The following is a 1,132,975-nucleotide window of genomic DNA, read 5'->3' as shown; positions in this document are numbered from 1 at the left end:
GTTTTCGATAACGTAAGCTGTAAGCTTCGATCAACTCGTTTGTGGTCAATTTATTTGTGAGAGAGCAAGGGAGGCTCAGTAAAACGCACGATCAGTGTTTCGCGAACAATCCGAACATATACAAGATACAGTGATTTCTATCGACATTGATCACTTGATGACTTGAAATTGACTCGTGAATTTTACTCCGAGTCACGAGTCAATCCATATTTCTGATACGCCGAGTCAAGTCAAGTCAAGTCATTTTAGCAAAGTGACTCGAGTCAAGTCAAGTCATACGAAAAGATGACTCGAGTCTGACTCGAGTCATCCCAACACTGCCTTCAGCATATATTATAGCATCGTTTATGAATGATGGCCGCTAATCACCTGCACTGATGACATTATTTTTGAATTCGGATTTGGAAACGTACGACGTTTGCAACAAAGAATTCGTCAACACGTCCCACGTCAAATTAGGAATTCGCAGGGTGATGACATGTCTGCTTCATCATCACAGTCTCTAGTTATCATGCATGATTATGACCAAGTAACAGTATGTAACTCTGCCATCGGACAGCACCTATTAAAACACCAAGAGTGTGCAAAACATTACAATATCAATCAGTTTTCCATAGTTGCTCGTGGTCGTTCTCTTTTTCATTTAAAGGTCCTTGAATCAACCATTATAAAGCTGCAAAAGTCGATCCTCTGCCGCCAGAAGGAACATCTCTACACGCTGGGAATCTTCCATTAGTGTTGTTTTGTCATTCGGCTGTTTTACAGCTGATTTTGTGTGTGCTGTACCGTAACCGTGCGCTGTTAACTGCCGTTCGCGACTTGTGTACCTGTCATTATTACGTCACAACGACAAAATTCTTTCTATATTTCGAACTTTGTTAACCTCATTTACTGGCGTTCACTGCTGAAGAGAAAGAGAGAGAGAGAGAGAGAATCTTTATTCGTATATACATTACACATCAACATTACACTACAAAAATGTAACAGTGAAATGCGATATGCAAGGTAGACGGGAGGCTCGATGTGACAAAGTCTTCAGAGCCGGGCCACCAGCCACTCGAGAAGCTTCCAGTGGAATAAATTTAACAATATGAACGTATTGTTTGCTGTAATATTGAAGTTCTGTACTTCGAAAAGCCTATAAAAGTTTAAATCACAGACCTGGTAATTCATAATGTAACGGCAACAGACATGATTTGAACTAGAAAATGGAAACAGTGATTTGTAACTTTAATTTCATCACGGCACTTTATTAAACTATACTTCAACTAAACGCATTTCCGGTTCATGTTATAAATTCCAGGGAAAATTTCGCGGGCCACACAATGCCCATGTCTGATTTAACATTAAAAAGTCATCATTGCGCGTTTACGAACAAATTCTTTTCATAAAGATGTGAACATTGTTACTGATTTTCGAAATATCGACATCGACTCCTATTTTCGATTTTCTATTCCCTCAAATCGACGACAGAACCGCCCAGCGCACACAGGTTCATTCAAGCTCATGATGTGAGAGATATCCGTCAAAGTTCTATGAAGGTATACTAAATACACATATATAAAGATATCTGTCGCCAACGCAAACACACTACACATATATGAAACAAATTGCGAATGCGCAATTGTTGTTTGCGATTCCCTTTCAAAAGAATTTGAAATAGACGGCGCGCTCGATCAAGACCAACACAGCAAAAAGTTCAGTAACAAAAGTACAGAGTCCGGTAGACGATCAGAGATATGATGTTGACATTATGATTCGAAATCGTCGGATATCCGACGTTTGATAGATCCGTTACAGCGACTTAATGCCAGGAAAAGAAATCTTACTACGCAACCAAATATGATGACTAAGAAGATGAATTATAAAAATGAGCTGCCGACAAATAGGCTAGGCTTTTCGTCAGGTGCTTATGAGGAATTGCTGATAGGCTGGAGATTGCGCGCCTTTTGCTAATCTACCAACTCTTAGGGAGTGATTGTCAAGTTGGCATCGACTCTGTAGCCATTCTGGTGCGTGGTTATCGTTATAGTGGCTAGGTCTTGCTAACTATTCCACCAGGTCGTATATGGCCTATAGCTCCTGTTCACCGAAGAGGGACCACAAAGGTACATAAGCCTCTTGATATTAGTATTAGTTGATTGGCTTCGTCTGGTCCCTCAGCTGGGCGTGAACACTTCACTGAACACGATTTCGTCTCCCACAAATTTAGGGAAATATTTCTATGGACTACACCGCTCTAAGTAAAATGCTGTTTTTGTTCTGTATTTGGCGTAAATCAGTGATTTGAGTTTGCTCGGAAATAGGTTTCTCGTATTTAACCATATAGTAATGAACATCTGTATCGCTATTTATATTTTGTGTCATTTTGCTGGGACGGGATACGCAAAGACAGACATCGAGAAAAATACAACGCTCGGTGAAATAGTCGGGAGAGTGCGCAACGTATCTGGACACGTAGAGGAATACCTGGGAATACCGTATGCTGCACCGCCCGTTGGCGAGTTACGGTGGAAAGCCCCCGCTCCTTACCCATCATGGAGTGCTACTGGGGAAATTTGGAACGCAACATATCCACGATCGCATTGTCCGCAAGCAAACTCAAGCGGTGATGTTACTGGCGACGAAGATTGCTTGTACTTGAATGTTTACGTTCCAAGGACCCCGGAGTTAGAATTGTATCCAGTCATGATATTCATCCACCCGGGAAGTTTTCAGTGAGTTTAGAATTGTAACTGACTTCACTTTTTGTATAGATATTTACATGTATATTTGTAAATATCGCAATAGCAAACACGAACAGCTTTTCGCGATAATAAGCTCGAAAGGCATATATAATATTTGACCAAGTTACGAATGCCTAAACCTGAGGTAACCAGTTCGGCATGTGTCAAATCAAATATAGGCAGAAGTATTCTTATTCCTGAGGTTTCCTATAATCAATATATTGCAGTTCGGCTGAGTAGGCCAAGTTAATTAGGCGTGAACTACTATTCGGCTTAAGATTGAGCATTCAAGCTACACAGAATGCAACATGCGTTCTTAAATGCTCATATCTGTGGCCCACTATCAGTTTTGAGATGAATGCTATAGTCCATGCTATAGCCCACTAGTCCATCCTCAAGATTACCGGACCACGACTGACCTATCGATCGCGCCTTCCATGACATGCCATCCCATTTTGTTTACTTTTCATTAAGTGTGCATGCCTCCTCTTTACGTCGCCTAGGCCAAGGTGGGTGTCCGATTTCATAGACTACTCCAAGTCGCTTCGACACCTTCCTATCTTTCATTGTATCGCATTTTTGTGGTGTATTTAACTGATAAAATTGCTAATAAACCAATGATGATGATGATTAAATATAATCCATGGCCCGCCTCTCAAAGCGCTGATGTATCGGGAAAATGCCAAAATTCTTCTGCGGTCCAAGTGGGCTATGATCCCACGACGCGCGAGTTAAGGACCACTGGTATACAACTATACAGTATACACGTCTAATAATTGTCATTTAATCAAACGCCGAGTCGCAGCTGTGGCTAGTATTATTTTCACATTACAGGTCAGACGCAGGGAGTGCATATGACGGAACACTGCTGTCTGATCACAGAGGCGTCATCATTGTGACTTTCAACTATAGACTAGGAGCGCTCGGATTTCTAAACACCGGTATTGAAAGACTTTTTATGTCGTAACTAGTACTGCTTAGTAGGCCTACTTCTAGTAGGTTATTGATCAGCTATTTTGTCACTTTTCACTATAATGCTAAATTCTTCAGCCAAGAAATAGAAGCTGATGAATATCCATGGAACACAAGGATTTTGTTACGATGTGCCAATAACAATCTAAGATTACCATGTATAGGCCTACCCCGTTCGTATAGTACGGTACACCCTGGCCGCTGATTCGTTTCAAGTACGAAACTTAAAATCATGCTAAGCGTGTCTTACCAACTGTGAACTTGATGAAAATGTTCCAGGTGACATTCACGCGACAGGTAACTATGGGCTGCTCGATCAAAAAGCCCTATTGGAATGGGTGCAGGACAACATTGAAAATTTCCGGGGCGATCCGGACCGTGTTACGATTTTCGGAGCGGCGGCAGGAGCTGTTTCTGCCTTGGTGCATGCCATCTCTCCACAAACTCAAAACGGAAGAAAGCTATTTCACAGGTAATTCAAGCAAGTCGAAGCATAAGCGCTTAAATATAATGGAATCGACATATAGTATGTATCATTCCATAACATGCATCGCTATTCCCTCATATCTGATTTCAGAGTTATTTCGCAAAGTGGCAGTCCATTTTCGTGGTGGGGATTTCAGACGAAGCCAGAATATTACGCAACGAAGATTATAAGCGAAGCTGGCTGTACGAATTTATCGATGCAGTCGGCAATGGAATGCATGAGGACAATGGAAGCAGATGTAAGTTTCGCGCGAGAATTATTGGAAACGGGGTTAACGTATTGAGCTGAACGGCAAAGCCGGATGTCTTCACTCTGTGCATGTACAGGGCTGTTCAAAAAAACTTTTTTTCCCAAGTCTTGCTGACTTGGAACGATGCACACGAAATTTGAATTCATTCCAATCGCTAATTGCGGAGTTGTTACAGTTTGAAAATTTTGAATTTATAGTAAATTTTATAGTAAATTCAAAATTTTCAAACTGTAAGAGCTCCGCAATTAGTGATTGGAATGACTTCAAATTTCGTGTGCATCGTTTTGTAAGGTAACCTAAAGATTTAATCACCTAGTCAGCAAGATTCAGGAAAAAAAGTTTTTTTTGGACACCCCTTGCACAATGACAACTAATCTAAACATATAAATGTCATGGGATTCCGTATTTAAGTGAATAAATCCACTCCGAATTAGTAAAGTCTGAGCATGAAGTTTTTGAATTCAGAGGAAATTTTGCAAAGTTTCGTTACATTCATAAGTATATTAGCATAATATTACGTTAGTTTCCTTACTTACATTATTAAATTCACCTTTAAGGCCTATACTAAGCGAACGTGATCAGTTCGGCATGTTTCATGGTGATCGAGGGATCATCTCAACGAAAGGGTCAATAATACGTCATCTGAAAATGGCAATGTTGATATGTTAGGACCTCGTCAAATACCAGTTAGAAGTCAGAGACACTGAAGACTTTCCCTTCGTTGCAACAGTTGACGGAAGCTACATTACCGATATACCAGATGTCATGGTGACAGACATTGATTTAGTGTCGAATCTACAGGGAAGGTAAAATGAGGCCGAATTTCAAATTGGAACAGCCAGAATCGTAACGATAAATCCATTCAGGTACGAATATCTTATTGGGGTGAACGATTTCGAATCAGCATGGGATTATCCCTTCATTAAAGACGTGGAAGATAAGGAAGGATTCACCAAATTCTTAAGGGTGCGTTTACGGGAGCATTTCAAGGACTACAAAAAGGTATTGCGACCAGACTACAGAAAAACGTATAAAAAGCGTACAACGAACCATGAATTTTTTTTATACACCAAAACTCTCTATAACTCACTATTGCGAAGCGAACTAGATTAATTGAAATTTAGAGTATGCAAAACTCTTGTATATGACTATAATATCACCGTAAACTAACCCGAACAAGAACCCTGACCCGCAAACCCAAGTGTCCCATGTTATATTCCGCTGAACCGGGTAAAACCTGGCGATGGTGATCTATTATGAAGGCACCAACTGAAATCACCACACCATCATACCAGACATATAACTCTACTCTTGTAACGGTACCGACAGCAAAACTGTTTTCCCAGACATAAGTGCCTGTAAATCCGGAGATAATTGACAAAATGACTTCGACATTGCTTGATTTCAGGTGGCTGATATCGTCTCGGTAAATTACATAGACCCCGTGAATCCCCCATCCACGGCTCTCGAGTGGAAATACCTGTCCTTCAACGCCAGCAGAGACTGGACGTTTCTCGCGCCCTCGCTGAATATGACGCGCCTTGTCTCGTCGACGGGTGACGGCTTCAATTCTACAGCTTATTTCTACCTCTTTGCACATGAGCCGAGTCAAGCACTTGTAGATGCGGGTATAGGTATGTATGTGCCACTATCGCTGACTGATTTATACATTCAAATTATAATGGGAATTCTGACAGCCTTCCCATCCAACGATATCGTCGATGGCGCCACTCACAAAGATGAAATCGCGTACGTGTTTGGGGTACCGTTCACTCTTGAGGGGGCCACCGACTTAGATCGACGGATCAGTACGCAGGTGATGACTCGTTGGACAAACTTCGCGAAAAATGGGTGAGTTTGTGCCTATTTCGTCTCAGTAGAGATTCTTGGAGGTAGAGAACTTTAATATATTGAAATAAACTAGAATATTTTCGGCTGACACTCGTCAGGGGTAATCGTTAGCAACTAGTAGGGGCTGTATCACCATTTCGTCTCACAAATCAGCACGTAGTAATTTCCTTTCGCATTTATAAATTCACATCACTAGTCTGTAGCTGTACATCTACGCTATACCTATTACCTTTAACGTTATGATTCACATTTTAGACTTATCACCTGAGTTCCTGTCCCGAGATTGATATATTGTGGCCGATTTTCTAACAGACAGACAGACAGATTATTTTTTTGTACGATGAGAGTTTACACAAATATGTAAAAAAGACAAACACAGCGATACGACCACAACAAGATGTGTAATTGTGTAGTCTTCAAGTCAGCTGTAGTCAAGGCGTAATGATAGTACATTTATATCATGCAACTGTCACTGTCAATCAGCAGTAACATTTCAACAAAAGAATAAATAACAAAATACAAACCCAAAACAATAAAAGTAAAAAAAAAACAGCAACACGTATAGTTCAAAATAAATACCAGACCATACTCTCAAGTCTCAATATGTAGAAATGAGCTTCAGGATTGTCCTGTCCAACTGTTATGGCCAAAGCGTCAAATGCAGTTTACGAAGGACTGCACGGGTCACTCGAGTGTTTAGTCATTTTAGTGCTTTTGCAATCTTAGGAATGGCCGTCTTATAATGTCTAATTTAAGCACGCAAAAAATATACGAAAGTCTATTGACTTCATATTGAACGTATCTTTATGCTGAATTATTTGCATTGGTGCAGGTTGATTAGTAATATCATTCGAATTGGCTTATAGTCGGCATCGATAGAACAGCATAGTGACATATGTCCATTTTCTTGGAATTTTCTGTTAGCCTTGCTCACGTTTCGTTTCCTATTTGACATATTCTGTATCAGTGAAGTGGTCACAAGATATTTTACTGCTAAATTAGTTTTGCGCGATTCTCTGGTATCAGATATACTCAATTTAGCAAGAAAACAAGAAATGATTATGACTGAGTCTTGCAGCAAGAGCACGACTATACGTGGAAAGATGTGGACGCAGCAATGTGGAAATTGTGGCGTGTACCAATGTGCATTGAGAATGAGTTGCGATAATATTAAAACGAACAGGTTGAAACCGACTGATAATAATTTAAAAAAATGTTATATGATGATTTCTAATAATGTAACTTCGCCATAAATTTCGAAAAATACGAAATACGAAAAATACCGCGAAAAATAATCATAACCTTCTCGCGGGTCATAGGTTTATAATAATCATAATCGTTGCGTTATATTTTCATCTGAACACACAATGTACAATGTGATAAGACACAATGCCATGTAATGAACAGATAGGAGGATGCCGAACGACGTGCAGTTGCGGTCTTTAGAGAATGACATCCACCTCTGCCTATAGTGCCCGCTGTCACATTCCTTTTCGATGCTGATCTTTTTTTGAAGCTGCGGCCCTTTCTTGTTCTCACCATTCCATGTGAGTGCTAGCTTTCGTCGGGGGGGGGGGGGCAGATAAACCTCTGGCGTGAATCGACCCGGGGCCGCCCGATTAGTATGCGCTTATCGTCACCACTACGCTATCTCCCCCGGTTGGAAGGTTGGAAGTTGGACACCCCTGATTTGGTATACATGATGCCCGCGCGCCTCAATTATACTCCACAGTGAGTATACTGTAATTACACTATTCAAACCTAACTATACCCGATAAGCACGCGCGCATCAACAGAAGCATTTTGCATTGAAAACATTACAGGAATCCGTCTCGCGAGGGTGACGCGGAAGTGACGTGGCCTGAATTCAATTGGGAAACGCAAAAGTTCTTGCAATTCGGCGGCGAAGCAGTTACGGAGAACGTCACTACTCGTGTTGGAGCGCATCTGCAATCGAGCGAAGTGGTATTTTGGACTCGCGAACTTGAGTTGTTTGGTGAAGGCAAAGGATTTGACGTGAGCAGCTGAGCAACTTTGGTTGTATGCTGTAAGCTATATTACTGTTAGCGCACTCAGGCCAGATATAATTTTTTTTTAATTGAAACAAGTCTATGCAATGATATATTCAAAATATATTCAAGCTATGCAATACACAATTTGCGACCAGCGTTTACAAGGACTTGGTATATAACCATAACCGTACAGCCGAGACGAACAGCTAATCGCGTAGTGATGAGCAGTGAGGTAGCAAGCGTTGCCCACTGTCCACTGCCCTGCAGTGTCCATATGTAGATTGAGTAGCGTTGGACAAGATCGAATACCTGAGTGATTCGACTTCGAATCGAGTTTTGTACTTCGAGTCGAGTCAAGTATTCACCAATGTTCCCTCTAATTTTTGGCGAGTCTGCGCACACTCGCCAACTCACTGCGCAGACTCTTGGACAACAGTGCGTAACCACTAAAAAAGGTCATGACTTCGGAGTTTTTGTGCGCAACTTATATTTTCTGCGCGCAGAGACCGTGTCAGCACTGCGCGTTTGCGCACGTGCGCTGCTTAGAGGGAGCATTGGTATTCACTGATTATGGCGATTATGGCGCACAAGGGTACGGATGACGTGGGAAGTACAAATATGTAGCTTTTATGCAACCAAAAGGAATATAATACCAGTTCCACTCAACATGAAGATAATATGAGTAGTTAGATGTTTGGGCGGAATGTGCCCATTTGCGATTTATAAAGAACAAACAAAGATTATCAAGATAATAAACAGTGTAAGAATTAGCTCATTCTCAATTTTGCAGCAATACTTTTATGACCTTGTGTGCGGCAATAAAAAAAGGGGGAATAATTAACGATAGAGAGAAAACGAATCTGGATTGACCTTTGTACTCAGACTGGAGTACTTCTACTTGTACTTTTCCACTCCTGATTCTACCTCGCCTCTGGTACACGAGACTTGTGTATTATTTATTATATTTTCCCACGAATAACAATGGATTGGCTTTTAATTTCAATGGTATGCACGCCGACGATACGCTCGGCTGGGCAAAGCGACGTCCACGGCCTGTGTCATACTGGACTCGTAACAACCTCGTTCGACCTCTGGTCAAGGACATGAAATTACAGCTGACTCCGGTCATACGCGACGGGTCTTGGTAATAGTTGCCTGACGACATATCGTCCTGACCTATCGTTTTGTGGTCCAATTTCGTGACGTGTCTTGGGATTAATTCCCCGTCAAACCCCCTGGCTGACTTGTCGTCCCGTGGTTGACTCGATTTCATGTACGCTGGGGCATGGGAATAATTGCCGGTGCTGACTTCGGTCGTGTACGACGAGGCTTGACCATAGTTGTCGGCCCTGACCTGTCATCCCGTGGTCCAATTTCGCGGCTCGGGAACAATAGAGCGTCAAGCTGGTTGACTTGTCGTTCCGCGGTTGATTCAATTTCATGTACGGTGGGTCATAATTACCGGTCGTGACGTCAGTATAGTTTCTTCTGATCCATGAGATCCTGGTGCGTGTTTTAGGTGTCCATACGTTCGGCTATGTAAAGTGACGCTTGTGGTCTGTGTCTTGTGTACTGTTGTACTTGAACCCTTTTTTGCTTTGTTATCGACCCAGACAGTAACGAGAAACGATCTGTTACGATTATAAATATGTATACCATTTCGAGTCATATCGAGAATGAGAATGAATGTCGTAGTAGTGTATTGGGCGACCCGACATAGATTAACTTAAATAAAGTAGCATTATAAATACAATAAGTAATTGAGCAAATAGCTGATTCTCAATTTTGCTCGCATCAACGTGTTAACCCCCGGTATTACATACCTAGTAATCGGTGCAAGCAACAAATGTGGCTGTTCCATACCTATACCTCGTTCTAGCGTATTCATAAGGACAGACAGTCCCGAGCAAAACAATGTGATGGGATTCTTTTACTGCTTCACGGTTGCTCAAGCGTAATCATCCCGGTGTCTGCAAATGATATTCAATTTACCACGGGATATTAATTTTGTATGCTGTACATGATATACAACTTGAATCGATCTGTTGGCGAACTCGTGCTTTGCCCGTCTGTAACATACACATATTGATCACGAGCTCACCACGCACTTTTCGCTCGAGGTCGACAAATTTCGCTACAGACAGTCAGTTGTGTTCACGTATGTGTCGTAAATATATCCTCAACACATGCTATGCCAATACCTCCAAGCATATTTGCATCATACTTAGGGTTCTGGTCAGGCTGATTTAAATCATCACGTGTCGACAATCGATCGAAGCCCGTCAACTGGTATTTTGAAAGCTCCCGGTATGGTGTATTATTGTGTATGGATTGTTGCGGTATTAGAATTGTGGTTACGGGTCGTTGGCGGTGCGAGGATCAGGTTTATAGTATACTATAGCTACTTAGCTCGGATACGACGCGCTGCTATCGTTGCTTTGTCCAAGACCTAATTCACGATAATCAATCTCGCTGTCGAAAATGACATGCGGCCGCGTAGACTGCATAGCGCCATTTTGTTTTGTGATCCATCCTGCTGTGCCGAGGATCGAAACATATCCTCAACACATGCCAACACCTCCAAGCATATCTGCAGCATCATACTACGGATATATTGACTCGGCAGAGTATTACCGTCAGAGAATTGCTGTGTCGCGCCTTCGGGCCTTGCATTTTCCGCTCGGTAACTGCGAGTACGATGTTATTTCAATTGTCCACGAAACGAATCGGGGTAGCTCGCTTCATCGGGGATCAGTGACCTTATTTGGCTGAAACGCGCTCGGTGGTGCAGTAATGGTAATGAATTGTGATAGATCATACGTTATGCGATCTATAGCCTGAGGTGAGGTGTAAAGTAGAGTGGGGAGATTTCGAAATCGGAATCCACTGCGACTATAGGATTGCAAAATCAAAGTCCAAAAAATCCGACTGGCCCGTAAAGTACTGGTTTCTCCATATATTAGACTGGGTAAAATGTAACATAAATCCAACTCTCAAAGGCAATGCTGTAAGGGGAGTGTCGTTGTACATTCATTTGCGTACAGCGAAACTTTGTATGCGGTGGTGCAATAATGAGGATGAATTGTGCCAGATCACGTGATGCAATCTAGCCTGCTTTCGATGAGGTGTAAAGATGAGCGGGGAGATTTCGAAATCTGACTCCACCCCCCCCCCCGACTCGGGTTGCTGAATCAAAGTCCAAAAAATCCGGCTGGCTCGTAAAGTCCTGTTATTTCCACATGTTGTGAGGGTAAAATATAGCATAAATCCGACTCCCAAGGCCATTTGGCTGCATCCAGTCCGGCGATAGCTCGCTTCACCGTCGATCAGCTGACTGACCTTATTTTTCTCGGTTTCGGTGCCAGGGCTGGATACGGTCAAGTGACCACCCAGGCACGATAGTTCTACTATCTTTACACGATATGGAGATGACGTTGCATATTCATTTGCGTACAGCGAAACCTTGTATCGACCCATTGTCGGAATTATGTTCAACTATACAGGTGTTATTAGTGCGATCAGGTTTAGCACCACAAGAAGTATATTAGCAAAGTCCTATCCACCGCAAAACGATAATACCTATACCCTACCAACAAACAGACAAACAAACTTGTCGCTTGAATACTTGTAATTTCATTGTGGTCAGATGTACACAAATCAGCTGTGATCAATCGAGCGTGACACAATCAATGTCAGTCATCAACCCGCCTGTTTGACAAAACTCGCGTTTTCGGGTTGACAGCAACACAGTGCGATATATTTGGTGTCCCCGTCGACCCTCCTAATTGGGTTACCATGCGGCCTCATTTAGGGGAGCATATGTCCTCCATTTCCCAGATATGTCACCCCTTCGCCCAAATGTACTCTCTTTCTGTCAGTTTGTCCTCCTTGTTAGCTCAACATATCCAAAAAAAAAACACCACGAGTAACACAAAATGCGGGGGCTAGATTACGAAAGTCGGGTATTTAGGTAGTCAAGCCGGAAAAATGACCCTACGATGGCATTGCGCAGGCTATTACGTGGATACGGGCCTGTGTAAACGTGTATTGGTGACTAGTTAAAGCTACCCAAGCTACCATTACATGATAAAATCGAGCGCACTCGACCGTCCCTGTCGAGGTCTACCCACCTTAGTACAGCCAAATGATCCAATGTCGTACCGAGAATAGCCGGGGTGGAAGTACATCATTTTCACAAGATGTACTTTGGAACGTGTGTGAAATCGGCATCGCCCGTTACTCGACTGAAGCAAGTAGTCACTGCAATCCCTCTCTGTGTATACACAACGTACTAGGTGCTACAGATCCAGACGAGACTACGCATTCTGGCGAGGTTATCGAAATAGCTGGAGCGATTCACAATACATGCTACATTTACTTCTAATGGAAGGACAAAATATAGCTTTGAAGTACTCAAGTAGAAGTAGTGTTAAAGAAATGTCGTGAAATCGCTTTCTATCCTAATGATAAAGAGTAGGTACCCATAAAACCGTCGAGCCAAAATGCAGTTTCGAAGCGACCCAGTAATTTGTAAATCTTATGGGTTGCACGGTGTGTTCATTGATTAGAGAGAAGCAGACACGGCGGTGCCTGTATAACAAGGCTGTTCTCAAACCCACATTGTCTTCGTTATTATCGGTGAGATATGGCTTTGCAGTGACATTGCGGTCGTTTAAATACATTGATTAAATACGATTTATCCCTCGTATATAGGGATCAACGGGCGAATAATGTATCGATTCAACAATTCGGCACGCCAAGTACTTCATTTTCTCCGGCCCGCCGACCGAAGGAGTTACTCGCCCCCTTGTATTACACAAATGTAAATGATACAATAGCGGCAGCTAGCGTCAAGTGTATTTCAGATACATCGTCTGTAGACCTCCAATTACGGAGAACACCGGAGCAGCTGAAGCACTGCGTTCTGTCTAGGTCACCGACCTTGTTTTGTCAACTCGCCGACCGTCCGCGGTATGGGATAGCGGGGTCATTTCTCAAAGGTTCAGTACTCTCCGTATTTTGAGGTTATTGCACAATCTATCTCTAATATGTTGTAATATAGACAGGTCCAGACTTGTCTATTCACTTCCGTAGACTGACTTTTATAACACAAATACACATATTCAGTTTATTTGAAGTAATAACATAGTGTACAGCGAATAATCACGTAATAGATATTACACGCTATATATTGCCTTGCACTCGGTTCAACTACAATAACAAATAAGGCGATCAACTTACGCAATAATGACGTAATCATATCTCAGCGTTACTGAAACCAAGCAAAGCCGCTCTCGTAATATAACTAGAGTAATCAACTACGCAATTATAATGATGTAATCATTACTGCACATGCTTGAACTGCAATACGCAATCATAATGAAGAATATATACGTATATATCAATTTCTGCAACTTTTTAATTTTGCTCGCACTGTACACGATTTCATGTAGATAAATGCTTTGATTATTAGGCACCCTTCCTTCACAGAAAATATGCATCATTTATGAGAGTAGGAATCTAGGCGTTGCCCATTACCACACCAAGATGTAAGAAGACATATGAAGTTTGGACCAACATGGACCTCATAGAAGAGTGTCAAAAAGATCGTCAGCGAGAAAACATGGGTCGAAAAGGATTGCCCTTGTGTTGACCGTAAACTTCGATATAAATGTATGGGTGCCTAAAGTGCTGGCACCGAATAATTATGTCGTGGTAATCTGGACCCCACAGGGCAACTGACATCCCGAATTATTATAGTGAAGAAATATCAATTTTGAATCGTGCACTTCTTTTAGTAGTCTGTGTATAGGCGAGTTCAATATCTTTTGACTACATACCGCGCAGGAAGTCGGACTGAGAGGATACAAAATTTATAGCAATATACGCGCAATTATCAATATTATTGACCTAATCAATCGTTAATTATACAGTTATTTTACCAGGTCCACGTGGTCGCATCTGAACGGAGACCGGATAGGTCAAAAGTGCTACATTCGGTCAAAGTGGCGAACATACCGCCTAGTTATCAAGTGTTTTTATGTATGATCGATCCCCACTGTCTAGTGAGACGAGCAGGATTTTGGTGTCTGATTAATAATGTCATAAGAGTGTGGTAAATCCGTTTACAAACTACTTTACACATTTCAAAATCCCAACACCCGAAAAGTAAGTAGCTAAAACTGTTGGAGTGGAGGTAGTCTGAAACACAACGACTCATATAGCACAGATGGACAAATCCTAATCGAGTACACCGGATATAGTTGTATCCTTGAAATCGTTATTTCCTCAACAAATCGATACAAGAATGGATCTGCATGGAAATAAACCTGAATATGACACTCGTTATGGAAAGTTAAATTCGCCTGCCCGCATCCCCCACAGAACATATTGACAATTAATATCAGCCATATACTACAGAAATACCCATTTACTCGAATGGTATCATGTCTGAAATACTGTAGTGTAGGCGAATCAGCGTCTACTGATCCTGACAGTCACCGTTTAAACAGGTTTTTGCCGGGTCAACTGTGATCGGACACGGTTCATCTGCTACTTGCAGACTTATACGCGCGGGGGTTGAAAAAAAAAATGGCTCGGATGCTATGTCAGCTCAGGGCGACAATTCGAAGTTTTAAACGATACGGTTGGTACGTAAAGCCTCGTTATTCCCGCGTATTGTGAGGGTAAAACCGATGCTAAAATAAGTCGTCTGAAGGGTATACCGAAAGCCTCTTTGTACTACGGGTGAACTTATCGCATAGCATTTCACAGCTCTGCGGTGTAATTTAACTGTCTAGCGCTGTGGACGGTCCATTTTGTCTGCTAATTGGGGGCCATAAACGACCGAGTGAAACAAATAGTTTGGGGTATATACGGATATGATTAGGAAACAACACGCTGGATGACTTGGGAATCTCAACTCGACAAAGGATCGTCGCGACGGGGGACCTGTAAAAACGTTCTAGACACCCTGAATCCCGCTAATGTAGGCGCTGACAGAGCATAATTTTCCCTGCTACGGGTGTAATCTAGATAAAGCATGATTTTTTCCTATATGTCTGTGATCTATATAAAACATAGTGCCCCCTAGATACCAGACGAGGTGGATCACGAATCACCAAGTGTTTTTATACATTGAGAAATGATCGAGCTATTTTTATATCCGAGGTAGTCATTCAGAGATATGCAGACTTATTCGTATAGACTTTCTATAGTGCAGAGGTCTCAAATGTGCTCGCGGGCTAATTTTCCAGTTTTGACGACGCCGCAGCATTGATAGGTGTATTCTATGTCACTGATCTCATATCAAAACATTTTTAACTCGAGCATGAGCATTGTAATTCCAATCCAAGATTCGTGTATGCTTCTGGTAAGTAGGCTATTATTCTCATGGCCAAATATCCTCAAATAGGAGCAAACATATATAATATAAATATAATAATGAATGTTTCCTAGTGATTGAAATGTCGGAACGCCGAACGGGCCATTGTTGTTACATCGTTTGAGCGTACCACTACGGTACTCGGTACCTTTAAGTGGCCTTAATAACATGGCTTAGTAACCAAAGATATAACTAACAGATTACTAATGGTTGTCATAGCTATACTTACTTAAATAGCGAAACACCAAGCTGCGACTTTCTGATCTATTACTATTCGCCTGATACGCGTCTAGTTCGTTGCGTTCATGGTTCCGATAAATTAACGGTATATTCCGAGTCAATCTGAGTCCACTCGAGTCATTTCCATTTACCATCGGGTTAGCCCGAGTCTGAGTAATTCTAAAAAGGTCACGACCAAGTCCAACTCACAAATATCAGTCACAAATCAGCTAAGGGTCCGGTTATGTCATCATGATGTGGAAATGTGGCGAAATAGTGAATCTTCCACTGCATGGTAGCGCTTGTAATTGATGGGGTAGTGAAGTTTGATGAATAGTTTCGGGCTTTCGGAGCAATTCAAGAGGAAATTCTTACTTTGCAACCAGAAAAGATATATGTGACACTTATATATTGTCAGTTAAATAAAAATCTAAAATGACGTCACGGGTCCGCATAAAATGCTCTGACGGGGCCGCGTGTTTGAGACCTATGTTATAGTGTAACATCTATCTGATTCGGGGATAAGTAAATGCTTTGTCCACGCTCAAACTGAGGATGCTTTGAATTTGTATCTTACTCATGTTATTATTCACCCTCCAGGAAATATTTATAGTACGATGGAGTCTAATAAATGCCGTATTTGTGCGCGGGAGTTCACAAGAAAATGCAACCTCAAAAGCCATTTACTATGGCACACTGGTGTTAAAGAACATGAATGCTTGATATGCGGACGATGGTTTCTTGCCAAACAGAACCTAAATGCTCATTTGGCTGTACACTCGGGCGTGAAACCGTACGATTGTGAAGTATGTGGTCGTTTTTTTGCCCGAAAATATACTATGAAAGTCCATTTGGCCACACATACTGGGGGAGAAAGATTCGAGTGTGGTGTGTGTGGTAAGCTTCTGTCGGGGAAGAATGGGTTGAGAAGACACGTAGAAACACACTTTGGAATTGGAAAATACTCGTGCCAGGTGTGTGGGAGACTGTTTCCTCATCAATGCGGGTTAGAAACTCACCTACAGGCTCACATGGGTCTGAGAAAATATCCCTGTGCTGTTTGCGGTAAAGCTTTTGATTCACAAGCAAATCTCCGTAAACACGAGACTACTCACTTTGTGTGAACCGATCATGTTGCAGTATGAGTGTACCAATAAATATTTTTCGCGTCTGTATAATTTCGTGCTGTTTGAGCGTGTCCGAGGCTTCAATGTTGGTGTTTTAATCATTTAGTGGGGTAGAGATAAAAGAGAAGGTATTACAATAGACACGACTCGTCCTAGTCAAGTATTAGAAACCACCATGAAAGCAGGTCAACTTTATGTGACAGTTTTGATAACATCAATACTACAAAATACCATTTATCGTCTGACGGTGAAAGATGTGGATTTGCGAATAGGGGTTGGTTGCAGTACCACACGAGTAAATACACAGAGAGAGTCTTTATTTTAAACATACCAAGATACATAACAAACGGCAGTGATGGTGGTACAGAAAATATACTGTGCACAGTATTCGGTACTAGATGGGAATGATCAACAAGACCGTGAAGGTCATCTAGTCTGATCACACAGTGTAAAGAGGCTTTCGGTATACCCTTCAGACGACTTATTTTAGCATCGGTTTTACCCTCACAATACGCGGGAATAACGAGGCTTTACGTACCAACCGTATCGCCCTGAGCTGACATAGCATCCGAGCCATTTTTTTTTCAACCCCCGCGCGTATAAGTCTGCAAGTAGCAGATGAACCGTGTCCGATCACAGTTGACCCGGCAAAAACCTGTTTAAACGGTGACTGTCAGGATCAGTAGACGCTGATTCGCCTACACTACAGTATTTCAGACATGATACCATTCGAGTAAATGGGTATTTCTGTAGTATATGGCTGATATTAATTGTCAATATGTTCTGTGGGGGATGCGGGCAGGCGAATTTAACTTTCCATAACGAGTGTCATATTCAGGTTTATTTCCATGCAGATCCATTCTTGTATCGATTTGTTGAGGAAATAACGATTTCAAGGATACAACTATATCCGGTGTACTCGATTAGGATTTGTCCATCTGTGCTATATGAGTCGTTGTGTTTCAGACTACCTCCACTCCAACAGTTTTAGCTACTTACTTTTCGGGTGTTGGGATTTTGAAATGTGTAAAGTAGTTTGTAAACGGATTTACCACACTCTTATGACATTATTAATCAGACACCAAAATCCTGCTCGTCTCACTAGACAGTGGGGATCGATCATACATAAAAACACTTGATAACTAGGCGGTATGTTCGCCACTTTGACCGAATGTAGCACTTTTGACCTATCCGGTCTCCGTTCAGATGCGACCACGTGGACCTGGTAAAATAACTGTATAATTAACGATTGATTAGGTCAATAATATTGATAATTGCGCGTATATTGCTATAAATTTTGTATCCTCTCAGTCCGACTTCCTGCGCGGTATGTAGTCAAAAGATATTGAACTCGCCTATACACAGACTACTAAAAGAAGTGCACGATTCAAAATTGATATTTCTTCACTATAATAATTCGGGATGTCAGTTGCCCTGTGGGGTCCAGATTACCACGACATAATTATTCGGTGCCAGCACTTTAGGCACCCATACATTTATATCGAAGTTTACGGTCAACACAAGGGCAATCCTTTTCGACCCATGTTTTCTCGCTGACGATCTTTTTGACACTCTTCTATGAGGTCCATGTTGGTCCAAACTTCATATGTCTTCTTACATCTTGGTGTGGTAATGGGCAACGCCTAGATTCCTACTCTCATAAATGATGCATATTTTCTGTGAAGGAAGGGTGCCTAATAATCAAAGCATTTATCTACATGAAATCGTGTACAGTGCGAGCAAAATTAAAAAGTTGCAGAAATTGATATATACGTATATATTCTTCATTATGATTGCGTATTGCAGTTCAAGCATGTGCAGTAATGATTACATCATTATAATTGCGTAGTTGATTACTCTAGTTATATTACGAGAGCGGCTTTGCTTGGTTTCAGTAACGCTGAGATATGATTACGTCATTATTGCGTAAGTTGATCGCCTTATTTGTTATTGTAGTTGAACCGAGTGCAAGGCAATATATAACGTGTAATATCTATTACGTGATTATTCGCTGTACACTATGTTATTACTTCAAATAAACTGAATATGTGTATTTGTGTTATAAAAGTCAGTCTACGGAAGTGAATAGACAAGTCTGGACCTGTCTATATTACAACATATTAGAGATAGATTGTGCAATAACCTCAAAATACGGAGAGTACTGAACCTTTGAGAAATGACCCCGCTATCCCATACCGCGGACGGTCGGCGAGTTGACAAAACAAGGTCGGTGACCTAGACAGAACGCAGTGCTTCAGCTGCTCCGGTGTTCTCCGTAATTGGAGGTCTACAGACGATGTATCTGAAATACACTTGACGCTAGCTGCCGCTATTGTATCATTTACATTTGTGTAATACAAGGGGGCGAGTAACTCCTTCGGTCGGCGGGCCGGAGAAAATGAAGTACTTGGCGTGCCGAATTGTTGAATCGATACATTATTCGCCCGTTGATCCCTATATACGAGGGATAAATCGTATTTAATCAATGTATTTTAACGACCGCAATGTCACTGCAAAGCCATATCTCACCGATAATAACGAAGACAATGTGGGTTTGAGAACAGCCTTGTTATACAGGCACCGCCGTGTCTGCTTCTCTCTAATCAATGAACACACCGTGCAACCCATAAGATTTACAAATTACTGGGTCGCTTCGAAACTGCATTTTGGCTCGACGGTTTTATGGGTACCTACTCTTTATCATTAGGATAGAAAGCGATTTCACGACATTTCTTTAACACTACTTCTACTTGAGTACTTCAAAGCTATATTTTGTCCTTCCATTAGAAGTAAATGTAGCATGTATTGTGAATCGCTCCAGCTATTTCGATAACCTCGCCAGAATGCGTAGTCTCGTCTGGATCTGTAGCACCTAGTACGTTGTGTATACACAGAGAGGGATTGCAGTGACTACTTGCTTCAGTCGAGTAACGGGCGATGCCGATTTCACACACGTTCCAAAGTACATCTTGTGAAAATGATGTACTTCCACCCCGGCTATTCTCGGTACGACATTGGATCATTTGGCTGTACTAAGGTGGGTAGACCTCGACAGGGACGGTCGAGTGCGCTCGATTTTATCATGTAATGGTAGCTTGGGTAGCTTTAACTAGTCACCAATACACGTTTACACAGGCCCGTATCCACGTAATAGCCTGCGCAATGCCATCGTAGGGTCATTTTTCCGGCTTGACTACCTAAATACCCGACTTTCGTAATCTAGCCCCCGCATTTTGTGTTACTCGTGGTGTTTTTTTTTGGATATGTTGAGCTAACAAGGAGGACAAACTGACAGAAAGAGAGTACATTTGGGCGAAGGGGTGACATATCTGGGAAATGGAGGACATATGCTCCCCTAAATGAGGCCGCATGGTAACCCAATTAGGAGGGTCGACGGGGACACCAAATATATCGCACTGTGTTGCTGTCAACCCGAAAACGCGAGTTTTGTCAAACAGGCGGGTTGATGACTGACATTGATTGTGTCACGCTCGATTGATCACAGCTGATTTGTGTACATCTGACCACAATGAAATTACAAGTATTCAAGCGACAAGTTTGTTTGTCTGTTTGTTGGTAGGGTATAGGTATTATCGTTTTGCGGTGGATAGGACTTTGCTAATATACTTCTTGTGGTGCTAAACCTGATCGCACTAATAACACCTGTATAGTTGAACATAATTCCGACAATGGGTCGATACAAGGTTTCGCTGTACGCAAATGAATATGCAACGTCATCTCCATATCGTGTAAAGATAGTAGAACTATCGTGCCTGGGTGGTCACTTGACCGTATCCAGCCCTGGCACCGAAACCGAGAAAAATAAGGTCAGTCAGCTGATCGACGGTGAAGCGAGCTATCGCCGGACTGGATGCAGCCAAATGGCCTTGGGAGTCGGATTTATGCTATATTTTACCCTCACAACATGTGGAAATAACAGGACTTTACGAGCCAGCCGGATTTTTTGGACTTTGATTCAGCAACCCGAGTCGGGGGGGGGGTGGAGTCAGATTTCGAAATCTCCCCGCTCATCTTTACACCTCATCGAAAGCAGGCTAGATTGCATCACGTGATCTGGCACAATTCATCCTCATTATTGCACCACCGCATACAAAGTTTCGCTGTACGCAAATGAATGTACAACGACACTCCCCTTACAGCATTGCCTTTGAGAGTTGGATTTATGTTACATTTTACCCAGTCTAATATATGGAGAAACCAGTACTTTACGTGCCAGTCGGATTTTTTGGACTTTGATTTTGCAATCCTATAGTCGCAGTGGATTCCGATTTCGAAATCTCCCCACTCTACTTTACACCTCACCTCAGGCTATAGATCGCATAACGTATGATCTATCACAATTCATTGCCATTACTGCACCACCGAGCGCGTTTCAGCCAAATAAGGTCACTGATCCCCGATGAAGCGAGCTACCCCGATTCGTTTCGTGGACAATTGAAATAACATCGTACTCGCAGTTACCGAGCGGAAAATGCAAGGCCCGAAGGCGTGACACAGCAATTCTCTGACGGTAATACTCTGCCGAGTCAATATATCCGTAGTATGATGCTGCAGATATGCTTGGAGGTGTTGGCATGTGTTGAGGATATGTTTCGATCCTCGGCACAGCAGGATGGATCACAAAACAAAATGGCGCTATGCAGTCTACGCGGCCGCATGTCATTTTCGACAGCGAGATTGATTATCGTGAATTAGGTCTTGGACAAAGCAACGATAGCAGCGCGTCGTATCCGAGCTAAGTAGCTATAGTATACTATAAACCTGATCCTCGCACCGCCAACGACCCGTAACCACAATTCTAATACCGCAACAATCCATACACAATAATACACCATACCGGGAGCTTTCAAAATACCAGTTGACGGGCTTCGATCGATTGTCGACACGTGATGATTTAAATCAGCCTGACCAGAACCCTAAGTATGATGCAAATATGCTTGGAGGTATTGGCATAGCATGTGTTGAGGATATATTTACGACACATACGTGAACACAACTGACTGTCTGTAGCGAAATTTGTCGACCTCGAGCGAAAAGTGCGTGGTGAGCTCGTGATCAATATGTGTATGTTACAGACGGGCAAAGCACGAGTTCGCCAACAGATCGATTCAAGTTGTATATCATGTACAGCATACAAAATTAATATCCCGTGGTAAATTGAATATCATTTGCAGACACCGGGATGATTACGCTTGAGCAACCGTGAAGCAGTAAAAGAATCCCATCACATTGTTTTGCTCGGGACTGTCTGTCCTTATGAATACGCTAGAACGAGGTATAGGTATGGAACAGCCACATTTGTTGCTTGCACCGATTACTAGGTATGTAATACCGGGGGTTAACACGTTGATGCGAGCAAAATTGAGAATCAGCTATTTGCTCAATTACTTATTGTATTTATAATGCTACTTTATTTAAGTTAATCTATGTCGGGTCGCCCAATACACTACTACGACATTCATTCTCATTCTCGATATGACTCGAAATGGTATACATATTTATAATCGTAACAGATCGTTTCTCGTTACTGTCTGGGTCGATAACAAAGCAAAAAAGGGTTCAAGTACAACAGTACACAAGACACAGACCACAAGCGTCACTTTACATAGCCGAACGTATGGACACCTAAAACACGCACCAGGATCTCATGGATCAGAAGAAACTATACTGACGTCACGACCGGTAATTATGACCCACCGTACATGAAATTGAATCAACCGCGGAACGACAAGTCAACCAGCTTGACGCTCTATTGTTCCCGAGCCGCGAAATTGGACCACGGAATGACAGGTCAGGGCCGACAACTATGGTCAAGCCTCGTCGTACACGACCGAAGTCAGCACCGGCAATTATTCCCATGCCCCAGCGTACATGAAATCGAGTCAACCACGGGACGACAAGTCAGCCAGGGGGTTTGACGGGGAATTAATCCCAAGACACGTCACGAAATTGGACCACAAAACGATAGGTCAGGACGATATGTCGTCAGGCAACTATTACCAAGACCCGTCGCGTATGACCGGAGTCAGCTGTAATTTCATGTCCTTGACCAGAGGTCGAACGAGGTTGTTACGAGTCCAGTATGACACAGGCCGTGGACGTCGCTTTGCCCAGCCGAGCGTATCGTCGGCGTGCATACCATTGAAATTAAAAGCCAATCCATTGTTATTCGTGGGAAAATATAATAAATAATACACAAGTCTCGTGTACCAGAGGCGAGGTAGAATCAGGAGTGGAAAAGTACAAGTAGAAGTACTCCAGTCTGAGTACAAAGGTCAATCCAGATTCGTTTTCTCTCTATCGTTAATTATTCCCCCTTTTTTTATTGCCGCACACAAGGTCATAAAAGTATTGCTGCAAAATTGAGAATGAGCTAATTCTTACACTGTTTATTATCTTGATAATCTTTGTTTGTTCTTTATAAATCGCGAATGGGCACATTCCGCCCAAACATCTAACTACTAATATGGTCCTTTTTCGATCGCGCCTATTTCATTGCATTTTGTGATAATATTGTGATAGTGTTATTTCGACTCGCCCTCCCGAGCGCCGCGGCTTTGTAGCCTAGTTGTTTAGTTACACTAATTAGAACAAAACGCCGGTTATATAATACTAATCTAATTTTGAGCGTTTCTGTGGTCTAATTTCAATTCTAATCTAATTTCTTCTTTCCCTGAAATGCTACAGGAGACCTGGATAGTGCGAAACGAACCAAGCTTGCTGTACAAACATTTGCCATTCTCGTGCTTACGAATATGAACCCTGATTTGATACGAACTGAACTTTCGTCAATTTCCAAGTTTTCGCAAATTCAGTAATTCTAATTCAAATCTAATTTGAAAAAACTGGGTAGCTATGATTCCAGTTCTTGCCGAATTCAGAAAAAATCTGTATCGTGTATCTATGATTCTAATCCAATGTAATTTGGCACAGCTGAAAATTTTCTAGTTGCCAAAGTTTTGCATTATGCGATAAGAGCAACTGTGGCTTTATCGAAGGAATCATTGTTGATAACATATCAACAGAGGACAGGTAAAATTACAGTACCGGTGCTCTCACGACTCGAATCATTACAATCAATGGCCGAGTAAGATTCGAGTAACTGAATTACTGTCTGTGAAAAGGATTCCTACGAACTTCTATGTTAACAACAACGAGACATAGGCACACAGGTGTAAAATGGCCTTATACTCATGATCCCAACATTCGGAATTACCCGAAGACTGAGTGGGACTGAGCGGAACTTTTTTTCCTCCTGTCATTCTATACAAATGAAATGTACGACCGATAATAACGCTTGCATACGTGTATAATGTATATAGTTCAGTCGAAAGAGCTTCCACTATCTTTTAGGACTCCGCCTGGACAACTATTAACTCTAGCGACACCACAACGAGCCCCAACAATATAGGCGAGCCTCAAGTGACAGAGGGATCATGCGTTTGCACTGCAATAGGAACGGGCATCGGTCTTTCCCTCACGCCGGAACAAGCCGACGTGGCGATCTACATATTATTCAGCGTATCCTTGATATTGGCGACAACGCTGCTAATAGCGATGCTTCGCTGGTGCTTTTGCTCGAGTGAGAAGTCAAAAAATGGCGATTTGTCGGTCAAAAACCACTACGCCAGTGTCGGAACTGTTGTCAGCATGGAGAGGTACAATAGCGTCACACTACAAGGTCATCATTCTAAATCAGGACCAGTTACTGGGATATAACATGATGGGACTTGCGAGCATTTGTGAGTTTCTATGCGTTATTCACGTTTGCATTAAAATCCCTAATATATCATCTTACCATTTACAAATACGGTGTTGCTTACTCAGTGGTTCTCTAACTTTTTATAGCGCGACCCAATTTGGGTTTATTTTTACATCTCGTATCCCAAGCCTACATGTATTTCTAATGCTAGTATAGGCCTATGCAATGTTTAACGAGCGTGTATGAATTTTTAATTTGCTTTAAATGTCGCACTTTAGCAGGATTTTTTCCACTAAAATATGACAAATTGGCTTGGTTTTAGCAGGATTATTTCGGGCTCTGAATTGGAAATTGACCAGTCGAATTATTTCGGAGTCTGAATTTCGAATTGCCGGCCGGCGCCGGATAGATTCGGAATTCGCAAAGTGGGAATCTGGCCATCTCTGATTCGGACTGACAACCGAAATGTTCCTATACTGTAAAAGGACAAATTAGGGTGCAGTACAGACATGGATGAAATCATTATTAATTACCAAAGTTTGCGAGAGCTGATCAACACCACCCGTCACTATAAGCCATTTGATAGCTACGCTATCGCTAATAGACTTACGCGCAACTTTATATCCTTTTCGATTGAAACTATATAGGCTACATGTATTACACCGTCGGAGAATGTTTAGCAGTTTCATTTTACATGGTTCAAGATCTTTTCGGTCACGGTTAGTAATAGTATGATCGACATCCATATTAGGTAGAACCAAGTGTGGCCTTCCTTCCTGCATAGCTGATATTGCAGATAACTAGGTAATTACAACATGAATCGCAGCAGTGTCCGCTACGTGAAGGAGTCTATCGGCAAAATCGTAATCAAATGGTCTGTTTTTGAACTTTTTGCTTCGGAACTGTCAGCGCACTAGATCGATCGCAGTGGGGCAGTGGGCTATGCCGTGTGTTATTATGTTTGCAGCAGATACACTATGTTGCGTAGTTCTTGGATTTGCTAAACCAGTGGTTCTCTCTCACACGCCCCCCTTTATGATAGTCAAAAATTTCGCGCGCCCCCTTTTGGTCATATCAAAAAATCCAACCACAATGCTAGCAATCCCAACGGATAGTTTGATGGCATGGAAGGTTATGACTATTGATGAGAGAATTCTCAAACATGAAGTTCGGACTATACACAGAGCAATAACTATGAAACAGAGGTAAATTGCGCGGACCGCGAAGATTTTTTTCAGTTGTCCGCAGCTTCGCGCCCTCCTTCAGGTGTGCGTCCCCAATATGAGAACCACTGTACTAAACAAACACGCATCGAAATTTTCGAAGTCTAGTCTACTCACGAACGGTTGCCGACATGTTGATGGCAGCGATCAAGCGGACACATTAAACATATTATGTGTTTATCATTATAAATGTCTTATTAAAATGGCTTCTGCCTACCAAAATCCCGGATGTGTCGCGACCACTCTATATGAGCCAGTGTTGGGATCAAGTCACTACCTTCGAGTCACGAGTCATTTCGAGTCATTGCACATTTTGACTCGAGTCAAGTCAAGTCAATCGATTTTCGAAGGTGACTCGAGTCAAGTCAAGTCACTCGATTTTTGGAGGTGACTCGAGTCAAGTCGAGTCAAGTCAAGTCAAGTCACGAGTCAAGTCACAATTCAAGTCTTTTCAATTCAAGCCTTTTTGAAGTATGAGGCACGGTTACGTCATTGCATTTTCTAGCTGTCTGAAATACAGATTGAGTGGTCATTGATTTTGAATCGATGAACGAATATAGAGTTAGGCTAAATATACACGCACGAAGGCGCTGTATCGCTCACATATACGTAGAACTGCTAAACTACGTAAGTAATTCCATAGCCTCAGTTTATAGTTACCAGCCAAAATAGAGAATAGAGAAATGAATTGATAAGATGTAATGCATTACCCATTTACAAATTGATATGATACAATTCGAGCCTGCGCCAATGGTAGATGACTATATAAACTAACTATATTCGAATTCAATTTCAATAAAACAAAAGGTTTGGTTAAGGTAAGAACAGAGAACAGAAATAGAATTTTGCTATCAAATTACTTTACTAAACTAGTTTACGACAACGTAAGCTGTAAGCTTCGATCACTTCGTTTGCTGTCAATTTATTTGTGATAGGCAATGGAGGCTCAGTAACACGCACGATCGCTGAATGATTGGTCGCTCTCACGGATTACACCAGCGTTTCTCGAACAATCCTACCATTTGCAAGATACAGTGATTTTTAATTTTTAGTGACACCGATTACTTGATGACTTGAAATTGACTCGTGAATTTTGCTCCGAGTCACGAGTCAATCCACATTTTTGATACGCCGAGTCAAGTCAAGTCAAGTCATTTTAGCAAAGTGACTCGAGTCAAGTCAAGTCATACGAAAAAGGTGACTCGAGTCATCCCAACACTGATATGAGCCCACACTCCTGATATAAGGTATTTACTATTATCGTCATGATGCCACATTAACGAGTCATCAAGGGGTTTGCACCATCCCTCAGCTCCGGACGTGTTGAGCATTCGCCGATAACACAGCGTAAGAAGTAGGCTACAATTCGTGTGACGTGACCCATCCCAGACGAGATGTGTCTGTTTTCACGAGCCCGTGGTAAGACGCCGTCCCGGGGCAATTGATTCAGGAAGGCATACCACCAGAATGTTAGTCTGCGCTCGAGATCCCCGTACCACGATCTGACATCTGTCCCACCTAACGTCACATGCTACTCCATCTTAACAGCGTGTCCTTTATTTTATCTTCTGACACATTCAATTCAGTTCAGTAATTTAGTACGTTCCTCTTTACAGGATCTAGATGCCATGGTGGGCGTTTGATTGAATGATCACTTGAAGTCGTTTGGATGCCTTGGTATCTTTTCATTTTAACGCAATCTTGTAATTTTCTAATTATAAAAATATAAATAAACTGAACTGAATGCTTCCAACTCCATCATAACCAATGCGATATGTTGGGATATACTTTTATTGCACTTGCTTCACATTGTGTTTCTGCTACAAACATACTTCTTCAGCAAGTCACAAGAAATAAAAAGATGAACATATTTAACACACCGATTTCACAATAAGAAAACTGGAGAGTCTTTACGTTCCGGAATCATATCCATGCCCCATACTGACGAGAAATGAGATAGTGTACTATGCTCAAAAACGGATAAGCAGCGACTACAGCAATAGAATATTTGGCCAGGATTATATAAAACTATGAAACGAATTTATTCCCAAAATTAAACAAGGGTCGATTTTCCAGATCTGGATAGTTTTGCAAGTAAATTATGTTCTTATGGTTCAATCAGGATTATGGTTACATTAGTGACATTAAAACAAGTGTTTTGAAAACTAATGACGTACAGTGTTGAAACCGTTGTGCCAAAAAACTCCATACATATTTATCATATGGGGTACAATCTAGATTTTATGTGCCTATGGTTATATGATTGTGATAAATCCATAATATACTACTTAAAACTAAAGGTTGATGTCAAGTTACCATCTCAAACACCGATCAAAGATTAACGATAGGTGGTTGCCGAGAATGAATTTAAACCTTCAACATTTCTGCTTGGTTCCAAGACCCAAGATAATCATAACTCTGGCAAGCTGCCAAATCGATTCGAACATAAACAAAACCCCACTAATAGTTCCAGGCGACTTCACCAAATATGCAATTGATGCAAATTAAATAGGATACTATTGAATCAATATCAATTGTTGCTATTGCCCTTGATATTACAAAACGAGGTTTTCCAAAGATATTTTGCAACGCAATTGAGGCACTCTTTTTGAGACACATGCAAAATATGACACACGACTCAAATAAATATTCCAAATAATACAACATTTGAGTACCAGTCCGAGCTATACAGTCGTTGGAATTTGACACCATGTCTTCTTTCTAGTAATTATGCAGTATCAGAGGCCAATGACGGTCGAATCAATCTCAGCCAACCTATATGCTTGTCAGTCTGGTCACTTCAGACGTACTTCTTGCTACCATCGGACTCGTAACAGCATAAAATGTCTTAATCAATCAAAGAAAAGTACATCAAAAACGTGACCTCCATAAAATGAACCCTATGTTGGCGAATTAGATTCTTTGAATTATAAATAGCCATATAAGTTTGCTAAGCGTATAAAGTCCACAGCTATCCACATTGTTCACTCCAATCGACGATAATGCACCAAAGAACCTTCCGTCCCGATTAAAAATCGTGATTTCGGGTGTGCATCTAGGATCCAAAAAATCATTTCAACCTCGCACAAGTCTTGAGCCCTTCAGCAGTAGCACAACAACGAAGCAGATGTTCCACCGTAGACAATAATCAAGAGCGATATAGTTAAAACGCGTCATCTTTTGAAACTTTGCATTCCTTCACAACGATTCCATAGATTTTCTACACAGAAGTGTAATCTATTTGGCAATATAGCTGTCTGACGCCGATCTGCCAAAAAAGGAGTCGAATGAAGCATCAAATCTCGAGTTGCGCATTGTAGTTACACAGTACAGACTTCATTGGCGGCAAATACAAACAAAGGTTAAGTCTTTTACGCAAGAGAGAGAGAGAGATCTTTATTTGTCAACCTTGTAAATCAGTAACAAACACATCAAAAATGCAATTTAGCGAAATCAAAAGCAAGATATCGACAGAACCTTCAAAACTTTAGATCAACTAAAAAAAATTTCATTAGTACGGTATTCTGCTAAATCAAGTGGGACATTAATATATGTTCTAAGCTAACCAGTTTGAAGCGACTCTCAAAAATAGCATCATGCAGAGTCACACTGTTCTATTGGAACAAGTACATTTGATCTTATTTCGTCTATGCCAGTATATATATTAAGCCAGTCTCTATATACCATTGAAATTTATGTTACTGAAGTTATGAGTGACAACAAACTTTTCAGTAAGAAAATGACAGACATATCCCCTTATCAGTACCAATGCAACACTTCCAATACTTCCATGAATAAACATACCTACAGCACAGCCCGAGGGGTTCTGCTCAAACACTAATTCACCATGTGTCTTCAAATTCACATAACATGCTGGAGCCCAAACTTACAATATTCATTTTAGATAGAAATTAAACCCTGGTTATGCAGCTGACTAGACACTATTTTTCATAATTTAATTCGGGTAACTTACCTGAGAAAAGATCGAGTGTACTTGACTCAAAATATATCTCGCATTAGCGTTCGGCGCGATTTGTATTTTGATGGTACCGACGAAGACATCACTGCACAAAGTCCATATATGAGGTTCATTAATCCGGTAGACGCCCTCCAGCTGCATAACCTACAGAGTACAGAACAGTGAGGAAATGGAAATTGCAATGATTATAGTAAAAATGTCACAATCACTTTGATTTGGTGTAACAGAATTCTGTCAGCACTCAAGAACGATACACAAAAAGTCTGCTACTTATTGCAATAGCCTGCAGCTGTATCATTAATAAATATTACTAGGACAGGATTTCGTATTTTGGCATACTGATTTTAGCCAGTCAGTACCCACTGCCGAGCACACTTTTTGGCATTATTTATTTTCATTATAAATGCCATTACGCAAGTGTGCAGGTGGCAAATTTTGTAATAACGAGCCCCATTTACTGGTACGATGAAATAAATGAATATATCTATATATAAGTTCACAATCTTTATTCCACCAGACAACTTATGCACCTGTCCAACTGAAGACTAAAGTTCATTGCCGTTCATGTTTATGGAAAGTGAAGACATGCAATCGATTGACATGGTGAACAAAAGCTATGTCTTTTCGCAGTGTCGCGATCCTAGCAAGTCTCGATATGATTGAATTGAAAACATCATACAGGACTCTGCAGTATCATAGAATACGAGAAAAGCGGTCGATTGGATAAAACTATTATTATATATTTAGATTTATATTTAATATTATCACGAAAAAGCTACAGTAGATTGTAGTATGAAACCGAGAGTGGTCACATCCCTGAAACCATAGACTTGATACATTACTTACTACCCTGCTGTGCCCGCATAAAGCACCGTCAATAAAATTGAACCATCACTGACCCAGCACAATGTCTCGAGTAGGTATAGTACAAAGGTGTGTAACAAAGAGAACACACGCTCACTTTTTGATAGCAACTTGGAAGCTTGAAGTCCAGCGACACCGGCGTCCTTTGCATGAGAACGCCGACCGACTCCTGCAGCAAAGGCACCACGCTTATGGCTATCAGGATCGCGATCATCATCGAGCAAATGGGATCGGCTATCATCAGTCCGAAAAACTTCACCAGCAGCGCAGATATGATCACTCCGACGCTGCCAAGCGTGTCCGCGAGAATATGAAGAAAGACTCCTGGCAACATAGGCCTTCCAGTTATTCGCATGTAGGCAGTGAGCTACTACGAATAGAGGAAGCAAACTTGAAACCCGAGCGGATCTAATCAGACTTTGCAGGTCGCAGGCACGGTATATGGAGACAGGGACAGTATATGTAGTGAAGTTCTGGACTGGAGGCCTTCACGGGACCATTCGAAACTCCAGCAAGCACAGTTGGACAGACAAGTAGAAAATTTCCAGCTTTTCCAAATTAGTTAGAATTAGAATAGCAGCTGCAGGTTTTCCATAATTAGATTAGGAGACTTATAGCTACAGTTTTTTTGCAAATTAGATGAGAATTAGAAATACTAAATTCGCAAAAACTTGGACATTGAATTATGAAGGAAATTAAATTATGAATTACAAAGAAATATAAAAAAATCACGTCCAGTTCATATCAAACCAGAATTCATTTTCATAACCGCAAGAATGGCAACTGCCTATACACCGAGCTCGGCTCGTTTCATACGATACAGTTCTCCTGTTGCATTTTCAGCAAAACTAGCAATATCATTTAGAATCAACATCTGAGCATAGAAACATTAAAAAATTCTAGATCAGTATCAAATCACCCGCATTTCGCTCAAGTTAGTCTAATTGGACGAGTCTGTCAGCAAGAAAGAGGTGCTTCGCTAATGAAATGCTATTTCTATCCGTTGGAGGCATATCCCGGATTGACAGCACTGGCCTATCAAGGCAGAATAGCAACAATTTTGAAGACGTTCCAGTAATCCTGGATTAGAGACGGTAATTCCATCAGTGCTACGTGCCATGGCGGACACACAAACTCCGCAAGGTTGATGGCCTGGATGCCAAAGCGAGATAATGCGGCCTGCAAACCGTACCGTGCAAAATCTGGTGCTGCGACGCTTCAGGAGTGTGGTCTCCGTGTCCGTGGTGGTCATGGCCATGATGGTCGTGTCCGTGGTGATCGTGCCCATGGTGGTCATGACCATGGTGGTCATGATCGTGGTGGTCATGTTTGTGATGATCGTGTCCGTGATCATGGCTGTGGCCATGTCCGTGATTGTGACCTACAGATAAGTTGACAGATTGATAAATAGTAGGTCTAATTACTATAAAATCGTGGTTACATTTTTCGTTCACAAACATGACACCACTACGTGTCTCACCAATGAAAAATATATAATCAACTAGCCTACACTACCAGCCAGTAGCCACTTCAGGTAAGATGAGCGTCAAAACTAAACCAACTTACAAAGACTTACCATGAGAATGTCCGTGATCATGTGAATGGCCGTGCGAGTGGCCATGGTGCCCATGACCGTGGAACGCAAATATGCCTACCATGTTCACAAAAAATCCCAAAACAGAAACGAGAAGCAGTCTTTCATGCTTTACTTCAGGGGGTTCCACAAGTCGCTGAAATCATACAAAATAATTATATTCCCATATGTTATAAAATTATATCAATAAAACTATACTCAAATGATATTGATGAGCAACGCTCATAAAATACTGCAATTCTAATTTTAATATAACTCCTGTGTCAAAAAGCAATGACATTACAGATGACTGTCAATAAAAAAGGATTTAACAGACAATTAGGTGTGACCGTCCCGTCTCATAGTTCCCAGAGCTTGCTGTGATTTATGTAGCCAACAGTCTGTTGAATAACAACGTCCCATCGTGATAATTGGGTCTAAATTAGTGACTAAGTAAATGTTGAATACACTTTCAAATGGCTAGAGACAATATCAGTATGAGGGAGCGATAAGAAGGGGTGCATGTGCCATAATAATAAAATTTAATGTTAACAAATCACTTGCAGTGGGTTGACTGGATTTAAGGGGGTCTTATTAGCAGGGCTGGGGAGATAATTTGATATTTTTCGACTATGCCTTTCGATATCCTTTACGGCAATGCTGCAGTTTGATTATGAATTTACCGATGTGTCGTTGCCCTACTTATTAGCTGCTGCAACTGATAACCCTGAATTCAAAGCACAAAATATCGCCGATATCTACGAAAAATTATTGCCTGCATTATAGGGAAGAATCTAACAAGAATATAAAATCCACTAACCTCAATTGCTTCAGAAAAGATGAAAAATGCGATGAAAAGTAGAAACAAAGCGTTGATGAAACCCGCTAACACCTCTGCTCTCACGTATCTAATGACAAATTGAGTGAGCAAGTGAAATTCTACGACATGCAATGCAGCCATACTACGTACTAAGAACAAACCAAGAACCCACCAGTGCATGAATAAGGTAGAAAAAAAAAGCATTACTCTGCATTCACATTAGATCAGATGAATTTTCAATGCTATTCGTTGGGCTTCTAATTCACTATTGAATAGGATTAGAGAGTATGGAACTTCAAATGATCTTGACGAATAATAGATCTTCAATATGACATGACAATGATACGACAACAGCAAATCTGCTCGTATCTGTGCAGGGCACATTGTCAAACCAAGTTAGTTGCGAACATAAGCACAATATACGTCTATACAAGATTCTTAGGAGCATATTCTAGCAATGCGGGTTTGACAAGAAAAAATGATACAGGACATAGCGAACGTCACAAGTCACAATTACACAGCTTAAGTAATCAAACAATCAGAATTATACATCTTGGCAAACAAGAACACAGTTAATACAGTATTTAAATACACACTGCAAAACATCATTCAATCCATCACCATTGCAACACTGCTACTGTACTCGTATGTCGATCAAGTTAGAACTATTACCCAGCAACCAGCATACATATCGACGCTAACCAAATTCGATGGTTCACCATGAAAACTCTAATATACCAAAAACTCTATCTACTGGTGTAGTGATTCAGTGAGATATTGTGTCTATAAAAATATTTAAAGTATAGGCCTGGGCTAAATGTAAGCCTACTTACCCGTAAGAAAATCGTTCATTCGATTTCCACCTGGAAACTACGGATGCAGCTAAACCGGCAAGAAGGGCTGTGCAGTCGAAAAACATATGAAATGAATCTGATATCAAACCCAAACTGAAAATAAATTGCAGACAGAATTAATGTAGGAAATCAATATCAAGAAAAACAAATATCGAAATATAATCTGAACTACAAATTTACCACAACAGCGACAGTACAACCAAAACTGCTTGCACCGGAGTACAATTTTCAAATCTACTTTATTTAGCCTGAAATCATGTTGCATCAAGGGCGCGAAAACAGTTTGGGCCCCTTGTAAGTTAGAGGCATATTGATGTATGTTCATTGCGCAAAAGATTGTAGTAAATGGGCTCCTACAATAGCCTAATTGACAGCTAACTTTTTGGTGTAAATACCAACCGAAGTAAATTTGGGCTCTTCGATGGTGACGTAGAAATGATGTAATAATTAATAACAGATTTGACATATTGTTCAATAAACGTGCACTCCAGTCATCTTTCAATACACCATATTTTTGAGTCCTGAGACTGATATACAACTAAACATTGACCCTTTAGAATTATAAAAACCACCAGTACCAGAGTCTTTACATTACTGATCACCAATTGTACCCTTAAAATTACATAACTCACTCATGACAGATCTAAAATCATCCATTTACTTATTATTCATAATTTAAGCAAAATAAAATGCTCACCTATTGCTCCATATTCCCCAGAACAGTTCAACAAACGCAAATGACAGATTCAGAATTAGGAAAAAGAGAAGATTTCTCGAGTTTGGATCGTTGATGATATTCCTGGAGAGAAGAATCGTGAATATGAAACTAAAGGATTGAACGGCTTATGATGTAACCAGTAATGAAACCTGTGATTTTATATATATACACACAAAAACAAAACAATGCCGGTACGATGTTCTTTACAATTCTTTACAACCAGACCAGTAGTTGCTGACGATTACCGTACCTCAAACCAGAGTCGGTCGAAAATATTTCGGAACATTCCACTATCAATATATTTTCAATCGTATAGGCTATTGAAGTTCTGTACCTCCAAGAATCTCGTCAAAACGAGAAATAAGGACATTATTCATTTAAGTAACTCTGATGATGATAAAAATTTGTGAAACAATCACCAACAACACGTGATGCTAAATATAAACATTGATTTGCCGCCAATATCGACTTAAAACCCCGTCCTTTTGAATTGCCGATTCTATATCCAATATTTCTTTGCTCATTTGCAATTTGTACAATGAGTTATTTGTTAATGGTGTTTAGATAGTTAACTGCAGACTTCTTAGGTAGTTAATTCTAGTCCAGTATGGAATCGGTGTCCAAGGCACGCAGGATCACGCCGACTTGGTCGCCAGTTGCACGCGGGCACACGGTCACGTTTCATTAAAAAAAATATAAAAAAAATGAAAAAAATTGAAAAAAAGTCAATGTTCTCAGCCACCCCAAATGCTATATTTCAGTTAGTATGTGGTATATAATGTTTTGACCTAATCCTCAAGCCAGGATCTGTTGATTACTGTCTGTTGGTAAAGTACTTGCACCCTACCAGTTGCTAACCATTAGCATCTGATCTCCTGTCACTGGCTTAAGACAGTCATTTGAAGTCAGTAACCTTGCTTGTCACGCCGCAAAGTTGGCTCTGTCACGCGAAAAAAGCTCCTATCACGCAGGATTTATTTCAAAAAAGGACGGAGATTCCAATCAGGATTCTAGTTCTAGTTGCAGGTTTTGAAAAATGAGCAGGCTCGTTTGTACAAGTCCGTACTTGATATTCAGGTGAGATATAACATAGCCTACATCCTGTGAAGGTATCAGAATTCGTAATCTCACCTTATCCATCCTTTGAGTTTCCCCCATATCTTGAGGTCAGGCTTATATTCACTGTCTTTATTAGTAAGAGGCAACATAACGCCACCTTACGCTGTAGTAATGATATAGTTCCACCTCCGCACTTGAGGTTATTACATGAGTATAGGGCCTCTAACTCGCTATTGGATCAGTATGCTTGTATGATATATTAAGGTAATACTATAATGCCTGTAAATGAAAGAGATTGAAGAAGTCATTCAACTGTACAATTGTATCACACATGACAACTAATACAACTAGAATGCCGATTGGTGAGTTGACAACAGTCAAGAGAGAACTGAAAAATGCATGTAATACGGTACCCGAACATACACGTTTACACGACCAATTGTCAGATGATAGTGTAGTAATGCAGTGTCAGAACAATCAAATCAATGAAATTATGACAAGTACAAGTACATATTGATAGATACTTTCACATAGCACGAGTTGTGGACTTGTATAGGCCTAATACTTCCAACATGCATCAAAGTGACCAAATCACACATATTGCTTACAACTGTATTCATCTTATCAATATTTAATCGTCACTGGAAGTATCATCAGTCCTAGAGTCTGTGTGATATCCAGTTGAGTATGATATGATGTGTTGTATAAAAACCTATGAAATGATGTCATTGTAGAAAAATGTACGACGACATGTCCAAGATGCAGTTCATGAAATTATCGCAATACATGAAAACCTCGCAGAAAATCCAATGGATTTCAATGGTCAACCAATAAATAACATCAACTGAACCAATGATTGTCAGTGAACTCAGTACTTTAAGTGGAATATGTGACCACACTTTATTTTTTCATCAAAGTGGGTTCATGCGAACGTCACTTTCATGATTCCAAAAACAGAAATATTGTAATTCTGTAGTCAGCGTTCAGGAATTGGACGAAAATCATCCACGATACAAAGCACTATCAACAACCGATTTTTTCGTTGGTTAGTGTGGCTCCATGCACAGGAGAGCAGCGGATGTCCTTGAACAACTTACAATGCATCAACATAATGTCAATAATTCTGCTTGCTATGACTTTCAATGTATTTCATGACATGTAATTTCAAGTTCATTGGTATATACCTTTCATCGAACAAGATGGATCAATAATCAGCATCAAGTGGTACTTGACCAAATTTCCTTCAATTTTAACAGTGGAATTCAGCAATTTTAAATGTATTAATTGTTGAACATCGCTGGCACTGGCACATTACAGTTTGGTCTTGTGCTGCAATTAACCTATTAGCCCTATACCGATATTGATTCTTGTACAATGATAGTTCATTGATTTAGATTAGAAATGTCCCATCCCGAAAAGTAGCATATTTCGTTGCAATTTGTGCAGTCAACAACTCCTTGGTATCCAAATATATACAACAACAGTTCAGTTTTTAAGTAACTCAGTACACCGTATCATTTTGAGGTGCCGGCTTGTTCCGCCTCTCTTTTCGCTTGAGCAGCTAGTTGCTTTTGGCGCATGATATCCGCGTCGTTCTGCATCCTTTTGTCTTTCGAAGTTCCGGACTCTTTATTTCCCTTCGACTTTTCCGCTTGTTTTTTCATGTTCTTCTTGCGAGCGAGTTCTCTCTGATTTCCTCGAGTCATGGTGAGTTTTCAGTTCTTATCTGTACCGAACGGAATGGGGATGAAGAGACTGCCACGATCGTTGGTGGTAGACGCCCGTCTTACGCGACAGAGCTTAGCGACAAGCGCGTTCAGAAATGTCGTTCTCGAAGCGACACTCGACCGCGGAGGCTCGCCGAAACAAATTTTTGATCGCTCATGTGGAACGTTCACGTGTCATTTGTTCCGTGCTATTCACCCTCAAGTTGCCCAAGGCAAATTCCGACCCTGTGAGAATATCGTTTTACCAGTTGTAGCTAGAAAATCGACTTGTTTCAGCATCACACACGATCCATCTGAAGGCGCTTTTGAGGATAATATAACAAACTAATGTCTGAAATCTGCTATATCGATCTCGCAATCCGACGCATGCCACTATTGCCACCTCCTTCTATCACTGTCATTTTTTGTTATATTTTATTACTTCTCATCCAGTGTGCATGCCTCTTCTATACAAGGTCTCGACCAGTGACTCCCAAACCTAATTTTCACCTTTGCGGACTAGAGTGAGAGAAGCATCGAGTCGTTTTCCTATCAATACAATTGACTGAGCGCCCTAACATTTTCGTCCAATAATCCTCCACTTCGTTATTTTCGCCACCATGTCTCTCAAAATTGCCCTCACGAGAGCGATATCGCCCACTTTGTGCACCACTGGTCTATGCCCAAGTCTGTGCCTGATTTCAGAGACTACTCCGAGTCGTTTCCATACCTTGCTATCTATTCATTCTATCGCAATCTTGTGTTATTTACGAAACGATGGAATTAACTGTTTCACAGAAGATTTGGAAATAAACTGAAATCTGTATCCTTCTGTATTTCCAATTCGCTGGTCTTCTTGCGGCTTTTTCCATCATGCTTTTGATAAACACCTTATGCCAAACCTAAGGATATTATCATCGGTATAATGATGACCAAAACTATTAACAATAAATACTACTAATTAGTCATGACGATAGACAGAAACTGGCACTTTCTCCCTGTCTGCCAGTAAGCAAGGAAATTCGTTTTATGACCATGTTCTTATCCGTCCCACGATTAAACAAGAAATAAATATAAATTACCTACCGCCGACGTCATAAATTGGCGGCTTATATGAGGCGGGTTGATATGATGGTATAAAATTTGCACAAAACGGACGAAATGACACCAACACTTTCATCCTCGACCGCCCACGCTGGAGGCGCTTAGCAAGGGCCCGAAACGGATTATCTTGATGTTCTTTTGTTTCCTGTTTCCTTTTTATTTAATGGAAAGTCGATTCTGCAGTTGCAGACCTATCATTCGACGCTGCCGCTCATGTGTTATTGTGAGGAGTTGGTAATGAAAAAGTCAAGCGTGGTCCACACCAAAACATTTTCAAGGTTTATTGTATGTCAAAGAATAGGAACAAGTATTCACAAAAAACAAGCAAAGGAAAACATCATCCCGTGGACTTGAAATGGTCGTCATCGATGGTGGAATAAATGTGGCCTTCATTGCTCAGAAATTCAATGGCGTTCCTGCAAACCATCAAATTCTCAGTCAGCTTTACTTTGGTTACACAGAACAATGTCTAAACTACATCAATCTTATAGACATAGGATAGACAAGATAAGCCAATAGTCGAATCAAATACCTATAGGAAATATTTAGGCTACTTTTAGTCATTTAGTTCAATCTTTTTCAAACCGGTTCGCCCTAATTTCCAAGCTAATCTCAAGTTTTTCTATTTCAAGACAAGTTGAGGGTTGAGAGCAGCCAGGGTTGCAACCAAGTGGCAAGGTTCTGAGTCACAAGTCAATCTCACTTTTATAGTTTTGACTCGAGTCAAGTAGAGCCATTTTAAATTCACCACCAAGTTAAGTCCGAGTCCAAGTCATTGTGTTGACTGCTGAGTTAATGTCATGTGAAACCCACTTTTTACAACTCTGCTTGGTGACTTGGTGATATCGAATGCATCGCATTCATAATATACTAATTTTCCTCACTTTAACAGTTTCTGATAGCATTTTCAAGTATCAGTACTGACAAAGGAAATGATAATAGTGTGATAACTTTACTGTTCTTCGAAATTACAATGAAATGCCTGTCTTGGACCCAGCATCGAGTCATGCGCAATGACTCGAGTACAAGTCAAGTTCATACGTAATTGACTCAGGTCATTTTTCATTTTGAAGAAAATGATTCGAGTCAAGTCCAGTCACCAGAAAATCGCCAGTCAAGTCATAACTCGAGTCATTACAGCCCTGGGTGTAGGATTAAATTAGGTCACTGATAAACGAGCAAAAAAACTATGAGAAGCCCATTCAGTCTTCCGAACCGCACAGCAGTGGTCAATTTCACCTAAAGCAATCCCTTATTCTGAAAATATTTGCCAGCATGATAATATTGAAGTGTCTGCGTTTTCAGATCAAGGACACAAGACATAAGCAGCATTCTAACCAGGTTGCAAGTTTCCGAGTTGAGTGCATTTTCCAAACTATAACTTTCTTGAGTCAAATCGAGTCATTTCGACTTCGACAAATCTCAAATCTGATACACCACACGGATCACAGATCGAGTCCTAGTTTTCCGTCACGAGTCATCCAGAGTCCTTGTGACAACAGTACTCAGGCGATATGTATTGTATATACTAAATACACATTATATTTTGAGTGCGATGTCTCCACTAGCGGTGGTCTAAGTGGGCATCTTTGCTGCTCAAGTTGAAGTAGAAGTAGTGATTTATAAGTGAAAAAGTAAGTATTCCAGGCCAAGTTTTGCCTTAAAAACTGATAACCGTAAATCAGAAGTAGTTTATGATCATTCATAACCGCTTGAGTCAACGCAATAGAATGAGTCAGTAACAAACTTGATTTGATTATTGTTCAGTCCTTGCAACTGTTTTTTCAGATACTCCATGCCAACGCCGCTCTCCTCCTCGCAAGCTTGAATCACTTTGAACACCTTGCAAAATAAATTAGGCATGACACGCTATTTTTCAAAGTAATATTACCGTCCGGTGTTAAGCACGAGAACTGGATACCAGTATTCCTGAGACCCTGATTATTTCATGCTGTCAAATTTTGGAGCCTCATGTCCGGTTATCAAGACGAACAAGCATCCACCTACTATCCAGCAAGAAAATGCAAATGATTCAGCAAGTTGACGCCAAGAATTACTACACAAGTCTAGAACTACATGCAACAAAATGCCTCCGGTACTGTCAAAGTATTTGTGACCGACATTACTCGATTGAAAATCATGTTGCGCGCTCTGCTTCAATCGAAAATTGTCGCGTATATGAAGAGACGCTAGGAGGTAAAGAACTTCAATTTTTAATTGAATAATATATTCATATCGAATACAATACGATCATTGTTAATTGAATAATACAATTGCTGACAATTGTTCCGATTCTTTACAAGTTGATGATGATTACCCGTCCCCTGAGTAGTGTCAATATGAATATATTATTCAATTAGCAGGTATATTTTCGAAATACCAGACAGAAATGCCATGATAATACGGTAGTAGATTAGGTAGGTTCTAATCAACATCGGTCGTACCTGTTCCTGTATCTTATCAATCCCAGATGAATGCACTGACGATGGCATTGTTGAATTTCCGATACCAGATCCGACGTTCATGCTTTCATTCATCTAAAATATGGTCAAATGGAAACGTTCCATCGTTAATCTTAAGACAGTGTGTACTAATATCGGACTAGTCACGACACAGAGAATATTGGAGATACTACCGAGGAGGGTTTGGCCTTTTTGCTCAAACTCATCTTGAACTTGAGACATTCCAGTATGTGCGTTGTCAGCTCGTTCATGTCTGTGACAGGTATGATCTTCAGAGCGGAGAGAGCGATTTTATTCTAAAAAAGAACGACACTGTATTATGACTAACAGCTGGCCACAGTACTCTGAACTTTCATCAAGGCCTACTAGATCAGAAAACGAAAAATTGCATTCGAAGTGCTTCTTGGTACAGAACTCAATATACTATTGAATGGTATATTCATATTGAATTGAATCCGAATATGTTCGGCTGGCACTCGTCAGGGGTAATCGTCAGCAACTAGTAGAGAATTGGAAAGAACAATGTAGATCAACAATCGTATCACAAATATGACGTCATCGGCTAGAAATTTCGAATAAACGGGGGGGGGGGGCAGATAGAGAGCTTAAGCTTGAGTCATATTTTGAGATACGATTGTTGATAAACAATGTTTTTTCCATTGTACATTGAAAATTCAGATCTTATTAAAACAATTTCCAGAGGTGGCCAAAGTAACCGGCGTCGTTATTCAAGAAGCAGCAGCGCTGGTCTACTCACAATCAGCAATCATGTAAACATGTTAAAACTACTTCAATAGAAGGAAATGAAAGGTTACAAAACTACTTAGGGGGACCAGCATATCAGAATTTAGAAAAAACATCAAAATTTTCAATTTTTTTTCTTGGCTTGAAATATCAACATAGTACGGTACCTATACTCTTGCCTCATGGCCGTATCTTACCCAGAACATAACTAAAAAGTTCATAATTTCGATTTTCATCGGCACCGGTATAGTATCTTTTATTACTGGTAAAATGTTAATTAACGTTTTTCTCCATTGTAAAATTTTGTTGAACAGCTTCATGGTAAATCAAAAATTTGTATGACATATATGTCGTATAGTATTTACTCAGTGTTTTTTGAAAAGCTAACATCGAGACCTATGTTATGCTAAGAGTCGTTTGGCCTAGGTCTACCTTGCTCTGAATTATAGAGCTTCACAGCAAACATTTTGTAAAAATAACCTGAAATTTGAAATTTTTAAATTTCAAAAATTAATTTCTTCAAGAGGGGTTGCACATATTCCTTCAAATTTTAGCATAACACAGCACTGTCCTAGTACTTCCTAAAGACGTTGGATTTTGAGATTTTGCATTCCCCGTGTCGGTGCATTTATTCTCCTTCAAATCCACAATCTGCAGGGTAGAACAATTTTTTTTTTTGTAGATAGCGTAGCGACATCTAGCGACTGTGAAAATTTCATGGTGATGGGGGTAGCCATTTGAAAGTTAGGTTTTCGACTTGCTAGTCCCCTAAAGTAAGCAGCTTAAAAAGTAGATTTGTTTGAGGGGTTGCATACTTTTTACAGCTAATCAGAAGTAGCTACTTACTACTTTTTATATGGCATAATGGAACTTCATAACTAACGAGTAGCTACAAATAACTGCAAATGGGTAACAGTGGCTTTTTCACACGGTGCTATTGGCAATTTCACTCATAAAAAGTGATGCAAACATATTCTATACAAATTCCTAAATCTAAAAAGTTGAGTAATTTTGCCTCATTAACTCCTCAAGTAGAAGTAGTCTAAACCCATCACCACTAGAGCAAGCGGGCAAAGTCACGAAAAAGGGTCAATGACTTCGTTAGTAACCGACCAACTCTCAACAATTTCACGCAGAACAAATTTGGGAAGTTACGTCTTACTTGAAAGCTGCGAATGTGCGCATATACTCTGACGTAGGTTTCCTCGTTGTAAATAACATGGTCCGGCGATTCCGTATCATCTTCACCCCCCTCCATAGAGTACCTGCAGCAGTTCAGCAAGAGCAGATATCGATAAACACATTGATCAAACGCTGTTGCAGTACGAAGGGTGGCAAATTACTAGATTCAAACATTGATTCTGTAGTTGGGCTTGAGCAAAAAATTGCACCGCAAAAGCAAAAACACTCAGAACATGGCAAAATAATAGTAGGGCCTACATGGAATGTATTAAATCCCGGTTTCTTTTGACCGTTAAGTGGCATTATTCTAGTTGCCTAGACCACGCTACACGAAAAAAGACATATAAAATAGCTGTTGATGATTATGATCATAATTACCCAATGGAAAATTGAAAGAAACGCGATACTCGTTAGGGGTAATCAAAATCATATTTTAAATTCTCTACTGGCAATTGGTGATAACCCCTGGCGAGTGCGAACTGAAAATATTTGAGTTCATTTTAATATGAATACATTTTTCAATTGTGTATTCAAGCTTGGCACCTCCAGGAGTCTCGAAAGATCATAATTCTGGAGAACAGATGAATAATTGAAGGTCTGCCTTTGATAAATACCTGGCATCTTTTTACACAAATCACAGGTAATGAGTTGAAAATTCAATTCTACTAACATATGTACTGTGGAGCTCTGCATTGCAGGTTTCGTATGTCACGATACCACCTATTGAGGTTCACAGCTTTCCACAGTGAGAAATATTATTTATACTATATTACACTATACTATTATTTAGAAATATTATTATACTATATACGTGACAAGGAGCATAGACTTTCGGTACTTGAAAAAATCATATCCTACTACTCGACTCGTTAGAATTAATACTCGATTCATACTTGAATCATTGAGCCCAGTCCTACATACCAATGTTTTATTGTAGTAGGAGCTGCAGTAGAGTCGTCCACTGTGTATGTGACGCTGGTTTGGCTTTTATCCACATTGGTAACAACACCTAGAATGGTGACCTAAAAAATGAGACCATGTTTTTGCTCTATGTATCCGTAAAAATTCAAGCGCAAGTACCTGTCCCACTTCAACTTCTCCCAGGAAAAATCCGTTTCCGTCATGCTTCAAGGACGCGACGTCCGCGTTTGTCAGGGGGGCGATATTCTGGCTCCGTCCTCTCTGCACAAACGGATTACCGATTATACCAACTACTGGCATGGACCGACTTTCAATGTCCGCCGTGGCCTGATTTTTAGCAATTGGTGAACAAATTAAAAACCGTTGCTACCATGGTTGTAATGACTTGAGTCACGATTTTCAGTTGACTCGAGTCATCTTCTCAAAATACGGAAATGACTAGAGTCGACTTGAGTCAATTTGTTTATTGACTCGACTTGGACTCGAGTCATTGCACACGAACCAAGTCATATGACTCGAGACTCAGACGGCCAATAACGACATTTCATTGTAATTTTGAATAGTAAAGTAACCACACTATTGGGATTTCATCTATTGGTGCTGGTACTTGAAAATGCGAACAGAAACTGCTGAAAGTGAAGTAGGGGAGATGTGGTACCGATGGATCACTGGGACTGAAAATAGTTGGAAAATTTTCCATGATAATTCCATGATTACACTCCATGAACTTGTCTACAATTGCATGCTAGCCAAATAATTCCCCACATACAAAAAATTTTGACGTGAGCGAGCTATGGGGTCTCTGACAGATGTTTTCTGTTTTAGGGGGTGTAAACTAAATTTCGATTGACACATACATTTTTCTTTGTAACCTTCAACACGAACAAACCAGCAATCATTTTCAATGCGAAGTATAGGGCTTGAATGAGGCTATAGAATGGCAGATAATATTTTATTCAATACCTTCCCTGAGTGAAATTTTTTTCGATTCATGTATAAAATTCGTAGGGTGGGGACCGATGATACAATAGCCAAATCAAGTAAATCATCAGGCATACTAATCATGCAACAACTGAAACATGCCTACATACAGAAACTCTTCATGTAATAATTGCATGTTATGTTTTATCGCTATAACGAGGTATTTGGAAGTCACAATGTCGATTTACGGGCAGTATGTATGTACCCTCAAATTTGTAAGTTCGGGCCTAAATCGAAACGTGATTTTATGGCAACATTTGAGTTATTAATAATTCTATTTTTTGACGGTTGTGACCAAACATTCTTCTTTGGCTTGCTGTAGCTTAGGTTATAATATAAAGCAAGAAAAGTTGCGACACAGAGTATGTCTCAAAGGTCCCCGGGTCGTGTGCCATTAGACCAGTGGTTCCCACCTGTTCCTGCCTGTATTTTTAGCTAAAAGAAACCGAATGAATACTATCACAAGAACAAACTTACACGAGATTTGTCACCACCACCAGCTTGCGATCCGAAACCATCTTGCTGGAATCCACCACCCATCCCATCGCCGTAACCTGAAATAGCCAAAGTAAAATAACCGTCATTCACACTGGCAATTGTTCATCGACTTGGGACAGTTTCTAGAAGAAAGTGTAGCTGTTGGTAAAATAGGGCTTAGTCTATCACTGTGATGTCACGCAATTGGAATAGCCAAATAGATATGCATTTTCAAGAATGCTTATATCGTCGCAGTGGAATCAAAGTATCTTATGTCCAGTTTCAAATTTTGAAGCTTCCTTTTTTAAACTTGAGAAAATCGACTTTTCGAAAATTTTTGTATTTCTTTCGGTCATATCTTAGCCATGGTTATGTCTGTCTTGGTGTATCAAAGTTTATCGGGCCCAATATATGGTTGAAAGAAGATGAAAACTTCACTCAAAGTTAATTTTCCCAAAATGTGTAAAATATACATAAGATACTTGGATTCCACTGCGACAATATACAGGATTGATATTTCATTATCAACCTGAGACTTGACTATTATTACGAGTTACGACCAAGAATGTTGGAACATGCATTGGATGACTATATAACTCCATACTCAACTGCATGATTGATGAATACACGAACTACAAGTCTAGGAGTACATTAAGAGGCAAGAAAACTATAACTCAACAGTCAGAGTAGACTATTAGCATGAAAAGAAAGCTTGGCAATATCCAGACTGGAATTAGTGGTTGTTTTCGGCAATAAGTTGCGTGTGACAGAAAGGTTTCCTCCATAGAATAATTAGGGAATTGAATAGAAAGTTGCGCGTGACGTTTGCCACCAATTCCCCTCTGGGGCAATATCCTCTGAGAATGTGCAGCAGGGTTGTACTAAATTACTAAAATAACTTCTTTCAACCTTAGTTCGAAGTCGAACAATGTTAATCTCGGAATGTGGAGGGGGGAGTTCCAGTGGCTTGACCAGATTCTAATATATATTTTTGGAATCAGTGCAAAAGCTTTCGATTAAGACCAGCTTCAATGGACTTTGCACTCTGCAGCCAGGAGCCAGCTAAAGATTACCGTACCCAAACGACATGTGGATGTCATAGTGAACTGAAAACACAGACTGGAATTGGTGGCAACGTCACGCAGGATTTTCTGTTCAATTACTTGATTATTTTATGCAGACAAGCTCTCATCACGCAGGATTCATTTTAAAAAATGAACCGAGATTCCATTGGTTTTTGGTCAGACTTCCAAGAAAGCATTGAGAAATTCTATAAACAAAAGATTAGCAATACCTGAATATGATAAAAGAATCTATTGATAATTCAAACCATGGGCGCACCAGCTATATACCGACTCATTGGTTGGTGCGGTTAATATCAGGGGCACATATGATGGTTGCGGTTGCATAGTACCCGCACCTTGCCGCCGGTAAGCAAAAAAATTTGCTCAAGATCTACAATAATTAATCGCAAAAGAAGGTAACTGTACCTCCACCACCACCGAACATTTTCTTCCAGTTGCGTGTAAGCAAAGACGAAAAATAACTGCTCAGCTGCGAATATTCCAATCGCCGTTATGGGAAACGAGGCAACAACAGCTGATCGGAGTCTGCAGTCTCGCGCGCTTGCTACCCTTTGTTACGGTTCAACGGTTACCAGAGAAGTTTCAGTCGGTCGCTAACACGATTGTCGTTTACAGCGGTAAACGACTATGCTAACATCATCATCATCATGTCAATTTTTTTTTTATAAAATCAATGTACCGCAGAATTCCGCTATAATGAAAAAATAGGAGAGGGCCGAAACGACTTGGAGTAGCCACCTAACTTGGCCTACATCAGTGGTTCTCAACCTTTTTGTCTTCGCGTACCCACCCCGTATTTGCGTTCTATTTCAAATTGGTCCATTATACTGTGTCTTATTTTTCCTTTCGTTCGTTAGTTTATTTTAATTTCATTTTATTTTTCATTAGTTATCGACTGTGAAAATTGCTCCTGTCCGGGGTGGCTCGGCTCTGAAGACTATGTCATATCGAGCCTCCCGTCTACCTTGCATGTCACATTTCACTGTTGCATTTTTGTAGTGTTATGTTGATATGTAATGTATACGAATAAAGATTCTCTCTCTCTCTCTCTCTCTCTCTTTTAGACCGTCACGGACCCCCCGAGGACCCCTCAAGATTCAGTTCAAATTTTGCGCAATTATCGTCAAACAGTCATCTGTGAAGTGCAAATAATAACTGTAGGCTAGTGATAAACATCATACTACGTGTAGAAATTCGGTATCAATAGTCAATACCCACTACGCAGTCGTGTCTTGGAAATCCGCGTGTACGATTTGATATCAACCCCAGCCCAGTTTAGAGTCAAGTGTACCTGTTCGATGCTGGTGTGATCAGACTAGATGACCCTTCACGGTCTTATCGATCATTCCTATCTAATACCGAATACTGTGCATGCATATTTTCTGTACCACCACCACTGCCGTGTGTTATGTATTTTGGTTTGATGAAAAATAAAGACTCTCTCTCTCTCTCTCTCCCCTGGTTACCGATCCCAAAGTGGGCGACAGCGCCCCTGGGTCTTTCGTGAGTGTGACGGGGCGTTGGCCATGGTATGGGCGATTGGGGGGCGCTGGATATAAAATTGGTCGGTAGGGGGAGCAGAAAACAAATTGGGGGTGTAGGTTTAGAAGGCAACTGCTGCGTAGACTAGTGTTGAAACGATTGATGAAAAATCGACTCACTCATGGCATTTTCGGGTCGTCTGTCTATTTAATCAACTGTACCGGAAAAGTCCATTGATAGGCTACTTGACAATGTTGATCCTGGCCATCGATCTGCGGAGCCTTATACTTGTTTGAATTGAACCAAATTTGGTGTGCAGCGTTTTTAGGGTAACCTGACAATTTGATAACTGAATGGCTGAAATCCAGAAAAAAAGTTATTTTTGAACAGCCCTTTGTCAGTAACAAAGTAGGCTACGATACTTTACTTTTGGACGTACAGTACATAGCCTGTACGTTTTGACTAGGCTACTTGCACTACAAACTCGGTTGATTACAATGTTAACGTACTTCTACTCTACTTAAGATTTCAATGTCTTTGAGGCTAGGCTAGGATAGGCCTGGAATACTTACTTTTTTACTTACTTGGAAATCGCTACTTTTACTTTAGTAAAATTTTACGACATCACTCCTATTTCTACTTGAGTAGGCTGACCAACGACGACTTCTGTGACCAGTGACCATATTTGTACAGTTGTACGCACTACGCATATGCATTACGGGACACAGAACGTCACAATCCCAGATGGTCCCCTGGGAGAATAATGTTTCCGAGTATAGAAATACATTATCTAATATTGTCAGCGATTTCAGTTTGAGTATACAGAGTAAAACACCTTGAACTAGCTTTGTATCATTGCTACAGGTCTTTATCTATGTATTCACACTGTGCCTCATCACAATTCAGTACGCCTACTCATACAAACTGAAAGCAGAAATGTACCTAAACCGCCATCATCGCATACTTTGCGGTCAACATTAAATTGGAATCGCTTGCCAGGCGATATCGGTTAAGGTCTCGTAAATTCTTACTCCCATGCCTCCCTTTTACTGCGTTGCTGAAAAGCGGTTTTGTCATATTGAAGTAGCGGTGCTATTCCGAGAAAAAGGCTATTGAAACGAATGTTGACTGATACACTGATTTCGCGCTTCACTATAAAGTTTGGAAAGTATTTCCACAAAGCTTCCCATATAGCAAGAGTTTTCGGCTACCGGGAGTTCGTCGCCGATATTCGAAATGGAGTGGATAGAATATACTCCTGCAACGCGTCGCCCAGGGGACTGGAACGAAGAAATTTATTGTCAAGGAGGGTCGAACCAATATCAGCAGCAACAGCGATTCACTGCAAGCGAACTGGGAGTGTTACCTGACTTTCCAGAGGACGAAAACCGAAATGACATTACAGTTTGGAACAATACACCGTACCAGACTCCTGTTTTCACAAACCTGAACGCCTGCAGTCAAGAATCGCGACCTTTTGCGGATAGAAACTCATCCATTCCGTGTCAGGATTCGCAGCAATTGCTGCCAGGCTGCGTGCGTGAGATGATGCCTTTAGAAAATTCGACGCAAACTGAGCCAATTTCAGTCAAGCAGGAAAGAGGCGACCCAATCATGGGAAATATGCCACAGCAATGCCGTGACAATGAGAATCACGAGGGACTCGTATCACCGCCATCGCAGGAAACTGTGAATCAGCCTAACGGAATGTTCAAATCTCAAACCACCGATGAAGGATCGGACCAACAGCAAGGAAAATTCACGCCTGTTTCTGACTGCGAAAGGTTTGGAACGGCACATCGAACATCAGCTCCATCGGAGCGCATGACTCCATTTTTGGACGGTATCAACCCTGTTACATTTTTATCCCCGCAGCTGCCGAATAGCAAAGAACAGAAACTTTTTAATGATAATGGAACATCCAATGTAACCGGCAATCGAGTTGACGACTCGGGACATAACGGAAATCAAACCAATCCTTTCCCGTCAAGCTCAGCTGTTGTATGCAACCCACTAGGTGCGATGCAACATAAAAATATTACCCACAACGGCTATTGTGCAGTTCCTAATAAAGGTAAGGTACATAATTTGACTTTATGTGTTGTGTAGGCTAATCTCCGGGCAAAGCTCAAGTTTCGTCAACTTTACAATAATGGCGACGGATCAATTCTTGCCTATATCTTAGAATTGTTGAATGAACATCGAAAATCCAATTGCCAATAATCGGGAATTGCTCTCTAGCTAGATATATACAACATATATAATATGTTCCTCTTCCCCCGACTGAGATCAGTACTGTGACTGCGCTTTTTGTCGCTAAAATTGCTGATCGTTTGCGACACTGGCATTATACAATAATATACATGCTCATTAATTGTTCATGCTCATGAACGTAGTGAGGGTCGACACGTTTATATCGTGCGCGTATCGAGTACGACTGAACTTATGGGCCTTATTTATCAGCACAATAAGAAACATTGAAACAAAATGGCGGTACTCGGTGAACTCGAAACAGAGGTCGATAGTGAGCATTCTATATCTAATGTTCCTAATCCAGCCTTTTGAATAATATTTCAGGTAAAACACGTAAAAATGTCACTTGAAATTGAGCATTACGGATTGCTGAAATCATAAATTTTCAAATAATGCAAAACAGCTGCAATACCGTTGTAAATGGAGACTTTCGGGAGTACAAATTTCAATGCGAATAACAACGCTGTTGTATAGCGTCATTTTATCGGTCGGGTTTACTAACAGAGTCAGCGAGACGAAAACATGCATTCTAGAATTTAGCAGCTGCTAATCATGACTCATGTCAAGACTGGACGCAAACACCATTTCAGTTTGCGTCGGAACTATACGATTTTATCTAAAATATATGTTTGCACTTTCGATCAATAATGATTATGAAGTATTCTTAATAGTAGAGTTTTATGATATAATCAATTTGATATTTTGACCATTTTCATGCCTGACCAAGTAAGAGTGTCACATGCTAAAATCACGGGACGCAGGGAACATTTTGCAAACTGCTTCAAATTTCACGAAATTTTGATAAACAATGCAAACATGGGCGCAGCAATAACAAAGGCCGCTGGATTTATTTTATGAAAGTCTATACACTCCTTGCAGATCTGCAGCACATCGTATATGCTCCGCATCAACGCAGACGAACGTCGATTGCGATAATAGCTGAATTTGGTAATAAGCTTGTCTTCTGTTATTGGATTTTGTTCAATAGCTTTACCAGGGATATCTAGTTCTAGATATCCCTGAGTTTCACTGATCCAGTTATTGGTAGTACGCATAATGGTTGTAGTGATGGACTGATGGTCATTATATCGTTGTCACGTTCAAGAACTTGCGCCTTCTATGTTGTTTCCGGGATGTACTGATGTCTTTCTTACGTCACATCATATTAGCCGGTCCATTGATAAACGTTATTGGCCATTCTAAAAAAGAATTATAATCTATTAAACGAAGAAAGATCCCTCGACTCGTGGCTTTAAACAACAATAGTGTTACCTAATCAGAGGTGGTCAAAGTAGTTAAGAAAGCTACTCAAGTAGAAGTAGAAGTAGCGACGGAAAAATCTACTCAAGTACGAGTAGAAGTACTTCTTCCATAAGCATCCTAAAACTACTTGAAGTAGAAGTAGAATTGACTGTCTTTAAACCTACTCAAGTAAGTAAGTAGTTGTGAAAACGATCATAATTCGTTCGCATGGATTGTCAGAAGGTGCAAATTGAGCTATGGGAAAGAGAGAGAGAGAGAGAGAGAGAGAGAGATCAGATTTATTTTCGCCGGCACCATCGAGATGCTTTTGACGATGGAGATGCGATACGACCTTTAAACAAGGTCATCTAGTCTGCACCACCGTATTTTCCTCCTCCACGCTATCCATGGATGCTGAGCACCTAGCTGGAGTCTAGAGTCTAGCTGGAGTCTAGAGTCTTTGGTCTGACCCGGCCGGGGATTGAACCCACGACCTACCGATCGAGAAGCTGGACGCATAACCATTACACTATCTCGTTCGGTATCTCGTCCTCCCCCATATTATAAGCCGTGGTTTAGTCGAAGAGCAATACGGAGAAATTGTACAGGATACGGTGTGAACACTTTGCGCGATTAGTAAACGTGAATAAAAAATAGGATGGATCGTAAAAATGCCATATTGTGTATCTTTATTTCCGGAAATTAAAGGCATTACTACACGTGCTTTTATACTTCAATATGTATGTTATCGAGACAAAAGAACTGATATTAAATAGAGCACAAAGTATATGATACTGGGAATTGAAAGTGAAATATAAATACTACTTCTAAAAGCGGAATATGTATTTCATGTCTAAAGACAGAAATTTTCAAATGTGGTATGCTAAATCAGCTCTAAAACTAAAAAAAGTCAGATTTCACTTTTCCAGATTAGGACACGCCATGGACTGCTAGATTACGATATGATAAGTAAATTCTAGATTGCGAAACATATGTTTCAAACGTTTTGATGAGCCATATATACTGTGGTGAAATATTCCATATGGGAAAAGGGCGGCAATGCGGTGTGAACAAAAATGTTTCGCTTAACTCAACTTTTATGAAAATAAAACGTTGATACTCCGTGAAAACAGCCCCGAAATTCCTCAGTCTATCTTCCTGAAAACTACTTCTACTTGACAAACTGAAGATAGCGAAAAGTAAGTAGGTAGATTAGAAAAAATAACGAAGTAGAAGTAGAAGCAGCGCAAATCAGATCTACTTGAGTAAGTACCAGAAGTAGAGGAAAACTACTTGAGTATTTCGAAAAATTAGAAGTACTTCGTTACTGACCACCTCTGTACCTAATACCTAGGCTGATATTATATTCTTAGATTTTTCATTCAGTGTGAATGCCTCTTCTTTATATCGCATACGCCCAGATGGGCGTCAGATTTCAAAGACTACTCCAAGTCGTTTCGACTCCGTCCTAATTTTTCATTGTATCGCAGTCTTGTGATAGTTTGAACTGAAGAACTTGTTGATAAACTGGTACTGATACTGATATTGGTAATGCTTCATTAGCATTGGAGTCATTACCATTCTATAGCAAAGAGTGCTTATAATGTTTATCTTGTGGCGTTCAAAGTGTAAAGTAGGACACACAGTCGAGTAAATTCATCTAAGCACGCTATTTTCTCATCTTTATTCGAACCAGACACAATTTGATCTACAAACTGCTATCCACAAGCAACATTCTTGAAGCAATTCCCTGGTTGATGAAATATATTCCAGACCACATGTCTAATGGATGTCTGTTCTGATACGACTGTGAGTCGTCTTGGTAAATTAAATGAGTAGTTCGCGACGGCGTTGAGGTAATAAACTATTATATTATTCATCAATAAATCCGTTCTTACGTTCAAAGCGCTGACCTCGATACAGGGTAGCTAAGTCACCATAGATGACGCAGTCGTGTTAGAATGATTTCTATACCTATTATGAATTTCAGACGATGTTACCCCGTACCCTTGCGACCAGCGCTTCGTGGAAAATCTACCAAATCCACATCCGCCGTTTTACCAGGGTTTCAATTCGGGATATCCGCACCTGCTTACAGGTATATACTTCGGGTTGCATTTAAAACACATGGTTGTTTAAAACATGTTTTAAACAGTGTTTTAAGCGAAGGCAGTTAAAAAAGTTTTGCTTTTATAAGTTGTATAATTGTGCCATAATTGTGCAAATACTTTCCAATAACATGTTGTATGAGCCTACGGACGACGATTACCTTCACCACCTGATATAGCCGAGGTTACCATGTAGGATGGTTGGAAGCTTGGAACCCTCGAAATAGTTGGTTCAACAGCTACAGTAGTAGACATAAGTCATTTGCGCGGAAATAATATTTTGATGATGATGACCGCCGACCGTAAAAATGCTGCATAACGATGGTTAAAGAAATTTTTGGTCCGTATTTCGTCAAAGGAGCTATATTTGCCGCATACTTTCAATTGTGAATATCGATCCACTGTGACGTCATAATTAGATATCGTGATATCATGGTTTAGAAAAAACAAGGAAAAACATATTTTAGACAAGGGCCAAGTTTTAATCATGTTTGTTTTAAATTGATTTTTGGTTTAAACACAACCCTATATATACTATTGAATATATATTTTGAATGCTGGCCCTTATTTGAATTCCATTTGCATTGTATAGAGACAAATGTATTTATTTCATATTTTCAAACTAATCCCAGGTTTTCTGTACTAGCCCATTCCGTATACTGTTCAAATGTTCAAATATGGTGTGTTGAAATAAAAACTTTATACTCATTTTCATAATGCAGTTCAAGAGGGGTTTGAAGATGCTGTAATGGCCTCTAAAAATGTAATGTCGAACACATTTTTCATTTGGTCGACGGCACGTAAACACAATTATACATGATGGTAAACTTTCACATGTACAGGTACATGTACTGTACATTGTTCAATGTTCATTGTACAATCGGCATTTACGCATGTTCTTAACCCCAATGCTGAAAACCGGTCTTCAGATTTGAGATCTCTTTACTGTTTATAATTTCATGTACTATTTCCTGAAAACCTACATTTCTTGATTTGATGCTATGTTAGTAAATTTGAAAAAATAGACCCCTTTTATTTCAAAACCCACCGCTGGCTACGCGCCTGCCTACATTACACGACTTCACAGATATTGGAACTAGAAGTATGGTATACTACATTGCAAAGTTCGTCTAATTCAGAGGTTCTTCACCTGCGGTCCATGGTAGGTATTCAGGCATAGCTTTTCAGGCAACAACTATCCAGATGGGAATACGAGGTCGTGTTTAGGTCGTGTTTAGGTGTACGGGTTCACACAGCCACACAAAAGACCTTAGGCAACAGCAGGCCTTCAATAAAGGTTAAGAAAGACTGGTCGAAATGCTTATACTTCACGATAGGCATTTTTCAATAGGTTATATAGCTACGAATCCCCGATATGAATGATGTTTAGGCTGCATGCTACTAACAACCGACCGTGTTTTGGAAAATTGATTCGCTATCATTCTCTTGCAGGAAACGATTTAAATAATACCAACTATCAATCAAAACATCCGAATTTACCAGTCCAACAGCAAGTCCAAAACATCGACAACCACGGAGAGCAATGCGCTGCCAGCACTTCTAATTTCACGCCGATACCTAAACCGGCAAGGTGAGAAGACGAAAATATCATTCATTTTCGCGAATATTTTTGAAAATTCACGTTTTATTCAGTATAGCGACATATATTTTGAAAGTGGTCTGAAGTTCTCTAATCCAAACTTGTCGCGGATCATTTTAGCTGCATTCAAGCTGATCGTCCAAATTTGAGCTTGTTCGCTCCGTGTAGCCAATCCTATATCGCACAATGCACACTTATGTAGCGTACACGTGACATTGTTCTATTGGTAACATATAGCCTTCTAAATGGCTTTCCAGTAACCACGATATCGTCACAGATGATAATAGTATAACACCGTACTTAAATTTTGTGATTCGATAGCACAAACTAAAGCTATACTTCCTGCCGCGAGGAGGTTAGGACTGATTACGGGACTAAATTACTAATGGGAGTTGAGCAACGAACATGACGACAGTGCATTCCAACGTCATTAGTCTTTGGTACACCATCATCTGCATTTTGCGGAATCTTAAACAAGATATCAAGTCTTGAAATTCGTGCATCTGCACGCAGGTGATTCATCAGTGAAAATACGCGGGGCGATAATAATTATTTACGATCTCCACCGTTTGATAATTTTCCTTCCTGCACACGTCTGCCATGCCTTTGTAATTTATAGGTATTCAGCGCAACTTAAATGTAGCCTACAGGTATCATAATGTTGGGAAAAAATCCCGATCTCTGGCATGTGGCAATTAGCCAATGCACTTGCTTTGGATATAGGCCTTGGGGAATTACAGGCATTCTCCAATCCAGAATTGGACATATGGTTGCATTTAAAACAAATGGTATTTTAAAACACTTCTTTAAAACATTTTTCAAACAGTGTTTTCCAAAAATGCCTTTTAGAAAAAATCAATTTTTTTAACGATGTACGATTATTTCATAATTGTGTAAATACTTTCGAAAAGACATGTAGTACGAGCCTACGGATGATCTGCACCCAATATAGTCGACGTGTACGATGTGGAGTGGCTGGAACCCTCGAACTCGCCGTCGGTTTAACAGATATAACATGTAGATATAGATCATATGTACGGAATGGGTGTTCTGATGATGATGACCGCCGACCGTAAAAATGCTGCATAACGATGTAGTCCCGGTTAAAAATAATTTTGGTCTGTTTACAACAGTGCCTTTTTCGCCAAAAGAGCCATAGTTACCCTATATTCTTAATTGTCAATGTCAATCCACTGTGACGCCACAATTGAAGATTCGTGACGTCACCGCTAAAAATACAACAAAGAAAGTGTTTTAAACAATGGCTATATTCTAAACATGTTTGTTTTAAACGCAACCCCAGTTGGATAGCTATAGTAAATTTTCATATTTGTTAATTTAAATTAGAATTAGAAATAATTAATCTGCAAAAACTCGGAAATTAAAGTAAATTCCGAATTACAAGGAAACACATCAAAAATGAAAGTTCAGTTCATGTCAAATCAGTGTTCATGATCATAAGCACTAGAATGGCACACGCATGTATACACCAAACTTGGCTCGTTTCTCACTAGTTCTCTGTGACATTTTCAGGTGAACTAGAATTAGATTACCAGCGTATCGTTCGAATTATACAATTAGAATCCTGTAGATGTCCAAGTCTACTCCAATCTCCGAAATTCATCTGTTTGCTATTTTGTAGTTCTGCAGATTCGTTCTCTCATTACTCGCGGCCTACTAACGAATACATGAGACCGCCGCCACACGCCAGCATCGGAGTCGCTCCACCAAGCTACACTGCAGCTCAAGGACGATCCAACAGCCAACCATTTTACGCCGCGCACGGGTCCATATTCCGCACTCAATTGCCAGGCACCGGTATCGCGAATTGGCAGCAAACCGACAGCTACAAGATATCACCGCAAGGGCATGCGTGGCAAGGAAATTTCACGGATCACGCCGGCTTCGCTTATCGTTCCTTCGCGAAAATCGAAGCACCGCACGAATGGATGGGCGGAATCGGGTCGAATGCGCAGGACTACACATTGAGACAAGGCGGCAATCTCCAGATGACTGGGGACGACCACGACCTCGCTTCTGTGACGGAAATGAGTCGAGGTAACTATGTTCTAATTTGTAGCTCGGAATTGTCGTAAGCGTGATTGGTATAGGTTTATTTGTCTGCAGTATTATACTATTTAAGATTTGATAGCTAGGGGAAATCAAACTTTTGAAAACATTGAGAAACCTGATTATAATTTAAAATCTAGTCTACAATTATATAAATGTAGCCTATATACCAAAGAATAAACATGATAGTATAATTAATTAGGAAATAATTACTTCACGTTTCGCGCGAGAAAGGATGACCGGACTGGCCGTTTTGCAGAACCGCTGGTGATATGCGAGGCGTCAGATCATCGCGATGCGATGGTAGGAAGGACGGTGATCCGCCCTAAGAAGACGCAGAAAAAGCGACAGCGCCAGTTCGAATGCACGTATGAGAATTGCAGAAAACGCTATTTCAATCAGAATACCTTGGACACGCATCTGCGTAAACATGCAGGTATACGCATAACAAGCACGCAGGCTGGTGGTTTGGACCGTTTAACTGTATACGCCTATTATGTATAGCTATTTGCCTCCTCTGCCTTCTTATTTTTACTGTTATATTTATAGGCAGTTACGCACGCATGTACTGTACAGTACACGCATGTGTAGCCTACTTGTGGTATGTTCCATTTTCGGTATCTTGGTTGTATTGCTAATGGACAAATGTGTATTCAAACTTCGACAACTAGATAATTCTCATCGTCTTAGACTAATTGCGATAATTGGAGCGAAATGTCGGTAATCTCATTCAAAACCAATTTTAAGATGTTTCTATGCTCCAATTTTATTTCTAATCCTATTTCTGGTAAAAATGCTACAGGAGAACTGTACAACGCGAAACGAGCCAAGCTTGGTGTACAGACATTTGCCATTCTTATGCAAATGAGAATGAAGTTTGATCTGATATGAACCGATCATGATTTTTGTTGTACTTCTTTCAATTTCAGTTTTTGCGAATTTGGTAATTCTAATTCTTAATCTAAATTGGCACTGTGCGTTCACATGTCTCTCCAACAATTCTATAATCATCTGAATGTCACGTCATTCATTTGACTTGACAGCGTCATTACATATATATCGGCATCTTATTTCCGATATGTTTTCCACCTTTTTTTGGTATGCCGATCCAAACTAAATGACATGTCTGGTACCTGAACTTAGTATCGCCGAGAATAGATTCACTTGGACAATTGCTGATGCGGTCGTCTTATACGCCAGATGTGCATTTGCGAATGCTAATATAGACATTTCGCACTGTACTGTACGGTCTTCATTGCCAATGCCACGGACTGGGGCTCTAACCAATGATGCATAATTGTTTGCGGTCTAGGTGTCCGTCCTTACGAATGCGAATGGGTCGACTGCAAACGAAAATTTCAGCGTTCCGATCAGTTAAAACGTCATCAACGGAAACACACGGGAGAGAGGCCATATCAGTGCCCGCGGTGCGAGAAGAGGTTCGCGAGGTCTGATCACTTGAAAACACATAAAAAGACACACGAAGGTATGCACATTGCATTGCACAGATATGTATTACACAGTGATGCTTCAGCACGGGATTTCATCTCTGCGCTATAAAGCAGTTATTTTCATTCTTCAGAGAAGCCATTTGCCTGCGATTGGGGAAGTTGCAAAAAGAAGTTCGCTCACCGCGACGACTTTGAAAGACATTACAAGACGCATGATCCCAATAAACGACCACGTCTACCCCTTTCCTACGTCATCAAGGTAGGTAGTTTTGCAGATTAGACATCTTAGTTTGTTATAGCCTACTGGTCGATTACATTCCACAGTAATACAAATATAACTTATAATATTTTCAATACCCTATAAAATTGCAATTACGAAATTACGATCTTATTCATTGTTGAAATATATATTGTGTGACTAACTGACTATAGATAGGCTACTCTCATACTCACCGCACTTTAAAATGTAGTCGGTCGGTATTATTGGCCAATTGTGCGCAGTAGGTTCGTTTGTTTTAACTAGATAGGTGTACATGGATTGGGATAACCAAATCTATCTAATCCATCGATAATCAATTTTTTATTTTGCCATATTATATTAATATTCAATCTCAGACATCATAGACCGACACACATATGTCATGCAACTTATTAGGGCTAATCGTGGAGATACATAGCGTACAGAACCAGAATTTTCCTCATCCCAGTTTTTGACTCGAATAATATGACGCAATTGGTGTTCACGACGCTACAATGGATCCGTGACATCACGTCATTGTTTGAGAATTTCCAACCTACCGTATATATGGACTGCGTTCTGAGCATATACAATTGTACAAGTTTTAGTGGGAAGAGAATTCACATGATGTGTAGCGAGAAAGCAATTAGGCCCACATAAAGGCACAGACAAGAGATTTCATATTTGAATAATTGCACGTTAACCATCATTTAGGGCGGTGGGCTGGCTGAAATTAAACTACCTAATTTTAATACTTCATCTCCTTTTCAGAGCTAAAAGCTACATTGAAATCACCACTGCTGACTCTCCAAGAGAATACAAGAATGTGGTTACCATGAAATGGTTCATTCTTCGAATTTTTGATGATATAGCGGGCCGTTTTTGTGATAAATCATTGGTTTCCGAGCACTGCTTACGGTCGCTTCTCTTGATCTGATGACTGATAACCGTTTTGTCCTTTTGCAAATCCCAGGTGACTATTCTATTCGTGTTTTTTATGCGAGTATGATTACTCAGGAAAGTCCGGCACCCGAGATGCAGGCAGCAGGTCCGCTCATTTGCATTCAGACAGAAAAGCTGTTACCGCAGATAACATAATGGCAGTGAGTTACTCTCAGCCCATAAAAGGCGCCTGTCGGTAATATCCCTTACGTGTTGTGAGTTGTGACGTGTTCGATCCAACTTGTCGGGGTCAGACTTGGACAACTAAATTAGAGCGAAATGCCCGTATACAAGTAATATAATTTTAATCCAATTTGTGAAATGTTTCTGTCTGTTAATTTTAATTCTATTCTGATTTATTGTTTTCCTGAAAATGCCTGTTTGTCCGAAAGATTTTGCAGCTAGTTAACAAAAATATCCATCTCTCGCAAGGAAAACCCGTGCCAAACCGCCATCGCCTTACGTCCTTACATACACCGTACACTAGTCATAGTCATTAGCCATAGTAGTTCTTGTGACGAATAACAACCTGCAAGCATAGTAGCTTGTGGTCCGCGAACAACATTCTAGTTTTTAAAACTTTACGTTAATACAACGCCGTGCTGACTAACACGGGCGATGCTCAATTGCTCATGGTTACCACAAAAGAAGCAATATTTTATTTAAGTATAACAAATACAACCAGAATTATCATGATCATAAACGTCGATTCATTTTGAACTGTGAGCTGCGCACGATATCCGACAACGCTTTCCAGCGACCAATGAATCGATATTGGAGCTATCCAGAAATGTTAACATCTGAAAGACTATCTCATCCTAAAGATTGATCTTGTGGGACGTTCTAGGCCTTTTTCTAGACGTCCCGGTCTTGGCAGCGTCTGGGTCATTGCACGCCAAGGCAATATGCTTATTGATATCAGCTTACTCTCCATCGATGGAATGCTGTTGCCATCTTCGAAGCCGTTTCAGCTAGTGTGGAATAGTGTTGTTGGGCACAGGCGAATAGCTTATTTGAAACAACAGCAATAATAATAATTTGAAACTGGAATCAATTTTAGCATTTCAAAATGCTTCATTTCGCGTTCTTCCAAAATCACAAATCAGATCGCCGGACGCGATTGCGGTGATCTCTGGTACTGTACAAAACGAGTCATGCTTGGTGTACGTACACTCGTACAGTAGCCTACATGCGCTAATCCTTCTCGTGGTTACGGAAATACACTTTGATCTGATATGAAATGATTTTGCTGTATTTATTTCCCATTTACAATTTCATTCAATTTCCAAGTTTTTGCGAATTCAATAATTCTAATTCTAATCTAATTAAAAAAACTGTGTAGCTCTAATTCTAATTCTAATTTAATTGGGAAAAACTCTGTAACTATTATTCTAATTCTAAACTAATTCGGAAAAGCTGAAAATTTTCTAGTTGTCCAAGTCTGGTCGGGGACGCATCTCGTGTATCAACTATAGTCAGGCGTTGCCAACTCAAAATAGGTCGCGGGTTATTTTCAAAAATCGTAGAGGCCGCTAGCCGCATGATTTCAGTATCGAGATAAAAATAGGCAACGCCGTTTAACAACACCTTTTGGTAACTCTACGTCAGTACAACGATGGCGACCGGCATAGTTACCACAAAAGACTGTCGAAGTCGTCCGGAATATACCAACGAACACAAAGATACTAAACATTACCAAATCATTGTCGTGGACAACATGACCTTAATAGGCGATAAGGACCACTGTTATGAATTAAATAAACAAACAAACAAACAAACACATCATACATTGATCGCTTCAATTCAGTACCTCGTGGTACGGCACACAACTTGTAGGTGAAGACGTGGAACATATAAGTATTAATCAGGGTTTACAGTAAACGATGATAGATGTGAGCTGATATGACGATCTGCAGCAATCAAAAGTTTACTATAGTATGTTAGGGTTACCATACATCCGTACGATTTGTCCTGCTTTTTCCGGTTTTTAAAAATATCCTCCGATGACGCCTCCTTTTTGGCAATTCGTCCTCCTTTACAGCTTCTTCAGCTAAGATAATGGATAGATTCGAGTGAAAATGGGCATAAACCACGCGAAATAGGAAATTTGTCGTTCGACTGAAAGCGACGAGATTTTATTTGGTCAACCCACCAAATTTTTGGCAAAATAGCGAAATCGACCGATTTGATTAACTAACTTTTCTGATTTCGTTAAAGTTTCCTCCTTTCCCGATTCCAAAATATGGTAACCCTACAGTATGTATATATAACAAAATAATTCACGAAAACTCTGGTTTCGGACGACGTAACACCCGGGTTTGTGGTTGCAAAAAAATGGACAAAAACGGGGTTCCGGTTTCGCTTTACTTGGGTTTTGGGCCTACCCGGGCTGGAAGGGCTTTGAGATTACGGTATTTCGACGTGCGTCGAATTTAAGAGGCCTTGCCCGATGCAGAGTCACATAAGTGATTATTACTATAATGTATGGAACTCCAACATTAATTGTTATGAGTCGATCAATCCCGCAGTCGCACAATCAGTGAGTGATGGCTAACACTTCCAACAAAATTTATAATAGGATTATCAAAACAAGGAAAATCCCAACCAAACCCCTGGTTTCAAACCATTTGCTAAAAAATCATTTTCCAAACACAACACAAAATAACAGTGATTTATCAATATGCAGATTCTCAAAATCAAAATTCTGTAGCCATCGTATTTGTGATGTCAGATCAGAACAATGGAACAAATGTTCCAGACACCGAACATCATTAAGCTACGCAACTCCCCGCGGATAAACCTGTTCTAAAGTAAATACGCGTATGGAATGGATAATGTATCGTCCATCATTAATCAAACGCCATACGAGAAAGAAAAACGATGTCAATACTCAATATACCTCTCTCGAAGACGACAAAGCTTGATTCCGTAGCTACGCAACAAAACACTATTGACAAAAGGCCACAGTAAAAGGCGACTACGGCTTTTGTGTTGGCCAAGTCTGATTCTATTGTTGACGCATGACTTCGCCAATCTACAACGAGCGGAATTGCGTTATACATTGCTTGGAATTATCTAGCAAGGCCTGATACGGAATAGTTGTCTAGCAAAAATGGAGGGAGCAGTGGTCGTTAACCATGACACTGAAGAAGAAGTCGACGACGGATTAGATGCTGGACAGATGTGCGCAAGTGCCATATGTATTCTCCTTATCATCCTCACGTTTCCCTTCACAATATGGGGCACCATTATCGTAGTAACCGAGTACCAGCGAGCTGTGGCATTCCGACTTGGGAAGTTAGTGCGTGGACCGCCGAAAAGACCGGGCGTGCACTTCGTAATACCCTGCCTGGACGAAATACGAATTGTTGACATCAGAACGAAATCAAGCGACGTTCCACCGCAAGAGATATTGACCAAAGATGGAGTGTCAGTTGCTGTCGATGCGGTTATCTTTTACCGCGTTTTCGATCCTACTCTCGTCATCACGGCGGTGGATGATCCAGATGAAGCTACAGTCCTTGTAGGTCAGACGACCTTGAGGAACATTTTGGGAAATATGTCATTGTCAGAAATTCTGGCCGGTGAGTGTAACCTACGATTTTAATGAATTTAATACATCAAATTGCAATAATGTATGCTATCTGCTGGTATGTCACCAACAGTGAGCAAATGTAGTATTTTGGCTTCTAAATATAATCCCTCCTTTCATATAGCAACCATGCAGCATAAGTGAAGGGTGGTGAAGATACTACCTAAATTCATCTGTGACCAGAAGAATGGGAATATTAGCCTTTTAGTGCCTCTGAGATTTCGTTCACTAGAAGTGGGGAGCAAACATTTCATTTACAACAGTGATTCCCAAACGGCGGTCATACAATAGGATTTTATGAACATAAAATATTCTGCATTCTACCCATCATGTGAATGTGCATAATGAGCTTTCCCGTGAAACAATTGTAGGCATGAATGTCAATCTGAATCCGATAAAAGGAATGCTCTCTACATTAAACGTTGTATATTTAAAAGGAATGTGTACTGAATACTATTGGTCTTTATCACCTGGGACATGACGTTGTCCTATTATTCACTTTTACAGCTTATAGTCTCCTATGGGCACGGAGATACCTGGATATGTTACTTCGAAATTAAGTACATTCAATCTACCCAGCACCGTAACTGCCGCACCCCAAACCCCCCAATTGGGGGGGGGGCGAGCTCGTAGGGGGCCCAAAATTATTTTGTGAATTAGCGTAAATCACAGAGTATTTTTTGAAAATTTATGCATTTTTTTCCAAAATTTCAAGTAGCGAATTCAAGTAGCCATTTATCTATATATTATTGAGTATTGGGCTATTACCGCGCCACGACCCACCAAGACATACAATCAAGTTTCAGGCCATATAACATGCGACTCCAAGAAGTGTGCCAGAAGGATCGGCAGCGAGAAAAGCTTGGCCAAAAGGTCTATGCCCTTATGCAGACCGAAGACTTCGTTTTTTAGGCTATAGGTTTAATTGTCGATAGGCGCCTAAATGACTTGCGCCGAATGTTCCTGTCTTTGCAATCTGAACCTCACAAGACAAATACCATCCCGCCGGGAAAATTTTTATGCCAGTGAAGAAATACCAATTTGAAATCGTGTGCGTCTCTTAGTTTAGAAGCCTACGTTTGGGCGATTCTATATAGCATACTGGAAGTCACGAAATAACATCATGTAACGAAGTCATATCAACGGGTCCGCCCGCCCGAAGATGTTTAATCATTATTTACGGGCCCTCCCGTTTTCAAGACACTTCACTCAGCTCTACCGATAAATCTAATTACGTGAGTAGAGGGGACAATAAATTGATAGCATAATATATATGCAATCGCCGATCTGATTGACCGATTTTATCATAAATTATCGAAAATTTTCGAGCTTCGCGTTGGCTCACGATTCAGTACAGATAATTTCGTGACAAACGCGAACAACGTGATGGTGGGGGGGTCGTTTTATCACCATATGGGAGCCCAAGACCCACCATTTTTGGGGCCTGACGAGGTGCTGTTTTGTTCCTGCTAACGGGTATACGCCCGAATATGTTTAATTATTATTGAGTGGTCCTACCTTTTCAAACACACCTCACTCAGCTCTACCGGCAAATCTGATTACGTGAGCAGGAAGAAGATAAAATTTGATAACAATATTCGCAATTCCCGATCATACTGACCGATGAAATCATGAATTCTAGCAATTTACCGCGCCCCGCGCGCTTAGGCGACAAAAGCTGATTCACTAAACAAAGTCCCAATGAATAAGATGAATAGCGGTAAACAGTGTATCGCCGGAGGGGGTTCTGGGGTTCTGGTCTATAACCCTATAGGGGGCCCAAGACCAAAGTTTTTTTGGGGGGCCTGACGAAGTGCTGTTACGGCCCTGAATCTACCTTAACATACTTGCATAATTCAATAATTTATTGGCACACTGAAGATATACTACCACCTGAGAAAGTGTCGCGTACCACAGTTTCGAAACAGCGAAACTGTAATTTGAAAACGTATGTAATATGTTTATTGTTCACTGTCCTGTCCAAGTGTCCAGCTGCGCATTGTAAAGAGACACAACATAAAAATTTAAAAATACGAATATATGACGTCACAAAGAAATGTAGGTTATCGAATGAACTATTTTATTGTATGGTGATACGGTGTGCCCCCACATGAGCTGCAAGGTGTTTGAAATCAGGCTGATACGACGTCTAAGCTGATGAGAATTTAAGGAAGATTTCTGCTCTGTAATCCCGACAACATTTTCTTTGCCAAACTCTGCAGTTATTGCTAGCCTTCACTATCCAATTGAATTCAATTTATTGCTAACAATTTCATCATTTCAATACACCACAAGACTGCGATACAATGAAAGATAGGAAGGGGTCGAAACGACTTGGATTGGAGTAGTCTTCGAAATCAGACACCCACCTGGCCCAGGCGATGTAAAAAACGAGTCATGCACACTGAATGAAAACTAAAAGAATACAAATGGCAGAGCCGTATCCATCATTGCCAGCCCGCAAATGATTGTGACCTGCGTTGGCGTATAATTAATAATCAAGCTCATTGTTCAACACAGTGATTTATCATCGATTGGTGACCGGGCAATGCAGGTCTCCGTCGTTGCGGGAATCGTTTTATGTGAGCTCGATTCGAGAATTCAATTGCAAATTTCAGCCCTGTAGTGGCACCTTCTAAATCAGGGGCGGTCAACTCGTGGCCCGCGAGACGGCTTTTAGTAGTCCGCGAGGTAATTTTCGAAATAAGTTATACTATCAAAAATTAATTGCCCAGATTGCGAACTTGCAAGGCCAACCAAAAATTTAATAAGTCTGGCAGCAACACGTGGGATGGTGATGACTAAAATATCAGTTTCGGCGCATTGGAAGATCCATGGGCCGTGGGCCGGTCACATTTTAGTAGATCTTCGTACATTACAACAAAGTAGAAAATAGTCACAAAAGGATTGACGCATGTTGGCCGACGCTTCCGATGTCGACCCTCAATATACTCAAGTAACAATATTATTGGCATATTTTTCACCTATAAATTTTGAAAAATATTCGCGTGGCTAGTGGCCCGCGCAATGGTTCGTAGATTGCATGTGGCTCTTTGGTCGTAAAGGTTGGACACCCCTATTCTAAATTTTACAAGTCATGCGTAAACCATAAGGAAAGAAATATCACGAACAATACGCCTATTGTTAATACGCGATAAAATGCATCAATTTATGATAAGGGTAAACCTCTCCAGCAAAATGGCGAAACACCTGTGCAGTGTGCAGTGCAATCACTAAAGAGCCGCATTTTGCCTACCCCTGTTATATATCATCCATTCTTGTAAAACAGGAAAAGACAGAATCTCTCATGAGATGTCAGAAGTTATCGACCACGCCACGGACGAATGGGGAATCAAAGTGGAACGAGTCGAACTAAAGGATGTACGCATACCAGTTCAAATGCAAAGAGCCATGGCGTCCGAGGCGGAAGCCTCGCGAGGAGCCAAAGCAAAAGTACTGATGGCCGAAGGCGAGACCAACGCATCTAGAAAGCTGAAAGAGGCGGCTGACATTATGGCCAGTTCGCCGCAAGCAATCAAACTAAGATATCTGCAAACGCTGAACACGATTAGTGCGAAGCACAACGAAACCATTATTCTTCCGGTGCAAACGGAGATTATGCAGAACCTGCTACAGAAATTCTTCGGATAGGAGTTCACATATATACACAAGTGTTAAAATGTTTTACATCTATAATATACTTTTTTACTATGATAAGATGACTACATGCTGGTACTAAATGGAGTATATACCGCTAAGGTACCTTGCGATGATGAAGTTTTGCATTTTTAAAAAGAATAAAATCAGTACATCAATTGCATGTAATCATGGTCACATATTTTGTGATGATACAAGGCAACGAATTACGATGATGGATATAATTTTACTTACTATGCAGACAAACGTATCGAATCCAATGGTCACGGTATTATCTCCTTATCCGTATGATTGGAGCATACCGGCTTACATTATTTCAAGTTGGTCAAATGGTGACTCATAAACTATTGCGCGACTTAAATTCTCTTCCTTCAACGTAAGAGGCTTGTTGCATTGCTATGTCGCCAATAAAACTGTTTATTTTCATTATTGCAACGTGGCATCAACCTAACGTATACAATACATTGTAGCCTATAGTTTTTAACAGCAGCCGGCGAGATTCATTTCCCGCAACAGTGCAATCAGCCATGATTGTGAGCAAGAGTAGTGCATTTTATAAAGTATACTGAACTATTTAACAAGATGCTAGAATAGTGGTAACGCAGCTACTTATACCAGCATCATGCGTTTGATGTAGGCTGCAACACAGTGCTCATCGCTGGGGAAAATTGAGTATACCTGAGGGCTTCGATTCCAAATCGAGTATAACTCACACTCAATATGACTTCATTAGAGCGTGGATGATGTGGAAATCTTAAATATGAGCCTTTTATGTGATTAAAATGAAAATATAATGACAGTTCTACACCACATAAAGACAACATGGTATTCGTTCGATCATACCTATTTCTCTGCTCTTTATGGCGATCATATGCCCGCCATATATTCATAATCCATCGCCATTAGGGATTATTGAGATCTTGATAGATTTCGTTGTAACACCTGACCAGGACCGAAACAGCACTTCGTCAGCCCCCCCCCACACACACAAAAAAACGTGGGTCTTACCCCCCTGTCTGCCATGTCAAAAGATATTGAAATCTCCCAAACGTACTAAACTAAAAGACGCTCACCACTTCAAATTGGTATTTCTTCACCGCCAAATAATTTTTGTCTGCGGGATGGCATTTGCCTTTTGGGGTTCAGATTGCGTTTACCGCAAGCTAGGGTTACCATACGTCCTCTTTTTTGAGATTTTGGGGTGCGGGAGTTACAGTCCTTCACCTGACCAAGAAACAGTGCTCAAAACGTTCGCGTGTTGAATAAAATTATTGTGTTAAAAGTGGATGTGACATTAGCTACCGAGATAGCACTCCAAACGCGTTACTTTTATGATGTCACAATATATCACAACTCAACACTATTACTGAACATTATAAACCCCGTGCGTTTATTGCGACCGACAACGTGTTTTCTTGGGGTGATGTGAACGATCGATCATGCAGGTCGCACATCCAGAAACGGAGTTAGTGATTGAACCATCTGACTTCGGAAACTTGGTAACGGAATATATCGCCCGTTTTATCGCAATATTATTCGTGCTAGCGACTTTTCCACTGTCGATTTGGAATTGTGGAGTTCTCATCAAGGAATATGAGAGAGGCATCGTGTTCGTTTTGGGTAGGTTAAAGTCAGAAAGGCCAAAAGGTCCCGGCTTTCACGCCACGTTACCGGTAGTCGAAGAGTACAAAATTGTCGATATGCGCACCAGGACTTTTGACATACCGCCCCAACAAGTGCTAACGAAAGACAGCGTGGCAATAGGAGTCGACGCTGTCGTATTTTGGAGTGTCTTCAACGCGGCGTTGAAGGTTGCAAAAGTACAGAACGCAGAAGGAAACACTGTACTATTAGCGCAATCTACCATACGTAACATCTTCGGCAACAAGACATTAGCGGAGCTTCTGTCGCAGAAGCAGCAGATATCCAGCGATATCCAACTATACCTAGATCAAGCGACAGATGCTTGGGGAATTCACGTTGAGAAAGTAGAAATCAAAGACATAAAATTACCGCCACAAATGCAGCGAGGCATGGCGGCCGAGGCGGAAGCGGCCAGAGAAGCAAGGGCGAGGGTCATTTCGGCTGATACGGAAAAGGCCGCGTCGCTGAAGCTGAAAGAGGCCGCTGATATCATGAACAACTCCTCCAAAGCTATACATTTGCGACTTTTGCAGACTCTCACGACAGTGGCGGATAAGCAAACTAAATCAATCATTATCCCAATACCGACGGACGTGATCAGCAAGGTGCTAAAGAAGAAGAAACTGAAACATTTATCTACGAAGCTGTGAGAGTGAGCATGAGCTAGTATGCGAAAGACCAATAAAATTAAAAATCAATATCAATGTGAAATTACGCCTAATGTGGACATACATATCAGATAGACAACGAGAATGTACAGACTTGGCAACTATAATATATATTTTCAGATTTTACGAATTAGACTAGAATTAGAAGTATTGACGAAAGAAATTATGTCGCCCAGCAAATGGAGTTTTTAGTTATATATCATATTTCAGCTCGATCTGATGATCATAAGACGGATTCGTTCAGGTCAGTATAGGCTACCTTTTGAGTGGATGCCAAATTGGCATTCGTTTCAGAACAACAAAAATCAAGGAACTCTAGTGAATAAATTACCTCTATTGCCATGGAGAATTATATAAGAGTGTGAATAACATTCAATTGCGAAAAGACATATCTTGAGGAGGACCACATTTATATTTTCATTTCCAAGATCCTACTACATTATAGAATATAGCAGAACCCGAAGCACACGTGTGATGTTATATCGACCGGAAATAAATCTCAAAATGATTGTTAACTCGGAGCGAAGAACAATATTTTTGCTCAAACGGAACGTGTTTCTATTCGCAATTTTCATTTCAACAGTTGAGTACATACTTCATGTTTGTTTTGGTAATCATGGTTTTTCGGCGACACAAAAGCCAACAGACCAATATTCCTTTTATGCTGCCTGATCAGCTGATTAATTGTACCACGGTCCCCTTGATTACTTGCGCCAGTTTAGGTTATGAAAGGTACACTCATTTCAATTTCAAAAAAAGATGCAGATGTACATATTCTACGCTCCGATCATATATTTTGATTCTATTTATCGACTAGAGCAGAAATAAGATCTATCGGAAGCGGGAATACGATAGTTGAATTCTTTTCAGCGCTGATAGTCGCCAGCGTTTGCAGATACCTGAGCTGCATCGCATTCGGGGAATCGCTCATAACGTCCGCAGCTTCTTTCAGCTTCCTAGAAGCGTTCATTTCTCCTTCTGCGGCCACCACTTTGGCTTTAGCTTCTCGCGACGCCTCGGCTTCAGCGGCCATGGCTCTTTGCAGCTGGAAAGGCAGTCGCACGTCTTTCACCTCTACCCTGTCTACTTTGATACCCCAAGCGTCTGTAGCTGTATCTAGAGTCAACAGCATGCCGCTGGCTATCTCTTCTTTATCAGTCAAGATTTCAGACAAGGATTTAGTGCCGAGCATATTTCTGAGTGTAGTTTGCGCTAGTAATCTGGTGGCGCTGTCTGCGTTCTCCACTTTCGTAGCCATCAACGTAGCGTCTTGAACTCTGTAGTACACCACAGCGTCTACGGCGATAGTGACGCTGTCTTTCGTGAGGATTTCTTGGGGAGGCACATCGAAAGATTTAACCCTAATGTCCACTTTCCTATATTCGTCGATGCAAGGAATGATGAAGAAAATTCCGGGACCTTTAGCGCCTCCGCTGACCAAACGGCCCAAGCGGAAAATCACGGCTCTCTCGTACTCCTGCACGAGTTTGATGCACATGCACAGCGCGACTGGTAGCGTGGCGAGTATGATCAACAGCGAGACTCCTGTGAGAAAGCCTCCGCACAACTGACCCACGATGCTGGGCTCATCCTCAACATGTTTTGCGCCACGTTGCTGCTGCATTGTCGCGGGCACCACCTTGCTCATGTGGACGCCTGAAACTCTTTGTTGCCTTCCTGTTCTCTTATTACAAAATATTGGTGCCAAAGCGAACAGGATTTGATGACAATATTATGACGTCACAATTACGCGATGTCAAACCACAATCGATAGGTGCGAAAATTTGGCGGCAGCAAATTATTAGGTAACTGTTTGTGGTATCAGAAGCAGAAGGAATCAGAATCAGAAGGACGTAGCATATTTTTCTTCAAGTTTTTGCGGCATATACAGCGACTCGATATACATACGCGTGATCTGTGCATATCCAATGCATAACATGAGTGCATGATGCGCATATATGCCGCTGGACAAGGAAAGTGCGGATATAGCCTTTGACGGTTTTTATGGATAAGAGTGTTACTTATCACAGGGTTACCACCCACTTTTAAGATGGATTTGTCCTCTTTTTTGACTTTTGTGAAATTGTCCTCGGAGGACGCCCAACTGTGCTCTTTTTGGGATTGTGTCCTCTTTTTTGAGAATTTTGGTAAATATAGGGCAAATACGACCGAGACACAAAAATCAGCACTGTAGGAACGCCCCGACGGCTATTTCGGGAGCTGGGCCGGTAAGTTGACCCTTTTTTTAGTCTCAACCGATCACGAAGTGCGAATAATTTATCATGGTTCAGGATTTTCCTCCGGTGTTGCAAATTTTGAAAAGTGTTCTATTTTCAGATTTCCAAAATATGGTAGACCTGCTTATCAGGTCCCTGTTCCAGTGTTGGGATGACTCGAGTCTTGACTTGACTCGAGTCAACTTTTTCAATGACTAGACTCGAGTCACTTTGCAAAAATGACTTGACCTGACTCGGCTCTTCAAAAATGCGGATTGACTCGTGACTCGGAGCAAAATTCACGAGTCAATTTCAAGTCATGAAGTAAACGGTGCTGAAATCAGAAATAAAATTCGTATTATTCTAGGCTTACCATATTTTGGAAATCTAAAAAGAGGACACTTCTTCAGAAATTTGAGACTTGCAAAACCGGAGAAGAATTCTCAAAAATCGGTGAATTTTTCCGACTTTGTCATCGGTTGACTAAAAAAAAGGTCATCTTTCCGCTCAGAACTCAAAATACCGTTTTTCTCTCCACATTGGTAGGTGGATGACTAAAAAAAAGGTCAACTTTTCGCTCGGAGCTCAAATCGCCGTTTTTCACTCCGAAATGCTCGCCGGAGCGTCACTTCTGTGCTGATTTTAGGCATATCACTCGCATTTTGCTCTAAATGTGATCTAAATTTTCAAAAAGGAGTGCAAAAGGGCGTCCTCCGAGGACACTTTCAAATGGGTCAAAAAAGAGGACAAATCCTCTTAAAAGAGGACGTATGGTAACCCTATATTATTCGCGATACGCCGGTGTCACTCGTGAGAGTAACCAGTCATTCACTGATCATCACAAATAAATTGACCACAAACGAAATGATCACAGCTTACGTTGTCGTAGTAGCAGTAGATTAATCTCATAGCAACGTACCTCTGTTTCTAATAGACGGCTCAGTGATTACATTGTGCAGAGATCAGATCACCTTTGCCGACCCTGTTGTATGATTTAAATCGTGCGAATAAAGTTTATGTATTTATTTTCTCTCTCCGTGTGTAGATGGGTATTGTAAATAAAAATTTGTTCCAACTTCTCGAGACTTCGTATTCGGTCATATTGGCTGATAATAACATACTATAGCGCAGGGGTTCTCAACAGGGCTTTGGAGCCGGAGCCGGAGCCCGGAGCCGGAGCCCCAGAGCCGTGCATTTTCACCGGAGCTGGAGCCGGAGCCGGAGCTCTACATAAAATTCAGCCGGAGCCGGAGCCGGAGCTGGAGCCCGTTATTTGAGTAGTAGCTCCGGCTCCGACCTATTTCATAAGATGCCATTATATATATATGCAACAACCACATCTTCTGATTTATCATAATTGAACAGCAGGCCTGAATTTTAATGCTGTGGACAGCAATGGCATAGATAGAGTAAACTGCGTTCTAGTGCAACTATGATGTTGTCGACAATTGACAAGTATTCAGTATGACGTCACAAGCTGGCACGGCGGCACCTATATGTCTTCGTTGCTACATCGGATGTTACTGACGGCTGACAGACTCTAGATTACTATAGATAACTAACCTGTGGGTAGATTAGTAATCTATATAGACCAGGAATGGCCAACCTTTTCGGCTAAAGGGGCACATGCAATTGAAGAACGAGTGTGCGGTCCACTAGCCGCGCCAAGCGGATAAACTTTTTTAAGTTTATAAATAAACTAGGTCAATAATATTATTACTTGAGTATTGCGGGTCTATTGTATACCGCCCGCTAGGCTCAATTTGCAAGGACACGACTATTCGGCGTCTGGCCACATCGATATCGAAGGTCTCCGTTAATATGCGACAATAATGTTGTGCCTACATTTCACTGTCGACGATCTTTATGCGAGCGCAAACACGAAAAGATTTTCACGCGTAATTGCGAGTACAGTTAGACTCAATCGGGTAAATTGGGCGTTTTTTCATTGTCAGTAGGGGGTAGGCTACCAAGCAAGAAATCGTGTGACAGTTAAACACGCGAGGCGTGAAGAAAAATGTCGCTACTATTTTAGTTTATTGTAATGTACGACGATTTACTGAAAATGTGACTGGACCCTGGATCTGCCAATGCGTCGGAACTGATATTTTAGTCATCAATATCCCAAGTGTCGCCGCCAGAATTGTAATTTTTGGTTGGTATTGCAAGTTCACAATCTGAGCAATTCATTTTCGATAATATAATAGGAGATTACCTCGCGGGCCACGCAAAACCTCTCGCGGGCCACATTTGGCCCGCGGGTTGGCCACTCCTGATATAGATAGGCCAATTCGATAATTTCAGAGCCGGAGCCGGAGCTGGAGCCGGAGCAGTAGTAATAATGCGGCTCCGGAGCTGGAGCCGGAGCTAATGTATGATAGGAGAGAGCTCCGGAGCCGGAGCCGGAGCAGTTTAAATTTACGGCTGCTCCAAAGCCCTGGTTCTCAACTTCCCTTGTACAACGGGCCGCATTTTTACAAATAAAGACGCTGCGGGCCGCAGAATATTATTATCATGTATTTGTTGGCTACTATTAAATTTAGGCTACTATAGCCTATTTACCAGTCGTAAACGGGCATTTAGTACATTTTCATGCATTCTAGAGAGCATTAATGGACTGCGCTCGTAAGTTTACAGTGGCTGTTTTTTTGTGTAAGAACATGTATCTTCGAGCGGCGCAAGTAAATCCGCATATGGAGCCTGCATTGCATTCGTTTCCAAGTAGGTGTATGCACCCCAAACCCTTCCAACAGAGAACAGAACTCCCTGTTTCAATGCGTGAGTGAGCAAGTATGAAATAACGGTCACTCTTTCGTTACAGAGGCCATTATCATGACTTTCAGCTCTCAGTGATATGAGAAGAAGTCTGGTGTTCGGGGTCATTTCTGAGCAAACCAATCAACCCCTCTCCTTTCCTTCCATGGCTGATGGAGATGGAGTCCTGCACCAATAGTTACAGGAGTCGGCTTTGTAAATTTGTTGTTTTTCGCATTTCCTCTGCAACTATGTATACTCTGATAAAATGCACCCGGATAATTAGCTATGTCATGTCTGTGGAGTCGGTGGATTCGTCCAATGCTAGGCTAAAGTAGTCTATGCGGCAACGTGGTTCGGAAAATGCGATAAAAGATCGACTGGCATTGCTGTTACTCTTCTGGTCACGGTTGAATCAGACAACCGTAGCTTCGAAATTTATCAGGTCATATTGGCCTCGTTGCAAAGTTCTGGAAACAGCGAATATTCGAAACAGACAGTGCGATAAGGAAACTAAGTAGCTAAATTAATATGTAACTATTCTGTGCCAGTATAGTAATTGCTTCCGCAATGAAAGATGTCGCGGGCCGCATGCGGCCCGCGGGTTGAGAGCCCCTGCTATAGCGTGTAGCTATACAGTTACTCACGTATTATATTTGCAGTTTCACGTGTGCGTGAGCGGTACAAAGCCTACTTGCATGCATATCCAACTTCATATTCGCATTTGATTCAAGATAGATGGCTATTACGTCTTTCACAGAGCTCACAAAATGTAATGACTTTGAACCGTCACCGATACTTCGAAAATTCAATTTGACTTTCATTGTGACTTGACTCGAGTCACCTTCAAAAATCGATTGACATTGACTCAAGTCAAAATGGGTAATGACTTTATCGCAACACTGCTCTGGTCTGACCCGGCCGGGGATCGAAACACCGACCCACCTATCAAGGAGCCGGGCGCTTCACCAATACGCTATCTTGTCGGTGAAAACCGATCTCCAATCGAAGTTAAGAGAGCAGCATCAAGAACACGGACTTTGCGACGTCCTATACCGTGACTCCATGCAATTTTGAATATGTAAATAGCAATATGATGCCGATTGCTTTTGTAGCGATTATGGAATAGGATTTAGACGCAGACAGTGTAAGCGAGATAGGGTAATGGTGATCTGTCCGGCTTCATTTGAAACGTCGACATAATAGCCCTCGCAGGGTTAGGACCGGTCACAAGAACTATCACGCATCACTCCCGTGATACAGTGCGTGTTATATCTGCCCCTAGCTCAATACTATTCACAATGTTCAGAGCACCAACAACAAACAGCGATATAGAATTCAACGGGTGTATTTCGACAGGAAAGAACGCAAAATTTGCATTCGATGCCACCGTGTAACGCACCAATTGCGTGGCTTCCACCAGCAACCATTTGCCAATACATAGTTCACCCATGATCAAACCACGAACGGACTATCGAGAGAATATATATTGCATTTTGCACGTTTTATTACATCACATAAACAAATAAAAGCAAGTGTCATGACAATGAGCATTGATATTTTGGATCTCAGTCTGTATTAACTGTATTAAAGTGAATCGAATCGATAGTTCAATTGTGCAAGAAGATAATTCATGCAAGTTGCACTGATACTGCACAGAACCGGCTGCCGTAACGACATGGCAACGCTAAGAGTGACCTACTTTGAATATGCAATCTAACTTAACTACGATAAGGATACTGAAAAGCATTTAAACATCTTCTAGTGCCTAGCCTCACTCTTTAAGGGACAATTACGGCACATAATTGATTCGCGATATTGCACCAGTACTAATCAAGCGGCAATTTGTTATAAACAACAAAAAATGAGTAAAAACATCAAGGCACACTGCACAGTGCACAGCCACAACATGTACAACGCACACTCGCGCCATGTAGAGATACACGAAACACAAAAAGTGTTCGTGTCACATGGTGGCGCTCACAGACATGAACTCGCCACATATATTCTTATTATAGTAATTACGGCATCACGGTATCAATGGTGCTGACTGGTAGAAATATGATACACTAACGCTTTACGTCAGCAGTGAGTTGTAGGCGGAGGGGTCCTGCGGGCGACACAATTTCACCGCGAACATGATGGAAACAATTCCAAAAAAGTGATACCTATTTTTTAAAGGTAAGTGGTTTTGCTTAAAAAACTGTCGAGTGGATCCGTCGAAGTGGAAGTAGTCAAAAAATCTAACCAACTCGATTAAGTACTACAAATAGGATAAACCTGCTTGAGTAGACCGAAAAGGATGAAGTACTTCATTACTGACCAACCCTGGTGTTACTTTTACTTGTGAACATAGCCAGGGCACTCAGCCAGCAGCACCAGCAGACACAGTAGTAATACCCAAGAAACTAGGACGTGAATAAAATCCAGCAGTGACTTGTGACAAATACACTATATCGGTAAACATCGATCAGATAGCCCTGAACTGAGTCAAATTCCGGTTTAAAGCTCTTTCGCGACCCACCCCTAAATTTGGGATGCTGATTACAAAAAAGAGGTCAACACCTTCGCCCAGACCTACTCATGGATCATGTGGGAAGCTGGCGACTATTGGCGCAGTAATAGCAATTATGTTTAGGGGTGGGTAGTGGGTACAATGCTTGGAGTACTCAATTCTGAATCGAGTAGTTATCCCAATGACTTGAGCCCAGTACCGAGACAAGAATTAATCTATCAATGAGAATTATAGTTTCGATATTACTGTGGAATCCTTGAAACCTCGATTGGTCGTGTCGCGGCTTACGGAAAACGTAGTGCAAAGCTACGCACGTCACATTACATATCTGCGAAGTCGTGACCGAACCACAGCATTGTCTTAGGGCGGAGATCACGAAGTTAGCTGATCAGGGAGAATGCTGATGGTGTGATTCAAAACTGCTAATCGTGGCGCATATTAGGCGGATATCATGGAGTTAGCTGAGACCGAAGAATGCTAATTGTGTGATTAAAAATTGCTAATCCGGACGCATAAGGTTGGATGAGGTTACACGCGCTGATTATTATCCAACGTGGTACTGATAATCAGGTTGTGATGAAATGTCTGTTGCATCATAACGCGAAAAAGCGTTGTTGGCTGTCAATTGTCAGATTATTGAATGATAGAGCAGGCTGTTGATAAAAGTTACTGCGACCCTAATAGGTAGAATCATCATCGCGAAATGAAAGTCGCGGTCGCATAAGAGGTACATATTTGAACCTTCCACATCTTTCCAACTGCTATGGTATCGAAATTAGTGATACTAAAATACTTGACTCGAAGATTCATACCCGCTCAAGTATCGAATCACTCGGGCATTCGATATTGCTCAGCCCTAACTGTGTTACCATTCTGCTGAAACAAATACTCATTCAATTCATGTTTATATTGTTCATCCGTGAGATCGTTGTTGCTGCATCTTGGTGACAAGATTGTCTATGAGTGACCCCCACGTTGGGAATCAGTGAGATAGGAGGTAGGACTTGATTGCGAGCAGTTAATGCAACCGATTATTATCATTACGTCGACACGTACACAACAGATTGAAGGGTCATACAAATTCTCCTACTTTTTCAACGTTATAACCGCCAAATTTAGTGCTAAAACGACCTTGATTCGCTATAACCGCCGACAATAAAAACACTAATATCATCGAAGAAACAGCCAGCACTAGCATCATGACAAGATTACAGTATTTGCAAACACCTTCCGAGCCTTGTACCGCCGACTCTTGGGTGAATTCGTCCCACAGCTCGATTTCGGAGATGGTCTTCACCAAATCGCCATCATCTTGCGACTCAAAAGAAACAGTATCATCAAATTGAAGAAATTTCTCAGACTCGAACGTTTTGTAGGATTGATTTATCTGCGGACCCTCACTCGAGCTTAAAATTGAATTTGCGAGTTCAGTACCGTCTGAAGTCTGTTGATTTTCCGTTTGAGGCGCGTCGTGCTGATTGGCTTCGGAGCCGTCGCCTTGTTCCCGGGCGGGGTCCGACGGCGGGTCGGGCGACGGGGGCGTGTCGTTTGGAGAATTCTCGGGTGGCGGGTTTCCGGCGTTGTTGTTACGTAGGAACACCTGGCTGATCCGTATCTGTCGTTGGATGGCCGGGATTTCGTAATGGTGAATGAAATAGAACATGGAATGCTGGAATGAGAGAAAACACGATAGGCTCGTCACGAGTTCCGTACCGATATGGAGTCGATGCCAGATATGTACTTTTCAAGTAGTACTCGAATCTGAATTGATTATTATATATACTTATTGGAGTCCCGTGATGAAAGATGATTTCTCTGAGTACTAATATTATACACCCCTTGCGACTAAGGGAGGAGATAATAAAGTATGCTAATCATGCGACTAAAAACTGCTAATCGCGACGCATTTTAGGCGTAGGAAAACGTTACGCGCGGTGATTAGTCAAGGCGACCCGAGTTTTCAATCAAGTAGCGTTATCTGCAAAAACGCGTTATTGGCTGTCCGTACTCAGTTGTCGATTTGTTGAATTGAACAGCAGCCTGTTGATAACGATGCTGCTGCTGTCATAGGTGAAATTATCATCACGAAATGAAAGTTTGGTCCGATTAGTACGGTTCAGCAAGGAACGGATTACAGAATATAGATATCGCTCTGCAATGGTACGGGTACGTAATTCGTTCATTGTTTAGTGAAGCCATTACCTAGGAGACAATCGGCATGGTCATTATCGGAAATAGAAATATTTACGCGTTGTAATAGTACGCAGTCCACGCAGTTTTTATGGATAACTAGCAATCTCCAGTTTGGTAAATCCTGAGATTAAAACTAACTTTATGCGCTGCGATCAACCGGCTTCCTTAATCCTGGGTTGATAAATCCTGAGGAACGCGATAATCGACTTCCTTGCTAATCCAACTTTATCATCTCCACCCTAAGAGTTCATTTATCTACGAGAATTACAGGTTGAAAACTGGTCGTATCGAAGCCAGACTTGTACAAACCACCGGCTTTTCAAAAAGAGCAACTACAACTAGAACTACTCAATATTTAAAACTAGCAACTAGAACTAGAACTGATGAATTTTAAAAATATGCAGCTAGAACTAGAACTACTCCGCAGAAGACGGTGCAAACTTTCGACTTGGCCCGCCAACATATTTCCTGCTTCTCATTCCCAGAAAAATAATTGCCCACGTCTGGCATAGGGTAGGGTTACCATATTTTGGAATCGGGAAAGGAGGACAGTTTTTCAAAATTCTCGAACTTAGAATCCCGGGGGTAAATCTTGAAAAAATGGTAAATTTTTGCCACTTCGCAGTCGGTTGACTAAAAAAAAAGGTCAACTTTCTGGCTCAGGTCCCGAGCTACAACTTCTTAATTTTCAAAGTATGGAACGAGAACTACTCACCTTTCAACATCCGCAACAAGAACTAGAACCACTCGCTTTTCAAAATCCGCAACTAAAACTACTCAATTTTCAAAATCTGCAACTAGAACTAGAACTACTCGATAAACCGTGAGTTGACCATCAACTAACTAAATGAGTAGTTTGTACAAGCCTGATCGCAGCATACGTAACACGCAGCGCACACATGTCACTGGAAATGACATATCCGTGAAGTCATGATGAAATCACAGCATTGCAACAGAGTGCAATGAAACAGGTGCCGCAGACTTGTACAAACTAAACATTTAGTTAGTTGACGGTCAACTAACTAACAGTTTTTTGAGTAGTTCTAGTTCTAGTTGTAGTTGCGGATTTTGAAAATTGCGTAGTTCTAGTTCTAGTTGTAGTTGCGGATTTAGAAAATTGCGTAGTTCTAGTTCTAGTCGTAGTTGCAGATTTTGAAAATTCAGTAGTTCTAGATCTAGTTTTAGTTGCGCATTTCAAAAAAATATTAGTTGCCGAACAACTAGAAACACTCGTGTGTCCTGCGTGATGAGAACTTTCCTCGCGTGACAGGTAAGGTTACTGATATGATCATGACAAAGGATCATATGTAATTGTTGGATCATAGTTAATACATTGATTATGCCGAGTTCACTGATAACTCGGCAAATTTACAACAACCAACAGTCCCCAGCGACACGCGATCTCCCGCTGATGTTGTTTACTAATTGGAATGTGAACTAGTGATCTCCTGCTGTGCGCTGGCGAGTATTATCTCGGAACTGAGCTGTCGCGTCTGTAAAGCTTAGGAGATTTGATTCGTGATGATGATGCCGACCACGCCTGCCCATGGGCACAAAGAGAAGACGATCTGGATTCGCCCAAGGTATCTTTACAAAGGAAATTGCAGAAATTGCCTGGGTCGTCTCCTACTGGCTCTCCAACGCACAAGAAACCGAGACTCTCACTCTTCAACTTTCTACCTCAAAGTCAGTGTGGTCCGCTTGAAGTTAAATCAGGCCCGTCTGAGGTGAAAAAGTATGCCAGGGAACAGGGACTACTCCTGGGTCAGAATGCGCTAAACTGTTGGCGGAATATGACCGACTTGCCAGAATTACGAAACTTGGCGAAAGATTTTCTTGGGATGACTGCGACATCTGCGCCCAGTGAAAGGGCTTTCTCGCATGCTGGGATTTTGTATACCCCAAAGAGGGCAAAACTCAACGAAAAACATTTTCGCGACTCATGTTGATTCGCTGCAATCAGCAACAGCTGCAGAAAATGGTTTAGTTTATCCTGTACTGATTACAGAATAGTTCTGTCTGTCTGATTTTTCAGTAATTACGCTGTACCGACGCTCATGTGGAAGGCTGGAACGCCAAATTCGAATAAAGTCAAAATGAATGAGTTGATTGAGAATTAAATTTAGTTAGTTGTGTTTTAGTTAGTTAGTTGCCGATATTTAAATTTCGTTAGTTCTAGTTCTAGTTATAGTTGCGAGTCTTAAAAATTGAGTAGTTTTAGTTCTAGTTCTAGTTCTAGTTGTGCTTTTTGAAAATTCAGTAGTTTGTACAAGTCTGAGGTGCCGGTATGGTCGGAAAAAATACCAAATAGTCTTCAATACGACATAGAACCGGCATTACTTTCTTTGCGGTCGAATACAAAGGTACATCTTTGAAATTCCCACGTCATTCATGCTGCCGCGATGCTCGATTCAAACACGGTGCCCACCTGTATGAACAGCCACGAAGTGAAGAGCGCCAACTCGCTGAACTGTCCGTTGTAACGGTAATGGTAGGCGTAAAAAGCGAAATGATAAATAAAAAAGAACCGCACCCAATGGCGGCGGCTTATGACGGTGTGCATGCAGATCGCGTCGAATTGATCCGCGATCCATATCTAAAAAGAATTGTCATCGTAATGTCACTCGCTTAACCTAACCTCATACGCGCGATTGAATACAATATCAATAAAGAGGTATTTTATCATGTATGCACTAATATTGTTGTCAGGTTGTCGCCATAGTGACACAATAACATATAAGACTAAACTACACACAACACTATACCATATATACTACTTGCATCATAAATCAGTATAAATGTCATCCGGTCCATGACAGATACAGACATTTTGAAAAAACCAAATGCCACCAGTTAAATGAATATTTCATATGACGCTAGTTACAAGCGCACTCAACGCCCAAGACTTCAGAAGTCACTGCTTTCGAGATACGCATGAACATAGATGCTAAGAATTACTCACCGATACTATCACATAGAAAGCCAACGTAGAATCGTGAAAAAATTCAGTCATGATCTCCTCTGTACCGACCAGCGCTAGGATGATAGTGAGCATGGGCGCAGCCGGAAACACCACGGTCACATCTGTGTCCAGCAGATCAACGAGTTCCACTGAATGTAAAATTCAGCAGCGTTAAGGAAGATCTTCACAGCAACGGACAGATACTCACCCATAAATACGAATATTTGGTGGTAGGAATATCTCAGCAGCATGGTGACGATTAACGTCTGAAATAGTTCAAGACAACAGTAATAATCGTACAATTAAGTGTTAAACATAGCATTTTAGAGAAGTAAAACAGACTTGAAAGCAGGGCTTTGGAGCAGCCGTAAATTTGCATTTCTCCAGCTCCGGAGCTTTCTTTTATCATACATTAGCTCCGGCTCTGAAAACTATCGAAGGTGTCTGTCTATATCACGGGTGGGGAACCAGCATCCTGCGGGCCATATGTGGCCCGTGAGAAGGTTTTGAGTAGCCCGCGAGCTAAATTCCCATTATATTATCGAAATTCTGTTATATTATCGAAATTTAATTGCTCAGATCGTGAACTTGCAAGGCCAACCAAAAATATGATGAGTCTGGCCGCGACACTTGGGATGTTGATGACTAAAATATCAGTTTCGACGCATTGGCGGATCCAGGGTCAAGTCACATTTTTAGTAAATCGTCGTACATTACAATACACTAAAATAGTAGTAAAATTTTTCTTCACGCTTCGCGTGTTTAATTGTCACACGATTTCTTTCTTTGTAGCCTACCCCCATCTGAAAATGAAAAAACGCCCGATTTAGCCGATTGAGTCCAACTATATTCGTAATTACGAGAGAAAGTATTTTCGCGTTTGCGCTCCTCGGCGATGAACTGTAAGCTCAAAATGATTGTCGTATATTAGCGGAAATCTTCGATATCGATATGTCCAGATGCCGAATAGTTCTGTCCTTGCAAACTGAGCCCAGCGGGCGGTATACAGTCGACCCGGAATATACCAAAGTAATAATAATATTACCTTCGAAAATTTTACGTGCCTGGCGCAGCTAGTGGGCAGCGCACTCGTTCGTCAATTTCATGTGGCCCTTTAACCGAAAAGGTTGGCCACCCCTGGTCTATATAGATTACTAATTCATTCGTGAGTTAGTTATCTATAGTAATCTAGAGTCTACAGCCGTCAGTAACATTGGATGCAGCAACGAAGACATAGGTGCCGCCGTACCGGCTTGTGACGACACAATGAATACTTGTCAATTGTCGATAACATCATAGTTGCACTAGAACGCACTTTATTCCGTGCCATTGCTGTGTACAACATTAAAATTCTGATGCGGCGTTTTAACACTGGCACCATAGGCGCCGACTTTTGTTTTTTTACGAGGTGGCGAAGTCTTGTGACGTCATATTTGTTACATCTCGATGACATCATCGTCGCACGAAAACGCACTTTACCACATGCCGCTGGCGTACGTGCAGAGTTAAACCATTCGCGTGACGTTTTAATATCTGCCATGAAGTCGATTATTAAATTGAATCTTGAAACGGTGCAATCATGCGAAAGCGTAACTGCGGCCTGCGCTACCGACGGAATGCATCGAACAAAAATCAGAATTCACGTCACTGATAATCTGCATCAATGTTATTCACGCGCAATTCGCCGTGTTGAGTAACGATATACAATGCGCATTGGCCTTGCAAGTAACACACGACAACTCTCGAATATTTCAAGCAGACAATAATGATGATTACAAGTGCGAAATCGCGCTGCCAATCAGTAATTGTCTATTGCGGTTTCTTGCTTCGCGTTAACCAACTCGCATCGCGGCAATTGTTTGCAGATTAAAACAGCGATTTGGGCGACATTGGTGCATTTCCCGATTTACATTCGCGAAGCATTTCGGGAGTACATTGGTCAATTCGCAAATTCAATTTGCATGTCGACGGCCGCCAACACATACTAATTAAATTACGTGTTGATAGCCGCACAAATTTGCTTCTACGGCCGCAGGTTCGCCACCTCTGGGCTAAAATTAATTCCACTTCTGGGCGCATGCCGCGATCTTATCAATAGAAATCCGCTGTCTACCTAATGCCTAATAGTTTAATATTCGATATTGCTGTTCTCGATAAGAGCACACCCAGCAATCAAGTTTATCGTTGATCAAACGAATCAAATAAAATCAGAATTTTGTGCCACCCAGAATCTTGTGATGCATCAATATTTGACAATGGCATGGCATGGCCTACTGCACGTTAATAATGAAAGAAACACTGAAAAATGACTTTGTGCGACAATTTCGGAATCCGAATGTATCCAGTAGCTAACAAGTAATATGGATGATGGGATGATGGCAAATGAGAAAGCGTGTATTCTAATCAGAATCGCCACGAATGGGTTTTGAGTCTGACACCGTATTGAGTAGCTTTCGTCGCGACAATTGTTTTCTCATTATATCGGTGTTTAGGCTGTATTGCTGCATTTCGCGATTAATGTCACTGGCACAGCCTTGTTAGAGAAACGAATCTGCGCAGAAATGAATTCCAATTTGCAGGCACACACCACACGCCCTCCAATTTCGCGCTACGATTACCAAAACTATTAACGAAGCTAGCTAGCTCGTGAATTGTTTTGTAATCGAATATTGGCGCACATAATTTAGATTTCAGAAAAGGAGAACGTCTATTTGGGCTTCTGGTCGGGAGAGGAGATCTATGATGATGCTTCTCAGTAGCGTACACGCTAGGCGCGTAGCCAGTCGAAAAATTAGGGGGACTTGGATTTTTTTCAAATTTACCAATATAACATCAATTCAATTCGGATTAAGTACATGTGTAAATGGCGATCATATAAACTCTTCGTATTGACGATTTTAGGCGTATGATAAGCTTGCCAAAGAGTCCGGGGGTGCTCTCAATTAGCGAGTCCCTGATATCTGGTGAATAATTGAATACGCGCGCGTATTACGCAAGTCTCGGCGACAGTTTTCGGAAATCTGAACTTGATGGCACCGATTTCAAACCTTTGTCGTCTTTCAGAACTCGAGCCATGATACACATCTTCTGATCGTTACGTTCAAGCATTAGCGGGAATCAATTACGCACGTTAAAGTATGTTTGCAGCGATTCGATGTTACTCAGTTTCGCGATGTCGCCTTTTAATCAATATGACATAAAACAATCACTAATTAGCGTAAACTCGACCGCATTGTCTCCAAACCAGCGAGAGATAGGAGCCGAAGCATGTTATGCCTGAGACACGATAGTTAGGCGGCTTAGGCCAGCAATGATAGCTTTCGCACCAGGCCTATTGCAGATACTATTGTGTCGACCTGCGATGATATCGTGCACACCAGGCCGAAGCCGCCAATGCAGATGCGATTGCGCAGGCAAGCGATGATATAGTGTGAACTGGGCCTATTGCAGATGCGATTGTTCAAGCCTGCGGAACCAGGCTAGCTCGATACGCGATAAATCAGGCTATCGACGATTGCCAAGCGCACAGGAATGAATGACCTACTTTCGCGACCATCTCAGCGGGAGATCAGCACAGACTTTCCTCCCTAATTGACAACACGTTTCTCGCAAATCAGCCGCGCGGAACACTGATAACACAATTATTGAGTTGCAACTGAGTATTAGAATTAGAATGATCATTTCAAAATGACGAGGTTTTGCGTTTCAAATAGGAAAGTTCGACCCCCGAAACCCCCGTGGCTACGAGCATATCGAAATCGAAGACGTCGCTAACGAGGTCGCATCGATTCGCCTGATTACTAATTACTGATCACAAAACACTTAGACGTTTGAGCATTTTATACGAGGTGGCCGCCATCTCGTAAATATGGTCACGAGGTGGCTGCGCCACCTCGTAACCACGTAAGTCGGCGCCTATGACTGGCACTGTACTCTTTAACATTAAGCCATACATCTCAATTCAATTTTTAAATGTGTGATTATTATTCAACTGTAACTGTAGTAAAAGTGATATGGGCGGATATAACAACGTGATCAATAGAAATTCGATTTGTACCAAATGGCCAATTGTTCGACGTTCGATATTGGTGCACTCGTTACCAGTCAATCCGGTGTCGATCAACTTTATCTAAATATAATATTTTCAGGTTGAAACAAATCGAATAATCGAATTAAAGACTGTGCCATACACATTGCGCCATGCCCATAACGAATTAAACTATGCAGTATGCACATTTACAAGTCACAGTGCGCGAAAATCCGAGAATACTAGAGTATCAAGCAGACATCAAGAATGAATTAACGAAACAGATGATTACAAATTGGTAATCGCGTATCAAATCAGTAATTTGTCTCCAACATAAAATACCATGTGGTTTTGGGCTACTCTTCTGCCATCCCCTATTTACGCTCGAAAATCCTTACTGGAGTGAATGACGATGATGCGCAGTAATGAATTCCAATTAGCATGCATAATTGCATACTCAATAACACTGTCCAATTTCGCGGACCGATGAAAGAACTATCACGAAAGAGCGAGTATTTGCTCATCCGATTCATGGCTAGGATAAGATGGAATTTCTCGGCTCGTGCTCGTCATATCGACATGTGCAACGAAATCACGTTTTTATCCTCTCTCCCATTTCGCGTAAGACATGGTGATCATTATTTTCGAACCGTATACAATTGGCCAACAAGGTTGTGCTGATGATGAAATTGCAGGTACAGTATGCGGGTATGCGGGCAGGCATATTTCGCATACCGAGGTTCGACACTCATGTATGAAAATTGAACATTGAACATATGACTGCTCTGCTGTTAAATCCCCAAGAACATGGTTAGTCGGAAAAGGTAGCGCCAAAGAGGAAAAGATTCTTAATTTCGTGAAGGCATGCTATTGAAATATGTGAATTCAGCAGATATGGTTGTTGCATGTATAATAGCATCTTATGAAATACGTCGGAGCCGGAGCTACCCCTCAAATAACTGGCTCCATCTCCGGCTGAATTTTATGTAGAGCTCCGGTAAAAATGCACGGCTCTGGGTCTTCGGCTCCAAAGCCCTGCTTGAAAGGACATGTACCAGAAAAGCTACCAAATTACGACCATCTCAATCACTACAAATTAAATCTGAGTTCAGGCCTCGTTCTACCATAACAGTTTCTTGAAAGCCTAGTAGCCAGTTCGAAGTGGAGTATGGAGTAGCTGGTTACAACGAACTGCACACATGAAGCCAATCGCCATGTGGTCAATATGGGTGTTCAAAAATGACTTCTTTTCCTTCAAATTGTACTGGCTAGCCTACTTGAATTGTTGTCTGATTTCAAAGACTACTCCAAGTTGTTTCGACACCGTCCTATCTTTTCATTGTATCGCAGTTTTGTGGTGTTTTGAAAGGATGAAAATATTAATAAACCGATACCGATAGTAGTAGTAGTTGGTTGCTGACCACCTCTGCTAATCAATGACTCGTCCGTTAACTTGGCATTTCAGAGGCAATGACCATCACGGATGACATGTCAGAAACCAATACTTACAAACAGCAGCATCACTACGAAAGCCAGCATGTACGATGAGTGCCCCACCCACAGCGTAATGAACTTGAAATGCTCCCCGGTCACAAGATTGCGTAGAAACCCTGCAGAAGCTGTTTGGCGGAGATCATTTAACACTGAATGCTACACGCACACGTACCCGCCCCTTCTCGGTTCGTTTTCTCGGCTAGTCTCTTGATACTGCCCATGACCAGATCGTCGTAACCGAAGAACGTCTTGAGCATCCAGTGCTTAAGGCCTGTTCCGAAACACGCGTCACGTTCTGGATCTGAGGAAGAATACATCGATTAATGTATCACCATAAGGGTTGTCAGCACAGGTGGTCAGTACTCAGTAGGGCTGTTCAAAAATACACTTTTTCTCAAATTTTACCGGCTACTTGAACAAATAGTTATGATGCCTAAATGCCTAATGCTTCAAAGTGGTGATCCGATTCCATTTGAGCCGCATTTTAGGTATCAGGTTTGAATCAGCTGTGATTCGATTTTGCCAAACCATATCATAAAATCGCGTGTCGCACCGCAGTAGGACAGTCTATATCACAGAGTAATATCAGGAAGGAATTTAGAAGTAGAAATACCCAGTTATCCACAGAGACCTTAAAAACCCGATCAATATTTTAAAGAGCAAAGCCAATTTAGCGTGAAATGAGCACATGATATGACAACGAATTGGTCATCAACCATAGAGTTCTAAATCCAGACCACAATTACACGGGTTCACATTGAAGAAAGCACACTCGATAGCTTAAGATCACAAAAAACACACAAACTGCAACTACTCACTCACCCAATGTCACAACCATGACAGGAATTCCCAGTTTATACCGAGTGGCAGACGACAACCGTAGGTACCCAAACTCTGTACTGTATTCGATGGCGTAGTACTCGCGTACCGGCTGAGGGCCGGTCTGCAATCCCGACATGTCGTACATTTGCATCTGGCGGATCTCAGCCAGATTATCGGAAATTGATGGGTCCAGCAGCACCCAATTCGGAATGTCTGAATCAAGTTCGCAAGCGTATTCATCTTGGTGGTCACAGTTCATTGCATTGATCGTGCCGATAGGTTGAAACTCATAATTACTATCCCTAGCCATGAAGTACATTTCGTTGTTCAAAAACATGGCACTTTTACACATAATTTCATTAGGCCCATATCCTCCATTGAACCCATAAAAAAAGAGAGATTGATTACTTCATCAACCGGAACATGAACAAGAAAGAAATTGAGTATCAGTACAGTACCGGTATGTAAAAAATACCTAAAAACAATGTAAGAATAGGACGCTATATATTTTTGTCCTCGATGCTTTTGCGACATAGGCGTACACACGATTCACGATATACATATACACGATCTGTGCATAAGCATACCATGAGTCCATGATGTGAATATGTCGCTGGATGAGGAATGAGGAGATATAGCCTTGTGAGGCTTTGTAAGTCTTGCACCGCCTCTCCATGCTATCGGAAATGCTGAGCGCAAAGCAGGGTCACAGGCACCAGTTTTACTGAGAATTGAGCAGGTCATTGGTCTGACCCTGCCGGGGATTGATTTGAAACCACGACCTACCGGTCATGAAGACGGACACTCCCACCATTACGCTATCTTGTTGGTGTACAAGTACATACACAATAACAGTGTGTATCTAGATGTATACGATATGATGAAATAGCTAGGAATAAACATTGTCACATTAGGCTACATATCCTGATGGGTTCCTTCCTTCAGAAAACATTTACGGAATAATAACCAACCAACAATCAGGGTGTGTATAGTTCATTCTAACACATTGATATTTTGCCGAAATAGAATCATAATCCATTTGAATTCACAAACTACGGAAGCTGACATACCTTTGACCTCCACAGGGCCCAGAATATCCACTTCGGCAGCTACATCGCCAAACTTCTTCGCCAATGTATCGCGAAGATTGTAGCTTTCAAGTTTAGAATAATTAATCGCCGCGCATTGATCTTGAACCTTGACGCCAAACTGTAAAGCGAAACCTCGAACTTATCGACAAATCTGCGGTTTGTCTTACAACATCAAAGAAATCCGAATGGGGAGTAACATCGTGCATGACCTTTTCAAAACAGAAATCTGGTTTCTGATTACATGCAACAAAGGAATTGTTTTTGTTGCTGAATATTAGAATTCGTGGTATGCTATGCGAGGAATTACAACAAAACTGAAAATTAATCAATTCCGCAATAGACCTCACAAAAAGTGCGGTGATTGCGACAGGAAACAATGAACGGCTCAGTTAAACAAAAGATTTCACATAATGTACCACGGTAGCAAATAAAACAGTGGTCTTTAACTGTTACAGGAAAATTTACGGCAAACTACAAACCTTCGCTGAGTCATAAAACAAAAATTCACCACAATATACATCTAATACGTTATCGTACTTACAGATTACTGGTGCACAGATTAACGGAGCATAAATAGCGTATTAAAATAAGAAGACCATTAAAATATGATTTACACAGTTATACAGTAATGCATAGGCCTAATGAATAGTTCTTGCAAAGCAGCATGTCTTCTGCTGTTCTCTTTCAGATACCAGTTTAGAAATGTGAGGCTTCACCTTGCTAAGTGGCATCGTATTATGACGTCGAAACGCAACAATGTGATACTAATTCCATGATTACAAATGAGCTCATAAATATTGCAGATATGATTGGAATTTCAGAAGGACGGGGTATTGATAGCAAACCCCCACCTTGAGACTGGCTCAGGTAACTTCAGGGAACACTGGTCAAAAACCACTGAACTAGACATTGGCCAACTTCTACAACATCACACACTTACAATATGCTCGCGTGCAGATTTCAGATATGTATTCGGCGACGTTGGCGGTCTCCTTTTGAATTTCGGAAGGCCGTCTTTTCCCAATGTAACAGAGTACTTGAAGATGGCTTGATAAGGGTCCATATGAAAGGATGTGGCCCAGCTCTCAGGGTGAGCTTTAGCAAAATAAAGTTGATATGGCGGAAGGGAGGCATTTGTTTGAACCTGCAAAAAACGTCATTTCTAAGAGGTCAATCAGATACCGTTAGGCTACCACCAGTACACATGTTGAATACATTGCATCAGACTTGAGATTAGAATTAGAATTATAGTTCAGGCAGTTTTTCCAAATTAGAGTAGAATTAGAATAATAGATTCATAGAACACAGTTAGTTCCAAATTAACTGAGTAGAATCTACAATAAAACCAGAAATAACATTAGAATTTAAATTAAAGCATAGGCTAGAAACATTTCACGAATTAGATTAGAATTAGATTATCGGTATTTTACCCTAATTAGACAACCAGAGTAAGTTGAATGATATTCACGGTCTGGGAACATTCCAGCAGATTCGGCACGGAAACATTGGAATTATAATAGTAATAAAACTAAAAGGCAACTAGAAATGATTAATACATAGAGTCTAATTGGCGGATTGTTGATTATTACACACTGGATCAGAAATGCACTTAACAAACCTGAACTTTCAATACTCCATTCTTGGGCCATATATCTTCCACATGGGCCAAGCAGTCGCCAGCGTTTTTCACAAAGGTTACGTGGATGTACACCATGAGAAGTAACATACAAATAGCCTGCAAATAATCCATGTTATTGCATCGATGTTGTTGATTCGATTGAACCATCGGTTTTACCTTTAAAAGGGCGAAGAATTCGATGAATCTACGTACTTTCGGTTTAAAATAGTTGGCGTATCGCATGGATATTGTGATGAAGATGTAATGCATGAAAAAGCCTTCGCGAGTTCTCAGCACGTTTCGATTTGCACCTAAGTATAGAGAGATTATAAGAAACAAAATACAGCCTAATAGCCTACTTTTATATCTATTTACATCAGCTCACATTTTTGCTAACTGGCGTTCTTAAATCAATTACCGCAACATGACTTCTAACAGACCTTGCTATTCAAAACAATGAACACATCATAATAGTTGTTATGAAAAGCCAGAACTCTGTGATAATTTAGTTCTGCGTATATGTCACCTTATTAATGGTTGAGAGTCGAGGTACGAGTGCCTGTATGGAATCGGTGTCCTGTGCTCACACTATATTTTATTTTTTAAATATTTTTTATTAAATTACTTTAACTTGGAAAATCATCGCTGCTCACCTGATATATCAGGCAAAAAGGCCAGCGATTCCAATCAGGTACGAGTGTATGCGACCGAAAAATGTACCCTATCTTTAGGGGTCAGGCCGTTTAATAGCCTACATAGAGCGGAATTGGCAGCAACATCACACGCAACTTCTCGATTAATTACTCAATTATCCTCTGCAAGAACGGCCTATCAGGCTATACTTTTGAACTAAAATTCGTTGAAGAAATGTATAGCGATATATTGTTGCAGTGGATTGAATGTAGCTTATGTTCATCTATTCAAATTTGGAGAAACATTTTTCAAATTGATTTAGAATCAATTCTTTGTAAAATTTTCATATTGTTTCGGCCATGTTTATATTTGAAGAAGTGCATATGATAAACACATACTCAACTACACATATAGTAAATACATTACCATACCTCTTCTCGCTCGCTGCAAATTTGGGCGAATGCGACGTTGGGATTGGGGGTTAGACTGATTTGGCGTGTGAGCCGGAGTCGGTTGAGGTGTATTGTCCATTTTGCGTCGAACAGGTACTCCCAGAACAAATATTAAGCTTAGAGTAATCTAGATACAGTCAGCATGTTCTGCGAAGGATCCCAGCTAGACCAATCTTCCAGCTATGACGCATAAGGTCGATAAGGGTATCGAATAAACGAAATGCACGATACGAGCATATCATCATAGTGTCCTATATGGTGTCGACACAATCAAATCTCACGCCTCAGTGAAATTGTATCACGTCACAATTTCCATTTGGCTACAGGCAATTTGACGGTCATTTTTGACCGGCTTGCCGAGCATTAAATTTGGTAAAACTGGTATCAGTCGAAAGCTGACTCTGCACTGATTACGAAAATATAAATTTTATTCCGCTCGCGGCCCTGGAACCCCCACAATCAGCCTCGAATTTTTCATTGTTCTGGAGATTGGCATTGAGACGCAACAATGCTGTCTGGCGAACCGAGAGATTGGCATTGGGACTCTCTCGTTTCGCCAGACAGCATTGTTGCGTCTCAATGCCAATCTCCATAACAAGGACAAATTCGAGGCTGATTGTGGGGGTTCCAGGGCCGCGAGCGGAATGAAATTTATATTTTCGTCATCAGTGCAGAGTCAGCTTTCGATTGATTTCCGTTTTTACCAAATTTAATGCTCGGCAAGCTGGTCAAAAATGACCGTCAAATTGCCTGTAGCCAAATGGAAATTGTGACGTGATACAATTTCACTGAGCCGTGAGATTTGCTTGTGTCGACACCATATAGGACTATAGATAACTAACCTACGTAGGTTAGTTATCTATAATAGGACACTATGATTAGGGTTAGTTCGGATATCAATAATTTTCACTATCCGGATAACGGATATATCCGGATATTTTGGAATTTATCTAACCGGTTAACCGGATAATAACTGCTAAGTGAGACAATCGATTTCATTAGGTCTGCATGTAAAACGGATCGCAAAATCATTACACAGTGTTATTGTAGAGTACCTAACTACGCGCGCAGTATGAGCGAATACGAGAAAAACCACGCAAATTTAATGTTCACTGCTTCTGCAATGCCCTCTTTATAAAGCACAGATGCATCAATTGTGGGATCCTGTAGCCGGGACCGGAATTTTGTAACAAAGAGTCCACGTTCATTGAATGCTTTTTCAGCTTCCACAAAAGTGGGCTGAATAGAAAGCAGCGCTTCGTAGAGAGTCAAAAGGTTGGTAGGTCGTACGCCGGAAACTTAAACGGCTTTACATCCTTTTGACCATCCTTATGTTTAGGTTTGAAGTACTGGAAGGACGACTAGCTGATACTGGAATTGATGCCGACATGATACCTCGCTCTAATTCACGTGATCAGGCACGCAGCCAGCCGAAAATGTAGGGGGATTGAAATAAAATCAGGGGGTTTCGATTTTTCTTCGAATTAATCATCAGCGGAAATCAATTACGCTTGCACGCACGCACATTTTTGCGAACATTAGATGTCATTCAGTTTCGCGGTGTCACTCTCAGAATCACTTATTAGAATACACTTAACGGCATATCGTCAACAAGCCGTCGAGAGATAGGAGCCAATGCATGCTGGGTCCGAGATGGTTAGGCCAGCGATTATATAGTTCGTAGGCCTATTGCAGATGCGATTGTGTAGGTCAACGATAACATCGTGTGCACCAAGCCAATGAAGATGCGATTGTGCAGGCCAGCGATGGAATAGTGTGTACACTGCACGTGACCTATTGCAGATGCGATTCGTCAATCCAGTGGAACTATCGGCTTGTTGAAGACGCGATAAATCAGGTCAGAGACGATAGCCGAGCGCGCGGCAATCAATGACCTAATTTAACGATCTTCTTAGCAGGAGATCGCGTCACATTAGATTGTGCAATGTGTACAGACGCATCTCGCTAATTGGCAACACGCTTATCGTTAATCGGCCGTGCCAACACTGAATACGAATTATTGAAGCTTACTAAAACGTGTAAAATGCATTAGCAACGATTCATTTTTATCCGGTTAACCGGCAGAAAAATATCCGGATATCAGATAGTGAAAATACCTGCGGTTAACCGGTTAACCGTTATCCGGATAATCCAACCCTAACTATGATATCATTGATTGATTACATTCAGAGAATAGGTGACCGGGTGAACCATGAAATTATATTTGGGAATCATTACAATCTATGGAACATAGTTGTTGACCAGAAATGTGGATTATTTCAGTTAAGTTCAGTTTATTAGGAATTTCCATCATTTCAAAACACCATTGTCGAAGAATGGCAGTCTAGAATCATGACCACTTGAGTACGTAGTGAAAGTAGTCAAAACCAGCTTGAGTATACTACGAAACGGCAGAAATACGTCGTTACTGAACATCTCACTTCTCCACAATTCGGCTTCCGCAATCAATCAGTTTTATTAATATTATCATCGTTTCAAAACACCACAAAACTGCTATACAATGAAAAGACAGGAAGGTGTCGAAACAACTTGTAGTGGGGTCACCTACCCACCATCAAACCTCGCATGCCCTGCTAACAGCGGCTGAACAGTACTATGACATCTTGGAGAAATGAAGTGTGGGGCGTAGCATTTTTCTTGATCTAAAAGAAGCGTTCGATATTCTTCTCTCGAAATTGGCGCGCTACGGGTACAGGGGTACACATCTAGAGCTCATGAAAAGCTACCTGACTGGTCGTCTAGCATGTCCGCATTGAAGTCTAAATACAAGCAATTTCTTCTAAATGAATACTAGTCAGCCCACGAGATTACAGGATCACAACCTTTATTTCTCATTCAGGGAGCTTTACTTTTCATCCAGTAAGCATGCCTTTTCTCTCCTACCTTCGCCTAGGGCCTAGCTACTAATCTCTGACTAGCCTAGGGTGTCTGATTTCACAGACTACTCCAAGTCGTTTCGACACCTTCCAATCTCTTCATAGCATCGCAGTTTTGAAATGATGAAAATATTAATAAACTGATACTCCTATCTTGTCGGATTTCATCTCACTCTTCTGTGTAACCGTAATCGCACGCGTTATGGTTCATGACCGCATTTCATAACCCCGAACACATACGATGCCTGGTTGCGCTACAGACGATAATACACCCATTAACCAGAATATGGAGAACAGCACAAGCAACGGTTGTATTGTTTTCATTCGCTCAAGACACACAATGTACAATGCAATGATTGGATGTCAAACCAATTTTTCGAATGTTTTCGTAATGCCCCACAAGTTTCTCGCGGACATAGCATTTCTTCATGATCTTTATCATCGATTCAAACCAGTTTTTCTCAACATGTGAATTATGTTGATTAGTGTTCCTAGAGAAATTCAAGCACCAGTACGGTGACTCCACCAAATTGACACTCGTTCTGTAACCATCAGACATCATATCAGCAATCCGAAATCATTGAATACAATAGTCAAATGTTTCAAGCCACAATGGTACACACAATCCAATGCTTCCATGTAGTAACCCAGCAACAAATTACATCCAAACATGAGCAATAGAACGTCTCCCTCATTTGCCACCATGGCACTGTTCACTTGGAGGCCAACTTGACAAGCGTTCAGTTCGACTTCCCTCCAAACTTGAAGTCGGAGCATAGAGAATCAGTAGACAACTTCGTTATGAAACGATCATAAAGTCTTCATCTTTTTATTCAAGAGTGCGGGCTGGCTGAGACTCGGCCGCTTCTAAAATGGGTTTGCAAGCTTGATTAAGCACGAGTACTTTCCCATTTTATCAGCAAATACAGTACAGTACAGACTTGGAACAAGGGTTGTAACCAAGTCACAAGGCTCCGAGTCTCAAGTCAATCTCAGTTTTATAGTTTTGACTCGAGCCAAGTCGAGTCATTTTCAATTCACCACCGAGTCAAGTCCGAGTCCAAGTCACCAAGCAGAGGGTCGAGTCCGAGTCATGGTATATGACTCGAGACGAGTCCAAGTCATTGTGTTGACTGCCCAGTTTCCAGTTAAAGGCTTGTTGAATCCACTTTTTATAACTCTGTTTGGTGATGTCGGATGGTTCGCATTTATAATATACTAATTTTCGTCATTTTTAGCAGTTTCTGGACGCGTTTTCAAGTACCAGTACCAATAGACGAAATCCCAATAGTGTGATTACTTTACAATTCCTCGAAACTACAATGAAACGTCGATCTTGGCCGTGTTAGTCTCGAGTCATATGACTTGGCTCGAGTCATGCGCAATTACTCGAGTCCGAGTCGAGTCAATACACAAATTGACTCGAGTCGAGTCATTTCGGTATTTTGAGAAAATGACTCGAGTCAAGTCGAGTCATCTGAAAAACGTGACTCGAGTCATTAAAACCCTGCTTGGAACACTAGATAATTCTACTTGTCTGATTGGACCAAATCGAACGAATTACGGGTAATCTAATTCTAATCTAACTTGTGTAATGTTGCTATGCTATGTCCTAATTTTATTCCAATCTAATTTATGGTCTCCCTAAAAAGGCCACAGAAGAACAGTATAATGAAAAAGGAGCCAAGCTTGGTGTACATAGATTTGCCATTTTCATGATAGTTAGAATTACCTCTAATTTAATATGAACTGAGCTTAATTCTTGTTGTATCTACTTCAGAGGAATTCAATTCAATTCTAAGTTTTTGCTAATCCAATAATTCTAATCTAATTTTGAGAAGCCGAAAATATTCTAGACATGTAACTCTGGTACAGTCACAAATTTCAAACAGAATTATTTCTAGTAGTAAAGGGTTGCATGTTGAAATGTAACATATACGAATGCTCACCAAGTTTGAGGCCGGACTGCCAACATCGATCACGCTATCATCGGAACCCGGAACGCCGGAGTCGATCTGTAAATGAGCCGAGCATTCGGTTATATCGAGTTCAACGGTAATCTCTCGCAGGTCGAGTTACCTCAGACTTCAAGACCGACTTGGAACTGGACGGCTTTCTGCTGCCGTCAGATTTGAATTCTGCTTTGACCTGAAATGGATTTTTGAATTGAGTCCGAATTTGATAGAAGTGACTGGAAAATGAATTGATAATTATTATATTTTAATATGATGCAGATCAGGCCTAGTAGTCAGCATTGGTGATATCGTAGATTTATCAAAATATGCCAACCTAGTTCGCGCCAACAGAAGGAGTTCACGTATCATCTAAAAAGAGTACATTGAGATAAAGCGTTCTCGCCTCGATTATTCAAAATTTCAGAATTGTCCAGGTTGATGACTCGAGTCATTTTCACAAAATGCGGAAATGGCTCGACTCGAGTCAATCTGTGTATTGACTCGAATTGGACGCGAACCAAGTCATGCGACTCGAGACTCAGACGGCCACGACCGACATTTCATTGTAATTTCGTAGAGTAGTAAAGTAACCACCACCCGATTGGCATTTTGTCTATTGGTACTGGTACTTGAAAATGTGACCAGGAACTGCTAAAAGTGAGGAAAATTAGTATATTATAAATGCAAACCATTCGATATCACAAAACAGAGTTACAAAAAGTGGGTTTAACAACACTTTAACTGGAAACTAAAGCAGTCGACACAATGGACTCGAACTCGAGTCATAATACCATGACTTGGACTCGACCCTCTGCTCGGTGGTGAATTGAAAATGACTCGACTTGACTCGAGTCAAAACCATAAAAGTGCGATTGACTCATGACTCGGAGCCTTGTGACTTGGTTACAACCCTGCAAAATTTCATGCTGATGACACAGCTGTTAACGTACACCGTTCTTTCCAATTCTCCACTAGTCACGGACAATTACCCATGATGAGTGTCAGCCGAAAATATGTGGGTTTATTTCAATATAAATATATTCTCGAATTCTTCAATTGCATATTGAAGAGCTGTGCCTCCAAGATGCTCATCAAACACGCCTAAAAGTGACAGAAACATGTCCAAAAATTACTCTCTACTTTACAAAATCTGATGGGTAAAAAGAAAGCAGTTCTGTCCAGAAAATATAGTAGAAGTGGAGGTAGTTAGAAAACATTTAGTAGGTCCAAACCTAATTGGTGCTTACGTGCTTCGTTACTGTCCAGTGACAACCTATGGGCACTGAGCGGATCTCAAGACTACAGACGCGGGTAGATGAAGACTTCTGAATTCACTTTAAAAATCTCAAATCCATATCCAATCCTAATCTGCCACAAACCCTCAAATCTGGTTTTCTATAAGCAAAACTATGCTAATCCTTGCTCAAGTGCCGCAACGCCATTACATTCCTATGCTATTCGACAGATCATAGCGACAAGCCAAGTCCCAGTACCTCCGTCTCTGTGGTGGCCGGCTGGATCTTTCCGGGCGCGAGTGCGTCCCATTTGTATCGGAGCGTCTGCAATTCCATTTCGCTATTCATATACGCCATTTTGAGATCGTAAAGCAACACTGAGTCACTCCTGAAAACGGAAACAGACATGTTTTGCATACTAAAATTGCAGGTGGGTGGTGTAAACTGTAATTTGTCCAATTGGAACTCGCGGTGATCCAACAAAGCCCCCATTGGGATTGTGCACGATTGAAAGAATAGGAATTAAGGATATTGTCATCGCTAGTCATAGGTGGTCAAAGCAATCTTTACTCAAGTAGAATTACGAGTGTTATCAGTAGGGTCGTTCAAAAATAACAGTTTTTCCCAGATTCCGGGGATTCACCGACCAAATTGTTTGGTTGCTCAAAAAGACGCTGCACACCAAATTTGGCTCGATACCAACTGGTAGATATGAACGCGCGGGAGTTTGAAAATTTTGAATTTATTAAAAAAATTGAAACTTATTTCAAATTTTACTGTCCGACCATAACCCTAATCCAATGCTATCTATATCCAACCCCAACCAGTAATTTAACCCACATGCCAAAGTGTCGCATGCTAGCAAATAAAACGAACATCGATACCGTTAACCGAACAGCCATTGTTACCTCAATTCGTTGAAAAGCTGACATATGTGTGGCGTGGGCATTGGGTGCGGATCGATATTGTAATCCGTTAACATTTGCTCGATAGCCTTCATCTTCTTCTGGCCCACTGAGGTTGGCAGCTTCATCTGGGAAGAACAACATTACAAAATAACGAAGAGCTCTGAAATTCAAACAAGGTCGTATCAATGATGTGCTATTTGTATTTGAATCGATATTTCCATGTTCTCTGTGTCATGATTACAGCTGGGCAAAAACGAGCGCCTGGGTAACAGGGTTGTTGCGATTCTGAATCACGCAACGTTATAAAAGATGTACATTTTGTGCGATAAAAAATCCGTAAATAATGCCTGTGTCACTCACTCAAGAACAATTTCATATTTGTTAACACTATGATATAGCTATCTGTGACACTACCGCATGACGAACACGACCACCAATTCACAGATATGGCATTTCCATGAACATGCCTAGCTTCGTGCTACTTAAGAAATAATGAACCAATGACTTTCGTCTCCTACTGTAAATTTGCGCATAATTGTGATACTCAAAATGATTGACTAAATTGATACTTGAATCGACTTTGATACTCTAATCCAGTGGTTCTCAATTGGGGGTCCGCGAAGCATTCTCAGGGAGTCCGCGAAGCCTCACAATAGTTGATAACCTAATTTGTATTTTTTTAAATCGGAAAATCACGAGGCATAGTTTCGCTTCATTACTGGTAAGACTCCAGAGCTCGCATCAACAGTATGGCCGTGAGATGAAATATCCTGCTGTGCAATTCCTAAATTCATGAATTGCCATTGGCCTACTGATGCACAAACATTTTGCTGTTTAAAGATGTTTTGCAGGGGTTTGTGGACAAAAAAAGTTGGATGAGTAAGGTCAATCACGGTGACTTCAAAATGTTTACAAAAATCCATTTCTCCAGTTACTAACGTAACCGTTTTTCCATAATAACTTCAAGATAAGCTGCTAGATAGAAATGACGTTGTATGTTTGACGTTGTATGTTCAGTAATTGTCTGCAAATTTGGTGCCATATTTGTTGCGATCGTTACCAAATGTGTCGTCGGAAGCGTTACATGCTATTATTACATTCACCACAACCTATATTCGTAGAAATGGATTGTCGGCACTCGTTCATGTCAAATCGAAGGCGCGGATTTTCAAGACACGACCACGTATTTCGATAAATGCAGTTGCAGAATTCGCTTTTAAGTAATAGAAGCCAACCCAATTTCTACATGAATAGTATGATCTTATTTTCAAAAGTCATTCCGTTGCTCTTCATCACTAAGCCTACAGTTATCATTTGCACAAGACAAATGACGATTGCACGATAACTGAGCTAAATTTGAACTAAAACTTAGTGAATCGTTATGCTCATTCTTAAAAACGGTATAGTATGACAAGTCTAAGAACAGAATTCATAATGAATTATTCACTCGTATCGATCTCGACTTGGAATGGTCTATTACTGAATAAGAGTTGTATCCCAATTACCAAGGATCAGGGTACGATTGAAGGATGGAAGTGAACAATTTATAGAAATATCACCGTTTCGCCATTGCAGTTTATACATTTAGTCATTAATCCTACAGATTCTCTCAATTATAAAAGTAAGAGCAGCTTCTTACCCTTTGCGAGCGCAGCATGACCCCGGCGCCTTTGTAGTCGGAGAATTTGATCCCGCAAGCCGCTTCCACAACCTTCAAGATAAGAATTATAAAATCACTTTGAAATCAAAGTTTGAAATAAGACACGGAAACCTGGCAGAACTATATGTCGACCGTGGAAGACAATATAGCGTGCCCCAAAGATGAGGCAGGAACAAGCAAAATATGCGACGAAACATTTACTAAGAACTGAGATTTCAGATTCCGCTTCAGTCGTCATAAATGCCGTCATCAAATTCTTCGAATTTCGGATATAGTTAGTAAGTTAGCTTGTACTGTACTTGTACTGGAGTCATTGTGCATGACTCAAACCAAGTTATATGACTCGAGACTAGGACGGCCAAGACAGACATTTCAGGGCAACTTCGAAGAATATCACAGTTACCATATCATTGGTATTTATCTACCAGTCCTGATACTTCAAAAATAGGTCCAGACTCTGTTAGGACTGAGGAAAATTACGATACTATGAATGCGCCTTGCGAGCCATACCATATCACTCGAGCAGAATTGAAAATAGTGGATTGAACTGAAAACTGAGCAGTGAACACTAAGATTCGGACTCGACCGTCTGCTCACTGACTGGGCTAGACTGACTGGACTGGACTTGACTCGGTGGTTAATTGAGAATGACTCGACTTGACTCGAGTCAAAACTATGAAAGTTAAATTGACTTGTGACTCGGAGCCTCGAGACTTGTTCACAGCCCTGCTAAATAGGCATTGTGAAGTTGTAAGTAGCATTTTGTCAGAGTTTGCATCACTTTTACCACCGACTGAACCATCATTTAATATAAGGTCTTATCGTCAAAACTATCGTTACCTTAACGTCTGGGGCCTGGTCGACTCCCTTCTTCAATTGCGACGCTGCCAGCTTTTTCTTTACCGATTTTCTCTCGGCCCGTCTGGCGCCTTCCGTTCCAGAGTCCGCGGCTGCGATCAGCTTCTGCAGGTCCTGCGAAAAATCGAACGTATTTTAACGGCAGCTGAAATCGTCCGACGCTATCCAGCATATCGAGAGTAGAGCCCTAAAGATAACCCCTACATTAGGGCTCTTCAAAAATCACTTTTTTTCTCAAATCGTACTGGCTACTTGATAAAATTGTTAGGTTACTTAATTTAAGCCTACACACAAAATTTGGTTCAATTCCAGCCAGTAACCGCTTTGCTACAGGAGAAGAAAGTTTCTATTTATTATATAAAAATAAATAATAAAAAATTTGAAAATTTTCTGTTCACCCCATGAAAGTGTTAGGCTGTCTATAGAAACGATGCTCACCAAATTTGGTTCAATTCCAACCAGTAGAAGCGGAGTTATTGCCGTCGAAAAATGTGGATTTGAATAAAATAGTATTTACGGTGAGCACAACTATAATAATTAACCGTAAATACTAATTTATTAAAATCCAAATTTTTCGACGGCAATAATTCCGCTTCTACTGGTTGGAATTGAACCAAATTTGGTGAGCATCGTTTCTATAGACAGCCTAACACTTTCATGGGGTGAACAGAAAATTTTCAAATTTTTTATTATTTATTTTTATATAATAAATAGAAACTTTCTTCTCCTGTAGCAAAGCGGTTACTGGCTGGAATTGAACCAAATTTTGTGTGTAGGCTTAAATTAAGTAACCTAACAATTTTATCAAGTAGCCAGTACGATTTGAGAAAAAAAGTGATTTTTGAAAGCCCTACCCTACATTCAAAGGACACGGCATAAAGTCCAGCACAGCTTCACCGCCATCGACATGCATGGACTTGAAATAAACTAGAAAGCCGCATCTGGTCGCCTGTAAGCTATATGAAGTATGTCGACAGTCACAGTCTAGCAGCCGGAGTTCATAGCTATGACCCTCTCTCACCATGTTCCGACTTCAAGGAAATTGCCGAAATTGTTCCACCTCAAATGGCCGATACCAATATTTTTATCAAAGCGTAATATCAAGTCCATGTTAAACTGTCAGATTTCGTTATTGTCAGCAGCAAATTACGTTTAGAGTAATCATGAGGGTTTTTCTTGACTTTATACAATTCTGGTTTTAAAAAGAACAAAGTAATTTTGTGGCATGCTCGCATCACTTTGACAATGAGAGAACAGCAGAATTTACGAAGCAGCTGCCTCCGATCAACAGCTGAAAGTATGCGAGCCCTCAGCCCTCGACCAAACTTAATTTTCAAAGCTTCTCACGCGAGTGCATCTCAGACCCTTCATATTTTAGTTTCGACTCAAAGTAGTCTAGACGGCTCCATTCGTAATCGAACGGAAATTTGGGGCGTTACCTTCACTTCTACTCGATCACCATCGCCGATTACTTTGACCACTTTTGAATGTGAAATCGGAAAATACGGAAAGCTTTTATTGCCAAGTATTTGAGACTCTTGTAGGTACAGAAATTCAGTAGGCTAATATAGTATTCTTATTGAGAAAGATAATATCTTTTGAATTCTCTTGCTGAGGATTACCCCTGACGAGTGCCAAGCGAAAATATTTGGGTTTATCTCGATACGAATATCTCGTTCAATTGTATGCTTGCATACCTGTGCCTTTCTCTCCCGCTCTCTCTTTCTCGTCTCGATCTTCTTCAATTCCTGCAGCAATCTCTCCTCCTCGTCCACCTGCTCCCGGGTGCGCTCAAACAGTTTTTCCAGCTGCTCCTTCCTCCGCCTCTCGTGTTCCGCGTCGTAAACGTACTGCTCGGTAATAGAATCGGCCTGGCCCGGCGCGACGCGGAGCTGAAAACCAAAGATGAAGTCAGAAACAAGGTATTTCTGTATTCCACCGACAAGATAGCGTATTGGTGGGTTCAATCCCCGGCCGGGTCAGCCATAAGACCTGATTTCAAGTATGCTTCGCTTTTTGCTTAACAAAATTAAGCGCACACGAAATAGTGCTTCGTCATCGAGACTGTTGAAGTAGAAGTAGTATAAAAAACTGCTAGAGTAAGTAATACGAGTAGATAGAACACACTCGAGTGTCCTGAAAAGTCTATACATTCTGAATTGAATATCTTTTCAGTAGATATTACCTTTTTGTAGTGTCGTCAGTAATAATTTTCATGAGTTTGTAACTACTTCATCAAGTGCTTTTCTACTTACAATTGAAATAGTTTTGACAATTCATGTAAATCACTACTTCTACTTGCAGTGTAGTAGTGCCAAAATTCCCTGTGTCACCCACCTTTTCCAAAGAATTACATATGCCGTAGTACCGTTCCTTCATATCTTCGATAGACCTCTTTTGGGTAGACGAAAATCTTTTGTGATCGTAACGGTCCTGGATTACAAACCTGGGAGACAAAAATATATAAGTTCAAATACCCAGTTTAGTATACAACTCATTATCGCTGTGGTCATCAGATCATCAAAGGAAACTCACCATCTCATATCGAAACGTCTGCACAGATCGAATAGCTGGTCAGTTTCTTCCCGAGTCCAATCATCTCTAGCAAGGTGAAGCTGATATTCTTGATCGGAATACACAGGGATTTGCACGGCCTGGTAAAATTACAATACAGTAGAGAGTCAAGTACAAGAGGCACTATTAAAGTATTTATATATCACCTTCAGTTCATGCAAGCGAGTAACTGCGTAAATATTTCACGTAGAAAAAGATTTATCCATTTTTTCTTCTTCAAAATGTACTCATTTCACCTCTGCTTATGGCATATTGATAGAAACGTGTAATAGGGCTACTGGAACCGCGGATTTCAAGATTAAATTAGAGAATGAAAGAAGGTTTATCAGTTTTACTTGACAAAAGTGCTCGCGAAACGACGCTAATTGATAAAAAACCGTTGCTGTGGAATCAGAGTAGCTTATGTCCCTTTTTCAAGTTTTGCCAAAAGCAAGTTTTCGTGTAATTTTTATATTCTTTTCGGTTATATCTTGACCATAGTTATGTTTATCACATTATTTTCAACATTACCATGGCCGAGATATGGCAGAAAGAAAATAAAAACTTAGCAAAAATTTGATTTTCTCAAAAGAATAAAAAATGGGCATAAGATAGGCCCCGATTCCACAGCGACGAAACGTGATTTGCAATTGAGCAATACACTTATATTTGAGATAAATCCGCTTTCAAATATGAATGTGCAATTGAATGGTATATTCATATTGAAAGGAACCCGAATATTTTTGGCTGACACTCGTCAGCAACTAGTAGAGAATTCAAAAGAACATCGTGTATCAATAATATTATCACAAAATATGACATCACCAGCATGAAAATACGAAGAGCCTTCAATGTACTATTTATAGATGGTACACGAACTCCTTTTGTTGACACAGCCTTGGCTGGTGTATTTTGATAAAAATCGACGAAAAGTATTCGAAATTTCATGTTGTCGAAGTCATATTTTGTAAGACTATTGTTGATATACGATGTTCTTCCGAATTCTCTACAAGTTGCTGACGAGTGTCAGCCAAAAATATTCGGGTTCATTTCAAGATGAATACACTACTCAATTGTATATTGAAGTTCTGTACCTCCAAGAAGCAGTTTGCCTATTGAAATTATGTAGGCCTACCTCTATAGAGTCCCTGGAAAACCAATTGTTTTCAATTTTTCAATGCACACAGTCAAAGAACCATGTGGACAACTGACCTTCCCAACATGATACATGCAGAATTAAACCACAAAAAAATACTATCCTGTGTTTAGCTACCTCTCACCACCATGCCTTATAATCAATCTTCCAAGCCTTACAACACTTGGGATTGTATAAAATTAGTACCTTGTTGTATTTGGCAAATTGATAGTCCTTTCCTTCATCTTCAGCTCGACGCCAATGATGGAAGACTGCGCTATCTTTACGACCTGGGTTGGTAAAAGGCATCCACTTCCAGGGTCTCACTACCTTGCAGCCACCAAACTTGGCTTTTGCAGTTTGATACTCTTGAAGTGTGTCGGTGGGTATCAGCGGAGGTTGATCTCTGCAAAATGTAAATAACTGTATCATTATACACATCTAGTAATATATTTATAATCAACGTTCAAAATTCTTCAAGACACAGAAAAAATTCTGATCTGCCATGTTTCGGGTAGGTCATGGATGCTACAGAAGTTGCATGGATTGAATAAAAGACTCATTCTTCAACTGGACACTACAATAATAGTTACAACAACAGACTTGAGCGAACCACTGGATTTTCAAAATGCGCAACTAAAAGAAGTACTGCTAGCTTTTCAAAACTCGCGGCTAGAACTAGAACCCTTAAAAATCCGCAATCAACTAGCGAAACTAACCAACTCATGGACAACACAAATTACTGACTTGCAAATGAGCTTTAGAAGAAACATTCGGAATAGAATCAGCATTTCAAAGGGACGTGGTTTTGAGTTTGAAACGGAAGGGGTTTCGAACCCCAAAACCCACCCCTGGCTACGCCACCGTTATAGTAGTGATTACTCTTGAGCTAAGAATGGCTGGAAAAACATCACTCAACAGAGCACGGGTATCAAAATTCATGACAAATGACGACAACAAGTGTTGTCTATAGCAGTGCTCTTCAACCTTTTTCGACGTGGTACACCCTTTTAACGTTTGCTCAAAACTCGTACACCCCTGTTCATTAGGGGTCTTCAAAAATGACTTTTTTCTCAAATCGTACTGGCTACTTGATAAAATTGTTAGGTTACCTAACTTAAGCCTGCACACCAAATTTGGTTCAATTCCAACCAGTAGCCGCCTTTGCTACGGGAGAAGAAAGTTTCTATTTATTATATAAAAATAAATACCGAAAAATTTGAAATTTTTCTGTTCCCCCCGTGAAAGTATTAGGTTGTAGTTGTATATAAAAACGATGTTCTTTAAATTTGGTTCAATTCCGACCAGTAGAAGCGGAGTTATTGCCGTCAAAAAATTTGGATTTGAATAAAATAGTAATTGGTTAAAGAGTCTATTCGCAGCCAGTTAGGAACCCCCGCCAAGCAAATTGGAATTTACTTCGTGTCAGAGCAAAAACAGCATGACATTACGAACGATAATCAACCTAAATGTAATAGTATTGGGGAGAGAGTAGGTAAAGCTACTGCTGCAGAAGCGGTAATTCAGATCAGCGATGATAGCAGGCGCACCAGCCTACTGCGTATCAGGCCTGTCCCATACCAAAGAATATAGAAGGACATTTTTGTCCCATACCTCACACAGTCGATAGTAGCACATGGGCTGCAAGAGATGTCAGTAACCTCAGATCGTATGCCGCTATACACAGTCTATTGTCGCTAATTTACATCACTAATAACAAAATACTAAATTGCAAATGTATGGCGAAATATTGGACATACAATCGGCATTTTAAAACAAAAGGGTTTCGATTTCAACATGGAAGCTGTTTCGACCCTGGCTGGCTACGTCACTTCATTTATGTGCATTGCGGTATTTATTAACGTCAGGTAGGAAGTACAGATTCAAAAAGTCTGAGCTATCGCGGCGGTTTCCTCAAAAATCACTTGAAAGACAAATGACTAGCTGAACACATGTTTGTTAGCTGCATACTATCCAACACCAAACGGAACCATTGGTCTATTGCCGACGGCTAAATGAAGAGAAGAAATATTTGCTTATGACATCACAATCAATCGGTGTACAGTGTTACACTTGAGATAACATCGTACCATATTGCTCATTAACCTGTGCGTCAACCTGTACTGACCCATAAACCTGCCATTGTGATAGCTAGCCATCGGCTCATTGTCATTCGGATCTGGTACACCCCTGTACACCCCATCCGAGTGGTACACCCTTTGCAAATTCTGGTACACCCTAGGGCAGAGGTCTCAAACACGCGGCCCCCGAGAACATTTTGTGCGGCCCGCGAAGACATTTGGGAATTTCAAGTATTCAACAATATATTCAAGTGTCATATATCTTTTTAGATTTAAGAACTTGAAATTCACTCTAAAATCACTACAAAGGCCTGAAATTTATACAAACTTCACCATTACATCACCTCTAAAATCTACCACGCGGTCGAAGATCGGTATTATTGCCGACAAGATAGCGTAATGGTTAAGCGTCCGGTTTCTTGATCGGTAGGTCGTGGGTTCGATTCCCGGCCGGGTCGGACCAAAGACCTGATTAGTAACACTGGTATCCATGGCTTCCCTGCTTGGCGCTCATGCATTACTGGGATAGCATGGAGGGGTGGTTCATGACTGAGAAAGCCGTAAAGGCTATATCTGCACTTCCTTGTCCAGCGGCATATGCACATCATGCACTCATGGTATGCATATGCGCAGATCGTGTGTATGTGTATCATGAGTCGGTGTATATGCCGCAAAAAAACATCAAGGACAAAAATAAACTATGTCCATTCCTTATTATGTCACATTTCCGGTTCATAATGATAAAACATGACCCGTTGATGATTAGTGATTGACAATTTTGATTTTGTTTTGTGCGACCTTTCTTCAAATTACTCGATTTTGGATTATCTGGGTAAACTGAAAATCACTCGAGTTGAGTCAGGTCAAACGTTACAATCAGAGTAGGACTTGCGCCTCGGATAGTGACTTGGAAATCCTACGGACGCAACAATCTATGAAACTGTCACGGGGAATAGCAATATATCAAAGGCCTGTAGCTTGCGTTGCCTAATGTATATAGTTATCTGGTCTACATGGAAGCCATTGGCATTCTGTAGCAGCCTTGACGTGTATTTGGTTACGTCATGGTGTTGTTTGTTCTCTTTATCCATGTTATTATCGGTGGCAAGAAAAGTAGGCGTACGCTCCACAGCTGTAGCACCAATGGATTCTTCGGCGATTGGTCATTTCTACTCCAGGGGTTCTTAACCAGGGGTCCGTTGTAGCCCATTCGTGGTACGAAGCACCACATCAGGGGGTACGAGATGCATTGCGGAAATAGGCCGATATGCTGTGAAATATTTTCGGGGCGAATATATGCAATTGGGAAATATTCGTCGTGCTACGCGCGATTTTACGTGACTAGGCTTTCCGATTTTAATATAGGTACCATCAGCGGTGTCCTATAAAAAGCCTCGAAGTGGGCCGTGGCCGTACAAGTGCGTAAATACGGTATTTTCGGCCTGATGTAAGATGACCTATGTAGTCAAAACACGATCATTATCAAAAACAAACAAATCAGAAATTGTGTTGAAAATGGACAGGGGGCACGGGAGATCTTATCGAAAGCATAAGCGGTACGATCGCTAAAAGGTTAGGAAACAATGCTGTTACTATGACACAATAATGATTATATTTAGGTTGTTATTGATCTGTTCCAATGTTAATCGGAGATTACTGGGATATTATACATTGAATACCCATATTATTGATGCTGCGGCCCGCGCCGTCATCAAAATTAGGAAATTGGCCCGCGGACACATTTGAGTTTGAGACCTCTGCCCTAGGGTGTACGACAACCCCGGTTGAAGAGCACTGGTCTATAGCCTGTTCTACAACTTTATTTTTTTAAATACGCATTACGCAACTATTGAACTAAGACACCTTTAAACCCGGTTGACGAAGAAATAAATCCCTTTCTATAACTGAAACTAGAATTATTCACAAAACAAGTGGTTAGTTGACCGATGACGAACTAGATAGGTTGTTCGTACAAGTCTAGCTACGGCGATTATTCTAATTACAACAGAATAATCTCTGTTACATAGCAATGTAACAGGTACCTGTTATCTGAGTAGAGAAGAGAATACAGTTCTCTGTGCATTCCTTCGGGTCGCTTGAAAGCATTTTCATTCTTCTTCGCCTTCTTTTTTGCCTGGAATCATTGGTACAATACAATTGGAATCGATTGAAAACCAGCTGTGTTTATAGTCTTACCATCAGCGTTACCCATTCTTAACGAAATCATGGGCCTTGCAACTATACTAGAGGCCGATAGTGCAACCACAGGTGGTCAAAGTATTTAATTCCATTCAATGCCAACAATTTCACCATACACCACAGGACTGCAATACAATGAAAAATAGGAAGGTGTCGAAATGACTTGGAGAAGTCTTCGAAATCAGACACACATCCAGCTTAGCCTAGAACATATAAATAAGAGGCATGTAAAATGAATGAAAGGTAAATTAACAAAGGCGAGAAATGAAAATGAAGTGGCATGTGTCTGCAGGCGAAGTCGATATCTCAGATCGTCGTATACATCATCATTGGTTTATTAGCAATTTTATCAGTTCAATACACCACAAAAATGCGATACAATGAAAAGACAGGAAGATGTCGAAGCGACAAGGAGTAGTCTATGGAATCTGACACCCACCTTGGCCTAGGCGATGTAAAGAGGAGGCATGCACACTGAATGAAAGTAAAGAAGATAGTATAGAAGAAGAATGCGACAAGAAATAGGGCGGCATGTCATGGGAAGCGAGATCGATAGGTCAGTCGTGGTCCGGTAATCTTGAGGATGGACTGTATTTATTTAGTAGTAATTGCTTGTATTTCGACTTGAATGTGGACATGCTCGTCGACTGTCGGATGGCCGGCGGGATACTGTTCCACACATCAGGTCCGGCATATTTGATGGAGCGATGATCTTTTCGGTCGATCATATGATATTTGGACGACGTGGACGCGCGTGTGTTGTACTTGTGCGCTTTTGATTCAGAGGTAAAGAAGTCATTGAAATATTCGGGGCAACGACCGCAGTGAAACTGATACATAAACTTGGCGATTTCTAGTTTTCGCATATCTTCTATGTTTAGGACGCCGAATCTCTTCAGCAGCGACTTATTGGATGGGCAGCCAGGCCCCTTTGGGGCCCAAGCTATGATTCGGAGCACTTTATGCTGTAGTTTCTGCAGTGGCTTGAGTGCAGATTTACTGGCAGCCCCCCAACTGAGGATGCCATAATGTAACTTCGATTGGATTAAGGATTTAAAGAGTATCAGAAGAACCCGTGCTGGCATGAAGCGCCCAAGGCTGTAGAACAGGCCGCACTTCGGTGATAATTTAGTTTCTAGGGACTGAATATGACTCTTCCAGGACATGTTCGAGTCCAGTAAAACTCCGAGATATTTGGCATTATCTGTGTTGGAAACGGGCTGACCAGCGATATTAACGGTTAGGTTATTTTTTGAATTACCTGTCAGCATTTGCGATTTCGAGGCGTTTATGCAAAGGTTGTTCTGGGCCGTCCACTCATGGACTTTGGGCATTTGGTCACCAGTCAGGGCATCCAGCTCTGCCGTCGAAGATGCGGAAGAGAGGAGGTGAGTATCATCAGCGAACAGTGTGGTGTTCAATGAGGTTTCAAAAATGTCGTTGACATATAAGGTGAAAAGGACCGGTCCAAGTACTGAGCCCTGGGGCACACCACAGGTCACCGGGTGAGGAGAGGACAAGGTGTCTGAGATCGCAACCATTTGTTGGCGTCCAGTGAGGTAACTTTTCATGAGCTCAAGTTGTGGGCCCCAAAGTCCGTAACGCGCCAATTTCGAGATGAGAATTTTATGATCTACGCAGTCAAACGCTTTTTTTAGGTCGAGAAAAATGCTACATCCCACATTTCGCTTCTCTGAGATATCATAGTACTGTTCGGCCACTGTTAAGAGGGCATGAGCGGTTTGGTGTTTGTTTCGGAAGCCAAATTGTTGAGGGGAAATGACAGACATTTTGGCGAGAAATGAGGTCAGGCGGGACTCTCGCGGGAGAGGAGCAGTAGTACAGTAGTAATCTCGAATAGACGACTCGTACCGAACAGTACCTGCTTTATGATGCTCGCTTTTGTCTTTGGTGCAGTGCGGTCCTCACCAGCAAGCTCTAAAATATCGCGTACATCGGATGACGCCATGGCGGCCCTTGTATTAATTTCCAAATTTGATTCTCAAAACCAACTCCGCCCGCCAGACTTTAATATCGAAATCAAGTTCTATCACTGTGATTCTGGCAGAAAATGCTGCTTACCACTCGCGCTACAAATATCTGGATCGAATATCGATTATCGAATGTAAACACACCGAGTCAGCGTTGTCGCAGGCATTGCCGTAGTTTATTAGTAATAATCGACAGATTATATAATTTCACCCGTTGAAGAATCAAGATACACGCAATGCACAATGCGACACACGATCCGTGTTTTTCCATCAGTTAAAAATGATATACATAAATCATTGGTTAGGTTTGTTCAGTGTTGTTGACCGAATTTCAAAAATTCGTTGGCTTCAATCAGTTCCCCATGTCTTATACCTTCAAATGCATCGGTACTTTTTTTTCAAAAAATAATAATATAGAACCGCAGATCCCTTGTATCCATCTCTACTTTGATATTATATTTCTATAGATTACTAACCTACCGTAGGTTAGTAATCTATAATATTTCTAATGGAATTAGGTAATTCCCCAGTTGTGAGACATCGCCACAAGATTTTTGTTTGCATCGTGGTTTTCATTGATCTGCGAGTAACATTGGTGAGAACTGACTGAGGCGCAGGACGGTAACTAGTATTAATTCAGTATCAGTACAATCTGCTATATATAAACTTGGTTGTTGACAACTGGACATACACAACAACACGGTTCTGAACTCTGAAGCTCCTTTGATTCCACATCGAAGCTGCGGACTCTTGGGAGGGTTGTAGGATATGTGAGAGAATCATCTACAAGAAACATCCCTGTAAAGTGTAATCAACATGACAGTAAATATAGCGCTCATTCAATACTTTTTAATATTGCAAACTGTTTTGCAGCGATATTAGAAATATTCCATGAATGTTTTTAAAGGCAAGAACGAACAAAAACAAAATGATACATTGAAATCAGTGGCATCCTAAGACTTAAAATGGGAATTCGTATTGAATATGGACATCTGCTGGTCACTTCATTATAATGATATGCTATAACATATTCCTTGTTGGTTCACTGAGTTGCTGAATATTCTTCTTCTACAATTACCTGTAGGGTAGCATAAAATGTCTGAGCGAAAAAGAACATTGTCATCTAATGCGGCATTGCCTGGTAAAACTAGAAGAACACAGTCACATACAGAGCATTTCTTAGTTGGACCATCACAAGAAACCATCCCGGCATCGAAGCTACCCACTCTGAGGCAAGTTATGCAATATGTGCTGCACTTGAGGGAGTCATCTGCAAGAAATGTGCCCGTAAAGTTGCACATACAGAATGCAGTAGATGAAGTGATGGCTCTCTGGTTACAGGCAGGCATAAAGACAATAACAAAAATCAATGGCGTTAAAAGATTTCAAACAGTGTGGAAAAATTGGCTGTCGCTAAAGAAAACTGCAGGCCGGCGATATGAAGCAAGAAAGCAGAGTGGATTTGAGCGTGAACTGAGTAAGCTGTGGGATATAGGAGCCCCTGACGCGATTTCGACAATAGAAGCAAATACACTCCTTTCAGACGATAAAAAACATGAGGACGTATCATTTTACCATGATCAGCGGGGTCCCAGATTAAGAATGATTGCTGGCATAAATACGCAACAAGAAGAAACACTGAACATAACTGCAAGAGCGCCATCATCGAGTAGCAAATGTCAACTTACAGAGCGTTCATCTATATGGTCACAGGCTGCTGACACACCCCTTGCCCATTCTTCATCTCGCCATTCATCTAAATTTGTGACTCTGAAAGCTCCTACAAACCTCATCAACAACAATGACCTACGTCTGGTTTTTAATCGCTTTAAAGTAAGCGATAATGCCGCCACAATGATAATTGCAGCAATGATTAGAGCTTGCAATGGAAACCTTGATGACTTTGATCTTCCAACCTAATGAAGCTATATGGAGTCGAGTGCTATACTGTCATAAAATGTTCATGAGTGAGCAACTGGGCTAGTCTGAAGAATTTATTAAAAAGTTGAAACAAATCCTCTATGCCTTGTCCTTGTTTCTTGTTCCAGTATGGATGGCTGAAAACTGGTAGAGGACTACCTTCAAGTCTAATCTCAGACTCAGTCTCTGAGCATATTTGATTACATTGGACCCAAGTTGTGGTTCACCTTGATTTTTATATTGTGGTATAGGTAAGGATGGTAAATTCGTAGAATCCCACAAAATGATGATCAGTAGGTAGGTCTGAGGCAGTGTCCTGAACTGAAAAATATTTTCCATAACAAGGTTTTGTAGAACTGCGTATTAATACAGCTACTTAAAACCTGGTGTTTAATAAATTGACTAAGTAAAATCCCTACATTCAAATGACAGGGAATCCCTGTTTATCAGCAAATTTTCATACAGTTGAAAATACAAATATATGGAGGTGATAAAAAACGCAAATATATTGAGGTGATAAATACAAAGTAAAGATAAAACGTTTATTAAGTATAAGGCACAGGAAAACTGACTGAAAATAATTAATTATGAAAGTCTGTCAATTTAGGATTACCCAAATGTGAACAGAATCAAACATTTAAAAAGGATGCTAGCCTCAAGGTCAACTATGATTTCTAAAATTATATGTTTTAACGCGCAACAATTTCCAGATATGAAAACTACTAGTACTATTTCTGTATAACAGCAATCCGACTTGAAGTAAATATTGGCAAAGATATGGAGTCACTATTTTTTCTTAAACATTTATATTTTCCTTCTCCAATTACCTGTACGAAATCATTTTTATTGTTAATATTTGCTAATGTGATGGAATAGACGTCAGTGGCGACATAAACGTCAATAGACACACCTCTCACTTTCAAACCATTGATGGACATTTGACGTATAACATCTCCCGTCAAAGTTGGAGGTAGTCGAGGTTTTAAAGTTATGAAGGAATCGTGTATCCGCAGCTGGAAAAAGCCATATATGATATTTTGCAGGTATCCACCCATGCCCGTCAGAAAATTCACCGCGCCATACCCACCCGGTGACTCCGACCAGATTTGGAAGGGCGGCTGAATATTATCGAACTGCTTCAGAAAATATTCGTCAGCAGCAACCAATTCACCCCGTTCATTGTAATTGATAGAAAACATTGACCAAGTCATTGCGGGACCACTGGGATCTGTGACATAGCTGTATAAATTTAAGTCATTATCCCAAGAGTCGGCAGACATATTATATCCCAACGGAAATCCTAGCATGATAGTGTCAGCCTGCTTTACCACATCATAGTATGCACGATACCCATCAAATTCAGGATGATAATTTTCAACCTTATCGAACGGGACGAACATAAGGTTAGCGACATGCGACATTCTGTATTTTTCGGGAAAATCTATTTTGAGCTTTACCGCTATTTCTAAGGCAAATTGCAAATTTTGCAGAGCAATCGCATTAGTGAAAGCTGAGTTGTTGACACACGGATGGTATTCATCTGGTCCCATGACATTGTGAATTTCATAAAGGTTTGTATCTATATTGTAAACAGTACGAGATAGCCAAAATTTGGCAGTTTCATATGTCATATTCCACGCTGTATGGGAAGTTGTCTGTAGTGAACTTGGAAATGCAGGAATATTTTCATGCATAAATGCATAATTTCCAGTCAAATACACGTACTGGCGCAGAACATGTATAATATCACCTGTCACGTGTTGCTCAAAGTCTATATAGACCTCACCGGGGCATACATCAAGACCAGAGTACGCACTTTCCCAAGGGTAAAACGCCCCATCAAATTTGTGAGACTGCGCCTTTTCTATTGCCGACTTCAGTCTTGCTATTCGATACTTCAGTCCATGTTCCACCAGATGTGGGTACAGCGGGAGCAGTGCAGGTAGCATCCAGAAATCTTGATCCCAAAACACATGCCCCAAATAACACTGGTCCTTTTGTCCGTTAGTCAATCCGCCGGGACTTGCACCAAAAAATTGGTAAGGAAACTCGTTAAAAGATCTCGGCGGAAATGCACTGCCGAGGTAATAAAGTCCGGATAACACAGAGGAATCAAGACGTTGGGAATCACTTTCAATTTGTATATTCCCATCTGCCCATGACTTCTTCCATTCTTCTTTGTGGGCGTGTAAGAGTTTCTCAGCCTTCATGTACTTACTGGCCAAACTTACAAATTTGATGACATCATCTCCGTCATTAGATATGCTTGTGATGTATGTGAAATTGAAGTATTGCTTTTCACAGTTTGAATCTACGACTATATGTGGTGGGAAGTTTGACGTCGAATAACATATATTCAATATATATAAATCAGGTTGTTCTGGTGTATTAGTATGACCACAGCGTAATAAAAATTCATGATTATCAATGGATATTTCTTTTGAGTCCGAGAATGTTATGTCACTGCTGTCATTCATGTCACTGCTATGAAGCGGAATAGATAAGTGTATGTTTGGAACACACTCTATGAAGATTTGTGTTACAAGAAGTCTTGTAAGGTATCGGTGAGCATAAAACAGTTGAGTTATATTGCACAAATTGGTTTTTGATATGGAGCTAATCACTCCAAATGTTTGAGTGTAGGTGCCAGATAACATGTCTAATGCATATAGAGATGTTAACGTAAAAGGAATTATTACTGATGAACTGTTGTTATCAATTGTCAAATTTTCAGTGTCTATATAAGGTAAAGTACTTGGAATTCTGGCTCTGTGACTGTCGCCCTTTTCTCCATTGTACAATCCGTTGAGGTATATATCTTCAGAGTAAATCGCATGTCCAACAAAGCCATTGGTAATGGTGGCATGGAATTTGCTGTCGCCAGGTAAAGACGAAGATTGTAGAACGTATGGGTTGTACTTTGTACTAATGACGGAATCTAGTGATCCTTCATTACATCCTTCAGAAAGATGTTCAGTTTTCCAAAGACAGGTGGCAATCAAACAAATCCCAGAGAGGGTAATCACGATTGCACTGGAAGCAGAAGTCATATAGATCGCAGATTCTCAAGAATAGTGATATCAGCAATCGCTTCAACCGCAAATCGTCACAAATAAAACTGTAAAAATACATATCATTCACAAAAAGGCGACTGAGAGCTGCAATTAGACGACACAGTTTTATTAAATACTTCTATTTCGTCCCTTAGTTGAGGAAAATTAAGCAGAAATTAGACGAATTATTCTACTATATTAAATCAACGAATCCTCAGACTGCGTACAATCGCACATTCACACAATTCCACGTCGCGCTTCGCCGTTGCAGAATGCAGTGCAGATCTGCACAACTATCGTCGGCAATGATGCTGAAAAGTTGCACCTGCAATCCCTATCAGAGATGAGCAATGAGCATGGATTAGGATTAGGTTTTGAAAAAACAGGATTTGTGAAATTTTGTCGGATTTGGATTGGATTTGGATTATACATTTTTTTCAGAACGGATTAGGATTTGGATTGGATTTACCTATTTTCTGGGAGATTGAAATGTCGTGTGGCGAATGGCGACAAACTTTATTCAGATCAGTTATTAATGTAATTATGGTTACCAAGTTATCTTGAATCAAGTGAATCGTTGGTTGTGAAAGAAAATTTTCGAATCCCCTCATTGCATAAATTAGTATTTCTTCTGAATTTCCAGTTGGAATCGGATTAGGATTGGACATGGACTTGAATATGAAAAAGTTTTGGATTCGGATTCGGATTTGGATTTGAAGGTTCGGATTTGGATTAGGACATAGAAATTTCAAATCCGCTCATCTCTGATCCCTATGTGATGCTTTATACTCAGGTGTCGCAGGTATCTAAAATGTCACAGACACTCCATCGTTTTTCATCATTCATCATTGGTTTATTTTAGGCTTACCATACGTCCTCTTTTAAGAGGATTTGTCCTCTTTTTTGACTTTTTTGAAAGTGTCCTCGGAGGACGCCCTTTTGTCCTCTTTTTTGAGATTTTGTACTCTTTTTTGAAAATTTAGGTCAGATTTGGAGGAAATTGCGAGTGATATGCCGCAAATTAGCGCAGAAGTGAAGCTCCGGCGGGTATTTCGGAGGGAAAAGCGGTGATTTTAGCTCTGAGCGAAAAGAAGACCTTTTTTTTAGTCATCCACCTGGCAATGTGGAGAGAAAAACGTTATTTTGATGACCTTTTTTTTTTTTTAGTCAACCGATCACGAAGTGGGAAAAATTTACCGGTTTTTGAGAATTCTACTCCAGTTTTGCATGTCTTAAATTTCTGAAAAAGTGTCCTCTTTTTACATTTCCAAAATATGGTAAGCCTAGTTTATTTGCAATTTTTATCAGTTCAATACACCACAAAAATGCGATACAATGAAAAGACAGGAAGGTATCGCAGCGACTTGGAGTAGTCTATGGAATCAGACACTCACCTTGGCCTAGGCGATGTAAATAGGAGGCATGCACACTAGAGTTGGATCAATTACAATATTTTAATTCAATTACAATTACAATTACTTCATTGCATGTTTCAATTACATTACAATTACAATTACTCAATGCTAAAAATATCACATTACAATTACAATTACTTTTCAACAGGTAATTGATTCTGTAAAGAGGCGTTCTTTGACAACCGTAGGGACGTAATTAGCAACAATTTCAAGCTATTCATGTTTCATTCCTGATATGTAGAATATACTTTAATTTAAAAAAAATCGAACGTATTCGAACTATTCCTAATCCGGAGTACTGAAAACTGCAAGCACAGAAAAATGTTTCAAGCGACTAAACCAAAGGTTTGGGCGACTAACAGCGAATAGGCTACGGGACGGGGACAGTCAATGAAATGTAATCAAACGATTATAGGCTACTCAGAGCTGAGTCAGGGTAATGAAATGTAATTGGCAAGGCGTCAGAGATAAGGATGATACCGATAAGGTTCGTAAAATTAAAATAAATGCAAAAGGAAAGAACCTCCTGACAACTAAGAATTACAATATTTTGGTTCGCATTTACATTTTCACTTGCTCGGAAACTGTTGGATTGCATTTGATGAACATTAGGGTGCGAAAAGTTTCTGGCCCCAGTAAATTTGGCCTAGATAGGAGGTAAGACTGGGATAACATCTCTAAAAATGCGTGATCAAGTTTGATGAAGCCTTGGTTGGAAACTTGAATTTTTTTGCTATTGTTGCAACAAGCTTCGATACTGGTCAGAGATTTAAAAAAGGAAGTGTCTACTCGTCCGGTCCCGGACGAATAAAGTTCCTCAGGCTATTCGTCCGGCGTAAGCATGCCGCAACTGCAGAATGGGTGCCGGGATTTCCGGAACTGTGGGCCGTAACTGCGGCATGGATTCCGAGAGTAGGTTCGCCTCTTATGAAGACTTAAAAAGTGCTTTGGAGAAATACCAGAAAGAAAATTACGTCCAGCTCTACAAGAGAGATTCACGTACGCTCGATGCAGTAAGAAAGCGAACCACTCGGCGAAATTTCAATGATGCGCTCAAGTATGGCCAGATATCTTTTCACTGCATCCACGGCGGCCGCAGATTTCAGAGCTTATCTAAGGGTCTACGACCTAACCAACGGTAAGTAAGCGTTACGTATGATACGGAATTTCCCCCGGGTCCACAACCACATGAACATGAAGAAGCAATGTTCCCCATGAGCATTTTGTAGTCTTGGTATCGTGAAATTAGGGTTAAATTAGCCTCAGCCTAAACCCCAACCCATTCCTATGACACCCCACCACCTCATCTTACGACACCCTAATCCTAACCCACGCGTGCTGACACCCCAATCCGTAACCCCACACATGCAACCGCAACCCCTATCCTAACCCTGCACATGCAACTGCAACCACACCCCCACCACCTCACCCCACACATGCAACCCCTATCCTAACCCCGCACACGCAACTGCAACCACACCCCCACCACCTCACCCCACACATGCAACTGCAACCCCACCACCTCATCTTTCGACACCCTAATCCTAACCCCACACATGCAACCTCATCTTACGACACCCTTCTAACCCCACACATGCAACCGCAACCCTGCCACCCCTATCCTAACCCTGCATACGCAACCCAACACATGCAAACCCCACACATGCAACTGTAACCCCACCACCTCATTTTACGCATACGCAACCCCACACGTGCAACCCTGCCACCCCTATCCTAACCCCGCATACGCAACCCAACACATGCAAACCCCACACATGCAACTGTAGCCCCACCACCTCATTTTACGCATACGCAACCCCACACGTGCAACCCTGCCACCCCTATCCTAACCCCGCATACGCAACCCCCACACATGCAACTGTAACCCCATTTTACGCATACGCAACCCCACACATGCAACCTCATCTTACGACACCCTAATCCTAACCCACGCGTGCTGACCCCCCAATCCTAACCCCACACATGCAACTGAAACCCTACCACCTCATCTTACGCATACGCAACCCGACACATGCAACTGCAACCCTACCACCTCATCTTACGCATACGCAACCCGACACATGCAACTGCAACCCCACCACTTCATCTTACGACACCCCTAACCCCACGCGTGCCGACACCCCAATCCTAACCCCACACATGCAACCCCGACACCCCAATCCTAACCCCACACATGCAACCACAATCCCGCCACCCCAATCCTAACCCACCCGACCCTAATATCCCCCACCCCAACGCGAAAATCAATTTATTTCAACGTTTATAAATTCTCACATGTTCATAGGAAGCATTGGTTTCATGGAGACCACTTCCTGATGTGTGGAGAATAACGAAGAAGTGCCCCCTTTTTAGCTCGCTACTGGACTACGAGTAGCGGCACTGCCACACATGCTGTGCATTACGCTTGAAATACAGGGTAACGTATCACGATTTCATTGCAGCACTTTCCGTAAAGAGTGCCAAGCTCATATCAGGTTTGGTACATCAGAGGATGGGCAGTATCTCATAGTGAAGAGTATTAATGAACAGCATAACCACGGGTTGAGCAAGGTAATATGCGATTATCACTATTGAATCAATAAATGACAACTAATGCATAATCACCGTTATATTTTTTCATTTTGATCTGATGATTCAATAAATGACAACTAATGCATAATCACCGTTATATTGTTGGAATTTATTGCAGGTCGCCTTCGATCACTTGCCACATCAGCGTAAGTTAGACTCGCAGCAGAAAGAAGAGATCAAAGAACTGCTGAGGCTGAAGGCAAATAAAAAGCTACTACAGAATCATTTACAGAATTCGTTAGGTCGGGTCGTGCTTCTAAAAGACCTGCACAACATCGCGACTGCTAGAAGTACCAATGAATTATCAGAACTAGAGGCGACAGTAAAGGAGCTGAAAGAAATTCCAGGTAAAACAATTATGTGACGGTACCCAATTTTGATACTTATACTGATACTGTGTTTAGGAGCTATTGTGGAAATAGTGGTATCAGAAGAAAATGTCTTGAATGGTATTTTTTTTTCAAGACAAGGAAATGCGACTGACATATCAGCAATATCCTGAAATATTGTTCATTGATGCAACATACAAGTTGAACGACTTGAGAATGCCACTTTGCCCAGACATTGCTTCATTCATTCATTCATTTGCTATCATTTAATTTTTCTTCATCTTTTCAGCTACAATTCGTTACAGACGGATGATGCAGAGACAATGTAGGCATATACTCGTTTCATGGGGTTTTTATCAGACCACTTGACTTCCAAGGCTGTATCGATCTCTCCTATCCGACACCAAATACTGGTATTTTTCTCCTATCAACACTGTTGCCCTACTTCGCCCAGACATTGCTTCATTCATTCATTTGCTATCATTTAATTTTTCTTCATCTTTTCAACTACGATTTGTTACAGTCAGATGATGCAGAGACAATGTAGGCATACTTGTTTCATGCGGGTTTTATCAGACCACTTGACTTCCATGGCTGTATCGATCTCTTCTATCCGACATCAAATACTGTGCATGCACATGTTTTCTGTATGATCATTGCTGCTGTCCATTTGTTCTGTATTTCTGTTGTATGAAAATAAAGACGCACAGTCTCTCTCAGTTGGTATTCCAATCATTACTGCGCAGCAACATCAAGTATGAGTACTCGTAGTACAGCAGAGGTGACAATTCCGTCTTAGCTGTGCAAGTTCACGTACAATTGGTTAGGTCAATGGCGCTTGCATGAGTTCAGAAATAGGTGGAGGCAGCAAGAATTTCAGCGAATCGTTCGTGTTCTGACTGCATCCGGTTATTTAACGATAGCACTTTGGAACTCTTCGTATGGCGCAAACATTCCCTCGGAGCTCCAATTATGAGCTTACAAATCACTATCCTACTTGTTCTTACTACATTAAGCGTAGGTAAACATCTCTTGTAAAGGTAAAGGTGGGCGTCAAGTTCTGGTACTTTCACCACAGCTATTTGCAATTATTAGTATGGCGTAAACTTTCCCTCGGAGCTATAATTATGAGCATACAAATCAGTAACAGTAACCATTGAAATCAGTAACCAGAAGGGCGAACAAATAATGTACAAAACCGAAGCCTGTCAAAAACGCATACAGTCTCCATAGTAACGGGCCTACGTCACACGGTGCCGGACGAATAGCCTGAGAAAATTATTCGTCCGGGACCGGACGAGTAGCCACTGCCTTTAAAAAAAGACTTTGACCGTGGTGTAGGAAATGGCTCAGCACAGGTTTCAGAAGAGTTTATTTGCTGTTCATCCATTTTTGAAATATTAAGATTTAGTTTAGCCCACTGGTTCTCTAACTTTTTTAGACGCACTTTATGACAGTGAATATTTCGTGCCCCCCTTATCGTCATAGCACACAATGAAACCAAAAAGTTAGCAATCCTTGCATATAGTTTGATGGTATGGAAAGAAATGACTGGATGAGAGAATTCTCCAATACGAAATTCAGACTATACACCGAGCAATAACCATAAAACGGAGGTGAATCGGGCCAAGCGCGGAAAAGATTTCAGTTCACTGAAATCGCGCCCCGTTCAGATGCTTTCACGCCGCCCAAGGGGGCACGCCCCCAGTTTGAGAACCACTGGTTTAGCCCATAGTGTCCTATATGGTGTCGACACAGCCAAATCTCACGCCTCAGTGAAATTGTTTCACGTCACAATTTCCATTTGGCTACAGGCAATTTGACGGTCATTTTTGACCGGCTTGTCGAGCATTAAATTTGGTAAAACGGGTATCAATCGAAAGCTGACTCTGCACTGATTACGAAAATATAAATTTTATTCCGCTCGCGGCCCTGGAACCCCCACAATCAGCCTCGAATTTTTCATTGTTATGGAGATTGGCATTGAGACGCAACAATGCTGTCTGGCGAACCGAGAGATTGGCATTGAGACGCAACAATGCCAATCTCCATAACAATGAAAAATTCGAGGCTGATTGTGGGGGTTCCAGGGCCGCGAGCGGAATGAAATTTATATTTTCGTCATCAGTGCAGAGTCAGCTTTCGATTGATACCCGTTTTACCAAATTTAATGCTCGGCAAGCTGGTCAAAAATGACCGTCAAATTGCCTGTAGCCAAATGAAAATTGTGACGTGATACAATTTCACTGAGCCGTGAGATTTGATTGTGTCGACACCATATAGGACACTATGGTCGGACGAATTCGAATTCGCTATCATGACTGGATCTCATGACTGACTCACGTACATGACGTTCGGATCACTATAGAAATATAACCAAATGTCCTTATGTTGACTTGGCAACTGGATATCTATAGAGCACGCAAAACAACGCGGTATCGGCATATACAAATGACTCAAAGTTATATGTTCATATCGAACTTGTAACCTGTTATTTATCAAGGTTTATTTGTGATATTCATGGTGTTTGTCGACTACTATGGTCATGTACACCAGGCCGACATTCTTCATTATTTTTCGTAACTGCCGACTTATAGCACGGCCCACCTCTAGGCTTTTTGTAAGACATCGCTTACGCGGATGAGGTGGCGAGGAGGAGCCTAGATAAACCTCCAACACTTAGGTATCGGAATTCTGAAGTCGACCTCGGTCGGACTCGAACTCGCACCCATTGGTGTTGCAGCCGCGGATTATACCACTGCGCTATCTCTCCACATGGCCTACTCAGGACCGTAACTGCCGCCCCAAACCCCCCGATTGAGGGGGATAGCTCGAAAATGATTTCGTGAATTATTATAAATTATAGAGTATTTACTATTTAATGTTGCTAAATTTCTTGATTATTGGGTAACCTTCCTCAAGAAAGAATACGCATGATTTATAGAAAAGGGCATTTCGACGTCGACCATTAAGCTACCTCGCCACGACGCACCAAGACATGAAGCTTTAGGCCATGTAGCATGCGACTCCGAGAAGTGTGCCAGAACGATCGGCATCGAGAAAACCTTGGCCAGAAAGGACTGCCCTTAATAATGCTGGCCGAAAACTTCGATTTTTAATTGTCCATATGCGCTACATGGCTGTCGTAGAATGTTCCTGTCCTGGCAATCTGAACCCCACGATACGATAAATGCCATCCCGCAGGAAAAAATTATTTGCCAGTGAAGAAATACCAATTTGAAATCGTGTGCGTCAGTATATAGTACGTTTGGGCGATTTAAATACCTTTTGACATAGCAGACAGGATCGACATCACGAAGTGACATCATGTAACGAAGTCATTACACTAACGGGTCCGCCCGAAGCTGTTTAATTAATATTTACGGGCCCTACATTCTCCAAGAAACCTCCCTCAGCTCTACCGGTAACTCTGATTACGTGAGCAGGGAGAAAATTAAAACTTGATTGCAATTCACGATCATATTGACCGATTCAATCATGAATTAAATAAAATTTTCTCTCTTCGCGCCCTTGGGCGAAGTAAGCGAACTCATTATACAGTGCAACAGCTGTCGGTGCTAAGCACTGGAGCAGCGGCAATAACGTAGAGCCTGAAGGGGTATGGGGGGCTTCGCCACTCAGAACTTTCGTTTATCACCCAGTGGGGCGGGGGTAAAACCAGGGTTATAACCAATGTTCCCTCTAATTTTTGACTAGTCTGCGCACGCTCACCAACTCACTGCGCAGACCCCTGGAAAACAGTGCGTAGCGACTCAAAAAAGGTCATCACTTCGGAATTTTTGTGCGCAACTTAGATTTTCTGTGCGCAGAGACCGTGAAAGCACTGCGCATTTGCGCACATGCGCAGCTTAGAGGGAACATTGGTTATAACCAAGTCAGCGAACAGAAGGTCAAGTCCGAATCATGGTATTATGACTCGAGTCCGAGTCCAAGTCATTGTGTTGACTGCTCAATTTCCAGTTAAAGTCTTGTTAAACCGGCATTTTATAACTCTGTTTGGTGAATGAGTGGTTCGTATTTATAATGTACTAACTTTCCTCACTTTTAGCAGTTTTTGGTCGCATTTTCACTAGGTACCAGTACGAATAATAGACGGAATCCCAATAGTGTGGATAATTTACTATTCTTCGAAATTGCAATGAAATGTCGGTCTTGGCCATCTGAGTCTCGAGTCATATGACTTGGTTCGAGTCACGCGCAATGACTCGAGTCAATACGCAGACTGACATGAGTCGAGTCATTTCATTATTTTGAGAAAATGACTCGAGTCATCAGAAAATCGTGACTCGAGTCGGACTCGAGTCGATTCATGACTCGAGTCATTACAACCCATGGGTGAAACCAAAATTATTGGTGACCTGACGGAGTGCTGTTTCGGTCCTGAGATTACTCATAGTATATCTTACGATAACAAATTCCTCGAATAGATGTTTGCCGAATTTGTATGTCCCTATATTTAGGCCTACTTATTGTAATTTTACTTTGGTAAGCAATGAATCACCACATCTCAGATCTGGGCAATGTGCTGCCTGGCGCGACGCGATTTTGAGCGGCCGCGAAAAGTTACCTGAAATTCAGAGCATAAAACCAACTTTTTGAATGATATAATTAATCTGTAGACAGAAATCATAGGCTGTATAAACCGAATCGGACATCCGTTCAATATTTAGGCTGTTTATTTATGTGCCGTAATTACGAGTAGCGCACGTACGTCATACGAGTAATCCAATTTCAAAATAAAGCCAGTGTAGTAAAATGTAGCGTATAGCGATCAAAGTCACAAAAAGTCACTGTTTTGATCTAGTAGTTCAAACCTCTTTTGTTGCCATCGTCGCATCTCGGTGCTTCAAATGTTACGTCAATCGTTTCCTCGATGAACATGCTGATCGTGATTGATTAACTGGCGGGCATGTCAAAAAATGACGAGGCCGACCGCCGAAATTCCAAGAAGATTCGGCGCACTAAATATTCTACCGATTATGCCATAGTTGGTTTCATCGTCACATGTGGTTATTTACCAACTATTGAAGCAGTTCGAGCGCTTACTAAATAGCATCTTCGTGTTTGCATGCATTATTTTGTTGTTTACATAATTTTAAAGCAATTCCAAAAACTTCCACGACACACCTATAAGAATCTGTGGCGGCACCCAGTTTGGGTCGGGAGTAACTTATTTACTACGCATAGGTCACAGAAATGAACAAAGTTCACTTCCGATTAATTGTGTGCTTGAAGTCAAAAGATGTAGAAAAACATGACTTGCATCTTCACTTACCGATCGATCGAATTGCACGAAACGCGATTTGACCAGACAAAGACAAAGGGCGAAGATGTCAGAAACGTCATGGTATTACACGTTTTAATTGCATATAATGAACTTCTCCAGAGACACTTCTTGTCATTTGAATGTGTTACGAATGTTTTGTAATGATTATTATTAATAAAAACTGTAAAAATGAGATATAGCGGCGCTTATCATCACCTTATCGATCTGGTGCACCACGGCAAAAATTTCGCATTACAAGACACAAATCATATTCCTATATAAATGGCTTAAATTAACACATTGCTGGTCATGACGAACTCAACTATAGAAGTTCTGGCCGTACGAGAAGGTTATCGGTGGTGAATTCTACTTTCAACGTCAAGCAAAAATCAATTAAATATATGCTCGGTGCCAATCTTATTTTGGGCATACGAGGAGGAAGTGATCCACATTCTCGGGTACGAGACATAAATCACACAAAGGCGTGTCGATGCAGCCTATTTCAAATAAATGCCCTTTTAGGCGGCAATGGCCAGAGCGGAGACGGAACATTATCGTTTCATACAAACGTGATCTGTGCAGTGCGCATTGAGGGAAGTGTCGTTTGTACCGTATGGTGGAAACGTTCGTAGTGGTTTCCCGTCTCTATATAACGGTATTCGGTCTACAGATCGAATTGCGTAGCCTATACTTCGTTCTTGACATCTTTATAGCTAATATGAGGTACCTCTTGACTCTTAAATGCGGAAGCGGCGGTGGGTGGGACGGGCAAGTTCGTCTGCAACCATTCCTACCAACTGCAGGAACAGAGGGAAATCAGATTGAACGTTCTGCTCTGTCTGCCACCAGGGTTGAATCCATTTGTTTGAAATAGGATTAGATTTGTTTGAAATGACGTCAGTCTCATGTTTGAAATGAGGATAGTCATGTTAGAAATAAGGATAGTCATGTTTGAAATAAGGATAGTCGCTATATTCACTATGAGGTCAGTTGCAGTACCAGGCACGATTTCACAGTGGTAACCCAGTCCAAACACATCCCAGACATGATGTCCGAACACGCCCCAGACACCATGTCTGAATGACAACACAGGACAAACACATCTCAGACACCCATGTCCTAATGACAGCACATGCCGAACACACCTCAGACGTGATGTCCGAACACGCTCCAGACATTATGTTCTAGTGCAGGGGTGGCCAACCTTTTCGGCCAAAGGGCCACATTACATTGACGAACAATCACCAGGGCCACTAGCCGCGCTAAGCGCGAATTTTTTTTAAAGTTTATAGGTCAATATTATTGTTACTGGAGTATATCGCGGATCTGCTGTATATTGCCGGGCTCAGTTTGCAAGAACTGGACTATTCGGCCCCTGGACATATCGATATCAAAAGCTTCGGCCAACATGCGAAAATCTATTAATGCCTATGTTTCATCGTCGACGGTCTTTCTACGAGTGCAAACGCAAGGTCGCATGTTGGACGACACTTCCTCTCGTAATTGCGATTATAATGAGGCGTTCGTTCATTTTCAGGAGGGGGTAACAATATTTGAAGCAAGAAATCGCGTGACAACATATTGCGGAAAGCGCGAAGAAAATTTTTACTCTAGATAAACCTACCGCAGAATATTCTGCTTCATTGTAATGTACAAATCTCTACCGGAATTTGACTGGCCCATGGTTCTGCTAATGCGTCGGAGCTGATATTTTAGTCGTCACATCACAAGTGTTGGGGCCAGACTAATCAAATTTTTGGTTGGCTATGCAAGTTCACAATCTGGGCAATCCATTTTGGTCATATTACTAATTTCTAAAATTACTTCGCGGGCCACTCAAAACCTTCTCGCGGGCCACGGGTTGGCCGGCCCTGTTCTAGTGTCAACACAGGCCTAACACACCCCAGACATGATGTCCGAACACGCCTCAGACACGATGTCCTAGTGTCAACATAGTCCTAACACACCCCAGACATGATGTCCCAACACCCCCAGGCACGATGTTAATAAGGTTATAGTCATGATTGAAATAATGATAGTCATGTTTGAAATAAGGTTAATTTCATGTTTGAAATAAGGATAGTCATGTTTGAAATAAGGATTGTCATGTTTGAAATAAGGATAATCATGTTTGAAATAAGGATAGTCGGCCTGTGTTGATACTAGGACATCGTGTCTGGAACATGTTCGGACATCATGTCTGGCGCGTGTTCGGACATGGTGTCTTGGTCGTGTTCGGCCTGTGCTGACACTCGGACATCGTGCCTGGGGCGTGTTCGGACATCTTGTTTGGGGTGTGTTCTGCCTGTGCTGCCATTCGGACATGGTGTCTTGGGCGTGTTCGGCCTGTGTTGATACTCGCGGACAACGTGTCTGGCTCGTGTTCGGACATCATGTCTGGCGCGTGTTCGGACATGGTGTCTTGGGCGTGTTCGGCCTGTGTTGGTACTAGGACATCGTGTCTCGCGCGTGTTCGGACATCATGTCTGGGGTGTGTTCGGCCTGTGCTGCCAATCGGACATCGTGTCTGGGATGTGTTAGGACTGTGTTGACACTAGGACGTCGTGTCTAGGGCGTGTTCGGACATCATGTCTGTGTGTTTGGCATGTGCTGCCATTTGGACATGGTGTCTTGGGCGTGTTCGACCTGTGTTGATACTGACGGACATCGTGTCTGGCTCGTGTTCGGACATCATGTCTGTGTGTTTGGCATGTGCTGCCATTTGGAAATGGTGTCTTGGGCGTGTTCGACCTGTGTTGATACTCACGGACATCGTGTCTGGCTCGTGTTCGGACATCATGTCTGTGTGTTTGGCATGTGCTGCCATTTGGACATGGTGTCTTGGGCGTGTTCGACCTGTGTTGATACTGACGGACATCATATCTGGCGCGTGTTCGGACATGGTGTCTGGGCGTGTTCGGCCTGTGTTGATACTAGGACATCGTGTCTCGCGCGTGTTCGGACAGCATGTCTGGGGTGTGTTCGGCCTGAGCTGCCGTCAGAACATACATAAGATATAGTGATTCTATCGACACCGTTTACTTGATGACTTGAAATTGACTTGAACATTTTGCTCCGAGTCACGAGTCAATTGACATTTCTGAAGCGCCGAGTCAAGTTAAGTCAAGTCATTTTTGCAAAGTGACTCAAGTCCAGTCAAGTCATACGAAAAAGTTGGCTCGAGTCATCCTAACACTGCTATAAATATTCTACTTAGAATGCCATAGTTGGTTTCATCGGCACATGTGGTTATTTACCAACTATTGAAGCAGTTCGAGCGCCTACTAAGTAGCATATTCGTGTCTGCATGCATTATTCTAATTGTTTATATAATTTTAATGCAATTCCAATAAGTTCCGTGGCATACCTAAGAATCTGTGGCGGCACTCAGTTTGTGTCGGGAGTCACTTATTTACTACCGCATAGCACAGTGTTGGGATGGTCGAGTCATGACTTGACTCGAGTCAGACTCGAGCCAACTTTTTCGTATGACTTGACTTGACTCGAGCCACTTTGCGAAAATGACTTGACTTGGCTTGACGCTTCAGAAATGTGGATATACTCTTGACTCGTAGCAAAATTTACGAAACAATTTCCAGTCATCAAGTAATCGGTGTCGACTAAATCGATGTTTCTGGAATAAGTTCAGATTGTTGTGCTGGTGTAACCTGTTTGTTTGTTTGAGGTATTCATGGTGTTTGTCGACTACTATGGTCATTTACACCAGGCCGATATTCTTCATTTTGTTTCCGTAACTGCCGACTTATCGCACGGCCCACTTCTAGGCTTTTTGTAAGACACCGCTAACGCGGATGAGGTGGCGAGGAGGAGCCTAGATAAATGAGCTATCGGGTCGCCAGCTATAGAACTACCAATAATACGCTGCTTTTTGCCGGCTGTGGGCACTTTGCACGTGCAGTCTCATTTTGCCGCCCCCTTGGAGCCAACCGCCCCTGGCGCAGAGTCATAACCGCCAAGTGACTGCTATATACGCCACTGCCACTACCTAACATAGCGATCACGCCTTCCGCCACGTGCCACCTCATTTTGTCGATTGCCTTTTGTATTATCTTCTTTACTTTTCATTTAATGTGTCGTGTGCATGTCTCTTCTCTACTTCGCCTACTCCAAGTCCTTTCGACAGTAATCGACACCATTCCTATCTTTTCATTTTATCGCAGTTTTGTGGTGTTTTGAAATGATGACAATATTAATAAACCGATACTGAAAATCACCTAGGAGTTTTATCAAGACTCCATTTTTATCTATCACAAATATAGTGATCGCAAACGCAATGATCGGAGGTTACAGCTTACGTTACGTTGTCGAAAACTAGCAGGCCTAGTGAAGTAATATAATAGTAATGTATCGCTTTCCCATAAACTACTCACATTGCCCTGTGCTGTTATTACCAGCCCACTTCAGCCACTTGTATGATATAAATCGAACGAATATCGTTTCTCGTAAACAGATAATGCAGGCCAAAATTGCATATTTGAGATTGGTTGATCATTATAGACTACCTTTACCGTGTGATCTAGTGATGCAACGCCTTTTGCGTGTATATTCAACTCTATATTCGCGCCTCGATTCAGAATGTATGGGGACTTCTTTATTTAAAACAGCTAGCAAATGCGATGACTTTGAATCACGCCTTGTAGACTTCAAAAATTCAACTTGACTTGACTAGTGACTCGACTTGACTCAAATCACCTCCACAAATCGGGTGACTTGATTTGATTCGAGTCACCTTCGAAAACTGATTTACCTGACTTGACTCGAATCAAAATGTGCAATGACTCGAGATGACTTGTGACTCGAAGGTAGTGACTTGACCCCAACACTATCCAATAGCATAGGTCACAGATTAACTGCGTGCTTGAAGTCTAAAGATTTAGAAAAACATGACTTACATCTGACATGACCTTACTTACCGATCGATCAAATAGCACGAAACGCAGGATGTCAGAAACGTCGTGGTATAACACGTTTTTAGTTGTATATAATGCACTTCTCCGGAGGCCCTTTTTGTCAGTTGAAAGTTGAAGTTGAAATGAATGCTTCAGCGAGTAAAAGAATAAATGAATGTAAATGGATAACTTTGTGGTCAAATTGACTTATCATTATATTAGAAAGTTGGAAGAATTGAAGCAAAATGATCGCAATACAATCTAACAATTATTATCCAATATTGGATGAAATCGCTACTCCAGTCTGCTATTTGTGACTATTATTAATTCCGTCATATTCACTTCATTAATTTTTCTTATCAAATCAATGCAGCACAGGATTGCAATTTGATGAAAAGATAGGAGGGCGACGAAACAGACACCCACCTTGGCCTACAACATCCACTGTGATTATGTAGCCTACGTTCGTCATATATAATCTATATTCAAAATAAAGTCGATATAACATGGGTTAATTTAAGTCGGAATTATAACAAAAGCCCGCAGTCACTCGGCTGAGGCGGCGAGAAAACGAATTCGGAGAACCTGCCAGCGCAACTACCAAAACAACAGGATGATTTTACCTATAGCTACACACCTCTCGGGATAGTGAGCAAGCTGTAGTAGACCTATCCCATACATTTTTGGCGTCCCAATGGAAGGACGTGTCTAGGGGTTTGGTGTGATTAAAAAGAGTTAGCAATGTTTCTTGTTTACCATAGTTTTGAATAATTACGTGGGACAAATAATATTTTTGTACTCTGACTTCCTAACTGCCTAATGGTAAGTAACACATAAGATTTTGTTAACAACGTAATTGAGTGCTTTCAATTTACAAATTATTAGCAATTAATTCACCGCAGAATAAAGTGCAAACTTTTCACATAAATCGTCAACGTATTTCCTGACTGCGATTCTCAGAAAAATTGTTACCCCTCTGTGACGAAGGGGTTGCCAAGTCATTAAAGTTTAAGAACCGTACAGAACTGGTTTTAATAGACTGGGTAGCTTGTAGAAGTGTGATGGTAGTTGTTCTTCGAGGACGCGCGTGTGTTCTAGTTGCACATAAACAACATTTATTGACGAAGAAAACGTTTCTTTTTCAACAGGCTATTCGAGGCAAATTTACAATATCGAGGATTTATCAACTCATTTTAATAAGAACAAACGGCTGCGATGAATTGCATCATAAAGACATTATCACTGCTTCTCATGCTGGTGACATGTTTCATGATCCAATTCTCCCGAGCAGACTTTGAGGGCGGAAGAATCATGCGATCACTCTCTGAGTTATCTCATGGAGGTATGAAACCTTCGTTGTGATTTATCCAATACTGAATATAACGGGTTTACTACAGGTTATCGTATCGTAAAGATGATGAAAAGTTCGGGTTCATATGAAGACGAACACAGAACAAGGACTTGCCATTGCTAGCGGACATGCATTCCTATGTCCAAATTGTATAACATGCCCTGCCCTACACATGGTGCAGGCATGCAGGCACCTGTATCTCCACAGTATAAGTCCCTACTATAGAATATAGATAACAGTAATTGATCAACAGGCATAGAGCTACGTCTTTTGTAATGATAGCTTGCATAGGCTGCGTATATTTAAAACGTGTTTATATGTTAACGTTGACAGAGTTGATAGGCCTAAAACTTTTTCCCATTGTCGAGTGATGCAGGAAGCATTACTAATTATATACCCTGTAGCCTACTTTTATGCCTTCATTGAACCGACACCGGATGAAGTGAAGTATAGCAAACAGTTAAACATGCATTGAAATTAATACCGGACATACATAGGATAGGGGCACAATGATTCGAGTACTCGAATCTGAATCGAGTATTAATTTTAATGATTCGAGTCGAGTAGTAAAAGACAAATACAAGTATACTGAAATTATACGCTCTTCGCAACTGAAAGTTAATTTACCAATGAGAATTATAATTTTGATGCTGTATTCCACTGAGGAAGCCTTGAAACCTTGATTGGCCGAAAAAATACCGAAGTATCTTTAATGTGACGGATTACAGGCATTATATTCTTTGTTGCGGCATAAAAGGTAGCCTACATATTTGAACTTTGACTTAATACATTCTGTTGTGACGTCATAATGAGTGATACTCGAATACTCGACTCGACTCGAAGCGTAATACTCGATTCAGAATCGAATCACTCAGGCACTCGATTTTGCCCAGCCCCTATTATATATATCCGTTACCCACGCAAACTTCCATGATATAATATTATACTTATCACCATGAAACAGCTTTTCTAAATGGTCGAGTTTTCTGCTATATAGTCAAATACACACACACACCGATGATCATAACATAACCTCCGTCCATTACTCGACACGCGAGAAATCCTATTTGCGTGTTTAATTCGAATATTCAATATCTCTTTTTTTGGATGGAGACAAAGAAGGTGCAGTTACGCACACACGTAGACAAAATGCACAAGTGTCATGCGTGCCCACGCAAGTTATAAATTCAGAATCAAAGATTGTGCTACAATATATAATGATAATAGCATATCATCTGATGAAAATCATAGCGAGTATTCTACGATTGTTCTATGGACGAGGAGCAGAAATATGGAGACTTTGCATATATGCATATTGCATATAACTATATAGTTAAGGTACTGGCCATGATCAGAATCGCAATCGCAATCAGAGGAAAATTAACAAAGCTTATATATTTAATCATCTTGTATGCTGGTATGCAATATTCATATACTCATACATTTACCTCTATGTGACCGTGAACGAAATCGTTGTTGTAAATTGAAGCCCTGCGAGATAACTGCACAAGTGCTGCTTCATAAATTTAACGCCACATTATTTTCTAGGGCCACATATCTACAGAGGAAGAGTCGGTGAGTTACGAAAGTTGGAGCTATGATGCGCCTTACACGAGATTAATAATGCTATTAATTCTAGGCGGATAGATGCCACCAGCTCCTACGTATTCTTAGATGATAATATTACAGATTTATCGATGTAGTCTCAATACTGATACTTTGTCGGTGGTCGGGTCTTGTATAAATAGGGCGTAGCATTTAAAACAAAAATAAATTTAAAACAAACATCTTTAAAACATGGTGATCGTTTAAACATTTTTTAAATGTTTTTTATTTAATTTAATTTTTATCCATGACGTCACAAATACTTAATTGTGACGTCAAAGTGGATTGACGTTGGCGATTGAAAATACAGGGTACATAAACCACATTTGACTCCTTCGACGAAAAAGGCTCCCGACCACTATCATAAACAAAGCATAAATATCTTTACCAGCACTATACATCGTTATGCAGCATGTTTACGGTTGATATGGTCATCATCATCAGAACACCCATTCCGTACCAATCTACATATGCTGCAACTGTTGAATTACATTATTATAAGCGTCGTGAGTCGTATTAATTATTGGAGACAATGGTGAATTGGTGGGGGTGGTGGACATGTCGTATGGATTTTATTCCCACTGGGGGCGGTATAGTATGCGGGACGTATATGAAATGATATAATAGACATATAGAGCTGTGTAATATTGATGAAGAGTGCATAACCTCAACGATCAGACTCTAGACGGAAAAACCTTATTTCTCATGGTGAAATCGGTGTATCCTAAGAATAGGATTGGGGGATATTACCCCAACCATAACCCTAACCCCCTCCGACCCGAATATTCCCCTCTCCCAACGCTAATATCACCACCCGCAACCCTAGTATCCCTATTCCCAAACCCTTATATCTCTCTACCCCAACCCTAACCATCCCCCAACCCCAATGTCCTCCACCTCCAACCCTAATATCCCCTAAACTTGAGACACCCTAACCCACCTCCAACCCTCAGCCCCTCCGTCCCTAATATCCACCCACCAACCATTACCCTAACCCTTACCCCAACCCACCTTCAACCCTGATATCCCTAAACCTAAGCCCCTCCAACCCGAATCTTGGGATACACTGAATTCATCATGTGCAATGAGGTTTTTCCGTCCGCGACTCTGATCCTGATCCTTGACGTTCTGCACTCTTCATCAACATTACACACTTCGCACTTACACTGCTCCATATGCCTAATATAACTTTTCAAACGTCCGACATACGATACCGCCCCCAGCTGGAATACCATTCATACGACATGTCCGCCACCACCACGACCATCACCACCACCACCACCGATTCACCATTGACTTCAATAATTAATACAATTCCCATCGTTTATTAACAAAGTCACCATGGGCAGAGTTCACCGAAGGCCGAATTCAATGATCCGAATTCACCGGTCACCTTTACTGCAATACAGATCATAATAATATTAATAAGGAGGGCCTTGAATGCACCACTGGACTAAAATTACACCTTTGTGCACGTAAACAAAGACTAATTTCTGTAATTTCCATTCTTCAATTTTAATTATCTTGACCTCTGGTCTGAACCGCTTGCCTCTACGGCAATTCTATAATCTGACATCTTCATGTATTGCATATGAATAACGATATGACTGTATTACTGAAATTTGCCCAATCTAGTCATTTTCGTTTGGGGGCAGGTTGCTCCCCGGATTATTGGGTGTAGCAGTTTTACTGTGAATAAAGAATATAATAATAATAATATCTCATGTCCGGCCGTCGTGCACTTGCAGCTACCGAATACACATGGAGACACAATAGGGTTGGTCACTACATTCATCTTGAATTATGAAAATATTTTAACATCACCACTTCGACAGGAATTAGTATGTTTACAGCCCAGCACCAGTGACAGAAAACGACCAAGTAAAAATTCTGTGGGATGTACCAGTTATAACTGACCGGGAAATCAGAAGCAACCGGCCGGATATGATCATCAAACTAAAACAGAGAAGAGAATGCTTATTCATTGAACTGGCTGTCCCAGCTGATCACAACATACAACAAAAAGAATCAGAAAAGGAATCCAAATACGCAGACCCCAAAATGTGGCGATGCAAAATAAACATTGTACCAATAGTCATTGGCGCTACAGGGGTCGTAAGCAAATAACTCATGAGACATATCCAACAGATTCCGGGTAACGTTCGATTCGACATGATCCAAAAGATCACGTTATTATGCACTGTGCATATTCTTCGGAAGGCCTTGAATGCACCACTGGACTAAAATTATACTAGTCAATCACAGCATAATTTCTGTAATTTCTATTCTTCATTTTCAATCATCTCTACCTCTGCTCTGTAACCCTTTCCAATTCTTCATCTACTGAAATTCTGTAATCTGACTTTTCCATGTATTGCATAGGAATAACAATTTGACCGCATAACTGAAATTTTAAAAATTTACTCCAAACTGGCTATTTTCCTTTGGATGCAGGTTGCTCCCCGGATTATGTGTGTATTGACCAGTTTCTTACTGTAATAATATCAACCTGTTATATTTCTTTAGGGCCGTGGAATATTTGACATACTGGAATATTACAACAACTCAATCGCAATGGTATATATTGGATGACAAGCATCGTTACTATGAAATGAAGAAATAAATGGAACATTTGATGATAGTTTCTGAGTCTAGTTTCTGAGTTTGTGGGCAGTTCATACAAAATCGTGTACCAAAAAGCCTCGACACCACTACCGGGCTAGGTATTCAACATTGCGAAATGTCGTCAGTGACATTGGGAATACATTTCGACGGGGAAAGGGTGTGTGGAATAAATGCCACAGCCCACAGGAGCAAGTGAGCAACAGCGCAAACCGCAAGCGTATTGCCAATTGTTATTGATTACTGGACAGTGGACACCTTGGACAGGTCACGGGGTCTAAGTTTTGACAAGGTTGCCGAGTTACGTAGGCTAGGGTATATATTAGGACTAAGAAGCTCAAATTTATTGCAATGATATGCGCTATATTTAGCTTAAATATGAAATCCACTCACAGTAATTAGGTGTTATACGTTTTACATATTAGTCTTGAAGACTTGGAAATGCATTTCTTAAATACGCACACTGAAATAAAAATTATTTCCCATGACCCTCAGTAAATGCACATCAATGAAAGGGATAATGATTGATTACATTAGTATGTAGTGTAGGCCTATCGGTCGAAGTCCTGGGTTGCCACCAGGGCTGTGGAGTCGGTAAATTTTACCCCCGACTCCGGCTCCGACTCCACACATTTTCAATATACCGACTCCGACTCCGACTCCTTAGTCTTTAAACGTACCGACTCCGACTCCGACTCCTAGGTCTTTAAACTTACCGACTCCGACTCCGACTCCCGACTCCGACTCCAGCATTATTACCAATTTACTTCGAAAATTATATGCCACATTGTCGGTTGAATGACTATCATACAATCATTAAACCAGTGGTTTCCAACCTTTTTCGGCTCGTGGACCCCTTGGCCGATATTTGTGCTGGAATTCCCCCCTAAGAAAAAGTTGCCCAGTTACTAAAAAGGTGCTTTATAACGAACAGCTATTTGTTGACTGAGCAATATATGCCAAAACGTATTCAGATATGCCCTAACTATGTTGAATGCGGACCGCATTACACTTTCGTAAAGTGCCGCTGACAACTTCCATATCAATTATTTGACACTAGGTGTATTGTTATCAGTGGTGGCTTTTGGGGTGGGCGGTCGCTTATGGGCCCTCGGTCGAAGGATCCCCCATCTTTGGTTTAAGTGCTTTTTCAAGGAGTATAGCAAATAAACGTGGAGATCCGTGTACCAATCAAAAAGATGGTTCCGTACAGATGGGTCAATCATCAAATCTCTGCATTTGTTAGAAAAGTTCCATAACCCGATAATCAAACCTTGACTTGGTGTGTTGGTTTAGCCTATTACTAATGTCACCCGATAGCTTGCGAAATGAATGTGGTCTATTAGCCTGTTGCAGTTGTATCGCTGTTTCATTATTTCACGCTACATGTCATACATCTTCAACGTGAAGACATGAGATATATTTAACCGGGTCACTTATATGATTTTACAATGTATATTAAAAGAAGGCCCAGGAGCTACAATAATTCAACATTGAAGCCTATACTTCAAAACCGTGTTACAGTGTCATACACGTGAGTGATGTAATTCCGGTCCATATGGTATGGCGCATTAATTTAAATTGGTAATAATAAAAGTGAGGGGGGTCTGTAGGTGAAGTCCCCCTAAATCTGCGATTACATACATATAGGTCCCCCTGGAAGTCTCGCCCAGGACCCCCAATCGTGGGGGCCACCACTGATTGTTATGAAAAATCGATCTAAATCAAAAGAAACCAGGTCATTACTTTCCGTTGTGGTGAAATTATTCAAGATTTGGCCTGTTTTTTTACTGGTCGGGTAGCTCCTGACTACAAATAAATCACTAAATTCGCTTTTGCGATGGCCTTGAGTTCAATCAATGAATTTCGTGTTTTTCACGTTAACAGAGATGTTGTCTTGAAAAAGGTGAACATTTTCTCGCGCTTATGGCAGGCGTTTTGCCCCAGTCTACCCTATAGATGACTGCAATGATCTGACTGACTCACATAACGTTCGGGTCACTATATACAAAATATTACCTAATGTCCTTAGATTGACTTGGCAACTGGATATCGATATGGAACGCAGAACAACGCGGTATCGACATTTAATCAAATCAAGCCATATATAAGAATGACCCAAGTTGTGTTTATCTCGTATTTGCAGTCTAATCTTTATAAAGGTGACCCCTTACTCATAATAGATATTGAGATAATAAATTCCTGAAATAGATATTTGTCGGATGCGCATCCGCATCTTACATTGGCAAGCATCTATGAATCACCATATCTGAATATATTCCCTTTTCACGGCTAGTCATAATGACCACGTAAACCCCAAGCCCTGATGCAAAACATTTTCATGGGCGGAGATTCTGGATAATGCTACTGCAGTTGTTCCCTTTTCTGCTTGTGACACACTAGAATTAATTATAAAGATCTGGCGATGCATGCTCGCGACGCGTTCGATGGATGTACTTTTGATTTAACATGCAAAGTTGCACGATTTTCTCAATTTCATCATTTCAAAACACCACAAGACTTCGAAACAATGAAAAGATACGAAAGTGTCAAACAATTTGGAGTTGTTTTTGAAATAATTTATTTTTTATTTCTTGCTGTGCTGCCTCTTTTGTGTTTGGATGTATATACCAGCCTCATCAAAACACTTGGATGGAAATGCAAAACTTTAATTCTAACGTAGCAGCCCAATTATTATGCAGTGCAATAACCCAACTTTGCCGACAATGCAAGAGTTGGCTTCATCGTCACGTGGTTATTTACAATCTATTGAAGCGGTTTGCGCGCTTACTATTATGTCGTGTATATGCGTGTCTGTATATGCATTATTTTGATTGCCTCTCTATATATTTTTTATGAAATCTCAATAAGATCCACGACACACAGTTTGGAAGTCACTTTGCTACCACATAGGTCACATAGAAACGAAGAAAGTTCACTTGTAATTAATTGCACGCTTGAAGTCAAAAGCCGTAGGAAAACATGACTTGCATCTTCACTTTCCGGTCGACCGAATAGCACGTGACGCAATTTGTGACCCGGACAAAGACAAAGGGCGAAAGAAACGTCGACGTATAATACGATTTAAGTTGTATATAATGCGCTTGTCCAGACACACTTCTTGTCAGTTGAAAGGGTTACGAATGTTGTGAAGTGATTGCTTCAGTGAGTGAAAGAATAAATGCTTATACGAGGTTATCTCTAAGGTCAAATTGCCTTATTGCTTTATTACCATAATATTAAAAATTGATAGATTTAGAGCAAAAGAAACGCAACTCAGTCAAACAATTATTCAAAAATAGATGAAAACGCTACTCTAGACTGCTATATGTGAATATTATTTATTCCAGTTGCACATGCTCATAAACAACATTTATTGACGAAGAAAACGTTTCTTTTTCAATAGGCTATTCGAGGCAATTTACGGTATCGAGGATTTATCAACTAATTCTAATAACAACACAGGGCTGCGATGAATCGCAACATAAAGACACTATCGCTGCTTTTCATGCTGGTAACATGTTTCATGATCCAATCCTCCCGAGCAGACTTTGAGGGCGGAAGAATCATGCGATCACTGTCTGCGTTATCTCATGGACAAAGAAGAGGTATTGCACCTTAGTTGTGATTCATCCAATACTGAATATAGCGAGTTGACTACTGGTTATCGTATGGTAAAGTTGGTGAAAAGTTCGCGTTCTTATGAAGACGAACACAGAACACTGAGCAATAACCTTGACCTATCATCGCTATTGATAACTGACATACATTCCTATTCCTATGTTCGGAATTCATAACACACAATGGTGCAGGCAGGTAGGCCTACCTACCTGTATCTACTCAGTATATGGCCCCAGAACATAGCTAATTCATTAATAGACCTGTAGCTACATCTGCCTGCCTGCAATAGGTTGCGGATATAGTATATTTATGATGTGTTTATGTGTTAAGGTTGACAGAGTTGATACAACTTTTTCCCACTGGCGAGTGATGCAGTAAGCATTCCTAATTATATACCCTGGAGCCTACTTTTATGCCTTCATTGAATTCAAGCCTTTTAAATTTTAAAATTGTGTATTTGAAGCTGTAAAATTATGCCATAATTGTGTAAATACTTCAGTGGTTGGAAGCCTATTTCGTCAAAGGAGCTATATTTATCCTATATTTTCAATTGTCAATGTCAATCCACTATGACGTCACAATTGAGTATTCGTGACGTCATGGCCGTTAAGAAAACAACAAAAACAGTAAAAAACATGGTTTTAACAAGGGCCTTGTTTTAAACGTGTTTGTTTTAAATTTATTTTTGTTTTAAATGCAACCCTATGTGTATAATGTATATAGATATACACACACCGATGATCATAACATATCCTACAACTACAACACGACACGCGAGGAATCCTATTTGCGTATTCAATTCAAATATGCAGAATCTCTCTTTTAGATGGCGACGAAGCAGGCGGAGGTACGTAAACATGTAGAAAAAATGCATAAATGGTATGCTTTCCTACGTAATTTATAAATTCAGGGTCAACGATTGTGGTGCAATAATGATAATAACATATCAAATGATGTAGGCTAAATGAGAGCGAGTATTCTACGTTTACTCTATGGGTGAGGAGCAGAAATATGGATACATTGCCTGGTAAAGTACTGAGTCCTAGTTAGAATCGCAATCAGAGTAAACTTCACGAAGCTTCAAATTTGAATCATGCAATGATATAGTCATTAGTCAAGTCACACATTTACCTCTGTGAAGTCGTGAATGAAATCGCTGTAATTGAAACTCTACGAGAAAGCGACCGTCATAAAGATAGAATGAAGTCGCATAAAACTTGCATGGTTCCACGGCTATGTTCAGCAGGTGTCCTTACTGTAGAGCTGACATAGTGATTGTAGTTATTGCACATGTGCTGGTACATAAATTTCACGCCCCATTATTTTCCAGGGCCATGTGCCGAAAGTCAAAAAGTTCCCGGAGGTGAGTAACGAAAATAGGACATCTGTCGCACCTTCCATGCGCAAAAGATATTGCTTATAAGTCCACGCGAAGAGATGCCACAAACTCCCCTGTCTTCTAAGCTGATAATATTGCCGATTTATCAATGTAGTCTCAACACCGATAGTTTGCAGGGTGGCGAGATAGCGCAGTAGTATAATCCGCGGCTGCAACACTAATGGGTGCGGGTTCGAGTCCGACCGAGGTCGACTTCCTAATTCCGATACCTAAGTGTTGGAGGTTTACCTAGGCTCCTCCTCGCCACATCATCCGCGTCAGCGGCGTCTTACAAAAGCCTAGAGGTGGGCCGTGCTATAAGTCGGCAGTTACGGAAAATATGAAGAATATCGGCCTGGTGTAAATGACCATAGCAGTCGACAAACACCATGAATACCCCAAAAACAAAAAACAAACCGATAGTTTGTCGATGGTCTAATCGTTTATAATGCATAAAGTTTGATGTTATTTTTGTGATCTCCCATAAGAAGATCTATCATGAATGCGGATGCAGTGTTCGAAACGAAATAAAAACCTGTAATATTTCTTTATAGGACCGAGAGATGTTCAATTGAGAATAAATTAATAAAAGACTATTCCTTCCTTCCTTTTCATTGTGTCACAATGTCTGCTTGCAAACCAACTACTGTTCTAGAGTCGTGGTCATGTTAATACAGTATAGAGCGATGCGTTCTCCTGTAATCCATGCTGAACATATGTTGATTGAAAATTGGAAATGGACGCGCGTGTGTTGTACTTATGCACTTTAATTTATGATGTGAAGAAGCCATTCAATTGTGCGGTCCAGTGACAGCAACGTAATTGAGACATACGCGTGTTAAGCTTTAGATTCAATGAAGTTCGATTTTGATGGGCTGTGGAATGGAACTGATACATCAACTGGACAGTTTCTAGATTCCTACTATGTGGTATATTTAGAATACTTCTTTTGAGTAGCGTGGGCCGAACGTTTGCACCACCCCATAGTTTTAACGACTGCCGCCAATCACATTATGACCAAACATATTCCATCAAAGGAGTATAAGCTTCAAGATATGTTTCGACGATGCTGCTTTGAATTTACTGATACCTAACCAAGAACTTACATTCCAACGTTACTTTGTTTCGAAATATTTATTTATTGTCGGCTTATGGTCAGTTGAGCGTTTCAACCATGTTAAAACATCGTTACCAATATTTAATCCCACGAAATTGTAAATTCTTTGTGATCTCCCGATAAGAAGATCTATCATGAATGCGGAAGCAGCGTTCGGAAGGAAAGAATAACTTGTAATATTTCTTGATAGGACCGAGAACTGTCATTCAATTTTGAATACTACAAGAACTCAATCGAACCTGCAACATTTCTTTAGGACCGAGAGATATCATCCATTGTTGAATACTACAAGAACGGAATCGAAACAGTATATCGGCTGACTTCAAGTATTATAATCAATAAAATTAGGAAAGAATAATTGGAACATTTCCAAATTTTACTGAAAAAGAATTATTGTAGTTCAGGACCAGTGACGTGCGGTCAGCAGGGCGGAGCATCGACCGGAGTACTTTTTCTGATACGGCCGTAGTCGGATCGGAGCCGCATCAGTACTTTTTGCTAAGATGATGTTGTCATAATTACTTGAGATAAGAGTTGGGCTTGATCTCTGAGTTTAAAATTACCTGTTTGCATTGTTTCGATCAATATTCAACACCAACCTGTGAGTAGAGATAATTATTATCGCAGTTTTTCGGACCGGCTCACGGTCATTTATAGAACCCGGCCTGGGAGTCGGACCAGAGCTTTAAAAAACAGGATCGGAGTAGGATCAGAGAATTTGTCGATGCGCTCCGCATTAGCGGTCAGGGGAGGCAAGTGAAGCAGTAAGGCTTGGCCACTGGACATCGATATAGAGCACACAAATTAAAGGGTCCACATTTATTCAAACCTAGCCATTTTTAAGAACGAATCGAGACTATTAGCATTATCTCGAATTTGTAGCCTGGTGTTAATAATGGTGATCCGTGGCCTGCTAGTTGGACATGGATGCTGATATATTCTTCGAATATACGCTAGCCTTGTCCAATGCGTATCTCTAGAATTCCAGAATTACTTGTAATATAACTTTAGTATAACATTAATTTTAATCACCTCATCTTGATATATCCTATCCGCGGTCAGTCAGACAGAGCTTAAAATCCCCCCATATATCCATACGACAGGGGTTAAAAACTCAACTTGCATTGCGTGCCGGACCAGTCAAATTATTTTAAAATATGACTTGAAAATACACGCTCTTATGTTTCATGGGATTCCTTTATTATGAATCCTGTGTACACGATAGTGTGCATTATATTACGGACTTTAGGGGTCCTATTCTGGTAACACCTTTATTCGCGAACAATGGAATTGGCAAAAGTACGCAGAATTGCTTCGCGGGCCGTATGTTTGACGCCCCTGCCCTACGCAGATAAATCGTGATATATTCTACACTATATACACTCTAGGTCACACAAACGAAGAAAGTCCGATGACGACAAACATGACGTGCATCTGATCGAATAGCACGCATCAAATGTCGTGACTAGAACTAAAAAAAGGGCGAAGATTTCAGTAGAGCATTGGAGTATAGCAGGTTTTAAAGCTGTATATAATGCAGTTATCCTGACACACTTCTTGTCATTTGAAAATGTTGCGAATGATGTTTAAAAATGAACGCAAAAGAGGTGAGTGAAAGAAAGAATAAAGGGACATCTTGGTCGTCAAAATGTCAAAATGGGTTATTTTGGTTGTCGGTATATTAAAATGTTGACAGAAGTAATAAGTAAAAGGAATGTAGGATTTAATTACAGTCTAACAATGATCCTATATTGAATATAATCGTTGCTGTATACTGTATGGGCTACAATTTGTGATTATTAATTCCAGTTGAACATTAACAACATTCTTAACGGAAAAACGTTTTCTTTTCGCTAGGCTATTATTCGAAGGGAATTATTGGTATAGGGAAACTTATCAACTCATTATAATAAGATCACAGGATTACATTGTTACTAAATGCTGCACAGTGGATGTGTTGATATTAGATAATGAGAACTATTTATTTGCCGTCAGAATTCGAAACAATGTTAAACATGATACATATTAAACTATCTTTAAACCCCGATCCCCGTTTTCCATAAATACATTTGAATGTCTTTGTCATTGCCTTCTGAGCAGCGTACACTGTGCACTGTGCACTGTGCAGCCTTGTTATTGAGCGAAGCTTGCAGTTCTTCTGAAATTCGTCTTCCCTTTACCGAGGGTCTGTCTGCGTTTTTTGTCATAAGACCGACTTACATTATACTCCTCAAACATGATGACCTGCTCGGCACAAACTAAAAGGACGGTCTATACCCCTGACTCACCCAGTAGGCAAATAATTAGTTTTACAAGCCTTCTTCGAACATCAGCTTTCAGCTTTTTTGACATATGCGCGCTCATCCTTTATGGGTGCTGATGACTCATAGTTATCACGAGTGCTGATTAACTTGTTTTTCGAACTAGGGATTTGGAAACTTATCCCGTAACAATTTCAAGCACAATGTGACAATGTCAACAAAAAGGATTGTGCAAAATTAAATGTAAACGGTGACTTCTTGTGTCTTTAATTGTTACGACATACTTTGCTACATTGACGTTATTTCGAATTTGAATTACGCATCTCATATACTGCATAATCGCCGGCTATCAATGAATTGGTCTATGCCTCTATGGTTTTAGTTCACGCAGCAACAATAAAAAATACGTTTTGTGTTTTGAATTCCAAGCAACATTTCGCGGGCCACACAAAATAGCTTGCGGGCCGCACTTTGCTCAGGTCTGATCTAGACTATAGACTAGACACGTGTATAGACAAAATACATAAATGTGATGCTTATTCGCGCCATTTAACAATTCAGGATCAAAGACTGTGGTACAACAGCATATCGAGTCATGTAAATGAAAGTGAGTATAAAACCTGTACGACTCCACCGCCATGTTCAGCAGGTGCCGTTATACAATCTAACTAAAACTTGTATTGTATAACTATTATTTTCTAGGACCGCACATCGTACACGGACAAGCCCATGGAGATGAGTCACTGTCGTATCTCTCACGGGAAAACTGTATGATGCTCTTAATTACACGCGGATAGATGTCACCAGCACATCCTTCTTCGAAGATGATGATATTGCTGATTTGTTGCTAGCGTTAAAACTGATAGTTGGTGGATGGTAGGATCGTTTATCATGCATAGCGTTTGATGTTATATTTGTGGTGCCCGGATAAGAAGATCTCTCACCAAGGAGGAAGCGGCGCAAGGAACGGTCGAATAACCTCTAATATTTCTGCAGGACCGAGAGATATCATTCATTTTTTAATACTACAAGAACTGACCCGAAACAGCATATAGGATGACTTCAAGCATTGTAATCTATAAAATTACGGAAAATGTAATCTATAAAATGAAGGATAAACCGAACATTCCGAATTTTACTGGAGAATTCTACTGAATAAGAATCATTGTATAGTTCAGTAACACTTCATGATAGTCTATGAGTCCACGGGGTGTTCAGTTTTCACAGAAAATCGTATAACAAAAAGGTTCGGCACTGCTACCGGCCGAGCAACATGTTCAACATCTCAAAAATGGATCGGGAATTCCCTGCAGTCACTACAAGTCGTTTCGACACCTTATTATATCTTTTCATTGTATCGCAATCTTGTGTGACGTTTCGAATTGATGAAATTATACATAGAACTGAGACTGAATATGTCAAAATTGCTCAGACATTAGATCAGACCGTGTTACTATTGATAACTGTAACGGCAAGACTTCCAGTCCAAACCCCTTTCAGACTCGCAATACTCTACACGCATTAACATAGTTGTAGAAGTGATTTTGTTACATGATCTTGATTATGTTTAGTCTGGATGGCTTCCTATTATTTGAGTTCGCAAAAGCACATGGTCGTTTCTCCTTGTCGCTATAGGGCAGGGGTTCTCAACCTGGGGGGCGTGAAACATCTGAAGGGGGGCGCGAAGAAGCAGTCACCTGAAAAAAATTTTCGCGCTACGCGCGATTTACCTCCAATACACGCGTGTTTCTCTCCATATAGACCCGATTTCATATTTTTTATTCTCTCATCAACATTCATAACCGACCATACCACCAAACAATCTGTTGCGGTTTCTAGCATCCCAGTTGGATTTTGTGATATGACGATAAGGGGGGCGCGAAATTTTTCATTATCAAAAAGGTGGGCGTGTCTAAAAAAAGGTTGAGAACCTCTGCTATAGGGGTATCAGGTGTGAAGATGAGTAGTTTGGTGCGACATGACGTTACTTTGGTTGCTCCATTGATTGTTTGTAAAGTGAAGATGCCAGATTTTCCGCCTATCTTGCCGAGACTAACCACGACATGCATTATTCCGTGTTAACTGCTTTAGTGATTGGTCAGAAATGGTTACCTTGATACTTATTTTTCACATACAATATATATTGCCATGTTCTGTTGTATATATATGATTATTCGCTTGGATTAATTGATTGATTGCATTAAAGGGATAGTAATTTGTCCAACGACATAACACTGTTTAGATACTGAGACGCCGGTATAAATAGTTCCGTATACTAAGACTTTCATCAATTCAAAGCACCTTGATTGCGATAAAATGAAAGGATATGGGACGGGTCGAAATGAGTGGAAGTAATCTTTCAATCAAACTCCAACCTTGGCTTAGAACATGTGAAAAAGAGACATGTACACTGAAGTAAAAGTAACAGACGACAATACACAAAGGACACGAGATGAAAACGAAGTGACATATATAGATATATAAGTATGCGAAACAGATGGTCCGTGGACATATGAGCAATTGAGCATGCGACATTACGGCATGCGAGACTTCGGCATGCGACAATTTGGCATGCGACACATGAGCATGTGGGTTAAATTACGGGTTAGGGGTAGGTTAGGGTTGGATTCATGGTTGGGTTAGGGTTAGGCTTTAGGTTAGGTTAGGCTAGGTTAGGTTAGGTTAGGCTATGTTTCGGGCAAGAGTAAGTTTTTGGGTTATACCAGCGGTTCTCAACCTTTTTTGACACGCGCCTCCCTTGGCGATGGTCAAAAAAATCGCGCCCCCCTGCCCCCCTTACATTTATCCTCATGTCAAAAAGAGCACATCATCTAATATCGAGGTGGGCAACCTTCCTGCTAATCATGGCCGCATTTCGATTACTTATAGCCTAAGGCGGCATTCCAGGGCATAGCCGCAATGAACGATCTGGACGCAAAATACCTATGGTAAACTGTCCATATCCATTCCCGGTGAACTCCGGACTATTCTACTTTTCACAAAGGCCTACTGCACGCACCGAAGTCGCGAGTGGCAATGTTATGAATAGTTGCTGGGAGTGCATATTGTCGCGCCTAGCGCGAAAATTTTTCAGAGCCGCGAATGAATTGTTATTTCTTGAGGATTCCCATTCCTGCTCCAATAAAAGGGCGCTACTGCATTAAAATCGAAAAATGAAGACTTGTTGAATTGCGCGGAGCGCGAAGAAAATTTCAAGATTAAATAAAATCTATCGAAAATTCGGGAGTGAATTCGTAATTGCAATTTGCATGTCTACGGCTGCCAACACATACCAATTGAATTAGGCGTCGACGGTCGCACAAATTCCCTTCTACGGCTGTATGCGGCCGTGCGGGCTGCCCACCCCTGATCTAATAGTATACACAAGGTATATCTTACGCCAGTTTTGAATCCGCATTGCAGTTGTTTAGTCTTTTACATTGCTGACAAACCTCCCCAAACTTGTTTGAAAATAACAAAAAAAAAAACATTGAAAAGGACATCAATTAATTTCAAGGTAGCCAAAGTGAGGGCGAAACTGGGCAACCTATATTGCATCTAAGTCTGTCTTAGGCAGTGCAGTTCGCCAGCTATCAACAACAGCTACCTAGCGCACAGAGATTTAGGCTACTGCTAAAGCTATAAAGTAATGAATGACTTGCACGTAGGAATTTCACTAAATCTTCAAAGAATATCAAAAATTTGCTCAAATGAAGTTGAAGTCAGCCTATACTCCGTTGAGCGCGACTGCTGGAGTTTGAGTTTGGCAAGCTTTCTAGAATACCAATTAAGTTTAATCTTCCATAATCGTATCTTTAGAATGGCTGTGAAACACATGTTTAGTCACAATTTATACAGACATTGACAAAATTGACAAAAATTTCTCGCACCCCCCAGGTTGAGAACCCCTGGGTTATACAGTCGCATGCTGAAGTGACGGATGCTGATGTGTTCCATGCTGAACTGTCGTTTTCCATTGTGTCGCATGCTGATATGTCGGGCAACCGAAACAGATACGTCATATCGACGACCGGTAACTCCAAGCTCAGACTAGTATTCATCCGATAAAACCTGCTCGTATTTTGACCCGAATGCCATAATTGTGTTATTACTTAAAAAAACATGTAGTATGAACATGTACGGACGATTTACACCCGATATAGTCGATGAATACGATATGAAATACGCTCGAAATCGTTCAACAGCTATAGTACGTAGGTATAGATATATCATTGGTACGAAATGGATGTTCTGGTGATGATGACCGCGGACTGTAAAAATACTACATATCGACGTAGTCCTGGTCAGAGATATTTTTAGTCCGTTTAAGACTGGGACGGAAGCCTTTTTCATCGAGCAACTAAATTTACCCTGTATTTTCAATTGTCAATACCAATTCACCGTGACGTCACAATGAAATATCGCTGACGTCATGTTCAAGAACCCCCCCCCCCCCCAAAAAAAAACATGTTTTAAACAAGGGCCATGTTTTAAACATGATAGTTTTATATTGGTTTTTTGTTTTAAATGCAACCCTGAGAGTTTCTACATTCCTCATATCACGTATGTTTCGAATACCAAACCTTTTGAGCACCGCGAGTCAAACGTTCGCACCATCGCCAATTTTAACGATGGTCACCAATCATATTAGGCCCTAAGAAAATTCTATCAAAGGAATATAGCTTGCAAGATATGTTTCGAAGATGCTGCTCTGAGCCTACTGGTACATAACCGAAGCCTTCCATTCCAGCGGCACAGTGATTCTGTATTAGGGCGGTATTGGCAAACGATTGTTTTTGACGCCATTCTGTCAACACCCGCCGCGAGTCTCTTTTCGTTCCGAAGAAATACTCATTTCTTGTCGACTTATGATTAGTTGAGCGTTTCAACCAGTCGAAAACATCGTTATCAATATTCAATCCCACGAAATCGTAAATATTCTTCATGGCTTCTTTCGGGTATTCGCTAATGTACTCGTGGGACAGGCGAATGAAGTTGTTGCTCCATAACTTATGCGTGCTTTCATTGCACATTCTTTGTTTATCGTCTCGAGAATCGCCGGCAATACAATGCTCATAGAACAACGAATCATTTTGGTACTTGAGACACAATTTGTCAACGAATGATTTGATGGCTGTGACAGATGCATTCGCCATCTTCATCTGAGAAGGTATCACGGCCCTTGGATCCCGCACCAGCTGAATTACTTTTAGATTCAAACTTTCGTCCTGTAGAAGTGTAGTAATATACGACAGAGACGGTAATTTTACGATTTTTGCGACGGTAAAAAGACTTCGACCGCAAACTGTACTTAACACCTTAGTGTCGAAAGTTTTAGCGAGACAATGTGGGTGTTTCCGCTTACATAATTCCGTGTTTCTCCACAGAAACTTGCTTCTAGTGTGGAAACACACGTTACTGCGACAATTAGAATATTGGTCGTTGATATATTGTTTGTATATATGAGGAATTCGGTCGTAATTGCAATGAAAATGGTCTTTGAGGACTGTTTCCGAGACCGAGGAACTGTCATTCGAAGAAAAGTCAACGCCATGCAACGGCTCAAACAGATAATACACGCTCGGGTGCTGATTGAAAAATTCCCCGAGAAAAGTAGAGCCCGATCTCGTGGCAGAATATATCAAAACCGCGTTTCTTCGTGGAGCACGCGCGCGATTGAAAAGGCAAGTGAAGTTTTGGTGGTCTTCGGGCTGTTTAGACGAGTTATCTGTCGATAAATACGTCAACGCTTTGTTGATTCCATCAACGTTAATCTTATTGATGTACAGTCCAAGGGTGGATTTCCAACTTTCATGTTGATCCAAGTTGTCCTGCGGGTCTTTACCGTGCATTTTCGGAGACATATAACCGAAACTTAGCAAGCACACGAGGATAGCGACGGCGACAACGCAAATGATGTTTCTGCGGGTCATCGCAAAGTCGATTTCTGTAGTGTAGCCTACTTTCTGCTGTCAAACATCCCTGCTGCTATGTTCGTAGGCCTTTGCGGTTTCCATTGGGATATCTAGCTGAATTCTTATCGCTGAAAGTTCATAGTCGGTTTAGTCAAGTTCATAGACCGACCTTATCGTTTAGTTTTGTACTGGATCGACAAGTGGTGACAACACTTAATCACCACTTGTCATACCATAGCCTATGATATAGCCATAGGCTATGGTCGTGTACAGTGCTCTCCTATTATGGCACCCTTGAGATTCAAACAATGCTCGGTGACACTTGCGTCAGTTGAGTGGGATTATTGGTTCAGCAACACAATTGTTACTCGTTTCTTACCTTCGTTTGATGACCGATTAGTTAACGAATTACATGCAAAACCGGTAGTGAATAAGGATACTGAACACCACGTCACAACAATTTATTATGAACTTAACGCGCGTATGAGAAAGCATTGCTCTCATTTTCAGAAATCAGCGGATTCAAATTGAAATACTACTTCGGTGTTTCTGCTTCAAATCGAAGTTAAAGTCCACATACAGAATTCATTCCGTGTCACATTTTCTCGTTTACACCACGTATGTTGAAAAGCAAGCACACTGATGCATCGTTGCAAAGCGCGGGTATGAGGTTTATGTGACAGATAAAATCATTGTTACCTACTGTATTTCATGCTGGACTAATAAAAGAACTCTCTCTCTCTCTTCTTAGTTATTGACCAAACTGCACAATACTACAATAGTAACGCACCACTGAGGGGGGAAGGGGGAGGGCAATAGTCAAAACATGGTATTCCAACATATCTCAATATCGCCAGGGACCACGGACTTTTATGAAATGCCAGAACCCATTGGCCAAGAATCATTTGTAAAACCTTTCCACACTGGTCAAGTAACGCACTCAGATTCATTATTTCAACGCAATTGTTATACTTTAATTTCTTATGGCCAAAGGACGTATTTGACAGAAAAAAAACGAAATTTGTTTACAGAGCAATAGCCATGGGAAAGTTGCATATAAATTCTTGTCTATTTATAGATTCGCAGTAAATTTCAAGCACCTCAATGGAAACTGTTCACTGTAAAGTGATTCAACAAAAGAAAACTGGTATCATAATAGCAGAGATTGGATTAGTAACTACAATATTTTCCCGCGTGCACACGGGAGTGAATCGCGACTGATCAATAGACTCATCAAGTTAACTATAGGATCTATCACAGTGGTTCCCAACCTTTTAGTCTTTATTCCCCACATCAGATTTATTCCGAGTCTTCAGCATTTCCCACCCAAAACTATCGCCGTATTTCCTCTTAATCTTTGTCTTTACGGAGCAGCTATTTGTTTGTAACGGTAATCGCGCATGTGTCTACAGAAATGTTTAGAGCAGGGGTGTCAAACTCAACTTGGGCAGCGGGTCGGATTCAAGAATTTTTGTCGCTCGCGGGCCGGACCAGTCAAATAATTTCAATATGCTACGTCGAAATCGATGGCTTTGCTTTTCACTGGAATGCTTTACTTTCAATGCTATGCAAAATAGTATTTTATATCATTGAATATGTAGGCTCGGGACTATATATTCAAGCAACACCGTTATTCGCAAACAATGGAATTGGCAACAATGCAACAATTGGCCGATTTAATGCATGGAATGCATGTAATGCTGTAACGAGAATATAATTGAAATATTTATATGCCTGTTTTAGTCGACATGCGTCGTGGGTCCGACATATTCGTGGTGAGGAATATGCTGGATTATTTACGTCGAATTATTTAGTACTAAGTCTCAACTTCTGTTAAAAATCTGCCGGATAATGAGATTATTATTTTTCAATTTACTCAGAATGGCCTCGCGGGCCGCATGAAATGGTCTGACGGGCCGGATACGGCCCGCGGGCCGTATGTTTGACACCCCTAGTTTAGACTTTATCATGTATATTAGAGGTCTCAAACTCAAATGTGCTCGCGGGCCAATTTCCTAGTTTTTGATGACGCCGCGGGCCGCAGCATAAATAATAGGGATATTCGATGCATAATTTCCAAGTAGGCCTTATTTGACGTACAATGTATACAGGCACTCCACAATCATCGTGAAAATATAATTTACTATTGTATTATTCACTCTTCACACGGAAAAAATCACGTTCTAATATATTTGAATAAAATTGATCTTGTGCCGGGCCTAATTTTTTTAATTAATGAGTTATAGACATCATACGAGAGGATGCATCATGACATCGTAAAACTGTCGGGTTATTATATTACAGCTAGCGGAACTTTGACGTGCCACAATTTTATGTAGAATATTTTAAAATATACTGAAGATTGATCTGATATTAGAGCATTTGAGCGGTGTGGCCTAATCCCGGTTTTGATATAGTCGTGATAATTATAAGCCATTGTTGGTGCCAAAGTCAAATTAAATCAGCGTTAGATTTTGCCTTCGATTATTATTGGAACATATCAATAACAACTTAAATATAATCATTATTGAACCATAGTAATTGTACTGTTTATTAACCTTTTTAGCGATCGTACCCCTTAGCATTCCAATGAGATTTCTTGTAGCCCCTGTCTGATTTAAACCACATTGTAGAGGTTTCAGTGATTTTTATAGTAGTTCTAGGATGAGATTTAGGTTCTTATATCTAAAATGATATGTTACTTGAATATATTGTTGATTACTTGAAATTCCAAAATGCTGTCGCGGGCCGCGTGTTTTAGACCTCTGATGTATATAATTGGGTTACCATAGGCTACGTCCTCTTTTAAGAGGAGTTGTCCTCTTTTTTTGACATGTCCTATTTTTTGAGAATTTTGGTCCAATGTTCCTGCAAATTGGACTGAGATATAGGAAATCAGCGGCCAAATGACGGTCCGACGGGTTTTTCGAGACTTGGGCCAGAAAAATGACACACAGTGTTACTAATCAAAGATAGCTTACAAAATATCGAGGTTAGAAATGTGAGCTTTGTGACTTTCGTCACAGGAAACAACGCAACATTTGCGGAATCTCTACGAAGTCACGAAATTTAAATCCACCTTACTCTCGACGCCGGCAGACAAACATTTTCAGGCAAATTTGATCCGATATTGTCTTCTTACACGCCTTGCCATACATTGGCTGTGGCTGATATTGCAAAATGATTATTATCGACTGATTAGTGATCATCCTGATATATATTACTGATATTTTTGATTCTTTTTCACGTTTATTTCATATTATAGGCTATGTCTATTGCCCTAGGTAAAAGTACAAAACCGTGTACTAAGTCATGCAATATCGTATAACAGTGCTTTTCAATCTTTTTGAGCTCCATTCGCCTTTTTAAAAATTTCATTCGCATCAGCCAGCCGGAATTTATTACACAAAAAGAATATGAAGAAACTTATCACTTTTGCATTCGAAAAGCTTCTTGGAGGTACAGAGCTTCATTATTTTACATTCATCGTATCGTAATATTGATTATTCAAGTACTAAAATCACTGCAGTGGAAAAATCAGTAAAAAATTCCGTTGTTCTCAAGGTGTTCGTTGCTTTTTCCGGAGTATCGTGCAGTGATTTTTTTCGAACCCACGAACAATATCACTTTTCCACTAAATCGACCTGTTACGTCATCGCGATGTGAATGTGTTCGTATTCAGAACGCACAAAAGAGTGAAACTGCACTTGAATCGTAGCATCAATGTTGCGACTAGCACCTTTGGTTCATTTTCTGACAACATTCGAAAAGATGCTTCACCGTACTAAGGTATGTTAGCCGATTGGATGGTATGGTGGGCGTTAAAAACAGGAATGCATTGATATACTAACCCACACAATCCGATTAATTGATTACGATTATTTATGAATAGGCTAAGGCAGGGGTGGCCAACCTTTTCGGCCAAAGGGCCACATTCCATTGACGAACAATCGCGCGAGCCACTAGCCTCGCTAAGCGCGAAAAATTTTCAAAGTTTATAGGTCAATATTATTGTTACTGGAGTATATTGCGGGTCTGCTGTATATTGCCGGGCTCAGTTTGCAAGAACTGGACTATTCGACCCCTGGACATATCGATATCGAAAGCTTCGGCCAACATGCGTCAATCTTTTAATGCCTATGTTTCATCGTCGACGGTCTTTCTGCGAGTGCAAACGCAAGGTCGCATGTTGGACGACACTTCCTCTCGTAATTGCGATTGTAATTAGACTTAATCTGGTACATCAGGCGTTCGTTCATTTTCAGGAGGGGGTAACAATATTAAAAGCAAGAAATCGAGTGACAACATATTGCGGAAAGCGTGAAGAAAATTTTTACTCTAGATAAACCTACCGCAGAATATTTTGCTTCATTGTAATGTACAAATATCTACCGGAATTTGACTGGCCCATGGATCTGCTAATGCGTCGGAGCTGATATTTTAGTCGTCACATCCCAAGTGTTGGGGCCAGACTAATCAAATTTTTGGTTGGCTATACAAGTTCACAATCTGGGCAATCCATTTTTGGTAATATTACTAATCTCTAAAATTACTTCGCGGGCCACTCAAAACCTTCTCGCGGGCCACTTGTGACCCGCGGGCCACGGGTTGGCCGGCCCTGGGCTAAGGCTTCACTCACCTTCTTATCTATGCAATACACAAATCTACATATCTTTCAGGAACAACGTGCGGTATCCTTGTGGTAGTCAAAGCCAAGGCTTACATCTTCTTGCATAATTATTACTTACACAAGATTTATGACTAACACACAGTGATATCTGCCAGGGTTGCCAAGTGCGGGATGGCGCTCGGGGCAATCGTACAATTTGGCAAACTGACTGAAATAATGCGAAATTATCTTTAAGATCCCAAATATCCTTATACATATGAAAGCTTCAACAGTCTAATTAGGCGTACATTAGGCTGCAGATGCAGAAGGAATATCGCAAGATACGCGTCTTGGTGGATTTGATTTGCTTTGCAGAGGGTGCTCAAGTTAATAAATTTTTCCTATAGATCAACTCAGCAAGCTTAGTGGCATCACCAATTGTTTATATATAGGCCTGTGCCTCAACGATCTGGACTCGGGCTGAAATCATCAGTCCAAGAACAGGAAAGCGGGTCCAAGCCTAAGTGGTGTAGTTCGCAGTACAAACAGGCTATTGCGATGGTTAGTAGATAAACTGCCCAATGACTTAATAATACGATGTAATGCAAGATAAAGATTCATTAGACGTAAGACACCAATGTACTTACTCTAATTTTATTTTTTACAGCCTCTAATACAGGGGTCGCTAACTCAAAACGGGTCGCGGGCCACTTTTCAAATCTCGTAACGGACGCGGGCCGCAGGAAGTTAATATCGATATAAAATAGGCAACCACGTTTTAGAATTCTACGTCAGTACAACGATGTGCTACCTAACATTGGCGATGGGCATAGTAACCACAGAAGAAGTAATATTTCATTAAAGGAATACAAATACAAGAAAAAATATCCTATTCAATTTCATTTTATTTTGAACCATGAGCTGTGCACGATACCTGGAAACGCTTTTCAGCGACTAACGAGTCGATACTGGGGCTAGCGAGATAGAGAGAGAGAGAGATATGATATTCTTTCTCGCCTGCACCATCGAGATGCTTTTGGCGACTGAGTTGCGATACGGCCCCGTGAGGTCATCTAGACGATATGTCCAGATACGCCGATGTTATAAACGCATCGGGAACGTTCATCACTTGTGAAGTAGAAAAGCACAGCTACCAACAAGTTTTTAGAATTACGTCCTAACGACAAAAGTTACGGAGTCACTGTACTTAATATCCTACTGAGTTTATTTGAATTATTCCGCGCCATAAAAAGTGAGAAACATGGACGATTTTCATTCGCACTCCTCCGGATTTTCATTCCCATCATTCGCACCACGCTTGTCATTCGCCCTGAATTTGTTTCATTCGCACAAGTGCGAATAGTCACACAGGTTGGAAAGCACTGTGGTAGAATATTTGCTGGTTGCGATTATTATGTTATTTGGTAATCTTCAATTGCGTTCGTGATTTAGCAATTATTTTTAATCAAGCCTTCTTAGGTAGGCTGTTGCAACTGCTATAAACTCTATACAGCGTCAGCGAACCACCAATTATTGGTTAGACGTTGCCGCAAAATTTGTAAATCCTACGTTCTCTCTTACGCAGCAGGGGATTCAGACTGTCGCGCAGAAACATTTGCTATTAATCTTCGATATTACAATATTGTGGCCCGCGGCGCCAACCAGATCGGAAAGATGGCACTTCACCCGTTTTGAGTGGGCTACCCCTGCTATAGCACATATGTCTTGTGCGCCGGATACTATGTTCAATGCATCAAGCCCGTTGTTATTTGACATTTCCCACATTTAACAGGAAGGCCTCCCTGTAGTCATAGCACCGACAAAGGCATTCTGGTAAACCTAGAAAGGGAAACTAGTTTATTTGACCTAATAAAAGGTTTAAACTTTCCAATCGTACACCATGATACCCTGGTGCGGCCGATTCCGTCAATAAATACCGCAATTGTTTACTGGGCAAACAGCATCTCGGTTTTTACAGTGGTTGTGATATAGATCGTTGTCGTGTATTATCATTGCGGGTTTTAGAATTGTGCTGGCGCTTATGAAAAATTGGAATGTAATCGCTTTTCTACCGAAGATAGATCATGTTAATGTTGCTTTAATGTCAACGATCAAAATGATTTGTGTATACAGAAATTTTATTTTGTCGGGAAATTTATCTAAAGACTCGTTACTATAGACTACCCCTCGATAACCGATGTAGTAGGCTACAGTAGACTATAGTGGCGACTATTCATTTTAATACTTATGGCGCGATGGACGCGGAATTGATGCATAGAGAGAGAGAGGGGAGAGAGAGAAGTCAGATTTTATTTTGCGATAGAACATTTCATGCAAGATTATAGAGTAATGGGTATTCCACGGAACACTAGAGGCTCCGCGAGCGCGTTTAAGGGGTCCCGTGGAGTTCAAGAGACACTCAACTCAGAACTCACACATAGGATTTGTAATGATACCCCGGTCTTGACCATCATGGGTTGCAGGTAAAAATTAGGCCCGGTCAGCAGTCAAATTGAAAGTGTTGTGGTGGACGGTAGTGTGCAGTTGCGTGCGCAGGGGAGATGGGGGTTCAAAATCGAAACCCCGTCCTTCTGAAGCGTCAATTCTATCCCGAATATTGACAAGCTCATTTGTAACAGATCAAACGGTATCGCGCTGTCGCGTTTCCACCGAACAATACGATGACACTTTCCAAGGTGTCTAGCATTTCTGGACTGATGTCTGAATAGGAACAGCAGAACACTGATTGGCTATAAATATTCATCATAATGTTTTCGTTTGGTACGTTTGGTGTAAAAATCATGTTTTATTGGTTTTTTTTTCTTTAGACACTGTGTTGATTAGGGTTACCATACGTCCTCTTTTAAAGGAGTTGTCCTCTTTTTTGAATTTTTGAAAAGTGTCCTCGGAGGGCGGCCAAATGTTCTATTTTTTTAGAATTTGTCCTCTTTTTAGAAAATTTTGATTAAATATATGTGAAAATATAAGACTGAGATATAGGAAATTAGCACTCAAGTAACGGTCAGGCGGGTCTTTTGGGAGTTGAGCCAGAAAGACGACCTTTTTAAGTCAACCAACGGAAAATCTCATAAAAAGACGGTATATCCAGAGTCTGACAATTTTGAAAAAGTGTCCTCTTTTCAGATTTCCAAAATATGGTAACCCTGCTGTTGATGCAAAGGTCGTGCTGTGTACCAGTAATAAATAGTAATATATTCGATGTGTAGTTTGATATGCAATATGTGCATTGCGATGGATATTTTATTTTATGACCGAAGTGTGTCGCGGATTAGTAAAGGTTAGGAGCCACTGTTATAGAGTCGGTACCTGAATATTTTCTCACCCGTGCCATTCCGGAAGGCTGAGCGCGGATAGCAGTGTTATGTGTAAGTCTTTGGACGGACCCACCAGGAGATTGAGACCAGCACGACCTATACCAACCGATCAAGAAGTCGGACGCTCCACCACTGTGTTATCTCATGACTGTACGGTGACGTTGCATACCTAAGATGCCTACTCAAATGGAATATAAGTCAGCGTGTGACCGCTTCTGTCCCCACACGCCTAAATTTTTCATTTCCATATTATTTATAATTTGTAATAGCAGAAGGAATACATGAGAAAAATAGTTCATTATTTCTGAACAGACATTATTGATGATGTAATTCATGTGTAAATTGGTGGACATTTGACAGAGTGATGTATCTCGTAAAAGCTACCTTCCGCAGTGTACAGATTGCCGCCTTCGCCGCATTCTTCGCCATCGAAATCTGCAGTCCAGGTTTGATCTATAGCGCTGTTCACACTACTTGGTTTGCACCAATGCATCGCTTTTTATGAGCATAGATTCAATCATGCACGACCCTTGCATTACATAATACATACAGGGCCGGAAAAATTGAACAACTTTTATATTAAATTATATTCGCAACACAGCACACTGTCATATCCGCAATTGAAAATGTTTGTTCGCCCATGCCAGCGAAAACTATATGATATCCAGCTATATCAGCTGCATCAATTCCGACGATCCTGATAAGGGTTGGTCAGTAGCTACAGGTCACATTTGCATTTAGCTACAATGCACGAGATTACACTCTGCATTGTTCGACTCTTTTATAACAATATTTCACCAATAAGAAATATTGATGCATCATACCCTTCGTGTTTACTGAGCGTTGTGTTAATTGTTAGGCACCCTAAAGGTCATATAGATTTTCATAAAGTATATTTCTCTAGCTGAATTAACCACTCATACTTTGTATCAATCAGTTGTCGGGCATCGAGTGGTACTAACGCACATATATCTTGCAGTTTCAGCTGCCGGTTGCGTCACGGTGGATTTATCAAATAACACCTTGCCTACGTGTGATGATGACGTTTTCCTAAACGACGCCGACAGCGAATGCAATTTCGAATGCGTATGTGCGATTAATAATAATTGTACAGGTGAATATCATGAATTCTATATGGACAGTTGGGCAGTTGGGCACTGTTACTCGGCAGTACGTGATATAACATAGGGATGTTCACATGATGAGATCATCAGTAAAGTCGCACTATACGGAACAGATCACGCAGTCTGTTCCTAGTCGTAGATGTTACGAATTGGAAATCGACTGATGGAATATTGTGTCTCCAGCGGTAATGAGAATGATTGTATTGCAATCGATGATTTACGCTACAAATCGCAAGCAACAACCATTGTATGTTCTTCCGAATCGCCGCACTAACCACGTGATTAGTAAAAGTAACTGCATTTCCGATCACATTAGGAAGCATTCTGAATAAATCACTGATACCGTGCACACGGATTGAAAATTGAATTCAGCGATTGCAAGGACAGCAAGTCAATTTACGGATACTTAAATTGTAAACGTCTGTTCTACAGCTTGTCAGAGTGGCTATTTCGGGGATAACTGCACGGAGCAAGCATTATGCGCGGAGGGATGTAATTACAGTCGTTCTGCAGGATGCCAAGGCAGCGACAACAAGACATGCAATTTATGTAAGGAGTATTCTTCTAATAATTACTTAGTAGGCTACTTCAAAATATTGATATATCATATCATCAGTGATTCATAATAAACAATACACTCGCTGTAGCCGATGTATTTGATTAGAGGAGGGGTGTCAAACATCCGGGCCACCGTTCTGTTTCATTGGCTCCCGAAGCAATGACAAGTAAATGAAAACAACGCCTATATCATCCAAATTTTACCAATACAAATTTTCACATAAATAATCTTTCCAGAAAGCAAATATCGAACATGTTCACTTGTTCAGTTCATAGGCCACATTATAAGCATTCGACGGCAGTCATGTGTTCAATCAAGAAGGTGACATTCACACCAAATTCCGGAAGGCAAAAATGCATACTCAGTTACGAGTTCGTTGGGAAAATCGACGAAATAATAGTTATTCACAGAGGAGGAAACGCCAATGCGAAACCGCTGTATGTCGGTTACAACCCGATTGGCCATGAATAGTATTATACATTATGTATTGTATTACACTTTACAGGCATGTATTACATAGTATGCATTTGCTTGACTATAAACCACACTAATGTAAAAAAGAAGTATGGATTAGGATAGTTTCGCTGGTGCGGCCTGCAAGTAACCAAAAAGTCTTGAATCCTATGCTAGCGACCCAAGTTGCGTTTGGCAACCCTGGATTAGAGTGTAGCTCTTTTCCGCTATAAATTGCATTGATCGGCGTTCAATGCTCAAAATCCGTATCATGAAATGGAATTTGAAATTTGATCAATAGTTGATCACTAAAATGACAACTTAGTCTAGGCAGTATACGTAGGCTACCATACCACACATCACATTGAACGCATGTAGGCCTGGAAGCTAGAACAATTATCGTTTTCGATCTGGCAGCTAACACTCGACCTAACCAATACTAATATACTGCCACATTCGATTATATTGCAGATGATTTGAATATTACCAGTGCTCAAAGCGACGAGGTGTACGGAACCATTGGCCTCATTAACACAATCACGATTGCCATAGATGTTAATCTAAGTCCGAGTGACGTAATAGTTACAAGTAAGTACTAGAGTAAAACTAGTTACAGTAACAGCAATCCACAAGCTCTCTGCGTATATTAGTTCAAATTATAAATCCACTTCGTAGTGACTGTAAACAATACTGGCCAGCAGTTTCAACTTATCACAACGGATGATAGGACTTACGCATTCAACGTGACTGTTGCGGTGAACGCATCTGGACAATACACGTTCACAGCCACTGCTCTACTGGAAAACGGAACGAAAACCAACATATCAGAAGAGACACAAGTTCTTGTCACCATATACGGTGAGTAATCGCGCCAAGATTATTTTTATGTGCCATCGCCATTTACACGGACGTCGCCAATGGGATAGGAGGAGGGTTGTCACCATAACCAAGTCACAAGGTTCCGTGTCACAAGTCAATCTCACTTTTATAGTTTTGACTCGAGTCAAGTCGAGTCATTTTCAATTCACCGCCGAGTCGAGTACGAGTACAAGTCAGCGAGTAGAGGGACGAGTCCGAGTCATTTCGTTGACTGCTCAGTTTCGCGTTAAAGTTTTGTTACAACCACTTTTTATAACTCTCTGTGGTGATATCGAATGGTTCGCAATTAGAATATACTAATTTTCCTCACTTACATACAACGGTTTTTGGTCGCATTTGCAATTACTACTATCAATAAGCGAAATACAAACAGCGTGGTTGCTTGACTATTCTTCGAAATTACAATGAAATGTCGGTCTAGGCCGTCTGAGACTCGAGTCATATGGCTTGGTCCGAGTAGGCATTGTGACGTATGCTAAATCCAAAGGAGTCCATGAAGTCAGTATTACGACACCATGCAGAAAAATACGTTCCAAATTTCTAAATCAATTTAAAATTCGATGATTTATTTCTCTAATTAATGGACAAGGTTCCAACTACTTGCAATTTGGAATTGAGATGTAAAAGTCCGGTATATTTGACGGATTATTTAGCATAATAGTCACGACCATAGTTATTTATTATGTCCTAATACTGGAGAGTGTATCCTAAAACCCACCATGTAGCACTTGTGAAATAAACGAGTTGCCTCAATATTAACGGTGTTGACCGAGCTTATCACGCGCTGCGTATATATAACAGTGAACGAAAATCGACCGAAGCGAAAGTACATACGGCAATATCGTAAAAGCGAAAAATCAATTTGCACAAATAAGCTCAGTTAACATGCTGCTTCGCATGGGCCTTGTGATTTGTACAACGAGATTATTCAGCATGCGTATTAGGTCAATGCTGGTTCTCTGTGCGTAACCTCAGAATCGCTCCTCTGATTTTCACGCCCATGGTCTCGCGAAATTGACCCTCGTAGCGAAATTGGCCTCTTTGACAACTATTGGAATATAGATATATCGACCAACTGCATAGATGTATGAAAAAGTGTTTATTCGATTATATCAGCGTTCTGCCATCATCTATAGATCCCGTGGCAATCGCCAACATCACGGCTGTTTACGATGGTGATCTAACGCCAAAACCCATACAAGAATTATCCGACGCGACGAGCGAATCACTGAGACAGTTGATATGTTCCGCTACGGGAATAGCTGCGACTATAATGCAGGTAGCGTATTTCAATCAAGCTTGTATATATGGTTGCTTCCACGGTTCTTGTCAAGTCTCTTGAAAACTCTACTGCAGAGGTCTCAAACTCAAATGTACTTGCGGGCCATTTTTCCAGTTTTGACGGCGCCGCGGGCCGCAGCATTTATAGGGGTATTCTATGTCTTTTCAAGTAGGCCTTATTTGGCGGGAATGAATTTTCCTACTGAAAGTGAGCCGATCCAGCATACTGAAAGTAAAATCGCATCGTCAAAATGTGATTTACGTTTGTATCAATTTAGGCCTGGCACGAAAAATCACATTTATAACTATTTGAATAGAATTGTTGTACTGGATATATATGAACTATAAGATATAGACACCATGATGGGCGGACACATGTATGATGCCATCATAAAAGCTATCAGGTTATAATTTTCAGCTACTATGAATATTTTGAATCCAACAAACTGATAATAGAGACTGATATGATATCAAAACATTTTTAAGTTGAGCATTGTAATTCCAATCCAGGATTCGGGTATACTTCTGATACGTAGGCTATTAATCTCATGGCCAAATATCTTCAAATATAGGAGCAGAAAAAATATAAATATAATATAAATATATTATTGAATGTGTCCTAGTGATTGAAATGTCGGAACGCCGAACGGCCCATTGCTGTTACATCGTTGGAGCGTACCACTACGGTATAGCCTACTCGGTAGCTAACTTTAAGTGGCTGTAATAACATGGTTTAGCGACCAAATATGTAACTATTAGATTGCCAATACTTGCCATAACTATACTTGCTTAGTTAGCGAAATACCAAGCTACGACCTTCTGATCTATTACTATTCCCCTGATGCGCGATGAGTTTATTGCGTCAATGGTTCTAACAAATTTACGGCATTCCGAGTCACTTCAAGTCCACTCGAGTCATTATCATTTTGCCATCGAGTTGGCCCGAGTCTGAGTAATTCTAAGAAAGGTCGCGTACAAGTCCAACTCACAAATTTCAGTCTAGAATCGTCTAAGGGTCCGGTTTTGTCATCATGAATTGGAAATGTGGCGAAATAGTGAATGTTCCACTGCATGGTAGCGTTTGCAATTGATATGATAGTGAAGTTTGATGAATAGTTTAAGGCTTTCGGAGCAGTTTAAAAGGGAATTTTCACTTTAAAACCTGGATAGATATATGTGACACTTATATTTTGTAGTGAAGTTTGATGAATAGTTTAAGGTTTTCGGCAATTTAAGAGGGATTTTTCACTTTAATACCTGAAAAGATATATTTGACACTTACATTTTGTCAAATTAATAAAAATCTAAAATGTCGTCGCGGGCCGCACAAAATGCTCTGGCGGGCCGCGTGTTTGAGACCTCTGCTCTACTGAGTTGTTACTAAGCCGTAATGATGTCGCGAGATAGCGTAGTGGAATAATCAACGGCTACAGCACCAATGGGTTGTTAGTTTGAGGCCGATCGAGGTCGACTCCAGAATTCAGGTTGGAGGTTTATCTAGGCTCCTCCTCGCCATAACATCCGCGTAAGCAGTGTTTTACAAAAAGCGTAGAAGTGGGCCGTGCTACAAGTCGGCAGATCAGGAATCAAAAGTAAGGAATATCGGTCTGGTGTAAATGATCATATTAGTCGACAAACATATTGAATGCCACAAGTAACAGCAACAAGCCTTAATGATATGCTGTTATCGTACGATGGAAATAATTGGCAATTACGTACAAACAGTGGCGACATGTGCATTTGATGAATTGACCGTCTTCTCTATCGGTATAGGCCATGGATTCTAGCCCAGGCCAGGCCGCACCATAAACTTGCTTGTAAAACTGGTTTCGAAGGCTTTCCCGCAGCGTCAGCGTGGAGATTTACTAATATTGATACAATTATTATTATTGAACACAGCACAACAGTGCCGTGCGGACACGATTAATAGTGCCGCCGACTAGAAAACTTGGACGTCTTTTCGTGCAGCCTTTATAACAACACTCATTCTTCAAAAATTATGAAAATGACAAACGCAATTAAAATAAAATAAAATAGTCTGTCAGCTGTTATGAGCCGCAAGTTTCATGATTAAATATATTCTGATAAAGTCCATCTGTGTTAAATTAGTATGCACTGTAAACGAGAATAGTACATTTCGCTGACTTCCATTGTTGGTGCCAATCAGGTAGCATAAAACTCACTCTCTACAGCAGAATGTCTCTTTGACACCGATTCCAGGGTGTGAAAGCGAGTCAAATACACCAATTCTTCGGAATATCTAGGCTACTATAGGGGTAGATTGGGTAACGTGTAGGTGTAAGCTACACCTCCGAATGCAGAAGCTTCATGTCTGATAGCAACAAAGATATATTCAAGATATGTGGATGTTGTGACATACCACGGATTGTCGTGATTAATGGATTGATTGCCCTCGCCTATCGTGATGATAGGTGTTGTATATTGCAAAACATTTTCAGCGATAGATTTTTATGCACCGTGCTAGAAGCATCGCTGTGGTTATGGTTTTTTTAATAAAATGTATATTCCATCGTATCAAATTGTCTATTACGGCGTACGCGGAGCAAAGAGAACGCGCCAACCAACACAACACGCCATAATGGACACTATTTCATAAAAATCCTATTTCTACGTAATGGTATTGGCCTAGGGTAAATTGAGCTCAAGTTGAATCGCCTTCAGGTTTCGTGGATGTACGATGGCGGTAATATAAGCTCCGCACCTCTGCAAAATCGTATGTATCAAGTACGGAATGAGGCGGACGAAGGAGCGACGGCGACTCTGTACCTGGGTGATGAACCAGGTAAGCAGTATGGAGCAGTAGAAGCGAGTAAAGGGGAATTCGAATGATTAAAAACGCTATCCCGCTCACATTTGGCGATGAGTGAGCAAATATTTGAAATACCTGTACAGTGTACAGTGTACATGTTTCATTACTGTAGGCTATTTCGTAGTGCTTCAATGATTTTACGGTTTGCTATAGCTCGATTGAAAACGCTGGATAAATCCGTGCAGACTCAACTGGATTTTTCTCAATGAAGAGATACCATTTGCTATATTTAAAGTAGGGCGAAGATACTATCGTCACCGTCCATAGCGTGTAGAGTACATTGTATCTTATTATATGACCAACTTTAGAAAAAATGTTTCACCGTTTATAATTACTGCTTATATATATCTGTACAGAAAGAAAAGGGGTCTACACCTGCCAAGGAGTGAGCGATGATAATCAGTATACCTTTTACGATACACGATCTGTGAAATGGAGTAATCCAGGTGATGCAAGAGGATGTTTTCAGATATAAACTTTGCGTGACATGCCTGTTATTTCCATGCGATGGGCGCAGATCCAACCGTCTATGCAAGCCGAAGAGAGTTCGTTATAGCAGCGTCAGTACTAGGAGCTGCGTTGATAATCTCGATAGTTTCGTTCGCAATTGCCATTACGTGAGTAGCGAGGGTTATTTGAAACGGATTTGGAAACTGGAGATAGTAAATATGGTGACAAGATCATCACGACTCACCATACACTATTAAATACGCTTCTTCCTCTTTCAAATATAAAACTTAAAGACAGAGTCGGTTCGGGCAGAAGTTGATGCTCAAGTCGCTAGTTACTATTCTATTAAGAATAGAAGTATTGGGATTTATAACACATGTCAAAACTACTTCTAAGCAAAAAAATCAGATATTATTAGTACTCAAGCAGAGTGGTTCTCAACCCTTTTCATTAAAACTCCCAAAACAAATGCAGAGGACCCGTGACCTGCAAAAATCGAAAATCAAAATCAACCCTAAATACGACAAATGTATGCAACTCAAATGTAATATTGGAAACGTTAAGTAATGTTCCTTTTTTGATAGTCGATTTATGCGTGGTTCTATTGAACTTTCTGCAATGCGAAGCTCGCGAAGTCCTGTTAAAAACCACTAACTTGATGGTGAATGTTCGGTATCCTTTGAAAGAAAAGCGACAAATATTGACGTTTGCTATAGCCTCTTTTGTTCTGCCAAGTAACGCACTGTCAGAATTAGCGAAGTCTGTTTAAAAGTTTCGGTATATAGCTTTCATAAATAACTTGTCCGAGATGTTATGTTTCATTTTTTAAATTAATATTCAAGCGTCCAACTTTCTGCATTTCTGAATCGAAATGATGAATTTAATTATATTTGGTGGACCGGCAGGAAAATTGCCATATACTGTTAGTAGTCGATCGAATGGGACTCCTTCAAAAATTGCACGGTGCATCCTGATGACTAACGCAAAATAAGTAATAACAGTACAAATTCGTGCACTTATCGAAATCATATTCAGATACTGTGGTACAGGGGCTAGATTTCACCCAGTCGTTATGTCAATCTCTTTCATAAACGTGATGGAAACATATCTCGAAACTACTTTCTACCTTATAAAATCCAAAGTGTTAAGTATAGAGTCGAAGTACAATTGAAGTTCTGTACCCCCAAGAAGCTCCTCAGAGTGGAAGTTATCAAATACCAAGAGTGCTACCAGAGAACTCCAAAAAAGTAGAATTACTATATTTCGTTATTGATCATTTCTGGATACGAGTTAGGCCAGGGATTCCCAACCTTTTTACACCGTTGGCCCCTTCCAAAAATTTTGAAAAATCAATGCCCCCCCCCTATTTTTCTCCACCTCGAGTATGACACGTTATTTTAATTGAAAACGAAATTGGTGTATACAGAATCCGGCAGGTATAATGATAAGTGATATAAATATGCCACGCAACATCAGTTACTGTGATGGATGAGCTTGTTTTTGCTCTGATAATCTCTTGGTAGCTGCTTTGGTGATTGAGGGAGGAATGTAAACTCAATATCGAGAAGTATAGCTTATTTCTATTCTAGTATTTTCTTAAATTACTTCTGTCAATGTGACATGTTAGATTTTGTTTTCATGGCCCATCTGAAAAGGGCTAATACTCCCAAAGGGGGACATGGCTAACATAGGTTGGAAACCCTGAGAACCCACTGAGTTTTACATTCTAATAACAAGTAACCTGATCCGTGCTCAATACTGGATTTTGGATATTTATGTATATAACTATGTAACAATAGTTAGAGGAAAATGATGGTATTGAGCCAATTATATTATACATGAAAATGATGTAGAGTTGTAGCAATTTTTATTATTATCAAAGTGAGTTTGAGAACATAATACATTTGATGACATACACCTTTGCAGGTGCATCTTGAGGCGGACAAAAGACGACGTTAAGAGTCCTCCCGTTGGTATGAGTAAGTGAACCTGCTGGCAATTATCCTTTTGCTATAGTCAGAATATATCAGTATTCCGCATATGTTATTCACCAAACAACATCGCCGAAGATAATTAAGTATATACTGACGTATACTTGGGACAGACCTTGACTATATGTAATGAAGATTCGTTTGGTATCCTTTATCGGAAACTTGTTTTCGTTACACAAGAATATGCAAATGAATCTTCATTAAGGTTTTTAGCGGTAGGATGAGGATGAACTACTTTTTCTTATTTTTAGCCAGTCAAGCATACGTCGATTCCACTCCAGTCCCAAAACAGATGACCGCACAAGATACTCCGATGACGGCTCCGCATAAAGATCGGTACCACCAACATAATCCGCAACGTACGGAGAGACCGGTCACGCCTGCAAGTAGCAGGTATAGAGATGACTATCAATTTACTACAAATGTTTGGCATACGGCAGGTGAATGGCAGTTGGTCTGTTTAGTTCAGAGCATCACAAACATTTGTTGCAATAAAATCCGAGAGACAGAAGCTGTATATGGCTTAAAATCTATCAAATTACCACACGGAGAAGTTATTTTCACAAATATCACTGCTATAGTAGTAGATGTTCAATGTAGAAGTTCCGTGAATACTCAATTATAGCTTAAAAGCAGTTTGGGATGGCAAAAAATTGCAAGATACGCGTCACAGATGCATAGGCCTAATTGCATATATATTGCCTAGCGGTAATGAAGGTTCCCATGACCAATCTGTCGAAATGGGATTGGATACGGCTTGCAAGTAGAGTATATCAAGTAACCGACTTCAGAGTCCAAAATAATATAAGCACTTATTGGTTGTGTGACCACCACCGCTTTTGGTAACAACGTTAAAAATTTCATCTCTAATGTAGCGCAGGGTTATTCGCGACGAAAATCAAGATATGAAAGAATGCTAAAATTTATTAAGTAGCATCGACTTTTAGTTAACCAAACTGTGTTTATTCAGACCTCCTGTTACTCAGCCGGCGCCGCTCGGTCAGTCATACATGCATGCGACAAATCCAACGACACCAAGACCGCGAAACCCTGTGTAAGTCGATGCCTCAGATTCGTGGTTTGATCCTCATCATGAACTCAGATGGAACATGACAACAAATTGCTTTGCCAGGAGCAGCTTAAAACAAATTTTGCAAACCGGCGAACCTTCAACAATCAAAATCAATCAAAAATATAATCATTACAAATATATTGAACCCAGATGAACATATTGGTAACTGCAATGTTATTTCAAATTGGCTGCTGCTGTCTTTTTGATATTGTGCGTTTTATTCGTGGTTCTATTTAGGTTTCTGCAAGACGAAGTCCACTTAAAACCAACAACTTGATTTTGATTGTTCGGTTTCGTATGAAAGCACTGCGGCTATACTGTTAGCTAGCCTTTATAATACTGCTAAACGTTGCTAAACTGTTCTGTTCTAATTTACCGATAATGGTTTAAAAAGACTTCTTTCGTTCCGCTGGTCTTAAACGCGTTGTAGGCTATTCTTAAACAACCCGGTGCCACACTTACAGCGTAGTGACGTATGCAAAGTTGGAGGAAAATACGTTCCAGATTTCTAAATCAATTTAGAATCTGATGTTTCATTTCCCCAATTCATGGTCAAGCGTCTAACTTCTTGCGTTTTATAGTTGAGATATGAAGTTGTAATATATATTTGGCGGCTAGCTGCAAGGTTGACACGGACCGGAGGTTGAGAACCACGACATCGTGTGGAAGGAATATGCCATTTCCATAGCTCATTGTTCACGAATTGTAAATCACGAGCGATAAACGTACACTGCTGGAAAGCAATTCCACCAATTAGCTGATTCTCTCGGCTGTAGGCTTACGCCATCCGCGAATCGTGGAGCCTATCCGTTGTTGTATATTGTTTTTGTTGTGGTTTAATTCAACGATACAGCCCCATTCTGTATATATGCACATTGCACAGTTATATTTCGCTCACATTAAGATGAACATTTTGATTTCAGGGAAAATAGACCGCCCATGCAAACTCCAAAACAACAGCATGCAAATGATCCGTAAGTTCGTATAGCATCATCACTTTTCTATTTAAGTGGATTTCGTATTGTATAGAAATTGCTAATAATGACAACTGTACATTGTACAGCTAAAGGATATAATTCCACCGAACAACTGGTTTCCCCACCTTTACTGAGTCTTGACTTAAAACATCTGTGAATCGTTAGATTTGTCCATGTCTTATGATGGCTTCTAACGATTCAAGCAGCATTCATTACATACATATACATTATAATTAAAATTTCAATTTCAGGAGAAGGAGCCAGCCCCCGCCAACTTCAAATCAACAGCCTATTTATGATCCGTGAGTTCCAATACCTCGATTTCTATCCTACTTTACTAGACTCTGCTTTGAAAAATTCAGAATAGCCTATACGCTTCTAACTCGATTTTCACGAGGTGAAGGATGTACCTTAGTGGCCGTACTTAAGACAATGTCCTGAGACTAGGGTTGCATTTAAAACAAAAATAAATTCGAAACAAACATGTTTACAACAAGGCCCTAATTTAAAACATGTTTTTATTTTTTTTTTCAAGTCATGACGTCAATCATATTAAATTGTGACGTCATAATGGACTGGCTTTGACCATTGTAAATATAGCTTCTTTGACGAAATATCTGTACTATTAATGTCGAACCGACTATTTTGAGGGATCCAACCATCCCTTATCGATATACGTCGGCTATATCGGGTGGTAATTTTCCGTAGGCTCATACAACATGTCTTATGGAAAGTATTTACACGATTATGGCATGATTTTACAACTAAAAAAAAACAGAATTTTTTTTTTTTAAAGGCCTTTATTTAAAACACTGTTTAAAACATGTCTTAAACGAAGTAAATTACCGTTTGTTTTAAATGCAACCCTACCTGAGACATTAAATTCTGGAGTAATTGTTATATTTCGCATTCCGATTTTAACGCACCTTCAACATGCTAAACAGAGCATGTCCACACCGGTCTATATATCCACAAGAAGATACGCGAAATAGCGACCACATTTCCGATAATTTGGGAGAAAATAGGTGTATTTACGATATCTTCACCATGGCAAGATTATGGCATGATTTTACAACTAAAAAGAAACAATTCTTTTTTTTTAAAAAAGGCCTTTATTTAAAACACTGTTTAAAACGTGTTTTAAACGAAGTGTTGTAAATTACCGTTTGTTTTAAATGCAGCCCTACCTGAGACATTAAATTCTAGAGTAATTGTTATATTTCGCATTCCGATTTTAACGCACCTTCAACATGCTAAACAGAGCATATCCACACCGGTCTATATATCCACAAGAAGATACGCGAAATAGTGACCATATTTCCGATAAATTGGGAGAAAATAGGTGTATTTACGATATCTTCACCATGGCAAGGGGTTCAAATCATTCCGCCGCCACCTTCTGGTACGTAATTCGGCATTCACGCTGTATAGTGGGTGGTGCATGTGGCTCATTTACACCATCCATAACGCCTGTAAAAGCAACATTTTGTCCCGAAACGTGCTGGTGACTTTATTGTCACCCCACGGTAGTGTGAAATCGGTGCATTACATTACTGTTTGACAATATACGGGGAATTAGGACCATGAACGATGAAGGGTTCTCCAGCATTCCCTCGTCTCTTGCAATATATGTGCGGGCGAGCATGACCCAGGGAAAAGTCGACTAAAGTACCTGCTAATCGCAATTTCGTGGTGGATGCGACTTCCTAAATATGTAACAGGGCATTTGGGGGTATTTTGGTGCTAGAATTGCTTACTTGCCTACTTATATTAGGCTTACAATGGGCCTAAACTGATGTACATGTACAGATTATAACACTGCAAATTTCACGAAGATCTATCAGCTGTGAGATTGTCGACCTATAAAATCGCTTAGCGAGTTCATACACACACATATATATATATATATAATGCAAACACATGGGAATTAGAGCGTTTATTATGTATATTTATTATGTATTTAGAGTCTCGGACGATGCACCTGCATTACCGCCAAACCATCCGACACGGCACCAGCAGTCACCTGATAGCATTTACTTGACCCCCGATGAGAGCGTCTATCAAGACACTATGGGATAGGAAAGTATTCCAAATGGCAGTGATATCTTGATTCGTGAGGAGCACACCGATTACCCACAAGATTTCCACCGACGTTGACATCAGTTTAATACTTCTTGCTGGCGACATATGTTTTGTATTATGAAAATAATATTGCTTTGTATGTAGGCCTATACATATGCGTTATGTTTCTTAAGATTCACAGAACGCTAAATTTGTACAGTGAATCGGACTTTGCTGTCGTCGTGATAATTTCATATATCCAGTTCAAAGTCTTATCGTTAAGCACGCTTAGTTGTTATATGTATCTGCATTTTCATGCAAAATAGTTCCGGGTATACTATTCTCTATAAATCTGCATAGTGATCTGTTTTTGACTCGCGTTAAGGTATAAGATGCCAACAAGTAGGATTCCGAAATTGTTTAGTACATTAGCCTATATCCCTATATACAAGTTGTTCTCAACAGCCGGTGTGCCGCGTGGACTACCCGGGAGTGCCGTGAGAAAATATGGTAATGAAGGTAGAGGCAAATAATCCAAATTATGAGTGTGGTATAATCGGTGTTTATATTTTTTACACACTTAAGACACACAATGTACACGGATGTTCAATTGTGACGTAACAGTTGATTGACATGTATGTTTCTTTCGGAGTTACAAGTGAGAATATTGGGTCAATATGGCTCTTTGGTCGAAAAAGGTTCCCGACCAACGGACTACGCCATTGTGACGCCATGCTGACAAAAAAGTAGCTTACAGCCCTTGCCCCACACGAGTCGCAACTGTTCATTACGTCATCCACTACCACATGACATAGCTCGTGAGTAGGCCTAGGTGTTGACCAGAAATGGCCACAGTCCGGTTCAGGAGCCGGAGCCGGATTTTGATGAATTTTACTGGCCGGATCGGAGCCGGATTTCGAAACTGCCATATGAGCCGGATTTAAACATGATTTGATATTCCTAACAAATATTGGGTGACAAAGGTTCAGGATATCTTATATTCAATGAAAAAAGCTGCTTCGATATTATTTCCGTAGTTAAATGCATTCATTGCCACTGCTGACCGACGGCAATGCTCTTTCAGATGCAGCAATGACTTTTTTTAAATCGAAAAAGGGGTTCTTAAATCCCGACAAATGACCTAAAACTTCAATAAAAATTGACTTTCGGGAATTGCCCATTATTTTCCAGCCGGCAAACCCCCAATTTCTGCGCGCGAGCGGGTGAAATCGCCCATCTCGACAACCACTGGTCGTAGAGTCATGATATATAGCTCAAAAGCAGCCAAAATATCATATTTCCGTCTGTCTTGAGAAGAAAGATTGCTCCATTGTGAACACAAAACGAGTTGCAGCAAAGAACAGTAAAATTTTGAAGCGGGTAAATGGCAGGAGTAACTAAGTTAGCCTACATGTTAGTGAGATTTACGGAAGGAGAGCTAAATAAATCAATTTAATTATGTAATAGCACACTGGTAAGAGCTGTTACTCCATTTATTTTTAGAACAGGCCTGCGGGCGACTCATCTGGTCCTTACGGGCTACCTGGGGCCCGCGAGCACCGCTTCGGGGATCCCTGATCTAGAATATGGCTGTAGAAGGAAACCCTGAGTGGTCTTCTGAGCCTCTTGAGTGGGGTGAAGGATACAGTCGTGCTTCGACTACTTCCTTAGTGGCAAATATGTGTGAGGCTATGGCATACCAGCTCCGTTGGACTTGATTACTTCTTCTATGGTCAAGGACGAAGCGTACAAGTCGTAAGACGTAACGAGGTGTGTGGGCGGCGTCGTGCGCAAAGTCGGTAAAATTGCAAATGAACATCCATGCTCTTCATGAATGCATGGCGGGTAGCCGTCAGTCAACAAGTTCGTTACGGTCGGAACGACATTCTTCCTCCGACACGTGTCCTCGATAACTCTTCACTCTGTAATTGCGACATGTCAATAAATAATGGGTGGCACCATAGTGTCCTATATGGTGTCGACACAGGCAAATCTCACGCCTCAGTGAAATTGTATCACGTCACAATTTCCATTTGGCTGCAGGCAATTTGGCGGTCATTTTTGACCGGCTTGCCGAGCATTAAATTTGGTAGGACGGGTATCAATCGATTGTATTGATTAGTATATTGTAATTGCTGTTTTCCACAGCCCATTGTAGGGCTAAGCTTATTCCCACCTATTCTGCAGTGAAGGAACTCGATTCTTTTATGATAGTGGTTGCGCCGTTGATAGTTCGCGATACATGAAACGCTACCGCAGTGCCTGCCGTCGTTTTTAATCCATCAGTGAAAATCTGCAAGTATCCTGGGAATCGTCTACAGATATGCTCGTTGACTAGCGGTAAGAAAGAGGAACATTGTTTAAATTGCAGACTCGTCAATGTTAAATCTATACGTGCTCGACGCAACGTCCGAGGTGAATGGGGTATTTTACTCAACTGCAACAGAGCATATCTAATTTCTTCGCAATTCGGTCGATATGAAATTTGATTGAAGCAAACGAATTGTTTCCTTTTCGGCCATTGTTTCCCCCACGATGTCTGGAGAAGCTGCTCTCGCCACGGGTGCTGCAAATTATCATTCCCCTTGGATCTGAATTTCATACATAAATACCTGTGTCATAGGTCCAGGGGAATTTCCCCACTCGGATACAGTATGGAAATGATTGGGGTGCTACTCATCCCTCCGCATCCCCGTAGCGCGAGGGGGTAAAATTGTCCATCTCGACAAACACTGGTCGTAAAGTCATGATATATAGCTCAAATACTGCCAAAACGTCATGTTTCTGTCTGTCTTAAGAATAAAGTTTTCTCCATTGTGAACACAAACGAGTTACAGTCAAAAAACAGTAAAATTTTGAAGCGGGTAAATGACGAGAGTAACTAAGTTACATGTTAGTTTTACAGAGTGAGAGATAAATAAATCAATCTCATTATATAAAAGCTCACTGGTAAGAGCTGTTAGTCCATCTATTTTTAGAACAGGCCCGCGGGCGACTCATCTGGTCGTTGCGGGCTACCTGGGGCTCGCGAGCACCGCGTTGGTGACCCCTGATCTAGAATATAGCCGTGGAAGGAGACCCTGACTGGTCTTCGAACCTCCTTGAGTGGAGTGGAAGGACACAGTCCTGCTTCAACTGCTTCCTTAGTAGCAATTATATGTGAGACTATGGCATTCCAGCCCCCTTGGGTTTGGTTTTTCCTCGAACTTATGCTCAGGGACGAAGCGTACAAGCGTACAAGGCGTAAGACGTAACGAGGTGTGTTGGGGCGTCGTGCGCAAAGTCGGTAAAATTGCAAAAGAACATCCATGCTCTTCATGAATGCATGACGGGTAGCCGTCAGTGGGCCGGGGAGTGCTGCTGACGACGCCCGATCGGTTGATCATGAATACTGTTTCGGAATACCCAAGTGGGCGACGTCTCCATGAGAAAGGAGACGAGGCGAGTCATGTTTTGACTGTGGCCTCAGTAGCAAATATATCATGTCAGCAATGGTCTCCCAGCCTCGTCTGAGGATGGGTTAGTCTCTGGTGGCAACAGAATGAGGTTCAAAGGGAAATCCGAGAAGAGACGCAAACAGGTCCCAGCCTGGAAGATGCATTAATAAGGCGTCACGCTGTCGGCGCGGCAGGCATTCGAGTGTATCGGAGTGTGTGCGCGGGAAGATTCCTCTAGGGCCACCTACGATCCTATGAAACTTGTCAAGCCGTGGGTGGAAACCAGTGGGGCCCGCAATGGTCTGGACTTGCAGCGTATAACATGACCGACGCCGTTTATAGTTCTATCAATACCATTTATTTAAAACGTACGTATCTCTTTACTACGTGGTTCGGATGCTACAATACGACTGATAAAAGGGTTTGATTTGAAGGCTTCCACGGTGGATAAGTTATCGAAACTACAATTCCCATTGAAATAACTCTTAGTGGAATTGGGCGTATAATTTTACCACTCGAAAAATAATGGTCTCTCGATACCCGTCTAGAATCATTACAATTAATACTCGATTCGGATGGAGTACCCGAATTATTGTGTCCAGCCCTATACACATGAGGATTGGACTGTGCGTCCACATTGATAAGACAAGTAAAGTATACCTTTTAGGGCGCAATATGTTCGTGAACTTGGTTACTGTATTTTCTGTTGTGGGTTGGAGATGTGGATCACGTTTGGAGACATGGCTCCATGTAAAAGATGCCAATGAATATGTTTAATCAATACTTTGATTGCGCGGGCAGTTTGGTGCAATTAAAATACCTCCCTGCGACTATCGTGTATCATCTATTGTACAAATATTGTATGAATATTCACGAAAAGAAATCTGCAGGGTGGATAGGCCTAGGCCCTAGGGTCTTATATGGTTGTTAATTACCAACAGCATTCTCTTCACCAGATACCCAAAGAACATATAGTCTGGCTGCTGACTGCAAATGAAGAGTTGTGAAATATAATATATTCCGTGCAGTGAATGTGTGCATAAGCTGCCGTGCGTGGGATGTCACGAGATCATCTTGAAGGGACTTGACGAATACTGACGATTTAGCACCGATATGTTTGCACATATTCTTACAGCGTATTGGTTCCTCGCTAGAACTCGGAATACGTCATTTTAAAAGAAAACCTTCAAATGCTTTAGATTAGGTTTTAGATAATAAAAGCTCATGCGTTGCGTAAAAAGATCGACTACAGTTTCATAACATGTCATTACTGTCGAATCAGAGATGCCACTGGGATATTTTGGAAAAACCCAGATGTGGAGGCGAAATAAACCCAGAAAAACCCTGATCCTATATTTCACTCAAAAGACACGAGATAGCTGTGAAAGTGGAGCCTGATAGTCGTCGAATACACTCATACAGTCATTGAAGCCTTTGATATTGAATTTACAACAGTTCATAATACACATTTTGCTTGGGTAACACTGCGGATCGCACAGAAAAACATGTTGTTTTCATCTCGACACATCGCAATGAAACAATTGAGGCGCAGCGTGAATACTTAATAGTGTACCGGTACTAATTATATCATCTCGCTGTGAAAGTTCAATGCAATTCCATCCATTCCCTATTTCTAGGGATGATTTTATGTATTTTCAGCGACCTGAACAGATTGAAAGTAGCTTTCGATTGATTAATCCTACGACAATCACTTTTATTTGGAATAATCACAGACCAATGTATAGTGGAAATAAATAACTAACTGCCAAATCATGAAATTCAGGGTTAGGGTTAGGGACTTAGGGTTAGGGTTCTAATGTGCTGATAACCAATGCCTATGATTAACTTGCTAGGGGTGTCCAACTAACTAACTAACTAACTAACTATCTCTCTCTCTCTTTCTCTCTCTCTGAGTGTCCCTGTTGGAACTATAAATATACTCAGATAACAATAGGATTATATTAGTCGGATCATCACCTGGTCTGTTCACGTGCTTGTGCATACCATACAGTTACATGATATTTATCGCTGCATGTCGAATTGTTCACCAAGTTCACCAAGTGCCGAGTTCGCTACTGGCAATCGTCCTATATGAACATGTCTTTCTGCGACCTGGAAGTTACCATTCAATGAAGCTCCATCGCATCAAGCCGGGGCCTCTCATTTTAGTAGTGAAATAGATTCTCAACACTCTGTCGTTGCAATAAAAGCAAAATCCATCGACAATGGCGGACTGAAGTGCGTGCATTTTACGATATTGCGATCATATTAATCTAATAATTAATTTTCGAGCGTAAAACTGACCTGGCGAACTGGATATTGAAAAAAAAAACAGATTTCAAGGATAAAAACCCAGAAACCCAGGTGATGCTAAAAAACGCAGATCTGGGTGGAAAAACCCAGGTGTGGCATCTCTGTATCGAATCATTAATAGAATATTACGGCGAGGTCGTTCACTATGACGTAACACACCGCACCATTGCGATTTGACTTGACCAAGTATACTTGATCAAACAGTTCTTACTATAATGACTATGTTGATACACTTGCAAAACAAATATGATTGCCGTCTGAGCGCTGGGGTTGGCAAAATTCTGCTGAGTTCGCATATGAGGGATCAGTCATTGCAACAGCATACTCAGAATTTGGGTAGGCTATTGCAAGCGATATCAATGTCTCCTTTTCAGCACATCCCTACCAATCTGTGAGAAATAGTTGCGATGTAGTGTTTAAACAAGATAATGAAAGCTTTAAATCAAAATATTGACTTTCGGATTCTACTGACTGACTGCATGACGCGACAGACGCAAACACCTTTTTTCCCGTGACCGGTACTGGATTTTCCACTCAACTCTGATCATATTGAAAGTAGAACGACAGCGCAGCGACACTCGTCAAGCATATTCTGCCAGAATGAATGTGTAGCTTTTCGATATATTGTAATGTGGTAGCAAAGGAGCAATGTCAAATACAGAGAATCCAGATACATTAATGAAGTGCGTAATGAATTTATATATACGAAGACGTGTCATAATGCAAGTCTGTAATACTTATACCGACTTGTCGCAATGCAGATCTAAGACTAATGTTACACGGTCGAGCGATTGAATCGGACTTATGAGTTTGGGAAGATATATTTTATGTATTTTTATTGTGGGATATATCTCTGTTGCAGTTCAAGGTAAGTAGTACATCCAAATATCAGATGAGCGTCGCAAGTATTATATACACATATGTCACGGTTCTATTGGTGGACTATGGTAGAGCATTTCCCATGAAGGTGATAAATTATTGAATTACAACATTCAGCCATTCGTTAAAGATATGTGATGATGGTTCTAGAATACCTTTTATTAGTATATCATTCATTTAATCAGCAATTACATGGATCAGAAAGCCATTTGTATTCCAGACACCGTTCCGGCCCTCAGTTTACACATACAACATCGCATTCATATAATCAATGTACGAAAATACTCAAAAAATAGTACCTGTCAATGATTGTCACGGTAAAATTGGAAGATCCCTAAGAAGTATGACTGCTGGTCACTTCGATGTCCAATAAAAAAGTACAAAGGATGACGATTCCACAAGATGACGATAGAAAATTCCATATTTGCTTCTATGGGCATGAGAACTGCTACAGTCGGATCAGCGGTTATAATACATGAATATTAATGCATCAAGTAATGAGCAATCGGAAAAATCCGCAAATCATAAGTTCGCCACAGGCCTGCCCTACATATTCATAGCCATGCTATTATAGCGAACGGAATATAGAACCCATAAATCTCCATCTTACGCATCAAAGGCAATAGCAACCATATGGTATTGATTTTCTCTACACTAGATCATCCATGTATATGATACAATGTATATATTGTGTATAGATAGCATAATATAATTTCTTACATCTGTTCATCGATAATAATATTATTTATTTGGGCGCATATGAGCGAAGAACGTAATAGCTTCGATACTTCGTTTTGTATCTCGTACGTTTTGTATCTCGTTGTAAATGCACTTGTCACAAATAGATGTATACAGTAGGGATGGTGTGAACGTGAGGTTCACGTTCGCGTTCTGTGTGTGAACCTCGAAAATTTAGAGGTTCGCGTTCACAACAGAACCTAGGTAGGTTCTGCACTGTGAACCTTTTTCATATATTACAATCTTCCCTTCATTTTGGCATCTTTGGTTCGAATTTATCGCATTTCAACTGCGGGCCACTCTATGCATGGCGCTGGCAGCATAAAAAATCAACGCAAAACGAGCATGCACCTTGACAATCTCAAAACTTTTACTTGTTTCGTTACAAAAGTCTACTCGAAATATCCAGCTTTCCGTTTGTAAATTTTAGTGACGCTCTGCTGTGAGCTTGACCCGCAATCACACAACATCGTTGGGTTATAATTTTTACATCTACACACAATTTACAATGCGATAAGACACAATGCGATGTCATGAAGAGATAGGAGGATGTCGAACGACACGCATCAGTAGCGATCCTTTACTCTAACATCCAGCTCTATTCGATGTTGATCTTATTTGAAGCCGCGGCTCTTTCTACTAGTTCTTTCCATTCCTTGTGAGTGCTTTCATTCGACGGGTCTTTTAATGGGCCTTTTTGTCGCCGTAACCAACGGCATCGGCGGGGAAAGAGGAGCCCAGATAAACCTCCGACGGGAATCGAACCCGATCCGTCAGATTGGTGGGCGCTTATCGTAACCACTGCGCTATCTCCCCAGCCTACATTACGCGTAGTCAGCGAATGATGTATATTCAACCAGTTATTGAGATTGATATAGTGTTTTTTGATGTAACAAATCTAGCAGGTGTACGAGGTCAATCTTGGCTTCATATGTTTACTGCATCATTAAAACCAAATCCGTGTGATTGAGGTGTTGACTCCAGCTGTATAACTTTTGGGGTAGCCTAATATCGGTAGCAAGTATAGAAACCTGTTTTACACTCTGCTCAATATCAATGTGGCAATACTCAGACGCCGAATACATTGTCAGGTCTGGCCAAGATCGCTAAGGCGTAAGCTTATATTCCCTGGCAAGTCCTCGTCGAAATTGTTGGCAAAGCGACGGATGATATTGATTTTATGGAAGTATTTTATCATTTGATTGCCTCAGTTGTTACATCTAGGGACGTTTATAACGCCGATATGTACTTCAGAACCGTGGCATTATGTGGCTCGAGTCGTCGCTAGGCTATCACTTCATTGAAAGATAGGTTTGGAATTAGCAATATGACGTCACGTGACGTCATGAGGTTCACGTTCGCGTTCACACAGAACCTTTCAAAAAGGTTCGCGTTCACACGAACCTGAACCTTTCAGAGGTTCACACCATCCCTAGTATACAGCATGCTTGAACAACTGGATGAATCTATTGTTGTTATGGACTAGAGCGAAATGTCGCTCATCTAATTTGTGAAGTGTGTCTATGCTCTAATTGTAATTCTAATATAATTTCTGCTTTTCCCGAAAATGCTACAGATGAACTGTATAGTGCGAAACGACCCAAGCCTACTGTACAGACATTTGTCATTCTCATGCTTATGGGAAAGAATTATGATATGCTATGTACTGGACCTGATTCAATTTCGTAGTTTTCGCAAACTCAGTAATTCTAATTTAATTTGAAAAAATGTGTGGAAATAATTCTAATTCTTATCTAATTTGAAAAATGTGTAGCTATAATTCTAATTTGATTTGGAAAAAATGTGCGGCTATAATTATAATCTAATTTTGAAACGTATGTAGCTATAATTTCAATTCTAATCTAATTTTGAAAATGTGTGGCTATAATTCTAATCAAATTTCGTAAAGCTGAAAATCTTCCAGTTTTACAACTCTGGTGTGCTTGCACTCGCCCAGTGGCAACCAATAACAACCAATCAAAGACGGGTAATTCTTAAACCACAGCATGCAAGTCGAAGGCCTCCTCACCTGATAACCGACGCGTTCTATCGACGGCCAGCGTTACAGAGCTCGCGGGCCCGAGTTCGACGACCTCCGGACTAAGTCATGTCGTGGTCCGATTTTCAGCTCAGAATTGCGAGAATCTCGACGGTAACGCGGTGCACAGTCCGGACTGTTCCGGCAAAAAGAATTGCACTACCACAAAGACATGCAATACAGGATTTACTTCCGATGTTCACAATACGACAATAAAATGCGAGAACGGGTACTGGAAGTATGACATTGAATGCTTAGGTGAGCTTATTAGTGTTATCGTGATTCGTACAGACGCGGTCAGTAACGTTGTACTTAAATCGGGGTTTTCAAACTGTGACGTGATCATTTTCTACAGCAGCGATTTTTTTCTATGCGCCACGCGGGAAAAATCCAGCTTACTAAACGCAACGTTTTATTAGGACTATTATGGTTTATTACACATAGCTAGGGATTCCAGCTATAAGTAAGTCGACCTTACAGCCAAAAAGCTTGAGAACCCCTGACTTGTATTACACTGAGAATAAATTCAGCACTAAACGAACATGCACCGTGCCAATTTCAAAAACTATTTGCTCTGTTAAGGTTGCTCGAAATACTCAGCCTTGCGTCTATGCATATTTACAGTGAGTCTCTGCTGGGAGCTTTGCCCGCAGTCACACAATAACAAGAGCCAAATACACTTCATGCAGGCTAGGTAGTCAGTATCGAGTATCTTTCATTATGACGCCTTTTATGTAACCACAAGGAAGATAATGCCAGTTCTACGTCACGTTAAAGATTATTTGGTATTATTTCCAGAGGTGGTCAGTAACGAAGTACTTCTACTTTTTCGAAGTACTCAAGAAGTTTTCCTCTACTTCTGCTACTTACTCAAGTAGATATGATTTTCGCTACTTCTACTTCTACTTCGAAATATTTTGTGATCTACTTACTCACTTTTCGCTATTTTCAGTTTGTCAAGTAGAAGTAGTTCAATCTTCCAATCAGGAAGATAGCCTGAGGAATTTCGGCGCTGTTTTCACGGAGTATCAACATTTAATTTTCATAAAAGTTTAGTAAAGCCCAGAATTTTCTTCGCGCTTCGCGCGCAGTGCTGGATACGGAGCAGCCAGTATGATTTCACGAAAGTATCGGTGAATATAATTTAGGTAGAGGGTTGGCGTGGTTCCGTTCACACCACATTGTCGCCCTTCGTCCATATCAAATAATTCATCACAGTATATATGGCTCATCATAACGCTTGAAACTGATGTTTCGCAATCTAGCATTTACTTGTCATATCGTAATCTAGCATGTCCAATTGTCCATGTCCATGGCGTTTCCAAATCTGGAAAAATGGACCCTGAATTTTTTTTAGTTTTTGAGCTGTTTTAGCATACCACCTTTCAAACTTTCTGGACTAAAACATGAAATACATGTTCTGCTTTTAGAAGTAGTATTTATATTTCACTTTCAATTTCCAGTATCATATACTTTGAGTTATAATTAGTATCAGTTCTTTTGTCTGGATAACAGACATCTTGAAGTATAAAAGCAAGTGTAGCAATGCCTTTAATTTCTGGAAATAAAGCTACACAATATGGCATTTTTACGGTCCACCATATTTTTTATTAACGTTTACTAATCTCGCAAAGTGTTTACACCGTATCCTATACAACTTCTCCGTATTGCTCTTCGACTAAACTACCGGCCTTATAATATGGGGAATGACGCCATACCATGCTATTTTCTAAAACGTGCTGTTCGAGAAAACAGAGGATTAGCATCGCATTTCCATATCAATACTATCATTTTCATCCCATGATGTGGACGAATACTTATGCTATCGAAAATTGGATACCTGCTGGTATGCATCAATATGAATCAAGCTCGTCACCTATCGCATAGCTCAATTTGCACCTTTTTACAATCCATGTGAACGAATTAGGATCGTTTTCATAACTACTTACTTACTTGAGTTCTTTTAAAGTAAGTCAATTCTATTGCTACTTCAAGTAGTTTTAGGTTGCTTATGGAAGAAGTACTTCTACTCGTACTTGAGTAGATTTTTTCGTCGCTACTTCTGCTTCTACTTGAGTAGATTTCTTGACTACTTTGACCACCTCTGATTATTTCGACCATGCCTATTGTATTGCACTTTGTGACAATTTTGTGGTTTGATCATGGCTTTACAGATATCATATTTACCTAACGTATATTTATATAGCTGTGTACCAGGGTTGTAACCAAGTCGAGTGGTTCCGATTCACAAGTCAATCTCACTTTTTTATAGTTTTGACTCGAGTCAAATCGAGTCATTTTCAATTTACCACTCAGTCAATTCAGCTAGAAGAGGGTCGAGTCCGAGTGCAAGTCATTATGTTCACCGTTCAGTTTTCGGCTCAATCCGCTTAAATCCACAGTTTTCAACTCTGATCGAGTGATATAGAATGGCTCTCATTCACAATATAGTTATTTTCGTCAGTCGTAACAGTTTCTGGCCTTATTTTCCAACTATCAGGACTGATGGACGAAATGTACCAATGGTGTGGTAACTATACTATTCTTCGAAGTTACAATGAAATGTCTGTCCTGGCCGTCCTAGTCTCAAGTCAGGTGAATAGAAAAATTGACTCAAGTCGAGTCGAGTCATTTTATGCATTTGAAAGAATAACTCGAGTCAAGTCGAGTCACCAAATCACCGTGATTCGAGTTCTGTACCTCCAAGAAGCTCTTGAAACATGTAATTAGTGACAGTAATTTGTAAAATATATCCCATATAAACTTCATTAATTTACCACCTAACAGCAGTCGAGTATGACGCTAGTACCTTCGGTTAAACAGGCGTGCATTGTAGTTCAGAAAACACAATGTTTCGCATTTTCACAAAGAATTGAACTCCCAGCTGAAATCCAACACTACCGCAGATGCAGACCCTCTCGCTTGGAATACTTGTAGTGTGTATACACACACTATAGTGATGAGTGATGACATCATTTGACAGACCAATAAATATCCACCAGCGTTGGCTGACACTGATGTTTCCACTGAGACAGTTCTATCTGCCTGCTGGCTTTAAAAGTCTATCTTTTTAGCATGCACCTCACCGAACTTCGGATATAACTGTGCAAACGAGATCGGGCAATGTTCTTCTACGTGCGAATACAACTCGACATATGGCTGTCAGCGTGAGGGGGACGGTGGTCCAGCCTGCGATTTGAGTAAGGGAGCATATTTAAAAACAGTTTACCGAGCGAGATAGTGTAATGGTAATGCGCCCGGCTACTTGATCGGTAGGTCGTGGAATCGATCCCCGCCCGGGTCAGATCAAAGACTCGAAAACTGGTATTCGCCGCTATCCCGCTAGGCGCTCATCATCCACCGATAGGATGGAGGAGAAAAAAACGGGGGTATTTGGTTCCATACCAATACCGAGAAAACCATTACCGAGAATGGACATTACCGACAATGACATTACCGAGAATGGACATGACCGAGAATGGACAATACCGAGAATGGTCATTACCGAGAATGGACTCCACCGAGAATGGACATTACTGAGAATGGCCAATGTCAAGAATATAGCTTACTGGGGCTGACGTAGTCGAGAAATTTATACCTGAGCATCGATACCGAACGTGGCGACGCCGTGATGCACACACACGACCTGTGCATATGCATAACATGCCTGCAATGCATATATTGCATTCTCTGTAATGTCCATTCTCGGTGGTGTCCATTCTCGGTAATGACCATTCTCTGTGGTGTCCATTCTCGGTAATGTCCATTCTATGTGGTGTCCATTCTCGGTGGTGTCCATTCTCGGTAATGACATTCTCGGTAATGGTTTTCTCGGTATTGTTCGGACACCAGACTAGATGACCTTACGGTCGTATCACATCTCCATTGTAAAAAGCATCTCGATGGTTCTGCCGAAACCGAATACCCACTTCTCTCTCTCTCTCTCTCTCTCTGTCGGGCAGACTTGGACAACTGGAAGGATAATTTTCGAATTAGAATTATAGCTACACCCCTTTCTCCAAACTAGAATTACAAATATAGCTACACAAGTTTTTCCAAATTATATTAGAAATAAAATTACTGAATTTGCGAACATTTGGAAAATGACCCAAGCTCAGTTCATACCAAATCAGACTTCCTTCTCTCATAATCACGAGAATGACAAATGGTTATAGAACAAGCTTGGCTCGATTCGCACTATATAGTTCTTTTATAGCATTTCCAGGAAACCAGAATTACATTAGTATTAGAGCAAGGGTATTTCGCTCTATAGGCCAATTCGACAACTACAATTATCAGTTATATAGACTGCGCACGATACTGGAATCACGCCAATTTATATACCGTATTTAATTTGAGTTCATAAAAAGCAACTTCAACCTTATCAACTTGACAGTCTCTTCGTCGTAGTTTGTAAACTAGCATCATCAGTAGAGTCGGTTTCTAGACATTTATAATATGCGACGTTTCCAAGTCAATTTTGGGATGATGATGTTGTTTGTTGTGAATTGCTGTGTCGTATATCTATAGCTGGGCAAAATCGAGTGCCTGCGTGAATCGATTCCGAATGGAGTATTAGTCAGAGGTGGTCAAAGTAGTTAAGAAAGATACTCAAGTAGAAGTAGAAGTAGCGACGCAAAAATCTACTCAAGAACGAGTAGAAGTAGTACTTTTAGAAGCAACCGATAACTACTTGAATTAGAAGTAGAATTTACTGACTTTAAATCGACTCAAGTAAGTTAGTAGTTGTGAAAACTATCTTAATTCGTTCGCATGGACTGTCAAAAGCTGCAAATTGAGCTATGCGGAAGGTGTAGAGAGCTTGATTCATAATGATACATCCCATGAGGCATAAATTTTCGACAGAAGAAGCATTCGTCCGCATCATGGGATGCAAATGATAGTATTGATATGGAAATGTGATACTAATCCTTTGTTTACTCCAACACCCCATATTACAAAATATCATGGTATGGCGCCCTCCCCCATATTGTAAGGGCCGTAGTTTAGTCGAAGAGCAATACGGAGAAGTTGCATTGGATACGGTGTTCACACTTTGCGCGATTAGTATGCATAAATGAAACTTATGGCGGCTCGTAAAATATAGTGTAACTTTGTTTTCGGAAAGTAGAGGCTTTTCTACACTTGCGTTTATGCTCCAACAGCTATGTTCTCCAGAAAAAAACAGATCTGAAACTAATTAGACCTCAAAGTATGATACCGGGAATTAAGAGAGAAATACAAATACGACCTCTAAAAAGCGGAAAATATATTTCTTTTGCCCAGAAATTTTTAACCAAAACAGGTCTAACGCTAAAAAAGTCAGAGTCCACTTTTCCGGATTAGGACTCGCCCTGGGCTGCTAGGTTACGATATGATATGCAATTGCTAGATTGCGGTACGGTAGTTTCGAACGTTATGATGGGAAATATTTACAGTGATTTCATACGGGCGACAGTGCGGTGTGAACGGGACCACACAACCCGCTACCTGAATTACATTCACCAATACTTTCGTGAAAATATATTTGTCACTCCATATCTACTGTGCGGGAAGCGCGACGAAAATTCTAGACTTTACTTGACTTTTATGAAAATTAAATGCTGGTACTCCGTGAAAACAGCCCCGAAATTCCTCAGGCTATCTTTCTGATTGGAGGATGAAACTACTTCCACTTGACCAACTGAAAATAACGAAGAGTAAGTAAGTATATCACAAAATATTACGCAGTAGAAGTAAAAGTAACCGCAATTAGATTTACGTAAGTACCTTAAGTAGCAGAAAACTAATTGAGTACTTCAAAAAAGTAGAAGTACTACGTTACTGACCACCTCTGGTATTAGGTTTCTGGTTGAGTAGAGTATGGGAGTATTACGCAATACGACGTCAAAACAATATGTGATCCGAAAAGTTCCAATGTTGCAACTATTGTTAACCATTGCAAATAGAGCCCGACCGATATTGAATTATTGGACAGATACCGATAAGACCGATATCTAACACCTTCACCGATAACACCGGTATATTCAAATTAGGTGGAATCTACCTCAAAAGGCGCATTTTCAAAACGTCGCAGCATTTATTTCCACAGTTTTACAGCCATAATGATAATTGAACATGAAATCACTAGAACGGCTCCATCTGTTAGTGGTGCTTAGTGGTGCTTATAACCCTTGGTGAAATAAGACGTATAATTTCAGTACTCGGAAATACCGTCTATCATTACTCGACTCGAATCATTAGAACTAATACTTGATTCGTATTCGATTACTCGAATCATTGTGCCCAGGAGCCCAGCCCCAGCCAGGCCTCCGTTGATATCGCTGAAAGTATTCAACGCCAATCAGGACCTTAACACAGCATGTAATCTCATTAGGAGACGCCAAGCTATCTATTACCGAAGAAGCAGTAGAGGTCACGGCACTTTTGACTGAGAGCGTTACCATAACGGCCACAATTAACGCGGACAAAGAAGACATCATATTGTACAAAGGCGAGTGCGAGTATATAATCCTACGGACTTGGTGTCGATTGTTTTAAACCAGTGGTTAGTAACCTGTGTGCCACGGAAGCGGAGGTGTCGTATAGCCATTTGGAAAATCAAAAAGTCGATTAACAGTTTAGTTCGTCTTTATGACGGCAAATATATATTCATATTTATTTGTACTGTTTCTTATCGTTAGTTTCCATCATTACTTACTGTTTGTCGTTGATTACGATCACTCACCTCCTGTAGTAGGCTAATGGAGTATACGTTATCGATCGTCTGTTGCTTAAGGTGTTCGCTCTTGCGTTGTCGTATGTTAACTATATTTACTGCGTATTTCATTTGTGCTTTGTTGCAGAATAAGTTTAATAAAGCATATCTCGTAACATTATTAATAATTGATGCAAATCCAAATAGCTAGTAGCCCCATAATAAAATCCCCTCTTACCAGTTTGTTGACTCTCTTCAAAGCTGTCTTGGTTGTTATCGTGACTCTGTAGAACAAAAAACTACTATATTTCCAGCCGGTGGATCACAAAATATTTCCCGGACGAAAACTAGGCAACGACCACTAAAACGTTACGAAACATTGTACTAAACAGATTTCAGTTTTGTGAATGAAGCATAATTTTTTTAATGCCTACTTTTGATATTATATCCGACAATACACATGAATTTTTACATGATAACGTAAGCCTTGAATCATTATTTCCTTTGATTACATCGCAATGCATGCGGAAATGTATGCCATTGCCGGATTCCGTTGCAGTCTATATGGCTTCGCCTGTGTTCGATTTGCGTCAAGGATTTTGACTTTGACATTCTAGCAAAAGATTTTTCGTAATATTAATCGCATTTCGGCGATATCGCACAGTACAGACGAGGGCCACAAAACCTTTATTAACCATTTAGTTAACATATTCAAAACATCATAAACAAACAATTTACCATGCTTCACAGTCTCCATTGGTTTACCTCCTGCGATATTTCATGGCACTACATGGCTATTGGTTAGTTATACGTATAGGTGTCATGCATTGTATGATACTGTTTGAGATATGTCCACGATTAACAAATGAAATGATCATGCGCAAATCGATGTCATCCGAATTAGGCCAATCATTTCATTTTGCTTTGGAAAAAATGCCTCTGAAATGATTCATTCTAAGGAGCTCATTCATCATTTTATTCTTCATAGATATCATCATCATCATGATCATGAACGAATGAATAAGTTACGAGTGCCCGGTGGAGTTTTTTTTACAAAATAGGGTTTATACAAACGTCATTATGCATTAAAACAAACGACATGAAATCCCATTTTTATATTGAAGGCTGACAATTTGGGCGGCCGGTTTCAAAAGCAATTGTCATGAATAAAACTCTAGTCTTAAGCTACATAGTTTCTTCCTTTATTGAAGCTACTAATCACTATAAACAGCCTTTTGCCGGTACATCCTCACATATTAAAATGTCCACTCCCATTACACGAGATCCTCGTCTAAAGGAAATATCTACTTACCCCCACCCAATAGCAACTTAACTAAGAGGTCCATAGACTACTCGGGACCTATCATCTGGAATGCATTACCACCACATATCCGTGAATTGCCCTATAATAGATTCAAAATAGCCCTACTTGATCACCTCTTATCGTTACACTAACACTGTTGCCCTACCTCGCCCAGACATTGCTTCATTGATCATTTGCTACCATCGTTTAATTTTTCTTCTATTTTATTTTTTTAACTACTGTAACTTTTTTTACAGCCAGACTGTTTAGAGTCAAGTGTACCTGTTTGATGCTGGTGTGATCAGACTAGATGACCCTCACGGTCTTATCGATCATTCCTATCTAATACCGAATACTGTGCATGCATATTTTCTGTACCACCACCACTGCCGTGTGTTATGTATTTTGGTTTGATGAAAATAACGACTCACTCTCTCTCTCTCTCTCTCTCATATTATATTTTATCTAATGGAATCGTATCGGTGCATTTAAGTATGTATGAATGTGTGTTTTCAATTGCTACCGAAATATATATAGTAGTGTGCATTGTACAGGCTAATTTCGTTTTGCTGGAATGTATAGATTGCAGATATATGTCATATTTTCAGTCCTTAAAATGAGCGACAAACAAGTAGTGCCAATTAACGACGAACTGGCTTCGAGCGATGGCTTCAGCTTTTCATTTTCACATTCGACCTCTTCTGGGGATGAATCTTACAATATAACGGTCGAAACAACTTACGAAAAGACAAGCAAAACAGTTTCCGTAACAGTATATGGTAAGCTATAATCAAAGTGAAATAGAAATGACCATGTGAATAACAGTACGCGGCACAAAAATTTGTCCATGAGTTAAAACTATTATTTCCCGACCTTTAACTTTAGCTACGTACTGGAGCCGTACATCAAAATCATAAATTGTCACAACGTGCAATTTATACAACATAACAAAAAGAAAAACTTTTCAAGCTGAAAACAGCTCATCTGAACCCCATTCATATGTGCTTAAAATATCGTCGATCTCATGGTTGTGTGAGCAGAAAAAGCTTTTTTTATCATGTGATTACTTGACAAATACTTTTGTGGTACCTTTGAAATAGATTGATATTTGCTCAGATAAACTTCAAAATGTTTGAAGACAATTTCCAGTCAAATCTGAAACTTGATAGAGACCTAATGAATTTTCTGGTTGATTAGATGTACAAATACCATATAACATAGATTTAAAGTGGTCTCAGTAACACGCACCCGAAGTTATGGTGGTACAACTAAGATTTTTCGTGATATATTTTGATAAACAAACAGAATACGGCAGATATTCCTCTAAGTCAATTTATTTGTTGCATAGTGTAATCTAATGAATATGTTAAAGAGAAAATGGCGGCCATGGGTAAGGGTTAATTTGAATGACTCGCTGTCTTGATACTTGCTATGGTGATAAAGGCTTCGGTATTACGAGTGTCTCGCTATTATGACACCCACTGTTTTCGCAGTAGCCATTTTTAACAGGTGCCATAGTAAACATATATTAATTATGATTCCGTGCATGATTAATCTGTGGTCCGACCAGTTCCACGTATGTGGCGAAAACATTCGGCCGTATCGTGCAAGAGTGTGACGAAAATCCGTATCATATTGACAGAGCCAGTCAGCGTTTCGATTTACAAATACGTCGACAGGCAGAAAAACGAAATACTGGAAGACTCGCAATCAGTCAACAAGAAAGTCGAATGGCATTGTGAAGCGAATGGATCTCCTCAACCATCTGTAAGTCTTCATGGTATCGATCACCAGACATATTACGGAGCACAAACCCCATTCAATCCCCGTGATATTTTCTACATAGTCGAGATTAGTGAAACGGATTTAATGACATATGTATACTTGATCAGAATGTCAACTTTCAGCTATGAAAACTGTTTGCACGCGCACATAAATTGGTGCGCGAAAAATATCAATCTTGAGGTGCTATAAAATAGGATATACGCTTCAACTATGGCAGGTTGATTGGACATTCAACGGCATTCCTGTCAACGATATAGCAATTGAAGAAAAAATCTACCAGGAGAAGACCATGTCCGGCACTATTGCAGTTTCAATACTACGTATTCGTCCTAAGAACGGTAAGGGAAATATAACAATATTCATAGGAATACAGAAGTCCATATAATACTGCTTGCATCGTCAAAATCGATTAAATTCCAAGTATATATAATATTCGTCAACTTTCTTGTTCATTAAAACCAGTGCTATAGGTATCGAGGATGATTCATATTAATGAGGTCAATGTAAACACGATGTGTTTAGAAATTTTGGAAATATATCTGCGGATATGACCTTGCTCAAGGCGAGCTTTTTATAAACTTTCTACTTTCACCTTACCTGAAACCATTCAATGTTACCTCACGGAAACAAGCCAAATGTATCACCATATATCCTTATGTTATACCAATGGTTCCAAAACTTGTTTGACTCATCGCCAACTCGTCAAGCATCTTTATCGCCCCCATGCGCTATAAAGACAAGGGGTAATCAGTCAGGTTATCCTTCTACTTTTCCGTAGTATTCAAGTATAACTTGTATCATCGTTTACTCAAGTAGTTTTGCTTATATACTACATCTACATCAACAAGCATTTTCGCTCACTTCTCTCAAAATCACCCCCTCCGGCGTGATATCGCCAACTTTGGGAGCCCCTTCTCTATAACTATACGTGCTGTAGAGCCTGTAGTCACGTAGGGATGGTGTGAACGCGAGGTTCACGTTCGCGTTCTGTGTGTGAACCTCGGAAATTTAGAGGTTCACGTTCACAACAGAACCTTGGTAGGTTCTGCACTGTGAACCTTTCGCGTATATTATAATTTTCACTTCATAATGACATTTTTCATTCAAATTTATTGCATTATTGCATGGCGCTGGCAGTATAAAAATCAACAGTAAACGACCAAACGACCATGCACCTTTTTTAATTGCTTTGTTACAAATGTTTGCTCGAAATACCCAGCTTTATTACCCTTTGTGAACATTTAGTGACTCTCTGCTGTGAGCTTGACCCGCAATCACACAACATCATGAGCGAAATGCGTAGTCAGCAATGATGCTTACTCCACCAATCAATGAGATTAATATCATTTTCTGATGTAAAAATTCTAGCAGGGGTTCAGGGTCAATCTTGACTGCATAGGTTCACTGTATCATTAAATTCAAATCCGTACGGTTGAGGTGTTGGCTACTGCTGTATAACTTGTTAATTGAGTAAAATCGGTAGCAAGTATAGAAACCTCTTTTACACTCTGCTCGATATCAATGTAGCAATACTCAGACGCCGAATACATTGTCCGGTCTGGGCTAGACCGTTAAGGCGTAAGCTTTTATTCCCTAGTAAGTCGTCGTCGAAATCGTTGGCTAAGCGACGGAAAATGTTGATTTATGGCATTATTATATCGTTTGATTGCCTCAGTTGATACATTCAGCGACGTTTAAAGCGCCAATATGTACCTCAGCACTGTGGCATTATGTGGCCCGAGTCGTCGCTAGGTATTGTGTACAGTGTACACTGTACGATATAGGCTATCACGTCACTGAAAGATAGGATTGGAATAGGATAGGACGTCATGAGGTTCACGTTCGTGTTCACACAGAACCTTTCAAAAAGGTTCGCGTTCACACGAACCTGAACCTTTCAGAGGTTCGCACCATCCCTAAGAGTGTAGTGTACACTGTGCTATGTACACATATACTTTAACAGACTATACAAGATAGTAGGGATGGTGTGAACCTCTGAAAGGTTCAGGTTCGTGTGAACATTGACTATAGATATACATATATGGGTTATATGTAATTGGTATTGCATGTTGACCTATATATGACTGTCTGTTTAATGTATGAGGTGACCAGCTGACTTGAAGGCCTGAAGGTCGTATCGCTGGCCACCATTTCACAGCATTACTTTCTTACACATGAAAATAAACTTCTGTCTGTCTGTCTGTCTGTCTGAACGCGAACCTTTTTGAAAGGTTCTGTGTGAACACGAACGTGAACCTCATGACGTCACGTTACGTCATATTGCTAATTCCAACCCTATCTTTCAATGAAGTGATAGCTTTTGTACATAGTACCTAGCGACGACTCGGGCCACATCATGCCACAATGCCGAAGTAGGCCTACATGTTGGCGTTTTAAACGTCGCTAGATGTATCAACTGAGGCAATCGAAGGATATGATACTCCTATAAATCAATATCTTCTGTCGCTTTGTGTACAATTTCGACGAGGACTTAAGCTTACGACTTAAGGGTCTAGGCCAGACCGGACAATGTATTCGGCGTCTGAGTATCGCTACATTGATATTGAGCAGCATGTAAACGGGTTTCTATACTTGCTGCCGATATTACCCCATTAACAAGTTATACAGCAGTAGCCAACACCTCAATCGCAAGGATTTGATTTTAATGATGCAGTAACGATATGAAGTCAAGATTGACCCCGTATGCCTGCTAGATTATTTTGCATCAAAAACGATATCAATCTCATTGATTGCTTGAATAAGCATCATTCGCTGACTACGTATTTCGGTAGGGATGTTGTGTGATTGCGGGTCAAACTCACAGCAGAGAGTCACTAAATATTCACAAACGCAAAGCTGGATATTTCGAGCAAATTTTTGTAACAAAGCAAGTAAGACTTTTGAGATTGTCAAGGTGCATGCTCGTTTAGTGTCGATTTCTAACGCTGCCAGAGCCACGCATAGAGTGGCCCACGGTTGAAATAAGATGTTAAAATGAAGTGAACATTTTTTTATATGAAAAGGGTTCACAGTGCAGAACCTACCAAGGTTCTGTTGTGAACGCGAACCTCTAAATTTCCGAGGTTCACACACAGAACGCGAACGTGAACCTCACGTTCACACCATCCCTACAAGATAGTACACCTTTATTGCTTTTGCTAGCGGCACCGATATCTACATGCAGAAAAGGATAAATTATCTTTCCTCCTCCCCTAAAAATTGAAGTGCGCTTGTGGCTATCATTTCGTCGTTGGTACACAAATAGATGATATGTCAATCTTTTCGAGGATCCACGAGAGGTATTACATTTCCTTGCTAAAATTGTGTGCATGATATTATCCCTTAGTTGTTGCCGTATCCAAATGACTTGCAAATGTTGATTCTCAGCTAGGGAAAAGACAATAATCTTTTTGTTTACGTGAGGAACTGTTCATTAATTACGCTGTAATCCTTTTTTAACAGGTGTGAGTAAAAAAGAAAGCGGGGTTTATGTCTGCAAAGGCGAGAACTCTGACAATGCAAACACGTACAATGATATCGCTAGTGTCACGTTAACAGTGACGGGTGGGTATTAATTCATTGCTTGATGTATAGCCTACTGCGTGGAAGACGTACGGCGTGAAGATGTATATTTTCCTAGTATCATTTCGCGAAATATGAAAGGCAATATACGTTTTACTCAGAGTTGGGTAGGTCTATATCAAGAGCGGGCCACTTCTCCATCCGGAGGGCCGGATAGGGGAGCACGAACATAAGACGGGCCGGATTCCTGAATTTCTTTTTAATGATTTTAGGGGAACTTTCCCCGTGGGAAAGAACCACAGATCCGTCCATCCTACCCGGCACTACCCTTTGTACATACAATTCAGAGACGAACACATCCCTGCAATCGCGAACTATATCTGGATTGGGCGACCGATTCACGGGCGAGCCCAAATCGGTGATATGAATGCGATAAAAAAAATCATTTGGCTTCTAGTCGCGCAAAGCGCGAAATTTTTTTGCCTAAATGAATTATTTTGATCAATGATATTGGTGGGTGTCTGAGCAAGTAGTTTCTTCCAAAATTTACAGCACGTGTAGTTATAATTTGGAACATTTATCATGGCATAAGAATACACATACATTCATGAGCTTATCGCAGATTATTCACTTCGGGCGGGTTCATTCTTATTAATTACTTTGTTGAAAACTCCTGCAACCCAACGGCCTCGGGCTGGTATCTCATAATCAAGACAAGTACGTAGAGACACTAAATCGCGCGAAGCTTGCGAAATCTTTTTAGTTTGGATCAATCTACCCGAAAATATTCCACTATTTACAAATAGTAGGCTACAAATATTTTCATTCGCCCCTGACCACGTCAATGTGGTGAACAACAGTTGTATTGGGACGTCGCTTTGTCTTGCTAACGCTCATGATCGAAAGTGTTTGCGCCTAATTGCCTGTAGACGGCGACGCGGGCCATATCATCACGTAAGACCGTAAACAGTCGACTGGCCGCACAAAATCCCGTCGCGGGCCGTGTTGCTCGCCCCTGGTCTATATGAAAATCGCCTGACTACCACAAACTTCCCTTGCATTCGATTTTATGGACACTATAATGTATCTGACGCACCTGTAGTTTATAGGGCCTACTGACATGATGTTTATAACTCTACAGATGGCACCGAAGTCGAATATGCAAAACAAAAATCTGTTATTATTATCGCCACAGTGCTAGGAGTCCTGACAGGAATCGGCATAATTATCATAGCAGCCGCAATCGTATTCAGGTGAGACAAAATTGAGTGGGGTTATGTAGTTCACTGCGACATCGCAACATTGATTTAGTATAGGCTAACAAGCGCATGGATTTTCATACCATGTCGCCGTATCGATTTTTACAGAAATGTATTCAAGTGTTAGGAGATATTCTGTATCAGAAATGGTTTCCCAAACGCTTTGTTAAAATGAATTCAAGATATGATCTCGTTGGATTCATTGATGGAGCGTCAAGGAAATGTAGATGTGCCTTTGAAGTCAGATTGGGCCCACATCGGAATATTAAAACATCTCACGCACGGACTATATGATTCGAATAATATTCGGAGTTGTCAAGCCTATATATAGAAAAACAATCACAAAAAAACAGGGCTACACGAAGTATACATAGAATCCGTTTGTTTGTCCGAGGTATAGAGGAATCGATGCGCCAGAGATATTAGCGGGTGGTACCGGTTCGGGTTATCTGCATCCAATATGTTTCCTTCTCATCTCCAATGTGTACAGTACAACCAGTACTAAGACTGTTTGCCTCTCGTGTGTAATTTCGTTCGCTGATTGTAAGTTGGTAAAATTGAGATACTTCGCTTATTGGGAATATGTACATGTGCTGGGCTTCGTATGTCAGTCTGTTCAGTAGAAAAGAATCACGTTGTACTGTATTATTTTCATATACAGTAGTCACGCAGCAACAAAATCGTCGATTTATTGTCACAATTTTGTTGACTATGCGTTTATAGAAACAATATAATATCATAAATTGCTATTTGAGGTTCAAATAATCATCATCGTGGCAACGCGTTATTTCCAATATCCTCCACAGTTTCGAAAATGCTAGCGACACGAACCATGGACGAAACACGTTGACTTCGAAACGCGCGCATTAGCTTTAGCTTGAACTATATATATTGTGTCATTTAGATGTCGGCGAAAAGACGCGAGGAAAAACATCGGCGGCGAACCGAGCCAGCTAAATTCACAACCGGGTAAATGTAATTCGTACGGCGACCTACGCTACCGATAGCTATTATTACTTTAGGTCCAGTGTGCCGAAATCCTGATTTTCCAATCTAATGATGCAGCCTACGACTATAGGTCTATAAAACGTCGTCATGTTTTATGAATGCAGTCGCTTACGCTTAATTCGATCATCGGATAACCCGGACAACCGCTTAATTCGGCCAAAATTCTCGGGAGCAGAACAAAAGTAAAAATTGCACAAAAAGTCCGGTTGATTCGGACGATTCTCCGTTTAATTCGGACACATGGCATTGTAAAACAGAATGGTGAAGAAAAGTTTTCTGCCTAGCTGAAAGCTTTTTGCTTTTAATTTCCGACTGTTTTGTTGAGTACATTTAACAGGTGAAAATCACATTTCAGCCCTTGAAGTTTACGTATACTATTTTAACCCGTTTTTCTTGCACAGTATTATAATAAATAGTATATAGTAATTCTTGAATCGTTTGATATCGAACTACGGTACTGTATAATACAACTAACCTGGATGTATACCTCTTTATGCAATCAGTGCCAATTACTGCAGTATAGGGCAGCTGCAACTCATTAAATACGCAACATATCAGTTCAATATGCGCTGTCTGCTTTTACGCATGACCAGACTATTGACCATGTGACGAACAATTGATATTCCGCTTTATTCGAACAAAGCCGTTTCACCGCTTGATTCGGCCAAGAGGGAGCCGAACCTAAATATACGTCATCTCTTTTATATCTACGCTAACAGTTTCACTTTCACTTATGTAGCGACATATTACTCGTCCACACCTTATCTCTGCTGCGTATCACTGATGCTATCGCAATCTTTGTGCGTTCTCAAAGCTCTCTCTCTCGTCGCAGGTGAATCCAGGCCCAGAGTGGATTCTGACTACGAAGTCTCCGAATCCCATCCCGCGGAATTGAAGCGCAGAGGAAAAGCGCCGCATCCCAATATGGCTACGTCGCCACAAAAGCGGAATTCACCGACGTCTCAGGAAGATCGCAAGTCATATCATAACCCTGCGTTTGGCTCAGGCGACAACACGAAATACCGCGAAAATTGGTAAGCGATGGTCTCATAAACATGATTTTTTTTGTGCGGGTAGAAATATTACATAATTAGGGTTGCATTTAAAACAAAAATCAATTTAAAACAATCAGTTTGAAAGATGAGCCTTATTTTATTGTTTTTGCAATGACGACACGAGTCAATGTGACATTACCATGGATGGACATTTCTATCTGGCTCCTTAAGAATAACAATTTGAAATATATTACCTATATAGCTCCTCTTATGAAAAAGCATTCCAGCCCCTGTCACGGGCCGAAAAATATCTGTGACCAGGACTACATCGTCATGCAGCATTTTTACGGTCGACGGTCATCATCATAATAACATCTGTTTCGTACCAGTGATATAGAACCATAGGCTGTGTGCTATTACTGTTGAACAGACGATGATTTCGAGGGTTTCAACCATTCCGTATCGTCTACGTCGACAACGTCTAATGCAAGTTGTCCCAAATCTCATACTACATGTTTTTTTTTCGAAAGAATTTATACAATTATGACATTATAATACAACTTTTGAAGAATTTTTATGAATGACACTTGTTTAAAACACCTCTTGTTTTAAAATCAACCCTAACTGTAGCACGAGAAATGTTTGAGTGTTTCTCAGCACAATATTGCCCTTGTATGCACGTCAAGAATTAACGCATCTAAAACCGATCCGTTACAGGCAGAAGCAGTCAGAGTACGATAACAGCATTTTCCCAAATGGACAATATAAAAACGACAGCCGTGATTCCAACGATGGGGAGGATTACTACAATTATAATACCAGAAGAGCACCAGAAGATCAAGGCGATGACTGTTCAGATTCGCACATATACGAGGCTGCCATTTCTGGTTCAAGCTGATGTGATGAATTAGGAAATCTTCCAATCATTCCTATGTATTGTTATTTGTATGAGCTATCGACTCACTAGATCGTACAATCTGTTCGGTTAAATAATGTATTTTAGACTGGAAAGGAAGACCCTTCAACTTATGACCGGCATCCGTGTCAAGCATATGGTGTATATTGCCTATTGTGTGAATGGTATTGCGCACGGATTGATGAGCAAGTTATTTCTATAAAGAACCGTTTGTTTAATTTTCTACATACTATAGGTACTGTGGTTGTATTATGGCGATTAATTTTACGTAAAATATAACAATGCGCTCTCTCTCTCTCTCTCTCTCTCTCTTTCGAACATGCATATATTTGCACTTGGTCGTGGCCAGGCAACATATAAAACATGCATTCTTTTAGCTTCAAAAGAGGATATAATATCCGCTGGGTAAGAAGCAATTGAATTTTTTCAAGTCTATCACATCTATAGGATGGCTGCGTCTGCATATTAAAATACAAATTCACCATATTCTAGTTTGCAATCATTCCGCGCCAAGGAATAACCCATGGCGTTATTATGAAGCATGAAATAAATGAAATATAGCAATGTATTCCTTTGATCTTCCCGGTGCAAGAAACCGCAAAGACACCAGAAACAGCTTACAAGGATTGTGGAAAACATCCCCCATGCCAAGGCAGTGTCATCAAAGCAACACAATATGCTATATTTAGACGACGGGTATGTATGTATGTATATGCGCAGTGTTGGGATCAAGTCACTGTCCTTCGAGTCACAAGTCATCTCGAGTCATTGCACATTTTACCTCGAGTCAAGTCAAGTCACTGGATTTTTGAAGGTGACTCGAGTCAAGTCAAGTTGAATTTTCCAAGTACGAGGCATAATTAAAATTCGTGGTATTTTCTAGCTGTTTAAAGGTCAACTGCATCTCAAAAATGACTTTGCCTTATTTCGTACATTATGTGGTTAGGAATATGAATAAAATAATGAAAATTGAAAATACCTTATAGTTTTCAAGTAATTTAAATTATAAATCGAAAAGTCAAAAAACGGAAACGAAACCATTCAGCCATGAAATGACGTCATGTAACTGACACAGCAGAAGTCTTGATACCTGGTTTGCATAAGGTTATCCCTGTTGCAGTGGATTTGAGTATTTCAGTGTGATCATGAAAGCTGTTAAGAAGATGAGGAATGGAGGTAGACGTTATGTCGCGTATGGCTGCTACAATACGCAATATGCGGTACTCAAAGTGTCCTTACATCGCTTTCACAAGCCATATGCCGTCAGCCGACCGGACGCCTATAGCTGATTAGCTGAACAGTGCGGAACACCGTGAAGACCAAAATTGCGCACAGAATCATATTCATGCGCGGATCACTTCCAACCATCTTGCTTCAATGAAGTATCCGAGATACACAAGCTAGTTGACTACCGAACACAGGCAACTATCGCATGTACTCCCGTCCACACTTTATTTTCACGGAGGAATACCGGTACTCCTCTAAAGCTACGTACTGTCCGAAATCGGTAAGTGAAAATGTATTGAGTCAGCTAGTACTATAAGACTGTAACCGTTTCTATTAGTATTGACTGTGGTAGTAACGAAAGTAGTTATTGTTTGCACTCAAGTATACATGTAGAATTAAGTACGGTACCGTATATGCCTTCAAAAACTTTTGAAGTGGAAGTATTCTAAAATTAAGCCACTTCACTCATTGAATGAAGTAGTGGCATTAGTTACTGTAAAGGGAGTATGTAACCAGCTGACTGCATGACCTGATGGTTACATCGCTGACCTCCTTTTATGGTTTTATGGACTCCGTGGATAATTGAAAAGGACGCGACTCGAGCCAAAACTATAGAAGTGAGATGAATTGTGACTCGGAAATTTGCCACTTGGCTACAACCCTGATAAAATCATAGACTGATGAAGCTGTAGCCTATGAGTCAGGAAGCCTACTTATCATGTAAGCAGCAAAAGCAACACGATAATACCGATGATCCATTACTATATCGTAATCTATGTCCCTCTCAAGATGTTGGCAGCTCAGCGGAGATGAGAAAGTACCAGTATCACCATAACTGTCGTAAAGTACTCTGTTAACTGTTCAAAACAACCCTTATAAGATTTCACTATATTCACAAGCCATACGCATCATTGTAGGATGCAGTTTGCAATCCTTTATTTAATGATACTTAAGAAGGAATACTGCCTTCAATCTGACTGTGTTATAACACCTTGTGATATTTTTTTGCCTTCTCCAGATTACTGCAATGAAGAAGTCAATGCACTCGTCAAAACACGACCAGGAACGGCAGAGTTCATCAATTTTATTTGAGTAGCGGCATCGTCAAAATTAGCTCGGATGATGATATTGCTGGACACAAAACCCGATATGTTTCTCTTCCTGATACAGTAGCAGTGTTGATGGATTAGTTTGTTGCATTTACTATTTTCAATAAAACTATTTTCATGCGCAATGAAGCATTTCAAAATTGAAATCCTTTGAAACTACTGGATGTGACTTTTGATCGGATGGCAGTAACGACTTGCGCAGGCAGGGTTTTCCGTGTTGTTTTCTGCAGAATCCCCATAGCAATCGGACGAAATTCCTGTGCAGTGTTTCTCAGCTTCCTGAAAAGTGTAGTGTTAGGAAATTACTTGGCAACGGACTCGCCGTTTCATCTTAATGAGGCTCATTCACTCATGCATCAAACTAGATGTTATAATTCTGTGGCCATAATCCTGTTCATATCTATAGTAAGACATCTTCAATGCATCACCATCCCAACAAGCTGATTGAAATCATGGTAATGCTGTGATTCACTCTTATTCTGTCAGCACAAACTCTCCCTGATAGTTGGCATTTAAGCTGGCAACCTCCATATTAACACCTGTGATTGATTGTAGCAAGATTCCTAATTGAAACGAAGTAATCCACCAAATTATACATAGGCCGCTACCATACTGCATTTCATTTAGCTTTTACGCTGATCACACTACAGATTACCAACCGACCCATCATACGAAGCTGATAGGGGTTCCACTGATGTGGGATCGAGCGAATCACCACCTGAAGCGCGTCCGCATTTCATACTTACATTCAAGTACTCAGATTCAGTTTTAACACCATACAAGCGAGTCCTTCGCCATACAACTAACTCAAATATTCGCCCAGCGTCTTGGCGAACACACAATCACACATATCCCCTGTGGTGAGAATAGAGATGTCATGTACTTGACGTCACAATGCACATTCTGCTTTTTCTGTAAACATGCCAATATTGCGACTTTCAGTCAAAATTACGGCAATTTCCGATTGAGTAGAAACACGGAAAGTCGGTAATTTAGGTATAAAATAAAGTTCTGAACATGATTCCGCAAAGTTGTCTATAGAGATGCAGTTGACCTTTAAATACAGAGTGAGTCCCTATATAATTTGAATCGAGGAACGAATATATACGGGAAGAAGGCGCTGTATTGCTCACGCATATACATCTGGTAAACTGCGCAAGTAGCGGTATAGCGCAGTCTCTAATTATGAGCCAAAAAACATGATAAAATAGGAACCTCGGAAACTTGAAACAAATTGATATGATGCAACATCACTACGCACCTACGCATCCATGATACACCATTTAAGCCTGCCCCAATTGTTGATGAGTAATATATACGTATAAACGATAATCGTTCGATTTAAATCATACAAGCGCGTTGGTTATATCAGCTCTGGGCACTATGAGTAGTTTATAGGACAGGGATACATTGCTATTAGTAGGACGATTTTTTTTACCTAAACATCGGAAGATTTTGACCTAGTGAGATTTGAGCAAAGGGTGGAGCGAAGCTTTGTTGTGATTGAAGAAAGTGGACACGATCGTTGAAGATTCCCAGGAATGCTGAATGGAATACGCATCTTAAAAGGTAATACAGTACTACATAGTATTTGTTACCGTGAATAGCTGACTCTGCACACCAGCCCTCGATGACTTAGATTTCATATTGATATATTTCATTCGCCGCATTCTCTGTTCTATTTTGGGATATTTGTCGACTTATATAGTGACCTCATACTCCGCTGCGGAGGAGTTGAAACTGTTGGCTTGGTAATGTCATTTTCGGGCCATAGCATAGATATGTTTTCATCCACGCATGAATTCTTTTTAGTGGAACTGCAAGATACTACTTACACAGAAGGAATGAGAACGAGAAAAAGAAACAATTGGAAGTTTGGCCGGTGGTGGAATTAATTCACGTTTTCTGGAGACCGCTCGTGTTACTGCATGTCTCCTAAAGAAGAATTAGACCTCCAGCAGCAATATTTTTCCATCGATAACCACTTCATCGTGATATCATGAATGAATATACAGTTTGTTCCAATGTCGTTTTGGGGATGTGAAGAAAATGTTGCGATATTTTTGCATCGGGTTGCTTTGCGATAGGTATGGATGTACGTGAATTTACAAGCTGGTATGTAATCCTGATTTACAGGGACAGCATGTAAGTAGGTAGGCGGTAAAATGACAGTCTCGATCGCAAATGTACAGGAGAACATGTAGATTAGATATACCGGAGGTGACTGTAACATTACAGTCTAGCGTGTAAAGTGAGATTACCGGACGAGTGTAAGTTAAATTTACATTCACTAACGGTAATGTTAGATTACCACGAAATGTCTGGCTACCGTGCTTCCAAACATTTCGCGGTAAATCGAGGTTTTTATTTTTTACAGTGAGTACAATTCTTACATTATGTGGGAAAACACCTGATTTGAATACGTTAGGTCAAAATTTGGTCAAAATGAAGTTTTTTAAGGTCAAAAAATAGCAAAATTTTGATTTTTTAGGTCAAAATCTTCCGATGTTTAGGTAAAAAAAATCGTCCTACTAATAGCAATGTATCCCTGTCCTATAAACTACTCATAGTGCCCAGAGCTGATATAACCAACGCGCTTGTATGATTTAAATCGAACGATTATCGTTTATACGTATATATTACTCATCAACAATTGGGGCAGGCTTAAATGGTGTATCATGGATGCGTAGGTGCGTAGTGATGTTGCATCATATCAATTTGTTTCAAGTTTCCGAGGTTCCTATTTTATCATGTTTTTTGGCTCATAATTAGAGACTGCGCTATACCGCTACTTGCGCAGTTTACCAGATGTATATGCGTGAGCAATACAGCGCCTTCTTCCCGTATATATTCGTTCCTCGATTCAAATTATATAGGGACTCACTCTGTATTTAAAGGTCAACTGCATCTCTATAGACAACTTTGCGGAATCATGTTCAGAACTTTATTTTATACCTAAATTACCGACTTTCCGTGTTTCTACTCAATCGGAAATTGCCGTAATTTTGACTGAAAGTCGCAATATTGGCATGTTTACAGAAAAAGCAGAATGTGCATTGTGACGTCAAGTACATGACATCTCTATTCTCACCACAGGGGATATGTGTGATTGTGTGTTCGCCAAGACGCTGGGCGAATATTTGAGTTAGTTGTATGGCGAAGGACTCGCTTGTATGGTGTTAAAACTGAATCTGAGTACTTGAATGTAAGTATGAAATGCGGACGCGCTTCAGGTGGTGATTCGCTCGATCCCACATCAGTGCACTGTAAAAAATAAAAACCTCGATTTACCGCGAAATGTTTGGAAGCACGGTAGCCAGACATTTCGCGGTAATCTAACATTACCGTTAGTCAATGTAAATTTAACTTACACTCGTCCGGTAATCTCACTTTACACGCCAGACTGTAATGTTACAGTCACCTCCGGTATATCTAATCTACATGTTCTCCTGTAGATTTGCGATCGAGACTGTCATTTTACCGCCTACCTACCTAGTACCTACATGCTGTCCCTGTAAATCAGGATTACATACCAGCTTGTAAATTCACGTACATCCATACCTATCGCAAAGCAACCCGATGCAAAAATATCGCAACATTTTCTTCACATCCCCAAAACGACATTGGAACAAACTGTATATTCATTCATGATATCACGATGAAGTGGTTATCGATGGAATAATATTGCTGCTGGAGGTCTAATTCTTCTTTAGGAGACATGCAGTAACACGAGTGGTCTCAAGAAAACGTGAATTAATTCCACCACCGGCCAAACTTCCAATTGTTTCTTTTTCTCGTTCTCATTCCTTCTGTGTAAGTAGTATCTTGCAGTTCCACTAAAAAGAATTCATGCGTAAGTCGCTATATAAAGCAAAGTTCCTAACCTGGATAGTGGACATGACATTATAAAGACTAACACAAATAGGCTAACAAAAATATAACATGTTTTGAAGTACCGGTACTGGCACATTGTGTGATGACGGCTCCGCCTTTTACATGATATAGCAGAGATTCATGACTTTATCTCTGTATTGAAGCAAAAGGCTCCTAATTTAAGGTGGCATGTGTGGCAAACAAATCCAGCAGTGGATGAAAACATATCTATGCTATGGCCCGAAAATGACATTACCAAGACAACAGTTTCAACTCCTCCGCAGCGGAGTATGTGGTCACTGTATAAGTCGACAAATATCCCAAAATAGAACAGAGAATGCGGCGAACGAAATATATCAATCATGAAATCCAAGTCATCGAGGGCTGGTGTGCAGAGTCAGATATTCACGGTAACAAATACTATGTAGTACTGTATTACCTTTTAAGATGCGTATTCCATTCGGCATTCCTAGGAATCTTCAACGATCGTGTCCACTTTCTTCAAGCACAACAAGCTTCGCTCCACCCTTTGCTCAAATCTCACTAATGGAATGGCCACTGGCCAGACGACACTCGGACGATTTCGAAATAAATGGTATTCATCCGCTGACACATGACACCAATAATATTTACTGGCCGCGTTATAATATTTGATCCGGGTCGTTTTTTCCATACAGAAACATTTATCATTGCATATAGTCCCTTTTTTCATCTAATTTCGTATAAATTGATATATATTCCATGTGTTGTTCACTACTTACTGTACTTTCCTAACCAGACGCTGCTTGTGATGTCACAGTTGTGCGTTGGTTGTTTACTACAAATCTCAGAAAAAGCAGTCACCTAATGTAACCTATTACAGGTCGTCTTGTCCGCCATTAACAAATGGTCAGCTGAGCATGCGGTGCTGATATTTCTAGTTTCCCCGAGCAATATTATACATCCTGAACTAATTTTCTAACTTATCAGCCTTATCCGTGACAACGAATGTAGCCAGCGAGACTAGCCGTACAGCCATTGCCTTATAATATAATATGGCTACGGTGTACCACATTAGCTACGATTGTCAGTTATTTCTTGTACCCTACAAAACCTAAATTGATACTAGGGCCAACAATTTCGGTATGACAGACCCCAGTGTCGCAAACGAGGGTCAATCAGGTCAAATCACCTCTAGAATGATATATCAGTAACATTCAGTTCTACGTATACATTGGCTGCAGCGATTTTGAAGCTAATCAATTTTGCCAATAGCCCGGTAAAGTGCAGTAACGAGTAACTGTCAGTAATTTTGCGAAGAAATTCTGGTAACTTACTTTACAGCTATATTGAGGTAATATTACATATCAAAATGTAAAATGACAAGCTACGCACAGTAATTGGCTGCGACCGGTAATTCGTGATAAAATTTACAGAGATTTCCCAGTAAATCTACCAGATTTTTTACAGTGTGGAACCCCTATCAGCTTCGTATGATGGGTCGGTTGGTAATCTGTAGTGTGATCAGCGTAAAAGCTAAATGAAATGCAGTATGGTAGCGGCCTATGTATAATTTGGTGGATTACTTCGTTTCAATTAGGAATCTTGCTACAATCAATCACAGGTGTTAATATGGAGGTTGCCAGCTTAAATGCCAACTATCAGGGAGAGTTTGTGCTGACAGAATAAGAGTGAATCACAGCATTACCATGATTTCAATCAGCTTGTTGGGATGGTGATGCATTGAAGATGTCTTACTATAGATATGAACAGGATTATGGCCACAGAATTATAACATCTAGTTTGATGCATGAGTGAATGAGCCTCATTAAGATGAAACGGCGAGTCCGTTGCCAAGTAATTTCCTAACACTACACTTTTCAGGAAGCTGAGAAACACTGCACAGGAATTTCGTCCGATTGCTATGGGGATTCTGCAGAAAACAACACGGAAAACCCTGCCTGCGCAAGTCGTTACTGCCATCCGATCAAAAGTCACATCCAGTAGTTTCAAAGGATTTCAATTTTGAAATGCTTCATTGCGCATGAAAATAGTTTTATTGAAAATAGTAAATGCAACAAACTAATCCATCAACACTGCTACTGTATCAGGAAGAGAAACATATCGGGTTTTGTGTCCAGCAATATCATCATCCGAGCTAATTTTGACGATGCCGCTACTCAAATAAAATTGATGAACTCTGCCGTTCCTGGTCGTGTTTTGACGAGTGCATTGACTTCTTCATTGCAGTAATCTGGAGAAGGCAAAAAAATATCACAAGGTGTTATAACACAGTCAGATTGAAGGCAGTATTCCTTCTCAAGTATCATTAAATAAAGGATTGCAAACTGCATCCTACAATGATGCGTATGGCTTGTGAATATAGTGAAATCTTATAAGGGTTGTTTTGAACAGTTAACAGAGTACTTTACGACAGTTATGGTGATACTGGTACTTTCTCATCTCCGCTGAGCTGCCAACATCTTGAGAGGGACATAGATTACGATATAGTAATGGATCATCGGTATTATCGTGTTGCTTTTGCTGCTTACATGATAAGTAGGCTTCCTGACTCATAGGCTACAGCTTCATCAGTCTATGATTTTATCAGGGTTGTAGCCAAGTGGCAAATTTCCGAGTCACAATTCATCTCACTTCTATAGTTTTGGCTCGAGTCGCGTCCTTTTCAATTATCCACGGAGTCCATAAAACCATAAAAGGAGGTCAGCGATGTAACCATCAGGTCATGCAGTCAGCTGGTTACATACTCCCTTTTCAGTAACTAATGCCACTACTTCATTCAATGAGTGAAGTGGCTTAATTTTAGAATACTTCCACTTCAAAAGTTTTTGAAGGCATATACGGTACCGTACTTAATTCTACATGTATACTTGAGTGCAAACAATAACTACTTTCGTTACTACCACAGTCAATACTAATAGAAACGGTTACAGTCTTATAGTACTAGCTGACTCAATACAGTACAGTAAGTAGTGAACAACACATGGAATATATATCAATTTATACGAAATTAGATGAAAAAAGGGACTATATGCAATGATAAATGTTTCTGTATGGAAAAAACGACCCAGATCAAACATTATAACGTGGCCAGTAAATATTATTGGTGTCATGTGTCAGCGGATGAATACCATTTATTTCGAAATCGTTCGAGTGTCGTCTGGCCAGTGGCCAGTGGCCAGTGGCCAGTGGCCATACTTTCCTGCATTCTCGGGTAGACAGTGTATGTCCCTACTAAGTAGCTTGGCAAGAATGGAGAAAGAACGTTCAACAGCAGCAGTTGTTGGCTGACAACACTGAAGTTGTGCGTATACTGCTGGTGACAAACTGTGTTGCTTCATTCTGACATTCCGTTTACATCATATTTTTATCATGCGCTTCTTGATATAAGAGCCATGCAATGCCCACGCAGTCTTGCATCAGTTAGGATATTGTGGTACGGTAAGCATAACACCATGTCAACCTATTTGTTTCATTGGAATGTTTATGATTCACAATGAGCAGAGAATGGGCCGTCTACAACAGTAGGCCTGTAAAGTAGGCAACAAGCAGTAAAATGTCAAATGATAAGTGCAACGACAGTGCAAAATCTACGATACAAACGAAATGCGGATTGCAAAAACATTTTGACTTTGTTAACAATTTTGAATTTTTGTTGACCTAACGCTACAATTTTGACAAAATTTTGACTTTTTTGACATGTTAAATAAAAATCGCCCTAACTATTAGATTACGTTACTACGCTCCGATCACTGCGTTTGTGATCAATTTATTTGAGATATAACAATGGGGGCTCGGTAAAACGATCAATCATTGATTGATTGGTTGCTCTCACAGCTCACGCCAGCGTATCGCTAACAAGTCGAACTTATAAAAGATACAGCGATTTAGTCGACACCGATTACTTGATGTCTTGAAATTGACTCGTAAATTTTGCTTCGAGTATCAAGTAACATTTTTGCAAAGTGACTCGAGTCTAGTCAAGTCATACGAAAAAGTTTACTCCAGTCATCCCAACACTAGTATGTATGTATGTATGTATGCGTAATTGGAAATCGTACGTACAATTGCGAATGGTTTTTTCACCATGCCATTTCAGTTTGGGCATAGAATATTTTAATGTTAGACTTCTCTGCCAGGTATACTGTCATCTGACCACATCATATCCTTTCATTGTATTCTTGAGGTTATAACTGATGACCAGATTTGAAATGTTCACACCCGGAAAGTAACACTGGAAAGCATGTAGCTTTTTGTAGCCCATGGACGTTTGTACGAGTACATCACGTGATCAAATCACTGGAATGCGTCCGTGTACGTTAGAATGAGCCGCATCAAGCAGCAATTGCTTGTAATCCATGCATTAACGTCAATGTCACCTATTGAGTCATGAGTTGATTTGCACTATCAAGCATAACGCATTGCTGACGAAACATGCAGAGAATGGTCCGAAGTTGAAATGCAAAGAATTTCAACCGAGGATGTTATATTGACGTGAAAAATTGTAACGCGTGAAAAAGGTTCGTAGTGTAGAACCTAACCTACCAAGGCTCATTTGCGAACTTGAGCCTATAAATTTCTGAGGTTCACGCACAGAACGCTAACGTGAATCTCACGTTCACACCATTCCTAATATTTAACTTTACATAATTTACATCATATAGTAACAAAATTTCATCTTCAATTTCTATGTTACCACTAATGTCGCGAGGGAAGTAAGAATGGTTTGCGTTAGTTCATCAGTAATTTTGTGTTCACTACATCGAAATAAATGCATAATGTCATGTTATTGTTAAAATATTTCTCCAGGTGATTGTAGGTTTACTGATGGAACCTGCGTCATGGAACTGCTGTTTCAAATACTGTCAGGTTTCATATATTTCCAGAAACGCACTACACCAGGGGCGGGCAACATGGGGCCCGCGGGTCGAATCCGGCCCGTGACGGGACTTTGAGCGGCCTGCAGAGAATTTCTACTCTGAAAGTGAAGTTATAATCTGAAAGTATCGGAAAATTTTATGCATCACGGAATGAATCCGAGTTTCGCAAACTGAGTAAGATGGCCATGAAACTATTGCGAGCAAACATTTTCAACCCTGAACATTATCAAGACCAGACATGGGGTGATTACTTCATGAATGTAATCGATTGCGATTACGATTACTTCTGAATGACGCGATTACGATTACGATTACGATTACAGCAAAATCAGGAAGTAGTCGATTACGATTACGATTACATTGGAAAAGTAATCACGATTACTCACGATTACATTTATTTTGCATCTTAGAAGCTATGTTGGAAGACAATATATGGATTGCGCTGAAAAGGCCTAATGAGATAACAAACTCCCTTTAAAAAAGATGCGTCATTTGTTTGTTACGTCATAATGTATCCATTGCCCATTTTCATAGAGGTCAATTTATCGCGCCCAACGATTTGCATTCTTGCCAGGGCAATAACTGCCGCACCCCAAATTTCCCAATAGGGTGGAGAGCGAGCTCGAAGGAGACTCAAAAAGTATTTCGTAAACCAACATAAGTTAGAGTATTTTCGAGAGATCTAATTAACTTGAAAATCCTCTCTAGATCAATGATTGCCAACTTGCGGCTCCCCTTGACGTTGGAAAATCCAACAAAAATAATAAAACAATCAATCTATAACAAAAAAAATTATATTCAAAAATTTCACTTGCTTTGCTTGGAATCTGGAGTTTATAATTTAGGGTGAAGACCAATTGCTTTGGTGTCGAGTAGCGATTCTCTACTCAGCAATGATTTCGTTACTCAACTCACGTCAAAAAGTATGCTCACACTCAAATGCGTCTGGATCGGCACTCAAATTTAAGTCTGCTCATCACCAGACTTAATTAAGTGCAGGCGGTGTTACAACACGTTTTACAACGCTATCTGACCAGCAAACCAATGAATTATTTGACTTGATTGTTAAGTTCAACGGCAGCATTGAATGAATGCTTTTTAACCATGATGAAAATGTTTTCAAGTCCTATTGTATAGGTAATGTGGCCACTGACCCTAGTACTTTACAACTTGAGTTGCTAGACATGCACTCAGATATAAAGACATGACAATTTGTTTATGCGTCTCACGAAAGTTTTTCGTTTAGTCTGCTACGGTTGAGCCACTACAATATCTTTTGATTATATAACAAACCGGAGGTCACGATTTAACAATATACACTAAAGTAATTATAACAAGAAACCAGTGGTAATAATTATGAATTAAGTTGCCCCAGCTCTACAGGTAGGTAATTGTGTGGCGAGATAGCGCAGTGGTATAATCCACGGCTGCAACACCAATGGGTTGCGGGTTCGAGTCTGAACAATGTTGACTTTGGAATTCCTACTAAAGTGTTGGAGGTTTATCTAGGCTCCTCCTCGCCGCCTCATCCACGTAAGCGGCGTCTTACAAAAAGCTTAGAAGTGGGCCGTGCTACAAGTCGGCAGATACGGAATCGAAAATGCATGAAATCGGCCTGGTGTAAATGTCTGTGGTAGACGACAAACACCATGATTACCTCAAACAAATAAACTCTACAGGTATATCTGACCATCGCGGGCTGAGAGAGGATTAAAAATTAATAGTAATATATTGCAATTACTAAATTTCTTGACGAAATTCAATCTTCAACATGAGATTACCGCCCTCGGGGGCCAAAGACCAACGTTTGGACTGGGAGACGAATTGCTGTTTTGGTCCTGGTACCAGCTACAAACCACGCTAACATGATAGATAAGCCCATGACCATGGCGGCAGGTCCCAATGTTGAATAAATAATTATGAAATTACGATAGGCGCCCGTTTCAAGTAGAGTCATATGAGAATAAGACGAAGCGAACATAAAATTCTGCCTTCAACTTAATACCCGGTACAGATATTGCACTGCAAGCTATGCCGTTACGAGAAATGGCAAAACGGTTCGCTTATGATATATATATATATCACCAGCTGTTGATTTTTAGTGCTTCGTTGTGGAAACCGCAATGTTTTATTTGACGAGTACAAAATTTCAAATCTTTGTCCGGTGTACGGGTACGTACGTATACTGGATAGGCCTACTGCCCGCCAAGCAGCAACGGTCAAACTGCGTTTAACTAAGCATAAGCATAACCAAACATCAACACATAAGTTACTATTTTAAACTATGGGCAGAGCGGAGATAAATTATACTGCTGCGAGGTAGTGGCGTGACGTGGAACGCGTTGATAACCTGATATACAGCACGGCGGGTGTTCTTACAATCAGACTAATGGAGGACGTAGGTACATCGAATCTATTTACTGTGGATACTTCTTACACAATGACGCGCAAAGCTATAGGCTGCTTCTGACGTAATAATGAGCAGTGGCGTTTAAAAATCAGGCGTTTGTGCTGTCACGAACCTGGTATAACATCTTTTCCTTGTTCACGAATGTTCAGTTTATGTCATAGTCCTTGTACAAATAAAAAGTAATCGTTCTTTTACTGAGAAATCGATTAGATATGGGAAGTAGTCGACTACGATTACGATTACTTCGGAATTTTTCCGAATGTAATCGATTGCGATTACGATTACTTGAAAATGCTGTAATCGTCGTAATCTATTACGATTACTAATCACGATTACCTCATGTCTGATCAAGACAAGGCTGCGTTCCAATATAACTGATGTTCCCGTGCAGCCTTTGCTAAGGGTTTCTACATACGACATGCACCCAGAGTTCAAAGAACTTGTTGATGAATTTGATCGACCACAGATGTCTGATTGACTTCAACAGATATTGAAGTGCACCGGCTATAATATATTCATTCAATACTATTTTTGGTCTTTAAGCATTAAGCTTCAAGTTTACATTAAATACGATTTATTCCTTGTATAGGTGGATAAATACGCGAATAATGTATCGATTATGTATTCCGGCCCGCCTAGAACTTTATTAAGTTGCCCGCCCCTGCACTACACCGTAAAAAGAAAACTTGTAGAACAGTGTTTCCCAACCTGTGGTACGCGTGCCACTAGTGGTACGCGAAGGTCTTCCAGGTGGTACGCGAGTAGATTCTATTTTTTTCGGCTGAAGAGTTATAAGCTCAGGTTGGGTTGATTTGGAGTTATTTGAAGCCGTCTTCGTCGTGGGTAGGAGAAATCCCCCCAATGACGGCCTATACGGGGAAGAGATCAAGTCGTAAAGCATTGGGATTCTTATCTAACCCAATTCCGTTTTAATATATTGACCCCAAGAATTCCAAATGGACCCTCTAAAGAAAACATATAATTCGCCTTGAATGGGCTGTTCATTTTCAACACGGTGGAATCATTTTGACGGCCTTAGGCGCACGTAACTTACGTGGGTGGTGCGTGAGCACTGCATAAAAGCTCGAAATGGTACGTGGGTGCGAAAAGGTTGGGAACCACTGTTGTAGAACGTATACTACAACTGTAACAACACACTGATATATTTGCGTTACCATGACCCGAAGAAGTGCCAACGAAACATCTTTTAACTAAATTACATACATTATCTAGTTGCACAAATATTGAAAGATGTGCAGTGCACAGTGATTAAGCACTCACTAGTTTCATTTTAATTTCCAGGGACCTGAAGACTTTGATTAGAACACTCACATACATGATGGGACGGTCGCGGCTGCCTGGGACGAACGTCAAATCGATATATCGTATCACTAGTAATAAAATTGCGTGAACTTTTAGATACAGAAATTATTTCGATTTGATCAATCTTTCGAGAGTTTAATCTTTCGTCATGACAATCATTAACGGGGTTTTATAAATAATAATATTACACCTATTTAATCCTGAGCTTGTTTTCACGTGCTTTTACTTCGAATATAGTCAGATATTTGGTAACGCCATGTGTAACCGAGTCTTTGCATGATTAAGGAAGCCGTACGTTGTTAATTAGCTTTACGCTATAATAATTGTACGCATTGGGATATTGTTCTAATGGAAAGCCCAAAGTTCATACTTGGATTAGTACTGCATATGTATATTTTCTCGTCCATCGGTAAGTAATAAATTTTATACATGCATGTTGGTGTAACTTTCATCATCGACTCTGTATGGTAAACGAGTACTGTGCTATTAAATTTCCAGGGGCTACAAATTGCACCAACTCGTCTATTCCGAGTGAGGTGGTACTTGACTGCAACATCACAGGGTCCGAAGGGAGATGTTCCTTAAGTTGTGCAGCGGGCTATACTGTAAGTAACGGCACATCGCGAAATGTAGCATGCAACGGTGACGGTACCTGGAGTACTGATCTAAGAAGCGCTTGCAAAGGTAAATATAGGTAGATATTTTGACGTAGTGTCAATTCCTCGAAAAGACCATGACTACAGAGTTTCATTTATTATACCCAATCGATAGTGAAAGGTTCGAAAACTCAAGGATGCATGCCAGATCGGTCTGAATATCAACATGGATGGGTTCGTGCTCAGGCGCGCTTGAAAATGAATTCAATATTTCGCTGACCTTGACTATCTTCAAGATCGATATGATGTATTTAATATTTATTTATAGCGCCAGTTTTTATCTCCTCAATGGTTGCGAACCCTTCGTAACCGCGGTTTCCCTGTATCATTGACATATCTCGTGCTCCGTTATATTTTTGCTGCGACGTTATTGTCGCTTGGTAATGTTATTAGCAGGGGATTGCGAAAGATATCATTCTCGATACAAAATCGGCTCGTTTCCGACTGGAATGTAATCATGTCTGATCTTTACAACAGGTAACTCGTAAGCAAATCAACGTCTTGTAATTTTCAAAGATTACCGTAGGATAACATGGTGTCCATATACCGTCCCATCAACTTCGATACATCATATATAGCAGTGGTCGGGAACCTATGGCTCTTTTGGGCTCTTTGACAAATTTTTAACTTTTAACGTAATTTATCAATATTGCAGCAACTTGTTTGTAAATTTTCATGATGACCGGAATAATTATTCTCGTTGCAGCATAAACATGTTTTTGAGAGGTCAAGACAGTGGGGTAACCTGGGTTAGGGGCTCGTACCCCCATTTCAAAATCCTCAAATTTAAGTTGCTGTCGCGCCGGCGACTAATATCACTGGCAAATTCGATCTACCCGTCATCGCGCGACTCTAAATTGGATTGCACGATACCTTGATCGATACCTTAACATGGCGACGCTTGTAGGACAATGTTGTTTTCAAATACACATTGTCTTCCTGATCTATGCCGATAAATAAACTTCCTTGGAAGTGACATTAACAATTACAAATTCAAATTAAAAACAACGCCATAGCGATCCAAGTTCTTGATTGGTAACGTCAGTAGCTTTCTAGGACCGCCGTAAAATGTAGGCATGTAGTGTTATGTTACGCCGAATGCTTTAGAAGTCGATCAATATTTAGATTTTCGGAATCAGCGCGAAAATTTCATTTGAATAATGTCAGTGATGATAAATTCTAAGGTATTTACGATGAGTTGCGCTATCACAGGTGCGGCTTGGCCCGTCTGTGCCTCATCTGTGCGTTATCTCTCCTTTCTCGCTTTATTTTCGAATAATAAATATGAAAATTCCGTAACTTTGGGAATAGAAATGTTTAAAATCGATTCATTCATAAACATCGATTAAAAATACTAATAATCATTGAAGGTCTCGCAATTCTCTCTCGCTCATCCCTGACGACATGTGAGGCACTGCCAGGGTTGTAACCAAGTCACAAGGCTCCGAGTCACAAGTCAATCTCACTTTTATATTTTTGACTCGAGTCAAGTCGAGTCATTTTCAATTCCCACCGAGTCAAGTCCGAGTCCAAGTCAGCGAACAGAGGATCGAGTCCGAGTCATTGTATTATGACTCGAGTCCGAGTCCAAGTCATTGTGTTGACTGCTCAGTTTCCAATTAAAGTCTTCCTAAACCCACTTTTTTAACTCTGCTTGGTGATATTGAATGGTTCGCATTTATAATACATCAATTTTCCTCACTTTTAGCAGTTTCTGGTCGCATTTTCAAGCACCAGTACCAACAAACGAAATCCCAATAATGTGTTGGCTTCGAAATTACAATGAAATGTCGGTCTTGGCCGTCTGAATCTCGAGTCAATGACTTGCTTCGAGTCATGCGCAATGACTCGAGTCCAAGACGAGTCAATACACAGATTGACTCGAGTCGAGTCGAGTCATTTCCGTATTTTGAGAAAATGACTCGAGTCGAGTCGAGTCATCCGAAAATCGTGACTCGAGTCTGACTCGAGTCATTACAACCCTGGGCACTGCCGCACTTTCCTCCCGTAACCTCACGTCACAGACGTATCACACCCTGCAGTGGGTATTGTACTGCTGTTCTGTTGTAGTTTGGCTCCACCTACGCATGTCGCATGTGGGCAGAAAAATATGGCGCTGATTACCAATCCCATATATTAGTGCTATCAATACGTCACGAATTTTCAATTGTGACGTAACAGTTGATTGGCATGTATGGCTCTTTGGAAGTTACAATTGGAAATATTGGGCCAATATGGCTCTTCGGTCGCAAAAGGTTCCCGACCACTGATATATAGGCATCAGGAGAGGGAAACTTCTCCAGTCGGCGGACCGGATTGCTGAATTAATACATTATACGCCTATTTATCCACATATGCAAGGAATAAATCGTACTATATGAATGTATATTAACGACAGCAATGTCATTTCAAAGGCATTTCTCGCCGATAATGACGAAAACAATGTGGACTTGAGAACAGCATTCTCATACAGCCGCCGCCATTTCTGCTGCTCTCTGATCAATCAACACACGCCACACGGTGCAATCCGTAATTAAGATTTCCCGACTGGGCCGCGGGCCACATTATAATGTAAGACAAAATCCCGTCGCGGGCCGTATATTGCCCGCCCGTGGCATACATTGTACAATGTGCAAGGTGCATACATCTCGAATGTCATGCACTTTGCGTTCACACACCGTTGATTTCTAATTCTTAATATTTCAGCTGTCACCTGTGCGGGTTACCCTGTAGGTATACATGGCGGTGTTGTGGAGGATGACTGCTATGACAAACCGTATAATACTCACTGCCTGATCTCCGGGGGTTCCGGATACTATATTTATGGAGCCCGGGAAGCTGTTTGTCAGGACGCTGACAATTCTACGGATGAAAATAGTGAAGGTGTCTGGAATATCACATGTCCAGACTGCTCAGGTCCTAGAATTTTGGTTTCCTGCTTATCGAAGTTCAAATGCATTTGTGTATTTCTCGACCACCGGCAGTGTACGATTTTCTTTTTAATTACCAGTACTGTGCTTTCACATTCTTAGGTGCCAATGATTGCGTCCACTCGTATATTCCCAACGAAGTGGTAATTAATTGCAATAGCACAGTGTCCGGAGCGAATTGTTCTTTAAGTTGTACAGCGGGATATAGCTTCAATAACACCGCATCGCGAAATGTAACATGCAACACTGATGGTAGTTGGAGTGCCAATCTAAGCAGCGTTTGCAGAGGTATAAATAAAGTATAGTTATTTTGGTGTGGTGTGATTTCCTCAACATATGGCTATGACCATAGAGTGGTCTTTATTATACCAAATTGATATTGCTAGATACCAAAAAGTAGACCTACCATAGCCTATATGTCCTCTTTCAAGGGGATCTCTTTTTTTGCATCTGCACCTTGAACAATAATTTTAAGCGGGGCGTTGTATTTATTTCCGAAAAATACTGTAACCATGAAACATGCTGAACTGCCGGTTTATAAAAGGATTACCAAAAAACTTACTTACATACGCATACTTTCTGGCGCAAATTTCAACGTAACAGATCGATTAGTTGGATCTGTTTCGACTATGATGAAGGTTACATATTTAATTTCAATGATATTTCGTACACTCGTTAAAAATTACCATTCCTTATTGGCAAAAGTAAAGGGAACCGCAATGTATTTATGCGCTGTTGTTTTATGTCTGTTTTTGTATCTGTTGCTTATCTTTCTTTTCGTTACTTTTACCTGTAACTACCCAAGAAATGTGAAACATCCTCAAACTCAAACGTAACATTTCTATTTTCGTTTTTTTTGCCGCAAAATAGCCTCGTTTTGGGTGGTGAAAATATGGTAGGCCTACTAATTGCGTATGTTCGGCATGTATAGGAAACTTTGAATCTCGAATATGTCATATACTTTGATTTACCATATAGCATTCATTTCTATTTTACGCGAGCGTTACATCTGACTTCCAAATATTTTAGCTGTTACCTGTGCGGGTCCTCCTGTAGTTATACATGGCGAGGTGGAGGATGACTGTTATGACAAACCGTACTCTACCCACTGTCCGATTTCCTGCAGTGCCGGATGCTATATCGGTGGAGCCTGTGACGCGATCTGTCAGGATGCTGACAATTCTACGGATCAAAATAGTGACGGCGCTTGGAATGTCAGCTGTTCGAAGTGTTCAGGTCCTAAGATTTTGGATCGATGTTTAGCGAAGTCCGCATTTATACCCTTGTAAAATCCAATTTATTTGTTCATTGCATGGTCTGGTCAACCGCCGGTAGTGTACGACTTTTTTCAAATGCTACTTATGACATTGATAGGCCTACCCCACAGCGCGGAGATGTAAACACGCTCTAAAATAGTTTGTAATAATGCCAAAATGTAACTCAGCACAATAAGCGAGTGGCGTAGTTGGTTAAACACTGCAGTCACGCCAGCAATGGAGGTAGGTTCGAATCACTCAGTGCTGACCTCAGTGCATATGCGGTGACGTACGAGAAGCCCAACAGCAACAAATACTGAAGATGACGCACGGAAGAGAGAGTGAAAGATGGTGAATGCAGGCGAGCCTGGAAGTCCTCCAGCAGCGTGCCAAAGTGAAAAAGACCAATGAAGAATGAACGTTACAACATTCATGTTCTGGGCCCAAATGGCCGAATAGGCGATAAGTGCCAAAAACTGTTCCACATAACATGACAAAATACTACCGAGCTACAAATAGAACAATCAGAAAGTTTAACAACCAACAATCTACCAGATAGTTTTATCTCCCTATAATATAGCCAACAACCGCCTCACGGATCATAAGCAATAAAACAAGATCTCATTCACTTTTCCCGTTCGGTCAATTTCGTACGCATATTGGGGGTAAATCCAGTAACCACCATTGATAGGATACAATACTCAAAAACACTTTGAATATCAGGTCTCGTCTAGCGTAGAGAAATGATCCGTCGGATCTTATATGCCAGTTAGTACTGAATAGCTTATATCAGTGGTAACGAAAACTGCGCAGGCCACTGGCCTCTTGTGACATTCAGATACGTATCGTGCAGTTACTTGAACTTCGTTTATTGCGCATCTCCGCATATGGGGTCGTTGAATTGGATAAATGTAATACATTGCCTTGTGCTTGTTATTTCGAGAGTACTTTATCGTAACTCCTATTTTTAGCTGTCACGTGTGCGGACTCTCCAGCAGTTATACATGGTAATGTTGAGGATGGATGCTATGACAAACCGTACAATACTCATTGTGAAGTTACCTGTAACACCGGGTACTACTTAAATGGGACTCGTGATACTGTGTGTATGGATGCTGACAATTCTACCGATGAAAATAGTGACGGTGTCTGGAATGTCAGTTCGATCTGCTCGGGTAGGCCTATGCTACAATTTTGGACAATGTGGAATAGCATAAATACAATTCACTATCTTATGATAGACGCGATTGTTATTTACTAAATCCTAAATCATCTTTTAGCTGTCACCTGTGCGTACTATCCGGTAGTTATAAATGGCAAAGTGGAGGACGGATGCTTCGACAAACCGTACAATACTCAATGTAATGTTACTTGTAACACCGGCTACTATATGGATGGAACTCGTGATACTGCTGTGTGTCAGGTCGCTAACAATTCTACGGATGAAAAAAGTGATGGTGTCTGGAATATCAGTAGTTCGATATGCTCGGGTATATTTCAACTTATGGCCCCTTCAAGTATTTGTCGTCATGTAAAATTTTTCAATTCCACAGCAGTGGTATGCAACGCGCCGCCGGAAGGTCTCGAAAACGGTGGCATTGAAGACGGGTGCGCAAATACGTTCGGTGCGCGATGTGAGATAACATGTTACGAGGCATATACATTGATTGGAACCGGGAGTGCAGTATGTGAAGATGCAGATCCATCGAATGATTTGAACCGAAATGGACTTTGGAATATCGAGGGGACCGCGTGCAACTACACTTATATAGGTGAAAGCAGGCAAGGTTGTCATGGGCGTATACCTAGGGTTGCTAGTCCATTTTTCATGAAATATCGTACTAATCATATTGTGAATAATATAATGACTTGCTTCTGTCACCGCTACGAATTTCGCCCTGAAACGAATTGGAGCAAGATCATGGGCTTACTTTCCCGCACAGTGGTAAATGTTAGGTAGTTCATGATACAGCAATAACAGAAACTTGCTGCGCGTGGTTCAAACGTTCTCAAAAGCTCAGACGATTCTCCCGACAGTCCTACACTACTGCGTCATAGTAATTATGATCGGACCTCCGTTTAGTCATGGGTGACAACGTTTACCACCCATAAGCATAAGGCCATTAGCCTACTACACGGGCAGTGTTATTATACAGACACAAATTTGTTATTTATTTACCACTATGAAGTTATTCATGACGTCAAATGTTCCTGTTAATAGCGAACATTTTATGAAAGCTCCTGTTCACCCAAAAGCATTTTAGGGGTTTCTATAATTCCTAATTGCATTATCTCAATGAATATGTAGTGCTTGGTTGTCGTAGACTTTATTCCTAGATTCAATATTCACAGTAAAACTGGTAAATACACGCATCATCGAGAGACCAACCTGCCCCCCAAGAGTAATGGCGAGATTGAAGTAAACTTTAAAAAATACAGTACTATGGTCAAATTGTTATTTATATGAAATGCTTGAAGAGGTCAGATTACCTAATTTCAGTGGATGAAGAAATGACGCGAGTTGCAGAAGTAGAGCTGATTGAAAATGAAAAATTATTAAAATTATTATTATCGGACCCAACTCATTTCCAATACTAGTTTTAGAACTTCATGTTAGACTACCATTTGAACAAGCACGTGATCCCGAATATGCATTGCATAGCATTGTTATACAGTGTCGTAATTTAATCTACATAGCTGATAAGAATGGTATCGCTATGAAATTTGTAGGGATGTAGCCCTATGATTGCGTGTAATTTCGTTCGCATTCAAGATACCGTGTCGGCGAAACTATTTTGGATAACATCGGGAACTCTTGCTGCATTAGTGGTGACTTTAGCTACTGCGTGGATAATTTGGTAAGTATAGTATTATGAGAACATAGTATTAAACTTTGTCGAATGATCCTGAATGTGTGTTGGCCGTGGTACTCGAAATATCAATGAACATCGAGGATGAATCTCGTCATCAGTTATAGTAAAAATCAATATATGGTAAAGTTATCCCGGAGGCGATAGTCGAATGATCCTGAATCTGTGTTGGCCGTGGTACTCGAAATATCAATGAACATCAAGGATGAATCTCGTCATCAGTTATAGTAAAAATCAATATACGGTAGATTTATCCCGGAGGCGAAAGTCAATTACTATGCGAACCCTTGTTGTGTTATTACTATTGCATACATTTCTCTTGCAGTGCGAATTGTCGGAATTCCAGCCCCAAACACATAGAGGCTCCCGCCCCGACTGGACATATGTACGAAGATCCATCACTTTCTGTATACGATGTTTCTCTAGGTACATATCGCAGATCGCTTATGTATTTTACTCGCCGGCGGTGTTACAGTCGCGACTGTGGGTTGACGGAGCGGAAGAAGTTTCTCAGCGACATTATTATATCCGAAAATTAGCGACATGAAGCGACATCATCTACACGCAAATTAATTTGCGCGATTGTCCTCCCGGACGAACTGTTTGCTAAGTACTCCAACGTCCGCTTGTCGATTGAAGATAAAGCTGGTTAAGGTATAATGCTTACGGCAACCTGTTATTTCAACAATGACTTCGTCGAATAATATTATACCTCACAGCACACTTAGGTAAACCATGGTCGAGACTTGGGTCGATATAGATCAGGGGTAACCAAACTTTTTGAGCTACTTCTTGGGTACTGATTAATGCGGCGGGCTACCAGATAATCCCACTGTTTATCCCCACTCAGTTGGATTTCCTCACTTAGACATTCAAAGTACTGGGCAGGGATCCGCCCCTTACCAAGAACAGAAGACTCATACTGACCGTGACTCGCACCAGCGTCTCCGCGCTCAGTTGCGTTGCCTTACTGCGCGCTGAAGTCCCAACCTTCACGTCGAGACTCGGGAATATTAATTAGATATTCCCGTTAAGCCTCCGCGTGAGACGGAACGAGCAACGCCCTGATCGAAAACTGCGTTCGTATGTTCCGTAGGATTGACTGATCCATGTTTCAACTGCTGATCATATGAAACCCTTTTCCGCTTCGATTTTCAAATCTCTCATTTGAATAATTGCTACTGCGACCGCGTGAGACTCATTTGGTTCTCGTGGACTACTATGGCAGCCCGCGGCCACCGCGTGAGCGACCCCTGGTATAGATTGAAAACGAATGAAATCCCGTTTTAGAGGACGCGCACAACCAGACAAGAGGGGGAGCAATCAATTCAGGATGTGATGAACAAAGTTATGGCAACGTGGACGCTGAGCATTCCGCTTTTCAAGCTACCGAAGTTTACCCGCATCGGCGATACCCGTCGAACATAGATGACACAACAGCAAACCAGCGGCCATATCGAGAAACACAGTTCCAAGGAAGTTCAGACCGAGGATTTTCATCTTCCAATTATAACGGGATTGGCAATAGTTCGCCGTCCCATTATGAAGTCCTAATATCCAGACAGAATACATATCCCCGTGCTGCTAATCAGCACCCGGCTAACCCAAGTGGAACAGGTGCAACTAACAATGCCGCAAGATTTAATAACGGATACCCAGCACCTCTCGGAAAAGATCCGTGAGTTCCAAGTTTGGTTTCCTTATAAGCTACTGGATCAATGGTTCTTAACTGGTGTTCCATGGAACATTAGGAGTTCACCGAGCCTGTCTCACGTGTTTCTTGGAGGTCAAGACACACACTCAACGCATACATAGATGATTTGTTATGATAAGCCCTTCTTGGCCATCACTGGCTGCAGGCAATTAGGCCCGATCATTAGCTTAATTGTGAATGATGTGATGGTGTGCAGTGGCGCGCTCGGGGGAGTCTGGGGTTGAAAATCGAAATTTCGTCTTTCTGAAACCCAATTCAAGTTTTAATATATTAGATAAATTTTGTAGTTTCGCGGGAGGAACTGCATTATTTATTAATTATTATTATTTCAGTCCGATCTACGCCGACAACCTCCCGACAGCGTGATTTCATCAAAAGTCCATCGCAATCGCAATACTTGACGAATATATTTGCAAGTGACAAATACTCTTCGGTTTATTTGCGCAATATGTTTTACACTAGCATATACTTCTATTAATGCAATTTTGTACATCGAAAATATAGCTTAATTGTATGACATTGAGAAGCTCGTGCATGTGCAACAAAAGAGACCATGTAAAAGTATTATTCATCAATCGTTAGGAAATTCAGTTTTCTATAGTCCGGATTCCAAAATGTGAAGAATGTTATCGATCTTGCGATATAAACTTTTTGTTTAGTTCTAACTTTGGTCCCGGTCCCTGAGCCGTGAGCGTGACTCAGCTTATCAACGCTGAAGAATCCAGTCAGATCTGAATCAACCCTTACTTCAAGCGCTGGCCTTAACGGACCAGCTGAAAATCCAGGCCATGAAATATCAGGTGTTTTTCATACTTTACATTCCACACTTTACTCACATTTTAATGCATATATCCAACGATGCGACCGCCGAAACAATACGGACGCGGATATTTCCAGCGTAGGAAAATGTATGGTAAAGATTTCACAGACAATCCCGTCCGTTTCTGGTTAATTTCGACATCTTCAAAACGGATCCACATTTTGTGACATTTTTAGCGATTTCGTTTGAATTAGCGACATCTAACGATTTTTCAGACTTCTATTGTTAGCGATTCGATGAATCCAGTCTGGAGTTGACACCACACATCACAACGATAGAAAGAATACCGCATATTATGTTACAGATTTTCTACACATTAACTACTTCAATTGTTATCGCAGCCAATAGAGACCTCAAGCCGTCAAATATTGACTCCTTTGACGCTTGTGGACAATACAGCTAACTCATAAGGCACACGAAACGACATTCCGGCTATGTATCGTATGACTATGGCAAATGACAACCACATATTTGTGCAATATTATCTGACGGGGATCCACTATGCGCGTCAATTAGATTTACATAACCACGTATGTAAACTTACCTGGCACCGAGCATTGTCAATCTTCGTCAGCAAACAGAAGAGTGCTCAGCACGTGAGGGTGAAATTAGTTGACAAGTTCGATCTCGCAACCAATTGTAGCACATAACCATACGACGCGGAATGTTTATTTTCAAGGTGAGCTTGGCTAGACATCGGCGCAAAGTAAGCTCAGATAACTACGATTTATGAAGAAATGAAGATAACTGTATTTTATTTTTGAGAAATCAAAGCCGGAAGGATATAGATATTATACACGTTTAGCAAAGTAAACGTCTATCTAATAGCATTAACTTTGAGAAAAGCAGTGAATTTGAATATGGATGTCCTCTCAAATGGGTATACTATATTTATTGCCGTCCACTACGTGTCACTCCGAAGCAGAACGCAATAATTAAACAAATGAGCTTTAATCATCCAGGTCCTACTTAAACGAATGTATACAGGCTAAATGTTCTGCCCTAACTATCGCGACGGGTAAAATGCATATTCACAGGTGGACATTCAAACTGATATTACTAAATGTTATTTATATATACGCAGGTAAGTGATGTCATAATAAATATTTCCATTGGCGATAACATTTAGCTTGGCGCTCTTGTGATTTATAGTTTCGACGGAAGGCTGCAGCACCGAACACTTTCCTGAAGAAATCATATTCGTTTGCAATGAGAATGACACAGTTTGTACGGTAGCTTGTATAGAAGGATTCATTTTCAACAGTGAGCTGTCAAATACAGTGACTTGCGATAATGAGGAGTGGAATACTGACCTAACGGGGGCTTGCAATGGTAAGAAAGTACATGAAACTTTACCTATCGCAAGTTGTATTACTGAAATGTCGTACCGATTCCGTTATATTTGAATTGATAGGATGTTTACATTCAACGGCTTTTATCAAAATGATTGGATTACTGTACAATTATGATATACTACAGAAATTCTCATAGCGTATCGCCCAACTAGGTTATTTTGCGAACGCGAACCGCGTGAATTATTATCAAGGTTCTTACCATCCCTACTACTCAGTTAATTTGGCTTGCAACTAGTACTTGTTTGTAGCAAGACCTGCTGTTTAAGCAAACTGCTACATATATATTTCTTTAATAATAGGCCTACATGTTTCATTATATTTCTGCAAAATAGGATACCAGTAACTCGTTAACAAATCTGTAAGGATACATATTTACGTGAAATGCATTATATGAGATGAATTGCTTCAGCTTACGTTTCGTTGAAGACGTTTTGGATATCGATGGGAATTGTAATCGTACTGCTCGTGTTCCTAGCGGCGACAACGGCGTATTTATTAATGTGAGTACCTATCTGTTCAGTCGTTACCGGTGCATGTCAATTTGTCAAGTCATTAACGTCGACATTCTTACAAATCACTGCTTTTCCACGACTATTATTTCATTGCTAAATCAGTCTTATTTAACAGCCTGCATGCTATTGATAGCACCTTATTTTTAAAACGACTGTAGCTGATTATAAATATTTAGTGAGACCGTTTCGTTCTCACATCTCAGTATGCCCGCATGTATAAGCGTAGCTAGAGGGTGAAAATTTGAAGGTGGTGGGGCCTGGTAAAATATTTTAACAACGAATCGACATCAAAGACCCATTGTAACGTAGATAAGTAATGACAATGCTACCAGCATGAGCAAATAGTACATTTGGAGTATGGTAAAGTTGTCCATCGGCCCTGCCAGTGCATGCACGAATATAGTATTATCCATTTTGATGAGCATACTTTTCGTTGATGGTGATGTAAATATTCTTTACTCGCTGCACGATATGATTCTCTGTAATCTCGATGCATAATTGTTAAATATCAAGTATTTGTAAATGGATCTCCAACCCCAGGCCGCGGTACAGATCTTCCCGTAAGCAAAGTTGATGGATCTAGAAGATCTTTAATACGATCTCGCGGCACTTTTGGACGTTTATTAGTATCAATACAAGTAACATCATGACGTCTATCGAAATGTCCGAACTATCCTGACGTGCTAGCTGCTGGTCTGCGGGGTTGCATTTAAAACAAAAAACTAATTTAAATCAAACATGTTTAAAGCGAGGTCCTAATTTAAAATATGTATTTTATTATATATTTTATCAAATCCATGACGTCACGAATATTCAACTGGGGCGTCATAGTAAATTGACATTGACCATTGAAAATATAGGGTAAATATAGCTCCTTTGACGAAATATCTGTACTATTAATGTTGAACCGACTATGTTTAGGGTTTCAACCATCCCATGTCGATATAAGTCGGTTATATCGGGTGGTATTTGTCCGTAGGCTCATACAACATTTTTTTAAAACTATTCACACAATTACGGCATAGTTTTACAACTTAAAAAAGAACATTTTTGCTTAAAACACTTTGTTTTAAAAAAGAATGTTTTAAAACACCGTTTGTTCTAAATGCAACTCTACTGGTCTGACGTTCTAGAAACCCGTAGGTGCGGACCCGTGCTTCGTCAATCGTCATTTTCTATATCTGAAAAGCATTTTTTCATAGTGTCCCGTCGTCGTATGTCTAAACTAGATGCTCCAATTGCTGCTTATGTACGACAAATTGTCTTCGCTTTATTATGATATTACTTCAATAACCCTCTATATCTGAGCTCTTTGATACGTAAGACTAAACGATTCTCGATTGACCGCAAGTGATTTCTATACCTCATCGATTACTATTTAAATGCAGAAATCAACGAAGGCGATCATCCTCTACGGCGAGCGAAGACGGTCTCGAAATGAATCACGGAATTCCGAATAAATACACGCGTAAGGAATTGTAGTCACTTTACTATATGTACTCGACTTGGTCACATTAAGCTTGTCTCCTGTAAATAGATTGATATATTAACTATATGACCATGCAGAGGTGGTCTGTAACGAAGTACTTCTACTTTTTGAAGTACTTGAAGTAGATTTGGCCTACTCGCACTACTTTTTAAGTAGTTACGATTTTAGACTACTTCTACTTCTACTAGACAGATTTCAGTTTTTTAGGCAAAAATAGGCGTAAAATACCTACTTACTTACTTGTGAACCGCCACTCCTACTTCTACTTGAGTAGAAATTCCGGCGTTACTTCTACTTCTACTTGAGTAGCGACGGTGACCACTTTGACCACCTCTGGGTCTATGCACAATGATCCAGTATCAATCATAAGGATTTGAGTCGGGTAGCGAGCGACTCTATTTCCGATCACCGAAAAAACACGGCCCTTGTCAGCACGAGTTATGTCATCGAGAATTTTAGTTCCGATGCTTTCTTTCCGCCGCAGAAGCCTTGATATCTGGATAGGTTGTAACAAAGCATCCTATCACGTAGCGCAAAGCAAAATCCATTGGTCGAAGCGACGTTACTGTGAAGTAGTGATCCATCCGTAACATTCAAAAACATCAAATAACTGTAACTGTAGGGTTACCATATGTCCTCCTTTAGGAGGATTTGTCCTTCCTTTTTATGAAATCGAAAATGTCCTCTGAGGACGCCTAAATGTCCTCCCTTTTGGAAATTCGTCCTCCTTTACAGCTGTGACAGCTAGCCTATGGACTGGGTCAACTGAAAATCGACATGAGAGACACAAAATAACTAACGCGGACGTTCGAGCGGTTCATTCGGAAGTTCAGTCAGAGTGTTGACCTTTTTAGTCAACATGACAAGATTTCCGGTAAATGTATCAAAATCAGGTGTTTTCAATTCAATAATAATATAATATTATGATTATGATAATAGAATAACATATATCAGTATCAGTGTCAGTATCAATTTTTAGGCTGATGAAGACCGAGTCTCTTATCCTCTAATTTAGGCTGTAATGGCAACTCCTTAAACGACGGACGAAGCCATAATTCAACGCGATTCGTGTTCTCACTGATAAGGATAAAAATGCACGAATAACAATTTACAGAACATGCTAATATTAACCTTGGGATTCGGGAGATTGAGTATATAGCCTATGACAAGTAAGGCCAACTGCTTACTAGGCCAATTTATCTTGAATCGTGATGCCATTCCCAAAGCAGATGTAGGGCTCAGATAATGTACATAGATGTAAGGTACAGATACATATACTATTGTTATGTGATACAAATTATGTAGGCCCATAAGAGAAAAGAACGCACTGGGGCAAATCGAAGGTTGCCATATCTGCTCACTAACTTCGCCTGGTATGCTTCTTTATTGATTGCTAGGGCGATTTTTTTTTACCTAAAAACGGACCTGAAAAATCAAAACGTTGACATGTTTTGACCTTATAAAACTTGATTTTGACCAAATTTTTACCTCTTGTATGTAAATTAGGTGTTTGGCACATGTTTGTGCTACTTTTCTTCATTTATAGTTAGAACTGTCTGTCCTTACGAAGTAGTTTGGCCGGAAAAAAACTTTTTGGCTAAAAAACTGACAAATTTCTAATGAAAAAACTTTATTTAAACTAAATCTGGACCTATGAAGAATTCCAGTAGTTACATCACTTATTATGGTAGAAATAATGAAAATTTGTTGTAGTACAACGAAAGTTACTTACCTACATTCTCGGGTAGAAAGTGTCTGTCCTTACTAAGTAGATTGCCAAGAATGGAGAAAGAACGTCCAACAGCAGCAGTTGCTGGCTGGCAACATTGAAGTTGTGCCTACACTGCTGGTGACACACCATGTTGCTTCATTCTGACAATGTTGTGTACATCACAACTTTTCATCATGCGCTTCTTGATATAAGAACCATGCGATGCCCGCGCAGTCTCGCTTCAGTTGGGATATTGTGGAACGTTGAGCATAGCACAATGTCGACCTATTTCTTTCATTTGACCGTTTATGATTCACAATGAGCAGACAATGGGCCGTCTATAAAGTAGGCTACAAGCTGTAAAATGTCATATGATAAGTTCACCAACAGTGCAAAATCTACGATACAAATGAAATGAACGTTGTAAAAAAATTTTGACTTCGTAAACAATTTTGACAATTTTTTGACCTAACGCTACAGTTTCGACAAAATTTTGACTTATTTTGCAAAAGAAATTCGACTTTGTAAACAATTTTGACCATTTTTCGACCTAGCGCTGCAATTTTGGTTGTCAAAAAAATCACCCTTTTGATAGCAGTTCTGGTTATTATAGCGCCACTGGGTAAGAAAATGTCTGCCGCGGTTAAGCATTTACTAGTCAAAATGCAGAAAATACTGCCATTTCCCCGCAATCTTAGCTCTATTTTCATTCCTCTGCGTCAATAAATGATAAATTTTTCTTCATATTGGCATGATACAGGCGAGCCGGCACTGAATAGCATACGACAAGGAGTAGGCTAGATCTCAGCGAATGATACGGCTTGTTTATTACAGCGGAAAGCGAATTAAAACGAATGAGTAAAGGCAACATTAACACAGTGTACGAAGATCCCACGCCTGTACCTCCCATACCAACATCAGCACGCGAATCGCTCTTACCTGCTACTATGCAGGAACTCACGTCACAAATCTCAAACCTCAACACTGCCAGGAACCCTACTACCGTGACGTCTGCTGAATATGGCAATGAGAACGAAGATACGCCGAAAGACCCACTAGGAAAGGCAGGGGTGTATCAAGACGAGATCATTATCAACCCTCAATTAGACCAAGACAACGCTGAAATAGGAATCAGAAAGACGAGTGCTACTGCCGCCGTTAACCCATCATCCAATCACAAAAAGAAGCCTGCCGTACTACCAAGGCCTTCCAAAGACGCGCTGAAAAAACGCAAGCAAAGTGCGTCTAACCCTGAAACGCTGCCGCCGGAATTGCCCAGTCGGCCGTCGACGACTGCGAATTCAGACGATGGTTACGACAACGAACCCCCGAAAATTCCAGCGCCAAATCTTCCGGCGAGAAACAAGAATCAGATCTCAGAAGAGCAACAGATTTACGAGAACGAAGATAAGTAAGTGTGTTACTGCCGCATAGAATGATTGATGTTAAATGGACAGGGCTGCTTTCCCCAATTAGATTACAATTAGAATTGTAGGTACACAGTTTTTTCACTTATCAGGATTAAAATTACCAAATTTGCAAGAACTTGGGAATTGAATTACATTCCGAACTAGAATGAAGTACAAAAAATCAAGTTCATATCAAATCAGAGATCATTCTCGTGGCATGAGAATGATCAATGTCTTACAGCGAGCTAGGCTGGATTCGCACTATACAGTTCTACTAGATGGCATTTTTGGGAAACCAGAAATTAGATTAGAATTGAAATCAGAGCATATAGCAAAATCTCAATAATTATAGATTAGAATACCGACATTCCGCTCTAATTGGAAAACTAGAATTATCTAGTTGTCTAGGTATGTTATATAGGCTCGGGACTAGAACTCTTTATGGCAGCCCACTGATACACCATACACGCCATATAATTATGTAGGGTTGCATGTAAAACAAAAATCAATTTAAAACAAACATGTTTAAAACAAGGCTCTTGCTTAAAACATGTTTTTTATAGTGTGTTTTTTCAAGCCATGACGTCATGTATATTCATTTGTGACGTCATATTGGATTGAGATTGACAATTGAAAATAGAGGGAAAATACAGCTCCTTTGACGAAACATCTACGTGAGTACTATAGCGGTTGAACCGACTATTTTGAGGGTTCCAATCATCTCAGCAATCCCATGCAATGACATGAGGGGATGGATCACATTCCATGACGTCTGATGAGCTATTTCCGGGAGTAGCTTCATCCACAATTTCATGCGAAGGAGTCAAATCCAATTCAGATAGACTCTTATGATACGTCCGACAATGATTTTTGAACTGCTTATGATTGTAGAATCTGGTTCGACAGAGCTTGCATTTATAAATCAGACTAGGATGGTCTTTGTGGCGTTTCAGCAAATGTTTTGTAAGCCGATCCGAACTCCCAACAAAGGGGCACAACCAACAAGACTCTCCGTTAGACATTTATCATAAGTACACGCTAATAATAACCTAAGCTGCAAAATAACCATTATAATAGATCACAATTTACACCAGCATCCAACCCACTTCGCACAAGATGTAGGCAACTGATTATAACTACAAAAGCTGTCTCGATTAGTTAGTTAACAGGGCACATTGCTGAAGCTATATTACTTATAGTTACCTTCCAATTTCTGGATGTGTTGCGATGCAATACCGTTACTCGCCAAGAAAGCTTTAAAACCCACATGCTGATTCCCTGTCATCGTGATCGCATCACATCGCAAAAGAGCAAGGAGCGGTCGAAAACAGAGATGCCACTGAGATATCTTGGAAAAACCCAGATTTGGACGTTGAAAAAACCCAGAAAACCCCAGATCCTATATTTCACTCAAATTTTTATGATATAGCTGCATAACAGTGACTGAGAGTCAACAATGACAGTTATACGGACATAGAAGAAGTTTTAGCCCTTGATATTGGAATCCCAACTGTTCATTTTCATACTATACATTTTGCTCAGTTAAATGAGCAAATCCATCGAAATATGATGCTTTCCTCTCGACACATTGCTACGGGCATTCGGTATGGAGGGGGGGGGGGTCAATACGTAGTTTATTATATATTCGTAATGTTTGTCACAATGCTAATCCCCATCTATGATGAGGATGATTTTAGGGTATAGTTCCAGTGACTGTGAGCTGACCAGATAGATTAAAAATAGCTTCCGATTCATTAAACCTGGGACAAGCACTTTTATCTGGGATGTTTAGTCGAAAAAGAAACTGCAGATCATGAAATTTAGGGTGCATTTGAATTTGACAAACCCCTCTCCCTCTGAATAACTTGCCCGGGTGCCCAAACTGTCTCTTTGAGTGTCCCTGTTCAAAGTGAATATACTCTGATGTCAACATAGTAAATTAGTTAGATCAACATTTGGTCTTTCCATGTGCATTAATTGCATACTTTACAGCAGTTACATACTATTTACTGACACACAACGAATTTGTTGCAGCGCTAGTATTCAAGTCCTAAATCGTTTTGAATTGCAAAACAAATGCTCCAGAGTTGCCTTGTAAAAATGACTTTCTGCGACCTAGTAGTCAGTATTCAATTAAGCTCTCTCATCACGCCAAGACCTCTCATTTTAATAGTAAATGGGTCTCTTTAGACTCAATCTCAGTAGAATCCGTCGATATTATAAGATCTTACTAAGCTAATAATCAATTTTGAGCCGTAAAATTGACCTGGCAAACATGATGTTGAAAAAAACCCAGATGTCAAGCACAAAAACCCAGAAACCCAGGTGATGCTCGAAAAACCCAGATCTGGGTGGAAAAACCCAGGAGTGGCATCTCTGGTCGAAAAAGAGCAAGTATAAGTATAGCACTAAAGGTCACTCTCGGTCGTTCCGCTTTAGCGCGATATTGTGCTGCCACTAGCGGCAGATTTGGCGATTGCGCTTTATCTCATTTACAGTGTACGTCGGCTATACCGGATGGTAGTCGCCCATAAGCTCATAAAACATGTTTTTTTGAAAGTATTTACACAATTGTGGCATAATTATACAACTTTAAAAAACACTTTAAAAGGCCTTTGTTTGAAACACTGTAGAAAACATGATTAAATAAAGTGTTTTACACAACCATTTGTTTTAAATGAAACCCTACGTATATCACTCGTACAGCTGCGGAACGAAACTCACACCATCCATGAACTGGTGTTTAGCACCGTAAGTGTACCGAATAAAGACATAATGAATGCTCCCCAACAAATAAACACCGTCTAATGTGTCCACACTGTCCGCTGTGGCATTCTATATGGTCCACTGTAACACGGCGCTCGTGCGACATCGACAGATTCATTCAAGGAATTAACAGAGTCAAGTCCACATTTAGGGACTTTCGTATAGGACTGGTAGTCCGCATTTAACACCAACTTTACTTATATTGCAGCAACGTTTATGATGACGTAGCTGCTTCCGTCATCGCATGAGACGAGTACCAACCAACTTTTACGGAATCCCATGATGGTATATTGCCCGTACGAACTGCATTTCGTCGTTTGGAATACGCCGTCATATCTTATTACTTACCTTGCAATAATAATACTTTTCGTTATCATGTATCTGACTTTATTTTTAGTTTCGATTTCGGTTGATCCATTTCAAGCGTAATAGATGAATCTCCAGTGTTTTTTATTATCGGCAGAGGTGGTCAAAGTAGTCAAGAAAACTACTCAAGTAAAGGAGAAGTAGCGACGAAAAAATCTACTCAAGTACGAGTAGAAGTACTTCTTCAATAAGCCACCTAAAACTACTTGAAGTAGAAGTAAAATTGTCTGACTTTAAATCTACTTTTAAGTAAGTAGTTTTGAAAACAGTCTTAATTCGTTCCCATGGACTGTCAAAAGCTGCGAATTGAGCTATGCGGCAGGTGCAAAGAGCTTGATTCGTATTGATGCATTCCAGGTGGTATCAATTTTCGACAGCATAAACATTGTTTCGCGCCATGGGATGAAAATTATAGTATTGATATGAGAATGCAATACTAACCCTTTGTTTACTACAAGACCCCGTTAGATATGGTACCCTACCCCATATTATAAGGCCCCAAGTTCAGGCGAAGAGCAATACGTAGAAGTTGTATCGGATACGGTTTCATCACTTTTCGCGAATATTGTGAACCGTAAAAGTTATATTTAGTGTACCTTTATTTTCGGAAAATAGAGGCATTACTACACTTGCTTTTAAGCTTCAACATGTATGTTCTGCAGACAAAAGAACTGAAAATAATTAGAACTCAAAGTAGGATACTCGCAATTGAAAGTGCAATACAAATACCACTTCTAAAAAGCAGAAAATATATTTCATGTATTTTGTCCATAAAGCTTCAAAGGGGATCTGCTGAACAGGTGTAACTTTAAAAAACGCTAGATTTTCTAGATTAGCAAGACACGTAATGGGCTGCTAGATTACGATGTGATAGGTGACTGCTAGATTGCGAATCTGTAGTTGAAAAACTTCATGATGGGCCATATTTACTGTGATGAAATATTTGATATGGCGACAATGAGGTGTGAGAGGAACCAAGCAATCCGGTACCCGAATTATATTCACTGATACTTTCATGAAAACATATTAGTCACTCCACCACTACTATGCGCGAAGCACAACAAAATTTCTGGGATTTACTTGACTTTTATGAAAATTGAATGTTGATACTCCGTGAAAACAGCCCCGAAATTCCTCAAGCTATCTTTCATATTGGGGGATTCAACTACTTCTACTTGACAAACTGAAAATAGCGAAAAGTAAGTAAGTAGATCACAAAATATTACGAAGTAGAAGTAGAAGTAGAGGAAATCAGATCTACTTGAGTAAGTACCGGAAGTAGAGGAAAACTACTTGAGTACTTTCAAAAAGTAGAAGTACTTCGTTACTGACCACCTCTGATTATCGGTCCGCCGATATGTCACACTTTGAAAGGCATATCGGCAATCTTCGTGTCGTCTCAACATGGTGGTACTACACTTTCAGCTAAAAGGAGTCTGTATCCACACCAAGAACCTTCCTACGTCCCTATTTGCACGCATAACTTAGATAAAAATGTTGTACTCTATTAATACCAACACATTTCATCGTGTTTCTGTGTTAGCCTGTTTCAATGCAAAATTGGGTATCCAAGTCAACGTTAGTTAGACAGCACATTATGAATTATTATAATATTGGATACCACATATCATAGCATGAAATGTGGTATTTAACAGCATGCCTTGAATTTAGAGTGAGGTTCTGGTTTCGTGTGCCATGGGCACTCATATATCAGATTATCTGGGGTGGAACACGGGTGTAAAAACACAATCTATTCGTCAAGACTGGTTTGGGTGGGTTCCGGGATCTTGAGCAGAATAAAATTTATATTTTCGTAATCAGTACAGCAGCAGCTTTCCATTGATACCCTTTTTATCGAATTTAGCGCTCGGCAAGCCGGTCAAAAGTGGCCATAAAGTTGCCTTTGACTAAATGGAAAGTGTGATGTAACCAATTTCACTGAACCGTTAGATTTGCTTGTGTCCGCACTCCAGACCATAAACGACACTGTGGTATAACGCTTGTCAGAGATGTGAGGATTTTCTAATTGTGGAATCAGCCCTGTTCCGGCAATTATCTGAAATCCGGAACCCAATAAATTCACCCGAGAAGGATTATGATGCGATGTTCCTGAAAATCAACATACGAAGCTTTTCCAAATACGGAACCGGATGACCTTCTCTGTGGACTTCATACATGATCGGCGTGGCATCTGCTTGACGTATAGGTGTTAGAAAGATATACGTAAAATAAAGTATTTTATAAAATAGTAAGCCCTATATTGAGATAAAAACGCAGCGACAATTTCTTGGTTTACCTAAAATATCTATATCCGTGTAACTCCTTGGTAAAATCCTAACACTTTTCAGCTTGAATCTAACCCATCCCAGTTATAATGCAGATGTGCATGCTCTTCTATATGTTCCTTTATAATATCACCAATCATTCTTTATCGTAACAATATAACATTAAATTGAGAAAATTGGTCTGTAAAAATAATATGCATTTGCATGTGCATCAAAGCCGTGAAATATCCGTCATACTTTGCATATATATATTCGTAACCCGATGCGCTACTGATAAAATCAAGCTATCGTCTGGTAATCTATGTATGTATAGTCGGATACCGTGTAATTTGCAAATATCCTAAACCAGCAAACATCTCAGTCTTTTCAATTGCTAATGGATCTATACATGGACTGGACAGCCGTTGATATCATGACTATAGGCCATGGCCCGAATGTTTTATTCGAAACGTGTTGACGAAGCATGAAACTTATCACTACGACGCCATTGGTTGAGATTATCGGTGAACCGTAGAATATAGTTTTTGTATTCGAATCGCGTTGAAGAACTATATGAAAAGTAGGCTATAACTAGTATGCAATGGTTGAGATTATCAATCAACCGTAGATTATAGTTTACGCCTTCATCGTTCACAAACTGCCAACATATGCATAATATATAATCAAATAAATCCCCCGGTGAAAATCGAGTGCACTCACATCTTTGGCTATAATGTTCAAATTTTAGTATCATGGGTATTCTCGAATTCTGATTCGCTTTGCTTGAAAGAGGTATGGGATTTCGCTACTGACGCTTTTGTCTCGGCAGATGCAACGGTTTGCGATGTCTACCGCCATCCGTAGAGGTAATATCAGCTGCGTCTGTTCCGTTCATGTATGCATGAGGATTTCCATTTGTTTCGTTCGTTTGAAGGTTTCCATAGAGAGGTTGCGACATGCCATTGGCCATGTTATTATTCGGAGATGGTGACGCCTGGTTTGACCTTTCCTGCAACTCCGTTTCGCGATATTCTTGGGGATTCGTTCGTGCATTATTTCCGTACTGTGGATGTCGTTCATGATATCCAGCTTCGGAATCCGGAGGGTTCGGGTGAGGGGCTTGAAATGCGTGATTGCTACCCTCCGCCGGGCGGTTGTGAGGCTCTTTAAAATAGGAGAGAATAGTCTGTTAAAACTAGCAGTAATTCAACTACCGACCATGGATTATAATTGGGTGTGATGTAATGCCGAATACGTCCAGTCATAAAATATGTGGAAACCGACTTATGCTACAATCGCAAGCCTGAAATTATTGTAGATCAAGTAAATCCTACGACCACGCGAGCTTTTTGTGCAGATGGTCAGCGTCCATGTAGCTATATAATCCAAATATAATAACCAGTGTTGTAATGACTCGAGCCACTATTATTTTGCGTGGACTCGAGTCATTTTTTTCTCTCTTCTCACTCTGTAGGGGCGATTCAAGTCTTGTATATGAGGAGCGATAATTGAAAAACAGACCTAGAAACTCAGCATGAGGATTTCCATTTATTCCGTTTCTCGGATCGTTTCCATAGAAAGGACGCGAGCTGTTGTCGGCCATGTTATTATTCGTAGATGGTGACGCCTGGTTTGACCTTTCCTGCAACTCCATTTCGTTATATTCTTGTGGATTCGTTCGTGCATTATTTCCGTTCGGTGGATGTCGTTGATGATATCCAGCTTCGACATCCGGAGGGATGGGGTGAGGGGCTTGATATGCGTAATTGATACCCCCCGCCGGGCGGTTGTGAGGCTCTTTAAAATAGGAGAGAATAGTCGGTTAAAACTTGTAGTAATTCAACTACCGACCACGGATTATAATTGGGTGTGTTGCAGTGTTGGGATCAAGTCACTACCTTCGAGTCACGAGTCATCTCGAGTCATTGCAGATTTTGACTCTAGTCAAGTCAAGTCAATCGATTTTCAAAGGTGACTCGAGTCAAGTCAAGTCACTCGTTTTTTGGAGGTGACTCAAGTCAAGTCGAGTCAAGTCAAGTCAAGACACGAGTCAAGTCACAATTCAAGTCAAATTGAATTTTCGATGTATGAGTGATGATTCAAAGTCATTACACTTTGCTACCTGTGTGAAAGACAGATTAATTGATCAATGCTGATCATTTATCTTGAATCAAATAACGAATATCCAGGTAAATATACCTGCGAAAAGACGTTGTATTACTCACGCACACGTAGAACTGTTAATAAAATACGTGAGTAAATGGACAGTCACATGCTACAGTCAGTTATTATCAGCCAAAATATAGGACATAATCAACATCTATACATCCGTGAGTAAATAAACGCCCAAACTATATTTGTTTGATTTAAATCATACATAAAGGTTGGTAAAGGTGAGCACTGCGCAGCGTAAGCATTGATCCGTCTAAGAAACAGAGACACATTGCTATTTAGAGTAATCTTCTACTACTACGACAACGCAAGCTGTGATACTTTAGTTTGCGGTCTATTTATTTGTGATCTAACAATCGAGGATCAGTGTATCGTACGATCAGTGAATGACTGTTTGCTCTCACAAGTGACACCGGCGTATCTCGAACAATCCGAACATACACAAGATACAGTGATTTATTCGACACCGTTTACTTGATGACTTGAAATTGACTCGTAAATTTTGCTCCGAGTCACGAGTCAATGCGCATTTTTGAAGCTTCGAGTCAAGTCAAGTCAAGTCATTTTCTAAAGTGACTCGAGTCAAGTCAAGTCATACGAAAAAGTTGAGTCGAGTCTGACTCGAGTCAAGTCATGACTCGAGTCATCCCAACACTGGTGTGATGTAATGCCGAATACGTCCAGTCATAAAATATGTGGAAACCGACTTATACTACAATCGCAATACTGAAATTATTGTAGAACAAGTAAATCCTGCGACCACGCCAACTTTTTGTGCAGATGATCAGCAATCAGCATCCATGTCGCCATATATTCCAAGCATCATAACCATCATAACAGTTTCAACATATTGTTGCTTTGTTTCAAAATAAGCTATTATCTTGTGTCCAGCATCACTATACGTCACTAGCTAAAACGGCTTTGGCGATGGCAACAGCATTCCACCGACGGAGAATAATCAGCTCATATGAATGATCTGGGCATATTGCCCTGACGTACAATGACCCAAACACTGCCAAAACCGAGATGCTTAGAAAACGGCATAGAGCAGTGGCTCTCGAACTGGGGCGCGCACCCCTCTTGTGGGGGCGTGATAGCATCTGAATTCGACGCGGAGCTGCGGCCAACTGAATTTTATTCGCGCTGCGCGCGATTTACATCACATTCTAATTTTGCGCATAGTCCGGAATTCATATTATAGAGTTCTCTCATCAACAGCAACAACATTCCATACCATCAAACTGTCCGCTGGGATTGCAAGCATTCTGGTTGCATTTTGTGATATGAGGATAAGGGGGGAGCGAAATTTTTCAGTATCATAAAGGGAGATGCGTCTAAAAAAATGGAGAATCGCTGGCTTTGGGCTTCCCCACAAGATCAAGCTTTACGTGGAGATGGTCTTTCAGCTAGTAACGTATCTCGCGAGCCCCAATATCGATTCCTTAGTCGCTGTAAAGCGTTTCTAAGTATCGTGCATAGCTCAAGAGTTCAAAATGAAATGAAATGAAATGATTTTTTGTTGTACTAATATTCCTTTAATAAAATACTACTTCTTTTGTGGTCATTAGGCTATGCCCATCGCCTATGTTGGGTAGCACCGCGTTGTACTGACCTAAGTTTTAAAATGTGGTTGCGCAGTTTTTATCGATATTGATTTCATGCGGCCCGCGGCTGCTACGAAATTTGAAAATTGGCCTGCGACCCGTTTTGAGTTGGCGACCCCTGGTGCAATGTACTGCCGAATATGTCGAGTTGAGTATGTGGAATGGAAATCGACTTATCCTACAATCGCAAGCCTGAAGTTATTGTAAATCATACGATCACGCGAGTTCTTTGTGCAGATGCTCAGCGTCCATGTCGCTATATATTTCAAGTAAAATAACCAGTGTTGTAATGACTCGAGTCGCAATTGTTCGTTGACTTGAGTCATTTTCTTGTTTCACTCTTCCCGTTCTATAGGACCGATTCATGTGTCGTACATCAGGACCGATAAATAATTGAAAAACAGGCCTAGAAACTGTCTCTTATCTGTTTGAATAAACATGTTTAGGGTGATACAAATGAATATATTATGAATTCAATATCACTCAAGAAATTCACAGATTTGAGTTAAACCTGACTTGAACTCAAGACTGAATAATAAACACTATAATTGTACGCCGGTACCGGTACTCTAGTCTCGACTCGTTGCTCTCTGACTTTGTTCTCAGACTTGACTCGGTGGTGAAGTGAAAATGACTCGACTTGACTTGACTCGAGGCAAAACTATAGAAGTAATATTGACTTGTGAACCTAACATATGTTTATCGTTCTCTCATTCCCACCAGAGGTGCCGATATGTTCAAAGACAAGTACCATCGCTGACCAGTATAAAATAAAAGAGTTGCAATTTGTACCTTCAGCAGTCGTGTAGATATTTTCGTCAGGTTGGGTGTCAGGCTGGGTGTCAGGCTGGGTCTCTTTTCGACATCGTACTCTGCGAGAGAAAGTGTTTGTAATCGCAATAGCGCCATAATGGCTTAGCATAATTGACCGTTACACTTTGGCTCGGTTATCTCTACCGCAAATGAATGATATTTAACATACGCCTATAGGCTACTCCTTGACAAATTAATGCCCAGCACAAAGGCACCATTGCGACCGTCTAATACTATCATTTCGTGATGGTACTTACATGCACGTTGTTATCCACGCTGCAGCTAAAATCACTAGAGCTGTAGCAAGAGTTATAGATGTGATCGATAATTGGTTATTATGTTTGGTGATTGATGATGCTTCCGGGGAAATCGAATCTTGACGGGGAACTATAAAAACAGTGCATACTTTGTTGGGTTGTCATCGAGCCCAGTTCCTGGTACTGCTATTTAAAAGGCTAATGCGCTCTAAATATTATGTAGACTCGAATTGAATATCTAAAATATATGCAAAGTGAGTGAAGCAACATATGTTTTAGTCGTTACACCGACTGCAACGCGAATATAAGATCGAGATCGCGCCGAGAAACTGCAAATGTCCTAAAATACATGCAAGATATTCCGCAAAGGGTTAAGAAGTCACGACGAGTAGCCAAACCTCGACACCACAGATATCGCACATATGCTATGGTGCATTTTATATTGTTCGTTTAGCTGCAGTTTGAATGAAGTGGCGTTCTGAAAAATATGGGTGCTGCCAATCACAAGAGAAAAAGAAGTTGACAACGCGGAGTTATCAGACGAACAGACTTGGACAGCTAGATAATTTTAGTAGTCTAATTGGACATAAGTTAGAGCGAAATGCCATGCAGTAATCTAATTGCAATCTAATCAGGGAAATGTTGCTGTGCTCTCATTTTGATTCTAATTGAGTTTCTGATTTTCTTGAAAATGTCACTGGATAAGGACTGTTTAGGCTATTTCAAAACGAGCCAGGCGTCGTGTACAGAGATCAGACGGTTTCATCCTTTCTGAGGATGAACTCGGAAGTGACATGAATTCAATTAGATTTTTGTTGTATTTTTTTCGATTTCGGAATTCTAATCATAATCTATGCTATAAAAAAACTAAAGCTATAATTCTAATTCTAATATAACCTGGAAAAGCTGAAAATTTTCTATAGCTGTCCAACTCCACACACGAGTAATTTTACCGATAAAGGACTGATTTTGATTTCGCAGACGCAAATTTTCCGATTCGCTGCATAGGGTATCTCCGATATTCCAAACTCCATATTCGTTCGCATCGCTCGACGGGTCTGCATCCTCACATACAGCAATGCCAGTTCCACTCAGTACGTATGTTTCGTGACATATTATCTGACAGCGCGCACCAAGCGTATCGGGGCACCCTTCTTCAATGGTACCGTTTATAATATATTCCGGCGACTCGTAACAAATTGCAGCTGCAGAAATAAAGTTTGTTGACGTTGCGAGAACTTAAATGTTGTGATCCATGACCATTATCAATTATATGAGCCTACAATTCTAATATACCAAAAGCAGTTCGAACTATTACCATTTTAGATATACCATCACTACGTACATCGGTGGAATCGTCCGCTTCCTGACTGATAAAATCGCGCATATTTCTGAATCCCTGCGAATAATGTTACGCCTAGAAGTGTACAGTAACGAACTACTTCTACGTTTTGGAGTACTGAAGTAGTGGTTACAGTTTTCAGTTTTGTTCCAGGCAGAACTAGATCTACAGAATTATTTTTTTGCTTACTTGGAAATCACTATTCTTATTTCTACTTGAGTAGAAATTTAGCACGTTGATTATACTTCTACTTGAGTACCAAATATGCCTCCATTGACCGCCTCTGCTAGCGGAACTATGAAATATTAGTTACGAATAAAGGATCAAGAGAAGGGAAGTTGCATTTATAACGAATCGTTTTTTAAAACACTCCTATCTAAAACATTATTTTGGAAAAAATGTGTCTCGTATAATTTTACAAAACCGTGTGTAATTTCGCCATAATGACCTAATCCTTTATTGTTGTTGTTATTATTGTTGTTTGTGGTATTCATGGTGTTTGTCAACTACTATGGTCATTTAAACCAGGCCAATTCTCTTCATTTTTTCCGTAGCTGCCGACTTGTAGCGCGGACCACTTCTAGGCTTTTTATAAGACACCGCTTACACGGATGAGATGGCGACGAGGAGCCTCCAACACTTAGGTAGGAATTCTGGAGTCGAACCCAAAGCCCATTGGTGTGCAGCTGTGTATTATACCACAACGCTTTCTCGCCACGGCCTAACCCTTTACGAAAGATCATGTAACAGGATGTTGGCGTCAACTTGTATTTGAAATAGCGATATGATGCGATATGGAACCCCTATGAAGTGGGCATACCAGCAGTCAGGGTTGCATTTAAAACAAAAATCAATTTAAAACAAACACGTTTAAAACAAGGCAGTTTATCGTAGGACTTCACCATATTGAGCGTAACTTTATATGGTCTCGGGAAGGAATTAACATCACGCAGTGTTGGGATAACTCGACTCACCTTTTTCGAATGACTTGACTTGACTCGAGTCACTTTGCTAAAATGACTTGACTTGACTCGGAGCAAAATTCACGAGTCAATTTCAAGTCACCAATTAATCGATGTGAATAAAAATCACTGAATCTTGCATATGTTCGGATTGTTCGCGGAAGGCTGGTGTAACCATGAGAGCGACCAATCATTTAATGATCGTGCGTTTTACTAAGCCTCCATTGTTCCCTCACAAATAAATTGATCGCAAACGAAGTGATCGGAGCTTACAGCTTACGTTGTCGTAAACTAGTATAGTAAAGTAATTTCTGCTCTCCGTCTTTACCTTAACCAAACTTCTTGTTTTATTGAAATTGAATTCGAATATAGTTTATATTGTCCTCGGCCATTGTCGTAGAGTCGAATTGTATCGATTTGCAAATGGGTAATGCATTGTTTCCTATCAATTCGCATCTATTCTTTATTTTAGCTGTGGTTTAGCAGTCTACGTGTATGTGAGCGATACAGCTCCTTCTAACGTGTATATTTACCTTTATATTCGTTCATCGGTTCAAAATCAATGACCACTTAATCTGTATTTCAGACAGCTAGCAAAATGCAATGAAGTTATCATGCCCCATACTTCAAAAAGGCAACTTGACTTGAATTGTGACTTGACTCGTGACTTGACTTGACTTGACTTGACTCGACTTGACTCGAGTCACCTTTGAAAATCGATTGACTTGACTTGACTCAAGTCACCTTTGAAAATCGATTGACTTGACTTGACTTGACTCGAAATGACTCGTGGCTCGAAGGTAGTGACTTCATTCCAACACTGACATCACGCCAAAATATCTGCAAAGATTTACTTCTGCAAACGCTGCTTAGATATGTACTCCATGTATTATTGGTATTACATGTCACTGATTGCGAAGTGGTATCACTAAAGCTGTATCCTTCCTTGCAACTTAATTATAACACCTAATTATATAAGAATATCACAGTTTTCGTTCATTATTCAGAGTCGATGATATGATACAATGATTGTGCCAGCCTACGCAGGCCTACAACTTACCGATGGATGAAAAAGTATACGTTTGAAGTATAAATCCAAGTATCCACACTGGGTTTTCCATGGGAGCTATTCAATGCATACGATTATACTAATAGCTGAAAAGATCACTGATATATACTATGCATCACTTCATTGGGCAATTATCATGACCAATTGTCATGCATGGATCTGATTATTCGCATTAACAGCCCCTGACCCGTAATATATCTGTAATGCACGAGATAACAAGCCGCGTGGACGACATAGGTGACGTGTGTTAGAACAATAAAATGAAATGAAACATTCGAAATATCCACCACCTCGAAATATTTTCCATGATTCCATCTTCGAAGAATTTAATACTATAGTCTGATCGAGCTCAAGATTACTAGACCACGATCTGACATATCGTCTTCACTGCCCGTCTCCTGTCATCTCATTTTGTATAGCTTGTCCTTTTACGTTATCTTCAATTGCTTTTCATTCAGTGTGCATGCCTCCTCTTATCACCTCGGCCCAGGTGGGTGTCTTATTTTGAAGACTAATCCAAGTCGTTGCGACACCTTGATATCTTTTCATTGTATCGCATTTGTGTGATGTATTCATCTGATAAAATTGTTACTAATCAACTGAACTTGACCCCTAAAAGTATAGGCTATAGATCGATCGTTATTATAGCGAACGTCCCATGTATAGACAACCGCAATCACCCAATTATATGTTTGCGTGGAGAGATAGCGTATAGTGGTATAATCCACAGCTGTATAACACCGATGGGTTGGGTTCGAATCCGACCGATGTCGACCCCAGAATTCCTACCTAACTGTTGGAGGTTTATCTGGGCCCATCCTCGCCATCTCATCCGTGCAAGCGGTGTCTTATAAAAAGCCTAGAAGTCGGCAGTTACGGATTAAAAATGAAGAATATCGGCATGGTGTAAATGAACATAGTATTCGACAAACACCATGAATACCACAAACAAACATATATTATTGCAATTGTTGTAGTCAAAGTTACTAGGTTCGTGGAAATTAAAGTGAAACAAGATAATGCCTAATTGCCTAATCACTGTGTAGTGTGTATTGTGTACACAGTTCTGTCCGTACAATATTTAAATAACTGTATAATCTATATAGCCTGCCCTATTATATTCTCATAGTAGATCGTCCGAAATTCATGGTCATGGTATCGCAAGTATTTACCTAGAATCATACACACCAACCCTATTACGAAATCTTATCACGGCCGCCCAAAAATTGACTATCACTATTAGTCAATATCATATTATAGCAGCGGCGATGGGTGCCGAACAACGATTCCAGTGACCAGTACTCGAATCCTAGTCGAGTCTAAATTTTAATTTCTATTGATTTGAGTCGAGCGTTGAGAGATAAACTTTTGGTCTATTGAACTGCTACGTTCCTATATGGCCACCAAGATTATTAGCGTAGTTTCGTTGCTCTTTCTGTAAACCTCGATTGGTCGTATCGCTGCATATGATATGCAGTACAGAGAGCTACGCGCGTTAGTGAATATAACGTATATCTGCGAAGCCGTGATCAACTCATAACATTGTCAGATAATGGAATGAGTGGTAGAAAAAATACCACATAATCTGTGATGAGATGTTGAACTGGCACTATATATTATTTGTAGTCGCATAAAAGGCATATATCTAAGCTTTCCACGTCATGAGGAGTGATACTCGAAGGCTTCACGATCGCAGTACCCTAGACCAGTGCTTTTCAACCTTTTTGAGCTCCGTTCGCACTTTTTTTGTAAAATAAATTTCATTCGCACAAACTAATCGAAAATTGTTATAAGAAAAAGAAGATGAAGAAAGGCCTACTTAACAACATTTTGTTCAGATGTGCAACAAATTGGCAACTATATGTAGCTCAAGCTATCAATTGTCTCATTAAAAAGGCAACTTTTTTCGCTTGTATTGCTTTCAATTATTTCACTAAAACCCTTCTCAGCCAAACAATGTTGCTGGGAACTTGTACAACAACGTCTACTAGTGATTGGTTGGCCTGGTCTTAAAATCTGTTCTGCACTCCTATCCAAAATATAGCGTATTTTTCGCTAGTGAAAAATGCTTGCTGGCAGAAATCGTTTATGAGAGCTGACACAAAGGTCTCGCGAAGCTCGAGTTTGTCGAAAGGATGTCAAACCCACATGTTTGTGTTGAGGCTTGTGTCTTTGGAACATAGGGTGCAAAACGATCAAGGAGAGCAGGCACGTTAGAACTCGCTACCTTAGGATACCGTACGTTGCTCCAACTTCTGTCTCGCAAGTTTATGAGAATAGCAAATAACTCACGATACTGTGTGTTCTACTCTTTAGCTCAATCTAACTTGAGACAGTTTATACAGGTAAAGCAGCTTTTAGACTACCACTAAAATCTGAGTTTTTGTGGCATTTCGCGACCCGAGCCTTACCCATGAAAAGGAATTTATTTTTAATATGCTACGATTTTACGGACATGTATGACGTACAGAACGCGCACACCACAATTCTACCATCATAGCTCTACAAAACATGTCTGACGCACGCGATTTCACATTAGGGCGAATTAAATTCCTCTGCGTATGGCAGTTGTACCACTGTCTCCTCAGAACAACGGGAATATTCCGTGCCGACAACGGAGCATATCCAATCCATCTCGAAATGTTCGGCCATCCAGCATCGGTCATTTTAGACAGAGGTTTTGTCGGTCGCCAGCGGTTTGTTCGCCAAAACTTTACGTCTTCTTGTGCCCCGACGCGGAAAGGGTTGGCCTCGAAATGAATGCGTCTCATAGGCCTGAATTCGCTCGTTGCACAATGCACACCCCTACACTAGTTCATCCCAACGGTATTCGACCATGTTTTCCAGAAATAAAACAGTCGAACCAATCTTATCAAGAATTCTCATGATGAAGTCGTATTTATTGCGTGTCTCGCTTATTGGCTATAGTACCCAACACTGTGATCTTGGATATGTAAAAACGATCGCAGTATTTTTTGCAATAAATTCAATAATTATTGCATACATATTACCAGATAGCTCTAGCACCGTGTCGACCCAAAATTATACCCTTTGCGGTCCAAACTTTAATAACCCTTGAAGGGGTAAAAAGTTTCGTTACAGTAACCTGCAAATGTGAGTGTGTAATGATGGTATTTACTACTATCCTCGTGCCTCGCGCTAATCGAACAGTTATTACGAAAATATGGTGATTGTTTAGCGAAAGAAAGCAGAAAGTCAATTTGACGTCATTTTTTTCAGCCTGGCGAAGGCCCAGACGCGCTGATATACTGTATGTCTGCCACTATAGAGATTGTAGAGATCTCTATACTGCCAATACATCAGCTTCCAAACCAGGCTTGGGGTTACGTAATAATTATAGTGCGGGAATATTAATTCACTACAGCTTGAGAGAGCTATACGATTAGTGGTGCGTCGTATTAAGTTTTTACAATTGCGTCGCAACTGCAAATGTTACACTATTCTTAAATTTCCTAATAGGCTCATTTGAATTATTCCACGTCAGATAAGTTAGCAATAGACACTTACGTGACCTTTGACACGAACCAATCAGGTTGCAGCAGGATGTAAACAAAGAACAAGCCCGGGCAAGCTTACTATGAGTTCTTATGGAAAAAGGTTGAAAAATGAAGGTTTTAAGCAAGATTACGTTGAATTGGGGATGACTGGCCCTAATGAATAGTAATAGCGTAGAGCTAGTATGTAGTTGCAGCTTTTAATCTAGGATGAACATGAATGGTGGCAAGTACGCACCAGCGTGCTGTGTCCAAATACACGGGTTTTTGACAACTTTTCGGATTAAGCGACGATTGTTGTATACTATACTATAGGATTGTGGTAATGCATATTTTGACGATTTCATAGGCTCCAGGTCTCGAGCAAAATTTTCAAGCATATCTCATGTTCAGAAATATATATACTATGAAATATAGCTGCTTCCACCCATCACAATTTTTGTGTATTTATTATGAAACTTGAAAGCTATGGAGATTCTATCGAATTTATGGATTTGAGTGGAACAGCATCTTCTTCTAACACCGCGGAGAAAGCTTCGAAGTATTTCATGGAGCGCTACGCACACGATTTAGGGATAAAGATTGAGGAGACAATCCACTCTTTTTGGAAGCAATATTCTAGTGAACAGCCAATGTTATCGCAACTTGCGGAAAAGTGAGATAACACACTCAATGGAAATACACGTTCTCGGAAAATCCATTATTGATTCGTCTTGCACTTGTAAGACAGAGTAAGTAAGGAAAAAGACATTTTTTCAGAGAATCCTGCAATAGATATTTTAACCATGATTTATTTTCATATTAGGTTCTGATATATGCTCTCATGCATATGCATTGATTAAGACAATCCAGCACCTGAAGCTAAAAGGACTACATTGTGATTTGCATCAGCATCAGTGAGCTCCATTGTGATTGACAAGCAATCTCTCCACCGTACTCGCAACCGATCAACTCCTGCCTCAAGGTAGATTTTGGTGTATCTGGTGTCTTCAGTTTTATAACATTCCACCAAACACAAATAATCCTACAGCATTTTCTTCTGGAGAATTGTTCATTCAACAAATTGGGCATCTAAATAAGCTTCAATGCACACCACTGGAATATCTAGACATGCACTGTTGGTACAGACTGACTTTGGCACCGCGCAAATACGATCCGTAGCATGCTATTAGGCATTGCGATATTCACAATGGAACTGAATTTGCACAATTGCCGAATATGTTGCGTCATTCATTTTTAATTTTCAATCTTGAATTAGAGTATGCAATTAGTCCGTATTTGGTTAGTTGTGATACACAATGCTGCATAGTATGACACCGAACAAAATTTTATACTCCTTGATTCTTCCGATCAGCTGTTCAATATGAATACGTTCTCTCGCCATCTTTCTTGTTGTGGAACAGTCTTGCTCAGGCATTTGACGTTGTGTAAATCATGTGCAGGAATATTTAAATCTAGATTCAATTTCTTGATTTCAGACTCAATGGTGAATCCCTTTTCTGCCATGATAGCATTGCCTGGCTCACCATAGCTGAACTCCATCATTTTCTTGCATTTCTTGTCGAATCCACATATTTAACTAATATTTCGATCTGAAATGCTCCCTGTGAACAGTTCCTGCATAAAAGTAAGTGTACCACAATCCATCAATCCTTTCAAAGTTGTATGTGATTTATTGACAGTCAATATTCATTCTAGATTTGAGAAATCATGAATGAATGCAAATGGTGCATTTTTACGAACCACATATCTACATGGCCAAATCGCGATTTATTGAAGCAGTTACATGTGGCTGAACCAATTGTTTAATAGTATGCTTACAGCAATACCATAAATTTGACGTCAGTAGGATAAGTCGGACGATTCAGAAAGAATTTAATGTAGTCTAGCATAAAATTTCAGCTTCTCCGCATCTTTTGACATTATGATGCTCCTCTGAGAACTGAACTTCACTGGCAATAATTGTCCGTCAATTTGTAATTTTCCTGGACGAGTTTCCTGTTTTGTGCTTCTATACTTCTTCCAGAAATTTGATTTTCTTGCGTTTTATCCATCGACTTCCTCTTTCTGCAGCTTCATAATAGAAATCCATCAAGCCTGCACAAAATATATAATATGTTTATTTTACAGAGCAATACTGCTGTGCAGGCACTTATCAAGGCGTACTCGTCCGACTCATGCAACGTATCACCGCTACCAATTTCAACCATTCATCTCATTATTGAATATATATTGCTCTCAACAATTTCAATACATTACACACCATCAAGCAACAAGACTGGAGTGGAATAAAACTAGACACACACCAAGTCAATTGTGGCATCAAGTGTGACTGCATTTCAGATTGGACTCATTTTGAAACACAGAATTGTTTCATCTAGATCAGTGGTTCTCAACCGGGGGTCCGCGGACCCCTAGGGGTCCGTGAAGCAATTTCAGGGGGTCCGCGAGACCTCTAAATTTGTAAAATGATTGATATTCTAATTTTTTTAAATTAGGGAAAACATGAGGCAGTTTCCCTACACAACTGCTACTACCTCATCAGAATAATCGTCTGACATGTAATATCTTATAATTCAAATTAATTTTAATTGCCAAAGCGCCAATAACCTATTAATACAAATATATTGCTGTGTAGGGGCGTTTTGTTGGGGTTTGTGGAAAAAATAATAATATGGAGATCAGGGTGACTTCATAATGCTTGCGAAACCTCATCGATTTGAAGTTTTCAGTGTCATCAAATCAGTGTTGGGATGACTCTAGTCTTGACTTGACTCGAGTCAATTTTTGTATGACTTGACTTGACTCGAGTCACTTTGGAAAAATGACTTGACTCGACTTCACTCGTAGCTTCAAAAATGTGCATTGACTCGCGACTCGGAGCAAAATTTACGAGTCAATTTCAAGTCATTAAGTAAGCGGTGTCGAATAAATCACGGTATCTTGTGTATGTTCGGATTGTTCGAGATACGCCAGTGTCACTGTGAGAACAACCAATCATTCACTGATTGTACGTTACAAGGTTCCTCCATTGTTCGATCACAAATAAATTGACCGCAATGTAGAAAATTAATCTAAATAGCAATGTGTCTCTGTTTCTTAGACGGCTCAATGCTCACGTTGCCCAGTGCTCACATTTACCAATCCTCTTGTATGGTTTAAATCGAACGAATATATTGGGTGATATTCGTTATTTGATTAAGGTAAATGATTAATTAATCTGCCTTTCACACAGCTAGCAAAATGTAATGACTTTGAATCATCACTCATACTTCGAAAATTCAATTTGACTTGAATTGTGACTTGACTCGTGACTTGACTTGACTCGAGTCACCTCAAAAAAATGAGGGACTTGACTTGACTCGGGTCACCTTTGAAAATCGATTGACTTGACTTGACTCGAGTCAAAATCTACAATGACTCGAGATGACTCGTGACTCGAAGGTAGTGACTTGATCCCAACACTGCATCAAATTCGGGAACAGTCGATTGAAATGAAAATTGCTGATATATTTTCCCTAATTTGTCACAATGAAGGGATTGAAGAAATTCATTTTATCCTATCATGCACATAACCAATATTATTCCAGAATAACTAAATGCTAGATAAAAATTACCAGGCAGGACGTGATATGTTCATTAGCAATATGTTTCTTCATTATGGTGCCATAAATCTTGCGATCACATCACAAATGTTGTAGGAAGCGTTACGCGTGCATATCTTATTAGTAGCCTCCATCTATATTTGCGGGCATGGATTTTGGCACTCGTTCATATCAAATCGAAGACGCGGATTTTCAAGACACCACCACGTACTTCAAGAAATTGCCCACATATATAAAATTAGCTATGGAATAATAAAGGTCTACCCAATTTCTACATGAATAGTGTTATGTTATTTTCAATAAAAGTCATTTTGTTGCTGTTTATCACAAGCCTACAGTTCATATTTGCGCAAGACAGATGACGGGGGCACCATAATTGAGCTAAATTTGAACTAAAACTTTAGGGGGTCCGCGAGGTTCGTGGCTGTCAAAAAGGGGTCCGCGAAGTAAAAAAGGTTGAGAACCACTGATCTAGATTATGTCACGATTCAATTTTTGGTACAATAATAGATATGTCATTTTATTAATAAAATGAGAATTCAGATGACTACAAGGAAGTCCACATGCCTTTATCCCGATTTTACATTCTTCCATGCATGTTATTGGCTCTGGGAAAGGTAAAAGCGCACACTAGGAACGGTCTGGGTAGCCATCTCCATATTACACAGGCCCGGAGTGGAATTGGTGGCAACGTCACGCAGGATTTTCTGTTAAATTCCTTAATTATTCTATATAGAAAAGCTCTCATCACGCAGGATTTATTTCAAAAAATGGACAGAGATTCCATATAGGACACAGGCTATTAGCACAGTGTTTATCCGGCATTTATCCTGATTCAACACACGAGCTAGATTTCAGCTGGGAACGGATCATGTTGCCTAACATATATCATATTAATATGATCATTGAATATGCATACAGGTGTCCAGTGTAACAGTAATTTGCTAGATAATGATACAGACTTTAGACTGTACTATACACGAATGTCGATTCCATAAATAGAACGCATATAACGCCAAGCCCACATAATGGATACCACACATACCCTGACTCAAGATTCCTCTAATACATGCTATTCGGTACGACAATCCTATAGTATACGACTAAGGATAATACAGCAATAGTTGCTTCATCCGAAAAGTTGTCAGAAATTCATTCATTTGGACATACCATGCTGATGCGTGCTTGCCACCATTCATGCTTATTGTAGGTTATAACACTGCAAATACATACTAGCTCTACGTTATTACCATTCACCAAAGCCAGCTATTCCCAATTCAATGTAATTTTGCTAAAAACCTATATTTTTCAACCCTTTTCCGTAAGAGCTCATAGTAAGCTTGCCCGGGCTTGTTCTTTGACCACTGTGATTCTGCCAGAAAATGCTTACGTCATATTTCAAATATCGTCGAGTCATTGTTGTTGAAATGATTCACCTGTGCTATATTCAAATATTATAACCGGAAAAACAATTTCGCGACAAATTTGGGGTGCAAACGAACTGAAACACACGAGTTTTATCAATAAACGGCACAAACGGTATGATCAATACAATATATAATCGAAACTTGAAGGAGTGCTTCATTTTGCAACCGCCAGGTAGTACTTATGGCATCTAAATTCTCAGCCGTTACGTAATCTACGCAGGCGGACGTATTTCGATTCTCGCCTGTAGCCGAAGCATCAGAGGTTAATTTGTGTTCCTTCCCCCATGTATGACTATTTCTCGCGGCGGCGAGAGGCCCGGAAACAGATTCTACAAATGATTATACGTGATATCGAGGAGAATACAAGTAAAAATAATAATATTTAAGGAAGACAGCCTATCCAACACTGTTAGGCTATATCGGCCAATTGGCTCAAGTCGTTTTTGATTAAAATACCATAATAGGTAAATGCAACATCTTCCTGCCGATCACCTGCATCGCATTGCACACTATGTCGTGAGCACATCAGAAAACACATGCTTACGATTATTGCGATTCACGTCATGTTCTTGTTTAGTATAGGTCGACAGTAATACAGTATTTTATGAATTATTCAATAAACAGTTAGAACAAAAAAGCAACGGCGTTTCTTCTGCTTCGAACATTTTATATATTCGGAAAACTATTTCATCGTGGTTTTACGACGCCTACTTTTTAAAGATCAAAACGCATGATTTTGCGTCAACTACGACTTTTCGTCCAATTGGATTTTCGGTCAGTTTCGATCGACAATTAGGACACCTAAAATATAACGGCGTGCCCTCTGCTTTGAATATGTTATATATCTGGATAGTATTACATCATGGTATTATCGATAATATCAAAAAGTTGAGAAATTGCGTACTTTTCGAGGATCAAAATGCACGATTTTGCGTCAAATACGACTTTTCGTCCAATTCGATTTTCGGTCTATTTCAATCAACGATTAAAACACCCAAAATGTAACGGCGTGCCCTCTGCTTCGGATATGGTATATATTTCGATAAGTATTACATCATGATATTAACGATAATATCAAAAAGTTGAGAAATTGCGTACTTTTTCAAGATCAAAATGCACGATTTTACGTCACATACGACTTTTCGTCCAATTCGATTTTCGGTCTATTTCAATCAACGATTAGGACACCCTAAATGTAACGGCGTGCCCTCTGCTTCGGATATGGTATATATCTGGATAGGTATTACATCATGATATTAACGATAATATCATAAAGTTGAGAAATTGTGTACTTTTTCTAGATCAAAATGCACGATTTTGCGTCAATTACGACTTTTCGTACAATTCGATTTTCGGTCTATTTCAATCAACGATTAGGACACCCAAAATGTAACGGCGTGCCCTCTGCTTCGGATATGGTATATATCTGGATAGGTATTACATCATGATATTAACGATAATATCAAAAAGTTGAGAAATTGTGTACTTTTTGAGGATCAAAATGCACAATTTTGCGTCAAATACGACTTTTCGTCCAATTCGATTTTCGGTCTATTTCAATCAACGATTAAAACACCCAAAATGTAACGGCGTGCCCTCTGCTTCGGATATGGTATATATTTCGATAAGTATTACATCATGATATTAACGATAATATCAAAAAGTTGAGAAATTGCGTACTTTTTCAAGATCAAAATGCACGATTTTGCGTCAAATACGACTTTTCGTCCAATTCGATTTTCGGTCTATTTCAATCAACGATTAGGACACCCTAAATGTAACGGCGTGCCCTCTGCTTCGGATATGGTATATATTTCGATAAGTATTACATCATGATATTAACGATAATATCAAAAAGTTGAGAAATTGCGTACTTTTTCAAGATCAAAATGCACGATTTTGCGTCAATTACGACTTTTCGTACAATTCGATTTTCGGTCTATTTCAATCAACGATTAGGACACCCAAAATGTAACGGCGTGCCCTCTGCTTCGGATATGGTATATATCTGGATAGGTATTACATCATGATATTAACGATAATATCAAAAAGTTGAGAAATTGTGTACGTTTTGAGGATCAAAATGCACAATTTTGCGTCAAATACGACTTTTCGTCCAATTCGATTTTCGGTCTATTTCAATCAACGATTAAAACACCCAAAATGTAACGGCGTGCCCTCTGCTTCGGATATGTTATATATTGGGATAAGTATTAAATCATGATATTAATGACAATATCAAAATGTTGAGAAATTGTGTACTTTTTTTTAGATCAAAATGCACGATTTTACGTCAAATACGACTTCTCGTCCAATTCCATTTTCGGTCAGATTCAATCGACAATTAGGACACCCAAAATGTAACGGCGTGCCCTCTGCTGCTGATATATTATATATTGGGATAAGTATTACATCATGATATTAACGATAATTTGATTCCTGGTCAATTTCTGTTTTACCATGCTATGTCCTGTCCTGTCCTGCTTTCTTCGTCGCTAAGTTTTGTCAGCAACTCCCCTCGAATCAACGAGTTTCAGACGGATTAATATGCAAATTGAAAATGTAATTTCGAAACGTGTATTTTGTAAAGCATACTCGATGTAGATATAGGATTCTAGAAATGGACGTATGTAGAGAAAAAACGAATTATTTGAATTCATGCAGCATATCATTCCAATTAATCCAATGAAAACCCAAAGTCTTTTGATATTGAATTGTAGTCCTGATTTTTCAGTGCCATTGCCAAAAATATCATTCCTTCAAAATGCAGCACTTCGTTTACATATTCTCGGAAATTTCGTTTCTTGTCTTTGAAACTATGAAACAAAGCGTTCCCAAACACCTCAGGATTCGGATAAACGACTAAACTGTCTTTTGAGCTGTATAGGGACAATTCCCCGCTCATGTGCTTGAAATATTCAACGGTTCTAGTTCTAAGGCAAAATTTCGATTTAATGAATTCCAATAAATATTCCAGATGCGTTTCCGTAGTTTCGCTCTCTTTTTGATATTATCGTTAATATCATGATGTAATACTTATCGAAATATATACCATATCCGAAGCAGAGGGCACGCCGTTACATTTAGGGTGTCCTTATCGTTGATTGAAATAGACCGAAAATCGAATTGGACGAAAAGTCGTATTTGACGCAAAATCGTGCATTTTGATCTTGAAAAAGTACGCAATTTCTCAACTTTTTGATATTATCGTTAATATCATGATGTAATACTTATCGAAATATATACCATATCCGAAGCAGAGGGCACGCCGTTACATTTTGGGTGTTTTAATCGTTGATTGAAATAGACCGAAAATCGAATTGGACGAAAAGTCGTATTTGACGCAAAATTGTGCATTTTGATCCTCAAAAAGTACACAATTTCTCAACTTTTTGATATTATCGTTAATATCATGATGTAATACCTATCCAGATATATACCATATCCGAAGCAGAGGGCACGCCGTTACATTTAGGGTGTCCTAATCGTTGATTGAAATAGACCGAAAATCGAATTGGACGAAAAGTCGTATTTGACGCAAAATCGTGCATTTTGATCTTGAAAAAGTACGCAATTTCTCAACTTTTTGATATTATCGTTAATATCATGATGTAATACTTATCGAAATATATACCATATCCGAAGCAGAGGGCACGCCGTTACATTTTGGGTGTTTTAATCGTTGATTGAAATAGACCGAAAATCGAATTGGACGAAAAGTCGTATTTGACGCAAAATTGTGCATTTTGATCCTCAAAAAGTACACAATTTCTCAACATTTTGATATTGTCATTAACATCATGATTTAATACTTATCCCGATATGTAACACATCCGAAGCAGAGGGCACGCCGTTACAATTCGGGTGTCCTAATTGTCGATTGAAACTTGAAAATCGTGCGTTTTGATCTTCAAAAAGTAGGCTACGTAAAACCATACGATGAAATAGTTTTGCGAATATATAAAATGTCCGAAGCAGAAGCAACGCTATTGCATTTTTTTGTTTTTATTGTTTATTGAATAACTTATAAATTGCGGCATTACAGTCGACCTATACCAAACACGAACATGACGTTGATCGCAATAATCGTAATCATTTATATTCTGATGTGCTCAAGACACATAGTGTGTAAGGCGATGTAGTTAACCGGCAAGAAGGTGTTGCATTTACCTATTATGGTATTTTAATCAAACAACGACTAAAGCCAATTGGCCGATGTAGCAGTGTGGGATAGGCTGTCTTCGTTAAACGTTATTATTTGTTTTTTTTTCTGCTCGATATCACATATAATATTTTGTGGAGTCTTTCTTCGGGCGTCTTGACGCCGTAAGAAACAGTCAAACATGGGGGAAGGAACACAAATTAACCTCTGATGCTTCGGCTACAGGCGAGAATCGAAATAGATCCGCCTGCGTTACGTAACGGCTGAAAATTTAGATGCCATAAGTACTACCTGGCGGTTGTAAAATGAAGCACTCCTTCCAAGTTTCGATGACATATTGTATTGATCATACCGTTTGCGCCATTTATTGATAAAACTCGTGTGTTTCAGTTCGTTTGCACTCCAAATCTGTCGCGAAATTGTTTTTCCGGTTATAATATTTGATCTTAGCTCAAGTGAATCATTCCGACAACAATGACTCATCGATTTCGGAAATATGACGTAAGCATTTTCTGGCAGAATCACAGTGGTGTTCTTTGTTTACATCCTGCTGCAACCTGATTGGTTCGTGTCAAAGGTCACGTAAGTGTCTATTAATCACGATTTTCATTCGCACCATTCGCACTACCTTCGTCATTCGCACTTGATCCGGATTTTCATTCGCACTATTCGCACCACCTTCGTCATTCGCACTGCAATTTTTTCATTCGCACAAGTGCGAACCGTCACACAGGTTGAAAAGCACTGGCCTATATTAATGCGCACGATGCCTAGCGACGACTCGGGCCACATAATGTTACAATGCTGTATACGTTGACATAAATGTATCAACTGGGGCAATCAAATGATAGAATAATCCCATAAAACCAATATCTTCCGTCGCTCTGCCAACAATTTCGACGAGGACTTTCAAGGGGATATAAGCTTACGCCGTAACGGACTAGGCCAGACCGGACAATGCATTCGGCGTGTGCGTATTATGCTACGTTGATACTGAGCAGAGTGTAAAACGGGTTTCTATACTTGCTACCGATATTACCCTATATTAACAAGTTATACAGCAGTAGCCAACACCCCAATTGCACGGATTTGGTTTTTATGATACAATAAACACAACTAAGTCAATATTCACCGTGGCCCCGCATGCCTGCTAGATTTTTCAAATCAGACAACGATAGCAATTCCATTGATTAATTGAATAAGCATCATTCGTTGTCTACATGTAGTGTATTTCGCTTTTGATGTTGTGTGATTGCGGGTCAAGCTCACAGCAGAGAGTCAATAAATATTCACAAACGGAAAGCTGATCGATATTTCGAGCTAACTTTTGTAACAAAGCAAGTAAAGTATTTGAGATTGTCAAGGTGCATGCTCGTTTAGTGTTGATATAGTTATGCTGCCAGCGCCATGCATAGAGTGGCCCACAGTTGAAATGCAAAAAAATTTAACAAAAGGTGTTACAATGAAGTTAAAATTTTAATATATGAAAAAGGTACACAGTCCAGAACCTACCAAGGTTCGTTTGTGAACATGAACCTCTAAATTTCTAACGTTCACACACAGAAAAGTTTATTTTGAACCACTGTTCCGTGGAATTGGAAGTAGTCGAAAACCTACCCATTCGACTTTTGCCTACAAGCTGTGATAAAAACCTGCTAGTATTCCAAGATTGTAGAAGTAGCCTACTTCGTTACTGACTAGTGACCATCCCTGCCTACGATATGGAAAAGAGTATCAGATACCAATGTGGTGTTCGAGTTACAAAGCACAAATCAACAATAGTCAGGTAGAGCCGTATGTATTTGTACAAAACCAGGGCACCAGCCACAGAGCTGGAAAAAACACGATTTATAGAGTAGATACCTGCCCAGCAGGATAAATTACTTGTAATACAGAAAAGTGTCAAGTATACAAGAAAATCAAGTACTAAAAATATCGAATGGCAAACGATCATAATAGATTATTATCAAATGTCTATCACTATCATAATATGCTTCACATTCAAAGGCTTTCCAATACACATCAACCTGTCCTATTAGTAAGAACATGGATGGAAAAAAAATCTATCAAGTCCTGCAGCTCAACAGGCTTGAACATAAAATAACATAATAAATTCAAGATACCACTAAATTCCCAACCATGATCGTGTACAGTCATACATATGTACATAGAATACTATGCAACTTGCAACCCAACTGCCAAGTTCACAAGACTCGATAACGTGCCAAGCACCATTCATAAATATATAAATATGAAAGAAACAGACATAAAGTACACTGTAGAATTCAACAGAACATGAATGAAACCATGTGATGATCGACAGATCAATGGAATAACTAATCAATCTTTGGCATGTTGCTGCGATGATGCAAAACGGAAAAAGTTTCACGACAACAGTATCTCGCATGATTTGTAATTGACACTGCATATTGGACAAGGGCATGGAGATGGAGATATACCACATAGTTTATCGATCGATTATGATCGAGTCTCACCCTAAGTAGGCAAGGCACTTGAATAATTTGTTCACAAAAAACGTTTACACTAACAGAACAAGAAATAAAAGCAGTCGTGTCGGTGAGCTCAAGTCCGTTGGATCTCAAAATCTGAATAGTTCCCAGTTTTCATCGAATCTATTTCCCGAACCAAAATTTTGCCTGATGCAAATCAGTTTGTTCCTCATCTCCCAATACCTGCGTCTCACATTTGCTGGAGAACTCAACAGGTCGCGACGATACACGGAAAGTCAGCGACATTTCAGATCGCATTCCTCAAGCGATCTTCATCGCAACGGCAGATTACTGCATCAGCCTTTTTCGTGTTTCTTCTCTTCGGACTGAGACTGCATGACTGCGATCTAGGGTTTGAAAAGAGAAGTCAGCTGCAAGTCAAGTCTATTCGGCGTACTGCAAGTGCGACTTACGGGTTGAGCGTGGAGAGCGGGTGTCCATAATACTGGCTGCACAGCTGAGTAAAGAAATGACAATCCGTTAGAGTATTGAATGAATGGTCATGCAAAGACACATCCAGAGCGGAGCACAATGATTAGAGTACTCAAATCTGAATCCAGTGTTATCTCTAATGTTACTTATCAATGAGAATTATAGTTCGATACTATTTTCCAGTAAACCAAATAGGGTCAACGGTGTCAGATTAAGAGCATTACTAGAAGTCAAGCCGCAGGCAGGGTTTTCAACAGCTACCTGGTTTACAGAGAGCAAAACACAAGAATATCATATTCTGCACAGAAATCATAGTCTCCTATTTACGGCAATAGAATACAAATGAAACCTGGCTACCGCTCAGGAAATCCAAAAATCTACTCTCGCAGCACACAGAACAACATGGTTTTAGAATGTATCATTATTCAGACACGAAATCTCACAGATCACATAACAATCATTACACTTGCGAGGTGTATTACAAATTAGAACGCTATCGTGAACGTATAAAATGATGCTTGTAAATCAATCACCTTAACCCGGGCATGGCCGAGAAATTTTATCAAGAATACAATTGGAAATATTGAATTCGCGAAAACTTGGCTATTGGATCAAGTTCAGTTCATATTACATTCATTCTCATGAGAATAGCAAATGTCTGTACACTGACAGCAAGCTTGGCTCGTTTTGAAGTATACAGTTCACCTGTGGCATTCACAGGAAAACCAGAAGTTTGGTCGAAAATGAAATTTAAAGCAAAAAATAATTTCACAAATTAGATCACCGACATTTCGCTCTATTAGCCTAAAGTCTAATTACACAACTTATTATATACTTCTTCAAGTCCGAACCAAATTTTACCTGGAACTGCTCTTGGCACGGCTGAATACGAATTTAACAAAGTAATCGGCGCATCACTGAAACGTTCTTGGACTGCAAAAAAAAAACGGAATTTTCTTTCCCCATGATCGTGAAGCCGAGTCAAACAACTCACTAAGTGCCGGTGGTGTGAGGAGCGTTTGCGGAGCCAGCATTCCAGACGTGTTCACCGTAGAAGCCCTGCCAACAGGTGGGTAAAAATAGCCGGTGTAAAAGAAGAATCAAGCGAGGAATACAAAGGCATACCTTACAGCGTGCGCGTCACCTTGGCCTAACTGCAGGGCTCTGGCATCAGCTTGGTTTGATCCTGAGAGAGAGAGTAAATTTGTTTTGTTTGTCAAAATGAAGTCTACAGACATCGAAGGGTGTTAAGCGATGTCAGCAGCTTACAGATGACGTGTAACTTCTCCATTTGGACTGCCCAGGCCTGACAATTCTCATCCATATTACCAATTATCACCATGTTTGTAAGTTTAACTTTCAGTTTTTCATTGAACCACGATTACAAGAGTTTAATGACTTTAGAAGTTTATATATAAGTATCTTTTTTGCGGCCACAAGGAAAGTGTTGCCAGTTACACTCAAAATAACTTCCTATTTATGGACAATGAGTCAATGACTACTTTGAAACTATATTTTTCATCAAGTATCATTCTTGGTGTGAAGGCCTACATTTTCGTTACTAAAAATACAATTTCCCGCTACGCGACTCGAATCATGATACTTGATACTCGACTCAAATTCCAGTACTTGAATGTCGAAACGTTCCCCCCCCCCCCCATCTCAAAATTCAAAGACTTCCGGAGGAACTCACAAACCTGACATAATATACGCATTCCCTGACAAAAATGTAGCAAGCTGCGCCCGCGAAGCGTTGACATTCGAGTTGTTGACAGTGACTAACGCCATCTTGGGATTGTTCACGGCGACAAGATTCATGGGCGACTGAAAAACAAAAATGGTAACATTACGTTAAGTTAAAATGCATTTATTTTCAAACTCACCAAGTGCATCAAAAATCTTCATTGTGTGGTACCGTGGTACGTATAGCCTATGTATACCCAATATTGTAAACTAAAAATTATTTAGATATACCTGCTCAACTACAGACATACCTCGTTATTTGATCTATCAGATTGCGAGGTCACTGATGCAGATGGCATGCTTGGCTGCAGCATAGGCGATCCACTCACATGGTCCAACATATTGTGGTAGGTCTTCTGAAGAAGTCCCTCCTTCGAAAAATGGAGAGCAAATCAAATTTCAAGATGATATGATTTGATCAATAAAAGTTTATCATGGCTGTACAATAGGGGTCTTCAAAAATGACTTTTTTTCTTAAATCGTACTAGCTACTTGATAAAATTGTTGGTTACCTAATTTAAGCCTACACACAAAATTTGGTTCAATTCCAACCTGTAGCCGCATTGCTACAGGAGAAGAAAGTTTATATTTATTATATAAAAATAAATAACAAATTAGAAAATTTTCTGTTCACCCCATGATAGTGTTAGGCTGTCTATAGAAACGATGCTCACTAAATTTGGTTTAATTCCAACCAGTGGAAGTGGAGTTATTGTTATTGCCGTCGAAAAATTTGGATTATGAATAAAATAGTATTTACGGTGACCAATTCTTTAATTATATATTATAGTGGTGCCCGACGTAGATACTATTTTATTCAAATCCAAATTTTTCGACGGCAATAACTCCGCTTCCGCTGGTTGGAATTGAACCAAATTTGGTGTGTAGGCTTAAATTAGGTAGCCTAACCTAACAATTTTATCAAGTAACCAGTACGATTTGAGAAAAAACGTCATTTTTGAATACCCCTACTGTACAATGATGTAATATTCCTTGTAAACAGACATGAACTAACTTTAGTTTCTTCTGGCGGGGCATAGGATAAGTCAGGCTCCTCAAATCCTTGGGCACTCATCCTCTGTCTGTCATAATTACTCGAGGACGTAGTCGATTTGGGCGGATCCGGAGAATTAAGGCAAGTTTGTATCAGTTGCTTTCCTAAATTAACGCAAAGAAAATCAAGACCACAGAAACAAACAATAATAATGCTCAACAGTAAATAAGATACCGCAATAGTTTTGAAAATAATATAATGATGATCATGAAAACTAACCTGCTTCACTAGACAAAATGGGTTGAAGCTTTCTCGTCGCAAATGTGTAGACATGACCCGTTTCACTCGCTACAAGTAACATAACCTGGGTCCCAGTAAGGGTTGCCAATTCATGAGCCTGTAAACAAGAGGAGATTAACTGCTATTTCAGACAGAAAATTCCTTGAATCCTTACAAGGAATGCCAATCGCGATACTATACATACAGAATGACTGACTTTAAAGGTTGTGTAGTGCCAATAGCACGTCTCAATTGCACATGATCATTGGAGATGTGAAATGCAAAGAATAGTTATATTGCAGAGTATTGGAATCGTACAAGTTATTATGCACATGATGACATCATTATTGATTATATAGCTCAAAGTCAGACGGTCTTCCTAAGCTAATGATATCCTTAGAAGGTAGTATGAAACCGGTAGGGTACAAAACTCTTTAGCATGAATATCATATTTATTGTGTTGGAGGTGAATGAATGCAATATGCATTCTGTATTATGTTACAGATCACAAGTAATATATGCAGACTTGTGAGACAATGGCCATTTATTGTGAAGGGGGTCCCTGGGTCAGCTATTGATAATGCTGATAACATTCATTAAAACCACATTTTATGATACATTCATTCATAGTACACACACACAGTATTTAGTTATATAGCACCGTCATTCTGTATAACTGTTCATAATTATTGCCTAGATATCATATTACATGACATAATCATTACGATCCAAGATCACCAAACAGAGCTTTTAATCATGTGTGATACAACCGAAAATATCTGCATACTTCAATAATTTTAAAAGGCTATACGAAGTCAACTGACGTATGAAGTGACTAGACCAGTGGTTCCCAACCTTTTTCGACGCATCGCCCCCTTTTCAAGGTCAACACCGATCATCGCCCCCCAAATTTTGTGTACCGAAAATTGGGCATACAAATTGCAATCACCGGCGGGTTGACTAAAAAAAAAGGTCGAATTTTCGGCTCGATGTCTGATTTGACACACTTTTTTGCGTGGGTTGACTAAAAAAAAAAAAAAAAAAAAAAAGGTCAGCCGTTTTGACGCGTCATCGCCCCCCTATCGCCCCCTTTGCTATTTTCGCCCCCCGTCGCCCCCTTTGTCCATTTTCGCCCCCCTGTCGCCCCCTTCGTCATTTTCGCCCCCCTAGACCGCCAAATCGCCCCCTGGGGGGCGATATCGCCCACGTTGGGAACCACTGGACTAGACTCTAAAATAGGAAATTACGTAGCATATTCCAATGTTTCCTGGTACCACGACTGATGTCACAGAGAAAGTGTAGGCCTCTGTCTGAGTAATAAGAAAATTCATATAGCCAACTGATTGTATTACTGAGACTCTAATATAGGCTTACCATATTTTGGAAATCTAGGAAGAGGACACTTTTTCAGAGATTTGCAACTTGCAAAACCGGAGTAGAATTCTCAACATCCGGTGAATTTTTCCCACTTTGCGAGCGGTTGATTAAAAAAAAAAAAAGGTCATCTTTTCCGCTCAGAGCTAAAATCACCGTTTTTCACTCCGGAATACCCGCCGGAGCGTCACTTCTGTGCTAATTTGCGGCATATCACTCGCAATTTGCTCTAAATCTGACCTAAATTTTCAAAAAAGAGGACAAAAGGGCGTCCTCCGAGGACACTTTCAAAAAAGTCAAAAAAGAGGACAAATCCTCTTATAAGAGGACGTATGGTAAGCCTAGACTCTAATCCAGTGGTTCCTAACCTTTTGATATCATTACCCCCCAATATGGAGTACAATTACCCTAATTTAAAAAGAACTACCAACTACTATAGCAATGAATTCATATAGAATGATTTACATTCGAGTGTCTGTTCAAAGTGATATTATGGGCAAGTAAGGCTGGTTCCGTTTAGACAATCTCCCCTCTAAAAAGATTGGCGGATAGAACTCTTGACATGATTACGGTAGGTCTTCTTGAAATAGGAGAAAATAAATAATTTCTAAAATTTACAATTACTAACGCCCAGCTGAATTAAAGTGCAAATCGTAAAGAAGCACGGAATCAAGATCGGAATTTCAATGAATTGTAATTGGTAAGACTATTAACTACAGGACAAGAGCAAATAACCCATGCAATATTTAGACAAAATTAAAATAAATCAACATGAAAATGACCTGTATTTATATGGCACAAACCCAGCATAGGTTTAGAAATATAGAAATGATAGGCCTAGTGAACAAGTGATTTGCATTTTATTAGGCAGCATCTGTTCGAACTGCTCACTGCCCATGTGCAGTATGCCAATAACCATGTGGAATCATGCCTACCGACATCAATACGGTATATTTAGCAATTTAGCACAGCTAGGTTAGTAGCATGCAGTTAAAGTCATCAGACAACCTTTTTTGATCAGCTGGTCAGTACATATCACCTGACAGCGCTTGTGCAATCATTCAAATCTTACAACACTTGGTATGGTCCAAATTTCGAGCAATGGCATTTTGACGGCGGCCCGGAATGGAATTGGTGGCAACGTCACGCAGGATTTTCTGTTTATTTGCTTAATTATTCTATATAGAAAAGCTCTCATCACGCAGGATTTATTTCAAAAAATGAACCGAGATTCCATATAGGACGGCGGCCAGCAAGAAGACATGACAAATTTTAGGCAAAAAGTCCTGTGTAGTAGTACATTGGTAATGTCATTGAACAAAAATGCCATATTTATTCAGTGGTTTAATTGCTAGATTAATGACAAATGCTCTAATCACCAGAATAGATTCTTCCGAACCTTTTCAGGATATTATCAGATCAAGTTTAGGTTTGATTTTCCTACTCCAAAACTACACAGATTTACCTAAAATGGAGGTAGGCTACTCATATTTTCGACTAACCACCACATGACTCATCTTCTGTATTTAAGAAGTGTATTTTATTTGGAGCCTACCGATAAAATTGCTGAGATTCTTCAACAACCAAAAAGCAGACCTCTAAGACGTTGAACAGAAAAAGAAGCACTTCCCTAATACTTGATAAAATTACATTCGGGTGATGTTCTTTGCTACAGCTAGCTACCGGCAGCCAATAACACGCTATAAAGGTGTTCTACATACCTTTTTCATGATCCCTGACTTTCTTTTGCTGAATGTTGTATATCGGCGTAGTTTATTGTCAATAAATTCCATATTGATCTTGACCCTGCCGCGAGTTTTCTTCCCTGGCTTAGGCCCGGGGGTAGATGGCCTTCCGGCAGAGCCATCGCACGAATCAAGGTCTTCATCATCCGAGAATGCATTTCCTCTCATCAAATTTTCCTGTGCCAGAGTCGACATTAGTCCAGCTGCTTCGTGGCTTCGTTTCATATTGCTCCTTGATTCCCCGTCCATTATTGAATGATTTGGTATTTTTCAGTCCCTCGAAATTGTTCAACTTGTGTTTTTTACTACAATAACAATCGAATTTCCCGGTTTCGCATATATGGAAGCAACTCAATTTGATCCGTATTTGGTATTCAGCTGTTTACAAAGCATTTACGTCTTAGCAAGTGATACTACTACGCGACAGAGAAAAACGGCTATTCTGAGCTGCGTTTACGTTGTTTCACTAAACCAAGTAACTTAAAATTAATAATCTACTAAAATGTGGCCAATTTATTTTCGTAAACTATAATTCCGTACATATAATCATGCACGGGAACGATCACGAAACATGCGGATGAATATATCCAAATTTGTACAACACACCCATAATAGGACTGCGCTTTCCTTATATGGCTATCGACATCCATAAAAAGGTATATGACGTATGCATCCATACAATATGCAGTAAACAAAGTTGTTGAAACTCAAAACCATATTTTCTTGGAATTCAAATCGATATGTCAGGATGAATTAAAGTCCGTAGCTTCGACCCAGTGATGTAGTAGGCTAAGTCCTGGAGCTAAAGTTGTCGCACGTCGCTGTTACGGCGTATTTGTAACTACAAAAATTATGATAAAGGTAGCTTATAGCAACAGACATATAAAATTGTGAGATATGTCTTGGCTAAATAGGGTATAGTGTTAATATGGCTATAGGATTGATAATTCAGTATATCTATGATATTTGTATTCATGCTATACGCTGTGGTAATGGGTACTGGGTAGTGGATTACGAACGATAGGTCCTGGTTGTCACGTGTCTTCGTGTTTTGTGCGCACTGCACATATGAAAATCCCTGGCACTATTGCTGCTTTTACGGGAGGTGGATCTGAATATAATATATTGAGACTATTACTGTTGTAATTTGTAAATTTGCTAGCCTACGTATTCGTTCATGTTATGTTTGCAGCTGCCATTTGGAAGCATCACGAAATTCCCGTAGTGAACGAAGAGTCGAGACGATCAATCAAGCGCGAGGTGGCGCAGTTGGCTCGTTCCACGCTTCCACCACTGCGATTCCACAATTCCTTCGGGTTGATCCTTCATGTCTGATCCATCTGGCCATGTCTTATCATGATCACTCTAAGCAGCAATAGAGCTGTCGTACTGCCTGAGACATGGATTCCATCGCTTGTCACTTGATAAAGAATCAATACTATTCAGCCCTCAAGTTTACCCGCCACATACCACCCAATGTTGTCGCTTGCGTCTTATATTCTCTGCATTACTTTTCATTTAGTGTGCATGCCTCTTATTTACTTCGCCTAGGCTAAGGTGGGTGTCTGATCTTAATGGCTACTCCAAGTTGTTTCGACACCCTCCTATCTTTTCATTGTATCGCAGTCTTGTGATGTTTTGAAACGATGAAAATATTAATAAACCTGACTGACTGACACGATCTGACATATCGATCTCGCCTTCCGACACATCATCATCGTTGGTTTATTAGCAATTTTTATCAGTAGCTCCGTTACACCACAAAAATGCGATACAATGAAAAGATAGGAAGGGGTCAAAGCGACTTGGAGTAGTCTATGGAATCAGACACACACCTTGGCCTATAGGCGATGTAAAGAGGAGGCATGCACACTGAATGAAAAGTAAAAGAAGATGGTATATAAAAATGCAATTAGCGACAAAAAAATGGAGTGGCATGTCATGGAAGGCGAGATCGATAGGTCAGGTCGTGGTCCGGTAATCTTGAGGATGGACTAGTATTTATGCCACCTCTTTTTGTCGCCTGTCTTGTTGTATTATCTTCTTTTACTTTCATTCAGTGTGCGTGCCTCCTTCAGACTTGTACAAATAACCACCCCATTTAGTTAGTTGAAGGTGAACTAAAACTAACGTTTTTTTTGAGTAGGTGAAGTTCTAGCAGTGTTGGGATCAAGTCACTACCTTTCAGTCACGAGTCATTTCGAGTCATTGCCCATTTTGACTCGAGTCAAGTCAAGTCAATCGATTTTCAAAGGTGACTCGAGTCAAGTCAAGTCACTCGATTTTTGGAGGTGACTCGAGTCAAGTCGAGTCAAGTCAAGTCAAGTCACGAGTCAAGTCACAATTCAAGTCTAGTTGCCTTTTCGAAGTATGGGGCATATGACAACGTCATTGCATTTTGCTATCTGTCTGAAATACAGATTGAGTGGTTATTGATTTTGAACCGATGAACGAATATAGAGTTTAATATACACGCAAGAAGTCGCTATGTATCGCTCACATATAGCCTACGTAGAACTGCTAAACCACAGTTTATAGTTTCCAGCCAAAATAGAGAATAGATACGAATTGATAGGATGAAATACATAACCCATTTACAAATCGATATGATACAATTCGAGCCTGCGCCAATGGTTGAGGACTATATAAACTATATTCGAATTCAACATCAATAAAACAAGAGGTTTGGTTAACGTAAAACCAGAGAATAATTATTTTACCGTCCTAGCTTATACTATACTTTACGACAACGTAAGCTATAATCTTCGATCACTTGGTTTGCGGTCAATTTATTTGTGAGGGAACAATGAAGGCTCAGTAAAACGTACGATCATTAAATGATTGGTCGCTCTCGCGGGTTACACCAGCGTTTCGCGAACAATCCGAACATATGCAAGATTCATTGATTTTTATCGACACCGATTACTTGATGACTTGAAATAGACTCGTGAATTTTGCTCCGAGTCACGAGTCAATCCATATTTCTGATACGCCGAGTCAAGTCAAGTCAAGTCATTTTAGCAAAGTGACTCGAGTCAAGTCAAGTCATTCCAAAAAGGTGACTCGAGTCATCCCAACACTGAGTTCTAGTTCTAGTTGCAGATTTTGAAAATTCAGTAGTTCTAGCTGCACATTTGAAAAACTACTAATTGCCGTCTTGCCGAACAAACTAGAACGTATGCGTCGTTGTTTTGCGTGAATCGAGATGGTGTTCTGTTCTGTTGAATGATGTTTGTGTAGAAATATACAGCCATTGCTAACTCACAACTATCACTACCAACAGTGACATAGCCAGCGGGTGAGTAGGCCTATATGGGGAAGAAATCTCTCCCATTTCAAACTCGAAAGATCGTCCTTTTGAAATGTCGCTATGTTCTATGTCTGATAGGCTACTTCCGACAATATTATTGTGTGGTCTAGGAGAATGAAATCCAGTTGAGTGCGGTTCTAATGACGTGGGAGCCCATACGCCTGACGTTGTCAATTATATTTCTACTCATACTTGACGCTACAGCGGGTTAACATAATATAGATCGATTTTGCGACGTTTCGAAACCCACTCTTTGCGATCCCCGTGCGGTTATCAGGCTGCCTAAGCTCCTAGCACCACCTGTCCGTATCGTAGATTCGGTAGGCTAAATTCAGTGGCGGCTCGTGACAATATCGGGTGGTGGGGCAAGGGCTGCGAGCGACTTTTATCAAGATGACGTCACAATGGCGTTTTCCAACGTAAAAAAGTAACTTTAATATGATGGTCACATGAATTTCCCGACAACAGTGATTTTAACGTAGGTGCCGCGAGAGGTTTGCCGGTGAGTCGTGACTTGAAGTGTGGTAACAAATGTTTTATTCATTTTTTTTTAATCAAAGGATTATTTTACATAATGTACGTGAACTAAGAATCGTCCCTATGCCACGAATCAATTATCAGGTCATCCTTAGTAGCATGCGTTATGATTTCATGGTAGCGTTAGAGATTACGCAAATCGATAGGCCGTCCGAAAGTGTTTCGTACACGATCCTGGTGTGTTACGACCACTGAGCTGGTGGTTACGAGTTACGACCAGGTGATAGGCAACCAAAGCGGAGGTACCCGGCGTACGATTGGATCAATGGACTGGACAATTTCTATCATCATCATCATTGGTTTATTAGCAATTTTATCAGTTCAATACACCACAAAAATGCGATACAATGAAAAGACAGGAATATGTCGAAGCGACAAGGAGTAGTCTTCTAGACCTTTAATTTTCGCTCTAAAGGCAACTGCGTAAACTAGCCTACGTACGGAGCAAAGATTCAATACGATTCATGTTCGCACTTGACTTGACCAGACTAATTCCAATGACTAGAACTCGAGAGATTGCGTAAGCCTAACTGCAAAGGTCAACGACTTCGGACACATACGCAATTGTTATCTCATAGATTGGGCCTATCATATTGAATCCAGAACATCAATTTGAATGGTCTTTGAAGAACTAAGGACAGCAGCCTCGGAACTTCGGTCTCGGAACAACATAGTACATTTTGGCCTTGAAACTGGAGATTGTGACGCAACACATACGGCTTACTGTCTGCTGCCAAATCGCCGTTGGAAAATATAATAAATACATGAATGAAAGCCGTAAACTTAGCATACTGTTACATGAAATCATCGAGAAGTAGCATTCGCAATCTCATAACCCATTCCGGTATGGTACACTGTCAAAATCAATACAAACAGACGAACACCGAACTTTGAGTAAAATAGATCGAGGAATAGGCTGATCGGATGATCAGCTGTTAGCCGACATCGAAAATGAAATAGCTATCGCATTTGACAGGGGATTGTAAGCAAATGGTTTGAAGGCCACAATTTCACAGTGAAATGCACATTGGCGAACATAAAATTATGTGAATATTTGAATGCAAACCGAGAATCTTAGTTAGCTGTTTCATGCGATCATCGAGATATACCATTGGAAATATCATCACCGATCTCGTTATGGAACGCAGACTAGATTAGCACAGACAGACACCGGCTTTTCCGTGAGATCCGCAATGATGTAGGTAGGCTAAGTATCAGATCAGCGCGCATCTCTACCATACTCGACCTCGAAAACGAAATAACTGCCTCAATCATTGAGCGTCAACTTTAAGACTTGGCACCGCGTTCGATACTAAAATCAAGACATACCGTGCAAAAGCTCATGACAAATCTAGGTATGGAACATCGTTAAAATCAATAGAGACCAATAACGGCTTTTGCGTAAATCTGTTAGCGATAAATGAAGAGTCAGCTCTCACTCGACTTTGGAAACGAAATTACCACCCACATAGTTCAGTGACAAACTAAAACTTATTACAGCGGTCGATACTAACATTAAGACTTACTGTGCCAAATATCATGACCGATCTCGGTATGGAACATCGTCAAAATCAATGGAGACCAATACCGGCTTTTGAGTAAAATCTGTTTGCTGTACAATGTACATGATAGATCAGCACACACTGAACTTCGGAAACGAAATTACCACCCTTATCTTTAAGTAGCAAGCCTGAAACTTGGAGCAGTGCTAAATACTACCTTCACGACATATCGTACCAAGTTTCAAGAATTATCATGGTGCGAAACACCGTCAAAATCGACATATACCAGCAAAGGTCGAGTCAACGCATATCACGGTAACCGAGTTCAGATATAGATACGATTTTTACATCACACCTTAAGGGCGACAGGCATAGTTGCCCCACTTGCTCGGCCATTTTACGAATAGGAGAGAGTAAATCACCGTTTCTTTATTGTGCGCGGCTTTGAGAGAATAGATAGTGAAAGCTTGTTATGAGCGCTACCGGGGCAAGCCCCGGCTAGGCATTCACAAAGCGAAAACACAGAAGAGAATTCGATTTTCGCAGAGACTTCGCTATATATGGGCATTTGTTAGCGAAAGCACAAGAATAATGCGGGTTTCGCCGTGATCTCGGTATATACTGATTGCTGTGCGTCTATAAATGGTTAAATTGTTATTGAACAGAATTTTAGGTGGGGCAATGCCCCAGTTGCCCTATAGGACGAGCCGCCACTGGCTAAATTACAGTTGATGACGCAAAACCCGACGCGAGACATATTTCGTCCTTCGCAATTATGTCCAATTTCGATATTTTCGGCACGAATTGTAATATAACACATCCCTGTACCAAGTCCCATGACCTCGGAACTGCGTCTAGGGCAGTAGTTTCCAACGTCAGCGATTAACGCCTCCCAGGAGGAGATTTTGAGAAACAAGGGGGCAAAAACACCAAAGGAGGTGACTGGGGGAGAAAATGTTAGAACTTCCTGTGAGATATAGAAGAGATGTGGTACCGATGGATCAAGAATTGCAAAATGATCTCTGGCCCCCAAATCTTCAGCCGATAAGAGCAGATCTTTTGCTGGCTCAACACTTTGATATGCAAGCTCTACCTACCGGATATGTAGGCTACTTGAATATCCCCCAATTGAAAAAAATATTTATGAACGTTCAAAATTTGTGGCTCGATCGTATCATCGGTTCCCATCCGGTGGGTTGGAAAATGAATACGACCTGCGGACCTATGAGACATACGCTCCAAAACTTGAATGTTCCAACTTTTCTTGCTGTGTAATATAATCTAAGCTGCAGCAAGCCAAAAAAGAATGTTTGGTCGCAACCGTCGAGAAAATAGATTAAATAATATCTCAAATGTTTTCATGAAATCACGTTTCGATTTGACCACAAACTTACAAATTTGACGGTACATACACATTGCCCGTAAATCGGGATTTTGACTTCCAAATAGCTCGTTAGAGCGATAAAACATCACAGGTAATTACTAAATACAGCGTATGTGTGTGTGGGCACTGGACATGTTTGTTGTTGCATGACTAGTTATAGTCCAACTATTTTGCTTGATTTGGCTATGGCAGGGGTGGGCAAACTTTTGAGCTCGCGGACCGCATCCGACATCTGAATCCATTCGCGGGTCGCACTATATAGAATGGGATTATAAACTAAAACGCAATATTGGTATTTGATTATATAATGAGGACATGGAGATAATATATGTGCTCATTTAAAACAAACCAAACATTGCTTTGATGATATCGTACACGCGTCAGAAAGATAGTGGCGAAATTTCATAGGCTGGTCGACCTCAATAACCAATTTGTCAAAACTATAGAAATGAAAGTCGGTTGTCCCGATTCTTAGAACAGGATTGAAATTTAAACCTGTGAGCAGCGATCTGTTCATAGATTTACTAATTTCACTTTTGGTTCAGTTCCAGTATAGATAACTAACCGTAGGTTAGTTATCTATAGTTCCAGGACACACAATACTCACAGAATCATAATCATGTTGACTTCAAACACGCTTCTATACTATGTGCAGAGAAAATGTAAATGCTCCAATTCTACGCATACAGAGGACGAATCTACATAAGACACGTGCGAATCGGTTTTTGTAAGCACATCAATGAATTAATTAAAACTGGAGTGGCCAATCTGAAATCCCACTCGTGATCCGAATTCCGTCAATCTCGTTTAGAATTTCTGCCATCTTTAGCAGTTGAAACCTTCCAAACTGTGTGGTGCTTGAGATCGGGCTGTCGCGCCAGAAATTAAACATAAAAATAATATAGGAAGTATTTACCTTAGAACAGTGGTTCTCAAACTTTTTAAGACATCCCCCTTTTTAATGGTGAAAGATTTTGCGGCCCCTTTTAACGTCATATCACAAAACGCAACCAGGTTGCTAGCAAACCTAACGGATAGTTTGATGCCATGGAATGTTACGATCATGGATGAGAGATTTTTATTGTTCAATTCAGACTAAATACAGAGCAAAAATTATGAAATTGTTGGTAAATCGCGCAAAGAGCGAAAATTTTTTTCAAGCGAGCTCAGCTTCGCGCCCCACTTCTGATGCTTTCACGCCCACCAGTTTAAGAACCATTGTCTTAGAATTATCATGGTGAAATATACAAGAAATATACTTTAATCAAGTCCCAGCATTATTTCGATTTTTAGTACGCATTTTATCAATGTTATTAAAAAGTTTCTTTAGAGTCTTGCGGGCCGCACAGAACGGTGTTGCGGGCCGCATGTGGCCCACGGGCCGTAGCTCGCCACCCCTGGGCTCTGGTATCATTGGCCTCAACTCTATAAATTATGTAGAGTATATTTGAGTTGAAAAGAAGTCCACCCAAGGATGGTATTGAATAAAAAAAATATGTGCCGTTATATAGCCTGGTACAAGCCAGTGTTGGGATCAAGTCATTACCTTCGAGTCACGAGTCATTGCACATTTTGACTCGAGTCAAGTCAAGTCATTCGATTTTCAAAGGTGACTCGAGTCAAGTCACTCGATTTTTGGAGGTGACTCGAGTCAAGTCAAGTCAAGTCACGAGTCAAGTCAAAATTCAAGTCAAGTTGCCTTTTCAAAGTATAAGGCATGATTAGGCTACGTCATTGCATTTTGCTAGCTGTCTGAAATACAGATTGAGAGATAATATAAATATATATATAAATATAAACGCAAGAAATAGCTGTATCGTTCACGTATACGTAGAACTGTTGAATTGCGTATGTAATTGCATAGCCTCAGTATACAGTTAACATCCAAAATAGAGCATAGAGCATCGAACAATCCGAACATATGCAAGATGCCGGTTTTCCGAGCACCTACTTGGATAAATGACCTTTTTTAGTCAATTCACCAGCGATCAGAGTTAATTGAATAAATTTCCCGTATATATATATATATATCCTATTTTTCGAATCCGTAAATATTGGGAGGGTGGGGTTGGCGATGTTTTATAAGGGGGCGATGAGTCGAAAAAGGTTGGGAGCCACTGGTCTAAGGCAAGACTGTTACAACCCGTTTTGACACCTTCCTATCTTTTCATTTATCGCAATCTTGTGTTGTGTCGAAACGACGAAAATATCGATACAACGAACCAGATGAAAAGAAAACAACTGCGAATTCACCGTTCAATAGCATAAAACGCTAATTGCCTCGTTTCAATGTGCACTTAATCGAAGTGTCAGCCGTTGAACCACGCAGGATTCAAGATTTGGGGCTCCCTACTTCACGAACATACATAGATATAGCCATACTAAGAAAATCATCGTTGAGTTACCGGAATGCATGGACCAAAACAACGCTGCCGTTAAGTTCACGATAACGCGCTGGCATGACACGACTTTTGGCCTCCGCCATCAGAACCTTAAGCAGAATAGTCACTTCATACATCAAGAAACACATATAAGTTTTATGGCTACTGCATCAGAACACATACAGTCTATTTCGCTCGCATGACCATTCGTCATCATCAGCAATCTACTCAGTTTCAGTACGTCAAAATATTCTGGGAACGGAAATAGTCTTTATTAAACTCAATATAAAGCATACAATGCAAGGCGTGCTCCAATACAGGACATGAACGTGGTCAGCTGCAAACCAAAAAGAATCGCCAACAAATAGGATCAAAGGCGAACCAATATGAGCCAACTGATGAACTGGTGATCGGGTCGTTAAGAATACGCCAAAACACTGCTTCTTTCCGCGCGCGCGACCTATAGGCAGTAAGGGTCGTAACGGGAATCCAGACTTGACCAGCAGTACTTCAGTCGTGCAAAATGTAAAGCCACGGAAACAGTGGAGTCGCACAGCCGCCATTGGTGACACATACTTTTTCAGAACATTATATCCAGAATAATCAACCAAATTAGTAGAACCTAGAGTACATAATCGATGTTACAGAATAAATTGACAGATAACGATATACTTCTAGAATGGATATCGGCACACAGCTCAAAGAGACACATAAATAACACGTTGAAATTCGAAATTAAATTATACTCATAATTGCAGATGATACAGAAAACGCGGTTTGAACATCACAAAAGAAACAGGGAAGTCGTTAGAATGACAAGATTGATAATCCCATATCCCCGGAAACAAATTGCGTCATCTCAATTTTGAGCGGGGAAATAGAAGTGCTTGTTAATGTACGAGATGGTACAGGCTGCATGATATATGCAAGTACTAGGTTTTCGTTTCACCAGTCGGTTCAAGCATTCAACAGAAGAAGATGGACTATTCAAAAATTGACTACGGCTGAGCAAAATCGAGTACCAGAGTGATTCGATTTTGAATAGAGTATTATTAGGCTGCTTTGAGTCGAGAATTCCAGTATGAAAGACGAGGAATCTTTGAATATGTACCTTTCAAAGTACCACAAAGAAGATAATGCCAGCTCTACATCACAAAGATAACTTGGTGCTGTGTCGATCATGTCTGTTTCATTGCACTTTGCGATTACGCCGCGGATCCATCACGACTTCACAGCATTTTCACTAACATTTGGAGTAGGATTGCTCAAAATTAACTTTTTTTGGTCCGATTTCCGCGGCTATTCGCTAAAATTGTTAGTTTGGCTAAAAACGTTGCACACCAAATTAGGCTAAAAGTGAAGATATTAGAGTTTGAAAATTTTGAATTTATTGCCAAAATATGTTTTGGTTAAAATTTCACTGGTTACCCCATGAAATTGTTAAGTTGTCTACAAAAACGATGCAAGACAAATTTGACTCCATTCCAGCCCGCAGAAGCGAAGTTATCAGAGTTTTTCATTAATAATTCTTCAATTACCCACAGTAAATACTATTTCTCATGAAATCCAGGATTTTCGACTCCAACAACTTCGCCTTTACCGGTTGGAATTGAGCCAAATTCGTTGTGTATTTTTACTATAGTGTACTTGACAATTTCAAGGGTTTGACAGTTAAATTTGAGAAGATTTTTTCATCGTACCGTAAATTCAAATTTTTCCAACTCTGACAGTTTCACTGCTACTTGTCGGAATCGAGTCATATTTGGATTTTCAGCCAACCTAACAAATTTATTTAATAGCCGGGGAAATCTGAAAGATACAGATAATTTTGAACAGCCCTAGTTTGTAGCTTTGCACCAAAGGTTTCTTATGCTGCGATGTGGCAAATCGCGGGTCCAAGGCTGAAAATAGCATCGAAACTATAATTCTGGTTTGAGAATTGGTTGGCAAGGAGCGTGTAATTCCAGCACTAGACATAATCATCTCTCATTAGAACTCGATTCAGATCAGAGAACTCGAATTATTGGGCCCAGACCTAGTAAAGACATCACAATGAATGATATTAGCGGCGATAGCTTATTAACTATCGAGTCACGAGTCCTGCTGAACCAAAGCCCAGTGATTGTCGTGAATGCCCGTCTTGCATCCGGGCGCGGTCTTTTCGATTTGAAAGCAGCACATCCAGTAGGACCGGCCGTACGGCAGATCGCAGTGGTAATACTTGGCGTGGTAGCGGCACATCGACACGTCGCCGGGCGCGAACGTCTTGCGGCAGAATCGGCAAGGATCGTCTATGTACCTGGGAGTATTTGGTTGTATCAAGTTATAATTTAGTTGATTATATATATAACCTAGAAGGATTCTTCAATCAACGACAGCGATAAGAGCGAAGACGATATGTGCGCGTATCAGGATTATTGTGAACATCATTACGAACTTTATGAACTCTTTACGATTATCACGAACTTTCCTTCGAGCTATTACGTGTGAATACCCAGTCACATATTAGTATCGATTGATTAAGTGGCAGATCGTCTATGTACAGTACATTGTACACGGACGCTGGCGATGATGGGGTTGCCAGACATTTGAGCCAGCGAAACAATGAAAAACGACAGTGGAGCAGGTTACTTTATAACTCCAAAATTAACAGTTACTCGAACGTGAACTAGGGCGATTATTTTTGGCATGGAAAAAATAGTCAAAATTTTGTGAAAATTGTTTACAATTGGAACTATGGAAATTCTTCGAAGCTCCAGATTTCGTTAAAATAAAGTTTTTTTCATGAGGAAATCTGTCATTTTTGAAGTCAAGTTTTTCCAGGCCAAGCAACCGCCGTAAGGACGGACATTTTCAACCAGAAATGAAGAAAAGTAGTACAATTCTAACATTATGTGAGAAAAGGCCTAATTTACATACATGAGGGCAACATTTTGTCAAAGCGAAGTTTTTCAACGCAAAAAAATGACACAACATTCACTTTTTAAGGAAAAATCTTCCGCTTTTTTTGGTAAAAAAAATCGCCCTAGCCCAAATTTTGTTCTTTTACCACTATTGTTGATGCACAGTTCATTTTGTGCACAGTAGCACAGTATTCTATAGTAATGTATTGATGTGACCCCCTTAAATAACTTGAAGGTAGCCTACTATGTGCTCTATATTATTTTTTTTTTAAATACCGTATTACACTGATAAATAGCAATATTCATCATAGCTTATATAATCTTGAAAGCAGGGTTCTGATCCAACACCCCCCGAATAAGCAACTGAATAGGTGGTTAAATCGAAAAGCAGCAGAAAGATTCATCGAATGTTAAGTAGAGCAAGTGATTATTTACAGTTACAGCTCCCCCAGAGGACAAGAGAGGTAAGGCGCATTACAAGTTGCCAATATAATATCCAAGTTCTTCGAGTTGATACTGGAAAGCTGTATTCAAATTCTGTACCACCAATCACTCATTCAATATCATTGGTCACACGTCAGTGTCTCGAAATATTTAGAGCCCATGCCCTCAAACCACCGATATCATCACGAAACCCCTCACCTTTCGTCCTTGTTCCACAGTGAGTCGGTTCCGCGGATGTCGTAAGAATTGACAAGAAAATTAAAATCCTTGCACACGCACTTCAGCGTGGCCAGAGTTCGCGTGTCCAAGTGCGAGAAAACTTGAACCAGAACGTGGTCTGGAAGGCGTTGCATCATGTCGTGTTGCGGCTCGAAACGCATCGCAAGCTGCTGCCTAAAAAGCAATTGCAATTTTTACATTAGACATGATGATATCCTAGCCACAGCCACAGGAAACATACCCGAGGCATATTACACTTTACATTATAGTGATCATTAGGGTTGTTCAGATTTGAAAAATTGTCAGGAAACTTCGATGCTTGTGACCAAAATGACGGTTTAGTACATAAAAACACTTTTATAAGCAATTTTGGTCATCTTCATCGTGATCTTCTATCCCCGAAAACCCCATAAAGATCCATGGGGCAATTCTCCTTACTACTGGATATGTAATGTTGACCACGACACCGGTTTATAGCTTTTGTGACGTTATCAGTTGAAAACGGCCGTGTAGAGATAATATATTGCAATAAAAAAGTCATATTTTCAAAATCGTACTTGAATGCAGTCCTATTAAGGCCACCTGCTTGTCGATTTCACTCTGTACAACCTGTCCATCATGCTCATGGGAATCATGTATTGGTTGCACCATAGACATCGGCTTGATTTGGATCGTACATTGAAGAAGCGCCGTTGGGTTGCAATTCGTGAACAAATACTGATATTCCCAGCTAGTTTTCAGCCATAAGATATTATTCAAAGGTAGCCTATGTGATGTCAGTAATACTTTTCTCAACTTCAAATCATCTGTAAAATACCGAGTTATCTTATTTTATGGTAGACTGCAATTTAGTTGCAGAAGAATGTCTGAATGTCTGCAACCAATACATGATTCCCATGAGCATGACAGACAGGTTTTGCTGAGCAAAACTGAGATGCAAGTGGCCTTTACAGGACTGCATTTAAATAACATTTTGAAAACATATCTATTTTATTGCAATATCTCGTCTCTACATGGCCGTTTTCGAATGATAACGTCACCAAAGCTATAAATCGGTGACATGGTCAACACTACAGATCAAGCAGTAAGGAGAATTGCCCCGTGCATCTTTGGGGGCCTTTCGGGGATAGAAGATTACGACGAAGATGACCAAAATTGATCGTATAAGTGTTTTTATGCACTAAACCATCATTTGGGTCACAAGCATCGAAATTTCCTGACAATTTTTCAAATCTGAACAACCCAAGTGATCATAAGCAAGACTCAAGTCGAGTCGTGACTCGAGTCATTACAGCCCTGCCACTTCAACAATTTTCAGACCGCAGGTTTTCTACTTTCAGCTGTAACTTTCCTCGTTGAAATTCACAACTTCTTGTAATTGAGCAGTGTCTACATTGTTAAATTGAACCATTACCGAGTTGAGAAACATCAAACGCATGCTCATGTGACATGTCCATCCCAGGGATTTAGCGTCATACCGTGCGGATATTATCAAGCGCGACTTTAGGGATTTGATAGTGATTTGTTTGACAAGTCTGCAATGATCATCATACAGATACAGGACTCCAGAGAGGAGATCTGTTTAATGTAGCTGGGGAGACTAAGTAGATTACGCGTGGACTCCACCGGCTCCTATACACAGCATGAACAGTTTGACGACAAGTGTTCCCCTATTTTCCAAAAGCATAGGAAAATTGTTATTATCTGAGAGCATTTAAGTCTGCAACACAAATGATTATGTTTATAATTTCACATCTCAATTTCGAGCAATAGAGGTTATATGTTACCTAAAATATTGATGGTCAAACACGCTAAAGCTAAAAACAACAGTAGTCTGGGTGTCAGAGCCTACACAGGCGTGGACAATGTCCATGATCCACATATATATTCCAAATGCACTACACCAGGGGTGGGCAACATACAGCCCGCGGGCCGGATCCGGCCCGCGAAGGGATTTTGTCCGGCCCGCGGAGAGTTTTCCGTCTAACATGATAATGTGGCCCGCGGCCCCAGTCTGCCGAGCTTTCCCACTACTTGCTGACTACCTCCAAATTTAGTGACTGTATGTTATGATATACTTGTATGCGCAGAGTGCGAGAGTGGAGGTTACGCGTAAGTTTGCCGAAGCGAGAAGATTTGCATTATCGGCATTTACGATGTACTCAACCATAATGTCGTTTGTGGTAATCATGGTGTTTGTCGACTACAATGGTAATTTACACCTGGCTGATATTTCTTATTATTCATTCCGTAACCGCCGACTTATTGCACCACGGCACACTTCTAGGCTTTTGTAAGACGTAGGGTTTCCATATTTTGGAAATCTGAAAAGAGGACACTTTTTTAAAATTTTCAGACTTACAAAACCGGAGGAAAATCCGGAGAAATGGTAAATTTTTCCCACTTCGTGGTCGGTATACTAAAAAAAGAAAGGTCAACTTTCTCGCCGAGCGCCCAAAATACAGTTTTTCCTTTCACATTACCAGTTGGTGGACTAAATAAAAGGTCAACTTTCCGGCTCATCTCCCGAAGTAACCGCTGGAGCGTTACTTCAGTGCTAATTTACTGTATCTCAGTCGACTTTGCCATGTATTTAACCAAAATTCTCCAAAAAGAGGACATTTGGGCGTCCTACGAGGACACTTTCATAAAAGTCAAAAAAGAGGACAAATCCTCTTAAAAGAGGACGCATGGTAACCCTAGTAAGACACCGCTTATACCAGGGGTCGCCAACTCAAAACGGGTCGCAGGCCACTTTTCAAATTTCGTAGAGGACGCGGACCTCATGAATTCAATACCGAGAATAATCTGGCCACACAGTTGAACCACGACGTTATCTCATCACCTACTCCACCCTAATGAATTGATATCTTCGTAAATTAGGGGTACCGGGGTTATCGAACGCCTTGAAATATTAATTAGGGATTGCACCGTGTGTTGATTGATCAGATAGAAGCAGACATGGTGGTGCCTGTATGACGATGCTATTCTCAAATTCACATTGTCTTCGTCATTATCGGCAGGTAATGGCTTTGAAGTGACATTGCTGTCGTTAAAATACATTTATTTAATACGATTTATTCATTGTAGCCTATATGTGGATGAATGGGAAAATAATGTGCAATCCGGCCCGCCAAGCACTTAATTTTCCTATATCCGGCCCGCCGACTGGAGAAGTTGCCCGCCCCTGCACTACACAAAGCTCAACTGATGACCTGCTGACATGGTGCATGGCAATGCGACAGGCACGACAGAAAATTGGCCCATAGAAGACTCTCATTAGAGTGTAACAGGGTTACACTGTCACTGTAAGATACAAATAAAAACACTCAAATTTACCTCATCGCGTCAAATGAAGCCGTTCCCTTTGTCAGCATAAAATTTGGCGTAGTTACCTTCAGTGACTGTTAAATGAAGAAAACAAAGAACAGTTAACACAAGCATTACACCACATCTGTTCTCGACGTCGAGAAACCAAAAAAGCTGCTTTCTGTTTTCAGCTTCATTACAAAAACACAGCACAAGTTCAACATGGTGGCGGTACCACTTCAGTAGACATCTTCACAATTCGGGAATTTAATGGATTGAAATTAGGGTGGTGTGCATGTTGTGAATTTGGATTCAATTACGACAACAGGTGTGGCAATATGGTGGGCTCCGTGAAGACTGTAAGAGCCAGGATCAATAGATGTAGGCGTATAAAATGTAAATTCTTTTCGGACAACATGGCGGGACCAGACATGAATTCACATGAAAAGCAGGATTGAATCGCAACCATAGTATTCGGACTATTAGTTTATATGGTAACTATTACCAACCTATACTCGATAGAGAACTCGAGAGACTAGTAATCTCACAATCGCGCTACGCACATTAGTGGAAATGACGTATCTGTGACGTCATCATCAAGTTACAGTGCTTGGTCACAAAGTGTGATAAAATACATAATGGTCAGAAAAACACCAAATAATGTTAATGAGATGTAGAACTTTTTGAGGTCGCATAAAGGTACACATTTGAAATTCTCAAAATCAAAATCGAATCACTCAAGCATTTGATTTCGACCAGCCTAATCACACAGGCCTACCAAATTCTTGAAAAACACCTACCAATAAAAATATTCTACAAAAAACAAACACCTACCGATAAAAATTGCTCTTCCCTTTCCGCCTGCGTTGCAAACTCTTCCTGCCGCACAATCTCAACGCACGGCTTAGACCTCGAAATCAATTTCTTCAATCTCCTCCTCATTCTCTCATACCTCGTGCTGCGCGCGCGCCGGACAGGCGTCACCTTTGCCGGACCGCCACGCGCCAGATAGCTCCGCCGTGGCGAAATCACCGACTCGCTCGAGCTCGACTCGCAGCTGTCCGCGTTATCAGACGAGTCATCGTAAGTCCCAGGTAAATCATCAACAATGTCTGTAGTGTCCCGGCCACACAGTATCGTGTATAAATTCGTACTGTCCGGCTGTGATATGTCCCACCCAGATTTGGTGTCGTAATCAGTATTACTTGACAATGTCAGCGACTTAGTTAAAGACATATCGCATTTTATAGACATGTCCGCGATACAGTGGTGTCCTTGACTTTTTACATCGTGTTTATCGCATGACACTACATCCTGACTATTTACGCCTAGTTCCACACCACTGTCGCCAGGACGAATGTCAAAATCCCTGGACGTATCGCAAGCGTCAATGTCTTTAGCGGCACATTCTGTGTCTGTGTCTTTAAAGCCGGCTACGCCTTGAACTGTAGCAGGAAAATATGTGCCACCAGGACAAGCGATTGCTTTCGGCCTATTATCCGCATTGTCCGAGTCATTATTATTCAAAGTATCTGCGCCTAATTCATCGGAAGACCCGGCAGACGACGAGGCACTGTTTCTCGATATAATCGAGGGCTTGTGGTAGGACAGGGCTCCCATGAAGGATTCTTGTTTGGGTATGATTGAGTCTGCCCGCGAAGCAGTCGGACTGCGGTTAGGATGCGGAGTTTCCGACAGTTCTTCCTCTAGGCTTCTTCGACAGCATTCGACGCACATTGACGCTGTGAATATGAAATCAAATGAGCTAGGCAACTGTTGACACTGGAGCTGGGCACAATCATTCAATTCGAGTAGTGAAAGATGATTGAAATTATATGCCCCTTCCAATTACATTTCTTGTGGTCGCATAAGAGCTAGGCTACATATTTGTTATTGAGACGTTGTAACGAGTGAAACTAGACTTGAAGCCTAATATTCAATTCGGAATCACGTCACTCATGCACCCCAGAGTGGAATTGGTGGCAACGTCCGCCACAAATTTCTGTTTAATTACTATACTTAATTATTATTCTAGGCAAGAAACGCTTCTGTCACACGCTTATTGGCGAAAACAACAACTGATACCAGTCTGGATGTACTGGTACTCTATTTTGTCCGGCCCTAATAAAAATGATTTGAACAAAGTGAACTACACTACACATTGACTACGGTACCAATGTATATAGCAATATAGGATTTGTCATCAACATTACAGCCAAAATCAAGTTGGCTTTGGATTAAACACCAGCAAATTTCTAGAACTAATGTGCATAGTCAAGAATCACCAATACGTTGGTACAAGTAGAGTAGGCTACTCTATGAATTTAAAGAAAAGTCCAAATATTCATGACTAATATAACACACTGGTCTGAAGCATAGGCTTATATTATATTATAGGCTATATATTAAATATCTTTTTATTACAGTAGATGACATCTCGACAAACTTACTTTTCAATAGAACAAAGATGCAAATTTGAATCAGCAAGGATGTGTGTCCCTTTCAACTCAAGTCACCATTTTCTAGACGCCGTAACACCGATTTGATACCTCATAAGTCATAACCTAATCTATATAGTTACAATGTCGCGTTCAGATGTGTAACAAAACCAAAATAATCCCGTATAGGACATTAGGTAGATATTTATTGTCAATTTGAGACCATTGAATACTCTCTGACTCATATATAAACATCACAAAAGAACACACATTGAAAAAACAGATCTTGAAATCCAAATATTGACTGAGGATGCCATGGTGACAAATTCGTAGACTGTGTTAACAAGTCTCAAACAAAGCATGGCCATTGTGGTTAAGCCAAGGTGTGAAAGTGAACTTAAGGTGATACAACTTAATGAGTGCTTCACTAAAGCGTAACGTGGAATTGGAAATTTCATGAGAAAAGCATGACGGACTCTCAAATTCAGTTACCGTATGTGCAAAGAAGCACGTGACTTTCGAAATAAATAACTGCTAAAAATACTCCGAAAGAGATTACAACAATGTAAACATTTCATGTAACATATACCCCGGTGGCAAGGCCTGTTGTAATCCTTCATCCAAAACAAACATGGGATCACCCTTTTATGAAGCCAATCGCACATGCATTTCTCTCACGACTCACCCAATGCAGGAGATTGATATTGTATCAAAGGCGCACGACCGTAATGGATCAAAATTAGAAGGCTGAGAAACCACCATGCGAGGTGTCCAAGGGTTTATATCATAACTGATCACTAAGTGTAGCCTTTGAAAATTCTGCACATGCTTCACAGTAATATATTGGCACAAAAACACATTTGCTATTTTTATTGAATTTTTTTTTACTATAAATCGACATGATGTACGTCCGTTTACGAGACACAATCAACCTAGCATCCTTAAATCACTATCAGTAGCGAAAAAATGAATGATGATATCTTATTGTTTTATTATATATCATTGATCATTAACATTCGACACCAACTAACAAGTCCGCGTACTATTGTGCCAGAAGTGTTGTTATATGAGTGGGATGGTAAACTCTTGTGCGGATGAAAAATATTGCAGTGCGAATGACAAACGTGGTGCGTATGAAAATTGTTGATATTTTCTAAACCGGCGTTAATGCATTAGTTGACATCAAAACGAGGATACTTTGAAGCACATTTTTCACAATTTCGCATTGTATCTTTAAAATGCTAGAGTGCAGAGGGAGTAGGTTGGGCGTTTTTCTGGGGTTATGGAGAAAAGATTAGAATCAACTAATTCAAAATCTTCATGGTCACGAATAGGTACTTTATTATTATGAATAATAAATGTAATTTGAATCAGATGAAGCAGCTACTTTCAAGAGCTCTAAAATCACATTTCACACTGTCCGAATTTACCCCGTTCTGATAAAACATGATGGGGTAACTTTAGACATCGCATTTTCTTATGTTGATCCAAGGCGGGTTGCTAAGATTTTTGCCATGGATGGAGACTACTTAGAGGCCTCTGCTGCCGACTTTTGAATCTATGCCTCGCACGCTATCAATGTTTGGTTGTAAGACGGGTCAAGTTTATGTGGTTGTGAAATTAATCCGACTTTTATAAAGATGAAAGAAATGGGGACACTTTTCCATCAATTACCATTTAAATATTTTACTGCTCGCGACCTAAGTTGCCCACGTTCAAATCAACTCTGTCTTACTGTAATCAGATGCGGCTGGTTTACAGTGCGGACGATAGTTTCGCAAAAATAGAAGTGTGGATGGTTATCAGAAAGATTGAAAAGCATATAAGCATTGACAGTAAAAAACTATGTTCCTCAATCCTCATACGTGCCAAGTGTCCTTATAGTAGCCTTTGACGTAACAACACACTCACCTTTGCGGCATTTTTCAAAGTGCAGCACCTTTGTTTGTACGTTCGAGTCAATTCTACGTCTATTTTGCTTCGCACGAGCTCCATAACAATCTGAACCAGAAATGTCACCCAATTCGAAACAAGAGTCCAGAACTCAAAATAACGATGACCCATGATACTGTTCCTAAACTATAAAATTTGAAATCACACATATATTGTTTAGTCTACGTATCTAAAGACACATCATCATTCATCATAATACACATTGTTGCCACAAGACTGTTGAGAGGTGATCTCTTGCCCAAAAATGTCTTACTCGGTTAAAATGTTGGACCGTGTTACAGCGTCATCAGTAGGGCAAGTTTTTGCAACTTTATTTTACAGCTTCCGGCAGCTTCGTAAATACTCAAAAGTTATGTAGCACGTTGTTTTCAGCTGTTTGGAGGATTTTTTTTCCCAATTTTTTTCATGCAACCCTTTTACGATTTTTTATAAAACTTTAATTGCAACTTTTTACTGGAAATATTTGGCACTATATGTAAATAGATCGTTTGAATATTTCACTGTCGTCGAGGTCCTTTCTGATTCGACGTGCCTTCAGGGTAGGCCGCCAAAAATTACTTTTTCGCTGAGTCAATTTTTTCATGCTATCGACTTTTTTGAAGTCACCTACACTGAGTTTTGCTACAGTGCCTTGGATACGGATCGATTCGAATATCTCATACCCCATTAATTTCAAGGAACTTGTCCACAAATGCAAATTTCTAGTGGAACTTTGTGAAAAATAAATGCAACTTTCCATGGATTTGTCTGCAACAAAAACTTGCCATAGTTGTCAGTACTGCTTATTGAAAATTGAAACTGATTGAAATAAAAAAATATATATCTAAAAATATATCTGATAACATTTATCAGGAGGGTGTTAAAAGAGTAATATGGTGACGTCATATTTAGTGATACGATTGTTAATATATATACTAGGTTCTTTCCAATTCTCTACTAGTTGCTGACGATTACCCCTGACGAGTGTAAGCCCAAAATATTCTAGTTCATTTCAATGTGAATACATAATTCAACAGTCTTTGAAATGAAATGAAATTAAAAACTATGTCCATGCTATCAATCAAAGTATGGGAAACAGTCGCAGCAGTGTATTTACATTGGGAACTGCCAAGTCTTTGTCGAATCTGGTAACTTGAACCAAGCTTGAATAAAACCTTATTAATTATTCACAGCCCTTTTCCTGTGGCAGTCAATACAGCTTGAAGGCACACAAAGAAAATAGCTTTGCCATCAATTTGTCGCCTCCAAGAGTCATGATTTATTGCGCGTCTGTCCTTCCGGAACAAGCACATCCGATATTGACAATGCGGGCTGACGAAAAGGAATCGAATACCTGAATTACTTGTGAGTCAACTCCACGAATGCTTCATTCTGGGCGTCTAATCGGCGAACACTGAACAGTCAACACGCAGACTTGGACAACTAGATAATTCTGGTTGTCTATTTAGAGTGATTTGAGCGAAATGGTGGTAATCTAATTATAATGTAATCTGTGAAATGTTTCGATGCTCTAATTTTAATTCCAATCTAATTCCTGGTTTTCCTGAGATTCATACTGGAGATCTGAATAGCACAAAACGAGCCAAACTTGCTGTACAGACACAGCCGTTGTCATACTTATGATAATGCACTCTGATTTGATATGAACTCAACTTTCAATTTCCAAGTTTTTGGAAATTTGAATATAATTTGGAAAACCTATGTAACTATAATTTTAATTCTAATCTAATTTGGAAAAACTGAAAATTTTCTAATTCTCCAAGCGGTCATAATACATAATCACATAAAAATACGTTTTTCACACCACAGACAAGAAAAGAGAACGCTAAATTTATTTTTTAAATTAACAGAACCACATCAGACACGAACTGACGCTATTGCAGGTTTAAGACAGCGCGCCGTACAATTAGGCTGTTATCACGAATTTCACACCTCCGCGAAAATCAGGAGTCGACTTTCACGCCAGCAGTTCGAGTTGCAGTAATGTGTTAAGCATAGCTGTGAACCGATACTCGCGCCAAAGCAAATACGTAAAAGCGGTTTTGTATTCGATCAAAATTAAAAAACAGTAGGCCTACACAATCCTAAGTTTTGACTTCGACATAGAGTTTGAGATCACTGACCTACATGACACCAAGACGTATTGTATTGCCTCTGTAAAATCAAAGTAGTTTAGGTGCATTTTTCACATTTCGAGAAAATTAACTCCATGCGAAGTTTTCACTTTTATTCGTATATCTTGGCCATGGTTAACTTTGAATCAGTGTGACAAACAAAAACATGGCCGAAAAATATGAAAATTTCACAAAAACTTGATTTTTTACAAATTTGATTAAAAAATTATCTCAAAGTCTACTCCGCTCTAGCAAACGAAATGAAAAAACACTATTAGGCCTACAGCAACAAGCTATTTCTTGATATTGAGTTTACTGCGCAACATTCGATAAAAGTTGCAGTGAAAATTTGCATGAGAAATAGAAAAAAACAGCAATATAAAATTCCTACGAACAGTTCAAAACAGGGGTCACCAAGACGCTTAGAAAACAGCTTAGTAGGGATGGTGTGAACGTGAGGTTCACGTTCGTGTTCTGTGTGTGAGCCTCGGAAATTTAGAGGTTCACGTTCACAAACGAACCTTTGTAGGTTCTGCACTGTGAACCCTTTTCATATATTTTAATTTTCACTTCATTTTAACATCTTTGGTTGAAATTTATTGCATTTTAACGACAGGCCACTCTATACATGGTGCTGGCAGCTAGGCCGTAAGCTTATACCCTTGTAAGTCCTCGTTGAAATTGTTGGCAAAGCGACGGAAGACATTGATTTTAAGGGATTATTATAGTATTTGATTGTCTCAGTTGATATATTTAGCGACGTTTAGAACGTCAATATTACTGCAGCATTGTGGCATTATGTGGCCCAAATCGACGCTAGGCATAGTGTATAGGCTATCACTTCACTGAAATATAAGGTTGGAATTAGCAATATGACGTCACGTGATGTCATGAAGTTCACGTTCGCGTTCACACAGAACCTTTTAAAAAGGTTCGTGTTCACACGAACCTGAACCTTTCAGAGGTTCACACCATCCCTACAGCTTAGGGCTTTCCCATAAGATCAAGCTTTAGGAGGAGACAGTCATTCAGCTATATTAACATGTCTCGCCTACCCCAAATATTGATTCCTTGGCGCTTAGTAGACGAAAAGCGTTGTCAGCTATCGTGCGCAGCTCATAGGTTAAAATAAGATGGAATTGATTGTCATATTTCTTGTTGTATTTGTACTACTTCTATAAAGTATGGCTTCTTTTGTGGTGACTATGGCAGTCGCTAACGTTAGGGAGCACACCGTTGTGCTGGCGTAAAGTTTCAAAAGCGTGGCAGCTAAACTTTGTGGCATTTTGTCTCAATATCGCATTCTTGCGGCCCGCGGCCTCTACGAAATTTGAAAAGTGGCCGCGACCCGTTTTGAGTTGGCGACCCCTGGTTTAAAACATCATACCACATAAATTCGGAGCTGTGAAGCTGCCGTAAGCTGTAAAAAAAGCTGCGGAAGTTGCAAAAAATTGCCCTAGTGATGATGTTATGTAGTTATTTACCGACCTAGTTCCTTGCAGTCCATTTCATATTACGATAAAAAATGACATTGATATGATAAAATACCTGCATCACTTTTGCTTCTTTTGACCGACGCTGTTTTCTTTACAGTTTTACATCCGCCTTGCTCAAATTGCGGTGGCGCGGATCCGTGTCTCGCTATACTGTTGCCGTATCTGGCCCGGACCACTCTTGTTTTAGGCTTCGTCGAGACAACGTTTGAAATGTTTTTTTGCTTCACAACGGTAGCCGATTTGATTTCAGTTTTTGCCAGGACGGGCTTTCGAGACGTCGAAGGCTCGACGATGGGTCTGTCGACAACGGTCGGCGACTCCCTACGGGGTGGCGATTCATTTTGAGGGGCGTTCGACTTGGAAATGATATACGGCTGGGGATTCGACAAGTTCAACGCTGTGTGGCATGTTTGACGGCTGTAATAAAAGATGAACCATTGAAATAAATATCGGTGTACGACTTTCGGGCATCATGGATATTGGCAATTTTCATGACGTCATAGAATGATAGTAGGGAGTCAGAGAACTATAATCCGAAACTGCTAGACTGGGAATAGTGTTCTATTTCATATAGCATACACTGGAAATCAGATGTAACCTTCCAAGTGTATTTCATCTCCATGCATAGCACCAAGTCACAAGGTTCCGAGTCTCACTTTTATAGTTTTGACTCTAGTCAAGTCGAGTCAATTTGAATTCTCCATCGAGTCAAGTCCGAGTATAAGTCACCGAGTAGAGGGTCGGGTCCGAGTCAAAGTGTTGTGACTAGCGTCATTATGTTCACTGTTCAGTTCGCATTCATAATATCGTCATTTTCCTGAGTCCTAAGAGTTTCTGGCCGTATTTTCCAAGTATCAGGACTGATGGACGAAATACCAATAGTATGGTGACTTTACTATTCTTCGAAATTACAATGAAATGTCTGTATTGGCCGTCCTAGTCTCGAGTCATATGACTTGGTTCGAGTCAATACAAAAATTGACTCGAGTCGAGTCATTTTACATCTTTAAAAAATTGTCTTGAGTCAAGTAAAATTGCGATTCGAGTCGAGACATGACTCGAGTTGAGACATGACTCGAGTCATTGCAACCCTGCTATAAAGCTTTTCAAATAAATGCTCTGAAGTTTTATTTTTTCAAATAAAGGCTTTGAAGCTAGATGCCATGTCTTTTGAATAATCGGGAATATCGGTGAAGGTGATAGTTATTGGATTCATCGGTATCGTATAAAAATCCGATCAGGTCAGGCTCTGATCATTACATCATAAATCAGGTACCTATTATGAAGTATATTTGAAGATGTCTGTAAGCAAAAAAAATATATACGAAGAATATGGGAAGTAGTCTCTTTCAGTTTTATCCAACGCAGCGTTTTCATGGAAACTAACCGAAGGCCTATATTTACAGCTTCAAAAAAACATGCAACTAAGAGAGAAGAACGGCCTACTGACTGTACACAAATAACAGCCCTTCTGAAATTCACGGCAGGTTTGCAAAAATCAATACGTCCCCTGAGAGAAAGGCTCAAGGTAGATTACCAGACTTGAAAACTTGATCAAGAGCTCTGCGAGTAACTGTGATTAAGCAAATGAGGCGACACGCGGTGTAGTCATTACAATCACCAACTATGGACACTGAATCCTTTCCAGTTGATCAGAACCATATATATTTCACAGAATATATTTAAGAAAGCGCATGGTGTGAACAACATAATTTGAAAATTTACACTTTGTTTTTCATACTGGATATCAAGAGTTAACAATAAAAGAGAAGTTACTATTAGTCTACCCGGGGCCTACGAACATCGTAGGCCCCGGTCTACCATATATCATCAACACTCCAGTTATTGAATGAAATACCTCGTTAATAGAATCACTTGAAGTATGCTACATTAGTACGTAATAAGGCATAAGCTGTAGGATGATGGTCAATCAGTGTTGGCACTAAAAGGTCCAGATCTCAGTAACAGCCTAACATATTTTCAGAAAAATTCAACCTATAAAATGCCCAAATGTTTAAATAGACTTGACTCAGAGAGACTGAGTAATGAAATGCCTTAATTGCATTGACTTCCTTGTGTTGGGTCAATTTGAAAATTCTGTGACCAATAATTCTGATACCATCAAAGTACTAGTCACCAACTCTGTTCCATTTGGTTCATGTGAATGTGATGACACTATCATGCTCTACAAGGATGAATTATCGGCGTATTGATTGCTATTGCTACATGTCACTAAATCAACAAAAGATTGATTACAAGAATATTATGTTGTGGGGTTTGATACTGCAAAATCTCAAAAGGATGGCACAAACAGATGCCATGAAGCATGTGACTGTTCCATATCTACAAAGTAAAAGTAAGTAATCCATGCATTATTTCAGCAATTAGCAAGGATTTAAAGAATAAAAATGTAAAAAACAAATGACTTCAAGCAAATAAGATCACACGACATTGCGTCAAAACATCATTATCAGTCAATGAGCTCGTTTCAACTCAATGCCTGAAAACTGAATATAGCTCGCAAATCATTCTCTCTCAATATTGTGTGAAAATTGAAGACACTTCACTGTGAAAAGTTAAACTGTCATTTTATCGTCCTTGTTATTGAAGCTAAGTGCCAAGATTTGACACTAATACATGGCAACAATGATTTATTGTTAAAACTGTTCGATGATCGTTGAACATTGTTCAATGTTGACTAGTGAACCATCTATCACTACAGTGTAGCACAATACTGATTTTCATGTCCGCATAATTTTTATGAAAATCCCCAGGTCATTTTAACCACCTAGCAACGACTAGCGCTCATGAGCGCAATTTACCAAACTTTTTAAAACAGGCACAAAGTTCACATACAGCAGCATCGTGCTACTAGGAATCTCAGATATACCTGAATGAACCACATTATGGGAGATTGCCTATAATATGATTAGAAGTTTCTTGATACCTAACTTGTGTGGCGCTAATGCAAACAATGTTGTTTCATTTCTAGTTTTATAATAAGAAAACACACACACTAACACAGCACTGTCTGAATGGATCAACACACTAGCCTAGTTTTTTCCCTGTGCTATAACACACCCCACCTCCAACAACCCCCCTCCCCTGTATTGTACTATGCGGGTCTGTCTAAAGCAGGGGTCTCAAACATGGCCCGAGTTGAAATTTTAGATTTCCAAGTATACGAATATTTTGAAGTTCCACGTGTATTTTTTACATCTGATAACTTGAAGTTTACTTTAAATTGATCCAAAAACCTGTCACTACGCATCAAACTTTACCATCACGTGATGATACATTTGTCTACTTGCATGGTTTCTGTAATCTGTATCGCATAATTTGTCAGCATGCATTGCACGGATACATTCATCGAAAATCTCCACTCTACGGCAGCTAGGACTGCTAGGAGGTTCAAGGTCCATGAGTGGATGATAGTGATAAGAACAAATGCATTGCTGACAACGTTCCGAAATGCTACACTAATGGATGACACACTGCACCCGAACACAACATTAAGAAGTCACAACACTTTAATGCATTGAGCAACACATGACCCCAAGCAAGTGACAAGCTACCACATATCAAGTCGAGAAAAGGTACAATAACCAAATAGATCCTACCTGAACTGCGAGATGATATTTTTAACTGTAGACGCAATCGTAACGGGCTGAGCCGTGTTCTGCTTAGCGCACAACGAGGGATTGGTGGCTTGGGCGAGTGCGTTGAACGTTTGACGGATTGTGTGCACAAAAGAAGTCTTGTCATTTCGACCCGCTCCCGCTGATTTATCTTTGAGATCATGCGGAGGTGTCGAATCGGAACTTTCGAATCCGTCATTATCGGACTCTAAATAAAGAGTTTTCTAACATTAGATATGGAAACACTGCGATCAACTGTATTAGATCAATGTTCAGCTAACGGCGTTGTCATTTGTATTCATAAAAGACACCACTGCCCTGCACGTTCACGCCAAAAACCGCAATAGTGGTTATGTCTATAAATGACAACTGTGCTAGAATCATACAGGCACATAAAATACTACCATACTGAGAGTTCCACTTTGGCATATACAAAATTTCAGATGGCTTATGTAAGTAGGTTATGACTATCAGAGCTTAGTCAGTGATACTACCTTCTGGTGCCAAATCACACCATAATGACAAAAATAAAACCAGTCAAGCTATCATGGGAAATATTTGTTCAGTCACAGTCTTAGTAATGTGATTCCATAATACAAATACTACAATAATGTGCGTTAGCATAAAAAATACAAGTGGATATAATCTTCATTTTGAACAGCATGCCCACCAAAAGAAATAACAAATCAGAAGTTGGAAACTGTGTACATCATTATCAATGATTCAAAGATTAGTTACCGAATAATTCACTTTCGAAACAACCAACTCCTGCCATTTACGTAGATATACCAGTTCATACACTACAGAAAATGTGAAGTCTAGTTCAATCCATTGCAATGGGTCACATATTTATTGTGTAAAATATTGAGATGAATGTTGTTCATGTCCAACTAGGACTAAACATCAATACAGCGTCAGAATAGGTTGAATGAAGATGTTAAAACCCCCATAAATGCAAGATTATTAATAAGGCAGAATTATGGTCACAGAAATAAATATTTAGATGGACTTGGGAGTGTTGGTTGAAAGGGGCCCTGTATATTATGTTAGTCATTGAGTAAGATCTCTTATAGGCCTATAGCTTTTCAGGCAAATAAAACAAAAAACAAAGAATTTTGATCACTCTTTTGAATAATATTCAAGTTAGATGGAAGGTAACTCTTGAAGGAGTGTTTTATCCCATACAATGATGTCATTAGGCTATTCGTCCCACCTTGAAGATCAAATGGATACAAAACAATAGTGTCCAATAAAATTGATAGTTTACCCCGTGTAGGAACAACACGACCCCATTCAAATCGTAATATTCTGTAACATGATAACACCAGACAATGTGATCACCACCAGCAGATATCTACCATGTGAATTTACTAATTACAACTAAAACCGTACTTCAAAAGACCGTCATGGAAGATCACTGCAACAGCAACAAACTTAGAGACGGAATAAAGTCAATTAAAATATAGGCCAAGTGCTTCGACTTCTTACATTTCCATTTCATAAATCAATACTAATTTCAAGGTGAAGTGATTATAAATTGAAAATTAACCGTCATACACAACTACGAGTTCAGCTGATTTTCATTAATAGCCATTGATGTTAATTATCAGTCAAGGACTGTAACAGCATATCAGCAACAGATCACAGGCCAATTTGTTATTGCTTCACATTCCTGAGTCATGAGTATAGCATTGTGCTGATATTCCACAGGCAACCAAGCAATTAGTGAACCTCATTCTAGCTGGAGGCATTGTTACCAGAGCACAGTCTGCGGACGTCGCCAAGGCATAGTTATTTTTAACAGTAATCTTCATCACTGCTACATTTGGAATTATTACTACTAACTGCCCGACAGCTTTGATTTCAATGCTCGGTTTTAACTATCCAATATTCATAATGATATATACAATAGTAATTGATTATTATTATATATAAAAAGCCTTGGTATTGTAAAACAATTCTCACCTCCGCAAGAGCCTTGCTTTCGGCACTGGGTTATGAGGGCATGAACGATCTGGAATTCGTGCAGCTGATCATTTGGATGAACTGAGTTCAACGCCAGCCTGAAAATATCGGTACTTTACCTTATATGAATTGATTTGCTTCTCCGAGAAGCATTACAGATTAGCAAAAAAGGGCAATCATTAGAAATAATGTACCCACCTATTTTCCAAATGCTGCACCACCATTGTCATCTCATGTACACCCCAAGTTTATTCGAAGTTCTTGTGTTGCCAGTATCCAACTTTACAAAATAGCGCAGAGCCTTCGTTTCACCGTTGATTGTCTGCCATCAACGAGTCTCTCAATCTATTAGCTACAGAGCCGAATAACAACAAAAAAGGAATTCGAGTATATGAGAAATGTTGTACAAAATGACAGAAAGAATGACACAATACTGCAACTGCACTATTAGCATTATTTATTATACCAATCGTTCACATAAAATTTTTGATATACAATTGAATAATATATGGGCCTATTCATATTGAAATATACCCAAATATTATCGGCTGACATTCTTTATGGGTAATCATCAGCAACTAGAGGAGAATTGGAAAGAACATTGTATATAAACAATCGTATCACCATATATGACGTCACCAGCATGAATACATTATTCAATTGTATACTGTTCTGTATACCTCCAAGAAGCTCTTAAAATACTTTTTGGCACAATTACTTGTGTGTAATTCTGCAGGAAACACTCTACGGTACATTTAAATGAGCAGAGCAATAGCCATGGTCTTGAACAGAATGGTGTGACATTCAGCACGTGGAAACGGTACCAAAATCAAGGTAGGCCTATGGGCAAATAAACACTTCTGAACCCCAACTAAAGTCTGGGCAGATGGCTTGATACTACGAGTATGATGTTGATATTACATCATAACACCGATATTTAAATTCGAGAGTGATTTTAGTTGGATTATAGTGCCATTATCCAGATATATTCAGCGCAATCACATAGTCAGCTGAAGTTCATTGATATGCAATATGGGATACTTGAATTTACGGAGAACTGTAAATGCTCCATGGCTAATACTGAAAAGTTCAATGGCCCGAATTTGGGTCGCAAGACACAATTTCCTGACCCAACCTCCTACCTTTCAAATATGACATAGCCTGCCGTTCGGCGATAATAGAAATGTCCTATATCACATCTCATAGTTCTGAGAAAATTCAATGCAAAGATTCCAACTCTTCGTTAGTGGAAGATCTCAAAGCTTCTTCTGTTATAAGTTCTTTGATCATTCTGCTCATCAATCAACTTACTTTTCGAACAAATATTGATTACGAATTAATCTGCCTATCGGGTAATTCTTCCCGAATCGACATAGGCCTTGATCAACGTTAATTGCAAGCTAGAGGACGATTATGTGCTTTAAACGAGAAAGACATTGCACATACGATGATTCCATATTGTATTAGGTTGACAGAAGAGAATTGATTTCAAATGTTTGAAATTACTGGAGCTGGCAGACGGAAGATTGTACAAATGTACACAAATATTACAAAACAATCACTACGATTTCCGCAATGTTTGGAGCAAAGCTCGGTGCTAGCTGAAGTACAACAAATCCATGCTGCTGCTGCAACAAAGGTGTTCAGAGCGGCTGTCTGATTAGGTCATTACTACGATACTATAATTAAAAATTATAATACAAATAAACATGGTTTTAATGCCATCCTCTCACGGTGAATAGCAAGCTATAGCTGCGTAAGGTTTCGTTGCACACTTGCACAGTTTCAATTTGCAAATACACTCATGATTCATGACAATGGAATCTTGCTAGAATCGGCAATTAGAGACCTAATTAGAGACCTGTGGCAAATTGGCCAAGAATCTTGATTGGTAGGTAAAATGACAAATGATATTACCCTTATAATGAAATTGTGGCGCTTCTTCGTTTTACGATCATGACAAGCCAGTGTTCCCCCATGACACCAACAAATGTTTCCCATGAACACAAACAAAAATTTATAAACGTCGAAATAAATTGTTTGTTTTTTGCCTTTGGATATATTGATATTAGGGTTAGGGGAGGTGGGATATTAGGGTTAGGGGAGGTGGGATATTAGGGTTGGGGGAGGTGGGATATTAGGGTTGGGGGAGGTGGGATATTAGGGTTAGGGGAGGATGGTATATTAGGGTTGGGGGAGGTGGGATATTAGGGTTGGGGGAGGTGGGATATTAGGGTTAGGGGAGGTGGAATATTAGGGTTAGGGGTTAGTGTTATGATTAGGGTTAGGTTAGGATTAGGGTTAGGGGAGGTGGGATATTAGGGTTAGGGGTTAGGGTTACGATGAGGGTTAGGTTAGGATTAGGGGAGGTGGGATATTAGGGTTAGGGGAGGCGGGATATAGGGTTGGAGAGAGGGGGATGTTAGGGTTGGGGAGATATTAGGGTTGGAGAAGAGGGGTAGGGATATGATATCCAACCCTAACATCCCCCTCTTCCCCAACCCTAATATAGTCCCCTCTCCCCAACCCTAATATCCCGCCTCCCCTAACATCACCCTCTCCCTCAACCCTAATCCTAACCTAACCCTAATCATAAACCTAACCTAACCCTAACATCCCCTCTCCCCCAACCCTAATATCTCCCCTCTCCTCACGTAACCCTAATATACCCCTCCGCCAACCCTAATCCGTCTCTCCCAAGGAAAAAACAACTTATTTTGACGTTTATAAATTTTTGTTCGTGTTCATGGAAAACATTTGTTGGTGTCATGGGGGAACACTGGCTTGTCATGATCGTAAAACGAAGTAGCGCCGAAATTGTTAACTTCACGCAATTGACAACTCACAGGTCATATTATATGGTGAATTCAATTGTGCCATCTGTGCCAATTGGCCCTACTAGAATCTCGGTACGTTTTGCCTGATATATCAGGTGAGCAGCGATGATTCTCCATGTTTGAGTAATTTAATGAAAGATTATGAAAAAATAAGCACAAGACACCGATTCCATGCAGGCCGATTGGCCATATCATCTGGCTGTAAGTGGTCTGGGATTCAATTTGTGGATCATGGTACCGGTATATAGCAGTATAAGGAAAACCAAAATTATATGTTACAGTACAGTAAGTGGTAGTTGTATTCATTCATTTCGAGGTAAGCATTAGGAGCATCGTGTTGCACTGCCACTGTTGCGTACCACATAAACTGAAAACATATCGTACGTTCGTACCTAACTATAACGCCAACGCTAACGACGTAACATCGAACAGTAACAATTGAGGCTTACAATAAACACAGAATATCCGTGCATCTTGCTATTGCATGAATCCCTGCCACTCAATCGCGACACAAATACTTTTCATATGATATTATAGCCTACTTGACACTGACATTATTGACAGAAAAAGAACGAAATTATCCTCCCGCAGCTCAGTGACGAGACAACACCAAAACCATCAAGAGCACTGAACTATATAAACAAATTTTGACGTCAGCTGTTATGGCTCCCTTGTTGAGGAGGGTTGGTTCGATTACGTGAATATAATCGATTATGTTCAAGTTCAAGTTCAAGTTTATTCATTCAAGCTCGATTATATTCACAATAACGTCAGTCGCAGTACCAACATATCCCAGACACGATGTCCGAGTGACAACACAGTGCGAACACACCCCAGATATGATGTCCGAACACCCTCCAGACACGATGCCCGAGTGCCAAGCAGTCCGAACACACCCCAGACATGATGTCCGAACACGATTTCCAACTGGCCACGCAGTCCGGAGACACCCCTGACACCCTGCTTTAGAAGAACTTGTCCTCCTTCTTCAGGAAATTGAAAGTGTCCTCCGCGGACGCCTATAAATGTCCTCCTTTTTGGCAATTGGTCCTCATTTACTGCTTTTACAGGTAGGCTAATGGACAGGGTCAACCTTCGGAAGCCGAGTCAAGGTGGTCACCTTATTTTTTTAAGTTAACACAGCGGCATTTCCAGTAATCATTTCAAAATCAGCTGTTTTCAATATCGATAGACGATGGAACTTTTGGGATTTTGAAAAAGTGTCCTCCTTTCCGGTTTCCAAGATATGGTAACCTTAATTCACCCGCCTTTATATCGCCTAGAGCAGGCCGGGTGTCAGACTCAACTTGCGTCGCGGGCCAGATTCAAACCTTCGAACCGCTCGCGGGCCGAACCAGTCAAATGGTACCAATATGTTACCTCAAAATTCGAGCCCTTGCGTTTCGCTTGAATACTTTATTATCAAACCTGTATACATAACAGAGCAGAGATGAGCATGGATTAGGATTAGGTTTTGAAAAAACAGGATTTGAGAAATTTTGTCTGATTTGGATTGGATTTGGATTAGACATTTTTTTCACAACGGATTAGGATTTGGATTGGATTGAACTATTTTCTGGGAGATTGAAATGTCGTGTGGTGAATGGCGACAAACTTTATTCAGATCAGTTATTAATGTTTTTATGGTTACTAAGTTATCTTGAATCAAGTGAATCGTTGGATGTGAAAGAAAATTTTCGTATCCCTCCATTGCATAAATTAGTATTTTTTCTGAATTTCCAGTTGGAATCGGATTAGGATTGGACATGGACCTGAATATAAAAAAGTTATGGATTATGATTAGGATTTGGATTTGAAGGTTCGGATTTGGATTGGATTAGGCCATAGAAATTTCAAATGTGCTCATCTCTGTAACAGAGATGAGCATGGATTAGGATTAGGTTTTGAAAAAACAGGATTTGTGAAATTTTGTCGGATTTGGATTGGATTTGGATTAGACATTTTTTTCGGAACGGATTAGGATTTGGATTGGATTTATCTATTTTCTGGGAGATTGAAATGTCGTGTGGCGAATGGCGACAAACTTTATTCAGATCAGTTATTAATGTACTTATGGTTACTAAGTTATCTTGAATCAGGTGAATCGTTGGTTGTGAAAGAAAATCTTCGAATCCCTCCAATGCATAAATCAGTATTTTTTCTGAATTTCCAGTTGGAATCGGATTAGGATTGGACATGGACGTGAATATGAAAAAGTACTGGATTAGGATTTGGATTTGAATGTTCGGATTTGGATTGGATTAGGACATAGAAATTTCAAATCCGCTCATCTCTGATACATAATAGTATCTTAAGTTACATTACGGATCATCGGTCTATATTCTAGCAACACTTTATTCGCAAGCAACGGGAATTTTTGGCAAAAATTCGATGATTGGTCGTTTGAATTCAAATGCTACAACACTGACTGTAACGACGGAATAAGTTGGCAAACGTCTATTCTCCCTCTGTTTTAGTCGTAATCAGGCATTAAATGTGCACTTGCGTTGTGGGGAATATAAAAAGTTTAAACTGTAAACGCGTACGATATAATATGGCACAGTTTGATTAATCGTGTTCCGGGTTTCTCTGTCTGTCAGGGACCTTTTGAATCAGAAGTGATACAGCAGTGCGACCAAATAGATTTGAACTATACTATTTTGTATAATCGATGCGAACTGAATATAACAGTTTCGCTTTGGCTTTTTCGCTTGTCGAATAACTACTTTTTGACTCATTTTTCCTGAACTAGAGGTGTGCACTTTTTTTGAGTTTTGGGAATTCGATGTCAGTGTCACCGACTTGTTCCTGATGGCGACTAGAGTGAAACCGTGACACCGCTGTCGGATGATTAAAATGCGGCCTGTGACCTTGACATCTGCTGCCTTATGATGTCTCACTACAATATCTCAATATTTATTATAAATGTACTGGATAATACATGGATTTTCCAATCTGCTCAGAATTGCCTCGCGGGTCGTATGTCTGACACCCCAAGCGTAGGGCCTGTATAGGCTGGGCCGGATCCAGCCCGCAGGCCGTATGTTGCCCGCCCCTGCTGTATGGCAATGCTTTACTCAATTCCACGTTGTCTTCGTCATTATGGGCGAGAGATGGCTTTGAAATGACCTTGCTGTCGTTAAAATTCATTCATTAAATACGATTTATTCCTTGTATACGTGCATAAATGGGCAGGGCATTCAACAATCCGGCCTGCCAAGTAGGCTACTTAATGTTGCCCGCCTCTGCTCCAACCATCAAGTATGAATTCTGGAGTCGACCTCGGTCGGACTCGAACCCGCACCCGAACCCATTGGTGTCTCGTATGTGGTTTATGCCACTACGCTATCTCGACGCCGCTCCCTTGCGGTGTTTGCGTTGCTAAAATGATTGGCGACGATAAAACCTTGAAACAAAATAACCGCCGCATGCTGGCCAAAACGTTCGGCACTGATATGTCCACTGTCAGGGCGCCGACGTGACCAGCGCCATCATCGTAACAACACTGATTGGCCTATCACTTATTGGATATGGTACCAAACACAGTGGACTTGGAAACGACAAAATCAACCACAGAAGATCTATCATTGCGCGACTGAAAATAAATTATGTAAATCACTGGCGTAACGGATGCCGTTGCCAGCTGCAGAAAAACGGTCGATGGTATTCCTTGCTTGAAACGTTGAATATTAATAAATTGAATGTTTGGCACGCAAGCTTGTTAAATTTTGACATTTTTGACATTTTGGCACGCTGTACATATAAGGGTGCCGGCCCCTGTTATATCTACTTCACTGAAATGTAGGGTTGGAATTAGCCATGTGACGTCACGTAACGGCACAGGTTCGCCCTCCCGATTCACACAGGACCGTTCAAAAATGTTTGCGTTCACACGAACCTGAACCTTTCAGAGGTTCACACCATCCCCAATGAAAACACTCACACAGAGTTGGAGTTTGAGAGCGAACGGCATGGGTTTCGGTTCTGGTAGCGTGGTTCCAAAGGCTTACGAAAACAACTTCAACGATCGGCAAAACTATCAACGTAGTATGATATGTTTGTAGAAAGTATATCTTGGCGTTTCTTCGGTGAAATTATAGCAAGAACTTTTAGTACATAATAACGGTGTACATCAACATACAACTGCCACGGTCGAGACCGTTACTTAGTGTAGGAGAGATACAGAGATATGGTAATCTTTTTCGCCTGCACCATCGAGATGCTTTGACGAGGGAGATGCGATACGGCCTTCATAGTAAGGTCATCTAGTCTGCACCCCGGTTTTTTCTCCTCCATGCTATCCGTGATTGCTGAGCGCCTAGCAAGATAGCTGCGGATACCAGTGTTGGGATGACTCGAGTCATGACTTGACTCGAGTCAGACTCGAGTCAACTTTTTCGTATGACTTGACTTGACTCGAGTCACTTTGGAAAAATGACTTGACTTGACTTGACTCGAAGCTTTAAAAATGCGCATTGACTCGTGACTCGGAGCAAAATTTACGAGTCAATTTCAAGTCATCAAGTAAACGGTGTCGAATAAATCACTGTATCTTGTGTATGTTCGGATTGTTCGAGATACGCCGGTGTCACTTGTGAGAGCAGCCAGTCATTTACTGATCGTACGATACACTGATCCTCGATTGCTAGATCACAAATAAATAGACCGCAAACTAAAGTATCACAGCTTGCGTTGTCGTAGTAGTAGTAGTAGTAGTAGAAGATTACTCTAAATAGCAATGTGTCTCTGTTTCTTAGACGGATCAATGCTTACGTTGCGCAGTGCTCACCTTTACCAACCTTTATGTATGATTTAAATCAAACAAATATAGTTTTGGCGTTTATTTACTCACGGATGTATAGATGTTGATTATGTCCTATATTTTGGCTGATAATAACTGACTGTAGCATGTGACTGTACAGTTTCTCACGTATTTTATTAACAGTTCTACGTGTGCGTGAGTGACACAAAGTCTTTTCGCAGGTATATTTAACTAGATATTCGTTATTTGATTCAAGATAAATGATCAGCATTGATCAATTAATCTGTCTTTCACACAGCTAGCAAAGTGTAATGACTTTGAATCATCACTCATACATCGAAAATTCAATTTGACTTGAATTGTGACTTGACTCGTGACTTGACTTGACTTGACTCGACTTGACTCGAGTCACCTCCAAAAAACGAGTGACTTGACTTGACTCGAGTCACCTTTGAAAATCGATTGACTTGACTTGACTCGAGTCAAAATCTGCAATGACTCGAGATGACTCGTGACTCGAAGGTAGTGACTTGATCCCAACACTGGCGGATACCAGTTTTCGAGTCTTTGGTCTGACCCGGCCGGGGATCGAACCCACGACCTACCGATCGAGAAGCCGGACGCGCAACCATTACACTATCTCGCTTGGAGAATCCCCTATCCCAATATGATCAGGCGCCCACTTGATTGTGGGTCGGAGGCTTGCAATTCCTTGACTAGCCTGACGTTGAAGGGACTTGATCCAGGCTTGGACAACTAGAAAATTTTCAACTTTCCCAAATTAGATTAGAATTAGATTACTGGCATTTCGCTCTAATTCAGTGAAATTAGACAACTAGAATTATCTAGTTGTCCAAGTCTTACTTGATCATGTGGACCGCAAAAACCTTTCTTTGCGCTCATTGCTCATCTTAATTTCCAGGCCCTCGCGTCACAGGTGATCGATATTTCTAGGCCTAATACTGCAGGGTTACCATACTTTGTAAATCTGAAAAGAGGATACTTTTTCAAAATTTTCAGATTTTCAAAACCGGAGGAAAATCCTGAAAAGATGGTAAATTTTCCCAGCATCGTGGTCGGTTGACTAAAAACAAAGGTCAACTTTCCGGGCCAGCTCCCAAAATGCCCGCCGGCGCGTTACTTCAGTGCTGATTTACTGTATCCAAGTCTACTTTTCCTTACTTTTAACCAAAACTGATGTTGCAGTCATGTCTACGAGTTCTCGAGCAGAATCATCCTTGAGTTGAGGAAATCGATTTTCTCTTTTCCACTAACTCAAAATATCACAGTCCACTCTCTGCTGAAAAATATCTTTCGCTTCATCCTCTAATATATTTTCATTGGTTAGATATGGTCCTGGAGCAATCATTCTATTTTTTCTAGTTGTAGTTGAGGGCTTGAAAGTGAACAAGCCTGTGATAAATATCTCTTTTAATAAATATCTAATAAATATCTCTTTCATTGCTGCTGCTCTGTTTCTGATCGAAACCAGAATGTTGTTCGCAGACGTCAAGCTACTATGCCAGTATATGGCTAATCTTCGTCGCACAATAAATACTATTTATGCACAGTGTAAGCAATGCGATGGCGGCTCAGCACTGGTACAATGGCTATATTCGACCAGTCGATATAACGAATTTTAGAATCGATGTTGCATTTCGTTTGTGCCAACATTGCGATATTCGGAGTTATGAAACTCCCAAATTGACTATAAAATTCCAACTTCCAGTGTTCTGATGTTTCGACGGTTCACTGGAATTTTACTGAGCGCTGATTTCTCTGGCGTCGAATCCCGATTCCTCGGTTGTTCCTGTTTCGAGACAATCAATTTATCGAAATTTTCATCAGATCAAAACGGCACAAGATTGCGATACAATGAAAAGAAAGGAATATGTGTCGAAGCGATTTGCGTATCGATCGATCTTATAAACGTGTTACAATCAATGAATCCTAATCACAGAATAATCCACAAATAAAGGTACGTAAGTGAAGACAAAGATGTGTGTTAAGTTGATGCTGTGCGGTGGAGCAGCTGAAGATTTCCAATAAGGCGTGTTTGTCCTATGCTCGAGAATAGGGAAAATGTAAATGAGATGAAAGTAGGCAATATATAATGTAATCAAGCAGAAAAGGAGAACAGCGCAATCAAATTATATACAACGGGTCAATTCGAGAAGCAAATTAGCAACACGAGATACAAATGAGCGACAGTTGCATTGACGACAGATTGAGTAAACGGATTGAGTAGTTACAACACTTCATATAGCCTATTTCTGAGTGGAGCATCAAAGTTCTAACGAAACCGGAGTAGAATAATCAGCGGTCTTTATCATTTTCACCCACTCTATACAAAATGTATATTGCGATTTGCGAAGACACAATGCGAATCGGTCAATCGACGTCGGAATTTCGAAACGACCCTAATCAATCTAACAACTGCAAGAATGACTCTGTTAAATCTGTGGAATCATAAAAAAACGGTCGTTTGCAAATTCTTGCAATGTTATCAACATAGACAGACATCCTTGTTTCACGAACGACTGATTCTTCGAATGCGACGTAGAGAGAGATTGATAACAGAGCGCGCTAAAAGGGAAACCCATGGTGGGACTCGAACCCACAATCCTCGGCTTAGGAGGCCGATGCCTTATCCATTGGGCCACATGGGCGACGACGACAGCTGTAATTACTCCGATGTATATACAAAAGGGATTAAAATAGTGCTTGAAACTCTTCCGGAAGTTTTTGTAATCACCGTATTCATTTTGATACTACACCACAGAAGCGCACGTTATTTTAGCATGCGCGAACGACACTCAAACTATCACCAAGTATCTTCCCGGGAACACGCTGCACTTTGAATGTGTCCGGCTGTCCGCGTACGATCTTACAGGGTAGCGTTCAAAATTTATAATAATAATAAAAATATTCATTACTCAAAACTTCGCAGAGTTCAGAATTAATATCTTACTTTAGCAACGTAATAGTGAAGTTTTCGCACTGAGGTCGGGCGAGTAAAATAACTGCCGTCGGGCATGTTATATGCAGCAGTGGTACGTGGTTCTCATCATTTAAGTTTATTGTTTATTCGTTGGGCTACCGTGTGTTTACATATTCGAATTATAACCTCGCACGCGAGCCATCAACTCTAACGATTCTCGCCGAGATATTTGTATAGTTGATACATGCTGTCAATTCGCGTCAACGTTAACTTTCGGAGGATGAGGATTTCAGTATACAGGGTATGATTCTCATGACTCTCCTGTCCAGCAATCAAGTTCAGCAACAATTAGAGCGAGAAACGACAACACAGCGAAATATACAAGAAATTCAGTATCATCGATCTCTATATTAGAAACGTTACATAATGCACTGGCCTTTTGACGTATTGATATTTTCTACCTGCGAACTGTTTTAATACCATTTTCTGGAATGAGGAATGTAATCATCATCCGCCGGGACACACGCAATCAATATATTTATGAATCAACCGATTCGACCCGGATACAACCTGTGCAACTGGGATAATAGTAATCAATCAAGCGATGGTGATATTTGAAGGTCACGTCATGTGTGGCACGAATTTATCATTGCTATGTTAGCGCAATTTTCAGACTGACTCACTGCCGTTCCCGTTAGACAGATAGCGTGAGAAGTAGCACATCGGCGATCAAACAAATGGTACACCGATAAGTTATTATAATGTTCTCGTTTCACTAGTCGAGAAGTGACAACGTTGCATCTATCGATCTTGAAGGGTAGCGTGTATGAGTTGCATGTACTGAGTGTGTTGATTTGTAGGGTTCTCAAATATGAAGCTATATTGTGGGCCTAATTTTTCTATACCACGTAAGGCTTAACTTTTTTCAGGGGCTTTCAATAGAAACCTTCAATCAATTTGTTGATACAATATAGGTCGTTGTTTTAATTTGATTATAGTGGATAGATGAAGTATGAAGATGCACGAAACAGCTTGACGACACTTCTGATTGCGATTTCAACAGGTAGCAGTGCCAATGCAGACAGTTTTATAACTGGTGTGGAGATATTGACCACTTTATCAGGACGTTAATAGTCATATAAAGCCGCGTGAAAGAGTTATAAAATTCATTCAAGCGATGAATGTAAAGTGCAGCGGGACAAGCAAACATGCACTGGCTCCACACAGAGACGAGGTACAGGCGTTCAGAAATAGACTTCCGTGTATGAAGGTACTGTGTCATGATGTAAAGCTTGTATAGGCCTCAAAACTCCCACCAAACACGCTATAAATTAGCTTTTACCAGCACAACAGCAGGTCTACAATCGCTTGAGTGAACTGAGGAAGTTCGTTTTTTGATATATTGGCGATGCAGTATAAACCATGTGGATACTGCTCAAGCATTGTAGTGTTTGCTTAATGCCTCGCTGTATACGGCAGTTATATCCTTCAGTAAACAATAAAATATTTATGAGTGCCCGTGGCCGTTTACCATTACGAGATTTTATGATCGCGATGTACTCCGTATCTCTTTGCCTACGGGTTGACGTATCACCCTCAGCCTGTTGGAATTTCCGCACTGTTATCGACAATTATATACTCATCATGCGCGGATTGATCTACCATTCTGAAGTGACATAAATATACAGTAGCTTACTTAAAGTATATATGCGACAGACTAATAATAGTGTTCGAGAGAGTAAACATTGTTTATAGTATGTGACGAGCTTGCTGATACAAGATGCCTCGGCTGAGGAAAAATTATAGCCATGTGCAATATAATAACAGAAGTAATACATATCCACAATGTAAATTTAGCAATGGCCAAACAGTTCGAAAAGAGAAAGCGACAAATATAGAAAATATTAGGGAGGCGACGTGCGCGCTATTACTCTACTTATAACCGACTATTTTGGTGATTCCACCTGCAATCCTACATGCATGCCCTAATATAGATGTTGGGAGCAGTTTTGACAATGTATATTTCATATACCTATACGTAGCTCGTAGTGTTTACTCTATAGCTAAAGCTTCCTTGCAGACATCACTCTATTCGACAAAACCTCCTGGTAACTGCTTTCTAGGAAATCATTTTCTTCAAAGGCCAATCGCTGCGAAATGACCCCTTAGCAACGATAAGACCACCCGTCTAACGTAGCGTGTATTTATTAGTAGGGCAAGTTTTTGCAACTTTTGCAACTTTTTTACAGCTTTCGACAGCTTCCTAGATACTCAGAATCTATGTACTATGACGTTTTAAGCTGTTTGGAGGGATTTTATGGTGCAACTTTTTGCAACTTTCCTCTATTTTCCATGTTAATTTTTATTGCAACTTTTATCAAATATTGCGTACTAATGTAAAGGAGTGATTTAAAAACATGTTATAAACTATTTCTAGTATGGTTCTATTCTCTTTGATTTGTTTAACAAAGAGCTATATGATGGGTTAGCTGCATATCACTGTAATCTATGACACTATGGCTTGCCAGCAAGAAGTTCAACTACCCCTGCCTAGCACGACCGTGCCCGAACAATATGTAAATAGATCACTTTATTATTTCTGTCGTTTAAATTTGAAATAGTTTTCAATTTCACGAACGCCCAGTCGAGACCGCCGAAAATTACATATTCACTGGTTCACCGTTTTCAGGCTATTGATTTTGTTAAAGTCGCCAAGAGTGAGTTTTTCTGTACTGCCTTGGGTCAAGTTTCCAGACCTTGAGGTTTGGGGTGTGTTATTTGACTTGTTTTAGGGGAGGGGGTTATCGCTATACGGTTTGACTTTTGGGGGGAAATTATTCTCGCATTGCATAATTTTCTTGCTATGTGCTGGCAAAAATGTAATTTTGACGGTTTCGTCAGAACGTTAAATGACAAAGTAACAAATTTGACAGCTCTGCAGGAACTAGGTTATACAACGGAACCTTTCGAGTATCTCACACCCTAATAATTCAACAAAAATTATAAATGCATCATTTGTTGAAATTAAATGCAACTTTCTCGCGATTTTAGTGCAACAAAAACTTGCCTTACTTATTACGTATAAATAACAACTTACAAGCGATAGGCCTACTAGACCGGCGCTTGACTCAAATTTCGGAATCGCGTAATCAGGGGTCGGTAGCCTTTCGCATGCAACGTGCTAATATGCCGAAAAAGTCAAAATATTACCAACTGGTGTGCCAAACATTTTCAATTATGTCAAATTTAGCGTTTCAAGCATGGAATCCCACCAACCTTTTATCTGCAGCTAGCAACGGCTTCGGTTACGCCAGTGATTCTTAAGTATTGGTCGCAAAGGGTATAAATTGCGGTCGCTACCGCACCAGACCTAACGCTTAATGTACGTAATATTTGCAATTTTGCATATTTTAAGTTTAGTCACGCAATGATCGATCTTCTGTCGTTGTTTTGGTCGTTTCCAAGTCTACTGTGTTTGGTACGGTACCATAGCCAATAAGTGACAGGCCCATCAAAGCTGTTACGATGGTGTGGCTTAATGATGAAAAACTTGCCCCTCCCCTGTATGCTGTATCAGTCAAGTCGATTTGATGTTTGATGTCATTAAGGTTGTTCTGACACTAGATTTGATTGTCTGTAAAGCTCCAAAGATCGCATTAACCCTTTTGAAGGGGGGGGGGCATATTTTGCAGAATTGACCATCACTTTTCAAATTCATACCGTGACCTCACCGTGACTTAAATATGGTCTGTTGCAGTTTAAAAGTGGGCGGAGTATAGCCCTCTACCGTTTCCGCCATCGATCGACACCCAATGACATGTCTAAATTTTTTTTATAAGACTGGATAAACAAAATTTTTATCTCAAAAATCTCTCTCTCTTTCTCATTTTCCAAGGCTGGCCCCCAGGATGGCGTCAGAGAGTCAAAAATGATGCTTCAGTGCGTAGCCACCGTTGCCAGGTTTCGAACAAGCCGTCAACCATGGCCGTAAACCTCGCGGCTCTCCCGATATGGAAAAATCAAAAATACATGAAAAATTCACATATGGGCGTGGTCAGTGAGTGGTCATAATGGTCAAGTTCCAGATAAATACCGAATCGGACCCCTGCCGTCCAGTTTATTGCATGAAACAACGAAGAATACTATCTCTTGTCATATCCAACCATTTTCAGGCATTGTAAGCCAGTTTATGACTCATATTTCGGCTTAAAATTGTACTTGAACTTGACCATGTTCTTGAAAATCATCGAAGCGTGACCAAAATTAACAAACCCCCTCAGAAACCTCCCCAAAACAAGGTTTGATGTTCGAAACGATTAAAAGTTGCACAGAATACTGTACAAGTTGACTGCTGATGTTCTGGCAGAATTTTCGACAAAATTTCCGATCCGGAAAATATCTGGAAATTTCAGGTGATAACCAATTTTTTCGGGTTTTCGTGATTTTCTTTTTCGTTGCGAACAAAAATTGTTGAGTAAGGTATCAAATGAATCGGAAAAATCTCAGCTTTCCAAAAAACCAAGTACCCGATGCCTACGACGTGTCAGCACGAAGAAATCGTTCACAGAGGCATGCCATATCAGATATGATACACCCCCATCAAAAGGGTTAAAGCGGTAAAGGTTGTCGTTGCTCCATAGATATTGTTATCGCTTACACCAGTGGTTCCCAACCTTTTTCGACCCATCGCCCCCTTTTCAAGCTCAACACCGATCATCGCCCCCCAAATTTTGTGTACCGAAAATTGGGCATACAAACTGAAATCACCGGCACTAAAAAATAAATAAAAAAAAGTCAACTTTTCGGCTCGATGTCGAATTTGACAATTTTGCAACTAAATTTTCCGTGGGTTGGCTATAAAAAAAAGGTCAGCCGTTTTGACGCGTCATCGCCCCCCTATCGCCCCCTTCGCTATTTTCGCCCCCTGTCGCCCCCTTTGTCCATTTTCGCCCCCTATCGCCCCTTCGTCATTTTCGCCCCCCTAGACCGCCAAATCGCCCCCTGGGGGCGGTATCGCCCACGTTGGGAACCACTGGCTTACACGTATCAGACGAAACTAAAAGAATATTTCCCTTCGCGAGGTGAATACGATTCCAAATTCGCATTTCGATACGGAGCTCATTATATTCCTCTGCGTGTCTCGTTTGATACATGCGGCTCAAGACAGACAGTCAGACAGACAGACAGACGGACAGACATTTATTGATTTGTCAAACAAGAATTTGACTGGAGGTGACGATATGACCTTTAAAGGCCTTGTTACTCATCACCTCCATGACAGTGAAGTAATCGAGTGTATTAATTGTAAAGTAATATAACAGTAGACGGTAGCCATGGTAACATATGAAAACAATATATAGATATATAATATATAAATTAACTGCGGGCCCTGGATTATTATTCGGCGCCGGTCATTTCGGCGCCAGGAAATTAGACATGTCAGTGTCGAACGTTTTGGCTAACATGCAGCGGTTATTTTATTTCAAGGTTTTGTCGTCGACAATCATGTTGACAGCGCACACAGTACACGCAGTCACTTGGTCGCATGTTGCCCGAAACGTGTCTGGGTGGCGTCTCCAAGCGTGGAAATGTCCAGCGCCGAAATGCCGGTTCATATAAGAGTCGCGCTCCCACAGGTTGCACAATACAAACTTCTAGACTAAAGCATCCAAATAGTTTCATAAAATATTATGTTGCCATTCTTTCATAATTGCTAATACGGTTGGACTTAGGGTTGCATTTAAAACAAATGGTTGTTTAAAACAATTTGTTCAGGGATATCTAGATATCCCTGACTTTGTTTAAAACGTTTTTAAACAGTGTTTTAAACAAAGGCCTTTAAAAAAAATGGATTTTTTTTTCAAGTTGTAAAATCATGCCATAATTGCGTAAATACTTTCCAAAAAGCATGTTGTATTAGCCTACGGACAATTACCACCCGATCTAGCCGACGTATACGATATGGGATGGTTGGAACCCTCAAAATAGTCGGTTCAAACGCTAAGTACGTAAATATCACGTCAAAGGAGCTATATTTACCCTATATTTTCAATTGCCATTGTCAATCCACTATGAGGGCCTTGTTTTAAACATGTTTGTTTTAAATTGATTTTTGTTTTCAATGTAACCCTAGTTGGACTCCTTTCTGTACATCATGCATAAAAAAAAATTATATATACGTATATTTTCGGAAGATTCCCACGTTATAATAGTGAAATCATACCCGAATAAATCGCGTCGAGCGCGGAAAAAATTCAAGATATATAAAATCTGCCCCATTTTATGTTGATTTGAGAAATAATTTTGAGCGGCACGCGTGCTGGAGGTTGCCGACCCCTGACTTATGGGAAGCTCTTTCACTGGCACGTGGTAATTTGTCAACCGATGTATGCGCAGTGCGCACTGTACCGTCGGTAGGTCTTATGAAAACAAACGATTGACACTCTACTTATTAAATGTGTCTTACTATGTCACGTTTTCTCAACAGCCATGTACTGATGTAGAAATTTCATATGCTTCAAGCCAACAATGCAGTAGCATCAGGGCCGCACTGCAAACAGTAGCAGTCGTGAGCGAATCCATTTTGAATGGACGAGGACAGACAAAGCGATATAGCTCCTCTGACATCGCCTCCAACGGAAGAAAATTCACCTGTGACGCGACAACCGAGCGCTCAATACGAGTCTCGCGACGCGGGATTCACCACAAACATACAGATAAATAGAAGCGTCAGGAACTCTATTCAGATTCCGAGGCAATGGTCGTCTGGATTATGTGACAATTTGTCAATATCAAATTTATGTAAGTATATAGGTGTATGCGACAACTAGCCATCATGCATGCATATTAAGCAAACTATCACGCCAGCTATTGCAGATTTCTTTCAGGTTATTCTGTTTGCTGTCACTCATGGCATAGCGCATTGCTGGGATATCGACTTGGAGAATCGTATTTCTACGGGTGTTGCTTTCCTTGCATATCAAACGTGGTAATCAGATCCTACGTTCGCGCAAAGCACAATATTGATGTTAGTATTATATAGAATGACGTTAAATATAATGATAAAACACGTGAAGTTATGATTTATAACTTTCAGGGGACTCTATGCAACGACCTCCTGATTTGTACCTGCTGTAATCCGTGTAGCAACCTCCAAATTGAAAGAGAGCTTGAACGTCAAGACTACAATCGAAGGGATTTCTGAGAGCCTTCGGAACGTTCTGCTTGTTGTTTCGTTCAAGACAGATAAGAAACTCAAAACATATATCGTGCAATGATATTTGTTAAATGATGATGCCGATTGATGCTGCTATTTTTAAGTTGACAACTCAATCATATATCGGTTCAACATATCACAAGAGCATTGGTGTACACAGCCAGACGTAAGCATGGATCAGAAAATTGCCTCCACCGTAGGTAGATATATTATATATTTATATTAGAGACGAGAGTCGGCTAGTGGGTTGGCGTTAGAGCACCTATTCTCTTTTCACCTCGCGGTACCCTCTGAAAGGTATAAAATGGTTTGTGGAGGCCTAGCACTTCGAGTACTGTAAGTGCAAGATTTGAGAAGCCAAGGTCTATAAAAACGGTCATCAACGTACACCATATCCCTGTTATACCCCGGATTCTGGAGGCACCGGTGTAATTCACGGCAGTAGCACGTTCAGGAGTGACGGTGGTTTGTCTGGGCTCCTGCGTCGCTGTTCGTACAGCGTAGGCTATTTACACAAAAGCTCGGACAAAGGTCCGCTAAATGACGAACAGAAGGGAAGCGAATAGAAAAGAGCAAGGAAAATATGTCTAAAAGACAGCCGATGAGATTAAGATCGAACATTGTTACAACATGGCCATTATCTTGAGGTGGATATTAGATTTAAAGACACCGTACTCTCAATAGCCACCTATATCTTCATTGCATCGCATTGTGTCTCGCGTGTCGCTTTGTACATTATGTGTCTTGAGCGGATGAAAATAATAGAACCGGCAATCATACCGATTACATTATTATCTCAAATGTTACTGGAGGTCCATTTATTGTTATCTGTTGAAGGCAACCCCCTACCTCAGCACCACGATTCGTCGATATAGGTAACCATCGAATTCGAGAAACGCACTCTCTATTAGCCAATGCAGTGTGTCAACTAGGGCTGCATTTAAAACAAACATGTCTTAAACAGTGTTTTAAACAAAGGCCTTTAAAAAAAATTATTTTTTTCAAGTCGTAAAATTATGCCATAATTGTGTGAATACTTTCCAAAAAACATGTTGTATGAGCCTACGGACAATTACCACCCGATTTAGCTCACGTATATCGAAATGGGATGGTAGGAACCCTCAGAATAGTCGGTACAACAGTTTTAGTACAGATATTTCGCCAAAGGAGCCATATTCACCGTATATTTTCAATTGTCAATGTCAATCGATTATGACGTCACAATAGAATATTCGTGACGTCGTGGCCTACAAAATTTAAAAACGTGTTTTAAATTAGGGTCTCGTTTTAAACATGTTTGTTTTTAATTAATTTTTGTTTTGAATGCAACCCATACTGGTAACGCACCTCAAAGGCTTGAACGCATCACAGGAGGAACCGTATAGTTCACAAGTGATCAACGATCGATTACAATATCGAAGATAAGTTCGGAGATCTGCGCCCGTCTTGTTGCTAGCAGGGCATAGTATGGTATGGTATGGAACGAAATTTCGGTATGGAATACGGAAATGCGCAAGTATGGTATGGTATGGAAATTTCCCAAGTATTTCATGTATTTGTTTTTCTATACTCCCATACTTTGACAGTTTTGACACAACCATGACAATGATCCTACATAAAACGAATGATATTCGACCGGTGTCGTGATACAACTTGCATTTCGCTTATCGTAACTTCCACTCCGTAAACTACCAAGGAAGTTTTAAAATCGTAGACTCCAGAATGCAGCTACCAGTTACATGAATATTTATATCAATGTGTGGAACTCGGAAATAATTTTCTGCGCTTTGGTCGGATGATCATCACGCAATATCTATTTTACGTAACCATCATTATCATTCAAACATATGCAGCTTGTTTTGGAGCGACGTGGCGATATGCCGGCCGCCAACATCAATTTTAACTTCATGAAATCTGGTAATCTATGATAAAAGAATGGACACCCTGCTGTTGGCTAATGAAGCTAATATGTGATGAGTGTTTGACCCACAGATTGGCGAGGAAATTGGACACTTGATCCGCTGTCGCAAAATGATTGTAGCGATGTAAAATTATAAGCTAAAGCCAATATATATTATAATGATGTGGTTTCCAACCAGTGGGGAATTTAGGGGTTTCTGGTTGGGAATAGACACACTAGAAAAAAATTCTTTACATTGTTAACCTCGTTTCTTAAATGCCTCTATGAAATGCTGATCGCATCTCTAGTATTTCCTAACTTATTTGCAATTTAGCAATTCGTATTATCAGTTCCGTTAATCAGCGAGAATCGTCTGGACACTGGACAGCGAGCGGTGCGTAATCTTTCGCATAGGTTGTTATTCATTTGTATGCGGAATGGTGTGATTGAAATCTCCTGGTACGTTATAATAAGAGCTCATATGTATATGGATATGTAGTCACGGGGATCGCGGACTCGCTAATTGATAGCATAGCCGGACTCGTTACAGATTTATTGACATATTTATTTATTCTGGAGTTAGAGTAGGGCAGGGGTGGGAAAACTTTTGGGATCGCGGGCCGCATTCAACATCGGAATCAATTCGCGGGCCGCACTACGTAAAATTGGGATTGAATAGTATACTCATATTGAAATGAACCCGAATATTTTCGGCTGACACTCGTCAGGGGTAATCGTCAGCAACTAGTACAGAATTGGAATTAACATTGTATATCAACAACCGTATCACAAAATATGAGATCACCAGCATGAAATTTCGAATGAGATAGCGTTCAATGCACTATTCCCAGGTGGTATACGAACTCCTTCTGTTGACAGAGTTCCGGCTGGTGTATTTCGATAAAAGTCGAATCAAGGCATACAAATGGAAGTGTACACGGCCCTCCCAATAACGCGAAATCTGTCGTCTCAATCACTATTCGCGCAAATCGGATTATTCATGCTGGTGACCTCATATTTTGTGATACGATCGTTGATATACAATGTTCTTTCCAATTCTTACTAGTTGCTGACGAGCGTCAGCCGAAAATATTCGGGTTCATTTCAATATGAACTTGAATATACTATTCAATTGTATATTGTAGTTCTGTACCTCCAAGAAGCTCTTCAAAAATTGGGATTTTAAACCAAAACGCAGTATTGGTATTTGATTATATAGTGAGCAATGTTCCCTCTAATTTTTCACGAGTCTGCGCAAATACGCCAACTCACTGCGCGGGCCATTGGACAACAGTGCGCAACCAGGCCCCCCTATAGGGTGATAAACCGAACAGACCCCCTCAGGCTACGTACTTTTCAGCGATACCGATAGTCGGCGTTCCGGCTAAACGCGCCACGCGCGAAAATTTTCTATAATTCATTAACAAATCGGTCAAGTTCATCGGGAGTTGCATATATTGCTATCAATTTTAATCCTGTCTCTGCTCACGTAATCACATTTACAGGTAAAGCTGATCGAGTGAGATGTGTTGGAAAAGGTAGGACCCCTAAATATAATTAAACATCTTCGGGCGTACCCGTTGGTATAATGACTTCCTCACATCATGCTATTTCGTGACCTTCTATCTGCTATGGCAAAAGATATTGAAATCTGGACATAAGTCACTTTGATTCCACTGCGACGATATGGTGACATACTATGGATTACTAGAAGACAGACATAAACGCACGAGAACGCACTTGAAATCAATACATGCGATCGATGTAGGCCTATCGCGTTAAAACAGTGATGTGACGTCATAATACCGGTAATGCACTCATTACTAGGGCTGGGCAAAATCGAGTACCTGAGTGATTCGATTCTGAATCACGCAATATGCTTCGAGTCGAGTCGAGTAATCGAGTATCACTTGTTATGACGTCATAACAGAATGTAATACGTCAACGTTCAAATGTGTACCGCTTATGCCAACACAAAGAATATAATGCCTCTTATCCATATCATAAATGATACTTTGGTATTTTTTCGACCACACCGAATTCATTCCACTTGATGACAACGTTGTGGAATAGTCATGACTTCGTAAATTTGCTACGTCCAGTATCATTCGTACTACTATATGTTTCGTATGCTACGATACCGCCAATCAAGGTTTCAAGGCTACAGTGAAAATTAGTATCGAAACTATAATTCTCGTTGATAAATTAACTTTCAGTGGCGAGAAGCGTATAATTTCAGTACTCGAAAAATCGTCTTTTATTACTCGACTCGAATCATTAAAAATAATACTCGATTCAGATTCGAGTACTCGAATCATTTTGCCCAGCCCTACTCATTACTATCAAGACATACAGTCAGATATAATGATACGAATATTCAAGTCTGATTGAAGCAAGAACAAGATCAGCGTATGACCTTATCGACAGAAGATACCCGTTCAAACGAATCGAAAAAAAATCACAAATGTGTGCTGCTGAGAAGCTGATCTAATGCAACGCCCTACAGTGCATATAGTTGCTGCATTTCCCGATCAACGTTTGCAAAGGGATGGATTTTTTTCAAGCATATTGGTGCTTTTACTTGCATATTCTGCATATTATCCTATATCACCATACGTGATCAGATTCGCCTGATTGAAGTGATGACTTCGAAAATTCGCGGCATGTAATTGTACAGTAAATCTAACACAATGTTCATGCCACGCGGAGAAGACTATCCGTTAGTTTCTCGCAGTTAACTTCGAGCTAGTCCATTGTTGTTTATAACTTTGTTAAACCATGTTCTTCCGCCATTCCCACAAAGGATTACGCAATTAATATGATATCAGTATCGCTCACGCGTGCGATACCATAGTAAAAGAAAAATCTCTTTCGTGAGTCGCACACGATTGCAAATTCTCATTGCTTCGCGGAGCGCAATATTTGCCTTTTTGGGATGCACTTGTAGGCCTACCTCGGTTTCATACTTCAGCGATAGCACTATTTACCCCTGGCAATGTTCCATCTCATTTTTCTCGAGTCCGAGCGCCTGCGCGGTGCCTTGGACAAGAGTGCGCAACGATTAAATAAAGTCATCACTTCGGATTTTTTGTGCGCAGCCTAGATTTTCTGTGCGCAGAGACCGTTTCAGCACTGCGCATTTGCGCCCGTGCGCAGCTTAGAGGGAACATTGGTCATAACCATGTTAGCTTCAAACACGCTTCTTTCATGTGTAGAGGAAATATAAATACCATAATTATACGCATACAGAGAACGAATCGACCTAAGACACGCGCGAATCGTTTTTTATAAGCACATCACTGAAATAATTTCGAGCGTCTACAAAACAACGCGTTTGAAGGCGTGCATCGAACTATGGAATAACCGCTATTCGCAATCGGACAAGTCACAACAATATAAGGAATGTTTTCCAACCGTCTACCACAGAGCAGACGTGAATGGACTACCGAAAAGGTATCAAGCGATTATCTTCCGACTACAAACCGGACATTGTGGACTACAAGCACATCTATTCAAATTGGGAATAGCAGATTCAGCCAATTGCTCAACGTGCCGCCAAGAAGACAGTGTCGCCCATTATTTATTGACGTGTCGAAATTATAGACACCAGAGAATAGTTCTCGAGGACACGTGTCGGAGGAAGAATATCGCTCCCACCGTAACAAACGTTTTGACTGACACGCATATTTTTTCATAGGTCGTGGAATTCGTTCTCGCAACAAAGCCATATATTTGAGTTGATATTTTGTAATGTGATACCCACCCCTAGATGATAAATGACATTTTGGATATGGCGAACAAAACCACTTGCGTTATAATCGCCAATCAAATAATAATCAACAACAACTGAAATAATTAAAACTGGAGTGGCCAATCTGAAATCACGCTCGTGATCTGAATTATGTAAACCTCGCTGAGGATTTCTGTGATGTTTAGCAGTTGAAACCTTTCAAACTGCGTGGGCCTTGAGACCGGGCTGTCGCGCCAGAAAGTAAAACATAAAAAATAATATAGGAAGTATTTATTTTGGAACAGTTGTTCTCAAACTTTTTAAGACACGCCCTGCCCCCTTACGATGGTGAAAGATTTCGCCCCCCTTCTCATCGCCATATCACAAAACGCAAACAGGAAGCTAGCAAACCTAACGGATAGTTGATGGCATGGAAGGTTACGACTGTGGATGAGAGATTATTAAATATGAAATTCAGACTAAATACGGAGCAATAACTACGAACTGGATGTAAATCGCGTTGAGCGCGAAAAAAATCAGTTGAGCTCAGCTTCGCGCCCCCTTCAGGTGATTTCACGCCCTCAAGGGGGGCGCCCCCAGTTTGAGAACCACTGCTTTAGAATTATCATTTTAGAATATACTAAGAAACAGTTAAATCAAGTCCCTGCAATAATTCGATTTTAGTACGCAATTTATCGCGTATTTATCGCGGAGAACGCACAGAACGGTGTTGCGGGCCGCATGCGGCCCGCGGGCCGTGGTTTGCCCACCCCTGTAGAAGGGTATAGCAGGTGAAAGTGTAGCTTATGACGGCTTATATCTACCATACGCATAAGTTCGTCAACACCAGGAAGTTTATCCGCCGTATGCATTATTTGGTATCATTGTATCATTGGTGCACCGGGGCTGTTTAAATGGATAATTTCATTCTAAATAATTAGAATATAAACGCCGAAACTTTCCGCTCATCAAAAATAGAATATCGCTTGAGAGGTTGGGCAAGTTGCGAAAGTATGGAAAAGCATCAAGTATGGAATGGAAAAAGGTTGCTATGGTACGGAAAATTGTGATGTACGGTATGGAACGATTGGGACGGGTATGGAGTGTGGAAATTTCCCATTCCATTCCATACCATACCATGCCCTGGTTGCCAGTAACTAATTAATCAATGTAAACATGGATTGCGAGGCGCTCTTCACTAGAAGATATCCACCTCAGCACAATCGTACGCTGTAGAAGAACAAAATGTACGCAGGCTCTGCAATTGTTAATTTTAATATTTTTACTTGACCAGTTTCAATTTTATCACAATGGCACGCAGCACCTATGAGCAGGGCATGGTATGGTATGGAAGTATGGTATGGAACGAAATTTCGGTATGGAATATGGAAAAGTGCAGTATGGTATATGGAAGTGTTGGGATCAAGTCACTACCTTCGAGTCACGAGTCATTTCGAGTCATTGCGCATTTTAACTCGAGTCAAGTCAAGTCAATCAATTTTCAAAGGTGACTCGAGTCAAGTCAAATCACTCGATTTTTGGAGGTGACTCGAGTCAAGTCGAGTCAAGTCAAGTCAAGTCACGAGTCAAGTCACAATTCAAGTCAAGTTGCCTTTTCGAAGTATGAGGCATGATAAAGTCATTGCATTTTGCTAGCTGTCTAAATTACAGATTGAGTGGTCATTGATTTTGAACCGATGAACGAATATAGAGTTAAATATACACGTAAGAAAGCGCTCTATCGCTCACATGTACGTAGAACAGCTAAACCTCAGTTTATAGTTACCAGTCAAGATAGAGAATAGATACGAATTGATAAGATGCAATACATTACGCACTTACAAATCGATACGATACAATTCGAGCCTGCGCTATGGTTGAGGACTATATAAACCAGGGCCGGGCAACAAACGGCCCGCGGGTTATACCCACTGAGCTATATACCAGCACTTCGCGAACAATCCGATCATATGCAAGATACAGTTATTTTGATCGACAACGATTGCCTGATGACTTGAAATTGACTCATGGATTTTGCTCCGAGTCACGAGTCAATCCACATTTCTGATAGGTCGAGTCAAGTCAATCGAGTCAAGTCATTTTAGCAAAGTGACTCGAGTCAAGTCAGGTCATACAAAAAGGTGACTCGAGTCATCCCAACCCTGGTATATGGTATGGAAATTTCTCAAGTATTTCCATACTTTGACAGTTTTTCCAGAATCATGACAATGATCTTACTATCAAATTGCGATTCAAGACTCATACACCCCGGTCGACATCTATAGATATTTGGAGACAACAAAGTTGCGCAACGAGCATATGAAGTAAAATAATAATAATAATAATAATTCCTATATAAATATCATAAAAGCAAATGATATTCGACCGCTGTCGCGTTACAACTAGGGTTGAGACTTCGGGATCAAATTTGAAATCCCGGGATCGGGATTTCCCGGGATTTTCGCTTCTCAATCCCGGGACAACATTTAGTCCTTGGCATATTGAATTGACGCAAAACATAAGAGCATCAAGAGTATCATCGTTTAGACCAGGGGTCTCAAACTCAAATTTGCTCACGGGCCAATTTCGTAGTTTCTGAGGTAGCGCCGGGCCGCAGCATCAAATAGCGGAATGATATTTATTACCAAGTACCGGTAAGCGTTATTTGACGGACCTTGCAGACTGGCATTCCATACACATTGTGAAAATGTGATTCACTATTGTATTATTCACGTTTGCCACGAAAACGTCATATTTTCAAATATTTTAGAAAAAATATTGCTGTGCTTGGCACAATTTGTCTAAATAAGGAGTTATAGACAGTAAGACACCATGCGAGACGACATATGCATCATGTCATCGTAAAAGCTGTCGCGTTATAATTTCGAAGCTATATAGCGGACATTTGACATGTGATAACGATTCAGGTTTTTAGAGTGGCTTTAAAGTGAATTTTAAGTTCTAAAATCAGAAATATGATGATTTCCAGTTAAATATTGTCGAATACTTGAAAAGTCAAAATGCCGACGCGGGCCGCATAAACAGTTCTCGCGGGCCGCGTGTTTGAGACACTGAGCTTTGAGACCACTATTTTAGACAATCAGCCGAGTTTGTGGCACTGCTTTATTACCAAAATAAGAGATATGGCTCTACGTAAGCCTTGTTAGACGCTGTTTACAAATCCCGGGATTTCGTTGGGATTAATCCCGGGATCGGGATTGCTTCAAATCCCGGGATCCCGGGATCGGGATTTCCCGGGGTCCCAACGCTAGTTACAACTTGCATTCGGACTTACATATTTCGTACGTAATTTCACCAGATTTGTCCTCCTTGGGAATAATTCGACTCAATTTCGTTAGTATGTTTTGCGATTTCTGTGTGCTAGTCTTTCCAAGCGCGTATAGTGACTATGCACACGCATATCTAGGCGGTTAATTCAGATTTAACTCTCACCGAACCCACTGCTCACTAATGCTAGATCTTATTCTGAATTGCAACTAATACATATAGAACACAGGTCCCTCGTAATATGATATGTCGATACCTGTGACATGTACCGACCGGGCTGTTTCATTTAAATCATGTGGTTTACCTTTATTTTTTCACCATGTTTTATTGCTTAATCGTATGGAAAATCGAAAACACGATTCAGGTTACAATATGACGGCGGTACTTGATGTAACATCATGCTTATGATTCAAGATCAAATTTCATGAGGCCTACACTATATTTGTCGAGCAGAGGACTACTACAACAATTCAGTCGTAATGCCGCTGCTTCGCGGACCATGGATTACTTTACCGGCGTCTCTCGAGCACGACCCAGTTGAGATTTGGTGCTTATCGCCTGACGGCGTTTTCCACCACGGTCACTGAAGTTCACATTGTACACGATGAAGTGAGGTCGTATGACATAATGACAAAATATCAGAATGAAGTAGAAACACTCAGGTGACACAGCAACACAAATTGGACCATGTACGAATTAACGATCAAATATCAGAATAGCAGAACACACTCAATGTACAAATTGCGGTCACACGATAATACAAATTCAACGACGTACCAATTCAGGCGAGAATAAATGAGGAAAATGGCAATACGAAAATTCACATTTTATTGGGCACATTCAATGTGATAAAAAATAATAAACAAATGACTATATCGGGGAACAAACTAAACTATAACATATATAGTGATATTAATAAGTATTAAAATAGATGAAAAAGCGAGGCCTGTGTGACAGTGTTGGATTCAAGTCACTTCCTTCGAGTCACGAGTCATTTCGAGTCATTGCACATTTTGACTCGAGTCAAGTCAAGTTAATCGATTCTCGAACGTGACTCGAGTCAAGTCAAGTCACTCGATTTTTGGAAGTGACTCGAGTCAAGTCGAGTCAAGTCAAGTCAAGTCACGAGTCAAGTCACAATTCAAGTCAAGTTGCCTTTTCGAAGTATGAGGCATGATTACGTCATTGCATTTTGCTAGCTGTCTGAAATACAGATTGCGTGGCCATTGACTCTGAACCGATGAGCAAATATAAAGTTAAATATACACGCAAGAAGGCGCTGTATCGCTCACATATACGTATAACTGCTAAGCCACGTAAGCAAATGCATAGCCTCCGTTTATAGAGTTACCAGCCAAAATAGAGAATAGAGTAACGAACTGATAAGATGAAATACATTACCCATTCACAAATTGATATGATACACTTCGAGCCTGCTCCAATTGTTGAGGAGTATATGAACTGTTTTCAAATTCAATTTCGTTAAAGCGATATGGGGTAAGAAGAGAGAACAGAAATATACATTTTGCTATTAAATAACTTTACTATATACTAGTTTACGACAACGTAAGCTATAAGTCACTTCGTTTGCGGTCGAAGTATTTGTGAGAGAACAATGGAGGCTCAGTAAAACGCACTATCATTGAATGATTATGGTCGCTCTCACGGGTTACACCAGCGTTTCGTGAACAATCCGAACATATCTAAGATAAAGTGATTTTTATCGACACCGATTACTTGATGACTTCAAATTGACTAGTGAGTTTTGCTCCAAGTCACGAGTCAATCCACATTTCTGATGCACCTAGTCAAGTCAAGTCAAGTCTTTCAACAAAGTGAATCGAGTCAAGTCAAGTCAAGTCATACGAAAAGGTGACTCGAGTCACCCCAACACTGCTATGTGATAATATACGGTCATCATAGAATTCTTATACTTATTTTACAGAATTTAGAAAATATTCTTGTCTGCACTCCTAACATATAAGCAGATGTCATTCCAATTCACGGTGCGCGAGAATTGCGCGTACAGTTAGATCGCTTAGTTCCTGTTGAACACTTCCGTCACGCCAGCTCGGGTTATTTTCGACAAAATGTTTTGAGCTAATTATTGTATCCTGCAGGGCACAGCGTTTCGAAATCGAAGAGAGAGAGAGAGAGAGACTGTACCACTTTTGAGAGTGAGAGTCGTTTGTACGTTAAGGAAGCTCTGAAGATTTTCGGCGGAAATGATTGCCTAAATACACTTGTATTAAAGAGCTACAAAATTGAATCTTCAGAATACTCATTCATCATATCATAAAAGATGATACTGTTTAGTATTGTGACCCACAAACTCACATGAAGATTATATAATATGGGTTGCTTTGCTTGGAATACATTCATTCAAGTTAATAGCTGAGTGAAGTACTAAATTCAATGTGAGCGAAGGTCTCAACCACATTCTCAGTTGATTTACTCGTTACACAAAGCAATAAAACAAAACCGAATACAATTAACTTTACCGTATTGCCAATCGCAGAGGTGAATTCAGGATGCGAACATCGGGCTCGAATCAGGTGGTATGGGCCCGTACCCGATGGTTGCTATAACAATCTCGATTCGATGCCGAATGTAGCACATCCAAAGATTAAAGCGTTAACTAATCGAGAGTGGTCATCAGGTGCGATTCAAGCGCTAAATGTTTCCAATAGTAAAATGCCAACTCGAAAAGACCGACCTGACTTCGACCTCTTACACATTGTTTTACTACAGTCCTTGATATATGGGGGCGCGCCGAACCTAGGCAATTTCTGAGAAGGGGCGCTACAGGAAAAGAGTAACCACTGGACTACATTGATGCAGTGATAGCCCCAAATCACTATAATCGCAGCTTATTAGTAATCACTTGTGGAATATATATACATAGTATGTCAAATAACGTCAATAAAGAATTCCCGAAAATTATCGTTTACTAATGAAACGAAATATTGTATTTATGTATCGTATTGCAAACACAACGTTATTGCTAGGATGGATTTTGTTGAAACCGATTTTGTTCCTCGGTATCTTTTACAGTTTTGTCGTTCGGTTTTCGAATTGCATTGTCATCAGAGAGGTCGACATCTGGAGAGGCGGTCAAACAGGGGATCAGTCTCTCTCTCCAATTTGCAGTGGCTATTAAAACGCAGAGCAGATTCGACAAGAGATTAACTTCGTTAGGAAGACGACTTCTTAACTTCAGTGCCGCAAATAAGGAGGTAACGTCAGTTACAAGGCAAAGCGTAGTAAGAACTGTTATCCGCTTCATTATTGGTGCGTATTTAGCGGCTGCATTGCTATTTGTATAGTGGTATCTCAGTAAGGGATGCAAAAACAGGCCAACTAGAGACAACTGAGAGATTGAAGAGAATAATAGTACTGCAGACACGGAATATTTAGTATGGCATTTTTCCGTGCATATTCCTGATGCCAACAAGAATATGGAACAACCAATGATTACTAGCCCAAACACTGCAAGGAAGACTAGTAAATATTTACTAGCCAATCTGGTATATTTGTTAGTCAGGTGCAACAAGACACCGTTGGTGTAAAGACTTCTCTGCCTCGTCCACAATACATGATACACCGATGCTAACGACGTGACATAGTTGAACATCGAGATGTAATACAAAATGCTGCCGTCTTTGAGTTGCGCTGGATTTGAATATGCAATGCTTAGCCTCGCCAACTCCAAAGATATCTCCGACGTGATGATCCCTGCTGCTACGATCAGGAGCTTGGATAACTTTTTCGCAGTGACCTTCGTGTTTCTGTTACCTCTCGTTCGGTATGACACGCCGTAGTGGTATATTTGGACTACGAGGAGGTAGGATGCCGCGGCCAACAGAAATATCTGCGCTATAAAATGAATTAGCCATTTTGTGTTCATATTTACCTGATATAAAAACAATCCCATTATTATGTTTGCAGTATGGAATAAAATACGTAACGGGAAACCCTATCAAAATTTATTCACCTGTGTAGGCCTAAACCAGGGGTTCCCAACCAGGGGGGAATTTTGAAATTTTCAGGGGGGAATCTGACTGTGGCGTTGCATCGGAATATACTCTGGGTTTACAATGTGTGGTGAGATAGCGCTGTGGTATAATCTATTGCTGCAACACCAATGGGTTGTGGGTTCGAGTCCGACCGAGGTTGACTCTAGAATTCCTGCATAAGTGTTTGGGGATTATCTAGGCTCCTCCTTGCCATCTTATCCGTGTAAGCGGTGTCTCATAAAAGCCTATAAGTGGGCCGTGCTATAAGTCGGCAGCTGCGGTAAAAAATGAAGGAAATTGGAATGGTGTAAATGTCCTTGAACACACACCATGAACACCTCAAAACAAACATACTGGGTTCACAAGGTTTTTAGATTTTTATGGTAGAGCTGGTAAGTAGAAACTAGTTCTTTACAATGTATGTTTCTTTGGCGGATTTTAAGCTGGGTGTACGTTCAAATGCCTTCCGTAGATATTACACCCCCTGGTAAAGTGAGGACCGCGAAACGATTTCGTTGGGCCCGCGACAGCCTCTCGACCAAATTGCTACTACGCAGGAAAAATTCAAGCCGAATTCAGCACAAGGCCGTTACCTTTTCCAGCCAACATATGAACTATCGTGAAAAACATCAAATTCATCGATACGACTCAAGGCCATAGCAAGTGATTTGTTTTTCGTCAGCGGCAACCCGACCGGGAAAAATGAACATGTCAAATTTAGCTGTACTTTACCAAAGTGTAGTGCGGTCCGCATTCGACATTGTTCGGACATATCTGAATATATTTGGCCAGTAATTGCTAGGTCAACAAATGGTTGAGCGTTAACAAGCACCACCCGATAAACAAAAATGAAGAACCGCTCTTACATCAATATAAATCAATTCTTTTGCTTGTTTATTTCATAATTTTCATTTTAAGCACGCTGATCACAAACCCCTCGGATTCACTCTGCATCATCTAGCGCAGTGGTTCTAAAACTGGAGGGCACGCCCCCTTTGGGAGTGGGAGAGAATCCTAAAGCGGAACGCGAAGCTGCGGTCAGCTGAAAATTGTTTCCGCGTTTCGCGCGATTTACCGCCATTTCATGGTTTTTGCTCTATCTATAATCCGAATTTCATATTTGAGAATTATCTCATCAACTGTCATAACCTTCTATATGCAATCAATTTATCCATTGGGATTACCAATATTCTGGTTGCAATTTGTGATACGTGATTGCATTTCACTATCATAAAGGGCGGCGTGTCTGAAAACGTTTGAGAACCACTGATCTAGCGACTGAAAGTCAGTAAAATCTGCCCGGCAGCTCAAGTCAAGGTTGCTGATGGAATAAAATTATTCTCATTCTGAACATATATATAGGCTGATTTATGTGCAAATCGAATAGATGCCTAATTGCATATTGATTTTACAATTGATACGGATGGTTTTGAAATTTCTCACGGTGTAATAGGTCAGCGCATTAGTGACTTTTTGAAGACCCGTGCATTTACACACGTAATGATCAGTACACTATATAGATAGAGCATGGATTTGTTGAAAGGAATCCATATACGCTCTTAATTGTAACGCTGCTCCGCGGTCACTGCCTTGGGTCGGCATGGGAATGAGGCAAATGCCTGAGAGCATGGTCAATTATAGAATGAAGTAGCTTCAAAATAGTTTTAAAATGCCACTTATATAGCCTATGAATTAATTGCCCACGTGACTGTTGATGTAAAGCACTGATTTGCACAAATGACATATCTCACTCTATGCATAGAGATGTTTTCAAATAAGACATTGATAAGACGAAACATAGCAACACGAAAAAAAAATCCGATGTAATACTCGTTTGCCTTCGTATCTTTAATGATTTTGGCTCACTTTAGGAAGCTGATTCCTAGAACGTGGCAACTTCACAATTCATACTATACGTTATCGGTTCGCAGTCAGTGGCTGACACTGCAGTGTTTCACTGCAAACTGAGTCTGTGATTGTTTGACTTGTAGGCCAACGATCGGCGCGGTAGGTAAATTTAAACGTCACTGTCATTGTACGCAGCAAAGCCTATTTTCATATTCCTTGGCGATTTGGAGGCGTTATGGTTACATGTATGCCATTTTGACTATCTGAGTCTTCGGAATCAGTATGACAATAGCATTCTATTGATACCAGTTATTATTTATTTTGAGACCTGGTCTTCACCCATAGAAGTAACATGTGAAACTCACGTACGAGTGAGCCTACTCAGTTCTGCGGATGGCTCACTTCAGTTCCATTTTCTGTGAATGAAACCAATCACGCCAGTGGTTCTCAACCGGGGGTCCGCGAAGCATTTTCAGGGGGTCCGCGAAACCTCTTAATTTTACAAAATGGCGGATAACCTTAATTTGTATTATTTTAAATTAATGAAATCACGAGGCCGATTCGCTTCATTACTGTTAAAACTCCAGGACTCACATCACGCGAATGACCGTCTGCGATTTAATGACCTACTGTGCAAACTCATTTTAATTCCTAAATTTCCAATAGCCTACTAATCCAAACATACTTCTGTTTGGAGCTTTCTTGTTGGGAATTGTGGGAGAATGGAAAGTAGTAAAGTCAATGACGATGACTTCGAAATGTTCTCTCCTGTGATATACATATAACCACTATTACAGGATAAACTAAAGATGAGCTGCAAGGTAAATATGACCAGGCGGGGCGTTATATTTTCATTAAAAAGCTGTATTTCAATTTCGATGCCATATTTGTTGCGATCATGCCCAAAAGTGTCGTCGGTAGCGTTGCGCGTTATTATCACATTCACCACCACCAATATTTGTGGAAATGGATTTAAGACACTCGTCCGCATCAAATCGAACGCACGAATCTTCAAGGCACTGCCACGTACTTAATGAAATGCAGTTTCAGGATTCATTTTGAAATATTAAAAGTCTAATCAATTTCTACATAAATAGCATGATGTTATTTTCTAGAAAATTCATTTTGCTGCTGTTTATCACTAGCTTACCGTTAATATATGACAATTGCACAATAATTGAGCCAAATTTGAACTAAAGTGAGAAGGGGTCCGCGGGGGTCCGTGACGGTCCAAAAGGGGTCCGCGAAGACAAAACGGTTGAGAACCACTGAATTACGCCATTAGATTCAAATAGATGAAGACATTTTCCGGGCTGAATATTCGGGGTATATGAACGCATCCCAGAATCAGCTTTGTTTATTATCACAGGTAAACCTGTAGCCTAGGGTTTCATATAAAACCAATAAAAATTTCAAGCAAATGTGTTTAAAAAAACATAGCAATCCTTTAGATCAGTGGCTCCCAGCGTGGGTGATTTCGCCCCCCAGGGGCGATTTGGCGGTTTAGGGGGATGCTGATGGGGAGCTTCAAAAGGGGGCGATGAGTCGAAAAAGGTCGGGAACCACTGCTTTAGATCATCATTTTCATTTTTTAATCCATGACGTCACAAATCTTCAATCGTGACGTGACAGTGGATTGACGATGGTTCTTTAATGATTATAATTGAAATTATAGATTCAGCATGACTGTTCTGACAAATATGTTTGCCGGCGCCTGTCTCTTTCGAGCAGGACTGCATCGTCATGCAGCATATTTACGGACGGTGGTCATCATGACCATTTCTTTCTAGAGGTTGACCGATATTGCTTTTTACAGACCGATGTCGATACCGATTATAGACACACTAACAAGGCCAATAACCGATATAATAGGCCGATATTAGACACACTAACAAGGCCGATAGCCGATATCATAGGCCGATATTAATATGAAAGGAGCAGAGAACCATTTCGCCAAACTGAAATTAAAAAGAATTATTGCTTCAATATGCACATTGATTGAAATTGTTAAACGAACGGTGATTTCTAGGGTTCTAACCATTCCGTATCGTTTAAGTCGACTATATATAGTGCAAGTCACCCCAAGGGTCATGCTACATATTTTCGAAGCAGTATGTGCACAAAGGTTAAGGTGGGTGTCTGATTAACAGCCTACTCCAAGACGTTTCGGCACCCTCCTTTTTTTCATTATATCTCAATTTTAATAAAATGATGAATAATAATACATAATTAGGAACCTTTTGAAATATTTAAAAAAAATGTTCCTTATTGTTTTAAACGCAACCCTAGTGTGGCCTCGTGTCTTCTTTGGCCCCACTGCAAACTGCATAGTTTGGGTTTAAACACGTAATCAGTCAAGAATATCAGCTAACCGATACCAAATACAGATAATAATCATTGCCACTCAGTTACCTTCCCTGACAACACGTCAACGCACTAAAAATAGGTGAAATGTTCGGAAATGCGTTCAGTTACCACGCAGGGGCTACCTCGCGTATAGTTATAAATGCAAAAGCAGATTAAGCCGACTCCCAAACCTAATGCTATTTTGCTTTTCATGTCTACTACCCGCATGTCACGAATGGCGCGCATGGCACGCATGTCATGAATATCTCGAGACGTTTCACAATCCCAACGTAAACTGCAAATTGATTTTTGGTTCTGGTGCACGGAATCACCCAGTTTGTCCATCCGCTGGCGGGCTCGCGCATCGCTTGCTTCAAGTCTCGATAACTTTTGATCGATCCTCTTTTCGCTTTCAAGTAGTCGGCACATTTGTACATTTGTATCTTGGATTAGTTGCTCATTAAGATCAATTCGACCTGTAATGGCATTGAGGTAGTTCAGTTGTTGTCTGAGCTCTTTGTATCTTTGTTCGAAAGTTCCCTCGCATTTCTGCAATCTTTTAGTCGCTTGGTGGCTCCTCTGAGTAAATTTCTGTTCCATTCTTTCAATACAAACGGTGCATTTCTTCGAGGATTCGCTTATATCACGTTTCATGTTATGATAGTACTCCTTCAGCTCGGCAAATTGGGTTTTTGAATCCCCCAAAAACTGCTGTAATCGATGGCTAGTTGTTGTTTGCAGATCATCGACTTTACCTAACAAAATCTCGTTAAGTTTAGCCATACACTCCGCGGATTCAATCACAAGCTTGTGCCGGCTGATGGCCTGCAGACAAGATACAGAAAAGTCGCGGAGAGGCAAAGAGCTAAATACACGAAAAAAGACGTTTCGGGTGACATCCAATCGATTCACGCTCCATGCTTGCGCGACTTTCCAGGTTAGCAACCCACCGTCGGATTCATTGACGGAAATTTTCCTGATGAAGGCCGTTATCGTCTCCTCGGCCAGATAACCAATATCCGAATTTACTGCGATTGTGTGGAGATTTTCATAAATATATCTGTCGACTTCGGTTGCAATATTCGTACACGAATATTTTCCTGCAAGATATCTAATGAAGCAACAATTCGTCAAATTGAAGGCCCCATAATTTTGAACATGTCGAGGTGTATGTAGCTTCATGGTGGTCAAACTCTCTTTGAATTTGCTAGTCGGAGAGCTTGTACGCGAAAATATCTTTCGAAAGCACGATTTCCTTTCCGCACACTCTCGTATCCATTCGATAATCTGTCGAAACTCAGACACGGTGCAAGGTCGCTTGATATTATGGATATAGTACAAAAGCTGATCTTCTGTTACCAACTTCCGGAATTCGGGTCTTTCGGATATTTTCGAAAAGTTGCTGACGATGTATCTGTCCAGAGATTGTGCAATTTCATTCACGCGGTGTTTGACGGCTAAATGCTTCATGACAATACAAGTCTCAAGTTTGATATCACTATTTTTATAAGCATGTGCCTCCTTCCTTTCAGTGACATGCTGCATACAACGTCCGCATGATGCCACGTCGTCGTCCGTCAATACCTCTTTCTGGAATTCTGATTGAGAAAATGCTTCGACCGGAAACTCCCTGATCAGTGCACATGCAGTCTTTCTATTTCCGAACCTTTTTTCTTGATGCGATATCCGAATCTTCACAATATTCCACATGACTTTTGCTTTCTTAGAAGAGTTTGTTAATCCCTGCAACAGTAGCTTCAACGTCTTACTCCCCAGTTTCTGTAAATCAGCGACTTCAAGTAGATTATTCTTTATATATGTCAGCCCTCTTGACTCCAGTCTGTCTAGCTCGTACAGCGTTGCGAGATTAACCCAGTCCACACAGGTGTTGGGGTGCAGGTTTTCTTGCATATATTTTGCACACAATTCGACTGCTCCGTCCAGAAGCCATCTATGTGATAGCGCTAATATATTCTCCACGGTGTGCGATTTCAAATCCATTTGTCCAGTATATATAAACTCTATGCACTGTTCGACGGCGATAGTTTTGTCATCCACTACGCAATATCCTCGGTTTGACTCAATCATACCATTAGATAGCAACCCCCTGAAATACTCTGAGGAAGTGTCAAGGACAACCCGGTGTACAGGAAATGATCTGGCAGCTGTTTTAATTTCGAAGTCACAGAATAACTCATTTTTTCGCCTTTCGTTCATCTTCTTTACCCAATTTTCAGTCTTGCCCGGAACTGTACACCAACCTTCTTCACGATTCAATCGAGGAATGCATCGGCACACACAGTAGGTGACGTAACAGGAATATTTGGATAGGTAACCTGCGAATAAAATAAGCAGCCTTCGATATACAGAATCATTCAAGTAAATATATGACGATTTCCAAGCGAATGAAGCGTCCTCAATAACCGAGTGTCCACTTGAGTAAATATACTTTACCAATCAGTGCGCGACTGACGAATGTTTATTTCTACCAACAAACCGATACCAGACTATGCGAATATAGATAGCAGTGGTTCTCAAGTTGTGGTAGCCTACGTTAGAGTTAGTCCACAATTAGCTGTCCTATGCACTATGCAGTAGTTAAAACCACTGTATACGCATGATGTAATAATTACTTCAGTTCTTCAACAGTTTCCCCTGGGAATTACTGAGTCACGTCTGATTTACAACTAAAGGGTTACCAATTACCATATTTATGTGGCTCAAATTCTAGCGCCCGCTAGCGGATTTCAAATGAGGTATGGGCACATTGTCCGTCAATATGACGTCGCACCAGCCAAGCTTTGTCTATTGACCAGAGGTGGATACGAACGATCCAGTTCAGAAGTATGTTGTTGTGTGTTCTAACCAAGACCGAAAACATGTTCTTTAAGCCTGTTTCTGACAAAATAAACATGATGCAATGTAATCGATGCAACTTCCGGGGGGGGGGGGGGGGGGGAGGGGCTTATATGCATCTGGTCGTTAAATTTCTGGAATGAATACTGTCAATAATATTTGTTTTTATATATATTACTATATAGTTATGATCCTCTCTCCGAACACATGATCAGCGTTAACGGTAGAGCTGGTGATGGCGCACCACTGAGCACTTGATTCAGACATTTTATGGTCGTGACTACATTTCCAATTTGAAAGTGGAATTTGAAAGCCATGGTCCAGCTGAAAACTTGATAAGCTGATTACTAAAATAGGTCAGCAGTCAGCACTTTTGCCTGGACTCACGCACGGCCTATTTTGGAAGCTTGTTTCGTTCAACATATTCGCGAACCCCAGAATAATGGCAAACGACCCCCGCGTTTGGATCCAATATCTTTGAATAAAGCATTTAAATGACCTTAACCGACTCTAGGAATATACTGTTCTTCTATAATTGCGATTACAATTAGACTATTTCAGTAAATGGAGGAATTATTTTTATTTATTTTTGATTTGCAGTTTTGTCAGGGTATGGTAGACGCTATAATAAAATAATTATATGTGATAATTAGTGCAAGTTTTTGCAACCCTTGAAACTTTTTTACAGCTTCCGGCAGCTTCCTAAATGCTCAGCAGTTATGTAGTATGGCGTTCTAAGCTGCTTGCAGTAATCCTATAGTGCAGTGGTTCCCAAACGGTGGGGATCATATATCTATATATCTATATATATATATATATATATCGAAGTTTTCGGTCAGCACAAGGGCATTCCTTTCGGCCAAGGTCTTCTCGCTGCTGATCGTTCTGGCACACTTCCCGGAGTCGCATGTTTCATGGCCTCTAAATTCATATGTCTTGGTGCGCCGTGGCGCAGTAATGGCCGACGCCGAAGTCTCCCATTTCCATAAATCATGCGTATTTTTGTTGGATGACGGAAACCCCAACATCGAGATACATTAAAATATAAAATCGCGCGCAGCGCGGAAACTTCTGAAAAAGTCGCTTGAATTTTAAAAGAATTACTCTATCATTCATGTTAATTCACGAAATAAATTTGGGCTTCCTTCGATTTCGGGCCCCCACTCCCAATTGGGGGTTTTGAGGTGCGGTAGTTACGTTCCCGACTCCAATATAGCCGTTTTAACGCGCCATCACCCCTCCTTCGTTGTTCTCGCCCTCCATCGCCCCCTTCGTCTGTTTTCGCCCCCTTATCGCCCCTTCGTTATTTTCGCCCCCCTAGACCGCCAAATCGCCCCCTGGGGGGCGATATCGCCCACGTTGGGAACCACTGGTTTATAGGAATGCGCGTATTGCCTTGACGTGCCATATCCCACCACTGCCAAGACCGAGACGCTTGAATAACGACTTCAGGCTCCCTAAAAGACCACGCTTTACATGGAGATAATTTTCCAGCAAGTGCCGTGTCTAGCTAACCCCAATATCAATTGTTTAATCCAGGGGTGGCCAGTCGGAGGCAGTAGAAGGAAATTTATGCAGCCGCCGATACTCAATTCAATTAGGATGTGCTGGCGGCCGTCAATATGCAAATGGAATTTGCGTAAGGACTCCCTAATAATGAGAGGTTTGAATTATTCTTGAAATTTTCTTCGCGCTACGCTCGGTTCAATGCGAGCTGGTTTTGGATTTAATATAGGAGTGTCCTTTGTAATCTGAACCAGACATGGGGTGATTACTTCATGAATATAATCGATTGCGATTACGATTACTTCTTAATCACGCGATTACGATTACGATCACAGCAAAATCAGGAAGTAGTCGATTACGAGGACGATTACATTGGAAAAGTAATCACGATTACTCATGATTACGTTTATTTTGCATCGTAGTAGTTATATTGGAAGACAATAGATGGATTGCACTGAAAAAAACTAATGAGATAACAACTGTCTTTAAAAAAGATTACGTCATAATGTACACATTGCCCATTTTATAGAGGACGGTTTATCGCACCCAACGATTTGCATTCTTGCCAGGTTCATAATTGTCGCACCCTAAATTCCCCAATTGGGTGGGGAGTGTGGTTGGAGGGGACTCAAAAGTATTTTGTAAACCATCAACATAAATTAATTAACTTGAAAATTTTCTTTGATCTTTCTGATTTAAATGTCTCTTGATAGATTGATTTCAAAATGCATACGTCTCCCCCTCAAGGAATAAAGAATGCATAATTCATAGTAATACGCATTTAGGTGCCAGTCAATACCGCTCCCCGACACACCTAAAGACATATGCAATTTCGGCCAACATGAGACTCCACGAAGTGTGCTACTAAAGAAAGGCATTGGCCGAAACTTAGGGTATGTGTCCATTGTCAATAGCCGCGCTGGATGGGCGTGACTAACAGTTCAGTCCTCCCAATCTGAGCCCACGATGCAAATGCCACCCGGGCACCCACAGAGCATTAGACATGACAATTTGTGTGTGCGTCTCACGCAAGTTTTTCTTTTAATCTGATATCTTTGGGCCACTACAATATCTTTTGACTATATAACATACCGGAGGTCACGAATTAACATATGAATTTCGCGCCCCTGATCATCAGGTAAATCCCCCCATCGGGCGCTGAGATAGGATTAGAAATGCAATATAATGCAATTACCAATATTATTAACGAAATTAAATCTTCAACTTGAAAATTGACCCAATGGGGGCTCAAGACCAACGCTTGGGTGGGGGACGCTTTTGCTGTTTTGATCCTGATTCTAGCTAGGCCTACAACCCACGCTAACATGGTATATACAAGCCGATGGCTAGGGTGACAGCCTGACAGGTCCAAGAGTTTAATGAAGAATTGTGAAATAGTGAATGGCGCCCGTTTTGAGTAGAATAATATGAGAATAAGAGAAATTGAACATAAAATTCTGCCTTCAACTTTATACAGATAATGTAATGATATTTATCAGCTGTTGATTTTAATGCTTCGTTGTGGAAACCGTAATGTTTTATTTGACGAGTACAAAAGTTCAAACCTCTGTCTGGTGTACGTTCGTACCATATAGGTCTACTGCTCGCCAAGCAACAACGGTCAAAGTGCATTTAATTATAGAAGTAGAACTATTACATTCTATAGTTCAACTAAGCATAGCCAAACATCAATACAAAAGTTGCTATTTTAAACTAGGAAGAGAGGCGACTAATTATCCTGCTGCGAGGAAGTGGCGTCTGACATGTACTGATAACCCGATATACAGCACGTTGGGTTTCCTTACAATTACACTAATGTACATCGAATATCTATTTACTTACGATGTGTGGATACTTCTTACGCAAAGACGAGCCTAGCTAATAGGCTATACCTCTGACGTAATAATGAGCAGTGGCATTTGAAAATCAGACGTTTGTACTCATCTTCCTTGTTCACGAGTGTTCACTGTTCAGTTTATGTCACAGTCCTTGTACAAATAAAAAGGTAATTGTTCTTTCACAAAAAAATCGATTGAATATGGGAAGTGGTCGATTACGATTACTTCGGGATTTTTTCGAATGTAATCGATTGCTATCACGATTACTTGAAAATGCTGTAATCGTCGTAATCGATTACGATTGCTAATGGCGATTACCCCGTGTCTGATCTGAACCCCACAGTACAGACGCGAGAAGTGGAGGAAAATAATGTGCCCCATAAAGAAATGTGTTCTGATCACGAGAGACTTTCGTTGTGGTTCGAGCTTGCATCAGAGAAGATGAGACAGATTCTTGCATGCAAAAGGCCCATGCACGTTTTGTGGTTTTATTTCTTAATAATAACCGTATAAAAGTTTCATATGACTAATTCGATTCTACAACTATCTATCACGATGTCGACACTGTCAAAATATAATTTAAAAATGCTCAAAATAAGCTTAATTCTGGCATTTTTGACATGTGGCAAAAATCAACATGATGGCAGACGTTGATTGAATCCACAAAATCTTGTCTGCTTTAAAATTCAGAACCACCAGTTCATTTCCTTCTGAATTTGATTACATCTGAATTCGATATAGATAACGCCCATGAAGCCCAATACAAAGAAAAAGAAAGCAGCTAATATTGTTACGCGGGTAAGTTTTTGATTAATTTCGTCTATCCGACTGACTTCCTTGTTATGTGTAGAGACGGATTCTTCGAGAGCTAATATCCGTTTATTCGCCCCGGAAAGCATACTTTCTTGACAAGAAACGGTGCTCTTCATTTTGGTTATTCGCTGGACCTCTTTATTGATTTTTCTTTCATTCAATATAACATCTTCGTCTATGCTGGCTATCTGCTCCGCTAACCTTTCTTCCAATTGTGTTTGATTCCAAGTCAGTTCTCTCTGTATTCGAGACATTTCTTGCCTTACTTCCCGAGAACGTATTACATCAGACTTTTTGTTGCTTTCAAAGCTTGCGCGCAAAGATTCAAAGTTTTTTTGATATTTCGTTTTCAATTCATCTAAATGTTTCTTCGACTGTGAAAAATTCTCGCGACAAAATCTTTCGCGCGTCAAACCCTGTTTTCCTAAATCATCCAATTTCTTGTCGGCATTGAAAATGTCTTCTTCGAATCGATTACTGGTCGCAGTGTGAAGCTCCGATAAATTACCTACTTTCGAAATTAAAATGGCGATAAGACTTGCTAAACATCCTGGCGCTTCTTGAACCAATTTATACATACTAATATCGCGCAACGCATCAACGGAAAAGCGACTCAAGATAAGGGAACCAAAGACACACGCGAAATGGTTGTCATTCCCCAACGTGCCGTTTTCCACCCACATTTTGACCGCTTTCCACACTGTCTCTTCCCCGTGTGATTCATAGAGAACGTCATTGGAAATATATGCCGCCATAGTATTCGCAGACAGATACGAGATATCCGCACTGTTCGCAACAGAGTCAAAGTATAACGAAATGTAGGCGTCTGTCTTCTCAATGATATCTTGACACGAATGTCGCTCACCCATACTTCTTACGTAACAGCAGTTTGTTTCGTCGATTAAAAAGTACTGTAGTCCCTGTTTGTTCAGTTCTGTGAGGCCACGCAAACTATTTGCGAACTTTCCAGCACCTTTATCAGACGACATTATCTTATTGAATGATGCTTCCCGCTCTTTGCACGCTTTGAACCACTCTGTTATGCGTTTGAACTCTAATCGGGTGCACTGCCGTTTCTTGATGATACCAATGTATTTTAGGAGATGTTCCTCCTTTACTAAGGTCAAAAACTCATCTCTTAAGCAGGCTGTTTTAAAGTTGGACGCTGTATATTTGTCCACAGCAGATATCACACCGTTTCGCACTCCATACCTTGTGGCGAGGTCCTTGATGCGAAAGCAGTTGGTGATCTTGAAATCACCTATCTCGTAAGAATGCGCCTCACGTCTTTCAGTTACGAGCCGGTGACATATGTGGCAGTATGTGATGTGATCATTCGTTAGAACTGACGATTCGAACTCACACTGAGATAGCCTCTCCACCGGAAACGACGACACGAGGTGACAACACAATGCGGTGTTATCGCTTTCAATTTCTCCCATCTTACATATTATTATATTCCACTTTAGTTTCGCTTCGTGGTGAGATGTCGACACCGTATTCATTAAATCCTTTAAAGCATCGAGTCTCAATTCATGGGCATTATTGATTTCGGGCACATGCTGCCGAATGAATGACATTGCAGTGGATTTCAATGTGTCCAAGTCGAGCATCATCGACAGATTGGCCCACTCTACGCAGTTGCTCGTCAATAGATTTCCCTGCATGAACTTAGAACATGCCTCTACCGCTCCGTTGAGCAACCAGAAATGTGACAACTTCAAAACCTTGGCGACGTTGTCTAATGTTAGCTTCATATCTCCAGAGTACATGTAATCGATTTATTGATCAGCTGCCTCTTCGTCCTCGTTGATCGTTTCGCAGTAACCTTGCTGAGCCTCTTTCATTCTGTTTGAGAGCATAGTTGAGAAATAATCGGACGCTGTCCGTAGTATAATACGATGTGTTGGAAAGGACTTATTAGCGACTATGACCCTGAAGTCACAATCTATGCCTGCTTTGCGGTTGCTGTTCATGGCGCGCCGCTGCTTATCCCATGTATCCATTATCACGTCCATCAGTAATTCAGTTTCCGTTGGCAGAAAATCCCAATGCTATCTAATGTCCCGCGTTACGTTCTGTATATTCTCTGGAAAGTTCTGTATATTCTCTGGAAATTCATATCAAGAGTGGTCAGCGAGGCGTGACAAAGCAGACATACCGTTTTGTCAATAGATCATGAGCTATTGTTTCTTCTTTCTCCCCTGAAACGCGCTCGCAGTGGGCCAAGGAGCGATAAGACACGTCTAGAAAGAAACAGGGCTGCACATTGCACAAGACCAGTCCATTGACAGTTTGCGTTAATCCTTAACATTGCAATCGAATGTATCTGGTGTGCAGAGCTACTATACTCCTTTCAACACCCACCCGATATTTTTGACGATAATGACAATCCGATTAATAGTGCTTGAATCAATAATTTATAACATTAACTTCCCGGTGTTGCTATAATACTAGTTACCTTGCATGGGTGCCTTTATTTTGTACATGCAAGCTAATGAAAAGCTAATGAAGCTAATGAAAAGCTAATTAAGCTAATGAAGCTAATGAAAAGCTAATGAAGCTAATAACTATGCTGTAGCACGGGGGCCTTTCACCCGCCTGGCGGGAGCAGACCTTTTAACGTGGCCCATTCATTTCAAAGAGGAGTTTGCACTTTGAAAAATTTCGAGCTCGCCTATATTTTAACGTGAGCGACATAACTGCCGCAACTTTGCCGCGCGTCGCCTACCCCAAAACACGCGGCCCTATGGCAAACCACCTATACTTGCTCGGATCGGTCCCATATTTCGTGTGAGCCTAGACGTGGGGGGTGTTTGACCGAGAAATTTTTTAGAAATTTTTCGGACTTCAACTTTTTTTCAATTTCGTCCCCATGTTAAAGGATAGGGAAGTTGGACTAGGTCGATTTTTCAGACATTTTATAATTTTACAATTTTTTCGATTCCCGATTTTCTGCTATCGGTCGAAGCGGCGCACGCAGTATAACGCGACGGTACCTCTTTTGTCTCGATCGGACCACGGGGAGGGAATTATGGCCCGAAAACCAAAGTTACGACTTTATTTTTTTTTCGATTTCTGATCGGGCTATCCGGATCGGGTTATCCGGAGCCGATATATGTCCGGTCAAAGGGCGGAAAATAGTGACCTTCGATCGGCTCTGGAGGCAACACCGTTTGTCGGATCCGGATAATTTCTTCACAGGGCGTCTAGTTATCGAGAAAGAAACGCGACTAGGGGTGTTTGGACTTTTACTTTCTTTCGATTTCGACACCATGTTAAAGCATAGGGAAGTTGGACTTGGTCGTTATTACGAGATTTTTCAAAACTTTCGACGGGGCCTACGATAAGTTATCGTAGGCCCCGCTTTCGATCGGCTCTGGAGACCCCGCCGTTTGCCCGATCAGAGCGATTTCTTCACAGGACTCAAATTTAGATTTATAAGATGTTTTTTTTTTCATTCAGATTTTAATTTTGTTGTGAGTCCATCATCTGGATATTCGATTCCAAATAGGGATTTCTGAATCATGATTACAATAGTGCCTATTCAGATTCAGACCGTCAAGTGGTTGTCAAAATCTTCAACCTCGCGGCACCCTCTGTATATGAAAAATAGTCCGTGGTACCCTGACACAGTGATTCTCGACCTTTTTTTCGCTAACGGCACCACGCAAACCGGAAGATTTGACGGCACCGACAGACATACAGAGGTGGCCCGATCGAGACAAAAGAGGTACCGGCGCGTGCTACAGCGTGCGCCGCTTCGACCGATAGCAGAAAATCGAGAATCGAAAAAAATTAAAAAATTATGAAATTTCTGAAAAATCGACCGCAGTCCAACTTCCCTATCCTCATGGGGACGAAATTGAAAAAAAGTTGAAGTCTGAAAAAATTTTCGGAAAATTTAATAAAAAATTTTCCGGCCAAACACCCCCCACGACTAGGCTCACACGAAATCTGGGGCCGATCCGAGCAAGTATAGGCGGTTTGCCATAGGGTCGCGCGTTTTGGGGTAAGCGACGTGCGGCAAAGTTGCGGCAGTTATGTCGCCCACGTTTAAGGTATAGGCGAGCTCGAAAATTTTCAAAGTCCATCTCCCTTTTAAAATGCATGGGTCACGTTAAAAGGTCTGCTCCCGCCAGGTGGATCGAAAGACCCCCGTGCTAAAGCATAGTTGTTAGCTTAATTCGCCTTTCATTAGCTTTTCATTAGCTTACGCGTACGTTTCATTAGCTTACTTTTTCATTAGCTTAATTAGCTTTTCATTAGCTTCATCAGCTTTTCATTAGCTCAATTACCGTAGCTTTTCATTAGCTTCATTAGCTTTCCATTAGCCTCATTAGCTTTTCATTAGCTTAATTAGCTTTTCATTAGCTTAATTAGCTTCATTAGCTTTTCATTAGCTTGCATGTACAAAATAAAGGCACCCCTTGCATCGCCTCATGACCCGAATGAATTGATATCAGCTATAAGCGATCGCGAGCGTTGAGATGGATAGAGTTGCGGTTTTAACCACCTGGCTTGACTGGAAATCGACGTTACATAGATATGACACTACCAGTGACTAGGAGTCAAATTTTCGGGTCAATTCTCACGTAAATGCATGAGTCTCAAAATATGTAGATCTCTCAGTCGCATAGATAAGTGACTACCAGAGATGGCTACAATTGTCTTCGTCGCTACTCAAGTTGAAGCATGGCCTACTAAAAACAGGCCATGGTTGAAGTAACCCTGGGAATTTAGACTCTATTCTGAAGTAGATGAGATTCCAAAGACTATTTCAAACAGAATCAGAAAGTGCAGAGCTGCAACGTGAGCAGAGTTGATACGTACTCAACGTATGTCGGTTCATAAACTAAGGCAAAACCTGCTTGAATATTCGGAAAGAGTAGAAGTATCACACATATGCCTGAAACTAAATCCATCATGGTCTGTATATGTGGGATTCCCATATTTTGAGCTCCGACAAAGAGGACCCTTAACGAAAATTCTGAAAGCTCCATCACCGTGAAAGAAAACTGGTGATTTTTAATACTTTTCGACCGATAGTGGTCAAAGGTCATTACTTTGACTCGACTCCGGTTCACCAGATTTTTTACGAAACTCTGACGTTCGCGGCGTCGGGATTCAGTTTTTGATCGCATTGTAATACTTTTTCTAGCAAAACAGGACAATTTCTCCCAAAAAGAGGACATTCAGACGTTCTCCAAAGACACTTTCAATTTATTGAAAATCCTCTTAACGTGGACGTACGGCAACCCTCGTATATGTGACATTTCAAATATGATTTACCAGCACGAATAATGGGCGAAAGGTTTTTAATAAGGACATAATTATCAGTTTGCACGCTCTTAACGTTGCTTATATTGCCTTATTCGGAGCATGACAAATTCATAATATTTCCCCCATATATACCCCGTGAACAGCGTTCTTGGACGAATATAACCCGTGACTCATAACATCTTGGTAGTTTAAAACCAAGTTTGATAAGTGTGACTCGGTCTACCGCTAGCCCATATCAATACATATACATTATACACGCGCATCCCTACATACATTAACTCAAACGCCGTATACTGGAAATATTTGGTGACTAGAAATTGACCCCCCCAAAAAATCAAATCCAGGTAACTTGATTTGACTAGAGTGAAAATTTATATTGAATCTGAGTGACATATTGCGACTAGAAAGCAGTGACTTGATTTTAACAATCCTTAGGCCTGATGTACATAACAAAGATGGCATCACAGTAAAATAAATGCCCGTGATCAAGTCACGTCATTCGTATGTTTACTTGATTGATTCTGCATATCAAAGGCTGTGCATTTTATTCGTAGGTCATTCATCCAAATATTACCGTTCCATCAACTTATGTGTGTGATCGCCAGTGTGTACATCAAGCCTAGTGCACAACGATCGGAAATTGGCAGATATCAGTTCCGCGCAAGACCGGAAATCGTGTTAAACGAGATGAAATATAAACGAAAGACGAAAAGATGAATTATTTTGTGACTTCGAAATTAAAACAGCTAACAGATGTCCTGTCCGTCGGGTTGTCCTTGACACTTCCTCGGAATATTTCAAGGGGTTGTTATCGAAGGGTCTGATTGAGTCCGAGCGAGGGTATTGTGTGATGGATGAAAGTACGAACGCCGTGGAACAGTGTATAGAGTTCAATGGTGAAGCGTCGGCTTCTTAATCGGCATGTCGTTAATTCAATCCCTGACCGGGTCAGGGTCGGACGAAAGACCTGTTCAATAAAGCTGGTATCCATGGCCCCACTTGGCGCTTAGCATCATCGGGATGGCCTCACAGAGCTGTACCTTCCTTGTCCAGCCCCATATGCACATCATGTATATAGACGACACAGAGAAGTTGAATCAGACACTAATGTAAATGTATTGTAAACAATGCAATGTAATGTAAACAAACAATATACTCCGTATTCAATTGCGATGAATTGATACTTTATGTGATATGGATTATAGTTTCGATTTGACAGAGTAAATATTATATACTTTAGTCTGTTAGCCTTAATACTAGCCTAGTGAGCTAATGCCAATCCGACCGGCTGCTCGGTTTTCTTATTTGTAAATCTGACGTGACTCAGTAATTCCCATGGGAAGTTGTTGTGGAGCCGAAGTATAGGCCTATACAATGGTTTTAACTACTGAACAGTACAGCAAAATGTGGACTAAGTGCAATTAGAATGTAGAATCTTATTACCAAAATTCCCGAAAAAGATCAGCGACTTGCAAACAGATAAATCAAAGACAAGAAGAGAAATTTCTCCAACACCTCACACCGTGAGAGTTTAAATGCGATGCCGTCTCAGCCCGCAATAGTCTTCGACAGTGTCAATACGGCGTGTCGTTCAATAAAGAGAAACACCGTCGCGAACAGCGCTCTAAACGAACTGGCTTACAAAGCACAAACCAAGGTACACCTTTAGTAACACGCACCAGGTAAATAACTCAATGACAAAACAATCAAGCAATCAAGTGGGTTATAACCGCTTCGGCTTGCGTATCGTACGCAGAGATGCCACTCCTGGGTTTTTCCACCCAGATCTGGGTTTTTTGAGCATCACCTGGGTTTCTGGGTTTTTATCCCTGAAATCTGGGTTTTTTCAACATCCAGTTCGCCAGGTCTGTTTTACGCTCAAAAATTAATTAATAGATTAGTATGGTCGCAATGTCGTAACATCCACGCACTTCAGTTCGCCATTGGCGATGGATTTTGCTGTTATTGTAACGAAAAAGTGTTAATAATCTATTTCACTACTAAAATAAGAGGCTTCTGCTTGATGCGATGGAGCTTTATTGAATGGTAACTTCCAGGTCGCAGAAAGTCATGTTCATATAGGACGATTGAAAGTAGCGAACTCGGCACTTGGTGAACAATTCGGCATGTATCGATAAATATCATGTAACTGTATGGTATGCACTGCACAAGCACATGAACAAACCAGGTGATGATCCGACTAATGTAATCCTATTGTTATCTGAGTATATATTTATAGTTCCAACAAGGACACTCAGAGAGAGAGAGCGAAAGAGTTAGTTAGTTGGACACCCCTAGCAAGTTAATCAGAGGCATTGGTTACCAGCACATTCGAACCCTAACCCTGAATTTCATGATTTGGCAGTTACGGTATTTATTTTCACTATACATTGGTCTGTGATTATTCCAAATAAAAGTGATTGTCGTAGGATTGATTAATCAATCGAAAGCTACTTTCAATCTGTCCAGGTCGCTGAAAATACATGAAATCATCCTTAGAAATAGGGAATGGATGGCATTGCATCGAACTTTCGCTGCGCGATGATATAATTGGTACCGGTACACTATTAAGTATTCACGCTGCGCCCCAATTGTTTCATTGCGATGTGTCGAGAGGAAAACAACATGTTTTTTGTGCGATTCGCAGTGTTAACCAAGCAAAATATGTATTATGAACTGTTGTAAATTCAATATCAAAGGCTTCAATGACTGTATGAGTGTATTCGACGACTATCAGGCTCCACTTTAACAGCTATCTCGTGTCTTTTGAGTGAAATATAGAATCTGGGTTTTTCTGGGTTTATTTCGCCTCCACATCTGGGTTTTTCCGAAATATCCCAGTGGCATCTCTGATCGTACGACCACTTGACGTTTCGCTTTACAACAGAAACTGCCGAACTCTTCGCGTATCACAATTCGAGAACCACCACTATATTCGCCTAGTCATTGGTATTGATTTGTTGTTAGAAATAAACATTATTTACTCGTGCACTGTTACATAAAGTAAATTTACTCATGTGGACGCTAGGTTATTGAGAACGCTTCATTGGCTTGGAAATCGTCATATATTTACTTGCTTAATTCTGTATATCGAAGGCTGCGCATTTTACTCTTTGGTTACTTATCCTTCGTAGGTTACTCATCCGAATATGCCTGTTATATCACCTACTGTGTGTGCCTGTGTAGTGTGTATACACGCTGATTGAATCAGAAAGAAAGTTGGCGGAGAGTTCCGTGCAAGACTGAATATTGTGTAAAGGAGATGAACGAAAGGCGAAAAAATGAGTTGTTCTGTGACTTCACAATTAAAACAGCTGACAGATCATTTCCTGTGCATCGGGTTGTCCTTGACACTTCCTCAGAGTATTTCAAGGGAATGCTATCTAAAGGTATGATTGAGTCGGATCGAGGATATTGCGTAGTGGATGATAATACGATCGCCGTCGAACAGTGTATAGAGTTTATGTACACAGGAAAAATGGATTTGAAATCGCACACGATCGAAAACATATTAGCTTTGTCTCATAGATGGCTTCTCGTCGGAGCAGTCGAACTGTGTTCTAAATTTATGCAAGAAAACCTTCAACCGGACAACTGTGTGAGCTGGGTTAATTTCGCGACGCTGTACGAGTTGAACACGCTGGAGTCGAGAGGACTGACATATATAGAGAAGAACCTACTTGAAGTCGGTAATTTGCAGAAATTGGGGACTGAAACATTGAAACGACTGTTGCAGGGTTTAACAAACTCTTCTAAGAAAGCAAAAATCATGTGGAATATTGTGAAGATTCAGATAAGGCACCAAGAAAAGGAATTTGTGAATAGGAAGTCTCAATGTGCATCGATCAAAGAATTTCCGGTCGAATCACTTTGTCCATCAGAATTCAAGAAAGAAGTATTGACGAACGACCACGTGGCATCATGCAGACACTGTCTACAGCATGTCACCGAAAGGAAGGAGGCACATACGTATAAAAACAGTGATATCAAGTTGGAGACTTGTCTCGCGATGAAGCGGTTAGCCGCCAAACACCAGGTGAAGGAAATTGCACAATCGCTGGATAGATATATCATCAAAAACTTTTCGAAAATAACCGAGAGACCCGAATTCCGAACATTGGTAACGCAGGATCAGCTTTTGTACTATATCCACAATATCAACCGGCTATGTACAGTGTCTGAATTTCAGCAGATTATCGAATGGATACGGGAGTCTCAAGAAAGGGAATCATGCTTTCGAGAAATATTTTCGCCTGCAAGTTCTCCTGTCAGCAAATTCAAAGAGAGTTTGCTCACCATGAAACTACAAACATCTCGACCTCGACATCTTGGAAATAACTGGGCCGTCAATTTGACAAATTGCTGCTTCATTAGATATCTTGCAGGGAAATATTCGGGCTCGAATATTGCAACCGAAGTCGACAGATATATTTACGAGAATCTTCACACAATCGCGGATAATTCGGATATTGGATATCTGACCGAGGATGCGCTAATGGGCTACCTCAAGCAAATGCCCGTCAGTAAATCCGACGGTGGGTTGGTAATCTGGAAAACCGCGCAGGCATGGAGCGAAAATAGATTGGAAATGACTCGAAATGACTTCGGTCGGGTATTTTGCTCATTGCCTCTTCGCCAATTTTCTGTGTTTTGTCTGCAGACTATCAGCCGACACAAGCTTGTTATCGAATCCGCCGAGTGTATGGCGAAACTTAACGAGATTTTGTTCGGTAAAGTAGAAGATCTGCAAATAACAACAAGTGATGGATTACAGCAGGTCGTCGGGCATTCGACGGCCAAATTCGAGGAACTGGAGGAATGCTATCTCAAAATGAAACGTGATATGACGAAATCACCGGAAGAGCAGAATATTAGTCTGGAAATAATTGAGAAGAAATTTACACAGTCGAACCACCAAGCGACTGAAAGATTGCAGAAATCCGAGAAGACTTGCAAACAAAGATACAAAGAGCTTGGAAAAGAACTGAAGAACCTCGGTGCTTTTAAGGATAGAATAGATCTTAATGAGCAATTAATCGAAGAAGCAAACGTACAAATGTGCCGACTGCGGGAAAACGAAGAACAGACCGACCTGAGATTAGACGAAATAAACCGAATCTTCACGGGTAGTCTGGACAAGGTGGATGCTAGATCACAAGAGTGCATGTCAATGCTATCGGTGTGCAATCAAGAAGTTCAAAAATGGAAGCAAGAAATGTACAATCTTGAGACAAGCGATACGAGAGCTCACGAGAAAATACAAAAAATACTTGATAACGTGTGCCGCGTCGAAAAACACATTGGGTCGTTGCACGATAAAATTGAAAGTACTCACGAGAGGATTGATGCCATTCAGAGAATAGATATAATACAAAAATTAACACTGGGTTTGGGCTTCGGCCTAATTTGCTTTTGCATTTATAACTATGGTAAAAATTAGGGATGATGCGAACCCCTGAAAGGTTCAGGTTCGTGTGAACGCTAACCTTTTTGAAAGGTTCTATGTGAACACGAACGTGAACCTATCACGTCACGTGACGTCATATTGCTAATTCTAACCCTGCATTTCAGTGAAGTATGCACGCTACTGCGATGACTCAGGCCACATTATGCCACAATGTTAAAAGTAGCCTACATGCTGACTTGTTATTCGTCACCAAATATATTAACTGTATAGCAATCAAATGCAATAATAATCCCATAAAATCAATAACTTCAGCCGATTTACCAACAATTTCGACGAGGACTTGCAGCGGAATATAGCTTACCTCTTAACATTCTGTAGGTCAGACTAGACAATGCATTCGGCTTCTGAGTATTACTAGATGGATATTGAGCAGAGTGTAAAACGGGGTTCTATACTTGCTACCGATATTACCGCATAGAAAAGATATACAGTAGCCAAAACCCCAATTGCATGGATTTGTTTTTTATGTTACAGTAAACATATCAAATCAAGATGGACCCCTTACGCCTGCTAGATTTTTCACATTAGACAACGATGTGTTCTTTAAATCATTATCGTTGATTGGATGAATAAGCATTTCGCTGACTTCTTACATGTAGTGTATGTCGTTCTTGATGTTGCGCGATTGCCGGTCAGCGGTCGTGCTCATAGCAGAGAGTCACTAAATATCCACAGACGAAAAGCTGAATATTTCGAGCTAACTTTTGTAACAAACGCGAGTGAAATATTGGAGATTAGCAAGAAGCATGCTCGTTTAGTGTTGAATTTGTTATGCTGCCAGCGCCATGCATAGATGGTCCGAAATTGAAATGTAAACAATATCAACCAAAGATGATATATTGACGTGAAAAATTGTAATAGATGAAAACGGTTCACAGTGCAGAACCTATACTAAGGTTCGTTTGTGAAGGCGAACCTCTAAATTTTCCGAGGTTCACACACGGAACGCGAACGTGAACCTCACGTTCACGCCATCCGTAGTAAAAAATCCAATTCATAGATAAATTTCGTTCACTTTTCTGTATTACTATCTATCCTAGCAATCTATATGTGGGATGGCGTAGAGCGGAGGTCTCAAACACGCGGCCCGCGGGCCGCATGCGGCCCTCGAGACCATTTTGTGCGGCCCGCGCTGGCATTTTGGATTGCGAAAATTCGACAGTATTTAACTTCCAAGTATATTTTGTTGAATTTTAAAACTGGAAATTCGCTCTAAAACTACTCCGGAAGCCTGAAACTACTCATCAATCTTCACACTATCACATCACTTTCAAAAGTTACCGCGCGGTGGAAGATCAACTATTGCGTCACATTACTTGTTTATGATGGCAAAACATGACCCGTTGATGATTCGTGACTGAAAATTGTGGTTTGGACTTGGACACGGCCTTTCGTAGAATTAATCGAACTCGGACTCAATGCGTGATAAAATAAAAATGACTCTAGTTGAGTAGCGTCAAACGTTACAATCAGAGGACTTAAAGTGACTCGCAACGCCGTGACTTGGTACAACCACGGATGCAAACAACTATCAAACTGGTATGGGGAATGGTATTATATTAAAATGTCCTAGCTTGTGTTGCGTAGCTTATTTAGATGTCTTAACAGGTCGGTAAGGCAACCATTGACATTGTGTTGCCCTCTTGATGTAAAGTTAGTTACATCGTGTGTCATCTTGGGTATATCTTTATCCTTGTTATCATCGCCAATTAAATGTGGCGAGTATAACGTAGTCGTAGCATACGCTTCACAGCTGTAACAGCAATGGATTTTTCGGAGATTGGGCATTTCTATTGCTATATCACGGTTATCATTATATTCAAGTTGTTATAGATCTGTTCCAATATTCGAATGTAAATCTAACGCCGATTTAATTTGACTTTGGTAATGACATGATCAATATCTTATAGTTATCAGGAGTAGGCTATGCCCGAAACCCGGATTAGGCTGTACTGCTCCAATGATCTGATATCAGATCAATGTATTTAAAATTTTAAAATATTCTACCTGTAAATGTGAAACGTCAAATATCCGCTAACCGCTAAATATTAACGCGGCAGCTTTACTGGTGTCCTGATGCATTTGTACTCTTGCACGGGGTCTACAACTAAATATGGTCTACAACTACTATGCCAAGTACAGCAAAAATTTTATTCAAATAGTTCAAAATGTGATTTTCTTTCGCGTCGGGCGTGAATTCACAATAGTGAATCACATTTTCACGATGCGTGTGGAATGTCAGACTGCAAGGTCCCGCCATATAAGGCCTACTTGGAAATACATTTAATCCTCCTATTATTGGTGCTGCGGCCCGCGGCGCAATCAAAAAGTATGAAATTGGCCCGCGAGCACATTTGAGTTTGAGACCTCTGGCGTCGAGAGTGGTTGGTGGAATTTTTGCACGTGTAGAAACTGTCGGAGGATAGAGGGATCAGAAAAAAAATCAATATACTGGGCATAGGCCTTTCAAATGAGACATGCTACTGCAGAACAGCGGACAGAAATGAACACAAAGAATAGATCCGCCGTTGAATTGTTAGTTATGGCGGCAGTGATGTATCTCGTCGTTAGACTCATGCACTACTGCAGGGTACATCAATGTACGAAGAGGGAGTGAAAAAACGAAGGAAATGATTTGCCACAACTGTTGTTCGCAACGTCATCGGTACAGCTTGTGGAAGTGTCTTTATAGATTAAACCTGAGTTTCTCACGCACTTCATCAAACTGCATGGAGTTACTTCTTTTATACAACACTATGCTGCCACACTAGTAATGGTTTATTGTGTGTTGTGGGTTAGACAACGGGACTTGTACGAAACGTAGGATTAAGCCATATCACAAACAAGCATACGAGATTCCCCAGTTAATAGGGCTACTTGCTAGCACTCATCATATTTGTAGGAGTAGCAATGATCATTACTTGCTTTGATTCAAAGTTTGCTCGGAATATCCAGCTTTACGTTTGTGAATATTTAGTGGCTCTCTGCTGTGAGCTTGACCCGCAATCACACAACATCAAGAGCGAAATACACTACATGTAGTCAGCGAATGATGCTTATTCAACTAATCAATGAGATTGATATCGTTTTCTGATGTAACAAATCTAGCAGGCGTACGGGGTCAATCTCGACTTCATATGTTTACTGTATTATGAAAACCAGATCCGTGCGTTTGGGGGGTTGGCTACTGCTGTATAACATGTTTATGAAGAGCTTCTTGGAAGTAAAGAACTTCAATATGCAATTGAATAGTATATTCATATTGAAATAAACCCGAATATTTTTGGCTGACACTCGTCACGGGTAATCGTCGGCAACTAGTAGAGTATTGGAAAGAACATTGTATACCAACAATCATATCACAAAATATGACGTCACCAGCATGAAATTTCGAATGAGAGAGCGTTCAATGTATTATATTTAGGTGGTACACGAACTTCTTTTGTTGACAGAGTTTGGGTTGGTGTGGTTTGATAAAAATCGACTCTAAGACACAAATGGAAGTGTAGGCTTGATGCTGACCGATCAAAGGCCATTAATTCTGCCATCAGCAAACATCTGTTAGATAATCCGATTTGTTCGAATAATTATCGAGACGACAGATTTCGCGACGTTGGAAGGGGCCGTTCACACTTCCATTTGTGTGCCTTGGAGTCGATTTTTATCAAAATACACCAACCCAAACTCTGTTAACAAAAGGAGTTCGTGTACCACCTAAAATAGTACATTGAACGCTGCTCTCTCATTCGAAATTTCATACTGGTGACGTCATATTTTGTGATACGATTGTTGACATACTGTGCGAATTCATTTAATTGCCAAATTGCCGATAACCTACTTACTGATACAAACATATTGCTCTTTCGAGTCGTTTTGTTGGGATTTGTGGACAAAAATAAAAATATGGAGATAATGAGATCAATCAGGGTGACTTCGTAGTCAGTGTCATCAAGGGGGGTCTAAAGGGGGCGTCACCAAAACGAGTTTCGAGGCAGGTCACGAGCGCGCCCATAAGAGCCCCAGGCACCTCCAGAGATATCATATATACTACTCATGTCATCTTTGACTTGGAAAAATTATTGGCATAATGTTCTTCATAATTGGTTTATACTTCAGCTGGGTTCCCATCATTGTTTTTGGCTCTAGAGTCTAGAGCAGAGGTCTCAAACTCAAATGTGCTCGCGGGCCAATTTCATACTTTTTGATTGCGCCGCAGGCCGCAGCACCAATAATAGGAGGATTAAATGTATTTCCAAGTAGGCCTTATATGGCGGGACCTTGCAGTCTGACATTCCACACGCATCGTGAAAATGTGATTCACTATTGTGAATTCACGCCCGACGCGAAAGAAAATCACATTTTGAACTATTTGAATAAAATTTTTGCTGTACTTGGCATAGTAGTTGTAGACCATATTTAGTTGTAGACCCCGTGCAAGAGTACAAATGCATCAGGACACCATAAAAGCTGCCGCGTTAATATTTAGCGGTTAGCGGACATTTGACGTGTCACATTTACAGGTAGAACATTTTAAAATTTTAAATACATTGATCTGATATCAGATCATTGGAGCAGTACATCCTAATCCGGGTTTCGGGCATAGCCTACTCCTGATAACTATAAGATATTGATCATGTCATTACCAAAGTCAAATTAAATCGGCGTTAGATTTACATTCGAATATTGGAACAGATCTATAACAACTTGAATATAATGATAACCGTGATATAGCAATAGAAATGCCCAATCTCCGAAAAATCCATTGCTGTTACAGCTGTGAAGCGCATGCTACGACTACGTTTTACTCGCCACATTTAATTGGCGATGATAACAAGGATAAAGATATACCCAAGATGACACACATAACTTTACATCAAGAGGGCAACACAATGTCAATGGTTGCCTTACCGACCTGTTAAGACATCTAAATAAGCTACGCAACACAAGCTAGGACATTTTAATATAATACCATTCCCCATACCAGTTTGATAGTTGTTTGCATCCGTGGTTGTACCAAGTCACGGCGTTGCGAGTCACATTAAGTCCTCTGATTGTAACGTTTGACGCTACTCAACTAGAGTCATTTTTATTTTATCACGCATTGAGTCCGAGTTCGATTAATTCTACGAAAGGCCGTGTCCAAGTCCAAACCACAATTTTCAGTCACGAATCATCAACGGGTCATGTTTTGCCATCATAAACAAGTAATGTGACGCAATAGTTGATCTTCCACCGCGCGGTAACTTTTGAAAGTGATGTGTTAGTGTGAAGATTGATGAGTAGTTTCAGGCTTCTGGAGTAGTTTTAGAGCGAATTTCCAGTTTTAAAATTCAACAAAATATACTTGGAAGTTAAATATTGTCGAATTTTCGAAATCCAAAATGCGAGCGCGGGCCGCACAAAATGGTCTCGAGGGCCGCATGCGGCCCGCGGGCCGCGTGTTTGAGACCTCTGATCTAGAGCAATGGATTATAAATCTTATAGTTCAAGGCTCATTTTGCAGCAATGCCCTTGATATTTAAGATAAAAAGTTAGACTTGATGCGAAGATTCCGACAATTCACAGTGATTATCTAATGCTGCCACTTCAGCTTATCAGAACTTCAAGAGCAGTGCATTCCAGTGAATTCCCATTTCACAGAAAAAACATATTTCTAATGCTGAATGTGACTTGGTGGTCTTCTGTAATCGAACTGTCCGATCATTGACTTTCTTCAGTATTTGGCAAGTTGTCAACAGTGATACACAAATGAGTATAGTCATTAATATCTCTGTTCTTGATGTATGGTAAAAGAAACATCATCCCCTTTTCGCCAAAGCTGGTCCTTAGAATCGACCATCGAGTTCACACTTGCTCCACTGAATGAAACTATAGCAGTAACACTAACATGCATATTAGATAAAAATTTGGAATGAACATACCAGATGAGTGGAGTTCATGAGCAATTGATGACCATGTAGCACAGTGGTTCCCAACGTGGGTGATATCGCCCCCCAGGGGGCGATTTGGCGGTCTAGGGGGCGATAGAGGGGCGATGACGCGTCAAAGCCGCTGACCTTTTTTTTAGTCAACCCACAGAAATATTTAGTTGCAAAAGTGTCAAACTCGACATCGAGCCGAAAAGTTGACCTTTTTTTTAGTCAACCCGCAGTTTGTATGACCATTTTTCGATACACAAAATTTGGGGGACGATGATCGGTGTTGAGCTTGAAAAGGGGGCGATGGGCAGGCTGTGTTATTTTTGGCATTTCAGGAGCCAGATGCCAAAACTGCCAAAAATAAAAATTTGAAAATGCCAAAAATAAGCAGTTTTCGGCACATGCCAAAAATAACACGGCCTGCCAAATAGTGTATTTCGTTCATGGTGTTGTGTTAACAGGACCGCGTTACAAGCGAGAAGAGCGTTTGTGAAAGGCAGGTTTCTTAATCTGGGTCCAGCCCACCCATTAGGGGTGAAAGCATGGTGTCATAAATGGTGTGGGCACAGCGAGATTGAACGGCTGACGGCATTTGGTTTACGTCACTTTCCATTTGTCCAAAGGCAATTTTACGACCATTTTTGACCGGTTTGTCGAGCGCTAAATTTGATAAAACGGGTATCAATGAGAAGCTGCCGAAGTACTGATTATTAAAATATGAAATATATTATGCTCATGGAACTGGACCCCCAAAATCAACCACGATTTTTGCATTGTGATCGAGTTGAACATTGTGACGCAACAAACTGTCTGGCTATTTCTGAGCTGCATAGTCTCGTTTTGCCAGACAGTCTCTTGTCGCGTCAATGTTCTTAAACAAGCTAACATTCCCAGGACTCTTCCATGCGAGTTGGTAATATTAAAGCCACCTGAAGTGACAAAAGTCCCCCGAAAATATATCGGTAGACAGAAAAAGAAATGATAGTCGGGCTACTAAATAGAATGTGTTGATAGACAACACAGGAAACTCCTGGGAAAGGATCGGGAATAAAATTCTTTCCGCGATGAGATCGATGGCACTTGCGAAGTGATCTCTTTTCATGATGCATGGAAGCCGGTTCGGCCCTCCAAAGATTTTGAAGATCTGAAAACCTTTTGTGGATGACTGGCCAGATTCTTTCCCTAAACGGATACTGTTTAAACCGATATTTCCCAGATTCGCTGGAAGCACTGTTGCAAACGATTTAAGTCTATTAACAGCTGTAACAATCAGCTATTGAGCGTGTTTGTTAGGCTTTTCTTTCTTTTTTTTTTTTGCTTATTGGCACCAATTCCGATGGATACTGCACATTTTGTGGTTTCGTTTGATATTATTAACCTATGAAATCGTTAGGTTTCTTATTATTATTGTTTGTTGGCACTGATTATACGTGGATGCTGCACATTTTGCGGTGTCTTTTGACAAACTAGCGCAAATAAAGCGTTTTGTGACTAATTCGAGGCTGAAACTATCTATTTAGAGGACGATGCCAAAACTGCCAAATATAAAAATCGAAAAATGCCAACAATAAGTTATTTTTGGCAGTTTTGGCATATGCCAAAAATAACACGGCCTGGCGATGGGTCGAAAAGGTTGGGAACCACTGATGTAGCATCAACAACTGCTTGTTTTTTTAGTAGTGGAACGGATTGTAGAGTACATTTTCTGCAAACCAATGTAGCAAGGTTGAAAAGACAGCACCAAAAAAGTTATGTAGCGAAAATGCCTGCATCAATATACGAATGAATCTGAACACATTACAGATCAAAATGAAATATTGTGGCATGAATGAGCAATACTAGCATAGATTACTACCAGCATTTATCACCAACTAGGTTCTCAATTGCTACATAACAATCACATCGCATGACATGGAATTTCAAGTTGAAAATCGAAATGAAAATGATTCACATCAACCAGTCGCACAAAGACAAGAAGGTGTCGAGACGACTTGTAGCAGTTCTTCAATCAAACACACACACATTGGGCCAGAATATGTATGTAACAGGCCGTCCCGTGATAACGAGCGCTGATTCATCAGGTATGCAGAATACCTGACATGATCACAACCGACGAAAACATTCCACGATATCAACTGCTGCAGCTGCAATTGAGTCAGCCCGATCGCAGTTCCTTTGCCTATATGTAGCCAGACGCAAAGCAGGCATCAGATTTTGTCGAGTCCGCAAGACAAAACGTGTCTTATGTTTACGCCAGACCTGGGCAAAGTGCGGCCCGCGAAGCTATTCTGTGCGGCCCGCGAAAGGTTGCCTAGAATTCAAAACATAAACTTGCTTTTTGAATGACTAAAACCATGGGCTGTATCAAATGAACAGGAAATTCGTTTACTTTGAAGCCTGTTCATTAATATACCACGATTACGCTACGCTACCTACGTATACTTGGCATGCGTAACCCAGATTCAAAATAAAGGCAATGTGGCAAAGTTTTAGTAGCAAATAATTGAAGTCACAAGAAATCACTCTTTCCATATAGTTTAGTTCAAATCTTCCTTGTTGACATTGTAAGATTACGCATTATACGGTATGTGTTTCAATATGTGACGTGATATGTTTCCAAATCCCTAATCCATAACACAAATCAATCAGTGCTCGCGATTAGTATATGACTCATCATATCTATCGCCCATAAAGTATTAACGACATGCCCCAAAAAACAAAAGAAAGCCGACAACTGAAATTCAAAGAAGGTTTAGGTTTATAATTTAGAGCACTAAAGATTCGCAGTTAGGGGGAAACCCATCCTTTCAGTGTTTGCCGATCATGTCGCCGTGATTAAGGATTTTAATTGAAGTCGATCTTACGACAAAAGCACGATACACTCGGTCAAGGGAGGGCGAAGTTCAAAAAAACTGCAAGCTTCGCTCAACATAAAGGCTGTGTAAACCTGCACAGTGCACACTGCTCGGAAGGCAGCGACCAATAATATAAGCTTTGTACTATTGCACGCACATTTCAGTACAGTGGTTCTCGAACTGGGAGACGTGACAGCATCAGAAGGGTGGCGCGAAGCCGAAGTTTATGGAAAAAAATTTTCGCGCTCTGCGCGCTATACCGCCAGCTTATAGTTGTTGCACTGTGCATTGTCCGACTTTGATATTTCACAATTCTCTCATTAACAGCCATAATTTTCCATGCCATCAAACTATCCGTTGGGATTGCTAGCATTCTGGTTGCATTTTTAAATATTTTGTGATATGATGATGTGGGCGCGAAACTGTTCACTATCATAAAAGGGGGCGTATAAAAAAGTTTGAGAACCACTGTTTTAGAGTCTTAATAGGAGAACGTGGATAGGGGTTTAAAGAAAGCTAAAATGTATTATGTTTAACATTGTTTCGAATCATGACAGCTAATAGATGTTTTTGTATTTTACCGTCACTTTGTAATTTAGAAATAAAATTAAAATACGCTGGAGAATATAGCTAATTTTTTTCATTCGGCACGCCAACGTATTTATTTTTCTCGTTTGGCCCGCGGAGGAAAATAATTGCCCACCCCTGGTTTACGCAGATCCACTTCTATTCAAGAAAGATACCACCCATTTGGTCTGCTATGCCTCACTGAACAATTGATATGAATTGTATCGGAAGGTATTGGCTGTAACCGGTGCGGTCGACTCGCTGCCGTGGAGAGATTCACTTTGAACGGAAACTGGTAGATGTGAATATGGTTGATACATGGGATAAGCAGCGGCGTGCCATGAACAGAAACCGCAAGGAAGGCATAGATTGTGACTTCAGGATTATGGTTGCGAATAAGTCCTTCCCAACACATCGTATTATACTACGGACAGCGTCGGATTATTTCTCAACTATGCTATCGAATAGGATGAAAGAGGCTCAGCAAGGTTATTGTGAAACTATGAACGAGGACGAAGACACAGTCGAGCAGTGCATTGATTTCATGTACTCAGGAGATATGAATCTTACATTAAACAACGTTGCCAAGGTTTTGAAGCTGTCTCATCTTTGGCTGCTCGATGCAGCAGTGGAGGCATGTTCCAAGTTCATGCACGGAAATCTATCGACGAGCAACTGCGTGCAATGGGCAAATCTGTCGACGATGCTCGATTTGGATGCATTGAAATCCGCTGCAATGTCTTTTATTCGGCAGCATGTGCCCGAGGTCCATAACGCCCATGAATTGGGACTAGACGCTCTAAAGGATTTGATAAATACGGTGTCTGCATCTCACCACGAAGCGAAACTAAAGTGGAAGATAATAGTATGTAAGATGCGAAAAATTGAAAGCGATACTGCTGGATTGCGTTGTCGTCTCGTTTCGTCGTTTCCCTTGGAGAGACTCTCTCAGTGTGAATTCGAATCGTCAGTTCTAACGAATGACCACATCGCATCTTGCCACATCTGTTACCGGTTTGTAACTGAAAGGCGAGAGGCGCATTCTTACAAGATCGCCGATTTCAAGATCACTAACTGCTTTCGTATCAAGGACTTCGCCACAAGGTATGGAGTGAGAAATGGTGTGATATCTGCTGTTGACAAATATATAGCGGGTAACTTCAAAGATGCCTGCGTAAGGGATGAGTTTCTGACGCTAGTTAAGGAAGAACATCTCATAAGTTACATTGGGATCATTAAGAAACGGCAATGTACCCGGTTAGAGTTCAAACGCATTGTCGAGTGGTTCAAAGTGTACAAAGAGCGGGAAACGTCATTCACTAGGATATTTTCATCCGATAAAGGTACTGGAAAGTTCGCAAATAGTTTGCGAGGTCTTGTGGAACTTAACAAGCAGGGACTACAGCCCTTTTTAGTCGATGAAACAAACTGCTGTTACGTGAGAAGTTTGGGTGAACGACACTCGTGTCAAGATATCATTAAGAAGACGGACGACTACATTTCGTCAAACTTTGTCTCCATTGCGAACAGTGTGGAAATCTCATATCTGTCTGTGAATACTATGGCAGAATATATTTCTAAGGGCTTGGTCTATGAGTTGCATGGGGAAGACACGGTGTGGAAAGCGGTGAAGATGTGGGCTGAAAACGGCTCGTGGGGGAATGAGAACCATTTCGCGCGTGTCTTTGGTTCCCTTGTCTTGAGTCGCTTTACCGTTGCTTCATTGCGGGATATTAGTATGTATAAATTGGTTCGACAATCACCAGGATGTTTAGCAAGTCTTATCGACGTTATATGTTCGAAAGTAGGTAATTTATCGGAACTTCACAGTGCGGCTACCAATAGATTTGAGGAGGAAATTTTCAATGCCGACAAGAAATTGGATGATTTATGTCAACAGGGTTTGTCTCGCGAAGGGTTTTGGCAGGAGAAATTTTCACAATCGATGAAAAATTTAGATGAAGTGAAAAAGAACCATCAGAGAAATATCCAGTCTCTGTGGGACAGATTTAAAAGCAACAAATTATTTGATGAACTACGTTCTCTGGAAGTACGGCAACAATTGTCTCGAATGCAGAGAGAACTGACTGGGAATCAAATACACTTGGAAGAGAAATTAGCAGAGCGGATAGCAAGCACAGATGAAAATGTGACATTGAATAGAAGACGAATCAATGGCACGATCCAGCGAATATCCAAAATGGACGAAACTGTTTCATCTCATGACACCCTGCTTTCCACACATGATATACGAATGATAGCTCTTGACAGGTCCGACTTCACACTCAACAAAGAAGTCACTCAGATAGGTGAAATAAATTACAAAATCAATTGCTTGGCAAAATTAGTTGCTCTCATATTCTTCTCATTGGTCTGTATCGGCTTTAGGTACATATAAATTAGATATGAAGAAATTCGAAAGGAAATGAATTCGTTGTTATGAAATATAAAGCAGAAAAGGGCTTAGCACAAGCGCCGTGACCGCTTATCAGATGGATGAATTAACATCATTTACAAAATCCTCAATTGATTTCTAATTTTTTGTTGAAATCGGGAAAATAAAATACATATGCCGATGAACATCCTGCATAGAGAAGTCAGTGGTGGTAATACGGAAAATTGTCTGCACTTAATTACTTACCATTAAAACACTCATTTGCAATTTTGTGAACTCAGTCAATGCTTAGTAAGTGCTTACTGGCCGAACTGGTGTACTTGTTTGTTAAGTTCGACAATGCTACGTTGGTATATCGACTATTCTAGTGGTTCTCAACTGCCGGTTCACGGAAGGGTGCTGGTCCGAGTCAGCTTTCCGGCGGGTCCAGCGAATATATTTACGCTATATTGTCAATGTAAAAAAAGAGATTGACTGCTTGTCAATAAATTAGAGATATGAAACATGAAATGTTGAACTCATTTAACGGTATGGAGTTCACGGTCTGTATAGTCCACAACTCGTTTAAGGCCAGTAATATGTGACGGCTAAGAAGATAAGAATCGCCACCGCCTCTCCAAGATCGGTATGTGCCGAAATAGCAATATAGTTGGGATATGAAAATAGATACTTCCGCTGCCACATGATTTGAGACGACGAATCCAGTTTTCCTCCCTTGCCGCGAGCAAACAGAGGTGGTCAGTAATAAAGTACTTCTACTTTTTGGAAGTACTCTAGTAGTTTTCCTCTACTTCTGGTACTTACTCAAGTAGATCTGATTTTCTCCTCTTCCTCTTCTACTTCGTAATATTTTGTGATCTACTTACTTACTTTTCGCTATTTTCGGTTTGTCAAGTAGAAGTAGTTTAATCCCCCAATACGAAAGATAGTCTGAGGAATTTCGGGGCTATTTTCACGGAGTACCAACATTTAATATTCATAAAAGTCAAGTAAAGCCCAGAAATTTTGTTGCGTTTCACGAAAGTATCAGTGAATATAATTTAGGTACCGAATTGCTTGGTGCCGCTCACGCCGCATTGTCGCCCGTATCAAATATGTCATCACAGTAAATATGGCCCACCATAACGTTTGAAACTTCCGTTTCGCAATTTAGCAATTACCTATCATATCGTAATCTAGTAGCCCATGACGTGTCCTGCTAATCTGGAAAATCCGGCTTTTTTAACGTTACACCTGATTTAGCAGATCATCTTTGAAGCTTTATGGACAAAAGACATGAAATATATTTTTCGCTTTTTAGAAGTGGTATTTGTATTTCACTTTCAATTGCGAGTATCATACTTTGAGTTCTAATTACTTTCAGTTCTTTTGTCTGCAGAACATACGTGTTGAAGCAAAAAAGCAAGTGTAGTAATGCCTCTATTTTCCGAAAGTAAAGCTACACTGAATATAAATTTTAAAAACTACTTACTTACTTGGGTAGATTTAAAGTCAGTCAATTCTACTTCTAATTCGAGTAGTTTTAGGTTGCTTATGGAAGAAGTACTTCTACTCGTACTTGAGTAGAGTTTTTCGTCGCCACTTCTACTTCTACTTGAGTATCTTTCTTGACTACTTTGACCACCTCTGGTTGTTTGTGGTATTCATGGTGTTGTTGACTACAATGGTCATTTACACCAGGCCGATATTCCTTATTTTTGATTCCGTATCTGACCCCTTGTAGCACGGCCCACTTCTAGGCTTTTTGTAAGACACCGCTTACGTGGATGATATGGCGAGGAGAAGCCTATATATAGATAAACCTCCGACACTAAGGTAGAAATTCTGGATTCGACCTCGGTCGGACTCGGACTCACAACCCATTGGTGTTGTAGCTGCGGATTATACCTCTGCGCTATCCTGCCATATCATGAGGTTGACAGTAAAATTTGAAGTTTTTTGATAAATAAAAAAATATTCACTGGCTCTGCCGCGGTTGGTAATGCTTGTAGTGGAGTCAAATTTGGTGTGCGGTTTTTTAGGCAACCTAACAATTTATCACCGGAAACCGAAAAATGATACATTTCTGAATAAGCCTCTGGGACCATAGTAGTCCCCAGTCCAACGAAACGCATCATGTAATTTGCCATATATATATTCTATATGCATTTGGAACTAAATTGTAAAAAGCCCCAACCTATAATTCTCAATCAAATCCAATGCAACATCTAGTTAGCCATATACACATACAAAGCTGGATTGTAAAGCACACTTTATGCGACGCGTATAATTTCAATAAGCCTAAACCATTGAACGTCCAACCACGAACAACTCGAAAGCAATTTTGACGCCTATATGCTGTCATAACCGATGAACGTTTGTGACCACACTAGCAATCGTAGCTCGTGCCTTTTCTGCATCTGGAGCATCAGACAAGTCTGTTTCTATTGTCCCGGATTTCAGCCAAGGAAACAATCTCTGTTTCCAATTCGCGGTTGCAAGTATTATGCACAGCAAATTTGATATCAGATTTATCTCATTGGGAAGACGACTATTCAAGTGTAGAGAAACACCGATCGTTGTGATATCAGTTAACAAGCACATTGCAGTAATCAGCGTGACTTTTTTCATCATTGGTGCGTACTTGGAAGTGACAGTGCTGTTTGAGGAGATGTGTTTCAATAACGGATGCAGAAACAACGTTAGTAGTGATATCTGACAAAAGCACGGATAGCATATTAATACAACGATAGCATACTTCTGCCAGCAGCTGTTGTCGCAAAAACTTGATAACGTAAGAAGTATGGAGCTAATGGTCATCGCTACTCCTACAAATATGATGAGTGCTAGCAAGTATTTGCTGGCGAATCTCGTATACTTGTTTGTCAGGTGACTTAATGCTACATTATTATATAAGCTTAGCTGCCTAACCCACAGTACACAATATACCATAATCAGGGTAGCCATGAACGCGCCCATGATCATATATAGCAGATGTAGCTCCACAGCTCGACTAGGAGTGTGGTGAAGGGCGTAAGAAACTCGGGATAAATCTAAAGACACTTCTACAAGCAATACTGATGTAGTTGCGAGTATCAGTCGTGACAGCTTCCTTCCTTCTTTTTTGCTGTTTCCATCCCTTCTCGCGCTTCGATATGCTCTGCAGTAGTACAGGAGTTGAGTAACGAATAGACACATCGCCGTCGCCATAACTACCAACTCAGCAACGAATCTACTCACGGGGTCCATTTCTTTGGTGTATTTCTAGAAGAAATTTACAAAAACTAGATGCTATCGCGAATAGGGCTGGGCACAATGATTCGAGTACTCGAATCTGAATCGAGTATTAATCTTAATGATTCGAGTCGAGTAGTAAAATACAATTTTTTCGAGTACTGAAATTATACGCTTCCCGCCACTGAAAGTTAATTTATCAACGAGAATTATAGTTTCGATACTAATTTTCACTGGTGAAGCCTTGAAACCTTGATTGGCGGTATCGTAGCATGCGAAACATATGGTACGAAGCTACGAAGATTACTGGTCGTAGCACATTTCCAAAGTCATTATCTCACAACATCGTCACCAAGTGGAATGAAATCGGTATGGTCGAAAAAATACCAAATTATCAGTTATGAGACGAATAAAAGGCATTATATTCCTTTTATGACGTCATAACGAGTGATACTCGATTACTCGACTCGACTCGAAGCATATTACGTGATTCAGAATCGAATCACTCAGGTACTCGATTTTGCCCAGCCCTAATCGCGAATAAAGCCCTTACGGGTAAGATAAGTAAACGTAATAATGATGACAAATGATTTCATATACTGGAAGTATATCAAGTCAGCAATAATCATAGTTCTTCAACTTACCAAAATCCAATGAAAGTCGCTATCTTCCTCCGTGCTGTCTGTAGATGCAGTGGATGAGATTGGTGTGACCATCGATACGGAAGTATACAGCAATCTCTTAAGCATTGCAACTATGTCATTATGTAATGATATATAGCTATGGTGAGCTTCATTCCATGTATTTAAGTTACAGCAGATTACATCCTTTGCTTCACGTGATATTTCATTTCCAGAACTCAAGAGCTTTTACTCAGCATGTGAGGAATATTTATATATGATATGATGAGGTGTAATTGAGTTGCATTTCGTCGGTTTGCTGTCAAAAAGTGCACTTGGAAATTGAAGCCAGGGATCAGAAAATGGATAGCGTAAACATGTAAATTACAGCCACATTTTGGATCGCCTGTTATTATTCATATAGCTACCTCTCGTTTAGAGATTTAGATTTGTCTGATTATAATATAACTTGGAACATCAACGCGTAACAGGATAAGCTGAACTATTTTGTTTAGTCCTAGGCAAAAAAATCTACTATAAAGTAATGGCAGTCAATTCGAAACAAATCCAACGCATGCAACAGTGTTGGGATCAAGTCACTACCTTCGAGTCACAAGCCGCATCGAGTCCTTGCCCATTTTGACTTGAGTCAAGAAAAGACACTCGTTTTTTTGCAGGTGACTCGAGTCAAGTCACGAAGTCATGTTGAATTTTCCCCGTACGAGGCACAAGGGCGTAGCCAGAAAAAATATTTGGGGGGGCGAAAAATTCGATGACGTAAATGAGCCCCGCCCACTTGAAGATAAGGAAAAATGGGTTAAAAACGATGGTCTTGGGCAGTTATTGGATGATTAACACAACATTTGAGGCGATCTTTAAGCATATCTTCCACTCGTATAAAGCGGTGTGTGATTGTGGAAAACTCTGACGTCAACACTTTCGCGCGAAGCGCGAAAATTTTTGGGGTAAAGAATGAAAATTGTTCATTATACTGTTACTTGCATATTGCAAATACGTTTTCATTATCAGATTTACCGGCAAGGCTGATAGAAGTGGTGTCATCGAATATTCAGGGGCTAGTACACTTGAACTATGTTCATACCACACGGCAAGACTATGAGTTTAAGGAAGCCCCCCGTGGAGACACCTCGCTGAACCGTACATCCTGCCATGGGCAATTTTCATCACTACCCTTTATTCATGCGATTCTTGGACGCACACACACACATACCCTAAGGAAGCTTCCAGTTGCCAAATATCTTGTATTAGGCAATCGTTTCACGAAGTGATGGAAATCAGTGTGAATTTTGGACCTAGTCGTGCGGAGCGTAAATGTTTTTGAATAAATGAAAGTATTTGATCAATAATATTGGTGCGTGTATATGAGCAAGTGGATTCCAGTCTTATTAATTACTTCGTTGAAGCACGGTTATTTATTGACCTCTGGTAAATATTGATGCTAGTTTAGAGATTGGAATTGCTGATATATATACCAGACCATGCCGTGCGATTTCAAATTAGCACTTTCTAACGGGATGTGGCGATATTTTCCTGTGCCAGTTGCATCCATGTCGCAGAAGTCTAATTGCAGGGACAGGATCATTAGGCGCGAGCCATTTACGCACTCGAAAATCTATATCGAATACATGCGATGGTTTTATGGCCGTCAATCATTTTGGGAGCGCACTTTGCGGAGCGGCATGTAACCTACTTTATATGTCTTCGTGTGTCCCGTAACGGAAATTGTCGGAGCTAACAGTCCCCGATCCCCATACTGTATTGACAATTCTAGACTCAATCAACCCAACGACCTTGGGTTACTCTCGTGTATCTACTGGTACTGTTGTATTCTCATAATTAGGAATGCAGCTAAATTCAATTGTGGGTATTTGCGGAAGAATTTTTTTCGGGACACCGATAATAAAATCAAGACAGTTATTATGACCATGGACACGAAATCGCGAAGAAATTTTTTAGGTTGCATTCATCTGCCCTAAGATAATGTTATATTGATTGATTTGACGAAAAATTTTCCAAAAATTTGGGGGGGGGGGCGATCGCCCCTTTCGCCCCTCGCTGGCTACGCCAGTGACGAGGCATGATTCGAGTCATTGGATTTTGCTAGATGATAGAAATGCAGATTGAGTCGCTGTTAATTCTGAATAGAGAAACGAATGTCGAGTTGATTATATAGCTTCAACGGAGCCGTATGGCTTTCATATACACGGATCTGCTAATGGACTACGCCGGTAACTGTCAGTCGAATAGAATAGATCAGTGCTTTTCAACCTATGTGACGGTTCGCACTAGTGCGAATGAAAAATATTTCAGTGCGAATGACAAGCGTGGTGCGAATAGTGCGAATGAAAAATCCGGATGAGTGCGAATGAAAATTGTCCATGTTTTTCACTTTTTCCGACGTGGAATAATTCAAATAAACTTAACACGATATTAAGTACAGTGAGCCCGTAAATTTTGTCGTTTGGAAGCAATTCTAAAGAGTTGTTGGTAGCTAGGCTTTTCTAGTTCACAAGTGAGGATCGCTCACGATGCGTGTATATTGCAAAGTTTGAGTGAATATTTCCGCGCGAGAGGATTACGTCACTGCATGGAAAAAAGGAGTGGAATCGGTATAAGTTGCTCGGAAACATCCACCGTGTGTGGATATTGTATACCAGGGCCGGGCAACATACGGCCCGGGGGCCGGATCCGGCCCGCGACGGGATTTTATCCGGCCCGCCAACAGATCGCGGTCATAAGTGATGAAGTGGCCCGCGTCGCCGTCTACAGGCATTTAGGCGCAAACATATTGGACAATGAATATCATTAGCAAAACAAAGTGACGTTCCAATGAAACTGATGTTCACCGCTTAGGCGTAGCCAGGGGTAAATGGGGCCATGCCATTCCCAAATTTTTAAAGAATATTCGTAATATCTATAAATAGTACAATATTTTTGAGCAGATGGATTCAGACTAAAAAAAATTTGCGCGCTTCGGTATCGGTCTCCCAATACCAGGTATAGTTCGCAACTGCAAGAATGTGTTCGTCTTTGAATTGTATGTACAAAGGGTAGTGCAGGGTTGGATGGATGGATCTGTGGCGAGTTCCCACAGGGGAGTTCCCCTGAACTCATAAAAATTTCAGAAATCCAGCCCGCCTTATCTTCATGTTCCCCTATCCTGCCCGCCGGACGGAGAAGTTGCCCACCTCTGTTGTATACGGACCTTGAAGGAATGTAGGTAATAGTGGCCGATGCCAGTGTTGAAATTTGGCATATTTGAATGCAAAATATTGGAATTTAGGCACACATTTATATTGGTTAACAGCAGAATTTAGCGTTTCTTCAACTATAACAATTAGCTCATTATAGATCTATAACAAGTGTTGTTTACTCGTGTAGCCTACCTAACCAAGGATTAGAGGCTGTTGAAAATAAAATTAGTGTAAGCACATTAGTCTTACGTCCAATGAATATTTATCTTGCATCACATCGAATCATCAGGTCACTGGGCAGTTTATCTACTGACCAGTGCAATGGCCTGTTTGTAATGCGAACTCCACCATTTGGGCTTAGACACGCGTTGCTGTTATTGGACTGATGATGTCAGGCCAAGTCTAGATCGTAAAGGCATAAGCCTATATCTAACATATTGGTGATGCCACTAAGCTTGCTGATCCGTGGGAAAAGTTGGCCTAGTTCGTGTTCGTACTGCCTTTGTACTACAAACTTTGTAATATTCCGAACTTTACCGGTTTAGCTTGAGCAGATGAGCAGTGAGCACCCTCTGCAGAGCAAAATCAAATCCACCAAGCGGTATGTCTTACGATATTACTTCTGCAGCCTAAGCAAGGGCGTAGCCAGAAAAAATATTTGGGGGGGGGGGGGCGAAAAATTCGATGAAGTAAATGACCCCCCCCCCCCCCTTAAAGATAAGGAAAAAATAGGTAAAATCGATGGACTTGGGCGCTTATTGGATGATTAACACAACATCTGGGGCGGTCGTTATATATACTCCACTCACAGACGGATGTGATCAAATGATGATTGTGGAAAACCAGGACGACAACACTTTCACGCGAAGCGATAAAAATTTTCATGGTTAATGAATGAAATTGGTTCATTATATTGGTATTTGCATATTGCAAATACGTTTTCATTATCAGATTTACCGGCAGGGCTGATAGAAGTGGTGTCATCAAACATTCAGCGGGCAATTAATTATACATCTTGAGCAATATGTTCATACCACACGGCAAGACTATTTAGAGTTTCTAGAGCAGGGTGGCCAAAGGGCCACATGAGACTTACGAACCATTGCGTGGGCCACTTGAATGGTGATGAGCTTTTTTAGTCTTCCGATAGGATCGTACCGGATAATAGGTAACGTTGAAAACAATACTTATATTATACGCATCAAAATCAATAACAATTATGACATGAAGACTTGGTGTCGATCCCCGACCTAGCCGCGCGAAATATTGTACATTATATAGTCATATACCACGATCTGCGAAAATGTGGCTGGCCCCTGGCTACGCCAATGCGTCGGAGCTCGGAACTGATATTTTAGTCGGCAAAATCCCAAATTTCGCGGTCAGGCTAATCAAATTTTGGTTATTCGGTTTTGGTGATTTATTTGTTGATAATATTAGTAATTTCGAGAATGAACCCGCGGGCCTCTCAAAACCTTCTCGCGGGCCATGGGTTGGCCGCCCCTGTTCTATAGAGGGAGGACGCCGGACGAGACAGGTGTCATTTATTGCCGTTACTTGATGACTTGCGTAGAATGCTGTCACCACTCAAGAGATCGAGCACACGCAAGGTCGTAGCCAGAAAAACAATTTATTTGTATTTTTTTTTGGGGGGGGGGGGGGTTATGACTTTAGGGGATATCTCGCGTGGGAACATCTCGCAGAACCGTACATCCTGCCATAGGCAATTTCATCACTACCCTTTATACATACGATTCTTAGACGCACACACACACATACTCTATGGAAGCTTCCAGTTTCCAACTATAGCTTGTATTAGGCGGTCGTTGCACGGACGAGCCCAAATCGCTGACATAAAGTGATGAACAATCAGTGTGAATTTCGGCCCTAGTCGCGCGGAGCATAAATGTTTTTTGAAAAAATGAAAGAATTTGATCAATAATATTGGTACGTCTATATGAGCAAGTGGTGTCCATTCTTATTACTCCGTTGAAGCACGGTTTGGGCGTAACCTCTGGTAGAGATTGACGCTACTTTAAAGATTGAAATCGCTGATACATACCAGACCAAATTTAAAAAAAAACTCCTTTGATCAGACTCACTCAATTTCAAATTAGCAATTTTTAACGGGAGGAGGTGATATTTTCCTGTACCAGTTGCGTTTATGTTGGAGGGGTCTGATTGCAGGGACAGGATCATTAGGTGCCAGCCATTTAAGCACCCGAAAATCTATATCGAAGGCTTCGGAATACATGGGTCGGTTTTATGGTCGTCAATCATTTTGGGAGCGCACTTTGCGGAGTCGCATGTAGCCTATTTTTTATATCTTCGTGTGTCCCGGAACGGAAGTTGCAGGAGCTAACAGTCCCCAATCCCCATACTGAACTGACACTCCTACAGATTCAATCAACCCAACGACCTCAGGCTACTCTAGTGCATCTGCTGGTACGGTTGTATTCTCATAATTGAGAATGCAGCTAAATTCAATAATGGGTATTTGCGGAATAATTTTTTTTCGTGATACCGATAATAAAATTAAGACATGAACGGACACTAAATCGCGCGAAGCGCGAAGAAAAATTTTAGGTTGCATACATTTGCCCCAAAATAGTCTAATATCTATTGATTTTACGAAAATTTTCAAAAAATTTGGGGGGGGGCGACCGCCCCTTTCGCCCCCCCTTGGCTACGCCAGTGAGCCTAAGTTAAGCTGAGTTAACCTTATTAGTCTTTATGTAGGGGAGATGTGGTACCGATGGATCACTGGGACCGAAAATACTTTGAAAATTCTCTATGATAATTTCATGATTACACTCCGTGAACTTGTCTACAATTGCATGCTGGCAAAATCTTTCCGCACATACAAAAAAATTCGACGTGCGCGAGCAATGGGGTTTCTCACAGATGGTTTTTGTTTTAGGGGGTGTAAACTAAATTTAGATCGACATATACATTTTTCTTTGTAACCTTCAACACGAACAAACCAGCAATCATTTTTATTGTGAAGTGTAGGACTTGTATCAGGCTATATAATGGCACCTATTATTTTTTTCAGTACTTTCCTTGAGTGGACTTTTTTTCGATTCATGTATAAAATTCGTAGGGTGGGGACCGATGATACAATAGCCAAATCAAGCAAAACAATCAAGCATACTAATCATGAAACAAATGAAACATGTCCACGTACAGAAAATCTTTATGTAATAATTGCATATGATGTTTTATCGCTATAACGAGGTATTTGGAAGTCACACTGTCGATTTTCGGACAATGTGTATGTACCCTCAAATTTATAAGTCCGAGCCTAAATCGAAACGTGATTTTATGACAACATTTGAGTTAATATTTATTCTATTTTTTGACAGTTGCGACCAAACATTCTTCTTTGGCTTGCTGTAGCTTAGATTATAATACTGAGCAAGAAAAGTAGTCACATTTGAGTTTTTTAGGGTATATGTGTCATAGGTCCCAGGGTCGTGTGTCATTGGACCCACCGGGTGGGGACCGATGACACGTTCGAGCAACAAATTTTGAACGCCCATAAATATTTTTTGAAAAGACAGATATTCATGTATATGTGCGCAATAGGTAGAGCTTGTATCAAAGTGCTGAGCCAGCAATAGATCTGCTGTTTTCGGCTGAACATTTCAGGGCCAGCGATCATTTTCCGATTTTTGATCCATCGGTACCACATCTCCCCTATAAGGATATGCGGGATAGTAACGATAATTTGGCATTATTTCAGTCAGTTTTCCAATATTGTACGATTGACCTAAGAGCCATCCCGCAGTTGGCTACCCGGGCTGATCTAACTCTGTGTTAATCATGAATTTTATGTAAGTAATAATTATTCAAGAAGGTGCAAGTGTTGGCTTTGACAACACAAGGATCTCGAACGTTGTTATTGAAAGATATGTTGATTTGAATAACTGGTTGGTGGTACAGAACTTGAACACGGCTTTTAACAGTATATTCATATTTATTGACTCGAATAACTTTTCGCGTGCCTCTTATCAAGAGCAACCGGCACGATAAAGGATACAGAACAGAGATGGATTCAAAACCAAATGGCGAATGGTGACGCAATAATGCAAATTTATAAATAACATGAATGGAAATTCAGCCATAGCAACAATGCAGCGTATATAGCAACAAGCAACTTGAAAAGTAGAGCGCGTGAGGCATAAAATACAAATACAATGAGACAATGCAGCAACACAGAGGAAAAAATTGAACAAAAACACGGACGAACAGCTAAGCAACGACAACTAGTGTGAAATTTTAAGATTATACAAAAATTCTTTCTGGCGACAAAGGACCGGGTTGTTTAGTTTGATATGTTGATTTGTGTACTGCATAGATCAGAAGTGAATGAAGCCTAAGCTTATCCATAAATAACAGTCATCAATTACTCGGATTGTGTGGGTTTGTATGACAATACATTTCTGATTTCAACGCCCACCGTACCATCCAATCGGCTAACATACCTTAGTAGGCTACGCGAAGCATCTTTTCGAAAGTTGTCAGAAAATGAATCATAGGTGCTACAGAGATGTGAAAAAAATAGCATATCATTAAAAAGTAGCAGTTAAGCCGCGCTGGTAGCAGTAGCAGTTACCTGCTATGCCAAATAACAGTTATGAGAATAGCAGTTAAGAGTTTAGGCTTTTTTCTCACACAAGTTCTCTCGCGTGTCTCTATCTGTGACGCCACTTTGGTTTGCGCAAACACTTGCGTAGTAACGAAAAGGTAATCACACCCTCAATGACGACATAACCACTGTAGCTGAAACTTGAGATGCTTTGATCAGCACTATCAAGTACAATCAAAATATTAGAAGATTGCATATTACGAAGGTTAAAGAAGATGTCCGCCATAAAAAGAAGAAAGTGCTGTCAGATATGGATGCATTTCACCGAGGGCGACGGTAATAAAGCAACGTGTGATCACTGCACGCACGAGTTGTCTTTCAAGACCTCGACGACGAACTTGCGAAAGCATCTTGAAACTAAACATCCGACAATCGGTAAGATTCCGTTGGAGAGTTTGAAGATGTCGTCCACCGCTATGTCTCAGACTCATGAAAGTAAATCACTCGACAATCCTCCTAAACAAGGCACTCTCACTTCCTTTGTATTTCGGCCCATCTCTTTTTCTCGCCATAAGCGCCTCAATAAAATGCTGCTAAAGATGATAGTTAAAGATCTGCAGCCATTCTCTATCGTAGAAGATTCAGGATTTAGAGATTTCGTAGCAGCATTGGATCATTCATATCAATTGCCGACCCGACAGAGTCTATCGCGGGAGCTTTTGATAAATGCGTACGATGAAACTGTCGAAAAGGTTAAGACTGTGATGGAATCTGCAGAATCAGTTTGCCTAACGACCGATTGCTGGACTTCCATCACAACAGAAAGCTACATCGCTGTCACAGCTCATTTTGTAAATGATAAGTACGACTTGAAATCATGTCTTCTTGACTGCCATAATTACAGTGAACGTCACACTCAGGAAAATTTGAAAAATGAAATAATAAGCATCGCAAGAAAATGGGGTATTGAGAACAAAGTAGTTTTAGTTGTTACAGACAATGCTTCAAATATTGTAAATGCCGTGAAGGGTGCGAATTTCAAACACCTTCCATGCTTCGCTCACACGTTGAATTTGGTAGTCCAGAAAGCTATTCAAAATATAAAATCAATTACAATGAAGATAAAAACGATTGTTGATCATTTCCATCGTAGCACAGTGGCGGCATCGAAATTTGCATCTCTTCAATCTCAAATTAATAACGGTAAGCCGGTATTAAAACTGAAAAATGATGTGATTACTCGATGGAATTCGACGTACCAAATGCTCGAAAGAGCAAGAGTTCTTCAGGAACCCATTGTGGCAACCCTCGGAATTTTGCGCAATCCCATTGAAAATCTTTCGCCCTTGGAATGGGAAGCACTACCCGAACTATGCAGGATTTTGCAGCCGTTTGACTATGTAACGAAGGAAATTTCTGCTGAGAAGGCTGTAACTATCTCCAAGATCATTGTGCTTGCGAACGCACTTCGATCAGCATGTGATCGTATAACTCCAACGCTGAAGTCGGAGTTGGCGAAGAAATTGGTGCAATCGTTGGTTGAGAACCTTAACGCTCGTTTCACAAACATGGAAAGTCATCTAATTCTGTCTCGTGCTACTCTGTTGGATCCGCGATTTAAACGCAATGGATTTCGTTCGACGAATGCATACGATCAGGCGTATCAGGGACTCGTCGCAGAAGTATGTCGCAGGAGTAAGGCTGCACTTGCCGATAATGATGCTCATCAACATAATGAGAATTCTGTTGATTTTGATGATGTACTTTGGGGCGAATTTGACCGACGGACCTCAAATGACGTCAGAAAAGGAACACCACAATCGTCAGCCATTGTAGAAGTGCAGCAATATATGAATGATACTATTGTTTGTCGTACAAGTGACCCCCTGCTATTTTGGAGAAATCGGGAATTGGTATATCCACATCTGTCCCAAATGGCAAAAGAGCAAATGTGTATGATGGCTACTTCTGTTTCGAGCGAAAGAATTTTCTCGAAGTGCGGTCAGATCGTATCTGATCGGAGAAGTCGATTGAAGGCTGATCGAATCAGCATGATTGTATTTTTAAATTATAATTTATAGTTGCTTCATACATCTTCTTAATATGTGTTGATTTGTTGAGTTAAAAGTTGAGTTATCAGTAAGTCATGAAAATAATAGATTTGAATTTTTGCAGCATTTTCGTGATCAAATGGGTTAAGAAAGCTTAGAAATTTTTACTTTAAAAATAACTGTTAAAGTAGCAGTTAAAAATCACAGTTAAGAATTCGAAAGTAGCAGTTTGTAACTGCTACCGCGAAATATCGGTTAAGCCCATCTCTAGGTGCTAGTCTCAACATTGATGCTACGATTCAAGTGCAGTTTCACTATTTTGTGCGTTCTAAATGCGAACACATTCACATCGCGATGACGTAACATGTGGATTTAGTGGCAAAATGATATTGTAGAGAGTGAATATTGTTCTTGGGTTCGCTCTTTAAGCTTCGAAGGAAATCACTGCACGATACCCCCGGAAAATGCAACGAACTTCTTGAGAACAACGGGAGTGCGATATCTGTGATCTTTCTACTGCCGTGATTTTAGTGCTTGATTAATCAATAATACAATACGCTGAATGCAAAATAATGAAGCTCTGTACCTCCAAGAAGCTCTTCGAATACAAAAGTGATAAATTTCTTCATTTTCTTTTCGTGTTCTAAATTTCGGCTGACTGGTGCGAATGAAATTATTTTTCAAAAAAAAAGGGCGAATGGAGCTCAAAAAGGTTGAAAAGCACTGGAATAGATGATATAATATGAAACCTCCCAAAGTTGAAATAAATGGATATGATGCAACACATAATAGCGCAGTGGTATTATCCGCGGCTGCAACACCAATGGGTTGCGGGTTCGAGTTCGATCGAGGTTAACTTCAGAATTCCTATACCTAAGTGTTGTAGGTTTATCTACTTCCTCGTCGCCATCTCATCCGCGTAGGCGGTGTCTTACGAAAAGCCTAGAAGTGGGCCGTGCTATAAGTCGGCAGTTAGGGGAAAAAATGAAAAACATCGGCCTGGTGTAAATGACCATAGTAGTCGACAAACACCATGAATGCCTCAAAACAAACGAACACATAATCCCCTTACACATTCAAACGATACAATGTATGCCTGCATCAATTGACGAGTAATATATATGTATGAAACATATCAGTCCGATTCAAACCATTCAGGCAGTACGATTAGGTAAGCCTTGATCATTGAGCAGTCTATAGAATGGAAATACACTGCTGTAAATTAGGGTTACCATCAATGTTCCCTCTAATTTTCGACGAGTCTACGCACACTCACTAACTCACTGCGCAGACCCTTTGACAACAGTGCGTAACGACTAAAAAGGTCATCACTTCGAATTTTTTATGCGCAACTTAGATTTTCTGTGTCAGCACTGCGCATTTGCGCACGTGCACAGCTTAGAGGGAACATTGGTTACCATACGTCCTCTTTTAGGAGGATTTGTCCTCTTTTTTGACTTTTTTGAAAGTGTCCTCAGAGGACGCCCAAATGTCCTATTTTTTGAGAATTTGTCCTCTATTTTGGTTAAATGTAGGCTAAAAGTCGGACTGAGATATAAAAAATTAGTAGGCCTACTTGACGTTCCGGCGGGTATTTCTGAAGTCGAGTCGGAAAAGTGACCTTTTTTTAGTCAACCAAACACTAAGTCGAGAAAATTAACCATTTTTTTCCGGATTTTACTGCAGTATTGTAGGTCTAAAAATTTTGAAAGAGTGTAACCCAACTGTAGTTGGAATACTACTATAGTCTACGACAACGTAAGCTCTAATCATTTCGTTTGCCATCACTGTATTTGTGACATATCGACGGTGGCTCAGTAAGCCCAGGAGGCTTCGCAATTGTTGCATGACTGGTCGCTGCCACATGTCATATTAGCGTGTCCCAATCATGTACATGTTCGTTCACTGTACAGTGCACAGTGTACAGGCACATCGACGTTTAGTCGACACTGATTACTTGATGACTTAACATTGACTCGAATATTTTGCTTCGAGTCACGAGTCAATCCACATTTTTGAAATGACGAGTAAAGTCCGAATTTATTCATTTTTGCAAAGTGACTCGAGTCAAGTCATGATCCTTCCCAACACGGACATGCACATTGCACAACATGGTATTGACTAGGGTTGCATTTAAAGTAAATGGTTGTTTTAAACACTTTGTTTAAAACATGTTTTAAACAGAGGTTCTCAACCTGGGGGGCGCGGGAGTCTTTCAAGGGGGCTGGAGAAATCGCCAAAGTCTGTATGAATTGTGACGAGACATGTGTTTCGCTACCATACGGAAAAGACGATTATTGAAGATGAAACTTATTTCGTATCCAAGAAACTCGCCAAATACAAACTCCAGCAGTCGCGCTCAACGAAGTATAGGCTGATTTCAACTTCATTTGAGCAAATTTTTGATATTCGCTGAAGATTTAGAGCAATTGTCACGTGTAAGCCGTTCATTACTGCATACCTTTGGCAGTAGCCCAGAGCTCGGTGCGCTGGGTAGCTGCTGTTAATAGCTGGCGAACTGCACTGTCTAACAGTGATGAGCGGATCGTGCTTTTCGAGACTCCGAATCCCTCCGACAACTTTAGTGTCTGAGGAAAACTCCCTCCGACTCCGAAGAGCTCAATCCTAGACTCCTAGATACTCCGATGAATCTCGTCAAGTATCCGAAACAGTGGCAAGCATGGTACACTTGGTAATGTGTTTTACTAAATTAATGTGATAATAGGGTTGGCCTCATAGTATTGTCTACTCTCCAGTCCCCAATTGCAGTGCAGATGGCTGATTTTTTTGCACTTGGCAATCATTTTTGCATGTTACCCGTCATATTACAACTTTACAAGGTGTCAACTCTCTGCGTTTTGGTTCGTAATCATAATCAAGAGTGCATTCTGGCCAGAGCTATCCAAAGATATCGGAGACAAAAGTTACAATACTCCAAAATTATCAGAAAAAATATCTGTAGTAAACTCCGACTCCGCTCCTACTGTCACAAAATCGGCAAAACTCCGCTCCAAATCCACTCCGACTCCGCTCCGATGCTCATCACTGCTGTCTAAACAGGAACGGGCCACATACCGCCCACGGACGGTTTCCCGTCTTACATGATATTGTGGCCCATGGCCCCAATTTGCCGAAATTCCCCACTACTTGCTTAATCTTCAATTTTTCGTGACTGTATGGTATTATATACGAGTGCGCAGCATGCGGGAGTAGAGCTTATGCGCAAGTTCGTCGGAGCGAGAAGACTTACATTATCGGCATTTACCATATTTTAATCCTAATGAATTGATATCTGGGTAAATTTGGTGTGCTGGCTCCTACAACGCCTTGGAATCTTGATTAGGGATTGCACCGTGTGTTTTGATCAGAGAGAAGCAGACATGACGACGCCTGTATAACAAGGCAGTTCTCAAATCTACGTTGTCTTCGTCATTATCGGCGACAAATGGCTTTGAAGTGACATTGCTGCCGTTAAAATACATTTATTAAATACGATGTATTCCTTGTATATGTGGATGAATCGGCGAATAATGTATCGATTTAGCAATACGGCCTGCCAAGTATCTAATTTTCCTATATCCGGCCCGCCGCCTGGCTTAAGACAATATAGGTTGCCCGGTTTCGCGCTCAATTCGGCTACCCTAAATCAACACAATTTAATTCAATTCCAAAACTGATCAAATTTAGCATGGCAGGACATAACGACGACGTGCTCTCTGTAGTCAATACCAGCATTAGGATTAGTCTTAGTGCAACCTACCTGGAAATGAATTGATGTCTTGTTCAATGTTTTTTTGGTATTTTCAGACAAGTTTGCGGGAAATTTGTCATAAATGTAGAAGTCTCAACAACTGGATTGCGGATTCAAAGTTGGCGTATAAGATTTACAATATTTATACTATGCTACTACGCTACCATACTACTATACTATGTGCTCTTTTTGACATGACGATAAGTGCAGGGGCGCAATTTTTTGACCATTGCCAAGTGGGGCACATGTCCAAAAAGGTTGAAAACCCGCTGTTTTAAGCAGTGTTTTAAACAAAGGCCTTTTAAAAAATCGTGTTTTTTCAAGTTGTAAAATCATGCCATAATTGTGTAAATAATACTTTCCAAAGAACATGTTGTATGAGCATAGTGTCCTATATGGTGTCGACACAGGCAAATCTCACGCCTCAGTGAAATTGTATCACGTCACAACTTCGATTTGGCTACAGGCAATTTGAGGGTCATTTTTGACCGGCTTGCCGAGCATTAAATTTGTTAAAACGGGTATCAATCGAAAGCTGACTCTGCGCTGATTACGATAATATAAATTTTATTCCGATCGTGGCCCTGGAACTCCCACAATCAGCCTCGAATTTTTCATTGTTATGGAGATTGGCATTGGGACGCAACAATGCTGAACAATGCTGTATGGCCCTTTTTCTCTTGAGCTACTCTCTCGTTTCGCCAGACAGCATTGTTGCGTCCCAATGCCAATCTCCGTAACAATGAAAAATTCGAGGCTGATTGTGGGAGTTCCAGGGCCACGAGCGGAATAAAATTTATATTTTCGTAATCAGTGCAGAGTCAGCATTGGATTGATACCCGTTTTACCAAATTTGATGCTCGGCAAGCCGGTCAAAAATGACCGTCAAATTGCATGTAGCCAAATGGAAATTGTGACGTGATACAATTTCACTGAGGCGTGAGATTTGCCTGTGTCGACACCATATAGGACACTATGGTATGAGCCTACGGAGAATTAACACCCGATATAGCCGACGTCTACGATATGGCACGTGCGGGCAACATACGGCCCGCGACGGGATTTCGAGCGGCCTGCAGACGCTTTCCGCTCTTACTTGATAACGTGGCCTGCGGGTCTACACTCTACAATCTACATACATTTGCGAGCAAACATCTTCGAGCTCGCACATTAAAAAGACAAAGCTGCGTTACAATCTAATTGATCTTTTCGTGCAGTATTTACAACGCCCGATATGCGGGCAGAGTTCAAAGAACTAGTTGAAAACTTTGACCGATCACAGATGTCTCTATTACTGCGTTTCCATGCACGGCCGACGGACCCATTTTCGAAAGACTCGGCCGACGAACGAGAGCATTTTTGTCGCGCAGCACACCCAAGGCTAGGCCACACGGTACCGAAATTCGCTAGCGACTTTTTTTCTTTCTTTACTTCACTTCTTCGCCAGCGAGCGCTAGGTCGCTTGCGAGGTATCGAGGTCGCTAGTGAAGTCGCTACCGATGCGTTTCACTCGCGAGCTCGCTGGTGAATCTTGTTGTCACAGTATTACGTCACAGCCGAGAAAAGAAAATGTTTGTGAAATATGGATCGGTTGTTCGGAGGATTTCCAGTAAACTCGGCCCGCGGTAAATTCGGCCCGGTAAATTCGGCCCGCGGTCACTTCGGCCGTCGGTAAATTCGGCCCTCGGTAAATTCGGCCAGGGCCAGGGTAACAATAACAGTTACAATTAGAGCCCGACCGATTATCGGCCCGCCGATAATATCGAGTCGATATCACGCTTGGAGAGAAATATCGGTATCGGCCATTGAAGGTAAAAAAATATCGGCCATTTTCGTGACGTCATAACATGGTGGCAGTGAGTCCGAGAAGTCGATAGAAGACGTGAGAACGGTAAATTATAAAAATAAATGGCCAAGCTGCATATAGTGCATACTGCATACAGGGCAGTAGGCGTGCCCATCTGAAAAATATTATAGATAACTAACCACCGTTATGCCCCAATGACTTCGTGGGAATCCCCCTGCAGTAATCGATCACCAAAGACAGAGAGCAGCTGGTGGATAGTTGTCTGCAGAAGATTGAGAAGAGAAATGAGAACTTCAATCATGCTGGACTGACCCTCGTGATGATAGAGAAAAGCGTCACGTCGAAACATTTCTCTGAAGATAGCACTATTGGTTCTGTACCAACAGAGCTGATTATACCAGTAATGTATGAAGTCGCCTGACCGAGGCCTGCGGGGCCACCAGGAAATATGCGAGCATAGAGGGCAAGAAAATCAAGCAAACGTGGAGTAAAGCCAATAATTGATACAAAAATTTTTGATTCCATGATGTCATTGGCCAATTCTGACAAAAGACCGTAAAATATTGATCAATTGATTGTTGAAATGCTGGTCATGGTTAAGGCCCAAGGGGGATGGTTGGAGCAGTTGCGGACGTGGACATTTTCAGTTGTTTTGCACATTCTCTTCGGCTATTTGTTGATGATGTGCTGAAGGCTCCAGGTGCACTGCCAGAAGAATATCAATATTTGGTGAAACCATTGAAGGAAAGATCCCCTGGAAGGGAGCGGTAGAACCGAAGAGCGGTAGAACCGAAATGAAGAAAGATTTCCAATTCTTGCTGTGCCACTAACTATGGTACCAAGTGAAAGACTGCTCACTGTCTTTAGTACTATATACATCATTTATGGAAGACCACAGAAGTTCACTCCTTAGAGAAAGGGCCGAGAAATTGTGCTTCGTGAATTGTAATCTGCAACTGCTGGATTGGTGCTTTTGATATATTTTTGTAATCCCTAGATCATATTTTTCATGTTCAAGCATATCAATGGCTGTAAAGTTGTCGAAATAAATGCCCTGAGGTGTTAAATATGGGCCTTGAGCTAGATTCCATATATTTTGAATATCGGCTGAATATATCGGGGTTATCGGTGGAGGTACTGGATATCGGTCTTATCGGTATCGGCTCAAAAATCCAATATCGGTCGGGCTCTAGTTACAATACCATTACCTAACCTTAACCCTAATCCTAACCTAACCCTAATCCTAACCTAACCCTAACCTAACCCTAATCCTAACCTAATCCTAACCCTAACCTAACCCTAATCCTAACCTAACCCTAATCCTAACCTAACCCTAATCCTATCCTAACCTAATCCTAACCCTAACCCTAACGCTAATCCTAACCCTAATACTAAACCTAACCTCCAAATCACTTGATAATATTATAATTATGTAATCTAATACACATTATTAGTTGGTATTACAATTTCACAGAAAGTTCTCCGAGGGCTGAATATACCGATTGAATTCGGCTGTAGGTAAATTCGGCCCCGTAAACATCTGCATATATATATATATACATATATATATTTATACGCATACCCTGTTCTCCAAATCACTTGATAATAATATAATTATGAAATTAATTCACATTAATAGTTGGTAATACATTTTTATACAGAATTCTTCGAGGGCCGAATTGACTGAGTAAATTCGGCCCTCGGTAAATTGGGTCTCCGTGAATATCCGCGCTATCTCCCGCGATTACGCGATCTACGCATGCCCTGACATCCAAATCACTTAATGATGGTATAATTATGTAATTGATTCATGTTAACGGTTGGTAATACTTTTTAATACAATATTATCGGAGGGCCGAATTTACTGATGTCATCGGCGAATTTATCTGGCCGAATTTACCGCGGGCCAGACGGAGTTTACTGGCAACCGTTCGGAGACCTGCGTTGTGAACGGACCTAGTCTAGTAGGTGATACATTGTAGCATATAGACCTGTATGGCATTTGTAATTAAAAAACGAATCTTATGATATTCAAGTAGGTGCAAATGTTGGCTCTTGCAACCACAAGAATTCAAATGTTTAAATTAGAACACGAGGTATGTAAAACGATAACGACGAGAGCCGTGCAATGCTAGACGATATTTCAAAATCTGATGAAAACTATTACTGATACCCAATCCCTACTTGATATGAATGGATCATGGTTACTACTGGATATTTTATCACGCCGATTTCCCGATTAGATCATCGTGGTCACTTCATTCACAAGCAGCTGTTGCACCGTACAATGCTCTCCGCAACTGACCATCACCAAGCCAATCCCAGATAAATAAATCACTATGGTACCGCATTTGACTGCTGAAATATGTGTTCATTTATTGAATGCCACTGCCAATGAAAGTATTGCCTCAACAAACAGCTGCCAGTAATGCCCCGAACTGTGTGTGCAATGTGCATAAAGCATTTTATTCTTGTTTTCAACTTCTACCATATCATCCGGTCGGCTAACATATCTTGTACGGCAGAATACACCTTTTCGAATAATGCCCATTATTGAAGTTTTGTAAGAAGTTCCGTACCGGCGCAATTTCTAGCTTCAAGAAAGACGTACTGTACTCAGTTAACCTTTTCCCACCCCATGATGACGTAACACTCGTCTTAGTGAAAAAGTGAGGTTGTCGCGAGTGGCGTCGCTAGTAAATATTGTACGTGTGGCCTACGCTTGGAGCGACCAGAGGTGGTCAAAGTAGTCAAGAAAGCTACTCAAGTAGAAGTAGAAGTAGCGAAAAAAAATCTACTCAAGTACGAGTAGAAATACTTCTTCAATAAGCCACCTAAAACTACTTGAACTAGAAGTAGAATTGACCGACTTTAAATCTACTCAAGTAAGTAAGTAGTTTTGAAAACAGTCTTAATTCGTTCGCATGGACTGTCAAAAGTGTGAAAAGCTGCGAATTGAGCTATGCGGAAGGTGCATAGAGCTTGATTCGTATTGATGCATCCCTGGAGGTGTAAATATTCGACAGAATAAGCATTCTTTCGCATCATGGAATTATAGTATTGACATGAAAATGCGATAGTAACCCTTTATTTACTAGAAGACCCCGTTTTAGAGAATATCATGGCATAGTGCCCTACCCCATATTACAAGGCCGCATGTTTAGATGAAGAGCAATATGTAGAAGTTGTATAGGATAGGGTTTCATCACTTTGCGCGATTAGTATACGTTAATAACAAATATTGTGGATCGTAAAAGTTATATTTAGTGTAGCTCTATTTTCGGAAAGTAGAGGTATTACTACTAGAGGTCGACCGATATTGATTTTTACAGGCCGATACCAATACCGATATTTCGACGCTCACACGGCCGATAACCGATATCATAGGCCGATATTAATATGGAAGGAGCAGAGAACTATTTCGCCAAAAATATTATATATTAGGCAAGGTGGCCCTTGTTCATGCCACAGAAAGGTGAACAACAAACGAGAAAACTGAAATCGAAAAGACTTATTGCTTAATTGTGAACATTCGTTGAAATTTGGGATAACCCGAAAATCAAAACATGATACAGAATTGCAGATCAGTTCAGAAAAGGTAGATTGTAGTTAGATATAAAATATCGGTCGCGATATCGGCCTAGATTGGCCGATACCGATATTCGAGAAAGTTCCAAATATCGGCGCCGATAATCGGCCAAGCCGATAATCGGTCGACCTCTAATTACTACACATGCTTTCATGCTTCAAAATGTATGTTCTGCAAACAAAAGATTTGAAAGTAATTAGAACTCAAAGTACGACACTCGCAATTGAAAGTGAAATACATATACCAGTTCTAAAAAGCGGAAATATATATTTTATGTCTTTTGTCCATAAAGCTTTGAAGGTGATCTGCAAAAACAGGTATAACGTTAAAAAACACTGGATTTTCCAGATTAGCAAGACACGTAATGGGCTGCTAGATTACGATATGATAGGTAATTGCTAGATTGCGAAACTGTAGTTTCAAACGTTATGGTGGGTCATATTTACTGTGACGAAATATTTGATATGGGCGACAATGCGGTGTGAGCAGAACCAAGCAATCCGATACCTAAATTATATTCACTGATACTTTCGTGAAAACACATTTGTCATACTATAACTACTGTGCGCGGAGCGCAACAAAAGTTTTGGGCTTTACTTGACTTTTATGAATATTAAATGTTGGTACTCCATGAAAACAGCCCCGAAATTCCTCAGGCTATCTTTTGTATTGGGGAATTAAACTACATCTACTTGACAAACTGAAAATAGCGAAAAGTAAGTACGTAGATCACAAAATATTACTAAGTAGAAGTAGAAGTAGAGAAATCAGATCTACTTGAGTAAGTACCAGAAGTAGAGGAAAACTACTTGAGTACTTCAAAAAAGTAGAAGTACTTCGTTACTGACCACCTCAGGGAGCGACATGTCGGCTTTCGAGTGAATACTTCGGCTTGGCCGTTGGGCCACGCTAGCGCTGTATCTTCGATCAGCTGATTGCTATTTGCTACTTACAATACACTTTTCGTATCAAATTAATAATGTCTGACACTCCGGACAGATCTTGGATGCATTGAGAAACCAGGAACTAAATATGATTGCAACCGAAGTTAGTAGTACCGGTAGTGCTGCGAATTACCCCTAGGTAAACGTAAAGGAATGTCCGGTCATTGTAGCAGAATTTTACAGGGACATAATGACGTAATGCCTCTCAACAAGTGAACTAGGGTTACCACATGTCCTCATTTCGGAGGATTTGACCTCATTTTTCAGGAAATCGGAAATGCCCGCTGGGGACGCCCAAATGTCCTCCATTTTCGGAAATCCGTTCTACTTTATAGCTTTGACATCTAGAAAACGCCATAAATTACGTGAAAACTGTAGTGTAGACGTACGAGCTGGTCATTCAGGGAGTCGAGTCGGTTAGATGACCCTTTTCTACACAACAACACAACACAACAAGATTTCAAGTACAAATTTTAGAATCAGCATCTCTCTAGTCAATCAGACTAGGAATCAGACTTTAATATTTCTAAGCTGTATCCTTCTTTCCAGATTCCAAACTATATAGTAACCCTGGATGAACGAACTCAATGATGATAATCAGGATGTGGAGTCGCTACAAGCAATCTTCCCTAAAACAAATTCATTGGAGCCGACGAGAGAAATCTATCTTGATGCGATTCACACCGGTCATTGCAGACTAAGCCATCACTTGCATAGACTCGGCTTACACGAAAGTGGACACTGCGGAATGCGGTGTCCCGGAATGGGTGGACCATATCGTTCTGTCCTGTAACAAATATTCCAGAGGACAAACCCATCTGAGCAGATCCGCACAAAAGTATCGAACTCCCCTCTACACAGCGTTTTCCCTCCTGGTTGATCCGAGAACGATTCAGTTGTTACTCGACCGTATATTTATTGACCGGAAGGGACATATGGCATGTGATTTAAGGGAAAAGCAATAAACACGTTTCTGGTGCACAAAGCCTTAACAGCTAAGTACCACTCCTCACAAATACCCACCCACTATGTCACCTATGCCACTAATAGCCCCATTCTCTTTCAACTCATTTTGCTGTCCGAATTTTTTTCACATACAATGCCACATATAGATGATTATGATATGCGGCATTAAAATAACAATATTCATAAAAATAAATACCAATAGTAATAGGCTAGTAGCGCAATATCAATAGTAATAGTAACTTACTCGGTTTCAGCGAGATCGATTCATATTCATTATATTACGAGGTTAATATATAAAATCGAAGCATTTGATCACGATTTTATTGCCATGACTGTGGATACAAAAAAATGCAAATATTAATTAATGGAAAGGGTAAAAATCATGTAAAGAAGTTAAACAATCCATAATATACACAATGATCATGAGAGTCGTAGAATTCTGCATTTGGAAATTATGTGAAAGTACAAATTACCTATCGTTCATCACGCTAAACAAATTGAGATGCATTACAAAAAAACATTGCATTTCATTCAGGAGATCCTACGTGGGAGATCCTACGTGGGAGATCCTACGTGACGTAATGAAGCCGCAGTATGATTAAGACGAGAAGTATTCAACACATTGAGTGTCTGCTCTCCAGCGGTAGCGTTACTATATTTTGGAATCGGGAAAGGAGGATATACTTTTACCAAATCAGAAAACTTAGTTGATCAAAACTGAAAACAGCCGATTTCGCTGTTTTTGCTGTAAAATTTGGTTTATTGACTAAAAAAAGGTCACCATTTTCGTTCGACTCCCGATTTACACACTTTTTACTGCAAATTAGCGGTGTTGACTAAAAATAGGTCGTCGCTTTCGATCGAACCACGAATATCCGATTTAGCGACATTTATGCCCATTTTCACTCGAACCTCTCCATTTTCTTAGCTGTAAAAGCTGTAAAGGAGGACGAATTGGGAAAAATGAGGACATTTAGGCGTCCTCGAAGGAAGGAGGAGAAATCCTTCGAAGGGAGGACGTATGGTAACCCTATCCAACGTCGAAGCTATTTTTCACGATACGATGAGGCCAAAAATGAAAAGTACGGAACAGGCGAAAACAAAAGAACAGTCAACAAGTTGTTAATCTCATCAGTGGCGTACCAGTCACTTGGCGGTTGTGGCTCGACGCCAGGGGCGGCAGGTTGCAAGGGGGCGGTGATTTTTTTAGTCACTACAGAAGTACTGAAAAAGATGGGTGATGAGGGAGTCGAGAGGAAGAGATGACCTTTTTTTTAGTTAGCACAACAAGATTACTAGTAAATATAATTGAAGAGTTTGTAACTATTTCAAACTTTGGGCGGCATTTTCAACGAGATTCAGAGGCGGCAGCATATGCTCTTACGCCACTGAATCTCATACTTTCGAGAAAATAGAGGCAGTATAAGAAAACAAAAAAAAGATGATAGAATGTGGTGCAGAAACATGATATACACAACTGCTGACGCGGGGGTAATTAAGTCCGGCGTGGGTACACAATTACGTCTGGCCTGTATCCTAACGCGTTCGCTATTCCTTTTCGACCCCTTGGTTAACCTTTGTATTGTCCCTTTAATTGTCTGTTACTATTCGTTTATTTTGTCGCCTTTCCTATCCCCTCTAATAGCGAACGCTGGTGCAGGCCGCTTAGTCTTTGCTTCCAGTTATTGTTCCAATTCTCATTTCGTTACGTTTAATTGTGTGCGAGATTTGATCCTAGTTATATTTATATTCGTTGTAATAGGTCGCGACTCGGTCACCTTTAGGCCTAGACTCCGCATTTTTCTTCGATGGCTAGTGGAAACTCAAGCCCTCTCGTTGTTCCGTACCACGGTCCAGGAACGAGCGTTGTTGTCGCATGTCCAAAACGAAATTGTGGTTTGTCGTTCTCGGTATCTGTTGAATTAACGGATCATTTGGCTTTTTCGCACCGCCGTGACAGGTTTCATATGCAGTGCATGAAATGTCGTGTTTTTTTTTCGGATTCGGATCACAATATGACCTGTCACTATAAGCGGTGCAAGGGCATGCGACAACATAGTTGGTATGCCTGTCCGCCTTGTGGAAAGTGCTTTAACCTGGTTTCGAAAGCGAAGGAGCATTTTAAGTCCTGTCACCCCGAGTTTGCTATCCCCTTGGGTTCGGCTTTTAAGCAAACTGGTATCCCCTTGGAAATATTATTGACTGTACCTGTTAAATATAACGGCAAGGATACTTTGTATCCTTGCCCAGTTGCCGGTTGCGATAAGCAGGGCTCCCCGTACAAATTGTTGGCTTCACTTCAGAAGCACATTTGTAGCAAGCACGACATCACAAAAAACTTGATAAATTATGATGTCGTGTGCGGCAGATGTGACCAATGGACAATTCTTGCGCAGCCTGATATGATCGCTGCCAAGAACCATTGGTCCGCCTGCCGCCTACGGGGAGCTGTGTCCGCATCCGGTGACTCATCCCCAGCCACGTCCACGACTGTTTCGCGAGTCGACGCGATCTCCCCTATTTCTTCGCGTTCTTTAGTCCCCTTTGCCGTTGACGCAGCGGAAAGCTCTTGTACTTCCTTTCCCGGTACTATACCGGATCCCTCCTTATCCGTGGCCAATCTTTCGTTCTCGTCGGATACCACCTCCTTGGTAACCGTGTCATCTAGGCCCTGGTCACGGATTTCGAATAAATCTCGACGCTCTGTCAATTCTTGTAAAAAATCAAAAAATAAAATAAAGTCCATGAGATTCTATCCCTCTTCTCGTAGTGATAGCTCCACGTCTTCTAATACATCCTTTGGGCCGCGCGACTCGCCAACAGTCGTGACGTCATCAAATTCCTCTGCGCCCCGAACCCCTTCCCCAATTCTTATTAGCCGATTCCCGGTCCGTAGGCCAGTCACTGGGGCCTTACCTGCCGCCCGTGCCTGGCTTCGGACTGCCGGGGATAGCAGACAGTCCCTAGGCCGACGTACCACACCCCCAAAAAAAATTGTGGTTTCCCCCCCAAGGGAGTTTACTCCCTCCCCACCCCAATCGTTAGTGAAGACCCGTTTGACCCCTGTCTCTTCACCAAGCCCCATTCCATCGCTTTCGGAATTGTTTAAAGCACCTTTGCCTGGCAGCCCGAGCTCTACTCAAGAGCTCCTTGCCAGGTTGGACCGGGGAAGTCCCTTCCCCACCACACGCGATGATCTGAAACAGATATCGTCGGCGGGATCGAGTCCGAACATCGTAGACTCGCCTCCCGTCGGTCAGAGCGTGTCTCCCTCGCGCCCACTTGCGGACGAGACACGTTCTGTGACGGCTGGAACAGCGGTCGAACGCTCCGAAGTTACCGGAGCTGTCGGCGGCTGTGAAAGCCCGACGAGATTGTCTCCTTCGGTAAATGCACGCGACCAAATAGAAGTCGACGTGCCTTCCCCCGAACCGAGCGCACCTCGTGCACAAGTCGATCTGCGCGAGTTGCGCTCGGAGCTTGCGGACTTGGTGTCAGAATGTCCTCATAACACCGAGGCTTTCGGGCACCTTGAACGTGAGCTGGAGCTCTGGACTGTCCGTGCCTCTGATTGCAGCCGCCCTCCCGGCCGTAAACGCCCTAGGAACCGATACTCGCGCGAAGCACAACGCCGTGCGAAGGTCAATCAATTGAATGGCCAGCGCGAGTGTCGACCTGGGGCAGCCCAACATCTTCGGTCCGCTTTCTGGCGCAATCAGAAGGAAACGGTCAGACAGATCATCGAGGATGATTCTGGCAGTAAACGGTGCGAAATTCCTGCCGACGTAATCGAGCGGAAATTTCGTGCTGACGCCGCCGCTGACGTCACTGATAATATTGCTGCTTTTCCTCGCTGGATGACTCAGCACAGTTACCAGGGCAACCTGGCTTCTGCTGTTGACGACGATTCGATTACTCCATCAGAGGTAGCAGGAGTTCTGGCGACTCTAAACACCAGTAGTTCGCCAGGCTCCGATGGTCTCACCTATGGATTTTGGAAACGCTTAGACCCCAAGGGAGAAATCCTCTCTGAGCTTTTCGAAGTCTGTAGGCGTTGTCGACGTATTCCACTTGTATGGCGCTCGTCGCGGGTAATCCTGATTCCAAAGGACCGCGACGGCGACATGCAAGACGTCGGCAACTGGAGACCCATCGCGCTATCCAGGACGCTGTACAAGATCTACGCGTCCGTAATCGCTCGTCGTCTTCAGAGCTGGGCATCCGATGGAGATGTTATCTCCATGGAACAAAAGGGGTTTGTTCCGCGAGAGGGGGTCTTCGAGCACGTGTTCATGCTTGAGTCCTTGCTTGCGGATGCCAAGTCGTCAAGGCAGGATATTTATCTTGCCTGGCTTGACATCCGCAATGCGTTCGGTACCGTTCGGCATGGATCCGTGATCGAGGTCCTGAAGCACTTTAACGCCCCGGAGTACCTGGTGGAGGTGATGACCGATATCTACGCGTCTAACGTGTTTGCAGTCGCGACCAGCTCTGGTCCGACAGACCCCATTCCAGCGGGGAAGGGTGTCCGTCAAGGATGCCCTTTATCGGCCATCACCTTCAACCTGGTCATGGAGGTTCTCCTGCGTGGCGTTGCTGGGCTTCAAAGCAGCGGTTATCGGTTTTCTGCAGCGGATGGCGTCACTGTCAGAGTTCAGGGTTACGCAGATGACACCTGTCTGTGTGCTTCGTCTCGCGTCCAGCTTCAAGCACAATTAGATCTGTGCGATGAATTTTCTCGGTGGTCTGGTATGAAGTTCAAGCCCACCAAGTGTCGTGTTCTTGCCTTGGGGTTCAAGGGAAGCCGATCGATCGTGGACTCGGCCCCGTTCTGCCTTGATGGTGGCGAGGTCCGGGTCCTCGATCGTGACTCTTTCTGGCGATACCTGGGCAAGAACATGGGTTACCAGGCAACCGAGAAAGGTGAGAAGGCCCTTAAAACTTTCGAGGCCTATTGTGACAGACTTTTTCTGTCACATCTCACCTCATTTCAGAAGCTGCTCGCACTGAAGAGGTTCGTTATTCCAAGAATCCTTTTTCAGTTGAGAATCCGCAAGTTCTACCGAAGCGATCTGCGTCGCCTGGATGCGCGTATCCGCACGTTGGTGAAGGCGGAATTCCGCCTCCCTAACAGAGCGTGTCAGCCCTTTTTCCATGCTGGGCTGACGACTGGCGGTCTGGGGATTCCCAACCTCTGCTGCGAAGCAGATGTGTTGAGGCTTTCCCAGGCCGCCAAAATGGTCAATTCCACTGACCCCTCTGTGCGGGCGGTTGCGCGTGGAAGGTTGGCGCTGGTCGTCCGGAGGACTTGCCGAGTCCCAGAGGCGTCGGAGACCCTGACAGTCGAGTTCTTGAACTGCGTGAGTCTAACAGGGCACGATTCCAGGGCGTACGGAGACGCCTACGGGCTTTGGACCGAGGTCCGACCCGTCGCTAGGCGTCTCGGTGCTCGCTGGTTCGTGACCGAAGACGGGCTCTACCAGTTGGCTCTAGGCGCCGACTGCTGTCAGGATTTGGGTCGTTTAACCAAATTCCTTCACCTGAAGGTGAACCAACGTTGGAAGACACGGTGGATGGAGCTTCCCGACCAGGGTAAAACTGTGGAGTGCCACAGCCGGTACGGGAGCTCCAATCGCTTCCTCCGGTCTTCCAACGTCCTGACGGCAGTCGAGCGTAGCTGGATGCTTAAAGCTCGACTGAATCTTCTGCCGCTCCGGTCGATCCGGGGTCGGTTTAGAAAACGTGTGGAGCCAAGTGTGGTCTGCTGCAAGTGCGGACAGCATACCGAGACCCTGCCCCACGTACTGAACCACTGCCTGCCAGTGATGGATAGCATCACGAACAGGCACAATTCGGTACTTGGGGTGCTCCTGGACTGTATTCCAAGCTCTTCTTCTTTTTCCAGATGCGATGTGGACCGCGTTTGCGAGGAGCACGCCACATTGGCCAACAGGCGGCTGAGGCCCGACCTCATCCTAGCGGATCGTCGCCGGGTCTTGGTCATCGATGTGGTGTGCCCCTTCGAGAATGGAGTAGCCAGTATGGACGCTGCCGTCGCACTGAAACACTCAAAGTACAAGGACCTCTGTGAGTCTCTCCGCGTTGCCACGGCCAAGGTGGTGGAGATGCATACGTTCGCGGTTGGGTCCCTGGGGAGTTACCACCCCGGGAACCTGACCACCTTACGTGCGATGGGTGTTTCGGTCTTCGAGTCCAGACTGGTCTCCGAGCGAGCCGTGGTCGCTTCTCAGCGCGGCTCTCATCGTGTCTGGAGGGCTTGGTGTAGTGTGCGGGACCACGAGAGGACTTGATCCCCCCCCCTTCACGTGCTTTTTATTTGTTATGTGTTTTGTATAATGGTTATTAGCTTAACCCGCTAGCCATCACGGGGTTCGACTGCAGGCAACTGGACACTGGATTGATTCACGGAACTCCTCCCCAAATTAACATAAATGGACCCCTGACAGTTTTAGTTTTCGATTTTAGTTTCAGAGTGGTACTAAATGCTAAGGGGAGGAGTTCCCCCACCTCCCGACCAAAAGTTTGATTTGATTTTTCACCACCACAATTACTATGATAATGCCTGCAGTCGGACCTCGCCAGTTCGCCCCTGTATTTTTTGTGTTGTATGTCGGCCTCCACCACATATATTGTATGTTTTTGGTGGAGGCCTTTGTCTGTGTTAGTGTCCCTTGTCCCCGGGCGAACTGGCCATGTCTTCTCTGGCCCTTATATTAATATCGCATTTTCATTTTGTGATTTTTCGCCATTTATTTTTTTGAAAATAAAATCTTTTCCCCGCCACCGTAAATGGCGGGTATTGTTCTGCGTTTATGTTTATCCATTTTCGCAAGGTGACCGAAGTCGCGACTATATTTATTTCGTATTGCATTTTCATTTTCGTGGAAACTTGCAGAAATAAAATATTCCAACAAAAAAAAGTGGTATCGTCATGCCCAGCAATTGGAAGCAACGTTGCTTCGAACCCCACCGGTGATCAGATAGGTGGCGAAGCAGTTGTATTGAATGATTTTCTATCTTGTTGAACCACAGTGGCTGTCTTAGCTAGGCTTACCATATTTCGGAAATGAAAAAAGAGGACACTTTTTCAGAAATTTCAGACATACAAAACTGGAGAAGAATTCTCAAAAACCGGTAAATTTTTCCCACTTCATGATCGGTTGACTAAAAAAAAAAAAAAAGGTCATCACTTCCGCTCAGAGCTCAAAATCACGTTTTTCACTCCACATTGCCGGGTGGATGACTAAAAAAAAAAAAAAAAATAAGGTCTTCTTTTCGCTCAGAGCTGAAATCACCGCTTTTCCCTCCGAAATACCCGCCGGAGCTTCACTTCTGCGCTAATTTGCGGCATATCACTCGCAATTTGCTCTAAATCTGACCTAAATTTTCAAAAAAGAGGACAAAATCTCAAAAAAGAGGACAAAAGGGCGTCCTCCGAGGACACTTTCAAAAAAGTCAAAAATGAGGACAAATCCTCTTAAAAGAGGACGTATGGTAAGCCTATCTTAGCATGAACGCGTGACTTCATCGATTGTAAGACCAAACGAACAGCAATGGAACGAAGCGGTAATCGGATGGACCGCAGCCGACGAGGTAGAGCGATTCCGGGATTCACAACTAAAATCGACCGAATGGCGGATTCTTTCACGGCGATTGTGATACCGTTGGTCGACAATCAGTGAGGCAAATTCCTCTGTGCTTCACCTCGTTGTTGTTTATCTGCGTCGCCATTGCGCGTAAAAAAGACAAATTTCAAATTCATTGGTGATTATGAGGAGGTTGCGATTCTCTGGTATTATTAATATTTATATTTTCGGAATCAGTCCGATAATAGCATTCGATCAATACCAGCTAGTTCTGATGAATTGCGCTATCAGAGGTGGCGTTTCGCTATAATCCGTGCCCCACCCCTCCTTTTGCGCAATAAACAACAATAAACATGCAGATGGCTTGATTTCAGGAGAAAAACTGTTAAAAATTAGTCATTCATGAATATCGATAGAGAATACCAATATTGGTTTTCACAATTTTCTTTTCCTCATGCTGACAGATGGTCAGGCACTGCCTCACTTGCCTCTCCTGGCCGCCCGTCACTGTAGTAGGTAGAATAGCAACAAGGCTCTCGAATGCCACTGCTATCGAACGAAATCGGTGAGATCTAATCGCAACAGTGAACCAGAACTACTTAATTATTATCCACAAGTTTGGTGTGAATTTGATTAGTTTGTACAAATAACTATTCAAAATAAATAGCCTACATATATAGATTTCCGGACATAGCTTATGCTAACGGCATGTAGGCTACCGGATATGTGTTACACTGTCTCATCCGTGTAAAACACAGGCATTGGCAATATCTGGTTGCAATATATTGAGATAATTTCATAAAATATAGGAGGTATAGATACCGTGGCACCGTATAAAGACAATGAATGGCATAGAATTTTGTAATTTTTTGCGAGGAAGCTCACATATGTTTTCATTACTAGAGTGTAGTACAGGTGTATGGATAGAAAACGAGTTGCATCTCTTGGAATCTAGTTATTATCTGCGCTTTTATGTTGATTCTTTCATGTAGTTTTAAAGTCCACCACAGGAAGTTTCCAAGAATTACAGCTCGCTGTCTTACTTTCGAAGACCATCATGGCGAATACTGCACAAACCGCACTGTGTCTGCAAGTTATCGCCTGTCTACTTGTTCTCTGCAATGCAATCCGTAAGTGATTACCGTGCAATAGTCATCTGCTACGTGCAAACGATAACTGTAGGCTTAGTGATAAACAGCAACAAATTGATTTTTCTTGAAAATAAGATCATACTATTCATGTTGAAATAGGGTTGACTTCTATTATTTCAAAGCAAATTCTGCAACTGTATTTCTTGAAATACGTGGTCGTGTCTTGAAAATCCGCTCCTTCGATTTGATATGAACGAGTGCCGAGAATACATTTCCACAAATATAGGTGGTGGTGAATGTGATAATAACGCTTATGCGACACATTGGGTATATGATCGCTACAATTATGCCACCAAAATTGAGAAACAATTTTTTTAATGAACAGATAACGTCAAACCTGGTCATTTCTATCTACGTATCTTCAAGTTATTATGGACAAAATGGTTATGAATATCACGGGAGAAAATGGATTTTTGTAAACATTTCTAAGTCACCGTGATTTACCTTACTCATTCAACTGTTTTCCACAATCCCCAACAAAAAACATCTCTTTAGCAATTAGAATGAGTCTGCACAGTAAGATATTCCATCGCAGATAGCCATTCTGTTGATTTGAGCTCTGGAGTTTTATTGGTAATGACGCGGGATTGACTCGTGATTTCCGGAATTAAGAAAAATAGAAATTAGGTTATCAAAATGTTTGTATCAGTTTGCTATTGACAATTTAGCAATTAAAATGAGTCTCCGCAGTAGGATATCTCATCTCAGATGGCCATTCTGTTGATGTGAGCTCTGAGTTTTACTAGTAATGAAGCGAAACTGCCTCGTGATTTTACGAATTAAACAAATTAGGTTATAAACTATTTTGAGGCTTCGCGAAACCCCTGAAAATGCTTCGCGGACCCCCGGCTGACAACCACTGTTTTAATACATATAACACAATAGGTGGTTCTGCTGAGCCGAATGTCCAGCATATTGATTTTATTAGATTTGAAAATAAACCATTATAAGTTATAACGACGACCATATTTAGCATGCCTTTTCGGGTCAGGGGGTAGGGAAGGTGCGAACGTAGCGTTAGGGCTACCAAATCATGGAATCCGGAAAAAGGACACTTTTTAAAAATCACAAAAAATATTTACCGACAGTGAGAAAAAGCGATCTTGGTGTATTGACTAAAAAAAGGTCATCACTAGGATTCGACTCCCGAATGACTCTCTATAACATCCGCATTACCTATGTCGCGTCATTATGCCGATTTGCAGTTGACCCTGTCCATTAGCCTATAGCTGTAAAGGCTGTAAAGGGGGACGAATTGCCAAAAGCGACGACATTCAGGCGTCATCGGAGGACATTTTCAATTGCCTGAAAAAGGAAGGCAGATCCTCATAAAGAGGACGTATGGTAACCCTATAGCGAACATGAGGTTCACGTTCGCGTTCTTGATAGGTTCTGCACTGTAAACCGTTTATCGAAATTATTATTTTCAAGTTATTTCCACGTTTTGGGTTGAAATGATTTGTATTTCAACTTCGGATCACTCTCTGCATGGTGCTGGTAGCATCGAATGAAATTCATCCGGAACTAAACTAAAATGCACCTGGCCAATTTCAAAAATAGCAAACTCCGCCAGTTCTACCAATCTATTGGGAATTTACCGAAATTGAGAACGCATCATTGTCTAAGGTAAAAGTTGTGCTATTGCCGTGCATGTACACATGTAGATTTTAGGATTTTAGGATTTAAATATTTTTCAGATGAGACTATAAAGCGCTTTACATCATTAATAACAATGAAAATGATGATTCAAATAGGATGAGAAACAATCGATGCGGATTTATGAAACATTTAACAGGCGGGTTCTAGAATACAGGATCATATCCTCCAATCCTATTAAATATTCACATCGTTGTGTACATGCATTTGTACATCGTCCATACGTGAATGTAGTCAGGGGCAATTGATGAGCTCAAGCGTGACAATCAAGATCTGATATTCTCAAACGTCACAGGGTAATCTGCCATTGTTGCGTTTAAAAAAAAACTAATATATTTTGTCCCTCAAGAATGGTACAATGTAGGCCTACCCGTTAACAGTTATGTCGTTATGGAAATGTGAAATTGGAATTGTGACGTGAGGTTCGTGTTCGTGTTCGCACTCACAGTGAACCTTTGGTTTGTGTTCACACGAACCAGAACCTTTCAGGGGCTCATCCCATCCCCAGTAGGGGGGATAATAGCGATATTACGTCACGAATATACAGCATGGAGCAATGTAAACGAATGATGTCACAGTGTCTAAATCGAAAGTTTGGAGGGACATTAGCGTCTTTCGCATGCAGTCCCCAGATCTATATGCCTGTTTGCGACGCACATTACGGACTTCATAGTTCAGTATTAAGCAATTTCCATTCACTGCAAACCATTCACAGATAAACTTTTAACTCTAGAAAGGTGCACTGACGGTATAAATGAGGTGCATGATTTGGCTCATTGCAGTGTTTCGTTGCGTTTGGTAGTCTAGTTGGCAGTGTTGGGATCAAGTCACTACCTTCGAGTCACGAGTCATCTCGAGTCATTGCAGATTTTGACTCGAGTCAAGTCAAGTCACTCGATTTTTGGATGTGACTCGAGTCAAGTCGAGTCAAGTCAAGTCAAGTCAAGTCAAGTCAAGTCAAGTCACGAGTCAAGTCACAATTCAAGTCAAATTGAATTTTCGAAGTATGAGTGATGATTCAAAGTCATAACATTTTGCCAGCTGTGTGGAAAACAGATTAATTAACCTTTATCTTGAACCAAATAACGAATATAAGGTTAAATATACGAGCAAAAAGGCGTTGTATCGCACTAACAAAATACTTGAGTAACTGCATAGTTACATGCTACAGTCTGCTCTTATCAGCCAAAACAGAGGGCCGAATATGAAGCCTCGAGAAGTTTAAACAAATTGATATGGTACAATACACTAGTCATCTACACATCCGTGAGAATGTAAACGCCTAAACTATATTCATTCGATGTAAGTCATACAAGAGGGTTGGTAAAGATTAGCACTGCGCCAGCTAAGAAACAGCTATTAGATTAATCTACTACTACCACGGCAACGTAAGCTCTGATCATTTCGTTTTTGTTTATTTGTGATATAACAATGGCGGACCAGTGGAATTGAAACGTACAATAAGTGAAAGACTGGTTGCTCTCGTGTCACCGGCGTATCGCGAATTATCCGAACATACACATGATACAGTGATTCAGTCGACACCATTTTCTTATTGATGACTTGAAATTGACTCGTAAATTTTGCTCCGAGTCACGAGTCAATCCACATTTCTGAAGCGCCGAGTCAAGTCAAGTCAAGTCATTTTTGCAAAGTGACTCGAGTCAAGTCAAGTCATACGAAAAAGTTGACTTGAGTCAAGTCATGACTCGAGTCATCCCAACACTGCTAGTTGGTCCTCTTCACATAATACCATCGATTTCTGAATATATTGTTAGCATTCGTGAATTTATTGAATGTTGGTCGTATATATTTAGCTGCTGCACCAGATCGGGAGTCGTCATCCTTCCACTGGCTGTATGAAGGTATGGCAGACATCGAGGCCTCTGTAGAGAGATTTAAGAACGCGAAGACGCGCAAGGCTAAAAATGTGATCCTCTTCGTCGGCGATGGTATGGGCCTCACGACTGTCACCGCCGGCAGAATATTCAAGGGGCAGAAAGACAGCACGGCTACTGGCGAAGAGTACCAAACTGATATAGATAGAATGCCGCATACCGGACTTCTCAAGACTTACGGAGGTAATTCTTTCTCTGTGCAACATGGGCACCAACACGCAGCCCGCGGGCCGCATGCGGCCCACCAGGGCATATTTGCGTACCGCGACCTGATTTTAGATTTCGGAAGAACGGTTAGCAAAGCATTTTGAAATAATGAAATTGATATCAGTTTTTCAGCTTTATTCTGCTGTGCCCCAGTGTTGGGATCACTCGAGTCATGACTTGACTCGAGTCAGACTCGAGTCAACTTTATCGTATGACTTGACTTGACTCGAGTCACTTTGCAAAAATGACTTGACTTGACTTGACTCGGCGCTTCAAAAATGCGAATTGACTCGTGACTCGGAGCAAAATTTACGAGTCAATTTCGAGTCATCAAATAAACGGTATCGATTAAATCACTGAATTTTGTGAATGTTAGTATTATGCGCAATACGTCTGCTGTGTCACTTGCGAGAGTAACCACTAACCAGTCATTCACTGATTGTACGTTTCACTGATCCTCTATTGCAGTGGTCGGGAACCTATGGCTCGCGAGCCATATATGGCTCTTTTGGGTATAAGATACGGCTCTTTGCCGAATATTAATTTTTTTACTGAATTGATCAATATTGAAGCGACTTGTTGGTAAATTTTCATCACGGCCAGAATAATTAGTCTCGTGGCAGTATAAACATGTCTTTGAGAGGTAAAGACAATGCCGTCTTCACGTTTAGCGGCTCGGACCACCTCTTTTCAAAATCTCTAAATTTAAACTGCTGTAACGCCGGTGGCCAATATCACTCACGAATTCTATGTACCCGACTTGAAATCTTTAATGGTGCGATACGTTGATTAATCAAAGAGCATAGCATATGGCGACGCCCATTTCAAAATGCAGTTTTCAAATACAAATTGTCTTCCTGATTTACGGCGCGAAATGAACTGTTGTGGATGTGACATTCATAATTACAAACTCGATTTACAAACAACGCCATAATAGCTATCCACATTCTTAATTGGTAAGTAAAGCCCTGTGTAGTATCGGCGATAACATGTAGTGTAAGCGTGTAGCGCAACGTTATGTTACCACCGAATACTTTGAGAATTGAGAAGTCGATAACTATTAAGATTTTCCGAATCATTGTGGCAGTCACATTCTATTAATATCAGTTATAATAAATTCTAAGCTACTTACGATGGATTGTGTTATCAATGGTGAGGCTTGGCCCGTCAGTGCCTTACCTCTCGTTTCGAGCTTTATTTTCGAACAATCTATACCAGTTTTTACAGAGGAAATATGGCGCACACGAGGAATCCCATGTAGTGAGTTCGAATTAGTGCTACCATGACGTCACGAATTTTCAAGTGTGACGCAACAGTTGGTTGGCATGTATGGCTCTTTGGGAATTGAGACGGAAAAAATAGGGCCAATATGGCTCTTCGGACAAAAAAGGTTCCCGACCACTGCTCTATTGTTACACCACAAATAGATTGACCACAAACGTAATGATCGCAGATTACGTTGTTAGTATTAGGAGTTGCAATAGATTAACTTCATAACAACGTATCTCTGTTTCTTAGACGGCCCAGTGCTTAAATTCCACGGTGATCGCCTTTACCGACCCTCTTGTATGGTTTAAATCCAGCGAATATAGTTTGTGCGTTTATTTTTTCACGGATGGGTATAGTGCATTGTACCATATCAATTTGTTAAACTTCTCGAGGCTTCGAGCCGATTGGCTGCTAATAACAGACTGTTGCCTGTTGCTATACATAGTAACTCATGTATTTTATTTGCAGTTCTACATGTGCGTGAGCGATACAACGCCTTCTTGCAGGCATATTTAACTTTATATTAGGTATTTGATTCAAGACAAATGGCCAATTATTCTGTCTTTCACAAAGCTGGCAACATGTCATGACTTTGAATCGTCACTGATACTTCGAAAATTCAATTTGACTTGAATTATGACTTGACTCGTGACTCGACTTGACTTGACTTGACTTGACTCGAGTCACCTCCAAAAAACGAGTGACTTGACTTGACTCGAGTCACCTTCGAAATTCGATTGACTTGACTTGACTCGAGTCAAAATGTGCAATGACTCGAGATGACTCGTGACTCGAAGGTAGTGACTTGATCCCAACACTGCTGTGCCCACCATCACTTTTCGTCACTAGCTGATACGGCTTTGACCAGAGGTGGTCAGTAACGAAGTACTTCTACTTTTTTGAAGTACTCAAGTAGTTTTCCTCCTCTTCTGGTACTTACTCAAGTAGATCTGATTTTCTCTACTCCTACTTCTACTTCGTAATATTTTGTGATCTACTTACTTACCTTTCGCTCTTTTCAGTTTGTCAAGTAGAAGTAGTGTAATCCCCAAATACGAATGATAGCCTGAGGAATTTTGGGGCTGTCTTCACGGAGTATCAACATTTAATATTCATAAAAGTCAAGTAAAGCCCAAAAATTTTGTTGCGCTTTGCGCACAGTAGTTATGGAGTGACAAATATGTTTTCACGAAAATATCAGTGAATATAATTTAGATATCGGATTGCTTGGTTCCGCTGACACCGCATTGTGGCCCATATCAAATATTTCATCACGCTAAATATGGCCCACCATAACGTTTGAAACTACAGTTTCGCAATCTAGCAATTACCTATCATATCGTAATCTAGCAGCCTATTACGTGTCTTGCTAATCTGGAAAATCCAGCGTTTTTTAACGTTATACCTGTTGTAGCAGATCACCTTTAAAGCTTTATGGACAAAAGATATGAAATATATTTTTCTGCTTTTTAGAACTGGTATATGTATTTCACTTTCAATTTCAATTGCCAGTATCATACTTTAAGTTCTAATTACTTTCAGTTTTTTTGCCTGCACAACATACATTTTGAAGCATGAAAGCAAGTGTAGTAATTAGGGATGGTGTGAACCTATGAAAGGTTCAGGTTCGTGTGAACGCGAACCTTTTTGAAAGGTTCTGTGTGAACGCGAACGTGAACCTCATGACGTCATGTGACGTCATATTGCTAATTCCAACCCTACATTTCAGTGAAGTGACAGCCTATGCCCTATATTAATGTACATTGTACAAACACGATACCTAGATACGTTCTAAACATCACCAAATGTATCAACTGCATGGGGCAATGAAATGATATAATGATATCATAAAATCAATATCTTCCGCCACTTTGCCTACAATTTTGACGAGGAATTGCCTAGGAATATAAGCTTACGCGGTAACGGTCTAGGCCAGACCGGACAATGTATTCAGCGTCTGAGTTTAATTGCTACGTTAATATTGAGCAGAGTGTAAAACGGGTTTCTGTACTTGCTACCGATATTATTACACTTTAACAAGTTATACAGCAGGAGCCAACACCCCAATCGCACGGATTCGATTTGCATAATACAATAAACATATGACCCCTCAAGACTGCTAGATTTTTTACATCAGGCAACGATATCAATTCTACTGATTGGTTGAATAAGCATCATTCGCTGACCGTCTACACATGTAGTGTATTTCGCTCTTGATGTTGTGTGATTGCGGGTCAAGCTCACAGCAGAGAGTCACTAAATATTCTCAAACAGAAAGCTGGATATTTCGAGCAAACTTTTGTAATGAAGTGAAAATTGTAATATATGAAAAAGGTTCACAGTGCAGAACCTACCAAGGTTCGTTTGTGAACGTGAACCTCTAAATTTCCGAGGTTCGCACACAGAACGCGAACGTGAACCTCGCGTTCACACCATCCCTAGTAGTAATGCCTTTATTTTCCGAAAATAGAGCAACACTAAATATAACTTTTACGATCCACAATATTTGTTATTATTGTATACTAATCGCGCAAAGTGATGAAACCCTATCCTATACAACTTCTACGTATTGCTCTTCACCTAAACATGGGGCGTTATGTTATGGGGTAGGGCACTATGCCATGATATTCTCTAAAACGGGGTCTTCTAGTAAATAAAGGTTTAGATCGCATTTTCATGTCAATACTATAATCCCAAGATGCGAAAGAATGCTTCTTCTGTCGAAAATTTATACCTCCTGGGATGCATCAATACGAATCAGGCTCTATGCACCTTCCGCATAGCTCAATTCGCAGCTTATGACAATTTTTACAGTCCATGCGAACGAATTAAGACCGTTTTCAAAACTACCTCCTTACTTGAGGTGGCTCATTGAAGAAGTACTTCTACTCGTACTTGAGTAGATTTTTGGTCGCTACTTCTACTTCTACTTGAGTAGCTTTCTGGACTACTTTGACCACCTCTGGCTTTGACGATGGTAATACCATTCTATTGAGGAAGAATTAGCTTATATGAATGTACATTGTGCATGTACCGTTTAGCTAACCCTAATATCGATTCTTTAGTCACTGAAAAGTGTTGTCAGGTGGTGTCAGGTATCATGAGCAGATTATAGTTCAAAATAGCATGAAAGTGGTGATCATGATGTTTTTATTGTATTTGTATTAGAGTGCACGCACAGCGTTGTACAGACCTAAAGTTTAAAAAACGTGGTATCGTTAAAGGGGCACTGCGCTCTAAAAATGATGTGGTCTCAAATTGAACGTAAAAACGAACAAAAATTTTTGGCCGCGGCCATTTCCTTCAGAACGCCGCCGTAATGGAGCTGCAATTTACTGAAATTTCTACAAGACCAGCTGCCGCGGCTGCTTAACCCGTTACATGGCACGATGTCTTCATCGTCGCACTTGCTCGACGCGATTAGGTAGTCACGCAGAGAACGAATTTTATATAGTTGCCAGCCGATGTTATGAAGGAAATGTGTCTAAGTTTCGTTCTCTGCGTGACTGCCTTATCGCGTCGAGCAAGTGCGACGATGAAGACATCGTGCCATGTAACGGGTTAAGCAGCTGCGGCAGCTGGTCTTGTAGAAATTTCAGTAAATTGCAGCTCCATTATGGTGGCATTCTGAAGGAAATGGCTGCAGCCAAAAAATTTTGTTCGTTTTTACCTTCAATTTGAGACCACATCATTTTTAGAGCGCAGTGCCCCTTTAAACTGCGTGGTATATTTTATCTCGATATTAAATTGATGCGGCCCACGGGCTCATAGAAATTTGAAAAGTGACCCGCGACCGGTTTTTAATTGGCGACCCCTGCTCTATAATCACAGTCGATAATACAGCTACACTCTAAATTAGTTGCATTGAATAGGTTGTACCGTTGTTTACTTTCATCGATGTAGCAGTGTTGGGGTGATTCGAGTCATGGCCTAGCTCAAACTCGTGTCACCTTTTTCGTATGACTGATCTTGACTCGGTGCGGGGCCCCGCTCGGCGTATCAGAATCGTAGATTGACCCGTACCTCGGAGTAAAATTTACGAGTCAATTTCAAGTTATCAAGTAGCCTAATCGGTGTGATAAAGATCAGGACACCCATGGCCTTTTGATAGGCCATGAGGCACCGCATGGAGAAATCGAGTGTACCTGAGTGATTCCATTGCGATCGTGTAGACCTTTGCACTCTTTCGAGCACTTTGAAGAGCTTCTTGGATGTACGAGAACTCCAGAACTTATTCGGTTGTATATCTTTCAATGTGCTGTTACTACTCCGGTTTGCTCTAACGACGTCATAATGAGCGATACTCGAAAGCCTGCCCTGCGTCACTCGGGTATACTACATTTAGCCTTGCCCTAGTAAGCTAGTTGAATTAATATCACTTATCACTGCCCTTGGTGAAAGACATTCATCGGCTAAATTCGCAGTTGTGCATCTTCGTTATAACGCAACGAATAAGTATGCCTGTGAAATGGCTGCGGCCGCGGCCTCAATCTCAACCGGTACTTTTTTGCCAGTCGACCGCCAAACTGTCTCAAGGCCTGCAGCCGCTACGGCGTTGCTTTGCGGCTTCAAAACTACGAGCGGCATGACCGGTGTGGCGTCGGGAGAGGCAAATAATTGCACCGCACTACCTGGATTGGAAGTAAAATGCGCGTTGGAACACGCGAAGGATTTCGGTAACATATTAAATTTCTGAAGCTCTGACAGTTTTACGCTTTGCGTGACACACTGTCGACACAGGCAAGGCCACCGGCATCGTAACGACTGCGAGCGTACAGACCTCGACCACGGCCGCGGCATTCGCTAAAACAGTTAAGAGCAGATGGTATTCAGACATTTACATGTCTAATGCCTCTAAGCAGGCTGGATGCAAAGACGTAGCAGACCAGCTCATCGCGAAAGCAAAGACCTTGAATGTAAGCGTACTAAGCATCCTTACTGATTTCAGCTGACACCATGTAGATCTGCTACCGCGATTTAGTGAAGTCTTGTTACATCGTTTCAGGTTGTTTTAGGCGGTGGCCGTTCACATATGAAGCCTTATGGGAGCATCGATAGAGAATACCCCCATCATATTTACAGAGGATTGAGGGAAGACGGTAGGAACTTGATTGAGGAATGGATGACTGCCATGGAAGATGAAGATGCCCAGTACGTGAGGGTCACTAACAGGCGTCTTGTTATCTCGGTGCATACTTGCGTCTTGTAGAATCTTGCTCCTACAAATATTAACAATAGCAATCAAGAAGGTGGGGCGGATTCGGGCAATTTCTTGTGAAGCCCTTTTTTCAACCTGCAATTCAGCATGTTACATGGCTGCAGCCATTTTTGTAAATAAATACAACGTCTCGACTAAAACTCTTTTTTAAAGTACAAGCAACTAACATCAGCATTTGGGCGTTTTTGAGCGTCCTCGGAGGAACATTAACTTTTCTGGAGAAAAGAGGACAAATCCTCCCTAAAGATCACATGTGATGGGCCTATGCAAAAACTCAACCCTACGGCGTAGAACTACACAAATAGAATTTTATTGCCTGTCTGTCACCATTCCAAGACAACATGACAATTTCACTACACTGTCGCCATGTGGCGTTTGACATTTGGCAACCGCAACGTGGCTGAAGATAAGAAAATCCTAATATGTTTTGATTAGTTTCGTCATTGATCAGTAATTCTCCCAGTCAATATATCTCACGGGTCGATGTTACATTATACCAGTGCTTTTCAACCTGTGTGACGGTTCGCACTTGTGCGAATGAGAAAAATTGCAGTGCGAATGACGAAGGTGGTGCGAATAGTGCGAATGAAAATCCGGATCAAGTGCGAACGACGAAGGTGGTGCGAATGGTGCGAATGAAAATCCGGATCAAGTGCGAATGAAAATTGTGATTGATAGCTAACTTTTCAAATAAACCTAATAGGGAATTTAAGATCAGTGTAACATTTGTAGTTCCGACGCAATTGTAAAAACGTAATACGTGACGCACCACTAAGCGTAGCTCTCACAAACCGTAGTGAATTAATATCCCCGCACTATAATTATTACGTAACGAAAACCTGGTTTGGAAGCTGGTGTGGTGGCAGTATAGAGATCTCTAGTCTATAGTGACAGACATACAGTATATCAGTCTTCTGAGCCTGCCACAGGCTGAAAAAATGACGTCAAATTGACTTTCTGCTTTCTTTCGCTAAACAATCATCATATTTCGTAATAACTGCTCGATTAGTGCGAGGTACATGGATATTAGTAAATACCATCATTACAGACTCACATTTGCAAGTTACTGTAACGCAAATTTTTACCCCTTCAAGGGTTATTAAAGTATGGACCGCAAAGGGTATAATTTTGGGGCGACATGATGCCAGAGCTATCTGTTATTATGTAGGTAATATTCATTGACTTTATCACAAAAAATCCTGCAATCGTTTTTACATATCCAAGATCACTGTGGTGGGTACTGTAGCCAATAAGCCAGACGCGCATTAAATATGGCTTTATCATGAGAATTCATGATAAGATTTGTCCGACTGTTTTTTTTTTCTTCTGGAAAACATGGTCGAAGACCGTTGGGATGAACTAGTGTAGGGGTGTGCAACGAGCGAGTTCAGGCCTATGAGACTCATTCATTTCGAGGCCAATTCCTTCTGCGTCGGGGCACATGAAGACGTAAAGTTTTGGCGAACAAACGTCTGATAAAATGCGGTGCCGAAAACATAAGCGGCGACAAAACCTCGGTCTAAAAACTAACCGATGCTGGATAGCCAAACCTTTTGAGATAGATTGGATATGCTCCGTTGACCGCACGGAACAGCCCCGTTCTTGCAATCTGAGTAGGTAGACAGTAGTACAATTGCGATACGCATAGGCATTTAATTCTCGCTAATTTGAAATCGCGTGCGTCAAACATGTTTTGTAGAGCTGTGTTGGGTGGAATTGTCGTACGCGCGTTCTGTATGTCATACATGCCCGTAAAATCGTAGCAGACAACTGTAATATTAAAAATAAATTCCTTTTCACGGGTGAGGCTCAGGTCGCGAGATGCCGCAAAAACTCAGATTTTGGTGGTAGTCTAAAAGCTGCTTTACCGTTATTAAACTGTCATGAATTCTCAAGTTAGATGGAGCTAAAGAGTAGAACACACAGTATCCTGGGTTATTTGCTCTTCTCATAAATTTGCGAGACAGAAGTTGGAGCAACGTATCATCAGGTAGCGAGCTCTAATGGGCCTACTCTCCTTGATCGTTTTGCACCTTATGTTCCAAAGACATAAGGCAAAAGCCTCAACACAAATATGTTGGTTTTTCATCCTTTCGACAAACTGGAGCGTCGCGGGACCTTTGTGTCAGCTCTCTAAAACGATTTCTGCCAGCAGACATTTTTCTCTCGCGAAAAATACGCTGTATTTTGGACAGGAGTGCAGAACAGATTTTAAGACCTGACCATCCAAGCACTAGTAGACGTTCTTGTACAAATTCCCAACAACATTGTTTGGCCGAGAAGGGTTTTTGGAAATAATTGAAAGAAAAACGAGCGAAAAAAGTTGTCTTTTTAATGATACACTTGATAGCTTAAGCTACATAGCAGCCAATTTATGGCACATCTGAACAAAATATCATTAAGTAGGCCTATCCTCATCTTCTTTTTGTATAACAATTTTCGATTAGTCGTGCGAATGAAATTTATTTTACAAAAAAAGTGCGAACGGAGCTCAAAAAGGTTGAAAAGCACTGCATTATACGATTCTGGTGAAGGAAATGAAATGAAATATTCTAGAACACTAGATGGACAAACAACTGTTTTCACCATGCCTATAGATACGTATGGAACAAGGACCAGTTTGACGACATTGACCCTGACAAAATCGATTATTTGATGGGACTATTCGAGCCCTATAGAATGCGATACTCTTCCTATCGCGACCAAGATGGCGCTGGAGAGCCATCTCTGGCTGAAATGACTGAAAAGGTAAGCGGCCCGAACACCAGTATAACCGTGGCTTCTTCTGGGCAAAGGCCGCGATGATATCGATCAACAAGAGCTTGTGGATTATTCACAAAAATTCATTACTTCCAGAGTATGTAACTGTAAATATACCTCATACTCGATCGCATGATTGCGCGTAATTTGCTTAATGTGATTGCAATTTCTAAATTGAAACACGGCGATTAATTAAATCCTACTTAACTGTGTGTGTGTACACATCGTGTGCCAAAGTAGAGTCACGCGGATATATATTATTGCATAACCATTCTTTTAAAGGCCATCCAGATTTTGCAAAAAGATCGAGACGGCTACTTTCTTCTCGTGGAAGCAGCGCAGATAGGCCGCGCTCATCACTACAATTACGCTCATCTCGCGATGGAGGAGTTTGTCGACTTTGAACGGGCAGTAGGGGTATGCTTATAATTATAGCAATAACCATGTGCCCTGTGCCCTGTGCATACCCGATAAACGAGGACGGTAAGGTAAAATGACCCACCTAACTTTACAATATGCAATATTATTGTGTCCGAAATGTGATACATCTATGTTGGTATGGGGCTGATTGTGGGTGATTTGAGGACGGGGCTAATACATTGACATTAAACGTCAAAACTACTGTACCTGTTAAGTTCATTGTTCATAACCATACAAAGTTGGGAGTTGACAAAACCGCTTTAGTTTTGAATTGGCGCCAGTAACCAATCCCTCAGTCATAGCCAACAAAATTACATAACTTTAAAAACATGAAAACCATCTATCTTAAGCATCACCCACGAATAACAGTATGCGTGTCGCAATTTTGCCTATTAATAATGCGCTTATTTGCCGTATCCATTGCGCGATGATTCTCGGGCCATTTAAAGTCATTAAAGTCATCTTTTTTTTTATGCATCAGTAAGTCATGAAATCAATTTTAGCACAAAAACCGCATCCTTATGAGGTATATTAAGAAAGTTATAAAGTCGTATAAAGTCCTATTTTCCTGGTTAGGTCATAAATCAGCTTTTTAAGTTATATTGTCATATTTTTGAGTTATAAAGTCATATCGTTGTATAGTTTGGATAGAAATAACAATTTAAGCGGTGAAGCAATTAAGCACTAAGAAAGTAAGGCAGTTACTCGTTGGGGTAGCTGGTTGAATGCTGCTCAATATGATGCCGAGAGACCTCCACAAGTTAGAGAAATAGTCAATGCATAGGAAGGTGAAGGTGTTATTGTAAAGAGTGTCAAAAATTCAGTCAACGATCCGAAGTTGACTAGTCAGATAACAGAAATAGAAATATTTCAAATTTAATGCTCAAAATGTAAAGTTGTACGTACGCCATCAAAGAGGCCCATAATCATCTAAATGCCCTTGATTTCGGAAAATATCCACTTGAGCTCAGAAAAAGCGATTGGACAAAAAAGATGCGAAACAAATTATGGAGGTACAAAGACAAAGACATTTCACCAGGGTTTATGCAAAACTGCAGAAGTGTCAACCAGACATGGGGTAATCGCGATTAGTAATCGTAATCGATTACGACGATTACAGCATTTTGAAGTAATCGTAATCGCAATCGATTACATTCGAAAAAAATCTGAAGTAATCGTAATCGTAATCGACTACTTCCCATATATAATCGATTTTTTTTGTGAAAGAACGATTACTTTTTGTTTGTACAGGGACTATGACATAAACTGAATATTCGTGAACAAGAATGAGATAATATACCACCTTAGCGATAGCACAAACGTCTGTTTTCAAACGCCACTGACTCATTATTACGTCAGAAGTATTAGCTCCGCTCGTCATTGCGTAACTAGTATCCAAACATAGTAAACAGACATGCGATGGACATTGTAGTATGATTGTAAGAACACCTCCCGTGGTGTATATCAGGCTATCAATACACTACAGAAGCCGCTACCTCGCAGCAGGATATTGATCACCACTCTGCCTATAGATTCAAATAGTAACTTATGTATTAATGTTTGGTTGTGCTTAGTTAAACGCAGTTTACCATTGCTGCTTGGCGAGCCTGACGAAGATTCGGAATTTTTTACTCGTCGAATAAGACATTGCAGTTTCCACAACGAAGCATTACAAATAAACAGCTGCAGATATATATCATAACCGAGCCGTGCTTAGCCGTTTCTCGTAACAGCAGCTCGCTGTATATGTATTAAGTTGAAGGCAGAATTTTTATGTTAACTATATCTTAGTCTCATATAACTACTTGAAACGGGCGTCAATCGTTATTTCACAGTTCGTTACTTAGCATTTGAACCTGCCGCCATAACCATCCGCTTATATAGCCTGACATGTTAGCGTGGGTTGTAGCTAGAATCAGCAAATCAGCCAAAACAGCAATTCCCCTGTCCAACCGTTGGTCAATTTTCAAAACTGAATTTCGTCAATAATATTGGTAATTGCATTATATTACTATTCATTTATAACCTCTCTGAGCCCCGAGTGTCAGATTTACCTGTAAAGCTGGGGCACGTAATTCATATTCATAGCATCTGGTATGTTGTTATGATTATTATACTGTATGTTGTTAATTCGCGACCTCCAGTCCGTTGTATAATCACAAGATATTGTACTCGCCCAAACGTAGCAGACTAAAAGAATATTTTTTGTGAGACGCACACACAAATTGTCATGGCTTTAATCCTTTGTGGATGCGCCGGGTGACATTTGCATTGTGGGCCCAGATTGGAAGGACAGGAGTTTTTAATCACGCCCACTCAGCGCGGCTATTGATAATGGACGAATACCCTAAGTTTCGGCCAAGGTATTTCTTTGGTATCACATCCCGTGGAGTTGCGTGTTGGCCGAAACTGCATATGTCTTTTGGTGTGTTGTGGGATCGTGGTGCGGTAATGACCGGCTCCGAAATGCCTGTTCCCATAAAATATAGCCTATGTATGTTTTTTCTTGAGGGGAAGAGGTATGCATTTCAAACCCAGCTATCTACTGGAGCAGGGGTCACCAACTGTTTTGAAACAAAAAGCTACTTCTTGTGTAGTGTGTACTGATTATTGCGACGACCGACGGGTTACCACGTACTCCCGTCGTTTATCCTACCGCATGCAGAGACGTGATGATTATCGGGATATGGCACTTTTCTAACAAATGCAGAGATGTGATGATGATTGACACATCTGTACGGAATCCTATTCTTGCTTTACGCGGATTTCCATGTTTATTCGTTATTATCTTCGAAAAAAGCGCATAATCTAAATAGGGGAGCCCTTCGACCAGCGCCCCCCCCCCCCGGCGACCACCCACCTCGCCCACCCCAAAAGCCACCAATACTACAGCGACCGCGGGCGACTCATTTGGTCCGCGTTGGTGACCCCTGTACTAGAGACATTTGAATCGCAAAGCTCGAAAAACATTTTCAAGAATTAATTAAATTCTCGAAAATACTCTATAATAAATGTTGGTTTACGAAATACTTTTGAGTCCCCTTCGAGCACGCTCCCCACTCTATTAAGGAATTTGGGGTGCGGAAGGTAAAGACCTGGCAATAATGCAAATCGTTGGATGCGATAAATCATCCACTATAAAGTTGGGCAATTGATATATCATGACGTAATTACCAAATGACGCATGATGTATGAAGAAAGTTGATATCTCATTAAGCCTTTTCATCCCAATCCTTGTATTGTCTTCCCATATATCATTTAAGATTATAGTCCTAAGCAAAACAAATGTAATCGTGAGTAATCGTGATTACTTTTTCAATGTAATCGTAATCGTAATCGACTACTGCCTGATTTTGCTGTAATCGTAATCGTAATCGTAATCGCGTGATTCCGAAGTAATCGTAATCGCAATCGATTACATTCATAAAGTAATCACCCCATGTCTGGTGTCAACTCACATCAGCGTCTGTGGAGCGCTTATTTTCCTTACTAAAGTCATATTACGTCCAAATCGTAACTTCAAAGACTCTAACATTCCACACCACATGAAACTGTACTATACAACAGTGGTTTAAAATAAAAATAGATGTGTATTATTGTTATGTTGCGTATGCTCTACTCTTTAGTTCCGTGAGTGACGTTGTTCGCATGTAAAAGTACATGATTTTCATATAAAGTCATATAAAGTCATATTTTCCGAAAAATAAGTCATATTATTGATTTTTAAGGTCATATATAATTTTCTGCAACTCCAAATCCGCTCACGAATACGTACGTCACACGCGAAAGATGTCTTAAGGCGGATTCACAGTTTTCACACACCCGGCTCGTACGGTAAATTCGCGTGTCACGCACGTATCGAAAGATCGAATTCACTCATTCACGACTCGCGATTAGCGCGATCACCATACGGTAGCTGAGCGTCGGCCAACCGGGCGTATATTCACACAGGCGCGATCGTTCAAGCACGTTTGCAAGGGGCACAACCCGATTCCACTCCGGCTTGATATGTCGTTGTTTCAACATATGGATATATCATAGCAGATGTGACTTCCTCGAGTAGTTGTGTTTTCTATCACTTCCACGCAACAGCATAACTACTTACGTTTTGCACTACGTATTTTGAATATTTGCATCTATTGGCAGCAGTCGCTAAGATGCACCCTGCAATTTCAAAAGTGACCATATCCGTTTAACTGCGTGTCGTACCTCAGATAACAATTCGCCTATCACTGATCATTCCACCAAATCTTGTATGCCTTTCTATACAGAATTGAATTCCCAAGACCCCGATCATGCTATGTAGAGTAATCATGAAATATAAAAACAAATGCATACGCTTGAAGAAAGCAGCATTTGCAAACACATAATAATTTCCGCCAGGTCTCAGCGACTTCTCCATCTTATCTCCGTCTGATGTAGGGTCGTTAGCGGGTCGCCAACTCATTTCTTGCCATTACAGGTTGCAAAGAACATGACGTCGACAGATGACACTTTAATTATTGTGACAGCCAATAACGGACATGTTTTCACGATAGGTTCCGGTTATCCAGTCAGAGGAAACCCCATTCTAGGCGAGTCAAATTGCTATTACGGCTATGATATTGCTATGATATTTTTTTTCTGTCGCTATACTCATTAGCGCGTCCGATATAAAAGATCCAAAGTATTCGATAGTGCCTCACCTGTCGTCAGGATGAGAAAAAGAAAATTGTGACAACGTTCAGTGTCTATTGCTATATTATACCATTATTCATGAATGACTTGTTTTAATCAATTTTCCACCCAAAATTACGCAATTTACATGTTTATTGATACAAAAATATAGCACGAAAAGAGAGGTGAGGCACAGACGCTCACCTGTGATCGCGCAATCCATCATAAACAGCTCAGAATTTATAATCTCCGATATCGAATGCCGTTGTCGCCATTTTTTTCAAAATCCAAATACCTATAATGCCAGAGCACCATACACTATAGACCCCACTTATGTCGCCAAGGAATGTGATATTCCGCTTAGCTAGGTGCAATGGTAACGTAGGAAACAATAACAACAATCGCAGCGCAGTGAAACAATGCGTTATCGACTTTGCAAACTGACGGTGTGGTATGAATCGTGGAGTAGCGATGGCCAACATGTATAGTACTGAGAAAATACATTCCCGTACAGATGAATCTGTTATGCATTTTCCATCCATATACCTACCTTCAATTATGGATATGTATAGAATATTTTTTCGTTTTCTACGTGCGAACAGTGCGAATGTGATTAGAAACAAGTCACCAACTGAATCACCTATTATTTTGGATTTGTGTATTTGTTAATCTGACTCTATACGGGTCAGTGTGGCCTAACCAACCATGAGCTCAACATTTCTCAGGATTATCTCCAAACAATGACGCGCCAAAGAGAGCCCTTGACGGTAGGTATTTTACTTCAGCCGGATATGCCGACGGCCGTGGGGCCTCTTCTCCTCGCCCAAGACCACCTGTTTTTCCAACAGTTAAAGGTATGTTACAAATGCGCGCGCCTGGAACCGTTTCTCTTCAAATCTTCATAATTCTGTAGCTTTGCGTTGGTCCGCTTTGTTGCAGACTTCGTCCTCTACAATTTTCAAGCTACTGTTCCATTTCGGTATTCGAGTCACAGCTCAGAAGACGTGCCTGTCTTCGCAAGTGGGCCTTGGTCTCATTTAGTAACCGGGGTACACGAGCAGAATTACATCGCGCATGTCATGTATTATTCCGCGTGCATAGGTGAGTCAAGGTGGTGATCGTCTGCACTCTGCAGTATGTGGTGACTGGAGAGTACGGCTGAGCGCAATGATCCGAGTATTTGAATCTGAATCTGATTTCGGAAGATTTAAGTCGAGTAGTTACTGTAGGGATGGTGTGAACCTCTGAAAGGTTCAGGTTCGTGTGAACGCGAACCTTTTTGAAAGGTTCTGTGTGAAAGCGAACGTGAACCTCATGACGTCATATGACGTCATATTGCTATTCCCAACCCTACATTTCAGTGAAGTGATAACTTATTTATACACGATACCTAGTGACAACTCTGGCCACATAATGCCACAATGCTGAATGACATATTGACGGTTTAAACGTCGCCAAATGTATCAACTATCGGACAATCAAAAGAAAAAATAATTAATTACATAAAATCAATATCTCCCGTCGGTTTGTCAACAATTTCGACGAGGACTTGCAAGGGAATACATATGCTTACTGTCTAGGCCAGACCGGGCAAGGTATTCGCCGTCTGAGTATTGCTACGTTGATATTGAGCATAGTGTGAAACGGGTTTCTCTAGGCCTACTTGCAACCGATATTAACAAGATATAGCCTACAGCAGTAGTCAACACTCCAATCACACGGATTTGGTTTTTATGATACAATGAACCTATGAAATCATGATTGACCCCGTTCGACTGCTAGACAACGTTATCAATTTCATTGATTGGTTAAATATAAGCATCATTCGCTGACTACCTACAAGTAGCGCATTTCGTTCTTGATGCTGTATGATTGCGGGTAAAGCTCGAGCAGAGAGTCAATAAATACTCGAACAAACTTTTGTAACTGAGCTAGTAAAATTTTTGAGATTGTCAAGGTGCATGCTCGTTTAGTGTTGATTTTTTAAGCTGCCAGCGCCATGCATATAGTGGCCCGCAGTTGAAATGCAATAACTTTCAATCAAAGGTGTTATAATGAAGTGAAAAATTGTAATATAAAAAAAAAAGGTTCACAGTACAGAACTTACCAAGGTTCGTTTGTGAACGTGAACCTCTAAATTTCTGAGGTTCACACACAGAACGCGAACGTGAACCTCACGTTCACACCAGTTAGAGACGAATTTTCGAGGGCTGAAATTATGCGCACCTTGCCGCTAGGAAGATTATAGTTTCGATGCTATTTTCAATGTGCGAGCCTTGAAACCTCGGTTGTTCGCATCGCAGCATACGAAGCATGTGGTACCAACCTATATGCCTGAGATGCCTGTGAAGTCTTGATCAACCCATAGCATTGTCACGAAGTGCGAGAATATAGGTAGGATAGAGACAAATACCAAATTATCTTTAATGTGATGTAGAACTGCTGGCCTTTTAGTCTTTGCTGTCACACCAATTGTATATATCTGAACTCTCCACAACTTTCTTACTGCTACGACGTCATATAGTGGGTGATACTCGAGAAACCGACACGACTTCAAGCTTGGTACCCGAATCATAATCACTCATTGCTCAATTTTGCCCAGCTCTTATTGTGAGTAACGAAGTATAGTTCTACTGTTACGAAGGACTCAAGGTTATGTTTACAGACTATACTTCCACTTCTACTCAGCATATTTTAAGGCAAAGCTACTCGCTTTTTTCACTTTTAATTTTGTAAAGTGTAAAGTTTTGGGGTATGTTTGCGTCACCTCCATGTTCGCAATTGTCATAACAAGTGTCCGAAATGAACCTGTATCACAGCTGTTGAAAATATTTTCGAAAATATCACCTCTATTTCTAGTGTCATTCGTTATTTTGCTTTGCAATTTCGGAACTTTAACTGCCAAAAGTATGCGATCCCTTGACCAAATCTATTTTTTAGATCAATACTTACTTGAGTTCGCTTCAGACGTTCGTTCTCTAGTTTTTACATGTACTGTACAGTACATCGGCACTGCAGAAATTTATGACATTACTTCAACTTTACTGAGATACCAATGTTGACTATTTTTACCGCCTCTTATCCTATGCCACCTATTGTGATACTTAATATCTATTTAGGACCTCATGCATATTATGAGCATTGTTTGGGGCCATCGCCTAATGATCGGACTGGGGCGTCCGATGGCAAATGGATTAATAGTGGAAAGAGGTCAAAATCTCGTCGATAGAACCCGGATCCAAAAGCCATTATCACGGACTGATGAATTTGATCAGTTTTCAGTCGAGGGACTCATCCGACTACAGTACTATAATCATAACCTAGAAAATGTCTATTTAATCAATGCCAACAGTTGTCTGTATAACAAATTCGGAGTCAAGGCACACGAATATATCAACTACGCATTTTGCAATCTGATTGAAGTTGCTTATTCGATGCCTAACCTTGCGTGTGTGTATATGTTTGTGCTGTTACTGTAAAATTTACGCGAAGAATGAAGATAAGAACCTTGAGTGCATCATTCATCTTCGAACCTTCGACTTTATCCAAGGGATGTTGCCAGGGATATATATAACTAGTTCTATATGTTCTATATGTTGTTAGAAAAATGCATATATGCAATGAGATTTCCGTTTTATGATGCGATAAATAGTGCTCGCTCCAGTTAAACATATATGTAGGTCGGCGACAACGGAATTGTACATGTACTGTACAGTACATCGCTCTTCCACATTCTACAATCGGGCGCATGGGCGGGACTATAAGATAGTAGATATATGTAGGCAGACATGTAAGAACTGATCGACGATTCTATTGCATGACAGGCCATGTTACTTGTTATGGTTGGACTGACGCTATATCTTGCTATAGCGTACACAGTTAGAAGAAAAAGTTTGTATTCACACCCTAAAGGTGGTACGCGGCAACGGATCCTAACTCGGAATTATATCACGGTTATAAATCCTACGCGCATACCTTCCTACGTCCATAGGTGCAAGCATCATTTGGAATCAAATATTTTGTTTGATTTATACCACGAATATAACTATGTATATTCGAACCCGCACATCACGAGTGGTATATAGGGGTGTGAATACCCACTCTTTTCGCGAAGAATGTGCACCGTTCGGTAGGACTGTTCAAAAAAAAAATTCCTTCAGATTTCACTGGCTACTTGATAAAATTGTTAGGTTGGTTAAAAAACGCTTCACACCGACTTTGGCTCAATTTCAACCAGCAGAAGCGAGATTCGTGCAGTAGAAAGTTTTGAATTTATCATTAAGAAACAAAAATCAAAAATTTCAAATTTTTTCTGTCGACCCCGTAAAATTGTTAGGCTGTCAGTAAAGATGATGCATACCAAATTTGGCTTAATTCCAACCACTAGAAGCGAAGTTATCGCAGTAGAAAAATTTCTAATTCCATGATTTTATAATAAATAATTTAAGAGTTAGTCACCGTGAATACTATTTTATTCAAATCCAAATTTTTCTACTGCAATAACTTCGCTTTTAGTGGTTGGAATTGAGCCAAATTTGATGTGCATCGTCTTTACTGACAGCCTAACAATTCTATGGGGTTGACAAAAAATTCTGAATTTTTTTTATTTTTATTTTTAATGATAAATTCCAAACTTTCTACTGCAAGAATCTCGCTTCTACTGGTTGGAATTGTGCCAAAGTTGGTGTGCAGCGTTTTTCTAACAAACCTAACAATTTTATCAAGTAGCCATTGAAATCTGAAGGAAATTGTTTTTGAACAGCCCTACTGCGCAGCTATGTAGCTAAAGGACTGTTGAAGCGAAGTGGTATATTTGCACTCTTTTGACCAAAGATTGATCACACCCAATTACTCATACATAACTAAGAAAGATTGAGAATATAGAAAGTTTATTGCTGTACCTAAATTACCAAGTATCTATTGCAGAAGACGCTCAGGTGTGATACAATTTATCTGATACTCTTCTTGTAAAATTCGCGGGAAAGCACAACGGTTAAACAAATATCCCGGAAATTGCGATTTTGGATCATTCCCGTCGCGCTTTGCTTTGCTGTTATAAGACATTCAAAATCCCGCTCCGAAGGTGACTGATTCTGTCTTCCTGAGTAGTGTGTTACTGCAATTCCCTGTTAGCACGGCCAGGATCGTAACTGCCACACCCAAAAAAATCCAATTGGGGGGGGGGCGAACTCGAAGGGCGCCCAAAATTATTTCGTGAATTAGCGAAGCCCCCCAGACAATGCTCCCACTAAGCTGCACACGTGTGCAAATACGCAGTGCTGACACATTATCTGCGCACAAAAAATGTAAGTTGCGCACAAAAAATCCGAAATGGTGAGCTTTTTTTTAGTCGTTACGCACTGTTGTTCAAGGGTCTGCGCAGTGAGTTGGTGAATGTGCGCAGACTCGTCAAAATTTAGAGGGAACATTGCCCCCAGAAGTTCGGTTTATCACCCTATGGAGGCCCAAGACCAACGTTGGGGGGGGGGGCTGACGAAGTGCTGTTACGGCCCTGAGCACGGCATCATACGGCTAATTTATACCGCATCAGTGCCCACTTTGGCCACTGTTAGGATGTCAGATCATGCACACATGTCAAAGATCTCTAGAATCGCAATTGATATATTATCATGATAATTTAATCTAGTATGCCGACACTCTCTATAGTACTAAATGGCATACACAACCGTTTGGAACACTACGGCGCACATAATAACATGAATCATGAATATAGGATTGCTCTGTATATATGTAAACTGAAAAGGGAAAGCTAAAGTTTCACAGTCGTCTTTCCAATATTCTTTCCTTGCAACATTTCTATAAACGTCTTCGGTATATTATCAAACCCTTGGGTTACATATTCGTACTGCTTCAATTTCCCCTAAAAATAACAAACCGAATATATTATTCTAAAATATATAGTACAATATAGGGCGGCCAGGCCTGTGCAATTTACCTCTTCTGTCCACTTTCTGAGGGTCGCGTAGATTTTATCAGCCTGTGGGTTGACGTCACTCGGTGTATTGAATCCTTGCAGGAGCAGAGATTTCGAAATCATTAAGCCATGCAGTTGAGGAACTGAAATCAGGAAATTGTGCTTTAGAGAGCGATGAGTCATTTTGATATAGCATCTAATGCATTGGTATTGGTATTTTTAGTAACGAAATTATGCGCCCGACTAGGAATTATTTTACCAACGAGGGATATAATTTCGTCAACTACTTTCTTCCCAGAGTGGGAGCTTTGAATCCTCAGTTGGTAGTAACTCTGTATCCAAAGCATGTGGCACATGATTATTTTCCTTGTGCTTGAATTCTTTGAATTCTTGAATTCATCATCTGGTCCTCTACTGGAGTACTCGAGTCGACTCGACGCTTGGTACTCGAATGGAGACCGAATCACCGTGGTACTCCATTTCCACTAGAGTACTAATCCCGAGTGAACGTGATGGAAAAGCGTAACCTTCACATATGCTATTGGACGTAGCCAGGATGACAGTATGGGCGAGGTGAAAATATTTCAACAACGACCGAGCGGGCATGCTGACGTGAGGAATATCTGGCGTCTCCTTGTACAATTCGAAAAGTGGGGAATTAATCGTTTATCCCGCTGTTCATTGATGAATTCATGAGCCACTAGCAAAACGCATGGAAAAAATTTCAAAAATCTGATATGTAGCCTACCTCTTTTGTCTGATTCTTTTGCGTTGTAAAGAGATATGGCTCCACATATTGCTACTCGCCCGCGCTGGTTCATGTGTGATAGAACGCCGAAGGTGAAATCGCCACCCACCTGATGACAAATTTGATTTTCAAGCATCACTACATCTGTTACCTGTACGGTAAGTCGGCAACGGTACAGGCGGTCAACGGATGACGTAATAATGATGACAGAAAAAGGGTTAGTCGTAAAAAATTTCACACAAATCAGCCGCCATTATGAAGCAATTGTGTCAGTTTAATTGCGGAAAGTATTCGCACTTTACCAGTACATATAACGGACAACGTTCAGCCAGATATATGTGTTTGTTTGTTTGTTTTGGGGCATTCATGGTGTTTGTCGACTACTATGGTCATTTACACCAGGCCGATATTCTTGTTATTTTCCGTAGCTGCCGACTTATAGCACGGCCCACCTCTCTAGGCTTTTTGTAAGACACCGCTGACGCGGATGAGGTGGCAAGGAGGAGCCTAGGTAAACCTCCAACACTTAGATATCGGAATTCGGAAGTCGAACTCGGTCGGACTCGAACCCGCACCCATTGGTGTTGCAGCCGCGGATTATACCACTGCGCTATCTCGCCACACATAGATATATGTGTGTATATGAGTGTGTTGTTTGTTTTGATATTCATGGTGGTTCGACTACATTGGTCATTTCACACCGGGCCGATATGCTTTGTTTTTGATTCTGTATCAACCGGCTTGTAGCACGGCCCACTTCTAGGCTTTTTATAAGACACAACCGCTCATGCGGACCACGTGGCGAGGAGGAGTCTAAACAAACCTCCAACACTTAGGTAGGAATTCTGGAGTCGACCTCGGTCGGAATCGAACCCGCAGCCCATTGGTGTTGCAGCTGTAGATTATACCACTACGCTGTCTCGCCACATGTGAGTGTGCGTTAAGCTTGTTACTGGTACCGTCAGTGACAACTATATGTCAAAATTAATTCTCTGCCTTGATCGCGTCGAGACAGTGTATCAGTGAAGAAATGCCCACAAATAACAGACTTGCACAACTAGAAAATTCTGATTGTGTAAATAGTCTAATTTAGAACGAAACACAGATGTTCTGATCTAATTTGTGAAATGTTTCTATACTCTATTTCTAATTCTAGTCTATTTTCTGGTTTTCCTTAAAATGCTAATGGAGAACTATATAGTGCGAAACGAGCCAAGCTTGCCGTACGGACATTTACTATTCTCATGCTTACGAAAATGGATTCTGACTTGATATGAACAGAACTTGATTCAATTCCCAAGTTTTCGCGAAATCAGTAATTCTAATTCTAATTCAGTTTGAAAAAAGCTATGTAGCTATAATCCCTTTTCTAATATAATTTGAAGAAGTTGAAAATTTTCTAGTTTTCCAATTCTACCCGCAAAAGGTCAAAAATTGATGACGCGTAACCCGGATAGCACTTAGAGCAGTGATTCCCAAGCGCGGCCCCGAGGGCCGCATGAGGCCCCCAGATAGCCTTTTTGCGGCCCCAAAAATATATTAAGAAATCGATTTATGACAAAAAATAAAATTTATATTTATGAAATACTCTTGCTTGGCTTGGCCTCTGTAGTTTTTAATTATAGAATTGCAGGAAAGTTGTGAGTATAGACTGCTAACGTTACGTCACTGCTGTTTCAATGCAATTTGCCCTAACTTTCCAGTTGAGCGAGCAGTAGCTATAGATATAAGTAGGTATTGATAACTTTCAAAACCGGAGGAAAATCCTGACAAAATGGTAAATTTTCCCCACTTCGTGGTCGCTTGACTAAATAAGAAAAAGAGGCTCGACTCCCGGAAAATACAGTTTTTCTTTCACATTAACAGGTGGTTGACTGACGAAAAAGGTCAACTTTCCGGTCCAGCTCCCGAAATAGCCGCCGTAGCGTTCCTACAGTGCTGACTCAATATATATCGGTCGAATTTGGCCCTATATGTAACCAAAATCCTCAAAAAAGAAGACAAAATCTCAAAAAAGAAGACATTTGGGCATCCTCCGAGGACACTTTGAAAAAATCAAGAGGACAAATCATCTTAAAAGAGGACGTATGGTAACCCTATGATAACTAGATGTGCAACACGTGACTCACGGTTGAATACGCCGAGATGCATACTGCTTACCCGGCTAAAAGCAGCATAATTGGTAGTCCTATAGTCAGGGCCGTAACTGCCGCACCCTAAACCCCCCAATTGAGGGGGCCGAGCTCGAAGGGGCCCAAAATTATTTCGTGAATTAGCATAAATTATAGAGTATTTTTTGAAAATTTATGCAACTTTTTCAATTCGCCACATTTCTTGATTATTGGGTAGGCCTACTCTTCCCCAAGAAAAAATACGCAAGATTTATAGAAATGGGCATATCAGCGTTGGCCATGACTGCACCACAACATATAAAGTTTTAGGCCATGTAACATGTGACTCCAAGAAGTGCATGTGTCGTGGCGAGATAGCGCGGTGGTATAATCCGCGGCTGCAACACCAATGGGTGCGGGTTCGAGTCCGACCGAGGTCGACTTCCGAATTCCGATATCTAACTGTTGGAGGTTTACCTAGGCTCCTCCTCGCCACCTCATCCGCGTCAGTGGTGTCTTACAAAAGCCTGGAGGTGGGCCGTGCTATAAGTCGGCAGTTACGGATAATAAGAAGAATAACGGCCTGGTGTGAATGACCATAGTAGTCGAACACCATGAATACCCCCCCCCCCCCCCCCAGAAAAAAAAAAGTGCATGTGTCAGAACTCAAGACAAATACCATCCCCCAGGAAAGAAAATTATATGCCAGTGAAGAAATACCAATCTTAAATCGTGTGATCTTTCAGTTTAGTAGGTTTGGGCAATTCTACATTTTTTGATATAGCAGACAGGATGTCACGAAATAACATCATGTAAAGAAGTCATACCTAGGGGTCCGCCCGCCCAAAGATGTTTAATTTTACGGGGTCTGCAGCTTCAAAGACACCTCTCACTCAGCTCTACCGGTAAATCTGATTACGTGGGCAAAGAGGACAACCATGAAATTCCCTTATTCACCGATTTTATCATGAATTATCGAAATATTCGCGCGTCGCGCTGTCTCACTAAACAGTACAACTTTAATTTCGTGGCAAAAGCGAACAACGTGATGCGCGGTCAGTTTATCACCCTATGGGAGCCCGGGGTCCTGACTGTTGCGTTCCTGCCAACGGGTATACCCCCGGAGATGTTTAATTACTATTGAGGGGGCCTATACCTTTTCAAACACACCTCACTCAGCTCTACCGGTAAATCAGATTACGTGAACAGAGACAGGATGAACATTGATAGCAATACATGCAATTCCCGATCATATTGACCGATTCAGTCATGAAACTAAAAAAATTTCTCGCGCTTCGCACGTTTAGGCGAGAAAAGCTGATTCACTCAACGGACACCCAATGCAGCAGATAAGTAGCACTAAACAGTGTACAGTTTTGAAATCTCGCCAGGGCAATAAAACTACTCCGAAATAGCCATGATGACTGTTTGGGTCCGTTTCATAGCCGTAGTATTCGTGCGGCCCCGACCGTACTCTGAAATTCTAAATTTGGCCCTCACACCGAAAAAGTTTGGGAACCACTGACTTAGAGTCATAGACTGATGAAGTGTAATGGTACCTTTCGTGAAAATGTTTTGATTGCAGTTCGAATACGGTGGCTTACTGCGAAAAAGGACTGCTGCCAAAGTGTTTTTCACGCCTTCAACTTTAATTCAAAACCACACCATATACCATATTCATATTCAGTGTGCCATGTCCCTTTAACCCAGTGGTTCCCAACCTTTTTCGACTCATCGCCCCCCTTTGAAGCTCCACACCGATCATCGCCCCCCAAATATTGGGAACCGAAAAACAGCACTTCGTCAGCCCCCTCCCCCCCCCACGAAAAAAATCGTTGGTCTTTGGCCCCATAGGGTGATAAAGCAAACCCCATACCCCTCTCAGACAGTGGGCTTTTTGTCGCTACATATCAGCTATACCCTATTTCATGTACTGTTAGGTGAGTCACCGTATTTCGCCTAAACGCGCGAAGCGCGACAAATTTATATAATTCATGTTTGAATCGGTCAATATGGTCAATGTTGTATGTTCAAAAAGGTAGGACCCGTAAATAATAATTAAACATCTTCGGGCGGAATCGTTGTTATATCGACTTCTTTACATGCTGCTATTTCGTGCGTGACCTCCTATATCTGCTATGCCAGAAGATATGGAAATCGTCAAAACGTACCAAACTAAAAGACGCACATGATTTCATATTGGTATTTCTTTACTGGCAAATAATTTTTTCCTTGCGGGATGGCATTTGTCCTGTAGGTTTAAGGTCGCCAGGACAGGAACATTCGACGCCAGCCATTGAGGCGCCTACAGACAATTAAACATATATGTATATATATATCGAAGTTTTCGGTAAGCACAAGGGCATTCCTTTTCGGCCAAGGTCTTCTCGCTGCTGATCGTTCTGGCACACTTCTCGGAGTCGCATGTTACATGGCCTATAACTTCATATTTTTTGGTGCGTCGTGTCGCAGTAATTGCCGACGCCGAAGTCTCTCATTTCCATAAATCATGCGTATTTTGTTGGGTGACGGGGCCCCCAACATCAAGATACATGAAAATAATAAATCGCGCGCAGCGCGGAAATTTGTTGAAAAAGTCGCATGAATTTCTAAAAAATTACTCTATCATTCATATTAATTCACGAAATAATTTCGGGCTTCCTTCGATTTCGGGCCCCCCACCCCCAATTGGGGGGTTTGGGGTGCGGTAGTTACGGTCCCGACTCCAATAAAGCCGTTTTAACGCGCCATCGCCCCCCTATCGCCCCCTTCGTCCGTTTTCGCCCCCCTATCGCCCCCTTCGTTATTTTCGCCCCCCTAGACCGCCCACGTTGGGAACCACTGCTTTAACCTTTCATGAGTGTTATATCGTACGCTTCACCGGTGCCATATTTACATTGGTATTTGCCTCTCTCGGAGCCGCCACAGCACACCCTTCACCAACGGGATAGAGCTCGACAAATTGCTGAATCACTGAGCTTGTGCGTCACAGTCGACTTTTTCGAGTCATCGTTGTGGTTCGGGCGCATATTTCAATTGTAATGACTAATGAGTATTGAGTACACGTAACCGAAGATAAAAGCAAACGCCGAATACCGGAAAATTGCAATAGGCAATGGCATATTTTAGCAATTAAATATAAGAGAGGGGGAAAGTCAGCATTCCACGACAGCGAGGACGCCGTTGCCAATGTGCCGTCTCTGTAGTAACAAAGGATTCTCATCTGTTTTTGGTAGGAAGGAAGTAGGTTACTACTGGGCAAGGACCAGAGCAAGATATAATAAGATATTTTCTCACGTTGTCGAAATAGCAGTCCACTCCATTAGGAGCAAGCCTTTTGAGGGCGTCGTCAACGGACTCGGTCTTGTAATTGAAGGCATCGTCGAATCCAATGGATTTCACAAATTTGATCTTTTCTTCAGATCCGCACGAGCCTATCACACGACAGCCCTGCACAAAATATGTCGACGCTAATACTATTTAGAGTTTCCATGTATTTCAAGTGTGGATTCTTCACTTGAAGTCCATGAACCTCTTGGGAGTCCGTGGACTAGATCTAAGGAGTCAGTGAAAGGCCAATGTTGAAACTACAACTGTAGGCCCATAACTAGTGCTCTTAACATATGTCCTTACTTTGGCCCTAATTGTCTATGTTCGCCTTATTTTCAAGCGCTTACCGTAGATCACAAGAAAAGGTGATCACGTTTTCATCAGGGGCAGCTTCTTAAACAATACCTATACTAACTGGCGAAATGAGCTACGATTGGGACTGGGCGGAAGTGATGACCTTATTTTAGTCATCGGCTACCCAAATTTCCAAATAATTGTTGGGGTCTGCTCTGAAAATAAGGTTAAAAGTGGGATATTATGATCATAATTATGTTTTGTAGTCAGCATGAATTTTCCTGCATCAGCCATGAAAATAAATTTTAGCTCTAGGCTACGACTGGCTCACCTACCAAGATTTTCCCGATCTGTCCAACCACTGTACCGATTCCTCCTGCCGCGGCACTGACTACTATAGTTTCACCAGCTTTTGGCTTCAGAATACTATCCACTCCATAAAAAGCAGTGAGTCTAAATCAAATAGTGAGAGTATATTATCGCGGTCTGTGTGATGAATATCGTATTTCCGATATATTCTTGTCGTTACATCTTTTTACACTCTCACATCAGATAAGCTCAGCGTGTATTATCCTGTTGCCCAAAAATTCAAGGATGGTTTCGCATCTCGTCTCATGGAGGACTGTTAATGTGCCGAACGCCATCTTAAGATACGCTGCTCTTTGGAAAAATCAGTCCCTAGAGATGAGACTGAATGTGTACCGTGATGATAGCCTTTTTCGTCAGCAAAAATGATCTTGGAATGAAGTGGGATGGAATGAATTTGGAATGAGATTTCCAATTACATACTTGACAATGGAATAAATGTCGTAAAACTGAAACGCATTATTATGTACATATTTCATGTAATTACTTGAAACTGTACTTAGTACTCACCCTGTCATTCCAAAGATTCCGAACCCGGCGGATAGTGGAACATTTCCAGGAATATCGTTTCTGACATACCATACATCACTGCCATCGCTTTTCCCGCCATTTCTCCAGCCTGATTGCATCACCAGAAGTGAGCCAACTGGATATTTGGCATTGCGGCTTTTAACTACCCTGTATATATATCGATAATACTGTTTGAGCGAATGTAAATATTCTCGATAATCCAGCATGAGTGGGGACAGATAGGTTGAGATTTCTGAGCAGTAGGAAAAAGTTTGGTCGTAGCTGTTATATTATATTGCAGCATCGCCGGAAGGGGATTTTACATGAATACGTTCTTCATATTATGTATAATATGTAGTTACGGCCCCAGCATCACCCATTTGCATATGGATTAATTTTGACACAAGTGTGTTTAGAAACGCTCCTGCTTTAAACAAAACTAATTTTCTCTAAGTTGTCTAAGTAATTGTGTTTTATAACCAAGCAACGTGAGTATGAGGAGGACTCGTTCTGGAAATATAGCAGACGTAGGCCTACATGATGTGGAGCCCTTGGCGTCATTCTATACCGCAAGTTGCACCACGCAAACCCTATATCATTGGTTCCTAAAAGGGGTTGACGTGAACCCCAGTGGTTCGCCGAAGGTCAAGACGCACACCCGACTAATACAACAGAAGCTATACTCCGTTTGCAGCAAATATTCATCATAGTATTTTTGTTTTCTGTGAAAGTCACCCTTCCCACCCATGGCATGGCCAGTAGTAATATTGAACACGAAATTCGAGCACTTCCAATATAATCTGCCAAATATTGTGTGATGTATGATTATGTGCGTATACTGTATATGTATTGTGTGATCACATGAAATGCGTGAAAGGTCATGCAATTGTTGCTACACACAGATCAATTTGTTGTGGATATCTCTGAGTAATTTTGTAACGTGAATATATTTCTTCAATATCAGTATAAAGGTGGCAGGCAATATCTTGAAGGTATCATTCCATGTCATGCACTCTACAGAACCAAAATGTCATCTCTAGGTGATCATGGCTAAAACGAAACACATAAACACAGCGCTTTGTTATAAAGATTTGTGTTTTAAATTAATTATTTTTTCAAATACGACCGTATTTATTTGATCAATTAAAATATATCAAAATTATACAGACAATTCTTATATCCCACTTACTTCGATAGCTGATATCCGGGAATGCAGGTTTTTCCCACGGTATAGCTACCAGCGTATGCTCTAGAGGTGATTTGAACAATGATTAAAATTGAAAGCATGGGGGGGGGTGATGTAAAAACAGATTACATACCTGAGGTAAGGGTCGCAGCTGACCCAAAGCGATTTGTAGAAAAATTCTGCAGGAAACCAAGCAGTGCGTTCATAAATTTTCCCACATATCTGTACCGACTTAATTACATTCTCACTTACCATTTTCATTCAGTTGATCCCCGAGATCTTCCTCAACTATCTTAAAGTCCGACTCCTTCGGCATGCCGTCAAACGTTTTAGCGTATATAATCTTGCGAATCTTCATTTTCAATGATGGATAACTATAACCTTTTAGTGTATACTCCTAACTGGTCCTAAGATGAGTCTCGTAATTGCTGCCTGACTAGATAATACAACTACACATTGTACGGGACTTTTATAGCGGTGGAACAGTGTCGTTAGTTCATGTTTGCCATCTACTCGAATTTGCTACAACGAGGAGTTGGTGGTAAAGAACAAATAAAAACGTTCGTAACTCTGCGCGTATTATAACGAATTAGTAAATAAGTAAATATGTGCACTGTTAGAACGATATCACCGCTACGTAGGCTTGGCTCATATGTTTGAACATGCCGATGGTATTTCATTTCATTGGGTGTAAAGAGTGATTTTGTATTTACGATTTTTTTTGTGATAGGCCTAGACATTCAGTATTATAATACAGTATATGTTGCATTCAACTTTCGACCAAGACTACTGACTTCAATATTCACTTATAGGGCTGGACACATTGATTTAGAGTACTCAAATCCTACTGGAGTAGTCGAATCTGAGTTGAATTTTGACTACGGCCAGACCTATATCGTATTTTTTGAGCCAATACCGATAAAACCGACAACTACAGCATCTTCACCCAAATAACCCCGATATATTCAGCCGATATACAGAAGGTATGGTATCTAGTTTAGGGGGCATTTGTAAAACTTCAGAGCATTAATTAGAACTGCTTTACAGCCCGTCAGCCACATGCAAACATGGACAGTTGGACACATGAAAGCATAGGTGGTCAGTAACTAAGGACTTCTACTCTCTCTCTTTCTCTCTCTCTCTCTCTCTGAGTACTCAAGTAGGTTGCGCCTACTTGAAGTATTCACTCGAGCGGTTATGATAGTAGGCCCTGTATAGTTTTTTTAGGCATAGGACTAGAATACTCTCTTTTTTCAAACTTGGAAATCGAGACTTGTACTCAGTCACAAATATAACTGTTTGATCATTTTTTCCTGTGAGATACAAGAGACGTACCAATATCCCCAGTCTAGCAGTTACAGATTGGTTCTCTAACTCCTTACTAACAAGGTATGTGGTCTGGAAAGTGGCCGTTACCGATATATTTTTTCAAGGTTTGATATTGACACGATGTTATCGGTGTACTGATAAAATCACGGGCTCTAGTATTGACTGCCATCATTTCGAGTCGAGCAGTAAGAGTCCCACCTTTTCCCAAAATATACACCCGCAATGACAAGGAATTTTCGTTTTGACACTTTCTTCCCGCCGCGGAAACCTTGAAACCAGACTGTCTTTATCCATTGTTACATCGAAAACAGTTAGCGTGACGCTATACGAATGTTCATGGAAATGAACGTTTCGTGTAGTGACATCTCAATGACGTCAAAGTTATGTTTAAAGCTGTTAAGAAATATGAAATGTGTGTTTCGGTAAAATGTAATTGGTATTGTTTTCATTCTCATTTTGTGATAGGAACGAATTTGAACTGTTCTTACTATGCATGACGTTGTAATAAATGGTACTGCATGTAGACTTGAAGCTCGCAATTGAATCAGACATATATTTAATTTCGCCCACCTCTATTTATAATTTCGGAAGGTAAGCTTGTACCGTACCCTTTTACCTTATACCCTATTAGCTGATACCTGATAGATTATCGTCACCCCATGTGGGCAACCGATCATAATACGGCGATGACGAATAGCCTACGACCTTACGTGTTGCCGCACGGAATAACACCATTCAAATTCACTGGTCTCAGGAACGTAAATCAAATCTGCTGCATTGGACCATACCATCACCATAATACTGGTATTACAGCCGTTCTCTATTGCCTTTTATAACGGGGATTCCAGTATTTGTAAAAGTAAATTACGGGGAGAGTTTTTTTAAATTTACTGTTCTACGGGAACGTAAAACTGCTGCAAATGACTAGACCAGTATCTTGATATTACGGCTGTCTTACGGCTGTCTATTACGGGAGTTTTCCATAGAAATTCTAACGGCCTGTATTTGTACAATTAAATTACGGACTATAATAGTTACAGGAAGGCTATTTTTAATTTACCTGTCTCAACAACGCAAAACCGGTGCCAGGGCAGTGAAACCGATGCCAGTGATTTAGCATAGAATATTTTAACGGTGAGATTAGACAGTATAGCCACATGAACGACTCTTGGTTCGGGTGCGCCAAAACACATATTTACAACCGAATTTAAAATCCTATTTCATTGCACTCGGTGACAATACTATGGATCAATCACACTCGGTGACAATACTGTGGATCAATCACAACTTCACAAAAATACCATTTCCACTAACGCACATAGCTGTGATGCGATCAATTTGGGTCAAAGCTACTAGGTTAGAATAAATTGTTGAACCTAAACTTTTCGCTGATAATAAAACTCTTAGTGGAAAGGAGCATTTTATCCCAGTACTCGAAAAATTAACTGGTTGACTCAAATCATTACAATTAATACTCGATTCCGCTTCGAATTCTCGAGTCATTGTGACCCTAGTTATTGGATTGCCAAATTCTCAAGTCAGGGTTTTAGATCTAGAGTTTTATGTATGCTCCTTCTAACGTACAGATGAAGCATAATTGAATCGACGCCAACATGGTGTATTTATTCCTGCAGTATATAAAACTGGTAGCTGTGCATTTCAACCAAATTGTTGGTCGGATAAGGAATCACGCGGAATTGAAAGACGGGTCTCATGTTGGGCGATCTACATATTCACGATTGTTTTTCCGAAATTCTTTCCTCGGAGCATTCCAATGAATGTCGAGGGCAGGGATTCGAAACCGCTCGTCAAGTACTCGTGTTGCTTCAGTTTACCCTGAAATAATTAGAAATTTAGTTATAACTGTCATCATGTCCTTGTTTTCTTCTTTCGGCGTCACTGTCATATTAGTTTTATACTTAAGATGGGACTTTGCAACACAGTATCCCCAACAAGATAACCAACCTACCACGCCTGAAGCCTGTCATTTCCAGGGTTGTAACTAAGTCACGAGGTTCCGAGTCACAAGTCAAGTCCGAGTCCAAGTCAGGGAGAAACGGGCGGAGTCCGAGACACAGTGTTTGAACTCGAGTTCACTGTTCATTGATCATATCAAGAGCGGTTCAACTTACTTCTGTGAAACTTTTGGATGATATCGAAGACCTCGCATTCATAATATACCGATTTTTCACACTATCAACATGTTTCTTCGAACAGTTGAACTAGATTTTATGGCCCAATTCTCCTGGTATTGGTCCTGTTACAAGAGAGTTGAATCATATAATATGGAACAGTGGTTTGCAATCGTTCTGGATCTCGGAGCCGTATTTCAAACTTCAGAGTACGATTGAGGCCAGTGTTGGGATCAAGTCACTACCTTCGAGTCACGAGTCATTTCGAGTCATTACACATTCTGACTCGAGTCAAGTCAAGTCAATCGATTTTCAAAGGTGACTCGAGTCAAGTCAAGTCATTCGATTTTTGGAGGTGACTCGAGTCAAGTCGAGTCAAGTCAAGTCAAGTCACGAGTCAAGTCACAATTCAAGTCAAGTTGCCATTTCGAAGTATGAGGCATGATTGCATCATTGCATTTTGCTAGCTGTCTGAAATACATATTGAGTGGTCATTGATTCTTAACCGCTAAACGATTATAGAGTTGAATATACACGCAAGAAGGCATTGTATCGCTCACATATACGTAGAGCTGGTAAACTACGTTGATAGTTACCAGCCAAAATAGAGAATAGAGAATTGATTGAGAACGAATTGATAAGATGCAATATATTACCCATTTACAAATTGATATGATACAATTACAGCCAGCGCCAATGGTTGGGGACTATGTAAACTATATTCGAATTCAATTTCAATAAAACAAGAGGTTTGGCTAAGGTGAGAACAGAAATAGACATTTTGCCATTCAATTACTTTACAACTAGTTTACGACAACGTAAGCCGTAAGCTTCGATCCCTTCGTTTGCGGTCAATTTATTTGTGAGAGAACAATGGAGGCTCAGTAAAACGCACGATCATTAAATGATTGGACGCTCTCATGGGTTACACCAGCGTTTCGCGAAAATCCGAACATATGCAAGATACAGATTTTTATCCACACCGATTACTTGATGACTTGAAATTGACTCGTGAATTTTGCTCCGAGTCACGAGTCAATCCACATTTCTGATACGCCGAGTCAAGTCAAGTCAAGTCATTTTAGCAAAGTGACTCGAGTCAAGTCAAGTCATACGAAAAAGATGACTCGAGTCTGACTCGAGTCAAGTCATGACTCGAGTCATCGCAACACTGGATTGAGCCGCATGAAAACACTCGAGTAGGCTATACGCATAACTAAAATTTAAAGGCAGTTAGCCCACCTCTGGACGTCACCATCCCATAGTTGATTCAAAAGCATGCACATTAACTAAGTCGAGTCACTACAACCCTGATCATTTCGAAAAGTCGGGAAAATTAATACGAAGCAGACATCAGTCTCAAAATTAAAATGCGCACACATAAGTAACCATATCAGTTTAAGGAGGATTTGTTGCACTTACTTCGCCTGCCCATTGTTTCAACGCAACGTAGATTTCGTCAGCGTACGCGGGAATGTCGTCGAAAATATTGAATCCCTGCAGCGACAGTGAATTCAGCGCCATCGTTCCTTGTATAACAGGGGCTGGAAAATGAAAGACGAGATGCTCTCACAAAATCTTTCAAGGGTTTGCACTATCCCTAGTTCAGGCTTACCGCGCTATTCAAGGGTCACTCCTTCAATATATGGTTATCAAGTTGAGAAATGTCTATATACGACAGTGGTATAAAATGTATACCCCACCTTGTGCGGGTACTTTTGAATTGTATGAGGAAACAGCACCACAACACGCCACCCGTCCTCCTTTGTTCATGCTCTCGAGGACCGCTGACGAAAAGCTGCCTCCGACCTTTAGAAAGAATCGATCTATTACATACACGGTACACATTGCACAAGTTATGAGAATATTAAAGTATTGATAACATATTCTTAACTCAGAATTAAAAGCTACAGTATATGAGTTAAATTCCGAATATACAGATGTGACCCGATATAGCTCTGATTTCAACTGTAAGGTAACGGAATCCGGTGTTTATTCCGCAAGGTTTACAGACTAGGTTAGGTACCCGACATGGACTGGACAGGACATGCAGCATAATCTTACGTTATCGAAGTAAAGGTCCACGCCCTTCGGTGCCAATCTTTTCAGTCCCTCGGCGACGGATTCCGTTTTGTAATTGAATGCGTCATCAAACCCGACTGACTTCACGAACTTGATCTTTTCCATGGAGCCGCACGAGCCGATAACGCGACATCCCTACAAGATACCGGAAGGTGATCACTGGTTTATATGGTTATAATTTTGTTATGGGGTTATATTCCCCTTCCGATCAGTATTACAAAGTCTAATGGGTTTACTATCATAGGATTGCTTAGTATTACAATAATGCTTGTTGAAAGATGTTGCAGTTTACACGCCCCGAGCATGTTATCTTTGGGATCGTCTATCCGCAATTAGTGAGATCGTCGAACTATTTACTTCATCATACATGGTGTGAATATGTCATTCCGTGTAACATATATGGGTGTGCGTAGGCCTACACCTAACCAGAAGTTACCTCAGACGTGTTCCGCGGTGTAAATGAAACACATCCTTATAATCCCAGTGATGGTTGCACCTAATAGGGACGCAGGAAGGTATTAACCGCGATCTAATGCTGGGTTAGTGTATGTTGTCATTTACTACCTTGTGGGTGTGAATAAACACCCTTCTCCCTAATAGTGTGCAGTGTGCGGCAATAAGTATCAAGAGTTGCGGATATTTCTTGCTGTGGCTAATAACTGTGAGACCAAAGAAAGTGTTTTCCAGCAGTAGTATACAAAAACTTGAAATCGCGTAGTTACCATGCCTTTCGCAAGCTGCCCAACAACAGTACCCACTGCTCCTGCTGAGCCGCTCACAAGTATTGTATCGCCGGCCTTTGGCTTCAAAACATAATTCACTCCGTAATAGGCTGTCAACCTGTAATGAAGAGTTTGATTTCACAGCTGCGTCGTCCCAGTTGAATACACCAATTGAGCTCGAGGTAAATGGTTCGCTCACCCGGTCATTGCGAAGATTCCTACCCCGGCCGACATGGGTACATTTTTCGGAATGTCAGTTCGGTCGTACCAAACGTCACTTCCGTCGCTTTTCCCGCCAGTTCTCCATCCGACATTCATCACCAAGATCGAATCGGACGGGAACTTTGGATTCTTGCTCTCTAGCACTCTGACATTTCGAGATCACATTTTGTTGAGATATATTTCGCTGAACATCAAAACACTAAAACATAGCGGTAGCAAACAGCACATATGTGTCAAAGACACGTGTATAGTATACCATAACTTGTTGCGTGCCGATATGGGTGACAAGATTTGATGCGGCATATCTTGATTATGTCAACAAACGGGCTTACTTTGCCAGCTGATATCCTGGGATCGTGGTCTTTCCAACGATGTAGGAATCCGACAGGAGTCTGTAAATATTGGAAGGAGTAATCAATAATCATACCTTCGTGAAATGATTGCGTAATTGCGAAGAACGAAAACAAATGATGGATAACGAGTCAGTTTCATATCTCTCTTGCAGTCACCATCGCGCAGAGATTGTTGTATGTGGTACTTTTTCGACTACAATGGTCATTGACACCAAGACGATAATCTTTCTTATGATTTCGTAACTGCCGACTTGTAACACGGCCCACTTCTTTTTTAGAAACACCGCTTACGCTGATCAGATGGCGATCATGCAGAGGGGCCGGTATAAATACAATATGAGACATATATGGCTTGCAGATGGGCGCTCGCCAATAACTCATGCACTCGTAAAGTATGCCGAATGTGTATCTTCGTTATTCAACACTTCTTCGGAAGCGAAAAGCGTGAGGTAAAACAGCAAACGGGTCTTACCTCACATACGGATCGCAGCTGATGTAGATAGCTTCGTAAAAGAATTCTGTGAGTGAATATGGAAAATGATTTTGAAGTTAGTCAATGACAATGATACGCGTACTATACTCTGATTATTGATGATTCAATTCGACCGCAGTATCTATAAACAGATTTGATTGCTACCAGAGCGTCAATGTCAAATTGCATATCCTATTGCATTGACTACAATGTATACTTGGGAGAGGAATCGACACGATAACTGATTACTGATTATATTGGTGTTCTCATTAAGGCTGATACACAAGCATCAATCAATCCGTTTTATAAATATTTTCATCATTTCAAAACATCACAAGACTGCGATACAATGAAAAGATAGCCAACAGTTACCATTCTCTTTCAGTTGATCACCGAGGTCCTCATCGACGATTTTGAAATCTGATTCTTTAGGGGATCCTTCGAACTTTGCAGCGTAAATTATTTGGCGGACCTTCATTTCGGTATAATAAACTGTATTTCAAGCGAGAACTGTTCTTAGCAAGTCTAATCACATTAGTGGGCGTCAGACGAAACATACAATCCGGCGAAGAGCATGGTTAAATATGAAGAGTTCTGAAATGTTTGCAAAACGACAGCGAGTATTGCCGATATCAATAATTGTGACTGGGATTTGTGTGAAGAGTCGAATAAACACTCAACGGCTTACATTGGGAGGTAGAGAGAATCCATAGTATAGATATGGATGGTGCGACTATCAATGAGAACACTTCGAAATTGGTTCATCTGTAGCTAAGATTAGAATATTTTTTGAGACTGGCTTCTAGTTGTTTACTCGTTGAACAGGTTATATATTTACAATATTCATATGGCAAGATGTGTACGCGAAATAGGATGATAAACGCAAAAATTAAAAGATCCAGTAGAATAACCTCAGGGTTGGCTGAGATGTCGTAACGCATTCTCTTTAACGAATGATACCATGCGTTCCGAAGTGTTAAGATTTTAACCTGCTTATATTGGTGTTGTATCGTTTACCCACAGTACCAATTACCTTCAAATTCAGTAGCAATGTAAGTCTGGTATAGCCCTAATACCGTCCGATCTCGCCGCAAAATGTCGCCCATTTCTACATATCCTACGTTTGAATTAAAATATTGACTCGACTCCAAGAGTCAAAGTGGTTCCCAAACTTTTTGGCCCCAAATCTGAGTTTTGTTAACTTAACGTCTCGCGGCCCAATAAGCTTCTCATATTGGGTGTGATGCATTTTAATATGCTAGCATGCTACGTGCTACGTCTGTACGGCCATGAATGAAATGGGGAATGTAAAGTCACCTAGTCGTAGCATAGGCTACTACACATTTCTATACACAAGATTATAAGATAACATAAGATAAGTTAATCGTCAGATTATATTTTTATCTGAACAAGACGCACACAATATACAATGAGATAAGACACAATGCGATGTAATGAACAGATAGGAGGATGCCGAACAACCAGTTGCGGTCCCTCAAACTGGCAAGCACCTCTGTCTAGTGCCCGATGTCACAGCTCTTTCTTCGATGTTTGTCTTCCGCGACTCTTTGTTGCTCTTTACATTCCTTGTGAGTGCTCTCTTTCATCGGGTCTTTTTCCGGGCGTTTTTGTCGCCGTGAGAACAGCGACGCGGGGGAAGAGGAGTCTAGAATATCCTCCGTCGTGGAATAGAACCCTGGCCGCCCGGGCGACAGGCGCTTATCGTCACTACTACGCTATCTTTCAAGAAAAAATCATGGATACAGTATGATTGATGTCACTGAACCTCCTAATTCATATTATTTTATTGTAAGGCTTTTTCTACCTTTTACACGTTGCAGACTTATTGGAGAAAATTTTCATGTTCACGGACGTCTCACTCAAGCGCATCTCGCATTGAGCAACGAGAGCCCATAGCGTGCGAAGGATATATAGCGTATAGTGTACTTTGGACCATAGGGCATCTGTGTAAGTTTCTATTCTGCCCCCCCCCCCCCATTTTTAGACTGCGATGTTGGTGGTTTAACCACGGAAAGTCGGACACCAGCTCTGTTTCCCTGACCCCCTTCCCGAAGCCTGCCATATGGATGAAATAACAATTTATATCAGGTACCGCGTGGTGCAAAATGTTCCTTTGGTTCAGAACATTGTATGATGTGATCAGGCAAGCAATACTTGGTACGTGAAAGTTGTCTCTGTGCACCGCAACCGCAAACCCCAAATCTATTACAATCACATTGGAATGGGTCGATTCCATGCAATATGTTTAAATACCATCTGCACAGTGCACAAGCAAGAACCAATAGGATGTTAAAGAATATGAAAGTTATCGAATCGGCATCATCACAAATCCTATTCCATCTATACCAGATCCCCTATAGCGCGGGGCCACAGACACCGGTTTTTGCATGCAGATTTTTTAATCTGACCCACAACCTTTTGATCCATACGCCAAGGGTTCTACCGGTACCACCATGCTGGCATCCGGCCAGTGGGGCACGTAACACTGACATATAGTTAGATATCTTAAGACCAGTGACGGGTGGTCAGGGGAGGCAAGTGAGGCAGTGACTCACATGTCGTCAGGATGAGTAAAAGAACATTGTGAAACCTTCAATGAGCATAACACAAATAATTATGGGCATTTTTTATCAAAATTCGGGAATGACTGAATTTTAAACATTTTAACACCAAATCTGAGGAAATTTGCATTATTTACTGTTCAAAAGTATAGCGCGAAAGGAGAGACGAGGCACAGACGGACCAAGCCTCACCAGTGATAGCACAATTCATCATAAACGGCTCAGAATTTATAATAGGCTCAACTGGTATAAATAGAATGCTATTTTCGCACTGATTCCAAAAATCTAAATATTATTAACGTCAGATCACCAGATTCCCCTCAAAACCGCCAATGAACATGCGATTCGGCTCTGTTACATACAATGACAGTGACAGCGCACATTAACAAGCACCAGGTGACGCATAGATAGATTCGCCTCACTCACTGTTAGCTAACGATCGGACAGTCGCAACGCAGTGATACAATAACGGTATCCACTTGGCGAGCCGACGGTGTACTATAAATCGTGTAGTTGCCACTGCGACTGTATTGCAGGGCAAATTCATACACTTACTAACGTATTTTCCATCCATACCTACAACTACCTAAACCTGCAATTGAGCATATGTATTGTAGCTTCTTACGTAGCCTTCATGTGAAGAGTGCTAATGTGATAAGAAAAAAGTCGTTAACTAAATCAGTTACCATGTTGGGCTTGCCTATTTGTAAATCTGACTCTAAAGGAGTCAGTGCCCATCACCAGCATTGCAGAGATGAGCATGGATTAGGATTAGGATTTGAAAAAAACGGATTTGTGAAATTTTGTCGAATGTGGGTTGGATTAGGATTAGAATTTTTTTTCTGAACGGATTAGGATTGGATTTACCGATTTCCTGGGAAATTGATATGTCCTGTGGCGAATAGCGACAAACTTTATTCAGATCCGTTATTAATTTACTTCTGGTACGTTACACTATGGTACACTCGGTGCCAATGAACATGAGAGGTGCGGACCTATGCTAAGTTTTCTTGAATCAAGATAATTGTTGATATGAAAGAAAAATTTCCAATTCCTGCCTTCCATAAATTAGCATTTTTTCTTAATTTCAAGTTATAATCGGATTAGGATTGGACACGGATTTGAATATACAAAAGTTCTGGATTAGCATTTGGATTAGGATTGAAAGCTTCGGATTTGGATTTGATTAGGACATCGAAACGGGTATCAATCGGAAGCTACCGCGGTACTGATTGCGAAGATATTGATTTTATTCCGCTCGTGGTCCTGGACCCCCCCCAATCAGCCTCGAATGTTGCATTGCAGCGGAGTTTGGTGCCATGCCGTCCGGGAGCAGGTGAGGAGCAGCGCAAACGACAAGCGTATATGCCATTGTTGCGCAACCGATTGAGCATTCACACTCTGACTCTCGTGCGCACTTGCTCCTGAGCTGCTCAGACGATGCTGTCTGGCTCTTTCTTCTCAGCTGCACTCTCGTTGTGTTAAACAGAATTGTTGCGTCACAATGCCAAACTCGATCACAATGCAAAATTCGAGGCTTTACGTTTTCATTATCAGTACAGCAACAGCTTTCCGTTGATATCCATTTTATCAAATTTAGCGCTCGGCAAGCCGGTCAACAATGACAAAAATGACACTACGGTGTAACTTTGGTTGGGTTAGTTTTTCAACGCATCTTGTTTGACATCTGAAGTTACAGCTCAAGGGTACTCGAGAGGCATCGTAATAGCGATGACATGTGAATATGCCACACAGAAGTAAATAAATGATCATTTTCACAACGCACACCATTCAAATTCGTCACTTTTTCACTCAGTGGTCGCACAAGTTTTCGTCGCGAGCCGCTAGTTGAAGACCCCTCGTTTACGGTATCATTAGCAGAAAGGCAATCGTCTGTTGTGCTCAAATGTTCAGCTTGTCGCTGCATACAACGTCACAAGGCCCGATTAGCGGACGAGGATGTGAAACTTGATCAAACACATGTATCGTGTTGGTTCGGTGCGACAAAAACCGGTTTCATATCACAATTGCCTGATCTGAAATTATCCAAGGAAGGACGTATCAGTATGTTATACACACGAACACGCCATTATCTATCTCCCTCGCTGCCGCTACCGCTAACCGTTAATAGTATTCGTATGTATTTACATCGCACCTGTCATTGCTTAGATCTCAACTGTCCACTATACATTCCCTCTTACATTACTGATACCGTGGTGAATCGATATTTGACTCGTTGTCCATCTCTTGCGTGTTTTTAAACGTGCAGTATTATCGAAAAGGTTGACGGAGGTCTTCATCAGATACATTTCACTTGGATTAGTAACCAAATTGGGAATCGTGCTACATTCGATAGCCAGGTATAGGAATAGTTGTCACGCAAACTAAATCTTCACGACTGCCTTTCCGAAATTCTTTCCTTGAAGCATTCCAATGAACGTCGAAGGCAGAGTCTCGAACCCGTCAGTCACGTACTCGTACTGTTTCACTTTCCCCTGGAAAAATATGGACCTGTTGTCTCTTCTCAATAGAAAAGTGTTGAATCTTTCAGCTGTGTTTGCTCTACGGCATTTACGAATCATCAAACTTAATTGCCAACGATTTAAGTGCATTATACGGTGCACCACTTTTGATATCACTTTACTACCACTGCTTCCATTTTTCCGTATCGTCTCCACATTATATTTCGCACTTAATAGTGTATGGCTTGATGTTAGGGAGTCGAATAGTCCTCCAACTGAGTAAAACATGGTTACTCCAAACATGACCGCGTGTATAAGATAAAACGAGTGGAGATGTAGCCTAACATTGAGTCGGGTTACAAATTTATTGGGCATGTGCCTTACATAATGCATTCTCGAGACGCACAAGGCCCGAACAGGCGATAAGTGCCAATGTTTCTGTTGTGTTATGAAATTGATAATAACATTTTAGAACGCTACCAATGACAGGAGTATACTGCTGTACTCCGAAACGATGTTTGCAGACAGACTTATTTCAAACATTGCCAGTACTGCTTTTGCGTTGCATTGCGATGCTTTTAAATCAGGGGCGGACAACATACAGCCCGCGACGGGATTTCGTCCAGCCCGCGGACAGTTTCCCGTCTTCCATGATAGTGGCCCGCGGCCCCAGTCTGCCGAGATTCCCCACTACTTGCTTAAACGTCAAATTTTAGTGACTGCGGTATGCAATTATATACGTGTGAGAGCAGCGTGCGAGAGTAGAGCTTACGCGTAAGTTCGTCATTTACCATGTACTAAACCCTAACGAATTGATATCTTGGTAAATTTGGGGTAAAGGTCTTATAGCACGCCTTGAAATCTTAATTAAGGATTGCACCGTGTGTTAATTGATCAGGGAGAAGCAGACATGGCAGCGCCTGTATGACAAATTGACAATGCTGTTCTCAAATCCACAGTGATTTCTTCATTATCGGCGAGAAATGGCTTTAAAGTTACATTGCTGCCGTTAAAATACATTCATTAAATACGATTTGTTCCTTGTATATGTGGATAAATGGGCGAATAATGCATCGATTCGGCAATCCGACCCGCCAAGTACTTAATTTTCATATATCCGGCCAGCCGACTGGAGAAGTTGCCCGCCCCTGTTTTAAATGATAGAAGCAGCAAGGAAATTAGTAGGGATGGTGTGAACGCGAGGTTCACGTTCGTGTTCTGTGTGTGAACCTCGGAAATTTAGAGGTTCGCGTTCACAACAGAACCTCGGTAGGTTCTGCACTGTGAACCTTTTTCATAGATTACAATTTTCACTTCATTGTAACATCTTTGGTTCAAATTTATTATATTTCAACTGCGGGCCACTCTATGTATGGCGCTGGCATCATTAAAAATCAACACTAAACGAACATGCACCTTGACAATCTCAAAAGTTTTACTTGCTTTGTTACAATAGTTTGCTCGAAATATCCAGCTTTCCGTTTGTGGATATTTAGTGACACTCTGCTGTGAGCTTGAGCCGCAATCACACAACATCACGAGCCGAATACGTGGTCAGCGAATGATGCTCATTCAACCAATCAATGAGATTGATATCGTTTTCTGATGCAAAAAATCTAGCAGGTGTACGGGGTCAATCTTAAATTCATATCTTTACTGTGTCATTAAAACCGAATCCGTGCGATTGAGGTGTTGGCTACTGCTGTAGAACTTGTTAATGGGGTAATATCTGTAGCAAGTATAAAAACCCGTTTTACACTCTGCTCAATATCAATGTAGTAATACCCAGACGCCGAATACATTGTCCGGTCTGGCCTAGACCTTCAAGGCGTATGCTTATATTTCTTCGTAAGTCCTCGTCGAAATTGTTGGCAAAGCGACGGAAGATATTGATTTTAAGGTAGTATTATATCCTTTGATTGCCTCAGTTGATACATTTAGCGGCGTTTAAAACACCAATATGTAGGGGAGATGTGGTACCGATGGATCACTGGGACCGAAAATACTTGAAAAATTCTCCATGATAATTCCATGAGTACACTCCGTGAATTTGTCTACAATTGCATGCTGGCAAAATCTTTCCTCACATGCAAAAAAAAATCGACCTGCGTGAGTTATGATGTCTGTGACAAATGATCTACGTTTTAGGGGGTGTAAAGTAAATTTGGATCGATATTTGCATTTTTCTATATAACCTTTCAAACTAACAAACCCGCCATAATTTTTGATGTGAAGAATATGGCTTGTATCAGGCTATATAATGCCATATATTTTTTTAATCACTACCATCCTCGAGTGGACTATTTTCGAGTTAATTACAATATTTATGGGGTGGGGGACCTATGGTACCATGGCCAAATCAAGCAAAATAGATGGACCAACTAAGCACTTAACAACATAAACTCGCCTACATATATATAGGCTGTAAATCATAGTTACCTGTGGTGTTTTATCGCTATTACGAGGTATTTGAAAGTCAAAATGTCGATTTGCGGGTAATATGTATGTGGCATTAATTTTGTAAATTTTAGCGGAAATCAAAACAAGATTTTGTGCCAACATTTGAGTTAACGTAATCTATTTTATTCTTGAAGGTCGCGACGATACATTCTTCATTGACTTGTTGTAGCTTAGCTTATAGTACACAACAAAACAAGCGAACAAATTTGAGTTTTTGAGCATATGTCTCATAGGTCCCATGGTCGTGTGCCTTTGGACCCACCGGGTGGGGACCGATGACACGTTCGAGCAACAAATTTTAAACGCTTATAAATATTTTTTGAAAAGGCGGATATTCATGTAAATGTCTGCGATAGGTAGAGCTTGTATCGAAGTGTTGAGACTGCAAAAGATCTGCTATTCTCGGCTGAAGATTTGAGGGCCATAGATCATTTTACAATTTTTGATCCATCGGTACCACATCTCCCCTACTTCAGCATTGTGGCCTCATGTGGCCCGAGTCGTCGCTAGGTATCGTGTACATTGATATAGGTTATCGCTTCATGGAAAGATAGAGATGAAATTAGCAAAATGACGTCCCGTGACGTCACGAGGTTCACGTTCGTGTTCACACAGAACCTTTCAAAAAGGTTCGCGTTCACACGAACCTGAACCTTTCAGAGGTTCACACCATCCCTAGAAATTAGTGAATGATATGCACTGCAATTTGCCGCGACACAACCTATATGAATTCCGGGCTTCCGTTTTTCGAAATGTGAGCGAAGAGGTGCGTAGTAACATGAACTAGACATTCATCTAGTTACCTAGCTACATATTAACAATAAATATTTCCAAAATCATAACCGTTTTGTTGCACTTACTTCGGCCGCCAATTTTTTCATCGCCACGTAGATTTCATCCGCATGTGCGGGGATATCGTCGAAAATGTTGAATCCCTGCATCGACATCGATCTCAGCGCCATGGTTCCTTGGACAACGGGGGCTGCGAAACGAAGACTTGATTTGATTACTCTGACAAGTTATTCGCATCTTGTCAAATAGTCTCAAGGCTGATCAATGTTAATGGATATGCAAAGAGGGTAATTGGTCAGTAACGCAGTACTTACGGTTGCATTTAAAAGTAAAACAAACGCTGTTTTAAATCACTTCGTTTCAAACATGTTTCAAACAGTGTTTTAAACAAATGCCCTTTTTTTAAACAAAATTGTGTTTTCGTTTCAAACGTCTAATTATGCCATAATCGTGCACTTTTGAAAAAAACATGTAGCATGAGCCTATGAACTATTTTCACCCAATATAGTCGACGAATACGATATGTGGTGGCTGGAACCCTCGAAATCGTCGTCGGAGGAAGCATATCTACAATATATTTTCCAATTTCAATCCATTGTGACGTTACAACTAAAGATTCCTGACGTTATGGCTGAAAAACTCAATTTTAAACATGTTTCAGAGATGTTTTTTTAACTGATTTTTGTTTTAAAAGCAACCCGATTTGCATGACTTGCTCAAGTCGATATCCTTTTCGAATAGTTCCACTTCTACTTGAACAGTTTTTAGAGAGAAGTAATAACTTTTTGCATTTCGTATTTCGTAAAGTAGAAACTAGTTTTGGTATATTTTTCAATCACTTTCGCGAGTGAAATTGTCATAACTAATGGGGTAAACAGTCCCCGTTTCAAAATACCTATATGTTCGATAATTTCACCTATGTGTAGTCTTGTCAGTGGCGCGATTTTTTTTGACATGTCAAAATAAGTCAACGTTTCGTCAAAATTGTAGAGTTAGGTCATGAATTTGTTGACCTCTGCGTTTCGTTTGTATCGTAGATTTTGCACTGTTGGTGAACTTATCATTTGATATTTTACAGCTTGAAGCCTACTATAGGCCTACCGTTGTAATCGACCCATTGTCTGCTCATTGTGAATAATAAACGGTCAGATGAAACAAATAGGTTGACAAGGTGTGACGGTCAACGTACCGCAATATCCTAACTGAAGCAAGACTGCTTGGGCATTGGATGGATGTTATATCAAGAAGCGAATGATGAAAAATTGTGATGTAGACAACATTGTCAGAATGAAGCAGCACGGTGTGTCACACGGTGTTGTCAGCCAACAACTGCTGCTGTTCCATCCAGAAATGAAGATAAGTAGTACAATTTTAACACTATGTGCGAAAACACCTAATTTGCATATGTGACGTCAAAATTTTTTCAAAATTAAGTTTTTTTAGGTCAAAAATGTCAAAATCTCCCGTTTTTAGGTAAAAAATCGCCCTCTTTATTAGTGTATATTTAAGGCCATCATTTTAATATACATTTGAATGTCTTCGAAATCTCTACTTCTACTTGTAATTGAGTTAAACGTTACTTTGACTTTTGCTAGATTACCAACGCTGATTACTTTGACCACGTCTGCGGATATGGTAATGATTTGAGAGATCTCGTGCTTCAATAGTGAATGATTACTTTACCTTGTGCGGGAACTTTCGAATTGTACGACGAAACAGCACCACAACACGCTATCCGTCCTCCTTTGTTCATGTTCTCGATGACCGCCGACGAAAAGCTGCCTCCCACCTTTCGAAAGAGGGGGTCGTATTTTAGTCTACAGTCGAAGAGTGGACTGTATAATTCCTACGCATATTGGTACGAGATTTAATGGATTGATATTTCCAAACCTATATTTCCTTTAGACCAGTGGCTGTTAATCATTTTTCTATCACGACTCAATTGGAAGTCGCTTTTTATACAGATCGTGTACAGATTTCAGTAATCAGCATTCAGCAGCTCAATAGAAATTTCCATGCCATACTGTACCGATATTTCGCTCCATACCATACTATACCCAGGTTTTCACACACGTTACATCGTAGTACATTTTCCTGCATTCAGTAATCATGCGCTCTATAATCTCACGTTATCGAAATAGAGGTTCACTCCGTTTGGTGCTAGTTTCTTGAGAGCCTCGCTGACGGATTCAGTTTTGTAATTGAATGCGTCATCGTATCCGACCGATTTGACAAACTTGATCTTCTCTTCTGAACCGCACGACCCGATGACACGGCACCCCTTAAAACAGTGGAATGATCAGTAATCAGTAGGGCAAGTTTTGTTGCACTAAAATCGAGAGAAAATCGTTACTTTATTGCCATTTAAGACACGGTCTATGGCGAAACCGCCAAAAATCACATTTTTTCCGGCACATAGCAAGAAAATTACGCAATGCGGGAATAATTGCCCCCAAAAGCCAAACAGCATAGCTATAACCCCTCCCCCTACAACAAGTCAAATAACACACCTTAAACCCCCTAGGTCTGCAAACTTGACCCAAGGCATGACAGGAAAACTCGCACTCGGTGACTTTAACAAAAATAATAGCCTGAAAAAGGCTACTCAGTGAAAATGCACTGTTCGCCGGCCTCGCCAGGCCGCTCGTGAATAATGGGAAACTCTTTCAAATTTAAACGACAGAATTAATAAATCGAACTACAGTATTTACATGTTGTTCGGGCACGGTCGTGCTTGGCAGGGGTAGTTGAACTTGTTGCTTGCAAGCCATTGGGTCATAAATAACAGTGGGAGACATAGCTAACCCATCATATAGGTCTTTGTTTTGCAAATCAAAGAGAATAGAACCATACTAGAAATACTTGATATCATGTTTTTAAATCAGTCCCTTACATTTTAACGCAATATTTGATTAAAGTTACAGTAAAAATTGGCATGAATAATGAAGAAAAGTCGCAAAAAGTTGCCCTATAAAATTCCTCCAAACAGCTTAAAACATCATAGTACATAGATTCTGAGTATCTGTCGAAAGCTGTAAAAAAAAGTTGCAAAAGTTGCAAATACTTGCCCTACTAATCAGTTACGTGTCCCGAGGCACTTTTCTATAGAAGAAGTGAGAAAAAGCACAAGAGCCCCACCGAAAAGTATGTAAGATCGCGAACCGGGCTAACTCTTCCCAAACTACTTTTCACTGACATGTTGGGCAGGAAGGTTGACTTTTCAATTGCGTGGATTCGTGTTCTATGAAGGCGCCGCCTCGTATGCTGTGATTTATCTATTCGCAGCTATACGCTATATATCAGGGGCGGCGAAACATGCGGCTAGCGAGCTGCAATAACTGCAGAGTTTAGCCAAGAAAATGTCGCTGTGAAGTAATCACAAAAAAGAACGCATGAATGAGAAAAATAGAATGTAGGTCTTGGCGGTCAGGCCTCGCTTAATCATTACATTTACAAGACTATCGATTAACATATTAATATATTGATTTCAATATGAAAATACTCATCACTTGTATATTGAAATTATGTACCTCCAAGAAGCTCTTCAACTTCAAAACTAGAAATTGAAACGTCTTTCGAAACTAAACATAATTTACCCACTCAAGCCGGAGTATAGAGTAGTTTTAATGCAGAGTAGAAACTATTATCAACTCTCAACAAGAATGCTGACACAACTACCAAATCCATTTTCATTGCATCATGAAAAAGGCTATTGCATGACCAAACATTTGAATGAAGTTCTACACACTGCTTTGACGTTATATCAGTCTAATTTCTAATACATTTCCCCCAGATGGAGACTCACAGTATCTTCACACAATCATTATTTGATAGCCTATATTTAGGGTTGCATCTAAAACAAAAATCAATTTAAAACAAACATATTTAAAACATGGCACTTGTTTAAAACATATTTTTAATTGTTGGTATTTTTTTAGCGATGACGTCACGAATCTTTAATAATGACGTCACTGCGGATTGACATTGACAATGGGAAATATGGCTCCTTCGACGAAAAAGGCCCCCGACCACTGTCAAAAACAGACCAAAAATATCTTTTACCAGGACTACATCGTTATGCAGCATTTTTACGGTCGACGATCATTATCATCAGAACACCCATTCCGTACCAATGATCTATATGTAGGCCTATATCTACATGCTGTAGCTGTCGAACCAACGACGATTTCGAGGGTTCCGGCCACTCCATATCGTGTACGTCCACTATATTGGGTACAAATCGTCCGTCCAAAACACCGCTTGCTTCAAATGCAACCGGCTAGTTATTTGTTAGTGAACGAATTCGTATTTTCGATTTTTGTGTTGCGGCTCTTTTAAGCTAATTATAGCACTGTGTTTTGTGAAATGAGGCTCGAACATGGGACGGGTCTGACCACCCCTGCTATATATCAATTACGGGAGTCTTGCAAATGTTATGATCTGCAGTTCGAATGATTTTAATAGCTCTACTCACCATGGTTTTAGCAACCTGGCCGACAACGGTACCCACTGCGCCCGCTGCACCGCTAACAAGTAAGGTGTCGCCGGCCTTGAGCTTTAGAACGTAATTGACTCCGTAATAGGCGGTTAACCTGAATGATACGTTTGAGTGATAAGATACAGATGTCTTCACTTATAAGGATTGACTTTACGGGGAGACTTGGACAACTAGAAATTTTCAATTTTTCAAAACCACATTGGAATTGGAATTATAGCTCTACATTTATCTCCAAATTAGACTAGAATTAGAATTATAGCTATAGGCGTACAGTTATTTCAAATTAGACTGGAATTACAATTATACCTGTACTGACAGCCTAACAATTTTATGGGGTCGACAGAAAAATTTTGAAAATTTTTTATTTTATTTATTATGATAAATTCAAAACTTCCTACTGCAAGAAAATCGCTTTTACTGGTTGGAATTGAGCCAGATTTGGTGTACAGCGTTGTTTTAACCAGCCTAACAATTTTATCACATAACCAGTGAAATCTGAAAAAAATTTTTTTTTTTTTTGAACCGCTCTGCTACACAGGTTTTACCGAATTTAGAATTGAAATGACTAATTTCGCGAAAACTTGGAGATCGAATCAAGTCCAGTTCATATCAAACTGACAATGTATGTACAGCGAGCTTGACTCGTTTCGCACTATGCAGTTCTCCAGTGAAATTTTATGGGAAACTAGGAATTAGATTAGAATTACAATTACAATAATAGCGTAGAAACATTTAACAAATTAGTTTAGAATTAGATTACCGACATTTCGCCTGAACTATCTAGTTGTCCAAGTCTGCTTGCAAGAAGATACTACTCGGTCATACTCAATCCGTTTCTCACCCCGTCATTGCAAAGATTCCAACGCCGGCCGACATGGGCACATTTTTCGGAATGTCAGTTCTGACGTACCAAACGTCACTTCCGTCACTTTTTCCGCCTGTTCTCCAGCCAACGTTCATCACCAAGATCGAATCCACCGGGTACTTTGGATGTCTGCTCTTGGTCACTCTGAGAATTAGACATTACACGAATCAGTGCGATTAGTATATAATGGGAGGGCAAACTGCGACTCTTTGGGCCTTTGATTGCGGCTCTATATTGATTGCTTTTTTGCTAGAAGTTTAACCTAATTATAAATTGATGCATTTTATCACGTATTAACAACATGCGTATTGTTTTCGTGTTGTTTATTGCCTTATGTTGTACGTAACACTTGTTAGATTTAGGGGAATGTCGTCCGCGTATTGTATTATTTGATTTTCCCTCGTCTCTCTGTTATGATGACAGCTGACTTTGCCTAGCGATAGCGTTCCTTTTTATTATTGAATGGTTACGTCATACTTTGTCAATTTGGTTTTCGTTTGGATCTGTTTCTATATGCTTGTTATTGCGCCGTCAACTCTTGATAAGGGGCACATGAAAAGTCTTCTTCGAGGTCATAAATTATTTACTGCAATGAATGTAGTTTTGAAAGCAATACTCAAGTTCAGTACCGCCAGCCATATATTCAAAATTAAGGGAAAGTGGCACTACAGGGTAGCAATTATCAACTCCCGAATCGGGTTCACATTAATTACGGTAGCGCAGGTCGCGATCATTTCCGGGCTAACAATGGTGAATACGGCTCTTCATATTTAAATTGTAAAGGCTCGCAATAACTGCAGAATGCAGAGTTTGTCCAAATCAGCCTGACTTCAGACACCTTGCAGCCCAGGTGGGGACGCACTGTGTCACGACACAATAATAAACTTCATTCGATAACCTACATTTCATCGTGACGGAATAAATTCGTATTTTTTAAATTTTGTGTTGTGGCTCTTCAAAAACTAAGATTTTTGATATGCGGTTCGGGCATGCAGCATGTTCACGAACAAGTTGTTGAACTGCATGAGACCAGGTATATAGGGTTGATGAAACGCAGGCCTCACTGAACACAGAATACCGCTTCGGATTGTTTCGTGATCAGAACAAAGTACTTTTACTTTTCGAAGTAATCAAGTAGATTTTGCATACTTGCACCACTTACTCGGCTAAATATTTTATATTGGGGTTACCATATTTTTGAATCGGGAAAGGAGGACACTTTGACCAAATCAGAAAAGTTAGTTAATCAAGACTGAGAACAGCCGATATCACTTTTATTTAAATTTAGTGACCAATGTTCCCTCAAAGCTGCGCACGTGCGCAACTACGCGGTGCTAACAAGGTCTCTGCGCACAGAAAATCTAAGCTGCGCACAAAAAATCCGAAGTGATGACCTTTTCTTTATTCGTTGCGCACTGTTGTCCAAGGGACCGCGCAGTGAGTTGGTGTGTGCGCGCAGACTCGTCAAAAATTAGAGGGAACATTGGTGTTGACTAAAAAGAAAAAATGGTCGTCACTTTCGATCGAACCACGAATTTCCCGCTCGAACGTCCGTCTTTGATATTAAGCGTCATTCATGCCCATTTTCACTCCAATCTGTCCATTATCTTAGCTGTTAAAGAGGACGGATTGCCAAAAAGGAGGACATTTAGGCGGCCTCGGAGGACATTTTCAAAGACCTGAAAAGGAGGACAAATCCTCCTGAAGAAGAACGTATGGTAACCCTAACCTATATTAAAATAATAAAAAAAGACCACTGACATCAAATCGCGCCTAGCACGAAGAGAATGATGAGTTGAGTAAATCTGCCCAGAAAATATTCTACTTTCTATTGGTTTGCTCTGGTCAGCGGACAGGCCTAATTCCACAGCAATGCATCTCCTACCCTCTGATTTGGGGCTTCGCACTCCAAGGGATCCACGGACTCTGTCATAGAGAGGTTTGGATCAGGCTGACATGATATTGTCTTTCTGTGGTCGTCTGGAACCACTTTTGAATTGCAGACCCCAGAACTATATGTAACCTACCTGATGAGGCCCGCACGCTGATTCATTCACTCACTCACTCACTCACTCGTAAAAGTGTTTGAAACGCATACAAAAGCTGCATTTCATTCGTCAAAATTGAGTATGCGAACAGTAAATGTTTCAGCATCAAGAACTATAGAAGCAGTTGCTGACAAATACCCCTGACGAGTGTCAGCTCAGTCGGAAATATCCGAGTGTATTTCGATATGACCATTGATCATATTATTCAATTGCATATTGAAGACGTATACAAACATAGCTATTTTAGTAAGAAATACAAGTAGATAAACCTACTGGACTAACTGGAGTAGTCCGGAAGAGTAAAAGCACGTCGTGACAAAGGTCAATGAAGATACAGCAAGCTTCGTGCGGGGGAGATGAGTCAAAAAAGTTTGGGAACCACTGGTCTACACTCTACAGTCTCTCTACACCGTCCTATTCAGCAGATATTGCATGATTATAAGAACAACAAACACACAGTATCGCTGGAGTAGATTGCTATTATTGCGATCAAAGAACACGTCGTACCGAAAAGATACCCGGCAATGCAACTAAATAATGCTGAGCACGCTATGATCAGAAATATAAACGAATAATAGCTAATATACGCTGTAAATTATATATTACGTACTGTAACATGATTCAATCGAATCGGAAATCATATTTCCGCAATTCCAAACGAATCACAAATCACGAAAAATGCGAATCGTAACGAACAACCATTCCGCACAAGTTGAACTTGAATATAGATCGTCAAACAGCTTCAAGCTGATATAAAAAAGGAGCGAGGGTTCTCGGGGTTCTTTCCACGAGGACCGACTCAAGGACGGCATCATTTTGTTAGAAAAGTCCATTGCTGTTTAGAGATAGCGGCGTGTCGAACTTCGGTGCCATACCGGCAAGGACGGATCATTATCGGACCAAGATAAAGTCAATGATTTGATTTCGAGGCAGCTACGAAATGAGCTGTCGAGTGGAATTGCATAAAATGAAATAAGCTATTATGATGAGGAGAATCGCAACCAGATTGGTCGCGGGGTGTCTTACGAATATTTATTAAATAATCGTAAAATCCGTGGGTCGGGAAGCTATATGGCACTTTGGACGATATGATATGGCTCTTTGATAAATTTTGAACTTCGCATCTCATTTCCAAATATTTCTGCAGCTTTCGGTACAATTTTCATAAACTTTCTATAATAGGACATGGCGACGAGCCGACGACTGTAGGGCGATGCCGATTTCAAATCCGGATTGTGTAGACTAAATGAAGAATTAACGGTAGACCACACTTTTACTGTTGTCTACAATTGTTGGCTTTGGTTAATTGCACTCAAGTTTCGAAATACATCATATCGCTCTCACGGAAATACAAATATGTAGCTTACACAATACACAGGGTTTCCGACTAAGCGAGAGTGTCGCATGTTCAACTGTCGTTTAGTATTGTGCCGCCTATACTCAATATTATGGGACGGAAAAAGGCGTCATTGATGCGAGTTTTATAACATCACATGCTGAATCCAATGCAGTGAACTGCGATTTGGTACCATCATGACGTCACGAATCTCCAATTGTGACTAACAGTTGATTGCCATAGTTATATGGCTCTTTGGGAATTACAATTGAAAATACCGGGCCGATATGGCTCTTTTGACAAAAAAGGTTCCCAAAACCTAGTACAGTCGATATTGAAAGAGATACATTACAAGTCACGCGCATAACACTAGGCTGTAGGCAATATATTAATATATATGAATCACGAATGCTACAGAAATCTCCATCGACTTGAAGAAATCAATACCACGAATGTCCCCAGGGCTGGTCAGCAACGAAGCATTGCTACTTTCCCAGAGGTTATGTTATTAAAGTGCTTTCACTTTTACTTCACAAGATTTTAGTTAAAAAATTACACTTATGTATTTTAGTATCAGTGGTCATTTTTCGTTGGTCGCGAAGATGCACCCTGCAGTTTCGAAGATGGCCGCCTCTGATTACCTATATGCGCCCCATCGATCAAATTTACTTTTTGAAATTAGTTACTCGAGTACTTTTCATGTCCTCATCTACACCTCTACTTGCATTAGTGGGCATGCCTTGGAAATAGCTATACTTTTACTTGTAGTTGAGTAGCAACGGCAAGGTTACCATATTGTGAGATCCGGAAAAGAGGACACTTTTGAGAAGCTAAAAAATTTGTAATAGCGGACAAACCGGAAATTTGAAGATTTTTACGGGAAATACTATTGTGCTGACTAAGAAATGTCATTTTTGGCGTTTTTAGTTGCCCCTGTACAATCGCCTGGCTTTCAAAGCCACAAATGAGGACGATTTGCCAGAAAGGAGGACATTTGGTAGTCCTGGTAGAGCATTTTCGATGTCTGGAAAAAGAAGGACAAATCTACAGGATGACGTATGGTAGCTCTAAGCAACGGCTGCAACGCTAGTTACTTCGACCACCTCTGATGGAGGTTGCGTGTCGCGTGTGTTGAGTCTCATCGGCATGCCGTTTTTAAGCGAATCAGGTTCTCAAGGCGCAGCCAGCTGTGCTTCACGATCCTCACCATCACCACCGCCATAGAGGACTTTCTCCACGGCTTCCAAGCGGCGTTCCAAATTTTCACAGCGATCTCCCTGCGATTCCGCATTATCAGGGTTGTGGCTCCTATATCCGAATTTCTTCATCAAAGACTCAGCATGTGTGATCCTTTTCTCAAGGCCATTCATTCTGTCGCTGTAATTCTTCTCGACGGTCGCCAGCCTGCTTTGTAAATCTCCCACCACTTTTACACTGGTTTCACTACCTGACAGACGAGAATTCACCTCTGTTTTCCACATTTCTGACATCTTGAGTCTTGTCTCGGCTGCCTCGGTTTCGTGTTTTATGGACTCGGTTATTTCAGATAGTTTACTTTCGCACGCAGTCAGCTGATGCTGCAATTCCGCACGAGACGATTGAATTCTAGCCACTTTCGTCAATAACACTTCCAATAGGTTTCCGTGGCACGTTACTGTTTCGCGGACTATCGGATGTTTACAATAGTGGTGCAGGGCGTGAATACTAAGTTTGTGAAGAAGCATTGAGCTTACTATTTTAGACGCGCAGTGAAATTCGACGTCTTTATGGTAATGTAACCACTTTACCACGAGCGTCCATATACTGGCGCCGTCCTCGTAAAAAGATTCGTCAGCGACATACCCTTTAATAGCTTCTACCGGTAGATATGAAGCATCTGGATTATTTGACAACTCCAGAATATGTTGTTTGATGTAGACATCGCATTGTTTTCGGGTGTGTTTGCAGCGTTCGGTATCCGCGAGATATCGCACAAAACTGCAGTTGTTCGGGCTCAATAACCAACGAGGCTCGCTGTCGCTCTTGACTAGCAGGTTGCCGAGCTTGGAAAACATACTTTCGTTTTCACTTTGACATAAATTGCGCAGGCTCTTTTTGAAGAGATTATCGCCGTCTTCAACGGAAATGAAATGATCAAAACGCGATTTTCTATCGAGGTCAAATCGGAACCACATCACTATAGCATCAAATTCTGAAACGTTACAGCCCCGCCCGATTGCCTGTATGAATTTTAATATGTGTTCTTCCGCCACGGACGACACGAATTCCAATTCGTTTTGCTTGCAGGCCTCGGCAAAACGTCCGACAATAAATTCGTCAATTTTGTTAGTCATTTCAACATCGTCATAATCAATGGCTAGCAGTCTACGTTCGTGACAATTTGCCAACGTCAGTTCCTTGGCCTTAGCATCGTACAATGTCCTTCTATTCGTGAGGTGGGTCGAGCAGATTTTGCAGGTTGTGATGTGAGGGTCTTTCATCATGACTTTCACGTAACTCTCACTGAATTCTTCGAATGGAAACGCTTTAGATAGCGAGCCGTGTTCCTCTTCCGATACGATTTGTTGAAATATGCCCCAGACTACACCTGGAGAGTTCTGTATGACTTTTCGCATTACTTGTCGACTTTGCTCCGAGGAATCCAGTAGAGACACACCGTTGATTTTGAAATTGCTCATGCTCATGCTCAATCCTCGTTACTTCAGCTGCCAAGCACGGGGCGATATATATAATTAATTGTCTTCTCATGTATTTATTACACGAGTGTGCGGCGATAGTGCATGATCCACAATCAAATGCTAAGTATTTGGTTGCCGTAATAAGATTTAAAATGGCTACAAAATACTATAAATCGTCGGTTTTGAAATATTAGACGGCGAATTCCTGAAACGGGGGTTCGCAGACCCAAGATAGGGGAAACCTGTACGTGTTACAGAATCACGTATTATGTTATCCCTTATTTCTTTCCATCCAATGTGCATGCCTCTTATTCACACCGCCTAGGTTCAGGTGGGTGTCTGATTTGAAAGACTACTCCCAAGTCGTTTCGACAACTTCCTATCCTCCGATTTTATCGCAGTCTTGTGGTTAGGGTTGCGTTCAAAACAAACATGTTTAAACAAGATCCTTGTTTAATATTTTTTTGAAGCCATGCACAATTACGGCATACTGATACAATTTTACAAGATTTTTTAAAGGCTTTTATTTAAATCACTGTTTAAAACATGTTTTAAACAAAGTGTTCTAAACAACCTATTGTTTTAAATGCAACCTTACGTGTGTTGTTTTCAAATGATGAAATTATAAATAAACTGACACTCATCAGCAAATCTAGTAGTGCTACACCATACGAAATGACAGTTGTCTGGTGTCAGCAATCGCATTGAGTAATCGAGACGTAGGGATTGCGTGGTTAGCAGCAAAAGTTGAAGTGGTTCGTTTAGGTTCGGATTACATTTATTACGAGTTTCACTTCCGCAATCTGCCAGGTTTCATAGCAAAGTACAGTTCTGGGGCTATATCGGCAGTATTTTTCAGTTTGATTGTAGTTATCAATTCACGCTTGATGTCTAGCGAATCGCTCGAAAACAAGACATTGTTTACTCTCACGCTAAAGAGCAAAGTACGACGGCTGGTATCGCATAGACGCGTCACTTTTACCAATTCGCTACTCTTCACCGCAGCTTATAGGCGACTGTATAATATATCTTTACTATGGTAATCGTACCTGCAGTTGTCTTACTTGCGACAAGTGATAAGCTAAATTAACGCAACTATGCACCACGAAATTTGAGTATGTTCATGTTCATTGTTCAACTATAATACACAGCTCTCATCTGTCACAAACGTACTTCAGTGAGTTGTACACAAAAGTCGGTTAATCAAGCCAATCTGATCTAGATAAGTCGTAGCAAACTGAAACTATGTCACTAATTATCAAGATATTAACCACAACAATCAACATATAGCTATAGCTACACTGTTGCACTCGCTGAAGGAATGATCATAATGTAGCAGCGTCAATACCAAGCTATTTCAAACACTGGAGTCACGGACGACTACCTTAACCGAGTTATTCATCAGTGCGTGACACATTTCACTGATCGACTCGCACACCCACGCCAACTATTGAACTGTTCAATCACGACTCGCAGGGCCAATGCTTCATTACAGCTTTATATTCGCTACCATCATATTTATTTCAATAATGATATCAGTCACATTCGACTTTAGCAACACGCAATCAGGATATACTGGACAGGCTTTCGCTTTCTCTTTCGAGATAGTGTAATGGTTATGCGTCCGGCTTCTCGAGCGGTAGGTCGTGGGTTCGATCCCCGGCCGGGTCATACCAAAGACTCGAAAAATGGTATCCGCAGCTATCCTGCTAGGCGCTCAGCAATCACGGATAGCATGGAGGAGAAAAAAAAACGGGGGCGCAGACTAGATGACCTCATGGGGCCTTATCGCAACTCCGTCGCCAAAGCATCTCGATGGTGCAGGCGAGAAAGAATATCATATCTCTCTCTACAAATCTCTTGTACAGAGTTACGCTAGCGCTTAGCATCGTACTAGTACCGCCTTTCTCATCGCGCTCCAAATACGCCCAATCGGACCACAACTGATAACATACTTATTTTATTCAATACTCAATATTCATGGTCGTAGGTCATAGTCACGACACTGTTGCGGGACATATTATTAGCAGTTGATCGGAGACACTTCAAATAGGCGCAATTTCTGTAAATACTATTCACTTGTCATGATAAATGGTCCACTTCGCCTAGTTATCACAATTTTAGCCATAAAAGTGATACAAACACATTCCAAAACTACTGCACTTTAGAAAACTCAAAGTGTAAAAATTTAGCAGTCTGGCATGTTAAGTAGAAGTGAAAGTGCTCCAACAACATAAACACTTGAGTAACCGAGTGCAAGTAAACGGCAACACACTTCAGCACTCTGAAAAAGTTGAAGTACTACTGAGAACCTATGTCAATTAAAGACGGTGGTCAGTTGAAAGCTAATCAGGGATTGCAAGCAGACATGTTCATATTTTCACGACAGTTTTCCCCAAGTTTTTACCCTGCAGCATGCCAATGAAGGTGGAAGGCAGCGACTCAATTCCTTCCGTCACATATTCGTACTGCTTCAGTTTTCCCTGTAATCACATAGAAGGATTTACAATAGTGCTCTCATGGCATACAAACGCAACATCAGCCATCACACTTGTTCACTACACTGATCGCTGGATTTAAACATAAATCAATTCGTTTCAGATAATCAATACTTTCAATAAGTGGGTGGTCGGTGCAGAATTACTTCTGCTTAATTTGAGTCTCAAACACGTCACACTTCAGGGAGTGGTTTCAATTTCACGCTACCACATTTTGAACGTTGTCTGGGGTTGAATTAGCCCTACTTTCTTACCCCTAAAGTTTTTGGATCGATTCATATCAGAGTTGTCCGAGTCACAAGTCAATTGGACTTCATAGTTTTGACTCTCCTCAAATCATGACTAGAGTCATTACAACCCTGATTCATATCATTCTAGAAATGAGATCGCTAACGCGGGAATAGCTCTTGTATTACAAGTGGAAATTGTCAGTTCTGAAGTTTCTCTCAAGCTGTCAGAAATTTGGGTCGTAAAAATTCTTCAAATTTTGAAAGATGTCTGTAAATAGAAGTCTGTGGTTCATCCCCTCTAACTTGTCAAAACTACTTACTTTTCCATCAAATCAGATTCTAATTCCACTTTCACTGGGGTACAATAAAGTGACATGTGGATGTGGTGATGGAGTAAGTACAACGCAGAAGAAAAATTTCATGCGGATAACCCTACTTCTTCAGCCCACTTCCTTAGCACTGCATACATCTCGTCGGCGTGCGGAGGAATGTCGTCGAAAATATTGAAGCCTTCCATGACGATCGACTTCAGAAACATCATAGGCTGCATGATCAAGGCTGCGACATAAGAAATTAAGTAACGCTGGATACAACTGCTCAAGAACAAAAAATTCCTCAGACACAAACAAAATGCCTCGTTTAAGAGAAAACCATGTCTCTAGCGTCACGTGTACTAAGTAGCAAGAACTTGGTTGTAATTCTGGGATGTTAGAATCCCTAGCGTCCATGCAATGATCTTGTGTGAATTTAATTTGAAGTTACGTCTTCCGCAGCAATCTAGCACTTTTCACACCAAAATGAATTTACAATTTCGATGAGACGGACTTTCAATAAGTCCTAATGTAATAGGAACCTGTGCTTACTAACCATAGTCATGACATGAAACTTATCTGAGAAATGGTCTTGAAATTTGGAACGAGGCGACGTCGCACCAGCATAGCTGTCAGAGCAAAGGTTGATTGTGTAGGGCTAATCCCATTATAACTAAGCAAGGGCTGTAATGCATACCCTCAGAATTGTCCAATATTTACAAATGTTGTTATTTTTTCAATTCTAGGTTCATTAAAAAAATCAAATAGAAAATTTTCCAGCTGTTCAAAAGATAATGCGATTCAAAATTCTCTTGTCACCAGGTTGCGCTGCATGCCAAAATCTTTGAAATCCGTATTTTTTTATTTAATGATGGTGGAGAATAAACTAAAATGTCTAACTATCCAATTCTGAGGCCAAGGAATTGAAAAAGATCAACTTTTTCGATCTAAACTCGAAGGAAAAAAGTTACAGATGAAAAAAAATTAGGGGGGTGCGGACTTGAAAATCCATGTAGAATTCCGTTCACACAAAAAAATTATTGCAAACTATACTTTGAAGCAGAGATGCCACTGGTATATTTCGGAAAAACCCAGATGTGGACGCTAAATAAACCCAGAAAAACCCAGATCCTATATTTCACTTAAATTCCTATGCGGAAGCTGAGAAATTGGAAACTAACAGTCATTAATTACAGTCATATTGACATAGAACCAAGTTTTAGCCCTTGATATATGAAATATAAAAAATATATGTTGTTTCCCTTTTGACGCATAGCTAAGAAAATATTTAGTGCGTGTTGTTCCAACAGCTCGTGTGATAAATTAAATTATTACTTTGCATATGGACGTTAAATAAGCTGTGAAAGCAACCAAGATCTTATTTTATTTATTGATACTAGCAGTCAAGCCTTGAATCGACATAGAGTGTAAGTAAACTGTTACGAATTCCAATGAGTTGCCCTATGAACATGACTTTCTGCGAGCTGGAAGTTGGTATGCAATAAAGCTTCATCACATCACGGCCTTTCATTTTAGTAGTGAAACCGTTTCTCAAGACTCTGTCGTTACAATATTACAAAATTCCTCGACCATCCAGCAATCAAGCAGTCAATCAACAACTGAAGCTCGTGCATTTTTCGACATTATAATCTTAATAATCTAATATAATTGATTTTCGAACATAAAATTAACCTGGCGAACATGATGTTGAAAAAAACCAGAAACCCAGGTGATGCTCGAAAAACCCAGATCTGGGTGGAAAAACCCAGGAGTGGCATGTCTGCTTTGAAGCAGTATGATTGATAAAAAATCGGATTTTCAAATTAATCTCTATTCCATAACGAAATCACAAAAAAATTAGTCTTTGCATCGCGTAATTGGTCATAATACTAGTTACGATGGGCAGCAGTGTAATGCTGCTCACCGTAGCTATTATTATAACCAATTACAGAGCGAAAAAGTTGATCTTTTTCAATGCCTTGGCCCCAGAATTTGATAATTAGACATTTTAATTGATTCTCCACCATCATTAAAGCAAAAAATATGGATTTTAAAGACTTTTGCATGCAGCGCCACCTGTTGACAAGAGAATTTTGAATCGCATCATCTTTTGTACCGCTGGAAATTTTTCAATTTAATTTATTTTAATGTACCTAGAATTAAAAAAAAGAACAACATTTGCAAATATTGGACAATTCTGAGGGTATGCAGTACAAATGTCAAAAAATTTGCTAAATTATAATGGAATGAGTCGTAGTTGACATCGATAAAAGCCATTAAGCTGATACTGCCTCACCTCTGGCGGGTTCCGTTGCGTTGTAAGACGACACAGCACCGCACACAGCAACTCTGCCTCTCTTTTTCATGTGTGACAGTACTTGGGATGCAAAATCACCGCCAACCTACACACATAGAGAATCTGGTGAGAATTCTTCACTATACCGTGACCATATTATCAAAAGGACAATTACAAGTGGAAGAGATCTGTCATAGCAACTCATATGGAAAAGCACGAAGATAAAGAAGTAGGCCTATCTCCTATCATGGATTGTAATTATCGATACAACTTACATTGTCAAAGTAGCAGTCAACACCTTCCGGCGCCAGTCGCTGCAGTGCCTCAGTTACAGATTCCGTTTTGTAGTTAAATGCATCATCATACCCAATTGACTTGACAAACTTGATCTTTTCTTCTGAACCACAAGAGCCAATGCACCGGCAGCCCTGGTAAAATAGTTTGCCATTTAGATTGGCGCAGGTTTGAACCCCACATCGAAGTTTGATTGAAATATCTCATTCAAGCTGAGAAGTGACAGGCCATATTTGGAGAAGTGAAAACATAGCCTAACTACGCGAGACGAAAAATAATATCGATGTGGAGTAACTTGTTCTCACAAATTACGACTCGAAACAATGCATTTATCACAGCTTCCCAGCCGCGTATGCAAAGCATATTTTCATGAAAATGATGTAAATTGGTTAATCGACAATTGCCATTATAGTCCTTATTTGCCAACATGGTTGAAACCAAGTCATAAAGTTCCGAGTCACAATTCAATTTGACTTTTATAGTCGAGTCATTCTCAATTCACCAAGGAGTCCAAGTCAGGGGGAAAAAGTCGAGTCCAAGTCATAGTGTTAAGACTTGAGTCCGAGTCCAAGTCACAATGTTGACTGTTCAGTATCAAGTTCAAGTCAGGTTCAACTCATATCTGGGAAACTCTTGGGTGATATTGAAGGCCTTGAATTCATATTATACTCAGTTATCTCTCAACATATTTATTTAAACAAATAAAAGACAGTTTCTGGTCCTTTCCAATAACGGATCCTGATATACGTGACTTGGATAAGTCAAGTAGAATGGGACGAGTCACCCGCGATGACTCGAACACAAGTTGAGTCAATACACAAATTGACTTGAGTCAACACAAAATTGTGACTCGAGTCCAACTCGAATCATTACAACCCAGGTCGCAAAGTACAATTTTTTGTGAACTATAAGTATGACTGCCATGATTTTGCTTGTGGTCAGAGAGAAGATAGAAATACAAGCTATCATGATTATTTTTGTCACATAAGAATTGGTAGCCTACTCCACAAATATTTGACACAAAACATTATTAGTACTTGGAATGTAAAATTCATCATTACACGTAAGCTGAAAAAATCAAGCAACACTTGAAAACGAAGATGTACCATCCTTGACGACTATGATTACATCGGCATGTATTCATGTGTAGGCCACTGTGTAATCAATCAAGCATACCGACCGGTAGTAGATAAACAACGATCTACCAAAGGGTTAGGCTGAGTTGATAAATAGTTATGAATTTTACTTCTGATAGATTTACATATTACCCTAAAAAGTTAACATCACAAACAGCATAAATATGATTTACCAGAATTTTTCCAATCTGCCCCACGACGGAGCCAATAGCCCCAGCCGCTCCACTGACAAGAAGGGTGTCTCCAGATTTGGGTCTCAAGACACGGTCCACTCCATAGTACCCAGTCAATCTAATTCATGTAAAGTCAGTCAGTCAATAATTTATCTAAATTTTCATTAGATCGCAACAGCACTAGATTGCGACATCATGGAAAGATAGGCGGGTGTTAAAAAGACTTGGAGTAGTCATATATAAGACTCATCCTTCAATACTACTATGGAAGTGAAGCAATGAAGCTTCATCAAATAATATCATAATACTATCTCACAACCGGTACACAGCCTACTGCTTACCCGGTCATTCCAAATATGCCCATCCCAGCAGACAAGGGCACATTGCTGGGAAGATCATTTCGAATATACAGCACATCACTTCCATTGCTAATGCCGCCACTCCTCCAACCGACATTCAAAACCAATATGGATCCAACCGGGTACTTCCTATTATTGCTCTTGGTTACCCTGCAATTGAGTTGGCTGAGAGTAGCTAGCCACTCAAGACACAAACAGTTGTGAACAGATGTGAGCGGATCTAAGGCAAGATAAAAATATCACTCCCCAGTGATAATTACTCTTACACTGAGGCATCTAAACTTGAAAGGTCACACTGCCACTGACGGACATTCAATATTGAAAATGAAAACTATATAATATAGCACAACATGTCCCCCACACGAAGAAGCGTAGTTTAGCCCTACAAACTTATTATCATGTGACTATTTCAACGTAATTGTGTTTACAATTTGACACCAAGAAACAATCATTGTTACGATGATGTGATGCATTTCTGTTCTGAAATATTATTTGTTACAATCTTTCACGAACCACACTTGAAGGTCTCTATCAAAAATTTGGATTATGACTATAGCTTTGTAGCATCATTCTATGGATTTTTTAAGATCAGTGAACCGTGGTTAGTATTACTGGAACACTGGTTACTGTCAGTGACTTTTCGCTACAGAGACGGCTGACAATAATGTAAATCTAACCACTGGATAGGTCTAAAAACAATAGGTCCATGTATACCAGTACTGTATGGTAATGCTCGAGAAGATAAGTTATTATAATATTGTTGTAATTATATTTACTCACTTCGAAAGCTGATAGCCTGGAATTGAAGTTTCCCCGACGACATATGTGTGCGCAAGTAACCTATACAATTATTGCAATTTCATGACAGACACAGATCGAGTAGTGAGTACAACCATAAGTCCACCATCATACCTCAGATACGGGTCGCAGCTAATGTATAACGCTTCATACAAGAATTCTGCATATGACACAATGGGAAAATAAGTACTAGCAAGATACTTAGTACCAGACGCTGGAACACTCACCGTCATCTTTCAGGTCATCAGCAACATGGTATTCGACTACTTCAAAGTCGGATACTTTGGGATTTCCGTCAAATTTGCGAGCATATATGATTTTCTTGAATTTCATAATGGATTATAGCCACTACGTTAACCGCCTATAGCGTAAATAACCGGCTCCTGCACAAAGAACGGCGTAAAGATATCGATTCCGGGCTAACGATAACATAGCCAGAACTAAGGGGATTGTAGAGACAGAAACCGCAAGTTAAGGCGGGAAAATTGACTCCATAATAGAGAGGCCTACAAGTGGCTACAATTTGGTAATACGCGACTTGTCCAATGCACTCTACAGTGTTGTGTGTCACTATAGAGTATCTCTATAGTGTCACCATAGTGTCATATATGGTGTCGACACAAGCAAATCCCACGCCTCAGTGAAATTGTATCACGTCACAATTTCCATTTGGCTACAGGCAATTTGACGGTCATTTTTGACCAGCTTGCCGAGCATTAAATTTGGTTAAACTGGTATCAATCGAAAGCTGACTCTGCACTGATGACGAAAATATAAATTTTATTCCGCTCGTGGCCCTGGAACTCCCACAATCAGCCTCGAATTTTTCATTGTTATGGAGATTGGCATTGGGACGCAACAATGCTGTCTGATTCTATTATGAATCTTGGAAAATTTTTGCGCTTCGCGCATAGTGTAGTGTAGCGAGATAGTGTAATGGTTATGCGTCCGGCTTCTCGAGCGGTAGGTCGTGGGTTCGATCACCGGCCGGGTCATACCAAAGACTCGAAAAATGGTATCCGCAGCTATCCTGCTAGGCGCTCAGCAATCACGGATAGCATGGAGGAGAAAAAAAAACGGGGGCGCAGACTAGATGACCTCATGGGGCCGTATCGCAACTCCGTCGCCAAAGCATCTCGATGGTGCAGGCGAGAAAGAATATCATATCTCTCTCTCTCTCTCTCTCTCTCTCTCACTAAAGAGTGCAACTGATTTCGTGGTAAAAGCGAACAACGTGATTAGGGGGGAGTCGGTTTATCACCGTAAGGGAGCCCACGACCCAAGTTCTTTTTTGGGGCCTGACGAAGTGCTGTTTCGTTCCTGCCGACAGGTACGCCCGGAGATGTTTAATTATTATTATTGAGTGGTCCTACCTTTTGAAACACACCTCACTCCGCTCTACCAGTAAATCTGATTACGTGAGCAAAGAGAGGATAAAAATTGATAGCAATATATATGAAATTCTCGATCATACTGACCGATTCAATCGTGAATTATACAAATTTTTCGCGCTCCGCGCGGTCTGTCGAGATATCGTAGACACTAAACGGACACCCAATATAGATGGTTATAGTAGCAGTAAACTGCGTACAGTCTGATGGGGGGTCTGGGGGACGAAGCCCCACAGAAGTTGGGTTTATCACTCTATGGGGGGCCCAAGTCCAACGTTTTTTTTGGGGGGGCTGACAAAGTGCTGTTACGGCCCTGGGTCTATAGCCTATGTCTAGTCTACATGTACTTCGTTAAATATTCAAGGACTAGAACTTGCAGTCATTCTTAATCATTTGTTCGACCCAAGCAGCTAAGCTACACTACAAATATTTTTTTAATTTTGTCAAGTGGGAAGCATCGCTTGGTTATATTTACATCAATTTCACAATTTTATAAAACCAGCCGATGCATTTGCTCTGTCACAGTATCATGGTATAATTCCAAAAATTGCATCAATTCGTGACTGCATCGCGAAGATGCATTTTGCGATTTTCTTCCTCCATGCAACTGAATTGTAATTTTCAAATAATGTCCAATTTGATCTATATCAGGGGTGGCCAACCTTTTCTGCCATCAGATTTAACCAATGATATATATACATTGTATATATATCATTGGATTTAACGAACGATTGCGCAGCCAACTGGAATGTTGATAAACTTTTTTTCAGTCGTCTGATAGGAGCGAACCGATTAGGTACAAGGCTCACATTACTACGCTATAAAATTGATAACAATTATGTCATGCAACTGTACATTGTGCAGTCAAGCTCTGGTCGCGCATAGCGCGAAATTTTTTTGAAGGTGTTGAATGATGAAGAAGCTTGAGTCGGAGTCGGAGTCGAGTCAGGGTCAATTTCATAAACTCCGACTCCGACTCCAGGCAGTATTTTTTCCACGACTCCGACTCCAGCCACTATAGTTTTCGCGACTCCGACTCCATCAAGCGAAAATTAGCCAAACTCCGACTCCGACTCCACCGACTCCGACTCCACAGCCCTGGTTTGCTGTTTGATAGGACTCGTCATCCTACCTCCCGACTTTCGCTTATGGCGTCCGTATTATATCTTCCACGACTTCGATAGATATCATCCAGCTAGCCCTAATTGATAATCTCTTTTATGAGATCTAAGCTGCACCCATAGAAGATGTTTTATCTTTCTGTACATCACCATGGTATACCACATAAGACGATTAACTTTACGACTCAGAAATGAAGCTATTTAGCAGTTCTATTATTTTAGTCCATTCAAGTCATGGAATGTTAAATGATTTGGTGCAATACACAAAAAACAATGCGATGTAAGAAACAGATAGGGGATAGGGTATTATCATCATCATCATCATTGGTTTATTAGCAATTTTATCAGTTCAATACACATACACCACAAAAATGCGATACAATGAAAAGATAGGAAGGCGTCGAAGCGACTTGGAGTAATCTATGGAATCAGACACCCACCTTGGCCTAGGCGATGTAAAGAGGAGGCATGCATACTGAATGGAAAGTAAGGAAGATAGTATAGAAAAAAGCAAGCAACAAGAAATGGATGGCATGTCATGGAAGGCAAGATCGATAGGTCAGTCGTGTTCTGGTAATCTTGAGGATGGACTAATAGGCTATTTATTTAGTAGTAATTGCTTCTATTTCGACTTGAATGTGGACATGCTCGTCGACTGTCGGATGGCCGACGGGATACTGTTCGTCACATGGGGTCCGGCATATTTGATGGAGCGATGATCTTTTCGGTCGATCATATGATATTTGGACGACGTGGACGCGCGTGTGTTGTACTTGTGCGCTTTTGATTCAGAGGTAAAGAAGTCATTGAAATATTCGGGACAACGACCGCAGTGGAACTGATAGCCTACATCAACTTGGCGATTTCTAGTTTCCGCATATCATATATGTTTAGGACACCGAATCTCTTCCGCAGCGACTTGTTGGATGGACAACCAGGCCCCCTGTGGGGCCCTAAGCTATGATACGGAGTAGGCCTACCTTATGTTGTACAGTTTTTGCAGTGGCTCGAGTGCAGTTTTACTGGCAGCCCCCCAACAGAGGATGCCATATTGTAACTTCGATTGGATAAAGGATTTAAAGAGTATCAGAACAACCCAGGATGGCATGCAGCGCTTAAGGCTGTAGAACAGGCCGCACTTCGGTGACAATTCATTGTCTAGGGACTGAATATGACTCTTCCAGGACATGTCCGAGTCCAGTAAAACCCCGAGATATTTTGCATTATCTGTGTTGGAAACGGGCTGACCACCGATGTAAACGGTTAGGTTATTTTTTGAATTTACTGTCAGCAATTGGGATTTCGAGGCGTTTATGCAAAGGTTGTTTTGGGCCGTCCACTCATGCTCTTTCGGCATTTGGTCACTAGTCAAGGCATCCAACTATATATAGATACAGAAACGAATAAGTACGGTGTCTCAACATAGCATTCTACTCGGCCTAATGACCGAGGTAACATGTAACAGTGTTCGATCTTAATCTTTTGGTTCCATTCACCCTCCACTGTACCTTCCTAGATAAATCATGTTTTTAGAAAAGTGACAAACGAGAGGAGCAGCCAAGATAAACCTACGCCACTTTCAAACGTGTTTTTTTCGTAGATTCAAACTTGGGTCTGACGAGAACCGAGAAATGCGAGGCTAGTCGACATTGCGAGCAATAGATAGGGGAGTTGGCGCAGTTGGTAGTCATCGTCACGTCAGACCCAAGTTTGAATCTACGAAAAAAACACGTTTGAAAGTGGCGTAGGTTTATCTTGGCTGCTCCTCTCGTTTGTCACTTTTCTAAAAACATGATTTATCTAGGAAGGTACGGTTCTATACCAATACCGAGAAAACCATTACCGAGAACGGACATTACCGAGAATACCATTACCGAGAATGGACATTACCGAGAACGGACATTACCGAGAATGGTCATTACCGAGAATGGACACCACCGAGAATGGACATTACCGAGAATGGCCAATGTCAAGAATATAGATTACTGGGACTGACGTTGTCGAGAAATTTGTACCTGAGCATCGATACCGAATGTGGCAACGCCGTGATGCACTCACACGACCTGTGCACATGCATAACATGCCTGTATTGCATATATTGCATTCTCGGTAACGTCCATTCTCGGTGGTGTCCATTCTCGGTAATGTCCATTCTCTGTGGTGTCCATTCTCGGTAATGTCCATTCTCGGTGGTGTCCATTCTCGGTAATGGCATTCTCGGTAATGGTTTTCTCGGTATTGTCCGGACACCGCATTTCTCTCGACTAGATGCGATATGACTGACATAGGGGTACATTGTTTAGAAATCTTTTACCGTTACATATATTCATGCTGAGCTGTAGTCCGATGCAAGCCGGTAAAGAAGTTATCAGCAAAGCACTACCCATTACGAATATAGAATTGAATACTTCACTGTTCAGAAGATAGTTAGGTATATTTAAACATCAAACATCGCGGTTTTCTCCCATTCAGCAAACATTTTTCCACTTCTAGGAACGAACATACTAACGATGACTCAGCAGCATGGAAACCGCACACGCTGTCCGACAAACTGACAAGATCAATCATTTTCAGTCCAGTGGCGCAGCGATAATGCCTGCAAATCTGATCTTAGATATTAACGAAACCAATATGATTACAACAACGTAGCGAAGTGGTCAGTTAAATTTACGTCAATCTGAAAGCCTTCGGCGAACCCCACGTTTTCGCCTTGACACGATAATAATATCCACCACATGTGATCAAGCATGAAGCAATATATTGTCTGTCTGTACTATATTACTAGAGAATAGCAGTACGTACATACTGAATTGCGTATCCACAACATTGTTAAAAGAACCAAACCAATAAAATATGATTTTAAGAAAGCAAAAACATTTCATTGAAAATCAACTGAATATCAATACTACTCCTGCTGTACGAGTCGGCTACGTATCTACTAGCCCCCATCGGACCATAATGAACTGCCAATGGGTTATGCAGAGCCGGTTACAGTTTTCCGCAGGCGTTTCAAGTCAATCAGTCAGTAAGATTTATTTGCCCCGCAAAGCCACGACACACATATCATATTCACACGTAATCGTTGTAACGTATCATTTACAAGTCACATTGTGCACTCTGTGGCGGTGCTGGCATCCAATCTAGCCTTACATCGATATGTAGTGCACAATTGTGCAGTTGTCATGGTGAAATGGAGTGCAAGGTCAATAGCTTCATACATAAATTCCCTGCCGCTTTGAATTCGGCTGTATTATCTTTGTTTTAATCAGAGCTACAATATATGAAATTCTGTCTGTGACGAAATATTTGGAGTCATATTTGTGTTCAAAGCTTTCGGAGCCAGAGTCGGTATATTGAACATGTCCTTAGTCTGGGTCGGTGGTCAAGTGAACGCAATCCACATGACTGGTTTAAACATACAACATATAAGACTAGAAATTGCCATATGTATCAGTTGAAATTCATACACAATTCCCCAAGCAGTAGAACTATCTTCTCCGCCGGACAGCAGATTCGAAACATCAGAGTGAACAGTGAGAAATTGCAGACGCATCTAACTGGACAGGCGCCAATACAAGGTGTCACTGTAGATTCAGATGTCCAGCAGAAAAACACCAAAACAAAAGTTAAACGAGCTCGTAAGATTGAAAATACGTGTCCAATCCAGATAATGTGCACATACGGTTCGACAATTAGAAAATTTGCAGCTTTATCAAATTATACATTGGAACTATACCTGCATGCACTCAGTCTAATCTACAGAAGAAATTGTGCAGGTATAGTTCTAGACTAGAATTGAATTATAGCTTAGGGTTACCATATCTTGGAAATCCAAAGAGGATACTTCTTCAAAATTTTCAGACTTACAATACTGGAGTGAATTCCCATAAAAATTGTTAATTTTCTCCGAACTTTGTGGTTGGTTTACTGAAAAAAAGGTCAATTCACCGACCCAGCTCAGGTTAACTTTCCGGCTCAGCTCCTGAAATAGCCGCCGGATCGCTACTTCGGTGATGATTTACTGTATCTCAGTCGAATTTTACCCTATATTCAACCAAAATTCTCAAATTTCGGCGTCCTCAGAGAACACTTTAAAAAAAGAGGACAAATTCTCTCATAAGAGGACGTATGGTAACCCTATTATATCTACACAATTATTTTTCAAAATTACATTATAATTATAGCTGCATTATAATAACTGAATTCGCGAAAACTTGGAAATTGAATATTAAGTCCAGTTTCTATAAATCAGCGTTCATTTCGCACTATTAGGTTTTTTTGCAGCATTTTCAGGATAACTAGAAATTGGATTAGAATTAAAATTAAAGCTTAGAAACATTTCACAAATTAGATTGGCGGCATTTCGCTCCAACGAGGCTAATTAAACAATCGGAATTATTCTAATTATCCGAGTCTGCGTCAGATTAAGAAAATCACAACACTCACGCAAGGGGCACGTCTATCAGGAGCTTCTAATAGACGAGTATTTTAGTAGGAAGAAGAGTATTCGCTACTTGACGGGTTCTCATCAAAATCAACAATAACCGTCAGACTTGACGCGTCCTTGTCAGGTGCACACACCTGCGCATCTTGGTTCATTGCTTCTTCCTCATCACTATCGGATCTATAGCTATGTGGCAATCTTTCCAAAATAGTCTGGGTAAAACCCGATGTGGAGGGCAAATTTTCAGAGTTTTCACCAGGGAAACAGATAGAGCCAAGGTCACCCGTAGCGTTGGGTCTAGGGGCTGATACGGACTTGTTGGGAAGTGACGCAGGATGAATACGACTTGCCCATGATGGTATCTTAAAACGCTTTGGCGCATGTGTCGTCGTCACACTGCCTGCTTCTTCGGATTTCATATCGTCTTTACTTGTCGCGCTGAGAAAACAGCCGTCACATATATTTCCATACTTCTACACTAGTGGTAGTAAACTGCATGTACGCGATGACACAGAATGAAAAATCTCGTCACTGTGGTGTCAGAGTAGCTTGTTTTATAACGGCCTAGTTTTTCTTCCATTTTACTTTGCTTTTGGTCGTATCTAAACCATGGTTAAGTTTGTGACATTGTTTCAAATATATCTATCACCAAGGTATGGCCAAAAGAAAACTAAATTTGTACAAAAAATTTGCAATAACATGAAGGCTTGTCCAAATAACTGGAGACTACAGACCAGCGACATGAAATTGCGACAGAATTTTGACAGTATCCAGTTCATGCTCTGCTTTGGACTGTACAAAGTCACAATGCTGAAATCACTGTGCCAATCACTAAAAACCCTTCCCTACGCTAGTCACCATACCTTTTCTTTCTTTGGTAAGAAGGTTGCTCTGGCAGCTCCATATTTTTAGCGGAAGCCAGAGCCAGCAGTGGAGTAGCTTCCAAATTAGCCTCGGATACGACAGAAATATCACTCCTTACACTGGCCAACCTACTACACAAATAAAATACGCATAGAATGAATTAAAATTTAGGCAAGACTCTGAAAGATACTCATTCACTTACCTTACAGATGACTGATCATTTTTACCCAACGTTGAGCTAGCAGCGTGCTGTTGTAATTGAACAGCGTCGTTATAAAATATGCTGTGATCCTCCGCTGTATGAAATATCACGGTATCATGAGGTCACATATATTAACACGAAATGTTATCATCAATGTGAATAAGACTTCGTTCGTAAAATCATAAATCAGCTACCTGCAGAACCAAAGTGTAAAACATATGCTATGCCGACACCAAATTTCCTTGTCTCAATTCATCTGCACATACACAGTAATCTGAGGAATGATGACTTAATAGGCTAATATAGCATACATACGAGGCAGAAGCATACCAAGGTACCGTATCAGATAAACACGACATAATGGAATAATATATTCATATTGAAGTAAACCCGAACATTTTCGACTGACACTCGTCTCGGGTAATTGTCAGCAACTAGTAGAGAATTGAAAAGAACATTGTACATCAACAATCGCATATTCTTTCCAATTCTGAACTAGATGCTGACGATCATCCATGGCAAGTGTCAGTCGAAAATATTTGGGTTTATTTCAGTATCAATGTATTATTCAATTGTATATCGAAGTTCTGTACCTCCAAGCTCTTGAAATACATAATGGTCAAATAAATATTTCCTACAACATGGAAAAGTAGCATGTGGTGTGATATGATAACATATATTTATCAATAATAGCGACAACAAAGAAATTTCTTTACCATGAGATTGTTTTATTATTATTTATAAACGATGGGAGCGATGAGCCAATATATGAGTATTATGATAACAGCACCTCATGAGGCCAGAAACCTTAGTAAACGTCATTCACTTGGTTGTATGATAATGTATATGGTGTATGGATTATGGATATATCTATATTTACAAGAATTCATTAACTGGTATTACCAGTTCCTAGGTGGCACTGGCATAAAGACTAGGTCTAATCTGGTCCCCTATACCGTTTATAAAATATTTCCATGTTGTATCGGCCGATTATTATTGCTACAATTAATAAAATTGATGAATCGAAAATTCAATTTGGTTTTATAAGATTGCGAAATTAAGACTTTCACTAAGTTTGCACAAGCGAAAAATTAGTTTAAAATTTTAAAATCGGCACAGGCCTCCTCTGAATTCCATTTTTAACTCTATTCCATAGGCCTAATTGTGAAAGAACTAAAACTACATAGTGCTTACAGATAGTTGCCGCTTTTCCTGAATCTGTTGAATTCCCCTCAGCAAAGTACGTACTTTGTCCTTTTTGGTGTGTTTGCTTTTCCACAACTGAAAATGGAATAATACTTACAGATCTACAAATACTGATAGGAACCAGTACTGCAGAGACCAAAGAGACTTATCACTCCTTCACAGTGTCATACCTAAACAAGATATTAAATCATTATGAATTGAAAGTGGTACGATATGCCGTTTCTAATTTAAATTGGATCATATTGATATTGATAGGCGGAGTACATTCACTGGAGGCCTTGGTTGGGAATATATCCATTAGATCAACTGTGCACGATCTGAAGGACTCCAGTTATTTTTACAATACATGATAGAAGTAAACACAGTCCTATCATAACTACAGAATAATATAAACTGAAAGGAAATATTTCGTACACGACAAAAATAGAATAAACTAGGCCCGATTTTGACATGAATCTCCTGACTGAACAATGAACATCTTCCGTTGAACGCGGTATCTAAACCACCTTGGTGTGTACAACATATTTCCTTTATAACATCGGCTGACAACTATATAAAGTTCGATCTCGGCGTGACTGCTGGAACGTGAAGTTCTTGTGGAAATTTCAATAAATTGCAGCTCTTACGGTGGTGTTCTGAAGAAAACGGCTGCTGCCAAATTTTTTTTCGTTTTGCCCTTCACTTTGCGACCACATCATTTTCAGAGTGCAGTGCCTAATATTGGGATTTGTGGACGATTGTCACCCTGCCTAGGAGCTCTTTACATGGCAAAATAAATATTAAATTGTACAATGTACATGTACGTACATGCATAAAAACCATATTTACCATAAAAATGTTGACCAGAGCAGTTCCCAAAGCGCGCACCCACCACCAACACTGTTCGCAGAAATTCATTGTTAAGCAACATTGAGTTTTCTAACTAACCAAACAATTAATCAAACAACGAATATATAAAATATTCAGTGATACTAAGGGAGCATGAGCGTAAGTGCACTATCAAACGCACGTATCACTATTAGGGTGGAGCAAGGACCAGAGCCGGATTGGATACCGGGCAGAATTTTCTCATTTTTGGCCGGAGCCAGATCAGTACTTTTTCAGATATAGCCGGAGTCGGATCAGTACTTTTTACTAAGAACATGACAGCCTTACCCTCTTCCACCCTCGAATCGATAGGTAAAGTGAAACATTCGTGGAAATAGACCACATGCTAAGTCCAAGTTGGCATAATTACTTCACATAAGGGTTGAGTTTAATCTTCGAGTTTTTAATTTCCTGTTTTCATTGTTTCAATCAATAATCAATGCCATCCTGTGAGTAATTATTATCGGAGTTTTTTGGGACCGTGTCACGGACATGTCTAGAATATGTCCGAGGAATCGGACCAGATCTATAAAAAACAGGATCTGAGTAGGACCAGAGAATTTGTTGATCCGGTCCGCACTTATGGTTGCCGGTGAACTCGGCACTTGGTGAATTTGGCCGCACCAACTCGGCACTTGGTGAATTCGGCCGTCGGGAAATTTAGTTATAAAGTGTATTAACAACTATGAATGTGAATTTAAAGTGTATTAACAACTATGAATGTGAATTTAAAGTGTATTAACAACTATGAATATGAAATAATAAACGAATAATAGTATTATCAAGTGATTCGTCAATCTTGTAAGGAGATCATGGCATGCGTAGATCAGGCAGTCACGGCGTGATTAGATCACGGATTGCGTAGCCGCGGAAAATAACGCGGCGCTCTAATACCGACCACGCGCGGTCTGCTTGGTATTGATGATTTGATGGCGTTGAGTGACGGGCGTGTGTCGTGTAAGTTTTGAGAAGATGGATCTTGGCGTTGTATGTGAGATCGGAGCTTTGGAAGATCAAGCGGCGCTTCTTCGTTCAACGATCACGACAAGCCAGTGTTCCTCATCAACAAATGTTTCGCATTATCACGTCAAAATAAATTATTTTCTTGCCTTTGGAGAGACGGATATCAATGTTCAAGAGGGGGCATATTAGGGTTAAGGGAGGGGGTATTAGGGTTGGAGAGCGGGTATTAGGGATGGAGATGGGTTAGGTTTGACGTTGGGGTTAGGGTATCTTAAGAGGGGAAGAGGTATAAGGGTTGAGGGAGGGGGATATTAGGGTTGGATATGGGGGATATTAGGTTTGCGGTGCGGGATATCAGGATTGAAGGTGGGTTAGGGTCAAAGATGGGGTTAGGGTATCTTAAGTTTGGAGAGGGTCTATTAAAGTTGGATGTGAGGATATTAGGTTTGGGGGTGGGTTAGGATGTCCCGATAACAGGGTTGAAGAATCCCAAGATTACGAGATCTACCGCGAGCCACGACACGTTTAAATTTCCTTTTTGATAATCTTCATTCATATTAAATGTATTTCTAATGCGAAGGTGTGCCGGTGCCAATTCCTCCAAGGGCCGAGTTCACCAAGTGATGAGCGTCGCATTATTTCCCGCGGGCCGCGGTTACGTAATCTGTGATCTAATCGCGCCGTGACTGTGTGATCTACGCATGCCCTGACCTCCGTACAACATCGACAACCACTCAAAGTGCCGAGTTCACCGGCAAACATTCCAGTAACCAATCATGGTAACCGGTACCGCCACAAGATCTACCACGGCACGTGATTCTCCCTTATCTGAGAATCATAATTCATATTTAATGCATTTTTAATACAAAATTCACCGATGGCCGAATTCACCAAGTGCCGAGTTCACCAAGTGAAGTTTGCGCGGCCGAATTCACCAAGTGCCGAGTTCACTGGTAATCGCACTTATCACTACAGGGCGATTTAGTTTCAAGCTCGTATCGTCAATGTATAGTGATTGTGCCATGAACCGAACGGGAGACATTATGAGGACATTCGTTTCCTGCTTTGTGGCCCAGGGGGCGTTGTGTAAGAAGTGTTTGGGAAACATTGGTTCAACATAAACTATGACAGGACTATATTTCTATCTTAAAAACAAGATCTCAAGATTTGTGATCATGAAAGTTTCCCATGGCATAACTTTCAGACAAAATATGGTGTGTCATCCAGCAGTATAGCCGGGACCCCAGGAGCAAAAATCAAACGATTCAAAAATTTGTACAGTACGCCGAGTACGGTTCCAACACATTACCTTTTTTCACATTAAATAATATATGCGAAACTTTCATCGAAGGCCGGTATTTTAAAGTCTTTATCCAAAACTGTAGCGACTCGAATGTCAGAGAAACTCGGGGTCTGGACTCGAGATCAACCTTATAGGATTTTATCTTCATCAACTAAAAACAACTTGTTTCGCTTAATGATTTGGATAAAAAAATCACATCTCCAAGATTGTAATCATACTCACATTAACGAATCGTGTCGTACCGTCGTGAAACTCCACAATCATGTTAAAACGCAACGGTCCCAATCTACTTTCCATGACGCATGCGAACTTGATAGTGGCATTTTTCCAGCATGTAGCTGTGGAATCCTCCGAGTTTCTGGTCGCAGCGCATTGCACGTTGTACAAATTTAGTAACATCCAAGGGTGCGTGGCCATTTTGGCAGCTCGCTGGGAAACTTGTTGGAGTCGACGAATCAATCCTTATTACTAGCGATACTTGCAAACCGGAAACACGAGCCGCGCCTCGTCTGCATTCGGAGAAAAACATGGGAATAAGACATGTCCGTCACGTGCTTAGGTCACTGATCCATAAGCGTTAAGATGCTAATCAGTGTTGTGTTGCCCTGCCCAAACCAAAAACAAGACGGATAAGGCGAGGTGATTGAGGCTATTGTCTGAATACACCTCACTCTTCGTAAGCAAGTTGACGTATGGGTGATGAAGTATGTGAACAAATATGGAAAAATATTGGCGATTGAGTGATCTGATCGGCACGCTAATTTGCATACTTTGCGTCGTGCTCTGCTGCGTTTCTTCATAAGTTCAGTTCAGTTTCAGTTTTCATCAATTTAAATCAATTCTATTTATTGATAATACTTTCATCATTTCAATACACCATACGACTGCGATACAATGAAAGATAGGAAGGTGTCGAGACGACACGGAGTAGTCTTCGAAGTCAATCAAGCAAAAACATCACAGATTGCGATCTAATGAAATGATAGGATGGGAGAGGAAAGTCTGTTGATTCATTCATTTTCATTGATCTTTTCATTCATTCCTCTTTTTTCATTCACCACTAAAAAGCATAGAAGTCGGTTGTGCTACAAGTTGGCAGATACAGAATCGAATAGTACAGAATATCGGCCTGGTGTAATATTATCATAGCCTTTAAAGGCTATGATATTATGACCAATGCAGTCGAAACGCCACGAATGCCGCAAGCAGCAACAACAATCAGATAAAATTAAAAGTCGAATGAACTCTTTCAGGCAAACTTAGCATAGATCACGTGAGGTACGTACAAGAGGTACGTACAATGAACGATAAGTAACAGGAGATAACATAAAAGGGAAAACGATTAAAATAATGAATCATCGGAAATTATTTTTACAATGCTCGACTACATAAAAACAAAGTTGTTGCAAAAGTACCCTGGTTTCGCTTCGCTGAATATTAGGGTCAAAGGCGAAAAGGCGTAGAGACAGCTGTTGCTTGTTTGGATATCTCCTGTTGCTGTTTTTGGCCTAATTTTAATCTGCTGGTTTCCTTCAATTACGTTCGGGCGGACTCGGATCGTTTCCAAGGAGCGAGGAGGTAGCGATCCAGCACCATAACGCAGAAAATATGCTGTCACGATCCGCAAAACATGCTCTGGTAGGATACGATTCCGTTGATTTTAGTTCATGTATATATCGTTTATGTGGATGTATTACCGCACTATATTTATTTCTGATTAACACGTAAGCCGAACTAACCTAAAACTTTGTGGACCGTACCTATATCCAATCAGGCTGTAGCTGACTAGACGATCACTCGGTCTCCTCACTCCATCCTGGTCCTTTGAACATTTATCCATCAGATTTTCATTGAGCTTCTATATTGAATTGAGTTTAAATAGAACAATTAAACCTGTTGTAACGGGCATTATCATTTGTTCAAAAGTTCTAGATCAGAGTCATATTTATTGGCAATATTATCATTGGTTCAAATCACTACATCAATTGCAATGCAATTAGTTACCGTATATGTACAGACCAATACTACCGGTAGCTAGGCCTGTTATTTTCAGAAAAGTGTGCAATAATATGCATTGATTGTAAATTCAATGAGGATATACATATACATGGACTATTGTGTTATCATTCTTATTTAACTATTTATCCAAATTTGTAATAGCGTGACGATGCAAAATATGATGACTTCTTGTATTATTATGTGTTCACGTATACAGCAATTGATTGGATGCAAAATCCTATGAGAGTTGTCAATGCCCAATGACGTCACAGTCAGTACTATAGGCACAACTTGGATATTGTGTTCCAGCCCTCGAATCATTCGGAACAATGCCAATTTCAAACTTTTTTGGGTAATTCCAGATTTCCATCGCACTGCACAGATTTTAATCAACATTTTCATAATCAGTGTGACAGCACCTTTTGATTAATACCAGTTTCATTTTACTTTGCGTTCTGGTCACACCAGATAGGATTAGCCAACCCACTAATGATTGTCAAAGTAACAATACAGTGTACTGATGATGCGTCCGTCTCTGTGAACTGCGGTATGGTCATTCAGAAGGACCATCTGCAATGTATACATAACTTATAGAACAGTGCTCAGCATTACAATAATGAATTTCAATTTTGCTATTTTCAATTTGAACTAATACTGTGTGCAATATAATTTAAACAATTGAAACCTGAAGAGGAAACAATTGAAATGGCGGTCCTTATTCTATTTAAAGAGAGTTTTAAGAATAAGTTTACTTCCTTTGAATCCATATGCGCTGTATCATCTAATCAGCATTTGACTGAATACCATATAGTAGTCTGTTATTTATTTAATTTGCCTTTTGTAGCATACGGTACTTTACAAGATTTTCACATGTATCGCAAAGCTCAAGTTTGATAGAAAGCATATATATTCGTAAATTAACTACTTGAAACAAAAATTTAATTCAGTTGTTGATGGCTCCACAGAAAATAATTAGACTATATCTTTTGGATACATGTGATGTGTAAATTGTGATTTTCAATTTAATTTAGCTTCTATATGTTCGTATCTATTAATTAGTGATGACACAGGCACACAGGTTAGGTAGCCTATCTTTTTAAAATGTGGAAAAGTATTCACCAATAGTCAGCGAAGGAAATGACACTGTGCTCTTGTAATGTTGCAAATCTATCATTCAGCCATATGTTCGATAATACTCAATATTACAAGGCTTATAACCGGTCAAACTTGATGACTCAGAAGTAATCACACATAGGGTCAAGACAGGACTTAATAATTGATGTTTCATGTAATGGTCATGCTCATTCTCTGTGCCATCCATATTGTAGCTTGAAGATTGACTTGCGGTATGTAATTTTGTGACTATTGTTTACAGAATGAACATGATATTCACATATCATTGATTTTTTTGCTCTGTCATTAAGCAAGCTCTCATTTCTTGTGATTGATTGTAGGCCTACTGATTTGACTGGTGTGCTGACTGTACGAGTGTTCAACAGTACATTATGTACTGTACTTTCTGAAATTGGAATTGTGTGTCCAGTTTTAAAACACATTGGGTTGATCAAGTTCATTCAGCATGGGAGTACAGACAGAGTCATTTACCGGCCGTGTAATAATACTTGCGAATGTTCGGAGCATTGGAATGAGGTTGGAAGTTATTAAGTACGGGTAGTTTGTAGTTTTAAAAGTTTAGAAAATTTTGGCAATGATGGTTCACAGGAAATGTAGCTTCATTGGTGGGGGCCTGAGTAGTCAAGTCACAACTCACATTGATTGGAGCTGAGTACTGTAGCCGTAATCTCAAGATTTAAGTAATGTTGTTACAGTCAATGGTGGTCAAAGATGAATAGAGTAAGTCATATGATTCAAAGATGAGCTATGTGTCACCTCATCAATGGTTGCATAGTAGCCTATTTATTAAATGCATTCTGTGTAATGACATGACGTTATGCAGAACACGTCACAATTACGTGCGCGAGTGTGTATTATGTAGCTTAAAATATCCAGCTCTCTTTTTCACAATAAATGACATTGGAAGTCTACCATCCTATCCATTTGAATAAACTGATTACTGTTTCTGAATAGACAGTATTCCTTGTCATCTGAAAGGTCACTTTAGCCTTCTGTACAGTTGGATGAAGGTATTTATTGGATAGGTTTGTCAGTACCGATATATTAGTTATGTTTTATGCAGGCAGTTTAAAAGGTTATGTATGTACACGACTTGTGTGTTGAGTAAGTTCATTCACCTTGATAGTGTGGCTTAGGAGAGAGTAAACAGTTACAAGCTTTAGGTAATGGTTAACAAAGCATGCTGTTGCATATGATGAAATGGCAGATATTCTTGTAAATATGCTGTATACCTGTTTGTTGTGGTTCATCAGCGCCGGATCTCTGCCTTGTCATATCGATTCAGTAACCAGTTTGTTTTAATGCAGTATTTAAGTTTATGCACTTTGTTCTAATGAACTTTGGACCACCTGGTTGAACGATCCGCTGCCTTTTTCCTTGTGAGTATTTCTTGAGGTTAGGGTAGAAATTTGTAGGCCTTGAGGATTGGAGATGCATGTTCTGGTTATTGAGAATGTGACTCCCATTTAGAATATGAATGTAGACCTTCCAATTGTAATTTATAGTGGCAACATCTTAAATTTTATAGCACATTGGTATATCCTTCATATTGTATTGAGTAATTCCAGTGTCAGAGTCCCCTTAGTAGAAGCAAGATTCTTAGTCACAAATATATTTTGTAGGTACTATCACTTACATATCATCATTGAATAGGCTGGTTCTTGTATGTACTGTTTTTACTCAACCCGAATGTAGAATCCTTTGTATTGTTCGGTGCTATTCAGAATATTCTGAGCATTCCATGCTTAGGTCGTCTAAACTATCTGTTTACGCGATCCACATAAGGTAACAACATTGTGGTTGCGAAAGATTGAATATCGAAACAATAATGACGTCACTTCTCTTCTCGAATTCACTTCTTTGAAGCCTGAAATAGGAGAGAGCAAGGATATCTGCATTCAAAACAGATTAATTATGGATATGAGGATATGAGGATATGGTTTGTTAGCCGAGGTTAATATTTTAACATAAATCTTGTCATGCTGTAGGATGCAGTATGATAAGGAATGGTTATGCGTAAAAGGCTTAACTAACTACAGTTTGTCAACGATTTATTATGAGCGTTAGAAATTCCCGCATTGCTACAGGAATCTCTACAGCCCTTGTAGTAGACTGAACGACATATAAGTTAGATTGTTCAAACAGGTTGCCTGTTGTGAGTAGACAAGGATATTCGATAGCATTTCTATACATTGTAGGAGAGTGTGATGTAGTTGCTAGTGAAGAATACTGGATTAGTGTGACTATTAAAGTAGCTTGCTAGAGATTAGATGTTATTGAAGATGAATTGAAGCCGCTAACATATTTTCTAAAATTAATGTCAATTCTTTGATGTTAGTAACAGGAATTGTCTGCAAGGTCTCTTTTGGATGATAACAACAATAATGAAGGTAGATTTCAGTCGTGTGACTCAACTTGTAGCCTTTGGCATAGTCAACACATCTCTCTTGTTGAAACAGGTCAAAGTCTGCATGGCAGTCTTTTATGTGAGAAAAAATTCTTTTGGGCAATCTGTATTACAGATTTATTTTTAGATCAAGTTCATTCGGCATGGAAGTTCAAATGAATGTTTTCAGTCGTGGAAGATTAGTTAGTAATGCTTTGAACTTTGGAATGAGACGAGACCATGAGCGATATAAATGTTTGTTCTTAGTATACTGTCAGGTAGTGTGCAGCACAGCGTTCAGACATTACACACAACAGGTTTGATCATTTCTGTTACGTAATATTAATAGCTTTGATGTGTATTGATGATGAAATATTGCCTGTATACTGTATTCATCATGGAACATCGTCACAGTCTCTCCAGATGGCCTGTCTAGAAAGTTTCACTACAGCATTTACCAAAGCATAGCCGGACATGGGCTGCAGAGGCTCGTGCTTGAAAAGCGAAGTGCCCGGTTCAACCGAGAGTAACCAATCAATAAGCCAAAGCATTCCAGTGCGGCGTAGGGTGAAATCACAGGTACCAGTAGATGACTGGTAGTGGTAGTGCGTACATGAACTTTTTGAAATGCGTTTTCAGCTGTCGATATGGATTACAGACAGATTAAGCCTTGTAAATTGTAAGATATTTAATCAAGGCACGTAACATATGAAATCTGGCGTGAATTTCTTGAAAAATACAGCCTCTGAAATACTTGGCTGTATAGTGGAACATATTCCATTTGTATTGCGCCGTATTGTTGATGAAAGCCTGCTTTGAAGGCTCGCTGCATGCTAAATATGATGAAGTTGAAAATGTGAAACAACTTTGGGCGGCGTCCATTTCCCACGGAAAGCCAGCTTATTCGAACTGCAGTTAAAAGATTTTCATGAGTGGTTTTATTGCACTTATGATACTTCTTCACTGCTGTACGTTCCCACAATTAAGCAGTCTCCCTTTAAGGTGATGTAAAAACATCTGTTGCCATAGTTTTTTCAAACTTTCGAATTTATTTTGAGGCCATATTTAGAGCCAGTGCCCCCTCAATCTTGTCGATGTGATATCTTAATTTAAGAATGGTAGTCATAGTCACAGACTCACAGTGGTCTTGTTTCAGATCAGACAAGTCGTAAACGGGTCACTCGGCCCCTGGAAGACAATGCCGAACCATCTACCACCGGCACCCAACAGGTTTTTGCGCCACCAGGAATCGTTACCACGTCTTCCAGTCCCTCCTTTGCAGCAAACCTTGGAAAAGTGCGTGGAATTTGGTTACGCCGTGTGGCAAACACGGTTCCTTCATTTTTGATTTGCTGCCAGGTATGTCCTCGCGGTCCAGCCGCTGGTGGACGAAAATCAACTCGATGTCACGAAATCGCTCGTCAAGGAATTTGGCAAGGCCGGTGGGCTGGGAGAGATCTTGCAAGAGAAATTGGAGCAAAGAGCTAACCGGATGGAAAATTGGGTGCGGTGGTCTAGTTGAAATGAGAATAGGCCAGAGGCGGCAGAAGTAGTGATCTGTTGGTACTCGAGTCTAAGTAACTTTAATTCCTCTGCAAGTATAGGCTAAGTAGTGACATCCAAAGTATAAAAGCAAGTATAAAAGCAAGTATTCCTAGGCCTGGTTTTGGGGAAATATCTGAAAACTGTTAGATGAAGTAGTAGTAAGTACGCCTACTTGTTGAACTACGTGTCACAATCTGTCCCGAATAAGATTGATTTGGGACTCCGAGATTTTAGCTTTCCAATTTTAGCTAGAAGACTATAGCAAGGTCTTGTTAACTATCGTGGACATATATTTCGGTAGAGTGCATTCTATCAGCCGTGTACAGACTACCAATCTAGATATTTGACTGTCAACTATCTACGATACTGGTTTTTTGATTACCAGTACTTCAAGTTCTGTTTATGGATTTTGGAAAGTGGGTAGTTTTAGTTTGAATTTTTAATAGGAAGCAGTTTTAGTTGTACAAACTACTGTCTTTTCAAAGTGCGCAAGTCTGATGGCGATAAATTATATTCGTTTTTTATGTGTGAATACAGAACACTTTTATTGCAGCTTTCCGAATGGTGGTTAAATGCTGCTTATCTTGACTACCGCATGCCAGTTGTTGTCAATGTGAGTCCGTCTGTGATGTTTCCTCGCTACGCTTTCCGCGGTGCGAAGGGTCAAGTCGAGCACGCCGCCAAGCTGATAGCCGGTGTGCTGGACTATAAGATCGATATTGACAAGTGAGTTTTGCTGAACTAGTACGTTTTGCTAGCATATCTGATTGCACAACTGTATTATAGGCTGTAATTTTTTCATTTACAACGCACTACTGTTTACTCTAACAATAGTATGTTGTCTGTTCATGCTCAGCTATCATTGATTATGCTACATGCCGTAAAATATCTTACCGCTCAATTTTATATAGCTGCAAACCATGAAATTTAGTTGGCAATGATTTGCACTAATCAAAGTCTCATGACTGATGCGAATGTAGTTGCATGAGATTCAGTTTGGCAATAATTTGCATTAACCAAAGTCTCATGACCAATGCGAATGTAGCTGCGTTGAATTCCTGATTCTACACTCAACACAATTTTCTGCAGCGCGTGCTTTCAGGAATCGTGTGTTACAAAGTTGAATTTGTCTGTGCCTGTGACATTTAGACAGTAGTGGCGTGTTATGTCTGGATTGCATAATGACACACCTCTGCCTAAGAAAGATGGCCGATTTCTGCAGCAAGGCTGCGCAGATAAGAATTTGAATTATATATGACGCAATATCCGAAACTATTTTGTCACGGAAGAAAAGCCAACTATTTGAAAACGATAGAGAAATTAATGATCGTATGTACCATGTATTGCGTGTAAGACAAGCAGTGCCATGAATTGATGGTGACATATTGATTCTTTTACATGACTTATTATATCAACTAACTAGGTAAGAGTTCATCCAATATGTTTGTTAACCTGATTGCCTCCAAGATTCGCTGATATATTTAGAAATAACACAGATTTATTTGTGTGTGTTCAGCGAGACTTTGCCCGTTGAAAAGCTGGGGAACCAGCCAATGTGTATGGACCAGTATTATAAAATTCTTTCTGCCTGCCGAATTCCCGGCGTGAAGAGAGACGAAGTTGAAAACTATGCAAGATCTTGGAGGCCACCGCAACATATTGTGGTTGTAAAAAATAATCATGTAAGTTTTGCTTGCTCGTAACGTTATTTTTGTATTTCTATTAAAAGGGACTCTTGGTAGTAAGACTCTTAGCATTTGCATAAAAAGGGATTTTGTTTCTTTAGTCAGAACACAATCTGTTGATGGAAAACCATTGGCGGCTTATGCAAGGCATACGTAGAAGAGTCGAGTTTGTGTATAGTATAAGGATAGTACATTGATCGTAAGCCATCTGTTCACTTTGAATATTTGAGTTTTATCTCCCAGTGATATTCTTTGTAAAAATTTCACTAGATGCTGACGATCACCCCTGACGAGTGATTCGTGTTGAACTAAATATGAATATCATATTCAATTTTGTATTGAAGTTCTCTGGGCTACCTTCCATAATCCCTTGGAATCGTTCTACTACAATAAAAAACCACTGGCGGCCTTTAACAAGCTCAAGACTCGTGGTCATAATTTATATAATTTTTTTCTTGAACAATTCAAGTTACTGTTTGTTGACGGCTCTCAAATGCAATTTTACAATCTCTTATAGGGAAGTTGTATGATGTGTGTGCGTAGTACACATGTTTGCAGGCATATCAGAACAATAGTACACTCATAATTAAGGGGGCTTGTTGCTATACCTATGCGCGACATTCTCCATTTGGTTTTGAATTCGACTTTGTTTTATTTCCTTTATCGTGCAACTCTTGATAAGGGACATACGAAAACTTTTTTGAGTTATAAACGTTTTCTATGAGCGTACTTTTGAAGCTGTATTCTTTACCACCAATCAGTTATTAAATATTCTTTATGAATGATGAAACCTACGCCTTGCAGTACTTTCAATTGTCGGTGTACAACAATGACGGCTCCCCTCTTACCATTGAACAACTGGAAGAGCAATTGAACAAGATTGTCGACGCTTCAACGCAACGTGACGTCGGGGTCGGAATTTTGACGTCGGATGGGCGAAACAATTGGGGCCGGGCCGCCAAAATCCTGATGAAAGGTAACACCATGAAATTAACCGGGGCTTGGTGAGATTTCAGAGCTTAGCGCAGTGGCTCGTAACCGGGGGTTTACATGAAACCCAGGGGTTTGTTGGAGGTCAAGGCACGCGCCCGACTACAGGGTTGTAACCAAATCACAAGGTCACAAGTCAGTTCGCTGTCATGTCGAGTATTTTTAATTCACCACCGAGTCAAGTCCGAGTCACTGTGTTAAGTCCGATTGCAAGTTATAGTGTTTACTGTTCATAATATACTCATTTTGTAGTTCTAAACATATAAAAGCCAGTTTCTGTACCTATTTTTGAACTATCGTTGCTGATATACAAAACTTGAGTAAGTCATATAGAATGTGTCGAATTATAGGACTTGCTTGAGTCGTGCACAATGACTTGAGTCGAGTCCTTACAATACAACCTTTATAATCTAACACAGTGGTTCCCAACCTTTTTCGACTCATCGCCCCCTTTTCAAACTCCAGACAGATCATCGCCCCCCAAATATTGGGAACCGAAAAATGGGCATACAGACTGAAATAACCGGCGATTTGACTAAGAAAAAGGGTCAACTTTTCGGCTAGACCTCGAAATTACACTTTTCCAGCTAAATTTTGGTGAGTTGACTAACAAAAAAGGTGATTTCTCCGACTTGTTTCCAAAAGGACCGTAAAAGCACTTCGTCATCCCCCACCCCAATACGTTGGTCTTGACCCTCCTCCATACGGCGATAAAGCAAACTTCTGCACCCCTCAGACCCAACTCCCCCGATACCTCTTTACCGCTACTTCTCAGCACAAATTTTTGGACTCTTCAGCTAGTCAGCTTAATTCGCGCACAGCGCGAACAATTTCTATCATTCATGATTGAATCGGTCAATATGATCGGGAATTGCATATATATTGCTGTCAATTTTTTATCCTCTCTTTGCTCATTTATTCAGATTTACCGGTAAAGCTGAGTGAGGTGTCTTGGAAAATGTAGGGTCCGTGGGTATAATGACTTCGTTACGTAATGAAATTTCGGGGCCTGTCTGCTATGTCAAAAGATATTCAAGTCGCCCATACGTACTAAACTAAAAGACGCACAAGATTTCATATTAGTATTTCTGAACTGGCAATTAATTTTTCTCTGCGAGATGGCATTTTTTGTGCGGTTTCGATTGCCAGGACAGAAACATTTGGCGCCAGCCGTTTAGGCGCCCATGGACAATTAAATCTATATATGTATATAGTATATATATCAAAGTCGGTCGGCATAAAGGCAGTCCTTTTCAGCTAAGGTTTTCTCATTCTGGCACACTTCTCGGAGTCGCATGTTACATGGCCTGAAACTTTATATGTCTTGGTACGATAATGGCTGACGCCGAGATGCCCATTTCGATAACTCATGCGTATTATTTCTTGGAGGAAGGGTAACCAATAAGCAATAAACATGTGACCATGAAATGGCGCGCAGCGCAAAATTTTTTGGAAAAAGTTGCCTTAATTTCCAAAATAACACTTTATAATTTAAATAATGTTAATTCGCGAAAAAACTGCGGGCCCCCCATCCCAATTGAGGGTTTGGGTGTGGCAGTTATGGTCATGAGCGCCAATATAGCCATTTCAACGCGCAATCGCCCCCTATCGCCCCTTTCGTCCATTTTCGCCCCCCTATCGCCCCCTTGGCTATTTTCGCCCCCCTGGACCGACAAATCGCCCCCTGGGGGGCGATATCGCCCACGTTGGGAACCACTGATCTAACAGTTGTTGCCTTTCGCAATGCACAGATCCCACGAATAAGAGGTCGATGCGCGCGATTCAAAGATCCATATTCATGGTGTGCTTGGACGAAGCCAGTCCGGCGCCCACCGAGGAGAATTGGACCGCGGACATGGCGCTCAGAGCGCTCCACGGAGGCGGAAGTGACGAGAATTCCGCCAATCGGTGGTTTGACAAGACGCTGCAGTTTGTTGTCTGTGAGTGGAAATGTTGTTGAAATGCGACCTTGTAGTATATTCTCAATTCTGCGCGTGAAGAGGTTCTTGGAGGCACAGAACTTCAATACACAATTTGGTGATATATTGATATTGATAAAAACGCGAATATTTCTGGCTGACAATCTTCGGGTGTAATCGTCAAACTAGTAGAAAATTGGAAAGAGCATTGTATATCAACAATCCATCAATCCTATATGACATCGTTGGCATGAGACTTTAAATAATCGAGGCGAAGAGATCGTATTTTGAAATTCTCTCCTAGTTCTTGTTCAGTAGAAATGGTAGTAGTCTAAAAACGTGGCCGCTTGAGTTGTCCAAAAAAGTAGAATTTTTAACAAAACCCTGCTTGAAGTACAATTGTAATTCGTACGGTGGAAATGTGGAGCCTGGTATCAAAGCTGGATTACAGAAATAGATTTTGTCGTTGAGCCTTTGTGGTGGTGGGGACGGTATATTGAGCAACTTTGTTTTATTCTCAACTGAAACTGTATCGGTGGTGATTAGGTCTTGCACGTGATTCAATTACTCGATTAGTGACAGTCAAATTTTTTCAAGAACCGAAATTGTACGACCCCTTCAATTAAGAGTTGTATTTTCAACGGAAAATATGATTTAGATACTTTTTTTCCGAATGTAGAAGTCTTGAAACCTCACTTGACCTATCACAGCGTCCAAACCATACAGTGCAAATCTATGCGTGTTACGCCGGTTACGGGGATACCCAGAACTATATTGGTCTGGTCAATTGTGAGAAATTGGGGACATATGTAGCAATGTTGCGATGCTATGAGACTATCGTGTGTGGAATTGGTCTGATTATATCTATCAATAGACATCCCAAAGGCTGTCGATTATATTGTAAATGGAAATACACGAATGCGACAGTTGACGTTGAGTCACTTTCAGGTCCTGATGGCGGAGTCGGCATTGTGTACGAGCATTCAACGGCGGAAGGGCCTCCGATAGCATCTTTATTAGATCACGTATACACATACTGGTAAGTATTATTGTGGTATTACGTCACATTGGTTTCATGTTGCGGTCTTTCCAGCAAAAGTCCACCTGAGCAACCGAAAACGCCTAAGCTAGCCCTGTCTAGGCCTCAGAAGCTTGCGTTCAATGTGTCGCCTGATATAGAAAAAGCTATTGATGTGGCAAGTGAAAGTCTGGATGCGTAAGTTCCGATTTTGTCGACAGTTGGTAAAGATTTCTTAATAGTTGTGTGCTTGCAGAGTCGTGAACGACATACAGATGAACTGCCTACGGTTTACGGACTTTGGTAAAAATTTTCCGAAATCGAGTAAAATGAGTCCAGATGCATTCATACAGGTAAGATTGGTATGATTTATTTTGTAGATCTCAATTCTCAACCACGGTTGCCATTTTGCAGTTTTTACAGTCACATTGTTGAAATTTGACTGCATTCTCCGACTGTTGACCACCTAATAATAGTATGTTACGGCCAAACCATATTAGTCCGTGAAAATATATAGGCTTTACGGCAAAATTGTCTGGCAATGTAATACACAGATTATGCACCAAACCACTGACTTACCATCATTTCGAATGCAGTTGTGACTTATTGTGCTGTAGTATATGCCCTGTATTCATTCATTATTTCATGAAATCGGTCAAAGTAATCATCCTTGGTACTAAGCGAAAGTAAAAGTAAGCTGTAAATTTCCATTCAAGTACCAGTAGAATCAGCGATTAGCGAAGTAAAAAGGCCTAGTTTCATCTAACGGTGGAAAACTGCTCCAATCATAACCACTCAAGGCAGTAGTGCAAGCAGGCAAAAACTAATGGACCACGTCTGTATATTATAGGTTTTACTGCTTCTAGAAATGCCTACAATATGGTGAAATAGGTAATACCACTACCGTAGTAATATTATAAGTCTATTTATGGCCTCACTAGGAACCTCTAACTGACCACAGAAGTGGGGGAGTTTGACTGTGACGGCTCCATGTGATCTGGCAACCCTGATCTCCATTGCAGTATCAATATGTAATGATTTATACCACATCTCAATTTACGTTGGGCCCTGTGTGTTGCAATTCCTGCTGTGGTATCTCTCTAATTGTACTGGCTCTTAGTACACTGAAGCACAAAACTGCAAAGTTTTACCGTGCCGATACCATAGTTCCTAATATTTGCATGAGTGCTCCCTGGATTAGTTTGAACGATAGTAAACAGTGTCTTGTATCGAGTCCAACCCATGCACCTTTCTCAGGCTGCCTTGCAATTAGCTTATATGAAGATGCACGGGAGTACGTGTGCTACTTACGAAAGTGCGTCGCTACGGCGTTACAGACTCGGACGAACCGACACCATCCGATCATGCACGAACGCATCTAAAGCGTTTTCGGAAGCTATGCTCAACGCAACGGTCCCGGTAAGTTGAGATCGATGCCGCTCAACAGACGCTGCTTTAGCAATGTACCCTGCTTCTATTTCTTGTTACTCTCCAGGGGCTTTGTTTTTTGCAACATGCACTTCATTTGAGATTTGTAATTACTCAAGCAGCTTTGTTTTAGACTGCTTCTACGTAACAGTTTTTGAGTAAAACTATTTCTTACACTTCGGATGCTGGAGAGTAGAAAGTTCGTTTTGATATATCTTTGTCTCACTCTTATTAGTGATATTTTTATAAGAACTGGGTGGAATTGAAATGTTTTTCGTGTCATTAGCAGCCCGATTATTTTTTACTCAAGATTTTGTTAAAATTATGGCATTAGGTCAAAAAAATTTTTGCAACCTAATTTCGTTGGTATGACACATGATTGCACTGCTGGTGCACTTGTCATATGACGTTCTACAGCTTATAGCCTACTTGATTGGCCTGCCGTTGTAGAAGGCCCGTTGTCTGCTCATTGTGAAACATAAACGGTCTAACGAAACAATTAGGTGGCATGGTTTTATGCTCAATATGCTGACTGCTTTCATGGCAACTGTGGGTACGGTGCAGCTCTTGCTTCGGTTTTGCTTTTCGAAATGCGGAAGTTGTCAAACTATGCGCGAAAGTTTCCAAGAAAGTTTCGCACGCACCCAAATATCAAACTCTTTTGTGACTTGTGCAGTCCTTTCGTGAACTTTGACGGGCGTTACAGAGTAGACGACAAATTTTAAGTATTTGTACCATAAATAATGTCAAATGCAACTACTGGAATTCTTCATATGCCCGGATTTCGTCAAAATATTGTTTTTTCCTTGCAAAAATTTTTCATCTCTGAGTCAAAAAGTTCTTTCAGGCCATGCTACTTCATAAGGACAGACGGTTCCAACCAGAAATGAAGAAAAGTAGTACAATTCTAACGTTGTGTGCGTAAACGCCTAATTTACATACACAAGGGCAACATTTTGTCAAAATTAACTCTATAAAGGTAAAAATTAACCAAGATTTCACCTTTTTCGATCGAAATATTCCGTTTTTAGGCGAAACGAAATCTTCCTAGTGATGAGATAATTCGGAGCTGCTCGGTACTCACCAGGTTAATATCGTGCTGGGCTGGCCTTCGGTGAATCTGGATGCTGACTGCTTGTTCACTTCTTGTTGATCAGTCTTGATTTGGATTTGAATAAAATAGTATTTACGGTGACTAAATCTTTAATTATTTATTTTAAAATCATGGAATTAGAAATTTTTCTCCTGCAATAACTTCGCTTCTAGAGGTTGGAATTGAGTCAAATTTGGTATGCATCATCTCTACTGACAGCCTAACAATTTTATGGGGTCGACAGGAAAATTTTGAAATTTTTATTTTTTATTTTTTAATGATAACTTCAGAACTTTCTATGGCAAAAATCTCGCTTCTACTGGCTGGATTTGAGCCAAAGTTGGTGTATAGCGTCTTTTTAATCATCCTAACAATTTCATCAAGTGAAATCTGAAGGAAAAGTGTTTTTTGAACAGCCACAGTTACGACCGCAATTGCCTCGTCTAACCCGCCTTGTTCGCTATCTCAGGTGAAGCAGAAAGCGGAATTGCTGCGCGAAGCCATTTCAGCGCACAGGCAGTACACAAGCGACGCCGTTTCAGGTCAAGCCATCGACCGACATCTCCTCGGCCTGAAGCTGATGGCGCTGGAGATGAAGCAAAACGTCCCGGAAATGTTCATGGATCCGACATACGAGACTTCTTTGCATTTCAACCTGTCAACGAGCCAGGTACTCGCGCTTGCCGCAGTTGGTTTACCGTACTGTTAAACGAAAGTGACCGTAGGCGCAGTTGCGGGGCAGAACCAGAGGTGGTCAGTAACGAAGTACTGCTACTTTTTCGAATTACTCAAGTCGTTTTCCTCTACTTCTGGTACTTACTCAAGTAGATCTGATTTTCGCTACTTCTACTTCTACTTCGTAATATTTTGTGATCTACTTACTTATCGCTATTTTCAGTCTGTCAAGTAGAAGTAGTTTAATCCTCCAAACGGGAAGATAGCCTGAGGAATTTCGGGGCTGTTTTCACGGAGTATCAACATTTAATTATCATAAAATTTGAGTGAAGCCCAGAATTTTCGTCGCACTTCGCGCGCAGTGGCTACAAGGTAACCAGTATAATTTCACGATAGTATCGGTGATTATAATTTAGGTAACGGGTTAGCGTGGTTCTGTTCACACCGCGTTGTCGCCCTTCGCCATATCAAATATTTCATCACAGTATATAATACTATGGCTCATCATAACGTTTGAAACTGATGTTTCGCAATGTAGCATTTACTTATCATAGCGTAATCTAGCAGTCCATGGCGTGTCCTAATCTCGAAAAGTGGACTCTGACTTATTTTTAGTTTTATAGCTGTTTTAGCATACCAACCTTCGAAACTTTCTGGACTAAAGACATGAAATACATGTTCCGCTTTTAAAGGTAGTATTTATTAGGGATGGTGTGAACCTCTGAAAGGTTCAGGTTCGTGTGAACGTGAACCTTTTTGAAAGGTTCTGTGTGAACACGAACGTGAACCTCATGACGTCACGTGACGTCATATTGCTAATTTAAACCCCATACTTCAATTAGGTGATTGCCTATATTAATCTACTGCCACATAATAGCTCAGTACTTAAGTACATATTGACGTTTGAAACGTCGCCAAATGTATCAGCTGGGGCAATCAAATGATATAATAATCCCATAAAATCAATATCTTGCGTCGCTTTGCCAACAATTTCGACCTGATCGGACAATATATTGCCACATGGATATTGAGCAGAGTGTAAAATGGGTTTCTAACTTGCTACCGATCAACAAATTATACAGCAGTATAGCCAACACCCCAGTCGCACGGATTTGGTTTTTATGATACAGTATACATATGTAGTCAAGATTGACCCCGTACCCCTGCTAGATTTTTTACATCAGAAGATGATATCAATTTCATTGATTGGTTGAATAACGATCATTTGCTGACTACATGTAATGTATTCCGCTCTTGATGTCATGTGATTGCGGGTCAAGCTCACAGCACAGAGACAATAAATATGCACAAACGGAAGGTTGGATATTTCGAGCAAACTTTTGTAACAATACAAGTAAATTTTTGAGATTGTCAAGGGCCTGCTCGTTTAGTGTTTAATGTTTATGCTGCCAGCCCCATGCATACAGTGGCCCGAAGTTGAAAGTCAATAAATTTGAACCAAAGATGTTATAATGAAGTGAAAATTGCAATATATGAAAAAGGTTCACAGTGCAGAACCTACCAAGGTTCTGTTGTGAACGTGAACCTCAAATTTTACGAGGTTCACACACAGAACACGAACGTGAACCTCACGTTCACACCATCCCTAGTATTTATCTTTCACTTCCAACTCCTAGTATCATGTAGGCCACTTTGAGTTCTAATTAATATCAGTTTTTTTTGTCTGGATAACATACATGTTGAAGTGTAAAAGCTAGTGTAATAATGCCTTCAATTTCCAAAAATAAAGCTATACAGTATGGCATTTTTACGATCCGGCATATTTTTTATTAACGTTAACTAATCGCGCAAAGCATTACACCGTATCCTATACAACTTTTCTGAATTTCTCTTCGACTAAACTACAGGGCTTGTAATATGGGGGAGGGTGCCATACCATGACATTTTCTAAAACGTGCTGTTCGAGTAAACCGAAAATTAGTACCGTATTTCCATATCAATACTATCATTTTCATCCCATGATGCGGACGAATGATTATGCTGTCGAAAATTGTATACCTACTGGTATGCATCAATATGAATCAAGCTCGGCACCTTTCGCATAGCTCAATTTGCTCCTTTTGACAATCTATGTGAACGAATTACGATCGTTTTCACAACTACTCACTTACTTGAGTAGATTTAAAGTCAGTCAATTCCACTTCTACTTCAAGTAGTTTTAGGTTGCTTATGGAAGAAGTACTTCTACTCGTACTTGAGTAGATTGTTTCGTCGCTACTTCTACTTGAGTAGCTTTCTTGACTACTTTGACCACCTCCGGGCAGAACCAAACCTGCCTTCCAGATTATGAATTTTTTGACATTACACAAAACTTTGACTCCACATTTGAATAATATACCCAAATTGAACTAAACCCGCATATTTTCGGTTGACAGAAGCACTTCGTTTGTAATTTAATTTCGATGACGGTGACGTCAAAACATTTGTTGAACAACGGATGTTAATGATGTCGCTGTGCGAGGGGATGGCACATTTACAGTTATATTCTTTTTCATGGCGAATCAGATGAATATAATTATTATCAGTCTTAGGTAAGTTTGAGCGTTTCTAAGGCAGTGTGCGATATGAAAATGGTGTCATGAACTCAAAATCATATCTATATTGCGGGTATGTATCACTTCAAACCAGGGGCGGCAACTTCTCCGGTCGGCGGGCCGGGTATGAGAAAATGGAGTGCTTGGCGGGCCGGATTGCAGAATCGATACACTAATCGCGTATTTATCCACCTTTACAAGGAATAAATCGTATTTAATGTAAACTTTGAGTTTGAAGAATACAGACCAAAAACAGTATTTAATGAATTTTTCAACAATAGCTGTTGAAGTAAATCAGACATGTGTGGTCGATCAAAGTTGCCAGCAAGTTCTTTGACCTCTGGCTGCATGTGGTATGTGGAAACCCTTAGTAAAGACTGCATGAGAACATCAGTGATATTAGAATGCAGCCTTGTCTTGTTAATGTTCATGGTCGAAAATGTTTGCTCGCAAATGTATATTGACCCAAACAGAGCAAGTAGTTCCATGACCTTCTTTCTCAGGTCGCTGTGACGCATAAAATTTGTCAATACTTTTAGATTAGAATTTAACTTTCAGGGTAGAATCTCTCTGCTGGCCGCTCAAAATCCCGTCGCGGGCCGTATGTTGCCCGTCTCTGCTCCAAACCATAATAGCTGTATAAACCCTGGTAATTTATTGCATTTACTAGGCTAAGTGAAATCGCGGCATTCAGATTACAGGGGAACCTCCCATTTTCAGCCGATATTCTTCAGGCTCAAGATGCACACAAATGCAAGGGATGAGTTACAGAAAAAAGTAGCTAGAATACGAATTTAAGGTATAAGGCAGGGGTTCTTGAAATATGGGGCGCGAAGGGTATAATTTTATATATCATGACGGCACCAGAGCGATCGTGAAATTCTTGCAACAAAAATTTTCTTTGCACCATTTCCTCATTCATATCCGTGGTTACTGCGTTTGTACTATATAGCTAATAAGCAAGACACATGGAGAAGTCGTTATTACAATATGGCTTGATCATGAAAGTTTTCTGCGAGTTTGGTTTCTCTGGGAAACACCGTCATAGACCGTTGGGATCCCTTAGTGTAGGGGTGTGAAACGAGCCGGTGGGGGGAATATGATGTACAGGAATTTCGAGGCAAACTCTTCTGGCACCGGAACTCATGAAGACCTGAATTCGGTCAATTCTGAACAACCCCACCGACTCAATTAATTATGGGGTATTCCATTTCTGCTTAAAGCATGAATGCTGACTGCATGACCACATCTTTTACGCCTTATCTCTTTGCACCTTACAGGTGCCGTGTAAAGCAGACTTGTCGATGGCGTTCGGACCGGCCGTCCCAGACGGCTACGGCATTTGCTATAATCCCAAAGAGGAGTACGTGTTATTCGCCATCTCGGCGCATTTTAGCAGTCCCCAGACTGACGCTTATCGATTTGGCGAGCATTTGGCGGAATCCATGCGATCCATGAGGGAAGTCTTGGAAGAAGCGGCGGCTTCCTCTTCTAAACTTTGAAGAGATTTCCGAAGTTTCTGGGCATGATACTGGTTTTGCAACTGGCAAATTTTTGGACTATATGGCAAACTGAAACCATTAATACTCGTGTCATTGTGCATGTGCAGTGTATCTGTACGCGCTGATATTGCCGGGTGTACGATCTTAGGTGAGACGTGATGAGTAGTAAATGGTACTTTAATTTTTCAACTACGGTGTGCGGTATGCAACCTCTATTTTTACGGATAAGACTTATGATGTTATAATTTTACCACCCAGTTTTTTGTTCGTATGAGAACTGTGCAATTACAGATTAATTTTCATTATATATTTTCGTGCGAGTTTTTGAATTTTACTCTAAAAACGTTAATGCTGTTAATCGTTGATTAAACTGTTAAAAAAAATTGCAGAAGGGCGTGAATCACAGATCAGAGGTGCAGTCTAGATCAGGGGTCACCAACGCGTGGTCCGCGAAGTCATATTTTGCGGCCCGCGATCTGCTCTGAGATTTCGGAAGGAGGCTTGGTAAAGCGTATGGAAATGCAGGAATGGGTTTCAGTTACGAAATATTGTTGTTGTTCAAAGTTGGCTATTCTCCTGTGCCCAACATCACTATTCCCCACTAGCTGAAACGATGTTACGATTTGAGAACGTTCCGTGGCCCAGCTCAAAAATTGGGGCTGATTACTAAAAAAGGTCAGCATGCCCAGACTTACTCACGGCCAGGCTATGTATATAGAGTCAAGTGTACCTGTTTGATGCGGTTTTGGGCAGACTAGTGGACTAGAGTTACCATGTTTTGGAAATGTGAAAAAAAGGACACCTTTTCAAAATTTTCCGACACACGCTTCAGGAGTAAACTCCGCAATAATGGTAAACTTTTCGCGACTTTGTGGTCTCAACTCCATAAATATGGATTTTCTGTCACACTACGTTGGTTGACTAAACCAAAAGGTCAACTTTCCGGCTCAGCTCCCGAAATAGTCGCCGGAGCGTTACTTTGGTGCTGATTTACTATCTCACTCACTCACACTGAGGCTTGTTCGCTCAAACCGTCAATATTGCTATGTCTAAAACCCCAAATAATCCTGTCCTGCCAAATGATCCCATTGCTATACAGAGGCGATATATGCAAGTAATATATATATTTATTGATCGAATTAATTCATTCATTACCTTGGAAAATATTTCGTGCTTCGCGCGACCAGGGCATGACTGCACACTGTACAGTTGCACACGGAGTTTTCATGCCATAATTGTTATCAATTTTAAACCGTAGTCATATAAATCTTGTCTTCAATGTTACCTAATTCGGTTCGTTCCTATCGGATGATTAAAAAAAGGTCATCAACATTCAAGTTGCCCGCTCAATGGTTCGTAAATCTCATGTTGCCCTTTGGTCGAATACGTTGGCCACCCCTGACATAGATAGAATTGGACATTCTTTTCAAATTACGATTCAGTTGCACGGAGGAAGAAAGAAGCAATATGCATCTTCGCGATGCAGTCACAAATTGATGCAATTTTTGGAATTATACATGATATTGTGTGTGACAGAGCAAATATATCGTCTGGTTGTAAAATTGATGTAAATATAACCAAACGCTCCTTCCCACTGGACAAAATTAAAAATATTTGTAGTGTAGCTTAGCTGCTTGGGTCGAACAAATGATTAAGAAAGACTAAGTCCTAGTCCTTGATTACTTGACTAAGTGCATGTAGACTAGACATATGCTATTTGACTACTTCCTAAATTTTGTGAATGGCCAATGTCTATTAGTAGTGAGTGTGCGTGTGTGCCTGTAATCAGTACAGTGTGTAATAAGAAAATTAGTAAGATGCATCGCTGTAATAGTTGCTGACTCATACACAAGAGCAACACTTCGATTGTTTTATCTACATTTTAATAATACAGGACGGGCTTTATATCGTGTTTGAATGATACATACATATTAGGTCAGTGGTTCTCAACCGCCGGTCCGCGGACCGGTGCCGGTCCGCGACGTCCGCCAGGTATATTACAATTTTATACCTTAAGTTCAAGATGCAATGTTGAAGGCTTGTCCATTGATAAAATGATTAAAACATGAAGTTTTAAACTGATTAAAACATGAAGTTTTAAACTGATTCAAACTTCGTGATGTAACATTATGGCTGAAAACATGTTCGATTTGACTTATTAAGTCCAAAACGTGTCATTTGACGACATGCGAGCGACAAGTACAGAACAGGTACGAGCTGACTCATCGCGAAACAGCGCAGTTTGCGCGATAATTCGTTTTCGATTCATTCATTCTGTGCAGGACCGTAACTGGAGCACCCCAAACAGCCCAATTGGAGAGGGGCCGTGCTTGAGAAGAGCCCAAAATTATTTTGCAAATGAACATAAATGATAGCGTTTTTTTAAAACTTTTCCCAACATTTGCCATTTTCTTTTCGCGCTTAACGCGATTTATTGTCACTAAATGTCTTGCTTATTCGGCGCCCTTCTCCGAAAAATACGCATGATTAATAGAAATGGGCATTTCGGAGTCAGCCATTACCGCTCCACGACGTACCATTACATAATTAAGTTTAGGCTAACATGTGACTCCGAAACGCGTGCCGAAAATTAGGCAGCGAGAAAACCGATTCAGTCATGAATGATCGAAAATTCTCGCCATTGGCGCCTTTTGGGCCCAAGACCAAAGTTTTGGGGGGTGGGCCGACGAAGTGCTTTTTCGGCGCTGATTGCATGTATAGTGAGGTATTTTCTTCCGGCGCGCATTGTATTCGTAGTTGGCAGAGTAGCCTATGCGTTCGGTCGCAGTGGATTATGAGCAAAGGTAGCACGAGAAGGTGCTTGGTTCGACTCCGAAACGCTTCTTCTCTCGATATTATCAAAAAGAAAAATATTATTCGAGTTGACGTGGTCTGTTTAACCCACGGCCTTTGGCGCGAAAGACTGCAAACGACTCTTGGCGGTAGCACGTTCATCTGGACGAGACAATTTGACCTCGACTCAGCAGACTGACTACCATAAAAATTAAAATCACATGGATGCTATCATGAAGATAATTAATTACGATCAAAACCCTCTAAATGTCACTCTCTAGCACCATATGATTGCACACTTTACATTTTGGCTTCATTTCAATTTTCAAAGTTCACCGGTCCGCCAGACATTTTTTGAAATTTTGCCGGTCCGCGAGATGTAAAAGGTTGAGAACCACTGTATTAGGTTATTAGAGAGTCCATGTTATAAAAACTGATAAAATATGAAAAAAGGAAGGATATTTAGAAAGGCAATCTTTCATGCATATAGTGAATAATTCGAGCTGTGCCACAATGAAACTATTTTGCAGGCCGTCGTCAATCATATGCTTGCATATGTTTAACGTTATATGATAGTTATTTAACTTTCACTGTGGCATATAATTTTCAAATTAAATTGGTAATACTGTTGGAGTCGGAGTCGGTAGGTTTAAAGACTCAGGAGTCGGTACATTTAAAGACTCAGGAGTCGGAGTCGGTCCATCGAAAATGTGTGGAGTCGATAGTAAAATTTACCGACTCCACAGCCCTGCTGTGCATGCGTATTTTCTGTGCCACCGTCATTGCCATCGTTTGTTATGTATTTTGGTTGGATGGAAATAAAGACTCTCTCTCTCTCAAGGACTATTTTGGAAGCTGATTACGTTCAACATCTTCGCGATCTCCAGAATAAAGGCAAAGAAGGTTTAGAACCATTGTCTTTGACTAAAGCATCAAAACGACCTTAACCAACTCTAAAAATATACCGTTATCTTATAATTGCTATTAGACCTATTTCAGCAAATATGATTATCTTTATTTCATTTTTGATTGCAGTTTTTGCGAGGGTGGTGGCCCGCATATTAAAATCAAGAGACGTTATACTAAATCGCGCGCATCACAAAAAAATGGAGTACCATAAATCTGCTTAAAAATGATATTGTTCATGTTGAGTTACGACAAAATTTTGAGCCTATACTTCAAGCCTTCAAAATTCCGTACATAAGCATATTTTAGAATTTCCTCCCGGACGCAATTTTTACATTGAAATTCCGGACATCTCTGGGAAAATCCGGACGTATGCCATCCCTAACGCAGGGTTGCGGTTTGTCTGGGTCTCGCCGGACATGTCAACGATTTCAGTACCAGATACTCATCCCCCTCGTATCCAAACTCAAGTATATGGTGTACATTGTACAAAATACATGCCTACGTATGAAGCATATCCGTTAGGCGAAATATCCAAATCTGCTCTGAATCTCTCTACGCTACGGAGACTCACACGAATCGAAATAGTATTAGTTATATTAATTAATTGTATTGACGAAAAATTGCAAAGAACACAAATATCTACTGAAGCCAGAAGGGACTAACGAACGTGTTAGATCAGGTGCATATCGAGAAAAACGTAAACAACAGAAAGTTGAAGAATAATATCGTTTCATGCATACAGTATGATGCAAATAAGGGCCAAGTGTGCGCGATGCAGCGCTGTGTTATTCGGCAGCGCACAATGTGTGTATGATGGATCAGTCGTTACTAAGGTATACTTTCGCGACTGAGCCGACGCCGTCCGTCGCTCTGTAATGACGGACTGACATTGGAAGTCAGATGGCGCGCAGCAGGATGTGTAGCACCGGATGTCGGTATAACAGGCATGGTAGATCCTTGAAAACCGGAAATGTAATATTTATGGTGCATAAAAGTGTGTATATCTATATCAGCATACTGCACACTACGACCGCCCCGTGAATACAATGTCGATTTTGGCGGATCTCAACAAGGACTACACTTGGGAGGTCAGTATTCTCGAGAATTGCGCAGTCCTAGGAAGGCTCTCATGACGTGAATTCGCGGATCAATTGTGACCTGTTGAAAACATATGATGTGACAAGGCCCGAGTCGATATAATTTGAAGGAAAAAAACTCCTTGTCCTGTGTGAGAACTGGCTCATGATGCAACTAGAGCCTGGTTCGCCGATATCACACTTTGAAAAAATACCTCGGTATCTGCCACTAGTGGTAATAAATATCGGCAACTTTCATGACATCACAACGTGGTGATAGTAAGTCAGAGAACTATACTCTGCTACCGCAAGACTGGGAATATTGATCATTTCTTATAGCGTACAGGCGTCCACTGTCCTTACGCAGCCTTTATAGTTTATGTCGTTTTCAAGCATTACAATGACAGTAAAGCTGTTCAAATAACAGCTCTGAAGGTTTTTTAAGCCTTAAGCTAGATGCCATATCCTTTGTATATAGGTTGAATATATACATATGCTATCGGCGAAGGTGCTAGTTATCGGTTTTATGGGTATCAGTCGAGCGCTAGTCCTGTGGGGGAACTAGCCCATGTGCTAACTTAAAACTTGTAAGCACATCACGTATTACAGAACAAGAGAAAGTGCAGACTCAAGCCTGTCCTTTTAACAACTTAATTATCCATCCACTGCAACTGCAAAGTTTCTTCTGACGCTTGTGCTTAATCTCAATTATTGAATCGATGCGCGATCCTGTAAGCCAGAACTGATCAATGCCGTTCCAGTCACGGTCGAAACTCCAACTGCGCATCAATTAGTTTCGATCGATTAGCAATATGCGCTTTCCGTTCGGATCGTACTGCACAGTGCACACTCTTTGAAGGTTACTACGTATTTCGCCTCTCGCGCGTTCGTACCGTGTAACCAGGTCGTAATTTTTACGACATAGCATCAAGTCACGTGCTGGATTTCTTCACGAGTCTGTTGTACAGCCACACCATTGACTCGAAACAATTTAGCGAGTCGACGTTCGCGGTTCCGTCGTCCATTACACGGGTTAGCTCTCGGAGGCGTTGCGAAGGCCCGCCTATATCCACTGTGATGTTTGTGTAAATGGAGTGTTTTTCACGTGATATTACCTTGTACCTGCGGAAAGGCAAATATATTACGTAGTAGGAAAAGCGGATCACGCGGAGTTTCAGCCAAACCGACTTGGATAATTCTAGTTTTCAAATCAGACTAATCAACAGGTGTTCGACGTAGCACTACGTGTCCCATGAGCCAGTCTCTGGGGTTCCGTGGAGGTCAAGACACACACTCAACTCATACCTATGATTTGTGATGGTACGCCCGTCGTGGACATCATTGGTTGCATGCAATTAAGACCGATTAGTAGTGGTGGTGTATCCCACGGTTGAACCGGATTGAACTCAAAACTGAACAGTGAACATAATGAATTGGACTCGGACTCGAGCCTCTACTCACTGACTTGGACTTGACTCGGTGATGAATTGAAAATGACTCGACTTGACTCGAATCAAAACTTTATAAGTGAGGTTGATTTGTGACTCGGAACCTTTTGACTTGGTTGCAGCCGTGGGTGTCCTGCGTAGTGGCGCAGGCCACCCGTCCTTCCGAAATGCCAATTCTATCATCAATATTGAAAAGCTCATTTGTTATCAGGCAATTGATATCACGCTATTGTTGTTGTCGCTGTTTGCGGTATTTGGTATTTGTCGACTACTATGGTCATTTACACCAGGCCAGTTTTCTTCATTTTTATTTCGTAGCTGCCGATTTGTAGCACGGCCCAATTCTAAGTTTTATATAAGCGATTTTTATAAACAGCTTCTTGGAGGTACAGAACGTTAATATACAATTGAATAGTATATTCATATTGAAATGAACAGATGTTCTCTTGGATTATCCCGCTTGCGCGAAAAATTATCGAGACGACAGATCTCGCGTCATCGGAAGGGGCCGCTCACACTTTCATCTGTGTGCCTTGGAGTCGACATTTATCAAAATACATCACCCCGGGTTTTGTCTACAAAATGAGTTCGTGTACCATCTTAAAATAGTACATTGAACGCTTTCTTATATGATGGTTCATGCTGGTGATGTCATATTTTGTCATACGATTGTTGATACACAATGTTCTTTCCAATTCTGTACTAGCTGCTGACGATTATATCTCTGATGAGCGTAAGGCAAAAATATCCGGGTTCATTTCAATATGAATATACTATTCAATGGTGGGTTTTTATAAGAGGAGCCTAGATAAACCTCCAGCACTTAGGAAGGAATGCCGGAGTCGACCTCGGTCGGTCAGGAACCCACAACCCATTGGTGTTGCAGCTGTGGATTATAATTTATAATGTTTTCGTTTTGTGTGAAAATGACATTTTAATGGTTTTGTTTTATAGCACTGTGTTGATGCAAAATGCATTTTGCGCACCAGAAATATACAGCTATGTGAAGCGGCTCTTAAACTGGAAGTGAAAGTGTAATACGTAAAGAAACTACAGATCATCTTTTGAGAACGACGCCCTGACTGGCACTGTGACGACCTATAGCCTAGTCATTAATTGCCTTATTTTAAGCATGAAAAGGGCTATATAGAATTCAGCTTGATGTGAGGACCTTCCATTCATCGGCTTATCAAATTTTAGGGGTACGCGAGACCGTCTATAAAACTTGAAGGGGTTCATGATAAAAACAGGTTTTAGAACCCCTGAGTTGGAGGTATATTGTGGGAGATTTCTGTTTTTATGACTCAACGAAAATTTGAGGTTCCGCAGGATAGCAAAGGTTAAGATCAACTGGTATAGAAACATTTCGCAAATTAGATTATCGGCATTTCGCTCTAATTAGTCCAATTAGACGTCTAGAATCATCCAGTGACCCATGTCTGTCACTCTATTGAACGTAACGCTGAGATTTCAAATGGGTTCAGTTCACCTGAGACTACTCAGTCCGTCGTCGTTCTGCCGTGACAAGGCGTGTTTCAGAAGCAAGAAGCGTACGGCGTTTTCCCGATTTTTGGTTTCCCGGTCGTGATATATCATGTGGTACGAGCACGCGTCGCTGGTGTCGTGGTAAACGGAGTATCCTAAAAGGAAAAACGAGACATTAAAGACGCAACAATGACGAAAATGCATGATATAAAAAGTGATGAGTAGGGCGACATGTAAAAAAGTCAAAATTTATTCAAAATTGTTTACGAAGTCAAAATATTCTTGCAGCCTGCATTACGTTTGTATCGCAGATGTTTGCACTGTCGGCGAACTTCTCATTTGACATTTTACAACTTGTAGCCTACTTTATAGACCTACCGTTGCAGACGGTCCATTGTCTGCTCACAGTGAATCATAAACGGTCAAATGAAACAAATAGGTTGACATGCCTGCGGCACGTTCGGTCTGCGTCGCTACTCGAACATCATGCTCGGGTTATGTTCGGAGTGCGTTGGTACTCGGACATCACGTCTGGTGTGTGTTCGGACGGTGTTGCTACCAGGGCTTTGGAGCCGGAGCCGGAGCCCGGAGCCGTGCATTTTTACCGGAGCTGGAGCCAGAGCCGGAGCTCTACATAAAATTCAGCCGGAGCCGGAGCTGGAGCCAGTTATTTGAGGGGTAGCTCCTGCTCCGACGTGTTTCATAAGTTGCTATTATATATGAAACAACCATATCTGCTGAGTTCACATAATTCAACAGCATGCCTTCGTGAAATTAAGAATCTTTTCCTCTTTGGCGCTACCTTTTCCGACTAACCATGTTCCTGGGGAATTAACAGCAGAGCAGTCGTATGTTCAATGTTCAATTTTCATACATGAGTGCCGAACCTCGGTATGCGACACATGCCTGTGAATATTGTAGGTATTCGGCATACCCGCAATTTCATCATCAGCACCACCTTGTTGGCCAATTGTATACGGTTTGAAAATAATGATTACTATGTATTTTAGTTGCACATGTCGATATGACGGGCACGAGCCGAGAAATTCCATCTCATCGTTGCTATATGAATCGGATGAGCAAATAATCGTTTTATCGTGATAGTTCTTCAATCGGGCCGCGAAATTGGACAGTGTTATTGAGTATGCAAATATGCATGCAAATTGGAATTCATTACTGCGCATCATCGTCATTCACTCCAGTAACGATTGCCGAGAGTAAATAGGGGATGCCAGAAGAGTATAGCCCAAAACCCCGTGGTATTTTATGTTGGAGACAAATAACTGATTTGTTACGCCATTTACAATTTGTAGGCTAATCATCGGTTTCGTAAACTTGTAAATGAGCAATGTGGCACAGTGTTCAATTCGACTATTCGAATCGTTTCAACGGGAAAATATTATATTCCGATAAACTTGATCGACACCGGATGGACTGGTAACGAGTAGGGCTGGGCAAAATCGAGTACCCGAGTGATTCGATTCTGAATCACGTAATATGCTTCGAGTCCAGTCGAGTAATCGAGTATCACCCATTATGAAGCCATGACATAATATAATACGTCAAAGTTCAAATATCTAAATCTTATGTCACCACAAATAATTTAATGCCTGTTATCCGTCTCATAAATGATACTTTGGTATTTTTTTCGACCATACGGATTTCATTTCACATGGTGGTGATGTTGTGGGATAATCATGACTTCGGAAATGTGCTACATCCAGTAACCTTCGTAGCTTTGTAGCCTACCATATGTTTCGTATGCTACGATACAGCCAATCAAGGTTCCAAGGCTTCTACAGTGAAAATGAGTATCGAAACTATTATTCTCGTTGATAAATTAACATTCAGTGGCGAGAAGAGTACAATTTCAGTACTCGGAAAAATCGTCCTTTACTACTCGACTCGAATCATTAAAATTAATACTCGATTCTGATTCGACTACTCGAATCATTGTGCCCAGCCCTAGTAACGAGTGCACCAATATCGAACGTCAAACCATTGGCCATTTGGTACAAATCGTATTTCTATTGATCACGTCGTTATATCCGCCCATATTGCTTTTACTACAGTTACAGCTGAATAAAAATCGCACATTTAAAGATTGAATCGCGCTGTATGAGTTAATGTTAACGAGTACAGGGCCAGTGTTAAAACGCCGCAACAGAATTTTAATGTGTACGGATCAATGGCACGGAGTAAAGTGAGTTCTAGTGCAACCATGATGCTGTCGACAATTGACAAGTATTCATTATGTCGTCACAAGCGGGCACGGCGGCACCTATGTCTTCGTTGCTGCATCCGATGTTACTGACGGCCGACAGACTCTAGATTACTATAGATCAGTGGTTTCCAACGTGGGCGATATCGCCCCCCCAGGGAGCGATTTGGCGGCCTAGGGGGCGAAAATGACGAAGGGGGCGATAGGGGGGCGAAAATGGACAAAGGGGGCGACAGGGGGCGAAAATAGCGAAGGGGGCGATGACGCGTTAAAACGGCTATATTGGAGTCAAGTCGGAGAAATGACCTTTTTTTTTTAGTCAACCCGCCGATGATTACAGTTTGTATACCGATTTTTCGGTCACAAAATCTGGGATGATCGGCGTCGAGCTTGAAAAGGGGGCGATGAGTCGAAAAAGGTTGGCAACCACTGCTATGAATAAATAGCCTATGGGTAAATTAGTCATATATATAGACCAGGGGTGGCCAACCTTTTTAGCTAAAGGGCCACATGACATTGAAGAACGAGTGCGCTGCCCACTAGCCGTGTCAGGCGCGTAAAATTTTCAGAGGTAATATTATTAATACTTGGGTATATTGCGGGTCGACGGTATACCGTCCACTGGGCTCAGTTTGCAAGGACAGGACTATTCGGCATCTGGACATATCGATATCGAAGATTTTCGCTAATATACGACAATCATTTTGTGCCTACATTTCATCGTCGACGATCTTTCTGCGAGCGCAAACGCAAAAATACTTTCTCCCGTAATTGCGAATAATCTATAGATAGACCCAATCGGCTAAATCAGGCGTTTTTTCATTTTCAGGTGGGGGTAGGCTACAAAGAATGAAATCGTGGGACAATTAAACACGCGAAGCGTGAAGAAAAATTTTACTAGATATTTAGTTTATTGTAATGTACGACGATTTACTAAAAATGTGACTGGACCCTGGATCTGCTAATGCGTCGGAATTGATATTTTAGTCATCAACATCCCAAGTGTCGCGGCCAGACTATTCATATTTTTGGTTGGCCTTGCAAGTTCACAATCTGAGCAATTCAATTTCGATAACATAATGGGAAATTAGCTCGCGGGCCACCCAAAGCCTTCTCGTAGGTCACATATGGCCCGCAGGCAGCGGGTTACCCACCCCTGATATAGACAGACACCTTCGATAGTTTTCAGGGCCGGAGCTGGAGCCGGAGCAGTGGTAATAATGCGGCTCCGGAGCTGGAGCCGGAGCTAATGTATGATAGATAAAGGCTCCGGAGCCGGAGCTGGAGCAATGCAAATTCACGGCTGCTCCAAAGCCCTGGTTGCTACTGGGAAATCATGTCCGGAGTATGTTCGGAGTGTGTTGCTACTCGGACATCATGTCTGTCTGAGATGTGTTCGGACTATGTTGCCACTCGGACATCATGTCTGGGGTATGTTCAGACTGCGTTGCTAGTAGGACATCATGTTAAGACTAGATTGCCACTCGGGCATCTTGTCCGGAGTATGTTCGGACGGCGTTGCTACTCGGACATCATGTCTGGGGTATGTTGGGACTATGTTGCCACTCGTAAATCATGTTGGGGGCATGATCGAACTGTCTCAACACTCGGATATCGTGCATGTGGTATATTTGGACTGATCTGGGAAAAATGTCGGGGCATCAAAGAGTCGATGAACCTTCTGAGACACCTCATTCGGCGGTTCAAATTTGGCCGATTAATCGTCATCTGTGCAACGGAAGCAGTTCGAATACCGACGTTTAACCGGTGGTAACGGATTGATCGGCATCTGTGCAACCCCACCCTTAGTGACAATCATCGTAAAATTTCAGTACTCCAATAAATCATATCTCACTAACTCTGCTTGAATTTTATGAATTATTACTCGATTCAGATTTGAAAAGGCCTAATCGAATCATTTTGCCCATCCTCATAGATAATATTTTGATAGCATGTCAGACAGGATAATTATAGACGGATACATCATCAGACTGTTCGTAATGTGACAACCGCAAGCTCTAATTACTTCTCTATGCGCATTGCGCACTGTGCGGCTTCAAATATGGAAAAAACATCTTGCACCCTATGTGGAGTTGTTTTGATTTCCGCAGATACGTCGACTAACGTTATCTTGGCTGCTGTGGGCGTAAAAGGATTTCCAGGAACGGACGCGAAAGAGCGTTGGCAAAGCCAGATCGCGCAAAACATCCTACACAAATACGCACGTGATCATTTTCCAGTATCAGTATTAAGTATCCTTGTATTGCCTTTGTGCCACTTCAAGATACTATGAGAATAGCATAACAAAGAAGACAAAGGAAGGAGTCGATAAGACTTGTGTGAAGTTAATCGGTCCAGTAGGTATGGTGCAAACGATGATCAACAATGCCGCGAGTGGAAATAAAACGTAATCACACGAACGTACGCATCAGGTATATCTATAAGTTCCAGTTATCCCCGGTATGCATAAGTCACACATATCACATTGACCTACATGAATTAAGTCACACACACACACACATGCACCTTCACATTGTAGTATTTGGTTGTATTAAGGTAGTAGTCGTCAAAAGGGATCTGTGTTTACCTTGTTCACAACGCCGTGAGTAACGTATAACGTAATAACAGCAATGTACGCAACGCGCATCAGGGATATCTAGAAGTTCTAGCCCAGGAACTTCTAGATATCCCTGGTACGCATGAATAACACACGACCTATTCCATTGGAGTATATTGGTTGCATAAGTTACTTTCCAATAACATATCAAGGGAGTTCTAGACGTCCATGGTACGCATAAATCACACATCACATTCAATTGCAGGACCCGAATCACACGCGCACTAACCCATTCGAGTATTTGGTTGCCATAAAGAGTTGGTTCGTCAACGAAAATTATAGTTTCAATACTATTTTCCCCTGTGTAAGCCTTGAAACGATAAAAAAAATAACGAATATCGACGTATATATAGTGAATCGCAAAACATTCACGACCAATCAAACAACTGTCGTGCTCGCCTCGTGCTAGCTGCTGAAAAATTAGAAAAAGTCACAGCATCGTCTAAGCACGCTGGTGATGCCGCGATATAATTAACGCACGCCGTGATGACACTAAAATGCCGACCTCAATTTTCAAGTAGGAGAACGCCTCTTCACACAAACGGCCATACAACACCGTGCTCGGAATCCCTCTAGCATAGTTCCACTTGAACGCGGTGATTCGGACGGAAAAATCAACAAAAACCAACACGACATAACCCAATTCACACGAAAACGTAGAGATATCACGAGACGAATTAGGTAGGTGCACCAGAACGAAAAACAAATAATCAGGTCGCGTAATCGCGCGAATAATCTCGTTCTAAAAGAAATCGTCGGCTAGCTATCAAAACACAGCAGCCGATTTGGACTCTTGTCAAAACACTCTTTCATCCTGAGACTTAATCTACATTAAATTTTGATACGGCGCATAAAGCCTATGTTGAATCTGCCAGGGAATCGTCAACTTAAGTCGTATTTTAGCCCGATTGTATAAACATTTACACAGTAATGGTGCATTTGTTCTCTCAAGCCAACTGCATTACATATGGTAAAAAAGACGGGATTTCAAAAATTACCTTAGAGCAGGGGTCGCCAACTCAAAACGAATCGCGGGCAATGTTCTCTCTAAGCTGCATGCGCACGTGATCAAATGCGCAGTGCTGGCAGGGTCTCTGTGCACAGAAAATCAAAGCTGCGCACAAAAAAATCCGAAGTGATGACCTTTTTCTTGTCGTTACGCACTGATATCCAAGGGACCGCGAAGTGAGTTGGTAAGTGCTCGCAGACTCGTGAAAAATTAGAGGGAACATTGGTCGCGGGCCACTTCGGAAAATGTGATCAGATTCACCGGCACAGTTGATGCAAGGGGTGTCTTCGAAATTTTAGGAAAGTTATCAACGCGGTGCTACATCTTTGGCTGGGCCTATTTATTGTTATTAGTCACCGTTGTTGCATGCTGTTATTTCTTGACCTCCCATAAGGATTGTCGGTACAGTGGAAATATATTGGAGTAGTTCAAACGTAGGCCTACCAGAAACAAATTTCCTTCGAGATAATAACAACACGCTTACAACTTGGTATTTCTTTATGGGGCGCATCATTTTCCTCACCTCTTCGCATCTGTTCTGTGGTCTGTGGGGCTCAGATTACAAAGGACACTACTATATCAAAATTGAAAATGAACTCCCATTGAACCGCGCCTAGCGAGAAGAAAATGTCAGGAATAATTCAAACCTCTCATTAATTAGGGAGTCAATTCGTGAATTCAATTTGCATATTGGCGGCCGCCAGGCGCCAACACATCTCAATCGAACGGCCGTATACATTTCCTTTTACTGCGGCAGATTGGCCTTTCCTGGACTAACGAATCGATATCGGGGTTAGGTAGACATAGTACATTCTGGAAAACTATCTCCTAGTAAAGCTTGGTCTTTTGGGGAGCCCGAAGTCGTTTACTAAGCCTCTTGGTCTTGGGCCATTGCACGTCAAAGCAATATGCCCAATTGCCCATTGCCCATTCATATCGGCAAATTCTTCCTCCATGGAATCATATTACAATCGCCGAAGTCGTATCAGCCGGTGAGGGATATAGTGATATTGGGCACAGGAGAATAGCTTACTTTGAACAACAACAACAACAATATGTTTAAACTGAAATCAATTTCAGCTTTTCAAAATGCTTTACTAATCGTTCTTCCAAAATTTCAAATCAGGTCGCGGGCAGTAAAATATGACCTCGCGGGCCGCGTGTCGGTGACCCCTGCCTTAAAGCCTCCCTTTCTCGTAGTATTTGGATATTCACCTTTTCGTCTCGTTCTCATATAGATATCGTCGTCTTCCGCGCCCCAGCCCCAGTAGATATTCGAAAAACCGTTGATATTCACGAATTGGTCTTCCGTGAACATAGAAACGCCGCCGAACACCTCGATTTCCATACTCTGAACTGCAATATAAACAGTAAGATTCGTATCATCGTACGGAGCAGACCTGGACAACTAGAAAACATTCAGCTTTTGTAGATTCGATTAGAATTAGGATTATAACTACACAATACACGTTTATTTTTTTCAAATTGGATTAGAACTAGAATCGCTGAATTCACGAAAACTCCGAAATTTAATCAATGCCAGTTCATATCAAATCAAGATTCGATTGTCCTAAGCATGACAATGGCGTATGCCTATACAGTGTAATTGTACAGTACAGCAAGCTTGGCTCATTCTACTTTATACGGTTCTTCTGTATCATTTCCAGGAATACCGGGAATCAGATTCGAATCCGAATTATAGCAAAGTAACATTTCACAACTCAGATTATAATTGGATTAGCGACATTTCGCCCTATGTAGTCGCAGTAAAAAAATAAAAGGGTTTGGATACCAGTGGCAACGGTCCCGTGTCTCTTCCGCGATGTGTGTTTACTGTTAACTTTGTTATATTGGAACGTGAATGTTGTGGGACTGCATAAAGTGCATAACCAAAGAATTGCCATGAAGCAGTAAACCTCGCAGACACAGATCAGCCCTTCCGTATAGAACAGCAAATGCCGACTAGTGCTGAATGTTCAGGCAGCGTGTGCTCAAAGGTGATGTGAACATTATTAGGCAGTCAACTTTGTTAATATCGATCCTTCTGCAGCACTGATTTAATCCAAAAGTCGGTATTGGTCTGTGGTAGGGATGGTGTGAACGTGAGGTTCACGTTAGCGTTCTGTGTGTGAACCTCAGAAATTTAGAGGTTCACGTTCATAAACCTTGGTAGGCTCTGCACTGGGAACGTTTTTCATATATCACAATTTTCACGTCATTATAATATCTTTAGTCGAAATTTATTGCATTTCAACTGTGGGCTACTCTATGCATGGCGCTGGCTGGCATCATAAAAAATCAACACTTAACGAGCATGCACCTTGAAAATCTCAAATATTTTACTTGTTTTGTTACAACAGTTTGCTGGAAATATCTAGCTTTCCGTTTGTGAATATTTAGTGACTCTCTGCTGTGATCTTGACCCGCAATCACACAACATCAAGAGCGAAATACGCTACATGTAGGTGGTCGGAATGATGCTTATTCAATCAATCAATGACATTGATATCGTTGTCTAATGTAAAAAATGTAGCAAGCGTGCGGGTTCGATCTCGATTTGATATGTTTATTGTATCATAAAAACCAAATCCGTGAGATTAGGGTGTTGGCTACTGCTGCATAACTTGTCAATGGGGTAATATCGGTAGTAAGTGTAGAAACCCGTTTTACACTCTGCTCAATATCAACGCAGCAACAATCAGACGCCGAATACACTGTCCGAATACACCATTCACGCGTAAGCTTATATTCCCTTGCAAGTCCTCGTCGAAATTGTTGGCAAAGCGACGGAAAATATTGATATTATGGGATTATTATATCGTTTGATTGCCCCAGTTGATACATTTGGCGTCATTTAAAAAGTCAGTATGTACTTCAGCATTGCGGCATTATGTGACCCGAGTCATCGCTATAGGTATCGTGCAGCTACGTAGACCCACATTAATATATCACTGAAATGTAGGGTTCGAATTATCAACGTGACGTCATGAGGTTCACGCTCGCGTTCACACGAACCTGAACCTTACAGAGGTTCACACCATCCCTAGTCTGTGGCGATTTTAATGATGTTTGTTACGGACAAGATTTGGTATGGTATATGCTGATCATGTCATCGAACACTGCGTCAAGTTTCAAGGTTGTCATTCAATGATCAGGGCTTTAATTGTGGAAGCCGAGTTTAAATGCGCGATTTCAGCTATGGTGTCTGGCCCGCCGTATGGCTGAATTTACGCCAAAGCCGGTATTGGTCTATGTTGATTTGACTGTGCTCTATGCCGAGTTGAGGGACTGTAGATTCAGCGCACGCTGGTTCAAGTTCGAAATATTCCATGAAGAGATCATAAGGACACCAGACACGGAATCCTGGTTGATATAGCTATAGCTTACAGCGACAACATATTCAACGTGTTTCAGGGACACGCATCCAATTACACACTAATGATTGCCCCGCATGTCCATACACATTCAAATTCACCTGTTAGTCAAGACGCAGAAATAGGACACTTCCAACACCATCGTCAAATACAATACGCCTATAACATCGCAATAATTGACGTGTCTTCTTTGACACTAACTAACTTGAAGCTTCAACTTCAAGATGACTATTACCGTATATTCAAATACATACTGGTAATTTAGGACTATACTATACATCAATGTGAAGTTAGAAAAAAGGATTCAACATCCTACCGCACCTGTCAACACAGGTCAAGTGATCCCATGCATTATTAACTGTGGGAAAGCACTTCACAACAAGAATATTAAACAGCCTATGTACGCAGTGAATAGCGTCGAATTTTTATTAAAACGCGGCGTAACGTGATCAAATATTTATCGTGTAGTGTCTAGGGCTGAGCGATTCCATTCCGAACCAAGTATTATGCGTCGGGTCGAGTCGAGTTTTGTTCATTATCACTAGGGCGATTTTTTTGACATGTCAAAAAAAGTCAAAATTACGTCAAATAATGTCAAATTTTTTACAAAGTCAAAGCATTTTTGCAACCTGCATTTCGTTTGTATCGCAGATTTTGCACTGTCGGTGAACTTATCATCTGCCATTTTACAGCTAGTAGCCTATTTTATAGGCCTACCGTTCCAGACGGCCCGTTGTCTGCTCATTGTGCATCATAAACATTCAAATGAAACAATAGGTTGGCATGGTGTTAGGCTCATCGTACCACAATATCCCAACTGAAGCAAGAGTGCCATTGCATAGTTCTTATATTAAGAAGCGCGTTATGACAAATTGTGATGTAGGCCAGATGTAGGCATTGCCAGAATGAAGCAACGCGGTTTGTCACCAGCAGTGTAAGCACAACTTCAATGTTGCCACCCCCAACAACTGCTGCTGTTAAACGTAATTTCTGCATTCTTGGCAAGCTACTTAGTAAGGACATACACATCCTACTCGAGAATGTAGGAAAGTTTTTTTCGTTGTCCTACAAGATTTCTTCAATTATTTCTACCATAATGCGTAATGTAACTACTAGAATTCTTCATAGTGCTAGATTTCGTTAAAATGAATTTTTCATGCAAAAATTTGTCAGTTTTTTTAGGCTAAAGAAGTATTTTCTCACGCCAAACTACTTCGCATGGACAGTCAGTTCCAACCAGAAATGTAGATAAGTAGTACTACAATTCTAACATTATGTGGGAAAACACCTAATTTGCATACGTTAGCTCAAATTCGGTCAAAAGTAAGATTTTCAAGGTCAAAAAATGTCAAAATTTCGATTTTTTTTGGAAAAATCTTGCGTTTTTAGGTAAAAAAAACGCCCAAATTATCAAATATCAACAGTATGAAAGACATACAACGTTCAGATAAGTACCTTCTACGCGACCGCAAAGAATATAATCCCAGTTCTGCACCACATGATAATTTGGCCATTTCTTGACCATGCATATTTCATGGTATCTTTCATGGCATATTTCATGGTGTGTATCCTGTAGCTTCGTACTATATGTTTCGGATGGTGTGATACGACCAACCGAGGTTTAAAATCTTCCACATTGGAAATTACTATCGAAACTAACATACTCACATGACAAAGGCGAGCACAATCCGAGACCGTATGTGTTCACTTCGTACCCGAACTTGTCGATATAGGTAGACAAATGTCGCGGTGCTGAGGCACCGTGAGTTGTTGCAGGCGGGCACCAGTACAAGCATCTGTCGTTCTCTAGTAATAAATCAACATCGTGGAAGACGTAGCAGTCGTACCTGCGGTCTGAAATAGAGCATGTGTACATAAGAGGTAAAGCGGGCCTTCACCAGCGATAAGCTTCCAGCCAATATGAACACAGCTGTTTGCTTAAGAGATTGCCGAATCATCAGAGAAAATGGTGTGTAGATTTACGTTCCACTGTTTATATACGGTATAATTCCGCATATATTACTAAGATTATATTATCGCAGCGCAGATCATTGAATCGCTATATTATCATCGTCTCCAATTCAAATAACTAATAGTGTGGTAATACAATGAAAAAATAGGCTTTAATACAGTGGTTCCCAACCTTTTTCGGTGTCAGGGCCAAATTCAGAATTTCAGAGTACGGTCGGGGCCGCACGAATACCAGGGCAATGAAACGGACCCAAAATAGTCATCAAAATATGAAAATTGGCATTGTTCCGATCAATCGGTTGACGCCATTGGCCATTGTTATGGTCATTGTGTCGCTGCGCTCCCATTGTTCAGAACAATCGACATTTGGTGGCCATTTCGGAGTAGTTTTATTGCCCTGGCGAGATTTCAATTTGTATTTTTGGAATTAGTGCAATACTAGCTTTCGATAAAGACAAGACCTATCAAATCATGCGGACGCTTCGGTCGTGAGCTATAGGACGACCAATTATGCTGCTTTCGGGGCGATTTAGTGAGTCAGGTTTTATCGCCTAGACGCGCAAGCGCGAAAATATTCTGTAATCCATGATTGAATCGGTCAATATGATCGGGAATTGCATATATATTGCCATCAATTTTTATCCTCTCTCTGCTCACGTAATCAGTTTTACAATTAGAGCCGAGGGAAGCGTGTTTGAAAAGTCAGGGCCCCTCAATAATAATTAAACATCTTCGGGCGTATATACCAGTTGGCAGGAACGAAACAGCACTTCGTCAGCCCCCCCCCCAAAAAAAATAGTAAACATGGGTTTTGGGCTCCCATTGGGTGATAAACCTATCCCTATCACCTAGTTCGCTTTTGCCACGAAACTAGCTGTACTGGTAAGTGAGCCAGCGCCAAGCGCGAAAATTTTCGATAATTCATGATAAAATCGGTCAATATGACCGGGAATTGCATATATATTGCTATCAATTTCTTTTTCTCGTTCCTCACGTAATCAGATTTACCGGTAGAGCTGAGTGAGGTGTCTTGGAAACTGTAGGGCCCATTAGTATGATTCCGTAACATGTTATTTCGTGACCTCCTGTCTGCTAGATCAAAAAATTATTGAATCGCCCAAACGCAGGCTTCTAAACTAAGAGACGCACACGATTTCAAATTGGTATTTCTTCACTGGAATATAATTTTTCCCTGCAGGATGGTATTTGTCTAGTGAGGTTAAGATTGCCAAGACAGTATTTTGTATATATAACGACGCTTTCGGTCAGCATAAGGGCAGTCCTGTTCGGCCAAGGTTTTCACGCTTGGTGCGTCGTGGTGCGGTAAAGGCCAACGCCGATATGGCCAATGCCCATTTCCATAAAGCTTGCGCATTTTTTCTTGGGGATGAGTACCCAAAGATCAAGATATTTCGCAGCATGAAATCACGCCTACATAAAAAAATTGAAAAAGATGCATAAATTTTCCAAAAAATACTCTATAATTTATGCTAATTCATGAAATAATATTGAGCCCCCTTCGAGCTCGACCCCCCCCCTTCATTGGGGGTTTGGCGCGCGGCAGTTACAGTCCTGTCCTTATCTATATCTATAGCTACTGCCTACTTTCCTGCAGTCTTAATTAAAAACTCCAGACTCCAAGCCAAGCTAGTGTATTTTATAAATATAAATTTAATTTTTTGTCATAACTCGATTTCTTAGTATTTTTGGGGGGCCGCAAGAAGGCTAGCTGGGGGCCGCATGCGGCCCTCAGGGCCGCGCTTGGGAATCACTGGTTTATACGGTATAATTCCGCATATATTACTAAGATTACATTATCGCAGCGCAGAACATCGAATTAATCGGAATCGCTATATTATCATCGTCTCCAATTCAAATAACTAATAGTGTGGCAATACAATGAAAAGATAGGCTTTAATACATTGTTTCAAAAGTGTCCAATGTCCATCTTTTCATTGTATCGCCATTCTATTAGTAATTTGAATAGTTTCAAAAGCGCGCTAACAATCACACAACCACGTAGGTCTGAGGATTGAATTGAGAGGAAAACGGATATATGAAAAGAGGTATATGCACGTTACCAATCTTACCATCATCATCAATGCGGATAAGCTTGATAAAACATCACTATTGGTGAAATAACAACATCAAATTAGCTTTAATCATGGGGTCCGCGGATCCCTAGGGGGTACGAAGCACCAAATCATTGGGCACGAGATACATTGAGGAATTAGGCCTATACGCTATCTAGAGCCTATAATTACTATGCGAACCAACAAAAAGTGCAATATTTTCTGGTCAGATTGATTCAACTCATAAATTTTCTTTGGGCCATACGCGCGATTTCATGTCAATGGTCTTTTTGATTTTAATATACGTAGGTACCATCAGAAGCAGAGATGATAATGGACAGGGACAGTAGAAATTTTATCGAAAGCTCAAGAGTTGCGGGCGCGAAAAAGGTTTCAATATGCACTGGATTTAATACTTCAAAGCTGACAACAAAGAAATATTATGTCTTTGTTACATGATATGTCAAGCGTAATTTGAAGGACTGGAGTTGCTGGCAAGCGCGACGATGTCAAAATGTGTTGATGTGATATATGCAGTCACGCTGATAACTCCAAGCAATTATCCCTATTCGTTCAAATCATACAAACCAGGGCTAGGCAAGATTTTCTTGGGCGGGTAACATTCACGTAGTCACATGACTACGCGGGACGCAAAAAATTAGGGGTGGTCATTAGCAATGTAACAGAGTACGTTTTTTAGTGGAATATTCAAATACTTTGCTGTATAATCGCACAACTTGCTCAAACAGTCAAGTCGTAAGACTACTTAAACAGTTTTTGTAGCCAAACAAAGTATAGCCTACAATTGAATAGTATATTCCCATTGAAACAAACCCTATCGGCACAGAAGGAGTTCGTGTATCATCTACGAATAGTACATTGAGCTTAAGCGCTCTATCCTCCCCGATTATTCGAAATTTCATGCCGGTGATGTTATATTTTGTGATGCGATTGTTGATATACAATGTTCGTTCCAATTTTGTACTAGTTGATGACGATCACCCTGACGAGTGTGAGCCGAAAATATTCGGTTTATTTCAATATGAACATAGTACGGTGGTCAATTGTATGTTGGAGTTCTGTAACTCCAAGAGTATCTCCAAACTAATTACTATTTACCAGCCTAGCTATAAATACGTGCCGTTACACTGCAGATTTAGTGGTGTATAGGAAGCAGTGTCTGCAGAGCGTTTATGACTTTTATGAGGGAATCATCTGGACCGTTACAAATGAACTCGGTACTTGGTGAATGCTGCAGGTTGGACCCCGCACATTGTGTATTGGCATTCTAAATGTAATAACTTATATAATTATTAAACCGAAACAAATACAATGAAAAGATAGGCTTTAATACATTGTTTCAAAAGCGTCCTACCTTTTAATTGTACCGATATCCCATTAATAATTTGAATCGTTTCAAAAGGGCCCTCACAATCACACAATCACGTTGGCCTGTGGATTGAGAGGAAAACGGAAACAATAAAAGAGGTCTACGCACGTTACCATCATCATCAATGCGGGTAAGCTTGATAATACATAACGATTGGTGAAATAACAACATCATAATAGCTTTAATCATGGGTTGCGTGGATCCCTTGGGGGTACGAATCACCAAATCATGGGGTACGACATACACTATGGAATTAGGCCTATGCGATATCCAAAGTATTTTGAGAACCAACATAAAGTGGAATATTTTCTGGTCAGATTGATTCAACTCATAAATTTTATTAGCGGTACGCGCGATTTGATGTCAATAATGTTTTCATTTCGATGTAGGTAGCATCAGAAGTTGTGATTATAATGAACAGGGGACACGAGAATGTTATTGAAAGCTGAAGAGGTGCGGGCGCTAAAAAGATTAAGAAACACTGGCTTTAATTACATAAAAGCTTAGAGCGCGTTGACTACAAATAGAATATTATGGCGCTGAAGAGCGTCTTGGAGGTACGGAACTTCAATATACAATTGAATAGTATATATTCATATTTAATTGAGCCCGAATATTTTCGACTGTCACTCGTCAGGGGCAATCGTCAGCAACTAGTAAAGAATTGGAAAGAACGTTGTAAATCAACAATCGTATCACGAAATATGACCTCGCCGGAATGATATTTCCAATAATCGGGGTGAAGTGAGAGCTTAAGCTTAGTGGACTATTTTTAGATGATACATGAACTCCTTCTGTAGGATATTTTCCATTCGGGCGGAATCACGACCGAAATATTCTTTCCTGACGACCAGTCGAACAGTTAGGTCACGACCATCTGATTTCCAAAGAGATTTTTACGGTAACGTTAGACTGACCGGCCGTGTTGCAAGATACACAATACTCTACAAAACCCCATACGACAATTTCAGAACGGAAAAAAACTGTAGCGCCATTGCAGTTCGCAAAAATTATGAACTCTTATGCAAAATCAGTCCAAAAACGACCGTAACAAACCTTTCATGGCTTCCGCAAAACCCACATTCATCAATTTCGCCCTGTTGAATAACTGTCGACCCGATTGCGTGATGGTATAAACAGTGTAATCCAATTGTTGTCTCTTCCATACCGGGTGCATGTGTTCCAGCATACCGCGCAGCTGCAATTCCCTGCCGCGAAGAGGTATTATTATCGCGACCTTCTGGCGGGCTCTACAGTTGGTAGGTTGGCTTGTAGCGGATCTGTAAACAACAGCATGCTGTTAATAAAGGAAGAAGCATACATCAGGCATATAACGCCCTAATGGTAGGGTTACCACATTATGAGACCCGAAAAAGAGGATACTTTTTACAAACCAAAAAATGCATAATATCGGACGAGAAGACGGGTAATTTCAAAATCTTTACAGGAAATTAGGAAACTCTCTAGTGTTGACTAAAAAAGGTGATTTTTCCCACTCGACACCCGAAAGATCCATCAAAACGCGTACCGATTCCACATTTCGCATCATTTATGGCGTTTTTTTAACTTCTTACTTGTGCTGGCACAATCGCCTGACCATGAACGCTATAAAGGAGGACAAATTGCCGAAGGAGGACATTTTCGATTTCCTCGAAAAGGAGGACGTGTGGTAACGATAACTAACCGACAGTCCTATAGCGTAACTCATATTTCCCTGTATGGACTGAATAGATGTTGTGCTCATCATATTGTTACCTCTTCCTGTTTATATTACTTGTGTTCCTGTCATTTTGGCGTTACATAGAATCACGTACCGAACAGGGTAGCCTTGTGTTCCTGATAATTAGCACAATGTCAACAATTTAAAATATATATCAGGTTCAATTTGTCGCAACGTTCGATGAAGTGTGGTTACAATACGAGCACTAGCCAATCCCAAATAATTGAACAGTAGAATATAAGAAACCAAGGACTAGTGATACCGCTGAATGCGTTTCAGAATTTAAGTGATTTCCATGTTGCTACTTGCTAGGTAAAATCACCTACAGTAGGAAAAAACTTTTATTGCAAGTTAACTCTACTTGATGGATTAGGTTATGGGTTTAGGTATGACGTTTAAAGTGGAAAAATCAATTAAAACTTATTGATCCTACTTTAGAAGATGGATTCCCACGATATTTCACTTAAACTGATGTATCGATTGACTGTCAAATAAAGGCCTTACTTAACTTGAATTAACATGTGAGATATTTCTTCAGTATACGTCAGTTTGAGAAAAAGCAAGCGTCAAAAACGAATGAACTGGAAGTGACGATCGTCGCGATAACAAAACTACTGATAGATTCGGGCTAGTCCTAGAATGTTGCGACCTCTGAATATGTAGAATATATGGCAACGTGAGGAACACCCAATAAAACGATATAATTATCAAGAATCCCCAACGAAGATTTTAAGACTTGAAGGGCCACTCCGCTTTACGTACGATGTGGTCTCACATTAACGTTAAAAGGGTGAAATTATTTCTGCAGCAAACATATTTCCTCAGAAACCACGGTATTCAAACTGCATGTAACAGATTTACACAGTTGTTGCTTTCCGCTTTAGTTTATCTCTGTGGTGTTGAGGTCACGCTTCACCGCTTCGGAACCCTTTGCGAAATTTCTGGCACGCATTTCTGGTACGCATTTCTGGTGGTGATGATAGCCGAGACGGTGGTTTAGTAGACTAACGGTACTGGCGCTCAACGGACGAAATGCTTCACTAAACTCCACGTCTCTCATAGATCCACCCAGACGTGGACACTGTACATCCAGATAATTGTAGTTGTCTAATTAGTAACTACACTACTTAGAGCGAAATGTCAGTAATCTAATTCTAATTTAATCTGTATTATGTTTGTTTGCTTCAATTTTAATTCTAATCCGGTCGTTCCCAAATCCAAACGTGGGCGATTTGGAGAAACAGGTTAACGTAAATAACGAATGGGGGCGATAGGGGGAAGTAAATTTCTAACGGCTATTTTTAACTAATCGGCGCGACATGCACGTGAAAAACGGGTTGTTCTGGATCTTCGAAACTTGATTAAAAAACGCCCACCGGTTATACGCGGAGAAGGGCGTTTCGGGAGTCATGTCGGAAAAATGATCTTTTTTTAGTCAGTTTAGTTGTATATATAATTTCCAGTATAAATGTTCTCTTTTTCGGTTCCGAAAATATGGGGAGCGGAAATGTGCGTCGCGCTTGATAAGGGGGCGATGAGTTGAAAAAGGTTGCCAAACCCTGTTATAATATAATTTTTGCTTTTCTCTACAATGCGGCAGGACCACTGCATTGTGCGAAACGAGCCAAGTTTGCCGTAGAGACATTTGTCATTCTCCTGCTTCCGCGAACGATCTCTGATTTGGTATGAAGTGAACTTGATTCCATTTCCAAGTTTTCGCGAATTCAGTGATTCTAATTCTAGTCTAATTTGGGAAAAATCTATGCAGCGATAATTCTCATTCTAATCTAATTTGGAATAGCTGAAAATGTTCCGGTCCACCAACATATCATGATGACAACAATATCGCCAGTTTCTCCCTTATTGTCGAGTTGAGGATAACTTTAATAAATTGATGGCGGGACTTCAAAAAATCGGGGGGAGGGGGGCGAACCGCGCTTCGGTAAATCAGGATGCATAGGATGCATTCGGAGTATAATGCAACAGTAGCTGGTAAATCATATTCACGGACCACTCTCACACAAGAAAATCAGCTTCGGACCGCGGGAGCACAAGGCGTTCGGCAGTTCGACAATCAAAAACACGGCTTCGACTTACGGAAGATTTTCGTATTTCGCAGACAGCTTCTTTAACGTAGGCGGCTCATTGTTGTAAAAATCTGGCAGGTCCAACCACCCTTTAAGCTTCGGCGGCTTTTGCGGACAAAGGGGCAAGTCTGGCTCTTTTTCCTCGTCCTCATACTCATCAATTGCGTCGACTTCGGACAGATTACTATAATGTATTTTTCTCGAGTCACCCCTCGAAACGGTTCTCGCCCGCTGTAAATATTCCGTGTCACGTATGAAGGTCTCTGATAAGTTACTGCCGTTTGACCTCCACGAGAGCTCGTTCGCTTTCAGAACCGACCAGAAAAAGTCGTCGACTTCGGATATTAAACTTTGCAATTTTGGATTCCATAATGATAAATAAGACCATCTGTTCCATGTGAGATACGTCGACAAGGTCCCAAGGACTATCATCAGCCCCACTAGTCCCTTTATCAAGCGGTTTCCCCGTATCCTACATACTGGTTTCCTTTTCATATTACAGAAACTGTATATCGATACGGCCCAACCTGTAAGGTTTAATAGGTTAGGTGTGAATATCATACTGAAACAGGTAGGCCTATACACTGCCGGTTAAGCATACGTCAGGCGTGTAAGAATGGAGGTAAATTTTCATCGATGATGACAGTTATTCGTCAGTGTCCTTCCAGGGCTTTACAATATTTATGGACTACCTTTATCCTCTTCTCACAGTGGGTCGTTTCTCTCTATTGATTTAGCTACAAATTCTACGCTGTGGGCTGCGCGATGTTGTCATGTTGTCGAGGCAATCCATAAATTCATATGGTGGATAACTACCGTACCTATACGTACGCAAGACGCTAATGTCCTGCAATCTAGGTATTCATCATTCATTGTTGCCAAACGGTTAAACTATTTCGGTAAATCTTTCAGCAGCCTGTATCCGGTCATAGTCATCGTGCTTTCTACCGTCGAAATGAACAAGCCTATGCCCGGTAACTAAAACTACCATATTGTACAAAGTCGACCAATACGGATATTTACCCTCGTAACCACAGCATATCTTTAATTCGAAGGCATTATCCTGTCATTCATTTCATTTTAACAGATGGCGAAGTGTGAGTTAAGTCGCACAGGTAATTTTAGCAGTAGTTGCGCAGTATCTGCTGCACTACTTCGTCACTCAGATTTCACGACAAATGTAGCCTATTTACCTACAAACCCTCATAGATGATGACGTACTTGGCCTGATAACATATATTTGTCTCCAAACTAAAAGAACATTAACTGTCATGGCGATATATTAGCAGTCAGCGTGCCTCGCTTGACGTAATGTTAAAGGCTTTCTATTAGTAGCACAGCACTGGCGCGGATATCGGCTTCAAGATCCAGCATAACGACTTAGCGAGTCAGTGTTACAAGCTTGTTTATTGAACCACTCACAATAAACATATCGAGACCTGCTGTACGGAATCTCTTCTATACTAGATTGATCCAATATATATCTCAAAACATTGCATCGGCCTCATTCATTTTTTTAAACGTATGGCATCAATAATGTAACGATCGACCTTACGTCCACACCCAATCGCCTACACAACTAAGAATTCTGGGTGAAAATAGCGACACGACAAGAAGGATGGGCCAAAGTACTGCCTAATTCCGCAGCACTCAAATAAGACTATACTGAATAGCCGGCGTGTCAGACAGCATAAGCAGCTAATGAAAGTTCACATGAGTCAATTTGGAACGAATGATGCGCACCACAGATAGTCCAATACGGACTGAAGCTATAATACTGGACAACACGCCATTGTATTATATTGAGGATGCATCAAGACGACACCTGTCTAAATATCACTAGCTGATGCACTGGTGCAGTATCTAGTAGTCGAACATTGCCGCGGTGATTCGCTTAATGACGCTGCAAAACGGTGTAGCCTATACATACCATGATTGGCATCAATTCACGCGATATACCGAAGTGGTATTTCGGTGTCAGTATTCGCTGGTAGCTGAAACCAGTCAAGCGACACCGGTAGCAAGCACGATGTGTGGCTATCCAAAGCTGTAGCAACCGAGCAAACCGATCGACTTTAGATTCATCGATCTGTTCGTGGTTTGCGGTAAGTCTATGCAATCCCACGATATCATTCCGCATCAGCAAACACCATATCACATTTCACGCACCATGCGCGCTTCGTACAATTTACGCATCCAATATTTCCTGTCGGTATATGATCAGCAACTTCATTAGTACAGTCTGACCTGACACTTGGCGAGTATAACTTTACAGAGAGAGAACGCACATGAATGAAATTAAAATCGACCCTCGCTTCATTTTACGTTCTAGCCTCTACCAGTAGCATTGTTTTCTATTTGCTTTTCTTTGGAATGTGATTCATCGGTCACACCTGGTCTGGAGTTCAGCAATAAAACGCGAACCTCTCTATTCACGACGTACTTGGCATGAATTTTTTCTTTCATGCCGTTCTAGGTACATGCGGATTCTTGTTGCAGAATCGTTTACTGTACACTACTAAGGAACGCAAATACTATACACTAATACACTATATAGCAGGGGAGTCAAACATACGGCTCGCGGGTCGCATCCGGATCGCCAGACGATTTCATCGCGAAGCAATTCTGAGTAGATTTAGAAATTCTCATATTTCCCAGCACATTTGTTACAAATGTTGATATTTTTTGCAGAAAATACTTCCATGTTCATAGGCCCCATTATAACCAGACAAATACGGCGCTGTGGCTCCACTCTAGTTACCACTAGTAACAAGCAGCACCGTAACTGCCGCACCCCAAACCCCCCAATTGGGGGGGGGGCCGAGCTCGAAGGGGGCCCAAAATTATTTCGTGAAATTGCATAAATCTTAAAGTATTTTTTGAAAATTTATGCCAATTTTTCAAAATTTTCTCGCGCTGCGCGCGAATTCAAGAAGCCATTCGTCTTTATTATTGGGTATTAGGCCATTACCGCGCTACGACCCACCAAGACCTACAATCAAGTTTTAGGCCATATAACATGCGACTCCAAGAAGTGGGCCAGAACGATCGGCAGCGAGAAAACCTTGGCCGAAAAGGTCTATGCCCTTATGCTGACCGAAGACTGCGTTCTGTATATAAAATACACATAGAGGTTTAATTGTACATAGGCGCCTAAATGACTGACGCTGAATGTTCCTGTCTTTGCAATCTGAACCTCACAAGACAAATACCATCCCGCTGGGAAAAAATTTATGCCAGTGAAGAAATACCAATTTGAAATCGTGTGCGTCTCGTAGTTTAGAAGCCTACGTTTGGGCGATTCTATATGTTTTGATATAGCAGACTGGAAGTCACGAAATAACATCATGTAACGAAGTCATACCAGCGGGTCCGCCCGCCACAAGATGTTTAATTATTATTTACGGGCCATCCCGTTTTCAAGACACTTCACTCAGCTCTACCGGTAAATCTAATTACGTGAGTAGAGAGGAAAATAAATTGATAGCATAATATATATGCAATCGCCGATCTGATTGACCGATTTTATCATAAATTATCGAAAATTTTCGCGCTTCGCGCTGGCTCACAATACAGTACAGATTATTTCGTGACAAACGCAAACAACGTGTTGGGGGGGTCGTTTTATCAGCCAATGGGAGCCCAAGACCCACGTTTTTGGGGGCCTGACGAGGTACTGTTTCGTTCCTGCCAACGGGTATACGCCTGAAGATGTTTAATTATTAATGGAGTGGTCCTACCTTTTCAAACACACCTCACTCAGCTCTACCGGCAAATCTGATTACGCGAGCAGAGAGAAGATAAAAATTTATAACAAGGCAATTCCCGATCATGCTGACCGATTCAATCATGAATTCTAGAAAATTTTGCGCGCTAGGCGCGCTTAGGCGACAAAAGCTGTTTCACTAAACAAAGTACCAATGAATATGATAAATGGCGGTAAACAGTGTACGCCGGAGGGGGGTCTGGGGGGCGAAGCCCCCCAGAAGTTAGGTCTATAACCCTATGGGGGGCCCAAGACCAAAGTTTTGGGGGGGGCCTGACGAAGTGCTGTTACGGCCCTGGTGTCGCTGTTCTTAAGGCTACAAAAATGCCCAGTAAAAACTGATGACGAAAGAAAGAAAGAAAAGAGCAAGAAGTAGCGGCGAAGACAGATTAACATCACAGAAGACTGTGACAACGGGCAGCAGTCCGAGGTGGATGCCAGTCAAAGAGATCGCAAATTGTCGTTCGGCATCCTCCTATCTGTTCATTACATCGCATTGTTTGTCTTGTAAATCGTATTGTACATTGTGTGTTTGTCTTGGGCAGATAAAAATATAATCGGGCGATTATTGAATTGAAATATAATCTGACGAATATACAGGGTGCTACTATGCAGCCTACACTGGGAGAATTCAGCCAAGTATTTCCAAATATTTTTACACAACGCCCCACCGTAAGCAACGAACCAGTTATGCCCACTAAATCCGACAAAACTTTTTTTTATTTCTTGCATACATCGACGCTTATTCGTGGCCTTTTAGGGTTGATCCAATTCAGGTAGATCGATACACGTTACGTCATTTTTTACAACTCTGTAGAAATTCACGATAGACACAATCAAGGAATAAAATGACATTCGGCAATTTCCCTTTCAAAGTCCTAGAACTTCGTCGTGGCGCATTAATGTATCAAGTTTTTCGGACGGGGATTGTTGGAACCATCAGCCCCTATGCCGTTCTGAGATATTGTATCACTGGTCAGTGGGCTTGAAGATTGTATCGCAATCATCCTGTCGTGCTTTTTAAGTGATAAAATTACTTTTAAAAAATAACAAGAACTCAACAGACCACAGTCCCATGATAATTTTGATTATAGAGACTGAATGTGAATCTTCCAGGACATGCTCGGATCCAGTAAAACCCCACGGTATCTGGTATTTTCCGCATTAGAGATAGGTTGATCGGCGATGTCAAAGGTTAGGTTTTCTCTGGAATTCACGGCCAGTAATTGTGATATCGAGGCGTTGATTTTATTGTGGGTCAAGCACTCATGCACTTTGGGCATCTATGGTGTGTTCTACCGCCTTGGATTCTATACATGCCGCTGCGGGTACTTTGAATGACCAATAAATCCTTATTGCAATCGATCACTGCAAAAACTGCAACATCAATTCTTCGTATCATTGTGGGGGTCATAATCTAAAGGGCCTTGTGCGAGCAACAAGTCGCTACTCCGGTGATTTCGTGTCCCAAACATAAGAGATATAACTGAACTGATGAATTAAACAGTTAGTTTGTTAGATTGATGATGATAATACGACACATTGGTATGTGATTAAACGAAAACACGCTGCCCAACAAAGATTGACCTCCTCTTACAATAACACGTTCAATTCAATTGCTAACTCGTATCGCGTTCGATATTGCTAGAGCCTTTATTTTCAAAGTAACGCTGAAAGTAAATACCAGTTCAGTCTAACAATTAACAAATTTTATCAGGTCGATACATCACAAGATTGTGATACAATGAAACGATAGGAAGGTGTCGAAACGACTTGGAGTAGTCTTTGAAATCAAACACCCACCCGGACCTAGGTGATGCATAGAGGAGGCATACACATTGCACACTGGATGAAAAGTAGTGGAAAATAACATAAAATGACAAGCGACAGAATGAGATGGCATGTGACGAAAGGCGATGTCGATATATCATGTCGTAGTCCAGTAATCTCTAGCTCTGACTAGTATTTATTCACGGGAGAGTCTGTTTGTATTTTGATGTGAATGTGGACAATAATGGACATACTCATCAACTGCCGGATTGTCGTCGAAATATCGCTCCACAGTTTGGTCCGGCATTAGAGGCGATTGTGAAATAGTGTTGTGGACAAAACTGGACCATGCTTTATTTGGCCAGTTGGCATACTATATGGTTGAGAATTGCAATGCAGCAATGGTTTGATCAATTCCTACTGGAAAAACTTTGCATCTGTATTTTAATCGTGGATTATTGTGTTGAGTTTGCATAGGAAGAAACGATTGGAAGTCACGAAAAAGTGTCATTGCGCTCTGATGTGGCCTCAAGGTGAGGTTGAAGGAATAAAAAGATAATTGACACGAACCATGAATCATTTTCAGAATGTTGCGTCGCTGCATTCAAACTGCAGCTTAATGATTTTCACGCGTGGCCCTATTCTTATCTATCTTTGGAAGCTATAACGCGTGATCGCTTCTTACCATTTGAGTAATTTCTCGCACGTATTCATTCACTGTTGCAGTTTCGCGACCATACCAAAAATGTATGCTTTGACGTTGCTGGCAACTTAGATTTAATCTTTGCTACTCAGATACGCATGGCATATTGAGCATTGCATGCGACGTTGCCAAATACGAAAATACCAAATTTCGCCATAACTGCCCGCCTTTCTGCGCATTCTGATGAATGCAAATAGCTGTTAGCTATTAGTTACAATTCAGAGATGTTTTCTGGTCTGTCCCAGATTCGATATCAGTCAAAATATGGATTGTACGAGATAATGATGTCGTATAATATCTAATTAAAAGAATGATTAGGCCTATAACAATGCGTAGTTTGCAACACAATTCAATCTCATTCTAACTTCCAGAATACATCATTACCTGAGACGACCTCCCGCCCTTAGCTTATCGAAGACACCGCTCCGATCTATACAATTACGGCAAATCATAAGCTGTATATAACACAAAGAGTTGGATCTAAGCCAGGAATCGGATCTCCATTTTTACGTTGGAAAGGTATGAAACGTCATTGTTTCGAGAGCTAAATGAAAGTGGTTCGTAATCCACGAATTTCACTGAGAAAGGACCAAGATCATCGTTCTATCAAATATACCGGACCTGATGTGTATAATAGTATCCCGCCGGCCATCCGCCAGTCGACGAGCATGTCCACATTCAAGTCGAAATACACGCAATTACTACTAATTAAATACTAGTCTATCCTCAAGATTACCGGACCACGACCTGACCTATCGATCTCGCCTTTCATGACATGCCACCCCTTTTTGTCGCTTACTTTTTTCTATGCTATATTCTTTTACATTTCATTCAGTGTGCATGCCTCCTCTTTACATGCCCTACGCCAAGGTGGGTGTCTGATTCTATAGACTACTCCAAGTCGCTTCGACACCTTCCTATCTTTTCTTTGTATCGCACTTTTGTGGTGTATTGAACTGAAAAAAATTGCTACTGAACCAATAATGATGATTCTAAAAGTTTTTCCCTAATCACGGTCATGCTCAATGCTAATAGGCTCTGGCTATACTATCAAAAACTCAAACTACGACTTCAATCCAGTCCCGACCACAATCTTTAAAATCCGATCAGAAGTTCAAAACCCATTCCGACTTCGGATCCGTACTTCACTTTACTTAGTACTCTTAGTTTATACTGTATAGCAGGGGTGTCAAACTCAAATTGCGTCGCGGGCCGAATTCAAGCCTTCAAATCACTCGTGGGCAGGACCAGTCAACTGAATCCAAAGTTTTACCTCGTGCTCTTGCTTTCCAGTTGAATACCATAAAGCCATATACAGACGATACGCGGATCATAGCGTATTTTAAGGAGCAAGTCGCTACATTTTTATTCGCGAACAATGGAATTGGCAAAATACGATGATTGTTAGGTTGAATACAGTTAGAACCGCTAAAGCAGTGGCGATAACGACGATATATAAGTGGGCATATTCTTATTCACAAGATATTTAATTGTAGGCTTACCATATTTTGGAAATCTAAAAAGAGGACACTTTTTCAGAAATTTGAGACCTGCAAAACCGGAGGAGCAATTTTCAAAAACCGGTGAATTTTCCCACTTTGTGATCGGTTGACTAAAGAAAAAAAAGGTCATCTCTTCCACTCAGCGCTCAAATTACCGCTTTTCTTCCCGCATTGCTAGGTGGATGACTACCACTCGCAATTTGCTCTAAATCTGACCTAAATTTTCAAAAAAGAGGACAAAATCTCAAAAAAGAGGACAAAAGGGCGTCCTCCGAGGACACTTTCTAAAAAGTCAAAAAAGAGGACAAATCCTCTTAAAAGAGGACGTATGGTAACCCTATTTAATTGGAAATGCGGACGTTGGAATTTGGTTTATTATTATTAAACCGTGATGAGTCCGGCATCTATCGTGTCTGGAGATTTATTGGGTTGAAAGTAACACAGCAGTGCGACCATGGATATTTCAATTATATATTTGAGAAACTAATATATTTTCTAAGTAAACTGCATATAACGGTTCCGCAGTGGCGTTTTCGCTTTTGTGAATAACTACTTTTTGGTCTATATTTGTATAAAACTCTGAACTTAGTGAACACTTTTGGCCTTCTCGAAATTGGATGTAAGTTCCACCGACTTGTTACCAGGGCCGTAACAGCACTTCGTCAGGCCCCCCCCAAAACTTTGGTCTTGGGCCCCCCATAGGGTTATAGACCTAACTTCTGGGGGGCTTCGCCCCCCAGACCCCCCTCCGGCGTACACTGTTTACCGCCATTTATCATATTCTTTGGGAGTTTGTTTAGTGAGTCAGTTGTTGTCGCCTGAGCGCGCGAAGCGCGGAAAAATTTCTAGAATCGGTCAGTATGCTCGGGAATTGCCTATATTGTTATAAATTTTTATCTTCTCTCTGCTCGCGTAATCAGATTTGCCGGTAGAGCTGAGTGAGGTGTGTTTGAAAAGGTAGGACCACTCCATTAATAATTAAACATCTTCAGGCGTATACCCGTTGGCAGGAACGAAACAGCACCTCGTCAAGCCCCCAAAAACGTGGGTCTTGGGCTCCCATAGGGTGATAAAACGACCCCCCCCCCATCACGTTGTTTGCGTTTGTCACGAAATAATCTGTACTGTATTGTGAGCCAGCGCGATGCGCGAAAATTTTCGATAATTTATGATAAAATCGGTCAATCAGATCGGCGATTGCATATATATTATGCTATCAATTTATTTTCCTCTCTACTCACGTAATTAGATTTACCGGTAGAGCTGAGTGAAGTGTCTTGAAAACGGGATGGCCCGTAAATAATATTTAAACATCTTCTGGCGGGCGGACCCGCTGGTATGACTTCGTTACATGATGTTATTTCGTGACTTCCAGTCTGCTATATCAAAGCATATAGAATCGCCCAAACGTAGGCTTCTAAACTACGAGACGCATACGATTTCAAATTGGTATTTCGTCACTGGCATAAATTTTTTCCCAGCGGAATGGTATTTGTCTTGTGAGGTTCAGATTGCAAAGACAGGAACATTCGGCATCAGTCATTTAGGCGCCTATGTACAATTAAACCTATGTGTATTTCATATACAGAACGCAGTCTTCGGTCAGCATAAGGGCATAGACCTTTTCGGCCAAGGTTTTCTCGCTGCCGATCGTTCTGGCACACTTCTTGGAGTCGCATGTTATATGGCCTAAAACTTGATTGTAGGTCTTGGTGGGTCGTAGCGCGGTAATGGCCTAATACCCAATAATAAAGATAAATGGCTTCTTGAATTCGCGCGCAGCGCGAGAAAATTTTGAAAAATTGGCATAAATTTTCAAAAAATACTTTAAGATTTATGCTAATTCACGAAATAATTTTGGGCCCCCTTCGAGCTCGCCTCCCCCCCAATTGAGGCGTTTGGGGTGCGGCAGTTACGGTGCTGGTGACGGACCCCGCGGACCACCCTCAAGTTTTAGTTCCTATTTAGTTCAATTATCGTGCAACCGTCATCTGTCTTGCGCAAATATCCGTCACTTGCAACCTGATTTTATCGCTTGTCAATTGATATTATCATCTTTTACTTTCATTCAGTGTGCATCATCATCATCATCATCATTGGTTTATTAGCAATTTTATCAGTTCAATACACCACAAAAATGCGATACAATGAAAAGACAGGAAGATGTCGAAGCGACAAGGAGTAGTCTATGGAATCTGACACCCACCTTGGCCTAGGCGATGTAAAGAGGAGGCATGCACACTGAATGAAAGTAAAGAAGATAGTATAGAAAAAGAATGCGACAAGAAATAGGGCGGCATGTCATGGGAAGCGAGATCGATAGGTCAGTCGTGGTCCGGTAATCTTGAGGATGGACTGTATTTATTTAGTAGTAATTGCTTGTATTTCGACTTGAATGTGGACATGCTCGTCGACTGTCGGATGGCCGGCGGGATACTGTTCCACACATCAGGTCCGGCATATTTGATGGAGCGATGATCTTTTCGGTCGATCATATGATATTTGGACGACGTGGACGCGCGTGTGTTGTACTTGTGCGCTTTTAATTCAGAGGTAAAGAAGTCATTGAACTATTCGGGGCAACGACCGCAGTGAAACTGATACATAAACTTGGCGATTTCTAGTTTCCGCATATCTTCTATGTGTAGGACGCCGAATCTCTTCAGCAGCGACTTATTTGATGGGCAGCCAGGCCCCTTTGGGGCCCTAGCTATGATTCGGAGTACTTTATGCAGTAGTTTCTGCAGTGGCTTGAGTGCAGTTTTACTGGCAGCCCCCCAACAGAGGATGTCATAATGTAACTTCGATTGAATTAAGGATTTAAAGAGTATCAGAAGAACCCATGCTGGCATGAAGCGCCCAAGGCTGTAGAACAGGCCGCACTTCGGTGATAATTTAGTTTCTAGGGACTGAATATGACTATTCCAGGACATGTTCGAGTCCAGTAAAACTCCGAGATATTTGGCATTATCTGTGTTGGAAACGGGCTGACCAGCGATATTAACGGTTAGGTTATTTTTTGAATTTACTGTCAGCAATTGCGATTTCGAGGCGTTTATGCAAAGGTTGTTCTGGGCCGTCCACTCATGGACTTTGGGCATTTGGTCACCAGTCAGGGCATCCAGCTCTGCCGTCGAAGATGCGGAAGAGAGGAGGTGAGTATCATCAGCGAACAGTGTGGTGTTCAATGAGGAGGTTTCAAAAATGTCGTTGACATATAAGGTGAAAAGGACCGGTCTAAGTACTGAGTCCTGGGGCACACCACAGGTCACCGGGTGAGGAGAGGACAAGGTGTCTGAGATCGCAACCATTTGTTGGCGTCCAGTGAGGTAACTTTTCATGAGCTCAAGTTGTGGGCCCCGAAGTCCGTAACGCGCCAATTTCGAGATGAGAATTTTATGATCTACGCCAGTGGTTCCCAACCTTTTTCGTCTCGTGCCCCCCTTGGCCGATATTTGAGCTAAAATTCCCCCCTATGAAAAAGTTGCCAGTGACTAAAAAAATGTGCTTTTTAACGTGCAACCATGTGTTGACTGAGCAATTTATGGCCAAACATATTCAGATATGTCCAAACTATGGCGAATGCAGACCGCACTACACTTTGGTAAAGTACAGTCAAATTTGACCTGTTTTTGACCGATCGGGTAGCCGCTGACAAAAAATAAATCACCAAGTCCGCTTGCTATGGACTTGAGTTGAATCGATGAATTTCGTACGGTATGTTTTTCACGTTAGCCCATATGTTGGCTAAAAAAGTTGACCAATTTCACTGGCGGCCTTTTGCTGAATTCGGCTTGACGTTTTCCTGCATAGTAGCAGTTTGGTCGAGAGGCGGACCCAACGAAATCGTCTCGTGAGCCTCACTTTATCCAGGAGTGTAATAGCTACGGAAGGCATTTAAACATATACCTAGCTTGAAATCCGCCAAAGAAACATACAATTGCAAAGAACTAATTTCTACTTGACACTTCTATACCATAAAAATCTAAAAACATTGTGAACCCAGTGTATCTTCCGATACAATACCAACGCCAGATTCCCCCCTAAAAATTTCAAAATTCCCCCTAAGGAGGGAATTCCCCCCCGGTTGGGAACCACTGATCTACGCAGTCAAACGCTTTTTTTAGGTCGAGAAAAATGCTACATCCCACATTTCGCTTCTCTGAGATATCATAGTACTGTTCGGCCACTGTTAGGAGGGCATGAGCGGTTTGGTGTTTGTTTCGGAAGCCATGCCTCCTTTTTACATCGCCTAGGCCCAGGTGAGTGTCCGATCTCAAAGACTACTCCTAGTCGTTTCGGCATCTCCATATCTTTCATTGTATTCCAGTCTTGTGATGTTTTGAAGTGATGAAATTTTATGAATAAACTTGAACTCATGGCTAGGTAGCTGGCGGCGAATGTAATATTAACGCCTGACGCTTCCGACGACACCTTTGAGCACGATCAAAACATATGGCACCAAAATTGAGAAACATATTTTTTCAATGAAGTTATCACTTCCAGACCGGTCATTTCTATATAGCAACTCATCTTCAAGATATTCTGGAATAGTCGTTATATCACAGGAGAAAATGGATTCCGTGATGAGGTTTTAATCACTTTTTTTGAGACATACTAGAAAAAAACTATTTTTTACAAACCTCAACAAAACATCTTCAAATCGCAATATGTTTGTATTGGCTATTGGCAATTAAAATGAGTTTATACAGTAGGATATTTAATTTCTTACGGCCATTATGTTGGTGTGCTTACTGAAGCACTAGCAGTTTGAAGCGACACTGCTTCGGGATTTCATGAACTTAAAAATTACAAATCTGTTATCAATAATTTTGCAAATTTTGAGTCTCGCGGGCGGCCTGAAAATGCTTCGCGGACCCCGACTGATCTAGGCTAAAGGGCAAGCAGGTTCGAAGTGATCGTACGCCGACAGAGTCGATCAACATATGATTCCTGATTCGTGTTAACTCTATGCTTGTATTTCGGTACATGCGAAAAGGTTCCGTCTCGAATACGTGATAGCCAACACGGATCCGGATGTATGATCCGCTGTGTTCATTGGTTTCGTAATGTTAGCTAGCGAATGACATTCTGCCTAGGTCATTGACATACGCGCATCGTTACTATCAGGTCTTGAATGAGTGAATGTGTATGAATCATCTCTCAGCAAACAGATGTACGTGAAAGACGACACGAAGCCATTCCTAACGTTGTTACGTATTTAGGTAGTGTGTTACAAAAGATGCAGTGAGACAGACAGCAATTTCGTTAGGTGTTTCCGATGTACTATGCTACTACGGCTATGTGTTGTAACAGAGCACTGCTATTGTTTGGACTGCATTCCATTTTGAAACGCTTTGATTAGGGCGCGACATTTTTCATTCCAATTTGTAACCACCCACTCAGTTGACCAATCATGATGCCACGCATGTCCTGCGAGCATTTTGATTGGACCGCACAGGTTGCGAAATACTAGGCGTATCGTAGGCGTGACCGGGGATAGACGAATTCTTACGGATACCTGGTGCTGTTTGATGCGGTTTCATAAGGCAGACTGTTGATGAATTGAGTTATATATAGACGACCCTACGTGAGTACGCGTATATTGATCGTTTTACCCTTCTAGACAGGTATTTAGGTGGTTACTATACTCGTCGTTCGTCATATATTAAACGATATCAGTACTGCGAGGAGGATTTATATCTGTGAACAGTACTACATCGAGACTTCGAATACGAAATATGAGTCAACTGAAAAAGACTACCAATCTTGCGAAAAACATGGCGGAACCATGCGCTTCAAAAATGGATTTTGAATCCGCCTTCAAACGTACACCGTCAGTAATATTTCATATTAAGCAGTCTATGCAAGACTTTCATTTATCAGACGAACAGCTTGAATCAGTCATGAAAAGAATGGGCCAGGAAATGGATAAAGGACTTCACAAAGAAACCAATCCCATGGCCAGCGTTAAAATGCTGCCGTCATTCGTCCAGACTATCGCAGATGGTACAGAGGATGGAATGTTTATCGCCTTGGACCTGGGTGGCACTAACTTCAGGGTGCTACTAGTAACTTTACGGGCCGGCGAAAAAGCGGAGATGGACAGTCAAATTTACAAAATGCCTCAAGGAATCATCACTGGTCCTGGAGATAAACTTTTCGACCACATTGCCGAATGCATGGCAGAATTTCTACACCGTCTTGACATGAGTGACAAACACTTACCAGTTGGATTTACATTCTCGTTCCCTTGCTTACAGCACCAACTTGATTCCGCCACCTTAATTACATGGACAAAAGGGTTCAGCGCGCCTGGTGTCGAAGGTAAAGATGTTGTCACTATGATGCGCGAAGCAATTCAGCGTCGTGGGGATTTGAAGCTTGAAATCTTGGCTTTAGTCAACGACACTGTCGGCACAATGATGAGCTGTGCGCATGACATCAGTGACTGCCTTGTAGGTCTTATTGTTGGCACTGGCACGAACTGTTGCTACATGGACAAAATGAAAAATGTTCAGGTACTCCCTGAAAGTGAAGGTGACATGTGCATTAATATGGAATGGGGGGCTTTTGGAGACGATGGTGTGTTGGATGATATCCGAAATGGGTATGATCGCGAACTTGACGAAAATTCAGTCAATAAAGGCAAACAACTTTACGAAAAAATGATCAGCGGAATGTATCTTGGTGAAATAGTTCGTCTCGTTCTCTGCAAGCTTACAGAACAGAATGTACTTTTCAATGGAGAGTTTTCTGATAACTTGAAAACTCCCGGAAAGTTTGAGACCGCTTACGTGTCTCAGATTGAGAGGAACGTCAAAAACGGATTTACCGCCATCCAGAACATTTTGTACAACATGGATCTCGGCGCTATGCATGCGGATTGTGAGATAGTCGAATATGTCTGCGAGGCGGTTTCTACGCGCGCCGCGTACTTGTGTGCGGCCGGAATTGCTGCGATTGCCAGAAAAATCAAAAATAACTATCCGGAAAAAGATCAAATGGAATTAACTGTCGGCGTCGATGGCACTGTTTACAAAAAGCACCCGACGTTCGCTACGAACCTCGCGTTTAAAGTAGACCAACTAACCGAGGGCAGTGGTGTCACAGTGAAGTTTGCGCTATCCTACGATGGAAGCGGAAAGGGCGCTGCCCTTATTGCCGCAGTAGCCGATAAGTCGAGGAAAAACAGCAAAAGCTATTCTCCCAAACGAGTGAAAACTGATGGCTGAATCTAAATGCGTTGAACAGTATCACGTTTCAGATGTTGTCGAAAGGAATCTGTCCATCGTAGTGTACTTGACAGTGATGGTTCCTGTAATGGATTAGAACATTGTCAAAAAATGTTGATTATTTTCTTTTTTACTGTTTCAATATTTATATCTCACTATAATACTTATAAAACCACATAAAATCATCGTTTCAATTTTCAATTAGACATCGTACACAGGCTACTGCAAGTAGAATACACATGAAAAAGATTAAGCTTCGAACACTACCAAGCACATTTCTATATTATAGCTCGATAGTTCTTCAATTTTGTATTTCACGTCTTACTGTGGACATAATGGATGTGCTTAACATCTTAGCTATGATCACAGATATAAACAGCTTATGAAAATTGAGTTCCACTGAATCCTATATTGTGTATGTAATATTTATTGGTGTGTATGTGCTATTTATTGCTCTTGCTCTTTCGCTGAATATTTATCATGCACGATTTCGTTTTGATCTACCCTGATTGCTAAGGCTGGAAGGTTCTTTATGCCATAGGTAGCTTGTCACGTCATATCCCATTGTGAGGGGTACATTTCCAATAGATTTGGCCTGCATCTGATATCTTATGTAGGGCGGGCTTGGGGTAAGGAAGGGAGATTTTATATTACCCGTTGGCAGATGCATATCCAAATCCAGAGTCTGACAACTGGAAACTTCAGCTTCTCCTAATTAGATTTGAATTATAGCTACATCTATTCCAAATTAGACTAGAATTAGAATCCTAGCTGCGCAGGTTCTTCAAGATTGGATTAGACTTATAGCTCCACAGCTTTTAAGGGATTGGACTAGAATTAGCGAAAACTTGAAAATTGAACCAAGTTCAGTTATATCATTCTCATAAGCATGAGAATTGCAAATGTCTGTTCAGCAAACGTGGCTCGTTTCGCGCTATACAGCTAAGACATTGTTTAAAGCATGTTTAAACGAAGGCCTTTTTCAAAAAAAAAATTGTCTTTTTTTCAAGTTGTGAAATCAGGCCATAATTGTGTAAATACTTTCCAATAAACCTTCTTGTATGGGCCTACGTACTATTTCCACCCGACATAGCCGACGTATATTATATGGGGTGGTTGGAACTCTCAAAATAGTCGGTTCAACGGCTATAGTACGTAGATATTTCGTCAAAGGAGCTGTATTTACCCTATATTTTCAATTGTCAATGTATTGCCATTATGACGTCACAATTGAATATTCGTAACTGTATGGCTTTAACAAAACAAAAAAGCACAAAAACATGTTTTAAACAAGGGCCTTGTTTAAAACATCTTTGTTTTAAATCGATTTTTGTTTTGAATGCAAGCCTAGTTCTGTTCCATTTCAGGAAAACCAGAAACTAGATTAGAGCGGTGGCTCGTAAGCTTTTTGCACCGCGAGTAAATCTGCGGTTATTTCAGCTCGCGACCCAAACCTCACGCATAGAAATCAATACATTTTTAATGTTAGCATGCTACGTATTTACGGGCTTGTATGAAATAGAGAAGGCGCAGACTACCAGTTGTACGCAATTCAGTTCTATGAAACCTGTGTGACGCACGCGATTTCGAATCGGGGTGCATTATTTTCCTCTACGGGCATCACATTTATATTGCGGAGCTCAAATTGCAAGGACGAGACTATTCGGTGCCGACCATCTCGAAGATCGGACAATCAAGATTGAAGGTTTTGGCCAACCAGCAACGGTCATTTTGGGTCAAAGTTTTATCGGATTTATCAGGCGTTTCACCGCATGTCTTCATGTGTTCCGGCGCGGGCGGAACGAGCATCTTCGAAATACCGTTTCGCACCCCATTTCTGTAAATTAAGCGTATTAAAAAACATCGGCTGCGGAGTTACGACCGCACAAATTAGATCTTTCCAGAGAAACCAAACAAATCTTATACATCAGACCAATTTGTGTAATTCAAAGGTCAGCATATTTTAATGATCCCTCCATTGTGGCAACGACTTTTCTGCGTGTCTCACTTATGCAGTGACCTTGTATATGTACAAACCAAGCACTGGATATCGCGCGAAGAAATTTAGCAATCTTTTAATGTAGTCGCACTCATCGCGACCCATATTTTCAGAATCGCTGGATTAGACCATAAATATACCTCACAAATTAGATTAGATTAAACCGGAATTTCGCTCTAATCAGTGTACCGTTAATCAGACAACTTTTATAATAATTATCTAGTTGTCCAAGTCTGTCCTGATCATAACGTTATATGTATTGTTAGTTGTCAAATTGGTGCGCCTGATCCAAGTTTACCATGCGCATGCCCATACCAGAAGGGCTTGGAAAGAGATACTGCTACCCACGGGCAGCATTCTAGAAGTATATAGCCATTGATTTGTTCCCTTTAAGATGTATTCCACCAATTGACGCTGTCGTTATGAGGCTATTTATATACATAGTAGTGTTACCATATTTTGGAAATCTGAAAAGAGGACACATGGTAACTTTTTTTGCACTTCGTGGTCGGTTGACTAAAAAAATGTCAACTTTCCTGCTCAGCTCCCAAAATGCAGTTTTCTTTCACATTATCAGTTGGTTGACTGAAAAAATAAATAAAAAAAAAGGTCAACTTTCCGGCTCAGCTCCCGACATAACCGCCGGAGCGTTACTGCAGCGCGATTTACTGTATCTCAATCGAATTTTTATCTATATTTAACCAATAATCTCAAAAAAGAAGACAAAATCTAAAAAACAGGATATTTGGACGTTCTCCAAGGACACTTTCAAAAAAGTCAGAAGACATCACCACAGCCATGGAAAAATCTACGGAAGACCCACAGCTGCAACACTAATAGGTTGCAGGCTCCATCTGCGATCGAGGTCGAAAGGAAAGAAAAGGTCGTAGTTTATTTTTGTCCCTGATGTTTTTGAGGCATATACACCGACTCATGATACACATACACGCGATCTGCGCATATGCATACCATGAGTACATGATGTGCATATGCCGCTGGACAAGGAAGCGCAGATATAGCCTTTACAGCTTTCTAAGTCATGCACTACCCCTCCATGCTATCCCAGTAATGCATGAGCGCCAAGCAGGGAAGCCATGGATACCAGTGTTACTAATCAGGTCTTTGGTCTGACCCGGCCGGGAATCGAACCCACGACCTTCCAATCAAGAAGCCGGACGCTTAACCATTACGCTATCTTGTCGGTGATTCTATAATCTCTTCCCAAGTGCTGGAAGTTTATTTGATCTGGGCACCTCGTCGCCACCTGATCTACGTAACTGATGTCTTTGTTAAGTCGAGAACCGCGCTGTACTATATACGTCGACAACTGCGGAATCATAATAAAATAATATTGGGCTGGTGTAAATGATCATTGTGGTCGAAAACACAATGAATATAAACGAACAACAACAATCTACGCTAGTCAAAAACCTTACATAGACCTAGAGCACTTTATTGGCTTCCACTCAGTGCGTACAGACAGATGTCACACTAATTTTCGCTGAAATTGTAGCGATTTGTTTTTGTTCCGCATTCATTCGAATACGAGTCTCCTCTGTCTCATTGGTGTACCGTGATAGTATTATCGCACGGGTACGCTGAGGCAAGAATGCAGCCGACCACATTCTGCCATATGACAAACTCCACGTTGAAACTCGTTTTAGAAAGATAAGTGTGTTGCCCCAAAAAAGACGCCCGTATAACGTGAACTATAAAAGTTGCCCTCCACTGAGTCAAGCACTCGTGACATTTTTATATACGTGCCTGGCAATTCATTTTTGAAGCCTCACAAAGTAATCCTAAATGTTTTGGCGGGATACAGTCGACGAAATTGTCTTCGCATGATTATACTACGTCAACGGGTACGTACTTTTACAATTGAAACGAGATTGCATACTTCTAGTGCAATTGGCAGAGGGAGCGCGCCTCCGCGCAGATATTCAATTCTGGTCTTGGTTCGTTTTCGTTTTATTAGAAGTAGTATTTTCATCATCAATTCAAAACTAGAGATGTCTACGGCAAGGTTGTTACGGGAGTTCGGGACCAATAATTGGGATTTTGCATAAATGGTACCCGTCCACTCATGCACTTTGCGCATTTGATCACAGGCGAGGTGAGTATCGCCAGCGAACGGTGTGGTACTCAATGAGCAGGTGATAAATGATTACTGTGCAATTTCGCCATTGTGCTCGTCACGTAGTATTCATAGTAGGCCTATATACAATGTACTGTAATAATGTTATACAGGAGTAATTCAGTGTATTATTCACGTGCCGATAAGGTATGTATTACATGGAACAAAGACCATATAGCGTTACGCAAGCTGTAAGCAGTATAGAACAATAGCTCAGTGGTTACACAACGTAAGATTATATACCTCCATGTGGGCTTATCCCCCTCGCTGTAGTATTGTAAATCTAAAAATACTCCAGTAAACGTGAATATCGTATCGTGTTCTCTTTACTAGTATGATATGTTTCATTAATTATAAAACTTTACAAAGCCTGCTACACAATCCAAAACATCACGTGATTGCAATGCTATGTAGAGATACATTCCAAGTCCTTCAAACTTTTTTGACACGCCCCCCTTTTTGATAGTGAAAGATTTCTCACCCCTCTTATCGTCATATAATAAAATCTAACCGGGACGCTGGCAACCTCAACAGATAGTTTGATGGCATGGAACGTTATTACTGTTGACGAGAGAATTCTAAAATATGAAATTAGGACTATATATAGAGAAGTAAGTGTGATTTGGAGGTAAATCGCTCGGAGCACGATAAAAATTATCAGTTGACCGCTGCTTCCCGCCTCCTTCAGATGCCTTCACCCCCTCCCCCGTTTGAGAAACACTGATTTAGTGATTGATACCACTTTTTTGCTTGTTGCGTAATGAATCCTAAATTCAAATGATCCGCAAAGCCTGCTGTCTGCCGAACACTGCCGTCCACTATTGCTATTGGTAAGAAGGTAGACATCCCTGGTGGAACACTTCTACGGAACACACCCTATACTCCAAAACGGATGTTGAAAATAGGCGTGCACACTGCACATAGTGACATGTACGACAGTGTTGTGATGACTCGAGTCATGACTTGACTTGAGTCAGACTCGAGTCAACTTTTTCGTATGACTTGACTTGACTCGAGTCACTTCGCAAAAATGACTTGACTTGACTTGACTCGGAGCTTTAGAAATCTGCATTGACTCGTGACTCGGAACAAAATTTACGAGTCAATTACAAGTCATTAAGTAAACAATGTCGAATAAATCAATGTATCTTTTGTATGTTCGAATTGTTCAAGATACGCCGGTGTCACTTGTGAGAGCAACCAGTCATTCACTGATCCTCCATTGCTACATCACAAATAAATTGACCGCAAATGAAACAATCACAGTTTACGTTGTCGTACCAGTAGTAGATTAATCAAATAACAATGTGTCTTTGTTTCTTAGACGGCTCAATGCTCACGTTGCGCATTGCTCAGTTTTGCCAACACTCTCGTATGATTTAAATCGAACAAGTATAGTCTGTGCGTTTATTTTCTTAGGGATGTAAAGATGGCTATTGTGTGGCAATCGTACCACATCAATTTGTTTCAACTTCTCGGGGCATCGTATTCGGTCCTACATTTTGGCTGATAGCAACTGACTGTAGCATGTAACTGTACAGCTACTCACGTATTCTAATAGCAGTTCTACGTGTGCGTGGGCTATGCAACGTCTTTTTACATGTTTATTTAACGTTATATTGGTTATTTGACTCAAGATAAAGGGCCAATTAATCTGTCTTTCACACACCTGGCAAAACGTAATGACTTTGAATCATCACTCATACTTCGAAATTCAATTTGACTCGAATTGTGACTTGACTCGTGACTTGACTTGAATTGACTCGACTTGACTCGAGTCACCTCCAAAAAACGGGTGACTTGACTTGACACGAGTCACCTTCGAAAATCGATAGACTTGACTTGACTCGAGTCAAAATGTGCAATGACTCGAGATGACTCATGACTCGAAGGTAGTGACTTGATCCCAACACTGATGTACGAACAGTTTTAATATAGGGTTACAATATTCTGGACGTATAGTAACCTCAATTAATCACACAAGATCAGTATTGAGTAAGTAATTGGGGGTAAATGGTAAGCCGTATCATAGGCTTAGCCAGAAGGGACCTAAATGGGTCATGCTCCCCGAAATTTTGGTTAATTAACATAAGGTGGAGTATTGTTGGGCAGATGTATTCCAGTTTGAAATAAAGCGTAAGTAGATTATATAATTGTCGAGTACACGCGTCTCCCGATAAATAAACATCAAAAATAAGCCTGAATAAAAATACGCATGATGTACAGATCTTAATCTAACTGCATTGTTTTGTGCTGCCTGCGGTGCGGAACAATTAGGCATCAGCTGTTCAACGCCAAAAAGACACACCAAGACACCAAGGCAGGTCCTCCAATAAGGGCCCAAGACCATCGTTTTATTACTATATTTCTCCATAAAATGAAGGGGGTCATTTAGCTCATTAAATGTTTTGGTCCCCTCCTCAATTGTTGTTTCTGGCTACGACCTTGAGCCGTATACGACCCGTAAATTAACGGTATGGAGAACACACTCTTAAGTGCCCACTTGCATTTCGTTCCGAATAACTGTTCAGGTGAACTGGCCATGATTAATGGTTTCCGTATAATCAGACGACTTTCACTCCAACCGCGAATAGGGAAAGTTTATTCCGATTTAACGTACGACAGTTGCGCAAATTTAACAATGCATCAAAAAAGGGTTCAAAGAACAAAAACCATTGATGTATCAAAACGGAAACATTACAGTGAGGGCGATTTTTTGACATTGCATAAAAGGTAAAAAATTTGTCAAAATTGTAGCGTTAGGTCAAAAAATTGTCAAAATTGTTTACAAAGTAAAAAAATGTTTGTAACCTGCATTTTGTTTGTATCGTAGATGTTTGCAATTCATTCTTAGTAGGGACAGAATCTCGGAAAGTATTTTTCGTTGTTCTGCAACATATTTTAATTATTTCTTCCATAACGCGTGATGTAACTACTTCCTACTTGAATTCTACAGGTCCAGATTTCGTTAAAATAAAGTTTGTTTTCAATCCAAATTACTTCATTCCAACGAGATAGCACAATTCTAACATTATGTGCGAAAACACTTAATTTACATACATGAGGGCAATATTTTGTTAAAATCAAGTTTTTTAACGTAAAAAATGACAATATGTTCATTTTTACGTCAAAATCTTCCGTGTTTTACGTAAAAAAATCACCATGATTAAAATGAATTTGTATTGTAAGTCAGTGTGTCTTCTGTTGTTCTTTCACAGACACCAGTACAGAAATGCGAGGTGTCACCTTGGAAATTGTCATCGTATTGTTTGGTCGAAACGTAACAGCGCCAATACCAATTGCTTGATAAGAATATAGATATTGGAGATAGAATGGCATTTCAGAAGGACGGAGTTTCGATTTGGAACTCAAACCTCCCCTGGTACGCCACCCAGTGTTGGGATCAAGTCACTACCTTCGAGTCACGAGTCATTGCAGATTTTGACTCGAGTCAAGTCAAGTCAATCGATTTTCGAAGGTGACTCGAGTCAAGTCAAGTCAAGTCACTCGATTTTTTGAGGTGACTCGAGTCAAGTCGAGTCAAGTGAAGTAAAGTCACGAGTCAAGTCACAATTCAAGTCAAATTGAATTTTCGAAGTGATGATTCAAATTTCAAAGTCATAACATTTTGCCAGCTGTGTGAAAGACAGATTAATTAGCCATTTATCTTGAATCAAACAAAGAATATAAAGTTAAATCGACATGCAAAAAGGCGTTGTATCGAACACGCATACGCAGAACTGCTAATAAAATACGTGAGTAACTGTATACAGTTACGTGCTGCAGTCTGTTATTATCAGCCAAAATAGATGATCGAATACGAAGCCTCGAGAAGTTCAAACAAATTCATATGGTAGAATACACTACCCATTCACACATTCGTGAGAATATAAACCCATGGTTATATTCATTCGATTTAAATCATACAAGAGGTTTGATAATGGTGAACATACTGCGCAATGTAAGCATTGAGCCGTCTACCAAACAGAGATACGTTGGTATTAATCTACTACTACTACGGCAGCGTAAGCTGTGATCATTTCGTTTGCGGCCAATTTATTTGTGATGTAACAATGGAGGACTTGTGAAACGTACGATCAGTGAAAGACTGTTTGCTGTCACAAAGTGGTACCGGCGTATCGCGAATAATCCGAGCATACACATGATACAGTGATAAAATCGACACCGCATTTACTTATTGATGACTTGAAATTGACTCGTAAATTTTGCTTCGAGTCACGAGTCAATCCACATTTCTGAAGCGCCGAGTCAAGTCAAATCAAGTCACTTCTGCAAAGTGACTCGAGTCAAGTCAAGTCATACGGAAAAGTTGACTCGAGTCTGACTCGAGTCAAGTCATGACTCGAGTCATCCCAACACTGACGCTACCGCAGACAATTTAACAATCACAATAGTCACAATTCCGCTACTGACCAGGCCTAATTGCATGCAGCTAATGATTGCAAAGATCAATACGAATCAGATCTCAGCTGAGTGTGGGTCTTGACCTCCATGGAACCCCTGAGACTGGCTCATGGAATCCACACTCGACAGTGTTGCATTGAACACCGACTGCGGTTGCTATCCGGTGTTCTAGTCAGTACGATTTTCCGGATAATGAGATAACGTCTTGAGAGCAGTAAACCATGGAACGGGGTTTCCGTGGAGACCAAAGTGTGGTCCATCCTCAAGATTACCCGGACCACGACTGACCTATCGATCTCGCTTTCCATGACATGCCGCCCTATTTCTTGTCGCATTCTTTTTCTATACTATCTTCTTTACTTTCATTCAGTGTGCATGCCTCCTCTTTACATCGCCTAGGCCAGAGGTCTCAAACTCAAATGTGCTCGCGGGCCAATTTCTTAGTTTTAATGACGCCGCGGGCCGCACCACCAATAATAGGGATGTTCAACGCAGAATTTCCAAGTAGGCCTTGTTTGACGGGAGCTTGAAGACAGGCATTCCACAAACTTCATGGAAATGTAATTTACTATTGTGTTATTCACGCTTGACACGGAAAATCATATTTTCAAATATTTGAATAAAATTGTTTTTATGCCGGGCATTATTTGTTCAAATAATTATTTGTTCAGTTGAATATAGGCCTAATTCCACAATGCATCTCGTACCCCATGATGTGTAAGAACCCATGGAATAGAAATGTCCAATCACCGATGAATTCATTGGTGTTACAGCTGTGGAGCGTACTACTATACCTTACTTGCCACCGATAATAACATGGATAAAGACATCGGAAAACACCAAGCATGTAACCAACTATACGTCGCGGGGGTCGCATAATGCCGATGGTTGCCATACTGACATGATTAGATAGCTATATATACCCTACGCAACGCAAGCTATACGACCTTTTGATATATTACTATTCCCCATGACAGTTTCATAGATTGTTGCATCCGTAGGATTGCCAAGTCACCGTTTCGAGTCGCAAGTCCTTCTCCGATTTTAACGTTTGATTCGACTCAACTCGGGTAATTTTTATTTAATCACGCAGTCAATCCGAAATCGAGTAATTTTACGAAAGATCGCACAAAACCAAATCACAATTTTCAGTCACGAATCATCAACGGACCATGCTTTATCATCGTGAACTAGAAATGTGACGTAATAGCTGATCCTCTACCGCATGGTAGCTTTTAAAAGTGATGTGATAGTGTAGCTTGTTGAGATCTCAGTGTTTTTATAGCAGTGTTTGGGTGAACCTCAAGTTATTATATCTAAAAAAGATATGTGGCACTGGAATATATTGTCGAATACTTGAAATTCCAAAATGCCGTAGAGGGCCGCACAAAATGCTCTCGCGGGCCGCGTGTTTGAGACCTCTGGCCTAGGCCAAGGTGGGTGTCAGATTCCATAGACTACTCCTTGTCGCTTCGACATCTTCCTGTCTTTTCATTGTATCGCATTTTTGTGGTGTATTGAACTGATAAAATTGCTAATAAACCAATGATGATGATGATGAAACTCAGCGAAAATGATACAAGTAACAGCGTGTTACAATTGCTCCTGACACGCTCGACCATGATTATTGTCTCAGTATGGTACCTTCCCGTCGACGCAAGTTCTAGTTTTCCCATCATCACGGTAGACGATGGTAACATTGTTCCAGCTACATATATTACATTGTAACCACTTGAGGTAATTCGTCCGAACAAATTATTCCAGACCAGAAAATATTTATTCAAGTGTCCAAAATGTCATTTTTTCAAATTTTTTCGGGGTTTCGCGTCGTCGCTCAACGAAACTTTAGGTATGTTGGGAGACATAACTGCTGCACGTGCACTCTAAATTTCAATGTGATTTCTCCATCCTACTAGCGGTGGGGTCGATTGTTACATTTACCCCGTGTTACATTTGTCCCTGGTCTCCCCTAGTCCAAGTCGTTTCGACACATTCCTATCTTTTCATTGTATCGCAATTTTCGTGCTGTATAGAACTAGCTTTGCTAGTGTGACGTCATATTGATCAACAATGTGCTGATACCTCATTTTGAAATCCCCTAGTGGGCGCTAAAGAGCGCCCGGAATTTCTGTTGAAAAAATATGGCAACCCTATTTTAGAACAGACTGTGTTGTTTCAAAATACTAGTATTGTATTTCTCTCTCAAAATCAGTGTCACTGTCACTATCATTTTAGTAATATTTGCATCATTTCAAAACACCACAACACTGCGATTGCGATACAATGAAAAGATAGCAAGGTGTCGAAACGACTTGGAGAAGTCTTTGAAACCAGACACCCACCTGGACCTGGGCCCAAGCGATGTAAAAAAAGGCATGAACACAAAATGAAAAGTAAAGCAGAGAGTATAAAAGGCAAGTGACAAAATGAGGTGGCATGTGGCGGAAGGCAAGATCGATATGTTCGGTTATGGTCCGGCAATCTTGAAGGCGGACTAGTATTCATTTGGAAGAGGAAGGGAACAAGGAAAGCGGTAAAGTAAAAGGCAGTCGAAAGCTCAAGATCGACTATTTCATGGGGCATTAGGGCAAGATGGGTGTCGGATTAATAGACCGTATAAAGTTGTCATTTCGACATCCTCCTTAACTGTATCTGCGATGTAATCAACACATTAAGTCGCGCGTGGTATAGATTGTACAATTGTACATAATGTACATTGTGTGCCTTGAGCCGATGAAAATAATACAATCTCTGTGATTATGGAAAAATATGCGCCGCACAGTGGTTGAAACTGGTGATGTCCATATTTTCTGTTCGATTGTTGTTCTTGTCGCTTATCCTCTTACGTTATTTATCTTCGATTGCTATTCATTCAGTGTCTATATGCCTCATCTTTACATCGCCTACGCCTAGATGGGAGTCTGATTTCAAAGACTGCTCTAAGTCGTTTGGACATCTTCATATTATTTCATTGTATCGCAATCTTGTGATTTATTGGTCGGATTAAATTGTTTAAGAATAATAACGGTTTTGAGCTTGACATAGACAAGACATAGACAAGGCATATATAGCTCAGTGGCATAGGCTACTGTGACCGCGAAGCCATCATGCGACCGAGAATATCTTGGCGCGATTGACGCAAGATGAGTCTGATATCCAAATAAAGCATAATATTGCTGGTTATTATTATTATGTGTTCCACAAAAAGGAAGATTTGGTAATTTTCGACTTGCTTCCGTAGATGTAACAGTAAAATTTAGATTTAGTTTCAATCATGAAGTAATTTCTCGACGATAAACCATGATCATTGATATTTAAGCTTTCTTTGGTAAGAGCCGCAGGAAATTTTGTTGCCCGTCGCACGCAACCATAGGAGCGTATAGCTCTTGAGAATCATTGATCTATATCAGTGGTTCCCAACCTTTCTCCGTCCACGTACCATTTCAAGGTTTCAGGCAGTGCTCGCGTACCACCTACAACCACCATTTATGACGTCATAATCACGTACTTGACCCGTGCGAGGTTTAATAACAAATTTTATCCAACTAGGCATTATCAGCCAAGGTTGATCGGATGCATGGAATTGTCTTTCACTCCCGGTCACAAGTAGAACAACATAATGAAATAACAACAAACAGCAAAAGTCAATTTGGCGATGGCTGCATTTGTTAATTTGCCACTAGCTGGTCGGTGCGTGGCATATACGTTTGCTCGCAGTATAGGACACTATGCGCACAGAGCATCAAAACTTATGCATGGGCGCAGCAAGTCTGTTTCGTTTCTTCGACGTACCTTACCACGACGACGACGGCTTCAAAAACTCAAAATCAACCCCAACTGAAGTAATAACTCCCTTCGGTCGAAAAAAAAAACAGAATCTACTCGCGTACCACCTGGAAGACCTTCGCGTACCATTAGTGGTACGCGTACCACAGGTTGGGAACCTCTGATCTATATGAAGAACGTAGTTTCATCGCGATAATTGGAAAAGAAGGCTGGGACAGCCAGTGTGATAGCACCTGCAACTTTGTGAACTGAATATTTTGGATCAGTAAAATATATCATTATAACAAGTTATTTTAGACCTACCGTCTTCAAATACTGCTACCATACATTTATACATCTCAATAGTCATTGTCATCGATGACCAGGCCTTCTTCGGCCAAGACCTACATTTCATTGTAATTTTGAAGAATGGTAAAGTAACCAAACTATTGGGATTTCGTCTATTGGTACTGGTACTTGAAAATGCGACCAGAAACTGCTAATGGTGAGGAAAATTAGTATATTATAAATGCGAACCATTCGATATCACCAAACACAGTTATAGAAAGTTAGTTTAACAAGACTTTAACAAGAAGCTGAACAGTCAACACAATGACTTGGACTCGACTCGAGTCGTATAATTTCGTGACTCGGACTCGACCCTTTTTTCGCTGACTTGGACTCGGAATTGACTCGGTGGTGGATTAAAAATGACTCGAGTCAAAACTGTAAAAGTGAGATTGACTTGTGACTCGGTGCCTTGTGACTTGGTTACAACCATGCCGTCTTGCGTGCCAAACCGTTTTAATTTTGTCATATTGAACGTTTCAAGCAAGGGTTCCCACCAACCGCTTATTTTAAGCTAGTTGCGCCATCGGTTACGCCAGTGATTCTTAGAGCATTGGTCACGAAGGGTATAAATTTTGGTTGCTACCGCACTAGAACTACCGCCTAATGTATACGTATACGTAATATTTTCATCATTTAATTTTAGTCGAGTAATGATCGATTTTCTGTGGTTGCCGTGTTCGTTTCCAAGTCCACTGTGATCGGTACCATAGCTAATAAGTGATAGTGCTATCAAAGATGTTACGAGGATATGGCCAGATCAAGATGAAAAATATGTCCATCATACAAGTCGGTTTGATATCACATTTAGGTTGGTCTGACACTAGATTTGTCTGCAAAGCTCCAAAGATCGCGGTAAAATTATCGTTGCTCCAGATATATTGGAAAAACTTACACGTATCAGACGAAACTCAAATAATATATATTTTTGTGACAGTAACACGGTTCCAAAGTCTCATTTCGATACGGGACTCATTTTTACCTCTGCGGGTCTCATTTGATAGTTGCGCCTCATGCTGCGAGCGATAGACTATTCCGCGCCTGAGCAGTGTCGAACATTATGGCCAACATGCGACGATTATATTTTTAAGCTTTCATCGTTTCATCGCCGCAAATCATTTCGGCAGCACACACAACGCACGGCGTCGCATGGTCGCATGTTGCCCGAAGCGGTATGCCTATATGTCGTGACTCCTAGTGTGAAGATACCCATCGCCCAAATGCCAGTTCATAAAATAGTCATGCTCCCACAGAATGCAACTATACACTCCTAGACTGAAGCATACAAACGGTTTCATACAATACTAGGTGCCGGCATAGATATTTTGGGGGTTTCTCACAGCATAACCAAGTAATCAGAACCCTGTAACTCAAGAGTAAAAAAATCAAGATAAATAAAATTTGCCCAAAAGACTCTATTTTATGTTGATTTACGAAATAATTTTAGGTCGTCTACGAGCTTTTTCCATTTTGAAAACTTATGTTACACGTTTTTCTACACGTTTTGCTACAAACATTATTATAATATACCGTGTGCGTCAAATCATTTGGCGTGCCATGAAACATCATCTCGCGTGACACAAATGGCACGCGTGACGGGGATTGCCGACCTCCGGCATAGGCGGCGTCTTACAAAATCAGCGGCCTTGTCTGCCGCCAATCGTCAGCTCCCCGAGGTGACTATCGGAGGCGCCAAGTCCCTTGTCCGCCAACATTCGCGAACTCTTTCGCAGGAACTGTACGCATTTGAAGATAAAGGGATGCATTATAAGCGTTTCCATAGTTGCATTTCAACTAAATTCCCGTCAATGCATGCATATCGGCAATTTGAGGTCATCATGTTACGTCTGCAATCCGGCCACTGTAGGCTTAACGCTCATTTGTTTAGAATAGGATGTTCAGATACCCCGTTCTGTCTTCATTGTAATATGGCCGAAACCGTCGACCATTTTCTACTGAACTGTGCAATTCACGACTTATAACCTCTTGGTCCAACCGGAGCTATTAACCCATGTGGCTGAATTCGTGATATCATCTCGTAGAATCCTTGATTAAATCTTTGATCCGTATATAGCCGTGGATGAATTGCGTTTCAAAGTAACTTATACCAAAAGGTGATTACAGACCATGGCGCACCAGACCCTTACGGGAGATAAGCGCCACTACTAATTTTTACCATAATAATAATAATAACAAGTATGGAGTATTTGGTTGTATTAAGAAATTAATTAATAATGATTAATTATTACTTTAAATTAACCTAACTTCTGAACTGACGCACCACTACTGTGGATGCCTGCGAAACGATCTGGATATATTGCACCTGGACGTACCCGCCGTGGGACCAAGCGGATGACCCCAGAGGACTCCTCAACTCCGACCACACAGGAACACCAAAGAGAAGATATTTCTCAACATGGCGCCTGTGCAACACCGAACTGTGGCTCACAAAAAAGCTCTGCTGCAAAAGAAAAAAAGAAGAGACACAGATGGAGTAAAGAAGAGTATAAAGAAATAATGAGATGTTACTTCTTAGCCAAACTTGAAAACTCGGCAGGAGTAACCGAAGGAACTTTTCAAAAATGGAAAGAGAGAACAAACAACTCTCCAACCATGACTGCCAATACCCTGGCAACTATGAGACGCTGTGTAATGAAAAAATTATCAGAACAAGAACTCGCAGAAATCGAGAGCGAAATTTGTAACAAAAACACAGAAAACTCTGAGGCACTAGAACTTCAATTAGGCCAAGATAACCTGAATCCTCAACAACCACTTGAAGACCTGAACATCCCAGTGGTAGAATCACAAAACACCATCGGGCACCCGAATGAACCAACATCACCTAACGTTGATGACATGGACACGGAATTAGAATTGGAGATCAAAAATAAAATTATCGACCGAATGAACTCCACATTGGATATAAATGACAGAGTGAATTTACCTGACCTACAAATTACAAAGAAACTGAAAACTGATATTGCAGTAGCGAACAAAATTTTGACAGAAACCATACTACCTGCAATAAATGACAAAAAAGGAGAAAGACCACAATGTCCCTTAACGACAATCAACAACCTCATTTACAGCACTGCGGCAGTTATCTCGGAAAGGCACTGCAAAATACCAAGACCTGTCAACAAAAAAAGGGGAAGCCACACGCCAGCTTGGCAACGCAGAATTGAAAACAAAATCGCAAAACTAAGGTGTGATGTTGCGATACTCTCAGAACTAAAAAAAGGAAATGTTTCCCGCAAAGTAAAAAATAAAGTAAAAAAAATAGAACTGGAGCACCAAACAAAACTGCAGTCAACAGAAAAAGTGACAATGTTGCAAGAGGAATTAAAAATGAGAATATGCGCCAAAGCACAACGATTGAAACGATATAAAAAACGAGAAACACAATATCGCCAAAACTTGTTATTTACTCGCAAACCTGGCCAATTTTTCCGAATGATGAAACAAAAGTCAAACCACAAAATTACCAGCAGCAAAATTCCAGCCACTGCAGATCTGGAATCATTTTGGAAAGAAATATGGGAAACCGAAAAATTGCACAACTCAAATGCAACTTGGATACAAGACCTCCACACTGACCAACTACAAACACCAGAACAGCAATGGTCAGAAATCACAAAACAAGAAATCAAGGAGGCCCTAAAAAGTTCACTGAACTGGAAAGCAGCTGGTCCTGACCAGATCAAAAACTTTTGGCTAAAAAAACTAACTGCAACACATAATTACCTAGCGGCGATCTACAATGAGCTTTTATCCTCAACCAACTCGCACGAGATCCCAGCCTGGTTCACACAAGGGATCACCTATCTTATTCCAAAAAATGAAAACACCAGGGACCCCAAGAACTACAGGCCGATAACATGCCTGACAACCATGTACAAAACACTGACCAAAATCCTGGCAAAACGAAGCTACAAACACCTAGAAAACCTCCTTCCGCCTGAGCAGAAAGGATGCAAGGAAGGTGCCCTTGGCTGTAAGGACCACCTGCTCCTTGACAAAACCATTCTTGAAAACTGCAAGAGGAGACACACTAACCTCAGCATGGCATGGATAGACTACAAAAAAGCTTTCGATTCAGTCCCTCACACATGGATACTGAAAACAATGCGTATGTACAAAATGAATCCGATCATCATCAGATTTATTGAAGATTCAATGAAAAATTGGCATACCAAACTGTTGATCAAACATGACCAAGGCGAAACAGAAACCTGTACAATTCAGATACGGAATGGTATCTTTCAAGGCGACTCATTCTCACCGCTTCTATTCTGCCTCAGTTTAGCTCCACTCAGTGAGTTGCTGAGAAAAAATGAAACAGGATACGTGATGAAAAAAGCAGCAAACTCTGAAGGTCAAAAGATTCATCACCTTTTGTTCATGGATGATCTGAAACTGTACGCGAAATCCGATGCAGACCTGAATAACCAAATGAAAATTGTTCATGAGTTTTCGGAAGATATAAAAATGAAATTTGGCTTGGATAAATGCTCAAAACTTACCATACGACGTGGAAGAGTCACCAGCACTGGCGACATGAGCTTCAAACTGGGTGAAACCATAACAGAATTGAATGCCGAAGATCACTATAAATATCTAGGGATCTGTGAAAGCGACAATATTAAACATGCTGCAATGAAATCAAGTCTGAAAAAGGAATACATTAGCAGGCTCAAGTCAATTCTCAAAACTGAACTCAATTCCAAAAACAAAATCAATGCCATAAACAGTCTTGCAGTGCCTGTCTTGAGATATAGCTTTGGTGTGGTGAACTGGCGCAAAGATGAAATTAAAAAATTGGATACAAAGACAAGAAAATTGATGACAATGCACCACATGCATCACCCAAAATCTGATACACAAAGACTGTACATCCCCAGAAAAAAAGGTGGTCGAGGACTACAAGAAATTGAACAAACTTTCAAAACAGAAATCATCGGCTTGTCACAGTACATCAACAACAGCGAAAACATTTACTGCATACTCATTGCACAGGAAGACAAACAGCGCAAAACAAAATCTCTGAGCTATCGTCACGACAAGTACGTCAGAGAAGTCAACATGGAAACAGCTAACCTTTACACTGCTGAAAACACTGTTGCCAAACCCACAACAATAGCAAAAGCAGCACGAGTCCAGTACAAAAATGCAATGCTCAAAATGAGAGAAACGATATGGGAATCGATGCCTCTTCATGGACAGCACAAGAAGTTAACTTCACAGCCCCATGTAGACGAGCTTTCATGGACCTGGCTATCCAGCTCTGGCCTGAAACCGGCAAGCGAAGGATTCATTTTCGCAGCACAAGACCAATCGCTTCCTACAAAATACTATCGCAAAAGAATTCTGAAGCAAAACACGGACGGCAAATGCAGAATGTGCCACAACCAAAATGAAACTGTAGCACATCTCATGTCCGGCTGTGGTGCACTTGCAGCTACCGAATACACATGGAGACACAATAGGATTGGTCACTACATTCATCTTGAATTATGCAAACATTTTAACATCACCACTTCGACAAAAAATTGGTATGATTACAGCCCAGCACCAGTGACAGAAAACGAACAAGTAAAAATTCTGTGGGATGTACCAGTTATAACTGACCGCGAAATCAGGAGCAACCGCCCGGATATAATCGTCAAACTAAAAAAGAAAAGAGAATGCTTATTCATTGAACTGGCTGTCCCAGCTGATCACAACCTACTGCAAAAAGAATCAGAAAAATACTCTAAATACGCAGACCTCAAAATGGAATGTGAGAAAATGTGGCGATGCAAAATAAACATTGTACCGATAGTCATTGGTGCTACAGGGGTCGTGAGCAAAAAACTCATGAGGCATATCCAACAAATTCCGGGTAACGTTCGATTCGACATGATCCAGAAAATCACATTATTGGGCACTGTGCACATTCTTCGGAAGGCCTTGAATGCACCACTGGACTAAAATTACACTTGTGAATCACAGCATAACTTCTGTAATTTCGATTCTTCATCTTCAATCATCTCTACCTCTGCTCTGTAACCCTTGCCAATTCTTCATCTGCTGCAATTCTGTAATCTGACTTCTCCGTGTATTGCATAGGAATAACAATTTGAATGTATTACTGAAATTTTAAAAATTTACTCCAATCTCGCCATTTTCCTTTGGGGGCAGGTTGCTCCCCGGATTATGTGTGTATCTACCAGTTTTACTGTGAATAAAGAATATAATAATAACAATAAAAAAGTCTAGAAGTGACCCATGTTACATGTCGGTAAATACGGAATCTTAATGAACAATATAGGCCTGGTGTAAAATGACCAATGTAGCCGAAACACCATGAATAGGCCTATATATAACAGCAACCCATATGACCGGCGTGTAGGGTCCAATTATATGCGCGCGTAGTCCATTAGTCATCTTCCCGACGCAATTCTACATGGACGTGTAGGGCGTGAAGTGCAGGACTCTTCAACCGGGTGTATCGTACCCCCCAGGTGTACTAAAATCTTAAAAGGGTGTACCACTCAGATGGGGTGTACTGGGGTGTACCAGATCCGTATTAAAATGGACCAATTACTAGCTATCACAATATATAGGCAGGTTTACGATTCAGAACATGTTCACCGCGTCTGCAATATTGTACAATGCTCATATCAGCTTTACGTTGCTTGTAAATTACATTCCGTCATAAGTAAGTGCTTCTCATCATTTACGCGTTGGTAATTGACTTACCGGTTCCTTTCGAAGCAGCAGGAAAGGATTTTTGTCTTTGATGTTTTTTTGCGGCATATTCACCGACTCATGACATACATACACACGATCTGTGCATATGTATGGACAAGGACAAGGAAGGTACAGATATAGCCTTGTCATGCCTTTAAATCTTGCACCACCTCTCCACGCTAGTGCAGTATCACCCGAGCGCCAAGCGGGGAAGTCATGGATAGCAGTGTTACGAATCAAACCTTTTGTCTAACCCGGCCTGGGAACGAAACCCGCGACCTACCGATCAAGATGCCGGACCCTTCACCATTACGCTACCTTGTAACACGTCGGAGTTAACATGTGTTCAGCTTGCGATATCTGTCCATAACACCGGAGGAAAAAAAATTTGTTGACTATGATCAGACAATTGATTTCGACTAACTTTTGGGCGCTGAATTAAAAAATGACTTTTTCCCATACCCCCCTAAAAGTACTAATTTTAATATTATGTGTTCATTGTATAAAATGTTTCAAAAACCACAAGCAGCCGAAAGTAAATCAATAGACTTCAAATAAACATTTGCACTGCTTTATTTGATTTCTTTAAACTGATATTGTATCTGCAGGACAAATAAAGTGCGAGTTTCAGGGTTCAAATTTACGCTAATAACTCATAATTCCGTGGGTTATCTCGATTGATACTAGAGCAATAATAAGCTAACATTTGTAAGCTCCAATCTACTCTGGTATCCTACCCCAAACCTCTTCAGATATTGTGGGACTTTTTCTCCTTACCAATCGCTGACTATGCCAAGGTTTTCCAGGAAATTATTTCGATATTTTAGCTCTTTTTAATGCATTCTGTCCGAAATAAACTTATGGAAGTGGTACATGTGTGGCAGGGTGTCAGTTAGTAGTGTCTGGCCACTAAGAAACACAATATTTCAAAGCTGTCAGATATGATCCAATCGTGATTGTGATATTGCAACAATTCAACGTTTGTATTATTCACCAAGACTAACTGAGTGTGCATTTGTTACTGCGCCCAAGACGTTGCTATTTGGAGAATGCAACACTTTAGGATCCTTTTCGAGCTACCAATAGAGATTTGCCATTCACCTGAGTTGTAAATCACGATTCCTAACTGCTACCCCAGCAACCCATTATAACTGTATCATGCCAATGCCAGTGTCATGGCAATGCACAAAGCTACCAAAAGTGGCCCTTTGTTGAAAACGCCATTTCTCATGATCGAAAGTGAGATATATTCTTTCTCTTGTCAAGTAGGCTACTCTTCTCAATTCACACGGATACTAAAAGTTCCAAATATTTATATTCCAAGTCCCGACGCCTACGTAAGATCATTTAACTTGTGTTGATGGACTACTCTACGTTCTGAATCATCTTCGATTTCAAAATCTTCATCATTAGGCCTGCTATCCCTAAGATCTTTATCTTGATCCGAATTATCGAGCGTAGAGGAGTTTCAAGTTACACTGAATAAGCTGAATGAGCCATTGGACCGATAGCTGATAGTAGGCTAAATGTAATGTTTATTTTTTTGACCATATCCTGCAGTTTGCATTGAATATGATGTCTGAAATATTCTCGGATGATTGCATCCTCTAACCGAAAATGGGTGAAAGCATCAGCCTAGATCAGGGGTGGCCAATCTGCGGTCGTGGACACCTAATTCAATTAGTATGTGTTGGCGGCCGTCGACATGAAAATTGAATTTTTGAATAGACTCCCGAATCTTCAATAGATTTTAATCAACTTGAAAACGTGTCTTCCTCAAAAAAGAAATTTGTTCCTGCTGCGTTTGGGCGAATTGAATATCGTTCCACTATGCATCGACAATCCTGATGGGAGGTCAGGAAATGACAGCATGCAACAAAGTGATTAATTACAATTGGCCCATCAAAAGATATATCATCAAATATTCTAAAACACCACCTCCATCAACTCTACCGGGGAATATGATCACATGGGCTAAGAAAGGATAAATGTTTGATAGGAATATGTGAAACTACTAATATTATTGACGAAAGATATTCGCGTCTGCTCCAAGTATATGTGTTCGTAACATGATCACTCGCAATTTCGGTGCGTATAGTAAGTCGATATTACTAAATAGACTAGCCCGGAGCTCGCTGAAAATGGACACGGACAGTTTAAATGGGCATTTGGCGTCCAGTATGTTAATCACGAACTATATGCCTCTGGATTGCGGCCGTGGGCTACATGACTAATCGAAAAGCGGCGGTGTATACCAAAAAGGTTGGCCACCCTTAGCCTGGATCAATACCCTCGGCTATATAACTTATGTTATGATAAAACTGTGAATTTCTATATGGTATGGAAAAGTAATATGGCTAAATTCGTGAAAATTTGCATATTTGGGGCATATGTCGTAGCGCAAAAACTTGACGTGATAAAAGAAAACCAGCGGCATTTTTGCAATCAGCACGCCAAAATTAACCTAAATCAAGGGCAAAATCAAAGACAACAATTTTTCGTTTGAAATTGTTGGCCAGTGTAATGATTTTGAGGAAACCGCCGCGAGAGCTCACACAGTCACACATATTGAATTGTTTGGAACTTCCTAGCGAGATGCTTATAAATAGCGCAGCGTACACAATTGCAGGGGCGTAGCCAGGATGTCTCGGGGGTCGAGTTTGAGAACCACTGCGCTAGATGGTGGTCAAGTGACTTTTGCGCGGAGTAGGATTTTGCAATTCCAATAGGTTGCAGCCTTGTTCCCCCTGATTTTTTCAACAGGACAAAGTTGGCAAATCTGCAGACGTTAAGCAATAATTATGTGGCCCTCTACACATAATTAAATTAGCGTGTGTTGGAGATTGTCAGTAGGCAATTTCAATTACCGAACTGTTCCCCAAATCTTTCAGAGATTTTATTTAAACTTGAAAATTTTATTCACGCTTGGCGCGATTGAGGGTGACTTGAAGTTTTTGTTGTAAATATAATTGCGTAACCTATGAGCCCCACCGCACAAATGGGAAAAGGATGTACCCGTAATCGTGTGCGTGACCCCAATGAAGGTTATTCTTTTACGTTTGGGCCACAATACAATATATATTTCGACTGTGCCTACAATCCAAATATAACAGCATGCAACAAAGTGATTAATAGAAACCGGAACCATCATTAATTTTGCACCCAAAATTTTCAAACACACCCCTCCATCAGCTCTACCGCGTTAATCTGATCACGTGGGCTAATAATGCATAAATATCTGACAGTAAATATGAAACGACCAACATTATCGACGAAATTAATTTTTCAGATGGAATTTTTTTTTTGCGCTCCGCGCGACTGAGATTGCAGTCCAGATACCTTTCTTGAGCATTTATATACTCCCGATATTGGTGCGGAGCTATACGCATGCGGGGGTGTTCTGTTGCTTGAATGAAAAACTTTTACCGTTAGGTATATATCAAGAAATCAGTGACGGCACAGAACACCACATGGGCTCTCGGTGGTGCGAAATTCTCAGTAGTCAATTTGCCATTAGTATATATGTTGGAGGTTTACGTAGGCTCCTCCTCGCCACCTCATCCGCGTATACGATGTCTTACAAAAAGCCTAGAGGTGGGCCGTGCTATAAGTCGGCAGTTACGGGAAATAATGAACAATATCGGCCTGGTGAAAATGACCATAGTAGTCGACACACACCACGAATACCACAAAACAAACCATGAGTATATGCGTCCAAATGGGCCATGACAAGTCTCCACCGGAATGCGGCCGTATGTAATATATGGAATCGAAGTACGCCCATGAATAGCAAAAGTTTGAATATCCCTGTTCAGGCTTACTATATGGAATCAGTGTGTAATGTGGTCAGGGGTGTACGAGATTCGAGTAAACGCTAAAAGGGTGTACCACGACGAAAAAGGTTGAAGAGCACTGGTGTCGTGCGTAAATCACATCGTTACAGTGGGTCGGGCGACTCCAGAATTCCTACCTAAGCACTGGAGGTGGAGGACTGTGCTACAAGTCAGCAGCTATGGAATAAAAATGAAGAATATTGGCCTGGTGTATATGGCCATAGTAGTCGACAAATATCAGGGGTGGACACGGGTGGAAATACACACTCTTGCGCACCCTACAATTTCGACAGTATAGTCACTTACGATTAACAGAAACTACTTATTAGTGTACTTTCAAGGCCGTCATTTTTACTTACGTTGGATGGCACTCAAAGAAGACATATTTATAAACATAATTTGAGTCGTACTTGGTTCCGCACGGACCGTATAATCTCTTCTTACAATCAGAGGATTTGCCAGAAGACTCAGCACAACCATGCCTCGGCTATAGCGATTGTGATTTCCTAACTCACGTGTCCTCAATAGCGTATAATGCCATCAAGAAATTTAATTGTCATCGTGTATGAGGCATGTACTCGATTGAGAATCATGTGTGAATACAAGCAGACTTGAAAAATTTGAAAGAAATGTCCTGATTACTTCAACTTGGAGGTCGTTGCACTGCGACATTTGAACTACACCCAAGCGCATTATCATTTCGCAGAGCAGTTTATATTTACCATTACCACTCCCATCTATTTGCTAAGAAAACGTTGAAATTCATAAATATTGATTGGGTGATGATTAACCCGGTATTTCCAGTGTATGTTATCGCGCTGTTTGCTTAACGCTGGAGAATTGAGGATGTCGTTATGCCCATGATGGCGGACGGGCTGCGTTGATTGGACGAGAGTTAAAATTGAATTCGTGGAGTGAGTTTACCGTGATTAATGACCGCGTCTACTTCAGAAAGAAACCTGTCTAATACTGCATGTAATCAACTCACCGCCAATACCGGTGTTCCTATGTGCTTCACGACGCTTCTATTGCACACAGCCTTGAGTGTTAAGTCAATTCGATGGTCGTAGTGGTTAGTGAAATACTGTTGGCAATCATTACTGTATGGCTTTGGCTGGGAGCCATATCGGACGTTGGCCGATGAAGCTTTATTTAATTTTCTGAAAGATCCTTATTTCGCTGCTTGGCGGCAAGCCAATGTTCGTGCATACACTGTCCCCGTACCCACCCTCAATCAGATGACGTTATATAAATCGCGACGTATGGTCTAATTAGATTGTTATGTGTATTCACGAATGTAAATTTTGATATTGGTGCAGCACTTTACCGCGTCCTTGCCCAATGTCAATGCCAATGACCACACAATTACTAGGCTCCAGTCTCAGCTGAAACTTGTAAGATGTTTGGTTGTTGATTCCTACTTGATCGCGAATGCTTACCCTGAGCCCACAAAGGGACACGAACATTGTGAAATGTAGATGTTTTATCTGGATTGCGAGTCAAAATAATTATACAAGCTCCATAAACGAACAGACCGTTGGTGGTCTGTCGTGGTTTGTCACGAAATGCGCAAAGCTTTCGGAGACTAAGTTTGAGTATTTCGCATGCGATTTTTTTATAACAGTGCGCCTCACGGCCTGTACCTCCCACAAAACTAAGTATGGCTATTGTCTAGACAACCTACAAATTGTACCACGGTCCGGTGCATATACTGTAAACTGTGAAAATCAATTAATACGGTATTATGTACGTTCTCTATAGCGTGTATGTATAGTTTGCGGACCATAAGCTACATGAAGACTGGAAAAACGAATTGAATGTAGTTAACTTTGTGAAAAGTGGGTCATTAACTGTATCCGTTAACTATCAAACGTTATTCAAATTATTTGTAATTCGAAACGTGTACTCAGATGTACCAGCAATAAGGCAACAATAAAACATTGAATAATGACCTCGATGTTCCACCATATCACCATATATTGCGATGTTTTGGGATCATGGATGAGTCACGCGTGGATGACTTATTCATGCGTGTTTACGTGATCCTGGAGCAGGAAACGTAGTGTACAAGCTGCGTACTCCAAACTATTTAGTAGGGATAGTGTGAACGTGAGGTTCACGTTCGCGTTCTGTGTGTGAACCATCGAAATTTAGAGGTTCACGTTCACAAACGAACCTTGGTAGGTTCTGCACTGTGAACCTTTTCATATATATTACAATTTTCACTTCATTATAATATCTTTGGTTGAAATTTATTGCATTTCAACTGCGAGCAATTCTATGCATGGCGCTGGCAGCATAGAAAATCAACACTAAACGAACATGCACCTTGACAATCTCAAAAATTTTACTTGCTTTGTTACAAAAGTTTGCTCGAAATATTCAGCTTTCCGTTTGTGAATATGTAGTGACTCTCTGCTGTGAGCTTGACCAGCAATGATACAACATCAAGAGCGAAATACACTACACGTAGTCAGCGAATGATGCTTATTTAACCATTCAATGGAATTGATATCGTTGTCTGATGTAAAAAGATCTAGCAGGTATACGGGGTCAATCTTGACTCCATAAGTCTATTGTATCATAAAAACAAAATCCGTGCGTTGGCTACAATGTATAACCTGTTAATGGGGTAATATCGGTAGCGAGTATAGAAACCCGTTTTACACTATGCTCAATATCAACGTCGCAATACCCAGACGCCGAATATATTGTCCGGTCTGGCCTAGACTGTTAAGGCGTAAGCTTATATACCCCTGCAAGTCCTCGTAGAAATTGATGGCAAAGCGGCGGAAGATATTGATTTTATGGGATTATTATAATAACATTTGATTGCCCCGGTTGATACATTTGGCGACGTCTAAAACGTCAATATGTACTTCAGCATTGTGACATTATGTGACCCGAGTCATCGCTAGGTATCGTGTACATTAATATCGGCTATCACTTCACCGAAATGTAGGGTTGGAATTAGCAATATGACGCCGCGTCACGTCATGAGATTCACGTTCGCGTTCACACAGAACCTTTCAAAAAGGTTCGCGTTCACACGAACCTGAACCTTTCACAGGTTCACACCATCCCTACTATTTAGCATTATAACCTTATTTTTAATTTTTCACTCGGCGTGTCTGTGTCTGCCGGTGTGCAAGGTGCACCCTATGTGTGGGGTGCCCCGATGCCAAAGGGTATATACGGGATCATAAGAATCATTACGCTCTTGTCTAAAGTGACTTACGAAAGTGCTGACCTTATTTTATTAGTCAGCTACTGAAATAGGTGTCACTTTAGAGCGCGGCGATGCTGACATCTTTTATAATATATAATATGAAACTTAAATAATAACTAGTTCAATTTCTACGGATTCAGCAAGTGCCAAGTGAAAATGATAATTTTTTTCATCAGCTCACGTCCAGGGGAAACTGTAGCGGCCGATTATGGAAAGGAATGCATGAGTTCGTCACACAACAAGTTTAAGTGTGCCCCGCACCGCAAAATGTTGAAGGGCACTGGTTTAAGGAATGATTTGTGGGGTTGCCGTTTGCTCTTACTCAGTTAACTGATTGGGTCTTGCGCATGTTGGTGCGATAAGAGCGTTTTAAAACTTGACTGTTATTATAATGAATGCATGTTTCTAGCGGTGGTACGGACGCTCTGTCCACACTTCCGTTCGGTATGTGAACCTTGATTCGCAAAGGAACCATGTAAGGTTCTACGCTGCTATACATTCTACCCTTTTGAGAAATACGCATTTCGGGCCTAACCCAACCACCAATGATAATATTTATACATCGCCCGAATATATTTATATATCTTTTCATTGTCGATCTTATATCCAATCATGTGACTGTTAAATTTTAATGACGGCGAGTCTATTTTCCCCTCACCGTGGGATCCCATGCTTATTCCAACACTTGCAAGTCTTGCTTCGCATGAATTTTGGTTAGGTCCACGTACTGAGTTGAAGTTACGCGGTGGTATTGGAAGGTGAGCGGTGAATTCTATTTTCAGAGACGACGGAGCTTGTTTCGTGACTGCAAGGTGAAATGTTTATTCGGTTATGGATATAGCACCGAGAAGAGGTCACCGAAGACTGCCACCGAATTCGCATTTGTAATTGAACATGGGAAGGAAATTGTAGAATTCCAAAGGCTTTTGCTAATATGCTGTAGGTCTTGGTTTTGTAAACGATTTCGAAAGGCATTCGGACTAGACTGATTGGAAACTATATTTTAGGAGCATCCTTTGATATGCTTGGGAATTGTGGCTTTATCTCACTCCCGCATGAAATGAGATTCACAGCAATAAAATTTGTTGACTGGTAAGCGTCTCCGTTAAATCCTAGAGGATTATAGTCAGGTAAAATGAAACATCATCAAAGTATTTGTAATAAACAAGGTCTAGCTTGAAATGAAAATGTAGTTTTCCGTGTCGCGATAAAGCAACTTTAGTTTTCAAGAGCCCGCGGTTTTAACGTGTCTAGGCGAGGCCGGTTGCTGTGTTTCGATATTACAGAACATGAAGCGTAAGCACCGAGCTAAGCAAACACGATGCTACCTGGTAACCAATCAAGTCGCAATAAATTATCTTTCGATATCAAATCGTTACAAAAAAGTGAGATGCTCTGGGCGTATCCTTATTTCCGTCGTCCATCTCCTACTCCTTATGATATTAGAGCGTGTTTGCCCACTCTACGCTTTGGTATCTGGTTGTACATTAACGCAGAGTCATTAGTGTATGGTTGGATGTGTTTGCAGAAGCGACGGTTTTTAATTACCGTTGGGTTTACCAAACCCACTAAGACAATACGGTTAACTGTCATTCTAGCTACAAAACAGCGCGCACGGTGCGTCTTGGCACTTTGCTTGGTTATTACAAACGCGCTGGTTGACGGACAAGCCCTTGCCGTGGTGGGATGGCGGAAAAGCGAAACAGAAAAAAGTCCACATCATAAACGCTTATAAGAGTTGACTTCTCAATCATACTTGATCAGTTTTGCGAAGGAGCCGAAGCAATATCAGGATGTGCTGTTATACGTGGCGGAATTAACAGTCATTCTGAATTGTCCCAGCTTCTTCCGCGCTTTCTACAAGTATATACTACCTTACGCCACAATCTCAATGATTGAGTGTTATGGAGTTGGCTTTCTAGAATATAGTATAGTTGATTAAAGTCGTAGAAGTAATATCTGAGATTGTCTAACCTTGCAGGATCTTCATAGCTATTAGGCTTAAAGGCATTTTGTCGAGATTCCCTTCACAACCTTGTTACTTGGGTTGGCCGTAGTTGTCATTTTATGCAGAGCTCCATTGTCAATAACCTGTGCGTTCCGTTGATGAAATATGTCTTGGACCAATCCGTACGCATCAAAACTCCATGTAAATGGGTAGCTACGGCTGCATGTCGTAGCTAATATTGCTTACGAGGTCAATAGCATTAATATAAATGACTGAATCGCATTAATACAAATAACTGAATCGCATTTTTAGATAGCGGTATTCGTAGAGAATAAAATAGAGTTATAATTGAACCATGAAACACTCGTAGCCGACAAAGGATACGCCATTGCTGTGTGAAGCATGTGTTGAAATAAACAGCGAGGACCGTAGGATCATGATATCGACCGAGTGCGCAAAGGTGAAAAAATACGAAACTCATTCATAGCAGGTTCGTATCTACCAGTTCTCATATCATAGATGCCCAGCAAAAAAATTCATGATAGAACCATTCTTTCCGTTCAATAGGCCGAAGGTTTATATGCTTATTGGGTTATCGCGACTCGCTAGTGTTTGACTGTTCAATATTTGTCAGATTCCGCGGGTTCCGTTCGAAATGGGTTATCGCCATGACGTATTTGCTTCCAATGACGTCAGGGATCGAACTATCAATGAAACGCGGCCACTCGACGTGAATAGCCAACCGGCCAATGCAAGAAAGAAAGAACGAACCAACCATCGACATCCGCTGCTTGGCACTTTCTATTGAATTTCAGACATCTAGGCAAAAGACTATGCACATACATACAAGTCTCTCCTCGTAAAACCTTATTGGAATTTTTCATTTCCATAGTTTGCTCTATAGCACAAATACATTTTAACAGCCTCTTCTTGAAAGTGGAGTTACTGTGATGCTTACAAGCATTGAAAACGCAGGACCTGTATAGTGGACGTACATACACTCTTACATAGATGACTTGTGTAGATAGATGTGTTACGACAATTCAATATCAAATAGTGGCATCATTGCAGCGAATATTAAGCGCTATATTTCGTCATGTGGTCACCAACTGATAAATGAGATTTACAGTGCAGTGAGATTTACTGCTGGTAAATTTGGCGAAACATTGGTGATGTTTGATTTGGGCGAAGCGCGGGAAAGCCGACGGTTTCAAGGATCGGTTGATAAGTTACTTATTAAAAACAACAGAACGCGTAAACACTCATATGCCATCATACCTTCGCGTCCACCGAGCATGCCAATGTAACGTTAGCGAAATAGTTGCGAGAACTCAATCTGAGAAGAGGCTAACAAAATAAATATAGTGAGGAAATATGATCGGAAAAGAATAACCTCTCTCCTATTCTGGAACTAGGATGGATACCAAACCCAACTGTAGCATTCATACACTATCCATTTTTGTCCATGAATGTCGTCCTTAAGCGATCAGGATATTCAGAAGTAACCTTATTCCCCATCACCCGATGTCAATGATGAATATATCCTCACTAAGACTGTCGTCGCTATCGAATAGTTCTAACAAACACGGTAAACGGTTCGTATGCATGTTGAGTTGGCAAAAATTAAAACTGAGTTGTTACAGCGAATCGCAATCCAATCTTCAATCTAGACCTCTTCGTTGGAAGGGCAAGATCGGTGGCTAGCGTCACAATATCGCACAGGCACATATGTAAGTGGAACTGTCAAATATAAATCACATATGTTCAAGTTTTGATATATTAATAAGCACGACAGACAGCGATACACATCGCTTTTTAAATTACTCAGAAATCAAACTAATCATGTAATCTATGTGTACAACAGTAAATGTACAAGACGTGAAATTCAATAGGCGAGAAAGATTGAGGCTAGTAGACGCTCTACGGTTTCAAGTGTCGAAGCGACTCATGCCGGAACAGAAATTACTAATTTAAAAAAGCGCTGAATTCCAGGACTTGAATAGGACTCTCTAGGAATATGAATAACACGTAGTCTATTTTTGTGTTTGATGTTTTTTCGCGGCATATACACCGACTCATGATATACATACACAGTACACACATCAACACGATCTGTGCATATGCGCACCATACGCCTGTGCATATGCATGACATGAGTGCGTGATGTACATATGCCACTGGACAATGAAGATGCAGATGTAGCCTTGTACGGTTTTCTAAGTCTTGCACCACCTTCCATGCTATTCCGGTGATGCTGAGCGGCAAGAGGGGGAATCATGGATATCAGTGTTACTGATCAGGTCTATGGTCTGACCCGGGCGGGGATCCAACCCACGACCTACAGATCAAGAAGCTATCTTGTCGGCATATCTTGCGATATCCTCGAATTTCGTGCTCCATGCAACATTCTACCTGCGACACATTATTACGAAGAAGTTTCCCGCCATTGATCGATATGCGAACCATCCATATTTAGATGTGATTTTTCGCAAAGAAGCCTTTGTGCAATAAACAGAAATAGTGCGTATCGATATTTCCCATTCAGTAGGTGATATGCGCAAAGAGAGCCTAGATATCGTAGTGGTAGAGCGATTTTACTATTGGTAGGTTCCCAAAATCCAATTGCTAATTAACGAAAAATTAATTTGACACTGAATTGCTGGAAATGAGTCATCGAAATTGAAATAGTCTCGTTAAAACGATGGTGATATATATTAGCAAAGAAAATACTTTTAAGACCGAAATCGGGCACTATGAAGAGAAAATGAACTGACGCACAGGTGAAATACAGCAAAATGTACTTCCCATCAGGTTAATATCGATACTCGAAGGTATCTTTTGTCGCATCGATGTAGATATGACGACGTTGTGGCTGTTTTCTTCGCAATGCGTTATGATCTTTGCTTTCCACGACTCCTTTATACCTCTACAAGGCGAATTACGAATGCTAAGGCATTATTTTCGAATTTTAGCGGATCCGCATCATCATAGGGCACATAGGCCATTTATATGTACCGTAGTAAACTCGCGCCAACCAACAATGGGATGTTTGAGGTATGTCAGTCATATTACCAGTTGGCAGTCATGTTACCAGTTGGTTCCGTGCCTTTTCTTCAGCAGTCAGAGAGCTTGGGCCGTCGATAGACAGTTCAATACACCACAAGATTGTGATCCAACGAAAAGATTAGCGGTAAGCAAACATTGCACAGGGAGTTCAACATGGCGTATCTACGGGGTCGTTGTCTTAAATACCAAAACACGAGACCAACATCGCTATCAACCTAATTATGACCTGAGATTCCTTGAACATCGAATCGCGAGATACTCGGGTTGGATACTCGGGTCTGGAGAATTCTACCGCAGGATATCGGGAAAAACAATAGTCATAATACGTTGTGAAGACAACATCCACAAGATCATTTGCTCTGATTACGTGAAATTCACACTGGTGCGACAAAAGATATCGCTTTAAGTCTGGGAAATATATTTTCCTGTATTTTACCTACTTGGCAACTTATTTTCTCGTTTTCAGGGGGCTCTTTCAATGCAGTTCCAGCTTATCGGTGTTACATTGATTTTTCACGCAACAATTCTGTCTGGCAAAACGTGAGTGAAGCTGAGAAGCCAAACAGTCCTGTTGCGTCATAATGACAAAACTCAACAACAATGCAAATTTCTAGACTGATTTTAGGGGTTCCAGAGCCAGGAACAGAACATAATTTATATTTTCGTGATCAGTACATCACCTGCTTTCCATTGATACCCGATCTATCGGATATTGCGCTCGACAAGCCGGTCAAAAATGGCCATAAAGTGAAATTTGGCGAAATAAAAAGTATGACGTCACGTTACCCAAATGCAGTGAGCCGTTCACTCTCGCTGTGTCCACCCCATATAGGACACTATGGTTTCATCCGTGCATTCATCGCCACCTAGCGTATATTTCAGATATCATTCACCCTTGCCCGTCTTGAGCACCACCCTGTGGAGCATCCTGGCAAAATAGCGTAGCCTTATGTCAAAATAGCTAGTCTCAGACAGCGAGGCATTGAAAATAGTGAACATATTTCAATTCTATCTTCACGAACTGCTTGCTTTTATCATGAACCTTACTCCGTTGATGTCAACGACACGGAAACTGTAGATATGAACCGCTCTTGCTGTTATACGCTGTTACCATGACATATAGGTATTGGGGATATCGTATGATTTAGGCGAGATTTGTTCATAAATTTGGACAATGCACTATATCAGTGGTTCTTAATCCTTTACTAACTCGCGGAACCCTCACGGTATAGTTAATAAACAAGGCTTCGCGAAACCTCACATATTCGCTGAGTCATCAAAAACAAAAATGACAACAATATACAAATAACTAGACATCTAATACATAGATTACTGGTTCACAAAATGATCTGTTCACTAATAGATTGTTAAAAAGATCGCGAAATCATTATAATTTTCACACAAAACGAAAACATTATAACTGGGCGATTTCTTGGACCTAAAAAACGGAAGATTTTGACCTAAAAATTTTTTTTTGACCCCCCCAAAATAAATTTTGACCAAATTTTGACCTCACGTATGAAAATCAGGTGTCTTCGCATATAATGGTAAAATTGTACTATTAATCTTCATTTCTACTTGGAACTGTCTGTCCTTACGAAGTAGTTTAGCATGGAAAAACGTTGTTGTCTTGAAAACTGACAAATATTTACGTGAAAAAACTTTATTTTAACGAAATCTGGCCTTTGAAGAATTCCAGTAGTTACATCACGTGTTATGGTAGAAATAATTAAAATTTGTTGTAGTACAGCAGCGAAAGATACTTTGCTAAATTATCGCGTAGAAGGTGTCTGTCCTTTTTGCCAAGAATGGAGAAAGAACAGGGTCACCGGTAGCAGTTGTTGGCTGGCAACACTGAAGTTGTGCCTACACTGCCGGTGACACACCGTGTTGCTTCATGCTGTCAATGTTGTCTACATCACCATTTTTCATCTTACGCTTCTTGATCTAAGAGACAATACCCACGAAGTCATGCATCAGTTAAAGGATATTGCGGTACGTTGAGCTTAACACCATGTCAACCTATTTGTTTCATTTGACCGTTTATGAGTCACAATGAACAGACAATGAACCGTCTACTACGGTAGGCCTATGAGGCAGGCTACAAGCTGTAAAATATCAAATGGTAAGTTCACCGACAGTGCAATATCTACGATACGAACGAAATGCGGGATCAATAAAATTTTGACTTTGTAAACAATTTTGAGAAAATTTTGGTTTATTTTGACATGTCAAAAAAATCGCCCTAATTATAACGAATATTCATGGAAAATCAGCGATTCTTCTGTTGTTCCAATCCAGAAATTCGAGTCTTCGCCTGGGAAAGTGGCATCGTATTGTTATTTGCTACGGCAAAATGCACGTACCATTTGCTCAATTACAAATGAACAAATGAGCTAGAATAGACATTGCAGGAGGATGTCGTTTCGATTCGAATCCCAATCTCATCTGCGTACGCCACTGCACAAGACGTACCGTCACAACAGACAACTAAACGGGACTAATTGAGTGTACCCGCAATGATGGCCAAGACGGGTATATCCTCACAAATCATATGTATGAGTTGGGGTGTGTGTCGTGACCTCAACGGAACCCCTGAGACTGGCTTACGATACACCGGTTCAGAACCATTGATATATATTTATATTTAGAATATATACATTGTGCATATTTACCGTCATTTGTAACTACTTTAAAATGTGCGTGGTCTACATGCTCTCCATGACTTGGATTTCCATAAATGTGATATTATCCATGCTACCGATTCAATGATGCAAGATTCTATGCCACTCCTTGCTACCTACACATGTTATGGTTGCATTTACACGGGCTGTTCATTCCCCGGAAAGGTACCAAAATATGAACCACCGACCGGATGAAATATCTAAGCGTTTCCGAAGCAAAATATAGCAATTACTCAAGACATATCAGGATGCCAACACGACATGTGTAAAATTAGAACAATTTGTTCATGAAATAGATCGGAATCAAAGCTTTTATTTTGACCTTATTCGCGAGCAGATATGCCAATGTCCGGTGTTCAATACATAGATGAAATGTGACCTCCCTATAGTTAATTCAAACCGTCGATAGTAGATTAATTCGCAATTGCCGGTTGTGGGGGCAATTATGTATCGAGAGCGTACCTTTTGGTTTTTCGGTTGCGAAGGTATGCCGTAATTTGATGTTGCATTTTGAAACATTTAATTATTAATTACGGCAATGCATGCAAATTATTTACGGTATTCTGTGGTTAAAAGTTAGGATTCATATGGAATATGCTTATATTGTTCACAGTATAGTTAACAAAAACAACCCCAGATCATTCTTTGGCCATATACTGTCTTGTTGCATATTGAAGTAATAATTCTTTTTTCTTCATTTCGTTGAATTGTCGGCTACTTACTACCTGGCTGCACGGTAGGTTACATTGGTAATACTAAAATCCCACAGCCATCACGAATTGCAGTAATTAAGATAACATAATATATTTTGATAGGAAGTTGAAATTATTGATAAATGTGGAATTAGTTGATTGGTTTCGGTTCGACCCCTTATTTCTCTTAACGCTGTATTTACAATCTAATATTCGCTTTGGGCGGTGCCAGGGCTGGTGGTAAAGAGATAAGATTAAAAGTTTTTATGTAATCATTAAAGACGACGCTGTTCCTTACCCAAGAAAATCTATCATATGACATTTCAGGTATAGATACCATATAGGCTACTCATAAACGTAATAGCATATATGTTACATATATACAATATATATGTTTAAAATCCAACTATCGAAGATGATGTGAAATCCTTTACAACGAAACTCATAGACAAGACTATAATTATATGGTATAGAGATCAAATTGACCCAACATCTTCCAATCAAATATTAAATTTATTCAAATAAAACATCTTCCCAGTACGCCGTTGTGATTTCGCGTCAATTCCCACTCTCCAACGGTGCAATTAAAGTTTAATGAAGCGCAATTTTCTGTAAATGCGATGTTTCTGCAGTTCAGTCAAAATATTTAAGACTAATATGCCTGCTAGGCATCGGTGTCATCGTGACACAGACCCTTGCGATATAAGTTCAAAACTGTCGACGCATCCTGCAATATTTTCTTGTCGGATATTGAGGGGAGAGCGTTATGGAAAGAGTCGTTTCGATAGCGATTGTATTATTGGCTGTGTCAGCCGCTGATGCCACTTACTGTAAGTACGAATTTGAGTGGTTGACTGTCGGTCTATTACACACTCTAATATATTGTATTCCTGGAATGATATATTGCTGTTGTCATCAACTGTCCGACCCAAGCATTTCCCCATACTTTAATCAGGGGCGGGCAACTTCTCCAGTCGACGGCTCTGATATGGGAAATGAAGTAGCCTACTTGGCAGGCCGGTTCCGTAAATTATGTCGAAGAGCATAGAGACCAAAACAGTATTAAATGGATTTATTAACGTAATGTACTTCAATAGCTGTTGAAGTCAATCAGACATCTGTGGTGGATCAAAATTGTCAACAAGTTCGCTGAACTTTGGTTGCGTGTCGGACGTAGAAACCCTTAGTAAAGACTAAACGTAAACACCAGTTAGATTGGAACGCAACTTTGTCTTGTTAATGTTCATGACCGAAGAAAGAACTAAATAATAACCTACAGTCACTATAATTTGACGTACTAAGCACGCATTGGGGGATTGTGGCAGATTGTGGCCGTGGGCCATATTATCATTTAATACCGGAAACTGTAAGTGGGCAGGTCAAAATCCAGTCGCGGGCCGTGTGTTGCCCCCTTGATTTAATGATATGTGTACCGCATGACGTTTAATATTGAAACATAAAGGCCTACAGGGTTGGTTAAGGATTTAATTGCTTGCTAAGTTAAGCTTTTTCTGCTTGCCAAGTTATCTGTGTATATCGGAAACACATTGGGTTGAACTTAACAATTCAATCCTAGTAGAGTAAAATTGGATATAAGTTATGATTGATTTTTTCAGTAGCGTGATTCCTAATTGGCCTATGCAGGCACTAGGGCCCTAAATATCGAACGATTATGCCAGTGCATGGAGTTTCGTTGAGATCTACTTCGACAAGATAACGCGACAACAACGGGACCCTAAATTTAGCTTGGGTATTTTCTATAGTCCTGAAATAATCCGATGTGACATATACCCTACCATAAACGCACATATACGTACTATATGGCTAAAATAGGCCTACCACATATGTCCTCTTCAGGAGGATTTATCTCGTTTCTCATGAAAAATGAATGTTATTCCAAACTCACCAAAATGCCTGAATATCCCCTTTGTCGCATTTCGGGTATTTATTTCCTAAATATTACTGCAACCATGAAAGGAAAAGGATTGACGTTATCTGTAACATCTGGGCCTTTTACATGCGAGGATCAGTCGCAATTTTTTTTTGGCAGGCTAATTGGTTTTATATTAGTTCGATTAGTTTCGAGCATCTGGACGGTTGTATATAATTTCAATGATATTTCGTGTAAACAATTTCACAAACTCGTTAAAAATGATCATTCCATTTTGAAAAAAAGGTAGAAGATCCGCAAAGTATTATTGGCTGAATCTGAAAAAAAAGTTTTTGTTTCTGATTTTTTGTAACTTTTTCCAGCAACTACCAAGGAAACGTAAAATATCATTAACTTCGAAAGTAACAATTCTACTTTCGTGATACTTGCCGTCAAAAATGTCCTCTTTTTGGGGGGCTGAAGATATGGTAGGCCTACGATATAATGACACTCAAAATAACGTATTATAAAAACTTACATTGTTTCTGTGGATTAGTTACGTCAAAATTACATACCGACCCAACGCTTTATTTTGAAGTAAACGGTGTGCGTAAGCATTGCTACAATTTGACCTAAAGTTAGATGTTGCTATCTTGACACTTTCGATACTCTACTCAAAATTGATGTCGATAGCTTGCAGGAACGGAGAGTTAAATTGATATAGCCTACTCAAAACATCACTCGCTCTTCAGATTGCCCTATTCCGGAAGAAAACTTTAAAACGACACTTTCAAGCAAAGAATACAAGCGTGGATTTCCTATTGGTAGCAAAGTGAAGTTTTACTGTTCGGAGGGCTATGAGCTATTCGGTAGTGAGGCGTCGCAGTGCACGGCAGATGGATGGAATCCACCCACACCGATTTGCTTCTTACAAGGTAAATATGAATTAACGAAATGTTAGATGCTGATGAATCGGCAGCATTGTAATTAGACAATTAGATAATTGCACTTGTCTAAATAGAATAATTATAATAAAATGACGGTAATCGAAATCCAATCAAATTCGTGAAGAGTTTCTATGCTCTATAACTTCAATTAGAATCTAATGTGTGAAGTGTTTCTTTCTTCGCTCTAAATCAGTGGTTCTCAACCTTTTTTTAGACACGCCCCCCCTTTATGATAGTGAAAAATTTCGCGCCCCTCCCTTATCGTCATATCACAAAATCAAATGGGGATGCTAGCAACCCCAACAGATTGTTTGATGGCAGGGAAGGTTTTGTGACTGTTGATGAGAGAATTAATAAATATGAAATTCGATCTATATATAGAGAAACACACGTGAATTGAAGGTAAAAAAAAATTGACCGTTTCTTCGCGCCCCCGTCAGATGTTTCACGCCCCCAGGTTGAGATCCACTGCTCTAAATATTTTAATTCTAGTCATATTTGTGAAATCCAAGGGATCTAAATATAACTATAATCTATTGCAGGGGCGAGCAACTTCTCCAGTCGGCGGGTCGGATATATTAAAATTAAGTACTTTGTGGGCCGGATTGCAGAATCGATACATTATTCGCCCATTTATCCACATGTACAATGAATAAATCGTATTTAATTAATGGGGAGATGTGGTACCGATGGATCACTGGGACCGAAAATACTTGAAAAATTCTCCATGATAATTCCATGATTACACTCCGTGAATTTGTCTACAGTTACATGCTGACAGAATCTTTCCTCACATGCAAAAAAATTCGACCTGCGTGAGTTATGGGGTCTGTGACGAATGATTTACGTTTTAGGGGGTATAAAGTAAATTTGGATCGACATTTACATTTTTCTATATCACCTTCCAGACTAACAAACCCGCCATAATTTTTGATGTGAAGTATAGGGCTTATATCAGGGTATATAATGGCACATGTTTTTTTAATCAATACCATCCTCGAGTGGACTATTTTCAAGTCAATTACAATATTTAGGGGGTGAGGGACCTATGGTACCATAGCCAAATCAAGCAAAATAGATGGGCCAACTAATCACTTAACAACAGAAACTCGCCTACATATATATAGGCTGTAAATCATAGGTACCTGTGGTGTTTTATCGCTATTACGAGTTACTTGAAATTCAAAATGTCGTGTTGCGGGTAATATGTATGTCGCATTAATTTTCTAAGTTTAGGCGTATATCAAAACATGATTTTATGCCAATATTTCAGTTGATATAATCTATTTTATTCTTGAAGGTCGCGACGAAACATTCTTCATTGACTTGCTGTAGCTTAGCTTATAGTACACAACAAAACAAGTTAACAAATTTGAGTTTTTTAGCGTATGTCTCATAGGTCCCATGGTCGTGTGCCGTTGGACCCACCGGGTGGGGACCGATGACACGTTCGAGCAACAAATTTTAAACGTTTATAAATATTTTTTGAAAAGGTGGATATTCATGTAAATGTCCGCGATAGGTAGAGCTTGTATCGAAGTGTTGAGAGAGCAAAAGATCTGCCATTCTCGGCTGAAGATTTGAGGGCCAGGGATCATTTTGCAATTTTTGATCCATCGGTACCACATCTCCCCTATTTCAACAACAGCAATGCCACTTCAAATCCACTACTTGCCAATGTGGATTTGCGAAGGACATTGTTGTAGTGGCGTCGCTATGCCTGCTTCTCTCTGATCAATCAACACACGTTGCAATCATAGTGTCTTATACGGAGTGGACACAAGCAAATCTCACGGCTCTCTGAAATTGGTCTATACGTCACAACTTCATTTGCTCGAAAGCAATTTGACGGTAATTTTTGACCGGCTTGCAGAGCGTTAAATTTGATTAAATTGGTATCAATCGAAAGCCATACCGTGGTACTGCTTGCGAAAATATAAATTTTATTCTTCTCGTGGTCCTGGAATCCCCCGAAACCAGCCTCGACTGTTGCGTTGTAACGGAGTTTGGTATTTTGACGCAACCATGCCGTCTGCGAGCCGGTGAGAAGCAGCGTGAACTGCAAGCGTATTGGCCATTGTTGCGCAACCGATTGAGCATTCACACTCTCACTCGCGGCGAAATTGCTCCTGAGCTGCTCAGATGGCATATGAATGCGTCAAAATACCAAACTACGTTACAATGCCACATTCGAAGCTGATTTTGAGGGGTACAGGACCACGAGCAGAATAATATTTATATTTTCGAAATCAGTACGGTAGCTTTCGATTGATACTCATTTTATCAAATTTGCTGCTCGGCAAGCCGGTCAAAAATTACCGTCAAATTGTCTTTGACCAAATGAAAAGTATGACGTAGACCAGTGGTTCCCAACCTTTTTCGAACCATCGCCCCCTTTTCAAGCTTAACACCGATCATCGCCCCCCAGATTTTGTGTACCGAAAAATGGGCATACAAACTGTAATCACCGGCGGGTTGACTAAAAAAATAAATAAAAAAGGTCATTTTTTTCCTCTCAGAGCTCAAAACGTTGACTAAAAATAAAAAAAAAAAAAATAAAAAAAAAGGTCAGCCGTTTTGGCGCGTCATCGCCCCCCTATCGCCCCCTTAGCTAATTTCGCCCCCTGTCGCCCCCTTTGTCCATTTTCGCCCCCCTATCGCCCCCTTCGTCATTTTCGCCCCCCTGGACCGCCAAATCGCCCCCTGGGGGGCGATATCGCCCACGTTGGGAACCACTGACGTAGACCAATGTAATCGATCCGTGAGATTTGCTTGTATCCACACCAAAGTACACTATGATGCATTCCTTAATTAAGATTTCGAGGCGTTCGAAAACTCTGGCACTCCAAATTTACCAAGATATCAATTTATTAGGGTTAAGTAGGTGGCGAGATAGCGTATAGTGGTATATTCCACAGCTACAACACCAATGGGTTATGGGTTCGAGTCCGACCGATGTCGACTTCAGAATTCCTACCAAAGAGTTGGAGGTTTATCTAGGCTCCTGCTCGCCATCTTATTCGCATAAGCGGTGTCTTACAAAAGCCTAGAAGTGTGCCGTGCTATAAGCCGGTGGTTGCGGAATCAAAAATAATAAATATCGGCCTGGTGTATATGAACATTGTAGTCGTCAAACACCATGATTACCACAAACAACATTAGGGTTGAGTAGCCTACATCGTAAATGCCTAAAATGTAAGTCTTCTCGCTTCGACGAACTTACGCGTAGCCTAATATACACTATCGTACGCTGCGCACACACAGTGAAAATGAAACTTGATGTTTGTTGCATTTACACGTTTTCGTGAATTCAGTAATTCCAATTCAAATCTAATATAAAAACACGTGTAGCTACAGCTCTAATTCGAATCTGATTTGAAAAAGCTGAAAATTCTCTAGTCGTCGAACTTCGATTCTAAAGTATATTGCCTTCTCCGACTCACAGTAACGTGCACCGGTCGCGGTGGTATACGAGATGGCAGCGTGTCACCGTCAAAAGGCCCGTACTTTGCTGGAGATGAGATCACTTATTCGTGCGAAACGGGGTTCAAACTGATCGGAGCAAAGACCGACATTTGCCAGAACAGCGGAGAGTGGAAGGAAGAGAAGAAGCCATTTTGCCGTGCAGGTTTGAAACAATGAACTAAGACAAGATATCTGTCTAGATGGCAGGTATAGCCAGTAGCAAATACTACGGGTATATAGACGAATACCTACCCCTTCTAGTAATATGCATCAGTGAGATGCATGGCATAGACCACAGCTACAAGGAAAACAAGTGATTTTAATATCAGTGTTGGGATCAAGTCACTACTTGCGAGTCACGAGTCATCTTGAGTCATTGCATATTTTGACTCGAGTCAAGTCAAGTCAAACGATCTTCGAAAGTGACTCGAGTCAAGTCAAGTCACCCGTTTTTTTCGAGGTGACTCGAGTCAAGTCGAGTCAAGTCGAGTCAAGTCGAGTCAAGTCGAGTCAAGTCGAGTCAAGTCAAGTCAAGTCAAGTCAAGTCAAGTCACGAGTCAAGTCACAATTCAAGTCAAATTGAATTTTCGAACGATGAGAGATGATTCAATGTTATTACATTTTGCTAGCTGTGTGAAAAAAAAATTAATTGGCCGTTTATCTTGAAGCAAATCACGAATATAAAGTTAAATATGCATGCAAAAAGACGTTGTATCGCTTACGCAAACGTAGAACTGCTAATAAAACACGCGAGTAACTGTACAGTAGGGCTGTTCAAAAATAACTTTTTTTCCTGAATCTTGCTGGCTACTTGATTAAATCGTTAGGATGCCTTAAAAAACAACGCACACCAAATTTGAATTCATTCCAACCAATATTCGCGGGTTTCGTACAGTTTGAAAATTCTGAATTTGCCCAAAAATGCAAAAAAAATTTTTCTGCCAACAACATGAAATTGTTGGACTGTCTTCAAAAACTATGCAAAACAAATTTAACTCAATTCCAAGTCGTAGAAGCGGAGTTATTTCAGTTTTTCTTTGATAATTCTAGGATTATCCTTGATCGGTGGATAATCCAAGAATTCAAAATCAAAGTCAAATTCAAAATTTTCAAAGTGTACGAAACCCGCGAATATTGGTTGGAATTAATTCAAACTTGGTGTGCGTCGTTTTTTAAGGCAACCAAACGATTTAATCAAGTAGCCAGCAAGATTCAGGAAAAAAGGTTATTTTTGAACAGCCCTAGTACAGCTACATGCTACAATCAGTTATTATCAGACAAAATATAGAGCCGTACACGAAGCCGCGAGAAGTTGAAACAAATTGATATGGTACAACGGCCAGCACCACCCATTTACACATCCGTGAGAATATAAACGCACAAACTACAGTTGTTCGATTTTAATCCTGCAAAAGGGTTGGTGAAGGTGAGCACTGCGGAATTGAACCGTCTAAGAAACAGAGACACGTTGCTATTAGATTAACCTACTACTACTTCTACTACTACGGAAACGCAATCTGTGATAGTTTCGCTTGCAGTCAATTTATTTGTGATGTAACAAATAGGGTTACCATATTTTGGAAATGTGAAAAGAGGACACTTCTTCAAAATTTCAAGACTTGCAATTCTGGAGTCAAATCCGGAAAAAGTGGTAAATTTCTCCCGACTCTCATCTTACCGACTCGGCTCCAGAAATACACACTTTTGTCGAATTCGAAATAGCCGCCGGAGCGTTAGTACAGTGCTGATTTAATGTATCTCAGTCAAATTTGACCCTATATTCAACAAAATGCTCAAAAAGAGGACATTTTGCGTCTCCCGAGGACACTTTCAAAAAAGTCAAAAAAGATGAGAAATCCTCTTAAGAGAGGACGTATGGTAACCCATGTAACAAAGGAGGATCAGTGTAACGTACAATCAGTGCATGACTGGTTGCTCTCACAAGTGACACCGAACAATCGAACATACACAAGATACAGTGATTTAATCGACGCCGTTTACTTGATGACTTGAAATTGACTCGTAAATTTTACTTCGAGTCACGAGTCAATGCACATTTCTGAAGCCCCGAGTCAAGTCAGGTCAAGTCATTTTTCCAAAGTGACTCGAGTCATCCCAACACTGTTAAGTTTATCAAGAGATTATTAATATTGTACTCGCGTTGACTGTCTGGTGTCCATATATAGTCCACTATCGAAAAGATTGCGTATAATGGGGGAGCATCCGGTTTCTTGATCGGTACTTCGTGAATTGGGTTTATTTCAATATGGATATACTAATTACTTGTATATTGAAGTTCTGTACCTCCAGTAAGCTCTTCAAATTCTAATATAATCGCTGGTTCTCCTATAAATATTACAGAAGAAGCTCTTTAAATGTTTTGTAAAACCTTATTTTTAAAGTCATACATCCTATATCCAATCAATTCTTTGTAGTAACTTGCAAGAGACTCCGAGCACCACCGAAAGGTTTTGCCGACTCCGAATATTCTGCGTACTTTCCTGGCGAAGAAATTAAATTCTCCTGCCAGAAGGGCTACAGAATAACGGGCAGCAGAAAGAACAAATGCGGACGAGATGGAAAATGGATATACGAGTCCACTCCAAAATGCATTGAAGGTATATTTAGATTTCAGAATAGTGGCTCACGGATTCACGATGACTAAGTTACCATGGTCGATAGGTGACACAACTTCTTGATTTACGACTAAGACCACGTCTTAACAATCTTACCAGCACGTATGACACGCGTTCGGGGATTATGAAGCATGATGATATAAATCTATTCAGAAGTTGGCACGATCGAAACTTTAACAAAATTTCCCAGTCATAGTAAACGAATCGTTTCATAGTTTTCTGTTAAACTTGATGGATTGTAGCCAGCATGACACGGCAGGCAGGAGCCTCAATATCTAGGAGATTTGATCAAAAATTGTTAAATTATTGTGTCATTCTGATGTTTGGCAAAATTTATCACTGTACATCGAACATACTGACATTCGTTCCAAATTATCACGGTTCGCATGTCTAACACGAACGTGAATCCAACGGTGCGACCATGCATCTTCATGTACGCTGAACCAGGGTTGTAACCAAGTCACGTGGTTCCAAGTAACAAGTCTATTTTACTTTAATAGTTTTGACTCGAGTCAAGCCGAGTCATTTTCAATTCATCGCCGAGTCGAGTCCACCTCAAGTCAGGGTGCATCGAGCAGAGTCCGAGTTCAAGTTATTGTGTTTACTGTTCAGTAACAAGTTCAAGTCACCTTCAGCTCACTTTGTGAAACTCTTGGGTGATATCGAAGGCCTCAGATTCATAATATACTCGTTTGCTCATTGTAGGCATGTTTATTCAAACTGATACAAGACAGTTTGGGCCTATTTTCAATTATTATCGATCCTGATATACGAGTTCTGAATAGTCATACAATGTGTCGAGTCATGTGACTTAGTTGAGTCATGCGCAATGACTATAGTTCTTGTCGATTCGATACACTAATTGACTCGAGTCGAGTTATTTTGACATCTTTCAAAAAATGCCTGGAGTCAAGTCATCGAAACATTGCGACTCGAGTCATTACAACTCAATGTAATAATTACAATTCACAGATGAAGTCTCCTGCCCAACTCCGCGAACGCCAGTGAACGGCGGCATCGAGCCTGAGAAGTCAAAATACTTTGCCGGCGACGAAATCACATTTTTCTGCGGTTCCGACTCTTACCTTAACGGCACCTTTTTCGATGAGTGTCTCGAAAACGGAAAGTGGAGATATGACGAGAGGCTAGCGTGCATTCGAAGTGAGTAAGTGTTTCGTTTGCAAAATACAAGTACAGTCGACTCCGCTATAATCGGCCGAAATGCGGAGGTTATTTTGGGCTCCTCGTCCGCCGTGTCGATGTTCTTACGCCGACAAAAACGCCCAGTATAAGACTCGAGGAAAAAAAGAAAGGCGGAATAAATAGGGTCTTCTAAAAGGAGCGACGAAGAAAGAACAACATCGAAGATGACTGTGACATTGGGCAATAGGCCGAGTCGCAAGCCTGATTAAGAGACCGCAGCTGGTCGTTTCGGCATCCCCCTATATGTTCATTACATCACATTGTGTCTTGTATAACGCATTGAACACTCTGTGAGTCTTGGGCAGACGGAAATATACTCTAATGATTATTGATGATTATTGTGCTCGGGAACGGAACAGAAGTAAAAAGTGCACGTAAACAAACTCCAGTTACTTCGGAAAATTCTCTGCTTACTTCGGACACAGGTTATTGCACAATAATCAGTACTTCGTTCGTTTCAACACAAGATGAGTGGTTACGGTCAAAAAAAGTCGATGCATCCATTAACATCAACAACGAACACACATAATGCAGTGCCAGCCTTGAGGGTTACCATATTTCAGCATCCGCAAAAGAGGACACCTTTTAAAAACTTCGGAAGCTGTAATACCGGAAAAGAAAATGTTTAATTTTAGAAGTTTTCGACAAATAGTGCCGGTGTTAACCTGACTCCCGAGTTACCCGCATTTTTGCGTTACGTCCGAGGTGTTGACTGAAAACAAAAAAATGGTCGTCACTTCGACTCGTCCTCCGTTTTGCCCGATTTATTACGAAGCTCTGTCGTACGCTGCGTCCTCCGAGGACACTTTCAATTTATTGAAAAAAAGGACAAATCCTCTTAAAAGAGGACGTATGGTAACCCTACTTATATTCGCTTTTACTTTGGTACAACTGCGTCCGTCAAAGCAGTCCCCGCTGGTACTGAAGTAGAGTAGAATTAAACATTTCTACTCAATTAGAAATCGAAGAAGCGATTTAAAAGTAACTGAAAAGTAAGTGGTCCAGACCTAGTTTTGCCTAAAAACAGAAAACTGTCAAGTAGAAGTAGTCTCAAAACCAGAGGTGGTCAGTAACGAAGTACTTCTACTTTTTGAAGTACTTGAAGTAGATTTTGCCTACTCACACTACTTTTTAAGTAGTTGTGATTTTAGACTACTTCTACTTCTACTTGGCAGTTTTCAGTTTTGTAGGCAAAAATGGGCGTGGAATACCTACTAACTTACTTACTTGTGAACCACCACTCCTACTTCTACTTGAGTAGAAATTCCGGCGTTACTTCTACTTCTACTTGAGTAGCGACGGTGACTACTTTGACCACCTCTGCTCAAAACATAACCAGTTGAGTAAGTAGTACGAGTAAGCAAAATCTATTTCAGGTAATTCGAAAAGTACGAGTGTTGCGTTACTGACAACCTTTACTTGTAGTACACAATGTTTCTGCCTATCTAAAGGCCTTTGCTTTTAATTTCCTGCTGTTTCGTGGAGTTCTTCTATCAGGTGATATATATATTATTGTCTTTCAGCCCTTGAAGAATTACTGTATTAGTTTATCCGTATATGTGTGTGTTACACAGTAATATAGTAAATTGTATATGAAGAGCTTCATGGAGGTACGGAACTGCAATATACAATTGAATAATATATTCATATCGGAATAAACCCGAATATTTTCGGCTGATGATGATTATCCGTGAGGAGTGTCAGTCGTAAATATTCAGGCTTATTTCAATATGAATATATTATAGAATCAGTGGTGGCCCTCAGGTTGTAGGGGGGAGGCGAAACATGCAGGGGCCCCCATATCAATAAAAACACGCGGACTTCCACGGTTATTCAGAAAATGGTAATAGTTAGAAAAAACGCGTAAACCGGAGGAATAGTTTTAAAAAGGCGCGTAAGCCGGGGAGGGAGGCGCCTCGAACGCGCGTAAATCAACCAAGGGGGCCTATAGGCGACCACCTACCTCGCCTACCTCAAAAACACTATTGTATACAATTGTGGATTAAATAGTACATAGTAATTCATGAAAAGTTTGGTATCGAAATACCGTACTGTGTAATACAACTAACTAATTAACTAATAACTAATTACTGCCGTGTAGCGCAGCTGCAATTCATTAAATACGCAACAGCAGTACTTTCAATGCGCTCTTTGCTTTTACCCATGACCATGTAACGAGCAATAGATTCCCCGCCTAATTTTTCAGCCACTTGCTTGGGAGCGGATTTGTCGGAATACTCGGATTGGAGACCGAAGCGACGGAAATACTTTGTGGGAGACAAAGTTGAGGTCGAGTGTGAAGACGGATACTCGACTTCAGACGACAACCAAGTCGTGTGCAGGAGCAATGGAAATTGGAGTAAACTTCCACGCTGTAAAAAAGGTACATATCTCATTGTATATAATCTAGAGATGGATGAATTTCCTGTAAACATAATGATCATTATCAAGCCAACGCGCTGGTTTGTACTCATCTCGATCATAGATAATAAGCAGTTTCAAGCGCGAAACTCGTGCTGCGCGCATCTGTAATCAGACTGTCACTTGAACGTCGGCAGGTGACGCGAACTTTCTCCTCACCGACAATTTGATATTTTAAATAGTCATGGTGAAACTATACATATTATATGCTAAAATGTTACATAGTAAAAATGGTATATATGTACATGCAATATGCATATGTAATATATAAATGATAATATGTTACATGGAAATAGAATAATTGCCACATGTTATTGCATTGTGTAGTAATTTACATCTTGGTTTGCTTGTTACATTACGCAGAACTGGGAATTACCAGACTTTGACAACTAGATAATTCTAGTTGTCAAATGAAACTAATTAGATCGAAATGACGATAATCTAATTCTAATCTGAATTTGGTATCTTCCTTTGCTGTCACTTTAATTTTAATCTAAAATCTGCTTTTCATGAAAATGCTACACGAGAACGGAACAGTGAGAAACGAGTCAAGCATGCTGTACGGACATTTCCTAATCTCATGCTTGTGAGAATAAGCTCTGGTTCGATACGAACTGAACTTCATTCTATGTCCAAGTTTTCGTCGATCCAGTAATTCTAATGTAATCTGGAGAAATGCTGAGTAGCTGCAACTCTAATTATATTCTAATCTGAGAAAACTGAGTATCTATAATTCTAGTTCTAATCGAATTTGCATAAAATGTGTAGTTCTAATTCTAGTCTAATAAAAAAAAACGATGGTGACGTCATATTTTGTGATACTATTGTTGATATACCATGTTCCTTTCCATTCTCTACTATAGTTGCTTACGATCAGCCCTAACGAGTGTCAGCCGAAAATATTCAGGTTCATTTCAGTATGAATATACTGTTCAAAAAACAGCGTAGCTATTAGTTTAGTTCTAATCTAATTTGGAAAAGCTAAAAAATTGATAGTTCTCCAAGTCTGGGTGTCCCGGATTTAGCGGAAGGGGTGTATTCACGCCCTAAAGGTCGTACACGAAAACACAACCTATATACCTCAGAATTTAGAAACCCGTTCACCCCACTAATATTTATATAACATAGTAAGTATATACTTATACTTACTATAATTATTGCACGCTTGAGCCTTTCATCATTATCAATCGGCGTTTTTCTTTGTCTTCATATATTCAACCGCTTTGTTCTTTTGGGTAACTTTGCGAAAGAGACGATTCTGATCGATTCATAATGGAAATCATTGTTGTAAATCCTGTTCCTTCGTACTCCATTTGTGCTTAATCTAATTTGCAAGCATCGATTGGATTAAAACGTCGTGTTTGATTTATACTACTGCATCACTCCGGGGTATAGGTTCGCGCATTCGTGTATCACCTTTTGAACAGATATCAATAGGCTGTCTACCAACTGAAATATAGCCATTGATTGCTCGATGTTTTCTGAATTCAGTGGTATGTTACATTCCGAAACCGCCAGCCGGTGGATATGTGTTGCCGGTGATCGGCTACAAATTACCGGGACAGCGAGTGCGGTACTTCTGCGACGAGGGTTACAAATTAATCGGACGAGATCATAACGTCTGCACGAAAGCTGGATTCTGGAAATACGACAACGACGAGACGCCAACGTGTGTCGAGCAAGGTAGCGCACCATATTGACATTGTTACTATATATTTTTCCACCTGATACAATATGTATGATATACGTAATAGCCCATGAATGAGGATTAAAGCCTGTAAGGTAGTTCAATTCATTCAACTGATTTCCATTTACTGGTTAGATTGCAAGATATTAATTGTGGGACCTTTCACCCCCACCAATTCTCGTACTATGATATTATAACATGATATATGCTAATGATTGACTGCAGATACATCGCACCATTTATTGTTGAGTCTAAGTCAGTGGTTCTCAACCTTTTTGGACATGCGCCCCCCTTGGCGATGGTCAAAAAATGGCGTTCCCCTCATCTGATACAGAGGTAGGCAACCTTTTTGCCAATCACAACCGTATTTCGATTACTTATGTAGCCTAAGGCCGCATTCCAGGGCATAGCCGTAATGAAATAACTGGAAGCAAAATACCTATGTTATTTTGTCCAGTCCATATTCATTCCCGGTGAACTCCGGACCATTCTACTCTTCACAACGGCCTATTGTACGCACCGAAATCGCGAGTGTTAACGGTAATAATAGTTGCTGGGATTGCATATTGTCGCGCGGAGCGCGAAAATGTCAGATTCACGAATGAATTCCGTAATTTATAGTATCAGTATCATATATTACTTTCAAATATTTATCCTTTCTCAGCCCATGTGATCAGATTCACCGGTAGGGTTCATGGAAGTGCTTTAAAAAATTTAGGGTAAGCTATAAATGATAATGCATTTTCGGGTGGGCCAATTGTTATTAGTCCCTTTGTTGCATGCTGTTGTTTCTTGACGCCTCATCAGGATTGTCGATTGTATCGGTAGTGGAAATATATTTAAATCGCTCAAATGTACCATAAACAAATTTCTTTCGTGAGGAGCACACGCTTCTGATTCCGGATCATATTGAGAAGGGTGCTAATATATTAAAATTGAAAAATGAAGCTATGTTGAATTGCGCGGAGCGCGAAGAAAATTTCATGATTTGGGAGCGAATTCGTAATTTAAATTTGCATGTCGACGGCCGCCAATACATACTAATTGAATTAGGTGTCGACGGCCGCACAAATTCCCTTCTGCGGCCGCAGGTTGCCCCTCTCTGATCTAATAGTATACATATGGTATGTTTCACGCTAATTTTGAATCCGCATTCCAGTTGATGAGTCTTTAACATTTCTGACAAATTTCCCCAAACTTGTTTAAAAATAGCAAAAAATATTGAACAGGGCATCAATTCATTTCAAGGTAGGTTGCACGGAGACTAATCCTACTGCTGATAGTGACTACGCGCAGAGAGCACGGCGTCGTTCTGTACTGTCATGCTAAATCTGATCAGTTTTGTAAGTGAATTAAATTGTGTTGATTTAGGGTAGCCTAATCGAGGGCGAAACCGGGCAACCAATATTGCACCTAAGTCTGTCTTACGCAGTGCAGTTTGCCAGCTATTACCAACAGCTACCCAGCGCACGGAGCTTTAGGCTACTACCAAAGCTTTGAAGTCATGAATGACTTACACATGGTAATTGCTCTAAATTTTCAAAGAATATCAAAATTTTGCTCAAATGTAGTTGAAATCAGCCTATACTCCGTTGAGGCTACTGCTTGAGTTTTAATTTGGTGAGTTTTTTTTAATACGAAATAAGTTTCATCTTCAACAATCATCTTCTCAGAATGGTTGTGAAACACATGTTTAGTCAGAATTCATACAGACTTTGTCAATTTCTCGCGCCCCCTAGGTTGAGAACCACTGGTCTAAGCTATACACTGTATAATGCAGTGGTCGGGAACCTTTTTCGTCCGCAGAGCCACATTTGACCTATTTTTTCATTTTAACTCCCAAAGAGCCACACATGCAAATCAGCTGTTACGTCACAGTTGAAAATTCGTGACGTCATGGTAGCACTTATTAGAACTTACTACATGGGATTCGTCGAGTGCACAAAATTTTCTCAGAAAAAACTGGTGTTTTTATTGTTAGAAAATAAAGCTCGAAACGAGAGGTAATAAGGCACAGACGGGCAAAGCCTCACTATCAATAACGCAATCCATCGTAATTAGCTTAGAATTTATTTTAACTGATAATAATCGAATGTAACTGTCACACTTATTCCGAGAATCTAAATAGTGATCGACTTCTCAATTCTCAAAGTATTCGGCGGTGACATAACGTTGCACTGCACGCAAATCTCCGGTAGGCTTACTACAGAGCTACTTACCAATCAAGAACGTGGATAGCTATGGCGTTGTTTGTAATTCGAGTTTGTAATTGTGAATGTCACGTCCACGGCAGTTCATTTCGCGCCGTATATCAGGAATACAATGTGTATTTGAAAACTGCGTTGTGATATGGGCGTTTCCATGTCTGCTATGCCCTTTGATTAATCAACATATCGCACAATCCAAGATTTGGAGTCGGGTACATAGTATTCGCGAGTGATATTGGTCGCCGGCGCGACAGTAACTTAAATTTGAGGATTTTCGAAAGAGAGGGTCCGAGCCCCTAAACCTGAAGCTGTCATTGTCTTTACCTCTCAAGGACGTGTTTATTTGGTCTTACTGACACGAGAATAATTATTCTGGCCGCGATGAAAATTTAGTAACAATATATATCAATTCAATACAAAAATGAATATTTGGGAAAGAGTCACATCTTATACCCAAAAGAGTCATATATGGCTTGCGAGCCATAGGTTCCCGACCACTGGTATAATGTATATAGTCCCTGTAAGAGTCTAGTAATCTTTCTTTTGAAAAGCGACCAATTATCCAAATATAGGCCTAATCGATAACCATTACGAAACGAATACCCCATGTTTGGTTTTCAACAATAATAGAGTACAGGTTTTCGCCTGCTAAGGTCTTGTAGGTATTGGCTTTGTAAGTTTTGTGGACGGCATCCCACACTTCATTCAGCACACGTCCAATCGTCCATCTCCAGGCCTCTGCATTGTTAGGACCAAATCGTAAGTCTATTTGAAGCCAAGTCAACTCATTTCAAATTTTTAAAGTCCAGTCATGAGTAGCTTCTGACTGATATCATATTTTTAGCCGATTCCGAATAAACTGACAATTAAAACACCTTCACAGACTACCCGATATATACAATACAGCCAACATTCAGGAGATACGGAATAGCTATTTACAACTATTCCAAGCAATAATTTGAACAGCTCTACACTCTACAGCCATCGCTGTACTGGGGCATGAACTATCTAAGGCTGCATATGTAGATCTGTAAACTGCATGAAATATATCAATGTTTCCAGTCAGCATTCACGTTATAGTTAATATACTTCTGACTCTCTATTACTATGTTGTGACACCACTAGAATACAGATACAGAAAACAGATTTCAAAGTGTCACATCGACTCGATATTATCGGCGAACCCGAATAGAGCGATTAAGCTCGTTGTACCATTTTAGAAGGTACACAAACTCCTTCTGTTGGCACAGACTTGGTTGGCGTATGTTCAATTCAATTTAATTTACTAGTAACAAATTCATCATTTCAATGCACCACAAGACTGCGATACAATGAAAAGATAAGAAGGTGTCAAAACGACTTGGAGTAGTGTTCGAAATCAGACACCCACCTGGCCTAGGCGATGTAAAAAGTAGGCATGCACACTGAATGAAAAGTAAAAGACGATAATATAAAAGGACATGCGACAAAAGGAGGTGACATGTGCCGGAAATCGAGATCTATATGTCCGGTCGTGGTTCGAACTTGAGGGCAGACTAGCATTGATTCAGTAGAAAATTGTTTGTATTTCGACTTGAATGTGGACATGGTCGGCGGCTGGCGGATAGTCGGCGAGATACCGGAATATTTGATAGAGCGATGATCTTTTAGGTCGAACATCTCGATCAAAGTCGATCCCAAGGCACACAAATCAACGTGTGAACGGCGTCTCTTGCGCATACAAACATGGTCGATCCGCATTTTCTGAAACATACCTCCTTACAGATAGATGCCGATTTCGCACGGCGCCAGAAAAGGGAGATGTGTCGCCCAGACAACGCTCCTACAGGGTGGGTCAAAAAATTAAGTTATCATGTGAGGACAAATATTACTTGGACGGTCCCGCGGAGAACGTATGCGAGGAGGGCGGAGAGTGGAAATACAGATGGACTCCGAAATGCAGAAAATATTGCGTGTTCGAAAGAGACGAAGTCGACGATGAAAACATCGTACACTCTGCAATACAGAGACGATTCGAATACAAAGCGGAAATCCATTTTAAATGCAAACGGTCCACTCTTCTGGTTGGAGATGATTACGTCAAATGCGGCGAGGACGGAGTATGGGAAAAGAAAATACCGAAATGCGGTGGGTAAATGAAAACAGAGAAGCAGTGTTTAAAATGGTATAATCCCCGTAATCTTGCTTATAATAGACGTGTTATCTTAGTATAGCCTAGGGAAAGTGACCCTGGTCTGGCGTTCTGCATAGGCCTAAATCGGTTTGCCAGAAAATTCGCTTCGCAGTGACCGCCGGCCTGCTTACGGTACAGAAGCAAAACACTGACGATCGAAATAGCGTTTATCAAGTAAATAGACTTCACAATAATCAAATGACACTGGTAGGCTATAGTAGTCTACGTAAACCTCACCTTACCACGTCTGTAGATAAACGGGAATATGCTGTTAATGTGTTTGAGTATAGATAACTAACCTACGTAGGTTAGTTGTCTATAGTTTGAGACGGTACACAGCGATGTAAAGGCTCATTTATTACGTCACACAGCAAAGTAAAAGCAGCCATAGCCGCTGCATTTAGTAAGCTTCAACTTTATATTTGCTTATCACATAAGCGATATAGTCGTTGTTATAGAAAATTGTCACAGTGACAGAATAATGAAGTGTCTCCCGTCCAACCGTATTTTCTCTCGATTAGGGGACGTAGGGGTACGCGCATCCTAGTTTGGGAAGCTCTGCTGTGCACTGTATATGCAGCCTACGGTGCAATGTCTTTTGACGTCGCCACATATCCAGGACGTATTTTGATTGTTGATATGCTTTTCTCAAAATATTAATTTCGCGTAAGCCCATAGTATCGCGGCTCGATTATTATCATAATTGCAGTCTGGCCTTAGGATTTCTGTAGTCGGAAGTTATATAAGTTACGATAGGTGGTTACTTGACGTTGCACTGTGTTAACATATGGCCTGTTTTGTCCTACCATTATATATTACAGTAATACCACAGGTTAGTCGATCCACTTCGGTTCCGTCTTTCAAAATGGCTCGGCACTACGGACTGTACACTAAAAGCATACCAATCGAGTAGCATATAGGAAATGTATGAAACTACCGGCTCCCATGGAGGTGTAGATAGGTCTTTTTCAAGTAGCGATGGTGCGAATGTTCCGTTCAGTTAGTTATCGCTGTGCTACCCTTAGTAATTCAGATGTTTGCGTTGGAAAACTACTCTTGGCAGGTTGTACAGTACACACACACCATGGTATAAATATTTCGAATTATAAAAATTTCCAACTTCTTTCATCCAGATTCTTTGAAATTGAATTCTTGGCACAACAGAACAACGGCAAACTACTATAAACATTGTAGAGCGCCATAAATTAAACTATAGATAACTAACCTACGGATAGATGCGCAACATTCGTCGTCGCGCTTGCTTGCCCAGAGGCAATTACTGCTCAGCAATCTGAACGCAACATAATTGCTAATTCCATTGCTGACGACCAGAGCGCTCAAATTGAGTAAAGTTGGTCTTATTCGAAAGCTACTGTCTCACTGATTCTGAAAATATACATTAAATTTTCATTAAGGCAATTCAACTACCCCGAAATAGCCTTTAAAGTCTGAGAATCGGCATTGTTGTAAACAATCGCAGCGACGCAGCACAATGACTACAACAATGGCCCTTGCGTAGTTGCAATTGTTCAGAACAATGCCGATTTTCAGACTTTGACGTGTATTTTAAGGGAGTTCCATTGCCTTGATCAGATTTTAATGTATATTTTCGGAATCAGTGCGACAGTAGCTTTCAAATAAGATCAACTCTGTTTAATTTGAGCGCTCGGGTCGTCAGCAACGGGATTAGCAATTATGTTGCGTTCAGATTGCTGAGCAGTAATTGCCTCTGGGCAAGCAAGCGTGACGACGGGTGTTGCGTATCTATCCATAGGTTAGTTATCTATAATTAAACTGAATCTCGATAATAAATAGCGCACACCTTCCCGTGCCATTCAGGGGTTTGCACCATCTATATTTTCAAGTGCGTAATCGTGACATGTCAAAGTTGTAAGCGCCGTAAAGCTTAAATCCGTGTCAATTTAATCCGACTGTGTAATCCTACTTGACATCTGATGCGTAGATTTCTTGTTAGCTAAGCTATCGTAGATGTTACTACACAGCACATATAATTCGCCTTAATTTCGCAACGCGCATAGAAGACGGACTCGGACAACTATAGATAATTCTATAGCTGTTTAAATAGATTAATTACAGGGGAATGCAGTTGATCGAATTGGAATCTAGTTTGTGAAATCTTTCTACGCATATTTTAGTTTTAATCTAATTTCTGGTATCCCTGTAAATTCTGCAGGAGGATTGCATAATGCGAAACGAGCCAAGCTTGCTGTACAGACATTTGGCATTATCATGCTTATGAGGATGATCTCCGATTTGATATCAACTGATCTTTATTCAATGTCACGCGAATTCAGCAATTCTAATGTAATTTGTAAAAAAGCTGTGTAGCAATAATTCCAATTCCAATCTAATTTGGAAATTCAATTTGGAAATCTAATTTGAGGGTTCTCTAGTTGCCAAGTCTGGTAGGAGAACAGAATTCACAGCACAGCCGCGTACTGATCAGTGGTCATTTGCTTTTCAGTACCAGTGTGCTACAGACCTACCGTGCAAAACGGGAAATTACTGGACGACAAGAGTCTAAAAGACGTTTTCGTGGAAGGCGACACTGCAGAGATATCTTGTGACGATGGATTCCGTCCCAAGACAGCAGGAAAAGTCACCTGCCTCAGCGGTGGTGAATGGGACATGGAGGAATTTTGCATTTGTAAGTGAAAATTGAATATAATATTCATTTTGAAATGAACCCGGATTCGGTTGACGCTGTCAGATGTGACCGTCCGCCACTAGCAGAGTATTAAAATTAGAGCATAGGACATTTTCAAAAATTAGATTATAATTAGACTACAGTCATTTCGCTCTAATTAGTCTAATTATACAACTGGAATAGTGGTCCAAGTCTGCACATATGACACATATGACGTGTCCTCGATACTATCACCAGAGACAATATTTAAAAAATGTAGCTGCACGGAGCAGTGTGAGCTTTAACTTGGACTGTCTGTTGACTGATCCGCGTATGGTTAATCTGGTCATAGAATTTGTTGTATTGTGTAGACGTATCTGATTTAACTATTAGCTCCCCCAGGCCTGGTGCACAAGACCTTAGTAGTCGAGCACCATAAAACCCCTTATACATACATGCATATGCGACACATTTTTATGCAATATTTTCGCGGGCTAATGCGTGAGTTACGCTTGGATGCAGCAAACAAACAAAGATGTTCCGAAAAAGAAGTCCGAAACGGCGGGGCAAGGCCTAAAGAACCCTGGTACGAACCCGGGGCGTCCGTGCGGTACTTCTGTCACATTGGGCACATATTGACGCATGGGGACGGATCTAATGTATGCATGTCGGATGGGACGTGGAAGTTCCCTGTTCCTAATTGCAGAGGTAAATTTTACACTTACACTGAGTAGGCTATCAGTAGTATCGGTTTATTAGTAATTTTCATCATTTCAAAACACCACACGACTGCGATACAATGAAAATATAGGAAGGTGTCGCAACGGTATGGAGTAGTCTTTGAAATCAGACATCAACCTGGGCCTAGGCGATGTAAATAAGCGGCATGCACCCTGGATGGAAAGAAATAAGGGATACCATAAAACGAATAGTGATATAAATGAATAAGGTATGTAGGGTTGCATTTGAAACAAATAGTGTTTTAAAACACTTTGTCGAAAAAACATGTCGCATGAGCCTACGGACTAATTGCACCCAATATAGTCGACGTATAGGGAATGGTTTAAAGATATTTTCGGTCCGTTTAATCCGGGAGTCGGTATTGCCTTTTCCGCCAAAGTAATCACCTTTACCCTCTATTTTCAATTGTCAATGTCACTCCACTGCGAAGACACTATTTAAAGACTTATGACGTCATGACTAATAATCAAACAAAGGGAAAATCAATAAAACATGTTTGTTTTAAATTGATGTTTGTTTTAAATGCAACCCTAAACTCATGTTTCGATGGGCGAGGTTGATACAATGTCAGATCGGGGTCAGGTAGACTTGGGGTGTGACTAGTATTCATTCAGTATCAATTGCTTGTATTTCGACTTGAATGCGGACATACTCGATGACACGGAGCCGGTGTCTCTTTTTCATTTACATTTTCTCGGTAGACTTCAAATTTTTGACGTCAGTAGAAAAGGTGAACGAAATATAACAGTACTGTTACATCTCATAGATTAGGTTGCACTCACAATTTCCCGATGAATTCATCTCATCAGGTACGTCATGCAAAGCACATTAGCTGAGGTAATGCCGATAATAGGCCAAAAGGTTAGTTTGGTTGATAGACTGGTCACTGCACCGGGTATATTCAACAACAGTTCTGTTCCGTTCATTGGGAATTCTGCGTATTAAGCGAATAATATTTTAATATGGCAGATACATGATTTAATAGACTCAATACTGCATCTTCAACACCAGCAATAAGTTTGCAATTGATTCGGAAAAATGATCAAATGTGAGAAAATACTTCACAGTCCAAGAAGCTGGATCTTATTTGAAACCGCATCGATTATATCTATATGTAGACCCTAGGCGTACGATCATCGCGTGCCTTTATCTATATAAAGAATTTACGCGACAAGATCCAGCAGGTCCGGGAGGTTTTAAAGTATGAATCTAGCGTAGATATTCCTCATTTTCTATCCGCCTCGCATGCTAAAATTCTACCTCATAACATAGATAAACGTGTGGGCGAATAAGAGAACGTCGAACGCCGATGACCTTGGAAAACAAAATTATATATAATATTGCACATGGGAGACTATGGTCTACTAAAACTCAATGATAAGGGGTTACTCTCACTAATTTCACGGCCTTCAAACCCTTATCTTTCTGTAACTGAACTCCTTAATGCTGTTCAACAATGGCCACACAATATCAAATTATGATTCGATAAGGTGTCATTTATTGTAGAATTTAAATGACACGCTCGGCGAGGCTACATACTACTTATTTCATTCACTGATCACGATTTTTTGAATTTAACAGGGCATTCCACGACTTCATTCTGCGCGGGTCGGTGTGGAAGACGGTCAGACTACAGACGATACCCGTGTCAATGCAATATCACTTGCAGATGGTTTAAGAATTGCTGCTCCGATTTCGCGGAAACATGCCCTGGTACGCAAAAGATAACAACCAGTGAAAAGTAATTTCGCACCCTAACGAGATTCGTGTATTTAGGCTCCGGCAACTAAGAAGAACGATTGACTTCACTTCGTACGTCCTTCGACATCCTTTGTTCAATACACGCTTGATGATATTTATGGAATAAATATAACGAAGTTAATATACTCGCAGTGGCATAGATGCTATCGATGTTTGGTTTTTGTTTGTCATGGAATAATGACTTGACAGTACAATTTCCATTTTTTATCTATACGAGCTTCCGTTTTGACTGCAGCCTGCAGCGTGAAACTGGTATAGGTCATATGGACAAACTTGTACGTTCATGTACTGTACAAACAACCAATCTCGTACATGTACATTATACAAATAACCATAGTTACTGGCTACTAATGGTATTTAAGGAGTATTGGTTCTAGTTCTGGTTGCTCATTTAGAAAATCCAGAGTTCGTAGAAGTCTGCATATGAGAGGGCATTGTAGGGTGGTGCGAACCTGTGAAGGATTTGGTGATGTCGCATTGCTAATAACTTTAGATTTAGGTTCTGGACTGCGTCACAGAAGGCATCGTCATAATGTGGCGGATTTATATATAACTGCTGAGTCCCTGAAGTATTGCGTAGCCCACGTTTACAAAGCAATTATGTAAAATTGGCAATCGCAACATTAAGACGATGACAGTACATAGACTGGATCCAAAATCTGGATGAGGAGTTGCATTGGAAAGGGCTTTTGTCTTTCTTCGATTATAAGATGTTGCCGTGCTGGTAGTTATTAATAACAGTGCATTAGCGCAATTCGCAAGACACCCACTGACTCACTCACTCATAACGATCAGGCTAACGAAATATCGTATCTCGGGATTTCGTAACAACTCATTGTAAATATTCTGATCTGTCCGGGGTCACTTTGCATCTACTCGCAAGGGATGGCATCCGCATCCAGTATATTAAAGCTCCTTAAATCGCATTAGGATCCCGGCAAAAATTTGCATCACATCCCTAAAAGTAATGTTGTTATTCCGCTCTCATCAAACCTGGATTACTGCTTCCACTAGGCCAAGAATGAGCCCATGAGCAGTGATCGACAGGGTTGTAATGACTCTAGTCATTTTCTTAAAAATGGAAAAGGACTCGACTTGACTTGAGTGAATTCGTGTGCTGACTTGACTTGCACTCGAATCATTACGCATGCTTTGAATATGGTCATATTACACGACACATTCTATATGCCTTATCCAAGGGTGGTATATCAGCACTATTAATTGAGAAATAGGCCCAGAAACAGTCTCTTATGTCTTCGAATAAACATTTTTGTAGTGAGAAAATTTAGTATATTATGGATCTGAGGTCTTCTATATCACCCAATAGTTTCACAAAAATGAGTTGAATCTGGCATGAACTCGATACTGAGCAATAAAAAAACACCATGACTTGGACTCGGCCCGTTGCTCCCGACTTAGACTCGGACTTGACTAGATTGTGAATTGGATATGACTCGACTTGATTCGAGTCTAAACTAGAAAAGTTTTCGCCGTAATCCAGCGAAGGAATTGGGACAGTGGATGTTAAGATTACTGGAAAATTTTGTTATATCGAAAAAATGTTCACAAGAAAGAACCTGATGAGGTTTGTTTGCGAACGACAAGCTTCGGACTATCGAGGTTCGCCCAAAGGAAATTTATATAGGATAGATTAGTGCTCTTCAACTTTTTTCGTCGCGTTAAACCATTTTAACGTTTACTCAAAACTCGTACACCCTGACCACATATTACACCGATTTCTTAGTGAGCCTAATCCAGGGGTGTTCAAGCTTTCTGCTATACTTGACAGCATTTCGATAATAATTTATATATAGCATATAGAGCCGCATCCCAGCGGAGAGTGGTCATGACCCATCTGGACGACAAATATTCACGTTAAATTGACAATTGGGAACTTTGCACTGCGGATAGCCCTGGTGGCGTTCTGTGCTACTCCTGATTTCTTCAGAGTACCGTTCTTATAAAAGTTTGTAATTGTAGAGGCCGAATGTCTCCGAAGGCTTACTATACATGCCCCCAAATCGCGAGTAAAAATGTTAGGAAAAGATATTGGGATACGGTTTCTGGTCATGTCGTGCGCGAAAATTTTTCAACAGCTTGACTGAATTTTGTCGATAATATATAGTAGTTTCACTGTTCACATATATATTTCACACAATATTTATCCCTTCTCAGCCCACGTGGTCCATGGTAGAGCTGAAGGATGGGTGTCCTAAAAATATTAGGTCACAAAATTGATGATGATGTATTTTCAGGTTTTTATTAAACGCTTTTTTACATGTTGTTATTTGTTGACCTCCCATCAAGATTGTGGGTATAGTTAAAATATATTGGAAACACCCAAACGTACCACAAAAACTTTCGTACGTGAGAGGCACACGATTCCAACTTGGTATTTCTTTATGGGGCGCATCATTTTTTATCTGCGGTTCGCATTTGTACGGCGGGGCTCAGATTGCAAGGACACTATTCTATTAGAAACAAAATATCCAAGTCATCATGAATCGCGCTACGTGTGAAGATAATTGTTTAGGCCAGTGGTTCCCAACCTTTTTCGACTCATCGCCCCCTTTTCAATCTCAAGGCCGATCATCGCCCCCTAGATTTTGTGAACCGAAAAATCGGTATACAATTTGCAGTCATCGGCGGGTTGACTAAAAAAAAAAAAGGTCAACTTTGCGGATCGTTGTCGAATTTTACACTTTTGCAACCAAATTTCCGTGGGTTGACCAAAAAAAAAAAAAGGTCATTTCTCCGAATTGACTCCAAAATAGCCGTTTTAACGCGTCATCGCCCCCCTATCGCCCCCTTTGTCTATTTTCGCCCCCCTAGGCCGCCAAATCGCCCCCTGGGGGGTGATATCGCCCACGTTGGGAACCACTGGTTTAGGCTGAAATAAAATCTCTCAACGATTTGGGATCCGATTCGTAAATTCAAATTGCATGTTGACGGCCGCCCACACACGCTAATTTAATGTTTTGTACACGCCCGCATAGTTATTGTTTTACGGCAGCATGCCCTGGCTCAATCGAAATAAGGATGAGCAAGACTGCAATCTAGAGGAAATGCTAATGACTAATTACGGTCCGAGGTTACCGCGGCCGCAATCCAACACAGTGGTTCTCAAACTCGACCCCGGAGAGCCGTTGGCTACGCCCGTGCAATCTCGGCAATTTTCTCTAGAATCATTAGAGAGAAAGGGCGAGAGAGAGAGAGAGAGACAGGGCGAGGTATTAGCTATAGCAAGGCTAAGATCTATAACCAATGTCTCATTACCTACCTAACAGTCCTCGACGGAATTGCGGTATAAACATCTGCATGAATAACTGACAAAAATACCTTATCCCAAAGTGGTTCCCAACCTTTCCCGACTCATCGCCTCTTATCAAGCTCTTCACAAATTTTCGCCCCCTCATATTTACGGATCCGAATGAGAGGACATGTGGTCGGAAAATGTATTCGCCTAATTCTGATCGCAGATGAATTAACTGAAAAGAGGTCAATTTTGCGAGTTGATGCTCGAAAACCGGTTTTGCGCGTCTATTTTCCGCGGAGTTGACCTTTTTAATAATTTGCATTACAGAGGGCTTCGATTTGGAACCCCAACTTCCCCTGTGTACACCACAGCCACGAGAGCAGAATTGAAACTCAGGGGAGTTGAGAGAAGACCATTATAAGTCATTCTAAATATATAAATCAGTTTCAAACATGGTGTTTTATTTCTATAATTTATGGACACTGAACAGTACTTCAACCTCTAACTTTTTGCGATTAAAGAATGAAATTAAAATGTATAGTTGGCGGACCGGCAGTTGAGAGCCACTGGTCTAGAATGAGATCATCAACTTATTTTCCATCGCAATGGTAAAGTCAGTCGTTCCCGATAAAACTACCTGATATTAGGGTGCCGCGGTGTTAAATCGCTCACGGGCCCATACGATTAGACCGGGCCCTACGATAAGACCCATAACTACTGCGCATTTGTGTACCGAAAACAATTCCCGGATCGTACGTGCGGCATTCCTCTGTTTTTGTGAATTCCATGTATTTTCCAATTTAATTCAACACTGTTCAATTCCTACCTAAGTGTTGGAGGTTTATCTAGGCTCCTTATCGCCATCTCATCCGTACAAGCGGTGTCTTATAAAAAGCCTAGAAGTGGGCCATGCTACAAGTCGGCAGTTACGGAATAAAAATGAAAAATATCGTCCTGGTGTAAATGACCATAGTATAGTCGTCAAACACCATGAATGCCACAAACAAACAACACGGCTCAATCTAATCGTTATTAATTGGCGTTCTTCGTTCTTCGTATTTATTCAATTGCCACCTAATTCTTTTGATTACTTTGCTGTGAAGATGGTTGAAGATTCGCGGTAAAGCATTGTTATAAATTCTTTGTAGTCGCCATACCGTCATTTCGTGTGCCGCGCAGAAACAGCAGGACTTAGTACTTCACGATATTGTTATCAGTAGGGCAATTTTTTTTTGACATGTCAAAAAAAGTCAAAATTAGGTCAAAATTGTAGCGTTAGGTCAAAATTTGTCAAAATTGTTTACAAAATTTGTCAAAATTGTTTACAAAGTCAAACATTTTTTGACCTCTGCATTTCGTTTGTATCGTAGATTTTGCGCTGTCGGAGAACTTATCATTTGATATTTTACAGCTTGTAGCCTACTTTATAGGCCTACCGTTGTAAACGGACCATCGTCTGCTCATTGTGAATCATAAATGGTCAAATGAAACAAATAGTGACATGGTTTTATGGTCAACGTACCGCAATATCCTAGCTGAAGCAAGACTGCTTGGACATTGCATGGTTCTTATATCAAGAAGCGCAAGCTGAGAAATTGTGATATAGACAACATTGTCAGAATGAAGCAACACGGTTTGTCACCAGCATTGTGCCCACAACTTGAGTGTTGTCAGCCACCAAATGCTGCTGTTGAACGTTCTTTCTCCGTTCTTGGCAAGCTACGTAGTAAGGACAGACACTTTCTACCCGAGAATGTAGGAAAGGATCTTTCGTTGTACTACAACAAATTTTAATTATTTCCACCAGAATACGTAATGTAACTACTGGAATTCTTCATAGGGCCGGATTTCGTTAAAATACTAGTTTTTCATGTAAAAATCTGTCAGTTTTTGAGCCAAAAACGTTTTTTCAGGCCAATCTACTTTGTAAGGACAGACAGTTCCAACCAGAAATGAAGATAAGTAGTACAATTTTAACATTATATGCGAAAACACCTAATTTGCATACGTGAGGTCAAAATTTGGTCAAATTTCAGTTTTTTTAGGTCAAAAAAGGTCAAAATTTAGATTTTTTAGGTCAAAATCTTCCTTTTTTTAGGTAAAAAAAAATTGCCCTAGTTATCAGTTATTCTAGGTGGCGCTAATAATTTCAATGGTTTATAGACACTCAATCCGACAAACATGAAGGTGAAGGTACATATCTCAGGTCGTCCTGAATGCCTCTCATGTCAGCACTTTCTACATAGCTGTTATACGGGATTAATGAAATCCCATATACCAGGCACCGACCAATACCGCCTCTGCGAATTAGATGACATGTTTACATTATATAATTTTAATCGTCGCACACCACAAGGTTTCCGTGGCATAAAATATCGCGGCATATGTTTTAGAATATTTAGCCAAAACAAATGCAAACTCGTAATGAGATCAGTACGAGTTTGCGCGAGACGTCCGTGACATTCAGCGATCACAAACATATTATTAATATGATGCAAGCTCCTCAACGCTAGACGATGACATTCCACGGACTAATCACATTTGTTCTAGTAGATTCAATCATAAATAGGGATTGTATGCTTTATTTATGGCTTCTGGAAATTGATAACGCGATCCTCAAAACGAATACTCGTGGAAATACTAATATGTTTCACATACTTGATCATACTATCGGCAGCCCTGGCCTACTAAAAACATGCAGCAGCTTATGAAATTTGTTTATTATACCTCAACTCGTATTGTATTATTATCGGAAATTTACACCTCTATCATATACTACAAAAGTATTAGTGACGCAAATCATTTTAGCTTTAGGTATATGAACACACTATCGTTTGTATATGGTCAATTCAAGTGACTGTTAATCACATTTGTATACGTGCAAAACGCATCATTTTTCACATAAATAACCTACCAAGACAAAAAAAGTGTGTGCATATGGCTTAAAAGTCTATGGAGACGTCACGGCATGTTCTTTTGACCTTGATTTCATTTTAATCCGAAAAGCAAATCGTAATATCTGTGAGATGTTATGGTTCTCGATGTAAACCAGTGGCCTTTTGTCGAATCAATCTACTTCCCGTATCAATAATCCTGACATACCACTTACGCCATAATTCCTGTCGTCATTTTTATTGCGAAATACGTCAGAAACAGCAATTAATGTAATTACGCGAATTTATTCGGCATAAATTGTGTTTTTCGCTTCAATAATTCCACGTCCGCTCACAAACAAAAATAATCATCAAGTCGACAACCGTGTAATGGGCCAATAACGAAAAATTATCCGGCTCATTCCCGAGTCAAAATATGGTGCTTTCTGCTGTAAATGTTTGGCGTAACCTTTAAATCAGCCACAATATTATAACTTACTGCTGCATAATTAATCGCGTAAAACGTGCTCATTTGCCACTTTGCCAAATATTGTGACGGTGTAGTGAGTCCGTGGCGCTGGGTCATTCCTAAAGACCACCGAAACCTTGGTAGCTTGTTTAACGTTAACTTTCCATGCAACACTTATATTCGAACCCACGAGATTTAGGAGCACCGCTCCATCATTACGGGTAAAGCGAACGAAGTCTTGACTCGAGTGTCGAGCAAAATCATTGAATTGAAAGGGGACATCAATAAGTTGTGACAAGCAACCAAATATCTCAATCGTCGGCTATCTTTTTTGTACAAAGTAATCACTTGAAGACCATGTAATTCGGAGGGACAATAAATTTCAGTGTTTAGTTACTGTACAACGTAATTAGATGCCAGCAGCGAAAAGAACCGGGCAAAGCACAGAAATTGAATGATAAAACTGGACTGTCTCGAAAGAAATATGTCAGATATATTCCAAATCGATATATTAATACATTCACTTACGAATCATCGCAAATGTGGCGAAGTAGTCAACATTTTTCTTATGACTCTAGATGGAAGTATACAAGCTAACGTTGGTGGCCGCATTACGAATAGGAATAGGACGTTACATATTTTTGTTGACATACACCGATTCATAACACCCATACACACGATCTGTGAATATGTATATGAAGCTGGACAAGGGAGGTTCAGTAATAATCTTATAAGGCTGTCTAATCTTGCACAAACCATCCATGCTATCCGGGTAATGCATTAAAACAAACAATTACTCCGCAACTGTAATCCAACGCAATTTGCCAAATGGAAAACTACAGATAAGTTTTAGGGCCGGAATGCATGTCTTGACATCTCATGACATCTCATTGCTGAGTTTAAGACGGTCAGGCCAGTTCTTTATAATTTCATCTGCACAAAATAGTCCGTTGACGCTGGACATATGACCATGCGATATGACCTTTTTTCGACCATAACTGTATTTCATTGCACTCTGTGACAATCTTGTGGGTTGATCACTTCACTGATATATCATTTCCACTAACACGTAGCTTCGTACTACATTTTTCGTCGGATGCGATACAACCGATCGATGTTTCAAGGGTTCCACAGAGGAAAAGAGTGTCGAAACTATAATTTTCGGTGATAAATTAACTCTTAATGACAGGAAGCGTTTAATTTTTATACCGGAAAATTTATTTCTCACCATACTCGACTTGAATCCTTTTAATTAATACTCCATTCAGATTGGAGTTCTCGAATCCTTGTGCCCAGCCTTAGCGGGGTCCGGTCAATACTGAGAGAACCATTACCGAAAATGACATTACCGAGAATGGATACTACCGAGAATGGACATTACCGAGAATGGACACCACTGAGAATGGACATTACCGAGAATGTATATTATCGAGTATGGACAATGCCACATTCGATGTCGATTCTCAGGTATAAAATTCTCGACAACGTCAGTAAGTCAAGTACATCAGTGAGTTAAATTCTCGGCATTGGCCAATTGGCCATTCTCGGTAATGTATATTCTCGGTTTGTTTGTTTTATTCACAATATTGGCGCTTACCGCCTATAAGGTCATTTGCACCCAGCACGGTAATTTCATTAAAATCAATGTCTTTGAGGTCTTTTCTTGTCATATTATGGACGGCTTCCAGACTCGCGCTCTCGTACCATCGGTCACTCTCGTTTTTCCGCGCGTCCGTAATCTTCAGTCTTTGCTGCCGACTTTTTGACTACGCTCAACTTCACTCTGGGCTTTTTCATACACTGCAATCGCAGGTAGGTTAGCGATGAGGAGCCCAGATAAACCTCTGACACATAGCACGACACCACTTCCATTGGTGTCGTGACGCTGGCGATTAACCAACTGCGCCACTAGCTTCCTCGTCTATTCTCGGCAATGTCCACATTCTCGGTAACCCCCATTCTCGGTAATGACATTCTCGGTAATGTCCATCCTCGGTATTGGTTTTCTCGGTATTGGTATAGAACCGTCCTAGTTATAGGTTTAGATTGAATTTTATAAAGTTACACGGTCAGGCGTTGGACTCTCAAATGTCGGGCAATCGTTCAAAACACCACACGGTGTGATACAATGAAAATATAGGAAAGTGTCAACTTGAAATACTCTTATGATCAAACCCCTACCTTGGAATGTAGAATAGATATAGTGTTGGACTTCATTTATTTTGGTAGCGCATGCGTGCAATGTACAATTCCAAGTCCAAATTCTGTAATGGCTGACATTTGTTTAAAAGTCGCATGGAAATTGAATATCAGTATAACTTTTAAGTTCATGTCTAAATCAAAACCCGCCTTCAAATTAGTCGTATATTCAAATCACAATACATGCTCATCCTGATATAGACACCAGATTACGCCATCGTATGCGAATGATGATGCTAATGGATTAAATTCAAGAAGTGATGACAAAACCAGTTCGACAGCCGACATATACTAATTAAATATCATGCTTTGTGAGAAGGCCAAGTGGCCCGTTGCCTGCGGCCGCTACATTCGTACGCGAAGTTTGAAAATTAATGCTACTAGATGCGAACGAACGATATTTCAGAAAAATGATGAGAAGCGATGCGAGTTCTATGGGATATCAGGCCAGGGAGTGATGACAATTTGATTCCCACATACTCATGTTCATTATTGTCGTCATCACGTTGGTTTTAGTCCCATTTTCCGAATGTCACTTGGCCCAATTTTTACCACGGTCTTCTCATGCATGTATATAGGAATCCCTAACAAAATTAATGAATGATATTGGGTTATTTTGTAGCTAAAGAAACAGCCTGCTATTCTACATTAAGCTATAAAACGTGATCCAGGTGCTATGTGCGCCCTGCGATATGTTGCGTATCCTTATATGCATAAATTATTGCAATATCGCATATGTTGCTTATGGGTACGTTTATGTTGCATATGTTGTATACGCATATGCACATGTTGATGTAAGCTTGAGCGGCTTATAGTAAACCATAGACAAACACCAGCAAACTAGTTTCCATTTCTGCATGCTTTAAGTAAGACAAGAAAACGGCTGAAGGTAATGAATTACACGCGTCAGAAGCGATGGCCAGATTATAATGTATATCAATTCTAAATGCGCCGTCTGATATGTCTGCTAACGACTTCAAATCGCCGGGCGATTTTGTAATTTGTTGCGCGTTTCCAGAAAACATCATTACCATTTCTAAGACAACTGAGACAGGTGCCTTGCGAATTCGAAACCAATTAAATTAATGCATATGTATGAAGGAAACCGGTATGGCATTATAGAAATAGAAATTGGTTGGTACTTTCGAAGTAGACGCTCGTTACGGAACATGTCGAGAGTGGATGTGTTTCCGCTTATACCAGCAAGACGTTGAGTTTCACACGGAAATAACACATAAAATTTCGGCCGCAAATACCAACCCTACGAAATATCAGAGGGATAATTAATTTATTCGAGGTTTCAACAGTTTTTACATATTTCATGAATGCAACATGCACTTGATGCATTTTGTGCCGGCGTAATCTGGCAATCTGTTCGTAGACTTGTTGCTAATCCCGAAATTCCAACGTTGACAAAAGAAATTACATCAACATTGTCGCATATTGATCATTTTGCAAACGGGAGCGCCCATTATCTTGTGGTTTATCGTATTTTCATAAGCAACTAACCACCTTACCATTTCAATTGCCTTCATGGCAAACTGTACTGTTCTGTTTTGCATTCCTGATGATTCGACTATACACTTAGTCGATATTCGTTCCAGCCCCAGCGTTTCTTAGCCCGTTTAGTGCTCGATCCCTTCGACATTTCATGAAATTCTCCCAGCACCAGTAGGGTTACCATGTTTTGATATCAGAAAAAGAGGAAACTTTTTACAAGTTAAAAACGGGTAATTTAAAAATTTCTACGGCTAATGTTATTGGGTTCATTGAAAAGAAAACAAAAAGGTCATTTTTCGACTCGACTCCTGAAATACCGCCACTTTCACCTCACACTTACGGTTTGAGTTGACCTTTTCCTTTTTTAGTCAGGTGTTTCAGGTGTTTCCTGTGTAAATTTCATGCTAAATTTCCTTCAATTCCACCGAAATCCAGTTATCTCATTTATTATGACATTTTATTTGTCGTACGGTCGCCGAACTATCAAAGCTATATAAAGAATACGAATTGCTAGAAAAGATGACATTTGGTCGTCCTCGGAGCACATTTTACATTTCTTGAAAGAAGAGGACAGATCCTCTCAAAAGAAGACATATGGTATCTCGATACAACAGTGATTCTCGAACTTTTTTCATCGCGTAGCCCTTCTAGCTTGGCGGGCGGTTGCATGTACTCTCAAAATTTCAGAAGGCAATGAATAAAAAAAGGTCCCCACTTTGTGACCCAATCATCACGTCAAGCTCAACTCTATTGAACCTAAGACATGCTTAATATAAGCTCGCTAATGACGAGACAAGGTATAGTCACAGTCCCACTCGGGTCGTCACTCCCAAAGGATAATATGGTTTTAGAGTTTCTTGGTGATGTATTTAAACATGACCCTTCAGCGGACTCCCTAGATTCCTAGAACTTGTTTGAGGACTCCTAAGGTGTACTGTACGCGGAGCCTAGTTCTACAAAGAGATACTACTACAACAACCTACAGTCTGCATTTGACATCACAGTATGAAACTCAACAAGTTTAGACTACTTGCACTACATACTGTGGTGTCTATATTTTTACGCTATTTCAACTTTTATTTGTACATTTCCTGAGATAAAAAAAACTTATTTCCCACAGTTTGGATTAATTTCGAAGAGTAGAAAGTAATTATGTAAAGAGTTTTCATCAGTTTTCGTGGTGAAATTGTCATAGGAACCGCATGAAATTGCTTTTGTATCACGGTGACTGAATCTAATTTCGAAGAGTCCGCTGATTTGTATTGTCATCGGTAATTTTGCGTTAGTCGCGTAGATACATCTTGCAATCTCCAAAGTAGGCACCACCTATTATCTGCCAATAAACCACAAAGGCTGCATCTGGACATTTATAAGCAGAGGTGCTCAGTATAGCGAAGTACTTCTACTTTTGAAAGTAATCAAATACGTTTGTCTATACTTGGAATAAATGCTCAAGTGGTTGTGATTTTAGAATACTTCCGCTTGACACAGTGATTCTCAACCGGGGATCCGCGAAACTTCCAAATTTGTAAAAGGTCGACAACCTAATTTGTATTTTTTTAATTGGAGAAATCACGAGGCAGTTTTGCTTCATAACTGCTCAAACTTTAGGACTCACATCAACGGAATGGCCGTCTGAGATGAAATGTTCTACTAAGCAATATCATTTTAATTGCCAATAGCCTACTGATATAAACATATTGCAGTTTAGAGATGCTTTGTTCGGGTTTTTTCCTGTGATATACATAACCGCTATTCCAGAATAACTTCAAGATTAGCTGCTAGATAGAAATGGCTAGGCTGGACGTTATATGTTCTGTTTCTCAATTTTGGTGCCAGATCGTACCCAAAATAGTCGTCTGAAGCGTTACGGGTAATTCTTACTCTTACTTACTTACTTACTGACTTACTTACTCACTTACTTACTTACTTACTTACTTACTTACTTACTTACTTACTGACTTACTTACTTACTTACTTACTTACTTACTTACTTACTTACTTACTTACTTACTTACTTACTTACTTACTTACTTACTTACTTACTTACTTACTTACTTACTTACTTACTTACTTACTTACTTACTTACTTACTTACTTACTTACTTACTTACTTACTTACTTACTTACTTACTTACTTACTTACTTACTTACTCTTAATCGCCACTATTTATCTTTGTGGAAATGAATTTTTGGCAGCCGTTCATATCAAATCGACGGCGTGGACTCTCAAGACACGACCGCGTAATTCAACAAATGCAGCTACAGAATTCGCTACAGGAAGTCTTCCCAATTTCTACATAAATGGTACGATGTTATTTCCAATAAAAGTCATGTTGTTGCCCATTATCACTAATCTACAGTTAATATTTGCACACGGCCGATGGCGGTTGCACGATAATTGAGGTAAATTTGAACTAAATCGGAGGGTTTTCTGATTTTTTAGGCAAAATCAGGCCCGGACTGTTAACTTTTTTACCTACGATTCGATATTTGATTTGCTATACTTCGTAGGCTATAGTCTCCACGCATGGCGAAATCGTTTAGTTTATTTCCAAAGGGAAATGTTATATGTTGCGAGCATGCTATATTTACATCACGAGTCAATACATGAATAGACGCAAAAAGTCGTTATAAAGTTACAATGACTCTGCGAATAATTCTCCACACATTCTAAATTCCGAGATGGAAAATAAGAAATATGCTTCTGTTGTTGCGTCACGAATGAACAGCTGTCCTGTTGATTGATGACTTATATCTGACGTAAAAACGACAAATTTAGAAATATTGAAAATTTTGGCAATTTTTTAAATTAAAAAAAACTATTTTTACAATATTTTTACTTAGGAAGAACTCCAGTAGTTAATTTGCGCATTATTGTGCAAAAACTCGAACTTTATCGCAGCACAACTATAGATACTTATCTACATTTTCTAATATTCTGTCACAGAATCACGTATTGGAGTTTTACCGATTAAAAAATAACAAGTTCACGGTATAAAGAAATTAGTACGAGCTGTCTGTTCTTAATAAGTGGCTTGGCAAGAATGAAGAATTAATAGTAGCGTTTGTTGACAGGCAGCACTTAAGTTCAGCGTATATTACTGGCGACACACCCTGCTGCATCATGATGGCTTCTGCATCGCCGTTGTTCATACTACGGTTTTAGATCATATACCCAATATCCACGTGAACTTGTTTCATATTCAAATTTGATAATCGTATATTTGTAGCTCCCCGTCTTTTTGAGAGGCTGGTTGATAGTCGTGCATTCGCTCGGTCTACCAACACATCCTCGCCGCAAATGAATTACGACCGACGTTTCGTGGTGTGTTGATCATCACACGATATCAACCAAAATATTTGCCGTAACGGTTTATGATTCACAGTAAGTTGACAATGTACCATCTACAACAGTATAAAATAGGTTAAAAGGTGGGAATGTAAAATGAGAATTTCGCATACAGTGCAACCTCTACGACACAAAGGCACTTCGGCTTGCAAACAAATTCTGACTTTTTAAACAAATTTTACAATTTTGTGACCGAACGCTACAATTTTGACATGTCAAAAAATAATCGCCGGAGTGATGACTGAAGACCATTGCGTAATTTCAGTGTCATCCTGACTACAATTCAGAACGACAATCATAGATAATCGCGCTAAATTATTTGATTGTAGCCCCAATTAAGAGCGTTGAAAATATGCCTCGATAGGATGTTAACTGTTGATACGATGCCCAAACTACAATTTGTTCAATAGCAGACTCCCGAACATCCGCGCGGTCTAGTCAGTCAGTCTGCGGCAATAATACTACGTAGCAGTCGTTGGCCGTGTCGACTATATGGTGCTGAAATCGTTGCATCAGACACAAGTTGTAAATTGATGTTGCAACGTAGCTTCTCAACATCATTAAGTATAGCGCCGTCGAACGGCTGAAGTCTCCGACGAAAGATAATGCCCCTTGCAAAAACATACGACAGCTTTATCGCTGGTGATCAAAACTTTTGGCAATAAAATCTATGAAGATTGGTGGATATCATAGTAGTTTAATATCATGGATACAGACAGACACATCGATGCTACCCAAAGTATACATGGAAACTAATTGTCAGCCGTGAAGCCTTGAATTCAGTGTTCGTTTATTCTTCAATGGCGCTATACACCGACGGCACCAGATACGGGAGCATGCTGCATAAATATCATCGATTGCGATGACGATTACTTCTGAGACATACCATTAAGATTACAAGTACGAGTACAGCAAAATCTCGCAGTGTTCTACTATGATCACGATTACACGGAGAAGTAGACACAATTATTCACTACTAAGTTTATTTTCTTCGAGGACAAGGCTGCACCATCCATGCGTTAACAAATTAAGGATTCCATTCACTGTTACGTTACAATATATCTATTGCGCCAATTTATCGCTGATTATATTTCTCGGATCCGCCAATTTTCTTTCCAAGTACGGCCTATGCTGGCATGATATAAGTGGGTGGTTGACGGCTAATTTAAAGTTTGAGTAAAGAATGTCAATATAATTACTGATGCCCGATTCAATAGGTTAGGAGAATAAGACATACCGGACAGGAAAGCCCGCTATAACAACTAGTTCAACTGCTAACGTAACACGCGTCAATATTTTCCACTGTGGAAGGCCGTATAAACCTCGATTGCTCGTTTCGCAGGAGAGTAAAGATGTAGCACAAAGCCACGATCGTTAGTGAAAATGACATATGCGGTAAGTCATGATCAACCCACAACATTGTCGCAAAGTACAACGAGAAGGGTATGGTCTAAAACAGTGCCGCGAAGCTATGTTAGGTGGGCCGCGAACAGGGCCGTAACTGCCGCACCCCTAACCCCCGAAAACTTCGTTGTATATACAAAATACATATAGGTTTAATTGTCCAGATATGTGCCTAATTGACTGGCGCCGCGTGTTCCTGTCTTGGCAATCTGAACCTCACCAGACACATACCACCCCGCAGGAAAAAATTATATGTCAGTGAAGAAATAACAATCTGAAATCGTGTGATCCTTCACTTTAGTACGTTTGGGCGATTCTATATATTTTGATATAGCAGACAGGAGGTCACGAAATAATATCATGTAAAGAAGTCATACCAACGGGTCCGCCCGACCGAAGATGTTCAATTATTATTTACGGGCTCGAAAGTTTCAACGACACCTCACTCAGCTCTACCGGTAAATCTGATTTGGTGAGCAGTGAGGACAGGAAATTGCTAGGAATATATATGCAATTCCCGATCTTATTGACCGATTTTATCACGAATTATCGAAAAGTTTCGCGCCTCGCGCTGGCTCACTAAACAGCGCAGCTATAATTTCGTGGCAAAGGCGAACAACGTGATGGGGGGGGGGGGTCAGTTTATCACTCTGTGGGAGCCCAAGACTCGGTTGTTTTTTTGGGGGGGGGGCTGACGAATTGGTGTTTCGTTCCTGCCAGCGGGTAGCCTATAGACCCGGATATGTTTAATTATTATCGAGGGGTCCTACCTTTTCAAACACACCGCACTCAGCTCTACCGGTAAATCAGATTACGTGTGCGGAGAGATGATAAAAATTGATAGCAATGCAGATGCCATTCCCGATCATATTTCCCGATTCAGTAACGAATTATAGAAATTTCCCGCGCTTCGCGCGTTTAGGCGAGAAAAGCTGACTCCCTAAAGGGCCACCTAATGTAGCAGATAAGTAGCGGTAAACAGTGAGTAGCCTGAGGGGGGTCAGGGGGGCGATGCCCCCCAGAAGTTAGATTTATCACCGTATGGGGGGCCCGAGACCAACGTTTTTTTTGGGGGGGGGGGGGGCTGACGAAGTGCTGTTACGGCCCCGGCCGCGAAGACGCTCTAACTGTTACACTTTTGCATTCAATTTTCCAACTATTCTAGACACTTAATATTCTCAAGATTAGAAGAGTTAATGTACATTCTCCTCCTCCAAATTAAATTGTTTTGCGCCCATAAGCGCCACAAGCCACGTTGCCGTGCTCACAATAATTCGTGAGTCAGATTTTCGTCACAGTCATATTGATTGCAGCGTGAAATCAGACAGTGCGTTATTTAGGCTTACCATATTTTGGAAATCTAAAAAGAGGACGCTTTTTCAGAAATTTGAGACCTGCAAAACCGGAGAAGAATTTTCAAAAACCGGTGAATTTTTCCCACTTTGTGATCGGTTGACTATAAAAAAAAGGTCATCTTTCCGCTCAGAGCTCAAAATACCGTTTTTCTCTCCACATTGCTAGGTGGATGACAAAAAAAAAGGTCATCTTTTCGCTCAGAGCTAAAGTCACCGTTTTTCACTACGAAATACCCGCCGGAGCGTCACTTCTGTGCTAATTTACGGCATATCACTCGCAATTTGCTCTAAATCTGACCTAAATTTTCAAAAAAGAGGACAAAATCTCAAAAAAAAAGGACAAAAGGGCGTCCTCCGAGGACACTTTCAAAGAAGTCAAAAAAGAGGACAAATCCTCTTAAAAGAGGACGTATGGTAACCCTAGCGCTATTGCGTATGCTTGAGATTGAAATTCATTCTTTCCTCCAAAGGCTTAGCGAACGTTGATCGGGAAATGCAGCAATCCAGTCCGATTTGTCGTTATAATCAGCAAACAATTGCCACAACGCAAGTTACTCATAACTCCTTTGTGTTCGACGTAAAGACGAATGGCTGATTGGATACGCGCTTGCTCGTCTGTTGTTGTTTGTGGTAGTCATGGTGTTTTTCTACCACAATGGTCATTTACACCAGGCCGATATTCTTTATTATGATTCCGCATCTGACGACTTGGAGCACGGTCCACGGATGGCGAGGAGCCTAGATAAGCGTTTCACGTCTGTAATCATCAATCCCCCAATTGGTACATCGAGCTTGAAGAGGGGCCAAAATTATCTCATGAATCAACATAAATTATGGAGTATTTGTTTGGAGAGTTATTGAACTTCTTTCAAGTTTTCTTCGCGCATGGCGTGTATTGGCATCGTTAGATTTCTTGGTTTTAATAGCGGTATACCCATCTCCCTCAAAGAATAATGCGCATAATTTATAGAAATAGGCCTTTCAGTGTCGGCCATTACCGCTCCACGACACACCAAGACATATCAAGTTTCGGCCAACATGCGATTCCGCGAACTGTGCAGCAAAAAAGGTCGACAGTGAGAAAACCTCTGCCGAAAAGGATCGAAACCTTCGATATGTGTATGCCGAATTGTCCACGGACTATATACGGTAGGCGCCTAAATGACTGTCTCCAAATATCGGTGTCGCCAAAAATTCATAGCAGTATATGTAATTGGCAATATGAATGCCATATGAATTCCGGAAAATATTCACACTAGGCGCGACCAGATAACTGTAACACACTGACAACATGAAAACTGGCACCCACGAACAGTGGTTTAAACGTTAATCGCGAAAGGGCGTATAGTGGGTCACGAACTGAAATAGGTACTGAAAACTACCAACTAATCTTTCATGCGCTATGGAACCGGCATCGTACTCTTTGTGGTCGTGCAAAAAGGTGCATAATTGAACTTCCCACACCCATCACACTGTTATACCGTAATTTCGAGCCATCTTTACGAAGAACGGACCGGCCAGGGCATTCTTAGTTGTTGATGTTTATGGTATTCCTGGCGTTTGTCGACTACTATGGTCATTTACAGGCCGATTTTCCTTATTTTTGATTCCGTATCTCCCGACTTGTAGCGCGGCCTACTTTTAGGCTGTTTGTAAGGCACCGCTTATGCGGATGAGATGTCGAGGAGGGGCCTAGATAAATATCCAACACTCAAGGTTGGAATTCTGGGGTCTACTACGCTACCACAACGCTATCTCGCCACTGCATTCTTAGTTCTTACTTGATATAATTCCTTACAAAAAAATTGAATAACATAACCTTACACTTATGATATACTAAAGAGCATCGAGCTTAGTTTATATCACAGACTTGGTGAGACTAAGGAGTTAAATAATCGGATTTTTAGAAAGCGACATGTTTACTATCCAAAAGAATAGATTACGATTACGGCAACTTTGTAATATTTTCAAATGTAATTGACGACGACAACAACAACAACAACAACAACGATTCTTTAAAGATTTGTAATCGTCGCATTCGATTACGATTACAAATCTTCGTTACCCCATGTCGGCTCCACATCAGACATGGACAACTATATAATTTTAGTTGTCTAATTAGACTAATTAGATCGAAATGCCGGTAACTCCAATCTAATTCGTGAAATGATTATTTGCTATCATTTTATCTAATTTCAAAAATATTTCTATGCACTCATTTTAAATCTAAGTTTTCCTGCAAATGCTACGAGAGAACTGTAAAGTGCGAAACGAGCCAAGCTTGCTGTTGTACATGCACAATGTACATGCATTGGCTATTCTCTTGCCCATAAGATTGAACCATGACTTGGTAATAACTGAACTGGATCCAATGTCGTACTTGTCTCGAATTCAGTACTTCTAATTCTAATCTAATTTGGAAAAAACTGTATAGCTACAATTATCATTTTGTTCGAATTTGGAAAAGCTGATAAATTTCTAGTTGACAAGTCTGCCCCATATAGACATCTGATTTGTGAATCGCATCTTACCACAGACTGGACAGTTGGACCATTTTAAATTCAAATGTGGCGGGGGCAAAAAAGTCATATATATGCATATGGATTGTACAATGGCTACATCCGAATCGCATATATGTGGCGAGTTATTATAGCACCACCTGGAGTATTACTGTCAAACATACGAACGCTTCTGCAGAGAGAGAGAGAGAGAGAGAGAGAGAGAGAGAGTTCCCGATTTTGATTTTTCATAGCTCTGTTATATACTTGATATTATGACAACTACCGTTGAAATTTCGGCTTACTTCGGGTTATCCACAACCAGGGTTGTAATGACTCGAGTCATGACTCGACTCCAGTCAGATACGAGTCACGATTTTCTGATGACTCGACGTGACTCGAGTCATTTTCTCAAAATACGGAAATGACTCGACTCAAGTCAAAGTCAATTTGTGTACGGACTCGACTTGGACTCGAGTCATTGCGCATGACTCGAACCAAGTCATATGACTCGAGACTCAGACGGTCAAGACAGACATTTCATCGTAATTTCGAATAGTAGAATAGCCACCCTATTGGGATTTCGTCTCTCGGTACTGGTACTTGAATATGCAACCAGAAACTAATAAAAGTGAGGAAAAGTACTATATTATAAATGCGAACCATTCGATATCACCAAACAGTTATAAAAAGTGGGTTTAACAAGACTTTAACTGGAAATTGAGCGGTCAACACAATGACTTGGACTCGGACTCGAGTCATAATACCATGACTCGGACTCGACCCTCTCCTCGCTGACTTGGACTCGGACTTGACTCGGTGGTGAATTGAAAATGACTCGACTCGACTTGACTCGAGTCAATCCTATAAAAGTGAGACTGACTTGAGACTTGGAGCCTTGTGACTTGGTTACAACCCTGTCCATAACACGACCACGCCGGCAGACTTTAAATTCAAGGCGTGGAGTAAACACCACATTCGCCCAATGTTATGTGTTGGCTAATATTGTTGTTTCTGTTTATGGTATTTATGGCGTTTGTCGACTGCTATGGTAATTTACACCATATGCACCAATTTTCTTCATTTTTATTCCGTAGCTGCCGATTTGTAGCACGGCCCATTTCTAGGCTTTTATAAGACACTACGCACACGGATGAGATGGCGAGGAGGAGGCTAATATTTTATGCATCAACCTGTCAATACACAACGTGGTGTCTTCATGCCTTGAATATTCTAAAGGGACACGCCACACTGCAAATTGACACATACAATATTGGCCGATACGTAAAACTGACCAAACGTGATTTTTAACGCCACTCTTGAATTCGCGCTTAACCAGGTCACTTGCGATGTAGATATGAATGCTGCTTCATCAATTTGTGAACCAGGTGTACAGGCGCATAAAGAATTGCGACCTTGCTATCTAATTTTCTTTTCGAGGACTTCTTTCCCGCGTACCTGCTGAATAAATTTCGAAACGCGTATTTTGAAACAGCCGAAACAGTATTTTAATTGAGCGGGCCGCGTTTCGGGCATGAGAAGAAAGTAATCGTTTATTTTTTCACAAAATTTAGCCTAAAGGCGATTCGCCTGTTAAATTTTGTGGTAAGCTGTCTTGGTATAAAAAGGCCGATTGCGAAGAGTTACTCACTTGGCTTTCGATCTACAGGAAGAAAGTGAAAGAGGATGAAGCACGCGATCGTTGCATGCGCCGCCCTTTTGGGTTTAGTAGTATTGACTGCTGCCAACAATGATTGTAAGTACATTTGCAATATAATCTGAATGATGGCAGGTCAACGTACATGTTGGTATTACTTTTTTCACAGTCTGCCTTTGGCCCAAGCGCCCAGACGGTATGAGACCTGACGCGGCGTCTGCGAAATACGTGGATCGTTATAGGAGAGTTAAGGTCGGCTCGAAAATCTATTTCGATTGTCCTACCGGTTACTCACTGGGAGACGGTAGACACGATTTCGCCATATGCTACAGCTACGGCTGGTATGGCCTGGAAGTAAACTGGAAAAAGTGCATTAAGAGATGTAAGTTCGTTTTTGACATCTTGAATGCATATTATACATTCACGTATCTGGAAAAAAATGATTGTTTGATGTCTATGAACTTTCTTGTCCCGAGACAGACATACAACGTAAAGAGTTCTTTCTGTCCTTCAACAAATCAATATAGTCTGTAGTGCCATTGTGATTGTGGCTATGTGGTAAGAACGACAAAACGTTGCGCATAAGACAGCATGTCCCTAGATTTACTAAAACACACGCATCGCGCTCGGCGAAAAGGTAGCCCTTGACTCGTCCCCTGAAGTTCAATCAGAACAGGACAAGACCACGAATTCTGCCATCTGCAAACATTTGTTGGATAATTCTACCGAGACGAGAGGCCGTTCACACTTTCATTTGTGTGCCTCGGAGTTAACTTTTATCAAAATACGCTAACCTAGTTTGGGCCAATAGAAGTTGCTAGAAATAGTGAATTGAGCTTTTTTGATATACAACGCTCTTTTCAATTCTCTGCTAGTTGCTGACGATTACCATTGGCAAGTGTCAGCCGAAAATATTCGGCTTTATTTAGATATGAATATACTTTTCAAAAACGACAGCTTACTCTATTCTTCATTCAACACAATCGTCGTTTTGCAGCACGATGCGACCGTCGCGGTGCCCCCGACAACGGCTCAGTCTCCAAACCTAAAAACAGACGCTACTTCGTGATCGGTGAAAAAGTACGCTTCTCCTGCAGACCGGGATTCCGCCTGGAAGGTTCGGAGACCGACACTTGCGGGAAAGACGGCGAATGGGTTATCAACAAAGACCCCAGTTGCGTGAAGAGTAAGTCCGCAGTATTGCATATCTTTTCGGCTGTGAGCCTTTCCATGGTTATCAATATAAAACGACTCATTATGATGATTAGTTGTTGTTATTTCTGTTGCTTATATAATGAAACAATCTAGTGCTTGACGCCTAGCGGCATTTTTCATCGCGGTGAGTGAGAACGCTCAGTATAAAAGACTAAAAGAGGTCTATGAAATAACGATCACGTATCAGAATAAAATATAAACACGGAAGTCCACAAAGGTGGTTACACGATAATACAAACCCGACATCGTTAGCAGTTCTACAAACTATTCTGTGGCATTTTTAGGATATAATCTAATGAATATTCTTTCCTTAACATGAACACTGAAGAGGCATATTGTTATTCATGTCGGATTTAAAGACTACTCTTTTCTTAATCTGTGCTGATGATGACGTTCAATTATTAGTAAATTAGTATTAGTAAACGCTGAAAGTCTTAGTTTCATAGTTGTAAACATATAACAAAATTTGCTCCGGCTGTAATTTGAGATATGAATACGATATGTCTGCTCCGGAACTACTTGACACTCCTGTCGTCAAAAATCTGCTCACATACAAGGTGTTGCATGGTCATGTGACAGTTTTACCGCTAACATCAAGACACAAAATTTGTCTCCTGTAAGGGCACCGATTCATTTGATTAAAGTTCTGCAAATACCAGTTAAACACTTGAAATAGTTGTTCTCAATTGCTTGATTTTGTTTGAGGTATTCATGGTGTTTGTCAACTTCTGTGGTTATTTACACCAGACCAATTTTCTTCATTTTTATGACTTGTAGCACGGCTCACTTCTTGGCTTTTATAAGACACCGCGGATGGGATAGCGAGGAGGAGCCTAGATAAACCTTAAACACTTAGGTAGGAATTCTGGAATCGACCTCGGTCGAACTCGAACCCGCAACGCATTGGTGTTGCAGCTATGGATTATACCAATATACGCTATCTCGCAACTCCTTGTTCTCAATTCTATGCTATATTGCTAACGATTACCCCAGGCGAGTGTCAACCAAAAATCAAATTGTATACCGAAACTAAAACACTCCAATCAATTGGTGATCCAAGTTACTGAGCGCAATTTCACGAATTCCCGTAGCGATGCGTTTTAATTAAACTGCGTGTATAGTTAAATGCCGACCGCGACCATCGCTGCCAAACGGTGACATCAGCCCACTGAAGAAGTACTACTATCTGGACGACGAAGTCACATACACTTGCGACAAAAGATACGTGCTCATCGGAAAGTCCAAGAACAAGTGCGGGAAGGACGACATGTGGCTGATAAAGGACAATCCAACATGCGTCAGTGAGTAGCGTAACGCTGTTGATGAAATTGCACAATTGCACGCGGGGTTGTACAAAGCATACTTGTTTTGTTTTGGACTGGCTAGTGCAGGGGCGGCCAGCCTTTTCGACCAAAGGGCCACATGAGATTTACGAACCATTGCGCGGGCTACTTGAATGCTGATGACCTTTGTAGTCGTCCGATAGGAGCGATCCTGATTAGGTAACGACATGGCCTATAGGCCATGGTAACGGTGAAAACAAAACGCATCAAAATCGATATCAAATATGTCACGAAAAGTCAGTGTGTAATGTGTATTCATGTCATAACCACGCCAGGCGCGAACGTTTTTCAAAGTTAATGAACGAATTCGGTCAATATAATGTCACCTCTATAACCGCTCGGTGGATTTGGCAAGGACAGGATTACTCGTCTTTCGGACTTTTAAATATCGGAGATTTGGCGAAGATCCGTCAATCATTTTGTGCAAAGGTTTCGTTTGCCGACGATATTTCTGCCACCGCACATGCAAAATCGGATGTTTAACAATACGTTCCTCAATTGCGAATATAGTCAGACTCAAATCTATAAATTGGGCGTATTTTTAATTTTCAGGGAGTGGTATCAAGACTAAAAGCAAGAAATCGAGTGGCTATAAATGGCGCGAAGTGTTAAGAAAAATATCAAGTCAAATATAGCTACCACGAAATATTCTACTTTATCGTCATATACAAAGATATACGATAATTGTGGCTAGACCCTGGCTATACGACACTGCGTCGGAACTGATAAGTTTGTCATCAACATCCCTGTAGCAAATTTCGCGGTCAGGCTAGTGAAATTTTTAGTTGGCCTTGCAAGTTCACAATAAATTTCCCCGATATTTTTTTTATAATAGAACTAATTTCGAGAATTACCTTGCGGGCCATTAAGAACCATCTCGCGGGCCACGGGTTGGCCGCCCCTGGGCTAGTGGATAGTTGAAAACTTTCCAAAAGTTGTAATGTATAGTTATTTTAGGTACCGGTAATGTAGGTAATTTTATGAGGTAGCCAGTGAAATCTGATCATCAAACCCTAGTTTTCTACTGTAATAACGTCGCTTCTACGGGTCGGAATTGAGCAAAAGCTTGTGTGGAGCGTTTTCTTTGGGCAACCCAACAAGTTATGAAGTAGCCATTGAAATTTGTGAAAATTGCATATGAGCATATGCATTCGAAATATTGTCTTCTATCAGAGGCTGTCAAAGTGCAGTCTGCACAGCCACTCAAGTAGAAGTAACGCTATATATTTCTACTGGATTACAGGTAGAAGGCGAGATTTCCAAGACCTGTCAAAATGGCTTGAATTGGAAGTAGGAATATACATAGTTTAGTACTCCGAAAAAGTAGAAATACTTAGTCACTGACCACGTATGGCTTCAATACTTGGTCGCGTCAACGTGTTGACATTGATTACAATATCGTACTAACAAGCGCGTCAAAATTATTTCAGTCACTTGCCCCGATCGCTCTGCGCCATCACAGGGATTCGTTAAGTTCTCGCAGAGGCCTCTCATCCCCCGCACCAAGCTCCGATTCTCGTGCAAAGACGGCTACAGACTCGTGGGAGAGAAGGATGACGTTTGTCAGAAGGATGGTTCGTGGCAGGTCGACAAAACGCCAAAATGCGTGCTCAGTAAGTATTCCATCGTTTCAATCGTATACATCAGGGGCGGACAACTTCTCCAGTCGGCGGGCCGGATATAGGAAAATTAAGTACTTGGCGGGCCGGATTGCTGAATTGATACATTATTCGCCCATTTATCCACATATACAAGGAATGAATCATATTTAATGAATGTAATTTAACGACAGCAACGTCATTTCAAAGCTGTTTCTCGCTGATAATGACGAAGGCAATGTGGATTTGAGAACAGCACTGTCACACAGGCACCACCATATCTGCTTCTCTCTGATCAATAAACACACGGTGCAATTCTTAATTAAGATTTCAAGGCGTTCGATAAGCCCGGTACTCCAAATTTACCAAGATACCAATTCATTAGGGTTGAGTACATCGTAAATGCCGATAGTGCAAGTCATCTCGCTTCGAAGACCTTACGCGTAAGCTCCACTTTCGCACGCTGCGCACACACGTATATTATTATTATATTCTTTATTCACAGTAAAACTGGTAAATAAATAATCCGGGAGCAACCTGCCCCCAAAGGAAAATGGCGACATTGGAGTAAATTTTTAAAATTTCAGTAATATTTCAAATTGTTATTACTATGCAATACACGGAGAAGTCAGATTACAGATAGTTGTTAATGGCTAAAAGCACCACTCATATTTGTAATAATAGTAATAATAGTTGTTATTATTATTATTATTACAAATATGAGTGGTGCTTTTAGCCATTTATGGCCTAGTGCGCAACGGTCACACGTATATAATAACATACATTCACTAAAATTTGACGTTTAAGCAAGTAGTGGGGAGTCTCGGCAGACTCGGGCCGCGGGTCACCTCACGTAAGACGGGCCGTATGTTGCCCGTCCCTGGTATACATTATACATATACATATACATAATATACATATACTACTACACATACACTATATAGTTTAAATACATATTACTACAACACATATACTATACTACTTATATGCATATACTACTACAGATACTACTTATGTAAACAACCCTTTGTTGCTTAGGTAAAGTGCGCACTGCGTACTGTGCGCATTGATGGTTTTCAAAGACACGCGAAAACTAGTTTAAGTATAGAAGCTGACATTGTAGATCTGAAAAAATACTGAAGTATAAGTAGTTTCGAAATCCATAGTGTGAAATGTTGCGTAGTTTCGACGACAAAACTCTTCAACTGGAAGTCTAAAAAGATACGGACTTGAGTAAGCACAACTAGCAGGCACAACCTCGGGAAAATTGAAGTGTGTCGTCAATCAACAACACATATTGCTCACAAGTGCAAAAGTCACCTTGATCCGCAAATTGTACAATTATATCTCTATTCTTATGGGTTTATCAACTGAAATAGATGATTGAGCTGGAAAGAAACGAAGGATAAAACTGACCTAAACGAGTCACGCGTGACGAGTGACGACATGAGCCATAACCTATGTTCCCATTTCCAATGTTCCCTCTAAGCTGCGCACGTGCGCAAATTCACAGTGCTGACACGGTCTCTACGCACAGAAAATCTAAGCTGCGCACAAAAAATCCGAAGGGATGACCTTTTTTAGTCGTTCCGCACTGTTGTCCAAGAGACCGCGCAGTGAGTTGGTGACTGCGCGCAGACTGGTCAAAAATTAGAGGGAACATTGTTGTTATCAACACGCATAAAGCAACTGGTCCTCTATCCCCGGTACTCCAGAATTACGACATACAATATCACTCTTGTTTGTGACAAGTCTTGTCAATTCGTCACTTAAATGCATGCTAACATCCACAGTCTGGATGACACACACCACGATGGGAGAAAATTAATGTACTGCTTCGCGTGTTACAGTCACTTGCCCATCTCGAAAAGCCCCGAACAAGGGAAGCTTGTCATACTCCAGCACGCCTATTGTGCCCACCGTGAAAGTGGTTTTCCGATGCGACAAAGGATACAAGCTCGTAGGCCCTGGAGGCGATATCTGCTTGGATGGTGGCAAATGGAAAATCGGAGAAGACCCTAAGTGCGAGTTGAGTAAGTATACCCATCTGTCACTTTCACTGAGTAGGCCTATTGTGTCAGGGTTATTTCGACGGTTTAATGAAAGTCGGTGGGCCTTGGTCGATCACTGTGAAACGGGTTCGTAATTTACGGTCTGTCAAGCACCATCTGATCATTGCCGGTACACCTGAACAGCTAGCCCATTTGCTCCACCAATCATTCATTTCGATCAACGAACGACCATTATTCTATGACAAGGGTCGGCAACCTACGGCCCGCGGGCCGGATCCGGCCCGCCAAGCGAAATCGTCCGGCCCGTGGCCTAATAATTATTTAACACAAGAATACGGCCCGCCGTCTCACAATGAGTTTCAATCAGCAGTGCAGCACTGCTTGGAAAGAATGTGGCATCGCTACGATATAAGTTGCCTACATCGTATTAGTCCATTGTGACGCCATAAAACGAAGGCGGTTGAAGTAGGAAATCAAGATTGTCTAGAGTAGACTAGATCAGTGCTTATCAATCGGGTGTATCTCTCAACCAAAGGTGTACCATACTTTTTAAAGGGTTTACCGATGGGGTGTGACAATAAAGGTGTCCTTCCTCTGCTTCAAAAACGCTCGGAATATCTCGGACGCAATGACAAAATCTCAAACTTACACTGTTTAATTATAGATAGCCTAACTATAGTATCCGTAGGTTAGTTATTCATAGTTTAATTCACCAGAAGGAATTGTGCGCCAAGACAACAAACCTGAAGAGTTTTGGCCACAATGATTAAAACTGTAAATATGATTTTGTCTCACAAACTGAATCCCGAAAATTGTTACGCCAGATATTACTATAAGCATAGAATCAATATGGCGATGTAATGTAGATCTGCCATGTTCGCGCATTAAATCGAGCAGCTATGCCTGCACGAGTCTATGAACGAGAAATTAATAGCAACTTTCCTCGAAAATACAAGTATCGCCGACTCATAATCTTGTAATCGAAAATGGGTATCTAATCTTGCTCTCCTGGTAAGCCTACATTTAACGTCATATCTGAACAAATAGAATTTGCATTTTCGGGGGGGGGGGGGGTAACTGAATAAATGAGATGTTGATGCGCATTAGAAACAAATCCGCGTCTCGGGGAATGTCAACTGTAGTGAGAATATTATTCTCACTTTCCTATACTGGAGGAGAGAAAACCTAGTACCAACACTATATTTGTAACTGTGATACGAATTTTAATTACTGAATATTCAACCGCTTTGCCGACGTTCCTTCTATACGAAACAAATTCTGACTATTCAGTACTTCATTTAATGTGGACGCCAATACCATTGCCTGAAAATTTCAACTGGGAATTTTTGAAATGCGATGCAGTTGGATTGAATGACAAATTTCATACAAAGAGCATATCGCTGCATGACTTTGACAAGGAGCACGTTTTTGAAATTGATCTTTATCCCAGCTTGTCCAACGATGCAAAAGACATTGCATCGATTTTTGGTAGCACGTATGCATGTGAGCATTAATTTTGAGCAATGAAATTAACGAAGTGCAAGCCAAGATCACGTATTTCGGACACCCACTTGAAATATTGTCTGATTCTTGCTTCATCTGACTTGTTACCAGAAGTCGAAAACCTTTCAAAAAGCAAGCTGCGTCAATTGTCACATTTATTCGGCGTTGTTGAAGTGTAAATACTTGTGTTTTATCAATGGTATGATTGAGATTGTAGCAATGTAGGATAATGTACCGAAGTGAGCGTAAAATATAGTATTAAGAAAAATTCCGGCCCGCCAAAAGTTGTACACTCGAAATTTGGCCCGTGACTAGCAAAAGGTTGCCGACCCCTGTTCTATGACAATTGCAATGATGAACGCTAGTTTCAATTTCTGTTTAGCGACTTAAGGTATCAATAGCGATCTACTCTGACGATGCGTGTTGTTAATAGGCTGTGTTTTATGATACAACAATGCGGCATAATTAAATAATCGCCAAAATGCAGTAATACTGTGTGTGTGGGTGCTCCCAGGTTGTACCAGTACCTAGGATTGCATTTAAAACAAAAATCAATTTCATGTTTGAAACAAGGCCCGTGTTTAAAACATGTTTTTTATTGTTTTTTTAAGTCACGACGTCACGAATATTCAATTGTAACGTCATAATGGATTGACATTGACAATTGAAAACACAGGGTAAATATAGCTTATTTGACGAAACTATTGCTGTTGAACCGACCATTTTGAGGGTTCCAACCATCCCATATCGATATTCGTCGACTATACCGGGTGGTAATTGTCCGTAGCCTCATGCAACATGTATTTTGGAAAGTATTTACACAATTATGGCATAATTTTACAACTTAAAAAACTATATTTTTTAAAAGGCCTTTGTTTAAAACATATTTTAGACAACGTGTTTTAAAACAACGTTTGTTTTAAATGCAACCCTAGTCGTACCACACTGTGAAAAAGAATTGCTGGCTTGGATTCTAGATATGATCAATTGATCAGTGGATAACATCACAGCGTAATAGCTCGGTATCAGATTACCCATGCTTCTCTCAAATTAAGCACTATGCTTTTGAATGTATAAAAGAACTTTTTTCTACCATGCTTTCTCTTTTTCACCAATCCATGGATTTGATCATGTACAAATATATATTAGACGTATTCTAATGCGGAAACAACCTCATAAAATCCCAGATGTCTAACTATAATGACATTGGGGTATTTGGTTGTGTCAAATGAACGTTAGATAAGGTGTGAAAGCTAACAGGGTCTTACTTTTATCTATATCGTTTGTTACCGGCTCAACAAAGTAATTATATTGGGATAAACAGCCTGGTTCCGATTGCCCTTAACGCGTATAATCGGCGGGATACAAATTATTAATTTCCTTTCTCCAGTTACTTGCCCGAAACGCATGGCACCGGATGCGGGATCTGTCACCTATTCGTCCCAGCCCATAGTTCCCGGAGTCACGCTCAAGTTTGAGTGCAATAAGGGTTACTTGCTCAGCGGCAGAGACGATGACGTATGCGAGAAAGACGGCTCTTGGAAATACGGTGGCACACCCAAATGCAGACTCAGTAAGTTTCCACTTTCCATTCCGTGTAACGCGCGAGAATGATATCCTTTCGATGCTAGTTTCGTGTGGAATTATAGACGGGTTCATCACCGCAGGAAGACAATGCTGCATTTGTTTTACCATGCCTACTTCACTTCATTTTATGACAATGTAGCACTGGACTACGCATGGTTGAGTCAAAATATTGCCTCATTACAGTCACCTGCCCGGACCGCCAAGCACCCAATAACGGATTCTTCAAGATAAGCTCGAAGACAATCGTTCCCGGTACCAAAATCAAGTTCTTCTGTAAGCCCGGATTCAGACTATCTGGCGAAGACGACGACGTTTGCTTGGGAAATGGAAAATGGAAAGTTAATATGCCGCCTAAATGCACCCTGAGTGAGTGTTGCTAGGGGACAAAATTATATTTCATTGTTTACCGAGATTGTAGCGTCACAGAAGCGGACGCCATACGGTTGAAGCGTCTAGCTCTCGTTTGAAATGTGTACTTACATATCTAAACGATATCGACCTATCACATATCCCACCTGATTGGCTGTATCGAGAACATGTTGGCGAACCGAATTTTGAATGTCGAATTCATCATGCTGCTCCCGATAGGGTAGATATCTACCCTATCTACACTTTACAGTCTACAGTGCTCAGCTGACCGTAAAATATCAATGCTTTAATCGTAGCTGCTTTATGAATGGAGGAAATTCATTGTGTGAGTAGAGCTGTACTGTACAGGACTATTCGACAATCGCAATGGTATTTCGACTTCTCATTGCGATCCATTCCTGTTATCATTTTCCTCAGTCTTATCACAACAAACTATCTAGATGTCAAGTTCACCACTGCACAAGATATTAGGTCAAATATTGCTTCGTTACAGTCACTTGCCCCGACCGCAAAGCACCCGAAGACGGAGGTTTCAAGATATCCGCGAAGATAATCGTTCCCGGAACCCGAATCAAGTTCTTCTGTAAACCCGGATTCAGACTATCTGGCGAAGACGACGACGTTTGCTTGGGAAATGGAAAATGGAAAATTAACAAACCGGTTACATGCACCCTGAGTGAGTGTTGCTTGGACAACTGGAAAATTTTCAGCTTTTCCAAATTAGACTGGAATTATAATTACTAAATATGTGAACACCGGGACATTGAAAGAAGCTCGGTTCATACCACTTGACTCGTTTTGCACTATACTGTTCTCCTATGGCTTTTCTGGAAAACCAGAAATTATATTTGAATTAGAATACCGGCATATCGCTCTAATTAGACAACCTGAATTAGCTAGCTGCCCAAGTCTGTTTGCTACGAAAGAAAAAATAACGTATTCGTAGTTTACTGACAATGTACCGCCGAATTTCCGCACCCCCTACTGGTAAAACGACACGGATTTCAGTTCAACTGCAAAAGCAGTCTGGCTCTACGTTGTAAAAAGAAACAGTGGCGTACTTCATAGCACATGTCATATTTTTAGTTGTATGTCCCGCGCGACCGGCGCCTTCCAAGGGAAGCGTGACTTACTCCAGAAGACCACCACTGGTGCCCACCACGACACTCACGTTCTCTTGTCAAGACGGCTACAGACTTAAAGGACGGAAAGATGATGTTTGTCTTGAGAACGGGGAATGGAAGTATGGACAAACAGTAACATGCGAATTGAGTAAGTAACCAGAAAGCAATCAGCACAAACATCCTCTAGTCGTCAAAAGGAACTTTATCACCACGCGTAGTGACAATTGAAATGGCTTGATTTTTGAGGCCTTGTCTACACAAAGAATGCAAAACTTGATATATGTAATCTAATACAGTGGACAGCACGATTTTGTTCCTCTGTCCTTTAGCAGTTTAGACGACAGCACTGCAATACTAGTGTATCTGACTATGAACGACACAATTATCCCTTTCTTCTGCAGTTCTTTGCCCTAAACGCCGCGCACCGAAAGACGGCTCTATCACCGTTGTGGCGAACCCGCCAGGCTCTCCACAATATTCCCCTGGAGCTAAGTTGACCTTCATCTGCGACAAGGGCTTTGACTTGAAGGGATATCCTTTCGACAAGTGTCAAGATGATGGTACATGGAGGGATAACAAAATGGTCGAGTGTGTACCGCGAAAGAGTGAGTATCACAGATGTTCGTTAAATACCTATAGTTAGGCAATAAGCAGTAGCGGTGTGTTTGATGTTGCTGCATATTCTCGACTCACGCGAAATGACTACTGATACTATATAGATTTTCAATTGTCGAAAATAGAGAGAGGTGGGCTATTTCGCCAGGTTAATATAACAATTTTACACATATATGTGATGCAAATCTATACCAAAACAAATTTCTGCTTTACGAAATCGAAATTGTGCGTAGCTGATGTTATAACAAAGTCACCGCTTTGTCTTTGTCAGGGAAATGCGACGACATTTACGGCCCCGATAACGGAGCGATCGTAGGTGGCGGAAAAGACTACTACTACAGTGGAGACAAGGTCGATTTCGTCTGCGACAAAGGATACGTCCTCGATGTAGTCAACAAAGACGAATGCCAAAGCAATGGCAAATGGAGATACGCTGACGCTCACCCACCTAAATTCCCTGTCTGCCGAAGGCGTAAGTAATCATTCCCATTTGTATATACATTGAAAATCCGTTCCCACATGCATCCGCCGAATCTGAACCGTACATAATGTAAACTTCACAGCAGCACATACACCAGCACTCTACGTTACCTTTCTACCACCTCTCTCTCTTAGTTTTCTTTGCGATGCGTTTCGTTGTAATCATTGTGCGAAATGTAAATTAGCAACATAGTAATGCGAGATTAGCAATGTTTTAATTCGGCCTGTGACTTATCGTTTCACACTGCATATGAAAACAAGCAGTTAGTCCCATTGTGAGTATCGATTGGCTTATCAGTTGTTACATCATATTAACTTATCAATGTCGTCATAGTGTCCCATGAAAGCTGTCTGCGAATCTTGCATCTAACATGCATTACATGTATTTCAGCTCCTGGATATTAAATACACTCACTGACGGACGGAAAGACGGAAGAAATTCATTCATAATCTTGCTTCGAAAATCAATATTAATAAATTTCATCAAGCAAATAGAATCCTGTCTGATATTGCATGACAAGTGACAACCATCAGTTACTGCCGAGTAATGTATTGGATTTAGCCTGTTGAAGTATAGCCTACGATTAAGCTAGGCTCGAGGATAGACAATAGAATTATAGAAAGCTAATATCATTATAAATACCAGTTAGGGATACGATAGGGCTACCATATTTTAGTGATCTGAAAATAGGACACTTTTTCAAATTTTTTTCAGACTTGCAATACCGGGAGAAAATCCTGAAAAATGGTAAATTTTTCCCACTTCGTGGTCGGTTGACTAAAAAACAAGATCAACTTTCCGGCTCAACTCTCAAAATACAGTTTTTCTCCCGAAATAGCCGCCGGAGCGTTACTTCAGTGCTGATTTACTGTATCTCAGTTGGATCTTGCCCTATATTTAACCAAAATTCCCAAGAAAGAGGACATTTGGGCGTCCTCCGAGGACACTTTCCAAAAAGTAAAAAAGAGGACGAATCGTATGATAACGCTACGATAGGAGCAAAATCCAATGATGTAAAACCCAAATGAATATACCATAACAATAATAACGACCGCCGGCTCGGAGATTTCAGTCCAAAAGCGAGCACCGCAAATAGGGTCATCTCGTCACAGCAACTAAGGTCTAATAGGGTCAAACAATTTTTGTTAATGCTACTCAATGGAAGCAGAATCATTTCATATATTATACCTTTACTCAATAAAGAGTATACAAGTTGCGGATTGCTACGAGAGGTCGATTAGTGTTATAGGCTACTCAATCGACGGTGACAAATCTCGCAACATGCGAAGCTGTCAGGAATAGACACAAGGTGAACCCTTATACAATGTCTTACCGTGATAGGCCGGCGCTATTTAGTACTATCATTACTACGTTTTCACTCTAAGACATTTCAAATCTACCAAATACCTGCTGGCAGCTTGGAAAACATTTAAAAGAAGACTTTTGCAGCATAGAAGAAGTATGAAATGTGAAACAGAACCACTCCAGCACTCGTATCAGTGTTTAAAGCGGAGGAGATCAGTAGCCATGCATGTACTTTTACGTTTTTCGGAGTACTCACGTGGTTTTTATTTACTAGGAACACTTACTAAAGTAAAGCCCTTGAGTTCAGATCTAGAATTTGACCAACTGATAGGACATCAGCATTCAACAGTTCTGCCTTGACCCGATGCTGTATGCCCGGGTTCAGTTCTGCCCAATATACCAGCTTAGTTTTATGATAGATTTGGCTTCCAAACGAACCCGAATATGGATTATTGTCACATTTATGAAACGGGTCGGGTCGTCTAGTGACTATATAGACCAGTGCTTCCAAAACTTTTTCGAGCTACCGCCCCCTGGACAACGAATAAAGTGCCAGCGCCCCCGACACCCCTTCGCCACGCCTAAATCATAAAACGAAAGTAGTTCTGCGTCTATTGCTGCTAATAATGATACCGATGAAGCTGGTGTATTCTTATTATCTTCATACTTATCATATTGGATTTGACTTTTGATAAGAACAATCTCATTCTAAAATTTCCAGTCTCTACGTTCCGTACCGTCAAGTCGGTTTCAGCTGAGAGTCAGAAACCTTGTCACGACACTAAAACACGTTCTATTAAATATGAGCGGAGAAGGGCAAAGACGAAAAGTCCACCCAACTCAAATGAGAGTGTTTCTATTTGATTTAATTGTAAATCCAGAACGAATGATTGGAGATATATAACTTTGGGTTGTTCTACGCTACAATGTAATCAGCTCCTCAGTCATTTTGCGCTCGGGAACTTCACGGAATGGATTGATTATCCAGCGAGAAATTACTAATTGGAATATATCCTGGAATCATTTCACCATATCCTCGTGCAATTTTCAATGATGATTGATTTATGTTTTACTATCAAAATCGGGTATTCGAGCTGGATCGGTAGATTAGCAAGCTTAAGAATTGGAACAGTTCATGCGTCATAAAATTTCGATGAAATATCACGGCCTTATCACTGAATCCGGACAGCGCCATTTTCACCTTTATCAGGTTTCATCATTACTGCGAGCGGATATATTCTACTCATAAGTCTTGGAAAATAAGCCAGTCAAGTAGAAGCAATATCGTTTATCGTAACCAGAACACCGTGTCGAAGGCCACGGTCGCAGCACCACTGCGGAAAATCTACGATCGTTTGAAACAGAGAATAAAATCACGCAAGGCAGTTTCTCGTAGGGATGGTGTGAACGCGAGGTTCACGTTCGCGTTCTGTGTGTGAACCTTTTTTATATTACAATTTTCACGTCATTATAACATCTTTGGCTAGAATTTCCTGCATTTTAACTGCGAGTCACTCTATGCATGGCGCTGGCAGCATAAAAAATCAACACTAAACTAGCATGCACCTTGACAATCTCAAAAATGTTAATCGCTTTGTTACAATATCCAGCTTTCCGTTTGTGAATATTTAGTCTCTCTGCTGTGAACCTGACCCCCAATCACACAAATCAAGATCGAAATATGCTACCTGTATAGATATAGTCGGCGAATGATGCTTATTCAACCTGTAAATGAAATTGATATCGTTGTCTTATGTAGAAAATCTAGTAAGCGTACGGGGTCCACCTCGATTTCTTATGCTTACTGTATCATAAAAACTAAATCCGTGCGATTGGAGTGCTGGCTACTGCTGTATAACTTGTTAGTGGGGTAATATCGGTAGCAAGTAGACACCCGTTTTACACTCTGCTCAATATCAACGCAGCAAAACTTGGACGCCGAATACATTGTCCGGTCTCGCCTACACTGTAAACGAAAATGGTATGTTTTCGCAATTCACACCCTGGCGGAGGGTGTGTTTTTAGTCATCACACCTTACAGGTACTAAATTGTTCATTTACACCTAAGCTAGTGGGTGTGAATAATCCAAATACACCCCTATACACCCATACCATAAAATACACAGCTCAAGCATTGGCACTTGGGGTAAATTGTTAGTGATTACACCTTTTGTCAGACAAATATGAAGTTTGGGATTCAATCCGCGCTAGGCGCTTCCTCAAATCTTGACTGTTGAAGTTTTTAATCTGTGTCGGTCAGAAGCCTGGTTAAACAGGCAGGGGTGCCTTGTTAAAAATTCAGTCGAATCACTGTATTGATCACTGTATGGGCAGTTGAAAACTTCTCTGCTGTGTCTAACTGTAGGTCGTGTAGGACATATTCTCTTTGGGATTGAAATATCCACGGAAATGCGTGCTTTTGCCCACTTTATTGTTGTCCAATGTCCATGTCTTTAAGGCTTCTTGGATAGGCTTAGGCTATACACGCTGTTGCATTGTTCAGCTTTTATGGATTTAACCCGGTTTGATCAAGTAAATTCGCCTACGCATATAGCTTCAGTGACCAATAAGTATTCGTTGCATTAGTTTATGGGCTACATCAACATGAATGAATAATATATCATACCATATATCAATATCAATATCATCAATTCACATTTATCGTACACTGCGGTACTCGTGCTTGGGCGAAATTTCACCCTGACTACTTGTGACCGATGTATCTCAACTGTGTGGCAAAAATACGACACATTATGAAGTGCCACGATATTGGTTTATAGTTTATTTCATGCCACGTCAAATGCGCAATTGTACGAATATGTACGAAATATATCGGGCCTATTCCGCACGGTTGCCAGTGAACTCGGCCCTTTGTGAACTCGGCACTTGGTGAAATCGGCGCTTGTATTGTGACGCAACAATGCCGACTGTCGGTGTTTGTCTGTTCAGTATTGCTAATTTGACGGATTGAGGGAATGATTGATATATGCGATGGACATATGCGTTGAGATTGAAGTGGGGCCGCTACCGGTAGCCGATCTTTACAACCAGGTCAGTCGAATAGTGCTAATTAATTCGATGTGAGTGAACAGATTTTAACTAATTTTGTTTGCAGGAAGATGATCTCATTGAGACGTATCTGATTCAGAGGTGGTCAGTAACGAAGTACTTCTACTTTTTCGAAGTACACAAGTAGTTTTTCTCTACTTCTGGTACTTACTCAAGTAGATCTGATTTTCGCCACTTCTACTTCTACTTCGTAATATTTTGTGATCTACTTACTTACTTTTCGCTATTTTCAGTTTGTCAAGTAGAAGTAGTTCAATCTTCCAATCAGGAAGATAGCCTGAGGAATTTCGGGGATGTTTTCAGGGAGTATCAACATTTAATTTTCATAAAAGTTTAATAAAGCTCAGAATTTTCGTCGCGCTTCGCGCGCAGTGCTAGATGCGGAGTGACCAGTAATATTTCACAAAAGTATCGTTGAATTTAATTTAGGTAGAGAGTTGGCGTGGTTCCGTTCACACCACACTGTCGCCCATCGTCCATATCAAATAATTCATCACAGTTTATATGGCTCATCATAACGTTTGAAACTGATGTTTCGCAATCTAGCATTTACTTGTCATATCGTAATCTAGCATGTCCATTGTCCATAATGGCGTGTGCAAATCTGGAAAAGTGGACTCTGATTTTTTTTTAGTTTTAGAGCTGTCTTAGCATACCACCATTGAAACTTTCTGGACTAAAAACATGAAATACATGTTCTGCTTCTAGAAGTAGTATTTATATTTCACTTTCAATTCCCAGTATCATATACTTTGACTTATAATTATTATCAGTTCTTTTGTCTGGATAACATACATGTTGAAGTGTAAAAGCAAGTGTAGTAATACCTTTAATTTCTGGAAATAAAGCTACGCAATATGGCATTTTTACGGTCCACCATATTTTTCATTAACGTTTACTAATCGCGCAAAGTGTTTACACTTTATCCTGTACAACTTCTCCGTATTGCTCTTCGACTAAACTGCGGACGTTATAATATATGGAGTGGCGCCATACCATGCTATTTTCTAAAACGCTCTGTTCGAGAAAACAGAGGATTAGCATCGCATTTCCACATCAACACTATCATTTTCATCCCACGATGCGGACGAATACTTATGATATGGAAAATTGGAGACCTACTGGTATGCATCAATATGAATCAAGCTCGTCACCTATCGCATAGCTCAACTTGCACCTTTTTACAATCCATGTGAACGAATTAGTATGGTTTTCATAACTACTTACTTACTTGAGTACTTTTAAAGTCAGTCAATTCTACTTCTACTTCAAGTAGTTGTAGGTTGCTTATGGAAGAAGTACTTCTACTCGTACTTGAGTAGATTTTTTCATCGCTACTTCTACTTCTACTTTAGTAGATTTCTTGACTACTTTGACCACCTCTGATCTGATTTAACTATTAGCTCCCCCCGGCCTGGTGCACAAGACCTTAGTAGTCGAGCACCATAAAACCCCTTATACATACATTCATCTCATTGAGTCGCCGTTATCCGATGTGTCCGCTGCTCAGGTCAGCTCTGAAATGTCATGCTCGGACGAGTAAACTTATAAAATAATGGACAGTGTATTGCAAAGAGGATGCGATATGCTTTTTGACGGCCAAAGTCATTCTTACACTAGGAAGAAAAAAAACAAAAATGACTCAATTCTTTGGAGATGCCAGAGTCGCGCAAAATATCTATTTTTTATTTATTAGTTTATTAGTTATAAGTTCAACTGTTAGGTTTATTAGAGATTTTATAAGTTCAATACAACACAATACTGATTTTGTATTAGCTGATTTGATTACTTATAGGAAGGTGTGATTTTGTCACAGGTAGCTGGTCAGGAGCAGGTTGAAGGGTGACATTAGGGAAACATCCTGCTAAGAAAATATAGTTGAAGGGCGATATTTAATTTATAATATCCGTTTCTTCGAAGGCAAAAAATAATTATTTTTGCCTTTGTAAGTTTCGATGTGTTCACAGGAAACATTGATTGATGTCACGGGGAACACTGTATTGTCATAAACGTAAAACAATAGAGATCGCAGAGCATCTATGGTCAAACGAAGTGCCGAGTTCATCAAGTGCCGAGTTCACCAAGTGCGGAGTTCAATGGCAACCTTCCGCACGGCATTAGTGTAAAACCACAGTATAATGCAGGTTAAGGGTATTTAGAGCTGGGAATACTGGAAGGAGTTAAATTTCAGCCACAAACTTACGTGAGTAGTACGCATTATGGGCGTAGCAAGAATTCAAACTAGAATGGGGCACGAGTTTACGTCACGGAACAATCATTGAATCGGGAGAAATGAGGCCTAAATTGGGACAAAGTTTCCTGGTTATTTTCACATCTATATTGCTGTGTTATTCACTATTTGGTAGCTTTATGAATTGCACAGTAAGCCTAACCGGCAATTCGCATACAGCTTTCGGATCGTATCGATGGTTCGATCTAGTACTTCAAGACTTTTTTAAGATTAATTGAGAAGTAATCTGCAGCGTCACAACTATCAATTCCATATTTCCGATAAATAAATTATAGCAGTGGCCGCGAACCTATAGCTCGAGAGCCATATATGGCTGTTTTGGGTATAAGATATGGCTTTTGGACGTATTTCTAATTTTATACTTGATTTTATCGATATTGCAGCAACTTGATGGTAAATTTTCGTAACGGCCTGAATAATTATTCTCGTGGCAGCATAAAGAATAAACACGTATTTGAGAGGTCAAGACAGTGGCGTATCCAGGGTCAAGAGCCTCAAATTTAAGCTGCTGTAGCGCCAGCTATCAATATCCCTCGCGAATTCGATGTACCGGACATCGCCTCTGCACAATCTTGGATTGCACCATAAGTTGGTTGATTAAAGAGAATAGCAGACATGGGGACGCCTCTATGACAATCCAGTTTTCAAATACACATTGTCTTCCTGATCTACGCCGAGAAATGAACTGCCGTGGAAGTGACATTTTAATTACAAATTCAATTTACAAACAACTCTGCGCTATCCCTGTTTTTGATTGGTGCGATAAGCCCGTACCCCGTCGGTTTCTTGGGCCTCAGCTAAGTTTTCGAGGTTTCGGTCTAAAAGCGTCGGCTGTTGACCGGTAGTAGCGATCGTTGGTCTCAAAGTGGGTCCGCGACCGTGTTGTTTTTTCCTTTGATGTGTTGGACATCAGTGGTATATTTGGAAATCGTACAAAGGTGCCGCTGTTGTCGTGCTGACCAAGGCTCCGAAGGTTTCGTGAATGCGTAGGTGAGTGGCTTGTGGTCAGTAAAAGCTGTGAAAGGGTGTCCCTCTAGGAAATATCATAAATGCCTGACGCACAAATGTAGCGCCAAAAGTTCTCGGTCGAAAGCACTGTATTTTGTCTCCGGCTTACGAAACTGCCGACTGAAAAAGGCAAGGGGAAACCATTCCCCGTCGACCAGTTGTTCTAGGACTCCCCCAACTGCCGTTTGTGAAGCGTCGACAATGAGGGCGGTTTTAGCGTCGCATCTTGGATGGTGCAACATAGTTGCGTTGGCTGACGCTTCCTTCGCTGCATTGAAAGCTTTTTCTAGCTCGGGGCCCCAGACTAAGTTTCGTGGCTTGCCGGCCAGCGCACGATAAAGGGGTCTCATGATGTCTGCAATTGTAGGGATGAATCTGTGATATAAATTAATCATCACATTAAACTCTTGCAGAGCCTTGAGGGTTTTGGGCGGCGGAAGTTGCGTGATTGCGTCTACTTTGGTGGGCAAGGGTTCGATTCCTCGGTGGTCCACGATGTGACCCAAGAACTAAACTTGTCCTTCCCAAATTCGCATTTCTCCTTGTTGAAAACTATGCCGTGATCGCACAGTCTCCGAAAGAGAGTGCGAAGGTGCTCGAGATGCGTCTCGAAGTTCGGACTACCTACCAAGATGTCATCAAGATAAACGTAATCGAATGGCAAATCTTGGCAGACGGTGTCCATTAGTCGTTGAAACGTCTGGGCAGAGTTCTTAAGACCAAATGGCATGCGAAGGAACCCGAATAGTCCAAAAGGTGTGATAACCGCGGTTTTGGGAATGTCAGCGGGTGCTACCGGGACTTGATGGTATACTCTGACGAGGGTCACTTTCGAAAATATGCGACTCCCCGCTAAGCGAGCGGTGAAGTCGTGAATATGCGGAATTGAGTAACGTTCTGGTGTTGTTGCAGCGTTCAGACGCCGATAGTCCCCGCAGGGTCGCCAGCCCCCGGATGACTTGAGAGCCATGTGTAAAGGTGACGACCAAGGACTGGATGATCTCCGGACAATTCCCAAACTTATCATTCGTTGGAACTCCGCTTTGGCAATAGCTAATCTGTCTGGTGGAAGACGTCTTGCCCGTGCGTGCACTGGTTGTCCTGAAGTCACTATGTGGTGTTCCACTCCTTGTCTCGTTGTCGACGAAGAGAACTTGGGGATTGACAGTTGGGGGTGCGTGGCAAGGAGCTTGTCATACGGAGAAGCTATCGTGTTCAGCTGTGGTGCAGGCTGAGCGTACCTGCTCACTGGGTAGGTTTTGCGCTGATTTGGGTTAAGCAGCTGCTTGTGCATGTCGATCAGCAAATGAGCGCGCTGGAAGTCTGCTCCGATGAGTGGTCGGGAGACGTCGGCCAGGATAAACTTCCACGTGAATGTCCCCGCGGGGATGTTGAGCGTCACGTTTCTGTGACCGTATGTGGTTATTATGCTGCCGTTAGCCGCTTGTAACGGAGCGCGTTTCTCGTTGAATCGGCGTTCGTAATTTGTTGGCGGTAGTGCACTAACTTCCGCGCCGGTGACGATGAGGAAATTTTTCCGGGAGTTAGCTGCGGAAATTGACAGATTTGAGAGGCTGGTGCGGAGCAGTGAAACCACGTTTGATCGTAGTGCAACAGCGCTTGATGTTTTAAAGTGGTTAGTTGATGCAAAGCTTCTTGATTCCACATCATATTTATGCTCGTGTCTAAAACTTTATCTGACCATAGGTGTTTTAATTCCGAGCTGTGAGAGGAGCTGCTCAAAGGAAAGCTCAAACTGATTAAGTCTTATTTACGTTCTACCATGAATGATGATCTGCTATCAGCTCTATCCATTCTGTCTATAGAAAGAGACTACGTTCAAAAACTCGAATTTGAGGATATTATCGCTGATTTTGCTTCGGCGAAAGCCCGAAAAGTTAAGATTTGAGGCTGCTATTGATTTTCTATTTGCACAGTACATTCGTTCGCTATTTCTTTTTTATTATTTTCGGCCTTATTAACGTTGAGACGGTAAGGATGAGACGCGGCATATTATTTGTAATTAATTTTATTGACAAGATTGCTTGAACATGCATCTATGTCGAAATCTTTTGCGGTCTACTTAGGGCGGCGGCATTTTAGGCGAGAGCCAGGGGCGGCAGCACATGCTGCTACGCCAGTGTATAGGTTAGCTCGGCCATCGCGGTCAATAATAACTCTGCGAAAACACTACCCGGAAAGGTAGACGCAATTCTGAAATTCCCGCAGCCCACAACTGTTAAGAGTTCAGTAGTTTACAAGGATGATCAACTTTTATCATAGGTTCATACCTGAGGCAGCGACAATCATGATGCCGTAGCTGCGTAGCATTCTTCAGTAAACACCTCAAACCACAAGAGATCAAGCACAGTTCTTTCGATTTTGAATTATTGGGTCTGCATCTTGCCATTGGCCATTTCCGGTATTTTCTTGAGGATTGGTAAAGGAAAATTGTGACACCTTCAATGATTATTGATATTATTGATGCGTGTAAATATTCCAAATCAATATTGTAAACGCCGAATGGCCCTAAGGTGTCGCTATAGCTCCTTCACACTCCCGCCAAGCAAAGAAGTGGACTCGGTGTCATCGTTACACCATAGCGGTAACTAGGTCTGTTTAGTGCACGTGCGTTAGTGTCAGAGTCGTTTTGGCATGAGTTTGGTTATTAGAATAGGATTATAGCAGAGGTCTCAAACTCAAGTCTGCTCGCGGGCCATTTCCCAGTTTTTGATGACGCCGCGGGCCGCAGCACCAATCTTCGGGATATTCAATGTATACTTTCAAAGTAGGCCTTGTTTGACGGGACCTTGCACACAGGCATTCCACAAACATCGTGGCAATGTAATTTACTATTGCATTATTCACTCTTGACACGAAAAAAAATATTTTCAAACATTTCAATAAAATTGATTTTGTGCCGGGCATAATTTTTTTCAATTAATGAGTTATAGACATCATACGAGAGCATGCCTCATGATGACATCGTAAAACTGTCGGGTTATAATATTGCAGCTAGTGGACATTTAACCTGCCACAATTCTATGTAAAATATTTTAAAATCTACTGAAGATTGATCTGATATCACAGCATTTGAGCAATGTAGCCTGATCCTCGTTTTGATACAGTCGTGATAAGTATCGGCTGTTGTTACTGTCATTGGAAAGATCAAACTAAATCAGTGTTGGATTTTGCCGTCGATTAATATTGGAATATATCAATAACCACTAACAACTTAAATATAATCAATATTTAGCCATAGTAATAGCATTGCTTCTTAACCTTTTTAGCGATCGTACCCCTTGTGCTTCCGATAACATTTCTCGTAGCCCCTGTCCATTTACACCACAGTTTCTGATGGTACCTATATTAAAATCAGAAAGCCCATTCAAATGAAATCGCGCATAGCGCGAGGACTATTTTATAGTTGAATCAATTGGCCAAGAAAATATTCCACAGCATATATGGCTAATTCCACAATGCATCTCGTACACCCGGATGTGGTGCCTCGTACCCCGATGGAGTCTACGGACCCTGGTTAAGAACCCATGGAATTTTAATGTCCAATCGGCGAAGAATTCATTGGTGTTACGGCTGTAGAGCGTACTACTTTCTTACTCGCCAACGATAATAACATGGATAAAGAGAACAAACACCAACTAGCATATATTCAGCTATACGTCACGGGGGTCACAGAATACCAATGGCTGCCATACTGACCTGATTAGATAGCTATATACCCCACGCAACGTTAGCTACTTCCTTTTTATATATATTACTATTCCCCATGACAGTATCATAGATTGTTGCGTCCGTAAGATTACCAACCAAGTCACCGTTCCGAATCGCAAGTCCTTCTCTGATTTTGACGTTTGACCCGACTCAACTCGAGTCATTTTAATTTAATCACCCAGTCAATCCGAAATCGAGTAACGAAAAGGTCGCATCGAACAAAATCACAATTTCCAGTCACGAATCATCAACGGGTCATGTCTTATCATTATAAAACTAGAAATGAGACGTGTAATAGTCGATCTTCCACAGCATGGTAGCTTTTAAATGTGATGTGATAGTGAAGTTTGTTGAGATTTCGGTTATTTTATAGTAGTTTTAGCGTGAACTTTAAGTTCACATATCTAAAAAAGATATACGGCACTTGAATATATTGGTGAATACTTGAAATTACAAAATGCCGTCGCGGGCCACACAAAATGGTCTTGCGGGCCACGTGTTTGAGACCTCTGAATTATAGTTTGGTTATTGCATTGTTAAAATAGGATTAGTTGGGTATTTCAATGACAATTGCCTTCCTGTTTTAATATCTTGTTACAGTCAAAGTAAATCTATAAATATATTAAACTAAGAAACCCGGAGGACACATTGTCCAGTAAGATAGCTTTGTATTTGATTATATAATGAATAATGATGTATGTACCTACAAATTCTCATTGTATTTCATTTTAATAGAATACACGCACCAACAAAGCGAGGCTTTTTCTCTGTGCCGAAAGGGGAATTTTAGAAGCCAAATATTACGAACCACCCTGTGGCGCGATCTGCGGGTTTCATCGCAAATGTGGCGAAGTAGTCAAGCTTTTCCTTATGACTCTAAATGTAAGTATACAAGCTAACCTTGGTGGCCGCATTAGAAATAGGAATGGGACATTTTATATTTTTGTCCTTGATGGTTTTGCGGTCTCAATCCAAACACCCAATTTGGGGGGGAGCTCGAACGGAGCCCAAAATTATTTCGTAAATTAAGGAAATTATAGATTTTTTAAAATTATTTATGCAACTTGAAAAAAAAATTTAATGTTGACTAATATCGGAGTTATCGGGCACTCTCACAAACCCCCCACCCCCCTCCCCTCACCCCCACAAAAAAACACGCCTGATTTATACAAATGGGAACTTCGGCGTCTGCCATTACCGCGCCACGACGCATCAATACATATAGAGTTTTAGGCCATGCAACATGCGACTCCCAAGAAGTGTGCCAGAACGATCGTAGGCGAGAAAACCTGGGCCGAAAAAGACTGCCTTTTTGCTCACCGAAAACTTCGATAGATATAGATAGGCCTATATGTTTAATCGTCCATAGGCGCCCAAATGGCTAGCACCGATTGTTCCTGTCCTGGCAATCTGAACCCCAGAAGACAAATGCCTACCCGCAAGGCAAATTTAATTGCCAGTGAAGAAATACCAATTTGAAATCGTGTGCGTCTTTTTTAGTACCTTTGGGCTATTTCAATATCTTTTGGCATAGCAGACAGGAGGTCACGATACAACATCATGTAATGAAGATATGCCCGAATATGTTTAATTATCATTTACGGGCCCTACAGTTTCCAAGACACCTCATTCAGCTCTACCGGGTAATCTGATAACGTGAGCAGGGAGGATAAAAAATTGATAGCAACATATATGCAATTCACGACCATATTGACCGATTCAATCATGAATTGATGGATCTCGCGCTACGTACGTTTAGGCGAAGCAACGCAACTCACTAAACGGCACAATAAATGTCGGTGATAAGTCGCGGCAAACACGACTAACCTGATGGATGGTCTGGGGAGCTAATCCCCCCAGGAGTTTTGTTTATCACCAGATTGGGGCCGCAAGACCAACATTGGGGGGGGGGCTGACGAAGTGCTGTTACGGGCCTGTACACACAATATGTGCTTACTGCTTATGCATATGAAGCTGGACAAGGACGGTTCAGAAATATAGCCTTGTAAGGCTTTCTAAGTCTTGCAACATCCGTCCATGCCACCCGGAGATACAATAAATTAAACAACTTCTTCGCAAGTGTTTTCCAATGCAATTGTGCAAATGGAAAACTACAGATAAGTTTTAAGGCCTGAAGGCATGTCTTGTCTACCTACTGAACGATGCAAGACAGCTAGCTCATTGCTAAGTTTAAGACATTCAGGTCAGTTCACCAAACATTTTTCAGCACAAAATAGTACGTGGACACTGAACATATGACCATGCGATATGGTATTTTTTCAATCATGACTATATTTCATTGCACGTTTTGACAATGCTGGGATATATCATTTCCACAAACGGTGTAGCTTTACTACCTGTTTTGCCCGGTGAGATTCGACCAATCGAGGTTTCAAGGCTTCCACAGTGGAAATATTATATCGAAACTCTAATTCTCGGAAGTACCCGAAAGAATTATTTCTCTCTGCTGACTTCAATCATCAGAATTAATACTGGATACAGGTCCGAGTACTCGAATTGTTGTTTTCATCCCTAGTTAGGATTGCAATAGGTTTAGTTTGGATGTTATAAAGTTACACGTTCATATTGTGGATTCTCAGATGTCGGACAACCGTTCAAACCACCACAAGATTTGTGATACAATGAATAGATAAGAATAATCGATATAATAATCAAACACCTACTATATTGGGCTATAGCATAGTTACGGTGTTGGACCTCACCTATATTGGTGGCTGGAGCACAGCTTTATCTATTTCTGGACGCGATGGGGTATGGATAATTCGCAAATGAGAATCCAGAATTTATTTGGTGTTATGTACAATTCTATGTTGAAATTCTGTAATGACTGACATGTGTTTAAAGTTTGCATGGAAATTCAATATTATTCGAATTTCAATGTTCAAGTCTAAATCCAAATCCAGCTTCAAATTAGTCGTATATCCACCTCCAAACCCATGCTCATCCTGGTATGGACAGTTGGACACCCGATAACGGCATATTATACGAGTGATGATGCTAAGTACAATCGATTAAATTAAAGAAGTGCACAAATCCGATTACTATTCAGAGTAGAAAACCAGTTCGACAGCAGAAATATTAATTAAATATCATGTTTTGTGAGAAGACCAAGTGAACGTGCAAAATAATACTACCAATAGCGTCTCGAGCGGATAAACGAGATTTCTGAAAATGATGAGTAGAGAAGCGAGTTCTGTGGTATGTCAGACCAGGGGGCGATGCCAATTGCATTCTCACGTATTCATGTTTATTAATATCGTCATCACGTTGGTATAAGTCCCATTTTCTGAATGTCATTATGCCCAATTTTGACCAACGTTCTTCTCTCGCCTGTATATAGGAATCCTTATCAAAATTATTGAGCGACAGTGAGCTCTTTTGTAGCTAACAAACAAACTGCTATCCCACATTACGCTATAAAGAGTGATCCCGGTCTGACGAGCGATATGCGATATGATGTATATCCTTATATGCATTTGCATATGCATAAATTAATGTAATACTGCATATGTCTATTGCGAATGTTGCATATGTGTACGTTTATGTTGTATATGTTTAGATGCGTGTGCATATGTTGATGTAATCTGGCATATGTTTATTGCATATGTGTACGTTTATGTTGCATATGTTGTATATGTTTATATGCTTGCGCATATGTTGATGTAATATTGAGCTGTGTAGTGAACCATGGACTAAAAGCAGCAAACTAGTTTCCCTTTCTCCATGCTTTAAGTAAACCAAGAAAACGGTCGGAGATAATGAATTACGCACGCCAGAAGCGATGACCAGACCAAATCATAATGTAGCAGTTCTAGCTGCGCCGTCTGATATGCCTGGTATCGACTTTAAATCGTCGGGCGATTTTGTAATTTGTTGATCGTTTCCAAAAAATATAATTACCATTTCTAGGACAACTCAGACAGGTGCCGTGCGAATTCGAAACAAATCAAATCAATGTTTATGTACGATGGAAACCGGTATGACATTATAGAAATAGAAATTGACTGGTATTTTTTAAGTAGACGCTTGTTACGGAACACGTCGAGTGTGACTGTGTTTCGGCTTATACCATCACGACGTTGAGTTTCCCACGGTAACAACGCGTAGAATTTCGACCACAAATACCAACGCTACGAAATATCAGATGGATAATTAGTTTATTCGATGTTTCAACAACCAAAAATTATAATTTGAACATATTTAATGGACATGCACCTGATACGCAATCTGGTAATCTGTTCGTAGACTTGCTCTTCATCCGTCAATTCCGACATTGACAGAACAAATCTTATCAACAGAGTCGCATATTGATCTAATTCTTTTGAAAACTTGAGCGCCCATAATCTTGTGGCTTCTCTTATTTATGAAAAAAAAATTAACCACCTTCCCTTTCAATTGCCTTCATGACAAACTTTACTATTTTGCTTTGTATTCCTGGTGCTTCGACTACACTTAGTCCATATTCGTTCGATTTATAGCCCTTTTAGGGCTCGATCCATTTGAGATTTCATGACATTATCTCTACAACAGCTTAATTTGTTCCAAAAAAAATCTATTCGTCCTAAGATCAAACTCTGTGATTGCTTTTGCAAGTTTCAAACCCCTTGTGTTCGGTGCCATAGCTAACAATTAAGTGGCACCATGGTTGTTATGGTATGGCTTAATCATGAAAAATGTGCCGACCCCTGTTTTATGCAATCGGTTAGATGACACACTTATAGCTTTGTCTGCGAACCCTCTAAAGCAGTGGTTCTCAACCGGAGGTCCGCGAAGCATTTTCAGGAGTTCGCCAAACCTTCAAATTTGATAACCTAATTTTTATTTTTTCAGTAAGGGAACTCACGGAGCAGTTTCATTTCATAACTCGCATATAAACAGAATGGCCTGAGATGAAATATTCTACTGTGCAAACTCCTTTTAATTGCCACATTGCCAATAACCTATAGATACGTTTAGAGATGTTTTTTGGGGTTAAGAAAAAATTCTTTACAAGCATCCATTTTCTTATGTGATATAAATAACTCCTATTTTAGAATAACTTTAGAAGGAGCTCTTAGATAGAAATGACTACGCGGGACGTTATATGTCCACTAAAATATGTTTCCCAATATTGGTGTCATATATGTTGCAATCATACCTAACAGTAAAGGTGTCGTCGGAAGCGCTGCGCGTTATTATTACATTCACCACCACTTACCTTTGTGGAAATGGATTTTCGGCACTCGCCTTTTATATTCTCTGCTTTACTTTTCATGCAATGTGCACACCTCTTCTCTACATCGCCTAGGCCCAGCCTGGGCCGCCCAGGTGGGTGTATGATTTCAAAGACTACTCCTAGTCGTTTCGAATCCTGCCTCTCTTTTCATTGTATCGCAGTTTTGTGGTGTTTTGAATTGATGAAAATATTAATAAACTGATACTGATACTATGTCAAATGGACGGCGTGGATTTTCAAGACACGATCGCGTATTTCAAGACAATTTAGCTACGGATTTCGCTTTGAAATGAATAAAAGTCTTCCCAATTTCTACATAAATGGTAGGCTGCAATGTTATTTTCCAGCCATGACGCCACGAATCTGTAATTGTGACATCACAGTAGATTGCCATTCACAATTAAAAATATAGGGTACATATGGCTTCTTCGACGAAATGGGCTGCCGACCACTGTCATAAACAGACCAAAAATATCTTTAACCTGGGCTACATCGTTACGCAGCATTTTTACGTTCGGCGGTCATCCTCGTCAGAGCACCCATTCCGTACCAATAACACTCGTCTACAAACTTCAACTTTTTTTCAGGTTTGGATTTTGACAACTGCTTTTGGCTAATTTTGGGGCGCTGAATCCGAAAATGACCTCAGATATTCTCGATCACATCACGTTTTTTAGATATGAAATATCCGTACCCCCCCCCCCCCCCCATCTATTGTCAAAACAAGGAATTCTGATGCAATAGACACTGTTTTACCTGCCATAATACAGCTGTAATTGGCGAACAAGCATTCGATATCATATCCACACAAATTTGCGTTGTCTTTATTGAAATTTCATGCCTTGGAATGAAAAAATATGTATGCAAAAGTGCAGCTCTCAAAGCTGGTACAAGCGTGAAATTTTATCGCAAACGAGAAGAACTGCTTCCATATTTTGCTTCCCATCATGGTTTCGTTTATTGCACCAATATAGAAGGGCTTCTACTAGAAATGAGATTACCACAGTATATGATGCAGACAAATGGAGACTTTTATTGATAGCTCCAAACGAAGTTTGAAGTGAGTTCTACTATACAAAAGTAACGGGTACGGTGCTATTCCGGTAGGACATTCGATCACAATGAAAGAAGAGTATCAGAACATCAAAACCGTTCTTGAAAAGTTAAAGTGCCATGGCTGATAAAAAAAAATTTTCCTCAATCTTGCTGGCTAGGTTATTAAATCGTTAGGTTGCCTTAAAAATCGACGCACACCAAATTTGAATTAATTTATTCCAACCGGTAATCGCGGATTTCGTACAGTTTGGAAATTTTGAATTTACCCAAAAATGCAAAAAAAAAATCAAATTTTTCTGTCAACCCCATGAAATGGTTGCGCCGTCTTCGAAAACGATGCAAAACAAATTTGACGCAATCCCAACCCGTAGAAGCGGAGTTATTTGAGTTTTTCGATGGTAATTTTTGAATTATCCACCGATCAAGGATGGTGGCCCATCTGTGTAGATTTAAAAATGGTGAACTTCTCGCCGCGGCAACAACGTGGCTACACCAAATACCCATGTTTCCTATGCCACTGGAACAGCAGGGTCAAGTATCAGTACTGGAACAAGGAAGAGTGGCCTCCAACGCTCACCTTGACACCTGAAAACAAAAATATCATTCGCGATCAGTTAGTTGATATCGAAAAGATCCTCTTGCCTCCTCAAACAATATGTAAAAGCTTTGGATCATGAAGGAGAGTGTTTTAAGGATACATGTTATGCTTTTCCTGGTCTCACTGAAGAGAAAAAAAGAGCTGGGATTTTCAATGGACCACAAATCAGGCAGTCGTTAAAGGTTGAAAATTTTGCATAATCAACGTTGCCATTCGAGGCTAGAGCTTGGAATGCTTTCGGTGCTGATTTTTGCGAAACGGAAAAGTACACAATTATAAAGATCTCATAACGGAGCCACTGCGTAGTTTTGAAGATTTGGGATGAAAATGAGCATCAAAGTTCACTATTTGAAGAGCCATGCGGATAAGTTTCCAGAAAATCGTGGGAAATTTAGTGAAGAACAGGGTGAACGTTTCCACCAGGATATTTAAATTATGGAAGCCCGTTATCAAGGTCGGTGGGATTTATAGATTCATTTATTTGACACACCAGTGAAAATCCGGCATGGACAAGGACGACGACCGCAAGGCCTTAGTGCACGGTGGCCACTTGTACCTGGATTGTTTAATGATGGCCGACTATTGCCGGAGTTTGAAAAGAGAAATTGCAGATGCTGCTGGTAAAAGAAAGTCCTTGAAAAGAGCAGTTTTAAGCTAATAAGTGAAGAGCTCATATTTTATGAAAGATCTTTTTTTGACTGTTTCTGAACTCGCCCTGACCTAGTCGCTTTGAGTCATTCTTTATTCTGGCACTTTGCTATTTCTGTGTATGTCTTCAGAATTTCTACACTCCATTGGAATGTCTATGTGCATTGTGCATATTGTGTGGGCTGTAGGTTATAATTTAAATCATTGATTCTCAACCTGGGTGGGCGGGCCGCGAGAAATTGCCGAAGTCTGCATAAATTGTCACTAAGAATGTGTTTCACAACCATTCTGAGAAGACGATTGTTGAAGATGAAACTTATTTCGTATTCAAAAACGCTTGCAAAATACCAACTCCAGCAGTCGCGCTCAACGGAGTTAGGCTGATTTCTACTTCATTTGAGTAAAATTTTGATATTCTTAGAAGATTTAGAGCAATTCCCACGTGTACGTCATTCATTGCTTCATAGCTTTGGCAGTAACTTAAAGCTCGGTGCGCTGGGTAGCTTGTTAATAGCTGGTGAACTGCACTGCCTAAGACAAACTTAGATGCAATATAGATTGCCCGGTTTCGCTCTCAATTAGGCTACCCTAATTCAACACAATATAATTCAATTCCAAAATAGACAAATTTAGCACGGCAGTAATCACTACCAGCAGTAGGATTAGTCTCAGTGCAACCTACCTTGAAATAAATTGATGTGCTGTTCAATGGCTTTGTTGCTTTCAAACAAGTTTGGGGGAAATTTGTCAGAAATGTGAATGGCTCAATAGCTGGAATGCGGATTCAACCTTGCCGTAAGATATACCATATGTATACTATTAGATGATGTGCTCTTTTTGACATGTTTGCTAAAAAGCTAGATTATTGCCGGTAAAATAGTGTTGATTGCATCACAGTTCCTTGTTGTGACAACACAGGTAGGGGGGGGGGGGGCAAAAATTGATTTTTCTTCTTCTTAAATTATGGACATTTCATATCTCAACGTGATGTGATAAAGAATATCTGAGGACATTTTCGGATTCAGCGCCCCAAAATTAGCTGAAATGAACTGTCAAACCCCAAACCTGCAATTTTGTGTATATACCAGTGTAATCTATATCTACTTGCGATAACTGTCGAACGAAAGACGACTTCGAAGGTTCCAGCCACTCCATATCGTATACGTCAGCTATATTGCGTGTAAATCATCCGTAGGCTTATACTACACGTTTTTCGAAAGTATTTACTTAATTATGGCATAAATATGCAACGTTTGAAAAACAACAATTTTTTTCAAAAAGGCATTTGTTTTTAACAAAGTATTTTAAAATATCCGAGGGATATTACTGCATTGATGTCATCGATTGCGAATACAGCAAAACACGACGCTGTACTCGATTACACGGAGAAGTAATCACGATAATTTACGACTAAGTTTATTTTATTTCTTTAACTTGAGATTTCAATGCACAGTTGCACACTCAATAACGAGGCCTGCATCATGCGTTAGCAAATTACGGATTCCATACGCTCGCTACGTTGCAATATGTCTATTGCGCCAATTTATCGATGATTATATGACTCGGCTCCGTCAATTTCCGTTTTAAGTACGGTCCATTCTGGTATGATACAAGTGGGTGGTTGACGGCTAATTTAAACTTTGAGTGAAGAATGTCGAAATAATTACTGATGCCCGATTCAATAGGCTAGGAGAATAAGACATAAACGAACACGACAATCCGCTATAACATCTAGTTCAGTGGTTCTCAACCTTTTTGTCTTCGCGGACCCCTTTTGGGCCGTCACGGACCCCCGCGGACCCCCGACGTTTTAGGTCGAATTCAGCTCAATATTCGCACAATCATCATCTGTCGTGTGCAAAGTATAAGTGTAGGGCTAGTGATAAACAGCAACAATATGACTTTTCTTCAAAATGACATCCTATTCATGTAGAAATTGGGTTGAATTTTATTATTTCAAAGCGAATTCTGCACCTGCATTTCTTGAAATACGTGGTCGTGCCTTGAAAATCCACACCTTCGATTTGATATGAACGAATGCTGAAAATCCATTTAGATCAGTGGCTCTCAAATTTTTTTTAGACACGCATTTACGGTAGTGAAAAATTTCGCGCCCCCTTACCGTCATAATACAAAATGAAACCAAAATGATAGCAAACCCAATGGATAGTTTGATTGCATGGATGGTTATGCTTGTTGATGAGAGAATTCTTCAATATGAAATTAGGGCTAAACACATAGCAACAACAACGAACTGCAAGTAAATCGCGCGAAGCGCGAAAATATTATTCAGTTGACCACATCTTTGTTCCCTCCTTCAGATTCTTTCACGCCCTCCAAAGGGGATGCGCCCCCCAGTTTGAGAACCACATATTTAGACAAAGAAAGATGGTGACGAATGTAATAAAACGGGTAACGCTTCCGACGACACAATTGGGCATGATCGCACCAATTATGGCACCCAACAGTTTTTTTTATTGAGCATTTAACGTCAAGCCTGTTCATTTCTATCTAGCAGCCAATCTTGAAGTTATTATGGAAAAGTGTTTATGTATATCACTGGAGAAAATGGGTTTTTGCAAACATATCCAAGTGGCAGTGATTGACCTTACTAATGCAACTATTTATTTTTTTACACAATCCCAACAAAACAGCAAAATATTTGTATCAGTAGCAGGGCTTTGGAGCAGCCGTAAATTTAAACTGCTCCAGCTCCGACTCCGGAGCGTTCTTCTATCATACATTAGCTCCGGCTCCAGCTCCGGAGCCGCATTATTACCACTGCTCCGGCTCCAGCTCCGGCTCCGGCTCTGAAATTATCGAATGGGTCTGTCCATATCAGGGGTGGCCAACCCGCGGGGCAAATGTGGCCCGCGAGATGGTTTTGCGTGACCCGCGAAGTAATTTCCTATTATATTATCGAAAATGAATTGCTCAGATTGTGAACTTGCAATGCAATGCCAACCAAAAATTACAATTCTGGCTGCGACACTTGGGATGTTGATGACTAAAATATCAGTTCCGACGCATTGGCAGATCCAGGGTCCAGTCACATTTTCAGTAAATCGTCGTACATTACAACAAACTAAAATAGTAGCGAAATTCTTCTTCACGCTTCGCGTGTTTAATTGTCACACGATTTCTTGCTTGGTAGCCTATCCCCTACTGAAAATGAAATAAACGCCTAATTTACCCGATTGAGTCTAACTGTATTCGCAATTACGGGAGAAAGTCTTTTCGCGTTTGCGCTCGCATGAAGATCGTCGACGGTGAAATGTGGTAGGCACAAAATGATTGTCGCACATTATCGGAGACCTTCGATATCGATGTGGCCAGACGCCGAATAGTCTTGTCCTTGCAAACTGAGCCTAGCGGGTGGTATACAATAGACCCGCAATATACTCAAGTAATAATATTATTGACCTAGTTTATTTATAAACTTTGAAAATTTTACCCGCTTGGCGCGACTAGTGGACCGCGCACTCGTTCTTCAATTGCATGTGCCCCTTTAGCCGAAAAGGTTGGCCATTCCTGGTCTATATATATTACTAATCTACCCATAGGTTAGTTATAATAGTAATCTAGCGTCTGTCAGCCGTCAGCAACATCCGATGTAGCAACGAAGACATATAGGTGCCGCCGTGCCGGCTTGTGTCGTCATAAGGTATAGCCTACTTGTCAATTGTCGACAACATCATAGTTGCATTAGAACGCACTTTACTATATGCCATTGCTGAGCACAGCATTAAAATTCAGGCCAGCTGTTCAATTATGATAAATCAGCAGATGTGGTTGTTGCATATATGTAATAGCATCTTATGAAATAGGTCGGAGCCGGAGCTACTCCTCAAATAACGGGCTCCAGCTCCGGCTCCGGCTCCGGCTGAATTTTAAGTAGAGCTCCGGCTCCGACTCCAGCTCCGGTGAAAATGCACGGCTCCGGGGCTCCGGCTCCGGGCTCCGGCTCCGGCTCCAAAGCCCTGATCAGTAGGATAATGGCAATTAGCAGCTAAAATGAGTCTGCCCAGCAGGATATTTCATCTTTGACGGCCATTCTGTTGATGTGAGTTCTACTGCTAATGATGAAAAACTGCCTCGTGAATTTCCTAATTTAACAAAATGCAAATTTGGTTAAAAATGTTCTGGTAAATTCAGAGGCTTCGCGGACCCCCTGGAAATGCTTCGCGGACCCCCGGTTGAGAACCGCTGATCTAGTTCATCTGCTAACGTAACACGCGTGACTGCGCCTACAAACCACAAAACACGGATTTTGCGAGCTGGGCTGGGCACAATGATTCGAGTGCTCGAACATGAATCAAGTAGAGTATTTGTGACGATTCGTGTCGAGTGGTGGCAGACTGAATTATACGCTCATTGCAATTAGTGGTTAATTTATCAATGAGAATTATAGGTTCGATACTATTTCCCACTGTGGAAGGCTGTAAAACCCGATTGCTCGTAATGCAGGAGACTAAAGATTTACTACAAAGCTACGCACGGTAGTGCAAATGACATATATGAGAAGATATGATCAACCCACAGCACTGTCACGAAGTGCAATGAAATAGGTATGGTCTAATACAGTGCTCTTCAACCGGGGTTGTCGTACACCCTAGGGTGTACCAGAATTTGCAAAGGGTGTACCACTCGGATGGGGTGTACAGGGGTGTACCAGATCCGAATTACAATGAGCCGATGGCTAGCTATCACAAAGACATGTTTATGGGTCAGTACAGTTGACACACAGGTTAATGAGCAATATGGTACGATGTTATCTCAAGTCTAACACTGTACACCGCTTGATCGTGATGTCATAAGCAAATATATCTCCCATTGATTTAGCCGTCGGCAATAGACCAATGGTTCCGTTTGGTGTTGGAAAGTATGCTGTTAACAAACATGTGTTCAGCAAGTCATTTGTCTTTTAGTGATTTTTGAGGAAACCGCCGCGATAGCTCAGACTTCTTGAATCGGTACTTCCTACCCGACGGTAATAAATACCGCAATGCACATAAATGAAGTGACGTAGCCAGCCAGGGTCGAAACAGCTTCCATGTTGAAATCGAAACCCTTTTGTTTTAAAATGCCGATTTTATGTCCAATATTTCACCATACATTTGCAATTTAGTATTTTGTTATTAGTGATGCAAATTAGCGACAATAGACTGTGTATAGCGGCATGCGATCTGAGGTTACTGACATCTCTTGCAGCCCATGTGCTACTATCGACTGTGTGTGGTGTGGCGCAGGCCTGATACGCAGTAGGCTGGTGCGCCTGCTATCATCGCTGATCTGAAGTACCGCTTCTGCAGCAGCAGCTTTACCTACTCTCTCCCCAATACTGTTACATTTAGGTTGATTATCGTTCGTACTATCATGCTGTTTTGGGGCTGACACGAAATAAATTCCAAATTGCGTGACGGGCTGCCTAACTTGCTGCGAATAGACTCTGTGACCAAATACTATTTTATTCAAATCCAAATTTCTGACGGCAATAACTCTGCTTCTACTGGTTGGAATTGATCCAAATTTGAAGAACATCATTTTTATAGACAATCTAATACTTACATGGGGTGAACAGAAAAATTTCACATTTTTCGTAATTTATTTTTATATTATAAATAGAAACTTTCTTCTTCCGTAGCCATACGGCTACTGGTTGGAATTGAACCAAATTTGGTGTGTAGGCTTAAGTTAGGTAACCTAACAATTTTATCAAGTAGCCAGTACGATTTGAGGAAAAAATCATTTTCGAAGACCCCTAATGAACAGGGGTGTACGAGTTTTGAGCAAACGTTAAAAGGGTGTACCACGTCGAAAAAGGTTGAAGAGCACTGGTCTAATAAACCAGTGATTCCCAACCGCGGCTCTCAAAGCAGCATGCGGCTCCAAGGTAGCCTTCTTGCGGCTCTGATTGACCTCTAAATACCCCACAAAATATAATAGACGGCGGTTGTTGTTTGTTTCTATGAATATTTATAGTCAATTTCTGTATATGAATGCTAAAATGAGGGATATTAGTTATGTCTAAAGCCGTCCAAGGCCGCTTCTGAAAACCGGGAAAGAGAATTCTTGCAGACTAACGTCAACCGCATGGATGAATAAGGATATATCTTGAGTTCTGCTGGTCATGGACCTTTATATATCGTATCTGTGAATGGTAAGTTTCGACACAATTTTAATAACATCAAAATAACGACTCATAGTCAAGTCTAGATTGCAATAAGTCCAATATTACTCAGCGCACTCAGCGTATATTCCCCCGCGAACTTGTGCATTAGGTGCTGGTATGTATGAAGAGCTATCATAACGACATATTAGTATGTTGTAGTAATGATATGCATTTTCAGTTTACTCCAATGTGTAGCACTCGCCAATCTGCGTATATCAATGCTAGAATAACCGATATAGAATCTATAGAAGCCTATGTGCAGTACATGCTTTTGAATTAGCTGGATGAATAGGTCCAGGAGTAGGCTAGCTACCGTTAGATTTCCGTTATAAGTAGCATGCTCGAGTGTTTTCATGCGGCTCCATCCGTACTCTGAAGTTTGAAATGTGGTTCCGACATCCCAAAAGGTTGGGAACCACTGCTCTAAACATACCAATTAATCTTTAATGTCTTGTAGAACTGGCATTGTTCTCTTTGTGGTCGTGCAGAAGGTACATATTTGAACTTCCCACGTCAGTGGTGGCGTCATAATGAGTGGTACTCGACCAGGGCCGTGGAGTCGGCAAATTTTACCACCGACTCCAACTCCAACTCTAGACATTTTCAATATACCGACTCCAACTCTGACTCCAAGTCCTGAAAAGCACATACTCGGACTGCAACTCCGACTATTTTCCTCGCAGAACTCCGGCTCCGACTGCGACTCCAACAGTACCACAAATGTAGCCTACTTCGAAAATTATAAGCCACAGTGATGATTTAATGACTTTGATATAACCATTAATCATACGCAAACCTATTATTCACGATGGCATGCAAAATTGTTTCAATGTGGCACAGCTCGAAATATACTCACTGTACAATTAATATGGAAGTATTTATTTCTAAATATCCTTCCTTTTTCATAGTGAAGTGTACTCTAGTATGAATTATTCAAACATGATATATATCCCATCCTGTATAATTAAATTGTGGATAAAAACGATAGTAGTATAGCTCTTGTGTATGGGTCAGCAACTATTACAGAGATGTACAAATTTCCTCACTACACACTATGCTGATGACAAGCGCACACTCTCTCACTACTAATAAACGGAAACGGAATTTATGGAGCAGTCAAATAGCATATGTCTACATGCACTTAGTCAAGTATTCATGGACTAGGACTATATACTTGCACTCTTTATTAAAGATTTGTTCGACTTAAGCAACTGAGCTACTTATTACTAGAAATATTTTTGATTTTGTCAAGTGGGAAGCAGCGTTTGGTCATGTTTGCATAAATTTTACAAATGATGTTGTCACTTACAAAACCAAACAATTTATTTACTCTTTCACACCATCATGGCATAATTCCAAAAATTGCACTAGTTCGTGATTGCATCAACAGTTTTGCGTTGGTCACGAAGATGCATCTTGCAATGCCATTACTCTATGCAACTGAATTGCAATTTGCAAATAATGTCCAATGTTATCAATGTCTTTACTAATAAAAGTAATTGCTGGTACATACAAATCCTATTTTATTTATTGTGAGTAATTGTAAGAGGTCTTTGAAAGCATTGGTCAGCACTGATCGATATCATTTCTCTTTTCTGGCCAAAATAATGACTATTAAGTCAATTTTCGTACGCTGATTACGAATATGAAGTCGCTTTTTTTCTCTCACGTCAAGATTTTTTATAATCTGTGATTTAAAATTTTGCATTTTACTGCTAAAAAAGTCTGTTCTGTGACGTATTCCTTGCTGTTTGGTCATAGTTCACCATTGTGACGTCATGTGCGATGGTCAAAGTACATACCATAGGTACTCAAGTAGAAGTAGAGGTAATGGCGTCAATTTCTACTCGAGTAGAAGTAGAAGTAACGGCGTCAATTTTTACTCAAGTAGATGTAAAAGTAACTTTTTACAAGTATGTAAAAAAGTCATTATATAGGCCTAGTTTTTGATATCACCATCAATTTAATAATATTTTCTTCCTTTCAAAACATCACAAGACTGCGATACAATGAAAAGATAGGAAAGCGTCGAAACGACTTGAACATCTGCAATAAGACCAGAGTCTAGGCCAGTGGTTCCCAACGTGGGCGATATCGCCCCCAAGGGGCGATTGGGCGGCCTAGGGGGGCGAAAATGACGAAGGGGGCGATAGGGGGGCGAAAATGGACAAAGGGGGCGACAGGGGGCGAAAATAGCGAAGGGTGCGATAGGGGGGCGATGACGCGTTAAAACGGCTATATTGGAGTCAATTCGGAGAAATGACCTATTTATTTTTGATCAACCCACGGAAATTTGGTTGCAAAAGTGTAAAATTCGACAACGATCCGAAAAGTTGACCCTTTTGTTTTAGTCAACCCGTCGATGACTACACATTGTATACCGATTTTTCGGTTCACAAAATCTGGGGGGCGATGATCGACGTTGAGCTTGAAAAGAGGGCGATGAGTCGAAAAAGGCTGGGAACCACTGGTCTAGGCGATGTAAAGAAGAGGTATGCACAGCACAATGAATGAAAAATAAAGCGACATTGAGGCTGTGAAGCATTTGAAAACAAAAATATTTACCCTTTGGTGTGCCAATATGGGTCGGAGACAGCCACATGGACATGGAAAAGATATTTAATTTTTCTCTTTTTTAAAAATCTAATTTCAAAAATCAGCATAACATTCAATATCCAATTTGAGTTGTGCAATACGACCGATTACTCACGGGCCAGATGTTGCAATTGCATTGCCTTCAAAAGTTTTACCAGCAGTTGACCAAAAATTCTCTCGGTGAAGAGTATTTGTCTGAAGAATGTTCTAAGCAAGAGTGTGATGGTGATCAGTAGCTATATGAAGTTGAATCAAGCTGAACTGAATAACTGTGTCAAAAATTTGAATTGGCCAAATAAATCTGCTCTTATTGTAGGCTCCAGATTAAAAGCCAAACATATTACCTACTTTGCACTGATACCACTTTTGTTTGGTATATGCATCGTGATAGTGAATACGCTCTCTTCATTGCCGGCGAACCTTCTTTAGTCTATTGCAGTGGTTCTCAACCTTTTTTAGACACGCCACCTTTTTGATGATGAAAAATTTCGCGCCCCTCTTATCGTCATATCACAAAATCCCACTGGGATGATAGCAACCTCAACAGATTGTTTGGTGGTGTGAAAGGTTATGAATGTTGATGAGAGAATAAAAAATATGAAATAGGGTCTATATGAGTAGAAACATAAGTGCATTGCAGGTAAATCACGCCAAGCGCGAAAATTTTTTTCAGGTGACCGCTTCTTCGCGCCCCCCTTTAGATGGTTCACGCCCCCCTAAGGTGGGCGCGCCCCCCAGGTTGAGAACCCCTGGTCTATTGTGTCGATGTCTAAGGTATAATAGAGACATTAGGAACCGTGAATTTCGCCTCTTTATTTATGCATCAAGCCTGAAAGCTGTTTTGTCGCACAATACAAATCAATGAGCTTTTATCCCTGTAGCTGGTACAGCTGGCATCAAGAGGTCTTACGAGAATATCAAATTTGGAATAAAGTATTCAAACTACTCAAACGTGTAAACTTTCCCTTGATTTTGAACTCATAGATGTACTGCTGGTTCAACGATCTAGAACTACAAGGTATCCTTGTTTTATGTGTGAATGGAACAGTAGAAATCATTGAATTAAACGTAAGTGGCCAATGACGGAGTATCTTATACCAGGCTTTAAAATGTTTTAAAGCCTGCTCTTATCGACAGATCTAATGTTGTATTTCCACCATTATATGTTAAACTGTATCTCATGAAAAAGTTTTTAAAAGCTCTGATCAAAGAGAGTGTACGTTCTGAATACATTCACGAAACGTTTCTTCACTTGAGTGCTGTTACAGTTAAAGAGGGTGTATTTGTTGGATCTCAAATCAGAATACTCACCAAAACCCCTATTTCTTATTGGGAAGTCGGATTTGGAAGAAATACACGACTCTCCCTCAATGAAATTGCATCTAAATTTCTTGAAAATACTAAGGATCCTTTTTATTTGGAGGGTTTAGTTTAAGATAGTAAAACTTCGATCCAATAAAGTACGTTGAGAGCTTTGTACGATGTGCTTCGCATCAGAAACGGACCTAAACGGGCAAATGCGCCCTTAATACGGGCGTTTTTAAGTAAAATTTTCAATCGACTTTTTCGAAGAAGTGTGACGTGATGGCAAATTCGGAATCAACATCGTCAAATTAGGTAAATACAATTAATCGTTCAGAAAAAAAAATTGAAAATGTCGACCAGTGTAATTAAACATATCCGGGTGCATACCCGTTGGCAGGAACAAAACAACACTTCGTCAGGCCCCCCAAAAAACTTGAGTCTTGGGCTCCTACAGGGTGATAAACCGACCCGCCATCATGTTGTTCGCTTTTGCCACGAAATTATAGTTGTACTGTTTTGTGATCCAGCGCGAAAATTTTCGATAATTCATGATAAAATCGGTCTATAAGATCGGGAATTGCATATATATTGCTATCACTTTCTTGTCCTCTCTGCTCACGTAATCAAATTTACCGGTGGAGCTGAGTGAGGTGTCTTTGAAACTGTATAGCCCCTAAATAATAATTAAGCATCTTCGGGCGGGTGGACCCGTTGGTATGACTTCGTTACATGATGTTATTTCGTGAACTCCTGTCTGCTATATCAAAAAAATATAGAATCGCCCAAACGTACTAAACTAAAGATCACACGATTTCAAATTGGTATTTATTCACTGGCATATAATCTTTCCCTGCGGGATGGTATTTGTCTTGTGAGGTTCAGATTGCCAAGACAGGAACATTTGGCGCCAGTCAATTAATCGCCTATGGACAATTAAACCTATACGTCAGTGGTTCTTAACCTTTTTTCCTCCAGCGCCCCCTTTCAAAAATTATCGTGCTCCAGCGCCCCCCACCTCATATTGTAAGGACTGTAATAAAGACAATGGGTAACAGGGCGCACTTCGTCAGCCCCCCTAAAAAACGATTGTCTTGGGCACCCATAGCGTGATAAACCAAACTCATGAGAGGGCTTGACCACCAAGAAACCCGTCGCGTGATTTCGATGGTCAGCAAAGTTTATGTGGGCTGGTTGCCCTAGGAGCCAAAATTTTCTATAATGCATGAATGAAATAGGCTGTAATTGCATGTGTATGTCACTATAAACTTTTTATTCTCTCAGCCCACGCAATCAGATTTACCAGCAGCGCTGAGTGAGCTGTTGCATTGGAAAATGATGGCCATGTAATTAATAATTGACAATATTTGGGCGTGCCCGTTGGTACAATTAAATCGTTACATGTTATTTTGTTACCTCTAGTCCGCTATATAGTCAAAAGTTATTGAAACGCATAAACTTATTAAACTGAAGTAAGCACGTGATTCAAAATTGGTATTTCGTCACTGGCAAATAATTTTCTCTGATGGATGTTATTTGTCCTGTGGGGAGCAGTTTGCGACGACATGATAATTCGGCAAGAGCGATTTAAGCACCTATTGTCTATGGACAATTAGACTTATATACATCGAAGTTTACGCTCAACATAAGGGTAATTCTTTTCAGCTAAGGTTTTCTCGCTGACGATCTTTTGACACACTTCTCGGAGTCCCATATTCACCGGAACTTCATATGCCTTTGTGCATCGTGGCGTGGTAATGACCGAAGCCGAAATGTTTATTTCTATTTTCTCTAATTATGCGTATTCTTCCGTGGGGGAGTCGTAAAAACATGATGTTCAATTTATGTTTATTCACCGAAATAATTCGAGCTAACCGATTGGGGGTTTGGGCTGCAGCAGTTTCGGTCTTGGTAAGAGGTCAAAGTTCAGTCGGCCATTTTGGGAGTTTGGAGTTTCAATCGCGCTCGAGCACCATTCGACTATAATAAACAATATAATATTTGTGTGCGGTATATTCAGGGTCAAATCGAGGTTGTCATATCAACAATCGGGCGCAGTCTCATACCCTGTGGTTCGAACCCTCCCGCATTCACATCGGCGATTGGCAATACGGGGAAATTAATGGTATTGGATTTTGTCTTAGTGATTTGTGTAACTATAAGTAAGGCAACGGAGAATTGGATGCATATATCTGATCTCATTGAATTTAGTACTGTACCCGGCTATTAATTTTAACATGAATGTATTCCAAACAAAGCAACTCATAATATATAACGTTCATGTGAGGTTGTGAACCACAACACGAGATAGTATCATCCTATATGATACGATGAAGAAATATTTGACGATTTAATTGGCGATCTAAAAGTAGCCTACGCGCAATTCGTTTTATATGAATTAAAATAACCCGCTACATTTATGAAAACATATGTAGCAAACATCGTCACGCAGCGCGATCAACAATTTCGGGATGTGACATGTTTTGTTGGATATTCATTTGTTCTGAATACTCATTAAGGATATGTCCTACTACCACATAATCTACGGCGAAGCCATTTTTCTTCAGCGCCCCCTTATCGCCCCCTTGAGCCCAGCGCCCCCCATATCGCCCCCCGAGTGTTTCCGCCCCCTTCAAAATCGCCAGCGCCCCTTGGGGGGCGCTGGTGGCAAGGTTAAGAACCACTGCTATACGTATTTTGTATATATAACGAAGTTTTCGGTCAGCATGAGGGCAGTCCTTTTAGGCCAAGGTTAACTCGCTGCTGATCGTTTTGACACACTTCTTGGAGTCGCATGTTACATGGCCTTAAACTTTCTATGTCTTGGTGCGTTGTGGCGCGGTAATGGCCAACGCCGCTATGCCCATTTTTATAAATCTTGCGTATTTTTTCTTTGGGGAAGAGTACCCAATAATCAAGATATTTGGCAACTTGAAATCGCGCACGGCACGAACAATTTTTGAAAAAGTTGCATCAATTTTAAAAAAAATAGTCCATAATTTATGCTATTTCACGAAATAATTTTGGAGCCCCTTCGAGCTCGCCCCCTCCAATTGGGGGGTTTGAAGTGCGGCAGTTACGGCCCTGCCACTACGCTATCTCGCAATCACGGCAGTTCGCGATGAGAATCTCAGAGAAACCTCCGACACGTAGAAGTTGGTCAGAACCGGGATTAGACACCACATTTCAGCCAATTTGAGGTGTTGAGTAATATTGTAAGTACAAATACACAACTTGGCGTGTCACTCCAAAGTCAAGCAGTGTTGCGATCACGTCACTACCTTCGAGCCACGAGTCATCTCGAGTCATTGCACATTTTGACTCGAGTCAAGTCAAGTCACCCGATTTTCGGAGGTGACTCGAGTCAGGTCAAGTGACGAGTCAAGTCACTAGTCGAGTCAAGCTGAATTTTCAAAGTACGAGACAGGATTCAAAGTCATTGAATTTTGTGAACTGTTTTGAATACAGATGGAGTCCAGATTTTAGAAAAAAGAGTTAATTATACGCGAAAAAGGCGCTGTATCGCTCACGCATACGCAGTACTTCTAAAGCAAGTATCGGTATTGCGTCTACAATTATCAGCCAAAATATAGGATACAACACGATACCTCAGAAAGGTAGAAAATGACCTACCTCCATATCCATGATAAGCAGTTATATATGCATGGACGATATTCGTTCGATTTCAATCATACAAAAGGGTTGGTTAAGGTGAGCACTGGGCACTGTGATCAGTTTATATTGCAGATATGCATTGTTAGTATATATTACTTTATTATACTAGCTTACGACAGCGTAAACTGTAAGCTCCAATCACTGCGCTTGCGATCAATATATTTATGATACAGCAACGGAGGCTAGGTAAAACGCACATTCATTGAGTTATTGGTTGCTCTCAGGCAGGGGTGGCCAACCTTTTCAGCCAAAGGGCCACATTCGATTGACGAACTATTGCGCGGGCCACTTGCCGCGCGAAGCGCGAAATTTTTTCGAAGTTGATAGGTCAATAATATTGTCACTTGACTATATTGCGGGCCTGCTGTATATCGCTGGGCTCAGTTTGCAAGGACTCGACTGTTCGTACAAAGAATTGCGGCCTTGCTATCTAATTTTTCATTTAATGACCCCTTTCCCGCGTACCTGCAGGATCGATTTTGAAACACGTATTTTGAAACAACCAAATCATCATTTTAATTGAGCGGTCCGCGTTTCGAGCATGACAAGAAAGAAATCGATTTTTTCACAGAATTCAGCCTAAGGACGATTCTCGTGTTACATTTGTGGTCAGCTGTCTTGGTATAAAAATGCTGATCGCGAGAAGTAGGCTACTTCACTTGGCTTTCGATCTACTGAAAGAAAGTGAAAAAGGATGAAGCACGCGATCGTTGCATGCGCCGCCCTTTTGGGTTTAGTAGCATTGACTGCTGCCAACAATGCATGTAAGTAAATTTGCAATATGATCTGAATGATGGCAGGTCAACGTACATGTTGGTATTACTTTTTTCACAGTCTGCCTTTGGCCAAAGCGCCCAGACGGTATGAGACCTGACGCGGCGTCTGCGAAATACGTGGATCGTTATAGGAGAGTTAAGGTCGGCTCGAAAATCTATTTCGACTGTCCTAGCGGTTACTCACTGGGAGACGGTAGACACGATTTCGCCATATGCTACAGCTACGGCTGGTACGGCCTGGAAGTAAACTGGAAAAAGTGCATTAGGAGATGTAAGTTCGTTCTTGACATACAGCTTGAATGCATATTATACATTCACGTATCTGGAAAAAATGACTGTCTATCAAATTTCTTGTCCTGAGTCAGACATACAACGTAAAGAGTTCTTTCTGCACTTCAACAAAGCAATGTAGTCTATAGTGCCATTGTGATTGTGGCTATGTGGTAAGAACGACAAAACGTTTGCGCATAAAACAGCATGCCCCGAGATTTGTTGGAACACGTGCATAGCGCTCGGTGAAAAGGTAGCCCTTGACTCGTCCCCTGAAGTTCAATCAGAACAGGCCAAGGCCATGAATTCTGCCATTGGCGAACATTTGTTGGATAATTCTACCGAGACGGGAGGCCGTTCACACTTTCATTTCTGGGCCTCGGAACCGACTTGCATCAAAATACGCTAGCCTAGTTTGTGCGAATAGAAGGCGCTAAAAATAGTAAATACAACTTTTTTTGATGTACAATGTTCTTTCAAATTCTCTGCTAGTTGCTGACGATTACCCCTGGCAAGTGTCAGCCAAACATATTCGGGTATATATTTCGATATGAATATATTCGCGACAGCCTATTGTTATAAGTCGCGAGTTAACTCTATTCTTCATTCAACATACTCGTCGTTTTGTAGCACGATGCGACCGTCGCAGTGCCCCCGACAACGGTTCTGTCTCCAAACCTAAAAATAGACGCTACTTCGTGATCGGTGAAAAAGTGCGCTTCTGGTGCAAAAAGGGATTTCGTCTGGAAGGCTCGGACACCGACACTTGCGGAAAAGACGGCGAATGGGTTATCGACGAACGCCCCACTTGCGTCAAGAGTAAGTAGTATTGCATAGGGTTACCATATTTTGGAATCGGGAAAGGAAGACACTTTTTCAAAATTTTCTGACTTACAATACTGGAGGAAAATCCGAAAAAAATGTTAAATTATTCCCCGACTTTTGGTTCGTTGACTAAAAAAAAGGTCGTCACCCTCGTTCGAACGACGAATTTTCTATTTAGCGTCTTTTGTGCCCATTTCCACTCTTATTTGACCACTATCTTGGCCCTAAAGGCTGTAAAGGAGGACGAATTGTCAACGAGGTCGTATGAAATAACGATTGCGCATCAGAAGAGAATATACACACCGAAGTCACAAATTGCGGTCACAAGATGATACAAACCAAATAGCGTTAGCAGTTCTACAAACTATTCCGTGGTGTTTTTAGGATATAATCTACTAGAAATTCTTTTCGGAACATGAACAAGAATATTGATATTCATGTCGGTATTAAAGGCTACTCCGTCCTTGGTCTGTGCTTATGATGACGATCACTTTCAAGTAAATTCTCACTGAAAATCTTCGCATTAGGCTTCTTAACATAAAGAAATCGTTAGCCTAAGCGATGTTGCAATGTCATATGACAGTGTTTAACAATCACTGTACTTTATACGGGCATTGACTGATTTGAAACACTTGCTCTCAATTTTATAGTTGCTGACGATTACCGCTGACGAGTGTCAGCCAAAATACTCGGGTTTAATCACATTATGAATGGATCATTCAGTTGTATATTGAAACTAAAAGACTCATGCCAATTGATGTTATAGCCTACTATTTCACGAATTCCCACTACGACATTTTAATTGAACCGTGCGTTAAGTTAAATGCAGACCGCGACCATCGCTTCCTAATGGATACATCAGCCCGCTGAAGAAGTATTACTATTTGGACGACGAAGTCCATTACTCTTGCAAAAAAAGATACGTGCTCATCGGCAATCCCAAGAACAAGTGCGGAAAGGATGACAAATGGCTGATTAAGGACAATCCAACATGCGTCAGTGAGTAGTGTACCGCTGTAGATCAAATTGCACAATTGCACTCAGCGTTGTACCAAGAATTTTTTTAAATTGTACTGGCTAGTGGCTGGTCAAAAACTTTCCAAAATTTGTAATGAATAGTTTGTTTTAGGTAATCTAGGCCATGTCATAGGGACATCTGAAATCTGATCATATAACCCTTGATTTGCTACTCTATTAACTTCGCTTCTAGGGACTGGAATCGAGAAAAAGTTAGTGTGCAGCGTTTTCTTTGGACGACCTAACAATTAATGAAGAAGCCGGTGGAATTTGTAGGAAAAATTATTGTTGAACAACCCTATAGCGCATATGCACTCGAAATATTGACTTTTATCGGATGCTGTCAAAGTGCAGTCTACGTAGCTACTCAAGTAGATGTAACCCCGCACATTTATACGCGATTACAAGGAGAAGTCGCGATATCCAAGACATGTCAAAATTACTTCAATTGGAATTACGAAAGTAGGGGAGCGGAAGTGCTCTAAAATTAGAACCTCCTGTTTAAGTAATGCAAGATGGAAAATACATAGTTGAGTACTTGGAAAAAGTAAACATACTTAGTCACTGATCACGTATGGTTTCAATACGTGGTCGCGTCCACCTGTTGTCACTTATCTACAAGCGCGTCAAAATTATTTCAGTCACTTGCCCCGATCGCTATGCGCCCTCCAAGGGATTCGTTAAGATCTCGCGGAGGCCAATCATCCCCCGCACCACGCTCCGATTTTCGTGCAAAGACGGCTACAGACTCGTGGGAGAGAAAGATGACCTGTGCCTGAAGGACGGTTCGTGGCAAGTCAACGAAACGCCTAAATGCGTGCTCAGTAAGTATTCCACCGTTTCAAGCATACTATACTAATCACATACTTATACGACTACTACATATACAATTATACATATACTACTTATGTTTATCTAGGGTTGCATTTAAAACCAATGGTGTTTTGAAACACTTTGTTTAGGACACGTTTTGAAGGTGTTTTAAAAAAGGAAATTAAAAACACCAAGTTGTGATTTTTTCAAGTTTTATAATTATGACATTATTGCGTGAATACTTTCGAAAAAATCCGACGATTTTCACCCGATATAGTCGACGTACACGACATGAAATGGTTGGAACCCTCGAAATCGTATAGTCGGTTCAACAGTTATAGCACGTACGGAACGGATGTTTTGTTGATTATGATCGCCGACCGGAAAATGCTTCGGAAGTCATTTTCGTCAAACGAGCCATATTTACCCTATATCTCCCTTCGTCGATGTCAATCCACGTCATGCTTAAAAAACGGACAAAAAACATGTTTTAAAAAAGGGCCATGTTTTAAACATGTTTGTTTTAATGCAACCCTATGTTTATCAGTAAAGCGGTTTTTTTACCTAAAAAAACTCAATCATGACCTCACGTATGCAAATTAGGTGTTTACCCCACATAATGTTAAAATTGTACTACTTATCTTCATTTCTGGTTGGAACTGTCTGTCCTTACGAAGTAGTTTGGCTTGAAAAAACGTTTTTGACTTGAAAACTGACAAATTTTTACCTGGAAAACGAGTATCTCAATATTCTAGGGTAGAAAGTGTCTGTCCTTACTCAGTAGCTTGCCAAGAATAGAGAAAGAACGTTCAATAGCTGCAGTTGCTGACTGACAACACTGAAGTTGTGCGTACACTACTGGTGACACACCGTGTTGCTTCATCCTGACAATGCTGTCTACATCACAATTTTTCATCATGCGCTTCTTGATATGAGAACCATGCCCAAGCAGTCATGCTTCAGTTAGGATATTGCGGTACGTTTACCATATCACAATGCCAACCTATTTGCTTCATTTGACCGTTTATGATTCACAATGAGCAGACAATGAGCCGTCTACAACGGTGTGCCTATAAAGTAGGCTACATGCAAGCCGTAAAATACCAAACGATAAGTTCAACCACAGTGCAAAATCTACGATACAAAGGAAATGCAGAGGTCAAAAATATTTTGACTTTGAAAACAATTTTGACAAATTTTGACCTAACGCTACAATTTTGACAAAATTTAACAGATTTTGACAGGTCAATAAAAATCGCCCTATTTATAAGCCTTTTTCTACTTGAGTAAAGTGAGCACTGCGCATTACCGCATTACCGCAGTTGCATGTATATGACTTGTTAACTATATTCATAATCACTATTAGCATATTGGCGATACGATGCGGTCACGCAATAGTAAGCCGATGTACATTCCCACATTGCACCGTGGTGGGGGTCAGGTGGGCAGTGTTGCCACTCGCAGTTCGAAGTATACTGGGGCCGTAATTCTTACTCCATCACAAGTACAAGTACCAATTTCAAAGACACGCGAAAAGCATTTTAAGTAGAGGAGAAAATTAGAGATCTGAAAAGAACTCAAGTCAGTAGTTTGTTGGGGTAGTTTTGGTCAATCGGCCGCATAGTTTTAGAGGTCACATGGAGACGTCCGCTTTCGAATCCTCGCGACTAACGCAAAATGATCAATGCTATTATAAATAAGTGCGATTTTCGAGAATATAGAACCTACCAATACATAGTTGTCTAATGTAGGAAATCTAGCAGGCGTACGGGATCCATCGTGATTCTATATGTTTATTGCATCATAAAAACCAAATCCGCGCGGTTATTGGCGAATGTATAACTTGTTAATGGGCTAATATCGGAAGCAAGTATGAAAACCCGCTTTACACTCTGCTCAATATCAATCTAGCAACAGTCAGACGCCGAATACATTGGCCGGTCTGGCGTAGACCGCTAAGCTTAAGGCGTAAGCTTATATTCCTTTGCAAGTCCTCGTCAAAATTGTTGGCAAAGCGACGGAAGACATTGCTTTTATGAGATTTTCAGCTTTTCCGATTTAGATTAGAATTTGGATTAAAGTTACACATTTTTTCAAAATTAGATTGAAATTAGAATTGCTGAATATGCGAAAACTTGGGACATTGAATGAAGTTGAGTTCATATCAAATCAGAGCTCCTTCCCGTAAGGATGAGAATAGTAAATGTCTGCACAGCATACTTGACTCGTTTCGCACTATAGAGTTCTCCTGCAGCATCTTCAAGAAAATCAAGAATTATATCAGAATTAAAATCAAAGCATTTTTTCTATACTATCTTCTTTACTTTTCATTCAGTGTGCATGACTCCTCTTTACATTGCCTAGGCCAAGGCGGGTGTCAGATTCCATAGACTACTCCAAGTCGCTTTGACACCTTCCTGTCTTTTCATTGTGTCGCATTTTGGTGGTGTATTGAACTGATAAAAATTGCTAGTAAACCAATGATGATGAAAAAATTTCACAGATTAGAATTTGATTACCTGCTTTTCGATCTAATTAGTCTGATTAGACAACTAAAATATCTAGTTGCTCAGGTCGGGGATGCTACGACAGAGAAGATTATCAATTCGCGGTTCACAGACAATGTAGAGCCGTATTTCCGCACCCCTACTGGTAAAACCACTCCCGTTTCAGTTCAACTGCAAAACCAGTCTAGCTCTACGTTGTAAAACGCAACAGTGGCGTACTTAATAGTAATGTCATATTTTTAGTTGAATGTCCCGCGAGATCGGCGCCTTCCAAGGGAAGCGTAACTTACTCTAGAAAACCACCACTGGTTCCCAGCACGACACTCACGTTCACTTGTCGAGAAGGCTACAGACTTAAAGGACGGAAAGATGATGTTTGTCTTGGAAACGGCAAATGGAAGTACGGGCAAACAGTAACATGCGAATTGAGTAAGTAATCGGAATTCTGAAAGCAATCGGCACAAACACCCTCTAGCGGTTAAAACGGACTTAATCACCACACGGAGTGACAATTTAAATGGCTTAATTTTGAGGCCTCGTCTGAAATACGCACGAAGAATGCAAAACGTGATGTATGTAATCTAATACAATGAATAACACGATTTTGTCCGTCTATCATTTAGCAGTTAAGACGACAGTGCTGTCATATCGGTGTATCTGACTATGAACGACACAATTATCCCTTTCCTTTGCAGTACTTTGCCCTAGACGCCGCGCACCGAAAGACGGCTCCGTCACTGTCGTGGCGAACCCGCCAGGTTCTCCACAATACTCTCCTGGAGCTAAGCTGACGTTCATCTGCGACAAGGGCTTTGACTTGAAGGGACATCCTTTCGACAAGTGTCAAGATGATGGTACATGGAGAGATAACGAAATGGTAGAGTGCGTACCGCGAAAGAGTGAGTATCACGTTACATGCATATCGTTGAGCAGAAGCGGTGTGTGTTTAGCTGTGCATATGTGCAGAGATGGCCAAAGTTTTGGAACTCAATTACAGGTATAAGTAGCAATATCCAAAGCATGTCAAAACCAGGCCTATTACTTCTTCTGGATGTAGAATATGAAGTTCTGATAAGTACTTAAGTAGTTTTTAAATTTAGATTCCGAACTGGCCGAGGGTCCCATACTATTAACAGACAATCGTAGGCGGCAGCTTTTAGAAATACTGATGCATATTCTCGACTAATGCAAAATGACTGTTGGCACTATAGAGATGTTCAATCGTCAAAAACAGAGAGGTGGGCTATTTCGTCCGGTTAATATAACGATTCAACTTGTAAATGCGATGCAAATCTATACCAAAACGAATTTCTGCTTTACGAAATCGAAATTGTACGTAGCTGATGTTATAACAAAGTCACCGCTTTGTCTTTGTCAGGGAAATGCGACGACATTTACGGCCCCGATAACGGGGCGATCGTAGGTGGCGGAAAAGACTACTACTACAGTGGAGACAAGGTCTATTTCGTCTGCGACAAAGGATACGTCCTCGATGTAGTCAAAAAAGACGAATGCCGAAGCAATGGCAAATGGAGATACGCTGACGCTCACCCACCTAAATTCCCTGTCTGCCGAAGGCGTAAGTAATCATTCCTAGTGCTATATACATTGAAAACCAGTTCCTGCATGAATCTGCCGAATCTCAACGGTACCTAATGTAAACTTCAGAGGAGCACACACACCAGCACTCTACGTCACCTTTCTTCGGCAATAGTTCCCCGTAGTTTTCTATGCGATGCGATTCGTTGTAATCATTGTGCGAAATCGACCTCAATTCGTAATATAAATTAACAACATAATAATGCGAGATTAGCAATGTTTTAATTCGGCCTGTGGCTTATCGTTTCACAATGCATATGAAAATAAGCAGTCAGACCCAGTCATATCGAATGGCTTATCAGTTGTTTCATCATATTAACTTATCAATGTCGTCATAGTGCCCCATGAAAGCTGTCTGCGAATCTTGCATCTAACACACATTACATGTATTGCAGTTCCTGGATATTAAATACACTGATTGATGGAAAGACGGAAGAAATGCATTCATATTCTTGCTTCGAAAATCATTATTAATAAATTTCACAAAGCAAATAGAATCCTGTCTGATATTGCATGACAACCATCGGTAACTGCCAAGAAAGGTGCTGGATTTCGCCTGTTGAAGTATAGCATACAGCCAAGTTCAGCTCGAGAATAGGCTGTTGTAATAGTTCGGCGTTTCATGACAAGTGGGAAGTGATTATTAAAGAAACCGACGAAGAAACTATTCGCCACTTCATACCGGCGAGCAATAGAAGAAAGATAATATCCGTATAAATGCCAGTTGTGGCAGCCGTGCTCTATACTGCCCCTTACGTCAGTTGTAGTATTATCGCATCGTGCTTTGACTTCCTCTTTTGCTTCTGGCCGCTTCGGCGGACGGACGTATAATAAAGTCTCTGCAGCAGTTGTTGAATCGTGTGTGTGATCAACTACAGGCGGAGGTCTGTTACACCAGTTAGGGCTAGCCGTCTAGGAGCAAAACCAAAATGTCAAGCGCCAATGAATATACCAGAACAATAACAACAACAACCACCGGCTTAGACATTTCAGTCCAAAAGTGAGCACTGCAAATAAGTGTTATCTCGTTACGACTAAATTCTAAGAGGGTCAAAGTATATTTGTTTATGCTACTCAAAGGAAGCAGAATCATTTCATACATTATATCTTCACTCAATAAAGACTACAAGTTGCGGGTTGCAACGAGAGGTCGATTAGTGTTATACTCAATCGACGGTGACAAATCTCGCAACATGCGAAGCTGTCACGAATGAACACAATGTGAACCCTACAATATGTTATCGTAATAGGCCGGTGCTATTTAGTACTATCGTTACTACGTTTTCACTCTAAGACATTTCAAATCTACTAAATAACTGCTGGTGGCTTGGAAAACATTAAAAGAAAACAATTAAAGTATGGAAGAAGTACGAAATGTGAAACAGAACCACTTCAGCACTCGTATCATTGCTTAAAACGGAGGAGATACGTAGCCATGTACTTCTACGTTTTTCGGAGTACTCACGTGGTTTTTATTTACTTCGAACACTTACACAAGTAAATCCCTTGAGTTCAGATCTAGAATTTGACCAACTGATAGGACATCTACATTCAACAGTTCTGCTGTATGCCCGGGTTCAGTTCTACCCAATATACCAGCTTATTTTTATGATAGATTTGGCTTCAAACGAACCCGAATGGGTTATTGTCACATTTATGAAATAGGTCGGACCGTCTAGTGACTATATAGACCAGTGTTTCCAAAACTTTTTCGAGCTACCGCCCCCTGGACAACGAATAAAGTGCCAGCGCCCCCCATCTCCCCCGGCACCCCCCTTGCCACGCCTAAATCATAAAACGAAGGTTGTTTTGCATTTATTACTGCTAATAGTGAGACCGATTAAGCTGGAAGGCTATATTCTTATCATCTTCATCCTTATTATATTTGATTTGTCTTTTGATAAGAATATTCTCATCCTAAAATTTCAAGTCACTACGTCCCGTACCGTCAAGTCGGTTTCAGCTGTGAGTCAGAAACTTTGTCAAAACACTAAAAACACGTTCTATCAAATGTGAGCGGAGAGGGACAACGACGAAAAGTCCTCCCGACTGCAATGGAAGTATTTCTATTTGATTCAATTGTGAATCCAGAACGAATATAATCGGAGATATAGAACTTTGGGTTGAACTCAATATTGTTCTACGCCACAATGTAATTAGCTCCTCAATCATTTCATGCTCGGGAACTTCACGGAATGGATTGATTATCCAGCGAGGAATTACTAATTGGAATATATCCTGGAATCATAACACCATATCCTCTTGCAAATTTCAATGATGATTGATTCATGTTTCTCCGTCAAAATTTCGATGAAATATCACAGGCTTATCACTTAATCCGGACAGTGCCATGTTCACCTGTATCAGGTTTCATCATTTCTAAGAGCGGATATATTCTACTCATAAATTTTAGAAAATATGCCCGTCAAGTAGAAGCGATATCGTTTGTCGTAACGAAAACACCGTGTCGAAGGCCACGGTCGCAGCACTGCGGAAAATCTACGGTCGTTTGAAACAGAGAATAAAATCACGCTAGACGATTTCTCGTAATCCATCACACCTTGCAGTGAGCATTAACTGCTCACATAACTGCTCAAAACATTGATGGGCAGGATCAACATTGCCAAGTAATAATGGACTTTTCCATAAACAGATGAATAAATCGACGGACGACGGTAAATTGCTCTGACTAAATCGATTCTGCATTTTTACTGCGAATTTAGCTGCTTTATTTATAAATCGTTTCAACAGTACGCAGTAGTTGCCTTCTGAACCTACACCGCCCCATTTGCTCTCAGCGCCCGTCTACCGCCCAATATTGTATGCAGCGCCTCCCAATCGCCCATTACAGTGCCAGCGCCCCCGTCACGCACACGAACGCCCCCATGGAGCGCTGGTGGCCACTTCAAGAACCATGATATAGACCAAGGTACCTCTTTCGTGTAAGAAGCCTTATAGGCAGGCCGTGTTATTTTTGGCATTTCAGGAGCCTGATGCCAAAACTGCCAAAACTAAAAATTCATGATTCATTCGAGAATAAAATATTTCAAACAAAAAACGTTCATGATGTTGTGTTAACAGGACCGCGTTACAAGCGAGAAAAGCGTGTGTGAAGGGCAAATTTCCTAATCTGGATCCAACCCACCCATTAGGGGTAAAAGCATAGTGTCCTAAATGGTGTGGACACAGCGAGATTGAACGGCTGACGGCATCTGTCCAAAGGCAATTTTACGACCGTTTTCGACCGACTTGCCGAGCGCTAAATTTGATAAAACGGGTATCAGAGGAAAGCTGCTGCTGTACTCATGACGAAAATATAAATAGTATTCTGCTCATGGATCTGGAAAACCCAAAATCAACCACGATTTTTTCATCGTGATCTTGTTTAACATTGTGACGCAACAAACTGTCTGGCTCTTTCTGAGCGGCAGTCTCGTTTTGCCAGACAGTCTTCTTGCGTCAATGTTCTTAAACAAGCTAACTCTTCCATCGTGAATTGGTAAAATTAAATCCATCTGAAGTCACAAAAGTCCTCCGAAAATATCTCGGTAGACAGAAGGGGATGGGATGGTCGGGCTACAAAATAGAATGTGTGGAGAGGCACCACAGGACACTCCTGGAAAAGTATCGGGAAGAAAATTCTTTCTGCGATGAGATCGATAGCACCAGCGAAGTGATCTCTTTTCATGATGTTTGGAAGCCGGTTCGGTCCTACGAAGATTTTGAACTCTGAAAACCCTTTGTGGAGGACTGGCAACATTCTTTCCTTCTACGGCTACTGTTGAAGTCGATTTTTCCCAGATTCGTTGGGCGAAAAATTAATTCAGGAGAAACTCAACTGACCTGAGTTTGAAAGCACTGCTACAGTGCAAACAGTATAAGTCTATTCAACAGCTATAACAGTCATCTTTTGATCTTTTCTTTTTTTTTCTTATTGGTTCCGATTCTGAGTGGATACTGCACATTTTGTGGTTTCGTTTGATATTATTAACCTATGAAATCGCTAGCTTTTCTCTTATTTTAACTGTTTGTTGGCACTGATTATAAGTGGATGCTGCAAAGTTTGTGGTTTCTTTTGATAAACTGACCCAAATAAAGCGTTTTATGACTTATTTGAGTTTGAAACTATCTATTTAGAGGACGATGCAAAAACTGCCAAAAATAAAAACTGAAAAATGCCAAAAATACGCTATCTATGGTATTTTTGGCATAAGCCAATGTCAATCAACTATGCGACGTCGCAATTGAAAATTCTACAAGACTACTACCACTTCCTATCGTTTCATTTGATCGCAATCTTGCGGTCATTGGAAATGATGAAAATTATATAGTAAACCGAACGGAACTGAAGTGTAATCTGCGTTCTAACATAATGGCATCGACGGTCGCAGAAAATGTAAACGAATGAGGAGATATTTATTTCACAATTTTACAGAATCCATGTAAGCGTAAACTATACCAAAATCATGCTAGGATATTTCAGAAGGGACGGCGCTCCATATCAACAAACGTAACCACTGTGTTTCCGTAATTATCTCGGTAGACTTTGCAGATAACAATGACCTTCGTGTTTTCGCCGGTTTGTACCTGCAGCAATATACGAACGTAACCAGCATTCACAGACGGGAACTATTTCACGAAGTAACTGATTTTACGTGGATCCTGTAGTATATCTCGTCCTTGACTTTCTTGACGTTGTAGAAAATGGGCCTGAATACTTCCAAAGGCGTCGAGACTGTGCGAACGACGTGCTCTTTTACCTAAATGAAGTTATCGTAAGAAAACCGCGAGAGTTGATTCCTGCCGTGTACACTAGCATGTAACGTTATAAACCCGTAGACCAGCCACGATATATTCTATCTCCATTCATTCATACGCATTTTTTGTCGATAAACAGGCTGTCAACAGCCCAACATTATAATGAACATATGTTGCAAATCAGTGCTCTTTCAATTCCGATATCAGTCCGAAAATGCGAGGATTCACCTTGGAAAGTAAAATCGTATTGTCCGGTCGAAACGCAACATCATGATACTAATTGCTTTGTTAGCGATTGCGCATTGGCGTTGCTCAAAAATAACGTTTTTTCTGGATTCCGGAGATTGACTGATTAAATTGTTAGGTTGCCTAAAAAACGCTGCACACCAAATTTACCTTGAAAGCATATCCCGCAATCGATTCCGTGATGTCGATTACTTCGGAAAAATCAACGCTCACACTGACAGCCATGTCCGACGCATATCATAACACTGAGTATAGGGAATTAGCCATGTTATCACGGACGTAATGTAAAAAGACTGTTTCCTATACGTAGGAACCGGTGATTTCATCGCCCTGCATTACCATGTCGCCAACGCACATCCTCGTGATGACAATTACATTATTCCGGATGTTGGTGCCGATTTCCGTTCGTTCATTGCCGAATTTCAGCGTAATTGTCATCGATATCATTTTGATAACCAGCATTCCTCAGGCTTGCACATGGCATGACAATGATAAACTAGAATAGGGTTACCATATTTTTGTGAAGCAAATTCCGGACACTCTGTAGCGCCCACTAGCGGATTTAAAATGAGGTATTACACATTGTCTGTCAATATGACGTCACACCAGCAAAGCATTGTCAAACGACTGTATACAGGAAGGGAGTGGAACATAGGTCATGAATTGGACCCTCTGTAATGTGAACTCTGCTGATTGCTACTTGCTATGGTGTGCAATAGATTTCTCCACTTGCCGGATGAAATCGTCTGGCGGGCCGTGTTTGGCCTGTCAGGATTGTGTTTGACAGTCCCGCTATACTTTTAGGTCGGTGCGGCTATCTGATTGTTTGTTTTTATTTTATTCAGGTCCGAGACAACATTTTTTCCGCCCCCTTCCGCCCAAAAAAGCACTGATCTCTAACCCACCATAGGGTAATCGATGTAACTTCTTGGGCAATTACTATATGCATTTGGCTGTGAAATTTTATCAAGGAATTCTTCAATAATATTGATTTTTTCATTGGGCTACTATAAGATGCACCAGCAGGTTGCTCATCCGGTGATTCCCAACCTTTAATGGTCGCGACCTCATTTCAAACTTAAAAATGTTCCATGGCCCAGCTAAAAACTTGATAAGCTGATTATTAAAAAAATTCAGCTTGCCCAAACTTACTCCCGGCCTAGGACGGTGATTGCGTCCAACATCATCGCGATCCCCAGATAAAGGTAAACGAGCCCAAGAATTTGGAACCACTGTCTGTGACTAAATCATCCAATCGGCCCTAACCAACTCTAGTACTATACCGTTAGCTTATAATTGCGATTACCATTGGACTTATTTCAGTAAATTATGGTAATTTATATTAATTTTGATTGCATTTGTTTGGCGAATGTGATGCCAGGTGCCCGTATTAATACCAATAAACGTTGCATTACCTCGCGCGCAGCGCGAAGAAGAATTTCGAATATCATAAATCTGCTTGAAAAAAATATTGTTTATGTTGACTTACGAAAAACTTTTGAGCCTACTTCAACCTTTCAAAATTCCGGACATTTGGTCATATTTTAGGAATTCCTCCCGGACGCAGATTTTTCAGTGAAATTCCGGACATGTCCGGGAAATTCCGGACGTATGGCAACCCTAAACTAGAATACTTCAACATATCCTCATCACGTAACGTATGTCTATCGCCACTTTATACAAAATGCTGAATCATGAGCATTATAGGGTAGCCTACTGCTATTACCGGTATAGTGAATTTAGTGATGCGATGTTCGCTTCAAATGAAATTATTGACAAAGAAGTGATGTCAGTCATAATGAATATTAACTGCTAACATTACAAATGGTGGCGTGATAGTAGCCGTTTATGTTGGATATCAGGAAAAAGACGACACTCTATACCTACATTCTAAATTTCGACTGTAAGAGCTGTGTACTTGGAAAAAAAGTTTGCTATATGAGACGATAAGACGATCATTTTTATGTCTATTAAGATGTATTTGATGTGCACGATCAAAACACCATATCTCACCATGACTTTCCTTTACAAAAACTTTAAAATCGATACTCCGTATTGTATTCAAGGTCACTTGAAAATCATCAGAGCCGGTGATCAATCATTAGAGTTCTGACAACAGGGTTTCCTAGTCCCAGAACTCCTGCGAAGAAGGTAACAGCCATCTAAACTGCTGTATTCATGTATCAGTCCAATTACGGTCAATGCTGTCCAAATCTAACTAATTCCATACTCTTAACGATGTTTTGAAATTCAACCAGCCATTCACGCCTCTCGTTAATTTTTCGTACTGTCGAACTATTTTGGTACGTGCTGGTATCTGATTAATAGCATCACGTGGCATTTTGGTGTCCGCCTCGAATCACAACCCTTTTCATTGGCATGATAAAGAATGATGCATTACTTTGTGACGTGATGTTTCAAAATATTTTACCGCACGATGGCGCTTTTGATCCAAGATCTACGGCTTCCCTTTTCAATTCAGCCATAGTGGCGAAACCCTACCTTCAATCACAGCGCAGCTCCGCGACACCCATTCATATGCCCTGTGTCGAATAACAGTAAACCAAAGGCATAACAAAACGCAACAGAGAGGCTTTTGAAGTGGCCGAGATGTGAAGCTGAATTGTGTCACAAGTGTATAAGCTTTTGTTCGTGACAACTCGTCGTGACCGAAACACCACTTGTGACATGGACGAAAAGGCGAATTATAGTTATTGCAGTTTAAGTTATCGAAATTTAACCCCCTATGACTAGTGGCCGCAGTGTGCATCATTAAAATTATGACTATAGAAAAGAGTGAATGCATGAGCAGATTCGATACAAGGCTTGTTTATTCAGTATTCCACGAGATAATGAGGTTTCCTGCGAGATAGGGTAGTGCTACACTGGTACAGCTTCTCTATCGATGAGTTGTAGTACCTTGACATTACTTCTGTCCTCTCTAGTGTATATCGCTCACTATTTACTCGGGCTGGGCACGAAGATACGAGTAGGCTACTCGAATATGAGTAGAGTATTTATTCTAATCATTCGAGACGAGTATGCTACCGGTAGTGAAAGATGATTTCTTCGAGTACTGAAATTATACGCTCTGTACCATGAAGAGGTAATCAATCAACGAAAATTACAGATTCGAGAGTATTTTCTGTTGCTGAAGCCTTGAAACGTAAATTGGTCGAATCGCGAAACATGTTAAGCAAATCTACTGACGCTAGTGGAAATGACCAGTGGTGCCACTATAGTACAAATCCTAGATTTAGTGTGTTTCGACTTCAGCTAGTGTTCTAGTGTATTTTTTATCAAAATTCTGCAAATCTATAGTGTTTTGTTATTTGATTTCGATGTTTTTAATTCATTAGAATGTCCCGGTGTAGCTTTCTTTGATCCTTTAACTGTGGAAAAGCTGGAAAACGACTCATTGATATGTGAGTGTATGACGCTCCACCAATTTTTATATCTCTCATTCAGATTGGATCGAATGTAATGGACATTATTTATATTCGCGAGACTGTGTGTTAGCTTAGAGCCGAAAATGACTGGAATTTGCTATGGGGAAATGAATAATTATCAATATTGTCTGACGTGAAAAAGATTGCAGAAAACGTGATGAATTTGTCATTTGTTAAATCTTCTCGTAACTTCATTAGTGTTAATCAATGCATCCCCCTCATATTTTATGATTTCTGCAATAAATTTCAAAACTGGTGTATTTTTTGTTGATCTAGTGTTTTTTAGTTGGCAAATCTAGTGTTTTTTCACGAACCTCGAGTGGCAACACTGGAAATGACACACAGCATCGTCACAAAGTGCAATGAAATAGGCATTGTCGAAAAAAATAAGAAATTAGCGTGAATGTGATGTAGAAATGGCATTATAATATTTGCGGTATAGGTGGTGGCATAAAAGGTAAATATATCAACTTTGCACGTCTCCATACTGTTATGACGTCATTATAAGTGATACTCGAATAGTGGCTTACTAAACTCGACTGGAAGGATGATACATGATTCTCAATCGAATCACTCAGCCTTACAATTTACATCACCAAGGTCCTTGCACAATACTAATGATTGTCTTTGAGAGAATCTTATTTATAGTTTTTTACATTCAATATATGTGTCGGAGGTTTATCTATGCTCCTCATCGCCAATCCACTGTATACATAGCGCCTTGAAAAGCCCAGAGGAAGAGAGAGCCGAACTCAGGAAATATGGCAGCAAATGACAAAAAAAGACCGCAATGGCATTGATGTTAATGCAATTTCCGTGCTGGGCGCAAATGACCCAAGTTGTTAAAGCGCCAATTATGTGAATGAAACAGACAAACAAACATTCAATATATCAAGGTACAATGTTAAATCACCCAACTTAATTGTATCTGTATGGTATCGCCGTTCTGTATCTGTGCTAAATGAACAGCACCCTGTATATATTTTCATTGCGAGCAGGGTTAGCCAACAGATTTCAGTATGTAGTCGTTGCTTATATTTGCGAAGCATAGGTTAGCATGCAAAGGAAAACAGAGAATGGATTCGGCCACGATCTTTGGTACACCGTTCAACCCAAGGAGAAGGCGACTGTGAGCTGGGATCTGCTTACAGATGGGTCGGACCCCAAAACAAAACAAATGAAAAGTATTCCAGGCAAGTGAATACAACGTGATCTCCGGTTACCATTACTATTTACCTAATTGTTTACAAAAGGATCTTTCTCATTGCGCAATATTGAGTTACCTTTGCTACTAGGCCGTATTTAGAGCAATCGTAATTCAAATGCCAGACGCTATATACAGGGCCGTAACAGCACTTCGTCAGGCCCCCCCCAAAACTTTGGTCTTGGGCCCCCCATAGGGTTATAGACCTAACTTCTGGGGGGCTTCGCCCCCCAGACCCCCCTCCGGCGATACGCTGTTTACCGCTATTTATCATTATCATTGGGAGTTTGTTTGGTGGATCAGCTTTTGTCGCCGAAGCGCGAAAAAATTTCTGGAATTCATGATTGAATTGGTCAGTATGATCGGGAATTGCCTATATTGTTATCAATTTTTATCTTCTCTCTGCTCACGTAATCAGATTTGCCGGTAGAGCTGAGCGAGGTGTGTTTGAAAAGGTAGGACCACTCCATTAATAATTAAAGATCTTCAGGCGTATACCCGTTGGCAGGAACGAAACAGCACCTCGTCAGGCTCCCAAAAACGTGGGTCTTGGGCTCCCATAGGGTGATAAAACGACCCTCTCATCACGTTGTTCGCGTTTGTCACGAAATCAACTGTACTGTATTGTGAGTCAGCGCGAAGCGCGAAAATATTCGATAATTTATGATAAAATCGGTCAATCAGATAGGCGATTGCATATATATTATGCTATCAATATATTTTCCTCTCTACTCACGTAATTAGATTTACCGGTAGAGCTGAGTGAAGTGTCTTGAAAACGGGGTGGCCCGTAAATAATAATTAAACATCTTCTGGCGGGCGGACCCGTTGGTATGACTTCGTTACATGATGTTATTTCGTGACTTCCAGTCTGCTATATCAAAACATATAGAATCGCCCAAACCAGTGGTTCCCAACCTTTTTCGACTCATCGCCCCCTTTTCAAACTCCACAGCGATCATTCCCCCCCCCCCCAAATATTGGGAACCGGAAAATGGGCATACAGACTGAAATCACCGGCGAGTTATTGGCTAGGAAAAAAGGTCAACTTTTCGGCTCGACCTCGAAATTACACTTTTACAGCTAAATTTTGGTGAGTTGACTCACGAAAAAGGTGATTTCTCCGACTTCATTCCAAGAGGACCGTAGCAGCACTTCGTCAGCCCCCCCCCAATACGTTGGTCTTGTCACCCCTCATAGGGCGATAAAGCAAACCTCTGCACCCCTCAGACCAAACTTCCCCGATACCTCTTTACCGCTACTTCTCAGCAAAAATTGTTGGCTTCTTTAGGTAATTCGCGCCAAGCGCGGAAAATTTCTATCATTCATGATTGAATTGGTCAATATGATCGGGAATTGCATATGTATTGCTGTCAATTTTTTATCCTCTCTCTACTCATGTAATCAGATTTACCGGTAAAGCCGAGTGAGGTGTCTTGGAAAATTTAGGGCCCATAAATAATAATTGAACATATTCGGACGGACCCGTGGGTATAATGACTTCGTTACGTAATGGCATTTCGTGGCCTGTCTGCTATGTCAAAATAAGATATTCAAATCGCCCATACGTACTAAACTAAAAGACGCTCACGATTTCAAATTGGTACTTCTGCACCGGCAATTAATTTTTCTCTGCGAGATGGCATTTGTTATGTGGGGTTCTGATTTCCTGGACAGGAACATTTGGCGCCAGCCATTTAGGCGCCTATAGACAATTAAATATATATGTATATCATATATATATCGAAGTCGGTCAGCATAAAGGTAGTCCTTTTCCGCCAAGGTTTTCTCGTTCTGGCACACTTCTCGGAGTCGCATGTTACATGGCCTGAAACTTTATATGTCGGTGTCCGGACAATACCGAGAAAACCATTACCGAGAATACCATTACCGAGAATGGACACCACCGAGAATGGACATTACCGAGAATGGACACCACAGAGAATGGACATTACCGAGAATGGACACCACCGAGAATGGGCATTACCGAGAATGCAATATATGCAATGCAGGCATGTTATGCATATGCACAGGTCGTGGGAGTGCATCACGGCGTTGCCACATTGGGTATCGATGCTCAGGTATACATTTCTCGGCAACGTCAGTCCCAGTAAGCTATATTCTTGACATTGGCCATTCTCGGTAATGTCCATTCTCGGTGGTGTCCATTCTCGGTAATGACCATTCTCGGTAATGTCCGTTCTCGGTAATGTCCATTCTCGGTAATGGCATTCTCGGTAACGTCCATTCTCGGTAATGGTTTTCTCGGTATTGGTATAGAACCTTATATGTCTTGGTGCGTCATAGTGTGATAATGGCTGACGCCGAGATGCCCATTTCTATAACTCATGCTTATTATTTCTTGGGGGAAGGGTATCCAATAAGTAAGAAATAAGACACCACGAAATGGCGCGCAGCGCAAAACAATTTTGAAAAAGTTGCCTAAATTTCCAAAATAATACTCTATAATTAATGTTAATTCACGAAAAAAATTGTGGGCCCCCCATCCCAATTAAGGGTTTGAGTGCGGCAATTACTGTCATGGACGCCAATATAGCCATTTAAACGCGCCATCGCCCCCTTCGTCCGTTTTTGCCCCCCTGAACCAACAAATCGCCCCCTGGGGGCGATATCGCCCACGTTGGGAACCACTGGCCCAAACGTAGGCTTCTAAACCAAGAGACGCACACGATTTCAAATTGGTATTTCTTCACTGGCATAAATTTTTTCCCATCGGGATGGTATTTGTCTTGTGAGGTTCAGATTGCAAAGACAGGAACATTCGGCGTCAGCCATTTAGGCGCCTATGTACAATTAAACCTATGTGTATTTTATATATAGAACGCCATCTTCGGTCAGCATAAGGGCATAGACCTTTTCGGCCAAGGTTTTCTCGCTGCCGATCGTTCTGGCACACTTCTTGGAGTCGCATGTTATATGTCCTAAAACTTGATTGTAGGTCTTGGTGGGTCGTAGCGGGGTAATGGCCTAACACCCAATAATAAAGATAAATGGCTTCTTGAATTCGCGCGCAGCGCGAAAAAAATTTGAAAAATTGGCATGAATTTTCAAAAAATAATTTATGATTTATGCCCTATTCACGAAATAATTTTGGGCCCCCTTCGAGCTCGGGCCCCCCCCAATTGGGGGGTTTGGGGTGCGGCAGTTACGGTGCTGGCTATATATGTATGTGCTTGCGCATTGTGCATAATGCATATGATAATTCGAATGGGGCATGGGCAATGGAGCGGATTCAACCAAAATACGATTCATGGCCACCTGTTATATGTAATGCACCATACGATCAGTCGATCATGTAAGCTTCTTACATTATTGGAAATGGGATATCTGTGGAGTGTGGAGTCGTGCTGATCAACCCACATCATATACACGCAGTGCAATGACATAGGTATGGTCGAAAAAATACCATAGCATCTTTAATGTCATATAGAACCGGTATTATATTCTTTGTGGTCGCATAAAAGGTACACATTTGAACTTCCCACGTCATTGCTGCTGATATGACGTAATAATGAGTACTAGATTTTGACAACCGTAGTTATGTGAGATTGCGATATTTTCTGCAGTTTTGAATTTGCTAATTTCTAAAACGCACATCTTCAATCTATACATGGAAGATGCGCTTGTGTAAATATATGAATAGATTTGTCTAATGCTTGCGGTAGTTTAAATAGGACACAGGGTGCACGCAAACCAACGACCTCGACGATATAATTATTAATTAATGTTCGTAAATCAAGAAACGTTCATTGAACCCCTCTACAAATTCCATAAATATCGCCATCCATCCGCAAGAAGTGTTGAAATATTCATATTTCTTTACCCTTTATGCATCAATTGATATAGCACATTGAAATTCATCACGCACATTTCTGTATTTGATAACATGCTAACGAACTAAACGCAATCAAAGGGTTAATGCTTTGATGTGTAAAGCAATTTGTCGTAAAGAGTAATTGTTGAAAGCTGGTGCGTTGAGCTCGAGGGCCCTTTACAATAGCGGAACGCACACTGAGCCGTTTGTGAATTTGACTGTGGCGTCTCGTCGCTCGAACGCCGCATTAAGTCTTTGCCATGGTCGTCGTCCAAATACCTGGCGCGGCGATCTTAATATCAGATACTGAATAATAGTATGGTAGACAGACCTTTCAGCGGGGTGGATTAATGTAAATCTTTTACAACAAATGACTGAATCTGCGTCTACAATTGCATGAGTCGGTGATAGGTACGTTACTTACGAATATTTATAGGTAATCGTAGCTCGTAGGAACATTCCGTGTTGAAGCCAGTGATCATCATATTAACATGATTATTCATCGTTCAGTACGGATAGGACCAACTTTATAACATGTCAGACATATTGAATAACGTATAGAGCAAACTTGGACACCTATATGATTCTAGTTAATTACACTAATCAGAGCGAAATGCCGATAATCTAATTCCAATGTAATTCGTTGAATGTATTTTTGCTCTAATTCTAATCTAATTTGTGAAAAGTTTCTGCGCTCTAATCTTAATTCTCATTTCGAGTTTTCCTGGAAATGCTGCCGGAGATCTGTATTGTGCGAAACCATGTAGCCAAGTTTGCTGTACGTACATTTGCTATTCTCAGGCTTATGGCAATGAACTATGAATTGATATGCACTAAACTTGATTTAATTTCCATGTTTTGGCGAATTCAGTAATTCTAATTCTAATATAATGTATAGAAATGCTGAATATTTTCTAGTTGTCAAGTGTGAACTACAGTGGGGAAGGTAGGCGATAATGGAACAATAATCTGTTTTGCAGAGACAATGCAAGCCAAAGATATTGAAAGTGTTCTACGAAAGAAAATCGCCTATCTTTCTGGTAAGTGCCTCATTTTCTTTTACCCATAGGCCTGTAGCACATGTACCACCGGTGCGTGATATACGGGTGTGAATATTCACCCTGCCACGCAAAACCAGAATCTACCTCTCACGGTATAAATCGAACACAACATTTTAATCCAAAGTATGCTGCAGTTAGGGACGTAGGGAAGGTAACTATGCATGCATAGGCACGTAGCATTTATAACCGCGATATAATTCTGATTATAGGTGTGTACCACCCTTTCGGTGTGAATACACACTTTTTAGTTAATCGTGTAGTTTTCTTGTTGTTGACGGTCCTAAATCATTTTTCAGGAGGCAAAGACAGAAGAGGATGCTATATCCTTACCGTTCCCCCAATAAAGGACCCTTGCCCGTTCATCGACAAGGAGTTCGGGATTACTTTCAAATATCTGGTTGGCATTCTAAGGTGCAGTATTTATTTCTCTGCAGTTTTGTTATTTTCAGTGGTACAGTAGGGCTACAGCTCATTTTACATTGCCTAAGCTAGGGGTCACCAACTCGCAGCCCGAGATCTGATTTGAGATTTCGGAAGAACGCTAAGTAGAACATTGTGAAATGCTGAATTTTTTTCAGTTTCAAAGTTCTGTTGTTGTTATTTCGAAAAAAGCTATTCTCTTATGCCCAACATCACTTTTACTCACTAGCTGAAACGGTTTCAGTGATGGCAAAGTATCTCATTGAGGAACAATCAGCTGATATGAATGGGCAATGGGCAATGGGCATACTGCCTTGACGTGCAGTGGTCCAGACAAGTGATTCCCAACCGCGGCTCCAAGGCAGCGTTTTTGTGGCTCTGATTGACCTCTAAATATGCCACAAAAATAATAAACGACAGTTATTATGTGTTACTATGAAAAGTTATAGTCAATTTTCGTATATGAATGCTAAAATTAGGGATATTAGATATGTCTAAGGCCGTCCAAGGCCGCTTTTGAAAACCGGGAAAGCGAATTCCTGCAGACTAAATGCATGGATGAATACCCGTCCGATAAGGACATAAATTGAGTTCTGCTGGTCATAGACCTATCTGTGAAGAGTAAATTTCGACACAATTTTACTAACAACAAAATAACGGCTCACAGTATAGTATTAATTATACCAGTGGTTCCCAACCTTTTTCGACCCATCGCCCCCTTTTCAATGTCAACACCGATCATCGCCCCCCAAATTTTGTGTACCGAAAATTGGGCGTACAAGCTGTAATCATCTGACACACTTTTGTAACTAAATTTCCGTGGGTTGACTAAAAAAAAAAGGTCAGCCGTTTCGACCCGTCATCGCCCCCCTATCGCCCCCTTCGCTATTTTCGCCCCCCCCGTCGCCCCCTTTGTCCATTTTCGTCCCCCTGTCGCCCCCTTCGTCATTTTCGCCCCCCTAGACCGCCAAATCGATATCGCCCACGTTGGGAACCGCTGAATTATACTAAGTCCAATACTACTCAGCGTATAACCCCCCACAACCTTGTGCATTAAGTGCTGGAATGTATGAAGTGAAGAGCTATCACATAACGACATATTAGTATGTTGTAGTAATGATATGCATTTTCAGTTTGTTTCAATGTATAGCACTCGCCTATCTGCGTCTATCAATGCTAAAATAACCGACATAGAATCTAAGTTTACGTGCATGCTTTTGAATTAGATGGATGGTGAGAGCAATAGTTGGGCTAGCTACCTTAAATTTTCTTCAAAAGTAGCCTACCTATCTTCGATTGTTTTCATGCGGCTCCATAACCAAGTGTTAAATAAGGCTCCGGCATCTGAAAAGGTTGGGAACCACTGGTCCAGACACTGTCAATACCCATAGACGCCCAGAAAACGGGTTTGGGCAGTGGTTCTCAACCGGGGTCCGTGAAACCGCCAAATTTGCAAAATGGTGGAAACCTAAAATGAAGTTGATGATCATGACATTTTTGCTGCATCCGTATTTCTTTAATAAAATATGATGTAATTTGTGATAACTATGCCCGTCACCCGTATGTTAGAGAGCACAACGTTGTACCGACGTAAAGTTGTAAAAACGTGGTTGCTAAACTGTGTGGCCTGTTTTGTATCTATATTGCATTTTTGCGGCCCGCGGCCTCTACGAAATTTGCGAAGTGGCGCGCGACCTGTTTGAGTTGGGGACCCGTGGCCTAGGGCCAGATGAGTGTCTGGTTTCATAGACTACTGCAATCCGTTTCGACATCTTATTCTTGCCGTTTCAATGTATCGCAGTCTTGTGGTGTATTGATCTGATACAATTGTTAATGAACTGAACTAATGAGGTTCTGCTTTTTGTGAAATGTATGCGCAGTTGCGCACGTTGAGTCTCGGTGCTTCGAACATAGCTTAACCTCAACCAGGGCCGTAACAGCACTTCGTCTGCCCCCCCCCCAAAACTTTGGTCTTGGGTCCCCCATAGGGTTATAGACCGAACTTCTGGGGGGATTCGCCCCCATACCCTCCTCCGCCGATACCCTGTTTACCGCTATTTATCATATTCGTTGGGAGTTTGTTTAGTATATCAGCTTTTGCCACCTAAGCGCGCCAAGCGCGGGAAATTTTTAGAATTCTTGACTGAATCGGTCAGTATGATCGGGAATTGCATATATATTGTTATCAATTTTATCTTCTCTCTGCTCACGTAATCAGATTTGCCGGTAGAGCTGAGTGAGGTGTGTTCGAAAAGGTAGGACCACTCAATAGTAATTAAACATCTTCGGGCGTATACCCGTTGGCAGGAACGAAACAGCACCTCGCCAGGCCCCAAAAAACGTGGGTCTTGGGCTCCCATAGGGTGATGAAACGACCCCTCCATCACGTTGTTCGCGTTTGTCACGAAATCATCTGTACCGTATTGTGAGCCAGCGCGAGGCGCGAAAATTTTCGATAACTTATGATAAAATCGGTCAATCAGATCGGCGATTGCATATATATTATGCTATCAATTTATTGTCCTCTCTAGTCACGTAATTAGATTTACCGGTAGAGCTGAGTGAAGTGTCTTGAACGGGAGGGTCCGTAAATACTAATTAAACATCTTCGGGCGGGCGGACCCGTTGATATGACTTCGTTATATGATGTTATTTCGTGACGTCCAGTCTGCTATATCAAAAAAATATAGAATCGCCCAAACGCAGGCTTCTAAACTAAGAGACGCACACGATTTCAAATCGGTATTTCTTCACTGGCACAAAATTTTTTCTAGCGGGATGGTATTTGTCTGGTGAGGTTCAGATTGCAAAGACAGGAACATTCGGCGCCAGTCATTTAGGCGCCTATATGGACAATTAAACCTATATGTATTTTATATATATAACGAAGTCTTCGGTCAGCATAAGGGCATAGACATTTTCGGCCACGGTTTTCTTGCTGCCGATCGTTCTGGCACACTTCTTGGAGTCGCATGTTCTATGGCCTAAAACTTGATTGTATTTCTTGGTGGGTCGTGGTGCGGTAATGGCCCAATACCCAATAATAAAGATAAATGGCTACTCGAATTCGACTACTCGAAAAAATTGCATGAATTTTCAAAAAATACTCTATGATTTATTATAATTCACGAAATAAATTTGGGCCCCCTTCGAGCTCGCCCCCCCCCCCCCAATTGGGGGGTTTGGGGTGCGGCAGTTACGGTGCTGACCTCAACACTACGACATGATTTTGCAGTTCATATAAGTTTCAATGTGGGACCTCCAATTCGCTGATTTTTCTACTGAACACTATGTATTACCTTTGATCGCAATTATGATATGTACTCATTGAAACGGCTTCGAGCAGTACGACCACCTTTTACGATCGCAACCTGTCATTAATCCTGGCCCCATGCCTTGACATTGCGATAACGTCCGATACCCACGGCAGAATGAGAAAATTTGACTCGCTTCGCAATACATACTAGGTTATCTTGTAGTATTTTCAGGAAAACCAGAAATTAGATAAGAATAAAAATTAGACAGTAAAAATATTTCACAAACTAGAGTAGAATTGGATTATCACTATTTCGCTCAATTTATCGAACTAAAAAACTAAAATTATCTAGTTGTGGGTCGTTACAAGTCGAAATATCGCAAGCATATGCAACATACAACATTTCATTATGTCCTACTATGGCCGGTTGCAATGTAACCTATTTCGTATTTTACAGCTTTTTAGAAAGTCAAGAAGGTTTCGCGGTACTACTTGACGCTAGAAGTTCGACATGGACGGCGACAAAACCAATCATAAGGAAGTTACAAGTAATTTAAATATCGCTATATACAACTGCCTTGGACACGAGCCTTATATCGATTGACGCCTGTCCTATCCGTACAGTTCTATCTCCCGGACGAAATATCATTTCTATGCATCCTGAAGCCAACAGAGTTCTGGGAGAAACGAAAAGCGAAGCACAGCTTCAAGAAGTTTAGGAATGAACTGAATTTTCGAGTAAGCGTAGGCAGATATATGGCACTTTTGTTGCGTTAAAAAATCGAGATTACTAATAAAGCAATCATATACAAGCCTTCAGTGAAATACGCGACACTGGTCGTGATCATGTGCGTTTATCTAGGCCAGTGGTTCTCAACAGGGGGTCCGCGGACCCCCAGGGGCCTGCGAAGCATTTTCAGGGGGTCCGCGAAGCCTCTAAATTTGCAGCACGATTCATAACCTAATTTTTAATTTTCTAAGCTAGAGAAATAATAAGGCAGTTTCGCTTCATAACTGCTAAACCTGCCACATTAACAGAATGGCTGTCTGAGATGAAATAATCTATACTACGTAAACTCATAATATGGGTAACTTCGCAATGTTTGCAAAATATTTTCGATTTCAAGTTGTCAGTCTCAGCACATTAGTGAATAGTCGTTTGAAATAGACATTCCTGAAGGTTTTTTTTCATAATCTGTACCAAAGGAATTGAAACCTTAGCACGAAATCTCTTTTCTCCAGTGATATACTATCCCAGAAGAACTTCGAGATGAGCTGCTGTTTATCACTAGTTGACTGTTAGTATTTGCACAAGACACGATACACGACATGGTTGCACGATAATAGAGCTAAATTAGAACCAAAACTCATTTGGGGGTCCGCGACGGCTCAAAAGGGGTCCGCGAAGACAAAAAAGTTGAGACCCACTGATCTAGGCCAAATTTTGACAGCTTACGAATGGTTATGTTATTTTTTAAAAACTATCTTGTACGCGTCATCCCTTTTTCTACACGTGATTTACCAGTATTGATTGTTGAATTCTGATGTATAGACATATACTCAATGAAACTGACATTGTTGGCCTACAATTATAATGCAGACCAGACCGATATTTTATATTATGATTCCGTATCTGCCTACCTGTAAACGCGGCCCTATTCCGCTATGCGTTACTTCATCATTCCGATTTTAACAACCTTCTCCCCTTTTTTAGGCTGTGCTAATCTCGACGGAGAAGCTTCCCTTATACATTGAAAAATCCCATTTGACGACGGAATGCGGCGGCTGGATGCGATACGACCACAGTCAATGGGTAAACAAGAGAATCGCGTTCGAGAACTTTCAAGAAGAGATGAACGGGGCAACATCTAACAGAAGTGGTAGCCCGCTGAAACAGGCAATAATAACATGCCAATGTTTTTTTCGCATGCTATTTGTTTTGTTATGACTACCGGTTCAGCTGACTTTACCTAGCGTTCATATTTATTATTGCAGTATTACGTCATACTTTGCCAATTTGGTTTTCGTTTGAATCTCTGTGCCGTTAGCTCTCGATAAGGAGCACGCGAAAAGTCTTCGAGTTGATAAATTCTGTACTGCAATGAATGTATAGTTGTGAAAGCAAAACGAAAGAAGGAAGTATAGGACTGAAGTATCACTCCCGCGATAGCAGCATCGCTTTTGAAATGATTAGCCTTGATATTCATAACTCTTTGATACCACTCCGGTTTCAGGCTATGTCACAAGTCCAAGATACCCATATAATGAAATAGTCGTTTGAATGAGAGACGTACGGTATTTTACAGTATTTTGAAAGCGAGTCCTCTGGCACCGCATCGGAATACATCAGTGACAGCGGTCACGTATCAGCAGGAAGCCCAACGGCTAGTAACTCAACAAATACATCACACAAGGTTCATGCCACAGCGGGACTACCCAACCATCGCGTAAAACACGTCTATTCAAAACTGAAAGCAGTTGACGAGTAAGTTTTTCATAAAAATCTATCGCGCTTGACCTGTACAATGTTCAGGTTTTCACAAACACTATGAATAAATGTAAATGCTATCTCACACAATGCTGCTGTATATTAGCCATAACCGAGCACAGGAAATGCTAATTTTCACTTATATTACCAATAACATCGGATATGAACGCCAGAAAAAAATTAAGATCAGGACAGTCCGACGGACTCCTTGTTCTGGTAATGATGTTTTATTGTTTACACATTGGATTTTTACAGCCAAGCAGATACGTCGATTGGTTCTTATGGCAGGGGACGACGTAGCACTGGGACGCGCCAACGGCACGGTTCAGGCAGTGATGGTACATTAACCGATGCGCCCCCACCTCCACCAAGGAAACAACGGAGCAGGTTGGCTATACTTATACCCCAACTGCATACACCATTACTGTACAGTGTACAGTGTACATTTATGTCATTGGGTATGGATTGTGGCTTCTAAATATATTCTGCGCACATCATTTAGAAGCTTGTCTCCGGGAAAATTCAAAGCGGCTCTAAGAGGCAAGCGTCGTACGCAGAGTCGACCTCAAGACTCCGACACGAATAGAACGCAGAAAGTATCACACAACGGGCATACCAATATCCCACAAACATCAAACTCGAATTCGACTGCATGGGATAGTATTGGCGATTCCCGAAATACCAGTCTCGTCAGAAACGCAGACACACAGTCACAGAATAATTCAAGGCGTCAATCAAAACCAAAAGCGTTAAGACAACGGCATCGATCGCAAGAGGACATGTTATCGGCACCCAAAGTTAAAGTTGAACCTCTGGACTTGAGTCAACTGTAGTAAGTTGTAAAAAATACGTTATATAGGCGCAATGAATATGGGTGTGCCCGTCAATGCATTTCAGTATAAAGTCTGCCGTTTCTGAGCCTCATTTGTCTAAACGACGTGATCAACACGCCTCGCGATCTAGAGACTCCGAAAGCACAGACGGCCTCGATGTCGCAATATCAAAAATCCAGCAAAACATCAACGAGTTACCCAGCTCAACACGACGTAGAGGTAGATACATTGGCGTTTTGGCTATTGAAACACTGAGCGATTGCTGTTGTTTCAATCAAGGCGAAAGACTCATGAACGCGCTGCGCACGGATACCGATGACTTTGGTTTCAAGTCAGAGGAAATCCTGTCGAACAGGGACGAAGATAGAAAAATCATGAAGAGCGTTTCGGATCTCCGAGTAAGAGTTATGGCAGAGTGTAGACGTATTGCTGGAATTCGGCCGTCGATTAGTAGCTTTGCTGGATGTAGAATTCTACCAGGCGGTAAAATGCTGCTAGAACAAGCCTAATATTGAAGACAGAATAAGGGCACAGAATAGAGATTCTTGGCAGGTCCATTTATAATTATTTTAATCAACTAGTAATACTATAGTAAAATAGTTTAGTTGGGAAACAATTCCAATGCTTTCCGATTAGATCTATCCTCTGTGCGAGGTCATGGGTAGGCTTGGCCTCACCGAGGAAAGTAAATGGTTGGAATGTTTTGTTTGTTATTATGTAACAATAAATTTAGCCTACTGGTCGAATGGATAGGTATATTTCAATACAAGTAAGGTTCATACGACCGTACATGATATCGTAAATAATACGGGTGATCGAGTGATACCGTAGTCAATATGCATGATTCAGCCCAATGCAACTCTACTCTATTAGGTAAAGGTGTGAGTGGGGCGTATTAGTTGCTCGTTTACTGTAGCAACAAATATACGATACACCTTACCTTCTAATTTCACAGCTTTCATTTTCAGAATAAATTTGGCAGCAGTGACGGAGTATCTGCTTTCACGCCGACACATCGAAGGGACCGAATGCGCAGCAATGACCAAAGGCGACGGCCTCGACGCAGGACTGTCACAGGAGTACCAGAAGCCGAGCGGAAAAGGCCTTTTAGCGGTGATGTATTGTTGGATTACTTTCAAATAGTCACATCTCATACAACGAGGATTGAAATGCAATATAGTCCTCAACATCTACCTGTTCGAGTTCAAGGAAAGGTTTTACTATATATGTACATTGTACAGACCTCAGTCGATCAATGGCAGCAATCGATAAGAGCAGTCAACCGGTCTCAATATTAAAGCACCACGCGCGAAGCGCCTCGCAGGGGAATCTGAAACAACCCAAAAAGCCGATGTCTGCAAACGAAATAGAAAGAAGCCTCAGACAGGTTCGTACTTTGTAGATTAGTTGTAGCCTTGCGCTAGGGGTTGTAAGTATAATTCTTTCCATGCAAAATCACTTCAGATCTATACTTCCGACATGAGTTCTAGAAATCATTCGCCATTTGTAGCCTATACATAATGCAGTATCACCTAAAACACTGCTGAGACACTACCGATAACGTCTTTTAGATTTACGACTGGATAGTTGGCTCTGGTGAGAGCACATTACAGCATCAACTCCAAGTAGGTGATTGCGCGGAGTCGGCAGAAAGACTTATTCTTCAGCATGCAAGGCTGGAAAAGAAATCAGAGGTACATATTATACAGCGTATCCATTAATTTTACAGCTATAGTATAAGCAAATCATAAATTGACCTATGAACTCTCATAGTATTTCTGTTTGTCTCATTTGTTGACTAGGTCAATGGTTATTAACGTTATTTGATTATTGGGAAGGAGTGTGTTGGCTACGCTGGATGCTACTAGCTGATCGACGGATCAGGTCAAGATATATCGTTCATCACTTGAGTCTTGCATTCTATATTTAATCAGAACACAGAAGCGACAATGTCGAACTTGAAATTGCAATTCGTGAGGCTGCGCAGAGCGCTGGAAATCCACAGGTCTCGCTGCGACATAGCCCGCGCAGATTCTATTACTAAGGTAACTGTTGACTAACTAGCCGGTTGGTTGATTCAAAAGAACCCGCCTCATTGTAATTGCAGACGTTGGATGAAGTGGAATATAACATGACCACGGTTGGGGAAACATGCAAAATATTCAAAGGCAAACTGCGACGGCGTCAATTGCTTCTCGAAAGGTCGCTGCAGTTCTTCAAAGCATTAGACGAGGTTGGTGATTGCTTATAACGAAGTGAAACACCGACCTAACAGGAAATGAAATATAGCTGACGAACTGCCACAACCAGACATAGAATATTATTCCCATTTTCTCTCTGCGAAGAAAGAAAATACATGTAACCATAGCAAAGGACGTTATGTATTTTTGTCCTTGATGTTTTGCGGCATATCCACCGACTCATGATATACAATTTGAGTATTCGTTGATAATTCTGGGATTACCCACAGTCAATGCTATTTTTTCAAATCCAAAATTTATAGCTGTAATAACTTCGCTTCTACCGGTTGGAATTGAGTCAAATTTCTTTTGTGTCGTTTTAGTAGACGACGTATCATTTTCATGGGATAGCCAGTAAGATTTGACAAAAGTATATTTTGAATTTCTTAAATAAATTTTACTTTTAAAACTGTAAGAGCTTCGCAAATACCGGTTGAAGGGGATTCAAATTCGATGTGCATCGTTTTTTTAATGTAACCTGACGATTTAATCACCTAGCAAGCAATTTTTCGAAAACAAGTTTTTATTTGAGCAGCCCTAATATAGATAAACACGACCTGTGCATATGTAACACAAGGGCATGATGTGTGTGTATATGCTGCTGGACAGGAAGGTATAGTATAAAGATATAGCCTTGTACGGCTCTCTAAGTCTTGCACCACGCCTCCATGGTATCTCAGTAATCCCGCCAAGGATACCATTGTTATACTAACCAGGTCTTTGTCTGATCCGGCCGGGGTCACCCACGACCTAGGACCTACCGCTGTTGATGACCATGACCATTGTAGTCGCAAAATACCGCGAATACCACAAACATCAGTACTACAATTCAGTATCTGCAAACTTGTAGCACGGCCCACTTGTAGGCTTTTCTAAGAGACCGATTACGTAGAACATATGCGAGAAGGGGTCTTGATAAACGTTGATATGATTGTATCATAATTTCATAATTTATCACTACAAAATACAAATATCATCGAAGAGCTACCTGTAGGTACAGAACTTCAATATACAATTGAATAATATATTCATATTGAAAAAAAAATTGTTCGGCTAACACTCATCAGGGGTAATCGTCAGCAATATCCTCGAATACGGCTAATCTTTAACACGTCATTCTTGAGGTTTCGCAATGTGTGAGTCAATTGACGTCCACATGTACAAGTGAAGCAAGCTTGCTGGACTCTTCAGAAGGAATCTACGCCTTACTGGACCAAATCCATCATCAAATGCAGGTTGGATTTTGTTCGCTTTTTCATCATTTTAAGTTTGTCTTGGAATATGTATCTATCATATCCAGAGATGGTCAAAGTAGTCAAGAAAGCTACTCAAGTAGAAGTAGAAGTAGCGAGGAAAAAAATCTATTCAAGTACGAGTAGAAGTACTTCATCCATAGGCAACCTAAAACTACTTGAAGTAGAAGTAGATTTGACTGACTTTAAATCCACTCAAGTAAGTAAGTAGTTGTGAAAACGATCCTAATTCGTTCACATGGATTTTTAGAAGGTGCAAATTGAGCTATGCGAACGGTGCCGAGCTTGATTCATATTGATGCATACCAGAAGGCATCCAATTTTCGACAGCATAAGAATTCGTCCTCATCAAGGGATGAAAATGATAGTATGGATATGGAAATGCGATATAATCCTCCGCTTTCTCGAACAGCATGTTTTAGGAAATATCATGGTATGGCGCCCTCCCCCATACTATAAGGCCCGTAGTTTAGTCGAAGAGCAATTCGGAGAAGTTGCATAGGATACGGTGTAAACACTATGCGCGATTAGTAAACATTAATAAAAAATATGGAAATTAAAGGCATTACTACACTTGCTTTTATACTTCAACATGTATGTTATCCAGAGAACAGAACTGATAATAATTGAATTAAATTAAAGTATATGATACTGCGGGGAATTGAAAGTGAAATATTAATACTGCTTCTAAAAGCCGGACATGTATTTCATGTCTTTAGTCAAGAAAGTTTCAAAGGTGATATGCTAAAGCAGCTCAAAAACTAAAAAAAAGTTAGAGTCCACTTTTCCAGATAAGAACACGCCATGGGCAATGGGCATGCTAGATTACGATATGATAAGTAAATGCTAGATTGCGAAACATCAGTTTCAAAAGTTATGATAAGCCATATATACTGTGATGAAATATTTCATATGGGCGAAGGGCGACAATGTGGTGTGAACAGAACCACGCCAACCCGCTACCTAAATTATATTCACCGATACTTTCGTGAAATCATACTGGTTACTCCGCATCCACTGCGCGCGAAGCGCGACGAAAATTTTGGGTTTTACTCAGTTTTTATGAAAATTAAATGTTGATACTCCCTGAAAACAGCCCCGAAATTCCTCAGGCTATCTTCCTGATTGGAGGATTGAACTACTTCTACTTGACAAACTGAAAATAGCGTAAAGTAAGTAAGTAGATCACAAAAGATTACGAAGTAGAAGTAGCGAAAATCAGATCTACTTGAGTAAGTACGAGAAGTAGAGGAAAACTACTTGAGTACTCCCAAACAGTAGAAGTACTTCATTACTGACCACATCTATCATGATTAGCTTACGAGAAGAGCGCAGCAAAAACTGGACATCGCTTCAAGAAATTTCACAGATCTATTGAAGAAGGAGCAGGACAATCCGTACATATCTCGAAAGTGAGTTAAATGGTAGTGTATTGCAAGTTCTCGCTATCATTTTATATGAAATATGAAAGAATTACTGCTTTAAACATAAATGTACCATACAACATACGTTGTGACATATAAATACTCATGTGCTATGATATTTCAGATGCGCTGTTGAAGTTGATTACTCCAACGAAATACGGTTTGTGAAGTGGAACGTTAATAAAGTTACCGATAGCGTCAAGCAGGCCGAAGAGAGTTGCAAGTTCCATAAAAGTCAGCTGCTTCACGTGATGGAGTTGAAAGAGTCCCAACAGAATGCATGCCAGGTAATGCTGAAAGCAACCTAAGAATTACAGTGTTATTCAATATTCTTTTCCAAATACACTTCACGTGTATTTCAGACCATCGAGTGGCTTTGTGAAATTGCAAAGAGCATAAGAACAAGACACTTGGCTCTCGGAGTTAATGCGAAAGAAACAGAAATCCTTCGTTTGCAACACGAGGAAATCAAGGTGGGCAACAGCTGCGATCCGGCGGTTTGGACACGGGCATATATATGTCGACCAATAGCGAATTGTGACATTGGCATTTATCAATCTCTCATGCTAAACAGAGCACCGCTAAAAAAGCCTACGAAAACGGCGTGAAGAAACTCTCATGCATATCCATTTTAAGAAGAACTTTGGACTTATCACCAGGCGCGCCAGCTTCTCCGACGAATACTGCAAAACGAACAAATAACGGGTAAGATATTACACGATTATTTCATTGGCTATGGTATACAGCGGGTTTTGATTCTGAGTAGAAATAAATACCAGGATTTCAAATGCTTTAAAATAATTCCATGGATGCATCAAAATTCTCCAACAAATTGACCGCTCTCTGTGTGTAGATTGAACAGTCATTTTATTACATCAGAAACCCTATAAATACTATGAAGGGAGTCATTGGGCAGAAAAAAACGGGCTTATGAACAGCCCAAGATAAAGCTCTGAAGCGCGAAACGACTATATTATTTTTTGTAGCGTGGGGTATTATGGCGTCCAAAGATCCTAATCAGAAAATTTGGATAACGCCGATGTATTTCGACCGGCATCCGTACAAAATAGCGATTTTCGTAGTAGTGATTCATCTGAAATGTGGGGTTAAGGGTTGGGCTTGTTGACTTGTGTTAATGTTCGAGTCAGGGTTGGAGTTAATTTTATGCTATAGGGTTGGTGATTGTGTATCACTCAATATCATCCGACTCGCAGTTTTGAGCCTAAGTCATATATGCCTATCTAACGATAAGCTAGTTCCCTTTTTTGTTGTTACAAGATACTGGAATTTCGTGTTAAATCAGATATTGTTGAAAGTAGTGTTATGTGGTTCACTTCTTCTGTAGGGCTCCGCTGTATGCAAGCGACGGAACAGCCCTACCTAGTTTGGAAGAAGCCTGGACTAATTTTATGGACGTCTGGGAGGAACGAAACAGCAGACTAGCCGTCGCGCACCTATTTCACAACAACAGTGAAAAGGTAACATCTTATTTGCAAATGCAAGGCACTTTCGGATTGGCTAGGCCTACTATATGTCCTCTTTTTAAGAGGATTTGTCCTCTTTTCTCGGGAAAGTGAATGATACTCCGAGAACGCCCAAAATACCCAAGTGTCCTTTTTTTGACATTCCGAATTTTTTGCTAATACTTTAGACCAGTGGTTCTCAACCTGGTGGGCGCGACCCCCCTTGGGGGCGTGAAAGCATCTGAAGGGGGCGCGAAGAAGCGGTCAATTAAAAAAATTTTCGCGCTCACGCGATTTTCTCTACGCATAGACCGAATTTCATATTTTTGAATTCTCTCATCAACAGTCATAACCAGGCCGTGTTATTTTTGGCATATGCCAAAACTGCCAAAAATAACTTATTTTTGGCATTTTTCGATTTTTATTTTTGGCAGTTTTGGCATCGTCCTCTAAATAGATAGTTTCAGCCTCGAATTATTCATAAAAACGCTTTATTTGGGCTAGTTTGTCAAAAGACACCACAAAATGTGCAGCATCCACTTATAATCAGTGCCAACAAACAATAGGAAGAAGAAAAAACCTAACGATTTCATAGGTTAATAATATCAAACGAAACCACAAAATGTGCAGTATTCATCGGAATCGGTGCCAATAAGCAAAAAAAAGAAAGAAAAGCTTAACAAACACGCTCAGCAGCTGATTGTTACAGCTGTTGAATAGACTTAAATCGTTTGCACTGTAGCAGTGCTTCCAAACTCAGGTCAGCTAAGTTTGTCCTAAATTCATTTCTCGCCCAGCGAATCTGGGAAATATCGGCTTCAACAGTAGCCGTTGAGGGAAAGAATGTTGCCAGTCATCCACAAAAGGTTTTCAGAGCTTCAAAATCTTTGTAGGGCCGAACCGGCTTCCATGCATCATGAAAAGAGATCACTTCGCCAGTGCCATCGATCTCGTCGCGGGAAGAATTGTCTTCCCGATCCTTTTCCAGGAGTTTCCTGTGTTGTCTCCCAACACATTCTATTTAGTAGCCCGACTATCATTTCTCCTTCAATCTACTGATATATTCACGTCAGGTGGCTTTAATATTACAAACTCGCATGGAAGAGTCCTGGGAAGGTTAGCTTGTTTAGGAACATTGACGCAACAAAACGAGGCTATTCAACTCAGAAATAGCCAGACATTTTGTTGCGTCACAATGTTCAACTCGATCACAATGCAAAAATCGTGGTTGATTTTGGGGGTTCCAGTGCCATGAGCAGAATGTAATTTATATTTTAATAATCAGTACTGCGGCAGCTTCTCATTGATACCCGTTTAATCAAATTTAGCGCTCGACAAGCCGGTCAAAATGGTCGTAAAATTGCCTTTGGACAAATGGAAAGTATGACGTAAACCAAATGCAGTCAGCCGTTCAATCTCGCTGTGCCCACACCATTTATGATACCATGCTTTCACCCCTAATGGGTGGGTTGGACCCAGATTGAGAAACCTGCCTTTCACAAACGCTCTTCTCGCTTGTAACGCGGTCCTGTTAACACAACACCATGAACGAAATACACTATTTGGCGGGCATTTTTATTTTTGGCAGTTTTTTTGGCAGCAATTTTTGGCATTTTCAAATTTTTAGTTTTGGCAGTTTTGGCATCTGGCTCCTGAAATGCCAAAAATAACACGGCTTGGTCATAACCTTCCATGCCATCAAGCAATCTGTTGTGGTTGCTAGCATCACGGTTGGATTTTGTGATATGACGATAAGGGGGGCGCGAAATTTGTCACTATCATAAAGGGGGACGTATCTAACAAAAGGTTGAGAACCGCTGATTTAGACAACAAGACTTTTAGGCGAGATAGCCTATTCGTTGGGTAAGTTTCGTGTTTCTTGAGTCGTATACAATTTCAATGATATTTGGTGTAAATAATTTCACGATCTCGTTAAAATAGTCATTCCTAATCGGAAAAAGTTAAGGGAACCGAAAAGTATATTGATGGGCTGAATCTGGGAAATATTTAATTTGTAGTTTTTGTGTCTCTTTTTGGAACTTTTGGCTTCAACAACCAAGTAAATGTAAAACACAATCAAACTCAAACGTAACAATCCTACTTATTTTTGTTTTACTGATCGGCAAGAATTGTCACTATCTTTAGGTGGTGAAACTATGGTAGGCAAGGCATCTGAGTGGTGGATTTCCAGGCGTTCCGACAACAACACGTGCTGATACTTCTTACATTGACATCGTGGGCTTACTATTGTTGTTTCAAACGCATCCAGGTTATCAGACGCGCATCGCAACTTGGCAGCGATCTGGACATGGTCGCTTGTTCCCCTGACATAACTGGGTTCGATGGGGGAAATGCCGCTCGCAATTCACCGTCGCGGGGCAAAATTACTCCACTTCGGGACGCTCATATGACGCTACATGATGAAATGAATCACGTCATGAAAGTAGGAAGCTCGATATTAAGCGAAGCAGGCGTCAACCATGCAAGCGAGTAAGTGGAGTTTTACTGGAACTTCCTACATTATGACCACGGTTTGATTCATCGCATATTATATGGTATGTCAGAAGCGGAAAATGTCCAAATTGGGTTGTATACCTGGCCTACATATTCTGAGTGTCGACTGGGGTATATCAATGTCGCTAGCGAGTCTTGGCAGCCTTTCAAGCTACCCAATACCCATGACATCTTTCCTATATTCAGACATGACCCCGTAGCTGCTTCCATTCGGTCGAAGATGAAGCATTTGGATTTTCTCCGATCCTCTTTACATAGCAAATGGGCCAAAGTAGATAGAAGAAGAAGCGTGCTGTCTCCAGGATCTAGCTTTATGGAGGAAATGAAAGAGGTGAGCTTGAATTTACAGTGGTTAGATTAGATCCCAATTCGTGGAGATCTATCGACTATACTCAGGACCTATAAGCTGGAATGCATTGGCACAACATATCCATGAATTAATTGCCGTAAAATAGATTAAAAAAAACCACTACTTACCTCTTGTCGTCATACTTACACTGTTGCCCTGCCTCGCCCAGACATTGCTTCACTGATTTGCTACCATTTATTTTATTTACTTTAATAACTAACATTTGTTACAGTCAGACTGTGTAAAGACAAGTGTACCTGTTTGATGCGGGTGTGGTCAGACTAGTTGACCTCCAAGGCCGTATCGATCATTCCTATCTGATACCGAATACTGTGCATGCGTATTTTTTGTACCACTATCATTGCCACCGCTTATTATGTATTTCGGTTGGATGAAAATAAAGACTCTCTCTCTCGCTCGTACAGAGCGACTATGCAAGCATATGTATATTCTACGTTGTAAGGTTGCATATGCACTGTACACATCTCACTGGGGTTGTAATGCAACTGACGCCACGACAGTCACTATCGTTTGACGTGCCTAGTACACTTGCGTGACAACATTCCGTATATGGGCTTGAATATAAGTGTCACTTATATATTTATTTTCACCAATAACGATGTACAGATTACCGACTGGCTTCGGATTAAATTAGTCGAATGTGGACCAACTATTTTCGATATCGGCAAAAGTCTAAAGGACGCGATCTCCTTGCGCCATCGTCATGACCAGACAAACGAACATTTACTGGTAAGATAACCACGATGTCTTGTCTGTTAAACGTGAAGTTGGCCATCTTGTTCGTAAGTTATCCTGATGGTCTCCTCAACGACGACTCTGTGTTCAAGGTAAAAGAGCACCACATCAAGCGTTTGCTAAACCAAGCGAAACAGTATTTGCAAAGACCGAATTTCGGCTCTAACGGAAATATATATGAAGCTATGGCCCAATCATTGTCAGACCTGTGGCAAGAATACAAATCTCACGTCAATAAAAAGTACCACCTATTGGGAAAATCAATCGGTTTCTTTGAATCTGCAGATGAGGTAAGTCTGATACGCCTGATATTTTGCATTATGTTAACGAGCTTATCTTGTTGCATCAAATCCTAAAACTCCTGACTTATGTCTTTACTTCATAGTTTGGAAAGCAGCTAACGTATCTGGAACAGTATCTAAAATGGAACGATCTGCCGAAGGACAAATCCTCGGCACAGAGTTTGTTAGAAACACATAAAGAAATGCGGAAAAATATGTTGGAGGCGTCCATGGAATGCCTTACGCACGGACAAAACCTGTTGGAAATCCTCAAGAAATGGAAGAAAACACAGCCCGAAGGCCACAAAGTGAGCTATTCAGTACCCCCGAAGACGAAGTACGCGACATGATTTCAGCAACCATGATAGTGACTCCTGAAAGAAATATCGTCGTGGCCGTACATGGGCCGTCATAAATACTGTTCATCCGACATGTATTCATAGGGGTTGAAATGAACATATCGGTTCGTTTATTTAGAATTTTTATCAGTTAAAAAAAAACAATATTGTGATAGAATGAAAAGATAAGAATGTGTCGAAACGACTTAAATAAACCATGTTAAAATTCTAAATTACTGGCGAAAATACCTAGAATAGTAATATTTGAGGACATAAATTGTGCTACCATCCCAATCCAGTAACATTGGAGTCGAAGTACTGTCCAAATGATTTTATGGTTCGTTTGTACATGAATACGATATGCAATACAATCAGCTCTTTATTGACATCGCGCGGTTCCATATTCAACGCGCGCTTCAATAATGCTTACCCCCTTTACAGCAGCGAATGAGAATATAGCAATAAATTTACGATGCCAATTTTCGGCTAATCAAATGCTCTTCGATTTTGCTGGAACAGGCGAGTTATGGAAGCGCTTGTACTGTGATCGAGTGCGTTTTGGAGTCGTTAATAGATCGCAGGAGGCAGGTGGAGCACGGGTATGAGAGACGAAAGGAACAGTTGGAAAGAACACTCCGCACATGCCATTGGGAGTCAGAAGTGAAGGAGGTAGGTTGAAAGATGGAAGCCGAATCTCTCTCTCTCTATATATATATATATATATATATAACGCATTAATAAAAGAATTATTGATTAGATTCTGATATTTGTAAGAGCTTAATCGCCTATCGCTGTTAATATTATAGCAATTAAAAAAGGAGTCAATTGATAACGTCGAAATTTTTATCTAAGAGTTCCAGGATATGATTGCGTCCCAATGCATTCATCGGACAATATTACTAATACCGAATGAATCCACATTTAGGTTATAGAATGGTTCGAGCGTGCGAACCGACAGGATTTTCAGAGTAGAGAACTCGGAGATAGTCTGGAGAGGGCCGAAGCTATGCAATGTCATTTGGATGAAGTCAGAAGGCAAGCTCAGGTAAATATCGTGGCCCTTCTTCCCCAACAATGCATTCTCATGATGGTTAACGATGTCGTCCGGGGAATCGATGTATTATCAGGGTTGCTAGTGACCAGCAAATGGGCGGTTACAGTACAGCGAATAACCATCATCTCAATTTAGGATCGCCTTCAGCGCGCCAAAGGCCTTCTTTTACGAGCCAGCGAAAAGCTGGAATCCTTCGGCAAAAGTCCCGTTGCAAATAAGGCGCAGGAACTTGACGAAAGCGGGGAATGTTTCATGCGACGTCTCGATGAGAGAAGAGACGAATTAGCCGAAGCCGAGTCCTTTTTTCGGATCGCTGCGGAGGTAACGTCAACACGATTATCGAGATTGATAACGTGCGTGAAAGGCTGAAGACAGGTCAACATTCGTACGTAAAAGTCACGCATCACATATTGATAAAGCTGTTTTGTTGTCGGGTCGGAATGCGACAGTAATCTGTGCGTAAACGAACGTGTTTTGCGACAATACTGAAACAACAACGTGCAGCGATTTAGTTGCGTGAATTTAGCCAACAGTTTGAACAAGTCTACAACGCCACGTTACAATTCACGAATGAATTTAACGATAGCCTTATGGTATCATACGTCTGAATGGTCGGCTTCATAAATATATTCGATGAGATTCTTGGAGGTGCAGAACTTCAATATACAATTGTGTTGTATATTCATATTGAAATGAACCCGAATATTCGCGGCTGACACTCGTCAGGGGTAATCATCAGCAACTATAGTACTAGTTCATTTTGATATTAATATACTATTCGATTGCAGACACGTATTCATTTCAAATTTGTTTTAGATATTAAATTAATATTTCGTACACGTGATATGTAATATATTTTAGGGGATGTTATTCATCATTTTAAGCAATGCTGCACTTCGCAGGGCAAAAAATCGCTCGAAGCCATCGGGAAAAACTTGGACAATATGGTATTCTCTACAGACTTGGAAGAACTCGAAACGCAATGCGGAAAATTCCTCGATGCCATCGACGCTTCTTATAAACCAGCCGAAGAGCTTGCCAGGGCCATACTGGAAAAGAGGTGAAGTAGATATTTCTAGCGTTAAATAGCTTCGACGAGATGGCAAGCATTACGAGACAAGCTCTGCAGAATGTTGGCATATGCATCATCTAAGTTTCTATTTTTAGTTACGCGGCGGGTGTTGGCGGTGAAAACTCTGGAATTCACGGTGTTGAAATGAAGATTACAGAAATGAACGACCGCAAGACTGCGTTGGAGGAGACAATTTTTAAATTCCGCCAGGAAGCAATGAAAATCAACGAAATGGCTGGTTTGTTCTTCACGTCATGCCAGGAGGTAGGAATGTACGGTCACCAATATGGATGGTGTGTTAGATATTATGCTATAATATCGCGTGACCAAACGTGGCCAGGAGATTAAGCTGTTGTTTTAGTACTCACTATTCATGGTATGTCAACATTTATGGTCTTTTCACACCAGACCGCAAACTTATTGTATGTATCCTAAACTACAATGTTATACCATTCACAATTTCCGTGTTCCAATCGTATACAACATCGGTTATTCGGATGGGCGTGAGGCCATAAACTAGTTCTTCTCTAACTCTTGCACGCAACGCTCCTTTGGCCAATAGTCAAGGTATCAAACGCCCATATACCCCATAACACCGACAAAAGTTGTTTTGTTTATTGCCCACACAATGGACGTTGGCTGTTATGGTCTTTTTAGGTTAATAGCATTCATAGACAGCAAGCTACACGTTATTTCAAAGTAACAACTCCGGAGAAATCTCATGACAGACACAATCTGGAATAAAATCATAAAAGCTAATTTCCCTTCGAATGTCACTGTACTTCACTGTAATGCGTTATGTTTTTAACAATTCATCGTAGACATTGCATTGGCGTTTGTAAATGTGTGTACAATAAGCCTCGCTGGCTAAGGATTCTGTTTATTATGATTGGTTGGATAGAAAACTCAATATTGATTGCCAATGGAGATCTATGGAGAACGTTGGTGACTATTTTAGATTGAGTGCGCCTTGTACAATACCAACCGACGTGACCACATATTCATATATCTCTTCTTAGTGTACAAATATAGATATTAATGAATGTATATCCGACATTGCTCTCAGCGCCCCTCAATCGCCCAATGTGTAGCTAGCGCCCCCTACGAGGACGCGAACACCCCATGGGCACTGGCGCCCACTTTGGGGACCACTTCTGTGAACGGTAAACTTGTTGGTTGCACAGCGTTGCGATGTTATTATCGACCTCACCACCAATTCCTGCCTGTTGTCAATATAGTCACAAGTCAGCTTGCCTCAATCAATTTTTGCTCATGTAGTTGACAGATTGGATGACCCAGCAAGCATGTGGGATGTTGGGCAGATACACTTGTCTCAAGGAAACCAAGCAAGAAGTCACCGAGTTTATCCAATGGCACAGAGCATTGGCGAATGAGATAGAGGTGTGTCCTGGTCGCATACATAATGTTTCTAAACTGTTTATTATTGCCTTGGCTTTGTTGGTACATTAGAGATAGTGGATAGAACATGTGAATCGGGAATAATAGGACGGGTTTCGATTTAACGTGGTTCAATATAAGAGTATAGGAGTATAGCCGACCTGTGCCTATGAAGAATGTCGGAATTCATTCGGAAGCGGTACAATGTTCTTCAGCTCGCCGATAGTATTATTTCTGGATTAACGGCGAGCTTATAACGGCAATTTGAAGTCACGACGTATAATTAGCTTGTTACACAAAGCAGCCTCGTAACATACTTCTTTCGATAATATATCGTCTTACCAGGCTGTAATTATCATAGCCACGGGATTTCGAATGGCGAGAAGTGTTTCAACACCAAACGACAGGATAGGTGTGCATTCAGACACAGTTGTAGTGTAGGCCTATATAGTGATATGTGGTTTGTTGTCAAAACGCAGACTCTTATATACGAGCTGATAGCGTACTATCGCGAGAGAGTCACAACAGAAAAAGTTATTTTGGGGGATAGTAAGGACTTATTTGATAAAAACCTTGTCCTTATATGGAGGACTTCCCCCATCTGCATCTGCACGTTACGCCGATATACGCGTGTATCAGCGCACTGTGTTATTCTACGGGAAGTTTGCGATAACTTGAGAGCGTGCGTCATTGCGTATGGAATTCCTCGTCCAAAATACTTAACGTCACCGGTGCCGAGAAATGAATCATTACGGTCGATGCTAAGATTCCGTTAGGATGATAACTTTTGAGTGTTTTGCATCCGAGCGAGCATTTTGAGAGATAAGAAAGAACTGAGCATGTTAATGCCTTCTTAAATGCAGCTTGTGAAATGCAAATATGTTAGCAAGTGGCCATCAAACGGATGCGATTGAACACAAAAGCGTGACAGTGACAATTTGAGTGCGATTAGGAAATTTCTCTCAGGTGCATGTAAAGTAAACGAGTGTTATATTTAGGTGTGTGAGAGAGAATATTTTTCCACCACAGGATGCGTTGAATATAGTCAGAAACGAACATATCTAATTTAACATTCACCCGGCCGCACGAATTGGAAAGGATGCCTAGATTCTTCCAGTTGGGTATATGGATTTGTCGACTGAACTGCAACAGCTTAGGATGTGCTCATCGGGCATGGTCTCCGGCGACAAGTTTAGAAAGCGTGTTAAAAATGATTGAAGACCTTCCTCGATATTTCATAAAATATTTACCATCGCTAAATTTCGAGTGACGTTATTATATATATATTCATTTCATTGTACATGTACTACGTGTTCCTTTATAAATATGGCTTCAGTATACCCATCAGGCCATGTCTTGAAACCTCGATTGGTCGCCCAAAACATTTTGCACGAGGATATCGAATTATTCATGGTAAACGACATTTCTGTCAAGTGGCGATCGACACGCTGCATAGTAACGTATGTCATACTCATAGCATATGATATACTGATGGTCAGGGAATTCAAAACTGTTTTTCGTGGTGTGTAAATTTCATTACATTTTCTTCAACTCCTGAAAATGGCACGTAGTGGAACTTAATAATTCGTAACTGCATGGCGTATAAATTTATACGTACTCGAATACGTGACTGCGGGTTTACTATACTCGACGCGAAATCGAATCACGTAAGTACCCGATTATGCCCAGTCATAATAATGAGATTGAGGTAACGTTTACAATTTACATCCACTGTAGACAATGTATAGCGGAAGTATCCAAGATCAAGTCTGGTGCACGGGGATGGAGCTACATATTTTTACGAGCTCGAAAGTTCCAAACGAACGATTGTAACTTATAACCTTGAAAGTCTTTTCAAATGTTGCCATTGTAACATTATTAGAAGATCTGTACATGGATATCTAGAACTAGTTCAGGATCGTAGGATTCGTAGCATATTCATCATTGTTACCACGACGTAGGCACGCGAAATGTCATCACTCAATGGAATTCGTTCTACCTTCAAACGAAAGCTAGATAACAAAACACATGCTCGTGTCTGGCTTCCATAACACCGGGTTAAAAGTTTGAACCAGTGATGCGACCCATATCATGTATTAGTCGCATGCCATGCGATGTTTGCGTAATTTATGTTACCTGTGATTTAGTGACTGCTTTCGATTGGACTTTAACAGCATAGATGATTTCCCGGTGCTAAATACGTCAACTTCAGACAAGAAATCAGCAAACACTAAGATTACCTCTGCGAGTATTCGGGGCTGAGGCGCCATATCTGTTCGCTGAATGATTATTACGGTACAATTTCATACACAATCCCTAGGCCTTTTACATGTGCTACAATCATAACAACGAGGAATCTAAACACTGACGTAACGTCAATGTTGACGTATAGTGACCCTAGCCCATTCTAATGATAATATTGTATGTTCAGAGAAAGAATTCCGACCTAGAATCATTAGTCGAAACAGCAAACGTCCTGCTGGAAGCGGGTGTAGCTCACCCAACGTCGGTGCGTGATCGGGCTGAAGAATTGAATGCAGATATGACCAGAATCAACAAAATAGTCGCTTCAAGAACCAGCTTGGGGGAGAACTTTGGTACTTTTCTTGAAGATGCTAATAAGGTACGTGGGATACCACATCTATAAACAAATTACGTAAAACACTAAAAATACTAGAATACAGGTAACAGGTTCAGTTCTTGGTACTACCACCAGAACGACGGCGATGTGCTCAAAATTTCGCAACCATTATTCGTGTAGGTAGGCCATACTCCATGTAGTTCGCATTGAAATGATGAAAACAAATCGTTGTAGTCGCCCCCGTGCAAGCAAGTATGTATCCATGTGTCTGAACGTGTGATGGAATTCATAAAGACCATTAGCTCATATATTTCGAAAATGTACCTGCTAATACATGAAAATAAGATGGCGAAGATTCATTTCATAAAACGATATAGTATGATTATTTTATCCGCGAATACTATACTACAGGCTTAAAACGTATTGTATTACGACTCGCGTTATTCGACGTAAATCCAGACCCACCATTTCCACTTCCAGGTTTCGTTGGAGATGGCAAGACTGAAATCTGAGCTGAGTGGAGATCAGCATGAAAGGTTAAACCACCTTTCGGAAGATCAGAGAAAAGCTATTCACCAAGAACTGCAGAATGTACAAGAACAATGCCTGGATATTATCGACACCGGACAAATTGTAGCTAACAAATTAAAAGACGGGGTTCAAGGTGCTTATATGCATTATTATATAGTTGCATATCTCACCGAGGATAAGCGAGCTACAAAAATCATTTCACTCGTGTGTAAAACCTGCTATATCTTGCATGAGTTGCATATAATCTAGTAATAGTAATGTCATGTGGGCGTAGGCGTAACAAGGGTGCAGATTTGGGAGTCAACAATACATTTTAAGAATGTCCATCGTCCATGGGTGAAGTCACAATCCTCAAGTCCATTTGAAAGAGGAGTATTGTATTTATATAATTACTAACCAGTGACGTGTTTAAATGTAAGCATATATGGCTTGTCTGCCAAGTAGATCAATTCACAATGGAAATTCACTACAGAACCTATATCAGAATTATCTCGCGGTTATAACTCTTATCTGCAAACGTACATATACCTTCCTATGTCCGTACGTACAAGCAGTAGTACACAGTGAATAGGATCTCGATATGGACTTGTACTTAGAGAAGGTGTCAGTTATATATTACGTGTGTTAACTTCGCAGATGACGGACTGGAAACGGAGGAAGCTGCTTGTCATGTACGAGAAATCATCCAAACTTTGCACGACGATAAAGATGAACTTCTGGATTTATGGCTCACTTGGCAGTATCGGAAGAACGTCGGGAAGGATTTAGATGTCCAATGGAAAAATGTCGATAATACCGCCAACCGCGTAAGTAGATACTGACTCGGCTAAACAACTTGAGAGTCGAATCACTCAAATCCATCAGCTTTCATTATACATACAAGCTATTTCATTCTCGTAAAGTTGATGGGAGCTATGGATGACCTGGAGAATGCCACTTTTCTGAATAACGAAGTCCGACTAGGGGAAACGGTTGAAGCAACTCAGGACTTGATAGCGGGACTAGATGATAAATTGCGAATTCTACAATCAATACACGGAGAAATAGAAAAGGTGGTTAAGGTATGTGGAGAGATAAACTTCTTCGTTCCCAATACATGGGCGTATAGAATCAGTCTACATTTATGGATTCCAAATACCTAACGACCCTGGCGTCAGAGTGAATATTAGGGAAGATATTTAACCGAACCGGAATTTCCGGTGGTACTAATTTCTCGTTACCGGATACCGGATGCAGGTACGTGCGTAGTAAGGTGTCCAGAAATTTTCATTTTTGACATTTCGACGTCATTTTATTCGTTACGACTCAATGTATTTGTGGCACCATGGTCGTTGTTGAGAAATTTAGTTGTGAGATGTTTCGTCCTGACTATACCTTCACTGAGTAGGTTGTTTGAGGTACTCGGTAGAAGGAAGAAATCAATGTCAACCCTTGTATACCTTTTGGTGTAGGCTGTTAAACGACGCATTATTGGTATATAAGTGATGTACCTTTACAGCTTTCGGAAATGTTGGGTTTACGGATACCGCCGTCTCGTGGTAATACAAGTACGAGCAGCACTCCAAGAAGTTCCTTCCATCAAGCACAGAACTCTGCGGACGAAAATGACGGTTTGATTCGGGCGCTTCTGGGAAGGCATCAGGGATTACTTGAAAGACTGAAAAACTATAAAATAGCCCTGGTCACCGCGAAACAGGTGCACCGCGATTCAGCTCAGGTATAATTCTCTCACTATCATGAGACAATATCACTCGTCATTAGTATAAACATACAAATTTAGCCAACAGCCTTGCTGATTCTTTCACAATATATATACGCTGCTTGGTTCGCCAATTATCACTTCCTGGAACTTTGGAGCTGCCTATGCCAATAAACTAACTAAATTAACAACTGTACTTTCCTCTTTACCGACCACTGGTTATCTATTAGTCGTTACATTCTGCGAGGTAGACCTATGCTTAATATTGCATATGAGCAGGGTTCCAAGTCACAGGGTTCCGAGTCATAAGTCAATTTGACTTTTGAATTTTACAGTTTTGACTGTAGTCAAGTCGAGTCATTTTCAATTCATCACGGGGAGCAACGGGTCGACTTCGAGTCCTAGTGTAAAGACTCGAGTCCGAGTCCAAGTCATAGTGTTTACTGTTCAGTATCGAGTTCAAGTTAGGTTCAGCCCACCTCTGTGAAACTCGCGAGTGATATCGAAGGCTTCGGATTCGTAATATACTAATTTTTCCCAGTCTAGACATGTTTATTCGGACAAATAAAATACCCGTTTTCAATTATCGGTCCTGATATAGGCTACGAGACTTGAATAAGTCATACAGAATGTGTCAAATCATATTGACTTGGCCGACAAGTCGAGTCAGCGAAAAATTGCCACTCGAGTCGAGTTATGACTCGACTCGTTACAATCTTGCGTATGAGAGACGCGGTGGACATTGGAAATATTATGAATGTTGATATTGTTGATACGTGCATTCCATTTGACAGTTGTGGAAGATTTTGCGAGATAGCGAAAACGACATACACCAAAAAGAGTTGATCGCGTCGAATGAAGGCGCACTCTCCCATCCAAAGAAAGAATCTTACGTCACCCTGCTGCTGCGCAACCACGACAGGCTCAAGTCAAGCGTCGACGAGTTGATGAAGTCGATAACATCGGGAGCTTTTGGAGTTCATCAAATAATAAATCAGCTCTCACTCGGAAAAGTGAGCGCATTCTAGAGTTTAGCTCTGGGTATTGCGGTGTAAATTTCATGAATTTCAGCCTTGCAATTCGTTCAATTCTATGTAAGGCAAAATTACAGTCACAAGGAAGTACCAGGAATATCAGTTCACCATCATTCAAATTTCAAACCTTGGTTGAAATTGATATGACACAACATTGCGATGCAGTCCTTATTCACTTTGAGAAAATTTGTAATCTCAGTGGTTTCCAACTATGCGTGCCTCTTGAACAATGTCCATTTGAAATGCAGTATATATCTGAATATATACATTCTGCTTCGTCATTGCTATACCATTAGGTTCAATGAATATACCTTTCATTCATCTAGCTTCACAAGCCTGACGATCGTCCAAGCATCGACAAATCTACGATGGAACTGTCTGCAGCGAGTGAGAGTTGGCACAGCCTCTGGCAAACTCACAGAGAAACTTTACTAAATCAACTGAATACAGCATGGTACTCACAAGAACTCAGGAAGGTAGCATTTCGAGTTATGTTTCGAGCATTCATTTATTAATAGGCCTACAGTTAATCGATGAAAACAGCTAGTGGTCAATTATAAGTAGGGCTGGGCAAAATCGAGTACCTGAGTGATTCGATTCTGAATCACGTATTGCGCTTCGAGTCGAGTATTCGAGTATCACTCATTATGACGTCACAACAGAATGCCATATGTCAAAGTTCAAATATGTACCTTTTATGCCACCACAAGAAAGATAATGCCTGTTATCCATCACATTAAAGGTACTTCAGTATTTTTTCGACCATACCGAGTTCATTGCACTTCTTGACAATGTGGTGGGATGATCATGACTTCGGAAATATGTTTTAACATTTGTAGCTTTGTACTATGTCTTGTAAGCTGCGACACGGCCAATCGAGGTTTCAATGCTTCCCCATTGGAAAATACTATCAAAACTATAATTCTCGTTAGTAAATAAACTTTCAGTAGAGAGAAGCGTTTAATTTCAGTACTCGAAAAAATCGTCTTTTACTACTCGACTCGAATCAATAAAATTAATACTCGATTCAGATTCGAGTACTCGAATCATTGTGCCCAGCCCTAATTATAAGTAATCAGTAGGGCAAGTTTTTGTTGAAGTCAAATCCACGGAAACTTGCATTTATTTTTCACAAAAGTTGCAGGAAAAAGTTGCATTATTTCTCGCAAAAGTTGCACTGAAAATTTGCATTTATGGACAGGATCCTTGAAATTATTAGGGTATGAGATACTAGAATCGATCCGTATCCAAGGCACTGTAGCAAAACTGAGTGTTGGCGACGAGAAAAGTTGCAAAAAATTGCAATATAAGAATCCTCCAAAGAGCTTAAAACACCATACTACATAACTTCTGAGTAGTTAGGAAGCTTCTGGAAGCTGTAAAAAAGTTGCAAAAACTTGCCCTATCAGTCGACATTTCTGGTTTCCTGTACCGAATTTAGCGTTCGAGTTCGGATTTAATTCTTTGCCGACTATGAGACCATGGAAATCAGCGGATAAATTGAAAATACGACTTTGATCTTAAATATACGTCTTCGTCTGTTAAGAACGTGTGTGATATTTTACAGAAAAAGCAGCAGTTCGACGAGTTCCAAAGAGCTATCAATGCTCTGAACCTAAGCTTGGAATCATGCACGAGCAAGAATATAGCAGGGAATTTGTACAATGAATACGAGAAATTGTCGTCAGAAATGCAGGTAAACGTTTTTCTCGCTATCTCGTTTTCGAGCATTCTATCAATCATGTCCCTATATTATAATTTTAGAACCCGTTCGAGGAGTGCTCACTTTTTATCGCAAATGCGGAGGGCAGCATGAGCAAAAGTAACCCGCGACAGTTAGACGTCAGCGACTTGAAACAAGCTTGGGAAACGGCGAAGCATAAAATGGAAAAAATTGGCGACACCATCCTTGCATTTGAAGAGTATTATCACTATGCGACACAGGTAAGTCACCATCTTGTGAGGCGAAGATAATCCGTAGAGCTATGGTTCGACATTTACATAGATTGCCCAATGTTAGGTAATTGGTTACAACAGAATAGAACGAGCTAGTCAGCCTAGGTGTCTCGTACAATGCACACTGCTGTACACTGTACAGTATAATACGATTTATAACAGGGTTGAAAATGAAAAATGGCTCGACTCGAGTCAATTTGCGTATTGAATAGACTTGTACCCGAGTCATTGCACATGGCTCGACACATTCTATATGACTTCATTCAAGTATCATATACATCAGGACACATAAACTGTCTTTTATCTGTTGAATAGAGTGAGAAAAATGAGCATATTATGATTCTGATGTCTTCGATGTCACCCACGAGTTTCACAGAAGTTAGTTTAACCTTACTTGAACTCGATACTGAACAGTAAACAGTATGACTTGGACTCGGACTCGCGTCTTCACCAGAGGTGGTCAAAGTAGTCACAGTCGCTACTCTAGTAGAAGTAGAAGTAACGCCGGAATTTCTACTCAAGTAGAAGTAGCAGTGGTGGTTCACAAGTAAGTAAATAAGTAAGTAGGTATTCTACGCTTATTTTTGCCTACAAAACTCAAAACTGTCAAGTAGAAGTAGAAGTAGTCTAAAATCATAACCACTTAAAAAGTAGTATGAGTAGGAAAAATCTACTTCAAGTACTTCAAAAAGTAGAAGTACATCGTTACTGACAACCTCTGTTCTTCACACTACGACTCGGACTCGACCCGTTGCTCCATGACTCGAATTCGGACTTGACTCGAGTCAAAACTATAGAGGTCAAATTGACTTGTGACTCGGAACCTTCTGACTTGGTTACAACCCTCATTTACACCCTGGTTAATGCCCGTAGGACATGAATGTAGTTGGACGATGATTTCTTTAGGAATGGAAAGATTGTTAGGTAAAACCTACGAAATCAATATGCGACCAACATCCTTGCATTTTCAGTGTGATGATTGGCAGTATGGCGCAAACAGAACACTCTCCGCAGTAAAACAGCATTTCGACTCTGATAGGTAAGAGCATACGCCATGGTAATCTCGAAAATTACGGTCTTCTCATAAACTATCTCTGTCATATAGAGATGATTCATCCGCCGCCTTGACTCTGGAGAGACTTGAGAAGGATCTCCTAAATCATATTCCCGAGCAAGAGGAAAGATTACAAGCCATGAAAAGTATTTACAAGACGAAAATCATGTTGTCACCATCCCTCATCAATATGAGAAGGAATTCCGCAAAGAGGCACGAATTTATCCAGGAAACGTTATCTTCATTCAAGTACGAGCTCCATCATTTTTAGGTCTAATATATTGGAGTTTGTTCCCAAACCCTTTTCCTGTGTGCATTTGTAACTTCGATATTGCAACGATTCCATTTACAGCAGTGGCTCTGAACCATTTTCCTACCGCATATACCAACTCGAGGTTCTATGATTTTGTTGCGCACCACCGCATATACCAACTCGAGGTTCTATGATTTTGTTGCGCACCAAAAAATTAACGAAAAGCAAAACTTTACGGTGAATCTATATTATGATTATTAACGTAGACGGATTAGCAAATACGTATTCCCTGAAATTTCGAAACAAATGCGGTTCACGAGCTAATGATTGTTATCAATAATACACATTAAGAAGGCAAAATTAATGTGATGATTGCAATTGTTTCTTCTCCACAAGCTGATCTTGGTGGGCTGCAACTGAGTGGAATTACGCATAAAGTAATTATCAATGTATTCGATGAAGACATAAGAAAAAATGACGCTAACTATTGGTGAAGAATGCAATTTTACTAAAATAGAAATGCATGTACCGCTTACCACCGGAAATGACTTCGTATCCCAGGCTGATAACCACCGATTTATATAGTAACGTGAGTGCTTTTCCTGACAGAAATGAGGTGATGCTATTGGAAAACGACATCCAACAAAAAATAGACGCTCAACTTCAACCAGCTGTTGAAAAAGACGAATCAAAACCATCTCTAGTACAAAACGTAGCGGATCGAGTCCGAAATTCCATGGGAACAGGCTCCACACCACGAGACCCGTATCCTCAACACGATGAAGAGCTACCGCCGCCTCCTGCGTTATCACCGCCGACTCCGCCTCGCGTTTGGACACCGTGCGTTAAAAACAGTTTGAAACCGAAAAGTATTTTGAAGAATACTCATGACAAACCGCAAGTAGGAGAACGCAGCTCAAACGTAGAGTCCTCGACTTCGGGATATTCCACAGTGACGGACACAACTAAATCATTCGGTGTGAAAGACAGTGCCAGCTTTCCGCAATCCACACCATCTTCAAACGGTACCAAGCCTTCAGTCTTGCCAGATGTCAAAACAAACGTTGAACACTCTGGTTCATATCCAAAGCAGACGCCGTCTTATATTCCGCCTCCTCCCATTTCACAATCAGCCGAGCCTCTTCCGTCTCCTCCTCCCCCTGTCTCGGGACCAGAGCCTTCCACATATGCTCCCAACCGTTCTCCACATACGTTGAAGCATAAATCCGCAAACCTAAACCACAGTTTCCAACGGGCGGTGCACGAAAAATTGAAAAAGTACGCCGGGAGGCCGCAGGAGTCTTGGGAATCGCAGATTGAGAAAGATTTAGAGAGCGAAGACGGAAAGGTGTCAGAGAAACTGAAGTCGTACGCTGAGAGCGATAACAGCGGTAAGTTAGTAACGGAGTAACAGTGATATCTTAAAAGATTCGATCAAACCAATCTTAAAGCCAGTAATAATTGAGCAACCTGCCATCCGTGTGTTTAATTGTAACACAGCTGTGTCGAATACAGTCGGTCAGCACTTCTACCACATGAATTTATCGACTTAACGCTCAGAACTAGAAGGCTAAATCAAAGAAACTAGGGATACAGTGTTTTTAGTGCTGTTTTACTTGTATCGTATATTTGGTGAAATTGATAATCGCAATTGTCGACGTAACTTCGTCTGTTAACAAAAATCAATTATTTCAATGGAATTGGAGTCAAATTCATTTCAAATATACCGCAACGTATCTTGGTTCCAGGCAATTATAAAGATCAAGACATGCAAATAAGCCTTACTTCTATGGTTCACACAGACTGAGCAACAATTTTTGGCATAGCTAAATAATAGAATTTCCCACCGTAAAGACATTTTTTCAAATCCGAATTTTGGCGTCCAATAACTTCGCTTTTACGGGTTATAATTCAGACATCGTTTTTCGTGTTTCGCATCGTTTTTTTTTTAGGTAACCTATCAATGTCATGGGCGTGGGCGTACCCAGTAAAATTTGAACAAAACTTATTTTTGAACAACTCTAGTGTCTTAAAACCGCGCAGTAGTCGATTTTGTCGATGATACAGTATAGCTTACATCCCAGAGAAAGCTGTAGCGAACGCCTGTTGAAGCATGCATTACATACAGATTAGCGTGGAATGTGAGATCTTATTCCAAGTCCCGACGTGTCGCTTCATTTCCGATGTTTTATTTTCAGCTGCGTCCACGTCAGTCTTCACTCCCGTTGCTGGAAGCTTCACGTCTGTGACCGCTGACGAGACGGAATCCGAGAGCGTCAGCACTTTCACCTCAATGTCAGAGGAATACGTGCTCGATTCAACTACAATCAGCGATGTTTCAACAGTGGAGTCTGTGAAAGCCGGCACGCACGGTTAGCATCTTCCCGACAATCGGGCAGATTTGGAAAACTAGATAATCCCAGTTGTTCAATTATAGCAAAGTGCCAGCAATCCAACTTATCTAATTTCTGAAATGGTTGTAAGCTCTAATTTCAATCCTTATCTACTATCCGGTTTCCCTGAAAATTCTACAGAAGAACTGTATAGTGCGAAACGAGCCGAGTTTTTGCGAATTCAGTAATTCTAATTCTAATTTGAAAAAAATGCGTAGGTAGAATTCTAATTCTGTAATACAGTTTGGGGAAAGCTGTAAATGTTCCAGTTGTGCAAATCTGCTATCCGGGCCTGTTGTTTATTTATATGAGTAACCTTTGAAATGGCACACTCAGAGAGTGTTCAACTGTTCAAACCCTAGGACTCGCACCCCTCCATGTGGATGTAGATAACGAATTAGGGATTTTGAAGGATTAAGATAAGTCCCTGTGGCGTTTTAAACTCATTTAGTTCGTTTCGCAAACTCATTACCCTCTGAATCATATCGTTCCCGATGTTAATGAAGTGATAGCCTCGGAATTAAGTAACGTGTGTTTCTGTTTATGTGCCACATTAGGAAAGAAGAGTCCTGAACACATGAATAACTCAGGGCCGGTGTCGAAAACAGAGCCACGAACAACATTGCAAATCAAACCACTGCAAGGTTTTTCTCCCGATAAGAACACGCCGACGAATAAACATGGAAGTCAGCCGCCATCGCCGCCACCCCGAAAATACATCAAACCGGTTCCATTTCGGGGAGCAACGCGGCAAACCAGCCAAAAGGTACAGAATCGCTGAAAGCATCGAAATCAGCACGTCACTCGCAAAATGGTGTATTCTTCGAGCATGATTATGTCATCACAATCAAGCTCGCTGGTGATTGAACGCATCAAAGCTAAAGAACTAACTCTAGTGACCATTCACTCAACAAGAGCAGTTGCTAGCTATCATGTGACTGAAGGAAGTTTTTCATATGTACTGTGTATCACTGTTATAGTAGCGGGTAGTCTGGTGAAGGTGTATTGGGTAATAATCCTATGGTATTTCGTACTTTTAACAAATATGATTTAGCTGAACATAACGGCACGGCTTTATAGCGTTTCACCTGAAACACGGTCATCACTCACGTCTGTAGATGTTCCCTGACTATGTCCCGTAACCAGAAATAATCGATAATGCAATGCTAACAAACATGACATGTTTAACTGTACATTACTGTGGAGAGTGGTCGAATTTAGTCCAATTTAATCAGTCATTTTGATGTAAGATTCATCTATCCTACCAATGTCTAAGTTGAGGTGACACAAAGTATGCACTTTCTGCTCCCTCCTAATTCCCTTCTCATATCCACATGATTTACGAACGAAGTTCAACATTTCATTAGTTTGATAAGCTAAACAGTGTAACCACATGCACATCGCTAGCACGGTGGTAGCTATAACTGCATCTCAACAAATATTATACTGTACGTTTTATAATATTGATTGCTTTTAAATTGACAATGCCGCTTACTGTTCTGAATGAATAATGCTTGCATTTGCATGTCGCTTTGCTCACGTCTTTTGTCTTCGAAGAATCGCCAGGAATGCGAGCTTTTGCGCTAACATTTTAGTAGCGAAGATAGCGTAGACATAGATCCCATTGAAGGGCGTTAGATTTCGTCGCCAACTAACGCAGGGTATTGTCAATTAGTTAGTGCCGAGTGGTCGCCCCGAAGCGTTGTGTGGGCTGAAACATACTCCTCAATCCACGGAAACCGAGGCTGCGGTACGCGGGACACGAAAATCAGATTATTTTAATAGTTAATTAACTTGGGTCTTCGCGTTATGTAATTCCACTAGTTCATACTTCTCATCTACTCCAAAAGGAACCGAACAGTCGGCAGTTTGTATGAGTTGAATGTGTCACTATAAGCCTGACCTTCCAGTTCCAGCATTGACACTTTGACTAATTGTGTGAAAATGGGAACGAATCTATGGTTCGTATACTTACATGCTGCGCAGGATCCCTGCCTCCAAGCCTGCTGCTGTCGGGCTCTAAGAAGAGCTCCGCTACAGCCACGAGGCTTTTCCATTGGTCCGGCCTTAGAACTAGGGAAATGGTACGGAAGAGTGGATGAGATTGGGTACTGGTGACATTTTTACATTGTCGTAAGTGCCAAAGAAAATTTGGAGAAGCTTTCACGTCCGTTGCTATTGCTACGTTACTGTGCGGTACGACAAAAATAAAGGCAGTTCCTTCTAGTATTGTCGTCGGCGAAAATATAGTACTGTACCGTACGTCCGTACCTATCCGCCCAGAACATGCGTTGTAGGTCTAACCTAGAGTGATAGCGACGATAGTCTTGTTAAAAGTAGGGTTACCATATTTTGGAATCGGGAAAGGACGACACTTTTTCAAAATTTTCAAGCTTAGAATATTGAAGGAAAATATTGAAAAAAAGGTAAAATTTTCCACTTCGTGGTCGGTTGACTAAAATAAAAAGGTCAACTTTCCGGCTCAGCTCCCGAAATAGCCGCCGGAGCGTCACTTAAGTGCTGATTTACTGTATCTCAGTCGAATTTTGCCCTACATTTAACCTGAATTCTCAATAAAGAGGACAAAATATCAAAAAGGGGGACATTTAGGCGTCCTCGGTGGACATTAACAAAAGCCTGAAAAAGGAAGACGTATGGCAACCCTAGTAAAAAGATACGACTGCAAACTTCACCCCGACATACTACGGTTATTCATATACCGAATTCTATCGAGCCAATTGCAAATGATCCATCAGAGCTATAAACGATAGTCTAACGCTAACTTACTTCGACCCAAGTTGTACGTCATTTTGGTGACGTAATATCACTTCGGTAGACCGTGTCCTATAGTCGTCGCCAATTTCCCCGCATAGCTATATGTGAAGTTATCCGCTGGGAATAAATCGCCTCACGCTAGTTCCTAACGAGGTTGGCTTTTGCGTGCACGCTAGGACTGTGCGGATGGTCGTCGACAGGTGCATTGTTAAATCATAGTGCATATTGGTGATGTATGGCTCCTCGTACTCACGATGCTCAGTTGAGAAATGTTCGGATCCAACAAGTGAGGTAAGTTTTTAGGAATGAACCGTTTCACGCTGTCTATATTCGAGGGCTCATATACCTTCATTTCTCGTTGTAATCAACATAATACGCGTCGCGTGTCATTAATATCCAAATGTTGCAAATGTGAACTATGACATCTTCGTCTCGTGCTGTGATACGTAGTAAAGTAATGTTAGTGTGTAGATGCGTACCAGTGACAAGGACATCAAGATAGTACTCACACAGATTAGCAATTATAAAAAGGAAAGAGGAAATTTCCCAATGCTAATCCACAATAGAGAGATAAATAGCATACAGCACCGACGTTTGGTAGTTGTGTTTCTAGTGTCAAAATTGTGAGTTCGCTATAGCGTTACTGCACAAGTGCACGTGTAACAATGTACTTTTGTGGCCGTAATGAGAGTCGCGAATTTTTCAACCGAACTTCACAGCTGGTATGTGGGGACTTCAAATTATTACTGGCTCCAGAAAAACCATCATCGGTTGTACTCCTGGTCATACTGATCGGTGATTTGAGCTGAGGAATATGGTTTGTGTATTTATAAATGTCTATGCCTTTTGGCAACGCCGATTCGCAGCAGTGACTCTATCAGAAGACACGTCCCTGAGGGATCATACTGGCTAACACGTATTAAACTTCATCCTACATGATGGATGGTTTGGTTTAACCCCTATATGCGAATCTATATTTCCACGAATCGTCTGTCCGCACATGCAGTGGCGTATTCATCAGTCAATCGCGCCTCCGTGACAACTTCACCGTTGAAAATGTTTTTGATCTCCTTAATTGGCACTTGGACTGTCCCATTGGGGTTATCAGTTTGACACGTAGCATTGAAGTCCGTTATTTTCTGGAAGATTTGTGATATTGAACTACTTTGCACGTGGACACAAATTTAGCGCTATCACTTGAATCATTTTGAAGAGAATGATGGATTTTGTTTGACAAAAATGACGAATAATTTTCGTTGTCATAGGATACCATTGAAGGGGAAGCCACTGTCCTGGACTCGGGAGTCCCACAGGAGGTGATGATGGATGCTGGTATTCCTGGTTCCGGAGTAACAAGGTAGATTGGTAAAGGTTTAATATTTATTCATCATAGAAAATCGGTTCTGCTCTGTTTGTAAATGTGACCCTCGGACAAGAAATTTGAGATACATTTCTTGGACATTGGTCGAATAACTATTTCCCCATTGCTGTGCAATTAGAGCATTATGATATATTTATTGCTGTAGAGATTGATAATGGAGCAATTGCATTTGCAGGACATCAATGCCTGTTGCACATGGCGAGGCGAAATTGGAGAGTGGAACGGAATCTAGCGACCACGATTTGACAGAATATTCAAGCACAACAACAATCCTGCCTGACCAAGGTTTGTTCACGGACGATTATAGTGCAATCGTATTCTCTGGTTGGTAATTTCAACATGCACTTTACCCTTGGCTGCTGTGGCATGGTCGAAATATGGATAGTGAACAAATAGAATTATTCACATATTAACGGCTGTCAACCAGCGAAATGCATCTTGGTCGAAAACTTAAGCTACCGTTTCCACAACTCAGCAAGGGTGAAGATAAGTATTTCATTCTATCAACTTCCTTCCCTAGAAATCTAATGGAAAGTGCATAGAAGTATGCGGTTGCGAGTTGCGGCGAACTGAAGAATGAAGAATATTTTAGCTTTTGGAGTATCGAATTTGACCGCCGCGTGATATTTGATGTATATTGTATAGACACGTCGCAATAAGTGCTACCACTTTAAAGTCGTACTGGCACGTTCCACTACATCGAGTGTTGTAGTTTTCTCTAGGCTCCTCTTTGCCATCTGATCGGCGTATAAGCGACCCCATAAAACAAGTTAAGAGTAAGCCGTGCTACAAGTCGGCAGATTCGCAATCATAATGAAGAATATCGATCGGCCTGGTGTAAATGACCATAGTAATCGAAATAAAAACATCACTAATACCACAAGCAAAACTGCTGTAACACCAATGGGCACTGAGCAGTCTAGGGCTCTTCAAAAATGACTTTTTTTCTCAAATCGTACTGGCTACTTGATAAAATTGTTAGGTTACCTAATCTAAGCCTACACACAAAATTTGGTTCAATTCCAGCCAATAACCGCTTTGCTACAGGAGATGAAAGTTTCTATTTATTATATAAAACTAAATAATAAAAAATTTGAAAATTTTCTGTTCACCCCATGAAAGTGTTAGGCTGTATATAGAAACAATCCTCACCAAATTTGGTTGAATTCCAACCAGTGGAAGCGGAGTTATTGCCGTCGAAAAATTTGGATTTGAATAAAATAGTATTTACGGTGACCGATTCTTTGTTTGTTTATTAAAGTTGTGCTCACCGTAAATACTATTTTATTAAAATCAAAATTGGCTGGAATTGAACCAAATTTTGTGTGTAGGCTTAAATTAGGTAACCTAACAATTTTATCAAGTAGCCAGTCCGATTTGAGAAAAAAGTCATTTTTGAAGAGCCCTAATGGGCACAGATTAAAATCCGGCCTAGTTCGACTCCGTAATGTCTTCCAGAGGTTACCCATAGGATATGACATGCGATCCGCTAACACGGTGTATTCCAAAGCGCAGAGAACGATGTTGCGCCTCGATATAAGTCGACAGATCTGAAGTCAAAACGAAAATGTCGAAACTCCATGTATGCCGATACAACACGCTCCGATCATATCTTCGTTCAGATTGCTTTCGTATTTCAGATCCATTATCGTCGTCAGAAACCCCCGTTCAAGTGGAAGAATTCGTGGATGAGAGTAATAATGAAACTAAAACGGTCACCGTGGAAAAAACGGTCAAAGTCATTAAAAAAACAAAACGAGATCCGACTAATAAGAGTCCTTCGACAATTCGATCTGGATCGACCGTTTCAATGGCGTCTGCCACTCCTCTCGAACAGACTTCGATAATGGGCAATACTCTTGGTAAATCACCGAGTAACATTAAAGAGATTGCTGCTCGCGAAAAGTCTGCCATTGAGCACGTTGGGAATATTAAAAATGTAGGCCTGCTTCATAACGCAGAGTCCAATCACGAAAGAGACAAAAAACCTGGATTTCAATTGGCTGGTCGCTCTGTATCTGAAAGTGCACCGAATCGGATCGCCAGTGTGAGACCTCTCCATCGTAAAACATCATCTTGGGATTATTATTCTTCCAGTATCTACGAGCCCACCGCGTCTAATGCGGTGGGATCAAATCCCACTGTAAAGGCTAATTCTGCGAAAGGGTTTTCCAGTGGTGTATTTGCAAACGGCTCAAGCAGCTCTACTATAATACCAGTCACGCACATACCCAATCGTGCTGAAGTTCCTAACGACACTGTGCCACCATTGAAAAGGGTTGACATCAAAGTGCAACACGAAAGCAAGGGATTGCGCGAGGTTTACAGTGATAATAAAGAACCTATGAAGGCAGGCGCCGCCTCAAATGACCACAGTCGGGACTACAAGTGGATGCACTATCCGTCAAGTGCCCATGCCGAATTCGATACAAAATCTTTGATTTCAACTGTCACAAAAGCTGCGAAGCTCAAACAGATCCAGGAACGCAGGGCGAGTCTATCACCAGGTGTGCTTCCGACTCTATATCTATAGCCCTAGATCTGTGGCTTCCAAACTCTTGCAGCTTGCGCCACACTAGAAAAACTATGATAGCTCACGGAATACTTGCAAGAGAGAAAAGGTTGTATTGAAACATTTGCTTGTTCATACGAACATATGCGACCGAAACGAAGCTGCATTGCTACAAGGGTTGCATTTAAAACAAAAATCAACTTAAAACAAACATGTTTAAAAGAAGGCCCTAATTTAAAACATGTTTATTATTGTTTTTTTTAGGCCATGACGTCCCGAATATTCAATTGTGATGTCATAGTGGACTAACATTAACAATTGTTTCAACAACATGTTTTTTGAAAAGTATATTTGCACAATTATGGCATAATTTTACAACTTGGAGAAAACACAATTTTTTTAAAGGCCTTTGTTTAAAATACTGTTTAAAACATGTTTTAAACAGAGTGTTTTAAAACACCGATTTTTTTTAATGCAACCCTAATTGCTACATTACCGTAATTTAGTCCTCAATTCCAAACAGTATCTCTTGTTTACAGCTTTAAATATCATCCATGATGTGTTTATTTATCAGCTATTGAAGCAGCTAGAACTAATTCAAGTGTCATGCTTTTTTGCATGCATTTTTAATGATTCATTCAGTTATTTTCCGAAATTACAAAGATATTCGTTTTACACTTACACCCGAGAATCTGTGGCAGCATATGGTTTGGGAATCACTGGCCTCGATTTTTATCATTGAATTTTGAATTCACCATGACATCACTTGTCAGCGCCGTAGATATAGAATCGCAACGTCATAAATATATAACTCTTTTGGTTATCTGATTTCAGATACGAGGCTTGTTCCTGTGGTTGCCGATGTTCGAAATCAATTCTACTTCGATCAAAGTTTGAAGCAGACTGAAACGGTCACCTTCGACCACGTGACAACGGTGAAAACTAGTAGAAAGAAAATGCTGCCGATGCAGGTTGATTTATTCGCCAGACCCCCAGGTGATTAGCAAATAAGTCCCATACTTTTCATGATCACGATACAGAAGAGGTAGACCTAGAATACTAAACTCAATATGTATCGCAGTTAGAGTCAGAGCTTGTGAACGCTTACGGGACCAGTCAAATGAGGCCAAAATTCTTCATTGTCAAGCCTTTTTCTGACACATTAAATACCCGTTGTACGTACGGATATAACCTGCCTGTCTTAACATATTAGTACGCATCAACTTTTCAATACAAGTCTCATATTTGCCGGACACTAGAGAGGAGTAGAGACACGCTTTTAGATGAGTTCTGTGATCAAATCAGTAGTTCCATTCGGATTACGTAATAGTATCGACGCAATAACTAGGAGATAGCGCAGTGGTATAATCCGCGGCTGCAACACCAATGGGTGCGGGTTCGAGTCCGACCGAGGTCGACTTCCGAATTCCGTTACCAAAGTGTTGGAGGTTTACCTAGGCTCCTCCTCGCCACCTCATCCGCGTCAGCGGTGTCTTACAAAAAGCCTAGAGGTGGGCCGTGCTATAAGTCGGCAGTTACGGAAAATATGAAGAATATCGGCCTGGTGTAAATGACCATAGCAGTCGACAAACACCATGAATACCCCAAAACAAACAAACAAACTAGGAAACTGGTTGACTTGACTTGATTTATATAGTAGCTACGTATCGTGGATCCATTAGCCGCACAATCTCACCATCGCCTTCATATAACATGGTTTTACCATTCCAAAGGTATCAGCAAGCGTGAAATGTCAGTAAAACAGCATTCAAAGTCTGTCACCAGCGATGACTCCCTCTCTAGCACCGAGAAATCGTACGCCGAAGTCCGCAACTGCGGACGCAGGCTGCAACGCACGCTGTCGGACTCGGACGCAATCAAGAGCTTCACGTTACCTAAACCCAAGCAAACCTTCTCAAGAAGCATCGCTTTCTCGTCGTTGAGAAGGAAAACCAGCTCGCCGCAGTTATCTCGTAACTCTCCGCGACCGTATAGAAGCGTTCACACTAGTCGCAGTGTAACTCAGTCTGAATTGCCTTCTGATATGCTGGGCGATAAAGGCGAAGAAATATTTGAAGAGACGCTTGCAGGTACAGAACTTCAATTTACAATTGAATAGTATACAGTCAACTCCGCTGCAGTAAGTGAAAAACCAACGGTTCGTTACATGGCCAGTCCAGTGGCCACGCGTAAAGGCAGACAGTACAATCATAGTGTCCTATGGTGCAATGAGTGCATTGAAAATACTGTTGTGTGGCGTATTTAATCAGAACGTTGGCAAAATAGTAGCGCTGGGTCAAAAAATTGTAAGAATATTTACAAAATCTTTAGAAGCCCAGGCCAATATCACAAATCGGAATCTGAAACTTGACTGAGTGGCGTTCTTACATGCAGTGGTTCTCGACGTACGGGCGGATCGCAAGATGTTAACAAAACTCAGATTTGGGTTAAGGTCTAAAAAGTCCAATATAGACAACATTGTCGGTACGAAGCAACAGGTGCGTTAATAGCACTCCAGCAGCAAAAACTGAACTTCAATTCTGTCAGCAAACAACTACTGCTGTTGAACGTTTTTCTCTATTCCTGCCAAGCTAAATCGTAAGGACAGACACTTCCAACTAAAGAAAATTTCTAAAATTCTAAAATCATGTGCAACAATACCTAATTTATATATCTGGGCCAAATTCTGTCAAAATCAAGTTTTTTTATTGACAGAAAATGTCACTAGTGCAAAATCTTCCATATTTAGGTCAAAAATAATCGCGCAAGTCATAATGTAACGATAAGAATTGCTCCCCTGCGTCCGAATTGAGCTTGATTATTGTCCGAATGTTTTACGTGTATTTTTTACTTTTGTTCCGTTTCCGAGTATTTTGTCCGACTTAAGCGAAGTCGGCTGTATTGCTATTGAGTTAAGAACCATAATATTTTCCACTTCAGGGGAAGGGGTGAAGAAAGGCGAAGATCAGGAAATATCGTCTCCGACATTGTCAGTTTCGTCACAAAGCACGCTAGAACCGCAATCGCCGACCGGTTTGACTTCGCACCCGACAGTTAAAGTTAACAGCACCTCTCAAAGGCAAATAATACTATCCCGCACCCCGTCTGTGAAGCACGTTCCTATGAAGAAAGAAGCGTCATCGTCCACAAGTATTCCCGTTTCAAACCGAGAAACACAGACTCACCCGGAAAGCGTGCGTTATGCGTTAAAGTCTAAAACGCCTAGCGTGATGCATAGCGTAGTTCACGAAAGAGATACGAGATCCGTATCGCCTGTTTCTTCTATTACATCAGGCGGTACGTCTGAGCTGATGCAGTTTTCGCCATTCGCGTTCAGCCCGCCACCTTGCGGCAGTAACTCATCGTGGTCTTCTTTGCCATGTCCTTCTCTAGCGTCTGTGACTTCACAGTGCGACACGGATTGTCTCATAGTAGCTGATGCATCGACTGGGATCATTCCTGATGTTATGAGCGATGCGGCTACGGATGAATTGGTTGGGGCTGACCCGTACGCGAGGAATATCAGGAGAAGTAACGCTACTGCCGGTGACAGTACTGATGCGGACTACGCTATTTCGGTACGTATACACAACACAGAAACTGTGTCACCGGAATACACAGTATTCACCCGTGGTAGACGAATCCAGAACCTACCTCTGACTTACACCACGGTATAAATCGAACACAACATTATAATGCAAATGATACTTGCGCGTAGGAAGGTGTGCAGGTAGGCACGTAGGATTTATATAACCTCGATATAATTCTGAGTATCGCATCTCCATCGTCAAAGCATCTCGATGTGCAGGCGAAAATAAATCTGTTCTTCCTCTCTCTCTCTCTCTCTCTCTCTCTCTTTACGCTCTCTTTTGTTGCCTTGCACGCCTATTCGCCCCTTGCCATCTACAGTATCAATTCACTTTGAAGTTGTTCCGAAAGATATGTTTTCGTGTCAGGTGAAAGAACCCGCGCGCTACACGGTAGGGAAGACGAGTACGAAGAGACCGCAAGAAGCCTGCGTTATTTCACCACCGCCAGCAACAGAACTTGCAAACGAACGCAGCATGTTTGATACTTCCCAGGAAACCGTGATACTGAACGAGGTGATTTATTTCAATGTCAGGTGTGGGAAATGGATATAATAAAGGAATGAAATACTTTCGAACGTCATCGACTGTGTAGCATGTTCAATTGTTCATATTGAAATGAACCCGAATATTTTTGGCTGAGACTAGTCAGGGGTAATCGTCAGCGACTAGTAGAGAATTGGAAATTGAAAATTGGAAATAACATAGTATTCTCTGCTAGTAGCTGGTTCAATTGCGCATTGAGGTTCTGTGCTTCCAAGATGCTTTTCAAGTGATCGGTTGTTGAAGTTCACGGTTCTCTGGTACAGAACCGGTCCGAAACGAAGTACTTCGACGTTTCGGAAGTACTAAAGTAGGTTTTACATACTTGCACTCTGGGACGTACTTGTCGCACCCCAAACCCTCAATTGGGGAGGGGATGCTCGAAAGGAGTCCTAAATTAATTCCTAAATCAACATATTTTTTCGAAGTACTCAAGTAGATTTGACCTGCTTAGTGCGAAAACTACTTTCTCATTCGGTAGTGATTTTATACTACTTCCGTACTACATGGTGTTTTTTCAGTTATTTAGGCAAAATACGGCTTAGAAGACTTTGTTTTTTGCTTATATGGAAATGGGAATTTTCGTCGTTACTTATACTTCTACTCAGAGGTGGTCCGTAACGAAGTACTTGTACTTTTCGAAGAACTTTACGTAGATTTTGCCTACTCGCACTACTACGAGTGGTAATGATCTTGGACTGCTTCTTCTTTTTCACAGTTTTATGTTTTTAGGCAAAAATGGGCCTTGAATATCTACTTCAACTTATTTTTAAATCACGACTTCTGTCTCTACTTGAGTAACGACAGCGACTACTTTGAGCACTCTGCTTCTACCTGAGTACCAACTATGAATTCGTGACATCAAAGAAATAGCGCTGAAAATATTTAGTATCACTTTGGTTGCTACAAATGAAAATAGTGTTTTCCAATCCGCGTTTTCTGACGTCATACTTTAAAGTGCATAGTAAATCCAAATATCGCAAAACTGATGAATTATGATATATTTAAATAGTATATTCATATTGAAATGAACCCGAATATTTTCAGCTGACACTCGTCAGGGGTTATCGTCAGCAACTAGTAGAGAATTGGAAGGAACATTGTATATCAACAATCGTATCACAAAATATGACGTCACCAGCATGAAATTTCGAATGAGAGATCGTTCAATGTACTATTTTTAGGTGATACACGAACTCCTTTTGTTGACAGAGTTTTGGTTGATGTATTTTGATAAAAGTTGATTCCAAGGCACACAAATGGAATTGTGAATCAACTTTTATCAAAATACATCAACCAAAACTCTGTCAACAAAAGGAGTTCGTGTATCACCTAAAAATAGTACATTGAACGCTCTCTCATTCGAAATTTCATGCTGGTGACGTCATATTTTGTGATACGATTGTTGATATACAATGTTCTTTCCAATTCTCTACTAGTTGCTGACGATTACCCCTGACGAGTGTCAGCCGAAAATATTCGGGTTCATTTCAATATGAATATACTATTTAATTGTATATTGAAGTTCTGTACCTCCAAGAAGCTCTTCAAATATGATATATTTGTATATTCACATTAACAACGCGGTGTATGTGGGGCTTGTTTAGGAACTTGAAAAAAGTCGCTTGGATGAAGAATCTTTCGCCCACGGCGACAAAGTATTGGCCGAAGAATCGACGCGAGAGTAAGTCCCGTTTACGTGAATCCTTGTTTTCTGTCAAATTCAACTCTTTTTTTTATCGCGAATTGACTACCTCGATAAAAATTTATTTTATATTGATTTCAGGTTTACTTGTGTGATTTTATGTGCCATTATTATGCAGGTGGTATCGCTGAGGCATTAGTAGTTCTTACTGGGCCCCAGGAGTTCGCTATGCCAGTGTCGGAGGTTAGGTCACAAACGCACCTGAGTTCCACAGCAGAAGTTACCCTGATTCGCAGTGAATATTGATTATAATCATTTTGTTGTTGTTTAAAACCATATTTTGTTGGTTTTGTTCTTTTAGCACTGTTGTTGATGTATAATGTATATATAGTTCATGGCGTGGATCAGGAATATATGGTAATGTATTCGATGTATAATGTAGTTGATAATAATTTGGGGTTCGCAGAATGCTTGCAGATTATCTTAAGGGTTGGTCATGTTGAAAAAGGTTAAGAGCCATCGCCTTAGGATTTTGTTTGTATTATCATATCCATTTCGAATATTGTACCGTGAAGATTTATCCAATGTTAATCTTGTGAATAATGGTCAGTCCCTTGCGCCGAAGTGTCGCTTGATTCATCCAATCAGACTGGGACAATTATAGAATTTTCAGCTTCTCTAAATTCGATTAGAATTAGAATCATAGCTAGACGGTCTTTCTCCAAATCAGACTATAATTACAATTGTGGCTACACAGTTTTTTCCGAATTAGAATAAAAGTAGAATTATAGCTACAGCGGTTTTCCAAATTAGATTGAAATTAGAATTATAGCTACACCGGTTTTCCAAATTAGATTAAAATTAGATTTACCGTATATAGCTCCACAATTTTTTTAAAATTGGGCTAGAATTAGAATTACTGAATTCGCGAAAACTTCAAAATTGGATCAGGTTCACTTCGTATCAAACCAGAGATCACTTTCACAATCGCGAGAATTACAAACGTCTGTACAGCAAGCTTGCCTCGCTTCGTACTATACAGTTCTGTCGTAGCATTTTCAGGAAAATCGGATATTAGATTCGAATTAAAATTAGAGCGTAGATACATTTCAAAAATAAGAATTAGATTACAGGCGTTTCGCTCTAATTAGTCGAATTAAACAGGTAGAATTATATAGTTGTCCGAGTCTGTGTGCAACACTCCCCAGTCAACTTGCGTAGCATTATCAACGTGATCTCAGACAAGGCGTACCGTCAAAACACCTCCCACCATGTTGTAAACACCTTGGATACACATTCAGTATGCGCAACGAATGTACTTGTGAAAAGCGCTGCGAAACGCATTATCACTTCGCGCTCGACAGTTGGTGCATCATTCCCGTGCGTTATCGCCGGATTCCCGCTCTGCGTCTTATCACAGTGACGAAGTCGCCGTGACAGATGCACCGCCGGTGGTTAAGGCTATCTGGCTATTTCTCGTCCCTGAGGAGTTATCTAACGAACGATTAGTATCTCTGTTCCGTTGTCGGGTGACAGCGATTTAGTTTTCCGAGCCGGTTGCAGTATAACCAGCTCGCGCCTTTCAAGGAAGCTTTTGTATATTGAGTGCGTGTCAAGGAGATTAGTTATTAGCATTTTGAACTACGTTTGGCTGGGATTCTGTGAGGTACGTTTGGGATGTTATTTAAGAATATTTCGAGTGTCTTGTTTTTAATAATGCGATTACTATTGAATAATGGATTCTTGTTGAAACAGGCACTAATATGTTCGGCTGACACTCGTCAGGGGTAATCGTCAGCAACTAGTAGAGAGCTGGAAATATATTTCAGCCGAAAATAGTCGACTTTATGTCAGTATGAATATATGATCCAGTTGTATATTCTGTAACTCCAAGAATTTGTTCAAATCTGATTACATCTTGATAGCTTGATAAACCTTGGAAGAAACGAGCATTGGACATAAACTATACTGCATAAGTGCATATATTGACAAGAGTTGGTGGCACTGGACTTCGCGTTATGAAATCCTGAATCACTTTTTAGTCAACAGCGTACCAGTTTTTTTCAGCCTGGCTATCATATTGCTACATTGGAGACGCGTAGGTTAGAAAATATACATCAAATAGGCCTCGGATACCACTTACAATGGTATAAAATTATATGCTAGCGGCAGTCCCTCACGGCTAACATTTTGCTACATTGCCGACAAATACCATGGGAAAGTATACCGTAATCAGGCTCGCGGTAGTACCAGAATAACGCGTACTGTGGCGTAAAACTATACGCGCCAGTGTCCGTCATGTGTGGCTAACATTTTCTTTCATTGGAGACATTATAGGTTAAAATAGTATGCATAAGTCAGGCTGTGGTATAAGACTATACATATACATGGCATTGGCAGACGACTGTGACAATTGCAATGAAAATGTCCACTGCGGCGTCGTGGTATATTTGAGTTCTGTAGCAGTCAATTAAACCGTGTTCTGATTGCTAATATTAACTCTTCACTAAGGATACATTCTCAGTAGCAAGTCCTATTCACCACGTAACGATACGTCCCTATATCCTCAGACCAGCAGAATCAAGCAGCCAAGAGGTCATGTCTGGGATTGAGTTCCAACCACCGCGGTTCACTCTCCCGTTACGGGCGTTGGAAGCGGAGGATGATGACACAGCCAAGTTCGAAGCTGTTGTCACAGGTGTGTTGATGCGTAATTAAGTTATTATGACTTTCGCTTGATTATTAGTATTCCTTAGCGTAGTACGTTGTTGCCATATCATTACTGTGTCATTTTATTATTGCTCTGTTGTCGACTGTGCTTTATGTTGCTTAAAGCCACGTTAGTCACCGTTACTTTAATAAAGCGATAGTTAGCTACGAGAATGCAATTGTCAGCTCACGATAACAGGTAACATATTCTTCATGTCATTACGACTACGACGAATGTGGCGTACAATTTGCAAGTTATATCTGTATGTATCAGTAAAGTATTATATAAAAGCAGTGTCATCAGATACTTTGTTTCGCCTTTATGTGTAAAATTATTATAAAACTTAGCGAAATAGCCCATGTATCACGCTACCTGATTTTATTTTCTCACATCGCGCATGTAGGCTACGTAATGTTTTAGTCATTTAGCGCCAATTACCAAGAAGCACTCTTTGAAGTATTACACCTCTGATTAAATGCTAGGAGTTTGCGACCCCTCGACCAAATCTACTTTTTCAAACTAATTTCTTCATTTGAGCTTTATTTCTTCTTACACTTGAACTAATTTTCACTGTCTCGTAAATAGCTACTTCGTCTTGTACCAGATGAAAATTTTACTATTTTGCGTGCCGTAGTACTAACCAGACTCGGACAGATCGGCAGACTGGGACAGTCGGAGAAATGCCGGTAATTTAAAGGGGCACTGCGCTCTAAAATTGATGTGGTCTCAAATTGAAGATAAAAACGAACAAAGATTTTTGGCCGTTGCCATTTCCTTCAGAACGCCACCGTAATAGAGCTGCAAGTTATTGAAATTTCTACAAGACCAGCTGCCGTGGCTACTTAACCCGTTACATGGCACGATATTTTCACCGTCGCACTAGCTCGACGCGATTTGGCAGTCACGCAGAGAACGAATTTTAGATAGTTGTCAGCCGATGTTATGAAGGAAATAGGTATAACTTTCGTTCTCTGCGTGACTGCCTTATCGCGTCGAGCAAGTGCGACAATGAAGACATTGTGTCATGTAACGGGTTAAGCAGCCGCTGCAGCTGGTCTTGTAGAAATTTCAATAAATTGCAGCTCCATTACGGTGGCGTTCTGAAGGAAATGACCGAGGCCAAAAATTTTTGTTCGTTTTTATCTTCAATTTGAGACCACATCATGTTTAGAGCGCAGTGCCCCTTTAAATTTGTCGAATGTTTCTTTGCTCTAATTATATTTTTAATCTAATTTGTGAAGTATTTCTATACTTTGATCTCATTTTAATGTAATTTCTGCTTTCCTGAATATGTTGCAGTGCTATGTATAGTTCGTAACGATCCAACCTTGGTGTCCAGAGATGCTCAAGAAAATGAAATCTGACTTGAGACGAATTGAACGTGATTCAATTTCCAAGTTTTCGCGAATTCAGTAATTCTAATTCTAATCTAATTTGTAATTTGTGTAGTTATAACTCTAATTCTAGTCCAATTTGGATTTAAAAATGTGTAGTTATAATTTTGATTCCAGTTTAATTCATAAAAAATTGTAACTATAATTCTAATTCTAATTTAATTCGGAACAGCTTAAAATATTATCTATTTTTCCATATCCCGTACCCAACCACGCTGATTACTCAGACCAAACTCTGATTGTAACATTTATTTGAACGTGCCACGGCTTTGGTGTGACATTCCGTGATATCGCAGGGTTTCCGATCCCCGCCGTCAAATGGTACCACGATGGCACGGACGTTACCAACGCTATGAAGTACGACATCGTGAAGGATAAATCGGGCCGATGCACGCTTTCCATCCCTGTTGTGTTTCCACAAGACGCCGGAGTGTTCACCTGTTACGCAGCTAACGGGGCCGGAGTTGCCGAGACGTCCGCAGAGCTGTTCGTGAGATGTAAGTTATAAATACATACACGCGTTGAGACATTTTCGCTGATTACATAATACCGGAGTGGATATGACTGAATGCCCCACATTTAGCGATTGTATACCTATTTTAATCTATTGACATTCAAGCTCCTTGTGTCATCACACCAGACTCGCACAACGACATAATTCTGGTTCCATAATTTGGCTGAAAGAGTGAAATTCCTGTGATCTAATTCTGATCTAATTTTTGTGATGTTTCTATGCCCTTATTCAAAATCTAATATAATTTCCGGATATCATGAAAACAGAAAAACTGTGTAGTGCGAAATGATCCAAGCTTGGCGTCCAGACATTTACCACCATCATGCTTATGAGGATCGTCTCCGATTTGATATTAATTGAATTTGATTTTGTGGTATTATTTTTATTCGGAATTTGAACAAGTTTAGATTACTGGAAAAGTTATATATTACAATTAGGGTAGCATTTAAAACAAAACTCAATTCAAAACAAACATGTTTAAAACAAGGCCCTTATTTAAAACATGTTATTTATTATTTTTTGTTTTTTATTAGGTCATGACGTCACGAATATCCAATTGTGACGTCATAATGATTTGACATTGACAATTGAAAATATAAGGTAAATATAGCTCCTTTGAAGAAATATCTGTACTATAACTGTTGAACCGACTATTTTAAGGGTTCCAACCATCCCATATCGACATACGTCGTCTAAATTGGGTGGAAAGTGTCAGTAGGCTAATACAACATGTTTTTCGAAAGCATTTACACAAATATGGCATAATTTTACAACTTGAAAAAAACACATTTTTAACGGCCTTTGTTTAAAACACTGTTTAAAACACCGTTTGTTTTAAATGCAACCCTAATTACAACGCTTGTGGAGAGACAGTTGTGCAAATAAGCGTGCGACACTTTTGCGTGCTGTGTTTGAGCATGCAAATGTATAGTGTATCACCATAGTGTCCTATATGGTGTCGACACAAGCAAATCGCACGGTTCAATGAAATTGTATCACGTCACAGTTTCCATTTGGCTACAGGCAATTTGACGGTGATTTTTGACCGGCTTGCCGAGCATTAAATTTGATGAATCGGGTATCAATCGAAAGCTGACTCTGCATTGATTACGAAAATATAAATTTTATTCCGCTCGCGGCCCTGGAACCCCCACAATCAGCCCCCAATTATTCATTGTCGAGTAGATTGGCAGTGTGACGCAACAAAGCTGTCTGGCGAAACGTGAGACCAGCTCAAGAGCAAGGATGCGGCCGAGCGGCGAGAGTGGGATCAGCTGACGTGACGGCAACAGCGATGTGCAAACGCGCCACAGAGAAACGCAGCTTTTTCTATGCGTTTCGGTACAACCGAGCACACACCAGCCTTTCCTTGACTTGTAAGGGTAGAACTGGGTCCACAGAGTGTATTTGCGGTCCTTACCAATTTTCGCGCAATCCTTCAGCTGTTAGAGATATTTCTAGTAAGAAAAATATACTTTCAAGTAATAAGATTCACTCAAGACAGCAAATTTAGATAATGTAAATATATCATATTGTAGTTATTATTGCTACTGATGAGAGTTAGTCGAAAAGCTTTTAGCGAATAAATTAACAATATGAAGTTATTGTTTCGCGTCATATTGTAGTAATACAACTACAGTGTTGAGTTTTCACTCTAGTCCCCATAAGCACCACGTCGGTGACCTTGCCAAATTCCGAGAAGGCGAAAAAGTGCAAACTCTGTTGGGCCGAATGGACAATGGAAATTCAGTTATTCACAGATGCGAAAAAAATACTGCAAATCCGTTTTACGTAAGTTACATTAGGAATATATATACAGGCTACAGGATGAATATAATTCAAATATCTGCGATACCACTGTATTACTTTTGACGCAAAAGGTCCCCGGCATTCAAAAACGCTATTTGGTGATTGAAAAATGCTAAACCAAATTCCAACGTCAACGTTTATAGTGATATCAGATATATTCCAGTGAAAAACAAAGGTATGAATTTGGTGGTAACATTTTGGAATCATTTGGCAGGTATGGCCCGCAAGCTTTCTAGTAACGGATTGAATCGCGACAGCGATACCAGTTTAATTCGACACTCCTGCTGTTAAACTTTATTCAACAATCAACATTTTACCTGCTGCATTCGCGGACCAAGTCCTACCCATACGGATCAAATAAAAGCTTGTAATGTATGCTCATGGTCAATGATCCTTGCTCACACTTAACCATAAAAGCGACTATAGAAAGTATCGACACCCGCCATCAACAGCGCGACGTGTCTCTGTAGCCCTACGCAACAAGCGGGCTAAGGCAATCGATATCATAATAATCTGACATATCCAATGTAGACTACTTAGACGTAGCCTACATATCTTTATCAGCTGAAGGATATTGCGCGAAAATTGGTAGGGCCCTAATACATTCTGTGGACCCAGTTCTACCCTTACAAGTCAAGGAAAGGCTGGTGTGTGCTCGGTTGTACCGAAACGCATAGAAAAAGCTGCGTTTCTCTGTGGCGCGTTTGCACATCGCTATTGCCGTCACGTCAGCTGATCCCACTCTCGCCGCTCGGCCGCATCCTTGCTCTTGAGCTGGTCTCACGTTTCGCCAGACAGCTTTGTTGCGTCACACTGCCAATCTACTCGACAATGAATAATTGGGGGCTGATTGTGGGGGTTCCAGGGCCGCGAGCGGAATAAAATTTATATTTTCGTAATCAATGCAGAGTCAGCTTTCGATTGATACCCGATTCATCAAATTTAATGCTCGGCAAGCCGGTCAAAAATCACCGTCAAATTGCCTGTAGCCAAATGGAAACTGTGACGTGATACAATTTCATTGAACCGTGCGATTTGCTTGTGTCGACACCATATAGGACACTATGGTATCACCCTATATCTGACCCTAACCCATCATGCACGTGTCAAATGTTATATGTCGCCCGCTCATATGTCCATGGATCATTACAAGCAATTACATTTTCAAGACCTGAAACTCGCGTTCATAACTACATATATATGCATATCGCTTATCTCCCTTATCACTTCTGTATGAAAGTTAGGATATTCCCAAACGCACTCACCTTTCCAACAGCATTAACACCTTAACTTAAATCCAAATCATTTTTATACCGCGTTGTATATATCATACGTCTTCCAGCGGCATCTGGTATGCCACAGTTCAAGCTGAAGCTATCGGACACGTCGGCGATACAGGGCGATACAGTTAGATTCCAAGCGAACGTCATTGGAAATCCCACACCGAGGGTGCTATGGCACAGAGAGGTTTGTAGTTTGTACGGATATACGATGCATTCATGACATTTAAAGACTAGATACGCCATCTTTAAATTCGGGTTCATTCTATGGACGGTACGAACCGCTACAGCCTACACCGTTGTAAAGGCTCAGGTTCTGTCTGCGTCCCTGTCTGTGAAATATATTCAGATAATACGAGTACACTTGGTGTTATTGGAAATATATCACTGACGTCGATGTGACTGTCCGATTACTGTCTTATACCGACTTGTTAGTTTAATTTTATTAGGATGTGGTTTTTCAGTTTCCTGTTCTTCTAGATAGACCTAACTTTGTCTAGGGCGCGGAGATTTACAATTCAGAAGACTTTCGCATCTCGAAAGAAGGGAATCTGCACACGCTTACGATAATGGAAACCTACGTTGAAGACGCGGGTCGATTTTCGGCCACAGCCATCAACAAAGCTGGACGGGCGACGTCGACTGCGGTATTGACAGTATCAGGTATGGCTACGCTCCCATTTTTATGCCAGTATGCAATCGAGTATCTTCCGTGTTCAGGTGAGGGATCTGTCATTACCAAAGTCACGCAGTCAGCCACGAAAGGCAAATCGGACTATACTAGAGCCATACAGGTAAGCCGAAATTCTGACCTCGTTAATCACTGTATATAAACTAGTCAGAGATACGACATCCCTTTGCTAGAGTCGGCTATCCTTGAAATAATAATATTCAATGATTTCAGGACGTACCATCGGACGATGATTTTGTCACAAGAAGCTCCATCGGGTCACTTCAATCCGGTAGTGCAAGAAGACATATGAGGAAACAAAGCCCTTCTCCAATACGAAGAGTAAGGATGAATCCACCGAAGGTAATAATCGTGACACCCTGACTTAACTAACTTGAATTATTTCACAGCCATTCCCAGTTAAAATTCAGCTTGCCTAAAATTTCAGCATGTGACGCAATGAAACCGGTAGTTTAACAGAAGATACTTAGCATGCGGCACTGGAGCGTGTAACTTTATAAACCCAAAACCATACCGAACCTAAAACCTCAGACCAGTGGTTCTGAACCTTTACTACCACATTACACTAATTACACACATTACACTATAGAATACTTATACATTACTATAGAATACTGGTGAACAAAGTCAACTGTGCATCAACAACAGTGCTGGAAGAACAGAACCAGTAAAACATGATTTTCAGAGAATTTTTTTTATAATGAATATATTCTGCAAATAAGCGTGTGACTTGTGATGTATTAGTCAGATGCATGTCTTTACCTTCGCATGACCCACGAGACATGGTTGAGATAACCTCTAGGATTAGCTCGAACCTCGGTTAAGAATCACTGTTCCAGACCTAACCCTAAATGAACCCTTACCAAAGCCTTGGACTAACTTCAATCCGAAAGCCAACTACTATTGCGTCGCTTATATGTGCAACTTTGACACAAGCCGTAATCGATGTTTCTATCGCGGTTCTATTTAAAATTATTTCTCTACAGCCGCACCCGGCTCTGTCATCAAAGTCTGGGGAGGTGCAAAACCAGCAGCGACAGATTAGAAGCGTGAAACCTCCGTCGCCGTCTCGAAAATCTGACTACCAGGTGAGCTTTTACGTAAGTTAACGTCTAACATAAATAACGCCTGAGGCCACCTATATTTGTTAAAGATCGCCTATGATGGATAATTCTATTTGTTCAACAAATCTAATTAGAAATAAATACCGACAATCCAATTCAATCCAATTCAATTTCAATTCAATTCATTGTTAAAAATTTCATCAGTTCAATACACCAAGACTGCGATATAATGAAAGATAGGAAGGTGTCGCAGCGACTTGGAGTAGTCTTCGAAATCAGACGCCCACCTTGTCTAGGCGATGTAAAAGAGACGCATGCACAATGAATGAAATTTAAGAGGATAATATAAAGGACAGGTGACAAAAAAGATGGCATGTGTCGGAAGGCAAATCTAATTTGTGAAATGTTTCTATGCTCCAATTTTAATTTTAGACTAATTTCTCATTGTCATGAAAACGCTACAGGAGAATTGTGTAGTGCTAAATAAGCCAAGCTTGCTGTAGAGACATTCGCCATTCTCGTGACTGTGAGATTGAAATCTGATTTGATACGAACTGAACTTGATGCAATTTCCTAGTTTTCGCGAATTCAGTAATTCTAGTTTTAATCCAACTTGGAAAACCTGTGTAGCTGTAATCCTAATTCTAATCTAATTTGGAAAAACATGTGTAGCTATAGTTGTAATCATTGTCTAATTTTACAAAAAAAACTTGGCCGTACACATATTTGATTTGAGATGAAGCACTTAATTCAATTTCCAAGTTTTGATCAATTCAGTAATTATAATTCTAAGCACTTTTTCAACACTCAATTGATGCACAGTTCATTTTGTGCACTGGCATTCTATAGTAATAAGGTAGATATATAGCTAGATGTGTATTGTTGTGACTAATAACGAAAATGTAGGGCTACGAAATGCTTGTAGATTAGCGAAGAAAAGCTTAAGAACGAATGTGATAAACACAAGAAAAAGTCAACAACTATTCCAAATCACAACAACAACAATACCTAAATAGCTGGTTGGTAGTAGCCTACATAACTTGAAAATATCTTACACGACAACATCCATAGAAATAATACATTGATTGTATACATCTTATATACAAATCATGCCGTCTTATTTACTTTCAGCAACCGGCCACTGATGCTCAAGGAAATCCGTTGTCAAGCGAACAGGTAACTCCCAATCCCGCGTCTTACACTATCGTAGAAACGATCGGGCAAGCCAGCTCTGCCGCTATGCAATCTTGCACCCAATCCAGAAAGCTTGTTTGCGCAGCCAGTGACGTAGAAGAAAAAATGGAGACGAGTTTGATAGAGAGACAAAGTCAGAGTATGGAAGCAGCCACGTACATGCAGGAGTTTATGGAGATCGATGCTAATCCGGGCGTAGAACCTGGGTTTACGCATTCGGCTGAGAGCGTTACATCATCACAAGCAGTGTCAATGTCTACTTTCAAAAGCGAATCGTACTCGTCTCAGATTTCAAGAGATACGTTACAATTTGCGAGTAAAGACAGTGGTCATATCATATCCAAACCATCATCATCTCTACAAGAATCATCGCTTGACACTATCACGAACCAAGCTATGGCATCTCATGCTCAACAAAGCCAGATCATCTCAACTGCTGAACAGTTGTCTGAGAAAGGGAAGATGGTGGAAAGCATTGCGGCGCCGGTCCCGCCGCTTAAATCGCCCAAAGTAATCCCGCCCCCGGCGTTACCGGATTTGCCACCGGCTTTGAATTATTGTAGCGAGCAGCAGAGAGGTATTGCTGGCGTTAGAAGCGTGCAGCCTTCTTCGGTTTCAAGGAAGAGACCGATCCCTACGGTGAGTTTGGTTCATTGCATGTTTCACTGCAATTTTCATCCACTCAAGTCGATCAATCATTTCAAGCAACATTTTTTCGTTTTGTTTTTAATATCACAGGGGTTGTTGCATGATTCTGTATATAGTTATACCATATTACATTTGTCTGACTGTAAATTATCTCATGAGACTTAAACAGACCAAGCAAATTCTAAGCCTTTGTAAATGAACCCTTCACTAAAAGGTCGTCGATCAAATAACGGCCTGGTTTGCCGCGACTAGACTCTCCGATCACGGAATTACAGTACTTGATGACACGCACAATGCATATTTCGCGTTCAATTTGCTTCGCTGTTTCGTTTTCGTTCCTACCGTCACAGAAAATCCAGACTCGCATAAGTAGCATATAGCAAACGGCAGAATATTTTTACGACAACGTCGTGATATTCCACTAAGAATGTCATCAAAAAACGCTGATACACGCGTGATAATCAACGTAACATTCTCGCTAAAATCGGTTCCAATCGAATGCGTATTTGATTTCGGAAACGGACTCTTCGGCCACACGAAACACTCTCTGTCTATACGCCACTGTCAATATGTTTCGATTAAAGGGATTAGTTGGAACTTATCAGAGATCTTGACTGCTATAATTCACTTAGCTTAAAAAAATATACGGACTTATCGCGGAATATTAAGAACTCCTCGCGGACCGGCACCTGTCCACGATCCATAGGTGATCGACCTCTGTAATAGCATCAAAGCTCAGTAACTTGAAAACAAATGCTGGGTAGTGGGTAACGTAATGCCGAATAGCCGATGCTGGTCGCCTATCGATATACGAATTATTGTTAGTTATATGTTCAGTCCACCTTTGACTTAATGAAACGCACTTTTGTCTTTTTAAACGTTACCTGACATCACGCACCGACCTTCGTTGTGAAAGGTCGGCAAGATTGCAACATGGCCGGTGATGTCTGTCGCATTGATATTTACCAGCAGATCACTCCGCGTTGAGAGCATTCCATTCCTAGGCTCCATCTCATCGCGTCATGCCCCCGATTGGCAGCCAGCTGTTGATTTGTTTTAACTCGCTTACGATCTCCAATGCTATTTAGATGCTGACTCATCGGCTGATTATTTCGGATGTACACGTTTTAGTATTTAACGCGCATTCGGGGTAGAAACAGGATGTATGTGTTACTCCATGTGTACTCCATTGCAAGTAGAAGTAACAATTTCGATACATTTCAAAACTACTACAGAGGAGTTTTGATCGCGTACCGCTTCAGGTCTTGTAGGCGGTTGCGCGTAGCCTACCCCAAAAATATCAAGTCTTGAGGACCATCTATATCTTCAAATCTTGAAGACCATCTATATCTAACTCGACTTAGGCTATTCCGTGCTTAAAACAAGCTCACTAATGACTATAGACAAGTTAATCATAGTCCCATGCACTGACGACGTAATTTTCAAAGGATAATGTTTTTGCAGTTTGTTGCCCTTTCAATCTGTGTATATATCATTTTCCACGCTGCACATCACAGAGCACGCATGACTCCACTGCTACATCACAGTCACCCGCCGTCCTGTCGTCTGCTGAGACAGTGTCACTCGGAACGGAGTTCCAACAAAGCACAGCCAACGATACCATCACTGCTCAGAAAGCCAGTGCATCCTTGAAGCAAGAATCGACAGCTCAGGTCTCAACTGATATAACCACTGCTCCCGAAAAGACTACGTCAAAAAGCGACAATATAACATCTCAGACAGGATTATCGAACAGTGTCCACAATGTAACAGAGAATAGTGTTCGGGAGACCAGCGTTGAAGCATATGCCATGCAGGAAAATACGGAAATTGTAGTGGTATCTCGAAGCAATCCCGGCGATACCGACGAGGTCTGTATAGCGCTTAGGAGTGGTTTAGTATGCGGTGTTCAGAGTAGAGAATAGAGATCCTGTGGGGTGTTGTAGTTGCATGATGCGGTGATAATGTTGGATTGAATATGTCTGTTTTGTATATGTTTACTCCGGCTCTTGTGGATGAGAATATATCGAGAAACGCTGTAATTACTTCTATATACAACAGTGTCTGTAGAATATAGTGTAGCCTTTCAATAATAATAATCAGAGGTGGTCAAAATTGTTAGTATTCATAGATTCTAAGTTACAAGTCGAAGTAAGAAAATTACCCGAGTAAGTAGTTGCAAAAAGTAAATTTGGTCGAGGAGTCTTTGGGAATATACTTTGGCACCGTGATACATGGGATATTTCACGCGGTTCCTATGTCAATCGCACTCGTACAATCGATGTAAAGTCATTCCAAAGCTACGTTCATCAACTTTCCAAAATACAAACTGACAAGATGAGATTGATTAAGCATCCGGCTTTGGTCGGTAGGTCGTGGGTTCAATCCCCGGCCGGGTCAGACCAAAGAGCTGACCAGTAACACTGGTATATGTGGCTTCCCTGCTTTGCGCTCAGCAGAGCAAGAACTTGAAAGCCATAAAAGGCTATATCTGTACCTTCCGTGTCCAGCCCATATGCACATCATGCAATCATGGTATGCATATGCAGAGCTCGTGTGTATGCCATATCATGAGTCGGTGTATACGCCGCAAAACATCAAGGACAAAAAAATCCAAATCCTATTCCATTCCTTAATAGTAAAAAGAATTGATTTTGCCTACAGACTGTTCAATAATCACAAACTCAAGTAGAGATGCAAATAGTCCAAAACATACACAGTTGAGTCGGTGTGCAAGCAGGTAAAATCTGAGTGCTAAAAGGCAGATGTTCTTCGTTTCTGACCCGTTCTGAGTTTATACATGTTAACTCAATTGGAAAGTATCACAACATAGGACTTTACTAGCATGAAAATTGGCATAATCGAGGCGAAGAGATGACTCAATGAACTATTTTTACGTTGTATATTCGGGTTTATTTCAATATGAATAATACAATCGTATATTCAAGTTCTGTACCTCCAAGACGCTCATCAAATATATTAGATAGCATTGTCCTCATTTACGCTACACCAGTATAATCCGCCTCAACGCTCACCACAAATGTCCATAACAGTCGTTAGATGGCGCCGCCACCCGAATACAAGCTTCCTACAAGGGCTACAAGGCGCGCAAAGATCTGGACAAGCAACACGAGAGCGCTTCTAAAATACAAGCCGCGTACAGGGGCTTTCGGACTAGAGCAAAATCTGAGGACGCGCCAGCGGCCACCACGGAGCCGTCGCCTAAAATGCTATATAGGACTTCCCATTACGAACAACAGCACAGTCCGCCCAGACGGGTAATGAGAGTGACATCATCTGGTTGATAGAGTCATGCCTCATTTATTCCTAAAATCTCGAACTTCTCATTTGAAACTCTTCCCTATTCCCTATATTACAATGACATGCGCGTGTTTTGAGAATTGCATGCGATTCGTGTTATAGGCTGGTCGCATGATGTACAATAGATGCAACTTTATAACATGCGACTTTTATGAAATTACGCTGAATAAGTTTGTGCTAGCAGGATTTCGTGTACCGCCTAAAAATAGTATAGGCTTTAGCTCTCTCTTTGCCCCGTTTAGACGAAATCTCATGCCGGTGAGGTCATATTTTGGGATACGGTTATTGATATAAAATGTTCGTTTCCAATTCTTTACAATAGTTGGTGACGATTACCCTTGATGGGTGTCAGCCGATAATATCCGGGTTCATTTCAATATGAATATACTATGCAATTGTATATTATACTTCTGTACATCCAAGAAGCACTTCCATACTGCTATTTACTTTAGTAACAACACTGACTACATTGAATGCCTCTGTGTATAGCCTACCTATCACGCCAAAAACAAGACTTTCCGCGAATTCTTGCGTACATATTTTCCCCAGTATAGCATCTTAGCATGTCAGAGTGTTGACTGTAACGCGTGTGATTTTAGTCCCAAGTGGTGGTGACGAATATAAAGGTAATCATATTCGGCTTATTGAAGTTGATTTGCTTCACAGCATGCATGCATTCCGACTTGTTCTACAAAGTGTTACTGTGGCGTATTTACTTGAATCTCGTATTCGTTATTCTGGTTATCTTCAGGAGACTGCTGTCTACCCGCCTTTCTTCAAAGTACCGATCAGCAACGTGGAGGTAATCGAAGGCGAGACTTCTCAATTCGAATGCCAAGTCTACGGAAACCCCACGCCTATCGTCAAGTGGTATCGAGAGGGTAAGCGAAACATGACAATGTGCAATCTTACTCAACTTGGTAAACGTGATGATGATACGATTGTTGACATTCAATGTTCTTTCCAATTCTCTAGTAGTTGTTTGCGGGTTTGTTTCAACATGAACACTGAACAGGCCTATATTGGTCAATTGCAAACTTGGTAACTACTGGCAGATCTGGTCATTAACGATGTACTCATACCTCTATGGAGTACAAGTAGGTTTCCTTTTTGTATTCATTGCCATTATACATCAGGTGATCTTTTAAGATTGCTTCCTATTCTACCTTACATATTTTGGGAAAATTATGTACCATATACATTTTCAATTTTGTAAAGTAGAACGCACTTTTAGGTCATGTTTGCATCCCATTTACGAGTGAAATTACCATGGTAATCTCGCAAAACAGCCCTAATATTTATTTTAAATGTATCTATTAGTAGTGCAATAATCATTTTCCGTTATTCGCAAAGATGCATCTTCAAATTCTATAACCATTTCCGATTTTCAACTAAATTCTTGCGAGCCCTCGACCCGATTAACATCCTGCAACTACTACTTAGTACTTTTCAGACATTTCATTTGCTACTTCCCCTTGAAATAGCATTGAAATGCTTTGGACATAACTTTTACTTGTACTTGATTACAAATTTGCTTCGTTACTTCTAATTTACTTGAGTTGCATTCCTGACCACTTGAAAACGCATGGTAAGTGGCGGTTTTTTATATAGCCGGAGAGCTGAGATATTTCTGTGCTGTTGACAAATTATCACCTGCATGATACACATCCTAACACCTATCCACCGCGCATCTAAAACTCTATTTCAGTGTGACGATATCGCAGAGTTAGAATACGTGTTTTTTCTGCAGGCGCATTGATCGAGAGCTCGCCCGATTTCCTGATTCATTACGACGGGAAAACCAGCACGCTGCTGATACGAGAAACCTTTATCGACGACGCAGGAATGTTCACTTGTACTGCTCATAATAAAGCAGGCAGCGTCACATGCTCTTCATTGCTAACTGTAAGTTAGCTGTGTTGACATCGAAGGAAAGTATCGGCAAAAATTACTTGAGTACTTCGTAAACGAAAAAGTACCTTGTTATTGACAACCTCCGCGAGTAACCAGAAACACGTCATGAACGTAATTTGACGTCATAATATAATTGACGGTCCGGTATTATGATATGGCGTTTAAGAGCTCAACCCTGGTGGCTCACATTGCAAAATGCTACCAGGCTTAGTTTGATAACGCGGGTAGCAATTGGTGTCGGGATTTGAAAGTTTTTTGTTTTGGGACATGTTCGGAATGATAGTCCCGTTACGTGTTACTTTCTTTTTTATCTCCAGTGCCCTATCAATTCATGAACGAACTTGACAATTCTTGTTTTTGTTATGTTCGAAATTGCATCGCCTTTACCAGTTGAACTACTATTATATCTCTAACATTATGTTTTGTTACTTCAAGGTAAATATACCAGAAACTGAGGAGGAACCGACACCCACCACGAAGACCCCTCTGATTTCCCGCGCCTTGTCGGAAACAGAGCTGTCAATGACTGATTACGACGGATTTGAAAGGTTGTTTTCTAAGCTATCTGTTCCTCTCGATTGTTCCAAATTTCAGGCCTGTGTGACGTAATATCTGGTGATACGTTTATTGATATACAATACCCTTTCCAATTTTCTACTAGTTGCTGACGATTACCCCTGACGAGGCTCAATTTCAATATAAATATATTACTAAATTATATTACGTACGTCCAAGATTTTCTTCAAATTTACAATATATTCGCATTACACGTAATTTTCCTTTCTTTACATTTGCAGTACCGAGCTGGATTTTGTTTCCGGTGTATCTGACGTGGAACTAACCGACTCGGAATTCGGAAAACCATCAGCCTCTGCGATACACCTCAACGTGGCTCAACAACATCAAGGGAAAAAGCTGTCCCCTGTAGTCGAGGAGACAAGCGGCACCCCGTCTGGTTTGTATCTATAATCTATATATTCTGAATGCAGATGGGGGCTGTGTTTGCGTTCTATAATACATGTACGTCATACCGATTAACTTTCGACCACACCAGGATGATAATCTCATCAATGTTGGTGTGCAGCGTGTACTGTCCAAGTTTATATATGTATCATGCCAAACAGACTACCCACGAATGCAATCGTGATCATCACCTTATTATTAATTTTATCAAAACACTGCGGGCTTGCGATACAATGAAAAGAACGAAGGGAGTCGAAACCACTTAGGGTAGTCTTTTAATCAGACACCGATACAGGCCTATCGAAAATGTAAATAAGAGGCATGCACACTGAATATCAAGTATATGAAAGAATGCCTGTATTATCGTGAACATTAATAACAAATGCTCGTAGTAACTAATATCACAATACAAAGTGTCGAACATGTTCTATAACCGTCCGGTGGCGATGTTGCGTTTTAACTCGAGTCAATATTAGTAACTAGTATATGTGTCATCGACACCGAATCTTGCGAAAGGCAAACAGTTCACACGTAGGATTTTCACGGAAATAAGCGATCGGAATCTACTTATTCGTAAAAACGAAAACGCCAAGGCTACGTTGCAAGTTGCACTGTTAAAAATTATAACGCACTACCATACAGCTTTTGATTCAATAATATGCATGCCATTTCTCCAATGATAATGATCAATATACCTGACTGCGACAATTAACGTTGATTTCTTTCAGGTAAAGTCGGGGAGTACTCGCCTATCTCGCCTAGCAACAGAGGCGACGGCAGTCCACCGTCTGTGATCAGCTGCCCGCCTCCCGTCGTACGACTGGATGAAGGCAGCTCTGTACGGTTTAGCTTCGTCGTTCTAGGCAACCCGCCGCCTACCGCGGCGTGGACGAAGGACGGAGTAGCCGTCAACAGCGGGCATCGCTTCATGATGGACGAGAATTCTAAGCAAAGTACGAATGTGGAGTTACTTTGAACATAGCATCAACAGAAGCGTGTTTAGTGCCTATATAGCCGGTCGCAATCACTATGATTATGATTAAGCTTAGAATCATGGGTATTATCAATAGGTCCTTTCACGCAAAATCTGAAATTATGATTATATCCTCAGTGTAATGATAGTACACTCTGCATGACAGGCCGACAAGATACCGTAATGGTGGAGCGTCCGGCTCCTTGATCGGTTGGTCGTGGGTTCGGTCCCAGGCCGGGTCAGAACAAAGACTTGATTAGTAACACTGGTGTCCATGACTTCCCCTCATCATTACCGGGATAGTATGGTGGGGTGGTGCAAGACTTAGAAAGCCTTGCAAGGCTATTTCTGCACGTTCCTTGTCCAGCGCCATATGCACATCATGCACTCATGGTGTATATATATGCACATCATGCACTCATGGTATGCATATGCACAGATCGTGTGTCTGTACATCATGAGTCAGTGTATGCCGCCAAAACACCAAGGACAAAAATACACTACGTCCAATTCATATAACAAAGTTAAGTCCTAATAAGATGTGTTCAAAAGCTAAGTACTTCGTTTTCATGAAATAGCCCACGTATCACGACAATATATTTTCAAGGATTGTGCCTACTAGCAGCGTCACCGGTGATTTTGCTTCAGTTGAGAAGATTGAATTTGTAATATAGGAAGTAGACAATTCCCATTAACTGCTAAAGGCATGAGACTTCTCGATTAAATCTACTTTACGAAACTACGTACTTGAGTGGCTATGACACTATGGCCTTATGGCACATCTGTAGAATGTAGATGTATCCATATCCGTGAATGCGATTATGCAATGGTTAGGTAACTTTTTCATATTACAGGCTCTTACACTCTTGCCATTGGTGTCGTATTTGCTGAGGACGCGGGGACATACACTATCACCGCTACAAACAGATTTGGATTCATTGAGAAATCTGTCAAACTCGTTATGGAAGGTAAATGCAAGTTTTGAAATACGGAACCTGCCAGGTGATTTCATGAAGCATCTATATGTGTAGGTATACTGTAATGAATACAGTTCTTCTCCTTCGATTCCGGTGAAGAACCTGTTAGGCCTATTTATGTTCCTATTTCATCATATATCCACGATTCTACATCAAACTAGCACAATGAACAGTTTTCAGTGTTACATTAGTCGTGGCGCAAGGGGAATGACTTCAATCTAACTAGGATGTGTTTCAGATGAATACGCTTCGTATGAACAGGACATGTCGGCCAGGAGAAGTCTAAGACCACCACAGTCTCCGACATCCAGGTTCGTATTATAGTACTTTTCGTTTTTGGCGGGTAGTATAATCTACAATAGGACTGTTTGAAGAAAAAAACCTGAATCCTAAATCACCATCAGGCTATACTTACTAGACCAGTGGTTCTCAACCTTTTTCACCTTGCGGACCGGTAAAATTTCAAAAAATATTTGGCGGACCGGTGGCCTTTCTAAAATTGAAATCAACCCAATGTGAAGTATACAACCGTTTTATTGCAAGTATATGGTGCTAGAGAGTGACCTTTTGAGGGTGATCGTAATTAATTATGTTCAGTTCATGATGGCATCCACGTGATTTTACGGTAGTGAGTCTGCCGAGTCGGGGTAAAATTGCCTTGCCCAAATAAACGTGCTACCGCCGAGAGTCGTTTACAGTCGTTGGCATTTCTTCACTTGAAAGTAATGTGTCTCTGTGGTATGGCATTTGTCCTGTGTGGTACATATTGTCAGGGTCATGAGATCGGCGGCAGCCATTTAGGCGCCCATGGACAATTAGACGTATATATATCGAAGTTTCCGGTCAACAAATGGCAGTCGTATTCGGCCCAGGTTTTCTCGCTGCCGAATGTTTTGGCACATCTTTCAGAGTCCCATGTTAGCTTACTTCATTATGTGTGGGTGCGTCGTGGCGCGGTAATGGCTGACACTGAAATGCCTATTTCTATAAATCCTGCGTATTTACTGAGGGAAGTGCACCCAATAATTAAGACATTTAGTGACACTATATCGCGCAAGGCGCCAAGACAATTCGAAAAAAGTTGGATAAAGTTTCAAAAAACACTCAATAATTTATGTCCATTCACGAAATAATTTTTGGCCCTTAAACGTCGGCCCCTCTCCAATTGGGGCTTTGGGATGCTGCAGTTACGGTCCCTCCCACATGAAATGAATTAATCGAAAATGAATAATCGCGCAAACTGCGCGGTCTAGAGAGTCAGCTTGTACTTGTCGCGCGCATGTCGTCAAATGGAATATGTTTCCATGGACCTAATGTTACCTCACGAAGTTCTGATTCAGTTTAAAAGTTAATGTTATATTTATTTTATCAATTGACAAGCCTTCAGCATACACATACTGCATCTCGAAATTTAGGTGTAAAATTGTAATATTCCTGGCGGACCGGCAGGAATGTCGTTGCGGACCGGTGGTTGAGAACCACTGTACTAGACTATACTACGAAAAAAAGGGAAATACTTCCTCACTGACCCCCTCTGTAAAACACGACACCTTGTTACAGAGGGCGTGGTGATACCCGTCGCCAGCATCCCACTATGCGACAGCCGACGGCGCCCGGCGAATTACGCGTTACAAGCCTCAGCCCGGGCGTAATCGAGAAGAGGTCTGTGTCCCCGGGACGCAGACTCGATGACGTGGAGGAATTGGATCTTGAAAAATATTTCAAGTAAGTCATATGTGATTTTTGAATCATTTTCTGCTTTGGTTCGACCAGCCAAGTTCCAGCCAAGTATTGGCTGTGCCGATCACAGCTGGACAATTAGTAAATCTCCAGCCCTTTCAAATTAGGTTCGAATTAGGATTATATCTACACAGTTTATTCCAAATTAGACTAGAATTAGAGTTATAGATACAGTTTTTTTCCAAATCTGATTAGAATTAGAATTACTGATCGCGCGACAGCTTCGAGGTTGAGTCAAGTTCGGTTCATGTCAATTCTGAAATATCTGTACACCAAGCTTGGCTCCTGTTGCACTATGTAGTTCTCCTGTAGCATTTTCTAGAAGACCAGACATTGGATTAGAATCCGAATTACAGCGTTGAATTATTTCACAAATTAGGCTAGAATTAAAATTAGAGCATAGAAACTTTTCACATAGTACGTTCGAATTATGTTACTGTCATTTCGTTACAGTTTGTTTAATTAGACCACAAAACTATCTATAGTTGCTCAAGTCTAGTGCCAATGACTGAAACAGAAAGAGTGCTCACTGCTCACGAGTATATACACCAAGACATCAGAGATTGCGGATTTAATATTTTGAAATCCAAATCTTCTTCTAGATATATCATGAAAATCCGAGTCCGAATTTAAATCTGTCAACCATTTCGCATTATGTAAAATCCATGTCCATCTCCGGTCATGACTCATGGCTGATTGTTTTTCGAATGTCGAATGAAAATTGTAATTTTTTAGAAATGCCATGTTCACATCAATATCCTAATTCAGCGAAAATCTGTGATCCATTCATGCATTGGTACTTTTATCGATTCCAAAACTTCACAATACTGCGATACTATGAACAGATAGGAAGGTGTCAAGACGACTTGGAGCAGTCTTTGAAATCAGACCTCCCCCCTAGGACTTGCTCCAGAACATGACACTCGTCATATTTGGTGATTGTTGATATACAATGTTATTTCCATTTTACCACTAGTTGCTGACGATTACCCCTGACGAGTGTCCGCCGAAAATATTCGGGTTTACTTCAATACCAATATGCTCTTCGATTTAAAATCACGAAAAAAATCTTTTAATTGCCCTTCCCCTATTCTACTCCAATCCTTCACAACAAACTACCTCACTCGAAATATAAGCTCTTGTCCAAGCACTTGTGATGTGCCTGGTCACCGCTGTGTGTTTAACACTATCCGTCAAATACTTTCGGGTTAAGTACGTTCGAGTGCGTTTAAGCAGGGCAAGTTTATCTTTAAGCATCGAGCGTTTCATCGGGCAAACCCTTTTCGAGATATGTTTGCTGGTGGTGTTTTTTGTTGTGCCAAGGGCTGTTTTAGAGTTAGGGAGTTGTCATCTGAATTTGCTGATAATCGTTATTGTAAATGTAATGTCGATTGCAGACTAGGAAAGCTATATAATTCTAGTTGTATAATGGACTAATTAGAACTTGTCAAATGTTTCTACGCTCCAATTCTAATCTAATATTCCGGTGTTCCTGAAAATGCTGCAATTCTGAGTCGAACTTGATGTACAAACATTTACCATTCTTATGCTTGTGAGAATAAAGTGTGGTTTGATATGAAATGAAATTGATTATTTCTGTGCGTCTTTTTATTTAGGAATTTACATCAATTTCCGCGTTTTTACGAATTCAGTAATTCTAATTCTAATCTAATTTGGAAAATATGTCTAGTGTAGCTATATTTCTAATTCTCGTAATCCTAGACTGGTAGGTTAGTGAGTTTTTAAGACATCAAATTATCAGGTATTGCGTTACGACCATGATTATAATTTACTTGATAGTAATGCGCACAGCCTTACATATACGCATATTGTAAATTCGAGCGTATGAACTGATTATTATTATCGCTTGTCAGTAGATAGCAATACCTACAAGTGTACTAATTATAATGCGATTTTATCTGAATATCTGCGTGATGATATTTACCAGTATATGAATGTCGGAGTTAATGAGTTGTCATCACCACCTTACGCAGGCCTAGATTCATTCGCAAGCCGGAAAGTGTCGAATGTAATGAAGGCACCGCTGTCAGAATCGACTGCAAGATATCAGGACGGCCGATGCCAGACGTCATGTGGCACCATAACGGTGAGTCTATATGCGATGGTACAGTGTTTTGACTCGATTGTATTCGCCGGTATATGCGGGGTTTATGTGCGGTTTTTATTATTATATTTATTTATTTATATTTATTATATTATTATATTTACGGTGGCCAATTGTTTATTACAGTTGTGCCCATCGTAAATACTATTTTATTCGAATCCAAATTTTTCGACGGCAATAACTCCGCTTCCACCGGTTGGAAGTGAGTCAAATTTGGTGAACATCGTTTGTATAGACAACCTAACACTTTGATAGGGTGAACAGAAACTTTTGAAATTTTTTTTTAGTAATTTTTATATAATAAATAGAAACTTTCTTCTCCTGTAGCAATGCGGCTACTGGTTGGAATTGAACCAAGTTTGGTGCGTATGCATAGATTATGTAACCTAACAATTTTATCAAGTAGCCAGTACAATTTGAGAAATAAAGTCATTTTGAACATCCCTAATGTACACTATGTAGTCGAGATCAGGCGTACGGAATATCGCGTATTCGAATTGGATTGTATTAGTCAATATTGTGAGTATAATCTGCACACTGTACGAGTGTACGTACAGCAATTTTAAATATATATATTTCCGAAGTGCGCTAAAAATAGCGGAAAGGAAAAACGGTCCTCTTTACTCGAACGTAAACGGGAGAGGCTGCCTTTTTTATCGAACACGATAAGTGCCCTCCTCAATATTGTTAATACTCGCTTCGTTACAATCCCTTTCTAATCGTACGTGTAGTTACGAAGTGTTACACAATAGCGTTGATATTCTTTACAAACGTATCACGTAACGCCGGATCAATCTTGAGCACGAGAGGGCACCTTTATTATTCGTTACGGTCGCGAATTCTGTGTAGCGGCGGAGCGCTTTTTAGTATGACCTTCCGAATTCGTAGATTATTTTCACCGAAGTGTTCGCTGACCCATGTATCAGTCGCGTGGTGGGTCAAACTGTAATATATGTGCTTAGTTGAGAGTGTAATTGTTGAATCTATTATAGCGTAGCATTGCGAACCTATGTGTTTTGATGTGTTTTGTGCCCCACTCATCCATACAGTTATGCTTGATTTTAATAGAGATCTCGTCTACTCACAAGCCTTCCCCACAACTCATCGTAATGTTCAGTTGTCTGGTAGAGGCTTGCTCAGTACTCCACCTTTTAGGTATAGGTTTGGTGCTAGTTACGCCAGTCCCTCAGATTGAACTTACGACCGTATTGGCTTTGGCACAATATAAATGTAAATGAATGGGTGAATGAAGGTAAAATAGTCTAGGTCAGTCGTTCTTAACCATTGCTACCTTGGCGAACACTTACGATAATCCACAAGCCTTCGGCTAACTGCAAATATCACATCACTGTGGAATACTAGTACGTAAAGTGTACTGTGCATCAACAACAGTGTTTAAACATAGGGCCAATAAACATGATTTTCACACAAAAACAAAAAGATCATAATGAATATACACTTCAAATCAGTGTTACATCTGTTGAATGTGTCTTGCTCTCTAGTGAACTCCGGCTAAGGTGTCGAGATTGCGTAGTGGTACAAGTATAATCCACAGCTCCAACACCAATGGGTTGCGGGCGCCATCTCATCCGTGCAAGCGGTGTCATATAAAAAAAAAGCCTATCAGTGGGCCGTGCTACAAGTCGGCAGCTATGGAATAATGAAGGAAATTATTTGGCCTGGTTTAGATGACCAGTTGACCATGGTAGTCGACAAACACTACGAATACCACTAACAAACTCCGGCTAAGAAGCACTGGTATAGACAGAGTATTCTGCTCAAGCATTGCCGTACTTTGTGTTACGATTTCGGCGAATAATGTCATTAGATCGACTACATTCATATTTGAGTTGAAGTTGTATCTAATTGCTTGATGGTGTATGCAGACTTGGACGCTTGGCTGTCGTGATCCCTATGCCGGTACGAAGTTCACATCTCGTACCTTGCGATCTATTGAGTCTAACGACAAAAGTTACATCCGACGACATCCTGAATCGTAACATTCGTACAGAGGTGTTGTTTCACTCCATACTACAATAACACCCGCATATTGACTTTTGTAAGATATCACATTACGATACATCTGTACAATGCGACCATCAGAACATCTGCCGTCTTGTCGCTCAGCACAGGTCAGTACCCGGGTCACGCTGTAGTATTGATTCGCGCTGTAAAGAATTACGGCTGCTACGCCTCGGGTCCGAGGTTTAAAACTGTCCGGGTTGAACAAGAGTAGGCGGAGTTCGCTCCTTTGTGAGATAATTATGTGATAAAGATTGCGTCTTGAATGGATAAATGTGAGTGCACAGAGTTGAGTTACGTATGAGCTTTATACTCTTGGATATTTTCGCGGCGGCATACGCTTACTGTCTTTTCTGTGGCGGGCTCTGCCCGATTTCGTGTTACCTATTAATGGAAAGGCTACCGCTGTTTTATATTGTTAACCACGCTGGGGATTTAAGCATCCATGTAATTCCAATCATGATTTCGAAAAAGAAACGGATTCTAGCTGCCGAACGTGCCCTCGAGAAAGGTAAGTGACTGTGCGTGTGAGACTGTGCGTTCACTCGTTGGTGGGTGCGACGCGATGATCTGATTTTCTGACTTTCTATGTGGACAGTTAGATAATCATTTCAGCGCATTGCCGGCAATCTAATTGTAGTCTAATTTGTGAAATGTTTATATGCTTTAATTTTAATTCTTATCTAATTTCTAATGTTACATCAGAAATGTATAGTGCAGGGGCGGGCAACTGCTCCAGTCGGCGGGCAGGATATTGGAAAATTATGTACTTGGAGGGCCGGATAGCTGAATCGATAGATTATTCGCCATTTATTCACATATACAAGGAATAAATCGCATTTGAAGAATGTATTTTAACGACAGCAATGTAATTTCAAAGCAATTTCTCGCTAATAATGACGAAGACACGGTGGAGTTAAGAACCGCATTGTCATACAGCAGTGGTTCTCAAACTTTCTTAAACACGCCCCCCTTTTTGATAGTGAAACATTTCGCGCCTCTCTTATCGTGATATCACAAAATATTGAAGAGATAAATCAGAATGCTAACCATCCCAACGTATAGGTTGATGACATTAAAGGTTATGGCTGTTGATGAGAGAATTCTCAAATATGACTTCGGGCAATAGACAGAGGAATCACCATGAACTGTCATACATGCACCCTGCACCGCCATGTCTGCTTCTCTCTGATGAATCAACACAAGGTGCAATCCTAAATTACGGTTTTAAGGCGTGCGATAAGCCCGGTACCCCCGATTTACGATGGTATCAATTCAATAGGTGGCGAGATAGCGTAGTGGTATATAGCCATATGTTGCCCGCCCCTGGTACAATGCGAAGCGAGTGAAGCTTGCTGTGTAGTACAGTCATTGCCAACCGCATGCTTATGAAATTGAACCTTGATTTGATGTGAACGGTAAATGTAAACAATATGCGTAATTCAGCAGTCTGTATAACATCTTTCCATCGCCACTGGATTCGTGATTTCTCCGCATATTTCTCTCCATAATAGCAGAACCGATGTAATTTACTATCGCTTTTGTGTTGCACGCTGGTTCGCGTTGTGTTGTTGAAAATTCCTGGCGTACTGGAAATATCTTGAAATCTCTCCAATCGTAACCTATTGGAATTAGACGGGGGATGCCAATTGTGTGTCGTAGCATGATGTATGCGGTGAACAATACCGATAGCGTATTTCGTCAGACTTGAATCTCCAAATCAAAACAAGGGTGTAAAAGGAACGGGTGCCTATTTTCAACACGCATATGGTCTCAGGAACTCTGTTGGAAATAACTGCATTATATACGTAATAACAGAACAGGTATTGGAGAGAAACTTGTACAACTAATTGTAGTTGAGTTGTATAATGTATAATTATTAATTAGACTGATGAAAGTGAAATGCCGGTAATCTAATTCTAATCCAATTTGTGAAATGTTTCTAAGTTTTTTTTCTAAACCAATTTATGGTTTTCTTGGAAATGTTACAGGAGAGCTTTATAGTGTGAAAAGAGTCAAGCTTGGTGTACATACATTTTTTATTGTCGTGCTTAGGAGAATGAACTGCTGGTTTGATATCAATTGAACTTGATTTTTGTCGCATTTCAGCTGCCAATTCAGTAGATAATAATGCTAATCTATCTCGGAGATAATTGTTTAGCTATAATTATAATTATAATCTAATTTGTAACAAACTGTGTCGCCTGATTGAAAATTCTATGGAATGTAATTTGGGAAAGTTAAAAATGCTCTAGCGTCCATCTCTGGTGTGAGTAGCACATCAGCTGTAACCAACGTTAGATAATAGCCCAATAAATACAAGATGTACGTAACTGTACATTAGGGCTCTTCAAAAATGACTTTTTTTCTCAAATCGTACTGGCTACTTGATAAAATTGTTAGGCTACCTAATTTAAGCCTACACACAAAATTTGGTTCAATTCCAGCCAGTAACCGCTTTGCTACAGGAGAAGAAAGTTTCTATTTATTATATAAAAATAAATAATAAAAAATTTGAAAATTTTCTGTTCACCCCATGAAAGTGTTAGGCTGTCTATAGAAACGATGCTCACCAAATCTGGTTCAATTCCAACCAGTGGCAGCGGAGTTATAGCCGTCGAAAAATTTGGATTTGAATAAAATAGTATTTACGGTGAGCACAACTATAATAAATAAACAAAGAATCGGTCACCGTAAATACTATTTTATTCAAATCCAAATTTTTCGAAGGCAATAACTCCGCTTCCACTGGTTGGAATTGAACCAAATTTGGTGAGCATCGTTTCTATAGACACCCTAACACTTTCATGGGGTGAACAGAAAATTTTCAAATTTTTTATTATTTAGATTTATATAATAAATAGAAACTTTCTTCTCCTGTAGCAAAGCGGTTACTGGCTGGAATTGAACCAAATTTTGTGTGTAGGCTTGAATTAGGTAACCTAACAATTTTATCAAGTAGCCAGTACGATTTGAGAAAAAAAGTCATTTTTGAAGAGCCCTACTGTACATTCATATTTGCTGAATACTTCACCATGGATGTGCTAATTTGCGAGGCTAATCCTTTCTGAAATTACAAATCGTAGGAAGGTTAGTGGCGTGGTCGAATATTAGGCCAACTACGTACGTTACGTACACGATAAACTTATCGAAAAATAGGTTATATTTATGTGAGCTAACTTACTTGTGCAATGTGCAGCCACTAAGACTAAGTTAACAACTTGGGGAGGACGACTATCTTTGAACACTGAATGAAATACAAAACAGGGACACCGGACACTCATTTGATCATTGTTATTCATACATCATAAACCCTGTATTTCTGAATATCCGAGTGGTCAATGGTCATACATTTCGTTACACTGTATTGGCCAGATCCGTCATTCTTAACGTCAGCTGTTATACTTGCGCTATATAGATTTATATTTACACGCACTCACGGCAACTTCCATGGTTTATAAAGGGGGCGTGTAGCGGCACGATCTTATTTTAGAAAGTAATTTCCGGTTGTGTTTGTATTGTTACGGAATTTTTGTACGGAATGACAAATATCGCATCGTACAAGTGGCTTAAAACGATGCAGAGTGTGAGAATTCCGTGCTTAGACGTGTAGGCAAGCTACAATGTTTGTTCGCGGGCTGTATTGTAGAATTTTAGTCAAGCCTATTCTATGGCGATGAGATGACTTGTTGGGTATGGAAAGCCAATATAAATCTGTTGCATTGCCGTTTTCGTTCGTCAAGTGTAACAACCAACAGGACTTCTGTACACAGTGTGACGTTATAAATTGCTTGACCTTAAGAGCTTTATTAAATTGGCCTAAGATTAATACGATTGCTTGAAATTTACGCGTTAGACAATCGCCGTAATGATCATTTATATATAAAGTTGACTGTTTCTCAGAGACTTGTTAACGCTGGAATCGATCGCTTATCATAAGTATCACGTTAAATGGTTCATCCTCATAATTGACGACATTTGTAATCCAGTAACAAGCAGTCGAGTGATTTGTATAAACAATCACTTGTCCTGTTTTAAGATGTTTCAATTTACTTGGTATAGCTATGATTGTACGGAAGACATTCCATATTCATATTGAAGTGCTGTAAACCCGAATATTGTCGGCTGGCACACGTCAAGGGTTATCGTCAGCAACTAGTAGAGAATTCATTGTGGAGAAGGAATATAGCTATGTGGTATGGGTTAAAGTTGATGTTATTTCATTAGCGTGCTTTGCCGGTATATAGCGAGTGTCGTAAAACTTTATGGCCTAGTTTTGCAATAGCATTAGCACACATGGGTTTACATCGACTCGTGATTGATATAATTCCAGCCGAATTTTAGTTCTTTTAAAAATGGAAAAATATATAATAACAATTTATGGTCAGCAAGTGTTACTTTACATTGCGTATTCTTATATCCTTCATGTCTTGTGGATATATCAATATTGGTCACTACGCACATTAATATCGCACGGTCGGGATAACGCCTTTTCATTATGTGTTTTGCATCCTAATATATTTTGTTCTACCGATGTTAAGCCCATTGACTGGGAGAATACATCAAAGGCTGCGTTACCATAAGCATGTTTACACGCCAAACAGAGTCGCTTCAGTTGTAGTGATTGGTAGTACGCAACTGTATATTAATAAGGGCTTGAGGATCGAACTCCACTGCAGGGATACGGGCTTAAGTCCAGAGTTACTATAGATGTATACGAATAATGTGTTAATAATGTTAGCTGAAATAAGCCAGGCCCCGTAGCATGTTTCCTGATAGTTCTAGGTAGCGATGCTATTCAGTGCCGTTCTTGAGCGGGTGTGACCCGTTGCCTGTCTACGCCCCCGATAACGATATGGAACTTGTATTATTTTAGTTTTAGCCAGTTTGATACTTCAACAAATTAAGATACGGCGATCCTTCGATTGCGTACCGTACAACATCATTCGAAGGCAATAATATTAAGCATAGTTGTAATCTCCATGAGAGACTACTTTGATGATAACAGAAACATCATTATCGCTATAACGGTGTGCAAGTTTTTCTTTTAGCACTCTAGATTTCATACAGTTGATATACAAAGTAATGGAATATCATGTATAACGGCTTCATGTTTCAAGATTTACTATGTAATACCGGTGTATATTAGGCTATATATCCGCAATCAGTCATAGCATGAGGGCAGACACTGTAATGGGAAAGCATGATATCCTTAAAAGTAAAACAGAACTGACTGAAAAATCTTCTGAACATGTATCACGTAATACTGTTTCCCATCGAATCTATGAACGAAACATCCTCGCTCATCGTGGGCCATTTCGACCTTACGTTAAAACTAAGGATTACTTGCGTCGCATGTCAGGCCGCGTTGACGATTCCACTTCGAGTACGCCGTTTGGAGTAAATAGTCTCAATCAATGGAGAGAGTATCAAAAAACATTGAAACCGCTACAGAAATGTTACAATCGTAATGTGAAAGATGGGGGAGATAGCATGACGCATAACGGCGTTACAGGTATACCTATTGTAAGCGACGGCATTAGCAAGCGTCTTATGTATAACTTGGCTTATTAAAGTTGTATAGCCATACTAATGAAAGCGAAATGTCGGTAATCTAATTATATTCTAACTGATGAAAGGTTTATGTGCTCTGATTTTATTTCTGATCTAATATCTGGTTTACCTGAAAATGCCACAGGAAAACTGTATAGTGCGAAACGAACCCGGATTGTTATACAGACATTCGGGATTCTTATGCTTATGAGTAGGGCAAGTTTTTGTTGCACTAAAATCGCGAGAAAGCTGCATTTAATTTTTAAAAAAGTTGCATTCATAATTTTTGTTGAATTATTAGGGTATGAGATACTCGAAAGGTTCCGTTGTATAACTTAGTTCCTGCAGAGCTGTCAAATTTGTTACTTCGCCATTTAACGGTCTGATTAAACCCCGAAAATTACATTTGTCCCGGTACACAGCAAGAAAATTAGGCATTGCGGGAATAATTTTCCCCAAAAAGCCAAACAGCAGAGCGATAATACCTTCTCCCTAAAAGAAGTCGACTAACACACCCCGAACCCCCTAGGTCTGCAAACGTGACCCAATGCATTACATAAAACCTTACGCTTGGCGACTTTAACACAGTCAATAGCCCGAAAAAGGTGACCCAGTGAAAATGTAATTTTCGGCGGCCTCGTCCGGGCTTTCGTGAAATGGGAAACTATTTCAAATGTAGACGACAGAATTAAAAAAAGCGATCTATTTATATATTGTTCGGGCACAGTCGTTCTTGGCAGGGGTGGTTCAACTTCTTGCTTACAAGCCATTGTGTCATAGATAACAGTGAGATGCAGCTAACACATCATCTAGCTCTTTGTCATGCAAATCAAAGATAATAGAACCATACTAAAAATAGTTTATAGCATGTTTTTCAATGACTCCTTTACATTTTTACGCAATATTTGATGAAAGTTGCGGTAAAAATTGGCATGAAAAATAGAGAAAAGTTGCAAAAAGTTGCACTATAAAATCCCTCCAAACAGCCTAAAACACCATAAGACATAGATTCTGAGTATCTATAGGAAGCTGCCAGAAGCTGTAAAAAAAAGTTGAAAAAGTTGCAAAAACTTGCCATACTTATGAAAATGATATATGATTTGATATGAACTGAATGGATATTTTTGTATTTATTTCTATTTCTGAATTTAGTTCAATTTCCAAGTTATTTCGTATTCTGCCATTCTTATTCTAATCTAATTTGGAAGAGACTGAGTAGCTTTAATTCTAATTCTAATATGGAAAAGCTTAAAATTTTATAGGTATTCAATCATTGTTAGATATCTGTGTTCTCATGCTAAGCCGAATATTTGAACTTGTTCAAGTTCGCTGATTATCTGATTCATATTTAATCCAGGCGCCGTAGACAATGGCACAGCTGCCTAAATGCTTGATTTGCTCATCGCTAATATAATGAAGTTCCGTTCTCCCTTTACCTCAATAACTTATTGGTTTTATCCACTGACTTTCACCTGCTGATTTATAGACCCTGTAATTGAATTAGACCGCTGACATTATTAGATCACGGCCCCGAGTCGTGAAATGAAACTGCTCCCGTAAATATTGTGTTGAGCTTACTTCCAACGGGCTTAAATATACAGTACATGTTATAGTTGTTAACTGTTGGCTTTTGTTAACAGGGGTCTTGATGCACGAAGACTACAGCCACCGGGTCGTGGTTAAAGAGGACGGCGTGCGATCGCTTATCATCTCTCCGGCAAGCCCGCGTGATGGTGGCGAATATACGGTTGTGGCAGAGAATAAAGCAGGAAAAGTTGTTAGCAGCGTGACCCTGACTGTGATACGTGAGTTATGTTATGGTTGTGAATGTGTACGCCATCTAGATAGCCAGCAGTAATTATCGAAGCCATCAGTCAAGACTTTGCCACACGGATTTATCATCAATCGCATCTACATCCTGTCCATGATTCTAGATCGGCGATTATAGGAATTCAGAGTGCTATTAGATATTATATGTATATTGTATACTCAGTGTAATACAATCATTACAATTCGTCATTCATTAGTCGTGTAAGGCCCATATGTGTGCAGATTGCGTTTGAGTAGACGATGACGATGATATTAAATGGGTTTACGAGTACCGAAATTAATCGCCCCTTTCCGTTGACCAGCCCTACAGATGATAAAGTGAATATTTTTTCTGTCTGTGGCACCACTAATGGACTTTCTTGTCCGCGAGCAGCTAAGGAGGGCACCGAAAGGCCGCGCATCTTGGAAAAGCCGCAGAGCGTCAACGTCCTGGAGGGCGACATGGTACGCTTGGAAGTCTTCGCGGTCGGCAGACCGACTCCCGAGATCGTATGGCTCAAGGACAATGTCCTCCTCATACCGGATAAGCACCAAGATTTGAGGTAACATCACACGATATATTTCAACCTTTTCGTCATGCGGTGGGACCAGTAAAATTTCAAAATTAATTTGGCGGGCGAGTGGATTTCGAAAATCAAAATCAACTAGCCAGAACGCAATTACGACACAAGTATACAATTTAGGACAAAGAATTGTAAATTTAATTTACTGACAAACCGGCCACTATTTTATATTACACCTGTCAAGGATGTTTCTATTGACGTTTCTACATGGCGATGTTCAATTACAACCAACCCTATCTAGATTGTTGGGTTTTCTTTTGAAAGAAATGCGACTGTTTGCTGGATTCTACTATAGTAATTATATTTGGACAACCTTACAAGGCTATATCCGCGTCTTCCTTGTCCCGCGACATATGCACATCATGCACCCAAAGTGTTTTAAATTTTATTCTAAATTTGTGAACAAATCTAAAGCCCTGTTTGTTTGTGTCGTGGCATTCATGATGATCGTTTGAATTTGTTTAGAATTGAAGGCGTAGACGGGCACGGCCTGCTTACCATTCCGTCCGCCATACGCGCATTGCACGACGCGTGGTACACAGTTACCGCCGTTAACAAGGTAGGAAGGGACCTTACGCGATGCAAAGTCAAAGTTCACGCCCGAGACTCGGAACCGGAACCGGAGAGGAAGCTGTACATACCGAAGGCGGCGAGAAAATTTCTACCTTCGGAACCGTCTCCGGATCGCGAGACCAGAAGAGTAAGGAGTCTACATTATTATGATACTTGAACAGCTGTAGATAAATCTGATTGAGTAATTAGACTATTTCGAGCGAAATGCGGGCAATTTAATTCTAATGCAAGTTTTGAAATATATTCGGGCTGCAATTATAATTGTAGTCTTATGTAAGGTTTCCTGAATATGCTACAGTTTTCTAATTCTAATCAAATTTGCACAAAACCGTGCAGCTATAATTCAAATTCTAATCTAATTTGGACAAAACTGTGAGGCTGTAATTCAAATTCTGAAATGGAAAAAAACTTTAGCTATAATTCTAATCATAATCTATTCTGGATGGATAAGGTAAATATTTCTGCCTAATTTCAGATTGACAATTTCGACGAAAGCGATCTATACGACGAGAAGCGTTTGCAGAAGCCCAGAATAAAAAAGAAGCTCACCCCTGTCAAACAGAAAATACTGGGGTCGGCCCACTTCGAATGTCACATCGTGCCCATCGGGGATCCGTCAATGAAGGTAACTTTCTGTCATTGAGAAAATCGAACACCACTAGACTACTAGTTGTTGAATTACCGGAAGTATTATCGTGTTACCACCATTCCTGACCTGTGGGTTTATAGTCTATTCTGATATTTGGTCGATATTTGATACAACCTTTTTTCGGATATACCGGTGCAATTTATTGACCGTGCTATAGGCCGTCGGGCGACAAGCACTAAATTGTTTTGTGTTGTTTGTTAAATAACAATAACAACAACAATAGTCGTAATCATCGTATGTTTTTTATTTCCATCCTCCTGAGACACGCAATGTACAATGCGATACACAGAGCACAATTCCATGTAATGAACTGATAAGAGGATGTCAAGACTAATGATTGTATTATCTTCTAAGAGAATTGGCGATATTATGGAATTCCGGGTGTAAAATGTTATTGAAACTAAGTTTTCTCTAAGTTCCCGTGGTGTGTATGATAAGTTTTTTGTATCACGTTGTATAACCTCAAGAGTTGCATGAAACGAGCTTATTAGTTTAGCTGTGTCTGAAGCCGTTTAATGATATGATGATTTTATTTTGTGATTTTTCACTTTATTGTAATAGGAGTTTTTATGGTTTTATTTTAAAATGGTTTTCTTCAGATCGAATGGTTGATTGACGGTAAACCGGTCGAATACGCGAATCGGATTATGATCACTTACGAGTTTGGATATTGCGCGTTGGACATCAACGCAGTCTATCCAAGAGATTCAGGTATGGAGCTGGCAATCACTGATTGCAATGATTAGTCATCTCGTGTCCCTTACTGTAGGCTTACATCTTGGCATTTAGGATGTTGTCAACAGCAAAAGTGGTGTCTCGGAATCATTATGGTGTCACCAACACACTTATGTACTCAGAACCACAGTGGTCCACAGTTAACTCAGCTTTAAGCTATTACACAATGCTTTGGATGAGAGTGTTGGCGATATCTTGAAATAAAATTAGAGTACAACTGAACATATAGTACCATAAATGCATAACATAGTACATAGTCGTATATGTACTATATATGGTATCTATGGTATATGTAGCATATCTAACATATATAGCATATATAGTATATGTAACAGAGTACGTTTATTCGGTACCAACATGACAGGGGTCGTCAGCTGCCGCGCCACTAATGCTCACGGCCAAACCCAAACCTCTTCCACCTTGCTGGTGCGAGACACCAAAGGGCTGGTCGAGGCCACGCAACTGCCCGAAACCCGACAGCTGCAAAACATCGAAAAGAGGGACAGAGAATTCCGAGGCGTGAGTTACCGCGTGGATAATTGTAGACTTGGGCAACCGGATAATTCTAGCTGTGTAATTAGACTAATTAATGCGAAATGCCTGTAATGTAATTCTATTCCAATTTGTGTTTGTGTTTCTGTGCTGTAATTTTGATTACAATCTAATTACTTTCCTGAAATTGCTACAGGAGAGCTGTGTAGCGCGAAACAAGCCAAGCTTGGTGTACAGGCCTATGTTATTCTCGTGCTTATGAGATGAACTCTGGTTTTATATTAGCTGAACTTGAGTTTTGTTGCATTTCTTTATAATTAGGAATTGAATTCAATTTTTAAGTTTTTGCGAATTTGGTATTTCTAATTGTAATCCAATTTGAAAAAATCTTGTAGCTATACCTTTAATTCTATTCTAATTTGTAAAATCTGAATATTGCTTAATTCTCCGACTCTGGATAATTGACATATAAGTATTATTACGGCTGATATGTGTTTTGTTGTAGGTTGGTGATAGATACGCGACCAGATATCCGGACGAAGACGAAACTCCCCACGCGCCCCAGATTGTTCTCGATCTCGACCCCGCGAGGGTGAAGGAGGGCGAACCCGCCAGATTCAGGTGCAGGATCACTGGGTATCCGCAGGCCAAAGTCGGATGGCATCTCAACGAGCAAGCCATCAGGAAAAGCAAGAGGTCAGTTTCATCCGATGTGTTTGTGCATCTACCTTAGAATCATTTGACTCTGTTTGTGTAAGGCTAAGTGACAGTTATTAGTTCTTCGTGTGTCTTGCTGCCGTATTCAAACATGGCATTTCGTGATGTGCCGGGACGCGTGTCTATCTGCTGTCTGATTATGTGATCGTATCGCGATATCATGTGTTAATGGTACTGTTGGTGGAGATTAAATACTTATATATCTTTACCGAACTTCAAAGAATCAGAAGGTACCATCATTCACTTGGACAACGCTGTAGGTAGATATATCTTTAGGTATAACTTAGAGATCCAGTTCCAATTTGTGCATCTATTTGGCTGGATATGCTAGCATTTCACAGCGTGGAATTTTCAGTAGATTTAGGAGCTTGATCACCCACAATAGTTGAATCCTTGAAAAATCCAAATCTTTGTGCCCTACCATTACCATACCATTCATTCCGGATATAGTACTTCGTGGAAATAGAGGTACATCTTTACTGATATAGTTTGGAGCTATAGAGGAATCATTCGGCCACTACTCTCGTCATTTGCTAGTCAAGATCATGAGTCTATATGCTTTCTTTGTCCGTCAGTTTTACTTTTATCGAAACGTCATGATCTTGCTAATGCACAAATTTAAGTTCGGTACTCCGATAACATGGTGATCATGAAATATGTAATATTAAGATTTCGTCTCTGGTACGACGGTATCCATTACTTCGAAATCGCGAACGTGCGCGGATACGACAACGGCGAAGTGCGCGTGGTCGCCACCAACTCGCAAGGACAAGTGGAGAGCCGCACCGCGCTGGAGGTTTACCAGTCGGAAGACTTCCGATCCGTCTTGCACCAGGCCGAAAAGGTTCCGATCACGGACGGCGACACGGACTTGACCGTGAAACGATACAGGACATCGCGCGCTATAGAAGATCAAATGAGAGGTATGGGGTTTTCATATTTTGTCGTCCATTTTGACTTGATTTTAGTTTATTTCTTTCCGGTTCAGAATTTAATGCGATTTGTTACCGTGAATTTCTGTCAGTCATACGGTCGATTCCGTTGAAAGTTCACATTACCAAACACCGTCCTGCCCACACATATCATATCTGCTACATATGTCTGATGCGTTTATTCTTGGAAAGCGCGGTGTCATATAACGGCTACTGTTGCCATAATACAATGATGAGAAGGTAAATCGTACGTCGGCTTTGCGGAAATGCAAACCGAATACGATTACGGAAATCGAGATGATTCCTAGTATGCCTTATAGTTTTAAGGATGAAGATTGTGGGGAGATTGATCAAGACATATGGTGTCTAGGAGCTAATTACTGTAACTTTGTTTACTAGGTTATATAGATTCTGTTCGTTGCTCAGTTGGTTATGTCTGTGCTTGAAAGTGCATGTCTCGTTTCCTTGTGGTTGATTGTGGCCGAAGTTTAGTTAATAAAAACCTAGAAAGCGATCAAACAGATTCGACTATGCTTTTCTCGGAACTGTGTAGTTTATATCAATGTAAAAATGGCCGTTTACGAGTGTCTGCGCCGTGCCTAAACGTGAAATGCTTTGACTTCGCAGAGGAAAACGCCCGGCGGATGGTATCTCAATTGAAGACGGTCGAGAAGCCCAGCCTGGTCGGTCAGAAGAAGTCTGGAAGCAGTCTGACGCAGGAGGAACTGAAGACGAAGTTCAAGCAGCTGTCAGAAGAAGAGCACATCAAGAAATCTTACCAGGTGGAGAAGAAAATGGTAAGATTTTGATTTATCGTGTGATTTATTTGAAATTCTTGAATTTTCACTGTATGATCTGCCAATGAAGTATCTACGGTGTCATCGTGTAGTGCAGAGTGTTTTCGAACACCAAACAGTGTTGGGTTGTTGAGAGGTTTCATTTAAAATGTGCGATTGTCTTTCTGGTACATATTCTTATTATTGATTATTAATATCATGTTATGGTGCTTATAACAACGAAGATATCTTGCAACAAAAGCTAACTAATTTAATCACGAGCTCATTGCTTAATGCAGCAAAGGACAATAAGTCTGTTAATGAGATTCTCCTGCTCAATACTATGTATTAGCTATGTTATGTATATATCTGATTTCAAAGACTATGCTCCAAGTCGTTTCGACGTCTTTCTTTTTTTTCATGGTGTCCCAGTCTTGTCGTCTTTTGAAATGATGAAGTTAATAATAACCTGTTACTTGGCTCCGATATATGTTTGGACTGCAATGTATTTTATTCAATAGCCTGTAGAAGGAAATATTCGCAATCGAAATATGCTTTGGATATCAACACCAATCGCACATCCTATTGAATTACGGTCTAAACAATCTAAAGTGCTTAAGATTCTTGCTACTCGTATTCTATCTCTGCAATATACGTGGGCCCCTCTACGGCCTGTTTTTTTCTGTGACTTTCAAGTCGTTGTTTTTATGCGTAGAGAGTGCGTTGTATCTTTTTCGATACAACTACCGATGGCAGCACAAAAGACTGTTACTTGATAAACTCTTGGGCATCACGTGGCGCTTTATGGCAAAGTACAATCGATTTCGCGCGAAATGAAGCTCTCTTTTGTCTCCGTTGTTTGGACAGTATTTCATCGACAGGCTGAAAATATTTAATTGAATTAATTAACCGGCGGAAGAATTCTAATCACTTGTAGCGCAGGAAACCTTCCTGTCTACTTCTCAAATTATAGTGACATACGAAAGTTCTTTAAAAGCTAGCATCGCAGTAATGTCGATTCACCGTATCCGCTTGTATAGAAAATAATATAGTATATTGATAAGAGTTGTTCATAGTTCATTGACTTGTATCTTCGGCTACACGGCCACGCGCTCTCAGTTCGGGATAGCGTGGATAGAAGATAATAGTGGTGCTGCCCGATAACCTTACGATTCCTTTACATACACATCGTCCGAGCACATCGATGGTACAGACGAAAATAAATTTCCTTCCTTCAAATTTACGCTATACAATTTGCCCTCGTATGGAGCAGATAGTTTGACCTGCCGAACGCGCATCCTTTGCGGTGAAAATATATTGAACACAGATATACCAAGCTTCTACTGCGAATACCTTATCCGCGCTTTTGTCAAAATACTTACCACGGGGTCGCCACACAGTCGCTGCACGCACCTTTTTATAGCCGGGCCCGATGTGCCTTTTTACAGCCGAGTGAATTTCGCGATCGGCAGTATGTTAAACACATCCGGGACACGCGTAGCAGCTTAACGCACTGGGACGAAGAAAAAGACGACAAAGAATCGATCCCTTGGCTGGACAGGCCGCGGGAAACGGTCGGCGGATTTCAAACCGACAAGGTTACCAAATAATCACCGCCAAGCACGACTGACACACGAGCACTCGCACATTGCACTCTCGCACAAACCTTGCCTGATTATTATATACAATCACATGTTACGTTCACTTTATCTGATAAAGAATCACACTCTTCTTTCGGAAGCCAAGTGTATGCATACACTTTCCCGAAAATTGGACGGTGATGTATTTTAATGTTGCATGATATCGTATTTGTGTACAGTAGATAAATAGACGCATGCTGCTAAAATTTGAATGTGACACTCTTCCATTCTGTTTTAAGAGACTTTTGGACGTACAGAACATATTCATATTGATATAAACCTGAATAGTGTTGGCTGACACTCGTCAGAGATAATAGTCAACAACTAGTCGTATTTGGTGATAGTATTGTTGATACGCAATGTTCTGGTCAATTCTCTACTAGTTGCTGAAGATTAGCCCTGACGAATTCGGGGTTGTTTCAATATGAATGTATTGTTCAATTCTGTTTTATTGTCAATATCCAATATATAGAGTAAACTATTTTTATTGATCGTGCCTGGCTTACTATATATTGATACGTGAAGAAATTCAGTGACCCCTTTCTTTGGTTCTATTCTGCTGGTTACCTATTGGCACCTTACGTGTAATTTGGCATGGGTAATTGCAGCAGCAGTATCATAGTTATAATGTCAACGGTACTACATATATATCATATATTATACATATACTACAGGCTACATATAGATTCAAATTAACCTGCAAGAAACTACGATACGTGAACCGGGCTTTGGTGTTATGTTATTGAGATGATCTGGTTAACTTAGAAAATGAAAGGATATTTATTCATAGTAACGACTTCCGAATAAGTGATATCGTTCCATTTCGCATGCATCACCCTGTGTTTAGATTAATCAATATTAATTTACATATGTGTCATTATCGTATGAATCGATACCTCCTACGTTTTGTGTCTTGGAAATTGCATTGCCAGTATTAGCTTTGAGTGTAGAACTATGATTCGGTTATCACCATTTACAAAAGTACGTTTTTCGATGTGAAGCCCATATATTTTTAAATCATACACATTTTATTACGAATTTCTGCATTTTGACTATTTAGCTCGCTTTCTGTATATCTTCTATTAACGCTGCTTGCACTGTCATATTGCTATACTGTCATGTGATATAGTCGCTGTGTGTTAGATGTCAATAAAGCCATGTTTCGCCATAAATATATCTATTGGATGACTGGTCAGGTCCATTAACATAGGCAACGGAGTACGATTGGTCACTTCTTATTGCTAGCTCGGGTATTTGGATCAAATATGTGGTACTACATACGCGTTGGGTCAAGGGCTAGATCTCTAAAGCAGACTTGTACAGCTAGATAATTCTGGTTGTTTTAATTGACTAATTGGAGCGATATGCCTGTAATCTAATTCTACTGTAATTTGTCAAATGTCGCTATGCTCTAATTTAGTGCTAATCTAATATCTGGGTTTTCTGAAAATTCGACAGGGGAAATGTACAGTTCTGTAAATGTACCGTACTTTGATTTGATATGAATTTAACTGAATTCTGTTGTATTTCTTCCTGATTAATAAGTTAATACAATTTCCAAGCTTTTGCGAATTCATAAATTCTACTTCTAAGCACATTTGGAAAATGCTAATTTTAATCCAATGAGGAAAAGATGACCATTTTCTAGTTGTCTTTTATTTGTCCAAGTCTGGTGTTAGGAGTATGGTTCGAACGCTGCTATTCAGCAGTTAGGCACATATAGCAGTCTGAGACTAGGAATTATAACCGCGGTATATTCTTGTGGGCATAACTGGGCAAGGTTTTTGCGAAATTGCGTTGGGCGGGGGGGAGGTTGCGCGCGGGGAATTCGGTACCAAAGACCAGCCAATGGAGAAGTAGATGCCAGTGCGATACGCCACTTTTACGATGTCCTACTCGCATGAAACATATATCATACGTTCAGGTCGACTATGCAGAGGATACCGAAGCACCTATGATATTGGAACACATTCGAAACGCGACCGTGGTCGAAAGCAAAGAAGCGAGGTTCGCCGTTCGCTTTTACGGCAAACCTAGACCAGAAGTGATATGGTTTATCAACGGCAAGGCGATTCAAAACTCCGACAGATTCTTTTGCATGCTGATTGAGGTTTGCTATCGTCTTGTAATAGTATGTAACTTGAATGTAATCCTTCTACAATACCACCTTAAACTGTCAGGATTACGTTTCGGAAATGACTGTCACAAATGCTAGCCGGCAGGAATCGGGCACGGTTGCCGTGGTCGTGAGGAATTCGGTTGGTGAAGCTGGTAGTCAAGGATTTCTGCTGGTACAAGGTGGGAATGATTTCATTCTCCTTACTAATCCAAAATGGAATAGTTTTCTGCGAAAATGTTTGATTTTAAAGATTGAATGTTTGGTGCACAAATTCGATATGAAGGCGTTGCAAACCAGTGGTTCTCAGCCTTGTTGACCTCGCGAGCCAGTGAACATTCAAAAATCTAAATTAACACTGAATTTAAGTACGAAAAATGTATGCAAATTCAACGTAATATTGGAAATTTCATGCGATGCTGCCCTTTTGATATCAGATATTCATACGTGGTTCTCTTGAAATTTCTGCAAGACGCCGCTCGCGAAGTCCCGTTAATGACCACCAACTATATTATGATTGTTCGGTATCCTTTGAGAGAAATGCGATTTTGCTGTTTGCTATTGCTTCTAATGTAATACAAGTGTCGCTTAATTGCACTGTCGGAATTTGACGAAGTTTGTTTAACAGTCTTCGTAGCTTTCACATACAACTTGTACGAAACTGAGAGAGAGAGAGACAGAGAGGCCGTTTTTATTGAGTAAAAATTACATTGCAAAATAAAATACAGGCAGGAGTGATATGATACTTAGGGATTATCCAGTCAGCTGCATCGAACTAGTTCTGTGTGCTACTTGTCAACAGTTTCGTACAGTACTTGCGACACTGTGACGTACCTGTAAAGTAGACCATAACTATCTATTACGACATCATGCAGAAAAATACTTCTAAATCAAATAAAATGTTGATGTTTTATTTCTCATTAATGGACAAGCGTCTAACTTCTTGCATTTTGGAAAAGAGATTTGGCGGACCGGCAGGAAACTTGCCGGTGACCGTCGGTTGAGAATCACTCGTATAGACAACTTTCGTTACTCGAACAACTCGACGCTCGCTAATCGACCCAGATCATTGTAATTGATAATGAACTCTGATTCGTGGAGCCCAGTCTTACATTTGTAACAGCTGGGTGACCAACCCTCAGCATCGATTTGTAACAAAATTTTAACTAAACAATCAGGTTTGATTTTACCACTGTTTCAAGTGTAATGCAAACGCCTTCCCTTTTCTGTCCAGCGCCAGACGTTCTCCGATTCACCGAGCCCACGCAGGACGTAATCGGCAAAGAAAACGACCGCTCCTGCATATTCGAGTGCTCCCTTTCCGAACCTTACGTGGAAGTAGAATGGCGCACCACGGCCGGAACCAAAGGAGACACGGCCGGATACGAGACCGTGTTGAAAGACGGCGGCAAATATCGCATGAACTGCGAGGGAAAACATCACCTTTTGAGGATAACGGATTTGAAAATGTCGGACGCAGGGTCTTATTTTTGCGTGGTCGTGGGTCAGGATGACAAACAGTCTCGCGCTGATCTTGTGGTCGAAGGTGTGTTTACTTGTTGTATCTTTCGTGCTGACTATATGTTTCTCTATCAAAATTACCATACTGTTGATGATGTGGAAAATAGAAATATGTAGCCATACCACAAAGGACATAATGCCTCTTCTACATCACCCGAAGATAATTTGTTAGTTTTACGACAATGCCTCTTTCATGCACATTGTGGCAGTGCGAGTGGATCTATAGATTACTGAACTGCAGATAGATACGCATCGCTCGCAAATCCTGTCGTTACGCTTGGGCAAGCAGTGTCTCTTATTGCCGAGCAATCTAAAAGTTGCGTAACTAGTAGTGCTATAGCTGGCGGCCCGAACGCTGAAATTTAATATAACTGGTTAAAATAGAAAGCTAGTGTCGCACTGATTCCGTGAGTACAAATTAAAATCTTTTTAGGGCAATAGAACCGCCTCGAAACATCCCTCAAAGTCTGAAAACAGGCTTTGTTCCGAACGATCACGGGCTGAAATTGGTCATTGTTAAATTCGTTCTGTTGCGGCGCTTCCATTCTTGGAACAATGTCAAATTTCTGACTTTGAATGATATTTTGAGGTGGTACCATTGCCCTGCCAGAATTTGAATTTGTATTATCGCAATCAGTTCGACACTAGCTTTCGATCACGGCCACATATATTAAAATTCAGCGCTGGGGTCGCCAGCTGTAGCTCTACCAATTACGCTACCTTTCGAATGCTCCTTAAAAGAGGCACTGCTTGCCCAAGCGTAACGACCTGGAGTTGTGTATCTATCAGTTGGTCAGTAATGTGAAGTTGATCGCGGCTTCACGGGAATTGTCATTTACATCACCGCCCGTACATTTGTACTGTATGTTTTGGATGCTGCGACACAGCCGATGATGGTCTGAAAAAAATCCCATCCAAACAATAACTACCGTTGATAATAATGTAGAAATTGTATCTCACTACACGACTCGAATGATAACAATCGATTTTCGATTCGCATTCAAGTGCTCCAAATCATTGCGCCCAACCATAATCATGATACCACTCTGTGGGGCTTGACATATTGAACAGCGTCTACAAATATACACGCAACTATTGCGTTCTTTCCCTTTAAATTCCTGCATCCCTTTGCGCAGCTGTTCCGCGTATGATCACGTCCAGACTGTCGGATATGACGTCACGCGAGGGATTCCAAGCGCGCTGCGAAGTAACCGTTTCCCACGAGGACGTCGCCGGGACTTGGATAAAAGATGGCGTCGTGCTAACGGTAAGCCCGGGGCTGGATATCGTAAATATTACTCTTGTCGGGCCAAAAAACTTGATGTCGTCCTGCACAAGCTCGCCGCATTCAATATGCTGCTTCTAATGTATAATTGTGATTAAATTATATTAGTGCTATTTATCTACAGTTACGAGGCGTGTTTCGTTTTTATATACATACAGATATTGTTTAATACAAGAGTTCGTTTAAGATTCTGTATTATTTCTATATTTTCACGCCACGAGACATGGTGTTATCCCACAAAAATTCTTCAAATTCGATAGTAATTTTATACTATGATTCTGATATATTATTAGCGCTATTTATTGATACGTGGGATACCGTATGTCTTCTTTTTTAAGGATTTGTACTTTTAGTTTTTCAAGAAGCCCGATATGTCCTCCGAGGACACCCAAATCTCCTCTTTTTCGCAAATCGCCCTCTTTTATTGTCGTGAGTTCTTATGCGTCCTTGATAATACTCATATAGTATCCCGTTAACAGGCTTTCACTGAGGTATTACGGCTATTGCAAATTGCATATCTACTTTCACAGCCAACTGGTAAGTATGAAGTCAACAGTGTCGGCCACAAACGTCGGCTTTACATCAACGACCTAACGATCGAAGACGAGGGCGTCTACGAATTTGTATATAACGGCGATGCCACATCTATGTATCTCAGCGTTACCAGTAAGTCAACCCGCCTCTCGCAATAATCGCGCTGTGTTATGAGATTATTGCTTTTCAAAGCATTACCATGCAATATCGTGCAAACTCTATCGGACCAGACCGCCTTCGCAGGCAACACTGTGAATTTTGTAGCTAAACTTTCCCTGTCTGGAGCAAAATGTTACTGGTTCAAAGACGGAATTGCGTTAACAGAATCTGAAAGGTTGGTATACCCGCCAATTTCGCAGTTACATTCGTGAAGACTCTGAAAACTCGATATTCCTAGTTGTATGATTAGTCTAATTCGGAGTTTCAGTATTTTTAATTCTAATCTAATTCGGAAAAAAGGTGTAGCAGTAATTCTACTTCTAATCTAATTTGGAATAGCTGAATAGTTTCCAGCATTGCAATGTCATTTTCATTTGCCTTGTAGGATTTCTATATCGTCCGATTTGAAAACTCACACATTGACTATATTGAACTGCCGAGCGCGCGATATGGGACAGTACTCCATGAAAGCAGGGAGTAACGAGACTACGGCTGAGCTAGTAGTTCAAGGTATGGATTCCTGGAGATTGCTGTGTTTCGAGAAAGCGCGATTTTGCGTAGCCATAGCAAAGAGTATATTTATGAAAATACATGTTATCCATATTAAGCTACTGCGAACTTTCTATTATTACAACGATAAGGACCAACATCATCATTCTTGATAGCTGAAATACATCAAATTAAAGATAATTTGGTATTTTGCGACCGCACTTATATAATTGCACTTTGTTGTCGCAGCAGGAGAAAGTATCGAAACTATAATTCCCGTTGATATAATATGTCTCTCATTGAAAGAAAGGGTATAATTCCATTACTTGAAAAGAATATCGTTCGACTTCTCGATCTGAATCAGTACAATTGATAATACTCTATTTGCACCAATGATGTATATTTACAATGACCTAAAATATCCGCTAAATCGCGTTTTCCTTCCAGAAATTAAAGTCACCGGGTTTTTACGCGACGAAAACGTGCTAGAATCCCAATCTATAGTGCTGCAATGCGCAGTGGACGTCCCTGGATACTTCGACGGCCAATGGCTACACAGCGGCCAAATCATCACCAACACAAACCAACGCGTCATCGAAACCAAAGGAACAACCCAACTGCTGACTCTGACAAATGTAACTTCGGGCGACGCGGGAAGTTATTCGTACGTTACCGGCAGCGGTACCGGTACGGAAGCTAAACTGTTCGTGCTGCCGATTCATATCGTAAGCCCGCTACGCGACGTGGACGCCGCGGAGACCAAAACTGTGAAGCTGGAATTGAAGCTTTCGCATGACAGTGTGGATGGGACTTGGTGGAAAGATGGAGTTCAATTGCAGGTTAGGGGATAGAATTTGTTGTCTATTTAACCTTATGCAATTGAATAATACCTTCATATTGAAACAAACTCGCATATTTTCGGCTGACACTCGTCAGCAACAACACTCTTTGCAAAAAGAGTGTTTATTCACACTCAAAAGGTGTTACACGGACCAACTCAAAATTATATCATTTGGATTAAAATGTTGTTTGATTTTGTACCGTGGTGTAAGTCTGAGGTAGATTCTTGTTTCGTGTTCCGTGGGTGTAGATATATTATATAGATTATATAGAAATGTTAGATGTTACTTCAACTTCTACTTTTTCGGAATGTACTTGAGTAGATACATTTAGGGCATTACTTCTACTTTTAACACATATGCTTGTATGCTCAGATCAACAAATCTTTTGAATAGCGAATTGTTGGTCATACACCCAGGCCCGGTACGCAGACAACCATATACTAATGTCGCGTATACTTACAGGGCTCCGAGTCTGATAAATTCATCTTCGGATCCGACTCCGCGTATCGCTTTCTCGAAATCCGAAACCTGACAGTCGACGACCAAGGCGTCTACGAATTCAAGGCGGGAACTCAATCGTCTTCGTGCCACGTTACCGTACAAGGAGCCTCCATCACTAAGCCTCTGCACGACGCCAGAATAGTCGAAACGCGGGACTTGGCTTTGGAGTGCGAAGTTATCACGAGCGGTGTCAGAGGGACTTGGAAGAGAAACGGGACAGACATCGACTTCAACAGTCGGGATTGTAAAGACGAATACAGGATAGACGGACGTAAACATGTGTTGATTGTGAGGGATGTCGATCAAGACCGCGCTGGCGGGTATACTTTTGAACTCGGCACCGCAAAATCAACCTGTCATGTAGAGGTTGAAGGTATATTCTTTTGGTTTTAGGATTGTGATACTGAAAAACCATTTAGTGACTCTTTTACTAATGGCCCTGTGAAATACGTAGCGGTAGCCTATAATTTTAACAAGAGGTAGGGAACCTTGTGATCTAAGCTTATATGTCCGCGCATATAGACTTCTAGTATTTGCAAGCCTAATATTCTCATTAGAATCAGTGACGGCGATGGCGACAAAAGTTCGATTTCCGACTATACATAACAATGTATCAACTCAGCCTGAGATACAACGGGCTATTGAATAAATTGTATCAAAATTATTCACTCACATTTGCATATGCATATGTCAACGTTTTTAGCCCACCTTTTAGGCCCCTCGATATTTGCCCAAGCGTACCAGATTATAAGCTATATTGGTAACCAATATTGCTGGCTGCACATCATTAAGAATTGGCATTTATGCAATTTTTCCTAATTATAGTAATGCAAATTAGCCAAATGCCCATAATCCAATTCGAATCTAATTTGTGAGATGTTTCTATGCCATATTTTCTATTCTTACTTAATTTATGGTTACTATGAAAATGCGACTGGAGAACTGTATAGTGCGAAACGAGTGAAGGTCGGTCTACAGACATTTGTCATTCTCATGCATACGATAATGAACTCTGATTCGATATGAAATGAACTTGATTTTTCTTGTATTTCATTCTAATTTGGACCTAAAGTTAATTTCGAAGCTTTTGCTAACTCCGTAATTCTAATTCTAGTCTAAATCTGAAATAACTGCGTCGATATAATTCTAATTCTAATCGAACTTCCAGTTGTTCAAATCTGATAAACTGGTTGTCTTTACAGGCATAAAACTTAGCAAAGCCCTGCGTAACATCCACGTAACGGACGCGACCGACGCCGTCTTCACCGTGGAGTTGTCTCAGGAAAGCATCGACAACGTAAAATGGGAGCGCAACGGCGCCGAGATCAAACACGACGGCGCGAAGTACATCATAGGAAAGGACGGACGAAAACGCACCCTTACCGTGCGCAATGTCTCGCAGAGCGATGCGGCGGCTTACAGCTTCGTGGCCGGATCCGCGAAATCTTCTGGAAGGATTTATGTTGAAGGTGAAAGCTTACTGAAAAATTGCTCATCGATACATTTATTATTGGCTAGTAGAAGTGTCAACTTCTCCAAATATATCACAATGCTATATCTCAATCGCAGTATGCAATGAGTTTGTCGCTTGTCCGTTTATTGGAGAAATTAAACACGAAATTTTGATTTGAAAAAGACTCTCGGAGGTGTTGAACTTTGAACTGCAATTGAATAATGTATTCGTATCGTAACAAACCTTAAATCAATTTCGTGGTTTTACCAAGACTTCGCATTGCAGAGAACTTCGACAGAACCACGTGTTACACTTGTGATATCACATATGTTGCAGCCAATTTTGCATTTAGCTGAAGTTTAAGATACCGCATTCGCTTTTGAGATGCATACGCATTTTCGGAATTACATTTTTGCCTAAATTTCGATTTTTGAAGGTTACCGGGCCCGTAACGTTTGTTGTGAAGCTATGCCTATCCCCGATCCGACAATGTTGAGAACCACCGGACTAGATGTTTACTAGACTAGACTAAATCCATTGTATGGGCATATTCTTGTGTTAATTTGCATCGTATCAACGTATTATAGTAGGCATGGCAGTAAAATTTATCTGCTATAGTATTTTATATACTGCCATAAATCCGTCTGGCCCGACTCTGCTTTAAATGTATACTATGGGTTCCTTTGTTGACTTACAAAATAAAGACTTGAAATAATCGACATATCTACTATTTTAAACAAAATTTATTCGGTATATCTTCTGATATCTGTATTGTGTCGGTGAATTTGTGTCGTTTATCAGTGTCTGTCTTTTATTATAGCAATCGATATTGTCCGGGAGCTTCAAGACCAGCATATCATGGAGAAAAGACTCGCCACTTTCACCGCCGAGGTCGACAACGATGGAATCACTGGGTATTGGACGAAAGACGGCGTGGCTCTGCAGTCATCTGAAAAATTCCAGGTGCTTCGATTTGTGGAAGTTGCGAAAGTGGACTATTTTTGTTATGGCGTACTTCCAAGAAGCTCCTCAATCTACATATACAAATGAAGGCTTTTTGAATCAATGTTATATAGTAATAGAAAACTCCATGGATATTTTTAAATGACAGTACACAACATTGCCACCGGCGTAACGAGCCTGATCTACTAAAGCGTTACGACATGTTAACTTGTCTGCACACCCGTTAATCTCCACATCCCCATTTTATGTATAGTTTGTGAACTGTATAGTTGACGGCTTGCGGTGTTTAGATACAAAGCGAACGGCGCGTGCATCAGCTCACCATCGCTAACGTATGCGAGGATGATTCGGGCGAGTATACCTTCCACGCTGGTAGATCTAAGACATCGGGAAGGTTAACGGTGCAGGCGGTCAGCATCAAATCCCAAATTAAGCCGGTTACGATTAAAGAAACGCAAACTGCTGTGTTCGAATGTACGGTATCGCACCCGGATATTACCTCGAATATGCACTGCTGGACTAAGAACGGAACTCGGATTCAGGTAAGGGGATAGATAAATTTTATCTGTAGACTCCTTTTCGATTCGTGAGGTGTAGCTGTAGAATAGAAAAGGTAATTTTACTAAATGAATACCATAGTATGCGCTCAAGATTACCGATACCTCATTTACGACGACCGTGCTCACTTTTATATATTTGGCTTTTGCGAGGTTTAACGTAGTTTTGACATACGCTTGCATTCGATTTAGGAATTAAATTGTCATGGTAATTGGTCGAAAGAGCTCCAGTATCGCAGCAAATAAGTATATTTCGGAAAATTGAACCAATTTTTAGTGTCATTGGTCATTAGCCGTTACGCAATTTTCAAAACGGCAAGCCGATCATCTCGGATTCACTGCTAACAATATACGCAACCCATCGACCAAATATACAATTTGAAACTACCTACTTAAATACTTCTCAGAACTTCGTATTCTTCTCGAAGTAGATTTTACATTCATTCGTAATTGCTACTAATACTTGTAATTGAATAGACATTTACAGCGTTACTTGGACTATTCCCACTGCTGTAGCAGGTCTGACTGCTTTAACCACTCCTGTTAACGGATACCTTCCCTTGCATAGAACACCGACAGAATTTCTACAAACGTGGAAGGGTATAAACATACGCTTTCGATACGGGACTGCACGGCCGCAGATTCCGGCCAGTACGCGTTTCAAGCTGGCAAGGATGTATCCGAGGCAAAGCTTGATGTACAAGGTAAGATATGAGAAGAATATTGGCAGCTTGTTAATATTAATAATTGTAGTAAAATCATCAGAGTGCCGCTAATCACACAACAAGTTTTGTGCTCTAGGTAGGGTTATTGAAAGGGTAAGCATCATATTTGTATATTTATGCATCATCAAGTCTTGTTGACGTGGACTTGTACATCGCAGACTCTGACAACCAGATAAATCTGGTGTAATTTCTGGTATCCTGAAAATGCTACAGGAGAGCAGACTGTGTATTGTGTATTGCGTAGCCAGCCAAGCTCGGCGTAATTTGTTTCTCGTGCTTATGAGAATGTTTTCAGAATTGGTATGAACTGAACTTTCTTTTTGTTGTGTTTCTTTTTTGATCTCAGTAAATTTAATTGTAATCTACTTCGAAAAAACGGTGTAGGTATAATTCTAATCGAATTTGGGGAAACTGATATTGAACCCAGAATTGACGTAACCGAACTTGGTTTTTGCAATATTTCTTTTGTGAATTTAGTAATTCTAATTCTAATATAATTCGCGAACAATTTTGTAGCCATAATTCTAATTCTAATATAATACGGAAAAAAATTGTGTAGCAATCAATCTGATTCTAACCTAATTTGAAAAAAACACTCGCTATAATCCTAATTGTAATCTAATTTGGAAAAATTGTATATGCATAATTCTAATTGTATCGAATTTGGAAACATTTGTGTAGCTATAATTATAACTATGATCTAATTTGAAAAAAAACAACGTGTAGCTATAATTCAAATTGTTATCTAATTTGTTGTAGCTACAATTCTAATTATTATCTAATTTCGCAGAGCTGAACATTTTCTTAGTTTTTAAGTCTAAATCACACGTAAGGATTATATGATACAACTGCTGGCAGCCAAAGAGTTGCGTCAACTCGTTAAATCGGTGTAAACACACACACATATATAGATATGCAATGGATAAATAGATATACTGTATGCTTGTGCAGCATATACGCTCAACAAAAATCTTTCTTACGCCAGCCGTGAAGGTAATTTGGCCCTTGTCGGCCAAGCGTTCCGCGAAAGCCCACGAGACGGTGATCTTCGAGACTCAAATCGACGCGGACGACGTGAAGGCGTACTGGATGAAAGACGGGCAGAGAATCGACGTTACGTCACGCATGACGGACTCCACTTCGAAGTTCGAGGCCAAGTCCAAAGACGCGACGCACTCGCTGAAAATCAAAGACCTCGGCGCTGAGGACGAAGGGGTGTACTCGCTGTTTGCCGGACGGGAGCTGACTTCATCGACTCTGCATGTGGAAGGTTAGTTTGGCTATCGCTCTAGACTAGTGTTTCTCAAACGCACGTCTCAAACTGTATACCCTCTCAATTGAAATTTGATTCATTTTTAATGGTGGAAATTAGTATGCAAATGTCAAAAACATAGCATAAGATATAAACAGTCGTCAAGTTCATATTCAGTTGAATAATATCGATACTATGTTCTTTTCAATTCTCTACTAGTTGCTGTTGATTACCTCATCCGAAAATATTCGTATTTATTTCAATAATTCAATTGTATCGTGAAGTTCTGTACCTCGGCAATCTCTTCATATTCATGTTGTCAATTATGTCATCGTTTTGTCCAGCGTAAATATTCGAGACTAAATTATATCTCACTTATCTTGAATGAATGATATCGGGTAAAATCAATCAGAGTGTATGTTCCATAGTAGATTAGAGTCCTGTGGCTCCATTTACTTTTGACTCATCGCCCAATCCCAATTATCAAGCTCGTCATAATTTTATCCCCCTGAAACAGTGGTTCTCAAACTTTTCCGACACGCCCTCCTTTATGATAGTGAAGAATTCCGCGCCCCCCTTATCGTCATATTACAAAATGCAACCAGAGCGCTGGAAATCCCAACGGATAGTTTGATTGCATGGAAGGTTATGAATGTTGATGAGATAATTCTCAAATATGACATTCGGACCATATATACAGAGCAATAACTATTTATTGGATGTATATTGCGCGTAACGCAAAAATTTTCTTCGGTTGACCGCGGCTTCGCGCACGCCCTTCAGATGCCTTCAGGCTCCCCAGTTTGAGCACCACTGGTTTAGACTAATAAGAGGATCGTGATTGAAAATATATGGAGAATCACTATATAGTGTAGAAGGTCATCAGTGACGGAGTACTTTTATTGTTCCATAGTAATCAAGTAGGTTTATCTACTTGCTTAATTTACGCAAGTAGTTTTTTCGTACACTATTCCTACTTATGAATTTCGTTGATGCTGCAATTCTAATTTTTGCATACTTGATATTATCAAGTGAAAAACTAGATTTTGAATGTGATTTGACAAAGCGTTGCTGCAAAGCTTGGATATGAAGCACATTTCCTTTAGTAATTCTTTTCACCTTTCGCGGACTGGGATGAGTCATGCGTTGAACCCCTCTTCTATCAACATAGATCGGTTTTAACTGGAACTTAGCAAGAAACCAAACCGACACTTCGATATAATTGACTAATCGCCTAATTCTTTTTGTCGCCCACTATCTCTCAAAATCGACCCAAGGGGCCCAATATCGGCCGCTTTGGGAACCACTGTTCTAGACCTCAATTGGTTGGGGATGTGATGTATTGTGTATTTTAGTGCTGGAGGTTGACATCACGAAATGCGTCAAGACCGTGAGCGTCGTGGAGAACCAAAAAGCCGTTTTGGAGTTCCGCGTCAGCAAACCCAACGTCCAGGCGCATTGGTACAAGCAAGGCGTGGAAATCGATTTCACTTTGCCTAGGTCAGTGATTGCAATCGATCATCTCGAGTTTGAGTCGTATGTTTGTGTAAGAATGATATTGCGAGTGTTGATTTCACCCAAATTCTATATGTATGATTGTATGTAAATGTTCCAGCTTAACAAGTTTAGTTCGCGTTGCAGCTGACTCTCAAGCCTAATTGATCAATTTTGGATAAGAAGTCAAAATTTATGAGATTGTGCGTGCATATTAACTGTTAATCTTGTGGTAACCAACCTAGGCGTTTATGTTAAAGTGTTTTACAACCACCACTAATTACGAAGCACGATATCCATGCAGTGAAGAATTTCTATTGGAAACCTTACTTTAAAAAAATCCCGGTTGTTTATTACGCTAGTTGGCAGTCTACGCAATGACTCATGTTATTAGCCAGGAACTTACGGATAATCCGAAAACAATAGCTTTAAAATCTATTGACGCAGCTTCAATAAAATCCCGGTCCAGTGCAAATATTGTTGCGGCCACTAAATGTTCGCTTTACTGTATGAGAAAAGCCTCAACTTTAGGCCGAGAGTAAGATTTGTTTGGTCTTGCGTTGATGGCAAATGTAGAATGACTCACCGTGCCTGTATTGGCTTGACCCGTGTGCTGTGACTTATACGGTCAATGTGTTTGCACACCATGGAACGCAGTGGTCATTTCTGTTTGACCTGTTCCGGAAATTGCGCATTGTGTATTTGGAGTAGCGTTGTGACGTGTTAGCTGCACAGAATGAGAGTGAAGCGTTTTTAATTGCGTTGTTTTGAAGTGAGGTTCTAATCGTTGAGTATATTTGAGGCATATATATGGCTGTAAGTTTATCTAGTAACGGGCACAATCATATTTTGCGCTGGTAAAAGCGTAGCACAGCCTTGATAGTTACAATATTATATGTTTTTTGTGTCTAGGATGTCGTGTTCCATTCCGTTTGATCTAGACTAGATTTCAGAACAGTATGCTATCAGTTGATGAAATGTTATCTCAAGGATTTAATTCCAAGTAGCTCATTTGTAATATCGTTTGCTCTGCAAGACATGTGCAAGCTGCTGTTATGTAGCTACTTGACAGCCAACTAACTAGTGGTTTTACGAGTAGTACTAGTTCTAGCTTTTGAGTTTGAATCGTGAGCAGTTCTAGTTCTAGTTCTAGTTGCGCATTACAAAAAAAATAGTTTTAGAACAACTAGAAAGCACGCGTCGCCGTTTGGCGTCAATCGCGATTTCTGTGTGATGTTCTTGGAGCTGTGGCTAGCTTAGAGTCATCATCACTACTGAAAGTGGCGTAGCCAGGGGTATGTTTTAGGGGTCGAAACCCTCCCATTTCAAACCCTGCACCCCGTCCTTTTGAAATGCCGATTCCAACTCAGAAGTTTCTTATTTCATTTGCAAAGCAGCATTTTCAGTTTATGAGTCAGTTGTGTTTTAGTTAGTTAGATGCGGATTTAACGTTCGTTAGTTAAGTTCTAGGAGCGCATTTTCAAAATCCATAAGTTTGTATAAGTCTGTGCGCTTCGTGTCCTAGCTGTTAGGCTATATAAGTTTGCAAATGTAATTTCCAGGCTGATTTCTATAATTGGATTCAATGGTAATTATGCCTAATTGCGTCGTTTGATTTAAAGTCTCATAAAAACAGACCCCGCTGTTACTACTCGCATATTTACAATCTGATTCACACTATACTAAACGCAAACTGTTGGCGTCGGAATCGCATGTAGATTCCCGGGCCTGACACGCTAATATATGCGATCGTGATTCAATTAATGTAGCTCTCGCTTGTACATTTCACCACGGCTGTTCTAAGTAATCGAAACGCGCCTTCACGTTGTGTTATGTTTGCTATATCAACTTGTCAAACTGTTTGAAGACGTGTTTTCTTGGGTCCGTGGACATATGAGCATGCGACATTACAGCATGCGAGACTTCGGCATGCGACAATTTGGCATGCGGCACTTGAGCATGTGGGTTAAATTACGGGTTAGGGGTAGGTTAGGGTTGGATTTATGGTTGGGTTAGGGTTTAGGTTAGGTTAGGCTAGGTTAGGTTAGGTTAGGCTAGGCTATGGGTTAGGGTAAGTTTTTGGGTTATACAGTCTCATGCTGAAGTGACGCATGCTGATGTGTTCCATGCTGAACTGTCGTTTTCCATTGTGTCGCATGCTCATATGTCGGGCAACCGTTTTCTTGTTTGGAATCGCTTGTAAAACAGGTTGTCGTGATCAAAACATGCGTTTTCAATCGTACGAGTATTATTGTGGGCGTACGTAGCTGAGATTGGTTAGCTCTTCCTATATTTGGTGCTATGTTTATTACAAGTGACTGTCACTATGCACAAGGAACTAGGTATGCGTTGTGAATATCTGGGTCGAGTTAGAACTAATTTAGTATCAGTTCTTTACAGAAAGCTTGGCTCGATTCGCATTATATGCATTTCCTTGTAGCATTTTAATAATATTAATGATAAAGTGTTAGTAATTAAGGAATGATGTCCTAAACTTAACTAATTCGTACTTATCTGCATTCTGCAATAAGCGAGGCAGGTATGGCGTTTGTAATGTCCAACTATAGCTTGTCAACTTTGCTTCTCGTAAATGACTATTCCTTATTCGTAAATTAGTCTTCCTTAGCAAGCAAGTTTATCGCCTTTCCATTACTATTTCCAAACAGTGGGTCCTAAAACGTTGATTGTTTTACTCGCGGCACGACGGGTGGCACTTCTGCAATTATTACAGTAATCACGGGAACTCGCGTTGTGTGTACCAGTATGTGCTGAAACAAAAGAGGCAATTCGCTTTCATCGGACGAATATCGCATTATAAATTGAATGTAGACCAGGCTGACTCGACTGTTTTCAGTAAACGTCCAGTTAAAAAAGTTTAACGTCCGCTTAGATCCGTTATAACTCTCATGAAATAATTTGCGGTCGTACAAGTGCAATACGGTATAGCTACATACAAATTTCGGTAAAGCGGTATTACCAAACCAAAAGCAATACGCGAAATGTATTTATTGCTAGTGAGTGAATTGAAATGTTTTTTTCTTGCTAGTTCTTTAAACCTTGGTGTTAAAGTGGCGTTGGTGAATGTTTTCAATGACCTAATTGACCGTGACCATGCATATGCGAAGTTTGTTCTTTATAAAGTTCGTCTCTGAAAACACTGACTCGCCGCCATTATAGTGTGAGGATGAACGGAATGAATGAAAACGCTGCTATTTCTGTTTGCAAATGAACGATAATGGTAAATTCAGACAAATCATCCCGCATTCGGACCGCGGTAGCCCTGATATAAACTGTTCGTGTTTTGATTGACAATATTACACTATGTTCCTCGGCGTGTTGCATCGGAATATCATCCCATGCCAACTGGTTGGATAAAAATATCTGAAGTATAGTCCACTGGTTATTTGCGTTATGATTAACTTGAGCTACGATATTGTAGTCCAAAGAATAGCAAAATCCACATTGCAATGGCGAAGATTTCCAAAGTTATTTGCGCTGTATCATAGAAATCGATTAGCGAAGACAAATACTGATCTTTATCAGAATGAAAGTCGCAGCCTTGTCTCGGGTAACAAGCGACGTGAAAATCCCCCGTCCTTACGAACGATCTAGTGTCCCGTAATACAATATTGAACCTATTATACTTGACTGTGATTGCTTGTTCGCAAATGTAAGGCTGTGTAGTGTGTACCTTCACCTGCGTACATATTTAAATGTGCGAACGCGGGCTATTGAGGTGAATCGTGATTCCTTCTAGCTAACTGACTTTTTTGTAAGATTATTTGAATAGCGTGTTTAACGATCGCTATAACGCTTTCTGCAATGCTCCTCCGCTGCATTGTATCGGTTAGCATTCGAACAGGAAGCATTATAGATATACTATCCATACGAGAATGATACTTTTATAGTTTCATTAAAATACGGGAATAAAGTTTTATGATACGGTGAAGTTAACAATTCATCACGCCAATGTAGTAATCAGAGTTGTGTGATGGATTCAATTTTCGTTTTCAGATATCAATACCTCGTAGACGATAGGTCTCACCGACTTTACGTGGAAGAAGTGACATTCGCCGACGAAGGGGAATATACGTTCCAAGCAGGGAATCAGAAGGCAACGACTTTCCTTTACGTGCAGCGTGAGTAGATTTCCACGTTAGACATATATAAATATAAACAATATACTTAGAGAATTATATCTAACGGCGTTATAAGATACCGCGCTTGTTAAGCGGGGAATTTGGTTTAAAAGATACTATTGGAGGTGCAGAATTTCAATATATAGTGAATGATATATTCGGATTGAAATAAACCCGTTTTTTTGCCGCAAACACTCGTCATGGGTAATCCTCAGCAAGTAGTAGAGAATTGCAAAGAACGTTGTTTATCAACATTTTTATCATCTAATAGGACGTCACTAGGCATGAAATTCGAATAATCGAGTTCAATTTTAGATTATACACGAACTCCCTCTGCTGTCACAAACCTGTTATAGCAATTTCTGGCATCACCATTTCTCTCTTCGTTACGATTTCTATTCAACTTTCTGTTTGTCTTCAAGTATTCGATAGTCGACTAATCAGCTTCAATACCACAGAGGTATATAGCTGCAGCTACAGTACAATGGCTGCTGCCTGATAGTTTTTCACCCTTCTTTCTTCAACTTAAGACCACGTCATATTTAAAACGCAGTGGCACTTTATGGCCATCGGACAATCATATCAGTATTTTAAAATTCAGATCCGACCTATACTGAGTTGTATAACTCTTACCTACACCTTCCCTTCAGCTCCCGAACCTCCGCGATTTGTTCAAGAACTTCGCAACTGCATAGTAATAGCAGGCGAACAGGCCCGTTTCACGGTGCGAATCAGCGGAAGGCCTGATCCAACCATCAAGTGGTACAGGGAAGGAATCGAAATCAAACCAAGTATATACAAGTTTACATTTTTGACAATTGCAGAGACTTGTCATGTGCTGTTTTACATGTCATATTCTCATATGATGTTTTCACCATGTGTTTTATTGCTGGGGTTAACGTTTCAAGTTTGATTCGTTCAGGTTTCAAATACAAGGTACTGCACGACGAAGATCAGCACACCTTGGTCGTGATCGGAGTGGAGGAATCGGACGCTGGGAGATACGTTTGCGAAGCTCGCAACGAACTTGGAGTCTTGAAGAGTGCGGCTGATTTGGAAGTCGACAGTAAGTTTATAAGCTGTATCCGCAAACGGATGGGTCCTGTTTCTTTTCTACATCTTATCACGTAGGCTATGCAATGTTTTGACTCTGATACATGACTATCTCTATATAGCACAAGCCTATATGCAAAGGCGGCCAGTAACGAAATACTTTCTCTACCTTTTACACTCTGTATATTTTAGAAAGTAAAAGATAGTTTGAGGATAGGCTTTCATCACTTTTTCAAGTGAAATTGTCATAAAAACCTGGTGAAATAGCCTATTCAGAGTATCTGAACATATCTTCGAAAACTGCTCCTGTTCGTAGTGACATCAGTCATTTTGAGTCAATGGCAGATATTAACCCTGCAGTTTCAAAATAAGCTATCTCCAATGCGACCCGCGACCAAATCTACTCTGAAACTACTTAATTGAGTACTTCTAACGTTCATTTTCTACTTCCCCCTGAATTAGTGTTTGAATGTATTGGAAATCGCTTCTTTTGCTTGTTACTGACTATAAATTTACGGCATAACTTTTAATTTCGCTTGAGTAGCAACTCTGACGACTCTGAGCACCTCTGTCTACACTACGGTTAATTATGATTTCATGTTGACATGAACAAAACGTGGGTGTTGTTCCAGACAAAGACAAAATGCCAGCCATTCACCAACCGGACCTCGCTCCTCCGGAGATACTGGAGCCCATTCAAGATTTCATTACCAGAGAAGGACAAAGCGCGAGATTCCAATGTAAAGTCGCCGGAACCGGTAAGCGTGTCATCAATAAAACCAAGGATATTTAGAACCGAGTAAAGCATTTTCAAGACCGAATTAAAGTTGATTGTTGGCACGGCTGAGCAAAATCTATCTCGATTGATTCGATTCTGAATTGATTACCGTATTTGGTTTCAATTCGAGTCGAGTGTTCACGTATCATTCAGTGTGACGTTATAACGGTCTGGATGATGCGAAAAGTTGAAATATGTTTCGTTCATACGCCCACAAAGGCAATAACGCCAGTTACATATCACATTACATACAATTTGGTATTTTTCGATAGTAACTATATCATTGCACTTTGAGACAATGTTGGAGATTGATCTTTTCATAGAAATGTTGTTATCACTTATACGAGAGTAGCTTAGTGATATTTCGTAGATTCCGTGACTGTTGTCTCGCAATAAGTTATTGCTATAGTCCTTCTGACTGCTTCCAACTCTTTTGCTATAAAACTTGACTTCTGCTCTCTTTTCTGCTTGTCTCTCGCATTCTGAATTTTTCCGCGACACAGATGCCACCGTATCTTGGTTTATCGACAACAAACGCATCCGGCCCTCGCGCTATTTCAAAATCTCTCAATTCCACGGAGTACACCAGCTCGAAATCACAGAAGCTTACCCGGAAGATGTTGGCGTTTACAAGGCTGTTGTCAGCAACTCAAAAGGCGAAGTGTCTAGTAGCGCTAAACTGCGGCTTGACAGTGAGTTCAGCACGGCCTCTGTGGACGGCTGTGTAGCTGCTGGCCAACAACAAGTCACATCGGACGCCACATCGACTCTTGCTAGTATAAACACCGCTCAAGCGCGGCTAGAATCCCAAAGTACGCTTGATGTCGTAGACCCTGTCCCGGTGCGTGATTTTTTACGGAAAATGTCGGACCCACGGAAGTTAGTAGCGTATAGGGAGAGTCTTAACGCACAAAATTCCTTGTCATCAATATCTGATATTGAGCGTAGTGTCGTTTCTATACCGACTTGGTGTGTTGATGATATGGATGGTCAATCAACCTCCATGACAATGACAATGTCAGAAAGCAAGTTCGTACAATCCGAAACTAGCGAAATAAGAGCCCAAAACGGCATTGCGTCTGTAATGATACGTCCCGAACCTTTATCAAACCTGCCAGAAGGTATCGGTCAATCTACCCTTGGCGAAGATGGTGACGATGTGGCCAGTGGCGATCCAGCCGTCGCGGTGTGCAACAGATATAGATCAAAGTTTATATGTGACGTGGAGCGTACTTTGGGATTGCGGGTCATTGACTTTGACCTTTGAGCCGCGGCATGAGCTTGAGCACGGTGTGTACACGTTATGAATTCAGACTGTCCGTTGTCGATTTCAGCAGACAAGCCAACGCTTGTCATATGCATGAATTATGTCTTAATCCTGTCCAGGCATGAGGGCTGAAGATATATTTATTTGAATTATGGAATCCGTATACAAACTATATGCATATATTATTGTTTGCGCATGTTCAATTTCACCTTGTCACGTAAATAAACACAAGCTAACTACGAACAAATTTGCTATGAATTATTATATGGCCTTGTCGTTTTAATAATATCGTACGTCACTTTAGGCACTTTCTAATTTACAACAGTCAGGTATTGTTGGCGTCCCATGTACTAAGATCAGTTTAGTGAAGCAGGACTGGCGATGATTTTGATAGGATGTTGTTATTGTTGTGGTCACGGTATTCGATTATACATTGGTCATTTTATCAGGATTCCTGATCTGACGACTGCCAGCACGGCCCGCTGTCGTTCGGGTCTTCTTGTAAGGTACTTAGCTGACGCCAATCGGGTGGCGATGAGGATATGAGCTTAGATAAACATATACGACACTTGAACAGAAATTCTGGGCTCTAAATTATTTGACTCGCACTTGAATTGCCTAACGCAATAAAACTAGTATTTACAGTTACCTAATTTAACGATGCGGTTGGGCGTCCCGTCTCGATGCAGTATTTATTGATGTCATTTTACAAAAAAAGCATTGATATGTCGATGCTATCATGGAATGCTTCTCATATCGTTTGGTAGGCGGTTAGGTGCGGCTGCATTTGACATTATATTTCCGTTATACGGTTGGCTTGCGTGCGAATGTCGGTCCGCGTCTCATTCGTTCCTCTATGGTGAATCACTCATTCGAACTTACCACTATCCTTCTTCATTCACCATTTCTGGGATACTTCAACTTCATTTCTGCCTTAACTCCATCTTCAACATTCTCTTTCCATCAGGTACATTTTATGATATTTTTTTCATGCTTTTGCTATGTTTTACCTGCATATACTAAGTTGTTTAGTGTAAAGCAACACTTGAAACTTACCTTCCGCTCAATTCTCATGTAGGCCATATTTAGCAAGTAATGTACTGTAATATGAAATAACGTGAATGAAACGAAATTTTGTCATTTCACAAACTGAAGCGTTATACTCGTTCTAGTTGCACCGCCCAAAGTAATGGAACCTCTGCAACCAGCACACGTTATTGAAGGAAGTCCAGTTGAGTTTGAATGCATTATTCTCGGAGATGGACTTGATGTAAAATGGTACCTGTCTGGCCGAGATGTCACGGAAGATCAAAATTACCAGGTATGAATTATATAGTCTATCCTTGCCAAATACTGCCCCACCCCTGCTGAACTCAGAACAGACTACAGTACAATGTGCATCCGCTTCATTCGATATCTAGAGCTTATTATTTAGACGTATGTTTCATCGAGCTTGGTCACTGATTCTTTATATCCCCTGTTCCACAGTGCAAAATGGAAGAAAATGGACGATGCTGGCTGGTGATTGGCAAATGCCAAAGAAGTGACGCGGGTGAAGTTAGGTGTTACTGCTCAAACTCTGCGGGAGAAGCCGTTTGCTCCACTGATCTAATTGTGTCTGGTGAGTCATATAAATGTTAATACATATCAACAATCGATGTTCGATGCATGGGGCTTGCTGTTTTCATCTTTACCTCCTTCGGAAAGTCTCTTAGGCTCTTGGTATTATGGTGGCTGCTTTAATCATTAAATGTTTTGAATATATTTCAATGTTCTGAAGATATAACCTGCATGTTATGGTGTCGAGGCATCTACCGGGAAAACTATGATCATATTGATTTTCACAAAACATAAAAACATGCAGCACTAATATTAGAAACAACGTTATGCAGTGGTATTGTCCCGAGTACTTTGAATCGTGATAATACCGGATGTACCTTTCCGCGTTCTAAAATCGCAAGAAAATTAAATATTGCGTAGCATGTCGCCTTGAAAATTGACATACTGCTCGCTGAATGGCGCACGATGTCTGCATGTGATCTGTGGATTACCGCCTGGGATGATGTGTCTATAGTGAAGCATGTTGGATGGACTCTCGTGTTGTTTGTATGAAAATCCTGTTTCATCGAATACCTGGTGAGTGGACGCATTTTATATGGACTAATACGGCGTTGTGTATTGTATGCTACATTAAGAATATTTGGGGTCATTATCAGCCTTGGCGACGTTTTACTGAATGTATCTGAATGCTGAAGCATGACGCTTGGAAATCACTTCTCGCATTTATTAAACAAAGCATTACACCTGGCTGAATATTTGCAATTGATCTGTGAAATATATACGGATTCGCCTGTAACGAACGATCTTCATGCAGAAAAATCGCAATTGGATGATAAGCGGAAAACGTACCTCAATCAGATAGAGATGCAATTGGAGAAAAATCCTGGATTTTACGAGATTACTGTACCGGTGCCAGAAAAGAACGTAAGTCTGTTTTAAATCCTCTGCCATTGTGCGTTTTTCACGGTCCGGTATCAGGTTCATTCGACGGGGCAGCTTTATGATGTAATCTGGTATCGCTGTTTTGAATTGTCATCATTTGCTTTGTTGTAGCTATAAACTGCAAGGATTCAACTCTTACGTGGTAGGTCTATTTATAAAAATTAAAATTCCACACTGTCTTTCGCTAATTGTATGATGTATAACATTAGTTACCAACTTGGAGTCCACGTCTCGTAGGGTCCCTGAGCCTTTTTCAGGCGGGCTTTGAAAAATTGTCATAGTCTAATTTGCTGTAACAACAAAAATAAATAAAAATTCAACGAATATACCTTTACGGCAATAGGCTACTGCTTGCTCTTGAGCTGACTTAAGCAATTGATCAGCAACCAAAGAAAAAACGAGCTCAATCATCGCATTAACTAAATATGCAATCTACCATGCGTATTGTGTGTTGGATTTATATCATTTCATGATTCTAACTACCGGTAACTGTATAAACCCGTTTTTAATTGAAATAAGGTTTCTTAGTTTCTCAAAAGGTTGATAAATATAGGGTGGGTTGGGCATTGATTTGTCAGAATTTTCAGTCTCACAGTGTAAAAAAGGTTGGAACCCCCTGATTTACACAATGATAAAACTGACTTACATGGTAGTGTATTTTCATATATATCCTATTACGTTCAGGTGGTGACTGAATTCTCGCCCATGATAGCAGAACCGTGTAAAAATACCGTTGTGGAAGAAGGCGAGGAAGCGCATTTCCAAGTTCGGCTGGCGTCCATGCCGGAACCGCAAGTGGCTTGGTTTAAGGACGGGACTCCGATCGGCCCGGAACAGGGCTCGGCGAAATACAAATTCTATTACCGGACGAAGATGCACAGTCACACCCGTGGCATTGTGATAACTGACGTGAAACATAGTGATATAGGGCAGTACGAAGTGCGAGCCTGGAATAAATTGGGCCGCGTATCTTGTTCGGCCTCTTTGAATGTCGAAGGTGAAAATTGATTTCTTTACATCATTCCATCATATATCATAATCCACACAATCATGTGTTTATATATTTATGATCAACACAATCTTCTTGACGCTGCTCACGTCTACCTTACCTGCCTAGTATCCACATATTATATATTATATATTTCGACAGTACAGTGTTCCATGATTCAACTGTAGTCCTGAAAAGTTTCTATTCTTTGGTGATCGATCATTTCTTTCATCGTATACCATAGTATTTACAGTAGCAGCGGCCACAGTGCTGGATTTATCCAATGCCATTTAGCTGCGACACTGTTGAATACATAAAATATCTGGAGAGTACGTATATTTATTTAGCTCACATTAACGATTCTTGACAGTGATATCGCCAGAAGAACACTTGAGTGATTTGCAGCATTGTAAAAACGTCACCCAACGATTCCTACGTAACTTCATATCGATTCTTGCCATACTTTGAGTATGGGTAGACATGGGTATGGGTTTTAACGTTATAGGTATTCCCAACTTTCTCACTCTCGTAATATCTTTAATTTTTACTTTTCAATTCTAACTATCTTTATTTTCTCTTTCATCACAACTTTCACTTCATTTCATACCCTTGCTTCACCTCTCATCTCCCTTATTCGCCTTCCACTTACCACAACCACCGCAGGCCAAGATCCTTCGTATCAGGTAGATCCACGCCAGGCGAAGCACGACGCGATCGAGGCGCAGCACTCACGCGAAGTATCCGTGCAAGAAAGACGACATCTAAGCCACGTAACTACTAGACTAGTCAGGTCTAAATCTCCAGCGACCAGCCCAGCGCGAACTGTAACTCCGATTCAAATGTCGCAAAAGAGTAAGGAATTGGTCATGCGGCCACCTTCCCCGGGCAAAAGCGGTATTAACATGCGCTTTATAATGCCCAAAAGAAAGAGTAGTCCGAAACGACAAATCCGTAGCATAAGTGAGAAGGCACCAATATCTCCATTTTCAAGAACTACACAGAGATCGGTATCTACAGAATTGCGACTTCGCAAAAAGGTATCTTTCTCAGAAACTGATGACTATCAATTGATATCTCCTGCACTGACATCAGATACGGACTCTTGTTTTGACTTTGGAAGTGACCTGAGTGACAGAGAGGACGGCGTGGCATCGCCACTCTTTGTGGAAGGTATTTCGACGCAACCGAAAAGAAAATTTATAGAACTTTACCGACGGAAGGAGAAACCCGAATCCAAAAGATCAGGAATTTCGATGTATACCATGGACGTGAAAAACAAAAGAAAGTACCCAGAAGTAGTAGTGAAACTGGCCGGACAGGGTGAATTGGAGACAGTCGCGGAAAAGTCCTCTTATATGTCCGAAGGGGAATCAGTTGACGGGAAGCCACATTATATATCTGAAGCGGAATCGCACCGTACGGAAGATATAGACCTTGGAGAGATTTCAGAAGATAATCTGATGGACGAAAAGAAAAGAAGCGAGGCTTATCTGCAACTTCCCGGCAAGCAGCAGACCTTCTCTGAGCGTACAATTACTCTCAGCACGCCTAAGAATCTAAATCCAATGAAGACAGTCCGTACTAATGAGACAGTTAGTCGCACTACTTCGGAAGGTAGTACACGGGCTCCTGGAGCGGTAGTTTCTGACAAATCTGATACTGAATCTCAGACTCGCAAATTTACATCAAGTACCGAAATACAGACAAGGCATGCCCGTAAAGTTTCCGGGGCATCTCAGACCGAATCTTCGGATAGGGTTGTATCAACGCAGACCCGTTCCCAACGTGTTCCTGTTCGTGTCACTGGTCCTACACAGACCATAGACACGCAGCTGGCAACAGAGACACAAACGGAAATGCGACAAGATAAATCAGTTGGAGCGTCTACTCCATCTTATAGCACTCAAACCGGAGCACCGGTCAGTTCGGATTTTCTCGGACAAACTGAGATGCAGAAAAGCATGGCTTCGTCTCAAACTATCAAAAAGTTAACACTAGTCGGATATACTCAAACCAAAGATAGCAAGGCGGTGTCTGGCACGCAGACACTTGATTTAGTAACAGGCGAACTGAAAGACATCACGACACTGGCTGAAAGGCCGTCTCGTCGCGCTGACACCCAATCTCTGTTAGCAAGGCGATCAATAACGAATGTTTATGGTGCTGACACACATGATTCACGTATCCTCTCAGATGCCAGCACGGAAACTAAGGGACCTGATACATATCATGGTGATACTCAAACTGAATCCATGAACAAGTCTGTTACAAGCACACAGACTCGCAAACCAAGCCGGGCTGATAATGGTTCTAGTACGCAGACTGTTATTGGGAGCTTTGCGCAAACCCAAACAACGTCACAAGAGAGGAATTTTAGCAGAATAACTCAAACGACATTGGCTAAGAAGAAATCTTCTTTTACAATCTCAGATTCAGTTGTACAAAAAGGCGTCGACACACAAACAGACAGCTACGGTAGCACGGTGTCTGTAAACACTGCAAGGGAAAATGTGCCTGAATCAGAAATGGAAACGCAGACTGGAGAATTGGAATCATTTGCTGTTACTCAAACAATTCCAGCAGATACCAGATACGTTTCGACTCAAACTCATATCGATCGCGATCAGAAATCCGTAGACATCTTTTCCGTTCAGACGTCACAAAGACGTTCCACAAGTACAACGGAGCCCAGAAAAATTAGCCTGGTACAGTCGCAACAGACGAGTGTATTGCGTACGAAAACCTTTGAAACTCAAACTGACAATGTCACCGATGCAGATTCGCAAACCTGGCGAGCTAGTCAAACGATCGCAATTCAGACGCTCAACATGAAGGAAGCAACTCTAACGAAAGTTGATTCAGATCTAGAGACAGTACATGAACTTGAGGAGATCCCCAGGGCTGTCGCAAAACCACGAAAATCAATCGCTTATGATACAAAGGTGCAAAAGTTTGCGACCAGAACCGATCGGCATTCCGATGTTGTCACGGGGGCTCAAGAAATACAAGAATCTGAAACAACCATCGAGTATGCTCATGAATTCAATGATTTGCCGATGAGGAAAACAGAACGTAAACGGTCGCTTCTCTATGGAGCTGATACCAGCAAGTATTCTCTGGTATTTGATAGTCGACCAGGAATTAATCGCCCACCTCCAATTAAAGACGTGGAAGACGCAAGTGTAGAAGATGCAGATGTCTTTCCTCCAACGGTCACCGAATTAGCAATGCATCGTAAGTCGGTAGCTACGGAGCCGGTCGTGTTACAATTTCAGCTTCGAAAAGATAGGCATGCTGAACTCAAGACTGCAGTACCAGAAGATCTTACTGTCTCTTACGAATCAGCAGATGATTTTTTATCGGGCATTTCGCAGCCGACTTATAGAAGATCGCTACTGTACGGACCAGATACTACAACATATGATTTGGAGTACGATGGTGCACGTCCGACGTCTGAAACCAAGCAAGATCGCGGCAGCAGCGATTCGAATGTCATTCAAAAGCATATATCGATCTCTAGTGACACCCAAACGAGGCACGAAATCTCGACAGAAAGCACTCAAACCGATACTCAGAAAATTGCATCTTCATCTGCGTCCAATCAAACAGAACAGAGCGGAAGCGATTTCAATGTGCAAACTGAACCCGTGGCGATGAATTCAACAATGATACAGTCCGATGATTTGGACCTTGCTGTCAGGGAAACGCAGACGTACGAACCTGCGAAACCTGCACGGCATACCCAAGTTCAGACCTTCCAAAGTCGGGAATCTTTTACAACTCAAACCGAATCTATACCCCGTACGACTACCTCTGCGCAAACGAAATCAAGAATTGTAACAGGCGCCACACATTCGCAAACCGCGACCCCGTCTACTGGAGATAACTCGGTACGTGTTCAAACTGAATCATCCGCACAGCCTGCACAATCCCAAGCTGACAATAAAAGGGACACTACATATACTCAAACCGATACCGTAAATATTGGTTCGCTCACACTACAGACAGATGTCGGACAAACGCAGACCACTCCAACAGGGGTCGAAAGAAAACTGGTACCCACGTCGCTTGTGCAAACTAAGGATGATACTGAAACCTCGTCAACACAGACTTCCCGGTCAGATTACCAACAGTCAAGGATTGATGACAAATCACCAACAGCGCAATCACCTTCCCACCAATCTGATGCGGCAGTGCCAACTGATCTTGGCAAAATGCACCAGATTAACAAGGAAATCTACTTGAAATCGGAGGATGCTACAGCCAAACTTGCTCAAACAACTGTTTTGGCATCTTCGACTGAAATCTCGTTCGAAAATGCATCCCAGGAGGTTAAGAGAACCAAAAGAGATGGGGATGTTATGACGAAGGATTCGAAATCAAAGACGAAGAGGAGGTGGAATCCTTCGAAAAAGTGCTTTGAAGATATTGTTCTTGAAGATACCCAATCTTCTAATAACAAACCATCTCCAAAGCCTCGATCCAAATTATCAAAGGACGATAAGAAACCTCAGGTAACGAGAGAAGATAAAACAATCGAGAGCGTTACAGAGGAAAGCACACAAAGTAAGGATGCGTCTTTTGCATGCACTGCCTTGCCGAAATCTGCTGTGGATGGCATGCAAAATATACAGGAAGATAAACAGGAGTCGACTATCATGCAGTCCAAAACTGTAGAATCTGAAAAGATGCTAAATCCGGATTCAAAACCTGATATACCAGCGAAGGAACGGCAGGGTACTGCAGATATCAGTGTATCAGTACATGATATCGACGAGGAAATAGCTCCTGTCAACGTAGGAAACACACTTACCAGGCGAAGGCAACCAAATCCAGGAATAAAAAATAGATTGATTCAACGACTATCAGAGAGCCTGCCTGCACCAATTAAATCTCCAGCGAGTGGATCTGCATGCTCAGATGAAGTTGAAGAGAAAATCGTGCTTGTATCATCAAAGTCGAGAGTAATCGAGAACGATGAGGACAAATTCCCATCTGCTGATATATCAACCGACAAGATACAGGAAAACATTGAGGCCGCAAAGGCTCCGTCATCCAATGCAGATGCGCGCAAACAAGAGAAGGAAGATTCTACGAAACCTGCCACCAAAAGAAAATGGAACCCGGTGAAGCGGAAATTCGAAGAAGTCTCAATAACTGTACGCACCAATCAAGACAAAACGAGGCAGGGTCTTCAGGAAAAACAAGGAACTGAACCTGTTGGTGATAAAGATGCACCGCTGATCAGCAGAAAAGACCAACATGAAACGAAGATCATCGAAGTGGATCAGAAAACCGCAACACATGTTGATGATAGCCTGAAACGCTCCGTTGAGAAGCAGCAGGATATTCCGAAGAAACATGACGCAAAATCGACTCTCGAACTGGAAAAGGTCCCTGATTCTATACCTGATGGTCACGACACGGATTGGCCTGTGATACCCATCATGATTGAAAATACAGATGCACGTAAAGCAGCCCCTAAACCCGAACTGACATCGGAGCTAGTCGCCCGTCTTAGTGCAAGCGTTGAATCCAAAGAAGCTATCGGGGAAACATCAGTCGACAGTGCTCGAATAGTTGTGGAACCTTCTGTGGAAGCATCTACCTCGTCCTCGCGACCATCTGATATTGATATTGAGAAACTTTTCACTGATACGAAAGTAGATGATATTCCTGCAAATAAAACCAAACGAAAATGGAATCCTGCGAAGAGGATGTTTGAAGAAATCCCCGTCGAGACAATTGTGCCGCCAACTGTGCAGGTAAGCGACAAAACGCTATCCAGAAAACTGCCTAGTAAGAAGCCCCAGGTCGCAGATAAGGCAGCCCTGCCAGTGAATGCAAAATCGGAATTAGACTCTGAGCACACTCTACCAGGTACTTCGGACTCATCTGACGCTACTAAATCAGAAATTGTTCCAGAAGCTGCGGATGCCCTGAAGGAAGTCGCGGAGGTCGATAATCTCCTGACCCGGCAGGAATGTGATTCAAAAGCAGTTATAAAGATGAAACGAAAATGGAATCCCACGAAGAAAATGTTCGAAGAAGTACCCGTCGAGCCAGAATCTAGTCAAATGAAACGTACACCAGATGCAAAAATACGCAGTAAAGCTGCCAGTGACTCGAAAAGTGAAGTTGAATCAGATCAGAAACCAGGCGAGGATGTCACACCGGTTACTATGAAAACATCGATTAGAACCAAAACATCGAAGCGTGTTTCGACTTCCAAATCGAAAATTTCCGACGAACACAAATCTACTGCATCGAGGACAACGTTGATTGATGTCAAAGAAAAACCTGAAGATAGAATGGAAGTATCACCTACTGTCTCTGTACCTATTACAAAAGTGGGACTTGAAGATGCAATTGAACCCATTACCGTTGACCGACAAGCAATCGTGAAGCCGCGAGACGCAGTTGGATCCACATCCAAGATGGTGGAGATTATGTCTGATGACCTCAAAGATACTGAAGCTACTGAACCCAAGATATCTAGCCTTAAAAACGCAATTGAGGAGATTCCAATCACTCCTGTTATCGGAGGTTCGCCTGTACAGTTCGATGCTGATAGTGCATTAGCTACTGCAGATGAAATCGTGGGTTTGCGACCAATCACAACTCGCACTGATAACGATGCTCAAAAGGTTGACGAAGCCCATTCGAGTTCAGTTATTGAAATGACTACGTCTTTCACAGAAGAATCGGCAGGGCGTAAACCTGCTGTTCAGAAGAAGACAGTTAGAAAATGGAATGCAAAGAAGCGCTGTTTCGAAGAAATTCCGGTTGATGATGCTAAGCCTAAATCAACACCGAAACAAGCGAAGGATGGACTTCCAACCAAGAAGTCTCCTAGTCAAGATGAACCTGACAAAGTTACACAACCAAATACTTCCAAACCTCTACAGAAAGCGGACAGTGATATTCTTGACATCGCACCTAAAACTCAAACTGTTACTGACGCAGCTGTTGAAGACAATCTTAAACATATTTCAGATACTTCCAGTCCAGACGAAGAACAACCCCTGATTGGCAATGTTCAGTTTGAAATTCTGGATGAATTTGTGAGTGAAGAACTGGAAGTAACTATGCCGCCAAAGAAAACGTATTCCCGCGCTGCAAACAACCAAAATGTCGTTACAGTCAAAGATAGTGCTGATATAAAAACATCTATGTCGTCTATGACGGATCCAACTCGGCTCGATGCGGATCAAGGGACGCGCGGACCAGATGTGGATGGAAAATTTGATGACAAAATGGATACATCACTCACTGTCTCGGTACCTACTACAAAAGCAGGGCTTGAAGATGCAATTGAGCCGATTACCGTTAGTCGAGAAGCAATCATGAAGCCACGAAACAAAATTGGATCCACATCCAAGATTGTGCAGCTTATGGCTGAGGACTTGAAAGAAACAGGTGATACTGAAGGTCCAATTTCCAGCTTTGAAAACGCAATTGAGGAGATGCCAATCACGCCTGCTATCGGCGATGTGCCTGTGCATTTCGATGCTGATACTGCATTAGCTAATGCAGATGAAAACGTCGGTTTGCGACAAATCGCCACTAGCACCGATAATGATACTTTGGTAGTGACGCCCGAATCTCAAAAGATAGACAAAGTCCATTCGAGTTCAGGTATTACACATACTACATCCTTGACAGAAGAATCGTCCGAGCATAAATCTGTAGTTAAGAAGACGACGGTGAGAAAATGGAACGCAAAGAAGCGCTGTTTCGAAGAAATTTCGGTTGATGATGTTAAGCCTAAAGCAACATCTAAACATGCGAAGGATAAACTTCCTACCAAGAAGACTCCGAGTCAAAATGAACTCGATAAAGTTATGCCACCGAAGACTTCCAAACCGTTACAGGAAGAAGATGTTGATGTTCTTGATAACAATGATGACATTGCATCAAAAAATATAACTGTTCCTGCCGCAGCTTTAGAAGACAATATCAAACATGTTCCAGATACATCAACTCCCAAAGAAGAACAGGCTCCGATCGGCAATGTTCAATTTGAAATCCTGGATGAATTTGTGATTGACGAACTTGAAGTAACTATGCCGCAAAAGGGAAAACCTTCGCATGCTTCAAGCGACCAAACTATTGTTACAGCAGCTGATTTGAAACCACCCAAGTCGTCGATGACGGATAAAACCCGGCGCGATGCGGATCAAGGGTCGCGCGGACCTGACGCAGATGGTAAAGCTGATGATAAAATGAAAATATCACCTACTGTACCGGTACATACTACGAAAGTTGGGCTTGAAGATGCAATTGAGCCGATTACCGTTAGTCGAGAAGCAATCGTGAAGCCACGAAACGAAATTGGATCCACATCCAATATTGTGCAGCTTATGTCTGAGGACCTGAATGAAACTGGTGATACTGAAGGTCCGATATCCAGCCTTGAGAACGCAATAGAGGAGATTCCAATCACACCTGCTATCGGAGTCGTGCCTGCACAATTCGATGCTGATGCTGCATTAGCCAATGCAGATAGAAACATCGGTTTCCGTCAAATCAGCACCCGTACTGATAATGATACTGTGGTAGTGACACACGAATCTCAAAGTCTTGATGAAACCCAGTCGAGTTCAGGTATTAAAAAGACTCGATCCTTAACAGAAGAAACGCCAGAGCACAAACCTGTTGTTCAGAAGAAGACAATGCGAAAATGGAATGCAAAGAAGCGCCGCTTCGAAGAAATTCCGGTAGATGATGCTAAGCCTAAAGCTACACCGAAACAGGCAAAGGATGAATTTCTTGCCAAGAAGTCTCCTAGTCGAAATGAATCTGATAAAGTTGCACAACCAAAGACTTTCAATATTTTACATGAAGAGGATGGTGATGTTCGTGATAGCAATGAGGACATCACATCTAAAATTACAACTGTTCCTGATGCTTTTAGACGCGATCATAGACACAGTTCAGATACTTCAAGTCCAGATGAAGACCAGCCTCCCATCGGCAATGTTCAGTTTGAAATCTTGGATGAATTTGCGAGTGCAGAACTGGAAGTAACTATGCCGCAAAAGGGAAGGCATACAGGCACTTCGGGCGATCAAAATATTGCTACGGCGAAAGATAGCGCTGATTTGAAAACACCCAGGTCGTCAACGACAGATCTAACTCGGCTCGATGCGGAGAAAGAGACACACGGAACTGCTTTGACGATGTTGGACGAGAAAGTCACTAAAGCATTGTCAGAGACATCCCAAAAAGAAGAGCTGTCCGACATAACTGCTACAAAGGCTGCAAATGAAAAACCTCAAGTCCCCGTGCACGCAGATGCGGGCACTCGTGAAGTAGCTGAAATGGCAAAAGGTACTCGTGGCGAGGTTGCTAGTCGGACAAGAGAACTTGCTCAAGAAACACCGGGCGTTCCTATTATAGAAACATCCAAGTCCACTGGTGACGATGATAGCACTGTTAAAATGAAACCATCCTTACAGGAAAAATCAGTCGAAGATAAACCTGTTGTTCACAAGAAGACGACGAGAAAATGGAATGCAAAGAAACGATGTTTTGATGAAATTCCAGTTGATGAAGTTGAGCCAAAACAAACCCTCAAACAGGCGAAGGATAAACTTCCTACCAAGAAGTCTCCGAGTCGAGATGAATCTGATGACGTTATGCGAACGAAGACTTATGAACCTATAATGACAAAAGATTGTGACGTTCCTGATAGCAAAGATGACATCTCCTCTCAACATCCTGCTCTTCCTGACACCACTTCCGAAGGTGATATTGGCGGGATTCAAGATACGTCAAGTCCTGCACTGATTGGTAAAGTTGAGTTTGAAATCCTGGACGAATTTATAAGTGAAGAACTTGAAGTGAACATGCCGGAAAAGGATAAGCGACGCAGTGCTTCAAAACACCGCGATGTCGTTACGGTAAAAGACAGCGCTGATTTGGAAACACCCAGCCCGTCGCACGTAACTGATGTGACATCATTGGATGAGAAAGTCACAGAGATATTAACAGAGACTTCGCAAAATCAAGAGAAGCCAGGCATATCACTGACAGCATCGGCTGTAACCGACAAACGTGATATAGAACCAGTAGACAGTGAGAACATTGACGATGACATTCTTAGAGCATCTGAAAGGTCGGAACCTGCTCCTGAAATTGTTGAAGAAATAGATGGATTCCCGAAAAAGCAATCATCTCGAATTTCTGAAGATTCAATACAGCCCAAAACTACGAAGACAAAGCGTAAATGGAATCCCCGAAAAAGATGTTTTGAAGAAGTTGTTATTGAGACTGATCAGCCGAAACAAGAAACACCATCTAAAGACACTCCTGTCGATGGTAAAATGAAGCACAGTCAAAAGTTAACGAAAGAATCTGTCGATGTACCGTCAGCTCTCAAAAGCAGTACCGAAGCAAGTGACCAAGATAGACCAAACACTGATATAGATGAAACAGCTGGAACACCGGCTTCTGATGATCAGCCGTCTCTGGTTGGCAATATACAATTTGAAGTTTTGGAAAGCTCGGATGAGGTTCCCAGCGATGAAATAGAAGTCACGATTCCAAGTAAGGAACTCGTTTCCATTGAATCAATTACGAAATCATCTGTATCCGAAATTACACGACTTACAGGGGATGAAAATGTTGACAAAGACCTCAAACTTAAATCCACGCGTGACGAGCAACAGAATATTCATTTACAACAAAGTTTACAGATACCGAAGACAGAACCAAAAAGTCCTTTACGAAAGTCTGAACACGAGATTGCGGATGAATCCTCACTTAGTAAGATGTCAACGAGTGACACGAGCAAACCAACTATAGGAGTGGAAGCACAGCGACAGCACGTAGAAGAAGATCAGCAATCTGAAAAGACAGTATCCCTATCTCAAACGAAAATCGCGCCTGAGAGGAAGCTGGAGTCAGAATTACATGGGACATCACCGGAACAAACAGCCGTCTCGGAAGATACTTCTGATAGTCGCATGGGTGTTCCCAAGAGAAATGAGCTGGTGGACGCTAAGGCAAAGATGTCTGTAGAAGAGAAGACTGTGACAACAAAACGTACTTGGAATCCGCGCACCCGCAAATTCGACGCAGTCGTTATTGAACAGCAGAAATCTAAAAGCGATTCTTTCGACACGAATAAGCAACCTTCGACTATTAGACGACAATCACAAACAGAGGTGTCGTCCACTGATGCTGTTACTGAAATCAATACAATCGATGATAATCCCAAAGAAAGTGAGTGAAAAGGGTGTTTAAATATAAGATCTAGGCGTCATGAAAGTAATTCGCGGGGAAGGTACTTCAAAAATTTACATCATTAGATATGACAAATCATTCTTTCGGACTTGTCCCAGCCTTGACTGATTTCTGTCCTATATATCGTACAATCTATTCTTATTAATACCGTGGTAGCTTTGACACCTTATTTTTGTCATGTAACGAACTGTGCGAAGTTATAGTAATTTGTAAGTGGACGTTAAATACGGTGTGAAACGTAGCAAGGTCTTTGGCATATATTGCCTGCTATCGGTTCAACAGAGCAATCTATTCTTAGTGTCATAACATCTTTGTTATTAGGGATTATTGGGAAAACGGATGTAATCGCTCCAGAGTTTGTATCGCCTTTAAGTCCGATTGAAGTTGACGAAGGTCATCCTTTGCGACTGAGGTGCGAGGTTTCATGCCGACCATTCGCGGAAATACTGTGGAGCCGAGACGGCAAACCTTTACGCGCTCAAAAGGGTGGACTTTCTGTTGGTACGCAATACGAGAACGGAGTCCTAACGAGCAGGCTGGTGATTGAGAAATCAGCAGTGAACGACGAGGGCGTCTATGAGTGTAAAGCTGTTAATGAGAGTGGAACTTGCGTTTCCAGTGCCAGTGTTGCTGTGAGGAAGTCACAGCACTACGATAAGAAACGAGGTTTGCTTATGACAGTGTGGGGAGTGATGTCAGTCATACATCGCATGAGCGAAGCGCATCGTATCGGAACGTACATTATAATTATTGAATACATAATATCGCGTGGCAATAGATGGATGTCCACTTGTTCAGGTTGATTATGGCAACCTTGAAAGTCATGTCAGGTATACTTATACATTGCCTGAAAGAAGCGCACCTAGTAGCAACATGCAGTAAAATTATTGAATATACAATAATGCGTAGAAATAATGGATCTTTGCTTAAAATACAATGTCTTCCGGTAATGAGTCTGTTACATTCTAAAATCTATTGCGTTCATGTTGAATAATATTCTATTGAGAAACTAGAAAAAAGTAATAATTTAGAGAACATCTTGGGGGTACAGAACCTCGATATACAATTGAATAATATTCATAATGGAGTAAACCCGAATATTTTCGGCTGAAATTCGTCACAGCTAATCTACTAGTTGCTGAAGATTATCACTGACGAATGCGAGTCGAAAGTATTCGGGTTTGTTTCAATAAGAATATATCATTCAACAGTAATAATTTACGTTACCATTTTTCCTTCCATGCTGTCACATACCACGTGACACTAAAAAATATCCATAAGCATGATGACCTGGAACCGCGATCTGCAAAAATAATGAGCAGACATTTAATAATCAAATTGTTTTCTTATATCTATTATGCAACCAAGCAGAAAATAAATATCTATCGTAGTACTATTCGGGTTGGATAGATACAATAGGAAAGAAGATTCATTTGCATGTTTACACTGCACGACGTAAGGGCGTTAACATATTTTCCAACATCAAGCCATTACTCAATTTTGAGCATCTCTTACATATGCCACCATCCTTATTACAGGCCTTTTCGACTCGGCATCACAGCAAGACAATGCTCCGACTGCAGGTTAGGATTTTCACGTATATTAGGGTTGTAGCTAGATGTCGTTTTAGCAATATCGCTTAGCGTTCGTTTTGGTGTTGCATGACGAATTATAGTGAACTTGCAATGTTCTGTGATTTCAGCTATGCTTTCAATTGCAATTTTCTCTTTGTGATGTGCATTGTGCATGCTTACTTATTGTATTCCAAGTCAATAATTGCGCAATCATAACATCAATTCACGATGTATAGAGAAAATGCGTGACCAATATAATGCCGAATTGTACGGTACTAATTTGTATACTGTTGTTATGCAATTTCAGTTGTAACGTAATTTTGAAGTTCCGTTGTAGATGATATGCATGTGCCATTGTACGTTCCATCGCAATTCATGTCTAACAATCATCATGTGAATATTTATCCCACTACATTCCATCTAATCAAACTGTGCTAAGCACTCGGTTAACACAGTAGTTGCCGTTAGAAGAGGAAGGTCCGGCGTAGTCCTCCGGTAGCACACGTAGCGCACTGTGATGCAGTGGTGAGTAACGTAATTATGCACTTTTGTAATAATACTGTAATCCAAATAGAAGAACAATAGGTCCCTATAGTTAGACTGAAATTTTGCAATAGTTTGTAGATAGAATAGTTGCTTTTGGTACAAACTTCGTGGTGTGCAATTACTGACTTGAATATGTCTTCTTCGTGTGATGTATAATATGGGATTTGATATGGTTTTTGGAGATTCCGAAGCGTTTGCTATACTGAATGTAAGGATTGTGCGGGTTTTGGTATTGAATTTTGAAGATTGCGTGGTGACTAAGTACATTATGTGTCATAAATTAAAATGACATGGATATCCAGGTCAGAACGGAGGAACAACGGAAATCACTGCTGCAGTATCAAACGCACCCCGTACAGAAAGAAATCAAGATCTCGCGAATGCACTCAACGGAGTGATCAACGGAGACGCGGATGACAAACAAACGGATTCGGCGGAAACTCTATTCGTCACAAGCACCATGACAGGAAAAGAATTTACGATAAAGAGATCGAATGTCGTTCAGCTCGCTGGGCGCAATTATATTCGACACTCCCAATACGATCCGTCATTAGCAGACACTCCGATTCTATTGAGGTTAGATTTTAAAATAAATTTCGTCGTATGACATAATTCAACTCTTTAAAATATATTATTATATATATGCTGTGCCACCCGTGAGATGAATGGTATTATTTTACGTTGGTGTAACTGCATTAATGCCGAGCACCTGATACACTACCCGTCAATCTCTTGTGGTATTTTGACGACGTCTGGCGATTTTCCTTACAATAGCCTTAACTATTATTATGGTAAAAGTGGAACATTTCTCTCTTCTCAACAACTATTAATGTTTTGTGTTTTTGAATATGGTATTATGGTTACACGTAAGTTGCAGAATGTCCATATTATAGTAGAACGTTTTATATCACTTTGACGTTGAAACGATATGTGTTATTATCACAAATATTTAACATAGCATGAGAAAGATTTCGAGGGATTATAAAAATAATACAGGCTGAACGTAGATACTGAACTTTGACATCGATCTGTAGGTGAAACATTTAAGATTCGTTAATAGTATACAGTGTGTCTATATAGAATGGTATTATACCACAAGCATCCAAATTCACTCATATTTCAGAAAAACCGCTGTAGATTTGGAGAGCGACGCTGTCCGGCCCGCATTTACGCAGAAGCTTAAACCCACTTCTGCAGAAGTCGACGACACAGTGGAATTGATTTGCAAACTAGTCGCTTCCCCCAGACCTCAAATCACTTGGCTTCACAACGGAACTGTCATGGAGGTAGGATCTACACGATATAATAACCGCTAGTGTTATCAATGATGTCATATTGTCGGTTGCCCGATATATGAGCATGCGACACATTAGCATGCGTCACTTTGGCACTTATGTATATCCTAACCCCACCTGAACCCTAACCCAATCCTCAGTCTATACTACACCCGGCCCTAACCGCAGATTTTGTCCGCATGCTCAAATGTCGCTTGCTTAATTGTCGCGCGCTGAAGTGTCACTTGCTCATATGTCCATGGACCAATATTATCATGTGAATAACTAGTCAGTGCCCGAGATTACCTGGACACGATCTGATATCTACATCACCTTTCAACACATGCTGCCTGATCACTTGTCTTGTATATGTTATCTTCTGTTACTTTTCATTCAGTGTGCATCCATCTTCTTTACATCGTATAGGCCCGGGTGGGTGATTTGGTCTGATTTGATTTTTGGTCTGGTTTGAAATAAGACTCCAAGTCGTTTCGACGCATTCCTATCTTTTCATTCTAATCTTAAGGTGATTTGGAAAGGACCACGACTGACCTATCGATCTCGCTTCCCATGACATGCCGCCCTATTTCTTGTCGCATTCTTTTTCTATACTATCTTCTTTACTTTCATTCAATGTGCATGCTTCCTCTTTACATCGCCTAGGCCAAGGTGGGTGTCAGATTCCATAGACTACTCCTTGTCGCTTCGACATCTTCCTGTCTTTTCATTGTATCGCATTTTTGTGGTGTATTGAACTGATAAAATTGCTAATAAACCAATGATGATGATGATGAGTATCAATAACAATAAACTTTATTCTTTATAGAAGAGTCCTCGCGTGTTCATCAACACGGAGAGAGACATGTTCTCGTACACCGCTATCATGGAGATACAGTCGTGCCTGGTTGAAGACGCCGGTGAATATAAAGTCGTGGCGAAGAACAAAGAAGGCCAATGTCAGTGCGTTGCGAGAGTGGACATAGCCAAGTGCAGCATCGATTCGAAAGTACCGAAGTTAAACTTGGATGGATTACAGTGCGACGGTCGACTGGCGAGAAAGAAAGGCAGTGGTACTAACACCCCGAGAACTCCTACCTCAGCTACAAGGCGGTACTTGGATCGCGTACGGCGTGATGGTCGAGCTAACAGTTTGACTAGCGAGTCTATACGCACTCGATCGTTTGAATCGTCCTTTAACGGATCACCCGAAAACTTTGGAGCTCATTTCCGTGCATCTTCACTAAATAACATCCTTTTATCCCGGACTCATGCCTTTAGCGGTCGCCGTACCGAAAGCCTGTCTATTAGTAACGAAGGTAACGCAAATGGCGATACTTTTTTAGATAGTAACATTGTATCTACCTCGCCAATTCGCAACAATCTTACATCCGATAGCAGGTTTTCAGATGAAAACAGATCGTTTGTAGTAGACTCTGAATACCCGGACAGTGTGATAACACACTCCACCGCCAGCACTAGTGGCGTATTCATGATGGATGATACCATAGAAAGTCGACGGTCGTCGGTATCTGGCAAGCACGAAGCGCCTTGCATTTTAAAGCGCCCGAAAGCTATCGCGACTGTTGATAGTGGCAATGAATTCACCCTTTCGTGCACTGTATCAGGCCGGCCCAAACCGCAACCCGTGTGGCTGAAAAACGCGGATCTCATACACGAAGATAATGACAATTATATCTTTCAAAATCGCGGTGACATCGAAAGCGGTTATGTGTTCTCCATGACAATTAAAAGTCCCACCGCGGCCGATTCGGGGGTGTATACATTTTCTGCGTTAAATATTGCCGGCGACGCGTCTAGCACTTCCAAAGTCACGGTACTGCCTTGCGAAGGTGAGATGTGAGCGATGTTTGTATTTTTGACACAACACTGCATTGCATGAGTGAAGTCAATGTTCAACTACATTGATTGTTTTGCTTCGTTTTCATTTGTATATTATGTATGATTGCGATCAAGTTCGCGAAATATCGATATTTTGTATTGTTCTGCACGAATTTTCTCTCATTTTGTCACGCGTTTTGAAAAAGCATGAGGTTGAATAACGATCCATACAATTTTTTGCATCTTGTTACTCCTATACTTTATGTCTTTGATATTTCCGTATATTACACTTTACATACACTTTATTGTCCTAATCCCTAATAAATCCATGAAGCCATACAGCCTGTCATGGCATACAAAGTTCTGGTTGACGGTAGGCTACCGTTTGAATCCTACTTATTGGAAAAAATACATGTTTGGAATTGAATGTAGCTCTGTAAGTGTAAAGAGAAGGAATGTCTATTACGTGAGTGCCTTCGACAATTTGAGCCTGAAATCGTGGAAGTATAAAGGGACGACGTTTAAGATCAAAGTTTTCAGCTTGGGTTCAGCACATGACATGTGTGTGTATGTGTGTCGTTTTTTTTTAAATATAAAAACTAACATCGCATTTGCAGTATGCCGTGCATGAGTTTGTTGAGTGACGCACGGTGGAATGTTGCTGCACTAAGTGAGGTAAAGATATCAGCCACGGAATTCAGGGAGATTTATAAAGCTTTTTCATTTACAGGCCAGGTACGTAATCCACAGTTCACGAACCGCCAGCGCAAAAGGCCAGCTCTGCGTATAAACCGCAAACTGTTGGAATCGACAACGAAAGCGACATCTGCTAATGACTGCGAACGCATTGAGCGCTGTAGAGTAAATAATAACGTTGATACACCTAGTAGCAGCAAGATATCTAGAATATCCCCCGAAGATAAAACAACTAGTCTTACGCAGCGTCAAGGCCGCTCCAGGACACGTGAAGACAAACCCGCGATGCGGACGTTATATCAATCCCACGCAAGTATAGTTCTGTCCGGGAATCCATGCCTTTCGAAAGGTCCAAATCATAGGCTTACAAGGCGCGCGTCAAGCGTCGACGGTCGTAGTTTAACTAATGAACGATCTAGTTTGAAAAGTGTAACCAGATCTGCGTCATTACCAAGGAGTTACGATTATGCGTCAAGAGCTAGCTGGTGTGAAATGGACGGTATTGAAAAACCATTCAGGCTTCCAGAATATATTCTGCATAGGTTGACCCCCGTTCAACAGGCGCCACTTATGTTCGCTCATGTTACTGCATACGATATTTTTGCCGGAAGTATTTCCATCGATGATGAGCTATCTACCTGGTCAAGGAAAAGTGATGGCGAAGGTTCAGATACGGGTATCTTATCGTCATTTCCGTCATTTTCCTACCCTTTACCTGATCCCGACTATGGGGAGATATGTGGGGTCCGTTCGATTGCTCATGAGAAGGACAATGCCGATTCAGGCAAATCGTCCAAAATAATCCCCAACCCAGAAAACCGTATCGACAAAGGATCCATTCCGACATTTGACGACATGATCTCCTCCACATATTCATCTGAACACCAGCAAATCGATCTAGGTCATCCGTCAAAGGCAACGGATCGAGAGAAATCTATCACGTCTTTCGAATTTGACCAAGTTCTTGGATACAAGCAATGGATATCGAATGCGGGTGGCCTGGAGGCCTCGGACATTGTCGATCCCACTGAAATCGATATCACGGCATCTGAAACCAATTCAAAACATACCAGTAAGGAATCTGTTTTATTTGTAAAACAACCGAATACGGAGACCGGTATCGCTGAATGTGAGCTTGAGAGTTCGGTGGTGAGATTGAATAGAGAGCACACAGAACACATAGGGGAGAAAGGAAATGAAGCTGTGTCAGAGAAACGCGACCTCTCTGGTGTTATTTCATGTCATGAAGCCTTGGCTGATGCTCTTACTCTTTGCACAGAGGTAAACTCAACATTAAGCAATTTGGAGGCAATTCTGGGAGTTAATCGTGCTACTGCTATCCTACAAAATAATTACAGTGGATTGGACTACGCATCGGTTGATCACCCACGACCTACCAGTGACTTAATGCCACGGCCCGACCCGAATCGCACACTCAGTAACACTCCTGTGCCCGATGAGTTGACGAATAGCGTACATTCCAACGAAAACACCGCCGACGCTAGAAATGAACATATTACGGTATCGCCAAACCCCAGTTCCAGAGCTTGGTCACCCGGAGATACTGTCGGATCACCTTTTGCCAGCTTTACCACCGGTACTTTCGATTGTGACACAGCGGACGACGAATATCTACCAACAGACTATCCCAGGACATTTTCTGAATTCGAAGAGGCATCTTTTATCGGCAACGAAAGATCAAATTACAGTGCCGCTCTGAATAATGCGATCACAAAATCAATTAGCGTAGAACTAAGTGATGATTGTGACTCCACAGACGGTTGCGAATTGCGTGATATAGCTGAAGACGTTTGTCTATCTCCGACACCGCACCCAGTCGTTGAGAACAAGAAAAATATGCAAGAGTCACTCCTTATCGGCACCACAGATCACCTTATTTCAACTGGGGCTATCACATCCAAATCTGTAGATGAAGGACAAATTTGCAATCAACAAATACCAAGAGAGCAGTTAAAACTCAAATACGACAATATTACACCAGCTTCTCAAAACGAGACTAAATCATGCCTAAGCGAAGCGAGTTCTAATGATCAGATGTTACCTTCTATTTTAGAGGATAGGCAGCTGTCGGACGAAGATCCCACACAACCAATGGAACTGCCTGTTGTAAGTGCCGAGTCGCCCTGCGAGTTTGAAGACCGCTTTGAGACCCCTACTCCCAAAGAATTATCACCAATTTTGGAAGTTGATGAATTTGAGTATGAAAGTTCAACCACAATTCAAGCTAGTATGGACCCTAATCCATTGAACATAAGAATTTTGCGAAGCAATGATTCTGATGCCGTCGACTCTGCGGATTCATTGGCATCGTTTGAAGCTCTGGAAAAAGCCATCATGATGGGCGAAATGGAAGGCGTTCGAGGCACCCCGAAAAAGAGCGAGGACGACGAAATAACGCACAGACAAAGTTTGGGCAGACCTTTGGTATTCAAACGTGGAACCATTAGCCGAAACTCGAGCCTTGAGTCTGAATATTTTTCCAGTACCGAGACCAGGCATTTGACTAGAAACTCGTCTTTTAGCGATAGCGACTGTGTCACTTCGAAATTGTCGGAGAGATTAGGAATGGATATAGGAATTTTACCTCTCTCCGCAAATCAACCACGTTCGCATCCGGCTAGGTGCGACAGTGTGGGCGCAAGCTTGAAAATAATCCATCGGCAGTATTCTTTAGAGTCTTCTACCGGTACACCGTTTGATGATGCTAGCGACGGTTCAGATCACGCGGTCGACGAGAAAAAAGCTATCATTTTAGACACGGACTACTGCAACGATACGTGCATATTTGAACGTAAAGATACTGATATAGAGAATAGTTCAAATTCTACGAGCTATCTCGATGGAAACGATACATTTGACGACGAATCAATGATTACTATATCTGACGTCACAATCGAATATTTGTCTTGCTCATCCGGTGCGTTGCTGTCCGATTTAGAATTTAATACTCCAGATGGCGACATTAATTTTGCGACTCCTGTTGGATGCTGCTCGCATGACTCTTTTTCTGATTGCGACTCAAGCAGAACTACTACTGCCTACGACACAACAGGCTCGAAAGATTACTCTTCCGACAGCAAGCAAACTATAAGCCACAGTGGAGGTTATTGCACACCCCCTACCTTCCAAGTAATAATTCCCCCTAAATTTATAGGCTCGAAGAAGGACGAGGTAACGGCACGCGAAGGAAAAACTGCCACGCTAAAATGCAGCGTGATATCCCATCCGCCTGCCAAAATTGCTTGGTACAAGGACGGGGTTTTATTGGAAATATTCGGAAGAATCAGCCATCAGCATTTGCCAACTGAGGAGAATGATTTGCCGTCATCGTGGAAGATTCCTTTCGACTGTTCCAAGTCATCGCTCTTCCCGTCAGATTTAGATATACGTTGCGTGTTGCGAATCGACGAAATTATCGCTAGTGATGAGGGAGTGTACATCTGTAAAGCTTGGAGCTCTGCCGGGGTTGCTACGAAAATTATGCGCCTTCGCGTGATTGGCGCAGGTGGTGAAGATGAAACTTGACAAGATATCTTGACAAACGCTGGTCTAAAGAGTAGGCCTATGTAACTCCAAGATAAAAATTGCAGCACCGAGAACGAGCGTTTACATGCGCGTAAATATGCCGGACTTGTTCGACGATGCATTAGGTTGGCGGGAACAATGAATAAAATATGTACACGTTCTGTGTCACGAAGGCGTTAATACTTATGTACTGCTTATTTCGATCTAGCAATATAGGCGTAAGTAATGGCGTGTATGTTTGAGATGTACTGGGTTTACTCATTATTAACCGCCGAGTGTCTATTCTATTTCCTTTACATGTGAATTCCGCTTTTCGGTTGAAGGATTTGTGGTTTTCGTTGACGTAATACAACTGTCTCAGGTTATCTCCGAAAGATGGAGCAGAAGACAGCTACAAGCCTTACCATGCTCTCCGCCGGCTTGTCGCTACTCGAAAGTATGAACACGGTAACCAGCGTTCCGACAAGTTATGGAAAAGATGTCCTTCTTTCTCACCCCACTATGACCACAAAAGGTGGCTGCTATTCCCCACCGCTACATCACACGCACGAGGGGAATAGAAATAGTAAAACTTCAATCAAAACCATCCCGTTGATGATGTTGGACAGCGATGAGATTGATTCAATGGACACCGTCCAAATTCAGCAACACGGTGGCAATGTTGGTCATATAAATTCAGCTACGTATGCATCATCTTCAAACAGACATCACAACCAAAAGTTTGTGCACTTCAGCGAAGATAACCTTCTTCGAGAGTACCCTATTGGCGGCAGCGACAGCAGTGACGTATGCAGCGAAGCGTCGTCCACAATCAGCCTGAAACATGTAGTCGTAGGCAAGGAATACGACTGGACGGAAGAAGTTCGTCGACTGATAAGAGAAGAGATGGATATCAGGGAGCAATTGCGCAAGGAATCAGAAATCAGGCATAAAGTATCTAACGAAACGCAAACTGTAGTTACCAAATCCAGCCAAGCTCCGGAACACGCAGCGCCACCCAGATTCATGAAACCAGTATGCGATTGCTTTATCACTGAAGGAGAAACCGCGTACTTTGTTTACATCATCGAAACTACTAACCCGACCGCCATAACGTGGCAGAGAAACGGTATTGAGATAACAAGGAGCGTTGAAACTCCAAACATAGGCATCATTGATGATGATGAAGCAGGCTGTCTGCTAATCAGTGATGCCTATCGACAGCATAGCGGTGTGTACTCGTGTATTGCCGAAAATATCTACGGCAGTGTCAAGTGCACGGCCAAACTGATCGTAAGGCCAGACGTGGCCAGGCCGCCAGGACACGAGCCTACTTCATTTGAATCATATCAACGTCGGACTTATAAGGATCAAATGTCACAAACGCTGGAGATATCGAGGAAGAATAAGGCGGTTAATTCTAAAGACCTGGGTGAAAAGAATGACTATGAAACTGGCGAAGGTGCGGTTCACAAGCACGACCTTTGGAATGCCACGAACATGTCGATGCTATGGCGGCACTTGCACTGGTTTAGTTGATATTTTAGACACTCAGAGCAGGAAGTCTTTTCCGGCTGTTTACACGATATCTAGCAATGTAACGAGTGGTGTATAGGACACTATAACGTAGGTGTAAGTCGGGCAATTTTGCATGTATGTTTGTCACGTCGAAAGCGTCGGGAAATGTGAAGTAGCACAACACGGTTATTAATTATGAAACGCAGTCAAATGCTTTATTAGCATTATTTTATTAGGCATCAGCGCGCAAGTTAATATCTTAGAAATAGGTATGGAACAATTACAGGGCTTTGCTAATGGTAGATTGGGAACTACGGTCCTGCCTTGATGTAGGGATAATCCGTCTGTAAGAGTATTAGCACTATATTTGCAACAGCTTTAGTCGACGTTACTTGCAATTCAGTAGCCTAAGGATAACAAAACCACATATCTCGTAATGTGGATCCCAGCATACTGCGTTAATGTGAGCTTCAAGCGCGAATTTTTCTGTGCCACAGTTGCAAAGATAAGAAAAAATAAACTTAACGTGATAGCTATTCCAATGAGCTAATCACCGCTTCTCATTATCACCCTCGTATTGTTCACCATCAGCTGTGCTGAACGTGCAGACTAACGCGTCGCAATGTCTATGCGATATGGCATTGCATTTCATCTTGTGCACATTTCTAGCCGCTTTGCTTTCATTCAGCTTGTCAAGATTGGGAGTAGAGCAAATTCTGGGGTTTTCCAATTTCAATCACCCTCCGAGCTACGGTGAGGCTCGAGTTTAGTGGAGTAGAAAGAATAGATATTCAACAATGCATGTCGCGGTGTATCACTTCACCCATTTCTTGTATCCTGTATGATCGTGAACGTATTTATTTCCTTTCATTTCACGAGTCACGTTACCTTCTTCCGCGCTGAAGTGGATACATCACTTTTTAATCACGCACTGATCATCTTAAGTTGCTGTATGTTTCCGTCACCGTTACTTTGCTCGGCTGCATGCTTTTTAGCGAAATCAATTTCGGTAATCACTAACGCGTGGCTTTTTGTGTTTTTTCGATACTTCATTTTACTTTAAAAATAATGCCTCAGAAGACAAAGTTGAAGCTCCAAATTTTACGAAGAAATTGATAGCCTCAAAATACACCGCAGGAGAGAAGGTATGTAGAGATGTCGATGTAGTCAGGAGTCTGGAATATGCAGTGGGCCTGTAGATTGGACCTGGACAACTAGATAATTAGATAATTCGAATTGTGTGATTAGACTAATTAGAGCGAAATGCTGGTTATCTAATTATATACTTCATTCTAGTTCTAATATAAACTGGGAAGGTTAAATTTTTCTAGTCACACTACTCCAGGGGTGGGCAATTATTTTCCTCCGCGGGCCAAATGAGAAAAATATATACGTTGGCGGGCCGAGTGAAAAATTTTAGTTATATTCTCCAGCGTGTTTTAATTTTATTTGCAAATTGCATAGTTAATAAATGCTGTTCAGTGAATGTGTTGATATTAGGTAATGAGAAAGTGACGGTTAATTAAAAAAAATAGCTATTTGCTGTCATGCTTGGAAACAATGTTAAACATGATAAATCTTAGTTCTCTTTGAACACCTATCCATGTTCCTCTATTAAGAATCTAAAGCAGTGGTTCTCAAACTTTGTTAGGCACGCCTCCCTTAACAATAGTGAACAATTTCGCGTCCCCTTATCATGATATCTCAAAATATTAAAAAGTGCAACCAACGGATAGTTTGATGGCATGGACTATTTTGGCTGTTGATGAGAGAATTGTGAAATATAAAAGTAGGACAATACACAGAGCAGCATCTATAAGCCGGGGGTATATCGCGCCTAGCGCGAAAATTTTTTTCAATGAACTTCGGCTTCGCGCCACCGTTCTGATGCTTTCAGTTCGAGAACCATTGCACTGAAATGTATATGCAATAGTACAAAGCTTATTTTCTTGGCTGTGCTGCCTTCCGAGCAGTGTACAGCTTAAATACCCTTTACGTTTAGCGAAGCTTGCAGTTTTTCTGAACTTCGCCCTCCCTTGTCCGAGTGTTCCGTGTTTTTGTAATAAGACCGACTTTAATTAAAATCCTTAATCTCGGCGACATGCTCGGCAAAAACTGAAAGGACTGGTTCACCCCAGACTCCAGTATACGAATATTTCGTGCTCTAAATTCTAAACCTATACCTTCTTTGAATTTCAGTTTTCGGCATGGTAGGCTATCCTTTATGGGTAATAGATATGATGAGTCATATAATTATCGCGAGTTCAGATTGACTTGTATTACGAATTGGTATTTGGAAACATATCACGTAACAAATTGAAACACATACCGCATAATGCGTAACGTGACAATGGCAACAAATAAGGTTTGCTCTAAACTATATGGAAAAGTGATTTTTTGTGATTTCAATTGCTTCTCATACTTTGCCACATTGCCTTTATTTTAAATCTAGATTACGCATGTCAGGTACGAAGGCAGCGAAATCGTGGCATATTAATGAACGGGCTTCAAAGTAAACGAATTTCCTGTTCATTTGATACAGCCTATGGTTTTAGTCATTCAAAAAGCAAGTTTTAAGTTTTAAATTCCAAGCAACCTTTCACGGGCCGCACGGAATAGCTTCGCGGGCCGCACTTTGCCCAGGTCTGTACTAATCTGTAGACGGCTTTTCATTTCTGTTGTCTTATATATTGCAGAATTTAGCCATGACTACATAACTACGCAAAATATGATATACTGATTACAAAGTGCAGTTGAACAATCTCCATTGGCCTTCATTCCTTTTTCATAGGTTCGGTTGCACTGTCAGCTGACCGGATCGTCTCCGATCCAGATTACCTGGTCTAAGGACGGTAATCCTCTGCTACCATCGTCTCTCGTCAATATCGACGAAAGATCTCCATTCGTTGAATTTCCCGAGATTGCACTCAGGTAAGAATGAGTATAAAGCAGCATACAGGCATCTTCGCTTGTTGAATGACTAGGGTTATCGAAGTCGACGAAATTCATTATATAGCCAACTGTATGCTGATACAGCTATTCTCACCTAGTGCATTTATGTCCTTTAATGAAAATCCGTGTGTACGTGGAACAGTTATGCATTCTGCTAATAGCTCTGAAACCCCCGTTTAATTTTAAGCGACTCTGGAGAGTATTCCGTGATGGCGAAGAATAAAAAAGGAGTGGCAACCTGCTCCGCTTACCTTACCGTTGAAGGTCGGTCGTGCCTGCCGTGAAGATGCAATGTTGCTTATTGTTGCTTTCCGTCACGCATGTTTATTGTCATTGACTGTGTTATTGACCGACTTGATAGCGTAGAAATATATCCTACTTCTTGATACCAGGGTCGCGAGAACTAAATAACACTAACCTTAGTTAAATAATGTCCATTTCCCGATAATGGAGGCCTCAATACAGAAAAATTCGATATTGATTGAGCTCACCATCGCCGACAAGGCTTTGGAATATAATTTGTAACACGACAGTTTCGGTCATTGTGTCAGTTCCGAAGCAAGTCTTCAGAATCCGTATTATTGATTTCGGTATTTGTAAGTAGCTCAATTGTTGCCATAATAATCTTATGTATCTGAATTTATTTCACTTTTTCTTTAGCATTTTGTTTGAGCGGCTTCTTGTGTTTTTTTTGCATGTTTTTATGCGACAAGTTACATGTAGTCGGCTAGGATTTACAACTTAACGATAAAATATTATTCTGTATTTCGTGTTTCATGTGCATGATAAAGACTAAATTTGATGCTTGTTTGCAAGAAAACCTATATCATCTTGCAATTTCAATGTTACGGACATTTTGACTCGCACTCGAATGTGGATGACTACTTTGATTACCACTATTGTGACATCATGATATGATGCTGCATTTGCTTCAGCTGTATGACTGAATGTTTGATTGGCAATCACAAAGAACTACCGCGGAATAAACGGGATGCGGGGTAGGCTGCTGTACCAGAATGAAAGAATTTTAATCCATGGATATTGGATACATTGGTTTGATGTTTCAGCGGGATCTTAAAATACGTTTGGATATTTAGGTTATATTAGAGTGGTGAGGAAAAGTGAGCTATTCGCCGTGAATTGTGGCAGAATTGTTACTCGGATTCGATCTAGTCATACTAAAGAGACGTGTTTGGCGATATTGAGTTAAATATACACTCTCTGCGGGCGTGCATTATCAACATATATTGAACATCTGATGTATTTTTATTCCGTTCCTTGGGACTAATCTCGTCGAAGTAGCCGCGGTCGTCAATCCAATTCAATTTTCAAAACAAGTCATAGATAACCCTATAAAATATACGGAATATTGAGACCTGAGAATCTGGTGAAGCACAGAATCGGGGTGAGATGGCAGTAGATATGTCGTTAGCTAGCCTGCTTTTTAAACAAACTCGCCAGAATCCATTAGGGTCGCAAGTATAGTTATTCAAGTTACCAGTTCGAGTCAGTTTGTCAGATAATCCTGCATGTATGAGCCATGGGCCGTTTGTTGCACCCTTGGCTACATAGCTAACTACAGTTGATGTTCTTCAGCATGTGCGATACTGTATGCATGGGTGAGCAACGAGCACGCGAAACGGTCAATATAATCGTAGATAGCATCTCACGGATCTATTACTCTGATAGGAATAGCCCCAGAGTTTGTGACCAGGCCCGAGGCTGGAGTCGCCAAATTGGGCGAATCGCATTCCTTCCGGGCAAAGATAAAAGGAATTCCGAAGCCTGAAATATACTGGGAGAAGGAAGTAAGATGATGTTGGTTATGACTAGAATGAATATGATATCCATAAAATATGTAAATATGCTATATATATATCAATAGTTTTGCGAATAGTCACTGGCCTATAAGCAATGGAGCTGTGTAGCCTACGCAACATAAAAAATCCTTGGGACCTAACAGTGACACGTAGAACATAGCTAGAGCTGCATATGACAACAACTTGGGAATAATTCATTACTGCCCTGTTGATTTTCGGCTATTTCACAGCAGAGTTGGATCAATTACATTATTTCAGTTCAATTACAATTACAATTACAATTACTTTCATGCATGTTTCAATTACATTACAATTACAATTACTCCATGCTAGAAATATCAAATTACAATTACAATTACGCATTGCATGCTTCAATTACATTACAATTACAATTGCTGCTGTTGAACGTGTAATTGAATAATCATAAATTCAACCGTGCTCCTTGACAACTGTAGCGTCGTATTTAACAACAATTCAAGTCTAGTTCAGATTGTGTAGTAATAAATGCGTTTATGTGCGTACATAGTATGCTATGTAAGATGTCATTGTGACGTAATATAAGCGTGTTTTGTGTGCTCGGTAATTATGGCTCACGTAATTGGAAATGTAAAATGTTATTTACCTAATTTCCTATGGGTTAGGATTAAGGATAGGGTGCAGTATGTCGTTGAAAAATTATTATAATGTATGCACGTGTTGGATTTGCGTATATAGTATATAATTAAAGAAATAATAAAATTTTTATCGAGGGACGTAGGATTAGGATGAGGAGTAAAAACAAAACCGTGCTTTGTCAGATAAGACGTTATATAATATCCAGTGGTCTGGTTAGTTAGCCAGACGAAGTAACGATGCAGCATCGTGATCTGAAATCGTATTGTAGATTGCCAACCCATGGATAGATGCGCAAGATGTGAGTCACGAATGAATGCACCGACAAACGTACTGCAGAGCCGGCTAAAAGCAGCAAACTTCGTAGTCCTAGAGCTGGCGATTAATGCGTCCAAATTTGAAGCATCTGGTCTTTATCGTAAGCTATTGATGTACTAATTCCGAAAATACAAAATAAAATCTCGTCAGAGCAATGTAACTCCTCCAAAATAGCCGTTTAAGGCCGACTGTTCTGAAAAGTGAGAGCGCTGCAGCAGCATGACCACAACAATTTCCAATTACGCCCAGCGATTGTTCAGAACAATGCCGATTCCCAGACTTTCACGACTATTTTGGGATGGTACCATTGCCTGGAAATATACTTTTATTGCGGAATCAGTGCGACACTAGCTTTCGATTAGGACCATACATATCAAATTTCGACGCTTGGATCGCCAGCTATGGGACTAACAATTCTGCTATCAATTAGCCGGCTCAGCAGTTCGCTTCTCGGCGTATTCAATCGTGAGTCACGTGTTGCGAATCCATCCGTTGGTTGGTAATCTAAAAATTGTATACAATGGCAGCCGAGGCCAGCATAGCGGTAAAAATAAAAAAAACTTCGCCCTCAAGGATCCACCAAATTCCTTGTCGACATTTAAAGAGAATGCATTATAAGTCAATTATTTTATGTTGTGCTTGTCAGGTCTCAATAGCAATTTAATGTAATTTAAATTGTAATTGAGCAGAATTTTTGTCAAATTACAATTACAATTACACTAAATAAAAACGCTTCAATTACAATTACATTACAATTACATTGAAAAATGTAATTAATTACATTCAATTACAATTACAAATTACAATTGATCCAACTCTGTTTCACAGTCGCTAATTTGGAAATGCGTAGATTTGGGAGTCGCAGTCGATGGCGCGGTGAATCGACTCCGCAGCCCTGGTTATAATGGTATCGCGTAAATTTAGGACATCAGTTCTAATCAAGAATGTTCGCTGCAGATCACTCGTGATGGCTTGAGGAAATAAAACTACTTGTTATGAAATTTATATATTGGCACCAAGAAGGTGGTGGGACTTTCACAGGGTTTTAGACGTCTGTTAAGAACCAGCGCCGAGTGGTTTAATGTAAATCCGACAATTGAATGCACTGATACTGCTACGTTGTCAACGCGGCTGAGATATAAAGCTACGGCAATGATTATTGACTAATGATGTATTGGAGCTAGACAATTGAATTATATCTATTCCGTCGATATATCGCTCCCATCCGTGCTGGTGCAAGGACAAGACTGTGAGTCGCGTGTAATACCGTACCTCCAACAATTACACAATGATATCAGGCATCTTTGCCACTTTTAGGTAACTCTTTTCATTGTCGGGGAAATAATATTTTCGTTTACGCCAGGGCAAGAAGCTACAACCGTCTGGGCGTGTCAAAACGTTCTACGACAAAGCCAAAGACGAACACGTATTGACTGTGTCAAAATTGACTGCGGGCGACGCTGGCACTTACGATTGCGTTGCCGAAAATTCAGCAGGCGAAACCCGATGTCGTATCCCATTGCTTACCGAAGGTAGATCATAACTGTAATTCGTCTTCACCTATTTTATCTTGGGATTTCCAACGCACCACTTTGCACCAAAAGTGGAAGGTGTCCTGTGTGGACGATTGGCGATTGCATTTAGACGGGTGTTATGTAGTTATATGATGAATATGATGATGATTATCCTTGCTACTTTTGAACTCCTTGGCGGCTGCCATATTAATAGGTTGCGGGTTTCAGTGCGGGCGAGGTCGATTCTAAAAACCCTACCGAAGCGTCGTGGGTTTATCTAAGCTCCACGCTATCTGATCCGCGTATCATAAAAGGCAAAGAAGTGGACAGTGTGCCAGAAGTCAGCAGCTACTTAATCAAAATAAAGAATGTCGACCTGGTGTAAATGATCATTGCAGTCGAAACACACCAGGAGTACCACAACCAACAAAGCAACTCCTTCGCCGCGCTATTCAACAATCTGTCCCCATAAAATATATATAGAACAGTTATACTGAAACATGCACCGTTAACATATTCAAAATTCGAGAATATGCATTTCGTTGAAGTATATGTGCAAATTGTGCATTGTGCAGGTTGTGATAGGCCTTGTTTTTTCTGGTATTGATGGAGAGAATTTGTTCTGTTTCAGAGCAATCTTTAGCCGAGTCCCTGCGAAAGCAAATCAAGCAGGATTCTCAGAAAACTCAAATTGTCAAGAAAGCTCCTTCAAGAGAAGTGAACGAAAACGCACCGGTGTTTGTCACCTCTCCAGAGAGTTCATCTGCTGCACAGGGTTCGTAGAATAGTACGCTTACATTGAATCATGTTCTGGATTTACCCGTGTCGTCGCTGAAAAGACATCTCTCTTTTTCGGCGTCTCCAAGCATTCTTCAAGTTATGCCATGAGCAATGAGCATCTTCGAGTCCATTTTAATTTATCACCGTGTGATAGTATTTCACCTATGTATTTCAAATCTTACACCAACTAACAACAAGCAGTCATGGTGACATTGATGGAGCATGACTTTCTGTGATAATTTATCATTGCATTGTGCATTAAACATCCTATTCAATTGTATATTGAGGTTATATGCCTCCAAGAAGCTGCTGTAATAAATCAGTGCGTAACTGAATACCAGCTACTCGATCTGGATTGAGATTTCATTTTCGTTTCGACATTTGGTTGTATTAAGGTTTCAACAAATTTCGATTGGTCACCCAATTATCCAAATTCTAAAACGATCACTGATACTTTTGAACATAACAAACGAAATAATTAATGAAAAGGATGGTTGACTTGTTTTTGGCAACTTTCAAGATGTATGTAATAATTCTGTATCCAAATCTAGGAGAAACCCTCGTCTTCACTGCGGAAGTTACGGGCTATCCAGAGCCTTCCGTCCAATGGAATAAAGGAAAATGGAGAAAGCTCAGCAGCTATGGAAGATTCAAAGTAATTCACGAAGACGGCAGTCCAATTCATAAGTTACAAATAACTGAACTTGACAAGCCGGATAAAGGAAGCTACAGGTAAAAAGATTGTCCTGGTCTTCAATCATTATTTCGATATTATATGGCATACTCTCTATTATGTAAACCAGTTCAGATGAGCCTAATGTGATTTGAAGTCATGAACACACAAAATGGTGATATCACATCAATCAGTAGGCCTGCCTACAATCTACATCAGTCGTTCTCAAATTTTTTAGGAGTTTTAGTTCTATTAGCGGATTTTGACAATGAGTAGTTCTAGTTGCGACTTTTGAAAAGTGAGCAGTTCCAGTTCTAGTTCCAGGAGTAGTTTGTACGAGTCCGTGAACTACCGTATAATACTCAATCTGCTCGTTTCTATCGATGATTGTCTTGTTCTGAGTGTTTGTTTCATCATGCTAATCATCTTTTCATTGACAAGCTTTACATCGACAGGTGCGTAGCCAAAAACAAGCACGGCCAAGCCGACGTGCAATTCAATATCGAAGTCACAGATAAAGTCGTGGAAAAAGTCGACAAGTCTGCCTTGAAAAAGTATTATCCCACTAGGTAGGCTACCTATTCAGGAAGAATTCCATTTATGTAATCCATTTCAGAACACCTCGTCGTGAAAGTATCTCTAAGGAAGAGGAATTGAAAAGATTGTATGAACTCATGCAAGAAGTTGATCCGAAGGAATATGAGAAATATGCAAGGAACTACGGCATTACAGATTACAGACAACTTCTGTCGAGGTTCCAGGAATGGCGTGACTCATCGGTAAGTGTGTTGCTGTGGAAGGTACTTACGTCCATTTTTGCAGATGTAGTGTTACATGAGGGGTTCCCTACTTCGGGGAAATAAAGAAATTTGTCATGTTTATGTGTACATCAACTACAAGATAAGAAAATAATTAAAATTCAATATACATATCAGTAAAGCAAAAAGGCACATCTTTATTTTGAATTTATTTTCTCTAAGACTTATTGATATCAATAATTAATTTGCGCAACAAGTATCTCAAGGTTAGTTTTACATATCTGCGCGACAAAGGAGTGTGCAAGTCTCAATGTATTTTTTTGTTCAACAGTGCCGTTTAAACCATTTATATGAGTAAAATAGCGTTTCCTAACTTTTCTAGAGGTTGATGAACTAGAAAAGGTCAGTGATTTTTAAATGTTTCAAAGGCGGCCACGGTGTAAAAAATATTTGAAACCCCTGTGTTATATAGTTCAATTTATCCGTTGCTCCACGAAGCTTAATCTATGAACAGATGGATAAATAGAAAACAAATGTGTAATTTTGAAAAGAATAGTTAATACTATCTATTTTATGTATCATATCCGTAGAATATTTCAAGCATTTCTTCTCTTTCCGCAGAAAGAGGGCAAGTCGGCCAGTTCAGAAGCGGCCGACGTCTCTGCTTTGTTTAAATTCATGCAAAGAAGCATATCCTTGTCAGAAACCGTCAAGGTAATCAAGGATATTGAGGACGTATCGGTGGGGCATGGGAAATCAGCAGTCTTCGAGACCGAGCTAGAGATCTATGTTCCTGAAGCGGAAGTCAATTGGTTAGTTGCTGAATCTTGTTGGTGAATTACACCTTCATTACGTTATTGACTTGGAACTAATAGTTAAACACAACAATATCAGTAATTGATTGCATGACAGGGATCTGATACTGAAAACGATATTGTGGTCTTACCAGGTATAAGGGAAATGAAAAGTTGTCACCAAGTGACAAATATCATATCGTGAAAGATGGTGACAAGTATTCTCTCACTGTCAAAAACGTGGATGATTCGGATGCGAGCTCATATCGCATCGTAGCCGGACCTCATTCTTCCACTGCTAACCTGAAAGTCATATCAGGTATGTTTTTCGTTGAACGAATTTTACCTTATGCAATATCTTTGAGTCCTACTGCATTTCTTGACGCTTTGATATCCTATTGTTTCTTCAAGTGTTTGACTTTCCAAAAAACAATGATAAAATTACAGAAACCCGAGGTGACGATGTTGCAGATGGACGTACAGTTGCTAAGAAAACGGCTAAAACTAGAATTCTAACCTCAAAATCGGACACTGTTTCTGTCCCTACTGAAAAAGTTGAAGATCTCGGACACCCGAAAATTGTAATCGAGAATGTTACACCGGTCCCCGAGCCTAAGCTAAAATCAATTATGAAGAAGCCCGGTGACAGGAAAGGAAGACTTGCCAGCCAAAGTGTCGGCAAGAGACTATCATTTGAAGATGAAGTTTTGGAGAGACAAAAAACTGCTGAGAGTCCTGAAGCAGAACATATAAAACCAGAGATGGTTACACCAGTTGAGGGTAAAACTGATGCAGCAAAATCTGATGTTGAAACAGAGCAACACGAAACACCAGAAGCGTTGGTCACTAGCAAATCTGAAACCACAAAAACTGCCTTACAAGAAGAACCAGCTGAACCTAAAATTATCCAACCTAAAGAAGTTGAACAACAAGTTGCACCTAAAGCAAGCAAGCAGGCTACTGCGGAGGGCACTAGCAAGTCTGCAATCACTGAAACTGATATGAAAGAACCAACTGAAGCGAAAAGTGTGCAGCCTGTCAAGGTTGAACCACAAGGTAAAACTCAGGCGATGAAATCCTCTACTCACACAAAGATTACCAGCAAATCTGAAATCCCTAAGATGGATTTCAAAGAGTCAGGTGATGTTAAGACTACTCAGTCTGAATTAGTTCAACCTCGAGTTAAAACTCAAGCAAGCAAGGCTGATGTCAAGGTGACTAGTGATTCTGTAATCACGAAAACTGACTTCAATGAACCAACTCAACCTAAAGTCAAGCAGCCTGATGAAGTTAGATCTAAAACTGGCAAGGTGGATTTGGAAGTCACGAGCAAATCTGAAATCACTAAAACCGACTTGAAGCAACCAGGTGAAGCTAAAAGTGATCAGCTTGCAACGGTTAAACCACCGGTTATAACTCAAGCAAGCAAGTCATCTACTGAGACGAATGTATCTAGCAAATCTGACATCACTAAGACTGAGTCCAAGGAGGCAGCTGAACTTCAGCCTATCAAAGTCGAAAAACAAGTTAAAACTCAAGCAAGCAAGGCGTTGGCTGATGTAGAGGTCACTAGCAAATCTGAAATCTCCAACACTGACTTGAAAGAACCAGCTGAACCTAAAGTCAAGAAGCCTAAAGATGTTCAACAACAAGCTGAAACTCAAGCAAGGAAGCAAGATAGCAAATCTGCAATCGCCAAAACTGACTTGAAAGAACCAGCTGAACCTAAAAGTGCGCAGCCTGTCAAAGTTGAACCAGGAGTAAAAACTCAATCAAGCAAGACTTTGGTTGATGTCAAGGTCAGTAGCGAATCTGAAATCACAAAAACAGATATCAAGGAGCCAACTCAACCTAAAGTCAAGAAGCTTAAAGAAGTCGAACAACAAGTTGCAACTGAATCAAGCAAGGCATTGGCTGATGTGGAGATCACCAGTAAATCTGAAACCACCAAAACTGACTTGAAAGAACCAACGGGGCCTAAAAGTATGCAACCTGTTAAGGTTGAACCACAGGTTAAAACTGAGGCAAGCAAGTCATCAGCACAAATGAAGGTCACCAGCACATCTAAAATCACTAAAACTCATTTCAAGGAACCAGCTCAACCTACAGCCAAGCAGCCGAAAGATGTTGAACAACGAGTTGCTACTCAAGCAGTTGAGGCTTTGTCTGATTTAGAAGTCACTAGCAAACCTGAAATTACCAAAAGCGACTTGAAAGAACCAACGGAACCTAAGAGGGATCAGCCGGCAATGGCTGAAGCAGGAGTTAAAGCTCAAGCAAGCAAGTCTCCTACTCAGACGAAGGTCCCTAGGTCGTCTGAAATCCCTCAGACTGATTTCAAGACGCCAGCTGAAGTTAAGACTACTCAGCCTGAAGCAGTTTTACCACAATTTGACACTAAAGAAAGCAAGGCGTTGGCTGATGCCAAAGTCCCTAGCAAATCTGAAGTCATAAATACCGAATTGAAAGAGCCTTCTGAATCTAGAAAGGTGCAGCCTGTCAAAGTTGAACCTCATGTTAAAACTCAAGCAAGCAAGTCGACTGCTCACACCAAAGTCACCAGCGAATCTGAAACCACTAAATCTGATTTCAAGGAGCCAGCTCAACGTAAGATTGCTCAGCCGGAAGAAGTTCAACCGCAAGTTAAAACTCAAGCAAGCAAGTCCTCCGCTGAGACGAAGGTTACCAGTAAATCTGAAATCACTAAAACTGATTTCAAGACTGATTTCAATGAGCCAGCTAAAGATAAAACTACTAAGCCTGAACAAGTTCAACCTCAAGCTAAAACTCAAATAAGCAAGGAGAAGGCTGATGTCGAAGTCACCAAAACTGACTTGATAGAATCAGATGAATCTAAAAGCTCACAATCCATTAGGGTTGAACCACGAGTTAAAACTCGCGCAAGCAAGTCATCAACTCAAACGAAGGTCACCGACAAATCTGAAATCGCTAAAACTGATTCCAAGGAACCAGTGGGAAATCGAGTGATTGAACCAACGGCTGCAAGTAATATAGAGACTGCACCCCTTGCACAAGTCCCGCTGAAAGCAAAATTGGAATCTGCAAGTAAGCCTAAAGATCTTTCTCTTAATCCGATTGATCAAACTGAGAAAGATGCAGAAACCGAGCAAATAAAGAAGCTGAAAGAGCGTCATGAGGCACAGAAAAAATTTATCAAAGACCAGAAAGAAAAAGAGAGAGTGAGAAAACAGAAATCGTTAGAGGAAGTTGCGGAAACAAAGAATAAAACGGAACCATCCAGTCATTCGAAAATCGCTCAAGATGCCTCTCAAGATGTAAAAGTCCCAGTGAGTCAGACACAAGAGGAATCAGTCGTAAAAATACGCAAGCGTGCTGAAGATAACAAAACTTCAACTGCCGACAGCAAGGAGAAGCAATCCCGCACAAAAACTGTTGTGAAGAAAGCCTTAAAAACTGAATTATTCCAATCCGAGTCTGAAAGTATAGACTCCTCTAAAACTGTCACATCAGATGTGGATACAGAAAAGCAGGGAAGCGAAAAGAGTATTTCTCGGAGAACTAAGCTTACTTTCCAACGACAAACCGCCATTGATGATTCCGAAGCTGTTCTTGATAGAAAAGACACTTCATATAAACAATCCACCTCATCAGAAAAACAAACAGTTACAAGAAAGACTAGCATGGCGGCTATCTCTGACAAGTCAGAAAAAGGCATTGAAAGCCTGATTGTCGCAGGCAAATCAGAAAATGAGATGTTGTCAGAGAATGTACCCAAAACCAGACCCAAAAGACAGTTTGCTGTTGCTCAGTCCCAGGTGATACCGATTGAAGCCACCAATAGAGTTGAAACTCTGGAGGTACAACAGTATCATTCTGCGCATCAGACGAAGGATGCAAATTCTCAACCATCCACAATTGCTGCATCTCCAAAGAAGAAAGCTCTTAATTATAGTAGGTGGTGTGGAAAAACACTCATACCCACCGAAATACATGATCCGACATCTCATTTACATTGTGTCTGCTTGTCTATCTGTTTTCACAATCATAAAAAAAGCAAGCATGAGATATTTCTTTTATATGGGGAGCAAATTTTTCAATTTCTGACATTATCTCAGGACCGTTCAATTTTTTGGCTGGATTAGGTTTTCCGTCTTATAATTGATGTTTATTGTTTTGATTCAACCTTCTATCAATAATCTTTGTTGTATATTTATATTTACAATCATCAAAAAATAGGACATCACATATATCTGTTAGTAGGGGAGCTAAATTATAAATTATAAATTTTCCGAAATAATTCCAGCATCATTCATTCAAGTTTTAGGCTATATTAGGCTTTCCATCCCATGATTCATGTTGCATGGTGGGATTCATCGCCTCATCAATAACTATGTCTGATCAGTTTAAGAAATGGCTGCAGAATTCAGGACTAATGCCTATAGAAAGATGATTCTCATGTAAGCCTGGTCATGGCATATGGAGTCTGCTACATCAAAGGGTGGCCATTGTGTTATATATCATATACTCCTAGCTCCCTAGTTTAGCTCGCATACCATTTAGACTTGTTCCTTATTCACAGTGGATTTCAAGCAGAAACTGAAGCACCAAAAAGTTCGACTTGGGGAAGTCGCCGAATTTTCCTGCAGTGTCACTGAACCCCATGCAAAAGTGACCTGGTTCAGAAATGGAATCAAAATTCAACCGTCACCAAAATTCGAGATCGCGGCTTCCGGAGGAACGCACATTATCAAAATCCATGATGTCACAATGGAGGATGAAGGCGAGATCACCGCTCATGCGGAGCTTGAAGATCATACAACGGTGGAGACTGCCGCAAAACTGACACATGCTCCAGAAGGTAATATTTATACTCTAATTATGGCTTATTGCATTCCTGTGTCCATTCTGAATCTACAATAGGTGTTGTATGGCACATGTTGCTATATATCAATATGACATAAACTGATTGAATTAATGCAACGTTTTTCTACTGTTTTATGTAAATACTTGTATCTATTGTTGAGGTTTGTGTACATGATATATGTAACAGTCTTCAACTGGGATAGCACCCCTAAAATTTTATAATGCTGCTGTTTTATGATTTGAAACTGTCTTGATTGTTTACAAATAACAATTAAATTTAATTCCCTAATGTTATAGTACGACTGAGCTGTTTTTTTATCTAGCACATAAGGCTCAAATGTGATTTCAATCAAAATTGCCCTATGGATTATATCTTTAAAACTAGAGCCAATTTGAAAAAAAGTAAGGCCAAATTTGAAATCAGCGGCCTTCTGAACATCAGAAAGCTCTCCTGGTTTGTCTGCCAAAATATTGACATGCGGTCTCTGATTCACGTCAAGTCAACATATTTGACAGATATATATATAACAGTAATTAATATGGTTGTATTGTTCTTTTTAGCATCAACAATCGCTTTTTCTGGTAATAATTCATGTTTTTTTCTCTCTTTTTCATCATCTCATCTCATCACATCATTAAAATATACATGTAGCATTCAAAGTCAAACTTGATGACCAGTTGGTAAATGAAGGAGATTCGATCACTATTACCTGTGAAGTCGGAAGTCCATTAGAAACTGTACTGTGGTACAAAGGAAATAAACGCCTGTATCCCGGTTCCAAGTACAAATTGACAAACGACAAGTCTAAGTACAGTCTCACGATCAAAGAACTAAACAAAAACGATGATGGGGAATACAGCTGTGCACTGAAATCCAACCCTAGCATTAAGACAAAGGCTTACGTCAAAGTTGATTCAAGTATGTTTATCACTTTCAAGTTATAATAGCAAAATTTACAAATAATGAATATAAGTCACATCTCACATCTATTGATTCGAGTCGAGTCACGAGAGAAGATTTTCAAGTACCGAAATGGTACGCTCCTTGTCAATAACGGTCAATTTATCGACGAGAATTATAGTTTCGATACTATTTTCAACTGTAGAAGCCTTGCAATCTCGATTGGAAGTATCGCAACATATGAAATATGTAGTACAAAGTTAAACACGTCAGTGAAAATGACATATCTGCGAAGTGTCGATGCTCGAATACCCGACTTGAAGCCTAATACTCAATTCAGAGCTTGATTTTGTTAGGCCCTAATCAACACTCGTAGGAAACAATCATTGTACTCTTCTTGGTTAATAACTAGATAATATGCACAGCTATTGGTATGCTCATGATCTTCAAATTCCTTTCTTATTAGTAACCATTTTGTTGATTGGTATCAGGGATATATAGAACTCCGGGATGGCTGACTTCATTTTGGCCATTACCTAAGTAGGTCCAGAAAGTTACCTGCAATCTGCCTCGAAATATCCACTTTTCTGCAAGCTAGCAATACAGCTGTTTCTAGAATAACGATCCTCAACCTTTTGCGGAAGAGTTAGTTAAGCTAGACATTCTTCCATTATCACAACCTTACTGCTGTATAGCCAACCTAGTAAAGTTCAACACTGCTGTATAGCCAACCAAGTAAACTATCACAACTCTGAATTTCAGTAAATCATGAATGTGTTTAATTTCTACACATCATATAATCTGCATCAGGCCATAAATAACAGAGTGAATAACGAATAATATCAGCGTCTTCTACCTATTTACAAGCCATTGTCGGAAACCTTGCAGCTGGGATGGGGGGGGGGGTAATAGGATTGATTAAATCAACCGTTTCAATTCGCGTTAACCGACAATTACCATGGAGTATAGGGTTGCATTTAAAACAAACATATTCAAAACCAGGCCCTTATATAAAATATACTTTTTTTAAGCCATGACGTCAAGAATATTCAATAGTGACGTCATATTGGATTGACATTGACAATTGCAAATATAGTGTAAATATAGCTCCTTTGACGAAATATCTGTGCTATTGCCGTTGAACCGACTATTTTGAGGGTTCCAGCCATCCCATATCGATATTAGTCGGCTATATCGGGTGGTAATCGTCCGTAGGCTCATATAACACGTATTTTAGAAAGTATTTACACAATTATGGCATAATTTTACAACGTTGGAAGAATTTTTTTCAAAAGGCCTTTGTTTAAAACACTGTTTAAAGCATATTTTAAACATAGTATTTCAAACACCGTTTATTTTAAATGCACCCCTGCCATGGAGCATTTCCAATAACAAAAAGATAGCACGGCCTGTAAGGACTCGAAATTGTGATAGCAGCATTGTCAGCTTCTATGTCACTCAATGAAAGTTGATCAAGAAATCAACACACCATTGATACTTCAGGTTCAAATGTAGCCTCGGGTAGAAGTTTGGTACATATCATTATCAATTCAAGAAGCATTCGGTAGACCCAGTTGTTGAATTCAGCTGATATTTTGTTCACCGAGAAATAGTTTCATGACCGCAGTGAAGAAATTGCCACCATGGCTTAACGGTACATCACGAATGGGCCTCCTGAAGCATTTCATGCCATTTATCAGTTGAGAAATATTCAGTATCATTGTCTTGCAGATTTTCCGATAGAGCGATAGATGATTCCATGTAAAAAAATCATCTCGGTGAGGAGGCACGAGATCCAAATATTCAAATCGTGGCCATCTTTGCCAAGATTTCAATGGAATGTGCCCAGTATAATATATCAGGATATCCACTGTTGACGTGATGCAAATGCTGGAACATCGCGTTTGTTTTTCCGGAATCTGCAACAAAAATAAACAAATGATGTATTTAGAGACACAAATTAACCTTAAGAATATATATAGATGTATGCAGAGTTGGTCAGTAGTGAAGAACTTCTACTTCATTGCAGTACTCAAGTAGTTGTTGCCTATTTTCGAAGATACATCTTGTAATTCGGAAACAGCCATCTCCAAACTTGAGTACCTTGCAGGCATTTCACTTTACAGCTACTTAAGGAAGTTTAAATACCAGTACGCTCGGGAATACGACTGTTACTTGAGTAGCAATGCAGACTACTTTAACCACATCAAGATTAATGTAAATCGCTCATGTAATAACGTATCACTAGAATCAGCCAAACTTACCTTGGGCCGACTGAGGAGAGGTCCATGCGTTATTGCAACGATTTGACTAAACCTTGCAAATTGAAAGCAATCTTCAGAGTTTTCTCTTCCTCCATCGTACAGGCCTATAGCCTATAGGCTATAAGTGTTTATATGGTAAAGACAGGCCGTATCTCAGGGTCGTCTCTTGTTCTGACGATTGTGTTGGCTTATCCATTCAAGGGAGTGGGCATCTTCATGGCCTCAGTAAGAGCAAATGGTCAACAAATGTTGTGGCCATATACTGGGAGTCAGCCATTGGTAGTTCACAACAGTGCACTTCTGTTGAAGTATAATTCCAGTACTGTAGCATTGAGGTGCCGCTCATTAACAAACATATGCCTGCCTTGTTTTACCAGACATGTTACTGATGAATAGTATCTGTAACAAGAGATTGGATTCAACAGTTGCTATGGACACTTACACAACTGCAAAGACCTTGACGCGTTGTGTTGTGTTTGTATTAGATTCAAATGTTTGGTTATTCTCAATTGAAATTCCTCTTGAATCTTGCACACCGGTGGTGTACTCAGTGGCTCCAATTCTTACTAGGAATAATCCAGCCATGATCTGGAATACCGGTAAGCCTGCAATACCAGCAGCCAGCACTATACCTGCATATTCACATATTAATCTATAGTACAAGATCTTAACTGACAAAGTCCCTCCTAACGGTCGCCTTCATAGTTGACACGGCACAGTGTAAATGTACACTTGTACTTGTGCAATGTACAGCCTTGGATAGTGACATACATTCGCATAACATGCCGGTAAATGAAAAACATACCGCAAGGCGTAATCAAAATCGTACTGCGGATATCAATGTTAACGTTGGAAATTATTCTACATTTTGTTATCTTCTCACGATTATCAGCGCAGCAAATCATGTTACATGAGATACTACAGAAGCAGAGATATTCCGAAGGCGAGTAAATGGCCTTACCGGTATACCGGTAAATTGCTGCTGAAGGAATAGGGCTAATACCGCAAAGTTTCAGACTACCTGAACATCTCATAACCTAGTTAACCTCTAGCTTTATATAATAACATAAACATGGATATTATATGCCTCTACCGCTCTCAAAAACTTAAAATTACACACAGATGAAGCGGCTGACCGTAACGTGAATCAAAACTGAATGCGCGAATCTGGACCCACTTAGGTAATACCGCGATGACGCAATTGACGCAGTCAGCCATCCCGGAGTTCTATATATCCCTGATTGGTATTCACTATAATATAAACATGGTATAACCTAATTCACCCCCAATCAGATTATGTCGAATATAAATAGAAAATCATTGGCCGAGAATGATCCTTGGGAACTCAGCTGCATCAGAATTATCATGATATCATTGAATTCATCTGAATCACTCTAGCTATCGTCTTCACAACTCCACTGCCGGAAGAGATTGCTGCAGAGGACGGGGATGCTCTCACATTAGAGTGCGAAACTTCGTTAGAACGTGCTCGATTGGAATGGTATCGTGGTGACGAGAAATTGAAGCATGGGAGAAATTATAAAATCTCGAGCGCTGGCCGAAAGAGAAAGCTCACCATACCAGCCACGAACCGAGACAAAGATAACGGTGTCATTTATAAGTGCAAAATTGTCGATAACGACGACGACACTGAGACGCTTACAAGAGTTATTTTTCCAGATAAAAGTAAGTTTAGAACTAAACACCGACACACCACTTAAATGCATGCCTTTATGAAAATTCAAAGTTGGACCAATATCAATTTTCCTGGCTGGCTGGCCCTAAATACACGACGTTACTATTCAAAATATCTTTACAATTGATACCGTATACTAATAACCAGGGTTGTAACCAAGTCACAAGGCTCTGAGTCACAAGTCAACTCACATTTATAGTTTTGACTTGAGTCAAATTGAGTCAATTTCAATTCACCACCGAGTCAAGTCCGAGCAGAGGGTCGAGTTCAAGTCATGGTATTATGACTTGAGTCCGAGTCCCTGTCATTATGTTGACTGATCAGTTCTCAGTTAAATTCTGGTAAATCCAATTTATATAACTCTGTTTTTTGATATCGAATGGTTCGCATATATAATATACTAGTTTTCCCCACCTTTAGCAGTTTCTGGTCGCATTTTCAAGTACCTGGACCAATAGACCTAATCCCAATAGTGTGGTTACTTTACTATTGTTTGAAATTACAATGAAATGTTGGTCTTGGCCGTCTGAGTCTAGAGTCATATAACTTGGTTCAAGTCATGCACAATCTGTGTATTGACTCGAGTCGAGTCATTTCCGTATTTTGAGACAATGACTCTAGTCGAGTTGAGTCATCAGAAAATCGTGACTCAAGTTGGACTCGAGTCATTACAATCCTGCTAATAACTTGATATTGAAAAAAATATACACATGTACTCGTAAGCTGCAAGCCTAAATGTTATTAGTTTTGTCTTTTCATTCGATTGAGAAAGCATACCTCTTTAAGACAATATCCAATAGCAGATGGCACTTTTGAAATTGTGTGTCATGAATTCATTGGTATTTGTATTGTGTGTAATTGTTGAATAGCCTTATGTATGATTCAATTAATCCAATGTCAAGGTTTGGAATTTTTGTCTCCAATATCTGACCAAGAAGCCATTGAAGGAAAAACAGCCACCTTTGAATGCACTGTTAACAATGACGATGTCAAAGTCAAATGGTTTGCAGGAGAGACTGAAATTACACAGAAGGTATCCATCACTATGACTCATTAATAGAATTGTGTCTATCATATTGCTGAATGCTTTTGACAGAATAAGAAATATAAGATACTTGTAATGAAAAAGATGAGACGTCTTCTAGTGCTTGACTGCAAAGCAGAAGATGAGATCGAATACTCTTGCACTCTGGATAACGGTAGCAAGACGTCCGGAAAGCTAACAGTCATTCGTGAGTTCCTAATACGATTTTACAATGATGAGAATGATCAATTTCTAATGATAAACCGATATGGTAGCCACTCAATTTTCCTGGTTAGTAAATATTAAGCAAACGTTTGTGAATATTGTTTCATGCAGATGAGCAGAATGACTTATATTGTTTCAGCTGCTGAGGATGAAGAGGAGATTAAGCGTCTTGAGAAAAAGATTCGGCATATATCGGTAGAGGACGAAGATCAATCCGAGATGATCGACCTCAAACCCATTGAGGGTTTGCATTTCACAAATGAACTGATGGATGTGGCATTGAAGGTAAGGTGTTAATTAGTGCTTCATAATATACCCAGTAATGTAGCCGAGAGATCCATCGTATACGATAGACATTTAGACAATCATAACATGAATGGCATGAATTGGATGTTTCCAAATAAACGACAGTAGTCTAATAAAATTTAGATCTAGCTTGGATAAAACCAGCGGTTCGTGGATTTTTATATGTGCACCATATAGGATCTATCGTTTAGAATTAATTACCACAACAATCCAAGAAATGCAGTATGATGCATTTATAAAGGATTTACTAACACTGTTACCCTATTAGCTATTCCAATTTCATATCTTTGCTACTATTTCTTGATATTCCGTCTTTTGATAACACCTTCACAACTGTATCATGTAGAGACAGTGTACTTGTTTTTATGATGGTGTGATAGGACGTGCTGGCCTGTAAGGGTTGTATCAATCAGTCTTACTCGATAGCGAATACTGTGTTTGCATTATTTTTCTGTATCATCATTGATGCTTTCTGTTTGTTTTGTAGTTTGGTTGAATTAAAAATAAAAACTCTATAATACTTGGAAAATAGTAAAAATATAAGTTTGATCAAAATATTTGCTTCAATAAAATAATTCTCGATCCTGTTTCTTCGATTGAACATAATCCAGATTGGAGACGAAGCCATATTGTTATGCGAGCTTTCACACCCGAACGTGCCCGTGACGTGGTTCAAAAAGTCTGACAAAATCTATCTGACTGCAAAGTATCGACCGGTTGTTGACGGAAAGATACATAAATTGATTATTACCGGAATGGAAAAAGATGATATCGGAGAATTCAGCTGCCAAGCAAGACCCAACCCAGATGTTATCAGCAAATGCAGAGGTACGTTAATGTCATATCACACAGTTGCTATCAGTTATTGAGACCAGCACATTGCTTAACCTTCACTGCACATTTGTTCACAGTGACTCTGATGGCCATTACTTGCAAACTGCGGCCCATCGAAACATCGGTCAGAGAACCAGCAACGTTTGTGGTTGAAACGTCATCGGAAAATGTTTCAGAGCCTGTCTGGTACAAAAATGGAACCAAAGTCAATATTGACGGAGATAAATATGAAACCAAACAGGATGAAAAAAAGTTTTATTTGACTATAAAGGTTACTTCAAATCAATGATTTAAATCTCTATACTGAGTTACGACTTTATGTTTCCAAAGGATTGTGGATTGGATGATGCTGCCAGCTATAGCGTCCGTTTTGATGATATAGCAGCTGATGAAGCTGTGCTAAAAGTTAAGCCGGGTATGTGTTTCATGGCCATTTTAATCCCGATTATCGCAATTCATTTTTACCGCTACATCTTGAGTATATTTTCGATCATTGCGTATTCACAAGTCACAAGTTTCATCTCATGTACTCATATCTTACTCATGATATTTGTATTCCCATGCCCATCTTCCATTCATATCATTTTCCACACTCACTAAACATCATCAGAGGATGGAGGAGATGCAACAAAGACAGGCACTTCGATGAAGCACGGTTATAAAGATATAGCCTATCCGCGACAAGAAGTTACTGTTGCTTTGCAAGAAGCTGAAACAGAAAATTTATCTGAAAGGTAATCAATGGAACATTCAAATTTTCTCACTTATTCTTCTGAGTTACTCAGGCAAGAAAAGGGTTGTTGTAATAAATAATGAGTATTTCAGAGCAATATTTATCCGTATCTCAATTACGATTGTAATGATGTACACTCTACAGTATTATCCTGTCTTGTTTGTCGATAGCCTCATTCAGTCTGTGAATGTTTTAACATAGGAATATTCGGTAAGTTGAATACTGTCATAATCAAAGAAATGATCAAGGAATATTTATTTTTGTTATAAATGACAATACAATTTTATTTTTTTCAGTTATCAAGCCATTGCAGCAGCAGAGATAACTGATCAGACTGGATATTTGCATCATGCAGCTGTGTTGTCTACAACTACTTCAACATCGGTGATTCAAGCCAGTCACGAACAAGCGACAGTGCAAGACATTGAAATGGAAAAGGTTTCTTCGACGAGTGCAGTTAAATCGCATAGAATGCTAGCAAGCTCCACTGTCGGGCAAAGACGGATTGAATCGACAGCGGGTACATTGACAGAACAAATGTTCACTTCAACAGAAGTTTTTGAGGGATTTGATTCCGTTACAAAAGTCACGTGAGTAGTTGATAGTATATTTATTGTATGCCACATATATCTCAACAAGTCTTGACATATTATCACGACAATTTAGGGATAACACAAAGTTTTTAAAGCATTTGGAGGATGCGTCGGTCGTGGAATTCGGCAATGCTGTTTTCGAATGCGAGGTGGCTGACGAGAATGAGGAAGTGAAATGGATTAAGTGAGTGTGTTCACTTGCATATAGTTATCGTAATATATATTACTCCTTTTCTATGAATGCCATAGCATTTCAATACCCCATAATGTATGATCAGAATGTGATTAGAATTAGGAACCCCTTCTCAGTTGTATATTTAATAATTTTTTCCAAATGTGCTTTGAGTTGAAATGAAGACGAAATGACGAAATGAAGATTATTCATTTCACTTACTGAATACTTATGAATTGCTCACTCCAATAATATTTTAATTCACACTTTCAGGGGAAAAGGCGCCGTAATCACGAGCAACGGAAAGTTTGAAATTTCTCGAGAAGGAAATATACATCGTTTGATCGTAAAACATTCCACCCACGAGGATGAAAGCGAGTATTCGTGTATTGCAGGAAAAGTGAAGACAGTTGCTTCAATGTCTATTGCTGGTGAGCTTAGAACATCTGTTTGTTGACTGCCTGGAAAGAAAATTACACTTTACTGTGTAATATGCTGAAATATAGCTCACCAAAATCATAGTCAGATAACTATCGTACATAGATTTCTAGTATATAAAAAGTGTCTGTATACTTCGTTTGGTATATGTAATATTGTTGAAGTATCGTTTCATTTTCTTACAGCCCGTAACATTGAATTCGCGACACCTCTGAAGGATGTTTCTGTAATGGAAGGAGACAATGCGTGCTTTGCTTGTATACTATCACATGAAAACGTCAAAGTTGTGTGGTACAAAAATGGGGTGAAATTACTCCAATCGAGTGCCGTCGACATCAAATCAAATGGCTGTGAACATAAAATTCAATTCAATGACGTAACGCTGGATGATAACTCAGAGATATCGATCGTAGCGGAAAATCTTAAGGTAGCATTGACATTAGCATCTAACTTAACTTTGTAATTTAAACCATTGTTTTATCAGGGGAAAGCAACTTTGACGGTGCAGAATATTCCAATTGCCTTTACGAAACGCCTCATCAATGTGAATGCCGCGGAAGGGGACACCGTTATGCTAGAATGTGAATTGAACGTTCCGAATGTTCGAGGTGAGAATTTCAATGCTTAGTAGATCATACACCTTTGTGTATGTAATCCAGAAATGTGGAAGTTTCTTAGTAGTCAATGACGCTTATTAGTTTAAAGCAGCTCTGCATAATTCAGTACAAGTTTTATTGGAAGTACTAATTTCCAACTCAGCTTTTATGAGTCAATAATCCTAATCAGTTAAAAGCAGTGCTGCAAAATTCAATACAAGTTGGAATGTACTAAAGTACTAAGTACTGATTTTAGATTCAGCTTCATAAGTACTCAAGTAGAATTAAAAAGTATTTTGGAAAGGCACGCTCCTAATTTCTGTCAGTCAAAGAGTTTCTTGGAGGTACAAATTTCAATATGCAATTGAATAGTACGTTCATGTTCATTGTTCGTACTGAGATAAACCTAAATATTTTTGGATGAGACTCTATCAGTCAGTATTGTGCCATAAATTTTGCATCTCATGATGCAACTCCGATGTAAATATGTTTGTATAGCAACAAATCAACCTGAATATAATGGAGTCCATCTTTAGTACTCAGAAATACACTTTTACATGCACTTTCGCATTCTAATCAGCGGTGAAGAAAAAAATATGTATTCACTGCTATAAGAATATGTTGTTTCTGCCATTTTTAGGCTCATGGTATCGCAACGGAGTCAAGATATCCAGAAGCGATTCTGTTAAGATCCGTGCCGAAGATACAAAGCATATTCTCATCCTATCAGACGTGACGCCGGATGAAGCCGCTGAATTCGCGTTTGTGGCAGCCGAACTCAAGACGACCGCGCAGCTTACGGTGAAAGACGCTCCTGTTGTGTTCATCAAAAAGCTGGAAGATGTTAATGTATTGGAATTGCAAACTGTTGAGCTTGAGTGCGAAGTCAGCAAGAGTCACGGAAAGGTTTGTGTTGCATGAATTTTCAGACTTACATTTACATGCTGCAAAGTTGTCCGTTGTCACTCTTTCATTGTTGTTAATACATACGTTTGTCGTTATTGTGAATGTGAATGCTGTTTTCTCGCTACCATCTGCAATGAACGCAATAATAGCGCCTCCTGTAGTCACACTACTCACCAGGGTTGTAACCAAGTCGCAAGGTTCCGAGTCACAGGTCAATCCCACTTTTATAGTTTTGACTCGAGTCCGAGTCCAAGTCATTGCGTTGACTGTTAGCGTTCAGTTCCAAGTTGATGTCATGTAAAACTCACTTTTTACAGCTCTCCTCGGTGATATCGAATGCTTTGCATTCATAATATATTAATTTTCCTCAGTTTTAACAGTTTCTGGTAGCGTTTTCAAGTACAAGTACTGATAGACGAAATAATAATAGTGTGATAACTTTACCATTCTTCGAAATTACAATGAAATGCCTGTGTTGGTATAGACCCAGTCTCGAGTCACATGACTTGGTCTGAGTCATTCGCAACGACTCGAGTACAAGTCGAGTCGATACAGAAATTGACTCCAGTCGAGTCGAGTCATTTTCCATTTTTAAGAAAATGACCCGAGTCAACTCGAGTCACCGAAAAATCTCGACTTGAGTCTGACTCGAGTCGAGTCATGACTCGAGTCATTACATCCCTGCTACTCACATTGAGTTAATAGCAGAGCTGATCAGTAACAAAGTACTTTTACTTTTTCGGAGTCCTAAATAGGTTCTACATGCTTGTACCACTTATTGATGTGGTAATGTTTTATATTGCTTCCATTTCTACTGTAAATTCATTTGCCGTAGCCCAAACCTACTTATTTTTACACAATTTTTTAAATAAAATAACACAATACCGACAAGATAGTGTAATGGTGGAGTGTTAAGCTTCTTTACCGGTAGGTTGCTGGTTCAATCCCCAGCCGGGTCAGACCAAAGACCTCATTAGTAGCATCCATGGCTTCCTCACCTGGCGCTCAGCATTATCCTTTTTGCGTTCGAAGATCCATATTGCAATTTTGAAAGTAACCAAGTACTGATTACGTCGAAAAATATGCAAACGTAAATATGCAAACATTCGATTGGATCTACTTTTTGAAACTCTAGTACTTTACAGACATTGTAGTGGTTTTGTATTTGAGTAGAAATTTTTCGGTGCTACTTCTATTTCTGCTTGAGTAGCAATGCTGACTACTTTAACCACATCAATTATTTTTAGGTTGCTTGGTATAAAGGAAATGAGGAACTGCCATCGTCTGAAGATTGCGAAATTATATCAGAGGGGAAGTGGAGAAAACTTGTACTATCAAAAGTTTCGTATAACGACGAAAATGTGTATTCTTGCAAATGTGAAGGCGATAACACAAAATGTGTATTGACCGTGTCAGGTAAGTGACTGGCTTATGAAATATTATGCGGTATCCTGTATTCAACTTTGATGCTACTCCTAGTTTATCATTTCCCTATTATTCTTTCTGAAGAGAGATTCTTGGAGGAACAGACTTTCAAGAGTTGGATAATTTATACATATTGAGATATTTGGGTAGTAGCTGGCAACTAGTAGAAAATTGAAAAGAACATTGTATATCAACGACTGTATCACTGTATTACTGGCATGAAAGTTTGAGCAATCCAGGCTCTCAGACGGCTTAAACTCAATGTTGATGTTATTATACTTTCTTGTCGCAGGTCGCAGTATCAAGATACGTCAAGCGTTGCGAGATTTAGAGGTTTTGGAAGGTCACCCGGCCAATTTCGAGTGTGAAATCTCGCATAACGACGTGAATGCTAGATGGTATATCAATGATGAGCATGTAACATCTGGTGATAATATCAAGTGAGTTCAAACCAACGTTGGTGTTCAGTAAACCTGTTCATAGACTTGTGTCTACACCTGTGGACATTAACCGATTACTTATATTTCTTATGTAAATGTATTGACCTGGTCAGTAACAAATTAATTCAAATATATTGATTTGACCTCTTGCAGTACATACACAAGTGGTTATTAGTCTTCTCCCATTTCCACAATTCTTAAACAACACAGCTTGTTTTTTACGAATTGGATTTTGAATAGTTGAAAGTACTTTTGAGATGTTTTAATCACATTTAGGAGCGAAATGAACCCCTGTATCATGGTAGCTGAATATATTTTCACAAACCCTACCATTTGCGGTGTTATTAGTCATTTAGTGTTAGTCGCGAAGATACATCTTGTAATTTCGAAGGTAGCCGCCTTTAACCAACTACTACAATACCAAATCTATTGTTTATACACTTGCTGATCTGCTTTTCAGACACTTGTATTTTTACCTCCAATTGAAGTAGTTTTGATACGTGTGAAAAATTCCTATTTGTAGGGTTACCATTCGCCCACATTTAGGAGGATTTGTCCTCCTTTTTGAAGACATGTCCTCTCTTTGTCCAAATGTCCTCTTTTTTGACAAATTTTTCTCTTTTCTATCATAAAATACTCAAAAAGACCACAAAAGACGTTAAATCTCGGGTTACGCGGCAGTCAAATCTGAAAAAGTGCCCCTATTTTAGTCAACTCTGATATAAGGTGAAATTGGGTATTAAAGTTAAGTACCGTAGTAATTTGTGGAGTTATTTCTATTAGGTAGCGATGCTTATTAAATCTGTTTATTCATGACAGCATTGAATCAATCGGACGTAAACACCGCATAACAATCAAGAAATCAGATCCAAAACACACTGGAGAAGTAAAGATCATAGCGTCAAACGCAAACTCGACAGCACGTCTCAATGTACTCGAGCCTCCCGTCGATTTCATGACGTTATTGCAAGATATGAAGACGGAGGAAAAATCGGATGTGACATTTGAGTGTGTGGTGTCAAGACCTACAGCCGTCGTACGTTGGTACAAAGCGCGCCTTGAAATACACCAGTCGGAAAAATACGATATTATCTGCGACGGATGTAAACGAGCGTTGGTTATCAAATGTTGTACGTTTGAAGACGAGAAAAAATACACCTGTGATGCTGATGATGCTAGGACCACGGCCAAGTTGACAGTCGAAGGTAATTTTATTAAATACAAGCTTTGAGCTACCTAACATTTTGGTATGAGAATGTGGTCATATGACGGACCATTACCATAATTATTTGGCATATAATAGGCTACTATAATCACACATTTCCTTATTGCATCAATTTATGAAGGCATTACAAAACCTGCAAAGTCAACTTTGGTTGGAGTCCGTATATATGTATGTAATAGTACATGTATCAAGATAGATCAAAGACTTTTCAATGAAAAACACTATTACCCAATACTGGAAATGATGTGGGTAGCTGGAGATAATATGGATGGCCCAACACCGGTGAAATTTCTACTAAGTCCGATTTATGTGCAGATTTTTGCTGTAATCTTGGTTAGGTCAGAAATGATTTAAGATTTATTCTATCTCTCCGTTGTTGTTTTTATTTTCAGTTTGATTATGTCCTCACTTTGAATTCATTCATTGAATTCCTTTTTGTATACGGTAGTTATACGATTCAAACACACATTGGATTCCAATTAGCATTGGCTGTGATCTGATTTAACCATAGTACTGAGTTGCTAATTTAATCATTGTTAACCATATTTGTGTCACAATCCAACGGCCTTTATTGTACACGCTGCATTGTTTCTCTTATTTGTACTCCGTGTATTAATTGACATAGCTGTTCATGAATGTTGCCTAAAACATTGTCTCCTACCACAGCTCGTCCTATCAAATTTTTGAGAGAAGTAGAAGAGAAGAGAGTCATCGAACGTGACGAAGTTCGCTTCGACATCGAATTGTCTCATTCGGACGTGGAAGTCTCGTGGTTTAAAAATGGCGCCAAGCTGGCCGTATCGAAAAGTTTTACTTTCGGCGTAGAGGACAAGCGGCACTGGATGATAATTCACAGCGCAGCTTTGGACGATGACAGAGCGGAGATATCTGCGCATGCAGAAGAGGAAAGGTCAACGTCAATGCTTTACGTTGAAGGTATGTCGCAGATATTATTGTTGCAGAGACACTCGGAGCTACAGAACTTAGGTGTGCAACGGAATAATATATCCATATTGAAATAAACTCCAATATTTTCGGCTGACACTTGTCAGGGGTTATCGTCAGCAACTAGCTGAGAATTGAAAAGAACTTTATCAACCGGTGTTTCACCAAATATGACGTCACTTGCACAGGAAATTCGAATAATGGAGGCGAAGAGATGGCTTATACTCAATATACTATTATCAGATTTTACTGCAATTGGCATACCCTGAGTTGGGACATTTTCATATTTGGTTATATGGTTGTTGATATACAAAGTTCCTCTAAAACTTTTACTTGGTGCTGAAGATTGAATCCTGATTATAGCCATCCAAAAATATTTAGATTTATTCCAATATGAATGTAATATACAATTCTAATATTATTGCTATCTAGACAAATCCACCAAATTTGTTGTTCTTCAACTTTATTTATTCAAAAACTTTTGCACACTGCCATTGCAGAATATACTGTAAAGATAATCAAGCCTTTGGAAGACATCACGGCGATCGAAAAAACAACAGCTACATTCAAAGTAGAGACTAATTATGATGAAATACCATTGGCTTGGTATAAAGGTAATTTTCTTTCTTCATTATGTGGCGATGCTGTATTGATAATACCATGTCTGTTGCAGACGGCAAAAAGCTCAAAGCCGGTAAAAAGGTTGAGATAATCAGCAACGGAAAGCAGCATATTTTGAAGCTGCATCGGTGCAAGTTGGGAGATCCATCAGCGATCAAATTCACTTCCAAGAAAGCAGTGTCAGAAGCCAAGCTTTTTGTGATAGGTCGGTTTGTATTCATTTTAAATTTCATTATGCTGTGAAAAACTGTTTCAAGATTATATTTGATTTTGATATTATACTCTGCATGTCAAGTGGACTTTATTCACACTTATTGAAGTATTTTATTGTTTCTTGTTGCTCATGTGATATTTAACATTTTCAGAACCGCCCGTGTCATTCGCAAGCAGTCTCAATGATGTCGCATGTATGGAATTTGATGAAGTTGTTTTGGAATGCTCAGTAAGTAGAAGTAACAGAAATGTCAGATGGCTTCGAAACGGAGAGGAAATAGCGGCAAATGAAAGGTATGGTGCAATGGACAATTCTTATCATTTATCGGATATGCACACAACTTATCATATACAGATTTATCCCTGAAGCCTACGATGTAATACGAAGGCTACGGATATCAAGTGCTTCATTAGAGGATCAATCAACATGGACTTGTGATTCATTTGACAATCAATCCTCTATGAACCTAACTGTGACAGGTACGCATTACAAATTACTCTAATATTCGGCTGACAATGATATACAGGATTTCTGCAATTCTATACTATACTGACGGGCGATTTTTGAAAATATTATGGTCTGTTTCAATATGAATATACTAATCAATTGGACATAGCTTTTATGGCATCTGATACGTTTTGTTAGCTATTTTTGTAAATATGAAGTTTACATATAATTCTGTATATATGATCATGAATGAAAACACGTATACCATATTTCAGAGTTGGAAGTATGTTTCGTGAAGCCTTTGCAGAAGACCATTGGCGTGGAAGGTGAAAATGCCACTTTGGAATGTGAAATTGACACAGTGAAACCAGTGGCCGTCGCTTGGTTTCTTGGAAATAAACTCATTGAAAGTTCAGAGAAATACCATCTTCATCACGAAGGGACAAAATTGGCTTTGACGATCAACAATCTCAATGTAAGTAGCACTATCATTGAATATTATGTTTTTCAAATATAACATCTGTTATTTTGTAGCAAAGAGACGAATCTCTTATTCACTGCAAGGTGAAAAATACTTCAACAAAAGCCAAATTGCATATCCAGGAATCACAAGCCAAGCTGGCTGGCAAATTAAAAGATGTTGAAGCTGAGGAATTTCAACCGACAGCTACGTTCGCATGTCCAATTACTAAGTAATGCTACTTCTATATCTGTAGCTGCATATTGCATATGCAGTTTATACCCTGTGCAAGATGCTAAGTGTCTAGATTTGTTATTCAACCATAAGTTGCCCATTACCCGTAAATGAAATGAAACTCCAATTTCAAACTCCAAACTTTTTCAGGCTGTCAGGAGTGGTGCAGTGGTTTTTCGGTGACACGGAAATTCAGAACGGAGACAACAAGTATGAAATAATAGCTACTGGCAAGCAGAGATCTTTAATCGTTAAAGCAATATCGAAGTCTGACGTGGGACAATACACATGCAAATGCGGGGCGGACCAAGTCACGGCAAATATGACAGTGACAGGTTAGATCCGATAATCATCAAGCATGTACGGGGAATTCGTTCACCCCTTGCATAAGCGCCTTTGCTTTTCCTCGATAACACACGGCGTGTAGGCTACAGCCGCTTCCTTCACAATAAAGCACTCATGCTGTAAAAGGGTTTGTGAAGCAGCTGTTGTTTGTTCATCATGTATTTCTTACCTCAACATGTCCTGAATAAATCTTAAATCATCATCTGCGAACCTACCAACAATGCGCTTGCAGAACCCCCGCCGGTAGCAGACTCCTTGAACACCTAATCAGCAAGCTGCTGCTGCTGTGATCATTGAAGCATAGCCGATTAGCCAATCAAGAGCCGTGATTATGTGATTACTAGTCTTCTCGCCGTTCTATGGTCGGTGGCACACCCATTCTTGAGCAGCTACTATCAAACGCTTTGCCCGAAATCTTAACGGCTTTCCTGTAAGCTTCTTTCAGGCTCATTGTTGTATTTTATCAATAATTATTATGGTTGCTCTTTTGCATGCCTATTTTTTTTATTCCGGGGCATAAAGTTTTAATAAAAACAACTCAGATTTGCGTGAATCGAATATAGAATGCTTGTTTGCTAATTAAAGCTAGATTAATACAGGTAAAACAGTGTTTATTGCATCAGAATTTCAATCAGTTGTCAAAACCCAAACCTGAAAAAAAAGTTCAAATTTGTAGACCAGTGTAATCTATAGAATGAGACACAATCACGGATACTTTTTAAGATTTTCCAAATTTTGGACAAGTTGGTTCTTCTATGTAATAACAATAATATAGTAAGGTGAGTGTCTGACTGAAAAAGTTCTCCAAGTCGCTTCAATATCTTCCTATCATTACATAGAACAGCAGTCTTGTAGTGAAATAATGAAATTATATTAGGAAAAATCAGAACCAGGTAAGATCATTACTTCAAGATTGGAAGAATGTGATTAAATTTATGCTTTGTATAAACGTAGGTTACTCATACCTGATTTTACCAACTCCAAATTCAATCTTTCCAATTATATAATTGTGCCATAATTTTGTGATTGCGTTTTCAGACGGCGTCATCATCACAAAACCACTCGAAAATCAAGTTCTATTTGAAAAAGACCAACTCGTGCTCTCTTGTGAAGTATCAAATGATACAGCACAAGCGGTTTGGTATAAAGATGACCAGCCTGTGATACTGGGTGCAAATGCAGTCTCTGTATGTCATGGAACTACAAGAAGCTTGACTCTGCCATGGTGCGGAATCAGCGATTCCGGAAAATATAAAGTTCTCGTCAGATTTGCTGAATCGTCCGCCATTGTGGCAGTTGAAAGTATGTGTAGCTATATATTAGTTGTAGTAAATCTCCATAAAGCATTGCGTATTCGTAAGGTGCTCCTACAAAGTTCTTACAAGAGTTAGCAGACGTCTCTGTGCCACATATGGGTGTCGGCGTTATGTCTTGTGTCGTGTCTCCGCGTGACGCGAAGGTATCTTGGTTTATCGGATCGGGAGACGATAAAAGGATGATCGACAGCGATCAAGAAAAATTTGTGATTTCGGAGGAATACAAAACCAGGAGTCTCACGATAAAAGAATGTGTGGAAGATGACAGGTAATGGTTAATACAATTGTTTATTAACAATGTCCTACTTACTACTTTACAAGTTATTGACGACTACCCCTGATGAGTGTCAGCCTAAAATATTCGGATTTATTTCAGTATGAATATATTATTTTAATTCTTTATTTTACATTAAGTAATTCCTGGACTGTTGAGCTTATAACAAAAATAAATTCCATAATAATAATTGTCAGAGGCAATCAGTAACAAAATAATTAATCACAAGAAGACTTATATTCTGCTAATCGCTTTCAGTTTTAAGGTAATTCTACGGGTAGAATGCATGCTTGGAAATCACCTCTCCTACTTTGTTTGAGTAGAAATTAACTGTGCTACTTCTATTTCTACTTGAGGACGAACGGTGATTACTTGAACCACCTTTGGTCATTGTCTTTGATTTCAAAATGAATTAATATTTCTTCTCTCCAATTCAATCTGCTATACTTCAGATATTTTCTTCAAACTAGCCTATTTCTGTCTAGGAATTGTATCACATGCGAGATTGAGGGTGACATATCCACCAGTGCTTTACTGTGGGTCGATGACCCGCCTGCGTACTACGTTGAGCATTTGAAAAACTTGGATGCGACAGAACGAGACAACGTCGTGTTCGAATGCCGACTTTCGCGTCCGAACGCAGAAGTGGAATGGATGATTGGAAACGAACTGCTGCATGAGACGGATCGCGTCATATTTCTGTCAGACGATGTATTCAGGAGACTACTAATCGACGATGTTGGTATGGACGAGGCAGGGGAATATACAAACCAGATCGTGGGCCAGGATACGCGATGCTCTGCCAACTTGACAGTTACTGGTAATATAGTTTTCCAGCAATTGTGACTCACCTATTAGGTCATGGAAATAGGAATACAATGTCGTATATTTGTGTGATTGATGTTGTCGCGACATACACACTGACTCATGATATAAGTAGTTTTTATAAGAAAAATTTCAAGTAAAATTTCAAGTAGACAAAAAACACAGATTCTTTAGTATTTAGTTCAATTACACAAAATCTACATTATTATATGTAAAAATAGAATTACGGCATTGCTGGTAGCTTTTGTTTCGAGTTACATAACTGTTATGTCAAATCTCCGAAACCTATTTCAGAAATTCAACCTGGATTCATGTCAACCCCACAAGACATCAAATGCTGCAAAGGAGAAGACATTACTTTCACTTGCGAGGTCACGAAAGAGAAATACTCTTCGACCTGGATGCTAAACGGAACACCAATTTCAAACTCCCGATGTACCGTCACCTCAGATGGATGTAAGAGGTCTTTGACTGTATCCAAAGCGGAAATCGAGGACTCGGGAGACGTGAAAATACTATGTGGGAACAAGGAAGCAACGGCGTCTTTGAAAGTGGTGCCTGTCGGTATTGAAATTCCGCCTGACGATGTTAAAGCTGTTGAGAACGAAACCGCAAGATTTGTGTGCATCTCGAATAAACCAGGAGTGCCGGTATGACAGTTTTATTCTTGTTATCTTTCTAATTTGATTAACTGCATTTTGTGACCTTCGCACCTGATGAGAGTCAGTCAAAAGGCATTGAGTGGAACAAATTTGGCATTATAAACATATTATTTGTTGCAATACTGAAGTTTTGTACTTCTAAGAGCCTGTTTAATGTTTAATTCCCAAATACACGTAGCACATATGTCCTGATATCATAAATTGTACATGATTTCATCTGTGACTGTTGACATACGACGTTCTATTTAATTCCCTGCTAGTTACTGACAATTGCGCCTGACAAGTGTCAGCTGACCATATTCAGGTTTATATGCATTTGAAGAGTATAGATTTTACAATGTTCTCCACAGGATTTGTTCCTGTTGAATTTTCATGAATATTAATCTCCATACATCGTACTGATACATTGATTCAATGTAGTGTGACATATGTAAACTCTGGATTCTTTTTGTGACAGATCACCTGGTACAAAAATGATGTCGAACTAACAGGAGAGGATGATGCTGTCATGACGAATGTCGATAACAAATATGTTTTGGAAATCGCACAATGCTGTATTCGTGATGACAGATCAATAATATCAGCTAAGGTGGGTCGCAGTATGGAAAATGTCACCATATGTTTTCTGTAGGATCAAATTATTGTTTGATGATGCTAAGCAGTAGCTAGTTTATTGTTGAGTATGTAAAAAGTGTATAGTGCGAGATTGGACGTTGAGCTTGAAAAAGATCACAAAATATCAGCCTGATGGTCAATCCAGTTTTTAGAACATTAGAAATTTGCAGGACGTATTTTAATTGTCTTTATCTTGTTACATAGATTTAATATGTTCAACCTGGTTCATTAACTCTCTGTCTATGAATATAAATTATCACTTTATGTATCCGGGGCAGGACTAATATTCACCACAGCTTAATCAACGTAGGGTTCGGTTTAGCCAACAATCTAAATTTTCATGTTTGATCAAATGTTTTTCTATTTTTTTAACTTTCCTATCTGTTACTCTGGAAAATGTAACTCTGTTTCCAGTATCTTAACAAAACGCAATTCCAATTGTGCAGATTGAACAGAGCATTTGCAAGGCTAAACTGTTTGTCGTGCCGACTTGTGCCGAATTGAAAACAGACTTGAGCGACCTAGAAGTGGAAGAAATGACTCGCGCCGTGTTTACCGTTGAATTGTCCAACGAAAGTGGTGAAGTGCAATGGACTATTGATGGTGTACCGGTGAATTTCGGAGACGGGACTGGAAGAATGAATGTGGTTGCGTCTGGAAGAAAACGGAGTCTGATGATTAATGATTGTAGAATGGGGGAAGATGAGGTAAACAGTACACTTGTTGCGATTGAAATATAGTAATTTATATTCAAGTCCGAAATTTTGTTACTAAAACGGAGTTTAAAGGGACACTGCACTCTAAAAATGATGTGGTCTCAAATTGACGGGCAAACTAAAAAAAAAAAAATTTGGCCGAAGCCGTTTTCTTCAGAACGCCATCGTAATGGAGCTGCAATGTATTGAAATTTCCATAAACACATCACGCTCCAGCAGTCATGCAAAGATCGAACTTTATATAGTTGTCAGCCGATGTTATGACGGAAATAGGTCGTACACGCCAAGGTGGTTTAGATACCGCGTTCAACGGAAGATGTTCAGTCGGGAGATTGATGTCAAAATCAGGCCTAGTGTATTCTATTTCTGTCGTGTACAACGTATTTCCTTCATAACATCGGCTGACAACTATATAAAATTCGATCTTTGTGTGACTGCTGGAGCGTGATGTGTTTGTGGAAATTTCAATACATTGCAGCTCTGTAGGTGGCGTTCTGCAGAAACGGCTGCGGCCAAATATTTTTTTTCGTTCTGCCCTTCAATTTGAGACCACATCATTTTTAGAGAGCACTGCCCCTTTAATGATGTAGAATTGGGAAGATGGGGTAAACAGGACGATATTGTGTCTTTTGACGCTTTTGTTATTTTCATCAGAGTCCAAAATTATTTTTTAAAAGATGTTATGATTACAGAATTAGGAAAGAAAGGTTAAAATTTGAGATTTGAAATTTTTATTGAAGCTTCATTCAAGTTTTTTTACATATATGGAGTCTCATAATTGGTTATCGTGGAATTGGGGGGGAGAGGCAAAATATGATAATATTGCGTGTTTTGAGAATTTTGTAATATTATTTGAAGTCGGAAATGAATTGACGAAAACGGAAACTAATGATTTTTCATCGTACGATGGGTGAAGATTAGGTAAACACAACAATATTGTGTGTTTTTTAAAACTTTTATTGATGTCGCAAATTTTTGCAAGATTTTGCTATCTCAAAACGTAGTTTTCAAATTTCAGAAAACTTACACATGCCACTGCAACGGGAGAAAGACTTCTGCCAAACTAAAAGTTACAGAAGCCCAACTGCGTTTCACGAAAGGACTGTACAACACGAGCTTCAAGCCCGGGACGTCGGTCAAACTTGTATGCGAACTCAACAAACGCAACCTCGACATAGTGTGGCGTTGTGACGGAGATATCGTGAAAGAAAATCGCAAAATATCCATCAAAATCGAAGACAACGGCAAGAGACATGTTCTCGAAATTGATGATTTTGACGAGGAAGACCGCGGAAAATACTCGGCCAAATGTTCGACGGTTATTTGCGAAACAGAAGGGATTGTGGACGTTGCGGTTAAACCGACAATATTCATTGATGACAACGAAATCACTACGAAATGCGATGGAAACGTGGAAGTTATCGCTACGTACAAAGCCATCCCAAAACCGAAAGTAACTTTATACAAGGTTAGTTCTATAGGCTATTTCGAATTTTATCAATCACATTCACTGACGTTCGCTCCTGATGACAGTCCATCGAAAAGCTTCGAGTGGAATAAATTTGGCAATACAAATGTCTTGTTTGCTGCAATATTGAAGTTCTGGACTGCTAAATGCCTTTTTGATTTTTGATTGATATATACAATACACAAGTTCTGTACCTCAAAGAGGCTCTTTAAAACTTATATATTTTATCGAAATCTGTCATCCTTTCAACAGAAGGAATTCATGTATAATCCAAAATTAGTTCATGCAGCTTAAGCTATCTGTTCGCCTCAATTATTCGAATTTTCATGCAGGTAGTGTCATATTTATTGATGCGATTATTATTGCCATGAAATGTTTTTCTCAATTCTTTACTAGTTGGTGTCGATTACCCCCCGACGAGTGTCAGCTGAAAATATTTGGATTTATCGTAATATAAATATATTATGCAATTGAATATTAAAGTTCCTTACCTCCAAGAGTATCTTCCAAAATAATATACATTCTAATGATATATTCATTATGTAATCAGTTTTATTGCTACACTGGTAGAAGACATGTACTAATGTGGTCAACTTTGGCAATTACTTGAATCACCTATTCCCACAATAGCTTCAAGATTTACTTGCATACACAGTGGGGGAGAAAAGACAAAGTTATTTCGGATGGAATTTGTGAATATTAGCAGAATTTGGCATGAGTTGCAGGAAATATATCTGGCAGAGACCTAAGTCCTGTTGGTAGTTTTCCATGCAGTTTACTATCGTGCGTTGGATTTTGTATATTGCTATAAAATCGTCATCATGACTTCAATACATTATTGAGATTATATGATATTTCTACTAAAAATCCTATATCTCGATAAAAGTGGGACATTTATAACTATATTCCTCATTGATTATGATTGCCCAGTGTTTAGGTTTCTGGTGACTAATAGTTTCCATGATATTGAAATGCGCAGGAGACTGAAAAGAATCTAATCAGCCTGGAAAAAAACTGGGAGATTACAGGCGACAGAATTAAAATGCTCTTCAAGAAGATGAAGAGAGACCAAAGCGGTCAATATCTAATATCGGTATCCAACAAACACGGAAAGAACTCAGCTCCGTTCAACATCACCGTAATCGGTAGAATACATAACTGCTCGATATGCGCTCACATCTAGCTATTGGTTCTTTTGGCAGACAAACCTGACTCTCCTCTGAATTTGATTGTGACCAGTATCACATCCGATTCTGTTGCTCTGCAATGGGAAGAGCCTGAGGAAGATGGCGGAGCGCCCATCACTCATTTTGTGGTCGAGAAGAGGGATATTAAAAGGAAAATGTGGCGCACTGTCGCCGATAATCTTGGAGATACGGAGATCACGGTGACTACATGGTTCAGAATTAATTCTTTGTTCACTACCATGACTATATAATAATACTGATTAAGGCATGGTTATTTGTAGTTTGAGGAAGAATTTTCATCTTAGATCAGCCCATGTTGCTTTATTCCTTGACATATATTTCAATGATTGATATTGAGATTTTGTTTGAATCATTTGATAATTTAAATTGAGAGATTGATAAGATTAGCAATTGGTAAATCAATATTATTAAGCTGAGGTGGTCGGTTTCACGATCCAAATAGCATATCTGGAACTGGGTGAACTTTTTCAGATTGACGATCTTACGGAAGGCAACAAATACCTGTTCCGTGTATCTTGCGAGAACAAAGTGGGCCTGTCACAACCAAGCGAAGTTCACGAGCCAATTCTCGTAAAATCAAAGTTCGGTAAGAAATATTCCAGACATTCAATATTCAGAGGCAAGATGAGTTTCTCTTCTGCAGAACCTCCCCAACCGCCGCAGAAATTAACGGCTGCAGAAGTGTATGCTGACCATGTCAACTTGAAATGGGTGCCACCTGCTTTTGATGGAGGTTCACCTGTCACCCGTTATGTCGTTGAATGCAGAAACAAGCTCAACACAGCGTAAGTTACTTAAAAAATCCGTAACCAACATATTTGAATATGCAATTGAATATTATATTGATGATAATCCAGTGGTTCCCAACCTTTTTGTCTTCATTCCCCACATCAGATGTCTTCCGAGCCTTCATTCCCCACCACAGGACCGTAACAGCACTTGATCAGCCCCGGAAAAAAACGTTGGTCATTGGCCCCAGAACCCCCTCAGCCCCGTTGAGCCTGTACGTTTTTTTCCTGCAACTTATCAGCTACATTGGGTCTACGACTTAGTACGTCGCCTTACTTCTACTAAATGCGCGAAGCGCGAAAAAGTGTATATAATTCATGTTTGAATCGGCCATTATGATCGGGAATTGCATATATTTTGCTATCAATCTTTTATCCCCTCTTTGCTCACGTAATCAGATTTACCGGTAGAGCTGAGTGAGGTGTGTTGGGAAAGGTAGGACCCCTGAATAAAGAATTGAACATCTTCGGACGGACCCATTGGTATATTGACTTCGTTATACATTATGCCATTTCGTGACCTCTTAGATCTGCTATGTCAAAAGATGTGGAAATCGCCAAAACTTAGGCACACACGATTTCAAATTGGTATTGCTTGACTGGTAAATAATTTTTCCCTGCGGGATGACATTTTTCCTATGGTGTTCAGATTGCCAGGACAAGAAAATTCGGTGCCAGCCATTTAGCCAATTAAACATATATGTATATTGTATATATATCGAAGTTTTGGGTCACCACAAGGGCATTCCTTCTCGGTCAAGGTCTTCTCGCTGCTGATCGTTCTGACACACTTCTCGGAGTTGCATGTTACATGGCCTTTACCTTCATATGCCTAGGTGCGTCGTGCCGCAGTAATGGCCGACTCCGAAGTCTCAATTTCTATAAATTCTACGTCTTTCCGTGGGGGACGGGTACCCAATAATCAGATATTCAGCAATATTAAATCGCGCAGCCGGCGCTATTTTTTTGAAAACGTTGCGGTTTGGGATGCGGCAGGTACGGCCCTGTTCCCCACTACCCAGCACTTTTGTCATCACAGAGCAGCTATTTGCTGGTTTAACTACACAAGACACACAACCGCACCAGTACGCAAGACAATCGCCTATAACTGCAACATAAAACGTATTGTGAACCGATACCAGTAACGCTCAAAATTTCGCGAAAGCGTTATTTCATGTCAAACTAGTCGTGCTGGATACGTTTGTGACGCCCTGATTGGCCATCCAGAGTTAAAAATGAGGTTTTGTGAACAACACAGAATATAGTCGATACATACATTCCAGAGCAGTTAACTGGTAAAGGTAATTGCGCATGTGTCTCCGTGAATATGTAGACTGTCCTGTATATAATTTTGAACAAATGCTGGTATTCCCCACCAGAAACCATTGAATTCCCCACCGTTTGGGAACTACTGTAATAATCCAACCTAGTTTGGCCCAACAGAAAGACTTTGTGTATAATCTAAAATATTGCGTTGAGTTTAAGTAATCTGTTCACCTCGGCTATTTGAATTTCCGTACCCATGTTGTCATATTTGTAGATACGATTGTTGACGTACAAGTTCTTTCTAATTTTCTTTTAGTTGATGGCAATTATCCCTGTCGAGTGCCAGACCAAAATATTTTGGTTTATATAAATTTCAATATCAATATATTATTCAATTGTTTGTTGAAGTTCGATACCTCCAAGAGTCTCCTAATATTTAGATATGAATATTCGGTACTTTGTTGCAGATGGTTGTGCTGCGCCGTGTCCGAAGGCAGCGAATTGAAAACGGTCGTCACTCCGCCTGAAATACTGGAGAATTGCCAGTACTATTTCAGAGTGTCCGCGGAAAATCAATTTGGAAGCAGTGAACCGAGCCTGCCCACTGACTTGATTAAGATTGAAGATCCCATAGGTAAGATACTGTTGCCTGTAAATACTGAAATAGTGACGTACAGATAATTCACATTGTAACATAATGAAGTTCACGCTGTAGGTGATTAGAGTAACGAACTACTGCTAATTTTTACCTAGCACTCAACAGATTCTTTGACAAAGGGGTTTCTGGATATGTTTGGATATTTTTAAACTATTTTCCAGAGTAATTATCGTACCTTTAATTCCCTGGTTCCACTTGAGCTACTACATCTTTAAAATCAATTACTTTACTTGTAATTGTGTATAGACTTACAGAGTTATTTTACTGTCTACAGATCCACCATCCAAACCTCTTCACCTACTTTACGACAACCAAACCAAGACTACCATCGATTTATCGTGGGCATGTCCTGCCGATGACGGCGGATCTTTCATCACTGGCTATGTTATCGAACGATGCGATAAAGCGGACGACAAAGGGTTATGGGAAAAGGCAGCCACTGTTTCAGGACGAGACACCAAATCGTGTAAAGTTGAAGATTTGATAGAAAGCGAGGAATACGCGTTTAGAGTATGCGCTGTGAATAAAGCTGGGAAAGGAGCACCCAGTGATGCGACGCAGTTTATCAAAGCTCAGGAAAAACCAAGTATGCCTTTTTTTCTTATACGACACCTGTAGCAGTTCTTTCAACTTCATGCAATACCTCTTTAATGGAATATTAGATGTGAACAAACCTTTTATTGCCTGAATATCTTCACCATTTTTTTTAATTTGATTGATTTAAAATGCTATATGAATACACCTAGTTGCACTCACATTTCTAATACATAAATATCATCTTCACTATTTAAGTTTAATGCTTTAAAATGCTGTATGAAAGGACCTAGTTGCCCTCAAACTGTCTAATACATGAATATCATTTCCATTATTTAATTTAATTTATTTAATTTAATTTAATTTAAAAACATGTAATTGCCTACAAACTTTCTAATACCTGAATATAATCTCAGTTACCGGTAATTCTTTTGAATGATTTTAAATATTATCAAATTATTGCCTGTTAAGTTGACCTGAGTAATCGATCCAATATTCTCAAGCATATCTACAATTTCAACATTAAACCTATAAATATTCTCACACAGGACCACCAAAATGTGAAATTTCTGAAGATCAACAAACCATTACGTTGCTGGAGCCCGAATCATTGATACTGGAGGTCCCAATGTTTGGTATCCCTGTGCCCAGTGTGACGTGGTCACGCAGCAATAGCGACATAGCTCTGTCGGATGATAGCCGAGTGAACATATCTTCCTCCGAGAATTTGACCAAATTGGAAATTGAGAAATCAAAACGGAAATTAGACAACGGAATCTTCAAGGCGATTTTGATCAACTCGCAAGGAAAAGCGGAATGTGAATTTCGAGTGTATGTGTTTGGTGAGTTATCTTGCATTTACTCGCATAAAAATTACAAATTTATGATACTATATATTTTTGATAATTGCAGGTGTTTGAAGGGCGTATTTCTGCAAATACTTATGTTCACACATTAATCATCATCACATATCATTCCAAATCATATTCGCAACATCTTTTTCTATACTTGTTTCTTCTAAACAGGACATACCCAAAATTACACCGATGTTTCCTGCAAGCTCTATTGTATCAAAACTCTTTAACATTGTTAATATTAATCATCCCAGAAGCAGAGCTGTTATTAATGAAGATTTAGACAGTTTCCAAGTTCTGTATCGTCACTTTTTCCATATAGTAATACATTTTTCTGACTCCACAGCTAAACCAGGTATTGTAAGCAACTTCAAGGCAGACGAAATCACAGCCACATCATGTTACTTGTCCTGGGATGCTCCTGTTGACAATGGAGGCTCGGAAATAACCTCCTACTGCGTTGAGAGGAAAGAGGAAGGGCGTAAAGCATGGGTGAAAGTAAATGATATTTCTTCTTATTATAAATTTATTTCTGCAAATCTATTTCATCCAATAATGCTCAGGTTGCGGATTCGGATGTCAATGAACTAAGTGCGTCAGATTTACGAAGAGGCAAGCGTTATTATTTCCGCGTTTGTGCCGTTACCAAGTACGGGAAGGGTGCATATGTGGAGCTACCTGATTCAGTCCTGGCCGAGGACCCATTAACACCACCTGGTGTACCTACTAATCTAACACATTCCAACGTGACCGCCACCACTATCACGTTGAGTTGGACCGCTCCAAAGGAAGATGGCGGGTCTAAAATTACAAGTACGGAAATTTGATTCGAATCAAAGACATTTCCTCACTTAACCACAATTCATGTCAGATTACATTGTGGAAAAGAAGAAAGAGACTGATCTCGAATTTGTCTTGGATCAACGAACCAAAGACAGCGATGCCAGATGTGTTGTGAAGGGGTTGGAAACTGATACTCACTGGGTATTTAGAGTTAAAGCTGTAAACACCCAGGGTCATGGAGACGCGTCCGCACCGACTGATTCAATATTAATCCAAGAAAGCAAAGGTGATATTCATACATGGTATTATGACAATAGTTCGGCACAATGATTCGAGTACTCGACTTTGAATTGTAATGATATGATTAGAGTAGAGAGATTCTATGATAAGAAAAGTTACATATTTGGATAAAAGCATACATGTTGCTTATTTGAACTTTCCAAGTCCTCCAACCAGCAAATTGAGAGATACTCGAAAACTTAATCATTCAGGTTCTCAATTGCAGCCAGCCATGACTATGACATGAGTCAGCAACTAATATAGAATTGGGAAGATCATTTTATGTTTATTAACAATTGATCACAAATGATGACATCACCAGCACGGAATTTAGAATAATCAGGGCGAAGAGATCGCTTAAGATCAATTTACTATTTTTAGATGCACCATCTTACAAGTGCCAGACGTGAATAATTAGCCTTATTTCAATATGAATATACTATTCAATCATTCTATCTAATTTACAACTTTACAAATAATTCTTCAGCTGCTCCCAAAGTCATACTGGACGAGGAATCCTGCAAAGGATATAAGGTCCGCGCTGGAACCAGTATTGACGTTACTGCCACAGTGTCAGGCCGACCTGCTCCAACCACAAGATGGACTTGTAACAATGCTGCAATAACTCCTAACGATCGTATCAATATTGACCAAACTACAAACGGAAGTGCACTACGACTGCTAATGGTAAGGTCATTTCATATATATATACATACAATTGTCATATATATACATGCATATATCTTTTTTGTTTGTCTATAACATACTTTAATTTACAGACCAAACGTGGAGATTCCGGCGAGTACACCATTTTTGTACAAAACGAACATGGCAAAGCATCAGCCCACTGCAACATTGTCGTGCTTGACAAACCTGGACCACCAAATGTAATCGGTATGGAAATGTATATTTACTTGTCTTTTGTTAATTTACATGTTTCTTTACTTAATATTAAGTTATTGAATATTCACACGAATTCATTGACTTGTTTCAAACTGCTATGTTACCTTCTTGTGAGTTTCAAAAATACCTCTTTTACCCTCTCCTCTGAAGCTATTGCTAAATTATTCTTTTTTGCAATCGGCAAATGACCATAGACATTATGTTTTTCATTTAGATTCTAATTATATTCCATTTTTTTTCTATATATGTAGTTAAGTAAATCTATTGAAAGTTTCAAGTGTATCCACCTCTGTAGTGAGATACTCCTGGCATATGTGGCTCGGATTTTATGATGATGTTATATCAAGACTCCCTTCTATAGCTTGTTCACCTCAATATCTAATGTCATTCAATTGCAATTTTATAATATATGCTTCTGATTTGCATAGTTGTCAAATAATGATAGTATCTCTCACTTTCACTCTTTTGCATCAAAATCCATATTTTGTATTAAATTCTAGATGTGGAAGATATGACGAATACAACCTGCAAGATAGTTTGGAAGGGCCCTATTGATGATGGGGGATGTCCGATTTCAAAGTATATCCTCGAAAGGAGGGAAGCTGGTAGGAAGCTATGGACCAAACTTGCCGACGACATCAAAAGCGATATCGCGCATTTTGATGTGACGAATTTGATCAAGAATAGAGAATACGAATTCAAGGTAAAAAATATGTTTGAATTTTAATTTTTTATATATTTGAAGGTCTGTGACGTCATATATGATATAAAATTGCTGTTTCCTTTTCTTTACTAGTTTCTGACTATTACTCCTGATGAGTCTTTGCCAAAAATATTCGGTTTTATTTCAATATGAATATATTATTCAATTGTATGTTGAAATTCTGTAATAGTTTAGTTCAACTTTTTTTTCATCAATTTTTTATTTGAAACTCTATATTTATAACTTGATTTCTATTCAGATTTCGGCAGTGAATGAGATCGGTGTCGGTGATCCCACAGCATCACCAGTCGTAACAGCCAAATACCCTTTTAACCCACCGAGTCCCCCAGACTGTCCCGTGGTTCACGATGTCACACGTAAATCAATGACTGTGACATGGAATGAGCCGGCTGACGATGGTGGAAGTGTTATTGCCGGATATTACCTGGAAATCCGGACTGGCGTCACAGGACCTTGGGTGAAGATCAACAAAGAGCCATTTAGCGGTGACACGTTATCCCATAAGCTGAGTAATTTGAGCAAAGGAAAAGAGTATTCGTTCAGGTATGATTAGAATTGGTGTTGAAGGTAGCAATAATACAGATATTTCTTCATTTGAATGTGTTGTGGCTAGAATACGGTTCCGGCTTTTATTTTTAACATGTACCGAGCAAAGTCTAGTCAATTTTCGTATTCTAGTATCACTTATTATAACGTCATAACGGTGATATTGACTTGAAAAGGTTCAAGTACTTATCTTGGCCACAACGAAAGTAATGCCGACTACATATGTCATTCAAGATAATTTTGTATTCCTGGAACTCGACCATTTCGTTAGGCTTTGAGGTCATTGTGTCGGGCCCGATCACTGCTTGGGAGGGATATTGTTCCATGAATATTAATTAGCTTTTTATAAAGGTTTTTCGATGCCTAGCCACGGTTAGGTTTCAAGGCGACTACGACGGAAATACAGCATTGAAGTTTTATTTTGTTGTTTTCATAAAATGTTACTCTTAACATTAGGGGCATATTTCTCTTACTCAACATAATCTGTTATCCATCTTGACGCTAATCATTACAATTAATACTTGACTCAGATTCAAGTACTGAGTCTTTGTGCAGAGCTCTAAATTCGCAAAAAAATGATGTTACTTTTATTTCAGGGTGTACGCCGAAAATATTGCGGGCATGAGCAAACCAAGTGAGGTCTCGCCCCTTGTCAAAGCATCGGACCCGATAAAACCGCCCAGCAAACCAGGCAAACCGAATATCATGGATGTAAGCTTTGCATACCTCACAAGGAGAATTCCTAGAATGCTCGACGATGTGAACCTATTTCAGATCACCAAAGACACTTGCAAATTGAGATGGCGTGTACCAGACTCCAACGGAGGTAGTCAGATAACGGGATACGTGATTATGATGAGGAAGAAAGAAGTGGAGAAGGATGCTTGGGAGGAGGAATATGCTCCTTGGGAAAAGAATATCACCGATTGCGAATGCACAGTGTCGGATTTAGTGCCTTTGAAGTATCACTATTCCTTCAAGTGAGTCTATATTTTCTTGACAACTATATGCGTAGGACTTTTACTAACTGCAAACTCAGCAGTCAGCATGCATCGTGAATATAGCAATTGATGAGCTCAGTCAGGAACAATTTCATTGTATATCAACAATCATATCATCAAATACATGTAGTGAGCTTAAGCCATCTGTTCGCCTCGATTACTCAAATTTTCATGCCAGTGCTAATAGTTGGTGGTATGATTGTTGATATACAATACTACTTTTAATTCTCTACTAGTTGCTGAAGTATCCTTGACGAGTGTCAGCCGGATATATTCCGGTTCATTTCAATATGAATATATTATAATAATTATTACTTCATCAATGAAATAGTGATTGGAAACTAAGGATTAGGAAAGATTACCTGATACATTACGGACTGATTACAGCATGGATTTTAGATACTGTACGCCAAACTATTACTTGAAACTGCTTTATTCGGACACTTTCCCTCTGAGTGCGCATTTCAACTCTTTCTTCCTGAATCATCACACAGAAATATATTTTAACGCTGGTGTTCAAACTAAAGGGTGTGCGCGCTCAATCGAGCTGGCCAATCGGAGCTCTCGGAAGAATCAGAAGCAGTGATATGCAAGCCAAAACTTAAGAGTCCGGATGCTCCGACTGATCTAAAAGCGGCCGGAACAACCAAAACTACCATAAAAATTCGCTGGCAAAAACCTATCAACGACGGTGGAAGTGAAATTACCGGGTATTATCTGCAATCTAGACAGATGCGGCGTCAAGTATGGCATGATGTTTCAAAGGTGAAAATTTGATTGCCATCCTCCTGTCGATATTCTATGTGTTATTTCACGGCTACGACACAATTTTCTCCAAATACATCCATGTAACCTATTCGCAGTTCAATTTCAAATCTACTAGTTTTATACGTAATTTTATCATTCGTTCTAGATCTATGTTTTAATCTTTAGCACACTTTGCCAAGTTGTTTCTAAATACAATAATGCAATGATGCGATAATTGTTTTTATGACAATTGTGTTATCACATACCGTAGTCGATGGAGATCCATTTCGTTGAACTATTGAGTCATAAGTACAATTCGAAGTGAACGAGCTATAGACATTTTGTTATCATCCGATGGTATAATTTGATCTTTCATAGACTTTGCCATGATGTTTAGAAAGCAATGAAATTTTGGGTTGAACTGTCAAATCCTAACGATTTCAGTAATATTTTACGATTCTGCATTTATTTTATTCTTGCGATCATTCGTCAATGCCATGACTTTCTCTGATATTCTATGTGACTAAGAATTACTGATAAATCAGTAATGTTCACTTGTTTGTAACTCACCAATCCTGTTTGGATATCCAGGCAGTACCTACTGAAGAATACGTCGTTACTGACCTAACCGAAGATAACAAATATGAATTCCGCGTATGCGCCATCAACGCTATCGGACAGAGCGGTTGGACCGAAAGTGAACCGATTGCTGCTGTATGCATGTTCAGTAAGTTATCAGGTGTAGAAATCAATCTCTTGTACAACACAGAGTTTTACATCTGCAGAAGTACCTGATCCACCCCGTACTGTTAAAAGTAGCGAAGTGTCGAAGGAGCATGTTTCTTTGGTTTGGAGAGAACCTATCTTTGATGGGGGTGCCCCGATAACCAACTACATTGTTAAAATGCTGGAGCTTCCCTCAAGGAACTGGGTCAAAATTGGTGACACTGGAAATGCAGACTGCGTTTTTAAGGTATTTGTAAATACATTTTGTTTAGTTTAGCATTCCTTTCTTTGGTGTTACATTACATACCAATAAGATATCTGAATTGATGTAATTCTTTTCGTTTGATATGTAGGCGTGTGCGTTGAAGGAGAACACACAAGTACAATTCACTGTCAGTGCTGAAAACGAAGCTGGAATGGGTGCGCCCAGCGAGCCTTCTGACCTCATAACAGTCAGAGATCCCATCGGTTAGTGAATTTTCAACTGTTAAACACAAGTCTTGACAAATGAGCATTAACCGAGGCAAACGACTGTGTACAATGTGTACAACTGTACATATACCATCAAAATCTCGGGTATTGAAACAGACTATCGTAAACAAATTAGTCACTAGGATACTTCAATTCGGATGAGGTCAATAACTTTGTACAAAAATAACTTCTCTTTCTCGATTGCGGGGATTCACTGATCGAATTTTTAGGTTGCGAAAAACAAAGCTGCTCACAAAAGTTTGCCCGATTCCAACTGGTAAATGTGAACGCATAGCGGTTTGAAAATTTCGAATGTAGAATTAAAATATTAAAAAAAATTCAAATTGTACTGTCAACCCCATGAAATTGTTACGTTGACTAAAAGAACGATGCTAAACAATCTTGTCTCAATCTCGTATACACGTTCACATCTAGCAGTTGTGATTGGGTCAAAGTTGTTTTGTGACGATTTTTTAGGCAACCTAACAATTTAATCAGTGAATCCATGGAAACCAAAAAAAATAATTTTTGAACAACCCTTGTCGTCAGTAATGAGGTACATCTACTTTTTCGAAATACCAAAGTTGGTTTTGCCTACTTTTACCATCTATTGAGGTGTTCATGCTTTTGACCACTTTTACTTCCCCTCAATACTTTTTTAGGATAAAATAATTCTTTTTATACTCTGCATTTTGGAAAAAAGAGTTTTTTATTACAACAGAGACGCCCGCGTCACCGCGTGATATCAACGTGGAATCATTCACTACGACTTCAGTTTCCCTATCCTGGAAATCGCCCGTCTCAGACGGTGGGGATAAGATTGAAGGCTATTACATTGAACGCTGCTTGGCTGGTAGCAATGACTGGACTAGATGCAACGTTCAACCGTTTGTCAACGCAACCGGCGAAGTCACAGGCTTGCGAGAAGGCAGAACTTACCAATTCAGAGTCAGAGCGGCTAACTCAGCCGGAATCGGTGATGCCAGTCCTGAAACAGGCCCAGTAACTGCTCAAAGGGCGGATGGTACGCCTATTTGTATCTTAGTAACTGATTTTGATATATGCGTCATCATGTGTGATTTAACAGCTGCCCCGACTTGTCAACTCGAGAGCAACGTCACGGTTGTTGCAGGAAAGAAATTGAGACTTAGAGCGGCCATCGATGGATTTCCTGTCCCGACGGTGTCTTGGAAATTTGACGATGAGAATTTGTTAGATACCGTGAAGGTAAGTTGTTATTTCTTCTATTTCTTGTAGGCCGAGATCGGTATGCTTTATTGAAAGACTACTCCTAGTCGTTGACTCTTCCTAACTTTTACCTTCATCGAAATCTTGTGGTGCTTTGAAGTAGTGAAATGATTAATAAAACTGATGTGAATTAAACTGAATGAATACTATTCCAAGCTCGAGAACAACTGACCACAATTTGACATATATTTCACATATTGACGCATGCCCGTCATTTTAATCGCTTTCCCTTTTATATTATAATATGTTACTTTTTATTCGGTGTGTATGTCTCTTATTTAGCTGCTTTCAAAGGTGAGTGCTGGATTAAAATAAGGCTCCAAGCCATTTCAACTCCTTCCTGTCTTTTCATTTTATCGCGCTATTGTTGTGTTTTTGAAATAATGAAATTATTGAAAGATTGAACTTATGTACCTACCATTATATAATGTAACTACCATTATATAATGTAACCTACTTATGTAAAGACACACCTGAAAAGTCTTGTTGTAGTGGGTAATGTTTTACTGCAATAGACGTTGTATTTAAAGCTATAAACATTTTCTATTTCATTCATATAACAATTAATTTTAAAACCTTAAATCATTTCCAAAAATCCTACTACACTTGCAGGCATCTGTGGAAGAAGGCGTTGCCGTCATATTTATTCCTGTTTGCTCACGTAATGAAGGAGGACGATATCAAATAACTGTCTCTAACAGAGTGGACACATGCGTGGCTTCATGTCAAGTCAAAGTCATCGGTAATTTCATGCTTCTATCCCCAATGTATTTGGCTTAAGCAGCATTTTGTTCTCAGATTCTCCCGGCGTATGTGAAGAATTGCAAGCTACCGACGTCAGGAAAGATTCATGCCTGTTGACTTGGAAGGAACCTCAAGACAACGGCGGAACTGAAATAACACACTATACTGTTGAAAGGTATGAAATCTCAATTGACATTCAGTAAGACTTCAATGTCATTCATATCCATCATGATATCATATATCATGGCTACACAACTAGGAAAAAATACGTATTACAAAGCTACACAAGTTAGTGGAAATGATATATATGTGATTTCGTGATCAACCCACAACAATGTCGCAAAGTACGAAAAAGCTCTGTTCTAAAACTGCCCTCATCAAGTTAGATTGCACTTGTATTATTGCTGTTGCGTTACTAACTTGGTTTTATTTTACTATTTGCTTCAGACGGGATGCAGGACGGCGTACTTGGATGCCTGTGGAAACGTGCGTTAAATCTACCGAGCTCAAAGTGAATGATCTTACCAATAATCAGAAGTACAACTTCAAAATTGTTGCTGTAAATGAAGTCGGCGCTGGCAAACCCACTGAGTTTCCCTACGATATCCTGATCAAAGACCCGATGGGTAACTTTTTCTTATAACCTGCCATAATGGCTATTGATATCTATGGTGTTTTCAGTACCACCGTCTGTACCGCTGAATCTCACATCATCCAATCCTACCTATAACACTTTGACTTTGAGCTGGAGAGCACCAGAGTCGGATGGTGGCGGAAAAATTATTGGCTACAACGTGGAATTTGTGGAAAAGGTAATTCTACAGATTTTTACTGTTTACGATGGAAATTTTGATTGTAATATGTTACATTATCAGGGCTCTGAGAACTGGTCTTTGGCGGCTAAAGGTCATCGAGAACGCAGTTATGTTGTAAAAGGACTTACTCCGAATGCTGAATATTATTACCGAGTGTCTGCTGTCAATGACGCTGGCCAAAGCCCGTTTGCGCAATTGGACGAACCAGTGCTTGCAAGAGACCCTCTTGGTAATTTTGTGCAGAACATTCCCCTAATAATCCTATTATGACTGTAATGACGTTCTGTCAACATAGTCACTTAAAGCCAGATATTTTATGGATTTTAAGCACTCTCATCTTGTCGGAGATTTATTCAATTGAACTCTCCTATTCAACAGCTGTTCCAACAATCGAATTCGATACTCTAATTCGACAAGGCTTGGAAGTACGCGCTGGTAAGGCTATCACCCTCAAAGCAACTTTCTCCGGCGTTCCGAAGCCAACAATCAAATGGATGCACCGCGATGAGTCTGATGTTGACATAACAGAAAGCAAGGAGCATGTCATAAGAGTAAGTATATAATAATATATAGCTTCATATATAATATGTGATATATGAACTTATATTACATATACATTGGATGAGCGCAGACACATCACAAAAATTCATGATATGTAATACAAAATTTTGTGCACATCTCTTCACAGGTATCTAAGGACAACTCAGAGATGGTCATTGCCAAAGCCAATCGCATAAATAAAGGGAAGTATGTGGTTACCGCTGAGAACAGTCAAGGAACTGCTACCGATAGTGTTGATGTGAAAGTTCTAGGTATGATGAGATATTTTGTATTTCCCTATTCCAATGATAAACCGTCCGGTCAATGTTCAGACTTTCCGAGTATCTGTTCACCTCCGTGGTCTTATGAAGACTCTACGAAAGAAGCGGTGACGTTGAAATGGAAGGAGCCGAAAGACGATGGCGGATCTGAGATCATAAATTACACTTTGCAAATGAGAGAGAGTAACAAAAAGGTAGTAATAATAGTTCTGATCTGATGACTCATCAATGGTGTGATCTGAACTGTTAAGTTACACAGATAGCTACGTACTTATTTATATCTTATATTATTGTATATGTGTTATTTATATATGTTTTGTTGCTTTTTACGTATTAAGTTTGTTTGCTGTTCATGTTCTGGTATGTCTATTCATAAGAATATGATTACAAATGATGAACTCACGACTTATTGTGTGCACATTTTTTATTCGGACTATATCAATTTGAATTGAAAATTTTAATGTTCTGGTTGAAATGGTAGATGTGCATAATTCAATTGCCGTAGACTTTATGCATTCGATTTTTCATAGGTTTGGAACAATGTATCGACCACGTTGTCTGGTACGAAATGGAGAGTGACTAAACTCATGGAAGGAAAAGAATACATTTTCCGTACCGCTGCTGAAAATAAACTCGGTCTTGGGCCATGGTTTGAAAGCGCGCCGTACGTTGCTAAGATGCCGTTTGGTGAGCAGATTTGATAGTGTTGAATAATGATGATTTTAAATTGACTTGACATGACCCGCATATCTTCTATTAACTGAAAAACTGTAATAGATCAATGTAAACTTGTGTTTTATATAGGCAACTTGACTTATTCATGATTCTCTATTTGTGCATATTCCTTAATCCTTATCATTCATTCAAATTATTTCTCATATGTTAAATGGATATATGAATAAATGGAAGTCGCTTGTGAAAAAAAACTCATGCCTCTTTGAGCTACTCGAATTAACTTGACCCTCTGGTGATTAAGATTTTAATGCTCACCCGAATCTGCTCATATTTGATTGCAATCCTTGCAATGACTTTCTTCTACAATAAATGGTAATGTTTTCGGGATTTTTTTGCTATTAATGTTGACGTCCAAATTTTTTCCTTCATTATTCAATACAAATTTCTAGACCCACCTGATGCACCAAATGCACCTGACATCGATGATGTGTCGAAAAATTCCATGACCGTATCATGGGAGGAACCCAATAACGGTGGGGATACCATCATCGGATATTGGCTCGAGAAGAAAGATACAAAAACCACGCGATGGAGTCGTGTTGCTCGTGAAAGAATTCGAGATCTCTCCTACCAGGTAATTATGATGCAGTTTGAACACGGACAAGGATACTTAAGTTTAAAGAGTATTACACTTTATTTTTCTGTGTGATGTTGTAGGGTCAATACGTTTCTTCTGAACATAAGATTGTCAATAAGACTACTTGGTGTATTAATATATCAAATTAGTTCCTGTACTGAACTTTGAGCAAAGTAAAACTAATTTTATTGGATTAATTCAAGCTAATCGCCAACAAACATTATTTTCTAAGCTAGTCTTGATATATTCAGCAGATATGCAAAAGCAATGGTATCTAGCTTAAGGCACATTTTCACATCTTCAGTCCATTTATTTGAACAGCCTTACTGCCATTGCTAAAGCTTGAGCAATTGAACATAACATAAACTGCAAAAGCTGCATATATATAAGAAATATATCAATATTTCCAGCAGGGTTGTAACCAAGTCACAAGGCTCCGAGTCACAAGTCAATCTCACTTTTATATTTTTGACTCGAGTCAAGTCGAGTCATTTTTAATTTCCACTGAGTCAAGTCCGAGTCCAAGTCAGCGAACAGAGGATCGAGTCCGAGTCATGGTATCATGACTCGAGTCCGAGTGCAAGTCATTGTGTTGACTGCTCAGTTTCCAGTTAAAGTTATCCTAAACCCACTTTTTATAACTCTGTATGGTGATATTGAATGGTTCGCATTTATAATATACCAATTTTCCTCACTTTTAGCGGTTTCTGGTCCCATTTTCAAGCACCAGTACCAACAAACGAAATCGCAATAGTGTGTTGGCTTCGAAATTACAATGAAATGCCGGTCTTGGCTGTCTGAATCTCGAGTCAATGACTTGCTTCGAGTCATGCGCAATGACTCAAGTCCAAGTCGAGTCAATACACAGACTGACTCGAGTCGAGTCATTTCCGTATTTGGAGAAAATGACTCGAGTCGAGTCGAGCCATCCGAAAATCGTGACTCGAGTCGGACTCGAGTCGAGTCATGACTCGAGTCATTACAACCCTGATTTCCAGTATTTTGAACAGCTTCTTTGAGGTACAGAACTTCAATATACAATTGAATAGTATATTCATATTGAAATGAACCCGAATATTTTCGGCCGACACTCGTCAGGAGTAATCATCAGCAACTAGTAGAGAATTCGAAAGAACAGCGTATATCAACAATCGCTAGGTATCGCTAGTATTCGACATTTCGTGCTGGTGACGTCATATTTTGTGTTACGATTGTTGATATACGCTGTTCTTTCGAATTCTCTACTAGTTGCTGACGATTACTCCTGACGAGTGTCGGCTGAAAATATTCGGGTTCATTTCAATATGAATATACTATTCAGCTGCATATTATAGGTCTCTAACCCCCTTACACCATGTGGTGTCTTAACGAAAATTAGCGCTATTTTTTACCTCTGGTGTCTGATATTGATATTTCATTGAAATTGTGGTATCGACTTGATATTATTGGCGAAAAAATGTATAATCAGGCGGGATGTAGCGATAATTCACAATTTCAGGCATCAGTTATTCGAAACTATCTCCAATTTTCAGATAACATCTGATATAACAGAAGGGGTTACCTATCAATTCCGCGTCTGCGCCGAAAACGGATGCGGCCTCGGCAAATTCAGTTTGCCGAGCGAAGCGGTTACTTGTGAGAACCCCGTAACTAAACCATCACCTCCACAAAATCCGTGCGTGGAAGACACTACCAACACATCCATATTACTCGCTTGGGACAAGCCAACCTCAGATGGCGGTGACTCGAATATATCGTATGTCATCGAACAAAGGCTTGAGGACGGATCTTGGAGTAGATGCAACGATAAAAACTTGAAAACTCTGTCTTACAATATCGAGAACTTGTCTTCCGGACGGATGTACTTGTTTAGAATGAAGGCTTGTAACAGGGCTGGCGAAAGCCTTCCAGTGTCACTGCCGGAAATGGCGGCTAGAGAGAAAACAGGTATGAATTCTATAGTAATTTAGTTTGTTAAGAAATCAAATATGCTATTATCGGAAGTGCTCATGAAGTAGTCAGAGTCTATACTCATATAGTAGTAGAAGTGTTGCCATAAATTTACACTGAAAAGTAGAACTAGTAACTAACTGCTTCAAGTAGATGTAGAAAATGAAGATATAATATGTAGGTTCACATGCAGGTCGTGGGTTTGCACACTTTGATCAGGTTGTCAGAGTTGGCTACTTATGAGATCGCAAAATGCATCTTCGCGACCAGCGCAAAGTGACTAACGTGGCTACATTTAGATAGAATCTTTGAAAATAGTATTCCAAATATCATATACTAAAATTATAGACATTCTGTTACTGTTATACAAGTGTTGTGCTAGTTAATCATCTAGTCACTCTGCTTAAACTAATTCAATATGATGAACGGAGGTTCGTCTGCATATGCACCTGATAACAAGGCCACTTCAATAATGATGATTCTTTTAAACGTAGTGGCACCCACTGTTGATTTGGACGCATCTGTGATGAACGGCGTAACTGTAGACGCCGGGAAGACATTCGAAATTCCGGCGATCGTAACCGGCAGACCGTACCCTGACATTACTTGGACTAAAGGATTGGGAGAAGAACTTTCGGATCGCGCTTTTGTAAAGAAAACTGAAGACGGTAGGTGTCTGGTATCAGTTTTGTCGTGACACAGCTAATATTGGTTACATTTGACAGGAAGTACAGTCACAGTCCGGAAGTGCAAGCGGTCGGACTGGGGCGAATATAAAGTCACGGCAAAAAATTCTTCTGGCTCTAAATTCGTGACTTGTACGGTCAACGTTCTCGATGTTCCTGGGGAAGTTGTGGTAAGGAAAATTGTTCCAAGGCTCAATAATTTGCTGAAATGATATTAGCACTCCATTGAATTGGGAGTATCGAATCACAAGATTTGAGTTTAGTGTTGGATTACTGTTATATACCTTTAGACCGAAGAATCATATTTTGACGTTGAGATTTAGGTAGGCGTTAATCAATTCACCAATCTTTTGATGTTTTCAGACTATTTCCATGTAATTATGAGCATCAGATCACAAAATTGAATTTAATATTGGATTGCCGTTTTATAATTTTGTGTACAATCCTAGTATTTCGATGTTGTGACCTAGGTAGGAACAATACATTGCTGCAATATTTTGGTGTTTTTGAATTGATTTTACAATTTTAATAAAAATATATTTCAAAATGTATCCATCCGGTAGCTGCAGCTTTGAAGGTTCTCAAACCATCTTTTCTACAGGAATTCAAGACCGGCGCAGTAACTAAATCGATGATCGGATTAAAATGGAGGTCACCTTTGGACGACGGCGGAAGACCAATAAAGAAATATCACGTTGAGAAACGTGACATCACGATGAAGGCGTGGCTTAGTGTGGGCTCAGTGGAAAAGGTAGCTCAATCTCATTTATTCTCAAGTCTTTTATGAAATGTATTTTATCTCCCAATAGTTCAACATGGATGTTACCAATGTCCATGAGGCTGCAAGCTATGCGTTTAGAGTTTGTGCAGAAAATGCAATGGGCAAAGGACCCTGGGTAGAATGTCCTTCAGTTCTGTGTCAAGATCCAATTGGTATGTATTTTTATCATTTTTTCATTTATTTAAAGATGTCATATAAACACGATTTAGGTATAGAAAGCTTCTCTTGAAAACTATATGGTTTCACTTATTTATTGTACAGATGTGCCTGGTCGGCCTGAAAGTCTTCGTATAGTGGATAAAAAGGACACTTCAATTGAGTTGAGATGGGCGCCACCAAGAACTAATGGAGGGAAGAAAATTATTGGCTACACTATTGAATATCAAATGGAAGATTCGGAAGATTGGGTGCAATGCAATGAGTGAGTGTTTTCTGATTGTTAGGACTGATGATAAGTAATATAATGATTAAAATGATGATAATAACGATATTTCTTATGTCTCTACAAACAGTTTCATTGATATTGCGTAAGGTTATTGAAATGCAAGACTCATTGACATGTGATGTATATTATTATGTATTTAACTCAATTTTTTTTATCCAGGAAACCTATTGACGTGTTGAAATATGTTGTTGATGCACTAACCACCGGCGTGAACTATATCGTTCAAGTGAAAGCGGTCAATAGTGTTGGACCGGGAGAAGCAGCACAGACTCCATTGACAGAATGCAAGGAGCCAGATGGTACTGGAAAACTTAACGTGATTTTATAGTTTTATCAGAGATGCATTAATGAATCAATTGTGTTGAGACTACATAACATGACATCAATCCTTTGAATTACTTTCCACTCAATGGATTGCGACAGAGTCTTACCAAAATTGCGAATATTGGTTTAGAGTCTCATTTAGCTTCATGTTTCTATAGAAATAACATTATTTACAGATGTAAAATTCAGATATACGTGTGTAAGGCATGCTATTCACATGCATATTCATATATCATGATGTATATTACGTATAGATATATCATATTCATACATCTATTCATATATACACACCGATAATACTACATATCTATCTTTGCAGCTGCACCAGAAGTCTCTCTTCAAGTGGGAATCAAAGGCATACTTCAAGTTAGAGCTGGTGACGCGTTGAACTTACCCGCCACTGTGTATGGAGTCCCTGCACCTGAGCTGCAATGGAAGAAAGATGATGATTCTGAAATTTCGGAAAGCGACAATGTCAAATTGACACGCAACGGTAAACTAAGATTCATCAAGAAATAGCATCATAGTCGTTCTTATAACACATATCTGGACACAGAGAAAGAAGCATCTCTTTTAATACCAAAATGCATCAGAAATGATCGTGGAATATATCATGTCACAGCCACCAATCCCATAGGCAGCAAAACGGCAAAGATTGATGTAGAAGTCTACGGTACGGCTTGCACTGTAGCACTTTTCGTGAATTTTTATGCTAATCTAACGCAATATTACAGATACGCCATCCTCCCCACAGCATGTAAACGCAGAAAAAGTGACCGCAGAAAGTCTTGTGGTAACATGGCAACCTCCATTGGATAACGGTGGAGCTGACATCATGAACTATGTTGTTGAAAAAAGCGATTGCGAGAATGACAATTGGGGGCCTTTGACTAACTCAGTTATCGACACAAAGTATAGGTATCTGAGTTATTATTCTCAAGTTTTATGTGATGTCTAATGTGGTTTACTGCAATTATAGAGTGACTAAGTTAACAAGGAATAGTACTTATCGTTTCCGAGTCGCCGCCGAAAACAAGTACGGGGTTGGGGCTCATGGTATATCCGAACCTGTAATGGCTAAAGATCCATATGGTATGTTCAAAATTAGAAGTTCTGAAATTGTTCAGTAATCTGAACAATTTGTTCATTGTAGATCTCCCTGGACCGCCTTTCACACCCGAAGTGTCCGACACGAACAAGTCTTCCATGCTAGTAACTTGGAGTCCGCCTGCCAGCGATGGCGGGGCGGTTATTGAGAGCTATTGGCTTGAAATGAAGGAAGTCGAATCCAGTAAATGGAGAAAAGTTTCGAAATCGTCGATACCGGCTAGAGATTGTTCCTACAAGGTACCCCTTAACAGTTGAAGCTGTTAGTGTATGAATGTAAAAAATGAATGTATTCGTACATGATTATCGCATTTCTATTGGGATAGCACGGAGGGATGATGCAAGATTTAGAAAGCCTTACAAGATTATAACTGCACCTTGCTTGTCCAGCTATGCATATGCACTGATAGTGTGTATGTACATCATGAGTCGGTGTATATGCCGCGAAACATCAAGGACTGAACTATATAGTGTCCTATTCCTATCGCCACTATTTACTTTGAGGTAAATATTCGTGAATAAATATATCTTTTAATCTCACAGCATTTTGGTGTAGGATATGTCGATGCACCATGAACTCTATATAACGTTAGAATGGTTTCAAGATAACTATCCAAATTTCTAATTTGGTTCAAGGCTTGAGGTTTCATTTCTATAATTCATGGAATATACTTCCAGCTGTTACATTTTGCAAATTAGAATGAACTTGTAAAGTATTTGGAGTCTGAGAACCACTGTATTAGACTAAGTTATGTGTTTTTGTAGGTTGCCCAACTGAAGGAGAATCTCTCTTACCAATTCCGAGTCAGTGCCGTCAACAAAGCTGGAATCGGTCCTTGGTCCACAGAATCTGAACCAGAATGCGCGGAAGATCCAATCTTTCCACCGAGCCAGCCCGGCACACCAGATATCATTGATGTTACGGCGCATACCGTTTCATTATCATGGACACCGCCTAAAAGCGATGGCGGGGCACCTGTGCTGGGTTACAGAGTAGAAGCACTTGATGAAGTCAGAATTTTTCAATTTGATTTACATCACAGTGAATAAAAATAATTTTGTGTCTACCTAGGTATGCTTACAATGGAACGAGGCCGTAATAGAAGACCAAGAGTTGATATCTAAAACGGAAATTGTGATCCCAGATCTAAAAACGGGGTTGCGCTATCAATTTAGAGTCACAGCCGTAAACAGAGCCGGCAAAAGTCAGCCATCATCTACTTCCAAAGATGTGGAGGTCAAGGATAAGATCGGTGTGTCAATCTTAGCTGGAATTTGGATGATAAATTTGATGTTGAATGTCAATATTTCCACTTCAGAGCCTCCTGTGATTACGTTGGAAATCGGGGCTCAAAATGTGATTGAAGCGAAGGCAGGCACTACATGTAAAATTGTAGCCAACATCAGAGCAAGACCACCGCCAGAAGTACAGCACCTTTTTATTTGAAATATATATTTCTTTTTATAAGTGCGATCAAATAATGTATTCATATTGAAATAAATCCAAATATTTTTGACTGGCGTACATCGGGATTAATCGCCAGGAACTATTATATCAACAACTAATAGTACTTTGTATATCAATAGTCGTTCTTTTGAATTCTCTACTAGTTGCTGACGAGTTTCAGCTGAAAATATTCAAACATATTTCAATATGAATATAATATTCAATTGTATATCGAAGTTGAGTGCCTCCTTAAAGTGCTGCGTATGCTTTCGGATGTTTGTAGTAATAAAGTTTCATTCTGTGCATTAGATCAAATGGGAAATGGGAGAGAAACAACCGGTTGATCGGAAATGTTCGATTGAAAATACAGAAAATAAGTCAGTGCTGTTAATACCGGAGTGCACGCGAGATCATTCGGGGAAATACACGATTGTTTGCAAAAATCTTGGTGGCAGCAGAAATGCGAGCTGCAGAGTCATTGTAAAAGGTATTTTTAAATTATATATTTGTATAGTTGGAAGCAATGTGAGTATATTTCATTAGATTTTATTCTATCATTGTATTTGTTTCCTTACCACAGATACTCCAGGACCACCGCAGGACTTGGTAGTGTCGCATGTTACGAAACGTACCGCACGGCTTGATTGGACGCCGCCTCTTAATGATGGAGGTTCGAAGGTTCAGAAATACATTGTTGAAAAACGGAGGAATGATGGCCGAGCGTGGATCAAGGCAAGGAAATTGAATATTTTTTCAGTGTCCAATCTTAATATGTTTACGCTTACGTAGTGAATTGGTTATATTTCAATCAAAAGTATCTGTTTTGATGTATCCAAAGTTATAAGAAAACATGCACCTCTGTATTATTAGCATTGCAACCATTTGTTATCTGGGAACTAAATGGATTCAAAGAGATTCAAAAGTAAAACCAGTATGAAAAAGTATGACGTAACAATCAGAGTTACAGACCATGTAATCTGCTTTGTAACGAGGCTAATTGCAACTCTGAATGTATAAAAACAACAGCCAATACACAAAATAACGCAAAACAATGGAAGATGTGTAATTCATGCATAAAGACTTTTTGTTTGCATAAAATTGGCTTGGTCAACTGAATAATTTAGGATTCCAGGACTCTCAAATGAAACATAGGTCTACATTTCACAATAAGACCAGCAATTTTTTAAATAAAATTCTCTTTTTTCTATCTAGGTCGATGCATCAATGTCCGGCACGCAATGCACCATAAGCGATTTACTTGAAGGATACAAGTTCTTTTTCCGAGTCAGCGCTGTTAATGCCTCAGGTCAAGGTCCTCCATGCACGACAGAAGAGTCCACGCTTATTCGAGACCCAGTATCAGTACCCGACCCACCGTCTTATTTACGTGTGGACAGTGTGACGGCAGCCAGCGTTTCCTTGAAGTGGAACGCTCCACAAAATCTTGGAAATTTACCTCTCTTGACGTATATAGTTGAGAAATTATGTCGTGAAGATGTAGATGGGAAAACTGTTGACAAATGGACACGTTGCAATTTAAACGATGTTAAAAATACGAGTTATACGGTCGGTGGATTGAAGAATGAAAAACCAACATTGAGAGTAATTGCTGTGAATGAAGCTGGAAACAGCAGACCTTCAAATGCAGTTGGACCTGTCGATTGCAAAGATGAAATCGGTGTGTTGGCTAGTTAATTTCTATATAGTAGTATAGTGGAATCAAAGTGACCCATGTCCATTTTACACATTTTTAGTAAATTGACTTCAGGTAAAGTTTTCATCTTCTTTCATCCATATATTGGCCCTTATTAAGTTTGAAATAATGAAACAGACATAGCCATGGCCAAGGTACAGCTGAAAAAAAGTGAAAATTTTTCGAAAACTCAATTTTTTCAAGTTTTAAAAATAGACCGTAAAAGTTTGAAAACTGGACATAAGTCACTTTGATTCCATTTCGAGGATATGTAGTTTAAATATGTGTATTTTTATATGTTAGTTTATATCTATATTCCTATATTTCTTCCGAAGAGTGAGAAGTTATACGTAAATATTTTTCAAATAGTTTGCTTAATGTGTTTGGTGATGTTTTTTACTCCTGCTAATAATGTTCAGGGTTTCACTCTTCCACGGCGAAGAGAAATAAATATCTTCTTTCCCCACGTAACAGTAAGCCAATTTAGAGTTCTATTGAATACTCGGGACCTATAATTTGGTGTACGCTACCACAATATCCATCCATTTGCTCTACGATAGGGTTAAAAAGAGGCACTTAATATAATTTGACACTGTTGCCATGCGTAGTCCAGATTTTTCTCCCAATTTTATATACTTGTGGCTTTAAATTAGCCTTGAAATTATATAAACTACTGTACATAATGCAAATACTATATAATTACCATATTTGTGATTAGACTCGTTGGTTGTAATGATCATTTCAATTTTGTGTCGAATACTGTGGTTGCATTTTTTATGTGTCAATATTCTTGCCGTTTGTACGGTACATAGTTCTATTGGATAAAAATAAAAGTTTATCTCTCTGACACCATTTCATGTTACAGTGTTTCCGACTGTCGAGACGGTTGAATTCAAGGAGCTGGAAGTCGGGTCTGTGATCGATTTATTCGCCAAGTACAAAGGAAAGCCCACGCCGTCCCTGACGTGGGTTTTGGACGAGAAGAATATCGAAGAATCTGATAGGGTCTCCATCAACACTTCTGACGTATCCACCAACTTGATAATACAATCAGCCACAAGAGAGGATTGTGGCGTGTATCAAGTTATTGCCAAAAATACTGCCGGGCAAGCCTCCAAAAACATCAAAGTCAGCATTCTAGGTACCGAGGCAAAATCTTTCGGTAACAATGTAGTGCTGACTAATCCTACTTCAACTTCACAGATGTTTATGCGAAACTACTTGATTTTTAAATTGTAGATTGTGTAATGTAGAAAGTATGAGAGTGGGGTATGTTTGCATAACTTTAATGAGTGGGATTGTCAACAACTGAGTGAAACTCTTCTTTATCACAGTAACGGAACATATTTTTGAAAATGTACCTTACTTCTTTCGTTTAGTGTAAGTCGTGAAGTAGCTTCCTACAATTCCTAAGAAACTGACTTCGACTAACTGCTTAAAGTATGTGATTTTATCAATGAAATTTACTTTCGGAAACCTAGAACCCTAAAAGACTTCCATTATTTTCTTGCCCTTGAAATAGTTTCGGTATGTTTTAGAATAGCTACTTCTATTTGTGTTGGAGTATCTACTTCCACTCAAGTACCATCGCCGGCTACTTTGATCACCTCCTGTTCTAAATCTTTGTATGCTGTAATTTTGTGTCACACATGCAGAACATTGCTGCAATACTTCACATTTGTGAATTCAATGACCTTCCTACCTTTTTTAGGGAAGCCAAACGAGCCCGAGAAGCCTTACACCTTTTCCTCAGTAACCTCAAACAGCCTGGTGTTGTCATGGAATATGCCGAAAGACGACGGCGGCAGTCGTATCAGCCATTACATTGTCGAGAGACAAGAAGCTGGCCGCGACTACTGGCTTGCCGTTGGCGATATCAAAGACTTGAGATACAATGATACCGCTGTCAAGAAAGGAAAGAAATATACCTACAGAATAAGGTAATGCTGAATTGTTCTGTATTTAAATGGTATATTAAGGTAACCGTTTCATTTTACCAGCCAAAATGCATTATATGTAGTAGTTCTTAAGATGTAATCGACATGAGCTACCTGATTGGACAAAAGTTATTGAAAATTTGGTTTAACAATGCTAGACTTATTTGCACAATATGATCTGTGTATAAGGCTAGAATAATTTTTTCTGTAAAACCACTGAATATGGCAAGAAGACGACGTGGCCTCAATACACCGTCACCTCTCGTAGAGTACACTCAGTGTTGGCAGTTTCCGAGAAAAAGAAATGAATTAGTAAATAAATCCATAAGGACTCGTTCCATTATAATTTAGCAAATTTTTTGACATCTGTAATGCATACCCTCAGAATTGTCCAATATTTACAAATGCTGTTCTTTTTTTTTTTGAATTCTAGGTACATTACAAAATATTAAATTGAAAAATTTCCAGCGGTTCAAAAGATAAAGCGATGCAAAATTCTCTTCCTACTAGGTGGCGCTGCATGCAAAAATCTCTAACATCCATATTTTTTGCTTTAATGATGGTGGAGAATCAATTAAAATGTCTAATTATACAATTCTAGGCCTAGGAATTTAAAAAAATTAACTTTTTCGCTCTAAACCGAAGGAAAAAAAGTTACAGATGAAAAAAAATTGGAGGGGGGTGTGACTTGAAAATACATGTAGGATTCCGTTCACACACAAAAAAATGAGTGCAAAATGTACTTTGAAGCAGTATGATTGATAAAAAATCAGATTTTCAAATTAAACTCTATTCCGCAATGAAATCACAAACAATTTGTTTTTGCATTGCGTAATTGGTCATGTTAGTAGGGACGGTGGGCAGCAGTACTGTTCATTTTGTATACATCATGAAATATTCGCAAATCAATCCATGATACAACATTTGCGGCATAATATATAATGTACGTGGAAACAAATTTCATATTATCAACACTATGCTGTTAATATGTAGTGTAGTAAACGCTTTTATCATCAAATATACATAAAAAAGCTACTATGAGAATGAAATCAATACTTTTCGATACTGCTTTTCAAATTGACCATCGGATTAATTTTCAAATTCTGTTGGTATGTTGACAATATGTGCATTGTAAATGCTGATATTATAACTTAGCAATTCTAAGTTTGTGACATTTTCCATCGACAGGGCCTCTGTAGTTCATTGAAAAAAACATTGCCAGTGCCTAAGATGCCAAATCATGTGATAAATCCACTTTGATATTAAAAATACGACGATACTATTTTTGAAATTACGTTACAGGGCAGTGAATAGCCTCGGTAAAAGCGAATGGGGCGTGACAGACGAAGTCGAAGCAAAGGATCCGTATGACTTGCCTGGAATTCCTGAAAATTTGGAAGTCACCGACGTGAGCAAGGACGCTATGACTGTGTCCTGGGACGAACCAGAAAACGATGGCGGTGCGCCAATCACCGGTTACATGCTGGAGAAGAAATCTCGCATCAGCAGAAAATGGAGTCAAGTGTCCAATGACACGATAGCCGGAACGCAATACCGCATACGTGGCTTGCAAGAAGGGCAGGAATATACGTACCGCGTCGCAGCTATCAACGCCGCAGGACAAGGAAAATTCTCAGAACCGACCAAATCTGTTATGGCAAGAGTACCGATTGGTAATAGTTGAATTTTTTTGTACAAAGTTCTTTCTTATCAACATCGAGAGGTGTTCCCGGTGACGATCAGCGTTCACCATGAATATATCAAAGTTTGTTACAAATTATAAACATTTCGTCTACGGCATGCATATATTGAGTTTCGCGGTGAACACAGTTCGTAATCATAACATTGATGTTCACGGGGAACGCTAATCGACGATTGTCACTAGGAATACTCCTCGACGTAGACAAAAAACTACACTGGTACCGATTTTTCAACATAAATTTCGCATATGTAACATTTTCCATACATGCAGCATCACCTGGTATTCCCGTGCCGAGTGTGAACGACACGACTAAAAACTCAGCCTCTCTGTCATGGACGCCGCCCATTTCTGACGGCGGTTCCAAGATCAAAAACTACTCCGTAGAACTACAAGAAGAAGGCAGTGATGATTGGAGCACAGTCTCTCCTCAAGAAATACGTTCGACGGAATATCTGGTTGAAAATTTGAAAGAAGGCGGAAATTACCGGTTCAGAGTGACGGCCATTAACTCTGCCGGCCCTGGGCAACCTGGCGAAGTCCCGGGCGTTATCAACATTAAGGATAAAATCGGTAACTCCTTGGTGTGTCTGTGTCAGATTTTGACTGGATGATATAAGACTTGTGATTACAGAAATGCCTGAAATCGACTTGGACGCGTCTGTGAAAGACCAGCTTGTGTTCCGTGCCGGAGGTGTGGTAAGGATATATGTTTACATCAAAGGGAGACCGGAGCCTGAAATATCTTGGAGAAAGGATGGTGAGTTATAAATACTCCTCCAAAGCGTTAAAAGTAGTGGGGGATTGGTAATCAGGTAGAAGTAGAGGTAGCTCTGACAATTTTTACTCAAATAATAATGCATGAAAGGTCTGACAATTTCTCAAATAAGTAGTTTGTAGAAGTAGATTTGTTCAATGGGTCGCATATTTTTAGCAGTTTGGGGTGGGTCAACTCAACTCGAGTCATTGCGCATGACTCGAACCAAGTCATATGACTCGATACTAAGACGGCAAAGACAGATATAGACAGACATTTCATTATAACATCGAAGACTATTTAAGTGATCACATTATTGGTATTCTGTCTATCAGTCCCAATACTTGGAAGATAGGGCCAGAAACTGTTAAGACCGAGGAAATTTACTATATTACGAATGTGAGCCATTCTGTGTCACTCAAGCAGAGTTTAAAAAAGTGGGTTGAAGTACATTGAACTAAAAACTGAACAGTGAAAGTAATGACTTGGACTCGGATTCGAGTCAAAAACGCTACGACTCGAACTCGACCCTCTACTAGCTGATTGGAATTGACTCGGTGGTGAATTGAAAATGACTTGAATTGTGAGCAAATTACACCATGAACTAATATTACGACACCTCGCAGGAAACTACATTCAAAAGTTCTGAATCTAACTAAAATTTGATGTTTTATTTATTTAATTCATGGACATTCGTCCAAATTCTTTCATCTTGGAATTGCAATATAAAATTCTATTGTATTTTGCGGACCAGACATATTTCATGACTTACCACCTCTCTTGTTATGTTTTTTAGATGACGATGTTCCATCAGAAGCAGTTATCGAACGTTCGTCGATAAGCAACACACTCGTCATCAAAGAGTGCAGCCGTGCCCATTCCGGAAAATATTCAATACTGGCTCAGAACGCCGCAGGAGAAAAGCGCTTTGACGTTTCCGTTTTAGTGCAAGACATACCAGGACTATGTTCTGACATGAAATGCGAAAACGCAACCCACGATTCTGTGTCTCTATCTTGGCAACCCCCTACAGATGACGGTGGATCAGTGATCACTAACTACGTCGTAGAAAAACGTGAATTGTCTAGACGATCATGGACTAAAGTGTCTATGACTTTGACTAGAACGTCTACTCTCGTACAAGGGCTGACTCGAGGCGAGTCTTATTTGTTCCGGGTTTCAGCCGAGAACATGCTCGGCGTGGGGTCTGGACTTGAGACCAAGGACGCCATCGTGATCAAAGAGCCGTTAAGTGAGTATTGGAAGCCAATTTCAACGTTTTGCTTCAAGTAGAACCCAGCAGCAAAATAATGTATATATTCAGATGTTGTCAGTAACAATGTACTTCCAGGAAGTACTCTCAAGGTTATGTTTTGTGGATACTTCCTCATTTTCATGAAGTTTTCTATTAAAACTACTTAATTTGTACACTTTTAGTTTTGTAATTTAAAAAATGGTTTTGGGGTATGTTTGTGTCACACATTGTCGTTATTACTGGGAGAAACAGCATTTGTTTCTCAATAACTGAACAATGAACTTATTTATGAAAGTGGCACCTATTTGTCATAAGCAATTTTTATGTTACTCATGCTAATGCACAGCACAATTTCGGAAATAGATCAACGCTACTACTACGTAGTACTTACTACTGGGTGCTTCTCAGCACTTGATATTATTTTTCCATTTTAATTAGTTTTAATATGTGTTGTAAATTGGTACTTGAGTTAAAATTTACAATGTTACTTGTATCAAACTTTTTTCATCCAAATTTTTGCATGTGACAGAGAGCTTGCACTAATTCTTGATTTATGGAATATATTAACTAATTATTACCACCAAACTTTTTTAGCTGTGCCAAACAGGCCCGACGACCTCAAGATCACTGACGCCAAAAAGAATTCAGTCGCCTTGAAATGGAAGCCCCCAAAATCAGACGGCGGTTCCGAAATCACCGAGTATCTGGTGGAGAAGCGTCAAGTCGGCAAGGAAGAATACACGCCGGCGACCGATGAAAAGGTCACAGACACATTCCAAGTTGTGACCGGCTTCAAGGAAGGCGACCATTTTGAATTCCGCGTTTCGGCAAAGAATGAAGTGGGTGTCGGGCAACCTTCTTTCCCGACTAAACCTGTCATTTGTTGCGAAATTCAAGGTATATTGAATTTTGAGTCGAATGTAAAGATGTTAGCAAATTTGGACTGTAGGAATTATTTTCAAGTGCTGAAATTTAACTTAGTAGAGAATGGAAAGTACTATGAACTCACCAATTGTTTATAACCTAGACACGATAGTTTATGAGATATCGCAATTTCAAATTTCACTTAGCTAAACAGTGTCTTATCACATTGATAAATGTCAAGGGCGATACACCTGATGTTACATTTTCATCACACTTTCAATAGAACCGCCATCGATCGAATTGCAAGGACGAGACAAAGTAACTGTTAAAGTTGCTGACGAATGCCGGGTCAGCGTCAAAATTGCCGGAAAACCCTCACCAACTGTTACATGGGAAAGAGACGGAACAGATTTAGAGACCAACGATAGAATGACGGTCAGTAAACATCAGTATTTTTGAAATGTCGAATAGAACAATATCCCAATATAAAGTCAGTTTATATAAGTAATGTAGTTATTGTGTCAACAAAAATCCAATGATTGATGGCATTTTCCATATTAATGCAGATCAAAACGACAGAAAAATCTAGTTTGATGGAGATCCCTCATGCTTTGAGAGACGATACAGGATTTTACAAGATCATTGCGAGTAATACTGCAGGCCAAAGAGACACAAAAGTTTTCATTGCTGTCATTGGTGAGAAACAATTACAAATTTAATTGCATATGAGGTTTATGTTATATATATATATGTACTCAGATATATGTGTATATGAGTGCAGTACATGCGTATACACATTATATGTATATATATGCTTAGATATAGTCAGAGTCCATGCAAATTGTATGACTGTTGGTAATATTCTGTGCTTTGTGAAATAAGATTGTTTTATGACGTGGAAATGAGTTAGCCAAACCATATTCTAATCACCGTTACATTCTCTACAATAGATTTTCGTCATGTATGAAATCAATGTATGTAGAAATAAAAGGTGTGCACCATTAAAAGAATTTACATCATATGCTTGATGTGTTGTTGCTAAGTCTTCTCTCGTTCGTTATCTAGACAAACCACAACCTCCAAAGGATCTTGAGGTTAAGGAAGTCACTAAAGAGCATGTAATCTTAGCATGGAGTGCTCCGGAAGACGATGGTGGTACTGAAATATCAAACTATGTCATTGAGAAAAGAGGTTAGCATTCGAGAAATATGCTTATTGGTACGACTCTGCAACTAACGTCTGTTGTTTTGAAGAAATTTCACGAAATGCTTGGACCACAGTAAAGTCCAGTACATTGAAAACTGACGTGACAGTGGGAAAACTAACAGAAGGAAATGAATATATATTCCGTGTGATGGCGGAAAACGCGCAAGGACGATCACAGCCTATCGAAACGCAAGGAATTGTTGTAAAAGATCGATTCCGTAAGTACAATGTCTTTTTGATTCCTAATTCTATTTGCGATACACTTCGATTTCAAGGTGTGCCCGATGCTCCTGACTCGTTGGTAGTGAAGGAAATATTCAAAGACTCAGCGGAACTGGAATGGAACAAGCCCTACGATGGAGGAAAAGAAATCTTTAATTTCATAGTGGAGAAACGGGAAACAAAAAGTGAACGTTGGACACGAGTTACCAAGGTGATTTGTAATTTTCTACTATCCCTATCAGCTTTTGCCTATAATTCACTTTATCGTTTTTCTATTATGTGGTTAGATAGAGTGATATTCCATGTCAGAAAAAAAAACCATTTCGATATACAGTGTGGTTTGAAATACTTGAAGAGTAGCTGTAGTCAGACTGATTTTTTCCGCAAGAGCAAATCCATTAATGAGAATTGCTAACAATGTCGCAATAGAGTATTATAAACATGTGCGGTTCTGAAAAACATAGGGATTTTATACACAGAGTATAATACACAGTATTTGTTACCATTCAAGTGTAATTATACCAATTAGCAACAGTGAGAAAGTAGCCCACATACTTGAACATGATAACTTTAACGCAGAGCGAACGTTTGTAGTTGTATAATTGTATATCTGACTCCAAGAAGGTTGCGTTTACAATTCGCTGCGTGTTTCTTCTTCCGTTCGACGGACCGGCTAACCACTCCTTACGACCTTGTTGGCTGACGTACCACCAAGCCTGTCTCTTGCACACGTATTCGATGGATCACACTGACGAATATATTTTGTTTCCGTCTCCCCGACTTGTAACTTTATTGAATATCACGTACGGTTCAAAATGCAATATATCTCCACCAAACCAGCGAAATACTTATGAATGTCTGTCGACTTCCAAACCAGCAAATAATCATGATTGTATATCGACCTCCGAACTATCTAATAATCATGAATGTATATATACGCTGTATTACATCCGTACCTATATCATAACCACAACAGATTACATGCACCAAACATCGTACGATTTATACTTTGTTATCTACGTTCACACGACAAAATATACGACTCACGAAGGCCTTATCGGGTTTCAGTTCAGGGAACTACGTAAGGTTTACCAACTCCCTATTGACTATTATTAAAATGGCATTATACCAATATATTTCGTTAAAATAACTCAAACTAATTACCTCAAACCAGCTCTAAGTTGTGCTGAATGGTATGTGCTTATCTTATTTCTGATATACAGAATGAATTATCTCCATCATCGATATTAATGTATCCACATTATTTACAATAAAAATCATAATTATTGTCACTGATTCTAGTATTTCCATCCATTCAATGCACATAGAGTACAATCCAATGTAACCAAATGATTATTTGCAGGAAATCATCGACGATACCAGCTGCAGCGTAGCTGGACTCTTCAAAGGAAACGAATATGAATTCCGTGTGGCTGCAGAAAACAGTATGGGAGTTGGATCATTTTCGTTGCCTACCAAGGCTGTCAAAGCGGAAGATCCCATTGTGCCACCGAGTCCGCCACAATTGATCACCCTCACCACTATCACCAAGACATCTGTCACTCTGACTTGGACAAAACCAAGGCAAGTTATCTGAACATATTGAATATGCTAAAACATTTCTATCTGAATTGAATATTACATTTATATTGAAATTTAATGGAATATTTTTTGCTGACACTGTTTAAATGAAATTTTCAGCAACTAGTATGCCTTTCAAAAAAATTCATATATCAACTGCCGTATCATCAAATATGTTATGCAAAGTTCTTTTGAAATCCGTAGGATCACCCCTGACGAGTGTCAGCTGAAAATATTCGGTCTTAATGCAATATCAATACATTACCTAATAGTATATTGAAGTTCTGTACCTCCAAGAGCGTCTTCTGAACTATTAGGCTTTAGATTTTTTAGCCGATTCCAATTTGTGTATCAGATATTCCATATTTTATTCTTTATTAGGAGCGATGGCGGATCTGCCGTGGCTGGATATGTCGTCGAGACGCAGAAAGCCGGTGCCGAAAAGTGGAAGACATGGTGCACGGAAGAAACTTGCAAGGACACGACATTCACTATTCCGAATTTACTCGAAAATAACGAATACAGAGTACGCGTGTCGGCCGTGAACAAGGCGGGGCAAAGCGAACCGGCCAATATGAAAGGGACTGTTGTCGTTAAAGAAAAACAGGGTATGTCAAAATAGGTGTTTCCACTCCTTTAAACAGGCAGTATGATTCATACCTTCATTGAGTTAATTCACAATCTTATTGATTCAAAACAACACAAGAATGCGATAAAATGTAAATATGAGGCCACACTGAATAAAAATTGATTTATATATTCATATTGGAATGAGCATGAATATTATTGGTTTAATGTTGACATCATATTTGCTGATGCGACTATTGATATACAACGTCCTTAAATTGTCTGCTAGTTTCTGACCATTAATTACCTCCACGAGTGTCAGCCGAAATATATCATTTATTTTGATATGAATATATTATTCAGCTATTTCTTATTGAAGTTCTCTCCAAGAGTCTCTTCAAACACTGAATAAGAAATAATAGGAGATTATAGCAGATTTTGTAATTCTCAGTTGCTCCAGAAATTGAATTGGATGTTAGCGTGTCGCGCGATCAACTCTTAAAGGCAGGAACGGATTTCGCCATCAAGACTTTAGTGAAGGGCAATCCGTTCCCGAGTCTGACCTGGTCCTTAAACGATCAGGATGTCGACAAGGAAAGATGTAACGTCAAGGAGGATCCGTCCACTGGAAAAGCGTCATTGAATGTAGAAAAATCGGTGAGTTTCTTCTATCCCTTGCATGTAACCGACGTAAAGGAGGTCAGTAACGCAGTACTTCAACTTTTGAAAATACTCCAAGCATGACTTAATTACTTGCTCCTAATTTTTTTATATGTTTGTTTATTAAATAACTCCGAAACTTTTCTTTTATATAGCTATATTGCTATAGGTTGAAATTGAGCCAAAATTGGTGTACATCATTTTTTTAGGCAACCTAACAATTTTATGAAGTAGCCAGTAAAATTTGAAAGAAAAGGTTATTTTTGAACAGCCCTACTCTGCATGCAAGTCTTGACATTGTTGTGCTGTTACTCTAGATGCGTACCGACAGCGGCAGATACACATTGATGGCGCAGAATCCAGCCGGTCGGAAATCAGTGTCCGTTATGATCAGCGTGCTTGATGCGCCGGCGCCTCCGTCTCACATCAGAGTCTCGGAGATTCGATGCGATTCGTGCTATTTGAAATGGAAATCACCGTCAAACAACGGAGGCGCAGTCATAACCAACTACAAGTCAGTATGACTTTTATTGTCACCATACTTTGAAAACATGACAGCCAATAATTCCATGAAATCCTGGTCAGCGACCAATGGGTCATATTATGTTCTCATATATAGGCTTATATGCCTATGTTTTTTAATGTAATCTGCATATTATATTTATGTACATTGTACATGACGTATAACTGCTGTCAATCGAACTATACGAAACAAGTAGATATACAAATGGTACAAATGGTGTAAAAAAGAAAAACTAAACTATATCCAAATTTGCGACAAGATAGCGTGATGGCAGAGCATCCGGCTTCTTGATTGGTAAGCCGTGGGTTCAATTCCAGCCAAGTCAGCCCATAGACCTGATTAGTAACACTGGTATCCATGACTTCCCTGCTTGGCGCTCAGCATGACAGGGATAGCATGGGCGTGTGGTGCAAGACTTAAAAAGCCTTAGAAGGCTATATCTGCACCCTCCTTACCCAGCGACACATGTATATCATGCACTAATGATATGCATATGCACAGATCGTGTGTATGTATATCATGAGCCTGTGTCTATGCCGCAAAATGATCAAAGATTAAAACATACAACATCATCTGCTATCCTATCTTTATTGATATTTCTACTTGCTATCTTCAGGGTTGAGAAGTCTAGTAAGGAAACAAAAGCTTGGAAGCCGGTATCTCTGTCTACTCAAAAGACCAGCCTCATGGTGAATTACTTGACGGAAGGACGTCACTACAAATTCAGGTGAAAAACTGGAATAGGATATATTAACTCTTATCAGCAAGGAGCGTATAATTTCATTGCTCAAAAATTATCTCTCACCACTCGACTCAAATCGTTAAAATTAATGCTCGATTAAGATTCGAATCCTCAAACCATTGTGTCGTAATATAATCACAAAATTATTAATAACAATAGTGTCTTTATTCCTCTTTTTCCATTTTCACTTTCCTCTCTCCTTTACTCCTTTTTTTATCGCCCTTCTCTTGACTCGATCAGAATCGCGGCAGAAAACCAGTTTGGATGCAGCGACTGGGCTGTGTCCGAAGAGATTGTGGCAAGAGACCCGATTCGCGCGCCCGGCCCGCCAAAAGATCTGGAAGTCACAGACGTGGATAAGAGTGCACTAACCGTGACCTGGTCCAAGCCAGATCGAGAATCTGGAGTTTGCCCATCCGGTAAGACCCATTGAGTCATTGCATGTGTATATCTAACCGTGATAACTTTTATTATACCAAGAATACATTGTGGACTATTGTGAATGTGGACTTGAAAGCGAAATGGAAATGATGAGGAAAGCCGGCGTGACGTTGCCTGCGCTGACCGAAAATTGGCAGAATTTCGATACTTTATCAGAAACTACATGCACTATAGCTAGTGAGTATTGTCAGTAATTTTTTTCAAGGGTTGCAACATATATATCAAGTTCATTTCATTATGAATATACTACCTATTCATATTCAAATCTAAGTAACAGGTACGGTATTTATCAGTATGTAAAAGAATTCAGATGGTAATAAATTTATGTGAGAGTCATATTCGTATGAAAGTCTGTCGAAATATTTGGAGTACAGTAAATTTGATGACATGAATATAGTGTTTGTTGCGAAATCTGAACTTTTGCTGTCACTGTTTCAGACCTTACAGAAGGAATGCTTTATAAGATACGGGTGAGATCCGTCAACGAAGCCGGAGAAAGCAGGCCTAATATGACAGGCGCAGTTGCTACCAAACAAAAACTAGTGCTGCCAACAGTGGACTTAGACCTCAAAGCTCAAGACGGCTTGTCAGGTGTGTAGCCTTACATTATTATGCTTTACAACATATGATACAGATAGGAAAATGGTTCATCGCCTCATAAATTCCTACAAAGAATTAAAACTTCTCATTATGCAAAATATATTGATTGGATAGAGTGCTGCAAATGCAGTTCATAAAAGAATTGTGATATAAAATGGATATTAGCAGATATATATCTGTAAAAAAGGTACAGTATTTGTGAGACAGACCTGCAGTGAAGTGAGCAGGGGATCATTGAGTCTGCTGCATCTGTTGATAGTAATCATATCTATATTGCGTATATCGGAGCAATAATAGGGAACAATGAATATGACAGTTAAGTAGGATTACTGCATAGGACATGACTGATTTTATGAAAAACCTAAATAGTTACTTATTGAATACAGACTTTTGTGTAGATAAATATGCAGTATCGTATATCAAGTTGAAAATATGGTATTTCCGACAGTCCGAGCTGGCACCACCGCACGGATGTCGGCAAAATTCAGGGGCGTCCCCACTCCGGAAGTGTCGTGGAGTAAAGTCGACGGGAACATACTGGAACCGAGCGACAATGTTGTCATCGATACAGACGACCGATCAACAGTGCTTACTTTGAAAAATATACAAAGACCTGATTCCGGAGATTACACGGTTACTGTGAAAAACGAAAGGGGCATCAAGGCGGCTTCGGCCCACGTCAGCGTACTTGGTAAGTAATATATGGGAAAGAGTAATTTTATTATATATTCAACTGAAATACACAACAAGCTAATTGCAATAATAATAAAAAAGATGAAGGGGAACCATGAATAACTTAATAACTATGCATATTCTTCTGGAAGACCTTGAATGCAAGGCTGGACTAATTAGACTTGGACTCGGAAATCATAGTCTAGCTTGAGTAAATTTTGACTATTCACTTTCAAATATGTCTACCTTTGGAACTCACACAAATAAAATTTTCAATGTTTTCTTCAATCTCCACATTTTCCATAGTTAACACATTGATCCTCGAATTGTGTGTGTTTACCAGTTTCACTGTGAACATAGATGGTAATGTTAATACACAAATAAACACAAATGCGGTATTTGGTATCATTATGACTTATCTGCATGCTTGATCGTTCGTTAGTTTACTGTACCTAACAACATGAGATCAAAAAATCTTTAAAATCCATAATACTTTTATTGCTTACCCCATATGTAGATCGACCATCAGCACCAATCGGACCGTTGAATATCCTCGAAATGACGCCTGAAAATGCCGTGATATCTTGGCGAGAGCCAAAAGATGATGGCGGCTCCGCCATTACCAGCTACCTCGTGGAAAAAAAAGACACGTCGAAACAAACTTGGGGGATTGTGAGCTCGAAAGGCACTAGAACCAAATGCAAAATTCCCCGGCTGGTCCAAGGAAACAAATATCTGTTCCGAGTTCGGGCGGAAAATAAATACGGTCTCAGCGACGAGCTGGAGTCTTCTCCTGAGGTTGCTAAACATTCGTTCGGTAAGGATTTTACGGAAGAAATTTTTTGCATCAATTCTAACTGCTTTCAAATACACTCCTATAAACACCTTCTGTTTGCATATAATCTAAAAATAGCACATTGAGCTAAAGTCCTTTCTTTGCTTTGATTATTATTGGATGCCTGTGATGTCATACTTGGTCATACGACTTTTGATAGACTATTTGTTGACGAGTGTGAGACAAAAATATCCAAGTTCGTTTCGATATGAATATATTACCTAATTGTATATTGAAGTTCTCTGTCTTTAAAAATCTTCAATTGCCACTCTTAAATCCAGATGTTCCCGAGTCTCCTCCTGCTCCAACCATATCGGACGTTGCAGAGACAGGCTGCACTGTACACTGGGAAACTCCGGCCGCTGATGGCGGTAGCCCAATTACCGGGTAAGTGTAATTTTTTATATCAATCTTTAAAGGAAATTTTATTTTATTATCACTCACATAAGATCAGAGAAAAGACTATACCAAAAATAGCATCAAAACTGTTCATAACGGGTTTGACATTTGTCAGGTACCATGTGGAACGTCTTGACAAGCATACAGGACGCTGGTCGAAGATATCCCAGGATGCTATCAACGGACTGTCCATATCCATTAAAGGATTGATAGAAAACAGACAGTACGCTTTTCGGGTGTGTGCTGAAAACGCTGCCGGGCTTAGCAGACCCTCTGGCGAATCTGAATTAATCAAAGCTTTAAGACCGATAGGTATGTGTCATGTTATATTTTGGAAACGGCTGAAACGCTATAAATGTGTCATTTTGTAGCTGTTCCTGGCCCACCAGTCAACCCGACTATTGAAGACTACGATAAATCATCTGCTACCCTCAAATGGCATAAGCCTTTGAAAGATGGCGGTAGCCCTGTCTTGGGATACTTTGTTTCTTACCGATTGCAGAAAGATGGTGATTTGAATTGGAAAATTGCACATACTAAGACGATAGAACACTGTCAGTTTACTGCGAAGCATCTGGAGGACGGCGAGGAGTATAGGTGCGTTCAAGATTGAATTCGTTCATGTTTTTCATCATTTCAAGATGAATTCACATCTCCTTTTGCGTAATATTCTGTTATTTAGAGAGATTCTTTGAGGTGAAGAACTTGTATATATAAACGACTGAAAGACATACACATATTGAAATAAATTCATCATTGTCTATTGTTGTATGCATGGTTTTTTTCAATTCTCTACTAGTTGGTGACGATTACTACTGACGAATGTCAGCCGAAAGTATTCGAGTCTGTTTCAATATGAAATTAACATTCAATCGTACTTTGTTATTGCAACAGATTCCGAGTCAGTGCCTTAAATGAAGCTGGTGAGGGTGAGCCTGCGGAAGTAGCTTCTTCGATTATAATCAAGGATCAGGTAGAACATCCTGACATTGAATTGGACACAAGCATGTCGGGATGTATCACTGTCCGGTCCGGTCAAACTATCAAACTGCAGGCCAGAGTAAGCGGAAGGCCCGAGCCTGTTCTAACATGGTTTTGTGGAGACAGAACTCTTGAAGACACACGAGTTAACATGGAAAGGTAAATATTTTGAACTGTATAATTTTAGTGCTATCTATTAATGAATAAATACAATCCTTCATCTTGTCACGCAGAAACCAACAAGAATGCACAATGACTTTGAAAAATTCGGAACGCTCAGATTCTGGAGAATACAAAATCAAAGCGACCAATGATACGGGTACTAAAGAATCTGTGATCAAGGTGAACGTGCTTGGTAAGTCATGATTTCTAATATCACTCGACAGGAAGAAAATAATAATAACTTACTCTACCACTGTCACAGATAAACCAGGCAAATGCAAAAATCTCAGCGTCGGATATGTCACTAAAAACTCTTGCATCGTGAAATGGGATGTACCAGAAGATGATGGTGGTACTCCACTTATTGGTTACAACCTTGAGATGAAAGAACCGTCAACAGCTGGAATACTATCGCTTGGCTGGACTATAGTTTCATCAGGAGGTATACTCGTTTTATTTCAAGTTTCATCTGGGAGAGATCTTTATTGCGGTTTTATGCAGACACCAAGAAAATGATGAAGATATCTCTGCTGGAAAATCATCAGTACTTGTTCCGGGTTTCTGCTGAAAATAAGTGCGGAGTTGGAGAACCGATTGAACTAAAGGAAGCAGTAACCGCCAGTGATCCGATTCAGGTGCGTTTTATCCCAAAAACATTCAAAACTAACATCAGGTTTGAGAAATGAAGCTTCGTTTGTGATAGTTGATATTTAAATAAATGCCATAACTGAATGAATGTCCGGAATACAGCAAGATAGAACTAGGTCTGGAAACTAGGTTTTGATATCGTAGTCGCCTTCAGTTTAGGGACAACAAACCTCTATGAAGATTCAGACAAAGAACCATACATAACATGCTGTAACAGCGACAAAGTGACAGCTAGCCGAATAAACTAAGGACGCAACACCAAATCAACATTTATAAAGGAATGACTTGTTAATTGCTACTTCAGGGCAGATTGCCACCGTAACAGCTATAAAGACGCAGTGCATATCTATTAATGCTTGGCAAGATAAACTGTGATTATTCTATCTCAGGTACCTCAACCTCCGAGAGATGCTAAAGTGGTCCACACTGATCAAACATCGGTATCATTGGCTTGGTCTAAGCCGGAATGGGACGGTGGCAGTCTCGTGACATCGTACGTCATCACTGCGTCAAAACGTGGTTGCGATGAGCCTGTAGAAATTGACACTAAATCAGACAAATGCTCATTCAAGTATGTTATACTACTACTACTAGGTTTAAGTCAGTACTGAAGATGAAAATGGCTTGTATTTTAAGAATCTCCAATTTGGAAACCGATTCCGAGTACAAGTTTGATGTTTGCGCGATTAACAAACAAGGTCCCAGCGATCCCTGCGTGATCAAGGATTATGTGGTTGTGAGGGAAGATGTGGAAGCGCCTGTTGTGAAAATTACTACGCCGCTCGTAAAAGGAACTGTGGTTGTTCGTGCCGCAACGGATATTACTATCAATGCTACGGTATGATTTGAAGTTATTATGAAGATAAACATTTGTATTCTTGTGTCATCCGACTCTAGAATGTTGCTTGTGTATGCTGTTGTACTCTTCTTTAACATATGAGAACAGCCTCAATAGTATATATTTATATTCCACACAAATACCATATTGTTGAGCATGAACGACTTTTCTATGTTTCTCATTGTAGGCACTAGGTATGTTTAAAGTGTTGTCTGTCGTAAAGTTCTGTTACTAGATAGCTGATTATGTCTTGATATATATGTTTTGAAACTGATCTACACACAACATTCCTTCATCAGATTTTATGTGTGACAGAATACACCCAAATATATTTTCAGCTGGCACTTGTCCGCTGTAATACTCAGCGACTAGTGGAGAATTCAAACTACTTTGTAAGCTAGGGGTAATAGCTTTCTGCTTTGAATTTACAGGTTATTGGAAAACCATCTCCAGATATCAAATGGTCATGGAACGGAGACGACCTGTTCAAAGCGGCCAGATCTAGCATCAAAACAGAAGAGGGCTCCACCAAAATTACCATTAAGAACGCAACACGCAGCGATGTAGGAACATACGTGCTCACTGCTGTGAATAAATGCGGAAAAGCGGAAGCTTCAGCAAAAGTCAACGTTCTTGGTACGACGAAGACACAGTTGTCTTATCTTCTTTACCGTGACATATGTTTATGTTTAGACAAACCTGGTCCTTGTAAGGGTCCCCTGAACATTGTCTCAATTCAAAAAGATAAATGTACCGTTACCTGGGAGCCGCCCCAGGATAATGGTGGATGCGACGTCACAAATTATGTGTTGGAAAAGGCAGTGACAAGCAAGATGGTGATTTTATCTTCATGTTTATAATTTTAGAATTGTGCTTCCATTGCTAACTTCCTTTACAGGTTTGGTCTGTGGTTTCGTCGTCTGTGACTGCATGCGTTCTGCAAGTGCCTCGCCTCATAGAGGGAAACGAATACGTATTTCGTGTGAAAGCCGAGAATAAAATGGGAGTAGGCCAGGCAATCGAATCAGTACCGATTGTCGCAAAGAGCCCGTATGGTATGATACCTATAATCCGATATTTTATTGCTTTCATTACAACATCCATTTCAAGATTACATATTTGAAATTTGAAGACTTTTCGAGTGTGATTTATCAACAGTTATCGGCACACTAAAGGGATTCATACAGATTCAAGAGTAAAAACGAAATATGACAAAGTATGTCGTAGCTATCAGAATTACAAACCATGAAATTGGAATTGCAACAATGGAAACAACAAACGATGAAGTATTGAAATCAAATCAGAGAATTTTCTGCCTAAGTAATCACCATTGTTGGTTTCAATTCTCTACTAATTGCTGACCATTAGCTCTGACGAGAGTCAGCCAAAAATAGTGTGGTTTATTTCAATCGAAATATATGATTCGATCCAAAACTGAAGTTCTGTACTTCCTCGAATATCCTTCAGACTTTGAAGTATAAAATATGTGATGGGATATATCTGAAACACAATAACACAATAACTAATAGGAGATTTGTAAGTTATACAGAAACTCTTTAAGGTCTTTAATGTTTTCAGAAACTTTGTCTGAATTTTTTTTTGATTCTAACACTTTCAAATGAAAGAGACCATCCCATACAATGACATTGATCGTGTCATTAATATAGTGTTACTTTAATGTCAAGGTAAACCGTGTGCGCCGGAGAAGCCTGAGATCACTAAAGTCGGAAAAGATAACGCGATGGTTACGTGGTCCGCGCCTCGCACTGATGGCGGACGAGATATTCAAGGATACTGGCTCGAAAAGCAGGAAAAACGGGGAGTCCGATGGTCGCCCTGTAATACCAAAATAGTAACTGATCGAAGGTAAGTGTGGGAACCTTGCTTTGCTTTAGTAATTGCGATTGGCGAGCCTACTCCTCCAATTGAAAAATCAGTCATACCCCCATATCTTTGAAACTGGTGAAGCAATCGTTCTGAAATTTAGACACAAGGTGCTTCACTAAATATCATAACGTTGGGTAAATTCGGTGAGAAATAACCGAAATATTTTCACTTTTACCGTGTTCCCGTGATTTTGTGAACAAGTTTAGGCAAAAATTCTCGTGGTCGAATTTTTCAGTGATAATTCTTCTGGGTGCTCTTTGTAGATTCTAATCACCGTAAATTTCAGGGGAAAAAGCTTCTAATCCAAATAAGTTTTTCTTAGGAAATAAATACATATCTGCACATGCAGTGTGAATTCATAAAGCTCAATTGACTAATTTAAAGTAGGAAAATTTGTGATTATTGGGCTTTTTTCATTATAAAAAAATCGTTTTTAGTAAATGAAGGGTCCTCGAATGTTTGATCTTGTCTTTTCAAGGTTACATGTCACCGGGCTGACGGAAGGATCCGAGTATCGATTCCGTGTAAAAGCTGAGAATGAAATCGGCGTGGGTGAACCAAGCGAGCCGTCCAAACCAGTGCTTGCAAAAGAAATGGTGGAAGTACCAGGACCACCTTCCAATCCAAGAGTTGTCGATTCAACCAGGTACAAGCCCTCAAATGCCTTCCTTGACTTTCAAAAGTGAAAATACTTCCACTATGCTTTGATGATGCTATTATATCAAGCCTTCCGACATTACCTTTGCATATCTATATGTCACATTTCATCCAATTGCAATTTTGTATATACGTTACTGTTATGCACGGTTGACTAAAAACAATTCTCTCTCTTTTTCAGATCATCAATTTCTGTGCAATGGCGTGCTCCGGCTTTCGACGGTGGTTCCCCAATCATAGGATATATATTGGAACACAGTGTCGAAGGCAAAGAGGATTGGTGCAAGAGTAACGTTCACAATCACGAGTTTACTGTCACCGGGCTGAGGGCAGAAAAGTCATACGTTTTCAAGGTTGCGGCCATTAACAATGTCGGAACTGGTGCATATGCGGAGGTAATCTGTTCATGTTTGAATGATGCCAAATGTACCTGTAGTAATACAAACAAGTTGAAATACTTTGCTGCTAACCGCCCCTGGCCATAGTCGAAATACAATTCAAACTCTTCTAATTCTAATCAAACAGTGACTTAACTTACGTTTCATCACTTCAAATTGTTTTTAAGTCAAAAATTCCTGCTACTACAGGTCCCCGGTGCTGCACAGCCCAAAGAGATACTGGAAGAACCCGACGTAGAACTCGACGCTGAAATGAGGAAAAATATTGAGCTAAAAGCAGGACTATCTCTACGCTTATTCGCAACAGTATCAGGCAGACCAAAGCCCAAGGTCTCATGGACGAAACAGGTCCGGATTCAAAATCGAATTACGTCATAGTCATAATTTTTACAAATCTTTCTATGATTCTCAGGGTGAGCCCCTGTCAAGGCGTGCGGATATTGAAACCAAGGATGTCACGACCACCGTGACTGTACCAGACACAAGCAGGGATGATTCCGGAAAATATACATTGACACTGAGCAACGCTAAAGGGTCGAAATCCGTCAACATCAACGTCAAAATTCTGGGTTTGTGATTTGTTACTGCGTCCAGTTTTACATTATTACGGTCAGCATATTTCCTCAACTGCTGTTACATTATATATTTGTTGTTTCTTCTTCCACGTTTTCACATATGGTTTGTAAACTATCTGCTTTGTAAATACAGAAACTGCAATAATGGTAGTAAGAACTTTACAGGTCATATCATAAACCCTATACAAATTTATGTTTTTTTATGAGCCAATCCATTGAAGAGATTCTTGTAGGCATAGGAGCTCAATATACAGTTGAATAATAAGTTTATATTGAAATAAACACAAATATTTCAGACTGAAACTCGTTTGGGTAATGATTATAAGCTAGGGACCAGTGTTAATCAAAATCAGTTGGTTTCGTTTCAATAGGACTATATTATTTTCAATTATATATTGAAGTTCTGTACCTGCAAGGGTATATTAACAAATTTGATATTGAAACAATAGATGGTCTATCTGTGAGATATGTGACTTCAGCTTTCCGTTTGTCATTTTCAGATTCGCCAGGTTCTGTGTCTAACATTATCGTGAAGGATATCACAGCCAATTCGGCACAAGTGTCCTGGTCACCTCCCGATAACGATGGAGGATCTCCCGTGCATAATTATATCGTCGAAAAACGAGAGGCGGACAAGAAAACATGGTCAACTGCCACCACGACTTGTTCGAAAACGGCGTTCAGGGTGCTGAAGCTTGTGGACGGAAAGGATTATTACTTCCGCGTTTTGGCTGAAAATAACTACGGAATTGGCATGCCTGCTGAGACCTTGAAGCCTGTCAGAGCAAAGGATCCGATAAGTGAGATAATGGGAGCTCAATATCAGATGTGGAGTTTTTAATTAGGAATCTTGTATCAAAATAATGTCAAGTTGTTGTTGTATTCTATCAATCAGACACCCACCACGGCTTAGAACATATATAGGGGTGTTCATAAATGACTTTTTTTCTCAAATTGTACTGGCTACTTGATAAAATTGTTAGGTTACCTAATTTAAACCTACACACCAAATTTGCTTCAATTCCAACCTGTTGCCGCATTGCTACAGGAGAAGAAAGTTTTTATTTATTACATAAACAGAAATAAACAAAAACATCAAAATTTTCTGTTCACCCCATGAAAGTGTTACGTTGTCTACGGAATAATGTTCGCCAAATCTGGATCAATTCCAACCAGTGGAAGCGGAGTTTTTGCCGTCGAAAAATTTTGATTATCAATAAAATAGTATTTGCGGTGGCCAATTCTGTAATTATTTATTATAGGTGTGCCCACCGTAAATACTATTTTATTCAAATCCAAATTTTTCGACGGCGATAACTCCGCTTTCACTTGAGAAAAAAAGGCATTTTTGAACACCCCTAATAAACATAGGAGTCATGTACTCTAAATTAAATATAACATAAGATGAGATAAAAGGTTTATTAATGAAAATGAACAGGTATGGTTAGGTAGGTGAAATTGATATGTCAGATATGAGGTCTGTTAATTTCAAGCGCCAAGGTATCATTCTGGAGTGGTTTGTGGGAGTGTATTCACTTTATTTGTTACCTCCGCTGGTGATATATTTTGTCATGCACGTTGTAAAGTCCTTTAGAGAAATCGGCCAATTATGTGTTTCTGTTGAAGAAATCCAGAGATAACACTGCAGCACATCTGTAAAGCTTTCTTAAGTTTGATTAACAAATCATCAATGTTTATTCAGAACTGATTTCCAGTGTTTTCTATGTGAATTGTAACTCCTAGTTCTATAGATATTGTAGGTGTCCAATTATAACGAAATAAAATGGAAAAGATGCTTGCAGTGAATACAGTATCATTGAATGCCAATGAAAATGTTTTTCAGCGGAACCTGGTCCGGTCAACAGACTTCGTGTCACAGATGTTGGAAAATCTTCAGTTAGTCTTTCTTGGCTTGCTCCTGATCAGACCGGTGGCAGTCGCATCACCGGATACCTAGTCGAATATCAAGTAAGGGTGACGTTGATAATTTTATAGCATATGTCAAATGCTATTAATTTTGTCGCATTACTAAGGGCGAAGGGATGTCGAATTGGACGCTTTTCCGTTCGGTAGTGGAAACTCAAGTCAAAGTCGTGCAACTCGTAACTGACAAGAAATACCAGTTCAGGATCAAGGCAACTAATGAAGAATTGGAAGGGCCGCCAAGAGAAACGGACGTTATCGAAGTCAGAGAACCAGCCGGTACGAAATTCAAATTCATGTATTAACTTCCACCGTGTCTAGTAGAATATTTTATATACGCACAATGCAAATCTATGCCATTATTTCAGAGCCGCCGACTGCAAAACTTCCCAAAGAAATCAAAATCAAGGCAGAAGAAAAACTGGTCATCGAAGGTTTAATATCAGGAAAGCCGCATCCCATCACATTCTGGCTTAAAGACGAGAAGGAAATCTTCGACAACGAAAGAACCAAGATAGAAAAATCGGGTGACACAACATTGCTGACGACCGCAAAGGCACAGAGATCAGACTCTGGTCAATACGTCTTGAAAGCGGAGAATAATAATGGAAAAACAGAGGCGGTGACCAAAGTTGAAGTTCTAGGTAATGCCACCATTTTCCTACATTTACCTAGTAACTAACTTTGAGTCTCTTGTGGTGTTTGATTTGTTAGTATTGAAAATTTAGCAAGCAACACTAGACTTTGAATATTTCCCTATTAGTTGCTTGAAAATTGCAACTTCTACTTGAGTTGCATACGCAAAAGTAAGTCTGTAATATTCCCTTTATTTACTTCTTAATTGCTACTTCTACTCTTACTTTGGTAGAATTTTAAGACATTACGTCTACGTCAGTATCATCAGTAACTACATTGACCATCTCTACCCATACAGATCGACCTACTGCGCCAATGGGGCCCGTAGAATTCAAAGACATTAACGTTGATTCGTTAACATTACTATGGCAAGCACCAACAGACGATGGTGGCTGCCCGGTCAGTAACTACATTGTTGAAATGTCAGAAGCAGAACATCCCGGCTTCCGGGTAAGGAGTGATATTTGAAAATGTTTCGTGATATAATATTGTCACATAATATCTATCAAAGACTCTAAGCAACACCGTTTCCCGAACTTCTCTCCGCGTTTCCAAGTTGAGCAAAGATTTCGAGTACGTTTTCCGAATTCGAGCTGAAAACAAGTGTGGTGTGAGCGACGTCTTGTCATCTGACTTAGTAAAAGCTAGCTATCCTTTCGGTAAGACTGTTTTTGCAATTTGTTCCTGCCGTGATCAATATGACCTTAATCTTATGGTTAAGATGTGCCCTGTGCGCCAAGGAACTTGATATTGAAAGAAATCGGCCGTGAATCTGCAACACTGGCATGGGAACAGCCAGAATCTGATGGTGGCAATAAAATTGAAGGGTACAGCTTGGAGCGTAAGGAAACTAACAGCCTACTATGGACTGCTGTGAATAAGGTACCGTGTTTTATCCTGTTGGAATTTGTATGATGCTAAATTTGCAATGTAATGCATCACATATGTCGGATCTGCAATTAATATTTATGAGATTATTATACTTCAATGATTATGTTTGAGTGCTTTGGGAGATAGCTTGTGATTAAACAAGGGTATTACATATAGAATTGAACCTGGTTATCATCTGTAAAATTGTTTTTGTATATTATTGTATATATACACAAGTTGAAATTTCGGTATTTTCAACTACTCTCACATCGATTTTATCAAATTCATACCAATTTTTTGGAGTCGAACACCAATCATGTACAGTATATACATTGTACAATGTTCTGTACATTGATTATTTGTTTTTTGACAGAATCTTACCAAACGTACCGAATACATTGACAACGGCATCGTAGAAGGACTTGAATATACTTACCGTGTCCGGGCCAGCAACACGGCTGGTTACGGACCATATTCCGATGTCACTGAACCAAAAACTGCAAGAGATCCATGTGGTAAGTGTGACTTTTAGAATCAGTGCACAATTAAATAAACTTGGTTTAATACGTACTTCATAAATCATACGTTTCTCATAAACAATATTTCCCGGTCAATTCACAGATCCACCAGGCAAGCCAGACGTTATCGACGTTACCAATACATCGGTAGAACTGAAGTGGACGCCACCACTGAAAAATGGGGGTAACAGGATCATAGGATATACGGTGGAGAAGCAGAAACTACCAGAATCCAAATGGACCGTTGCGGTGTCTACGAGAACAGACGATCCTTTCGCCACTGTCACAGATGTGGAAGAAGGAGAGCGATATTGCTTCAGGGTTTACGCGAAAACGACAACCGTGACTTCACTGCCTTCAGAAGAAACCGACGCTGTCTTACTGAGACAGGCTATAGGCGAGTATTATTATAGATTAGAGAATATATCTCACATTATATTTTAGCTACAAGCGTAGAGATATTGTTTCAATGCAAAATCGTGCATATGGCATCTGCTAAAAGGACGGAAATCATAAAAAATATGTGGTGCAATTGGAATTCTGTAATTTATGAAATATTGATGATATTGGTTATGATATACCGTTCGCGAGTCTTTATACTTGTCAATATTACGTCATAACGGCAAAATTTTTTCTATACTTCTAATTAAGTTGACCACAGTTTTTGATGTTTGCCCCTGTTAAGTAGGGTTACCATACCAACTAAAAAAACACTATCAATGAGGCGAAATCCGGAATTCGGCGGTGGTGAAGGCAAGGATGACTGAAGAAAAGGTCTACCACAACCTATATTTCATTAGAGCGGGCCTTCCGGGAGTTCATTTCAATGTTGGCAAAATGACGATTTTTTTAATGAAACTACTGTATTTCCAGTGCAAATTTTCAAATTCGCTGTTTTCCCGTTCGATATTATAAGTTGTGATTTGTAAAAAGTGTCTGCTCTTCATGATCTCAAAATATGGTAACCATATTTTAAGAGTCAGTCAAAAACTTCGAGCGGAATAAATTTCACAATATACACATAATCTTTGTTGCAATATTAATGTAACGTTGTGCCGATATCGATTTTCCTGATACAGAATCACCACGCATCGAGCTCGGAACCAAATGCAAGAACGGTGTTGAGGTTCGTGCCGGTCAGGACATTCTCATAGACGCAACTATTTTCGGCAAACCTAAACCGACCATAAAATGGACGAAAGACGGAGAGGAATACACATCGTCGCGGGATGGTTCCGCAAGAGTTGAATCCTCCCTTAACAATACTCAGATTTCGATCAAGTATGTTGCAACAATGTGATTCCATGTTTGAGAATTTAGCTTCAGCTGTTTGCTTTTAAGATCTGCGAAGAGAGAGGATTCCGGAAGCTATGCTCTCACTCTCGAAAATCCCAGTGGTACCACAACTGTAACTGTTAAATGCAAGGTACTCGACGTGCCGAGCGCCCCTGAAAAACCGACCAAATTCACAAATGTTCTTGCTGACAAACTGAAGCTATCTTGGAACCCGCCTTTGTATGATGGTGGATCGCCAGTTACCAGTTATGTCGTTGAAAGGTAGTGATTTCTGTTGAAATATTACATTTCGATTTTGATACGATCATTTCATATTTTATATATTGATGCTTCACTCATTATGCCATGTATGTACTAAATAGTCATTGCTCAGTGTGTAGCTCCAACCAACTTATATGTGTGTGTTGATCTAGATATTATTAATAATATTTCCTACATAATTTGACTTTTCAGTAACAGTACTCACGTTATTATGTCATATTCAGTATTTAATGTTATAATTTCAATGTACTCAATATAGATCCAATGACACCTAATAGCATGATACCAGATCTCTTGGCTACAGTTCCATCTCACAACAAGTGAACATATACATTATGTCTGTATATATATATATATCTACAAACATGCATTTTATATCATATTTCATTCATGAACTGTATTTCGCATACTCTGTCCAATCAATATTTTATCTATCATGTGAAATCTGAATTCTACGTTTAAACTTTTTTCTCTCTCTCTCATGTTATAGACGAGAGACATCTAGAGCTACGTGGACATTAGTCAATTCTAACGTAATCGGGACTCAGTTGGCCGTCACAAGATTAGTGAAAGATCACGAGTATGAATTCCGCATATCAGCTGAAAACAAGTATGGCGTCGGAGCCTCGTTGATCACAGAGCCAGTTACTGCTAAAAATCCATTCGGTAAGCTATATATACTTTCCGAGATTGTCTGCAATTCACTGTGCAAAACATTGATGTTCAGCTGAGCCAAAAGCTGCAGATGCGCCCGTCGTCACTAATGCTACAAAGGAGCATATGACGGTGACTTGGAAATCACCGGAAAATGATGGTGGGAAGCCTATCACGGGATATTATTTGGAAAAGAGAGAAACAAAAGCCGTGCAATGGAATAAAGTCAACAGGTATCACTGATGCTATGCATTATCAGAAGCAGTCATGTTTAGTGACGGAATATTTCTCCCTTTTACGTGGTTACTTCTACTGCTCGCTGAAGTGTTTTTTAGCTAGTTCTGCCGGCAATTTTTTAGATAAAACCATAACCTCGTACACTTTATATTTTCTAAAGCTAAAAGTAGTTTGTGGATAAGTTTGTATCACTTTTGTGCATCAAATTGTCTGTGCAATATAGCTCTCTTCTCCCTGTAACTGAAAACAGGTTTAAAATTACACATATTTATAGTGTTATTAGAGATTTTTCAATAGTTCATTGGTGATTTGAAAAGTCGCCATATATTGAGATTCACAAACTAGGACACTTTTCACAGGCTCCAAAAGTTACTATTGCGGACGAGAAAACATGTGGTTTTCGAATTTATACAGCTAATGTCATTGATTTGACAATAAAAAGGTCATTTTTCCAACTCGACTCCCGAAATACCCGTTTGTAGCTTATATTAGGCAACTTGACTTAAAAACAGTCAATTTTCAAACTCGACTCCAGAAATATCTGTCTCGTCACTTCAGCCCACATTTTGTGTAATCCGTGGTCATTTTTGGTATTATAAACTATAATTGCATCAAAGAAGAACATTTGGGCGAAGGGAGGAATAATTGTATAGTAATCCTACTGTAATCTTCTACTTGCAATTGTGCACAAATGTATGAAATTATGACGTCATTGGACATTATGACCTTTAAATATCCCAATTCTTTTCAAGGCGTCCAGTATTAGACCGTACTCTAAAGGTCACCGGACTGACGGAAGGCAGCGAATATGAATTTCGAGTCATCGCCGAAAACGCGGCCGGAATGGGACAACCCAGCCAGTCTTCAAACCCGGCTACAGCTGTCGATCCTACATGTATATTAATAATAACGTATTTGTGACTTTTCATGAACACAAGTTTCTTGTAGATCCACCAGCACCGCCCGGGTTTCCAAAAGCAGTCGACACGACTAAAAGTTCTGTCGAATTAGCTTGGAGCAAACCTGCTTACGACGGAGGCAGTCCGATTACAGGATATATCGTCGAAATGAACAATCCTGACAAGCCAGACAGATACCACAAAGTCACAACGATTACAGCAACGCGTTACAACATCACAGGTCTGCAAGAGGGTAAAAGTTACGATTTCAGAGTCAAAGCAGTGAATAAAATTGGCGAGTCGGAGCCTAGCAGTGTGCCGGAACATGTCACACCAAAGGATATTCTTGGTAATCTAGCATTACTTTATTTGAATATTATTGAAATTATGCTATATTTGTACAATACACAGAAATGCCTTCATACGAATTGGATGCAACCTTGACAAAAACGGTTTGGGTTCGTGCCGGAAACTCAATAAGATTATACTGTACGATAAAGGGAAGACCGATACCCCAAATAAGTTGGTCTAAACAAGACGGAGAGCTTGAAATGTCCAGGACCGAAATCAAAACCTCAGACTGGGACACGTTGTTGGTGATACCAAACTGCAATCGTGATGACACAGGTACCATTGTTTAACTCATTGTTTAACATTAAAATACACCCGAATATTGTCAGGGATAATCGTCATCCACTTATAGAGAATAGAAAATAACCATTTCAATCACCTGTCATATCACCAGACATGATGTCACAAATACCAATAATCAAGGCAAATTTTTATGCATATGATATCATGTTTGGGGATACAACTATTTATATACTTGGTTCTTTTGAATTCTATGCTATTTGCTGACGATTACCCGTAACAAGTGTCAGCCGAACATATTGAGGCTTGTCAGCTGAACATTAGGGTTCTTCAAAAATGACTTTTTTTCTCAAATCCTGCTGGCTACTAAAATTGTTAGGCTACCTAATTTAGGCCTACACACAAAATTTGGTTCAATTCCAACCAGTAGCCGCATTGCTACAGGAGAAGAAAGTTTCGATTTATTATATGAAAATAAATAATAAAAAAATTGATAATGTTCTGTTCGCCCCATGAATGTGTTACGTTGTCTATAGGAAGGATGTTCGCCAAATTTGGTTCAATTCCAAGCAGTGGAAGCGGAGTTATTGCCGTCGAAAAATTTTGATTTGAATAAAATAGTATTTACGGTGACCGATTCTTTGTTCATTTATTATAGTTGTGCTCACCGTAAATACTATTTTATTCAAATCAAAATTTTTCGTCAGCAATAACTCCGCTTCCACTGGTTGGAATTGAACGAAATCTGGTGAACATCGTTTCTATAGACAACCTAACAGTTTCATGTGGTGAACAGAAAATTTTCAAATTTTTTGATATTAATTATTATATAATAAATAGAAACTTTCTTCTCCTGTAGCAATGCGGCTACTGGTTGGAATTGAACCAAATTTTGTGTGTAGGCTTAAATTAGGAAACCTAACAATTTTATCCAGTAGCGAGTACGATTTGAGAAAAAAGGTAATTTTTGAAGAGCCCTACTGAACATATTGAGGCTTCTTTCAACGTGACTGCAATTATTCAATTGTATATTGAAGTTCTGTACCTCCAAGAATCTCTTCAAATAAATATATATATTATGTTTATTACAATTGTTTCACCACATTTTGCATTTGACGACAGGGAAGTATGTCCTTGAAATGGAAAATTCCAGCGGAAAAAAGACTGCCACCGTGACTGTACGTGTCCAAGATTCACCGGGACCGCCCGGTCTGATAAGCATAAAAGAAGTGACCTTGGAATCGGCGGCTATCACTTGGGACCAGCCGGTCAACGATGGCGGGGCTTTGATTACCAATTACATAGTTGAAAAGAAAGAAAGTACTATGAAAGCCTGGTCCACCGTCGCGACGCAATGTACTAGAACGTCGTACAATGTTCAAGGATTGGAAGCCGGAAAAAGTTATCTTTTCCGGTATGCAAATTCTGTGGATTGTCCTGACATTATGAGAAAAGTCTAATAAGCCTAATTGACACACTAGTAAATAGTCGTTTTTGTTATACAAATTCAGAAAAGTTGTCTTCTCTAGTACGCAAACTGGGATAATTATTTTGATACTATGACTAAAGTGCTTGTAGACAGCTAATTCTGGTAAGATTTATCCACACCATCTATTTAAAGATTGGCGACAAGAAAAATTTGTCCGTTTTGGTATCCAAATACAAATATATATTGTTATATTATGACAAAATTCTTGTAAATAGTAAATTCTGGTAAAAATGATTCACACGATGAGGTCCAGGATTGAAATCAGGATAAAGTAATCTTCTCATTGCATGCAGATCAGATAATTACTTTGATATCCCATGAGAATTTCTAATTGATAGCATATTCTGATAGGAATAATGCACACGATCAGTGGAGGATTGTAATTTGGAGAAAGTTATTTTATTTAGTATGCAATTTCAGATTAATATTCTGATGAGAAAAAGAGATAGGTTCTTGTGAATAAAAATTCGAATGCGTATTTTAGTTACATTTTTGCCATACAATTCCAGAAAATATGCTTGTAACTAACAAATTCTGTTACGATTTCATTATTTATCCTAGTTCATCACGTCTGATTTCGTATTGTCGGGAGACGCTGTTCACACTATCGTTTTGTTGCCTTGGAGTAGATTTTTATCAAAATACGTCAACCAAGCCTGTACCTACAGAAAGAATTTGTGTACCATATAAAAATAGTACATAAGCTTAAGCGCTCTCTTCTCCCCGATTATTTGAAATTTCATTCCAGTGACATCATATTTTGTGATACAGTTGTTGATGTACAATGTTTTTTCCAATTCTCTACTAGTTGCTGAGGATTACCCCTGACGAGTGTCAGTCGAAAGTACTCACTTTGACTTCAATCCGAATATACTATTCAATTGTATAGCGGTAAAGTTATTAAGACTTCACTGCATGAATATCGTTGCAGAGTCATGGCTGAAAACGAATTCGGCATCGGAGTACCGGTAGAGACACCCGAACCAGTGAAGATCACTAAAGAACCAGGGCCTGTTCAAAAATTGGATGTCTCCGACACCAACAAATCTTCAGTCAACTTGTCTTGGGAAAAACCCAGTTTTGATGGAGGATCTAGAATTTCAGGATATCTAGTTGAAATCACGCCGAAAAACAAAGACGAATGGAAAATTGACGGCGAAGTCAAAACCGCCACTCATAAGGTGACAAAATAAAATCCTCTGCTTTTGTTACCTATTCTAAATTGCTCACTTGCGTTAGATCAATGGGTTGAAAGAAAATGAAGAGTATACGGTGCGCGTATCGGCTAAAAATGAAGCCGGCGTCGGACAACCGAGAGAGAGACATTTTGTTGCGAAGGATCTGGTAAGATACGTCATCAAGAATTTCTCGTAAATACTGGGATGGTTCATTGTTATACGTAATATTGAACATCAATTTCAAGTATATGCCGGTTAAGGCTGTTCAAAAATTACTTTTCTTTCCTGATTCTGTGAATTCATTGATTAAACAGTTGGGTTGCCTAAAAAAAACGCCGCACATCAAATTTGACTCAATTCCAACTGGTAAATGTGAACGCGCAGGAGTTTGAAAATTCTGAATTTACAATAATTTTTTTTCTAATATTTCAAATTTCACTGTCAATCCCACGAAATTGTCTACAGCTTTTCATTCATAATTCTGAGATTACCGACCGTCCAGGCATTTTTGCGAATCCGAAATTTTCACAATTTCAAAAATCGCGTCAGCATCATTTTAAACGCTACTCTTTCAGATTGAACCTCCGACTTTTGACCTGTCGAAATTGCAAAACAAAACGTTCACGGTGAAGGAAGGCGTTCCGGCAAAACTGATATTGCCTGTTGCTGGAATTCCAAAGCCTGAATGTGTTTGGGCAACGGATGGTGTTGCCGTGAAGGAAGACACTAGAATTGCATTCGAAAGCACGCCCACTGCCAATATCATGGTGATAAAGCAAACAAGACGAGAAGATGCAGGTAAAATTTCTTGTACTTATAAAATTAAAGATTACAGGAAGCAATAGCTTCGAAGTTATTATTTTATATAATTGGTAAGTTATGTACCTAGAAAGGCGTGTTTGAATATCTCAATATCAATATGTTATCAATGACAGGTGAATATAACATATCCGCCTCCAATTCTGCTGGAAGAAAATCCTGTGACGTAAAAGTCGCAGTCGTTGGCAAGCCAGGGCCGATCGATGGCCGGCTAGATATTTCGGAGCTGACGGCGGAATTTGCAGTCTTGAACTGGAGCCCACCTAAAGATGATGGAGGTTTGAGCCAGATGTATTATAAAGTAAAATTTAGAGATGGAATGTTGTCTCACTCTAGACATGACACCATTAATATTAGAACATTATGTCACATGCAATTTTGTGTTTAGTTTGGTCCTAAGATCATTTTCATCAAATATGCGTCTCTGCTGTATATGTGTATCAGATTGAGAATCATATATATTTGTAATACTTCAATTAAACAACCTATATATCTGTATGAGAATAGAAATAATTGAATACTAGATTTATACATCTTGTTGCTTCCAATGAAGGTAATTATTGATGCAGGATCTGAAATAACAAATTATGTCGTTGAAAAACGTGACACCATGAACGGAAACTGGGTCACCGTGACATCGTCAATAGCCAGGACAACCTGTAGAGTGTCTGGACTGCTTGGAGGCAACGAATACACCTTCAGGGTAATGGCAGAAAATCGGCACGGGATGAGCTCTCCCGTTCTTTCAGAGACAGTAATCGCGAAATATCCTTTTGGTATGCACACCGAATTCACAATATATATATATTTAATGCTCATGGCTATCTGTAATGTAGATGTACCACAACCTCCCGAGGATGTTACTGTCGATGATGTGAAGCGAGATTCGATGGATATTAGCTGGTCTCCTCCAGCTAAAGATGGTGGATCGCCCATTACTGGATATATCGTAGAGATGAAGGAACGTAACTCAATTATGTGGAAGAATGCGGGAAAGACTCACAGCACAGGTAGCGCTGAAATTCGTGTATCAGAAATGTTATTTAGGGCCTAACAGATCTGTTGACTGCAACTACTAATCTTACTCCAGATATTCTCAATATACAGACTCCTGACTCTGAGTATTTTGTCACAGAACTCCAACTCGAACATACCCGTAAATTTCAGCAAATAACAAGTTTATTCCATTTTTTAATTATTAATATTGACGATTGAATCGGTCAATTTTTTGAAATATTAATTGGTAAATAAAACTATGCCTGCAGGAATAAAGTAAGGTGGCGAAGGCCAGCAAACTTGAAAATCTTAATAGCATCTGTAACTGAAACATCATTTTAGTAACATTTGAGATCGTTTGCTTTGATATTAAAGTAGTGTGATTCTGACTAGACAATGGAGCCTGTATATCTTTCGCGAAATCCAATTCTGATTTTTTATGAAATTTCTTATAAAGAATAAATTCAACTCTGACTTTATAACTATGTTGACGAACATGGTCTTCTGTTATGCAGAGTATAAAGTTCACGGTCTCACGGAAGGCCTCGAATATCAATACCGTGTTATGGCTATAAACCAATCGGGACAATCAGAGCCATCGTTAAGTAGCAGCGCACACTTCGCATTGGATCCGATCGGTATAGAGGATTGTCAATCACATCAGAGTAGATATGTAACGTATTGTGCTTTCAGATGCACCATATAACTTATGTGTATACGGTTCTACAAATGAATCGATAAGTTTACGATGGGAACCACCAAAATCGGATGGCGGACACAGAATCGTTGGTTATGATATAGAAAAACAGAGCTTGCCAGCGCCGCTTTGGATGAAATGCAATGTCAGCAACGTATCAGCCACAGACTTTGTGGTAAGTACCATATCTCCCTGCTTATTAAATCATTCCAATTTATACTGCAAATATGTTAAGGCTGGAAATCTAATCGCTGGAGAAAGCTACTGCTTCCGAGTCACTGCTAAAAACGCTGCAGGAAATACATCACTTCCTTCTTACCCACTTGGACCTATCGTCTGTAAGGAAGAATTTGGTGAGTCATACCGGATGCCAAGTATTTTGGGATCAATTACAATCTGCATAACTAATTAATTAATACAAAAAATAAATATACATATGTGACTAAAGACCAAAATTGAACAAAAGTAATGAAATTATGTTCCTAATTAGAGTCATACCAATCACATCTTGAGCAGAGCTCATCTCAAACAAAAATTGAAAGCTTAGAAGTAGTTTATTGCAGTTTGTCGAGGCTCATTTGGAGTGTTCTATACATTTTTAGTCTAAAATATATCATCGAAACTTCACAACCAAGTTGAGAGTCAAATTTAGTTTGGTGGATGCAGTAAAGTCATTTGTAAATTCAAACTTCATTTTTCTCTTTATTCCATATGTAATTATATAATTATATAATACATCTCTAGTCTCTACAATTACATGTGTTCTTCATTTTGATCATATTCAGTGATGCTGCTGTTGATGCACACAGCTCTTTCATATTCTTTACTGGTTACTGACGATTCTAATTTTAATACGAAGATAGTATTCTAATCTGATTTTGTTATACACATTAGAAACTCCATCTATTACCCTGGACGCAAACTTGATCAATGGAGTCACATTACGAGCCGGTCAGGACTTACAACTCAGAGCTGAAATAGAAGGCAAGCCTGTACCCACTGGTAAGTCAAATGAATAGAATCGTATTCGAATCAATGACAAACCTTGTCCACTTACAGCTGCATGGACATTGAATGACTTGGACATACGAGAAAAAGATGGCGTTAAGCTCGAACGTACATTGACACACTCAACGTTACGCGTGAAAGAGGTTAAATTGGCGAACGCAGGCGAATATACCTTGACAGCGTCTAATAAATACGGGATCAAATCCGTGTCTTGCAAAGTGGATGTTTTGGGTAACCATGGAATTGTTTCCCTCATCATTCTCATGTTATATTGACTGATCAAATATTTCTGAACCATTACAGATAAACCAGGACCTGTAGGACCTATTAAGATAAGCGACGTAATGGCAGAAAAATGCAAGCTGTCTTGGAGTGAGCCTAAGCAAAATGGCGGAAGTCAAATCACCAATTATATCGTTGAAAAACGAGAGACAAGTCGCTTGCTTTGGACTTCGGTGAGATATTTGTTATGCGGCATTGATCTCTAAATATGATGTGACATCAAATTGAGGTTCAAGATGTGAGAAAAATTCATTGAGTATCCATGTTTCTCAGAAATCCACTGTATTCGTACTGCAGCTGAATGATTTTCATGGAGGTTACATTCCGCTTCTTAAAATCTTAGCTGCAATTCAAATATGTCTGCTTCTTGAAGAAAACGGAGGATGCCAATAATATTTTTGCATTATATTTAGAGCGCAATGACCTTGCAACTGCACAGCTGCATTTACTTAAAATGAGACTTCTGAAATTTCGTAGGTTGGTGAATCTGGCATGCACTGCAACATCAACTGTACCAAACTCATCGCCGGAAACCAATACATTTTCCGAGTATCGGCTCAGAATAAATACGGTGTTGGCCCGCCTGCTGAATCTGCATCGGTGATCGCAAAGAATCCATTTGGTACATTTCTATACCCATTCCAATATAACGTAGAAGGGATATACGAAGCTGTGTATTTGCGTAGATGTACCCGGTAAGCCTGGCAAGCCTGAAGTTACCAAAACGACCGGCAACACCATGACTGTGACTTGGGAGAGGCCAGAATCGGATGGTGGAAGTGAGATTATCGGATACAACTTGGAGCGAAAGACCAAATCCGGTCTTAAATGGATTAGGTGGGTAATGCATTGGGTTTTTGAAATGTCAAAATCATTTGATGAAGACTGAAATGACTAGTGGTGCAGATTTTGAAAAATTTGCCAAAAAAAAAGAATAAGCACAGTATATTACTGATATACAACGTTCTTTCCAATTCTGTAATAGTTGCTGACGATTCAACATTCCATTGTACATCGTTTTTATAAATATATATTCAGATGTAACAAGGAACCTGTCCATGAAAACAGACTTCGCGTCACTGGATTGAACGAAAATACTGAATATGAATTCCGAGTGTCTTCGGAAAATAAAGCCGGGATTGGGCCAATCAGCGACAGCTCTAACATATCGATAGCACGAGATCCAATTTGTAAGAAAGGCTGTCAAAATCATGTGCGCCTGTTACTAAACAAAAAAAATTACAGACGTACCAGGCACACCTACGGCGCCGCATATGTCAGATTCGACCAAAAGCACAATTACTCTGTCTTGGAGTAAACCCACTTACGATGGAGGCGCGCCTATAACAGAATATGAGGTTGAAGTCGTCATTGCTGGATCATTTGATTTTGTGCCGACTCGCAGTACGAACAGGAAAATAACGAAGGAAGAATGCGTGATTCCTGATTTGAAATCTGACACTACGTACAGGTTAGTAACGCTCTCGGACTGGTAATTATCTGCTATATCTTCAAAGTATGTTTCAAAATACTTCTACTTTTTTGCGACTCTTTATGAGGCAGAATTTTCTACTTTTGTACCTTTCTTTGAAAGTAGAAGATGGTTTTGCGATACGTTATTCATCGTTATTATGAGTGAAATTTTCATAACGATTGGCAAAATGGCACCTGTATCATGGTAAATGAATATCTTTTTTCAGCTTTCCCAAATTAGATTCGAATTATAATTATAGCTACACAATTTTTATCCAAATTAGAATGGAATTAGTGAATTCGCAAAACTTTTGACATTAAATGAAGTTCAGTTCGTATGAAATCCATTAATCCATGAGTCCATTACTATAAGCATAGGAATAGCAAATGTTTCTATAGCAAGATTGAATGGTACCATATGGTTCGCCTGTAGCACTTTCGGGAAAGCCATAAACTCAATTAGAATTAAAACTAGATAATAAAAAATCACAAAAATTTGATTCGAATTAGAATAACAGCAAAGAAACATTTCACTACTTGTTACAGCTCACTGCTTTTACTGATTTCCTTCATTCGCTACTCACAGATTCCGAGTCATCGCAATCAACAATGCAGGCAAGTCAGAACCCAGCAACGCCAGCAACGAAATGACACCGGTCGAAGTTTTGGAAGCGCCAAACTACGAACTAGACGCCGACATGAGAAAAACCATCACAGTCCGCGCCGGGGGATCCATACGTATGTTTGTAACCATACGTGGACGCCCCACTCCTGAAATAACATGGACCAAAGAGGGCGGTATTCCGTCAGATCGAAGCACTGTTGAGACCACTTCGTCATACAGTTTGCTAATCATTGAGAAAGCTAAGTGTAGTGATGCAGGAAAATACGAATTGCTTCTCGCGAACGCGGCCGGCACTAAAGTTTTGTCGCTTAACGTAAAAGTGTTGGATGCACCTGGACCGGTACAAAATCTAGCAGTGAAAGATGTCACTAAAAGCTCTGCGTTCTTGTTATGGGATGAACCGAAACTAGATGGAGGCGCTGCCATCACTAATTACTTGGTAGAAAAACGTATGCCCACGAGGAAAGCTTGGACTACAGTCGCTACTGAAGTCCACAGGGACACGTTCAAAGTCACAGGATTGGAAGAAGGTCAAGAGTATTTCTTCAGGGTTATGGCAGAAAACAAGTACGGTATCGGAGAGCCGGAAGACACAAAACGGCCTGTAATGATGTGTGAAGTGCCGGGATCTCCAAAATCTATAACTGTTGACGATGTAACGAAATCATCTTTGTCAATCTCTTGGGTGAAGCCTGAGTCTGATGGTGGAAGCGCCATCAGCAGTTACGTCGTTGAAATTCAAAAATGCGGCTCAGAACCTTGGATTACGAAATGCACGACTTCGAAACTATCGTGAGTATATCAAATCCTTCAATTCTTCCGATTATTATTCAAATGATATATTCATAGTGAAATAAACCTGCGATTTTCCACTGTTACTCATTAGGGGTATTCGTCAGTAACTAGTAAATAACTATAGAGAACAGTGTATGTCAACAGTTATATCATCAAATATGACGTTACAGGCGTGAGAATCCGAATAATCAAGGCGAACAAATATCGTAAGATCAATGTACTAACTTTAGATTATACACAAACCCCTTTAAACGAAATTCGAATATTCGAGGTGAACAAAAGAAGGAGTTTTTGTATAATATAAAAATAGTACAGATTTGGCTTTAGCGATTTGTTCGCCTTTATTATTTGAATTTTTATACCATTCGATGATACGATGTTCCTGTACAATATTTTTTTCAATTCTCAACTAGTTACTGATGATTAACCTCTGACGAGGATCAGCCAAAATTATTTGGGTGAATTTCAATATGAATATATTATTCAAATCTATATTGAAGTCCTGTACTTCCAAGAGTTTCTACTGAGATTGCTTATATTGAATTTTTTTTGGAACTTTCTGCTAGCTGCGGATATATTACCTTTGACTAATGGCTGCCGAAAACATCCTGGCTCATTTCAATATGAATGTCTCATTCACTTACAGTGCGTTTATTGCTGATTTGCACGAGGGATCTGAGTATCACGTCCGGGTGAAGGCCGTAAATCAAGTCGGCGAAGGGGAACCATTACAGACAAGACATCCGATTCTGGTGAAGGATGATATTTCAAAGCCGGACATTGATCTCAGTGCCCTGTATATGGGATCTATCAACGCCAAAGCAGGGTCGCATATCGCTCTGAAGTTGCCATTGCTTGGTACTAATTCTTTTTGCACTGACTTAAATGACGGTGTCTCTAAATCTATATGTTTCGCAGGCAAGCCAATGCCTACTGTGCAATGGATGAGAAATGCAGAAAATCTGAAAGAAAACCAGCGCGTCAACGCTGAGACCGTCGGCAACGATGCAATGCTGAATATAAAAAATTGTTGTCGAGACGATGCTGGCACATATGATCTCGTCGTTAGCAACTCTGCTGGTACCAAAACTATACCTGTGAAGGTTTGTAACAATAAATATTTCGAAAAACTATGTAATCAGGCTTGTGCAAATCAAGAACCTGATTTGAGTTATTTACGAGTCAAGCATTAAGCTTAGAGTTGAGTGTTCTAATTCTAGTAGTAGTGACATTACACAGAGTAAGAGAGTGCATATAAGTATCTCTTATGCAAGAGCAATGTAATATAGAAATATAGATTTGACTAACAACGAAAGTTATGTACGTTCCTTGCCCTGCATGCTTGAAGACTCCCACACTGAGACGAAAGTATTGTAGTTATAATTCTTGTTGATGAAATGATTCTGAGTTGCAGAACTACCTAATATCATTATTCCGCAACTACACTAAGATTTTTGCAATTTATACTTGATTTGTATGCAGTGCTCAAATCGTTGGGCCCTGCTTTAGTATGAGTATATAAGACATAATATGAACTGTTTCAATACCTTGTGCCTATATTATCAATTCCCCCGTCTTAATACCAAAAACTTACCGTATTGCTAGTAGAAATGGTAGCAGATGATGAATCTCACTGTGCGTTCGACAGGTTGTTGTGTTCGACCGACCAAGTCCACCAAAAGGCCCGGTCGAATTCAGTAACATAAACGGAGATTCCGTTACTCTGACATGGGCAGCTCCTGAATTTGACGGCGCAGCACCAATCAACAGTTACCTGGTGCGAAAACGCAAGAAAGATAACGAAAAATGGACTGAAGTCGCAGGCGCTGTCACAAGAACCACTTTGAAAGTGTCACGGCTAGACAAAGACCATGAATATATATTCCGCATATATGCTGACAATAGATTCGGTCGATCGGATCCGTTGGATTCCACACCAGTGTTGATTGAATACCCGTTCAAGGAACCAGGGGCACCAGGCATACCAGACATTCTTAATGTCACATCAGATTCCGTATCACTTGAATGGCAAGCTCCGGATCATGATGGAGGTAGGATTTGTATCAATATATTTTATATAGGATAATTCATGTATATCCTTCCATCTTCAATTTAATTTATTACCTAACAAAAGTAAAACCTTCTTAAGTACTCCAAATGAGTGATAGCACTTCATTGCTGACCACCTCTGGCCGTGTATCTGCCATTATTTTTATTGACTTTGATGATTGAATCACACGAAATCATGATGTCATTCAGGAGAAAAGATATTTGCTTATCATGTTGAAAAGAAAGATAAAAACTCGATCCTGTGGACGCCTGCTATTCGCAGTCCTGTAAAAACGACTTCCGCAAAGGTAAGTTAATAAATATCTCTGTGGTGGAACATAAAATATCGCATTGCAACTGCCAGGTGGGAGGTTTGACCGAAAATCTGGAATACTCGTTTCGAGTGTGTGCCGAAAATATGGCCGGAAATGGTAAATTCAGCAAACCGTCCGAGTCCGTGATATGCCGAGACAAAATTGACACACCCGGCAGACCTGAGGTACTCGAAGTTGGACGCAATATGGTTAAGCTTCAGTGGAAGAAGCCTGAGTACAATGGCGGAACAAGAATTACTGGTATAACCATGTAATGTGTGTGGAAATATTGTATAACATGGCATATTTCTTATTCAGGCTATGTCATCGAAAAGAAAGAATTGCCCGATGGTCGGTGGCTCAAATGTAACTTCAATAATGTTGCTGATACTACATTTACTGTGACTGGTCTAAACGAAGGTGCTGAATACATATTCAGGTTAGATCACGACTAATGACTATGATATCTGATATATGTGGTATATATGATATATGTAATATATGATAAACGTGATATATGCGATATATTGTATGTGTGATATATGGTATATGTGATATATTATATATGTGACATTGAGTTATTTTGAAGGATACTGGCTAAAAACGCAGCCGATTCGTCATCCGACTATTCTGACGAATCCTATCCTGTTACCTGTCGCGATGAGGTTATACCACCGAGAATCGAATTTGATGCCAAATACCGAGACACTATTGTTGTGAAAGCCGGCGAACAAGTAAAACTAGAAGCGAAGATAGCAGGTGAAATAATTTCTGCCGATATCATTTGATGTTAGTAGCATTAAAACTAGGTATTGGACTTTCCCGATTTCACTGTTTAAAAAGATTAGAATGCTTCCTTCATCTTGTGATGGATATTGGAAAAATGGATTTACTAGTTATCGATGTTAAATAAAATTCAAGGTGAATCTCTTGATTATAAGCGGTGCCTGTTATAAAATACAGTAATTACAACATTGCTAATATTAATTAGTCATACATATGTATTTTATTAAAAAGCTATTCCAAGTCATTTCAGCACCCTCTTATCTTTTAATTATATGGCAATGTTGTGGTGTTTTTGAATTGATGAAAGTTTGGATATATGACTGCCTCATCAGGTTATAAATCAACTTTGCCATGTTCAAGTAAATGGAGCACTATTACATACAAAGGACATATCTCTCAAACTGAAGCAGTTAACGCTAAATACATTACTGTTTTCCAATAGGCAAACCCAGACCTGATATTGCTTGGGAAAAAGATGGCGAAAAATTGCTTGAAAATCCAGCACTCGGTATTGAAAACGGTGATACGTCCAGCGCAGTACACATACGCGACGCACGGCGCACCAATTCCGGTCAATACGTGCTTCACTTGAAAAACATTGGCGGGGCAAAAACTCTCGGCGTTACCGTCAAAGTTCTGGATAGACCTGGACCACCCGGCTCTGTAACGGTGTCTGACATCAGTGCAGGACGAGTGAAAATATCATGGGCTACCCCCAGTGACAATGGAGGCGCCAATGTCACCCACTATGTGGTGGAAAAACGCGAGACAAGCAGACTAACGTGGACTCTAATCGATAGCAATGTGAGTTGGTTATTATGTGACTTGATGATGCGTTGTTCCTTATCTATAAATTTTTGACTTGCTTTCTGACGATCTAGGGATAAAATAAAGGTCCATCTACAATATTAGCCTTATGTATTGGTAATTTATCAATTCATGATCTTATAAATCCAAAATGGTTCTTATCCATTTTGTAGCACTGACTTCGAAATTTTTTTTGGTGATTACTTGGATGTGGATGCCGTAACCACGAAATTTAGGGAGCTGATTACCAGTTCAAATGCAATTAATATTGTCTTTATCGTAAGTTGTATATGAGTCAAAAAGGACACATAAGGACAATGTAGTTTTATAGTTTATAGTTGTAATTTCAGCCTTGACTTTTCATGGACCCGTACCACCGGTTAAGAACCCCAGGGCTAATGGATTTTTTTTTCTATGACATTGAAAATTTCAAGAAATTTTGAATTGAGACAAAAAAGAAATCAAATCTTTTGAATGGCATGCATTGTATAAAATCATCAATACTAAGAAAGAGCGCAATTTGTGATCCCATGTTTTCAGGCTGAAGGCAATTCACTGAAAGCCACAAATTTCATCGAGCACAACGAGTATGTGGTGCGCGTGATGGCCGTCAATAAATACGGACGAGGGGAGCCTAAAGAATCCGAGCCCTTCCGTGCCGAAAACCAATTCACGGCCCCCGGAAAGCCCTCGCTGCCGGAAATTGCTAATGTCACCAAAGACTCTTGTGTCGTAACTTGGGAAAGACCAAAGAACGATGGCGGTGCTGAAATCACCAACTATATTCTACAGAAAAGAGACAGGTAAAGTATTTTCAAAGCACATTTATGTATAACAAATTGATATGTCTGGATTTCAATACCTTCTCCCTTTCTACATTGCTACATTTGTCATCAACCTGTGTTGGTATTAAATACTACTACTACTACTACTCCAAAATATTGATGACACAGTCAATTTAAGAGGCTGAGAAGTCCACAATGCTGTGTGGTAGAATACTCAATGACTTGAAAATGGACTTTAAAATTTGACTCTGAGACAAGAGTCAAAACATACAAGTTGAGCGACTTTGAGGGTAGTCACTCGAGTCACGTAAAACGTGACTCAAGAAATCTCAACATTGCCATAAACTCAATACAAAATTTATTTCTATATCAGGAAAGGCACACGCTGGGTGCGCGCAACCAAGAAAAACATCACTGAAAAGCGTTTCAGGGTGACTGGACTAGTTGAAGATTCAGAAGTAGAGTTCCGTGTCATTGCCGAAAACGCAGCCGGCCCAGGCGAGCCGTCAGAACCTTCACCTCACATCAGCATCGTAGACCCGGTGTACCCACCAGGGCCACCATTGTCACCAGCCGTGGTCTCAACCACTCGGAACAGCGTGGATTTGACTTGGAAAAAGCCGAATTACGATGGTGGGCAAGATATATCGGGATATTTGGTGGAATACGCGAAATTACAAGCGGGAGAAGACGAAGTAAATTGGGTCAAATGCAATATGCCGCTTGGATTCAAGGATCACGAATTCGCGGTCAAAGGATTGTCGGAAAATGCGGAGTACAAAATTCGGTAAAAATATTTCTATAAATAACCAGAATTTTTTTTTTACTTCAGTATATTTGACTCAAATATTGTGACGTCAGCACTTTTAGAGGTTTTAATCTCACCATTGCGTGTACCCCATGCCAGGGATCATCAGATCGGGTCACTAACGAATTATGACTACGATTTGGGGTACTTGTGTATAATTGGTTATGTTTATAACATTTTTCAATTTTACTTATCAGTTTTTCGTTTCTCAAGCAAAACTAAACCTGGAGGGCTCGCATTTTGACGTTATTATAGTTAACATTGTTATTCCCAAATCTGTTTTCGTTACAGAGTGTCTGCTACAAATCAATCAGGCGTTGGAGAACCAGCCTTAGTACCAGGTCAAGTCTCGGTACGAGACATCTTATCGGCTCCTGATATGGATATGGACGTCAGCTTGAGACAGGCTTTGAAGGTCAAAGCAGGCAACTCGGTCAGGATACTAGCGACGTATCACGGAAGTCCAATTCCTTCTGTCACTTGGCGCAAGGACGACACGTTCTTACCAGATCAAGCTAACGTGAACACAAGCGATAGTACTACGTTGATGCTGATTGAAAGATCTGCAAGGTATACCATAATAATAGATCAACATTCATATATGCAAAGTAGTTTTGAAATCTATACTAGTGCCTGACGATTACCCCTGATGAGTGTCAGCCGAAAATATTCGGGTTTATTTCAATACAAATATACTATTTAACTGTATGTTGCAGAGATCACACCGGGCAGTATACTTTGACGCTCGAGAACAGTGCTGGAACAAAGACCTCAGCCGTCTCTGTAATAGTATTGGACAGCCCATCCGCCCCGACTAATCTTATTGCCAAAGAAGTCACCAAAGAGTCAGTTACGCTGTCTTGGGATGCGCCTTTAAATAATGGTGGCAGCATTATCACCGGATATATTGTTGAGAAGAAGGAAACTACTAAGAAAAAGTGGTCGACAGTGACCCTTAATTGCGTCCGCAACAGCTTCAAGGTATTATATTCATCAAAAGCTGATACCCACTGAGGTTTTAATATCTTTTCCTTGGGAATATGTTACTTAATTTGATATGACTTTCTGTGGCACGATACTTTCATATAAATTTAAGAAAATTCATAGTGAATTATGAGTTGTTGTTGTAGGTACCAAATTTGGAAGAGGGAAGCAGCTATTACTTCCGGGTAATGGCCGAAAACGAATACGGAACTGGTCCCCCGTGCGAGACCAAGGGTGCCATCAAGGCCTCCGAAATTCCAAGCGGTCCCGGCAGGCTGGAAGTCACCGGCACGACCGGCAAAAGCATCTCTCTATCTTGGACAAAACCAGACTCGGACGGAGGCAGTAAAATCACAGGTATGGTCCTGCCAATGGTTTGAATAGGTAACAATTCTAATGATTGTAATTTGGCAGGGAGAGTACTAAAATAACATGCTTCTTGTCATTAAGAGTTAACTTTACCAACAAGATTTATAGTTTTTTTTACCATTTTCCACTGTTGAAGGCTTTAAACCTCGATTGGTCATATCACAGCATAAGAAACATGTAATACAAAGATATGCACTTCAATGGAAATGCCATATCTGTGAAATCGTGATAAACTCACATCATTGTAACAAAGTGTGATGGAATAGGTATGATCGAAAAAAATACTGAATAATCATAAATGTGATGTAAAACTGGTATTATATTCTTTGTGGTACAAAAAGTCCATTTGCGAGCTTTCCACATCTGGCACTCAATTATGCGCATCCCCAGATACAGCATATAACCACAAAGTTAAATTGAATAAAATATTTATTCGAAGGTTATTTGATGGAGTACAAAGAGAAGGATACAAACGAATGGAAATTAGGCGGACAGGTCAAGCAACTTGTCGGAACGATCTCAAAATTATCAGAAGGCAAAGCCTATCACGTCCGCGTCAAAGCTATCAACGAGAAAGGCGTAGGGGAAGCCAGAGAATTGTTCCAATCGGTAGTGGCGAAGGACGAAATGGAACCGGCTCATATCGATACGAACGGACTGACGAAGCTGATATTTTACGGCAAGAAAGGGTCAGATTTGAAAGCGAGAGTGTCTATTTCCGGCAAACCATTCCCAGAAACGAAATGGTACAAGGACGGGCAAGAGATTAAGCAGACAAGTCGAGTCAATTTGGAAAATGATGATAACTCGAGCACGCTGACGCTAAAAGGTACAGTGATTCGTATAAATAAGACAAATGCTAACACGACCGAAATTTATTTAGCTTTCCTTACATAACGGTTAGACTGTTTTTCAAGATATACGGTAGTATAATCTGACACCTAACTAATAATAAGTTCAAGTGTATCGCCAATGTGTTTTGCTGTATAATAGCAGTTACATGGTTAAAACGACTTGTCAGTTCCTGTAGCAGTAAGCATAGCTAACCAATATGATAAGCTGACTTGCTTGGCTACTTAACCTGAGAGTTCTGTCCTAACAATAAGATCTTCAATGCTCAGAAATGACTCAATAAATATCAGGACTCAATTTCTTTTATACTCATACAACGCGATAGAATGACTTCAGCTTATATGTTGCCTAATTAATATTACAGCTCAATAATATATCACAATATGTAGCACAGTGTAATTTATGTCCTTCATGCATGATAACCAGAGGGTTATTATCAAATAAGAGGGTGACTGCCCACCTATATGGTATTGATGAACAAACATAAACACTCATTGACAATGTCATCAAGACCTGATTGATATATCAGCTTATGCTTTTGTTGTACAAATTATCTACAGCTTGACATCTGTTAGCTGATACTCTTAAACACTGTTTGATTCTTTATGATACAACTAATGAAAGCTACACTTTATTTTAGATTGTGTTGTCGAAGACGCCGGCGACTATGTAATAACAGCGGTGAATTCATCAAACACGGCAAAATCTCCAGTAGAAATAGTGGTCTACGACAAGCCCAGCGCTCCAACCGGTCCTGTGAAATTTGATTCCGTCTCTGCCGATTCTGTGCACCTCTCTTGGGAACCACCGACTTTTGTTGGCGGAAGTCCTATTTCGAGCTACATCGTAGAGAAGAGAGAAGCGACAAGCATGGTTTGTATTATGACTATTATGACGATAAAACTGATAACTAGTACCCTCACCGATAACCCTGATATATTTAGCCGATATTCGAAGGATCTAAATTTTGATACATTTCCAAAACTTCAGAGCATTTATTTGCACAACTTTACAGCCTGTGCTAAGCTTGAGAATTATGAGTGTCCAAAGACAACTTTTTTCTTCGGATTTGACAGGTATCGAGAAAATTGTTAGGTTGACTTAAAAAACGCTGGACACATAATTTATCTCAATTTCAACCAGAATTAGCTACTAGAATTAGAAAATTTTTAATATATTAAAAATGAATCAATTTTTTTTTGAAATTCAACCGTCAACCCCACAAAATTGCTAAGTTGTCTAGAAAAAACGATGAACATGAAATTCTGCTTATTTCCAAATAGTAGAAGCAATATTATCGGTGTGCAAAATTTTGGATTTCATAAAAATGGTAGTTACGGTGGAAAATTTTATAATTTTTAATGATAGAATGCCCGTCATAAATTATGCTAATACAAATCCAAAATTTGAACACCATTAGCTTCTCATTTACATGTTGGAATTTAGTTAAATTTGGTGTGCAGCACTTTTTTTGGCAAAGCTAACAGTTTTCTTCAAATAACCAAATACATTTGAAGAAAATAGTTAGTTTTGAACAACCATATTGGACATGAAATAAAATAGAATGGCTGCATCTTGATGCCTGTGAGCTATAAGAAATATATTAATATCCTAAGTATACCAATCGCAGATTATAGTTCACTGACTTCCTGCTACCATGTTACGACGTCATATGAATTGCTAACATCTTTTACATCTAATGACTGATACCAATATTTTTTTTAATTGGCTCTAATTATCACGTAGTATAATTTTTGTAATTATTTTAAAATGACATTATTACGTTCAGGTGTGGTCAACTGTATCGGCTGCTTGCGCTCGTACAACGATCAAAGCACCAAAATTGGTCAATGGGACGGAATACGTGTTTAGGATAAGGGCGGAAAATCGATTTGGTGTGGGACCCGCTTTGACGTCGGACTTGATAATAGCGAAACACGCCTTTACGGTACCTGGCCCGCCAGGGAGACCTGATATTGTGCGGGCCACTAAAGATACGGTGGTGCTGAAATGGCAGCCACCTCTTCAAGATGGGGGCTCGCCAATTACCGGCTATCAAGTTGAAATGAAAGATCGGAACTCTATTTTATGGAGGGTAGGAACCTTGATTTACTTTAAATGCTTATTTATGATAAACACAGTTCTGAAATTATAAATTTGCTTGTTTAAACAAGTGACAAATGCAAATTAGTAATTGACTCTTTGCGTCCAGAACTGTAACGAAGAACTCATTTTTTGGGAGGATTTAAGTAGGTTTTGCCTGTTCGCAATAATTTATCCGACCTTACCGACAAGATAGCGTAATGGTGAAGCGTCCAGCATCTTGATCGGTAGGTTGTGGGTTCGTTCCCCGGCCGGGTCAGACCAAAGACCTGATTAGTAACTCTGGTATCCATGACTTCCCTGCTTGGTGCTCATGCATTACTGGGATAGCATGGAGGGGTGGTGCATGACTTAGAAAGCCGTTAAGGCTATATCTGCACTTCCTTGTCCAGCGGCATATGCGTATCATGCGCTCATGATATGCATTAGTACAGATTGTGTGCATGTGTATCATGAGTCGGTGTATATGCCGCAAAAAAATCAAGGACAAAAATAGTAGTGCAGTAGTGCAGTAGTCAAAATCTTCTTGAACACCCAAAAAAGTTGCTGTACATTTGGTTTCAAATTACTCCAACTTCTGCACAACTGGTTTTGATTAGTATATTCACATTGAAATGAACCCGAATAATTTCGGCTGACACTCGTTGGGGGTAATCGTCAGTAACTAGTAGAAAATTGGAAAGAACATTGTATATCAACGATCGTCATCATGACGTCACCAACATGAAATTTCGAATAAGAGAGTGTTTAATGTACTATTTTTGATGGTACACAAACTTCTTTTGTTGACACAGTCATGGCTGGCGTATTTTGATAAAAGTAGCTTCCACGGCACACAAATGAAAGTGTGAACGACCCCTCCCAACGACGAGTTCATGGCCTGTTTTCGTACAATTGAATAGTAGCCTATATTGGTATTGAAATGAAACCGAATATTTTCGGCTGACACTCCTCAGGGGTAATCGTCAGCAACAAGTGGAGAATTTGAAAAAAAAATTGTAGATCAACTATCGTATCACTAATTGGTGACGATTACCCCCGGCGAGGGATAGCCGAAAATATTCAGGTTCATTTAAATATGAATATACTAATCGATTGTATAACGAAGTTCTGTACCTCCAATAAGCTCTTTTAACTGATTTTTAGGCAAAACCACTCACTTTTTGTTGTTTTGGATAGTTTCACATTACTTTATGTGTGAAATGAATGAAATAAACCCTATGACAGTTTCATTTTTTTGGTAAAATCGCATATTTTTTATCAATTTATTTATTTTTAATCATTTCATAATAGTCTTTTTTCTAATTGAAATAATTTTAACACCTCGTGTACTTGTAATTGTATAGAAATTTATGGCCTCACTTCTACTTCTTCAATACTAGCTATGATTACTTTAACCAAATCTGTTTGCCCATACTGCTGCTCCATTATCTGGTCCAAGGTTCTGATAATTTACGATGCACTTTCCGCATTTCAGAAAGCAAACAAGATCGTCGTACCCGGAACTGAATTTAAAGTCACCGGACTAGAAAACGGTTTGGAATATGAGTTCAGAGCTTACGCGGAAAACGCTGCCGGAATCAGTCCTGTCAGCAAGGTTTCCGATAGCGTCATATGCAGAGACCCGATCGACCCTCCCACCAAGCCAGAGGTTATACAAGTCGCAAGCAGATATGTGACTATCGAATGGAAGAAGCCGGAATACGATGGCGGCAGTACCTTGACTGGTTATAATATCGAAAAATGCGAATTGCCGACTGAAAAATGGTACAAATGCAACTTCAGCAACGTCACCGAAACCTGCTTCAAAATTGATGGGCTCACTGAAAATTCAAAGCATCAGTTCAGGGTTATAGCCAAAAACGCGATTGGTAATTCTTGCTTTGCTTTTTCTCTATTATGATATATTTAATATTTATGTTGTAATAAACCCGAACGTTTGGGTTTATTTCAATATGAATACATTATCTAATTGTACGTTGAAGTTCTGTACCTTCAACACTTTTTTGAAATGGATACCATTGTATTTTCTCTCGCAGGTACATTGTCCGAGCCTTCAGAGCCCACCAGCCCTGTTATTTGCCGTGACGAATTGGAACCACCGTATATTGAATATGAGTCAAAACTAAGCGACGGAATCACCGTCAAAGCTGGCGACGCGATTCAATTTGAGGCTAAAATTTACGGGAAGCCTCAGCCAGCAGTCAGATGGACGAGAAATGGTCGGGATTTGGATACGTGTCCCAGAATTAAATTGGGTCGTACTACTACACAGTCATCTCTCAATATCTTTGAGAGTAGCAGAAAAGATAGCGGTAAGTATTCATTCATTCATTTGTATATTACTCTACTAATAGTCTACCATGTTATCTACTCTTGCTGAGATTGGCAACCTTTTTGCTGTCTCAAAATGAAATTTTTGTTATGTACCAGTCTTTATATATCACAAATGTTGTTTATTATAATGCAATTGCAACTCGTACACTGTAAGATTATCTAAAGAGCGTCCAGTAAGGTGGTAACACACATCTTTCGATAAATGCGACTAATTTGACTTGTGCGAGTCCATGGGTGATCTTAACTTCCAAAGTTCTGAACCTATACTTGACTTTCAATAATATATAATTTTTGCAGACCTGAGACAAGTTTCCAATCTCTATTGCTTGTATTACCTGGAAAGTATCGTGACACATCTGATTTAGTCATGTACGGAAGGTGTTTTTTATAAACTGATATCGACTCCATTCACTAAATTGCCAGATTACGCTAGGAATATTAGCACACTCGATGTGACTTTAATGAATATACATTTCTGTTAGGGTTAGAACATGTAACTATGGAACTGAAACTCTATACTAGTTAACGGCTGTAATATGAAACCAGTTTTGACACTGAATATTGTATATGAAAATTCATAAAATTCCTTTATTATTTGAATAGTAAATGATCATTTTTTTACATTCAGGACAATACACTTTGTATGTGCGGAATGACGCCGGCGAAAGATCATTAACGGTACAAGTGAAGGTCCTTGACGTACCAGGCGCCGTTGGCAATTTGACTGTAGGCGACATTACCGCCAACAAATGCTCCCTAACGTGGGACACGCCTCTCGAAAACGGTGGTTCTGAAATCACAAACTACGTCGTGGAGAAGAGAGAAACCAGTAGAGTATCTTGGTCATTGGTGTCTTCAAATGTACCGTCTCGATACATAAAGATTTCCAATTTGGTGAAAGATAATGAATATATTTTCCGGTAAGCACATGATCTGGATATTTTCGGATACTGCAAAGTTCATAGATAACTTAATGTTTGGTCTACGTATTTTACCAAACAATGTTTTGACAAATTGTTCTGAAGATACAGAATAATTGTTTGGCAATGACCTTATTTATTTATTTAATTTCCTATTTTCCCATGATGATATCTGCTTCTTCATATTTTATATTTCGGAAATCTTAAGTTTTGAGGCTAGCGGCTTCTTTTGTAATATTATCCGGGCCTGAGTGGCTCGGATTAAACGACTCCGTTATATCGATCCTCATCTATACCTTGCTTATATGTATATCACAATTCACCCAATTGCATTTCGTATGTTACTGATTTGCACAGATGGCAGATAAAGATTATCTTATCACATTTGTTGTATGCAGAGTACGGGCTGAGAATACTTTTGGAGTTGGAGACGTGGTCGAATCTCAACCGGCGGTCATGAAAAATCCATTCCACGTGCCCGGACCTCCTGGAAAGCCGAGTGCCAGCAATATCACTAGAACGGGTCTGGTGTTAACTTGGGACCGACCCACTGATGACGGTGGCGCGGAAGTGACAAACTATATCGTCGAAAAACGTGATAAGCTGGCGGCCAAGTGGTCTAAAGTCACGATGAGAGCGATACCGGAGAATAGATCTAAGATCACAGGATTGCTAGAGGGACAAAGATATGAATTCCAGGTTTGTAATAAGTCTCAATAAGTAATATTAAAATTTGCTATATTTGCCAATATATCTTAAACGGCTTTAGCCACAACTAGGATTTAGATGTAAATCTTCGAGTTATACAATCTGATCCCAAAACCTTTACTATAGAACCCCGGAAACAGATAAAAAACTTGGTTTCAAAAATGTTTATAACTCCAAAATTCACTATATTTGCCAATATCTCTTGAACGGCTTTAGCCCCAACTAGGACCCACGGAAACATAGAGAAAACGTGGTTTTAAAAATTTTATACCCTTAATTAATTTTGACATGCATTGGAAATTGCACTGGTTTATGGGGAAGATATGACGTTACCCGAAATTCCACATGAATTAAATTTCAGGTCTACGCTGAAAATTCTGAAGGTATCGGCAAACCGAGTGCTTGCTCAGACACCGTCAAAGTTCAAGACCCGATATATCCTCCTGGTCAACCACGCGCACCAAAAGTGACTGATACCACGCAAAGCAGTATCACTGTGGTTTGGAACCCGCCTACTTACGATGGCGGAAGCGAGGTAAGTATTCTCATCCCTATAATGCAAAGCTTGTGTTTGGGTTATTGTGTCATCTGATTCTAAAAGACTGATTGTGTATACGTATTAAGTATGCTGCTGTGCAATTGATGTTTTCTCAAAGTCAAGGCGTTAAATATGTGAACCAATTTGTTAACGTGACATACTAAGATAGCCTTTCTCATAAACACGGACACCGTGAACACGCTGATTTGTTGACTGCCATCCGCCCAGCATGTGATATATATTGAAACAATTCCAAATTCGGTTATATACATAATATTTTACAAAAAGCATTATTATTCAACAAAAATATGACAATATTACTTACATAACAGTTCTTATATATATTTCTCACGGTAAGCATGAGGTATCATGAAGGTCCTACTTGATATTATCTTAATTTGAATGACACCAGTGTTAGGGATACCTCTCACGAAATGCAGTTAATATATTCTCTTTTCGTCGCTGCTGTGTTCTTAAAAAACTATTTCAAATCTGCTGTGTACGAGGTAAGCCATCAGCGCACTATAAATAGCGATCACCTTTATTCGCAACCTTACCATAACTAAGCAATGACGCATATTATATTAATAATAATGATAGTAGGATAATAGAATAATAGATTAATAAAGCCAGGAGCAAACAAAATCAATCGTCAAAGACAGCTCAAGTTGCATTAGTTGCAAAAGCAAAGTAATTCCACAAAAATTACCGACCCAAAATGATCCCAATTCATTCGTTTTTAACATTTAGATCACGGGCTATTTGGTGGAAATACTACCCGAATCTGCAGAGGAAGAAGATTGGGCCGTATGCTCCCCGTCGTCTGGATTGCAAGACACCAAATACACCGTCACCGGTTTACATGGTAACAAAGAGTACAAAATACGAGTTCGTGCTGTCAACGAAGCCGGACCGGGAGAGTTCAATCAGCTTGAGCAGCTGTACCAACCTAAAGACATACAAATCGCGCCTGAAATAGAAACAGACCCGCACACAGGGCAGTATATCACAGTAAAAGCAGGGAATGCTATTCGTATGTTCTGCGCTATTCGCGGAAGACCAACGCCTGTCGTAAAGTGGACAAAGGAGAATGGTGATTTCAATCCTAACTCCATCACGGACACGAATGACTTTTCAAGCTCGTTGTTCATCGACAACTGTACCAGAGACGACGCAGGACGGTAAATATATCTATTGCATCACTCAGTGCATGTCACCAAAGGTTATCAGCAAGATTGTAATTACTTGAGTCATGGCTCGACTCGAGTCGCGATTTTTTTGGTGACTCAAATTGACTCGAGTCATTTTTTCAAAAGCTTGAAATGACTCAACTCAGGTCAATTTTTCTATTGACTCGACTTGTTCTCCAGTCATTTTGCATGACTCGAACCAAATCATATGACTCGAACCAAGTCATATGACTCGAGACTAGGACGGCCACGACTGACATTTCTTTGCAACTTCAAAGTATAGTAAAGCTCCACATTATTGGTATTATCAGTCCTGATACTTGGAAAATAGGGCCAAAAATTGTTAAAATTGCGGAAAATTTAGATATTATGAATGCAGGACATTCTATATCATTCGACCAGAATTGAAATAAGTGCATTGAACCGGATTGATCTGAAAACAGAACAGTGAACATAATGACTTGGACTCGGACTCGCTAAACACTTGGACTCGGACTTGACTCAGGGATGAACTGAAAATGACTTGACGTGAGTCGAGTCAAAACTATAAAAGTGAGATTGACTGTGACTTGGTTACAACCCTGACTTTTACTACCTCTGCTTATTACGCATGTCACAAAAACCGATTATGGCTCACATTGGTCTATCCCGTAAAATTTACTTATAAAGAAGTCATTGTATATTTTTCCAATAAATTTGTCAACTAGCATATAGTATTGTAATATCCAAGACTCTACCTTGTTAAATGGAGATTGAATACGTCTCACAGTTGTCTTATCTACGTTTCGTTTATGCAGGTACACTCTGAACGTGGAAAACTCTTCTGGCTCCAAAGCCGTATCGATAACGGTCAAAGTTATTGATACGCCGGGGCCGGTGAAGGATTTGAAAGTGAAAGATATGTCTTTGGAACACGTCAATTTGTCATGGGACGTACCTGACGCTGACGGTGGCTCAGTCATAACCAATTATCAAATTGAAAAACGAATATCAACTCGAAAAGCGTGGCAAGTTGTTGGTTCCGTTATATCAAGAACTGCGTACAAGTGCACTGGCTTACAAGAGGGAGAATCTTATTTCTTCAGGTACAGCCCGATTCATTCCATCATAAAAGTTGTTATATAATTCTTCAGTTGTTCAAGTACCCTTGTGTATAAATCACTAGTTAGATTGATGTCTGATATGACATTCCCCATAATTATCAGTAACTATCAATTCATATTTGCCAGCTTTCATCAGATTATCTGTTTTTAAGTGTAAAAGCAAAACGCTTTTATTTAAACGTACATTCCAATTACAATAGCATTGTAGGGCTCATTCTTTCTTTGCAACTATGCAATCCCGTCTTTTATATATAAAGTAATATTTATTGCTATATTTTGCAACATTCAACGCCATACATAATATTAAAATCATGTGCGATATGTATGAGACGCGATATCGATTAACGCATGATATATGATATATATGTTATATGTACGATATACTATTACCCTTGTACAGCCCTTTGTATAACCCTTGTGTACAGCACCCTAGTGTAGGGATGATATAATGTTATATTCTGCATTTTATATATTATTAAAGTCATGTACCAAATGTACGAGACACGGTCTGCACTACCGCATGATATATGATAGATGATATATATTTATTAGTATGGTCTATGTACGATATGCACTAGCACATGATTCAAATGTGTAAGCTGCATTTGAAATTCACCCACCTTTGTTATTTAGAGTGACAGCGGAAAACGAACATGGCATGGGTGTACCTTGCGAAACGAAGCAAGCCGTTAAAATATCGGAAGCGCCCAGTACTCCAGGACAACTTGAAATTACCGACATCCTGGACACGTCGTGCGCAGTGGAATGGTCACGACCAGAGCATGACGGAGGCACTCCAATAACCGGATATGTCATCGAATATGCATTGAAAGAAAATAGATCATCGTGGACTGTGGCCGCAACGACAAAGAACCTACGACAAGTGATAGACGGACTTATTACGAATAAAGAATATCTTTTCCGTGTCAGAGCACAGGTTCGATATGTCTTCCCATTTCTCAAGCGTTCATAAAGACAAGAAAGTATTTGTAAATGTGTATCCTTTGTCATTATATTTACCATTGCTGTTCTAAGATTTGTATTTTTGCAAATTCATATGATACATTATCTCTAATAATCTAATAATCTAATTTAGATCGGTTTTATTATTATCTTTCTTGAAGACCTTCTTGGAGGTAAAGAACTTCAATATGCAATTGAATAGTATATTCATATTGAAATGTACGCGAATATATCCAGCGGACACTTGTCAGGGGTAATCGTCAGCAACTAGTAAAGAATTTGAAAGAACATTGTATATCAACAATCGTATCACAAAATATGACGTCACCGGCATGAAAATTCATCATATCTCGGGATACGATAGTTGATATGCAATGACCTTTCCAATTCTCTACTAGTTGCTCACGATTACCCATGACGAGGGCCAGCCGAAAATATTCGGGTTCATTTCATTATGAATATGCTGTTCAATTGTATATTATCTTGCTATAAAATATTTTACTTCTCTCTTCATACAAAAATTTAATTCTATGACTATCATATATCACTTTATGACTATATTATAATGTTCGAAAAATGAAGAACTTTGGGTTCTGTTGACACAAAGATGGTTATAATTACATCACCAGTACCAGTCAATACCAATCAAACATTGTTTTGCATCACAAATTTCGGCACTTGCCTGAACTTGTGGCTTGTGGAAATGAATCTATCTATCTCCTCTTATTTTGCTAGTGATTTCGAAACCTATTTGGAAATTGCTTTATGAACAAATTTCATTTTCCTTTGCAGAATGAGTCAGGAATATCAGACGCTCGAGAATCCGGAGCTGTCACAATCCGTGAAGTGCTTATCTCTCCCTCCATTGACATGAGCCAGTTTTTCAATGATACCATCTCTCAAAAGGCGAGTGTATAATCCTGCTTGCGATCAGGAGGCCTCCTGCCAGCTGTCATCTGCAGCGTCTATTTTTAGTCCTGACTCAATAACTTAACTGCAACTTCCTCTGTTAATTTAGGTCGGCACCAATGTGGATGTTGTTATCCCTTTCACTGGGAAACCACAGCCTACGGCGATGTTCTACAGGAAAGGAGAGACGCTGAAGCAGACAACTAGGATCAACTCGGTGATATCAGGTGTGTGATTTCGTTTTCTCATGTTTGTTCCACGGTGTGAGTATCTCTGAAGTCCCAGTGGGATTATACTCGTGTAGCATTCAACCTTTCTTTCTTAGTGTATGTTATGTCATGTAGTATCTCGATTTGTACGGAGGCATGTTGCATACCGACAATATTTTGAACATGCACAGCACACCATAGATACCTTTTTATGACCTTTTTATATGTTTATATGGTAACTCGGTCAAGGAAATGGGATCACGTAAAACCGATTCTTAGATCCCTTCATTGACTTCCCATAAACTATAGGTCTGAATCTTGCTTTTTCTGCATATTTTTAAATGCAAGGAGGGCTGTGCACCAGCGTATCTTGTTCAGCTAGTGACAATTTACAATCCCAGAAGGACGTCACATTCTTAGTCTCAGAAACTCTTGTCAGTTCTAAGAGTTAAAACAGCAACCAACGGCGAGAATGATTTTTCTTCTTCGGCTACCATTCTGTGGAACAATCTTCCAGTTTCTATCAGACTCAAGATATGTTTCAAACGCGTTTTATTCAAACGGGTTTTGCAACTTCTGTAGTGTTCCTTCTGCTCTACCATTGAGTACGCTGTCTTGTATACATATCGTTTACTTTCATATTTTATTGCCTCTTGTGTATAGCATCCTATTCCTTGTTGTATATGCACTTCTTCAATAAAATATTACTTCTTTGGTGGTAACTATGCGTATCGCCCATGTTAGAGAGCGCGTAATGTTTAAAACGTGGTTGCTCAACTGTGTAGCCTTTTTTATCTCGATATTGCATTCTTGCGGCCCGCATCATCTACAAAATTTGACCCGTGACCCGTTCTGAGTTCCCTGTTCTAGGCTAAGGCGATTGTTCGATTGTCATAATCTAACTTATGTCGACATATTCCTATCTTTCATTTTATCGCATTCTTATGGTGTTTTGAATCGATAACATTATAAATGAATGAACAAATTCAATGTATTTCTTTTGTTATCTGCAGGCTCAAATGCTAAATTACACATCACAAATCTCACGAAAGAAGACAGCGGAAGTTACGAACTCAACGTAACCAACGCGGCAGGCTCTAAAAACGCCACTCTAAAAATAGTGACCTTGGATAAACCGTCACCACCTGTTGGTCCTTTCAAATTCAACGAAATAAACGCCGAATCCATTACGATATCATGGTCGCCACCAGAGCAAGACGGAGGAAGCTCAATCACGCATTACATCGTAGACAAACTCGACGCTAATCTAGGATGGATCGAAGTGTCTAGCTTTGTCGTGAGACTTTCTCAAAAAATAACAAGGCTCACAACTGGGCAGGAATATATATTCCGAGTCCGTGCCGTTAATAAATTTGGTGTTTCCGACGCCTTGGAATCGGTACCCGTCATCGCTGACCATCCTTTCGGAGTACCCAGCGAACCTGGGACGCCGACAGCTATCAGTGTATCGAAAGACGCGATTACTATAAAATGGCAAGAGCCAGTCAAAGACGGTGGATCACCGATTATTGGGTGAGTTTATTCCTTTTGTTACATAACTTGTAAGAGACACTTGAAGTCACAGAACTTCAATATACAATTGAATAGTATAATGATATTGAAATAAAAATGAATATTTTCGGCCGATACTCATCAGGGGTAATCGTCAGCAACTAGTTGAACTAATTAAATATACCGATTGTAACTCAAAATGAAAAAGATATTCGTTGTAGCAAATTGGTAAAATTTATTAACAGAATGGGGTCGAAAATATAAATGATAAACCATTTTCGGTGCAGAAAAATGCACGATTTGAATAGAATCTAAATAGGCATCTTGGTTCGCTATATTTTAATTTCTTTCTTGTTTTGATTAGATTAGCATAATCCATGCTTTTCCATATATTGAAGTTCTGCATCTTCCAGAGACTTTTCAATTTCCTGCTCGTTTTGATAAGATAACATAGTGCATTCTTTTTACTTGATAGACTTTGCAATTCTTTTCAGTCTGACCCAGTTTAAAGTCTTGAATTGATAATATTTAGATATCACGTCGAGAGCAAAGACAAAAACTCTATCTTATGGTCGAAAGTCAACAGTTATCCCATCCGAGACACAACGTTCAAATACACCGGAATCTCTCAAGGGCTTTCCTACGAATTCCGCGTGTCAGCTGAGAACCTAGCAGGTGCTGTTGATGACCTTAATGCTCACAGTTCACTTTGATATTTAACGACACGTTTACTCTAGGGATTGGAAAATACAGCCGTATATCTGACGTTGTCTTTGCGAGAGACGCTATCGATCCACCGCGTAATGTTGAGACATTGCGGGTTAACCGAACCAGTGTAGAAATACAGTGGTTGAAGCCTGAATATGATGGTGGTAGCCGTATCACTGGATATATCATCGAAAAACGTGATTACCCCGATGGAAGATGGATGAAATGTAATTTTAGCAAGGTATGCAAGGAATTGAGTAGTTGCGAATGAGCTAGAGCAGGTGTGCTCTACAAAATATGAGGAACCTCGAGGTGCAGGGTGATCCAGAATAACGATACCCAAACTTGGTTCCAAACAACGGTTTAATAGGGTCCGCAATAAGAATTTTTCCAATGATTGTGAAACGATAATAAAGCTTTGTTGGATACCATAGTGCTTTCTTCATTATTAGCCTTGTTGGCAAATGGTTTACACATTATAGCTGCACTATTGCGATAAACTGCAATAGTATTTTGATGCTTCTTGCAATCTCGGATAACATTTTTGAATCTGTAAACTTCGTCAATCTGACTATGCAAGGCAGAAAATTCCTGCTTTAGTGCCGTGATATTCCATGTTGTTTTTTTGATTTTTGCGTGCTTCCTCTATCATTCGTCGATTTTTATAGGGCGGCAGTGTGTCATATAATTTGCAAAATGTCCACCAGGAAAAATTTATAAAATCACGCAACCACTGATCTAGAAAGCCAATTTTGATTTATTGTTTAGCATTATATTTGAATTTCCTTTGAAAATTTCAAATTTTTTACTATTTTGAACAAGGAACCAGGGTTGTAACCAAGTCGCAAGGATCTTAGTCACAAGTCAATCTCACTTTTATCGATTTGATTCGAGTCAAGTTGAGTAATTTTCAATTCACCACCACGTCAATTGCGAGTTCAAGTCTGCTAGTATTTTCCAAGTATCAAGACTGATGGACGAAATACCAATATTAATGTGGTGACTTTATTCTTCTTTGAAATTACGAAGAAATGTCGGTCTTAGCCGTCCTGGTCTTGAGTCATATGACTTCGTTTGAGTCATGCACAAAGACAAGTCAATACAAAAATCGACAAAGCTCATGTATATTCACAGGTCATCGATACTCATTTCGAAATCGACGGAATAGTCGAAGGGGAAAAATACGAATTCCGAGTGTCCGCCGTGAATGCGGCCGGCTCTACCAGCGAACCCTCCGCGACCTTAGGTCCCGTGCTCGCGCGCGACGAAATCGAACCCGCAAAGGTCGATGTCGACGCACAGTACAGAGACACGGTGACCGTGAAAGCCGGAGAAGCTTTCAGCATCAAAGGATACACGAGCGGAAAACCGACGCCTTCCGTCACTTGGTTGAAGGATAATAAAGAATTGACATCGAGAGCCGATCTTAGCATTGGTGTATGTGATGATTTGAATGTTTGTGATTTGATGTTGCATGATATCTTAGCTAAGACGAGAGGGGGTCAGTGACAATGTACTTGGACATAAGTTTTGGCATGTGTTTGTATCCCCCGTGAGAAATTGTCATACCAACATGGCGAAATGGCAGCTGTACCATTGTAAAAGATATTATATTTGAAAAATTGTACTTATGTAGCGGCGACATTAACCATTTTGCGGTAATCGCGAAGATGCACCTTGCTATAAAAAAGCAGTCACCCCCGATCAACTGTTAAATGCTTACGGGCCGCTCTTTCAAATCTAATTTTTGAGACTAATTACTATAGGACTTTAACTATAGACCATAATACTTTCACTTGAAGTAGTTTTTACGACCCGTAAATTACACACACACACACTTGATATATATATGTATATTTTTAAGCAGTTTGTGAAATGTTAACAAGAAATCGATCATTACAAATCATGTTGCTTGTAGTGTCAATTTTTGTGATATTTTCAGTTTCATTATCCATGAATGTCTCTACCTAATTACAATTAGTAACTTGCAAAACTTAGTGAGGTATTGTATGTTTTGCAGATTCGTGACTGGGAAACTACACTCACTAAAAAGAGCAGCACAAGAGAGGACAGCGGTATTTACACGATACGCGTGAAAAACGCAGCCGGAGAAAGATCCATCGCAGTCACAGTCCGTGTCTTGGACACCCCAGGCCCTTGCAGACAAATAGCAGTGTCGGGCGTCACGTCTGAGAAGTGTATGCTATCTTGGCAGCCGCCTAAACTGGATGGCGGTGATAGAATCCACGGTTACACAATCGAGAAGAGAGAAACGTCAAGACTGACTTGGACGAAATGTGCGGAATCACTGGAAACAAACCATCACAAGGTTTGACTTTCTAAATTGACTCTCCGATGTAACGTTTGCGGACTTTAGAATTAAATAACCTAATGGGGGTACAGTGCCTCAAAATTTGATGAAGGATTATCTTCATATTGGAGATTATCCGGTAAAGCTGATCGACTGGTTCTCATCATTTGCGAATGTGAGTCATACAATGTATCAAATTGTACAAAATATTTTGTCTGTGGTATGTGGAAATAACGAAAAGTGTTATATTATTTACTAATGTGCATTGTTGTTAATTGCTATTTATAACCAAATGTGCCATCGGTAAAGTTTATTGTGTACCTTAACTACAGTAACACATTATCTTCCCCTTCTTCATTAGTTGCTGACGATAACCCCTGAAGAGAATGAGCTGGAAATGTTTAGGTTTATTTCAATATGAATATACTATTCAAGTTTATATTGAAGTTCTGTACCTCTTCAAAATATTTTTTTACATTTTCAATTTGATTCACCATGTTTCTGACGTTCGCTACCGATGATAGTCAGTCGAAAAGCTATTAGTGAATAGATATTGTTTCGAGTGACTATGGAATTGCTGACAACAAACCATTTTACTTCAGTGATATTAGCTCCCGATACTCAATACGTTAAATCTATGCATTTTGTATGTCTTGTACAATAGGTGACTGGACTTCTACGTGGAAATGAATATATCTTCCGAGTCCGCGCGGAAAATAACATCGGTCTCGGCGATCCTGCTGAATCTGAGCCTACCAGGGCCGTTGATCCTTACAGCGTGCCCACTGCACCCGGGGCTCCTTCCATCGATAATATCATGGGCACCAGCTGCTCTTTGACGTGGGAACGTCCAGATTCTGACGGCGGCGCTGAAATATCAGGTTTGATTAAATTTTTTTGTAGTTTATGTTTATGATTTTCAAACAAAATTTAAAGTCCTTGTTTTTAAACTTATCTAACTTTTTCATACCTGTTAATTATGTTCAGTCTCGTAATACAAAGAGTGCAATCTACTTACCCCCACGTAATAGTAACATAACTAGAATCTATTGACTACTCAGGACCTATCGTTTGTAATTCCCCACCACAACAAATCCGTGAATTATCATATGATTGATTTGATGGAGATATACTTGATCTCCTCCTATCGTCATATTAACAGTGTTACCCTATTCAGCCCTGATATTGCTTCGTATTTTATAGTTTTGCAATTGTTGCCTATTTTTTTTTATTTTATTCGACTGTTATGCAGAAGTCAGTACACTTTTTTGATACATGTGTTACTAGACTAGTTGACCTCTTAGGTAGTATCGATTTTCTTATCTGACACCAAACACTGTGTACACGCTTTTATTCTGTATCATCATTGATGCTGTATGTTTGTTATGTATTTCGGCAAGATTGAAATAAAGAATCTCTCCTTCCTTCAAGGGTTATTTTCCTATGCTTCAGGATACATTGTGGAAAGGAGAGAAAAGACATCAACCAGGTGGCTCCGTGTCACCAAGAAATTGGTGTCTGACAATCGCTTGAGAGCAACGAATTTGAAAGAAAACTCGGAGCAAGAATTCCGCGTTTACGCCGAAAACAAAGCCGGCGTCGGCCCAGCCAGTGAAACGTCTGGCTACGTGCTGTTGAAAGACCCGATATACCCGCCAGAAACGCCGGGACTGCCTCGTGTGACAGATACCACAAAATCGTCAATTACTTTATCATGGACCAGACCGATGTATGACGGAGGAGCTGATATACTCGGATATTCTATCGATTATGCGGAAAATCATGAATCTATTGCTCAAGACGATTCAGATATTCAATGGAAACAAGCTGCCGGAAAATCGGATATACGTACAACTACTTACACTGTCGGTGGTTTATCTGCCGGGAAGAAATATCGATTCCGTGTCAAAGCGCATAATATTGTGGGTCCTTCCGAACCTGCTGTGTGTCAGTCTGTCGTATCTCCCGTTGATAGGATGGAAGCACCTGGAATACATCCAGACGCGGAGTTACCGAGGAATTTAACAGTCAGAGCTGGAGGATGTATAAGGTAACGTATCTTTGAATGCGATTCGCTGGTTTTATCACATTACAAATGGGAACAAATTTTACTCGATTTATTCTATACCAATTTTTGAATTTATCTTATTTATTATTGACTGTGATCTATTGCCTTATGTGATTTTATTGCAACAGGATTGCAAAGGTTTTTGAATTAGTAGTGAAATACTTTCGCGATGACTGTTGTTACCAGAGATGTATATTGTGCTTGCTTATTACACATGTGATTATGTACTTCAGGCTATCTGCTCCGATCACTGGAAGACCCGCTCCTACTGTTAGCTGGGGAAGAACCGACAATGGATTACGGGACCGTGCTATCATTGATTCAACTGACTCGATGACCACTCTCATCATTGAAAACGCTGACAGAGATGATGCCAGTATGTGTAAATATTCAAAACTAATGTTGACATCATTTTCATGCACTTAAATTCTTTAAGGTCGATACACACTTACGCTAAGCAACGACAGTGGTACCAACACGTCGTCTGTGAATGTAAAAGTTTTGGACAGCCCCGGACCGCCCGCAGAATTCTGCACCACGAATGTCACCAAGGCCACAGTTACGGTATCCTGGAAACCGCCAGATATAGACGGTGGTAGCAATGTGAAAAATTACATACTGGAACGCAAAGAAGCTACTAAAAAAGCCTGGTCCACAGTGGAAACCGCTTGTCAGAGGACTACGTTCAAATTCACAAATCTCATTGAGGGATGCAGCTACCTATTCAGGTAATTTTCCCATCTTTTCACATGCATGCACAAACTTATTGTAAAATACAATATATAACAGAGTAATGGCTGAAAACGAATACGGCGTTGGGGTTCCTGCAACTTTGAAAGAGCCTGTGAAGGTGTCGGAAGAACCAGGATGTCCAAGGTCAATCAAATGCACTGACATTACCAAGGACAGTGTGACGTTACAGTGGTCTAAACCGGAATATAATGGCGGAAGTGAAATCCTGGACTATGTCATCGAGCATTTAGTCAGAGGTATGGCTGATTAAATATTGGATAATATTCCTAAATTATCGATACTCTCAGAGGTACAGAACTTCAACATACAATTGAATAGTGACCCGGCTAATTGGTTATCTATTTTCTATCTAGGTACTGATAAATGGGTTCAACACCCTCCATTGAAACCGGGCGTGTTTACGACCAAGATCAGTAATTTAACTGAGAACCAGCAGTATACGTTCCGCATATCGGCAAGAAATGAATGCGGGAATAGCGTGCCATGCGAAATATCTGGATATATCCTTGTCAAAGATCAAACGGCCGTACCTGACATAGATCTCGGCGGATTGACGCAGAAGATTGTGGAGGGCAAGGCAGGAACCAACATTATTGTCGATGTAAGCACTTTACAAATATTCATAACGTATATAAGATATATGGCACATGATATATGATATATAATATATATGATAACGATATATGATGTATATATGATAATCTACAATACAAAGATAATAATCTATGTATCATACTACAAATTCAATACAGATTCCTGTCTCCGGAAAACCGTTTCCTGATATTTGCTGGATGAAGGACAACGAACCTATCAAAATAACGACCAGAATAAACTACGACAACGATCAAAAGTCGGTCAAGCTCACCATTAAAAACTGCGACCTCACCGGTATGTCAATGTATTATATTCTGCTAAATTGATGTTATTTTAATGATCTGATATTTTTGATGTAGATTCCGGGAAATATCATCTGTGTCTTGAAAATAACATCGGAAATTTGAAAGTTCCCGTTGTGATAAAGGTTTTGGATAAGCCTGCGGCTCCAACTGGACCTGTCGAATTTACAAACGTATCTGCGGATTCTATGAATATATCCTGGAAACCGCCTGCCATTGACGGCGGAAGTGCCGTCAATAACTACATTGTCGAAATCAGGGAGACAAACAGTTCTAACACGGATTGGAAACTACAATCTGGTTCGACGGCTAGAACCACTCTGAAGATTTCAAGACTCACTCCAAATACGGAGTATCAGTTCCGAATACGGGCGGAAAACAGATTTGGAATCGGTCAACCGCTGGAATCTGAACCCGTTATTGCGGCATACCCCTTTACAGTAAGTATAAATTAGTTAAATTTTCATTTAATTTTATTATTCATTATCTTTCCAACCTTTTCGTAATATTAAGACAACAAAATGTCATTAAAATTATGCAGTTTTTTATGTAGTTGGAATGATAAAATGATGTAAATACAACACACAATGAAGATGATATCTCAATAATAATTTATTTCATATTGAGCTAATGTAAATGCTGATATGTAGCTGATTGTTGGGCTAGTGTTCTTCTGAATTTTATTTCTTTTGTTTCCATGGATTAGATGTAAGGATGATAAATTTTGAGAACACCTGAGTGAATTTAATCATTTTTTAATTTCCATAACATTCCAGTTCAGCGTCAACTAAATATGTTTTACTTGCAGGTCCCGGCGGCTCCTGGCATGCCCGAGGTGGTAGCTACTACCAGAGAGACCGTTAGTATAAAATGGCAAGAACCGATCTCCGACGGGGGGTCTAAAATACTCGGATACCACGTTGAGAAGAAGGATAGGAACTCGATCTTGTGGCAGCTTGCCTCAAAGACACTCCTGTCCGGAACTGAATATAAGGTACAATGTGAATTTTATACGGTTAAATAAACATATATAAAGATTGAAAATAAGTATAATATTAATATGAGGCCTTCGACATAACCCAATAGTTTCACAGAATTCGGTTGAGCCTGACTTCAACTTGATACTGAACATTAAGCACTCTGAATTGGACTCGGACATGACTCGGTTGTAGATTGAAAATGACTTGACTCGAGTCAAAACTATAATCGTAAAATTGACTTGTGACTCGGAACCTTGTGACTTGGTTACCACCCCTGAAGCAAATAGAGCGCTTGAAATTTGATATTGAATATTTTTTCGGCAGGTCACCGGGCTCAGCGAGGGTCTCGAATACGAGTTCCGTATTTACGCCGAAAACGTTGCCGGCGCCAGTAAATACAGCAAACCGTCGGAGCCCGCCACTGCGAGAGACGCAGTTGATGCTCCAAGAAATTTGGAAGTCGTAGGTGTCACCAGGAAATCGGTGCATCTGCAATGGGAAAAGCCAGAATACGATGGCGGAGCTAGAATAACAGGTTTCGTAACATATCTAAGAATGTGTCATATCATCATAATGATTTTATTGAGTGTGTTTTAAGTTGTACTTTTGGTCCATATGTTGCAACAATATCATCCCTGTGTACTTTGTTCAAATTGATGTTGTCTGGTGCGCATATAGTCGTACTGTCCAACAATGGGATTTGAATACAATACAAGCGATGCCCAACTTACACACGATGCTACATTCACAATATAATATAAAACACATTTGTAAACGAGTTTCCTATCATCATTACAATACTAGGAGTATAGAAATAGTTTTCTTCATTTCATTTCCGATTTTTACATCCAAATATGTATCGGTCTTCAAGATCTCAGTTATAGCAGGTTTCCCCGTCATTACAATCTAATGTCAGTTTGGCAATCTTATTTCATTTTTAATAATGTTATTATCTGTTTTTCATCGGTAATGTGATAAATAAAATGTCTGTTTCTCCTTTATATCTATAGAGAGAAAACTTTTTTAATATATATCATCTTACGATTTCAGCAAGTAACATATTTTATTCTTGTGGATAGGTTACATCATCGAGAGATCCGAAGTCCCGAGCGATAGATGGTTGAAATGCAACTTTGGAAACGTGGCCGCCACAGATTACAATGTCGAAGGATTGAACGAAGGGACGGAATGCGAATTTCGAGTGTTTGCTAGGAACGCTGCGGGCGCCATCAGCTTGCCGGCTAAAACAACACAGCCGGTATGCTGAGAACCAATCTTCCATTTTAAGATGCGTATTTGCGCAAATGCGCAATGCTGACACTGTCTCTGCGCACAGAAAATCTAAGTTGCGCACAAAAAATCAGAAGTGACGACCTTTTTTTTAGTTGTTACGCACTGTTGTTCAAGGGTCTGCGCAGTGAGTTGGTGAGTGTGCGCAGAATCGTCAAAAACTAGAGGGGTCATTGCTGAGAACTAGTAGAACAATACAAAATGACTATGATACTAGATAAAGATCTCAGTATCAAAAATATATTCAGTTACAATAAAACAGTGGCTTTTTCACCAATTTTATGAACATTTCGTCAATACAAATGACGCAAAAAAACGAATGACATCAGAAATAGGTACCATCTCCGAAATTATATTCAATAACCGCGGCACAGGGGCTATTTACCGCAGTTCTTACAGCAATTTTAATCAAAAAAGGGATGCAAACTCTTCCCCAAACTTTTTCTACTTTTTATTATGTAAATTCTGTAAAGTGAGTTGGTTGTTCAAGAATAAAATGAGGGGCGTAGTCTAAAACATAACCTCTTGAGTAAGTATTTCAAATAGGCAACATATACTAGAGTACTAGCAAAATGTGGTACTTCATTACTCACAAACTCACTTTTTTACTATTGTTCCTTACGCTATTCAGATAATGGTCAAGGACGAGTCACAACCGCCCAATATCGATATGGACGCCAAATACTCGGGTTTGATTACGATAAAAGCCGGTGAAACGCTGAAACTGGAAGCCGGCATTCGCGGCAAACCCACTCCGACAATTACTTGGAAAAAAGACCAAGAAGAAGTCAATCCGAGCTCGAGAATTCTTCTCAACAATTCCGCGGTAGCGTCAAAGCTTGCCGTACACGATACCACACGCGAAGACAGTGGGTCTTACACCATATCTGTGCAGAATTTTGCTGGAGCAAGGTAGTGTGTTTTTGTGATTGCAGCTTTATCCTGGTATTACCTCATTATAGCTTTTCAACGCTGAGAGTTGATATATAATCTTAAAACATTTCATTTTGATATACTGCTGTATGTGTATACAAGTTTTTCCGATTATTGTATGATTTGCTTCTCACACGTTTTCTTTGTCTTTAGGAAGCTACACATTGCCAAATTTATGTATCAGTTCCATTACGGGCACTGCCTTGCAAAATATAACTACATTTTCACCTAGGATACTCTGACTACTATTATACTGAATAAATACTAGTCAGCCCTGCAGATTACCAGACCACCATTTGTCCATAACATTTTCATCCCATGTCATCTTCAATGACTTTCCATTAAGTGTGGACGACTTTTCTAACATGCTACACTCTACAGGACAAGATGGGTGGTATTTTTAAAGACTCCTACCAGTCGTTTCGACACCCTCCTATCTTTTCATTATCGGTACATCACAATCTTGCGATGTTTTTGAATTGATGAAAATATCAATAAATGATCGATTGACTACCTTATTGTTAGCGGTACAACTTCATGTAGTGTATTTTTTAAATTGCATTGTTACTATATGCTTTCACAAATTGATTTGCATTTGAATCTCTCTTCATATCCTTGTTATCATGCCATTACCTCTTGCAGAGGGGCTAACGAAAAGTTTTACAGTTTAATGGATTACACTGCAACGAATATAGTTTTGCAAATAACACCTTATTATACAATTTCCGCAGGTCTTTGTCTATTCAAGTGAAAGTTCTTGACAAACCTGGAGCTCCGATAGGACCAGTCCAAATCACTGGAATGACCGCAGATAAGTGCACCATATCATGGACACCGCCTAAAAGTGATGGCGGGGCACCGATCACTAACTACATCGTGGACAAAAGAGAGACAAGTCACTTAGCCTGGGTTTTGGTCAGTTCTACCATCGAAGGGAACTCGTGCAAAATTTCAAAGTTATTGGAAGGCAACGAATATATTTTCCGAGTACGCGCTGAAAACAAATACGGCGTCAGCGATGCTTTGGAATCTCCTGAAGCACTAGCCAAGAATCCGTATACAACACCATCCTGTCCCGGTGTGCCTGAAATAAATTCTGTTACCAAAAACTCAGTGACATTGGCATGGTCAAGACCACTAAACGACGGCGGAGCTGACATCAAGCAGTACATTGTGGAAAAACGGCAAAAGAATGGAACCAGATGGATCCGTGCTAATAAGCAACGTGTTATGGATCTCCGCTATAAAGTACCGTCGTTGGTGGAAAATCAGGAATATGAATTCAGAGTTTGTGCGGAGAATGCAGCTGGCGTTGGGCCGGTGTCTGAAACTTCGCCGTACGTCCTGATAAGGGATCCTAAATATCCGCCTGAACAACCACAAAACTTTGCAGGTACCGTACCTAATTTTGGATGTAGTATACTTCATTATGCACATCGAGTCATGCTCCCTACGACCATCAGTGACTAATGTTAATTCTATAAATATCAAAATTCATGGCGTTTCACATGATCGACAACTGTGTTATCCATGAAAGTCGATACATGCAAGTCATAATTGGGTTAGGCTTGGGAGTTTAGGGTATCATAGGAGAGTTGATGACATTTACCTGTAACTCTGGATCAAAAACTAAGAACTATTAAGGCCTATTAACTAAAAAGTCTGATGACTAAAAATGCAAACACTTTCAATCATACCCTAGTGCTGAAAATAGGAACACACGTCAGAAATATGGACAAATCTTACAAAATAAGTACAACGTAGTTTTAGAAGACATCAACTTTCCAAATCACAACAAATCTTAAAAATAAGGAGGTTATCGAGTCCTTACTAAACCTAAATCCTAACCTATTTGTAGCTTACATTTATATATATCTGGGCAAGAAGTTACTCTTGTAACCTATACCAATATCACTGGTCACCAATTACAAAGTTTCGTGGAGAATACAGGATCATGCAAAACACTGTATATTTCAACATGTTCATTGAGAACTCTGATTTTTTTTTGTTCATTGGAAACACCTTTCAATGTGTATAAAAAAGTACGATGAACCCATTAATTTCATATTTTTGTGTAAATTTTTCCAATTCTAACACGATACGCTAATATTACAGTGGAAGACACGACAAGGTCGTCTGTTACCTTATCGTGGAATCCTCCAATGTTCGACGGCGGCAGCAAAATCCTGGGTTACGTCGTCGAAATGTGCCCCTTACAAAAGAGAACTGGCTCGATATCGTCGCGAGTGAGCGGCAGCGAAATGAGAGATGACTACGGAAGCGTTCTCTCTGCTGCGTCTGCCCAAGATGACATGTCTATAACGTCACTGGCCGGCGATGATTGGGTCAGAGTCTCTGGAAAACACGCCATCCTCGATACGTTCTATATCGTGACTGGACTTAAGGATAAAGGAAAGTATATATTCCGAGTTGCAGCTGTGAACTCGGCCGGGACTGGAATCCATGCTATTTTGAGGTTAGACGATATGTTTATATATAATTTAAATAAATAAAATAATATATTTGATGGTACAGTTGTTGATAAACAATGTTCTTTTCAATTATCTATTAGTTACTGACGATTACCCCTGACGAGTGTCAGTCGAAAATATTTGGGTTTATTACAATATGTATATAATGTTAAATTGAATTCCGTAGCTCTAAGAGTTTCTTTGAAATGGATTTGCTTAGTATTATTATTTTCTTATTAGTGTTAAACTATGGCTTGCATGGTTGAAGAATTTATTGATACTATTCAAGTCACAGTATAAATTAGGCTGTAAGAGTCTACTGAAGTAATGGTAACGTTATCAAGCACAAGCAAGAACTAGTTCATGCACAAGTGAAGCACAAAAGGGTAAATAATACCCAATGATATACTGTTAATAATGGATGCTAATCAAAACAGGGAATTTTCTGAAGCCGCATACTGTGAGCATCCTAGGATTGTGGCATAGACCTTATATTGGTCAGCGGTAATAAACTGATTGAAAATGGTGCTATTAGTCCAAGAGCAATCAACTTTACCTGAAAATCAGCATATTTGTGGATTAGCTTCAGGAATTAACGAATTAGAGATTGTCTATAAACGACATTAGCACCTTCAGTACCAACCTCAGAAATCCTACTCTGAAAAATTGCAAGTGATTCATCAAAAACCACCGATGAGTGAGGCGATCCACTTTCTGTCCAGATCACCAGTCGTATGCGCTGAAAGATACGAACCGCCCGAACTTATCATTACGGAAGACACAAAGAGGCGTGTCACCATCAAAGCCGGCAGTACATTGAATCTGTTCTTGATGTACAAAGTCCGACCAGCGCCGACTGTTACATGGTCTAAAGCAGATACCAAGGTATTGAAGATGATATAAAATATGTAAACTTTAAATTGATGTGCAGAGCTTTACACTTGTAATGATTTTAATTTCAGGATGACGTGCTAAAGAGAAGAGCAGATATCGATACGACTCAGCATCAAACCAACTTGATAATCAGTGAAGCCAATCGATCGGACGCCGGGAACTATATGGTGACTGTGGAAAACAACCAAGGATTGAAAGACTTTGTATTTTCTGTTAAAGTAAGCTTGTTGCGATTCAGCTTACCCATATGGGTATTTTATTTTATGAAACTGGAAGATTATTATCAAAATTTATATTCTTCATCTAGTCATAACTTTGCACTATCTACTAAAGTACACTTTCACAACTCATGTAGATATATAGTATTATTGGTGTGTTATCTCAAGAATCAGACATAATTTCATCGAAAAACGGTATACTCCATCCAATCTGAATTTCGTATTGTTAGTGAAAGTAACCTCATTACAATTCCACTTATCGGTATTTTGTCTCACGAAAAGGACAATTTAATCAAAAACTATTACGCTCCATCTAATCTCACAGATTGTACTTTCCATTAAGGTAAGCTTACTACAAATCATCCTTGCCATTATTGGTATTTTATCTCGTGAAACAGCGATAGTTTGATCAAAAACTGTACTTCCCCATCTTAATAAAATTTGTATTTTATATTTTATTTTAAAGCTTATTACAACTCAGCTTACCCATGTATTTTATCTTATGAGACATGGATAATACAACCAAAAACTATAATCTTTCATCTTATCACTAGGGCAAGTTTTTTAAAAAAAAAGGTCAACTTTCCGGCTCAGCTGCCGAAATACCCGTAAGAGCGTTACTTCAGTGCTGATTTACGGCATGTCAGTCGAATTTGGCAGTGTATTTCACCAAAATCAAAAATACTTTCATGAAAAATCGAAAAAGTTGCAAAATGTTGCAAAAAGTTGCATGAAAAAAAATGGACAAATGTTACAAAAAGTTGCACTATAAGATTCCTTCAAGCAGCTTAAAACAGCATTCTATATAACTTTCGAGTATTTAGGAAGCTGCAGGAAGCTGTAAAATAAGTTCCAAAAGTTGCAAAAACTTGCCCCACTTATCACATATCTGTATATTCTATCAAAGCAAGGGTATTGCAATCAGCTTGCCCATATGGGTATTTTATCTCACAAAACAGAGATAGTTTCATCAACAACTGTTATGCTCAAACTAATCACAATTTCGTATTGTATATTTTGTATCAAATGAAGCGTGTTACAACTCATCTTACCTAAATGTGTATTTTGTTGCAGGGAATAAACATAATTTTGATCTACAACCTCTTCTAATTACAGGTGCTCGATACTTCCGGGCCTGTTTCCGATTTGAAGGTGTCTGACGTGACATGCAGCTCAGTGACTCTCAAATGGGGTCAGCCAGAAAACGATGGCGGATCTGTAGTCACAAATTACGTCGTCGAAAAGAAGGAAGCGTCTCGCAAAGCCTGGACTACGGTGACAGCTGAATGTTCTAGAAATTCGTTCAAAATAACTGGACTAATGGAGGGCGATGTGTATGTATTCCGAGTCTTAGCCGAAAATTCGTTTGGGCTCGGTGTCCCGGCTGAGACAGAAGCTATCTCGGTGTCTATGAAACCGTCCGCGCCTGGTCGACTGCAGTTTGTGGATTCCACAAACTCGACTGTATCGTTGGCTTGGACGAAACCGCAACACAATGGTGGCAGCGAAATCACAGGGTATGTAAACTTGCGGTAATCATGAGTTAAAAGTAATTGAATAATATATAATATACATATCGAAATGAACCTGAATGTTTTTAGCTAACAGTCGTCAACGGTAATAAGACTAATGATTTAACAAAGTTCTATTGAATATTCTCTACTAGCTGGTAAATATTCGGGTCAAGTTCAATCGACACATATTATTTAATTATATATTGAAATTCAGTACCTCCAAGGGTTTCTTCAAATAGAATTACATTCATAATTTATACTCAATTAAAAAGCAAAAGTATTGATTTCCAAATAAGTAAAAAAGCACAGGTATGTATTCTAGGTTTAAAAAGCTGAAAACTGTGACGTAGAAACCGTCTAAAATCATAACCAATCCACCGAGCAGTAAAAGTAGACATAAACCTGCCATTGTACTTTGAAATTATATAAGTAATTCATTGCTGACCACGTCTGAGAGTTATACGTATGGCAATACAATCACTTTTTGCACAGATATGTATTAGAGATGGCACCTGCAGTAACTGATAACTGGCAACAATGCTGCACCGTGAACGCTCTTACGACCACCGTCAAAGATTTGGAGCAAGGCAAGAAATATTGCTTTCGAATAATGGCCAAAAATGAGAAAGGTAATATTATCACCTCTAATAGTGGTATCCATCATTTCAACACCGCTAAATTTGATGTAAATTCAGGATTGAGTGATGCAACAACGATGCAACCTGTCGTTGTAAAAGAGACTACCATCCCAGTGGGGTTGGATCTACGAGACATACCAGTTGGTGGGATAAGTAAACGTGCTGGCAGCAATATCGTTGTAACAATACCATTCAGAGGTAGTCTATCAGTTTTTCACAATAATGCAGTCCGATTCTGACACTTATACAATATATCGTATAGAGAGAGGCCGTTTGTCGTGAACTGACTATATAAAATAATGACCAGAACTGACCAGATAAGATAATTTTAATGATGTGTAAAATTGCTAACTCAATTGTATATTTCTCAGGCAAACCAAAGCCAGATATATCATGGAGAAAGAATGGGGAGCCTCTAAACGTAACGTCCCGCGTGTCAGTTTCGAACAGCAATCTTGACAGCACAATTACAATAAAGAACTGCAATATCAGTGACGCCGCAAATTTCGAAGTCATTGTCAAAAACGAGCTTGGTGAAAAATCAGGTACTGATTGTTTAATGCTGCGTTATGTCATGCATTCTGTCATTTTATTGATTTTTGTAGGAAAATTCAAGATAAACGTCTTGGATAAACCAGGCCCGGTGTCGGACTTGATTGTGGATAATGTGACAGAGAATTCTGTATCTCTGGCTTGGACTCCACCGATGGAACTCAGTGGTTGTCAGATCAGTAATTATGTCGTGCAGCTACGAGAAGCCGACTCGGATATGTGGTTTGACTGTGCTGCCACTGCCGTTAGACCAAGGATTAAGGTAGATCCTTCAATTGTATCTTTTAAATATGAAAATACCTAGTACAGACAATAAAAATAATTTTGTCAGTTAACCGATTGGCGCCGGCTGCAATTTTCGAAAAATTTTACTTCAATTTTCAAAGTCGAAAAACTGTACCTTAATGGGATTGGAACACGTCAAACAAGGTGTCGTTCGATTCAGAACTTCAACGCGCATCCGATTGCGCCACTCAAATCATTTCGAGCACTGTGTCTGGCCACTTATATCAAGAGCAAGCCGAGAATTCGTTGATGAGAAACGTATTACATTTACTGTACTCTTTATAAACCTTAACATGGATATCTGGTGACATAGGCTTCTTGTGAATCATATCGGCGAGGAAATCATGATTATGGAGATGGCTCAGTCGATCTAATACGCCCTAATATCGCCGTTATCCAATAGATACAATACTGACGGTTTGCACAATAAACACGCGCCAGGCCGCAGAGTGAATGAGTCATCGGCGAGTGAGTGAGTGACGCGCGTGTATTTATTAGGTAGCGTAGCCTTCCAGGGCATTTACAAAGCTTATAGAGCACGTAAATGGGTCACTTTAGTATTGATAAACGGAGATTGTCAAGACCTAACCATAAGGACAAACCACAAACGCATATCTTACTACTACGTAATGTTTATGACGTTAGTTGGTAGCACTTCATACAGACATGATACACACGTTTGCGGGGAATACACAGCGTGTAGAATTGGTCTTGTTGCGATATATACATCCAGGCGCGTATCCAGAGCGCGAAAAAGGGGGGGGTTTTGAGTGAAATCACCTATTATGACGTCATAATTACGATCACTCGTCTACACGCCAAGGCGAATATTTACGATATATTATAGTTCAATAATTAAAAGAGATTTGCGGTGAGTGGGAGATGTACGAATTCGATACAGACAACGCCTGAAATTTCGTGTTTTTACGTTATGATTGAACGAAATTCGTAAATGCTCACATTTAGTCAGGAGCCGACTAACGCCGCCGGTCTCCAAGCGCCTAGTTCCCACCAGAGATGCACGATTTTGTTAGGTTTTGACTATATTATGCGCACAGCCGGTAGTATCGCAGCGGACGAACAAGCGCGGAATAGTGCGGTAGCATACACGAGGGCGATCGCGATCGCCACAGAGAGGTGTGGAGTGTACAGCTGTACTGTACACGAATGTGTGCATTTCGATGGCTTTACTAGCCGCACGGTTGAGCGTATAGTACGCGCGAAGATAATTAGCCCTTAATTGCAGGCACGCAAGTCACTCTAGTAATACAGAGTACACACTGGGATAATAACTTGAGCGACAGAGGACCTTGTCAGCCGATATCATTACGTTAACTTTACTAATAGGCCTACTCAATTCTCCCGTTCAGCGGCAACATAGGCCTGTATTTCAACGACAGCCACCTAACAATCGGGAACGTGAACGTGTATCGCTATAGGCTTGTATTTTGAAATGTGAATGTCAATCGTAGGGCATTTCTCGCCGATAATCGCGAAGACAATGTGGATTTGAGAACAGCATTGTCGTACCGGTGCCGCCGTGTCTGCGTCTCGCTGATCAATCAACACGCCGTGCAATTCTTAATTAGGATTTCAAGGCGAGCAGGCGTAGCGAATTCGCGGGCGATGTTCATTGCCGACAACTTTGTCTTTGTAATTACGTATCGGCGGTATCGTGTCGGCCAATTAGATTAGATTTTCCTAAAATGCGTCTCTCGTTTTAGCAAGGCGAGAGAGAAATCGAGGGAAGAAAGTTGTGAACGTCAGCATCTGCCACAGCTGAAATGTAGCTGAACAAGGGCAGAATTCGTGCGCAATTAGCGAAATATAACGACCTATTTTATCCTTTCGACTAATTCGGCGCATAATTCCAATATTTTGTAGGGGTTTTAGTCCCCTTAAATAACATTAAGACGCCATATTCGCCTTCTCATACGTAAAAATGAATATGTTGAACTAATAAATTAGCAAATATTAGAGGCTATACTTGACATGAATTTTTAGGATTTTGAAAAGGGGGGGTTCCGACCCCCTAAAACCCCCCCCTGGATACGCCACTGTATACATCACTATTAGCTGTTAGTCTGATGTAGATATAATCTTATGGGCATGTACTCTCCACAGAAACAATCTAAGAATGTCTACTACCGATAAAATTCAGGATATAACACACTATGTTACAGATATTCGTCCCTGCGTTTGACACTAGTGTGGTAGTCTGCAGGAATTCTCTTCACGATTTTTAGAAGCGGCCTTGGGGTGACATAGGCATAAGTAATGTTGTTTATTTTGTCCTTGAAGGTGGAGATTGGCTAGTTCTATTGAAAGAGACAATCCGTAAATGTCTTTCATTACTACAACGAAAGATATATATCGTTATACGACAGCTCTTTGTATATCCAGATGAACACTTTTGCGTAGGTATATGCGCTGAGTAATATTGTATTTATTCCGAATTATACTTGACTATTAGCCATTATTTAGAATCGTATAGGCAGTAACTATTCACAGACACAATCTATGAAGGTATATCACTATTACAACTCGATACATATCCCGTTTTGTAACCAGTATTCATCCATCTTCTTGAAGCTGGTACGGTAGGCTGCGAGAATTCTCTTCCCGGTTTTCAAATGCAACCTTGAGCGATGCAGACATAACTAGTATAGTTGTTTTAGGAAGAAAATCAGAAGCTGACAAGCACTATTCATAGAAACAAACTACAACGACTGGCTATGACGAATAAAACCAAACATACGACAGGGTATATGATGGGTATCGGGAACGCGCGTTTCCGCGAAATGATGCGGTCGGCGGATATCTTTTTCACGCGGCCTATCACATAGATTTATAACACCTTATATGTAACTAATATCAGATACGAAGATATGTGTGAACTTGTATGGACACTAGCTTTTCACAGAAAGAAACAACTATGCTCTAAGACGGCTAGAACAAAACATACAGTACGTTATCTGAGAGTGGTCAATGTCGCGCGTGTTGCCGAGACAGTGTATTTTGCAACATATTTATCTACGGCAGTGCTTTTCAACCTTTTTGAGCTTCGTTCGCACTTTTTTTGTAAAATAAATTTCATTCGCGCAATCTAACCGAATATTGAAACTAAACCATATTTATATGCTCAGATGTGCAGCAAATTGGCTACTATGTATCTTAAGTTATCAAGTGTCTCATTAAAAAGGCTACTATTTTCGCTCCTTTTGATGTCAACTACTTCACGAAAACCCTTTTACCAGTGCTTGGATGGCCAGATCTTAAAGCAGGGATCACCAACACAGCCGCGGGCCGCATGAGGCCTGTGAGGTCATATTTTGCGGCCCGTGATCTGATTTCATATTTCGGAAGAACGCCCAGTACTGAAATTTATTTCAGTTTTAAAATATTTTTGACGTTGTTCAAAATATGCTATTCTCCTGTGACGAACACCACTATTCCTCACCAGCTGATACGGTCTCGGTGATGGTATAATAACATTCCATGGAGGAAGAATTAGCTGATATAAATGGGCAATGGGCATATTGCCTTGGCGCACAATGGCGGTGACACTGCCAAGACCGAAACAATCAGAAAACGACTCAGGGCCTCGCCACAAGAGCAATCTTCACGAGCAGATAGTTTTCCAGCAAATACCGTGTCTAGCTAACACCAATATCGATTTTTTAGTCGTTGAAAAATGTGGTCAGGTATCGTGCACAGAGCATATAGTTCAAAATCGAATGAAAGTGATGATCATGATATTTTTGTTGCTTTTGTATTAGTTATAAAATATTTTTCTTTCGTGGTAACTATACCCATCGCCATGTCAGAAAGCACAGCGTTGTAGTGACGCGGTGTTAAACTGCGAGGCCTATTTTAATCTCGACATTGAATTCGTGCGGCCCGCGGGCTCTACAAAATTTGAAAGTGACCCGAGAGCCATTTTGAGTTGGCGACCCCTGTCCTAAAGTCTTTTCTGCACTCCTATCCATCATACAGCGTATTTTTCACGACTGAAAAATACATGCTTGCTGGAAGAAATCGATTTTGAGAACTGACGAAAAGGTCTAAGGCTCCAGTTTGTCGGAAGGGTGAAAAACCCACCTGTTTGTGATGAGGCTTTTGCCTTATGTCTTGGAAAATAAGGTCCAAACGATCAAGGAGAGTAGGCACATTAGAGCTCGCTACCTTATGATACGTTGCTGCAACTTTTTTTTCGATTTCCCATTCACTGTCTCGCGAGTATGTGGGAAGAGCAAATAAACTCACGATACTGTGTGTTCTGCTCTTAAGCTCAATCTAAGTTGATAATTCACGACAGTTTAATAACGTTAAAGCAGCTTTTTAGACTACCACCAAAATCTGAGATTTTGTGGCATCTCGCTACCCGAGCCTCACCTAGGAAAACGAATTCATTTTTTTATAATTACAGTAGTATGCTATGATTTTATGGACATGCATGACATACAGAACGCGCGCACCACATTTCTATCCAACACAGTTCTACAGGTCTGACACACGCGATTTCAAATTGGGGTGAATTAAAATCCTTCGCGTGTCGCAATTGTAGGGACTATGCCGCCGTGCCGACAATGGAGCATATCCATATCGAATGGTTTGGCCAGCCAGTATCGGTCATTTTCGGCCAAGGTTTTGTCGACGCTTATGTTTTGGCACCGCATTTTATCAGCCGTTTGTTGGCCAAAACTTTCTGTCTTCATGTGACTGGACTGTAGGACACAGAAGGGGTTGGCCTCGAAATGAATGAGTATCATAGACCGGAAGTCGCTCGTTGCACATCCCTAGTCCCTGCAGTATAGTTCATCCCAACGGTCTTCGACCATGTTTTCCAGAAAAACCAGTCGGACAAATCTTATCACGAATTCTCATGATAAAAACATATATTCTGCGTGTGTCGCTCATTCGCTCCAGTACCCAACACCGTGACCTTAAATTTGTAAACACGATCGCAGAATTTTGCCATAAATTGAACATATATTACATACATATTAACAGACACGACAGTTCTGGCAGCGTTTCGACCCAAAATTATACCATATGCGGTATAATTTGCGTTACAGTAACTTGCAAATGGGAGTCTGTAATGATGGTATTTAGTACTATCCTTTGTTTGTTTTGGGGTATTCATGGTGTTTGTCAACTACTATGGTCATTTACACCAGGCCGATATTCTTCTTATTTTCCGTAACTGCCGACTCATAGCACGGCCCACCTCTAGGCTTTTTGTAAGACACCGCTGATGCGGATGAGGTGGCGAGGAGGAGCCTAGGTAAACCTCCAACACTTAGGTATCGGAAGTCGACCTCGGTGTTGCAGCCGCGGATTACACCACTGTGCTATCTCGCCACATACTACTATCCTCGTGCCTCGCACTAATCGATTAGGTATTATGGAAGTATGATGATTATTTAGCGAAAGTAAGCAGAAAGTAAATTTAACGTCATTTTCCAGCCTGTTGCAAGCTCAGACGGGCTGATATAATGTATGTCTGCCACTACACCAGCTTCCAAACCGGGCTTTTGGTTACATAATAATTATAGTGCGAAAATATTAATTCACTACGGCTTGGGCGAGCTACGACTAGTGGTGCGTCGTGAGTTGAACAAGTTTTTACAATTGCGTCGTAACAACAAAAGTTACATTGCCCTCGAATTTCCAATTAGGTTTATTTGAATTATTCAAGGTCAGAAATATTAACAATTATTATTCACTATTTTCATTCGCACTCATCCGGGATTTTCATTCGCACCGTTCGCACCACCTTCGTCATTCGCACTCAACCGGGATTTTCATTCGCACCGTTCGCACCATGTTCGTCATTCGCACAGCAATTTTTTTCATTCGCACAAGTGCGAACCGTCACACAGGTTGAAAAGCACTGATCTACGGTATTTGATATCCGATTTCGACGTCTTAGTTATAATATATATCAAATTATATGGTATCAATGAACTTGCACAAACAATATCTATCCGCAGACATGAACAGCAGCGACCTAGCACGATTAGAACGGGATATATAGTGGCTCTAATACAGTACGCTTCCCTCTAACGGCAATGGGTAAAAATACCCACGCCGGCGGGAGACGGTTAAATGGGATGAGTTAAAATTCCAGTTATTTTTAATGTAGTGTAAGTGTTGCATAAAACATGTTTGATGATTCAAGTTACAGAACTTGAAGATTGTTTCATGACAGCGTCCGTGGCAATAATACCTGTGTGATAACTGAAAGACTTTTAGGTTGTCTTTAATCAGAGTTATCAACAAAATTTACACCAATATGGCAGCAACGTAGGACATAGCAATCATGATATTAGCATTGTTACAATGTCACATACGAACTTTCAAGTATGCAGTAATATAATAGCAAGGTTTCACATTGAAATCCAAGCTATATAATGGAGATTTGTAATCACACAGACAATCTTTTGTATTTACCTCTACTAGAATTGCTCAGCTAGAATAATCCAAATTTCAATTATTATTTAGGTATCCAAACTGCAACTTGGCAAGGAATACCAATTCCGAGTGTCTGCCGAAAACAGATTTGGATGCGGAGATTTCGTATGCACGGATAAAATTTTAGTCGCATACCCGTTCAAAGTGCCGGGCCCTCCGAGCACTCCTGAAGTCGTGTCAGTGACGAAAGACTTCATAATTGTCAAATGGAACGAACCAGTTAACGATGGCGGAAACCCGGTCTCGGCGTATCACGTTGAAATCAAGGACAGGAATAGCATATTGTGGCAGAAAGCTAACAAAATTGACATACACGACACGCAGTTCAGAGCTGCCGGCCTTCAGGTATGCGGTCACATTACAATGATGGTGCTTAAATCATTCAGTACTAATTACCATTTGTTGAATACAGACATAGCAAACTTTCTATTGCATACATACTAATGTTGATAAGTGTTTGTACTCTGTTAACTTCTCGTATATATTATTCCATATATATTTCCTGTATAGCACACACATGCATTGATCAATGTGCTTGTATTCTATTTCCTCATATTTATAAACGCTATTAATAGTCAATGCCATCTAGAGGTGCACGATATCGCAGCAAGCAATATAGACATGTTGTCAAATACATTCCACTCTTTTCCTGGAAAACTCTTTATTCATACCTGAGTTTCTCAATTTGATACTAACTAGACTAGATATCGTTGAATTTCTTGCTCATTCCGAAATGAATTCAATTTCTAGGTTTTTTTGCGAATTCAGTAATTTTAGTTTCACTCAAATTCGGAATAAATTGTGCAGCTATAATTATGAAATTCTAATCAAATCTGGAAAAGCTGAAAATTTTATGGTAGTTCAATTCTGACTGTATTAAGTGTATATTCAGCAAATTCTATGAAGATCATATTTCTATGTTAATGTTATTTTGTGACGTTATCACTTGACAAAATAAATCTTTAACTTACATTCTAATAATGTCTTTGTTTCTCAAGGGCGGTCTGGAGTATGAACTGCGAGTCTACGCTGAAAACGCAGCCGGTTGCGGGAAACCGAGTTACCCTTGCAGCCCGGCAATGGCTATCGACCAAATCAGCCATGCCAGGCTTGTTGAAGTGACCGGCGTCACCCGCACTACAGCAGATATTGTTTGGGTCAAGCCTGAAGATAACGGCGGTGCTAGAATCACAGGATATACAGTCGAGCGTCAGGAACAACCAGACGGGCGATGGCTGAAGTGTAACTTCAGTAACGTGATCGACTGCAAATTTACAGCTGAAAGTCTAACGGAAAATACTACTTATAAATTCCGTGTCATTGCAAAGAACGCTGCTGGTTCAGTGTCAATACCAAGCGAACCTTCCGACGCAGTTACATGCCAGGATATATTCACGCCTCCGCGTTTGGAGCTGGATTCCAGTTTACGAGACACCATCACAGCCAAAGCTGGGGATAATATAAAGATGTCAGCCGCTGTATTTGGAAAACCGTCTCCTACTGTTACTTGGAGCAGAAACCGTGTCGAATTGGATCACTCGCCAAAAACTGAAATTTTCAACGACGATGCGTCTACCACTTTGGTTCTCAATAACGTGTCCCGGGATGACACTGGCGAATATCTGCTGCAGCTCAAAAATGCTGCCGGTACAAGGTAAGAATTTGCAAATTCGAATTATTGAACTCATTATCTGAAAAATAATTTACTTTTTTTCTTTGTTCCGGACCTCTGAGTGTATTTTTTGGTTGTGAAGACCCCCTATTGTGACCTAGCTCAGGATAATACTTTTTAAACTACACAGCCTCGGTTAAATTTTAAGTAATCAACATAATTTGAGTGGCTGAGGATTACAAAATTAAAAGAAACTAGAAAAAAGGGCCATCAATTTAGCCTGTTCCTACTCCAAATCACTTCGATTTTGAGTGCAATTATTAGTGTTAGTATCAGAAGGATTGCTGTTATGACCTTTGGTTAGCACTGAAACTAAGAAAAAATATTGGCATAAGTCAGAAATATATCTTATGAATAGGTACAATGTAGTTAGTTTTATTGTTGTAGTCTCAACATTAGCCTGCAAATGTGCAAGCCCCCACAGGATCCATGCCACCAAGGTTAAGAACCGGGTTGTACTGACTCGAGTCATCACTTGACTCGGCTTGATTCAATCTGTGTATTGACTCGACTTGGACTCAAGTCATTGCGCATGACTCGGACCAAGTCATATGACTTGAGTCTCGGACTGCTAAAATCGACATTTCATTGTAGTTTCGAAAAATAGTAAAGTAACTCTACTGTTGGTATTTTGCGTATTGGTACTGGTACTTGAAAATGAGACCAGAAACTGTTAAAAGTGAGGATAATTAGTTTATTTTAAATGCTAACCATTCGATATTACCAAAGAGAGTTATAAAAGGCGGTTTTTAGCAAGGCTTCAACTCTAAACTTAGCAATCAACGCAATGACATGGACTCGACCCTCTGCTGGCTGACTTGGACTCAAACTTGACTCGGGGGTGAATTGAAAATGACTCGATTTGACTCGAGTCAAAACTATAAAAATGAGATTTTCATTTCTGTTCTCAATTATTCAGGTCAATCACAATAGATGTGAAGGTCCTCGACAGGCCTGGTCCGATCTCCGGCCCCATCGAAGTATCGGATGTGACATCCGATAAGTGCAGACTTACATGGGGAATGCCTCTAAAGACAGGCGGTGCACCTGTGACGCATTATGTCATCGAGAAAAGAGAAACTTCAAGGTTAACTTGGACGAGAGTCGCTTCCAATGTGGAAGGCTTAACGGTTAAGGTTTGTTGTTTGAAGGAAAATAACTGTGATTGATTTTTTGTTATGATATACATTTTCGCAAAGGTCATCAATTTGCTGAAAGGAAACGAGTACATATTCAGAGTGATGGGTGAAAATAAATATGGCCTCGGAGTGCCTGTGGAATCTCAGCCGGTTCTTGCAAAGGACCCATTCACAGTGCCAAGCGCTCCAGGAAAACCAGAGGTCAGATATCATAAGAAACGTCCTTAGCAGTTAGCACGCCGCATGTACTGTAGAACGAATGGGTCAATACATTATATAGCCTATACTTTTTCATCCTTTTACTAATTTCAATATACATTATACAAGCTATCTGTACAGATTACTTCGACTGGCAAAGATTCTGTAGTTATCGCCTGGACACGCCCCGAGTCTGACGGTGGAAATGAAATATCAGGATATCATATCGAACGTAAAGAGAGAAATTCATTGCGTTGGATGAGGGCTGTCAGGAGGTAAGAATTACAGACAATTATATTGGTAATTTAGCAATTTGGCATTCTGAAACAATGCAAGATATTCAATTTGATACTGTTAGCTAGATCATAGCGCCTTATCAATACTAGTAATTGCCAAAGTTGTCGGCATCGTTACTCAAGGTAGTTGAAATGCCAGAAAATTCTACTTGATTACTTGATTAGTGATTTTAAATTTCAAAAACTATTTCAAGAAGTAGACGTTGAAAATTTGAAATTGGATCGAAAGGAAGTATCGTAGCTACTTTAAAAATTTCTAGACTCATGAAAAATCTTAGCACAAAGAGGTATAATATTCGAACATATATTCGGTCACTGTGATCCAGGGGCCCTTTCGCCCAGTTTTCATGACAATTTCACTCGTGCAGAAATGCAGGCATACCTTAAAATTACTTTCTACTCTCAAGCTCAAGCAGTTTTGCTTGAAAAACTGTAATGTAGAATTGGAACCATTGACTAAATAATAAAAATACTCATGACTTACCTAATTACTTGAAAAATTAGACGTACTTCTTTACTGCCCACCTCCAACCGATGGTAAAAATCGATCAGTCTCAATTTTGTTAGAAGATTCTTAAAAATGGCTGCCAATGGCTACTCTCAATCTGTACCATTACCATGCAGGGCTGTTTCCAGTCTCCACCACAAAGTGTCCGGCCTTACGGAAGGCTACGAATACGAATTCAGAGTCTCGGCAGAAAATGCAGCCGGAACAGGCCCCTGCTCCGACAGCAGCGCCCCGGCGTTGTGCAAGGAGCCAGTATACCCGCCTGGACCCCCTGGAATACCAAAAATGGTGGACTCCACTAAGAGATCAGTGTCTTTATCTTGGAAAGCGCCGTCATTCGATGGCGGAGATGATGTGTCAGGTTATCATGTGGAGATTTGCCCAGCCGAATTGGATACGGAGAAATGGATTAAATGCACGCCATCAGCCGGTGTGCGAACGACAGAATACACCATAACTGATCTACAGGTATTGTAATTTGATTTCAAATTCACGCATTTGGTACATTAGTTATCTGGCAGTGGTCGATTGTATCCACATTTAGCTGGAAGTTCAAACAGTTTCTGCTGAACAAATATGTCTACTTCGACAGACTTTTCTAGGCACTGAACTTCAATCTACAATTGAATAATATATTCATATTGAAATATGTTTATCTTATGTTGCATGCTCTATAACAGGGGTTCCCAACCTTTCAATGGTCACTGGCCAATTCCCGATTTGAAAATGAAGCTGATCACTAAAATTAGAATGGCGCTAGTGTGACCTCAGGTTGAAAGCCACAGCCTTATATCAGAAAAGTTCTGTTGCCAGCTAAAAGCTATGTCAAGGCCTACAGGTTGAAAATCTCTGCTCTAGGCTAAGGTGGGATGTTTAACAAAGAGACTACTGCCAATTTTTCGACTCAGTCCAATCTTTCATTGTAACTTAATCTTGCGTAGATTTGAATCGATGAAAATATCAATGATTGAACGACTGACTGAAAACTTGAACTTATCTGCGCAGGAATCTGAACAATACAAAGTCAGAGTGCTCGCGTTCAATTCTGCTGGTGTTGGAGAGGCGTCTGTGATGCCGGCCACTGTACAGCCTGGCGAAAGATACGAGCCTCCGCAAATTGCGCCGGACGCAGATTTCAGGAAGCACATCGTCGTCAAAGCTGGAAATTCTGTTAGGTATGTAAACGTTACAATTTTCACACAAAGTTTAAATCAGTAATAGGGTTGTTCCAAAATAACTAATTTTGTTCCAATCCTACTGGGTGCCCTATGATAGTGTTAGATTACCTAAAATAAAACTGTGCATGAAATTTGGATATATTCCAAAGTCTAGATATTGGAGAAGAAAATTTTGGATTTAAAACAAAAAACTTGATGACTTAGTTTCAATTTTCGGGTTGGGATTGATCTTAAATTGATGTGCAATTTGTGTGAAACTTGAGAGAAAAGTTGTGTTTGAACGACCCTATTGCTCGTTTCAACTCTTTGTGATGCATGACATGGAAAATTTGGATCAATTCCTACCCATAGAAGCGAGCTTATTCTAATAGAAAATTATTGATTTCAAAAAATGGTATTTTGGGTGGGAAATTCTATTATATAGTGTCGAAAAATTGTTGATCAGTATCTGTGAACGAGAGGTAATGTTTCTTTACATATCTTGATCTTGACAATTGGCTGTAATCAAGGATGGAATCATTTATTTGATGCTAATTTGACACCAATTTTGTTGAATGATCTAAATTTTTCCAAAAAATGTAGCAATTTCACCAAAGAAGCAATACAAGTATAACAGTACTGAAAAAAACTGCCGAAAAAATTATCTTTGGCACATGCATAACTAGAAACTGGTGACTCTGATGTCATTAAGTTATGATTTATATTCGTAATCTTCTCAATATTGCATGTGAACATTGACCAAACGTTGCGTGTAGAATATTCGTGCCCGTGCGCGGGAGACCTACACCTACCATGCGCTGGACCAAAGAAGGCGCCTCCAGCGTTGACGATCACGTGCAAGTCACTTACGAAGATCACGGCACCATGTTCTTCATTCCCGAATCAAACCGTAACGATTCTGGAAAATACACATTACATCTGGACAACAGTTCTGGAGCCATAGCAGTCAGCTGCACTGTCAAAGTTTTGGACACGCCAGGACCTTGTCAAGATCTCACAGTAATATTACTGAAGTTTAAGCAAATGGCATATGGTATTTATATATGTATGTATCTTCGAACAGGTGAAAGATATCACAAAGGAATCTGCAGTCTTCTCTTGGAAACCGCCCATTAACGATGGTGGATGCCACATTTCCAATTATATTGTTGAGAAGAAGGAATCTGGTCGCAAAGCATGGTCTACCGTGAATACCAGTTGTCAAAGAACTCACCTCAAGATAGCCTTGAGCGAAGGACTTAGCTATCTCTTCAGGTCATTTTTATTGCAATATCAAACTATCAGACATGCCTTTAATTAAGCCTGGCAGACTTGTACAAACTACTGAATTTTCAAAAAGCTCAACTAGAACTAGAACTAAAATTACTCAAGTTTTAAGACTCGCAACTAGAACTAGAACTAGAACTACCCAATTTTCAAATCCTGCGACTAGAACTAGAACTAGAACTACTCAATTTTCAAAACTCGCAACTAGAACTATAACTAGAACTAACGAAATTTAAATATCGGCAACTAACTAACTAAAACACAACTAACTAAATTTAATTCTCAATCAACTCATTCATTTTTATTTTATTCAAATTCGGCGTTCCAGCCTTCCACATGAGCGTCGGTACAGCGAAATTACTGAAAAATCAGACAGACAGAACTATTCTGTCATCAGTACAGGATAAACTAAACCATTTTCTGCAACTGTTGCTGATTGCAGCGAATCAACATGAGTCGCGAAAATGTTTTTTCGTTGAGTTTTGCCCTCTTGGGGAATACAAAATCCCAGCATGCGTGAAAGCCCTTTCACTGGGCGCAGATGTCGTAGTCATCCCAAGAAAATCTTTCGCCAAGTTTCGTAATTCTGGCAAGTCGGTCATATTCCGCCAACAGTTTAGCACATTCTGACCCAGGGGTAGTCGATGTTCTCTGGCATACTTTTTCACCTCAGACGGGCCTGATTTAACTTCAAGCGGACGACACTGACTTTGAGGTAGAAAGTTGAAGAGTGAGAGTCTCGGTTTCTTGTGCGTTGGAGAGCCAGTAGGAGACGACCCAGGCAATTTATGCAATTTCCTTTGTAAATATACCTTGGGCGAATCCAGATCGTCTTCTCCTTGTGCCTGGGCAGGCGTGGTCGACATCGTCATCACGAATCAAATCTCGTAAGTTTAACAGATGCGACAGCTTAGTTCCGAGATAATACTCGCTAGTGCACAGCATTAGATCACTAGTTCACATTCCAATTAGTAAACAACCTCAGCGGGAGATCGCGTGTCGCTGCGGACTGTCGATTGTTGTAAATTTGCCGAGTTATCAGTGAACTCGGCATAATCAATGTATTAACTATGATCCAACAATGAGCATTTGATCCTTTGTCATGATCACATCAGCAACCCGCAGTAACCTCACTTGTCACGCGAGGAGAGTCTCATCACGCAGGACACACGAGTGTTTTCTAGTTGTTCGGCAACTAATATTTTTTTGAAATGCGCAACTAAAACTACAACTAGAACTACTGAATTTTCAAAATCTGCAACTACAACTAGAACTAGAACTACGCAATTTTCAAAATCCGCAACTACAACTAGAACTAGAACTACGCAATTTTCGAAATCAGCAACTACAACTAGAACTAGAACTACTCAAAAAACTGTTAGTTAGTTGACCGTCAACTAACTAAATGTTTAGTTTGTACAAGTCTGAAGCCTGGGCAAAATCTGCAGTCTCAGTGATTCAATGGTTAGTCTAGTATTCAAGTACCACGGATTGTGATGTTATGACACTAGTAGGGACTATTATATGAAAGCTATCAAGAACTATATCGTATGCGATCATCTCAACCAAGTTTTCATTTTAGAGTGATTGCTGAGAACGAGAAAGGCATCGGCGTACCCGCAGAAACGGATGTGCCTATAAAAGCCATGGAGGTACCATCGTCTCCCGACAATCTGGAAGTTTCGGACGCCACAAAATCATCAGTGATTTGGCAATGGAGCAAGCCCGAAGACGACGGCGGTTCGAAGATATTGGGCTATGTTGTGGAGGTACGGCCTTTGGAAAAATACAATTTATTTCGAATATATCAAGAGAGAGAGAGAGATTTTGTTGCTTCATCATATTGAGTGTGTGAAAAAAGCGTTAACAGACTGAAACACATACAATATTATTAGTATATAGCTATCTGTGTAACGTTACAGGGTTGAGTCAGTAATATCACCTTTAAGAACCCAGGACATTTTACCCAAATATACACACCAGTATGAACTTGAATATTGAAATAGACGCGTATATTTAACACAGTGGACTTCAATGTTATTTTCAGTCGCTTGAAAAAGACCAGAACAAGTGGATTAAAAGAGCCACGGTCAAGGAGCCGGAATGTCAAATCCAAAATCTGAAGGAAGGCAGAGAATACCATTTCAGAGTCTCGGCATTCAACGAAGTCGGACTTTCCGATCCAAAAGAAGCCACTTCGCCTATACTAATGAAGGATACTGTAATTCCTCCGTCGTTTGACTTACAACAACTGCCTCATGGAGTCGTACACGTGAAGGCCGGCTCCAATTTGGATCTGGAGGTGATTAGCTCAGTAATGTGTGATATGTAGAATAGTTTCCTTATAAAATTTGTGCAGATTCCGTATGGTGGAAAACCGAATCCGAGAATTAAGTGGATAAAAGATGAAGAGAGAGTCAAGGAAGGCAAAAATATTAGCTTGGAAGAGACCACCCCAAAGGCAGCGGCTTTGAAGATCAGAAATGCGTCTCAGGTTGGTCCATCTACTTTTAGGGCCACTTCACATAATATCAGTAGCTGTTCTCTAGGTATCCGATGTATTTGTTAAGAGTTCATACGGCAAAAATTGTTGGTCATATCACCGAGATTAAATGTTTTACCGTCACTGCATAATGTAGGCTGATGGTGGAATCTATGAAGTATGTGCTGAAAATCAAGCTGGCTCAAAGTCCGCCAAAATAAAGGTTGTAATTCTTGACAAACCCGGACTCGTGGAAGACTTACAAATCACAGATGTCACTGATTCGTCAGTTACCATGTCTTGGAAGCCGCCGACAAATGACGGAGGCGCAGCTATAAGGTATAAAATGATGTTCAAGGTAACAATACGATATCAAACTCAACCTGTTTTAATCAATTTCAGCTCTTATGTTGTCGATTTACGAAGTGCGGAGGATCCAAGCTGGAAAGAGGTGTCCTCTGCTATCGTACGTAATACGTTCAAGTGCACAAAACTCGAGCTTGGAAAAGAATACAGTTTCCGATTGCGCGCTATCAACCGCTTTGGTGTCGGACCCGCTACTGTCACAGAGCCTGTCGTCATAAAACTAGGCTTCACAGTAAGTAATATTTTTTTATCGGTGATGTAATTTTATTAATTCTACACCATTTCCACATCACAGGTACCGGACCCACCTATTGCAGTCCACGTGGTTTCTAGCAATCGGGAGTCCATGGCTGTCAAATGGGACGCCCCAGACAATGATGGAGGTAATCCGGTAACTGGTTATCATTTGGAGGCGAAAGACAGGAACAGCATTACTTGGAAGAAAATGAATCGGTGAGTTAATTATTGAATCAAATTAACAAATCCATTAATTATATGAATCCATGAATCTTATTGGATCTCTTCGTCACTACCATGTAATGTCAGTTCGTCCATTGAAAGATTACATCATTTCATGACTTGCGCGTTTATGAAAATTGCCTTCTGTATTTCATGGTTGATGCAATATACTCTCTCTCTCTTTCTTTCTCTCGCTCTGTCTCACTCTGATGCTCCTTTATAAAGTTTTCTCGTTGTCCAATTGCATAATATTAATTTGTATAAAAATGAACCCCAATATCTCCGGCTGTCAAGGGTAATCGTCAGCAACTAGTAGAAATTTTGAAAGAACTTTACATATACCTCCGATAGTCTTCTCATTATCTCTTTTTTCCAGATCTCTCATCAGAAGTCCGAATTTCCGAGTCACCGGTCTCCAAGAAGGCCTCGAATATCTATTCCGTGTGTACGCAGAGAACGCGGCCGGCGTCAGTAAGCCCAGTCGTCCAACGGAGCCAGTAATCGCAAGAGATCCAGTCGACATACCGCGTGACGTTGAAGTCATCGATGTCACACGATCGTCTGTATCACTGAGATGGAAGAAGCCGGAATATGATGGGGGACAAAAGATTGTTGGATATGTAGTTGAAAGGAAGGACCTGCCTAAAGGCAGATGGACGAAAGGAAGCTTCAGCATTATAACAGATAATGAATATACTGTCACTGGTGAGTCGCAGTGTTGCATATCTATCTTGCACGGTATAATTATCTTTGTTGAGTGAAATATCAGAAATTTCTCCACGCAAAGTGATGAGAAATATCGGTAAAAGAACTCTCAAAGTGGATCTAAATTGGTAAAGAACCACCTTTCGGACTGACCATGAAGTTGCAATGTTGTATAGTTAGCATATTTTCTTCCTTTTTTTGAATGTTTTGAAGTAAAATATCAGTAGAATATCTTCAAACAAAGTTATCTTCAATGATTCTTGAAAATGAATCCCAAAGAGGATCTAATTTGGAAACAAATCTATTTACTATGAATACTACCTTTAGGATTGAATGGTGGATCAGAATACGAATTCCGAGTAATTGCTAAAAACGCGGGTGGCGTCTTCAGCGAGCCATCGTTCAGCACTGGGCCTGTCAAGTGTGAAGATGATTATAGTGAGTATTTATGATCAGGAATTATTTTTCAGCAGCTCAGTAATGTTAATCTAATTCACAGAACCGCCGAGGATAGATTTAGATCCTCATTTGATCGACGGAGTCAAAGTCACCGCTGGTTCTGCCTTGCGGCTTCACGTAGGCATACAAGGAAAACCAGTGCCTGCAGTAGCATGGACTAGAAACGGTGTCAACATCAAACCGGATACGAAACACATATACGACACTACTCCAGATCACAGCAGTTTGGTTTTGAAAGATTGCACCAAAGCCGACTCTGGAACTTACGAAATCACGGCGAGAAACGCTTGCGGTGAAAAAACTGTTCAAATTAAAGTCATGGTGCAAGGTACAGTCGTACACGAATTTATGTATGTGCTTACAAAAATATTATCAAAACATATCTCATTCAGACAAACCTGGTCCTCCTACTGGTCCTGTGAAATTCTCAAGGCTTACAGAGTCGAGGGTCACAATCGGATGGGAGCCACCTACTCAGACTGGAGGATCTAGCATCGAAGGATATGTCGTCTCGAAGAGAGAGACTTCCAGATTGTCATGGTACTATTGACTTTCGAATAACGAAACTCAATTTTTATCTGAGATTTCTAAAAATTTAAATTCGTTCGTCACAATGTGTATAATATTTGCCAGATATTTGAGCATGCCACACAATGATGAAAGACAGTGTAGTATGCGACTTGATAAACCCAAAACTGATCCTCGCCCCAATCCCAAACCCAAATCTAACCCTAACTTTAACCCACTTGCTTAAGTGTCATATGCTATTATGTCGCATGCTCATATCTACACCAGACATTACAACAGGGTCGTAACCAAGTCACAAGTCAAACTCACTTTCATAGTTTTTACTCGAGTCAAGTCGAGTCATTTTCAATTCACCACCGAGTCAAGTCCGAGTCCAAGTCCTCGAGCAGAGGTTCGAGTCCGACTCATGATATTATGACTCGAGTCCGAGTCCAAGTCATTGTGTTAACTGCTCAGTTTCCAGTTGAAGTCCTTAACTAAACTTACTTTTATAACTTTGTTTGGTGATATCGAATGTTTCGCGTTTATAATATACTAATTTTTCCTCACTTACAACAGTTTCTTGTCGCCATTTTCAAGTACCAGTACCAATAAACGAAATCCCAATAGGGTTGTTACTTTACTATTCTTGGAAATCACAATGAAATGTTGGTCTTGGCCGTCTGAGTCTCGAGTCATATGACTTGGTTCGAGTCATACGCAATGACTCGAGTCCAAGTCGAGTAAATACACAGACTGAATCGAGTCGAGTCATTTTCATATTTTGAGAAAATGACTCGAGTCAAGTCGAGTCATCAGAAAATCGTGACTCGAGTCATTACAACCCTGCATTACAATAGTCCTAATTATGGTAAAACTGTGGTTTTGAATCACTGCTCCAAATGCATTCTTACCATTACCGGATTGCTATAATACCAATAAATTGTGTATATGTTGTTGCTTTTTTCAAAATATCTTACGATGTTATTCAACTACAGGTCGGTTGTCACAAAAATGGTGGAACATTGCTCCTTTACTGTGCCGCGCTTGATAAAGAACAACGAGTATCAATTCCAAATTCAAGCCGTCAACAAATTTGGTGTCGGCGAACCGCTGATATCAGAACCTATCGTCGCAAAGAATGCCTTCGGTAACACCTGCTTTGTAAACAGTGTTAAAGCCGTGGTAGCCAGCACATCCCTTTTGCAGCCGAGCCTAGCGCTCCTGGAATGCCCGAATTGTCAGGCGTGACATCAACTGGATGCGTGGTTATGTGGACCAGGCCGGAAACTGATGGCGGAGCTGATATTGACGGATATGTGCTCGAGAGGAGAGAACGAAAAAGCGCAAGGTGGATAAAATGCAGCAAAAAGGAAATTCGAGACCTGAGGTGAGTATTTTGCTTTCATTGTAGAATTTGTATGGAATGTATAATTGGATATGAGAAATTTCCGCACCTGTTTGCATAAAACTATTCAAACTACTACTGATATACTTTAGTGGTAAATATACCATATGCATATCGAAATATTGCTAATTTTCTTCTGAAATGCTGACAGCTTGTTGGCTGCCTGCAAGGGCAGAACTATGATTGCAATATACTTGGCCAGATCATGCATGAGGTTGTCACAGCAGTCAGCTAGTCTCTGCAAGTAGAAGTAGAATGTCCCGAACTAGAAGTAAAAGTATGAATTTGCAACTCATCTTAAATCTACTGCAAGTTAAGTTGAAAATAGAAGTTATGAAAATTACTCCAGTCAGTAATTTCAAAAAGTATTTGGAAGATTTTGGTGGACAAACTTTAAACATTAATTTTAAGATGCACAATTACCAATTCGAAGAGCTTCTTGGAGGTACAGAACTTCAATATACAATTAAATAGTATATTCATATTGAAATGAACCCGAATATTTTCGGCTGACACTCGTCAGGGGTAATCGTCAGCAACTAGTAGAGAATTGGAAAGAACATTGATATACAATGTTCTTTCCAATTCTCTACTAGTTGCTGACGATTACCCCTGACGAGTGTCAGCCGAAAATATTCGGGTTCATTTCAATATGAATATACTATTAAATTACCAATTCGATATTCTGGTATATATTCAGTTAACATTATCATAATTTACTAAAAAATTGATGCAAATTTATCCTAAGACTGCTCTCTACTTTTCAAAATCCAAATTTTGAAAAGTAAGTAGCACTGCCTTAAAAAGTAGAAGTGGAAGTATTCAAACGCATAACCACTTGAGTAAGTAACGCAAGTTTGCTAAGCCTATTGAGTTCTCCAAAATGGGAGTAATGATTAATGATGACCACTAGATAATGCATGTGATTTAAGATATTATTTAAGTTTATCAACAGGCGAGTGCTCATAAATAATACTTATCCTATTTTAAAGGTACAAAGTCACAGGATTAGCTCCGAACAACGAGTACGAATTCCAAGTGGCAGCCGTGAATGCGGCTGGCATTGGCCAATTCAGCATACCCTCCGTTCCGGTGATAATGAGAGACCCAATTGGTGACATAGATTTTCACACCTTTTAATTCGACTTCATCATGACTATGAACCTTTGTAGATGTCCCTGGCCCGCCTAGCAATTGCCGAGTAAAAGACTCTACGAACACCAGCGTCACATTAGCGTGGAACAAGCCAGCGTATAACGGCGGTAGTCCAGTTACTGGATACCTCGTTGAGAGTGTTGTACTGGAAAAGGCAGACGATCAAATTGAAGATTCTGAATCTTGGAAGATTCTTGCTACCGATGTTATCAACACTTCATTCGAAGCCAAGAAGCTATCAGGGGATAAGTTCTATCTTTTCCGAGTTTCTGCTATAAACAAGGGCGGTGTTGGTGAATCAGCTATGATTAAAGGTTTGTTCTCAATGTGTTAATCCTTGAATCTGACTTTAACGCATTCGATTCTGGCTAGGAACAATCAAACCTGAAGACAGATTGGAACCTCCTGAATATGAACTCGATTCATCGCTGAGAAAGACTATGATTGTGAAAGCTGGTTCTACTGTAAGCATCGAGGTACCAATCAAAGGAAGACCGACTCCCAATGTAGCTTGGACGAAAGGTAATCATATTTTTCTCATGAATTATGTGTCATTTGAGTGAGCTTGTTTCTGTCTTGCAGGTGATGTCAATGTTAACGTCAACCCAAGAATTCAAGTGGAAAACACACGCTCCAAGACCCACCTTATCATACAGGATTGTAACAGAGATGACAGTGGGAAATATTCATTGGGGCTTGAAAATGCTAGTGGAGCTGCCAACACATTCGTCAGCATTAAAGTTTTAGGTATTCATTATTCTTTATGTGTGACAATAGTATGCATTCAAGTGATGAGATTTTCGAACATTCCAGCTTTGATCTTAGGAAAATCGTATTATGTGATGTCATCAGTAAGGAATAGAAAGAGGACGTTGAATATTTTTTCTTTGTTGTTTTTGCGGCATATACACTGGCTCATGATATACATACACATGATCTGTGCAGATGCATACCTTGAGTGCATGACGTGCGTATGGCGCTGGACAAGGCATGTGCAGATACTGTCTTGTAAGGCTTTCTAAGTCTTGCACCACCTCATATGCTATCTCGGTAATGCTGAGCGCCAAGCGTATAGGCCATGGATACCAGTGTTACTGATCAGGTCTTCGGTCTGACCCGGCCAGGGATTGATCCCACGACCTACTGATCAAGAAGCCGGATCCTCCATCATTACACTACTGATTTTGAACTAGTCACAGAATCCACTTCAATCATATCAACTCGTCAAAGTTTGTGTTATTTTCTCTTCATCATCATTTGATGCTCAATTTCAGACACACCAGGACCCCCTGGTCCAATTAAAGTCAAAAAGGTGACTCAGCAGGATGCCGTTATATCATGGGATGCCCCATTGATTGACGGAGGCTCCGAAGTGTTCAATTATCGAGTTGAGAAGAGGGAAGCGATCCATCGCGCCTGGACCGTGGTGTTGGCTGAAGTCAGCAAGACTACTTGCAAGGTTAGCTTCACTTTTACTACCTTTTCGATTCTTGAATCAACCGGAAACTCTCTTGTGCAGATCGATAATCTCCAAGCGGGCGCAAGTTACTGCTTCCGAGTAATGGCTCAGAACTCGCAAGGATACGGTATTCCGTCTGAATCGCAACTAGTGATTGCCGCAGGTTTGTTTAAATCTGTTTCCATTTACTTTTGATCAAACAAGCCATTTGTGGTACAGAACTTCAGAATTACATAATAACATATGTCCATATTGTAAATTTATTCATTTAAAGATGTTCTACCAGCTCTCGCCAGTAATGAACCGTAATACGGTGCATGAAATTCGAAATTTAAGAAATATTTTGTCTGCGTGGCGTAATAATACCAAAAAATCTAGTAGACACTAGACAGCGTGGTACACATCAAATGTAAACTAATACATATTCAGTTATAACTAATCAACGATTGACACAGAACATTAGTGAAATATTCAGAGAGTATAGATGCGTTTTTATTTATTTATATGTACATATTTTTTCTTACATAGTTTTAAATATAAGTAGGTAAGTCTTCTTTATATATTAGCATGCATCATTCGATGGTGCTTCCTAAAATTATGTATTCAACACCATAGTTTCAACTCCATGACTGTATTTATTTAATCTTTTAAAGACGAATATTCAAATTTTCAGAAGTTCCTGCCGCTGTCAACGGGCTCAAAGTTTCCGGAATCACCAACCACTCAATCTCGCTGGATTGGTCCAAACCCACTACAGACGGAGGCATTCCGATATCCTCCTACGTCGTCAAATATGCCGCGAAAGACAGTGACGAATGGCACACTCTGAAGACGAGACAACCGCACATTACGGTTGATAACTTGTCAACCGGAGCTATGTACGAATTTCACGTTGCAGCGCAAAACGAAGTTGGATTAGGGCAGTTTGAAGTGGTCGGACCTGTCACGGCTCGAGATATTACTAGTTTGCCGGAGGCAGACACAAGCTCGTTACCGACGAACGGAATCATCTATGCTAAAGAAGGAAGTCAAATTGACTTGTCCATTCCTGTATTTGCTAAACCGAGACCTACCATTTCTTGGACGAAAGAGAGGATTCCGCTGAAACGTGAGTTTTTTCACTTTGACAATCACCACTGAGCAATCTTGTAATCATTCATTCTTTCTTTTTAGAACATACTTTGTATAATTACTTGTTTCATCTAATTTGATTGATAGCAGTAAATACATATAATCATATATATGTATATTGTATATATATGATATATGTATGTAAGATGTATAGAACATTCGCATATGTTACTATATGTAATAAATCATTATACTTTTTACAACATATATTTATAGCATATACGCATAGTTATCATTGTATAATGAGACCAGTTGACTGGATGACCTAACGGTCGTGATCACTATTTTACTTGAATATTTCTCCTAATTGTTAGAAATAAACTTTTGTCTGTCAGTAAACTGAAATTTAAGAGAAGTATTCTTCTTTAGAAAATGAGCGTATTTCATACGAAAAAGTTTCCGACAACTCCACGCTGACAATCAGACGGGTTGCGAAATCCGACGCTGGACAGTATTTTATGACTATGGAAAATTCGGTAGGCAGAAAGGAACTGACATTCACGATAATCGTTTATGGTAAGTTTTGGATATTCGCGACCATCGCAGAAATAAAGCTGTCGACTTCCTTGTTGGCATTTTAACAGTTTAAACACAGAATATATAGAGACCGATTATAATGATAAATTGATGCTGTGAATATAGGAAAGCATTGAAAAATATAGCTTTACATGGAGTCAAGTTGCTGTTAGTTTAGTTATTAACGTCTTTTCAATAATATTTATTATTGCTGTACTTGCTGCATCATGTATGAAACACAATGCCCACATTGCTTCACAAATGATGTTTCCCACATATGTTCTACATACGTAACAACTTCTTTTATAGGTGTACCTGGTAAAGTTCGCGATTTGGACATAGTCGACATCACGTCTGAAAGCGCCGCACTGAAATGGACCCCGCCCTTAGACACAGGAGGAGCAGACGTCACAAACTACGTCATAGAAAAGAAAGATTCAGCCGCGACAACCTGGACTTCGGTCAGCGGCAGTTGCAGCAGGACGGTCATCAAAGCCACGCGGCTGATGCAAGGAAAAGAATATATCTTCAGAGTTGCGGCTGAAAATAAATACGGACTCGGAGAATTTGTGCAGTCTGCGGAAATAACTGCTGACCATCCATTCAGGTTGATTATAATAATATTTGAATTTTATATTCATCCGCTCAGCACATACGATATACAAAATGATGCACAAGGCACAATGCTATGCATAATACGCCCTGAAATACTCGCAGATGTCCAACTCTGCCACTGCATATAGTCAGAGATCTTACTCACTAATCCTTTAACAGAGTACCGACAGCACCACCACAGCCGGAAATAGAAGATGTCTACGCCGACGCCATGATTATCAACTGGGAAGCATCGTTGTCCGACGGTGGTTCTGAGATAACCGCGTATCACATCGAGAAACGAGAAAGAAACGCAATACTCTGGACCAAAGTTGCGTCAGTGCCTGCTAAGAAGCGCGATCACAAAATCACCGGACTTACGGAAGTAAATACATCTTTCATAATCAATGTATATTCATCCGTATTTTCTGTGTAATCTAGTGATATGGTAAATTTCTGGTTGGATAATGTTACTTTGTACCACTTGTAATTCCTGATATTATCTATTGACTTTTAGAAATACATTCTATATCAATTTTTTCTACATCCTCTCTTAGCCGCAATATTGTGTTGTTTTCTTAGCATATATATTCTGAATGATTGCTGTATATGTCTGTGTGTGGGTCTATGTAATGACCTATAGCTTCCACCGGATACTCTTACGGGTTGCGACTGACTCTTGAGGGCCCCCGGTCCTGTCATAGCCTACATTGCCATGTTTTTATGTATCTTTCGTCTTTGTTACTTGGTGTGACGAATAAAATCATATCTATCTATGCATGCCTTGAATAGCAATCTGTTTCTCAAGGGCCTCGAATATCAATTCTGCGTCATCGCTGAAAATGCAGCGGGCGTCAGCAGTCCTAGCGAACCGAGCCGATTTGACACAGCCAGGAATATAGTCACTGCTCCAGGATGCCCGGATTGGACCGATATCACCAGAGATTCTGTGTCTCTGGAATGGACTCCACCCAGGAGTGACGGTGGCAGTAAAATCGTGGGGTATAATATCGAGAGAAAGACTGGTGAGTGTCAGATCGCGGCGCGTTCTCTTTTCTGGATGTATTTCTCTCCTATTTTTATCGAGTGGTATGCTTGTAATTGTGGTTCTTAAGCATATTTCCCTCCGTACAGGTGATGATGATCGTTGGCTGAAATGCAATTACACCAACATCCAAGCGTGCGATTTCACAGTCACTGGTCTCACCAACGGAGAATCCTATCACTTCCGAGTTACTGCGAGGAATGCCGCAGGCACTGTTAGCAAACCGTCACTACCCAGTGCTGAAATCGTGTGCAGAGATGATTTCAGTAAATATCTGTTGCCATATAAATCACATGCTATAAATCAACACGGTGACACGCTTTTCATAGAACCACCGTCAATACAACTGGATACTGAAATAGCAGATGGGCTCACCGCAAAAGCAGGCACGACTTTGAAGCTGAAGGCTTACATCACAGGCAAACCTCAACCTAAAGTTTCATGGAAACATAACGGCAGAGAACTTGCCTCTAACGCTCAAGTAAGACTTGGTTTATTTCATTAAAACAAACCTTGGAATAGATTCTCGTGGGAACAGAACTTCAGTATACGATCGATTAATATATTCACATTGATATAAACCCGGATCTTTTCGGCTGATACTCACGAAGAATAATCGTCTGCCAGTAATAGAGAATTTCAAGAGACTCTTAGAGGTACAGAAATTCAATTTACAATTGAATGATATATTGAATAAACCTGGATATTTTCGACGGACGCTCGTCAGGGGTAATCGTCTGCAACAAGTAGAGAATTGGAAAGAACATGGTATATTGATATGATTGTTCATATATTTGGGTTTGTTTCAACAAGAATATACTTTTTAATTGTATAATAAAGAATTGCAAAGATCATTGTATACAATGAAGCTTGAATAACGTTCAATATGAATATTTATTGAACCTAAAACAAACATAACACCAAGTAATTCAATTTCAGATCGAGATTGAATACAACAAAGGCGTCGCAATCGCTATCATTAAAGAATGCAACCGTTCGAACACCGGAAAATACGAAATAACCGCCAAAAACGCGTGTGCCACAAAAACCATGGATTTCAAACTCCAAGTCTTGGACAGGCCAGGTCCGCCGGCAGGCCCTATCAAATTCTCGGGATTAACGAACGAGAAAGTGACGTTATGGTGGGGATTGTGTGAAGAGAATGGCGGCGCGTCTGTCGAAAGCTACGTTATCGAAAAACGGGAAACTACAAGATTGAATTGGGCAGTGGTAAGAAACTGAGTTGTATTGAGGCCATTGTAGGTGTCTAATTAGACTAATTAAAGCGAAATGCTTGTATTCTATTTATAATCTAATTTTTGAAATGGTTCTATTCTCCAATATTAAGTCTGATTTAATAGCTGGTTCTCCTGTAAATGCGACGAGAGAACTGTATAGTGCGAAACGAGCCAAGCTTGGTGTACATAGATTTGCCATTGTCATGCTTATGAAAATAAATTCTGGTTTGATATGAACTGAAATAGTTTTTTGTCGTATTTCTGTCTAATCAAGAATGTTGTTAAATTTCAAAGTTTTTGCGAATTCAATCCTAGTCTAATTGGGAAGAGTTAAAATATTCCAGTTGTCCAAATTTTATTCTGGCTACGTAAATACGCTACGATCTCTTTGCTTTTAAGGTCACGTCGAATTGTACTTCCAACAATTTGACCGTGCATCGTCTGATCAAGGGCCACGAGTACCAGTTCAGAATCGCCGGACAAAATAAATACGGAGTAGGCGAAGCCTTACTCTCGGACCCGGTAATCGCGAAAGTGTCGTACACCACACCCGATGCCCCGGGGCGTCCGGAATACTGTACATCAACGCCGGACAGTGTTACCATCTCATATGCCCGACCACAAAATGATGGCGGTAATGAGATTGTCGGTAAGTACAAAAGTCTACATAAAATTGATTCTGGGGCTAGGAGTATTCGAGTATCACTCATTGTGACGTCATTACAGTATGAAGTGCAATTGAATAGTGTATTGATATCGAAATGAACCCGAATATTTTTGGCTGACACTCGTCAGGGGTAATCGTCAGCGACTAGTAGAGAATTGGAAAGAACATAATACTCGGTTCAGATTCGAGTATTCGAATCATTCTGTTCTGTCCTAATCACTTTACTATTTTTTGAAGGCTACAATATCGAGAGAAGAGACAAACATGGACTTCGTTGGGTCAAGGCCAACAAATCGCCCGTCACAGATCTGCGGTATAAGATCACAGGACTGTCCGATGGTCGCGAATACGAATTCCGAGTTTCGGCGGAAAATGCGGCCGGAATCGGGAAATACAGCGACCCGTCTGCTTTGATGTTATGCAGCGAACCGATTAGTAAGTTTCAGTCATTTCTGGTCAATAGAAAATAATTTTTCAATGGCAAAATGACCATAGACCTTATTTTATTTACTAATCATATTCCATGAGGCTGTTCTTGTTGGTTTTGGTATTTAATTTAATATTTGAGTGTAGGTAATGCTATAATAAGATGAGTGACTCAGCTTTAATGAAACTATTAAATCGAGCATCCTGTCTATAACTTTGTTAACGGTATATGGTATATCGCTATTGCGTATGTAGGCTAATATGTATTGATTTGAAGGTGCTCCTGGATCCCCTGGTACCGTGCGGGTGTCTGACACAACAAGATTGACTGTGTCTTTGAGTTGGACTCCGCCCGCTTACGACGGAGGAAGCAAGATAACTGGGTACAATGTGGAAGCCAGGAAAGCTCCGACAGGTATGCCGTTTACATTTCTATCAAGTCACGGCAAACTACAATGGAGAAAGGAAGGCATTGATTTCTCAGAGCTTCAGACATAAGAAACTTGAACTGAAAATGTCTTTAAACGAGCATTATTTGAAAACCACTGCAGTTTTAATTTCCAAAATGTCTTCAACCGTCTAGACAGGGCACTAGTCACCAAGTTAAACAAAGCAATTAGCCGCAATCTTGCAATACATCATCATTCCAGATAGCACCCTGGATGAGAACCCATTGGTCAAGGGGTCAGTCAGTCTATGGAAGGTGGCTACTGTCAAAATTGCATGGTATATGGTAGAAAGCGATTGATGACTCTACGAATTGGTCCGATATTCTAAAACTTATCCATATACAGAGAAATACAGGAGCTCTTTCGAACATTTGTTATGACAAATCCACTTATAACTGTGATGCGGGCATATCCCAAAACAATTTTCTACGCCATAAAATCCAAATTGCAAAAGTAAGCAGTTTTGCCAAAGAAATTATTAGGTAGAATTGGAAGTTGTGTGAAAATGAAACCAAATGAGTTATTAGTGCAAGTACCGATGGACAAAATGTCCTTGTTTATTCTAAAAAAGTAATTTAGTCTGCCTACTACATAACCTCATCCTTTGATTTTCTCTTTTCAAAGAATCGGGCATTGACGAGGAATGGGTACGCATGAATCCGGACACTGTCAAGTCCTGCGAATACGTCGTTCCAAATTTGTCTTCTGGATTGGAATATAACTTCCGGGTCAGAGCCGTTAACACCGCAGGACCCGGTGACGCAACCGAAGCCTCAGGCAATGTAAGATGATGACAAAAATTTATCAAATATCTATCCAACTAGTGCATTGAGCTTAAGCCGTCTGTTGGCCTTGACTATTCGAATTTTCATGCTGGTGACGTCATATTCGGTGATACGATTGTTGATGTACAATGGTATTTTATGTTCTCTACTAGTTGCTGACGATCACCCCTGACAGGTTTATTTCAATATGAATATACTATTCAACTGTATATTAAAAATCTTTTTGTATGTAACTTTTTCAAGCATTGTTACATCTTTTACGCAGGTGACAGTCACAGATCGACTTGAAGCTCCTGATTTCCAAATCGACGCCGATTTCAAGTCCCATTACGTAGTGAGGGCCGGCTGCTCGCTGAGACTATTCGTCCTCTACTTCGGAAGGCCCAGACCTTCCGTGACGTGGCACAAGTCAGACGTGGAGCTGCAGGACCGCGCCGAAATCACCACGACCGATTACTCCACTCTACTGTTAATTAATGCCACCACGAGAGAGGATTCCGGGAAATACGTTCTCAGGCTTGAGAGCAGTGCAGGAGAGAAGACGTTGAATTTAACAGTGAAAGTTTTGGGTTAGTACGCGGTTCTTTACCCTTACTCACTTTCGCCCTAATTATGTCCTTGTATTACCATCTGGTTTAGTTGTTGCTTGAAAAAAACTATGTGATAAACAAAAAAATCTTTATTTTCGCTTGTCGCCTGTGGCGAGCTTTGGAAATAAGACAAAACAAGGACAGATGTTATAAAAGACGCAGCAATTGTGTTTCATTGACTTCTTAAATCTAGTCCCCTGGTTTAGATTCCTAAGTTTGTTGTTTATATGGTTAACTCTTAAACGTACTATGAAATACGCAGGGTTGACATAACTAATTTTGAAGGATGTTGTTTATTAAAACTACGTTATCCTCATCAGACCTGGTTTCTCTGTCGTTCTCTAAAGCTTATTTCTCAGATTTGTCCTGATTTTTGACTTGCAGACACAATTTCGTCGATGAGGCCATCATTTAAACTAGCAATAGTGTTCACTTTTTTAGTCACCATATTACGAATTTACTTTCAAAGTTTGTTTTGCCGCGCGTAGATTTTTATCTATGTTGATGACGACATATAATACGAATTTAGATTCTCCTGGACCCGTGGGGCCGATTACATGCAAAGAAGTCACCTGCGACTCTGCGACGTTATCATGGGAGCCGCCCATTATCGACGGAGGCGCCCACGTCAAGAATTACATCGTTGAAAAGAGAGAGGTGTCCAGAAAAAGCTGGCAGACAGTGGCCACGAAATGCTCGAGAACATCGTTCAAAATCACAAGCCTACAAGAAGGGCAGACCTACCTATTTAGAGTCCTTCCGGAAAATGAATACGGAATTGGCGTGCCTAGAGAAACAGAATCTCCTATCACAGCCACAGAAGTGCCCGGCATACCTACCAAACTGGATATCGACAATGTAACTAAGCATTCTATCACTGTATCATGGGGACGGCCTGAATACGACGGCGGAAGCCGGATCAGCGCTTACATATTGGAGATGTGCGAGAAGGGCAATCCTAAATTTACAGAGTGCGCACGCACGAAAGGTTCGGTGTTCGCTCACACTGTGGGTAATTTGAGAGAAGGCCTCGAATATGAGGTGAGAGTGAGAGCCAAGAACGACGCAGGAGTGGGTGAAGCGCGTGACGCGTTCTGTTCTGTACTGACAAAAGATGAACAAGGTAATCATTCGGAAATGTAAAATAATATTTTCATATCGAAATAAAGCTGAATATTTTCGGCTAACGTCAGTTGTAATTGTCAGCAAATAGAAGAGAATTGAAAAGATATTTGTATATCAACAATCGTGTCACCAAATATGATATCACACGCATATATAGATGCATATTACATTAAAATATATTGTGCTATATATCACTGCATTAAACTGTTTACAACATATATCCATATTTATAACATCTATGAGCCTTGCTGTATAATGAGACCAAATGGTTGTATCGCTGGCTACCAGTTCATTGAATTATTTTCTCATATTATGGAAATAAACTTGTCTTTCGACGTGAAAATTTGAGAAAAAACATATGGCTTAAGCTGAGTCTACTATGTTGGAATTATACACAAAATAGGTTGGCGGATTATTGACTATTCTAATTTTATGGGTTTATTTCAGTATGGATATATTTTTCAATTGTATATAGAAGTCTCATACTTCCAATAGTGGTCCTTTGCTTGAATTTGTTGTATGTTTTGTTTTGCACCTCAGTACTGCCTGAAGCCGATCTGCGTGGTGTTTACCACAATACCGTCACAGTGAAATCCGGCTCGAACATCAATGTGGACATACCAATAGTTGGTAAACCAACACCCGAAGTTACATGGACGGTGCAGGGAATCAAATTGAAAGGTATCTCATATGCCTTCAGGAATGTTGCAGTTTGATAGTTTCAGTGGTTTTTGGAGATACATTGCTGTGAAGTAATATGATTTACTTGATTTCCTAGTCGCTAACTTGTATTTACAATGGCCGAATGACCCTGGTCTCAATTGTATTCATTAATTTTCGCGATACTATTTCTTGTTTCCTTTTTTATACAATACAAATGTATCTTTGTTCGTTAATTTAAAGTTTTGAGTGAACGAATTCTGTAGTAAAATGCTCCTGGCATGTGTGGCTCGGCTTTGATGGCTTTGCTATATCGAGCCGCCCATCTATACCTTGCTCATATGTATATCATAGTGAACTCAATTTCATTTAGTGTTATATATGCAATTGATTAGCATGGTTAAAAAATAAAGATTCTCTCTCTAAAATGCACAGATACAATTTAATCAATTATATCACAGTTCCCTAATCATGCCTTATCCTCTAGCTTGGAAAGGTTAGCTTAGAGCACATTGCTTTTTTCAGAAACTGAAAGAACATCCATGACTACAACTGCGGAAAATACCGCACTAGTGATCAGGAATGCAGAGAAAAATGATGCCGGTGAATACAGTCTCAAATTGGTCAACAACTCTGGTGAACAGACGCATAAAATCAACGTCGTAGTGCTCGGTATGTAGCAGAATCTTTCTAAAATAGTACATGGAATTTAAGACTATTCCTTTTGCAGATAAGCCTGGACCACCATCTGGTCCTATAGAGTTTTCAGACGTGACAGCAGACTCTATCACTATCTCCTGGCAGCCTCCTGAAGAAACTGGTGGCAGCGAAATTACCAATTACACCGTAGATTACAGAGAATTCGGGAGATCCACATGGACCCCAGTCTCAGCGTGCACTACAAGGACAACATTAAAGGTAATTGACCGCTGAACGAATTGAAATACCAGGTTTTATGCGGTCGTTTTTGTTCAAAGATTGGACGACTTGTTAGAGACACCGATTACCAATTCCGAGTGACTGCGGAGAGTAGATTTGGACTCGGTGAACCATTGGTATCGGATGTATGCAAAGCTGACTATCAGAGCAGTAAGATTGAATTGTTCAGTTATATCTTGTCTATTAAAACAATTATGATGTCAAATCATGGAATTTCAGATATTTTACCAACTATAACTTATGTGGCAGATAGTGTACAACAGGGCTACTCAACTATTTTTCGCAAAGGTCCAGTTTTAAAAGTTTGAAATTGGCTTAGGTCCGTTATAACTCTCATTAAATAATCTATAGTCACACAAATGTAATATTGGATAACTATATGTCAAATCTAGTATGGTGGTGATAGCAAAGCATTAAGAAAATAGTATTTGTCATTTTGTTAGTCACAGCTAGTGAGAGAATTGCCATGATTTTATATCTTGCTAGTTCTTTAAATATTTGCTCTTGTTAAATAAAAAAAAACTATATAAATACTGAGACTAACAAGGTCCAGATGCAACACTCAAAAGGTCTGAATTCAGACCGCTGTCCACCAGTTAAGTTTCCTTGGTACATAGTAAGGGTGGTTCTTAATGGAATTCTGAGTTTTTTACAAGAGTTTATAATATTTTCACAGCTATACCTAAATGTCCTGGTACTCCAACTGTAACCAAAATGACACGAGATTCAGCCACGTTAACCTGGGATGAACCAGTGCATGATGGAGGAAGCCTAATCACCGGTTATTACGTTGAAAAGAAGGAAAAGAACTCAATTCTATGGCAGAAAGACACTGAAAAATCAATATCATCACTGACTTACGTCGTGAAAGGTATGTAACATTGTAGATCTATTATTAGAGTGAGATTCAGTGTTATGTGTTTTGTGTTAGGATTGCTGGAAGGATTGGAGTATCAATTCCGAGTGCAAGCAGAAAACGAAGTAGGCTTGAGTAATTACAGCGACGCCAGTAAACCCGTGCAAGCCATCAGCTCTGTGGGTCCGCCGTTCGATATCAAGATCACGGACATGTCCAGGAATTCTATCTCTTTGGCATGGAAACCGCCTATTTCCGACGGTGGCAGCAGGATTGCATCGTAAGTTATTGCCCGCTTCTGAAATACTTGACATAGCGCACAGTATGGACATAAATCCAAATGCGATCAGTACCAAAGTGACATTTCTATTTAGAAGTACTCAAATAGGTTTTGCCCGCGTTCGATAATTACCTAGGTGACTATATTTTTAAAGTCATTCCATTTCTACCTAACTGTTTTAGGTCAATATTACTTACTTTGACATTGAGTAGTAAAACAGTTTTACGATAACTTTTCCCTACTTTTTTCAGTGAAATTGTCCAAATAGATTCGTTAAAGAGCCCCTGTATCTCGGTAACTGAGTAAATTTTCAAAGATTACTCCTATTTGTAGTGTTATACGATATTTTGCATTAGGCGCTAACATACATCTTGTGATTTGAAATGAAACCTTCCACGAATAACTGGTAATAGCATGCTTCCCGTCGACTAAATTTACGGCTTGAAACTGCATAATTCAGTACTTTATAGACATTACACTTTCTACTTCTACTTGTAATTGAGAATAAACTTACAACGTTATTGGTATTACAACTACTTTGACCACATGTGACCACACATAATTCATACACTGCAGATATAACGTCGAAAGAAGGCACGTCCCAGACGGAAGATGGCTGAAATGCAACTTCGCGAAAGTCGTAGATTGCTTTTACGAAGTCACGGGATTAACGCCAAACGATACTTACGAGTTCAGAATCACTGCGAAAAACTCAGTAGGCACAGTCGGTCAACCATCTGATATTTTCGGGCCAATCACTTGCAAGCCTACGTACAGTAAGTTCTCAAATGTAGTTTTTCAATACTTTAATAAATCTCATTGAAATATTCTTTACAAATCCAGAGCCTCCTAGCATTGAGCTAGACAGTAAGCTTATATCAGACGTGGTTGAGGTAAAAGCCGGTACTACGCTCAAACTGGACGCAGTGATACAAGGAAAACCAGAGCCTAACGTAAGTTTCGAAAATATCAGATTTGAATAGCTCCAACAGTTGTCGAGCATGTCCGCATTCAAGTCGAAATACAAGCTGCTTCTATTGAATGACATTTATTACTAGCCAGAGCTTGATATCACCAGACCATGATCTGATGTATCTGATATGATATATACATATGAGACACATATGCATCGCTTGCCCTTTACTATGTTCTTTCTATTACTTTCCATTTGGTGTGGATGCCTCTTCTTTAGATCACCCAGGCCCAGATGGGTGTCTGATATCAAAGTCAAACTCCAAGTAGTTTCGACACCTTCCTATCTTTTCATTGTATCGCAATCTTGCTGTGTTTTTCAGGATGAAATTGTTTATGAAACACTCAACCATAATTAACTGATATTTTTTAATTCAGGTTTATTGGTACAAAGGCGAGAGAGATCTGGAATCTTCAGACCATGCTCAAATTACCACCCTACCGGGATTAACATCTTTGCATATTCGCGATTGTAACAGATCGGACAGCGCCAAATATGCAATAACATTGAGAAATGATTGTGGAGAAAAAAGTGTGACAGTCAATGTTAAAGTCCTCGGTATGAATATTACAGTGAAGCTAGGTTCTCAGGAAATTACAAATCTTATTTTGTGTTAAGATACTCCTGGTATTCCAAAAGGACCCATACAATTCAGCAGAGTATCCGCAGAGAAATGTAACATCGCTTGGGACAGGCCTGATGAAGACGGTGGTGCACAAATCACACATTACGTCATCGAAAAGAGAGAAACATCAAGACTTAGTTGGGTGTCTGTCCATGACAGTAACGAACACACCAGTTGCACGATCCCGAAACTAGTGGCCAACAACGAATACATATTCCGTGTGGCTGCTGTTAATAAACACGGTCGTGGTCCTTCTCTGGAATCTGCACCTTTGATTGCGAAAAATCAATTCGGTACATATACAATACTGTAATGTAAAGAAGCAAATATGAATCATGATTGTATGTCTTACGTTTAGATGTGCCATCTGCTCCTGGTAGGCCTGAGATGGTCGCTACCACTAAGGATTCTCTGACGATATCTTGGGATAGACCGACCACAGACGGTGGTAATGAAATTTCAAATTTCATCATTGAAAAGCGAGAAAAACAAGGCTTCCGATGGTCAAGGTAGATCACCTTAAATTTCTAATTTATCATTTTTGGTGTCAGTATATTTTTTTATTCATTAATTATTGTTGCTATGATCTTTATTCGCAGTAAAAGTGGTGAATACTCACACAATCATGGGGCAGCATGCTCCCTAAGTAAAATGTCGAGATTGGAGTAAATTCAGTTATAATGTCAAATTGTTATTAATAGTGAATAATATATTCATATTGAAATAAACCTATATATTCCCAACTGAGACTCGTCAGGGGTAAATGTCAGCAACTCTTTAGAATTTAAAATAACAACATATGTTCAATACATGAATAAAACTAGGTTATATTAAGAATTGGCAAAGGTTTTAGAGGTGGGATAATTGAAAACAAAGATTCGAAAATACAGAAGCTATGCCATTACTTTTGAGTTCAAGTGTAAATTAGTCCAGTGGTGCATTCAAGGTCCAAAGAATATTCACGGTTTCCGATAAAGTGATTTTTCGGATCATATTGAATCTTTTGGATTTGCTAGATTTGTTATCGTTTATCATTATACTTGTCATTGTTTTTTATGATTTATTCAACTTTATGTATGTTTAAACACATTTTTAGATGCAATAAGGATACTGAAATAACCGACTTGCGCTACAAAGCCGCAAAGCTGCGTCCCCATTCGGAATGGGAGTTCCGCGTGTGTGCTGAAAACGCAGCTGGCGCCGGGCCCTTCAGTGAACCTAGCCCCATGATAAAAGTACAAGATCCGCTATTTCCCCCGGCCGCACCAGGAGGTTTTAGAATCACCGACACAACGCGCTCGTCGATCAGTCTGGCTTGGAACATGCCGCTGTACGACGGCGGTAGTCCTATTGTTGGATATTTGCTGGAAATGGCAGAGTGCTTACCGGACCAAGATGAAGATTGGAAAAAGTATGTTGCTACTAGTACCTGAGTGATTTGATTCAAAATTCAGTATTAGGTTTGTAGTATATCAGTAAATCTCAGTATGACATCATTACAGTATGTATGATGCACAAAGTCCAGATATGTACCTTTTATATGAGCACAAAGAAAATAATGCCAGATACAGATAAATTTGTGTATATATTCGCATATATGACGGTACAAACGATGTGGAAAATTGAAATATGTACCTTTGAAGAGACCGCGGAAATATTATGCCAGTTCTATATCATAATAAAGAAAACTTGGCATTTTTTGACCATACCTATTTCTGTAGGTTGATCATAACTTCACGTTTATGTCATTGTCACTAACGTGCATAGCTTTGTGTTACATTTTTCGTATACTGCGAGACGGCCGATGGAGGTTTCACGGCTTTCACAGTGGAAAATCGTATTGAATCTAGAATTCTTGTTGGCAAATGAGTTAATGCTAATTATCGTATAGCTTCAGTAATCATCTCTCAGAAATTGACTTGACCTATTATGATTAATGTGGAATACTATATTGTTCTGTTGTTGTATCAATTCGTCATCATTTGCAGAGTTCATCAGTCCAGTCTCATCAAGACGAAAGAATTTACTGTGACTGGTTTGAAAGAGGGTCGCGAATATACGTTCCGCGTATTCTCAGCCAACTGTGCCGCTCGAAGTGATACTCCTGCCAAGGTAACTCGTCGCGATAACTTGTTGCAAGAAACCTATGCAGCCATAGAAGTTTAGCGCAGACTGTAAAAAAATCGTTTTATACCTCAACAAATTGTACTTTGTCACGTTTATATATATAAGACACAAACCTGCTTGAACTGAATTCCTGCACTTGGTCGTTAAATTCCACTTTGAGAATGCATAATGAGATGTATTATGTACAACAGATTGCAGAGACTGTAACCACTAGAGATGTTGAAGAAGAGCCTTCTTTGACAATAGACGGAAGCATTGGGAGAAGCGTATCAGTACGAGCCGGAAAACCGTTACGGCTTATGGTATTTGTATCAGGCAAGTAATTTCAAGTTTGCTGTTCATTTTTATACAGCTTTACCACATTGCTCAAGTAACTATCATAATATTCAGTTTTATAATAAAATAATATATCGATATTGAAATAAACTCGAATATCTGCGGCTGACACTCATCAGGAATTATCGTCAGCAACTAGTAAAGATTTTGAAAGAAGTTTGAAGTAAATAATCAGTTTTATTTCACTATGAATATAGTATTCAATTGCGCATTGAAGTTCTGTATCGCCAAGAACCTATTAAGTTTTAGATAAGCTCTCAACTTCGACCAGTTGTAACCATGATCAACACAAGTGTTGCTGAAACTATTCCTGATACCAATTATTCCAATTCAGGGCGTCCAAGTCCGTCTGTTAGCTGGTCAAAATCTCCGTCGGGTGAAAATTTGGCTTTGCGGGCAATCGTAGACACACACGAAGCCGCGTCAAAACTTTTGATCGAAAAAACAAACCGTTACGACGCTGGAAAATACACGATCACTGTCGAAAACGCGTCTGGCGTGAAGGAAGCTCATATCAACGTCAAGGTCTTTGGTAAGAAGGCCCGATCAATTTAGAACCATGATCGTTTTTATATAAGTTTGTATTTGTATTTGTATTGTATTTATACATGAATTACCTTTCATATGTAATCCACAGAGGCTTTCAAGGTATTTATAGTTGGTGTCCTAAATTTCAACTAAGCACAGGTAGAATTAGCGATTTCCGAGTACGTAAAAGGGGTAAGTATTTTAAGCCTAGTCTTACCTAAAAATCTGAAAATTGTGAAGTAGAAGTAGTATTCCGTTACTGAACATCTCTGGTAATCTGTTTTGCTGTCGAGTGACAATTAACCCATCGTTTTCAGCCAAAGAGTGTACTTAATAAATCTTTATAACCTCAAATGATGACTTGCTCCAACTTGGTATAGAAACTGGACTGATGTCCGCAAATTCATACAGAATTGGATTTTAAATTATCGTCTACGCCTTCCATCCGAAAGACAAAAACTGATTATAAGGGTCATAGGTCCAGATTTCGTTAAAATAAAGATTTTTCATGTAAAACTTTGTCAGTTTTTTAGTCAAAGAGTTTTTTCAGACACAACTTCTCAGTAAGGACAGACAGTTTCAACCAGAAATGAAGATCAGTAGTACAATTGTAACGTGCGAAAACGCCTAATTTACATACATGAGGGCAACATTTTGTCGAAATTAAGTTATGTAACATCAAGAAATGACAAAACTTTCATTTATAGGTCAAAATCTTCTGTGTTAGGTGAAAAAATCACCTTACTGATTATGTATATTTTCAGACTCTCCCGGTGCGCCCGCCGCTATCAAAGTACGCGAGGTCACTCGTAACAGTGTCACCGTAGCATGGGAACCGCCCGAAATGGACGGAGGCAGCTCCGTTCGTAACTACATAGTTCAAAAGCGAGACGCAACCAGACAGGCTTGGAACACGGTCGTGACAAAATGTTCAAAGACCAGCTACAAGGTCCCCAATCTCCAGGAAGGATGCAGCTATTACTTCAGAGTGCTGGCTGAGAATGAATACGGGATCGGTGACGGCCGCGATACGGAAGATGCTGTTAAAGTCTCGGAACAACCTTCAGCGCCAGATGCGATAGAAGTAATATCCGACCGTTCTGTGATCTAAACAACTACGCACTCCGTCTATTATACATATCAATATTCTGTTTATATTTTATTGCCTTAGTGAACAGGACCCTTGTGTAGAGATGATATATTTCTATATACAGCACTGTGTAAATTATTATTCGCCATTATTTATTATCATTATTTATATTTATACATGCTAAATTGCATACTCAGGTCACCGATATTACCAAGTCCACGGTTTCATTGGAGTGGAAACAGCCATTGCAAGACGGTGGATCTAGAATACAGGGATATCTGCTTGAAATGATGGAGAAAGGTGAGTAATAATCCTAAGATGCATATATATATCAACTTCTAACATTGCTGGGTGTAACTCTGTGACTAACCAAATATGATAATACATGAATCTACAAGTAGGTGCACTTTACGAAAATATATTCAGTTACCTTGATAAAGGGGCTATCTTGACGAGTCCCTATGGCAATTTCACATATAAAGTGACGCAAACGAATCCCAAATCATGCTAATCGAGTTATTCGCACCAGGACATGAAAATTGGATCCCTGTGCACACCACCAAAGATCTACGTCACACCGTGAAAGGCCTGCGAGAGGGTCAGGACTATTTCTTCCGAGTGCGAGCCAAAAACGAGAACGGATTCAGCGAACCCAAAGAAATTTTATCTTCCGTAACTGTAAAAGATCAGTTAGGTAAGTGAATCGATGAAAGTTTGACTAAAATTTAATAATACTAACAAGTATTGAAATGATACAGCCATTCCGACTGTTGAATTTTCCGAAAACACCGACAAAACAGTCTACGTCAAAGCAGGACAACCTATCAAGCTGAATCTGGCTATTACTGGACTCCCTCAGCCTGCAGCACAATGGTCGAAAGATCATAATGTCGTAAAGGAAGATCTCAACAGAACCACGACGAAGACAACAAGCAATCTGGCATCCTTAGAGATCCGTGAATCTACAGTGGCTGACCGTGGCGACTATAGGCTGACTTTGACTAATTCATCTGGAACGTGCACCCAGCTAATTCAAGTTATCGTGCTTGGTATGAAGGACTATTGATTATTATCATATTTGGTACAAAATATTTCAATGCCGGCGATGGTGTGATTTTAGACGCGCCGTTAGCCCCGGAAGGACCAGTTGAGATGAATGATGTGACTGCCAACTCGGTGATATTATCGTGGAAGCCGCCGCTGTACGATGGTGGTGCCAGTATCAGCAATTACATTGTCGAAAAACGAGAAGCCCACAGACCAACTTGGGTTATTGTCAGCGATACAGTTACGAGGTATGTGTTTTTATACAGACTCTTGGAGATACAGAACTCTGATAAACAATTGAGTAGTAAATTGATATTGAAATAAACCCGAATATTCTCACCTGACACTCGTCAGTGGTAATAGTCAGCAGATAGTAGAGATTTCAAAACAAAACTCTGTGTATCAACAGTCTTATCGCTAAATTTGACGGCTCTGGCACTGCATATGTAATTTTTTGTGATTTCTCCGTACTGATTCCAGAATTTAACGTATTTCTGTGAGTGTGGTTAAAGGCTTCCTGGATTGATTGATATTTTGTTTCTATTGCGTTATTTGAAGATCGCTGTGATTTTGTCCTAGCTTTCTACGTTGTGTTTTCACATTAATAATTGTTGCCTTCTATCTGGTTCTTTTTTGTTTACGATCGTTTTTATCATTTCAAAACACTACAAGATTGCGATAACATGAAAAGATAGGAGCCTTGCCGTAGTCTTTCAATCAAACAGCCACCTTGGCCTCTGGAACATGTAAATAGGAGACATGCAGACTGAATGAAAAGTTATAATTCTCGATTCATGCTGTAGCTGACTTTACCATCTCTCTGCATTAGTCTACACTTTGCTTTCTGTATATATGTATATTTGTGGAACTACATCGACAATGCTCTTTCTCTCTCTGTGACAAGGACCACGATGAAGATCACGAAATTGATCGAAGACGCCGAATACACGTTCAGAATTATCGCACAAAATCGACTGGGCATTAGCAAGCCGTTGCTGTCTGAAGAAATTCTGATCGAAAGCAAATATTGTGAGTGCTGAAACTGAATCTGATAGCACAATATCTAGATGTTTTCAGTAATGAAGTACCAGTAGTTTTGACCCGTCTTGGAAATTGCTACTTTTAGTTTATGTGATTGAGTAAAGATTCACGATGACACTCGCACTTTTAGTTGAGTACCAAAGAAAACTACTTTGATCCCCTCTGGCTATACGACCTATGTTTTTAGGGCTAGAATAGGCCAAGAATACTCGCTACAATACTTACTTTCAAATTGCTACTTATACTAGAGTAGAATATCTATGGAATTGCTTCTAGTTTTGCTTTATTACCAATAACTCAATATGGTTATTTTTTTCAGCTTTACCTGGAACTCCAAGCGCTCCTCAAATAAGCGGAGTCGCACAGAATTCGGTCACCTTGAATTGGTACGAACCGGTTCAAAATGGCGGCACTGAAATCACCGGATATGTCGTCGAAAAGAAAGAGACGAAGGGCTCGAGATGGGTTAACGTCACTCGGAATCCGATCACCCAGTTACGCTACGTTTGCAGCGGTTTGATCGAAGGTGTTGAATATGTGTTCCGTGTTTACGCTGTCAATATCAAAGGAGATGGAAAGTGAGTATAAATGATGTTACCAGTGAATTTGCTATGTTGAATTAGGCACCTGGTGAATATGCCATTAGAGAGGTAATAACTATTATTATTACTGATGTATCAATATTATATGTTCACTAGTCGGTTTTCAGTTCAATCTGGTTCAACCCTCTTTATTCAACTCTGCTCCAGTGATATAGAATGGCTCGCGTTTATATTATAGAAATTTACCGAAGTTCAACAGTTCCTGGCCTTATTTTCAAGTATCAGGACTGATAGACGAAATACCAATAATGCAGTAACTTTACTGTTCTTCGTAGTTACAATGAAATGTCTGTCTTTGCCGTCCTAGTCTCGAGTCATGGCACAATGACTTGAGTAAAATTCGAGTCATACAAAAACTGACTCAAGTCACCAAACAATCGCGTCTCGAGTCGAGTCATTACAACCCTGGAAACATGTATCGCAAAACTACGCACGTTAGTAGATATGTCATGCCTCTGAATTCCTAACCAACCGCAGCATTGTAACAAAGTGCGATAAAACGCAAAATATTCTTTAATGTAATGTCAGAACTGGCATTATAATCCCCTGGTGGTAATAAAATTATATTCTCAACATTCCGCATTACCGTTTTGGAACCATAATGCCCTAATTGTGATATATGGCACTTAAATGCCGCCACAGTGGAATATATTCTTTTCGTATCAATGGTAAATATCCATTTCAGACCAAGTGACGAATCACCAGCTGTGGTCTGCCAAGAAGCAGTGACTGTGCCGTCCTCTCCAAGGAATCCACGGGTTGCCGAAATCACCAAAACGACATTGTCGCTAACTTGGGACAAGCCAGAGTATGCGGGTGGCGCTAAGCTACTCGGCTACTTCGTTGAGATGAGAAAGGTGGGTGGCGTTAATCAGAGCTTGTCGACAGAAATGACTTGATGACGCACGTAGATTACAAGAAAATTGTAGTCGTTTGTTAGTAATTGAGTATGAAAATGCTATTACATCAGCGCCTCTGTTATTGAGGTAACTGTAATCTACCTCGGTCTGTATTAATTTTGTCATTACCATATTCATTTGTGTCTACTTGCATATTGTTATACAAAGAACGAATTTATTTATCATCGCAAAAATGACACCAAAACATGAAAATTACTGCTATATAAGCGCTTTATATACATGTATTGCGAAAGCTGGATCAAAGTGACAAGGTGATCATTGGGTTTACTGCAGCAATTAGGAGTAATATATATTGTGTACATTGACGATGTAACAGAGAACAGTGAACAGTTAATAGGGAATATAACATTGATGCAAATGAAAAGACAAATTTTGTAATGAATATGGATAAACGAGCTTGGATCAAAACAAAAATGTATGATTATTGTAGCTGCATAAATAGTAATGAGTAATGACTATTGTTTAAATATGTTGGTAGTATGGGATACAAAAGGCGAAACTTCGTAAAAAATGACCTGTAAACCATTTAGTCCTGATGTATCATGATAAAAAGAAATCGTCATTTATCAGTTACAGTTGTTTCCAAATTTACATCTGCAGGACGACACATGGTGGGAGAGATGTAACTCAAACCCGATACGTATCACCGAATACACTCTAAAAGGCATGACCGACGGAGGAGAATATTTTATACGGATATTAGCTTGCAACGCAGGTGGCGTCAGTGAGCCGGCTGAGATAGAAAAGGCCGTAATTGTCAAGGATCAAACGGGTCCGCCGGAATTCTTGGTGGATGATCAAGTGGGTGCATGGCTTGCAGACTTGGTTTTTATTATTACAGCAGCTGTAGTAATATGTTAACAATAAAAAATTTGTGTTAACTCGTGATTCCTTATGCAGCTTTTGAAAGACGGATTGCTCGTCAAACGCGGAAACATGATCAAGTTAGTTGTGAACTTCAAGGGAAGACCTCCTCCGCATGTGACCTGGTCCAAAGCGGGAGTCGACTTGGCGGTCCGAGCCATGGTGGCGGTCCATAGTGATTCCACGGAGCTTGTGATTCGAGATGTTGACAGGAGGGACGCTGGCGAATATAAAATCAGACTGGTCAACAAATGCGGAGACGCAGAAGTATGTACCTATAAATATTGAGTGAACATTAACTGATATTCATATTACTTTCTTCACAACATCTTTTGAGAGAATACAGTATAATATTACATTTATTGTTGCAAGGGATGCTGTGATGGAAGAAATTGAAATTTTTGAAGACTCCTTGACGTACAGAAGTTCTATATCAAGCTAAATAATATATTTATATTTAAATAAATCCGTATATTTAACTCATTAAAACAATCGTCAGCAAGTAGTAGAGGATGGAAAAGACCGTTGTACAATTGTATGACGAATTAAAATATGCAAGTCAATCCGGCATATTCGATCAATTTCCTCCCCCACGTATGATTCAAGGATATCATAACTTTCTTTACCAGATTTGCATTCCCGTGCGCGTGATCGGACGCTGCGATCCGCCCGAAGGACCTTTGCAATACGGCGACCTAGAGGCCACGTCAGTTACAGTGGTTTGGAAACCTGTCATAAACGATGGTGGCAGTCCCGTGACAAACTACGTTCTCGAACGAAGAGAAGTTGGTAAAACAGCTTGGTTCACGGTGGATTCAAAAATTAAGAACACAAGCTGCCTTGTAAAAGGTAATAGTCTACTGAGAATGTATCATATAATCATAGTGATGTATTTGAGCAAATTCAGGTGTTGTTTTGGTTCATGTGTTACAACTATATCGCCACTGTTTACTTTGGTCAAATTGTTGCTGTCTTCTGCACACTAGTTCACATTGTCAACAACAGAAGTCATTTCCTTCATTTTAGTGTTGTTCTTTTATATTTACTTAACTGCAGAAAGAAATTTATTATTATTACTGCCAAATATGTACAGTCTTGTTTAGGTCTGGCTGTCAATACCATATAATGTCTGTTTACCAATTATCAAAATTATCACATTTCATGTCGTGCATGGTTATTAATATAGCCTTCTGTGTATCGCGGTTGGCAAAATACCTGAATATACTCTCTCTTTTGGTTAGATAAGTGATGCTTTCATAAATTCTGTGTATTTTTAGGACTTACGGAAGGTGCTGGCTATCATTTCCGCGTCTTTGGCGAAAACTTGTACGGACTCAGCTCGCCTTTAGAATCCGACGAGCCGATTGTACCAAAGAATCCACTTTTCCCACCTCAACCACCTCAACTTGTGGAGGTCAGCGTTGTTGATTTGCGATTTTTTGTTATTGCACTTCTATCATAATAATATTTAGCATTGGGCGCATAAATCAAGGATTTGAATAGAGTAATATTTGTAGCGACTCGAGTCGAGTAATACGATATGATTTTCGATTTTATACGCCCGTTTCCACTGAGCTTTATATTACAACGAAAATTATAGTTACAATACTTTTTCCTAACTTGGTCTTATCAGAGCATCGAAAATATCTAGTACGAAGCTACGCATGTTAGCGGTAATGACTTTTCTGTGAATTACTGATCATTATCAGTGCAATTAAATAGGTCTGGTCGAAAATTATTACACTTATGTGATGTAGAACTCGGATTATTATCTTTATGGTCGCATATATAGTACATATGTGAACTTTCCATATCACAGATAAATCACTCAAGTACTCGAATTGGCTTAGCCCTTATTGTACAACACCTCGACAGGTTAATGAAGTTACCAAGAGCCATATTTGCCTGAGCTGGACCAGGTGTCGTGACGATGGCGGATCTCATGTGATCGGATATTATGTGGAAAGGAAAGAAATCTCTTCGGATCGTTGGGTCAGAGTTAACAAAGTCCTCACCAAGAATTTGTCTTACACAGTGCAGGTGGGTTTTACATTCAGCCGTCCCTATTCCAGCGATTATATATGCATTTTATATATGCAGTTAACGAAATCGAAGCGGCTGTTTCCAGTTTGAGATCCTTTTTATTCACGAACATACTTTACTAAAATGCAATATATCTTGTGTTTTAGTTTTCATACACTGTTACAGTCTTTTTGTATAGACAGCTCTGGTCAATATGCGTGGGGCTTATATCAAGCTATATATCAACTAAATTATCATGCTATAACCTGTGCAAAGTGCCGGCTGAATGCAGAAAAACGTTTCACAATACCACAATTAGATAGATACATTCAATGGAAATATCGAGACCACATTTATGAATTTGCCCAAGGCCATAGTTTCAAGATATTTCAATACAACACAGGGTCTTGTCGCCGACGCCGAATATCAATTCCGTGTGCTCTCCGTAAACGACGTAGGAGAAGGCCAACCCTCAAAACCAACAGAGATAATCGCTTGCAAGGACCCATTCAACGTACCGTCACCGCCTGAAACAATCGAAGTACATCACATCACAAAAGACTCAATCACCTTGGTTTGGAGCAAACCAAACTTAGACGGAGGCATGGATATTCTCGGATACGCAGTAGAGTGCCGCGAATTCGGCATGACAATATGGAAACAATGTCATCAAGATATTATCCGTGATACTCTGTACCAAGTGGGTGGATTAAACGAAGGTGCAGAATACGAATTCAGAGTTCGAGCAATGAACGAATGTGGATCGTCAAGGTTGTATAGATATGGTTAATATGTTGAGTGTAAATTGGAATATGTTGTTGTGTTTTATTGCAGGCCGAAATTGTTGGATGCACCAGTTGCCACGAAGAAGTCTACCGGAGAGGCACCGACTATTGTCGAAGATTTGAAACAAGTGATTGGGGTGTCTGGTAGCAGCGCGACTTTGACTTGTAAAATATCGGGAAGACCTATGCCTGATGTCATTTGGATGAGGTTTGTACCTGTATTTTTACTGTAATCCGTATACGTATTAGGAATAGGACGTTGTGTGTTGTGTACGAGGAACGTGCAGATATAGCCTGGTAAGGCTTTCAATCTTGCACCTCCCTCTACAAATAAATTTTTCACCATACTACGCAAAAACAGTAATGCTGAAGTTGAACACAATTTATATATACATAACAAATTACAAAACTAATTGAGGTAATAGAAAAATTTTTTTACTCTGCACTGTATAGACTTGTATTGATCAACTTGAAGTCATGTTCATTACTGTTTTTGTATAGTATACATCATATGCTATTGATGCCGCCTTTGTCAAGAACTGTCTGACTCCATGTGGTCTTGTTTCAGATTTGGGAAAGAGATGAAGAGCGGCCGCAAATACAAAATGAACTCTGAAGGACAAGTGAACACTTTGACCATACACGATCTCGGATTTGGCGATGCCGGCACGTATTCCTGCTCTGCTGTCAACAACGTTGGGAGCGCCGACACCGAGGGCAAACTCATTGTTGAAGGTATGTTAATATAGTGTTTCTATGGAAATGATTGCAGTTAAATTCAGAGGTGGTCAGTAAGTAAGAGCTTTTACTCTTTCTGAGTACTGAAGTGGGATTTAGCTACTTGTACGACTCACTCAAAAGGTTATGTTTTAGGGCTCCTACATTTTACTTTTTCAGGGAAAACTGCTTAATTTTGACGCCTGGGATTTTGAATAGTATATTAATATTGAAATGAATATACCATTCAATTGTATATTGAAGCACCGTACCTCCCAAAAGACATTGGATTTTGTAACGTAGAAAGTAGTTAGAGGTAGGTTTTCGTCACCTTTGTGAGTGAAAATCCCCTGTACCACAGTAAATGAATATATTTTCAAGAATAGCGCCTAGTTGTAGTGTCATTTAATCATTTTACGTAATTCGCAAAGACGCCCCATGCTATTTCCAAAGTAATCATCTCCAATAAAAGACCATCTGGTAATTAACTTTTACCAGCACAAGTTGAAGTCTCGTTAATAAAGTTATCGGTAGAACGAATAGCCATTAAATTAACCTTCAGAATATCTATGTATATCATATACCCCGATCTACACAGGCGCACCAATATTGGACCAAGCCGCAGTCCGTTTCAAAGACACCATCTACGGCAAGACAAATCAAATCATCAGAGTCCACTTCCCGTACCGTGGCAGCCCTCAAGCTCAAGTCCTATGGACTAAAGACGGTCGTAGAATGGACAAGAGCGATAGGCACGAAGTAGAGACCACAGACACATACTCTCATATGGTAATACCATCCGCCGATAGGCAAAAAGATTCAGGAAAATACACAGTGCAGCTGTCAAACGTACACGGCCAAAACGCATACACCATCCATGTTGATGTGTCTGATGTACCGTCAGCACCTAGATATTTTGAAGTCGTCAGCTCTACGTTTAGTAGCATGATTCTAGCTTGGAAAGAGCCGGAAGATAACGGCGGAGCTCCAGTGTCGAATTATATTATCGAAAAGAGAGATATACAAGACGAGGAGCATAAATGGACGCTAGTCACTTCGAGAACAGCACAGACCACGTTCAAGGTATTTTATGATGTATGATCTGTATAATTCTATATGGATTGATTTTTTTTTCTTAATCGACGTATTAGATGAAATTTTATGTCTCTTTCCATACATATACATATATCTATATTGTATGAAGATCATATATATCACTCTGTGATTTAGTGATGTTTAAACAATCATGTACTGTGGTATTGGTTCAAACACAAAAATCTTCATGATAATATCGCCGTTACCAGTCAATTCCGATCAAACATTATTTTGTACTGCATATTTGTACGTAATTTTTAACCTCATTGGTTGGTGAAATATACCATTACCATTAAATATCCATTAACTTTCAAAATCATCCCATTCTTTTTGTGTGTTAGGTCGAAGGATTGGTGGAAAAGCACGCGTATTACTTTCGGATCTCCGCCGAGAACTGCTACGGGGCATCTAAACCTTTGGAAACTGACACTCCCATAGCAGCAATACCAACTCACGATGTCCCAAAATCTCCTATTAATCTAACAGTGAGTAAACTAAGGATTCATGGCATTGCGGAAATTAATAATCAAGTTTTAAGGTGTCCGGAGTTAGTGAGGAAGGGTGTATGTTGTCATGGAAGCAACCGAAATCGGAAGACGGATCTCGTGTCACAAACTACGTCATTGAAAAGAGAGATAACAAGAGTAACGTTTGGAGAGTTGTCAACAAAGACACCGTCACTCAAACTGTGTACTCCGTCGCTGGACTTGTGGAAGGACTAACCTATGAATTCAGGTAGGCATTTGGAAACAGCTTTGGACAATTAGGTAATTAGGACTAGACAGAGACTAATTAGAAGGACATTCCTGTAATCTAATGCTAGTATAATTTTTGAAATGTTTCCATGCTCGAATATTGAATTTAACCGGTCGATTTTGGTTCTGCTAATACAGGGTGACTGCGGAGAATCTTGCTGGAAAATCTGAACCGTCTCAGCTGTCGCAAGCTATTGTGACTCGCAGCATGGTTCAAGTCGCTGCGCCTAAATTCGTTCAGGATTTGCGTGATATCGTCGCCAAACCGGGGCAGAACGTTACTTTCGCTTGCAAAGTATCAGGAGAACCGAAACCGGTTGTGAAATGGTATCAGGTATGACTCAATTTGTTAAGTAATTCCGATTCATAGACTTATATAACAGACTTCTTGCTGGCGAATCGGATTATGCTATGATTCATTTCAAATTTTGAAAACTGCAAAATAGAATGGGGTTAAGTTTACGTAACTTTATAATTGAAATTACAATGTCAATCAATTTATTATTAACAATTTCATCATTTCAATACATCACAAGATTGCGATACAATGAAACGATAGAAAGGTGTCGAAAATACTTGAAGTAGTCTTTGAAATCAATGTTGCATTAATTTCAGGGTGGCCGCGAGATATCCGGAGACAGCAAGTACCAAATTACAGACGGCCGGGGCGGCAATTTCTCCATGGCCATGAGCAACGTAACTCAAGAGGACGAAGGACCGTACACAGTCAGAGCCACTAATCATGGCGGATCGATATCGTGCACAGTCAATCTCTCAGTGCAAGTACCGCCAAAGATTAACCTTCCAAAGTATGTTTCTCATCTAGCATTATCGAATATAAGCATCTCAATTACTTGCAACACACCATATGTTCATAATGTTAAATATATTCCACTTGAAGCTTTTCAACTGAAATCAGAGTATATTGATGATCTGTATAGAGATTTTCTGGGAAGATTTCATTAGTGTTTTGTTGTTATTCGATGATATTTGTGGCCTAAATCATGTATGTTATACCGTATATATGCGGACCATCTGCATTTGTCTTTAATACATCACAGCGATAAAATTGTTTCTTTATTTCAAGTTTGGTCAACCTCATTTAGTTCAAGTTTGGTCAACCTCATTTACTGACATTTGTTGAGTTAGGTGATACAAGGAACAGGTAAGAAGATGCCAAAACGAACTTGCAGTAGTCTTTGAAATCAGAAAACCACCTGGACGATGTAAATTAGTCGAAAAGCTTTGAGTGCCATAAATATTGGAAATGTGACATATTTTTGTTGCTATATTGAAGTTCTGTGCTTCTAGAAGCCTACTTAATAACTTGCTTTTGCAGTTTCATGAAGAACGAGCCTACCGTTTGCAAAGTGCACGAGGTTGTCAGCATGAAAGTGCCGTTCGAAGGCAAACCAACTCCCGACATAACCTGGACTAAAGCCGGCAAGCCGATCTTTGCCGATGGAAATTACAAAATCCTGTCCACGTCTTCCACAACTACGCTGATGATAACTAACGCAAAACGGTCGGATTCGGGATTTTACAATATCATCGCAAGGAACAGGTTCGTGACTGATTTCTTCACGAATATTTTCTATAGAAAGCATATACAATAGTAAAGAGGTGATCAAAGCAGCCAGCGTTTGCTACAAAGGTTAACGAAACTTACAAAACCACCTCACCTCCACTTCCACTTCAAAAACTTCTGAGTGGTACTGGAAGTAATATAATGGTAATGGCGTATTTACGGCAAAGACTCGCAAACTCACTCACTATTTTACGAGTTGACATAAATTCTGCTTGCAGATTCGGCACAGACCAAGAGACTATCGATCTCCTAGTAGGCGACGTGCCGTCATGTCCAACGGATCTGCGTACCAGCAGCGTATCGCGAGATTCTGTGGACTTGTCTTGGTCAGAACCGAAAGACGACGGAGGAAAATTCGTTTTGAAATACATCGTTGAAAAGTCAGTTGTCGGCAGCGATAGCTGGGTCAAGGTAAGGTTATAACTGTAATTTTACAATTTCACCTATTTGAATTGGTAACTGGCGGTAATAAACTTATATATTGCTTTCAAGATTAAATTCATTACAGTATAACTCAAATACTTTTCGTGTGACCATTATTATGAGTTAATGGCGCAACTGCAAGCACATAGATAGAGAGTCAAATGAAAATCTAAGGAACGCTAGATTTTATGTACGCGCTAACTCGGATTTTTCTCAGATTTCATCATCCAGCACTTCACGCTACACCGTCAGCGGTCTGTCAAGCGGGACAAGTTATATTTTCCGTGTAAAGGCAGAGAATGAGTACGGGCAAAGTTTACCTTCCGAGTCTTCGAACCAAATCACTACCAAGGACGACAGAATGCAAGCTGCTAAGTACGACGAAATGGTGGATGCCTTAGAAAAATTTGTGCCTCACGAAACACAGGTATTATCATGTTACATATGTCACATATATTATACATTGGCCCACTACATATATTACATAAATGTAATACATACATAAATTATATACATATACATTGCTTATATGTCATATATTATGTAATATATGTGATGTGTATGTAATATATAACTATTTTAGTTTTGCGACTGCAGTACATGTACCTTCATATTTCACAGCTCAATCAAAACGCTAATCTTCTCGAAAAATATCAAATCATGGAGGAGCTAGGTAGAGGAACGTTCGGCGTTGTGCACAGGGCCAAGGAAATTGCTACCGGAAAGATCTGGGCCGCTAAACTAGTGAAAGTTGTAGATGAATCGGATAAAATACCTCTACGGAGAGAAGTGGAAATCATGAGAAAATTACAGCACTCGAAGATACTGCAACTTCACGAAGTTTTTGAAAACAAAATGGAAATGGTAAGGCCACACTACCGCAGTGAAATTATAATTATGTTGGTTTTGTTTTAAAGAGATATATCAAATACATAACATCATAATACATTGTATGAAAATTCTTCAGCTTGAGAGTTTTTGAAAATAAAATTGGTATTGTAACGTCACACTACCATGGTGTGTTGTAGATGAAATTATTTTATTTAAGAGACACTTAGCAGTGCATAATGCCACAATACATTGTATAAAAATGCTCCAACTTGAAGTTTTCGAAAATAAAATGGATGTTGTAAGGTTATAAAACTATGGTCAAATTATAGATACAATGGTGACACTTGAGAGTAGGCTACATATCGCGATAATACAATAATCTATTTATATTTATTAGTACAAAAATATTAATAAATATTCTTAGCTACTAATAAACCAGCATCTATTAACATTCAAAATTATTCCTGGTAGGCATTGATCATCCAGTTTGTCTCTGGCGGAGATCTCTTCGAACGAATTACCAGTCTGAATTTCGACCTCACCGAGAACGTCACTGCGTATTTCATCAAACAAGTATGCGAGGTATGTATTTGAATTTATCATGCAAATGGGCCTTCCACATTTGGTGATATACGCTTGCCAATGTTTTTCAGGCTCTGAAATACATGCACTCTCAAAACGTGGCGCACCTGGACATCAAGCCGGAAAACGTGCTGTTTGTTACCCAAAAGAGCAAGAAATTGAAATTAATCGATTTCGGTGTGTCACGTGAGCTGAAACCGGGCGAAGGTAAGTAGTTATAAATTGAATAATATATTCATATTGAAATAAACACAAATATTCACCTCCGGGTCAATCGTTGTTCATTATTTAATTTTATGATCATTGCTTGGAGTTGACTTTTGTTTGTGGCAACACAGGAGTTTTTACCATCCGTCTGCTTCGATCATTCAAATTTTTATGCCTGTGACATAATATTCTGTGCTACAACTGTTGGTAGGTAAACTTCCTTTGAATTCTCTACTAGTTGCTGACGATTATCCCATATATATCCGGGTTTATTCTGATATCAGTATATTATTCAAATAGATATTGAAATTCCTGCACCTCCAATAGTTTCTTTTGCATATATGTAAAACATTGTAAAAGTTTGGAAAATTATTCAGGTCTTCGAATCGCGTTTGGAACCCCGGACTTTTGCGCTCCTGAAGTTGTATTGAACGAGACGGTCGGTAAACCGACAGATATGTGGTCCATTGGTTCGTTGACCTACGCCCTGCTAAGCGGACATGGTCCGTTCCGCGGGCAAAACGATGCAGAAACGCTAAAAAATGTGGCTCAAGCACAATGGAGTTTCGATCACGACGAATGGAAAGACGTCTCGAATGACGCGTTGGACTTCATCGATAGGTTAGGATTGATAATTTTGAACACCAATAGATTTATATTGAAATCCATCTAAAATATGTGCTCTCTGATTACATCTTAAATATATACTATCATTAGTCTGATGTCTAATATAACGCAGCGTAAAGGTTTTGTGCATGTACTATCTTCTTCTTATGATCTGGTCCCAGAAGGTTGCTTGTTTATGCAGCTTTGTAAGCTTCCTCGATTGACCAGCCTGGGTAACTCAACATAGCATGACGGACATAGACACCAAATCCTCATTGATTTTGTTGTTTTGGCAATGTATTGTGTTTATTGAAGCAATAATTCGAATTCGAATTTAATTCACTATTTCAGAAGAGTGCATGTATATTTCACACAAATACAAGAGTAATGATGTCACATTTCCCAATTATTTTTCTAATGGCAAACATGAGGTATCATGAAAGTCCTGTCGGGTGTTCCTTTCCTGGGAGATAATTATTTTTTAAGATCATGTTTTGGAATTGTTTTATGGTACATTTCATTCTTCACACTTTACTAAGTACATAAACGTTATTAGGGTATATTCTATCATATCTAGACTGCTTGTTTCGGACAAGAGAGAGCGTATGTCTGCCGAGGACGCTTTGGAACATCCATGGTTGCGACCTCTCTACACCGGTGTCGACGATTGGCTGATAACTCAGAGATCGAGAATCATACCCACGCAACATCACCGCAAGTTCTACCAATCCGTCAGAGAAAAGGTGTGATTTTATTGAATTGTTCGGCTGAAAATAGCCAGCGTTGCTACTCGAGCACTAGTAATGCTATAAACTTCTACGCAATCAAATCAAAAGTAGCAACTACAAAATGAAAGCTCTGAAAAGTACTCACAAAAGTTGTTTCAAAGAGTAGATTTGGCCGAGGGCTCGCATAAAATGAGCAATAAATGCAGATGGCTTCATTCAAATTGCAAAATGTGTGTTCACAAACAACATAAAAAGATTAATGATGCTTCAAATAAGATATTCAATTGAATTCAATTCATTATTAATAATTTCATCATTTCTACACACCACAAGATTGCGATACAATGAAAAGACAGAAAGGTTTCGAAAAGACTTGGAGTAGTCCTCGAAATCAGACACCGACCTGGTCTAGGCGATGTAAAAAGTAGGCATGCACACTGAATGAAAAGTAGAATAAGATAACATAAAAGGACAAGCGACAAAATGAGGTGGCATGTGTCGGAAGGCGAGATCGATATGTCGGGTCGTGATCCGGTAAACTTGAGGGCTCACTGGTATTGATTCAGTAGAAATTGCTTGTATTTGGACATGAATGGGGACATGCTCGACGACTGCCGGATAGCCGGCAAGATACTGTTGCACCCTACAGGTCCCGCATATTTAGATATTATTGGCAAACATATCCAATTTACGTGATACAGGGGCTTTTTACCTGGTCACTAGGACAATGTCACTCACAAGAAGTGAAGCAAACTTGTTATAAAACTAATTGATGCTTTTTGAAATGAAAAGTGTTGAAGTCAGTTAGCTAATGAAATGGAAGTGGTGTAGGCAGAACCTAGTAGAGTAATCCAGAAAAGTACAAATACTTTGTTTCTGACCGTCTCTGTCAAGTTACGTATATTCCCTTGTTCTATTAGACTGCCAAATCTATGATGTGTCAATTCCTGGGAACAATAATTATATCAATATCATTATCTTTTTGTAGATCTCATCCACAATTATCGTATCATTGGGTCGATACGCATCCGGCGGCGCTCTGAGATCATCCAGAGGAAAATCTATCGCAAAGGTCAAAGTTGAATCTGTGACACTCACGCCAAGCCTGTGCCCGATGTACCACGTCTTTGCGAAAGAAGGCGACGACGCCAAGCTTGTATGCAAGATAAAGGAACCGAGTCATAAGGAAACCGTCACTTGGTAATATTCCGATTCTCTATATATTCATTCCAAGAGACACATACGTACTTGACAACTAGATGATTCAGAATTGCTACTTCCAGTCCAATTTGGAAAACATTTATAGCTATAACGGTAATTCTAGTCTATTTTGGAAAAGATGTGTAGCTATAATTCTAATTCTAGTCTATTTTGGAAAAAATGTGTAGCTATAATACTAATTCTAGTCTAATTTGGATTAAATTTGTAGCTATAATTCTAATTCTGGTCTAATTTTTACAAAAATGTGTAGCTATAATTCTGATTGTTGTGTAATTTGGAAAAAACGTGTACCTATAATTCTAATTCCACTCAATTTGCAAAAAATGTGAAGCTATCTTTCTAATTCTAGTCTAATTTGGGGAATATGTGTAGCTATAAGTTCAATTCTAGTCTTATTTGGAAAGATTTGTAGCTATAATTCTAATTCCAATCTAATTTGTTGAAGCTGAAAATTGTGCGATACTACATTTTTATGGTGATAACATATCTTGTGATACGATTGTTGATATGCACTGTTCTTTTCAATTCTCTACTAGTTACTGACGATTGCCCCGGACGGCCATCAGTTGAAAATATTCCGGTTCAATTCAATTTGAATATATTATTCAATGATATTCATTCCTTTTATCTGCGCAGGTACAAAGACGAAATCAGATTGGACGCTGGCGATAAATATGAATTCGTTTACGACCAGCATAACGGCACCTGCGGTCTTTACGTAAAAGGAATTGAGAAGTCTGACGATGGAACGTACAAATGCAGAGTCGAAAATGAGTTTGGTGCCGCAAACCAACAGTGTGAAATGAGCGTGGAGCTACGCAATGGGTCAGTATTGCGTTAGATGCTGCACATATTGAAATCTTTGGGTGAATTTTTTTTCTTCTAGCAGTGTTAGGATTAAGGCGGTACCTTTGAGTTCTTGTAATCTTTGAATCGAGTCAGCTTAGGTCGCTTTATTTGACTACGCAAAGGTATGATCAAACTTGGCACCCTGTTACTTCTAAACCTTAATTTTTATACTCAAAAATAAATATATTGTAGACTTACAGTCAGGGTTGTAATGACTCTAGTCATTTCCCATGACTCGGACCAAGTCATATGACTCGAGACTGGCTCTACCAAGACAGGCATTTCATTGTAATTTCGAAGAATAGTAAAGTTATCACACTATTGGTATTTCGTCTGCAGTACTGATACTTGAAAATGATACCAGAAACTGTTAAAAGTGAGAAAAATTAGTATATTATGAATGCGGAGCATACGATATCGGCGAGCAGAGTTTTTAAAAGTTGGTTTCACATGACGTTAACTTGGAACTGAACAGTCAACACAATGACTTGAACTCGGACTCGGGTCAAAACACTATGACTCGGACTCGACACTCTACTCCGTGACTTGGACTCGGACTTGACTCGGTGGTGATTTGAAAATGACTTGACTTGCCTCGAGTCAAAACTATGAAAGTGAGATTGACTCGTGACTCGGAACATTGTGACTTGGTTACAACCCTGCTTGCAGTGATAATATATCGCCAATCAACGTCATTATGCGCATCATGCTGAAGCAGTTTTTCTGTGATTTCGCTGCTGATGGAACTAGCAATTAAGATTATTTGTGCAGTAGAATATTTGATGACTTGAAAATTTGTCATACCACATTTTCAAACTCTGAGTCACGTCATTTTAGGACGATTTCATTCAGAACCGAGTCCTTCTAGATAACGTGACTTCAGGCATCCCAAGATTTCACAGTATTCTATGTCGTACCAGTTAACAGAAGACAGTTGGCCTTTAATAACTTAATCTCAGCATCAGTATCAGTAACAGTAGCTTTTTAATCAACAAAGGAATTGGAAACTAATGACTAGAAAAGCAATGATTAAATGACGCAGGATGGTTTGATTAAAAAATACTACACCGTTCACCACGTTCTGCGAAAACTTTGTGATTTAATCAATCTTTTGTTTTTACTTCTCAGCACTTGGACAAGACCGCGGAGAAGTATATACTTGAGCCGTCGGAAGAGACTTAGCAGAAGACAGGCAGTTACCGCGAGCAAGTCTTTGCGATTCCCACCGGAATTCACCCTGCCGCTGTACAACAGATCAGTGTATGTCGGAGAAAACGCGACTTATACTGCTACAGGTAATATAGTCATTACATTTCGAATTACCATAATGGTGACTGGAGTTGATAAAATTAGTCGTCCTTGTTACTCGAGCAGAACTAATGCCGTAAATTACTCATTCACAAGTCGAAATAAAAATTATCAGGACTTGTGAAAGCTACTTCAAGTGGAACTAGAAAATGGTATGTCTGAACACTATTCCGGTAGTTTCAAATGGTAGTTTTATTCGAATGGTCGCATACTTTATGCAATTAATCAGAGGCGACCTTCTTTCAAAATCGCAATAAGTATCTTTGCGACTAACCGAAATAAATAAGTAGAATCTTTGAAAATATATTCCGTTACCACCTTGGTTCACCATAAGTCCTCTTTTAAGAGGAGTTGTCCGCCTTTTTCAAGAAATCGAAGACACTCAAATGTCATATTTTTAAAGAATTTTTCCTCTTTTTTATTATAAATGGTAAAATACTTGCCAAAATTGTCTAAAAATGAAACGAAAAAGATCCCCGACAGGTATTCTGGGAGCAAGATCGGAAAAATGCCCATTTTTGTATATTGAAGCCAATGCTATTACTCGAAAGGCTTACAAATCACCCGTTTTCTCCTCCGGTATTATAGCTTCTAAAACTTTTTTAAAGTATCTCTTTTTCGGGATCTCAAAATATGGTAACCCTGGCGATACCGAAATACAGAGTGACAAATTGTGACAAATTCAGTCTTGAATTGGCGAAAACTTATCACAGAACTACTTTCCACCATTCAAAGTCCAAGTATAAAAATTCTGTATTTTAGCCGAAGAATTATACTAGTAGAAGTGTAGAAGCAGTCTAAAAATATAACTCCTCAAATATTCAATTTCTAACAGTGACGGTGCATCCGGCACCTGAAATCGCGTGGTACCATAACGGGAAGAAAATAAATTTCGGATTGGACGAACTGAAATACATCGAAACCAAGGAAAAGGGACTGTATGCCGTGGAAATTTGCGATTGCACTGTGGATGATTGCGGAGAGGTCAAGGTGGTAGCGAAGAATGAGTGCGGCGAGGATTCGTGCAAAGCAACGCTGATAGTACAAAGTAGGACGATCTGTTTGTATATAACTTTGTGATACGATTGTTGATATACAATGTTCTTTCCAATTCTCTACCAGTTGCTGACGATTACTCCTGACGAGTGTCAGCCGAAAATATTCGGTTTCATTTCAATGTGAAGATACTATTCAATTGCATATTCAAGTTCTGTACCTCCAAGAAGCTCTTCAAATATAACTTGCTATATACATTGTTTGTATATAATTTTTTCATGATTATTTTTTCTATCATTTCTGAAATACATTCCATCTACCTATATTTTATTCATGCATTCGATAAACACAAAGGCGGTCATTATCAGAGTATCATTACTTTTGCGGAGTTCTGTAGCAGGTTTTAAGTACAATCACTTCTATTTACCGAATTTTTAAGAAAGATAACTTACTTTTTACTATTAATGTGATGTCTGCATCTCTCTTTTGAATTAAATTGTCGTAACAGCCAGGCAAAATATCGTAGTAACTGATTATATTTTCGAAAATCGTGTTAGTTATTTGTTGTTATTCACAAAGATTGGATATCCGATTCTTGAATCAGCCATCGCCAAATAAACGCAAAAAGTAAGGGACATGAAAACCAAATCAAACCTACATTTTTAAACTCAGATCGACCACCGAAAGAGGAGATTAGCGTGCGGCCAATGTTTAGAAGATTGCTCGCCAACCAAGAAGTCGAGGAAGGCGAATACGCTCGCTTCGACATACGCATCGCTGGATTTCCAAAGCCAGCCATACAATGGTAGGATTTTGGAAGTGGATCTTAAAATCTAGGCCAACAATACTTACTGGAATACTTACTAAAAATGTTTGAATACTTTGAAATCACTGCTACCATGCTGAACTAGGCGTAGAATATATTACTAGAATACTATGTACTTGGAAATCGCTAGTTTTAGGCAGAACTAGGCCTAGAATATATTACTAGAATACCATGTACTTGGAAATCGCTAATTTTAGGAAGAGCTAGGCCTAGAATACTTACTAGATGTACATACAACTACATATTTGAAGCTGCTGTACAAAACCAGGCCTAGAATATATTACTAGAATACCATGTACTTGGAAATCGCTCATTTTAGGCAGAGCTAGGCGTCGAATACTTACTAGATGTACTTATAATTACATATTTGAAGCTACTGTGCAAAACTAGGTCTAGAATACTTACTGGAAAACTTAGCTACTGGGAAATTGCTACTACTGTGCAAAACTAGGGCTAGATTACTGACTGGAATACTTATTCCAGTCTGAAATCGTTACATCAACTTGTACTCGAGTAGAAATGTACGATGCCACTGTTCATTCTATACATCTACCAATGATAACTGCTCTAACCCCCTGTAATCCATACACAGGGAGAAAGATGGTAAAGCCCTTCGATCCGATCATCATCACGACATCGTCTGGGAAGACCAACACTCGTGCTATCTCCTAATCCGAAACACCTTCCACCAAGACTCCGGCGTTTACAAGGTCACCGCCACTAATTCAGCGGGAGCAGCCAGTTGTCAAGCCACGCTCAAAGTAGCACCGATGACATACAGAAAACGCGGCAAGCCTATGCCAGACGCCGATGAATTTGCTAAGCAAAAGGCTTTCAAGCTTGCCGAAAGAGTGACTTCCGGCAGTACAGACTTAGTAGATGTCCATCTCACTGATAGAGCCAGAGAAGCTTTGACTACTGCTACAGCGTCGATGGCTGTGTTTAGGAAGTCTGATTTTGATGATAAACAAGAGGAAAAGACAAAATTGGAGAGGAAAAAGGAGAATTTGGCGTTGAGGATGCCGTATGTGATACCGGAACCGATCAAACACGATGAAGACGCGGCGAAAGAAGACTTGAAACTCAAGTCGTTTGTGCCGCTTAGCGACTTCAAATGGTATAAAAAGGTAAGTTGTGGGGTAGTTGATTATACGGATGGCTGTAAAATATCGGGATGTTCGTAACTGTGTCACAGTTCAAAATCAATTTCCATTAATATCCTCATTTCTCATATTTCTTTTGTTAATTATGTAAAATACAATGTGTTGCATGTTTGCCTTGCGTGAAAGTAACATCTCACTACAAAATAGTATTAGATTGTGATCTTACATCCTTAATTTCATCATAAATCCTTGCACTGTCCATTTGGTGACTGGTTCTTCACCTATTCAGATTGCAAACCGTTAAGATTTCAAAACAGCTTCTGCTGTGAACTGTGAAAAATCATAATGAACCCAAAACGTAATTAGCAAGTGTTCAACTCAAAACAACACATTGTGCAAGTGTTCAACTCAAAACAACACATTGTAACTGCTATATTTTGATATTACATCTGTTTTATGTGGTTCTATTGAGTTCCTAGTAAAATCACCAACTCAATTTTGACTGTAGATTTCTTTTGAAAGAAATACGACAGCACTCTTTGCTAGATTCTGTTATTCTGTCAAAAATATTGCTAAATTGTATTTCTAATTTCGTCAAATATTGTTTAACACCTTTTTATTCACACATAGTACTGGTGTAATTAGTCGACAAGTTCTCAGTGCCTTACATTTTGCAATTCAGAATAAAGCTGAAATACATTTGGTGGAAAGGCCGGATAGCTGACTCAGGCCAGCGTTTCATAACATCCGATCAAATGAAATCATAAAAATTCGCACCATAACCAAGACTGCTTCTCTTCAGGTGCAATCCTCCAACGAAGCTTATTACCCGAAGTCGACAACGTCAGACACGCCACACCGGTACAAACTCAAACGACAATTCATCCCAGACACAGCCTACGTTGTCCCAGACAGCCGCGTGGTCCGTAAGAAGCAAAAGAGACTCGTCACTGTGGATGACATCATAGTGGACGACCACAAGAGATACGACGATGACTTAAGTCTTTATACTGAAGACACAGACATTCAATTTAAAAGAAGACCTTTCAGATCTCTCACTCCTCCGCCTAGGAGATTATCACCGAAACCATTTGCGGCACCAGCTTGGAAGCAATACTACTTCCCGCAGAAAGACGACAAGGACGTTCTCTTGCCTTTGGATCAGTACTTGAGTCAGCAATCGACTTCTGAGCAAATGAGAATGGGAGTGGGACAAAGTAGTGCTCAGCAGGAAGACTTTTTGGGATACGCTGACTTTATGCGTGAAAGAAGGTGAATTTTACCATTGCTTTACAGGGATGTTCAATGATAACTTTTTTTAGGCTTCTTGGGATTCACTGATTAAGTTGTTAGGTGGGCTAAAAAAAAACGTTGCACACCAAATTTGGCTCAATTCCAACCAGAAGAGCCAATTAAAAATTTTTGAATTTATCATTTATCACATCACTTCCGACCGGTAGAAGCGAAGTTATTGCCGTTGAAAGTTTGGGATTTGTCAAAATAGCATTCCAGAATTATTAATGAAAAAGTGATAAATGACATCGCTTCTACGGTTTGCAATTACATGAAATTTGTTTTGCATCGTTTTTGTAGACAACTCAACATATTTAATTAGGCTACATAGCAGCTACATTTATGCCAAAATACTATGTCGCAATGTTCATAATCAGAAAGTTATTGCAGTTCAAATCTTAAATATCCGCCGGTCTGATGATATTTTTCAGTTTTCCAATACTGTAATTTGTGAACAAGACAGCAAATTACATCCTAAACCGTCACTTTATAGCGTGTTTACTGTTTAGGCTTTCCCGATTACATTTTGATCTTTCGAGCACTGTTCCTTCATGAATTTTTCAGGTATTTCATCAATATTGTTTATTCATTTCTTGACATTTTTTTCGATCTATAAACACTGCAGGATTGTGGCGCAATGAAAAAAGATATTAGTATTAGTCTTTCATTCAGACACCCACTTTGACCTTGGAACATATGTGTAGGGAAATTGTACACTGAAGGAAAAGCAATATAAGATAACATATAAAGGAAAAGCGATGATTATGAAATGTGTCTGTAGACCAGTGGTTCTCAACCTTTTTTAGACACGCCCCCCTTTATGATAGTGAAATATTTCGCACCCCCCCCCCCTCCCCCCTTATCGTCATATCACAAAATCCCACCGGGATGCTAGCAACCCCAACAGATTGTTTGATGGCATGGAGAAACACGCGTAAATTGGAGGTAAATTGCGCCAAGTGCGAAAAAAAATTTCAGTTGACCTCCTCTTCGCGCCCCCCTTCAGATGCTTTCACGCCCCTCAGGTTGAGCTTGAGAACCACTGCTGTCGACGAAATGAATATCAGATTGTCGTCAGTAATCTCCAGCTTTGACTTGTATTTACTCATTAGAAACTGCTTGTGTTACTATTCATCTGAACTCCCAATCTATGCATAAGTCTGAAATCTCTTTTTCGCACAGATTGCAAGACGAGACACGAGCCGCCGATGAAAAGTCAGACATCGTAACGTCGAAACTTGAACAGTACAAGATACCTCAGAAACGAATGGACTACGGCATGTCGTATAGAGAGCTGAGGGATAAAATCGATACGGCGTTGACCACAAAAACAAGGTACCCCAATGATAATGACATTGAAGACGATCATATATCATAAACATAGGTGGTTAGTAACAAAGTACTCGCACTTTTTCGTAGTACTCAGCTAGGTTTTTCCCAAATGCGCTACTCGCTCAACTGGCTACATTCTTCGGCTACTTCCATTTCTACTTGACCATATTTTGGGCAAAGCAAATAGTCTTGAAACGTTGGATTTTGCTACTTAAAAAGTAGTTTTGGTGATGTGTTTTCATATTGTTTATGAGTGACATTATCGTAAAAAGTGGATGAAATACCCATGATTCACAATAACTGCAGATATGTTTGAAAAATTGCACCAATTTGTAGCGTAATTTTCCATTTTGGGTTAATCGTGAAGATCTTATAATTTCTAAAGTAGCCATCTTCGAATAACGGCTAAAAGTATGTGACATGCTCTTGACCAAAATTTTTTGTCAGTATATTTCAGTACTATTTTCTCCCTTTACCTTCGAAATCGCTACTTCTTCTTGGAAAGCAGTCAAAATTTATGGCAATGATGACTAATTGTACCACCCTTGAAAGTAGTAAATTTGAACTTGCTAGTAAACGTGAAATTTACATCATCTATTCTGTTTTCAGCAAAACGTCACAGGCACGCCATGATTCTGAAGATGAGTTATTGCGTCCGATAGCTCTCAGCACGTGGGGTTACGAAGGTGTAGACACTACAACCCCAGCTAAACAATATGTAGCTACCATGTCCCACAGAAAATACGATTCCGATTCTGATATTCTCAGTTCTGACGCCGAGAGCACGTCAGCCAAGAAACAACGCACTCGTAAATCAAGAAAAGCGCGCGAAAACAGACTCGCTCTCGAATTCGAGTTGGAATATCAAAAAGAAATGGCGGCGATATCCAAGAGAAAAGCCGCCAGCAAACGGCGGTCTCCGTCGCCCGCTAGTTCTACCAGGCTGAAGCGGCGTCGGTCCGTGGAGTACGAAGAGCTCACGCGTCCAATCGATGAGATTGTGTTGATACGCAGAAGACCTAGGCCTGTTCTGTCATCGTCATCTGAAAGCGACGGTGAAGAGGAGAGACTGAGGCAAAGAAGATTGAGAAAATCGTGAGTCGCATTTCAAAATATACCAGCGTAGATGAGAGAGAGAGAGAGAGAGAGTCAACGGTGAAATCTCTTCATTTTGAATATAATTGATTGAAAAGAATATTGGTGGAGTATACTTTTTATCAGGAAGAACATGACCAAATTGACCATGAAAATTCCAAAATTTAGGTCGTTTACAATATATTGTCCTAGTGTACTTTCTTATCCTCATCACCATCACCATTTCAGTGTTTCCCTTGGATAGTGTAAGATTAGGGTAAAGACAATGAATGTTCCTACGATACCATAACCCTAAACCAATTATACCGTCATAAATTTTATTATTTTCGGGGGAAACCCGACTCGAGTACAACAGATCCCAAACCAAACCGGGGCATTTTGCGGCCTAAATCCGACCCTGAAAGTTGATGTGATGAAAAAACAGTTAAATTGCTTCATGTATGTAACATATTCTTGTTTGCAAATTAATCCTCCCTTCGTAATATTACCGCATTGCATTCACTTAGCAAAATGTACTTCACTTCTTTCAACTTTGAAATAAGATTAATTCGCCCCCGAATACAGTTTAAACTTTTGGTTTGGCCCGTCGACAGATTCTCTGCTTCTCATTTGGCGCCTCAGAAAAACAATTGCCAACCACTGCCCGTAAACAATTCCTAAACAATTTTGTTATGAGCAAAAAGGCCAAAGTATATCCAAATTTTGAACAGGAGACGAAATTACGAAGAATATGAAGAAGATTTATCGTCAGGAATCGAATTTACAAGCTCCAAGTATTCCAAACATCTGGATTACACTTCATCGTTAATGCCTTCGACTGGTTACGAACCCAAGTTCCAACTACGAATGAGGTATTGATAGTTTTCACTTACGGAATTACAGTAAAAGCAATATAGATCTGCCTAATCTAAATGGTGTGATTACTGAGTATCTTTTTCTAAATCGAAATCTATTTTGTTTTCAGGTCTCACGTCGTGCCTGCTGGTATGAGCACTAAATTTACAGCTTCTGTACGGGGCGCACCAGAACCTGCCATCACATGGCACAAAAACGGAATGGAGATTAACGACGGAGTCAAATATCGCTACAGTAACGTAGGAGGTGGGTTGACTCAAGTAGTTCTCCTAAACAGGCTTGAACAACCAGATAATTCTAATTCAGATGTAATCTGAAAAAACTGTGTTTGGCTACAATTCAAATTATGATCTAATTTGGAAAAGATAGCTATAATTCTGTTCTGATCTTATTTGGAAAAAACTGTTTAGCCATAATTCTGATTCTAATCTAATTTGGAAAAAACTGTTTAGCAAAAATTCTGATTCTAATTTGGAAAATGTGTAGTTATAATTCTGATTCTAATCTAATTTGGGAAAAAACTATGTAGCTATAGTTCTACTTCAAATCTAATTTGGAAAAGCTGAAACTTTGCTAGTGGTCCTGGAAATTGAGAGTTCTTCTGCACATATACAGGTGTTGTGACTCTGGAAATACGCAATTGCACTGAGAACGACACAGGAACTTACCGATGTGTCGCCAATAACATACACGGAGAAGCGTCGGACTACGCTACCTTGGAAGTGACGGGGTGTGAATTCGAGTCCTCAGCCTCAAAACGAGGCGTCGAAAGATTCCATATGAGCATGGAATACGCGGACGCAAAATCATCAGTCAGGTAAAGTCATACCCATGATCTGAGCAAAGTTGGATAAGGTAGTCGGCGTTGCTACTTATATAGAATTAGAAGAAATGGCCTTATTGCTACTCGATTACACGGTGACAATTTTAATCTTTGTTTGACGAACAGATCTCACTTGGATGATGCGATTCCCGCTTTAAGATCAGGATCAAGATACAGCGATACATACAGAAGAACGCACGGACGGTCAAGTACACCTTCGGGAGCGCCGTATTTCGTTTTGCGGCCGAAGGACCGACATGTCGCCGAGGGTGAAGATGTGAAATTTGTAGCTGAATGTGAAGGAAAACCTTTGCCATCAGGTAAAGTGCGAGTTTCAGAGTCCAAATTTACGATAATAACTCATAATTCTGTGGGTTGTCTCGTTTGATACTCGAGCAATAGTTAGCTAGCATATGTAAGCTCCAATCTACTCTGGTATCTTACCTCCATCATAATCGGATATTGGGGGACATTTTCACCATGCACATCTCTTACTGTGTCAAGTTTTTCCGGGAAATTATGAAGATATTTTGGCTTTTTTGAATGTCTGCTGTCCGACATAACCATATGACAGTGGCACATGAGTATCAGGGTTACATGTGCATTGTGCATCCTTGTTTTCGGACCACTAAGAAAACACAATATTTCAAAGCTGACACATATGATCCAATCGGGCTTGCGATATTGCAACGATTCAATACTTCTGTATTATTCTCAATGTTTCTGTATTATTCTTTATCTTTCTGTATTATTGACGAAGACTAACTGAGTGTACAATTGTTTATGTACCCAAGACGTTGCCATTTTGGAGAATGCCACACTTTGGGATCCTCTTTGAGCTACCTATAGGCATTTGCCATTCACTTGACTTGTAAATCAGGATTCCTAACTCCTCCAACAATCCATAGTAACAGCATCATGCCTATGCCAGTATCAAAGCAATACACAGAGCTACCGAAAGTAGCCCTACGATGAGAACACCGTTTCTCATGATCGAAAGCGATATACCGGTATCTTCTCTCTCGCCAAGTAATCTTTCCTGAATTCGCAAAGATGATAAAAGTCCCGAAGCCTCTGTAAGATCATATTTACCTCGTGTTGATGGACTACTCTACGTTCTGGATCATCTTCGATTTCTAAAGCTTCATCATTAGGCCTGCTATCCCTAAGATCTTCATCTTGATCCATTTTATTGAGCATATAGGAGATTCAAGTTACACTAGATAAGCTGGATGGGGCGTTGGACCTATAGCTGATAGCAAATGTAATGTTTATTTTCTTGCCATATCCTGCAGTTTGCATCAAATATGTGTTTGAAATATCCTCGGATAATTGCATCCTCCAAACATAAATGGGTGAAAGCATCGGCCTAGCTCGATACCAGCACCCTTCTTCTTAATAATTCAATTGAGCTCTTCTCTATATACCTTATTATATGATAAAAGTGTGGATTTATATATGGTATAGAAAAACAAAATTTGCATATTTTGGGCATATGTCGTAGAGCAAAAAGTTGACGTTGCAGAAGAAAACCAGCTGCATTTTTTGAATCAGCACGCCAAAATTAGCCTAAATCGGGTGCAAAATCAAAGTCAAAAATTTTTCGTTTAAAGTTTTTGCCCAGTGTAATCAAGGTACTCTGGGTATCACAGAGTCATCAAAGCTGAGCCATTAAATAAAAACTTGAAGAACGGCTAGAGCCGCAAGTGCCACGGATATGGAATGTGTTTATTCGCTATTCATCAACTTTGATTTTACAGTCACCTGGTATTTGAACGGAGAAGCCATACGTACGTCTGACCGTTACATCGTGGGATCCACACGCTCGAAGAGAACTCTGGAAATATTAAATTGTCAAATCACAGACGACGGAGTATACCAGTGTGTCGCCGAGTCCAAAACGGGTGTCGAAACTTGCGATTTCACTTTGTCGGTCAGCATGAGGTCAAAGTCTCGCATTAAAACATCGATTTACGAAAGGTAAGCAACTCTCGATTTTGACGCGATCTATAATGGATTTCTTTATTATCGCTATTGAATAATATATTCGTATTGTAATACACACGGGAATCATCAGAGGTGGTCAGTAACTTAACAGTTTTAAGTTTTGTAAGCAAAACTAGCCCTGAAATTGTTACTTTTAGGTGTACTTGAGTAGGGATTTATGACTTTGCTTTAGTTTTTCAACTAAAACTAAGCCTAGAATACTTACTTCTTTACTTACTTGGAAATCACTAATCACGAATCTTTCCATTACAGGGACACGGCGTTGTCACCAATGTCCCGAGGACCAACAATTATAGGACACCTTCACATTGTGCTCAGACTTGACGGTACCGTCAGATTGGAATGTACAGCGACCAGATCCTTGGACGTAAAAGATATTATCTGGAGACGTAATGGAATTACGTTGAGGTGACTTTCGTGACCATTTTCAAATTACAAAAACGTTGTATATATATATGTGTGATTGTTTTAGTTACGCATCCAAATTTTCACTATTTGCAGTCAAGCGCTTAAAAATAATGGGTGAGAAAAGGAAACCGGGGGCTGTCAAAGTAGTATTTGTTGGCAGGCTTCTTGGGTAGAAATAGAAGTAATGTCGTGAATATCTGCTAGATTACGAGTAGAAGTAGCGATTTTCAATACATGTAACAGTAGAATATGAAGATTTGACAAGTAGACAAGTAGAAGATAAGAAGTTTTTCCACATTCGATTTGTATCAGAATTATATCTGCGCACTACATGGTTGTTTTTCTGAGTTCAACTAAAATTAGAATTACAGCTGCAGTTTTTTTTTCAAATTAGATTGGAATTAGAATGACAGACTTAATCCTCTCCCTCCTGATGAGCGCTACCCCGTCCAAAACCTCATCAAGGAATCACAAATACGTCTCAGTAGAATCATTCAAAACGTCTGCATTCAGAGAGGACAGCAGAATTACGAAGGAATCTCTCGGCGGTACGCACGCCCTCATCGTCCGAGACTTATCCCTCGATGACGTGGGTAATTACGAATGCGAAATCGTCGGGTCGCAAGGCTCTTCCAGAACGCAGTACTCTTTGACGAGAGAAGCTTTCAACAGCATGAGCGGAAAAATCGCAAGGCTCACCGGAAGGTCAATGTAAGACTGCTGGCATATGAAATAAGGATGCAAAAAAATGTTTATACTGTTATACATGTTGAATTTGCAGGTCTAAGCAAGATGCTGGATCATATTCAGGAAGTAGATTGACAAAATCGAGCTATTCAACAAAGATGTCTCGATTGGATCAAGATGTGTTCAAGGGTATGTTGTTTAAAATCAAGTGCGAAAAATTGTATAAATTTAGGTGTGCCAGGCCTGGTTTTCGCTAAAAGAGAGAAAGTGGAAGTAATCTGATCTCGGAATTGCTTGACTTCGTTGCTGACCCACTCTGCTGCTGCCTTGTTAATAAACTTACAAGTTTGAGACCTCTTCTTTGGAGTGAAAATGGAAAAATTCATCGCATACGTTGGTTAGCATATACGACAAGTGTGGCCACATCTGATAACTCCGGTGTCTGATAGTTTACGTGAATAGTTTGAAAGGTGTCATCATCATTGGGATAATTCCATTATAATTTAGCAAATATGAAATTTTTAATTTGTAATAATAATAGTAGTATTCACGGTGGGTGGCTCGATAATGAATAATCAAAGAATTGTGATGTTGTTAACTCATAATTTTATAAACTGGCTAATTTGTGGGGAGTTGAAGACTTTCCGTTCAGTCCAATTTAAAAATCCAATATTATATCAACCAGACACATTAAAAATACATTTTTAATTAGTTTTTTTTTTGGTAAAGCGGAATCCCCCCAAATTCTTTTATCATCCATAGCTTTTACTTAACCTGGTCAACATGTTCATTGGTTCGTCACCATCATTGTAAGGCAGAATAGTGATTTTTTCTCATTCGGCGCCACCTAGTGACGTGAAAAGTTCAAATCGCATTTTCTTTTGAACCGTGGAAATTGTTACCAATTTTTTTCAACTCACTCAGAGGTCAAAACAGAATAACATGTGTAGATGTTGGACAATTCTGATTGCCATGCATTACAGCTCTTGCTTAATTGCAATGGAATTAGCCATTGGTGAATTCAAAAAGATCATTTAGGGTTCTAATACTGATTCCAAGCTTTTATCCAGTTACAGGAGCATCACCCAAGATCGCGTCCTTGCCGACTGATGTTAAAGTAACAGCGGGTCGAGTGTTAACCCTGCAATCAACCATCAGTGGACAAGCACCATGTACTTCGACTTGGTACCACGATGGAGAAATGATAAGGTATATGATTCATTTGCGTATACCAGATGTCAGTAATTAAGTCTTTCTTTGTTAGGTTCTGTCATATTGCACTAAGAAGACTTAGAAAATTTCCAGCTTTTCCAAATTACACTAAAATTATAGAATTACAACAACAACGTTTTTGCCGGATTAGAATAGAATTAGAATTATAGCTACACAGTCATCACCAAATTAGAATAATATTAGAATTGTAGCTACCGTTTTTTTGTTTCAAATAACATTTTTCAACTAGTTATACCTCCATGATCTACTTACACTTATGTCGTTTTGAAATATCCACTATTTCTATTAGTATTTACGGACTAGTTTTTCAACTCTTTTTGCTTTCTACTTTTTGAGTACTGATTTTTTTCTGACTGCTTTTAAACAAGTCTTGAAAATCGCTGTTTCTACTTGTAACTAAGTAGAACTTTTCAGCGTTTCTTCTGCTGTTATTTCTGTTCCAAAACTAACTACATTCACTACGTCTGATGTTGAAACACAAAAACCTCGTACATCAATATCATCGAAAAACACTTTCATGTGAATTTAATTTCTTCTTCCATGTATAGGGATGGAGACGGCGACGGACGCATCCGAGTTGATTGTACCGATACGGGCACACTCTTGACAATTTTAGGAGCTAACATCCAAGACGGAGGCAAATATCGCTTGACTTGCACCAACGATCACGGATCTGACACTTCAGACGTTCACGTGAAAATTTCGAAATGATCTGCAGACTTTCTAAGACTGACAAATATGCCGGACTTGCGAATTTTCACTGGAGAGGAGAATACCGTGTCTACTATAAAGCACGATGATGTGGATTTTGCAAATATACATTTAGACCAATTGTAAGGAAATGACTCATCTATTTCTGACACCATTCTCTTGAATTCATCCTGATATGTAGTATGATGTGACATGCTAATCATGGCAAACCAAGGAATATGCCGGACTTGCAATTAAAAAACATTGGATAATTATACATGAACACGGAACAGTGGCGAATGCTGTTTGCTGTATATGGCACAGTATTATGAATTTAGCAAATTTGTAGATCAATTGTAGGGAATGACTTCATTTCTGACACCATTCTGTTGAGTTCGTGTTGATATAACATGCCAATCATGGAAAATAATGGATTTGCGAATAACACTGGAGAATCATACAATACATGACCGCTGAAATCAGTGGAGAATAATACTTTTTGATTTATATATAAATCGCGATATTATGGATTTTGCAAATTTATATTTATATCAATTACCTGATATGTAACATGTCATTCATGATACTGATAATACATGATGGGAAAGCGTATATAATACGATTATGGGAATTATGGTGTCATGTCACTATGATACCATATCTGATGAAGATGATTTCTTGAATTTACGCTGAGTTTCTTGACGGTTGATGCTCTTTCGCAATTGTAACATTCAGTCGTTCCTCACCTTATAATGACTAATTGTGGAAGTCACGCCGAGCGTCAATGTATTGCATGTTATAGCACTGTATGCTTTTTGAGTGATTTGTGTAGAGAAAATACTTTTTTTGTGCATGTTCAACCACATTATATCGTATTCAACAATACATGTATGGACACACAGTAAAATCTTGGAGTTGATTAGGTTTCGGATTAGGTTTCTGAAGTGTGATTGAGGAAGTAAATTTTTTAACCAGAAAATTGGCGCAGATCTATTTGATGTGTAAGCAGTGTAACTATATTTTCATCCACTCAAGTCATGATACGATGTAGGAATGGTGAATCCAGCCAGCAGATAGGGTGCCGAAATCTACCAAATTCAGCTCACAGGTATGGTTTCATCCTTTCAAAAACACCACAAGAAAGTTGAAACATAACTGCAAATTATTTTTGTTTGTGGTATTCACGGTGTTTTTCGACGACTATGGTCATTTACATCAGGCCAGTTTTCTTCATTTCAATTTCGTAGCTGGGGACTTCTAGCACGGCCCACTTCTTGCCTTTAAGACGGTGCTTACACGGATGAGATGGCGAACAGGAGGCTAGATAACAGTGTTGGGATCAAGTCACTACCTTCGAGTCACGAGTCATTTCGAATCAATGCACATTTTGACTCGATTCAAGTTAAGTCAATCGATTTTTTCGAAGGTGACTCGAGTCAAGTCAAGTCACTCGATTTTTGGAGGTGACTCGAGTCAAGTCAAGTTGCCGTTTGAAAGTATGAGGCATGCTTATCATCATTGGTTTATTAGCAATTTTATCAGTTCAATACACCACAAAAAATGCGATACAATGAAAGAAAGGAAGATGTCGAAGCGACTAGGTTGTCTATGGAATCTGACACCCACCTTGGCCTAGGCGATGTAAAGAGGAGGCATGCACACTGAATGAAAGTAAAGAAGATAGTATAGAAAAAGAAAGCGACAAGAAATAGGGCGGCATGTCATGGGAAGCGAGATCGATAGGTCAGTCGTGGTCCGGTAATCTTGAGGATGGACTGTATTTATTTAGTAGTAATTGCTTGTATTTCGACTTGAATGTGGACATGCTCGTCGACTGTCGGATGGCCGGCGGGATACTGTTCCACACATCAGGTCCGGCATATTTGATAGAGCGATGATCTTTTCGGTCGATCATATGATATTTGGACGACGTGGACGCGCGTGTGTTGTACTTGTGCGCTTTTGATTCCGAGGTAAAGAAGTCATTGAAATATTCGGGGCAACGACCGCAGTGAAACTGATACATAAACTTGGCGATTTCTAGTTTCCGCATGTCTTCTATGTTTAGGACGCCGAATCTCTTCAGCAGCGACTTATTGGATGGGCAGCCAGGCCCCTTTGGGGCCCTAGCTATGATTCGGAGTACTTTATGCTGTAGTTTCTGCAGTGGCTTGAGTGCAGTTTTACTGGCAGCCCCCCAACAGAGGATGCCATATTGTAACTTCGATTGGATTAAGGATTTAAAGAGTATCAGAAGAACCCATGCTGGCATGAAGCGCCCAAGGCTGTAGAACAGGCCGCACTTCGGTGATAATTTAGTTTCTAGGGACTGAATATGACTCTTCCAGGACATGTTCGAGTCCAGTAAAACTCCGAGATATTTGGCATTATCTGTGTTGGAAACGTGCTGACCAGCTTACGTCATTGCATTTGCTAGCTGTCCGAAATATAGACTGATTGGTCATTGATTCTGGGCCGATGAACGAAAATAGAGTTAAATATACGCAAGAAGGCGCTGCATCGCTCACATATTCGTAGAAATTCTAATCTACGTAAGTAATTACATAGCATCAGTTTATAGTTACCAGCTAAAGTATAGAATAGAGAAACGAATTGATAAGATGCAATACCCATTTACAAATTGATATGATACAGTTCGAGCCTGAGCTGATGGTTCATGAGCATCACTATATAAACTATATTCGAATTCAATTTCACAAAAACAAGAGGTTTGGTTGAGGTATGAACAGAGAACAGAAATAGAAATTTTGCGGTTAAATTACTTACTAATTTACGACAGCGTAGGCTGTAAGCTTCGATCACTTCGTTTGCGGTCAATTTATTTGGGAGAGAACAATGGAGGCTCAGTAAAACGCACGGTCATTGAATTATTGGTCGCTATCACGGTTTACACCAGCGTTTCGCGAACAATTCGACCATAAGCAAGACACAGCGATTTTTATTGCTTGATGACTTGAAATTGACTCGAAAAATTTTGCACGGAGTCACGAGTCAATCCACATTTCGGATACGCCGAGTCAAGTCAAGTCATTTTAGCAGAGTGACTCGAGTCAAGTCAAGTCATACGAAAAAGGTGATTCGAGTCACTGCTAGATAAGCCTCCAACACTTCGGTAGGAATTCTAGAGTCAGACTCGCAACCCACTGGCGTTTCAGATGTCAATTACACCACTACGCTATCTCGCAACTGCAAATGCTCATATATATGTTGATCATGCAACCAGTCTCCACACAAGTGGCAATGTTTTGCACATATTTGTTCAGTTCAGTATATTATTAACAATTTTATCTGATCAAGACACCATAAGATTGCGATACAATGAATGGAGAGGAAGGTTGTTTCGAAATGGCTTGCAGTCGTCTTTGAAATCAGACGCCTAGGCGCTGTAAAGAGGAGGCATAAGCACCATTGCGCACTGAATGAAAAGTAATAGAGGATAACATAATACAACCGATGTGGCAGCGTATGTAGCCACTAGACAGGCGAGGTTGATGTATCACATCGTATCCCGGTAATCTCGAGCGCTGCCTATTAGCAATACTAACACTAATTGCCTAAAGCACGTCGACTTTTTGTATAGGCACTGTGCGATCAACCCTCCAATACTGATAATATTGATAGCAACAGTGGTGATATGAACCAACTCGATTTACGGTTCGCGTGTTCTTGGAGCGCTCCCCAAGGTCCATGGACTCCCATCAAGTTTAAATTTAAAACACACTACACTACACGATTGCGATATGATGAAACGATAGGAGTGTGCCGAACCGACTTGGAGTAGTCTTTTAATCGGAAACCCACATTGGCGTAGCTAGAACATGTGAATAAGAGGCAATCACACCGGATAAAAGATAAAAGCGACAAAAATGAATACCGCCTGTGTCGGTAGGCGAGGTGGATATGTCAGATTGTGGTCCGGTAATCTTGAGGGCAGACTACTATTAATTCACTAACGATTGCTCGTATTTCGTTTGAATGTGTGGACATATAGGGCTGTTCAAAAATAATTCCAATACTTACTAGATTTATCAAGTGATAGTCGATATCTTTATTCTTTGTCGGACCAACGTAGATTTAACGAAATCTAAACGAAATTTGTGACCGTAGTTTTCACAATGCATTGTGATTTTATGATATCATATTATTCGCTTTTCCGCATTCCTATAACTCACTCGCCAGTGAATTGTGACCTTCCTAGCTTTTCTTTGTATCGCATTTTTGTGGTGTATTGAACTGATAAAAATTGCTAATAAAACAACCAAAAAATCCGCATGAATCCCGCCGCGCCATTAATTGTTTTAGGAGTTTTGTATCAAGTGTTATTTGTTTTGTATCAAGTATTGTTTGTTTTGTATTGAGTATATTAGTTTCAAGTATAAAGCATATATGATTTAGTACGAAGTATTCAAGTACTTCGTAAAAGATGTTAATTACAGACCAGGTCCGGGGGTGCAACTCTGCAACAGATCTTCAGAGGTGATAAGCGCCACTGATTTTATAACCCTAATAATACAATACAAGAATGCAACACTAAGAATAAAACACTAAAAATCCAACATTGATAATGAAATATTTATAATGAAATACAAATATTGCAATACTAACAACACATTATCGACTACGGCGGGCCCGCGAGCGCTTTACCATTTCTAGCAACACAGTTTCTCGACTCTTTCCACGCCGTGGCGAGGTACGCTAGAACTAAAACGCTGACTCTGTACATAACAATTCAGCGACGACGTGCAAACGGCAGTCAATGGTGTACTGATATATTCAGATTCACATATATATGTCGTTACATCATTGGTTTTCATTGGGTGCCCGTGACTGACTCTCGTGTCTATATCCCTGGCACGCCCTTTCTGTCGCTATCTACCTGTCTCTCGTCACCACTTATCGATACGACTATATACTTCCGATGATAATCCCAAGTTTCTTTTACGACCGATGTCTCAAGTTGTTTGATAGTGCACCCAGAGCACAGCGGCGTAGCCACTGAAGTTCAATAGACCCCAAATTCCTTTGCATATTACATAGGCCTACGGCCGGAACGTAGTTGTAAATTAGTTGTAAATTACTTGTAATCACAGAAATCCAATTGCCCCTCCGAATATTTTCGTTACGGCTAATACACAGGATGGTTCAAAAAGTTTCAAAAAGGTCACAAATGACTTTGAATATTGGACACCGCTATCGAGCTCATTTAGTTAGTTAAGAAGGTAGCGTATAGTAGAAATCACCGAAATCCATCTGCACCCGCCCAAATATTTTCGTTTTGACTACTCGAACGTCGGGACATGGCCTATTTCATGATCACACAGCATAAGGTTTTATCGTTACTCACGGCTTGTGGAAACCATCCCCCAATAGCCTACCGCCCTGAAACTACGGCCTGTCTGCCTGCTGTAAATAACCAGGGGCGGTAAGTAGACACTTGCTCAATGTTCATGTTCATTGTTCACTGTTCATTTCTCACTTGTGCAGTGATAAATCAGCACACATGTCATGCATAATTGCCTATACTGTACGCTCGAAACTCCGCTACTGCTATTATACTACTGCCCCACAAGATTAGATTGGGAAAATTGAATACCATTCGTGTACCAACGTCGGCGAATCAGGAGTTACGAATTAGTTGACATCAATCGGCGCTGTTTTCTCACACCAGCAGATATAGAGACACAGTCTACGCTCACTGACAAACAACTTAAACGGTACCGCCCCTAGATCTTGCCCCACTAATTAATAATAATGATACCTCACGCGGCTGGTTTCTCTTGATTACTGGGGCTCTCGACAGTGGTACCTGCACAGTGCACAGTGCACACATCGTACAGAGCATCAGACATGGGGTGATTACTTCATGAATGCAATCGATTGCGATTACGATTACTTCAGACGCAAGCGATTACGATTACTGCAAAATCAGGAAGTAGTCGATTACGATTACATTGGTAAAGTAATCACGATTACTCACGATTACATTTGTTTTGCTTCTTAGGACTTTAATTTAAAATGATATATTGGAAGACAATACAAGGATTGTGATGAAAAGGCTTAATGAGATATCAATTCTCTTCATACATCATGCGTCATTTGCTTATTGCGTCATAATTTACCAATTGCCCAACTTTATAGGGGATGATTTATCGCACCCAACGATTTGCATTATTGCTAGGTCTTTACCTGCCGCACCCTAAATTCCTTAATAGGGTGGGGAGCATGCTCGAAGGGGACTCAGATATTTCGTAACCCAACATAAATTATAAGTATTTTCGAGAATTTAATTAATTCTTGGAAATTTTCTTCGAGCTTCGCGATTCAACTGTCTCTAGTACAGGGGTCACCAACGCGGACCAAAGAGTCGCCCGCGGTCGCTGTAGCAAATATCCAAATGAGATATTAGAAAGTTGAAGCTGGTTTCATATGAGCAGCAGTTGAACGTGGGTCAACCGACCCCAAGGAACATACCAACGCAGTCGCTCAAGGCATTGCTCGTCTTCGCCCACGCGGCTGCTCAACGGGAATCTATAGTTAATATTCCCGAGTCTCGGCGCGGAGATTGGCGCTTCGGCGCGCACTGCAGCATCGCAATCGAGCCCGGAGGAGCTGGTGTGAGTCCCGGCGAGTGAGCGTTTTTTGTTCTTGGTAAGGGGCGGAAACCCGGCCCAGTGCTCCGATTGTCTTACTCTCAGTGAAGAAATCCAACTGAGCACGGATGAACGGCGGGAGTAGGCGGTAACCCTTCGGTCGTCGCACTAATCGGTACACATTACACAAGAAGTAGCTTTTTGTTTCAAAACGATTGCTGACCCCTGCTCCAGTAGATATCTGGGTTTGAAATGCATATACCTCTCCCCTCAAGAAAAAAACATGCATAGGCTATTTTATGGGAACGGGCATTTCGGAGCCGGTCATTACCGCGCCATGATCTCACAACACACCAAAAGACATATGCAGTTTTGGCCAAAACGCAACTCCACGGGATGTGATACCAAAGAAATACCTTGGCCGAAACTTGTGTGTTCGTCCATTGTCAATAGCTACGCTGGTTTGGCGTGACAATCTGACAAATAAGTCCTGTCGTTCCAATCTGAGCCCACAATGCAAATGCCACCCGGCGCATTCACAAAGGAATAAAGCCATGAAAATTTGTGTGCGCGTCTCACGAAAGATATTCTTTTAGTCTGCTACGTTTGGGCGAATACAATATCTTATCATTATACAACAGACTGGAGGTCACGAATTAACAACATACAATAAAGTAATTATAATAACATACCAGATGCTTTAATTATGAATTAAGTTCCCCATGCAGCTCTACCGGTAAATCTGACACTCGGGGCTGAGAGAGGTTAAAATGAATAGTTATATAATGCAATTACCAATATTATTCACGAAATTCAGTTTTGAAAATCAGTACATCAGTACATAAGTTACTATTTGAAACTATAGGCAGAATGGTGATCGTTATCCTGCTGCGAGGTAGGGGCGTCTGCAGTGTATTGATAACCCGATATACACCACGGGGTGTTCTTACAATCACACTACAATGTCCATCGCATGTCTGTTTACTATGTGGGGATACTTCTTACGCAATGACGAGCGGAGCTAATACTTCTGACGTAATAATGAGTATAGTGGCGTTTGAAAATCAGACGTTTGTGCTGTCGTTAACGTGGTATATTATCTCATTCTTGTTCACGAATATTCAGTTTATGTCATAGTCCTTGTACAAACAAAAAGTAATCGTTCTTTCACAAAGAAATCGATTAGATATGGGAAGTAGTCGATTACGATTACTTGGGATTTTTTTCGAATGTAATCGATTGCGATTACTTCAAAATGCTGTAATCGTCGTAATCGATTACGATTACTAATCGCGATTACCCCATGTCTGCAGAGCATGCGGAATAAAAGTAACAGGGCAATTCGAGGAGCAATTACAATTGAAAGCCATGCTTTGGTGCGATGTAGAAGTCAGTGGGAGTGTTCTTTTCTGCTTCTTGACCGATCCTGCTGCAGAATGCAAAGATCTTTATCCGATTCGGTTCCTGCTTTCGGGCCTAATGCGTATGTCTGAAAACCCTAATTATAAACCGATATTTTAACCGGATCAACACAAAACAATTCACTAGGATATTCTATCGTCATGGGAAAATGTGGTAACAAACCTTAAAAATAAAAATGTCACCGAGCAAAATACACCAGAACAAAATATCACTAATTAACTTATAATGCTCATGCATGGATGAACATTTAAAAAGTGTCATGAAATACCAGTGTTGGGATGACTCGAGTCAGGACTTGACTCGAGTGTACTTTTTCGTGTGACTTGACTTGACTCGAGTGACTTTGCAAGAAGGACTTGACTTGACTCGGCGCTTCAAAAATGTCAATCGACTCGTGACTCGGGGCAAAATTTACGAGTCAGTTTACCGCCATCAAATAAACGGCGTCGATTAGCGATATATAGCCTACCTATATATAAAATCATATCCGGATCCGGCATATCGAGAGGAAACTGGAAACCGAAGTCCTGTTCGCAAAACAAATCAAAAATCTTCCAGAATTCGAGTCCATTTAGTCATCATCATAAATGATCCAGGTCACGGCTTGTGTGGGGTACAGGAGTGCAAAATAACGCAGTTCGGTGTCGATAGATTCAGGACCACTGCTGCTGACAAAGTCTGCGCGCACAGAAAAATAAATGTGCCACGCACAAAAAAATGTCCATTTCAGATGCATAAATGTACATTGTACATCACTAAATTGTAATCAGTAATTCGCAATCAGACGAAGCGACACACCATATCTTTTTTGTAGAAAATGTATAAAAATGCGTTAAAAAAAACTCGAGTCCGTCACAGAGAACGTCAGAACGTTTCGCAAAATTCGGGGAAATATTTTTTCTCGTCAACACCAGATATTATCGTAAAAACAGGGTAATTCGTGGCCTTCGTGGGTCGAGCCGAAGTTATGAAGTTTTTTCGTCAATAACACCACACACATCCGAAAAACATGCGGGTAGGCTAAACCGGGAGTCCAGCCGTGGCAACCCTATGCTACGCCCTCTAGTCCATGTGAGTTGGTGAATTTGAGCAGACTCGTGAAAAATTAGAGGAAACATTGTTCAGGACCACCTGTTTTTCCATCTTGAGAGTGGGCGATCGTCACCGTCACCATGCATTTACAAATTGATCAATATATTTATTATCATTGACCTATTCCAAATGAAATTCATTGATATTGACATAAATGTATTAACGTTGTAGGTAAAGGTAATTTCAGGCACAATGCATTCGTAGGTATCCGTCTTCTGATTACATCTCGACATAAATCTTTAAGACTGCCTAAATGCGGTATGTTCACCAGTGTCACTCGTGTTGTCGTACTGTACACGTCGACCAGCGCATAAAGAGGTTGTTTTAAAGATATTCCACGCACAGAAGGCCCTTGGTCTTCTCCGTTTATTACTACATGCATGTTACACTTGTTGCACACCGGTATTGATGTTGTGATGTCTCCAAGAGCGTATGGCTCACTGTATGTCTCGTCACATGGAACTAATACAATACCGATACGACTGCCGGTGAATGTAGATTGTCCAAAATCAGGAAACCTTACTCCAGAAGAATTGAAGGATAGTTCTTTCCTACCGAAAAAGTATAGTTTTTCGAGGATAATTTTCTGATTGGAAAATGACGCGACATGATCTGAGGATGTATCTTCCTGGTTTATAGCTTGTATTTCCTTGTATTGCGATCGAATGCGATTGTGAAACTTTGTTATAGCCACTGCGAAAGTTTGTTTTGCAAAGTTACGATCTCCATTATTCACGTAGGTGCCTGTTGATGTCGAATCTGTCATGTCCGGTATCGCCATCTCCGGTACCGTATCGAACTCTGATGGATTACATTGGGTCACTCCGACGCGAAGGTGTCCCGACCACCCGTCCTGTGAATCGGTAATCTCAATCAAAAATAGTTGTCCGGGAAGTATTGGACAGTGACTGAAAATAGAGTGAAACTATACATTTAGTGAGCCTTGTTGGAAGGAAGTAAATATAAATTTATCTACCATGAGTCTGTTTCTCGCCATTGTTCTACGATATCATTATTTACTACAGAAATACACGTAAAATAGACAAATATATCTTGTTAAGCTTTAAAACTTCAAGATGAGTAATCGAACAATCAAATAGTATAGCCTATTCATTATTCATATTGAAATGAACCCGAATATTTTCGGCTGACACTCGTCATGGGTAGCCTAAACGTCAGCAACTAGTAGAGAAGTGGAAAGAACATTGTGTATCAACGCGACAACGATTGCCGATATGCAATGTTCTTAAGAATATCTGCACTTCACTGTCTATATTTACCTGAAGCATAATCCGTGTGAAAACCCAGCTATTCTGCGAGTAGAAGTCCTATTTCTGTTAAAACGCAGATTCTCTCCCTTTTTCTCGTGGAACCGGTAAGAACCAGTTGTACCTAATCCATTCCATATATTCCTAATATCCTCCCCCATTGTTTAGAATTATGATACGCCGACACTGCAAAGCATATATGATGTATAGTCAATTTGACCTCAGTAGAAGTAGATTTCAAAGAAGGTGGAACAATCGCCAATGTAGCGAAGTAGGGATTTAAGTCCTTATTGTTCGTTGAATACTTCGTTTTACTGCGGATCTCCCCGTCGCAGTGCTATTTGTTAATGATTTGTAATAAAACCTCTGAATACAAATTAACCTATGGTCGTTACATGGAGATTCTTATCAGTGAACACAAATTTTGCATTCTGGCCGTCAACTCAAGAACTATCAGATTATGCTTTAAATCACCGCAGTGCAGTCATTGTAGATGTAGATGTACCTAGTAGACTAAGGCTATTATATTCATCTTTTCGAACAACCCGAGGGAATACTATATAGTGAATATATTCGTCGCACAAAACAGATACAAATGTCGCTTATAACTATATATCACTGGAAGTAGCCTATAGTCTTTCTGCGTCTCCGATACTTTATTTAAGGCTTAATTTTGAACGTCGCGGAGGTCATGATATAAGCCTGCTATTCTTCTATCCCAACTAGACACAAATTGCCCAACGCAATTTACTGTTATGCCTATGCTGTAGCGTTAGGCTGGCTGTCGACTACCTCTCAATCTCAGTCATGACTAGAACGACGTATCCATGTAAGCATGATGGTTTTTATCACCTCTTGGCGACAGCAGCTGATCAACGTTACTGTTCCTACCTACGCTCTCGGGAATTTACGTCTACGTTAGGTCAGACTATTGGAGGTAAAGAACTGAAATATACAATCGACCAATATCTTTATGTCGAAATAAACCCAAAGATTTTCGGATAGCACACGTCGAAAATATTTTAGTATGAAGTTACTATTCAATCCTGCTGTCTCAGTAACGCAGCACTTGCCACTTCGTCTATTACTTCAGATTCACAAAGCTGATGGCTCCCAGATATGACTTCATAAATACCGACGCGCTTCCAGTACATGTGTACCTGGGATATCAAGAACTGGAGTTCTGGATATCCCTGATGCATATGGATATTATGCAGTATGCACTAACTCACTACTATCAGACTGACTACACAGGCCTCAAAATAGGTAACACGCAGACGCAGTAATACAGCTGCATACTATCTGTATTCTGTTGAGTCGGGATTGCACGATACGATCAATACTTCGATCTACACTACGACACCAGCACCAATAGCACTAGTGATATTCCAATGCCAATTTACGAAAGATTTATCTCTCATAAAATATATATCAGCCACATCACCATGCTAACATATATGAATAGGCGTACCCACGCCTAAGAGATCGAAACGCCAGAAACAACAGACTTGCCATCAAGTGCAGTTATATCTAATATACTTCGCGAAAATAATTATAAAATTTCACACATAACAATTGAGTTGGATTAGAATTTCGATTTGTACGAGCACTTCCAGTAAATATTTCAAAATCAGCTGCTTCCAATTTCGGTAAACTAACTTTTATGTAAAACACAGAACCCATATCCGGGTGAGCTTTCCAAAGGAAAACGCATATCCTATGGAAATCGATTGGTTTTGAAATCAGCGTAAACTAACAATAATACGAGTCAAAAAAATAAAACAACATAATAATTCCACTATCAGGTTAAATCAATATCGTCATCAACACACTGATTTTCTTGCGGCGACTTATCGGCGGACACATTCCCCCCAATATCCGGTGCGGAAGCAGCCAAACTAGACATTTTATCTGCCATATTATCCACCTCTTTCTGCATCTGGCCTACTATTTCAGCCGTGGGGGCAACTTTATGCTGTTTTATGCCTACAGCGGTGGTAGGCTTGGAAGTAGAACAGCCTGGTACTGACAACGACCTAGCCAGTTTGGCGTAGACGTTGTCCATGAATTTGAACATAGGCGTGTGCGTGACTTGCAACAGTTTGTCTTGTTCTTCGTCATTGTAGGCTTCTACTAATCTGGTTAACGCGTCCTGCTCTTCAGTACCGTCGAAAGAGTCGGCGTAATCAGTGGCGGCATATATCGCTTGTTCAGCGGAAACCTGCAGATTGAAACGATACATATAGGAGGGCAGTTCAAAAACAACACTCTTTCCCCAAAATTTACTGGTTACTAGATAAAATTGTTAGGTTACCGAAAAGAATGCTGCACACCAATTTTGACTCAATTCCAAACAGTGGAAGCAAAGTTATTCTAGTACAAAATTTTGGATTTATTTGATACAATAAAGATGAATATTTTTCAAATTCTACTGACTACCCCACGAAATTGATAGGTTGACCGAAAAAAACGATGCACAACAAGTTTGGCTCGATTTCAACCAGTAGACGCAAAGTTTTTGGAACAGCTTCTTGGAGGTACAGAACTTCAATATAGGGCCTACAATTGAATAGTATATTCAAATTGAAATGCACCCGAATATTTTTCGCTGACATTCGTCAGGGGTAATCGTCAGCAACCAAGAGAGAATTGGAATGAACGTTGTATATAAACAATTGTATCACAAAATATGACGTCACCAGCATGAAACATCGTTCTCACCGGGTCGCCGATGTGCAAATGCACAAGCACCAAGTTGCACGTTAACCGCGGAATGTTGTCCTGTCCTTTCTCGATCTGCGAGTACAGCTTGCATTGCTTCGTTATACTCTGAACCGCATCGGTCAATTTATTATTCTGAACCTGAAATAGAAAGGTGAAGCTACACTGAAAACATTACATGTATGTAGTAAAGTTCCCCAGACAGTGTGGCTTGGTTGAACAGTACACTTTCTATTTGATCGGTAAAATACTGCACCTCTTATATATATTGACAGAACGAGAGATCGTTTATTGAATTTGTCTCACCATGAAAACATGAAAAAGCAATACTTTCAAATTAATTGTTGAGACGAGCCATACATTGCTGGCTACTTCTCCACTGGTCTTTCAGATTTAGTTTAGTTGCTGATGAAATTGAGAGATTCAAGAAAAAGGATAACTCTCCGGAAAAAAAGAGAAAAAGCTAACGGATGCACATATATTGTGGCAGTGGAATCAAAGTAGCTTGCGTTCATTTGTCAAATTTTTATACATATTCTTCAAATTTTGACAAAATCAAGATTTTGAAATATGATCATTTTTTTCGGCAATATCGTGGTCATGACTATGTTTGTCAGATTGTTTCAAAGTGAACCGTAACCAAGTCATATGACTCGAGACTCAGACGGCCAAGACCGACATTTCATTGTAATTTCGAAGAACAAGTAAAGTAACCACCCTATTGGGATTTTGTGTATTGGTACGGGTATTTGAAAATGCGACAGGAAACTGTTAAAAATGAGGAAAATTAGTATTTTATAAATGCGAACCATTCGATATCACCAAACAGAGTTATAAAAGTGGGTTTAACTTAACTTTAATTGGAAACTGAGAAGTCAACACAATGACTTGGAATCGGACTCGAGTCATAACACCATGACTCGGACTCGAACCTCTGTTCGATGACTTGGACTCGACTTGACTCGGTGGTGAATTGAAAATGACTCGACTTGACTCGAGTCAAAACTATAAAACTGAGATTGACTTGTGACTCGGAGCTTTATGACTTGGTTACAACCCTGTGCATGGTCATTAGGGTTGTTCAAAATTTGGAAAATGTTTGGAATTCTGCGTGTCCATCGCTTATCCTTTAGATCAGAGGTCTCAAACACGCGGCCCGCGGGCCGCATGCGGCCCGCGAGACCATTTTGTGCGGCCCGCGACGGCATTTTGGATTTCATAGTATTCGACAATATTTTACTACCAATTTTTGAGAACTTAAAATTCGCTCTAAAACTATTCCAGAAGCCTGAAACTACTCAAACTTCACTAATACATCAGTTTCCACTCAGTTACCACTCAGTGCAAGATCAACTATTACGTGACATTACTTGTTTAATATGGTAAAACATGACCCGTTGATGATTCGTGACTGAAAATTGTGATTTGGACTTGAGCGCGACCCTCTGTAGAATCACTCGTACCCGTACTCGTCACGTCAAACGTTACAATCAGAGAAGGACTTTTGTGACTCGGAATGCCGTGACTTGGTACAACCACGGACGCAACAAACCATGGTGTCCTATATGGTGTGGACACAAGCAAATCTCACGGCTTAGTGAAATTGGTTTACGTCACACTTTCCATTTGGTCGAAGGCAATTTGACGGTAATTTTTGTCCGGCTTGTCCTGCATTAGCCTAAATTTTATAAAACGGGTATCAATCGAAAGCTACCGCGGTACTGATTGCGAAAATATAAATTAATTCTGTTCGTGGTCCTGGAACTCCCCAAAATAAGCCTCGAATGTTGCATTGTATGTGAGTTTGGTATTGTGATGCTGCAATGACGTCTGGGAGCAGGCGAGGAGCACTGCAAGATGCAAGCGTATTGGCCATTGTTACGCAGCCGATTGAGCACTCACACGCTCGTGCGCATTTGCTCCTGAGCTGCTCAGACGGCATGGTTGCGTCACAATATCAAACTCACTTACAATGCAACATTTGAGGCTTATTTTGGCGATTTCCAGGGCCACGAACAGAATAAAATTGATAATTTCGCAATCAGTACCGTGGTAGCATTCCATTGATACCCATTTTATCAAATTTAGGCTAATGCAGGAAAAGCTGGTCAAAAATTACCGTCAAATTGCCTTTGACCAAATGGAAAGTGTGTCAATAAAGACCAATTTCACTGAGCGTGGTGGCCCTACGAACGGGGGGTCTGGGCGAGACTTACCGGGGGGCCCCTATAAGCATCTAACCGTAACTTCTGGGGGTCGGAGACCCCCAGACCCCCTTTCGCATCTCTTATTCTTATCTATCTTTCACCACGGTAAGGTTCGGTCAAGTGCTGGATTCGGCCATGTCTATTATTGCATGTGTGCAAGGATAGACTACATCAAAACTAAGTAATTCTACCGCATGCAGAGACGTGATGATTATCGGGATACTGGACTTTTCTAACAAATGCAGAGATTTGATGATGATTGGCACATCTGTACGGAATCATATTCTTGCTTGGTACACGGATTTCCATGTTTATTCGTTATTATCCTTCAAAAAAGCGCATCATCGAAATATGGGGGAGGGGGGCTTCGACCAGGGGGCCCCGGACGACCGCCTACCTCGCCCACCCCAAAAGCCACCACTGGGCCCGTGAGATTTGCTTGTGTCCACACCATATAGGACACTACGATCAAACTATCAAACTGGTAGGAGAAATAGTAAAATATCAAAAGGCCGTAGCTTGCGTTGCGTAGCATATTTAGATATCTAAGCATATAGGTATGGCAACCGAAATTGGCATTATGTTGCCCCTTTGATATAGTTGGTTACATCCCGTGTCATCTTGGGTATCTTTATATATGTTATTGTCGCCAATTTAAGTGGCGAGTATTAACTAGTAGCCTACGCTTCACAGCTGTAACGAACGGATTCTTCGGCGATTGCACATTTCTATTGTTATTGCACAGATCCATTGTGTTCAAGTTCTTATTGATCTGTTCCAACATTCGAAGGTAAAATGAAACGCTGATTCTATTTGACTTCCGTAATGACATGTCAATATAGCCTAGTTATCAGGAGTAGACCTATGCTCGAAACCCGGAAATAAGGCCTACTTTGAAATACATTGAATTCCCCTATTATTGGAGGTGCGGCCCGCGGCGCCATCAAAAATAGGAAATTGGCCCGCGAGCACATTTGAGTTTGAGACCTCTGCTTTAGATTATTGTTAAAAAACAATAATGGGCTTGAAAGAAGCTCCCAGGAAAGCCGCTAACATTTGTCTAAATGCGTTTGAAAGTCGTTGTTGAAGAGTGGGCGGGCAACCGACAGCAGAGGCGGGCAATCACGAAACCACGGTTCTTGATTGGGTAATCGGCTAAGCTTCACTGATTACTGCAACAGCTGACTCGGATTCGGGAGCTTCGCTTTACTAAATTGAAAGTCTGTTTTGCTGAGGTAGAGTCTGTTAGTAGCGGTTGTGGTTCTGTACAAGCGCGTTGTGTGTTGATGAGTCATTAGTAGTACTGTAACACGTGTTCTTTGAATGCTTCACAGTCGATAGCAGTAGTTTATGCTTTGGAGCAACAATAGTGCAGTCATGGCAGAGGCAAAACGGCGAAAGATTGCACACATGCCGCAGCGAAGAACAAGATCCAAATCTGAGCAGTACTTGGTCGGATATACTTGCGATTACATCTGTGGCTCGAGATTACCTACTATACGAGAAGTAATGAGTTACTTGCTGCATCTGAAAGAGCATTGTCCTCAGTCAACCCCTACTCATGAACTATGTACTGTGATGGTGGATGATGTAATGACAGTGTGGAAAATGGCGAGAATTGTGACAATGCAGAAATCACATGTGGTGCGATCACTTCAAAACCTGCACGAAAGATGGCGTGATCTGAAGAAGAATCCAAAACAGGAAAGTGATCCCAAGGGTAAGAGGAGAAAATTCACTGATGATTTGGACAAGCTGTGGGATATTGGAAGTAGAGATGCCATAACAACAATGAAAAATGACTTTTATCTATCACATGAAAGAAAGCTTGAAGACATTGCATTTTATGAAGATCAACGGCAATCTCGCCAGTCAATAATGTTGGGAAGAGACAAAATTCTGGCTAAAGACCTCAAAAAGAAAACAGCAGCCATTGCAGATCAAACTGTTGAAAACGTTTCACACGACACAAGTTCTGACTATGTTGTTTTAGCATCATCGTCATCTTCAAAAGAGGGTGACAGTTTGAGTTCAAGTTCTGACTATGATGCTGATGTTGGACTTGGCACCTCGACCCAATCCATTAAACTGATGGCACCTAAAAATATTATGAAAAATACGCATGTTTCCCAAGCTCTGGATCGATTGCAAGTAACTGACAACGATGCTGATGGGAGCATTTATTAAGGCTTGTGGGGAAGATATAGCCATGTTCTCCCTGTCAAGATCTTCAACGAAGAGAGCCAGGGAAACAAATCGCCTGGAAATATCTCAGGACATTTTGGAAAAATTTGCCGAAAATAGACCACAGCATGTTGCCATTCATTGGGATGGAAAGCTCACAGAGGATAGCTTAGGAAATCGATATGAAGCTTTGTCAATTGTTCTATCTTGTCAACCTCAATATTCGGAAGGAAAACTACTTGGAATTCAGAAGATACAAAATGCAGCAGGTCAGACACAAGCTGAAACTACTTTCGACATAATTAAAAAGTGGGATATACAAGATGCTGTAACAGCTTTGGTTTTTGACACCACAGCAAGCAACAGCGGCTGGAAGAAGGGTGCAGCGAAGATCCTTAAGGACCTTCTAGGAAAGAAGGTTTTTTACCATGCGTGTCGGCACCATGTGTATGAGCTAGTAGTCAAAGACGTTTGGAAATGTTTATTTGGAAAAGCAACAACCGGACCAGAGGACAGATGGTTTGCCCACCTTAAGAAGAGCTGGAGCAGTCTTGACAGAAAACAGCAATTCAAGACTCTGACTATTCCTATATGCTTTGAAGAACGAGCAGCAATGACAGTTGAGAACTTCAAGCTACTACTCGCCAGTAAAGATTTCTTCACACGGGATGACTACAAACAATGTGTGACTAATGCTCTTGCTCTTCTCGGTGCAGATGGAGATATACATCATCAAAAACCTGGTGCAACACACCATGCAAGGTGGATGGGCACAATTCTGTATGCTCAGAAGATGTTCATGTGGGCTGATCAGTTACATTACAAATCTGAAGAAGTGGAACTGCTGCATCGCTTCAATTTATTTTTAGTTCTCTTCTATATTCCTGCCTGGGTTGCTTCCAGCATCGGTCGTGATGCAGCTGGTAATGACTTGAGATTCATCCAGGACATGTTGAGTCACAAGGAACATGATGAACAAGTTTCCAAAGCTGCTTCACAAAAGCTTTTAAAGCATGATTGGTATATCGTGGAGGAAACCGCTGTATATGCCTTGTTTTCGCCGAGTGAAAGCAATGAAACCCGAGAAAATATGGCAAAGACGCTCCTACAGGTAGAGCGAACTTCAAGTTTCAGGAGAGGCCCGCCCTCGTTGAATGCAACTGTACGCATCAACAAGGACACTACTTTGTCTGATTTTATTGGGCCACAGTCGTGGTACATATTTGATGTTTTTGAATGCTCTGGGGCGTGGCTAGCTCAACCGGTTGATGTTTGGCACTTATCAGATTCCTACACCAGAATGAGCTCCTACATCAGTTCTGTCAAAGTCGTTAATGATGCCGCAGAACGAGGTGTAAAGCTAAGCACAGACTATGCTGCAATCTTGACTGACAATGACCAACAAAGAGACAGTCTGCTTCAAGCTGTGGAACAGCATAGGAAGACAGTTGGAGACAGCAGTAAGTCAACTCTAATCAAAAGCCTGTAATCTGCAACTTGTGCCTGACAATGCAACACTGATCTGCAACGTACTTTTTTAATGTCTTTTGTAAATAGTGCTTTTCGCCTTCATTCAATTGTGAATAAAAAGTGTAATATGCGTTTGTTTATGGGTGAGACGTCGACCAGTCATAACAAGTACTACTGAAATGTTGACTCCTGGTGGTAAATTTTTGAGTTTCACTCACTGTCAGTAACTTTTGGAAAGGTAGCAATATGCATGCATCTAGTTTATTTGTATCTCAACTAGCGAGAGCACCTGTGCAATACATAGCACTTTCTGCAGGTAGATATTATCTTAGGCGGTTGCGATGTTGTACTATGGACTCTTGGTGACAACATTAACAAAGGCAATATATCATGTCTGTAATGCCACCAACAGAAACGACTGCACAACAGCACGCAAAAATCGTTACCAGCAATGTTCACAAAGTCGGTCTTTCAGCCAATCATTAGCTTATTATTACCGGCTTCAACCAATCAGGATTAATGGCTTCTCTTTGCCCGCCCACTTCATCGATTCCCCGCCCACTCGCCGACGGCTACTTTCAAACGCATTTAGACAAATGTTAGCGGCTTTCCTGCGAGCTTCTTTCAAGCCCATTATTGTTTTTTAACAATAATCTACAGAATAAGCGATGGACACGCAGAATTCCAATCATTTTCCAAATTTTGAACAACCCTAATGGTCATACTATGGACATTGCTACACGATATAATTCAAGTAACCTGAAGTCTTGCCACTCTATCAATGTATTCTGCAGCTTGACGGTGTTTGGAATCTTCTTCATTTTCACAAATTTCTGCCGCCTGTTGGACATGAAAAAAATGCACAGACGCATCAGTCACATTATTCTCAGAGACCGACACCTTCTAATATCTTTGTAACGATAGCCTAGCAAACCTGAATGACATATAACGATGCATGGTATTTCAGGTAGGGTTGGCTGCTGTAGAATAAGCATCCCTACGACCCAATCAATGTAAAGATTAACGTACGGTATCTTAGAAATTTACATTATTTACAATGCTGATGATAGTTTGACTAGCCTACTCAATTCTGTCGTGTATATATTTTTTTCTGTTTGGAGGCATAGCCTACACTTGTGAAAATGCATAGATGTGATAACAGTAAATCGCAAGAAAACTTCTAAAGTGAAAGCCTCCGGCATAACACACCTTCCTGTACATCTGAATAGCCCATTCATAATTTATTAGTTCAACAGATTTGCCTGCACGTTCAAGGCAGAGTGCTGCAGTGTCCGGCGTGCCGTTTTCCAGATACATGTCAGAGGCACGATCGTAAAATCCAAGTGCTTTGAACAAGAAAAAGACGTGGTTTAGGTCTAACAAGACACATGCTGCACGCCCAAGTAAATGAAAAAAAAACCGATGATAAAAATCTGACAATTCGGGGCACATGAGATAATAATTGAATTGAAAGATGTCTGAACATTGAACAAGATAATTTAGAACAATCACTTATTCACTTATTTAAGAATCGATTTCCTTTCAATCACATTGCATTGTGCACTCGTGTTAACCTGGATGGTTAGCCTACCAGTTTACATGGTGATGTTACATTTAGTTTTAATATTATCCTGTAAGAAAAATCTCACTAAAAAAACTAATCTATGATATACATCACTTTCCATTTCCAATACATTGAGATGATATAAAATAGGTAAATACAGAAAGAAGGAGGGTTATATGTAGGCCTGTTTGGTGAGTGGCAGATCAAATACATTAAATTCGGTTGTATTACACTATATGAAATTATGTACCGTAGCCCACACATACCCAGATTATGAGCATTGAGTTCTTTGCACGCATTTCCTGCTTCTTCATATGCCTTTGCGGCATGGAATCGAGCCCCAAGTCTGTAATGGGCATCCGCTAGTTTCTCATAAGCATCCTTTGACTTCTCAGGTTCCCTGTAAAGTGGAAGAATTACAGGCTTTGACTGATGATGTGATACTTTTCATACTCTGCTATTAAATCCATCCTCGGTTAATTGTTTTTGGATGATAAATATAAATCTATATACACAATGGGGATATTACAATGTATTTACTTTGCCAGTTTGAAAGCTAAAGCCGCATTTTGGTAACATACTGCTGCGCTGTCGTAGTCCGGTCTCCACTTGAAAAATCCAGTTTTCAAGTGCTTTTCTGCAGCTAATAACTGCTGCTGTCCTTCGGCAAGCTTCTGAGCCTTGCGGTCCGTCATTTCCACATCAAGTGTATTCTAAGTATATCAATGTCTGCGCAGTTAAAAATACTAATGGAACCACAATGAACACAGAAATATATTGCAGTAATGCCCGTCGCGTGATTAACAACTGGGCCACCTCTGGCAAATAACTTGTGTTTTCTTTTCTGCGCAAATATAACACAGAATTTCTCAAGCGGAAAAATTAGATGACAAATATTAAAATAGCAATAAAATTGTTGTTTAATTCACTGATAATTAAAGTAAATTCTCAAATCCACTCCCAAATCACATCCGTACTAAACAAACATACGCAGAGATGCCCATTTTATTGCATATAACCATTCAGCCAACGAAAATTCGCATCAGCTAGGTGGCCTTTCTACCACTTGCATCATTATTTTGGCAGTATCGAATGTCGATAGTGGCAGTATAGAGATTGTAGGCATTTAAATCAGTCGTCACTCCATCCTACAATCTCTATAGTGGCAGCAAAAAATGAAATTCAACATGAAACCATAATCATGCTAAAACCACTAATTAATAGCACTTGGAATGCCATGCCATGCTATTTCAAGAATGACTTGCTCAAGTCCATAGGTATATGAATAGCACGAAACCTTCCGTGTTTTGTTGTGTTGTAGTAAAATCATACGGTGGAAGCTAGGATAATTTCATAGCATTTCACTAATTTTCCTAATAGAATATGTCGTCTTTGCTGAAAATATTTTGATCCCATATCTTGATGATCATTTCGATATTTATGTGTGACGTCGCGTTATAAAGCCGCCTCTCGGACATCGTCATGGTCGAGCGGTGTCATTGTGATCTAAACATGGCGGCTCCCGGCAATGCAGCATGTGAGGATATTCAAATGTTTATGGTAGGTCATATTTCGCTCACATGCCTATTCTGACTTTTGCAAATAACATATATATCGACCGACAAAATTTGAAAAATTGAAACCTTCTCAAAAATTGTCACGGAAGATGTATCAGGAGGACCACAACTTAAAATCTGGTCTAATTTCAATAATATACATCAATACATGTATCTGTATCTATATATTCATGATATGTTGAAATAATTGTCGTGTTCACTTATCAGGACCAGCTGAAACAACGAAGATTAGTCGATGACAGGATTATTCATGAACTGAATACAATATTTCCAACGCAGGACTTCGCTGGAAAGGTCGATTTCACGAAGCAATGTAAAAGCCTCTACCAGTCGGTATGTTGATTCGTTTATTGTGAAGTTGAAATTCATGGCAAGATAATTGCATTTGGCAAGTTAAAATTGTTATTGACTTCCATTCATTGACCGGACCGTCCTGCCTATGTTGGCTGCCTATACATACTGAATTGTCATGAACCAGAGTGGAATTGGTGAGCTGGTGGCAATGTCACACAGAACTTTCTGTTCAATTACCTAATTATTCTATGTAGAAAAGCTCATCACGCAGGATTTGTGTAAAAAAATGAACCGAGATTCCATAGGGGGTCATGAGTCTTAAATGCTGCAACGCTTCTGAAATAATTTTCTGACCAATTACACATTGGTGTTGAAGAGGTTTTAGTGAGCTGGATAATGGTTTTTCTATATGAACTGTGAAATTCTTATCATTATGAGTTGATTAAGATTTCCCATTCTGGCCATTCACAGTATTTTTGACTAAAATTGTAAAATGAAGTTTATAGATTATCATGGTAGATCATGTTCCCGAACATCATAGCTGTCTTGGAGGTGGTCACCTCACTCAAAATATCAAAACACCATATTTTTTCTGTATGAAGGAAATTTGAGTATTGACTCTGAACTTAGACTTAAGCATAAAGGTGGTTAATAAACCATGTTTTCAAGCAAATACTGATTTGTGAAAATGCAATCACTTTACTTGTCATGGATTGAGCTCAATTACAGTTGTGTAAATTTAATAATATATTCATGTTGAATCAACATGATTACTTTTTACTTGCGCTCGTCAGCGCCAGTGGTAATATTCAGGTTTGTTCAATATGAATATATTAATAAATTGTAATTTGAGGTTCTGCACCTCCAAGAGTTGTATTAATAAATAGAAAGTGAACGCTAATTGAGAGTTTTTATCAGATTCAACTTCGCCAATCATTTGTATGTATACTTACTGGACCACTGTAGGTTCCTTCTAGGAATAGGCCTAGTCAATTTACTCATCATTTCAGATGAGAGACGGCCATGATAAACGTCGAAGTGATATTGCTGCATGTGTCAGTGTTACCGCGCAGAAGGCCAAACTCTTGAAGGAACAACGCGATGCAGACCAAGACAATTACAAAACCGTACGAAGTTTGCGTAAAGAGCAAGGGAATGTGAGTCACAACTTTGATCTAGGCAGGGTTGCGATTTGTAATCAAGTCGCAAGTGCAACTCTGCTAGGCTGATATCGAATGGTTCGCTTTCATAAGATACTAAGTTCCTCTTAAGTTTCTGACCCTATTTTCAAGTACCAAAACGGATAGACGAAATACGAATGTGTCGTGACTTTACTGTTCTACAAAGTTGCAATGAAATGCCTGTATTAGCTGTCTCGAGTCATGTGCAATGACTCAGTACAGTCAGATCGAGTCATTACAATCTTGGATCTTTGCATCTGGATTCGTGACGGCTTGTTTAATCCATAGTTTGCAAACCTTATTCAAAATATCACCTTATTTATTCTATATGTTGCACTGTTGTAGCTTCGCCTGTTTCAACAAGAACTGAACGTTGAAGAAATTGTGTGGGAGCGAGCAGAAACGGCATTCAACGAACGTTGCCGCACTTATTATAAACCAGAATCATGACTGCTGCGTCCGTCCGAAGACTCGTGAATCACTGTTTGAGGCGACATTTGACTTTCTCGATCCATTTTTTGCATGCCAAACAACTTACGATTAGTAAATTTTATACAAATTGGGTTTCTACTGGGATTGTGTGTGGTGTAGCCAATAGGATGTCCATCAGCCATCAGATGTGTGCGCTATCCATTCAAATGTCGTCCTGAGGTAAATATTTTGATAAGTGTGGATCCTTATCGGTGCTTCAAAGTATAGTAAAACAATGCCTGAGGGCTTCTACCTGGCGTTGAGGATTGGTGTGATTATGGTCACAATGAGGTCAGTTTGTGTGCTCCCGCACAAAACAGACTCTCACCCAGAGTTGGTCAGTAACGAAGTACTCAAGTAGTTTTCCGCTACTTGGGTACTTACTCAAGTAGATCAAATTTCCTGCCACTACTTAATAATATTTTGTGATCTACTTACTCATTCTTTGCCATTTTCAGTTTGTCAAGTAGAAGTAGTTTAATCCTCCAATCAGGAGGATAGCTTAAGGAATTCGGGGGCTTTTTTCACGGAGTATCAACATTTAATTTTCATAAAAGTTGAGTAAAACCCAGAATTTTCGTCGCGCGGTGGATATGGGGTGAGCAGTATGATTTCACGAAAGTATATATATAATTTACGTAGCGGGTTCCGTGGTTCCATTCACACCGCGTTGTCACCCATATGAAATATTTCATCACAATGTATGTGGCCCATCAAAACGTTTGAAACTGATGTTTCTCAATCTAGCAATTACTTATCATATCGTAATCTAGCAGTCCATAGAGTGTCCTAGTCTGGAAAAGTGGACTCTGACTTTTTTTAGCTTTAGACCTGTTTTAGCAGACCACCTTTGAAACTTTTCTGGACTAAAGACATGAAATACATTTTCCGCTTTTAGAAGTAGTATTTATATTTCTCTTTCAATTCCCAGTATCATACTTTTAGTTCTAATTAGTGTCATTTTTTTGTCTGGGGAACGTACATGTTGAAGTATAGAAGAAAGTGCAGTAATGCCTTCAACTTCCGGAAATAAAGCTACACAATATGGCATTTTTTTGATCATATTTTTTATAAAAGTTCATTAATCGTGGAATGTGTTTACACCGTCTCCTATACGACTTCTCCATATTGCTCTTCGACTAAACTACGGGCCTTATAATATGGGGGACTGCGCCATATACCATGTTTTCTAAAACGGGCTCTTCGAGTTAACAGAGGATTAGTATCGCATTTCTATATCAATACTAGCATTTTCATCCCATGATGTGGACGAATGCTTATGCTGTAGGATAGTTGCGGTATGCATCATTATGAATCAAGCTCTGCACTAGCCAGACTAAAAACATCTGTAACCTGTTTCTGTCATACTATGCATTCAGCAGGAGTAAGTCTAAATAAACATTTATTGAAAAATGCAAGTTACACCATTACCGAGAATATATATTCTTTCGTAAAATTCCAACTATTGCATCTACGAGCATGAGCTACAAAGTGAACGATGACGTTGTGGTAGGGCGCTACAAAAACATACTCAAGAGTCAATGGACGACTTGTGTTGAAAGAAAAAGCTTCCGTGGACGACAAAGTGCAAAAACGAGTGTGCCATTCTTGATCTTGGAGTATCCCGGTCCATGTGCAAACACTAATCCAGGTTATTACGCAGACCACATTACAGCCATAACAAACTGTTACAGTGCATTTGTCCAGCTTACGAGCTGAACGAACGAAAGGCATAGATACAATTTCCATTACAAAACACAAGATGCGTAAACATTAGGGCTGTTAAAAAATAACTTCTTTTCTCAAATTTTGCTGGCTACTTGATAAAATCGTTTACTTGCCTAAAAAACGCTGACCATCAAATTTGGCTCCATTCCAACATGTGGAACATTGTTACGAGAGTAGAAATTCAAATTTCACCGGCTACTCAACGAAATTGTTAGGATAGCCATAAAACCATGCATTACAAATTCGGCTCAATTCCAACCAACAGAAACGAAGTTATTGGGTATATATTTTTGGATTTGAAAGAAATAGTAAATTATTTCACGAAATGGAGAATTATCCAACGTAATACTATTTATTACATCTAAAATTCTCTATTCCGATGACTTTGCTTCTAAGGGTTGGAATTGAAGCATATTTGTTGGTCATATCAACGTTATTACAAGTTGAAATTGAACAAAATTTCATGCGCAGTGTTTCTTTTTAGGTAATCTCACAATTTTATGAAGTAGCCAGTAAAATTTGAAAAATAAAATTATTTTTGAACAGCCCTAGCAAACATCTTAACATGGGAAGGCAATTGACATTAGGAGTAACACTAACACTTTATATTCACATAAAACTGAATAATAGCAGCAATTTGGGAAGAAGACGAAGCATCAGTCCCAGCACACGTCGTTCTTACGAAGCGCAGATTGAACCGTTTTCATGTCGCGGAGAAAAGCTAATCGGTTCCGGTGCGCTTCGGCGCCTGGGAACTTTCCGGAAGCTGTCAAATAACGCAATTGATAGTATCGGTCTATCTTTTATACCACAAACGTATGGGTTGCTACATAGTAGTCTTATAAATATTCTTTATGGGTGACCGCGGCAATCTAACCAGTTTCTGGCTATAGCAGTGCGTATGTATTCGTAAATATTTCAGAAATTCGGCGTGCTTTGCGCACAAGATTCGATTGTTTAGTTCTGTAACAGCTCCAAACAACTCCAAAACTTGCCCTAATCCCTAAATTAACCCTTATCCAGAAGGGTTGAAAGTAGTCATTGGGGTAGTTCAGGGTTACCATATTTTGGAAATCTGAAAAGAGGACACCTTTTCAAAATTTTCAGACTTGCAATGCCGGAGGAAAATCCTGAAAAAACGGTAAGTTTTTCCCACTTCGTTCTCGGCTCGGCTCCCGAAATAGCCGCCGGGGCGTTATTTCAGTGCTGATTCACTGTATCTCAGTCGAATTTTGCCCTATATTCAACCAAAATTCTGAAAAAAGAGGTCATTTGGGCGTCCTCCGAGGACACTTCCAAAAAAGTCAAAAAAAGAGGACAAATCCTTTTAAAAGGGGATGTATGGTAACCCTATGGTAGTGCAAGCAGTACTTTCCAAGCGAGTAAAAACGTAAGTATTCGAGGCCTGCTTTTGCCAAAACTTTACAGTAAAAGTAGACTTAAATCATAACCTCCCGAGTAAATAGTGCAAGTAAACAAAACATAGTTGGAGTACTTCAAAAAGTATTGGATAGTTACTGAACATCTCTGCCCTTACCCTTAACCACACAGATATATAGAGTCTAGATATTCCTGCCTAACCCTAACTTAGCCCACATGTTCAAATGTCGCATGCTCATTGGTCATGCGTCTACGGGCAGCAGTATCCATCAATGCAAATCTCCAAGGGTGTCAATTGCTAAAATGGAATCTTCATATACCCACTCACAACGAAGCAAAAATGACTATCAATAGCGTTGCTCACCGGCAGGGGACGAAGACGCGGAATAGGACTTTGCGTTGCATCCGCGCCTGTTGGCGCAAGACGGTTGCGGCTGTTTCCTCAGACCAGACGCTGATCTCGACCTTGTCGTGGGATGTTGTGGAGGTGGCGCACGTGCTGAATGTAAGAGCGGGAAAAAATTAAGAAACGATCAACTTACAGAGGCAAAAGGTGTTGCCCAGAGTTGTAACGACTAGAGTCACTCAAAATACCGAAATGACTCGAATCAATCGTGTATTGACTCGACTTGTACTCCAGTCGTTGCGAATGACTCGAACCAAGTCGTATGACCCGAGACTCAGCCGGCCAAGACCGACATTTCATTGTAATTTCGTCTATTGGTACTGGTACTGGAAAATGCGACAAGACACTGCTAAAAGTGAGGAAAAATAGTATATTATGAATGTGAACCATTCGATATCACCAAACGGAGTTATAAAAAGTGGGTTAACCAAGAATTTCACTGGAAACTGAGCCGCTAACACAATGACTTGGACTCGAGTCCTAATACTATGACTCTGCTCGCTGACTTGAACTCGGTGATGAGTTAAAAATGACTCGAGTCATAACTATAAAAGTGAGATTGAATTGTGACTCAGAGCTTGTGACTTGGTCACAACCCTGGCTTCGACTTTCAAATTTCTAATTTAAATATTTGCTACTGCAACCACGAGCGACTCATTCGGAGACCCCTGCTCTACTGTGACCAGAGCTAAAACATCAGTGGTGTAGTAATTTCACCAGGAATATTACCGTTTTCCGAAGGCGCCTGCTTTCTGGCGGCTTCTAAAACAGCCCGGTGACGTCGCACCGTCGAAATCTGGTCGCCCTTTCTCTCCATCTTGGTCACCAACGATTCCAGTTCGTTTTCCAAGTCTCTCTTGAAATTTGTGTCGTCAGCCTCCCCGATCTGCTTCACGAGTACTTGGTGCTCACTAAATTGTAACGTTGCGCACTTATCACACACCGAAACTACGCGGCAGCATGAAATTCAGGGTCTAGGGTGCTTTCGAATCCCCGTCGAAAAGTGCTTACCATGAATATCACTAATCAGTAGGGTGATTTCTTTACCTGAAAATGGAATCAAAATTTTGTTTTCCCACATATTGTTCAAATTGTACTACTTATCTTCGTTTCAGGTTGGAACTGTTTGTCATTACGAAGTAATTTGGCATGAAAAAACGTTTTTGGCTGCAAAACTGACAAATTCTAACCTGAAAAAACTAGTATTTCAACGAAATCTGGCCCTATGAAGAATTCCAGTAGTTACATCACATATTATGGTAGAAAAAAATTAAAATTTGTTGTAGTACAACGAAAGATACTTTCCTACATTCTCGGGTAGAACGTGTCTGCCCTTACTAAGCAGCTTGCCAAGAACGGAGAAAGAACGTTCAACAGCAGCAGTTGTTGGCTGACAGCACTGAAGTTGTGCGTACACTGCTGGCGACACAGCGTGTTGCTTTATTCTGACAGTGCCCTCTACATCACAATTTTTCATCATACGCTTCACGATATAAAAACCATGCAATGCCCGAGCAGTCTTACTTCAGTAAGGATATTGTGGTGCATTATTGACCATAACACCATGCCAACGTATTTGTTTCATTTGACTGTTTATGATTCACGATGGACACACAATGGGCCGTCTACAACGGTAGGCCTATAAAGTAGGCTACAAGCTGTAAGATATCAAATGATAAGTTCACATAGTGCAAAATCTACGATACAAACGAAATGCAGAGATCAAATTTTTTGTAAATAATTTTGGCAGATTTTGACCTAACGCTACAATTTTGACAAAATTTGACATGTCAAAAAAAATCGCCCTACTAATCAGTGTTCTCCATTAACATCGAAAAAATTTACGGCATTTCACACGATCATCGGATGCGTTCTCGGTGAAACTCGTTGATTGTGTTAGAGGTGTATGCAGCAGATTTTTGTTTCTTGAAATAAAAAATTTGAGGTTTGCTAAAGGCTTCGCCAGGTTTGTAATGTTTTCAAGAACCATTGGTTAGGTTGGGCGTCGTAAGATCAGTGATGGGGTTTAGAACACGGTTGATGATCACGCCAAACACAATAAATTATTACGTGTTTGCGGGTAACATTAATTGGCGATGGTCATGGGGAGCGCTTTTCGACGTGGATAAGAAAATACGCTAGACTCGAAATTGGCTCACAAGGTCATTTTGCCAAACTCGTCCTGAAGAGCTACGAGCAATTCCGAAAGGTCCTGCTCCGTGTCCGAGGGAGGTGGTGAGAGCGTCCGCTTGGTTTTTGTCTTGGACGTTCTCCGAGTCGGGGCAGTCGCCGGTCGCCGGCCTCTCGTCGGTCGGTCGTTTTCAAGATCCCTGAAAAACCTTTATTTTAACGAAATCTGGACCTATGAAGAATTCCAGTAGTTGCATCACGCATTATGGTAGAAATGGCTTCTTGGAGGCACAGAACTTCAATATACAATTGAATAGTATATTCGTATTGAAATGAACCCGAATATTTTCTAAAAAGAGTACATTGAACGCTCTCGAATTCGAGATTTCATGCTGGTGACGTCATATTTTGTGATGCAATTGTTGATATACGATGCTCCTTTGAATTCTCGACTAGTTGCTGACGTTTACCCCTGACGAGTGTCAGCCGGTAATATTCGGGTTCATTTCAATATGAATATGCTATTCAATCACTATAGCAGTCACCAGTCAGCAACATTTCTAAGATTCTAGTATAGAGAATATAGATTTATGTTCAACTGCTTTGGCATTTATCTTGTAACAGCAAGCTGATTATAGTGTCCTACTACAATACTAAAGTACTACTGGGTATTACAGGCAAAAAAGGAAACATGAACTGTCTAGCGCTAGCCCCATGTCACTTATTTCACAGCTGATAATAATGGTAAATCAAGGTATACCTGTCTTCCATCCTCACGTCACTGACTACGATGTCGTTGCAGTAGATTGGATTATGTTGCTTCAGGTCGAATAGAACTTTTTGAAGGTTTGCGGCCACAGCGTGACTGCTTCCGGCGTTCTGTAATGCAAGGTCGAAAAAAAAATTGGAACCAAGTCGAGATAAACTTGGACCAGGTTATGTTCAAGGAACACTGAGCTCACGCTATGATGTGAAGTGTGAAATTTGGCGGCGTTCAATTTCTTTACCAAAATAGATTGCAATGGTACGTTTCTTGAGAACATATTTTAGGTGCAGTCCGAATACGGCGACTTTCCAAAGAAAATGACTGCTGCTGAAAATTTGTCACACTTCTATCTTCAATTTGAGACCAGATATTTAGAGCGCGGTGTCCCTTTAATAACTGACTTAATACGCAAAGTCATTACTTTATGACTTGTGATGAAAATAGTTTTACGCCCCCGTGATAGACAAGTATCTGTGTAGAAAGCGACCCAATATCATAGGCAGTCAGCGGCTATGAAAAAAGTACCTGATAAAGCATTGTGGTAATACAAAGGTGAAGAAATTTTCAATTGTAACAGAAATAAAACTTGAAATGTATCAACAATCTAAACTAATTAGCACTATGGTTCATATTGAAGAGCAAATTTAGGAGAAAAAGTCATCTTATTACCGTTCCAGCCACGAACGGAACATCCCCCAAATGCAGCCTGTAGTGTGGTTGCGCGGCCTGCCTGGTGATAGTAGGGGTGAGTGCTTTCTTTTGAGTAGAATTTTTTGCTGCAAGAGAAATAAAATTCAAACGTAGCACGTGATTTTATTCGGGTGCGCAGAAACGATGATGTGTGCAACATGGGGTAAGACCAGTGGTGGTACTTCGATTTTTCACAGTAGCTTTTCCTGGTTAGCATCTTTTGAAAATTACCGGCACTTCAAAGAATTGAACAAGATACGATCGTACGGGTACTTAATTGCCTATTGCATAGCCAGTTGGACAAATAGAACATTTTCAGTTTTTTTTCGAATTACACTAGAATTAGAATTATAGCTACACATTTTTTCCAAATTAGATTACAATGAGAATCACTGAATTCGCAAAAGAAATTCAACAAAAACCAAATTCATTTCATGTCAATTCTGATTTCATTATCATGAGGATGATAATTGCAAATATATGCACATCGACCTTGCCCCGTTTCGCACTATACAGTTCTCCTGTAGCATTTTCAGAAAAAACAGAAAATTAGAATTAAAATTAGAGCATACGAACATATTGCAAATTAGATTAGAATTAGATGACCGGCATTTTGTTTTAATTCGACAACTAGAATTATCTAATTGTCCAAATCAGATCCTGTACCACATGATAGCGGTCAATTTTGCCGGAGTCAGGGTGATGTTGATTCGAGTCAGGTTGAACCCCTATCAAATTTTTGATATAAATATCGATTAGGCATACTTTTTGTAGAAGTCACTGATTTCGGCCGTGTTTTCTTCTTTTTTGTCGTCGTTTTCTTCTTGTCGGTATTTTGATTGTTTTCTCCCGATTCTTCATTCTTGCGCGGAGAGATTTGCGTTTGTAGCAATATTCGGTTGCTTTCGGCCTGAGTGAAGATTCAAAAGACTGAGTCAACCATTCATTATGGTAGTAGGTAACCAAAGTATGGATTTCCAGCCTGAATTAGGAAAATACGCTGTGTTTGTTAAACATGCAAAAAATCATTGCAATTGTAATAATATTCAAGATGTTTGGAACAACGAATAGTGCAAATACCCTAGAAATTTTTAACCACAGTATATTTCATCATCACTGAATGTAGGCTATTCTATATTTATCAAACACAGGCCCACGAACTTATGTCATAATTTACAAAAATCAACAAGCTCACTATATTATAACAATATAATCTAATGGTCAATTCCAATCTTCTACATATAATGATACTTCTTAGAGCACAAATCTGATATGTAAATGATCTTAGATCTCACCACATCCCTCTATGTAACATAATATGCATCAGGTCAAGGTAGTAGGCTTTCATACATACAGTGCCATTACATCACTAGTTCTTCAAACATGTTACAAAGAACCGTCAAGTTTCCTTGATCTCTGACCTCGGTTTGTAGAAGCGCAGCCTTATCGGCCAGTAATTTCTTCTGGTGTTCTTCCAATTTCAGCTTCTCTTCCAAATCCATGATGCGGGTCTGAGGAAAAACAGCTCGAGGTGTTAATGTATGTAAAAGTGCCCACGTCAAAACAATCTACGGACCTCAGTAGCGGCTTTCTCCTGAGCCAGATCCCTGTACTGGTCTTCCACTTCTGAGAGCTTGGCAAGCCTGACGCGTCGATTGAAAGAAGAAAATTCAAAGTTTGTATCAGGGACGACAAATGTCAGTTGAAAAGTCTATGCGCCAGCACATATTTTCGTTTCATTTTGGTAAATTGGGCAAAAAAACTGTTGTTGAAGGCAGATTTGGACAACTAGATAATTCAAGGTGTCTAATTAGCCTAATTCGAGCGAAATGCCAATAATTTAATTCTAATCTAGTTTGTGAAATGTTTCTATGCCTGAGTTTCAATTTTAATCTAATTTTTTTTAAATGCTACAGGACTGTAAAGTGCCGTGGTTCTTAAACTGAGGGGCGCGAAGTTGCGGTCAACTGAAAAAATTTTTTGCACCCGGCGCGATTTTCCTCAAATTCATATTTATTGCTTCATGTAGCCTAAGTCTGAATTTCACATTTGAGAATTCTCTCATCAACAGTCGTAACCTTCCATGCCATCAAACTATCCGTTGGGATTGCCAGCATTGTGGTCGCATTTTGTGATATGACGATAGGGGGTGTGAAACTTTTCACTATCATGAAGGGGGGGGGCGTGTCTAAAAAAAGTTTGAGAGCCCACTGGTATAGTGTGACATGAACCAAGCTTGCTGTCCGCATTTTCCCGAATTCAGTAATTCTAATTTAATTCCAATCTAGTTTCGAAAAACCTGTGCAGCTATAATTCTAATTGTAATCTAATTTCGAAAAAATACCGTGTAGTCATAATTTTAATTCAATCGGTAATAGCTGGAAATCTTCTAGTTGTCGAAGGCTGGTTGAAGGAACGCTGTTTGATTGGGTTAAATCAAACACACTTCACATGGCTATTAGGCCCGTTACACTATTGACCAAGCCCATCAATCACAATAAAGCCGGCACCCATAAATATCCTAGTTAACAAACTTACACAAGTTTGCTCAAGACCGCCGTGCGGTTGCTTGCAGAGAAAGTAATTCCCTACTAGATCGGTAAGGAGTTAAGACTTTGAATGGGTTGGCGATCGATTATTAAATGATGATCAGAGAACACAGCGGGAAGGATTGAATCTGGGATTTCTTGAATAGAGCACGGCACTGGCGATAATTTCCCCGAAAAATATGTAAAAATCGAAGAAAATAAATGGACGCAAGTCGTGCAAGGAAGATAAACAAAGATTGGTATTTTCAAGGAATCAAAATAATCTACTCTTTACACTATTGATTGTTTTGATGAATAATCATTTTATCAAATCAACAAGGGCTATAAAACGGAAAGAAACTGACATTTCAGAACATATCTACTAAAAAATGGGATGTGAATGTTTTTCGATACTGATCTTGGCCAACATGACACTATTGCCGATACCGGTACATCACATACTGCTGAGAGTGATATCAAATATTCTGACGTTGTCAGATCACGTATAAAGTGATTAATTAACAAATTCGCTTACACGTCACCTTCAATTCAAATAAACGAACATTTAAATTGTTTAAACCGCCAAATTACAGCATCATCGATGATATTATTCGAACCCAAATATAATACAGTTATGATGAATTGCACCAATAACGGATTTCCTTGTTGCTCAGCACGAGATTACCGACAATATTTTCAAATTCACGGCACCAGCACTAATGCTGGCAAAATTCTAATTGAATCGAAGTATTATCCCGAGTGAAAACTCACTTTTCTTGCGCTTCCCTATGCTGCGCTGTTATCCTGCCCCGATCTTTTTCGAGCGCTATTTGCCGTTCCAACGCCTCGCTTCTCTCCTTTTCCGCGCTTTGCACCATTTTTCTCATATTCTCCAACTGCCGTTCCAGTATGTTACACCTTGTGTCGGCCCCGCGAAGCTGGTGTTCAACTTCTGCCGGACAACACAAAATTAGGTGCACACAATTTTACGGGCTATGTGGAATTACTAGGATCAATCCGAATAGGAAGGAATGCCATTCAATGCTTTACTAAATATACAAAAAATCACAGTGTAACCTAATTTCCATAGCAATTTGTTTTCACTAGAATACAAGAAACTGTTGTTTTCATGCTCTTTCAGCTCATTTAAAACTTAAGTAAATTCACTAATTTTCAATCATTTCAATACACCACAAGACTGCGATACAATGAAAGATAGGAAGGTGTCGAAACTACTTGGAGTAGTCTTCGAAATCAGACACCCATCTGGCCTAGGCGATGTAGAAAAGGAGGGATAACACTTTCATGGGGTGAACAGAAAATTTTCAAATTTTTTGCTATTTATTTTTATATAATAAATAGAAACTTTCTTCTCCTGTAGCAATGCGGCTACTGGTTGGAATTGAACCAAATTTGGTGTGTGGACTTAAATTAGGTAACCGAACAATTTTATCAAGTAGCCAGTACGATTTGAGAGAAAAAATCATTTTTGAAGAGCCCTAATGCACATTGAACGAAAAGTAGAAGAAGATAATATAGAGGGACAGGTGACAAAAAAAAGGTGGAAGGCGAGATCGATATGTCAGGTCGTGGTCCGGTAAACTAGAGGGCTAACTAGTTATTGATTTTAGCAATCATTACTCAGATAGCAATAATTGTCATTGCTGAAGTTGATGGTGACCTTCATAGCAACAATTATAGAGTGTACATGAGTGTTAATCTACTTAATCTAGGTGTGACGGGTATATCTCACTTTGAATAGTATATTCCTATTGAAATGAACCCGAATATTTTCGGCTGACACCTGCCAGGTGTAATTGTCAGGAACTAGTGAAGAAGACTACATCTGACGAGTGTCAGCGAAAGATATCCGTTTTTTCAATATGAATATACCATTCATTTGTACATTGAAGTTCTGTACCGTCAAGAGTCATTAAACGTAGAACAGGCCTACTAGAGCATGAGAGATGTCATGAATTATCAGGAAAACCTCTTCAATATTTAATGAACAACCGGAATCAATAACGCTGGGCATACTACGAACACAACATTACATTAGTTCATTTCAATCTAACCTTCTGCACCCCTCGATGAGTAATTGTGCGATAAAGGAGCAGCCGGAGAAGCAAATCTTGTCTTCCTACTGGATCCATTATTAGGAGTAACATGTGAAGCTGACTTTGGATTGGTGATCGCTGGATTGTATGCCGTTGATTTTTCTCTCGGTGCAGTTGATCTTAGCGAGTCTGGCGATTGGTTCTTATCAGGGCTGCGAGAAGCTAACAGCTCCTACAAAACATTAACATTGAGTATAAAATCAATTCAAATAGCGGTAGTTTGTTCAGCTATTCCTGAGTCATCACATAGTTATTGAATATTTCTATGATTTGGTGTTGTTATCAAGTCATGAATAAGGATTAGGCTACATAAGAATCTGAATCTTGAATGAATACAATTCAAGCATAGCTAGATATGTCTACTTTACGTTATTATGTTTGTTTCCATGGTAATGAAAACAACCAACATCCAAAGCTGTTTTATCAAACTAATTTGTTAAAAACTAATAAGAATCCCAATGTTTGCAATTAAACAGCTGAAAAATTCCACCGAAAACAGAGGGTTACAAGACAATTAATGAATGGGGAAATGGATAATAGGAACCAAGAACAGATTAAGGTATCGCAATGTAACAATAGAGTAATCAACAAAAGATCCATTCATAGTGGTTGATACGCATTCCCATTTACAACTCTGAATCTAATTACTCTAGCTAGGATATATTACACCAATGGGCCTAGTTAGAATTTTATAATTTCCACCAAGGTCACACAAACTAATGTTAGCTACGTAAACTACAACATGCATCAACACCATTCACAACTATAAATTTTCTGAAAATTTTACGATGGATAACCCTACATAGGCTACTGGTTGAGAAATATTTTTCAATGTAGGCTAACAAATAAACTCATGCAATCATAGAGAAATTTACAGGAAACTTTATCAGACAGTTCTGTTGTATTACGTAATTATAATAGCATAAAATATTTTCTGACAACTCCCTGGTCTTGAAATTTGTTGGACTAGTTCCTTCAAAAACATGTTCTGCAATAGATTCAAAGAGCTTCTTGGAGGTACAGAACTTCAATATACAATTGAAGAGTGTATTCAATTGCAATAGTTTCATCAATCTTGAACGCTTAAGGCAAACCAACGTAGATATTTCCAACACTCTTCTCTTCTCTACACTACATTGCATCACTACGCAGTTTAACATTCAGCGAAGTCAAAATCAACCTTATCCATCTTGTCTCTTGGAAACCTTTCATCCTGATGTGAAATCAGAAAAATTATATAATATAACCACATTGAAAAAAACAATATTTTCGGCTAACACTCGTCAAGCGTAATCGTCAGCAAGTAGTAGAGAATTGGAAAGAATATTGTATATCAACAATCATATCACCAAACATTTCGAGAGATAAATTATTGACTGCAATGCCTAGTTTAGGTACACAGAAGTAGGAAAAAAATTGCTCACCTTGTAGAGGTCAGTTTCGGTGGCGAGGGATTTCAGGTTCTTTTCGGCCTGAGCTCTTTCCAATTCTAGTTTTCGTATTTTATCTTGCAATCCTTTCAGTGCCGATAGCACAGCTGAAAACGAATATGGTAGATCAAAATTCTTTACGAAGCACAAGATGTACCGTATTCAAGTATTTCAAATTGCCAAAAAGAACTGTTTGCAATAAGAGTGACGTTAAATATAATATCTACATACCCTGTGCGTTGCTTTCTGGATAAGATTTTATTGGTTTATCCGGTTTCCTTGTGAGCTCAGCATTGAGAAAAGGTCGTCTGGTAGGATATTCGTGAAAAGACGGAATTGACGGGTCATCAAACAAAGTGGATGTTGCCATTTTCAATACGCAACATACAATACGGTACCACAGAACTGTCGAAATATAAAATAGTAGGCCATAAATAAAAAGATTTTACCAAAATCATGTAAATAGGGATCGGCCTTATGCTTTGGATGCACGGAAATTAGCTCACTTCCTAACAGTATACAATATACATCGAATTTGCAGGTAATATGTCCTTAAATACGCCATGAGGCAAACGGTTAGGTTACAGAGTCAGCAGCTCAGCACCACCATTTCTTCATTTATATCCTCTCTGAAGTGCTGAGCACCAAGGAGTATTACAAGCAAGCCTTGTCCATATTGTCGGAAAGAGTCAATTTATGGAGGTACACAACCTCTAAAATTTGACATTGAACCCGACACTTTAAATTTTATGTCGTCTTTTACCTAAAAACGTCTTTGTTTTGGATACATTCACAAGGATCCCCGGTAAGATACCCATATCAGCAAGACGTTTCGACGCCTTTCTATCTTTTCATTATATCGCAATCTTGTGGTATTTTGATTTTATTAAAATCAAAAAATATCACTCACTCAGTCAGTCTCACTCATGGTAGCCTGGTAGGCCTACCAGCTAGTCAGCTACCATGTACGCAATATGGCTTTCAACTGAGCTACCGCATTGAATTTGTAAAGGCCTAGCTAGTATTCTGATCCTGAACCAGGTCTGGACCGGCCAGAATTCGAACCATTTTACCTAAATACTTTTATTCCCACGCCTACCACCTACGAAAATAAAACACCGTGCGGTGTAGTACAAGACCAAACCAAACAATCCGTCTGTAACGACAATTTTTCTTTTAAAAACTGTAGTAGTCACCAGATGGCGCAAATATTGTAAACAAAGCTCAGCTTCCACAGCGGCAGTTTCGTGTCCATAACTGTCCAGTGTCCACGTCACCCAATAATAGGGTTACAGTTACCACAGGGCTGTAACTAAGTCACAACGCTCCGAGTTATAAGTCAATCTCACTTTTTCAGTTTTGACTCGAGTCAAGTTGAGTCATTTTCAGTTCACCACCGAGTCAAGTCCAAGTCCAGTCAGCGAGCAGAGGGTCGAGTCCAAGCCATGGTATTGTGACTCGAGTCCGGGTCCAAGTCAATGCGTTGAGTCGTTGACTGCTAAGTTTCCAATTATATTCTTGTTTAACCTACTTTTTATGACTCTGTTTGGTGATATCGAGCGGTTCGCATTTATAATATCCTCTTTTTTTCTCACTTATACCAGTTTTCGGTCGCATTTTCCAGTATCGCTACCAATAGACGAAACCTAACATCGACCTAACATCGACCTCGCCCTCCGCCACATGCCACCCCATTTTGTCGCTTGCGTCTTATATTCTCTGCATTACTTTTCATTCAGTGTGCATGCCTCTTATTTACTTCGCCTAGGCTAAGGTGGGTGTCTGATTTTAATGGCTACTCCAAGTTGTTTCGACACCTTCCTATCTTTTCATTGTATCGCAGTCTTGTGATGTTTTGAAACGATGAAAGTATTAATAAACCTGATTGATTGATTGATTGATTGATTGATTGATTGATTGATACCGTGGTTACTTTACTATTCTTCGAAATTACAATGAAATGTCGGTCTTGGCCGTCTGAGTCTCGAGTCATATGACTTGGTTCAGTCATGAGTAATTACTCGAATCCAAGTCGAGTCATCCACAGATTGACTCGAGTCGAATCGAGTTATTTCCGTATTTCAGAAAATGACTCAAGTCAAGTCGAGTCATCAGAAAATCGCGATTCAAGTCGGACTCGAGTCGAGTCATGACACGATTCATTACAACCCTGAGTTACCATATCCTCCGCCTATTTGAAGAAAACGAAAAAGCCCAAATGTCCTCTATTTGGGTAATTATATATATAGTCCTCCTTTACAGCTTTGAGAGCTAGGCGATTGTACTGTACAGTGTACACGGACTACAAAAAATCTCATAAGTGACGCGAAATCTGTATTTCGATGGCAGTTTTGCGGCAAGGTGGACAAAAACAAAAAATATATATGAGGCCGACCAACTTTACGCAGAAGCGGGCCTTTCGTGAGTTGTGTCTGACAAATGACCTATTTTGTATTTTTTAGTCAACGCAATAATTTTTAAATCACCCGTTTTCTCGCCCGTTATTATATCTTTTCTAACTTGTAAAAAGTGTCCTCTGTTAACGATCTAAAAATATGGCAGCCCTGCCAAATAATAGGTCATTTTTAGGATAGGATTTGTCATCTTTTCTCAATAAAAGCTGGATGGTCGTCTGAGGACGCTTAAAATGCCTGAATGTCCTCTTTTTCGAAGTTGGTTATTTATACTTTCAAAAAGACTTTTAGGCGAGACGTTGTATCTATTTCTCCAACAAAAATTACTGTAGTCATTAAACATGCTATTTTTTTGGTTTAGAAAAAGGTTTTCATACAAATTACCTGCCGGTGATATCTTCTTGTTTGTAATTGCAAACATTGTTCGCCGTTCGCCGTTCGCCGTAATGGGCCTTTTTACATGCGAGGATCTCTCGACATTTTTCTGGTGCGAGTTCGAACGTAGCGGAACCTAACAAAACCATCGCTAGTCGTCTCGACAAGGCTCAATAAAAAATACAGCACATTAGTTGGATCAGTTTCTAGCATCTTGAGTCTTGACTGGTGTATGTGATACAATACGATACATTGGGTTATAATTTCATCTGAACAAGCTACACATACAATGTACAATGCGATAAGACACAGTGCAATGTAACGAAAAGATAGGAGGATGTCGAACGACACGGATCAGTAGCGATCCTTTACTCAAACATCATCCTCGGCCTAGAGTGCCCGATGTCACAGTTCTTTTTCGATGTTGATCTTTTTGAAGCCGCGGCCCTTTCTACTAGTTCTTTCCATTCCTTGTGAGTGCTTTCTTTCTTCGGGTCTTTTTTCTGGGCTTTTTTGTCGCCGTAAGAACGGCGACAGCGGCGGAAGAGGAGCCTAAATGAACCTCCGACGGGAATCGATTCGGGTCCGCCTGCTTGGTGATTGCGATGATAGCCTATTTCGTGTTACCAATTTCACGATCTCGTTAAAAATGGTTGTTCATTGTTGGAAAAAAAGTTAAGGAAAACCCGGAGTATTCACGGTCTGAATCTAAAAATGAATTTCATTCATTGTTTTGTGTGTTTCCGTAACTTTTGTTTTGTATGTATTGCCTACAGCTGCAACGACCGAGAAAATGTAAGACATCATAAAACTCAACGAAATAATTCCACTTCCGCCGGCAAAAGTATATGTCCTCTTTTCGGGTGCTGAAAATATGGTCGTCCCTGAGAAAATATAGCCCACGCAGAACACCAGAACCAGGGATATCTAGAATATCCAGTTCTAGATATCCCTGACCAGAACCCCCTCAAAATCGCAAAGGGATGTGAAATTCGACTCGACCGCAGAAACACATTAACCACGCGAGGCACCGATTTGATCAGTCTCGCTGATCCTTAGCTACAATGACCTGTCAATACCGAAACAATGCGCTATCGAATACGCAGACCGACGGCGTAGTATGAATCGTGTAGTTGCGACGACCAACTGCAGAATGCAGTACAGAGCAAATAGATTGTATACTGATGTAGCTGTTATGTATTTTCCATCCATAGCCTATACCCACCTTCAATTGTGGATGTGTATAGGCCAGCGGTCACCAACGCGGTGCCCGATGCAACCGGTAGCCGGCGAGGAGAAATGGGTCGCCCGCGGTCGCAGTAGCAAACATTCAAATGAGAGATTCGAAAGTCGAAGCGGAAACGGGTTTCATATGATCAGCAGTTGAACATGGGTCAGTCGAAACTATAAGGATCATGCGAACGCAGTTTTCGATTGGGGCATTTCTTGTCTTCGCCCACGTAAGAGCTTAACGGAAATCTAGTTAATATTTCCTAGTCTCGACGCGGAGATTGGCGCATCGGCGCGCACTGCGGCAACGCAACTGAGCCCGGATGTGCTGGTGTGAGTCCAGGCGAGTGAGAGTGAATGTCTAATTCAAGAAATCCAAATGAGCACTGATAAACGGCAGTAGCCCGTCGCATTAATTGGTACAAGAAGTAGCTCTTGGTTTCAAAAAGCTTGGTGACCCCAATATATAGTGGCTTCTTACGCAACCTGTGTGTGAAGAGAGCTAAATAGAACGCGTTCAAGTCGCATATGCTAGCATGCATGTCACATTTTAAGGAATTCTGAAACTTTTCTGCAAAATGAAAAAAAGATTCGCGGCACTCCCGGAATCTGTGGAGGCGCACAGTTTGGGAATCACATCTCTAAAGCCTGGGTCAGTACTTCACCAACCATGAACCTCACCACATGTCACTGATTAATAGCTTCTCTGTGTTTAAGGTGGTAGCAAACACAAATGTTACGTCAACCCAAATTTATTTGCACAAAAACAGAATATAGTTCAAAGACTCAGTAAAACTCACGTACGCCGGAGATGTGAGGTGTGAATAATGTTTCTGCTGGCATGCAATTAAAAACAAATTAACATAATGAACAATTGAAGCGCTTTCCGACTAACTGTTTCATAGGAACTATCTACAGTCCTACACCCTCCCTATATGCCTTCACAGGGACATGTTGAAGGGATAATAAATGAGGTTCAAGAAGGAAATTTGACGGTAATACTGGAATGTAACATACTAAATCGCTAAAATAATCAAATAATACAATGATGATTGGTTTTCAAAAATAATTCTGCGAATAAAGCTTATGTATAGAAATATGCTCAATCGCGGATTTTAAAATCGCAATCTACAGTCTCTCAATACCGGCTATATATAATATACATATTTGTTGATGTTTCCATAGAAGAAGAAAGTATAGCGCAATAATGATAATTTCCTTCGATACTCTGTCATTTGCACATGATACTTCGCGAGGCAGCTTTGTAATGGTGATGAGTAGCGTAAGCGTAGGAGCTATGGAAACATGAGACTTTGGAGAAGAAGTACGCAGTAACCACAAAGTATTTGCTCAGCGAAATGCCGCCAATATTCAACAGGCAAACCATCATAAACGGCATCCACGACACCACGTAGGTAGTGAGCAGGATAATAGCTGATCGAAAAACGACCTTTTCGGGGAAGAAGATTTTTGCTGTGTTGCGAGTCTCTCTTGGGTTATCCGCTCTTGCACTAGTATTGGATGCAGTCTGCTGAAGAAGTTATGATTGACATGGTGTTCATTCTAATAAGGTTCATAGGAAATGTTTCATCTGCTATCAATGCATCAACGAATTTGGAATGAACGAACTCTCGGAACTATAAATGCAGGCGCCATTATAATGTATATCGTACACCGAAAACGTCATCGGATTATTTTGCAGGATGAGCATAGACATGATTCTCTCAACCAATACCGAATCAAAAAGTGTTACCTGCGACGAATCTTCGATCACTTTTGTTAGACCTGAAAGATCATTATTGTCATTTATCGTCGTTATTGAACTAATGTTCAATTATTGCTTATTAGTACAGATTATGCTGGTTGCTAATAGATCGTAGACGAAGACGGTGGCTAGCTCCACCTGCGGCTATCGTGATTTAAATCGTATCAACATTTCTCCCTGGTAATTCGGTCTGTCATGGATCATCCATACGGAGAAAATTGTTGTTAATATGGACATAAAAGAGAGAAAATTTTGCTCTTCGAACCGAAATACATAGCAAATTGAAAGGATCAGAAGAAAAACGCATGCACAGTATTCAGTATCCAATAGGAATTATCGATACCACCATAAGAGGACAAATAGTCTGATCACATTCGCATCACTGTCGCTATACACAATCTGGTAGTAAAAATGAAATAATAGTGGCAAACATACAGAATGCGAAAAAATGTCTTGGAAAGTAGGATAAAAGATTCAATACATCGTATGCCATGAAGTCTGCATTGCAGTTTATCAGAATGCGTAATTCCAAGTTGCCAGGTTACCTGTGTTGGAATTTGCTTTCGCAGTATTTCGATCAGATGGTTCTGGAGATTGTAACCTGAAATTCAATTGAATGGACAATGCATTTACATTGCATATATCGAACTATTGAGACATTTAGGAAAAGATGATTTTCGAGTTGTCCTACATTGACTACAGCATAATATCTAACAACGATCTAACTATTCGATATTCTAACTAATGAAACAGACGACCAATGTTCCCTCTAAGCTGCGCACGTGCGCAAATGCGCAGTGCTGAAACGGTCTCTGCGCAAAGAAAATCTAAGCTGCGCACAAAAATTCCGAAGTGATGACTTTTTTCAGTCGTTGCGCACGGATGTCCAACGGACCGCGCAAGCGCGCAGACCCGCGAAAAAATAGTGGGAACATTGCCAGTGGCAAATAGTGTCATCGCTGAAGTCTGAAACCGAGGTACGAGTGCGGCCGGTAAATTTTGCGCTCTGTGAGGAAATTATAATTTACAATGACCTGCTCCTCACGAAAGAGAGTTTTCGTACGCGTGAGGGATACCGATATCATTTCAATAGTGCAATCTTTTTCTGGGAATGGCGAAATAACATGGTTTAACAAAGTTATAAATAACAATGGGCTAGCTCGAAGTTAATCTGCCAGAAACTAACGAATAGTCTTCTCCGCGTGGCATGACCATTAGGCCTACGTAAGATTTACTGCACAATTACATGCCGTAAATTTTCGAAGTCATCACTTCCATCAGGAAAATCTGATCACGTATGGTGAGATAGGAAAATATGCAGAATATGCAAGTACAAGCATCAATATTGCTGAGAAAATCCAACCTCGTGCAAAAGTTGATCGGGAAATGCTGCAGCTGTGCACTGTAGGGCGTTGAATTACATCAGCTTACTAGCAGGACAAATTTTTACCATTCGCCGTCTATACTAGTACTTGCGGTTACAGGCGAGGCGCCCATTTGTGTCGCTACAAGTGTTTTGGCTAGCTGCTTGCCTTTGTGGCCAACGCTGAGTGAATACTCGCTTATTCTGCTTAGCACTGTTTATACTGACCGCTTTTATTAAGGGCAAAACGAATGGGTAGTTTCTCATCCACTGACCAAGGCAAATTAACAAAGAAGTGCGATTCTTTTAACATGGAATGGATGTCGGAGCATGTGAAAACGGAAGACAAAACTATAAAATTAGATGAGATTTTGTCTGCTCCGTAAAATATGTCTAGAAGCCAAAATAGCAAACGAATTAATTTTCGGATGGTCAAATGTGGAGAGCATGGACGTCACGAAATAGCATCCTGTAACGAAGTCATTATACCAACTGGTACGCCCGAGCGAAGATGTTTAATTATTATTTAGGGGTCCTACCTTTTCCAACACTCCTCACTTGATCAGCTCTACCGGTAAATCTGATTACGTGAGCAGAGAGAGCATAAAAATTGATAGCAATAGACCGATTCAATCATGAATTATATGAATTTTTCGCGCTTCGCGCGTTAACACGACATACCCATTAACCGGACATCCAATGTAGATGATAAGCAGCGGCAAAAAGCGCAGTATAGGAGGGGGGTCTGGGGGGCGAAGCCCCCCGCAAGTTTGATTTATCACCCTGTGGGGGCCTGGTTGCGCACTGTTGTCTAAGGGCCTGCGCAGTGAGTTGGCGTGTTTACGCAGACTCGTAAAAAATTAGAGGAAACATTGCAGACGACACATTTTGTCCAAGATTTCACTCTGACAATCATATGCGATGGTATCACTGTGACGATTTGTTGACAGAAATATCCCACGAAGCTTGCCTAATTATTATTGTTATTCATTCCAAATTCAACAAAATATCGTATATGAAGAGCCATATTGGCCCAATCTTTTCCATCTCAACTCCCAAAGAACCATACATGTCAATCAACTATTACGTCACAATTGAATATTAAACTGAAAATTGAATTGAAAATTCGTGACGTCATGGTAGTACTAATTCGAACTCACTACTGGGGATTTCTCGTATGCGCCATATTTTCTCTGTAAAAACTGGTATTTATTGTTCGAAAATAAAGCTCGAAACGTGAGGTAAGGAACAGACGGGCAAAGCCTCACTTTTGATAACGCAATTCATCGTAAGTAGCTTAGAATGTGACTGTCACACTGATTCCGAAAATCTAAATACTTATCGATTTCCCAGTTTTCGCAGTATTCGGCCGTAGCCGTAGCGCTACACGCATACATTTTTATTTTATCGCCGGTACTACACAGAGCTATCAATCAAGAACGTGGGTATAGCTATGGTGTTGTGCGTAATTCGAGTTTGTAATTGTGAATGTCACATCCCAACAGTTCATTTCGCGTCATAGATCAGGAAGACAATGTGTATTTGAAAACTGCGTTTTGAAATGGGCGTAGCCATGTCTGCTATGCTCTTTGATTAGTCAACGTATCGCACAATTCAACATTTCGAGTCGGGTAAATAGATTCGCGAGTGATACTGGCCGCCGGCGTGACAGTAACTCAAATTTGATTATTTTGAAAAGAGGGGGTCCGAGACCTAAACCTGAAGACGGCATTGTCTTTACCTAGTTTAGGGCTACCATATTTCGGAAATCCGAAAAGAAGACACTTTTTCAAAATTTTCAGACTTGCAATACCGGAGGAAAATTTACCAACAAGTCGCTGCAATATTGATCAGTACAAAAATACATATTAGGCGAAGAGCCATATATGGCTCGCGAGCCATAGGTTCCCGGCCACTGGTATATGAGAAACCCTGCTTGGCACGAGCAGAAAATCGTACGAAATACATCCATGCCAAAATCTCGCAATTAGTTGACCAACTATACTGATAACTGAAAGAAACATTTCTTACGGATCGTCCGTGCCGCTGCAAACCGATTTAGTCTGGGTGAAGTGTCTCCGTCCCTGAAGATTGGATTAAAAACATTTTATTCCGCAGAGGAACGTGTGAACACCTAATTTAAATTCAACCAAAGTGCCGATGCAATGGTAAATTGTTAATGCGCTTGGACATCCAGCAATTCCTAACAGTCCGGCGATATAAGAAGAAAAAACAAACATATGAGAGGTCATTTGAATATGTATATCATTCTGAATAGTCCAACAACTATAATATGGTTGACTATACTATGCGCAACACGTGATTGGGCAGTGCGCTTGCGCATAGTTAGGCAAGCTAACAGAGCCATAAATCGGCATTGTCGCGAACAAGAGGAGCGTCACAATAGGTCATTGTCACGGTCATTGTATTGCTGCACACTGATAGTTCGAAACAATGCCACTATTCGACATTTAATGGCACTTTTGGGATAGTTACAGTGCCCTGATGTGATTATAAGTTCTATATCCAGAGTAAATGCAGTGCAACATGAGCTTTCGTTTGAAGACCACTGTTAATAATTTTTGCGCTCGTTTCATAAACTATAACATTGCCATCGGTTTCTAAAGCTATCAGAAATTACTATAGTTGGACCTGGTTGACTAACCGGACAATCACCGAATCACGTGCCTCGCATTTATGAATAAGTTAATTGTCTATGTTCTATCGGCATCCATGGACTGCCACTGGCCATTAAAGTTGCAGAATGCAATGATAGGTTACATCTAGGGGTGCGCCATCGCTGTAGAACAGCTTTCGACTCTCACCTGATAATAGACGACGCTCAAGGAGCTTCTCTTTACTTCAGTCACAATTCTGTGCATGACGTAACATGAAAATAACAAAGGCAGCACGAAGGCAGACAGGGACATGGAGACGATATAGATAATATTCATGAAGGAGGCTGTCGTGCGATCGAAAATGCAGCACGGAATCAGCTCTTCTTCGACGTAATTCGGAACGATGTCGGTTGTGGGCCAGAACGCCCAGAACCCGCTGCAGATAAAGGTTGTTGTTGTTTGTTGCATTCATGGTATTTGTCAACTACAATGGTCTTTAACATCAGACCGATTTACTTTATTTTGATGCGGTAGCTGCTGACTTGTAGTACGGCCCACTTCCAAGCTTTTTTAAGACACCGCTTACTACAGGAATTAATATTTCATCAAGTAATCAGCGAGTCTTTCTGAAAATTCCGCTTGGGATGCGATTAGTGATATGATTTATCTAAGATTCCGATAGCCCCAGGTTCGAAATTCAGTAATCACGCCAAATACAACATGATTGTACGCATAAGAGGTAAGAAACGAAGTACATGTTGTGTCACTTTTTCCGAAATTTAGCTCACTTTAGGCCTAGCATATTTTCAACGCCAAAAAGAAGACATTTTTGACGGCAAGTGAAACGAAAGTAGAATTGTTACGATCGAGTTCGATGATACCTTACATTTCCTTTGTAGCTGCTGGCATAAGTTACAAAAACAGTCACAAAAAATCAGATTTAGCAAAATTATTTGCGGTCCCCTTAACTTCACCCCACCGAACGTTACGTTGCTTCATAAAACATGTCATAAAGCATCAACTGTCGTAAATATTATTCAAGGTCTGGGCGGTGATTGCTCGAAGACACTCGGTGTCTAGGCGCTGATTACTGTAATTTGTTAACTTCATACTGTGGATTCTGTTCGTTCCTCAGTGATTTATTTCTATGCTTAGAAGCAGTGGCGGCTCGTCCTATAGGGCAACTGGGGCATTGCCCCACCTAAAATTCTGTTCAATAACAATTTAACCATTTATAGACGCACACGCACAGCAATCAATATATGCCGAGATCACAGCGAAACCCGCGTTCTTCTTGTGCTTTCGCTAACAAATGCCCATACATAGCGAAGTCTCTGCGAAAATCGAATTCTCTTCTGTGTTTTCGCTTTGTGAATGCCTAGGCGGGGCTTGCCCCGGTAGCGCTCATAACAAGCTTTCACTATCTATTCTCTCAAAGCCGCGCACAACAAAGAAACGGTGATTTACTCTCTCCTATTCGTAAAATGGCCGAGCAAGTGGGGCAACTATGCTTGGTCGCCGCTAAGGTGTGATGTAACAATCGTATCTATATCTGAACTCGGTTACCGTGATATGCGTTGAGTCGACCTTTGCTGGTATATGGCGATTTTGACGGTGTTTCGCACCATGATAATTCTTGAAACTTGGTATGATATATCGTGAAGGTAGTATTTAGCACTGCTCCAAGTTTCAGGCTTGCTACTTAAAGATAAGGGTAGTAATTTCGTTTCCGAAGTTCAGTGTGTGCTGATTTATCATGTACAATTGTACAGCAAACAGATTTTACTCAAAGGCCGGTATTGGTCTCCATTGATTTTGACGATGTTCCATACCGAGATCGGTCATGACATTTGGCACGGTAAGTCTTAATGTTAGTATCGACCGCTGTAACAAGTTTTAAGTTCGTCACTGAACTATGTGGGTGGTAATTTCGTTTTCAAAGTCGAGTGAGAGCTGACTCTTCATTTATCGCTAACAGATTTACGCAAAAGCCGTTATTGGTCTCTATTGATTTTAACGATGTTCCATACCTAGATCTGTCATGAGCTTTTGCACGGTATGTCTTGATTTTAGTATCGAACGCGGTGCCAAGTCTTAAAGTTGACACTCAATGATTGAGGCAGTTATTTCGTTTTCGAGGTCGAATATGGTAGAGATGCGCGCTGATCTGATACTTGGCCTACCTACATCATTGCGGATCGCACGCAAAAGCCGGTGTCTGTCTGTGCTAATCTAGTCTGCGTTCCATAATGAGATCGGTGATGATATTTCCAGTGGTATATCTCGATGATCGCATGAAACAGCTAACTAAGATTCTCGGTTTGCATTCAAATATTCACATAATTTTATGTTCGCCAATGTGCATTTCACTGTGAAATTGTGGCCTTCAAACCATTTGCTTACAATCCCCTGTCAAATGCGATGGCTATTTCATTTTCGATGTCGGCTAACAGCTGATCATTCGATCAGCCTATTCCTCGATCTATTTTACTCAAGTTCGGTGTTCGTCTGTTTGTATTGATTTTGGCAGTGTACCATGCCGGAATGGGTTATGAGATTGCGAATACTTCTCGATGATTTCATGTAACAGTATGCTAAGTTTACGGCTTTCATTCATGTATCTATTGATTAATATATTTTCCAACGGCGATTTCGCAGCAGACTTATAGACAGTAAGCCGTATGTGTTGCGTCACAATCTCCAGTTTCAAGGCCAAAATGTACTATGTTGTTCCGAGGCTGCTGTCCTTAGTTCTTCAAATACCATTCAAATTGATGTTCCGGATTCAGTATGACAGGCCCAATCTATGAGATAACAATTGCGTATGTGTCCGAAGTCGTTGACCTTTGCAGTTGGGCTTACGCAATCTCTCGAGTTCTAGTCATTGGAATTAGTCTGGTCAAGTCCAGTGCGAACATGAATCGTATTGAATCTTTGCTCCGTACGTACGCTAGTTTACGCAGTTGCCTTTAGAGCGAAAATTAGAGGTCCAGAAATTGTCCAGTCCATTGATCCAATCGTACGCCGGATACCTCCGCTTTGGTTGCCTATCACCTTGTCGTAACTCGTAACCACCAGCTCAGTGGTCGTAACACACCAGGATCGTGTACGAAACACTTTCAGACGGGCGTAGAAAAATTAGGGCCTATCTATTTGCGTAATCTCTAACTCTACCATGAAATCATAACGCATGCTACTAAGGATGACCTGATAATTGATTCGTGGCATAGGGACGATTCTTAGTTCATGTACATTATGTAAAATAATCCTTTGATTAAAAAAAAAAATGAATAAAACATTTGTTACCACACTTCAAGTCACGGCTCACCGGCAAACCTCTCGCGGCACCTACGTTAAAATCACTGTTGTCGGGAAATTCATGTGACCATCATATTAAAGTTACTTTTTTACGTTGGAAAACGCCATTGTGACGTCATCTTGATTAAAGTCGCTCGCAGCCCTTGCCCCACCACCCGATATTGTCACGAGCCGCCACTGCTTAGAAGTGCATGTCTTATTTCCTTGTAGACGATTGTTGCCAGAGTTACGATGCTATCAAGCAGAATCGTCTGCTATCCTCGAGAGGTATATACACGCAACTGTAAAATTCTTGAATGTGTCACCTGTGAATCCATATCACGAGTATGCTCTGTAGCGGATGGTAATGGAGTGAGCTGAGTATCGAGTCCCGACTTTTCATGCGACACAAGACGATAAATCTTTCTCCGAATAATGCCGCGATCGTCATCATTACATTCATATGCACCACGGAGAGACTGAAACCTTCTCCTTGACATGAAAATACTGCGTAGAATGAAATTCGTTATTAACTAGATTTAGCATCACATATGTCTTTCAAACTCAAGCGATGGATCGATTTTACAAGAGTATACGCGTGATCTCTGGACCTTACATCAGCAGTTCCCGGCGTTTTCGACCCCGCAGACCAGCCTGCATGTGATAACTGGCCCACGGCTAACCGAAAGAGGGCGATCGGGAGATTGTTTTGGTTTATTGTCTCTGATTTTGCACAATTGCACACAAATGTAGTGATTAATATTTATTAGACAGCGGAATTGCCAAATCCTTGATTTTAATCAATAACGCACTATGGCGTTAATTTGAGATACTGCACATTATGACCAGTGACCAATGACCATGCCCATTGCACACCCCGTTCCTTTTTCGGTCACGTTCATTGCAATCCTTGTTTAATAAGAAGACATGGCAGTACTTGTTTATGTCTATGGGCATTGTGCAATTGTGCACGCTTTTTCACTTCCACACCAAACGATTTTAAATATTAGCAGATATCGGAAGCTGTTTACTCAAACAGCGATTCAAGTGATTGTTCGTGGTATTCATGGTGTTTGTCGACTACTATGAACGTTGTCATTTACACCAGGCCGATATTCTTCACTTTTATTCCGCAACTGCCTACTTGTAGCACGTCCCACTTTTAGGCTTTTGTAAGACAACCGCTTACGCTGATGAGATGGCGAAGAGGAGCCTAGATAAACCTCCAATACTTGGATAGGAGTTCTGGAGTCGAAATCGGTCGGACTCAAACCCGCAACCCATTGGTGTTGCAGCTGTGGATTATACCACTACGCTATCTCGCAATTCAAGCGAAACTTTTAGTTTCAAGCATTCTACTTCAACAATCCGTTTGCCCTAATTTCCTGAAAGGGCCAAATAACAAATTTGCGAGATCGGAACAAAAATCTTCAACTATATTTAGCATCACACGTGCTAAACGTCAGTTTTAAGATTTCTTATTGAAGGCATTTCATAGTCTATTTTATGGATCACCCCAGTACATGTACAAAGGTTTTTCGCTGCAGAACAGTGGTGACATGTATTGTAAGATAGACTGGGGCCTACCAGAACTGCGTAGAAGGTGCAACAACAAATTTATCATTGATCTTCACATATTACGCAGCCTGCGACCCACTCTTGTTTTTTTTTTTCCTGGAACTTTATGTCCTTTCCCTAAAACGTCACGTCGTGACAGTATCTATCTCATGAGTCATGACATTGGACCGCAGGTGCCCGACAAGGATCCCATCGGGACATTGCGGGAAAACCCAGATGTACACGATAAATATAAACAGAAAAATCCAGACCTAACATTACACTCAAATCACGGTAAGATTATCTATGAAACATCAAACAGAAAGTCACTAATTACAGTCATATTGATGAGGAATATTAGCCCTGGTTGTTGAAAACTCTTCACACTTCATTTGCTGTCATAACAATGTAAATCCTACTAAAAATGCTGTTAGGAAATGATCAGTAATCCGCGTCGATAGCATTGCAGCAATGGTTCTTTAATTCCGATTTCAAATTCTAGTAGTGATTGGAGGTTTCCACTTTTCAGCGCTCTGGCCAGATTAGCTAATAACTTAGGCATAAGCCCAGGTGATTGCCTGATTTGAAAGACTACTCCAAGTCGTTTCCACACCTTCCTAATATCGCTTCATTGTACCGCAATCGTGTCGTGTATTGATAAACTAAACTGGACTTTCAACTAAGACCGGTTGTGAAATAACCGATTTCAGTGATCTGACATCTGGGATAACCTGACAGGCATGTTTATTAGGGCTGTTCAAAAATAACCTTTTTTCCTGAATCTTGCTGGCTACGTGATTAAATCGTTAGGTTGCCTTAAAAAACGACGCACACCAAATTTGAATTCATTCCAACCAATATTCGCTGATTTCGTAGAGTTTGAAAATTTCGAATTTGCCCAAAAACGCAAAAAAAATTTCAAATTTTTCTGCCAACCCCATGAAATTGCTGGGCTGTCTTCAAAAACTATGCACAACAATTTTGACTCAATTCCAAGCCGTAGAACCGGAGTTATTCCAGTTTTTCGATGATAATTATTGGATTATCCACTGATCAAGGATAATCCCAGAATTATCGAATAAAAACTGAAATAACTCCGCTTCTACGGCTTGGAATTGAGTCAAAATTGTTGTGCATAGTTTTTGAAGACAGCCCAACAATTCCATGGGGTTGGCAGAAGAATTTGAAAAAAAATTTTTTTGCGTTTTTGGGCAAATTCAAAATGATTTAATATCGTAGCCAGCAAAATTCAGGGAAAAAGGTTATTTTTGAACAGCCCTAATGTTTATTCTGAAGGTCAACAGACAGGTCACGAAATGCAGGGCACTCGAAATCGCGGTTAAATATTTCGATGGCCAACTTTCCTGCGGGGTGACTATGTCTCTTAAAGCCGATCTTAGAACGAAAGTCCCGGATAAGGCAATATATTAGATAAGTCTGGTCATATGCTGTTATAGGCCTACGCTTTGCATGTTGTTGAAACACAACAAAATTTTCAGAGTGATATGATGCTTTCATTTTCATTGTCACAACGAACATTCCAAGGAATCACCCAATGTACTTGATTGCCATAAACCAATTTACTGGTATAATTTGGGCAAATTTACAACTACTTTTAAGAATAGTTCGAAGAAATATATAGCTCGATTCTGTGATTAGCCAGTACATCCGTCAGGGACCTAGTGACGTGTACCTAGGGTTAACATACGTCCTCCTCTTTCAAGAAATCGAAAATGTCCTCCGAGGACGCCCAAATGTCCTCATTTTTGGCAATTCGTCCTCCCTTATAGCTTTGAGAACTAGGCGGTTGTATACGGACAACTAAAAAAATGCCATGAATGACGCGAAATCTGGATTTCGACTGCAGTGACAGCAAGGTTGACTAAAAAAGGTCAACGCTAACCCATTCTTCGCGGAAACGAGTCTTTCCGGAGTTGAGTTGGAAAAATGCCATATTTTAGTCAATCCAATAATAATTTTATTGTCCGCTATTATATATTTTGTAACTTGTAAAAAGTGTCCACTTTTTTCAGATCTCAAAATATGGTAACCATACGTGTACCGTGCAAACTTCTTGTGGTGGACCAGACACATATTTATGAAGTGGCATAAATAATCGCAAACCACTAAAAAAACCACTTCACTAAAGTACAGTTTTAATACGTAATAGCACAATACTCATAATCTGAACACGCCAAGTCGATAAAATTGCAGTGACAGTTTTTCACCAGATTTGTGTTCAGTCAAGGATGAAAATTGAAATGATCGGGGACGCAAATTCGAGTTATTCAATTGTCAAGCCGTCAACAGACTGTTCAAAACGACATCAGCTCACTTCACGCATCTTTCCATACAAGCCATGCATATTTATGAGATCATGAGGGGCATGCGGCTGCGATTGGGGGTTTAATGCAGTGTTAATACACTTCATTATTTATTTATGCTAATACAAAACCATAGCGCAAAGGTTAAAGAACGTTAATGGGGAATATTGTATGTTATTATCATTTTAAAGAGCAAGCCGCAAGATTATATTCTGTGGGATTTTATTTTGCAGAAATAATGAGACATGGAATGTGTAATGAACGGAATATTTTAAACAGTTCAAATATTTTCCTTTCTAACAAATCGATATTCATCACCGCCAACACAAAGCTAGAATTTCTTCTGAATGGGAGATTAACGTATTATAATTGTGGAAAGTCGTCGACTATATGGTTGATATTTACATCTGCTAAAAATCTACATGAAGTTAACATTGGTTGGAAAATTGAATATTAAGTGGAGTTTCGGCGTTACAAAAATATGTAAATGATGCACGTGGTCAACACTAGGCTTACCATATTTCGGAAATGAAAAAAGAGGACACTTTTTCAGAAATTTCAGACAAGCAAAACTGGAGAAGAATTCTCAAAAACAGGTAGATTTCACCCGTTTCATGATCGGATGACTAAAAAAAAAAAGGTCATCACTTCTGCTCAGAGCTCAAAAACACGTTTTTCACTCCACATTGCCAGGTGGATGACTAAAAAAAAAAAAAGGTCTTTTTTTCGCTCAGAGCTGAAATCACCCCTTTTCCCTCCGAAATACCCGCCGGAGCTTCACTTCAGCGCTAATTTGCGGCATATCACTCGCGATTTCCTATAAATATGACCTAAATTTTCAAAAAAGAGGACAAAATCTCAAAAAAGAGGACAAAAGGGCGTCCTCCGAGGACACTTTCAAAAAAGTCAAAAAAGAGGACAAATCCTCTTAAAAGAGGACGTATGGTAAGCCTAGTCAACACTGATAACAAATGTGGCATCATCTGAATGAAATAATGATAATATCGATGTCTAAAATGTCCGCGTGGCAATGGTCGAGATTTAGAAGGTATTCCTCCGCGATTGGGAACCATTGGTGTAGAAGGGAGGTTACTGATCTCGCATTTATAAAAGGTACAAAGGAGTGTTACACCTTGCGAGGTCATATTTTAAAACCTGATGTTATGAGCAGGGCAAGATTTTGTTGCAGTCAAATCCGTGAAAAGTTGCACTTATTTATCATAAAAATTGCACAAAAAAGTTGCATTTATGGAGAAGTTCCTTGAAATTATTAGGGCATGAGATACTCGAATCGTTCCGTATCCAAGGCACTGTAGCAAATTCAATGTTGGCCACTTCAACAAAATCAACAGCCTGATAAAATTAACCCAGTGAAAATATAATTTTCGACCGTCTAGCCTGAATGTACGTCAAATCAGAAGGAACCTCAAATTTGAATGACAGTGAAATAATCGAGCCATCTATTTACATGTAGTGTCAAATATTTCCGGTAAAAAGTTATTTGCATAAAAAAGAAACAAAAGACTTGCAAAATGTTGCATGAAAAATCGAACAAGTTGCAAAAAGTTGCATTTAAAAAATGAAGAAAAGTTGCAAAAAGTTGCAATATAAGATTATTCCGATCAACTTAAAACACCATACTACACAACTTGTGAGGATTTAGGAAGCTGCAGGATGTTGCAAAAAGAAGTTGCAAAAGTTCCAAAAACTTGCCCTAGTTATGAGCATGTGTATAGCCTGACAAAATTCATATCTTATTTGGATTCGTTTTACTCACAGTCTGAAGGAGGGAGGTTCCAAAACGCCTTCACTCCGATCCGAAATGACATAATACTTAAAAACGCGTTATTCCCAGCAAGATGAATCGTATATACGTTTGCGGCTATCCGGCGCAGGCGTTCCGTTCTGTTTAAAATAGAGTGTGTCATTGATCGATATGGAGACGTCTTGTCTCACTCTCAGACAACATTTACCTGCAAAACGCGTAGATAAGTATCATGTTCCCGAAGAATGATACAACACCAATCGCGCAGAAACCGAATGCAGCAGCTCCGAGAAATTGACTCGACATTGGATTGGAAAATTCACGTGTAGGCCAACTGTTTGGAAGAATTTGATCACAAAATGGGTGCAAAATGATTTCATAAGATTACAGTCGATTATAAAGCTTTATCGCGAAATACTGAGTTTCTGATATTTACCAAGCTTACTTACAGATGAAGGTGTGCTGTAAACAGAAATTGTCGCAAATCGACGAGATCTATATATCTGTAACGATTGAATACCACACCTCGAGAATTACGTAATTATAGTTGGGTAATTCGACTATAATTAGAGCGAAATCTAATTCTAATATAATTTGTGAATATTTAGTTTCCTCCCACTCCAATTCCAATCTAATTTGTGAGATGTTCCTATGCCCTACTTTTGATTATAATCTAATTTCTTGTTTTCCTGAATATGCCACAGGAGAACAGTATCGTGCGAAATAGGTCAAGCTTGCTTTACAGACATTTTCCATTCTCATAAATATGAGTAAGAATATGATTTGATATGAACTGAACTTCATTAAATTACCAAGTCTTCGCGAATACAGTAATTCAAATTTTAATCTAATTTGAAAAAAAAACTGTGTAGCTATAATTCAAATTCTAATCTAATTTAGAAAATTTTCTTGTTGTCCAAGTCTGGTGAATACTGAATAACAATGGTCACGTGCCGGAGCGTTCCTTGCACGTGTTTCTCGGTTGTTCGCTGTTTAGAGTTGAAACATTGAGTAGTTGGAATTGTCGATGGATTTGTTTTTATTTCGTTTATATGGATTTCATACGGAGTTGGTTGAATGCAATTGCTAACCTCTCTAAATAAGCAGTACCGACCAGTAAAATGCCATTGACAAGAACAAAAGAGAATACGATACGCGTTCACATGCCAGACATCTAAAGTGCATAACGATTCCAACTTCCATATCTGCAGTGGGAAATCGGAGAGCGCGCGCGATAAAGATAAGTAGAGAGATATTCTTGCTTTGTGAGCGTGGCTTGGCTATTTGCATATACTGGTGTATTGTTTCGTATCTGGACGGAAATATCAGCAGTATAATAATCACTATTGGAATATTAATGGCGCTTAATCCTGATTTATGACTTTCAGACGAAAATTCGTCTTTACAGTTTGCTGTCTGGGGAGTTTCTGGTGTGCATGCATCCCACGTGTGAATCCGTTAATTTCTTGGTATGGGAGATATTGATTTAGGATCGCGATTCCGTAAGGCAATCAAGTCTATTTATGGCAAACGCGTGCTCGTGAATCATTAAACAGTGATTGAATTGTATTATTTTTATTCCTAACATTAGCATATAAATGAGTGTGGGCTATAACTGTACCGCGTACCATGTACGTACAATGTTGATTTGAAAATGCGTAGCGATAACTTGTATTCTCATCCCCTCATAAATAATAAGGCTAACTTACATGATTTCATCCCACATTGGTAAAGAGTCTGTTACGAAAGGGACCTCTTCGTATCGCAATAATACACTATCTCATTTCATCAGTCTGCTTTAAAATGAAAACAATAGCACCAATGATGTTTGGAAATATGAAAAAAATCACAGATGATTCCCAAAATTCGTTTAGATTACGGCGACTGGCAGATATGCGCTATTGATGGCGCTTGTATGTGCATTGTGCAGTGTGCAATGTGCATGCAAATATTGTCGTTATAACTGTGCTCTGTATAGCATATTCTCAACAGGAATGCTTATGTTCGTTACGATTAGTTGGTTAGAAAACTCAATATTGCATGCCAACGGAGACCGGTGGTGACTATTTCAGATTAAGTGCTCATTGAACAGCAGCGAACGACGTGACCACATATCCATATGTCTCTTCATCCATCTCTTCTAATACAGATATGAATTAAAGGATTTCAAACACTGATTTTTATAGTGCTTAACGCCTCTTTTTGCTCTCAGCGCCCACTAATAGCCTAATTTGTAGCTAGCGCCCCCTTCGAGCTGACGCTCACTTTGAGAACCACTGTCATATAGCTAGTAAACTGTATGCAAATGAGCGGGTTCATAATAAAATACCATGAACTGAACACTGAACAATGATGAGATACGGAATTTCGTAAAGGGTTAAGATATCACTGAGATCGCACGCGTGCCACGGTGTTTTAGCCGCAGTTCGAATACGGCGGCGCCCTGAAGCTGCCAATTCTTTTTCCCAGTGTTATCTTAAATTTGAGACCACATCATATTTAGAGATCAGTGCAATCGAAACATCGTAAATGACAACTAAACAAAGCATTCATACCAGACGTCGCATCCGATCGTAAGAGCCAAAGAATGTAGAAGGACAAAGAATGGAAGGTTATTGTTTCGTCCTATTTTCTGTGGCAAGAGCTACACATAAACACCATATCATTACACGCAAATCATCATAGAACAAGGGAAGCTTTTCATCATAGAAGCAATCCATACGATACGCCTGTACGTACATGCTACATATTCAATTCACACTCAACTCGAAAAGAGATAATAACCGATATACATGATGCAAAAGAAAAAGATAAGGCTCACCTCGTATCATTTCGCGTCGCATCTCTATACATTTTGTCATGAAATGATCTTCCACGAAGTGAACCAACTTTTAAGCAAACTGCTGAAAGAATGATCCCGGTTCAAACGTGGAGTACAAAATAATCTTTTCAACGCATAGATCACGAAATCGATTTACCTGAAAGTAACTTATATAGAAGCGTAGTTTTGTCTGCCAATATCATCGGTGAATGACCCAGCCGCTTTCGGAAATGTTCTTTTATATATACAAGACTAATCCTTCGACTGCTGCATACAATGTGGATTCTTGCAACAGAGAGATTTCGAAACTCTTTCTCTCAATAATTCCCTCTCCCGCCAAGACACCGAACCGTATAAGTAGGCTATTTCCTCGTGATGAATAGAAAAATAATTAGGTAGTTCCGGAGGAACTTAATTACGTTCAAATAATGTCCAATTATATCACTATATTACATTACATTTGCATGATATCAACTTGCATGGAGGCCACACTCCACACAACGCAACTCATATTATATAGCGTGTTATATATGAAGTTGACAGTCACAACACTATACTGTATTAGCATTCTTTGTGGTTTTACGTATACATATACTAGCTATCTCCTTTTGCAGATCGCAAATACGAAGATATTAAGCGGGTCTATACTAGGGATGGTGTGAACCTCATGACGTCACGTGACGTCACATTGCTAATTCCAACCCTACATTTCAGTGAAGTGATATATGTGCACGGTACGTAGCGACGACTCTGGCCACATAATGCCACAATGTTGAAGTACATACTGACTTTTTAAACATCGCCAATTTTTCAATTGGAGTAATCAAATGATATAATATTCATATAAAATCAATCTCTTCTGACAAGATAGCGTAAGGGTGAAGCGTCCGGCTTCTTGGTCGGTAGGTCGTGGGTCCGATCCCCGGCCTGGTCAGACCAAAGACCGGATTAGTAACACTGGCATCCATGACTTCCTTGCCTGGAGCTCATGCATTACTGGGATAGCATGGAGGGGGTGGTGCATGACTTAGAAAGCCGTAAAAGGTTATATCTGCACTTCCTTGTCCAGCGGCATTTGCACATCATGCACTCATGGTATGCATACGCACTGATCGTGTGTATGTGCATCATGAGTCGGTGTATATGCCGCAAAAAACACCAAAGACAAAAATAAACTACGTCCCTTCCTTTCTTCCTTTCCTGTCGCTTTGCCAACAATTTCGACAAGGACTTGCAAGGGAATATAGGCTAACGACTTAACGGTCTAGGCCAGACCGAACAATGTATTTGACGTCCGAGTGTTTCTGCGTTGATATTGAGCGGAGTGTAAAACGGGTTTCTATACTTGCTACCGATAATAGCCCATTAACAGTAGCCAAACCCTCAATCGCACGGATTTGGTTTTTATGATACAATAAACATGTGAAATCAAGATGAATCCCGTACGCCTGCTAGATTTTTTACATCAGACAACGATATCAATTTCATTGATTGGTTGAATGAGCATCATTCGCTGACTATACCTTACCTACATGCAGTATATTTCGCTCTTGGTATTGTGTGATTGTGGGTCAAGCTCACAGCAGAGAGTCACTAAATATTCAGAAACGGAAAGTTGGGTATTTCGAGCAGCCTGGTGTAACAAACAAGTGATGTTTTTGAGATTGGCAAGGTGCATGCTCGACTGCTTGTTTAGTGTTTATTTTTTATGCTGCCAGCGCCATGCATAGAGTGGTCCGCAATTGCAATGCAATAAATTTCAATCAAAGGTGTTATAATGACGTGAAAATTGTAATATATGAAAAAGGTTCATTGTCCAGAACCTACCAAGGTTCGTTTGTGAACGTGAACCTCTAAATTTCTGAGGTTCACACGCAGAACGCGAATGTGAACCTCACGTTCACACCATCCCTAGTCTATACTAGAGGTCGACCAACTATCGACCTGGCCGATTATCGGGGCCGATATATGTAGTTTTTCCGATTATCGATTTCGGCCTATAAAGGCCGATATCGCGGCCGATATTTTATAAATAAAAAATTCTAAAATATTGGAAATTCAATGCTCCGTGTTCTCAACCTCAAGAAATCGACGAAGCAAATGGCGATCAATATCGGTCGATCCCCATAGTCTATACTGGTACTTACATACTCTGTCAGTGACCGATAGTATTTACGGTGACCAATTCTTTAATTATTTATTATAGGTGTGCCCACCGTAAATACTATTTTATTCAAATCCAAATTTTTGGACGGCAATAACTCCGCTTCCGCTGGTTGGAATTGACCCAAATTTGGTGAACATCGTTTACATAGACAGCATGTGAATAGCGACATCTATCGAGACTCTCTTCAAAATGAACGGCAATAATCTGACTCTGCGACATATCAATTGCTGTGTTGATGTAAACCAGAACTCGGCAATAAACTACCCGTACCCGCGTGTCAAATCAGACCCGAAATCATCAGGCGCAATTTGATAACATTATAGCATTATAATGTCTTGAGTCTCAATACATATTGCGAACTTTTAGGAAAGCCCTTTTAAATTAACGTTTTATTCGTGCATTATTCATTGCCAATATATCGAAATGTGTATTGCATCATTTGATGCTCTTGCGTTCTCTTTGTTGTGACTACCGTACGGTTACCGTTGTAGCGGAATTGGTCGATGCATAGTTACGTCATACTTTGCCAGATTGATTTTTTTTTAGTCTCTGCTTCTTTGCTTCTATTAAAGTGGTCGGGAACCTTTTTTGTCCGCAGAGCCATGTTGGCCCTATTTTTTCCATCTCAACTCCCAAAGAGCCATACATGGCAATCAACTGTTACGCCACAATTGAAAATTGGTGACGTCATTGTAACACTTATTCGAACTTACTACAGGGAATTCCTCGTGTGCACCATATTTTCTCTGTAAAAACTGGTATTTATTGTTCGAAAATAAAGCTCGAAACAAGAGGTAAGGCACAGACGTGACGAGCCTCACCATTGATAACGTAATTCGTCGTAGCTTATAATTTATTTCAACTGATATTAATCGAATGTGACTGTCATACTTATTACGAAAAACTAAATTCTTATCGACTTCTCAATTCTCAAAGTATTCGGCGATAACATAACGTTGCGCTACGCGCATACATTTTATCGCCGGTGCTACACAGAGCTATATACTTACCAATCAAGAACGTGGATAGCTATGGCGTTGTTTGTAACTTGAGTTTACAGTTCATTTCGCGCCATTGATCAGGAAGGCAATGTGTATTTGAAATTGCGTTTTGAAATGGGCGTCACCATGTCTGCTATGTTCTTTGATTAATCAACCTATCGCACATTTCAAGATTTCGAGTCGGGCACAGAATTCGTGAGTGATATTGGCCGTCGGCGGGACGGTAATTTCAGTTTGATGATTTTGAAAAGAGAGGGTCCTAGCCCCTAAACCGGAAAATGACATTGTCTTTACCTCTAAAAGACATGTGTATAATGCCATGGGAATAATAGTTCTTGCCACGATGAAAATTTACCAACAAGTGGCTGCAATATTGATCAATTCAGTACAAAAATAAATATTTGGCAAAGAGCCATATCTTATACCCAAAAGAGCCATGTATGGCTCGCGAGTCATAGGTTCCAGACCACTGTTCTATTATGTCTCGACTGAAATAAATTGTACTGCTATGAATGTGTGTAGTCCTGAGAGCATGAGTTTAGCACCTTCAGTCTCCTCTTGAATATGTAGAATAGATATCACAAAAGTGACGGGGTAAGAAAATTCGGCGATGTCTGAAGCTCATTTTGACTTCTCTGTGGATAGATATTTTGTCTCTTACATCTTATGACCTGACAGTTTAATCAGTCTATGGATACCAAGGATGATGCAATTTACATAATGGAATCCACTGGGAAATATTGCAGCTAAATATTTACCCATTTACGCGCTGGTCCCATGAAAATAAACAGTAACATACCTATATCGTTTACATAACTTACATCTACTGTAATATATGCCTAGGAAATTCAATTACACGTGTTATTATGCTGAAAAATAGCTTCTTGAGATGAAACTTAAATAATGTTAGCTATCCATATTTGTTTCAATGAAACTATATTTTGCATTGCAAAAAAAAATTAGGAGCTTGTAAATGTAAGCAATTTCACCTGCATTCCAATTCTGTGTTTCCTAATAATTTATCGACATACGACATAAGCGATGAACAAAACTACAGTTGCGCGGTCAATTCCGGGAGACAAAATATCTCCAAGATTATTTAGGCTCTAATTCACGGTGTAGGTTGAAAGAATGATTTACTTTTTCACTATTATAAAGATTTGATTCACTCTGCCCACTCTGAATGACTATGTGCAGTAGTGAACTATGCAGTGTGCACACAACACTTCGAGAACGGAACATACCGCAACACCACCCAGCAGCCAGCAATGTGAATTCAAATCAAATTTAATAAATCAGTCGTTGTCTGGTTTTGTGTATACCTCGAATAGGGCAAAAGGTAAATATAAAATGAAGAAGATCTGGTATATTTACTATCAATAATGCATTACAATCACTCAGCGGATTTGTCTGACATTCCTGCGCAGGACTATGTAAATCGAAACATTATATAACACTTCAGTGTTCACTGAAGTTGGAAGTGATTGCATGTGAATGGATAGTGAATCCACGGTATAGTCTGCAAAGTAACTTTAAATAGAGAAATTTTAATATAATTACAATAATAAAGTCATGACGCTGACAAGGATGTTGTATTTTCTTGACAACTTTCTCGCTCAGATGTAATAATACTTCATTGCTGCATTAATTAAAGTCGCATTTGCTGATATTTGTATTGAACCCGAGGGACTGTAAATTTTGACGTATAAGTCAAAGACGGACGTTTTCATAATTCTCATATCGATGAACGCAGAAGAGATCAATGGTAGATTATTACGCATTGAGTACAAATATAGTGCATCAATAACTTAGACCGCCTCAAGTACATATTTTCAGCCATATAATAAAAGCTGAGTGCACGTGCACAGGCTGCGTACCAAAGGGCTCAAATAATATCTATTGTTCTTAATCCTAATAAAATACAACGCCAAACTTGAAATAATAACCTGTTATAGCGAGGTTAAATATTGTGTTTATAGAATTCGTCATGCGTTCAGTAATGAGCTAAAATCATCAACAGTTATTGCTAGTATTCAAATGCTGCAATATAGCTTCTTACCGCATAAGAAGCGTGATTTATATCGACTTGGAAAGACAACTATAAGTGCCTCTGAATTCGTGCAGTGGGTGACTGAGATAGGGTACTGTTTTGTATTTGCACTCATAATATTCGCAAACGCGTAATAAATTTGATAATGTTAAAAATGCTACCAATTATTTTCGTCAGCACGATAGATGTGCTCTGAGAATGGAGATGACTCATCGCTCTACCGTTACGATGCAATATTTGATACAAATAATGACAGCAAAGGCGTCAAAATGTGACAGTGAATGTTACTTGCTCATGTAAAATGGTAAAGTGGGGCTAGTGCTTTCTTATTTTGCTTACTTAGCATCGCACTGGATAAAATATGGACATTTACGGTGGAGATCAACTAGTGCGCTATGTGCGAAGTTGACGGAGATCACACACACACTTCCTATTCGAATACGGTAGGTTGAGCGAGGGGAAAGAGAATGTTCATTGCAGTGGTTCTCAACCTTTTTGTCTTGGCCTTTTTTCTAGTCAACCGACCACGAAGTGAGTAAAGTTTACCATTTTCTAAGGATTCTATCCGGTTTCCTCTTTTCAGATTTCCAAAATATGGTAACCCTACGGTGTATATACCCAGGGACGCGCGTTTTCTTTTACTGTCAATGAAACCACGGAATGATACTTAAAAAATAATGTATTCTTGGTGACACACCATACCGGTAGCTACATCTACAAATCAACACAAATTATAACCCCTTCCAGATCTGGTCAGTCTGCACTTACTTACTTACTATACCAGAACTAACATGTACCTAAGCTACATTTGGAGCACTATTTATCGCTATTGGAATTAGACATAGTTATGCAGTGGGAGGAAAAAAGTTAGTCATGCTTTTGATTAGTAATTTCAACCTTGTGGACATTTGAAGTGACTCGACGCATTACGGGGTCAGTAGACGTTTCCTGCATCCATGCATTGCATGCATAGTTCATACTGGTAATTCGAATATATGATTTTGAAATATCAATGTATGGCATCAGATACGTCCTCGCCTTGGCACTGTTCACTTCACGTTTACAACGAAAATTCAATGTACGTTCAAGTTCACTGTGCTAGACGACCTTGAATGACTCGCAGTATGTGCTACTCGCAACTGTCGCATAGACGTGTCTTTTCTAATACTGAACCATAGTATTTGTGGTTTGAAATCGGAATGCAGAATCAAGTTGGACGATAATGACTACGACGATATGTACCGTACGTCTCGGAAGGATGCCACAGTCCTCGGTCGGATTCCAGGCCTGTGCTATTCATTAATGCTGCAGCGGCGGGTTGTACCAATACCGCAATCGCTATCTTGAAAGGACAGAAGTGATTTATACGCAATATCATTCTCGATATTGCAGGTGAACCCAGCCAGAGTTCCGTTTTTGCACATCATTTCGTATTTGAAATCAGCAGGCGACGAACATACCAATTAACGAAACCATGTTCCCAGGGAGATCATCTGTCTGATTCTCGCCCCGAGATCGATGAGCCAATTTGATTCGCGCAGTGATTATAAAATGACGCGAATAAAGCGCCTTGGTCACTGTATTTTTACTGCTAGTCCGCGCAGTACCTGCGCAACGCATTAACATTCGCACAAATGTTGAAGATGGAGTATTATCAGTCCGTATATTCGCACACATGACACAGAGGGAATGTATAGGGTACAAACTAGGATAAATTATGATGTGTAATGTGTATGGATCAATCGCAGCATCTTAATCGATTAAAATTCGACACAGAATGAAGGCAAGAGGCTACAATTTGTGTTGTGGAGAACTATGAAGCTATCAGGCCAATGACCATATCGATAGGGGAGGCCTTGGATGAGCGTATATCTTATGTCAATTCAAAAATATAATTTGCTTCGGTCAGGTTACTTTCAGATAATAGGCCTGTAAGCTGAAATGCGGATCAGAGCGCAAATGCAAGTAGAGGAGAATGCATATCGCACAGTAGTGTAAAAAAACGAGACTAGTTCATATCTCGATGTGCATTGTGCATACCAAAACGTTGAGGCTCAGGGTTGCTAACTGCGGGAAAGCTCTTGGTGCTAAATCTTTTATAAAATAGTACCTAACTAACTGAGATTGTGGCAACTTATCTTTAATAGTCGAATATACATCAGCTATACAGAAAAACGTTTTAACAAACCAATTAAGCTTAAATTATAGGCAGATCTCGGTGGAATTCATTTTTCTCAGTCAAGTTAATCTGTAAACGTCCACAATTCTACAACAACAGCGGTACGAAGACGAACTATGTAAACTTCTCCCCTCAAGGATCCGTCAGCTTAGTAGGTCTGGTTTCATATTCCCAAGAAAGGTAAAGTATGTTTGGTAGCTTAAACGGTGAATAACAGTTGAAATTACAAACCGGCTGTTGCAACGGACAACAGATAAAGTGACTCGCGACCTAACAATTCCATAACCATTCATGGGACGTAAGACACCAATATTAGGGCTGTTCAAAAATAACTTATTTTTCTGGATTCCAGTCATTCAGTGATTAAATTGTCAGGTTACCCTATAAAACGCTACACACCAAGCCGAGTTATTCGAGTTTTTCGTTGATAATTCTCGGATTATCCTTGATTGGTGGATAATCCGACGATTATCAACGAAAAACTCCAATAACTCCGCTTCTACTAGTTGGAATTGAGTCAAATTCGTGTTGCATCGTCTCTGAAGACAGCTAAACAATTTCATGGGGTTGACAGAAAAATTTGAAATTTTTTCTTTTAATTTTCCTGTTTAAATTAAAAATTTTAATTGGATCTGCGGAGCCCTATACTTGTTAGAATTGAACACTTACAATACAGCACTTGTTACTAATCTGTTGTGCTAAAACAAATCATCATTCAAGTCTAAAGCGCCAAAACAGTGCCAACGTGCCAAACCTTAAATTCCAGTGCCAACCAACATGAAAATGTGCCAAAATTACGAAATTTGGCACTCAAACAGTCGTTGAGATTCACAGCCGCATTTCGACGACTCATGTATGTATACCCATATTCAACTGTTTACGTCCATTTCCGGTACACTCCCGACTAATCTATTTAATTATATAGACTCACTATACGCAACGAAATCGCGAGTGGAAACTGGGCAGTGGTCAGGCTATATGGGATTGCTGATAGTCGCACGAAGCGCGAAATTGTTTTCTGATTCAATGATGAATTTCGTCATTAATATTAGTAGTTTTACATATTACTATCAAAGATTTATCCTTTCTCAGCACATGTGGTCAGATTCACCAGTAGAGTTGATGGATGGGGTGTTTTCGAAAATTTAGGGCAAGCTATAAATCAGAGGTCTCAAACTCACACGGGCTCGCGGGCCAATTTCTTCGTTTTGATGACGCCGCGGGCCGCACCACCAATAATAGGGATATTCAACGCAGAGTTTCCAAGTAGGCCTTTTTTGACGGGGGCTTGAAGACAGCCATTCCAGAAACACCATGAATATGTAATTTACTATTGTATTATTCACGCTTGACACGGAAAAAAAATCATATTTTAAAATATTTGAATAAAATTGATTTTATGCCGGGCATCATTTGTTCAAATAATGAGTAATAGACATCATACGAGAGGATGCATCATGACCAATGTTCCCTCTAAGCTGCGCACGTGCGCAAATGCGCAGTGCTGACAAGGTCTCTGCGCACAGAAAAATCTAAGTTGCGCACAGAAAATCTGAAGTGATGACCTTTTCATTTAGTCGTTACGCACTGTATAGTTCAAGGGTCTGAGCAGTGAGTTGGTGAGTCTGGGCAGATGTGTCAAAACTTAGAGGGAGCATTGATCATGACATCGTCAAACTGTCGGGTTATAATATTACAGCTAGTGGACCTTTGGCGTGCCACAATTTTATGTAGAATATTTTAAAATCTACTGAAGATTGATCTGATACCAGAGCGTTTGAGCGGTGTAGCCTAATCCTGGTTTTGATATAGTCGTGATAAGTAAGCTATTGTTACTATGTCATTGCCGAAGTCAAATTAAATCAGCGTCAGATTTTGCCTTCGCTTATTATTTTAACATATCAATAAAAACTTGAATATAACCATTATTGAGCCGTAGTATTAACATTGTTTCTTAACCTTAGCGATCGTACCCCCCGTGCTTCCAATAAGATTTCTCGTAGCCCCTGTCCATTTTCAACCCTATTTCTGATTATACCTATATTAAAATTAGAAAGTCACTACACGTAATATCGCGCGTAGCGCGAAGACCATTTTCCAGTTGAGTAGTTGGTCAAGACAATATTCCCCAGCATATAGGCCTAATTCCACAATGCATCTCGTACCCCGTGATATGGTGCTCCGTACCCCAAGGGGTCTACGGACCCTGGTTAAGAATAGAAATGTCCCATCGCCGATGAATTCATTGGTGTTACAGCTGTGGAGCGTACTACTACCTTACTCGCCACCGATAATAACATAGATAAAGAGATCAGACAACACCTAGCATGTGATCAACTATACGTCACGGGGGTCACGTAATGCCAATGGATGCCATACTGACCTGATGATATAGCTATATATATACCCTACGCAACGCAAGCTCTTCTCCGATTTTAACGTTTGACTCGACTCAACTCGAGTCATTTTTATTTAATCACCCAGTCAATCCGAAATTGAGTAATTTTACGAAAGATCGCACAGGACCAAATCACAATATTTTCAGTCACGAATCATCAACGGGTCATGTTTTATCATCATGAACTAGCTTTTAAAAGTGATGTGATAGTGTAGTTTGTTGAGATTTCAGTGTTGCTATAGCAGTTTTAGGTTGAAGTTCTTATACCTAAAAAAGATATGTGGCACTGGAATATATTGTAGAATACTTTAAAATCCAAAATGCTGTCGCGGGCCGCCCCAAAAATGCTCTGGCGGGCCGCGTGTTTGAGACCTCTGCTATAAATGATGATGTACCTTCGGCTGGGTCAATTGTTATTAGTCACTATGTTGCATGCTTTTATTTTTTTACCTTCCATCAGGATTGTCGGTATAGGGAGGATCACATGATTCCGAGTTGGTATTTCCATATGAGGCGCATCATTTTCCTCTGCTGTCCGCATCTGTAATGTGTGAATCTGATTGCAAAGGACACAACTATAAAAAAAAAAAATCGAAAATTGATGTCACATTGAATCGCGCGCAGCGTGCAGAAAATTTCAAGATTAGAAAATTTTTCGAGAAACCGGGAGTCAATTAGAAAATACAAATTCCATGTCGACGGCCGCCAACACATACTAATTGAATTACGTGTCCACGGCCGCACAAATTTCCTTCTACGGCTGCATGTTGGCTGCAGATTGACGACCCCTCGTTGAGGTCAATGACAATACGACGACACAGTTTATAGTAATCTATTTTGCTTCAGCCTTCAGACAGTCCAATGCTCATTCAATTATTTCACCGCGACACACATCCGTTCACCATGGCACGTTGCACTTTCATGATTGCGGCCATGTGTTATCGCCTCTATAATATCATGACCAATGTTCCCTCTAATTTTTGACGGGTCTGCGCACACTCATCAACTCACTGCGCAGACCAGGGTTGTAACCAAGTCACATGGTTCCGAGTCACGAGTCAATCATACTTTTGTGGTTTTGACTCGAGTCGAGTCGAGTCATTTTCAATTCATCACAGACTCGAGTCCGAGTCCAAGTCACCGTTTAAAGGGTCAAGTCCGAGTCATGGTGTTATGACTCGAGTCGAGTCCAAGTCACAGTATTGAAGTCATGTTCAACTCATGTTTTCAATCCTGCTTGGGTAATATCGAATTCCTTGTTTGCGAAACATGCTCATTTTGTCCCTATCAGAGTCTTGGCACGTGTTTATTTAGGCAGATAACGGACATGTCCTGGCCTCATTTACCGATGCTAAAGATAACTTTACTAATCTTAGAACTTAAAATCGAATATCTCTCTTGTCAGTCTAATACATCACCAATACAAGCATTCAGTTTTTATTATGAACACATCGACGATAGTTCACGAATAGCTGATAGAGAACCAACAAATTCACGTCAAGATACTAGTTGATAGAGAATCAATAGATGCATGTTTATGTAGAGGTATTTACAACAGGCCAGCATGCTGTAAAAGCGTGCATGCAACTATGTGCATTGTGCAGTGACAACAGAACCGATACCCTTTGATTATATAAAAGGTTTTCCCAATTGCATTACAGACTACATCGCAGTTACAGCATTGGAGAAATAATTGTACAATGGGGCTGTTCAAAAACATTTTTTTCAAATTTTCCGGCTACTTCTTAAAATTGCTAGATTGCCTAAAAAATCAAATTTGGCTCAATTCCAACCAGTAGAAAGCAATGCTATGAAAGAAAATTTTAGACTAATTACAAATAGAGATTTTCAAATTTTACCGGCTATCTCATGATATTGTTACATTGTCTAAAAATATGATTCATAGCAAATTTGACTCAATTCCAACTAGAAAAAGTAAAGTTATTAGAGTAGAATGTTTTGGATATGAAAAAATAGTCGGCTTACTACTATGTAATTATATTATATGAAAGAATTTCTCACTAAAACACTCAATTTATTTTCAAATCCAAAATATTCTCCTCTCACATCATTGATTCAACTTTTTTCAAATTAAGCCAGATTCAGTGTTCCTTTTATGCAACATAACAATTTTATCAAGTAACCACCCAGTAAAATAAAAAAGAAGTTATTTTAGAACAGCCATATTGTACAAACATCACACAAATTATTCATTATTACTCACGTGCACAATGCACATACCTAACAAAACGTCAAATGGACGAGGGGCATTGTGTGTTTTCACAGACAGCAGATCAAATCAATGAGTTACACCTCAAAAATACTAATGTGGAAAGGAGATCCTCAAATATGTTAAAGCGGCATGGCCGTAGAATGAATCCACATCTACTGAATACACGCTCCACTAGTGCACTCGATGCAGGAATTGACAAGCATTTTTGAACCACACTGAAGAGCATTTAATACTCATTCTTTCTAGTCGCCCCAAAATGCAAAGAATCATCGCCTTCAAATCTACACATGAGCTTATCAGTCTCTTCACCATCTGAGTCATTTCATTGGCTCTAATTGAACTTTGATCCAATTGTTTGCTTGTATAATTGAAAAGTCTTGAGTACTTTAATTGCGGAGGATCTATTACCTCTTCATCACTGGACGATTTTGTACAATGCATTGCTACTATGTATCATTTTCTGTTGTTTTTACGGCGGCATATCTGATATCAGACAAGTGCAACGAAAGCAGTGGTAACAAATAGCGATGTCGGCAGAATTCGTCGGATGCGTTGATCTAGCCATTATGATTCGCAAATTTCTTCATCTTCAAGTCATATAAAATAAGCCGAGTCAATGACTTGGGTCGAGTCATGCGTAATGACTCGAGTACAAGTCGAGTCAATCCAAATATTGACTCGAGTCGAGTCGAGTCATTTTCCCATTTCAAGTCAAGTCGAGTCATAAAAAAATCGTGACTCGAGTCTGACTCGAGTCGAGTCATGACTCGAGTCATTACAACCCTGGCGCAGACCCTTGGAAAACAGTACGTAACGACTAAAAAAAGGTCATCACTTCGGATTTTCTGTGCGCAACTTAGATTTTCTGTGCGCAGAGACCGTGAAAGTACTGCGCATTTGCGCACGTGCGCAGCTTAGAGGGAACATTGGTCATGACCAAAATTGCGGCCAGCTCTGTAAGCAATTACGATATTCATATCGTACCGTTGTCAATGCTTGGTACCTGTGGTCGTGAGATATGAATTATTATTAAGGTCTCATGTTAAAAGTTCTAATAGATTCAGACTCAATTAAAGCAATATTCTTACTCTCCTGGAATCTAGACTGCGTCCAGACTACGATCATTCATTATTGATTGTGAGATTCGAAATGAATGCCTCGGCTGCCATCAATCACACTAATGGCGGGGGCTGGGTTGCGAACGTGACAAGGTACGTGATTTTGTAAAGCATAAGAAAAAATTTGAATGAATATACCTAATACATTGAATGGTAATCAGATAATTTGCATATGCGTAGGCTACACTATTGTACAATTGTATATCCATCAAACCCTCTTAGATATAAATTATCAGGTGCATCATATGGGTTTCGTTTGTATAATCTAAATCAGTGGTTCTCAACCTGGGGGGGGGGGGCGAAACTGCGGTCAACTGATTTTTTTAGCGCTATGCGCGATTTACCTCCAATTAATGCGTATTGCTCTGTGTATAGTCCGAATTTCCTAATTGAGAATTCTCTCATCAACAGTCATACATAACCTTCCACGCCATCAAACTATGTGTTGAGATTGCTAGCATTCTGATAGCATTTTGTGATATCACGATTAAGGTGGCGCGGAATTTTTCACTATCATAAAGGGAGTGTGCTTATGACTTATCGAATCGTCTACGTCTGAAAAATATTGAAAAAATTGTGAACCTTCAATTGCATAACGGAGTATAATAACGGATAATAAAAAGCACTGTCGTTTCCTTGCAATTTTACATAAGACGATACGTATTAATTGCAGATGTGCAACGTCATATATCTAGGGTTACCATGTGTCCTCTTTTAAGAGGAATTGCCCTCTTTTTTGACTTTTTTCAAAGCGTCCTCGGAAAACACTCTTTTGTCCACTTCTTTGAGATTTTGTCCTCTTTTTTGATAATATAGGTCAAATTTACGGCCAAAATCGACTGAAATGTAGTAAATCAGCATCGAAGTAACGCTCAGGTGGGTATTTCGGGAGCCTAGCCGGAGATGACCTTTTTTTAAATTATGGGCACCGAGCGAGAAAGTTGACCGTTTTGTTTTCTTTTAATCAATCGACCACGAAGTGAGAAAAATCTAGCATTTTTTCCACAGGTTTTGCAAGTCTGAATATTCCGAAAAAGTGTCCTCTTTTCAGTTTTCAAAATATGGTAACCCTACGTATATCCACGCAATGATTTACAATTTCGTGAAAATTATGATATGAGGTCTGCATCTGCATGAGTGCATTTGTAACGTAAGTAATGCGACATGTGAACGATTGCATTTTTTAAATGCGTTTTAAAACACTCATGTTTAACATAATTTTTGAATTGAACAAAAACAAAATCGAAATTTCTCTTTTTGAAGTCGGTGTAGTTATATATGTGTGTTATATATGTGTAAATTATATAAATACTTACTGTAATTTTAGATGTTTCGTTTTGATCATCTCCGTTTTGATTTGATCTTATAACCACATGTGTGCATGTGCATTTTACTGGAACACAACGATAGTTTACAATTGAAGAATACGCGCCACCTTGGAAATTATCATACAATGTACACGCCCGTGCGCAGGGAATGGTATTGCACCCTTGGTTAAAAACCACTGGTAATATACATGGTAAATGGGGTGGGAAAATGTACTGATGTCAATTGGGTCAAGCAGCCCGACATTATATGCACAGCACATATTAGCTCCGCATATAGATTGTGCTATAGCAGTGGTCGGGAACCTATGGCTCGCGAGCCATATATGGCTCTTTTGGGTATAAGATATGGCTCTTTGCCAAATATTTATTTTGTACTGAATATATCAATATTGCAGCAGCTTGTTAGTCAATTTACATCTCAGCCCGAATAATTATTCTCATGGCAGTACAAACATGTTTTTGAGAGGTAAAGACGATGCAGTCTCCAGGTTTAGTGACTCGGACTCCCTCATTTCAAAATCTTCAAATTTAAGTTACTGTCGCGCCGGCGACCAATATCACTCGCGAATTCGGTGTACCCGACTCGAAATCTTGGATTGCACTCTACGTTCATTGATCAAAGAGAAGAGCAGATATGGCGACGCCCATATGACAAGGCAATTTTCAAATACACATTGTCGTTCTGATCTACAGCACAAAATGAACTGCCGTGGACGTTACATCACAATTACTAACTCGAACTACAGACAACGTCATATCATCCACGTTCTTGATCAGTGGTTCTCAACCTGGGGGGCGCGCCCCCCTTGGGAAGGCGTGAAAACATTGAAGGGGGGCGCGAAGAAGCGATCAACTGAAAAAAATTTTCGCGCTGCGCGCGATCTACCCCCAGTTTACGCGTGTTCCTCTATATACAGACCGGATTTCATATTTATAATTCTCTCATCAACACTCATAACCTTCCATGCCATTAAAAAATCTGTTGGGGTTGGTAGCATCCCGGTTGGATTTTGTGATATGACCATAAGGTGGGCGCGAAAATTTTCACTATCAAAAAGGGGGACGTGTCTAAAAATAAGGTTGAGAACCACTGTCCTTGATTGTTAAGTAGCTCTGTAGTACCGGCGATAAAATGTTGGCGTGTAGCGCATCATTATATGTTACCATGGAATACTTTGAGAATTGAGAAGTCGACCAGTATGTAAATTTTCGGAATCGTTGCAGTTACATTCGATTAAGATCAGGTATTCAAAGGTATTCAATTCAAAGCTATTTACGATGAATTGCGTTATCAATGGTGAGTCTTAGCCCGCCTGTGCCTTAATACTCGTTTCGCGCTTTATTTTCGAACACTAAATATGCAAATTGTGTGAGAAAAATGTTTCCAATATGGTAATTCATGAAGATCGATAGAAAGTACCAATAGCGATTGAAGGTTTCACAATTTTCGTTCACTCATCTTGACAACAGGTGAGGTACTGCCTCACATGCCTCCCTTGACCCGACGTCACTGATGTATCACAGCTTAGAGTGGGCTGGGCAGGCATGCTTAAATAAAGGCAACCAGCATGATTAGTACGAGTTTGTAGAGAGAAAATGTGGCACACACGACGAATCCGCAGTGAGTTCGAATTAGCGCTACCATGACGTCACTAATTTTCAATTGTGACGTAACAGTTGATTGCCATGTATGGCTCTTTAGGAGTTCTAATGGACAAAATAGGGCCAATATGGCTCTTCGGACAAAAAAGGTTCCCGACCCCTGTGTTATAGCCTACTCATTGTGCATTCTGCAATCACGGTAGTATAGTATATAGGCAACAGAATATCCAGGATGGCAATATAACGGTAGTATAGTATATAGGCAACAGAATATCCAGGATGGCAATATAGCGAAGAAAGACAAAAAACTAAGTTGAAACGATTGATGATTTCTAACGAACAGCACTGAGGCCATAGTACCAATATTCATTATATAATAACCACCGCAATAATATCGATATGTACAAAATACAATATTACGAACAGAGCCCTTTGCTCGACATGTCGATGGCAATATTACTGTTATTGCATATTGCCTCATTTTCGTCGTCTTCTCTTCCTCTTTTGGCTTGCCTGTGATGTAGCCAGAATGATAACATAATACAGCATCAGATTTGTAGTTCGCATATCCGGATATTTGCTAACTTTCTCACCCGGCAGGTTTTTGATTGCACTTTCCTGCATTGGCAATTTCAATTCTTTTAAGAGTTCAGACCAGGGTTGTATAACCAACTCACTAGGTTTTAATAGTTTTTACTCGAGTCAAGTCGATTAATTTTCAATTCACCACCGAGTCAAGTCTGAGTCCAAGTCATGGTGTTTGCTGTTCTGTATCGAGTTCAAGTCACGTTCAACTCACGTCTGTGATATCGAAAGCCGCAGATCCATAACATATTCATTTTTCTCTTATAAATATGTTAATTCAATCAGATGAAGCACATTTCCTCGGCCTATTTTTCAACTATCTGTCCTGATATACGAGACGCGAAAAGTTCATACAGTCTGAGTCATACGCAATGCACAAATTGACTCGAGTCATTACAACCCTGGTTCAGACCGCCCTCTAATGGTCAGGGACTCATTTCAACAGCTCCTACAACTACTTTCATAACGACGGAAAGGCATGGCATTCATTTCAATTGGGGCTAGCGAGCGGATTTCTAGTCCTGGGTGTCATCGCAGTCGGCGGTAACGTCGCTCTGATACACGCTTTCTGCAGGTAATATTTTCCCTGGCAGACTTTCCATATTTCGCCGCTAATCATTTTCTACAGAAAAGAAGTCCGACGGAAAATCGCAGCGAATGTATACGCCATCCATCTTTCGTGCAATAATACCTTTTTAGGTATTGTATCTATGTGGATTGGTGTGAAGATATTTATGCAACATAACTCGCAAAACGGTGAGTACTTCACAAGCCACTACTTTGTATGTGATAGTTTTTAGGGGTGGCCAACCTTTCTGGCCAAAGGACCACATGCAGTTTTCCAAGTCATTGCGCGGGCAGCTTGAGTATTGATGACCTTTTGTTTAGAGCTAGGTTATGTAAAGGTGAGCGCAGGAATTATACTACGACACGACAAAATCGCTGACATTTATGTCATGAATAGTATATGTGCATTGCACATTGTGCAATCATGATCTAGCCGCACGAGGCGCGAAAATATTTAAAAGTTAACGAAGAGATTTGGTGAAAATATCTGTGCTTGCATATATTATATGTATTGCGGGTCACATTCATACCGCGAGGCTCAGATCGCAATGACAATAGTTATTCGGCGGATGGACAGTGAACAACTTTCGGCCGACCAGCGTCCATCATTCTGGGCCAAATGTTCATCTCTGACGGTTCTTCAGTCGCTGAACGCACGTTTGCCGACATTTTATAAATCTTGGTGTGCCCTGGTTAGGAGATGACTGTCGCCAAAATACCGGCCCCTTGGCAGCACACCACTGGAGAGTGGATCACAACGGCTTCAAGTGTGTTTGTTTGTGTTATACATGGTGTTTGCCGACTAATTGTCACTTACACCAGGCCAAATTTCTTCATTTTTTCCGTAGCTGCTGACTTGTAGCATGGCCCACTTCTAGACTTTTATAAGACACCAGTGTTGGGATCAAGTCACTACCTTCGAGTCACGAGTCATTTCGAGTCATTGCATATTTAGACTCGAGTCAAGTCAAGTCAATCGATTTTCAATGGTGACTCGAGTCAAGCCAAGTCACTCGATTTTTGTAGGTGACTCGAGTCAAGTCGATTCAAGTCAAGTCAAGTCAATCGATTTTCAATGGTGACTCGAGTCAAGCCAAGTCACTCGATTTTTGTAGGTGACTCGAGTCAAGTCGATTCAAGTCAAGTCAAGTCACGAGTCAAGTCGCAATTCAAGTCAAGTTGCTTTTTCGAAGTATGAGGCATGATTACGTCATTGCATTTTGCTATCTGTCTGAAATACAGGTTGAATGGTCATTGATTCTGAACCGATGAACGAATATAAAGTTACATATACACGCATGAAAGCGCTGCATCGCTCACATATTCGTAGAACTGTTAAACTACGAAAGTAATTGCATAGCATCAGTTAATTAGTTACCAGCCAAACTAGAGAATAGAGAAACGAATTGATAAGATGCAATACATTACCCATTTACAAATTGATATGATACAATTCGAGCCTGCGCCAATGGCCAATGACTAGGCTATATAAACTATATTTGAATTCAATTTCAATATAACAAGAGGTTTGGTTAAGGTAACAACAGAGAACAGAAATATAGACACTTTGCTATGAAATTACTTTACTATACTAGTTTACGACAAGGTAAGCTGTAAGCTTCGGTCACTTCGTTTGAGGTCATGTATTTGTGAGAGATCAACGAAGGCTCAGTAAAGCGCACGATCATTGATTGATTGGTCGCTCTCACGGGTTACACCAGCGTTTCGCGAACAATCCGACCATATGCAAGATACAGTGATTTTTATCGACACCGATTACTTGATGACTTGAAATTGACTCGTGAATTTTGCTCCGAGTCACGAGTCAATCCACATTTCTGATACGCCGAGTCAAGTCAAGTCAAGTCATTTAAGCAAACTGACTCGAGTCAAGTCAAGTCATACGAAAAAGGTGAATCGAGTCTGACTCGAGTCAAGTCATGACTCGAGTCATCCCAATACTGTAAGACACTGCTTACACACGGATGATATGGCGGGGAGGAGCCTAGATAAACCTCCAACACTTGGATAGGAATTCTCTAGACATCGGTCGGACTCGAACCGGCAACCACTACGCTATCTCGCTACAACGGCTTCAAGTGATACCTGGACTATTCTAGGCTCTCATATAATTGCGAATACAGCTAAACCCAATTCTGTATATTAGAAGTGTGTTTGATTTGTTCGGTTCGGCTACTAAACTAAAGAAATCTGGAGACGTATAATCAGGCGAAGCGCGTAAAATCTCAAGTCGACTCTCCTCCCGCGGCTGGCTCATGCATGGGCCCGAATCGTATTTTCATGAACACGCTTTATTTAAATCAATCTGCCGCGAAATAACCTACTTTGTGTTAATTTACCAAAATTTGCGAAGATGTGCGTGCATGTGGGCATGGCCCCTTTCATCACCCTGTGCTACGTCAATACGTCGAAACCGTTGTTTTCTAGTCATTAACATCCCAAAGTTCGCGGTCAGGCTATAATCAAAGGTTTGGTTGACCTTGCAAGTTCACAAAAAAATGACGTGGGCAATTCCTTTTTATTGTATAACTAATTTCGAAAATTATCGCGAGGGCCTCTCAAAACTGTCTCGCGGGCCACGGGTTGGCCACCGCTGTGTTGGTTGTATCAGTAACCCTCGCAAAAGTTTCATTATTAACCAATATTGCGAAATTCAAAAAATGGTTGTACACGGATCTGATATTCTCATCTACTGTGAATAGATTGATTCCATAAGGTCGAACCATCTTCATTATGTATGCTTGACGTGTTCAGGTGTGAATCGATTGAAATACCTCATGGAGATGAAGTATGAATGTGACGGGATGATCCAATTCTAATCCAATGCCACAATCCGAGAGATTAGCATAGGATTACGATGCCCGTGGCTGATTGAACTATATTAATCGTCATGGATTTGATTAACTTTTACAGCGCCACTGTTTTGTCAAGTCGAAGGCACTGTCCTTTCTATCATTCACATCAATGTGATGATGACCATCGCAGCCTGCTGGGGCGAAAGATATATTGTGATATGTCGCATGAAATCGTGTGACCATCTACTAAGCTTGCTGCATTACCACCCAAAACTCGTAATACCTGCTATATGGGTTCACAGGTAAGCTTTTTTTCGAATTCACCAGACCTAGGGTTACCATACGTCCTAGCAATGTGGAGAGAAAAACGGTATTTTGAGGTCTGAGTGGAAAGTTGAGCTTTTTTTTTAGTCAACCGATCACAAAGTGGGATAAATTCACCGATTTTTGAGAATTCTTCTCCGGTTTTGCAAGTCTCAAGTTTCTAAAGAAGTGTCCTCTTTTTAGATTTCCAAAATATGGTAAGCCTATATTGTACCGCTTTACTTGGGGTTACCACACGTCCTCTTTTAAGAGAACGCCCTTTTGTCCTCTTTTTTGAGAGTTTGTCCTCTTTTTTGAAAATTGAGGTCAAATTTAGAGCAAAAATGCGAGTGATATAGTGATATGCCGTGAATTAGCACAGAAGTGACGCTCCGGCTGGGCAAAAAGTTGATTTTTTTTCAGTCAACCGATCACAAAGTGGGAAGAATTCACCGATTTTTGAGAATTCTTCTCCGGTTTTGCAAGTCTCGAATTTCTGAAAAAGTGTCCTCTTTTTAGATTACCAAAATATGGTAACCCTAAATATAACCAATTGAATTTCAGCTTGATTCAAACCAGTTTAAGTGAAGATTTGTCATGAAAGCTGTAACTTGATTCAAACTCGTAAAAGTGATTTTATTAAATTAAGTATATAACCACTTGATTACGACGTGCAAGCACTGGCAAAACGAAGTACTCCATAAAGTAGTAATAGCGTTTTCCGATTCCAAACACAGCTACGCATATAGTCTACGTCAGTGGTTTTCAACCTTTCTCTCTTCGCGGACCCCTTTCGGACGGTCAAGGACCCCCGCAGACCCCCAAGTTTTAGTTCAAATTTATCTCAATTATCGAACAACCGTCTTCTGTGTTTTGCAAGTATTAACTGTATAGGCTAGTGACAAAAAGCAAGAAAATGACTATTCTTGAAAATAACATCACACTATTTTATGTGGAAATTGGGTAGACGGTAGCGAGTTCTGCAGCTGCATTCTTGAAATACGTAGTTGCGTCTTGAAAATCCGCACCTTCGATTTGCTATGAACGAGTGCGTAGGGAATTTATTTCCATTACGATATATGTGGTGGTGTGTGGTATAATAACGGGAAAGGCTTCTGGCGACCCCTTTGGATATGATTGAAACATATATTCGGCCAAAATTGAGACACATATTTTTATGGAACATATAACCAGAGGTGGTCAGTAACGAAGTACTTCTACTTTTTGAAGTACTTGAAGTAGATTTTGCCTACTCACACTACTTTTTAAGTAGTTATGATTTTAGACTACTTCTACTTCTACTTGACAGTTTTTAGTTTTTTAGGCAAAAATAAGCGTAGAATACCTACTTACTTACTTACTTGTGAACCACCACTTCTACTTCTACTTGAGTAGAAATTCCGGCGTTACTTCTACTTCTACTTGAGTAGCGACGGTGACTACTTTGACCACCTCTGCATATAACGTCCATCCTAGTCATTTCTATCTAGCAGCTCATCCCGAAGTTATTTTGGAATAGTGGTTATGTATATCATAGGGAAAATAAGTTTTTGCAAACATTTGAAGTCCCGCTGATTTGACCTTACTATCCCTACTTTTTTTCACAAACCCTAACAAAACAGTTCTAAACAGCAATATGTTTGTATCAGTAAGCTATTGTTAACTTGGAAATTAATATTAATATTTGAACAGTAGGATATTTCATCTCAGACGGTCATTCTGTTGATGTGAGTCATCAAGTTGTAGCAGTAGTGAAGGGAAACTGCGTCGTAATTTCTCTATTTTGAAAATAAAATAAAAATACGGTTATCAATCATTTTATAAATTTCGAGTGACAGGCTTCGAGAACCCCCGGTTGAGAACCACTGGTCTACGTATTTACAATGAGTATCTGTTAACAAAAGTTAACTTCCAACTTTCGCCCCCACTGGTTATCGTAGCCTATATGCGTCTCCATTCAGTTGTTGCGCATCCAGTGTATCAGCCCGTGCTACAGTACATTGACCCTATGGCAAGATATGAAATTTCAATCGAACCTTCGAATTTCAGCTCATTTTGGGCGTTTTGGCCACTCACGCCTTTCGTGCCGGGTTATATTGCGGAGAAGCTGATACCTTGCTGTACATTCGACCGTTTCGATACGTCGTATGCTAACATCATTTACCTCTTGTCCATGATAATGTCGTCCTTCATAATCCCTTTATCGTGGGTATGTTTCGCCATGACGAAGATACATGCGGAGGTGCAAAGAAGTTCAGCAGTATTTTTGGATAAACAGGTCTGTACGGTATCGATGAGATGCTGAAAATGCGTCACTCAACTTGTTTCTAAATATAACAATGTTCCTCCTTGTATCTGGATGTAAAACAAGCAATGATGCCTTTTCCAGAATTCGAAGCAGCATATCATCAGGGCAGGAAACGACTCAGGCAAATCTACCGACAGAAGCCGACGGATAGATCATCGCACTGAAACTGTGTTTCTGAGATGTGTTGGGATTCTACTCGTCACCTTTGTCCTATCGTGGACACCATTTGTCGGAGTATGCATAGCGGACCTTACAAACAATTCACCTCACGAGTATGTTGTTGTAGCTGCGTTGTTTTGCTCAAAAGTATCGTGTGTTCACAGCGCGTACGCCTTCGTTACTCATCGTCATTTCAAGGCCCTCTGTCTCCCGCCCCAACGGAGGAATTGTAGGAAATCAACACCGCGAAATGCTCTACATTCTTGAGGTCACTCTTCATTCAGCATATAAATATATCATGCTTCAAATTGTAAACAAAAACTCGATTACAAAACATTCATCGAAAATATAATGAAAAAAGCCAAGAGTAATTTGTCGTGTATAGTATACGCGTGTACCTAGAATCCTATACATATATTTGGTGCTGGATCACTTTGACTTTTCCTGCTATCAACAGTTGCTTTTTTACTCATATTCTCTATCTCTACCTAGTGGTTTTGTAAACGCAGAAATCCATTTCCTACTAACAATATATATTATTTATATCAAAGCCAAAGAATCGGTAACGTAGCGAATGTATATTTATTAGACTGCACGGCAGATTCCCCTAACCCTGACATCTGATTATTTTGACCCTTCAATGTTTGGACTAGACGTATTGCAACGTTATCAGGTTTGGTCACACAACGATAGAGGTACCGTCGTTCTCAAAATTAAACCTATTTGAATCCCTGTACTTGATCTGCTACGATCACGACTGCAGTTCTATACGTCATTGCCCAATATGAGAGCATTTCTACAATTTTATTAGTTATGACTGGCATATAACAGACGGGATACTTACGATTTCTTGTGTTGTCGTTGATTCTGAGGGAGCGAGTGACGCGGTGTTCTAACAAGCAGTGCAGTGTCACCATAGGCCCACCAATGGACGCTGGTCCGGGTCTCGGCTCTACCAAGTGTTCATCATTAATTTATTAGCAATTTTATCAGTTCAATACACCACAAAAATGCGATACAATGAAAAGACAGGAAGATGTCGAAGCGACAAGGAGTAGTCTATGGAATCTGACACCCACCTTGGCCTAGGCGATGTAAAGAGGAGGCATGCACACTGAATGAAGTAAAGAAGATAGTATAGAAGAAGAATGCGACAAGAAATAGGGCGGCATGTCATGGGAAGCGAGATCGATAGGTCAGTCGTGGTCCGGTAATCTTGAGGATGGACTGTATTTATTTAGTAGTAATTGCTTGTATTTCGACTTGAATGTGGACATGCTCGTCGACTGTCGGCGGGATACTGTTCCACACATCAGGTCCGGCATATTTGATGGAGCGATGATAAAATCCATGAAGGACGTTGGCAGGATGAGAGACCCGAAAGTGGACGCGAGATTGACTGAAGAGTGGGAGTTCACGAGGGAGAGAATCCTACCTTGGAGATTAGCAAGGAATCTGAACCATACGAAATCCGCTGTCGTGACGTACGACTGGTACAAGGCCTAAAAGAGGCGACAAGCGCCATTGCTGCGGTTGTGTACTGATAATTAACAAAAGTTTAGTTGCTTGTCGCCCACTACCGGGCATTGAATTTGTTTTCGCATGATTGTCATATAGCTGTTTTAGTATATAGCAATAATCTCAACCTGGGGATCGAAAAGGTGCCGCGACCTTCTTTGACTTCTAATAACCATACAGCTTCTCAAATAGACCCACGAGTAGGCCTAGTTCTGAGCGACGGTGCTTGCGTTTTTAGATCATACTAAGAAGTTGAATAAATCAATCAGTTTTCTGTACTTTGTTGATTTAGGAAATAATTTGAGGCCCTTCAATTGTGGGGCATGAAGTACGACATACAGTTCGGCCTTGGCAGATTCTAAACGATTTTATAGATATTATTGACGGCAGACGAATGAAATATTCTCGAGATTCTGCTATCCGATATCGCAACTTCTAATGACCATCTCTTGATGTCCCTCTATCCCAGTGGTTCTCAACCTTTTTGGCTTCGCGGACCCCTTTTGACCGTCACGGACCCTCGCGGACCCCCTCAAGTTTTAGTTCAATTTTAGCTCTATTATGGTCCAACCTTCATCTGTCTTGTGCAATTATGAACTGTAGGCTTTTGATAAACAGCAAAATTTTGATTTTTCTTGAAAATAACAGCATATTATTTATGTAGAAATTGGTTGACTTTTATTATTTCAAAGCTAATTTCGCTGCTGTATTTCTTGAAGTACGTGGTCGTGTCTTGAAAATCCGCGTCTTCGTTTTGATATGAACGATAAGTGCCGAAAACCATTTCCGCAAAGATAGATGGAGGCTAATGCAATATTAACGCATGACGCTTCCGACGATACTTTTGGTGTGATCGCAACATTTAAGGCACCAAAATGAATAAAACATATCTTTTATGAACATATCACGTCCAGCATCTAGCGCAAGGATGGGCAACATATGCACCGCTGGCCGGATTCGGCCCGTGACGGCATTTTGATCGGCCCGCAGAGAGTTTCTACCGTCAAAGTGAAATCCTAATCTAAAATTATAGACAAAATTTATGCGCCAAAGAATGGATCCAAGTTTTCCAACCTGAGAGAGAATGTCATGAAACGACTTGCTCTGTTTGGGTTTACACATATATTTACGAGCAAACATTTTCGACTATGAACAATTGAACATTAACAAGACAAGGCTGCATACCAATATAACTGGTGATATGAATTTCAGGGTTGGAGTGTAATGCTTTAACAGCAACAAAACACTCCTTGTTCATCAAAAAACAGCGTTGTCGATAGGGCATCCGCAATAAGATTACGCCAAATTTGATAGCCGAGCTTCAAGAGTGGGTATATCATTGTCCGATTTATGACGAGTGCCAGCCGTGAATATTCGGGTTCATTTCAATATGAATATACTATTCAATTGTATACTGAAGTTCTGTACCTCCAAGCAGCTGTTCAAATAGTGGTTGCGTATATCACAGGATAAAATGGATTTCGTGGCGAGGTTTCAATCCCTGCATTGGGACAAATTAGGGAAATACTTCGCAAATTATTTATTTCAAACGACTGTTCACTAATGTGATGAGACTGACAACTTCATGATCAGAAGGTTTTGCAGACATTACAAAGTCACCCTGATTGACGTTACTATCTCCATATTTTAATTTTTTCCACAAACCCCAACAAAACGTCTCTAAACAGTAATTTGTTTGTATCAGCAGGTTATTGGAAAATTGGCAACGGAAATGAATTTCCACACTACCATAGTTCATGTCAGACGATTATGATGATGATATGAGTCACGAGGTTTTAGCAGATGTGGTGCGAAACTGCCTCATGCTTTCTCAAATTAAAAAATAAAATAGAAATTAGGTTATCAATCATTTAAAAAATTTAGAGGTCTTGCGGACCCCCTGAAATTGCTTCGCGGACCCCTAGGGGTCCGCGGACCCCCGGTTGAGAACCGCTGCTCTATCCAGACACTAAATTCTAACTCAGGGATATCTAGATAATACGGGACAAAATACTGTTCAGCTTAATATCTGTTGAAATTAAAGCAGCCTACCCACTAAGTAACCATATAGCATTAAGGTTGATATTATATGCCGGTGCTAAAGTCAACTAGTCACACTGCAGTATGTATGCCTAAAGATTAGATTCATATACTTTGCGCCGTATTCACATAGGATTCTGATGTACAAATACGCGTCCTATCACAAATAGTTGCTGGGTATGCACTATGCAGAGTCAGAAAGTGATACTATTTTTGCTGAACGACGTCCACAACTAAGTCGCGACACTACCTCACTACTTCAAACCGCATCACACTTCATATCTCAAGTTTCATGTCGATCCACATCACGACCGACAAGCGCCTTGTCGAGCCCCCCCCCAACATCACACTAAATTTGAAACAATGCGTTTGTACGTACAATATATATCAAATTTCGATCACAGTCGGAGTATTGTGAAATGAAGAATGTTATATATCAAATTTCGATCACAGTCGGAGTATTGTGAAATGAAGAATGTATAACTTATGAAAATAGCAACACAGCCATACAGCAATATGGGTTCGAGCTGCAACAATCTCCAGCAGGTTCCATCAATAGGCTGCTATACTGTGAGCAAAATAAGGTTCACACTACAGCCAAATCAATTGCTTGGCATATACATATAACTGCAGCACCATTTGAGGTTTTTCTGTGAGCTCAAGACTATATAGCAAGCCACACAGGAAGGAATCATTTTTAACAATACACGTGAAGAACCGACGTGAAAAAACGTTCATAGGTTTGCAAAGGGATCAGTAATCACTGGAAACAATTAAAAGAAATCAGGTCAAGATAACTGTAGGTAAACTTCTGCATTTTTGAATCCACAATCTTATGTCGAAGGGGCACTGCGCTCTAAATACGATGGTCTCAAGCTGTGATGAAACTTTTGGCAGCAACCATCTACTTCGGAAAGCCACGGCGTTCTGCAGGTAGAAGCAATGATCCGTGACCTTGATACCACAGAGATAAGCTAGAGCGGAAAATAACACCAAATAAAATACTTTACCTGCAGCTTGGTGGCTTTCTGAGTAAAATAGTTTCTGCCAAATAATTTTCACACTGTTAACTGTAATTCGACGTCACACCATATTTAGAGCGCAGTGCCCCTTTAACTATACATTAACAAAACAGGAGGTAAACTTCAGAATAGGAAATAGCATAAAAATTTGAGCCAGACTGATATTGGGTTTTCAAGTCAACTTGTACCTTCATTGATAACCCCTATATTTGCAGCCGATATTCAAAAGATATGGCATCTAGCTTAAGGCGCATTTCAAAAACTTCACGGCATATATAGAACAGCTTTGCTACACCGGGACATGAAATAAACTAGAAAGGCCTTATCTGGACAACTGTAAGCAGAAGTGGTCAGTAAGTACTTGTACTTTTTCGGAGTACTCACACGTTTTGCCTGCTTGCAGTCGTTACTCGACTGGTTATAGTTTTTCTTAAGCAAAACTAGACCAAGGATACTACTTTTTTCTTGGAAATAGCTACTTCGACTTAGTAGGCAACCAATGATGACTAATATGACCACTTCCGCCTGTAATTTATATGACACATATCAATATTCCTAATCAAGCAGTCACATAATATAGAATCTCTACTCTTAAACTGTGACGTCCAAGAGGTTGTCAGTAACGAAGTACTTCTACTTTTTGAAGTACCTGAAGTAGATTTTGCTTACTCGCACTACTTTTTAATTAGTTACGATTCCAGACTACTTCTACTTGATAGGTTTCAGTTTTTTAGGCAAAATTAGGCGTAGAATACCTACTTACTTGTGAACCGCCACTCCTACTTCTACTTGAGTAGAAATTCCAGCGTTAATTCTGCTTCTACTTGAGTAGCGACGGTGACTACTTTGACCACCTCTGGTGACGTTACATAAATTGCCCTTAATTTTTTACCTCTAAAGCAGTGGTTCTCCAACTTTTCAACTAATGGTCTATCGGTAAATTTAATAACTGACTCATGCTCCCTTAAACACATTGGATTTTATGGTGTCAATGTGACGGGTGTAGCTGATTTTTTTAAATAACTCTGCACCATAACACTCTACTTTATGTTGACTAACGATATAGTTTTGGGCCAGCTTCGAGTTTGGTTTGAAAAATAACTTGCCTGAAAATTTTTATATTATAAAGAATTTTTTTCTGGATCATGTGACTGTTTTGGAACACACTTCCGGGCCTTAAAAAACTGTCCCACGGACCCCAGTTTGAGAACCACTGCTCTAAAGGGTGATGCCGATATATCTTTCTAAGTGTGCAAAAGAATCGATATTACACGCAAATTGACGATCAGTCGGGCTCTAGTCAACATAACAAATGAACACACAATGACCCCTGTCACGTAGAATAGAACCCGTTAAAGTTAAGACGCAACAGAAAGTCTTCGAGCGAAGGCTGATAGCCGTGATCCACCAGTTTCGACACGACTTTCACCAAAAACCCCGAATACTTACTGAAGTTGGTGTACGTCACTTTCAGCTCCGCAAACTTCACAGACTTCGAAAAAAGCTGCGTCCAGAACCGCAATATCGTTTTGAAGATGTCCGTAATCACGCTCATGACCATCTTAGTCTTCTTCGTCAGCAGGCAACGGAACCTGCACTTGCGCAAGTATTCCGCGTGGCAGTCGTGCAGCTCGTCAACGCGCCTAGCGTTTTTCAGAGCTTGCACAAACTCGTGCCAGCACGCGTGCACCACTTGCGTCGACACGTATCCCTGCATGACTTTCACAAAATTCTGCATCTCATGCCGGTACAAACGCAAACGATGCAAATCTCTAGAAGACAAATGCTTCCAGTTTCCTCCTGCCGGCAGCAATCTCCTCGTAACATCGTTCAAAGCCCACATGACGCGTTTCAATGTCAACAAAAATCCAAACACTTGGCCATATCGCACGTGATTAGCTTCCGTTATCACGATATTCCATGGCCAGTCGATGTCGTATTTTAGAGCAAAGCAGTCTAAAGACGCGGGGTCTCGGGCGCTTACGGTCTCCGGAACATTACTCAAAGAAAAAGTAAGTCTTCTCGCGTCAGACGCGTTTCCTTGAGACGAACCTTGCACGGCCTGACAAATCATCGATTCCAGTATCACCGGATTCAAGAAATCACTCGGGTCGCGGCACGAGTGCATTTTCTCAAACAGTTTATCGCACAATATCTGCCCAAACTCTCCGTCTTCCATAAAACAAAATCGACGCATCATCTCAAAGTGATGCAGTAAGTTTAACTTTGTCATAAAGTGATTCACGATGCAGCGGTTAGCTAGAGCTATCTGCTGCGAGATGGGACGTACGACGCATTTTCGTAACAGCGCAGGTAAAAGCTGCATGTGAATAGATTCCGCGTCCACACCGGAATAGCCCGACTCCTCCTCTTGCTGTGAAGTCGAAATTTCTTTCATTAAATCCACAGCATTACCGATAGCATCGCTGGGAAGTGGGGTGCCGATTGTTTTTACTTTCGGTTGCGTATATTCGAACACACCCGGTAATTGTAAATGAAAAGTCTCTTGAGGAGAATCTGCTACATCATCTTCTTTGTCCATCTCCACATCACGATACATTAGTAGCTGAACTGTGGAAAACGATGGATGCCTTTTCGCTGAATTAACAGGAGCTCTGAATGTTTTAGTCTTTCCCGCCACATTTTCTTTAATCCAAGGCACAGTGTCGTCGTAATACACAAGCTCCCCGACAGTGGATTGACTGCTGTGTTTCCCGTGGAATCTGTTTGTAGCGTTAAACCTTTCTAGTTTGTCCATGAGCTGATTTGGGACGGGCTCTTGATGTAACAAGGGGTCTAGCTTCATACATTCCAGCACCACGGAATCAGATACGTTGCGTCCTGCGATTTTTTTCTTACGATGTAACTCAAAGCCGTTGTTTTCCGTCGTAAGTTGGGTAGCGAACATCTCGACCATAGATGACGACGAAACATGTTTGCCAGTGACTAATTTCTTTCCTGTTTTCACCAATCCATCATCTTCATGACTTTCCGTCGTTTGGTCTGATAGAAGCTCTCCCACGCTAGATGAAGACACACTTTGGCCTAGAACTTGTTTCTTCAATGTATGTGATTGCTCGGCAGATATCAACGTTGGCGTATCTTGTAGAATATCACCCACTGAAGACTGGGAAACATCTTGCCCGGGGACTGATTTCTTTAGTGTTTTTTGTTGCACCAAAGAAAATTCCTGTTCTGTCTGCATAGGAATGCCTTCCAACAACTGTGCAACACTCGAATCTGATACGTTTTGTCCTGCTACTGATTTTTTCAATGTCTTTGTCGAACTTGTAATCTGTTGAATAGCCAAGTCCGATACGGAGCAGTTACTTGACAAGTGTCCGATACTCGATAACGAAGCGCCTTGACCCGAAACCTGTTTTTTCAATGTCCTTGACGAATTAGTTATTTGGAACTTTTCATCCGTGGAATTAGAATCCGGGTTCATGATAAAACCGACGTTTGACGACGCGATATTCTGCCCCTCCACTGATTTTTTCAAGGTCTTGCCCGTATTGGTAATCTGCGTGTTTTCATTACCAGATTCCGCATCTGGTTTCATCACGGTATCGATACTGGATGAAGAAATGCTTTCGCCCGATACAGGCTTTCGAACAGGTCTCAATGTATCAGGTTTGAAAACATCATCGTCGTAGGAAGTTGAAGAAATATGCTTTCCATCAACATGTTTTCGAAACTTTTTTATACTAGATTCTAAATTTGACGTCGTCTGAGACACGTGTGTACCACTGACTGCCTTTCTCAGAGGCCTCGCGTGATTTTCCTCGTCTCCAGGAAAATGTATGAGATGCGATTCAGCGGGGCTATTTTCATGTATCTTCGAGCCAATAGCCCGCAGGGCCAAATCCAACTCGCTCCGAGAGCCCTCTGTTTCGTTAAAATTATTCTCAGAAACGTATTCCCCCGACGAGTCACCCTTGCCTTGTAAAGTCGTCCGTACGTCACTTAGCAGCTGTTTTTGCCAGTAATTTTGATCAGATTGTAAGAATCTCAACCGTTCTTCGTTCAATCTGCCACGTTTCTTCCACCAATTAGCTTTCCGTATTTTCCTATCCGCTTCCTTGTTCAACTCATCGTAATAGGAGATAATTTTTTCTTTCTCCTCTCTCTCAATCCGATCTCTCTCGTCATCCGCCTTTCGCTCTGCAATCAACCTTTTCTCTTCTCTCATTTCATCTTCCGCCTTTTCCGCTTCACGAGCCTGCAAACGTAACACTGCCGCATCCTCGGCTTGTTTTTTCAGACGTTGCAATTCCTTTTGCTTCGCTTCCGCGTTAATTTGTCTTTCAACTTGCAAAGCTTCTTGCATTTTGATCAAGCCGTCCTTGGCCGCTTTTCTAGCGGCCGAGGCTTCTTTCTGCGCTGCCAATTTTTTCTCTTCTTCAACCAACATCCAATGCACGCTAAGATTTTTTTCAAGTCGAATCATCTTGGTTTGATGTCTAGCCCAATTGTTTTCCGTGTCTTTCAGTTTTCGTTTTGAGAACGTGATTTCAAGAGAAGGTACATCCGAACCATCTACCACTAAAAAGTGAGATGGACACACGGATTGCATTAATGATATAGTTCTGCCGCAAGTGTACATGTCACTGGCGAGAGAGGATAAAAACGAAGGCACACATGAGCCCGGGTCTTCAGGATGTATCGGTTCGATATGTTTTTTCCATCTTTGTCGGTCTTTCCTTGAACCTCCATAGTCGACGTTAACACGCAGCATAAATTCGCCGTGAATATCTTGACAGTGTCCGCGGAATATCCAATTTCTGATAAACTCCAGATACGGAACACAAGATTTTCTTAGGATGTAAAGTAGAACAAGGTAGTTGCATGAATCCGGTTGATGTAAAGCTTCTTCGTGCAGATATGATAATAATTGTATCCCAGTTGGAAAATCTTTTGAAGGAAGCAATGACAATACAGGCAAATCAGGTTCACCACACCTGCACAAGCGTGCTATGTATTCAATTTGATTCCCGGCTTTACGCATTCGATATACCAAACCCTGTAGTGATAACCCATGGTACTTGAGCGCTATCGACTGGTTGAGATATTCCCGTAAATATCTCCTTACAGAACTGACGAAAGCATTGAAAATCGCCCCTCTCTCGGCAATGATATTGACAGATATTTGCAGATTATCACTATGAGAAAGACCGGAGAACTGGAGCAGTCTACGATAATAAGTACCCCACTTTGAGAACTGAAGCAGACACGAAAATACAGAAGTAGGATCAACTCCACAGAAATAAATGTCCTTCCGTGGTAGAAACATCTGTGCTAACACATTAAACTGGTACACATCCGATGGCACACCCATCGCAACTAATGACGAACATTTTACCAAGTGATCTTCATCAAACTCTTCCCAAAACACTTTGGACGATGGTTTGTTGTCGAAAAATTCAGATAAACGATGAATAAGCAACGTGCGTTGCTTCCAAATTATGTCAAAAACCTTGGAACCTGCCTCTGACAAGTACAACCGTCTTTCGGTTGTCCCAGCTGGTAGTCCTAGAGTTTCCCATGTTCTATGGTGACGCATTTCGTGGGACAAGCACTCTTTCCATAAGTTCAAGTCATGTTTGGGGGGCTTGTAATCAAAATAAGGCAACTGGATGTCCTGAGGATAACTCGGTAAGGGTTCAGTTACACCCCAGTCGGAATCTGATGATATTAAACTCGATGAAGGTGATACAAAACCTTCATCGGTTGCAACAGAAGAGAGTAGATCTATCGGGCTAGTAAGCTTCGGATATGACATTTTGATATCGAGCTCAAAGGTCCTGCTGTGCCGTAAACCGCCGTATAACCGAGTCTGACTATCGACCTCATAAGCAGAGTCCGTTAAGCTTTGGTGCGAGAAAAATTTCGATTTAAATCCGAATAATCCGTTCTGCTTTTCATTCAACGATAATTCCGGCGTCTCGAACTGACTGGCGTGAAGCATATCCATTTTTTTATCTTCATCTAACCGCGGATACATTATCGGATCGTCTTTGCGAAACTGTGCTCGGAAATCGCATAAAGTGTACGAAGGGTTGAAGATTTTGAAAGGAAAGTCTCCGGATTGAATCGTGCATTTCCTGCGGGTTATTTTACGAATATCTTCGCTCGTCGGGACTTTAAATAGTTCACGCCTCGATTGTTGGTGATTTTCAACGTCGGATAAGTGCAACAAAAATCTCAAAATTTCAGTGTTTTCAGGACTTTCTTCGATGACCCGATCCGACATTTTTTCGAGACTGTCGGCGTCGTAGAAGCGACGTTGATTTCTTCTCAAGCGAAAAGCAACCGCGCTTATCACACATCTCATGGACCACTCGTTCGAACGGAGTAAATCTCTCGGGAAGTCTTTTGCATCATTACTTTGTCGAAATAACGCATCAAATGCTGCTTTTTTCACGGGTTTCACAATGTGCGTCGAAATTGGATTTCGTTGCACTGTTGAAGGCCGTATCCGACGATGTTTCCTGGCCTCTATTAAACACAATCTTTCAACTTTGATCGGCAACGACTCTGACGGATAATCGTGCTTTGCCAGGAAAATATTTCCTTTATCAGCCATTGCCATATATTTTCTGAATCACATATGAGAAAAGAAAATGATTAAGATCTTCAGTTCAGTTTATTATTGAAAATTTCATGGAATCAATACATCGCAAGATTGCGATATAATGAGGAGATAGAAAGGTGTCTAAACGAGTTAGGGCAGCCTTTGAAATCAGACACCCACCTAGGCCTTGGCGATAGGATAGCATAAAAGGACAAGCAACAATAATGAGGTGGCATGGAACTGAAGGCAAGGTCGATATAACAATATATCAAATCGTGGTGCGGTAATCTCGAGCGCTGATTGGTATTGCTTTTGACCATGTTCAGAGAAACAGATAAAAAACAACCATAATTTAGCCACAAAGGTGCAGTCGTGTAGACACACCATACAATATTATATGGGGCGCAATTTGCTGTTTCATTTGGAGGGAGATCCAAGTTACTGGACTAAATGATGGGGAATGCAGTTTTGCTAATTTAAACAAACCATATACCATGGCCAGGGTACAGAACGACAAAATCGCAGCTGACATTCCTGACAATAATATCAAGATAAAATTCTTGCAATCCTGCAGTGTTTTAAAAATGATTAAATTATTTGTGAACTGAATAGAAACACCATTCCGGCGGACAGCCTGTACAAAACTGTTTTGCTGTGGTCGCCTCACTAGCCTGCCTGCCTGCTGTTTCGCCAATATGGAATCGGTGTCTCGTGCACACCAAAGATTCTACTGACTACACACAGGTGTGACGCTGAGAACCGTCTTGGCACACCAAAGATATTACGCTAAACGTACCGGGATTCCAACCCGGCTGTTTCGTATATAAGAATTATAGTGTTAGGGTGGGCGAACTCTAACTAACTGCAAGCTGAGATTATATGTCTGGCATATTAATTACACAGTCTGGTCTAATATACTTTCTTATACACAACATAACGATCAGTCGATCACTAATCAGGATTCCCCACACATGATTATGTTTATGACTATATGAGAATGTCATAAACTCCGGAACCCTAATCCTTCCATGCCCAAACCTAATTTTACGATACCCCCAGGAAGTGCTGATTGATCGTTATCAGATTCAAAACCTGTTCCGGATTGGAGTTTCATAACCAAGCAAGCTGGCATCCAAGCAGTGTTGCCAACTCCGGATGGAAGAAAATCGCTAAAACTGGTGTCAAAAATCGCTAGATAGCGCTAAATATTGAGAAAAAAGCGCTAAAAAATAGCGCCAAATCTGCAAAAGGTGCCAAAGGTGTTAAATTGAACCATTATATCGATATATTCTTCTCAGCTATATTTTACTCGTCTGGGGCCAAAGTCACTTATCATATTTATAGTTCATAATACGTAATAGTCATATCTAAGCGGGACAAAACGGCAGTGCATTTCGATAAAGCAGATCGCTTTGCGCAACGATCGCTATACCGTGAACACTGACCAGGTTTGCAGGCATAACCGCTCACTATATCAGCGTGCCTTACTCGATGCGTCCGTGAATACGTGATGCGATGTACCGTGGTTATGCGCTTGACTTCTTCTCTAAACTGTGTTGGAGTTGGCCTACTTGAACACGACATGCGACTTGACACACGTACACGTGGACACGACATGCGACTTGACCCGTCACTACACGACGTTGAAACGGTTTGTTTTCCACTATAAGTAGAGACCTTAAGAAAATAATCCGAGGACCAACCCCGTGTATGAAATGTAATTATTCTGGCCTTAAACGAATGACCAGACATTGGAGCGACCTCAAAACAGTCCCCAAAGTCTGGAAATCGGCATTGATAAGAACAATCGCTAGACGAAATTGGTCATTGTTATGTTCATTGTGTTGCGACGGTGCCATTGTTGGAGCAATAATGCCGGTTTTCAGACTTTGAGGGCTGTTTCGGGGTGCATGGTTCCATTGTCCGGACAAGATTTTATTTTGTATTTTCGAAATCACTGCGACACTATCTTTCGATTATGGCCATTGGCCAATTATATTAAACTTCAGCGTTCAAGTCGCCAGTTTTAGCACTGCCAACTATGCTACTTTTAGATTACTCAGCAAGAAGAGACACTGTTTGCCAATGCGTAACCGCCAGGAGTTGCGTATCTACTACTATCTATCGGCAGGTAGTAATCTATAATTATATATCATCGGAGTCCGCACTCTGGTGACCGGTATAGCCAATGCAGTTGTCAGCCAGAACTGATCTTTAGTGGTTATTTTCAGTAAAAAAGCGCTAAATAATCGCTAAATACTTCTTCAAAAATCGCTAGATTTATCGCTAGGCGCTAGATCCATATTTTTTGGCGCTAAACCGGATGAAAAATCGCTAGATCTAGCGCGAAAATCGCTAAATTGGCAACACTGCATCCAAGTCATGATTTCATTTCATATAATAGTTCAACAAGTCCAAAGAAAAACAAAACCGCTCAAATCTAAACGGCGGGAGGAGCGGACTGCAGTACTAAACGGCGGACCCAGCTGAATTGCGAACCCGTCATTAGATGATCATCGCTTTTTCGCGAGAGAGAGAGAGAGAGAGTCTTTATTTTCATCCAACCGAAATACATAACAAACGGCAGTGATGGCGGTACAGAAAATATGCGTGCACAGTATTCGGCATTAGATAGGAATGATCGATAAGACAGTGAAGGTCATCTATTCTGATCACACCAGCATCAAACAGGTACACTTGACTCTGAACAGTCTGGCTGTAAAAAATGTTTAGTTAAAGGTCAACTGCATCTAAAAAATGACTTCGTCTTATTTCGTGCGTTATGTGGTTAGGAATATGAATATAATAATAAAAATTCAAATTACATGATAGTTTTCAAATCGAAAAGCTGAAAAACGGATATGAAATCATTCAGCTATGAAATGACGTCATGTGAGTGACACGACAAAAGTCCTGGTATAGCTCAGTGTGGTAAACAGATAGTTATTCGTGTTGGGATTGATTTTGACACAGGATTTGATTGTGAATATGGAAGGTATGAAGAAGATGAGGCACGGAGGTACATCTTGTGTCGCGTATGGTCGCTCGAATACGCGATATTCGGTACCCAAAGTGTCTTTTCATCGCTGTCCAAACCCTATTGCTCCTATTGCTGGAGAGGATTATGAAGACTGTGAAAGTGATATCCAATCCCTGTCAAGATAGCTTTCACCCAACAGAGTTAGATGGCGAGTCAGGGTGAGTACTTGAACAGTGTAATCATATTTGTACCAAGTCTTCACCAAGATATTGATTTGCAGGCATTCAGATTCAGAGGAATGTCTGGAGAATAGCAAGATCCAGTTTGTGATTGTGGACAGAAATAAAGCTGGTGAGCATTTTTCAACATTGTCCAATGTGTCAATCAGAGTCGGACGTGCAAGAGTCTGGTTTGGGTAGCACATTGAGAATCGAGCAAGACTGCAAAAACTGCTCATACTCCAGATTTTGATTTACGGGTATTGTAGATGCCGTTACATCCTTTAAAGATGAAATAGCCTACTTCACTGTATCAAAAAGAAAGCCTACTTCACTGTATCAAAAAGAAACAAACTGCTCCATTCAGCATATATACATGATACATATAGGCCTAAATTTAAGTTACAATGAATAGCATCTTTGATTCTGTTGTTTACCATTATGATAATCCATTTTCAGATTCATTGGCATATGACAGGATTTGCGATGTTCTCTACTCAACGCGAATGAAAAATGACATACGCCATCTATCGCCGAATGGAAACACTGCTGGAAGTGAATCATTCAATGCCCTCCTCAATCATTTCTGCCCAAAGTTATATCACTACAACCATATTTCAGTCAAAAAAAAGCCAGGTAGGTACCTTGCAGTTTCTCGCCTATTCAAAACAACCTATATAAGATTTTGGCATAATTACTATGCATTTTTTGTAGGATGCAGTTGGCAATCCTTCATTTCAATGAAAATTGCTCGAAAACTCAGAAAATGTCGAAAGAAGGAGCACCGCGGTCAAATACCCGAAACGTACAAAAATGGGGAATGTTCAGTCCACAAGATACTTGACACAAGATACTTGAAAATTCAACATTTGGTAACTGCCGTTGATCTGACTGCATCATAAGATTTCGTCATATTGTTATGCATGTTCTAGATTACTGCAATGAGCTTGTCGAAGAAGTTCAAGCACTCATCAGAACTGGACCAGAAACTGTTGAGTTGAGCGACTGTGCTGAGACCGTTTCACCTCCTCTGACTAGCAGCATAATCAAAATTAGAGAGGAAGCGAAGCTATTGCCCGACATAAAACCCGATATGCTTTTCTGCCTGACACAGTAGCTATTTTGGTCGATTAGTTGTATGCATTTATTATTTGGAATACAACTGTACAGTGTACATTCACAATGTGGCGTTACTGAACTGGAATCCTTTGTAAGAATTTGACGTAAATTTTGTTCGGACAGCAGTAACAACGCATGCAGGCAGGATTTTCCGCTGTTTGTTGCCACAGAATCTCCATACCCAGCGAACACAATTTCTGTAGGCAGTATGTTTCAACTACCTGAAAAGTGAAAACAGTTGTATTAGTGCGAGAAAAGTATTTGGCAACCGAATCAGAGACTCATCCCATATTCATGCATCGAACTCGATGTTATTATTCTGCGGCCATATTCCTGTCGATATCCATAGTAGGACATCTCCAATACGTCAACGTCCAGACACACTGAATTGAATCCTGGCAATTCTGTGATACACTTTAATTCTGTCAGTAACTCTCGGAACCTTACAGCACAAACTTATCAAGATGTCAGATATCAAGGTACATGACTGAAACGAGCTATTACACTACAGACTATATATACAACTGTATTTCATGTAGTCTCGACGAGCGGCTTGCGCTGAGCATGAGCAAGCTATAGGCTGATCATGACCCATCATCATGAAGCTGCAAGGGATTCCACTGACGTGGGATCGAGCGCATCAACACCTGAACCAATCCGACATTTAAACGGTAATTTTGTAAGTATGTGAAAAAATGATACTTACATTCGACATCCGAGTACTCGGACTCAGTCTCAATATCACTTGGCAAATCCGTTACAATGGAAACCTCGGCCATAACTGACTAGAATAAAAACTGCGAGAACACAAACAGCCGCTGTGACCGGTGTTGATAATATGTGTCACTCACTTGACGTCACAATGCACATTCTGCTTTTTCTGTAAACATGCCAATATTGGAACTTTCAGTCAAAATTACGGCAATTTCCGATTGATTTGAAACACGGAAAGTCGGTAATTTCGTTATGAAAAAAAATTCTGAACATGATTCCGCAAAGTTGTTATGAAGATGCAGTTGACCTTTAAGAAAGGAAAATAGAAGAAAAATTAAACGATGGTAGCAAATGATCAATGAAGCAATGTCTGGGAGAGGTAGGGCAACAGTGTTAGTGTAACGACAAGAGGTGATCAAGTAGGGCTTTTTTGAATCTATTATAAGGCAATTCACGGATATTATGTGGTGGTAATGCATTCCAAATGATAGGTCCCGAGTAGTCAATAGATATCTTAGTTAGGTTGCTATTGGGTGGGGGTAAGTAGATATTTCTCTTTGACGAGGATCGCGTGTAATGGGAATGGACATTTTTAGCAGGTATGAAAAAGTCGTCAAACACAGGTGGCAGACTATTGGAAAAATATTTGTGAACAACTTTTGATACTTCGAAGCGACATAGTTCATCAGCTCGCAAAATTCGATGCTTACGGTAGTAAGGCGATAAATTGGTACGTAAAGGTACAGATGAGATCAGCCGTATCGCACGGTTTTGCAGGGTTCGAATTCTGCACAAAAATGTTGTGCATGCATTTATTGATTCGTCCAACCGAAACGAAAATGACATTGACGCATGAAATTATACCAAGATACTTAACGGTGTAGGACAGGGTGTAATTGATATGACTCTGGGTAGGGTCAACTAGTCTGATCACAGCCTGCATTAACAATTACAGATATTCTTAATAAATTCGGTTACAGTATAGAGGATGTACATCCTCTATAGCAGCGGTTCTCAACCGGGGGTCCGCGAAGCATTTTCAGGGGGTCCGTGAACCCTCTAAATTTACAAAATTTGATAACCTCATTTTCAATTTTTTGAATTAGGAAAATCACGAGGCAGTTTCGTTTCATTACTAGTAGTATTCACATAAACAGAATGACCGTCTGATATGAAATATCGTATTGCGCAGACTCATTTTAGTTGCTAAATTGGCAATAGCTTACTGATAAAAATATTTTGCGGTATGGAGGTGTCTTGTTGGAGATTGTGTAAAAATAAAAAGTTTGATTAGTCAATCATGGTGACTTGGAAATGTTTATAAAATCCTTTTTCTCTTGAGATATACATAATCATTTTTCCATAATAACTTGATTATGAGCTGCTAGATAGGAATGACCAGGCTGGACGGTATATGTTCAATGAAAAATTTAGTTTGTCAATTTCGGTACCATATTGTTGCGATCACAACCAAATGTGTCGTCGAAAGCGTTACACTATAGAATGTAAACGTGGAATGGCAACGGCCGATTTGCAGCTTCGTTCCACTTCGCTGAAGCCTTACTCAGACTTATTTTACGGCAGCTACTGTAGAATTTCTGGCAATCCAAAAGTTGTCTTCCAGAGCTCAGAATTTACTGAATCCGGTCTTGATCGAAATAAGCTACTGTCGCACTGATTTCTAAAATATCAATCAAAATATGGTCAGGCTCCGTACTTAGATGGAAAATCACCCTCAGCTTCTAAAATCTGCATTGTTCAGAACAATTGGATGACCGCAAAACAATGACCATAACAATTACTGCGTTTCCATGCACGGCCGATGGGCCCATTTTCGAGAGATTTGGCCGACGAACGAGATAATTTTGTTGCGCATGCACAGATTGCACAGTGCACACCCACGTCGGCCGACTCGTCGGACATTTACTTCGTTTCCATGCTCGGCCGACGGTCGGCCTATAGAAATTAAACATGGAACGGCAACGACCGATTTTGCAGCTTCGTTCCGCTTCGCAGAGGCTGGAGAGGAGAGTGGTTTTGCGTAAGCGACTGTAGGATTTCTGGCAATACAAAAGCTATCTTCCCGAACCCAGAAATTATTGAATCTGGTCTTGATCGAAAGCTACTGTTGCACCGATTCCGAAAATATAAATTTAAATAATGATCAGGCACTGATCCACCTAGAATCTGTCCTCCAAGTCTGAAATATCGGCATTGTTCAGAACAATCGGGTAACCGCAACACAATGACCGTAACAATGACCCGTTGCGACTCTCCGATTGTTCGAACAATGCCGATATTTCGACTTTGAGGACGGATTCTAGGTGGATCAGTGCCTGATCATTATTTTAAGTTATATTTTCGGAATCGGTGCAACAGTGGCTTTCGATCAAGACCATATTTAATAATTTCTGTGCTCGGGAAGATAGCTTTTGGATTGCCAGAAATCCTACAGTCGCTTACGCAAAACCACTCTCCACTCCAGCCTCGGCGGAGCGGAACGAAGCTGCAAAATCGGTCGTTGCCGTTCCATGTTTAATTTCTATAGTCGGCCGAAAGGCCATGACGCATGCGTTGTACATGTCGGCCGTGTTTCCATGAGCAGACGTAACCCAACCGTGACTTGGCCGAACTAGGTGGGCGAAGCGATCGCGATGACGTTTTTGGCTTACTTACTCAGTAACAATTTCATAATAATCAGAAGATTGCGATAAATGACTCGGTAGGAATGAGCCGAAAAGACTTGTAGCGGTCATTCAATCAAATAACACGCTTTGACCTTGAACACGAAATGCATCCAACATGTAAAATGGTCACGATGAACCAATTGCTTAAAACTAACAGAAGATAAAATAAGATGGATAAAAGATGAAAATTGGTGGCATATCTTAGTATGTGGGGGATATAGATATGGGATATCGTGGTCCAATAATTTCGAGCACAGAATAGTAACTTCTCCAGTAGTCTACCGGTACTACTGTTTCGTCGTCATGATTCAGACATGAACGTCCAGTGTCCTGTCGATGATTTGCTTACTAGGGGAATGTGAATAAGTTCACCTAGTTTGTGGTCAAGCGGTATAGTTTGTATTGTATCCATGCACCATAGAACGCAAACCTTCGAATTGTGGCAGCAGCGTACGTGATCAGATCGCGAAGATTTCGGTAGCCTACGGGTAATTCGTAGCAGTACCGGTACTACTAAATTCCGTTGCGATCATAATTCTTAGTTTCTCAAGGCGTCAAAGATCCGCCCGGAGTGCGGCCATGGTTAATTTGATACGAAAAGTGTATTGTAAGTAGCGAATACCAATTAGCTAATCGAAGACACAGCGCAAGCATGGCCGAAGGGCTAAGCCGAAGGATTTACTAGAAGGCCGACGACTCGGCCGACGTGGGTGTGCATCACTGTAAATGCGCAACAAAATTCTCTCGTTCGTCGGCCGAGTCTCTCGAAAATGGGCCCATCGGCCGAGCATGGAAACGAAGTAATCGAGTGAATCCTTCGGCTTAGCTCTTCGGCCATGCTTGCGCTGTGTCTTGGATTAGCGAATTGGTATTCGCTACTTCAATACACTTTTCGTATCAAATTAACTATGGCTGCACTCCGGACGGATCTTGGACGCCTTGAAAAACCCGGAATTTAATTATGATTGCAATGGAATTTAGTAGTACCGGTACTGCTACGAGTTACCCGTAGGCTACCGAAATCTTCGCGATCTCATCACATACGCTGCTGCCACAATTCGAGGGTTTGTGTTCTGGTGCATGGGTACAATACAAACTATACCGTTTGACCACAAACTAGGTGAACTTATTCACATTTCCCTTTTAAGCAAATCATCAACAGGACACTGGAAGTTCATGTCTGAATCATGACGACGAAACAGTAGTACCGGTAGACTACTGGACAAGTTACTATTCTGCGCTCGAAATTATTGGACCACGATATCCCATATCTATATCCCCCACATACTAACATATGCCATCAATTTTCATTTTTTTTTCATTTTATTTTATTTTCTGTTAGTTTTAAGCAATTGGTTCATCATGACCATTTTACATGTTGGAGGGATTTAGGCCTACGTGTTCAAGGTCAAAGCTGTTGTTTGACTGAATGACCGCTACAAGTCATCGCGGCTCATTCCTACCGAGACATTTATCGCAATCCTGTGATTATTATGAAATTATTACATAAAGTAAGCCACAAACGTCATTGCGATCGCTTCGCCCACCTAGTTCGGCCAAGTCACGGTCGGTTACGCCTGGTCATGGAAACACGGCCGACATGTACAACGCATGCGTCATGGCCTTTCGGCCGACCGTCGGCCGAGCATAGAAACGAAGTATCTGACCCATTGCGGCTCTTCGATTGTTCGGACAATGCCGATAATTCAGACTCGGAGGGCGAACTCTAAGCAGTTCAGTTATACCTGATCATATTTTCATTTACATTTTTGGAATCAGTACGAAAGTAGCTTTCGATCAAGACCAGATTCAGAAAATTCTGAGCTCTGTAAGACAACTTTTGAATTGCCAGAAATCCTACTGTAGCTGCCGTAAAATAAGTCTGAGTAAATCTTCAGCGAAGCGGAACGAAGTTGCAAAATCGGTCGTTGCCATTCCACGTTTACATCATCATCATCATTGGTTTATTAGCAATTTTATCAGTTCAATACACCACAAAAAATGCGATACAATGAATAGACAGGAAGATGTCGAAGCGACTTGGATTTGTCAATGGAATCGGACACCCACCTTGGCCTAGGCGTAGTAAAGAGGAGGCATGCACACTGAATGAAAGCATAGTGTCCTATATGGTGTCGACACAAGCAAATCGCACGGTTCAATGAAATTGTATCACGTCACAGTTTCCATTTGGCTACAGGCAATTTGACGGTGATTTTTGACCGACTTGCCGAGCATCAAATTTGATAAAACGGGTATCAATCGAAAGCTGCCGCCGTACTGATTACGAAAATATAAATTTTATTCCGCTCGCGGCCCTGGAACCCCCACAATCAGCCTCTAATTTTTCATTGTTATGGAGATTTGCATTGGGACGCAACAATGCTGTCTGGCGAAACGACAGACGCAACAATACTGTCTGACTCCCTTTTTCTCGAGCACCTGTCTCGTTTCGCTAGACAGCATTGTTGCGTCCCAATGCCAATCTCCATAACAATGAAAAATTAGAGGCTGATTGTGGGGATTCCAGGGCCGCGAGCGGAATAAAATTTATATTTTCGTAATCAGTACGGCGGCAGCTTTCGATTGATACCCGTTTTATCAAATTTGATGCTCCGCAAGTCGGTCAAAAATCACCGTCAAATTGCCTGTAGCCAAATGGAAACTGTGACGTGATACAATTTCATTGAACCGTGCGATTTGCTTGTGTCGACACCATATAGGACACTATGGTTACACGTTACGTTACGTTGTTACATTCGCCATCACCTCACTTTGTGAAAACGGATTTTCAACACTCGTTTATACCAGATAGAATGCGCGGATTTTCAAGACACGACCACGCATTTTAAAACATTCAACTTCAGAATCCGCTTTTCCTTTTCTTTCCGATTTCTACATAAATAAAAGGCTATGATGTTTTTCTCAAGAACGGTCAGTGGTCACTTCGCTGCTGTTCATTACTATCCTATACAGTTGTTATTTGCAGGGGCCAGGAAACGATCGCACGATAAATGAGCTAAATTTGAAGTGAAACTTTGAGGCATTTGCAGAATTCGCTTTGAAATAACAAGTCAACCCAATTTCTACATAAATAGTAAGATTTATTTTCAAGAAAAGTCATTTTGTTGCTGTTTATCACTAGCCTACAGTTATCATATGCAGAAGACAGATGACGATTGCACGATAATTAAGCTAAATTTGAACTAAAACTTCAGGGGGTCCGCGGGGTCCGTGACGGTTCAAAAGGGGTCCGCGAAAACAAAAAGATTGAGAACCACTGCTCTATAGTTACAGTTGGTTGGGATTATCTAATTCAGCATAGCATAACGTAAATAATAACAATAACATGAAAAATGGGTGAGACAAGTGGTGTTAATAATAGGAGATAAGTGATAAGAGGTCTCGTATAGATGTTGGTATAGTGTTCCAAATATCTGGACCGGCATATTCGATCGATTTCTTTGTGAGGTTACTGGTGGGAGGGCGTATATAGATGTTGCCCCAGGAAGAATGTCTGGTATTGCGGGAGTGTACGCTGTACACTTCGAGCAAGCACGAATAAATTATTGAAGACGGGAGGCAAGTCGTTTGGAAAATATCGATACATTATTTTTGCAACTTCAAATACAAATATATCATCAAATTTTAAGATTCTGAGTTTGCGGTAGAACTGGGACAGTCTGGTTCGAAGGGGCAGGCCGGCCATCAAACGCATGGCTGGGTTTTGCAGGGTTCGAATTTTAGAGCTGAGAGGTGCATGCACTGCAGAGATGAGCATGGATTAGGATTAGGTTTTGAAAAAACAGGATTTGTGAAATTTTGTCGGATTTGGATTAGACATTTTTTTCAGAACGGATTAGGATTTGGATTGGATTGAACTATTTTCTGGGAGATTGAAATGTTGTGGCGAATGGCGACAAACTTTATTCAGATCAGTTATTAATGTACTTATGGTTACTAAGTTATCTTGAATCAAGTGAATCGTTGGTTGTGAAAGAAAATTTTCGAATCCCTCTATTGCATAAATTAATATTTTTTCTGAATTTCCAGTTGGAATCGGATTAGGATTGGACATGGACTTGAATATGAAAAAGTAATGGATTAGGATTTGGATTTGGATTTGAAGGTTCGGATTTGGATTGGATTAGGACATAGAAATTTCAAATCCGCTCATCTCTGATGCACTGCAGTAGCAGCAGAGGTGGTCAGTAACGAAGTACTTCTACTTTCTGAAGTACTTGAAGTAGATTTTTCCTACTCACACTGCTTTTTAAGTAGTTACGATTTTAGACTACTTCTACTTCTACTTGACAGTTTTCAGTTTTGTAGGCAAAAATAAGCGTAGAATACCTACTTACTTACTTACTTGTGAACCACCACTCCTACTTCTACTTGAGTAAAAATTCCGGCGTTACTTCTACTTCTACTTGAGTAGCGACGGTGACTACTTTGACCACCTCTGAGTAGCAGTACCCCATACAATAATGCCATACTGCAGATAGGAGTAGAAAAGTGAAAAAGAAATTGTCCTAAGTACAAATCTAGGAGCTATGTGCTTGAGTCGAGTCATTACACCAACACATCTAGAAAGCTGAGTAATGGTATGAGCAATGTACGGTTTCCATGACAATTCTTTAATTATTTATTATGGTGGTGCCCACCGTAAATACTATTTTATTAAAATCCGAATTTTTCGATGGCAATAACTCCGCTTCCACTGGTTGGAATTGAACCAAATTTGGTGAACATCGTTTCTATAGACAACCTAACACTTTCATGGGGTGAACAGAAAATTTTCAAATTTTGTGTTACGGTATTTATTTTTATATAATAAATAGAAACTTTCTTCTCCTGTAGCAATGCGGCTACTGGTTGGAATTGAACCAAATTCGGTGTGTAGGCTTAAATTAGGTAATCTAACAATTTTATTAAGTGGCCAGTACGATTTGAAATAAAAAGTCATTTTTGAAGAGCCCAAATTGACACCTGCGTTATTAATTTTCAGGGTTGTAACCAAGTCACATTGTTCCGAGTCACGAGTCAATCTTACTTTTGTGGTTTTGACTCGAGTCAAGTCGAGTCATTTTCAATTCATCACCGAGTCGAGTCCGAGTCCAAGTCACCGTTTAAAGGCTCAAGTCCGAGTCATAGTGTTATGACTCGAGTCCGAGTCCAAGTCACAGTATTGAAGTCATGTTCAACTTATGTTTTCAATCCTGCTTGGGTGATATCGAATTCCTTACTTGCCAAACATGCTTATTTTGTCCCTATCTGAGTCTTGGTACATGTTTATTTAGGCTGATAACGGACAGTTCCTGGCCTCATTTACCGATGCTACAGATAGACGAGACAGGCCGCCAATATAACTTTACTAATCTTAGAACATTAAATCAAATATCTGTCTTGTCAGTCTCATACATCACAAATACAAGCATTCAGTTTTTCATTACGAGCACATCGACGACAGCTCACAAATAGCTTATAGAGAACCAACGAGTTCACATCTACATATGCTATCTGATAGAGAACCAACGAATTCACGTCTAGATACCAGCTGATGGAGAATCAACAGATGCATGTTTATGTAGAGTAGGGGCGGCCAACCTTTTCAGCCAAAGGGCCACATTCGATTGACGAACAATTGCGCGGGCCACTAGCCGCGCGAAGCGCGAAATTTTTCGAAGTTCATAGGTCAATAGTGTTGCCATTTGAATATATTGCGGGCCTGCTGTATATCGCTGGGCTCAGTTTGCAAGGACTGGACTATTCGGCGCCTGGACATATCGATATCGAAAGCTTCGACCAACATGCGTCAATCATTTTGTGCCTAGGTTTCATTTTGGACGGTCTTTCGGCGAGCGCAAACGCAAGGTCGCATATGTTGAACGAACCTTTGTCTGGTCATCGCGAGTATAGTTAGACTCAATCTGATACATTCGGCGTTCTTTCATTTTCACAACGGGGTAACAATATTGAAAGCAAGAAATCGAGTGACATCATGTTGCGCAAGCGTGTAGAAAATTTTTACTTTTGATAAATCTATCGCAAATTCTTCTGCTTTATTGCAGTGTACTAAGATCTACCAAAATTTGACTGGCTCATGAATCTGCCGAAACTGAAATTTTAGTCATCACATTCCAAGTGTTGCGGACAGACTAGCCTAATCGAATTTTTGGTTGGCCTAGCAAGTTCACAATCTGGGTAATCCATTTTTGATAATAGGCCTATTACTAATTTCGGAAATTACCTCGCGGGCCACTCACAACCTTCTCGCGGGCCACGGGTTGCCTGGCCCTGATGTAGAGGTACAGTTTTTCTTTCACATTATCAAGTGGTTGACTAAAACAAGGTTGACTAAAGAAAAAATCAACTATCCTGTTCAGCTCCCGAAATAGCCGCTGGAGCGTTACTTCAGTGCTGATTTACTGTATCTTAGTCGAATTTGCCCTACATTTACCAAAAATTCTCAAAAAAAGGACAAAATCTTAAAAAGGAGGCTACTTCCTAAAATTGTTAGATTGCCTAAAAGTACTTAAATTTGGCTCAATTCCAACCAGTAGAAAGCAATGCTACAAGATAAAATTTTGGAATAATTACAAATAGAGACTTTCGAATTTTACCGGCTACCTCATGATATTGTTAGATTGTGTAAAAAGATGATTCATAGCAAATTTGGCTGAAGTCCAACAAGAAGAAGTGAAGTTATTAGAGTGGAATATTTTGGATATGAAAAAATGATCGGCTTACTACTATAGTATGTAATTATAATATATGAAAGAATTTCCCACTAAAAATACTCCATTTATTTTGAAATCCAAAATTTTCTCCTCTCATATCATTGATTCTACTTTTTAAAATTAAGCCAGATTCAGTGTTCTTTTTATGCAACATAACAATTTTATCAAGTAGCCACTTAGTAGAATATAATAGAAGTTATTTTTGAACAGCCCTATCGTACAAACATCGCCCAACATTAGCCATTCATTAGTACTCACGTGCATAATGCGCATACCTAACAAAACGTCAAATGGACGGCGGGTATTGTGTGTTTCAACAGACAGCAGATCAAATCAATGAGTTACACTTTAAAAATGCTAAAGTGGAAAGGAGATCCTCAGATATGTTAAAGCGGCATGGCTTTCGAAAAAATCCACATCTACTGAATACACGTTCCACTGGTGCACTAGATGCAGGAATTGACAAGCATTTTTGAACCACATTGAAGAGCATTGGATACTTATTCTTTCTAGTCGCTCAAAAATGCAAAGAATCAAATATACACATGAGCTTACAGTCTCTTCCAAGTACTTGACCATCCGAGTCATTTCATTGGCTCTAATTGAACTTTGCTTCGATTGTTTGCTTGTATAATTGAAAAGTCTTGAGTAATTTGATTGCGGAGGATCTATTACCTCTTCATCATTGGATGATTTATGTACAATGCAATATGCATTGCTACTATGTGCCATTGTCTGTTGTTTTTACGGCGGCATATCTGATATCAGACGAGTGCAACAAAAGCAGTGGTGACAAATAGCGATGTCGGCAGAATTCGTCAGATGCGTTGATCTAGCCATTACGATTCGCAAATTTCTTCATCTTCAAGTCATATAAAATAAGCCGAGTCAACGACTTGGGTCGAGTCATGCGTAATGACTTGAGTACAAGTCGAGACAATCCAAATATTGACTCGAGTCAAGTCATTTTGCCATTTCAAGAAAATGACTCGAGTCAAGTCGAGTCACAAAAATATCGTGACTCGAGTCGAGTCATGACTCGAGTCATTACAACCCTGTTAATTTTCATCACTAGTCGTATATTATTATTATCTTATGACTCTTATGGGTGTCTGATTTCAGAGACTGCTATACAAAGTCGTTTCGACACCTTCGTACAGTGGTTCTTAAACTATTTAGACTGCAACCAAAATCAGAGTCGTATTTAGGCCTACTTCACGCGAACTAAATCTCACAGCTGCGTTCATAATGTGAAACAGGGGTGTCTTAAACCAGGTATGCGAGAGAAATTTCGGGGTTACACAAGCCTTTTCATTTTTCTCAAATAGTGACAATTTTCTTCAACGGCGATTTTAACGCATGGGGTACTGAAGGCCAGTAGGGTTACCACATGCCCTCTTTTAGGTCCTAGCCTACTGTAAATGATTACCATGATTACTTGATTGTTCTACCGTCGATTAAACGCTCACTCACCTTACGTAGTGTACGTGATCTGATCACTTGTCTGTTATTAAAGGTGTTGGCTCTTGAGTTGTCGTATCTGAAATGTATTGTATATACGCACGTACCGTGTATTTGATATCTGCACTGTTCAGCGTGCACCGCTCCAGAATAGCGTTAATAAAGCCTATCTCCAGGTCAGAACAGAACGCCGCTAGACGCTACTTCCAAACACTCCCAAGAAAAGATTTACTGACGAAGTAGCGTCAAAAGCACATTGGTCGCAGTGAAATGGTGTTTGAAGGTGAGAATACATAGGTGATGGTGTTTTGTCGTTCAATAGCGTACAGTCTATGTAACATTATGTTAAGTGGTACTGCACTCGTGTAGATAATTTGAAATGGTACGCAGTTGGAAAAGTGACTAAACAGTGAACACCTCTTGTAGAACATAACTGTACTGAAAATACCGTTTCAGTTGTTGCCTCATGGCGTAGTGCTGCATTTGAAGACCTACTGTACTATTCTAAACCTATATGGGCGCGAGTGTGACTGTCTCGTAAATTAATGAAGTATACAGTATACACGCTATTTGTGGATGCGTGCGGTATCGAAATACCTGTATAATACAAATAATCTGAATAATAACTCTTGTGTGTTATGTGCGACAGGGTTGTCAAATCCGAGAAGGCTCTGGCCCTGGTCAGCAATATCCAATAATATCCGAAGAAGAAGTTACAACTATCCGAAACAAAATCTGCATTACAATCCGAATCCGACCTGACTGTCTCAAATTGTGCAAAATCCGGCCTGAACACTATCCGAGTGCGTCGGACGCTCATCACTGGCTCTGGGAGCCAAATTTCTCATAAAATTGTCGCAATTAAACTAACTGAAATAGTACCGGATTATCTTCAATACGGTAAATATCCTTATGTTCAAGGAAGATGTGTTTCAATTCAATAGGCATCAAGCATCACCTTATCATCAAGCCTGATTTAGGCTTCAGAAGGAATATTGCACCACCAGCCACCACACGTCATGGTAGAATTCGTATATTCTTCCACATCAGTGGTCGGGAACGCTTTTCGTCCGAAGAGCCATATCGACTCTATATTTTCTCTTTTAACTCCTAAAGAGCCATACATTTTAATCAACTACTACGTCACAATTGAAAAGTGGTGACGTCATGGTAGCGCAAATTCGAAATCACTACATGGCATTCGTCGTTTGCACCGTATTTTCTCTGTAAAATCTCGTACTAATCATTCTGGTGCATTATTTGAGTAATGAGCATGCGAAACTTGAGTTGTATATTGTTAATTGTATTGCATTGAGAGGCATGTGATATTTTTTTAAGCTTAAGACAATTACCATTTAGATTTCCAACAGTCGTTGACAACAGTAATACTATAAATCGACTTTTTACACGTATTTTACAGTTAATGCATGTTTTTGGTGTTGCATGGTATTCCCAGCACCGTAACTGACGCACCCCAAACCCCCCAATTGGGGGGGGGGCGAGCTCGAAGGGGGCCAAAATTATTTCGTGAATTAGCACAAATCATAGAGTATTTTTTAAAAATTTATGCAATTTTTCCAAAATTTTTTCGCGCTGCACGCGAATTCAAGTAGCCATTTATCTATATTATTGGGTATTGGGCCATTACCGCGCCACGACCCACCAAGACATACAATCAAGTTTTAGGCCATATAACATGCGACTCCAAGAAGTGTGTCAGAACGATCGGCAGCGAGAAAAGCTTGGCCGAAAAGGTCTATGCCCTTATGCAGACCGAAGACTTCGTTATATAGGCTATACAAAATACATATAGGTTTAATTGTCCATAGGCGCCTAAATGACTGGCGCCGAATGTTCCTGGCTTTGCAATCTGAACCTCACAAGACAAATACCATCCCGCTGGGAAAAATTTTATGCCAGTGAAGAAATACCAATTTGAAATCGTGTGTGTCTCTTAGTTTAGAAGCCTACGTTTGGGCGATTCTATATTTTTTGATATAGCAGACTGGAAGTCACGAAATAACATCATGTAACGAAGTCATATCAACGGGTCCGCCCGCCCGAAGATGTTTAATCATTATTTACGGGCCCTCCCGTTTTCAAGACACTTCACTCAGCTCTACCGGTAAATCTAATTACGTGAGTAGAGAGGACAATAAATTGATAGCATAATATATATGCAATCGCCGATCTGATTGACCGATTTTATCATAAATTATGGAAAATTTTTGCGCATCGCGCTGGCTCACAATACAGTGCAGTTAATTTCGTGACAAACGCGAACAACGAGATGGGGGGTCGTTTTATCACCCTATGGGAGCCCAAGACCCACGTTTTTGGGGGCCTGACGAGGTGCTGTTTCGTTCCTGCCAACGGGTATACGCCCGAAGATGTTTAATTATTATTGAGTGGTCCTACCTTTTCAAACACACCTCACTCAGCTCTACCGGCAAATCTGATTACGTGAGCAGAGAGAAGATAAAAATTGATAACAATATATGCAATTCCTGATCATACTGCCCGATGAAATCATGAATTCTATAAAATTTCCGCAAACACCCAATGAATATGATAAATAGCGGTAAACAGTGTATCGCCGGAGGGGGGTCTGGTGGGCGAAGCCCTCCAGAAGTTCGGTCTATAACCCTATGGGGGGCGCAAGACCAAAGTTTTTTTTGGGGGGGCCTGACGAAGTGCTGTTACGGCCCTGGGTATTCCTGATGGCTTTGTAGTCTGGTTGGTAATAATTGTGGGGGCTATTCGTAAAAGCGAGGACCCATGATGACAAATGTAGGTTGAGCCAAACATGGTCTGGTCAGTGGTCACTATACAACAGTATACATACCCAGGGCCGTAAGAGCACTTTGTCAGCCCCCCAAAACATTCGTCTTGGGCCCCCCATAGGGTGAAAAGCGTAACTTCTAGGGGGCTTCGCCCCCCAGACCCCCCTCAGCCTCTGCGCTGTTTCCCGCTACTTGTCCTCTACATTGGCTGCACATTCAGTGTGTCAGCTTTTCTAGCCTAAACGTGCAAAGCGCGAGAAATTTTTATAATTTGATGACTGAATCGGTCAATATGGTCGGGAATTGCATACATATTGCTATTAGTTTTTACCCTCTCTCTGCTCACGTAATCGGATTTACCGGTAGAGCTGAGTGAGGTGTGTTTGAAAAGGTAGGAACCCTCAATAATAATTAAACATCTCCGGGTGTATACC

General features: G+C 40.3%; 39 protein-coding genes, 12 long non-coding RNA genes, 1 other non-coding gene and 2 pseudogenes across 68 annotated transcripts; 27 read left to right on the top strand and 27 right to left on the bottom strand.

The window, feature by feature from the left end:
• The first annotated feature begins 2,059 nt into the window (after positions 1-2,059).
• Positions 2,060-25,230, top strand: LOC145438695 (fatty acyl-CoA hydrolase precursor, medium chain-like). Its single transcript, XM_080316043.1, has 10 exons — positions 2,060-2,717; positions 3,561-3,667; positions 3,978-4,170; positions 4,276-4,423; positions 5,105-5,241; positions 5,302-5,437; positions 5,844-6,069; positions 6,133-6,286; positions 8,110-8,302; positions 24,403-25,230. Exons 1-10 carry the CDS (start codon positions 2,332-2,334, stop codon positions 24,766-24,768), a joined length of 2,046 nt encoding a protein of 681 aa, XP_080172169.1. The 5' UTR covers positions 2,060-2,331; the 3' UTR covers positions 24,769-25,230.
• A 2,517-nt stretch (positions 25,231-27,747) lies between these two features.
• Positions 27,748-36,283, bottom strand: LOC145438693 (zinc transporter 7-like). Its single transcript, XM_080316040.1, has 9 exons — positions 35,914-36,283; positions 34,762-34,863; positions 34,044-34,157; positions 33,211-33,298; positions 32,394-32,547; positions 32,010-32,198; positions 30,915-31,141; positions 29,948-30,097; positions 27,748-29,242 (listed from the first exon to the last, which is right to left on the bottom strand). Exons 1-9 carry the CDS (start codon positions 35,988-35,990, stop codon positions 29,195-29,197), a joined length of 1,149 nt encoding a protein of 382 aa, XP_080172166.1. The 5' UTR covers positions 35,991-36,283; the 3' UTR covers positions 27,748-29,194.
• A 922-nt stretch (positions 36,284-37,205) lies between these two features.
• Positions 37,206-37,718, bottom strand: LOC145438692 (uncharacterized). The gene has a single exon (XM_080316039.1). The coding sequence runs from the start codon at positions 37,545-37,547 to the stop codon at positions 37,356-37,358; it is 192 nt and encodes a 63-aa protein (XP_080172165.1). The 5' UTR covers positions 37,548-37,718; the 3' UTR covers positions 37,206-37,355.
• Positions 37,719-38,904: 1,186 nt separating this feature from the next.
• On the bottom strand, positions 38,905-47,064 carry LOC145438691 (replication protein A 32 kDa subunit-like). The gene is made up of 9 exons (XM_080316038.1): positions 46,909-47,064; positions 45,419-45,495; positions 44,120-44,221; positions 43,961-44,061; positions 43,020-43,122; positions 41,287-41,409; positions 41,096-41,188; positions 40,399-40,493; positions 38,905-39,067 (listed from the first exon to the last, which is right to left on the bottom strand). Exons 1-9 carry the CDS (start codon positions 46,925-46,927, stop codon positions 38,989-38,991), a joined length of 792 nt encoding a protein of 263 aa, XP_080172164.1. The 5' UTR covers positions 46,928-47,064; the 3' UTR covers positions 38,905-38,988.
• Positions 47,065-49,043: 1,979 nt separating this feature from the next.
• Positions 49,044-59,861, top strand: LOC145438690 (uncharacterized). Its single transcript, XM_080316037.1, has 9 exons — positions 49,044-50,059; positions 51,118-51,186; positions 53,471-53,578; positions 55,041-55,179; positions 56,831-57,246; positions 57,518-57,694; positions 58,571-58,744; positions 58,841-58,968; positions 59,719-59,861. Exons 1-9 carry the CDS (start codon positions 49,222-49,224, stop codon positions 59,722-59,724), a joined length of 2,055 nt encoding a protein of 684 aa, XP_080172163.1. The 5' UTR covers positions 49,044-49,221; the 3' UTR covers positions 59,725-59,861.
• Positions 59,862-62,875: 3,014 nt separating this feature from the next.
• On the top strand, positions 62,876-67,296 carry LOC145438689 (stomatin-like). Its single transcript, XM_080316036.1, has 2 exons — positions 62,876-63,473; positions 66,771-67,296. The coding sequence occupies exons 1-2, from the start codon at positions 63,002-63,004 to the stop codon at positions 67,130-67,132; spliced, it is 834 nt and encodes a 277-aa protein (XP_080172162.1). The 5' UTR covers positions 62,876-63,001; the 3' UTR covers positions 67,133-67,296.
• Positions 67,297-68,511: 1,215 nt separating this feature from the next.
• Positions 68,512-69,493, top strand: LOC145438685 (band 7 protein AGAP004871 pseudogene; annotated as a pseudogene).
• A 725-nt stretch (positions 69,494-70,218) lies between these two features.
• Positions 70,219-71,149, bottom strand: LOC145438688 (stomatin pseudogene; annotated as a pseudogene).
• A 4,603-nt stretch (positions 71,150-75,752) lies between these two features.
• On the bottom strand, positions 75,753-92,463 carry LOC145438684 (membralin-like). 2 transcript variants are annotated; one of them, XM_080316034.1, is made up of 12 exons: positions 92,207-92,463; positions 91,320-91,453; positions 91,143-91,259; positions 90,465-90,668; positions 89,504-89,642; positions 88,434-88,646; positions 87,784-87,912; positions 87,627-87,736; positions 82,299-82,356; positions 82,091-82,239; positions 81,557-81,724; positions 75,753-78,604 (listed from the first exon to the last, which is right to left on the bottom strand). In XM_080316034.1, the coding sequence occupies exons 1-12, from the start codon at positions 92,304-92,306 to the stop codon at positions 78,008-78,010; spliced, it is 2,118 nt and encodes a 705-aa protein (XP_080172160.1). In that variant the 5' UTR covers positions 92,307-92,463; the 3' UTR covers positions 75,753-78,007. The 2 variants fall into 2 exon arrangements, with proteins under 2 accessions (XP_080172160.1, XP_080172161.1); XM_080316035.1 differs by having other exon boundaries at positions 87,627-87,727.
• A 2,950-nt stretch (positions 92,464-95,413) lies between these two features.
• LOC145438683 (DNA methyltransferase 1-associated protein 1-like) lies at positions 95,414-111,830 on the bottom strand. Its single transcript, XM_080316033.1, has 13 exons — positions 111,591-111,830; positions 109,552-109,643; positions 105,636-105,834; positions 104,276-104,394; positions 104,078-104,186; positions 103,438-103,632; positions 101,723-101,854; positions 100,862-100,933; positions 99,223-99,347; positions 98,573-98,702; positions 97,204-97,272; positions 97,074-97,139; positions 95,414-95,991 (listed from the first exon to the last, which is right to left on the bottom strand). The coding sequence occupies exons 1-13, from the start codon at positions 111,675-111,677 to the stop codon at positions 95,935-95,937; spliced, it is 1,452 nt and encodes a 483-aa protein (XP_080172159.1). The 5' UTR covers positions 111,678-111,830; the 3' UTR covers positions 95,414-95,934.
• Positions 111,831-114,043: 2,213 nt separating this feature from the next.
• Positions 114,044-118,865, bottom strand: LOC145438681 (protein-glucosylgalactosylhydroxylysine glucosidase-like). The gene has a single exon (XM_080316030.1). It carries the CDS (start codon positions 116,667-116,669, stop codon positions 114,348-114,350), a length of 2,322 nt encoding a protein of 773 aa, XP_080172156.1. The 5' UTR covers positions 116,670-118,865; the 3' UTR covers positions 114,044-114,347.
• On the top strand, positions 118,854-121,727 carry LOC145438682 (uncharacterized). Of its 2 annotated transcripts, none has more exons than XM_080316032.1 (4): positions 118,854-119,225; positions 120,550-120,658; positions 120,798-121,026; positions 121,298-121,727. In XM_080316032.1, exons 1-4 carry the CDS (start codon positions 118,945-118,947, stop codon positions 121,375-121,377), a joined length of 699 nt encoding a protein of 232 aa, XP_080172158.1. In that variant the 5' UTR covers positions 118,854-118,944; the 3' UTR covers positions 121,378-121,727. The 2 variants fall into 2 exon arrangements, with proteins under 2 accessions (XP_080172158.1, XP_080172157.1); XM_080316031.1 differs by lacking the exon at positions 121,298-121,727 and adding an exon at positions 121,084-121,235.
• A 10,226-nt stretch (positions 121,728-131,953) lies between these two features.
• LOC145438680 (uncharacterized) lies at positions 131,954-136,802 on the top strand. The gene is made up of 4 exons (XR_013915000.1): positions 131,954-132,027; positions 132,354-132,547; positions 134,105-134,131; positions 136,688-136,802. It is a non-coding gene; the product is annotated as an uncharacterized LOC145438680 (long non-coding RNA).
• A 3,343-nt stretch (positions 136,803-140,145) lies between these two features.
• On the top strand, positions 140,146-143,273 carry LOC145438679 (uncharacterized). Of its 3 annotated transcripts, none has more exons than XR_013914999.1 (4): positions 140,146-140,391; positions 141,231-141,251; positions 141,735-141,767; positions 143,156-143,273. It is a non-coding gene; the product is annotated as an uncharacterized LOC145438679 (long non-coding RNA). The 3 variants fall into 3 exon arrangements; XR_013914998.1 differs by having other exon boundaries at positions 143,090-143,255; XR_013914997.1 differs by lacking the exon at positions 143,156-143,273 and adding an exon at positions 142,337-143,083.
• Positions 143,274-149,235: 5,962 nt separating this feature from the next.
• LOC145438677 (carbohydrate sulfotransferase 1-like) lies at positions 149,236-151,472 on the bottom strand. Its single transcript, XM_080316028.1, has one exon. It carries the CDS (start codon positions 151,091-151,093, stop codon positions 149,786-149,788), a length of 1,308 nt encoding a protein of 435 aa, XP_080172154.1. The 5' UTR covers positions 151,094-151,472; the 3' UTR covers positions 149,236-149,785.
• Positions 151,473-159,305: 7,833 nt separating this feature from the next.
• Positions 159,306-173,063, top strand: LOC145438676 (uncharacterized). Its single transcript, XM_080316027.1, has 15 exons — positions 159,306-159,465; positions 159,999-160,133; positions 160,576-160,692; positions 161,627-161,743; positions 161,831-162,013; positions 163,171-163,313; positions 165,998-166,118; positions 166,502-166,591; positions 166,663-166,762; positions 168,522-168,574; positions 168,838-168,979; positions 169,557-169,640; positions 170,582-170,632; positions 170,887-170,937; positions 172,600-173,063. Exons 1-15 carry the CDS (start codon positions 159,384-159,386, stop codon positions 172,712-172,714), a joined length of 1,584 nt encoding a protein of 527 aa, XP_080172153.1. The 5' UTR covers positions 159,306-159,383; the 3' UTR covers positions 172,715-173,063.
• A 6,120-nt stretch (positions 173,064-179,183) lies between these two features.
• LOC145438675 (uncharacterized) lies at positions 179,184-199,870 on the top strand. Its single transcript, XM_080316026.1, has 12 exons — positions 179,184-179,314; positions 182,192-182,359; positions 185,176-185,301; positions 188,478-188,594; positions 190,710-190,880; positions 191,744-191,868; positions 192,104-192,224; positions 195,349-195,450; positions 196,550-196,661; positions 197,572-197,636; positions 198,508-198,709; positions 199,388-199,870. Exons 1-12 carry the CDS (start codon positions 179,251-179,253, stop codon positions 199,566-199,568), a joined length of 1,554 nt encoding a protein of 517 aa, XP_080172152.1. The 5' UTR covers positions 179,184-179,250; the 3' UTR covers positions 199,569-199,870.
• Positions 199,871-200,476: 606 nt separating this feature from the next.
• On the top strand, positions 200,477-202,051 carry LOC145438674 (uncharacterized). The gene is made up of 2 exons (XR_013914996.1): positions 200,477-201,093; positions 201,832-202,051. It is a non-coding gene; the product is annotated as an uncharacterized LOC145438674 (long non-coding RNA).
• On the bottom strand, positions 201,878-202,979 carry LOC145438673 (uncharacterized). Its single transcript, XR_013914995.1, has 2 exons — positions 202,669-202,979; positions 201,878-202,201 (listed from the first exon to the last, which is right to left on the bottom strand). It is a non-coding gene; the product is annotated as an uncharacterized LOC145438673 (long non-coding RNA).
• Positions 202,980-203,337: 358 nt separating this feature from the next.
• Positions 203,338-203,982, top strand: LOC145440033 (uncharacterized). The gene is made up of 2 exons (XR_013915406.1): positions 203,338-203,491; positions 203,735-203,982. It is a non-coding gene; the product is annotated as an uncharacterized LOC145440033 (long non-coding RNA).
• Positions 203,983-205,541: 1,559 nt separating this feature from the next.
• Positions 205,542-207,171, bottom strand: LOC145438671 (uncharacterized). Its single transcript, XR_013914993.1, has 2 exons — positions 206,235-207,171; positions 205,542-205,758 (listed from the first exon to the last, which is right to left on the bottom strand). It is a non-coding gene; the product is annotated as an uncharacterized LOC145438671 (long non-coding RNA).
• Positions 207,172-207,505: 334 nt separating this feature from the next.
• On the bottom strand, positions 207,506-208,748 carry LOC145438672 (uncharacterized). The gene is made up of 2 exons (XR_013914994.1): positions 208,430-208,748; positions 207,506-208,028 (listed from the first exon to the last, which is right to left on the bottom strand). It is a non-coding gene; the product is annotated as an uncharacterized LOC145438672 (long non-coding RNA).
• A 14,624-nt stretch (positions 208,749-223,372) lies between these two features.
• LOC145438711 (uncharacterized) lies at positions 223,373-224,360 on the top strand. The gene is made up of 2 exons (XR_013915007.1): positions 223,373-223,798; positions 224,167-224,360. It is a non-coding gene; the product is annotated as an uncharacterized LOC145438711 (long non-coding RNA).
• A 1,206-nt stretch (positions 224,361-225,566) lies between these two features.
• On the top strand, positions 225,567-234,274 carry LOC145438670 (uncharacterized). Its single transcript, XM_080316025.1, has 6 exons — positions 225,567-225,738; positions 225,807-225,986; positions 226,419-226,509; positions 227,910-227,989; positions 230,556-231,132; positions 234,105-234,274. Exons 1-6 carry the CDS (start codon positions 225,678-225,680, stop codon positions 234,142-234,144), a joined length of 1,029 nt encoding a protein of 342 aa, XP_080172151.1. The 5' UTR covers positions 225,567-225,677; the 3' UTR covers positions 234,145-234,274.
• Positions 234,275-259,249: 24,975 nt separating this feature from the next.
• On the bottom strand, positions 259,250-266,922 carry LOC145438669 (uncharacterized). 2 transcript variants are annotated; one of them, XR_013914992.1, is made up of 10 exons: positions 266,508-266,922; positions 263,413-263,530; positions 263,155-263,297; positions 262,391-262,510; positions 262,094-262,220; positions 261,527-261,582; positions 261,391-261,455; positions 261,258-261,329; positions 260,378-260,421; positions 259,250-260,311 (listed from the first exon to the last, which is right to left on the bottom strand). XR_013914992.1 is itself a non-coding variant. In XM_080316023.1 (10 exons), the coding sequence occupies exons 1-10, from the start codon at positions 266,778-266,780 to the stop codon at positions 260,261-260,263; spliced, it is 1,074 nt and encodes a 357-aa protein (XP_080172149.1). In that variant the 5' UTR covers positions 266,781-266,921; the 3' UTR covers positions 259,250-260,260. The 2 variants fall into 2 exon arrangements, 1 of the variants encoding a protein (XP_080172149.1); XM_080316023.1 differs by having other exon boundaries at positions 261,522-261,582; positions 266,508-266,921.
• An 8,973-nt stretch (positions 266,923-275,895) lies between these two features.
• Positions 275,896-298,253, bottom strand: LOC145438668 (uncharacterized). 2 transcript variants are annotated; one of them, XM_080316021.1, is made up of 10 exons: positions 296,873-298,253; positions 296,323-296,814; positions 296,125-296,222; positions 294,142-294,367; positions 290,574-290,938; positions 286,870-286,959; positions 283,355-284,262; positions 282,551-282,615; positions 279,191-279,385; positions 275,896-277,944 (listed from the first exon to the last, which is right to left on the bottom strand). In XM_080316021.1, the coding sequence occupies exons 2-10, from the start codon at positions 296,352-296,354 to the stop codon at positions 277,737-277,739; spliced, it is 2,187 nt and encodes a 728-aa protein (XP_080172147.1). In that variant the 5' UTR covers positions 296,355-296,814; positions 296,873-298,253; the 3' UTR covers positions 275,896-277,736. The 2 variants fall into 2 exon arrangements, with proteins under 2 accessions (XP_080172147.1, XP_080172148.1); XM_080316022.1 differs by having other exon boundaries at positions 296,323-298,253.
• An 8,066-nt stretch (positions 298,254-306,319) lies between these two features.
• Trnar-ccu (transfer RNA arginine (anticodon CCU)) lies at positions 306,320-306,392 on the bottom strand. Its single transcript has one exon. It is a non-coding gene; the product is annotated as a tRNA-Arg (tRNA).
• Positions 306,393-311,690: 5,298 nt separating this feature from the next.
• LOC145439641 (cornifelin homolog B-like) lies at positions 311,691-314,035 on the top strand. The gene is made up of 3 exons (XM_080317155.1): positions 311,691-313,465; positions 313,552-313,691; positions 313,761-314,035. Exons 1-3 carry the CDS (start codon positions 313,252-313,254, stop codon positions 313,866-313,868), a joined length of 462 nt encoding a protein of 153 aa, XP_080173281.1. The 5' UTR covers positions 311,691-313,251; the 3' UTR covers positions 313,869-314,035.
• A 43,498-nt stretch (positions 314,036-357,533) lies between these two features.
• Positions 357,534-360,773, top strand: LOC145438667 (uncharacterized). Its single transcript, XM_080316020.1, has one exon. It carries the CDS (start codon positions 358,419-358,421, stop codon positions 360,507-360,509), a length of 2,091 nt encoding a protein of 696 aa, XP_080172146.1. The 5' UTR covers positions 357,534-358,418; the 3' UTR covers positions 360,510-360,773.
• A 33,058-nt stretch (positions 360,774-393,831) lies between these two features.
• On the top strand, positions 393,832-415,612 carry LOC145439619 (alkaline phosphatase-like). 2 transcript variants are annotated; one of them, XM_080317128.1, is made up of 11 exons: positions 393,832-393,990; positions 397,485-397,748; positions 403,556-403,717; positions 403,782-403,957; positions 404,047-404,192; positions 406,857-407,007; positions 407,302-407,436; positions 411,902-412,013; positions 412,821-412,949; positions 413,035-413,196; positions 415,215-415,612. In XM_080317128.1, exons 1-11 carry the CDS (start codon positions 393,918-393,920, stop codon positions 415,322-415,324), a joined length of 1,620 nt encoding a protein of 539 aa, XP_080173254.1. In that variant the 5' UTR covers positions 393,832-393,917; the 3' UTR covers positions 415,325-415,612. The 2 variants fall into 2 exon arrangements, with proteins under 2 accessions (XP_080173254.1, XP_080173255.1); XM_080317129.1 differs by lacking the exon at positions 397,485-397,748 and having other exon boundaries at positions 393,836-393,990.
• Positions 415,613-417,701: 2,089 nt separating this feature from the next.
• Positions 417,702-427,134, bottom strand: LOC145439632 (prostaglandin reductase 1-like). Its single transcript, XM_080317144.1, has 9 exons — positions 426,828-427,134; positions 426,709-426,754; positions 426,579-426,638; positions 425,390-425,557; positions 424,849-424,966; positions 424,187-424,339; positions 418,779-418,887; positions 418,052-418,173; positions 417,702-417,976 (listed from the first exon to the last, which is right to left on the bottom strand). Exons 1-9 carry the CDS (start codon positions 426,931-426,933, stop codon positions 417,866-417,868), a joined length of 993 nt encoding a protein of 330 aa, XP_080173270.1. The 5' UTR covers positions 426,934-427,134; the 3' UTR covers positions 417,702-417,865.
• A 2,367-nt stretch (positions 427,135-429,501) lies between these two features.
• Positions 429,502-434,467, bottom strand: LOC145439633 (prostaglandin reductase 1-like). The gene is made up of 9 exons (XM_080317146.1): positions 434,260-434,467; positions 433,888-433,933; positions 433,395-433,454; positions 433,040-433,207; positions 432,841-432,958; positions 432,101-432,253; positions 431,740-431,845; positions 431,459-431,580; positions 429,502-429,740 (listed from the first exon to the last, which is right to left on the bottom strand). The coding sequence occupies exons 1-9, from the start codon at positions 434,363-434,365 to the stop codon at positions 429,630-429,632; spliced, it is 990 nt and encodes a 329-aa protein (XP_080173272.1). The 5' UTR covers positions 434,366-434,467; the 3' UTR covers positions 429,502-429,629.
• A 4,229-nt stretch (positions 434,468-438,696) lies between these two features.
• LOC145439930 (prostaglandin reductase 1-like) lies at positions 438,697-449,599 on the bottom strand. Its single transcript, XM_080317597.1, has 7 exons — positions 449,574-449,599; positions 447,523-447,690; positions 446,658-446,775; positions 444,312-444,464; positions 443,867-443,972; positions 442,252-442,373; positions 438,697-438,964 (listed from the first exon to the last, which is right to left on the bottom strand). The coding sequence occupies exons 1-7, from the start codon at positions 449,597-449,599 to the stop codon at positions 438,854-438,856; spliced, it is 804 nt and encodes a 267-aa protein (XP_080173723.1). The 3' UTR covers positions 438,697-438,853.
• A 5,953-nt stretch (positions 449,600-455,552) lies between these two features.
• LOC145439634 (prostaglandin reductase 1-like) lies at positions 455,553-462,168 on the bottom strand. Of its 2 annotated transcripts, XM_080317147.1 has the most exons (9): positions 461,931-462,165; positions 461,818-461,863; positions 461,686-461,745; positions 460,888-461,055; positions 460,547-460,664; positions 459,219-459,371; positions 458,944-459,049; positions 456,773-456,894; positions 455,553-456,091 (listed from the first exon to the last, which is right to left on the bottom strand). In XM_080317147.1, exons 1-9 carry the CDS (start codon positions 462,034-462,036, stop codon positions 455,981-455,983), a joined length of 990 nt encoding a protein of 329 aa, XP_080173273.1. In that variant the 5' UTR covers positions 462,037-462,165; the 3' UTR covers positions 455,553-455,980. The 2 variants fall into 2 exon arrangements, with proteins under 2 accessions (XP_080173273.1, XP_080173274.1); XM_080317148.1 differs by lacking the exon at positions 456,773-456,894 and having other exon boundaries at positions 461,931-462,168.
• Positions 462,169-466,975: 4,807 nt separating this feature from the next.
• On the bottom strand, positions 466,976-474,834 carry LOC145439631 (uncharacterized). Of its 2 annotated transcripts, XM_080317142.1 has the most exons (6): positions 474,287-474,834; positions 474,071-474,215; positions 470,920-471,006; positions 469,726-469,819; positions 469,523-469,654; positions 466,976-469,097 (listed from the first exon to the last, which is right to left on the bottom strand). In XM_080317142.1, exons 1-6 carry the CDS (start codon positions 474,479-474,481, stop codon positions 468,704-468,706), a joined length of 1,047 nt encoding a protein of 348 aa, XP_080173268.1. In that variant the 5' UTR covers positions 474,482-474,834; the 3' UTR covers positions 466,976-468,703. The 2 variants fall into 2 exon arrangements, with proteins under 2 accessions (XP_080173268.1, XP_080173269.1); XM_080317143.1 differs by lacking the exon at positions 469,523-469,654 and having other exon boundaries at positions 474,287-474,832.
• A 680-nt stretch (positions 474,835-475,514) lies between these two features.
• Positions 475,515-494,383, top strand: LOC145439617 (carnitine O-acetyltransferase-like). The gene is made up of 14 exons (XM_080317124.1): positions 475,515-475,702; positions 479,997-480,161; positions 480,739-480,878; positions 480,942-481,086; positions 481,681-481,853; positions 482,644-482,809; positions 483,617-483,788; positions 485,554-485,742; positions 486,670-486,760; positions 486,815-486,937; positions 486,996-487,092; positions 487,997-488,158; positions 489,730-489,930; positions 493,771-494,383. Exons 2-14 carry the CDS (start codon positions 480,057-480,059, stop codon positions 493,990-493,992), a joined length of 1,986 nt encoding a protein of 661 aa, XP_080173250.1. The 5' UTR covers positions 475,515-475,702; positions 479,997-480,056; the 3' UTR covers positions 493,993-494,383.
• On the top strand, positions 483,795-484,559 carry LOC145439645 (uncharacterized). The gene is made up of 2 exons (XR_013915306.1): positions 483,795-484,436; positions 484,519-484,559. It is a non-coding gene; the product is annotated as an uncharacterized LOC145439645 (long non-coding RNA).
• LOC145439644 (uncharacterized) lies at positions 489,937-493,364 on the top strand. Its single transcript, XR_013915305.1, has 2 exons — positions 489,937-490,630; positions 491,546-493,364. It is a non-coding gene; the product is annotated as an uncharacterized LOC145439644 (long non-coding RNA).
• A 3,898-nt stretch (positions 494,384-498,281) lies between the features above and the next one.
• LOC145439622 (beta-1,4-galactosyltransferase 4-like) lies at positions 498,282-522,259 on the bottom strand. The gene is made up of 7 exons (XM_080317133.1): positions 522,095-522,259; positions 520,175-520,691; positions 517,414-517,637; positions 512,593-512,778; positions 508,766-508,906; positions 501,708-501,858; positions 498,282-499,892 (listed from the first exon to the last, which is right to left on the bottom strand). Exons 2-7 carry the CDS (start codon positions 520,657-520,659, stop codon positions 499,703-499,705), a joined length of 1,377 nt encoding a protein of 458 aa, XP_080173259.1. The 5' UTR covers positions 520,660-520,691; positions 522,095-522,259; the 3' UTR covers positions 498,282-499,702.
• On the top strand, positions 506,462-1,022,012 carry LOC145439972 (titin-like). Its single transcript, XM_080317640.1, has 439 exons — positions 506,462-506,480; positions 676,072-676,266; positions 681,093-681,152; positions 681,470-681,584; positions 685,307-685,397; positions 685,474-685,587; positions 686,564-686,746; positions 687,156-687,334; positions 687,593-687,724; positions 687,840-688,169; positions 688,235-688,389; positions 688,450-688,568; positions 689,139-689,283; positions 689,412-689,557; positions 689,742-689,864; positions 690,105-690,215; positions 690,278-690,403; positions 691,535-691,645; positions 692,981-693,075; positions 693,212-693,374; positions 693,450-693,560; positions 693,662-693,792; positions 694,433-694,565; positions 696,820-697,040; positions 697,251-697,395; positions 698,041-698,163; positions 698,262-698,459; positions 698,555-698,758; positions 699,308-699,457; positions 699,714-699,833; positions 699,978-700,163; positions 700,745-700,902; positions 701,010-701,178; positions 702,193-702,315; positions 704,744-704,935; positions 705,374-705,557; positions 706,061-706,230; positions 706,327-706,485; positions 706,923-707,141; positions 707,918-708,136; positions 708,484-708,633; positions 709,725-709,853; positions 709,922-710,101; positions 711,085-711,152; positions 711,219-711,416; positions 712,030-712,811; positions 713,619-713,792; positions 714,371-714,579; positions 717,854-717,945; positions 718,145-718,254; positions 719,610-720,476; positions 721,316-721,477; positions 722,215-722,571; positions 723,422-724,059; positions 724,438-724,584; positions 726,219-726,295; positions 728,827-728,954; positions 730,657-730,857; positions 734,026-734,150; positions 734,464-734,626; positions 734,684-734,757; positions 734,868-734,996; positions 735,641-735,742; positions 736,850-737,551; positions 739,078-739,431; positions 740,614-740,838; positions 741,633-741,762; positions 742,632-742,786; positions 743,231-743,343; positions 743,593-743,750; positions 744,487-744,711; positions 745,586-745,699; positions 745,947-746,019; positions 747,269-747,433; positions 749,443-749,555; positions 758,789-758,953; positions 759,352-759,520; positions 760,007-760,241; positions 760,590-760,739; positions 761,363-761,474; positions 761,863-762,017; positions 762,496-762,686; positions 763,377-763,630; positions 764,267-764,436; positions 767,980-768,165; positions 768,236-768,353; positions 769,406-769,717; positions 770,829-770,959; positions 771,508-771,643; positions 771,704-771,845; positions 772,056-772,180; positions 772,607-772,998; positions 773,464-773,875; positions 774,705-774,971; positions 775,776-775,918; positions 776,209-776,460; positions 777,044-777,179; positions 778,186-778,470; positions 779,808-779,952; positions 783,961-784,085; positions 784,736-784,876; positions 785,008-785,151; positions 785,771-785,896; positions 786,420-786,608; positions 788,356-788,504; positions 788,672-788,804; positions 789,558-789,667; positions 790,370-790,682; positions 791,337-801,902; positions 802,245-802,589; positions 803,462-803,506; positions 804,346-804,619; positions 805,167-805,329; positions 806,144-807,167; positions 813,973-814,040; positions 815,687-815,826; positions 816,035-816,111; positions 817,537-817,655; positions 819,961-820,129; positions 820,743-820,886; positions 821,443-821,623; positions 822,020-822,118; positions 822,181-822,343; positions 822,944-823,134; positions 823,272-823,435; positions 823,564-827,049; positions 827,678-827,956; positions 828,614-828,880; positions 832,525-832,812; positions 833,725-833,855; positions 833,919-834,054; positions 834,211-834,356; positions 834,989-835,205; positions 835,289-835,482; positions 835,542-835,626; positions 835,822-835,945; positions 836,241-836,534; positions 836,611-836,721; positions 836,983-837,140; positions 837,333-837,574; positions 837,632-837,755; positions 838,384-838,649; positions 839,897-840,065; positions 840,367-840,514; positions 841,334-841,719; positions 842,406-842,675; positions 843,185-843,298; positions 843,358-843,510; positions 843,671-843,812; positions 843,874-843,998; positions 844,242-844,441; positions 844,501-844,658; positions 844,811-844,995; positions 846,044-846,307; positions 846,367-846,589; positions 847,081-847,415; positions 847,715-848,070; positions 848,540-848,671; positions 849,144-849,404; positions 850,432-850,881; positions 851,861-852,026; positions 852,084-852,268; positions 852,561-852,675; positions 852,733-852,874; positions 854,611-854,777; positions 855,076-855,387; positions 855,884-856,177; positions 856,536-856,687; positions 856,753-857,002; positions 857,061-857,258; positions 857,739-857,938; positions 858,031-858,145; positions 858,655-858,857; positions 859,117-859,421; positions 860,021-860,135; positions 860,199-860,404; positions 860,953-861,190; positions 861,764-861,899; positions 861,958-862,145; positions 862,252-862,366; positions 863,091-863,393; positions 863,457-863,596; positions 864,230-864,359; positions 864,416-864,536; positions 864,809-864,987; positions 865,043-865,173; positions 865,237-865,405; positions 865,555-865,727; positions 865,865-865,988; positions 866,049-866,191; positions 866,528-866,684; positions 867,122-867,306; positions 868,842-869,256; positions 869,754-869,927; positions 869,985-870,115; positions 870,547-870,696; positions 870,755-870,878; positions 870,988-871,147; positions 871,331-871,470; positions 871,815-871,988; positions 872,052-872,168; positions 872,230-872,413; positions 872,475-872,587; positions 872,649-872,842; positions 873,368-873,613; positions 873,675-873,855; positions 873,922-874,028; positions 874,359-874,536; positions 874,630-874,781; positions 875,262-875,727; positions 876,608-876,883; positions 877,454-877,682; positions 878,982-879,352; positions 879,652-879,951; positions 880,013-880,138; positions 880,932-881,387; positions 881,985-882,287; positions 882,538-882,689; positions 882,821-882,950; positions 883,320-883,445; positions 883,508-883,678; positions 883,736-883,893; positions 885,046-885,266; positions 885,645-885,871; positions 886,282-886,487; positions 886,808-887,004; positions 887,630-887,740; positions 887,996-888,174; positions 888,236-888,373; positions 888,635-888,787; positions 889,245-889,487; positions 889,986-890,285; positions 890,585-890,690; positions 890,818-891,014; positions 891,074-891,299; positions 891,597-891,842; positions 891,917-892,038; positions 892,108-892,287; positions 892,347-892,480; positions 892,883-893,064; positions 893,130-893,331; positions 893,763-893,967; positions 894,025-894,167; positions 894,230-894,386; positions 895,017-895,197; positions 895,697-895,864; positions 896,057-896,270; positions 896,463-896,621; positions 896,686-896,842; positions 897,349-897,648; positions 898,692-898,816; positions 898,882-899,050; positions 899,140-899,415; positions 899,706-899,857; positions 899,919-900,066; positions 900,129-900,289; positions 900,651-900,792; positions 900,899-901,192; positions 901,875-902,076; positions 902,137-902,352; positions 902,843-903,018; positions 903,080-903,239; positions 903,996-904,138; positions 904,192-904,491; positions 904,554-904,769; positions 905,856-906,147; positions 907,154-907,403; positions 907,462-907,566; positions 907,976-908,198; positions 908,336-908,497; positions 908,789-908,995; positions 909,056-909,229; positions 909,731-909,853; positions 909,909-910,087; positions 910,148-910,265; positions 910,807-910,914; positions 910,972-911,151; positions 911,224-911,375; positions 911,680-911,824; positions 911,889-912,039; positions 912,241-912,392; positions 912,448-912,673; positions 913,262-914,092; positions 914,742-914,953; positions 915,014-915,198; positions 915,744-916,146; positions 916,355-916,452; positions 916,509-916,719; positions 916,777-916,897; positions 917,048-917,217; positions 917,687-918,048; positions 918,592-918,854; positions 919,210-919,623; positions 919,936-920,214; positions 920,361-920,625; positions 920,775-920,985; positions 921,437-921,826; positions 922,490-922,722; positions 923,639-923,944; positions 925,430-925,823; positions 925,992-926,267; positions 926,918-927,209; positions 927,608-927,908; positions 928,279-928,452; positions 929,206-929,636; positions 930,443-930,730; positions 931,382-931,685; positions 932,504-932,617; positions 932,730-932,847; positions 933,843-934,362; positions 934,874-935,016; positions 935,079-935,290; positions 936,184-936,486; positions 937,070-937,378; positions 938,025-938,241; positions 938,813-939,410; positions 939,662-939,804; positions 939,865-940,156; positions 940,218-940,417; positions 940,535-940,782; positions 940,934-941,069; positions 941,135-941,517; positions 941,886-942,071; positions 942,382-942,592; positions 943,137-943,315; positions 943,979-944,259; positions 945,012-945,673; positions 946,396-946,756; positions 947,474-947,636; positions 947,714-947,863; positions 948,980-949,380; positions 949,870-950,006; positions 950,073-950,213; positions 950,387-950,560; positions 950,621-950,829; positions 957,360-957,674; positions 958,328-958,983; positions 959,921-960,137; positions 960,201-960,341; positions 960,480-960,613; positions 961,259-961,610; positions 962,148-962,317; positions 963,076-963,319; positions 963,384-963,574; positions 965,169-965,355; positions 965,634-965,888; positions 965,946-966,080; positions 966,226-966,407; positions 966,471-966,666; positions 966,730-966,887; positions 967,270-967,598; positions 967,926-968,036; positions 968,098-968,385; positions 968,450-968,597; positions 969,563-969,714; positions 969,774-969,954; positions 970,965-971,086; positions 971,145-971,441; positions 971,500-971,649; positions 971,710-971,874; positions 972,402-972,586; positions 972,647-972,749; positions 973,260-973,694; positions 974,087-974,233; positions 974,543-974,840; positions 975,008-975,212; positions 975,636-975,852; positions 975,962-976,138; positions 976,202-976,353; positions 976,812-977,102; positions 977,510-977,759; positions 978,015-978,212; positions 978,481-978,618; positions 979,277-979,434; positions 979,703-980,006; positions 980,557-981,150; positions 981,693-981,833; positions 982,338-982,484; positions 982,543-982,730; positions 982,790-982,901; positions 983,428-983,622; positions 983,683-983,887; positions 984,464-984,663; positions 984,731-984,840; positions 985,238-985,418; positions 985,479-985,778; positions 985,844-985,994; positions 986,582-986,896; positions 987,474-987,597; positions 987,804-987,927; positions 988,283-988,480; positions 989,241-989,560; positions 989,764-989,866; positions 990,096-990,260; positions 990,325-990,615; positions 990,687-990,861; positions 991,518-991,642; positions 991,974-992,232; positions 992,942-993,113; positions 993,777-993,977; positions 994,077-994,307; positions 994,670-994,889; positions 995,318-995,454; positions 995,916-996,080; positions 996,466-996,833; positions 996,897-997,055; positions 997,416-997,582; positions 998,163-998,647; positions 999,001-999,144; positions 999,198-999,394; positions 999,553-999,748; positions 1,000,030-1,000,223; positions 1,000,754-1,000,978; positions 1,001,221-1,001,413; positions 1,001,643-1,001,852; positions 1,002,047-1,002,289; positions 1,002,728-1,002,838; positions 1,002,910-1,003,045; positions 1,003,423-1,003,666; positions 1,004,229-1,004,394; positions 1,005,368-1,005,579; positions 1,006,237-1,006,425; positions 1,007,578-1,007,744; positions 1,008,593-1,008,805; positions 1,009,426-1,009,558; positions 1,010,172-1,010,706; positions 1,011,485-1,011,954; positions 1,013,158-1,013,310; positions 1,013,917-1,014,402; positions 1,015,113-1,015,253; positions 1,015,367-1,015,503; positions 1,015,873-1,016,074; positions 1,016,207-1,016,400; positions 1,017,841-1,018,060; positions 1,018,340-1,018,495; positions 1,019,009-1,019,206; positions 1,019,277-1,019,371; positions 1,020,253-1,020,391; positions 1,020,964-1,022,012. The coding sequence occupies exons 2-439, from the start codon at positions 676,131-676,133 to the stop codon at positions 1,021,124-1,021,126; spliced, it is 104,373 nt and encodes a 34,790-aa protein (XP_080173766.1). The 5' UTR covers positions 506,462-506,480; positions 676,072-676,130; the 3' UTR covers positions 1,021,127-1,022,012.
• Positions 533,465-535,745, top strand: LOC145439621 (hexokinase-4-like). The gene has a single exon (XM_080317132.1). It carries the CDS (start codon positions 533,647-533,649, stop codon positions 535,138-535,140), a length of 1,494 nt encoding a protein of 497 aa, XP_080173258.1. The 5' UTR covers positions 533,465-533,646; the 3' UTR covers positions 535,141-535,745.
• On the top strand, positions 570,668-593,902 carry LOC145439616 (sushi, von Willebrand factor type A, EGF and pentraxin domain-containing protein 1-like). The gene is made up of 12 exons (XM_080317123.1): positions 570,668-570,828; positions 572,621-572,803; positions 576,261-576,443; positions 578,716-578,898; positions 579,889-580,077; positions 582,326-582,502; positions 584,032-584,223; positions 588,199-588,561; positions 591,093-591,275; positions 591,777-591,962; positions 593,577-593,708; positions 593,772-593,902. Exons 1-12 carry the CDS (start codon positions 570,765-570,767, stop codon positions 593,783-593,785), a joined length of 2,049 nt encoding a protein of 682 aa, XP_080173249.1. The 5' UTR covers positions 570,668-570,764; the 3' UTR covers positions 593,786-593,902.
• LOC145439615 (sushi, von Willebrand factor type A, EGF and pentraxin domain-containing protein 1-like) lies at positions 614,268-626,662 on the top strand. The gene is made up of 13 exons (XM_080317122.1): positions 614,268-614,418; positions 614,489-614,701; positions 615,317-615,505; positions 616,656-616,835; positions 618,308-618,490; positions 620,326-620,508; positions 623,381-623,563; positions 623,761-623,943; positions 624,440-624,622; positions 625,033-625,218; positions 625,472-625,675; positions 625,957-626,157; positions 626,557-626,662. Exons 1-13 carry the CDS (start codon positions 614,349-614,351, stop codon positions 626,568-626,570), a joined length of 2,172 nt encoding a protein of 723 aa, XP_080173248.1. The 5' UTR covers positions 614,268-614,348; the 3' UTR covers positions 626,571-626,662.
• LOC145439620 (complement component receptor 1-like protein) lies at positions 659,434-667,117 on the top strand. 2 transcript variants are annotated; one of them, XM_080317131.1, is made up of 9 exons: positions 659,434-659,577; positions 659,648-659,860; positions 660,490-660,678; positions 661,504-661,683; positions 662,343-662,525; positions 665,265-665,450; positions 665,717-665,920; positions 666,400-666,600; positions 667,016-667,117. In XM_080317131.1, the coding sequence occupies exons 1-9, from the start codon at positions 659,508-659,510 to the stop codon at positions 667,027-667,029; spliced, it is 1,440 nt and encodes a 479-aa protein (XP_080173257.1). In that variant the 5' UTR covers positions 659,434-659,507; the 3' UTR covers positions 667,030-667,117. The 2 variants fall into 2 exon arrangements, with proteins under 2 accessions (XP_080173257.1, XP_080173256.1); XM_080317130.1 differs by having other exon boundaries at positions 666,400-666,604.
• Positions 671,013-671,922, bottom strand: LOC145438665 (uncharacterized). Of its 2 annotated transcripts, none has more exons than XR_013914990.1 (3): positions 671,775-671,922; positions 671,267-671,380; positions 671,013-671,207 (listed from the first exon to the last, which is right to left on the bottom strand). It is a non-coding gene; the product is annotated as an uncharacterized LOC145438665 (long non-coding RNA). The 2 variants fall into 2 exon arrangements; XR_013914991.1 differs by having other exon boundaries at positions 671,276-671,380.
• LOC145439643 (uncharacterized) lies at positions 830,366-832,043 on the bottom strand. The gene is made up of 3 exons (XR_013915304.1): positions 831,583-832,043; positions 831,127-831,525; positions 830,366-830,781 (listed from the first exon to the last, which is right to left on the bottom strand). It is a non-coding gene; the product is annotated as an uncharacterized LOC145439643 (long non-coding RNA).
• Positions 1,022,013-1,030,315: 8,303 nt separating the features above from the next.
• Positions 1,030,316-1,032,472, bottom strand: LOC145439635 (neuralized-like protein 2). Its single transcript, XM_080317149.1, has 2 exons — positions 1,031,511-1,032,472; positions 1,030,316-1,031,138 (listed from the first exon to the last, which is right to left on the bottom strand). The coding sequence occupies exons 1-2, from the start codon at positions 1,031,657-1,031,659 to the stop codon at positions 1,030,367-1,030,369; spliced, it is 921 nt and encodes a 306-aa protein (XP_080173275.1). The 5' UTR covers positions 1,031,660-1,032,472; the 3' UTR covers positions 1,030,316-1,030,366.
• A 312-nt stretch (positions 1,032,473-1,032,784) lies between these two features.
• Positions 1,032,785-1,042,476, bottom strand: LOC145439629 (gamma-soluble NSF attachment protein-like). The gene is made up of 6 exons (XM_080317141.1): positions 1,042,185-1,042,476; positions 1,041,911-1,042,044; positions 1,041,290-1,041,426; positions 1,040,840-1,040,920; positions 1,034,220-1,034,360; positions 1,032,785-1,033,719 (listed from the first exon to the last, which is right to left on the bottom strand). Exons 1-6 carry the CDS (start codon positions 1,042,337-1,042,339, stop codon positions 1,033,300-1,033,302), a joined length of 1,068 nt encoding a protein of 355 aa, XP_080173267.1. The 5' UTR covers positions 1,042,340-1,042,476; the 3' UTR covers positions 1,032,785-1,033,299.
• A 584-nt stretch (positions 1,042,477-1,043,060) lies between these two features.
• Positions 1,043,061-1,045,272, top strand: LOC145439642 (protein MIX23-like). Its single transcript, XM_080317156.1, has 4 exons — positions 1,043,061-1,043,204; positions 1,043,429-1,043,554; positions 1,044,526-1,044,672; positions 1,045,042-1,045,272. The coding sequence occupies exons 1-4, from the start codon at positions 1,043,127-1,043,129 to the stop codon at positions 1,045,144-1,045,146; spliced, it is 456 nt and encodes a 151-aa protein (XP_080173282.1). The 5' UTR covers positions 1,043,061-1,043,126; the 3' UTR covers positions 1,045,147-1,045,272.
• Positions 1,045,273-1,046,552: 1,280 nt separating this feature from the next.
• On the bottom strand, positions 1,046,553-1,058,785 carry LOC145439618 (centrosomal protein of 57 kDa-like). 3 transcript variants are annotated; one of them, XM_080317126.1, is made up of 14 exons: positions 1,058,574-1,058,785; positions 1,058,337-1,058,449; positions 1,058,093-1,058,125; positions 1,056,871-1,057,084; positions 1,055,567-1,055,744; positions 1,053,844-1,053,910; positions 1,053,689-1,053,778; positions 1,053,033-1,053,177; positions 1,052,247-1,052,353; positions 1,051,572-1,051,690; positions 1,050,841-1,051,011; positions 1,049,411-1,049,592; positions 1,048,640-1,048,774; positions 1,046,553-1,047,661 (listed from the first exon to the last, which is right to left on the bottom strand). In XM_080317126.1, the coding sequence occupies exons 1-14, from the start codon at positions 1,058,710-1,058,712 to the stop codon at positions 1,047,552-1,047,554; spliced, it is 1,803 nt and encodes a 600-aa protein (XP_080173252.1). In that variant the 5' UTR covers positions 1,058,713-1,058,785; the 3' UTR covers positions 1,046,553-1,047,551. The 3 variants fall into 3 exon arrangements, with proteins under 3 accessions (XP_080173252.1, XP_080173251.1, XP_080173253.1); XM_080317125.1 differs by having other exon boundaries at positions 1,055,567-1,055,747; positions 1,058,574-1,058,784; XM_080317127.1 differs by lacking the exon at positions 1,058,093-1,058,125 and having other exon boundaries at positions 1,055,567-1,055,747; positions 1,058,574-1,058,784.
• A 4,312-nt stretch (positions 1,058,786-1,063,097) lies between these two features.
• LOC145439625 (opsin-5-like) lies at positions 1,063,098-1,080,252 on the bottom strand. Of its 3 annotated transcripts, none has more exons than XM_080317135.1 (10): positions 1,080,029-1,080,252; positions 1,079,872-1,079,953; positions 1,077,259-1,077,384; positions 1,077,063-1,077,190; positions 1,071,731-1,071,911; positions 1,068,315-1,068,543; positions 1,067,521-1,067,573; positions 1,064,672-1,064,727; positions 1,064,115-1,064,146; positions 1,063,098-1,063,892 (listed from the first exon to the last, which is right to left on the bottom strand). In XM_080317135.1, the coding sequence occupies exons 1-10, from the start codon at positions 1,080,072-1,080,074 to the stop codon at positions 1,063,593-1,063,595; spliced, it is 1,233 nt and encodes a 410-aa protein (XP_080173261.1). In that variant the 5' UTR covers positions 1,080,075-1,080,252; the 3' UTR covers positions 1,063,098-1,063,592. The 3 variants fall into 3 exon arrangements, with proteins under 3 accessions (XP_080173261.1, XP_080173262.1, XP_080173263.1); XM_080317136.1 differs by having other exon boundaries at positions 1,063,098-1,063,889; XM_080317137.1 differs by having other exon boundaries at positions 1,079,872-1,079,950.
• Positions 1,080,253-1,092,833: 12,581 nt separating this feature from the next.
• LOC145439628 (melanopsin-B-like) lies at positions 1,092,834-1,103,050 on the top strand. The gene is made up of 6 exons (XM_080317140.1): positions 1,092,834-1,093,110; positions 1,096,978-1,097,106; positions 1,097,161-1,097,288; positions 1,100,034-1,100,217; positions 1,102,268-1,102,496; positions 1,102,608-1,103,050. Exons 1-6 carry the CDS (start codon positions 1,093,049-1,093,051, stop codon positions 1,102,950-1,102,952), a joined length of 1,077 nt encoding a protein of 358 aa, XP_080173266.1. The 5' UTR covers positions 1,092,834-1,093,048; the 3' UTR covers positions 1,102,953-1,103,050.
• A 3,616-nt stretch (positions 1,103,051-1,106,666) lies between these two features.
• LOC145439614 (gamma-tubulin complex component 6-like) lies at positions 1,106,667-1,114,214 on the bottom strand. Its single transcript, XM_080317121.1, has one exon. The coding sequence runs from the start codon at positions 1,113,855-1,113,857 to the stop codon at positions 1,108,599-1,108,601; it is 5,259 nt and encodes a 1,752-aa protein (XP_080173247.1). The 5' UTR covers positions 1,113,858-1,114,214; the 3' UTR covers positions 1,106,667-1,108,598.
• Positions 1,114,215-1,116,682: 2,468 nt separating this feature from the next.
• Positions 1,116,683-1,118,220, top strand: LOC145439640 (uncharacterized). Of its 2 annotated transcripts, XM_080317154.1 has the most exons (5): positions 1,116,683-1,117,037; positions 1,117,100-1,117,170; positions 1,117,497-1,117,673; positions 1,117,752-1,117,909; positions 1,117,970-1,118,220. In XM_080317154.1, the coding sequence occupies exons 1-5, from the start codon at positions 1,116,877-1,116,879 to the stop codon at positions 1,118,036-1,118,038; spliced, it is 636 nt and encodes a 211-aa protein (XP_080173280.1). In that variant the 5' UTR covers positions 1,116,683-1,116,876; the 3' UTR covers positions 1,118,039-1,118,220. The 2 variants fall into 2 exon arrangements, with proteins under 2 accessions (XP_080173280.1, XP_080173279.1); XM_080317153.1 differs by having other exon boundaries at positions 1,117,497-1,117,909.
• The last annotated feature ends 14,755 nt before the right edge of the window (positions 1,118,221-1,132,975 follow it).

This window comes from Botryllus schlosseri, chromosome 5, assembly GCF_051294905.1.
Source record: "Botryllus schlosseri isolate E-star chromosome 5, Bs_hap1, whole genome shotgun sequence".
Classification (NCBI taxonomy): domain Eukaryota; kingdom Metazoa; phylum Chordata; class Ascidiacea; order Stolidobranchia; family Styelidae; genus Botryllus; species Botryllus schlosseri.
Note: the sequence above shows the minus strand (reverse complement) of the source record. Positions and strands in the feature narration are given on the sequence as shown.

Bases quoted from the DNA above. Each gene is read 5' to 3' on its own strand.
- LOC145438675 (XM_080316026.1), top strand. From the start codon at position 179,251: ATGAGTTTGGGAAGATATATTTTATGTATTTTTATTGTGGGATATATC. The intron at 182,360-185,175 runs GTGAGCTTATTA...CTATCTTTTTAG, and splicing joins GTATGACATTGAATGCTTAG to CATGCACCTCACCGAACTTC. The intron at 188,595-190,709 runs GCGAGTGCGAGT...TCATATTTTCAG, and splicing joins AGACATCATATTGTACAAAG to TCCTTAAAATGAGCGACAAA.
- LOC145438681 (XM_080316030.1), bottom strand. From the start codon at position 116,669: ATGACTTCTGCTTCCAGTGCAATCGTGATTACCCTCTCTGGGATTTGT.
- LOC145438691 (XM_080316038.1), bottom strand. The intron at 41,189-41,286 runs GTAGTATCTCCA...ACCATATTTTAG, and splicing joins AAAAGGCCAAACCCTCCTCG to ATGAATGAAAGCATGAACGT. The intron at 40,494-41,095 runs GTACGACCGATG...TTATTTTGCAAG, and splicing joins TTGATAAGATACAGGAACAG to GTGTTCAAAGTGATTCAAGC.
- LOC145439634 (XM_080317147.1), bottom strand. From the start codon at position 462,036: ATGAAATTCAAGAAAATCATATATGCTCGCAAATTTGACGGAAATCCC. The intron at 461,056-461,685 runs GTGAGTAAATAT...ACTCAATTGCAG, and splicing joins CCAGGCTATCAGCTTTCGAA to GGTAACCAAGAGCAATAATA. The intron at 456,092-456,772 runs GTAGGGTTATCC...ATGTGATTACAG, and splicing joins TAAGGAAGTGGGCTGAAGAA to GGAAAACTGAAGCAGTACGA.
- LOC145439617 (XM_080317124.1), top strand. From the start codon at position 480,057: ATGGGCTGCAGAGGCTCGTGCTTGAAAAGCGAAGTGCCCGGTTCAACC. The intron at 480,879-480,941 runs GTGCGTGGAATT...ATTTGCTGCCAG, and splicing joins TTGCAGCAAACCTTGGAAAA to GTATGTCCTCGCGGTCCAGC. The intron at 488,159-489,729 runs GTAAGTTGAGAT...TCGCTATCTCAG, and splicing joins TGCTCAACGCAACGGTCCCG to GTGAAGCAGAAAGCGGAATT.
- LOC145438668 (XM_080316022.1), bottom strand. From the start codon at position 296,354: ATGACAATGGTGGTGCAGCATTTGGAAAATAG. The intron at 294,368-296,124 runs GTGAGAATTGTT...CTCTTTATTTAG, and splicing joins AAAGCAAGGCTCTTGCGGAG to AGTCCGATAATGACGGATTC. The intron at 279,386-282,550 runs GTAAATTTGAGT...ATTGCTTTTTAG, and splicing joins GCTTCATTTGACGCGATGAG to GCAGCAGCTTGCGATGCGTT.
- LOC145439631 (XM_080317142.1), bottom strand. From the start codon at position 474,481: ATGGCCACGCACCCTTGGATGTTACTAAATTTGTACAACGTGCAATGC. The intron at 471,007-474,070 runs GTAATGTGTTGG...TTCCATTTTCAG, and splicing joins ATTATTTAATGTGAAAAAAG to TTGTGGAAAAGCAAACACAC. The intron at 469,098-469,522 runs GTATGGTGACTA...CTGTTTTCTCAG, and splicing joins TCTTACCAAAGAAAGAAAAG to CGCGACAAGTAAAGACGATA.
- LOC145438682 (XM_080316031.1), top strand. From the start codon at position 118,945: ATGGGTGCCGGGATTTCCGGAACTGTGGGCCGTAACTGCGGCATGGAT. The intron at 120,659-120,797 runs GTAATATGCGAT...AATTTATTGCAG, and splicing joins ATAACCACGGGTTGAGCAAG to GTCGCCTTCGATCACTTGCC. The intron at 121,027-121,083 runs GTAAAACAATTA...TACTGTGTTTAG, and splicing joins GGAGCTGAAAGAAATTCCAG to GAGCTATTGTGGAAATAGTG.
- LOC145438676 (XM_080316027.1), top strand. From the start codon at position 159,384: ATGTATCTCGTAAAAGCTACCTTCCGCAGTGTACAGATTGCCGCCTTC. The intron at 160,134-160,575 runs GTGAATATCATG...TCTGTTCTACAG, and splicing joins GATTAATAATAATTGTACAG to CTTGTCAGAGTGGCTATTTC. The intron at 161,744-161,830 runs GTAAGTACTAGA...TCCACTTCGTAG, and splicing joins GAGTGACGTAATAGTTACAA to TGACTGTAAACAATACTGGC.
- LOC145439628 (XM_080317140.1), top strand. From the start codon at position 1,093,049: ATGAATGCCTCGGCTGCCATCAATCACACTAATGGCGGGGGCTGGGTT. The intron at 1,093,111-1,096,977 runs GTACGTGATTTT...TCATTTCAACAG, and splicing joins TGGGTTGCGAACGTGACAAG to CTCCTACAACTACTTTCATA. The intron at 1,100,218-1,102,267 runs GTAAGCTTTTTT...TTCGAATTTCAG, and splicing joins CCTGCTATATGGGTTCACAG to CTCATTTTGGGCGTTTTGGC.
- LOC145439619 (XM_080317128.1), top strand. From the start codon at position 393,918: ATGGCGAATACTGCACAAACCGCACTGTGTCTGCAAGTTATCGCCTGT. The intron at 397,749-403,555 runs GTAATTCTTTCT...CTTTTTTGCCAG, and splicing joins ACTTCTCAAGACTTACGGAG to TCGACCGCCAAACTGTCTCA. The intron at 407,437-411,901 runs GTATGCTTATAA...TTGCCATTACAG, and splicing joins ACTTTGAACGGGCAGTAGGG to GTTGCAAAGAACATGACGTC.
- LOC145439635 (XM_080317149.1), bottom strand. From the start codon at position 1,031,659: ATGGGGGAGGATATTAGGAATATATGGAATGGATTAGGTACAACTGGT. The intron at 1,031,139-1,031,510 runs GTAAATATAGAC...CTCTATTTTCAG, and splicing joins TCACACGGATTATGCTTCAG to TCACTGTCCAATACTTCCCG.
- LOC145438667 (XM_080316020.1), top strand. From the start codon at position 358,419: ATGGTTGATACATGGGATAAGCAGCGGCGTGCCATGAACAGAAACCGC.
- LOC145439632 (XM_080317144.1), bottom strand. From the start codon at position 426,933: ATGAAGATTCGCAAGATTATATACGCTAAAACGTTTGACGGCATGCCG. The intron at 426,639-426,708 runs GTATGTAATCTG...AATCACCTCTAG, and splicing joins AGCTGCGACCCTTACCTCAG to AGCATACGCTGGTAGCTATA. The intron at 424,967-425,389 runs GTGAGTACTAAG...TATTTGATTTAG, and splicing joins GGAATCTTTGGAATGACAGG to ACTCACTGCTTTTTATGGAG.
- LOC145439633 (XM_080317146.1), bottom strand. From the start codon at position 434,365: ATGAAGGTCCGCCAAATAATTTACGCTGCAAAGTTCGAAGGATCCCCT. The intron at 432,254-432,840 runs GTAACTACGCGA...GGTATCTTGTAG, and splicing joins GGCAGCTTGCGAAAGGCATG to GGATGTCGCGTTATCGGCTC. The intron at 429,741-431,458 runs GTAAGTGCAACA...TAATTATTTCAG, and splicing joins TGAAACAATGGGCAGGCGAA to GGTAAACTGAAGCAACACGA.
- LOC145439620 (XM_080317130.1), top strand. From the start codon at position 659,508: ATGAAGCACGCGATCGTTGCATGCGCCGCCCTTTTGGGTTTAGTAGCA. The intron at 659,578-659,647 runs GTAAGTAAATTT...CTTTTTTCACAG, and splicing joins GACTGCTGCCAACAATGCAT to TCTGCCTTTGGCCAAAGCGC. The intron at 659,861-660,489 runs GTAAGTTCGTTC...GTCGTTTTGTAG, and splicing joins GAAAAAGTGCATTAGGAGAT to CACGATGCGACCGTCGCAGT.
- LOC145439614 (XM_080317121.1), bottom strand. From the start codon at position 1,113,857: ATGGCAATGGCTGATAAAGGAAATATTTTCCTGGCAAAGCACGATTAT.
- LOC145438692 (XM_080316039.1), bottom strand. From the start codon at position 37,547: ATGACTCGAGGAAATCAGAGAGAACTCGCTCGCAAGAAGAACATGAAA.
- LOC145439625 (XM_080317135.1), bottom strand. From the start codon at position 1,080,074: ATGATATTGGCAGACAAAACTACGCTTCTATATAAGTTACTTTCAG. The intron at 1,077,385-1,079,871 runs GTGAGCCTTATC...TCTTCCAAACAG, and splicing joins GCGACGCGAAATGATACGAG to TTGGCCTACACGTGAATTTT. The intron at 1,071,912-1,077,062 runs GTGAGTAAAACG...CATTCTACGCAG, and splicing joins GAACCTCCCTCCTTCAGACT to TATTTTCATGTCAAGGAGAA.
- LOC145438684 (XM_080316034.1), bottom strand. From the start codon at position 92,306: ATGGACAATACACCTCAACCGACTCCGGCTCACACGCCAAATCAGTCT. The intron at 90,669-91,142 runs GTTTGTTAAGTG...CGTTTTTTGCAG, and splicing joins ATGGAGTATTGAAAGTTCAG to GTTCAAACAAATGCCTCCCT. The intron at 78,605-81,556 runs GTGGGCACCGTG...CTCTCATTCCAG, and splicing joins CTTCGTGGCTGTTCATACAG to CATTCCATGTTCTATTTCAT.
- LOC145438683 (XM_080316033.1), bottom strand. From the start codon at position 111,677: ATGGCGTCATCCGATGTACGCGATATTTTAGAGCTTGCTGGTGAGGAC. The intron at 101,855-103,437 runs GTATGCAAGCAT...GATTTTTCGCAG, and splicing joins AGCGGGAGAGAAAGGCACAG to GACCTGCAGAAGCTGATCGC. The intron at 97,140-97,203 runs GTAACTCGACCT...GCTCATTTACAG, and splicing joins AGTCGGTCTTGAAGTCTGAG to ATCGACTCCGGCGTTCCGGG.
- LOC145438670 (XM_080316025.1), top strand. From the start codon at position 225,678: ATGCATATTCACAGGTGGACATTCAAACTGATATTACTAAATGTTATT. The intron at 225,987-226,418 runs GTAAGAAAGTAC...GAATTGCTTCAG, and splicing joins CCTAACGGGGGCTTGCAATG to CTTACGTTTCGTTGAAGACG. The intron at 227,990-230,555 runs GTAAGGAATTGT...TGTTTATTACAG, and splicing joins AATTCCGAATAAATACACGC to CGGAAAGCGAATTAAAACGA.
- LOC145439618 (XM_080317125.1), bottom strand. From the start codon at position 1,058,712: ATGGCAACATCCACTTTGTTTGATGACCCGTCAATTCCGTCTTTTCAC. The intron at 1,055,748-1,056,870 runs GTTAGATTGAAA...GTTGTCCGGCAG, and splicing joins CTCATCGAGGGGTGCAGAAG to AAGTTGAACACCAGCTTCGC. The intron at 1,051,012-1,051,571 runs GTATACCTTGAT...AAGGTTTTTCAG, and splicing joins GACGTGAGGATGGAAGACAG to GGATCTTGAAAACGACCGAC.
- LOC145438695 (XM_080316043.1), top strand. From the start codon at position 2,332: ATGAACATCTGTATCGCTATTTATATTTTGTGTCATTTTGCTGGGACG. The intron at 4,424-5,104 runs GTAAGTTTCGCG...TTGATATGTTAG, and splicing joins TGAGGACAATGGAAGCAGAT to GACCTCGTCAAATACCAGTT. The intron at 5,242-5,301 runs GTAAAATGAGGC...AAATCCATTCAG, and splicing joins GTGTCGAATCTACAGGGAAG to GTACGAATATCTTATTGGGG.
- LOC145439616 (XM_080317123.1), top strand. From the start codon at position 570,765: ATGGAAAGAGTCGTTTCGATAGCGATTGTATTATTGGCTGTGTCAGCC. The intron at 588,562-591,092 runs GTGGGTAAATGA...TTTGCTTTTCAG, and splicing joins AAAGAAAATACCGAAATGCG to TACCAGTGTGCTACAGACCT. The intron at 591,963-593,576 runs GTAAATTTTACA...TGAATTTAACAG, and splicing joins CCCTGTTCCTAATTGCAGAG to GGCATTCCACGACTTCATTC.
- LOC145438690 (XM_080316037.1), top strand. From the start codon at position 49,222: ATGGAGTGGATAGAATATACTCCTGCAACGCGTCGCCCAGGGGACTGG. The intron at 53,579-55,040 runs GTATATACTTCG...ATTCTCTTGCAG, and splicing joins ATATCCGCACCTGCTTACAG to GAAACGATTTAAATAATACC. The intron at 57,247-57,517 runs GTAACTATGTTC...GCCGTTTTGCAG, and splicing joins TGTGACGGAAATGAGTCGAG to AACCGCTGGTGATATGCGAG.
- LOC145439615 (XM_080317122.1), top strand. From the start codon at position 614,349: ATGAAGCACGCGATCGTTGCATGCGCCGCCCTTTTGGGTTTAGTAGTA. The intron at 618,491-620,325 runs GTAAGTATTCCA...CGCGTGTTACAG, and splicing joins AACGCCAAAATGCGTGCTCA to TCACTTGCCCATCTCGAAAA. The intron at 625,219-625,471 runs GTAAGTAACCAG...TTTCTTCTGCAG, and splicing joins AACAGTAACATGCGAATTGA to TTCTTTGCCCTAAACGCCGC.
- LOC145438689 (XM_080316036.1), top strand. From the start codon at position 63,002: ATGGAGGGAGCAGTGGTCGTTAACCATGACACTGAAGAAGAAGTCGAC. The intron at 63,474-66,770 runs GTGAGTGTAACC...CTTGTAAAACAG, and splicing joins ATTGTCAGAAATTCTGGCCG to GAAAAGACAGAATCTCTCAT.
- LOC145439629 (XM_080317141.1), bottom strand. From the start codon at position 1,042,339: ATGACGGACCGCAAGGCTCAGAAGCTTGCCGAAGGACAGCAGCAGTTA. The intron at 1,041,427-1,041,910 runs GTATGTGTGGGC...TCTTGTTCAAAG, and splicing joins ACTCAATGCTCATAATCTGG to CACTTGGATTTTACGATCGT. The intron at 1,033,720-1,034,219 runs GTGAGAACGATG...TTCAATCTGCAG, and splicing joins ATTTGCACATCGGCGACCCG to GTTTCCGCTGAACAAGCGAT.
- LOC145439621 (XM_080317132.1), top strand. From the start codon at position 533,647: ATGAGTCAACTGAAAAAGACTACCAATCTTGCGAAAAACATGGCGGAA.
- LOC145439641 (XM_080317155.1), top strand. From the start codon at position 313,252: ATGGACGAGGACAGACAAAGCGATATAGCTCCTCTGACATCGCCTCCA. The intron at 313,466-313,551 runs GTAAGTATATAG...GATTTCTTTCAG, and splicing joins TTTGTCAATATCAAATTTAT to GTTATTCTGTTTGCTGTCAC. The intron at 313,692-313,760 runs GTTAGTATTATA...TATAACTTTCAG, and splicing joins GCGCAAAGCACAATATTGAT to GGGACTCTATGCAACGACCT.
- LOC145438693 (XM_080316040.1), bottom strand. From the start codon at position 35,990: ATGTTGCCTCTTACTAATAAAGACAGTGAATATAAGCCTGACCTCAAG. The intron at 33,299-34,043 runs GTAAGTAGGCTT...ATTTGTCATTAG, and splicing joins AATGAACGATTTTCTTACGG to ATACGTGAGAGCAGAGGTGT. The intron at 32,548-33,210 runs GTTAGTGGATTT...GTATGATTTCAG, and splicing joins TCTTTTCTGAAGCAATTGAG to CGACTTGTGGAACCCCCTGA.
- LOC145439972 (XM_080317640.1), top strand. From the start codon at position 676,131: ATGCAAAGGAAAACAGAGAATGGATTCGGCCACGATCTTTGGTACACC. The intron at 834,357-834,988 runs GTAAGGTGTTAA...AACATAATCCAG, and splicing joins TGATGGATGTGGCATTGAAG to ATTGGAGACGAAGCCATATT. The intron at 903,240-903,995 runs GTATCACTGATG...ATTCTTTTCAAG, and splicing joins CAATGGAATAAAGTCAACAG to GCGTCCAGTATTAGACCGTA.
- LOC145439640 (XM_080317153.1), top strand. From the start codon at position 1,116,877: ATGGTCGCTCGAATACGCGATATTCGGTACCCAAAGTGTCTTTTCATC. The intron at 1,117,038-1,117,099 runs GTGAGTACTTGA...ATTGATTTGCAG, and splicing joins GAGTTAGATGGCGAGTCAGG to GCATTCAGATTCAGAGGAAT. The intron at 1,117,171-1,117,496 runs GTGAGCATTTTT...ATCCATTTTCAG, and splicing joins TGTGGACAGAAATAAAGCTG to ATTCATTGGCATATGACAGG.
- LOC145439622 (XM_080317133.1), bottom strand. From the start codon at position 520,659: ATGAAAAGGAAACCAGTATGTAGGATACGGGGAAACCGCTTGATAAAG. The intron at 517,638-520,174 runs GTAAGTCGAAGC...TGTTGTTTACAG, and splicing joins GCGAAATACGAAAATCTTCC to ATCCGCTACAAGCCAACCTA. The intron at 501,859-508,765 runs GTGAATATCCAA...TTTTCCTTTTAG, and splicing joins TATGAGAACGAGACGAAAAG to GATACTCCGTTTACCACGAC.
- LOC145439642 (XM_080317156.1), top strand. From the start codon at position 1,043,127: ATGGTCGAGCGGTGTCATTGTGATCTAAACATGGCGGCTCCCGGCAAT. The intron at 1,043,205-1,043,428 runs GTAGGTCATATT...TTCACTTATCAG, and splicing joins AGGATATTCAAATGTTTATG to GACCAGCTGAAACAACGAAG. The intron at 1,044,673-1,045,041 runs GTGAGTCACAAC...GCACTGTTGTAG, and splicing joins TGCGTAAAGAGCAAGGGAAT to CTTCGCCTGTTTCAACAAGA.
- LOC145438677 (XM_080316028.1), bottom strand. From the start codon at position 151,093: ATGACCCGCAGAAACATCATTTGCGTTGTCGCCGTCGCTATCCTCGTG.
- LOC145438669 (XM_080316023.1), bottom strand. From the start codon at position 266,780: ATGGACGGGGAATCAAGGAGCAATATGAAACGAAGCCACGAAGCAGCT. The intron at 262,511-263,154 runs GTTAGTTCATGT...CATTTTTCGAAG, and splicing joins CCCCGCCAGAAGAAACTAAA to GAGGGACTTCTTCAGAAGAC. The intron at 260,312-260,377 runs GTAAGTCGCACT...TTCAAACCCTAG, and splicing joins CCGCTCTCCACGCTCAACCC to ATCGCAGTCATGCAGTCTCA.
- LOC145439930 (XM_080317597.1), bottom strand. From the start codon at position 449,599: ATGAATCAGCGTGCGGGCCTCATCAG. The intron at 443,973-444,311 runs GTGAGATTATAG...CTCTTTCGAAAG, and splicing joins TGAACCTCTATTTCGATAAC to GTGGGAGGCAGCTTTTCGTC. The intron at 438,965-442,251 runs GTAAGTGCAACA...ATATTTTTCCAG, and splicing joins TGAAAAAATTGGCGGCCGAA to GGGAAAGTGAAACAGTACGA.